Source organism: Tursiops truncatus, chromosome 13 (assembly GCF_011762595.2).
Source record: "Tursiops truncatus isolate mTurTru1 chromosome 13, mTurTru1.mat.Y, whole genome shotgun sequence".
Classification (NCBI taxonomy): domain Eukaryota; kingdom Metazoa; phylum Chordata; class Mammalia; order Artiodactyla; family Delphinidae; genus Tursiops; species Tursiops truncatus.
Window position 1 is genome coordinate 73,588,657 of NC_047046.1, and position 1,153,433 is coordinate 74,742,089.

The 1,153,433-nt window shown below is 38.2% G+C and overlaps 3 protein-coding genes, 4 long non-coding RNA genes and 1 pseudogene across 8 annotated transcripts; 5 read left to right on the forward strand and 3 right to left on the reverse strand.

Moving 5' to 3' along the window:
• Nucleotides 1–13,222: 13,222 nt before the first annotated feature.
• Nucleotides 13,223–39,494, reverse strand: LOC141276219 (uncharacterized). The gene is made up of 3 exons (XR_012325445.1): nt 38,925–39,494; nt 36,695–36,932; nt 13,223–15,051 (listed from the first exon to the last, which is right to left on the reverse strand). It is a non-coding gene; the product is annotated as an uncharacterized lncRNA (long non-coding RNA).
• A 61-nt stretch (nt 39,495–39,555) lies between these two features.
• Nucleotides 39,556–44,010, forward strand: PMAIP1 (phorbol-12-myristate-13-acetate-induced protein 1). 2 transcript variants are annotated; one of them, XM_019937161.3, is made up of 2 exons: nt 39,556–39,792; nt 42,335–44,010. In XM_019937161.3, exons 1-2 carry the CDS (start codon nt 39,735–39,737, stop codon nt 42,439–42,441), a joined length of 165 nt encoding a protein of 54 aa, XP_019792720.1. In that variant the 5' UTR covers nt 39,556–39,734; the 3' UTR covers nt 42,442–44,010. The 2 variants fall into 2 exon arrangements, 1 of the variants encoding a protein (XP_019792720.1); XR_012325444.1 differs by lacking the exon at nt 39,556–39,792 and adding an exon at nt 39,799–40,230 and having other exon boundaries at nt 42,335–42,472.
• Nucleotides 44,011–99,919: 55,909 nt separating this feature from the next.
• LOC141276220 (uncharacterized) lies at nt 99,920–103,817 on the forward strand. The gene is made up of 2 exons (XR_012325446.1): nt 99,920–101,251; nt 103,119–103,817. It is a non-coding gene; the product is annotated as an uncharacterized lncRNA (long non-coding RNA).
• Nucleotides 103,818–336,581: 232,764 nt separating this feature from the next.
• LOC101325420 (glutamate decarboxylase 1-like) lies at nt 336,582–480,207 on the forward strand. Its single transcript, XM_073790787.1, has 8 exons — nt 336,582–336,932; nt 362,442–362,534; nt 471,091–471,181; nt 473,999–474,111; nt 474,434–474,549; nt 476,159–476,238; nt 478,223–478,277; nt 480,131–480,207. The coding sequence occupies exons 2-8, from the start codon at nt 362,522–362,524 to the stop codon at nt 480,197–480,199; spliced, it is 537 nt and encodes a 178-aa protein (XP_073646888.1). The 5' UTR covers nt 336,582–336,932; nt 362,442–362,521; the 3' UTR covers nt 480,200–480,207.
• On the reverse strand, nt 408,720–409,718 carry MC4R (melanocortin 4 receptor). Its single transcript, XM_004314272.4, has one exon. It carries the CDS (start codon nt 409,716–409,718, stop codon nt 408,720–408,722), a length of 999 nt encoding a protein of 332 aa, XP_004314320.3.
• A 1,414-nt stretch (nt 480,208–481,621) lies between the features above and the next one.
• Nucleotides 481,622–490,777, forward strand: LOC141276221 (uncharacterized). Its single transcript, XR_012325447.1, has 4 exons — nt 481,622–482,005; nt 486,376–486,483; nt 486,578–488,310; nt 490,289–490,777. It is a non-coding gene; the product is annotated as an uncharacterized lncRNA (long non-coding RNA).
• LOC109550294 (uncharacterized) lies at nt 482,961–915,164 on the reverse strand. Its single transcript, XR_004521593.2, has 11 exons — nt 915,036–915,164; nt 914,380–914,464; nt 777,452–777,594; nt 719,885–719,951; nt 575,774–575,864; nt 564,365–564,397; nt 526,444–526,512; nt 490,772–490,899; nt 489,354–489,389; nt 485,968–486,078; nt 482,961–483,058 (listed from the first exon to the last, which is right to left on the reverse strand). It is a non-coding gene; the product is annotated as an uncharacterized lncRNA (long non-coding RNA).
• On the forward strand, nt 859,862–860,256 carry LOC101320025 (nuclear transport factor 2 pseudogene; annotated as a pseudogene).
• Nucleotides 915,165–1,153,433: the final 238,269 nt, after the last annotated feature.

The window sequence follows — 1,153,433 nt, forward strand, 5'->3', positions numbered from 1 at the left end:
AGAACATTCCTGTCACTCCAAAATTGTTTTCACAAGCCTCTTTGCAGTTAATCCCAGACCCTAGGCCCCAGGTGACCATTGATCTGTATACCATCAATATAAACTTGTTTCTTCTTTTATAATGTCACATAAATGGAAACACGTCTAGCTTGTTTCACACAGCAGGACATTTTTGAGACTCAAAGTATTGTTCCATGAATCAGCTGTTCGTTCCTTTTTATTGATGGGTAATATTTCAGCATGGCTTTTGTTTAAGAAAAAAAATTGTGCTTTTGTTTATTTATAGTTTAAGTAACCAATTTTATTTATTCTGCTTGATTTTAAATATAACATTATTGTTTTTTAATAAAAAGAATACTTGTTCATTTATTTATTCAAAAAATACAAAGAAAGGAGTTCCCTGATGCCTAGTGGTTAAGATTCTGGGCTTTCACTGCTGCGCCCCGGGTTCATTTCTGGTCGGGGAGCTGAGATCCCAAAGCTGCATGGCGCAAACAAAAATACAAGAAACAAGAAACAAAGAAGATGGTAAAAATTATCTGCAATTCAAACATCTAGAGACAGCCACTGTGAATACTCTAGTATTCTTTCTTGCAGACATCTTCCTGTGTGATACATATACAAACATACACAGACATGTTTTTTAATAAGTGGAGTTACAGTATTTATTTTTATTATCTATTTTCACTCAACAATTTATTGATGGTCAAATACACATCTACAATATTCCACTGTATGTACCAATCATATTTATTTAATCAGCTGTTTATCTTGAAACATTGGTCATTTTCAAATGTTCCTTTTAAACTATGAATATTCTCCTATATACATCTTTTGGCTTTTGTGTGAATAGATCCTTCATAAACTTCCAGTGATAGGTCAAACAATATTAACATGTCACATATTGAAACCTATTGCCAAAGTATAGTCTTGAAAGGTTATACCCACTTCTACTCCCAGAAATAGTGCTTGCCTTTTCATTTTTCATATGCCATTCCTGGGTTGGGCAATATTTTAAATTTTGCCAATAAGTAAAAATTGAAAAAACTCCAAACCCCCCGTTTTGTGTGAGGTTCCCATCTTGTTTTGTATCTTTTAATTGAATAAACTTCTAATTATTTCTACAAAATGATTAAGAGACCAGATATCTTTTTCTTTAATTTAATTTATTTATTTATTCATTTATGGCTGCGTTGGGTCTTCGCTGCCGTGTGTGGGCTTTCTCTAATTGTGGAGAGAGTGAGGGACTACTCTTCGTTGTCGTGCGCAGGCTTCTCATTGCGGTGGCTTCACTTGTTGCGTAGCACGGACTCTAGGCGTGCGGGCTTCAGTAGTTGCGGTGCAGGGGCTCAGTAGTTGTGGTTCACAGGCTCTAGAGCGCAGGCTCAGTAGTTGTGGTGCGCAGGCTTAGTTGCTCCGTGGCATGTGGGATATTCCCGGACCAGGGCTCAAACCCGTGTCCCCTGCATTGGCAGGCGGACTCTTAACCACTGCGCCACCAGGGAAGTCCTAGATATCTTTTTCGCAGCTCTAGTTTTACACCCTGAAATGGGTACAAATCTATTTCCAAGTGTGTTTCACAGAAGCCTACTTTTCTCCACTTTCCCCGTTGCCACTGTTTGGCCACTAGAGGGCACAGATGCTGCGGAAACGTAAACTGGGACCTTCCAAGAGTGACAGGAGGCACTGTTAATTAGGCTGGTCCGACAGGCCTAATGCAGGCTGGCCTTTAGCACCCACATACCGTAATTAGCACGTTAGTGTGGCTGTCTCGCTTTGAGATGTTTGGATCGCTAACCAGTGGTATCTGTGTCTAGATTTGTGATACTCTGATTATGCTTAGTTGTCCTAGTAACCTCAATTGCTCGAAACAGTATTTTAAAATTTCATTTCACTTGATGATTAAGCATATTGCATATAACATGTGGCCCTTACATCAAATCCAAGTTAACGTTTTCATTACCCCAGATTTGCAACCTAAGAGACAGAAATTCAGTATAAAAGAAAATCTGTTGTGGGAAGTCCCTGGCAGTCCAGTGGTTAGGACTCTGCACTCTCACTGCTGAGGGCCCAGGTTCAATCTCTGGTTGGGGGACTAAGGTCCCACAAGCCGTGTGGCACAGCCTAAGAAAAGAAAGGAAGGAAGGAAGAAAGGAAGAAAGGAAGAAAGAAAGAAAGAAAGAAAGAAAGAAAGAAAGAAAGAAAGAGAGAAAGAAAGAAAGGAAGGAAGGAAGAAAGAGAAAGAAAGAAAGAAAAGAGAGAGAAAGAAAGAAAGAAAGAAAGAAAGATCTGTTATGATAAGGAAATGTAGACTTGAGCCTTTTAAACCAGTTGCTGGGGCCTTATTTCCTATAGCACTCAGAAGATTGAAGCTATTGTATAGATATGATGAGCTCTGTCCACTGAAAGGGCTGAAAAGTAATAAAAACTCGGTAGCAATTTGCAAACTAGGCACCCTGATCTTGTTTTCTAAATACAGTAACTTCTCTATTAAAAGGCATTAAGGATCCTTGAAAATATGACTGATTTATGCCTGAGACAAAGCACAGGTGAGTCTAGAATATCTTCTTGCGCCGAAAGCAGTGAGATGCTCAAATACCGAAGGGGCTGTGTGTGAGGACACAGCTGAAAGGGATCCCACTGGCCGAATTTGGGACATTTAGAGCATCAAATAATGCCAGTAATGGATACTAACATTTAGTATATTTTTTTAAAAAGCCAATGAACAATTAAGTAGATGGCAGGTGGTGGGAGCCAGATTTCTCACTGTTGGAGGGGAGGTTATAGATAAGCAAGGGGAGGAGGCTAGAATGATCCATGTGATCATGGATTAGAGTTAGAGACATCAGTATTAACTCATGTTCAGCGTAATGTAGACACAGATGGTTACACATAGAAATATTTATATATGGGTGTATAGGGACAGGTTAGTATACACACACATATATCCTTGCTCTGTTGGCTGAGAGGGTCTAGAAGGAGCAATAGCCTGCTAGCAGTAATCATACTTGGCACCCAGATCTTGGTTTCTAATCTCATTCTCCAATTAAAGGAAGAAGGGCTTCTTGGAGAAATGGCTGACTCTAGGACTCAGGCAGAAAATATACCAGATGAGCCAAGAGTGTCTCATTGTGCCAGAAAGTAAGAAAGAGTTCAAAACAAAATTGTAAAAACCTAACTAAAAAACCCATAAGGATGGGAGTGTATCAAAAGTCACAGAAAGCAACTGAAAGAGCTCCCAGAAGCCAAAGCTGGTCCAATTTTAGCTACAAAGTAAACAAAGCAGTATTGGATCATAACCCAAAGTATAAAATGAATATCCATGAGTCCATATTGATATCATAAATGATTAAGAGCTGTTAAGTGATCACCTGAGGCATATTAAAAATTTTAGAGTTTATTGGAACTAAGATTGATTTGAAGGGGGCAGTACCAAACCAGAAGTGGTTAGGAGGACTTTTATAGAGAAAAGGTGGAAACAGAGTAAGGAAAATAATGATTGGCTACAGCTTAGAACCTAGTTGGCTGTTGGGGATTGGTTGTCCTTAGGTTTCGGTTTTGTAATTCTGAGGCATTGGCAGGCTTAGCTTTTGGTTTGCTGACTTAGGCTGCCATGGCACTGGGGCCACCTCAGTCTAATGGGCTCCTGCTGAAAGAATTTAGCAATCCACCAACGAAGAGCGGAGAAGAGAGAAATCTCCCGAACAGAAGAATTCCAGATAATTTCTGTAGATACTCCACCTTCAAGGGAGCATCACTCCCCATTTGTTGACAGTATGTAACTTTGCTGTGATGTGATACCATGTTGTCATAACAGCATTGTCATTATTAGGAAAACGTCCTTATTCTCAGAAGATACATACTGAAGTATTTAGGGGTGAAGCGCTATGATTTCTGCAACTGAATTTATGGTTTAGCAAGAAAAAGAATATTTGTGTATGTGTATACATATATATATGGAAATACGGACAGACATAAAATTGCCAAAAGGTTAGCAGTTGGTGAGTTTGGTGACGGATATAGTCATTGCATTATCTTTCTACTCTTCTGGAGAGTCACATTTCCAAAATAAAAAGTTTGGAAAAATAAATTTCAACAACATGAGGTATTTTCAACGTATATATTTAATAAGCGAATGCTTGTAAAACAAAAAATACAATATAATACGGTATAATTATGCTAAAATAGGATTTCAGAATCAAACAGGAATTACAGAATCCATAAAAATGATTGGTCCGTGGTACCCAGGTAGGCTGTGTGGTCTGATAACAGACCCAGGTTTGAAGCTGTATGAGGAATATCTTTTGTTACCATGAGACTATCTTAGGGCTGTTTCTTTGGAGAGAACATCAAGGATCCAAATCTGAGGCCTTTCAGGAGTATGAAGGCCAAGCCACTTTCCCTCTCCGTGTAGACCTAGATCCTGAGGCACTATTTACATACAAAGATCTCCCCCACCATGCCCCCTGCTCTGGAGCTATTCTCGTCTACCTGGGAAATTCACTCAATTAAAACCTTCCCTCTTGTGACCACCTAGAGGGGTGGGATAGGGAGGGTGGGAGGGAGACGCAAGAGGGAGGGGATATGGGGATATATGTATATGTATAGCTGATTCACTTTGTTGTACAGCAGAAACTAACACACCATTGTAAAGCAATTATACTCCAATAAAGAGGTTTAAAAAAAAAAAAAGTTCCAGTAAGGCAAGGAAGGCCAAGGTAATGACCTACCGTGCAAATGCATACACATCCCTTTTATGGAGTCTCCTAATCCTTTTCCTTCGCCACAGCTTGGTTTACAGAATTATCCGTTTGAAAGACACAGCAGGAAGGAGTCTGGGCTGGTCACATCCAGCGGAGCAGAACAAAGCCGGAGCCTTCTGGTTCCTGGAGAGGGACCCTCCTCTGGGCCGGCAAAGGTGGAGGGGTGGACAGCTCAGCCTCTCGGGTCCCCTGGGGGACTATCTGGGACCCAAGGTGGAGCGACGACACCTGAGTGAGAGGGCAAACCCAAGGCAAGGGAACCAGAAGGGAGAAGTGAGAAGGGGCTCCCAGACTTCACCTACCTGACTCTACTCCCAGCCCTTTGGAGAAGAAGTGAAACTCTGTGTGTTGAGGCTGGAGGAGGGAGCTCCAATTTAGCTCTTGGGAAGGCAGAAGTTTCTTCTTCCTTCTCCCCTCTGCTCTCTTACCTGATCAGCTCTGAGGCCGGCTACCTTACCTCCCGGTGCACTGGTCAGGTAACCGCTCTGTGCAAGACCGCAAGCCTCAGCCCACTCCCCACCCAGTCAGTTCACCAGGAGGCAGGGGAGTTAGGTGTCAGAAAAGGCCCGGGACACCTTGAGGTCCGTTCTACCGAGGCCCAAGCAAAGGGTCTTCAAATAGAAAGTACACCTCAAACGCTGCCCACCACGACCAGCAGAGTGGCTATGCCTGGGGAAGCAGACGAATGAGGCTGGGAAGGGGCCAAAGGAGGCTTCAATTCTAGCTTAAACAGTTTATAATTGTTAAGCTGGATGGTATGCTACAGATATCCATTGTGCCAATACCTTATATTTTTAGTTTGCCTAGAACACTTCATTAAAAACTGTTTTTTAATAAATTGGTACAGTCACTGTGGAAAACAGTACGGAGGTTTCTCAAAAAACTAAAAATAGAACTACCAGGAATTCCCTGGTGGTCCAGTGATTAGGACTCCATGCTTCCACTACAGGAGGTATGGGTTTGATACCTGGTCAGGGAACTAAGATCCTGCAAGCTGCGTGATGTGGCCAAAAAAATTTTTTAAAAAATTTAAATAAACAAATAAAAATATAACTACCATATGACCCAGCAATTCCACTCCTGAGTATCTATTTGAAAAAAAACAAACAAACACACCAATTCAAAAAGATACATGCACCCCAGTGTTTGTACAGCATTATTTACAATTGCAAAGATATGGAGGCAACCTAAGTGTCCATCAATAGATGAATGGAAAAAGAAGATGTGGTATATACAGACAATGGAATATTACTCAGTCGTGAAAAAGAATGAAATGTTGCCATTTGCAGCAACATGGATGGACTTGGAAAGCATTATGCTAAGTGAAATAAGTCAGACAGAGAAAGACAAATACTGTATGATATCACTTGGATGTGGAATCTAAAAAATACAACAAACTGGTGAATTTAGCAGAAAAGAAGCAGACTCACAGATACAGAGAACAAACTAGTGGTTACCAGTGGAGGGAGGTGGGAGGGGCCAAATAGGGGTGGGAAAGTGGGAGGTATAAACTACTGAGTGTAAGATAGGCTATTGGGGGCTTCCCTGGTGGTGCAGTGGTTGAGAGTCCGCCTGCCAATGCAGCGGACACGGGTTCATGCCGCGGAGCGGCTGGGCCCGTGAGCCATGGCCGCTGAGCCTGCGCGTCCGGAGCCTGTGCTCCGCAACGGGAGAAGCTACAACAGTGAGAGGCCCGCGTAACGCAAAAGAAAAAAATATATATATAGGCTATTGTAAGATATGATGTATTGTACAACATGGGAAACAGAGCCAGCATTTTATAGAAACTGTAAATGCAGTATAACCTTTAAAAATTGTATAAAAATAATATAAAAATGTTTTAAAATAAGTAACAGTTTTAAAAAATTGTGTTTTAAGTAGACCTCATACATGACTTCAGGGTAGACTTTGGAGTGCACAGTGCTGGGCTGATTTTAGTTCAGCCCTGAAAGAACCCTGGTGTAGGAATTAGTTAGACCTAGAGTCTGAAATCCTTATCAATTGCCAAGTAGCCCTGCAATTTTGTGCCAAGCACCCCACCCTCTGTGCTTCAATATTCCCGTCTTTAAAAGGGGCAGGCTACCTGCTCTGCCTGCCTCTCAGGGGGCTCATGCAAGAAAGTCCTGTAAAAAACATAAAGCAACATAGAAACACGAGCCGTTATATTCGGGGTTGGAACTACCCATGATGTTAAACTCATAATTACTGGACTTTTAGGGTTATTAGCACGAGTGCATGGCAAGTGTAAATGATGGAGAGGAAGGAGGGCATTGTTCCAGAAGCATAAACTGGGTTAGCAGGCTCCCTCATCACCACAAGTCCTGTGTTATTCTTATTTCTGTTCTCATCTCTCTGTGAGTCTCTGCAAAATAGCAATATTGGGGGCAATGAAATAATTCTCATCTCACTCTTTTGTGTGTGGTGAGTACGGCAGTCCAATGATTTCTCCCTAAGTATGTGGTTTAAAAGTCAAACATTTTAAAGTTCTCTTTATGTTTCCCTAAAGCATTTCACCTTCAGCATTGTGTATGTTTGAACCATGGCTATTCACGCTAATTTATTTTAAAAATGCATTGTGATTCCTAGCTAGATTAACGTCACTTTAAAACAGCCACTTTGGGAAGCTATACTTCCTGTCTATGATCTTTACTTTGCTTAAAACACATCAAAAACTCTTCTGGGGTTGCTTTGAGAATTGATTTACAAGCCGCACAAGAAAATCCATCCCATGAGTCTAAATGGGTTTTAGAGCTGTTGTTACCTAGGTGGACCACCTGCTTTACTCAAAGAATAAACTTTGAGTTGTTTCTGGAAAGCAAAGCTCCAAACAAGGAAAAAAGATTTGACACCCCAGAGGATAATTAAAGAATTGACCTTGGGTTCTGAAAAGTTTCCAGAACTTTCTCAGCAATGACACCATTGAGTGAACCATGAGGACAGCCCTGAAGCCAATTACTCTGAACTCGATGTAAAGGTTTTAGTCTAGCTTCTTATAAAATTGGGCTTTTAAACTTTATAATTGTTAAAAGACTTTTTTGAAGCACAGTCTCATGAGAGCCTCATAGATTGAACCAGTGACAAAATGATTCTGGAATTTGTTCGGGGGCAGATAAACTCTGAGATTAATCAAACTGAAAATGAAAACTTAGGTGTTTAGGCATAGATGGTACATTTTTAACCTAAGAAAGGAATTCTGGCTTGCATTTTTGTTGAGGGCACTGTGATGGTTTTCAGACCCCACTCTATCATTGAATGGTTCACAGAGTTGTTTTTCCTTTTTGTGAGAATCGGTTCTTGTCATTTTCTACCATCTGCTGTAGATTCCCGTGGACACTTTCGAGTAGTTGAAATACCACAAGTTAAAAATCGTTCTTTCATTAATCAAATTTTAGCTGGGGAAATGATTGTTACCCTGACACGAATAATCCGCAAGCATAGGTCTATTTACTCTTAGAAAGAGCATTAAGTATTTGTTTACAACCAAATTATTAATTATTTTGGGGGGCTTAGCAGTAGACATTCTAAACAATTATTTCCATTCACCTTTTAAGCAATTTGGATGTATTTAAATGGCATTTCTATGGAAAAACAAATAAATTGAAGAGAAATTGAATAGTAATAACTGGCATTTAAAAAAATGGTTTCAAAGAAATGAGAAAACGCTATTTCCAAATTACCTACCCTAAGGTGGAATTTTAAACTACAACAGTAAAGGGAATTCCCTGGCGGTCCAGTGGTTAGGAGGCGGCGCTTTCATTGCCGGGGCCTCGGTTCAATCCCTGGTCAGGGAACTAAGATCCTGCAAGCCGCGAGGAGTAGCCAAAAAACAAAACAAACAAAAAAGGACAACAGTTTAAAAAATAATAATAATAAAATAAGACTGAACAACCAGAAAATCTTTATAATCATACCACTTACAAAAAAGGCTAAGAGTGCATTAAGGCCAGGGTATTTCACTAGATTGAATGAGAAATCTATTTAGATGCGACTGTCTAGCCTCAGCCCAACAACTCCTGGCATCAAGGCAGGGTTAGGTGATCTAGTCTGACCTCCATTGCTGCAGGGGAAAGATTTCATACAGAACAAAGCCTGACTCTGAAGGTCGGCTTGTTAAAGTACATCATAAAATTTTACTGTCGCTTTTGGAGACCTGGCTAAGCCAACCAGATGATAAAAGACAGATTTATAAGCCTAGCGCCTGTTGGCACCTCAGTAATTTGGAGTGAAGTAGCTTGGATTGGCTCCCAGATGCTTTATTGGTCTGAGGTATTCTTAGTGGGCCAATCAGAACGAATGAAGGGGCAGGCAGGAAGGCTCTCGTCCCTTGCCCCTTGACCACCTGGGCTGTGTCAATTCTCGGCTTTGCCTACAGTGCTCACATGTCACCAGGTTGTATTCTGAAGTCACATTTGTTCCCTGGCCCCTCCACAAATTGTCTCTGCAGCTCCATAGAACTAGATTTATTTCTAGATTTAGTGAAAAAGCAATAGATGCAGAAATGGACACGGCAGGCTGCTTCCTTTCTGGTTAAAGCCAAACTGGAATATTTGGTTCAGTTCTTACCAAGTGGAGGGAATTCAGGATGCCATGCCCTTGAAAGATCCCTCCCTTCCTCCCTGTTCCCCTCCCTCCTTCTCCCCTCCCTCCCTCCCTCCCTTCCTTCCTTCCTTCCTTCCTTTCCTCCTTCCTCACTGGGGCACCAGGTTTGGCTCTGAAGACTCATTGTGCCCAGGTCCCAAGTTGAGTTTCTGTCTGATTCCTAAGATGTGGTCCCCTCTTTTTTCTTTAGTATTGGCAATTGAGTCTCCATCTTTCTCTCCGCCTTGGATGACTGATCCGTAATCAGCCTCTGAAATTGCTTTGCTTTGCTTGTGCCAGTCCCCATTCTGAGAGTGGAAGTCCTGCTTCTAACACCCTACCACCTGCCACGCACTCCGGATGTTGCCCACCTGCTCTTTTGGCCTCTTGAGTCCTGATTATTCCTCTTCGGCTGTTACTCAGCTCTGCCGAGCTCTGCAGATACCTCCGGGTTGGACCGGAGGCTGGCACCTGAGAAGTGGGCAGGGGGAAGACTGTGCTCTGTGGGATTGAAGGCACTAGGCACCTTTAACCAGGAGCATGAATGACCAAGTGGAGAGAAGATAACTATCTTCAAAAATCTGAACACAGTCCCTCATCAGTTGTGGCCTGTATAATAACAAGGAGATTTCTCACTGGTCCTCTCCTCTGGCCTGCCAGCCATCTTCCACAAAACTGCTCCCTGATGTATTGTCACCTCCTTTCTCCCAGATTTAAAGCTTTCATGCTTCCTGGGAGAATCAAGGCCCTTCAAGGTTTAGGTCTTGTTTTCTCTCCCTTTTCCCTTCTTTGCAATCTCCAGCCTAATGGAGCTATAAAACCAATGACTTGTAATTCCCCAGGTGTTCCCACCCGCTCTCTCTTGCCTCCCCTACTGGCTCACTCCTCCCCAGTCATGGTTTCATGGTTGGCTACCATTATGGGTTGAATTGTGTCCCCCCACCAAAAATATACGTTGGAGTCTTAACCCCTAGTATTTCAGAATGTGACCTTATTTGGAAATAGGGTCTTTACAGAGGTAATCAAGTTAAAATGAAATCATTAAGGTGGACGCTAATCCAATATGACCGTGTCCTTATAAAAAGGGGAAATTTGGACATAGAAACCCCCACACACAGGGAGAACACCATGTGAAGATGAAGGCCAGAGGTTGGGGTGATGCTTCTAGAAGCCAGGGAACACTAAATTTTGCCAGCAAACCACCAGAAGCTAGGGTAGAGGCATGGATTTTTCCCTCACTAGCCTTCCGAAGAAACCAACCCTGTGACAACTTGATCTTGGACTTCTAGCTTCCAGACTTGGGAGACAATAAAGTTCTGTTATTTCAAGCCACCCAGTTTCTAGCGCTTGGTCATGATGTGGTCCTAGCAAACTAATAGAGCTCAGCCCCAAGTGTGAGCTCATGCAAGATTCCCCTCCTTTATAAGATGTTACCGTCATTATCTATCCCATCTGCAGCCTGACATAGCTGTGAAAAATAAAAATAAATATTGATTAAGCACATGTCATTTGAGGCACTGGGATAATGAATATGAAAGCATTTGAATAAGTATAAAATTACAGAGCATGAACTATTTTGAGATCTTTTACCTCCACTGAGCCACAGCAAAGAAATGGATGGAAGACGTGGATGGGTTAAGAGTTAGGGGCAAGTTCCAGCATATTCTTTACACGACAAGAATTTTCACAGTACTCCCTGGAACAATAATACCCAGGAGCTACTGAGCACATCCTATGTACTAAATGCTTTATGTTTATGGCCTTAAATACACAGCTTCCCAATGAGTAGGGGCTACTATTATCCCAACTTTGGAGACAAATTGGCATTAAGTAACCATGCAAGTTTGCAGGGCTATGTCCTGGCTGAGCCACAACTTGAAGCCTTGCCTCTGAGGACACCCTCTTAACTGCTGAAGCACCCGCTTGACCACGAGGGGACTGAACTAGCTCCATCACCCATCTCTCCTTGTTCCTCAGTTGCTTTGTATCCAACAGTTTTGCTTCTCTAGCAGCTAAGCAGCTGTAGATGAGAGGAAACAGGCAACAGTAGCTACTAGATTAGAGAGGTTTTTTTTTTTTTTTTTTAACAGGTAAAGCAGATCACTTTTAACGAAATGGGTAAACTCCAAAATGGAAATTATAAGACTTCAAAAGATTATTTTTTTCCCACCCCGCAAGATTAGAGGATTTTTTTTTTTTTTTAATTTTCAAATTTTTTGGCCGTGCTGCACGGGTTGTGGGATCTTAGTTCCCAGACCAGGGATCGAACCGGGGGCCCCAGCAGTGAGAGTGCCGAGTCCTAACCACTGGACCACCAGTCCCTGTGACTGCACAGAGTAGGGGAGCAAACACTTCTTCCTAGAAAGAGAGGCTTTCCTTAGGTTAAATGCCTTAACATACGTACTCTGGTGCAGAAGTGATTCACGCCAGGATTGGAGATTTGAGGGTGAGGATAGGGGAGCCCTCGGGCATCGCTGGACTCCAGCAGAGACGGGCGGGAAGGAGAGAAAAAACATTCTAGGGGCCGAGCGAGGAGACCACTACCCCACCCACTGCTTCACCGAGGGAGGACCCCAGCCAGCCACGGGGGCTGACCCCAACCTCCTGATTGTCCTGGAGACCTCAGGGGGAAGTTGGGACTGAGGCAGAATTAGGGGAGCGAAATGAACGCCTCACACAATTTCTATATGTGTTTTTCCTGTCTCGGAAGGACTGACTTTGAATTTCAATGAGGACATGGCACGTTAGGTTTTCTTCCACTTAACATGGACACTTGATGGTTCTGACTCTTTCTAGAGCCCTTAGGCAAGAGGCCGGCAGCCCGTGTGTCACTTCCCCCTTCAACACGGTGCCAAGGCTCAGATGCAGTGCCATCGCAGCTGCCCACGTGCAGAGAGAAGAGAGCCAGCCAAAGCCTTTGTTCTCACCCCATAGGGCTGGGCAGCAATGTCAAGGACGAGGAGGTTCCCACTTTCCAGCCCTTTCCAGCCCCACCTGTTTCACTAGACCAGGCTTTGGCTTGAGTAGTCGTGACTCCAATCTCACTTTCTCCACGTCCAGCAACTTCAGGGAGGTGGCTTGTTGTAGTGATGTTCCCAAGGGCCCTGGAGACAAATGAACCTCCTGGCTCTGCCACTCACAGCTTTGTGGCTTTAGGCAAGTTGCCTAATTTCTCTGAGCAGCTGTCTTTTCCTGTGCGAAAAGAGGATTTTATGTCTATCTTGCAAGGTGCTTGCACTGGCTGGAGAGATCACGTCTCCACTGTGACACTCTGCTGGAGATCAATAGATGGTCACAATTATTATCCAATCATTCGATGTCAGCTCACTGCGATCACATTTCACTCTATCCATTCAAGAAATATTAATACCTTCTGTGTCCCAGGCACAGGGCTAAGCTCGGAGGCTCTAAAGACATGGACGTGGATTCCTCCCGCAGGAAGTTTAAGTCTCTAGCGGAGAATATGTTCCTTGTGTTTACTGGGCTTTAAATCAAGATAGAAAGAGATGGCTCACTGTCCTAAGTAGATAAAGTTGGTTGGTAAACAGCACTTCCAGGTCTGGCTCATGCAGAGACAACATCCGAAAAAGCCCGTAATTAGTGACACAGAGCTCGGGAACTGAGCTGGTTATCTCTGGGGTGCCGGCAGACATCTGGTCTAAGCAGTAAAGAAGACCCCAGAGTTCCTCTGGTCCCTGGGGGCACGCTGGGCCTGAGCTGGGCCCGTGTAATTAGCGCCGGGGCCACGCCTCTCTGGCTGTAACCACAGCAGTTACTAGAGATTCTGTTTATGTCTCCCCAGCTGGTGGACCATCACCCTGGCCCCCTCCAGAAATACTCATAAAATCCCCCTCCCCTCATTGCAGGAGGATGCACCACCCAGTTAAGCGTCCCCTTCCCAGTACCAAAAGGGAAGGAATCCACATTTGGCACTCCTTTTTAGAAAGTTGCAGACCCCCTCGAGGAGAGGAGGAAACATCTAAGATGGAGGTCTGGTTCTGTCCACAGTCGCTGAATAGATGCTCGTTGTGGAAAGTCCCAGCCAGCTGGAGGCGACTTACACAAAGCCTGGAGACTTTCTGCATATTCCAAAGGCTCCTGCACCTGCAGAGATCCTTAACGCAAGTCATCACCATGACAATGACCCACGGCTCTGGGACGTTTGGGCACTGTTGTCTCCTGTATTCGCCTTCAGTTGTATGGGAAGTGTTTTTTCATAGGGCTGACCCTCTGGTAAACAAAGTTTGCATCACAGATGGGATTACTCCCTCACTCCGTGCTTTTCTGAACCAGCCCCGGAAAGGTGTGTGTATACAGCCAGGGTTTATTGCCTTTATGACACATATCTGAACAAAGGCCAAGGCAAGAGTTAAAAATAAATATGTCAGTAAGTGGAAGAAATTCCAAACTGAAGTCTTGATTGCTAAGAAGTTGTAGGGAAAACACTCAATTTACAAACCATACAAGTGAGATAAGGCGGATTAAAAACCCTGGTCATGGGTTATTTATAAAGTGATTATGTGGCTACAGAGTTGCCCATGAATAAGAGGAACTTGAGAAACTATTAGTAAACACAGTTCTGATGACTTAATATTGTCGTTAGAAAAGGAAATGGGAGTTTGGAGTAGGTGTGCAGGCTAAAAAATAGAATTAAACATCATGGAGATTCTGAAATGATAGAAAATAGCCTCAAATGGTTAGATGACACAAACGTTCCCCAATTAAAAGTTATAAAGGGTGGATAGTGGGTTTTGATGTAAAGAGAAGCCTGCTTGGAGGGATTATCTAAGTTTAACACATATTAACTCTCCCTGGGTATACAGTGCCAGTCAAAAAGAGTTCTTTCGATTCTCAGCAATACAGATGTTCACAATGGCTCCCTCCCCTACTACTTCTGGAGTCCCAATTTCTTGCCCCAGTAGCCCCCAACCCAGCTGCCCAGCTTCTGAGTAGCTGAGTGTCAGGCAAGTGCCCTTAGGTGGGGCTAGTGTTCTCCCTACCTGCACAGACTTATCTCCCTCAGAGGTGATGACCTTCTTAGAGTGGCTCATAACAAACTATGCCATGATGTTGTTCCGTCACACCCATGGCGTAAAGACGATGCCTTTCACCTAAGCTGCTTTGGGTCGAACTAGAACTTTGCAGAATGTTTCTAGAAACTTACACCCTGTTGATGCCATGCAGCGTGTTGACATGCTTCCCTGCCAGACCACTTCTGCCTGTTTTTCCTCCCACTCCTCCGTGCTTATCTTTCTTCCCCTTGACTTAACCTCATCTTCAGATAAGACCGATCACAGTTCAGTGCCAAAGAAAAAAATGGTAGGTGAAATAGCAACAACAAAGGGGAGATGTGTATGTGCCCCCTTATAAGGGCAGACAGTTTTGACCGCATTTTCTAACGATACATGATTTGGATGAGGTCATGCTTCCCTTGCAAGGCAGTGATCACGAGCTTTCTCAGGACGGTGGCAGGCAGCAGAGTGCTGTGGTTACCTCATTCCGTTCAGTGTATATTATGTAGACGGTTAGTCCCAGGTTCAGGAATGAGGAAAAAGTCCTCACCTATGACCATTGCACTCCAGTTCATTCGCTGATACCGGTTGTAGAGGTGTTTGTCTTTGTTTGAAAGCAGAGATGGGCCGAAACGCAGCAACCTTGAAGGTGAATGCACACACTTTGACTGCCAGGCTGAAAATTTCCAATCATCCTCCTGGAATAATCAGGAAACACAAAAGGAAAGTGTTATTGGCAGGCTTGTGACATACAAAAGCGCAGCAAATAATGACAAAGGTCGAATAGGGAGACTTTAGCTGGTATTCATATCTTGAGACTCTGTACTTGCAGCAAGTGTAAAGAGGCGTTACTTCCTGGTATGGCTGCCGAACACCGAGATAATGTGCAGATATCCATGGAAACGTGTACAGCAAAATGGGAAGCATCATGCTCTTGGCACTTACGTGCCAAGATTTTAACGAAGCATAGAATTAGCGACGGTGATGTCAAACGTAGCTCGGCATGGCTGTGAGAAGGCCAGGATTTCAAATCCAGAGCTTTTTTTTTTTCTTTTTTCCCCCCCCACTGTAAAGTGCTTTATTTATTTCTTTCTTAAATTAATTTGTATTGGAGTATAATGGAGGTTGGGATTGACACATATGCACATATACAAATCCAGAGCTTTGAAACAGGGAGATGCAAAGTCATAAGCGTTGAGCATTATGGGCAAGGTATAAAAATCATTTGTTTTCTGTGTTGATAAGTGAAATGTACTGCTCTCTGATTGCTGGGGTAGCTGTTGCGGTGGGGGGGGGGGTTGGTAATTTGGAGCCCAAACACCTGTGACCCCAGAGCTCTGGATTAAGAGAGAAAAAGCACATTTCTCTTACGTCGCACAGTATTTTATGTACTGAATTCTCTGTCCTCACCTATGCATTACATGGGTAAACCAAAGCAGAGACAAAATACCTAATTTTGTCTATGACGATCTTCCCCAAGATCATCTTATGGAGTATTAAGAGGCTCGGTGAGCCCCTAAGGCCTTGGCATCCCCTCCCCTCCCTTTTGGCCGCTCTTCTCCTCCATCCATTTCCCTCACGGCCCTTTGTGGGTGAGCCCCAGACTCAGCTCCTGAGCCACCATCAATACACGACTGTTAGCATGAGAATGAGTCACACTTTGTGGGGCCTTGTTTTTGGGGAGAGAGGGCGTGTTTTGTCCTGACATTTACCATAAACTGTTTGGAAAGTTTTTTTTACCCCCTTCCCCAGCCCCTGCCCACACTATGGTATTTACCTCTGGTCAACAGCTCTGTTTGCACAATCTGAGGCTTCATCCCTATCACACACAGTTTAAAATACAATTCAAAACATTTGCAACATACATAATGAAAAAACAGGGTCGGAACTTTCACATTCCTTTTCTGATTGTGTTGTAAATGTATAAGAAAATATAAAGAACTCTTGCGAATCGATTTAAAAAAAAAAAAAGGGAAGCCCAGCAGAAAGATATAACAAAGGACATAACTTAAGTTTCAGGAGAAAAAACAAAAATTGTAAATGCATATATCTTAAAAGATGGTTTCATTAAAAATAAAGAAAATGTGAAGTAAAATAAGAGGGAAATATTTTTTTCTTTTCAAATTGACAAATATTAAAATGAAAGGCAATGTGCAATGTGGGCAAACGCTGTTAAAACATATTTTCATTCACTGCTGGTGGGAATGTGGGTGGGTGTGACCTTTCTGGAGGGTAGTTTGTGTCAAATAGTTTCCCTCTGGGGAGAAGAAGAAAGAAGTAACTATATGGATGACTTCAATGAGGTGAAAGAAAATACTGGTAGTACACAGTGGAAAATATTTTTATAATTGATGGGGTAGGGCCTGCTTAGAATAGACCCAATGCTAAAATCTGTAAAGGGAAAGATGGCCAAATCTAAGTACCTAAAAAGGTGAAAACTCTATATGCAAACATATATCACAAAGTTAAGCACAAACACCAAATTGGAGAAAATAATTTCTACAGCGTGTATGAGTGACAAATGCTTGGTGAGGCTGTAGGTCATGCGTTCTCAAAGGCCATTAGAGGGAATGTAACTATAAATGCCATTATATACTTCCGCAGAATAGTTTTCAAATATTAAAATATCCTTGATTCCGCAATTTCACTTAGAATTTGTCTATTCAGAGATATGTACAGAAGAATGCTAAGATACCAGTGTTCAAGGATGTTCCCCGTAGCATGTGTATAATAGCAAAATATTGAAAACCAACAAAATGTCCGTCACTAATAGATTGGTGATCGATCGATTGATTGATTGATTGATTTGCCGCACTGCGCAGCTTGCGGGATCTTAGTTCCCCAAACAAGGATTGAACCTAGGCCCTCGGTGGTGAAAGCACGGAGTCCTAACCACCAGACCGCCGGGGAATTTCCAGCACATTGGTTATTAATGATGGCATGGACTATTATTTATGCCATTTGCCTAATGAGAGAGATATATGGAAAAGATGTTAAGATATATCACTAAGTGTGAAAAGATTACAGAATGGGAAATGTGTTATGATTTGTTCGAAATATATATGTGCACATATGCTTGATGTATTCATATAAACAAATCTAGAAAGTTGTACACTAAAAATAATGAATTATCTCTGGTTGAATGAGATAACAGAGGATTTGCTTCTAAATTCTAATATTTCTAAGCTTTTGAAAATTTTAAAATAAACAGATTACTTATACAATGAGAAAAAATATATTTATATTTAATAGAAAAAAAAAGAAGATAGAGGGATTATGTCTTTCTCCCATTCTTTCTATTTTTTATTTTTAATGCACCCAACAACATGGCAACATTATGAACACAACAAATGGTTTTACCCAAATTTCATTTAAAAAAGAAAAATACTGTAATTGAAGATCACAAATGAGAGGAGAAAATTCATGCCACTGTCACCTGTTGGGATTGTATGCATGTGACAGTTTTTATTTCTATCTTATTCATCTTTTATTATATATTTTCATTTTCTTAAAGGCCAACATTGCTGTTGAAGACAGAACATGCACTTTCATGTAAAAGAGAGCATGTTGAAATAAAAAGGAATTTTACTACTACAGAAATAAGTTAAAAAATCCCTGTTTTACTGAGCTGCTTTGTGATGTGGGACTGGATGAGATAATGAATATGCAAACCAACAGAAGGACCCCAGGGCAAATTTCGATGAAGACTTTTGCTGCCTTGAAAATCGCCTTTGTTATAACCTGAAGACTGAGAGTTCCTTTTCAAAACATTTTTGAAGAGGCAGATGAGAAATCTGATACTTAATGAGAGTAAACAAGGGTCAGGTTCTAGTATTATTTCCCCTGAAATCCAGAAACAGGAGGTGACCTACCCAAGATCGCATAGAGTTAGAAACAGAGCCAGGCTTAGAACCCTGGACTCCCAATTCTAAACTTGTTTCCCTTCATTATTTTATGTAATGACTTTAATCCTGAATTCTATTCCTCTTTAAAATTTAGTGTTAAGTATTGCTGCTCACTCTTTTCTTGTTTCTTTTAAAAACCTAATGAGTCATATACATTTTAGCAACTATTTCTAAAGTTTGCAAAGAATATAAAGATTTATTTCTCTTGACGTGTTTTTGAGACCTTCTTTTGGACGTTACACCATTTTTTTTTTTTTTTTTTTTTTTTTTTTGCGGTGCGCGGGCCTCTCATTGTCGTGGCCTCTCCCGTTGCGGAGCACAGGCTCTGGACGCGCAGGCTCGGCGGCCATGGCTCACGGGCCCAGCCACTCCGCGGCGTGTGGGATCCTCCCGGACCGGGGCACGAACCCGTGTCCCCTGCATCGGCAGGCGGACTCTCAACCACTGCGCCACCAGGGAAGCCCTGGACGTTACACCATTTTAAAAAAACCTAGAATTATTCATAATTTGAACTTGAGTAATAATTATGCTGCTTCTTGCTATTATTTCTTTCAATGCTGCTGTGAGTATTAAAATATAGTTCAGGGGACTTCCCTGGGGACTTCCCTGGTGGTCCAGTGAGTGAGATTCCGCACTCCCAATGCCGGGGGCCCAGGTTCGATCCCTGGTCCCCTGGTCAGGGAACTAGGTCCCGCATGCATGCCACAACTAAGAAGCCCACATGCTGCAAGTAAAAAAGAAAAAAGATCCCGCAACGAAGATCCCACGTGCCGCAACTAAGACCTGGCACAGCCAAAATAAATAAATATTTAAAAAAAAAAAAGTTCAAGACACTTAAATAAGTCATGTCCAGCCGGGAGATCCTACTATTAAGCCTTATAACATTGGGCCTTCACAATAAAAACTTTGGCCTTCACCATTAATTCTTCTTTTTTTTCTTTTAAACATTAATTCTTTTTAAAAAATTAAAGAAAAAATTTAAATTGAAGTATAGTTGATTTGATTTGATTTATATATATATAAAATATATATATATATTCTTTTTCAGATTCTTTTCCATTATATATTCTATTATATATATTTCATTCCATTCCATTATATTATATATTGAATATTATATATATTATATGCTTTCCCATTATTACAAGATATTGACTATAGTTCCCTGTGCTATACAGTAAGTCCTTGTTGTTTATCTATTTTATATATAGTAGTGTGTATCTGTTAATCCCAAACTCCTAATTTATCCCCCTCCCTCTTCTCCGTTGGTAACCAGAAATTTGTTTTCTATGTCTGTGAGTCTATTTCTGTTTTGTAAATAAGTTCATTTATGTCATTTTTTTAGATTCCACATATAAGTGATGTATGATATTTGTCTTTCTCTGTCTGACTTACTTCACTTAGTATGATAGTCTCTAGGGCCATCCATGTTGCTGCAAATGGCATGATTTCACTCTTTTTTCGGGTTAAGTAGTATTCCATTGTGTGTGTGTGTATGTGTATGTGTATATATATATATATATATATATAAACCACATCTTCTTTATCCATTCAGCCGTTGATGGACACTTAAGTTGCCTCCATGTCTTGGCTATTGTAAATAGTGCTGCTATGAACACTGGAATTGAATGTATCTTTTTGAATTAGAGATGTCGTCTTTCCCAGATATATGCCCAGGAGTGGGATTGCTGGATCATATGGTAACTCTATTTTTAGTTTTTTAAGGAACCTCCATACTGTTCTCCATAGTTCATAATTTAAAAAAAAAAAAAAGGCACAAAATCTCAAGATTCTTCTAAGCATGTAGGTAGGGCAGGAAATGAATATATCTGATGCTGCTCTGAAAACAACCAGGCCCTATCCTTATATTTACACAAGCATGTAGAAGTGACTATTTCCAGGCATTATAGAATGTTCAGTCTGCCAGAATGAGAGTCCAGATTTTGCTCCAAGATTCTGTCCTCCACAAAGAATCCTGGAAAACAATGAGAAAAAGCCTGGAAAACTTCCAATCTAAAGAAAGCAGAGCAGGCCACAAGAAAGCTTCCTGTTCCAATAACTTCACGGGTCTCTGAGATAAATTCTTTTAGGACAAAATTCTAAGTGGATATGATTGCATTAAAAAGTATGACAGCCTATTTATTACAAAGCCTACCTGGAATGGCATTTTCCAGAACAGCTCCAACTGAAGACTGAATAAACAACAAGCAACTAGTAACCAAAATATAAGGACAATAAATCCTCTTATATAAATTTATTTTACGGTTTCAGAGTGACTATATGCATATTTGGTCATTGAAGCAATCAAAGCAGAAATGATGTCATGTCGATGGTGGTAATTTCAAATTACCTGGACTTAACCTTCCTCAGTGGAATTCATAAAATGCTGATGTGAGCCACCATTAAGGACCTTCACCTGGCCTGAATTTCAAAATTAAAAACTCATGTTTGAACCCCACCTCTGTCCCACTTTACTAGCTATGTAGCTAAGGTCAGTTTTCAAATCTTGTAAAACTGAAACATTTATTCCACATGGTGGCAATGGCAATTAAATAAGACACTATATGAGATTTATACCCATTTAATATTATCTAATCCATTTACCTTCTCCTAGTTATCTAGGAGCCTGTGGGTATAAAAAACAAAAACAGGAGACTTATTTGCTGAATAACATTATAGAACTGAAAACTTGTGAGTTAAAAACAAAAACAAACTCTCAGCTAAAAATAGCATCTCAGAAAGATTCCCCTCCTACTGGAAAGTGACATTAGAAACCACAGTCGCAAAGAATCTTCTCAAAATATGGGAACTAAAAAAATATATATATATATGGGAACTGATGGAGGGCTTGGGTGACTCTAGAAATCTCAAGGAGTGTCTTCTATGCAAGTCCTCACTTTTCAGTCCCAATTGGTCAGAATTTTGTGCTCCGGTCCCCAAAATTCTTTTCAGGAAGTAGAGTGTCCTTCAGTTCCATCAAAAATACTTAACATATTATATATACAGGTTATGACATTGTGGTAAAAAAAAAATGTCTATAAGTGGAGAAATCATAGAGACAGCATATTTAAGTTTCCTGATTTGTTCTAAAGTAAAATCACACTTTTTGCTGTGTGGGGGAAAGGGGGCTTTTTTCTCTTCCTCTTTTACATAGATGGATATCCAAGGAACTAAGAATAGATGACTTCCCCTTTTTACGTAGGAGATCTTACCCAAGTAAGAAACCATTCGATTACACAAACATTCCTAGTCCCTCCAGATGTCACTTCTCTCTTTATATTATTTTAAAATATATTGTTATATATTGTGTTTGGCTAGAAATATATTGATTTCTATAAAATTATTTCTAAGCTCTTGAGAAAGCATAGCAATTTGTATATTTCCTCTTCTCATGTATATTCCTTAATTCAGAAATTAGGAATCATTGCCTTTCATAGTTATTTCTATTTGCCCTGGCTGTTGTGCCTCTGTGTGTGTGTGTGTGTGTGTGTGTGTGTGTGTGTGTGTGGAGTGTGTCAGTAGAATGAACTTGAGCATTGTAACCAAACTGTCATGTAAAGCCATGGGCTCTGTCCAGAATCTAATTAGAGCACTTTTATCATTATGTTGTCCTTTCAGTTATAAAATGACTATGTTTAGGGGAATCTAATGTACAGATGGTGATTATGGTTAACAATACTGTATCATATACTTGAAAGTTGCTAAGAGAATAGATCTGGAAATGTGCTCACCACAAAAAAGAAAAGGTAATTATGTGAGGGGTTGGACCGTGTTAGCTAACACAATGGGGTAATAATCATTTTGATACATTGATATCAGATCAAAATGTATGTGTGCCTTAAATTTACACACTATTATATTTCAACTACAACCCAATAAAGCTGAGGAGAGGTGAGGGAAGAATTGTGTGCTCCTGAGATTGGAAGTTTATGAAAAGAATCCTGGTGAGATGGAAAACACATTTACTTATCTTAAGATCCAAAGAAATACAAAATCAATTAAGAGACCAACAGGATGGGCTACAGATGGGGCTGCAGAAGCCCATGGATGGAACAGGTTGAAATAAGCTCTGGGGCTGGTAGGTTCAAGTCCCTGTCTAGACTATAAATAAAGCTCAGGATGTTCCTTCAGGGTGTCTGCTGAGAATCCAATGCATATTCCAACCCCCCAAATTACATGGGAAGATAATCCCCAAATTTGGGTAGTTTGAAAAGATAGTTTCACTTTTAAGTATTATCCTTCAACCTGGAGAAGAATTTGAATTAGGTATAGAGATGTTTAAGACAGTCCAATCTCCAGGATTAACATTTGGGTAGCAGATTGTATATGTTTAATATTCTATATACTCTAGTGTTTAAGAAATTATGATGTGGAAAATTTAGGGGGCTACATGTTATTCTATGTAGTTAATATTTCAGAAAATTAGGCCTAGGTTTAAATGGGAGTTACTAGGCCAACCCCTCCCCACTGACTCCTGAGCAGCTGACTCTCCAAAGCTCCTTTTCCCTATCTTTTCCCTCCTCCTCAAGTACAAAAGTAATCTAAACGGGGCATCGTTAACTTGCTTAAGATCTAGTCAAAGGGGAGCCTCTCGAGTCCCCACTACAAGACAATACAATGGTGGTTATTTTAAAGGTGTGTACATTGATGCCCCAAAGTCTACAAAAGCCAGCTCAGAGCATCCCACGCCCCCTACCCAAATACCCAATTAATCAGCCCTGCTCCTTCCCAGAGATAACTAACATTAAACATCCCGTTTATTTACTTACTTATTTTACAAAAGCTCTTAAGGCATTTAAAATTTGTCCACCACGTGTGAATTTTGTTAGGATTGGGAGCAAATTATGCTTCCTCTGTCTTGCAAAAATAGGACAAACGTAAAACCCAAATCTTCCTTTTACCAATAAGTCCAAACACATCAAACAAGAAAAGGATGAGAAAATACAAGTTTTACACATTCCAACAGAGGTTTTGTTTTGTTTAAATTTTTTAAATTGCTAAGTGCATGGAAATCAATGCACTTTCTTGTTTCCAACCGTTCTGTAAATGCCTGACCTCGGCCTGTTATGGGCACAGAAATACCTCTAAATTCTCTCAGATCGCACCGTGCTAGTTTCAAAAAAAGTTAACAGTGAGTGAGGCTAGCAGTGCTTCTCAGACTTTAAGGTACATACGAATCCCCTGGAGATGTTGTTATAATGCAGATTCTGACTCAGTAGGTCTGGAACGGGGCCTGAGAGTCTGCATTTCTAGTTCCCAGGAGATGCAGGTGTTCTTGGTCCCCTGATCTCATATCGAGTAGCGGGGGTGGTGGCCATGACGTAGATTGATCTAGAACTAGAAAGTTTCGTTTTGCTCCGGAGGCAACAACGTAGAAGGCGAACTCTGCCAAGAAAGATAAGTTTGTTCTGTCCGTGTGTGGCGTTATCCTTTCTTAAAAAACATTGAGGGAGGGTGCACTTTTTCACAAGTCATACTGATACTGACAGGTCTCTCTTATATTTGAAACTCTGTCGCCTTTTCTTGGACCTTTGTCTTTCAGCGTATTAATGGTGATGGCCCTGGAAATCGCCCAGATCTCTTGGAATATGGGACCCACGAAAAAAAGAAAACGATTCTATGACTGAGGTGGGAGCTGGCACATTTTGGCTTAGGGGCTATTTATTTAAATAAACTCCTCTGGTAATAAACCTTTAGGGCAGGGAGGCTGAGTTTGGAGGCTGAGATGAAAGAAAACACTGGCTGAAGCAACAATGCCCGAAGTCATTCAATCAGTCATTCAATCGTCACTTCAATGCTGGTGATGGAGATGCAGGTGTCCAGTACGGCCTGACAGCAACATCCCTTGGGGTTAGTTATGACACAGGCATCAAAGAGGGCCACCTCGAAGCCCAGCTGCCAGGAGGAAAATGATAGCCAAAGGAAAAAACAAGGGTGGGGTCCCTGTGACTAGACGAAATGTACCCTCACTTTCATCAGGAGGGAGGGTCAGCTGGGCCGATCACAGAGCCCTTGGTTAGAGCTCTGGAGGACTCAGATTAGAGAGAGAGACAGTGTGTGTGTGTAAGGAGAGCGGTGGGAAGGGGAGCCCTCACCGCTACAGATTTTTATAACAACTGGATCAAAACAACTCAAGAGGAGACCGTGAACAAAGCCATCCTGGGCAAGTTCTACATTTTGCCACAGAAACCAATATTGTTATTACTACCGAATGCTTCCTCTCTTTGTTCTTCTGAGCCAACCTTTGTCCCTGTCGCTCAGACATTAATTTTCCTGGTTAGGACACTTTGAGCTCTGGAAGGGTAACCCGATGGCAAGAGATGATTCCCACCCCACATGCGAAACCACAGCGTCTGCCCACACCAGATAGAACCCCACGCTTGGAAAGTAGAAATCTGGGGTTTCTAGAGATCAGACCCCCGCTGGGACAGAAGGACTTCAGAGGGGCTGCTGTCGTCCTGGAAGGGGGGAAGGGCAGGAACGATTTTAAAAATCCTAGTCCTTTTGAAGTCTGAGTTGAAATCAGAAGGGAAGAAGCTGACGCTGAGAGAGCCGGGAACTCTGAGCGCAGCTGACTCATAGGCGCAGACTTTCAGGCTAGGCTGCCCTCGGACCAAAATTATCTCTCTCCAATCAGTTCCACTGTTTTCACTTATCATGCTGCTTGATAGCTTAAAAATAGAGATTAACACGGGGGCATTATCTATTTAAAATGCAGCCCTCTCTGAGAATGGCAATAAGCCCCCAGCCACTCACAGATTGTTGTGAATTAGTTTAATTTAGGGAGTGGGAATTAGAATGGAGAACTTTTAGAGAGCAGGTAATCGCTCCAAGCCTTTATTTTACACACGAGGAAACAGTGGTCCAGAGAGAGGAAGCTTCTCATTCAAGAACACAGAAGGTCAGTAGCAGACTGAGGTTACAGCTACTGCTCTTGGTCTGTGGGATCGGACACCTCATGTTCCCCCGGCACAAACTAAGGCTGATTTATTTAAAATAGTCATCTGTTGAGCCTCTTCTCCGTGCCAGGTGCAGGAAGAAAAGCGGGAGACACAGAGAACGTGGGCTTCTCCTCACTGAGCTTGTGGTCTAGTTTGGGAGACTGATAAATAAATACAAATACCGCCACCCAAGAAATTAAGCAACTACGGTTTCTGACCTGTTATAAAGAAAGCAAGCAAGGAATGGCTATCAAGAGGGAAAACTATTTCAGATTAGGTGGCAGAGAAGCTCTCAAGGGCATTTCAGGAAGGATCTGGAGGATAAGAGAGATCACCCTCCACAGAGTCTAGGGCAAGTACAAATAAGGGCTAAAGCTCTGAGCAAAGAAAGAGCTGCATGTGATCTGGAGACAGAGAGAGGGCCAGGATGCTTGGATGTTGGACTTCAAAGATCTAGGGTCAAACAACGACCCCACTGTCTACCAGCTTTGTGCCTATACCGTTTAGCCCCGGGATTGAGGTTGTAAGGTGCAGTGGTTAGACCTGTTGTCTTCATCTTGATGGCCACTGCCATGAGATGGCCAATCTCATATTTCACCTGACTTCTACTTCAGATACTTACTGCTGTTTCCTACACTATACGGTGACATTTTCCATTTCTGAGGAATATAAAGTTGTCTTTTACACTCACACTTCTAGGTTCTAATATTTGAATATTGCCACCTCTTCCTTTCAAGATCCTGACAGGTTTCCCAATCATACATCAGATCTTTATTTCACTGTTCTATTACATGGTTGGACTGAAAAAGATACCAGTTCACCTGGACTCGGATTTTAATATCCCATTTGGCTCTGTATATTCATGTCTGCTGCCGCTAACAAATGCCAGCCTCTGTGAATTTCTTAAGCCGCCAGTTAGAGATCAAAGGATACCACCTAGTGAATACTGAAAAAGCTTGAATCAGAATTTCTTTTATAGTTGTATCATTTCTCTGTGAGTCCCATTAGCATGGCTCCTACCCCCTCTTCAATATTTATTTATTTATACGTTGAATGCGTGTATAACACACAGACAGAAAAGAGTGTGATGCGTTTTAACAAACTGAGCACACCCACACAAACAGCACCCAGATCAAGAAATGGAAGATTATCAACAACTCAGAAACCCTTCCATGACTTTTTAGTCACTAACTCCTCCCAGTGTAATCACTGTCAGGACTTCTAATAGCACAGACTAGTTGTGCCGCCTTTAGAGCTTTTTATAGATGAGAGCACATACTCTGTATGCTTTCCTTTTCTGAATTTTTTTTTATATGGCAGGTTCTTATTAGTTACCTGTTTTTCTTGTTTGTTTGTTTTGGTTTTTTTTTGCGGTACGCGAGCCTCTCTGTGTTGTGGCCTCTCGCGTCACGGAGCACATGCTCCGGACACGCAGGCTCAGCGGCCATGGCTCACGGGCCAAGCTGCTCCGTGGCATGTGGGATCTTCCCGGACCGGGGCACAAACCCGTGTCCCCTGCATCGGCAGGCAGACTCTCAACCACTGCGCCACCAGGGAAGCCCTAGTTATCTGTTTTATACATATTAGTGTATACATGTCAATCCCAATCTCCCAGTTCATCCCACCCCAACCCTGCCCCCTCGCCCCCTGCTGCTTTCCCCCCGGGTGTCCATACGTTTGTTCTCTACATCTGACACACTCTGTGCTCTTGTATCTGACTTGCTTCACTCTATATTGTCATAGTGATCCATATCTCGTCGTCTGGATGGTTGTAGATCATTTATTCTGGGTACTGTATAGGATTCCATGGTGGGAATAGACAGCAACGTACTTATCCTTTTTACAGTTGTCTTCGCGTATTCTCTGAGCAATTAATATGAATACACGCCCCTCAAATCCCTTTCCACCAACCACTCATTCTCCTTCTAAGAAGCACACAGTTACTGATTTCTTAAAAAAAAAAAAAACCCTTTATTTTTAATTCTTGGAACTGCCACGTTTTATCAGTGTTACAATTACAACTTTATAAGCACATCCTAAATGATGAATGGCTGGCCTAACAATACCAATCATATATGTCCCTTACTCTACAGTTTATACCATATATATTTTTAAATATACTGTCTCACCTATTTAGTCTTCTCCCAAACTTATGAAGTAGGTACAGGGTTAGGACTAGCATTTAACAGATGGGCTACCCGGACCCCAGGGAAGTCCTTTGCGTAAGAATATACTAGGTTTTAAGTGGCAGAGCAGATTTCTGGCTCTCAAACTTGGAATCGTTCCTGCACTCAGGAATCGAAGTTAATATCTGACAGCAGCGATGTGAAAACTGACAAAATCTGTATCACGGCTTCCCTTCCTCCCCTTGGCCACAGCTCTCTAAAGGTCGGGGGCCTGAGCCCAGGCCTCCTCTGGCTCCACCTCCAAGAGTCCTTGGAGCCTGGAAAGGAGACGGCGAGACTCTTGGTTTCCGATCCCACGCTCCTTTCCCGCCAGAATTTTATTTAGTCACATACATTTTGATATTTGCTCTCGCATGTTTCCCAGGAGACAGATCAAAAAAAAAAAAAAAAAAAACAAAGTCACCTGACGATGAACCGACGACTCCCCTCGCCGTCACTCCCCAGCCTGCTCTGTGTTTGTTGAGGGCTAAGGCTCAGAAAGTGATTCATTTCCTCTTTTTCTTTTAGTTTCCTTTCTCTGCCTGTTACCTTTTTCCTTTCTCTGCAGAACTCAGCAAAGTGATCCTGTTTATAACCGACAAATGCCGGGTGGACTTTGGCCTGTCATCCTTAGGCTGGAGCAGCTATTTGAGTTTTCCTGGGCGGGGCTTCTGTGTCTGGGGTGAGGCACGTGGGCATCTTAAATGCGGACCTTCAGGGTGGAAAGGCTGGCACTCTCCTGCCCTGCCCTCCTCATTCTGGGAACGCTGGTGGGGGGAGGCAGGCGGGGAAGGACCCAATTGTCCTGAGTCTTCTGGATAGGACGCCCACTGAAGTAGCCCATTTGCCTGTGTTATTCGATTTCTTACTCCTTCCCGCTCCGCCCCCCCCCCCCAAAAAAAAACCCTGTAAGGGAGGTAGCAGTATTATTCTCCCTTCCCCAAATAGGAAACCTCGGCTCAGAGAAGTGAAGTAACTTGTTTAAATATACATATCAAGTAAATAGTGAAGCTGGCAGACAAATTAAAAAAAAAAAAAAAAAGGCATAGAGGGGCTTCCCTGGTGGCGCGGTGGTTGAGAGTCCGCCTGCCGATGCAGGGGACACGGGTTCGTGCCCCGGTCCGGGAAGATCCCACATGCCGCGGAGCGGCTGGGCCCGTGAGCCATGGCCGCTGAGCCTGCGCGTCCGGAGCCTGTGCTCCGCAACGGGAGAGGCCACAACAGCGAGAGGCCCGCGTACCGCAAAAAAAAAAAAAAAAAAAAAAGGCATAAGAGAACTTCGAACAAAATTTCCCCATTAACCTGACTTGTGTCTATGTAGTGTAATTCTATGAGACTTAGATCATTATGACCGGTCATTAACTATTGTCGAAGAAGATAAAACTGATTATTCTAGCATTTCAACCATCACCCCAAGTTTGACAGATTTTTAAAATACCCCTGGGGGATATTGTTTTGATGAAGGTGAGGGTTTTGATGAAGATGAGGGTTTTGATGAAGATGAGGATTTTGATGAAGATGAGGATGAAGATTGGCCCTGGGTAACAGAAGCAGCTAAGATAGTTTGGAGGAAAGGTAGCAATGAAGGAGAAGGGGGTAAGTCCTGGCTTTGGGACATGTGCAGCTCTATCTTAGGGGACCCATAAGACAATCAGTGACCCGTGGTACCAATGAGCCAGAGAAAGTGGGTACAGACCTGTTTGCATGGACAATGGAGAAATATCTACAAATTCTTCAGCAAAGGAATGACTGTCAAGGAATTGGTGTTTTATAAGCAGACTGAAGGGTGAGGGGGCCCCACTGGCAGCGAAGGACAGGCCTCCAGGTAGAAGACTTTTGCAATAAAATCAGACTGAAATCACACACTCTGTAGGCAGAGGAATTTGAGGAGGAAGGTTAAACCCAAAGGTCATTTTGAAGAAAGATGTACTAGGATTGATGACAGCTTGAATACAGGGGATAAAGAAGAGGTGAGAAGTCAACTGCTGATTGTGGTTTCCAGAGTTCTACTCTGGGAGGATGGAATAATTATGACCTGGGTTTCTGTAAAGGTGAGCTTGAAAGGACGGATACCTAACTTCCAGGGGTGCTGTGAAACTTTCTCTAAGTCTTTACTCCAGCCTTCTCTGGGCCTTGCATCGTACCTAGGAGATAGGGAGGGGGAGGCGGGGGGAGAGGCACGCTAGAATCAGATCAGTCCCTCCACACATTCAAAAAAGAGGGATCTGAGGAGGGGCCAGTGCCATGGTGCTTCTGTCGCCTCTGCTGCAGACCCTGGTCCAACCTCAGCCTTTGTTCTTCAGGAGTTCTGTTGTCTGCTGACTTTGTTCATAGTGTTATTTTACTGACCCAAAGTTTTACACTTCTAAGAAATCAAATGTGTCCTTGGGACTTGGTATTCACAGGTCAATCCAATTCTAAGATTATGGAAATAGTCACCCATGATTGCTTCAAGTACTTCTTAATGTGTCCAATATTTATATTTAAACCTGTGGGTTTGTTTTGATGCAGATAATGAGATAGGAATCAGACTTTTTTTTTTTCATGGATGTATAGTCAATCACCTTACAACTGTTTATGGAGTAATCTACCTTGTTTCCATTGAATTGAAATACCAGCTCCATCATATAACTTATTCTTACCTGTTTTGAGGCCTGTATCTTTAACTCTTTGCTCTGTTCACCTATGGGTCATCATACTTATGTCTTTACATCTGCTTTAGAATATTTTAATAAATGAAAGGGCTAGTTCTCAATTTGCTACATTCCCCAGGAAATCTCCCTGGGACTTTAACTGGCACTGTGTCACATTCACAGAGTCACTGGACAGAGTCCTCTCATCCAGGAGTAGCTCTTCCTTCAAGTCCTTCAGGACACAACCAGGATTCTCCATTCAGATTTTGCATATGCCTTGGGGAGTGCATTTATAATATATTTTTTTGTATTAGAAATGGGTGGTATTTTTAAAAACATAATACTTTCTATGTAGTTATTGTTGGACTCTCAGAAGGCTATTTTAGAATAGTGATGTGGTATCTAACCTGAAATCTCTTCCGATTTCTAATGGCTCTTCTCACTCTTTATCCTGCTAAGACCTCTCTATCTCATTTTCTCTCTCTCTCTCTCTCTCTCTCTCTCTCACACACACACACACACACACACACACACACACACACACACACACACATTCCCATCTGTCCTCTTCCTCCCCCCTCCCCTGTCCTATCTGGGAATAAGAACCAATGAACGAACAAACGCTCACTCCCTTTTTTCCCTTCGGCTCTGGCACGGTGTTTGTTTGTTTTTTTTAACATCTTTATTGGAGTATAATTGCTTTACAATGGTGTGTTAGTTTCTGCTGTATGACAAAGTGAGTCAGCTATATGTATACGTATATCCCCATATCTCCTCCCTCTTGTGTCTCCCTCCCACCCTCCCTATCCTACCCCTCTAGGTGGTCACAAAGCACAGAGCTGATCTCCCTGTGCTACGCGGCTGCTTCCCACTAGCTATCTGTTTTACATTTGGTAGTGTATATATGTCCATGCCACTCTCCCACTTTGTCCCAGCTTACCCTTCCCCCTCCCCGTGTCCTCAAGTCCATTCTCTATGTCTGCATCCCTATTCCTGTCCTGCCCCTAGGTTCTTCAGAACCTTTTTTTTTTTTTTTAGATTCCATATATATGTGTTAGCATACGGTATTTTTTCTTTTTTTAAAAATTAATTTTTTTTTTTAAAGAAGTTGTTGGGGGTAGGAGTTTATTAATTAATTTACTCATTTTTGCTGTGTTGGGTCTTCGTTTCTGTGCGAGGGCTTTCTCTAGTTGCGGCGAGCAGGGGCCACTTTTCATCGTGGTGCACAGGCCTCTCACTATCGCGGCCTCTCTTGTTGCGGAGCACAGGCTCCAGACGCGCAGGCTCAGTAGTTGTGGCTCACGAGCCTAGTTGCTCCGCGGCATGTGGGATCTTCCCAGACCAGGGCTCGAACCCGTGTCCCCTGCATTAGCAGGCAGATTCTCAACCACTGCGCCACCAGGGAAGCCCTGGTATTTTTTCTTTTTCTGACTTACTTCACTCTGTATGACAGACTCTAGGTCCATCCACATCACTACAAATAACTCAATTTCATTTCTTTTTATGGCTGAGTAATATTCCATTGTATATATATGCCACATCTTCTTTATCCATTCATCTGTTGATGGACACTTAGGGTGGCATGTGGTTTTCCATATTTGATTTGACCCTAGGGGCATCTGGAGACCCCCAAAAGACTAGAGCAGAGAAGGAATTCTATCTTTTAAAAATAAAAATCTGGGACTTCCCTGGTGGCGCAGTGGTTAAGAATCCGCCTGCCAATGAGGGGGACACGGGTTCGAGCCCTGGTCCGGGAGGATCCCACATGCCACGGAGCAACTAGGCCCGTGCGCCACAACTACTGAGCCTGTGTGCCAGAGCCCATGAGCCACAACTACTGAGCCCGTGTGCCACAACTACTGAAGCCCACACTCCTAGAGCCCATGCTCCATAACAAGAGAAGCCACTGCAATGAGAAGCCCGCGCACCGCAACGAAGAGTAGCCCCCACTCCCCGCAACTAGAGAAAGTCCGCGTGCAGCAACGAAGACCTGACGCAGCCAAAAATAAATCAATTTTTAAAAAGGATGATTCTTTTAAAAAAATAATATAAATAAATAAATAAAAATCAGACCACTCTGGAGGCCGTGTGGACAATGGATAGAAAGATTTAAAACAGAGACAAGGGAAAATTCTCATTAAAGAAAGTCAGGCTGGCTGAAGTGAGTATAGATGAAAGAGGGGCAAGTATGGAGGGGAAGGCCAGGGAGGAGCCCTGCTGTGGCTCAGGTGCAGGAGGGACTGGCCCAGAATGTGGAGAGCAAGGTAGAGCCTCCAGGGGCATTCAGGATGACTTCACATAGATTGGCCAGGAAAGTGTTATAGAGGGAGGGGCGGAGGGTGGGTCCCGGGTCTCCTGCTTGAACATCTGGAGGGGGTCTCGGGGATGCTGCTGTGCATGGAGACTTCAAATCTGGAGGTTGAGTGGATGCTCTATGAGTTCACTTTTTTTTTTTTTTTTTTTTTTTGCGGTACGCGGGCCTCTCACTGTTGTGGCCTCTCCCGTTGCGGAGCACAGGCTCCGGACGCTCAGGCTCAGCGGCCATGGCTCACAGGCCCAGCCACTCCACGGCATGTGGGATCTTCCCGGACCGGGGCACGAACCCATATCCCCTGCATCGGCAGGCGGACTCTCAACCACTGCGCCACCAGGGAAGCCCTATGAGTTCACTTTTGAACCATACAAATTTGAAGTTTCAGAACATGTAAGTGGATGCGGGGAATTCCACACTGAGGTTTGGAATGTGGGCGGTGCAGGGACGAAATCTCTGAGAATGGGCTGTGAGAATGCTGGAGAACTGTGTAGGGGGAGAGGCATGAGTCAGTGAGCTTGCAATGGCCTGCTCCAGGAGGGGAGCAGCAAACGGGACCCAGGAGGGCCAAGAGAAGCAAGAGGAACAGTAGAAAGCTTGGGACAGCGTTAATTCCTAAGGGTGCTCATTCTAGCCTCTCCCTCTGAGCTTCTAAGCTTTTAGATATGGAGGTTTATTGTTTTTTGTTTGTTTGTTTGTTTTTGGCCCCACTGCATGGCTTGCAGGATCTTAGTTCCCTGACCAGGGATCGAACCCAAGTCCCCTGAAGTGGAAGCGTGGAGTCCTAACCACTGGACAGCCAGGGAAGTCCCTGGAGGTTTACTGTTAAAGTGAAATACTTTAATAGAAAAACAAGAGGCAGAATTTAAATGCCCAGTGTTTGTGATCTCTTCTGATTATTGTCAAGCTTTCTTATCAACCAATGACTGTGATGAACTTGGTGTAGATTAAGAAGGTTTGGATTACAGTGGCGAGTAGTTTACTTATTAGCACTGTGAATTTAGACAAACAACTTAACCTCCTTCAGCTTTGGTGTTCTCATCAGCTCTGTGCCTAGCCCCATGGGTCCAGGCACTGGGGGATAGTAGAGAACAAGCCTATAAGATCTGAGCTCACATGGAGTTTGACTTCAAAAGGGGAAGTAGATGATAAACAAGTCAGTCAACTAAACACAGTCAATTTCATGGTAGATAGATAGTCCTTTGGAGGGTAGGGACGGGCAATTTGAGACAGGACAGTCAGGGGGTGCTTTCTGAGAATATAGCATTTGTTCTGAGACTTGAGTAGCCAGAAGGATCTAGACAAGGAAAGATCAGAAGAAAGCATTCTAGGCAGAGTCAAGGGCAAGGGCAGAGGCTCAAATGCAGGAAGCAAACTGTGAGTTTGAGGAAGACGGCCAGGGGAGTCCCAGTCAGAAGCATCGGAGTCCCACTAACGGGAATCCAAGGCTGACAGTTCTGTATCAGTGATACTCAGTCCACTTTGTGGGCGCAGTTAGATTAGATTAGGCACAAATGAGGGTAATTAAGAATTCAGCCTCCCTCATTTTCCAAGTCTACGCAGCATGAAATTGTATCCCCTTGCAGAGGAAGCAACTATTGATTATCCGCACAGCTGGATAACAATTCTGCTTGCATCAGTAACGCTCAAAGCTTCCGGACGCTCAAAACATCTTCTAATTCCTTGTTTCCCTCTTCTTACCAATTGTGTCTTTGTTTTACCTCTTCTGCCTCTTCTGGATCATGATTACCATGCCTTTCAGCTCTGCCTCTGACCCATTCACAGGGTATAAGCTCTGGGTCAGTTGTGTACATATTATTATTGTTTTTATCCTTTTTTCCTAAGCCTATTTCTCCTGAAGGTGCAGGTTTCTTTTGTCTCCTGATGATAATTAAGAGGTCTTTTTCTTCTTCTTCCCCTATCTAAATTGTTTAAATGGTGAACGACAACACTAAACCGGGAAAGTACACAAAGCACAAATTATGTTCACTTAGCTGTTTTGTAAAAATATTTTCATGTGTCACATAGTTGCACAATAAATTATAATCCATTTTCAATTATTTGCTACTAATTCATTTATATTTTATTTTTTTCACTAGAGTGTAAGCTACTTGAGGTCAAATATCACTTCTCAAGTGCCTTTTCATCCTCTCTGTTAGTGTACCAACATTATCATAGAAGTTTGTTAAAACGTGTATTTCCAGGCTAGGACCCCACAGATTGTGATTCACTAACCTGAGGTCAGGCAGGTCTGCTTTTAAATAAGCTCATCAATTGATTCTGAGGTTCTATTTGCACAGATTACACTTGGACAATCATCGCTTTCTAACTCTTACACAAGACTGAATTACCTTCCTAGTAGTTACTCATTGACAACCTAAAAATCATTTTGTTTATCATTATTCTGCGTTCTAATTAACATAGCATTTACTAATAGTTTCTTCAATGAAATGCTCGAAACTACTTGGATTTACTTACTTGTTGAAAATCAATAATTCAGATAACAAATGTATAGGTAGTCCTGACTTATTTCCATCATTCCGCTGATGCTTGTTGAACCGTTCCACTGCCTATTTCGTGCAGTTAAAAAAAGTACAAAAAAAAAAAAAAGTACAAACATGCTTGATGATCATTATCTGTGATAATCCAAAAAAAAAAAAAAAATCCAGAAAAGAATTAGTAAACAGAGGAGAATAAAATAAAGAACAGAAACCTTGGGAAATTAAAACAGGTTTTTCCTCTGTTTTCCATATTTTATAATGTGCTTATAAGTTGCACGAATAGAAATGATATTTACTTTCAAGGTCCATCAAAGCATTTCTTGAAATCTTGTTTGGCTTTGTGAGTGGGAAGCCTAGGGGTGGGGGGTGGATGGGGGGTGAGGAGTCACACCACAATCTTCAACTAAGAATGTGTGGTGGGGGCTTCCCTGGTGGCACAGTGGTTGAGAGTCCACCTGCCGATGCGGGGGACGCGGGTTCGTGCCCCGGTCTGGGAAGATCCCACATGCCGCGGAGCGTCTGGGCCCGTGAGTCATGGCCGCTGAGCCTGCGCGTCCGGAGCCTGTGCTCCGAAATGGGAGAGGCCACAGCAGTGAGAGGCCCACTTACCACAAAAAAAAAAAAAAAAAAAAAAGAATGTGTGGTGGGGTACGCACGCTTTCTGTGCCAGACAGATATTCTAAACCTGTTCCCTCAGACGTCATTTTGTTTCTTACCTTATCTATATTGCTTTTGACCTTTATTTCAGGCTGCTTCAAATCCATTGTCAAGTTTACTAAAGTCCTTTTGATTTGTAAATGTGCAAATTGCAAACAGGATGAAAAATATGTATATATAGAACTTTTTTTTAAGGCAGTTGATAAAGGGAGATGTCTGGGGTTGAAGGGTGTCTCTCTCAAAAAGATATGCTGAAGTCCTAATCCTCTATTTCCCCCTCGCCCTCCAACCTGTGAATGTGACTTCATTTGGAAATAGGGTCTTTGCAGATGTAAAATGAGGTCATACTAGATTGGGGTGAGCCCTAATCCAATGATTGATGTTTGTATAAGAAGAAGGAAATTTGGACACAGACACACAGGGGAGAAGGCCATAAAAAGACGGAGGCAGAGATAGGTGTGATGCGTCTAAAAGTCAAAGATTGCCAAGGATTGCTGGCAACCAGCAGTAGTTAGAAGAGGCTAGGATTTCTCCCCTATAGGCTTCAGAGACAGCACAGCTCTGCAGACACCAAATTTGATTTCAAACTTCTAGCCTCCAGAACTGTGTGGGAATACATTTCTATTGTTTTAAACCGCTCAATGTGTGGTACTTTGTTATGGCAGCCTTAGGAAACTAACATAGGTGAAAATGTCAATTACACTTTCGCTGACAAATATCAAGCCTTGCTCTGATAGAATTTGGTCCTGTCCTAGTCAGGAAGTATGGGAATTTTAATAAAGACAGGGTTGAAGCAGGGACTGTCTTTGCTGACACTACCATCTTGTATGAGAATTACCATAATGTTTATCTTGATCAGTCACACTGTCTCCGGTCTTAGCTTGGTTAATCTAGTCACGCTGCAGCCAGAGTTAACTTTCTAGAGTTTGATCATATCACCCACGTGCTTAAAACCTTCAGTGGTGCCCCCATTGTCCCCACAATAATGTGCAAACTCCTCAGGTGGCTTCTCTACCCCCCACCCCCCGCCCCCGACTGCTCTTCAGTCTCTGCATGGAACACACTTCTTCCCTTTGGCCTCACTGCTTGGCCAACTCCTATTTATACCTTGGGTCTCTATGGAGATGCCTTTCCTGCTTAATTGCCCTCCCAGGCGGTCCCACAGTCTGCCATAATTTCCCTGGCACAGCCCTGATGTACATCTTTTTGCACCTGCCTGTGTACTTACCTGTATCGTCCTCTAGACTTGCTCCTCAAAGGGGCATCTATAGACCAGAAGCATCAGGATCACCGAGTTTAAGATGCAGAATCTCAAGCCCAGCCAGATCTCCACAATCAGATGTGTATTTCAACAAGATACTCAAGTGATTCACAGGCACACTGAATTTGTGTGGTACTGGTCTCCTCAAGGTAGGTTCCATGGGGGTGGGAAGCATTGTCTCCCCAGAACCCAGCACAGTGTCTGTCTTAAAACAGAGATTGAAATGATCAATGCATGAGGCTGATTTCATGTTAACAAACATGCTATACAGGAAAAAAACAAGTCCCCTTTTATCAGAATAAACAGACTCAGGCCTACAGCCTATACATTTTGTCAAAGGCTTCCTTTAAATTCCCCCTCATTCATCTCTCATATCCTCATTTCCTACCAAATCTTATTTTCTGCATGAAAGAGATGAATGACTATTCTATTAGTAATCATGTCTACTATTTTGTTTTGTTTTGTTTTTAGTAATTTTTTTAACACTCTGACAACACAGACGTGGCCAGATTTGCACTGTCATTTTCGAACTTGTCCATGAAAACTAAAACCTGGTAACAGTTTTAAAAATTGTCTTCACCAGTCCTTTAAAAAAAAATGAAATAACAGGGGATTCTAATGCTTCATGATAAATCATTATTTTGTCATTCTCCGGGTCCAAATAGTTAAGAAAGGCTTTTCACACACAGCTTCTAATTCTCTTAATAGAATGTTAGATTTGAAAAAGAGTTTATGGACCATCTCAAATTCAAAATCTTAACAAGTCCTCCATAAATGGCTGATTTGACCTATCTCTGAAGCGCACCTTCTAATCTTCTCTCCTCCCTTTTCCTTCCAGGGAGTTAAATTTGCAATTCCCTAAAAGTCACAATTTGCCTAAGGTTTGCATCAAGTGTGGGTCATGTGGCTAATGACCTTTCATAATGATAATGTTCGAGGTCAAGATTGACACACCCTTTGTGGGTAAACATGATATGATTTGTTTTTCTTTCATTGAATGTATATATTGCATTTCAGGGTGCATGGTTTGATGAGAAGTTTACTAATTAATCCAGTCAGGAAGCTAATGGTGTTACTTAAGCATTGTCAGTCAAAATGAGCCTTGAGAATGGTTTTGGGACACTGGGTTCAAGACAACAGCTTTCTAGGCAGAATCTCTGCTGGGCTTCCTGTGACATGTGGTGGTAACTCCTGAATTTTGTCCACTCTTAACCCTATGTGTTTACCACACTCAAAACTAAGTTGTTTAAATTCAAGAGTAGTTTTGTTCCACGCTTACAGCATTGTCTGTATTTCTGCAGGACCAAGCCACAAATACCTGCAGGTTTGTGTTGATTGAGTGATTTAAGGTAAATAAACAAGTTCAAATGCCTACTGGGGCCAGATAATGTAAATGAGAAAAACAAACAGCAGGGAGTGTGGCCAACCAAAGAGCTCCACCCGACGTCTAAGGGCAGCTGCTGCACCCACACTTCTAGCCGGCTCCGCACTTTCGGAAAACGAATCTTGGGTTTTGAGCTAATGATCTCCCAAAGAACGCCAGAAATCCCAGCTTTCAATGCAGTCTCTCAATGTTTAAATGTTGGTAACCGATTCAGATTTTCACAAGACCAATACTGTGAACCAAACCCAAACCTTCCAGGAAGCCACGCAGTTCTCAGCAACCAATGTGCAACGTCTGCATTATATAGCTCAGATGAAAAAAGAACACTCATTTTCTAAGAAACTGTGATTCCTGGGAAGGCCACAGAGGGTAAGAGGTCTTGCTCAGTATGGGTCGGCCTGGGTTCAGATCCTGCCACTGCTCTCTGCCTATGTGAGCTTGCGCAGCTCCATCTCTATAAACCTCAGTTTTCACACCTGCAAAGTGACCACGATGGTAAGAATGTCCGCTTGGTAGGGTTGTTCTGAGGACAGAGTGAGAAAATGTCTGAGGAAGCCCTCAGCACGAAGCCCTCAGTATCTGTTGCCTAGCCCGAATGACCCCTTCTCCTTAGAATAATGGAATTATTCAAGGGCCAGCCAGACATCGGGCAAATAACTTCACATTCCCAAATACCTCGTTCCTCCCTCCACGAGGGCATCTGAAAGTTGTCTACATGATGACCTACTATTTTTTGTGTTCCTAAGCATCTGGAACGAGCAATGAGACCTACCCAAGGGGAATATGCTCTTCTTTCAAAATCACAGTCCTTACCCGGGCGGAGAACTGGCCACTTCTCCCATCCACTTTCCTTCTCTCTCCCCCCGCCCCGCTTCCCCAAGTCCAAACAGTGTTTGCTCCCAAGCTGCAGGGTTTCAATTTGCCGTTCACTTCCCGGCAGTTTCAGTTTCAATCTGGTACTTTTCTCCCTTGGCTTCTGGCACCATTTCTATTGTTATTAAGTGTTCTCTTCATTTCACTTCTCTGGAACTTTCCACACTCTCTGAGTCTGAAAACTGGCCTTTCCCGAACTCTTTCCGGGGTTTGTTTACGAAAGTCTCTAATTGCCCGTTTATGATAGGGACGAAGCTCCAGGCCTCTCCGTCCCCAACTTTCCCGCTAGGAGAACCTTTCCCCGCTCGCGACTCCTAGACCCCGCCGCGCCTGCAGCTGACGCGTTGGTCAAGAAAGTAGTGTAGGGGCCGGGCCGGGTCCCCACCCCGCCGATCGGCGCCGCCGCGGGTCGCCAGCGGGTCCCGGCAGGTCGCGCGGCGTGGCGCGGGGCTCCCCGCAGGCCTGGCCCGGACGCCAGTTCCCTCCAGGCGCGGCGGCCCGCGGGGGCGGGGACAGGGGCGGGCCCGGCGTCAAGTTTCGCTACGTCACCGGGAAGTCCCCTTCATATCGGAGCGCGGGCAGCGGCGGGCCCACACCTCAGTGTTTCCAGGAGGCTGACAGTGTGCAGTCTCCAGCTCCGTTACCCCTCTCCCCCCGCGCACAGTCCGAGTCCTGCAGACCCAAGGTGCCAGGGTTGGAGGACTGAGTTCCCGGATTCTGTAGCATAGTTCCCGGCGGCTGCTTACAGAGATGCCTGGAAGGAGGGCTCGTAAGAGCGCTCAGCAGAGCCCGACGCGGGCTCCGGCAGGTAGGGGCATCTGGGGCTCGCGGAGATACTGGCCGAGGCGGGGGCCGGGGTCGAGGTCTTGTTCGGGCCAGGGTCAATCCGTCTGCTCAGGGTCTCAGAGTCGGGCCGGGTCTGCTCCCTTGCACGTGCTTTAGGGACGCCTCCAGAAAGTTCTTCGGGGGTTTAACCCCGGACCGTGGAGAAGGCGGAGGAGGGAGCGGGCTCTGGGATCGGGATGTAGCTGCATTTGAGCGGATGCCAAAAGCCGCTTCTATTTCGCCTGCCTTCCATCCCCACGTGCCCTGTCCGGGGCCACGGGGAGAAAAAGTGCAGGTACGGGCTACAAACACGCGGAGAAAGTAATTGTCACGGCAGGTGGGGCCGGGGCCGAGAGAGAGAGCGCCACGGCCTCCCGGCGCTTCCTGAGACAGGCCCGCTTCCTCCGGAGTCCAGGCTCTGGTGGGTGCCCTGCTCTCTCTGTTTCACCAACAAAAGCGGTAATGACGCTTGGTACTATCACAGCTTTTCCACAAAGGACTGTTGGAGGGTTACGGAGGCCCCGCAAGGAACCCCGAGGTCAGAAGCCTAGACAGTCTTGCTTCTTTGTCAAAAGTATAACATTTTAACAATCCCTAATTAGTTACAGAAATGGGATAGGAGAAGAACAGGAGTTTGTCCGCAATGCTTTTTAATCCATCCCTTCCAACGCCCTTCCCCGTCACATGTAGCCCCATCGAATAACTTCAGGTCGGTAGCAAAGAAGGCAAGTAAGACTGTGGGCTGGAAATCTGTGTGGTTCATAGTGCTGTTACATCAGACGGTATTAGGCCCCTTTTAAACTTAGTGTAATGCTATAGAGCCCATGGGGCGTGCAAAGGAAGTGGTGCATTGCCAATGTGACCACGGTGAAATTGGCACCAGGCTGCTCTCTCTAGCTCTTGTTTGGGAGGGAAAAAGCTTTGTCTACCTTTCGTGATGTTCAAGAGTTCTGGCTGTGTTGTGAAAAACCGCATAACCTTCACGATCCAACTTAGTCCCCATTAATAAGCGACAGCAGAAATGTCCCTCTTAAACTTGATTAGATGGTAAGACATGTAAAAAAGTTGAGATATAAGTGACATATAACACTGTATTAGTTTTAGGTGTATGACGTAATGATTTGGTATATGTATACATTGTGACATGATTACCATAATAAGTTAACATCCATCACCACACATGGTTACATTTATAGATGTAACAAAAAGGATTAAGGAAACAACTAGGTGCTATTTTCTGCCTTTTTTTTTTTTTGATGAAAGGTATAATTTTTTCTCTTACAATTCAGGGCTTCTAAAATGGTAGCCTGAATGATAATTGTTTTTTAGGATTGTATGTTAATATATCCCACTCATTGAAAAGAACTTGATAGGGATTATGAATTTTTTTTTAGGAATTACAAAAATTTAACCCAGCTCTTGTAAAAAGAGAAATTGGTTAAAATGTAGATTTAAACATCCACTTTAGTATATATTTACAGTTTTCATTTATTTTGAGCCTGAATAGGGTATTTGCAGGGTCTGTTTACAAAATAAATCAGATTTTAATTTGTAATCATAATGATTTTTAGTGATCATAATCATGATATTGAAGTGTACCAAAAAGAAGTTGAATTGCTCTTTGAAATATACAAGGAAATTGTAATTACGGATCAGTATAGGTTTGGTGTTAACTTCATTTACTTTAAAAGTTTACTTAGAAATTAGATTATAAACATTACTTTTCCCTAATATTCAGTTTATTGCAATACCTTAATCATAAAAAATAGTAAACATGTGAATTAAACGTTAGTTTGTTTTGTGCTTCACTCATTTCCACAGAGGCAACGGATTGGTACAGATTGGGAAGAATTTGGTTTAGAGTAAGATGTAAATTTTAAGTTATTTTAAAAAATGTGGACTTAATTTTAGAATAAGATTTTATGAGTCTTTCATGAGAAAATTTCAGAGTTGTTTAAATGAGGATAAGAATACATTTAGATTTATTATGAGGGCATAATCAGAACTATTGCCCTTTACAAAATAAATTGTACTGGAAAATAACATAAAAGAGTTTAGAATTTGACTTTTATTTCCCTAACCAATCTTACATGGGAAAGAAAAGGATGACATCACCTGAGGCTGGCAGAGACTCACTTTCTCTTTGTGGTGTATGACATAAATGTCTGTATTTTGAAAGTAAGATAACATTTGCCTCATCCAGGATGCTTAAAAAAAAAAAAAGATTGCAAAGTAAATGTCTTTATTCTTGCCTTCACTTTTTTTTGTTGCTTAGAGTCACCAAATGTTCGTTTACATCGTGCGTGCCTGTGTGTGTGTGTGTGTGTGTGTGTGTGTGTGTGTGTGTGTGTGTGTGTGTGTGTGTAAGTAGCCTTTCTCACATTCAGAAAACAAGTATACATAACGTTAAGATAATGCTTCCTGGGATAAATACTCAACTCGTCCTGGGATGGGCATATTAATTCTTGCTGGTTGCAGTTTGCAGTGTTGTCAGTGCAACTTTGATGTTTCGCTTTCCTCTTCAGATCCTGAAGTTGAGTGTGCCATTCAGTTCAGGAGAATTGGAGACAAACTGAATTTCCGGCAGAAACTTCTGAATTTGATATCCAAACTCTTCTGCTCAGGAACCTGACTTTAGAAGCTTTCGAATGAAGAATGAGGAGACTCCTTTCAAACGGAAGATTCCCCAGTAAGTGCAAACTTCATCAGTTAGAGGAGAGACTGCCTTGTAATGGAGACAAACAACGTGAAGGAGCTCTCACTTGCTTTCAGATGCCCTTGGAAACGAAGATGAATACGTCAAAAATGAATTGTTGTTGGAGGTTTTCCAGAAGTCGTTTGGTATGTGAGAACATTAAAAAAAAACACTGTTTATTTTCAAACAAGAATGGAAGAACTTTGAAAATAGGAAATTAATTATTTATACATTTTGGTTTTGCTTAGAGACTTGTTCTAGTATTTTTGCTAAAGGCTGCTGCCCAGTGTATGAGGAGTTGATAAATGATTAGACTATGGGCAGGGGCCAAGAAACAGAACATGTTCAATGTTTGTTTCTACTTTTGGATGACAACTCCAGAACAATGTATAATCTTTGGTTTATATATATTATCTTGTTAAAAGTAAAATTTTTTTCTGAGAACACTGAATGTCATAGTGAATGTTGATTTCATAGGTCACTACAAAATATAAACTAATTTGATAGTTTCTTTTTACTCAAAATGTATGGTTTCTGTTCAGATGACCTTTTATTAAATGTGTTCCTATAGGCCTTAACTGCTTTGAAAAAATTTGAAGTGTTACTTGGTACCAGTGGAATTCTTGCAGGTTGAATATTAAAAGATAAAGAAGCATGGGGATTTTTGCATAACCGGGAATAATGAAAAATAAGTGACAGATTTTTTTTTTTTACTGCTGTAATTATAACTTAGTAAAACAAATATTCTAACGTAACTGTTGGTAAGAAAATAAATGTGTTTCTAAAGAAGTTTCTAAAATCTGTAAAATGTCCCTTCTCATACTGGTTCAGTGTGCATTGTATAACAGTGATCTTTTAAGAGAAATTAAGCATGTTTTCATATTTGGGATACATATATATTTTTTTAAAGGAACAGATTGCTCATCCAGAATGAAAATCCCATTTATATACATACACATATATTCATCTGAAGATATATATATATATATATATATATATATATATATATATGGCATTAGAGTAATATGTAGTTTTTGAGAAAGGTTTCATGAATTCTATTGTTTTTTTGGCCAGGCTATCAACAAAGTCCCCAGATATATAAAAAAAGAAATAATACTGTCATGATTGATTTTCAGCAAGAATAATCTTATTTATTTTACCTATTTATAATTAAAATATTTTTTGTTTAGTTTGAAACTATATATTAAAGTTGTATTTGGGGGTTTTGTGACAAGGGTTTCATAACTACTTGAACTCTTACAGTAAGAATGTTTTAATATAGGCTGTAGTCACTTTAGATGAAAAATTACCTCAGCATCTGTTTTTCTTCAGTATTACTTAAGCTGTTAGTTTATTTAGTTGCAAAGATTTTTTTTGGGGGGGGGTCTGCCTAGTGGCAGGTATTTTGCCATGGGGATATTTATGGTCTGTAACTGTATTTATACATATATATATATACATATAAAATTTGATACTGTAAACTATTAAAAATTACCACCATTCTTTTCTGTGTGTTTATTTTTTCATCACGTAAGCTACTGAGTGTTCATTATGAAACCAGAATATTTTAACTGACTTCCATCAGCAGTTACCTTCTGACCAAACCATCTCCTTCGTTCCAGTTGTGTGGTGAGAGTGGGGAATACAGGGCAATTTGACGTGATTTCTGCTGTCAGGGGACTTATACTTTAATTGGGAAAGGAAGTAGTGAAACATAGGAAATTAATGCCAGGCATAGGTCTTGAGAGCGGCTGCATACCTTAGGTTGATGCCCGGAGAGTGATTTATTTAAAGTAGCCTACAGAGAGTCCTGATCTAATTAGCGGTAGGGTGAGCCGCAAGTATTGCTTCATCTGAAGCTAGTCATGTGCAGAAGTAGGTGTGGTGCAATTGACCTTCCTGTTTGAGAACTCAAAAGATACCCCAAATTTGTAGCCTTGATCTAAGATCCACATCACCAACCCGCCCCTGCCCTGAGTCTGCTGAAGTCCTGGGATGTAAATTGCCTCCCTTAAATGGTGAGAGAGGGGAAGAGGGAGGAAGGTGAATGGGAGATGACAGCTACAGAACTGGAGCAGGAGGGGAGACTGGCTTCATCAAGGGTGGGGTCAATGTGTGATTTGATGTGAGGGTCACTGGCAGAGGAACTTTTGTCCGTGGCCGTGTCCCTAGGCCTCTTTGCATAACCAGAATTGAGCCACTGGTGTTAATTAGTTTTGCTAAAGTACCCTTGATGCTCTTTTATACTGTAGAAGGCATCACACAGGAAGGCTAAGGCACACTTCACAATCTTCAGGTATGAGAATTATTTTCTGAGAACTCTATTTTAATGTCAAAAAATTCGCATGATGTCCACATAATTGTATCTATTGACCGACAAATAGCTACTATGAATTAAAAATACTTTTTGATTTGTACTTATATTTAAAAGAAAATCTCAAAGTCTGTATATTTGAAAAGCATCTATATATCCATCATCTATCATGTATCTATGAATGAAGCAAGTTGTTCTCTAAAGACGCTGGGGCCTGTGATTTGGGGTTTTTAATCCCTTGCAATAACTCTGCCCACATACATACACAACACGGCAGGAACAGCATAAATGGTGACAATCCTGTCAAACGCCTCAAACCTTTGACAGAGAGAAAGATGCCCCAGGAGATAACTGACACCTTGAAAAGAGAATGGTAATGGGGAGTGATGAGATACAAAGGACACCCCACTTGGGAATGCTGGAGCCAGACTCTCAGGGCAAAACCATTACTGAGCTCTGTGACCCTGAGTGAGATAGCCTGTCTAAGCCAGAGTCATTCCTCTGAAATCAAGAGACCCAGATCTGCAGGGTTCCTCCTGGTGTGAAACAGATAATGGGGTGACAAAGGGCTCTGAAGAAGGTCTCCCATCACACTCCTAGCCCTACCCGCCCCCCTCATTTCAGACAGTATTAAGAGAGAACTGAAGGATTTGCTAAAAGAAGTGAAAAAGTGGATGTAAAAAGCCCAAACCCCAGAAAAACAAAAACAAAAAGCCAACTATCATCCAGATTCTTCTCCCCAACATTGATTCTAAGTCCCGCAGGAAGCTGTGCGGGAACTTCTCGGACTTGTATTTTCTGGGAAATGAGAATCCCCCATGCGCTCTGGCTGCCCTGATAGTGGTGTCACTCTGTCAGGGCTGCTTCTTATACGAGGCTGAACATAGTTGGGGGTCACCTGACAGAACACACCTGGCTGTGTAATCACCTGAGTATTCTTATGTAACAGGTCATGGTTCAAGAGCAAAACCTTTGTCAGTCAAACCAGGCACTAACTGGAGCTTCTCCTTTTAAGGGCTTTCAGAAATTGCTTCAACAAATTCAGAGTCAGATGGTCACACCCACTTACTGTCTTCTTCCAAATTGGCTACTTTTTTTTTTTTTTTTTTTTTGCGGTACGCGGGCCTCTCACTGCTGTGGCCTCTCCCGTTGCGGAGCACAGGCTCGGGACGCGCAGGCTCAACGGCCACGGCTCACGGGCCCAGCCGCTCCGTGGCATGTGGGATCTTCCCGGACCGGGGCACGAACCCGTGTCCCCTGCATTGGCAGGCGGACTCTCAGCCACTGCGCCACCAGGGAAGCCCCAATTGCCTACTTTTTAGAACACCAGAAAAGTCAGAAAGTTGATGAGAGTTATAGGTCGGGATTTGGGGTTCCTTTACTTAGAAGTCCGGGTCCCAGACTGCTTCCTGCAGTCCTCTCTGTGATTACAAACTGCGCAGTGCGTGGAGCCTGGGCTTGGGTTTGGGTTGAAAATAGAATAAACAAAATAACCCCTTGATATTTCTAGTGTTTTAGAAAAAGTCTTCTCTCCTTTTTGTCACGCTCTCTCACGAACGGTCTCTGACGGAGCTTCTGAGATGTGTTCATTTCCAGCTTCACATCTTCACCCAGCTATTGTCAAAACCACAAAGTTCCTCCGCCCACAATTGTCATTGGCTCCTGACTTTCAAATCCGTCAGTGATTTTACCATTTACTCTTGGGGGAACTCTGGGTAAATTACTTGATTTCTATTTTCTTATAAAATGGTGTAAAATGCACCTATTTCAAACCTTGAGAATCAAATGAGGTAAGAAAGTGCCTGACGTCTGGCTCAGTCACGCTCTGTGAATGTCCTTAACTTTAGCTTCAAAACGGAGGGTTAGATATTAGCTTCTTTACCGAGCTATGGAAGATCTTGCCCAATTAAGATTATCAGACTAAAATGAAACCTTTTGTAGGAAGGCGGTAGGGCAGTGGTGGAGCCGGAGAGGAAGTGGCAGCTTTTCCCTTGATGGGACCATCTGCTTTTAATTTGTAACCTCTCAGCGATGGCGGAACATTTATTGTCCCGTCGTACGTATTAGGTTTCACCAATACTATTGAATCTCCCGAAGCCCCTTCACGTATTCATATAAAAATTCCGGTCCTGATTTACACAATTTCACCTCAGGAGTTAGTTTGGACTAGATTTGGATAAGCCTCTTTTCAACTGTGGGGTTCTGAAGTGTGGGCTCTCCTCTAAGATGAAACTGAAAATTTGTTCATTTGGAGGACAGAGGTCAAGTCTGCCTATAGGGAACCTGAGTGGCGTCCACCCATAGGGTTTCCATAGGGCTACTCTGAGTCTGTCCTTCTGTGAACAAAACTTCCTCAAGATAAATACCATTTACTGATCACCCATGATGGGCCTGACATTTTAGAAACACTAGTCTTATTATTTCAGTTAGTGCTTGCAATCTTTCTATTGGAAAATACGATAATCTTTCCTGTTCTACAGTGAAGGGAACTGCCTCAGCGAATCAGCAATTTCACCAAAGTTAACTGGCAAATGAGCAGAAGACACAGGATTTGAACTTGTGCCTTTCTGACCTCAAAGCTCTCCTCTCTTGCCGGCAGGATGGGTTAGGGGAGGGTCCTCATTACAGAGCAAAGCTAGTTGTTTTCCAGCCCAGTGCCTGCAGCCAGGGTTTTCTACCCCTGAGTTTTTGGAGGGTTGAAGGTTGATTTTTAAACCAGCTGTTAAATGAAAAATACCGATAAGTGCCTCGCCAGTTGGAATGCCTTTAGCTCAGCACTGCTGCCGATTGCTCCCCAACCTCCAGCGATGCATATGCAACCTCAGGAAGCTGGCTCACATTATTCCAAGAAACCTGGGTGAGCCAGCAGGGAAGGTGATGCCGCATCGCATCCCGGGAAGGATTTTGTGTTGGACAAGTGTGGTATGAATTCTGAAAGATACACTCCCCACTGGCTCGCATTCTACCAGCTAACGCCCAAACAAGCACCTACTGAGGCAGACCTGCAGGAGCTATTTGTAATGGGAAAGAAAACGATTCAAAGAATCCAGTCAAAACAGCAATTTGTGTGTTTTGTCGGCTGCCTCCAGTATCTGCCCGATTTCAGCAAAGCTGAGCAGTAATGAGGAAGGAAGAAGAAATTGGTGGATTGGTGCCACCATTATTAAAAACGCAAACAATGGAGAACATCGAAATTAACCAGTCTGGGCTCTGCATGATCCGTTCCGACTAGTGGTGGAGAGGCAGGGAGCACTGGGTGGTTGTGTGGATTATGAAATCCTCTGGTTTTATGAAGGTTATGTTTTATTAAGAGATTCCCAGATCCTCTGTCTTCAGGCAGTGTACACATTAATCAGTTCATCCGAGAGAAGAGGAGGAAAAACATCACAACTTGAAAAAAAAGAGACGTGCAACACGATACAGCACCTGTAACTAAAGTGAGAAAAAGTCTCCTTTCCTCCTTTTGAAGTTTTTACTGGTGTCACATCAAAAAGGACAGATTTGTGAGAATTCGCAAATCAAGACTAAAACTTTTATTTAACTTTCAAAATGTGGTTATAGAAGAATATGAGGAAATCAGGCTAATACTTCACAGATGACTCCTTGGGGCCCTGGGAAAGTACCAGCCAGGATGATAAATCTGGGCTTTTCTTCCAGATTTTAATGAACATAAAGGAGGGAAAAGGGTGGTAATAGGCTCTAGGTGTGGCTTACTCATCAACTGCACTTTTCCAAGAATAAGCTGGTGAAATGAAAGAGTGTATATTTCTACCTGTTTGGAAACATACTCCACTATAATTTTCAACCCCAATCATATTACAGTTACATCGGAATTCTCTTCATAATAAATATTCCTGAAGGGACACAACTCCTGGCCCCTTTTATCATTGCAACATTTTATTGTTTCATCCCTGAAAATTATGGAAAGTTCTCTGGTTCTGGTGTGCCTGGTTTTAAAACTGCAAGTCTCATGTCCTGGAAATGGCCTCAGTTCTGGGCGAGCCCAGGACAGTTGGTCACCCTTGTGTGGTTGTAATGTGCTTACAAGTGTATCTTTAGTCGATTTAACTCTGAGGCTCTCCATCTAAGTAATCTATATCCCACTTCTTTTTCCCACTTTTGGCTCATTTGTAAGAAAGTGGTAGTCATAACTCCCAGCCCTGTGGAATCAAAAAGTTCATAAGGGGATTAAAAGAGATCCTGAATGCAAAGCTCTCAGCTCAGGGCCTAGCAGTTAGTAAGCTCCCAATAAATGGTTGCTGAAAAAAATACTCCGGGGATTACAAAGAGTTTACGAAAAGTGAATGTTATCATGGGTTTACTGGAATTATTAAGTACATACTGAGTGGAGATGAAGAAAGCAGCCTCCCTGACTTAGGGACTTTACAGTTTAGCTGAGGACACAGATGAGCAAAACCAGATGAAACATTTACAAATGGTCCAGAACTAACAGTTATAAGCTGTGAAGTTGTTCACTAGAGAAAAGGAAAATGTCGGGTAGGGTCAGTTTTGGTCTTTTTTTTCAGGTTCTATTCGAGTTCCAGTCGCCGCAGTAAAATTAGAAAAAATAAAAGAGTTATAAAGGAAGAAAATTGTCATGTATTTGCAGGTAACATGATTGTCACCATAGAAAATACAAGACAATCTAAATGTAACCTATTAAAATGAACGAGACTAAAGCAGTTGGCTGGATATAGCATTAAAGTGCATAAGTCTATTTTGTACACCAGAAATATACTTTTAACACAATTAAAAAATAGGGATAATTTATAAGGCAAAAAAAGAGTAAAGAAAAGAATCCAGAAAGAATGCAAGATTGTGATGGAGTTTAAAAACTTTTGAAAACAGTTCAAGAAAATCTAGTTAAATGATGAATTTAATTTTAATTCTTTTGCAGAGTTTTTATAGATCCACTGCAATTTTAATCATAATGTACATGGAAGAGCAAAGCCCCCAAAGTAGGCAAATTAATATCCCAATGAACTGCTGTTTGGAATAAAAAGTGAGTACTTGAACTACCAAAAAGCAAGACATTATAAATTGATAGTAATTATGTTGGCATATTACTGGTAGAGGTATAGACAAATTGATAGGGTCAGGTATTTTTTATTTCAAATAAAGATGTTGTTTGTTAGATGAGTTTTTTCATTATCAAAATCACCAGAGACTCAAAAATCTTAACAGGAGGTCTACCAAGTTATCACTGGGATGCTTCTCCGAAGGCTACTCTTCCTTGGTTGGTTTCCTCAAGCATACTCTATTTTTATCATTTTGTAATCTGTCTTCCATCTCCACTTTTTCATAGATACTGTTTTTTTAAAGGTCACTAGCAGCCCAGCTGCCACATCCCAAGGCCTCTTATTATGTTGCATCATGTCCAACCTCTGAGCCTCACCTCCTCCTTCAAACTTACGTAAAGTCCTCTGAACTTTTAGCAAGTTCCTCTTTCCTCTTGGTTTTTAAATGTCAGTTTCCCAAGGTTCTGCTTTCAACATGTTCTCTGAGAGTAATGACCTCAAGTGCCCCTTTAAGCTAATTGACTTCCAATTTTCATCTCCATCTGGCTTCTCCCCATGGGCACTAGCCTGACTCTGTCCTCCGGCTAGATTGATTTCTTGACTTTCTAGGATTTGTTTGTAGTTTTCATTAATTTTGGATTCCTTTCCTTCTCATCTTTGCTGCTCAAAGCTCTGTTATCCTTCAAGGCCAATGTCAAAAGTAATTTCCTCAAGAAGTATTTTCAGATTCCCCAATCAGAAAGGACAGCCTATCTTTTATGTTTCCAAAGCACATTTTTCTTATCATGACACAACACTGATTTCATTCACATTTATGGTAATTTTATGTCTGCTTCTCCAACTTGATTATAAGCTCCTACAGGTGGAACAGAGATGTAATTTATTTTTCAATCCCCTGCATCACTTAGCAAAATGGCATTCATTCACTCATTCATTCATTCATTTATTTATTCATCCATAAAATAATTTTGATCATATGTGCCAAGAACTACATTTGATACTACAGATATAAAGAACACATGTCTCTCTAGGGGGGAGACCAAGACAAAAACAGAAGATTACAATTAATATTTTAAGTATTGTGCTAAGGGGTGAACACAAAGTGCTGAGGGAGCTCTGAGACTCACAAAGAGTGTGTGTGTGAGTGTGTGTGTGTATGTGTGTGTGTGTGTGTGTGTGTTTGACAGGAGGTATTGAAGTCTTCGTGGAAGAGAGGTTGCCTGAGATGAGTGTATAAGTTATATATTTCTCTGTAACAAATTACCCCCAAATTTAGTAGCTTTAAACAATACACATTTATCATCGCAGAGTACCTGTGGTTAGGAGTCTAGGCACAGAGTAGCTGAATCTTCTGTTTCAGGGTCTCTCACAAGGTTTCAGTCAAGGTGTTGACTACAGCCATGGTCTCATCTGAAGGCTCAAGTGGGGAAGGATTTACTTCCAAGCTCTCTCATATGGTTGTTGGGCTGACGACATCACTTTCTAACTGGTGGTTGGCTAGAGGCCACCCTCAATGTCTTGCCACATGAGCCTCTCCAGCTTACTTTATCAGAGCAAGTACTGGAGAAGAATGAGAGAGACAGAGACAGAGAGAGAGAATAAGGTGGAAGTCACAGTCTTTATAACCTAATCATAGAAGAGACATCCCATCACTTTTGCGATATTAGAAACAAGTTCCTAGGTTCAACCCACATGCAAGGGGAAGGGATTACTAGGGCATAAATACCAGGAACTGGGTATTTTTGAGATCCATTTTTAAAGTCTGTCCACCACCACAATGAATCTTAAAGAACGAGAAGTTAACTAGCTTATTTCTCTCAGAGGAAACAACAAGAATAAATGCATGATGAACTAGAGTCTGTTGAGCCCCATGAGTATTATGATTTGAGACTCTTCTGGTGTATATTTCAAGAATTTCCTGTAAGCCTCTGGTGGATTCTGCCACTGCACAGGGTGTGAGGGGAGAGAGGGGGACTGGCTCCTGAGGCTTCTCTCCACCTCTCCCTATACCATTATGCACTCAGGAAGAATGAGCACAAAAGAGGAGGACACTGCATAGCTTCCAAGGGGCTGCAGTGAGAGAGGGGGAGTCCAAGTAACCATCCCCACAACTAGGAAGGTGTTGCGGATGGGGCATCGAACATACACCTGTTCAAAGACCTGTTGATCATATCCTGAAAACTGGCCACAGTTGTTGGGTGACTCAGCAGGGTAATTTCCAGGAAGTGTCTTTTTTATGTTTTTAAAAGAGCTAGTGAAAGGGAACAAACAAACAGGTAAGTTAACAGAATTGAAAAGAATTTCAGCTTCTTATGTCAGATATGGAAATCGCTTTCATTGTTTAATTAGCTACCCACACAAATAATCTAATGAGCGACACTTCTCTGCTCTTCTCTGCAGGCTGGTATTGTAGAAGCCAGGGTTCTCTCTGCCATCGATACGTAAATCAAAGCTGGATAGAGGCTCAGATAAGACCCTGTCCCCTAGTTGATTGTCCAGACACCCAGAAACACACACGGTTTTCCCCTTTGTCGTTTATCTCTCCGCAGGCAGGAAAGCTGGGTGTGGGGTGTTGTGGATCTCATCAGGCACAGGGCCCTGTGGGACTTAAAATTGCCCTGCCGGCAGCTGGGATGACTCAGACCGCGTTCTTCAGTCACACTGCGGGGCCTTCCAGGGTGGGGCTGAGTGTAGCTGAGCACAGAGACCTCCCCGGTTGCTTTATTTTAAGCGACAGGGTCTTACATCAGGTTTGATAGGAACTGTACTGTTGGCCGGGGAACGGGGAGGGATTAAGTACTGCCTCTAGGTCCCTGCTTTAATAACAGTTTACCCTTTCCCATTGCTTGATGTGTGCCAGCTCCTGCATTAAGCACCTGGTAAGTATAATTTCTCTAAAATGGAGATAACGGGGCTGTTGTGAATCTAGACAAGGGAAAGCTGAGGATGGTGTGTTGAAAAGTAACAGGTGCTCAGAAAAGTGCAGCTGCATTCACCTTTCACAAGATACCTGGGTTTTAGCTGGCTAGTTCTGAAGCAAAGTGCACGCAGGCCAAACTCAGGTGTCTTGACGCCTCCAGGGCACCTTCCTGTTCTGTTCCATCTCACGTTATGTCGCTCCATTGGCAATTCTGTCAGCTGTCCCTTCTGAGGATGACCCTTCTCTGTTCTCCTGCAGTCAGGGCCACTGTCATCCCTCATCTGGATCACTTTCAGGGTCCCCTAAATAGTCCTCCGCTTTGTCCCTCGCTTGTCCCTTTAGACCCAGCTTGAATATCATCTTATCAGAGAAGCCTTCTGTGAGTATCCTTTTAAAACCTGCGCCATCATTTGCCAGCCCCCAGCCCTGCTTTATCCTTCTTCACCACCTGATATAGATTTGTTGATTTTTTTAACACTCCCATACCCACTCTAGAATGGAGGGCCTCTGAGGGGAGAGGCCCTTCTGTGTCTGCAGTATCACCAGGACCTAGGACCTGACAGGCGACAGCCACTACCATACTTTACCCTTTTCAGTTAATTCTCAACATAGTCTGCTTTTTCCTTTTTTTTTTTTTTTTTTTTTTGCGGTACGCGGGCCTCTCGCTGTTGTGGCCTCTCCCGTTGCGGAGCACAGGCTCCGGACGCGCAGGCCCAGCGGCCATGGCTTACGGGCCCAGCCGCTCCGCGGCATGTGGGATCTTCCCGGACCGGGGCACAAACCCGTGTCCCCTGCATCGGCAGGCAGACTCTCAACCACTGCGCCACCAGGTAAGCCCTGTAGTTTATTTCATACATAGTAGTTTGTACCTCTTAATCTCTTACCCCTATCTTGCTCCTCCCCCTTCCCCTCCCCCCACTGGTAACCACTAGTTTGTTCTCTGTATCTGTGAGTCTGCTTCTTTCTTGTTATACTCACTGGTTTGTTATACCAGTCTGCTGTTCTTAAATTACATTTTTAATCTTAAAAAATTAAGAATACATACATACACACATTACTATATATAAAATAGATAACTAATAAGGCCCTACTGTATAACATAGGGAACTCTACTCAATACTCTGTAATGGCCTATATGGGAAAAGAATCTATAAAAGAGTGGATATATGTATATGTATAATTGATTCACTTTGCTGCACACCTGAAACTAACACAACATTGTAAATCAACTATACTCCAATAAAAATTTTAAAAAAATTCAGAATATGCAGAAAGGTATAAAAAAGGGGGAGAAATTTACCTATAATGGCAGTTGCAAAAATAAGCACTCCATATGTTGAAAACAATTTTGATTTTTTTTAAATTTTAATGTTTTAATATAATTTTAAGAGTATTTTACTGACAAAATCTTTTCATTACAGCCCTCATTTCATCCTGTATGTTCTGAATCTTGACGCTTTAAAAAAATTGAAGCATAGTTGATTTACAATATTGAATTTTGATGCTTGACTTCAAGTGTTTGAACACAAGAGTGAGCCGAATTGGGGGTCTATGTTTAGCATTCTTAATAAGTTTAGTGTTGTCAGCCAAGTATTTGAAGTATATGAGACCTAAGAAATACGTAATACATCCAGGGCTGCTCCTCGTGCGTCTAATGCCCTGACAACACACCATACCTTGTTCAAGTATTGATTTATTCATTGATAAACTACTTATTCAGCACCCACTATGTGCGGTGCATCAAGCTTCCTGTCTCAGAACTTCTCACGGTTGCGGTATTGTCCTTCACGTGAGTTTGCATTGTGCAGACTATATCGATAGCCGGGCCGTCATGCAGAAGGCATGCTTGTGGTGAAGGAAGATGTCTTGGCTCATGGCCAGTTGGTGACTTTTATGATAAAGCCCACGACCATCACAGAGGCGATGAGTTTGAAGTGGGGAGAACCTTAGGCTCAGAGATAGGAGAACCAGGTTCTTGTCCAAGTGTTGCAATGAACTTGCTGGGAGAACTTGCAAAGTCACTCATTCTCCAGATGCTAGTTCCCACATGGAGAAAATGTCAGGGTGGAGGGGGAGGGTTGGGGGATGAGTAATTCCTTAACTCCTATCAAAGATTCATGATCTTGGCTAACTGTCCTATGATTTGCCATCTATTCTATGCACTGTATGAAGCAATAAACCAGATCAAATGCCCTCCTACCCAACCAGCCAAACCACCAAAATCCATCTCAGCAACATTTACCATCTCCTGCTCAGATTCCCTGGACTAAGCCCAGTGTCAGAAAACAGCTCTTAGTGCTGTTTTGTGTATGTCTACGCTGATCCTTGGCTGTTTCTGAATCTGAGGAAGATCCTCTGGTCTTTTTCAGAGCCTTCCATCTTCAAAGAAAGGGTGAAAAAAATTGAGGATTCCACCCACCCTAAATAATACTCTCAGCTGCAGCCAAAATACTGATAGTCACCTGTCACTTCCTGATACTCTCAAATGCAAAATGTCTCACAATGATAAGAGCCTTGTCGAATGTTCTGGTCTTGAGGCCTGACCACTTGTATATCATTTCAACTTTTTAATGCTTTAAACATTCTATAAGGTTGACGTTTATCTTGTTCAACCTGCTGTGAAACAGAAGGGAAAAAGCCATCGCGGACTGGCAAATGTTTAATTCTATGTCAAATGTAGTATTTCTAAACCTTACTAAATATTGCCTTGTCATCTAAACAGGAAGCTTTTTCCACGCTTGTAGCTCAGACTTGAACACCCTAGATGACATGCACCTATGGAATGCCACCAAACAGGGCTACGCTTCTTTTGCAAGAGGACACCAGTGCCTGGTGACCTGTAAACTTCATGCTGTCTCTGAGGAGTGTTTCATTTTACCTGATGGCAGGCAGTTTTCTCTGTCAAGTCCAGTGTGACCCCATCCTCCTGTAGGATTTCTTGCTGAGAGTTCCCACAGGAGGACAGGTTGTCTTTGCCTGTAAATGTTTCCTTAGATAAGTTGCAGCTTTCTTTCACTGTTTTCTTCCCCAGCCGAATAGAAATGAGGGCGACATTTTTCCAGCTCTTTATTTTGATAACATGGCAGGGAGATGCTGTGATATATTGACTGGGTTTTGCGTGGGGTACTTCATGAGCTTCCTTCTGGCGGGCAGACAGAAACCAAGCTCTGTTGCGTCCAGGCAGAACTGTCTTAACAGAACCAGAGAAACAAGAAAACACTTGTGGTTTTGGTTTCAAAAGCCAACAACCAGGTGTAAGATAAAAAAGATTTGGAGGAAGAGATGGTTAAGCAGAGCCAGTTCTCCCACCAATGAAGATGAAATAAAGTTCCCCGAGACAGAGAAGACCTGAAGAGGGGAGAGATCAGTGAGGCCGGGTACCAGGGAGCAGATGTGGATAGTAGCAGGGTCAGCTGTAGTCCCACTGTCTGTCTCCAGCACCAGGGAGCTGTGAGGGAGCTTCTGTGGGACCTCCAGACTCCCAGCTTTCTTCATGAGCATCCTTCATCTCCTACATGCCTTAGGTGTCCTTTCGTTCAGGGAGACTGTCCATAAGCATCACTTGCCTGTATCCCAAATCAGTGCTCAGGATCTTCTTAGAGCTCACTGTGGGAAATCCTCCTGTCAGCAGCGGAGGACATTTAAGCTGTCAGGGAGGTGCCTTTCTAGTTCCTTTTGTTCTTCTCTTAAAATTCTAATTTACTGCCTCTGAACAGAAGAATATTGGGTGTTGGCAGGCCCTCTGTTTCCAATTGTCACTTCAACAGACCTAGGAGAGATCCTAAAGCCATCAGAATGTGAGGCTTGATCAATTTCCCAAACACCTGCAGATTAACTAATTCAGAAGTGTTAATTCTGTGATGCTTTCAGGCACACATAAAGACCAGAACTATTTGTTGCACTTAAAGAATATTTAGTATGAATTATTCATATGATTTAGCGTTAATTAATGTTTTAATTCATTATAGAACCTAATGTGCATGGTCAATTTCACCAAATCAATTTGGGAGGATACAACTTGAGAATCAGTTCTCTTTGTTTGCACTCTTTTGTCATCACCTGAAGCTAGTATATTAATACCAGATTTCATGAGATAAACTCAGTAGGGGATGGATGAGTTTTCTTTCACTTGAGTATTATTCAGTGTAAGCTCACTGTTATAAACAATCCCGAAGTCTGAGTTAGCAAAATGAAAATTTCATTTGTTGGTCACATAAAGTCTAATGCTGATGTTCCTGGTTGAAAGGTCCTCTAGTCTTCTCTCTTCCAAGGCGTGGTTCAGGGACCCAGGATCCTTCCATCTTGAGGCTCTGCTATCTTTTGGCTTCAAGGTCACTGTTATGAGCTGAATTGTCCCCCCTCCATTCATATGTTGAAACCTTAACCTCTAGTACCTCAAAATGTGACTGTATTGGAGCTAGGACCTTTAAAAAGGTGATTAAGTTGAAAGGAGGCTCTCAGGGTGACTCTTAGTCCAATCTGACTGGTGTCCATATAAGGACAGGGAATTTGGACACATAAAGAGACACTAGGGATGCACATGTACAGACAAAAGACCATGAGAGGACACAGCGAAAAGCCACACAAACCAAGGTGAGGGGCCTTGGGAGAAAGCAAACATGCTGACCCCTTGATCTAGGGCTTCTAGTTTCCAGAATTGTGAGAAAAAAAAAATTCTGCCATCCCGTCTGTGGTATTTGTTAAGCCAGCCTGAGCAAACTAATTCAGTCACTTTATCATATTCCTGAGAACAGATGAGGGGAGAGAGATTGGAGAATCTCCCCTGGGAGCTCTCTGTGGGCAGGTCTGTCTGTGGTGGAAGTGATGTGTACCTTTCCAGCTATATTCCCTGGCCCAGAATCTAGTCACGAGTTGTGGTTTCACAAGTGTTCACTTATAATTATTTTTTAAATTGTTTTAAACACTCTTAGATATATATGGTACATACCACAGTGAAAAACTTGAAAAGAAAAAAATCATATTCAAAATTAGTACCTATTTAATAGAAGGTTTAGCTATCTCCTTTTTCCTGGAAGTTAGGGACGCTAGATCAGAGAGTCAGGGAGGGAAAAACAATCTTCCTACCTTTTTTTTAGGTAAATGTCTCATGGTTTGAAATTTGTGTCGTTTTTTTTGGTTGTTGTTTTATGTTTGCATTTATAATTAAACAGAGATTCAGAGAACTGTCTTCATAAAAATAAATAATGCACAAATTATTATTTTCTGTTATGAAGGATATTAGATCTTTTATAGAGGAGACTTAGGTTGTTTTGAGTGTCTATAAACCAGTTCAGAAAATAGTCAACTGCATTTCTTAAACAGAATTCCATTTTTCCCAATAAGTTTTCAAAATCTGTGTGCACACTAATTTCCTCCATTTTTTTTTTCTCACAAATTTACTGCTGTGAAGATGTTCAGAAATGAGTAGTTGACCAAAAGCCTGTCTCACATTTTTTGTGTTTGTATTTGGGACCCGTCACAACCGTCAGAGAATGGGAGGCTCCTTTGGTCTGAATGATGGTTTCAGTTTCCACTGATGTTTGAGACTATTGCTTGTACTTCCACTGATGCCTGAGACTATTGAGCTCTGTTCAGAAATAAATCATCTGAGAAGCAGGAATTGTGTGGTAGCAAAGAGTATCAAGTCTGGTTTCGAACCCATCACTCATTAGCTGTGAGACACTGGGCAAGGTACTTAACCTCTCTGTGGTTCAGTTTTCCCATCTGTAAACAGGGGTAATAGCAGGACTGACCTTCTAGGGTTGCTGTGTGGATGAAATGAGTTAATACATGGGAAGAACTTAAAACAGTGTCTGGCATATAGTAGGTATTACATAAGTGTGTGCTATTATTGTTATCCATTCCTAGCAAGGTATTATTGCTGTCTGTGGACATAAAGCTGCCAATGTCTTTCTGCACTGGCATCACATTTTTCAGGAAGAGTGGAAACTATCATTGTGAAGAAAGCTAACATGTTAACTTAAAACATGAGGACAGTTGCACAAGAGGCCGAAACAAGAAAATGAGCGCCGGTCTTGGAGACTCGCAAGTCCAGGTACGCTTCCTAACAGGTGCCTCAGAATTCCCCTCCTTTAGGAAAGACCCACACTTCAAACCCATTGTCCCAATCACCGCCCTGGATATCTTGCCCAGTTCTCCAGACCTGCCCCACGGGCCACACAAAGCAGCGTGTGGCAATTTTATTCTGAGCTGCAGTGTTGTTGTTTTAACGAGGAAAGAACCGTGTGATCGGTGAGAAAGACCAAGCTTAATCTCCAAGCAGTTAGAGAAGGCCAGAGGTCTGAGCAGGCAGAACAGCTAGGCCAAGACTTGCAAAGTATGTGTGGGTGTGTCCGTGACTCAAATTCTGGGGCCGAGTCAGAATAAAACTTATTTCTGGAGGTAGGTGAGTAAGATTGGGGGAGGGGAGGACACAGCTGTTTACCATGGGACCTTCTCTTCTTTGACTTTTCACAAAGAGCTCTTGTCGGGTCTGTCAGGACACATCCAGAAGACTAAGCACGCCCTGTCCTTGCCAACCTTCTAGTTCTCCCTTCATGCTAAAGGGAAGGTTCCCTTTCTTCTCCCCTGCTCTAACAGCACTTGAGAACATCAGCCTTCCCAATGAAATTTTGAACCAGAGGAACTTTCCAAATGTGGGTGAATTTAGGGATAGGTAAGTGTGTGTGGAGAATAATTGAAGGCCTTATATGGAGCGGGGGTGATGGAGTAGTGGTCCCTGAAAGCAGAGATCCCTTCTTAAAGCAAACTGTCTTGAATTTAACTGAGCAGAGAGCACAACTTTTAGGCTCTGACACCACTTTGCTGTATGAACTTGGGAAAATTAGGTTTAAGTGTCAAAGTCTCAGTGCTCTCATTTGAAAAATAGGTGTTGTAAAATTGACCGAACGAACGAGTTGGATTCAAGGCAAAGTTTCTAGTTCCAGAGGTAGAAGAAATTCTTCTTCTTCCAAGTGAGTGGAAGCCAGTTGCCTGGGGTGTGAGGAAAACAAAAACCAAACGCTGCCTCCAGGCTTTCCTAATGGAGTAGGAAGAAAGACAAGGGAGAGGGCGGTTCACTTGCTTTCCCCACTTCAGCTGGTATTGCGTAAGCGCCCCGGGGGGAAGTGGAGGGGGCACTGTCTCCTCAGCTTACTGGCGTCTGAGATAACTGGCTTCTGAACCGCATTAACGCATGACACTTCTGACACCAAGTGTGTGGGCGCTGCTGCCGCCCACCGCCCCCCTGACCTGCCACTGAGCAATTTTCCAGTTCTCTGGATTCAGTTCAATTCTGACACTACCTACCTGGAGTTAGCACAGACCCCCAAGGCTGCCCTTACACCTGTACTGACTGGCTATAAATTGGGGGTTCCCTCAACCCCCTTCTCAGGTTTGATAATTGCTAGAATGGCTCACAGAACTCAGAAGAACACTTTACTTACACTTACCAAAGGATCCAACTCAGGGACAGTCAAATAAGCTATTCACAAATCAAATGTAGTATTGTATCAGAGAATAACATACCAAGGTTGAGCAGTCTTATCCTGGAATGCAAGAAGTGTTCAACATTGAAAAAGATCTATAAATAAAAATTCATTACAGTAACAAATGAAAAGAAAACCCCCACATATTAATAGGTATTCAAAAGGCATGAGATAATTCAGTATCCATTAAAAAATAAAAGCTACTTAAGTATGGTTTTACCAAAACACAAAAGCAAACATCATACCAAGAGTTACAGTGCAAAAGAAGTCATTTGAATTAAAATCAGAAATATGACAAGTATACCTACTATGTCAACGTACTTATTACTTCTACATTGCTTTGGAGGATCTAGCTAATGCCGTAAAAGATTAAATAATCTGTATAAATATTGGAAAAGAAAAAAATATTAGAATTAATAACCAAATTCAGTAAGCCATTTGGACTTTTTTGTTGTTTGCCCTTTACCTTTATTTATTTATTGAATAATGTTACAGTTTAATGTAGATATATTTCCTGTTTTTATGTCAACAGATTTAATACTCTTTTCCTTTAAATATGAGAATTTTATAACCCTACTTAGAAATGCTTTCCCCACTCAAGTCTATACAAAATAGTTTTACGCTGGGCTTCCCTGGTGGTACAGTGGTTAAGAATCTGCCTGCCAATGCAGGGGACACGGGTTCGAGCCCTGGTCCAGGAAGATTCCACATGCTGCGGAGCAACTAAGCCCATGCGCCACAACTACTGAAGCCCACACGCCTAGAGCCCGTGCTCCGGAACAAGAGTAGCCACCGCAGTGAGGAGCCTGCACACAGTAAGGACGAGTAGCCCCCTGCTCTCTGCAAGTAGAGAAAGCCTGTGTGGAGCAACGAAGACCCAATGCAGCCACAAATAAATAAATAAATTTATATTAAAAAAATAGTTTTCTGTTTTTTATGTTTAAACTTTTGGTTCATCTGGAATCTCTTTTGGCTTAAGGAGCAGTGTTGGGATCTGGATTTGTTTATCTTCAAAATCGTTGTCCCAACACCATTTATTAAATGATGCTCTTTCCTCCATGGATTTGCAGTGCCAACCTGACTGTAAAGTACATTGCGGAATGCACTTTGGTCTGTTTCTGGAATCTGTACTACTGTTTATTGCTTTTGCAGTTCCAAGGTATTTTAATCATTGTATCTGCACTTTATGTTTTAATACCTGGAAGAACCAGTTTCTAGAGAGAATATTCAGTATTTTCAAATGGGGAAGGGAAAGTGCGGACAGAGAGGTTACTGATACTACAGGAGAAGCGTGGGATTTAGATGGTGGATACCTGAAGAGGCAGGGAAATGGTTTCCTGAGCCCGTCTGAGGAGTTAATTTTGACCAGGAGGAAGGACACCCCTGATACTGTGAGGAGACGGAGGATGGAAGGGTGCCAGCGGGCTCCCAGCCCCTCGAGGGGAAATCACCTGTCACTGTGTTCCTGATGCCGTTGACAGTCGCAGGCGGCCACGTCTTGTGTTCATCCCAACCATTTCAAACTGAATCAGGAAGACTCCAGCAAGGCGTTATTTCAGAAGTTGACAGTCAGCCTGTGAAATGATGTGATGTGAAGAGCTTTGTTCAACCACAGACCACCTAACCCAGTCAGAATCTCTAGCGTGTTGATTTGCTTAACAGTCACTTTCTAGTTCCCAGTTTCTCTTTACATACAAAACAGTCACAGTATGAATAACAAAGCAAGTTTTAATGCTGCCTCTCTTCCTCCCTAGACCCAGAGGGAGTAAAGGAGAGTAATGTGCCTGTCCAAAAGTGAGTTAAGGATTGGAATTTCTTACCACCATGCTCAGGGGCCAGCGGTTACTCATTGCAGAGAAGGGGACTGGAGCCACTGTTTCCCCCGAGGTTCTTGTCCTAGAAAACACTGGGTCTTGCCTCATCTAATTAGAGAGAAGCAGCAAGTCCACCAGGCCAACTCAGCAGGGCCAAAAGCCTGCAGGGGTGAGTAGATGTCTTGTTATCCAAACTGCCCCAGGACAGGCAGCCACACAGTGCTACTTGTTACAGGGCTAGCCCCAAAGCTAGGCATGAGAACACACCTATTTTTAAAAAATAACCAGCCCATAGTCAGTCAAACATAATACTTGCACCTAAAATCCTAACTACTGCTTCTTACTCAAGTGGCATCGGCCTGGATTATACTCAGAGATTTAAATGACTTTAAGAGAACTGTCTCCGCTATGAAAGGAAGAGACTCTCTTTACAAAGTGGCGTTTGCCTTTTGGGGTGCAGACCCTAAAAGGGGTTCCTCTGGGGACCCTATCAATTCATTAGGTTAATGGCGTTCAATCTATGGTCTGCATATATTTGGACGGGATTCAAAGGCTTTCTAAGGGGCACCCAAACCCGGAGAGGTTTAAGGAATGAACTTCCTGGTACTCAGCTTCCATATGCGTTTCTTTGTAAAATTTAATCTGCCTGAGAGTTTGCCTTCAGGTCGCCTTTTACAACCACCTCTTACCCATTCATCATGAATCTAACTGAGGTTCTGCCCCGGGTGTGAATGCCCCTGATTATGAAAGGGAAGGACAGTTGGAAATGTGGGCGAGGTGTTGAGGAAGCCAGTGACTAGGGAGGAGCTGGTGGGTTCTTTGACAGATCAGGGAGTTTTCAATCAGAGGAGGACAGAGCTGGCTGTTAGCTTTTAGTCAGACACCTAATTCAGCGATTTGTTTTTAGTGATAGACAACTAACAATGTAACTTATTTTTAGTGGTATATCTTCAAAAGAATTTTATTTTATCAGTAAAACAGAGAAGTTGTTCAGACAATTGAGTACCATTTTATACCCACATACTTTCTATTTATGTGCAAAAAGTTTTCTCAATTGTTTCAAAAAAGTGAAAATAGGAATAAAATTGATGTTAAGCTAATTTCAGTCCATCATCCACAGATACATTTAATAATTGAAAAACCCCCAAACCATTAAACAAAATAGACCCGTTCCTCTCTTAAGAGCGTCATTCCTATATATATATATATATATTTTGTTGTTGTTGTTGTTTGTTTGTTTGTTTTTTGGGCTGCTTGGCCTGTGGGATCTTAGTTTCCTGACCAAGGATCAAACCCCGTGTCCCCTGAGGTGGAAGCGTGGAGCCCTAACCACGGGACCAGCAGGGAACTCCATATTTTGCTTTATACTTTTTAATCTAATGCTTTACTTTATATTTACTTATTATTTAATTACTTAAAATATATAATATTTAGGTACTTTGATCAACTGTTTACTGATAATAATCGTAAAGATACTTCAATCCAGAAAAAATAATTTTTTCAACACAGACCTTTGTGGTCAGAGGAAATAATTTTTCAGTTTCAATCTATAAACCTATTTTTGTTATAGAAACATAAGGAAGATCAATAAAAGACTTTCGGGTATAAAACTATTACAGTAGGTTAGAATTCTGACGGGAAAGGCAGAGCTCAGAGCCAGGGCCTGTGAAGGCCTCCTGGCCTCAGATCTCCCCTCCACTCTGAGTTTGAGAGGCTGGAGGCCTTATGAATTCTGTAAGATCATCGCCCCGAAGACAACAGGTAACATTAAAGCCTATTACTCGGGCTGCCTTTCGTTGGCCTCCATCACTTATTAGAGAACAAAATACGTTTTCATTTTTCTTCTTCAGGAGAACGGGAGGCAAGGCCCCGTGCTGTATGAGGGTGGGGTGGGGATTAGGTCAGCCCAGCAGCTGGACGTGATGTCCGCTCCAGGCCCCCCTCAGGTGTTTAGCCTAAGTTCATTAACCTAAGTTAATTTCTCATTCACGTGAAACTCACGTGACACAGTGGAGAGGGCAGGTAGGAGGGTGCGCGTGTGTGCGTGCGTGCGTGCGTGCGATGTGCTTCGCAAAATCATTCAGGGCCACTTTGGACAGAGGCTCTGATTCTTAGCGGGCTACATCCGAGTCTGCCCCAGGCCTTAGCATCTGCTCTGCAGAAGGGGGAAGAGACAGAGGAACATTTATGAGAGGTTTGGCTGGGCCAGGCCCGGGGGAGAAGAGCGTCACTCCGCTCGCCTCCCGGAACTACTCAGCAGCACGACCGCACCAGAGGCAAGGGGCTGTGGAGTGTAGTTTTCCTGGGTGTCCTGGAAGAAGAGGACATTGGTTGGCTGCCCAGCTGGCTGTATCTGCCATCCTGGGGTCGAAGGTTTGAAGAAAGCTGAGAAGGTTGAAAATAGCCCCTGGAGCATGAGGGGAACAGCTGAGCCGGAAAACATGCGCCTACAATTGGCAGCATCGATGTCAAGTTCCATCTGGGGGTGGAGAGATTTCCTCCAGCCGTTCACAACGGCAACGACAAGGTGGAGAGTTGGTTAGATCTAGGTTGGGGTTTTAGGGAATCAGCATGGCAGAAGGACAAGGGAACTAGGCAGTTGAAGAGCTTGGTAGGAAAGGAGGTGAGGAACCACCACATATTTTGCGGGTTAGAAAGGGAGTGGGCGTGGCTGAGCAACAGAAAAGGGCTCAGGTGCCTAGAGGTCCTGATGAAATTGAAAAGCGATGTAGTGGGTGGAAGGGAGTGAGGCTGAGAGGTAGAGATTGCCATCCACGAAGGGTGTGTGTTGTGGACTGAACGTTTGTGTCCCTCTCCCCCCGACCAAATTCATATTTTGAAACCCTACCCCACCAATGTAATGGTATCAGCAGGTGGGGTCTTGGGGAGGTGATTAGGTTATGAGTGTGGAGCCCTCGTGAATGGGATTAGCGCCCTTAGAAGAGTCCCCAGGAGCTTGCCTTTCCCTCTCCCTTTCTCTTCTTTCTCAGTTTCTCCCTCTCCCTCTCTCCCTCTTTTCCTCTCTCTCTCTCTCCCTCTCTCCCTCTAGGATACAACGAGAAAACGGCCATCTGAAACCCCCAAGAGGGTCCTCACCGGAACCCCACCATGCTGGCACCCTGATCTCTGACTTCCAGCCTCCAGAGCTGTGAGAAATAAATTTCTGTTGTTTATAAACCACCCAGCCTGCGATGTTCCATTACAGCAGCCAGAAAGAGCTAAGTCAGTGTGTTTCAATTTACAATTTTGGAGTTTGAATAACCCTGGGTAGAGTGAAGATGCCACGTGAAGCCAAGGGAGTGAGGGAGGTGAGGATGGGGGGCGGGTGCAGCCGAGGTGATCTTTTCTTTATTTCCCCAGATACCACCCATTTGGCTGCTGTTGTCTTGGCCATTAGAAAGTTAAATGATTTGAATCAGAAGCAGTTAAAAATCATTACCAAGTAGATTTTGTTTCTAAATTATTAAAACAATTCAGTGATGTGTATTTGTATAACAGAAAAAAAGATGTTAAAATACATAGCTTTTTTTATCAGGGGATTATGTTTCCAACTCTTTTCTGTGTATATGTGTTCTATATAAATAAAAAAGAAAAGGCCTCTATCACATGGGAGGTGTGATGTCAATTAAGCACAATGTAAATTAAACTGTGTCTTGGGGGTGGATGGAAAGGAAAGCTAGCCTGCTTCAACCTCGTGAAGTTACCTTGTACCTGATACAACCCATATCTAAATTGAACGATGGGCAAATGAAAACTAAGAACAGCAGTTTTAATGCATGATACCTTCTGTTATATTATTAGATAATATTATCAGTATCCTGACACAGAAATGAGGACTTTAGGGGACCTAATTAGAAATACTAGTAATGATTTAAACTCTAAAGATTAAGAAATACTTTTATATTTTAGCCCAAGCTAGTTAAATTTCCATTTTCCTATGAAGCCTTATCAGGTGTCAGCGAGGGACCCTGTCCAGGTAGGATCCTGTCTGGGTGGAAACAACTGATGTAATTATCTTGGCTTATGTAGTCAAGAAAGCTACCTATTAGGTAATGTCTGTATTGCTCAGGCATGAGTCTTGGGGAATTCCAGAAAGAGATTGCTCTAGAAGATTCTGTCTATACATACTTTGCTGTGCTCTTCTCACTATATTTAAGCACAGCTTTAAAATCAGATGCAAAAAATATTTCTGTGCTGATTTCAAATAACCTTTCATTGTCTCGGCCGCAAACAGAATACAAGAAGTTAACTACTGAATATTTAATGTGAACACCGTGGGGCGGATAGCTTTGCCTCCTTCTTCCTTCTCTCCATGTAATTGCTGGTCCTCAGCGAGAAGTTGGAGCTGATCTAATCAAGACCTACTACCCAGATCTGCAGTGCAGCTCACACCTTTTTTTTTTTTTTTTAACTTGTTGAGTTTAATAACCACATTCTTGGAAAGGGTATAGCAGAAAGAGAACTGAGTTATAAAAAGCAAGAGATGTTTGTATTACTTTCCTAGGGCTGCTAACTCGGTGACTTTACAACAAAAATTTATTCTCTCACAGTTCCAGAGGCCAGAGTCCAAAATGGAGGTGTCGGCAGGGCCATGCTCCGTCTGAAGGCTCCAAGAGATAACCTTTTCTTGTGTCTTCCAGCTTTTGGTGGCTCCTGGCATTCCGTGGCTTGTGGCAGCATCACCTCAATCTCTGCCTCTGTCTTGTGTCCTCTCCTCTTTTTATTTTTGTTATTTTGTGGGTGAATTATTTTCTTCCAGTTTTATTGAGATATAATGGACATATAGCACTGTGTAAGTTACAGCATCCTGATTTGACTTACATACATCGTGGAATGATGAGCACAATAAAGTTAGTGAACATCCATCATCTCATACAAAATTAAGAAAAAGAAAAAAACCTTTTTTCCTTGTGATAAGAACTCTTAGGATTTATTCTCTTAACTTTCACATATAACATATAGCAGTGTTAATTATATTTATCATGTTGTACATTACATCCTTAGTATTTATTTATCTTATAACTGGAAGTTCATACCTTCTGACTGCCTTCATCCAAGTCCCCCTCCCCCCACTCCCCACCTCTGGTAACCATACATTTGATCTCTTTTTCTATGACTTTTTTTTGAATTTTATTTTATTTATTTTTTTAGACAGCAGGTTCTTATTAGTTATCTATTTCATACATATTAGTGTATACATGTCAATCCCAATCTCCCAGTTCATCCCACCACCACCCCTCCCCCCACCGCTTTCCCCCCTTGGTGTCCATAGTTTGTTCTCTATATCTGTGTGTCTATTTCTGCCCTGCAAACCGGTTCATCTGTACCATTTTTCTAGGTTCCATATATATGCGTTAATATATGGTATTTGTTTTTCTCTTTCTGACTTACTTCACTATGTATGACAGTCTCTAGATCCATCCACGTCTCTACAAATGCCCAATTTCTTTCCTTTTTATGGCTGAGTAATATTCCATTGTGTATATGTACCACATCTTCTTTATCCATTCGTCTGTCGATGGGTGTTTAGGTTGCTTCCATGTCCTGGCTATTGTACATAGTGCTGCACTGAACATTGGGGTGCATGTGTCTTTTTGAATTATGGTTTTCTCAGGGTATATGCCCAGTAGTGGGATTGCTGGGTCGTATGGTAGTTCTATTTTTAGTTTTTTAAGGAACCTCCGTACGGTTCTCCATAGTGGCTATGTCAATTTACATTCCCACCAACAGTGCAAGAGGGTTCCCTTTTCTCCACACCCTCTCCAGCATTTGTTGCTTGTAGATTTTCTGATGATGCCCATTCTAACTGGTGTGAGGTGATACCTCATTGTAGTTTTGATTTGCATTTCTCTAATAATTAGTGATGTTGAACAGCTTTTCATGTGCTTCTTGGCCATCTGTATGTCTTCTTTGGAGAAGTATCTATTTAGGTCTTCTGCCCATTTTCTAAACCTGCATGAATCTGAGTGGGATGAGAATCAGAGGTTTGTGTGTGACTTAGACTATTCCCTCCTCTTTTAGGGACTAAAACATCTTTAAGGAACATATTTGAGCCCAAGAGCATGGAAGATTAAAGGGTCCATAAAATCAATGTTAAAAATTCAAAAATTCACAAAATTCCCATTTCTTGGGAAATAATTTTTTTTTTCCTTTAAGCCTTAGCCCCAAACTTAGGTTATTAAAAAAAAAAACAACTCTCAAATATACAATTGTTTCTTCTCCCTTTATAAGCACCACTGTAAATTCAATTTCTGGAATATAAAATGTCTGAGATGTTTCACTCTCCCTACAGGAAAACAGTAAGTCTAGACTTCAAATTTATATTTTAACCACATGGCTTTGCTCTTTAATCTTAATGATGACTGTCATTTGTTTCTCTAGCATTATTCATTTGTTTACTGAAGCCAAGAAACATTGTGAGTTTATCTAAGTCAGGATGATAGAGTACATGAGAAAAAATGAAATCCATTTTGTAACTACATAAAATGAGAATACGTTCCTGAAGAAAGTCCTGTTCCAAAAGGATAAACAGGTGATGGATTTCCCCAACAGCCTGAAGCTTTTTTTTTTAAACAAGGAACTCTCTTTGGTTTAAAAAAATGATTTTAGAAAGTAAAGTAAAGAATGGCAACAGTAGTCTGTATCACTGTCCGCAGAGCAGAAGTTGTTCAATGCTTAGATATAATTTCAGTCATTTGAGGATCAAGGAAAAAACCCTCTTTTTTTCTTTTTTAACTTTTTATTTTATATTGGAGTTTAGCCGATTAACAATGTTGTGATAGTTTCAGATGCACAGCAGAGGGACTCAGCCATACATGTACATGTATCCATTGTTTTTAAAAGGATAATTTGGAGTACTTATATTTGGCCTCCAAACACAGTGCACATGTTTAGAAATTGTGGACTCCTGGAAGATATTTGATGATTAAAAAATATTTTTATTATTGATTAGTGTACTGGGTTGGATAATGTCCCCTGCAAATTCATGTATACCTGGAACCTCAAAATGTGACCTCATTTGGAAACAGGGTTTTGCAGATGTAACTAGTTAGGTTACATTGGGATCACACTGGATCAGATTGGGCTCTAAATCCAGTGACTGGTGTCCTTATTAAAAGGCCAAATTGGGAATTCCCTGGTGGTCCAGTGGTTAGGACTTGGTGCTTTCACTGCTGTGGCCCGGGTTCAATCCCTGGTCAGGGAACTAAGATCCTCAAGCCGCATGGCCAAAAAAAAAAAAAAGGCCATAGCAAGACACAGAGACATACACAAAAAACTCCCCATGAAGACAGAGGCAGATACTGGAGTGATGAGTCTACAAGCCAAGAAATGATGGCCACTGCCAGAAGCTAGGAAGAGGCAAGGAAGGAGGCTTCCCTGGAGCCTTCAGAAAAAGTATGGCCCTGTTGACACTTTAATTTCAGACTGTGAGAGAATAAACCTCTGTTGTTTTAAGCCACCACGTTTGTGGTACTTTGTTATGGCCCTAGGAAACCATCATACTTAGGTTGGGTAAAACATGGAGATGACAATAACAGTTTTTCTAAGTGTTGTAATGACCAGCCTGTAATACAGCCTGAACAAACTCAAGATACTTCCTGCTGGAGGAGTGAAGTTCACAGGTTCTTTGGTTCAGAGTTTACTAAAATGTAGCTAATAGACTTCCCTTCAAGTAGAGAAATGATTTTCTATTTTAAATATAGTCAGATTTGCTATGCTTCATGGTATCTTTATCTTCAGTAAATTGAACTCTACCTAGAAACAACATGCATTGCAGTCCCTGGAGATATTACTTTTCATAATTTGATTTTGCATCTTCCTTCATCTCCAAGGTAAGCCTTATACAGATACATCTTATTTAATTTTACTTTCAGCTAACAGTTCCAAACGCTGTGTTTCTATGTCCTATGAATGCACTCCAAATCATTCCGTTGCTTATTTACCAAACTTTATGAGGCTATGAACCTTCATGGTGATTTGGTTTTTGAGGCTTAAGCAATATTTTTATATGCTGATTGCTAAAATCAAAGCATAGAGATTACTCACACTCACAAGGGATGATCCGTCACAATAGAAATGTAAACAGGAGTTTACTTCATCACTTTGCTAGTTCTTCTCTGGAACATTCATCAGACTCCATTTCCTCTTTTGCCCTAGTATACTTTATTGTCCTAGGAACTTTCTTCTGAGGGTTCATATGAGAAGGGAGTTATGGCCTCCTTTACACAGAGAGCTAATGGAATAAAGGACTTGCTCTAAATTATATTTTTCCTATCTGTGTGTAGGTCTTCTAGCTGGATTAGTGCCAGCTCTTCCTCCTATTCTCAGCCCAAATTCTTGTCCTTTGGCACTCTCACTTTCCTTTTCTATCAGGAATGAGCTCCATGTTCATAAGTATGTGCCCTGAAATGACCAACCAACATTCTCTTTGAAAATGGGTCCCCTTGATGTCAACATAGGAAAATAAGACAATAGCAGGGCAGGGTTCTCTATAGTGATTTACAGCCAAAATGGAAACTAAAGACCATTGGCTAAGTCTGGCCATTAACCTACATAATCATACAAGCATAGATATTTGTTTTTTGGTGACATTTACCACGAAGCACAGTGAAATTGAGTCTAAGACCTGTTTTAATGTTTTGATTTTTCTATCCTGTGCTCTAATCTTGTTGTAAGCATGGAGCTGTTACTTGTTTACCCAGATGATCACAAGGTTTGAGAAAGCATTTGAGAGGTGAGGGAATAGCATAATATGCAACAGGGTTAGATGATCTGAAACTCTGCCTATGAAGTGAATGCCTATGGTTGCCATGTTCTTGGAAATACAGACAGCTTTCATGGAGATAAATTAAGCATAACATTTTAAACCAGCCAGCTAATGCAGGAAATGTGTTAGATTTACGTAGTCAGGATTTTAGAATTTGAGAGATTTGGGGTCTCATGTATGTACTTTCTTTAATGGCAGTTCCAATCGGTAGCTGTTAAATATTGTCAATCCAGAGAACATGAGAAGAAAGAGAGCCGAGTTTTGGGAACTACTACAGTGGGATGGTATCTTTAAACATAGCAGAACTTACTAGTGATTGTCTTGAGAGGCAGATGGCCTCATGGGTCACTAATTCTGCGGACTCTATGGAAGAGAATAGAATTGAGTGATCAGAATAGAGGCATAAAGAAAAAGTAAAACAAATACCAGGGGTACAGACCTCTGGGTTGTAGAACACTACCCAACACTTCATTGGCCTGGCCATCATTTTTTTTATAAAGCAGTAAGTTCCATCTGTTGGGGGAATTTTCTTTCCTTAACTTCTATAGAGAACAAATTATTTTCTTAGAACTGGGGATGGTATTGTGTTTTGAAGATGGTTCTTAGACTTTTAGTCTCTCTTTATATCAAGTTAAACTTTAGTTTGCAATTGTGATTAAAAAAAAAAAGTCCTGCCAAACGTTATACGTTGAACCCAGCAATGCACATTTTACACCCCAGCCTGTCAACAAAGTGTGACGATGGGCACATGAAAGAAAGATCCCATTGCCTGCCACTGTCTAACTTCATTTTTGCCCAACTCACAACTCATCTGACTAAAAACAATACTTAACCTCAATGTTTTTCTGTCATTTCAGGATCTCACTGTACTGCAACATGTCACTGTGGTACAAAATTAAGAAAGGAATTGAAACAAGGGAAATTTTTACTGTTAAGAAATGTAAGAAATAGTGCTTGCTTCATGGTATGATTTCTACGCTTTCTAATTATACTAACTCTACACAGTTTGTGTAGCATGAATTTCATCTTTTCTTTCTTTGGCCCGGCGTCTTGGGCTTTCCCCACTGCAACTATCAATATTTTTATTAAAGAGACAGATGCCCAGATATTGGCTCCCGGTTCTCAAGGTGTCCACCGGTGACTGTGGAACTTCAGGAAAGTCATTCTTCACCATCGAGCGTGGCTTGTTTCTATTTTTATAGAGTTGAGCTATGTAGCTTTTTTTTTTTTTTTTTTTTTTTGCGGTACGCGGGCCTCTCACTGTTGTGGCCTCTCCCGTTGCGGAGCACAGGCTCCGGACGCGCAGGCTCAGCGGCCATGGCTCACGGGCCCAGCCTCTCCGCGGCATGTGGGATCTTCCCGGACCGTGGCATGAACCCGCGTCCCCTGCATTGGCAGGCGGACTCTCAACCACTGCGCCACCAGGGAAGCCCCTATGTAGCTTTTTGATATGTTGAATTTTGGTAGTTTGTTATTAAGTCTGTAATAAGTAACATCAAAATATAAACAATTGAAACTTAAGCATACAAAATTTGGTGAGTAAAATAGTGTCCCAGGGGAGAAGTAAAAATCCAGAGCTACTCATACAGGCAAGGTTTTCATATAGTTTGTGTTATGTAGCATTTGTGTGTGTGTATCTGTGTATCTTTTTTTGGTTTGTTTTATTTTATTTGTTTTTATATATACTCTTTAATTTAATTTGTATTTTATATTGGGGTATAGTTGATTTACAATGTTGTGTTAGTTTCAGGTGTACAGTGAAGTGGTTCAGTTATACATATATATGTATCCATTCTTTTTCAGATTCCTTTCCCATGTAGGTTATTACAGAACACTGAGTAGAGTTCCCTGTGCTATACAGTAGATCCTTGTTGATTATCTATTTTATATATAGTAGTGTATATATGTTAATCCCAAACTCCTAATTTATCCCTCTCCCAACCTTTCCCTTTTGGTAACCATGTTTGTTTTCGAAGTCTGTGAGTCTCTTTCTGTTTTGTAAATAAGTTCATTTGTATCATCTTTTTAGATTCCACGTATAAGTGATGTCATATGATATTTTTCTTTCTCTGTCTGACTTACTTCACTCAGTATGATAATCTCTAGGTCCATCCATGTGTATGTGTATCTTTGGGGGGTAGATTTGGGGAGTGTTTACTAGGACTGCGAAAACAAAGTGTCACAGACTAGGTGACTTAACAACGGAAATGGATTTTCTCACAGTTCTGGAGGCAGGAGTCTGAGATCAAGGTATTGGCAGGGTTGGTTTCCTCTGAGGCCTCTCTCCTTGGCTTGTAGATGGCCATCTTATCCCTGGGTCATCTCATGGTCTTTCTTCTGTGTGTGTCTGTGTCCAAATCTTCTCTTCTTAAAGGATATCGATCATGTTGGATTAAGGCCCACTTTAATGACCTCATTTTAACTTAATTACCTCTTTAAATGCGCTATCCAAATGCCATCAGATTCTGAAGTGCTGGAATTAGTACTTCAACATATGAATTTTGGGGGGACCCAATTCAGTGCATACCAGTGGGTATGTAGCTTTAACAGCTTTATTGGGGTATAATCTATGTGCTATAAATTTTACCCATTTTAAGTTTAATAAGTCTTAGTAAGTTTATATAGTCCCACGACCATCACCACAATCCTGTTTTAGAACCACATGGTCTTGTTCTAAGTCTCAAAGAGCACAGTGATGTAATGGGAATATTGAATAGCAGCCTAATTGTTACATTCCTAAATTACTTACTAAAATTTATGTTTTAATAAAGGGTTAAAACTATTGTCTTTATGCATGTGCAGAGTCAGGAAGTATATGGGAAATCTCTGCACCCTCCCTTCAATTTTGCCATTAATCTAAAACTGCTCTAAGAAAAAAAGAAGTCTTGATAAAAGCAAAACAAAACAAAAACATGGGCTTACCTGGTGGCGCAGTGGTTGAGAGTCCGCCTGCTGATGCAGGGAAAATTCTTAGGCCAAGAAGCAATTGTTTTTGTTTTCGTTTTTTTGCGTTACGCGGGCCTCTCCCTGTTGTGGCCTCTCCCGTTGCGGAGCACAGGCTCCAGACGCGCAGGCTCAGCGGCCATGGCTCACGGGCCCAGCCTCTCCGCGGCATATGGGATCTTCCCGGACCGGGGCACGAACCTGTGTCCCCTGCATCGGCGGGCGGACTCTCAACAACTGCACCATCAGGGACGCCCCACTCTGCTTATTTATTGCCTTTTTTTTTGGCTGCACCACGTGGCATGTGGGATCTTAGTTCCCCGACCAGGGATGATTGAACCTGCACCTCCTGCAGTGGAAGCATGGAGCCCTAACCACTGGACCGCCTGGGAAGTCCACCATGGTTTTTCATGTAAAGATGAAGGCACAGCCCCAAACAATGGAGGGTTTCATCTAACTGTTGAGAGTCAGTTTGATAGAACAGAAAGAGCACTGGACCAGGAGCTGGGAGACCGAGTTTGCTCTGGGTTCCATGCTTTCCTCCCTGAGCCCCAGTCCGCTCAATAAAAAAACTCTGCCCACCATGTGGAGTTGGTATAAACATCAAATGAGGTTACATAGGTCAAAAATCCTTACAAATTATAAATTGCAATGTAAACGTGAAATGGTATTGCTTTTTGAAGACAAATAAAATGGAGTTCCTGATTAGATAGAATGAAAATAGGCTCTTCTGAACTGTTAACAGCTTACCTACTTTGAAACGTAATTATCTTCCTAGAACCTCAAACTTTATTATTATTGTTTTTTAATTAATTTTATTGAACTATAGTTGATTTACAATGCTGTGTTAATTTCTGCTGTACAACAAAGTGATTCAGTTATACACACACACACACACACACACACACACACGTTCTTTTTCATATTCTTTTCCATTATGGTTTATCACAGGATACTGAATATAGTTCTCTGTGCTATACAACAAGTAGGACCTTGTTGCTTATCCATTCTATATAATCATTTGCATCTGCTAACCCCAAACTCCCACTCCATCCTTCCCTCTCTCCTCCCCTGTGGCGACCACAAATCTGTTCTCTGTGTCTGTGAGTCTGTTTCTGTTTTGTAGATAAGTCCATCTGAGTCATATTTTAGATTCCACATAGAAGTGATATATAATATTTGTCTTTCTGTCTGACTTACTTCATTTAGTCTGATAATCTCTAGGTCCATCCATGTTGCTGCAGATGGCATTATTTCGTTCTTTCTTATGGCTGAGTAATATCCCATTGTGTATATAAATATATCACATCTTTATCCATTCGATGGATAAAACATTTAGCATGTTTCCATGTCTTGCCTATTGTGAATAGTGCCGCTATGACCATAGGGGTGCATGTATCTTTTTGAATTATAGTTTTGTCCATATATATGCCTAGGAGTGGGATTGCTGGATCATATGCCAACTCTATTTTTAGTTTTTTGAGGAACCTCCATACTGTTTTCCGTAGTGGCTGTACCAACTTACATTCCCACCAACAATGTAGAGGTAGAACCTCAAACTTTAAATTGGTTTATGATCTAATTATTCATGTACCAAACCCCCTAAAAGAAATTGGCTCAAAATCACGAAGAGAGATTAGGGTGTATGTTGACTGTTACCAAATCAGGTTTTCAAGTTCATGAACAGAAGTCATACTTCATAACACTTTTAAGTATATCTCTTATACACTGGGAAAGCTGTTTGCAGTTTGAAGCTTCCTTTGCTTTTGCTCACAAGGTTCTCTCCTAAAAGAGATCTGTGTTGTTTGAAACTAGAGCATGGAAAAGGAGAAGTCTCTCCCACCATTCTACTCTACCGTCTATCTCAATTCGGAGTATCCTGATTTCAGCCAAAATACTTTTGGTGCTGAAGTCACTTTTGGGTCTTAATTGAAATATATGTAGTGAGGCAGGTTTATAACAAATTAATTTCTCATTAAATGGCTTCCTTAACACCCATCCTTTTAACAGAGATTTTTAGTACTTGGAGCAGTGCACCAGAGTAGAAGGTAGGGCCCTTCGCAAAATGGAAGAAGACATTGCGGCAGGGGATGTGAACATGGAAAATGTGTGGGAATATGCAGGATAGTTCTCAGGCAGATGTTTCAGGAAATGATGTTAATCCTACAAAATGGTCAGTGCTCACGTATCCCTCTAACTTTTGTAAAAGAGTTCACTGCTCAGTGTGTATACAAACCCACAACTGTGAACCAATGAAGTTTGCAACTTCAAGTGTAATAAAATACTGGTTAATTATGTTTAAAACTTATGACTGGCAATTCTTAGATTGAATTACTCAAATTCTAAAGAACTGGTGTATTCTTAAGAACACGAAATCTTACATACATTACAAAACATCTTTCTTTCTAAATGAATTTGCTTTTTCAAATGGAAGCCATTAGCGGTGCATTGAACCATATGTGGAAAGAATTCAGATAACAGAAAGTTCTGTTGGTTTCCCCAGGATGTTAATTTTAAGTTAATTTTTAAGTTAATTTTACTCTTTTTACAGAGACCTATCTTAATGAGCTTGCTTTTCCTTCGTTGAAACCGGAAGTCTAACCTGGCCATTGAGCTCAGTGTCTTAATGTACCTAATGCTTTCAGGAAAGCCATTGAAAACAGCTGGGGCTACGAGTCCCCAGATCCCAAGGCCATGGTTAAATTATAAAAGACAAGGGGAGGATCCAGTTGCAGGTTCTGCATGAGATGGGTATCTCAAGGGAAGAATAAAATGTCTTTTCTTCCGAATCCCATAGAGTATATTTTGCTTTACAGACAAAGGTTAGAGAGAGGGGACTCTGGAATTATTTGAGACGCCATCTTAAGAGGTATGTGAGATTATACTCATTAAAAACAAACTTAGGTGGAACCTCAGAAACAGAAGCGGTACCGAGGTAGGGTGTGCCTTTTGAGCATGTAAGGTAGCTACAAAATCTGCCTTTGGAACTCCTAGCAAGTTATGAGGTTGGTGAAATTGACCTAGGCTCAGCCTTATGTTTTTAATCAGAATAAAAACAGGAGTGAATAAAACCCTGACATTTTTCCAAGCCAAAGTTTCCCACATCATTGCTGCTTTGCATCAAAGGGTGTCTAGAATAGTCACCTCTAGATTATTCTCCGATTGGTGAGATGTGATAAATGGTGAAGCATCTACTTCTAAAGAGGCTGGAAAAGTGCTAAGCAATCAGCTTTAACCCCAATAATGCAACATGAGTGGCTGGGTTTGTTAATGATCACTCTGAACAGTGTTCCTTGTAAGCAATGGCCAGGAGCATCGTAAGTTACATTCATTTTCTCTGACTGCAGGGTTGCACCTTCCTGCACTATAAAAAGTTGTTCATGTTCCTCCAGGTTTCAGATGGTTTCCACGATTCCATCCTTGTTCTTAGGGCATCAGTCCTTCTCCTGGTGGATGGAAGATAGTTCCTGTTTAGCAGAAGACCGGGTCCATCTGTCCCTCAATCAGTGATCATCTTCGTGCAATTGCTGTAGAAGACTTTCAGGACATCTCTGTAGACAAGATAAGCCAATGTAGACAGAAGGGCAACTCCTTGGGGATGGTCCCTGAGGAAGACCCGAGGGGAAGGGGGAAAAGGTAAGAAAACCCAGATCCACTGATAACCTTCAGTAAAAGCAGTCAGATAAATTACAAATCAGTCTTAAAGGAAATACCGTAAGGGCCAAGTTTTCCAGATCAAATTGATGCTCAGTTGTGCATGTCGAAAACTAGTGTCCTAAAGAGGGAGACAGATTTCTAAATATGACTTGCTAATGTCAGTGTGTGCCTGCATTTTTACTCAGCAGATATTTATTATTGTCAAATATATCCCCAGGATCTTGTTAATTGTTAGAAGTGCAAAAATGAACAAGACATGATCTCTGTAAGATGGGACACTAATAAAGGTCTTAATCTCAAAAGAGTATTTGAGTGATTTTGAAACAGCATTCTTTTGGAAATGTCATTGTAAACACAAAGAATATACTTGAATTAATTCTAAGGTTTTTAGTGCCTTCATAATGAAACATTAAGGCAAGTCATATATCTATGATATATATATATCTCCAATATAACAGTTAATATTCATTTGCTAGTCTATAGAACACTGATATCAACTGTATATTAAAATAAGCTCATCTCTATCAGTGAAAACATGGTACTTTTTTTCCATTTTAATAGTACTTGACAAAAACAACTAATCTTTAAAAGGCTTATTAGGACCCCTTGATTTGAGTTGGGTTTATACAGATGACACTTGATTAAATTTTAAGGTAGTTTGAAAAGAAATTTGCTAAGAGACTTGACATCCTTTACCATAAATGGTTTTCACTCTGTATCTCGACTTTAGGCTGTAATGAATACCATACTTGGATCTCCTTTGTAAATATTTACTTGTTCTAATAAAAGAGAAATAGAAAAACATTACTTATTCTTGTGCTAAGAACAAGGAAGTTTATAAGCACAAATCATTTGGTAGCACCGACAATGACAGACTTCAACTTCTAAGCATGTCAATCCTGAATGTACATGTGGAGCTGAGTTGCCAAAGAGACTCCGGAGGGGAACTGAATCCCCGACCTAACAAACTCTGGGTGGCATTTTTGTCTCGCGAGGTTAGATGTAAACAGTGAGCCACAGAGAAGTGAAAGCCGTGGTTTAATGCTTTAGATTAAGGACAAGCCCAGAGAAATGATTAGAATTCTTGAGTCTTAATGAGCTGTTCTGATCCTCTGGTCTGGTTTTCCCCTAAATTAAGTCATGGAACATAGAAGAGAAATACTATTCTTTAACTTGAAAGCTTAACCCCCCCCTCCCAAAATGTACACAAGGCTGCTCCTACATCCCAGTACCACGTGCCAAAGGGAAAGCGTCTTAAAATCTTCCCCCCAATACTAACTGTATTGGATTTAAGATGCAATGGAAAAACTAGCTGTAGAGATAAAATATGCAGTATGTAAAGGTAAATTTAAATTTTCGTTAGCTTACGTGCAAGCGAAAAAGGCTCTTAATCTGTTTTTAATTGTAATTTAGAATAGATCATAAAAGCTGTCCCAAGCCTCCAACTTAAATCAGGTTACTTATTAGAGTGAAAAATTTTAAAACAGAAAAGTATCTATACAGTTCTGTTGAAAGAGACCTCCCTCAAGACACACACTTTTTCATCTTTTTTTTTTTTTTTTTTTTTTTGTCACTGTTAAGGCCAACATTGTCAAGTTTCCAGAACGTTTTACAACTGATCATTTCACAGTGTTCTCAAGTAGGTCAGAAGAAAACAATTCTTTAATGACGACCTTCATGCTCTGCTTTGATGGCAGGAAGTATAGAGACCAAGTAAAGAATAACCACTTCTGTACTCTTAAGCCCACACTTCATTTAGTGTTTTAAGAAACATAGCATATGTAATTCAGACTAAAGGTGTTTAGTATTATAATTAGTCACAGAGAACTTGCCTTGGCACTTAACAGCTGTCTAAAAAGTGCATTCAGCTCTTAACCCCTTCTATTCCAATGGCTCTGATTTTGTCTGTACTAAAGTGACTTTCACATTTCTTCAGTGTTTGTATGTGAGCTGCACAAATTCCTTGGTGTCCAAGGTCCAGAGACACTGTGCCACGGAAAGGGAGACTGCCCTATTTCTAAAACAATATTGGGTACATATGGATGACAAAGTATTTTGTGTGTGACTTCTGAGAGATGTGGCTTGGATGTTGAAATACTTGTACCTCTGGGACATTTCTTTTTCTTTAAAAAAATTATTTTTTAATTAAAAGAAAAAATTTTAAATTGAATGTGTTACTTTCAGGCATACAGCAAGGTGATTCAGTTATACATACATATATAATATATATATTATATATATATATCCTTTTTCAGGTTATTTTCCACTATAGGTTATTACAAGATATTGAATATAGTTCCCTGTGCTATACAGTAGGTCCTTGCTGTTTATATATTTTACATATAGTAGTGTGTATTTGTTAACCCCAAACTCCTAATTTATGTCTCCCTCAATCTTTCCCCTTTGGTAACCATGTTTGTTTTCAAAGTCTGTGAGTCGCTTTCTGTTTTGTAAATAAGTTCATTCGTATCCATTTTTAAAATTCCACATGTCAGTGATATCATATGATATTTGTCTTTCTCTGTCTGATTTACTTCTCTTAGTATGATAATCTCTACGTCCATCCATGTTGCTGCAAATGGCGTTATTTCATTCTTATTTTTACGACTGGGTAGTATTGCATTGTATGTGTGTGTGTGTGTGTGTATATATATATATATATTCCATTGTATATATATACCACATCTTCTTTATCCATTCATCTGTCGATGGACATTTAGGTTGTTTCCATGTCTTGGCTATTGTGAATAGTGCTACTATGAACATTGGGGTGCATGTATCTCTTCAAATTAGAGTTTTCGTTTTTCCAAATATACGCCCAGGCGTGGGATTGCTGGATCATATGGCAACTCTATTTTTAGTGTTTTAAGGAATCCTCTGGGACATTTAAATGGTTTATGGGAATAACAGGGGAGAATAATTTATTCCAAATATTTCATGCAATCAAGTTATGTTTATTTGTTCAAATATTTCATTTAAAAAGTATTGAAATAGTTCAAACATATAGAAAAAGAATATATTCATTCATTTAATAAATATCTTTTGCAGATCTACTACATGCCAGCAACTGATCTCCATGCTTAGGATACATCAGAGAACTCTATGGACAAGATCCCTACCTTCTTTTTTTTTTTTAATTTATTTATTTTATTTTAGTTTAGTTTTGGCTGCGTTGGGTCTTTGTTGCTGCACGTGGGCTTTCTCTAGTTGTGGCGAGCAGGGGCTACTCTTCGTTGCAGTGTGCAGGCTTCTCACTGCAGTGGCTTCTCTTTGTTTCAGAGCACAGGCTCTAGGCGCGGGGGCTTCAGTAGTTGTGGTGCGTGGGCTCAGTGGTTGTGGCTTACGGGCTCTAGAGCGTAGGCTCTGTAGTTGTGGCACACGGGTTTAGTTGCTCTGTGGGCATGTGGGATCTTCCCTGACCGGGGCACGAACCCGTGTCCCTTGCATTGGCAGGCGGACTCTTAACCACTGCGCCACCGGGGAAGCCCCAAGATCCCTACCTTTATGGAGAGTATGTTCTGGCAGAGGAGATAGGCAATAAAGAATTACTGCAGAGATGGCCTTGAATAGATGACAGGCAGTGGGACCCAGTGACCAAGAAGGAAGTGGATTTAGATAGTTTCTGTATGGTAATGGGCAGGAAAGCAAAATGTGTGGGTCTAGGTATTGGTGGGTGGGTGGATGGAGTTGGGGGGGAGGCCCAGGAAGTTCTCATTGTGTCCATGTTCTCTGGGAAGTAGGAAGCAAGGTCAGCAGAAAGTGAGGATGTGGGAGATTTGAGGATAGAAGCCGAAGTTGTGAGAAGTTTATTTATACAGAATACGATGTAACAGACACTTATAAACAACTGCAGATCAAACAGATAACATTTTGCCATACTTTGTTCAGATTTATTTTTTTTTAAATAAAGAGTTTCAGGGACTTCCCTGGTGGTCCAGTGGTTAAGACTCTGCTCTTCCATTGCAGGGGGCACGGGCTTGATCCCTGTTTGGGGAACTAGGATCCCACATGCTGCATGGCCCAGCCAAAAAAAAAAAAAAAAAACAACAAACAGTTACAGAGATAGTCAAAGTAACTCTCCACTGTTCATTTTATCCTTTCCATCCTTCCAAAGACAGCCACTCCCTTGAAGCTGGTGTGTGCGATAGTGAAGCAAGTTGTTCAAAGTATTAGTGCTTAATTTGGATCTGAAGCTGCTTGTTTCTCTGAGAAACTGAATTTAACAGGGTTTCCCCTCCCCCACTGCTTTGATTGCTTTGCTTCTTTCAATTGTGGTAAAAGATACAAAACATAGTATTTATCATTTTAGCCTACGTATGCGTATAATTCAGTGACATTATATTCACGCACAGTGTTGTGTAACCATCACCACTATCTTTTCTAAAACTTCATTGTCCTCCCCAACATAAACTCGGTACCCATTAAACAACAATTCCCCTTCCTCCCCTCCCCTCAACCCATGGTAACCCAATTCTACTTTCTGGCTCCATGAATTTGCCTCTTCTAGGGACCGTGTATAAATGGACTCATACAATATTTGTTCTTCTGTGTCTGGTTTATTTCACTTAGCATAATGGTTTCAAGGTCCATCCATGTTGTAGCATATATCTAAATTTCCTTTTTATCCTTTTTATGGCTGAAGATATTTTTGGCAGGCTTTTAGCATCATAAAACCTTACTGCAACAGTCATAGTGTAGTTACAGGGGCACAAGGAGTGAAAACCCTGGTGACATCTTCTGTCACCCTCTTTATAGTCCCATATCTATCTCCCGTAGTTCCCAGCGCAGATCGATCTTCATAAATACTTCTTGAGCTGCTTCAGTAGCATCACCTATAAGCCATAGTGAGTTGATATGGGAAGGCAGGATCTTGTTCCTAGCCATGTATCAAGACCCTGGAAGGCTGCCAGCCTCCTGGCTCTGAGGCCATGCTTGCTGCAAATTCTCTCTGCCCGGCCGAGTGGGCAGGTGCAGAAGATGGCAACTGGATATCAAAAACAGCTGCTGCTTGCTGACCGGAAACAGGGCCGTCGCAAGCAGGGGGTCAAGGAGAAACATTTTGCTAATGGTTTCCATAACTTTCCTCCTTGAAAAGAAATAATCTTTAAAATGGCAGAGCCCCCCAAAAGATAGAACATGAAATATAGTGGTTGTATGTAGGATTTTAGAACTGCGCATTCTGTGGCTTAATGGATGGATGACGTTTGAAGTTTCAGAGACTTGAATTCAGTAATAGTACAGTTTAAAATCACTGGGTCATTTTACCTCCAAAGTTGTTGTATTTTAGAAGAAATTCTGCCTCACTTTCTGGGTATCTTTCCTCAGAAGAACTAATGCTTAAAAAATATTTTCTAAACGTCTTAGAATGAGATATTACTTTTGAAATGAGAAAAAAGGTTAATGAAAAGATTCATTTTCATCCTTGTTGTTAAATGTAAAGTGACTTGTGCTTTCTGTATTAGAACCTGTCTATTTCCTCTAGGTGATTCCTTTTTTTTTTTTTTTTTACATTTTTGGCCAGACTGTGTGACATGTAGAACTTCCCCAACCAGGGATCGAACCCATGCCCCTTGCCTTGGAAGTGTGGAGTCTTAACCACTGGACCACCAGGGAAATCCTAGGTGGTTCCTAATACCAATAACAGTAAACAACTTTTTTTTTAAGGTTTCGTATATGCCAGTGCCTGGGTAGGCATTTTATATACATCCTTACTTAGTGTCCATAACTGTTCTATGAAGTAGGTGATATATTCATTATCATTATACTTGTATTATAGATGAGGAAACCGAGGCTTAGCATGGTTACAAAATAAATAGCAAAACCGTGATTCAAGGCAGGCATTATCCAATGCCAGTTACCTTATTCTTGGTCACTACACTGCATCAGGTTATCAGAGGAAGTTCAGGATGGAAGGGTGACTGGAACAGTCTGGTCGAACACCTCTTTTTACAAATCAGGACTCTGAGGCTCTGCCCTATGCCCAGTGGGCTGGTTAATTGCAGGGCCAGAGCTAGAACTGGAGTCTCCCAAGGCCAGAAGACCCTTGTGCCTTCCTACAAGATTGCTTGTGTTGTCTTAGAAACTGCTCTATATCCAATGGCTTAAAAACCAAAACTCTTGTAAATACTAAAACCTAAAACAGTAAGTTGAAAAAGGACAAGCTGGCAGATGAGGTATCATGACCTTTCTAGAAAGCGATAGATGACTTGATATTTCAAGGTGTTTGCCAATGTCGCCACCACATTGTTAGAAGAACTTCTTTTTAAAAGTTTTTTTAATTAATTTTTTTATTGAGGTATAGTTGATGTACAATATTATATGTTTCAGGTATACACCATAGTAATTCACAATTTTTAAGAGTTATATTCCAGTTATAGTTATTATAAAATATTGGCTGTATTCCCTGTGTTGTACGATATATCCCTGTAGCTTGTTTATTTTTAGAAGCACTTCTTTCTTCACTGCATCCTATTTGCCTTCTCTTCTCTCTTCCTCCCCCCCTCCTCTAGTTCCTCAGGCTGCCCTTTAACAGCAAAATACCCCATCCCAAAGGCAATGCCTTTGTTTAGATGATGCTGTCATCTGATTAAAAGTAGGTCCATCCCTTGGACTACTACAGAGAAATCAAAGCAGAATCTCAAAGCCCGGACCACCCCTCCACCGCAGTTGGTAATAATAATCCTTAGTTCTGTGCCGGCTGTGAGAAACTGAAGCAATTGTGTTTCAGCAGTAAGATGAGTCCCTAGGTAACCTTTGTTATTTTTTCCATATTTAGTGTTACTGTCCAATGTATTTTAAATTTGTTTTTAGTAGCTAATTGGATACTAAAGCAGTTTAGCTGCTGCTGTATTTTAGGGCACAGAGGGTGGGTGGGATGGGAAAGGATGAGACTTTAGGCATCTCCTTAGAACGGATGGAGTTTATGTTCAGACTCTGGTAGTCAAGGCACTTCTATTAATTCACTGACATATTCCAGAGGCCCAGTTTTTTTGGAGAAGACACACAGGAGCCCAAGGTCAAATGCTGGGGTGGCTAAATGCTGCTGCTGGAAAGGAACAGCAATTGGTCTCCCAAGCTTGACTCTTTCCTTCCGAGGAGGGTGTGCCTGGAACCAGATGAGATCTTGCAGCTCTGTGAGCCCAACAGCAGGGCTACCGCAGGCCTGGTGGGTGAGAGGCACAGCTCGCTACAAAACACACACACCTGGACGTGACAGCAGTGGCGGTTTCATCTGCAAAACAGGAAAGCCTTATATAGCAAAACCTCAATTAACAGGAAGCTGAGAATCCAAATCCCTCATTGACCAGTGACTCTTGTAACCAACTGATCAGGCTTCTCAAATAATTGTACTTCATGTTCCTGCTGTTAAAAAAAAAAAAACAAAAACCTCAGAGCTCAGTTTGCACCCACTTTCAGAAAGTACAAGAGGTCTTCTGAGTTGCATTGCTGTACAGTACTTATCCCCCAGCTTCCTCTGACCATTTTGATTATTAATGTCCCTTTGCTTCAATCACACTGTTTATCCTATAGCATTTGTATAGTATGCATTTTAATAAATGGCTTCACATTTCCTTTTGAAACAAAACAAAAAGTAGGTAATAATTAAAAACACATTTTTCTGCTAAATGTAGCCCCTTAAAAGGTCCACAAAAATTGGTTGGTTCTTTTCTGACTGCTAACGACCTCCATCTCTATAAACTGCAGTAACTTCATGTAACCTAGTGTAACACTGCCTTCCCTGCCACACCTGAAATGCAGCTCTGTATTTGCAAGAATATTTCCCCTTTGTCTGTTCTGTCTCTGCCCCATCCAGCCTTTGGTTGGAAGGCTGGTGGAAAACTCTTTTTTTTTTACTGCCATATTTTCTAAATGCATTTTCTTACAAATGCATCTCCTAAATATTTTGGAGCCCATCCTATTTCTTTATTTTCTCTGGTTCTAATTCTGTTCAGTTCTTTTTAAAAATTTTAATTTGTATAATTGTAAGTTGTCCAATTCAGTGGCTTTTCAGTATATTTAGAGCTGTACAGCATCACCACTATCTAATTCCAGAACGTTTTCATCGCCCCCCAAAAAATTTTGTACCTAGAAGCAGTCACTCCACATCCTTCTCTTCCCCTAGCCCCTGGCGACCAACAGTCTACTTTCTCTCTCTATAGATCCATGTATTCTGGACATCCCATATAAATGTAGTCATACCATATATGATCTTCCATGACTGGCTTCTTTCACTTAGCATGGTTTTCAAGGTCCATCCATATCCATACGTATACATCCATATGTATCAGTACTTTGTTCCTTTTTATGGCCGAATAATATTCCATTGTGTGGATGGACCACATTTGTTTAGCCATTCACCAGTGGCTGGACACTTGGGGAATAGTCTCTCTATTACTAAATTCCCTTGCCTCCTTGATTCTTGATTTCTTCACTTCATTGTATAAGCTATACCATGTCCAGGATTACTTTCTTTTTTCTTTTTTTTTTGGCCACCCTGAGCAGCTTGCGGGATCTTAGTTCCCCGACCAGGGATGGCACCTATGGCCCCTGCAATGGAAGTGTGGAGTCCCAACCGCTGGACCGCCAGGGAATTCCCCAGGATTACTTTCTTAAACAATTCTGATCACAGCACCTCGTAGTAAAAAAACCTGTGAAGGCTGGCCAGTGGTTCACCTACAGAAAGAAGTCCTCACCCCATCCTCCTGTTTTTGTCTCCTTGTCCCTTATTTCTTTCCACAGATGCCCTACCTGGACAGATTCTCATGCCACGCACCTTCCCCATTTTGGGTCTCTGCTCTGACCAGAATAACCTCCTCCCTGAACGAATGGTGAATTCCCTCTAGCCTTCCCTTTGAAGCCTTCCCCAAGGCCCTCTGGGAGAACAGATGATGCCTCAGCACTGTCTGCATTTTCCTTAATTAAAATGCCCACGATCCTGCATGGTAAGTATTTACCCCTCAATCCTCACTCCTGCATGTAGAGGAAAATGCATGTTTCTTATTCCACTTCTTGGTGTTTTCTTCTGTAACTCACTCAAAGATACATAATCAGTGATTATTTATTTCATGTGTGTACCTTTGTTTAACCTTTATTATGAAACTCTGATGGAGTAACTTAATGTGCCCAGCGCTCAGAGTTTCCACTGGGAAAATGAAGTCAGCTGCTTTGTAACTGGGTGTCACATCCCTCCAGGAAGAAGAGCAGAGGAGATTATTTCAGGCTGTGACTACTGCCCCCACCTTCCAGATGATAACATGTTTTTTTTTTTTTTTTTTTTTTTTTTGCTGTACGCGGGCCTCTCACTGTTGTGGCCTCTCCCGTTGTGCTCCGGACGCACAGGCTCATCGGCCATGGCTCACGGGCCCAGCCACTCCGCGGCATGTGGGATCTTCCCGGACCGGGGCACGAACCCGTGTTCCCTGCATCGGCAGGCGGACTCTCAACCACTGCGCCACCAGGGAAGCCCTGTTTTTTTTTTTTAACCATATCTTCTTTGGATCTCACGTGATCCGGGGATCTGCAACTATTGTTGTGCTCATTTGAAAACAACTGGAAAGGGAGACCAAGAGTGCTTGGCTGATTTGCCTGTCTGAGGTGGTACAGCTAGAAAGAAAGACTCTCCTACTGCCTTTTGCTGCCACCTCCTAAGGAAGTAAGACCTCGAAGGGAAGAAGAGAAACTCTGGACTTGATCATACAACTCCCAAGGGGAAATGGCCCCGAATAAAGCATAGTTTTGTGTAAGTTGTGTGTGCAAGAAGGAAAAACTCTTTATTCTTCTCTCTGTAAAGGCATATTTATAGATGCATTCCCTTTGGAAGTCTGAGGCAGGGAGAAGGGAGCAAAGCAAGCCTTTCAGCCCCTCCCCCTCCACTGCCGCGGTCTGTTGGGTGCTGTGGGCAAAGACAGCGCAAGGTGCCTGATAGCTTTCAATTGTTTCCTGTCCTCCAAAGCAATCCACCCCACACCTGTGAGCAGAGAGAGGTTGCTGCCACCAGCTGAGGGCCTCTGGGCTTAAGAGAACCAAGGAGAACAGAAGACGATCTTTAAGCCGGTCATTATCAACATCAGGGACGTCATTTGCAGGGCCCAGTGCAAAATGAAATGGGGACCCCTTGTTCAAAAGGTAAGAAGAATTTCAAGACAGGAGCATGAAACTCAGCATGGGGACCTTCTGAGATGGGCGTAGGGGCCCTGGGTGGGTGGCACGTCGGTGAAGCTGGTCCTGGGCAGGGTTACATAACACATTTATTCTTAGAATCACCTATCACAACAATAACAACATATATTCCAGTCAGGAATATGAACCAAAAAAAAAATGTTGCCTTAACTTTTTTTTTTTTGCTATAATGTGGCTTATATAACAGTTGTACCAGACACAGTTCTAAGTGCTTTGCAAATCCTCACTCGTGTTTTTCTTCTTGAAAACTCTGTGAGGTAGGTACTCTTAGTATAATGGTCATTTTATGGATAAGGAAATAGGGGCATAGGAATTCAAGTAAATGTCACCAGTCTTGCTGAGTCTGCTTCTAACCACTGTATATGCTTCCTCTCTGATCAAAACAGGACCTATGTAGTTTCTTACAAGACTCTGCATCAACATATTTTGGAAGATGAAAGTTTTGAAGGGTGTCTTTTTTTCTTGTTGTTGTCCCTAAAAGAGAGAGGGTTTAATTAATGGCAGGGATCTGTAGAGAACTCCATGGATCTTTTAGATTCCTGCCACCCAATCTGTCTATGTAGATTCCTGCCCTAAATGTACACTTTCTTTGGGCCTCTTATTAAGTCACAACTATTCAAAAACACATCTGAGGAACAAACAAATATATAAAAATGCATCCCTCAATGAACAACATATCAACAAGTATTACTACTCCCACCTCTGTTCAAATAATAAGATAGCCTTCAAGCAAAGCACATAAGATCCTTAGCAAACAAACCAAAAAATAAACAAACAAACAGCATTTAGTGTAGCTCGTGAGAATGCCTTTCTACTCATTGGTCAGGAAAACAACTAGCTTTTTTTTTTTAAATTTATTTTATATTGGAGTATAGTTGATTTACAATCTTGTGTTAGTTTCAGACGTACAGCAAAGTGATTCAGTTATGCATATATCTATTCTTTTTCAGATTCTTTTCCATATGGGTAATTAAATAGTATTGAGTAGAGTTCACTATGCCATATAGTAGGTCCTTGTTGATTATCTATTTTATGTATAGTAACAACTAGCATTTTTGAATGTGAAGAAAAGAAAAGGTTAAATTGGGTTTTGTACTATAAAAAAGAGTGAAGTATAAAATAAATTTTAGAAAGCATTTTATTCAAAGTGCTCAGATACGAAGTTATGGGGTGTATCTGTAATAGACTGGAATTCTGTGGCTGCTTCATCTATTTGTTTACCTTTCACAAGATGTTGGATCAATGCATTGTTTCTTTATTTTATTTACCTGTGTGTGTGCTTTAGTTTCCTGAAAGGGAATTAGGAATGTGGATTAGAGCCTCACTGATGATAAGACAGCATTTTTTCATTGAATCTGAACTGATCCAAACCAAATGATATAAATACATTGAAGGATATTAAAGAAAAAGAATCTCACTCTATAAAGATATATTCAAAATATGTTTTCCCTAAAAAGTAGCTACCTCAAAGCCATTAAAAATTACTTGAAAAACACTGAAAGCAGGGAAAGATGCCTAGAGTTTTTCGTACACTTTGCCCACCCATAACCTTGGGTTTTGGGCCTGCATTATGCTGCATTTGTGTAAAGCAAAACGGTCACCACAAGAAGAACATTTTAAACATGCCAGAGATTTCCCTGTGAGTCTGTCATCTTCAACCGTTTTGTGGTAAATGGTTTCCAATCGCACTGACTCATTTTCCAAGCCTCTCACCTCTTCCCCTTTTCATCCTTCCTCCATTTCTCTAGCATGTGAGGCCATTACCTATATAACGCTCTCATCAGAACTGCATTTTGCAAAACACTCTTTTCTAATAACAAGCTTAAAAAGAAAGAAACTCACCTATCCACTGACCCATTGAAACTTCTAATGCGGGGGGATGGGGGGTGGGATTTAGAGAAATAGGTGAGGGAGATTAAGAGGGACACACTTCCAGTTACAAAATAAATGAGTCATGGGTATGAAATAAACAGTATGGAGAATAGAGTTAATAATGATGTAATATCTTTGTGTGGTGATAGATGGTAGCTAGATTTGTCACGGTGATCGTTTTGTAATGTCTAGAAATATTGAATCATTATGCTGGGCACTAGGAACTAACACAGTCCTGCAGGACCAATTCTTCCATTAAACCTTCCCAAACTAAAAAAACAAAACAAAACAAACTCATAGAAAAAGAGATCAGATTTGTGGTAACCAGAGGCAGGGGTTGGGGGAGGGGAGAATTGGATGAAGACAGTCAAGAAATACACATTTCCAGTTATAAGAGAAATAAGTACTAGGGATGCAATGTACAACATGATGAATATAATGAATACTATTGAATGTTTTATATGAAACTTGTTCAGAGAGGAAATCCTAAGAGTTCTCATCACAAGGAAGAAATATTTTTCCTTTTTCTTTTATTTTGTATCTATGAGACAGATGTTCACTAAACTTGCTGTGATCATCATTTCACGATGTATGTAAGTCAAATCATTATGCTGTACACCTTAAACTTCTACAGTGCTGTATGTCAACTACATCTCAACAAAACTGGAAGAAAAAAATTAAATATCCAACAAAACAAAACAAAACAAAACAGTTTCCAATCGGAATAACCCATCCTGGGTTCTTATGTCTTCATGAAAGTTTCAGTCGAGGAGGCCAAGGCTGCTTCATCTTGAATAATATATTATTAATTTTTATTAAATAAAATTAATAATAGATTATATATAAATTTATATAAATATATAATTAATAATATATTATTAATTTTATTAAATTATTAAAAATTATTATATTATATATATATATTTTTGCTGCATTGGGTCTTTATTGCTGCACTGGCTTTCTCTAGTTGCGGCAAAGGGGGGCTACTCTTCGTCATGGTGTGCGGGCAGGGGCTCAGTAGTTCTGGTTTGTGGGCTTAGTTGCTCCGCGGCATGTGGGATCTTCCTGGACCAGGGCTCAAACCTGTGTCCCCTGCATTGGCAGGCGGATTCTGAACCACTGCACCACCAGGGAAGCCCCATGTTCTGTTCTTTCCTTGACTTGCCGGACTTGTTGCAGGAAAGTCAACTGACCCTTGGGGACAATATTTCTTTCTTTCTTCTTCTTTTAATTAGAAAAGTTAAAAAGAAAGACAATGGAACATAATATAACAAAAATTAGCACACACAAGAAAATATCAAACTTTTGTCGTTTCTTTTGTAAAATAAATAATGCTGATTAAGCTTCAGTCCCCTTGGCCTCCTCCCTGATCTAATTTCCCCCTGAAAGCCACCACCATGAGGATTTCGGCATGGTATCTGTCAGCCCATTATTTTACTTTAGGTATAAACTTATATTCTTTATAAATAACATATACTATTGCTTGTGTGATACAAACATAGTATCATATCTTGCCAAGATCAGATTGAACTACCTTAATCTCTGGGGATAAGAGGATGAAATTTCCTTAAATTATGACCTCTGTTTTAGAAACTGTTCCCTGGAATGTGTAAAATAGGTAAACAATAATACTGTATAGCACAGGGAACTATACTCAATATCTCAGTATCTTGTAATAACCTATAATGAAAAAGAATCTGAAAAAGAATATATATACATATATATATATATATAAAACTGAATCACTTTGCTGTACACTCGAAACTAATACAACATCGTAAATTAACTCTACTTCAATATAAAAAAAAATTTTTTTTAAATCTAGTACTAGGAGAAGTAAACCAAAAACAAACAAACAAAAAACCCAGCTGTTCCCTGGAGCAAATTTTAATCTCTGGAATAATCGGAGTAGTAAATCTCTTCTACAGACAAGGATTCTGGAGGTGAACTGTTTTGCCGTGGTGACTTTACAAGGTTCTGCTAGAAAATAAAATGGGGTTGGGATTATCTCTTACCCAAGATCTGTAAACTTGAGGAAATCTTGCTTTGGAACATTTTTGACATTCGATTTTTCTGGCAAGTTGATTTTTTTCTGCAGCTATCAAAATCTTTAGGTGGTCACACAGTGAATACATAAATACTTGCTATATTTTAAATCCCTGGATACAAGATGTTATAGTAGTCACAGTTTTATCTGTCCAACGGTAGACTTTTTCATGTTAGTGTGACACAAGTTTTAGAAATAAAATTAAAAATGCAAATTAGTCATAGTGTTTATAAACTCACCTTTTTTCCTTTTTTATTAGTTATCTATTTTATACGTATTAGTGTATCTATGTTAATACTAATCTCCCAATTCATCCCTCCCCCACCCCGCTGTCCCCCCTTGGTGTCCATACGTTTGTTCTCTACATCTGTGTCTCTATTTCTGCCTTGCAAACTGGTTCATCTTTTTTCTATACGGAAAAACTTAATGATTGTCAGAAATAAGCACTGGAATTAAAAGTTCCTCAAAAGTATATAGTTCTATACTTCAGTCTTAAAGAAACTCTAATAGTACTATGAAAAACAGCTGAATACCTTAATACTTTAGAATGTAATGTCACGTCACATCAAGTTGACTTAAATTTGGTGTGTTAATAAATCTAGTAGTCTAGTGCCACCCTGTGACTGAAATGCTCAACTACATCATGTTAGATTTCAGTAAGAACTTTATTTCTTTAAAATGTTCATTCAGTCGTTCAGTTCCTGGCGTTATGGGTAATTGGATTGACAGTGTCTACCAATAGGGTGATAAGCCATCCCTGCTTTCCCAAGACTGAGGGGCCTCCAGGGACACTAGACTCTTAAGGTTTAAAACTTAGGACAGTCCCAGATAAACCGGGACCAATTTGTCCCCTACCTACTAAGTATAAAGCACTGTCTGGGCACTCAGGATGTAGCAATGAATAAGACAGACCAAGTCACTATTTATGGAGTGTGTGTTATTGTTGGAAGGGTACACAGATGATGTATAGTCATGTAACATATCAGATATAAGTTACACAGGTGACCAATTAGGCTAATGTAATTGAAAGTCTCTTGGTGGCTCTTTAAGGTTGAGTGCCTGTGATGGAGGAGGTGACATTTGAACTGAGACCTCAATGACACAGAGGAGTTGGTCACATGAAGATAGAAGGAAAGAACATTCTGGGCAAAGAGAAAAGTTAGAACAAAGTTCCTAGGTCTGAGATAAGCTTGGTGTGGTTAAGAAACCCAAAGGAGCCAAGGTGACAAGTTTAGTGGATGTGTTAGTTTTCTAGGGCTTCCTGACAAATTACCACAAACTAAGTAGCTTAAAATAACAGGAATTTATTGCCTCATATTCTGGAGGCCAGAGGTCTAAAATCAAGCTGTCAGCAGGGCTATACTTCCTCTGAAGACCCCAGGGAAGGATACTTCCTTGCCTCTTTCTAGCTTCCGGTTCTTGCTGGAAATCCGTGGTGTTCCTTGGCTGGTAGACCCAGCACTCCAGTCTCTGCCTCTGTCTTCATGTGGTGGTGTCCCTGTGTCTCTGTCTTTACTTGGATTTTTCCTCTTCTTATAAGGTCATCAGTCATTGGAGAAGGGCATCCTGTGTTGATATCATCTAAATTGATTACAGCTGCAAAGATCCTATTTCCAAATAAGTTCACACTTACAGGTATGGGAGGGGTGGTGAGGAAATCAAGATATCTTTTCTGGGGACACAAGTGAACCCACTGCAGTGGACAAGGCTGGAAGTGGTACAAGAGGAAGCAGAGAGGTTGGCAGGACCCAGATCACACAGGGATTTGCAAGGTAAGGTAAGGAATGAGCCTCTTGGTGAGTTTTCAGAAGGAGAGAGATGTGATATCATGGTCTTTTAAAGGAAAGATGACTCCTATGGGGAGGTGGACCATAGGAGGGTTAGAGTGGAGGAAAAGAGGATAGGAGGGAGTTGGCAGGGCTGGGATTACAGTGGCGAAGGTGAAGGTGTAGGACAGAGTTGGGATGTGTTTTGGAGATAGAACTGATAGGTTTTCTGAGGGACTGAATGCTGGTATGATTAAAGAAGTTCATCAAAGAGAACGTTAGTGTTTTGAACAATCTGGTAGATATTTCTGTTATTTCCTGGGCTGAGGAAGCCTAGGGGAGAAACAGGTTTAGAGAAGAAAATTGAGAGTTTTATCTCTGCAATGGGAAGATAGAAGGACAACACCCTTATTTCCAGACCCCAGGTTAATGGGGTGGGGGAGGAAAGAGAGCCATCAGTCCAGAGGGCAGTAGGGAAAGAGGAAGAGACATTTTAACGGAACAACCACGTTTGAGACAGGGCATGGGAGAAGAGAAAGCTTAGAGAAGCCAGTGATGGGAAGGGAGTGTCTGATGATACACTGTGAGTTCCACAGAACACACTGGCGGATTTGTAAGTGTGGAGAGGAAGGGGAATTGGGTCACATTAGTGCAGATGCCTAGTTGTTTTGGTGATGATGGCTGACTTATGGGGCTTGGGCTTCTGCCGATGGCTGAGCTGAAGTGTTCATAAAGCCTAAGGGATTTGTGTGATCATCTGAGTGGAAGGTACCTGGTTTAATATATCTTCTATGGGAGCCGCTGGGCAATTGTTCTATCTTGCAGTCTCCACGGAGTGTGGTGGAGCAGAAGAGAGTCAAGGCCTCCTACCAGATGTCTTCTTTAGCAGGCAAGGGGCTCTGGACTTGTTGACAGCTGGCCAGGGGCTGGCTTTATCTGGAGCAGGAATCTAGGCCTCACATCTTGGTCACACCTTGAAGCATGAGGCTCCTGTTTACAAAACGCTCTTCTATTGCAGGCAGCCTTTTCTGCTCATGTGTCGGGTAGTAATGGCACTGGAATCATGAATTATTACGAATTATGCGTTATTACGAATTATTATATCTACAGCTTGGAATTCATATGCGAAATGTGAAACTTTCCATCTGCTGGCATGATAACTGAACCCTCTCAGTGTCTTTAAACTACACCAACTTAGAAAACTCATAAGTTGACTTTTACTTTTTTAAGCATTATTTCTTATCTGATGAAACACAGTGTAAGAAAAAGACATAAAATGAGAATTATATCACATTGAGAATGGAACTCTAAGCTCATGTGAATACACATGATTTATTTTTCTTTTCTAAGCAAATAAATGATCTTACGTTTAGACTTCCAGGTCAGGCTAAGATCCTAGAAACTCAATAATAAATAAGTTCTATGGTTAAAAGAAGGAGAAACAAGAGGAAGAGTGAATGCACATTTCTTTCTTTTTTGTTTTAGTTTTCAGTTTAGACAGTTTAGAGGCCGAGGGGCCAACCGGGCTTGTCCAGGCATCATAGAGCATATTCCCATCTGTCCTATGCCAGGAGGGGGAGTAGAAGCTCGTCTCTCTTCTCCAACACCCGCCCCCTGGAAAGACTTAAATGGACCTTTCTTAATACCTCCAGGATGTGTATAAACCACCAAAAGAGCATCAAAAAGGTTAAAGGCCTGGACTCTCATGAGTGTCTTTTTTCTCCTCTGGAATTGGTGTGTCGTGTAGTATAGACAAGAAGCTCTCTTTGGATAAAATTAGCATTGTTTTATTTTAAACTTAAAACGTCTTGACTAGTTGTTTATTTTACAATTTACAACAGTAAAAGTTCTTCTTTTTTGGTGTATAGATTTATGAATTTTGACACGTGTAGGGTCATGTAACTACTTCCACTGTCAAGATACAGAACAGGGCTTCCGTGGTGGCACAGTGGTTGAGAGTCCACCTGCCGATGCGGGTTCGTGCCCTGGTCCGGGAGGATCCCACATGCCGCGGAGCAGCTGGGCCCGTGAGCCATGGCCGCTGAGCCTGCGCGTCCAGAGCCTGTGCTCCGCAAAGGGAGAGGCCACAACAGTGAGAGGCCCGCGTACCACAAAAAAAAAAAAAAAAAAAAAGATACAGAACAATTCCATCACCTCCCCAAATTCTGTCATGCTACCCCTTTATACATTCAATCTTTTAAAGTAAATTATATTTTTATTTATTCTTAGGCACTTGGTCTGTATCACTAGGTGCACCTTAAAAATTTATTTTACATTCTAGAAAGATGAGCCAGTCACTCTCTGTAATACCAGTAGAAGAAATCCTTTCACTCTGGGCCCACCATGACAGAAACAGGCCCTGTAATGGGCCACAGATGTTTTCTGTCCAGCAGGATTAGTTTGCTCTTTGATTTCACTCATTGTTTATATCCATAGGAGCTCAGCTCTCTTTATGTTTCTTCCATTCCTGCTCATAAAATAGTTATTGGTCTCCTCACCATTTCTACTGTTCTTTAAATGTGTTCAAGCGACTCTTAAAACATGGTGTCCAGAATTAGATGCAATGGCCCAGATGTTGATATTATTATACACCATGGACCTGGCTGGGACATACTTTCTTCCTTTCAGATTCTGTCTGAAACTGCACTGGCGTTTTTGTTTTTTCAGCCGTAATTCACTGTTTACTGACAATGAGTATCTGGTCAACTATACAAATTAAAAAAGTTTAACACATGGCTGCTAGTTCTTTTAGTCCTTAGCCTGTATATGTGGCACTGGGATTCTTGCACCCAAGTAAAGTCTTTTATACTTGCCCTTCTTAATGTTTTCAGTGTAAAATTTGGCCAAAGTCCCAGCTTGTTAACATGGGTTTAGATCCTTTTTCCAGGACACTATGCATAGGCTTCTCTTACTCGGCTTTCCATAAAGGATGGAAGGTAGCCAAGAATCTCTCTCGCTGCCTGACATCTCCCTTTAATTGCAGTGCCCCTCTTTGCCCATTTTCTTATTTGGTCATATCTCTTCACAGGGGAAAGAAAGATATGATAGCTGAAGTCACCCAAAAATGATAACGAGAAAGGGGGCAAACCCTGTGCATATGATGTACCTGCAGCTACACTGACGATTCCTTGTTTAGGGGGTTCTCAGGACACTGATAACTGGGTCTTATCTAAAAAAGCAAATTGACAACCTAATCAAAAAACTGGCTCATAATTGGGATTATTACCTTATTATGATGTATTAGGCAAGACATAGAAGTAGCACGGTCTTGTCTAAAGGATAAAAGGAATTATCTGTCAGTAATGTTTCATCAGTACATAATTAATGAGCGCCATATAAAAATAAGGAGGAATAGATTGGATTAAGTTATATGAATTCTGCTTGTCACCTTTACATGTATGTTTTAGTAAGAATGCAGAGAACCAATTTTTCATTTTACAGGACGTATTTCTAGGGCATTCTGTAATTCTTTGCCACTATCCCTATCTATCTATCTATCATCTATTTTATTCAATTTTATTGTAAGAGCTTAATATGGGGTCTATTCCCTTGACAAATTAACAAATCCACAATACAGTATTGTTAATTACAGGCACAATGTTATAGAGCTTTCTTTCTTAATATCAGTTTTATTGAGATATAACTTACATATCACACAACTAACTCTTTAAAAAGCATACCCTTATAGTGGTTTTAGTTATTTTCACTTTTTAATAGTGTCTTTTTTCATACAGAGTTTTCAGGGATTGATGTAGTTCAACTCATTGATTTTTTTCCACCTTTATTGTTTATGCTTTTTGTATCCTAATACAAGATTTCCTTCCTGAACACAATTCAAAAAAGTTATTCTCCTACATTTTCTTCTGGAATTTAAAAAATCTTGTTTTTCATATTTAGGTTTTTAATTCCCCTACTACAGACTTTTATGTATGGTGTGAACTTAGGGATCTAAGTTACCTTTTTTAAAATGGATAACTGATTGACCCCAAAGCATTTATTGAATGGTTCATCCTTTCCCACTGATTTGCAATGTTAGTTCAGTGATATTTTGTGTTTCTATATATATTTACTTTATAAAATGTTTTAACTGCCTTTTGGTCTTTATTGTGTCAAAACCTCAAGGTCTTAATTATTAGACTTTATAATGATATTTCTTAGAGCAAAGATATCTCCTGTCTTTTTAATAAAAAATGTTTGATTTCTTTGCCCTTTGCTCTTCTAAATAAAATTTAACATTGGCTTATCAAGTTCCACACAAAACCTTAATAACATTTGAGATGAATTTTATTGAGTTCATAGATTCATCTGGAGAGAATTGACATTATTACAGTGGCTGTTCCCAACCATGAACATGGTCTATCTAACTGGCAGCTTCCTTAATTTCTGATCCCTGCTTCCAACTTGAGATGAACTTGCAAATAAGGCCATTTTTCTCTTCGTTCTTTCCCTTTTCCTTTCTGAATCATTCTTTCATTAAGTCAGAAATATTAATCGAAGGTCTCCTGCATGCCAGTCTCATTAGCCACTGTGTGAAAGTTCACGCAGACCTGCCCAGACATCCTGGTTGACCTTGTCTTCTCTTTTCAAACAAAGCTATGTTTAAGCTTAACTGGATATTCACCTAAAATGTGAGTGACTAGTAGGATTAACCCTCCTAATGTGTGTTTGCAATTATTAAATGGAACTGTCACCATAAATCAGTCTCTGATTGGTGACTTGCTCCTGGGAAATATTTTGAGCTGAGTTGATTTTTTGTTTGTTTGTTTGTTTGTGGTACGCGGGCCTGTCACGGTTGTGACCTCTCCCGTTGCGGAGCACAGGCTCCGGACGCACAGGCTCAGCGGCCATGGCTCACGGGCCCAGCTGCTTCGCAGCATGTGGGATCTTCCTGGACCAGGGCACGAACCCGTGTCCCCTGCATCGGCAGGCGGACTCTCAACCACTGTGCCACCAGGGAAGCCCGAGCTGAGTTGATTTTTTTTTTTTTTTTTTTAATATCCTTTACCTCTAGTGCATCTGCTGGAGTATAAACTCTGGAAGAAGGCATTCCAGATCCCTTTACTCATTTCCCGTCTATTCAGGATCTCCACACTGAATGGACCTCCATTCAGTTACAATGTGGGGAGAAAGCCTCTGTTGACACATCTCATAGTGAATTTCCCAAACAAGAAATGTGGGATTCAGAGGGCTTGTGAGGTGTGTGAAAGAGTAGAGGTGAGGCTCAGAAGGGGATTCTTAGATGAAGAGAAAACTAAAGGACAATGTTAAAGGTAGAAACTCAGAACACAACACTTGAAGAGAGAGGCCAAAGCATGATGTTAAAGTGCTGTGAGGGAAACTTAAAGTGTTCATTTTAGTTCATTGAGCTAGTGAAAGATGCCGAAAGCCTATACCCTTAAGACAATAGTTTTCTTTCTTTCCTTTTTTTTTTTTTTCTTTTTCGAGACTAACGGCATTTTTTATTTTTCCTAGAGAAAGAAGCAAGTTCTTATATTGGGCTTAGAACAATACCTCATTCATATGTTCAGCAAATGTTGATTTAATGAATTTATCAAAGTCCATAAAGATTCCCACCTCCGTTATATAACATGCAAGTTAAAACTGTCCCCGCACTCAGATTTTGCTTGCGTTTTGTTGTTCCTGAAAGAACAATAGACAACAAGGGGGTAACATTGTTCCTGTTTTAAATGCCACCTCGGTAAAGATGTCCTCCGACATTTTAATATCTTGAAAGCATTGTCTCTTTCTTCCCACTTTCATGGGCAAAAGGCATTTTGATTCTCTGCTGGTAAAAATAAAATTTATGAAAATGCTTTCTTATCTTTATGAGGACTAATTTCAACCTTCAAAATGGTTTTTTAACTTAAAAAGTCACAACTATTTGGATGCTCTTTCTTTTATTTTAACCAGTTGCGAGCACATTTACAGCTTCCTCACGACTACCAACACATCACATAAAGTTATTCCTAATCATACTTTTCAAGTACAATGTATCATTTTCTGCTGTAATGATTTTAAATGTTTTTTTTTAAAGGAGGGTGAAAAAGGCTCTTCTTTTTTTTTCCAGAATGAAATCACACTTGTACAGTTTGACATAGCAAATGGCTATGACACACTTGAAGATGATGAATACTTTGCAGAGAGACAGGACATTTACATTTTATAAAAACCATTTTCTTGGTTTCCGCTTTGCTTGTGTCAGGATGACTCATTTTGTCCTTTATTCTGGGGAAGTCTTAATGAATGTCTGAGTAAAGAAGAAGTGAAAGCTACATGCCCTTTAGGATCCAGAACAGAGAAAAAGCTTTTTATAGCAGATGTTCCTTGCATATTTATATGTGTGAAATCCAAATGCAGTAGCTTTTCTTTTTGTCGATGATAAAAGTTATTCTAACCACCCAAAGCAGGAAGAAAGTCAGTAATTTTCTGTGGGTGTTGATCTTTTGTTCTCTTCTCTTTTTCTCACTGTCAACCTCTTCCTCTCTCTTTTGGTGAAAGATTTTGGTGCAGTATAATAAAAAATAGAAAGATTAAAGAGGTAGCCATGACCTTAAGCTGAGGGTTGTCATGACATAATGCAAATAAGTGGGCTCTTGGTCAATGGTGAATTAGTATTAAAATATGTGGTCTTTCTACCATTATGAATGCCCTGCTGTGAGGATTAGTCTAAACCCCCTTTGTACATAATTATATTGTCACCCATAGTGCTGAATGATCACTCTTGTTCTTGGTACAGTTTTTACATTTTCTACGACTGTTTGATCTATTCAGTTTTCAGCAAACAATTCCTCAGTAGTCAGAATACATAATTCCTCAAATTTAGCCCAGAGAGAGATTAAGTGAAAAAAATCACACAGCTAATAAGAAGAACTGGACTCTCTCAAGGCCCATTTAAAAATAAATCAACTCCAGAGGGCAGACAGCAGAAGCAAGAAGAACTACAATCCTGCAGCCTGTGGAACAAAAACCACATTCACAGAAAGATCGACAAGATGAAAAGGCAGAGGGCTATGTACCAGATGAAGGAACAAGATAAAACCCCAGAAAAACAACTAAATGAAGTGGAGACAGGCAACCTTCCAGAAAAAGAATTCAGAATAATGATAGTGAAGATGATCCAGGACCTCAGAAAAAGAATGGAGGCAAAGGTCAAGAAGATGCAAGAAGTGTTTAACAAAGACCTAGAAGAATTAAAGAACAAACAAACAGAGATGAACAATACAATAACTGAAATGAAAACTACACTAGAAGGAATCAATAGCAGAATAACTGGGGCAGAAGAACGGATAAGCGACCTGGAAGACAGAATGGTGGAATTCACGGCTGTGGAACAGAATAAAGAAAAAAGAATGAAAAGAAATGAAGACAGCCTAAGAGACCTCTGGGACAACATTAAATGCAACAACATTCGCATTATAGGGGTCCCAGAAGGCGAAGAGAGAGAGAAAGGACCAGAGAAAATATTTGAAGAGATTATAGTGGAAAACTTCCCTAACATGGGAAAGGAAATAGCCACCCAAGTCCAGGAAGAGCAGAGAGTCCCAGGCAGGATAAACCTGTAGGGCGCGGTCAGCTAACTGCTACGCAGCAGGAAGCTGAAATAAGCTGAGTCATCCTTCCTGTGGCCACTGCGCTTGCGCTAAGTATACTAATGAGGTTTTAAAGTAGCGACCTATCCGATGCTGGCTCACAAATCGCACCATCGGCGAAAGCCAATCACAGAGCGACACATGTTCTTAATCCCTATATAAGCAGACTGCTCTAGGATTGCGGGGTCTTCCTTCCATCTTTCTTCAACCAAGCTGTGCTCCAATAAAGTGTGATACGAGAAGAATCTTGCGTGTGGCGGCTCGTTATTCTGCCGGTCAGAAACGGCTCGCCGCAAGTGGTGCCGAAACCCGGGAACTTCGCGCCCTGCATGGAGGACCGATTCAGAACTCGACACACGGAGTGGTAACCGTCGGTGAGTAGTCCAGTCAGGTATGTTTTTCGGGGGTTTGGAGCCTGAAGTTTTTACTTTCGCTTTTGTCCTTTTAGTGTTTCTCATGTTTTTCGTTTGTTTGTGGCTACGGTGCCACCAGCCCGATCGAGTGTGTCTTCCCTGGCCGATAGATAAGTCAAGCATTTTTGGGAATAGTTCGTCCACGGAGCCTACAACTGATTTTCATGAGCCTATTCAAGCCCTTTTAAGGGACCGAGGGCTAAAGCTCTCTCATAAAAACATAAGTAGGCTGCTACAAGATATCGAAAGTGCCGCGCCGTGGTTTGGGGTATCAGGCAGCTTGACTGTTCCGTCATGGGAAAAACTCGGAAAAGACCTAAAGGAGTGTAACACAAGGGGAGAACTTTCTCGAGGCGCTCTCCCCTTGTGGAGCATGATACTTTCTTGCCTAAAGGAAGGAAAATGTGAAGAAATTATTCAACGAGGACGCAAGGCTCTTAGCATGTGTCAAGATAGCGCATCAGAGAATGAACAAACAGGGACTACGGTAGACAGGCCTGAAAATATGAAAAAAAAAAAAAAAAAAAAACAAAAGGAAAAGCAAGAAACAGTGCCAGGATTATATCTAATCCTAGATGAGTTTAAGGAATTATATTTGTTTCAACCTGATATCTAATAGAGGGATAAGACGTAAGTTATAAGGCATGACCGCCCCTATAGGAGCCCGCGGAAATTTAAACCGCCGAGGCTTGGGTTTTTCTCAAGGGTCACTGAGTTTATGATTACATGGAGGACCACAACACCTGTGTGGGTACCTCAGTGGCCTTTGTCAAAGGAAAAACTGGAGGCGGCATCCAAACTAGTGGATGAGCAGTTACAATTAGGGCATTTAGAACCCTCCTAGTCACCCTGGAATAATTAAGAAAAAATTAGGGAAATGGCGTCTTTTCTATTCCTTTCAATAGTCGAGATAAAGCCTCTTGTATGGAGTTGCTTGAACAGGCCTTAGGCGTTTTGATTAAATATTTAGGGAATGGGGGATTGTTTCTTGCTCCCGAGGGAAATTTTTTAGGAGCCTGATCTTAATTCCCCACGCCAATTGACCCCAGAAGCCCATCAGGCACTTCAAAAGGTAGAACAAGCTATTACAAATGCACAATTAGAACGCTGTGGTGATTCTCAACCTGTTTGGATGTGTCCTTTTAATTTAATTTCCACACGCGCTCTAACAGCGCTAGACTCTACGACACAGGCTCAAGAGTTTCATAAGCTATATCATGTGTCATCTACAGTCTTAAGAAAAAAATTTAACATTACCAGAGCTTTGGCTAGGAATATTGTGAAGAGTTGTTACCCAAAAGACTGGGGTTAGCCCCAGAGGCATTCCAAAAGCTTTGCTCTTTTTAGTCAAAAAATGCAGGTGATTCATATTACAGGCTTGCCCTATAATCCACAAGGCCATGGCCGACGAAAAGCCCAAGGAAGGAGTCAAGACTGAGAACAACGATCATATTAATTTGAAGGTGGCGGGGCAGGATGGTTCTGTGGTGCAGTTTAAGATTAAGAGGCATACACCACTTAGTAAACTAATGAAAGCCTATTGTGAACGACAGGGTTTGTCAATGAGGCAGATCAGCTTAAAGAACTCTTAATAAAACAAAAAGGGGGAATCGCAGAGAACTGTACCCCTAGACAGAGACTTTCACTTGCCTTATTTACCATAAATTTTTTACATTTAAATGATAAAGAAACCTCTGCTGAACGCCATGTGGCAACAAACCATAAAAATTATGGCAAAGTGATGTGGAAAGATGTGTTGTCCAATCAATGGAAGGGCCCGGATCGTGTTATTACTCGATCCAGGGGATCTCTTTGTGTCTCCCCACAGGATCAAGATCCGATCTGGGTGCCATCAAGACTGACGAGAATTGTTGAAGAAAACTTCGGAGAAGATGCTGAGCTGGATGTTCCTGATGATTCTTAATCGAAGTCTTTGTATTAGTTGGAATTCCACAAAGGATTATTCAAATTGTGCAACTGAGTGCTGCCGGGCTGGAGCCCGTTGCCTTTGGAGATTTTGCCTCTTGGCTCTCTTCTGCCTTTTCTTTCTTTGGGGAGTGGGTGGGGGTAGGAATCTTTGGAGTCTGCTGTGTATTTGGGACTATGCTGTGTCTCTGGTTGGTCTGTCGTGTGCGCATCAGGGCACATCGAGATAGGGTCCTGCTCACTCAGGCACTTCTGGCTATTAATGAAGGAGATTCTCCCGCAGCCTGGCTCTCCGCCCTGAATAATTCGAAATGATTGCCCTTGCACAGAGAGGCCTTGTTGCCATTGCACCTCTATAGGGAGTCATTCATTCATTGTCCTGATTGCCCTTGCACAGAGAGGCCTTGTTGCCATTGCACCTCTATAGGGAGTCATCCATTGTCCTGATTGCCCTTGCACAGAGAGGCCTTGTTGCCATTGCACCTCTATAGGGAGTCATTCATTGTCCTGATTGCCCTTGCACAGAGAGGCCTTGTCGCCATCGCACCTCTATAGGGAATCAGCCATTATTCTGAGTCTCAAACATGCCAACAGAAAACTGCCCTCGAACAGTGAGCACATCATGAGGTGAACACTTGTACGGGCTACATTCTGTTTGGTGTTCTAATAAATAAAAAAGGGGGAGATGTAGGGCGCGGTCAGCTAACTGCTACGCAGCAGGAAGCTGAAATAAGCTGAGTCATCCTTCCTGTGGCCACTGCGCTTGCGCTAAGTATACTAATGAGGTTTTAAAGTAGCGACCTATCCGATGCTGGCTCACAAATCGCACCATCGGCGAAAGCCAATCACAGAGCGACACATGTTCTTAATCCCTATATAAGCAGACTGCTCTAGGATTGCGGGGTCTTCCTTCCATCTTTCTTCAACCAAGCTGTGCTCCAATAAAGTGTGATACGAGAAGAATCTTGCGTGTGGCGGCTCGTTATTCTGCCGGTCAGAAACGGCTCGCCGCATAAACCCAAGGAGAAACATGCCGAGACACATAGTAATCAAATTCACAAAAATTAAAGACAAAGAAAAATTATTGAAAGCAGCAAGGGAAAAATGACAAATAACATACAAGGGAACTCTCATAAGGTTAACAGCTGATTTCTCAGCAGAAACTCTACAAGCCAGAAGGGAGTGGCATGATATACTGAAAGTGATGAAAGGGAAGAACCTACAACCAAGATTACTCTACCTGGCAAGGATCTCATTCAGATTTGATGGAGAAATCAAAAGCTTGACAGACAAGCAAAAGCTAAGAGAATTCAGCACCACAAAACCAGCTCTACAACAAATGCTAAAGGAACTTCTCTTAGTGGGAAACACAAGAGAAGAAAAGGACCTACAAAAACAAACCCAAAACAATTAAGAAAATGGTCATAGGAACATACATATCGATAATTACCTTAAATGTTAATGTATTAAATGCTCCAACCAAAAGACAGAGGCTTGCTGAATGGATACAAAAGCAAGACCCATCTATAGGCTGTCTACAAGAGACCCACGTCAGACCTAGGGACACACACAGACTGAAAGTGAGGGGATGGAAAAAGGTATTCCATGCAAATGGAAATCAAAAGATTTCATTTTGATTTTCATTTTGATTACTCCAGCTGGAGTAGCAATACTCATATCAGATAAAACAGACTTTAAAATAAAGAATGTTACAAGAGACAAGGAAGGACACTATATAATGATCAAGGGATATAGAAGAAGAAGATATAACAATTATAAGCACCCCAATACATAAGGCAGCTGCTAACAGCTCTAAAAGAGGAAATCGACACAATAATAGTGGGGGACTTTAACACCTCAGTTACACCAATGGACAGATCATCCAAACAGAAAATTAATAAGGAAACACAAGCTTTAAATGACACAATAGACCAGATAGATTTAACTGATATTTATAGGACATTCCATCCAGAAACAGCAGATTATACTTTCTTCTCAACTGTACACAGAACATTCTCCAGGATAGGTCATATCTTGGTCACAAATCAAGCCTCAGTAAATTTAAGAGAATTGAAATCATATCAAGCATCTTTTCTGACCACAATGCTATGAGATTAGAAATGAATTACAGGGAAAAAAATGTAAAAAACATAAACACATGGAGATTAAACAATACGTTACTAAATAACCAAGAGATCACTGAAGAAATCAAAGAGGAAATCAAAAAATACCTAGAGACAAATGACAATGAAAACACGAGTATTTGATTAATTACTTAATTAAAACATTTATTGTGTGCCTACTGCATGAGTACTATATGTGTACCAATATATCAGACATTGTGCTGGGGACAGAGTGGGGAGCAGAATAGATAGTTTGATGTTGGTCTGCTTGCAGACACATGTGAGACCAATGAACAAACACAGGGATCTGTAATTACAGCTTCCATCAAATCTATGGAGGAAAACGTATGTACAAATATATCTAAAGTATGTCCTTGATGTTCAGTATACAACGTGTGGGAAAGGAGAAGTTATTTCTTGACCACCAAGGAAGTTACCTGCACATCGCATTTTTCAGTACCTAGCCTCCTACGAGGTTGTAGTTTACATTGCCCAGGCAAAGCCTTGGAAACTCACGCTCTCAACACAGTTGATCCTGGAACTTCTAGTCTAGCTAAACCATATATTTATTTTTCTTTGACAATTCAAAGAATGCCTTCAGAGTTTCCTCCCATTACCACCAGGGGGTAAATCTATTAGAATAAATTTCTCATAGTGCTGATTCATAGGAGGTCTTGATTTATGTTATGCTAGATAACCAGCCTTAATCGTAGACAGTAAGAGAAAAGGTAGGTCTTGAATTTTGACTGGTCAGATGACTTTTGGTCACCAGCACCAGATCCGTGACAATCTCCAATGCCTGCCTCCTTGTGGTAAGTGACCTTAAGAGTTTCATTCCCCATCCTGGCGCTATTCATTTTCTCATTTTGCCCATGTCTTTCAAGTTTCTGTATTTCTTGTGTCTTGTAAATACTTAAATCAACCTATTTTCTTAAAATATATATAAATATATATAAATATATATATATATAGCCATTCAAAGAGAACAAAGCTCCACTATAAACATAGGAATTATTTTTACATTTGCCAATTACTTTCCAGTCATTTTCACACGAGTACATATTTCTTATGTAAATGTGCTGAAACAGGTAGGGACAAGTTACTATGGCTGCTCAGTAGATGGCGCCAGATCCCAGGTTACCAATCAGCCCCTTTGAAAATTATATACATATTTATTTTTTTGGCTGCACCACGCAGCATGCGGCATCTTAGTTCCCCAGCTAGGGATCGAACCTGTGTCTCCTGCAGTGGAAGTGCGGAGTCTTAACCACTAGACCGCCAGGGAAGTTTCCCTTAAATTCTATTGTTTAAACTGGTGAATGGATTTCATAAGTTTGGTAGCATCTTACTTATTTCCGTGAGGAATAACAAATTGTCTTAGTTTTTTTCGCTCAACTTTCATATAGTCCAAAGCTTTACATTTTAGAATTCCACATGCTGAAAGATGATATTTATTTTTGAGGGCATGTTGAAGGTTCTTGATACTTGGGGGAAATCTATAAATAAAAGTACTCTTAGAGGTACTTACATGCTAAAAGAAAAGGTATGCATTTATAGTGTTTGAACTGCTTTTTGAATTATAGCAGTAAAAAACTGCCTGTGATATTTATGTGGATGAAGCTGATTTTTAGAATTTTAATTTTAATTTTTTTTATTGAGGTATATAGTTGATCTACAATGTTAGTTTCAGTTTGTTAGTTTCAATGTTGTTAGTGTTAGTTTCAGGTGTACAGCAAAATGATTCAGTTATACACACATAGCTATTTTTTTCAGATTCTTTTCCCTTATAGGTTATTACAAAATATTGAGTACAGTTTCCTGTGAGGCTGATTTTATTAGCTTTTAAAAAAGTTTTCATCTTTTAATACTGTTCCCGTGAACTCTGAATTCAGGGCTCACCATGGGCAAAGCTTCTGTGTCTTGTGCAGATGGAGTAACAAGACAGTAACTTGCTTCATAGGTGATTGTTTCCTTTTGTAGCAATAACTGAATGGAGAGTGCCTGAGTAAATGCCATGCTTTGGGGATGGAATAGAACCCATCTAGTAACTACTCCAAGTTAACAGTTCAGCATGTCAGTAAGTCAGTTTAACGTAAACATTAAAAAAATCTATATCACTTGAAAATTTCTTAGATATCTCCCTACTTTCAAAATATACTAAATATTTATAATGTCTTCCTTTGAAGAGATGTTCTACTTTATAGTGTTAGCCATCATTTTATTATTTGCTGCTTGTTTCTAAATATTCCTTTAGAATAGCTGTGATTTATGGCTTTGTGTGTTTTATCACTTAGGTAGTCTAAATACAAAAAAATATTTAATAACCAGTATAGCAAGGATGTAGATATCAGAAGGCGTGCTGGCTGAAAATACCTGCCTAACCATACCATGGTCTACAGGCTGAATATTAGCATCTCAATTTACTACGTGTAAATAATCTGACTCTTTACTCAACAAATGGCATTCTGATTACTAATGTGAGTCCCAGGTTGGAAGAACTTTGTTGGAAGAACTTGCTCTGGAGATAATATAAGTATTCTGGTTACCACTTAAAGGATGTATTCCCTCTTTACTGTAAGTGAATGAAATGGCTTTCAATCCAGTGGGGACACGAGAGTTTAGTAGCTGACCTGGAAGGCTGAGGGTCCGCTATCTTGCAGCAAACTCTCCAAGCTGTGAGGCCATTCCAGAGAAACCAGCTTACCGTGTCCTGTCCTGCCTCACCTCACACCTCTCTCTTTTGCTTTGTTACTATCATAGCAGAGAGTGAGAAAATCTAAAGGACGCTTCATTAGAAATTCTCAACATTGACCACAGAAAGAAGTCAGGTGGGTCCTTTTGGAAGAGACTCATTTAAAAATAAAGAGGTTTAATGCTTTAAACTCAGAATAGCATGGTTGCTGATACCATAAACTCTGCAATTAAACTTTGTGAATTTAAATTCTAGATCCTCCATTTACTAGACCTGTGAGCTTGTTGTCTCCCTGTAAAATGGGGTTTATAAAATTCCTAATGCATAGGGTTTTAGGGGGGATAAATGCACACAAAATTCTAAGCACAAGCTGTGTCAACCATTAATCATTTTTTAAAGTCCCCTTGATTTACAGCAAACATTTTGAGGAAACGATTTCATTTCTCTAGAATGTCTGCCTTCAGGGAGAGAATACACACGTCAAGGGGACTTGGAATGTGAGAGCCTCGAGGTTTAGAGCAGTGATCCTCAAACTGTAGCATTCAGTAGGAGGACCTAGTAAGTCATAGTTGATTGGGCCCTCCCCAGAGAATCTGATTCGGTAGGTTTGTGGTGCGGCCCCCGAATTTACATGTTTAACAAGTTCCCAGGTGATTCTGGTCTGGGGACCATGCTTTGAGAAACGATGGTTTCATTGAAAGGATGTAGAAGATCAACTTAAAGGTGCTAGGAGGCTGAGAAGGATAACACCTAGTATTTCACCTGTGAAGGAAAAGGCAGGTTATCAGGAAAAGGGGATGGAAGTGGAGAGAGGAAGCCATGAGGAGAGCATAAAAGGTGCAAAATGGGCACCCCAGGGAATGATGAGCACTCGCGCAAGGCTGACACCCTAACCAGAGTAATAATGGTCACAATTGTCATTAAGCAGTGACTCTGCTAGTGACTGTGCTAAGAATTTCAATGAAACCGTCGTTTCTCAAAGCATGGTCCCCAGACCAGAATCACCTGGGAACTTGTTAAACATGTAAATTCGGGGGCCGCACCACAAACCTACCGAATCAGATTCTCTGGGGAGGGCCCAATCAACTGTGATTTACTAGGTCCTCCTACTGAATGCTACAGTTTGAGGATCACTGCTCTAAACCTCGAGGCTCTCACATTCCAAGTCCCCTTGACGGGCGTATTCTCTCCCTGAAGGCAGACATTCTAGAGAAATGAAATCGTTTCCCCAGAATGTTTGCTGTAAATCAAGGGGACTTAAAAAAATGATTAATGGTTGACATAGCTTGCTTCATCTTTGCACAGCAGAAATAAAAGCCAGTGGAAATTGACTTCAGAATCCATTGGGAAGAATGTTCCCGGTGAGTACCTGTGGGCACGCTGTCCATATTTGCTTCTGTATGTTTTCTTTTATTAATGCTTCCGTGGCTTTTAAAAACTGATTTATAATTGACAAAAAATTGTAAGACATTTAAAGTGTGTAGTGTGATGATTTGATATACATTGTTTATGGACTCCAAAGGGTGAACATTTTTGACAGGGATCTTCAGAATGAAACAAAATGGAAAAAAGCAATCCTGGATGAAGGCCCACACATGTGCCAACTAGCCTGTGGCTACACTGTATTTATTTTACAGTGAGAATCCATTCTGAGTAAGCCTATTTCCATACCTTCAATATTCCTATATTTAATTGTGCTATTCCCTGAAGGTCTGCAGGAAAGTTTCTGCCTGTGACACATACTGGGGTTGGCTCTCTCTTCACTCAATCTGATCCACTTTCCCTTGCTTTGTTCTTATTATAGAGAATAGGAAGCTAAAATCCCACTTGACACTCTTGCAACTAGGGTGGCTGTGTGATAGAGCCTGGTCCTTGAGGGATAAGAAGTCTACTAGAAACCTCTGGGAAAGCCTCTGTTTTTGGATACAGATGACTCCTTTTTCTGATTTCGTTCGTCATCTTCCTCCTGGGGAAATGGTCTTGATTGGCAGAGCTTCCTAAGCAACTTGAAACCATTAGGAAGAGGCCACTATCTTTGAGCTGCTGAAAAAAAGCCAGCAACTGTCTACCTCATGACATCAGTATAAGAAAAAAAAATCATCACATGCTTAAACTATTACTAGTTGGGTTTTCTGTTACTTGCAGCCTAACACAACCCCTTCCTTATTCCTTTTTAAAAATTTTATTGATGTGTAGTTGATTTACAATGTGTTAATTTTGGTTGTACAGCCAAGTGACTCAGTTATACATATATATATATTCTTTTCCATATTCTTGTTCCATTAACAACCCCTTTTTTATAGTGTCTTAATAGAATTAGGCTAAAAGAAATTTTTCATCAATGATTTAGAGTGGAGGTAGCTATAAGACAAAGAGAAAGATGCAAGAAGAAAGGACAAATGACACTTCGAGACTGAGCTTAGGAAGTAGGGGAAGAAATTATCAACAGATTCCTATATGGGGTGAGGCCTCATCAACTTTTGTTTGCTAGTTGTATAGACAATAATTTTCGTACAAATGTGATTTCCTATAGAGGTTCAAAGAAGGCAACCCCAAGTGGGTGTTATACCTGTTCTGCTTGTATTGCTTCTCCATGGGGTTGCTCTTGACATATTAGACATGATATTTCTTCAGTTGGAGAAACTATCATGCACATTGTGGGATATTTATCATAACAAGCATCTGCTCATTAAATGCCAGTAGTGCCCATCTGTTATTTTGACAAAAAAAATGTATTCTCACATTTCAAATGCCACCTGGGAAGGTGGCCATGTGTCTGGTTGAGAAGTACCTTCTCACAGCATCTGAAACTGTGCCCCGTACATGCACAGTATTTGGTTAAATGGCTCATATTCAGAGGCACGCTGGTAAGCTAACTCTCAAAAAAAAAAAAAAAAAAAAGCCCTAAGTTGTATCCTTTGCCAATTTCTGTGCTGTAAATATTCCAAACCCAGCAATTTCATGTTATCTGTGGTTTAACCACTGGCTTGTAAAATTTCTAAATATTTAACAATTGGCTCTTGAGAGGTGGTAGGGCTAGCTCCAGCACAGCCCTGTACACATAGAAGTTCAGACTTGGAAGGAACTTAGGAACCCCTTGTTTTACAAAAGAAATAACACTGCAGAAGGTTTACAGTCAAATTTGTATATTTTGCTATGACCAGCCAGTCTTTGACTAAACAATGCCCCTATACATTTCTCAGGGAGCCTAAAGTGTTTAGTGCTTTGCCACTAAATAAGGATGGGTGATGGAAATGTCTTGGGTCACAGATTAGGTTACAAATTCATTTCTGGCACTTGGCCTTTGTGCTTGTGAAGGTACGTGTAATATGTGCACGTTATTTAGTTTAAACACAGAAACTTGCATTTATTTGATGCTTCCCATGATACCAAGGCTTAAAGGGGAGAGAAGAAATGTCCTCTCCAGAGGGCATGCTCTCCTGTATCTGCTGGTCTGCAGTAGGTAACCCAAGCCTCTGGCTGGAAAGGGAGGGAGAAGCTCCTCTTGGCAACCTGCATTCCCCTGAGATGCTGGGTCATCTTCTGTTGTTCAGGAGAGAGGCAGCACTTCATCTGCAGGGTCCAAATGGTTGCATCTGGGACAGCCTGTTGGCTTGCTGCTCCCACATGAAACTCTCCAGAGGAAGTGGAAGCCTTCCATTTTTATGAGACTAAATTTTTGCTGCTGTAATTGTCATTAGTTTCAGCTAGATGTACCCAGCTGTTTGACCTTTTCAGCTCTCCCCGCCTCTCACACTCATGAAATCAACACTTTCATGGTTATATCCAAAATTGTCAATTTTAGACCTCAGGTCATTCATTGATTTGTTTTATTTTTTAATAAATTTATTTATTTTTGGCTGTGTTAGGTCTTTGTTGCTGCACACGGGCTTTCTCTAGTTGTGGCGAGCAGGGGCTGCTCTTCATTTTGGTGCACGGGCTTCTCATTGCCGTGGCTTCTCTTGTTGCGGACCACGGGCTCTAGGCACGTGGGCTTCAGTAGTTGTGGCACGTGGGCTCAGTAGTTGTGGCTTGTGGGCTCTAGAGCGCAGGCTCAGTAGTTGTGGCACGTGGGCTTACTTGCTCCGTGGCACGTGGGATTTTCCTGGACCAGGGCTCAAACCCATGTCCGCTGCATTGGCAGGCAGATTCTTAAACACTGCGCCACCAGGGGAGTCCTATACATTGATTTAGACAGTAGCCTAGACACCATCTGTGTAGGAAGCTTCATTGCCTGGTACAGCCTGGCAGAAATTTCATGGGATTATATACAGCTATAGTGTCAGAGCCAGGACTAGAACTCAAGCTTCCCATTTTCCAGGTGTTAATTAACTAAACTAAGGTCATACAGCTAGTAAATAGGCAGAGCCTGGATTCAAACCTAGGTTGGATTACCCACTATATACACTTCCTTTTTTACAGAGAGGGAGGTAGTTCCTGCCAACTTGCTTTAATCTTTTAGGCATTTCCAGGAATCCCAAGAAAATAGGCTAGGCTTGATTTGGCCACTAGGTGGAACACTTAACCTAATGTTAATGTCTTTCCAAACCCTTTATGGATATAAATCTGAGGCACAAATGGAAAGAGCAGCAATTTCTCATGTATTTTAAGGTCACACCTAAGATTTAAACTGTTATCTAACATTGTATTGGAAGTCCTAGATGGAGCATTTAGGCAAGAAAAATAAATAAAAGGCATCCAAATTGGAAAGGAAGAAGTGAAACTGTAATATTTGCAGGTGACATAATACTATCTGTAGAAAACCCTAAAGACTCCATCAGAAAACCAATAGAACAAATTTAAAAATTCAATAAAGTTGCAGGATACAAAATCAATATACAAAAATCTGTTGCATTTCTATACACAAATAATAACTATCAGAAAGAGAAATTAAGAAAATTATCCCATTTACAATTGCATTGAAAAGAATAAAATACCTAGGAATAAATTTAACCAAGGAGGTGAAAGACCTGTATGTTGAAAACCACAAGACGTTAATGAGAAAAATAGTAGAGACAAATAAATGGAAAGATAATCCATGCTCATGGGAAAGGAAGAATTAACATTGTGAAAATTTCCATACTTCACAAAGCAATATATAGATTCAAAGCAATACCTATCAAAATTCCAATGATACTTTCACAGAAATAGAACAAAGAGTCCTAAAATTTGTATGGAACCATAAAAAACCCACAATAGTCAAAACAATCTTAAGAAAGAACAAAGCTGGAGGCATCATGCTCCCTGATTTCAAGCTATATTACAAAGTTATAGTAATTAAAACACTGTGATATTGGCATGAAAACGGACACACAGATAGATGAGTGGAACAGAGAACCCAGAAATAAACCCACGCATATATGACCAATTAATTTACAACAAAGTAGCCAAGGATATACAACAGGAAAAGGACAGTTTCTTCAATAAATTATGTTGGAAAAATTGAACAACCACATGCAAAAGAATGAAACTAGACCACTATCTTATACCATACACAAAATTATTAAAAATAAATTAAAATTAGATTTTAATTAGATTAAAATAAATTAAATACTTGAATGTAAGGTCTGAAACCATAAAATTCCTAGAAGAAAAGATAGATGGCATTCTCCTTGACATAGGTCTTGGTGATGATTTTTTGAATCTGACACCAAAATAAAAAGCAACAAAAGCAAAAATAAACATGTGGGACTACATCAAATTAAAAGACTTCTACACAGCAAAGTAAACCAATGTAATAAATATTAAAAGTGACATCAGGAAAACATAGGCAGAACACTCTATGATATAAATCACAGCAAGATCCTTTTTGACCCACCTCCTAGAGAAATGGAAATAAAAACAAAAATAAACAAATGGGACCTAATGAAACTTCAAAGCTTTTGCACAGCAAAGGAAACCATAAACAAGACCAAAAGACAACCCTCAGAATGGGAGAAAATATTTGCAAATGAAGCAACTGACAAAGGATTAATCTCCAAAATTTACAAGCAGCTCATGCAGCTCAATAACAAAAAAACAGACAACCCAAATCCAAAAATGGGCAGAAGACCTAAATAGACATTTCTCCAAAGAAGATATACAGACTGCCAGCAAACACATGAAAGAATGCTCAACATCATTAATCATTAGAGAAATGCAAATCAAAACTACAATGAGATATCATCTCACGGTCAGAATGGTCATCATGGTCAGAGTGGCCATATCATCATGGTCAGAATGGTCATCATGGTCAGAATGGCCATCATCAAAAAATCTACAAACAATAAATGCTGGAGAGGGTGTGGAGAAAAGGGAACACTCTTGCACTGCTGGTGGGAATGTGAATTGGTACAGCCACTATGGAGAACAGTATGGAGGTTCCTTAGAAAACTACAAATAGAACTACCATATGACCCAGCAATCCCACTAGTGGGCATATACCCTGAGAAAACCAAAATCCAGAAAGAGTCATGTACCAAAATGTTCATTGCAGCTCTATTTACAATAGCCTGGAGATAGAAACAACCTAAGTGCCCATCATCGGATGAATGGATAAAGAAGATGTGGCACATATATACAATGGAATATTACTCAGCCATAAAAAGAAACGAAATTGAGCTATTTGTAATGAGGTGGATAGACCTAGAGTCTGTCATACAGAGTGAAGTAAGTCAGAAAGAGAAAGACAAATACCGTATGCTAACACATATATATGGAATTTAAGAAAAAAAAATGTCATGAAGAACCTAGGGGTAAGACAGGAATAAAGACACAGACATACTGGAGAACGGACTTGAGGATATGGGGAGGGGGAAGGGTGAGCTGTGACAAAGCGAGAGAGAGGCATGGACATATATACACTACCAAACGTAAGGTAGATAGCTAGTGGGAAGCAGCCGCATAGCACAGGGGTATCAGCTCGGTGCTTTGTGACCACCTGGAGGGGTGGGATAGGGAGGGTGGGAGGGAGGGAGACGCAAGAGGGAAGAGATATGGGAACATATGTATATGTATAACTGATTCACTTTGTTATAAAGCAGAAACTAGCACACCATTGTAAAGCAATTATACCCCAATAAAGATGCTAAAAAAAAAAAAAGTGACATCAGGGCTTTCCCGGTGGCGCAGTGGTGGAGAGTCCGCCTGCTGATGCAGGGGACACGGGTTCGTGCCCCGGTCCGGGAAGATCCCACATGCCGCGGAGCGGCTGGGTCCGTGAGCCATGGCCACTGAGCCTGCGCGTCCAGAGCCTGTGCTCCGCAACGGGAGAGCCCACAGCAGTGAGAAGCCCGCGTACACCGCCCCCCCCACGCCAAAAAAAAAGTGACATCACTCATTGATATAATTGCTTAATAAACATACCTAAAGAAATGTTTCAGAAATCTTAGTACTTAGTATTATGCCTTGGGATAACACAGATACCCCAGAGAATGCTTCCAAGTTTTGGATGACCTAGAAAATTATACTATATAAGATTATATTATATAAGATTATATCAGCCATCATTTGAGGCAGCTATTCTACACCACTCTGAGGTGTTTCACGTACATTATATCATTTACCCACTTTAAAAAACCTAAAAAATACATTTAATTAAACATTGTATTAGTGAGAACACTAGGATTCAGGCTTTGGACTATCGGAGTGAAGGGAGTTTGAGTCCCATTTCATATATATAAATAAAGAATGCACTTGTGAAAAAAATTTATGTTGTCTATTCAATATATTTTGAACCTTCAGATCTTATTTAAGCTACCTCTTATTCAGGAAGCAAAGGCAGGCATGGAAAACTATTTTTCATACCGTCTTTGGTTGGTGATAGAGAAAGGAAAGACCTTGTGACCATCCTATAAGTCATATGGAAAAATGTGGGAAAATTTCAAAAATAGATGTTAGTTTAATAAAATGCAAACTAGCCAGTGATTTACAAAACACTTGAAACTATACACATCCTGATGATGAAGTGATATCTAAATTTTTTCCATCTTGCTGTTACGGAAGTATTGTTCTGTATTATAAAATGTCCATTTCCAGAATCCCAGCTTTGTAATTCAGTTTGGTCCATCTGTGATATCTGAGAGAATTTTTTATTTTTGAAAAGTTGTTTACGTAAAATATAAAAATGAAAGCAAAAGAAAAGGAAGGAAAAATCCATAGGAAGATATCGAAGAAAAGACAAGTAACAGGAAACTAAAAACCCAAGAGAAAGGGGTATAGTTCAAGACCTCAAAGAATATTTGAAGTATGTTACAAGTACATATGACTTGGGTTGGGTAAGGATGAAGGGGTTATTTTCTTCTTAGGGTGGGTAGTCTTACTTTGAGCAATTTTTTTCTAGGGTTCAGCATTTTTATTTTATTTTGTATGAGAACATGCTCAGAAAGTTTGTACACCAAACCCATAAAGTCAACACTTGCTCATATAGACTAACTACAAAGGTGCTTGATTTACTGTTTATTGAATGAGGGCAACGGCCTCAGAGACAAGTGGATCTCCTCCAAGGCCATAATTCTAAATCCTTAAGCTAACTTGTTGTAGAAGTGTCTTCTTTATTTAGCACATTGAGGAATACAAAAGGAGTATATATTGTATATATATAAGAGTATATATATATGTATATACTCTTATAAGTATATAAAGAGTTCCTGTCCTCAAGGAGCTTAGTTGTGCAATGAAGACATTCAAATATAAAACAATATAAAAGAGATAGTGAATTATAGCATGAAGAAGACAACCTTTGGATTCAGCATTTCTAGGTTTCCCAGCTTCTCCATTTAGTAACCACGATCTTGGGGAAGTAACCTCTGAACTTCAGTTTTCTCATTTATAAAATGGAGAAAACCATATATACCTCCATATGCCAAATGGAGGTAAAGGGGGTAAAGAGGTAACATGCAAATCATCTATTGAAATGAGAGCTAATATTATAATTAGTGGCCAGAATGTGGGATACAGACAAAGTTCTAGGATTGCACAGGGATGTTTACTTAGCCTGTAATGGTTTGAGGGTTTTCAATTTTTAGTAGGATTTTGAAAGGTGTGAGCTAAGGAAGGAGCTATTCTGATTATGGGGAACAGTGTGAGCAAAATATTGGAGCTTTATTTATCTAGTGACAGTAAAAAATGTAACCTTGACCAAAGTAGCTTAGGGAGTCCATAATTTGAGCCTGAACAATATGAAGAGACTTTGAATGCCTGGATGGCTGTGCGTTTAGGGAGAATGGCAGAATCAAGACCACCTCCTAGGCTGTGTTCTGCAGGAAGACTTAGGATTCACGCTCAGCCTCACAACACCCCTTTTCTGTCCTTATAGTTTTGTCTTTTCCAGAATGTTATGTAAGTGAAATCATACAGTATTAGGCTTTGGAATCAGGCTTCCTTCTCTCTTTTTTTTTGCCTTGTACAGTCATCTTGTTTCTTGGACTTTTATTGTTTTGTATTTTTTAACATCTTTATTGGAGTATAATTGCTTTGCAATGGTGTGTTAGTTTCTGCTGTATAACAAAGTGAATCAGCTATACATATACATACATCCCCATATCTCCTCCCTCTTGTGTCTCCCTCCCCCCCTCCCTATCCCACCCCTCTAGGTGGTCACAAAGGCTTCCTTCTCTTATAACACATTTGAGATTCATTCACAGTGCTGTGTGCATCGGTAGTTTATTCCTTTCTATTGCTGAGTAATAAATTTTGGTATGGATGTACCACAGAGTGTTTACCTATTTACCAGTTGAGGAACATTTGGATTATTTCCAGTTTTGGGCAATGATGAATAAACATTTCTGTAACGTTTTTCTGCATGAACTTGAAGTCTTTATTTACTCTTGGGTAAATACCTAAGAATGGGGTCGCTATGTCATACGGTATGTTTCATTTTATAAGAAATGGTCAAATTGTTTTTCAAAGTGGCTGTAATATTTTGCATTCCCACTAGCAATGTATGAGAATGCATCCATGTGCCCTTTTGTTTGCTTTTGAAAATAAACTTTATTTTTTAAGGACAATTTTAGATTTACAGAGTAACTGCAAAAACAGTGGAGTTCCCATATATCCCACACCTGGTTTCCCCTACTCTTAACATCTAACTTTAGTATGTTATAACTGTTACAGTTAATGAACCAGTGTTGATACATGATTACTAGCCGAAGTCCATTCTTTGTTGAGATTTCCTTAGTTTTCACCTCATGTTCCTTCATTGTTCCAGGGTACCATCCAGGATAGTACCTTACATTTAGTCATCATGTCTCCTTTGGTTGCTCTTGGCTGTGACACTTTCTTAGACTTCCCTTGTTTTTGATGACCTTTACCTTTCTGAAGAGTAATGGTCAGAGATCTCGTAGAGTATCCCACGATTGAGATTTGCCTCCTGTTTTATTTCATGATTAGACTGGGATTACATTTTGGGGGAGGAGGACCGTGGAAGTAAAGTAGTGCCATTTTTATCACATCGTATAAAGGGTGAATACTATCAACATGTTTACCATTGTTGATGTTGACCTTGATCATCTGACAGAGGTGGAATGTTCCAGGTTCCTCCATTCTAAAGTTAGTTTTTTCTCCCCTCTTTCATCTGTTATTTTCTCTATGTCCTGCATCATCAATTTCTCTCTCTACTTCATCTTGCCCTCAGCCTTAAAAATATGCTTCAGAACAATTATCAACCTTTTTGCTTTTGAAGCTTTAAAAACAACAGAATCTGGAAGGTTCTGATTTAGTTGATAGGTATGGCCGGCAGGCAACAGTATTTTTAAATTGCTTTCCCCAGGCCTCTGTCCCCTGGCCACCCTCCCCTGGTGAACTGCTGTTTATCCTTCAGGACTCACCTGTTGCTTCCTTAGGACACCTTCCTGAAGCCTTTCATCTAATCAGGTGCTCTCATGGATCCCTGTTCCTTCCCAGCATTTGTCGTATCTCTAAATCAGGTTTCTAACCCTCAGCACCATTGACACGTTGGGCTGGATATGTCTTTGTTATGGGCACTGTCCTGCACAGTGTAGGATGTTCTGCAGCATTCCTGGCCTCTGCCCACGAGATGCCAGAAGCACTTTTCTCCCAGGTATGACAACCAGAAATGTCTCTAGACATCGCGAATGTCCCCTGGAGGCAACCCCTATCCCCAGTCCCCACTGAGAACCACTGCTCTAACTCATTGGTTATTTTATATATAGTTTCTCTCTCTCACTGTACTGTAAATTCACGAAGAGCAGGAAAGCAGGTGCTTTTTCTCGCTTCTAGATTCCCAAGAACATACTACAGTGCCTAGTACCTCCCAGATGTTGGACAAATATTTGTTGACTAACTGAATAAATGACATGGCTAAGTAGGGGGTTCTGAGTTCTAATGACTAACTAACTAGCTAAGGTGCCCACAGGGGAGAAAGAAAGAAAGGAAGGAATATGTCTGAGCCACATTCATAGACTGAAAAGAGGGGGTTGAAATAATTAACCTTTATTGAATGCCTTCTAGGTGCTTTTGGTGCTTTTATATATTTTATATCACTTTACCTTCTTAACAACATGCAAGTATTTAATACTATCCTTATTTTATTAAAAAAATTTTTTTTGATGCGGACCATTTTTTTAAAGTCTTTATTGAATTTGTTACAATATTACTTCTGTTTTATGTTGTTTGGTTTTTTGGCTACAAGGCACGTGGGATCTTAGCTCCCCAACCAGGGACTGAACACGCAACCTCTGCACTAGAAGGTGAAGTCTTAACCACTGGACCTCCAGGGAAGTCCCTAATACTATCCTTATTTTAAAGTTGAGCAAATTGAGACCCAGAGAGACCCAGAGAGGTTCAATAATGTGCCTGCACGGGTAGAGCTGCCTCAAGTAGGCTTGTCTCCAACGCTGGAGGCCTTTCTGTTATAGACCATCTGTTAGGGGTACCATTTTCTAAACTCAGCCAAGAACAATCGATACCATCATAAACATTAATATTAGAGCAACATTAGAATATAAGGGGGACTTCCCTGGTGGTGCAATGGTTAAGAATCCGCCTGCCAATGCAGGGGACATGGGTTCGATCCCTGGTCCGGGAAGATCCCACATGCCGCAGAGCAACTAAGCCCGTGCGCCACAACTACTGAGCCTGCGCTCTAGAACCTGCAAGCGACAACTACTGAGCCCACGCACTGCAACTACCGAAGTCCACGCGTCCCGGGGTCTGCGTGCCACAACTGCTGAGCCCACATGCTGCAACTACTGAAGCCCACGCACCTAGAGCCCATGCTCTGCAACAAGAGAAGCCACTGCAATGAGAAGCCCGTGCACCGCAATGAAAAGTAGCCCTCGCTCGCTGCAACTAGAGAAAGCCCACACATAGCAACGAAGACCCAACACAGCAAAAAAAATAAATAAAATTAAAAAAAAAGAATATAAGGAATGGGGTGCTAGGAAATCTCTTCCCTCCCCCAGTGAGAAGCTCCCCAAGCTACTGGTTCCATGGAAGTGATATTCCCCAAGGTGAGATGGTGCTGGGAGAGAGGGTGCTGGTGGCAATGATTCTCAAACTTTAGCAGGACCACAGCTACTTGGGTGCTATTCAAACACGATTCTTGGGCTCTGCATGCAGGAATTCAGTTTCAGAAAGATGATGGAGGGACTGGGAGTCCATATGTTTAATAAGCAGTTCTGAGTGGTTCAGGTGCAAGTGGTCTGCACTCTACATTTAAAAAAAATCTGGGCTACAGAGGCAAGAATAACCAACATGAATGCAAAGGGAAGGTGAGAAATGAAGCTGAAGAACGAGAGGATTCAGAGTCAAGGGCTGAAAAGGCATGTTTTGCTTGGCTTTGTGTTCTGAATCTGACTGCTGCTACAGAGTGCTAGGGACAGGACAGGAAGGAAATATCTCTTTTGGAGCCCTTAGCGACCTGGTAGCTGAAAACCCAGACTGTCTTTAAACATAGCTTAGAGGAAAGGGAAGTAGGCCCAAATGTAAGTATTAATTTAGATCAGAGGTGGGCAAAGTAAGGCAATGGACCAAATCCAGCCCACCATTCATTTCTGTATAGTCTAGGGTGCTTTTGTGCTACAACAGATAGAGTTGAGTGGTTGCCACGGCAGACCACGTGGCTCACAATGCTTAAATATTTAGGATTTGACTCTTTACAAAAAAAGTGTGTCAATCTCTTCTTAAAAAACATTTAAAGTTGATTTACAATATTGTGTTAGTTTCAGGTGTACAGCTTCAGATTCTTCTCTGTTGTAGGTTATTACGAGATATTGAATATAGGTCCCTGTGCTATATAGTAGGACCCTGTTGTTTATCTATTTCATATATGGTAGTGTGTATCTGTTAATCCCAAACTCTCAATTTATCCTTCCCCCTCCTCTTTCCCCTTTGGTAACCATACGTTTGTATTCTATGTCTGTGAGTCTGCTTCTGTTTGTAAATGAGTTGATGTGTATTATTTTTTTAGATTCCATATATAAGCGATATCATATAATGTTCGTCTTTCTCTGCCCGACTTACTTCACTTAGTATGATAATCTCTAGGTGCATCCATGTTGCTGCAAATGTCATTATTTCATGCTTTTTATGACTGAGTAGTATTCCACTGTATATATGTACCACATTTTCTTTATCCATTCATCTGTTGATGGACACTTAGGTTGCTTCCATGTCTTGGCTATTGTAAATAGTGCTGCTATGAACATTGGGGTGCATGTATCTCTTTGAATTAGAGTTTTCATCCTTTCCGGTTATATGCCCAGGAGTGGGATTGCAGGGTCATATGGTAACTATATTTTTAGTTTTTTAAGGAATCTCCAGACTGTTTTCCATAGTGGCTGCACCAACTTATATTTGATGCTACTTATGAGTTTCAGATTTGAGGGTAAAGCTTTTTCTAATGAATGGAAGTTAGCACCATGGTGTCTAAATTTGTGTCATAAATACAAGCATAATTTAAGCTACAAAGCATATGTCACCAATGGGGTAGGAGGTCACTTCCCCCCTTTTTTTAGAGAATGTGTTTAGAATATAGGTCCTAAGTAAACTATTAAGAAAGTATCCTTAGGGCTTTGATTATTTGCCAAACCGTATTTGTATCTCACTGTTGCCCCCAGCACACGTGCCAGAGTAATTTATGTGGACAAAACCACATAACCACACATATTGCAGAGGAAGCTTCTCTGAAGAATACATTATCCTGTTATTGAAATGATTTTGAAGGGAGTTAAGTGCATCCCACTCTCCTTTCCCTAAAAGGTCAGACGTTTCTTTCAAAAAATTTCAACCTTCTGGTTTTCTAAAGATCAGCTAGTTACTTTGTTGAGAACAAGGGAAAATTGAGAAAATGCAGACAATCTCAGTCCTCTGCATGTCGATCCCATTTTTATAGCCTCTGTCTTGCTGAAAACCATGAATCTGTTCTTTTTTTGTGTGTGGCTGCTGACAGACTATACAAATCCTTGCCTAGAAATTGAGTCGCTTCCATAGTTCATTCACTGACTCATTCAAAATATTAAAGGATGCCTGCTCAACCCTGGACCTGTAGATGCAGAGATGCATAAAATGCATTCCCTGCTTGCAGGCTACCAGCAGCGAGAGACATGGAGGAATTACCTGGAAGACAGCCTCATATGTGTGAAAATAAAGCAACTATGGGAGCTCAGGGAAGGTCCAACCAAGGCTGCTTGATAGAACAGAAAGGAACATATGCTTTGTAGCTTAAATTGTGCTTGTATTTATGACACACAAATTTAGATACCAAGGTGCTAACTTCCATTCATTAGAAAAAGCTTTACCCTCAAATCTGAAACTCATAAGTAGCATCAAATATAAGAATCATGTTTAATTTCGTAATTTTCCACCAATCTTCGCCTAGTGGCTGCATCAGGTGATGTCGGTCAGGATTGAGCTCTGGGTACAATGTAGGACACCTGGGTGCTCAGGAGAAGCCTGGGATTCAGACGGCCTAGGGGAATCTTGGGTTCCTGGCATCTGTGTTTACATATGACCAAGGTCTCCCCAGGAAGGGTACCTGCAATCAGTTTCCTTAATAAGTGGGTTCAGCCCCCTGAGCTGGCACCTATTTCCAGACAGACTTATTTTCATGGGTGAGGAGTATAACAAGGTCTAAAGCAAGGGTTCTCCAATGTCACTGCACATTAGAATTACCTGTTGAGTTTTTAAGAGTCCTGGTGCCCAGGGTACTCCCTAGACCAATTCCATCATAATATCTGAGGGCAGGACCCTGACAGCTATAGTTTTAAACTCTTCAGAGGAGCCCAAAGTGCAGCTAAGTTTGAAAGGGCCGCTCTCAATCAGTGCTTCTCAATTACCCAGAGGGCTTGTTAAACTTAGTTTGCTGAGTTCCACCCCCAGGTTCTAATTCACTGGGTCTGGGGTAAGCTGGAGAGTTTGCATAACAAGTTCCCAGGTGATGCTGATGTGGGCTGGTCCGGGTCAGCGCTTTGAGAACTACTGCTTTAAATGAAAACAATGAAAAGGGGCGGTTGTTTGAGAGGAGAGGTTCACTCTGCCTCTTGAAGAGTGAGAAGCGGAGACCAGGCTGGAGATATCTCTGCAGTATCTGCTGTGTGCCTGTGAGACATACGTTCTTCGAATGGTATGTACACATCTTTAAAATGTCCTTGACTAGCTGGGAAAACACTGCTTTAGAGGGTCTCTTTCTTTCTTCCTCTTTCTCTCAATCTCTTTCTCTTTCAACCTTCTTTTCTTTCAATTTCTTTCTTTCTCTTTCTAGTTCTAGATAAGGATTTTGTTAAAGTACTAAAGAGCATTTAAAGGATTCTGGTGCAGTCAGAACACTTTTAATTTTACAGAAAACTTGAAATTTGAAAATAAGATGGTTTTTGCAAAAAGCAATCTTAAATGTTATAGATATTTCTGATGGAACTACCTTGTTGCTCTACAGGAAAAACTTGTAGCTAATAGCCCAAAGAACCATTCCACAAGAAATAATAGTGAGTTGAAAAGTAATACACACAGAACACGAATAATTAAATATATTTGACCCCTCTTTTTTTTTTTTTGCGGTACGCGGGCCTCTCACCGTTGTGGCCTCTCCCGTTGCGGAGCACGGGCTCCAGACGCGCAGGCTCAGCGGCCATGGCTCACGGGCACAGCCGCTCCGCGGCATGTGGGATCTTTCCCGACCGGGGCATGAACCCGCGTCCCCTGCATCGGCAGGCGGATTCTCAACCACTGCGCCACCAGGGAAGCCCGACCCCTCTTTTTTTTTTTTAAATTTCATTTATTTTTGGCTGTGTTCGGTCTTTTGTTGCTGTGCGCGGGCTCTCTCTAGCTGTGGCGAGCTTTGGCTTCTCTTGTTGCAGAGCACGGGCTCTAGGCGTGCGGGCTTCAGTAGGTGTGGCTCACGGGCTTAGTTGCTCCGCCGCATGTGGGATCTTCCCAGACCAGGAAACCCGTGTCCCCTGCACTGGCAGGTGGATTCTTAACCACTGCGCCACCAGGGAAGCCCGACCCCCCTATCTTGACGTCAGCAAAGAGGACTACACCAGTCACCTTCATCATTTATGAAGCAGTCTCTTACTGCCCCGAACTAATTTCTCCTTCAACCCACCTCCTATTTTAAAATGGGTGCTCAGACATTTATATTTTAAATTCCTTTTAGAAGCTATATTGTCAATTGAGTGAATAATCTCACTGTCCATGCCTCTTTAACATTGTTCTATTTATACACATCATTTAATGAGTGAAAGTTTCCCGATTGGCTTTTGAATCTCAGGCAGCAAGTCAGGACAGGAGGCACAGTCAGCAGCCAGGAGCTACAGTCCTTGTGGGAATCGGATACCAACTCAAGCAGGTATTTTAGGAAGGGAGTGAAGTCAGCTGGGCAGAGTCTGGAGAATTGAGATAGCGAGCTGGCCATATGCACCCTCACTTTGGATAAATGAATTTTGAATCCTCATCCTCTGAGAGACCAGTAGCTCTTGGATACACTGCTTTCTGCTTTATTTTAAAATTCTCTCAGAAAATTATTTCATCTTTCCACTGGACTTTGCCCACTTAGAGAACCCAAGAATACTTTAAAACTCCTTGCTGTAGAGGTTATGCTTTTATGACTAAAGGCTTTTACCAGAATTTGTAGAAGGCAACCTGTTTCAAGGAGGAAACACGATGGGGCAGAAGGAGTGCATGATCTGGAGCTGGTCATCTCTGTGGCTCTGGCCAGTTAACGAGCCGGTTTCCAAATGTGAGAGTCAACGTGTTTCCAATAAGCCTGCTGTGGCTGCAAAGTGGGACAATACAGAAGTGTCTGCTACAGGGTGCATTCTCAATCTGTAAATGCTGGTTCCTTCACTCCCCGTTCTTCGCAGAGTTTATTTCATTTAGCAAATGTTTACTTAGATCCTTCTCTGTGGTATGTTTTGGGAATATAGAGATGGGTAGGCATAGGCATACCTTCTTCAGGAGGACTTCATAGTCTAAGGAGAAAGAAATAAACAGACACTTAGAATACAACATGGCTAGTGCTACAGCAGAGGGTGCCTGTGGGGTAAGTGCTGTTTTAGGGGGAATTCCCTCCAGGCAGGCAGCCTGGGCAATGGGAGGGCCCACCTGGTGTGTTTCCCTTTTCTCAGGAATCACAGCTTGGTGCTGACTACTGTCTGATTCTGAAGATTGTTGCTTCTTACATTTTTGTCTAATTTTTCATTTGTTTGTAGTGTGGGGTGATTCTGGACTGTCTTCCTCATGGCCAAAGTGGATGTCCAGAGGAAGCATTTTAAAATAAATCCTGAAAATTCCTCAAACTATTAACATTTCTTCTCTGTAATATTCTCTGAAATATACAAATTTGGGGTATTTAAAAAAATAATTCCCAAGAGTATATAAGGCTTGTATAGATTACTGCATCTGCTCAAAGTAAGTGATTTACTTTCAGCCCGTGTTAGTTTCCTGGACTCATAATACAGCATTCATGGAGTCCTTCTTAGGGCCCAGGTGTTATAAATTTACTCCTAATAACATCTCTTTACAGAACATTACTCATGTAATTATTTAATTAAACATTCCCTTAATACTATTTTCCTAATAGATTTTAATCTTCATAAAGTCAAGCATCTACATCGTTTTAAATGGTGCCTGCCCCTCTTATTTTTATTCGTACAATATATGCTGAGAGAAGTTTAAAAATGCTTTTCTTAACTTTGAGAGACTATAGCCCTTTTATACTGATGGAAAAATTTATTGTGATATTAGTGAAGCCAGAGTGAGTAGGGGAAAAAATTCAAAAGATTCAACAACCAAAACAAAAATGGAAATAAAAATGAGAATAATAAGGAATAGCTAAAGCCCACAGTAGTTGGGGAGCGCATTTCTAATAGTTAAATAGTGACACAGGTGCACATGAAGTGAAAGATTTAGGATTGAGTGTCGTGCGTGAATTTTGGAGCAATAACCAGCTGCTCTAAGGGACTGGAAACACTCCACACACTGTTCCTGTGTGGAGCTGGGAAGTGGCTGCTTCTCCAGGTTTGGGGATGGGGGAAAAGCCAGCCACGAAAAATCTGATTCCCTCTCAGATGTAAACACAAAACTTTTCTTATAACTCAAGGTATAGGAGACTCTCATAAAATAATCTATCGCTGCTGAAGACAAACTCGAATGAAAACCGATAAATCAAGGGAGGAAAACAGTCAATGCCGTATACATGAGTGTTAACTCCCTAAGAATCGGAAATACTAGAACAATTTGAAATTGGCCAAAAATATACTTAAAATAATAAAGAGATCTCAAATGAAAAAAAAAGATGATGAAAAAATAACAGGAGAAATTAGAAAATAAAGTCCTAGAAATGAATACTTGAATCACTGAAATTAAACAAATACTTGATGAGCTAACAGCTGACTAGATACAGATAAAGACAGAGGTTTGTTTTGAGTCTATATTGGAAGAAACTACAGTATCTAACAACATCAGGGGAGAGAGTGATGGAATGTATGAGCAGATATGGGACGTAGAGGGTAGAATGTACATAGCCTGTGGGGATGGGCATCGCGGCTAGCCTGTCGGAGCATCAGTTGTCCCAGTTGACTGTTTCCTTTGGCTGTTATAACAAAATACCACTGTTTCCTATGTCTGTTTGTTCATCATTACATCAACATCACACTGTAACTTTGTAATAAATCTTATCAGGTAGTATAGAATCTCCAACTTTGTCCTTCAAATTTGCTTTTACCATTCCAGGTTCTTTCCCTCTCCACGTAAATTTAGAACCAGCTTACCGATGTTCACAAAATACCTGCTGGATAGCTGGAATTACATAGACTATATAAATAGATTTGGGAGAACTGACATCTTAACAATTTGAGTCTTCCAGTTCTTCTTTTATTTAGTCATTCTCCGATATCTTTCAGCAATGTTTTAAAGTTTTCTTCATCTCAGTTCAATAACTTATTCGTATGTATTTGATATTATTTGATGCTATTGTATATGGTATTGATTTTAATTTTATTCTCCAATAGTTTTTTTTATTGTTAATATGTGGAAATATACTATATCGAGCTTATAACCAGCAACTTTGCTAAATTCTCTTTTTAATTTTGATAGTTTGGGTTCTTTTAGCTTTTCTAGGTATGTAGCCATGCCATCTGAATGACAGGCTTCTTTCTCTTTCCATTATACCATTTATATATTTTTTGCCTTATTGCATTGGCTAGGATCTCCTCTATGATGTAATTAGAAGTGGTTGTGGTGAATATCCAGGTGTTGTTTCTGATCTCAGGAAGAAAATTTGCAATAATTTTCTACTACGTGTGATATTAGCCATAGTTTTTTATAAATAACTTTTTTCAGGATAGTTCCTTCTAGACTTTGTTTGCTGAGAATTATTTTTAATCATGAAATGTTATTGATAAAATGCATTTTCTGCATATAATTTCTCTTATTCTATCAATTTGGTAGAATTAAAGCTACAAAGGACAATATTGGGACAATTGAGGAAATTTGAATATGGACTGTGTATTAGAAAACATAAATCAATCAAATTTGTTCATTTTGGTAATAGAATTATGTTTATATATAATAATCTAGTTTTTAGGAGGTATATGCTAAAGTTTTTACATCTAAAACTTATTTTAAAAATTATTCTGTGAAAATAGTATCTATCTCTATATTAAGAACATAAAAACATACACAATTGTACCTATCTATATACAAATATGGTAAAACGCTAACAGTTGGTGAATTTAGGTGAAGAGTATATGGGGTATTCTTTTTATTTTACTATAGGTTTGGAATTTTTCAAATAAAATTTGAGGAAAAATAAGCACGATTCAGATATCATAATTGATTTAATATTGAACATTTTCCATGTCACTGTAACATTTACAAAATCATTCATACATTAAACCCAGAGGAAACTCAATAAATGTCAAAACTGAATTTAAACAGACATCATTCTCTTTCCATATGAAAGGAACTGTAAGTAAAAACAATCTCAAATGGTTAACTAAAATCTGATCATTTTTGGATTAAAGTTTAGGTGAAAACTTTATTCAGAAATTTAATTATCTGAAATTCATATTATATTTAGATATGAAAGACAGTCGTAAAATTATACCAATTCTGACAAGCCAGTATTAAGAAAAAAATTCTTAACATTTGAAATATTTTGTTTTATTAGATAAGAAAGAATAAATAACGAGCTAAGCAAAATGTTCTAGGAAAGTAACAACAAACAACCTTTTTGCTTTTGCTACTTTAAATGGCTGTTTTCCTAATTATTCTCATGCTGCATGATATTCTGTAGTAGATCCTCTAACAATGGACTTCCTGTGTTTCACATTTTTACTATTACAAACAACGCAGAGCAAGAATATTGGCTAAAAATTAATTAGAAATAAAAGGTCAAAGTATAGATAAAAATTTTGACACTGTATGTGAAATTTACTGTTGAAGGGTATATACATGTGGTAGCGCCATCCCTTTTGGCACACCCTAACTACCAATAATGGAAAAGAAAACAAACATGACAAAGATAATCATGTTAAGTCAAACGTTTACTAAAATGGTCCTATTGATTAGTTTTTGATCAGATTGTTTTCTGATAGGTTGAGGCAGGGGAGATAGTGTGCTACCAGGACAAAAGCAGATTACAAAAGAGTACATATGTCTTCATAGTTTATATCACATTTTAAGAGTGGCTGTAATTGTCATTTTTAAGAGTTTTAATGAAGTATCATTGACATACCATAAATTGCATATATTAAAGTGATACAATTTGGTAAGTTTTGACCTATTTATATACCCTTGAAACCATCACCACAATTTCTTTGTGCTCCTTTGTAATCTCTCTTTTCTGTCTTTCCCTGTCCTCCCCTCGTTCTCTAGGCAACCACTAGTCATCTGCTTTTTCTCTTTTTCTCTAGATTTTATACAAATGGAATCATACAGCATGTACTCTTTTCATTATCTGCCTTTTTTCACTCAGCACAACCATTTTGAGATTAAGCCATGTTGTTGCTTGCAACAATAGTTCATTTCTTTTTAGTGCTGAGTAGTGTTCCATTGTCTGGATGTTTACCTGTTCACCAGCTGATGGACATTTGGGTTGTTTCCAGTTTTAGCTTATGAATAATACTGCTATGAACACTGGGAATACGGTTTCTTCTTCTTCCACCCCCTCCTCCCCCTCCTGCTCCCCTCTCCTCCTTTGTAAATGCAGAGGCGTGGAATGGCTATGTCATAAGGTAGGTATATATTTAACTTTTAAAGAAACCATCAAACTGTATTCAAGTGCTTTACCGTGTTTGCATTCCACCATCAGAGTATAAGACGTCCAGTTGCTTCACGTCCTCACCATCACTTGGTAGGGTCAGTGTAGTCATTCTAATAGGTGTGTAATGATGTCTTACTATAGTTTTAACTTGTATTTGCCTACTGACTAATGATGTTGAATAGCTGGTCATATGCCTATATACCATCCTCCAACAACAGGAGAGGACAGAACCCCTGGGAGCTGTAGACACAGGAGAATTCATATCCCCTTGCAGGCCTTCCTAAGTGATCATGAGAAAGCCTGGGGCAGGGAGAGATCCTGGAAAAAGCCTCCATCATGGTGCTGGTCCATCTGTGGCTAGCAGGGTTTCCGTACACTCCTGCTATCCCACAGTGGGACTGTAGTAACTTGTTAAGAATTTCAGCTGAACACTTCTTACCAGCTTGGTTTCCAGTATACACCACACATACAAAAATGCTCATGTCCTGTCTTTTTTTTTTTTTTTTTTTTTTTGCGGTATGCGGGCCTCTCACTGTTGTGGCCTCTCCCGTTGCGGAGCACAGGCTCTGGACGTGCAGGCTCAGCGGCCATGGCTCACGGGCCCAGCCACTCCGCGGCATGTGGGATCTTGCCGGACCGGGGCACGAACCCGTGTCCCCTGCATCGGCAGGCGGACTCTCAACCACTGCGCCACCAGGGAAGCCCCTTATGTCCTGTCTTTTATTGGACATATCTGCCTTTCTTTGGATTTGGGTGAGTTAGTAGTCTGGTGATCAGCTTTTTGGTGGGGTTTTAATAGCTGTGATTTTGCAAATTATTTAGCTTTTCTTTTTTTAAAGAAGGAGCACAATCTTTCCATCTTTTTACATCCTAATCAGAAGGCAGAAGTCAATAAATATCATTTGGATGAACGTGTGTGTGAAATGAGGAGAGGATGAGAGATGTTTTAAAATTGTATTTCATTACCAATGTTACTCTCCAAAGTTACAAATATATTAGAAAAAAATCATTTAAGTGGGAGTCTAAATACTTCAAACACCCAAACATTGGAATTTTTATAAAAGACCACTTTATCAAACAATCATCACTGATTTTATAAAATTCTATGGCAATAATTGAGGTGGGATCTTTCACAGTGGCAGTATTTGGTGATGGAATAATCAACCCACATGAAAGTGACTTTTAGTGATGTTAAATTAATTCAATTAATTAGTCAATTAATTGACTAGTGATGTGGAGTTTTAAAATAATTGCATTGTAATTATGTGCACATGGTAATTCTCAATTCCTTATGCTCTTCTGTTTTTATTGAAGTATAGTTGATTTACAATGTACATTGTATAATTTACAATGTACATTGTAAATGTAATTCACAATGTGATTTCTGCTGTATAGCAAAGTGGCTCAGTTATATACATATATATATATATTCTTTTTCAGATTCTTTTCCATTATAGGTTATTATAAGATATTGAATATAGTTCCCTGTGCTATACAGTAAGTCCTTGTTTATTTTATATAGTGTGTATCTGTTAATCCCAAATTCCTAATTTATTCCTCCACCCCCCCACCCCTTTCCCCTTTGGTAACCATGGGTTTGTTTTTTATGCCTGTGACTCTATTTCTGTTTCATAAATAAGCTCATTTGTGTAAGTTTTTTTTAGATTTCTCATATAAGTGATGTCATATGATATTTGTCTTTCTCTGACTTACTTCAGTTGGTATGATAATTTCCAGGTCCATCCGTGTTGCTGCAAATGGCATTATTTCATTCTTTTTTAAGGTGTGTGTATATATATATATATATATATATATATCACCTCTCCTTTATCCATTCATCTGTTGATTAACACTTAGGTTGCTTCCATGTCTTGGGTGTTGTAAATAGTGCTGCTATGAGCGCTGGGGTGCATGTATCTTCTTGAATTAGAGTTTTTGTCTTCTCTGGATATATGCCCAGGAGCGGGATTGATGGAGCACATGGTAACTTTATTTTTAGTTTTTTAAGGAACCTCCATACTGTTCTCCATAGTGGCTGTACCAATTTACATTCCCACCAGCAGTGTAGGAGGGTTCCTTTTTCTCCACACCCTCTCCAGCGTTTGTTATTTGTAGACATTTTCATGATGACCATTTTGACCTGTGTGAGATGATATCTCATTGTAGTTTTGATTTGCATTTCTCTAATAATTAACAATGTTAAGCATCTTTTCATGTGCCTGTTGGCCATCTGTATGTCTTCTTCAGAGAAATGTCTATTTAGGTCTTCTGCCCGTTTTTTGATTGGGTTTTTTTTTTTTTTTTGATATTGAGCTGTATAAATTTGTATATTTTGGAAATTAATCCCTTGTCGCTCACATCATTTGCAAATATTTTCTCCCATTCCGTAGGTTGTCTTTTCGTTTTGTTTATGGTTTCCTTTGCTGTGCAAAAGTTTATAAGTTTGATTAGGTCCCATTTGTTTATTTTTGCTTTTGTTTCCACTACTCTAGGAGACAGATCCAAAAAAATATTGCTGTGATTTATGTCCAAGAGTGTTCTGCCTGTTTTCCCCTAGGAGTTTCATAGTATCTGGTCTTACATTTAGGTCTTTAATCCATTTTGAGTTTAGTTTTGTGTATGGTGTTAGATTATGTTCTGATTTCATTCTTTTACATGTAGCTGTCCAGTTTTCTCAGCACCATTTATTGAAGAGACTGTCTTTTCTTTATTGTATATTCTTGCCTCCTTTGTTGTAGATTAATTGACCATAAGTGTGTTGGTCTTCTGGTTTTAAGAGACAGACTTTAGGTACAGTTTAATCTAGAACAGTTCAGGTCTCATATTATGAGTAAGTAATATTGTGTGTTACAGGGCTCCCAAATATATAAATGAAAGTCCTACTTAAGCTTTAAAACTCTGTACAAATATAAGAGTTTAGCATAATGATGACTGCCTAAACATAGTGGCTTTTTAGTTAGAAAGTTAACCATTCCTTAGCAAAATAGTAGGAAAACTGAAATCTATGTCAGATTCCAAGTAAAACACCACCACAGGAGGATTTCTCAGGTGCTCCAATGACTGTTACATAACACACAGAGAAATTTTAGGAAGTGCATCTTCCTTCTGAGATTACTTTTCTTTGTTGAACTATGTATACCTCTCTGTTACGTGTTGGCACAGTTTCTTATCATAGGTAGGTTTGGAGCCCAGCATATAAACATTTTATTTTGGTGGAAGGAATTACAATTGGCAGAATATGGGTAGGGCTAACAAGATATGTCTTTTTAAAGAAATTAAAATGTCACCGCTGAAACTATAAATTGAATATAGTTTGCCAGTCATTGGAATGAATTCCTCTCTCTCATCTGAACTGGCATCTGCTATTAGGTGCACGGCATGAGAAGTGTTACACATTACAACTGACCTTAAGCTAATCCGCATTGACTGCTGTGCTAGGCTTAATAGAAAACTTAGCAGATCCATTAAATATTAAGTTTGGGACTAATCCTCAGTGTTTTAGGTGGCTAAAATCATTGAATTAGCCAAATGTGAATATAAACTTTGCAGTTATTAATAATTATGAGACAGCTTTTACACAGTAGCAGAGTTTTAGGGAAGGTCATTCATAGCCTTCCCCCCAAATAAGAAGGATGGATCCAGGACAAAGCATCCTGTTTGGCTTGCCCTCAACTGAACCCGGTCAAAATTGTCACTGAGTTCAGCACAGAAAGGGAAATAACAAAACATGAAGACTGAGAGAAACCTGGGTGACATTTGTCAGAGACAAACCTAATCTTTCCTTCAATATATATTCCTTGAGCATCTCCTTTGCAGAGGTAGTGAATCGTAGAATCCTTTCCTCCTTTACCTAGTAAGGTCACCCCACCCCTTTCTTCCGTTAAGCCCTCCTTGCCTCCTTGTTGCCACCCTAGGCTCGTGTATCATGGTGCTCTCTCCTCCCAACTTTGTTAACAGAGTTGGTTGTATGTAGCAGACTCTTCCTTAAGTTTACTCCAGCCCTCTAAATACAGATTTTGATTTAGAGGTAGAAAATGACCCTAAACTTGACCTATGAGAACTCTAAGATTTAAGGGACTTTCACTGGGAGACGATGGAGAGACTCTGAGCCTTGACAACATTATTTCTGACCCTGGGTTCACTCATCTCTGGAACCAGATGCATTTCATTTCTGGATTTCCCTGTTACTTAGGCCAAACTTTCCCCTTGATTCTAAATCTGGTTTCATTTGGGTTTCTGTCTCTTGCAACAAACAGACTGCTGATAAGTAAACTTATTATGAGTCAGGCACTGTTCTAGGTAGGTACTGGAGAAACAGTGGTGAACAGGACCCAGAGCTTGTATTGATGGAGCTTCCAGTCGTGTGGGGTGTGTGTGTGTGTGTGTGTGTGTGTGTGTGTGTGTGTGTGTGTGTGTGTGTGTGTGTGTGTGTGTGTGTGTGTGTGTGTAAGATGCTGCAGAGATTGCTAGAAAGAATGGCCAGAGATAACCTACTGATGGCACTTTTCATGGTTCTGACTCTTCCTCAATTTACTTGGGCTGCTGAATCTGTGAGGTATTTGCACTACATACATATGTTTCCAATGCTCGTTTGATTAAGGCAAGTTCTCACAGGTTTTTCGTAGGTGTGATCACGAGCCTCTGCTGGGGAATTCTTGTTCTCCTGCTGGAAGGATGAGTCCAACAGAGAAAAATATCTGCATCTATATAATAATATAAGACTGTGTGACCAAGAATCTGTGATCAGGAACTATGGTGGGATGATGGAAAATATAATCACCAAATGTAAAATCAGGATGGAGATGGTGAATGGCTATAAAGAAAAATCACCCCTTTTCCTGTTTTTCTGTAGTCTTACTACTCAGAGGATCCTCTGTACTCCAAATCAACGTGTGTGGACTTTCCTACATCAAGCAGTTCTGGGACACTAGCTGGGTACCCTGCAATTTAACTCAATTCTGACACTATCTACCTGGTGATAGCGTCAGATTCCAGAGGTTAAGGGCTCAGTTCCACAGTCTGCCCCTCCCTCCGACTCCTCCACTCCAGATGCCAATCTTAAGTGCAGGTTGTCATCTGTGCTTCTGAAAACCACTATAAACTGGAGATTCCCACGACCCCCTCCTCTGTTTTGTCTTTTTTTTTCAGGTTGGTGAATGATATTTTTTTTAATCTGTATTGGGGTATAATTGCTTTACCTCTCCCCTGGTTTGATTAATATGCTAGAGTGGCTCACAGAACTCAGGAAAACATTTTACTCCCTAGAGTACCAGGTTATTGTAAAAGAATGTAACTCAAAAACAGGCAGATGGAGGAGATGCATAAGGCAAGAGATGGGGAAATGGGCATGGAGGTTCCATGCCCTCTCCAGGTCACTGGTTTCTTCACATCTTCATCTGTTCAGCAAACTGGAAGCTCTCTGAACCCATACTTTTGAATTTTCATGGAAGCTTCATTAAACAGCCAGGGTTGATTAAGTCACGGGCCATCAGTGATTAATGAAACCTCCCCAGAGGTAGGATGTGTGTTAGGAGAGGGATGGAGTAGAGGTGGGGCTGAAATTTCCAAACCTCTAATCACAAGGTTGATTTCTTTGGCAAACAGCCTCCATCCTTAGGGGCTTTCCAAAAGTTACTGCATTAACATGAACTAAGGTGTGTTTGAAAGGGGTTTATTATGAATAATGAAAGACATCTTTCAGGAAATCTTGAGGGTTTTAAGAGCTCTGTGGCAGAAAGAAGGTTGAAGACCAAATGTATACATTTCTTATTATAAATAAAAATATCACAATGGTAAATTGGATTCTAATGGAAAACATTAATAGGATTTAGGAAAAAAGAATGGTAAAAGTTGAAAGAAAAGAGGACAGAGAAAACTCATATTTAGAGATTTCAATCTAAATTATAATCAGAGTCCCAGAAGGAAAAATAGAGCAGATGGAAAAATCAGTAGCAATAATCATAGAAATAAGAGAAATTGACCTGAAACACATACTAATCTACTAATGAAAAAATGGTCACCAAGTGTTCAACAAAATTAATACATATGAACCAACACCTAGAACTGTGTTTCTTCAAGTGTGTTCCACAGAACAATATTTTTATTTGATGCTTGTTGACCTGAAACAAACAGACAGATACTTCTCCAGCAAAGATGGGTTTATTCAGGGTTGGCAGAGAATTGGAATTCAGGGTCTCCAACCAAGGCGAGCCCCACACAGGAAGGGGAGAAGACCCGCCTTTATAGGGAGGAAAAGGAAGTTGGGAGGGCTATAATAAACAAAGAGTCCATGGCTTTTCACTGGCTGAGTCCTTGCCAGGAAAGAGGAGGAGTCTTTCTTGTTCCTGTTGGGCTTGGTCAATGTTGCAGTGTATGAGGCCTTCCCCTTCTGGTCTCCCAGCTCTATTTAACTGAGGTTTCTGTTTATTAGTTTTTTACATGCTCATTTGGAAAATGGTTTCATGGCCTGAAAAGTGTGAGAGATTTACATAATATAATGGCTTCTGAAATATTCACATTGTATATTTGCTAGTTAAATGAAGTAATCAGAAAAAACAAATTTAGAAAAATTCAGAAAAAGTCCAATTTATTTTAACCCAGTATGTCTCTAATTTATATGAACACTTTCAGGGGGTAATACTATCAACATGTATTGTAATAGTGTCGCATAGAACTTATTTTGATGAAACAGTGACATAGACATTTCCTGGCTACACTGTTAACTTTCCATATATCTATATATCTCTATCATCTTGATCTCTACCATCTCTATTTCTGTCTCCATCTATCTATACCTTCTACATAAGCATCCAGGAAGGGTTTTTTAAAAAATATAGATGAGTTCAAACATATTTATTGAAGCTGAATAAATGAAATGCCAGAAGACAGGGACATTTTATCTACAGTTTTTAAAGACAAAAAGTTGACTAAATTGAGTTATTCTTAAAGATGCAAAGGCTTAGCCTGTGTGCTATCCATATAGTCATTCTGAAAACGACTATGGCGTAAGAACTTAGACAACGTTAGAATTGGGTCTAAATTATTATTGCAATTATGGTTATAAAATAATGCAACAATTAAAACCTAACTCTTTTTAAAAAAAGTTTTATTGGGGTATAATTCCTTTACAATGGTGTGTTAGTTTCTGCTTTATAACAAAGTGAATCAGCTATACGTATACATATATCCCCATATCTCCTCCCTCTTGCGTCTCCCTCCCACCCTCCCTATCCCACCCCTCTAGGTGGTCACAAAGCACTGAGCTGATCTCCCTGTGTTATGTGGCTGCTTCCCACTAGCTATCTATTTTACATTTGGTAGTGTATATATGTCCATGCCACTCTCTCACTTCGTCCCAGCTTACCCTTCCCCCTCCCCGTGTCCTCAAGTCCATTCTCTATGTCTGTGTCTTTATTCCTGCCCTGCCCCTAGGTTCTTCAGAACCATTAAAAAGTAACTCTTAACTCTTAAATGATTAGAAATAATTTAAGAATCTCCAGATTATTTAAATGGAGAGTAGGAAGTTGTGGGAAGGGAAGTGCAAGGGATAAAAATGTGCTAACTTATAATTTTATAAGATGAAAGTCAGTAGATAATTTTTCTTGATATGATTTGGGAAAAACTAAAGTGTTTAGAATTTCAAAATATAAATATTCATAAAATAAGAAAATGGAATGACTATCTTCTAAACCTATGCATTTAAAAAAAGACAAAACAGGGGACTTCCCTGGCAGTCCAGTGGTTAAGACTCCACACTTCCAGTGCAGGGACCACGGGTTCGATCCCTGGCTGGGGAACTAAGAGAAACAGAGAAAAGAGTGAAATGGAGACATCAAGTGGTTATTTCTGAGATTATGAGTGATTTTTCCCCCTTTTCTGTCATTAAAACTTGTCGCATTTTCTTTATACTTGACACAAAATTTATATTACTTCAATAATTGCAAAAGAAATAGATAGGTGTTTGTATAATACAAAAATATGTTTGAGCATTAAAGTCAATGAATTTTGGCAATATATATCAAGTCTTAAGGTTTTTCATACCCTTTAAACCAGTAATTCCACTCTAAAAATCTCTTCTAATGATTACATCTGAAGCATGGACAAAGAATATAGAAGTCAGTTCATTTCATCTTTTTAAATGAAGATATAGGTTATACAAAATGTTTTAAAAATTGCCTATTTATATTTCACCATTTTATTGACTGAATTTGTGGTGGAATTTGGAAGAAAGTATTCTTGCAAATGAACTTTGTTTTTTTTTTAAATGTTTTTCCTCCCACTTTTATGACAATAATACATGTCCATTGAATAAAATTACAAAACATCATAAAAACAGAAAGATGTGTCAATGCTGTTATAGCAAAGGACACCACAGAGTGGTTAGGTACTATGCATATGGCAGGAAATGGTTTTCAAATGAGTGAGTCAGTGCATCAGAGAATAGGTTCTGGCTGACTCATAGGTTCAGTGAACTCCTCATGGCTTGGATTTATGATATTTCAATATCATAATGCTACATTACATAATGAACATGTAGCATTTATTATCAATAGTTATCCAATATTTCAATAGGTATCCTCTTACAAGCAGTTTCCATGCAAACATTGTGATATAAATAGGCCTCCCATAGAGCATATAAATAGCCTATGAATAAGGAAATGAATATTTTATAGCTCAGACATTTTTTTTGAAATTTTTTTAGTTTTTTGCGGTACGCGGGCCTCTCACTGTTGTGGCCTCTCCCGTTGCGGAGCACAGGCTCCAGACGCGCAGGCTCAGCGGCCATGGCTCACGGGCCCAGCCGCTCTGCGGCATGTGGGATCTTCCCGGACTGGGGCACGAACCTGCATCGCCTGCATCGGCAGGCGGACTCTCAACCACTGCGCCACCAGCGAAGCCCTTCAGAAAATTTTATGTACAGTAGTTTTATAATAGAGTGAAGTTAAAATGGATAATGGGGGGACTAGTACCGCTCTGTTTTGTTCCTACATTTTTAAGAACTGCTATACAGCTGCTGAAGGGCTCAAAGTGTCTCAAGACATTTGTCATTTAGTGTGCTGTGTAAACGAACCCTGGCACAAGCAGTAACCGGGCAACTTGAGAATGTCCCGCAGGAGGCAGGACAGGCTTCCTGGTACCAGATGGAAGCCCAGGAAACAGGGGAATAGCAGGAAGCGGCTAGAAACCTGGAACAATCAAAGACATTGGCAGGGGTTCCCAGGGAGTCTGTTGCTATTACTTAAGAAGGACAGAGTGGAGACAGGAGGGTGTCAGTCAAAGTAAATTCCTCTTAGGAATTCAGCCAGGAATTTAGATCGGGGAGAATAGGAACAAGAACAGTCAGCTGATGGAAGCTACTAGATGGAGTGTGTTAGTAATGAAACGAGAGGACGTAATACCTGAACTTTCCAGGTTTCCAGAGATATCGGTGGGGCCACTTTAATAAGAAGAGTCCTGGGGTTAAGGTCTCAATGCTAGGTGGTTACTTAAAGCAACATTGATGCTGAGACTTGCTAGGAGCCACAGGAAGAAGGAGTGGGGGTTTTGGTTGTGAGATCAGGCATGAAGCCTAGGCGTGAAAAAATTAGAGCAGTTTACTCCTTACTTCTAATACCACAACAAACATGGATGGCCTGGAAGGTTTGTTAAAACAGGTTGTTGGGCCTTACCCCGAGCTTCTGATTCTAGGGTGGAGTGGGGACCGAGAATTTGCATTTCTGACAAATTCTCAAGTGATATTGATGATGCCTGTCTGGGACCCACAACGTGAGACCAGCTGCATAGCAGATGCCATGTTATGCAGGAGACTGTGAGGAAAAAGCAAGGATATCAGTCATGAAGTAGATCGAAATGGAGTGAAATGCAAACACGTTGGAACCCCCCTGGAGGACACTGAATTCTTATTGGTATCTCTTGTAGAAAATGGTGCAGATTTCCAAAGAATTTATGTAGATACTGTACTTCAGGGAGATAGAGCATAACTCCTCCACTGCTTAAGTGTGGGATGTGCATAGCAACTTCCTTCCAAAAGGTGCAGAATGGAAAGAGGCTGTCTTAGGCCTTTGGGGCTGCTATAACAGAACACCATAGAGTGGGCGGTGTATAAACAACAGACATTTTTCTCACAGTCCTGGAAAATGGGAAATGCAAGATCAAGGGCCAGCAGGTTTGGTGTCTGGAGAGAGCTTCCTGGATGTCTTTTCCCTGTAATCTGTAAATAATAGTAATAATAATAATAAAAATAACGGAAACCTCAGTTAAATAGAGTTGGGAGGCCAGAAGGGGGAGCTCTCATACCCAATGAGGATAGCAGAACCAACAGGAAAAAAAGAGCTCTCTTCTTGCCTGGCAAGGACTCGGCCAGTGAAAAGCCATGGACTCTTTGTTCGCTATAGCCCTCCCAGCTTCCCTTTCCCCTCTGTAGAAGCGCTCTCCTTCCCTGTGTGGGCACACGTGCATACATGGGGTTTCAGACCCGGACTAACAATTTTCTACCGATCCTGAATAAACACGTCTTTGTTGGAAAAAATATCTGGCAGTCTATTTGTTTCAGGCCAAGAAGTCTTGCATGGTAGAAGGGGTGAGGGATCTCTCTGGGGTCTCTTTTATAAGGATACTAATCCCATTCATGAGGGTTCCACCCTCATGACCTAATCACTCCTAAAGGCTCCACTTCCTAATACCTTGGGGGTTGGATTTTTAACATATGAAGTTTTCTGAGGGGGGAACGTTAATATTCACTCTCTAGCAGAGGGGAAAAAGAGTTACTTTACTGTGGAGGAATTGGACAACTGTTTGGCCAGGTGATTGTCGTCAACGTCATCAGTGAGAAGTCATGTTGATAGGCACAGACCTTTATGTGGTAGGTTGACGTCCAAAATAGATGCCGAGCACATGAAAGATGAGGATGTGAGGAGAGCAGTGAAATTCCCTTTTAAATTTGTTCAATACCCTTAACATGTGATGACAGCATATTTATTTCTGTGGTCTTCTTTCCCCAAACACATAATTACAGTGTAGGCATGAGAAAAAAACATCACATTGTAAAGATCCCAGCTGAGGAACATTCTGCAAAATATCTGACACATACTCCTCAAAACTGTCAAAGTCATCAAAAATCAATAAAGTCTGAGAACTTGTCACAGCCAAGAGGAGTCTTAGGAGACATGATGACTAAAGGTAATGTGGTGTCCTGAATGGGAGCCTGGAAGAGAAAAAGGATGGGAGGTACAAACTGAGGAAATCTGAATAAAGCATGGACTTTAGTTAATAATAATGTATCAATATTGGTTCATTAACTGTAACAAATTTACCATGCTAATCTCAGATGATAATAATAGGGGTAACTGAGTATGAAGTACATTGAAACTTTCTGTACTAACTATGTAACTTTTTTTTTAAAACATCTTTATTGGAGTATAATTGCTTTACAATGTGTTAGTTTCTGCTGTATAACAAAGTGAGTCAGCTATATGTATACATATATCCCCATATCCCCTCCCCCTCGAGCCTCCCTCCCACCGCCCCTCTCCCACCCCTCTAGGTGGTCACAAAGCACCGAGCTGATCTCCCTGTGCTATGCGGCTGCTTCCCACTAGCTATCTCTTTTACATTTGGTAGTGTATGTATGTCAATGCTACTCTCTCACTTCGTCCCAGCTTACCCTTCCCCCTCCCCGTGTCCTCAAGTCCATTCTCTATGTCTGTGTCTTTATTCTTGTCCTGACCCTAGGTTTATTATGTAACTTTTTTGTTCTGAAAAATGTATGTTAAAAAAATATATATCCAAAACTTGGAAATGAGGCAATGAAAAGTGGTACACCATATTCCTCCTTGAAAGGGCACAGACCTTCACCTGGCAGGTTGATGTATAAAATAGACTCTGAGCTCATAAGAAGTGATAACGGGAGGAGGGCAGTGAAATTCCCTTTTAACTGTGTTCAGTACATTACATTTCATGATGTGCTACTTATTATCATCCTTGGAGAACTTTCTCTAATCATCTTATGAGGGATGGTTGTGTGTTTCCTGAGTCACTGATTTTTTTCAAGAAAGTCTATGGAAAGTCTGACTCATGCAACAGATGTGTGATCCACCCCAAGCAAATAAGCAGGGCATTATTATCAGCATGCACACTGTACTCCAACAATAATCCTTGTTTTAGCCTTTTTCTCACATTTTCTTTGAATTTATGGAAGCCGCATTTACTCTGTAAGTCAGTCAGTAAATAAATATTTGGTTTGCCTTTCTATTCTTTTGTTTTTCAAATTTTCCATTTAATAAATACAACTGATAAATATTTCTTTTTTGATCCATTTTGAGTTACATTCAAAGGAAACAACTTTTACAAGACCAATTTCTATTTTTTCTCTTCTAAAAGATAGTACTTCCCTCAACACTGCTAGTTCCTTAAATTACTATCTTATTTCTGCCTTTCTACCTCTCCAAAAATTCTCTAGAGGATTATTTTATGCAACACACAACTCGTGTGATCTTCTTTTCACTCATTAAAATACTTTTAATGAAATATTTCAACAACCAAAAACCCTCATTAAATGCCTTTGGAGGATGGTAGGAAACCAACTAATTCTTAAGTAAAGGGTAAGAATTAAGCATTTACTCTTCCTTCCTGTGAGAAATGTGCCTAAGGGTAACCAAATAGTTGATGAGGAGAAGTTTTTCTTTAAATAAGAGTTTCAGTTAATAAACGAAGAAGGAGTGATAGCATTATAGAATCACAATTTTATAACGTCTAATTAAAGGATTAGAAAACAATAATCAAGTACTGCTAACATCACAAAAATAGAGAAAAACAGAAATTATGTACTTCTTATGGAAACAAACAAAGCCACTGATGGAGTATTCTTGTCAAACATCAAACTGAATCTGATCAGTTCTCTAGATGTAATAACCAATTAGAGCAAATACAGGGGACAGAAGAACAAGTAAAATTGGGTGGGATCAGAAAAATTGACTGTGGAGAACCCTACAGGATAGATGATCACATTTCCTCAATATAGAACTTGCAAGGGAAAAATAAGTGGAGGGAAACCTATGGATTCAAAGAGATTTAAGATATTTTAGTCTTTCTGACTTACTTCATTCTGTAGGACAGACTCTAGGTCCATCCACTTCACTACAAATAACTCAGTTTCGTTCCTTTTTATGGCTGAGTAATATTCCATTGCATATATGTACCCATATGGTAGTTCTACTTTTAGTTTTTTAAGGAACCTCCATACTGTTCTCCATAGCGGCTTTATCAATTTACATTCCCACCAACAGTGCAAGAAAGTTCCCTTTTCTCCACACCCTCTCCAGCATTTATTGTTTCTAGATTTTTTGATGATGGCCGTTCTGACTGGTGTGAGGTGATACCTCATTGTAGTTTTGATTTGCATTTCTCTAATAATTAGTGATGTTGAGCATCCTTTCGTGTGTGTTTTCTTTCTGTTTCTTTCTGCCATTTTGGTTTGGTGGCTTTCTGATATTTTGTTTCCTCCTTTTTATGTTTTGTGTCTCTGCTCTAGATTTACATTTTGTGGTTACCATGAGGTTTGTACAAAACGTCTTGTAAACAGAATAGTCCTTTTTCTGCTTATCTTCATTTACCTATATGGGTTCCATTCTTTTCCTCTTCCCCTCTTGTTTCTTTGTTGTCTCAAATTATCCCTTTTTATGTTGTGAGTTTTTTTTTTTTTTTTGGCGGTACACGGGCCTCTCACTGTTGTGGCCTCTCCTGTTGCGGAGCACAGGCTCCGGACGCACAGGCTCAGCGGCCATGGCTCACGGGCCCAGCCGCTCTGCGGCATGTGGGATCTTCCCGGACCGGGGCACGAACCCACGTCCCCTGCATCGGCAGGCGGACTCTCAACCACTGCGCCACCAGGGAAGCCCTATGTTGTGAGTTTTTTTACTAAATGGAAGTAGCTCTTTTTCTGCTCCCTCCCTTTAACCTTTATGACATAAGAAAGTGTTGAAAAACCTATCCTGATAAAGAGTTTCAAATTTCTGATTCTGTCTGTCTGTTTATCACATTACTCACAGTTTCGTGTACTTTTGCCTTTTTGTTTCTGGTAGCAGAGCTCTTTTAAACATCTCTTGTAAGGCAGGTCTAGTGTTGATGAGCTCCCTCAGCTTTTGTTTGTCTGGGAAAATCTTTATTTCTCCTTCATACCTGGATGACAACTTTGCTGAATAGAGTATTCTTGGGTGACAGTTTTAATCTTTCAGTATTTTGAGAATGTCATTTCACTGCCTCATGGCCTATAGAGTTTCAGCTGAGAAATCTACTGATAGCCTAATGGGGGTTCTTTTGTAGGTCACCATTCTTTTTCCCCTGGTTGCCTTTGAAATTCTTTGTCATTGACTTCTGACATATTTAATACAATGTGTCTGGGAGAAGGTCTTTTTGCATTGAGGTATAGGTGTTCTCTTAGCTTTTAATTCCTTCCCTAAGTCTAGGAATTTCTCAGCTCTTCTTTCTTTTTTTAATTGAAGTATAGTTGATGTACAATGTTGTGTTAGTTTTTCCTTAAATAAACTCTGCTCCCTTCTCCCTCTCTTCTCCTGCTGGGATGTCCATTACCATAATGTTGCTCGAAATTCCTATAGGAGTTGGATAGATCTTGTTGGATTTACTCAATTTTTTGTGCCTTATGTCTCTTTCTTCTTCTACTTGTATCATTTCTAGTTTTCTATCTTCAATCTCACTAATTCTTTTATATGGCTTGCTCCATTTCCAGTGCTTTCTAATGCATTTTTTCCATCTGGTTTATTGAGTTTTTCAGCTCCAGAATTTCTGTTTGCTTCTTTTTGAGAGTTTCAATCTCTTTGGTAAAGTATTCTTTCTGTTCATTAATTTTATTCCTGAGCTCAGCTTTCTGAGTTTTCTTGTAGCTTGTTGAGTTTCTTCATGACAGCCCTTTTGAATTCTCTGTCAGTTAGATGACAGTGTTCTGTGACTTAAGTTTGGTTTCTGTAGGATTGTCGTTTTCTTTTCGTGGTAACTGTATTACTGTGGTTCTTCATGGTGCTTGATGGGTTCCTCTGCTGGTGCATTTAAAGTAGCCAACGCCTTTCTACTTGATTATAATGATTCAATAGGTAAGAAATGAAACACTTTTCTTTTGTTTCCTAGTAAGTGATGCTATAGCCCAGGCTTTTGGTTTCTCTTACCTCACTGCCTCTGGTTCTGTTTGAGAGTTAGCACTTTTCACCCTCCATTGCCTCTGTCAGAGGTGTCTCCTGATGCCCTTGTTATCCCTTATTGTGCTCCATGGGTGCCTTGTTACTGCCAGTGCTGTTGGTGTTGCCTCCTGGGGCACCAGGATGGTGGGCTCTTCTGTCATATCCAGGATCCCTTGAGTTGCAGGCTCTGCTTCTTGCAGGAGGTGGGCAGGTTCGCATGAGTGCTTCTGCTGTGTCCTTTGTTGTATGGTTCATGGGCTCTGCCACTGCAGGTGGTGGGGGGACAAGGGGCTGGAGTCATGGGCTCCTCAACAGCTGGAGGGTTGGAGTCCCAGGCCCCACTGCCACTGCTGCCCAGCTACCTGTGGCTATGGGTACCACTGTGGCCAGGAGGCCAGGGTCACGTGCACCACCTCCCCTGCTGCTACCACGTTCTCTGGGGCTGTGGGCTCAGCTGCCATGGCTGGAGGGCTGAAATTGCAGGCAGCTGTTCTGCGGATTCTGCCTCACTTAGGTGTTCCAATCCACCCAACTTTAGATGTTCGGGTGTGTGAATTTCTCCAGCATCTTGCTGTTTTGGGCAATAGCACCTTTGCTGAGTTGTGGATGTTCTACTAGTTGTAGGTTGAAGGGGACAAAGGGAACAGTTCTTTCCACCATGCTGCTGACGTCACTCCCAGAAGCTTTAATGTTAATTAAAATTTATCCTTTTTAAATGATTTGTTCTTTTATAGATTTAATGAATTTAAAGAAAATTCTAAAAGGGGATTGAGACAATTTATATTTGTCTTTCCAGACTAGAAAAATCCAAAATAAATTTTTTTGGTTTTGGTATTTTGCTGTTTTAATTTTGCACTTATAGTGCAAACACTTTTATTCTTCATGATGTGAGAGAATTAATAAAGTAAATTTTTGGATTTATTTTTGGCTATGAATTTCCATATTTATCAATAGCAAGTAGTATCAATATATCTAGTATTTGTTCAGCACCAATTATCTCAAAAGAGATAGACTAGAGATTTGTCTTCAATGGCTTTCCAATCCAATTGAAGGGGGAGGATAAGATTATTAACACAAAATAACCATGGAACAATGTAAGGATCAATCTGTGTGCTATGAGGAAAAAAGCTGATATGCTATGGATAAGAAAGGAGACATACATCGAACTGAAGCATTTATGGTATCCTTCATACTATGGGTGGGATTTGATCATATTGATGGATTTGCTAGGAATAAACAGAGGAAGGTGAACACACGGTGGGGTAAAAACCGGTGACAATAATGTACATGGTCTCTTGGTACATAAATTGGGACACCAAATACCACGAAGTAGAACATTTGAGACAGAAACCAAGTCTGGATTAATACCATAAACTCGCGCCTAGCACAGGGTACACACATAGTGACGAATAAATACGTACTGTATTAGTTGCATCATTAAAATAATCCATTATGGGGAGAAAGAGCCAACTTTGGATTTTGACTGCCAGGCCAAAAAAGTTAGATTTTGTGTTGTATGTGATGGGAAGACATTTTTTTTCTCCTACACTTACTAGTAGCTAACACGTTGGTCACATCCTAGGTTAGAAACATGGGAACAGTTGGATTTGCATCTTGATTTTTCATATGTAATCAACTTTTATCTTTTCCTACTTTGAAGCAACTTAAAAATTTTTCTTTCTTTTCTGTCTTCTCACTGCCAGTACTCCAAATAAGACCACTATCCAGTCACAGCTGTGGTACTGTTGAAGGTTCCTCGTGATCCTCCAGATCTGTCCTATATACACTTCCTAGGCTAAAATACTGTCGGCATAGCTTCACTATTGCTCGACAGTATACAAAAGCTCTATACTGCCTTTAAGGTACATTTCAATCTTCTCGCTTCTAAAGTCTATATTGTCTATTCCTTATTTCTATTAGTTTTCCACATCTCCCTGCAGAACCTCTCCTTTCAGTCATTATGTTTATTCTCAGTGTCCCCAGATCATAGGAAAGTTTATTCTAGACTAAGTTAATTTCGTCATCATAATATCCCAGTGGAGAATGCTGTTCTCCTTTTCTTCTATTTAGACTTATCTCATCATTTATTAGTTTTTTCAGCTGGTGCTGCTTCAGTCAAGAAAACAAAAATGATTTCAGAATGCTTTATCCCATTTCCCTAAACCTAAGTCGTAGGTTTGACATAATTATAGAGTGCTGTTCACAAGATAATTCTTTTTTCAGTTTCATTGTGGCACTTTATCTTCATCTTTTTTATTCCCTATTAAAAATAACATCAAAAAAAACCCATCTATTTTTTCCCCTACTGATTACATATGTTCATTGTATGAAATTTTGAAGTTACAGAAATGCATAATGAAGAAAATAATCACCTGTAATTCTGCAACACACTGACTTCCATGGAAATCACTTTTTTGTTTTTATGTATATTTTTCTATAAATTTATTTATTTATTTTTGGCTGCACTGGGTCTTCATCGTTGTGTGCAGGCTTTCTCTGGTTGCTGCGAGCGGGGGCTACTCTTCATTGCGGTGTGCGGGCTTCTCATTGTGGTGGCTCTCTTGTTGCGGAGTGAGGGCTCTAGGCGTATGGGCTTCATTAGTTGTGGCATGTGGGCTCAGTAGTTGTGGCTCACGGGCTCTAGAGCGCAGGCTCAGTAGTTGTGGCACACGGGCTTAGTTGCTCCGTGGCATGTGGGATCTTCCCGGACCAGGGCTCAAACCCGTGTCCACTGCATTGGCAGGCGGACTTTTAACCACTGTGCCACCAGGGAAGCCCTGTATATTTTAAGTATGTAAGTGTGCATCCCTAAATGTGAGTTTAGTTTTTACCCCTTTTGAACTGTATATAAATGGAAATTCACAATATATAGTCTTTTCTAACTTCTTTCCCTCAACATTGTGAAGTTCATCTATGTTGTTGTGTATAAGTGTAGTTCATTCTGTTTTCATTGCTGTTAAATATACCAGTGGATGAATATACCACAATTTTTGTTGATGGATATTTGGGTTGTTTCCAGTATTATTATGAATGTATGGAAATTGTGGCTAATATAGCTAATTATGAATAGTGTTTGTATGAAATTCTTATACATGTCCCTTGGATGTAAAGTCCTAGGAGTACAGTTGCTGAGTACCCTAATTCTTTTTTTTTTTTTTTTTTTTTTTTTTTTGCGGTACGCGGGCCTCTCACTGTTGTGGCCTCTCCCATTGCGGAGCACAGGCTCCGGACGCGCAAGGCTCAGCAGCCGTGGCTCACAGGCCCAGCCGCTCCGCGGCACATGGGATCTTCCCAGACCGGGGCACGAACCCGTGTCCCCTGCATCGGCAGGCGGACTCTCAACCACTGCGCCACCAGGGAAGCCCCCTAATTCTTAAGTTTAAGAGGAGGGGATGGGGCAATAAAGGAGAAAATGAGAAATAGATCAATTTTGAACTTCTGTTTATTGACAAAATAGATTAAGAGGAATAATAAAATTTTATTTCACACTTAAAAAAATTTTTTTGAATGCTTTATCCCATTTCCCTAACTTCCTGATCTAATTAATAAGCAGATTTAAGATATGTAAGGAATGAGGTTCTTTTCCATGTCTTTGTATCAATCATATACATAAAGAAATAAGTAGTGAGTGGGTGAACAGAGCTGGGTTCATCACAGGAGCTTAGTATGTTGATTTATGACTGAGCAGAGGGCAGAAAACAAGTCAGCCCCACAGAATTGAGGAAGAGGAGACTTGAACCCACTATTAGGCACTGCAGTTAAAATTCTATAAAAATGACTATTGCACTTTGCTGCATGAATAGAAAATTCCCATTTAAATATTTATTATATTCTGTAAGAGCAATACCATAATTGTCTTGAATCTTTCACTCCAGTAATTTTCCCCACTAAGTCTACCATCCCTTTCTCCTTCTTCCTCCTCCCTGATACCTGGAAGAGCTTATTGTCATTCTCATTTGACGTCACCTTTCCTTTATTCCTTTCATTGGTTTAAACTCCATAACTTTTTAAAAAAAATATTGCTTATATGCCTGAGTATAATGTGTTTATTATTATTTTTTTAACATCTTTATTGGGGTATAATTGCTTTACAATGGTGTGATAGTTTCTGCTTTATAACAAAGTGAATCAGTTATACATATACATATGTTCCCATATCTCTTCCCTCTTGCATCTCCCTCCCTCCCACCCTCCCTATCCCACCCCTCCAGGCGGTCACAAAGCTGATCTCCCTGTGCTATGCGGGCTGATCTCCCTGTGCTATGCGGGCTGATCTCCCTGTGCTATGCGGCTGATCACCCTGTGCTATGCGGCTGCTTCCCACTAGCTATCTACCTTATGTTTGGTAGTGTATATATGTCCATGCCTCTCTCTCGCTTTGTCACAGCTCACCCTTCCCCCTCCCCATATCCTCAAGTCCGTTCTCTAGTAGGTCTGTGGCTTTATTCCTGTCTTACCCCTAGGTTCTTCATGACTTTTTTTTTTCTTAACTTCCATATATATGTGTTAGCACACAGTATTTGTCTTTCTCTTTCTGACTTACTTCACTCTGTATGACAGACTCTAGGTCTATCCACCTCATTACAAATAGCTCAATTTCGTTTCTTTTTATGGCTGAGTAATATTCCATTGTATATATGTGCCACATCTTCTTTATCCATTCATCCGATGATGGGCAATTAGGTTGTTTCCATCTCTGGGCTATTGTAAATAGAGCTGCAATGAACATTTTGGTACATGACTCTTTTTGAATTATGGTTTTCTCAGGGTATATGCCCAGTAGTGGGATTGCTGGGTCATATGGTAGTTCTATTTGTAGTTTTCTAAGGAACCTCCATACTGTTCTCCATAGTGGCTGTACCAATTCACATTCCCACCAGCAGTGCAAGAGTGTTCCCTTTTCTCCACACTCTCTCCAGCATTTATTGTTTGTAGATTTTTTGATGATGGCCATTCTGACTGGTGTGAGATGATATCTCATTGTAGTTTTGATTTGCATTTCTCTAATGATGAATGATGTTGAGCATTCTGTCATGTGTTTATTGGCAGTCTGTATATCTTCTTTGGAGAAATGTCTATTTAGGTCTTCTGCCCATTTTTGGATTGGGTTTTTTTTTTTTTTTTTTTTTTTGAGCTGCATGAGCTGCTTGTAAATGTTGGAAATTAATCCTTTGTCAGTTGCTTCATTTGAAAATATTTTCTCCCATTCTGAGGGTTGTCTTTTGGTCTTGTTTATGGTTTCCTTTGCTGCGCAAAAGCTTTGAAGTTTCATTAGGTCCCATTTGTTTATTTTTGTTTTTATTTCCATTTCTCTAGGAGGTGGGTCAAAAAGGATCTTGCTGTGATTTATGTCATAGAGTGTTCTGCCTATGTTTTCCTCTAAGAGTTTGATAGTTTCTGGCCTTACATTTAGGTCTTTAATCCATTTTAGCTTATTTTTGTGTATGGTGTTAGGGAGTGATCTAATCTCATACTTTTACATGTATCTGTCCAGTTTTCCCAGCACCACTTATTGAAGAGGCTCTCTTTTCTCCACTGTACATTCCTGCCTCCTTTATCAAAGATAAGGTGACCATATGTGCGTGGGTTTATCTCTGGGCTTTCTATCCTGTTCCATTGATCTATCTTTCTGTTTTTGTGCCAGTACCATACTGTCTTGATTACTGTAGCTTTGTAGTATAGTCTGAAGTCAGGGAGCCTGATTCCTCCAGCTCCGTTTTTCGTTCTCAAGATTGCTTTGGTTATTCGGGGTCTTTTGTGTTTCCATACAAATTGTGAAATTTTTTGTTCTAGTTCTGTGAAAAATGCCAGAGGTAGTTTGATAGGGATTGCATTGAATCTGTAGATTGCTTTGAGTAGTAGAGTCATTTTCACAATGTTGATTCTTCCAATCCAAGAACATGGTATATCTCTCCATCTATTTGTATCATCTTTAATTTCTTTCATCAGTGTCTTATAATTTTCTGCATACAGGTCTTTTGTCTCCTTAGGTAGGTTTATTCCTAGATATATTCTTTTTGTTGCAATGGTAAATGGGAGTGTTTTCTTGATTTCACTTTCAGATTTTTCATCATTAGTGTATAGGAATGCAAGAGATTTCTGTGCATTAATTTGTATCCTGCAACTTTACCAAATTCATTGATTAGCTCTAGTAGTTTCCTGGTAGCATCTTTAGGATTCTCTATGTATAGTATCATGTCATCTGCAAACAGTGACAGCTTTACTTCTTCTTTTCTGATTTGGATTCCTTTTATTTCCTTTTCTTCTCTGATTGCTGTGGCTAAAACTTCCAAAACTATGTTGAATAAGAGCAGTGAGAGTGGACAACCTTGTCTTGTTCCTGATCTTAGTGGAAATGCTTTCAGTTTTTCACCATTGAGGATGATGTTGGCTGTGGGTTTGTCATATATGGCCTTTATTATGTTGAGGAAAGTTCCCTCTATGCCTACTTTCTGCAGTGTTTTTATCATAAATGGTGTTGAATTTTGTCAAAAGCTTTCTCTGCATCTATTGAGATGATCATATGGTTTTTATTCTTCAATTTGTTAATATGGTTTATCAGATTGATTGATTTGTATATATTGAAGAATCCTTGCATTCCTGGAATAAACCCCACTTGATCATGGTGTATGATCCTTTTAATATGCTATTGGATTCTGTTTGCTAGTATTTTGTTGAGGATTTTTGCATCTATGTTCATCAGTGATATTGGCCTGTAGTTTTCTTTCTTTGTGACATCCTTGTCTGGTTTTGGTATCAAGGTGATGGTGGCCTTGTAGAATGAATTTGGGAGTGTTCCTCCCTCTGCTATATTTTGGAAGAGTTTGAGAAGGATAGGTGTTAGCTCTTCTCTAAATGTTTGATAGAATTTGCCTGTGAAGCCATCTGATCCTGGGCTTTTGTTTGTTGGAAGATTTTTAATCACAGTTTCAATATCAGTGCTTGTGATTGGTCTGTTCATATTTTCTATTTCTTCCTGATTCAGTCTTGGCAGGTTTAAACTCCATAACTTTTATATTACCTATGATTATCTTCTATCTTTGTTTTTTCTTGATATTGAATATCAGTTTAGCCTGGGTGGTAAAATGTTTCCAAGGGATTAAAAAAAAAAAGTTTTGCAATTTTCTTCCTTCAAAGTTTTAACTCATTTTCCTTGTTTTGGGAAGGCAAACACTGTAATAACCCAAAGTGAAAAAAATGCCAGCCCGTAATTTACAGACTCTGACTGAGAGCGCTGATGAGTCATGCTGAATAAGGACAATGCTCCTGTCTCATCTCAGCGGATAGCATTTCCTGTCAGTCCTCACAACTCTCTCCATAAAGGTTTGCCTAACCCAGCATAATGTAAAATGTCATCCTAGGTGCAGCCTAATCGCACAATTTCCTTTCTGCCTAGGAAACAAATGGAGTTTCAACTTAAGCCCTCAGCTAATGTGCAGCTTCTTGATATCTAAATGTTCACTTATAAATTTGTTTTCAAAACTCCCCTGCTCACTCTTTTGGAGGTGTCTGACTCAGTAAAGCACGACTCAGTGAATATTTATAAACGTGCAGGAATGCTGCTCACCACTCACTTCTTGGCATCTCCCTGGAGACTAATAAAAATGGTCAGCTATTGAGACCATGCACAGTGCGATGGTAAATACCGTGTGTGGTTGTGAAGCTCTGACACTTGGCTACTAAGCTCTCTTATCCTTTTGCGGACATCTTTACTCAACAGGGCAACTCTGGAGCATCTAATATCTGAGGAAGAAACCAAGTATTTTAACATTGTTTTTCTAATTATTCAAAAACACATACATATTTTAGAAAAGAAATGATTAAGAAGATGTGCCCTGCTAGCTTCCAGGGCTTCTGTTCTTTGCTCTGTGGCTCAGTCTGACTTTTGGCAACTGAGTGCCTGGAAGGAGGCCCTGGATGCCAAGAGATGAGTGGGGAACCAAGGGTAAAATAGTCCTCATTTACTTACATAAAGAAGTGAGCATACTTACCTTGGTCTTTTTTTTTTTCTGATGTATAGGTTATCTTCTCCATCCTTTTAGGATTTTCCTGGTCAAACAAACAAATACGTACCCACCCTCCCCAAAGCAAACCAAATTTCAGTAATAATAGTTTTAGTAAAAAAGTGTGTAGCATATTCACATATCTATCTTCCTCGACTTAATGATGGGTTATAATAAACCCACAATAAGTTGAAAATGCCATTAAGTTAAAAATGTATTTAGGGACTTCTCTGGCATTCTAGGGGTTAGGACTCTGTGCTCTCACTGCCCAGGGCCTGGGTTCAATTCCTGGTCGGGGAACTAAGGTCCCACAAGCCGTTCAGGGTGGCCAAAAAAAATAAAAAATAAAATAATCCCCCTCAAAGCATTAAAGACCTTTGAATTAAAAAAAAAATGCACTTGATAAACCTAACCTACCAAACACCACAGTTTAGCTTTGCCCACTTTAAACGTGGTCAGAACACTTCCCTAAATCTGCAGTTGGACAAAATCATCTCGTGGAAAACCTATTTCATAATAAAGTGTTGAAGATCTCCTGTAATTTATTGAATACTGTACCGAAAGTGAAAAACAGAATGGTTTTATGGGTACAGAATGGTTGTATGTGTATCGGTTGTTCACACTTGTGATTTCATGGCTGGCTGGGAGCTGTGGCTGCCTGCCTGCCGGCCAGCATCACAAGAAAGCATTGGACAAGCCTATCACCAGGAAAATATCAGAATTCAAAATTCGAAGTATGATTTCTACTTAATGTGTATCGCTCTCACACCATTGCAAAGTCGAAAAATTGTTAAGTCAGGGAACACCTGTAATGAACTCTTGCAGCCATTAATAATCACATTTCCCAGGAATATTTAACGATGTTCAAAAATGTTTATCTTGAGTAAAAGAAGTATTATCTCAATTTTGTAAATATATATGTTAAATCCTACCTTTTGTTCATATGCATGCGTAGAAAAAACTTATGAAAGATATCCAATGTTGACAAGGGTTAATTCCATGTGGTGGGATTGATTATAGGGGATTTAAATTTTTTCTTCTCATGCATTTCTTTCTTTTCTAAAATAAGTATGTGTTTTTGAATAATTAGAAAAACAATGTGAAAATACTTGTTTTTCCTCAGATGTTAGAAGCTCCAGAGTTACCCCATTAAGTAAAGATATTCCCAAAGGAGTGGCTTATTGGCTAAATGGCAGAGCTTCACAGCCATGTGGGGCAGCTACCATCAAAAATGGAGCTCTTGTAAGTCCACATGTGAATCCTTGAATCAGTTTTGGGAACCACTGCATTACGTGTGTAATTTTATTAAACTTTTGAGAGGGCCAAGTCCCAAATTCGTGGAGATGTTCAAAGGGGGGTTTGGAGAAAAAAAGAAACCCTAATTGCTCCACAGCTTCATCCAGGGTTGCCTGGTTCGTTGAGAAATTGGTATAAAACAATGTAACTATCCAACTGGGGGCTACTCCGAGACTAGAAAACATTATCTTTCCATGAAAGCAATACACAGTTCTACACAATCTTGCTACACACACTTAGTACCTTAAAGATAGTGACAATTCATACGAGTCTGAAGCTGTATGAAGCTCAGAGCTTCACTGATTGCTCAGTCTCAGAAACTATCCTTAATGAAAATTTTTGGGTAACATTATCTTCACCTTTTCATCAGTGGCTTTTGTTTGTTTTTCTAAATTATTTTAATGCTACTCTTTTATAGTTGTCTTCTACTGTCAGCTTCTTCTAAATCTTTTTGGAAGTTAAGAGAGATACAAGCAACAAATATACAAGCATATGCTTTGTACTTGCTTTGTTTCTTGTATATAGGATGTATTTTTATATAATGATAGCTTATTCCATAAGAATGAAATAAGTATAAAATATTTTAATTTTTCCAATTTGGCTTTGGGTATTCAATTTTTGCATTAAAATGTTGTCACCATTTTAAGTTCTTTTGATCCTTTAATTCACTGCTGTTTTATAATAATTTAAGGCATACATAAATTAGTTTCTCTAGTTTGCCAAGAACATTTTGAGCATTAATTTGCATTTTTATTGGTTAAATAAAAGCAGAAATTAAATTACTGCAAAATTCTGCTAATGAGTTCTTGATTTATAGAAATGAGCTGTGCTATGAGAAACACAAATCATTAATTTAGAGTTTAAGGTAGAGAAGGTAAAAATTTAAAGAAAAATTTATAGCTTTTATATTATTGAAATATACATATTATTGTACGTTTTTATGCACTCTATTTCCTGAAATTTGTGACATCCTAAAGTATAATTAAAGAGTTGTTAATTTAGATATTTAGGTATGTCTTAGTCATCTCAGGCTACCATAACAAAATACCATAGACTGGGTGGTTTAAACCATAAACATTTATTTCTCACAGTTCTGGAGACTGGGAAGGTTACGATCAAGGTGCTGGCAGATTCAGTTCCTGGTAAAGGCACTCTTCTTGGCTTGCAGATGGCTGTGTTCTTGGTGTGTCCTAACATGGTGGGTGGAGGTGGGGAGTGAAAAGAGACAGAAAGACAACTTGGTCTCTTTACTTCTTCTTATAGGGACACTAATACCATCATGGGGGATCCATTCTCATGACCTCACCTAATTATCTCCTAAAGCCCCACCTGCTAGTACTATCACATTGAGCGGGTGGTTAGAGCTTCAACTGAAGAAGTCTGGGAGGACCCAAACATTCAGTCTGTAACAAGGTACTTATGCTCTAGCGTGGGGACTCTAGTCTTTTTGACAAGTGTGTCTACATAGCACATAGCTAAGTGAAAGAATCATTGTGTTTGTGGGAGTTAGAGTGACGAGAGTTGTTTTTTTGACATAGTGTGGACAAAACCCTTTTTCTTTCAGAAATACCCTTGAAGAGAGAAGGGTCAGTAGATTTTAAGGGGCAATTGACCATAATGAGCTTCAAGATTAAGGTGACAGATAGAAATCTCTTTGACACTATCACTGAGCAACTGAATTAGCCATTGAACAACTTAATGTTGCCCAATTGAAAGATTCTCTCCACGTGGATGAGATAAGAAATGGTCTTATCTAATCCTCTATGAATTTGTTATTCTGTTATTTATAGCCCAAAACATCTTAAATGTTGCACAAACACACAGTCTTTCTCTCTTTTAATAAATTAATTTTTTCTAAAAACAAAATCCTAACGAACATAGTATTTCAGGTTTTGTCAACCCAAAAGTGGATCATGGACAGATTTCTGCATGAATAAGTTTATTCTTACCCATTATTTAAATGGTTATATAATATTCGATCGACTTAATGTGTGTATAGTCAATCCCCTAACTTTGTGTATATAGGTCACATTACATTTTTCACTAATATAAACAGCATGTAAAACGTGATTCAGGTGGCTACCTGTTTGCATGAATACATGCTTATTTACTTTGCATCTATTTCAATAAGTAGAAATGCTAAGGCATATAATTGTGATGTTAAAGTAATGATTCTTGAAAGGATTATCTATATTCACTGTTTTCTCTTTAGAAAGAGAAAACATCCTTTTTGTTTCCTGTTCCACTGAATTTTGATTTCCATCTGAATTTTTTCCACTGAAGCTATTCTTTCTAAGGCTAACTTGATGACATCCCAGTTTTTATCTTACTGGAACTCATTGTGGCATTTGAAATTGTTGACTACTTCTTGAAGTTATTTCTTTTACTTTCTGTAAACCACTTTTCCTTGTTCACTTTCTGTTCTTTGGATTGTTCTTTCTAAGACTTCTTCCTTGGCTTTTATGCTACTCTCCATATTTTACAATGTAGAGAGCACCAAATTTTCATCTTTGGACTTCCATTCTTTTTACTCTTTTCATGCTGTACCTTAGGATGGACAGGTGTGGGGCTTAAGTGGCATGTCAGCCTTCAAATCTCCTTGCCTGGGGAAGTCCCCATTTGTATGAGCGATGAGGGATGATCTGGAGAAAGAGGATAATCCCTCTTGATAGACAGGACATGGATGAGTGACCTCGACTTAGCAAACTTGGTGTTTAATTCTGGGTCTTTGGGTAAGTGGTGTAAAGGTGGAGGAATGGTGATGATCTATCCACGATGCTAGAAGTGGTATTCAGGGGCAAGGGCGGTGTCTTGTTTTCACATTAGGGTCTGGCAGGATTAGAAGTGGTAAAAAATCATTGCTTCTGTTTCCTCTTTCTTGGGCCTCTGTAGTCCCCTTGGTTCCCCCCCATTTTTCGATTTTGGTTTTCCAAACTCCAGTGAAATTTGTGAGTCCTTGATACAGGTTCAGCAAGGTCCTTTTCATATTAAGTTAACTAGAAATTCTTTTGCTTACATTCAAGAACTCTTACTGGAGGAATTCCCTGGCAGTCCAGCGGTTAGGACTTGGCACTTGCACTGCTGGGGCCTGGGTTCGATCCCTGGTTGGGGAACTAGGATCCTGCAAGCTGTGTGGCGTGGCCGCACACAAAAAAGAACGCCTACTGGAATAACACAGACTTTTATTGGTGATCTTATCTATACCCATGGCTTAAACTACTACTTGTTGATGACTTCCAACTCATAACTCCATAAATCTCTACTGAGTTCCAGGTCACTGCATCCAAATGCATACTGTATATTTCTATCTAGATACCTGTGGACACCACAACTTGTTAAAAAATGAACTGTTTATTTCTCTTCCAAATCTTCTCTGCTCTTCTATTCTCAGTCTCAGAAAGACAAGGGAAAAGAAGTATAATACAGAAGAATAAATGAAATATTGTCATAAGATAAGGGCCATGAAAAATAAATCAGGGAAAGGGTAATTGAGAATTTGGGGGAAGGGGGGTAATTAACATTTAAAAAGAGTAGTGAACGTAGGTCTTACTGGGGAGTTAACACTTAGGTAAAGACCTGGAGGAGAGAAGGGAGTTAGTCAAGCAGACGTTTGAGGAAGGAACAGCCCAGGCAATGAGACCAGTCAGTGCCAAACCCCAAGGCAGCGTGTTAGGAATAGCAAGAAGGCCAGTGTGGCTGGTGCAGAGTGAGTGCAAGGGACAGTATTAGGAGATGGAGTCAGTACTTGAGGAACAATAGCAAAAGGTGCTGAACAGAGAAAGTGACAAGATCTGGCTTGAAGTTTAAATAGGTTCTCTTTGGCTGTCACCCAGGTGGAATTCTGGAAATTACTTTTGACTCTTCCTTTTCCCTTAACTCATGTTTCCAAACTACCACACTAGCCATTCCAGTTCTTTCTTCTTAACATCACTTGGTTTGGCCGTACTCTGCATCTCCACTCTCACTGCCTTATTCCCCTAGCCCCTCTTTCCTAGATCAGCGCAACTGACAGACAGTGTGATGTACTCTTGCTATTGCTGTAGTCAGGCCTTTTTTTTTTTTTTTTTTTTTTTTTTTTTTTTTTTGCGGTATGCGGGCCTCTCACCGTCGTGGCCTCTCCCCTTGCGGAGCACAGGCTCCAGACGCACAGGCTCAGCGGCCATGGCTCCTGGGCCCAGCCGCTCCATGGCATGTGGGGTCTTCCTGGACCGGGGCACGAACCCACATCCTCTGCATCGGCAGGCGGACTCTCAACCACTGTGCCACCAGGGAAGCCCTGTAGTCAGGCCTTTTGAGTGAATGAACGTATTTTATAATATGTTTCCGTTTCAATAGTACTTTTTAATGTATGCCATTGGAATTATCTTGTACTTTCCAAAACATGAAAAGAAAGGTTATTAACTGCCACACTTTGTGTGTCATCCTTGTCAGAGTGGTGAGGTGATCCACTAACACTTAGAACATACTGGGAAAGAAAATTCTCAGATCTCTGATCTTCTTGCCTATTAAAATAAACAAAGATGGTCTACTTTCCAGAGGAAAAATCGTCTCTGTGTGCCATGTGGTTTTCAAACTATATAGTCACTAACACTACAGAGTTCCGGTTTATCTCATAGCACTTCTAAGGGAGGTATTCTAATATAATATCTTAATTTATGGGGTTTGCAAAAGGAAACAGAGTGGCATAATCTCAGATTTAAAATTGTGGCATTGGTACTCATACCATATTGTAAGAATACATTATAAATGTCATTAATTTGCCTTCCTTATTTAATTAGAAGTCTTAGCCTGTATTTCTTCCCGATCTCCTCAGATTTATATTTTCTCTTTTTTGCAGCTGAACTAGTCTAGTTAAAAGTTTTGTGTTTTTAGCAAAATTGTTCAGTATTGTCTCAACAAACTTTAAGGACAACCTCTTGTGTTCGAATCTTCTAATCTTATATACAACATAATATTAACTGGAATAAGGACAGTCTGGGGTCGATAATCTATCAATCAAGAGCCATTCTTCCAGGGATTCCATGAGTTAGTGCTTTGAAAACATATATTCATGTTCTCTCCTTCTCTACCTCCCCCTGTGTTACTCCGTCTCTCAGTCTCTCTCTTTCTCAGTTTCTCTCTTTCTGTGTCTCTCTCTTCCCTCCCTCCCTTGAGTCCACTCCCTTTTGCATTCATCTTTCATCTTCCACGCAGCTCCAGGTGATCTTCCTTGTATGTGGCATTCTCTTTTCCCAGAATATCCTTGTTTTTCAAGACCAAACTATTTATCCTTTAAGAATACAGATCTTCCTCAATTTATGATGAGGTTACATCCCAGTAAACCCATCGTAAGCTCAAAAATATCATATGCTGAAAATGCATTGAATACAACTAACCTACTGCACATCGTAGCTTAGCCTTGCCTACCTTAAACATGCTCAGAACACTTCTGTTAGCCTACAGTAGGGAAAGAGCCTATTTTACAATAAAATATTGACTATCTCATGTAGCTTCTTAAATTTTGTACTGAAAGTAAAAACCGGAAGGGCTGTATGAGTATAGAATGGTTGTGAGTGTGTCAGTTGTGGACCCTCGTGATCGCGTGGCTGAGCAGGAGGGTCACGAGAGAGGGCAGGAAAAGATCAAAATTCAGAATTTGAAGTATGACTTCTACTGGGTGCACGTTGCTTTCGCACCATTGTAAAGTCGAAAACTCCTCAGCTGAAACATCATAAATCCCAGACCATCTGTAAGATCAGACTAAAACAATTATTCCTTTTCCATGAAGACTTCCCGGCCCTACCTGCCCGCTGCCGCTCTTTTGCCACATCTGGGGCATCTTCCTCTATAAATACTTGGTCATGCCAAATTCAGATCTGCTTCAGGAGAACCTGTCTTATTCATTTCTGAAACCTCACTCTGTATCGTGGCTCAGTGTATGTTGGTCGAATAAATGAAGTGTTAGTGAAGAAATTTCCTGAATGGTTGATTATCCAAATTTTAGTGTTGTCAACAACTATAGCAAATTTTGATTTCCAAAATGGCTTTTCTCTGCCATTTAACTTGATTTTAGATATCAATTTCTGCGGTGTCATGGAACACAGAGTAATTTTGAATATAGAACTTTAATATGCTTTAATAGAAGCATACTAAAGGTAAAATTAAAGGAAAAAACGATGTTCTTGCTTCTAAATTACTGACTCATCAGTCTTCTGCATATCCTCTCACATCTGTGGTCTGGCTTTATTCTCAGTAAACGGCAGGTCTGGGACTCCCAATCTAATACCCTAGATGAGGACCAAGCTGATTTTGGGCACAGATATTTTGCTATTATAGTTTTTAATTTCTCTCTTTCACTTAATTAAATCCGGTTTAAGATTAATTTTAGAATTTATTGATTGTTGACCCCTTAGAATTATTATTAAAATAAATTTAGAATTTATTATCTTTAATTCCTTGGAATTCGTTTTTTTATTGCTTAGATTAAAGCCTATGTGCCAATCTTGATGACACTGATTTATATTCTAGAGTGCATGTGCTCCAAAGAAACTTTTATTGTGATATTCCCACACAACCAAGGTGAAAGGAATAGGGCCTTGAAGATAAAATTCCAGAACCAAGTGTTATAAACAGGGCTGCATCTTAGATCTCCGTATTTAAAATTTTTGTTTTCAAAACTCAGGCCAGTTTTTAGAAGAATTGAATATATGTTCCTCGCCATATTACAGCAAATGTTTATTTCTTTAAAGTACATATTTTGAGTATTGGAAAAGATTCAAACCAGCATGTTACATGTTCTCCAGTGGTCCATCTTTTTTTAAAATAATATTTACTGGAATATAGTTGCTTTACAATGCTGTGTTAGTTTCTGCTGTACAGCAAAGTGAATCAGCTATATGTATACATATATCCCCTCTTTTTTTGGCTTTCCTTCCCATTTAGGTCACCACAGAGCATTGAGTAGAGTTCCCTGTGCCATACAGCTGGTTCTAATTCGTTATCTATTTTTTATATAGTAGTGTCTATATGTCAATCCCAATCTCCCAGTTCATCCCACACCCCCAATTCCCCCCTTGGTGTCCATATGTTTGTTCTCTATGTCTGTGTCTCTATTTCTCCAGCAGTCCATCTTAATTCACAGATGAAACGGCCTTTCATGTATGTAGGACAACAAATCAAATTATTTGGTTTTATAGCTACATATGAACTTTGCCAGTTAGATATCTGGTAGCTAACATAATGTATATGGATTTACTCCTAATCAGTAGCCCTGAAAGGTGAAAGACCAAACTTTAAACTTAGTTTCAGGTACCTTTTTTGCAAAGTAAACATATCTACTGGCTTAGCAGCTTAAAACAACCACCATTTAATAATTTCTCAAGACTCTGCATGTGGGCTGGGCTCCACCAGGTGGTGGTTCTTCTCTACATGATGCTGCCTGGCACTGGAGTCCTATCAGGCTCTCCTGGGCTGGAATCTCAAGGTGGATCACTAACATGACTGCTAGTTGGTCCTGGTTGTTTACTGGATCACCTTGCTTCTCCTCCCTGTGGCTTCTCTTTGTGGATTGGTTTTGTCAGAACATGGTAGCTACATTCCAAGAGGATGTAAGTGGGAAGGTGCCCATCTTCTTAAGGCCAGGACTAAGAAGATCTCTTCCATTGCATTCCATTGGTCACAGCACCCTGGTACAGGCGAGGCCTCTTTACAGGGGAGGTGAAATCAACTCTACCTCTCAGTGTGGAAGTTGATTTACAATGTTGTGTTAATTTCTGCTGTACAGCAAAGTCATTCACATATATATATGTGTGTGTATATATATATATATATATATAAATATATTCTTTTTCATATTCTTTTCCATTATGGTTTATCTCAGGATATTGAATATAGTTCCCTGTGCTATACAGTAGGACCTTGTTGTTTTTCCATTCTATATATAATAGTTTGCATCTGCTAATCCCAAACTTCCAGTCCGTCCCTCCTGCAACCCCTCCCCCTTGGCAACCACAAGTCTGTTCTCGATGTCTGAGTCTGTTTCTGTTTCCTAGATAAGTTCATTTGTGTCATATTTTAGATTCCACATACAAGTGATATCATATGGTCTTTGCCTTTCTCTTTCTGACTTATTTCACTTAGTATGATGATCTCTAGGTCCATCCATGTTGCTGCAAATGGCATTATTTCATTCTTTTTTATGGCTGAGTAGTATTCCATTGTACATATGTACCACATCTTCTTTTTCCATCTGTTGATTGGATATTTAGGTTGTTTCTGTGTGTTGTCTATTGTGACGAGTGCTGCTATGAACATAGAGGTGCATGTTTTTGAATTATAGTTTTGTCTGAATATATGCCCAGGGGTGAGACTGCTGGATCACATGGCATTGGTTGTGTTATTTTGGATGGATTATTTAACTTCACTAAGCCTCAGTTTCTTAAATTTATGAAATGAGCATAATAATATTTGTTTTTCATAGGGTGCTGCGAGGCTTAAACAAAATGATACATGTAAAGCTCTTAGCACAGGGCATGGTACAGAGTAAGGATCCAATAAATACTTAATTATCGTTATCAATATCATTCTAAGTAGGTCAGTGAGTACCAAAAGGAGTAAACCCATGACCCTGGATTCTCTGAGCTCAAACTCGCTATTAAATTAGATCACCAGAAATCTAGATTCTTGGATTAAATTACTGAAGTCTCTGATTTTGAAGTACTCAAACTATGATAGAATAGGATGCTTTCAGGTTGAAATCAGGTGTTTATATAAGAAATGGGCAGGAAGAAAGTTTCATATACATATGTTCCAACCTAACTTTTGGAAGCAGTGTTCACTGTGGGTCCAGGCTAAGGGGCAACATATGTTGGAGTTTTCTCTCTTGTCCGTTGGTTTCCCACTTGCCCATAAAAATTGCTTCCCTCCTGGATGGCCTTTTAGCTTGTCTTCCTGATCCTCTGTTCCTTGTTCTTTGTTGTCTCCTTGTTTCTCCATTCACTGGGTCTTTCTTCTCTGATTCTTACCTACTTGAATACTCAGGCCACGATATTGAAACTTACCTGGATGTGTGCTTTAGGACTGCTAACCCTGCCCAGGCCAGTGTATCTGTCAATTAGGGAAGCAGAACCACTATGAAGGTTATGGAATAAGGGACTTTTAGGAATAGGTTTACTGGAAAAAAGTGGGGAAATAAGTATCCAAAGGGTGAGTTAGAGGGTTAAAAAAAGGTTTCTAACCAGTTCTTCTGAAACATTGGGAGGACAAGTTGGAACTCACAAAGGACTCTGGGAAGCCAGGCAGGGCCAGCTGCTGGGATGGGTCCTTGTAGGGGGTCTGGTGCGGTCAATAGAAGGCTGTTACCTCTGTGTCTGGTGGTGGTTCTGGGGTGGATGTTGATAAGCAGGCTGGCATGTGGGAAGAAGAGATGAACTGGATTGGAAGAGAATGGGGGAGAAGCTGGAACCCACCAGCACCTCTGCTTTGTCTCTCTCCACATCTACCTACACTGACCTTTGGGGAGTCTGGGTGCTACTTCACTTCCAGCATCCAAATCTCAATTTTTCTTTTGACCAAATATAAGAAATCCTATAGGGAAGGGGTTCTGGACGATTTGGCTCCAGTTTAGCCAAGTGCTAAGTACCATCCTACTTAACTTTTATTTTTTCTCATCTGTATATTTTAATGTACTCAGAACCCATCCCCAGGCTTTGCCCTGTGGGGCCCATACTCTCCTAGTGAGGAAATTGGACAATATGCTTCTGGTTACAAATAATGCTAGTTATGTAGCTCATCTTGTTTTTCTTCATTCTTTGACTTCCAGGGAATTCAAGTAAAATTTTGTGCCAGGAAACAGTAACTTTTTTTTTTTTAAAGTACTTTCATCTCTATGATTTGTTCTCATAATATGGCTTTATGTTAAAATTTTTACTTTGTATATTTGTTATTATTACATATTTAAATATATAAAGATATTTATATTTTAAAATTCTTTACTTTTTTTTTTAATTTTTTTTTTTTTTTTTTAATTTACCAGGGGCTACTCTTTGTTGTGGTGCGCGGACTTCTCATTGTGGTGGCTTCTCTTGTTGCGGAGCACGGGCTCTAGGCGCGCGGGCCCAGCAGTTGCAGCATGTGGGCTCAGTAGTTATGGCTCCCGGGCTCTAGAGCGCAGGCTCAGTAGTTCTGGCGCACGGACTTAGTTGCTCCGCGGCATGTGGGATCTTCCCGGAGCGGGGCTCAAACCCATGTCCCCTGCATTGGCAGGTGGATTCTTAACCACTGCGCCACCAGGGAAGCCCTAAAATTCTTTACTTTTAAACATAGGTAACACAATCACATAATTCAAATATCCAAACTTATAAAATGAATATACAGTGAGAAGTCTCCCTGTCATCCTTGCCTCTATGTATTGAATTTCCATTCCCCCATTTCTTATTGTTCTTGCCAGAGTCTTTTTTTTTTTTTTAACATCTTTATTGGGGTATAATTGCTTTACAATGGTGTGTTAGTTTCTGCTTTATAACAAAGTGAATCAGTTATACGTATACATATATCCCCATATCTCTTCCCTCTTGCGTCTCCCTCCCTCCCACCCTCCCTATCCCACCCCTCCAGGTGGTCACAAAGCACCAAGCTGATATCCCTGTGCTATGCGGCTGCTTCCCACTAGCTATCTACCTTACATTTGGTAGTGTATATATGTCCATGCCTCTCTCTCGCTTTGTCACAGCTCGCCCTTCCCCCTCCCCATAACCTCAAGTCTGTTCTCCAGTAGGTCTGTGGCTTTATTCCTGTCTTACCCCTAGGTTCTTCATGACATTTTTTTCCCTTAAATTCCACATATATGTGTTAGCATACAGTATTTGTCTTTCTCTTTCTGACTTACTTCACTCTGTATGACAGACTCTAGGTCTATCCACCTCATTACAAATAGCTCAATTTCGTTTCTTTTTATGGCTGAGTAATATTCCATTGTATATATGTGCCACATCTTCTTTATCCATTCATCCGATGATGGGCAATTAGGTTGTTTCCATCTCCGGGCTATTGTAAATAGAGCTGCAATGAACATTTTGGTACATGACTCTTTTTGAATTATGGTTTTCTCAGGGTATATGCCCAGTAGTGGGATTGCTGGGTCATATGGTAGTTCTATTTGTAGCTTTTTAAGGAACCTCCATACTGTTCTCCATAGTGGCTCTACCAATTCACATTCCCACCAGCAGTGCAGGAGTGTTCCCTTTTCTCCACACCCTCTCCAGCATTTATTGTTTCTAGATTTTTTGATGATGGCCATTCTCACTGGTGTGAGATGATATCTCATTGTAGTTTTGATTTGCATTTCTCTAATGATTAATGATGTTGAGCATTCTTTCATGTGTTTGTTGGCAGTCTGTATATCTTCTTTGGAGAAATGTCTATTTAGGTCTTCTGCCCGTTTTTGGACTGGGTTGTTTGTTTTTTTGTTATTGAGCTGCATGAGCTGCTTGCAAATGTTGGAAATTAATCCTTTGTCAGTTGCTTCATTTGCAAATATTTTCTCCCATTCTGAGGGTTGTCTTTTGGTCTTGTTTATGGTTTCCTTTGCTGTGCAAAAGCTTTGAAGTTTCATTAGGTCCCATTTGTTTATTTTTGTTTTTATTTCCATTTCTCTAGGAGGTGGGTCAGAAAGGATCTTGCTGTGATTTATGTCATAGAGTGTTCTGCCTATGTTTTCCTCTAAGAGTTTGATAGTTTCTGGCCTTACATTTAGGTCTTTAATCCATTTTAGCTTATTTTTGTGTATGGTGTTAGGGAGTGATCTAATCTCATACTTTTACATGCACCTGTCCAGTTTTCCCAGCACCACTTATTGAAGAGGCTGTCCTTTCTCCACTGTACATTCCTGCCTCCTTTATCAAAGATAAGGTGACCATATGTGTGTGGGTTTATCTCTGGGCTTTCTATCCTGTTCCATTGATCTATCTTTCTGTTTTTGTGCCAGTACCATACTGTCTTGATTACTGTAGCTTTGTAGTATAGTCTGAAGTCAGGGAGCCTGATTCCTCCAGCTCCGTTTTTTGTTCTCAAGATTGCTTTGGCTATTTGGGTTTTGCTATTTGGGGTCTTTTGTGTTTCCATACAAATTGTGAAATTTTTTGTTCTAGTTCTGTGAAAAATGCCAGAGGTAGTTTGATAGGGATTGCATTGAATCCGTAGATTGCTTTGAGTAGTAGAGTCATTTTCACAATGTTGATTCTTCCAATCCAAGAACATGGTATATCTCTCCATCTATTTGTATCATCTTTTATTTCTTTCATCAGTGTCTTATAATTTTCTGCATACAGGTCTTTTGTCTCCTTAGGTAAGTTTATTCCTAGATATTGTATTCTTTTTGTTGCAGTGGTAAATGGGAGTGTTTTCTTGATTTCACTTTCAGATTTTTCATCGTTAGTGTATAGGAATGCAAGAGATTTCTGTGCATTAATTTTGTATCCTGCAACTTTACCAAATTCATTGATTAGCTCTAGTAGTTTCCTGGTAGCATCTTTAGGATTCTCTATGTATCGTATCATGTCATCTGCAAACAGTGACAGCTTTACTTCTTTTCTGATTTGGATTCCTTTTATTTCCTTTTCTTCTCTGATTGCTGTGGCTAAAACTTCCAAAACTATGTTGAATAAGAGTGGTGAGAGTGTTGCCAGAGTCTTTTAATGCCTATAGAAGAATACAGATTTATTTTAAATGTGTATATATTTTGTAAATACATACATACAAAATAAATACCTACAAATGTATTTTATTTCCACCTATTTTTTACTCACATGGTAGACTGTCAAGTATATATTTGGAGACCATGGGAGACCTTTCCATATATATATATACATATACATATACACACACACACACACACACACACACACACACACACATATACATAAGAGTTTTCTCTTCCTTTGGGAGTAGGCTGAATGTAAACCATAAATTGATACATGATGAGTCAACTATGAGACATATTCCAAAGTTCAATAAAATAATTTTTGTTTCATTTGTAGAGTTGAGTGGTATATACCATCATTTTCCTTTTCCTCATCGCAATGTAATTAGCCATATATTTTCCTCTGGAATCAATGGCCATTCATTTATTGCTTCTGGCTCACTCATTATCTCTCTGCCCCAGTTCTTAAGTCAATCATGAAATATGTAAGATCCATCTTCAAAAGTAAATGGTCTCCAATGATTAAATCTCCTATAGGCACAGTTGTCAGTGTGACTGGGGTAAATCCTCAGAACCAAGGAAGGCTAGCCTTTCTTTTTTTTCTTTTTTTAAAAATTGGAGTATCATTGCTACACAATATTATATAAATTACAGGTGTACAATAGAGTGATTCACCATTTTTAAAGGTTTTACTCCATTTACAGTTAGTATAAAATATTGGCTATATTCCCTGTGTTGTAATATATATATATATATATATATATATAATTTTAACATCTTTATTGGAGTATAATTGCTTTACGATGGTGTGTTAGTTTCTCCTTTATAAGAAAGTGAATCAGTTATACATATACATATGTCCCCATATCTCTTCCATCTTGTATAACTTACTTTGTACATAATAGTTTGTACCTCTCAATCCCTTCCTCATATCTTGCCCCCCTTCCCTCTCCCCACTGGTAACCACTAGTTTGTTCTCTGTATCTGTGAATCTTCTTCTATTTTTGCTATATTCACTAGTTTGCTGTATTTTTAGATTCCACATATAAGTGATATCATACAGTATTTGTCTTTGACCTGTTTCACTTAGCATAATGACTTCCAAGTCCATCCATGTTGCTGCAAATGGCATTATTTCATTCTTTTTTACGGCTGAGTAATATTCCATTATATCTGTCTATCTGTCTATCTATAAATGTCAATGGAAATTTAGGTTGCTCCCATGTCTTGGCTATTGTAAATAGTGCTGCTATGAATACTGGGGTGTGTGTACTTTTCCAGGAGTAAGATTGCTGGATCATATGGCAATTTTTTAGTTTTTTAAGGGACATCCGTGCTGTTCTCCATAATGGCTGTATCAATTTACATTCCCACCAACAGTGTAGGAGGGCTCCCTTTTCTCCACACCTTCTCCAGCATTTGTTATTTGTAGACTTTTTGGTGATGGCCATTCTGACTGGTAAAGGTGGTACCTCATTGTAGTTTTGATTCACATTTCTCTAATAATTAGCGATGTTGAGCATCTTTTCATGTGTCTTTTGCCCATCTGTATGCCTTCTTTGGAGAAGTGTCTATTTAGGTCTTCTGTCCATTGTTTGATTGTTTTTCTTTATTATCGAGTTGTATGAGCTGTTTGTGTATTTAGGAAATTAAGCCCTTGTTGATTGCATCATTTGCAATTATTTTCTCTCAGTCTGTAGCTTGTCTTTTCATTTTGTTTATGGTTTCCTTTGCTGTGCAAAAGCTTATGTGTGATTAGGTCCCATTTGTTTATTTTTGCTTTTATTTCTATCGCCTTGGGAGACTGACCTAAGAAAACATTAGTATGATTGATGTCAGAGAATGTTTTGCCTATGTTCTCCTCTAGGAGTTTTATGGTGTCATGTCTTATATTTAAGTCTTTAAGCCGTTTTGAGTTTATTTTTGTGTAAGGTATGAGGGTGTGTTCTAACTTCATTGACTTACATGCTGCTGTCCAGCTTTCCTAGGGGGCTTCTGTTCATTGTACAAAAACAACCCTAATTGGTAATACAGGTAGTATAGTCATAGATGATAATAAATGGAGATCTATTCCACATGTAATTTGAACAAACAGAACCTCAAATCAAGGACAGTATGAGCTCAGGATTTCAGTTGAACTAAAAACAGATGACTTCATGCTTATATCCCAAAATATTCTCTATTAATTGTGTATGTACATTTTATAGCCAAATTTGCCCTTTTTATGATTTCCCCTCAATGTTTACTTATTTATAAGCAATAGGTTTTTTTATATGCTACCTCTAGCAAACTGTTCCCTTTAATTATTCAAAATATTATTTCCCTCTTTATGTCCATTCAATAGAAAGATGAAAGTGATGTTTCTTTATAGAAGGCAAAGAATTTGTAAAGACATGTCTTTCTTAGTGCTCTGAAAGGAAGCAATTTTTTAATTCATGGCATAAAATTAGAATTCAATGAGGAAAGTCAGATACAGTGATTCCAAAGTAAAAGAAGTATTTTGATTTTCCAAATCCTCAGCTTTTTGTTAGCACTCATAATTGCTGTTAAAAAAAAAGGAATTTAGTTCTTACAAGTGCTGTGAGCTAATGCCCTTGTTAGCTGAAAGGCATGGGCCTGGAGTCAGAGAGTGACTGTAAATTAGTTTAGGCAGGTCTCCACTAGCAATCCAGGCTGTATTCAAGACTCAGTGCATCTCAGCTGGCCTATTCATTCACAGGGAAGTCTGGTTTCCAGGGTGGCCATGTGGGCAGGCTAGGAAGATATACCGGAAGTGCTCGGGGCTTTCCCTCCTGCATGCTAATTGAGTGCAAAATCACAGGCCCCAGATGCTGGTTCTCACAGCAACCCTTTGCATTTTCTGGGTCCAGCTTCCGTATAAAACCTCGAGGTGTGTGATTAAAATCCTCCTTGGGGAAAAGAAATGTCAGACAAAAGTTACATGCAGAGAGCAGATTTGAAGAGTAGCAGTGAGTCAAAGATGGATACCAGGGAGAGGCAACTTGGATTTCCTCCAAGTGCAGGGGTGAGGACTCTCTAGATCGGGCTCCAGGTCACCTGCTCTTCTCCTCATGCTGTGGCTGTGTCACCCTCTCTCCGGTCAAATCAAAAATTGCTTTCTTCAATAAGGATTTTATGTGCAACAGATTTTCCCTAAACACCCAGCACTGTGATGACTGCTGTCATGGGAGAGCAAAGAAATCTTAGGCGCAACGATTAATCTCAAGTACATTGCAGGCTTGTTGAAGAGATAAGACAACTAAAAAATCTGATGAGACAGGTGGTAATAAAATATTTAAATGATGTAGGCTGGATGGAATATATCACAGGAATTTAGACATACTGTTAGATGAGTTAAAAGTGATGCGGTTATAGACTAGACTTTATGGGATTTTTGTGTGGAGAGAGGATGAATAAACAGGGCAGTTGGGTCCCTGTCCCCACTTCCCTAACATCTAGCCCACTGATCTTGCCTCCTGTGAACGCAGCCCTGGCCCAGTTTCTGAGCCACCCTGAGAGGAGCATTTCTGAGGTTTTATCTGCTGCAAGGTTTTCAGATCTCCTTTGCTGCTGAACAGGTCCAGAATATGATGTCCTGGTGATAACTAGAACACTCCCTTATTTCAAGATTTGCATATTTTGTGTGTTAAATTGTGTCCCTTGTCCCCATCTGTCCAAATATGTTGAAGTCCCAACCCCTGGTACCTGTGAATGTTACCTTTTTGGAAATAGGGTCTTTGCTGATATAATCAAGTTACCATGCGATCATAATGGATTAGGCTAGACATTAAATCCAATGACTGCTTTCCTTATATGAAGGAAATTTGGACACCGAGACACATAGAAAAAAAAAATGCCATGTGAAGAGACAGAATGACACAGGGGAACACCTCGTGGAGACAGAGGCAGGGATTAGAGAGATGAAGCTGCAAACCGAGGATTGCTGGCCACTGCCAGAAGTGAGGAGAGAGGCAAGGATCCTTCCCTTGAGCCACTGGAGAGAGCACGGCCTTGCCAGTACCTTGGCCTCCGACGTCTAGTCTCCAGAACTGTGAGGGAATAAACTTCTGTGGTTTTAAGCCACGCAGTCTGTGGTTATTTGTTATGGCAGCCCTAGGAAAGTAATACATATGAATTTTGAGAACAGTCAAGAGTTTGCTGCAATTTTTTTCTAGCACCAACCTATTTTTATTACCAAGATTTCTTTTTGGTGGCTCTTTGCAACGATCACTTTATATACCATTGATGAGGTCAGGAACAATCAAAACAGTAGACTAGTTAAAGGAATGATAGTTTCTCTCTACAGTGTTTGCTATGTAATCATTAAAATTAGGTAGAGATATTTCAAGTTATGGAAATGATATATCTTTGAGTGGGAAAGGTAAGTTACTAAACAGTATGTATTATAATATTTCTTATTTTAAAATATACATGTATATAAAGATACTTTCATAAGTGTGGAAAGGAATATGTCAAAAGGCAAATAGTGGTTACCTCTGGGTCATAGGATTATAGGTAATTTCCATATTTACTAATATCAATTTTCTATTTTTCCCAAAGAACAGTTATTGTATGATCCAAAGTTATTTTAAACATTGTTTCATGGCAAATTAATGCAGTTTATACTCACCTGCATCTTTCATGTGCTAAGCTTTTCTCTTTGGCTTTGTTTTAAGCACAAAACTACGCCTTAAATTGGATTATCTTTTACTTCCTCCAGCCAAAAAAATCAGGATGTCTCCTCTACTTGTAAAACAAGATTGTTTCAGTGACCAAATGAGAAATATCTGATGGAAATATGAGCATGCATGTCATTTGCTGTTGCTATTTAAACTCGGAACATTTGAAACATTTAAACAAAATTATGCTTGGAGCCTTCCCTGTTAAATTGGATTATGTTGGCAATCATCTTCTCTCCTTTTCTTAGAAACCACTACACAATGAATTGTTCCTGGGCACAGATCTCATGGAATGAACTTCCACAAAAACTTAAGTATCATTTCCAACGTCCTTGATCTGGAATTTGGGTTTTGCTAAGACATGGGCTCAATCTACTTCCATTTATTTCTCTGCAGGAGGGAACCCCCTGACCCTGGCAGGACGTGGGCTCACTGTTCAGTAACCCACCTTTTGCTTTTGTTTCTTTATCTTGCCACAGCTAGAAGTCTCCCTTCCAAGCCTCCTTTCTCACCACAGTTATTTTTTTCCTCTTTTTTAAAATTGAAGTATAGTTCATTTACAAGTTTGTGTTAGTTTCAAGTGTACATCAAAGTGATTCTGTTATACATCTATCTACCTATTTTTTCAGATTCTTTTCCATTATAGGTTATTACAAGATATTGAGTATATCTCCCTGTGCTATATAGTAGGTCCTTGTTGTTTACTTATTTTATATATAGTAGTGTGTATAAGCTAATCCCAAACTCCTAATTTATCTCTCCCCTCCACATTTCCCCCTCATCTGCTATTCCCTTTCCACCACAGTGGTTCTTAACCTCTTCTGAGTCATGGACAGAGTTGAGAATCTGCTGAAGACCATGGGCTCTTTCCTAGAAAAATGTTCAGATGCATGAAATATTCACGTACAATTTCAGGGCCTTTCCATGCTCCTTGAAGTTTGCTTTGTTCCCATGGCTGCTGGGTTAAGACCGTCTAAAATTGACTCCCATCCATTGTAGCACTCAAGTCACATGTAAGTTCCCCTTCTGCCCTGAGATCTGTCTGTCTCGGTCAGTTCAGACCACATGAATCCTTTCTCCTCATACGTTTTCGCCACTTATGTTTGGTAGGACTTATTACTCATATCGCCTTATCCCATTTGTAATAAATCCTGTGTTTGCCTTGATTCTCTCCTTGAAGATGAGGACTCTCTATTATAATTCTTTATATTCCCTACAGTGTCTGGAGAAAATGTCCTTACCCGTGACAGCTTCTTTTCAAATATTTGCTAATGCAAAGTTCCCTTCATATCTAATTTTTCTACTCTTAAGTTTGTAATTTTATTTTTGAGGTTTTAGATATGATTTTAGGATGAAGCCCAAAGATTTGATAAATGTATAATTTAGATATTCATGTAGTAGGGTGATATAAACATCTAGTTTGGATGCAAATGGACCAGGGTTTAAATACTAGCCTTGCCACTTACTAGCTTTATGAGCTAAAAATCTTCTTAATTTCTCTTAATTTCCTTTCTATGTGTAGAGAGAGTAATACTCACACAGTTTACACGATGAAGATTAAATGACTATTTAAAGAAACTTGCACAGTACCTCATGTGAAGCTATAGCTATTATAGCTATAGAAGCTATAGCTATTATGATTCTTTTCAAAACACGCAGTTTCATTTTGCATTATGCAGTTACTCTTTCTGACCGGTAAGGGGGGAACGAAGCTCATTTTTTTTGTTGTATTCCCAAGATCACGTCCAAGGATAATGTTTATTTCCAAAAGCTAACTACATTTTCCTAGGCTGTCTCCAGTCATTTTAGTTATTAAAAAATCTTCAGACAATACCTGGGTATTCATATTTCTTCATTGAAAGGGAATTATTTTCTTCCCATCATCTGGCAAGAAGTGAAAGTCATATTCCCTTCTTTATTATTTTTGGCTATATTGGGTCTTCGTTGCTGCTCACGGGCTTTCTCTAGTTGCGGAGAGCAGGGGCTACTCTTCATTGCGCTGTGCCGGCTTCTCTTTGTGGTGGCTTCTCTTTGTTGCAGAGCAAGGGCTCTAGGTGCACGGGCTTCAGTAGTTGTGGCTCGCGGGCTCTAGGGAGCAGGCTCAGTAGTTGTGGCGCACGGCTTAGTTGTTCGGTGGCATGTGGGATCTTCCCGGACCAGGGCTCGAACCCATGTCCCCTGCATTGGCAGGCGGATTCTTAACCACTGCGCCACCAGGGAAGTCCCTTATATTCCCTTCTTTAATAAGAGAGACAGTACAACACAAGAAAATGAGATTAAAGCAAAAGCTGACAAAAACATACACTTTATTGGTTTATCACTAAATATTTCTGTAACATACTTTTTAGTTCCACAAGTCATTAAAAAAAAAAGAGAAGATTTACAATGAAGTGAATATGGTGCATGGAAGTTAAAATGCCAATAAAGCTCATGGGGCCTTGACTACTGTACTTTGTCATCGTTGTTTACATACCTGAATACATTTTATTTTTTGGTCACAGTTCGGTCCCATTACATAAACTAAACTTTGGAAAAACACACATAGAAATGAGTTTGTTTTGGGTTTTTTTTGGAATTGAGCCACAGATGCTGCTCAGCGTGCATGACTTTTGCTTTGCACATAGGGACGCCAGTGTAGGCTGGTGGACAGGACTTGATGTGAAGAACTCGCTTCTCTGGGCATGGAGTCAGTGCACCAGCCTAAGTCCAAGGACGTTCTGCGGTGCTGCCGTGGGATTCAAATAAGGAACAGTGAGTTCCCCCATCAGTCTACTGGTGTCCTTTGTTGTCACTACCAAATCTAACCTTTGAAACTCCCGTTGTTTTTTAGTGTTAAAATTAGGAAAGGAACTGTATGAAAATTGACGAGCTACAACTTCACTCGTGTTTGCTCTGTCTTTTATAAGAAGAAATATCAAGCATTCTGATAAAGCTAATAGGGCCCAATTTTGATTCTCCAGATAGGGCCTGTGGAGTCAAATCAGGGTCACTGTGTCAACTCCCCTTTAAGTCCCTGTGATTTTTTTTTGAAAATTACATCATTTTTATTTAAAAAAATTTTATTAGCATATAGTTGATTTACAATATTGCATTAGTTTCTGCTGTACAGCAAAGTGAATCAGTTATACATATACGTATATCCACTCTTGTTTAGATTCTTTTCCCATATAGGTCATTACAGAGTACTGAGAAGAATTCCCTGTGCTATACAGCAGGTTCTTATGAGTTACCTATTTTATATCTGGTAGTGTGTATATGTCAATCCCAGCCTCCCAATTTATCCCTCCCCCAGCCTCTGCTTTCCCCCCTGCTAACCATAAGTTTGTTTTCTACATCTGTGACTGTATTTCTGTTTTGTAAATAAGTTCATTTTGTACCATTTTTTTAGGTTCCACATATAAGTGATATCACATGATATTTGTCTTTCTCTGACTTACTTCACTCAGTATGACCATCTCTAGGTCCATCTATGTTGCTGCAAATGGCATTACTTCATTCATTTTTTGATGGCTGAGTAATATTCCGTTGTATATAGATACATATATATCTGTCAATGGACACTTAGGTTGCTTCCATGTCCTGGCTATTGTAAATAGTGCTGCAATGAACATTGAGGTGCATGTATCATTTTGAATTACGGTTTTCTCTGGATATATGCCCAGGAGTGGGATTTCAGGGTCATATAGTTGTTCTATGTTTATTTTTTTAAGTGGCTGTATCAACTTACATTCCCACCAACAGTGCAAGAGGGTTCCCTTTTCTCCACACTCTCCAGCATGTACTGTTTATAGACTTCTTCTAACCCGTGTGAGGTGATACCTCATTGTAGTTTTGATTTGCATTTCTCTAATAATTAGTGATGTCAAGTATATTTTCATATGCTTTTTGGCCATCTGTATGTCTTCTTTGGAGAAATGTCTATTTAGGTCTTCTGCCCATTTTTGGATTGGGTTGTTTTTTCATATTGAGCTGTATCAGCTGTTTGTATATTTTGGAGATTAATCCCTTGTCAGTTGCTTTGTTTGCAAATATTTTCTCCCATTCTGAGGGTTGTCTTTTAATTTTGTTTATGGTTTCCTTTGCTGTGCAAAAAGCTTTTAAGTTTCATTAGGTCCTATTTGTTTATTTTTGTTTTCATTACTCTATGAGGTGGATCACAAAACATCTTGCTACAATTCATGTCAGAGAGTGTTCTATGTTTTATAGTATCTGGCCTTACATTTAGGTCTTTAATCATTTGAGTTTATTTTTGTGTATGGTGTGAGGAAGTGTTCTAATTTCATTCTTTTACACGTAGCTGTCCAGTTTTCTCAGCATCACTTATTGAAGAGACTGTCTTTTCTCCATTGTATATTCTTGCCTCCTTTGTCATAGATTAGGTGACCATAGGTGCTCGGGTTTATCTCTGGGCTTTCTATCCTGTTCCATTGATCTATATTTCTGTTTGTGTGCCAGTATCATACTGTTTTGCTTACTGTAGCTTCGTAGTATAGACTGAAGTCAGTGAGTCTGATTCCTCCAGCTCTATTTATCTTAAGATTGCTTTGGCTATTCGGGATCTTTTGTGTTTCCATATAAATTGTAAAATTTTTTGTTCTAATTCTGCGAAAGATGCCATTGGTAATTTGATAGGGATTGCACTGAATCTGTAGATTGCTTTGGGTAGTATAGTCATTTTCACAATATTGATTCTTCCAATCCAAGAACATGGTATCCATCTGTTTTTGATTTCTTTCATCAGTGTCTTATACTTTTCTGAGTACAGGGCTTTTTCCTCCTTGGGTAGGTTTATTCCTAGGTATTTTATTCTTTTTGATGCAATGGTAAATAGGATTGTTTCCTCAATTTCTCTTTTTGATTTTTCATTGTTAGTATATAGGAATGCAAAAGATTTCTGTGTATTAATTTCGTATCCTGCAACTTTACCAAATTCATTGATGAGCTCTAGTAGTTTTCTGGTAGCATCTTTAGGATTTTCTATGTATATAGTTATCATGTCATCTGCAGATAGTGATGGTTTAACTTCTTTTCCAATTTGGATTCCTTTTATTTCTTTTTCTTTTCTGGTTGCTGGTGGCTAGGACTTCCAAAACTATGTTGAATAAGAGTGATGACAGTGGACATCATTGTCTTTTTCCTGATCATAGAGGAAATGCTTTCAGCTTTCACCATTGAAAATGATGTTTGCTGTGTGTTTTTCATATATGGCCTTTATTATATTGAGATAAATTTCCTGTATGCCCAGTTTCTGGAGAGTTTTTATCATAAATAGGTGTTGAATTTTGTCAAAAGATTTTCTGCATCTATTGAAATGTGATCATATGGTTTCTGTTCTTCAGTTTGTTAATGTGGTATATCACATTAATGATTGGCATATCTTGAAGAAATCTTGCATCCCTGGGATAAATCTGACTTGATCATGATGTAAAATCTGACTTGATCATGCTGTATGATCCTCTTAATGTGTTGGATTTGGTTTGTTAGTATTTTGTTGAGGATTTTTGTGTCTATGTTCGTAAGTGATATTGGCCTGTAATTTTTTTTTTGGTAATATTTTTGGTTTTTAGTATCAGGGTGATGGTGGCCTTGTGGAATGAGCTTGGGAGTGTTCTGTCTTCTGCAACTTTTTGGAAGAGTTGCAGCAGGATACTTGTTAACTTCGCCTGTGAAGCCATCTGGTCCTGGACTTTTGTTTGTTGGAAATTTTTAAATCACAGTTTCAATTTCAGTACTTGTGATTGATCTGTTCATATCTTCTGTTTCTTCCTGGTTCAGTCTTAGAAGATTGTACCTTTCTAAGAATTTGTTCATTTCTTCTCAGTTGTCCATTTTATTGGTGTATAGTTGCTTGTAGTAGTCTCATGATCCTTTGTATTTCTGTGGTGCCCGTTGTAACTTTTTTCATTTCTAATTGAGTCTTCTCCCTTGTGATTAATTTTAAAAATTTCATAATCATTTTTTATTGAAGTATAGTTGATTTACAATGTGTTAATTTCTGTTGCACAGCAAATCGATTCAGTTATACACATATGTACATTCCTTTTAATATTCTTTTCCATAATGGTTTATCACAGGATACTGAATATAGTTGCCTCTGCTATACAGTAGGACCTTGCTGTTTATCCATTCTGTATACAATAGTTTGCATATGCTAACCCCAAACTCCCACTTTCCTCCCTCTTGGCAACCACAAGTCTGTTCTCTCTGAGTCTGTTTGTTTCGTAGATAAGTTCATTTGTGTCATATTTTAGATTCCACATATAAATGATATCATATGGTATTTGTCTTTCTCTGTCTGACTTACTTCACTTAGTATGATAATCTCTAGGTCCATCCATGTTGCTGCAAATGGCATTTCATTCTTTTCATGGCTGAGTAGTAATCCATTGTATAGATATATCCCATCTTTTTTATCCATTCATCTGTTGATGGACATTTAGGTTGTTTCTGTGTCTTGACTATTGTGAATAGTGCTGCTATGAACATAGGGATGCATAGGGATGGTGGTTAATTTTCTGTGTCAGCTATGACTGCCTCGTGGGGTACCTAGACGTTTAATCAAATACTATCCTGGGTGTGTTTATGAGGGTGTTTCTGGATGAAATTAGCATTTGAAAAGGTAGATTGAATAATATTCAGGTTTCAGCTCTTCCATAAACAGGGAATATGTTCTATCACTGGTGAGAAGCCAGGAGGAGACTCATTTCCAAGCCTCCTTCCCATGGAGAGTTTCCGGCACCTGTTGACTAGATTTTTTGAAGAAGTTAATTATACATTATTGTAGACCACCCAGATTTCAAACTCAGTGTATCATTCTAAACTTGAGACCTCTTGGGAATTCCCTGGTGGTCCAGTGGTTAGGACTCCACCCTTTCACTGCTGAGGTCGGGGGTTCGATCCCTGGTTGGGGAACTAAGATCCTGAAAGCCATGTGGCGTGGCCAAACAAACAACTTGAGACCTCTTGATTCTTCTTTCCTTTTCTTTGGACTTGATGCTCCCTTGATCTATTTTACAGTGGCAACAAGAGACTTTTAGCCTTGCTTTTATGAGAGGCAGTATTGCATGGTGGTTATGAATGCAGACTTGGATTGCCTGTGTTCAAATTCCAGCTTTATCATTTACTAGGTGTGTGATTTGAGCCATTTACTTGACTCTTCACTGATTCCATTTCCTTATTATTACTTTCTATCAGTACAAATATACTTGTAAAGAACTTAAAACAATGTCTGGCACACTCCATAAAAATGAGCTAGTATCACTCTTCTGGAAAAGGTCTCCTATTTTCTAGACCCATAATATCTTTCAGACATCTCTTACCGAGCTGGAGTTTTGATACTTCCTCTCCACCCCTATCATCTCTGCCACTTTGCTGCTGCTGCCCTTGGGTGACATTTATTCTATTATGGCCTAATCTTGATGGGTCAATCAAAAAGGGAATATATTTACTATCACACTAAAATCTTGTTTAGAACATGGTCTTTCTGTTTTCCAGCAACGGGGAAAAAAAGGGTCAGGGATCAGTTTTACCACATGCCTTTAATCAAGAAAACAGTAGAATCCACATTTCACAATCCTCAGGCTGGCACTTTAAATTATTCTGCCTCTCAGAGTCTTTATTAGTATTTGTTCCTTATGGGCAGACGCTGTGTACTGCTTTTATATTTCCTGGTAGGGGTGAGAAACATAATGTCCCTGCATTGTTCTTACTGAGCATTTGTACAGATGAACAAAACAATTCTGATAAGAAATCAGAGAAGAGGGTAAAGCTAAACGAAAGAAAGAAACTAAATTATTTCTGAAGTAAATGTCAGTGGCTCTGATCTCATTTCAAACCTTCAGTTACTGTTCTGCTGTTTCATTTATGGGGAAATGTCTGAAAGAATTACCTGTGGATAATCCAATGGTAGGTTTTTCTATTTTGAGTGTGAACTCAGGCACACTCTTTTAACCATGGAATGTGTGCAGTTGACCTCCTCAGTAATTAATTGTATATGTTTTTCATTCTTCTGTGATAGTATTCCTCTTCAAATTTCCATGATTCCCAGAAATACTTCTCAACTACCTTGATCACTTACCCTTCCTAGATACTTGTTATGGGCTGAATTATCTCCCCCTCCCCCAAATTCATGTGTTGAAGTCCTAACCACCAGTACCACAGAATATGATTATATTTAGAGACAAGACCTTTAAAGAGGTGATTAAATTGAGATGAGGCCACTAGGGTGGGCCCAAATCCATTCTGACTGGTATCCTTGTAAGTAGAGGAAATTCAGACACACAGAGAGACACCAGGGGCTGGTGTGCATAGAAGGAAGACCATGTGAATAGGCAGCAAGAGGTTGACTCTCTGGGAGGCAAGGAGAGATACCTCAGAGGAAACCAACCCTGCCAATACCTTAATCTCTAACTTCTAATCTCCTTGATCACCTCCTTCTATTTGTGGTAAAATATATTTCTGTTGTTTTAGCCACCCAGGCTCTGGTATTTTGTTATGGCAGCCCTGAAAAACTAATACAGTACCCTATTCATGAATTGCTAACTCTTGCACCAGATCCAACTGGTCAGCCAAGCTCTGTCTCAGTTCATACTTGGCCTTGATGACTTACCTGGGCAGAGCTTCCAAGTCCAGATAATCCCACAGCAAGATACAAATGGCTACATTTTGCTAGATCACGTCAACTTTCTGGAGTCCACCTCCCACAGTCAACAAATCTTGAAGAACAGGCAAAGACCCTGATTTATTTAACTTTCTGATTTTGGGGGTAGCAGTCTAAAATGACCATATTAATTTAAGCAGATTTTGACTATGTTTCCCTTGATCTCAAACACCACCCTTCCCAATGCTATTTTTACCTAACTCTCAAATGTCTAGAGATATTTGCAGTGGATCAAAGAGCATTTAGTTCTGAATTGTTTGAAGAAGCCAATGGCATATGTAGTAGTGTTCTAGGGCTGCTGTAACAGAGTACCACAAACTGGGTGGCTTAAAACAACAGAAATCTGTTCTCTTACCTTGACTTCAGGCTTCCAGCCTTGTGAAGTGTATCAGCAGGGCTATGCTCTTTCTGAAAACTCTAGGGGAGAATCTGTCTATGCCTCTCTCCTAGCTTCCAGCACTGCTGGCAACCTTTGACGTTGTTCCTTCACTTGTAGACACATAACTCATCTCTGCCTCCATCACCATGTAGCTGGACGTCTCTCTCTCTGTGTCTCTTCTCTTCTTCCAAGGACACCAGTCACACTGGACTAAGGGTTCCCCCTGCTCGAGTATGAGCTTACCTAGTTATGTTTGCAACAGCCCTATTGCCAAATATTCTGAGACTCCAGTAAGAATGAGAAACCAGGACAGCATCTAAAAAGAGCAGATACCAATCCCAGATATTGACAGATGATTGACAAGATCTGAGATACTTTTTCTTTGCAGTATTTGAACAACTGTAAGTCTTGTTTCTCTAACTCTAGGTTCGGAAAGATCATAAAAAGCTAAACAACAAAGACTGGACAGAGAATGAGGCAGCATTTACAGTTAAGAAAACGGAAAAGAACTTGTTCAGGAAATAACTGTAGAAAGTTTTCTGCAATCTCCTTATTTAAAAAAATTCTTTACACAATGAATTATAAAAGTTAGCTCTCGCTTAATTGTTCAGGCTAATTATTAAGGTCAATTTGGTAGCATTTACCTGCTAAGTCTTATGTAAGTGGCAGTGCAAATCTCCACTGACCTGTGGGTAACTTTTTTTCCCCAGGGTCAGAGGCCTGGAGTAACTCATTGAAATTTTCTGAGCCCTAGGACTCTCCCTGAGCCCTGCTAACCCATCCTTCGCTGAGTTAAATTCAGCAGATGCTACTGGAAAGTTTTTTTTCTCTGAAAAATGTTAAACTAGTTCTAAATGGTACATCTTAATCCTTACCAAAATCATTCATCTTGGACAGTTATTATACTTGAATGTCTTCTAACTTAGAAACAGCCTTCCTCTGAGCCAACATCTACCTTAAGCAAACAGAGTTCAGGGATCATAGAAATACTTTAAGCATGCATACAGAAGTTTTTCAGTGGCCCCTTAAAATAACATGCATCTGCTAGCAAACTGTTCACTAGAACTTTCCTCAACACACATACAAATAACTGTCTCCAGTTTCTGTTACAGAAAAGCCTTCCCCAGTCCAACTCATGGAATGCTTCTTGTAGCAGGGAAGAACCAAATCTGACTACGTGTTGGACCTGTTTCTTTTACTTTAATCTTTGCTTCTCATTGCTTTTGTTCACTAAAAGGATACTGTCTATACATTAATGGCCTGCCTCGGGGAACCCTGCCCCTCTGCCTGAATGTTAAACCAAAGTGCCTTTGTTCAGGGAAACACCCGGACCCTGTCCAGCTGTGGCTGGCTGCAAGAAAGAAGAAATTAACACATCCCTTCCCCGAGGCTGGCCATTCCAGAGGATATTTGCAAAACTTATGGCCTTTTTACTGTACTTCCTCATCTCCTCTCCCTCTCTGTGCTATAAAAGAAACTGGCATCCAAACCCTGATAAGATGGTTACTTAGAGACATTGGTGTGCTGGCTTTCCGAATAAAGTCGTATTCCTTACCTCAACACCTTGTCTCCAATTTACTGGCCTGTCGTGCGTGCGGCAAGCAGAGAGCTTGGACTCGGTAACATTTTCATTGCTTGGTTTCCTACTTTTTTAGTATCCAGCCCCCTTCCATTCTGTTAATATTTTTCCAGTCATTCTCTAATCCATTCTTTTGGATAATGTCTATGCTTAGCAATTACTCTTTTTAATGGGTACTAACTCAGGCAGAACTGAACTTATGTACCAATATGCCTTCACCAGAGGGAACCTGGTACCACTATATTCCCTCTTGTATCACCATGTCACATAAACTGTCCTTATGATATCTACTTCCTCATTCCTCACTGAAATCCAACATCTCCAAGTGGGCAACTGAAACTACCCTCCCCCTGTGTCACTTAATGCTGTTGAAGGTTTGCTTCATTCACGTCTCCACACCATTTTCTTTTGGTTCTCCTGAGCTCCTTGGCTATCTACTCCCTATTTCTCATGCTCTTAAATAATGGCTCAAGGTATCCGTTAGTTCAACATGTATTTATTAAGCACCTACAATGTATCATGTATTTTCCCGGATACTGGCAACAAAGCAGAATAAGACATACACTGTCCCAATTCTTGGGGATATGAGAACTTCTAAGACTCGGCACACTTCCTAAGTGATTTCCCATAGCTTTAGTTACTTCCTATGAATTAATAATTCCTAGATTAACATATCAAGTCTTGCACAAACCACTATTGAGAGCTAGACCCATACTTTTACGTGCTTGGAAAATCCTCTAATTCACTTGTCTCAAAATTAACATATTTTTAGTATCTACCCTAATAACGCCTATAGTTAATGGCACTATTAACAAAGGAAGCAGTCCCCTAAATCCTACACTCACTCTCATCTGCATGTATCTGTGGCTGTCAATTCCACCTCCAAAATAGTACTCCAGCTTGCTTCCTCCCATTAAGAGATTAAACTCTACTGCAACTGTTTACTTTCAAGCCTTCATAATCTGTATTTTTGCAATTGCTTTTAAACTGGTCTCTCCTCTCTGGGTTCAATTTCTCCTGATGACTCCGTATCTAGAATCAGAATAAAGTCTAAGTTGTAAAAAGGACCTTGAAATATAAAACCAACCTACATCACCCATTACAAAGCCAAAACAGTCAAACAAACCAAAAAAATAAACAAAACATCACCATATAGAAGGTGAAACAAATGAACTATAACCTGTGAGAAAATTTTTGCGACACATAAAATGGGCAAAAGATTAGTATTCAGAAAACAAAGAACTGCATATCCACAGGAAAAAAGTAGCTTCATAGGAAACAGTAAAAAGAATTGGCCAGCAATTTCAGAGAGGACCACCAATGACCAATAATCATAGGAAAAGACATTCATTCTCATGGGTAGTCAGGGAGACAAACCACGGTGATTCCATTTCACATTTACCATATTAGCAAACAATTTAGGCTAATTAGTGCCAAGTACATTTGCATAAGAAACAACATATATCCTCACCTCCGCTGGTGGGAGTATAAATTGATTTAACCACTTAGAAAAAACAATTTCCTAGGAAAATTGACCGTGTGCATAACCTCCTTCCCTTCAGCCACTCACTCCACTGTATACTCTAAACTCTTGTACATACGTAAGAAGATCATGAATTGTTCATAGAAATTGAAATAACCCAAATGCACATCAACTGTAAAATTATGAAACTAATCAAACTATATCCTTACAAGAGAATTCTACTCTTTAGAGTATATCCTCACAAGGGAATTTCAAAAACATATTATTTATCAATTAAAGCAAGTCACAAAAGACTCCACATAACATAATTCCATTTATAGAACTTCAAAAGCAGGCAAAAGCAACACAGAAATTTAGGGCTATGCACTTGGGAGACGAACACCATATTTAGCATCTGGTTAACTCTGGGATAGAGGAAGGAAAATGCAGTCAGGGAGAGCAGATAGGGGATTTCTAGGGTGTGGTAGTGTCCATTCTGATTTAAACTCTATGCAGGTGATTCCATTTAATTTGCTATAATGCCAAATTTTTCAGTGGAAAAAACGTAGATCACCAGCTTCTGTTCTGTATTTCCTGTCACCCTAAGATCCACAGCCATGAGCTATATGCCAGTTCCACAACACACACGGACACACATGCGTGCACGCACGCACACACACACACACACCATGGTTTACTCCCTTTTATGACACAATTTTTCATTATCCAAAAAATTATTTACTTTCAGTCTGCTCTGATTTTGCACCTGCTACTCCTTTTTCTCAGAATGTCTCTTTCTCCCCATTGTCTCACTGTTGGGGAAGTTAGTTTAAATGGCACTGTCTCTGTGACGCTTTTCCCAATCCCAGCAGGCAGGGTGACACATTCCCTCTTTTGGCCTCCATTGCACTGTTCATTTTGCTTTTACTGCTTTCCCTAAATCATGTTAAAGTTATTCATGCGGCTTCTTCCTATCACGAGTACAGAGATATTGACTCTTGTTTCTCTCTTTATAAAATTCTCATTTCTACTCTGGCATCTGTGCGTGCATCAAATTATTTTATTTGAATGAAGAGAAATGAAAAGTATTGCAACATCTGAAACATGATATCATCAAGTTCTTTGCTGCATAGTGATACAAAATTCACTATTATTTACAAGGGAAACTTGTAAAATACACAAGCAGTGTATTTAGAATAACAGAAATAAGATTACAAAAACATAATGTCAGGGACCAGAGTGCTTGGCAAAAAAAGTTAGGAGATACATGATCACAATCTTAGAAGACAGAGGGCAACTTGAAAAGGTCAGAGATATGGTAACTTTCAAGTACACAATTACTGCTTTAAAATAATGGCTCAAGACATACTCAAAGATGACAAACTCTAGAACATTTTCCATAAAGACTGGGATTGAATTTTTGATTGCTTAAAAACTAAAACAAAAAGAAAAGAAAAAGGCATAAAAAAGGCAGTGAGTAGTGTTGAGATAGTATCGTGTTACAGGGGCTGTGAGTCCTCATCAGCAGTAGAAATTACATCAGCAGTAGAAATTACAATTTGCCCAAGACCAAGGGAGCAAGTGTTTCCAAATCTAATTCTAAAGGAATTCTAAAGGACATTCTACACACCTTCAGTGGAATGGCTGATGCTTCACTCATCACAAAAAATCAAAGCGTCAATTTTATCATGTAGAAAACTGAATAACTTTTACATAATGCAACACAAAAGTAGGACACTGGCTTAATGGTTGCCTTCCACCATACGACGGTATTCCATCTCCTAGAATTTACACTATTTGATTTTCCAATACTGTGTCTATTTTAATTCAAAAGACTTTGTTTCAGGTGACTTAGCAATCCACCTTCAAAACCTGAAGATTTGCTACAGAGGAGGATGTTTATTTTAATTTACATTTATTATAAAAGCAATTCGGAACCAGAAAGTTCCCAAGTATTTCTGTAATGGCAGCATTTTCAAGCACTCTCTTTTCATAGGAAACGATACTAATTTGATACATTCGTTTAAAAGCAGAGTTGCTGCTAAAAGAGTACATCTTAAAAGTTCTCATCACAAGAAAAAAAAATTGTAACTTATTGTGTGGTGATTGATGTAAGTGAAAATTATAGTAATCATTTTGCAATATATATTTATATCAAATCATTAAGTTGTACACCTAAAAGAAATACAATGTTATGTCAATTATATCTCAAATAAAAAATTAAAAAAGGAGACCAAAAAAAGCAATCTGTTTCACGAAATCATGTGATTTTTTTTAACATCTCTGTTGGAGTATAATTGCTTTACAATGGTATGTCAGTTTCTGCTGTATAACGAAGTGAATCAGCTGTACATATACATATATCCCCATATCTCCTCCCTCTTGCGTCTCCCTCCCTCCCACCCTCCCTACCCCACCCTCAAGGTGGCCACAAAGCATATGATTTTAAACAGAGGTAATTTACCAGTGATAAAATATGAGACCTATAAGTGTCTTTTAATTCATTCCCTTTACCAATCTACTCGTCCTCAACATGAATATGCTTCAGTATACTGAGTAGTAATGAAAAGAAAAACCATAAGTATGAGTATATTATTCTCAGCTGACTTCCTCAATGCATTTTCCAGTGGTATCTTGTTTTTGCTAGCATAGATTAGCAATGAATCCATACCAGGCAAAGGATCTTCTTATAACATAAAGTGTGCATTTGGTGTGGGGACACACAGCATCAGTGAAAGCCTAATAAAGGCTTGCTATTCTTCGGGATTTCAGTCAGTGCACATTAAAAAAGTATCTGTAGTTGCTAGCACTTTTATAGCCTCTCAGTGGAAGTTAACAGTGGCCAGAAGGGACTAACTTTATTTTGCTTTTAAAAGAAGGCATGAGGGCTTCCCTGGTGGCGCAGTGGTTGGGAGTCTGCCTGCCGATGCAGGGTATACGGGTTCGTGCCCTGGTCCGGGAGGATCCCACGTGCCGTGGAGCGGCTGGGCCCGTGGGCCATGGCCGCTGGGCCTGGGCGTCCGGAGCCTGCGCTCCGCAACGGGAGAGGCTGCAGCAGTGACCCGTGTACCGCAAAAAAAAACCCAAAACAACACGAAAACACGTCCACCAAAACTCATGGGCCACATCTATAGAGCTGATAAGGGACTAGTTTAAAAAAAAATTCAACACCTTGTTGACAAGGCTCTCAGGGAATTTAATCAGGAAGTTATTCTCTTTTTCTTTCTTAGTTGTTTTTCTTTTACATTCTGAGACTTATAATCAGCAATTCAGTTTGATCCACTGAATTTTAGCCACAGCATTAATTTCTAACATTCTCTCTGAAGTGCCCAAGAGACCTGGGGCTGAGAGCCATTTGGTACAACTACTCATATCATCAAAACCTCCCAAAGGCACACTTGCTTGACCGCTCAAGACCTGATATATAAAACAATCTGCCTTAGTTTCATACAGTGATGTTTTGACACTTCATCCACATGGGAGATTGGATCATACAGCGCTTTAACTCAAAATATTATTCCATAGCTACAGACAGCTTCCCAAACCCCTACATGCCACAGACACATTGAAAGGATGACCCAAAGGCTAAGGAGAATAGATATGACAAATGCTTACCTGGTATTGTACAACTTCCAATAGAGTTGTAGGTAATTTGTGATTGCTTGATAAATATTTAGTAACTAATGGTGCATATATTTGAACTTAAGATTTAAAGAGAATACTATTGATGTGAAATATGCAGAAAACTTGTCATGCCCTGTCTTCACTGTAGTTTATATGTTGTGTTGGGTTCGCTGATTCATTCTTATAGAAATTTTGTCTTAGTTTGTTCTCGGGCTACTGGTGGAAGAGCAAAAGAGTCCATCTGGTTAAAGAAATGTAGACACCTAAATTTAAGTTCACTGTTAATATAACTGAGTCAACCCACTGATATGTAGACTATCTCCAAGGTATACTTTATATCCAGCTGGGATATAAAACATTAAAAGTATTTTATAAGATGTGATGATAAAATAATAAAAATCATTCTTCTTAAGATAGTGTCAGCTTGCTACATGAGAAATTTGGAAGCTGTTTTCTTACCTCTCTCATATAATGGACAGGTTGGAAGAACAAGAGTTTTACTAAATTTATTTGAGCAATTTGGTCTAACTTTTCTGGAAGTGTGCACAACCTCAAAGATTCAGAAGTGTTTCACATCAGTTAGAATTCTGGGTTGCCTGACTTCTACTTTTAAAAGATGGAGTAGAAGTGCCTTTCCCTATTCCCACTAAGAACAACTAAAAACTCTGGACATCTTATATATATAACAAGAATAAGAAGACTTTGAGAGGTGGAGAGAAGTCAGACCAGCTAGTGATCTTGGGTCCCAAGAAATGACACAGTGGTGAGCTTCCTGGGATTTTGGTCTCACGTATCCTAGATTTGGAGCTGAAGAAGCAACTCAGAAACATGGATGAAATTAGACATTTAAAAAGCCCCAACAAGGGACTTCCCTGGTGGTCCAGTGGTTAAGACTCCACTGTAGGGGGCATGGGTTCGATCCCTGGTCGGGGAACTAAGATCCCGCATGCAGCACAGCTGGCCAAGAAAAAAAAAAGTTTCTCTCAAGCCAATGTACCAGGAAAGCGGCTGCCTAGCGAGAAGGAAAACTTCTAGACAATCACTCTTCCCACCTCCACAGCAGCAGCTATAATGAGTAATAAAGAACCCTCCTCCTCCCTGCTGCTGGATGTTGTCAAGAAAGCCTAATGGAGAGCCAAGACTTGCACCACCGTCCAACACTAACAAGGCCAGTCCCTCTCCAACCCCCTCCCCCTCCCCCCAGTAAAAAAAAAAAAAAGTACCCCTGCCCACTTCCAGCTGGGGTGGTATCAGCTGAGGCCTATTGAGGAGCCAGAATTCCCAGCCCTGTCCAGCAGTAATGAAGACATCATCTTCCCATCCCACTCCAAAGCCCTCATGCCATGGAGGCCAAGTGGAGAATCTGGACCTCTACCCTCACGGGCAGTAAGCCCTTGCCGCACGGCGCCCCCCCCCCCCCATTCCCTGCTGGAGGGCTGTCAAAGGAAGCCAGGTAAGACAGAAGATGTAAATAACATCCAGAGTTCCATGCCATAATACCCTTACAGAGAACCACGAAAATCACAACTTAAACCAGCAAGAGACAGTCAACAAATGCCAACACCAAGATGAGGGAGATACCAGAATTTCCTGACAAAAACTGCAAAGCAATTACTATATTGAATAAATGTGCTTCAAAAAGCAATTACCAACACACTTGAAACAAGGGAAAAAATAGTCTCAGCAAAGAAATAGGGAACATAAAGAACAACCAAATGGGACGTTTGAGAAGTGAAAAATATAACTGAGATTTTAAAAACACAGTGGATGGGCTCAAGAGTGGAATGGAGAGGACAAAAGAATTAGTGAACATGAAGGACAGAGGATATATCCAATCTGAACAACAGAGAGAAAACATACTAAGAAAAAATTAATGAACAGAGCTTCAGGGACTTGATGGACTCTAAGAAAACACTGAAAATTCATGTCATTGGAAATACAGAAAGTGGGGGAAAAAGAAGATTTGGCTGAAAGATATTCAAAGAAATAACATCTGAAAACTTCCTCAGTTTGGTTCTGTAAACACTTTTCTTTTCCCTTATATGACAAATAACTGATTTAACTAGATTATTCTAATTTCGTTTGTTTCTTTTGAAGTTAACCTCACCCTGTCTCAGACATAATATTTCCATGGTGTTCTTTCTCCTGCCTAAGCCTCATTGATTCAAGATGAGCTATGCTTATGGAATAGATGCAAATAAGAAAGTACTGCTTATGGAATACATGCAAGTAAGAAAGTAGAAGTCTACTGATAGACAATAATATATTATAGAAATTTAAATGGATTTGGAAGTACAAGAAAAAAACCTAAAGCAAACAGAAAAACCAAGGCAGAAGTAGAAATAGCATACCTATGGCTCGGAAAAACAAGTTGAAAATTTAGAATTGCAATAAAACAAATACGAGATGGTTATTTCTACAATATCAAATAAACGTCTTTACATATTTTTCACACTTTTGACCAGCTGATTGGATGTTATATATAGTAACTCCCTGAAAAAACTTGTTAAGGAGAAAATAACAAGCACAATCCAATAATAATAATAAGTATTTACTGAGCTTTTCCTATTACCAGGTACTCTTTTAAGTACTTTTATTTACCTAGTCCTTGCAACAACGCTATGACATACTAAATCCTATTTTATGGATGAATAAGATGAGGCAGAGAAAGCTTAGGCATCCCTGCCATGATTACAAAACTAGGAACTGCCAGAGCTGGTAGCCCAGGCAGTCTCACTCCAGAGACCGCAAATATAACAGTAAGATACAACACATCTTGAAAGAACCAAGGGATATGGAACACCAAAGAGCATTTTTAAGAACTCTTCTCACTAGTAAAGATACAAAAAAGTTTTTAAAAAATACATCTGCTTTAAATAACTAATAACTAAAATATTATCATGTGTTCATACCCAAGTAATTGAGAAACACATTACTGGATCTAGTAGCCTAGAAATATCAGCTATAAAACTGTAAAGTGTCAAAGAGGTAAACAATGCTTTCTTACTTTTGCCCCTCAAACTCTTACTTTTGAAAGCAGGTATATTGCTATTCATTTCTTCAGGTCAAACATGCCATGAGTATAGGTAACAAAGAGACTAATACCACGTGTAGCAGCTACTAGGATAATTGATGATCATTTCCAAGGTGACTAGGGAAATTGACAGAGGAACTCTTTTAATAAAAGGCATTATTATGAGGTTCATCTTATATGACAGTTGCAACATTCTGTTATATGAAGAAACATTATATACAAATTTACTCGAGACTTTTAGTATTCAGGGATGCTGCCTGTTGAAGAGATAGAGCACCATTATAATTTATTACCCTGTAGAGATGTTCTCAACATCATATGACAGAGTTTGTCTTCAAGAAAATGGTCTGTAATCAACCACAGAAGAATTTAGGATTTTTATGTGTTCAAAACCCTCCGTGAAACTTATTTTTTTCCTCTCTAGTTCATACTAAAGTGTGCATGACTAATAGAATTCAAATGTGTTACTTCTCTCAGCTATATCTTCTCTTTTGCTAGACCAATTTTGGAAAAAAAAAAAAACACCTCTAGTTAAAATAATGAATATACCAATGTGAAATGTAAGACACCAACCAGCAGATAAAAGAGAAATTGGGGGAATATCTCCAGGAGCCCTCAAATCACAATTTCAGAGCATTCATGATTTTCTGCGTAAGGTCGATATACATACCATACACTTGAGCTAGAGGAATATTTTCCAAGAAAGATGAGGCAAGAATAAGAGTAAATCCTCAGGAAAAAAAAAAAAGCTATATTAAAGTTTACTGAATTAGAAAAGAAGACACAGAATAATTTTTGAGTTCTTTGTTGTAATTTGGTTATTGACACATCTTGTGATTATGCAAATCATTGTTTTCTTCATGCGTTATCTGAGAAATAAAATAATGGTGGTAATGTCGATTTAGGAACAGTGGATAATACGGATAAGTCAGTCATCCACTTGTTCAGCAAAGACTTACTGGACACTTCCCTATGCTAAGAAGCTCATGAGCTGTATATATGTACGTATATACAACTGAATCACTTTGCTGTATACCTGAAACTAACACAACATTGTAAATAACTATACTCCAATAAAATTTTAAAAATCAAACAAATCAGCCTTAAAAAAATAAAAGGCAAATTTAAGATGAAACAAAGAGAAAACAAACAATCAAAAAGAAGCAGCTCATGACCAAGACGAGTAAAACTAAGTAATTTTTTAAAATAGAAACTTTAACAATGTAATAATCTCTATGGAGAAAAAGATGTGTATGAAGTGCAATGGGAATACAAATAAAAGAGAGATGAATTCTGCTGAGTTGAAGATTCAGAGAAAACAATAATGAAGATATGACATCTGATGTGTGTTCTACAATGTCTGCTGATTAGACAAATTATGGAGAAGAGTTTTACTGCCAGATAGAATAACGTGGGAAAGGGCATAAAAAGGCATTAAAATCCTTGAAGTATTTTTAGAATCATAAATCACAACGTAGTGTGACGGAAACACAGGGAGTATCCGAGTCAGGGCAAAAGGTTGGAGATGAGAATAGAAATATAGGTTGTAGGCACTTATTCAATGAAGAGACTAGTGTTCTCTGATGAGCAATTCGATCTTGATTCTGCAGTTGTTGGAAAGATCATTCATGACAGTACAAAACAGATAGAAAACCACAGTCTGCAGGTCCAGTCTGGCCCGCCACCTGTTTCTCTGCAACCTGTGAGCTAAGAATAGTTTATATGACTTTAAAGGGATTTTAAAAATGGAAAGAAGAACAATATTTTGTCCCATGAAATTTAACTTCAGTGCCTGTAATGAAAGGCTGAGTGGAACATAGCCATGCCCATTTGTTCACACTTTGTCTATTTCTGCTCTCATGGTACAATGGCAGGGTTGAGTAGTTATGACAGAGACTATAGGGCCACAAGGCCTAAGGTGTTTACCATCTGGCCCCATATAAAAGATGACGTGAAGCAGAGAAGAAACTGAAATCAGGAAAAACGTTGTAAGAAAGCTATTGCGATGTTTATGGGAATTGGAGCCTGTACCAGGGCAAGTGGCAGGGTGGGCTGGAGGAAGCACGCACCTGAGAAACTTCTAAGTACCACAGTCATCACGACTTCTTGGTGGATTGGTCAAAACATGAGGGAAAGAGCTGAATCAATGATGACAAAGGATGCCTAGACAGATATTGCATGGACCACAAATGTGTAGATAGCAATGACATATCCAAACAAACGACAGCAAGAAGAAGGGCTGATTAAGGAAAAGAAAAGGAAGAAAATGAATTTAATTCTGTATATGTTAAGTATGGAGTATTTATGGAGGCATCTTTCTTTACCTTTTATTCTTTGCATATCAGATGAATCAGGAATTGTTAACCAGATTTGTCTATTCTTGTTTGTCCCTCTCTCAGTTATAAAATCTTACCACCGGCAGGCTGGGCTCTGCCAGACCTATACAGTGTCTCAACCAAGATACCCAGGGCTTGTCCATTTATAAAGGGTTCTTTCCTACCTGGAGTCTGTCTACGCCCGAAACTGAGGTGGCCAGATGCACAGAAGGCCAGAGCTTCCATGCTGAGCTCTCTCCCCTGTAGGCTGGCTTCAAGTAATTGGTTTTCAGTCCCTGCTCCTTGCAGCTGAAGGGGGTCTGGCTATGAATGAACATCATGGGTGTGGATTCTGACCAAACCCGACTTTGCACCTTATTCGTATCAGGTGCTTCCTCTGGGTTGGGCCACACCTGGGGTTCTGCATTTCCCTGAAACCCCAATTTTTCTGCCAAATGACATAAAACACCAAGATTCTCTATGTAATTATTACCTCAATTGCCAACTTTAAATCTACATTGAAAGATGACTGTTTATTCAATTTCAGCATTATTTTCCTGTTTTGCTCAATTACTCATTATAGAATAAGTACTTTCCCACTGATTATTATAGGTAACTAACTACATTTCAGCTTTAATTTGACTATATAACTCAGGAATCCAAGAAAACTTTCTGACCCCAGCCTCGTGTCCCTGGGCTAGGTTAAAAGCCCCACCTCTGCGCTCTCGTAGTTCACCCTCTACACGAGCAGAAGGGTTCTTCACCCTTAATGTATTTCTCTATACCTGTCTGTCTCTCCCACTAGACTGTGCACAGCTGTAGGCCAAAGATGAACCCTTTTCTGTCCTCAACACCCAATAGGTCCTGACAAGTAGACACTTTCCTTTTTTTCCCCTTTAATTAATAACAACAGCCATCATAACTAACGTCCTCTTAGGGCTGACTATGGATCCAGCTCTGTGCTAAGCATTTTGTGTGCATCCACTCATTCAGTTCTGGACGAGAACCTTATGATATAGGTACATTCATTATTTTCATTTTATATGTGGGGCAACTGGTGTTCCAATGCTTGCACCCTGAAGCAACATGCCAGAATGCCCCTCTTGTTATTGCCGTTCTAATTAGGAAATGGATGGATGGACAGAAGGATGGACAAACAGGTCTACCTGGGAACATAATCACTGAAACATATATTATAGGATATATGGAAAGTTACAGAATATGGATGAAATCTACAGTAATGAAAGCATGTTTACTCTTTTCAATGCACTTAGAGTAGAGAACACGAAATGGACACAAATAATAATACAAGTTAGCAAGTGATAGAATAAATTAGAAAGTGATAAATATAAAATGTTAATGTTAGAGTGAAGCTACTTCCAACAAGGACAATTAGGAAACGCTTGATGAACACCACGTATTGCTGATTCACTCAATTATTCATCAACAAACAAAATGTACCCAGTGCATAGTATCAGCTGAGTATATGCTGGAGATAAAATCTAGCAAATTTTTCTGAACGCTTGATTATTAAAAAAACAAGACAAAATTACTTTTTCTAAATGGCTAAAAAGCAATTTATTTCTTGTGACTTCTCGGGTCAGAAAAGCCCATTTCCTCTTTGCTCTCAGGAACCACTCTAGAAAGCACTTGTAGTTTTGCAACCATGAGTCCCCTTTTTCTGCAGTTTTAAGGCAGCCCTAAACACTGGTAAAATAATCCAAAGCTTCAGAGAGATATGCTAACTATTCTGTAAAGTTTCTCTTCAGTGCGTCAATTAGTGGGGATACAGATGGCAGCAGATTTCTGAGAGATTATGTCAACTGGTTTTTTTCTTGTTGGTTTGTCTATCAGTGTGCCTGAAAAAGGATGCATGGGGATTGGGCTTGGGCTTCACGAACCAAGGGCAGGATTGATGGGGATTCCCAACAGGAAAAGAAAAGTGGGTCACAGAGACGCAAAAGCAATAGAAGATGGACGTGAAGAGGTTGCAGTGAACATCCTGTGACAGGCATAGCAAGTGGCCTCTAGGAACACATTATCTGACACCCAATTTAAATATTCCTTTTCTGCAGTGTTATGGTCACTGACATTTGCTCAGTCTCTATGGCCTCTTGTTGGGTAACTGGTGGTGCTGGGCCAGTGTTTAGGGGAAACTTACACAGCGACCTGGAGTGGCAGACCAGAGAACAAGCAGCGACCTGGACCAAAGGCGCTTCCCCGGGATGCTCTGAGTAACAGAGATGAGGCTGGACCTCACGGTCTTGCTGGGGTCGGGGGTAGGGGGGGAGTCTTGCTTTTATATTTGCACATTAAAGGAAAGGATGGCTCCAATGAACTGGAAAACTGGGGACACTTCAGTTCCCACAAATGAATATGGTATATTCTCTGCTCTCAAAGGACTCACAGTCTGGGGTTTTGATGAATGAGTAGAATTCAAACTTGTTCTAGGCAGGCAGGAAATTATGAGCAAAGGCAAGAAGGCGGAACATCCCCAAGCATGTAGTGCTTTTTCCTTTTAATTGGAAGAAGAAAAGCGTTTTCTCTGTTCCAAAAATCTTACTTAAAATGTACTTTTGGAACCTAATCTGTTTATAAGCTGGGGACTTCCTGAATAGGTTAGAAGAAAAAAGTGCTCTAAGTCTTCACAGATGCATGGCCAGAAAGAGGTATTTCTACTTGAGAAATGAAAGCATGAACAATTATTTTCAGTTCCTAATTTGCAACCAGTAATGAGCTAGCATATTTTAACTCCATAAAAATCCATCATTATCAAGCACCATTTATAGAATATTTAACTACAAATATCCTGTTTGACTCATTTGATTGCATCAAATCTTGTCTTTTTATTAATCTGCAAAATTTTAAAGACTCTTCTAAAGCTAACATTTGCCTAAAAGTAATGAAAACATAAGTATGATAACTTATATTTGCACAAATACTACTTTTAACAAATTTTCAAGCATTTGTATATATGGTTCTTATAATGTTCAAAGGTCTCCCTCGTTATATTCTCTCAAAATCTTTCCAAGATACCTTGGGCAAGAGACATCTCCATTTTTCAAAAGAGGAAACTGAGTAATAGAGATTAAAAGATTGGCTCAAGACTACAAAACCACTTATCGGTTTTTATCTCCCAACTCCTAATCCAGAGCTCTTGCTACTATCTCAAAATGCCTCTCTTGTGTCTATAATAATCCCCAGGTTTGCAGGGTCCCCTGCATAAAAGATCCCTAATAACTACTCAGATCACTCATATTATGAGTTGAATTAATTATACTTTTTAAGAAATCAAGCCTGTCTTTGATAGTGTTCACCTGTCACTTCAAGCAATGTAATAATTCTGGGAGATAAGCAGAGATTGGGGACAGACATACAATCTGGAAGAATTAATCTGTTGTTATCTAACAAATATTTTTTCATATTCCAAACTCAGTAGTGTTTGACATGCTTTATTAGTTACACATAGGAGAAACCACACGTTTAAAAACATTGCCTTTAGCCAAAGCAAGAATGTTAGCCACAGTTTTTTCAGTTATATTGTATCACAGGTGAAATCAATATCTCCAGAGGCTGATAATAAAGAAGGGAAAATGTAAACTGAAATTGATTTAACAAAGGAAATGAATGTAATTATGATGATATGATAAACCCCAAACTGGGAAGAAACTTGTCAGATAAATTTTCCCATCAGCACACCAGTTTCATGCTCTAAGCAACATGACCTACACCAACTGGGGCCACTGTTCCACAGCAAAGGAATACTGCTATATTTTTTAAAAAGAGGAAATTGTGTCGGATATAGGAAGTGGATATAAAAGAAAAAGTCGTAGTTGCAGAGGCCACATGTAAATACACAGAGGATATTGCATATTTAGAAATAGTCATTTTTTAACTGAGAATATTTTCTACTAGGAAGTGATGCTTTTGAGAAAGAGAATTAAGTTAACACATGCTTTTGCCAAATGCAAGAGTCTGTTTGACAGGCACACAAGAATACCAGTCTCCAACACAGAGGATGAGATAAGAAGTAAAATGCAGTAAACTTTCTCATTTCCAGAATTCTCACCCCTCACAGGCAGGCGCCGTGTCCCCCCAATTCTGTATCACAATGTCTTACCTAAGAGTATGTCACTTAGTAGACACCTGGTGAATAACTTTGAACGCATGCATAAAGTGTTCTGGTGGACTGAATTTCCCGACTCATTAAGATTTATATTACAAACCCTATGTGGATTGCCAGTTTTCAAGGAATTAGGCTCCGCTGAAATGGCATTTAGCCCCTAAGCGTTTCTTGACCATTTTCTTTTATCATTTGAAATACTCATAAAAATCTTCAGAATCACTCAGAATCACTCTGAATCACTTCAGAATCACTTCAGAATCACTCAGTGCCTCAGGGCTGCTGAGGGACAGCATGACTGTACAGTGCTGAAAATTTTGTTTTAATGTTTGGGCTATCTATGAGTTAATAAGTTCTTTGGCTAGATCATTAAGTTATCTACAAGTCATAGGTGCTCTATAAGCCAGCTTAGATTTGAATAAATCATTGGCTAAAGCATCATTTCTGAGTGAGGAGTGTTTATATTTGATATCTGAGTTTACTCACTTCCTTCTCAGTAACTTGACTCTCTTGATTTCATTTCCTCACATAAGAAGAAACTAGCAGGAGTGGTTTATTCACTTACTGGCTATATTCGTGCTGAGTCCACTTTATGTGCCAGAGGTACAGCAGTGGACAGAAATACCCCCTGACTTCACTGGGTTTACTTTCTACTTTAAAAAGATAAACAGTAAATAAGTAAATTGTTAAAATATGTAGTTTGCCAGAGAGTGACAGAGGCTATAAGGAAAGTAACGTGAAGGAGGAGGATAGGATGTGTATGATGGAAGGGGGTGCAATTTTAAATAAGACAGTTAGAGAAGGCTTCGCCGAGGCACTGTGTGATCTCAGACCCCAAGGAGGTGAGGCAGCTGACCGTGCAAACAGCTGAGAGGAAGAATGTTCCAGGAAGATGGATCAGAGAATGCAGAGGCTCTAAGTTACAAGCATGCCTGGTGTGTGTTCAAGAAACAGGAAGCAGGCAGCAAAGCTGGACAGAGAGGGTGAGAAGGAAAATGGTTGTGGAAATAGGCTTAGGAGATTAAGTCACAGAGGCAGTAGTTGTGCAGCCTGTGCAGTCCTGATAGGCTGTGCTATGGACTTTGGCTTTTACTCTATGCGAGGTCTGTAGCCACCCGAGTGTGGAGCAGGGTAGTGACTTGATCTGACTTCTTTTAGAAGCATTGCTCATGATGTTGTGTTGAGAACATGCATTGGAGCTAAGACGGGAAGCAGCAATAACCCAGACAAGAGATGATTAACCAGTTGGGATTAACCCAGGGAGTCAGGAATATGGAGGTCAAACCATCAGCATTGTTGTTGGTTAAAACTCAGCTGGAGACAGTGAGGACAACAGTGAGTTTCCTGGTACCAAATCCCATGTCTACCCGTCCAGTCACAGGGAACACTGGTCAACCACAGTGTTCTAAACTAAGCCTGCAGGGTAGGCAAGGGCAGACCAAAATACATGCTCTCCTCTAGCAGACAGATGGTAAGGGGAAGGCAGAAAAGGGCTAAGCCAGATTCCTTGTTCCAATGATATAACTCACTCCTTTTCCTCTGGAGAGGAGTACATGAGGAGTTGAGAAAAGCCAGAAAGCTGCTGTGGCAATGACCCCTCCACTTGGAATCAAGAGAAGGGAAGAATATATTCCTCCCCACCTCACCTGGCTTTTGGTTCACTTAATGCATTGAGTTTAACCATTAAACCTACAATTAAGCAACAATATGGGTCATCTTACTGGACGAGAAGGTCCGGAGCCTATCAGAGCAGTCCCGTTCCCACCTGCATGAGGCTACGCTCCCCAGACCAACCCCTGCTCCAATGCTCTGAAGGATCTATCAGTTAAATCAGTTCAGGTGGTTCCTTCCCAAGTCTGTTCTATTTATTATCCTAAATTATATTTATAGCCACACTGCCCAATACTCATTAGAATGACTGCAATGAGATAAAATGCTAATATAAAGATACCTCATATAATAAAAGATAGTAAACTCAAGATGTTCCAAATTTGGCTATGAAACCCATTCTATCAAATTTCCATGGAAAAAATAAGATCTGAAGATTAAATCTGTTTGCAAGTTAAAGTCCAAAGATATATAAATCCCCAAAATATAAAGCCTGAGCTTAAATGATCTTGCCTTTGTGAGTTAAAAATCTAAAGAAATGAGTATCTTCCTTAATTTCTTACCCTGTTCAATCTCAACAGAGGGGATTTTTGCAGCCCATATGTATGGGGAGGGGGGCGGTTCTATGAGCAGTTATGTCCTAAATTGTCCCTCCATGAAATGGGTTTCTTCAGGTCTTAGTGGTACTAGTTCAATATTAAGTCTCTCATAAATCTCACTTTTAAGGAGTTCAAAGTGTCAATAGTCCACTTAAGACTACCACAGCTTGATCCCACCCCCTTAAAATTCCAGGCAAATCCAGTTCCTGGAAGCCTGTACTTAATGTTGCCAAAGGCTACAACAAACATTCAGTGGTAGCAGAGGGAAGGTGAAGGGACAGAGTCAGTCTTCTTGGTTTCCAACTTTCCAGGATGCCAATCAGTTTATGTTAATTGTAAAGGGTCCACGACAGAAGTAAAAATACACAAATGGGACGACATCAAACTACAAAGCTCTGCACAGCAAAGGAAACAGTCAACAGAATGAAAAGGCAACGTACGGAATGAAACAAAATGTTTACGCACTATATATCTGATAAGAGATTATTACCCAAAATATATAAGGAACTCCTAAACTCAGTAGCCAAAAAAAATTCAAAATGGGCAAAGGACTTGAATAGACATTTCTCCAAAGAAGACATACAAATCGCCAACAGGTAAATGAAAAGATGCTCAACATCACTAATTATCAGGGAAACACAAAACTGCAATGAGATATTCTCTCACACTTGTTAGGATGGTCATTATCAAAAAAAACCCCAAAGATAATAAACGTTATCAGGATATGGAGAAACTGGAGAACTTTTACACTGTTAGTGAGAATGTAAAGTGTACATCTACTATGGAAACAGTACGGAGGTTCCTCAAAAAATTAAAAATAGAACTACCATATAATCCAGCAATCCCATTTCTGGGTATTTATTCATATGCATTACCCCATATCCATTTCTGGGCATTTATCCAAGGAATTGAAATCAGGATCTCAAAGAGATAATCTGTACATCCATGTTCACTGCAACATTATTCACAATAGCCAAGATATGGAAACAACCTACGTGTCCATTGATAGACGAATGGATAGAGAAAATGTGGTAAATATATACATGGAATATGATCCAGCTTTCAAAAAGAGGGGAATTCTGACATATGTAACACCATGGATGAACCTGGAGAGCATTATGCTAAGTGAAATAAGCCAGCCACAGAACAAATACTGCATGATTCCACTTATATGAAGTATCTAAAATAATCAAACTCATAGAAGCAAAGAATAGAATGGTAGTTGCCAGGGACTGGGGCGGGGGGAGGAAATGCAGAGTTGTTCAGTGGGTGTGCAGTTTCAGTTATGCAAGATGAATAATTTCTAGAGATCTGCTGTACAATACAGTACCTGTAGCCAACAATACTGCACTGTGCACTTAAAAATGGATTAGGAGGGTAGATGTCATGTTAAGTGTTATTACAGCACACACATACACACACAAAACATGGCACAAGGATACTTTTGGAGGTGATAGAAACGTTTATCACCTTGACTGTGGTGATCGTTTCTTGGGTGTATGCATATGCCCAGAGTCATCAAATTGTAGACATTTGAACATGAAGCTTTCTGTTCAAAATACGTGAAGCTTTCTGTATATAATTAAGCTGCTTAAAAATATTCAAGGGTATTATCTGCACAATTAAACTCACATAATGTAGTAGAAGGGAACGAGAGGGTGAATGCAGGTGTAAGTAGGTATGTATATTTGATATGGAGAATAAAGGGGTTTCTATTTGATGCCTTCTATTTTCTCTGAAACGTAGAGTTAGATGAGACTGCTAAGAATATGCAGTAGGATGGATTATGGAGTTTGGAATTTCAAGAGAGTAAAGAAAGTTTGAAATAGTCATCTTGGAAATTGGAGAATACATTAAATAGTAATTTAGTTGTATTGTCAAGAGAGTGAAAAGCCTATTAGAAATCACTGGAACCTGAATATATCGGAACTTTCTCCAGAAGCACTCAGAAAATGACAGCTGTGCTCAGGCACAGAAGTAAATGAAGAGCTAAGTTCATCCAGGATTGAGGGAGAAAAAAGACAGAAGGACCAGGCATTTAGGGTCTCTAATTAGATCAGGAGAGAAATGAAGAAAGTAGGTAGCAGAGGAATTGGGAGGAAATAGGTCAGTGGCCTGATGGCTCAAAGAGAGTAGAGGATTATTACAATGGGGTTGTTTGGGCAAGCAAGATGGAGAGAGAGAGAGAGAGGCTGTGGTCAAGAGACAAGCTGATTGAATTAGTGATTTTGAAAGTGGAGCAATTCCTCGTGATGACAGGATCCAAGGTATGACTATGGGAATGGAAGTTCAAGTGAAGGATAAGATGGCTGGAGAAAAGATGAGAGAACCAGGCAACAGAGGAAAAGTAAACTTTCTCCTATCCCCATGGTTTTACAACTAGGAGCATGGCAAGATTACATTTCAAAAGAATTGTTCCCAGGTCCTTGAGAAAAACATTCCCTGGCAAGAAATGTTTAAGATTTATTCATTTCAAATGGAGCAGAGAAAGAATTTATGACTACATCTTTCCTAAATAAATGCTCTAGGGAGTTCCCTGCTGGTCTAGTGGTTAGGATTCGGCACTTTCACTGCTGTGGCTGGGTTTAAACCCTGGTCAGGGAATTGAGATCCTGCAAGCTCGCAGTGCAGCCAAAACAAAAAATGCTCTAAGAAAAGAGAGGGCGGGTGCCTATAGTCAAGAAGAAACTTGTCTAAAATGTTGTCAAATGAAGGGAGCATTAAGGCCATCTTGATCAGCTGATAGCAAAGGACAATTTAAAAAATACATTTTAGTCAAGGTGTACATATTTATTTAAAAATAAAACTTTAGTGTTTGTTAAAATTTCCTCCATGAACCTTATTGAAAAAAAATCTAATTCTAAAATAATATTTACATAGATCACCTTTTAAAGAAATTTGATAATTAACTATAGGTCTTGTAAAGGAAGAAAATGTAAGAGCAACCAAGGAGAAGTAATATTTAGTTTTTGTTTCAGGTTTATAAGTGATGCCTAATATTATAAGTAAAAATGCCTCAGCCTAGAAATGTCCATCTACGTGTCCACATAAGTCAACAAAAAAAATTGTGGGTTTTGGAGAAAGCGGGGGCTTTTATCTGAAAGATACGAGATATACGTAGGCCACGAAATAGCTCTGTTTCAAGTGAGTTAAAACAATATGGCAGCCCTTAGTCTAACGCCTCACCTAGGTCTCTCCTCACTGCAGAAGCATGCGAACTTATGGTGCCTAGGCTTGGTTCAAGTACTTATCAATATTCCAAAGAGGGAAAGGGAGGATGGAGGGAGTAAGGAAAAGCGGAGGACTCACAGGGATCACAGATGACAAGTAAACACATCATCCTGCCCATGGACTAACATCTTTCCCTACACTCTCCAAAAAAGAAGCTACCTCCTGAATGATAGCCTAGTGGCTAGTGGCTATCATGCCATGTAAGGCATACTCTACTGATTCACAAAGAAAGCCCTGCTAATGAGGATTCAAATGAAAATCCACATAGCCAGAAATTATTTCTTGTTTACAAAGAGAAAGGACTTTGGTGACATGCTTGTTATTAACCATTCCTACTTGAAAATTTTCTAATTCAAGTCCATTTCAAGAAGATTTATTTAGGACTTCCCTGGTGGCGCAGTGGTTAAGAATCTGCCTGCCAATGCAGGGGACAAGGGTTTGAGCCCTGGTTGGGGAAGATCCCACATGCCGCGGAGCAATTAAGTCCGTGCGCCACAACTACTGAGCCTGCCCTCTAATGCCCACGAGCCACAACTACTGAGCCCGCATGCCACAACTACCGAAGCCCGCGCGCCTAGAGCCCATGCTCCGCAACAAGAGAAGCCACCGCAATGAGAAGCCCACGCACTGCAAAGAAGAGTAGCCCCTGCTCGCCGCAACTAGAGAAAGCCCGCACGCCAAAACGGAGACTCAACGCAGCCAAAACTAACTAAATAAAACCTGTGCATTAAAACCAAAAAGAAAAACAAACCCACAACTTTTAAAAAAAAAAAAAAAGAAGAGTTATTTAACAAAACATTTCCCCATTCATATCACCTTAAATAAATTTCCCTTAGGCACATTCGGCATACTTCTTCAGTTGGAAGAAACTGTTTCTGACTCACCAGTGAGCAATGGGCTTTTAGTGGAAAGATACGGATGGCATTCACAGAGTAGCTGAAAAATTAACCCAGGGCAAGGGCAGAAATCCGAGAGGCTCAGACCTCTCAGGAGAACAACATGATGGACTTTTTTGCTCAGCCTCCCTACCAAACAAATCACCTCCAATTGCTTGTTCTTTCAATGTAACTCTAAGAACATTTTCAAGTTCCTAGGAATGGGATCTGCTTGTTCCACCATGGGTTGTAACAAGTGTCTCTATCATTACATACACCATTCATGACTAGCTTAGTTTGCTGGGGCTGCCATAAGAAACTGCAACAGACTGGGAAGCTTAAACAGGAGAAATTTATTCCTCACAGTTCTGGAGTCTAGAAGTCCAAGATCAAGGTGTCAACAGGATTGGTTCCTTCTGAGGTCTCTCTCCTTGGCTTGCAGATATCTACCTTCTCACTGTTCTGGCACTGTCTTTCCTCTGTGGGTTTCCACCTCTGGTGTCCCTCTGTGTGTCCAAATTTTCTCTTCTTATAAGGATACCAATCAGCTGGATGAGGGCCTAATGGCCTAATTTTGGTCACCTCTTTAAAGACCCTATCTCCAAAGGCAGTCACGTTCTGAGGTGCTCAGGGAGACTTCAACATATGAAGAATTCAATTTATAACAATGGCCAGGGGACAAGACATGTAGCATGGATTCAGAGGCTAAGGGAATCCTTGTGATCTGGGCAGCCAACCCAGTTTTCGTCTAGCAGACAGTAATGTGATACCTTTAACACTGGCAACCTTCTAACAAACTCAGCCATCCAGGAAATTGTTCTAATACAATAAGTGAAAAGAAATATGGACATTTAAAAAAATAGCTATCATCACAAAAGTCACATTTTCCTCTAGGAAAATTTTAAGTCCAGCTTTAGACAGACCTAGATTTACATGCTGAATATTCCAATTGCTAGCTGTGTGATCTTGGCTAAATTACTTAATTTTTTTGAGTTTGTTTCAGCAGTAAAAATTCTTGATAAAAATATTTACTCCCAAGAGTCCTTTTTAAAAAAAAATTATTTATTTATTTATTTTTGGCTGCATTGGTCTTCGTTGCTGTGTGCAGGCTTTCTCTAGTTGCAGTGAGCGGGGGCTACTCTTCGTTGTGGTGCGCAGGCTTCCCATTGCAGTGGCTTCCCTTGTTGCGGAGCATGGGCTCTAGTCGTGTGGGCGTCAGTAGTTGTGGCACGTGAGCTCAGTAGTTGTGGCTCGTGGGCTCTAGAGCACCGGCTCAGTAGTTGTGGCACATGGGCTTAGCTGTTCTGCAGCATGTGGGGCCTTCCCAGGCCAGGGATCAAACCCGTGTCCGCTGCATTGTCCGGCAGATTCCTAACCACTGCGCCACCTGGGAAGTCCCCCAAGAGTCCTTTTAAAGTTGCACATATTTACTAAAATTACTTAAGTACTCACTACATTTTATCAAGCACATTTTCCTTTGCTTTCTTTTGAATTGTGTATAAAATTAAGACTAATGACATAAAACTTATTTTTAGCCCAGCTCCAAGGAATTTTGAAGAGAAGGAATAAAGTCAGAGGCTTGCTCCTACCATGAAAAAGAATATTATAAAGCTGATATAATGTTGTATTATACTTGAACAAATAGACCAATTGTACAGAAGAGAAAGCCTAGAAACATGCCCAGATCTCTATGAAGACTTGATGAAGATAGCAGCAAAGATTAGTGATAAAAAGGTGGATTATTCAATAAATGACACTAGGAGAGCTGGGTAACCATATGGGAAAAAAATTAAAGCTTGAGCTCTACCTCACACAATACACAAAAATCCATTCCCGTTGGATTAAGATCTAAATACAAGAAGCAATTTTTTATTCTTAGAAAAAACACAAGAAACAGAAGCAAAAATTAAAAAATGGGACCTAATTAAACTTAAAAGCTTTGCACAACGAAGGAAACCATAAACAAAACAAAAAGACTGGGAGAAAATATTTTTGTTTCATTTAGACCCGCGATATATTGGGTGATGCCCACTCACATTGGGGAGGGCCATCTGCTTTATTGAGTTCACCAGACCAAGTGCTAATCTCTTCCACAAACACACTCACAGGCACATCCAGAAATAATGTTTACCGATTATCTGGGCGTCCCTTAGCCTAGTCAAGTTGACATAAAATTAGCCCTCACAAAGAGTAATTTGGGAAAAAAAAAGCTGTTCACAGAAGAGAAACTGCAAATGACTGATAAATAAAAAGTAAAAATATTTTAAAGTCATTAGTAGTCTAAGAAATGCAAATGAAGCCACTAGATAATGCTACTACACACACACAAGTCATATAAAATCATGCATTGGAGAAGATGTGGAGTAAAGGGAATTCTTATACTTTGCTGGCCAGTGTAAACTGATATAATGATATTGGTGAGCAGTTTTGCAATGTCTCATGGAAGTTGAAGGTATGTATACTCCATGCTCCAGAAATTCCACTCGTATGTATATAGACAAACACAATTCATACCTGTGTGTTCAAGGCAGTAATTTCTGTGATTGAAGAAGTGAATCTGAAAAGAACCTAATTATCCATCAACTGAATAATGACAAACTTATAATGCCAGTGAAAATAAGTGAACCAGAGATACAAGTATCAGCATAGATGGATCTCACTAAACTAATATTGAGTGGGAAAAAAGTAGCATAAGAGGAAAAATATATCGTATTATTTATATAAAGTTTAAAAACATGCAAATCTAAGCTGGATGTATCACTTAGGAATGCAAACCTATATAGTAAAAATCTACTTAAGAAAGAACATATGGCGTGATAAACTACTGATTCTGGATTATGAAAAGGGACAGGAGCATGTTGGAGTAAGAGGATGAATGGAACTTCAAGTAATTAGTAATGTTTTGTTTCTTGAGCTGTAGAGTACAAAGAGATTCACTGCTTCCTATTTAAAACTTTTTCTGTACGTATTGAACTTGTCATAGTATTTTTAAAAGGATTCCTACCTGCACTCATAATTACAGAAATGCAAATATTACAGGAGGTTTAATTTCCTAGAAAATGTATTCATGTGGAAGCCCTTGTCCTTTGAGGCATTTCTTTTTCCAGCCCGAAGAAGTAAAGCAACACGTGCACTTCACAAAGCTTCTGACACACAGAATCTTAATTTGCAAAGATCCATCAGCATAAATGAAAATGGAACAATTAGTTCTGTTCACAAAGGTCATTATTCAAATACACTGGGCTTTCCTATCCTGTGATGAGCACACAGCATGGACCTGCATAATTTTTTCAGGAAACTGACAAATGTAAATTAATGTGATAATGATACATTTAATTGATTCACTAACACACAATTTAAAATATATACTATATAAAGTGTAGTAAAACTTTCACAGATCAATGTTTCATCACCTATATTGTATAGCCCAGGTGTCTGAGTTCAAAATAACCAGATAGCAGTGATCATATACTCTTTTTTTTTTTTTTTATGATACACAGGCCTCTCACTGTTGTGGCCTCTCCCGTTGTGGAGCACAGGCTCCGGATGCACAGGCTCAGCGGCCATGGCTCACGGGCCCAGCCGCTCCGCGGCACGTGGGATCTTCCCGGACCAGGGCACGAACCTGTGTCCCCTGCATCGGCAGGCAGACTCTCAACCACTGCGCCACCAGGGAAGCCCACATATACTCTTTTAAAGGATAATTCTAATGAGATATTAAAAAACAGGCTAAACAAAGAGAACAAAGTAGTTTTATTCATGAGTAAATCATCTAACATTTAAGGGATGGTAAAATGAAGGCAAACCAACACTGCTGGGTACAGAGTAGACATAAGAAATAGGTCTTATTTTTCCCACCTTACAAACAAACAAAAAAACCCTGAGAATTAGAGAGGTCAGATAATTTATGTAATGCCAAATAGCCAGAAAGGAGCCAAACTAGGGTATGAATTCCATTCTTCTTCATTCCAAATCCCATACCATCCTTCCTGGGAGACAGCTAGCTAATAAGCAGAAAAAAACGCCGATAAATAGTTTCTCTTACCCACATTCATGGCATTTTTCAGATGAAACATTAGAGACGACTGTGTGTGTGTATACTTACGACTATACAATTATAAAACTGATTTTTAAAAATAGAGGTGATAATATCCTTCTTAAAAGGGTTATTGGTGGAGCAGTAAACAAACTTAGAATTTAAGAAAATGGGCAACTGCAAGCACACGTTCGGAAGAGTATTGGCTTAGGTTGTAGAAGACACATTCATCCTGGACTCCGCCACCACATGGGAGGCTGAGATCGAGCCACGTAATCCTGTCTGAGGAGGACAACAGAAACCACTCAGAATATTTATGAAAACATGAAAAAATAGAAATAGAAAAAATATTCATTTATATTGAATTACTCTGTAGTAATCACTATCTAGAAATAAAATTATGATACTTTATATAGTATTTTAGAGTTTACCAAAAATTCTACTGTTGTCAAGGTAACAGACTACTTTCTTTTGAAACTAGGTATCAGATATTTGGGGGTTGCTTGTTTGTTTTAGGCCTACACGTAGATGCTGAAGCCAAAATGCTTATATTCAGAAGTAATTTATTATTTCTGAATTTCAGTTCCTCTTTGTCTTTGTTACTGCTATTCTTCCCCATTATTTTACAATGAGGCTGGAAATGAGGGCCGTATATAAGACGTATTAAAGGAGAGCCTTTAGGATCTTATGCACTGAACAGATGAAGGAAGCAGGAATGGAAAGGGTCACACCTAGCATGACTTCCGGGATTATTGCTTGGCTGACTGATTGAATGGTGCTGCCATTAACCACGGTAGAAAGTGGAGGGGTAGAATCAGATTTTATGAAGAGATGACAAGTTAAATTTTGGATATGTTGAATTGGAGGAGCCTATGGACAAACTAAGGTCCCTTGGATGTCCATTTCTCTGGACCTCAGTAGGAGGTTGCAGGCTGGGCACCAAAGAGCCTCCATTATTTGTGAACAAATATCTACTTTATCTGTCAGACACAGAGCTAGATTCTGGTGACTTCAAGTTGAATAAAACTGAGCCCCTACTATCATAGGCTAGTATACAAGAGATGTTGTAAAGACAAATAATAATATATACGTGCTGTGGTATGGGTACATTAAAGGCATGTGGATGCTAAAGAGAAGCCTGAATTTTCCTGGAGGCATCAGGGGTATTTCACAAAAATAATGGTTGATCTCTGTCTTGAAATGGGTGTTAAAGTTTCAAACCACAGATTTCAAAGTTTTCTTCTCGGACTTGTAATATTATTTAGAGGATTGTTGGGTTTAGTAAATAAAAACGTCGGACTCCCAGTTTGATTTTATATTCAGATAAACACTGAATAATTTTATACTATAAATATGATTATTTTTGTTAATCTGAAATTAAATTGAATGGACATCTGTATTTTTTCTAGCAACCCTAATTATTTATCAGTATCATTTAAAGAGTAGTGTGGAGAGAGACAAAATTAAATATCAAATGATATAGTTACCATTAGAAACTAGACAATTAAAAATTTCTTATAAGAATAGACCATGCATATCATAAACATTATCTTTTCCAAATGTTTCTTATGACAGAATATATGACAATTTATTGATGCTTTTTAAAAATATCTCTAGGGCTTCCCTGGTGGCGCAGTGGTTGAGAGTCTGCCTGCCGATGCACGGGACACGGGTTCGTGCCCCAAGATCCCACATGCCGCGGAGCGGCTGGGCCTGTGAGCCATGGCCGCTGAGCCTGTGCGTCCGGAGCCTGTGCTCCGCAATGGGAGAGGCCACAACAGTGAGAGGCCGGCGTACCGCAAAAAAAAAAAAAAAAAAAACTCTCTAAAATCGTTGGAGGAAAAATCACAAACATAAATTAGGCTTTTGACATTTGCATTACTGACACTAGTAAGGATAAGAATCTCCTTAATAACATTCCGAAGAATACTACTGTTCTACTCTCAAATAACTTCAGCAACTTATCAACTATGACATCTGGTTCTCCAACATCATGACAGCTGTGCTTCTTTGCTAGAAAATGTCACTGCCAATTTCATGTGAGTCATATTGGTGAATCTGCTTTTGAAACTATATACAGCCCAACAGTATTGGTAATAATGAGCAAAAGAGGCTACAGAAATCTTGACATCACCATGGTATTTTTAAAAGTTACATTTTAACCAGTAATTTTAACATCTCTCACCTTCAGACATTTCCAAGGTGGCAAACAAGAGAGTTAATCACCCTGGAATTTTATTACCCTAGCAATGAAATGTGGTGGTTGAAATAAATCATCACTAAATGCTGAAAATCTGTACTTCTACAAATCTGTTTTTAAAATGTAAGCTTGAAGTCATTTAGCAACAAAAATAAAGAACAGTACCCAAAAAAAGAAAGTAAAATTATTTCTATAAAATCTTCTTAGTACACTTAGTCATTTTTATTACTAAGAGACACATCAAACACACGACTAGAGGTCTAGTCAGTAGTTTGTTTTGATATTATTGCTATCATCTCATTATTGAAATATTATTAAAAATGCTTCCCAAATCTTGAAAGTTTGGGTCTAATTTAATCAATGTAATGTAGATTCCACAGAATTAAATAAAGCAAGTGTATCTGATTTTAACAAATACTCATATAGTAGTCAGTATGTACCAAGAACTATTCTTAACATTCTGTTCTTAACACTAACTCACACTTTATTTAAAATACTGATGTGAGAACAGTGGCCCAGAGAGATTCACCACAATAAAATAAGCTAGAGCAGCACGTTGGCTCCAGAAGAGGGCTCTTGACCATAACTGCAGGCTGGCTCTCCCATACCAAAATGTTGATCGTATTAATTTACAATTGTATTCAAATGAATCTAGGCAACTATTAAGTGCTGACCATGTACCAGACACTGTACCTAAATGATCTCAAATCTTTGGCACGCCACTGGGAAGGAGTTTTTTATCATCTTCAGGTCACTGGCAAAGCCCAGAGGTTGAGACTTGAAACCTGCTAGATTTGAGGTTTCCACAAAGGTCTCAATGGTTTTAAAGCCCAAGTACTTTCTGTTCTCCAAGACTGCTTCCTTATGGTGCCTTGAAGTTGTTACTGGGGGCTCTTAAATTCTCAGAAATCTTTTTCCCTAGGATATATTTGCATTGAAAAAAATGCTACAAGAATACTCACAACTAAATAAGACAGATCAGCTACAGTTTAATCTGTAGGATAGGTTCTTCAGCTACGAAAGAGTTCCTTGGGAGGAGGAACTACAGCTGATTTATCCTGTGTTCTCAGAGTTTGAGACAGTGTTTGGATAAAGTTGGTGCTCAGTAAAATTCTGGATGAAATAATGACTGAAGGCATATCCACACTCCTTTAATGTAGGAATTTTTATTTGAGCTAAATTTCAGGAAACACATGAGTGGAATTTACTACATAGCTGTTTCCAGGATGAGGGAACTATTGATAACTTGGTTACTAAATTAAGGTTCTAGTAAAAACTACAACTCCTACCGCCGCCACCTTCTCACAACCCCCAAATCAAAGCTATATCCCTTCAAACCTATCAGTTAATAAATCCAACTTTGAACAACAGCAAACTAAGTTATCATTAGGACAATCTTCTATCTACATTTCACTTATACTTACTCTGAGCTAAACATCCTCTTATCACTTTAGAAGTTTATTCCCTTCATGTTCCTTGTAAAAAATTAATAAACAGAAACCTCAATTAAATAGAGTCAGGAGACCAGAACCAGGAGCTCTCACATCCTGGGACTTAGGCAGAGCCCAACAGGAAGGAGAACCACACTTTTCTTTCCTGGCAAGGACTCAGCCAGTGAAAATCCATGGACTCTTTGTTTACTATAGCCCTCCCAACTTCCTTTTCCCCTCTATAAAAATATTCTCCCTTCTTTGCCATGCTGCAACTTGCATGGCATGTGGCTTGCCATGGTTACAGACCCCAAATTCCAATTCTCTGCTGATCCTGAATAAACATATCTTTGCTGAAGACACATCTGGCAGTCTGTTTATTTCAAGTCAACATATTGCAGATGAAAGAATAAATGTATTTCTTAAAGGAACTCAAGAAAATTAAGAATATGAGTGGTAAAGTAAAAAATCAAAATAACATTTTAATTCAAGTGGAACTAATTACAAAGCACCAACTAAGTGTCTTACTTCATATCTTTGCCAACATGAACCATATGCATATAGATATTTCAGAAATAATACATTTTTATTTATAAAAATCAAATACACACACACACTTGTATTTATACCAAATGCAGATTGACCATATTGTGTCATACCACGCGTGTGTGTGTGTACATGTGTGCACATAGCTAAGGAGGCCCTCAACTTAAAAATGGTCTGTTCTAGAAGTCTGTTTTTAGGCCAGCTTTTGGCGTTTAGATCATACATTTCTTTGAAATTAACTTGATAAACTGGTACTGTGGGAATGGAAATATATGAGGCACAGTTTCTGTACTACAGGGAGACAATGATATACTATCATACAGTAGAAAGGACAAATATACATAAATAGTATTAGGAGGAATACGGAATGGGAAAAGGAAGAAAGCTTCTTTATGTATACCGGGCATGAAACATACAGCACTCAACTTAAAATTGGTTACTGGCCTTATAGTTCAATGGATCAATTTAAAGCCTCATTGCAGCACTGTGATCAGTCACAGAGTCCTCTGAGAGACTGAAAAGAAGAGAGAAGGTCACACAGGGGGGTGTCCCAAACCCAGCTCAGGGGATGCATTAAGACAAGCTCATGAAGCATTGAATTTGCAATGAAGAGCATTGCAGAAAAATGCCCTAGTGCTTCATTCATGGAAAGGACTGTTATGACAGTTAAATCTTCAGTGGCTTCTCCCAGCATTTTAAATTTCACTATTTGAGATGTTCCCCTCCACCCTCAATAAAAACAAAAGCCAGAACTGAAATAAAGTAATCCGTAACCTTTACAAAAGTAAATAATGAAACACTTGAAATCACATCTTACTAAGCACAGCGCTGAGTATCAAAAGGAACAGAATAGAAAGTCCAGAAATAAACCCATGTACTTATGCCAATTAATCTGTGACAAAGGAGGAAAGAATATACAATGGATAAAAGACAGTCTCCTCAATAAGTGGTGCTAGGGAAACTGGACAGCCACATACCAAAAATGAAATTAGAACATTCTCTAACACCATATACAAAAATAAACTCAAAATGGATTAAAGACCTAAATGTAAGGCTGGATACTATAAAACTCCTAGAGGAAAACATCGGCAGAACACTCTTTGACATAAATTATAGCAATATGTTTTTGGATCGATCTCCTAAAACAAAGGAAATAAAAGCAAAAAATAAACAAATAGGACCTAGCTAAACTTAAAAGCTTTTGCACAGCAAAGGAAACCACTGAAAACATGAAAAGACCACCTACTGAATGGGAGAAAATATTTGTAAATGATGACTGATAAAGGGTTAATAGCCAACATATATAAACAGCTCATACAACTCAACATCAAAAAAACACCACGAAATCCAATTAAAAAATTGGCAGAGAAAATGAATAGACTTTTTTCCAAAGAGGAAATGCAGACAGCCAATAGGCACACGAAAACATGCTCAACATCACTGATCATCAGGGAAGTGCAAATCAGAACCACAATGAGGTATCTGTCAGAATGGCTATTGTCAAAAAGAACACAAATAACAAATGTTGGTGAGGGTGTGGAGAAAAAAGAATCCTTATACACTGTTGGTGGGAATGTAAATTGGTGCAGCCACTTTGGAAAACAGTGTGGAGGGTTCTCAAAAAACTAAAAATAGAATTACCATATGTCCCAGAAATTCCACTCCTGGGTGTATTTCCAAAAAAACCCTAATTTGAAAAGATACATACACCCCAATGTTCATAGCAGCATTATTTACAATAGCCAAGATATGGAAGTAACTTTAGTGTCCATCAACAGAAGAATGGATAGATAAGATGTGGTGCATATTTCTGTATCTATATCTGTTTATATCTATCTATCTATCTAATACTACATAGCCATAAAAAGAATGAAGTAATGCCATTTGCAGCGACATGGAAGGACCTAGAGATTATTATACTAAGTGAAGGTAAGTCAGAAAGACAAATACCATAAGATATCACTTATATGTGGAATTTAAAATATACAATAAACTAGTGAGTATAACAAGAAAGAAGCAGACCCTCAGATATAGAGAACAAACTAGTGGTTACCAGTGGGGAGAGGGAAGGTGGGAGGGGCAGTATAGAGGTAGGGGATTAAGACATACAAATTATTATGTATAAAATAAGCTACAAGGATATACTGTATAACGTGGAGAATATAGACAATATTTTAAAATAACTATAAGTGGAGTATAACCTTTAAAATTGTGAATCACTGTTTTGTACACCTGTAACATATAATATTATACATCAACTATACTTCAATAAAAAATGAAAAAAAAGAATGACTATAGAACTGAAGCATAATTATAAACACCGTCTATTTTCCTTTTAGCTATTCTGTTTATTTTTTAAAGGAAATAAATATTTAAGAAAATTCAAAATAAATAAAATAAACAAGGTAGATTTGTGACACATGGTTGAGTAGTTTTCAGTTCAAGCTGAGCTTCCCAAAAGCTGCATTGCACCACCAATTTGAAAGAAGCATGATGAAAAAATTTTTGTGTGTTTGTGTGAGTGGATGTATGTGTGAGTACAAAGCAAGAATGTGATCTTTAAGAAGAAGCAAAGCTGATTCAAAGCTCTATTTCATAGAGATGATTCATTTTCTGTACCTTTTCATCAAACTTGCCTACCAACAGTAACTGGCAGCAAGAAACCAATTCATGCTGCTTTTAAGTCAAGTTTTGAAGGATTTCCATTTGCATGAAGTATTTAATCTATGTTTCAGCAATCTATATTCAAAATCTCTTTTGTCCATTTGGATCTCTGCCATGATAATAGGTACTGCTGTTAATATTATGACAGCTGGTCATCAATATCATTAACAGAACCAAAGTGAGTTAAACTCTTTTCACACCTGTGGTATTCTTTTCAAGGCTGTGCAGAAGTGGAAAAATATTACTTCCGTAAGTAATCCAAAATAGGTAATATTGTAATTACAATGGCCTATGATGAATGAAAGTGATAGAATAGAAATTAATAAATTTATATTTTAATATCACCCCTGTAACTAAGTTGCTGTGAAACCATGGAAAATGATCCTTTTTCTCTGCCTCTGTTTTTCTGTTTGAGGAAGTTAAGACTGATCTGTGGGATCCCTATAATCTCTTCTATAGCTAACATTCTATGACTTTCAATAGACATCATATGTCATTACATGGGAAAAACCATCCACATACTTCTGTACCAAAAGCATTCATCATCTGGCTCAAGGAATCAGAGATCCTGCAGACACCAGTGCAAACGCTTAATGTAACTGACTGGCAGAGAGAGCCATTTTGAAAATCAGCATATCTAATCCATCATTCTTTTATGCACTTGGATTACAACTGTCAGCTGCAGAATGTGCAGCAAATTGCATCACTTCATAAAGAGACTTTTCACTGCCAAACTCTTAACACTCTAACCATCCTTTGAAAGGAGTTATTCAGCCTCAGATGACATCGTAATTCCCTTTATTATCTCCGTCTCCTGACCTACTTTCAGTGCCCCATGCTGTTCCCTGGGCCTTGAAAGTGCTTTACTTTTCCCTTTGTTTAGTTAATTCCTTCTCATCCTTCAGATCTCTGCTCCAGCATCACATTCTCAGGGAAACTTTGCTGGGACCATCTGTCTATGTCCAATACCCACAGCATAGGCACTAATATTGACACAAACCTCTTGGTTACAAGTGTCATAAGAACCACGTTAAACTTAAAGCTCCTTCTCTCACAAGGCCATCAACACTATGAAAGCAGAGATCAAGCCTGGTTTTGATTATCATCACCTAGTACAGTGGCTGTTAAAGAATGGACCCTGAGAGGTCCATAAGTATTTTTAAATGGAAGAATTATTGTCCTTAATAATACTATTATATAAACAAAATATAACTTTTATATTATAATCTTACTATCATTAATATTTTTTTATTTTTCCCACAAGCTCTTCCGAAAACTTAGTAATGAACTAAAACATAGCCTTAAAATTCTACTTTTAGAAATGGTATAAATCCATGAATCACTAAGGATACAATTTTTACAGATACACTCAATTTTCAATTATGTGACTTAACAATCATCATCTCTGGAGTCTTATTGCCCTTCATTCCTATAGTTAAGATGAAAGAAAAAATATCACTGAAACCTGCCAGTTTATACAGGTGATCAATTTAAAACTATTTAGCTTAAAGTTGAGTCAGTTTCAAAAATACTGTTGAAAAATAAAATGTCAGGTTAAAGCGAGAAATTTTTGTAGAGTGATTTTGACAGAGGTGATAAGAAGAAATACTTCCTTCTGACATAAAATTAAATACTTCTTATAGGTTACCGAATCCAATCTGTAGTTTTATTACCTATTTGTAATGTTTTATACCACTGCAGAGTAACCTTAAATTTCATCCAGGCCTCCTCCACCCCATTCAACACATACCCCAGTGATCTGGCTGAAGTGCATGCATGTTTTGGAATTTCAGCCAGCAATGCAGGGCAGAGGTGAATGTCATGTTAATGATAAAAATTTTCTATATTCCTGTTCTTTCTATTAGGAAGAATAGTTATGTTCTCCTTTGTATAAAGCTGATTTCTTTTCCCCTGAGGCCTCTTCCCTTGGCTTGCAGATGGCCACCGTCTAGCTGTGTCCTCACATGGTTTTTTCCTCAGTGCACCTGCACCCCTGATGTATCTTTGTGTGTCTTATTTTCTTCCTCTTATACGGACACCAGTAAGCTGGATTAGGGCCCACCCTAACGGCCTCTTTTAACTTAGTCACTTTTTTAAAGAGACTATCTTTAAATACAGTTGCATTCTGAAAACAGGGTTAGGGCTTCAACATTTGAATTCGAAGGGTAATTCAGCCTTTAAGAGCCCTCTTCAGTGGGGGACCCACCCAGGAGTCTCTCCTGCCCAGGTCTACAGGCAACACTCATTTCATTTTAAAAGCTTTTGATTATCCCCATTTTACAGATAACAGTATTGAGGCACAGAGTGGTTAAGTAACCTTGCCAAGATAACAGAGGTAGTAAGCAGGAAGTCCACCTCCAGAGCCTGTGCTTTTAGCCTCAACCCTCTAAGATACCTCTGTAAAGGAGGAACGCATGACCCCAGGCAAACCAATGAGACTTTCTTCCTAGGAGTCTTCGACTCTGAGCTGGGGAAAGACTGTCCTTTCCTCTCTGATCCCAGAGTTGAACGCTAATGAGCGTGCTCCTGGACATTTCCACTACCAGTTGGAAAACTTGCTTAAAAGAATCCTCATAGGAGGATGCACAGAAAGGAGACGTGGCAAATCATGATGGTGCTGCAGACACTGGTCCTGGTTGGCCTTTTGCCCCTTTTGACCCGGGACCAATTCTCCCTTTGAATATAGTGCTAACCAGCATCCTTCTGGGAAATTTTTTTGTTTATGCTTTTTTTAGCCAGAGTCAGTATTTGTTGCCTAGAACCAAAATAACCTTGACTAACACCCAGGCAATACAGGGAGCCATGATATCAAATTAAATTTGTTTTGGTGATGACCTCTCTTCATTCTTTAGATCTGATGGACATACTTAATAAATCAACCTAACAAGTTGCCTCATTTAAATTAGTCTTTTATTCTAAAAACCCTGTTTTTCTGATCTCTGTGTTAGGGAGTCAATTAAAGAACAGGAAGCCTCTTCCAATGACTAGTGTGGAACTGTTTTGGAAACCAGTTCTGTTCTCTCCAACCCTCAGATGTTCACTCTTACTATTATTCTCTTTTATCATTATAGTGTGGCACGCTGAGACGTTAAGAAGGAATCATTAAGCTGCAATAATATGTCATTTGGCAAGAAAGAGTGAAATTCGTCAGTACTGCAAATGACTTGTAAGACATAATGAGCAATGTAAAAACCAAACTGCAGGTAGTTGATTTTTAAAATCCCCATTATCTGTTGTGGAAAGAGATACGGTAGCAGCAAAAAGCGATAAGTAGTTGGTATATAAGTCCTGGTGAGACATCATTCAAATTCTAGAAAATAATTCTAAATTAAAATGCTACCCACTGTGGCTACACATTATTAACTAGGATCAGTCAATTTAGGCAAAAGTTATAGACCTGGCTGGAGTGAGAACACAGCTTAAATTAAAAGTGCTTCCATGTGGTTGAAAATTCACTTTCATAGTCATGCTGAATAAATGATAGGAAATTTTAGAAACTTAGATTTAAAAATTTAGATTTAGAAATTTTAGAAAACTGATGGATCAGTTTTAGAAAACTGATGGATCAGTTTATCTTTGCTCTTAGCTAGAATGAATATACTTATGAATGTTCTTTGTATCCTTAACACTGTGCTCTCCATTACCAGGGAATATAAATCACTAGAAGATACCATCTTGCAGTGAAAGAGGGAAAAAAACCATATGGTAAAAGACAGGTGGAGGACAATTTTTGCAGCATCAAGCAAAACAGGAAATCCTTTAGCCTCCTGAGCATTTAGCCTAACTAAAATACATATTAGGTTCTCAAAAAACAAATATTGATTGATAAATAGACATGTGTGAGAATATGTTATAAAGTTTACTAAAGTAATTTGACTGAGATACATGGTAAAAATTTCAATATGCTGATCCAAAAGGAGTTTATGAGAGTAGACAGGGGAAAAAGCTTAATTTAAAACAAGCAAATATTAATTCATAGGTCAACATACATAACACTGACAAGTATTATCAATATAGGAATATATCATCTCTAAGGTTATACAGTCAACACAGCCTCTGCATCGATTCTCAACGTCAAACCCAATATCTTTCATGTGTCCTCGACATGTTTATCTCCCAAACCATGTACTGAGACTTGGGACTGGGGGATGGGGAAGCCATGCCATTTCTTAAAGGCAGATGTATAATCATGGTGGCCCAACAGCAATCAAGACAAACTAATTTTTATTTATTTATTTACTTTCAACATTTTATTTTTACATCTTTATTGGAGTATAATTGCTTCACAATGTTGTGTTAGTTTCTGCTCTACAATAAAGTGAACCAGCTACATGTATACATACATCCCCATATCCCCTCCCTCTTGAGCCTCCCTCCCACCCTCCCTATCCCACCCCTGTAGGTCATCACAAAGCACCAAGCTGATCTCCCTGTGCTATGTGGCTGCTTCCCACTAGCTATCTATTTTACATTTGGTAGTGTATATATGTCCATGCCACTCTCTCACTTCGTCCCAGCTTACCCTTCCCCCTCCCCATGTCCTCAAGTCCATTCTCTATGTCTGCATCATTATTCCTGCCCTGCCACTAGGTTCATCAGTACCATTTTTTTAGATTCCATATATATGTGTTAGCATATGGTATTTGTTTTTCTCTTTCTAACTTACTTCAATCTGCATGACAGTCTCTAGGTCCATCTGCCTCACTACAAAGAACTCAATTTCGTTCCTTTATATGGTTGAGTAATATTCCATTGTATATATGTGCCACATCTTCTCTATCCATTCATCTGTCGATGGGCGTTTAGGTTGCTTCCATGTCCTGGCTATTGTAAATCATGCTGCAATAAACATTGTGGTGCATGACTCTTTTTGAATTATGGTTTTCTAGGGTATATGCCCAGTAGTGGGATTGCTGGGTTGTATGGTAGTTCTATTTTTGTTTTTTTTGGAACCTCCATAGTGTTCTCCATAGTGGCTGTATCAACTTACATTCCCACCAACAGTGCAAGAGGGTTCCCTTTTCTCCACACCCTCTCCAGCATTTATTGTTTGTAGATTTTTTGATGATGGCCATTCTGACTGGTGTGAGGTGATACCTCGTTGTAGTCTTGATTTGCATTTCTCTAATGATTAGTAATGTGGAGCATTCTTTCATGTGTTTGTTGGCAATCTGTATATCTTCTTTTGAGAAATGTCTATTTAGGTCTTCTGCCCATTTTTGGATTAGGTTGTTTGTTTTTTTGATATTGAGCTTCATGAGACAATTGTATATTTTGGAGATTAATCCTTTGTCAGTTGCTTCATTTGCAAATATTTTCTCCCATTCTGAGAGTTGTCTTTTTTAGTATATGTGCTGCCGAAGCGAGCACCTGAGGGTTGTCTTTTCATCTTGTTTATGGTTTCCTTTGCTGTGCAAAAGCTTTTAAGTTCCGTTAGGTCCCATTTGTTTATTTTTGTTTTTATTCCATTACTCTAGGAGGTGGGTCAAAAAGGATCTTGCTGTGATTTATGTCACAGAGTGTTCTGCCTATGTTTTCCTCTAAGAGTTTTATAGTGTCTGGCCTTACATTTAGGTCTTTAATCCATTTTGAGTTTATCTTTGTATATGGTGTTAGGAAGTGTTCTAATTTCATTCTTTTACATATAGCTGTGCAGTTTTCCCAGCACCACTTATTGGACAAACTAATTTTTAAAATATATTTTAGAAGAAAATATGTTTATAGTCACGATTTTTTCCCCAGCAACCCCCTTTAAACCACTTCTTAGAAACATAATGGCACACAGCACAGGCTCTCAAGAGATTCAGTCATTCCTGGCTCTGCCACATAATAGATCTATGAGCTTGGACAAGTGAGATAATATCACTAGACTGAAATAGCTTCACATAGTGAAAATAATGGTGATAATGATAATAATGACAATACTGGTTCCTATTTCATAGGGTTCTTTAAAGGGTTTAGATGAAATAATCTATATTATTAGTGTTAGAACAATGCTTGACATATGATAAGAGCTCAACAAATACTACACCTTTTGAGAATGGTGAAGTAGACAGTAAGGACGAAAATATAAGTCAAAGAGTGGAGTCATGATCATCAGATGGAATGAGAGCTTAAGCTAAGGCTTGAAGGAGGTGGATCAGTCCTACCATGTGACCTCAGCTTCTTTTTAACTATACCCAATGTGCCTGGCATACAGTAAACATTTAACAAATGTGGAATTAAGGAATAATGCTTATTGACTGAATCTGGGGTATTAAAATTGCTTCAACAGAAAATTGGCAAAATTTTGAGATTCCAGGCCAGGAGGCAGATTTCCTAGCAGCAGCTGACCAATGCTGTCTCTTAATATCTAGCAGTGACAAAAAGATGGAGTACCCAGAAAGTCCCGATTGCCCTCTGTTGTGAAGTGATAGACACGGGGTCCCCAACCCCTGGCCTGTTAGGAACCGCATAGCAGGAGGCGAGTGGCAGGCGAGCGAGCGAAGCTTCATCTGTATTTACAGCTGCTCCCCATCGCTTGCATTGGTGCCTGAGCTCCGCCTCCTGTGAGCATTCCCGTGACTTGTATAATTATTCCCTTATATATTACAATGTAATAATAATAGAAATAAAGTGCACAATAAATGTAATGCACTTGAATCATCCCCAAACCATCCCCCCACCAGCTCCCGGTCTGTGCAAAAATTGTCTTCCACGAAACTGGTCCCTGGTACCAAAACTGTTGGGGACCGCTGTGATGGACTGAATCCCTGATTTCTCCCTCTTTACATTATTTGCTTCTGATCTCTCCATAGCAAATCCAAAAGCAGCCTATTTGGCCCTCTACCTTCACAATTCCCTGCCACCCAGTGTGTCCTGGCAAGAAAGACAGGAAGATGCAAAGCTACATTCACCTTTCTGAAAGCCGTTCCTGTAAGCAGAGCAATGCTACTTTTTCTGTTATCTTATTTTTTAGTTTACTTGAAGCATTCGGGAAGGATTTCTGTCCTTATTTCTGATGAAGTTTGCCAATTTCTATTGTTCTAAAGCATCAAGCCTCCTTCTGAAACAGAGGCAGGAAGAAATCATCCAGGGTTCCTGACCAGTCTGCAATTTTCTAATAGGCAGGATAACCCAGGCAGAAAGGCTAATACCATGAGATTTGCTTTATAGAGGCCACAAGTTCCTATAACACATGCCTTCTTTATGCCACTCCAATGGAAAATTAGAGATTCATAGATTAAAACCTGCTTCAGAAAAGGATTGAATAACTTCATTCACTGTAAGATAGAAACGGCCACGAAAGCCCATTTTGTTATCAGGCCCATGGAGTGGCAAATGCCTGACAGATGTCAAGGAAGGCGGGTGTATGAGTTGTATGTATGTGCAGGGGCAGGACAGTGGGGGGATTGTCCTCATGGTAATTATAAACACGATAAGTGATACCTGCACAAATTAACCTTAGGGTAAGAGATGCTAATATTAATCCTAATATTCAAATAATCTCTAAGTCTAAGGATCATGTAGACAAGTCCTTCCCAGACCACGCCAGGTCATGAAATCTAGCTGCTTATGATTAGACTTTTCCCTACAGCCTGGTCTCTAATTCGTCACTTTCCTGTGCTGCCGCTATGAATTTCTTCCCATGTTCCCTGTCCTTCAACACCTCCTCCTTTTTTCATTAGTAATAAATACCCGGCCTGACCTCATTCCAAATTATAAAAGGATAGCCCTGCAACATAATTTTGTATTACTTTGGCAACCAAATCAAAACAAATTAAACATCTAATATTACAAAATGTACATCACAGACCTTGGCGAATAAAATGATGCATCATTTTAGGGTCTCTGCGAGAAAACTCGATTCAAATCAGGGGAGCAGGCTGTGGGGGAAAAGCAACAAATGCGATACAAAACTTAGAGCTAATTCTTCAGATAGCCAGAATGCCAAATCAAAACACATCGATAGAGTGATGGTTAGAAACACGAACGAACAGGCAAAAAGACTCTAGGATTCCGTTCTTTCTGAAAGTCAGAGCTCAAATAAATGAGGGATGGCTCTTCGCAGATATGCTTACAAACATTCTTAAAAACAGTAGGTATGCTTGGTGGACTCATGCATTATGAACAATCATCAAATTTTACCTCCTGCAAAAAGTGATGGTACTCCCGACTCTACGTTAATAGCAGTACAAGGGCCAAATCAAAGGACCTAACAGAATCCCTTTATGCTGAACCAAAACACTTGTGGTATTTTGGGTTGTTGTTTCATGGTTATTGCATATATATTTCCTATTTTAGAAAAAATTAGCAAAGTAAACCCTAGGATCCTAGAAGGAATTCAGCACTATGTTGAAAATTCTCTCTCATGTTTATTACAACTGAAGATCTGTGAAAGTTTGACCTTAAAAAGATTAGGAGCCATTATGGGAGCCATCGCACCTGACTCTGTTTGTCCTTGGAATATTAGAAGATGGACTTCTGGTTACATGTGTTTATAGGATATATTATTTCAATTATTGTAACTCAAATAATCTTCACAATATGGACACAAAGTTTAAAAATATGCCTATGAAGAAACCATAGGTGACCGATAAAGATTTATAATAAAAGTACATGAGAAGAACAAGAAAATGTCAGAACTGACCCTTTTCCTACTATTAAAACAAGCTCTTCTTCATCCATTTGAGGGTTAATATAATGTTAATCTAATGAGATCAGGCAAGAGCCCCAAACTGATATCAACAACAAGACTAATTTGAAGTATGAATTTGCATCCTGTATAATGATGTCTTACACTAAATACATAATCTGCCTTGAACTAATAGTCTATGGTAGCATGAGCTTGTCACAATGAGCGAGACATTTGAAAAGTAAACCTCTAGAACAGCATTAATAAGATTTTAGTGGGAGAAAATGATTCTATACCATAAATGAATAAAAAAGAAGTTAAATATTAGGTTTAAAAATTTTTCTCTTATACTTTTAAAATGTCAATATTTGCATATGTTTTAAAAAACTGTATTAGTATAAAACATGTATATAATTTGTAGATATACATATAATATATACAGGCATATTATATATAGATACTAAAGACAGATAATATATATAGTTATGTTGGGGTTCAGGACATCAGCTGATAAGGAATATATCACATAGATATATATAAAAATATATTTGTGGGTGCCTGTGTGTGTGTAATAACCATTTTATTTAGAAACTTGTGGTTTACCTATGAAATGTTCAGTCACTTCAGGACTCTGAAAGACTAGTTAGCCCCTGGGGCACTTAGACTTACTTTTCAAAGGATACCTTTTTGTACAATAGTTTATATTCACAGATATTTGACAAATAAACCAGATAATTTGTATTCTAAACTCTTAATGATTATGTTTCTATCAGTCAAGTCTCTCAAGTCTGAGACTTTAATTTTATGCTGATGCAGTTCCAATGGCTATTTTCACCAGAAGAATACCTCTGGGCCAAAGAAACAATCTCGTCTGTATTCATTATTGTCCTAAATTACAGATATTAAAGATACATAAACCATGAAGCCACGTGGTGACATTTCCATGTAATACTTCCCAACTGACTCAGATAGGTTGTGTTTATACATCTGATTAAAGAATTGAAAAAATAAACCAGCACCTGATACCAATAAAGAGATAACTACTGTATTTTTGCGTATCATGATTTATTCATACTTCATTTTGTGGTAGTTATAACTAGGTCAAGGTTGAAAATAGCAGTCCTCGGTGTCTTTGACAGTGGCAAAGTAATCAATGAAACCATTTTTACTTTTGTTAATTCCTGCACAGCTTAATTTAAAGCATTTTCAAAATAATTAGACAGCAAACTGAAGTCCTTCTACATTAGTTGGCTTTTATGTTTTTGTTTTGAGTATTGTATTTGATTGTTTTAGTATATCATTCTATACCTATACTAATTACTTTTTTTTTAAATAGTCTTCAGTTTTTAGAGCAGTTTTGGGTCCACAACAGAACTGAGCAAAAGGTACAGAGATTTCCCATGTACCCCTTACCTCCACAGATGCATAGTCTCCCCCATTATCAACATCCCTCACCAGAGTGGTACATTTATTACAACTGATGAAACTATGCTGACAAATTATAATCACCCAAAGTCCACAGTTTACATTATGGTTCACTCTTCGTGTTGTATATTTTACAGGTTTGGACAAATTTATAATGACACGTATCCAACACTATAGTATCATACAGAGTGTTTCACTGCCTAAATATGCTCTGCACTTTGCCTTTTCATCCCTCCCTTCCCCCTAACCACTGGCATCCACTGCCCTTCCTACTGTCTTCATAATTTTGCCTTTTCCAGAATATCATATAGTTGGAATCATATAGTATGTAGGCTCTCAGACTGGCTTCTTTCACTTAGTAATGTGCATTTAAGGTTCCGTCATCCTTTCATAGCTTGATAGCTCATTGAGTTTTGGCACTGAGTAATATCCCAATGTCTGGATGTACCACAGTTTATTTCTCCATTCACCTATTGAAGGACATCTTGGTTGCTTCCAAGTTTTATCAATTATGAATAAAGCTGCTGTAAACATTCATGTGCAGGTTTCTGTGTGGACATGCATTTTCAGCTCCTTTGGGTAAATATCAAGGAGCACAATTACTGGATCATGTGGTTAATGCTACATGTAGTTTTGCAAGAAACCGCCACACTGTCTTCCAAAGCGGTTGTACCCTTTTGCATTCCCAACAGCAATAAACGAGAGTTCCTGTTGCTCCATGTTCTCTCCAGCATTTGGTATTGTCAGTGTTCCAGATTTTGGCCATTCTAATAGGTGTGTCATGGTATCTCCTTGTTTTAATTTGCATGTCCTTGATGACATAAGATGTGGAGCATCTTATATGCTTATATGCCATCTGTATATCTTCTTTGGTGAGGTTGTATTTTTTAAAGAATACTCGAATAATTTTGGGTTAAAATTGTTAAAATGAAGTGATTGAGATCCACAGAGAAACAACAGAAGTATGCATCAGGGAGCTTTCTGCCCCTAAGCTGCACAGAAAATCCCATTGTAAAATTTGTTAGCAGGTTTTCTAATCAGCTTAGCCTTAATATTCAAACTTTAGTGAACACTCATCCAAATTCAGAAGCAGCCTCTCCCCTCATATCATTATCAGTTTGTTTTCCCATCTTTCCCTGCTTCTCCTTAAGTATACTTTCTTTTATCCTAATACTAATTACAATGGCTCAATAACAAATAGCTCGATATAAAGAGTACATAATCAGTTTAATTAAATTCTGATGATATTGAAGACGTGCCCTTGAAATGGTCTATCTAGTTTCCAGAAGAATCAAATTAATTAACACTTTTAAAATAAAGGCATAAATGCCCTTGTACAATCAGGTATTTAGTCTAAATTTAGGTACTCACTGAAGTGTTGCTCAGAGTAAAATATCAAGTACAAAGATATTTTGAAAATCCACACTTGAAAGAAAATACGTGCCCAATTTCTCACCCTAGTAACCAAATGAGCACTTATTTTTTTCAGAGAAAAAAAATCATGGATTTTAAAAAGGAGAGAGAAAGAGAAATCTGTTTATAGATTCTGACTTTCCCATTCACTAGCTGTAGATGTGGTGGGTTATCTAATCAAGGTCCCTTCATGCATAATTTGAGGTAACAGTACAGACTCATGCTGCTGAACATATAGTAGCAATCCTGATGAAGATGACTTCTGACATCTGAAAAAATTGTATAAATATAATTTTGTAATAAAAATATTTTTCTTCTCATCATTCCCTCTGGCCAATATGTAATGAACAAAACTGATTGTTTTTGCTCAACTCATTTTTAAAAGTATATTTGCTATGGCTCATTTTTCTCAGGGTGTTTTCTCCAGTTTCTGGTCACCACCAACCAGTCTTTTCCTTCTCAATAAATCTTCTCACACTAAGGCCTTTGAACTTTAGGAGCACTAACAGATTTCCTAAATATCTTAAAAGAAATACTTCAGGAAATAGAACACAAGACAACTCACTACCAATCAGCAGCCAGTAAAACATATTAAATATACCAAGCTAAGATGACAAGTGGTGGAATCAAACATCGCATACATCAACCAAACACATGCTCTTGGCAAGCTCATCTTCAGAATCCTTCTTGTCTTTCAGCTGCCTTATAAATATTTCAAATAAAGGAATGCCCACTGCTTCTAAGAAAGCCTAGTCTACTTCCCAATTGCTTTTTGTCCTTTCTTTAAAAGTACTGAGCCTAAATTCTCTCTCTGTAACTACTGGCTCCAACTCGGCTTTGTAAAGCAATTCATAAGAATTTGGTGCCCCCATTACATATGGCCTTTCAGAAACAATCTTGCTCCATAATAAAAGCTTGCTCCAGACTTTTCTCTTTTCAAGGTTGGTCATATTCAGGTACTTTCCATAAGACATACTTTTAAACCACCTTTCTCCTGAAAATACACAAATGGAATAACATGGCTACCCACATGAAACTAATTCTAAGAAAACTAATAAAATGTACTTAAAAAAGCCAAAACTGCAAATTACAAAGCTGTTAATAATAGACAGTGAGAATGATAAAAAAAAGGCTTTTATCATAGGACTAGATGGCTTTCTTAAAGCACATGAGACCATTTTTAGGAAGCTTTGTATCACAGTACAATTTCCAATAATAGTAAATATTGCAGCTTCCTCCTCTATCACTTAAAAATAAGCAACGTTAATTGGCCAGATAAGGGCTGTCCTACACATAGTTGGGTGGATAGTTGTTGATGTAGAGCCTTCCAACCAGCGTGGCTACCGGTGAGCTGAGATGTTAATCTTCTCCTTTGCCCACCATGCATCTGAGGCAAGTTACATGGCCAGAGCCCCAGGCTGGTTGCTTCTATCCATGGGCAGTTTTCATCTGATTATACCACTGTGATAGGCAAATAACATCCTTTCCTGTTGGTGCTGTGACATAAACATGTTTGGGGGAAAGTGGTTTATTTCATATAATGTTAAAATAATTAGAAGTTCACTTCCTATGAAAAGAACAAAAACTGCTACCCAACATCTACTCATCCCACTAGATATTCCCACCACTAGACACTCTCTTGGGTTAGGCACTGTAGGCTTTTTTGAAGTTACATGTTATATCTGTAAGAGCTTACACTTTGAGCAGTTCTAACAGTTTCTTGGGTATATCAAGCAAACTTCTATAAAGTTTTTGGGAAATTAGAAAATAAAACGGTGGCTAAAAGATAAGACCAGAAGTCCATGATGCTACTAATGACATAAAGTGAACAAGAAGGGTGATTTGGCAGGTCAAAGTGCAGCATGAGCAGAGCTTTTGGAATTTAGGAGGAAAAGGAAAGAATAGAACAGAGGCTGGGAAGAATACTCCCAAAAGGAAGAAAGAGAGCCACCAGGAGGTCATGATAGGTCTTCTACCCTGAGCGGAAGTGGTCTATGGGCTCTACTTCAAGCGCCCTACGAAAGGAGTGCTCTCAGTATAACACACCTGGTGAATAGCCTGCTACAACCTCTCCCAGCCACTTTTATGTAAGAAATAGATTTATAACACAAGTCACCTTGTGAAGCCCAATGCTCTGCCCCAAAATTGCCAGAGAAATCTCACGTACAAGATCAGGCTAGAATCTCCACGAAAATAATAACTTTTGAAAACAGCTGGGGTAGGTAAAGATAAAGGTGTAAGTTTCTTGGAAGTGTTGTCAGTTATTTTAGGGCATTAGTGGCAAGTAAGAGAAGAGCAGTAAGCATTTGATTTTCTAATAGCTCGAGTACCCGACCTCCAAGGAATTTTGAGGAGAGGTTGTCAATCCCTGTCCTCTGCCAGCGTATCATTGGCAAGAGGGGAAGAGGTGGGTTAGGATTAGAAATGTCAATCCATACCCCACAGGTCTGAGTGCTAGTGTAGGTCAGGTCCTGAGGTCACAGTGGAGAAGGGAGCCTTGTCCATCCCCCATGGCTCTCTGCTTGGGATTTGGTTCAGCCCATCATAGGTACTGAAGTTGAGTTCAGTGTCTACTGTCTGTCCAGCACCATGCTGAGAAGGACATAGTATCCACCTTCATAGACAAAGTCTGGTAAGGACGAACTTGTCAACAAATAAAACTGCACTGTGTCATGCACAAAAGAGCAAATTCTATCTAAGAACATAAGAGGTACCATGGAGTAAGCAATTAAGAGAGTTTGGAGGGCAGGGAGCCCTTCATGTAAAAGTTAATGCCTGCACAGGGTTTTAACGATCGGCAGGGATTTTCCAGGCAGATAGGAGGGAGACGTGCACTCTAGGAAGAGGGAAGAACATGTGCCTGGCGTGTGGTGAGAGTTAAAAAGAGTTTGCGAGGGATCAAACATCGGTATGAAAGAGAGAGAAGAGGCTCTAGGGGGGGCCCAGATTATGAAGAGCTTTGAATAGCACATAAAAGAGTTTTGGCTTCATCTTCCTGACACAAGGGAGCCATCGAAAGATTGTGAGCAGTGCACCATACACAAAAATAAACTCAAAATTGCTTAAAGACTTAAATAGAAGATACGACACCACAAAACTCCTAGAGGAGAACATAGGCAAAACGTTCTCTGACATAAATCGTACAAATGTCTTCTTAGGTCAGTCTCCCAAGGCAATAGAGTAAAAATCAAAAATAAACAAATGGGACCTAATCAAACTTACAAGCTTTTGCGCAGCAAAGGAAACCATAAAAAAAACAAAAAGCCTGGGAAAAAATATTTGCAAATGATGTGACCGACAAAGGACTAATTTCCGAAATATACAAACAGCTCATACAACTCAATAACAAAAAAAACAAACAACCCAATCAAAAAATGGGCAGAAGACCTAAACAGACATTTCTCCAAAGAAGACATACAGATGGCCCATAGGTATATGAAGAGATCCTGAATGTTGCTAATTATTAGAGAAATGCAAATCAACACTACAATGAGGTACTGCCTCACACCAGTCAGAATGGCCATCATTAAGAAGTTTACAAAAAGCAGATGCCAGAGAGGGTGTGGAGAAAAGGAACCCTCCTACACTGTTGGTGGGAATGTAAAGTAGTGCAGCCAATGTGGAAAACAGTATGGAGGTTCCTCAGAAAACTAGAGTTACCATATGATCCAGCAATCCCACTCCTGGGCATATATCCAGACAAAACTATAATTCAAAAGGATACATGCACTCCTATGTTCATAGCAGCACTACTCACAATAGCTAAGACATGGAAACCACCTAAATGTCCATCAACAGATGAATGGATAAAGAAGATGTGGTGTATATATATATATATATATATATATACACATACACACAATGGAATACTACTCAGTCATAAAAAAGAATGAAATAATGCCATTTGCAGCAACATGGATGGACCTAGAGATTATCACACTAAATGAAGTAAGTCAGGGAAAGAAAAATACCACATGATATCACTTATATGTGGAATCTAAAATATGACAAAAATGAACTTATTTACAAAACAGAAACAGACTCACACTGAAAACAAGCTTATAGCTACCAAAGGGGAAAGGAGGTGGGGGAGGGATGGACTGGGAGTTTGGGATTTGCAAATGCAAACCATTATATATATGTATAACTGAATCACTTTGTTGTACACCAGAAACTAACACAACACTGTAAATCAACTATACTTCCATAAGATAAATGAAAAAAGACCCATCTGAACTGAAAAAAAATATGGTGAGTGGGAGATTATGTTTTGAAATTTTAACTTTAGAGAAATTACTCGTCAGAATGTGAAACATAGTTTTGAAGGAATAAGACTTGATGTTATGAAATGAATGAGGTGGTTACTGAAATGAAAGGGAAGAAGAAAGCAAGGAAGCAGGGGTTAAGAACGAGAGACCCTAACCAGCAGAATGCAAAATTGGGAGGCAGAAGCAGATGGGCAATCGAGAGGTAAACCATGGCAGACCAAGAGGGTAACAGAGCATGTCGGTAAAACATTGATTTGAGGTTAACTTTATATGTAGTAAGGACCCCCTGTCGCTTCTCTGATGTATGATTCGGTGATTCTGTTTACTTTGGGGTCATTTCTTTTTTTTTTTGCGGTACGCGAGCCTCTCACTGTTGTGGCCTCTCCCGTTGCGGAGCAACAGGCTCCGGACGCGCAGGCTCAGCGGCCATGGCTCATGGGTGCAGCCGCTCCGCGGCATGTGGGATCTTCCCAGACCGGGGCACGAACTCGTGTCCCCTGCATCAGCAGGCGGACTCTTAACCACTGCGCCACCAGGGAAGCCCGGGGTCATTTCTTAAAGGATGACACTGCCCTGGGATCTAGTGACTGTGGCTCTGGCAGCCACCAGTCTCCACGGGAGGGTCCAGGGCAGCAGCAGGGACAATGGCAACACCATTCAGGAAGGTCAGGGATCAATGAAATAAAGAAACCCAAAGGAAAGTTAAACACCAAGCACTGTGTTTACCTAGAAATTCTCTTTCTCATACTAAATATCAGAGGCTATGGATCTCGTGATTTTCATACTCTAGTAAAAACTTAGCAGACTCAGTGTGTTAAAAGAGAAACTGTGAGGCTCCTTCCTAGCCCAGCACAGATGTAAAGAGACCAGTGGGGCATGACAGGGTCGGTGCTCAGGTAACAGGAAGTATACACGTGGCCCTTGCCTGGCACCACTCAGCTTGGCCCAATAGCACCTGCAAACTAGTCTGATCATGACAGTCATAAGAATCACCCGTAGGTTCTGATTCAGTAGGAATATTCCCCAAATATCTGTATTTTTAAGAAATGTCAATTGATATTGACAACCGGGTATGTACTGGAAATAGTGGTCTAGTTCTAGGGTTGTAGATCAATAAAGTTAAGTATGGAATATCTAAATAAAGTACATAACACACTCAAGATTAGAAATTTTTCACTTTACAAATGAGTCAGCAGGATTGAAGACCTGTAAAACTTCAAACCTATACAACAAAGTCAAAATGCTTTGATTTTGAACGTCACGGCAGAGTGGAGTACAAATCTGTACGAGCTTGACAAGCTATTAAACCTACCTTCGCTGTGGGTACCATTTTTGTAATGTGGGAATATTCACAGATGGTGGTTGTGAAGATGAAATAAAACAACTTATTTGAAGAGACTAGCAAACACCCAAGATAAAGCAAAACTCACTAAATGTTGATTCTCGCCTACCTCCCTTAAAAGCAAAATGTGAAATAAAATACACGGAGAGTGCTTCACATCATTGAAAAATACATAAAGATGTACTTAGTAACATATGTTACGAATTCATAAAAGGAATGGAAAAGAGTAGGTAAGAGACAAAAGCATGAATATTTCAAGCCATGGAACCAAATATTAACTACAGTCTGGAATCATGCACGTCCTCCGTACTTAGCCGTCACAGCTATTCCCCTGGCTCAGCATCTGGACCGTCATAACATTTTATCTTCTCTTCTCTCATGTCTATGGCTCAGGGATCTTATATTCCTTAATCAGGCAAGCCTTATATCAACAGTATCTATGTCATGATTATATGTATTTATTTGTGCTTGCTTTCCCTTCATTCTTAATTTGAATAGAATCTGTTTGATGTTCCTCTTGTTTTAGTATCAATTCAGTTTCATGAGGCTGGACATGTGAAGGAAGAACTGAAACCAGAAGAGGAACATTAAAAGTGTGGAAAAATCACAAATCTCGCTCTGCACTTTTTACGTATAGAGAAAAAAATCTTTTGGCAGGATAAGTTGTTGACTTATTGATCTGTTGAAGCATTAATACTAAAATGGTAATTCATTTAATGTCAATGAATTAATTATTTTTCCCTTGCATCCCCACCCATTTCAAGGTAGCTTGGCTTTTTAATTTCTTGTGTCCAGGCTTTTGGAATGCACAGATTTTTTTTTTTTTTTTAAAGCGTAAGTCCTTTGTAAAGTTCTTTTAAAAATCTCAGTCCTTTGGAGAGGAGTGGGCGGGCACCTCTGAAGCATTACGCGAAGTCAAGAGAGGCTCCAGGGGCTCCAAAGGAATCCAAATATGAGGCTCCAAAGGGAGTGGAAGTCTGTGAGTTTGGGGAGTAGTGTGAGCCTGTGCTGTCTCCCACTGCGCACCCCATGTGGTCAAACCTCAGTGCTGTGGCTTCGCGGGGCACCTATTTGAGAATCAGCATCGAGCACCTAGGTTCCTAGACATGCCAAAGATGACCACAAAACTCAAAGAGACCCAACAGGCAGGAGAAAGAGGTGTCTTATCAATGATCAGTAGGGTCCCAAGACCCCTCCTTGAAGGTGTGGCCCTTCCCAAGCCCCAGGATCTTAGGGTGGCCCTACCAATAGGAACATATGCCCATGGGGACCCAGAGTCAGAATGAGGACCATTTAAAGAACATTTTAACATGTGCTTTTACAACTGAGCTTGTGGATTGAGATTTGTACTCACTGCAACTCTATTATTATGGCTTCTGAATAGCTTTTCTGTAGTTTAATTTTTATAGTGATGAGTACATTTAAAAAAATAATACTCCCAGCTAAAAGAATTTAGATGCTGAAGCAGAACTTTAAGCTTAAAAATATAATAGTAATGATGTGTATATATAAACTTGCTAGGAGAGAGCCAGACTGCCTTTTACATATGATTTCTATCCCCTTTCTTTATTGACTCACTGATTTTTACGTTAATAACATTTAGCTTTGATGGATGGTTTAGTTATTTGAAATGAAGGGTTAAGAAATTTAAACCCTGTCGCTTGGTACAAGACATAAACTGTGAAATGTTCCATTTCAGTTTAGGTTGCCATGAACTAAAATAATAATAAACAATCTGTGGCTGCTATATACACAGTGCCTAGAAAAAGAATTTATTGCCCAGAATTATTTATTATTAAAAAATTATTGTAACTACTCAAAGAAGAAGTTAACGTTGGGTCATTCCCCACAATACAGAGATAATAAACGCTTGCTAATCATATAATATGAAAAGAGTATTACATCAATAAACATTAGATCTGTGCAATCCCTCACCAATATCCACAATTACACCATTCCTAGATGTCAGATTAATGGCGTTAACACCCTTTAGAAGAAAAACAAATGGACAAAAATCCCCCCAAAAACCCAGCACCTGCCATATGAGAATTTATTTTTAATGAACATTTTATCTTAAGACAGTCTATATTACCAAGGAGCTGGATATTAAAGGGAGGGCAAAAAATGTTACATTATTTGATCACAGTAGCAAAATTGTTTTAAAAGGAAAAGCAATGAACTGAAGGGCACCTTGCTGAGTCACGAGCTATTCTATCCTGATTGTTGTCTTGAAGATGCTTATGCATTTCATCTTTTCCTTTATTTGTCCTTTTATCATTTTATTTCTCCCCCAGTTTTTAAATTGGGGCGCCAGGCCCATTGTCTAATTGACATGTTGCTATGCAAAAGCACAGACGGTTTTGGCTTGGTTTTTCCTCCCGCCCTTAGCAATAGTTAAGTCAGTAAATTGCCTCTGCAGCTTGTAACAGCCCTGCTGTTCCTTGTTGTTCCCCTTGCAAATTAGCCCCTTAGGAAGACACTGATATTTGGACTTAGAAATGATAGTGGAAAACTACTCAGACTTTTAGACATAAATTGAGAAAGATTTCTAGATGAAGTATCATATTCATTCATTCATTTAAAAATTCTTTCACATGTAGGGGTATGGCTTTATGAACCACTGGTAGATCTTTGGGAGCTGAAAGAAAGCTAGGATAGCGACATTCAGTGAAAATTTATGTTTGCTATTAAATTAGTTCAAGCAAATTTACTTTTTATTTCAATAATACTCTTAAACATATGAACACAAACTGGATACAAATCCAGTATCAATAAAGGCTCTGAATATGAATATGTATTTAACCAGCTAAGTAAATGTGAGTATAGGTATACCTCTGTACATGCAAGTTTAGTCACTTGCCCAGACAAGTCTCTGTCAGGCTGAAACAGGAATGATGGTTCAGATCATTCGCGTACAAACTAATGCTGATCCTTGACAGCCTATTAAACTATGCAATCACCTCCCAAGATAATAAAAGGAAGAGAGCAAGGGAGAGGTAACATCAAATTGAATGGTTTTATTGCAATAATTCTAACATCGGGTACTGAGAACTTACACAAGGATGATGGCAGAGAGCCTCAGGGGACAGATGAGGTGTCATATTTATATGTGTATCCTCATACCTGGCTGGTTTATAGTGAGTAAATCCAGAAGCATGTGGGAAAAAACAAGAGCAAGAGAATTTAATGGATTATTTAACAAAGAATCTTAAATCAAGAATTTTCAAATTTTTGAAGTGTAAAAATTGGAAAGTTAAAGTTGGTTCCTGGGGATAATTTGTTAGTATCTGTAATGGGCAGTTTTATGTGTCAACTTGGCTGGTTTATAGTATGTATTGATTCAATCAGACCTTCATCTAGGTGTTGCTGTGAAGATATTCTGTAGATGTGGTTAACGTCTGTAATCAGTTGACTGGTAAAGTAGATCATTCTCAGTAATGTGCGTGGGCCTCATCTGCTCAGTCAGAAGGCCGTAAAAGCCAAGCTAAGGTTTCCCTGAGAAGAAAAACATTCTGCCTCAAGGATGTAGCCTCAACTCCTACCACAATTTCCAGCCTACCGTACAGATTTTGGATTTGTCAGCTCCCACAATCACATATCACATAAGTCAATTCCCTGAAATAAATAGGAGATATGAGTGTGTGTGTGTGTGTGTGTGTGTGTGTGTGTGTGTGTGTGGCGCTTAGGCATAAATAACCCCAATGTCCTTTAAAATGATAACATGGCTACTTTTAATTTTCAAACATAGCCTTGACACCTAGACTAAAAGGTGTCACCTTGACATGTAGACTAAAAGCACTACATTATAAACCAGTTGCAACAGTCAGCTTTATATTTAAGGCATTCAAACTTCCATGAATTTAGGAAAGAGTCCAAAGACCAAAGAGAGATCATCTCACCATAAAGTGGTATTTGCTTGACAATGTCAACTCCCAAAAGGACACTGTCACAGAAATTCTTACTAAGACACGATATCAGGGTTCCCCAGAGCATCCTTAATCCAGCTGGTTTTGGGCGTGCCAATTTTGGACATCATCTGTATGGAGATGGCTGTAGGCCGTGAAAGCTCCAGCACTAAGCTGAGAGTGACACATCAGGGCCGATATATGGCAATAGGTCTGGGAATTATTAACAGGGATGATGATATTTGAAGCAAAGAAGGAACCTCTCAAAGGACGCTAATATTTCAATCATGAGTGCTTCCTACATGTCAGGCCTTGTGCCCAGCATTCCTTATAAAGGATCTGATTTAAGCCTTACAACTACTTTCTACTGTAAATATTACTGTATCCTTTTCACAGATGAGAAAACTAAGACTGGAGAGGTCAACTAACTTGCCCAAGGTCAAAGATCCAGGATTCCAACACTGGTCATTCTGACACTGGATCTGGTGGTTTTCACCACAAAGCTACTGCATGACCTGCCGTATATTATAAACAAAGACATTGAATTCACAGCCCCAGTTAAGGGATGGGGAGAAAAAAAAGAATAAGAAAAGTTGCCAAAGAAAGAAGAACCCCAGAGTTAGGAAAAGATTTCGGATAATGTTTTAAGTTTCCAAAAGAAGTAGACAAAAAAATTAACCCTTAAAGAAGTAAGAAGGAAGTGAGAAATATTGTACATCAAATAAGTGTAAAGAACAAGGGAGACGGTCTTTTGTCTAAAGTCATTGAAGGCAGGAATGGCGAGAAAAATAAAGGCAGTGGTTAAGAAATTCAGAGATTTAAAAGATACAAAAAAATTTTAGCTAAAAGGCAAATAAAAGCTAAACAGTTGTTAAAAAAAAAAAAAAATAGGGCTTCCCTGGTGGCGCAGTGATTGAGAGTCCGCCTGCCGATGCAGAGGACACGGGTTCGTGCCCCGGTCTGGGAAGATCCCACATGCCGCGGAGCGGCTGCACCCATGGGTCATGGCCGCTGAGCCTGCGCGTCCGGAGCCTGTGCTCCGCAACGGGAGAGGCCACAACAGTGAGAGGCCCGTGTACCGCAAACAACAACAACAACAAAAATAAATAAACAAACAGAGACCTCAATTAAATAGAATCGGGAGACCAGCAGGGGAAGCTCTCTTGCCCTGCAAGGATAGCAGAGCCCAATGGAAGAAGACAAACTCTTCTTTCCTGGCAAGAACTCAGCCAATGAAAAGCCAAGGACTTTGTTTATGGTTACCCTCCCAGCTTCCTTTTTCCCTTCGCTAAAACGTTCTCCTTCCCTTGCCCTGCAGGGATTTGCACGTGTCTCATCATAATCGCAGACACCACATGGCAATTCTCTGCTGATCTCAAATAAACCCATCTTTGCTGGAGAAATATCTGGCAGTCTATTTGTTTCAGGTCAGCACAGTCTTTTGTCAGGTGGTTCAAAGAAGACACATGGAAACAATTTGCCTCAGGAAGTAGGGAAGAATACCTAGAAAGAGAGAGCTCCAGGATGATCGGTAATAGATGATGTTAGCTAGGTAGCAATATGAGGGGGAGGGGACGGGGTGGGGGAGAGAGAAGAAGGGAAAGAGAAAAACGAAAATTCTCATCCTTCAGATGTCAGTATTTAGTTGGCGTCTTAAGTTTTCCAGTAGGTCAGCTGTTAGGAACATGATTCACAATTTCCTACAGAAATGACAGTCTGTGTACTGGAGGTGGGTCTGTGACTATCTCACAAAGACCCATGTAACTCATAAAGAAAAAATAGCTGTGATCCTTGCCTACTGTGATACTTCTCAAATGAACACAAACATGACCTTTAAAAGAAACTGAGCAGGTTCTTGCTATAGTGCTATACCCAGTATAAACCTTAACAGAACCATGCAATTGAATGAGTTTCTTTTTAAATTTAAATGCTACGCAGTTTAGTTAGAGGAGACGCAGCTGATAGAGATTAAGGAAGCACTAAGTAGGTGCTTAATCTAGTCAGCTGGGGCACTCTTTTTTTTTTTTTTACGTATTTATTAGAGTATAATTGCTTTACAATGGTGTGTTAGTTTCTGCTCTATAACAAAGTGAATCAGTTATACATATACATATGTTCCCATATCTCTTCCCTTTTGCGTCTCCCTCCCTCCCACCCTCCCTATCCCACCCCTCCAGGGGGTCACAAAGCACAGAGCTGATCTCCCTGTGCTATGCGGCTGCTTCCCACTAGCTATAGATAGCTAAGCCACCGCCGCCGGCTTGGAGGAGGGGGAAGGGAGGAGGGAGAGAGAGATGCAGGAGTGATGGGTGAACCCCAGGGTCTACTTTTTAAATATTTTTTTTAACAACCTGCTCATTTCCAAAAAATCCATTTGAAGTAGTTCTCCCAATGACTGCTTCGTTGGCTAGCCTGCTTACCTTCTGAAAAAACTGGCTAGAAATAAAGGAGACAAGAGGAATGAAAGTGCCTCAGTGACAAATTAGTGATGACCCATTTATAATAACGAGGAAGACAAAGGGAGCGGACATTTATTAAACAAGATTCAATATTTACTGTGCATTAAAACTATATCTTCTGGGCTTCCCTGGTGGCGCAGTGGTTGAGAATCTGCCTGCTATTGCAGGGGACATGGGTTCGAGCCCTGGCCTGGGAGGATCCCACATGTCGTGGAGCAACTAGGCCCGGGAGCCACAACTACTGAGCCTGCGCTTCTGGAGCCTGTGCTCCACAACAAGAGAGGCCGCGACAGTGAGAGGCCCGCGCACCTCAATGAAGAGTGGCCCCCGCTTGCCGCAACTAGATAAAGCGCTCACACAGAAACGAAGACCCAACACAGCAAAAATAAATTAATTAATTAATAAACTCCTACCCCCAACATATTCTTAAAAAATAAAACAAACAAAAACTATATCTTCTAATTGCTATGCCACGGATTCTGTTTGTATATATATAAAAAAATTACTACGTACCACCTTTGTGGCCACTACTCAATGTTCAGACAGCATCTTGTCCTCTGTGCTCCATTCCATTCTCATTTCATTGTGTTTATTCTGCCTGTCAACCACTAACAAGATTGTATGAGTATAGGAGTGAGCATTTGCCTCTCCACAAGACTGTGAGAACCTTGAGGTTGGAAGGATGTCAAAAGTAACTTTTAAGATCTCCAGCACTGAGTAAAGGGTCCAGAATTTGGTGGACTGTTCAACATTAAGGTATTAAATTGCAGTATACTGAAATGTAACTCTTGGAGATTAACGATGCAGAAGAGCCAGAATGGAGAAATTTCAGGGAGTGTAGTGTGGTTGGAAGAGCATATCAAAATGTCAATGACTAGGGGGTTATCCATGTTCTTTTCCATAAATCCATAACCCTTAGAATATCCAACCAATTCTTCAAGTCTCCGAATAATATGTGAATACTAATACCTTAATGACTGGAAGCAAGAAGCTGGACCAGCTGACAACCTAAGATTCTATACAGCTCTAAGAGGCATGTTTCCATGAAAACAGTGTAGTCACATACAAGACACTGTGAAAAACAGACAAAGATATCAATGTATGGGTATTCATAGCCTTCCTTCCCCCCCCATCTTTAAAAAGGAAGGAGAATTTGTTGCTTTGGAGACTACTGGGCTTGGTATATTGGGTATATTTGTCTGGAAAACCAATAGCCAGGAGAACTGGAAAAAGTCCAGACAGGCTAGATTTACCTACATGAGTAAAGGGAGAAAAGCTCAGGAAAAGAAAATGGGATTCTGAAAGGGAAAGTGTGGAATGATCAAGCCAGCGGAGAATCAGTCTGGGGTGAGTTTGATGAGGCAGAGGCAGGGGACTTTCTGGAAGCTGCTGCCATGCTTTTTGAGCTACTAAGAGAGAAAGAGAGAGAATAAGAAAGAATTTTAAGTTTGTCTATAGTACTTTGAAAGGAATCTCCCATTCTTGTGTCACACAAAGGCTTCAATATTTTTTCAGTGTAAGACTAATAATTCTTTTCATTGCAATGCTCTGCTGAAATAGGTCATAGAATGAGCCAACTATGTTCAAGTAACATTATTTTCAAATTTTGGTTAGTTTCACGAGACATGTGATTTTCACAAAGCTACCTCAATCCCAGATGCTGAAATTCTACTCATCAATAAAGCTCTAACTGAAATGCCACCTCCTCCATGAAGTCCTCCCTATTCTATTAAGATATGATTCTCTTATTATTTTTAAAATTGTATTTATTTATTTTTTGCTGGGTTGGGTCTTCGTTGCTGCATGCGGGCTTTCTCTAGTTGCGGTGAGCAGGGACTACTCTTCATTGCAGTGTGCAGGCTTCTCATTGCGATGGCTTCTCTTGTTGTGGAGCACGGGCTCTAGGCACGTGGGCTTCAGTAGTTGTGGCGCACGGACTTAGTTGCTCCGCGGAATGTGGGATCTTCCCAGACCAGGGCTCGAACCCGTGTCCCCTGCATTGGCAGGCAGATTCTTAACCACTGCGCCACCAGGGAAGCCCCTCCTTTCTTTATTATAGTCATTAGAGATGTTCACAAACATTCTGGTTCTCCACCTTCCAGGCCCCTGGTATAATTGCACTTGCTCATCCCTTTGAAGTCAGGCTGGCCATGTAACTTGTTTGACCCAATGGAATGTGGGCAAAAGACTCTAAAAGCCAGTACATGATTTTCATGTTTTCCCGCCCTCACCATTTACCCTGGAAGACCAGTAACATTCCAGATGCTGGAACATCCCTCAGGCTGGGTCCAAGAGTGAGAAGACATGGAACAGAGCTTCCAGTAGGACCATGACGAGCACATAATGTGCATGAAAAGTAAACATTTGTCATTATAGGCCATTAAGATCTAGGGGCTGTTTGTTGTCTTAGCATAATCTAGCATTCTCTGACATAAGCATAATATCTGTGAAGCTCTATAACTCAATTTATCACTTTTTCATAATTAAACTTATTGGCAAGCATTTCTTATCTCATATTCAAGACTAAGCACTTCGAGGGCAGTAGTATTATCTTAAAAATGTCTTATTATTTCTCATTGTGGTGAGCACATCATATTGGTAAAAATTAGTGAGTGGGGCTTCCCTGGTGGTGCAGTGGTTGAGAGTCCGCCTGCCGATGCAGGGGACACGGGTTCGTGCCCCGGTCCGGGAAGATCCCACATGCCGCGGAGCGGCTGCGCCCGTGAGCCATGGCCGCTGAGCCTGCGCATCCGGAGCCTGTGCTCCGCAGCGGGAGGCGCCATAGCGGTGAGAGGCCCGCGTACCGCAAAACAAAAACAAAAAAAAAAAGAGTAGCCCCCACTCGCCACAACTAGAGAAAGTCCACACACAGCAACGAAGACCTAACACAGCCAAAAATAAATAAATTAATTAATTTAAAAAAAATTAGTGAGTGGATAAATATGTAGTAAAGATATTATTATAGCTATTACTTATAGCTATCTATGATTACTCTGACAACAAAATTATGGTAAATTAAAACTCTACATAAAGTATTTTCTTAATTTCTTGAGTCTTTCTAACTAATGCTCTATAAGTATGAACCACCATGATTTTCACTAAAAAATAGTTGCTGAAGTCACCCATTGAACTGATCCTTACTGAGACAACCTTGCAGAGATCATTATGTTACTGTCCTAGCATACGTAACAGCAATCAAGGAAAAGCCATTTTTAAATAACTCCTAATGAAGAGAAGAAATGCTCACTAAAGGAAAAATCTATAAGAGCCTCCAAAGTGTGCACCAAAAATAAGAGCTTTGAAAGAAAACACGAATGTAATAAAATTCATCAATGTTTTGGTGGTTTTTGAGAGTATGATTCAAACATCGGATTTACACATTAACACAGAGTTTTTGGTAAATAACATAAAATTGCTAAATTGAACCTAACTTGATTATTTTATTACAAAAATAAAATTTTAGTGATGAATGTCATGCATCAGCTAAATAAGTTTTTTCCTTTTCTTGCGGAATAACTCAATTAAAACCAAACCAGTAGAAAATCACAGAATAGCTTAAGGTCAGAAAGTAAAATTTTTCCTTTACTGAGTCTGTTTCATCAACAGCCCTCAAAAAAGACAAAAGTTCCTCATATTAAAGGTAAAACCTGGAGACTAGACAAAGACAATATGAGAAACAATCATTTATTATCTACAGTTTAATAATCCCACAGTCACTTTTTACTTTTCTGAAAGAGACATATTGGGTTGGCTAAAATGTCGTTCGGGTTTTTCCGTAAGGTCTTACACCAAAACACAAACGAACCTTTTGGCTGGTCCAAGAAATAGATTAATATTCTGATAATCATTACTTTGAATGGATTTTTTCTTAAATTATTAAAGTTTTTAGTTATTCTATAACTTGCAATAAATAGGAGAAAGTTTCAAGTGTTACTGAAATTAAAAAAAAAAAGATGACCAGACATCATCCTCCAAAAACATATATTATTATAAATGAGATTCCTCTCCTCAGGTTCCCATGAGTTAGTTGGTCATCCCAAAGAATTTGAAGTCAATTTGGGAGTATTAGATCTCACTTCATCTGGTAGCCAGTTTTTGTACCTGGCAGATGACATGGTAAAAAATGATCTCCATCTTCAACCAACTGTCTGGTGGCATCTATTCAGCCTCATCTGGAAGCTGCTGGAGTCAGGCCTCGCTGTCAAGACCCTAGCCGCCTCCACAAGCTGAGGATCTATACAGTGGAACCTCTCCAGAAGCAGGCTCTGCCTCTACTGCCAGTATAGTTTGTATTCAGCAGAAAAACAAAAACGCAAATTTGGAAGAAAAAGGAGTCAGGGAATGACACGGGCCTGGACTTTTTAGCCACACATGTCATCCAGGGTGTTCAGTAGAGCTGGCTCCGTTTAAGTAGTTGATGTTAGGTGCTCAATGATTGAATGCTTGATTACCCAAAACTGCATAGGACGAAAAAAATGAGATGTCCAGATACAGGAGGGGTTTGTAGACTCAAAACAAAAATAGATCTAGCTATAGAGTTTCAATATTTCCTAATTTCAAAAGGTTGCTCTTGACCAATTTTTAAGCCTTGAGTAATTCATCAAACTGGGGAAGAATCAGCAGTAGCTGCAAAATAAACAAATGGCAGGATTTCAACAGAAATGGGATTGTAACAATAAGATGCCAATTGTGCTAAGTTAAGATTTTAAAACATTAATTTTTTACAGTAATGTAAAAATATATATGTATGACTATTCCCTATCCACTGTAGTCCTACTAGTCTAAAATAACCCAGTGCTATTGAGAGTGATACCTATGGACCTTTCTTCCTGGCAAGTTCAAGGTTCAAGTACACAATACACACACATGTTTCTTTACCAAAGTGTGAGTGGGATTTTTATGCTGTTAGTTAGCTGACTATTTTAAGATAACATTAAATGGATATCATCTCAAGCCAAGGTAAAAAAAAAAAAAAGTCAAGATTTTAAAAGTATCTTTTTTTTAGTTTCTGTTTTTAGTTTTCTTATGAGTCATGGGCAACCTATTGCTTTGTGCCAGAACTTTTCCTGTATTTCTTCTATTACTTTTTATCAATTACAAATGGCCCCCTCAGAACAACAAATAAAATGCATTTAAAAAAATTCTTCCTTAAAGAGTCAAACAAAAGGTGTTTGAAGAAAAATTGTTATTCTTAGTAGAATGAATTGAGGTTCGTTAGGATCTTTTCTATGTGTTCATCTTTTCCTGTAACAGCCAAATCATGATTGCTATTGGTAGTCTCCTTACACCATAAATCAGAGAGTGGAAATTTACCTCTGAGTCTGCTGTGTCATTGCTATTCCTTCCTTGTCCAAGAAGGGCTCTGGTCATCAGTTTTTCTTATGTCCTATAATAAAGTTTAAAACATACGGCTTTTCTTTTTTTTTTGCGGTACGCGGGCCTCTCACTGTTGTGGCCTCTCCCGTTGCAGAGCACAGGCTTCGGATGCACAGGCTCAGCGGCCATGGCTCACGGGCCCAGGCGCTCCGCAGCATGTGAGATCTTCCCGGACTGGGGCACGAACCCGTGTCCCCTGCATTGGCAGGCAGACTCTCAACCACTGCGTCACCAGGGAAGCCCCGAACATATATGGCTATTTTGACTTCATAAGCAACAAACAAATCTCTAAAGACATCTACTTACTGGGAAGGAAAAACTAAAAAATATAAATTTGGTAGCACAAGTTTCTTTCTATTTCCTTAAAATCAAATTTCTAAATATTCTATAGATACTTTTCATCCTCAATACTTGCACTCTGAGAAATTTTTCTTTAAATCCCAAAGTCAAATGGCTGTTTGAAACAGAGAGGTTAAATCAAAACAATTTCTCATTTTTAATTGGAAATTTTTCATAAAAGAAATATTAGTAAAAAAGAATAAATATATTTTCCTAGATAAATATTGTTAAATGACCCCTTTTCTTTCTCCTGCAAAAAAAAAAAAAAAAAGATTTAAAACAAAAATCTAAGTGATAAATCTGGAACAGCTATGAATCTAAATTTTTTTTTAATACAGAAGACAGTTACTACCATCAAAATATATTTCAAAACAATTCATTCCATTTTTGAAATCAAATCTTAAACTATAGAAAACTCAAGTCTGTTGACTTGAAAGATATACTAGAAGATTTCACAAGATTCAGAAACTGCGTTTTGAAAAATATAAACAGTGGATATGTATATAATAAATGAGTACATACCATTTGAAAAGAAGGGAAAGCTGTTTCTAAATGTTTATTTCTGCATCATATTTATAATAAAAAATTAAGGTATTTTCATTATTAAACTATTTAAATGTTTAGATGAGACTTTCTTTTGTGTTCTCCATAACTAGGCCAGAATTTCTATAAAATTACCCTCTGAATAAAATTCATTCAGTGAATGAAAGAACAACCAAATAAACAAATGACCTTATAAATAAAAATCATGGTACTATGGTAACTAAGGCTAGCAAACCAAGCTCTCCAATCAATTTAGTGAAATGGGTTTTAAATGTGTTTAAATATGAGAATCCATTAAAAACAATTTAATTTGAATTAGAGAGTTTTGTTTACTTCATTAAAAAGTCTGACTTAGGGCTTCCCTGGTGGCACAGTGGTTGAGAGTCCGCCTGCCGATGCAGGGGACACAGGTTCGTGCCCCGGTCCAGGAGGATCCCGCATGCTGCGGAGTGGCTGGGCCCGTGAGCCATGGCCGCTGAGCCTGCGCGTCCGGAGCCTGTGCTCTGCAACGGGAGAGGCCACAACACTGAGAATCCCGCGTACCACAAAAAAAAAAAGTCTGACTTAAAAAAAAAAACTGAACCTGGTGCTTCTGGCCTTGAAAGAGTAACAACATATTTCCCATTCTAAACCACTAGAAAATTGGACAGAATATATGAAGCAACTGTTTTCTAAAATTAGACAACAGACAACATGGGGCAATTGTCCCTGGGATAATGTAAATAAATAAGATGAATCCTAAGATAGTCTTGGCTTTTTGCATTGAGATAACTTCTAGATCATGAAGGAGAAGCCCAAGCAGAGCTCATCAAGGTCTTGCTGAGTTGAACAGACAACTCAAAATAACCCAGACAACTCCAGAACAAGGAGTTCAGGGAAGCCTAGATAACCAGAATTTGTGGAATAGAGTTCTAGAGAGGAAACAATTATGACATGCAAGAGTCTCAAAAATCTATTCAGGAGTCCCCATGAGTCTTCGGCTAAATACCAATCTGAGTATGTGTAGAGTAAAACCTCAAAAGGCTGGGGAAGTGCAAATTCTAAGAAAAGAGCAATTACTGGAGAACTGTAGGCAGAAAACGGGCTGCAAATAGACTGAGTTTTCAAGCGCCAGAGTGGAGAGACCTCCTTGAATACACAACACGTTTAACAGAGAGTTTGAAAGGCTCATACCTCAGTAGCAGGGCTAAACTAGCCCTAAGGTATCCTTTATACCTGCCCTATAAGAAGCTTCAAGTCCTAATATAAGCACAAAAGAACCAACCCTACAAGTTAACTGCCTGCAAAACCAAAATCCAACATTCTTTAAAGGAATGCAACAAAACACAGAAATTAAAGCATCAATTCATATCTAGAATCCAATTAAAATTTATTACCTATGTAAAGCAGGACAATTATCAGAAAAAGAATCAATAAAACGCATCCAGAAATGACAGATAATTTGTAATTATCTTGCAAGCTTGTTCAAACAGCTGTTATAAATGTGTTCAACATGCATAAGGTTTTAATTATATGAAAAGAGAATTACAGATTTAAAAAATTCATGAAATGGAATCTCTAGAGATGGAAGAATGTAATTATCTGAATTCAAAACATCAGTTGATTAAGGGCAGATTAGATATGGCACAGGAAAAGATCAGTAAACTTGAAGACATAACAATATAAATGATCCAAAATGAAACTCAAAGAGAAAATTGACAGAAATAAATGAAGAGACTGTAAGTGATATTGACATCATGTAACTGGAGTCTCAGAAGGCAGGAAAAATATTTGCAGAAAAATGGCCCCTAAATTGATAAATCTGCTGAAAACTATAAATCCACAGATCTGAGAAACTCAATGAACCCCAAACAGAACGAACCTAATGAAAACCATGCCAAAGTAAATCAAATGGCTGAAAACTACTGACAAAGAGGAAGTCTTCTAAGATGGAGCCCGAGAAAAGAGATTACATTATCTAGAGGAACAAAGCTAAGAATTATTAGAAACATTTTCAGAAACTATTCAAGCTAGGAGACAATGGAACAACATCTGAAAGAAAAAGAATGTTAACAAGAATTCCATACTGAGAGAGAAAATAAATTTACAAATTAAAGGTAAAATAAAGCATTTTCAGACAAACAAGTTCTGAGAGCATTTGTTGCCAGTTGTCTCCACAAACAACAAATGTTAAAAGTTCTTGAGGTAGAAAGAGATCCAAATAAAGCCTGGAGTTCAGTTGACAGTAATGTGCCTATGTTGGTTTTCTAGTTTGACAAACGTATCATGATAATATAAGATGTTAACAGGAAGGGAAACTGGGTGAGGGGTATACAGGAACTCTCTGCATAAATCTTTGCAACTTTTCTGTAAATCTGAGCCTATTCTAAGATTTAAAATTTATTGGAAAAAAATGAAAACATCTGCCCTTTAAATGATACTATTAAGGGAATAAAAATACAAGTCACAGAATGGAATAAAATATTTGCAAAACATATATATAATAAAGGGCTTGTATCTAAAATTTAAAAAACTCGCAAGTCAATAATAGGAAAATTAACTCAGTAAAAATGGACAAGGGAATTTCCCAGCGGTCCAGTGGTTAGGACTCTGTGCTTTCACTGCTGAGGGCCCTGGTTCAATCCCTGGTCAGGGAACTAAGATTCCACAAGCTGCTCAGTGCAGCCAAAAAAAAAAAAAAAAAAAAAAAAGTACAAGATATTTTAACAAAGAAGAGACACAGATGACATAACACTAAAAACCAGTGCTCAGATCAGTAGTTATTGGGAAAATGCAAATTAAAACCACAATGAGATGGCACACACATCTAGTAGAATGGCTAAAATTTTGAAACCTGACAGGCAAAGATCTGGAACAACTGGAACTTTCACTTACCTTGACAGTGTAAGGTAAAAGCCATTGAAAGTGTATTACTTTGAAGGAAGTGGTTCAATTATCAAGAATTGTGCTAGGGTAAGAAGGTCTTTTAAAGTTTGAAGTGAAAGGCAAAAACAATATAAGTGAAAACTGAGAAATATGAATATCAGCATTTAAAACTGCCTGTCAAAATTATGAAAAATAAAATGAGAAGTTAAATGAGAAACTGAGAAAAATGTTAGCAAACTATGAAATTGATCAAGAGTTAACATATTAAGGACTTCCATAAAATTATAAAACAGAATAACCTAGTACAAATAGAAGCAAGGATTATGCACTGACAGCTCAGAAAAGAATAAATCTAATAAAAGGAATGAAAATTGTATCTATCAATTTGGCCACAATTTTTAAACAAAAATCATCCCAATGGTACAAGAACATAGAACTAAAACATTTTTGGTTGAAATGCAAATAAATGCAAATACTCTGGAAAACAATTTGGCAATATGTATCAAAATCTTTAAAATGTACATTTTGTTTAACAAAAAGACAATCTGTGGAATGGGAGAAAATTTTTGCAAATGATGCAACTGACAAGGGATGAATTTTCGAAATACCCAAATGGCTTATACAGCTCAATATCAAAAAAAACCACAGACAACCCAATCAAAAAATAGGCAGAAGACCTAAATAGACATATTTCCAAAGAAGACATAGAGATGGCTAACAGGCACATGAAAAGATGCTCAACATTGCTAATGATTAGAGAAATGCAAATCAAAACCACAATGAGGTATCACTTCACACCAGTCAGAATGGCCTTCATCAAAAAGTCTACAAGTAATAAATGCTGGAAAGGGTGTGGAGGAAAAGGAACCCTCCTACACTTTTAGTAGGAACGTAAACTGGTGCAGCCACTAAGGACAACAGTACAAAGGTTCCTTCAAAAACTAAAAATAAAGTTGCCAAATGATCCAGCAATCCCACTCCTGGGCATATATCCAGAAAAGATGAAAAATTCGAAAGATACATGCACCCCCACGTTCATCACAACACTATTTACAATAGCCAATTCATGGAAGCAACCTACATGTCCATTGACAGATGAATTGATAAAGAAGATGTGGTGTATATATATATATATATATATATATATATATATATATACACATACACAATGAAATATTACTCAGCCATAAAAAAGAATGAAATAATGCTATTTGCATCAACATGGATAGACTGAGAGACGATCATACTAAGGGAAGTAAGTCAGACAGAGAAAGACAAATACCATATGATATCACTTATATGTGGAATCTAAAAAAATGATACAAATGAATTTATTTACAAAACAGACTCACAGACATAGAAAACAAACTTACAGTTACCAAAGGGGAAAGGGGGGAGGGACAAATTAGTAATTTGAGATTAACAGATACACACTACTATATATAAGACACAAACAACAAAGACCTACTGTATTCCATAGGGAACTATATTCAATATCTTGTAATAACTTATAATGGAAAAGAATTTGTAAAAGAATATATATATATATATATGTTTAATTGAATCACTTTGCTGTATTCCTGAAACACTGTAGATCAAATATACTTCGATTTTTTAAAAAGTACATTTTGTTTGTCTCAGCAATAAGTACTGATATATGCAAATATTTAGCTACATGGATATTCATCTTGGTGATAATTCTGATAATTCTGAGTTGGAAATTACCAATGGCAATATTTAAAGAAATTAGGTCATACAATGAGGTAACTATGCAAATATTAAAATAATGCTGTATAAATATATATTATGAGATATTTAATAAGAAATGTGGAATATTACAGAGTAAAACAAAAAGATTTGATTTCATTCATTAATTTATTTAAAAATGAGGAGCTGAAAATATACAAGGTAAGATAATTCTGGAACATTTTATCATCAAGAAGCCAAGAAGCTATTAGAGACTACTAAGGTCTTTGTAAGACTTTGGCACAATATGGAAAGGACATTTCCACTGGCAAAATATGGAAAAATTTGAGCATGAATAAGTATAATATCTACAAAGGATTTAAAGATACCAAATATGTTTAAATCTATGAGTCTGCAATGATACTCCAAATAGAAAAAAGAAAATCTCATTGGATACCTTTACATGAGATTAGGAAACCAACTTATTATTTTCTGAGCTGGCAAATAAGGTAGAAAAATCAAGAATTTATTCTCTTTCCTATGTAGAATATAATTCAGTGTATCAAAAGGTTGCTATACAGAAATAGAGACACAGACATAGAGAACAAATGTATGGATACCAAGGCGGAAAGGGGTGGGGTGGGAGGAACTGGGAGACTGGGACTGACACATATACATTATTGATACTATGTATAAAATAGACAACTGATGGGAACATACTGTATAGCACAGGGAACTCTACCTAATGCACTGTGGTAACCTAAATGGGAGGGGAGTCCAAAAGGGAGGGGACTGATTCATTTTGTTGTGCAGTGGAGGCTAACACCACATTGTAAAGCAACCATACTCCAATAAAAATTAATTAAAAATATCTACGTAAAAGATTGCTATAAGCTACTTCTATACATATATGCACTTATAGTACTTATAGTATGTAAGTACTTATACATATAAGTACTTCTTTGTAGAAGTACTCCATCTAATAAATGAAGAAAGAATGATAGAATTAGAATATCATTATTTTGCAATATCTAATGATTCATTAATGGATCTAGGCAATGATCACCAATGACTGCTAACATCATTTATATGTGAAGTCTAAAAAACCCAACCAACTAGTGAATATAACAAGAAAGAAGCAGACTCACAGATACAGAGAACAAACTAGCGGTTACCAGTGGGGAGAGGGAAGGGGGAGGGGCAGAATAGGGGTGGGGGATTAAGAGGTACAAACTATGAGGTATAAAATAAGCTACAAGGATATACTGTACAACACACAGAATATAGCAAATATTATAACTTTTAAAAATTGTGAATCATCATATTGTACACCTATAACTTAGATAATATTATACATCAACTCTACATACACACACACACATATACACACACACACACATATATACACAATCAAATATCATGTGCTAATTTAAGAAAACACAAAGGAGAGAGAACTATGTTGAGTAACACTGTGGAGACACTATCAAAAAACCCAGAATATAAGAAATCTGCATCAATAACATTTTCAACAAAGAAATGGAGAGGAAAGAAAGGAAATGGAAGCAGATCTTATAGATTAAAAGACAATTAAGATATAGCCACCAAAGAGCAAACCTAATCTGGATTCTAATTTGAATAAGCAAGAAAAACAACAAAAAAGTAAAGGAAAAAAAAGTCATGAAGTTCAGTGATATTTGAACACTGACTAGATATTTGGTGCTATTAAAGTATTACCGTTAACTTTGGAATGTGACAATGGTATTATGATTATGGGTTTGTAATGTCCCTATCTTTTGGAAATACTTATATATTTATGAATGAAATTGTCTGATGCCTGGAATTTGCTCCAGAACAATTGGTGGGAGTAGGGATGGTAGTACTTGAGTGGGGATAAAGATAAACCCATGTCAGAATTAAGAATTATTGAAAATAGGTGATGGAGATGAAGGTTTATCATACCATTTTCTCCATTTTCCTGTGTAGTTGAAACTTTTACTATGTCTTGTTCTTTATTATAAATGACAGATTGTTTCAACTTCCTTCTATTCAATGTAAAAGTGCTTGACACACAAAAAAGTGTGTCAAGTTGTCTTGCCACACAGCCTATTTTTACCCATTTGTGGCAGAGACCACTGGTCATCCCTCAATTTTCATTTTCTCTTCTTTCTTAGTAATAAAACTTTCAGCTTAGAATTCTCCTAGCTTCCCTTGCAGCTGGCCACACGACAAGATTTTGTTAATAAAATGTAAGCAAAAGTGATCTGTGCAACTTCTGGGTTGCACCCAGCCCTTCTCATCCCCCTTCCTGAGGGATGGAATTCAGAAGTTGTGGTCAATCTATATGGACCACACAGACAAAGGCAATACCCCAGGAGAAGAATCTTTTCCTGCTGAAATCACTCTTCCTTACTAAGAGTATTTTCCTGGTGTTTGAAACAGCAACTTCTTCAGTTGCTTCCCCTCTGTACTTCTGACAGTTTTTAAGTTGAAATACACATCACTGAGGTCTCCTGTCTATATCGGGTATATGGGAGGCTTACCTCCTTGCATATGACTCAGTGGCTTTCTCCTTTTTGGAAGAATAATGTGAATTCTCCCTCACATATCATGGTAGAAGGAGCAGAAGAAGATGTATAGTATTTGCTCTTTGTTTCTTTTCTTCAGGGATAACACAAATATGATTGTGACCAGAATAATAGCTTCGTAAACTTGAATATATTTTATTACCTCGATTATAGATATTTTAGATAATTTAGTATATTGGGCATCTAAATAGGGCCACAAATTGTTACCCAGATCATAAGCAAGGTCAGGCCGCCATGAATTGTTGATAACATTGAGAGATGATGGTGGTTAGTAGTAAAGAGCAATCTCTGAAAGTCATTGAGGAAGAAAAGCCAGTACTCAAATGGAAAAATTGGCCTCTGATAGAACAAGCTCACACTTGAATACTGCCATAAAAATATAAAACATTAATAAAATATATCCTGAAGCACATTAAAGGAAAAGTCAACTAGAAAAAAAAATTCTGTAGACTCTGAAGCTCAACTCTCTGCATTTAAATCCCAGTTGTTACTTTCTCTCTGTGTAAGATTGGGCAAATAACTGAACCTCTCTCTGCCTCAGTTTTTTTACATAATTATTGGAAATAGCAATAGTACCTGCCTTGTAGGGTTGGGTTGGCTATTGTTATGAATTTTGTCCCCCCCAATTGATATGTTGAAGTCTTAACCCCTAGAACCTCAGAATGTACCTTATTTGTAAACAGGTTTGCTGCAGATGCAATTAATTCAGATGCCCTGCCCTATGCCAGTATGATTGGTGTTATTATAAAAGAAGAAATTTGAAGACAGATACAGAGAGAGAACATCATGTGAAGATGAAAGCAGAGATTAGGATGATGCTTCTACAAGCCAAGGAATGCCAAAGATTGCCAGCAAACCGCCAGAAGCTAGGGGAGAGGCATGCAACAAATTCTTCCTCAGATCCCTCAGAAGGAGCTCACCCTGCTGACACCTTCATTTGGACTTTCAGCCTCCAGAACTGAGACAATAAATTTCTGTTGTTTAAGCCACCCAGATTGTGATGCTTTGTTATAGGGTAGTCCTAGCAAAGTAATATTTACAAGTATTAAGAGTCATGACACGTAAAGCATTTAGAACAGTATCTTGCACATGCCAAGTGTTCAGTAAAAGTTAACTATTGTTATTTTAAATTATAAACTTTTCATATATGTTTTTATTTACATAAATCTGTACAGCACCAATAACTAAAATAAATGGGAAGAATTAAACTACAATTAGGAAGTTGGCACACTTTACAAAGACTAAATGATTTCTACATTTAAGGAACTGCCATGGAATTATGGCAATGGGTATAAAACATTAAATTACCATTTAGTTATAAATTATGCCATTTTCTTGCATACATTTTTAAATGAAAGCATGATAAACTAGGTTGCATTCAGTTACAAGATGATTAATATGAAAATCAACAGGGGCTTCTCTGGTGGCTCAGTGGGTAAGAATCTGCCTGCCAATGCAGGGGACACGGGTTCGATCCCTGGTCCGGGAAGATCCCACATGCCGCGGAGCAACGAAGCCTGTGTGCCACAACTACTGAGCCTGTGCTCTAGAGCCTGCGAGTCACAACTACTGAGCCCGCGTGCCACAACTACTGAAGCCTGTGTGCCTAGAGCCTGTGCTCCACAAGAGGAGCCACTGCAATGAGAAGCCCACACACCACAACGAAGAGTAGCCCCTGCTCACTGCAACTAGAGAAAGCCCACATGCAGCAATGAAGACCCAACGCAGCCAAAAATAAATTAAAAAGAAAAGAAAAGAAAATCAACAAAAGAGCCCCAAGATAACTCTTAAGATCTCATTTATGGTAGTCAATTTATGCCCTGAAGAACTGTAAATTCTTGTATACTAATTTACATCACTTTATTATATTTATCTCTGCCATTCTGTTATTTACTTTTTACAAATATAATTCTGATTTTTTTTTCTATACATGCAAATAAAGCCACAGAGTGTTAAGAGTTTTATGAGGAACTGAAGTTATCCTTGACTTTGAGCATTATTTCTTTAGAGAAAAATGGCTTAGGGCTTTTGTTTTTTTTTTTGTCACTTTTCCATTTCACAGGTTTTTGGCTATTAGCTAAAATTTTAAACATTAAAATTAAATACTTGGATCAAACTAAAAGTATTAGTATTCTAGGCAATCATGCCATTTATAATGAAACTTAACAAAAATTTTAAAAAATGAATATTTGTTTAGTACAGAATAATGTTTAACTTCAAGGGGGTGAAAGCTTTGGAAAATGTGTTTGAATCTGATGAATTCTGAAAAGGTTTCTAACATTGTTTTAAAAAGCTGGCTAGAAAAGTTAAAATTTCTTTTTGTTCTTTTCTTTCTCCTTTTTGTTGTTGCTGTTTTGTTTTTGTTATCTTGTTTCAGTTTCTCCAAATATGTAAGAGGACTAGGGCTACACAATGCCAAAACCCCATCATTTAAAATAAAAGTCAGTTGGGTAGTGAGTACCATTGAAACAAGAGAATTTGTAAACTGAGTGCTTATTTTGACTTCATATAGACAGAGCCTGAATCTCAAACCACAATCACATAATCATTACATAGAGAATATATCAATATGAGTTGGAAGAAACAGCTGTCATAATTTTACACTAAATTATTCAGAAACTCAAATGTTTAATCCGAGAACAAAAGGCACCCAAAATGTCGGATAACATTACAGGGATAGTGCAATGATATTCATCTTTGACAATTCAGAGGCAAAAGTTACATTTGAAATCAATTCAAATGAGTGGAGATTTAAACAAATATTTAGATACAGTGTTGCCCTTCCCTCTTTTTTTTTTTTTTTTAGTGAAGCAGACCAATAAAATCAGGTATGTAACAATCTGTAAAAATATGTATTAAATGTTTTTCAAGTGCAGAGAAGTGTTATATAATAGATACCATTAGTGTAAAAGACTCTTACTTGCTCAGATGTGCACTGAAATCTCTGGAGGGATTCCCAGGAATCTGAGGAAGAGAACTGAGTCACTGATAGCCAGTGCAAGAAGTAAGAACATCTTCTTGAACTTTTGTATTTTCAGTGTGCTCTGTTAACTAATCAAAGGTTAAATGAAGTAAGATAGTTTTGAAATTGTATTCAGGGATACAAGGTCATCTTGATAATTCAAACAACATGGGAAATAGCCTCATTCTCCCAGCCATTTATCTACAAATGATTTGGCAAATTTCCTTACACAGATCTAGGAAAACTCTTCTAAACAAACATAACCAATTTCCCTCCCACTACATAGCTTCTGAAATTCTTCTCATGAAATTCACAAGAAAATGCAGTGGATTACCAAAGGGGAGAGGGAATGGGGGAGAGGGAAGGAGGGAGAAACAAATGAAGGTTTGTATCTGTTAACAGGTACAAACAAAATAAATACAAACTACTGTATATAAAATAGATAAGCAACAAGGATATACTGTACGGCACAGGGAATTATACCCATTATCTTATAATAACCTAAATATAATGGAATGTAACCTGCAAAAATACTGAATCACTATGCTGTATACCTAAAACTAACATAATATTGTAAATCAACTACACTTCAATTAAAAAAAAGTAGCTGTAAAAATAAATGCAGTGGAGATCCTATTTATAATTCAGCAAGAGGGTATTTTTACAAAGTGGAACATCATATTTGAACCTCCTGGGTTCAATTACAAGAGGATTTAATTCCTTCTTCATATAAAGGTCAATGTATCCCTGATCCTTTTTTATTTGCTTAAAGTCTGAACTAACCAGAAAATCAAATAAGCAGAAATTGGCTGAAATTTATGTGCAAATATTGCACAAAATGAGATCAGAGATATTTTTAAAGAGGCAACTCAAATTTCAGACTTCTAACTGCCCTTTTTAATAGACTTTATTACTTAGAACAGTTCTTCCATTTCTTTTTTCATTTATTTATTTTGTTTATTTTTATTCACATAACATAAAATTCACCACTTTAACCATCTTAAAGTGCTAAATTGTGGGGCATTTAGTACATTTACAATTTTGTGCAACTATCACCACTCTCTAGTTCCAGAACATTTTTATCACCTCAAAAGGAAACTCATTAAGCAATCGCTCCCCATTCCCTCTTTCCCCAACCCCAGCCCCTGACAGCAAGAAACCTGTATTTTATCTCTATGTATCTGCGTATTTTGGATATTTCATATATCATTTTAAAGTACTGATATATAATTCAGTGGTTTTTAATACATTTCAAAATGTTATGCGCCATCACCACTACTTTCCAGAACATTTTCATCACCTCAAAAACAAATCTTATGCCCATTAGCAGTCACCAACAATACCCCCTCCTCCCAACCCTTGTTATCTACCAATATGCTCTATGTATCTATGGCTTTACCTTTCATGGATATTTCACAAAAACAGATTCATACAGTATGTGGTCTTTTGTGCCTGGCTTCTTTCACTTAGCATAATGTTTTTAAGGTTCATACATGTTGTAAAATGTACCACTATTTCATTCCTTTTATGGCTGAATAATATTCCACTGCTGCTATAAATATTAGTGTACAATTTTTTGTTTGAACACCTGTTTTCATTTCTTTTGGGTATACACCTAGTGGTGGAATTGTTTAGCTTTTTGAAGAACCACCAAACTGTTTTCCACAGTGGCTCCACCATTTTATATTCCCACCATTAATGCACAGAGATTTCAATTTCTCCACATCCTTGCCAACACTTATTTTTCCTCTTTTGGTTACAACCATCCTACTGGATATGAAGTGGTTGCTCACTGTGGTTTTAATTTGCCTAATGACTAATGATGTTGAGTATCTCTCCGTGTGCTTGTTGGCCATTTGAATACATTCTTTGGAGAAATGTCTATTCAAGGTCTTGGTCCATTTTTGAATTAGGTTGTCTTTTTGTTGTTGAGCTGAAGGGGTTCTTTACATCGTCTTGATACCAGACCTTCATCAGATATATGACTGGAAAATATTTCCTCCCATTCTGTAGATTATTTTCCCTTTCTTCATAGTGTCCTTTGACACACAAAAGTTTTAACTTTTGATGGAGTCTGTTTTTTGTTGCTGTTTCTTGTGCATCTGAACCATTACCAAATCCAAGGTTGTAAAGATTTACTCCTATATGTTTTCTTCTAAGAGTTTTTTATAGTTTTAGCTCTAATATTTAGGTCTTCAATCCATTTTGAATTAATTTTTATATATTGTATGAGGTAAGGGTGCAATTCATTATTTTGCACGTAGGTACCCAGCCACTTGAAATTTGAACTAATAAAGGTAAGAATAAACATTGTGAAAATGACTCTACTACCCAAAGCAATCTACAGATTCAATGCAATCCCTAACAAACTACCACTGACATTTTTCACAGAACTAGAACAAAAAATTTCACAATTTGTATGGAAACAAAAAAGACCCCAAATAGCCAAAGCAATCTGGGAACAAAAAATGGAGCTGGAGGAGTCAGGCTCCCTGACTTCAGACTATACTACAAAGCTACAGTAATCAAGACAGTATGGTACTGGCACAAAAACAGAAAGATAGATCAATGGAACAGGATAGAAAGCCCAGAGATAAACCCACACACATATGGTCACCTTATCTTTGACAAAGGAGGTAAGAATATACAGTGGAGAAAAGACAGCCTCTTCAATAAGTGGTGCTGGGAAAACTGGACAGGTACATTTAAAAGTATGAGATTAGATCACTCCCTAACACCATACACAAAAATAAACTCCAAATGGATTAAATACCTAAATGTAAGGCCAGACACTATCAAACTCTTAGAGGAAAACATAGGCAGAACACTCTATGACATAAATCACAGCAAGATCCTTTCTGACCCACCTCCTAGAGAAATGGAAATAAAAACAAAAGTAAACAAATGGGACCTAATGAAACTTCAAAGCTTTTGCACAGCAAAGGAAACCATAAACAAGACCAAAAGACAACCCTCAGAATGGGAGAAAATATTTTCAAATGAAGCAACTGACAAAGGATTAATTTCCAACATTTACAAGCAGCTCATGCAGCTCAATAACAAAAGAACAAACAACCCAATCCAAAAATGGGCAGAAGACCTAAATAGACATTTCTCCAAAGAAGATATACAGAGTGCCAAATAACACATGACAGAATGCTCAACATCATTAATCATTAGAGAAATGCAAATCAAAACTACAATGAGATATCATCTCACACCAGTCAGAATGGCCATCATCAAAAAATCTAGAAACAATAAATGCTGGAGAAGGTGTGGAGAAAAGGGAACCCTCTTGCACTGTTGGTGGGAATGTAAATTGATACAGCCACTATGGAGAACAGTATGGAGGTTCGTTAAAAAACTACAAATAGAACTACCATACCACCCAGCAATCCCACTACTGGGCATATACCCTGAGAAAACCATAATTCAAAAAGAGTCATGTACCAAAATGTTCATTGCAGCTCTATTTGCAATAGCCAGGACATGGAAACAACCTAGGTGTCCATCATTGGATGAATGGATAAAGAAGATGTGGCACATATATACAATGGAATATTACTCAGCCATAAAAAGAAACGAAATTGAGATATTTGTAGTGAGGTGGACAGACCTAGAGTCTGTCATACAGAGTGAAGTAAGTCAGAAAGAGAAAAACAAATACCGTATGCTAACACATATTATGGAATCTAAGAAAAAACAAAGGTCATGAAGAACCTAAGCGTAAGACGGGAATAAAGACACGGACCTACTAGAGAATGGACTTGAGGATGTGGGGAGGGGAAGGGTAAGCTGTGACAAAGTGAGAGAGTGGCATGGACATATATACACTACCAAATGTAAAATAGATAGCTAGTGGGAAGCAGCTGCATAGCACAGGGAGATCATCTCAGTGGTTTGTGACCACCTAGAGGAGTGGGATAGGGAGGGTGGGAGGGAGGGAGACGCAAGAGGGAAGAGATATGGGAACATATGTATATGTATAACTGATTCACTTTGTTATAAAGCAGAAACTAACACACCATTGTAAAGCAATTATACTCCAATAAAGATGTTTAAAAAAAGAAAGGTAGCACGTATCAACTTGTGCTATATTTTATGAGTACTATATTTGATGTTGTAAGGTATCTCTTAGTAGTTAATTTGGAGTATGAGACAAGTTGGAATAACCAGGGAATGAAATATATAAATTAATTCCACATTGACCCTTCATAATTTTCATAATATTAGTAAGTGCAAGGAAAATTTATAAGCAAATATATGATTATTACTTCCATTTGCCACATTGAAATTCACATAGGACAGTCACATTGAAATTGTACATAGTATGTAACTTAGAAGACAATTCATTGGTATTTTAGTTTATTGGAATAATACTAAATTTTAGCAGTGAAATGTTTCTGTGTAAAAGAAGTCACAGTGACCTTGTTTATCTGCTCTGTGAAATTTTTTTTTAACATAAACTAGATTTAAAAACTGGGGATAACAGATTTCTTTGGTGAAGATATTCATTTTATTTCTTTTTAAAGTTCACACCATACTGGTGATTCAGTCGTCTATCTCGAAGCTAACTGCCTGCTATACACCCTGTTGAACAAAAGCAATATGAGATATAGAATTTTAAGCAGATCATTCAGTATTATTTAAGACTTTATTTCTGGTTACCATGACAACGTGATCATAGAGCTAAATGGACTTGGAGATATTCTAAAAATCTTTCTAGCAGGAAAGATACTACTATCATTGTTTTCTAGTCACATATTTTACTAGTCAAATAACCAGCAAGTGATGGTGGAAACACTAGAACCAGATCACCAATCTGATATATTTTTCTTATCATTACATTTTAAATGACACTAGTACAGCTTTTTGTGGGCTACCTATCCTCACATTCGGAAGTTTTATGCCTACTTGGAGCCCTGATCAGAAGGTACATTGAAAGAGTTTTTCACTAAGTCTCCTCTCTGCCTTCCAGAGGTTTATTCAGGCACTACTAGCTCCATTCATTCGGAGCAAGTGACCGTCTTGACATCTAATCAGAAAAGGACAACGTGTGTACACTGGAGACAACTGAGGAGCTTTAAAACATATCGATGTCCCAGTCCCAGCTCAGAGATTCTTAGATCACTATTTTTATAGTGAGCACCACTGAACTTGGGTTGTTCCCTACTTTCCCTTGATTTCAGCTCAGCTGCCATGGAGGAGAGGAGCCCTGTAATACAGTAAAACTTAGTCCCCAAACCAGTAGCATGAGCATTACCTGGGAACTTGTTAGATGCTAATTCTCAGGCCTCACCTCAATACATCAGAAACATCGGGAGTAGGACCCAAAATATGCGTCTTAAAATGCCCTCCGTTTGCAATTAGCAGATACAAACTACTATATATAAAGTAGATAAACAGGTCCTACTGTATAGCACAGGGAACTATATTCAATATCTTGTAATGTACCATAATGGAAAATAATAAGAATACACACACACACGGATATATATCTGAATAACGTTGCTGTATACCAGAAACTACCACAACATTTAAATCAACTATGCTTCAATAAAAAAATAAATAAAATTTAAAAATGCCCCCCAGGTGATTCAGATGCATGCAGAGGTTTAAGATATCAAAGATACTAAGGATTTTTCAGACTTTTAAAGTCCCACAGCAGAGAGACACACAGAGCGTCAAAGCTATGCCACATCCTTTCTGGGACTGGAGCTTCAGGAAACAGGCCGATGCTGTTTCTTAGTTACCTGTTTTCTGTATTGTTGTCCGTAAAAACACCTATCTGAACCCCATATCTGCTCGATCCTTTATAGAAGTTTCTGGTGCCCTTGTGAGATTATTGTCCCCCATTTAGGTATTTTAACGGACAACATGGTAAGAAGTTAAGTAAAGGGGTTTCGATCCTCAAACTCTGGTACCTTCATTCTCCAGAATTGTTGAGGCGGATTCTTTATTTGAAATTAAACAAGTACAAATGGCTCAATGTGGAACAGTTCTTTCTCTGAAAGTCTGAAACTTAGGTTGGCAGCTCAGACATGACTTGGCAGTTGGAAACTAATAAAATAGCATTAGGGCAGGCTAACTGGGAATCAACCATTCCTGAGTTTAAAAAAAAAGAAGAAAAAGAAGCTGACAGAAAGCTTTCCTTTTAAATCCATGCTTGATCTCTTTCTTTATTTTTTTCTCATCCTTCTTTGGACTCCCTCCCTCAAGGGGATTACATAATGACAGAAAGGCCTTTTTAAAGGGTCAGTGGGAGAGATGGGTGGTTGATGGATGGTCTCAGTTTCTTTTAAGTGGCAATTACTCAGAAACAAATAGGTCTAAAAAATAACTTCTTGAAACATTTTGGAATTAAGAGGAAAAGTTAGTAGATGCTGTGGGCCGAGTTGTGTCTTCTCCCCCACATTCATATATTGAAGGCCTAACCCTCAAGGTGACTGTTTTTGGAGACTGAGTCTTTAGGAGGTAATTAAGGTTAAATGAGGTCATAAGGTGGGAGCTTAGTTCATAAGACTGTAGCCTTATCAGAAGAGGAAGACTCTCTCTCTCCCACTCTCTCTTCCTTATTCCCTTCTCTTTTTCCTTCCCTGCCTCCACCAGGTAAGGACACAGCAAAAAGGCAGATGTTTGCAAGCCAGGAAGAGAGCTTTCACCAGAAACTGACCCTGCTGGACATTAAGCAGGGACCTGCAGCCTGCAGAGCTGTGAGAAAATAAGTTTCTGTTATGTAAGCCACCCAGTCTGTGGTAGTTTGTTACGGCAGCGTGAGTTGGCTAATACATTAGAAAATTATAAAAGAATGACCACAATGCACATTTACATAGTAGTGGTCCTCATTTAACAACAACAAAAAAAAGGATTTGAAAGGTTCCAGTTTTATGGTTGCTTCTTTTACCCAATAATTTTATACTGAATGTACACGTTGCCTTCTTTAAAATAATCTCAACATACAAAATATCCTGGGCAAGCACGTGGGTAGTGAGAAAAGGCATAAAAAAGATTCAAAAGAGCAACAAAGAAAGGAGGACATTAGCAGCTGTTTATGTTAACAATTGAATTCAAAGTGATATTCTTAAAAGGAAGCCAGTAAAAATTCACTCCAAGTAAACCTTATTAACAGCTGCGTCTACATTCTGCATGTCAGCTGCTTTCTGATCTATTATCAATGGAGAATCTTCCTCTAATTCTAATTTGCATGATCAAAATTGGGAGCTGGTGGGTTGGCGAATATCTCATCCCTTCTGTGTGAAGCCACACATTATGGTCCACTCTCAGGTCATAAGGCCACATCAAGTCTGCTCAGTAAGCCATTCCTGGGCAAAGAACAGCCTGGGACTGCTTCTCTGAGCAAAGAATACTGCTGGGGAAATTTACACCAGGAAGAAAAGTGGGGAAGGCAGGTAAATTCATAGACAAGACCCACAGAATATCATTGCTGATCTCTGGAAGAGCCATATCTAGAACTCAGGCCATCTTAAACCAAGAAATTTTCCAAAATTACTTCCAAAACTGTAATTTTTATTCAACTATAAGATAAGCTAATATCTTAAAGAAAATAGCATAAACACAATGCCCGTTTCCTTATATTAGCATAATTCAAGGTGTGTTTCATGAAAAACATGTGTTGTATTAGCGGTTAACAGGAATTTCTTGAAAAAAATTAATGCTGAGTATTATTTATAAATATTATTTAAACACATATATTTTATATTTATAAGTACATGTGAATATATATGTAAAAATACTAAACATGTATGCATGTGTAGGGAAATTACTAAGCATGTGTATTCAATGGTTTTTTTTGGTTAAATGACAAGCTGCCTTCCGGAAATGGCATGGCATGTAACCAAATGCCTGAAAATTGCACAAGCTTAAGATGTTTGATCTGAATATTTATTCATAAAAAATACCAACCAAGAGTCCTTCGATTTGCAAGGCATCTATATGGTTACCTTTGGTAGATGTGCTTTTTTTTTTTTCCAAATTACAATATATAGTTGTAATATTATTTGATATTTCTTGGCCCTTAACCTCACTTCAAGTATGCATGGTAGCTTTGCAGCTACTATTGGTATCCTCTTGATTCATTATAACTTATAAAATGCTCCCTGGTCAAATATCTTGGGGAAATGTCCTCAGTGATTCTTCTAGCTTGGAGAAAGAAGAAGAAATGGAGATTGTTACAACCAGCACATAGAAGCACATTAAGTACTCTGATAAATAATGTAAAGAGAACAGTATCTCCACGACATTTGTGCATCTGCTTCATATCCAGGAAATAGGACTCAGCCATCCTCACGGCTTCACAGCCACTGCTGTTGTCACCGGGGTGATGGTTGGCCAACACTTAATTATCGTCTACCAAGAAGTATGCATGGCTACCTGCTTGCATCCTCCTTTTGCACCTCCTGTCACCACTCAGCTATCTCTAGCACCCCTCCTTCTCCCTCATTAAGAGTGAAGCAAGCCGGTGCTACCTGGGGTGCAATCACGGCAGAAGAGAGTAAGTCAGTATGAAAAAGCACTGCAGCTGCCATTCCCTTGAGCCACAAGTCGGCTCAGATGGAAAACAATGAAGTATCATGGTGCCTCACGGGAGGACAAAACTGATGAGAAGGGGGATGCAGCTTGAATACAAATGTAAGAAAGTTAAAAATTCAAATTCTTAAAAAGAAATGGAGCCTGCTGAGGAATTGCAAAAGCATATGATGTTGGTTAATAAGATGATATTAGAGAGCAAAACAAGTGCATGTCCTTATGGAACAGGGTACTTATGCAAGACCTCAGATCTAGAAGGGAAATTTGAAAAAATTCTACCTTGAAAGTGGAACATAGTTGTTTTCAGAGAAACAACTAAATTTACCTTTGAGATAGATGGTCCTTAATTTTGAGAATATAACCCAAGTAGACTCTTTAGGTGAACAAAGTAAGTATTCACCATTCTAGGGGGAAACTGTGAAGTCATCTTTAACCAAAAAGCAGATGATTTAGACTGAATGTGTATCATTTGACTTATTTAATTGCTCTTCCTCATTAGGCTGTAAGCCCCACATTGGTGAGAGCCAAAGTGTCTGTCTGGCTCACCATACTCCCTTCAGCTCATACAGCACAGGGACCAGCACACAGTAGGCCCTCACATATGGTGGATGGATAAATATATGAATAAAGCATAAACCACTGGTGCTATGATCATAACTTCTAAAGTGGGGGGGCAGAACTAACCCATCAACAGTGCTTGTTGTGGAGGTGTTAGTTCCGATTAGAGACATATTCACTATGAAGGATTTTCATATATGATAAAATATGAAACAGATGTTTAAAATATATCTAGTACCGCATTTATCTAAGAGATTAAACTTTAAGTTATCTTTGTTTCTCTCTTATATTAAGTTCAAGAATAATTGCTCATACTTCTACTGTACAGTAACATCTGTTAAATGCTACTGTATAATAGAATGATGTTGTACTTCAGTTGTTGCCTCACAATAAACCCTTTTATTCCCTTTTATTAGACTCAGAAAACTCTATGAGCTGGCTGCAAAGTGAAAGGGCACTTTGTAATTAAATTTGGACATATTACAAGGTTTAATTAATCAGGGCAGGCGACAACAGAATAAATATAAGTGAATACAAATAAATATTTTCTCTTACCATCTTTACCATGATTTCTAAGAATATCTTTCATCAGAAGTCATTTTTATGATCACCTGGATGATTTTATTTTTCAAAATAAAAATTTCAGAGGTAGAAATTGAGCTATTTTCTTATGCAAATTCCTCTGAGTTCTAGTGTACCAGGAGAGTGGCTCAGATTCCAGCTTGGCTATTTTCTAACCTGGGACATGTCATTTAACCACTAAGCCTCTGTTTTCTCATCTGTCAAATGCAGGCTGAAAAAAAAATCTACTTTTTAAAGAGGTATTTGGGGATTAAATGATATGATGCTTATAAAATAGGTACAGAGTGCTATAGCATCTTGAATGTGTTCAATGAGCATTAGGTGTTTCTGATAATGATGACCACCTTCCCACTCCTTAGATCCAGGCATTTACACAGTGTCAGGTATAGTTCTAAACAACTGACAAATTTGACTCATTGAATCCTCACGTCACTGCTTTCAAGTAAATACTAGTATTATCTCCCATCTACATAAGACGAAACGCGGGCACAGAGAGACTGAATAACTTACCCAGACTCACACAGCTAGTAAATTGCAGAATTGGAATTTGGATCCAGGTAGTCAAGCTCGAGATTGTATGCTCTTTATAAGTTCACACTAACCATTCATGTGGCATAGTTAAAACCAGATCATTCTTCCATATACAGAAGAAATATACCTGCTCTATTAGCTTAAATCAATATGTACGGTAAGATTCTAATGAAATTATAGCTGTTACCTATACAAGAGAGAGAAAAGAAATGGCTTGATTTTAGAAAAGGTCTCTGCGTCTGCCTTTTTGCTTGTGAATAGCCATCCATTTTTTATTCTGTCATATTCAATTCGCATATTTCCATGTAATTATTTGAATGCAGTGGACTTATAATCTTCTTTAGATCTATATCTGCCATTCGATTGTTTACGCAGGATGTTCTCTGAGTGTAATTCAGGTTGTTTTCATTTAAGCATCTAGCTCAGCTTGACAATGACTGTTACGGAAACTTGTTAGTGCAATTTTCCTGACAGCTTATGACTTAAACCATGGAGTTGCCTTCACAGGGTAAAATGTGTAATCAATGATTGCCCTGTCAAGAGAGGGACTACTGGAGACATGTTTATATGGAAAATGCTTAAATAGGAAAAAAAGAGGAAAAATATATAACCTACTGTGCTTCCATACTTCAATATCTTAAAGAAATAGAATTGAGATGGAGGTGGACTTACTCCCTTTTATGGAGCATTATCAAGAAAGAACTGAGGGACTCGCTGGTGGCGCAGTGGTTGAGAGTCCGCCTGCCGATGCAGGGGACACGGGTTCGTGCCCCGGTCCGGGAGGATCCCACATGCCGTGGAGCGGCTGTGCCCGTGAGCCAAGGCCGCTGAGTCTGCGCGTCCGGAGCCTGTGCTCCGCAACGGGAGAGGCCACAACAGTGAGAGGCCCGCGTACCGAAAAAAAAAAAAAAAAAAAGAAAGAAAGAACTGAAAGTATTAGTGATCCTCTTCTGGGTACTTACTGTGACAAAGTCTTGTAATTATTACTCAATTTTGGATAGGTTTGTAATGGAAATTCTGGGTACTGGAGTCTGGCTGCAATCCTGTCAGATGCTCATATACTTTAACTGAAGGGGAAATGAGATCACGAGAATCCTCATTGTATGGTGACAATGGAGTACCACTGAAATATAGATACAGACACGGTTTCTAAAGTAACCCATACATTAAGATCATATATTATATTGGCTCAAAACACAGACATTGGAAGAGGAAAGACATTATTAATTCAGCAAACACTTTTTGAACGACTATTATATATCAGACACATTATGTACTGCAGCTACAAAGGACTAGACGACATTTTCAAAGTTCTTACAGAAAAATATAAAGACAGGCCTGTGAACTGAAAATCAGCATGTAGTACTAGAAGTGCAAACCAGCAGAAAGTTTGCATGGCTCTCCTCCGAGACTTAAAGAAGTTCTGGAGCCAGAATAAGGTAAACCCATCGAAGGTCTCTTGGTAACATGCTAAGAGTTTGGATTTTTATGCTGAAGATTATGTGATGCCATGTAAGAATTTTAAAGATGGGAAACCTCTTAATCGGATATAAATTTCAATAAAAATTAGTTTGTCTTTGGGCTACAGCAGGGAAGAATGTGGGTTAGAAGGGAGGACGTTGGCAGTTTGAAGGGCTGTTAAGAGGGTCTGCAATTAATAATCAAGGCAAAACATCAGGAACATCTGAACTTGGGCAGTGTCAGAGAAATGGACAGAAGGAGGCTGATTACAGAAATATCTAGGAGGCACAATCAGGACTGGGGAATGGATTAGCTGCAAAAGATGAAAAAGAAGACTTACACAGCTGGGTAGATTTGAGGATATAGGAATAAAGGAAATGAAGCAAGCATGGGGTGGGTTAGTGCAAAGAGGAGAGAAGATTAATTTCCATTTGGAATATCTGCGTTCGAAGAATCCATGAGACAACCAATAAAAATGCTTAGCCAGTAATAACTGGATACATGGATCTGGAGCTCAATAGAGAAATGCAAACTAGAGAGCAAGATTTGGAAGCCATCGATTCATTTAGGCTATAATTGCAGACAAGAGAGCACACGAGATTGCATAGTGAGGGTGAGTAGCATGAGAGGAGAAGTATGTCAAGAACCCAATGAATCCCACAGGAGACTAATGTTGAAAGGACAGACAGGGAAGAACAGGCTGAGAAATTTTAATGAAGAAACAGCACAAGAAATCAGAAGGAAACCAATGCACACGTTGCCAAGAAGCTCTCCCCACTTGGCTTCATGAAAGAAAGGGGTAATTAATCAACACTGGCGAATCCTACAGCATGTTAAGAGATCCAAAGGATTAACTTTTCTTCTCTAAGATTTCTGAACACACAAAGAATAGGAGTCTTGTATGCATGGTCTTGCTTTTCCTATATAGGGTGACTCCAAAAATGTGCTCTTCTTTCCTCCAGATGATGGACACGGATTGTAGCCCAGATCTCACTGGGCAACATGACACAATGAGGAAGATCCTTGCACCAGCAAGAGATGCAACCTCGCCTGAGAGCCAGACAAGGTTGGCGTCCCCTCCTACAGCTGTCCTTGCCATCCTTCTTCCACATAGGAAGGGCCAGAATCCAGAGAAAGGTGAAAATACCTGTCCTCATTTCCCCAGCTTTTCCTCAGCTAGGGATGGAATATGATCCAATGATGGCCAATAAACATACAGGAAAGTGATGAGAGAGGCCTTTTACAAGAGATTTTCCCCTGTGAAGAGTAGAAGGCACACGTGTGAGCCTCTCCTTGATGCAACTTCCCACTCGGATCCTTTGAATCCTGTCCTTTTGCCTGACTTGGAAGACAATTTTATAAGGACGTGATGCTGGGAGCTGCCGCAGTCACCTCGTGTCCATCTATGCCGATATCACTGACATATTGAGGATGGCAGAGCTTACAGACTGAAGGAAACTGGGGCCTGGATAACATTATTGAATGCCTAAAACAGACTAAAAATCACTCACCTCTGGACTTCTTGTTATGTGAGAAAATAATCAACCCACGTAGTTTAAGTCAATTTAGTCAGATATTCTGTCACTTACAGCCAAGAGCATCCTAACTTATACCCTATATACTCAAGTGCCTAGATAATGTTATTTAGACATAAATGGACTAAATCTACTTTCTCTGAACAAGAATGATATAAGATTACTTCTGAAAAAAAAATTAGACTGCAAAAGTGTCTAAACAATATGATCACTTAATATATTTTCCTACTATAATGAAAATGCCTATTTAGACGAAGGTAGCTGAAGCGTACAACCTGAAGTACCCATCATCATAAGAAGCTTAAGATGAATGTTTCCGGGAAAATCTGGGAAAGAGTTGAGACGCAAGTCAAAAAATGAATCAGCTATGCACATATCTGAACAGAATGGTATGTCAGGAGGGCAGATTAGGATATGCAAACAAAATCCCCCCTGCCTCTTGTGCCTCAACTTGAGCTTTGAGACCAGGTTTTTTTTGTGTTTTTTTAAAATGTCCAGACACAGTGCCTTGCACTGATTAGCCGTATGCATTTCTATACTAATGCCCTTGTAGATCGCAGCAAATGAAACCATCAGGTCAGGATTAAAATGAATGTAGAAAGAACTCAAGCAGAGGCACATTATTAGAGCCAAAGCCTTTCTCTGGCAGGTATCCTCCAGGTAAACACTGCATGAAACAGGCAGGATCTCTTTCATCTTTGCCACATGGTTAGACTCTCTCAGAGCAGTGGGAGGAATCTGCAGTTGTCAACCGTGCCTAGGGACATTGCTTTTCATTCCTAAAAATTCCCTTTATTCCTCTGGGCTATAAGATTAACAAGGAGTGACCCGTGGGTGCAGAAAGAGTTGGCAAATATTACTGGTACTGACCTATTATCTCGGATTCAGCAAACAAGAAAGTTCTCATCAAAGAGGTTAACCCGAACTTTTTTCCATATCAAAGATACAGATTTAACCTGAATATATTCTTGTGATGACTGCTGTGAATTTTGAAAAGCAACTAGGATGGTCCCTTACAGATGTGGTGTAAAACAGAATCCCTTGAGTGTGTTCTAAATCACAGAAAGCCTTCCCTTGCTCTCCTTTGGCCCCAACATAATCCAGCTCTCAAAGCCACTAGGTAAACATTGTCTGCCTAAAATCTTCCCAGCGACTTTAGCCAAGTCATCAAGGCTCTTCCTGAATGTCTGAGGTAACATTTCGATTACACTGAAGTTTTCCTTTCGTTCAAGAATTATCTGTTTCCACTGGGTTCCTGAGGTTCACAAAATGAAACAATAACGGTAGGGCTTCTGGGACAACAACAGGGGTACACAGGAGACGGCAGTGTGCTTACGACCAGTGGGAACACAGCTACACACAAACAGACCTGCTGGATGCTAGCAAATAACAGCTGCCGTGTTCTTCTTCCAAATAAGATGCTCCTTGATGGCTTCGATTGTAAGAAATATGTGGTATGTGTCTCGAATCACCTGCTAGGCAAATTGCGAATTGAACAAAAAAGAAAGATTCCCCAATGGTGAATGTGTTTCTGGATTCTGAGGGAAAAGGGAGCCCTTTTGAAAAGTGCGGGGATTCAAAAATATAAGCTTAATATAATACTCTTCCAAAGGCAAAATGGTAATTCTGCATCAATCCACAGGCAGAGCTGAAAGCCAATAATTATTAATTTTTAACAAAGCCTAATCAGAGAATTAGCATTGTTTGGGCTCAGGGCAGGCTGCCCCCAAATATGCCAAAGTAGCATACTGCTTACTTTGAATTAAAGTTACTGAAGTAACAGTCAACGCAAGAAGGACATTCTGAGTGTCTTTTGCCTCCCTGGACGCAGGAAAACTCCTGTGCAAAACATACCCTCCCTGTACCAGGAGGGTAGAGGCATCCTTATCACTAGAGATACAGAACCTAGCGCCAAGAAGGCTGTATAAACAAATCTTGTTATTTCTTCACCAATTTACTACCCCAAGCCAAACTTCTTTGGTTGTCAGTTCTTCACAAATGTATTGGATTTTTTTTTTTTTTTTGTCTAAAAGGTATAAAAGCTGTCTGCTTTGGTCACGTCTCTGAGCCTTACGAACTTTGGGTTTCCCAAACACACAAAATTAAAATTTGATTTTCTCCTGTTAATCTGGCTCATGTCAATTTAATTACTAGACCAGCCAGACGAACCTAGAAGGACAGAGAATATTATTTCTTCCCAGCAGTGGGGTTAGCATTGTATCAAGGAAACCAGAACACTATCATTTCAAAGACAATCTCTACAAGTCAGTAGCTAGAAGAACAAAGGTTCAAATCATCCTTTGATGCTGGGCACCAGAAAATTCCCCAAGATCCTCCATTTTAATGAATACTTTAGTGAAAAACAATCCTTATTCTGATGGTAGCAACTTTTCAAGCTCCTTCATCCAGGTCACTGGGTCAAGAAAAGACTTCCCTCATGTGGCTTTGAAACTTTATATTTATGTTTAACCCTTTAATTCAACTATCTTGACAACATCTTTGACTGGTTACTTCTTGAGAGTACACTGGAATCACCAAGGTACTGTCCACTTTTCAGTAAGGTCTGATTGACTGGAGAGATTCTGTTTGTAATTTCTCTTTTTAACATGGGCATACTGACTTGCTGGAAGTCTACAGCTGTTGCTATTCCCAGGCAAAGCAATTACGTCTAACAAAATGACACAGATGGTGTGGTACTGAAAATCTTGAACTTACGTGTGGCTAGTTACCCCCAAAATGCACTAATCGTGGGGCCCTGATATGATAGGAATGATCCTTACGAGAAGAGGAAAAGATCACAGAGTTCTCTCTCTCTCTCTCTCCCCCTCCCCCTGGAAGGGGAGACGTGAGGAAAAGCCATGTGAGAACACGGGGAGGAGGTGGCCATCTGCAAGCCAGGAAGAGGTCTCACTAGAAACCAACCCTGTAGCACCTTGATCCTGGATTGGCAGTATCCAGACCTGCAAGAAAATCAATGTCTGCTGTATGAGCCACTCAGCCTGTGGTATCTTGTTATGGCAGCTCGAGAAGACTAATCCTATGGGAAATCCTGAGAACCCAGAAAACACAAGCATGTCCCAAGCTTCAGAGAAGAGGAAACGGAAAGACAGAGAAAGGCCAAGAAATGAGGTGAACAATCAAGAAAAAGGCAAAATTGCCCAATGGTATACCTTGGCTTTAGTGACAGATGAATCAGTAGTCCTACTCTTGGGTTGAAATATGCACTATAAATAAACCACAGATATTTAGAACATTCCAAATCTCAGATCAATATGCTATTTCAAAATGAGTTTAATAGTATCTCCATAATAAGAAAAAGTCCCAATGTTATCTTTAGTCCAAATATTTGGACAAAATTCAAAAGGTAAGGGCACCAAATCTTAGATAAAATTAATTACCAATGACACTTAAAACTAATTTCCCCTAACAGGGAGGATCCAAAAATTGTTTCTATTTTGTAGAGCCATGAATTCACAGCTTATTAGAGCTTGAGGCTAACTATGAGATTGGCTTAACCCTCTCATTTAATGTTTATACACTTGTTAGACTTTAACTTACTGAAAGTAATTCTTTAAGATCATTGTAAAGAGACAAGTTCAAGATGGTGGAGTAGAGGGACGTGAGCTCACTCCCTCTTGTGAGAGCACTGGAATTACAACTAACTGCTGAACAATCATCCACAAGAAGACAATGGAACTCACCAAAAAAGATACCCCACATCCGAAGACAAAGGAGAAGATGCAGTGAGACCGTAGGATGGCCACAATCAAAATAAAATCAAGTCCTATAACCACCGAGTCGGTGATTCACAAACTGGAGAACAATTATACCACAGAAATTCACTCACTGGAGTGAAGGTTCTGAGTCCCATGTCAGGCTTCCCAACCAGGGGGTCTGGCAACGAGAGGAGGAAATCCCAGAGAATGAGACTTTGAAGGCTAGTGGGATTTGATTGCAGGATTTGACAGGACTGGGGGAAAAAGAGACTACACTCTTGGAGGGCACACAAAAAGTAGTGTGCACATCAGGACCCAGGGGGAAGAAGCAGTGACCCCATAGGAGACTGAACCAGACCCATCTGCTAGTGTTGGAGGGTCTCCTGCAGAGGCAGGGGCAGCTGTGGCTCACCAAGGGGACAAGGACACTGGCAGCAGAAGTTGTGGGAAGTACTCCTTGGCGTGAGCCCTCCCAGAGTCCACCATTAGCCTCACCAAAGAGCCTGCAGGCACCAGTGCTGGGTTGCCTCAGGCCAAACAACCAATAGGGAGTGAACTCAGCCCCACCCATCAGCAGACAAGTGAATTAAACTTTTACTGAGCTCTGCCCACCAGAGCAACACCCAGATCTAACCCCCAGCAGTCCCTCCCACCAGGAAGCTTGCCCAAGCCTCTTAGATAGCCTTATCCACCAGAGGGCAGACAGCAGAAAAAACTACAATCCTGCAACCTGGGGAATGAAAACCACATTCACAGAAAGATAGACAAAATGAAAAGGCAGAGGACTATGTACCAGAGTAAGGAACAAGATAAGAACCCAGAAAAACAACTAAATGAAGCAGAGATGGGCAACCTTCCAGAAAAAAAATTCAGAATAATGATAGTGAAGATGATCCACGACCTCAGAAAAAGAATGGAGGCAAAGATCGAGAAGATGCAAGAAATGTTTAACAAAGACCTAGAAGAATTAAAGAACAAACACCTAGAAGAATTAAAGAACAACAAACAGACATGAACACTAAAATAACTCAAATTAAAAATTATCTAGAAGGAATCAAGAGCAGAATAACTGAGGCAGAAGAATGGATAAGTGACCTGAAAGACAGAATGGTGGAATTCACTGCCATGGAACAGAATAAGGAAAAAAGAATGAAAAGAAATGAAGACAGCCTAAGACACCTCTGGGACAACATTAAACACACCAACATTGGCATTATAGAGGTCACAGAAGGAGAAGAGAGAGAGAAAGGACACGAGAAAATACTTGAAGTGATTAGAGTTGAAAACTTCCTTAACACAGGAAAGGAAATAGCCACCCAAGTCCAGGAAGCACAGAGAGTCCCAGGCAGGATAAACCCAAGGAGAAACATGCTGAGACACATAGTAATCAAATTGACAAAAATTAAAGACAAACAAAAATTATTAAAAGCAACAAGGGAAAAATGACAAATAACATACAAGGGAACTCCCATAAGGTAAACAGCTGATTTCTCAGCAGATACTCTACAAGCCAGAAGGGAGTGGCATGATATATTTAAAGTAATGAAAGGGAAGAAACTACAACCAAGATTACTCAACCTGGCAAGGATCTCATTCAGATTTGACAGAGAAATCAGAAGCTTTACAGACAAGCAAAAGCTAAAAGAATTCAGCACCACCAAACCAGCTCTACAACAAATGCTAAATGAACTTTTCCAAGTGGAAAACACAGACAAGAAAAGGACCTACAAAAACAAACCCAAAACAATTAAGAAAATGGTAATAGGAACATACATATCGATAATTAACTTAAACGTGAATGGATTAAATGCTCCAACCAAAAGATACAGGTTCGCTGAATGGATACAAAAACAAGACCCATCTATATGCTGTCTGCAAGAGACCCACTTCAGACCTAGGGACACATACAGACTGAAAATGAGAGGATGAAAAAAGTTATTCCATGCAAATGGAAATCAAAAGGAAGCTGGAGTAGCAATACTCCTATCAGATTTTAAAATAAAGACTTTAAAATAAAGAATGTTACAAGAGACAAGAACACTACATAATGATTAAGGGATCAATCCAAGAAGAGATATAACAATTATAAATATATATGCACCCAACATAGGAGCACCTCAGTACTAAGGGAAATGCTAACAGCTATAAAAGAGGAAATCAACAGTAATACAATAATAGTGGGGGACTTTAACACCACACTTATACCAATGGACAGATAATCCAGACAGCAAATTAATAAGGAAACACAAGCTTTAAATGACACAATAGACCAGATAATTTAATTGATATCTATAGGACATTCCATCCGAAAACAGCAAATTACACTTTTCAAGTGCACACGGAACATTCTCCAGGATAGATCACATCTTGGGTCACAAATCAAGCCTCAGTAAATTTAAGAAAATTGAAATCATATCAAGCATCTTTTCTGACCACAACACTATGAGATTAGAAATACATTACAGTGAAAAAAACATAAAAAACATAAACACGTGGAGGCCAAACAATACATTCTAAATAACCAAGAGATCACTGAAGAAATCAAAGAGGATATCCAAAAATACCTGGAGACAAATGACAATGAAAACACAACGATCCAAAAGGTGTGAGATGCAGCAAAAGCAGTTCTAAGAGGGAAGTTTATAGCAATACAATCCTACCTCTGGTAACAAGAACAATCTCAAACAATCTAACCTTACACCTAAAGGAACTAGAGAAAGAAGAACAAACAAAACCCAAAGTTAGCAGAAGGAAAGAAATCATAAAGATCAGAGCAGAAATAAATGAAATAGAAACAAAGAAAACAATAGCAAAGATCAATAAAACTAAAAGCTGGTGCTTTGAGAAGATAAACAAAATTGATAAACCTTTAGCCAGACTCATCAAGAAAAAGAGGGAGAGGACGCAAATCAATAAAATTAGAAATGAAAAAGGAGAAGTTACAATGGACACCACAGAAATACAAAGCATCATAAGAGACTACTACAAGGAACTCTATGCCAGAAAAAGGACAACCTGGAAGAAATGGACAAATTCTTAGAAAGGTATAACATTCCTAGACTGAACCAGGAAGAAACAGAAAATATGAACAGACCAATCACAAGTAATAAAATTGAAACTGTGATTAAAAATCTTCCAACAAACAAAAGTCAAGGACCAGATGGCTTCACAGGTGAATTCTATAAACATTTAGAGAAGAGCTAACACCTGTCCTCCTTAAACTCTTCCAAAAAATTGCAGAGGAAGGAACATTCCCAAACTCATGCTATGAAGCCACCATCACCCTGATACCAAAAGCAGACAGAGATACTACAAAAAAAGAAAATTACAGACCAATATCACTGCTGAATATAGATGCAAAAAATCCTCAACAAAATACTAGCAAAAAGAATCCAACAACACATTAAAAGGATCATACACCATGATCAAGTGGGATTTATCCCAGGGATGCTAGGATTCTTCAATATACATAAATCAATCCATGTGAAACACCATACTAACAAACTGAAGAATAAAAACCATATGATCATCTCAATAGATGCAGAAAAAGCTTTTGACAAAATTCAACACAACTTTATGATAAAAACTCTTCAGGAAGTGGGCATAGAGGGAACCTACCTCAACATAATAAAGGCCATATATGACAAACCCACAGTCAACATCATTCTCAATGGTGAAAAACTGAAAGCATTTCCTCTTAGATTAGGAAAAAGATAAGGATGTCCACTCTTGCCACTATTATTCAACATAGTTTTGGAAGTCCTAGCCACAGCAATCAGAGAAGAAAAATAAAAGGAATCCAAATTGGAAAAGAAGAAGTAAAACTGTCACTGTTTGCAAATGACATGGTACTATACACATATAATCCTAAAGATGCCACCAGAAAACTACTAGAGCTAATCAATGAATTTGGTAAAGTTGCAGGATACAAAATTAATGCATGGAAATCTCTTGCATTCCTATACACTAACAACAAAAGATCAGAAAGAGAAATTTAGGAAACAAGCCCATTCACCACTGCAACAAAAAGAATAAAATACCTAGGAATAAACCTACTAAAGGGGTAAAAGACCTGTACTAAGAAAACTATGAGACACTGATGAATGAAATCAAAGATGACACAGATGGAGAGATACACCATGTTCTTACACTGGAAGAATCAATATTGTGAAAATGACTATACTACCGAAAGCAATCTACAGATTCAAAGCAATCCCTATAAAAATCCTAATGGGATTTTTTACAGAACTAGTACAAAAAGGCTTAAAATTTGTATGGAGACATAAAAGACCCTGAATAGCCAAAGCAATCTTGAGAAAGAAAAACGGAGCTGGAGGAATCAGGCTCCCTGACTTTAGACTATACTACAAAGCTACGGTAGTCAAGACAATGTGGTACTGGCACAAAAACAGAAATATAGATCAATGGAACAGGATAGAAAGCCCAGAGATAAACCCACGCACCTATGGTCAACTAATCTATGACAAAGGAGGCAAGGATATACAATAGAAAAAAGGCAGTCTCTTCAGTATGTGATGTTGGGAAAACTGGACAGCTACATGTAAAATAATGAAATTAGAACACTCTCTAACACCACACAGAAAAATAAACTCAAAATGGACTAAAGACCTAAATGTAAGACCAGACACTGTAAAACTCTTAGAGGAAAACACAGGAAGAACACTCTTTGACATAAATCACAGCAAGATCCTTTTTGACCCACCTCCTAGAGTAATGGAAATAAAACCAAAAATAAACAAATGGGACTTAATGAAACTTCAAAGCTTTTGCACAGCAAAGGAAACCATAAACAAGACGAAAAAACAACCCTCAGAATGGGAGAAAATATTTGCAAATGAATCACTGGAGAAAGGACTAATCTCTAAAATATATAAACAGCTCATGCAGCTCAATATTAAAAAAACAAACAACCCAATCCAAAAATGGGCAGTGATATTTATTTTAAATACTTCTTTCTCCAAAGAAGTCATACAGATGGCTAAGAGGCACATGAAAAGCTGCTCAACATCATTAATTATTAGAGAAATGCAAATCAAAACTATGAGGTATCACCTCATACCAGTTAGAATGGGCATCATCAGAAAATCTACAAACAAATGCTGGAGAAGGTGTGGAGAAATGGGAACCCTCCTGCACTGTTGGTGGGAATGTAAATTGTTAGAGCCACTATGAAGAACAGTATGGAGGTTCCTTAAAAAACTAAAAAACAGAATTACTATATGACCCAGCACTGCCACTACTGGTCATATACCCAGAGAAAACCATAATTCAAAAAGACACATGCACCCCAATGTTCATTGCAGCACTGTTTACAATAGCCAGGTCTTGGAAATAACTGAAATGCCCATCAACAGATGAATGGATAAAGAAGATGTGGCACATATATACAATGGAATATTACTCAGCCATAAAAAGAAACGAAATTGAGCTATTTGTAATGAGGTGGATAGACCTAGAGTCTGTCATACACAGTGAAGTAAGTCAGAAAGAAAAAGACAAATACCGTATGCTAACACATATATATGGAATTTAAGAAAAAAAAAATGTCATGAAGAACCTAGGGGTAAGGCAGGAATAAAGACGCAGACCTCCTAGAGAACGGACTTGAGGTTATGGGGAGGGGGAAGGGTGAGCTGTGACGGGGCGAGAGAGAGTCATGGACATATACACACTAACAAACGTAGTAAGGTAGATAGCTAGTGGGAAGCAGCCGCATGGCACAGGGATATCGGCTCGGTGCTTTGTGACAGCCTGGAGGGGTGGGATAGGGAGGGTGGGAGGGAGGGAGACGCAAGAGGGAAGAGATATGGGAACATATGTATATGTATAACTGATTCACTTTGTTATAAAGCAGAAACTAACACACCATTGTAAAGCAAATATACCCCAATAAAGATGTTAAAAAAAAAAAAAAGATGTGGTACATATATACAATGGAATATTACTCAGCCATAAAAAGGAACGAAATTGGGTCATTTGTAGAGACATGAATGGACCTAGAGACTGTCATCCAGAGTGAAGTAAGTCAGAAAGAGAAAAACAAATATTGTATATTAACGCATATATGTGGAATCTAGAAAAACATTACAGAAGAACAGTTTGCAAGGCAGAAATAGAGACACAGATGTAGAGAGGAAACGTATGGGTACCAAGTGGGGAAAGTGGGGGTGGGGGATGGTGGTGGGATGAATTGGAAGATTGGGATTGACATACATACACTAATATGTATACAATAGATAACTAATAAAAACCTGTTGTAAAAACAAATCATCGTAAGATAATTATTGTTTACTTAAGTATTAAGATAATATTATAAAACATATAGAAGGGTAAGGTTAAAATGATTGATTTCTTCTTGAAAAGATGAAAACTCTAATTCAAAAAGATACATGCACCCCTATGTTCATAGCAGCACTATTTACAATAGCCAAGACATGGAAGCAGCCTAAATGTCCATCAACAGAGGAAAGGATAAAGAGTGGTACATGTATACAATGGAATATTACTCAGCCATGAAAAAGGAACAAAATAATGCCATTTGCAGCAACAAGGTTGGACCCAGAGACTATCATACTAAGTGAAGTAAGTCAAAATGAGAAAGACAAATATCATACAATATCATTTACATGTGGAATCTAAGAAAATGATACAAATGAACTTATTTACAAAACAGAAATAGATGCACAGACATAGAAAACAAACTTATGGTTACCAAGGGGGAAGGGGGGAGGGATAAATTAGGAGTTTGGGATTAACAGATATACAGTACTATATATAAAATAGATAAACAACAAAAACCTACTGTATAGCACAGGGAACTATATTCAATACCTTGTAATAACCTATAATGGAAAAGAATCTGAAAAAGAAATATATATATATATTTATATATATAGATATATATGTGAACCACTTTGCTGAATGCCTGAAACAATTATAAATCAACTATACTTCAATTAAAAAATGTAAAAAATAAAATGATTGATTTCTAACCTATCAATTTCTCTTCACTCAGATCAAAATGATTCTTCAACTTCAAGGTAAATTTTTAAAAGATTAAAGCATCAGTCTAGTGAATAATATAAACAGACATAAACAGAGACAGATATAGATATTTCCAAGTAAAACATTCTGGAAGGTCCTTTTTGTAGATTTCAATGTCCAAACTACTGAGATTTTCTTAACTTCTTGAATGCCTCCTTGCACTATCCACTTCAGATGCTAAGAATGCCATGAGGGTTGATCTCCAACTTCAATTTGCTTTGCGACTAACCCAAAGTATGTACGCAGCAGTTAGACCACAGTTAAGTCTGTTTCTTCTTAAAGCGAATCTCTATGTAAAGAAATGTAATAACTCATTCCCAAGATTTTTCTTTTCTGGGGAAATAATGATAATTCTTGTCCCAAAATTGTTCTGTTTGGTTTTGGTGTTTTTTAATGATAAAGATTAGTGATATTTATTTTAAATACTGGTGAACTAACAGGTTTTCTGAGTCCAGTTATATATATAACTTATAAATATTATCAGGACTGACTAAAGTCATGATAGCCTGAAGTGTTTGTAAACGTGTGCTTTTGAATTGATTTGTTGTTACTCCCTCTCCTGTGCCAAGACATGTTAAGAAGCCTGCATGTGTTTAATCTATATTTGCAAATAGGTATGCATGCTACAGGAAAAATATTTTTGAAATATTATCACTGTTTCTTCCTCCCTAGCCAGCCAGGGTTACTCACAGCCTCGAGGAGACTTGGAATCTTTTGCACAAGTATGCACACAACACAAGTCAGTTACAGCTTTTGGTTTCCAACGTAGCATCCTGAGGCACAAAGTCATGCCCTGGTCTTGAAAAAACAGGCTTTATGGAAAGGAAAAGTGGGGTTTCTAAATAATGAAAACTTCCTTTGATGAATCAAGAATCGAGATTAATGAATGAGCCAGAAACTCCTGCTCCCATTGGATCTCCAGGTGAGACTCTCATGGGATGCCCCTTGCCAACCCAGGCAAGTCACTCATGGTAGGATGTGGAAATGATGGTGTGGCTTCTTCAGGCAGGGCGGGTGGGAACTGGAGAAAGCTCCTCATGGCCTGAGATGGTGTAGAAAGGGTAACCAACTTCCCTTGTGTCTCTTCCCATGTTAAACTCAGAAGAAAGTTGAAGGTCCTGGCTGTGTTTGCCAAGAGATCTCCTCCACAAGGGGTGTGCTAAGAACTGAGAAGGGTCTGAGATTTTACCTTACTTACAAGCCAGTAAGTTAGATGGTCACTGCTCTACAGATACCAGAAAAATTCACCAGACTCCTGGGGCAGAGCTGAAGGACAGTTTATGAGTCACAGTAACAGCAGTAACCCTTGTTTCAGTATTTCTCGTGCTGCTTCTCCAAGCCCCAGTCCCACAGGGCAACACAAACCTAATGACAACTGCACACAGCTTAAGGAAGCCAACTCTTGCATAATGGTGGTCAACCTGCCTGCTCTTTGCTCCGAGGGAGATAGCATCTCTACCTTCTGAGGCCATTCAGTACACAAATACTCTGGAAATGATAGTCTAGCACCAAGGGTTATCAGCGCCTTGCTCACAAGATGTGCAGAAATGCCAGAGGCCCATGGAGAATTATTTCCCAACAGGGTGAAGTGAGCCACTGCCTGGGTAATGCTCTGATGGTCAAACAAGCCAGGAATCACCTGGAAGTCACGGTCAGACCAAAGGGGTCTAGAGAGCTGCTAAGGGATGAGGTGATTCCTGGTTTAAATCCCCACAACAGTCACGACCCACTCAGCAGTGAGGTCAGAGGTCTGTGTACAGAGACAAGCAGGATAAGACAGCTCCCCTAGAGTAGAGCCCTCATTCCCACCAATGTCATGAGGACACCTAAACCTCCCTGAACCCGGACGCCACCCTGGGAAGGAGGGAAAAGAGAGGGAAGAAACTTACCTGGCAGAGAATTAAACTCTAAATGGCTTGTTGATTCAAGTAATACTGAATTAATCTGAAAGAGACCGTCTTCAGTGGAAGAACTGAGTTACCTTGAATTGGCATGTTTAATTCCACTGCTAGACACTGCCACTCCCACTTCAATATAAATGGTGACTCCTGAGCAGTATGAGATCAGTTATAGGTAGACAGTAACTATTTCTTGCCTGACTGTAGTGTGTAAATTTCAACCCAAAACGTATGTGTTAAGTTTGTACTTCATAATCTAGTGTGCCACAATGACAGGATGTTTTCATCCCATCGTGAAATCTTTAAAGAGTATTTTTGGGAGCTGTATTACAAGAAGTAATATTTTTATGTGTTTATGAAATCCAAAGATATTGCAGACAAAGAGCAGGTCCTTTGGAGAGTTTAGTTGAATTCATGGGTTATTCCACACATGGACGAAGGGAAGCTGGAATTTTTTTCAGGTACAAACATAACCTTTCGAAGTTAATGTCATGGTACACAAACATGTCCTTTCACAAAATGTGCCCTGGAGCCACTGTCAGAGGCATAATCGTAGCTTAGCCAATTACTAATCTGGTCACATCTTCTAGTCTCTACGGATTCCAGTATCCAGGGGGTTAACAGTTGTCTGGCTCTTGTCTGACCTTTCTGTAAAATTTCCCGTTTCCTTAGTTAAAGCCAATACCTCAGACTCTATAACGAGTCTACAATTTCCAATTATTACCTTGGGGTTTTGACACACAGCCTTATTAACGTATATCATTGTCAACTGGTGTATTGTAAAGTATCCAGGCATAGAAAGCCAAAGACCTGCGACCAAAGTCTGATTCTGCCACTTGCTGGCTTTGACAACTTCCATGTCCCTAAACTTCTTCATCTTTAAAACTGGGAAGATGTTATCACTAAAACTGACCTCATATTGGTCAGAATAATTGAAACTCAGATTGATTCATGTAAAATTAGTCATTCTGTATGAATACAAATGTCTAATCTAAATTTTCCATGGAAGAGAATTAAACGGTCACCCAGAGACAAAACTAACTATAGGAATTCTAAGTAAATGGCATTATTTATCTCTAAGATAAATGGCTCTTTATTTAAATGAAACCATGAATGGTTGTTTGGGGTTTGAAGAGAAAAGCTAAAAATGAGCAATCTAGAAGGCAAAGAAATAAAGAGAAGGAAAACGGATGTACTACAATGAGGAGGATCTGGAGCTCCTTCCAACAGCTTCAGAGAGAGACATGAGGGGATGGAGGGAAGCAGGGGGCACGGAAAGGAAAAACCCAGCAAGATGGCCAGACACTGGGCCTCTGCCTATCAAGATGTTCAGAGAAAATGGCCAAGTGACTTCATTAGGTGCACATCTATTATTCAACTGTAACTTATTTGTTGCATAATGCTCTGTGCCTACGTTACCCACCTTAGGCCTAAATTTTATTAAAAACCACTATAGAGTCTAGTGTGTGTGATCTTTTAGACGATGGAAGAATCTGGGTGATGGTCAATGCTGGCTGGTAATAAAGAGGAAACCTCTGCAATAGACAAAACCCCAGGCAAAGGGAAAGCATGGCCAAGGTAATGAAGAAGTAAAGTAGGGATAAATTAGGAACTTGGGTTTAACAGATACGCACTACTATATGTAAAATAGATAAACAGCAAGGTCCTACTATACAGCACAGGGAACTATATTCAATATCTTCTAATAATCTATAATAAAAAAGAATCTGAAAAAGAACACATCTGTATCTATCTAACTATACCTGAATCACTTTTTTGTACCAGAAACTAGTACAACATTGTAAATCAACTATACTTCAATTTAAAAAAAAGAAGAGAAAAAAAAGAGAAAAGGTAACATTTCTAAAACACCCAAGACTTTTGGAAGAGATCCTGGGTTTCTGCTTTTTGTAGAATGAGAGTTGAGTCATTTTATTTAAATCAAAAAGACAAAGTGACTTGGAACAGCCTGGCAGTTCACACCTGATTTTCCTCAATATTACCATAAAACAGCATGGAAATACCTAAGAAAAAGGTAGAAAAAATAATATACCAACAATCGTATACTTTGCCAGCATTTCTAATCTATAGCCCCCTCCCATGTTCAGATTTAAAATTTTTAATTTTTATAGATATCCAAGTTTACATAATTATTGTATATAAATAATTTCCCCAAATAGTTCATTTCACCAAAATTTGGAAGTTGTTGACTCCTAAGATATGGGAATACCATATCATAAATTTTAAAAAGCTTTTTCAGTGGAAAATGCTGACTCCAAGAAAAATAAGACATTGATTCATTTTCATTCTTTGTGTATTTTTCATTTTATTTTGCAGAATAATCACTTGCTGAGTGGCAGTAATGAAGCTGTGCTGCTGGGACATAAAGATTCCTTGAATGCCTTTGGGAGGATAGGCAGCTGAGAAAGAGTTCTGATGACCGTGCTTGGTGAGTCTGACTTATTTTTTCCTGATAGTTATTATAGTAACTAAAGAAGATAAAGTGAGTTATAAAATCTTAGATGCTTCTTTGCAAAGCATTTCTTAAACTTTCTACTTGTAATATGTTGTTCCAAATTTTACGTTAAGAAATCCCTTATTTTAGGCTTGAGATTTTTTTTGTTTTGTTTTGTTTTGTTTTTTGCTATACGCGGGCCTCTCACTGTTGTGGCCTCTCCCGTTGCGGAGCACAGGCTCCGGACGCGCAGGCTCAGCGGCCATGGCTCACGGGCCCAGCCGCTCCGCGGCATGTGGGATCTTCCCGGACCGGGGCACGAACCCGTGTCCCCTGCATCGGCAGGCGGACTCTCAACCACTGCGCCACCAGGGAAGCCCTAGGCTTGAGATTTTATGATTCCTGCTTCTTCACATTTCTATGAATATGTTATCTAAAGGAGGGAAAAGTGCTCACATGATCCTAAAACTCCCAAGAAAGGAAGAAGGAAGTCATTACCATATAGAGAAAGAAAAGGAAAAAGAAGAAAATGGAAAAAGTGGCACATTCCATGTGTGTAATTCCATTTAGAGCCCAATATAGGACAAACTCCCTATATTTTATAAAATCAAAGCATCAGTACTCCTCATCATTCTGAACTAAAAGATTAAATCAATTATAGACAGTAAAGATGCATAATTCCCCCACATTTCTAAGTGCTTTTATAGAGTTTTGACCATGCTGTGTCCACTGCAATCGCTATGCTAATTCATTGACCTCCAGAAATTTCACCTTAGTTTTTCCCTCACATCCCTGGATAATAATAATGACATTTAATACTTTAGTAGGACTCAACATGTGTCAATATTCATTCTAAGTGATTTACGTATATTAACTCATTTAGTTCTTGTAACACTCAGGAACGAATTCTAGAAGATGAAATACCTGCATAGAAGATGTAAATTAGATTTTTAACTCGAAGATAAATTTGAGGTGAGCGAGACCAACCTCCCAAGTAGTATCACACCATGTTTTACAGATGAGGGTACTAAGGCATTGAGGGGCTATGTGACTTGCCAAGTTGTTTTAATCAAGGTAACACTGGCCACTGCAAAAAACTAATTCCAAAAGGTATAAAGGCTCAAACAGTAGACGTTTATTTCTTGCTCACAGAACGTCCAAAGCAGGTTTTTGATTGGTTGGAGTTTTCTTCTAAGAGCTGATACAGGGACACAGACTCCTTCCATCTGGTGGCTCTGACACCAACACTGGCTTTCAAGGTTGCAGTGTGTGTTAATTTCCTACTGTTGCTGTGACAAATTGCCATGGACTCAGTGGCTTAAAACAACACGAATATATTATCTTATAAATCTGTAAATCAGGTATCGGACATGGGTCTCCCTGGGCTACCCTCCAGGTATTGCAGGTATGCATTCCACTCCGGAGCCCCCAGGTGAGAATTTGTTTCCTTGCCCTTTGCACTGTTTAGATACCACCTTCTTTCCGGGCTCATGGCCCCCTTACATATTCACAGCTAACGACATCAGGTTAAGACCTTCACACGCTGCCATCTCTCTGGTTCTCTCTCTTCTGCCTCTCCCTTCTGCTTTTAAGGACCCAGTGACTACACTGAGCCCACTCAGATAAGCCAGGATAATCCCCCTATTTTAAAGTCAGCTTATTAGCCACCTTAATTCCATCTGCAACCTTCTGCCATGTAACCTAACATACTCCCAGGTCCTGGGGATTAGGACACAGACTTCTCTGGCAGGACCATTATTCTGCCTACCATATCGTGCTTATCTTCATGCACTGGCATATGGGGAAAGAACATGGAGAGTCAGACATAGCAGTCCTTACAGGTCATTTCTGGAAGTGGGGTACATAACTTCTGTTCATATTCTATTGGCTAGAACTCAGTTATGTGGCCACCTTTATGTAGTCTGCCAGGGTGCCCCAGAATAAGAGGAAACAGGTTTGAGGGACAGATAGTCGTCAAAAGGTGGCAGAGCTAGGGTTTAATCCTGGGAGTTTAGCTCCAGAGTTCCAACTCTTGATCACAGTGCTATAGAAACTTCCACCTCTACTCCTTTTGCCCCTCTTCCAAACCTTAAATACACACAGTTTTCATTTAGTAAGCTTCAAGAAACTTACTCATATCTTCTCAACCTCAAACAAAGAACAATGGGTTATCTTGAGAATAGATATGGGTGTCTTGCCAAGAACTTCTGATTAATAAAACAGTGATTAAATTTAAGCTTTTGGGTTGTACTTGATAACATTTTATAAACTTTTTTTTTGTTTTTGCAGGAAAGCAGGAAATTAAATTGTTCATGGACTTGATTCACACAAATGCAGCATTTTTTGCTCTTGAATTAGGCTAAGAATTCAAGGGAAAACTTGAGAATTAGAAGAAGAGGCTCCATTATGGCATTACTTTATGATTTTTATGTTTTATTTTAAAAAGCTAGCTAGGAATCATCAGCTGAAGCTTCAGCTAATGTCTTGCCTTGTAAGAGTAAAACATAATTTTGAACCAAAAAAGAACAAATGGGACATTCTCAGCTTCAGTAAGTGAGAAGTGCAAATCCTGCATTGGTATAGCTGGTGGGTGGTGGACTGGGTTTATGAATACATTGCATTTTATGTATGCATACTTGATTAACAGAGTGCAGAAAGGGGATATTTTGGCCCTGAGATAGTACGAAGATTGGTTGAGGTTGAGTGCCCTACGTTGTAGCAGCTGTGTTTGTCTCTCAAGTGACACCCTTTAAATGGACAAACCATTATCAAAGGGACCATAGACTTGATCCCTGGGAAGCAGGCTGACTGACAGCATTCTTCCATCAAACCTTGGACAGATGACCACAGCTTGTTGGGTCTTGCCTTCTCTGGGACACCGTGTTGTAATATTACTTGGGAGATTGGTCTTGCTCCCCTCAAATTACCTTCAAGCTAAAAATCTAATTTCCAGCTTGATAACCTGGTATTTCATTTTCTAGAATTCGTTCCCGATTGTTACAAGGACTAAATGAGTTAATTTATGTAAATCACCTGGAAATGTTATTCTCTTATTGGCTCACCCAAAGTATCGCTATTATACTTTTGAGACTCAGATGGTAGATAAAACAGTTCTTATTAATTACCAGATTGCATTGCATTTAAACAGCATGGTTAAATCCTGACCAGAAGTCTGAGATTCAAGAATAACGTAATCCTGCAAAAGTATATCAAACACACAGCTCTCAAAGAAACCTATCACGAGAAGCCACAGCTATGATAATTGTCACTAGAGTGAGGCAAACACAAGAAAAGGAAGGGGGTTTGGGAACAACGGCTGATGATGGGGATGGAAGAACAGAGGCCCAGAGATAGACTTCTTCTAATGGCCCTGAGTACATGCTGAGCATTATATTGACCCTGAGTGTCCTGCAGGACATCAGGCAAGTTCACAGTCAAGTGCTCTTTTAGACATTTCTCATTCTCACTCTTCTGACTTTCAGAACCATACTCCCCATTATTCACCTGTAAACCACTCTCCCTAATTAAACAGGACAAAATGTTCCTTTTGTTGTTGTTGTTGTTCTAGACTCCTTATCAACCAGAAAGTTTTATTGTTCCATATGCAAGGAGCTCTTCTTTTATTCTCTCCACTTAAATCAGAAAGGAAAACTTACTGCTCTTTCTTTCAGACTCTGAATCACAAAGGAGGAGCTGTTCACTAGCCATTTCTACTTCAGCTGGGAAGGTGTTTGTACAATTCCTGCCAATGATTCTTTCGAACATTTATTTTTCTCTTTTATTTTCATTTGACCATATAATTAATACTTATGTAACTGGCTAATTATCACTTATTATATACAGACTATTCTGTATATAATTCTACAAGATATAACCATTCTACAAGATATAACCAATAAATATTTTGGTATATTTATTTTGTTCCTGACTTTTTCCTATGCAAATAGAAACATCTTTGAAAGGCATGTGTAGGCTGTTTTTTTTAAAAAAGCTGGAAATATAAAGCACATCTGTTAATATTTGTCAAGTTAATATATATTTATATATCTAACAAGTATTTATCAAGGACCTTCACTATCTAGACACTGAGGATAGCACACAAACAAGACAAATCTCTGACTTCATGGAGATTATGTTCTAACCAAGCCAGACTTATTCAAAAAAAAAAAAAGTAAACTAATGAGTGACAATAATTCAGAAACCAGTAGGTGCCACACGGTAATAAAACAGGTACAGCTCAGAAAATGACACAACAGATGGGAGTGTGGCCACTTTACACTGGTGGTCAGAGGTGTCCTGAGCAAGTGATATTTGAATTGAGATATGAACTGCAAGAAGGAGCCGGTCAGTGAAGATCTGAGGGAGAGCATTCCAGGTAAGAGGAACAGCAAGGATGAAAGGATGAAGTGAGTGTGCGCTGAGGGGAAAAAAACTGCTGATGCAGCTAAGCATGGTGGACTAGGTAATGCTAGATGTTGGAGTGGAGATGGAGCCCAGCAGTTGCTGAACCATGGTAGAGTGTGGATTCTTACCTAATTGCATGGAGAACTTCATCTCTTCAAGACTCTCAGACTCCTTTCTTCTCTGGTACCTCTGTCCTCCAGGCACAACTTTCCTTTTCTTCTATTCTATCCTACTTTTTCAGATTATATCCTGGGCTCTACTTTGCAAACTGAGTTTAATGACAACCCCCATACCCAGCATTTTAATTTGTAACATTCTCTAAATAAATAGACATCACTAATTCATTCACTCATTTTATCAACTGTGAGCTCAGATATAGAATATAGTCATATAGAACATAGTCATGGAGTCAATAAAATCTACATTTAAAAATTTTTGAATTTTGAATTTTTAGAACAGAAATTCATTTGGAAAGAACACTTTAAATGTCTTTTCTCTGGATTTGCAGTTATCGTGGTAAACTTGCTTCACTGCTTATTCAGATTACTGGGCCCTCAAGAACTTGGGAGAACATTAAAATGATACACAACCTGCATGGTTATACCTTTTTTTCTCCAATGTTCATGCTACAGTGTGCAAGAGACCAAGCTCACTTTCCTCAAGCAGTTAAACTCAGGGCTGAAAATCCATTCCAAATCACTGTGTCTGGGGATTACGTTATTCTTGAATCTCAGACTTCTGGTCAGGATTTAACCATGCTGTTTAAGTGCAATGCAATCTGGTAATTAATAAGAACTGTTTTATCTACTATCTGAGTCTCAAAAGTATGACAGCGATACTTTGGGTGAGACAATAAGAGAATAACATTTTAGTTATGCTTTTAAGCAATAATTTAAGACCCTGCACATCTGCCCATAGATGACTTTCTTAATTTGTTAGGTCGTGAAGCCTAACGTGCTCTTCTATTCCAATTTGACTCAGGCCATGTTCATCATGGTGTGATGAACAGCTTCCATGAAAATCAATGGTCTTCTAAAGATAGTTACACGTAGGTGAAGAAAAATATTATGGTAACCACAAACCAAAAACTGTAACAGATACACACACACGCACACACACACACAAGGAATTTAAACATAACACTAAAGATAGTTATCAAATCACAAGGGAGCAGAGCAAAAGAAGAAACAAATAAGAACTACAAAACAACCAGAAAACAATTAACAAAATGGCAACAAGTACATACATCAATAAATACGTTAACTGTAAATGGACTAAATGTGTCAATCAAAAGACACAGAGGCTGAATACACACACACACACACACACACACACACCTATATGTATGCTGCCTGCAGGAGACTCACTTCAGATCTAAAGACACGCACAGACTAAAAGTGAGAGGGTGAAAAAAGGTCTTCCATGCAAATGAAAACAAAAAGAAAGCAGGGGTAGCAATACTTATATCAGACAAAATAGACTTTAAAACAGACTGTAGGGGTTTCCTGGTGGCGCAGTGGTTGAGAGTCCACCCGCCGATGCAGGGGACATGGGTTCGTGCCCCGGTCCGGGAAGATCCCACATGCTGCAGAGCGGCTGGGCCCGTGAGCCATGGCCGCTGTGCCTGTGCGTCTGGAGCCTGTGCTCCGCAACGGAAGAGGCCACAACAGTGAGAGGCCCGCGTACCGCAAAAACAAAAAAAACAAAAAAAACCCCAAAACAGACTGCAACAAGAAACAAAGAAGGACATCACATAAAGATAAAGGAATGAATCCAACAAGAAGGTATAATAATTGTAAATATATATACTCCCAACATAGGAGCACTTAAATATATACAGCAAATATTAACAGATGTAAGAAAGAAACTGACAGTAACACAATAATAGTAGGGGACTTTAACATCCCTCTAACATCAGTGGATGATCATCCAGACAGAAAATTAATAAGGAAACACTGGCCTAAGTGACACATTAGATCAGACAGAATTAATCTATACCCAAATCAGAGAGAAACAGAAAATATGAACAGACCAATTACCACTAATGAAATTGAATCAGTAACTTAAGAACTCGCAAAGATAAAATTCCAGGACCAGATGGCTTCACAGGTGAATTCCACCAAACATTTAAAGAAGAGTTAACACCTATCCTTCACTGACTGAAGAAGAGATGAGTGTGTGTAAATATCTGAAGATATCTATAAGCATATCATATTTTAGAAAAGATGAAATGTTTTGTATAATTATCATATAGGGAATACACTGAACTGGTTTAGCAGGTGATAAAACTAGAGATATATTGGGGTAGTTTGGTAAAGAGTCTTACAAATCAGCCAGCCATAGTTACAGGCAATTGGAATCAACGTTTTCAAGTAGAGAAGACAAAATTAGATATGATCTCAGAAAAAATAATTCTGATTAGAGACATGAACTGGAAAGGAAAGAGAATGGAACAAAGATACAAATTAGAATTAGTCATATAAAGAACTACAGAAGAGACAAAGAAATTAAGTAAATGAAGTTCATACAACTCTGATCTCCATTTTATTAAAGATGAGGGAGTGAGAGAGACAAAAAGGAAATACAGATCTTCCTCAACTTACAGTGGGGTTACATCCTGATAAATCCATCATAAGTTGAAAATATAGTAAGTTGAAAATGCATTTAATAACACTTAACCTACTGAACACCATAGCTTGGCCTTACTTACCTTAAACAGGCTCAGAACATTTCCATTAGCTTACAGTTGGGCAAAATCATCTAACACAAAGCCTATTTTATAGTAAAGTGTTGCTTATTTTGTGTAATTTTTTTGAATACTGTACTGAGAGTGAAAACCAGAATGGTTGTAAGAGTATCGGTGGCTGATCCTCATGATCTCATACCTAACTGGGAACTGTGACTTGCTGCCCCTACCAGCATCATGAGAGAGCATTGTACGCATAGAATTCCACTAGTCTAGGAAAAGATCAAAACTCAAAATTTGAAGTACAGTTTCTACTGAATGTCTATTGCTTTTGCACCATTGTAAAGTTGAGAATTCATAAGTCAAACTGTCATACGTTGAGGACCATCTGTACTTAGAAAGTTCTCACATGAATGAATGCCTGAGTCTGAGACAAGAAAATCGAGAGGAGAAATAATGAACTAATTTTTAACATAAAGAATCATTAAAAAAAGAATTTAGGTTGTCCGTAGATCATCCATATAGAGAGATATATGAAGGAGTAGTTGATTCATTCATTTATTCAATAAATATTTATTGGGCATATACTATGTTACCCTCACAACACAGGTAACTGGGGACACAAGACAGAAAAGATAGAGGTTCTTGCTTCAATGAACTCATGCTCTGATGCGGAGACAAGTATGAAAATAAACAATGATAATATGTCACAAATAAGTTCAAGATACATGAGGGTAATTGGGCAGCAGAAGCAATGGGGCCTGGGACCTCAACCCTCCAGCTGTGGAGGCTCCCCACAACCCTGGCCCCCACATCCCCAACTCTCAGTGGCAGTCTGTGAACCTTACAATACCAGACACAGCAGAGGCACCCATGGGACCATGGATATCCCTCTCCTTTCCCTCCCCCGACAGCAGCAGAACTTGCAATGCCCAGACATGTGGGAAGAGCCCACCATCTTGGTAAGCCAGGTGGCAAGGGCAGCGGCAATGGCAGAAGCAAGGTAACAACAAAGCCAGAGGCACAGAAGCAATAAAGGAGGCATGAAGCCACACCTCTTACTGAGAAGGTGGACAGTGAAAAGTGCCCACTGCAAATATAACCAAAGGGAACTCAAGTGAAAAAAACCCCAAAACTTGTGCTGTAACACCACCTACTGGAAAACAAAAGAAAGGGCTCTGATTTCTAGCCTGTTGCTACTTCAACTGCACCCACAGATGAACAACTCAACAAGAACCATGAAGCACCATAGTAACACTACCACAAGAGAAAATAACAGTTCTACAGAAACAAAACTTAAAGTCATGGAGTATTGTGACCTAATTTATAGAGAATTCTAGAATAGCTATGGTGAAGAAACTCAGTGAGCTAAAAGAAAACTCAGAAAGGTGGTTTTATGAGCTCAGGAATAAAATTAATGAACAGAAGGAATACTTTACCAAAGAGATAGGAATTCTAAAAAAGAAGCAAATTCTAGAGCTGAGGAACTCAATAAATGAGATGAAAATGCATTAGAAAGCATGGGAAATGGAGTAGACCATAAGGAAGTTTGAATTAGTGAGCTCAAAGACAGACATCTAGAGATGATACAAGTAGAAGAGGAAAGCGAAATAAGGTATTTTTAAAATGAGGAACTTCCATAAGAGATAATTGACTCTTACAGGAAGGGAAAAATTAGGATCATGGGTATCCCAGAAGGAGAAGGGAGAGAGAAGGAAGCAGAGAATTTATTTAAAGAAACAATAGCTGAGAATTTCCCAAACCTGGAGGAGAAATTGAATACATAAGTCCACGAAGCTAAAAGAATACCTTATTACCTCAGTGCAAAAAGACCTTCTCCAACACACATCCTATTAAAATTGTCAAAAGTCAATGACAAAGAAATAATTTTAGAGGCATCCTGGGAAAAAAGGGAAGTAACCTACAAAGGAGCCCCCTTAGGCAGATTTCTCACCTGAAACTCCACAGGCCAGGAGGGAGTGAAATGACATTCTGAAAATACTGAAAGATAAAAACTGTCACCCAAGAATACCCTATCCATCAAAGTTATCATTCAGTTATGAAGGAGACATAAAGACTTTCCCAGACAAACAAAAGCTGAGGGAGCTCATCAACACTAGACCTGCCTTACAGGAAATACTGAAAAGGGCTCTTCTACTATAAACAAAAAGGCAAAAGTACACAAAACTTTGAGTGAGGTGATAAATAGAGTCAGAAAATTGTAACTCTTTATCAGGATAGGTTTTTAAACACTTTATTTGAACATAAAGGTTAAAGAAGGGGGAAGCAGAAAAAATAACTATAGCTACTTCAGTTTGGTAACAAACTCACAGCATAAAAAGGTACAATTTGAGACAAAAAACCACAAAAGGGGAAGAGGAACAGAACAAGCATAGGTAAATGAAGATAAGATGCTATCAGCAGAAAAAGGACTATTTTGAGACTTTTCATACAAACCTCAGAGCAACCATAAAACACAAATCTAAAGCAGAAACACAAAATTAAAAAACTGAGAAAAATATCACAGAAAACCAAAATGGCAGACAGAAACACGAAAAAGAAACAATGGAGATATATAATAACCAAAAAACAAGAGATAAAATGGCAGTACTAGGTCCTTATCTATCAATAACCAATCTAAATGGAAATGGACTGAAGTCATCAATCAAAAAAAAAAAAAAAGAGTGCTGGATGGATTAAAAGAGAAGACCCAACAATATGCTGCCTCCAAGAGACTCACCTCGGCTCTAAAGACAAACATGGGCTCAAAGTGAAGGGATGGAAGAGGATACACCAGGCAAATGGCAGCCAGAAAATTGGGTGTCACCATACTCATATCAGACAAAATAGACTTCAAGCCAAAAAAGGTAACAAGTGACAAAGATGGACAATATATAATGATAAAGGGGACAGTTTATCAAGAAGACATAACAGTAATCAAAATATATGGACCCAAGATAGGAGCACTAAAATATATAAAACAATTATTAACAGACCTAAAGGGAGAAATTGACAGCAACACAATAATAGTAAGGGACTTTAACACCCCACTTACACGAGTGGACAGATCATCCAGACAAAAAGTCAACAAGTACAGCGGCCTTAAATGAAACATCAGATCAAATGGATTTGATAGATCTGTACAGAGCATTCTGTCCAAGTGCAGCAGAATGGACATTCTTCTCAAGTGCGCATTGAAATTTCTCAAGGACAGATCATATGTTGGGACACAAAACAAGTCTCAATAAACTTAAGAAGGCTGAAATCATATTGAGCATCTTTTCTGATCAAAATGGTGTAAAACTAGAAATCAACTACAAGAAGAAAGCTGGAAAAATCGCAGATATGTGGAGACTGAACAAGGTACTACTGAACAACTACTGGGCCAATGAAGAAATCAAAGGAGAAATCAAAATTACTGGAAGACCAATGGAAATGAAAATATGACATATCAAAACCTATGGGATGCAGCAAAAGTGGTACTAAGAGGGAAGCTTATAGAAATATAGACCTACCTCAAGAAATAAGAAAAAGTCTCAAATTAACAATCTAACCTAAAGAAACTAGGGAAAGAGGAAATGAAGCCCAAAGTCAGTAAAAGAAAGGAATTAATAAAGATCAGAACAAATTAAAGAGAGTTTAAAAAGACAATAGAAAACATCAATGAAACTAAGAACTGGTTCTTTGAAAAGATAAACAAAATTGACAAACCTTTAGCTAGACTCACTAAGAAAAAAAGATAGAATGCTCTGATAAATAAAATATGAAATAAAAGGGGATAAATAACAGATACCGTGGAAATACAAAGGCTTATAATATTATCAACAGCTATACACCAACAAATTGGACACTAAAAAAACATGGACAAGTTCTTAGAGTCATACACTCTCCCAAGACCAAACCATGAAGAAATAGAAAATCTGAATGGAGTGATCACTAGTATAGAGATTGAAACAGTAATCAAAACCTCTCTCCAAAACAAAAGTCCAGGACCAGATGGCATCACAGGTGAATTCTACCAAACATTCAAAGAAAATTTAATACATGTCCTTCTCAAACCATACCCAATAAGTTGAAGAGGAAAGAATGCTTCCTAACTCTATTTTATAAGGCCACCATCACCCTGATACCAAAATGAGACAAAAACAACATACAAAAAAATAAAATTACAGGCCAACATTTCCGATGAACATATATTAAAAATCATCACCAAAATATTAGCAAATCAAATACAACGATACATTAAAAGGATCATAAACCATGATCAAGAGGGATTTATTCTAGGGATGCAAGGATGATTCAACATTCACAAATCAATCAACATGATACACCACATTAACAAAATGAAGAATAAAAACCATATGATCAACTCAACAGATGCAGAAAAAGCATCTGACAACATTCAACACCTGTTTATGATACAAACTGTTAATGAAGTGGATATAGAAGGGGCACACTTCAAGATAATAAAGGTGACATACAACAAGCCCATAGCTAACATCATACTCAGTGGTGAAAAATTGAAAGCTATCCCTCTAAGATCAGGAACAAGACAAGAATGGCCACTCTTGCCACTCTTTTTAACTTAGTATTAGAAGTCCTAGACAGAGCAATTAGGCTAAATAAATAAATAATCATACAAATTGAAAAGGAAATAAAACTGTCACTATTTATGGATGTCATAATTTTATATATAGCAAACCATAAAGACTCCATCAAAACACTCAGAAATAATAAACAAATACAGTAAAGTTGCAAATTACAAAATCAACATACAAAAATCTCTTGAATTTCTATGTGCTAACAATTAGTTAGCAGAAAGGGAAATTAAGAAAACAATCCCATTTACAATCACAACAGAAAGAATAAAATACCTAGAAATAAATTTAACTAAGGAGGTGAAAGACCTGTAACAATGAAAACTAAGACACTGTTGAAAGAAACTGAGAAGACACAAGTAAATGGAAAGATATTCCATGTTCACGAATTGAATGAATTAACATTGTTGGGACTTCCCTGGTGGCGCAGTAGTTAAGAATCCCCCTGCCAATGCAGGGGACATGGGTTCCCTGGTCCGGGAAGATCCTACATGCCGTGGAGCAACTAAGCCCGTGCACCAAAACTACTGAGCCCGTGCGCCACAACTACCGAAGACCGCATGCCCTAGAGCCCGCATGTTGCAACTACTGAGCCCATGCTCTGCAACTGTTGAAGCCAACGCACTCTAGGGCCCACATGCCACAACTCCTGAGCCCACGTGCTGCAACTACTGAAGCCTATGCACCTGGAGCCTGTGCTCTGCAACAAGAGAAGCCACCAAAATGAGAAGCCCATGCACCACAATGAAGAGTAGCCCCTGCTCGCCACAACTAGAGAAAGCCCGTGTGCAGCAACAAAGACCCAGAGCAGACAAAAAAAAAAAAAAAGGAATTAACCTTGTTAAAATGCCAATATTACCTAAAGCAAGCTACAGATTCAATGTAATCCCCTTCAAAATCTAAGGACATTTTTTTTTTTTTTTTACAGAAATAGGACAAAAAATTCTAAAATTTATATGGAAGCACAAAAAACCCTAATAGCCAAAGCAATACTGAAAACAAAGAACAAAGGTGGAGGATCACAGTCCCTGATTTCAAATTATATTACAAAGCCAGCCATAATAATCAAAACAATATGGTATTAGGAGAAACTTATATAGATCAACAGAACAGAATAGAGAGCCCAGAAATAAACTCTCGTATGTATGGACAATTAATTTATGACAAAGGAGCAAAGAACATACAATGAAGAAAGGACATCTCTTTAACACTGATGTTGGGGAAACTGGACAGCCACATGCAAAATAAATAAATTAGACCACTATCTTATACCATACACAAAAATTAACTCAAAATGGATTAAAGACTTGAGTGTTTAAGACCTGAAGCCGTAAAACTCCTAGAAGAAAACATAAGCAGTGTGCTCTATGGCATCAGTTTTAGCAGTATCTTTCTAGATATGTCTCCTCAGGCATACAACCATGGCGACAAAAGAAAAAATAAACAAATGAAAGTACATCAAACTAAAAACTTTTGCACATCAAAGGAATCCATAAACAAAATGAAAAGACAACCTACTGAATGGGAGGAGATATTTGCAAACAATATATCCCAAAATGGGTTAATATCCAAAATATAAAGAACTCATACAACTCAACAAAAGCAACAGAAAACAACAACCTAGTTTAAAAATGGGCAGAATAGATATTTTTCTAAAGAAGATGTATAGATGGCCAGCAGACACATGAAAAATGTTTGGCACCACTAATTATTAGGGAAATACAAATCAAAATCACAGTGAGCTATTACCTCACATCTAGTAGACTGGCTACTATCAAAAGGCAAGAAACAACAAGTGTTCATGAGGATGCGTGGGAAAGGGACCCTTCCTGCACTGTTGGTGGGGATGTAAATGGGCAGGACCACTATGAAAACAGTATGGAGGTTCCTCAAAATATTAAGAATAGAACTACCATATGATCCAGCTATTCCACTTCTGGGTATTTAACCAAAGAATATGAAAGCACTAATTTGAAAAGATATATGTATCCCTATGTTCATTGCAGCATTATTTACAATAGCCAAGATATAGAAACAATCTAAGTACCCATCAATAGATGAGTAGATAAAAAGATGTGGTGTGTGTGCGTGTGTATATACACACATACACACACACACACACCACACAATGGAATATTACTCAGCCATAAAAATGATTAAATCTTGCAATTTGCAACAGGGGTAGATCTTAAGGTTATTACACTAAGTAAAATAAGTCAGACAGAGATAGAAATATACCATACAATTTCACTCATATGTAGAATATAAGAAACAAATAAACCAAAATAAATTAACAAACCAAGCCAAACAAAAACACAGATACACAGAACAGAGTAGTGGTTACCAGAGGGGAAGGGGCAGTGTAGCAGGGAGAATGGGTAAAGGGATCAACTGTATGGTGATGGATGGAAACTGAATTTTTGGTAGTGAGCACACTTCTACACTACAGAAGCAGAAATACAATGTTGTATACATGAAATATATAATGGTATAAATCAATATTACCTCAATAAAAAATAAAGGAAAAAACCAAAATGTACTGTAAACATAGTATTCTCTCAAGACTTCTGAATCAAGTGTTCAAATCCATGACTGAGATGAGTGTCAAAAAGAACCATTTCATGATGAACCAGAATTTAAAATGTAATTTGAATAGTAAGATAAAGCAGTATTTTATACCTGACAAGTCTGTATTAGAACAACTGTCCTGAAAATAAAATGCCAACATTAAGATGCCACTTATAGACTTACCCCATATGTTTTCCTCCAGCTCTGTCTGCTAGCTTTTCTCCATAAAATTTCTTTCCCCATTAGCAGTTTTTTGTGAAATCTGCTCCTCTGACATGATGTCATGTATCAATTTGTCCCTATTTTAAAAATGATCTATATTCTTGGCAGAAGAGCTGTCTTGAATAGCTACACATACCAAAGATATTCAGGACAGCCAAGTTCTTTAGATTGGTGGGATGATGAAGGTTGGCAATGACATTCACAGTACATATAAAGCTTTAAGCATTGCTATTGGAGGAGAGAAGACAGTGTGCAGTAATTTCTCTTGAATTCAAATTGTACAGTTTTGATTTTTCAACAGTTCACAGAATGAAATGACTAGAAAATGGCAGATTTTAAAATGATGCTCATGACTGTTTCTAAATCATGTTTAATGAGACTCAGGATAATTTTCCACAGAATCTTTAATAGCTCTCAACCACATTTCACTCTTCTTTACATATTTTCCTTCTTTTCAATAACTAGTTACATAGAAAATACATATTGCATATAAGGAAAGAGGGAAGGAAGGAAGGGAGAAAGGGAGGAAGGAAAGAAGGAAGGAAGGGAAAATAACAGATTTGATTTCTATACTTTTCCATTGATTTCTTCATAAAAGAATAAAATATAAATAAGTGAAGTCTGTACTTTTTCTTAATTCTAAATCATAATCTCTGCAACACATGAGACTTTTAAAAGGATTTCCTGAATCCAAAACCAATTTTAAATGGCATTTATAAAAGGAATTTTAACCAATACTCTACTTTTCAATTTTGTAACTTTAAATTGGTACCTGGCCTCTATGGCTTCCTATCTACACTTATTCAACCACCCATCCATCCATCCATCCATCCATTCATTCATTCAACAGTAATCTTCAGGTACAGTCCAGTTCCAACTGTTATTTGTTTATAAGACTTTCTGGTAGGAAGAAGCACATTACCCCATTTCGTACAAAAACAATGGGCTTTGTAGTCAGAATACTTAGACTGGAATTCCACCTCAATTATATACTATCTTCAGGATCCTGAACTCTCACCTGGGGCCTGTATTCACCCCTGTAGGGAGCATTTGAAAAAAAACATATAGAAGTGGTTTTGATCAAACTTGGACATTTAGTTCCAAGGAACCAGAGCTTCTAACTGGCTGCAATATCCTCAAAATGAAGACCTGTTCTGCCTAAAATGTTGATCATTGCCCTCAAGGGAATAAGAAATATGCTATCTTAATCAGTAACATGATAATAAAAATAATACCTAATTTATTTTAGGGATTTTGGGGAGAAATAAAAGAGATAATATATGTGAATGAATTTGAAAATCATAAAAAATTAGAATATTTTAGGTAATGAATTTATTTAAATGATATAATTTATTATTATTCAATATTAAGCACACTTGATTACAAGAAAACAATACCCATTTGGCTAGCCCTGATAAGGGTGGGGTGGAGCAAGGTATGTGTATACGTGGTTGGGGAGGGAGACAAGGGGCATTATAAATATTTAATTATGTAATATATAATTATATAATATATATGCATTATGACAGTAAGGAGCCTGGGCCTTATAGTATCAAATAATAGGGCTTGTTTCATAGATAGTGGAACTGGATGACCATTTCGTTCCAGCCCACATAAATCTTCACTCTAGTGATGCACCATCAATATGATACTGTTTCTTTCTCTGTCCATGCTCTCTCTGTCCATCCTCCTCTTTCCTTCTTCCAGGCGACTTCATTATCTCTTTCATGTTTGCTTTCGTGTGTTTGGCAGAACCCTGGCTTAGAGAGCTATATCACCACACACACACACACACTCTCTCTCTCTCTCTCTCTCACACACACACACACACACATACAGACTAAACAAACCAAGGATGAAACTATTTTTGAACATATTGAAAGCTCCTAAGCAGAAAAAATATATCTATTTATCCCAGCATAATTCAAGCTGATTTAACCAGCAAACACTTTTTCTGAGCAAGACCTATTAACACCTCACAAAATGACTGTAAGAAATTAACTTTCGGCAATGTTCTCATCTTGTGGCTTCTCCTTACTAGGGCTTTATCTTATGTATCATTTGAAAGGAAGCACTCAAAAAACTTTGGTAAATATTGCACAGTAACACAGATATACAATTACTCCAAAGTTCACCTTCACCTGGATATTTTAAGTTTCTTTGTAATCACGTTTTATACAACATGCTATATAATTTACATATATGTCCGAGGTTCAGAAACTACACATTTCCCAGTATACTTCAAATAGGTCAGCCCTATTCAAGTCCAAAAGAATCTTTTAGGGTCATTCAAAATAAGAACAACATTAAGCACACTTCAAAAAAAGAATGGGTTGAAACTACAGCTGACTATGATTAAATTAATCCCAGGTAATGGAATAATTACTATATTAAAAGTAGGTGTGAGGCAATTAGTTTCAAAGAAGTTGTTTTGAAAGTCAAAGTACTTACTTGACTGAAAGTTTCTTGCCCATCTCCTTAATATAACCAATTTAAATTACAAGGCTGGATTCCAACCACTGAGGGAAGGGAAAAGGGAAGGATTGGGCTTCTACAGCCAGGTGAGTCCAAAGTCAGGCAGAGACAATGAGGAAGTAGCAAGTTTTGGCCTTGAACATTTGAACAGAAAAGTACTGGACAAGCCAGTAACCGGAAAACATTTCAAGTTCCAGCAAGAAATCATCAACCTGGCTCTGACTTCCCCTCCATCTCACGCTGTCCTGTGAAGTTTTTTTAAAATAAGTTTATTTATTTATTTTTGGCTGCACTGGGTCTTCGCCACTGCGCGTGCACAGGCTTTCTCTAGTTGCGGCGAGCAGGGGCTACTCTTTGTTGCGGTGCGTGGGCATCTCACTGTGGTGGCTTCTCTTGTTGCAGAGCACAGGCTCTAGGTGTGCAGGCTCAGTAGTTGTGCCACATGGGCTTAGTTACTCCACGGCACGTGGGACCTTCCTGGACCAGGACTCGAACCGGCGTCTCCTGCATTGGCAGGCGGATTCTTAACCACTGCGCCACCAGGGAAGTCCCTTGGCCCGTGGAGCTCTGTTCCCTACATCCTGAGTGTTCAATTCTGATAAAGTGATTTTAAATATCCTCCAAGTTACATCCAAGGACTCTCTTCATCTGAGTGGTCCCAAATATTTCTCTCCACTTGTACCAGGGTCACGTCTAGCTCCACCCGAGGCGGTCTCCCGTGTTGGCTGACAGCATGTTGATTTCTTTAATCTGACGGTAAACATCTCCAGATCCGGGACTAACTTAGCTGGTTCTCATTTTAAGTTTAAAATTTTATTCTCTACATCACTCCTAAATCATTTTTGAAAAGCTCACATAGCTTTCTCATTTCTCAGACTCCCCAGATCAAGAAGAGCGCTTACTGTGCCCAGTGGGTGCTGAGTAAACATTTGGTGAACGGATTCTTCTACTCCCAATACGACAGTGAGAGAAACCTACCGCTTCAGGCGCTATGCACAATACCTTCTGTAGCCAGAGGCACTTTATTAGAAAAGAGTCAATCGTAACTGCCTGTCCAGGGAAGGATGATTTAGCTGAGAAACTCAATGCAAATGAAAATGCTTTGTGGGAGAGGAAAAGACATAACTGATCGGGTGCACACTTGAAATCAATCATTTGCATAACATCCTATTCTGCTGCTGTACACTTTACTAGCCTCTAAAGTAAAGAAATGATTGTTTTCCAAACTCTATACTCTCAGACAGCAGAGCCTTTAGAGAAGGATGTCTTAAGGCCTCAGAAACCAGAATATGCCTTCCCTGAAGGAGAAAAGGAAAGTGGAAAACTAGTACTTTATGCCAAAGGTAAGACGATCCTCAAGAAGCTGAGACTGAAAACTTGAGGACTGAGAGCCTCACGACGAGAGCTAGGAGAATACATACTTCAAAAAGCAGAGGCAATGCCCTTCTGCACCGATACATTCTTAAGAGAGTTTACCTTTGATTTTAAATGGAGCAAAACCAGAAGGTACTGTTTTCCGTGGGACTGGGAACAGACAAAGTTACGGGTTTCAGCCTAAGCTTCAAACAATGATTTTTAGAGGAAGAACAGGCCCTGAAAACCAGCCCACAGGGGACAGAATCGATTACCCCCTGGAAGCACCCCAAATGCTGGCAGCACCATGGTGGGAGCTGTAAACTGATGGTGTAGGGCCAGAAGCTTGAAGAAGCTTGTCTCTTGGTGGGGGAAGTCCCTCCTTTCATGGTGTAAGTCACCAGAGGAGAGAGAAAGACAGAGAGAGACCTGGAGAAATTTGGAGGTTAAGCCTAGCCTCAGTGTCTCCAAAGGGCAGAAATCACATATCCAGACCACACGCACACACACAAACACACACACTTCATAAAACTGTTAGAGGGGAATGAGATGAAGTCCTTGGAGATCACCTGAGCAGTGGGCAATTCCAAGAAGCAAGTATGGCGCCTAGAGTGAGTGGGACGATTCTTTACCACCTGAAAAGCAGGGAAAAGAAGAAAACCAAGAAGAGGCAACATTAACTCCAAAAAATGTCTTGAAATAAAGATGTGAGACCAATTTCCTTTTACCATTCTGGCCAACAAGACTTAGCCTTTCTTTGCTCAGGCCAGTGGGGATTGGAGAATACTTACTAAAATCAGGAAAGACCAGCCAGTGGCAAGGAGAAAATGAATGAAGACACCGCGTGACGGGACCCAGCATCCTCAATATTTGCCCAGAACACCTTGCAGTCACCTCCTGCCTGGCCACCCCGTTCATCTCACTCCACCATTTTGCAAATTCTACCCTGTTTCAGTACAGGAGTTTTACCTTCCACCCAGAGTTTCTGCTTAAAGCCCAGAGTTTTAAGATACAGAAGCATGCACAAAAGACAGGGGTTTTCTTCCCCTTTCAAGATGAGGAAATAAAACAAATAGTATAAACAAAAGGAACCCAAAGGAATTTAGGAGTTTAAAAAGAAAATCACAAACATTTTTATTCATCTATTTCCTGCTCTAGAGTTTAATTTCTGGGCCCCATTCTTAGCACTGAGAGTACAAACTCTCCAAGCTTCTGTGTCTTCATCCATAAAAATTTGTATTCATAGGAAAATATTTTCTAAAAGTTTTTTAAACTGCAGAATTGCTAAGACAACTCAGTGAGATATGTAAAAGCAACTAGTTGACTTCGCATTAAACATTAGGGTTTTTTTTCTTTTCTTTATCCCCAGATAGGGTTGCCAGATAAAAACACAAGATGATCAGTTAAATTTGAATTTCAGGTAAACAACAAATAATTTCCTAGTATAAGTAAATCTCAAATGTTGCATGTTTTTTTATTGCTAAATCTGGCAACCTTACCCTTGAGAAAACAGAAACAAAGAACACGGCCAGCATGGGAGGATAGAAACGAAACCAGCTCAATACTTGAGGATTTCTAACCCCAGCTGCTCCACACACTGTGTATAGCTTGCAAAACGTTTTTAGCCTCAGTGTATCTTTGCAACCTGTGTGCCAAAATGACCGTCATTAAAAATCTCCTTCAGGGCTTCCCTGGTGGTGCAGCGGTTGAGAGTCCGCCCGCCGATGCCGGGGACACGGGTTCGTGCCCTGGTCCGGGAAGATCCCACATGCCGCGGAGCGGCTGGGCCCGTGAGCCATGGCCGCTGGGCCTGCGCATCCGGAGCCTGTGCTCCGCGATGGGAGAGGCCACAACAGTGAGAGGCCCGCGTGCTGGAAAAAAAAAAAAAAAAAAAACTCCTTCAAAACCAAAGTGACATATACCTATAACAACCATTGAATATTAATAAACCCTCTCGACTCCTAGAGTAATGAAAATAAATATCTGGATATGTAACATTAAAGCAAATCTCACAAAAACCTTTGTTGCAATAGGTTACCAATGCAATAGATCACCACACTGGGAGACTAAAATGTGAGTTAGGACACAGCCAAGCAAAGGCATGGAAGAAAAATAAGTAGAGCTTTGATGAATTTTTAGAATGAGAAAATTTTGGAGAAGTTTATTTAACTTTGACATATACATAAGTTTGTGTTTTACCATTTAGTAATTTTGGAGTTGACATAATGATAGAGGTACCACCATCTTTTCAGCCTCTGTAAAGGTTTTAATACAGTCCTGAATACTAAGGGGCTGGTTGAGGGCTGGGACATTTTAAAGGACCTGCCTGGGGGAGAAACAAGTGGTAATGAATGGGTCCAGGAGAGCATAAAAGAAGAGATGGTCTAGAGACCGGCCAGAAAAAGTCCTCATGGAACAGAGTTAGAAGAGGATTCACACCATGTCTTGAAATCATTGGTTGAGGAAAGCATCAGCTTCAAAGGAAAGTGTGTGACACATGTCCAAATATAAAGAATCAACCTGGTAATTAAAGGGGAGAAAGGAGCCTTTGCCTTGGTACCATATGGTTAAAATCATGGTAGAGCAAAAACTGTTCTTTGATAAGACAATAGCCCATGACCATCAGCTTATAGTGATTCTGAAGTGAAATGTAATTTCCACTAATAACATGTTTCCATCCATAAAAATTCAAGCAAACATCTACAAAGATGAATAAAGATCCGTCCTCAGTGGGCATTCTTCAGGTAGAAAAGAATAAACATGTGATGGCCTTAGAGTGAGATGAAGGGGACAAGAGCACCATGAATGAAGGATTTCCTGAGACGTGATAGAATAGCACAGAGAAGGACACGTGAGCAGAGACTTCACGGAAGGAAAGTGGGAGGCTCCCAGGCAGGCAGTAGCATTCTAGAAAAAGGGAGTGGAAAGCCAAAAGCATGAAAGCCTGAAATAGAAGGTGAGTTTCAGAAGTAGAGAAGCTCCAGATAAGGGGTAGAGGCAGAGAGGGAAGGGTAACTAAGACACAGTCATAAGGGGCTTTGTACAGATTTCATCCTGTTGGAAATAAGGAGCCATTAACAACATCAAGATTAAGAGTAACTGTTGAAAAACATGTAAATGGCTAATACAGTACTTAAGAAAAAGAAAATGTGTCAAACCAGATTCTGAGAATATTCTTGCCCTCTCTGTCAAAATAGAATGAAGAGATAAAATGGGAAGTGGATATGTCCCTACTCAGCAATAATCCTTTCCAAAGAAGAGCAGAAGTTCTTTGAGGGAAATAATGAGATTTTCTCTTTTCTATATAAAAGCAATACATGTTCATTGTGAAAAATCAAATTGCACAAATGTATATACCGGAAGTTAAAGTCCTGTTCACGTCTCCTAATGAATTTTACTTGAGTTTTTTGTTTGTTGATTACTTGGGTTTTGTTATTTATAAACACTATAAGAAGAAACAGTCTCATGTGCATGCATGCTCTTATAAGTATTACCTTCTTATGTATAAGAAGTTGAGTTGCTGGATCGAAGTGGATACGTGCTACAAACTTTGATGACTAATGCAAAATCGCTTTCCAAAAAGGATGCAGTAAGTTAGTTATCACCAACATCCTAGGAGAGTGTCTGGTCCTCCATGTCTTTTCCAACACTGAGTAGTATCAGCTTTTTTTAATTCACAAAGACAAGTTCTCATTCTCTCATAAATGAGGCTAATCACTCAGACCAGAACCTTACTCAATAAACATCTATTGAATGACTGATACTTTTAAGTACCAAGAATTTTCAGTGTATATAGAGATGAAAAATTTATCCTCTCACCCTGGAAAACTCCCAAACTAGAAAGAGCAAATGTGGACAAGCAAGTATCTTCAACGCATGGAGAAATATAGTAAGTAGCCTGATAACATAAATGAAATTCTTCTAGCCATGCTACTCAGGGAAGACTTCGTGGACAAAGCAGCCTTTAATCTTTTTCCTAAAAGCTGGCCAAGACTTTTTTTTTTAACAAAGTGAGTGCTCAGAATCTCCTAGGCATAGTGAAGAGCATAAACTGAAAGTGCGGGGCAGGCAAGCACAATGTATGTGTGCACAGCAGGAAGAAGTTTCCTGGGATTGGGATGTGTTAAAGACTGATCCTGGGCTTCCTGTTAACAAGAAAGCACTGGAAAAAGCAACCTGAGTGTCTGACTCCCCTTTGTGTGGCCCTTCACCACTCATATTACATCATTCATTTCTTTTGCTTCACTAAAACTCATAGATGCTTTAAAACTCCCACTGTTCTTATAAGGACCAATTTTCTTTTTGTGCAACCATGACATAATTTGTATCTACACAGAAATAGTGGAAAGAGTATCTTGTGCATTAGTTATGGGGAAATAAAGCCATATTTATGACTTTATTCTAAGCATATTCAACATATTATTCAACACATAGTCAGTATATTTTAAGTACTTAATGACCCAGTAGGAGAGTGCATTGATTTACTGAGTCACATATCAATCTTCATACCACATGCCAACTCTGTTAACTGAATTACCCAAGATCTTCTTTTTCCAGCTCTCACCTACTCTCCTTGCGTATTTATTGGGTTTAAAAGGAGAGTTCTTTTCCAAAAAGAGTAATGGTTTCTACTTGAAGTATAACCCAAGCCAAAGAATTCTTTTTCAAGAAAGTTTGGTGAAGCTGCTAAGTATTATTACATTGACCCACACTGTTATCATCATCGTATTGATCTATTCTGCAAAATCCACTTCTTCTAGTGAATTGCTTTGTCTTCTGACCCTTCCCCAGCTTAGTTCTTGATTTTGGGTTTGCCAAAGAAAACTTAATCTTGAACAAATTATTAATTCTGGAAGAAATTATGTCTCTTCTAATGTACTTGGGCAATTATTTCCCATTAGCTTAACAAATGATTGTCTCAGATAAGAAAATAGAGTAGCTTGAGAAATCACAGCCCAGAGCTATGCTGGCTTTATTTAATTTGCCGTGCAGAAGACTTAAACCACTGGCTTTAAATCAAACTTTCAAAAGAGAGTTAAGCTTCACAACCTACTTAACAATAGCTTCATAAGTTAACGTAAGTACTTTTAAGCAAAGCAGGTGAATATAGTTCCATCAGCTAGCTCCCCTAAATTATAGAGAGGTATGTTCACCTGGGTGTGGCTTTCACATCAATCCTCCAGCAAATAAACAAACAAGTGCCCAGTGATTTGACAAAAACTAGCATCCTTGTCCACTCCTATTCATCTCATCTCCCAACTTTGCAATCCCCATGTACTTGGGGCCAGGCTTGGTGTCACGAATGGGTGGCTCATTTGGGGATGATATTGTTGTCAATCTGGCTGTGGCATGACATGTGCTTTATTAATATTTAGTGTTTACTCTGTCGTTCCATTCCTTTCCTTCTGTACGTAGCACTCTCATTTGTTTCATCCTTCTTTGTGTTCTACCCACATGTGTTCCATTTATTTTATCCGGTTTAAACATGCCATATAGGTTGGTAGCTTCACTATTTGTACTTAACACAGCCTATGAGTTTCATCTATTCCCTGTTTTCCATATGAAAGAATGCAAAATTCTGAAATGTTACAGTAAACACAAAATGAATTGCATAAACTGCAATTATTCTTCCAAATTTACTAATCAAATCAATGATCCTGGAATGAGTAAAGAGAATCCAGGGGTTATATTAATTGAGTTCCTCTGACATAAAAAGAAACATTGAGATGTTAGGAGAAGTGTTTCCCTGTAAAGATGGAGTTGGACTAGATGATCTCTAGATTCTCTTCAACGATTATACTGTATGTTCATATCATCTAGTTTGTACAGTGGAATAAAAATATGTCTCATAAATCTATTTAAGTGAAGCATTAGGAAATTATATAACTGCTGTTTATTCAGCTTTGTTCAATTTTCAAAAGAAAAAAAGATTAAGCAAAGGAATTCTGGAAGCCATAGACGCCATTTCTATTTATCAACGTAAGGGGAAGGTGCCTTCTCCATAACGAAAACATTTCTGGAATCACATAATTATCTGTCAAATACCAGAAGGCACTCTAATGTCTCAGAAATACTTTAATTCTATAGTAAAAAAAAAATTAAATTGCCCTTTCAATGGTCCATGCACTAATTTTAAATAATTTCATTTGCTGGGGTTATGTTGTTGCCTTTTGTGATATTATTTTTAAAGTTTGATCAAATACTTCAATAAGCATGTAATCAGTAAACACCAAAGTATTTAATACTTTGTACTTTTTAAGTGTTTGTACTTCTAAGTCTTTATTATTTAATTATACATGGATATAATTAAACAACAATTATTTAAATAGCTACAACTACAACACCACCACCAAACATACTCCTTGAAATTGTTACATGAAGTCCTAGACTTTATCTACTGATATAAACTTCTTATTTCCTTCTCATCTTCCAAAAGATGGAAGAAAATGATACCTTTTGAGAAAGGCACAAATTGAACTAGAAATTCTGGGCAGAACCATGGAATTTTAGGTCTGTTTTTCTTATCAGATTTCAGATAATTTTGCTTAGCACTTTCTAACTGACATGTCAGCAAGATGCCCAAACTCCCCAAGGGACTCTGTAATGTCTCTTTCTTCCAACTTTTGCCTTCCTTTTTCTTCCTTCCCCAAATGTACTTGCCTCATGTCTCACTCTATATAAGTGACTGTATAATGAGATACACTAATTTGGTTCTGAGGTTGAATGTAATTCAAGCCAAAGTGCTGAAACTGATGACAATTTAATGTTTCTTATCTCTCATTCCTGAAATGTTATTTTGACATTACTCCTCAGGGAATGAGTGAAAGGAATGAATAATATCAAGAATAAAACATGCTAGAAAAGACAACACTGATTTTTTTTTTTTTTTTTTTTTTTTTGTAAAATGGCTTTTGACATTACTTAAGTCAGAAATTGGGAGTAGATCCCTTGCTCTGCCTCTGAATAAGGACATTGGCTCAAGAGCACAGACCTGCTCATCTGACAAGGGCTCTAACGTCCAATCAGCTGTGCGTTTGGTCTGCTTGCTAGAAGCCAATATTACTCAGGCTAAGTTTTGCGGCTTCTTAATGGAGTTTTGTTAATCTCACCCTCTTTATTTTCCTCAGGTGGCTTTCCCAACCTGGGTCAGTCAGAAAAAGCCAAGACCAGACAATGGAGCAGAGACCCATGAAAATACCTATAAAACAACCTAGAACAGTCTAGTCTCTGTTTAGATTTCTTTTTATAATGGGAATAATGATGCTTTCCATAGTTCAATGCTGTTGTTATAGGGAGAAAAATAACATAAAATTTTTTACTCCAAAATACCAAAGAACACATGCAAGAAATTATTCATTTTATTTTAAATTATACTTGCTATTAACACTGCTAACAAGCAAAATATAGGGATAAAACCCTGAGTTTAAACTAAGCTTTAAAAAAAATTAAATTACTCTCACTTTGAAGCCACCCTAGTGGAAAATAATTAGTCCCTTTTCTGGATTTATGCTGAGTTGAGATGGTGCAATTATTTTGGCTCTGTTTTTACACACTCAGGCACTTGACAAACTGAAAATCTGTTCGGTTTTTCCTTTAGGGAAGCTTTGTTTTAAAACCCAAAATCCCTGACTTTCTCATATGGCTACTCATTAGGTTTATTCCATTATATCTAACTTTCTGAAACCAAGTCTGTGTTTGTATATTCCATCCACGGTCCCAATAGCATGTACCTTTACACTTAGCATCATCCCCTAAACAGATGCCTAGGATTATAACCTGGATAGTTTCTGAGGATAACATCCAATCGCTGTTCACTACCACTATTCAAAAATCACCAGGATGTTATCCAATAGGAAAAATACAGGTCATATATGAAGATATCACTTTATTTATCCATGTATATACTTATTTTTAATGACATAAACACAGTAATCCTATTAGGGTAAATAGTGAATTTTTATCCTGGAATATCTGTCACTAAAATGTGGCTAAGATACCAGAAAAAAGCTTCTACTTAAGACTTTGTATTGCTACAATACACCATTTTACAACTTTAAGTAAGTACTTCACACGGCTGCCAGTACTGACTAGGGTAAAACAGAAAACCATTCCATTTTACTTCCAGCATAGAGAGAGAGGAACAAATATGCAATATTCCATATGCTAGAGAGAGACAATGGACAGAATATCAGAACAGAAATGTAACTTTCATTCTTATAAACCAGAAGTTCCAGAGCTAGTGTAAGTGCTAAAAACTCTGAGACAGGAAACTAATAAATTCTATATGATTAACAACTGTTATAAACTCTGTTTCTCAAAATAATTGCTTGCTTGTCTAATCGGCCATCTACCAACTGACAGCCTTCAAACTTTATCATGGCCTTGTGGCCTCATCTGTTCTCTCTCCTAACAAACTTCTCTTGGACTTTTCTTTCTACAAATTCTACTCAGACCATGTACCCTTATTCCGTAAGAGCTTCATTAGGTCAGACTTGCTACAGCACTTAATGTGAGATTGGTTTGGGGCGACTGCGATCCAGTGTTGCTGAAGAAAGTTGAAAACTCTTTGCTTAACAATTTCTCTGTCTTGTATGAGAACAGGGGTTCATTTTGAGGCAAGTTTGGCAAAATAAAGAACTACTGGACCTAGACAGGATGGCCAAGAAGGTCTCAGGAGCAGGCAAAATGAGGAAGTCCAACAGACAAGAAATCAACACCTGAGACAGTCAGTGCTAGGTGGCAAACGGAGTCTTGGAAAAATGCAGAAGGCAGCATGGAGAGACGGAGAGACAATGGCAGGAGGACACAGAGACCCATCCCCAGAACTTAAGGTCCAGCATCTCCTGAGCAGGGCTCAGATTCCAGTTCAAGAAGAAATGGGGGCTTCCCTGGTGGCGCAGCGGTTGAGAATCCGTCTGCCGATGCAGGGGACACGGGTTCGTGCCCCGTTCCGGGAAGATCCCACATGCCGTGGAGCGGCTGGACCTGTGAGCTGTGGCCGCTGAGCCTGCGCGTCTGGAGCCTGTGCTCCGCAACGAGAGAGGCCACAGCAGTGAGAGGCCCGTGCACCGCAAAAAAAAAAAAAAAAAAAAAAAAAGAAGAAATGGGGTACTGAGAATGAACTCAAGGAAAGGACCGTCCTGTGAGGGTTAAGACAGGACACTGTCAGTGGAAAAAGGTGGTTTTGTCACAAGATCAAGCTCTGTCACAGGATGTCACAGAAAACTGCATTTTCTGTTATCCAACCCAGAAAATGCAATTAGAAAAACACCATTAACAGAGCCTTCACGTTAACAATGTCTCTCAGAGTTCCTTGAGTACAAACGTTTATTAAACTGAATTTCCATGGCCAGGTTTTTTTCCAGAGGCCAGGGCAAGGAGCTATGACTCAAACCATGGATACAGAGAACTATATCCATTCTTACACTGGGGTGGCAAATGTATAGCACTGGGCTCTCTCTCAGCTCTCCCAGCTACGGCACATTGCTACACCATCACTTCACAGTGGTCTTACCCAAGGAGCTCGGGAGGAGTAACAGACATTTCACAAGACAGTACTCTAGGAATTCACCGCCAATAGGTTGGCGTTGGCTCCAGGTGAAACCTATATTCCCACACAGGACTCCTTACCTGCAAAGCGTTGCCAGAAAGTGCAGACCAGGACTCCAAGGTGCTTTCCTCAAAGACTTTATCATTCTTACCTCTTACCGATGAGTGAAGGCATATCAGCCTGGTTCTAAATATTAGTGTAACTTGCTTATTAATTTTTGTTGCCTGATTCTAGGCTCATACCTTTAAAAAAATCTCTTTAGCATCTTACCTTCTCTGTCAACCCTATGAGTCAAAGCTCACAGTCACTTCCTTTATTCAATTGGGTAGGCATTATAAGTTGAATGTGTCCCCCACCCCCAAAAAACTATGTTTAAGTCCTAACCCCCTGTACCTCAAAACGTGGCCATCTTTGGAAGTAAGGTTTTTACAGAGTCAATCAAATTAAAATGAAGTCACTAGGGTAACCCTTAATCCAATATGATCCGTGTCTTCATAAAAAGGGGAAATTTGGACATAGAGACATACACACACAAGGAAGCATGCCATGTGAAGATGCAGACAAAGATCAGGTGATACACCTACAAGCCTAGGAACGCGGAAAATGACCGGCAAACAACAAGAAGCCAGGAGAGGAACGCGGAACAGAGTTTTCCTCACAGCCCTGAGGAGGAACCAACCCTGCAAACACCTTGACCTTAAACTGCTAGCCTCCAGAATTGTGAGATAATAGATTTCTGTTATTTTAAGTCACCCAGTTTGTAGTACTTCATTATGACGGCTCTAGAAAACTAACACAGGAGAAGACCCAGGTTTGTGAGTACCCCAGGCAGGAACTAACATTGAATCTTATTTTCTCAAAGCACAAAAGGACATTTCCTTTCCAGCAATGTCACCAAACGATAAGGCATTCAGAGATGGTCACTTACCTGGCATGGTGACAAAGATAATTTCAAAATTCTTAACGTGTTTCTGTAGAACTGCTCTAGGAAACGTCCAAGTCCTGGTCGACGTTAAGCCCAAATGAGCTTACATAGATTCTCCTTAACTAGGCTCCGTGGCCTCACACTAAGCATCACAGGCATCACCTGGAGGGCTTGTTAAACTCTATCCCTGGGCCCCGCCCACAAGTTTCAAGTTTCAGTAGGTCTGGGACTGGAATGTCTTTTTATCACATAATGAAGGCAGAGGAGGAACTTTAGGGGGAGAAACTTTTAATTTCTGTTTCCACATAGGATAAATAGCCGTCCCTAATTCATTATTAAAAGAGAGAGACAAACCTTAGTGCCAATACAACTGAGCAGTCATCTGGGCTACCGCTGGCCTCTTTCACATCTTCGTGTGAACATAAGATAGGAACACCCTCTTTGGTGAGCAGTTTGGTCAAGGGCAGCCAGGACAGCCATTATCAGAGGGTATAAGTTTGTAGCATCCTGAGTGAGGTGGTGGGAAGACAAGGAGAGAATCCAGCATCCAGAACGAAGCCGATGAGCCAGGGTCAGTCTGCACGGACGGGTGGGGGTTAATAATCAGAGTCCTAGACCAAGCAGGCTCGCCAGCTGGAGGCAGTCACACCCTAGCCTGGCGGTTAAGGTTCTGAAATCAGACAAACCTGAACTTGAATCCAGTGCGTGACCTCGTTAACTAAGCTCTCAGGACTCAGTTTCCTCATCTTTAAAATGTAGACGATGTTATCTATATTAAAAGGATATTATGCAAATGGATAAAGAAGATGTGGCACACATATACAATGAAATATTACTCAGCCATAAAAAGGAATGAAACTGGGTCATTTGTAGAGACGTGGATGGACCTAGAGACTGTCCTACACAGTGAAGTAAGTCAGAAAGAGAAAAACAAATATCGCATATTAACGCATATATGTGGAACCTAGAAAAATGGTACAGACGAACCAGTTTGCAGGGCAGAATTAGACACACAGATGTAGAGAACAAACGTATGGACACCAAGGGGGGAAATTGGCGGGGGGTGGGTGGTGGGATGAATTGGGAGATTGGGATTGACATGTATACATTAATATGTATAAAATGGATGACTAATAAGAACTTGCTGTATAAAAAAAATTAAATTTAAAAAAGATATTATGAGTTAAATTCTATAATGTGTGTTATGGGTCAGACTTGTCCACATCCCCTCCCTGGCCTGGCTCCCGTCACCTCCTTCTCTCCTGCGCTACCGCACCCACTTCAGACACAGCCCAGAACCACAACTAGGATAACATCTAGCAGTATCAGAGAAGCCCAGCAGAAGGCGACACTTCTAAGAGGATATACTTTCCCACAAGAACGGTCCCGACCCTGTCCACCAGCTCAGTGGACACCATGGAGAGTTCACACCTTAGCCAAGACAGAAACTCATGCTGGCCTGTAGCTGTCGTTAGAATTTCAAACTATTAATTGCAGATGAGTAGGTAAACTCTAACACACCTGGGGTAAGGAAAAAGGAATAGCTAGCAAGATGAAACAATTGAAAACAAGTATTAAGGATAATTCAAAAGACCTGGGTTTTTTTCATATTCTTGCTTTTAAATAAGCATTTTCTCTTGCATCCTTTATCCCGACTTAAATTGGCAGCAGATAAGGTAGGTAGGGACTTAAAATCAGGCAGGTAGTGAGGAGTTAAGAGAACGAAAAGGCAGGTGATGCTTCCAATGATTGTTCTTAGCTCTTTCTCCAATTAACTTGAAAAGCACAGGATAACCCGTTTAGAGTAAATGAAGGTAATGGATAGGGGGGAAATAACTTCGCTAAAGATATAGATCAGAAGTGTGGGAACTAAAATATAAAGCAGGTCTGTGTGACTCCTGTGTGTGCTCCATTGCACCCATCCAAGAACACTGACTGGCTGAAGAGCCGGGACTCACCCAAGGGCCACCGAGAGCCATGACGATGCAAATCATGCAGAAGAGAAACTGAGAGATGGGCCAGAGGCGAGGACGAAGATCATCAGGCCTCCAGAGCAAAGTGACAACTCTAAGAGAACAAGACATTGACGAAAGTGTTATGATCCTAGAATGAAAGAGCACCACGTGATGCTGAGTATTTCACTATTCCCACAGGGCCTTATAATTTGAACACAAGCAACTTCACCCAGAGGGGATGTTTCCCAAGCATTCCTGAAAGCCCTCCATTCTCATTTCTCTAAGTGGTAAGTCTTTTGAAAACAGAGTTTCTGTCCCCCTTTGTGTACCTTGGCCACCTTGTGGACACACTGGCCCATTCTGTCCTCCTTTATGAGGACGTTATTCACTTGGCTGTAAATGACCCATGGGTGATATCCTGCTGTCCGCCTGGATGCACAGCTAAGCTGGTGTGGGTAACACACAGTGTGAAGGACATCAACACGGTTTTGCTATTAATGCATAAATTTGGTGATGGTAGTATTTTGAGAGGCAAGAAGGGTTTTAAGCATTGAATTTAAATCACATATACATAAAACATCCCAGTCTAATTCTGGAAATATTGCCAATCTAAAACAGGTCATTCTGGATAAAGGGTCTTTTATTATAGATTTTGAATAATCATTTCTTGAAATGATATCATTGATATTATTCTCTAGTGCCAGCATAGTACCCTATTACAGCCACTTTACACTGGGCTTGTGATGAGCATTTCTCTCTACTGGTTCCCTAACATGCATCACCCAACTTTTTTCTACTTTTCATTTTGGTATAATGAAAAGAATTCAACATTTGTACATAGGAGCGCAAGGTTTGATTTCTAGTTGTGTCATTTACTAACTCAGGCAAATTGCTTAACTTCTTTGCAAGACAGTATTAAAAATAACTATGACTATCTTTATTACTAAGCATTAGTGAGGATCTGAGATAATGTATATAAGATAGTAAAGCTCCACATTAATAACTTATGAGCTCTATTTCAATGTCTTTCTTAAGTACCAAAATCTCAGTAAAACATTACTGAACTACATCAGTCCATATTTATCTCACACACGTCTCGTCTTATGTGACAAAATCTATTAATCATACTGGTTATTTTCTGTTAAAGCCACCTACTTTCTCATTGCCCCTCTGATCCTTTCTTATAAGCATGTATATTAGAGGCTACCCGAGAAAAGGGTATCTAGACTCCCTTTATAACGACAGCAATTCTAGATAAAGAGTAGACATTCAAATACTCATGGAACAGCAACAAAATATGAAATTCTACATTTGAATTTAATGGTAATAAAACAGAGATGCAGTAAATTCAAATAGAAGAAAGTGAAATAGATAAAGGAACAAATATAAGCCCATTTTCATGGCTGGTTTTGATGTCCACCTGCTCTTGGTTGAGGTAACAAAGCAGTGCCGGAGAGACTGGAACAGACATGTACGAAACTGCTTTCTTTCATAATAACTTTGAAATCATTCAAACAGGAAACATAAATGTCATCAGTGGTGCAATGATATGATTTTTATCATAAGTATTGACCGGGAGAAAGTAAATGAAATATATTTTTAATTAAACAATTTTGCTATTTTAAAACGGGGGAATTTTACGGGAAGAGGATTTTTTTTGAAACTGTTCCAGGATCCTCTAAGAGCTTCATCTGGAATTGAACTGATTCTTTCTGGGGTTTTCAATAGCTATGACTGTAAAAAAGGATTTCTACCTGTAGCCCTGAACCTCAGTGCAGGTGAAATAATGGTTCCTGCGTTTAAGGGCTGCCTTGTTCCCTCTTAAAACCACTCATGCCATAGCTCAGGGAAAATGGGACTTCCTGGAGTGCCTGGTGTCAGGAGCATCTTCTCTCCTGGCTACACCCTCTCCTCAGACTCCTAGAAAATTAGCCATTACCTTCATTTGTTACTTTACAGTGATCAACCTTCTGAGGACAGCTTTAATGAGCTCCCAGCCTGAAATAGTCAACATGGTCACGCTCCACTAGCATTTATAACAGCCAGACTGCAAGAGGTACAGCACTGTTGGGAGAAATAATACAGCCCAAAGAGGAAAATTAATATTGTGTACTGAGAAAAATAAGTACTGTACCAAGAAAAATGAGTGAAACCATGGTAAAATAATGTTTCAATAAATTTGGCACTACATTTTCTATCCAGACAAAAAAAATGTTATGAGTTTAAAAAATCAATTAAAGAACTCTGAATAAAACTGAAGTACCATATCCAATCACTACTTAATTTTTCATTGGTTTCTTTTGCCTTATATTACTTTTAAAAATAATTAGTTTAGCCTATTGTGTGAGAATCCTAGATTTCAATGTTTAAGAAACGCATTGGTGGGCTTCCCTGGTGGTGCAGTGGTTAAGAATCCGCCTGCCAATGTAGGGGACACGGGTTTGAGCCCTGGTCCGGGAAGATCCCATATGCCACGGAGCACCTAAGCCCGTGTGCCACAACTACTGAGCCTGCGCTCTAGAGCCCGTGAGCTGCAACTACTGAGCCCGCGTGCCTAGGGCCCGTGCTCTGCAACAAGAGAAGGCATCACAATGGGAAGCTCACACACTGCAACAAAGAGTAGCCCCCACTCAATGCAGCTAGAGAAAGCCTGCGCGCAGCAACGAATACCCAATGCAGCCAAAAAAAAAAAAAAAAGGCATCGGCACCTCCTAGAGTAATGAAAATAAAAATAAACAAATTGGACCTAATTAAACTTAAAATCTTCTGCACAGCATAGGAAACCATCAACAAAACAAAAAGACAACCCACAGAACGGGAGAAAATATTTGCAAATGATGTGACCAACCGACAAGGGTTTAATCTCCAAAATATACAAACAGCTCATGTAGCTCTAGGTCAAAAAACAACAAACAACCCAATAAAAAAATGCAAATACACTGATGAGACTTGGCAGACTGTTAATCATACATATCCTAGTATGAATTGATTTAACCAAGATGTTTTCCTTCTAACACCAACCTATAAGTGGGTGTTGAAGGGGGTGGTGATGCCCAGGTGATAGACCAAAAAGAAATATTTGAGATCCTTTGGTACTTAGGTAACAAGCAGTTTGATGTGGAAAAATGAATCGTGAGGTTGGAAAGGCTAGAGGGCAGCATGAGGTCACTGCACTTCTGGAGGGTCAGGGCGGGCACAGAGATGGAAGAAACAAACATGGAGTCAAAATTCCATACCAAGAAGGAAATATGTATTCCAGAAACATCAAACATTAGTGTAGGTTCAGTAATTTTTACAAATATTTATTTCTTATATTTGTTAATAAATCCTTTGTTTTTTCATCGTATATGCCTCATTGGAAAGCTTTTAACAATGTTAGATTAGAAAGTCAGTATAAGCTAAAGCTTTGCAGAGGTGCAATAAAAGGAATCCAATTAGGGCTTCCCTGGTGGCTCAGTGGTTGAGAGTCTGCCTGCCGATGCAGGGGACGTGGGTTCGTGCCCCGGTCCGGGAGGATCCCACATGCCACGGAGCGGCTGGGCCCGTGAGCCATGGCCGCTGAGCCTGCGCGTCCGGAGCCTGTGCTCCGCAACGGGAGAGGCCATGACAGTGAGAGGCCTGTGTACAAAAAAAAAAAAAAAAAAAAAAGGAGCCTAATTAGAAAGCCAGAGTTGAAGGGGCCATATTTTCCAAATCAAAAGTAGACAGATAAAATCTGATAGCTTTGTAACTAAGAGAACAATCGAGGAACCCAGCTCCTGGCTAAAAACCTGTTTGATCTTTCAGGCCCGACCGCAGGCACTTAGCAAGGCTTTACTGGCAGATCTTTCCACTCCTCCCCTGTAACTAGGCTGATCCGCCTGACTCTCCACTGTACTTGGGGGAAATGGAACAGGGGAATTTCTCTGGTTTAGCTTCTTAGAGCTAATACTATTTGCAGTGAGTGATTAAAGCCTTGGCTGTTAATATCGCTTTGGCTTCTTTTCTTAATCGCTACTGCAGCACCGGGGAGCTCAGCTTTCTCCAGCTCAACTGAGCTCCTGACAGCAAGAGAGAAAATTTGAATTCATAACTGCCTGTGAAAATCCAATCCCTCTTATTGCCCTGCCTAAGCTTTACAACACATGACTGGCTCGAGAGTGCTAAAATTCCCCCAGTTACTCTTTTCTCAGTAAGTCAGATATTTCATGAGTATCAACCTACACTCACAATCAGAAGCACATTTCTACCCTTCTGTTATTAAACGGAACTTCTTTCATTGATTTTCTTCTCTGACCCAATGATAAATACCTTCTCATAGGCTTTAGCTGGGAGTATATTTCAGCCCTAAGTCAGGGCCTGTATGGAATGAAGGTTTTATATACTATGGGCCTGATACAAAGCTAAAAAGGGCTAAGACCCTTAGATTCATAGGATTTAACTTTGGCCTGGTTTGGCGATTAGGAGTGAGGTGATTAGGAATACAGCGGGGGCATGCTGTATTGTTGGTTTATTTTTTTAACTTCATGCAGTTCCCACTGAACTCTCTTCTACCACCACTCCAAGCCTGCCCCCCTCCTGTGCCCCCCACCCCCAAACTTGCCCAGTTGAGCTCTGGGAATTCTGACTCTGCCATCTTCCTTCTCCCCTGAATCTACTTCCTATACCAATATCATATTGATTGATGGAATATAGGGGGAGTAATGGTATGTGACTTTCAAGGTAAGGTCATGAATGACATTGCAGCTTCCACCTCATTCTCTTCTATCTGGGCCTTTAACTGCTATATCATGCGGATGCTCAAGCATCCCTGTGGAGGGTCCATGAGGCAGGGAACTGAGGCCTCCTACAACAAGCCAGAAAGCAACTGACGGCTCCTGTCCAGAGCCCTGGGGGTGACTTGTCTTGGCAATCTCCCAAGCCTAGCCAAAGCTTCAGATGACTGCCTGTTGCCTGAAACTTAGTGAAAATTTTCAAGACAGAACCACCCAGCTAAGCCACACCCAAACTCCTGAAGCCCATGAACTGTGTGAGATAATAAATATTTATTATTCTTTTAAGTTGCTAAATTTTGGGGAAAATCTGTTAAGCAGCAACATACTGCTATATACCCATGTATAAAATAATATGTTCCTCTTAGTCTGAATCCTAAACTCTGATGATTAATTAATATAATTCCTTTCAATAAACCATTTAACTCAGCCCCAGCAATATCTTTATGAGCCACTTTATTAGGGGGTATTCGCTTATTTCAGAAGCCTACTGTGATTTGAACAAAATCAGAGGTAATTTTATAATCCCACGTCTTTAGTTTTTCTAAAGTTTTGTTTTTACACCTGTTGTATTTCTATAGCTTCCCTGAAAAATTATAACTAACAATTTGCTACTTTCATGAGAAACGTTCATTCCATCTAGAATTTCACACCTTTAAATACTGACCTCTATTTGCATTTTTCATGATATAATTAGTGCATTGTCATTGCATCCTCGTAAATCTTTTATAAAGTTGACATTTTTCAAATAAGCAGCTATTAGCAAAATGAATGTTTTTCTCACATTGTTTTTAACAATTTATTCTTACTTTTGGGGAACAAAGAGGTAAACGAATTGACTTTTATGCTTTCAATAAATTCTTTGTGCCATAAGATCTTTTTGATATCTCTAATGTCAATTCTACCTTCCAGTAACACTGTGATTTTCTTTCAAATTCTAATATGTAACTCAAGCCTGCTTTTTGTCAAAAGCTAAAACCTGTCAACAGCAACAATAATAAAAACTGACATTTTCTGGGCCTGCCTAAGTGCCAGGCACTGCGCTATGTGCTTCTGATCTTTTATTTCATTTACTCTTCACAACAATCCTGTGAGATAGGTACTGTATTAGCATTTCCATTTAGAAGCACAAGAAAGAGTGTTTTAAGAAGGGAAGGGGGCTTCCCTGGTGGCGCGGTGATTGAGAGTCCGCCTGCCAATGCAGGGGACGCGGGTTTGTGCCCCGGTCCGGGAAGATCCCACATGCCGCGGAGTGGCTGGGCCTGTGAGCCATGGCTGCTGGGCCTGCGCATCCGGGGCCTGTGCTCCGCAACGGGAGAGGCCACAACAGTGAGAGGGCTGCGTACCGCAAAAAAAAAAAAAAGGGAAGGGTCAGGATCTCTCTCCCCCAGGGAATCAGGAATTAAACCCAGATGATCTCACCCCAGGGCACTGGCTCCTAAACACTCCAATTCCATGGCTGGTCTTGACTTCAGTGTGGGCGTCAGCGTGTTATGGACTGAACTGTCTCCCCCCTAAAATTTGTGTGTTGACGCACTAACCTGTCATGTTACTGTGTTTGGAGATAGCGTCTTTAGGGAGGTCATTAAGGTTAAAAAAGGTCATAAGGGTGGGGCCCTAATCCAATAGGACTGGTGTCCTTATAAGAAGAGGAGGACACTCCAGAGCTTTCTCCCACTCCGTATGCAGGGAGACGAGAGGCCATGCGAGGACCCCACAAGAAGGCAGCAGTCTACAAGCCAGGAATAAAGGCCTCACCAGCAACAACCTCCAGACCGTGAGAAACTAAATGTCTTGTTGTTTAAGCTACCCAACCTGTGGGATTTTGTTACCGGAGCCCAAGCAGACTAATACACAGGGTTTGCTCTCTCACCGCATCCTTCAGACACTCTTAGATGAACCTTGACTAGTAAACCACACTCTGTTAATGCTGTTACATATCTTACATAAAATTAATTATAATCAATTGCCTATGCAATGTTCTTTCAGACTTCCTTATTTTCCAGTGCATTAAAATTCACTACTCTCTTACACTAATATTAGGTTTAACAGTGTAATTACCTAGCACATATTAGTGCTATTAATCATGTCATCCATATCATTAAAACTAAAATGTCAAACACAGTCTTCCTTCTTAGCTATAGAAAATGAACAGTTAAATATGACATCAAGCTTCACAGCATGGGAATTTTAATGTCCCTAATGCTTATTTAATTTTGAAATTAATTGGTTATGCCTCAGAGAAAACATCCAAATATCCAGGTCACTGTTTTTTAGAGTTCTGCCTATTTGTGTGATTGGGACTTGCTTCTGCTGGACCTGGGCATTGCAGAGTTCTCATCACTTGTCTTCCTCACAAGGTCTTGGCCAGAATCCTGTATCCTAAACTGTTCAATATCCTTCTGGTCTCAAAATACCTATTCTGTCTTGCCTCTGTCAAGGTTTTTCTCATAGTCAGGATAGCACAATCAGTTAACAAATGGTAATGGTCCTGGGTTTTAGAGTCAGCCGACCTGAATTTTAGTGATTTCTCCAACATTTAGTAGAGCCAGTGAAGGTTGGTCAAGTTGCTTAAATTCAGGCACCTCAGTTCCTCATTTGTGTAATAACTCCTCAGTTTTTACAAGGAATAAATGAAATGAAGAGCACTTAGCTAGGTGCCTGAAACATAGTCAGTATTGAACCAACCACAGTTATTGTTATTAGTTGCTGATTAGTCTGTTTTATTCTTTGTGAATAGATGCTGCTGGATCTAACTTTATGATTGTAGGTCACATATTTCAAGAGAGAACCTCTGGCTGAAATGATGGAAACTAAAGAAATGATCGAGATTGAGAATTTTAGGAGCTGGATGAGCCTGAAAATAGGATAAATGTGTGGAAGCAGGTAGGCTTTTTTTTTTCCTGCTCAAATTACACTAGAAAACAAGAATTTAGTTCACTGAAACAGAACAGATGTATCTCTTCAAGATGGTAATTTCGTTTCCTTTGCATATATAACTAGAAGTGGGATTGCTGGATCATACAGTAGTTCTATTTCATAATCTCTTGAGGAATCTCCATGCTGTTTTACATAGTGGCTGCACCAATTTACCCTCCCACCAACAGTGCACAAGGGTTCCCTTTTCTCCACATCCTTGCCAGTATGTGCTACCTCTCATCTTTTTGATAATTCTATCAGGTGTGAGGTGATATCCCTGTGGTTTTGATTTACATTTCCCTGATGATTAGTGATGTTGAGCACCATTTTATGTGCCTGTTGGCCACTTGTATACCTTTATAAAAATGTCTATTCCTTTGCCCATTTTTAATTGGATTATTTGCTTTTGTTTCATTTTGCTTTTGCTATTTAGTTATATGCATTCATTATATATTTAGGTTATTAACCTTATACCAGATATATCATCTGTAAATATTTTCTCCTTGTCCTTAGGTTGCTTCTTCATTCTGTTGGTTATTTCTTTTGCTGTGCAGAAGACTTTTATTTTGATATAGTCCCACTTACTGATTTTTGATTTTGTTGCTTGTGATTTTGGTGTCATATCCAAAAAATCATTGCCAAGATCAATGTCAAAGAGCTTTTTCTGTTTTCTTTTAGGAGATTTATGGTTTCAGGTCTTACATTTAAGTCCTTAATCCATTGTGAGTTAATTTTTGTGACTGATGTCTTTAAATATTCTTCATTATTTTTACTGGTCTTACTATAGTAACCGCTGAAGAAAATGGAGATGTTTAGTTTGGAAAAGACTATGTATATAATTGGACCAAAATTGGACAAAATTAAATGTAAGGGAGAATTAGTCAGTAAAAATTATAGAAAAGCAGATTTAATTAAATATAAGAGACTTCAAGTAGAAGAAAATTGTATAAATAAACTCATTATCAAATAAAAACTACAAATTAGATAACTGCAATCTTTGAGAGGTCATCTAGTTACCAAGGTTTGAGGAATAGAGGGAAGCCCTTCTATGTAGCGGTGCATTATACCAAAAGATTTGAAAGTCTTTCAAGAGATGTTTAGGGGGGACTGCATGGGGGGTAGAACATCAGATATTCTCTTCCTGCTCTGATTCTCTAATTCTTAATCAAAAGCACACTGAAGGGCTTCCCTGGTGGCGCAGTTGTTGAGAGTCCGCCTGCCGATGCAGGGGACACGGGGTCGTGCCCCGGTCCGGGAAGATCCCACGTGCCTTGGAGCGGCTGGGCCCGTGAGCCATGGCCGCTGAGCCTGCGCGTCCAGAGCCTGTGCTCCGCAACGGGAGAGGCCACAACAGTGAGAGGCCCGTGTACCGCAAAAAAAAAAAAAAAAAAAAAAAGCACACTGAAGGGTGCAGTTACTGAATCCATAAAATACAGAAGGCATGATTGCTGCCCACAGAAGTCCAATGTAGGATAAACAGCAGACAAAGAAAACCATTTACTAACAGTACGACTAAGAAACCATAGAATCTAAAATACTACCTCTCAGAAACATTTCTCAAAATCTGTGATCTCCATGCAAAAAAATGTCTAAATAAAAGGACTTGGAATAATTTATGCTTGTAAACCTAGAAAATGTTATTTGTAAATTAGTGAATCCAGTTCAGACTCTGTAGTTCATCACAAAGAAAAATTATGTTTTAACCCAAGTAGATCCTGAGAATTTATTTGAAATTGTTTTTCTTTTATAAACAAGGCAAATTTTAAGTATGGTCTTGGAAATTGAAAATGCTAAAATTAATCAACAGTGGTTACAATTCCTATATTAACCACCTGTTAATAAGAGTTACAAATCATTGCATTTGTGTGCTAAGCTTGTGCCAAACATACATGATTTTTAATTCATTAAGAAACTTGTATAGTAATTATTAGTTTCCTATTTGTAGGTGAGGAACCAAAGGTTTAGGAAGACTATTTGACTTGCTAGTAGCCACAGAGATAATAACCAGCGCTAATTAATTGGTATTGTTATTTCCATAAAAATGTATACAGATGTATGTTAGTAACTGATATCAGTGTAATAAAGGCTTAAAATTTTAGTTTAATAAAAAATGATTAATGTGGTCATAGAAGCAAAAACAATAACCTGTTTCATCTGCTACTTTTCTTCTTGCAACATTAACTTGTACTCTGTTGAGTCAACATACATATGTTAAAGTCCACTTTTATGTTAGTTTCACCAGTAAGAGCAACTTTAAATCCTGCTGGAAACAATATCTGCACACTTGAATATACATGGCAATGTGGACGCACCACATATGGTAGAAAAGAAAGTTATTTCAAATGCGGTGTTATGTAAAGGAGATAGGGAAATTAAGATTGATTGGTTCTAAAATGAAATTTTATTGTTTTATTTACTCTGCAGGATGAAAATCAAGGTCTGTCAAGTGTATTTTAAGCTCTTATTTTAGGAAAATATGAAATTACATAAGTGAGATTTTACCAGCAAGATTTTTTGGCTTTGCTACTTCTAAAAATCTATTTTCCCCATGTTAGAGAAAATCTTTAAAACATGTCATGTCATGTCACTTCCCCCTCAGGATCAAATGCAAAACTCTGACAAATGGTCCCATATCGCCTCCCCACACTGTCCCCATGAATGCCACTCAGTCCATCCCCATTCACTCTCCTCTATACACACACTGGCCATCTTGCTGTTTCTCTAATACACCAGGCATGTGCACACTGGAGGACCTTTCCACCTGCAATTTCTTTTCCTTGGAAATCTCTCCCCCCAGATACCCACATGGCTTGCTCTCTCAATTCCCACAAGAATCTGTCACATTTAAGAGGAAGGCCTCCCTGGCCACCCTGTGTATAGCAGCGGCCTTCCCCCATGTTATTCTCTGCCCTACTTACCTGGATTTACTTACTGCCACCTAGCACATCACTGTACTGCTTTGTTTATTATCTGTCTCCTCAACTACAAAGTAAAATTATGGGAGCAGGGACTTTTTGCCATATCCCAAGTCCTCATTAAAAAAAGAGGAAATTTGGGCACAGACATTGCTATGGTCTGAAAGTTTGTGTCCCCCTAAAATTTGTGTTGAAATCTTAACCTCCAAGGTGATGGTATTAGCAGGTGGAGGTCACTGGGAGGTCATTGCCCTCATGATTGGGATTACTGCCTTTATAAGAGACCCCACAGAGCTACCTTGCCCCTCCCACCATGTGAGGACACAGTGAGAAGTCAGCAATCTGCAACCTAGGAGAGGTCTTCATCCAAACCCGACCAGGCTGACACCCTGACCTTGGACTTCCAGCCTACGGAACCGTGAGAAATAAATTTCTGTGTTCTACAGGCGGCACATAAACAACCTATAAACCTTAGAACAGTGGTTCCTAAACTTGTCTGTGCTTTGGAATCACCTGGAGGGTTTAAAAAACTACTGAGGCCAGTGCTCTGTCCCCAGGCGTTGTGATTTAGTTGGTCTAGGCTGTGGCCTGGACTTTGGGATCTTAAAAATATCCTCAGGTAATTCTAACGTGCAGACAAGTCGAGACCACTGACTTCGTGGCACTTTGTTACAGCAGTATAAACAGACTAAGGCAGACAAGCATACTGGGAGAATGCCACGTGGAGTTGAAGTCGGGTGATACTTCTACGTGCCGAACAATTCTAATATTGCCAGCAACCACCAGTCACTGGGGGGAGGCATGGAATAGATGCTTCCTCACAGCCCTCAGAAGGAACCAATCCTGCCAACACCTTGGTCTTAGATTTCTAGCCTTCAGAATTGTGAATCAATAAATTTCTATTGTTTCAGCCACTAAATTTGTGCTACTTTCTTACAACAATCCTAACAGACTAATACACACGGTGGGCTCAGTTCTCTAACTAGTCTAAGAAGAATTACTGATCTTCAAGTTTTCAGCTTTTCTTTGTCATAAGGATAAGAGTGACAACCCCCAAGCTCTTTACATGTCAGAGTGGAAACCAAGAGTCCCCAGTGCCTTGGATTTTTTAACCTTAAAATGATTTTTTTAAACACTTAAGGTTTATAAAAACCAATAATAAAAGAATGTTAAGTTCTATATCATCGAAAATTAAAGAGGAAAGTTTCACAAATGTGAGACCTGAAAAATAAAGGAGAGAATTGAGAAACAGAAGAACACAAAAAAGAACGGGAAAGATAAATACAGCAAAGACAAAAGACAAACCCAGATATGTAAAAAAGCCAGATGCACAAAATGGAAAAGGAAAATACACATCCCCACACCCCCCAAAACACACAGTCCTATTTAAAGACACAATAAAGACATATACCTACTAGGTATAAAATAAGTTACAAGGGTATAATGTATAGCACAGGGAATATAGTCAATATTCTATAATAACTTTGTATGGAGTATATTCTATAAAAATATCAAATTACTATATTGTACACCTGAACCTAATATAATGTTGTAAGTCAACCATACTTCAATTAAAAAAAAGACTTAAATATAAATCATATAGAGTAACAGAACTCCATTTTTGTCGCTATTACATTTTTTCATTGTTTGCAACATCATAAAAATTTTTATATTATAGTGCATTTTTGCAACTAAAATGAAAAATTGGGTCATTACTCCTAAGTCAGTGGTCTCAACTTGTCTGCACATTAAAATTACCTGAGGATATTTATAAAATTCCAAAGTCCAGGCCACAACCTAGACCAACTAAATCACAATGCCTGGGGACAGAGCACTGGCCTCAGTAGTTTTTTAAACCCTCCAGGTGATTCCAAAGCACAGACAGGTTTAGGAACCACTGTTCTAAGAAAATACTCCATTGCATTGGTGAAAACTTAATGGAGGACCAGATGTTCCTTGGCCAAAAGTTAAACTTCCTACTTCAGTAAATATAATCATCCTTCAGGTCCTACGTTTCAGAAAATGTCTCCATATGACTGAGTTTTAATTAGTTAATTAATGCAAGCCCAGACAGGGCAGGAGGCCTAAGAAGAAGCAGGGTCTGAAATTACTTTTTTTTTTACGAGACGTCAACGGTTTATTGGATAGGGGATCTTACAGGTCCGCAGCAAAACGTCCTGGAGCAACACCCCACCTTGTAGAGCTGATGGCAGGCAGGCAGGCAGGACAAAGCAGCAATCTTCACTCCTCACGGGAGAAGGAGGCTACCATTTACCGGGGAATTGACGTCAGGTTGGCTCATCAGTTACCAGGGAAAACAGGTGCTAAGAAATAGAGTTGGGAGGAGGTGTTATAGAGAAAGTTATTCCAGAAGCTGAAACAAGGTCTATGTCCACAAAGTAACTGGAGGAAAAAAACCAAAGTCTTAACACACTGGAAGGAGGCTCAGAAACAGAGGGACCATCTAAGGCAACGAATGGTTCCCAAGGCTTTGCTGGCCATTGGAATCACCTGACTGCTGTGCCCAACCATTCTGATCTCATTGGTATGCGGGGCTCCCAAGGGCATCGGGAGTTTTTAAGTACCTCCAGGTGATGCTAATGTGCAGTAAAATCAGAACCACAGCTCTAGTTTTTCAGGAATTCATTGTCCCCACAGGCTGTTCTATGCCCTCTGTGGTTGGGCCAAGTGGGATAGGTGTCCACCTGGATGGATGACCATCTTGGATGCCAAAGCTGTGCTGCAGAGCGAAACTTCTCCAGCTGTGCTTATAGGGAATCCCCTACATCAGCTCAATGGACGCATCCACACTCCTTTGCTTACAGTTTTGAACTCCATAAACAGCACTTGTGAATTTGCAACTCCAGGGTCCAACAGATTCATGAGAGCAAGAAATGTCTCATTACTTTAGTTTCTTTTAAAAAATTAAAATTCCTCCCACTGCTTCAACTCCCTTAGAGAGACACGCCATTTCAATCTTTTGAGGGATCATTTCCCTAGCCCCAGCATTATGCAAAGTTCCAAGGATTCCTTCAAAAAGCAAACTAGCCTGCGGCGATAGTTTTCCTCTTTTCATTGATGCCACCGTATAACCCCAAAATGTACATTATCCAAGCGTACACTTTTTTGAGAAGAAATGTGGAAATCATCTCATCAAAATAAAATTTTATAAATAGGTTATTATTAAGAAACAGATTTCTAATAAATCAATGAATTGATTATTTGTTAAATTCATTGGGAATCAGGTTTGCTTAATCCCCCAATTAGTCTTTGTGAACACTTATTACACGTAAGAAATTTTTATAAATATTTTACACTGCAAAAGGATGACAGACATTAATTCTATCTTCAGAAATGTATAATTATTCTAACAGGAAGGAATAAAGTTGCCATGAGAAAAGTAGGGATTAAAAAAAACTCACGGGTTTCCCTGGTGGCGCAGTGGTTGAGAGTCTGCCTGCTGAGGCAGGGGACACGGGTTCGTGCCCCGGTCCGGGAAGATCCCACATGCCGCGGAGCGGCTGGGCCCGTGAGCCATGGCCGAGGAGCCTGTGCGTCCGGAGCCTGTGCTCCGCAACGGCAGAGGCCACAACAGTGAGAGGCCCGCGTACCGCAAAAAAAAAAGTTGTACCCGGGTTTCCCTGGTGGCGCAGTGGTTGAGAGTCCGCCTGCCGATGCAGGGGACGCGGGTTCGTGCCCCGGTCCGGGAGGATCCCACGTGCCGCCGAGTGGCTGCGCCCGTGAGCCATGGCCGCTGAGCCTGCGCGTCCGGAGCCTGTGCTCCGCAACGGGAGAGGCCACAACAGTGAGAGGCCCGTGTACCGCAAAAAAAAAAAAAACCACAAAAAGACCTCAGTAATCAGAAAAGTGAGAGCATATGTGGGAGACAGGAAAAGGAAGCAAAGGGATCAGAGAAGGTTTTATCATGGAAAATAGCAGTTGAGCTGAACTTTTAAGGGTGCCTATGATTGGTTGATTCAATCTCACTCTCATCATTTCATTTAATTTCTGTGAAAACCCAGTGTGGTGTGTGGAGCAAGAATTATTGCAACAGCGTCAGTACCACCACACTTTTTCAAGTGAAGAAAATGAAGACCTGAGGTGATTAACTATATATATGTATAATTGAATCACTTCGCTGTACAGCAGAAATTAACACAACACTGTAAATCAACTATATTTCAATTTAAAAAACAAACAAAAAACTTACCCAATGCCACAAGGCTTATCAGTGATAGACTGAACTTGAAATTCCATCCATCCAAATACCATCCTCTCAGCCATTCCAAGGACAGGAGGGGGCGAGGTGCCTCCAGTGGCCAGAGTTCAGCTTGAGGGTCAGTCGGTGGTCACGTTCTCTTGACTAAGCAGATGGTGTCAATTCTAGTCTGAAAGACAACGAGTTCCAGACCCAAGAAGAGCTGATGTTTCAGTTTACATCCAAAGGCAGGAAAAGCTACTACCACAGGCTCAAGGCAATCAGGCGAGAGGAGCTCCCCCTTACTTGGCTCATTTGTTGTTGTTGTTCTATTCAGGTCTACAGTTGATTGGATTGGATTGTTTGGATGAGGCCCACCCATAATAGGGTGGTCAACCTGCTTTGATGACATATGGGGAAACCTGGATGGAGTTGGAGTGTGAGGGGATATGAGAAGGGAAGATTCAATTCCCTGGTGAGATATCCAGCTTTCAAGGTCTTTCAAGGCCTGGCCGTAGTCCTTGGGGCTGTCAGGGCTTCTGATGAACAAATAAGATGCCAAAGGTTAGAAGAATGCACCTGTCCCCTGTGGAGAATTACACCTTCTTGCCACACGTCCAAGCTCCCAGCTACAGTGTAGGACATGGCCACTGGGTCCTGACAGTCTAGCTTTGATTTAAAGCAGTTCACAGATTGCTTCATCAGTAGCTGACTTGAGGCTATCTAAACCATCCTAGATTATTAAATCCCAGATCCAGATTTTCTTGGCTGCTTTTTTCTCTAGCTTTAGCTGTGGCATATTCTGGTCAAACAACGCTTACCCACTCTCACCACTCCATTCATTGTCTGCATCTCAGCCCACACAGTTATGTTGTCAGCCTCCATTTGGGAAAAGACCATACCCCAATCACTTATGCAACTTACTATACAACTGGCTCTTCGACACACGGTGTGTGCCCTCAGCCCTGGCACAGAGCAATACACCCATGCCACGACAACGAAACAGTGAACCATTGCAGGAAGTTTGATCTTTAGAATAGCCCTTTAGGTAGTTTATAGTTAATTAGCTCAGTGTAACAGAATGTGCTCAGTACTGTGATAATAATACGAAAAATCACCTTGTGGGGCTTTAATTATGACCTATTATGTTATTACTTTTTAATTGGCAATTTATCAAGTTAAGTGATGAAGTGTAGAATTATAACTCCCAAACGATAAAGCATATTTAATTTTCAAAGGAAAATCTATTTAATTTTATTTGTTTAATCATGCAAAGTTGGATTCTAATTGCCACTGAAATATTTCTTATAGGAAATATTTTCTTCTTGAAGGTGGAGTTAAATTTTCCACAAGCTCATTTTGGATTTTGCAATTCTTTTTGCTGTTGAAAATCAAGTTCGATTTTTCTGTCTACCTGTCCAGAAACAAAACTCCTTTTGAAGGTTGTGCTTTACCCTGGTTAGCACGTGGTTCCTTGGAGTATAGGAGAAACATTCTGTGAATCTTTCTTTTGTTTTACTGTACCTTCTACATTGTAAAATCAATGAAGTGCTTCCTTGCTTTCAGTCTGAAATACATGATTTTGCCCTGACTGCTTAATAAAAATGCCTTATAAGTGCTCCTTAATCTTTTCCTACTAAAACTGGAGAAATTCAGCAAATATTCATGGAATGACAAATATGTGCAAGGGACTTCATGCACTTCAAGTCTTAAAGAAAGAGAGGGACATTTTTATGTCTTCCTACTTCTGTGCCTTAGAATACACCAAGTATAACATAAAACCTATTAGATGTACTATAAATGTTGGCTCATTAATATTTAATAGAAATATTTGACGAAGGAAAGTTTTTGGTTATTATCACTTAGAAAATCCAGGAAAGGACACTGATTTTCCACCTATTTTCAAAATGTTTTGCAATTGTATGTGTTGTGTTTTTTTCTACAATAAATATGAATTAGGTGGTGTTTATATCCCTACTTATAAACAAAGAAACATAGAAACATATGAACTGCTCAAGTGAATGGTCCAATCCCAGAGCAAGTGTAAAATAAACGTCCTGTTTTATGTTTTCTGGATGGTATAAGGATTCTTATCTGGTTGCTGCTGTGTTCTCAATAATGCCAGGTTGCTTGCACCTTATTCAGCTGAACCCCTTGGCATTTCACCTGCTCTGCTGCTATGTCGTCTCCTTGCCATCTATGAGCACTCCTCCCAATTGAAGGGACAGAGGGGCACCAAACACTGATTATATCACAGCCTCCTCATTGCTTTTCTGCTTGGCCTTCCCATTTCTCACCTACTTGGAATGCAATTCTTTTTGCTCAATATAACCATTCCAGCACCCTCCTTTCCTCCCCAAACTATTCTTTCTCCCTATATAAGTGGTCTCCAGAAATTTCCGATTGCATCTCATTAAACAATGTTTTCAAAGTGGAATCTGCCTATAACGTGAATAAGATGTTTTCTGTCACACTAACCAGACAGTAACCCTTGAGATTGCTTCTAGGTCTCCAGAAAATTTGAAAACTACTTAACACCACACGTTTACAATTACAAAATAAAATTAAGATAAGCTATGGCCAAGATCTGAGATGGAAGAGTTATTTGAAGTTACAATATCTAATTCTTCTCACCTTATTTTTGTGGTGGTTTAGACTGTAATTTTCATAAGCCAATATTTATGATATTTTTTTTTAAACTGTGTCATTTGGAACTAAATTATTTGTCTGCCACATCATCTCAATCAATGGAAGATACTGCACTGAAAAAAAAAATCAGGGCTTCCCTGGTGGTGCAGTGGTTGAGAGTCCGCCTGCCGATGCAGGGGGCACAGGTTCGTGCCCCGGTCCGGGAGGATCCCACATGCCGCGGAGTGGCTGGGCCCGTGAGCCATGGCCGCTGAGCCTGTGCGTCCGGAGCCTGTGCTCCGCAACGGGAGAGGCCACAGCAGTGAGAGGCCCGCGTACCGGAAAAAAAAAAAAAATTCAAATACCTCAATGGATTACTAAAGGAAACTATTTTAATCCATTTAAAATCATCTCCAATTAGTGAAGATTGACAGTTCACCATATTTAACTGTGAAAGGTATGCAGCACTTAATTTTTTTGGTTGACTGGGCATTTTAATTAAAAATGCCATTGATTCCACCAGTGGAATTTTACCCCAAATAGTAAGCTATATGTGGTTATTAGCATACAACATAAGGTAATAAGATAAAACCATACCGTTGGCATGTATGAATTTAATTTGTCTTTATCAACAATTAGACTAAATGGATAATAAAAATTTGATTAGTATATTTGCAATTTAAAAAATAGCAAGCCATTATCTCCTCTTCCTCTGGCACAGCCGTGACATCTAACCATAAATTAGCTTACATTAGCTATTACTCACTGTCATAAAGAACTTAACATATTTCACATTTTGCTTCAAACTGGAGCATATTCCAAATTATTTTTATAGTTTAAAGGCACTGTTGAAGACACTTCTAGAGACAAAGGTAAATTTTCAAAATACAAATATTTTCATCTGGAGTATTGAACACTTAATTCTTTTATTTTCTTAAACATCCTTATTGGAGTATAATGGCTTTACAATGTTGTTTTAGTTTCTGCCGTACAACAAAGTGAATCGGCTATACATATACATATATCCCCATATCCCCTCCCTCTTGCGTCTCCCTCCCACCCTCCCTATCCCACCCCTCTGGTGGTCACAAAGCACCGAGCTGATCTCCCTGTGCTATGCGGCTGCTTCCCACTAGCCATCTATTTTACATTTGGTAGTGCATATATGTCCATGCCACTCTCTCACTTCGTCCCAGCTTCCCCTTCCCCCTCTGTGACCACAAGTTTGTTCTCTACATCTGTGTCTTTCTTCCTGCCCTGCCACTAGGTTCATCAGTACCGTTTTTTTTAGAATCCATGTATGTGTATTAAAGCCATAATTCAAAAAGATACATTCACCACAATGTTCATTGCAGCTCTATTTACAATAGCCAGGACATGGAAGCAACCTAAGCGTCCATCAACAGATGAATGGATAAAGAAGATGTGGCACATATATACAGTGGAGTATTACTCAGCCATGAAAAGGAACAAAACTGAGTTATCTGTAGTGAGGTGGATGGACCTAGAGTCTGTCATAGAGAGTGAAGTAAGTCAGAGAGAGAAAAGCACCATGTTCCTTATCGGGACCTCCTGCTGTAGGACAACTCAGGCAAGCAGACCTGGCCAAGGCAGGTGGTTTTGGTCAACAGTTCCCTAACACCTATAAGGTGAAAACTTAGAACCCATCTTCAACCCAATATGATCTCCTGGGGAGGAAAAGGTCTCTTCATTAGAGCTAAATTATCAAAAGGCAAAGGAGAAGGTTGTAGTGGCAAGTTGATTTATTCTCTCCCTGTTGAAAAGGTGCCTTCCACTTTCTCAACATGTGATACAGTTACAGTACTGTAATGTCAGAGAAAATAATAATGGTGAGGATATTGTAAAATTCTATTTTTCTAGTCTATGTATGCCTTGAAAACTTATATTTTAGAGACAGACTTGACAGAGTATATCGCACAGTGATACAATTACTGAAAAAGAGCTCTGGGCTTTGGTCAAAGTCACATTACTGATTTTATTTTTTCTTTACTCCTAAGCAGTTGGAAGTGTTTTTCTTTACTCCTAAGCAGTTGGAAGCAGCTGGAAGCAGAGCATGTCTTCATTTATAATTTAGCACAGAACGCTGGTGGCCGTGTGGAAGAGGCTGTGTGGGTTGCAAGAGCTGATTCTAATAAATCATTAGGAGGCTGTTGCACTGACAGAGTCAAGATGTAATTTGCATCTAGACTTCAGCAGGAAATTCTAGAATGGAGAGAAGACATGGGGGGACATTTGGGAAATAGAATCTAGAAGCAAAAGAATGTATTTTAAAAATCTAGCATTAAACAATTCCTTTCTCTCTTAAATTAGTTCTACGGTAGGACGTTGGAGTCTGGATTACAGTGGTGGCCGTCTTATTCCAAATCTTCTCAAACATCACCTACTCCCCCGCCCCCAAATAAAAAAATCAACAAAGAGCACAAATATAACTACATCTGACAAACATCTTTAGCATTATTTGGAAGCAGAAAATACCACAAACTTCAGATTACTTATAAATCGAGAAATAAACATCAGCTTTGATCATAAGCAGGCATAAGAAAGAAAACTCTCAGAAGAAGCACAGATAAATTATACTCAAAAGGGAAAGTTTAAGAATAAATGCCCAAGTATTTAATGCAGTTCTAGATCTTTGTAGTTTAAATCACTGGCTACAGGGAAGGAGCTTGAAAATAAGTAGGCCTGGAAGTTGCAGCCTTGAAAAACATTGTTTTGCGGGGAGAATCATAAAAATAGAGAGGAGATATGACTGTGAAAGTAAAGAAGGAAATATGGGAATCATTAAGGATCTTGCAGAAATAAATGAGTAACATGACATGCCAACTCTTTCCCCTCCTATAACCACTGCCACTACCATCATTTATTCAAGAAACTGAATTTTATTTAACTGAGTGAAGAGAGTTCTCTTGAATGTGGGACTGTGTCCTACAAAGGCCTAGACATAGGGAAAATTAAATCAATTTGATTCAAAAGAAGAAGAAACCAAAAGTGTGAATCACAATATTTCAACTGATGAAAAATTTCCCCAAAAAGCAATCATGAAACAGAGGAAAAATATAATGCACCATTGAATTAAATATGCTCATATAGAAATCTGGGGATAGGAAAGATATCTTAAGTCACTAATTCAAAAACTAAAATCATAAAAAAACCAAGAACAGGGAGAAAGGCAATGAGAGTTGTTTGAACAAAGGAAAAACATTCTATCAGAAATAACGACTAAACACAAGGTAATTACAAAGTGCTCAGTGTAGAATCCATTCAAGTAACAATAAGGGACCCTGAAGAAAAGAAGGAAAATATGGAGAGAATTAACATAACACAAAGAACAGAGTGAAAAGTGTCAGAGAGGAAGTGGTTGAAATGGAAGAAGGCAATAAGATCCAATGATTCGTGTAAATAGAATTCCTGAATTAAAAATACAAAACAATGAAATAGAATTAATATTTAAAACTATTTGTTAATCCAGGAAAACTTTCTGGAGATAAAAGACCTGAATCTTTTTAGATTGGCCTCACCAGTTACCTGGAAAAATTGATTCAGAACAATCAACCAGAAGGTATACCCTAGTGATACCATTAGACTTTAAAAATAAAGAAAAATAATCCTTAGCGTTTTCGAACTAAAAGACCAATTAATTTAAAGGGCAGGAGAATTACCCTGACCTTATCTTCTCAAAACTAACATTCAAAGCAATGAAAGAATGGAGCAGAATTTTCAAGAAACTTAAGGAAAGAAAGTGCTAATTGAGGATTTTATATCAAATAAATTCTATGTCTTCTTTCCGAGAGGGAATTAAATTGTATTCTTTGTTCCTGAATCCTACCAAATTCTCAAAATGGTATTCAACATCTGTATGTTCTCTTTTGTTTCTATTTGTCCCAATCTACTTACGTCCACTGTGTGTGGTAGGCATATGTAGTGAAGAGTATCATGAAACAGAGAACAATACACTCCAGATTTATATGCTGTTACTCTGAGCACACAATTTAATCTACATATTGAATAATTTGATATTTTGATAAGGTTATATATCTGTTAACATTAGAACTACTCCTAAAATGTTTTCAATTTTGAAAGTTTTAACCCCTTGTAAATTGAAATACTACACTAACTCAAAGATAAAATATTCAAAGAGCTTTTGAAAAGACAGCCTTGATTCTTAGGTGAAAAGAGGTAATTAATGCAAATTTAAACATGAAGTCTTTATCTACAGAAAATGTCCATTCTTATTCCTTCAACAACAGACATAAATTTCATTCTTAGTAAGTTCTGAAGATCCCTTTAGTTACTATTCTGTTTACAAAGAGAAAGAGAACAAACCTCAGTTTATGATGCATCTTTGATACCTGCTTTCTAAGTTATGACAGTCAGAAGAATACTCATATAATGCAGTTTCTCATGGAGCCTATTTTTATATTCCGAGCATTCTTCCAATTATTATTTTAACCAAACTGTTTAACAGAGTTCATCAGACTGGTGTGATTGGGGTAACTCTTGAAGTATTGGTGATTTTTATCAGTCCCCAGTTTAGGGAGAAAATTTTCCTTAATAAACAGCTATATAAAATTTACATCTCTAAGTAACTTACAAATGTTAACTGATTCAAAGCTTACAAAGAATTCTATATTAGACACTATTGTTTTATCCCCATTTTACACATGAAGCACAAGGTAACACGGCTAGTACGTGGTGGAAATGGGATTTGAACACAGTCATTCTGGCTCTAGAATCTGTGCTTCTCAAATGAAATAAATCAAAAGGTTGACTCACAGTTTGTGTTTTCATGAATAATTCTTTAGAAGACTGCTGTAGACTGAATGTTTTTGTCTCCCCGAAATTCAAATGTTGAAATCTAATTCCCAGTGTGATGGAAGTCGGAAATGGGTCCTTTGGGAGGTGATTAGGTCATAAATGGGATGAAGTAAAAGCGATCCCAGAGAGCTCCCTTGCTCCTTCTGCCACGTGAGGATACAGCAAAGGCTGTACCGGGAAACAGGTTCTTGCCAGACACTGAATCTACTGGCACCTTGATCTTGGACTTCCCAGCCTCCAGAACTGTGAGAAATGAATTTCTGTTGTAAACTACTTAGTCTATGGTATTTTGTGATGGTAGCCCAAATGGATTAAGACAAATGCCTTATAAAAGTCCCATAGTTTTTTCCTTATACATAATGCATAATAGACAAGATAAGTAAAATATAAAATTCCAATACTCAGATGACTTGAAAATTCACAGGTGACAAAACACAAATCACTGGTCGTTCTGTGATGTATAAAATTAGCAACAGGAGGCAGGTAGAAGTGACCGCCTGGAGTCATATTTGAAATTTTAAGCAAGAATGAATACCAGAGGTAGGAGATAGGAATTAGAGTTCCGTTAAAGAGTAGTCTCTGTTAATATTGAGACAAGTGATGTTAAAATAATAAAAGTTATCAAGACTAACACTAAGACAAACCAGATGAAGAGGAATTCTGGATCTGTTAAAGATTTCTCACCTCTCCCTCTGTGCATCCATTCTCCTCCTGCGTTCTTTGATCATCTTTCCCATCATTACTTTCTCAGGTGGATTGCCTATCTCCACTTAGTTCTTTTGGGGCTTTACCTTGTTCCTTTGTCTGAAACATATTCTTGCGCCGCCTCATTTTGTCTAAGTTGCGATTTGTATTTTTATGTCTGTGGTAGGTTAGTTACATTTCTGGAACTTGGAAAAGTGGCACTCCTTATGCGGCTCCTACGCGTCCCAGCAGCGCACTCCCCTCTCGTCACCCAAGCTCTATGCTCTAGGGGTTCCCCCTGAGAGGGCTGCATGGCTCCTTCTGTCGCGGTGGGCTGGGCTGACTATGTGGGCGGTCTGGTAGGCTTGGTTGGCCCCTAGTCTGCTGGGTTGCCAGGCCCTGCCTTGTGCGATGCTGCTGGCTGATGTTTAGCGGGACTTGGTCATGAGGTGGCTGGTTGCAGAATCCCCGGGGCCCAGGGGCTGGAGCTTACTCACTGGTGGGCGGAGTCAGTGTCCTGAAGACTGTGTTGCCCACCCACTGGCAGGAGAAGCCAGATCCTGGGATGAGTGTTGGACTACAGGCAGGCGGGACGGGGTCCTGGAGTCTGTTCGGGGCCCAGGGATCCCGGAGTTTGTTTCAGATCGGTGGGTTGATTCTTTATACCTTTGGGTATAAGGTCCGGCGTGTCCTGACAGTGGCATTGGCCTGCTAGTGGGCAGGGCCCGGGCCCAGCTAGTCCCAGCTAGGCTCTGGCGTCTGCCCCCTGGTATGTGAGGCTCCTCTGCAGGCTTGCGCAGTCTTCCTGGCGGGAGGGGCCGGTGCCCTTCCTCTGGTGGGTGGAGCTGGGTCTTGGCTGTCTGGTGGGCTGGGCCATGTCTAGGGGCGTGTCCGAGGTGACTGCCGGGCTCTCTAGGCTATAGACAGCCTGTCGGCTGATGGGAGGGGCTATGTCCCGTCCAGTTAGCTGTTTGGCCTGAGGCGCCGCAGCGTTGGAGCCTATAGGCTGTTGGGCGGGACCAGGTCTTGACGCTCAGGAGGCAATAGGTCAGCGGCCAGGACAGTTCACGGGGCTATTCCCCAATACGTCAGCCACCAGTATATAAGTTCCTCACCAGCTGCAGCTGCTACCTGCGCCCCACCGCCCGCCTTTCCCGTCGCCTTCATGCGTCCCCAGGAGACTCTGTGAAACCAGCAGGTAGGTCTGGCCCAGGCTCCTACCAAATCACTGCTTTTGCCTTTGGCCTGGCGCGCGTGAGATTCTGTGTGCAACTTTAAGAGTAAAGCCTCGGGGCTTCCCTGGTGGCGCAGTGGTTGAGGGTCCGCCTGCCGATGCAGGGGACACGGGTTCGTGCCCCGGTCCGGGAGGATCCCACAGGCCGCGGAGCGGCTGGGCCCGTGAGTCATGGCCGCTGAGTCTGCGCGTCCGGAGCACAGAGTAAAGCCTCTATTTCCCCCAGTCCTGTGGGGCTCCTGCAATTAAGCCCCGTTGGCCTTCAAAGCTAAATGCTCTTGAGATGTGTCTTCCAGGTGCTGGAACCCCAGGCTGGGGAGCCTAATGTGGGGCTTGGAACTCTCACTCCTGTGGGAGAACCTCTGCAATATAATTATTCTCCAGTTTGTGGGTCGCCTACCGCAGGTGTATGGGATTTAATTTTATGGCGAGTGCGCCCCGCCCACCCGTCTCGTGGTCCTTTCTTTGTCTTTAGTTGTAGAGGATCTTTTCTGGTAGGTTCTGGGTTTTTTTCTTTTTTTCCTTCAACGGTTGTTCTGCAGATAGTTGTGGTTTTGGTGTGCTCATGAGAGGAGGTGAGCTCAGGTCCTTGTACTCTGCCATCTTGGCCGCTTTCCTACTAATTCAAGGAATTCTGGGTCTGGATGAAGTGCTCAGAGTTAGTCTGAGATGGATTCCACTGGAGCATGAATCCAGGTGGAGTTTATACTATTATATTCTTTCTCTTTGAAGCTACACCAGATTTCTAACGCCAGGTGTTGCATCTTTTCAGTAGGAATTACAGAATTTGACAGCTTCGGACTGATTATCATTTGCTTTATATCTCTAACTGCAAGTTTATAGAATGAAAGTTGTTACTTTCCTTTTGCGTTGAACTCTGACTCTTTCACCTCAGACAACATAGTGTGCGTTTCTATCATAAAACCTCACTTAACTCAAAGGAACTGTTTATTTACAAGGATTGGCAAGCAGTAAATCAAATACTGTGAAAAGAATAAATGTTGAATGTTATTATTTTTTTTGCCTCGGTAGACATTTATCTTTTCCAATAAATTGATAGGATCTGCAACTGTTTGGAGAAAATTTAGTCTCTTAAACCTGTAAAGCTGAAATAAAGTGTGTATAAAATCTTCATAAGGAAACGTCTATACTCTACATTTTTTCTGAAGCACTTAAAATACTTTATAAATGTTTCCATGTGCATTCTCATGGAAATTAGTTTCCCATTAAATAAAAGGGAGTCAGGTTGATTGTCATGAGCAATGAATGTGGAGTCAGAAGGATTGGTTTTATGTCTCAGTTTCACAACCTAATTATTCTGAGACTTTAGGAAATTAACAGAAACGCTTAGTTTCATTATCTGTAAAATAAAAGTAATAATAGTATCCTGCCTACTTTACCACAGTATTTAATGGATCAAATTAAATAGCTCGTATGAATGTGTGTCAGTTGTACACCTGCAATCAATTATATACTATTGAAACTTACAAGAAAAAAAAAACTTTGCTTCTGAATCCTTTAATTGCTTATGGTGTGCTTATTGAAAAGAAGATATAATATTCACTATTGTGATATTGTCATTTACAATAAGAAATATGTATTTGGTCTTTGCCCCCATTTCTGGCACAGAGCTACTCAAACCCTTAAAATTTCCTAAGTGAAGAGAGCAACATAGTTTGTTATGTTAATGAGGTCACTTTTGGACCCTACCTAAGGATGGGGCTGGTTGCCATGAGAACCAACCTCATAATTAGAGGAGTGGAACTTTCAGTCCCACCCCACAACTTCCCAGAAGGGGAGAGGCTAAGGTTGCAGCCAGTGTCCAGTGATTTAATCAATTCTGCCTCCATAAAAACCCCAGAAGATTGGGGGGTGTGGTGGGCTGGGAGTTTGGTTAGCTTCTGGGCTGGTGATCACACAGAGGTCCTGGGAAAGTGGTGCACCTGAACAGGGCATAGAAGCTCCATGCCCCATTCAGCATAATTTGCTCTATGCATCTTTTCCATCTGGCTGTTCTTGAGTTATACCCCATTATAATAAACCAGTAATGTAGTAAGCAAATTTAGTAGGTTTCTCTGAGTTCTGTGAGCTGCTCTAGGAAATTAGTCAAACCTAAGGAGAGTTCATGGGAACCCCTGGTTTATATCCAGTCGGTCAGAAGTACGAGTAACCTGGACTTGGCAACTGGTGTCTGAAGAACAAGGAGAATGTAGTGGGAACCTCCAATCTGTAGCCAGTCAGAAGCACAGGCAATAATCTGGGCTTGCAATTGGCATCTGAGTGGGACATGCAATCTTATAGGATTGAACCCTTAAATTGTGAGATCTGACATTATCTCTGGGAAGATAGTGTCAGAATTGGGTTGAATTGAGTTGAATTGTAGGACACCTAGTTGGAGGATACCTAGAGAGCATTGCTTGCTGGTGCTGGTGGAAACCCTCCCCCCACCCACACACAATTTGAATCCAGGAACCCAAAATAACTCTATTTTAAACAAATAATAAAAATCAAAAATATTAAGTATTAATATTATTATTAAAAAACTTTTAAAAAGGCTATGTCTTTGATTTCAATAGTGGCTAATGCCTTTCCTTTTTCTAAAAAATTTTATTGGAGTATAGTTGATTTACAATTTTGTGTTAGTTCCAGGTGTACAGCAAATTGAATCAGTTCTACATATACGTACATCCACTCTTTTTAAAGGTTCTTTTCCCATATAGGCCATTACAGAGCGTTGAGTGCAGTTCCCTGTGCTATACAGCAGGTTCTTATTAGTTATCTATTTTATAGATAGTAGTGTGTATATGTAAAGCCCTTACTTTTTGAACTGGTAGAAAGAACAGGAAGAAAAGCCCACTGCTATCCATTAGCAGTAAATACCTCTTTGTTCCTCCGTTTCCTCATCTGTAAAAAGAGGGATATATTACATAATGATATATTATAAGATCTGATAAATCATTAAGGAGCAATTCACTTCTCAATAATCACAAACAAATACAGTTATAGCCCCCCTTTTTCGTACTCTGCAAATCCCTTTCTGCAGAGTACTTTCTTTCTACTCATAAAATAAAGATTCAGTTACCTGCAGACTCAATTCCACGAAGGGGCAAACAATGGAAAGAACTAATGGGGATGGGAATAAAAGCAAATGTGTCCTAAGTAGGATTCATAAAACTTTCTAACACTCTTCACTTCTACAGCAATGTCTTGCAATGTGCTTCCATGATATTGTGTCACATTTGGAAGATTCTCAGTTACAGAGTTGGATTAAAATAGGACTTTCTGAGTTACTACTAAGTTATTTGGAAAATGTAGTCAATAAGAATGTCTTATCTCTCAAACATTTAGGGTAATTTCTCTTTTACTAAGTTACTGAAGTTAAATTCTAAGTGTCTATGCTATTGGGTTGGGAAGAGAGAGCTATTTTGCAGGATGAGCTCATTGGGTTGGGGTAACTGCAAAGAATTTGACCTCTGTTAGTATGTTTGAGTGGTGTGCATGCCAGGGAGAAGGGTAGGAAATGAACCATCAATAATTGTGTACATGTTTGCATTTTTACTGGCTGATTGCATACTGGCTGTGGGAAAAAAGATTTTTCTAAGAGCTCTAGAATAAAGTAAAATTTTACTGCTTTAAAATTTACCGTTAAAAAAAAATTTACCGTTAAGCATATTTTATAAAAACCCAATCACAATACTTTATTCAGACTCCATCCTCCAAGGTATTTCATGAGACAAGATGACGCAGAGCTGTAATAACTTTCTAGAGCAGCAGATAGGTTCCCATCAGCAATTTCTATTGATTTAAAATTCTGATTTATAATCCTTAAAACTCCTTGGTGCTGCTGCTTTATTTTAGTTTTAATCTAAGACCTCTCAAATACTTTATAAAGTTTTAGCTACATTTCAAATTCTCCATAAGACACAACTTGCAAGATAAAGAGATTTTCTAGTATTTCCCTCTTTCCTTCCTTCCTCCCTTCCTTACAATCCATCAAGTGTTTAGTTAAATTCTGAGTTATAAAGAGTAAGCCAAATTGATGTCCATTCCTTCCTTCTTGGGGGGTCATTACCTTCCTCTCTCCCTTCCTCCTTCCTGTCCTCTCTACCTTCTTTCTTTCTTTCCTTCCTTCTTTTCTACTTTCCTCTCCTAAAATTCTCCCTCTACCTTCTCCATTTAACTCCCTCCTACTTTCTCCCTCTTTTCATTCTTCATTCTTTCGATTCTTTCCTGAGTACTTTTAGCATTAGTGGGGGAGGAGTAGTGATTGGCATAAAAAGATTAAATGTGCTGATGAAATTGGAAAAGCTCTGCTGTCTATGAGACAACTCTAGAATTATTTGTGATTTATTTTTCTCTTTGTGAATTTCTAGGTTAATATTTTTATTTTAATAACAGTTATTGAGATATTCTCTAAATTAAGAAATTGATGAGTGAATTTTCCCACAGACAGAAGGTATGATGGGAGTCTTTAGGTCATATCTGGTCTGGCTTTCCTTGTACTCTGTGACATGAAGATTATCACATGGAGGTTATTTCCTGGGATTATCACATTTCCCTCCCTCTCTCCCTCTGCCCTTCCTCCCCCCCTCCCTTCCTTCTTTCCCCTTTTTTTTGATAGACTGTAGTCTAATGGATCCTCCCTCAAAGGTAACATGTAAATGAGAAACCCCACGTTTTAAAAAATTTTTGTTCTAGTGTTTTGGTCACTCAAGTTCACTTTTAAAATGCTATGGTAAATATTCTTACTAAAAAGGTAACAGAAAAATGATACAAAGCAGATTTTTACAAAAACAAGCAACAGTATTTCTTGCAACATATTTTGATAGTTTAAAGAAAGATCACATTTGACTGATTAATAGAGTAAATATCCTGCTATAGGTGTAAAACTTGCCATTTTCAAGGACAACTTGATTAATGGTTTTATTTGCAGATGCAGCTTTCCAGAGCCTGAAATGCATTACATCACCTAAGATTTTTCACCTTAAAATTTCCATGAATAAATGAATCTACCTACCTACATTAATAAAGCTTCATAAATTTGTGATTATTAGCAAAAATAAAGTTGTCATTTTGAATTTAGACATCATCATAAAAGTTGGGGGCACAATAAATATCATTCTTTTTTATAATGCTATTCAGCTTTATAAGTAAACTTAGTCAAAAGTTTCTATAGCTGTTAACTCTAAAGTTATTATCATTTTGATTTCTATGTGGTATGACTGATTAGTTTTTTAAAAAGACATTTCTTTAGAGCAGTTTTAGGTTCACAGAATATTGAGAGGAAGGCACAGAGAGACCTTCAAGATGGCAGAGGAGTAAGACGTGGAGATCACCTTCCTCCCCACAAATACATCAAAAATACATGTACATGTGGAACAACTCCTACAGAACACCTGCTGAACACTGGCAGAAGACCTCAGACTCCCCAAAAGGCAAGAAAATCCCCATGTACTTGGGTAGGGCAAAAAAGAAAAGACTAAACAGAGACAAAAGAATAGGGACGGGACCTGCACCTCTGAAGGAGGAAAGGTTTCCACACCCTAGGAAGCCCCTTTGCGGGTGAAGACTGTGGGTGGTGGAGGGGGAAGCTTCGGAGCCACGGAGGAGAACGCAGCAACAGGGGTGCGGAGGGCAAATTGGAGAGATTCCCGCACAGAGGATCATGCTGACCAGCACTCACCAGCCCGAGAGGCTTGTCTGCTCACCTGCCGGGACCGGTGAGGCTAGGAGCTGAGGTTCCGGCTTTGGAGGTCGGATCCCAGGGAGAGGACTGGGGTTGGCTGCGTGATCACAGCCTGAAGGGGCTAGTGTGCCACAGCTAGCTGGGAGGGAGTCTGGGAAAAAGTCTGGAGCTGCCGAAGAGGCAAGATACCTTTGTTTCAGGGTGCACAAGGAGAGGGGATTCCTTCCCAGTGTGCCCACAGAAGGAAGAGCACTGCCTAAGCAAGCTCCAGAGATGGGCACGAGCCACGGCTATCAGCTTGGACACCAGAGATGGGCATTAAACGCTAAGGCTCCTGCCACTGCCACTAAGAATCCTGTGTTCAAGCGTAGGTCACCATCCACACCCCCCTGGGAGCCTGTGCAGCACGCCACTGCCAGGGTCCCAAGATCCAGGGACAACTTCCCTGGGAGAACACACGGTGTGCCTCAGGCTGTTGCAATGTCACGCTGGCCTCTGCAGCCACAGGCTCACCCCACATTCCAATTATGATTACTGTACCCCTACGCCCTGGCCTGACTGAGCAAGAGAGCCCTAATCAGTTGCTGCTTTAAACCTCTCCTGTCTGGGCGGGGAACAGATGCCCTCAGGCGACCTACACGCAAAGGTGGACCAAAACCAAAGCTGAGCCCTGGGAGCTCTGTGAACAAAGAAGAGAAAGGGAAATCTCTCCCAGCAGCCTCAGGAGCAGCAGATTAAATCCCCACAATCAACTTAATAAATGATGCATCTAAAGAATACCTGAATAGACAATGAATGCTCCCAAAATTGAGGCAGTGGACTTTGGGAGCAACTGTAGACTTGGGGTTTGCTTTCTGCGACTAATTTGTTTATGGTTTTATGTTTATCGTAGTATAGTATTTAGTGCTTATTATCATCAGTGGATTTGTTTATTGGTTTGGTTGCTCTCTTTTGTATATATATATTTTTTTTTCCCCTTTTTCTATTTTGTGAGTGTGTATGTGTATGCTTCCTTGTGTGATTTTGGCTGTATAGGTTTGCTTTTATCATTTGTCCTAGGGTCCTAAGTAGGGTCCTAAACCCTATTTATCATAGGGTTCTGTTTGTTCCTTTTTTTCTCTCTCTTCCTTTTCTTCTGAGACATGTGGCTGGCAGGGTCTTGGTGCTTCGGCTGGGTGTCGGACCTGAGCCTCCGAGGTGGGAGGGCTGAGTCCAGGATATTGGACTACCAGAAACCTCCTGGGTCCAGGTAATATCATCAGCGAGAGCCCTCCCAGAGATCTTTGTCTCAGCACTAAGACCCAGCTCCACCCAACGGGCAGCAAGCTCCGTGCCGGACACCCCAGGCCAAACAACTAGCAAGACAGGAACACACGTGCTGGACGCCCCATGCCAAAGAACTAGCAAGACAGGAACACAACACACCCATTAGCAGAGAGGCTGCCTAAAGTCATATTAAGTTCACAGACACCCCAAACACACCACAGGACATGGCCCTGCCCAGCAGGAGGACAAGGTACAGCCCCACCCACCAGAACACAGGCACCAGTCCTCTCCACCAGGAAGCCTACACAAGCCACTGAACCAACCTCACCCACTGGGGGGAAGACACCAAAATCAATGGGAACTACGAACCTGCAGCCTGCGAAAATGAGACCCCAAACACAGTATGTTAAACAAGATGAGAAAACAGAAAAATATGCAGCAGATGAAGGAGAAAGGTAAAAACCCACCAGACCAAACAAATGAAGAGGAAATAGGCAGTGTACCTGAAAAGGAATTCAGAGTAACGATAATAAAGGTGATCCAAAGTCTCAGAAATAGAATGGAGAAAATACAAGAAACATTTAACAAGGACCTAGAAGAACTAAAGAGCAAACAAACAATGATGAACCACACAACAAATGAAATTAAAAATACTCTAGAAGGAATCAGAAGCAGAATAACTGAGGCAGAAGAACAGATAAGTGACCTGGAAGACAAAATAGTGGAAATAACTGCTGCAGAGCAGAATAAAGAAAAAAGAATGAAAAAAATTGAGGGCAGTCTCAGAGACCTCTGGGACAACATTAAACGCACCAACCTTCAAATTATAGGGGTCCCAGAAGAAGAAGAGAAAAAGAAAGGGTATGAAAAATATTTGAAGAGATTATAGTTGAAAACTTCCCTAACATAGAAAATAGTCAGTCAAGTATAGGAAATACAGAGAGTACCATATGGGATAAATCCAAGGAGAAACACGCCCAGACACATATTAATCAGACTGTCAAAAAATAAATTCAAAGAAAAAATATTAAAAGCAGCAAGGGAAAAGCAAAAATAACACACAAGGGAATCCCCATAAGGTTAACAACTGATCTTTCACCAGAAACTCTGTAAGCCAGAAGGGAGTTGCAGGACATATTTAAAGTGATGAAAGGGGAAAACCTACAACCAATATTACTCTACCCAGCAGTGATTTCATTCAGATTCGATGGAGAAATCAAAACCTTTACAGACAAGCAAAAGCTAAGAGAATTCAGCACCACAAAACCAGATTTGCAACAAAGGCTAAAGTAACTTCTCTAGGCAGGAAACACAAGAGAAGGGAAAGACCTGCAATAACAAACCCAAAACAATTAAGAAAATGGTAATAGGAACATACATATCGATAATTTCCTTAAATGTAAATGGAGTAAATGCTCCAACCAAAATACATAGACTGGCTGAATGGATACAAAAACGAGACCCATATATATGCTGTCTACAAGAGACCCACTTCAGACCTAGGGACACATACAGACTGAAAGTGAGGGGATGGAAAAAAATATTCCATGCAAATGGAAATCAAAAGAAAGCTGGAGTAGCAATTCTCATATCACACAAAATGGATTTTAAAATAAAGACTATTACAAGAGACATGATGATGAAGGGATCAATCCAAGAAGAAGATATAACAATTGTAAATATTTATGCACCCAACATAGGAGCACCTCAATACATAAGGCAAATGCTAACAGCCATAAAAGGGGAAATCTACAGTAACACAATCATAGTAGGGGACCTTAACACCCCACTTTCACCAATGGGCAGATCATCCAAAATAAAAATAAATAAGGAAAAACAAGCTTTATATGATTAAACAAGAGGGACTTAATTGATATTTATAGGACATTCCATCCCAAAACAACAGAATACACTTTCTTCTCAAGTGCTCGTGGAACATTCTCTAGGATAGATCATATCTTGGGTCACAAATCAAGCCTTGGTGAATTTAAGAAAATTGAAATCGTATCAAGTAACTTTTCTGACCACAACGCTATGAGACTTGATATCAATTACAGGAAAAAATCTGTAAGAAACACAAACACATGGAGGCTAGTCAATACACTACTAAATAACCAAGAGATCACTGAAGAAATAAAAAAATACCTAGAAAGAAATGACAATGAAAACACAACAACCCAAAACCTATGGGATGCAGCAAAAGCAGTTCTAAGAAGTTTATAGCAATACAATCCTACCTCAAGAAACAAGAAACATCTCAAATAAAGAACCTAACCTTACACCTAAAGCAATTAGAGAAAGAAGAACTAAAAAACCCCAAAGTTAGCAGAAGGAAAGAAATCATAAAGATCAGATCAGAAATAAATGAAAAAGAAATGAAGGAAACAGTAACAAAGATCAATAAAAGTAAAATCTGGTTCTTTGAGAAGATAAACAAAATTGATAAACCATTAGCCAGACTCATCAAGAAAAAAAGGGAGAAGACTGAAATCAACAGAATTAGACATGAAAAAGGAGAAGTAACAACTGACACTGCAGAAATACAAAGGATCATGAGAAATTACTACAAGAAACTGTATGCCAATAAAATGGACAATGTGGAAGAAATGAACAAATTCTTAGAAAAGCAGAACCTTCCAAGACTGAACCCAGAAGAAATAGAAAATATGAAGAGACCAATCAGAAGCACTGAAATTGAAACTGTGATTAAAGTCTTCCAACAAAAAAAAGCTCAGGACCAGATGGCTTCACAGGTGAATTCTATAAAATATTTAGAGAAGAGCTAACACCTATCCTTCTCAAATTTTTCCAAAATATAGCAGAGGGAGGAAAATTCCCAAACTCATTCTACAAGACCACCATCACCCTGATACCAAAACCAGACAAAGATGTCGCAAAGAAAGAAAACTAGAGGCCAATATCTGTGATGAACATAGATGCAAAAATCCTCAACATACTACTAGCAAACAGAATCCAACAGCACATTAAAAGGATCATACACCATGATCAAGTGTGGTTTATCCCAGGAATGCAAGCAATCTCCAATAAACGCAAATCAATCAATGTGATACACCATATTAGCAAGTTGAAGGAGAAAAACCATATGATCATCTTCCATAGATGCCGAAAAATCTTTCAACAAAATTCAGCACCCATTTATGATAATAACTCTCCAGAAAGTAGGCACAGAGGGAACCTATCTCAACATAATAAGGACCATATATGACGAAACCACAGCCAACATCATTTTCAATGGTGAAAAACTGAAACCATTCCCTCTAAGATCAGGAACAAGACATGGTTGCCCACTCTCACAGCTGTTACTCAACATAGTTTTGGAAGTTTTAGGCCCAGCAATCAGAGAAGAAAAAGAAATAAAAGGAATCCAAATGGGAAAAGAAGAAGTAACACTGGCATTGTTTGCAGATGATATACTACACATAGAGGATCCTAATGATGGTACTAGAAAACTAGTAGAGCTAATCAATGAGTTTGGTAAAGTTGCTGGATACAAAATTAATGCACAGAAATCTCTTGCATTCCTATACATTAATGAAGAAAAGTCCAAAAGAGAAATTAAGGAAACACTCCCATTTACCACTGTAACAAAAAGAATAAAATACCTAGGAATAAACCTACCTAATGAGACAAAACATCTGTATGCAGAAAACTATAAGACACTGATGAAAGAAATTAGAGACGATACAAACAGATGGAGAGATGTACCATGTTCTTGGATTGGAAGAGTCAACATTGTGAAAATGACTATACTACCCAAAGCAATCTACAGATTCAATGCAATCCCTATCAAGTTACCAATTGCATTTTTCCCAGAACTAGAACAAAAAGTTTCACAATTTGTACGGAAACACAAAAGACCCCGAATAACCAATGCAATCTTGAGAAAGAAAAACAGAGCTGGAAGAATCAGGCTCCCTGACTTCAGACTATACTACAAACCTACAGTAATCAAGACAGTATAGTACTGGCATAAAAACAGAAATATAGATCAATGGAACAGGATAGAAAGCCCAGAGATAAACCCACACGCATATGGTCACCTCATCTTTGATAAAGGAGGCAAGAATATACAATGGAGAAAAGACAGCCTCTTCAATCAGTGGTGCTGGGAAAACTGAACAGCTACATGTAAAAGAATGAAATTAGAACACTTCCTAACACCATACACAAAAATGAACTCAAAATGGATTAAAGACCTAAATTTAAGGCCAGACATTATAAAACTCTTAGAGGAAAACTTAGGCAGAACAGTCTACGACATAAATCACAGCAAGATCCTTTTTGATCCACCTCCTAGAGAAATGGAAATAAAATCAAAAACACACAAATGGGACCTAATGAAAATTAAAAGCTTTTGCACAGGAAAGGGACCCATAAACAAGACGAAAAGACAACCCTCAGAATGGGAGAAAATACTCACAAACGAAGCAACTGCAAAGGATTAACCTCTGAAACATACAAGCAGCTCATTCAGTTCAATATCAAAAAAACACAAACAACCCAATCCAAAAAGGGGCAGAAGACCTAAAATAGACATTTCTCCAGAGAAGATATACAGATTGCCAGCAAACACATGAAAGGATGCTCAACATCACTAATCATGAGAGAAATGAAAACCAAAACTACAATGAGGTATCACCTCACACAGGTCAGAGTGGCCATCATCAAAAAATCTACAAACAATAAATGCTGGAGAGGATGTGGAGAAAAGGGAACCCTCTTGCCCTGTTGGTGGGAATGTACATTGATACAGCCACTATGGAGAGCAGTATGGACGTTCCTTAAAAAACTAAAAGTAAAGCTACCGTATGACCCAGTAATCCCACTAGTGAGCATATACCCTGAGAAAACCATAATTCAAAAAGAGTCATGTACCACAATGTTCATTGCATCACTCTTTACAATAGCCAGGACATGGAAGATTGGCGGATTGTATGTTGAGTATGTTCAGATTTATAGAAAACAACTAAACTGTTTTCCAAAGTAGCTGTACCATTTTGTATTCCCACCAGCAATGCATGAGAGTTCCTATTGTTCCACAACCTTTTCACCATTTGGTGTTGACAGTGTTCTAGATTTTGGTCATTCTCAGAGGTACACAATGATATTGTTTTAATTTTCAGTTCCCTGATGACATACGATATGGAGCATTTTTTCATATGCTTATTTGCCATCTGCCGTCAATGTATCTTCTTTGGTGAGGTGTCTTGTTAAGGGTTTTGACTCACTTTTTCATGAGGTTGTTTGATTTCTTATTTTTGAGTTTTAAGAATTTGACTAATTAGTTTTATCACCATTGTCAGAATGTATTTATAATTCATGCCAAAGACCAAACTCCAGCTACATTTACACAGTATGATGAATGTCAACATTATTATTAATGATAATATTCTTGTTACTCAGAAGCTGGAATAAATAGATGGAGAATTCCATGTGTTTCTTAGCATAAGTAAGCTTCTATCAGAATATGACTTTAAAAACTAGAAGCTAGTAAGAGAGTTCCAGTTCTTGAAGTCAACTTAAAGAGCACAAGACCAAGTTCTGACGTCTTCATTCTCCTGGGGATTCACAGGAAGAGTAACTATTTCTTATAAAGTAAATGTGACAAGTCAGTTTTGCAGGAAAAAAGCTCATTGTCAGTACATTTTATTCTGCCCCTTTAATTTAGATCATTAGTCATAGACAATTCAATATCATGTTTTCTGAAGACTATAAATGAAAAGAAACCTGAGATAATGTCATGCTTCTGGGGACTTCCCTGGTGGCACAGTGGTTAAGAATCCGCCTGCCAAGGCAGGGGACACCAGTTCCATCCCAGGTCCGGGAAGATCTCACATGCTGCGGAGCTGCTAAGCCCATGCGCCACAACTACTTAGCCCACGCGCCTAGAGCCCGTGCTCTACAACAAGAGAAGCCACCACAATGAGATGCCCCCGAACCGCAATGAAGAGTAACCCCTGCTCGCTGCAACTAGAGAAAGCCCAAGCGCAGCAGCAAAGACCCAATGCAGCCAAAAATAAATAAATAAAATAAATAAATGTATTTAAAAAATCATGCTTCTGATGATTCTACTACATTAGGAAAGTAGATGTGCTTAAATAAAGTGAAGATTTTTCAACGCCACCATGTAGAAAATCCAAAAAGTATTTTCCTCCATTTATAAATTTTACCTATACAGGTAGAGTGTTAACATGGTTGATGAAAGAGGCAAAATTCATCAGTCAGAAATGTGCATTTTCCTGCAACAGAGGAACTGGATATAAACGAACTATAGCAAAGCAGGAAGGGGGGGAAAGCCCTAAAATAGTGCCATGTTAGACTGCTTTAAACACTAACAAAGACTGAAGTGGACTTGCTTCGTTTCACAGCCATATATGCAAGTAAGAACTTCTTGCTTTTTTCCTTCTCTTGCCTCCTCTCATCCTGCAGGTAGTAGAAAATGCAACAGCAAATGGAGAAGAAGAGAGTAAAAATTGATTGTAAAAATGCCAGGTGAAAGAAAAAGGATAACCCGACCACATCCTCCTTATTTACATTTACTGCTACAGCAGACCTAAATCAGAGGAGAGACAGACACCGTCACTTAAATGAATTTTGAATATTTTGATTATTGCACTATACTGAACATAAAAATTACTGAACTCTTTTGTGTGTAGAAGCAAATATATCACTTTTCTTATTTAAAAGTAATGAATTCATGGACCTTGCCCTGAATTTCGTGTAGATAGCAGGAAAAATCTACCTTCATGAAATTAATTTTAAGAGACAATGAGAGATGAAAACAAAGTTGCATTATCATTTATTCCATGATCATGCTTGTTCAATCAAATTATTGCATGTATCATAGTTATCCATTACAGAATATGAATATACCCTCCTTTGGTGTCAACTAAAAATATCTGAGTTTACATGAAATGGAAAATAATTATAAATCCTTACATGTTTCAGGCAACAAATAGATTTTACTTACTGATTTTTTTCAAGAAAAATTACAAGGTAAAAAGCCCACTGGTTTCTTTTAAAATGGCACAAAGTTTCATTAATATTAATATATTGCCCTTTTATTTACTGATAATTCTATTTTGTTCTACAGATAGGTTGCAAAATCATTTATCAAGAGTTTTCAGGACAGCATCTTCTTTTTTTTTTTAACATCTTTATTGGAGTATAATTGCTTTACAATGGTGTGTTAGTTTCTGCTTTATAGCAAAGTGAATCAGCTATACATATACATATATCCCCATATCCCCTCCCTCTTGCATCTCCCTCCCACCCTCCCTATCCCACCCCTCTAGGTGGTCACAAAGCACCAAGCTGATCTCCCTGTGCTATGTGGCTGCTTCCCACTGGCTATCTATTTTACATTTGGTAGTGTATATATGTCCATGCCATTCTCTCACTTCATCCTAGCTTACCTTTCCCCCTCCCTGTGTCCTCAAGTCCATTCTCTTTAGGACAACAGCTTGAGAAAATGAAGCAGATGTAGATATAATCGCTCATTTGTAAAGATCCGTCACTGATACGTACTTGTTTGTGATGACTTTTTCTTTCAGTTTCCTTTTCTGACTGTACATCTGAAATATGTTCTACTTGGAAGTGATGTTTGTAGCACGGACTTTATGAGACTTAAAATTTTAAATGTGGCTGAAAGACCCATCTATTATTTTCAACCCTGAATAGCTCATGAATCAGGCTGCTATTGACATTAGCAGCTAGTTATATGCAACTTGTCAGATCACATCATCCTCATGTATCACACCTGAGAGCAAAGCATTCTTTAATAAGAAATAATGGCATAATTAAAAAATGAAGAATCACTTAAAAATCCTTTTTTTAATTTTTAGTTTTTATTGAAGTATAGTTGATTTACAATGTTGTGTTAATTTATGTTGTACAACAAAGTGATTCATTTATACATATATATACATTCCTTTTAATATTCTTTTCCATTGTGGTTTATCCACAGGATATTGAATATAGTTCCCTGTGCTACACAGTAGGACCTTGTTGTTTATCCATTCTATATATAGTAGTTTGCATCTGCCAGTCTCAAACTTCCACTCCATCCCTCTCCCAGCACCCTCCCCCTTGGCAACCACAAGTCTGTTCTCTACGTCTGTGAGTCTGTTTCTGTTTCGTAGATAAGTTCACTTGTGTCATATTTTAGATTCTACATATAAGTGATATCATATGGTATTTGTCTTTCTCTTTCTGACTTACTTGACTTAATATGATAATCTCTAGGTCCATCCATGTTGCTGCAAATGCCATTATTTCATTCTTTTTTATGGCTGAGTAGTACTCCATTGTATATATGTACCACATCTTCTTTATCCATTCATCTCTTGATGGACATTTAAGTTGTTTCCTTGTCTTGGCTGTTGTGAATAATGCTGCTATGAGCATAGCAGTACACGTATCTTTTTGAATTATAGTTTTGTTTGGATATATGCCCAAGAGTGGGATTACTGGATCGTATGGCAACTCTATTTTTAGTTAGAAAAAAAACCTTTTAGTATAATTCTATTGCTTGGATAATTCTGGATTGACTCCCAATTTACACTTACATGCCAGTTTAAATTGTTAGTGATAAATCAGAAAATTTCAAACTTTATTTTGTCTTATTTTCTCTAATTGTAAAATCAAGATGCATTATTGAGCCATTTTCTGTATATTCATAGCTATACTTACCTGGTTAAGATGAAGTGTGTTCTATACATTTTCACTTCTACTTTCTCCCATCTCTGTACCACCAAATTCTTGACCTTCATGAATACAATGCATGGTTATAGATTCGTTTATTTTACATTCTGTAAAAAGTTAATACAAATGTTTTCTCCTTTCAGTTTTTTTTGAGCTTTTGACCTTCCCATTTAGTTTTGTGAGCCATTTTGCAGCAATTACTTAGAGCCTCTCCTCCCCCATTTGTTTGCTTCACTCTTAGTCACTTAGTAAAACTCCCCCAACAATTATTTCATGAGGATGCATGGACTAAACATCATTTAAATCCTTGCATTTTAGAACTTTTTACGTGGGCTTCATATGTTGCAGAATACTTGGCTGTGTGTGTGTGTGCAGGAAAGCACAGAGGTAAAAACTTACAAAGTACTCCCTCAAATTTCACCACCCAGGTAGAAACGTTGTTCATGTTTTATCACTTGTATATCAACATAGATATCTTTCTCTGGAGATTTATGCAGAGAAGTGGTCACAGGGATAGATGAGTGGATAGAAATGCTTTCATAAATAATGGTATTATGTTAAAGACACTATTCTTAAATAAAATGTTCCATTTATTTTTACCCGAATTTAACACAATGAAAAAGGCCTATGTAAAGCTAAAGAAATGATTAAATTTAATAAGTATTTCTTAATCATTATTTCTTAAAAGATTATTATTTCTTAATTTTATTATTTCTTGAAAGATCCTTTTAAGGTTAAGAAAAAATGTATGAGGAACTTGAGAGGTAGTGACAATATTTTTCACATATATTTCAGTTTTAGAGAGTTTTAACTTTTTCCTGCTCTGATAAACAGGTCATTAACATTTACGTACTTTCCCATTTCCTCTTCCCTCACCTCTCTTTTTAGTAGTTCTATCAGTATTTTACATTGTACAGATATATGAGCTTTACTGCTCCTGAACCATAATTCCTAGAGTTTTTTAGCGTATACTATTTAAATGGACTCATTACTGACTATCAGTACTTTTGCCACAGCTGCTCCCACACTGAATTCTTTACTGATTTGACCCAGTAGTTGTCACACCCTCACCTCCCTTCCTCAAGGAGGATATATGGATAGTATTTATTCTTAGTTTTTTGTTCATGCTGTTAAATTTCTTAAATCATGTCTTGCCTGGATATGACACTGGATCACTATTTCTTCCTTTCCTCTCCCCCTCCACCTCTAACTTTGTGGAGATTTTTCCATTGTCTTCAACAGTTAGTGTTTAGAAAAGTGGTCTCCCCAAGAAGGGAGAAGATTTTTTTCCTCTTACAGGTTTGATATTTTTGCCTAAAAGAGTAAGGCATGTTTTGTTCCTCTTTAAAGTTTGGCAGTGCAAGTAGGACACATGTTAGCATCGAACATTTTGTACTAAATTTTATAGGTCACAATGTCCTCTTTTAATCTGCGAAGATTAGGAGAAGGAAAAAAATCTCTTTTATTTCAGATAAATTTTCTTGTATCATGTCCTCAAATATATACACATTCTTTTCCATTTGTTGAATGGTCTATCTTAAGGAAACCAAGTTTCCAAATGTTTTTTCATTCCTTTCTTTTTTTGGGGGTCAGTCTTGCATATCTTTCAGTTTTCTACTAGTTGTTTGGTTTTTAAAATCTTGGTTTTTTCTTATTGTTTTGGTGTGTTTTCATAATTGCTGTGCCACTTGTTTTCATTTTTTTTTGTGTTTTAGGAGCTCTAGTGATACTCTTTTCTGGTATTTTAAAAAATTTTGGGTACAAGAATTCACACTTCCTAGTATGGAGTATGTGCCTTTCCATGATAGGTGTGCTCCTTATACAGCATATATTACCGAAGCTGTTGTTTCCTTCAGAGAAAGTCACCCCATTGTTTACTTTCTGACATTCTCACTTTCCTCCCTCATCACCATTTACACTTTTCCCCAGGCTGAAGGAAAAAAAAAGATATAGAAAGTGTACAGTTTTCTTTTCTCCAGATTTGGGGATAGGATTGGGTATTTTCAGGATTGCCATCACTTCAGAATACCTTATGGAGTCTGGAGCAGGAGTAAGTAGCGGAAAGTTCCTGTACGTGCCTGTTAAATTGTTCAATAAATAGTAACTCTACGATAGTGACTCTACAAGTTCATTGACGAAACACAAATATGCAAAGAACGATAATTAGGTCTTAAAATTTACCTATTGCATGAAAAATTGTAAGCCAACTGTTACACATATTTTATGTCATTTTTTGGTTGTTCTTCAATCTAATCAACACCTATCTGTAAGTTGAATTTGAACTAATTCTCTAAGAGCTCAACTTAATATGTCTTAAATAGACTTAAAATATTGATTAATAACTCAAGACCCAACTCCCTGTATTGAAGAAGAAAATGCAAACTCAAAAATAGTACAAATCATGTTGGAAGTAAAGAGCAAAGAAAGAAATCAGTGTTGATTAATGATCATTTTTGTTATACAACATATACTAAAACACAGGATAATTCAGGGCAATTTCCCTTGAAGGTCTGCAAGCAGAAAAATCAATTTTCTTAGATCTGTAAAAAAAAATGAGCTTTCAAATCTAAATTGAAGTAGATAAGATTTTTTTTAACTTGCAAATTGCTGTAGATTTTTTAGAGTGGTAGGAAAATATACATTAGTTTCACCAGCTTTTTATTTATTTATTTATTATTTAAAAAATTTTTTGGCTGCATTAGGTCTTCGTTGCTGCGCGTGGGCTTTCTCTAGTTGTGGCGAGTGGGGGCTACTCTTTGTTGCGGTGTGCGCGCTTCTCACTGCGGTGGCTTCTCTTGTTGTGGAGCATGGGCTCTAAGCACGCGGGCTTCACTAGTTGTGGCTCGTGGGCTATAGAGCGCAGGCTCAGTAGTTGTGGCGCATGGGCTTAGTTGCTCCGTGGCATGTGGGACCTTCCCGGACTAGGGATCGAACCTGTGTCCCCTGCATTGGCAGGCGGATTCTTAACCACTGTGCCACCAGGGAAGTCCCTCACCTGCTTTTGAAATGAAGAGTGAAACCTATTAAATGAATGCAACTTTGGTTATTTACAGATCTCCATTTTATTACAAATCTATTTTATTTACACTTATGTATAATTTATTTCATTGTCAATTTATTTTTTTAAAAAATCTTTAAAGTTGTGCCTTGTGACAATTCAAATAAGAGGATGCAGATTGGAAAAAGGATGGTGAATTGAAAAGAAGGGAGAGAGAGAAGGCAAAATGGGACAGAGGCAGAGAAAAATAAAGAACTGGAGAAAAAGAGCAGAGACAAGAAGGAAAGGAAAGGACTTTTCCCTGTAAGGAAAGATTAAAGGAAAAAAGCCATCAAATGTCAGTCAAGCCTCCTTTCCTCAATTTAGGTTGTTTCAACTGGCTGATAGGTACTTCTTAGGACCAATTTGCAGACCTTTGAGGTTACAGCCATTTTTCTCTGCTGAACTCCCTTTGAATTTGCTCCTCTGTAATCTTGCACCTTCAAGGTGATAATACACCAGGCCTCCTCAGTGTCAAACTTCCAACCTTTCTAAATGCTGGACTTCAGGTCTAATCACATCTATCGGATGGTTTCACCAGCATTATTCTGGAAACAAAGTCCTTCTCTGTATTTGTTACTCTTTTGGTCTCCTTTGGAATAAAGTAAAAAAAATTCTGTTAACTGTAAATCAATGACCAGGGCCTCTTTTCTCAGAAAGTGCGTTTGTTTTTTTATTTCTTCAAGGGCTGTTAGTTCTGCCTTCCAACTCTGCCACCCTCGGGATTCTTAAAAGTTGCTTAGTACACAATACCCAGATCCCAGTGAACGTCTGTTGTTTCTGAGATGCTCAGAATGTCTCTAACTTGGATGCCTTTTAGAGATTCTGCTTGAAGAGACAATCCCATTTTCCAGTATACATTTGTAATATCTCAGAAATACTCTAACAATTCTACAGCATTCATGTGTGTGCACAGTTCATAATGAGGTGTACTCTCCGTCAAAGTGCTCATAACCTTTTTGGCAAAGTATGATATAAATTCACAGATCAGCATCCTGATAGCATGCCAGTATAAGAAATAAAGATAAATAAATGCTACAAAAATAACATTATGGGAAATATTTTTTTTGATATTTTTTGAAGTGGAACTCTTATCTTGCTTTTTCCAAACTGGGGCAAAGGTGCTAATATTGTCACTTTATTTGCCTTGGGATAATTGAGTGGTGCTTAGATCATATCCCTGTTCAGTTCGCCTATATGGCCTCTGAAAAACCAGATGAACTGGGGTGGATGGTGATGAACTACAATAAACTTAGCTAAGTAGTAATTCCAGTTTCTGCTGTGCTGCATGTTGTACTGCAGATTCAATGAAGATTTCTTACTGTCTTGAGCATTTAGTGGCATAATAAAATGGAGAGAGAAAGTCAACATTGATTTCTGATGATTCACTTAACTTTTGAGTTTGTTCGTTGAGTACCTTTGGTAGACACTTGAAATCCAGGGTGAATATGGCATGGTTCGTGGCACTAATAAGCTCACAGGAAAGTGGGGTGCGGGGATGGCGGAGACAGAAATGGATATGTCATTGTATCAAATTTTCATGCTCTGTGTTTTCCAGAACAGAACATAAAATGTCAGAAGCATATTATATTCGTATACATCTGTGCTGTCACAGATCTCTTAATAAATGGTCCATTCAGTTATCAAATGTTCAGGAAACAAGCTTGTTTTTGCCCAGGTCCTGGGTATTCAAAATCATATAAGGCATGGTTCCCACACTCACAGCATTCTAAAGGAAAAAAGAAAGTAGAACTTTATCTTAGTCTGTTTGGGCTGCTATAAAAACATATCATAGACTGGGTAACTTATAAATAACAAATTTATTTCTCGTAGTTCTTGAGGCTAGAAGTCCAAGGTAAAGACACTGACAGATTCGGTGTCTGGAGGAAGCCTGCTTCCTAGTTCATGGACAGATGTCTCTTCTTTGTGTCCTCACGTGGCAGAAGCGGGAAGGGAGCTCTCTTGGGCCTCTTTTACAAAGGCACTCATCCCAGGTATGAGGACTGTGCCTTCATGACCTAGTCACCTCCCAGAGACATCTCCTCCAAATACCATCACACTGGGCTTTCAACATATGAACTCTGGGGAGACCCAAACATTCAGTCCATAGCAAACACAGGCTACAGAACAAATTGTCCAAAACATTATATAACCTCAGGCATTTTTTTCCCATCTGTAAGCTGAAATATCGTAATAGCTTTCTATGGGAATTAAGTTTACGAATCTAAAGCACTTTGCTATATTTGTCACATAGCGAAGAAGGTAAGAAATGTTAGCTGTTATTACTTTAAGCAGTATGTACAGAATGCCAGGGGACCACTGAAGAGGGAAACTTGTAAATTAGTTAGAGGGAGACTGCAGAAACCTGCAAGGAAGAGGAAATACTTGAGTGTAGAAGGTTGAGGTACCAATTAGGAAAATGAAGAAAAATAAAAATTAAAAGGGAAGGACATTCTTGATAGGCAGAAGCAGCATGTAAGCATGGGTTTTGGAGTTAGAATGACTAGGATGAAACCCAGCTCTCACACTTCCGAGCTGTGTGACCTTTGAGAGTCATTAGCGCTCTCTAAATTGCAGTTTTTTATCTGTTAAATAAGGATAGTAATACTACTTAATTCACAGGATGGTTGGAAAAGTAAATGAGATAAGGTAATATGATGAATCTACATTACACGACTGTTGCTTTCATTTGTTGATGTTTATTCTTAGCCTAAAAGTTGCAGGACTCCATGGAAGGATTTTAAGCAAGGAAGGATGTGACTTTATCTCAACTGCAGAAGGGTCACTGGATGAGCAATAGAGACACTGGGCTGTGGTGGAGGGATTGCGGAGTTTGATTACGGGGAGAGCCGATGAGATGACTTTTGTAGGGTGAGAGATGTGGGACCAAACTCTTGACTCTAGGTATGAAGAGGGGGGAAGATGAAGGCATTTTAAGGAGGTTGAGGGCACAGATTTAGTAATTAATTTAATATGGAGAATGTCTGGGTGAGAAGCAGGGGTGGAAACTGTGGAAACTGAATTAAGTTTTGAAATCATTCATTGGTGTGGGGGGATACATCAGAAAATTCAGGGAGGAGCGAAAGGCAGAGTCACGTTTTGAGCTGCAGAGGGGAGGCCATGAGACATCCAAGCAGACATGTGCAGCAGATAGGTGGGAGCACAGCTCCGGAGTCAGCAGAATTTTCTAGAATAGAGGTGGAAAATATGAATATGGGTGGAAAGGATAGTTAAAGTCTTGGAAGAGAATGAGTTCACTTAGGGAGAATAGAGATGAGAAGAGCTGAAATGGAGCCACGTGTGAAACCAACACTCAAAAGTGTAAGCAGAGCAGATCCTTTTTTTTTTTTTAACGTCTTTACTGGAGTATAATTGCTTTACAATGTTGTGTTAGTTTCTGCTGTACAACAAAGTGAATCAGCCATATGTATACATAGATCCCCAAATCCCCTCCCCCTTGAGCCTCCCTCCCACCCTCCCTATCCCACCCCTCTAGGTGGTCACAAAGCATGGAGCTGATCTCCCTGTGCTATGCGGCTGCTTCCCACTAGCTATCTGTTTTACATTTGGTAGTGTATATATGTCAATGCTGCTCTCTCACTTCGTCCCAGCTTCCCCTTCCCCCGCTGTGTCCTCAAGTCCATTCTCTACATCTGTGTCTTTGTTCCTGCCCTACCCCTAGGTTCTTCAGTACCATTTTTTTTAGATTCCATATATATGCATTAGCATACGGTATGTGTTTTTCTCTTTCTGACTTACTAGGGAAGATCCTTTGAATGAAACAGATGAAATGGCTTCAGGAGTAGGAGGAAATCAGAAGTCAGTAATCCCACAGAAGCTTGGTGACCATTTCAAAATGCAAAAAGGAAATCTGTCAAACACTCAGGAAAGTATAGTAAGGTTAAGTCTCAGTTAGGATGTTTGGGCTGCAAGAAGCAGAAAACACAAGTCAAAACGAATATACAAAATCAAATTTTATCTTATCTAACAAGAAATAGAGTTAGAATTGCCCTTGGGTTGGTTTTCTCAGTGGTTCATCAGTATCATGAATATATATATATATATATATATATATATATATATATATATATATATATATAAATTCATGATATGCTATTCTCATGGTGAAGGTTTACCAACCTAGATCAGCTCATCTTATGATCTTAAACGAAGACCACAGTTCTAGACAGCACATGCCAACATCCACTTCCAGAGGTGGAAAGAGGAGTGTTTCTTCCCCCATGTCTCTTACATCAGCAAAAGAAGCCTTTCTAGAAAGTGCCCAACAGACTTTCACATTTTGTTGTAGGAAGAATACAACAAAGAAGTACATGTCTTAATCCCTGGACCCTGTGAATAGGTTGGGTTTTTTGCAAAGGGGAACTAAAGTTGCAGATAGAATTAAGGTTGCTAATCAGCTGATCTTGAGGTGGAGATATTATCCTGCATTATCTGGGTGGACCCAGTTTAATCACAAGGGATCTGATTAGTGGAAGAGGGAGAAAGAATAGGGAGAAGCAGAGGGATGGCAGTGTGAGAGACTTGGTCCAATGCTGCAGGCTTGGAAGGTAGAGGAATGGGGCATGAGCCAGGGAATGCAGGCAGCCTCTTGATGCTGGAAAAGGCGAGGAAGTGGATTCTTCCCTGGAGTCTCTGGAAAGAGTAGAGCCCCGCTAACATCTTGATTTTAGCTCAGTGAGACCCATTTTGGACTTCTGACCTCCCAAACTGTAAGATACTGTTATGCTGTCTTAAGCCACTGAGTTTGTGATAATGTGTTAAAGTAACTATAGAAAATTAATACCCATCTCATTGGCCAGAACTGCATGATATACCCATGCCTAAAGTACTCACCGTCAAGGGGGATTGGATTTCCTAAAGAGGATGAGGCAGTTAGGAAGCATATGGTCTCCTGATTCTTAAAAAAACATCTTGGAAGTGGGAAGAAACGCTGTTGAAATGGTAATAAACTTTGTCAGATTCAGATAAAGATGGAAAAGTAGCTATTAGATTTGACAATCTGGAGGCCAATAACAATCTAGAGAGAGGAAATTCAGTGGGCAGTAAGAAATTGGTGGCGGGAAAAAATATTTTTAAGTAACTTATGAGGAAATGAAAGACAATATGAGAATCTATCTATCTGCCTATCTACCTATCATCTATCTATCCCCCCTTCTATTTATCCATTCATCTCTCTACGTAACTACTTACCTCTCTGTCTCTGTCTTTCTACATAGAAGTCAAACTTTTTTGTTTGTTGGTTTTATTTTAATATGGGTCATAATTGAACTGTTTTTTTGTTTTGTTTTGTTTTTTGTAGAAAGGGATGGAGCCAGATGGGAACAAGAGCAAGGGAGGTGGAAGATGAAAGAGAGGGGATGATTGAGGATAAAATTCCCTTAAGAGATTCCATTAGATCCAATATGTTCACATTTTTACTAAAAGAATCTGCTCCTGTAGGAGATTTGTAAAAAGGCAAGCTTTCATTTCAGAGAATAAATAACCATCTTCTAACTCATTTATTTTATAAATTCAGATTTTCTCTAGTAGTTTTTCATGAGACATAGATATTTATATTCCATGATGTATTTATGTATAATTCCATTTGGACATAGCATCATTTCAGTGAAAGCTATAGTTGAGAAGTTTTAAATTATAGTGTCTGCTAGAATTTGTGTTGATTTACTAAATACGACTCATGACTTCATGAAGAAACTCTCCTGAGATTTTTTGCCAGGGGACTTCTTATATTGAAATCTCCTTTGATAAGCTATTCTGGTACTTCAGAAATTCAACCTCTTGGATGCACTTTACGAGACACCTTATATTGATGACCATCCCTCTGAGGTGGCGATAGGAGGACAATTGGACTGGGCAACGCTTGCGGCACCTGCGAGTCTATGAACTCTATTCTTTAGCAACATTATGAACCAGTTTCTTGGACTTAACTTCCCTTTCAGATTTCGTGAGGCAGATTTGCCCTGGAGTGTTGTTTTGTGTTCATTTATTAATGAACGAAGGATGGGAAACAGATGCCCACATGAATAAGCTGAAAATACTTGCTGTGACTGACAAAAACCACCTGCTATTTAAGAGATTAGGAGAAAGCAAATAATCAGTGGAAGCAGAAAGTTTGTTATTGATTGCACAGCAATCCTACTGCATTTCTCTTACCAGCAGTTCTTTTTCCTAATCTCCAAAGCCCCTTTTCCAAACAATCTTCTCTACTGTCAAATCTCCTTGCCTAGTAGTCAGGCTCTCTCAGCAGCTGACTTGCTTTCCTACTTTACAGAGATTATAGAGTCCAAAAAAGTGAGCCACTCAAATTTCCTTCTAGATGTTAGAACTTGACTCTCCCCACTTATTCTTTTCCTCCTCCTCTGTCTCACATTACAATTCAAGAGTGTAGTAATCATATTTAAAATTTTCTGTGTATTATGATGTTTTAACATCCTCAGAAAGCTTTTCTGGATGGGAGAGACTGCCCATCCTGGAGCTAGCCAATTCTTAGACTTGGCAAAGGACTCAGCTGGGAACATGCTTTTGACTTAGAAGCTAACCAGTGCAGGGCCGTATCTCCTCTACCTGGCTGGTACATCCCAGAGACAGATACCTCTGCCTTAATCATCCCAGGGCCGGGTACAAAGCAACTGACACCACCCCTATAGCCCGAAGCCTGCCAAAATTATTCCATCCAGCCAATCCTAAACCATTTACTCTGCCTTACCTTGCCTTTTTTTTTTTTTTTTTTTTTTTGCAGAAACCCCAATAAAGGTCTTGGCCAAAGTGCTACCCATGCTCCTGTCTTCTGCCTCCTGACCAAAATCTGATGTTCTTCCCATGGCGCTGCGTGGTGAGTTGTGCCTCTGTTCCTAGGGGAATTGTAACATTAATTTTTCGTTTCAATAGCATTGACCTCTCAGTGTCGTCCCTAGGTCACCTTTATTAGTTAAGACCCGAGTGCAAAACGGTCATCTTTTCTCTACTCCAAGAGTAAATCCCTCTACCTGTTTTCTGGATCCCATACTCCCGTGCCTACTCAGGATATTTTGATTTGCTCTCTCTCCTGTGTTTTCAATCTTGTCTCCTCTATTACTGGTCCCTTCCTATAACCACTTAAACTGATGTTTCCCATTAAAACAGAATCAGCTACTGCAGCAAACCCAGCTGCTACAAAGCATCATGATGATCGACAACGTCAGTAACTCTCTCTGGTTCCTTTTCCTTGCCCAGTGTCTTTCCTGAGAAGTTTCTACCGCAGGTCCCTCCATAAGCTTCACGAGCAAACACAAAATTTTTGTCTTGCTCATCATCGTATCCTCCGTGTAGAGCATAGGTTTGAAACACAGTAGCCCTCAGTAAGTATTTATTGAATAAATGGATTTGGGGATCTATTTTCTTAATATTTTTCCTTCTGGTGATTGCTGAGAACTTCCTTACATTTCAGCTCAGTTATTTGTCTTGGTTTGGAGTCATCCAGATATTCCAATGGTAGCTCAGTAAAAAATGGCAAATTTAGGGCAATATTCCCATTCATTCTTGAAGAAGTGTTCAGATGTCTAGAAATAGAAAATTTCTACAAAAATGAACCGTGTTGATAGTAATAAGGATCTACAGGCAAGGAGAATTTATTCAAGAGATAAAATACTGCTGGCAGCTTCCCTTCTGAAGATCTATGTGTTATTCTCAGTTACTACAATTTCATCACATAGGAAAATTTTGGGGTGCCAGTACCACCTTGAAACCCTTATTTTTTTATTATCACTCATTATCCTGACTGATGAAATTGTAGTAACATATGAAAAGAAGAGGAAACAGCACGAAACAGGTTGCAAAGTGGCAGTCTAAGGGCATGTGCAGAAGTGTTTTGTCTTGCACAGGTTTAAAAAAGTTGTTGCCAACATTTGAAAATTGGACATTTTCACAGATTTCAGATTTCTGGCTTCCTTTGAAAAAAAAAAAGATAAGATCTGGCAATCTTGGGTATACATTTCCACTTGCCAAAAATTGGTTGGGGTTGAGGTTACACATCCATGGCCTCTTTAAATAGTGCTGAAGTTCACCATTTTGCCACAGTTCCCACCATTCTGTATTGTTTACCGATCTAACTAACTTTCCTCACTTGAGTTATTTGCAGGGCCCTGTAGGTACTTAACTTTGGACGACTGCTGATGATGGTAGTTCTTAGCGAGGAGTGACTTGGGGATGGGCTTCAACCAAGGCAACACCAGGGAGTAGGAGTAAATGACAGCTCTATTGAGTTGTCTCTTCAACCCTGTTGACTTGTCTAAGGAACTGGAAATTACTAGGAAAGGGAGGTTTACTTTTTAAACAGCAGTTGGTTTCACTGGAGCCAATTTCATTTCAAAAAATTACTCCACTGACATTTACTAATCACTGGACAGAGTGTTGGTTTTCTCAAGAGAGACTCTGTATTCATTTTACTTGCAGATGACTACCGTGATTAAGGAGCCTCGTAGAAAGTTGTTAGGTACTATTTGAGAACCCTGCAGTATTCTTGTTCCTGCCTAGTTAGGTACTGAAGCATAAAACTGTATAGAGAGTTTCACTTCAGTTTAAGAACTTTTTTGTCCACTTGACGCCAAAGCCTCGGGTGATTCAGTACCTTCTGATGACGAAGTGTGATTGATAGCTCTTCCATGCGCCGTCACTTCAGGGTTTCTTTTAATCCGTTTCTTTGAAAACTGTACAGATAGCACTGCCTAGTACTCAGAACTGAAACACACATTCCTAGTTAGACTTTATTGGTTATCAGTCACACCTCTTACCTTTCCTACTGCAGCGAAATAAATTTCATTATGCCTAGGGAATCCACTTTGTTTAGAGGCAAACGTAACCAGTGTTGAATTCAGGATGAAAAGAAATATTCTGGTAATTTTTCAGGGCAATTATTCTAAGTCTGTACTGGTATGTACTTTGCCTATGAACAAAAAGACCATTTAAAAAGCTGATATTTTGAAATTGAACAAACTTTTTTCTGTCATTAACAGATAAAAATATTAATAATAGAGAGTGATTTATATAGTACCTCAGTTATTCACGTATGGAATATCTATGACAAACGTCAAATCAGCAATTTACACCTTTTCCCAAGAGTGGTGCTTTTTAATGCTTTTCTTTATCAAATTGTGTGTATTGGGGTATGCAAACCAAACCAGATTAAAACCCAAGATCACAGTTGGCAAGGTAAGTCTTCTGTAAATATGGTCTCTCTATGTCAAAATGAAGTAGAAACCCATTTCTGTTTTGAAAATCTTCTGTTCTCAGTTGTTTATATGTGTTCGCCTTCATTAGGACGTGACTTCAATATTAGCAATGGAAATTGATTATAAGTTATACTATGATTATTTAAGTCAGAATAAAACACGATGAACTGAAGTTGGCTAAGATACAGATAATTGCTGAGCTAACAGTAGCACATAATGAACAGCAATATTTTTATTAAAAGAGGAAAAGGAAGAATTATTTAGAATTTAGACATAAAACTCTAAAGAAGTAGCCCACAGTGGTTACAGAAGCTGGGAGACCTCTGGAAAGCCCTTTTGGTTTCTTAGATTTTCTTTGAAGTTGATTCTCTTCAGTTCTTCAACTGATCATAATAGACCAAGCTTCTGATTTATACCGGGTAAACCAATCATTTCTACTTTCATTCCTTACATATTTTTGGCCACCTACTAGGTTCTGAAAAATTTAGAAGGCCCAACTCTGGGCCATGATACTGCCAAATCTTGGTTCTGAGTGCTTCATGAGTGGTCAGTTCAGACAGCCTTTCATGGAAGCTCTTTCTTGTAACAGCTTGCATAGTTAATACTAGATGGGAAAGCTAACTTCTCCACATAACACAGTGAGGAGAAATTCTTAAATAACTATGAATTCAAATAAAAATGTAAGGCCATGGGGCAGAAGAAGAAAACTGTAGCAATGTCTACATCAAATGATTTTATCCACTCTAGAATGTCTTTTAGATCGTTCCTATAAAAATTTTAAGATGCTCTTGGAAGAATTAAGTTATCTAATTCCTCTTTGGCAAGTGGCAGGATGAAATAATTGATATTTTCTAGTGTAATTTACTCCTACTTTTCATATGTTGCATACACACTGTCACCCTCAAAGATTTCATAATCTAATGGCCCTTTAGAAAACTACAAAGCCTTATGATGTTTAAAAATATGTCCATAAAGGGACTGATACTCCTCACACAGGAAGTAGAGCCTAATTCCTCTTAAGTGTCACTTGAATTAGTCACTTGCTTCTAATAATTAAATAAAGCAGAAGTGATAGTGTGTGACTTCTGAGACTAGGTCATCAAAGGCATTGGGGCTTTCTTCTGACTTTCTCTCACAACACTTGCTTTGGGAGAAATCAGCTGCCACGTCTTGGGTAGCCTTTGAAGCCTCTAGCCAACATCCAGAAAGAAACTAAGGCCTCCTGCCAATAGCCATGTGATTGAGTCATAGCAAGTGGACCCTTCAGCTCTAATCCAGCCTCCAGATGACTACTACTTTGGTTTACATCTTGACCGTGACCTCAGGAGATCCTGAGCTAGAACCACCCAACTTCACTGCTCCCAGATTCCTGATCAACCAACTCTTTGAGGTGATAAATGATTGTTGTTTTAAGCTGTTACACCTTGGGTGATGTTTTACACAGCAATAGGCAGCTAATACAAATACATAGACTACTCTGTAATGGTAAAAATGTGTCTTTTCCAACCAGAGTTTCAACTGAAAGAAAAATTTGGTACTCCAATAGATGGTAATTTAACAGATTCAAAACACACTTGGTTTTTGTACTTTATAAAGGAAAAGGCTCCCCAGTCTCATGACTCTTTTCCTCTTACGCTGGCGTGGATCGCTGTTTTACTTCTTCTCCTCAGTCCTTAAATAGCTTGCATATTGCTAAGAACGGTGCACTTTATCAGAAACAGGATTTGAGTTGCCCATATTTGAGAAGAAATGAGAGCAAAATATGAAACTTTATTTTTGTGGTACAAATGTTTTAGCTTTCCAAGAAAAAAAATAATTAAGTTTCTGCCAGAGTGGTCCCCTTTTTTGGTATTTTTTAAAGAGAAAAATAGAGCTTACTGAGAACCATTTTCAGGTGGGTTTTTTTTAATGATTTGGCTGAATGGCACATGTTCATAGAAAAAAAAAAGATCTTCCTGCTTAAGGTCCTGCATTATCCACTATAAGTTCTGTTCAGAAACTGTCAGTTATTTTAGCTAAGGTGCCATTGTGCATGAGGAGATTGGCAAACAAATATGTATAAAAGCTTTTCAACACAGTGTTGTTTGGAGTATTAACCTTAGTTTCACTGCAGGTGTAAATCTGAAAATATTTAAAACCTTTATTTGAAGGCCACTATTGTTGAATTAAATTGTATCCCTCCCTTCCTTCCTTCCTTCCTTCCTTCCTTTCCTTCTTTCTTTCTTTCTTCCTTTCCTTCTTTCTTTCTTTCTTTCTTTTTCTTTCTTTCTTTCCTTCTTTCCTTCCTTCCTTCCTTCCTTCCTTCCTTCCTTCCTTCTTTCACATTAATGATGAAGATCTACTCAAAGATGATTTCATTGCCATGAGAACAGGAATTGATGTGACATATTTTCAACTTGAAATATTCTAAATCATATTGGGTTTCCTATGTGCCATGTTAAAAAAAAAGTTGGAATCAATTATTTGTTTTTTTAAAAAAAGTTGTCATATATGTGGCCATGTCACAGTTACCTTTACAAGTTTGAGTTTTTACTCAAGCCAAAAGCATAGCAACATTCATTTAGAACTTGACCTTTTAAGAAGAATTATATAAGAAGAATTATAATTAAATATTATATTTGGATTTAATTCTTTCCTTTTGGTTACAAGGGAAATAGCTTGTTTTATCTTGAAAATGAAAATTGAGAGAAGCATTAATTTGGCAAATACTGTTTTTCTTTCCTCTGTGAAATACATGCCCAAGAGAAATAATTATGTGTATTTTTTGTGTGTGAGTTTTGGGATGAACAACTCCATTGCTTTCATCAGACCCTCAAAGCGGTCTTTACTAATGCTCTTGATACATTTTGTTTCTTTCCTTTTCCTTTTTTGGGGATGACTTTCAGAAGTCATTGAAATTTTTTTAAAAATTTACTTATTTATTTTTGGCTATGTTGGATCTTTGTTGCTGTGCGCGGGCTTCCTCTAGCTGTGGCGAGCGGCGGCTACTCTTTGTTGCGGTGCGCGGGCTTCTCATTGCAGTGGCTTCTCTTGTTGCAGAGCACGGGCTCTAGGCACACGGGCTTCAGTAGTTATGGCACGTGGCCTCAGTAGTTGTGGAGCACGGGCTTAGTTGCTCCACGCCATGTGGGATTTTTCTGGACCAGGGCTCGAACCCATGTCTCCTGCATTGGCAGTCGGATTCTTAACCACTGCACCACTAGGGAAGTCCCAGAAGTCATTGAAATTTGACTCAGTCAGTTCAGCTCTATTTTACTTGATTCACTGATTACCTCAAACTAGTAAATTGGAAAGTTTTGCCAAGAGCTATTTGTTTTTTCTGCTAGAAACATTTGTAATGCAGATATGTCAGATCTAAAACTTTCAAAACTATCAACTGAGGACTTTGAAACTATGCCATTAAATATATTAATTTTTGAAAAACAAATGTAACATGGTCCTTAGAAAAATATTAATTATGTCTCTATTTTTGAGATTAAGGATGAACCCCTCTACCTCTGTTAGAGATGCCATCATAATGTACCACATCTGCCCTTAGATGATTGAACAGTGTATTCCACAGCTCATTATCTTTCCTTCTACAAGTAATCCTCAGAAATGTCACATAGTAAAATATTGGGAGGAATATATTTTAAAAGGGGAATAAATTAAAACACTTCATATTTAATGCATAAAATTAATACAATAAAAATACAAGGTCTAGAATAAGTAATTGGCAGAAATATTTTAATGATGTATTTATTAAGTAAATATCCATCATGATAGTTGATATTAACAGTATCGTTTATGTTAAATTAGAATGACATGAAACACATTTGCTTATTTTCTTTATTTACGGAAAGTAGTTGGAGAAGATGCCCTCAGAGTCTTTTTGTTGAGAACTCTTGGCAACTTAACAGTGAACAGTGTTATTTTTCCTTAGAAAACAGCTCTCTTGTAAATTGAATGCTATCAAACAGCTCGTTAGTGGGCTATCTGGCATATGGAATGCATTTTCTTAAAAAAAAAAAAAGTCTAGGTTGCTAGGCAACAGTTTATTTTAAACCAAAATTTAGATGAAATATTCTACTCTAACAATTAAATAATGGAAATATTTACATATGGAAGTTGACATGCATATTGGCATTCATAGATCACTTTTTATTTTTATTGAAAGGAATACTATAAATAATATTTCACATAATGTTTTCATCCCATATGTTCCTTTGCCCTCAAAAGTTCCTGGAAATCACTCTTCAGCTCTCCTAGCCAATTCTGCCCTACCTTTGGTCTGCTATCCTTCTATAGTCTTTCTCTATGTCTCCTATTTCAAACCTTTATCAAAATCTATGTCAAAACAGGTCTTCCTATTTTGACAATAGATTGCAGAGTACTTCACTAATTCTTTTACACCCTGGGGAGTAACTTGTTCATAAAAACTTGAACTAATTTCAGGTATCTAGTTTCTACCTTATCCAAGTACATTATTTTTGTTTGAATATGAAAGTATACATCTTTATAAAAGCACATCAGGAAATTAAAAATCGCCAATGGTCACACAATCCAGAGATGGTCATTTCTTACCTTGTTTTGCCCTTTTATTTGTAATCCTTTTTAAAAGGTACCTATATAATTTATTTTTAGAGAAAAAAATGAGATTCTGTTATACCATTGAATCCAAGACACCATCAAATATTAGACACACAATTTTTCATGTACTGCTAAGAAAGAAAAGCACTACCATTAAACTATTTGACAACGCTTTTAAAATTATAGATGTTTTATTTTATACCTTTATTGAGAGAGCTTATTAGACATAACTAGTAGATATAGTTTTATGATGTAGCATTTTTGTGCTTTTACGATAGGGAAAATATAAAAGAAATAAATTTGGTAAAATATTTAAAAACTTCTTAAAATGCCTAGTCCCACATTTAAAATAGCTTTCTGATTTTTTTCATGCAATGGATTCGCTGTGCAATTGAAGACGTTGGTGATGAAACAAGTCTCTAAGGCTCTGACTTTTGATGAGCATGCACAAGCAGTAACAGCTATGTCATTATATTACATGTGAACATATATACACACAGGGCAGTGGCTGGTGGTGGTTCTAAACTGTTTCTGGATTTCAGTTATATTAAATTATGAAACGATGGGTATCTGAGAGTTGAGTAAAGATGGTAACATACTGTAAATATTTTATGAAATATACATCGTCAAAATATTGGCAAAATTAGATAATTATGAATATTCCTTGGTGTGTATGTATATTTATGTAGCCCATACTCTATTGTTAAACATTTGGGCTCTTTTCAATCTTCCTGTCTAGAAATGATGCAGCAATGAGAATGCTTCTATGTGCATGTCTTCAAATTGCTTCTAGAAAAGTTGTTCCAATTTACTTTTCTATTAGGAACAATATTCATCCTCTATCAGTGACAATAAATGTCCTCTAATCTGTGTCTTACCACTTTATATTTCTTTTAGAGTATCTCTAAAAGATACCAGGCTTTCTAGTTTGAAAAATTGATATCCTTATGGAAAATACAAAGGCTAACCAATTAGGTTATAACAATAGAACTGTTCAGTTGTTCCTCTTCACACTCATGGATATGAACCTTTCCTTCCTTCCTTTTTTTAATTTTTCTTTTCTGTTCTTTTCATTATTTTTTACTTCTAGCTTTCCTGTACATCCTTTTCATCCCATGGAATCAGACATTTACATATTTCTAAGAATCAGGCATTATTACAAGATTTTTTTCCGATAAATATTTGAGAAAAGTGGTGAAAATTTTTTAAGCAGAGTTAATTTTTATTAACACTATTTTGCTTAAGACAAGGCAAATAATTTATTGAATGGTCCTAAAGTAAGTAAGAAGGTAGATGTTGTCTAAGGCTATTCAGTTACTAGTGGAGTTTTTCAGTTTTAGATACTTAAAGGGAAATTCAATCAAGTCAATATGAAATTAAAGTGAATAATGAAATCATGCTAACGGTCTACGATTTTTAAAAAAGATTTACCAAAAATTAAAAACAGCTGTAAAATAAGGTAAGTTTACCTCTACAAGTTGTGTCTCTATATTAATTGAAAATGACAGAAAAAAGATATATTTTGCTGTACTACACACACACACAGACACACACAGACACACACACACAGACACACAGACACACAGACACACACACACACACACACACACACACACACACACACCCCACCACACACAATACTTGGCTATGTTCTCAGAATTAGGGAAGGTGATAACACGACAAGCTGGGAGTATCAGAGACATTTAAAGTGGTAAAATGAATCCATAATGGCATGTATATGTGGAGTACAATATATTATAATCTGAAATAAATTAATGTGTAAACTTGTTTTCTCTATTTCTAGTAAAGAATCTGCTAGGACATGAGGCATTATAACCACATTACTAAGAGTGAGAGATCTGGAGATGGGTCTGGATTCAGATACAGTATCAACCCTCAGTGACCTTGGACATGGCATTTGATCTGTTGAAGCCTCATATTTTTCACGTATGCAAAGGATACTGCCAGTATCCCACAGGGTAACTGGAAGGGTTGATTCTGATTCATACACAGCACTTATTTCAGTGGCGGATACATAAGAAGTGTTCAACCATTATTTCTTATTAGAATCATGGTTATATCATGTTAATAAGGGAGGAAGTGAGATGGTGGAATGGGTGTCCCTTCTTGTTTTCTGAGGAAGGAAGCTTGTGTTACATGTGGTCCTGATACATTCACAGGAACTTTGTAAACCGTGGATGGTCCTACAAATGTGTAATTTGGAAATTCACAGAATTCTCTTTCTGCTTTAGCTTGGTTTAACGTTCATTCTGTCACTATTCCAGGCTCATTTACTTGGGGAAATACTCATCTGTTAACAAATGTAGTTGTTCTAATAGCCTATTCCCTATTGTAAAAGATATGCACAGGAGAACATGGCTAGAAAATATAACCTTAAATCTCTTGCTGCAAAACTATCATAAAAATAGTTGAAAGGAACGAACTTACAGTTACTGGGGAGGGGGGGAATGATGCGGGGGAGGAGTAGATTGGGAGTTCATGATTGACAGGTACACGCTGCTATGTTTAAAACAGATAACCAACAAGGACCTACTGTATAGCACAGGGAACTCTGCTCAATGTTCTGTAATAACCTAAATGGGAAAAGAACTTGAAAAAGAATAATAAAAATAAAAAGACTGTGCTCTCATTAGGAGACCCTAGGCTAACTCAGATTTACCAGTCAGCCATGATTTTACCTTCTTCTGACCAATTTCAACCACTTCTATCAGAAGTAGAAACTGTATCCACAAATGAGGTGAATAATTGAAATTATATTCTAAAAAATAGTTGAAAGGAGTTATATGTAAGGAGGTTTGGATGAAGGAAATGTAGTTCATTTATTCTTGTAGATTTAGTAAGTAGACTTACTAGGTCTGTAGTTGTCACCAAATTGTCCTGATAGACCATGAAGACCTCCGTGGGCAGAGGATTTTTTTTTTATCACTTGCAGTTCTTTCGCCATTAAGTCCAAATGTATTGCCTCAGGAAAGGAACAGCATAAATGGTCTAGAACATGGAAATAATTGCTCAGTGTTGAGTTTAAAAGCAGTTTTCTAAAAGTCTACAGTGGGACAATGACCTTGGCAGCCTGGATTTCAAGAGGGAAAAAAAACTTTCTCTCAGTTGGTTTTCATATATCAACTCAAAGCATAAATGATTAAGCATAGAGAAAACTATTGAGAAGATGAAATGAGGTTATGACACGAGAGAAGTCTTTGCTACACTGGAAAAGAAAGCTTTTCCTGTCCTGGAAGGAATAGCCTGAAAGATAAATTGAATAAACAAGGGGTAGTAAGTCACCTAAGGGTATCCTAACTCCGACCCAAGAATCAAAATTTCTAGGCGAGAAGGGAAAAAGAAATATCCAGATAGGCTAGGAGAAGTATACGGTATTGCTGTTGGTGAACCATTTCTCTGGGTATAGCTTCCTAGAGAAGTCCCATGTTTTATATGGCTCCATGCTCGATATGGTATCCAGTGTGGCCTGGAAATGGAAGAATAGCTGGGGCAGGACCTGGAATGGTGGACATGAGCACCACATAGGCTCCCACTCACTCAGCCTGGTTCAGAGAATGAATCTAAGAGTCTCTGGGCTCCAGTGAGAGTGTAAATTCTGGTAGAACCAGGGATGGAAGTCCTGGGGCCTAGGAAGAGGGAGATGCAGGACACAGGTGTCTTTCAATCAGATGCAGCATCATTGCTGGACCATATGATAAACTTATGTTTAGCTTTATAAGAGACTCAAAAACTGTCTTCCAAAGTGCATTTCCACCAGCAATGAATGAAAGTTACTGTTGCTTTGTATTATGACCAACAATTGGTATTGTCAGGTGTTTGGATTTTAGCTATTCTAATAGGTGTGTAGTAGTATCTCATTGTTTTAATTTGTAATTCCCTAATGCCAGTTGATATTGACCATCTTTTCCTATGCTTATTTGCCATCTGTATATCTTCTTTGATGAGATGTCTGGTTGGCTGTTTTTATTGTTGAGTGTGAAGAGTTCTTTGTATATTTTGGATACAAATCCTTTTTCAGATATGTGTTTTGCAGATATTTCCTCCTTTTGGTGGTCTGTGGGTGGTCTTTTCATTCTCTTAACGGTGTCTTGCAGAACAGAAGTTTTAAATTTTAATAAAGTTCAACTTATCAATCTTTTCTTTCATAGATCGTGATTTTGATGTTTTTAAAAGTGAATCACAAACCCAAAGTCACATAGATTTTCTCCATGTTTTCCTCAAAGTTAAATAGTTTTGCATGTCACATTTAGGTTTATGATCCATTTTAAGTTAGTTTTTGTGTAATGTGTAAGTTCTGTATCCAGGGTCATGTTTTACATACGAATGTCTTACACCATTTATTGAAAGAATATTTTTTTCTCCACTAAATTGCCTTTGCTCCTTAGTCAAAGATCAGTTGATAATATTTTGTGGGTCTATTTCTGGGCTCTCTGTTCTGCTCCATTGATCTATTCTTTCATCAGTACCACAGTTTCTTGATTAATGTAGCTTTATTGTAAGTCTTGAAATTAGATAGTGTGTCTTGCAACATTTTTTTCTTCTTTAGTATTGTTTTGGCTATTCTAGAGCTTTTGCCATTCTATATAAACTTCATAATTACTTTATTGATAGGTGCAAAATCACAAACTGGAATTTTGATTGGGATTACATTGAATCTATAGACTAAATTGGGAAGAATTGACATTTGAACAATGTTGAGTCTTCCAATCCATGAACTCAGAATACCTCTTCATTTATTTAGATCATCTTTGATTTTTTAAATCACGGTTTTGTAGTTTATTGCATAAAGGTCCTGTACATATTTTGTTAGATTTATATCCAAGAATTTCATTTTCTGGGTGGTATTATAAATGATATTTGTTTTCAAACTTAAAATTCAGTTGTCCATTTCTAGTATACAGTAAAGCAGTTGCCTTTTTAATATTAACTTTATATCCTGTGCCCTTGCTATACTCATTCATTGGTTGTTGTTAATTCTTTGATATTTTATACACAGATAATCAGGTCATCTGTGAACAAGAAAAGTTTTGTGTCCTCTGTCTCAGTTTGTATTCCTTTTCTTTCTTTTTCTTGTCTTTTGCACTCTCTAGGACTTCCAGTACATTGTTGAATAAGAGTGATGAGAGAAGACATTCTTGTTTTGTTTTTGATCGTAGGATGAATATGTCCAGCTCTTACCACTAGGTATGATGGTGGCAGTAGGTTTTTTTGTAGATTTCTTTATCAGATTGAGGAAATCTCCCTATATTCTCAGTTTGTTGAAAACTTTTATTGTGACCAAGTATTGGATTTTGTCAAATGCTTTTTCTGCCAACTGATATAATCATATGGCTTTTCTTCTTTTGCCTGTTAATGTAGTGGATTAATTTTCAAATGTTGACCAGGCTTTTACACCTGGATTAAATTTCAATTGGCCGTGATGTATAATTCTTTTCATACATTGTTTAGTTTGATTTTCTAATATTTTGTTGAAGATTTTTATGTTAATGTTCATGAGAGATATTGTTTTTGGCATTAGTAATGCTGGACTCAGAATGAATTAGGAAGTGTTCTCTCTGCTTCTATTTTCTGGAAGAATTGTGGAGATGTGATTTTATTTTTTCCCTTAAATATTTGATAGAATTCACCAGTAAAACTATCTCTGCCTTTTGAGAAGGTAATACATCATTGATTAAAGAAAATTAATAATTATAGGCTTGTTAAGATTATCTCTTTCTCCTTGTGTGAGTTTTGGTGGTTTGTGTCATTCAGGACATTGGTCCATTTCACCAGAGTTATCCAATTTGTGGGCATGGAGTTGTTTGTGTATTTGTTTAGTATTCTTCTGATGGTCATGATGTCAGTAATGATAATTTCTTTCATTTCCGATATTGGTAAGTTGTGTCTTCTCTATTTTTCTTGGTTAGCTGGCTGGAGGTTTATCTGTTTTATTTTCTTTTCAAAGAACCAGTTTTGGTTTTGTTTATTTTCTCTATTGTTTTCCTGTTTTAAGTTTCAACTCAAATTGTTGTTTCTTTACTTCTGCTTGCCTTTGATTTAAATTGTCCTTTGTCAAATGTTCCTATAAAAGGGCTTCATCTTCAAGGAATTCATGGAAAAGACTCTGATGAGTACAGGTTTCTGGTAACTGACTATACTGCTGAACTGAATGAATAAGCATTTTCAGAACTCTAATGGAAAACTGATGAACTCATAAAACTGCTAACAAAAGATCAAGATGAAAAAAAAGTTAATTACATGGGACTGAGTGAACTGATGAGGATGATTGTAATTTTTGTGACTTTCTGTTTGAAACATTGTTGGTTCTTCTGTGCTTTGTTTTTCCACATTTAAGAAAACCTTTTCTCTTTTCTCTTAAGCTATCAGTAATTTGCTAACATACACCTTTGTGAACAAAGATGAAACATTTACCTTTTTCTCCCTATCTGATCCCTTCAGAATTTGGAAACTCTTAGTGACCATTCTGATTTTTGCGGCAATGTATTTACTTGCATAAATTCAAAAAAAATATTGTCCTTTGTCTAGTTTCCTAAGATAGAAGCTTACATGATGGATTTTGATCATTTTTTCTTTCCAATAAATGTACTTAATGCTATAAATTTCTTGATATGCACTGCTTTTGCTGCATCTCACAATTTTTTTTAACAAATTGTATTTTCCTTTTCATTTCCTTCAAAAATTTTTCTAATTTCTCAAGACCTCTTCCTTGACCCATGTGTTATTGAGAAGTATATTGTTTAATCTCCAAATGTGTGGGGTATTTTAGCTATATTTCTGTTACTGATTTCTGGTTTAAGTCCATTGTGATCTGAGAATATTCTTTGGATGTTTTTTATTCTTTTACATTTCTTAATATGTGTTTTACGCCCAAGAAAGTGGTCTATCTTGGTGAATGTTCCATATGAGCTTGGGAAGAGTGCGTGTTCTGTAGCTGGTGGATGGAGTATTCTATAAATGTCAATTACGTCAAGTTGATGGATGGTACTATTCAGGTCAAAAACCCCCTTACTGATTTTCTGCATGTCTGATCAGTCAGTTACTAACAGGGCAGTGTTGACATCTCCAACTATAATAGTGGATTTCTCTGTTTTTCCTTTTAGTCCTCACATATTTTGGCACTCTGTTGTTTGGTGTATATGTATTTAAGATTGTTATGTCTTCTTGGAGAATTGGCCCCCTTTATCATTAGGTAGTTCCCTCACTTTATTCTTGATAATTTTCCTTGTTCTGTGGTCCATCTTGTCTGAAATTAATAAAGCTACTCTAGCTTTCTTTTGATTAGTATTAGCATGATACATCTTTCTCCATTCCTTTACTTTCAATCTTTATATTTAAAGACCCATATATTTGGATATTATTTTTTATCCTGACAATCTTTGTCTTTTAATCCAAATATTTAGATCATTCCACTTAAAATGACTATTGATATATTTGGATTAATAACAACCACGTTTGTAACGTTTTTTATTCAGAGACTTCTTCTGCCTTTCTCTGCCTTTAGTTGAACTTTTTTTTTAAGATTTTATTTATTTATTTATCTATCTACCTATTTATTTATTTATGGCTGCGTTGGGTCTTCGCTGCTGTGCGTGGGCTTCTGATTGCGTTGGCTTTTCTTGTTGCAGAGCGCGGGCTCTAGGCATGTGGAGTTCAGTAGTTGTGGCACGCAGACTCAGTAGTTGTGGCACACGGGCTTAGTTGCTCCACGGCATGTGGGATCTTCCCAGACCAGGGCTGGAATGTGTGTCCCCTGCTTTGGCAGATGGATTCTTAACCACTGCGCCACCAGGGAAGTCCAGTTGAACATTTTTTAATGATTCCATTTTATATCCTTTTTTGGGGTGTATCAATTATACTTCTTTTAAATTTTGTTAGTAGTTTCCCTAGAATAACAATATACATTTTTAATTACTCTATGTCTACCTTCAAAAAACACTAATTCACTTCATGTGTAGTGTGGGTACCTTATAAACAGAGACTTCCCACTTCTTACCTCCCATTCTTTGTGACATTACTGTAATTCATTTCACTTATCAATATACTATAATCACCCAATATATTACTATTATTACTATAAACAAATATTTACATTTTAGGTCAATTACAAATAAGAAAAATAAAAGATTTTACTTTATCTTATTTATTTCTTCTCTGATGCTTTTCCTTCCTTCAGCAGATACATGTTCTGACCTCTATCATTTTCCTTTTGCCTGAAGAAAATCTCCAAACATTTCTTGCCATGGAGATCTGCTGGTGCTGAATTACCTCAGTTTTTGTTTGTCTGTAAGGGCCTTGCTCCTCTGTTTCTTTGCTGTATCCCCAGTGGCTAGAAAAATAACTGGTATACCACTAGTACTGAGCAAATATTTATTGAAAGAAAGAAAAAAGGCAGAAAGGGAAACTTAGATACATAGGTAATATATATGATATATGTGAATGTATGGGGGGGGTGTGTGTGTGTGTGTGTGTGTGTGTGTGTGTGTGTGTGAGAGAGAGAGAGAGAGAGAGAGAGAGAGAGAATGTGCAGCTGGTGGTGTCGGGTGTAGAATTAAATATTATGAGCCTGTGGTTGGCAGTGAACAAGGTAGCCTAGGCAGAGACACTCAAAGAGAGTGTGTAGAGGGAGAAGAGAAAAGGGACGAATCCAGGACCCTGGAGAACATTAACGTTTAAGGGGCTATGAAGCCAGGGCTTCTGTGGTGGCGCAGTGGTTAAGAATCTGCCTGCCAATGCAAGGGACACGGATTCGAGCCCTGGTCCGGAAGAATCCCACATGGCGCAAACCTAAGCTCGTGTGCTACAACTACTGAGCCTGTGCTCTAGAGCCCGCGGACCACAACTACTGAGCCCACATGCTGAGACTACTGAAGTCTGCAGCGCCTAGAGCCCATGCTCTGCAACAAGAGAAGTGCGCAATGAGAAGCCCACACACCGCAATGAAGACTCGACACAGCCAAAAATAAAATAAATAAATTTTTAAAAAGGGGGGGGCTATGAAGCCAAACACAGATGCTAAAGCTGTAGAGGATTTAAGGTTTAAGAGAAAAGGAGTAGTAAAGAGTGACACGTGTTACAGAGGGCCCAATGAGCTGAGGCTGGAAACAGGGTCATTGGATTCACCAACTTGAGGCGTAAATTTCCCCAGATGGCTTCAATTCAGGGGAGTTTCTTCATCTCACAAAAGTTGGACCTTTGTATTTCACTCCTAAACATGTATGAAAGAATCCTACAGGAAACAGCTTCACAAAATCTGCTGAAGAATTTCCTCTGGGGGTATTGCTGAAGTTATTGACCGTTCTCTTTGTGAAAGGCAACCTGAGAAAGCATTTTAGAGTAAGTACACTAAAATATTAGCTCACCACCAGGAACTGACATGTCTTCTCCTGACTCAAGGAGGCATACTTGAGAGATTTTATTTTTCACATTCCTCTAATCTGATTGTATTCATTTGTCTGTTTTCCGTAATGGTAACATAAGGATCCTAGAAAGCTCGTCCATGCTAATATTATTGGAAACATAACATGAGACAATTTATGCAAAGCTCTTAGCACAGTGCTTGGCACATGGTTAAGTATTCAATTCATATTAATTATCATATATTTATATACAAAGTTATTTTATTCTGGTATAGGTTCAGAAATCCTCTGTAGAGCAAGGTAGGGAGTGAAGAAAATAGTTGTTACTGACAGAGGAGTTTTTTATTATTATTTTATTTTTTTATTTTATTTTTTTGCGGTACGCGGGCCTCTCACTGTTGTGGCCCCTCCCGCCGCGGAGCACAGGCTCCGGACGCGCAGGCTCGGCGGCCATGGCTCACGGGCCCAGCCGCTCCACGGCATGTGGGATCCTCCCGGACCGGGGCACGAACCCGTGTCCCCTGCATCGGCAGGCGGACTCTCAACCACTGCGCCACCAGGGAAGCCCGACAGAGGAGTTTTGATGGCTATAGATAAGACATGGAGGGATCAACCTACATATTATCCCATTCTTTGTTATTATCATCTCTAAACTCTGCCGCAGTAAATGCAGGATGAAGCTGTGTTGCTTCCATGATAAATGCTAGGTTCAAATTTATAGTAAAGCCTTGGCTGTGAGCTTTGCTGGGGATCTGGAAAGGTTGCCAAAGATTTCTTATTATGTCATGAGTTCTAAAATAGTTTTTCCATCATAGATGACACAGTTTGCCTTGATCCATCTCTCCTCTCACCCCGCCTACCTTGTGAGCAATGATGTGAGATTACACAGTAGTGAGGTATGTAATTTGTGGTTGTTTTTCTCCGTGAAATGTTAACAGGGCCATTAAATGATAGTGGCTTCATTTAATTCACAGACAAGAAGAATACATTTCTCACACAGATTTTCTCCTGGATTAGACTTTCACACAAGTGATTCACCTTAAGCGACAATATAGCTGACAAAGAATTACTAGTTTCCACGATACCAGAGTCATGAATCCCTTAGTTGGCTAAAGTAAACTTTCTCCCTTGGCTCTTGTTTTTATAAACTAGCTTTCTTTGCATTTTACTTTGGTTGTTCTATCTTCAAATGTACTTTTCTGCTGTAAATAGATATTGAGGGAAAAACAAATAGAACCAGTCGTTGTAGCAAGAGGAACAAAAGGATTAAAGTCTTAACTAATCAGATTTACTTTTAAGAAGTATCATCTTGTCAGAAACACAACTATGGGTTTTTTGGGGGGTTGTTTATTTTAATGACATAAGTCATTTCCGTCCATTAGTGAATTTTCCCCATGGGTAATCTGTGTCCTTTGATAATTGATTGTTTTATTCAATAAATACAGTGCATTACCTACAGATACTTATTATTGGTGTTCATCACACTTATAGTGACATCCTTTCCCCTCACTTGGCGACACTGTAGTATCATATTTCTATGCAAAAAATCAATTACTGTGTAAGATCAATGAAGACAGGGACTCAGAAATTAGGATAATACTTGCCATATAATATTCATTCAATGACTATTTGTTGACTGATTGAATGAATCTGTGGATTTGAACAGTGGCTATATTGCTAACTAGGGATAATAGTATCCTTCTTGTCAGAATGTTTTAAGAAGATCTTGATTAACAAATGTGGGTTTAAAGGAATGAGTTTGAGGCTGGTGGCAGAAATATAAGTTAACAAGCTGTGGCTAGAAAACATGGGAGAAATACAGAGTGCAGTGTGGATGAAAGGGAGGGGATAACTTCCAGAGAAATATGAGAATTGGTGCTCAATCAGATTGGGCTGATAAGACAGAGGGAGAATGTTAGGATGAACTGCAGGTTTAGGGTTTGAAGTAGAAGACCCCCTAGTCAACCATTAATGCCTGAAGTCTCATCCACATGTATACATTTCTCAGTGAAACTCATTCTCCAGTCCTTGTCGTCTTTTCAAATCCTCGTGCAGTGGCTCTGAAACTCCTGGTATGTGAGCAACTAATTTTCTTGTATCTTAAATCTTTTAACCTCTTCACCTTAATTAATTTGGATCGCTCTCTAAAGTCACTGCTTCCTTTTCAGACAAATCAAGTAGATGAACTTCTTTTTCTTACACTTTATGTTGTTTGGGACCAGAGACTGGATGACGATCCTTCTCGCTTCATCTCCCACCATCATCGATCATCACCTGCAGGTCACTGCTATTTAAACCTATTTCAGAGGCCCTTGCTCACACATTCAGAGGTCATGCCATCCGGACATATCCCCAAGCCCACCTTCTCACTTTTGTCTTCCTATGACTCTTTGGACATTTATTCATTCATAGGAGACTTTGGCTGTTGGTTCTCTGTCTCCTCCTCCAACCCATTTCCCGTCAACATTCATGACGATGCCAGTCTTACATTTTGTCCTTCCAGTTTCTTGACCTCAATTCCAGTGTTTTTCCTTCCATGGTCATGCACTTGGCTTTTTTTTTTTTCAATAAAAAATTTCCACCTCCCAAATCTCGAATGCAAACTTTCTTTTTCTCTTCAACCCCAAACTCTCACCCTTCCAACTCACTTGTGCAATCAGGTACTCAAACTACAACAGTTCGTCAACTCCATCATGACCTACAATCCTTTGATTCCAGACAGTTTTTTCACTGTAGATTTTTATAGCCGTTTACTTTTTTAGTTTTTTTTGTTTATTTTGGGTACTGCTCAGTATGTTGATCCATCGCTATAATCCTTCCCTTGAAAAAACTGTCAATTCACTTGTCCCACATTCTGATGGTCATAATTGCCTTGCAACACCCAACCCTAGATGAACTCAGCCCCATGGCCTCTATGCCCACGCTCAGGTAGGTGGACACAGTGAGAAAAAACCCAAACAATGGTACTCGCTGGTTTAATTTCAAGTGTCTGATCTGAAGCATGAGTTGGGCTCTCAGCACTGCCAGATAATTCAGTATTGCATCTCTTATAAGCTAAGTTTTCTCTTTCCAAGCCAAGTGTTGCATTCTCCTCTCTCCTTAACCTCCCATGCCATCTTTTTATTGGGATACTGTCATACTCAAAACTTACAGTTTACTCATACGTTAATGAAAAAGTAATAAACCATTACATAAAATCTCCCGTTTTCCTATTCATCTTCACAACTGCTCATATTTACAACTAATCTTTCTTCTTTATCTCCTGATACAACTGAGGAATTGGCCCTCTTGCTTTCAAAGGCCAGTCTTTAAATGTATGTCCTGGAACCACCTGCCGTCATCTCCTCAAGGTCTTTTGCTCCCGTACTCGCCTGTTTTTCTTCTGCATGATCAACTTTACCTGCTGGGCCCAGTTACTCTCACCAGCATGCAAACACTCTCTAAAATCTCTCCTGCTCAAACAAAAGAAATATCTATAAACACACTCGTCTTGACCTCACCTCTGCTTGCAATGCGTGGCTGCTTTTTTCTGCCATTTATTACAGCATAATCTCTCAACAGAGTTATTTGCATGTGTGAACTTCACTTCCCCACCCATGATAGTTTCAGCCCTGCTCCGTGACGCCACGATTTCATAGATGCCCTTTATCCAATTGAGGAACTTCTCTTCTATTACCAGTTTGTTGAGTGATTTTATCACGAGGGTTGTTGGATTTTGTGAAATGCTTTTCCTGCGTCAGTTGGGAGGATCACGTGTTTTTTCCCGTAATTCTGGTAATATACTGTATGATTTTGACTCCTATTTCCTCCTGGAGGTCTTCTGTTTCACTGATGATCCAGATCACCTCACATCATAGGCTTGTGGGCAGGAGTGGGCGAGAAGGCTCGATCATGGCTTGGGGATGGTTGCTCACTCCAGGTGAGCTCAGATGCTTAGCTGCCTGGGGCCAGTGGCTTCAGACCCCAGTCTCCTGACCACCTGTCTTGCAGTTTGAGATATGCTTGTTCCCCACAAATCAGTGCTGACTGGGGGGACCCTCTTCCCAGTTCCACTCTTAAGCTTGCTCCCTCTTATTTTAGAACTCTGATCTTTTTTAGTATACAGTCTCTGTGAGGACATGACATTTGAGTTGAGAGCTGAACGATGAGAAACGGCCGTCAGTGGGAAGCTGAGAGAAAAGATTCCCGGCAGCAGCCACGTGGCTGAGAGCTTTGTTCTAAGCTGAGCTTGAAGAGGAGGTTTCCTCTTGGGGACCCCCTCATACTCTCTGTGTCCTTCAAACTAGGTTTGAGGAACTTCTTTGAGTCAATCCATTCAGAGAATGAAAATCGTTTTGGTCACCAGTGAAACAATGCTGCTGGTAGTTCTTAGGTTTAAACATAGAAAAAGGAACATAGGGCAAAAAGAGTACGGGAACAATGTTAATTAAAGAAGAAATTGGGAGAAGAATAAAGGGTGGAGAAGGGAGAGCGAGAGAGACTTGCACGGCAGAGAAATTACCATTGGGCTGAGATGAGCTCATATTATAGGTGGTGGTAGATTCAGGCTGGAAATTCCTTTTCTTCCTAAATGAATATGAGAATTAAAAAAAAATTTCTTTTGACAGTTGAGTCTTCTACAGATATGGAAAGAAATAGGTTCATTTACAATTTCTAAGCCAATGTTGTGTCATTCTTTCCAATTGAAAAATGCAGTAAAAGAAGTAATTGTTGTTGCTGTGTGATTGTAAAATTTTCCAGCTTGTTGAGATTCTCATTTCATTCTTCCCTTCCAGATGAAAGCAGTATCTTGAATCTAAGTTGTTCTTACTCTGCTCAGCAATTGATAAACAAAGAATAAAAAGGAAACAATTGAAAGACTACATAATCAGAGATAAATGACTAAAATTTGAACAAAACTCATCAAAACCTCTGCCTGTATAAAGAGAGAACTGAGCAAGAAACTTAACTGTAACTTGTGACTTTTCAACCATTAATTTGCATTATCGTGTACTGCCCTTTACTTTTGAAAATCTAAAATTTCTTATATTCAAAGTCAGTGAAATAATTCAGGTAAACTCAGAACTATAGATTGAGCAAAAAAAAAAACCCCTCTAATTACTTTTTGATTATTCACAGAATCTTAGGATTCTAAGGTTAGAAGCACTTTGAGAGTTTACTAATTTTTCCTTCAGGAAGTTTATGCTGTTTCTGAGATTGAAGCAATTATCCTCACTCACTGTAACAAAATGACTTTTCTGGTCAACCTGCTGTCTTCTTAACTCTCTATGCCATTTTGACCATGAATTCCATCGACCTAGAGAACATTCCCAGTACTCACTTCACATACTGAATCCACATGAGTTCTCTAATTGCTATATCTACCTCGTTCTGAGTATGAATGATACTAATGACAATGAGGATGGCAAATCATGATAGGTTATATTCCAAATAAAGTATTAATCAGTCTTTGTAAGTCATTAATTAGGAACAGGACATGATTAACCACAATTCCAGATTTTTCAGAATGGACAAATTGTGGAATCATAAACAAGAACACTAAACTGTTCTGATTTGGGGGAACTAGTTTCTCGGAATTGATGTCACTGCTAAATAGCTGGAAGTTAGCATCTAGGGACATATTTTAAAATTCACAAAAACTCCACACGCACAAACATTAAATATCAATATATAAGTATATGAGAACCGATAGCTTCTTTCATATAAAAAGGGACAAGACATTTGCTGAAGGCATGAATGAATCTGTGGTAAATGTTGCAAATTTTCCCTATTTTCTAAAGATATTCTGTTGGAAAAATAAATGCAGTCAGTAACACATTTCCTAAAAGAGATTTTCCGTTCAAATCAATATTATCTCTCTTTAGGAGGATTTTATTTTTATCACTGTATGTCCTTTTTTAGGACACATAATTGAAATGATACTATCAGTCGATGACAATGTATGCTCTTACTTTACATATACAATTTATAAAAGAAGACCAACCTTTTCTTTAGTTAGGGATCACTCTTCATGTCTGGTATCTATATCTCTATCTCTATATATCTCCTAATGTCAAGCCTGTTTTAAAAGTATAGCATTCCATTATTTCCATTATTCCATTATTTCATCACCTATTTCATTTTTCTCTATCCTTTCTCTAACTCGATTCATAAATTTTGGTATGACTTTAATTATATAGCTTTCACATTCCCTACATAAAAGGAAAAATGTCCTCCCATTGTGTTTCACTTGCAGGAGGTTTAAAGGGCCCAACTCTGATTTTCAGATGAGATCCTTTGGCTACTATGTTTATTTTTTCTCATAGGATTTTGTTGTCGCACATCTCCCTTTTAAATGTGAATTTTATCACGTTTAAGCATTTAATCTCAGGATTGCCTTATGTAAACTCATCCAATAGGAAATGTACACAATGATATTTTTTATCAAAGCAAGTATGCTAAAACTTCATATATTCAAAATATCTGCTTAGACCATTTGTCCATGGTAGCTAGCAGAATTCCCTGTTTCATCTGCAGAACATTTACTACTTTTACTTCATGATAAATAAGAACATGTGGGACTGTCTCATTTCTAGTTAGAAACCTAGAAAATGTCTTCCTTATTCATCTGGTAATATGAATATTATCACTTCTTTTAAGCATCTGAGGAAACAAGAAAAAAAAGAAATGACTTCAAACAGTCAAGATGATTTAGAAGCTAAAAAACTAAGAATATAAAATGGAGGGAAACTTGCCAAGGATGAGAAGGAGGGGGTTAGGTAAACTAAGTGGAATGCAGATTTATCAGTTATACATCCTAGAATCAAGGTATAATATTCACATGGTGTGGCTTCAACATTTTCCAGATACAGATTCTATTGACTTGAAAATTAGGGACTGAAATAGTGTGTGCAGGTGGGCAGGAGTATCTGCTTGGCATTTAATATTTTTGTTGGCTTGTTTTAAACTGATATTTGAGTGGTTGTTAATTATTTATGCCCGTAGAGGGAAGCAGTGATGTAGGTGATCCAAAATATAATTTATTTTTGGCTTTTAATGGGCATTTTTGTTTATAGTAATATGGAAAGTCAGCCTTTTCTGGAATCTGTGACCGTTCAAGCAAAATATTCTATTGACCTCTATTGACCAAAAACATTTTTGAAAAAAAGGTTTATCCTCTCAACCTTAATCCTGTTTTCCACCTCAGACATTGGAAATGCAAGGTTTGGAGAGTATCACATTTCACTCACTCTGATTCCAAGCCATGGAGGATATGAGAACTTAAAAATGGTATGCTTCAGATGAGATCCCAAGAGTTTAGAAGAAAGTTTCTCATTCAGAAACTACAGTGTGTGACTCCCCCTCACCCTCTCCGCTGTGGCAAAGTATCCACTTCCTTAAATCTCTATAAGGAGAAATTGTTACTCATCCCACACTCTCTACCTCCTTCATCTTGGAAAATCCTTATGGCTTATAAGCTTGGCCTTGCCCTGGGATGACTTATCCTCTACAGTACGTTTCACAAAGACTGAGTGTTTCAATCTTGACTGAAGCAGGAGTGGGCAAACTACCAAGTCCAACCCCTTTTGAGATCTCAGCCTTGTTAGTTGCAGATAATAATTTTATCTGGTCATCTAGAAAGTAAAATTTTAGCCAGACCCCTCCCAGCAATAGAGCCAGGAGTGTTTAAATCCATATAAAAGAAAAAAAATCCCTAAAACTACATAGACTTCTGTATAAATTAAACTACCATATTGTGATTTGGAACAGTATCAACAATTATAATTTGTTTGTTGTAACCCAAACTACTAAGTATTTTTTGTTTGTTTGTTTTGTAATATGGATAAACCACAGTTCTACTCATTGCTGCTGAGATTTTGGGGCTCCCTTCTTTGGTTTTGTTTTGCATTTAGTGGGATTTAAGATGACTATCTGAAGTGAAAAGAAAAAAATGGTTTGAGTAGAATTTTACTTTCCTTTTTTTTGGTTCCAATTTAGCTTCCATTACATTTCATGTCATACCTAAGATGAATGGAAAAGTAATTAATATTTGAGGGTATATAATATTTGCCAAAAACTTTACTACATTTTTATATGAATCGTATCATTTAATAATCATGTAAACCAGTGACTAAAGTTTATTATTTCCACTTTATAGATAAGGAAACTCAGGCTTTGAGAGATAAAGTAAGTAACTTACTTAGGGCCACATACCATGTGAGCAAAAGGAGTGAGAATTTTGCCCAGGAGAAACTGTGTCTGTTAGATATGATTTGATAACTGCTCTGAGACGGTAAAAATGATAGAACCAGCACCCAGAATTCTGTCATCACAAGGCTGGGGCTGCTGCTTGGGTCCACACACAGAGGGGTGGAACCAGGAAGGGCTGTGTTTCAGCAGGCAAAAGAGCATCTAAATGCGAGGGCAGGGCTTCCTTGGTGGCGCAGTGGTTGAGAGTCCGCCTGCCGATGCAGGGGACACGGGTTCGTGCCCCGGTCCGGGAGGATCCCACGTGCCGCGGAGCGGCTGGGCCCGTGAGCCATGGCCGCTGAGCCTGTGCGTCCGGAGCCTGTGCTCCGCAAAGGGAGAGGCCACAACAGTGAGAGGCCCGCGTACCGCAAAAAAAAAAAAAAAAAAAAAGGGAGGGCAAAAAAATAACCCATTGAGACCCCAGGGTGTGGACAGTGGTGCACAGCAGGTGAGCAGTAGAGAGTGCCCAGTGTAAGGGCGTAAGGACCTTCCCTTCATCCATGGCAAGCATGTGGACAGGGATGCTCACATTGTCACGTAGTTCCTCAGAGACAGGCAGGAATGTCAGGATGGTCTGTTAGCAGGCGGCATGCAGTAACATCAGATGACAGATAGTTGGACTGTAGTCACCCTAAACCCTAGAGGCTGGGGCACATGGCAGATAAAAAAGGGAAGGAAGCAAGCCAGAAACCTAGTTACCAATGCTTAGAACTGGGATGCCAAGGAAAAGTCGATCGATCACCAGCAAGGGTGATTTCATGGAGGGTTTCAGAATGGCTTTCCGAAGCCCTTTTGCCTGAGCTTAGGCTTGTCCTCAAACCCGGGATTCAGCTGATCCTAAACGTGGGCTGTAAAAGTGTATGAAGGAGACTGCAGAAGTAGGGAGCTAGATGAAACAGGACGCTAGACCCTAAAACATGTGTAAAGAGAAATTCAAAGCTAAATAAAAATAGCTTTTAAATATTACCTTGTGATTCAGTTAGTTATCTGTTCAGAAGATGTGGACAGGCCAACATTGAAACAAATTAAGGCTGCATTGTTTCCAAGGAAAATTTAGCATCTACTCAGGCACCTGGGTATGAGTTTTTGGAGCTCAAGGAAAGGATCAGAAGATTCTTGACCCCCTTTTCCAAGGGAATTGTGACAATGCATCTAACTTGCTTTGTGAATATATTTGGAACCTAACCTAATCACGTACATGCTTGATGGTGGATTTCTTAAGTATTACAGAAGAGGTAGATAAAAAAAAATTGGTGGTTAAATTTGTATGAAAAGAACAAAAACAAGAGCATTGCAGCTGTAGCTCTCTGCACCTGTTTGCAATTCAGAACGAGCACTGCGCAGGCAGAGGGAAATTTCACACTGAAATCACAGCTCGGTAAAAGTTAGACAGCCTGAACACTGTAAAAATAATTAAAACCCACATGCCGTGGATGTTTAAAAGCCTATCCAGTAAGTGCCAAAACATTGTTACATCACCCACTTACACCAAACTGAATCATCACTTCCTTTTTTTCCTGCTGACAATATGTTCTGTGCTTAATGAGTCATGCCTGGCATTGCTTTGTTCAGCTGAACTGAATAAATGCATTATAAAATTTTAAGATTTCCATATTATTTATCTTCTAAACTGTATACCTGAATATATTTGTGAAGAATTTTACCTTAACACCCCAAATGGCCTCTGAATGTTCCTTATTTAATTATAATTTAAACATCACACAGGATAGTGGGTTGCTTATGATGAATGTTTCACTGCAAACCAGGTGGAAGGATTAATGACTATATTTATGATGCCTAAAGAAGTATTCCCTGGAACTCTAGGAAGAGTAACAAATCTCTACCTCAACTAAGGCACATTTCCTGGAAGGCAGAAGTGTCGGGGTGAGTTACTCCATTTTGCTTTGGAAAGAAAGAAATCACCAACTCTGTCTCCAGTGATTTCTTTGTGTTCTAGAGGACACAATGCAAACTCAGAAACTTATAAATTTGATAATGGAAATAATTTGGGTTTCTAAAATAACGTTTGTTGAGGCAAGATATTTTAGAGGTGTTCCGTACTGCTGGGCTCTATCTATATTTTCCCAGCTATGTACACTGGGCTACCCATCCTCCTTCTTCCCAACATTCATCCTCTGGAAAATTTTTGGAGAAAATATTTACCTCAAGGATGTTATGAGATTATATTAGCTAAATCATTGAGTACCTAACGCTGTTTTGAAGTCACAGGAAGTGCTCAGTAGATTTTTGGCATTTTCAAAATTATTAATATAATTGTCATTACAGTTATGCATACAATCAGGCCTCCATATCCCCGGGTTCCTCATCCACGTATTCAACCAACTGCAAATGGACTGTACTCCTCCATTTTATATAAAGTACTTGAGCATCAGGGGATTTTGGTATCTGCCAGGGTCCTAGAACCAATTCCTCGTGGAAACCGAGGGATGATGTGTTTTAAGACATCATTCAAGCACCTCTTCCATTCTTGGCTCTCATTTTCTGGGATGTAAAATTTCCGACTTTGTGATTTCTTTGGAACTTTTAGCTATCCAAAGGAAAGCAAAGCAATTAAAATTTTAAAAGGGTTTGAGCTGTGTACAGAAGTAGACCATAAGCTTCATGAAGGCATATTCTTTGTATCTCTTGACATTAAACACTATTAAACCACACTCTCAGTGGACGCTACTGATGACGACCATGCTATTGCTCCTCTGGGTCCTACCCTGTAATGACTTTGATTACTTCACTCCTCTCCCTTTTATTTGTTTTCCTTGGCTTGGAAGAACCAACATAAAGTTCCATTACTGAATAGCAGTGGAATCAATTATCACATAAATTCAATGTCTGAGTCTTACAATCATAGTTACCATTTAAACATTGAAAACAAATATTCGTGCTGTCCTTTTTTCTAAGAGACCTTTTTTACTGGCTAAGTAGCAACTGTTAAATTTCAGCAAGTTAACTCAAGGAACTCTGCTGAATATTATGTAACAACCTAAATGAGAAAAGAATTTGGAAAAGAATAGATACGTGTATATGTATAACTGAATCACTGTGCTGTACACCTGAAACTAGCACAACATTGTTAATCAACTATACTCCAATTTAAAATAAAAAGTTAAAAAATTTCAGTAAGTTAACTCAAAATGTAAAATACTGCTAAGAAGGTATTTTGAGCTTAAAATATGTATTCAAGCTAACATGGCTTAATTTTTTCTCCAACAGAGGGAATATAACACAATGTCTGTATGGAAAAATTTTCCTGGTAGTACCGTAACAAAATTTTTCGAAGGGCACGCACATGTGAACCACCATTTCTATCAAATGAATGTATAATCAATAACCAGTATGCTTACATAAATAGAGGGGCACAAAATAGCCTTAAAGCAGTAGCCAAGAGCCTTGAATTCTAGGTGCTCTTAGGGAGGGTCAAAGTAACAGATTCAGTATACTGACTTACCATAAACTGACTTTGTTGTGGACTGAATGTTTGTGAGGAATAAATTGATGTTGTTCATAAGCCACATAGTTTTTGGTATTTTGTTATAGCAGCCTGAGCTAACTAAGACAGACTTCATAAATCTGGTAGCCACTGGCAATGGAGGAACCAATTTTCAAAAGTGTCCAGAAGTTTTTATTGGTAGGATCAGCTCTCCAATATATAGAATATAATAGTATCTTTGTGCATCTTTGTAGCGCCAGGTAAGTTCAAATCTGTACCACCAAGGCTGATCCCATATCTGATAGAAGGATTCTGGATCTCTTGGTAGAGGATTATCTTTGAGTGGTTCACTATAACCAAAGGTAGAGTAAACAAACACTGACTTTTATTTAACTGGGGTCTCAGAGCATTTGTATTACTATACGTTAATGAATGAAGCTACAGACATAATATTCTTTTCTAAAAGAACACACTGAGGAGACCCTCAGTACTTACATATGCAAATTAAGGGATATTCAACAAGCAATATGAAAATCAAGAAAAGTCAAAATTAAATAATAGGATCTGGGCATTTCAAGGACTTTTGCAGAGAGATTTAGTTCATTGATTTTCATTCTCCCTGGAAACCACCTTTTAGCTGATATATCAACTTCAGAACTTTCTGAGTATGAAATTTCTTTCTCTTCACTTTCATCTCATTACTGCTTTTTTCAAGTTCATCTTAAGCCAAAGATTCTTGTTTGGCATGTGTCTGGCTCTTGGGGGAGCTACCAGGAAAGAGCAATTTTGAGAGTTTAAGGAGCTTAAAACCTAGTACTCAGAATTTTCATAGAAAAAGATAGTCATTGCTACAGACCCTGTTTGTTTGGCTACAACACATGATGGATTTTCCGGGACAGTTTCCAATTTTGAGACCATATTTTGTATCTTAAAACTTCCTTCTTCCATTTACCCCTTCCCTTTTTTCGTGCTATGCTGTTAAAGCCTGATAAAGGCATTATTAAAACAATTTTAGTGGTTCACCCTGATAACATTTTTCCTTATGGCAAGATTTTTGCTAGAACCCAAAGCATAATAACTTTTCAGAAATCTATTTTCATTCAGATGCCAGAGCATTCCGGCATTTAGGCTTGAATGAAAGTTAAATTTGTTACAGTTATAGAATTCACTTTCTCTTTGACTTCCTAAAGCTTAGATTTCTAAATCTGCCCCTAATCTCTTTGAGGAAAAAAACTAAGAAGTGTAACATTATAGACTTGATAAAAAGAGAGTAGATAAATGATCTGTCAGAGTACTTAAAGCTGGAAAAGACCTTAGGAATTCCAGTTCAAAAAGAAGTTCATGAAGTGAATTTGTTTTCTCTTTTATATATGGTTTATCAGGAAGTAAAATATAATTGAAAATGAGTGAAGTAATTACTTATTAGGGTTAAGTAGTGCTCTGTCCTTCAAAGTTTATTTTAATAATCAAAATGGAAGGCATACTTTTAAAACATGACCTCAAATGTGTTGAGGCAAAATGTGGAGTGAAAAGCGAACATCATATTTTAAGGTATTGCATTATTTGTGAAAGCTACATCAGAAAAAAGGGTATACAAAAAGTCGGATATGGCTTCCACTGGAGTACATGCTTTTGAGTGGTTTTTATTACTATGAAACAGATTTTTAAGGCATCTGTCATCTGTGCATTTTTAAAGCATCTGTGCTTAAAATATTAAAAGAATTGTAAAATAAGTATAAAATATAAACTCTGTTCTCATTCTATGTAGGATATCATAGCATGAGAGGAGACCTACCCAGTACCACTGAGTCAGAACATAGTTCCAACATATCTGCCGCTATAATGTTAGTATCAATTTTTATGCACTGATTCTTCTCTCCTATTTATCACTTTCCAACATCCATTTATATCACCTCCATATTGCTTATACTGCTAACATAATTTTTGCTCCTTCATTCTACTTTATCCCAGGAATCCATCATCCTTAACCTGAATTGCCTTTGGTTGGGTAGGTCATCTCTTAACATGTTCTTATTCAAAACTGCATCTCACTTTCCGTTCAAAGCAGTGCTTCTTTCCTCCCTCCCTCCCTCCCTTCCTTGCTTCCTTCCTTCCTCCTCTCTTCTCCCTTTCTCTCTTTTTCTCTTTTTCTCTTTCTTGACTGTGAGTAAGCTAGATGTTAGAAAACCATTCTTATTAAATTAATTTTTAAATGAGATGTGAATGACAGATAATTTACTTAGCTGCTCTCCCCTCAAAAATTTTTTCTCCAATAAAATATAATTATATTTTATTTATTTTTGGCTGCGTTGGGTCTTCGTTGCTGTGCATGGGCTTTCTCTAGTTGCGGTGAGGGGGGCTGCTCTTCGTTGCGGTGCGCGGGCTTCTCATTGCAGTGGCTTCTCTTGTTGTGGAGCACGGGCTCTAGGCGCGCGGGCTTCAGTAGTTGTAGCACAAGGGCTCAGTAGCTGTGGCTCGCAGGCCCTGGAGCACAGGCTCAGTCGTTGCGGTGCACGGGCTTAGTTGCTCTGCGGCATGTGGGATCTTTCCAGACCAGGGCTCGAACCGGTGTCCCCTGCATTGGCAGACAGATTCTTAACCAATGCACTATGAGGGAAGTCCCAAAATATAATTATAAATAGTAGAATTTTAGGTAGAGAGAAATCTTGGGATGGAGGCTGTTAAATCACATCACATAGTTTTCAGCATTTCACACTGATCCTGAGAGGACCAACTCATGTTGGCAGTCTTCAGAAAGCGCCGTCCTCATCACCTCCTTCTCATCACTGCTTGTGTGAGTCTTTCTCAGATCCTAAATAAAGCAGGAGAGCTTACATAAGAGTTGTCCAGAGGAAAATAGCATGACTTGGAACTTTAGTCTCTATCTTTTCAGCTTTGTATACTTGGGGATAGATACACCGTATCAGTTAAAACACTTCCTGCTGTAACCAAACAGAAGATCCTGACTAAAAGAGCGTAATAATGAACATATTATTTCACACAATTCCTCGTATGGAATTAGGGTGATAATAACAAATATTCTTTATTGAGTTCATATTATATGTCAGGTATTATTCTAAATACTTTACATATACTGACTCGTTCTGATGAGATTAAGGTAAGCATAATAATTTTCTCCATTTTACAAGTAATGCACTGGGTTGTTCAGGCTCCAGGCTGGTTAGTTCTATGGTCCAGTGATGTCATCAAGGACCAGCTCCTTTTTATCTCTAGGATCTGCCATCTTTAAGGTATCAGTAGTTTCTCTCACATTGACTAACCTAGTTATTGCAAAGTGACTCTAGCTGTTCAAGGCATTATGTTCAGACAAAACAGTATCAACAGTAAAATGAAGGAACCTCACTACCTTGTACCTCTCGTTTTAATGATGAGGAGATTCCTATTGGCCAGGATTGAATCACTTGTCTATATTGATCTGTGGTGAGGGGATACGATTTCCATAACTTGCCTAGACCAATTATTTGTAATGGAATGGATGCTGGGGAATCAGTTACCATGATAACCACACGATCTTCCATTGTAAGCTCTCTGGATAACCCCCAAATAGTGGGAAATCACTATGGGAAAGGCAGAAATCTAGAACATTTGGGGTATAAGTTCAGAATATTTAGAGAACTTCAAGGCGACTTTCAGCAAATTTTGATTTGGTTTTACCTTGGGGCTCTTAATAAACTTAGTTTTGTTTGGTAAAACTTGCTACATATAGGCATTTATTCAAACTGCATATCACTGATTGTGTAATCCCATAAACATAAATACTGTGCAATTTATAAAACTTATGTCACATTGTGTTGAGATCAAATATATCTTGCAGTACAGTAAACCCGGCTAATTTAGGTTGAGTCTTCATAGTCTGCTGCTTCCATAGCTGCTTCCATTATCTTCTTGTAACAAACTAATTTAGAAGTGTTGTAATGAGGAACCTTCATTTTGGTTTACGACATTTAGTGGATCTTATGAAATTTTAGAGTGTGTGATTTGTAAAGATGGATAAAGATGCAAGTTGCACCAAATTGAACATGAAGAAATTTTTACAACACAATTCAAACTCAGAAAATCTGAATTCTGTAATATTAGCTTTTTCCTTGAATGTGGATTAGAATATTCTAATCCACATGTGGTAGAAAAGAAAAGTAGGCTGACTGCAGTTGGATTTCAACTGTCTTTAAGTTAAACCATTCACTACATTTGAAACTTCATGGGAAAAATTATAGAACTTTTTTGGGAAGTTCTACAATGACAAGTCCTACAAAGAGAAGTCTAGGAAGGTATTGTGCCTGTGAAAGATTGAAGCACACAACTTGTTCTCTACCAGAATAGCAGCTCGATGGGACTATCATGCTTTAATTTTCTCAAGATGCTGACAATATTTTATTATTATCTTCAAGTTTTTCCTTTCTCATAGTTTCTATCCCTCCAGGCAAATACCTTTTCTAAGTAGGTTCCCGCTGTCCTCTCTTCAGTTCCTAAAAGTTCCTGCATTTTAAAATTTTTTGGAGAGTTGTAATCAATAGGGAAACAATTTGGCCAATTGAATAAAAATTTGGATTTATTAAGATAATTGGCCACAAGTTCAAAGGAAGAGCTAAATAATTCAGCTTCAAGGAGACAGAAAAGCACAGATGTCTGCCCTGAGGGCTGCTGTTAAGGTAATTCTGTTCCAATGACTTCTGGTCCTATATGGCAGTATTCAATTCCACTCCCCTGGAGAGAAAATCTAATATGTCTGAGTTATAGCAGGTGTTTCTACAGCACCATCATGACCCCTTGGCAGAATTGTGAGTGGGGCACCCATCTCAGTTTGTGTCCATTGTACTTGTTTTTGTTTCCTCTGCTTATGTATCCCATAATTTGCTTGAGTTATCTGACTACCCAGAAACTATGCAGTATATATTGTCTGAGGACTTATTTTGGGGACCAAATTAAAAAACTCATATTTTTCAAAGGGAAATGCTGAAGTTCATTAATGTAGAAGTTTTGTAGTCTGAACTTTTGAGAAGAGAGTAGAAGTAGATCATTAATTATGTGACTGCAAGTGAGGTCAATGAGATAAACTTATTGAGTGTAAATAACCTAATCTTCTGCAAAAGTCGGTAAGTAAGCTCTCAGTTGACTCTGTCTTTTCTTTTTACACACATATATATATGTGTAAAGCCTTACTAGAAAACATATATATATATGTGTGTATATATATGTGTATATGTTTTCCAGTAAGCCTTTTATATCATAATCCTTGAGGGAAATATCCCATAATCTTTTAGCATCTATTTGGGTCAGTTTGTGATTTATAATTGCTAGGAATACTGCTTGAAAGGATACAATTTGTTCCCATAGAAGAGTAACAGTGATGAACACTAAAGATGCTAAGGTTTATAAAATGAAATATAATAGATGATTTTATAACCAAACTTTTTTTAACCTTCTTTCCACAAAACTAAACTTTGTGTAGTTTATAACAGATTTTTAGAACTTTTTGGAATCATATCATTTTGGTATTCAATCATTTTCAATATTTCTTATATTCCTTTTAATTATTAGTAGTACGACTATAAATTCTTATTTAAACACACACAGTTGAATGAGCATCACTTGCAAGGTTTAGTTTCATCATGTTTTGAACTTCTGATTCCATAGCCTCTCTGATTTCATCTACGCTCTCTATTGTTCTGTCCAAGAGTCTGGAAACTGCTGGAGAAAATTGCTTGGTCATATTTTTTGATGTCATTACATATCCTGGTTTTCAACTCAAAAGGGCAGTCCAGAGCATGTGGCCATTTCTTGACTTGTCTTTGGTCACACTTCTTTTCTTTTTTCTACAAGCTTCTCCCCAAACTTAACACTGCCCTGCTTCCCTCTGCTCCACCATCTTATTCATCTGGTCCTCCCACTTCATAGAGAAAAGAGAAGCCAAGGTATTTGATGTTTTCCATCATATTTTTACCTTAAGGATATTAAATTTGTATGGGTTGATTCTATAAAGGAGATAGAGCTAGACAAACTTATTTGAGTTGAACCATCTCTTTTACAGGATATTCAAAGGCATATGTTATGTGTGCCAGGTCACAGTGCTGAATATGAGATGAGTAGCCAGTAACATTACTAAATGGTCTTTAAGGAAATATAGTGCGTGGTATTTTATCATTGTCTACCTGTGACAATTCATTTTTTTGGTTATATTGCCTTTCTTTCTAATGCTCTCTCCTTTTCCCCTTTGCTTTTCTTCTTCCTTCTCTCACTTTTCCTAATTCCTCAGTCCCTTCTTTCTTATGTTGACTTTTATCCTGATATCCCTTTCTACGTTTTCAAACTCTAACTCGGAGCATGTGGTAGCATACATTTTTAATTAGCTTGAAAATACCTTCAAAAATCCCAGATAAGAATTATGGTCTTGACTGATTTTAGCTCAGTGAGACCCTGAGCAGAAAATTCAGCCACACTGTGCCCAGGATTCCGACCTCCAGAATGCTATGTTAATAAATGGGTGTTGGTTTAAATCACTAAAATTGTGGTAATGTATTCTGCAGCAATAAAAAACAAACACAGGCCCTTGAACACTCTGGTTGGTTTTTCCTACAAATGAGGATTTGCTGATTTTCTCAGTTGTGCCTTATGTTTCCTGTTTCATTGGTTACTACTCTTATTTTTAATGTACCCTTCTCTTTACTTACTTTGGGCTGGACTTACTTTTCTTTTCCTAACTTCTCAAGATGGAGAATTAGATTAAGGCTTTTCTTCTCATCTATTTATCAAGACACTTTTATTTGGTTTTCAATTACTTGGAACTAAAGTCATCCTAACTGATAGACTCCAGCTGTACAGCACAGAGCTTCCCAATTTCCAGTGCATGTGCAATTCATGTGGGAATCTTGTTAAAATGCATATTCCCACTTAGTTGGTTGGATATGGGGCCTGAGATTCTGCATTTCTAGCAAGTTCTCAGGTGATTCCAGTGATGCTGATTTGAGGACTACACTTTGTAAGTCAAGGGTCTCCCTGCAGAAAAATCTACCAACAGCAAAAGGCAGAACTGTTTGTATCAGAAGATAAGTAACTGTACATTCTATGAGTCATATTTTGATTTGTATTTTTCATGACGTAATTATTTTCTAGAATTGAAAGCTATTTGGTTTTTTAAACTAGAATTTTAATGTATTAACTTTGACATTTAAAATATATTCTAAAAATTTATTGGATCTGACTTTTATACCTATGTTCTGGTTGGCCAGGACCCCTGGAGCTCAATTTCTTTCTCTCTTATCAAGTTCAGTTCAGAAGACTATAAAAGAAACCCCAGGGCCCATGTAGAGTATCAACTGCTAAGAATAAAATGTTATGTGTGGTAGAAATTAGTAGTAGCTGTTTTTTTTCTTCTCTTTTGTTTTTCTTTTCTTTTCTTTCATGATAAGAACACTTAACATGAGATTTACCCTCCTAACAAATTTTTAAGTGCACAGTACATTATTGTTAACTAGAGACGCAATAGGGTACAGCTATTTTAAATGAGTATCATAAGTTATAATCCTTATTTAAGAATGAAAAAATGACTAATGAGAGTGAATTAGGGCTTGGACAGGCGGAGAAGGACCTCAGAGAAATATTCTTAAATCTATCAATGGTTAGTTAAAAGCATGACAGCTAGTGTTCGTTGCAATGCTTTACCCATAGGGGAAAACTGAAATCTAAAGGAATTGAGCAAAGGAGGTTGGCCTGTGTAAAAACTCCTTGGATTCACTCTTGAGAGGATCTGTGTATGCAGGAGATGTTATAGCAAATATACAAACATTCCTTAGGTGTCACCCAAGCTGTCACTGCCTCATTCTCACTAACAGTACCCTAATATCTTTTGGGGAATTTCCCCATACTTCATGGATTGGTGCTGTTTGGTGGAAGCCAATTGACACGTCCCATGAGCCAGGCTGCAGTGAGTCATTCAGAGACGATACAGGAGGGTGAATCCCATTACTTGGGCAGAAGACACATTTTCTTTCTCCCACTATGTGGTGTGAGAATAAAGGCTCTGAAACAGTGGCAGCCCAGTTTTGTTGCTATGAATGGAGACCTTGGAGCCACCTAGAGGCCACAGTGCAGAGACTGTGGATGGAGCTCATTCTGTAGGAAGCTGACAAGAGAAACAGAAGTTGAATCCTGAATATATTGCTTGAGCCTCCAGAAAAATTCTCACCAGAAGCCATCCTTGTTTGTAAAATTTTAATATATGTGAGCAATAGATTGTCTTCATTTTTAAAAACAGTTTAAGATTGTAAAGCCCATTTTATTATACTCATAAATGATAAGAATTGTTACAGTAGATAAACTACGAGAGAAGGGAATGCATTGACCTCTGTACTGCCAAATTTGTGCATTTTATCATTGAATAAATTAGATGAGAAATCGCAAGAGCTGTCTAATAACAGCAAAATTTCCCAGGGAATATTGCAGGTGCCCTGGACTGACAGGAAGGAGATCAGCTAGAAAAGACCCAAATTTTATAACAGAAGAATGACGTGGGAAAGAAAGAATTGAAGAGATGCAGACGTCCAAGGGAGTTACATCTGTGACAAGAGTAGCAGAAGGCACCTCCTGGCAGGAATTACATCAGCCAGCCTTTTCATCCAGAAGGAGTTGGTACCAATTTATTGTGTTGTCCTGGATGAAGATTTTCTCTGGATGTTGGATGAAGGCGAGATCCTACAGAATTACAACAGACTATAAAATAATCCGGGTCCTTTATGGCAAAGACCTTTCTAATATTGTTTCACAACATGATGTAACTTACTTTCAGAGAGAGCTACAAACATTTGGCCTCCTAGGGAAGGACTGGGATACTGAGAGACCCAGCTCATGGGACAGAGAATTCTCTGCTGCTGCATAAAAATATTTTGTCCCTTTTCATCATATACTAGGAACTGTGAGTACAGAACACTTTTAAAAAAGTAAGCTTCACAGGCACCTAGCTATTCCTTCCCAGATGATAAATATTTTATCTGAAGCAATGGGAAAGGAATATTGTTGGCAAATACCCGGTGTTTCTAAATAAATAGCCCTTATTTAGAAAGGACCATTTTTGTCCCTTATGTTTCTGTGAAAACAAAGAAACAAACAAAAAAATAAATGAAGGGAGAAACATGTCCCAGTGAGTTTATAGTATCTGCCTGAAGAAGAGGAAAAAAGGAATGAAAAGCCGGTACAGTGGTGGCCAGGGATAGCCTGCAGAGACCCTTCTGTAGGTGAAGGGAATCTCCCACTGATCTGGTCTCTGAAGGACCAGTGCCAACTCTGAAGCCCAGAACGACTGGGTAATTGAAGGGTGTGACCGTTAGGTCAAGGACAGTACTGGTCATTGGCGCCACACCTGAAACACATGATAAGCAATTCTCTTGGGCCACATTCTATCTTTTGCTGCTCTAGAGTTTCCATCCCCTTGTGATTACAGTAATCAAATTAAGATCTGTCATCCCCCATTTCCTCCATCCTTAGGTTAAATTAATCCAGATAGCCTTGATTCATAAAGTTCCCTGAAATTTTCAACCAACTTCCACACTATGGTGCTTCCTGCCAAGTGATGTGTGCCCTGCTATTCATTTTCTGACCACTCGTTGATATTTGTGACTTGTTTTAAAAAATGATAGACCACTGTGAAGGGTCTATATTGAAGTCTTTCCAGTGAATTGATCATTCTTCCTCTTAATGAGTAACTTTTTCTAAAATCAAAGCTGCCTGGTTTATAAATCCCCAGTTGGCAGTGTTTTCCAGACCAGCGGTACCGATGGACAACCTCTGCCAACTGGGCTTCTTAGGAACTTCCTCCTGGCAACCTGTTTACTCTTATTTTGAAGGTAATGATAAAGCATTTCGGTGTATCCACAAATAGCAGGATAAGTGTAATGGTTAACAAACCCATTTCAGGAAATTACTGACTTAAATGAAATAAACTCATGTCAACTGGATCATTTTCCACACCTCTGGACTCCAATTCGTGAATGTGTATTCAGTAGTGTCCTTTAGAACTTTCTGTACATATTCTTCCATATTTTGTTTTAAAAGTGAAGGCCTCCTTAATATTCAGTATTTAACTTTATTTCAGTCTCTCTGAATTCAATCACCTTCCTTTTATTTAAAATAATTACATAAAGGCGAGACCCTGTTTTCAAATGTTTACAATAAAACGCATTACGTAGCAGAACATCTAAATACAAAATATAGCAATATAATGCAGGACCAATTACCAGAGTGTCAAAATGAATACATCAAGCAAAAATGGGCATCCCTATGACGTCAGTTGACGTGGCCTCTGTGCTAACAGAGGAGGAGATGGGAAGGTGATCAGTGCTTCTTGAGTATGGTTATGGGTTGTTGACCCTTCTGCTTTTATTTTAGGGAAGCGTTTTAATAAAAGGGCAGTTAAGCCAGGATCTTATCTAAGTGCAGCCCTCTATCGCACTTGGCCCCGTGTGTGTGTGTGTGTGTGTGTGTGTGTGTGTGTGTGTGTGTGTGCGCGCTGACATACCTCTTGCTTTGTCTCATGCATTTCCTGCAATCGCGTTGGCTCTCACCGATGCCTGAGAGGGTTGACCCTACCCTTTCTGCTGCCGAAAGTACACAGCAGTAGGCGGTTTCAGCATGCTTCTGCCAGGTGCTAAAGTTTACTTTCCTTGGCAGCTGGGGCTCCAGCTCTCTAGTTTGATATGTAGGCAGGTCATCCTGAGTCAGAGAAACCTTCGCTCCAACCAGGAATGATAGAAAGACTATTCTGAGGGGACGTTAGCTCTGGACAGAAAAGGGTGAGTACGCTTAGACCTTACTAAAGTCACTGACCTGAGGCGGGTGCTGGGCTGGTCACTTTCCTTCTGGGGTAAGGGAGGTGTTTGCATTTCAAATTCATCTCCTGATGATTGGGAAGGTACAGTTTAGAAGCAGAGCCCTTCACAGAGCTACTTCTTGGTGTAACTAGGAAAAAAATAACTCAAAAGAGAAGTCAACCATTTATGGAAAATTATAGGGAAATGATTTAGCTGTACTACTGAGAGTTTTCAGTAAATATTCAGCCTCTTAGTCGGTATTGGTTCTTTGCCTCTGCAGAGGATCTTCCTTGAAGTGAATACATTTTGAGAAAATTATCCCTTGATATCATGTGCCCCATTCTATTCCATACAGCTCGTTAACAGAAGAGTCTGTACTCTATTTCTACACCCCTTCTTCTCCCATTCTACTTCTGTGTTTCCACAGGAGATCCAAAACATCTGGTATCTGCTTCAATATTTTACTGCAAATTGGCTCTTCCTCTCATGTTTTCTATTTTTTTCATCATTTCATCGAAACTTTAGTCATCTTTGCAGTTCTATTCTCAAATGAAATACACTAGATTTCTAGTTGGAAAATTTTCTGAACATCGCTTCAGTTCTTCCTTTACTGAAATGATTGACAACTTGTTCCTTAAAACTCAGCCCTCCCTCAGCTTCAGTCATATCATTCTAGTTTTTCTTTTACCCCTGTGATAATGACTTCATGGCCTATTCTTTGTACACTACCCCCTTAAATACCGCTATTAACAGGGCATCCAGTCTTAGCTGTTTTTTCCTTCTAATTTTGCATATTCCTTCATTTTTTTCATCGAATATCTATTGAGCGCTTCTTATAGACATGCTCCCTTCTAGGTGCTAGAGGGAAGGCACTGGATATATTTTAATGATATGACCAATTATATATCCTGATGGATCCAAAAAGGGGTGTAAGACAAGAGAACTTAGTGGTGACTCTAGAGATTTTTCTCTGATCAAGTGGAAGGATCGAGTTGCCATTGTCTGATGTGGGCAAAGCAGTGAAAGGAGAGGTTTTGGGTGGAAAAACCAGGGGTTCGAAATAGACTCGTAAGTATAGGATCTGCTATGGTTTGTGTCCCCCTGAAATTCATACGGTGGAGTCCTAATGTGGAGGTATTTGGAAATGGGGGTCTTTGGGGGGTAAATGGGTCATGAGGGTGGAGCTCTCATGATGGGATTTTTGTCCTTATAAAGAGAGGAAGAGGGCTAGTTCTTTCTCTCCCTTCACGTGATGATGATACAGCTAGAAAGAAGCCATTTGCAACCAGAAGAATGTTCTCAGCAGGAACTGAACTGGCTGGCTCCTTTATCTTGGACTTCCCAGCCTCCAGAACTTTGAGAAGTAAATGTTGTTTAAGCCACACAGTCTCTGGTAATTTATTATAGCAGCCTGAACTAAGAATTTGTTTTAGAAATCCAAGTATAGACATTCAGAAGTGATAGCTGAAGTGATCTAAATTGAAGATATACATTTGGGAGTCTTCAGAATAGTGATAGTATTCAGTGCTTTGATACTGGTTGAAAGGACCAAAGAGAAGAGAACAGTACAAAGCAGCAAGCTATGGAGGACTCTGCTCCATAGGTGTTTTTGGGGAAAAAGGAGGAATCTGCAAAGGAGACTGAGAAGGTACTTTTGAGGTAGGAGGAAAACCAAGGATTTTGTTGTCCTATGAACCAAATACAGTGAGGAAGAGGAAGTGACTTACAAGTTAAAGTTCTGTTTGTCTAAATAAAATAAGAATAAAACTGATCATTGGATTTAGTCATTGGAAGCATCTTCATCATGTTAGCAAGAGCAGTTTTAGTGCAAGTGTTGAGGAGGAAGGCTCCACCTGAATGAGGTTAGGAGACAATGGGAGGAAGGAATTGCAGGCTGCAAGACATACTGAGGGATCACTCATGTTCTTATCTTCCACTATCTCTCTGTACGTGCTCACAGCTATCACATGTATATGTATTTCCTTCGATGGAGTACTACTCAGCCATAAAAAAGAATGAGGTAATGCCATTTGCAGCAACATGGATGGACCTAGAGATGATCATACTAAGAGAAGTAAGTCAGACAAAGACAAATATCATATGATATCACTTACATGTGGAATCTTAAAAAAATGATACAAAGGAACTTACGTATAAAACAGAAATAGACTCAAAGACATAGAAAATAGATTTATGGTTACCAAAGTGGAAAGAGTGGGGGGAGAGAGGGATAAATTAGGAGTTTGGGATTAAAAGGTACACACTACTATGTATAAAATAGATAAACAACAAGGACCTACTGTATGGCACATGGAACTATATTCAATATCTTGTAATAACCTATAACGGAAAAGAATCTGAACTAAATCACTTTGCTGTACACCTGAAACTAACACAACGTTGTAAATCAACTATACTTCAATTATTGATAAAAAAATTTATATGTATATCCCAGGCTTCTCTGAGCCTGGTTTTTATGCAGATTTCTCAGAAAAAGCCCACCAAACCCAGATAAATCAATCATGTCCTTGTCTTCCTATTTTGCCCAACAAGAATGATAAGTCCGCAGAAGTCAGTTTTCTTCCCATCCTGCTCCACTGTACACACAGAAAGGCCCAACCATTTGTGTCAGGCCTCACACCCTGATCTTTTTTCAAAATCTCACTTATTTCATTTCATTTTGGAGTGAAAGCACAATGTGACTGAACTTTTGAGTTTCTGTTCCCAGGAGAACGATGAAATGATGAAAACAGAGAGTAACAAGAAGTCAGATTTGTGTCAATGAACCCTTTTGTTTCAGCCACATTGAGTTTTAGGTGAAAACAAGACATTGATGTAGAAAATGGAGATGTGATGGCTTAGAGAGGAAGATTAGAGGTAGGGCAGAGTTGAAAGTGTATAGATTTTCTTTTTGATATTGACAGGAAGTAGCTAACAGCTATAGCTACTAGGTACAAATTATAACTAGAGCACAATTTTCAACATTACATAAATCATCCTGTGTAAGCAAAATCACAAAAGGAATTACTCTCAAACCTTCTTGCTTTCTTCCTGAATGAAAGAACTCAGTAAAAATATGAATATAGCATGTTCTCAAATGAAATCTCCAGGATATTGTGAGATTTATAGAAAACCCACATGCATTGTTTTTTAATGGGGCCATTTTGAAACTTCAGCATTACAAATAAAATACATTTTAAATTAAGGAGTTAAACTTTTCACAGGTAAAATTTTAGCATAAGTGCTTTTTTCCCTGAAGTGAAATTATGACCAAATGTATTGTTATATTTTCACTTTTAAATTTTATTCAATGATGGTTTGAATTTAAAAGTGAAATTTCTCACACTGTTTAGAACTTTAGGTTTAGAAATCAAACCATAATAGTGTCATTTGCAGCTGAGCCCCATACAAAACTTCATTGAATTGTTCACTGATTAAGTTGCTGAAATTTTCCAGTTGGCTCTATTTGAAGGGCTTCCAGGGTCTCTCGGCAGTGAAAACACAGTTAATAATTGTAAACTCTGATTACTAATTTCATTAACCCAGGACCCAATTCAACCATGACTATCATAGATCAAAGCTCTTGTTTTTTTCCCCCTGAAGTGGCAGCATTAAATTGTGCTAGAACTCCTTTATTTGTTTTATGCAAATATAGTTTTGCACGTTCCCTCTCAGTAAGCACATTACAAAATAAATGCATTATATTCATTTAATGTTCATGTAATATTGAATACATACGAAAGATTATATGTCATATATTTCGAAGCTTGAAGCATGAAGTATACATTAAACCCATTATTCAACACAGGAATTACATTACTGAAGCCATCGAAACAATGTGTGTCTTCCTGCCCAGTTCCACCCACAAACTGCCTTGAATTATTTTGGAGTGTTCAAACTTTCTTTATACTTAAAATAATAAACATAGGGGGGCTTCCCTGGTGGTGCAGTGGTTGAGAGTCTGCCTGCTAATGCAGGGGACACGGGTTCGTGACCCGGTCCGGGAGGATCCCACATGCCGCGGAGCGGCTGGGCCCGTGAGCCATGGCCGCTGAGCCTGCGCGTCCGGAAGCCTGTGCTCCGCAGTGGGAGAGGCCACAGCGGTGAGAGGCCTGCGTACCGCAAAAAACAACAACAACAAAAAAAAAAACATTATAATATGTTCATTGTAGCAAATTTACATAATAGAAACACACTCAATGGAGAAAGTAAACATGCTCGTTACTACTGTCACCCAAGAATAATGACTGTGTTCATGAGTTATTGAAAGTAATATGTAGGAGGTACATAAGTAGATTGGGGGTACTTTCTTTAGATAGTTGGTATCATACTAAATATTCTGTTTTGTGTATTCCTTGTAACATAAAACAGAAGTCGCTATTTATGTACATGTTATTAAATAATTCTTTAAAAATGTTTTAGTAATTCCAAGATATGTAGTCTGGGCAACAAAGGCTTTTTTCTGAAGCAGGTGGGGGCTATTTGCAGATTTGCTCTTAGAGTCTAAGTGTTGGGCCAGATGCCAAGTGGACAGAAATGCAAGATGCAAACCTTGTTCATGCAAGTTACGGCGTTTGTTACACAACTTTCCAAGTCAACAACAGGTCTTGAAAATCACTCATTTCACCAGTGAAAAATCATTTCAAATATATTTTTTATTTCATTGAACTTTCTGGTGAAAATTTCAATAAAGGTATCTGATGCTGCTTATCAGGTACATTTGGACTGTGTACTCCTGACCAGCACGCTGTAAATGCTAACTAACCACCCTTAACAAGATATTAAAGGATAAACACACACATCACAGTATTTACACTAAAGTGTTTAGAGGTTAATTCCTGCTCCTTGGTATAAATTGAAAACTTATGCCCACACACAAATGTTGATAGCAGCTTTATTTACAATTGCCAAAATTTGGAAGCAACCAAGATGTTCTTCAGTAGGCAAATGGATAAATAAACTGTGTTACATCCATACAGTGAAATATTACTCAGTACTATAAAGAGATGAGCTACCAAGCCATAAAAATACATGAAGGAATCTTACATGCATATTACCAAGTGAAAGAAGCCAATCTGAGAAGGTTACATACTGTATGATTCCAACTATAGGACATTCTGGAAAAGGCAAAACTGCGGAGACAGTAAAAGAGTTAGTGGTGGCCAGGGGTTAAGGAAAGAGGGACAAAGAGGTGGAGCACAGAGGATTTTTCAGGCAGTGAAACTGTTCTGTGTGATACTATAATACCTATCATCATTATACATTCTCCAAAACACACAGAAGGTACAACACCTAGGAATGAGCTCTAATGTAAACTACGGACTTCGAGTGATAATGATGTATCCCTCTGGGAGGATATTGGTTTTACTGGAGAAATAGGAAGTAACGTAATAGAGGACTATTTGGGGAACAGGAAAAACTGAGTAAGACACAGCCTTAGCACTTAAAGAAACGGAAGCATAATATTGTTCCCTGGGCACATAGGGGAGGGTGGCAGGGCACACAGGTTCATGACTAACACTCACCCCATCCCTGTAAACTGCTCCGGGAGGAGGTGTGAAAGTCAGGATGAAGGAGGCTGATTTCCTTTCAGTGGGAGAAGTGGGCTGGTTCTAAATGGACCAAGCAGCATCTGAAGTGACACTGGACAGAGAAATAGAATGGACTGGAAGGACAGCCACCACAGAAGATGGGGCATGCTCCTAGGTCTCTTCTGTGTCTCCAGTCTCTGGGATTCCTCACAATCACTCTGTGAAGGAACGAGCAGGAATAATAGCAAGGACAAAAACACCGTCTGTGTCCTGCTACAACTTTGGTTCCATTATTTTAGTCTGTGTTTAAATCCTCATGCTTATTTTTACTTCAGAATAGAGGCATTGCAGTGAATCAGGCTTCACTATCACCTTTCACGTGTAAGCTTTAATTTTACTGATTACGTACTTTAAAGTAATGTTTCCACATAAATGTTGAAAGTGTTTCTCAGGACTTGCTGTAAAACACTTATATTTGAATTAGGCAGTACCTTTGCGTGTTATCCCTGCCCATGAGCATTTGAGGAGACTATAAATTAAATCAAAGGATAGTTTACGGTAATCGTCAGCCTAATATATTTTCTCTCTTAAAGTACACACAGATTGGAAAGTACAGATTTTATTCTTCAGCAGCCAAATCCATGGGATTATTTTGGAGCAAAGCAAGTATTTACTCTCTAAAATATAGTTGTGGAAGGCTAATTTATGTTATGATGTCTTCCGGGGTTCAGGTAGTACCTTTTTCCCTATTCATAATGTTCCAGCACAGGAGGTTGCCTTATTTTAGATTTTTACAAATATTACCTGAAAAAACTTATGCTATAGATTTAGTTTTCAAAGCTAAAATCTTTGAGTGTGAGCATTTCAACTCCAGTTCAAAAAATAAGCAATAAGTGAACAAGTCACCTCCATGTGTAAAGTGAAAGAACTCAATCTGAATTGTGTAGTTTTTTAGGGAGTAGAAGCCAGATCTCAGTGGAGCATCACCTTTTCTGGACATTTCAGCAGATGCTGGGTCCCTGGTTACAGGGGCAGAAAGACCTTATACTCTGTTTTTATTAGTGGTGGTTGCAAATAGTTTGGTATCAGGAAGTTTAGCTTGCCATGTTAACTTAATTTTCCCAGGCCACTCTGATCCCCATAGCTGCAGTTTTTCTCTCCCAAACTGAATTGCCTGTGTGGAATAGCAGACTCTTTTCTTGGGCAAATTAATCTCCCTGTCTTTGAGAAACACTCATGGTTTTCTGAGTCAAAAATATCCCTTTTTAAAAAGTAACTGTTTTTCTCCCAATAGAAGCTTCATTTCTACTTCTGTACAAGCGTAATGAGCAAGTTTTATTATATTACTTGAAATTTCAGCTTTTTTTTTTAATGATTAAGCATCTGTTCTTCAATATTTCTCCCCTAAATGCTAGAATCAGATCTCTACACTTCAATGTTGTGTAGTGTAATATAAGAAACCATTTATTAGAATATATTTAACGAAGCTGTGATTTCCATGTTACTAAAACAAGCACAGTGTCAGATCCTTGTGAATAACAAGAAAGAAACACTGTTAAACTCTTCATAAGGACTTTTTTTCTTTTTTATAAATCCACAGTGCCTACAACCGGTAATATGGATTACCATTTTACAGCCAAAAAGTAGCATGACATTAACAATACACAGATACTGGGCACTTCTTCACATCAAAAATCATAAACTTAAATTATACAATAGAATTTCTCAACCCATGCCTTACACAGAAGAAGAAACTGTTGCAGAAACACACTGTTCAAGTTGTATGTATGAGAAGGAGAAAGTCTCTTATGTTTGTGTTTAGCATCTCATCTGGCCCCACTTAGTATCTGCTAGACAAATCACAGAGGCCACCTAGAGGATAGCAACAGATGATCTCTTTGAAGGTTTTTCTCAGTTCTTGGCTCCGGAGTGCGTATATGAGAGGATCAATGATGGAATTACACATGATTAGGATGAGATACAAGTTAAAGTGAGACATGAAGCACACACAGTATGGATTCTGGGGACAAGAGATGTAGAATATTAAGTGGAGGAAGAAGGGGGCCCAGCAGACAACAAAGACCCCAATCAATATGGTCAAGGTAATCGCCCCCTTCATGTTGGCACCTTGGCGGACGGCGCCAGTGCCTGGGAGGACGGCGATCCTCTTAATGTGAAGCCTGGCCATGAGGAACATGTGGACATAGAGAGAAGCCATGAGAGCCAGCATGGTAAAGAACACGGTGATGAGGCAGATGATCACAGCGCTGCTATCTGAGTAAATGATGAACAAAATGCCCGACACTGTGCAAGCTGCCCAGATACAACTTATGATGATCGCGACCCGCTTAACCGTCATGATGTTATGGTACCGGAGGGCATAAAAGATAGTAAAATACCTGTCCACAGCAATCGAAAGCAGGCTGCAAATTGATGCAAGCAAGGAGCTACAGATCACCGAGTCAATGACATTGTCAATATTCACGGTGAAACCTTGTGCGTCCGTGTCCGTGCTGTTTAATAGGGTGATGACAATGGTTTCTGACCCGTTGGAAACGCTCACCAACATATCAGCCACAGCCAGGCTGCAGATGAAGAAGTACATGGGTGAGTGCAGATTCTTGTTCTTGGCTATTGCCACAATCACCAGAATATTCTCCAACAAGCTTATGACACCCAGAGTCACAAACACCTCAGGAGAGACAAAAAGTTGCTCGTAGCACCCTCCGTCTGAGTAGCCTTTTGCAAGGGACTCACTGGCATTGCTGTGCAGTCCGTAGGTGCTGTGGTTCCAGAAGTGGAGAGAAGTGTGCATTGCATGGTGATGGGTAGAGTTCATCCTGCACCAGGGGGATTCCGATCCCCTCTGGATTGACTTAACCTCCTGGATCAGGTAGCGTCAGCGATTTTCTCCACGTCTTTACGTGTCTGAAAGTTAGAAGGCTGAAACTGGCATGCCTGTTGTGAATAAATGTCACATGCTCCGAAGCTTGAAATGGAGTTTTTAGTCTCTTTCAGGTACGCCTCGGATCAGCATCATTTTGAAATCTGAGGCTTCAGGATGCTCATTCAGTCGAGTCTGCTGTTTGCTTTTTTGTTCTCACTTCCACTTTAACTTGAGTCGCATGCATTCAGGTCTTTTCAAAATAATTTGCCTAGTAGCTGCTGTGCTATTGGGAGACAGATCTGTGTGCACATGCTCACATCAGCTGCCTCTCGGACGTATCGGTTCCCAACCTGAAGCTTTGCTTTGACTGTTAGTAGCTGCTGCTGATTTTTATGGTGTGTGAAGGGGAAAAAAATGTTCAGAGTGGCTCCTTCTCTGCTTCCTCTGGACCAATCCAAGTCCAGCGGAGTCTGTGAGACACCGATGATGTTCCAGAGATGCAAACTGCAGGCAACACTGATTCAGATGCAGAAGCCTGTGGAATCGGGAAGCGAGCAGGATGTGAAAGACTGAATTTCCCTTTTCAAGTTTTTAAGGAAAACAGCTTGGTTCCCAGAGGACATTCTTTGATATCACAACAAGTAATCTTGAGGCACCCAGGTTTATTCCTATTTAAAGGAGGAGTGTGTGTGTGTGTGTGTGTGTGTGTTCCTGAAATAGATACACTGCCTTTTTGACCAGGACATTGAATTTACTTACCCTTTCAATTTCTTTGAATTAAGAACAAAGGCAGTAGTGCTTCAATTTAAAATAGTTGAAACACAGGGAGAAGATGTAATAATACGGGAGACGATGCTGTGTATGGAAGGAATAGGTAGGTAGTTACAATTTATCACAAGCCTCAAGAAGGCGTTCATTTCTTAGGCACTAATATCGGATATTTCTCCATAGCAGAATTTCTTTTATCATAGCTAGAAAAGTTTTATTTTCATTCACGATATTTAAAAACAATATAGTATTAATGTAAACTGTGTTTACTCTGAACTCAGAAAGAAAAAGATCAATAACTAGGCAATACTCAGGTTTTTTAAAAGAATTATTAAGGTATAATTGATATACAAAAGTTGCACATATTTAAGATATACATTGTAATGAGTTTGGACATTTGCATATATCCATGATACCATCACCACAATCAAGGTACTAAGCATATTCATTACCTCCAAAAATTTCCTTGTATTCTTTTGTGTTTCCCTTTTTTGTGTGGTACTACACTTAAGGTGAGATCTACCCTCGTAATGTATTTTAAAGTGCACTGTACTGTATTACGAACTGCAGGCATCGTGCGGTGCAGCAGACCTCTAGAACTTGTTCATCTTGCGTAACTTAAAGTGCACTGTACTGTATTACGAACTGCGGGCATTGTGCGGTGCAGCAGATCTCTAGAACTTGTTCATCTTGCGTAACTGAAACTTTATAGCCATTGGGCAACAATTCCTTAACAGTGGTCTTGGCAGTGATTTCTTGGAATTGACACCAGAATTACAGGCAACAAAACCCAAAATAGACAAGTGGGATTACAACAAACTAAAAAACTTCTGAACAGCAGGGAAGCAATCAACAGAGTGAAAAGGCAATCTAGGCAAAATGGGAGAAAATATTTGCAAACCGTCTATCTGATAAGGGGTTGATATACAAAATACGTAACGGAATAACAAAAAACTGAATAGCAAAAAACCTAAATAACCCGATTTAAAAATAGGCAAAGGGCTTGAACAGACATTTCTGCAAAGAAGACATAGGAATGGCCACACACAAAGGTGCTCAACCACACTCATCATCAGGGAAATGCAGATCAAAACCACAGTGAAGGATCACCTCACACCTGTTAGGATGGCTGTTATCTACAAAAGAAAAGATAACAAGCATTGGCTCAGATGTGGAGAATTCTGAACTCAGTTTTTTGGTTTTTGTTTTTTTAAGGCAGCTTATCTACTTCATTAATCCAAGGCTTTCTAAATTAAACCCACACATACCTTGGTAACTTTACTTATGCAAGCCAAGATGAGTGGATGCTAGTTATATATCAAAGTTTCTGAATGTTTTGCTTAAGCTAAGTTTGAAAGATTGTGAGAAAGTTACTTTTCAGATTTAAACTCCAGGTTATGACATTTTCTATAGTGTTTTTCCTTGCTATGACTATTTTTGGTTTTAGCTCTATATAATTTGTGGCTACTGACAGTAGGGACAATAAAAAATAATTATTTCAAAGTTAATTTTAAGTCTTCAGTTATTTAGGTAAGGGCTTTATCTTCTTCCCTTTTGTGACAGAGGCAATGTTAAAGTATTATTCCTGAGCATTGAGTTAAATTAACATCTTCCATCCATCCCTGAAATTGGGTGGGACTAAACTCTAACTAATGGAATGCCAGTACAGGTGAGAGCACTGTTATCTCCTTTGTGAGATTCTACACATTTCCCCTCTGGTCTCCTCGTGGATGACTGCAGAATGTCTTTGAAGCCTCATGTTATAGATGTCAGAACCATATCATGAAGGAGCCTGGGTCTCTGAATAACTGCACAGAACACAACTCACATCTCCAACTCCCTCCACACCCTGGCCCACCAACTACATTGAACTGTGATACAAGCAAGTGATAAATATTGCTGTGTTAAGCTGCTGAAATATTGATGTTTACCTGTCACAGCAGCTAGCATAAGTTACCTTGACTTTGAAACTTTTTAATGGAGCTGTTTACAAGCAGCAAACCCAAATTACATGAAAATCCTTTCTCCCATTTTGGATTTGCATGAGTAGCGAATTACCTAATAAGCAAGCAATAGGGAAGAAATCTGTTGAAATGTTTAAGCATCAGATAGTCAACTCTGTATAACCTTCTTCCTGAGTCAACCTTGACTTTGTGCTGTCTACTCTTGGTGGCGTAATTGTTCCATTTTCTTAGGCTTAAAATTCAGAATATCTTTGACTTGTTCATCTTTCTCAAAAATCCCTACATGAAATCACTTGTAAAATACCTTCTACCAGTGTGTCTGACTCCTCTTTCTCTCCTGACCAAACTCACTTCCCACTATTCTCCTTCATGGAAACTTTATTGCAATCAAAATTCCACGCAAGATTGCATGCACACTAGAGAATTTCTCATGAGTTTACTCTATTCCCTCTGCTTGGAATGCTCTCTCCCTATATTTGTGAATGCGTAATCATCATTATGTTGTAAAAATTATTTTTTTTTTTAACATCTTTATTGGAGTATAATTGCTTTACAATGGTATGTTAGTTTCAGCTTCACAACAAAATGAATCAGTTATATATATACATATATTCCCATATCTCTTCCCGCTTGCGTCTCCCTCCCTCCCACCCTCCCTATCCCACCCCTCCAGGCGGTCACAAAGCACCGAGCTGATCTCCCTGTGCTATGCGGCTGCTTCCCACTAGCTATCTACCTTACGTTTGGTAGTGTATATATGTCCATGCCTCTTTATCGCTTTGTCACCGTTTACACTTCCCCCTCCCCATAGCCTCAAGTCCATTCTCTAGTAAGTCTGAGTCTTTATTCCTGTTTCACCCCTAGGTTTTTCATGACATTTTTTTTTTTTTTAAATTCCATATATATGTGTTAGCATACGGTATTTGTCTCTCTCTTTCTGACTTACTTCACTCTGTATGACAGACTCTAGGTCTATCCACCTCATTACAAATAGCTCAATTTCGTCTCTTTTTATGGCTGAGTAATATTCCATTGTGTATATGTGCCACATCTTCTTTATCCATTCATCCGATGATGGACACTTAGGTTGTTTCCATCTCTGGGCTATTGTAAATAGAGCTGCAATGAACATTTTGGTACATGACTCTTTTTGAATTATGGTTTTCTCAGGGTATATGCCCAGTAGTGGGATTGCTGGGTCATATGGTAGTTCTATTTGTAGCTTTTTAAGGAACCTCCATACTGTTCTCCACAGTGGCTGTATCAATTTACATTCCCACCAACAGTGTAAGAGGGTTCCCTTTTCTCCACACCCTCTCCAGCATTTATTGTTTCTAGATTTTTTGATGATGGCCATTCTGACTGGTGTGAGATGATATCTCATTGTAGTTTTGATTTGCATTTCTCTCATGATTAGTGATGTTGAGCATTCTTTCATGTGTTTGTTGGCACTCTGTATATCTTCTTTGGAGAAATGTCTATTTAGGTCTTCTGCCCATTTTTGGATTGGGTTGTTTGTTTTTTTGTTATTAAGCTGCATGAGCTGCTTATAAATTTTGGAGATCAATCCTTTGTCAGTTGCTTCATTTGCAAATATTTTCTCCCATTCTGAGGGTTGTCTTTTGGTCTTCTTTATGGTTTCCTTTGCTGCGCAAAAGCTTTTAAGTTTCATTAGGTCCCATTTGTTTACTCTTGTTTTTATTTCCATTACTCTAGGAGGTGGGTCAGAAAGAATCTTGCTGTGATTTATGTCATAGAGTGTTCTGCCTATGTTTTCCTCTAAGAGTTTGATAGTTTCTGGCCTTACATTTAGGTCTTTAATCCATTTTGAGCTTATTTTTGTGTATGGTGTTAGGGAGTGATCTAACTTCATACTTTTACATGTAGCTGTCCAGTTTTCCCAGCACCACTTATTGAATAGGCTGTCCTTTCTCCACGGTACATTTCTGCCTCCTTTGTCAAAGATAAGGTGACCATATGTGCGTGGGTTTATCTCTGGGCTTTCTATCCTGTTCCATTGATCTATCTTTCTGTTTTTGTGCCAGTACCATACCGTTTTGATAACTGTAGCTTTGTAGTATAGTCTGAAGTCTGGGAGCCTGATTCCTCCAGTTCCTTCTTTCGTTCTCAAGATTGCTTTGGCTATTCGGGGTCTTTTGTGTTTCCATACAAATTGCAAAATTTTTTGTTCTAGTTCTGTGAAAAATGCCAGTGGTAGTTTGATAGGGATTGCATTGAATCTATAGATTGCTTTCGGTAGTAGAGTCATTTTCACAATGTTGATTCTTCCAATCCAAGAACATGGTATATCTCTCCATCTATTTGTATCATCTTTAATTTCTTTCATCAGTGTCTTATAATTTTCTGCATACAGATCTTTTGTCTCCTTAGGTAGGTTTATTCCTAGATATTTTATTCTTTTTGTTGCAATGGTAAATGGGAGTGTTTTCTTGATTTCACTTTCAGATTTTTCATCATTAGTATATAGGAATGCCAGAGATTTCTGTGCATTAATTTTGTATCCTGCCACTTTACCAAATTCATTGATTAGCTCTAGTAGTTTTCTGGTAGCATCTTTAGGGTTCTCTATGTATAGGATCATGTCATCTGCAAACAGTGACAGCTTTACTTCTTCTTTTCCGATTTGGATTCCTTTTATTTCCTTTTCTTCTCTGATTGCTGTGGCTAAAACTTCCAAAACTATGTTGAATAAGAGTGGTGAGAGTGGGCAACCTTGTCTTGTTCCTGATCTTAGTGGAAATGCTTTCAGTTTTTCACCATTGAGGATGATGTTTGCTGTGGGCTTGTCATATATGGCCTTTATTATGTTGAGGAAAGTTCCCTCTATGCCTACTTTCTGCAGGGTTTTTATCATAAATGGGTGTTGAATTTTGTCAAAAGCTTTCTCTGCATCTATTGAGATGATCATATGGTTTTTCTCCTTCAATTTGTTAATATGGTGTATCACGTTGATAGATTTGCGTATATTGAAGAATCCTTGCATTCCTGGAATAAACCCCACTTGATCATGGTGTATGATCCTTTTAATGTGCTGTTGGATTCTATTTGCTAGTATTTTGTTGAGGATTTTTGCATCTATGTTCATCAGTGATATTGGCCTGTAGTTTTCTTTCTTTGTGACATCCTTGTCTGGTTTTGGTATCAAGGTGATGGTGGCCTCGTAGAAGGAGTTTGGGAGTGTTCCTCCCTCTGCTATATTTTGGAAGAGTTTGAGAAGGATAGGTGTTAGCTCTTCTCTAAATGTTTGATAGAATTCGCCTGTGAAGCCATCTGGTCCTGGGCTTTTCTTTGTTGGAAGATTTTTAATCACAGTTTCAATTTCAGTGCTTGTGACTGGTCTGTTCATATTTTCTATTTCTTCCTGATTCAGTCTTGGCAGGTTGTGCATTTCTAAGAATTTGTCCATTTCTTCCAGATTGTCCATTTTATTGGCATAGAGTTGCTTGTAGTAATCTCTCATGATCTCTTTTATTTCTGCAGTGTCAGTTGTTACCTCTCCTTTTTCATTTCTAATTCTATTGATTTGAGTCTTCTCCCTTTTTTTCTTAATGAGTCTGGCTAGTGGTTTATCTATTTTGTTTATCTTCTCAAAGAACCAGCTTTTAGTTTTATTGATCTTTGCTATTGTTTCCTTCATTTCTTTTTCATTTATTTCTGATCTGATTTTTATGATTTCTTTCCTTCTGCTAGCTTTGGGGTTTTTTTGTTCTTCTTTCTCTAATTGCTTGAGGTGCAAGGTTAGGTTGTTTATTCGAGATGTTTCCTGCTTCTTAAGGTGGGCTTGTATTGCTATAAACTTCCCCCTTAGAACTGCTTTTGCTGCATCCCACAGGTTTTGGGTCATTGTGTCTCCATTGTCATTTGTTTCTAGGTATTTTTTGATTTCCTCTTTGATTTCTTCAGTGATCACTTCATTATTAAGTAGTGTATTGTTTAGCCTCCATGTGTTTGTATTTTTTACAGATCTTTTCCTGTAATTGATATCTAGTCTCATGGCGTTGTGGTCTGAAAAGATACTTGATACAATTTCAATTTTCTTAAATTTACCAAGGCTTGATTTGTGACCCAAGATATGATCTATCCTGGAGAATGTTCCATGAGCACTTGAGAAAAATGTGTATTCTGTTGTTTTTGGATGGAATGTCCTATAAATATCAATTAACTCCATCTCGTTTAATGTATCATTTAAAGCTTGTGTTTCCTTATTTATTTTCATTTTGGATGATCTGTCCATTGGTGAAAGTGGGGTGTTAAAGTCCCCTACTATGAATGTGTTACTGTCGATTTCCCTTTTTATGGTTGTCAGTATTTGCCTTATGTATTGAGGTGCACCTATGTTGGGTGCATAAATATTTACAATTGTTATATCTTCCTCTTGGATCGATCCCTTGATCATTATGTAGTGTCCTTCTTTGTCTCTTCTAATAGTTTTTGTTTTAAAGTCTATTTTGTCTGATATGAGAATTGCTACTCCAGCTTTCTTTTGGTTTCCATTTGCATGAAATACCTTTTTCCATCCCCTTACTTTCAGTCTGTATGTGTCTCTAGGTCTGAAGTGGGTCTCTTGTAGACAGCAAATATATGGGTCTTGTTTTTGTATCCATTCAGCCAATCTGTGTCTTTTGGTGGGAGCATTTAGTCCATTTACATTTAAGGTAATTATCGATATGTATGTTCCTATTCCCATTTTCTTAATTGTTTTGGGTTCGTTATTGTAGGTCCTTTCCTTCTTTTGTGTTTCTTGCCTAGAGAAGTTCCTTTAGCAGTTGTTGTAGAGCTGGTTTGGTGGTGCTGAACTCTCTCAGCTTTTGCTTGTCTGTAAAGGTTTTAATTTCTCCATCAAATCTGAATGAGATCCTTGCTGGGTAGAGTAATCTTGGTTGCAGGTTTTTCTCCTTCAACACTTTCAATATGTCCTGCCACTCCCTTCTGGCTTGCAGAGTTTCTGCTGAAAGATCAGCTGTTAACCTTATGGGGATTCCCTTGTGTGTTATTTGTTGTTTTTCCCTTGCTGCTTTTAATATGTTTTCTTTGTATTTAATTTTTGACAGTTTGATTAACATGTGTCTTGGCGTATTTCTCCTTGGATTTATCCTGTATGGGACTCTCTGTGCTTCCTGGACTTGATTAACGATTTCTTTTCCCATATTAGGGAAGTTTTCAACTATAATCTCTTCAAATATTTTCTCAGTCCCTTTCTTTTTCTCTTCTTCTTCTGGAACCCCTATAATTCGAATGTTGGTGCGTTTAATGTTGTCCCAGAGGTCTCTGAGACTGTCCTCAGTTCTTTTCATTCTTTTTTCTTTATTCTGCTCTGCAGTAGTTATTTCCACTATTTTATCTTCCAGGTCACTTATCCGTTCTTCTGCCTCAGTTATTCTGCTATTGATCCCATCTAGAGTACTTTTAATTTCATTTATTGTGTTGTTCATCGTTGCTTGCTTCATCTTTAGTTCTTCTAGGTCCTTGTTAACTGATTCTTGCAATTTGTCCATTCTATTGTCCATTCTATCTCCAAGATTTCGGGTCAACCTTACTATCATTATTCTGAATTCTTTTTCAGGTAGACTGCCTATTTCCTCTTCATTTGTTAGGTCTGGTGGGTTTTTATCTTGCTCCTTCATCTGCTGTGTGTTTTTCTGTCTTTTCATTTTGCTTATCTTACTGTGTTTGGGGTCTCCTTTTTTGCAGGCTGAAGGTTCGTGGTTCCTGTTGTTTTTTGTGTCTGTCCCCAGTGGCTAAGGTTGGTTCAGTGGGTTGTGTAGGCTTCCTGGTGGAGGGTACTAGTGCCTGTGTTCTGGTGTATGAGGCTGGATCTTGTCTTTCTGGTGGGCAGGTCCACGTCTGGTGGTGTGTTTTGGGGTGTCTGTAGACTTACTGTGATTTTGGGCAGCCTCTCTGCTAATGGGTGGGGTTGTGTTCCTGTCTTGCTAGTTGTTTGGCATAGGATGTCCAGCACTGTAGCTTGCTGGTCGTTGAGTGAAGCTGGGTGCTGGCGTTGAGATGGAGATCTCTCGGAGATTTTTGCTGTTTGATATTATGTGCAGCTGGGAGGCCTCTTGTGGACCAGTGTCCTGAAGTTGGCTCTCCCACCTCAGAGGCACAGCACTGAGTCCTGGCTGCAGCACCAAGAGCCTTTCATCCACAGGGCTCCTTAATTTGGGATGATTCGTTGTCTATTCAGGTATTCCACAGATGCAGGGTATATCAAGTTGATTGTGGAGCTTTAATCCGCTGCTTCTGAGGCTGCTGGGAGAGATTTCCCTTTCTCTTCTTTGTTCTGACAGTTCCCAGGGGCTCAGCTTTGGATTTGGCCCCGCCTGTGCGTGTAGGTCGCCGGAGGGCGTCTGTTATTTGCTCAGACAGGACGAGGTTAAAGGAGCCGCTGATTCGGAGGCTCTGGCTCACCCAGGCCGGGGGGGTAGGGAGGGTCACGGAGTGCGGGGCGGGGCCTGCAGCGACAGAGGCCGGCGTGACGCTGCAGCCTGAGGCGCGCCGTGCACTCTCCCGGGGAGCCGTCCCTGGATCCCGGGACCCTGGCAGTGGCGGGCTGCACAGGCTCCCCGGAAGGGCGTGTGGCTAGTGACCTGTGTTCGCACACAGGCCTCCTGGCGGCGGCAACAGCGGCCTTAGCGTCCCATGTCCGTCTCTGGGCTCCGCACTCTTAGCCGCGGCTCGCGCCCGTCCCTGGAGCTCTCTCAAGCAGCGTTCTTAATCCCCTCTCCTCGTGCACCAGGAAACAAAGAGGGACGTAAAAGTCTCTTGCCTCTTCGGCAGGTCCAGACCCCTCCCCGGACTCTCTCCCGGCCAGCCTCGGCGCACCAACGCCCTGCAGGCTGTGTTCACGCCGCCAACCTCAGTCCTCTCCCGGCACTCCGACAAAAGCCGGAGCCTCAGCTCCCAGTCCCGCCCGCCCCGGCGGGCGAGCAGACAAGCCTCTCGGCTGGTGAGTGCCGGTCGGCCCGATCCTCTGCGCTGGAATCTGTCCGCTTTGCCCTCCGCACCCCTGTTGCTGTGCTCTCCTCCGCGGCTCCCAAGCTCCCCCACTCCGCCTCCCGAAGTCTCCACCCGCGAAGGGGCTTCCTAGTGTGTGGACACTTTTCCTCCTTCACAGCTCTCTCCCGCTGGTGCAGGACCCGTCCCTATCCTTTTGTCTCTGTTTAGTTTTTTCTTTTGCCCTAACCAGGTACGTGGGGGGTTCCTTGCCTTTTGGGAGGTCTGAGGTCTTCTGCCAGCGTTCAGTAGGTGTTTTGTAGGAGTTGTTCCACGCGTAGATGTATTTCTGGTGTATCTGTGGAGAGGAAGGTGATCTCCGCGTCTTACTCTTCTGCCATCTTCCCGGAAGTCCTGGATATCACTCTAGGCCTGGCATCCCAAAGATCCTGAAGAGTCTAATGTGTTTCTTCGGCTCTTCAGTCACCCTGATGGAGGGTATCCTCCAGGATATGCCGTGGAGCCCCTGCCAGGACGGGTGGGGGCTGGCTGTAAAAATTATTAATAGGCATATTATATATAATTACATAACAGGTAAAATTAGTACTTGAAAACAAAACTCTCTTTCCTTTGGGTTTTCACCAAAAATAGGATTTAATTTACAGGCATTATGATCACACTGAAATCCCAGAAAACCATATAAATTTAAAATCTCAAATTTAATTATTTGGTGTAGATTTTCTCAAACCTTGATTATATGGTTAATCATGCTGAAAAGATACCATTTTGTCATCTCCAAGGAGGAATTTTAATTGTCTGGTATAGTTTAGTTCTGTAGAAGCCAGAAGAAATACAACCAGCAATGCTAGACACATTAATGGGATTTTAAAAAATTTTATTTCAGATTTCTTTTTCCTGAGTATACAAAAAATTGAGTTAGATCATAATATATTTCTCTTCTGAGCATAATCCTTGTTTTACATTTTATAATAATAAATATGAAACATTACTAAAGAGAAGTATTTATCAAACTGTGCTACACAGAATACTACTTTAGATGTTAATGTTATTCCCACCACAGATAAAAGGTCAAAGAATTTTGGAAAACATTGCAAACTCATTGCCTTCTTGAAGTTGCAGAGTTTACATTAGCAGGTAAACTTTCTGAAATTTCTTACTAGAAAAAAATTCAATATTGCTTAATCTACTTATTTCCTGAACACAGACCCTATCTTCCCCCACTTTTAGCTTTCAAGTACCTGTTACACTCAGTTCTATAACAATCGTTTTGAAAATGCGAATTTGTTCCAGAGTTGATTGATATATTAGAGGATATTTTGAGCATAATGCAAATATTGTGTTTGCTTTTATGTAGTTTCATGTAGGTGAATGTGGAAAACCGCACCCAGCTGATCCAAGACACAAGAGACAAAACACACACACACATCAAACATTTACCAGCCACCTCAGCCCACAACATGTGTCACGACACACAACAATTTGGTGTTTCAACTTCTTGTGCGATTTCAGATCCTTCTTCCTCTATCACTTCATCTTACCTCACAAGCTGTAACCCTCCTGAAACTCACTTCCTCAAGCAAACTGCATCTTTTTCTAGGTAAAATTCCGTATTTGCTGTACTGTTGAGGGTTGGGTTTTTTTGTTTGTTTGTTTTTGGTTTGTGTAGTTTTAACTATTAAGCATGTGTAATTCTGTTCTATTGTTTTTGTTAGGTTCCTGTCCTTTTTTTAAATGTGTCACTGATGAAGTTTCTGAGCGTTGTGTGTCTAACCCCATTTTTCCCCATAAGCCCTAGTTGTCATCGTGGTTGCATGATTTTGTGTAGCACATTGATTTTTAGACTACATATGTCACGTTACAGCAGAACTAAAGGTAACATGATTTGGAACATACAGTTTGGGAAATATTCACGTAGAACAAATTATTCTGACTACGCAACTCTTACTTATTTTAAAGTGTTTAATGATTACCATATGCACCATGAAATAGAATCCTTATTTATAAAAATACATCTCTTATGTCTATAGGCTGATGTTCATGTCTTCCAGATTAGATAATTGCTGTCTCTATATAGAATATCCCAGTAACATGCATACACAATTCATATGCAATATTGATATATATATGTTATTATTTTAGGGAATAGAAGATAGAGACATTAATCAAAGCTGTTTTAGTTACTTCAAAGCCACATATGTTAAACTGTCTACGACCAGCACCAATGTGTTGGTGATAATGACAATTATATATGCAAGCTGTAAACATTTTTGGGATATGGATAAAAATGATAACGGATAAAAATTTGCCAATAATTCTTGTAGATTATTAATAATTAGGTAATGATGTACTTAATGTGAACATTTTATTACCTATAACAAAATAAAAATAATTTTTCTCTTTAGATTATATTTATCAGATATTTAAACATTCTCTAAATAATATATGGACTACAAGCAATTTTTGGTTGAAATCTGTGTTTATAATTATTTTTAATAGAAAACGAGTGTTGTTCTCTATTGTGTTAATTTAAATATATCACTTGTTTGTTTTCAAATCTTTCAGAATTAGACAACACTAAGATAGTATAATAACTTTCCCTAAAACACCTTCACTTCTAATAAAATATTATTAAAATGTTATTCTTCATAAAGTTGATACTATGAAACATGAATTTGTTTCAAAATATTAGAAAATTTTTCTGTAAAAATTTCATTTTAATTTGGCTTATAGTAATAGCCTCTGTATGATTTTGCTGTCTTTATCTTAAATCCCTTCCCAGTCTACTTAATTTGCCTTTCTTCTTTCAATTCTTCTATCAACCAATATTTTTACTGAGCACCTACTATATTCCAGGTATGGAGGCAAATAAGTCATGTGCTCTGCCACTGAGGAAATTTAGTGTAGATATAATCTAAATGGGAGACTTAATTGAAAGCTAGTAATTCCTACATATTGTGACTAGTGATTAATAATTAGTAATTAATAGAAATAATCTCTGCTTGGGCTGGTCTTAATTTGTTTATTGAAAGTGTTTTATTAAAATGCGAATTGGAGGAAGATAGGACATAGCTGGGTGGAAGAGGTGAGAGGGCTAGAATTCAAGGCAGTTCTGCAAAATCAGATTGTGTGAAATAATATTATTAATTTGGGGAATAGAGAATACTTTGGCATGGCTGCAACACACAAAGGAGATGTATAGAAAAGTCTGGAGATGTTAGCGAGGTACAGGTCACCTAGGACTTTGCGTGTCATGCCAGGGGGCTAGGACTTTACATCCTTGGCCTCTATAACAACATGTAAAAACCTTGAACGAAGGCCACATTAAATTACCTTCAAGATAAAGAGCTTCAGTACAGAAGCAGTAACGTGATAAGATTTAGGAAAAGCACAGTGTGGAATTATGGAGGGTAAAGGGTCAGGAGTAATTACTAAGATACTATTACAGTAGCCCAAATAAGAGTCTGTGAAGACCTGAGTTTAGCCAGTGGTTGTTTTGCTGCAGATGGGACTACTAGTCAGTCATGAATGGAATGAGGAAGAGAAAGGAATGCCCTCCATTTTTTGGCTCCAGTGAATTGGCGGCTGTTGGTGCCACTTACCTGGTAGACACATGGATTGGTTCTCTCAGTCTCCATTTGAATCTCCTCCAGTTTGGAGTTCAGAAAGCTAAAATTTACATTGCCCAGTTTTCCTTGCAGCCTGCATTCTGTATGGGAATTAGTTTTTCCCAATGAGATATTTTCTCAAGAGATTTGGAAAGCCTAAGTGAGGCCGAAGTCACCTTCCTGTAGCCCTAGCAGCTGGCTGAGGATCTGCCAGATCCTTTGGCACCAGGTGACTCCACCTTCAGGTGTCAGGTCACCCCCTCTGTGAATCAGGGATAGCAGGACCAGCGGCATGTCCTGATCTGTGGACTGCACTCAAGTGGTGTAAAACTGGAATAAATAAAATAGTTGAAGGTCCACAGCACCTATTCCAAAATTTTTGTAAGCACCTATTTCCTGTATGAAGTCCCTTTCTACTTGATATACTGAATGTCTGTTTTCCATACTGAACTATAATCGTTATACCTGATTAAGGAATCCTTTTAAGAGACAAGATGCATTTAGTTTTTAAAATTTTGAAATTGAAGTGCTTTTGAGACATCTAAATGACATATCTATTTAGCAAAGATGAGTATAGAATACAGAGGAACAATCTGGTATAAAGACATATATTTTGGTTGTAGTAGATGTGGGCTGTACTGAAAGCTCTAGGCTTCTACTCGGATGGAAGAAAAAAGGGAATTATGAACAGAAGCAGGAGGAACACATGTATTTGGGAGGCACATGTAAGAAAAGGAATAGGCAAAGGAGACTGTGTTCGTTTAAGTCTTCTGGAAAGAAGATACCAAGCTAGGATGAAGCGCATATGATTTCACTGATGAAAAGACTGTGAGAAAGAAAAAAAATGGGGAGTGAGCCAGGAGAAACTGAAAAAACTGTCAAATCACAATTCGAGCCTGACCTTGAGTGAGGAGAGAGGGAAGTAGGCGGAATGGAAGTGTCCTAGACCTGCAGTGAAGTTAGCCCCGCTGCGCACGGTGATTGGCTGGGGGCACCTGTGGGAAGTGTGATGGTGGAGCAAGTGTGACAGTGAATTTCAGAGAGCAATCGCAGGGGCTTATGGCCAGTTAAGCTCCCTGTAGTTGGAGGCCTACTGGCATATTTTCACAGCTGCCGCGGAGTCTGAGAAGTGGTCAAAAGTGGTAGGAGAGAAGCAGGAGAGAGTCATTGGACTATCAAAGAATAAAGAGTATAAAGGAGATCAAAGGGCAGCAGGCACAAGTCAGGCAGAGATGTCAAGTGAAATCAGAATTGGTTTTTTTATACTGAAGTCAGTGTCACCCTTTTCGGAATATATTTTGTTCACAGTATCTTTACTGATCAAAATATGACACAAAAATATAAACAGTTCCTATCAGATCAGTAAATTCTCAGTAATCCCAATAACACTTAAAAATAAAATAACATGCTGCTAATTAGGTCTGTTACAATAACTTTGTATTTGAGTGTATGGGTAAACATTTTTAAGTGGATGTGTCAGTCTCCCCTGAAGTTACAGTAATAGTAATAATAGTAATAACTTCAAAGCTTACCATAAGAATTAAATGAATTAATATATATATATAAAGCATTTTGACTAGTGCCTTGCACAGAGTAAATGCTATATAAGCATTAGGTATATTTATTTTATATATTTTTTAACCTAAGATTTTTATGGCTCTGTAGTCTTTCTGGGAATTGCATACTAGTCAGAATCCACTTTTTTTTTCACACTGTATTCAATGGGAGCAGTTTTTAAAGACACTTGGATTATGAAATTTGCTTTCTTATTTGTGTAGGCACTGAAAACAATTTCCCTTTGTTTGCAAACACTCAGTGATACCTCATGTATCATTGAACTCCTATTTTCAGCACAGCAGTGGTTCAGAGTGACACGTCTGTGCTATTTCCATAATCAGGATCTCAGCTTTTCCAATGACTTGCAAAAGAAGACTTTGCAAAATAACTAAGTTCGGTTTACCTTAGTTTATCTAATATTATTAAAGAAGAGAAGCAGAAATATCTCACTGTGATGTTATAAGAAAATGTCTATAAATGCCCATGGAATGTTTTATAAAGTCAAAGCCTGTAAATGCTGAGTTTTGTCATTTCATGTATGTGAGAGATTTTAGACTCCCTAAAACGTCCTGCAACACCTAACAAACACATCTTGAAAATCCTTTCATGAATAATTTTTATTCAAGTTGCTTTTGCTTGTGGCCAGAAGTCTTCATTAAAATTTCAGAAGTACCTTTAAGGTTATATGAAGTACCTTCTCCCATTTAAGCTCAGTATATGTCTGACTGTGCACCTCTTACTAGACTCAGGAGGTAGTATTGCTCCTACACCCCTTCAACTAGAGTTTTGCTTGGATGAAAGGGGAAAAAATAGTGACAGAATTTCGTTTTGTAGCAAGGTGTGGTGTGTCAGAAATGACCATTCCTGTGGTCCTGTGTGTGAGGTAACCAAAGACCGAGTGTTGGCTGGTTACTGCCACCCACATTGTTTTTCAGGCAGGCTGTTTGGTAGCAAGGAGGAAAAAATTTTACCCAAGTTACCTCAAGTAAGGGGCTTTAATTGTGAGGCTGTATCATGAATTGAACTGCTGTTTTAGAGACCAACTGTTACCTCTTCAGTCTGTTCCAAACCCTGCATAGTTTCTATCTCTATGTTTCCCTTTTTCAACTATTTTTTTTTCTATCCAGACTTCTAATCCTGCACCTCTACCTTCTGTATAACCTCACTTCAGACTGCCTTGGACCCCACAGGAACCTAACACTACCTGGTGGAAGCTTTGCATGTTCAGTACCCACTGGTAACTGTCAAGGTCTCTCCATGCTTCAGGTCAGATCCCTGAGAGGGTTTGGATGCCACAGCATGTCATAGGCCACAAACCAGCACAGGTCCAGTTAGCTGTGATGGGCAGAGGGCCAAAGTGATACAAGGTAGGTTTCCAGGCACATAAATATGGTGGCCTGGATAACCTCATGGAAAAGGATGGTTGTAGGTGATGTGTCATGGATGGTGCCTGGTATAAGTGAAAAAGAACAACAAATTGTTGCAACTTATATTGGAGACGTTAGGACAACGAAGAAGTTTCCCAGGTCAGTGTACAGCAGGCCAATATCATGGTGATTTATGCTCTAAATTTCCTGAGATGCAAAACACAACAATATGCCTAGAGTATGTTGCATCATCTATATTATTTGAATTAGACTTTAAAATTGCACCCCAGATTGAAAACTCAACAATGATCTCAAATGATTGTTTTTCTTTTTTTTTTTTTTTTTTGGCGGTACGTGGGCCTCTCACTGTTGTGGCCTCTCCCGTTGCGGAGCACAGGCTCCAGATGCACAGGCCCAGCGGCCATGGCTCATGGGCCCAGCCGCTTTGTGGCATATGGAATCTTCCTGTACCGGGGCATGAACCCGTGTCCCCTGCACTGGCAGGCGGACTCTCAACCACTGCGCCACCAGGGAAGCCCCCTGTTTTTCTTTTTCTACCAGTGTTTTCATTCTTAGATGCCTATTAGTCCACCATATCGATTTAGTATTACGTATGTATTGTATTCACCATCTTGATGGCTTGAGTTTTTCATTATATGCACCATCATTTTGCATGTTGATATGATTATTAGCTAATGAATTGAGAAAAAACTAAGCAGTTATTTCTGAACAAATCAATGATAGTCAACTGTGTATGGAGTTCTTATACAAAAGAATTTCAATGAGTTTTTTTAGATTTTAACATTATGTAGATATTGTAATAAGTGTTGGGCATTTGGTCTCTTCAGTCAATAGAAAACTTTTCATTTTCTAAACTCTTATAGGAGGGAAAAATACACTGTTTTTTTTCATTGTTTGCCTTACTCTCCTTTGGTTTCCTAACAGCCCCTCTGGTATTGTACAAAAGACACCTTAACTTTTTTTTTTTTTTTTAGAACAGCTATTCTATCAGTAGAAACATAATATTCTCTTTTATTTTTATTTTTAATGGATTTATTTATTTAATTTTGGCTGTGTTGGGTCTTCGTTTCCGTGCGAGGGCTTTCTGTAGTTGCGGTGAGCGGGGGCCACTCTTCATTGCGGTGCGCGGGCCTCTCGCTGTCGCGGCCTCTCTTGTTGCGGAGCATAGGCTCCAGACGCGCAGGCTCAGTAGCTGTGGTGCGCGGGCTTAGTTGCTCCGCTGCATGTGGGACTTTCCCAGACCAGGGCTCGAACCCGTGTCCCCTGCATTGGCAGGCAGATTCTCAACCACTGCACCACCAGGGAAGCCCCATAATATTCTTTTGATCAGAGTAAGAGGTTTAAGTAGTTTGAGGTTTAAATTCTTGATCATGTTCCAGATATGCAATATGATTTAAATAAGTAAGTCAATCTACTGATCCATGATCTTGTAATTCTTCAGGTATTTATTGACAGAGGATGAATTGGAATGAAGATTAGAAATGAGGGATTGTGAAATCATTGAAAAAGGAGCAGATATCTCCATTATATTTGAAAGATGTGGTTTTTAATTACCAAGAAGATTTTAAGGAAAAGTTTCTCTAACTGATCAGAGTATGCTTTTATCTTATTTTGGTCAGCATACCAGGCTGTCCTTTGGTTGGAAAAATGAAATAGAGGACGTTTTCTGGGGATTGTTTTCCAGATACTAGTTATAAGTCAATAAAATTATAGCCGAATAACATTTATCCTAAGAAACTCATAGATCTTCATTGCACACAGGAATTCATATTCCCACTGTGTTATGAGGAGAGCAAACATAATTTATTTGGGAAAGCACAGTCTAAGAATTTATTGCAAATTGAAAGTAAATCTATTTTATAACCACCACAGAGACAATTAGGAATTTTACTTGCTTAAGTATCTGATGAAAAGCACCGGTTTACAAGAGATATGAAAATACGTAGCTGAAAAAACTCAACCATTCTTTTTCTGCCTTTTGATTTATTTTGTGGAGAGGGACCTTTCTGGTGAGCAGGACTACGTCTGGTGTTGTGTTTTGGGGTGTCTGTGACCTTAATATGATTTTAGGCAGCCTCTCTCCTCATGGGTGGGGTTGTGTTCCTATCTTGCTTGTTGTTTGGCATAGGGTGTCCTGCACTGTAGCTTGGTGGTCGTTGAGTGGAGCTGGGTCGTAGTGTTGAGATGGAGATCTCTGGGAGAGCTTTCACCATTTGATATTACATGGAGCAAGGAGGTCTCTGGTGGACTAATGTCCTGAACTCAGCGCTCCCACCTCAGAGGCACAGGACTGACACCCAGCCCGAGCACCAAGACCCTGTCAGCCACACGGCTCAGAAGAAACAGGAGAAAAAAAAGTAAGAAAGAAAAAAATAAAGTTATTAAAATAAATTATTAAAAATAAAAAAGTAATTTAAAAAGAAAGAAAGAAAGAACAACCAAACTAAAAAACAAAACCACCAATGATAACAAGCACTAAAAACTATACTAAAGGAAAAAAAAAGCAGACAGAACCCTAGGACAAATGGTAAAAGCAAAACTACCCACACAAAATCACACAAAGAAGCATACACATACACAATCACAAAAAGAGAAAAAGGGGAAAAAAAAAGTATATATATATATATATCTTTTGGGAAGTCTGAGGTCTTCTGCCAGCATTCAGTAGGTGTTCTGTAGGAGTTGTTCCACATGTAGATGGTAGTTTTGATGTATTTGTGTGGAGGAAGTTGATCTCCATGTCTTACTCCTCTGCCATCTTGAAGGTCTCTCTCCAATAATTTAATTTTAAGAAATAGTGCTTTTTGCTAAACACTTTGTCCTCTGTCTTGATCAAGTCTTGCTATCTTGCTGAAGCCATAAATCATACATCATGTATAAATAAAGCAAGTAATAGAAGATCTTTTGGTTACCTAAAATATTTATGCTCACTGAACAGCTAATGAAAGAAGGAATGTAACTGTACAACTACAAAATCTGCTGTGAGAACTGAACATATACATAGGAGTTAACATAATTTTCACTTACCTAGTACAAGCATCTGATGTGCATGTCACAAGTTATTTTGCAGGATCCTAGTGCTTCATCTGTTACTGAGCAGGACGTAATTTATATGTAGAGCAGGGAGGCTGTTTTCCAACTAATTATTTTTTTCTCTTTTTATGTGAATTGCTATGAAAAATTATTTTAACGGTATCATAAAATTTCACAGAGACATATGTTTACATAAACACACAGTTGTAATTGTAATACACAGTATTTTTGATGTTTGACTTCTGAAAACTTTCAATCACCCCTCCCCCTTTTCCTCTGCCAGATATCTGTGCAATCTGATAAAAAAGCCCAGTGCCTTCCTTCCATTGGCGCTGGTGGAAAATTCAAACCAGGCTAGTTCCTGGTGGGTAGCCCATCCTAGCTCCACCCAATAACCACCGCAAAAACACAAACCACCATCTTCCTTTGCTCTTGTTTCCCTCCTGTTGAAACCTGAGCCCTCCCTGGGGAATCATTTTGTTGATTGTTACATGAATAATAAACTATATCGTATGCATGGCTGCCTATGTTTCACTTGTCCAGACATCTGTAACTTTCTGCAGAGGGTGGGGTGGGGAAGAAGTGCTGCTCAGCCTCCAGCAGGGGATGCTAGGTGCCAGACTGAAGTCGTGATCATATAGATCTCTTTTCTTAGTACATTTATTTTGTGTGGTTTTGCACCTCTCTCCCACTCTCCCCGTTCCCATATCAGCAGCCCCCTCATAAGGTACTCCCCATCTTCACTTCAAACACCATGGATTAGTTTTGGTAATTTAAAAATTATATATACATAGAATAATACAGTATGTGTTCTTGCTGGTGTTATTCAACATTTTGTTTGTGCGCTTTATTAAGAGTAATGTTTTTAGAATAGTTAGTTGACTATTCTAAAATGACTATCCCACAGTTTATCCAGTGTTTGTCTGTTATGAATAATGCTTCTATCAACATTCTTGTCCACACATCTTTTGGTGCACATTTCTGTAGGATATTTACCTAGGAGTGGAATCACTGAATCATTGGATATGTCTATGGGTTGTAATAGATATGGACAAATAGTTCTTCAAAAATGTTATACCAATTTATAGCTACTGTGAGGTGTTTCTTTTATTTATTATTTATACTTGTAGCCAGAATCAACCTTTCTCATACATTTAAGGCCACGAATGAATATTTTATATAATTCCAGTATCTTGAATTATTTTAGTGTTAAGATTCAAAGTTTATATTTCCTTGTTATACAGATAAAAGATATTAACTGATGGAAAGGTCTTTGAGGCGCTGTGACAGTTTCTCAGATGCACTGTAATTATTTCTGTGTAGCATAGTTTTTATAGAAGAGTTTTGATCTTGCCTTTAGTCTACAAATTGGAGTAGTTCCCAGTGAAAGGTTGAGAAGTGACTGATGGTTCAACTAATCCTCATATCTCTCAGAAAATGAATTTTGTGTGTTATGTTGACCCTTTAGCCAGACTTCTTTGTTCACATGTATTGAAATGCATTTATATTAGAAAAGGTTGTTTTAGAAAAAAGGTAGGGACATTTTCTTTTTCTTCTGCTGTAATGAGTATCCAATTTAGTCCAGGCACATTATTTTCACCTCCTATTTGGGAACTTAATTAGTTATGATGATCACTTATATATAAAGTTTTGAGACAAAATGTACCACTCTTCAAATTAAATGCCAATTGCTATATTATGCTGTTTATTCTTCTTGTGAAGCATTATATGCTGACCATAAAGTGATGATGTTGGTAGTAAGCACAACCTCAATTATCACTTGAATGCATCAGTTTAATCTAATCTATTACAAACTAAGCAAAATGATGATTTAATGATGACTCAATGATTCCATAGATGATTCAATGATCATTCAATTAAATGTGTTGAGAAAATTGGCAAGGCAGCTGTAAGGGAAGTATTTAATTTTTTTTCTTTGCTCACACCCTATTTCAAAATCAATTCGAGATGGATTAAGTAGTCAAATGTTTTAAAAAAAAAAAGGAAGAAGAAAGAAAAAGCGAAAATACTCTGAAAAATGAAATTTTACCTTATTTTGAGGTAGGATGCTATTGTCTAGATCATTTTCTTTATGATTTCTTCCACTGCACACATGTATTTATGTTTATATGTGTGACTGTTCACTGTATTAGTCAGGGATCTCCAGATAAACAAAAGCAATAGGGTGTGTGTGTTATTTTTACATACATGTATATATATAATATACTGAATATATAATATATATAAAACGATGAGTAGACACATAAGATGATATGGAAGCTGTGAAATTCCATGATCTGCCGTCTGTAATCTGAAGACCCAGAAAAGCCAGTGGTGTAATTCAGCTCAAGTCCAAAGTCCTGAGAACCAAGGGAGCCTATAGCATAAAGCCCAGACCAAGGGCAAGAAGAGAAGAGATATGTTCTCGCTCATGCACTGAGGCATGAAAAAAGGCCAAATTCCTCCTTCCTCTGTCTTTTTTCCAGGCCTTCAACAGATTAGATGATACCCACCCACACAGGGCAGGGCAATCTACTTTACTGAGTGCACCAATTCAAATGCTGCTCTCATGCATAAACACCCTCACAGACGCCTAGAAATAATGTTTAATCTGGGCACCACTTGCCCAGTCAAGTTAACTCATAAAATTAATAATCACATTTACCCAATGGAAAATTCATGACATTGAAAAGTCAAAAATATATGATTGAAATTTTGATACAAATATGGCATAAAATTAAGGAGGTTTACAGCCTGCCTTAATATATAGATGATACATATAAAATTTTCTTATTCAAAATATCTTAAAGCTAATATGTAGAACTTAAGAAAAAAGCACAAAAGAGAAAACACAAATGCAAAGAAATTTATGAAAACATATTTAACTGATCTCGGATGGCCTTGGCCTGCAGTGGCTTGAAGTAGGAATTCAGTTCCTGGCCAGAGATTGAGGTCAGCCCACGGCAGTGAGAGCGCTGAATCCTAGCCACTAGACCAGTGGCCAGTGACAAGGCCCTGGCCCATCAGCTGGGTAGAAATGAATTTCCACAGAGAGTCGGAAAGCAGTGAAACAATTACAGTGTTTATCAGGAGGGAAGAGAGTACGTGTGGATAGACATATGGGTGGGCTCAGAGGGAGAGTCGCGCCCCCATTGTAGTTTGAATCACTTTAATGGGGCATTTCTTCTGGGTTTCCTTTGGCCGTTATCTACCTTTACCTGGTTCTGAGTTCGTATCTGGTGTATCTCAGGGTCCTCCAGTGTGTGCGCGCATCTCTCAGCCAAGCTGGATTCTAGCAAAGAGGCCTATGGGTAGGTTGACTTCACCTACTGTGTGGTGGCGTCCCATCCCTTTTTGACATTCAAGGAGCCTTTCTGCACATGTGTAGTCAGGAAGGTCTCCTTGACGTCGAGAATGAGAAATGTGTGGTCTATTATTTGGGCAGGGCTCAGCTTCTCTTCCCTCCTGCTATTTTGGAGTATCTGTCCACAGGGGACGAACTCCAGCTGCTCGGCCTGGGGCCCATCTATCTCCTGCCTCATAACCACTCTAAAAATCAATGAAATGTACTTTCAACCAGTGTTTTGCTGACTGTTTTGTTTATCAAAATGGCAAATATGAATGATATGGTTTCAATCAATACCATCAAGGGTATTGATTAAAACCATCAGGCCCCTCATGTTCCTCCCATGGAAATGTAAATTGCTCCAATCTTTCTGGAAAGCAATTTGCAAGATTACCAAGACACTTTAAAGTGTCTTTAGACTTTGTTTTCCTCTTTTGTACATTTTGTCTGAGGAAATGAGTTTATGATAAATCATAATTTATGTGTAAAAATGTTCATAGCAGTGTGATTTGTAACACCCCTAAACTTGATAAACTGCTAATTGAGAAAATAGCTTAGTACATTACTGTATGTTCACATGATAGGATATTGTGAAGCTACTGAATCTGATTTACTCAAATAAAATTTGCACAAGAGGGTAATGAATTAAGTGAGGAAAAAACAGGATAAATTTATGACAGCATCTGCTAAGTGTTAACCAAAACCCACTCTATCCTCTTTTCTGGTAACACAGCTAGAATATATTTGTAGTTAGGTAGGTTCAGGTAACTAAGCTCTAATGGAATATTTGTAAAAATTATTTTCTTATCCCAAAAGACCCCCCAAGAAAGATGATCTGTGCTTTTTCCCCTTCCACTGAGTAGACAGAGGTGACCATGGTGACTTTAGAATGGACTAGCTGATGATGGAGAAATTTGCCCCTGAATGACCACTCTTCCTACACCCCAAACACACACATGCAGTCACTCAGGACTCTGAGCAAAAAAATATATTTTACAGCTGTTGTTACAGACTTACGTTTTGCTTTTTTAGGTAGCACGGGTTTTTCTAAAACTTACCAAGGGTACAGATGGGGAGATAACTTTAAGAGCAATAACACAATTCTCCTGTATTCTTTCCATATTTGCTTATGGAAAGGAGAATGCTGCTCATGTATTTTTTGAAGTCCCCTGGAGTTGTCTTCACCAGTGTCCTGTACGTAAGCTGTTGCTTCAGCTATAGTGGCATCATCCGTTTAGGCCCTTTTTGGAGCTCTGGGCATCTTCAAAGTGCATTGCCATGGCTACCAGGTACCCTCATCTCTCTTAGAGCATCTTTGAGGTTCAAGAGAGTGAGGAAAACTGAAATGATATTCAGGTACAATCTTTTTATTTTATTCTTTCAGCCTCAGCACTGCAAATAAACCAAAACATTGTTTACTGTTTCAAAGATGGTATCTTTGGTACACTGAGATGTTTCTTTATTAAGGATTTAATTTTGCCAGACAATTATTTTAATCAAATTAGCTGCTCAGTTAATATAGTGTGGTGATTTTATTGAAACATATCCAAGACTTCATTATTTCTACTTGGAATTAAAATGATTATTTAAAAAAATAGCAGTACTAAAAGTCTTTTTAATGAAGTAGAGTGAGAAAATTTCATTGTGCCCATTTTATTCTTCACATAATTAACATCTATGTTTTATCACATTTGATCTTTATAATCAAATTTGGCTATATTGCAATATGAATTGCATACTATTCCTAATGATAATCTAATACTTTTTAGAATTTATCATTTTTATTATAACCTGACTAATCATATTCTTAAGCAGCACAATTATTCTTAGGGTACACATTTTATAGAGAACTGAGGTCAAATAATTTTTTCTCAACCAAGCCTATGTAATTTTGGTAAAGTCAAGCTATGATCTGTATTAAGCTGGCTCCCAAGGGGAAGCAGTTAGCATACTTGGAATAGGGTGATTCACAGAGAGGTTAATTATTAAAGGGGCTTTTTACAAAGACATGGGCATAGATAGTGCAGGAACTGGAACTGTTACTTCCTCTAGACCTGGAGGGGTAAGAAGAGGGTTCCAGTTACTGGAGCCTGGAAGGAGAGATTCCTGAGGAGTGAGCTGCCTTGAGAGAATCAGTAACCTTCAGAGAAGGGAACCTGTCTGCTCTCAGAGGGAAGGTGATGGGAAATAAATACACGAACCTCATCTTCTCCCTCCATCTGATCTCCTGCCAAGTTCGTCTTTGACCAAACCCAACCAAAAGCCAGGGGAAACTTTCATATGGTTCATATAATTCAGCCCACTGAGGTGGGAGGAGCAGGGAATCTGCTACCAGACCCCAGGCTCCATCTGACCAGAAGCTGGTCCTTCTCCCTTCACAGCAGAGAAGATCTTGTCCTGTTGGCTATCAAGGCTTAAGTGATGATTCAGAAAGTCTCTGTTTCGGTCCTTCCCCCCTCAGGTCTTACTGCACAGCCATTGGTAGAAGAGGAGATGAAGCCTAAACTGCTGGCCCCTGAGGGTTCTGCTGAATCCAGTGTTATAAGTAATACTAAGTAACCAGAGATTGAAAAGAACTTTGTACTGTGTATTTGTTATTTTTTGGCAGCTCAGCTTCTAAATATCCTTGCTATACACAAGGTCTAAGTCAAATATATGCTTCCACCAGACTTCACATCTGGAGAAGGATACACACACACACACACACACACACACACACACACAGAGTCATAGGAGAAATTACTTGAAGCCACAGCAGTGGAGTCAAGAGTCCTACCGCAGTTGCCGTGGCTATGAAATGATGTTCACTGCCGGTGGATGACAAGTGGGGACAGCACAGCAGCTGTACCTTAACCAGACAGTTGCAATGGCATGACCTTGACTTTCCTCTCTGCTACCCAGAAGACTCCCTTAATTTCTGTTACTTCTTTGCTGATTCCGTGTGATATCTGGTATCCTGTTCATAAATTCATTTTCTACTTAAATTAGCAAAATTATCTTTCTGTTATTTTCAACAAAAACTCCAGTGGGAAAAAATCCTCTCAATGCAAGCATTAGTCTTCAAACTGCAGGTCGAAACCAGTCGTGAAATAATAGGTAGCCAGCAACAGTTAAAAAAAGAATTAGAATGTAATAGATGAGAAAATATAATGCATCACTTCTATTAAATTTAAGTATTTTTTCATTAGAACTTTGGGGGTTTTGTATGTGTTTGTTACTGTCTGTATATATGTGCTGAACTAAATGTAAAATCAATTTTTTAACATGGGAAATGGTCAAAGAAGTTTGAAAATCATTATTCTAGAGTATATTACAAGATTCTGATTGTCCTTTTTTTTTCAGCCATGATAGGTGAAGGAATTCATGGCCTCACTACAATGTAAACAGAACATCAATCATTTTTGAATTAGTGTTCACCACGAGCCAAATTGAAGTCTTAGATTGTGTGCTTTAAAAAAAAGTTGTATCCTATGCTTTTATGTGGCATGGTAAATCTGTCTCCAGCATCAAAAGCTTTGAAAGTAGGGCTTACCTGGTAGCGCAGTGGTTGAGAGTCCGCCTGCCGATGCAGGGGACGCGGCTTCGTGCCCCGGTCCGGGAGGATCCCACGTGCCGCGGAGCGGCTGGGCCCGTGAGCCATGGCCGCTGAGCCTGCGCGTCCAGAGCCTGTGCTCCGCAACAGGAGAGGCCACAGCAGTGAGAGGCCCGTGTACCGCAAAAACAAACAAACAAACAAAAAAACCAAAAAAAGAGTGGATGGTGGTAAAGAGCAGGAGTTTTTCTTTTTTTTGTAAAAAGATCATAGAGAATTATCTGCTTTGTAAGAGACTTGTAGTGATTTATCTTGCAATTCAAAGAAAAGAAAAAACGTAGATCCTGTCTTCTGATCTTGAGACCCAAGTGTATGACTTCACCAAATTTCAGGGGATACTGTGTTCTCAGGTTCAGTTAAGACAAACCAGTACAGTAAGTACTCTCTGAAAGATGAAGATGTTTGTGGAGTTTGCTGATAATGGATCTATATTGGCCAAGGCACAGTAAAAAACTTTCCGAAGGGGTGGTTGAGTCAGAAGCAAGAATATACAGAACTTAATTGGGAACAGAGGTGTGGATAAGATCTAATGACCAGGGATTATGATGTAGGTGTTAATGGATAAAATTAGTGAGGCTGCTGTGGAGTCGTTTCAACGGCTCACTTGAAAGAGAGTGAGCCCCAGCCCTTGACCAGGGTTAAGTAAAAATAGGTATAAAATTTAAGGAGTATCTTTCTGTCAGGTTCATGCACATACGGAGCTGGCACTTGCACTGCCCTGAGAGTGAGTGCTTCCTTAAATTTTATGCTCTAGATTCCAACTCTTTCTTCACCCTAGTCTTTGTCAACGTGACTTCAGAAGAATTATCGCACTTGACCTGCAACTGGGGTACTATTTGTCACAGTGGTTACAGTCTCTGCACACAAATGTTAGCTACATTATGAACAAGTACAACAATCTGTGTATTTATTGTCTGTTTCGTGCCACTGATCTTTTTGTGTGTGCTAGTATTCCACTCTTTTGGCTTCTATAGATCCATGGGGCGGTGCAAGTCATTTCCTGTCATTATTCTTCAAAACTGTTTGTGGCGAGGCTGATTCTTCTCAATCCCAATTATCTTTCAGATGGTTTTGCCGAGTCCTAAGTGCGATACCACTGAGGGTATTGGCTGGGATCACAATGAATTTGTAAACAATTTCATAGAGAATGTTTACCTTGCCAAGCCTGCCCATCAAACATGACTTCCCCAAAACATGGAAAATGGTTTTCCATTATTTAGGTGGGTGTTTTCTGCCTTTAGTAAAGTTTGGTAATACGCTTCATATGGGTCCTGAACATTTCTAGTTGAATTGATCTCTAGACATTTTATGTATTTTATTGCTCCTATGATGGAATAATTTTTCTATCATATTTTGAACATTTTTGGCTTCTATATAATGATAAGCATTATTGCTGCTTAATTGTACCACTTCTCCTTACTGAACCATGTTATCCATATTAATAATGTGTCAATAGATTTTCTTGTAATTTCTCAACAGATAATAACTTATATATATATATATATAAAGGATAATAATTATTGTCTCTTTCCAATATTTGTACCAATGATTCAATTTCATTTTCTTTGTGCCCTGGACAGAATATCTAGTAAGATGCTCAACAGTAATGGCAATAGAATGCATTCTGCCTTTCTCTTGATTTTATGTGAATACTTCTGTTTATCTAAGTTATGTATCTCTGTGTCTTAATTTCCTCATCTGTAAAATGAAGGTAATAGTACCTAATACACAAAGTTAAAGGAAGATTAAGTGAGATAATTATAAATTATTATTATTTACACATAAATTGCTAAAAGTGTGTCTTGGCCTCTTCGGAATTCACATAGTAGAGATATCTAAAAGTGCAGAACAAAGCTTCAAAGAAATGGAAACTATGTTGGAACAGATCATAGCTTTGGAGAATAGATTTAGGAGACCTGGAGGAAAATCCAAGGCAGATATGGGGGAGTTCTTCTTCCTTTTTCTTTGAAACTTTACATGTTTCATTAAAAAAAGTTTTAATATGAAACATTTAAAATACATAGAGAAGTAGAGAGAATAGCAATGAACTTCTATGTTCCTATATCACCCAATGCCTACTGTTATTAACATCTTTCCATTCTTAGCACAGTATTGTAAATCAATTGTACTTCAATTTTAACAAATACATAAAACTGAAAAGCAGAAAAAAAAAACAGCTTTCCATTCTTGAGAAACAGTCTTATCTTTATCTTCAGAGATATAGAGAATTTGTCATGAAGCAAAAGCTGATTTTTTTTTTCCACCTCGTGAAATTTTAGTTAAATTTGGCTTCTGTGTCTAGGCTCAGAAATCAATTGAGCTGGTTTTCAAGGAGGTTAATTTTAGACAAGTCTAGTGTTTCATCTTCCAGTCACTAACTCACTGACTCAAGCTGAGTTTTCTGCTTTTCCTCCTTGTCTGCACAGGGGCCCGGTGCAGATGTAGCAACTTTTTCCCTCAGTGTCCTTCTCTATGAAATGGTTGTAGTAGAACTTGGCTCTAAGGCCAGCTAGGTAACATTCTCCTGCCTCAGGACTCCTCAGAGACCGTTATATATAATCACCAAGTGTCACAGGCATGACATGAATGATTATGCAAAACTCTATGCCCAATTTCCAAGTGGCTCCATGATTTGATAAAATGATGTGGCCATTTGTGAAATGCAAGCAAATGAGAGGAAATGGAGGGTATAGGATTTCAGAAGTGACAGAGTTGTTCTTTACGGAGTATCTAGTGTGTGTTAGATAGTGTGTCTGAACAACAAGACCATATCCCTGTCCTCCTGCAGCTGACAGTCAAACTGGTAAGTAACACTCAAAAACTTTCTGTTCTCTATTTCTATGCTTAACTGTAATACACTACAAACAGGAATTAATTTCATCACTGGACATATTTGGGCACAGTAAAAATGAATTCTCAAGACTTATAAGCTATATTAAATAGAGACATAAATACAAAAGTATTTCATTCATAGAAAGATATAATTCTTGTCTCTGTGTAACACTTTCCTTTTTAATAGTCAAATTCAGGGCAAATGAAAGGAAGTATAACTTTGTATAGCTAGGAGAAATTTGAATACCAAACCTATTAAAAACTGAAAATAATAATAATATGTCTAAAAAGATTTTAATAAATTCACTGATATTTGTTCCTAATAACTTCAGGAAAATATTTTAGTATACTTTTTTTTACTTTAACTTTAGAAAAGCAATTTTTGTTGGACTTTAAATGCCTTTAGGTGATTCTAAATCTAAGATGAAAAATGATGATGAAAGATAAAGGAACTACCAGCCATGTTTACATTCTTAGAATGGTTTTCTTGTACACAGATGTTTTTAATTTCTGAGAATAATTCCCTTGAAATCATGTAGAAAAGATACATTTAACACTTTTTATTTCATATAGGTCATTATGCAAAAATCTATTTATCAGAGAGGCCAGTTTTAGTGAGTCAAGAACATGTGAAGATATAACCAGCTATTGAAACTTTTAAATTGATGTTTAAATTACTAAAGTATTCTAAATAGTATTTTAAAATAAAAAGTATATTATAATATGCAGACATAACTCTTAAAGCTAAAGCTACTCTTTTTTCCCTAGAGATAACTTCTATTTTAAGTATGGCATTCCAGAATTTTTTCCATGCATTTATACTACATGAATTTACACATAGAAATATTTTGTGTATATATGTTGCATATGCTTTACATAAATGATGTCATATTTTAGATGTTATTCAGCAACTTCCTTTTGCTTTTTACTGAAATATATCCTAGTGCTCTTTCCAAGTCGGTATCTAGAGAATCAACTCATTTTTAAAATTACAGCATCGTACTCTATGATATGGAAATGCTAAGTCTAGAATCTTTGTTCTTTCTAGATCCTTTAAAGCTTCTGTAGCTACTGATGATAATTTAGGGTAGAGCCATCTTAAAAAAGAAAAAAACTTCACTTAGCACTGAATATTGATTTTTCTCTTCCATGGTTGTATTTGACAAGCTTGTTAGCCATTCTTCATCTTTTAAAGGCATTACTTTATTTCTGGTGAAACAAAATCAAAATGTTCCCAATAATTAATCATCTAAGGTAGGAGTAACTTTTCTCTGTAGTAAAAGCAGCAGAGCTTTTAGGATCTTAAGACTATGCTGTTGCCAGTTAAGTAAATGCAGAAATAGTTTTTATATGACCACAGAACTTTTCTCTCTGTCTGTCAAAGTCCAATCTTTCTAGAGTAGAAACAAAGCAGTTCTTTGCAAGGAGGCCAACTAAAATTACACACAAATGCAGAATGATTGGGTTGCCTGGTATTTTCTGTAATTTAATCTGAGCATCAGATCAGGGTGGCCTCCAAAGCTGTCCCAGTGCTGGTCATCTGTGAAGGGTGATGTCAGAAGTGTCGTTTTTCTTATCTCTTTCTCTCACGTGCTATGCATTCTTAGGCTTTTTCTCGTTCTCTTTCCCTCTCCCTTCTGTTACTGACGGAATACATACTTTAAAGAAAAAGATTGCTGTACATTTCCTAGTTTACAACCTACCTTCTGCACTTAACCATCAGATCATATGTTTACTCAGAAATGTGATGGAGATTCCTTAGAAAACCATTTATCCATTTATTTTATCAGCTCAGTTCTCTTCGCTTTGGAACTTTTGGGAGTCATAGTTGCTAACATCAGTTTAGCGTTCTCTATGTGCCAAGTGGTGTCACTGTGACCCCACGAACAGATTGTGACATTATCCATAAATTGTAGATTAAACAAATGAAGCACAGATTGGTTAAATAGCTTGTTTAAGGCCACACAGCTAATAAGTGGTAAAGATAGTATTTAAATTCATATTTTGTTTTTCTCGGAGACCACATATGCAAACTTTGCATTTTATGACTCTACATGGGATAAAACTAATGGATGGAGTTACAGTTTCATAGAGACATTCCTTGGAAACATAGATGCATAAATCTGTATTTTTTTTTCCTACATGGAAGGGCAATATAATACACATACAAATTTTTATGAAAATATTCTCCTAGACTCTTGCCAGTTTAACAAGCCAGGAATGCCTTTCTCAAAGACGTGGGAGCCTTCTCTAGAACGTGTAATCACCAGGAAAGGTAGAGTCCCCATCTCCCAGTCCCTACAGGGGAGTAGGGGCCGAAGTTCGATATTTGCAAACACACATGGCCTCCACACTGAATTATGTCCTTCAGTACTTTCCCATTAGCTCACCTCAGCATTTAAAGTTCCTCCTGCCTTTTGTTTCAGCAGAGTTAAGTTCAACCTCTCTCCCCTGTTGCAGTCATCTTGACTCGTTGCAATCTCAACTGTCTTGAATAAAGTCTTCTTGTCTGTTTAATTCGATCTGGTACAATTTTCCTTGACACCTGAAGAAACTTCTTTTTGAGAGGAGATGGAACAAAATGTGGATTAAAGTCTTCTGCTCTCTTCTGTCATCCACTGAGTAATCTATGAAACATCAGCAAATCCACTGGCCCATGCACAGTGCCTCTTGGCCTATACCTCTATTACTCATTTTTCCACCCAAATCTTAAATTTGAGGCTGGCGGATGTTCCAAACAAGTGCCTATAAAAGGTAGTCTGGTGTGATTAGCAGTAGAATCAGAGGTTTCAGGTCCATCAAATATTCTAGTCTCTGGATTTCCCTTTTCTCTGCAGTTGGCTAGAGTAAAAAAAAAGTAGTCAACTGTCTTCTGTGTAATATTCATTGCTGTTCATGCTGCCTGTCTTACCATAGGCTTTTTACATCCTTCACTTTCTAAATCCATATAGTTTCCCTGACAGTTGGAGAGAGTATGATAAAATGATCCTGTGGTTACTGCTGTAGATTACAGAGGCTGGTCATAAGAGCTATCATATAATAAAAACTAATTCTGTGCCAGCCAAGTGCTAACCACTTTACACAAATTAACATATTTAATCCTTACAAAACCATGTGAAGTAAATACTATCACTTCCCTCATGTAACAGATGATGAAATGGAGGTAGTAGAAGGTAAATAACTTGCTTGGAATTATAGAGTTAGAAAATGGTCCTTTTGTGTCCACCAAGATCTTTCTTTATCCAGCGTTCTTACAAAGAACCACTGCATTTCAAATCCTGGCTTGTCAGTTATGAAAGTTTTGGGGGAGGTATTTATCCCTCTTAGTCTCAGTTTCTTCATCTTTAAATGTACATAAGAAATGCCATTAGCATTTTGTTAGCTTTAAAGGAGTCATACATATTAAGTTTCTAGTACAGTAATCAACCAAAATAAACATTAATGGTAGCATTTAACTTTTCAGTATTTTGGTTTATTTAACACATTTATTCCAAAATACTACAATATTTTCCCTATAAGATATTAGAGGTCCAAAAACTGTACACTCATATTATTATTCACCCGACTCTTATTAACCAGAATGGGCTTTACCATGCCAAATCTATAAAAAACTGTCTTAATATTTGAGTTAACAAGCCATGTAGAAAACTGGAACTAAGAATTTTTTAAAATAAACTACTTTTTTTGAGAAGGCAGTCAGGTGAAGCCTGGGATGCTTCAGAGGGGAGATTGGGACAGAAAGTCAGATACAATCCACCAGGCAACAAAATTCAGTGGACCTGATTCCAGTGTTTGTGATTCCTGTCTTCCTGAATGCAAATGGGAAACTTCCCACATTAATTGATGAAGGGATTCCTTCTGGTATGGCTGAATTCCCCATTATTGGGCTTGACGTTAACTCAAACTGGAAGCTTCAGATATTTTAAGAACTAGGGAAATGTTTGTTCTCTTACCAAATGTCAAGCCTCTTGCTGATATGTGAATTCCAGTTTTTCAAAGCATACTTTTCCTCCTCCTTTCTCAATGTAGTCATTCCAAAGAATGTACTTTTGGTTTTCAGTGCTGCTAAAATGCCATCCTGAAGGAAATGGAGACGTTATTTCAAATAGCATGAATATTACATCAGAACAACATTGCACAAAATGGGCTTTTCTCGAAGCTTTCTTTTCATTTGCTTAGGAGCTGAATATATGCTTGATTTTTTTTTTTTTTTACATCTGCAAGTGACTTCAATAATTAAATGTCTTTTCTTTGAACCTGTGATGCGGGATGTAGTTGAAACTCTGCTGCTGTTAAGTAGCACTCTATTTGCCTGTATCTGATCATTGAAAGAAGGAGGTTCACTGATCCGATGCCATCTGTTTCCTTGTCTGTTATTCAAAAATATTGTACATAGATGGGTTTGCAAATGTCTTTAAGTGCCTTCAAAACACACATACAGCTGTTTAAAATAACCTGCAACACACACACACGCACGCACGTGCGCGCGCACGCACACACGCACGCACACACACGCACGCACACACACACGCACGCACGCGCGCACACACACACACGCGCGCGCGCACACACACACACGCACGCACACACACACACGCACGCACACACATACAGTAAGGAGAAGTGAGGACAGAATCTATTTTACTATCTTTATATCACATTCTATTGCCCGCATCTACTCTACAAGACCTTTGCTTTCTGAGAACTTTGGTCTCAAGACATTAACTTAATGTTTGTGTACACACATATTCATAATTATGCACATTTGCATACATATATGTAGACATACATTTGTGTACGTATAATGTGTTTATATATGATTTATATATTCATACATGTTTGTACATAGACCTAATTTTTCAAATGTGTGAATTAAAGTGTTTCCTTTTATTCATAAAAGTAACACATGTTCGAATGTACAATTAGGAAAACTATGTTATTTGTTAGTTAACAACATACTCTGGAATCTGGTTGACTACATCTAGAGTGACCTTCACTAGCTGTGTGACTTTGAGAAAGTCACTTCACCTCGCTCAGCCTTAATTTCCTCATTAAAATGCAAATAATAACAGGACCTATCAAATATGGTTGTTGGGAAGAGACATTGTAAGTAGATTACCAATAAAAGCATAATATTCAATGAATGTTAGCTGTTTAAAAAAATTACCCTTAATCCCACATTCATAGACAGCTACTGTTAATATCTGGGTAGAGATATAGTTATAGCTGTCAATACAAACATAGATATATAGTGATAGATTATTTCAACTGTATGTCCTTAAATTTTGCATTTGTTTGTTTGGCATCCATTCATCACAGGCTCAATTATATTAATTATATTTTCTTATTTTCTGTATTCTTGAGATTCTGGCATTTGTGGTCTCCCTGACTGGGGAGAGTCTGCCCCTCCCGGTGCTAGCCAATTCTTAGAGATAGCAAAGGGCTAAACCCAGAGCATGCCTTTCATATGCAAACTAACCAATAATTTGATGCTAAGCTCCACTTTTATAATAATTTCTATACCTCTGTTAGTGCAAGTTCAAGCTGAGTGACCTGGAAATTGTTTCAGAGGTTGAGCATCAGAGGACTTTTTCCATCAGGTGTGTGTGTGCATGAGTGTGCACTTTTTAATAAAACTCCCTTAATAACTTAGGCTGCTTCAGAACTATTGCCATCTAGATACTTTTAAGAGGGTAACAAAACCAGGGTTGTTGTATGTATAGGCTTGGAAGATAGTAACAGGCCTTAGAAGTATAAAATTCCACTTTTAATACAAATTTATTATTATTATTTTGGATAGGTTATAGCAGGAGACATTTAACCTAGTGCTATTGCAGAAAGGAGGCCATAAAGCATCATTTTACTTTGGAGAAGGTCTCCCATAACATACTGTATGTATGCTGATCTGGGTAGGAAATTTTGACACTTGTCACCCCAGTGACTGTAGTCAGCCTGAGCCTGCAGGGGCCATCTTGTCTGGGTACTGCACTGGGGACCCATCATTGGTGCCTGGAAGCTGATGAAGGGATCATTCCCCAAAGAACCGTGAGATCATGTCTTTTTTGCAGGCATGATTATCTGGAAATGGTGAAGCGGGAAGTACACACAGAGTTTTATTTTGCCACTAGAATTTAAATATGCTAAATGTTTGTGTGTTTTTTTAAATCATAAAAGAAAGTCTATTTTTTTCTAAGTTTGGAATTCCTTTGCTTACTTTATACTTTGTTTCAAGATGAGTAACACATCAACTCATACAGTTAGGAAGTAATTTTGCAGCATTTTAATGATTCATACTTTTGTTTCTCTTATCTCTGTTTTTATCATCTACTTCTCCTCCATTCATTGAACCTTTGGTTAAAGCATAGATCACAGGTTCTACCAAGACTGGGAAAAAGGTGTAATTCAAAACACCTTGCAGAGAGATTTGCAACAATGATCACCCATAGATTCAGTTTATTCCCATAGGTAACAAGAGGTGCTTTAGCAAAGTAGAAAAAGAAATGTATTTCATATTACTTATTAATAACTTCCTTCTTCCACAAAGTATTTAAGGGAGCATATACATGAACACATATACTAAAACATAGCTAAGAATACAGAATCAGACTGAGAGTAGAAATAAAGATCTGGGAAAGAAGCACATACCTGGCAGCCTTAAATTTCACATGACTGCTGCAGGCAACTTCAGATTTATTTTTGAAGAAATGGAAACACTACTGTCTAAGTCCCATTAACACAGAAGAAGGAACATACCAGTTCATCAGATGCTGTAAATTTTAAAATCAGTCTGACTCACTGAAGAAAAAATTCCTCAAAACAATTAGCCTTCTGGCTGAAGCTGGATTGACAAGATAGCATGCACGGTGCAGGGACGTTTTGGAATTAGCAACTTGGAGTTTTGTCATTAGGCTGGCAAATTTTTCACACACATCACTGATGCATTTTGGTATTGTTCTTAAAGAACGTAATAATAGCATAACAACACCATCACCACTAACAGTAGCCCTTTCATAACAATTACTGTACCAATACATTATTCTAAGCACTTTACATTTTTTAAATTTGTCAAACTCTGTCACTGACCCTATGATATAAGTATGATTTAGAATCCCTGTTTTATGGATAAGAAAACTGAGACACAGAAAGGTCAAGTATGTTGCAGGAGCAATCACTCAGTGAGTGACAGACCTGAGATCTCAGTTATTATTTATCATGTCCATAATTTACAGAACCACTCTCTGGAACATGCTTGACTTTTACAGAATGGAGATGAAAGAGAAGATGAAAATGTACGTTATTGTTTACATTATTGTAGTCACTACCTTGTAGAAAACAAATTGAGGGAAGAAAAGTGAAGGTAAAGCCATTGTCACTCAGCTTGGGCACCACAGAGCACAGGTTGTAGGGTCTATAATTGTTGGGACCAGTTAGCATTGTTTTATTTTCTAAACTGCCTGGAAGGGGATTGTATCGAGTGAAGAAACCAGTGTGTATAGAGCATCCCCAGGGAAGGAAAAATTCAAATTGCATTCCTGGCTGTGAGTAAGCAGCATCTTCCTCATGGATACAGTAACATGTACCATCTATGACTTTGTGTCCTAAGTGTAGTGTGGCCCAATCTTTTGTCCACAGGTGAGCATTAGATCTGTTACAGCAGTGGTGAGACAGTGGGAAATTATAATATGGGACAAGAAAATGTGTTTGTAACAGAATACTGAGGATTATTTTATTAACTAGCTTGCAGGTAGCTCTTTAAAATGAAACTAGGTCCATAATAAAGAGCATTGGGCTTTCTGCTTAATTAAGGCAATAGATTTGCCCCTCTTAGAGAAATGAGGTTGTGGGTTACTGCCCGTATTACTCTGCCACTGAACAGATTATATAAATTATACATAATGCCTCACATTTAGTTTTCAGCTTTCATTTTTTTCCTATCTTTTAATACTCTCCTATTTAGAATATACATGAGTTTCTGGAATGTAATATCACCACTAAATACTCATGATTTTGTCTTTTTATCCTGTAATTGTAAGAGAAGTTTAAAAAGGCAGGAAATATCTGGTAAGAAATTTTGTAAGTTGTATATTTTTAATGCAATGCTTTAATTTTGATTTTACAGAAAAAAGGTATATGACAGTATGAATTAAAAAGTATAAAACAGGTAGAGTAAGACTGGGGGGAAAAGAACAAGCAAGTATGCCTCTGGTAAATGTTAATGTTGCTATAATTGAGCACAATTAGCTCTTACCTCCTGTAGCTAAGGCAAAAATGGAAACGTAATTACTTATAGAACTTATGTTCTTGTTTCCATAGCAACTTATGTATATCTCTTGCATTTAATTTATTGCATTGCTTTAGAATTAGCTTTCTGAGACTCTGGTTCCCACTAGACAGAGTTCCTTGAGGTCAGACACTCTGCTTACCCAAAATAGTGGCGCCAAAAAAAATCCCTACGTTTTTACCCTCACAAACTGAAACTCATTGTCCGGAAAGACAGAAATAATCCAAGTTTTCACAGCAATACAGATTTTTCATATACTAAATCTGAAGGGGAATTTCTCGCTTGGGATATCACGAGAGGTCCATTGGGTAGTACATCAGAGAGTGTCCTCAACAAGTTTTATAGCAAATAAGGAAGTGAAATCCAAATATCTATTTCCTGTGGTGAAGTCTGATTAATTTGAGAGCCTAATATTGAAGCACCCATCAGTGTAGTGACCTTACCAGGAGCACGCTTAGGAGTTGCACACACGTAGACTTCCGGCAGTTTTAGTTAATTCAAAGGTGAAACTGTGTATCTAGAGAATTGTGGGTTTTGTATTTACACATGTGTTCCATGGACCCTGAGGGACTGCAGGACTTCAGAATTCACTAAGGAGTAAGGAAGAGATGGAAGCTTTTGATGTTCTAGATCACAAATTATTTTTTAACCAGAAGGCGTCCTCTTCAATCTGACTAGCATATTGTTTCTGTATAAACATAACTACACAAAAGTGCATTGCTAAACAAACATACAAACAAATAAGTTTTGAAGATAATGGGCCTAGATAACTAGATGAATGCTGTGCACCTTGCATGAGTCTCAAACCTGTCTGGTCAATCTGTTCACCTGGGGTTCTTTCCATAACCACAAGTATGAAGGTCCTGACCTTTAGAAATTCTGATCTATTAAGTACAGGGTAGAGCACAGAAATCTGTCCTAAAAAAAAAAAAAAAAAAGATTCTGTGATCACTCAGCTTAGAACCCACTGCTTCTACCGTTTCCTAATACATAGTCTTTCTGTAAAACTATGGAAATAGTTGTAAATACAATGTCAAAACTATGGAAATAGTTGCTGGTACACAGCAAATTTAAATTTTGCTTTTTAGAATTTTATGGAATGTTTTTTAGAATATTTTTGATTTATGGTTGGTTGAATCCAAGGATGCAGAACCCTGGTGATAGAGGGCTGACTGCATATTCTATCTTTAATACCCGATGACATAGATATATTATAATTCCAGTAACTTAATGATAAGGAAGTTGACCTTTATAGAAGCTAACAAATAAATAGCAGGCTGGGACTTGAACCCTTGCAGTGACTTAAAAACTCTTTGATCAACTCATAGGGCAAAAATAAACACCTGAATTGAACCCTTTCATTACTGCTGTCTTTGGAAAATGTAAATGAAAATGCCTAAGCTGTTGTAGATGCCCCTAGAGTAATGCTCTGAACAATAGCAGTAATGGGTTGAGAAGGATCTGCTGTGTTTTTTAAAACGGTAATTCTGCAATGTCTATGTAATACTGAGCAGTCCAGTCCTTCACTGAATGATGTTTATTGTTTGACTTTTTGTTTTTTTAGCACTTTGGAGAAATAGAATTTCTATTCCTGAAAACCATCTGATGTCAAGTTTCTTTAAAATAAACTTAAAATTAATCTTCTTTTGGCTTTTGATCTTAAGTTTTAAAATGCCCTTGGAATGAAAATAGGACAACTTTGAGTACATGAGACGCATAATCAATTGAATCTAACCTGGTTTTTTAATTGTCCTTCTCAAAAGGGAGAACCAATTTAATCATTCAAAGTGGGCCAATTTTGTGTTGAGACGACCTTTAATCTTTAAAGAATTGAAAATAGGGCACTGATGAACAAACACAGTGTATTAGTATAAGACCAGTTATAAAGTAGGTGCATGTGCAGAGGATCTCTCTGATCAAGTGAATCAACGGGGAAACATAAATAAACATAAATGTCTGTAGAAGACATTTAATAGATATTTGTTGGATGATGAATTATTTATCTTATAAGCATGACTCAGCTATGTGGTTTCAAAATTTTCTGTACAAAGTCATACTATTAACATAGTACTGTTACTCACTTGGCCCTTCATGATATAACGGAGATGGGAAAAATTGGACATAGTTAGGGTAAAACAATTGAAAAAAAATAAAGGAATACAAACAGAGATTTTAAAGGAAGCAGATATGTTTGGTAAGTTAAGTCAAACATCATATTCGCTAAATATGAAAAGCTGTTACCTGTCTGGGTGGTGGTCGGTTTCCCCAAAGTGTGCAGTACAGGGGTGAGTTAGTAGCATAGGAAGGATTGAGTAGTGGAAGCATCCTCTTCATCAGTGCTCATGAGAGCCTTGCAAGTGATGAACTTATTGGGTTTTCTGACTAGAAGGAGATCTACCAAAGTGATTTGGGATGTTTGGAGAGTTGGTAAGCATATGATGTTTTAATCACCGCCTATTTATCCCATCAGTGAGGGAGGGATTCCTCCACTAGAGTTATGGGGATGGCTGAACACATGACACCAGACACTGGATGGATGAGATCACAGCAGGTTATTAATCACAAACACTCACAGCCTGGGGGAGGAGGACACCCCAGCCGGGCAGGACCACATTGGGCTGCACTTGGGAATAGAGCAATCAACAAGGGGCTGGAGGAGATGGGCTCTGGACCATCAAAAAGGTGAGGTGACCCCTGGTTCCCACTCGAGGATGTGATTGGCTTGTTTGAATAATTCCCAGCTAGCAGCAAACTGAAACCCACTACAGTACTCTTGGATTAAGCAGGAACTGCTCTAGGTCCCTCTGATAAGGAGGGTTGTTTAGCTAGGAGACCTTATCCTCAGGAGCAAGTAAGGAGCAGTTGGGCCATTCAGTGCCCTCTCAATTTCACCAGATATCAAGGTAGCACTCGACATTGAGCCTTAATTTTAGGCCTTATGCCACGTGATGATGCAAGACATTATCAAGGAATGAACATTTTATTCCACAGTTTTACTAATACAGGTGAATTGCAAAGTGGCCTCAGTTGGATAGGAAACATTCCTTTTTCCCTTTGAACAGAGGTGAGGTGAAGGGAAATAAAAATAGTTTTTGGCATCCTGCACCCAAAAGACACAACTGACAAACATGGGCCTGGACAAAACAGGCAACATGTTTCTTCTGATATCTTCCTTGTCTGCTGTGTCATTCCTTTATTCTCATAGACAAGTGATCCTAACTACAAGAGTGACAAGAACTCAGAATTATTTTTGCTGTGGAGTTTAGACGATAGCTAAACTATTGGAGATAGGTCCAATCTCAACAAAGCAGAGGAAGAAGTGACCTTTAGCTTTCCTCTGTGTCCCATCGCTGGGCCCCTTTGACCCGTTCATCTTCTTCAACTGTTTCCCCTGTGTTTTCACGCTATTTCTCTGGTTTACTTTGGCCCCCTAGAAGGGCTAGCTTTAATCAGATGTTTGTCTTTCATCCAAATGTCATTCCATTCTTTATGCTCATCAGAACTTGGATTTTCTTGGGTCAGCATCTTCCATTTATGTGCTGTGGTGTACGGAGAGTGAGATTTTGAACATCTACATCTGGACTTGCGTACTAAGTCTGCTATTCACTGTGTCAACTTAAGCGACTTCATTCGTTTCTCTGGCCATGCGTGCTTTCATTTGTCAAACTCATTAGTTAAACTGTGATCTCTAAGGTACCTTGTAGTTTTTTCATCTCAGGCTTCTGAATCTATGTGTCAGAAGTCTGGCTCTCAGGCGTGGTTTAAAATAAACGAAAAGCCTGGTTCCTGTGGTTCCTGTTCTGTAAGAGTGAATATAAGAGGTTTCCTTCCTGAGCTGAGGCTTACTCCAGTTTTGAAGTCTATGTGCTGGAGGTGTATATCTGCTTCTGCTGACTACCTGGCCCTCATCTTCGAATTCATTCCTTGGATCTTCCACTCTGCCTTTAATGAACACCTGGCTTTGGTTTTTCTTCTGGAATTCTTCTTCCCCCTGCCCCCAATGCCCACTCATTTAAAAAAAAAATTATCTTTCCTCCTGGCTCAGGTGTCTCATTCAGGAACTTAATTGGAGCCCATGTTAGGAAGGGCAACTGTATTAACTGGTTGCTTGGAGGAAAGGCTCTAATTAAACCTTGTAGGCATGAATAGATCTTGAATGGGATGTCATTTGAAGTAACGTCACATAGGTGATTGCCTGCTTTGCTTCCTAATAAATTCATTGGTACTGGCAGTCATTGTGGGGAACCAATTTTCTTTCTTTTTCTGCATAATTACCATTACTGAGAGATTTCACTAAATGGTCCTGGTTGGATGTAGTAATAACCTTCGTATCTTCTATCCCTGGTGGCTGAATTCTACTCAGCCTTGACTTCAGAGTAGATGGTTTTAAAGGGGCTTGTATGAGGAACTAGTCTTGTTTAATATTCTTTTTATCTTTTATTGATCTAGAGAGGAAGCCCAACAAGGGAAAAAACTAGATGTGATTAAATAAATTCTCATAAGAAGCCGTTTTAAAAACTGGCCATTCTTGATAAAATGTTGAGATTTAATTGTATGTGTTTCCTTAATATTAGCTCATTATGATTGGTGCATTGGGATTCTTAACTGGATGTAATTGATTTAAGATTTATCACCATGATTTCTTATCATTATTGAATAATTTAATAATGTTTTAATGCTATTAATGCAATAATATAATGAGTCAATAATAATTTTCCTCATTATTTAAGCTCTAGAAAAATTAATCCTCGACCTCAAGTGTTTTACAGAATTCTTTCTATAAAATTTAAAGCTAAGGAAAAGAGCTAAGTTTTTTTTTTTTTTTTTTTTTTTTTAAAGAGCTAAGTTTTAATTTTCAGGGGCAATGAAAAGTTTTGTAAATACAGACCATTATTCTGATCAATACGACTCGCAACTTCCTGCTCTGAGAGGAAGGCGGAAGCAGCGTTCAGTGAGCAGTTTGAGTATTTATTAAGACTTTCCAGGTGAACAACAGTCAGGTGGTATTATAAGTATTAAGGTCATTCAGAGTGTTTCACATTAGATTCTAATCGGCCTATCTGACTTCGGACTGACTAGTGAAAAATGTACACATATTTTGCTTTCAGAACAATTCAAAAGAACAAAACTCGTGCTTTTCAAGGGAAGGACTTGACTCTCTCCGAGGCACGTTAGAGTTCCATTGCTGCTCTGTATTCCTGCTGAGCTTGCCTCAGGAAGTCAAGGCAGGACTACGAACAGACACCTTTGTTCCAAGGCACCAGCACAGGAACAGAGTATGCGCTTTGCAGTTGAACGGACACATGTGAACTCCGCCTTCTCTATTTACTCTGTGCCTTTAAAAGTTCTACTTGATCTCTCTGAGTTCTAGGTATCTCATGATACATATCTCAGTATATCATAAAGTTACCCTGTGAGATAAATAAGATAAAATGCAGGCTTTTTTAAGGCTTTTACAAATGGTACTTAATATTATTTTATTCATAGAAATTTTAACTATGATACTCCTCTCCATGAAAAGCTTAGTCTGATTATCTTGTATTATGAGGATGATCTTAGCCTGCTGTGAAGCAGTAACCCAGCAGGGCTGATCATCATTGCTAGATGGTTTTCTCCCTCATTAGAAATTCAATCCCCAAGATCACCTGGGAGGCATCTGAAACAAAATCTGAGGTTAGAGACTCTTAAGTTAGTTTGATTTTGAAAATGGTCAAGTTACAAGTTATAACTTTATAAAGACCAAGACAATAAACATTTTTCTAATACAACTATTGTTTACTTCCTTGGTCTTTTAACATTTTTTTATGATAATTCAACAGATTTTACTGTCACAATGAAACAAACTATGCTTTGCATATAGGGCGCTTGCTAAGTTACTATTTTTTTTCAAACAGATTAATGCAGTATTAGGAGGTAAAGAAAGTCATAAACATTCATATCCGTTCAAGCACACCATAATAAAAGCCATCATCACCTTTTAAATTACTATTTTATAGAATAAATTCATTTCTGAAAAGTTGACTGTTAATTAATGCTTAAATAATATAAAATAGAATAATTCAAGGAAATATTGGGCATTTAAAGTATGACATAAATGTATATTGTTGACATAAAAATGCTCACTGTATATTTTTAAGTTAAAAAAATCAAGTTTCAAGACAGTTTGCATATAATTCCATTTAGAAATTCTTATCATAAAATTATTGTAATACATGGAGTGATAATTTATCTCTTTGTGGTGGAGTTGGCTATACAGGGCGGTAAAAGTTAAGTATAATGAGAAACACTCTAATTCCTGTATTGGACAAAATACATCTCTATTAATTATGATTGTTCTCACTTTAAATTTAGAATCTCTCCCTCAAATAAGTCCTGCAATCCTACTTGAGTTTCCCAGTCAATTCACTCTCCGACTTTCCTATAAACTATTCATACCCTCTCTGTCTCTCATCAAACTTTCAATAGCTCCTCTTTCCTTTCCCCTCATTCTTTGCTGATAACCTTCTTTGTTCCCTAGAAATTGAAAGCATTTGGAAAATAACTTCTACCTGCTCCCTCCTCCAAATCTGCCCTCCTTACAAGCATCTGTATCTATACACTCCACCTTGCCTCATGTTTCAAGGGATAAACCATGTGTGCTGTTGTCCAAGGCCAACTCCTCTCGAATCTATTTTGTAGCTGTTTTTTTTTTCTATCAGGATTTCAAAATGCCGTAATCGCTTATTGATTGTAAATCACTTTAAAGCTACCATTCCACTTCTCTGCCACTCTTTATAGCAAAACTTTTTCAAATTGTCACCGCATTATTGCCTCTTCTCTATTCTCTGGGACCCTCTTTAATCAGGCTTTTGTCGCCATAGCCGTTCTGGCCAAGGTCACCATTGATCGCCCCCTACCCCATGGTCAGTTCTCAGTCCTCACCGTATTTTCTCAGCAGTATTTGATACCTGAATCATTCCCTTTTATTTGAAACACTTTCTTCATTTGACCTACTGTACACCGCTCTTTTGGGGGGTTTCCTACTGTTGCACTGACTGCGTGCCCCTCTCAGTCGCTATTACTGGATTCTCCTCATCTTCCTGTGTTTTTTTTTTTTTTTTTTTCGGTACACGGGCCTCTCACCGTTGTGGCCTCTCCCGTTGCGGAGCACAGGCTCCGCACGCACAGGCTCAGCGGCCATGGCTCACGGGCCCAGCCGCTCCACGGCATGTGGGATCCTCCTGGACCGGGGCACGAACTCGTGTCCCCTGCATCGGCAGGAGGACTCTCAACCACTGTGCCACCAGGGAAGCCCTTCCTGTGTTTTAAACTGTGTAATTCTACAAGGATTAGTACACATTTCTCTTCTCTGACCACAATTACTCTTAGGTGATCTCACTCATATATTTAATTATGATATATATGACACATGTATACATAAAATATCATGAGACTATATATATTTCATTTTGTATGAATATACATATATATATTCAAAGTAGACCCTTTCTCAACTTCTCACTTAACTCCAGACTAATATGTCTCCCTTCCTATTTGGGTATCTATAGATAAGTCAAATTCAACATTTCTAAAACTGAACCCTTGATTTGAATTTTCATCATCCCACTCACCCCCATGTGCACATATCCCACACCTTGTTCTCATGCAATCTTTCCCACCTCAATTAGTGGAAACTCCAATTCATCTGTAGTTCCAGCTTTAAAAAAAAAAAAGGATTCTGACTCCCCACTTTCTCTTACATCTTGTATTGAATCCAGGAGGAACTCCTATTGGTTCTCCCTTGAAAATGTTTCCCTAATCTGACACCTTCTCATACCATCCTCTCTGACCATTTGAGTCTGAGCACATCATCTCTCTTGGATTACTGCAACAGAATCCCAACTCCTGTTTTTTCTTCTGCCCTTGCCATCTTATGCTCTTTTCTTAACACAGCAATCGGTATGATCCTTTTAAAACCTAAGTCAGTTCACCTAACTTCTCCACTCTGATGCCTCCCCCATGACTCCATCTATCTTAATGAAGGTAGAGGACAAATCCTTACAATGGCCTGTAAGCTTCTATGCAATCTAGCCTCCTGTTGACCTCATCTCCTACTCTCCCCGTGGCTCCACCCTCCCCACTCACCCTGGTCTCCTTTGAGGATCCTTGAACACCTTAAGGAAGCCCGGACATCAGGACTTTTGCTATTTGCTCTCCTAGGATTCCTTCACTCCACCCCTTCCAAGTAGTCATATCACTTACTTTCTCACTTCATTCTGCTGTACCGTCATCTCATTAGAAAAGACTGTCTTGATCACCCTGTGTAAAAGAGCACCACCCTCCCTCCACCACAATCCTCCTTATCTCACCAAAACTTTATGACTTGCCATCACCTGACATAGTTTGTTATTTATTTATTGTCTGTGTTCCTCAGCTAGAATAAAAGCTACGTGACAGCAGGAACTTGGCATATTTCGGTCATTGCTGTATGCCCCATTTTGAAGTTGTAATCTACTCTTCATTCCAGGGCCAGACCACCTGCAGTTTGGCCCGTGCCCCAAACCAACAACTCCATGCAGATAGGCTCTGCCCAAGCCCAGCAGCAGGATCTGTGAGTCAAAGGTGACCCTGAGACCTGTCCCTGGAAGGCTGGGCCACCAGCTTCCCTTCTCTGACTCTCAGGGGTCCACTCCAGGGGGATATCCGCTCGTTTAGGCGGTGCTCTGAATCCCCTCTCCTCGCGCACCCTGATACAGTGGTCTCTTGCCAGACTTTTTCCCGGACTCCCTCCCGGCCAGCTGTGGTGCACTAACCCCTTCAGGCTGTGTTCACGCCGACAACCCCAGTCCTCTCCCTGCGATCCGACCGAAGCCCGAGCCTCAGCTCCCAGCCCCGCCCGCCCCGGCGGGTGAGCAGACAAGCCTCTCGCGCTGGTGAGTGCCGGTAGGCACCGATCCTCTGTGCAGGAATCCCTTCGCTTTGCCCCCCGCACCCCTGTTGCTGTGCTCTCCTACGCAGCTCCGAAGCTTTCGCCCTCCGCCACCCGCAGTCTCCGCCTGCGAAGGGGCTTCTACTGTGTGGAAACCTTTCCTCCTTCACAGTTCCCTCCCACTGGTGCATGTCCGGTCCCTATTCTTTTGTCTCTGTTCTTTCTTTTTTCGTTTGCCCTACCCAGGTACGTGGGGAGTTTCTTGCTTTTCGGGAGGTCTGAGGTCTTCTGCCAGCGTTCAGTAGGTGTTCTATAGGAGAAGTTCCACATGTAGATGTAGTTCTGATGTATTTGTGGGGAGGAAGGTGATCTCCGCGTTCTACTCCACCATCTTTAAGGTTCCTCCACCATGTCCTTTTTGTGTGTGATTCAAGACTTAATTTAATAGTTACCCTCTTAGCAAATTTCAACTATGCAATATTGTATCATTAACGATAGTCACCAGGCTGTACACTAGATCGCAAGAACTTATCTTCCATAACTGAAACTTTGTGCCCTTTGACCAGCGTCACCCTATTTCCCCTTCCTCCAAGTCCCTTGCAACCACTATTCTAGTCTCTGTTTGTATGAGTTTGACTATACCAGTCCCCACTTATCTGAGGTCTCTCTATCTGCAGTTTCAATTACTCTCAATGAACTGTGATCTGAAAATATTAAATGGAAGATTCCAGGAATAAAGTTTTATAATGCATGCCATTCTGAGTAGTGTGATGAAATCTCGCACCAACCTGCTTTGTCCTGTGCTGTGAATCTCCCCTTTGTCCAGTGTCTCCAGGCTGTGCATGCCACCACCCGATAGTCACTTGGTAGCCGTCTCGTTATCAGATTGACTGTTGCAGTATCACAGTTCTTTTGTTTAAGTAAACCTTATTTTACTTAGTATTGGCCCCCAAAGGCAAGAGTAGTGATGCTGGCAATATGGATATTCTCTTATTGTGCCTAATTTGTAAATTAAATTTTATCATAGGTATGTGTGTATAGGGAAAAACATAATATATATAGGGTTCGGTACTATTCATGGTTTCAGGCATCCACTGGGGGTCTTGGAAAGTATCCTCTGTGGGTAAGGGAGACTACTGTATTTTAGATTCCATATCTAAAGTGAGACCATGCAGTATTTGTCTTTTTAAAGTTAGATACAAAAATAGAACATAAATTATCACGAAATATATTTTGAACTAATTAACTCTTGAAGTTTACTCTCTACTACCCTTCAAATTTCAATCAGCTTCCATTTCATATTATTTCAGTTGGCATAATATTTCATATTCTTTCAATTTTAACCTCCCAATATTTCCAACCCCAAATATATTCAAGGTCCCTGGCAGAAAGGTGGGGCTGTATAGTGGACGATCTTATAGGGGTTGGGCTTCTACTATTATTTCAGTATTTTAATAACCCGTATGATATTTCAGAAGCGGTTGAATATGAGCCCTGATTATCACCAATATTTCATAGAGAAATGTATGAATTTGAAACAAGCAGCAGGAAAGACACTGAAGTTTAAATTTGTTCAAATAAACCTCAAATGTATACAAGAAATCCTAATGAGCAGTAAATGGAGGAAAATAAAATATCTGTGCAGATGAACAAAATCTTTTCTCATTCCTATTTTGAAATTATCAGCCGTATTTATATTTTGTAAACTTTAGTCTATAAATTTTCTGAGAAGCCAACACATTTTCAGTCACAAGATATTTAGTTCTCTCACAAGAACGGAGAAAATCTTGACTTATACAAACATGCTTTTTTATTTATCCTTCTGGAATCCAAAGCCATCAAGTGTTAGTGTGTAGAATTCAGGTAACCAAAACAAGGAAAACCTGTAGTAGGAAAAAATTAGTGCTTATAAGAGAAAAGTGGCTGGTGATTTGCCATCATGAATTCAGAAGTTTCTTTGTCCAAAGTCAGAAAGTAGAAAATAATTACATCATCAAGAATAAGATTCACAATTGCCCATTTTTATATTTTTAGATCAGATTACTGCGAGTAGAAAGCTGATTCCTAGGATGAAACGTATAAATGACACAAATGTCTCTAACAAAGGAAAACGTCAATTTCCCTTTTTTCAATATTTAGATATTGCCCTGTGATGGAACTGAAGATTCTTCTAAGTTAATAGAAGATAAGCAAACTGATTCTATTCATGAGGTTTCCACTATGTCCTTCAACTGAAACAAACTAAAGGCCAGTCTGTCACTGACATAAAGCAACTCATAAACCCTGTTTCCTGGAATCGTGTAAATGCTGTATATTTATTGCCTTTGAATTTGTTTTTGTGAGCTGTCATCACTTGTGTTCCCTGAAATTCAATCTTAGTACCATCAGTTTCACCACATTAGGGTGATGAAATGGTTTCTGCTACTTCTCATCCTACTGCTTTACCCAAGTGCATTACCGAAGGGTGATATGCCCCATTTATGAATATATATACTCATATAAGCCATTAGCCATAGAGATAAAATGATTAGAATCTTAGCATAGTCCCATTCACTCACTTCATGGGTTTTTAGGTCCTGTAAATATCAAACTGTTTTCCTTGTAAAAATAATTGTAAAGTTTAGAGAGGCAAAGCATTTTTGTTATCAATGACACTCCCACAGAGTTGTCAGTTTCTTTAAACTTGAGCAGGGTGCATCTCCCTTAAAGGTAAACAGTCCAGGCATTCACAGTGGCTTAAAAGAATGAATGGGTCATACATGTCAGAACCCTGGCCACTCATCTTTATGCATACAACCATTTCTTTCCCGTGACATCACTGCTGGACAAGGACATTAGAAATATGTTCCCCTTTAATGATATGTTCCCCTTTAATATAGTGCTTTGGATTTAAGCAAACTAGGATTTTAATCCAAGCTCCACCCCTTACTTACGAGAATATCCCCATCTTCTTTGAGCCTCATCTTTAAAGAGGAGGAAAACTGGCACCACTCTTACAAGATTGTTTTGAAGGCTAATTGAAAGCCTAGGGCATGTGAAAGATATGCTCCTCCAAGTAGTGATGGGAAATGAGACACAGTGCATGTGCATCCGTAATATCACGAAAAAAACGTATCCACATTATCCCTGTGGCAATGAACCTTAGCCAGTCGCCACAGGGCATGTCTCCTTTCTACACTGATTGATGCACAAGTTCTTAGCATATTATGATAATTACTACAATATAACTAGGAAGAATAAAGATAGGAAATTGAGTTCTACTGTGTGCCAGGCATTGTTCAACGCTTCTTCTATTAAAAGTGCACTTAATATGAACTTCCATGACTTTACTGTAGAAAGAGCAGTGTCAACAGTTAATGTAATTTACTGTCAAGGGAACTCCAACTATTCATGAGAAGAGCTACCTTTTATTTCTCTGTGGTCTTTAGCTGGCCTACACCTGGTAAATGCCCAGGGAAGATCCTGAAAGAGTCCCAGGAGGTGGCAAGATTTCATGCTTTGCTTTCCTTTCCTCTAGAGAACCTTACAAACAGAGAAGGCCAAGATGTGATGTAAACAAGCATGACAATGTCTGGGGTGTGTGTAACTACCAGGTAAACTTTGGTAGCGCTCCGGTGACATTTCTATCAATATTCGGGGAATCTTTTCATTGTTCCTCTACCTTCTTGCCCTTGAATATCATACTTATATCACAGGCATATATTCAAATATAATGATTATTTTGTATCAATTTAGTGGAATAGTTTATTTTTGGATGAAAAAGTAAATCCTCACACATTGTCCATTTTAGTCATAGAAAAGTATTCAAATTTGCATTTTTCTCTACTGAATTGTGTTTCTTGGCTTCTAATAAAAAAAGAGAGAATTCTAAAATATAAGGTGGAGATCATATATATTACATTGTATGATTTTTACTATTAACTAATAGTTATTTGCTAATAACTAATAGTTATTTATTAATAATACTGTTATTTAAAGAATCAATGATTTAGTTTTTATTACTGTTGCATATATTCACTAGAATGTGAAAGAATAAATATCAATGTCTCCAGCAAAACATAGGACAGAACCAAAATGGATCCTGTCCATTACAAATAATAAAATGATGAATAAAATATAAAAACACTTAAAATATATAGCTGAGTTATAAAGAAAAAACATTTTTGAGTGCTGGAAATAGATAAGACCCTCAATGCCAGGTCAAGAGATTAGAGCTGATGATTTTACAAACCCTGAAAGTGGGAAGAAGAGGCAACAGGACGAGATGTAAAGCCTAGAAAATTTGGAGCAGAGGTTCTGACTCCACATGGGGCTTTGGACTTACTAAGTCTTAGGTCCGAAAATCCTAAATAAAACCATAAGGCCAGGACTTTGTGGTGCTTCCTCTTCTGTGAAAATGAAACTGGAAAAAAATCTTCTCACCAGCCTAGGAAAGTTGAAAGAAGCTTGTAATTTGCCCCAGGTACAGGCTGACACTGGGGAGGGGAATGGCTTTTAAAATTGAAAACTCAAAAAAATGTGACTCATGAGTCACGAATTCACACCATCAATCAATGTCATATATTTTGTTAACAGAATAAAAGGGAAAAAAATACATGATTATCTCAAAAGCTACAGAAAATCATCTGACAAAAATCCAACACCTTTCATAATAAAAACACCCAGCAAACTAGGCATAGAAGAGACCTTTCTCAAACTGATGAATGTCATAGATGAAAAAACAAACCAACCAACCCACAAAAACCACAGCTAATATCATACTTAACGGTGAAAGACTGGATGTTTTCCCACCTATATCAGGAAAAAGACGAGGAGTTTCACTGTCCTACTTCTGCTCAATAATATACTGGAAGGGTCTAGTCAGGGCAAGAAAAAAACAAACAAAAGGCGTACAGATTGGAAAGAAGAAAGACTGTCTCTACCTGTAGATGACGTGACATGATCTTGTGTATAGAAAATACCAATGAATCTACCCTCAAAAGTCTGTTAGAACTAATAAAAGAGTTCAACAAAGAAGCATGATACAAGATCAATATTAAAAAATCAACTGTATTTCTATAAAACAGCAATGAACAATCCAAAAATAAAGTTGAGAAAATGATTAAATTTACAATGGTATCAAAAGGAATAAAATACCTGGAAATAAATTTAACAGTAAGTGCAAAATTTCGCATTGAAAACTACAAAACCCTGTTGAAAGAAATTGAAATAGACCTAAATAAATGAAAAGTTATTGCATGTTCATAGATTGGAAGACCTAATATTGTTAATAAAGCAGTACTCCCAAATTTACCAACCCATTTAATGAAATCCCTATAAAAATGCCAGTTGGAGTTTTTTGTTGCTGTGGAAATTAATATTCAGATCCTAAAATTCACATGAAAAGACAGGCAACCTAAAAGAGCCAAAACAATCTTGACAAAGAACAAGGAGTAAACTTCACATTAACAAGAATAAAGGCTAAAAACTACCTATGAATATATAAAGGAAGTTTTAGTATAATAGAGATAGCACTACAAAAAATAATGGACTAGTAAAAGGATGAATGTTTTTAAAAAGTGGTGTTCACTACTCAGCTATATATATGATTAAAAACTTAAATCAGATCCCTGCTCACAGCATGGAGAACACTTGAAGTCTGAAATGTAAAAAGCAAAAGTTTAAAACTCAGAGATAAACTAACAAGAGAAAGGCAAGTCAATTATGAAATGGATAAAAGACAGGCAGTTCACTGCAAGGGAACCCCAAGAGCCAATAGACATACGAAAAGTCTCATTATTTATCAGGAGAATGTAAATTATAACAACAGTGAAATACCGTTTTACATGATTGGCAGAACTTAAAACCCTGATAATACCAAGTCTTAGCTAGAATATGGGGAAACAAATTCTCTCATGCAAGGCTTGTAGGAATCTAAGTGTTTGCACTGTTTGCGGGGAGCAACAGGCAATTTCTAATAAAGCTGAGCTGTGCCTGTGTTTTGATCCTGCCATTCTACTTACAGAATTAAAACCTATTTAAAAGACCTGAACGTATGTGCAGGTGAGCATCCTAGTATAGTCATTATAGCCTTGTTTGAAAAGCAAAAACAAATGAACAAACTAACAAATAAATGTATATCAATAGGTACAAGGAACACCTTACTATGGTGCACTTATACAATAGAAATGAATTTAATTTGTTTCAATCAGAATTGCTAAATCTTAAAACCTAGTGTTGAGTTTACAAAGAAGGTAAATAATAATTATATTATGGTGTGAATTTTACAAATACGTTGAGGAATTGTATTTGTTGTTTACAGGTAGGGAAATATGTTATAAATTTATAAATTATAGAAAGAAGGATGTACATGGCTTCCTCATGAGGAGAAGGGTGTGGGGAGATGGAGGAGAGACTTTTAATCTTTTTTGTAACACTTTATATAAACTTTATTTTTATACATTAAAAAATCTGCATATAATAAAATACATTATTATTTATGTATATACATTTTATAGCAAATGTATATATATAAAATCCTGAGGTAAACATGGCAAAACAATTTTAAAATCTGGGTAGTGAGTACATTGTTTTATTGTTCTCTGTACTTTGACTGTCTTTGAAATCTTTCATAATTAAAAATAAATATATGAAAGCCTTCTTTTTTTTTTTTTTTTTTTTTTTTTCGGTACGTGGGCCTCTCACTGTTGTGGCTTCTCCCGTTGCGGAGCACAGGCTCCGGACGCGCAGGCTCAGCAGCCATGGCTCACGGGCGCAGCCGCTCCACAGCATGTGGGATCTTCCCGGACCGGGGCATGAACCCGTGTCCCCTGCATCGGCAGGCGGACTCTCAACCACTGCGCCACCAGGGAAGCCCCGAAAGCCTTCTTTTGAAAGTAAAAAATATCACATGGTTTTGGAACTATCAAGAAGTGTGTAAGCATAGGGCATATTTTGGTTAGTTTAGCATATATACGTAATTCAAGGAAGGGCTTTTTTTTTTTTAGCTCTGAGGAAGCAGTTGAAAACTAAATGAATTGATTAATAATATGTTCTTATCATCTTAAGATGCTCCTAAAATACTGGAAAACCAAGTATCTTTAAAATGGCCATATCCAGAATAATATTTATCTTCTCTTTCATATATATAAGATTTAATTTCAAATTTACCCCTTTACTAAATCTCTAGCCCTGAGTTTATGAAATCAAGATTATCAGTTTATACTTTGTACATCCTAGAAAAAGTGTTTGTCTTTAGGATGCACATGTAAGCACTATAGGGAAATAAATTTGCAGTTATAAATAGTTATCACTGCTATTTACAGAATGAATACTCTTCATTAGTAACTCAACAGCTGATACACTAATACCAAGGGATTTAAAAAAAACAAAACGACAATATCCCTAGCACTTAGAATGGTGAATAGCACTTAGTAATTAATTACTCATTAGTTTTTTATTGAATGAATGGGACAATGAGTGTGGAAATATTATTTCATTTGATCTTCAGAATGATCTTTAAAGAAGGTATTAATCTCTACGAGGTTAACAAGGTTTTCTAACTTACCCAAATTCACACCATAAACCAGTTTTTTTTTTTTTAAAGGAATTTTGCCTTTTTTAAAAAAATTTTTATTTATTTATTTATTTTTGCTGTGTTGGGTCTTCGTCTCCATGCGAGGGCTTTCTCTAGTTGCGGCAAGTGGGGGCCACTCTTCATCGCGGTGCGCGGGCCTCTCACTGTTGCGGCCTCTGTTGCGGAGCACAGGCTCCAGACGCGCAGGCTCAGTAGTTGTGGCTCACGGACCTAGTTGTTCCGCGGCATGTGGGATCTTCCCAGACCAGGGCTCGAACCCGTGTCCCCTGCATCAGCAGGCAGATTCTCAACCACTGCGCCACCAGGGAAGCCCAAACCACTGTTTCTTGAACCATCCTCCAAGTCGGGAACAAGAGTTCCTGTCGTCACAGAACAGGGTTGCTGTGGATGTGTCGGCAGTAACATCTCTGATTGCGCTGTTTTTCTAGCAGGTAGAGACACTGTACCTCCAAGGTTACAGGAAGTGGGTTCTCCTACCTCCTTCCTATGAATTAGTGGTGAGAGGATTTGAAGATTTCTTCTTTGGAGAGAGAGTCTGCACTCATTTCTGTATTGTTTTTCTTCTCGGTTAACAGAAAACTAAACACAAAGTTCATTTGCTTCTATCTGCTATCATATCATGGAAATATATCTCCCTCAGGAAGTCAGTATGTATGCGCATGGGGCGTAATTGAGGCCCTGTGATATGGGCCAATAACTTCTCTTTAGCTCATGTGTGAATCTCAGGTTAAGTGTTACTCTGTTAAATGACATTTAAATTATTAATGTAACTTTCAGACATTTGTATTTTAGTAGTGCCCTCTCTATTCTCAAAGGCTTTAGGTAGAAAATCATATATTTACCTTACCTAGTGAGGACCAGCCCAGGTGAAATACCAGAGTGAGATGGAGGCCTCTCGCCTGGTGGGAGAGGCATGAGGACGTGATCACAGGTGGAGGGTAAAGGATGCTGAAAATGGAAGTTGTACAAAGTCTGTTCCATTTCCCCAAGTAGGGCCTTGCCTGGGCCTTTTGTTGGGAGGCCTCTCACCTAAGTCTGCGAAGCACAGCATGCTGACCTTGGTTCTGGGTTCTCTAGACTGCAGCTTCATGACTGTGGCTCTCAGGAGTCTAGTAAGAGGGTGACACATGCTCACAAATAAACTGTGATAGGTGATAGAATGTCCCTGTGAGAGAAATAAAGAAAATGAGTAGATTTCCTTTCAGGAGAGAATTTGTAGGTCATAGGTACCAAAAGACTTGGGGATTAGGGTGGAATTTTTCATGACTGTTAATGACTTGGCAGCATTTTTGATGTAAGGAGAAGAAATGGGATAAAAAATACACTCATCTCAATCAAAGGAGGCAATTAGATTTCTAACACCTGCATCAAAAAATGAGTGTTAAAAACAAACTGAGGATTACTGAGTGTGGATAAAGAAATAATTTCTCTTATTGTGGGAGTCCTGGATTAATCACATCTAAAGCATATTGCTTTTCCTTAAATTTGACCTCTCCAAGCTAATACATATCTTCCCCAGAGCTGAAAAATATGTACCACCTGACATTATAAAGCTCTCTACCTGATTTTTAAAATAATTTTATTAATGATTTTGTTGTATTGTAAGGAAATTCCTGTATGAACAATACAACAATCTGATTTTCTTAATACACTGTAAGAGGAAAAAGTAGCATTTTGGACTATCAAATATTTAAAAAAATACTTTTGTTTTCTAGTCTGGTAAACAAGGTGAGAGAAACGGATCCTGCTGAGTTAATTCCTTGAATTTCATCCTGCACAGGCTACCTCTGTTTTTAAGTCCAACAGTGCCCTCTACATCCCATTCTCTGTACAGAATTCCAGCGTTTGAAAAACACAGAATGATCAAGATGACAAAACTGCCCTCAAATTTATGAGTGTATCCTCAAAATAAGTATAACAAGAAAAGTTTACTCATATACTCTTTAATGTAAAGTACATAATTCTCAATATTTTCTACTTCTAAATCAGCAATATCTTCTGATCTTCTAAGAAGACAGATGTCAGGCATAGGTTGCTGGAAAAATATTAAATCTTATATATTATATTCACATATTATTTATGATATTTTCAAAGCCATATTTGAATTATCAGTAATTTTAGAATTTCTTTTTTAAAAAATGTGATCTCTAAGGGTTGTCACTGCTTGAAACTAGATTTCCAGAAAACTGGCTCCTATTCTGTTTGTCTTTGAGATCAAACAACTCTCAAGTTGCCAGCTATTAAACTGTCATTAGTAATCTTGACTTAATAACTTGATATATTTAGAAATAGCATGCTTTTCTAACTGATTTCTCCTAATAAAAGTAACAGCAATTTCATTTGATGGACTCCATTTTTATTAACAAATGTTCTTATTCAATTTGATTTTTAAGGATTTCGATGTGTGATGAAGAGGTTTGTTAAGCAGGACCAATTCAGTTACTTCTGAACTTGGCGCACTGTCACTGTGGCCTAATTTATATGTATCAACAGAGTTTCCATTAGATGTAGAATTTTACTTTGTGATTAAAGGTGCTATTTCATCATAGGTAAACATTTTGAGTCCTGAAGAAGAATTTCAGGAATGTAAATGTTTTTAAGAAAAAACAAATAATTGATTTATTCCAGATCATTATTAGCTACTTAATATATACCACTACATCTTGGGAACCAGAGATAAAGGTGAATAAATTGAGCACATCACTCTCATGGGGAAATTAGAGGAGGGTGTCCAGACAATAACACTGTCAAGAATCAAATTAATTTTATACTTGCAGATAGTTTTTTTTTTGTTTTTTTTTTTGCGGTACACGGGCCTTTCACCGCTGCGGCCCCTCCCGCTGCGGAGCACAGGCTCCGGACGCGCAGGCTCAGCGGCCATGGCTCATGGGCCCAGCCGCTCCACGCAAGGCATGTGGGATCTTCCCGGACCGGGGCACTAACCCGTGTCCCCTGTATTGGCAGGCGGACTCTCAACCACTGCGCCACCAGGGAAGCCCTATTAACATATTTTGACAGAAGCATATTAGCAATCATTAACTTACTTATGCATTTAAAACAAGCATTTTGTTATTAAAGATTAATTTAATTTAGTTTTAGGTTGCAGATCCAATGTGTAGTTGAGCTATTAGTGGAATATAATTCTTATGCCAATAATATCAAATTTTTTGGTTTCTACATAATTTCCTTATAAACGTTCTGTAATACTGTTTCATGTACAGAAGCTTTTTACTTTCCCTTTTCCTTGTGCTTTTTGTTTCCACTAATTATTTTTAAAAAGTAATGCTTTTAAAGCTTTAGAACTTTAAAATTTGCTTATTATCAATTATTTCTCACTGTCTATAGCAGTGAAACTCGAAGAAAGCAATTTTCCTGTAGAAAAAAAATTGTACAAAGTATTAACCTAATATATGTCTACTGGGTCAACATGTAATATGGAAATTTGTTTTTAAGTACACTGCATTCTTTGCAGATCATCTCACATTTCTGTAATTTCTGCTCTCTTTTCTTATGCACAGTTTTTTTCATGTATCAGGTTTTTATTTATGGAAAAAGCTATTATAGAACACTTCTATCTGTCATACATAGACATTTAAAATGCTTACGTTTTATCAATTGATAATTGTAGCAATGCTTAAAAATTAAACCAAATTAATCTTGCTACAGTTTTAACAAATGTAGTCTGGATTATATAGGGAAATAGCTTACTTTACTTTAAGAAAGATCCATTAGAACTGGAAACAATACTACTAAGCTTATAAAATCCAAACTACAAAATTTAGCCATACATCATTTTCTGATTACTTTGTGTTTTTTCTATATAGCTATAGGTAAACAAGTTGATTTTATACATTATAGTTTGTACTTTCTTTTTTCCCATACATTGCCCAGAACATAAAATGATGCTTAACAACGAATTACTTGCTTGATTGGATATCTGGTTAAATACTTTTATTGAAGAAGACCTCAAGACTTACTATTTTCAAATATTAATTTTTAAAGAGGATAGATAACTTAATGGCGTTTCGATTCAAATACCTGTCTATAAATTCTAGTTCCACCGTATATAAAGCTATCTTTGTTAATAATAATAGTTATCTACATCATAAGCCTATGCTATAAGGATTGAATAGAATAATACATGTGAGATACTTAGAACAGTTCCTGGGCCATAGTATGTGCTCAACAAGTGTTAATTATTATTATTTCTTAACTTCTTTAAATCTGTTTATGTGCATACTGGGAAAAATCTCTTTATAAGGATTAAAATGTGTGTACAGCACTTAGGACTCTTAGTATGTAGTAGAATTTATAGTTAAATGCTAATATGTATGCAAGGCACTTCAGGATCTTATATAGTAGGCATTGTTATTTATAGTTAACATGATAGGTCTTAATTACTAAATTACTAATCCTCTACACTAAACTGATAGGAAACTAAAGAGCCTTACGTAACTTCAGTAGAGCTAATGCTTCTCTCCAGTTTACACCTCTCCACCAGAGATCATGTGTAAATAAAATTTCTAATGTTATGAATTTTTTGGAGGCATACATTTGATTACAGATAAAAGCAGTAAATACATATTATCAGCATGTTTTAATAATCACAAATAACTTTCTTTCTCAACTTAGATAGGAAACAGATGAGAAAAAAATCTGTCTATCCATTTCAATCAGCTGACAAAGATGCAAAAAAAGAAGCTCACACTGAGAATTGAATGACTAATTTATCAAATGCTTATGCTTCAGGTATGGATGCCATTAACAAATGTTATTTGTTTTCTTTTTACAAAATTCTATGTCATCTATATATTTATTGAAGCAATTATGATTTCCTTAAGATCTGATTCTTCAACTTACTTTTAAAAGCACACTTACCAGGTCAGTTTTTGACAAGACAAATAAGGTCCATCTAGGAGAACTTGAAGGGACAATTCTTCTGTCCAATGATGTTAATCTAAAATGGTCTATTTTTTGGTGAAAACTGTTATCCAGTGGGACTTTGAATGAAGATTACTTGTTGGATTTGGACAAATGCTGCTTCATTTGCTATTTGACATGGCCTTTTAATATCTTTAATATTTAATGATCAAAACTCAGTCTCATGGTGATTTTCTTTGGCTCTTTAGTTACTGACCCTGCTGTTTATCTCTCTTTTTTTTTCTCTAGATTTGTTGCCATCCAAGGATGGCAAAGATTTAACAAAATGTTTTCTGCTACAGGTGGTAAATATTCTTCTGCACTGTATCGAGAAAACTTTTGACGTTAAGAGTAAAATATTGGACTTTTCATCATCCTCATCAACTTCTTGAAGGTTTGGATGGGTTTGACTTAATAGCCATCTGACCATCCTGAGTCTCTGGAGCAGTTGCTTGGTTACTGCACAGATACCTTAAAATATGGTGTTAAAACAGGTGATTTTCAAATTTGTGTGTCTGAACTGAACTGGATGAATAGCTTTGAGTTTACATTTGTGTTGAAAAATACTCCAATTTTATTCATTTTTATTTAAAACATTTGGTTTATTTTAAATTGGTATTGTCATATATGAATTGCTTATTAATTAGAGAAAAGTAAAAAAATGATTTTGATTTGGAGAGTTATATCTCAATGGCAAATAACATAAAATTTTTATTTACCTTTTTCATTTTTTTGTTTTATTTGATAATATTCATTATTGATGCTTAATTTATTGTCTCTATACATCAATAAAACATAGAGTGCTAAAATTAGATATATGTATAATTTATATATACAGCCTACATTTTAGAAAGTGTTTTCTGAATAAATTAATATCGTTGTAACTTGATTCTTAATCTCTTAAAGCAATGATACTTCCAGGAGCAAACGATATTTGAACAGGCTCTAGAGGCAAAAAAGAGATTCAAAAAGAGCTATCATGCACATCATCTTTAAGATATAGTGTAAAACCAGTGCAAAGAACAATCCGTTTTGGAGCTAAGGAGGGGAAGATTAATTTAAACTGAGCTGAATATAGATTGTTCAGTTTGACAAGTAATGTTTGGTGATCCTTTCTTAATATAAAATTTCAAAACATCATTTTAAGAGGGACCTGGTTTTTTTCATAGTTGAAATTATCTATTTTTGGTGTTTTTTTATTTTTATTTTTTCACATCTTTATTGGAGTATAATTGCTTTACAATGGCGTGTTAGTTTCTGCTTTATAACAAAGTGAATCAGTTATACATATACATATATTCCCATATCTCCTCCCTCTTGCGTCTCTCTCCCACCCTCCCTATCCCACCCCTCTAGGTGGTCACAAAGCACCGAGCTGATCTCCCTGTGCTATGTGGCTGCTTCCCACTAGCTATCTATTTTACATTTGGTAGTGTATATATGTCCATGCCACTCTCTCAACTTCGTCCCAGCTTACCCTTCCCCCTCCCCGTGTCCTCAAGTCCATTCTCTACATCTGCGTCTTTATTCCTGTCCTGCCCCTAGGTTCTTCAGAACCTAGTTGAAATTATTTATCTTCTTTGGGTGCTTTTTAAAAATTATTTTCCATTATGGTTTATTACAGGATATTGGATATTGTTTTCGGTGCTATACAATAGGTCTTGTTGTTTATCCATTCTATATATAATAGTTTGCACCTGCTAAGCCCAAACTCCCACTCCATCCCTCCCCCCACCCCCTTCCCCCTTGGCAACCACAAGTCTGTTCTCCGTGTCTGTGAGCCTGTTTCTGTTTCATAGATAAGTTCATTTGTGTCATATTTTAGATTCCACATATAGGTGATAGCATATGGTACTTGCCTTTCTTTGAGTTACTTTGCTTAGTATGATAATCTCTAGGGACTTGATGTTTTAATCAAAAAATGGATAAGGAACTTCGGAGGGAAAATTGTTTTACCTTTTAGGTGGTTGATCCCCCATTCACTGAGGTAGCTTTACACCCCGCATCCTTGGTCTGCTTTAGGTGGGCTCCTCACTCTGGCATTGGCATTCAAGCCCCTTCTCAATTCAGTGCCTTCTCATAGCTGTTCCTTGTGCTCAAAATAATCCTCCTCCACTGTTTGGAAACCAACCAAATTGTCCCTGAAAGATCACCTCCTCCAAGAAGCCTTCTCTGGAGATTGCCTCTTCTGCTCCCCTGACTGCTGTGGATGCCCTAGGAATGGTCTTATAACATCCTGATCCTTTCCTTTGTAGTGATTTTTACTGTAATTAAACACATTTGTGTCATTACTTGATTATTGTCTTTTTCTTCCACCAGTCAGTGAGATCCCCATGGTAGCAGCTATGTCCACCTTGTATGCCCACTGGATCCCAATACCCAGCATTGTCCCTGCATATGATAATTGCTCAGGAATATTTACTGAATGAAATAAGTAAAGTGTGCTTGATCCATAATACCTGTTCACTGAGAAACTGCTATAAAATTTAACTACTTTTTAGCCTTGTGTTTTTACTTTGACCCATTTGCAATTTTGTGTTTTTACTTTGACCCATTTGCAATTTTGTCTTTTTTTCTAGGACATCCATGCTATTTTAACCAGCTCTCCAGTGGGCTAGATGTGATTGGACTTGCAGGGGAATGGTTGACAGCCACTGCAAATACCAACATGTCAGTATCCTTCTGGGTCTAAGGAATGTGAGACTATTAGACACACAAGCAAGAGTGAAGATGTCAGTTGCGGAAGTTACATTTTGCTGGATAGGATGTTTGCTATATCAGAAACAAATAGTTGATACCCCGAGAGAAATGCAAAGAAGATGGTTCCTGTTCCCTGAGTGACATTTTGACTGGTCCTGTGGACAGTCTCTCTCTAGAAAATCTCAGGATATGAATTTCCTGGTAAGTAGTAAAGTTCAGTTTTTTAGTCTGAGTTATTAGTGTGCAGATTGGGAGCCCAGCTCCAGGATTGGAATCATTTCAACACTACCCAAAACAGCCCAGAGCACGTAGTAGAAAAAAGACACAGACAAGTATGTGAAAAGTTTCCTGAATATAAATTAGAACTTCAATCTGCTTGAAGGTGAAGAAAGTAAACTATTAAAGGAAAGTTAAATTGAACTCCAATGTGATTCCTTACAAATTTTGAACTTTGCCACAGCAAAACTTACAGTTATAAGAAAATTAGATACACTGCTGCAACGTTTTGAAGTAAAATTAATTTTAGGGCAATATATTTCAAGGTTAAAGGGATAGGGAAATGATTAGATATGAAATTGAAAGGATCAGTCTGTGTCAGATGTTAATATAATTTAACTAGCTATCAAAAGAGAAAGGTGGTAGAAATTTAAACTTTAAAACCAAGAACTAAACATTTATGAGAAGTGACTGCTTTGCTATGTGGGAAAACTGTGGTTTATTTTAACTGTTTAGTTGTCATTGGGATTTTAATGATGCACAGGGATTTATAGATGTGAAATGCATGTAAAAATAACCTGCACAGTTTACTGCTAGTTTTAATTTTTATTGCTTGATTATGGCCCTTTATTTAAACATGCATACAGTAATACTTTAAAAAACATATCTTTTGAGACTATATGATGCACTTTATATGTTACATAAATTATCACACAAAAATCATTTTATAAATCTTGCTTCATTATTTGGAATCCCATTATTATGAAACTTAATCATTTTTTGTGTGAAGAAAATATAGATTCTTGGTTTAAACAGAGAAATAGTGGAAAGAATACATGGAAGATGCAAAGACAAAGGATTTAAGAGAGGGTTCTTTACCTTTGAATTTTTCTCATTTCAATGAATGGATATCTCCATTGGATAGCTCCATGGGTATCTCCTACCATAATCTGAGATAATGGAAAAGCATGCGAGATGGAATTAACGAGAACCAAATTTAAGTCCTAATTCTACCATTTAATGGGTCTCCGTTGTCTGAAAATAATAATGTCTACTCCATGGAATTGAAATAGGATCAAAAATGTAATGTGTGTAGAAGCTGAAATTGACAGAACACTGGCAGAAATGAGCCTCATTGAAATGGACATCCGTAGGCTTGCTATGTAAACTTTGTTCTTCTTGGAACGAGAAGCCTAATTCTAATAGGTAATGGATTTTCTTAATCTGTGTTTTTGTGCAGAGCCTGGGGCCAGAGTTTATAGATTAACACTTTATTAGGGCATGCCCTGCAGAGGAGCAGGATTGGGGGAAATGAAGGGAGTCAGGACAGGGCAGAGGGTAACATGAAGGGCATTTTAGACCTGGCTACCACTTAGTATAAACAGAGGTGAGTGCATGATCTCCTGGGATATATGGCCCCCTGTAAGTGACTGCTTCTAAGATCAGTCCCTCTGGAGGGAGCAAGGGGAACAAATTTATTCTCAACCAGGTCTCTTACAGCCGAAGGACTGCACGATGGGATGTTAAGTTCCCCACACATAATAACTGGGCATTCTTGGCATTACCAGCTGATTCCATGACTTGTGATACTAAGGGCAAAAGGAAGACCCTGGGGCTGAAGGTCAGAGACTGCAAGTGTGGGTGGGAGGCGACTCTCCATTGGGTTGTGGGTGAGTCTGAGTTAAAGTGGTCACAGTGGTGGCTGGGCCTGAATAACATCCAAAGGCCTTAGAGACAGAGAAAGCTGAGGACATCTGAAGTGGCACATACGTGGTCCCTGATACCGGCATCATATATAATTACACTTAGAGAGATCTTTACAATTTTTTTAAGAACAAATAAAAGGATTTCTTGAGAACAACTGAACCCATTTTTTGATTTCAGAGCTCACTGCACATGCATCACTGTTTATTGCATAGGATACATATAGAGAAAAGCTTAGAGCCTTCTTTTAAATCCCAGCTTCTTTCTCTGGAGCTAATTTCACAGGGAGACTCAGAGGAGACTCCCCGTAACAGTGCTCTCTGAATTCTTTTCCATGGGGCCCATGTGGTTCCTGTAACGTCTGCTTGCTTCAAGCTGTTATTGAAAACATAACCGTATTTAGCCTTTTTTTGGGGTGTGTTTGCTCACAGTACAGTCTTTAGGTGAAAAACATTTATCAGTTTTTAGAAAAGGCTCTTTCAGGTTCTGCAAGATATTGTCTGTAGCTCTAGATATCTGTCTTTCTAACTTGTCCCCTAGGAAATGTGTAAATATTTTCTTGATAACTGGACATTTTCTGTCCCAAACACTGTTGTGTGTGTGCTGAGGGGATGGAGCTACTTTCAAATTCCTTTTGGTGCAAAATGAAATTCCCAGCTACCTCACAAAACCATGGAAACCTTGATACTTCCTTTGTAGAACTAACGCACTCTAGATCTGGAAGGGACCAGTCAGAACATATAAAACTTAACCATTTCTTGCACAGTCTATTATAGCATACAGAAATGTGTAGAATCTTATCTAGCACATGATTTTATTTATCCTCTTCCATGTAATATAATTCACAGTAGAATTTCTATATTATAGGTTTACCTATGAAATAGCTCCAGTATTTACTGTCATGGAAACAAGTCTTCTTAAGAAAATGTGTGAAATTATTGGCTGGAGAGAAACAGAAGCAGATGGAATATTTTCACCTGGTAAGAAAAATGTTTGTTTATGAGCGAAAAGAAATATCAGGAGACACTCAAAATGTATTTCAACTAATATGACTGTTTTCCAGAGATAAATGTTCATAAGCCGTTGTGTTGGTTATAATTATAAAGAAAGTTTTTAGAAATCTTAAAGTTGTGAATTGTGTTGTTTGAGCTTTCTCTTAACACTTTCAAGGAAGGCTATTTTAAAAATGACATCAGTGATTTGGCACAATTTTAGTTTCAGAAAACTCTCAAATTGTCATGATTTCAATCCACATTTCTGATTTTGGAAACTAGATTAACAGTCATGATTTCTCTTCCATAGGTGGCAGTATATCAAACCTCTATGGTGTATTAGTACCTCGTTATAGGCAATATCCAGAGATAAAAACAAAAGGCATGACAGCACTTCCATGCCTTGTATTGTTTGTTTCTGAACAAGTAAGTATAAAGTTTAGATTTTTCCAACTTTTAAGAGTCTTCTAAGATACACTGATCAAGTAATTGAAAGACTGAGAATATTAGCTTCATTTTTCCATTAAATATATTCAGTAATCTGTCTGGATCTATGGATTAATATTGGAAAGGGGAAAAACAACTTTCCAGTTGGTATAGACTCTATAGATTAGCCATACAGATAAGTCAGTATTAAAATTTTATTTCAACATAGGAGAAACTAACAGAAAAAATGTGATTATAAATATAAAACATTTTGCTACCTATACCATAAAAAAAGCAAGACAAAAAATTCAAATATACAGTGGTTCACTTTAAAGTTGAATTAAAAGAATGAGAATGTGTTTAATGTTTTCTTTTTCCAGTTAGGACTGTAAGAGTCGGTTGACAGGAAAGCTTTATTTCTATAGGTCCTCAGCCAGATGTTTCTGATACTGACGATATATCCATTGAGGTCTCCTTTAATTTTAATGTTCCAACCCTGTGTCTAGTAACAATACGTATTTTTAAAAAATCAATTCATCCTCTAATAAATTCGATGACTTTTTTCTTTTCTACCATGGTAACATTTATAATCTTAAAGTGTAATTGTAGTCCCAGCTTGAGAATTCTATCTAAAAGTACTTGGAAACACAGGGTTTTCTTTAAAATGTCCCCATGTTTGCAATGTCTTTCCTTTGCCAAACTCAAATTGGCATTATATAAATGTATATTATCAAATTAGAGACCACTGCTGCATATTTGATGTAATTTACTATAAAACTTAATACAATTGAAGATGCTTGTTTACAAATGTCATTTTCATCATTTCACATATACTTTTTAAATATAATGAGCAAATAAGCTGAAATTCCACAATACAGATTAAAAAAGAACATTTCCTATTTCATCTATGCATTCTCCATTGAAATGAAAATATATGGTTGGGATTTTAAATTTCTCTACTTGTTTCTCTCATATATCTGGTCTTTTCCAGGCAGCTAAAAATAACCCAGGCCAAGTTTATCTTTGAGCTGCCACCTCCATCTTACTGATACTGTTTACATTATGCAAATGATACAAGGAGATAGTAGTCACCTAGAAGGCAAGAAATCAAAGTTGATGTCAAAGTCAAAATTAAAAACTGCAAGCAGAATAAGAATTGATTCATTTCTTCAGGCCTCACTCTTTAAAAAAGATTGTAAATTCAAGACTTAAACCTGTCCATAACATGTAAGGATTTACCTGGAGGATATTGTAACTAAATTTATAAATGACACGATTCATGTGTATACAGAGAACGAGAATATTCAAACTCCTGCATTTAAAGAGTCGTGTTCTGTGACAGTGCCTCCTAGAAAGAGGTACTACAACCTTCTTCATCTCAACAAATGTAATGATAAGGGTCTGGAACTATGCCTTAAGAACTCTACTTGCATGTGTGTGTGTGTGTGTATATATATATATATATATATATATATATATATATATATATATCCATGCACAAACCCATGCAAAGCCATGCGTATAAGCCCTAGTGTGAGTGATGCACTAGTGTAAGTGATGATTTAAGGCGGGAGAATTAATACCTTTCTTGTTTTCATTTTTGCCCAAGGGTCAATATTCAGTAAAAAAAGCTGCAGCAATCCTTGGTATGGGAACTGATAATGTAATTGAAGCAAAATGTGATGAAAGGTACGTCCTTAATACATTCTCAAAATTTTTTATTATCATGCTTGGTATGAAGATTAAAATCCCATTTTTCTATTATCCCAATTTTTAGCAAGAATGCTCTCCCATATTAGTTTCAATAATTTTAACTAGAAGTAATTATGAAACAAGCACCAAGGTATCCTATCCTACTGTTAAGACTTCTTTACTAAGTATAGTCCTAAATCAGTGAGACTGTCACATATCCGTTCCTTGTTTTAAGTAGATCCAGTTAGCAATATAATGATGTTTAGAGATGAAAAATTCAACTGCATTAGAAATCTACAGAGTGAAAATATATTTCCATTTGTCTTGAATCCTACTTTTCATAAACTACATTACAAATACATATATTCTGGGAGATCATTTTGATGCATATCAAATGTATTTATACATTTATGCATATCAAATTCTGTGTTATAATCTGCAACTTATTCTTTTATTTTTTTTGGCTTTAGAATATATCTTAGGAATCTTAGCCCATGAATTTATACAGACCTTCCTTATTCTTTTTTAATTACTTCGGAGTTTTCCATTTTATAACTGTAACATAATTTCACATATCTTATTTAAAAGGGTTTTCACCTAGATTTTAGTATTTAAGAACAATGCTTAAATGAATATAATTATATAAATATATTTGAGTGTCTGTGTTTTAATATTTCTCATGTGAATCTCTAGAAGTTGAATTATTGGTTCAAAGAATGTCTGCACTTACAATTTCATAAAGATTTTTATTTGCCCTTCAAACATTTTTCAGTTAATTGATACTCTTGTCTACCTTGTGAAGCCTGAATATTATCAATACTTCTATACTTGAAAATTCTGATAGACAAAGATGACGTTTAGTTATTTGGGACAATGTATAGCCAATATATGGACCAGCCAATTGTGTATTACCATGATCTGTCCATGTTTTTTGCCCATATTTTATTGGTGGTTTATTATTTATTGGCTTGTAAAAAAATATTTATATATTGAAAAGTTTTGAAATATAAAATATATGAATATAAAATATTTTGCAAATATGTTTTATGTTTATAATTCAATACTTATCTCAAGTCATTTGGTTTTCTTTATATAAATCCTGAACATTTCCTGAGAATCCCTCCCCCAGATACTTTATATCTTTTTTACTGCTATGAATAGGATATGTTCTATGTTTATTCAGAACAATTAGTTTTAAAAAATAGGAACCTAATTTTTGTAACCACCCATTTGCTCAACATTCTTATCATTTTCAAGAGTTTTTCAATAAACAATGTTAGGACTTCCAGGTATACAACCATATGTACTCAAATTAGGGTTTTTTTCTCCTCTTCTTTTTATCTATCATCATCATTATAATCATCTAGCTAGCTAATAGGTATTTCTTCAGAAAAAAATACTATAATATTGATGGTAGTGAGCATCCTTATCTTGTTCCTGACTTTAAGAGAAATGTTTCTTCTGAATTATCAATAGACAGGATTTTAGTCTGAAAACTGGATGGAGTAGGAGAATATTGGCTTTTGGGTTTTTTTCCCAGAAATTCTCTGTGAAGAAATGTGAGGCCACCTGAATTTGTGTCATGTTCTTCCCCCACTCCCCCAATTTGGATACTTGATTTTTCTACCTTGATACTAAGAAGTCTTTATAATTAAAGGTTAATAATTAGATAGATGAAAGAAAGAAAGAAAGAATCATCTGTATCTTTCTTAGAAAAATCAGAATCTTCTGATTTGTAAGTAATGCTGATTTTAAGATGATTGAATAGTAAATTAAGCATTCTTTAACTCAAATAACACGATATTTAACATTGGTTTTAGACAATTACACATTTACTTAATAGTTGTTTTTACACCTATAAATACCTTTGGGAGACAATAAAAACTAATTTTTTAATCTTGAATATCATGTATTCTTCTAATTGGTAGAATTGGTTTGTTTATTCACTGATAAGAAATCAATGTGTATTTGCATTTTTAAGCGGAAAGATGATTCCAGCTGAGTTGGAGAAAAATATATTACAAGCTAAAAGGAAGGTATGTTCTGAAGTTCCATATTTAACACACAAATGCATCTTAATTTTCTTCACCTTTTTTTTTTTTTTTTTGCGGTTTGCGGGCCTCTCACTGTTGTGGCCTCTCCCGTTGCGGAGCACAGGCTCTGGACGCGCAGGCTCAGCGGCCATGGCTCACGGGCCCAGCCGCTCCGCGGCACGTGGGATCTTCCCAGACCGGGGCACGAACCGTGTCCCCTGCATCGGCAGGCGGACTCCCAACCACTGCGCCACCAGGGAAGCCCTCTTCACCTATTTTTGTTAGTGGAAAACAATTGATAATTGCTAAAGGAAATAAAATAATCCCTAAATGTAGGAAATTTCTTCTAAAACTGAAGTGAAATAATTAACATTGTAGTATTTCCTGATAATTTTGTTTCTGTTAACTATCAAAAGAAAAGTTATCAGGATATTTACTAATAAAGGGGTTTGGTCAGCTCTATTGTTGTGGTATGATTTTCTGAAAATAAATTCAGAGAGAAATAACAATAAATGAGACTCAGAGGTAGTGGTATTAGTTCATCTTATGGTTAAGCTACTTTTTCCATTACTGTAGGTACCTTTGAGTATTTGAAATTTTTAAGTACTTAATGCCCTTAGTCAAAGTTATCCAGCTTCCTGATGTCCAGAAGTGTAACGGTTAAGTAACAATATTAGCTAGGAGTGGACTTCATGGGATTGTAAGAATGATGCAGCTTTTGTCATCACCAGGGCCAAACTCCTTTTTGTGTCACTGCCACAGCTGGCAGCACAGTGTTCGGGGCCTGCGACCCACTCCACGACATCGCAGATATTTGTGAGATGCACAAACTCTGGATGCATGTGGATGTAAGTCACGTCCTTGAGTCTGGATCATGATTCACCTTTTTAAAAAGATGTATCCTATGAATAGTCCTTATAATTTTTTAATTGACATTGCAGGCAAGACAAAAATTTCTGTAACCCTAATTTTTATAAAGAATAAATATCAAGAAAGAATAGTCTTATTTGCATAAATTATCTTAAATTAGACTTAATACACTATCATGGAATGAGCTACAAATGTATCTAGTGTTTAAAAAAAGTCTAAACCTCTATTAATATTCAACCAACAATTTAGAAAATCAGTTTAAAGAAATAGTTAAAACAATTTTAAATCAAAAGGACTTAGCCCATTACTCTAATATACGTTTCTTAATTAATAGCTATTATGGAAATCAAAAGTTTTGATGCTATTAGTTTGGTACAGTGACTTTGGGCAAAAATGTCTTTGGCTTTGACTAGAGTTGGACAAATTTAAAGTTATATAATATGGTAGATATTTTAATTTTTCTGTAGTATTGCCAAATCTGATTCCAACTTTTAAAAATTTCTGTCTCTGGAAATTACACAGAAGGTATCTCTTTGAATTAATTAGAAAAAAAAACTTTACTATGTCATGAATAGACAATGAAAACTAATAGGAGGAAATTTTTAAATGCATTGTTCTTCTAAGTAGGATAATTATAGCCAAGTTTATAATTATCTTGAATAACAATTAAATCTTCATCAACTTTTGAAATAAAATTAACATAGGAAAAAGCATTCAGTGCTATGTAAAAAGAAATAGAGGGCTTCCCTTGTGGCGCAGTGGTTGAGAGTCCGCCTGCCGATGCAGCAGACACGGGTTCGTGCCCCGGTCCGGGAGGATCACACATGCCGCGGAGCGGCTGGGCCCGTGGGCCATGTCCACTGAGCCTGCGCGTCCGGAGCCTGTGCTCCACAACGGGAGAGGCCACAACAGTGAGAGGCCCGCGTACTGCAAAAAAAAAAAAAAAAAAAAGAAATAGGAACACAAATCCTTTGTATCTGTTACAGGCAGCTTGGGGAGGTGGATTGTTGCTGTCCAGAAACCACTCCTATAAACTCAGTGGCATTGAAAGGTGAGACCCGGGCCATTGCTTGTGCAAGCGAAAGAACCTATTTACGCTTCTATTTTCTTTCATTAGACGGTGAGCACTCACTGGGGCTGTTTTGTCACCTAGGGCCAACTCTGTGACCTGGTATCCACATAAACTCATGGGTATCCCCCTTCAGTGCTCTGCTATCCTGACTGGGGAAAAAGTAAATAATTTCTATTTTCAAGTAGGGACATAATGGACGTCTTGGTAATGATTAGCTTCATTGTGAATGTTCAAAACGAAAATAATTGTGGCCTCATTGAATTAACGTAGTGCGGCACCATTTGCCCTGTTGAAGAAAACTGATCCTTCCCTTTTGATCTTTTTATTTTTTATTTTATGATATAGTCCTTTTATTTAAGTTAAAATATTGCAATTATTTTTTCCCATTCAAATACTAACTGCTTTCTTAGGGCAAGTTTGAATTGCTCTTTAAAAAATCTAATTAAGATATTCAACTCTTCTTATTTCTTTGAACCTGCCTTCTCTGTCATAGTGCAAGTTTTCATCATCTCTGATTGGAATTGTTTCCCCTCAATATCTTTCAGCTTTTAGGTAGTCCTTCATATATGACCAGTGTCATTTAGCAGGGAAGATGGACCCGAGTGTTAATCTCATTCATTTTCAAATCTTTGCTCTAACATGTATGAGCTTTGTGATCTCTAACCTCTGCTATACTCTCCAACTTATCTATTACAATTCCCTCTTTATTCCCTTATAAATTATCACCAATTAAGCAAGAATTGAAGAATTATAGGTTTACAGTCCCTTATTTACAATTTTAAAATTTAAAGACATTCTGAACAATTAATTTTTTTGTAGTTCATCAGGTGACAAAACCAATCCTGACCTGTTGTGAGGCTCATATTGACTCTATGTACCCACTTAATGTAGATATTCATACTTCACTATAGAAATGTTAATGTATTTGATAATGACATACAGCCCCAGACCCCAATGAAATGCTGCATTATCTTCTATATACGGACTAAACTACTTATTATAAAAAAATCTGTATTTTGACACCCACCTGTTGGCAAGGTTTTCAGAGAAAGGATGTGAATTTATTTATTTATTTATTTATTTATTTAACATCTTCATTGGACTATAATTGCTTTACAATGGTGTGTTAGTTTCTGCTTTATAACAAAGTGAATCAACTATACATATACATATGTTCCTATATCTCTTCCCTCTTGCATCTCCCTCCCTCCCACCCTCCCTATCCCACCCCCCCATCCCACCCCTCTAGGTGGTCACAAACCACCTAGCTGATCTCCCTGTGCTATGCGGCTGCTTCCCACTAGCTATCTATTTTACGTTTGGTAGTGTATATATGTCCATGCCACTCTCTCACTTTGTCACCACTTACCCTTCTCCCTCCCCACATCCTCAAGTCCATGCTCTAGTCTAGTAGGTCTGTGTCTTTATTCCTGTCTTACCCCTAGATACTTCATGACCTTTTTTTTTTTTTTCTTAGATTCCATATAGATGTGTTAGCATACGGTATTTGTTTTTCTCTTTCTGACTTACTTCACTCTGTATGATAGACTCTAGGTCCGTCCACCTCACTACAAATAACTCAATTTCGTTTCTTTTTTTTTTTTTGCGGTATGCGGGCCTCTCACTGTCGTGGCTTCTCCCATTGCAGAGCACAGGCTCCGGACGCACAGGCTCAGCGGCCATGGCTCACGGGCCCAGCCGCTCTGTGGAATGTGGGATCCTCCCGGACCGGGGCACGACCCCGTGTCCCCTGCATCGGCAGGCGGACTCTCAACCACTGCGCCACCAGGTAAGCCCAAGAGCAGCATATATTGTCTCTCCAAACACTATGACAACAGCAGGACATGTCTACACCCTCATTCTGCCCCTTATTTATAATTTTTAAACTACCCCTTATTTAAAATTTAATTTAAGTAATTGACATGCTTTTAGGAAGCTATTCCTATCACCTTCTTCCCAGTACTCTATAGGAAGATGGGCATTAGGTTCTGTTCAGATGAAAGCTTTGCCATGAACTAACAACATCTTTAATATATTAGGGACCTGGTCCTCTACATTACATTACCCACCCTGTGGACCCTAAGGGACTCTCTCAGATGTCAGTATCAGAGGCAGTTAGAGCTGGTTAGATTTTTATTTGGTAGATATGGAATTCCTAGTACAAAACACTAATAGAAAAATACGTTCTGTAACATGAATCACAGAGGCAAATTCATGATCCTACTTTGGTTAGTCTATAATATATTGGCAATAATATATTGGTTAGTCTATAATATATTGGCATTAATATATTGGTTAGTCTATAATATATTGGCAGCATTTTCTCTTCTAAATTTATCTCTTTCATCAACTGCTTTTTCCTAATCTTATAATCACCTAGTTCAAAACAAGCATTAAAAAAACCACTTTGAATAGTGTATTGACATTGGTAACTCACCTTAAATTCTTTTGATAATGAGGCATTGAAATAATGAATACATTCATTCAATAGTAATGGATCTACCATTCATTGAACATGTATTAGGCTAGAAAGCTTTACGTATGTTATTTAGTTTATGTTTCCCAACAGTTGTGCTGGTTATATCTGTTAAATAGGTAAAGAAATTAACTTGCTAGTGGATGAAGAGAACTACATCTAAGGAGCAAAGGTGACAACTCACCTAAATCCAAAATATATTTTTTTCCACAAATTCATATTGTCTTTCTTAATACAATTCATAGCACCATGGGAATGCCAAAACTCACCTGGGTAGTGATGAAAAGCAGGCCCATCATCTTTTGCATATGGAGACTACTTCATAAAAATGGTGTATAAACAGATGTTATATAAGTACGGCCATTCCTGGGAATAGGAAAAAAAATTCAGCGTACCGTGAAATGGGAATTCTTTTATATTATAGAACATTTTTATATACAAGAAATCAGGTTCAGGTAAATACCCATGATGGGCTTGAATGGGAGGAGTCGACTTGCAAGTTTGTAGCATGAGTTATAACTAGTAAATATTTAAACATCTGCTATGTGAGTCTCCATCAGTACTCTTCACAAAATAATGGGCATTAAGAATGAAGTCCAGAGATATAAATGAAAGATTTCATAGTTTTTCTCATTTGCTATAATTACAGAATGAATACTTCATTGATAGTAGGAAGAGGAGCCACCTTTAATAATTCATATTTCTTAAAAATAAAATTAGTTACATAAAATACTGTGATAGGTTACAAAAGTAAGTAAGAAGAAAATCATATAGTAATGTAAGATTCTACAAACATCGATTATTATGCAGAAGCAAATCGAATGCAAAAGCTTCTGTTTGGTTGGATTTTCTACATGGGTTGGACTGGTTTTATATTCATAAAATGACTGTGTTTGGCCAGGAGAGTGCTATAGGGAGCTTAATTGTCTAAGAGCCCATCTGCTTCTCTTAAATTCATAACTGCATTTGCCCTGAGGCTGTGCTTTCCAGAGTTTTCTCTCAGTCAATCACTGATTGAGCACGGCAGGGATTTTAAGGCATTCCCATTCCTGAGAGACACGAGACTCTCTTGATAGCTGAGTTGGTGTGAAGAGTTCCCAAGGGCCTTTCTGAATTTTACTTAGATTTCATCATACTCCAGGACGCTTCTTCCTCACTTTTCCCCACCTGTTTCCTTCACTTAGGGTCAGACTTATGCACAGTCTGAAAGCTCTCCCAGTCTGACTGGCTCCTTCCCACTGTCTTTCACACAGGTACTTCACTAATGAAGTCCTTGCACCTTTAATCTCATCTTGGTGTCTGCCGTTTGGAGGACCTGGGCTAACAGAGTCCAATTAAGATCAGAATAGAAGTGCCATTGTCTTTACTATTCAATCTTTGTAGATTTTTTTCAAGAAACTTAAAGATACATTCACAAGGAAGATGCATATCCTGATACTTTTCATTGCCAATTTAGTATGCATTGAATGCCACCAAAAGCTCTATGTGGAAAATTGCTGAAGAGTAATAAACTCTATGCCAAGTATTTCAATGATATTTAGCCCCATTTCTTCAGAATTCAGAGTAGGAATATTCTTCATCAATAATTTCTATTAACTTTTCTGCAATTTTTTCTTCCTCTAATTACTTACAGCTTCTCCCTGAACCAGACTGCCCTCAAAGAAAAATATCAAATGATAAAGTGGTTAGCTCAAAATATTAGTCCACTGCTATTTAATCATGTCTATTCTTAAGCATTTCAAAGACTACTCATGCCTTCTCCAAACCAATATTTGTTCAAAATTGTGAAAGTTGGGAGCATCTGACCAAATGTTCATACAATCAAAGCTTTTTACACATTTTGATTCATATATATTTCTTGTGGAGAAAAATAAGGCTTTGAAAAAGGATAAAAAGTTGCGTGCTAGGGTTAAGTATTTATAATTTTAAATACTGGTAATTGTCGATAAGAAGGTTACATTTGTGCAAAAATCTGAAGAAAGTGAAGAGGAGATCATGCTAATATTTAGCTGTGTAGCAAGAGGGAATCTCAATTTAAAATCTTTGAGACTGAAGCACACCTGTTGCATCTAAGACACAACAAGGAGATCAATGTGGCTAACATGGAATGAGCTGTTCATAGGAGGAAATAACGTAAGAAAGAAAATGAAAGGGTTCCTCCGTCATTACTCTTTCTTAGAACTCCATTGCCTTCGATCTCTGTTGAAAACAAGTTCTGATTTAAACAGAAAGTGTAGCCTCTTGGGGGCTCCGAGCATCCCCGCTTACTTAGTTGTAGGTGTAGCATCCTCACCTCGTGCTATTTGCATTGTCACTGAGTTGCCACATATGGTAGGACCAGTGGAAGTCCATGCTCATTGTGCAATGCAAAGGCTATGTGTGCCTGGGGAGGCAAGGAGTGGCAGACATACATGTTGCCTGTATCTCCTTAGCTCATAGGCATAATCCATTGTCCCACTGGACTTCACTTTCAAAACACAAGTCCAAAGAATTTCAGGACAGCGACAGCAGAGCATTACGTTAAGCCTGAAGCCCTTCTGAATATGGGCCCTGTGTGACTGCACAGGTTGTGTGCTCATGAAGCCAGCTCTGATCACAAAGGCTTAAGTGTTGAGAAGACACTGAAGTACCACCTCATATGGTTGTCAAGGCTCTACACTACACAAGCCTAGAGTAACTATGAACACATACCCTCAGCATGGACATACATGGAACGTATGGACAGAAGCGAAGAGACCAGTTAGGAAGCAATTTCAGTAATGCAGTGGACAGTGATTGGGCCAGCATAGTGGCAGTGAATAGGTTAAGATATATTAGATTCTAATTACGTTTTAAAGAAAAATCCTGTGGAATTTTCCAAAATATTAGATGTGGGGAGTGAGAAAAAGAAGAGGGTCAAGGATAAGAAAACTTTGATGTTTTGGGCCTTAGCAACTAAAGGATAAAATTGATGTATTACTGAGATTGGGAAGACTGGGACAAACAAGTTGGTGCAGACAGGTCAGGAGTTCACTTTTGGACATTGATTTTGAGATGTTTATTAGTTATGTGAAGCAGGAGACTGAGGTTCAGAGATGAGGTATCAGATGGAAATGAAAGTGGGAGAGTCATCAACCTGTATATACTGCTTAGAGCCATGAGACAAGTGGAAATCACCAAGGGAAAGACGGTGAGTGGAGACAGATTGGTCGATTTTTCTGTGCCTCCATTATCCACTTTATAGGATTCTTCTAAGAGTAAATTAAACTAAGAGTACAAAGCACTAAACTACATACCTGATATACTGCTGAAGCTCAACAATTGTCAGTTTTAAGATGCACTATGCCAGCCAGTATGCCAAGGGCTTTATTTGTCATATTTCTTATTTTAAAAATTTGCTCTGCATACTAGACAGATAAAAAATTCATGTCAAAATATTTATCAAACATTTGTAGATCTAGGCAACCAAACTTAGAAAGGCTGAGTAACTTGCCTCAAGTTCCACAGACAGTAGGGAGTAAAAGCAGGTTGAGGGGATAGAAATAAGAATGCAGTGAGAATATATAATACCTACTGTTAGTAAGATAATAATCAAATTTATTTAAATAAGTACATTTAAATAAATTTAATACATTTCAGGAACTTCTTCAGTGTAATTTAAAGGTACTTACTTGAATGAAGCTTTTGATTTTTTTTAACTACAGGGAACCTATGGCTTTGAGGCACAGATCAACAGCTATATGGAACTTGCAAAATACTTTTATAAAGTTTTAAAGAGAAAAGATAACTTTAAGCTAGTATTTGATGCAAAGGTAAGGACTCTGTTAGTGGGCTTTTTTTGTGAGAGTGAGTTTAAAGTATCTATACTTTCTTTGCTGAGTTTGTTTTTTTTTTTGCGGGACACAGGCCTCTCACTGCTGTGGCTTCTCCCGTTGCAGAGCACAGGCTCCGGACGCGCAGGCTCAGCGGCCATGGCTCACGGGCCTAGCCGCTCCGCGGCATGGGATCCTCCCGGACCGGGGCACAAACCCGTGTCCCCTGCATCGGCAGGCGGACTCTCAACCACTGCGCCACCAGGGAAGCCCTTTGCTGAGTATTTTTTTTACTTGAATATGTTACCTATCCAATACTTTGAGATAATTTAAAAGTTGTATGTAAAAATTATTTTAAATATTTTATCTAAATGCAAAACATTTTGGTTTTAAAAACTTTTCCATTTGAGTTCTCTTTCTTACAGGCCGAGGGTCCAAAAGATTAATTTGATGATTATACTCAATTTTTAAATTTTTGAAATGAAACTCTGGTTATAATTGCTTTTCTGATTTTGATGGCACTGAATTAAGAGTAATTTAATTGTTCCTAGGTTTTTTCTTGTATGTTAGAGAATGCAGTTGGGTTTCTGGATAGTAGATGACATAAGAAAAAGTGGGCTTTAAATTATATGATAATCCTTGGTTAATCATTATTAAAGTACTAAGTAGATATTAATGAAAAATGGAGAGTTCTGCTAGTATTCTATCCATCTTCCTCTGCAAGGCCCAGTCAGCCAACCCAATGGCATGCTTTAAGTCATGCTAGTAAGAGTAACTATTAGGAAACAAAGGTGCTTGGTCTTTTTTCTACATTGTCTCCCTCTGATTGTATTATTTCTATTTTTGGTTAGTCTTGCTCAGGCTTAAGTGGAAACTAGAAGTAAAGAAATCTGTTTGTTTTTAATACTATACATTCTCTGATCATTTATCTGCCTCTCTGAAATGAGCTTTCATAAATTGATTTAAGTAAAGTTCTCTTATACCCCTTTATCTATATAAAAGACATCTAGTCACTGAAGCCAGAACCTTGAATTCATCTTGAAGACCTAGCAAAGATCAATTCTATCTTTTGAAGATTTGGGAAATTTAAACTCTTCTATCTGTACCCGTGGCCACTGCTTCAGTGAAGTCCTCTCCATTCTCTCCTGAATTACTATAACATTCTATTAACTAATATTCTCCTCCCCTCAATTGTTCTCTCCCCTAATTGATTGTCCTGAATGAGCTTACTCAAATATAAAATTGGCACTGCCATTAAAATATTTAATATATTTTGAGGAATGGGCATGGGATGGATGGCTGAAGACTGGGCACTCTGTGAGGACACCATTTCCTTTATCTCTGTATTTGGTGCCTGATACATGTATTAGATCCTCAAAAACTATTTTAAAATATATTAAAAGTTAAATTAAATTAAATACTTCTGGGATAATTAAGGAATTAGGTAGGGCTTTAAGGATACTTATAAAATTACTAAAGAATTAGGTAAAACTTTAAGAATACTTGTAAAATTTTAATTTTTTTTTTTTTTGCGGTATGCGGGCCTCTCACTGTTGTGGCCTCTCCTGTTGCAGATGTAGAGCACAGGCTCTGGACGCTCAGGCTCAGCGGCCATGGCTTACGGGCCTAGCCGCTCCGCGGCATGTGGGATCTTCCCGGACTGGGGCACGAACCCGTGTCCCCTGCATCGGCAGGCGGACTCTCAACCACTGCGCCACCAGGGAAGCCCTAAACTTTTAATATTTGATTTAGCCTGAGTTCACCAATGTCTGCTTCTGGACTTAAACATATCCCAAAAAGTTTGGAAGAGATCAAGAACTGCAAAAGGTAAGTTTGTGTGTATGGTGTGGTATTTATCATTTTAATATTGACTTTTAAATAATGTGTCTGGGCTAGTTTGATTGGTTAGTGGAAGGCGGTAATGTGGTCTTAAGCCATTTTTTAAAAATATTTGTATGGAACCAAGTGAAATCTCAACCCACCAGTCATTTTGCAAATTAATCTAGTCATCCTTTATATAATTGAAAAATATTTTTTGAATGCTAATATTCAATCTACTGAGTTTTTTACCCTTTGGTTAATTCATTCATCAGTTAATGCTTGCCATATGTTCCAGAGGATTTAGAGGTATAAAATGAATAAGACAGAATCTGAGTTCTAAGCTAGAAGGCTTAGTGGGGAGAAGATAAGAATAGAAATAATTACAATTTTTATGAGCAATAGAAGATGTACTTGGAGAAGAATTATCACATTTGAAATATTTATCATAAGGTCATCTGAGCAAGAATCTAGGAGAGATTTTATTACAGATCAGTGATCAATACTGAAAAAAATCCAAATAAATGTCATAGCAATGAGAAGATTTAATCTTTACCCTAAGAATGTATATTAAAATAAAGAGAATTGCCACTATTACATGTTATTTAGCTATACATTTACTGTAAGTTTTTAACCTATCTTAAGCATGCATTATATACATACATTTTATAATAGTCTCACCACCACTTTTGAGTTGACCAGCATCACAACTACTTATCTTAGGCAACGTGATCCGCCCTAGGAGAAGTTGAACATAAACTATCTGATATCAGTGTTTAAGGGCATCAACGTTTTATGTCATCAGAAAATTTCACTGGGCTTATAAGTCTTAAGAGAAAATAGAGAATTTTTTTGGTTTCGTTTTGCTTTTTGATAATACCCCTTGTTTAAATATTTTGTGGTTTGAGGCAAGTATTGAGTGAAGCTCTTAATTTTTTTTCTTAACATGTAAGTGTTACCTTTTACTAGGGTAATTACTACCAGCTGAGAGTTAGCGGAGTACACGTTTACAGAGAGCGAGCTATTTCCTGGAGATACACACACTTACTCACCAGAGAGCCGTCCCTCTCAGAGATCTGCGCATGCTCCTGGATGGAGGGCAAAGGGGAAATGTAAAGCAGTTTTTAATAATATTGCAGGCAATAACTAATACCTTTTATTTTATGGTCATGTTGGTTAATTAAAATATTAAAGAAGGACATTAAATGAAATGACCATATAATGACTATATAAGCAAATATATATATATATATATATATATGTATGTATGTATATGCCCTGCCCTATATAAAAACTTATGGGAAAGTTAAGTAATGGAGAGCATCTGTAGCATTTTAAAGGTAAACTGTGCAGGAGTAGAAGTTTCAAGAAGAGGAACACATTCAATAGTTATAGAATGCCCTCCTCTTCCTTTCCCGAGTCTCAGTACCACTTTGTCTTATAATAATAACCCAAGGGCGTAATGTGATCTAATGTCACGTGCATGGTATTGTTTTAGGAGCTGTGCAAGACAATTAAACAGATAGAATTTGGCTCTGTAAAATTTACAAAGAAACTATGTTTTGCTGCAAAACAGTGACCTTGTAGAAAAATTCAAGATGTATTGTAATGATTCAAAGAGCGGAAGTTAGAATACCAAAAGATACTACTGCTCTTCCATTTTCTATTGCATTTTACCTCTCCCAGATACTTCTACTTGAATTGCCATATAAATAAAATGTCACACAACCTTCTTTAATGTATTCTAGCACACCTGCATTATTTTGTGAGTTTGGTAATCGTGAATCATGGAGTAACAAGAGCTACAGCATGAATATAGAACGTGCTGCCTTTTCTCTGTACTAAGCTGCTTCTTAAAAATTATCCCTGACAGTTTTAAACTGCCTGCAATTTACTTCAAGCTAATGATAGTTATGTAGCCATCTAGGATGTGGAACAGTATTTACTTGTAAAATTTCCTTTTAATGAAATTTGCATTTATACACAGATTGCTCCAAAGATTAAAGCACAAATGATAGAGGAAGGCACAGCCATGCTAAACTACCAGCCTTATGGGGACAAAGTAAATTTTTTTCGAATGGTCTTTTCTAATCCTGCCACAAGATAAACTGATGTTGACTATGTTATTGATGAAATTGAAAGACTTGGGAAAGATTTATGATACTGCAATATGATTTTGAATACCAAAACTAAACACCAACTTTAAAGATTTACTGCTGAAGATAATAAGAAAGGAATATTATAAATGATATTCTTTCTTCAGAACGTTTGATTCTCTTTTATCCTATGTTATACAAGATGAATAAAGAACAGTGGGTCATTGAAGACTGATAGATAATAGATTCAATTTTGTTTATGTATTTGTTGTTTTCATTAATTCAATGAAAGATTATTGAAAATCCATTAACTGTCAGGGACTTTTCTTGGTGTGTTAGAATACGTCAGTAAATAAGAAAGACAAAAATCCTACCTCTTGTAAAGAAAGAAGTTCCATTGTGAACATTTGGTAAGTTAACATATATTTACATGCTTGAGTTAGTTGCATAAAGCCTTCCCGAGGTGAAATCATTTTCAGTAACATATGGTAGTGTTCTGTTTCTGTAAAAAATAAAATAATACTTATGATGTTTCTCTATTTCAATAAATCAGATGAACAAAACGTTCTGTATTTTGGAGCAGAGAGTCAGGGAAGAGAATGACAAGGGCTGACATATTTAGAAGGAACTGTGGCTTCTACCAAGTTTCTATGCAATGATTTAATTCATTTTTTTCTGCAGTGCCATTTTTAATGTCTCTAAAGGTCAACAACAGTGGCATCGTTTTATAATTCTCCAAAAGTATATTGGCCATAGTTCACAAAATGGAATCAGGTAGCTCCACAGTGATGATAAAATTAGTATTTTTCAGCTCCTTTTTTGAGATAATAGAGTTAACATTGAGCACTTACGGTATGCTAAGAATCTTAACTTGCATGGTTTCCTTTATTTCTCTCAATATTACGATTTAAAGTGATTTATTATCCCCATTTCATGAATGAGAAGATGAAGATTTAAAGAATTTAAATAATGTGTCTAACAGCATGCTGCTGCTAAGTAATAAAACCCAAATTTGACGCTAGCCAGGTTTTCTCTCAAGTGTGTATGACAAAGAACCTGCTAAATGCCTTGATGCAATTCACATACACTACTACCAGTCGAGCCATTTGTCAAATCACTTGAGCTATGCCGATCTCTTTCCTCTTCTCTGAAATAGGAATAATAATTGTGCCTATACTGCAGGGATGTTGTTAGAATAAAATAAAGTAATTGTGTTACATATTTTTTAAAACTTTGAATCACTCTGTGTGTGTTAGTTTTATTCTTTCACAACGTGTACATATATCAAACCATCATTATGCACGCTTTAAATGCCACAATTTTAACTGTCAATTACAATACAATAAAGCTGAAAAAAATTATTTTCTCAATATAGGAAAAAATCAAATAATTTTGTAACTTCAAAGAGAGCTGAGACCTTAAAAATTATTACATCATGAGAAAAATAAATGGAAATATAGAATTGAATTTAGAGAAAAATACAGAGAGGAAAAGGATTTAATATAGTATATATATAACTCCTTCTTTGTAGCCCATTAACAATTATTTCCCACCAATAGACAAACAGAAAGGCAGACCCAATAAGAGCTCTGTAGTCTTGGCTGTGTATAGGCTCAGTGCATAATCGTTAGTTTTGCATAATTAATTTTTTATTATGTCAAATAAAGCCAGAGATTTAAAATATTAAAATCTCCAGCACGAAAATTCACAAACCACTTTTGACACATTCGATCCATCACAGCACCTTCTCCATACACTAAACAAATCTTTTGTGTTTCGGTTGTGTTTTTACCTTTCTTGAAATAATAAAGCATAATATGCTGAAAATGTTGCTTTTTCTCTTCTATATTCAATATTAAAATGGCTACACAAAAATTCACCAATTTTGATGTTTTTTTAAAAATGCACACTGATACGACACCTGTCACAATACAATCTAACAAAATTGTTTTGAATGAAGTTAAAGACAACTAAGCACTACTAGAGCCATTTTATGGAAAAAAAACTCAACGAACTTCTCGGCCAACCCAGTAGCTAGACTAGGTAAAAATGAAGTTCCATAACATTGGTTTTATCTTATTAATCATTCAGGGTGCAAATATTGTCATGGTTCTTCATTACAGAGGAGATTGCACCCTTCTGTTTTTCAAGCTCTGTTGCATCCATTCAAGTTAAATGTCTGAAAACTTTTATATTTTAGAAATAAAGACACATGAATTGGGATAGAGATTCTTTTCAATTGTTCTTCTACCATATAAACAAGACATTTCATGTCCAAAGTTTTTCTCAGAGGAAACATAAAATTGATTATGCTACAGACTTTGATAGTTTGTGTCTTTGTGAAATACAGGGAAGAGCAGTTTAATTATCTTAGTGCAACGTATCCTTTAATAAGAATTACTGCTCTATACGGGAGGGTTTGTTCCAAATGCGATCTGGTTTGTCAGACTTAGAAACATAAATCTGTTTCTTCCCTATGCATTATTCATAACTGCTTATCATTACATAAAGTTTATCACGCACAGATTAAACATTTCCTTTTCAAAAAATATGCCTCAAGTTTCTTTGTCCCTATAGCCACAATTTTAGGTATTGGTTTTATTTCTTAATCAACACTTTGAAATAAGAATATACTAAATCATAAGAATAATATATATTGCACAGGTTATATAAATTAGTTAAAACAGTGCTTTCTTCCAATATCAGTTCTGTGAATTAAGCAAGTATATGTTGTAGAGTTTTGAGAAATCTACAGTCTGCTTTATTCAGCAGTGTCTTGTTAATAACAAGGAACCTAATAAGAATTGTTCTATTTTGAGGTATACAGCATTTTCAATTATTTGGATACCTGTTTTACACATTGTTGAAAAACTGTAACATTTAAGTTAAAGAAAGGATAATACTCATTAACCTGTGTCATCCCCCCACCCTTGAACTTGGATTATTTTTTATTTCATGGCCAGTCAAAATTATTTTAGCCACAGAACACTGTTCCCTTTGCTGTGTTCTCTCAACCAAGGTTCTGACACAAACCTTGTATTACATGAAATAATGTGTGAGTTTTCTTTCCATAACTTACAGGAATTCTATAAAATGGGCTCCTTTCTTGCTGTTAAGAGACTTAGTTTAACATAAAATTCTTAAAGGGATATTACTAACTTTATCTTTTTCTTTTGAACTTTTCCCAAATATATGACATATAATAAATAGCACTGGTTTAACCAACAGAGATGACTTCCAGAGAGACTGTGTCTCCTGAACTTAGGGTAGACCAAAAAGTGAAAATAATGTGTTTTTAAATTTTATTTTCAATTCAAAGTGCTAGTATAGAATTGTGCATAACATATAGAGGACACTTGAAACATATAACAACATCCAAAAGGGGTTCTGAAATATTTACATTCTTACCAGGCAGATAACGTGGAGCAATGGTAATCAGAGTTACGTGGAGCATCAAAAATACTTTAAACAAACAGTTGGATATTGCTGGAGTAGAGTATAAAATTACAGAGTCTGCTTCAAGTAGCTGGAGAATTATAGGTCCTTAAATTTAGCATTTTGCCATTGTGAAAACAACTAAAGTGAATGCAATGGGGGTAATAAAATAAAACTTGTATTGATGAGGGGGGAAAAGACATTGATTCTGATGGCAGTTTCAAGGACTGATTGGAGGAAGAGCAGGCCTTAGAGGCCACTGCAATAATCCAAGAAGAGATAAGAATTTAGCAGTGCAAGGTAATAGGGAATTAAGTTTCGGCAGTAAATTTGCCAACGTGCATTGAGAAGATAAAAGTCCACAGAGCCTGAAGTTTCTAGCTTGAGAGACAGCTTAGATCTCAGTAGCTCAAGAATCCAAAAGGGAGACCCATATTAGCACAATGTCATTGTCTTATTTAAGACATACTGTCTTATTTGCATATAGAAAACAAGATGAAATGTATGGATTTACAGGGCTTAGCTCTCTGGAAGATATCACACGAGTTATATAGCTACCTGAATATAAAGTAGAGATGTTTCATGACTGAAAAAGCTCCCTTCCATGTAATTAATGTAGCATCGTACATTACCTAGAGACTTCATATGTTAATGTAGTCTGAACCAGCAAGAAAGGACCTGGGCAACTCTTTGACAATCCCATGCCTCTCTCTACTTTGTGCTTCGCAATTACGTGTATCCTAGAAATTCTTAGTAAATCTTCATACTGAACAAGATCTCTGAGTCTGATTTGACAATTCAGATCCTTTGTATTAGCTCAATGATTATCTGACCCAGGAGACTGAGAAGAAATGCTTGAAGACCCTGGTCTAAGTTAATTCCTTCACTGTTTCCAGTGCAGCCCTATAGAAGTGGGTCTGGAATGGAGAAAAGTCACAGTGGCACAGGATTGACTTTAAACAATCTCTCTTTTGCTGAATCATAATTGCTTTATATTCTTGGGGGTCTTCAGTTTTTTGTTTGGCATTTGAGCTCAGTTGGTCCCGTAATTACTTTTGAATGAAGGGTCAGGCTTTTTTCTGCTTGTTTGTTTTGTTTTGTTTTCCCTCTAATGTCTGGCTTTCACATTAGTCCTCCATCTAGGACACAACTTTTAATGTTTATTCTGCCCAATCAGCCCCTTGCTCTTCCCCTGGGCTGCTTGCCCAGCCTTCACCAAGAGATGAGGAATACTGGCTCCACCCAGAGGCTATGCCCCACTGTCACCTTTGTTTGCTATATTTCGAACGGTATCCAACCCTTTCCATCTAAATTGTCCATCTAAATATACCTGTTTTTTTCCTAATCTAACCCCCCCATGGAATGTGGGTAAAAATTCAATAAATATTTTTACAAGAATATTGGAATTTTTCCCATCTCTTGTGAGATTTCTTATGTCTAGGTCCCCATTATAGTTTTCCTTTCACAAATATAAGAATGAATGGGCATTAAATCTTTCTGATCTTCACTCCTACACAGAATGTCTTTTCACATAGAAAAAATAAAAAAAACAACTTTGCAAGACACTTTCTTGATAAAGTGATGATAGTGGCTATGCTGATACGTTATTTAAGCTATCTATAGGAATAATAGATATCCCACTAAACCATACCAGCATCCTCTCAAACTAATGAGCCATTTATAAAGAACACTGTCGTGGGACTTCCCTGGTGGCGCAGTGGTTAAGAATCTACCTGCCAATGCAGGGGACGTGGGTTTGAGCCCTGGTCCGGGAAAATCCCACATGCCACAGAGCCCCTAAGCCCGTGCACCACAACTACTGAGCCTGCGCTCTAGAGCCCGTAAGCCACAACTACTGAGCCCACGTGCCACAACTACTGAAGCCCGCACACCTAGAGCCTGTGCTCCGCAACAAGAGAAGCCACCGCAATGAGAAGCCCGCGCACCACAACGAAGGGTAGCCCCCGCTCGCCGCAACTAGAGAAAGCCCGTGTGCAACAATGAAGACCCAACACAGCCATAAATAAAAATGAAAAACAAAAAACAAAACAAAACAAACACTGTTGTGCCTTCAATTCTACAGTTCGTTGGATATTCAAACAGTCTTACCATCTCCAAGATTCCTCTCAATACTCTGAAATATCCTGTTAAGAATAACTTTAAAATTTCTTAAAGAAGCATCTTTGGTACATCTAGTTGCAAACCTTACCATGTTTTAAATTATAAAATAATTAAAATAGCTTTGGTTAATAAATTCTAGCAGTACTTTATGAGCCTATGGTCCTTGAAAGGCTATGAATATTTTTGCTACTTTTACTTTGATTACAAATAGTCTAATTGGGTTCTATAACCTCCTAAGTTTAAATCACTGGTAAACTGCACTATGAAAATCCTATGAAAGCATTTGTTGAAAATGAGATACTAGCTAGTAATAATCTAATTTTTGATAACCATTTTCTAGCTTAAAATCACTTTGGCGTATTTTATTTTAGCTGATTCTGTTTTCTAAAGAAGGCATAGTCACAAACTTTGTGAAAATAAAAAGCATGACAAACAGCTTAAAGAGCATAGATGCTGGAACCAGGCAAACTGCCCCTTACTAGCAAGTTCCCTGGTCTTCCTGTAGTCACTTTCCCCATCTCTATAATAAATAATAAGAATTCCTCACAGGTAAATGAATTAGTTTGTTTATATTAAGTTCTTTAAACAGTGCCTGAAGTCTTAAATATAGATCCTAGATACATGTTAATATTATTAATACTACAAACACAAGTTTTAAAATTGTTGTTTTGAGATAAGTTTCTGAACTCAGCGTTCAAAACGCATTTTCTTTCTAGTTTGTCCTTCTGCCTTTCCATGTGCAAAGGCTTGTGTCAGAGGCACAACACAGAACAAATAGACAATAGTTGCGCCTAAAGTGTGTGTAGATGTTTATGGGGGCAGTAACAAGAAAGGTATGATCTGAAACTATTTAAAGAAGAATGATATAAAGATTATGAATCTATTACTTAAGTAAAAAGTATTTCAAATAATTTGAAATGAAAAATTTCATTTTTCATAAAATGAAAAAAATTGAAACATTTTTCAATTATACCCTGGTTTCATAATTTTATTTCCTAAGTGCAAAGAACACCACCTTTCTGATAAAATGACCAGACTTCATCAGAAAATGTAACATTAATCTAGAAGGAAGAGTCATACCTTTATCAGGAAAAGAAGTTTTATATAAATTTTATCCGTGAATTATCCCTGATCCACGGTCGGTCAGTTTTCCTGTCTGTGTCCTATATATAGCATGCGCCTGGAGCTCAGTGTCTACCAGGCTGAAATACAGCAAGGATAAAGGTTATTTCTGTGGCTCCTACTCTCCATGTTTACCAATATAAAGAGATACAGAGAGAAATTTATGAGAGTCGGAAATTTTTGAGACAGCAAGCAACACATTTGGATCAAAACGATAAATGTTATGTTTGCTGAGGTTTCCCAGGCAGACCAAATAATCTTGGCTACAGAGACCTCGCATACATTTGGAACTAGTACTTGGAGCTGACCCATGATTTCAGATTTTCTCTCGGCAACTCTGCAGCCCCGTCTGAGAGGATCTGATCACTGTGGTCCCTTGGGAATATTTTATGGCATTTAATTTTCCACAGGTAGTAAACACAGTATTTCTAAGTATCAGCTCCCCGTTTCCACTTGTCAAATCATTTCAACGTAAATAGAAATAGAAGTGAAGCCATACATATGCCAATTATCTCTGATTTAGCCAAGAGCTAGAGGTATGACATAATTCATAGTTTCAGTTAATTCCCTTTGCCCAGATCACACAGCTCAGGGAATAATCGGCATAATTAAAAGTACAACTTCGTTCAACAATTTAACTTTAGTGTATGCACTTCATTTCAGTGATTTATGGATAACTCTGAAGATGAACGTTACTCAGCCCCTCTCAAATGCTATGGATCGATCCATGTATAATTACAGCAAATGCATTCGTTAACGGTGTTATAAATTAAAATTTTTCCTTTGAACAGATGATTTATTATGATCATTCAACAGTGCTGCATTTTTGTTACAATGACTGTATTGAAAAGTTAAATGCCTCCAGGAAGTAAGATGACAAAAATATGAAAATGCCAACTATATAGAGTGGTTTTACAGCTTTATTAAATTTGGTTTCTACTTTTACCTTGACTTTTAAAGCAAAGAACATTTCTGTGGGTTTTTTCCCCTTAAGTTAGAAGAGCAATTTTGCATCATGTTGCTCTAAATTTTATGCTTACCTTTCACCCCCTAACTCCAAGGCCATTAAAGGTAGAGACTTTCTTAATTGAACATTGTGAGGCAGGGGTCAGTCTAGGACCTGGTATATGTTAGGGACCAAAAGGAGCTGGATTATTTGGTGATTGATTTATACATTCACAAGTCCTCACAATAATGCACATACCAAATGAGATCACATGCAAGTAAAGATAGTTTTGTGAGACATGGCCAAGTGTTACTACTTATTTGTGACATTTAGAACTTGTTATGAAAATCAGAGAAATTTAAGTTGTTTCTGTTTCCTAAGAACAGAAACACACTTTATTGCAGACTTTTGGGTCAGTACTGTAAATTCTGTACCCTGAGTCTCCCAGGCTTCTCTGAAGTGCATAATTATTGCCAATCAAAAGTATCTTGACTGATCTCATGCAACCCAATTACAAGACCTAGTATAAAACTACAGTAATCAAGACAGTGTGGTATTGGTGAAAGGATATACATAGATTATTGGAACAGAATAGACAATACAGAAATAAACCCACATAAATATGGGAAATCGATTTTTGACAAAGATCCAAAGATAAACTGATTGAGAAATGATATCTTTTAAGTAAGTGGTGTCACACACACACACAAATCTTGACCCATAGCTCACAGCTCACCCATAGAAAATATAGAAGAAAAAACTTGTTGGGTCAGTTAAAAAGTTTTTAGCAAAATTCATAAAAGAAAAATTGGAGCTTTATCAAAACTAAAAACTTTAGGTCCATGAAAACAGTTAAAAGAAAGAGAAGACAAGCTATAAACTGGGAGAAAATCATGTTTCTGACAAAAGGCTTGTTTGCAGATTATATAAGAACTCTCAAAACTCAGCCATAAGAAAAGAAACAACCTGATAATAAAGAATAAGCAAAAGAACTGAACAGGCACTTCATCAAAGAAGATATGTGGATGGCAAATAAGTGCATGAAAATATGCTCAACGTAATTATTCATTAGTAAAATGCCCGTTAAAACCACAATGAGATATCACTGCATACTTATTAGAATGAAGAAAAACAATTCGGCAATACCAATTGCTGGCAAGTATGTAGACCAGCTCTAACTCTCCTACCTTGGTGGTGGGAATGCAAAACAGTACAGCCATAGCAGAAAACAATTTGACCTTTTCTTATAAAGTTAGAGATAGACTTCCTATAAATCCCAGCAAATTCCACTTCTAGTTATTTGTCTAAGAGGAATAGAAACTCATGTTTGTATAAGTCCTGCATGCAAATGTTTGTTTATAGTAGCTTTATTTCTTATCACCGAAAGCAAGATACAACCTAAATGTCCTTCAGCCAGTAAATGGATAAACCAACTGTGGCATATATTCCACTGTATACTCTCAGTAAGAAGGATAAAATTTTGACTCCTGTAACAACATAGATGACTCTCAAATGCATTCTGATAAGTGAAAGAAATTATGCACGGATTGTAGGAAAAGGCAAAATTACTGGAGACAGATCAGATGAGTGATTCCCAGGGGCTGCAATTCAGGGGGAGGGATTGTCTATAAAAGGGTAAGGGATTTGGGAGGTGATGAAACTATTTTGTGTCATGACTGTAGTGGTGGATATGTTACTCTATGCCTTTGTGAAAACCCACAGAACTGTACACCACAAAAAGTAAGTTTTACTGTTTGTAATTTCTAAAATAAAAAACAACAATTTGGAAAATTAAAGCAAAGTAATGATTACTTTGTTCTCAGTTGCACTTCCTCTGAAGTAATACAATGATTTGATTCAATGGTTAGAGAGCTGATTTGAGACAAGTAGGAGTTACAAAATACCATGCACCAGTAAATATTTCGAAATATTTTCAAAATATTTCAAAATATTATCCTGTTACTATACTACTAAAATTTGGGGATTCACCATGTTTGTTATAATCGTTTTACCAGATGGATTAATTGTTGTAGCTTATAACGTGGGTGGACTTTATTTTTACTTCGTTCCATTGGCAGAAATTTCATACTGCAAAAAAAGGTTAGAATCCAAAAGTTCATGATGGATTCATCCAGGAAGTAATATCGATTTTAGGTGCCGTTTCCATTGTGTTTGGGGCAAAGATGTCTATAATTGCGTCTACTGCTAAAAAATGAAATTTGCAATGATCTATTGATAGGTATTCCTTCATAGTAGAATCACTAATGATAAGATATATGGAGACAAATAATTGACTTGAATACGTTCATGAGACATAAATCAAGGAGAGAAAGATTTTACAAATATAATTAAAAGAGCCTATATTTTACAACTAGAGCCACATGAAAAAATTCTACCTTGGCAGAAAATCTGAACATCTACTTTGACAGATGATCTGAAGTCTGAAAATAAGAGTGAGTCACAGAAATTTGGGAGAAGTCAGTATTTAATAGGATCCCATTTAATGGGCTTCTGTCTGGTTCTTCTCAAGCAAAGGAAAATAGAGAAGTTCATATCAGACTTTCCTTCATTTCAGGGGACTGATCACTCAGTGGGTCTTCCACATTTGTTGCCATGACAACAGAGATGTGGAGATAGAGAAACTATTAACTATGGCTCTTTAGAAACTCAATTATATGTTTGATAGGATGATGTGGCTGATAAAAGATGACAGTGCAGCACATTGCTCCATAGATTCAATCTGAGTTTTCTTTTTGTACAAGCTGTCTTCTGAACCATCCCATCAATTTTTATATCAAACCCTGGTAAACTGTTTTCTCTTGATCCAGTGGTCCTCATAGGCTATTGCTTCTCCCACCTACATATATTTCCACAACATTGTCCACTGACAACTCTACTGTTGTGCCCAATATACACTTATTACCAGTTTGCTGGTTTTCCTGTTGCTTGTTCATCTACAGAAGAGAAAGTTCTTGCCCAACTGGCCTGTGGACACAATCAACTGAGTTATAAATCTTAACTCTGTCTTTACATATATATCCCCACTCATAAGAAATTTTTTCTGAACTAATAATGCCTCCTTCAATAATAGATACTTATATTCAGTTAGACAATTATCTCTACAAGGATAGGGACTACTTATGGGACTACCATTTTGTAACCAGGGCCAGTGACATGAGTGTCAACAATACAATTAACGTGTGTTTACTGACCTGGATAGTACATTAGTTGCAATGACATGCTTGGCAAACTGGCTCTCTTGCTGGACAGTAACCTCTTCTGGGCCAGGGATGATTCTATTCCTGGCAAATAATGGGTGTGCAGTGATGCCTAGTATATCAATGAGTGTCATGCACTTAGCTCTACAAATGTAATGCTTCAAGGTTTTGATAGCTATAGGATGAGGGAATTTAGAACTGTTGTAATCTATGTTATAATAGGTGTCATTTCTCATTCCCTGTTTACAGTAGAGAAATGGTACTGAGAGGGAAATGGTACTGAATAATTTAATACAAAGAGCATATACCACATAAACCACACACACATAAAAATGACATAAAATCAGGAGCAATTACATAAAACAAAAGTTAATTGTTTCGTTATTATATATGGCCCTAAGCAGGTCATTAGTATCCTGAATCCCAAGGTTTTAGGTGGGCGTATCATGAGGAAGCAAAAGCAGATTTTAAAAACACAGTGACATTATTCAATTACTATTCACACATTATCTTGCCAAGGTCTTAATGGCATTCTTCTCAGTCATTAAGCAGTCTTCTACAGTGTTCTACTAGAGAAAGATCACTTGGCTGGAACTCAGTGCTTTGGGTGTTTGAAGCTTGTTTTGTCTAGTAGTTCTTAAACTCTGGGTCATGACCCCATATGTTGGCCCATTTCTGTGGGTCTCCAAGGGATCTTTTGAAAAAAATACAAATGCATGGACCTGCCCAGACAAATTAAATCAGAATTTCTGAGATTGTGATCAGAATATTTTTTTAAAGTATCCCCAGTGATTCTGAAAAAAAGTTACAGTTGAATCACTGGCTTATCAGCCAGTAAAGTTAAAATAGAAAAGTCTGACCTCACTGAGTTCTATCCCCTGAACAGCCATCAATAAATTGGCTAGTTTTTTGAAAGAATGAATGTTCACATTTATTGTACACAATGTTTTGCTCTACCACAACATTTGATGAAAGATCATATATTTACTTTGAGCCGAAATAAAATATACAATTGACCCAAAGAGCTCATTATCTGAGCATTTAATATATTAATAGTATGATATATGTTATTTGGATAGATATTCTAAGTAGAAAAACATGAGATTGTTGAACAAGGCCTTTTGATATGGAGAGAAGCAATTATTCATTCTGGAATGGAAGTAGCTGAATTTATTTTAATCACATCTCTCCCCAAATAAAAAAGAATCATGCAATTTGTAAAACTACAGAATATAAGTAAAAAAAATTATTTTAAGGATACTTAAAGGTCTGATGTAAATGACTTCTAGTTCAGTTACAGGGATTATAGATGACCTATTTTATTTCTGTATAATCTAATGTGTATCAATTAAACTGAGACAACTTAAAACCAACTACTTAAAATAAAAGAGATTGATGTTCTTAAGGGCAGGGAAAGAATAAGAAAGTGGCAACAACTCTTCCTCTTCTCTATAACTTATTCACCAGGTAAGGATGTCTCAGGATTGGTTTTTCTCTCCTTCTGGGTAGATAAGGCATGCAACAAAAGAAGAGTTAATCCGGTCTCTGATTTCAACTAAATACAGTTAGAGGAGCTTGTTGGAAAACATCCTTCTATTTTCAAGGTATAAAGAATAAATCTAAATTGGAGAAGTCTGGAAGGTATGTCATCTGTCTGTATCTAAAGGTCAAACCTCTAATAATATGTCAGGCTTTGATAAAAGAAATGTTTATATAAAAATTTTGACCTCCAAAAATTCTTGACTTCTATGTTGCTGATATAAGCATAATATTAAAAAAAAAGAAATTCTCTTGTCAAACGATGTATCCTCAAGATATTCTAAATAAGTAAAACAAACCTTTGGCAAAATGATCAATAAAAAGATAGAAGTACAAGTTAACACTTAAGAGGAAACAGGGCTTTTAATACAGATTCTATAGAGATTTTTAAAATCATAATACAATTCAAAGCAAAAACTAATGCTAGTAATTTTGAAGGACATACTACCATAATTTTCTTAAGAAGAAGTAGAACAATAGAAGAAAATGAAAACATTAAATGAACTGACTCAGTAACTTTGCTGTCCTATAATAGAGACATACAACAGGTCTTGGTAATTTTATAGATGGGTTTTATACACCCTCAAGGAACAGATAATACCAACTTTATCACAGACTAAGAAAAGAGAGAGACCCCTCAATCCATTTTATATATGTATTCTAACTTTTAATAAGACCAAAACAGAATAGTATAATAAAATTACATTTTATACCAAAACGCTTGTGAACACTGAGGTGTATATTCTAAATAAAACACCATCAAATCATAGTAGGGACTTCCCTGGTGGCACAGTGGTTAAGAATCCTCCTGCCAAGGCAGGGGACACGGGTTCGATCCCTGGTCCAGGAAGAGGCCACATGCCACGGAGCAACTAAGCCTGTGTGCCACAACTACTGAGCCTGCGCTCTAGAGCCCAAGAGCCACAACTACTGAGCCCGTGTGCCACAACTACTGAAGCCCACACGCCTAGAGACTGTGCTCCACAACAAGAGAAGCCACCGCAATGAGAAGCCCGTGCACCGCAACGAAGAGTAGCCCCCGGTCACCGCAACTAGAGAAAGCCCGCGCGCAGCAATGAAGACCCAACACAGCCAAAACTAAATAAATAAATATAACTTTAAAAAAGAAATCATATTTAGCAGTGTATGCCCATCTAAAAGAAGACTCAATATCTTAAAATAGAATACTCTTTTAATTAATCTTTACATTCAAAGCAATTTCGATCAAATCTCAGCAGGTGTTTTGTGTTTATTTCAAAAATTCACAACCTGATCTCAAACTTCTTATAACAGAATAAAGAACCACAAATACCCAAGTCATTGTGAAGCATAAGTACTGGGAAGGAGAACTTGCCTTACAGAATATCAAAGCTTCCTGCAAAACTCAAGTAATTCAGACACGGGTACTGGCAGAGGAGTAGATCAATAACGTACTGTACGACTGGAACTGAAAGTGAGAATTCATATACATGTGACAGAAAAGTAACAATGTGGGTGAGCAAGATACACACCAATTTCAGGAAGCATAACTTCCTTCTTGAGACAGGAAATAGAATAGCATTTCAACAAAACATGGAAATTTACATTTCTTTTTTTCCCAGTTATATTGAGAAATAATTGGCATACATCCCTCTTTAAGGTGTACAGCATGATGGTTTGATTTACATACACTGTGAAATGATTACCACAGAAGGTTCAGCTAACATCCATCATCTCATATAGATACAATAAAAAGAAAACGAAGAAAAGGAAGAAAAATTTTCTCCTTTGATGAGAACTCAGGATTTACGCTCTTAATAACTTTCCTATATATCATGCAGCAGTGTTAACTATCGGAGGAAGGTGGTACAATGTACAAACTTCCAGTTATAAGCACTAGGGGTGTAATGTATGGCAGGATGACTGTAATTAACACTGCTGCACAGTACATAGAAAAGATGGCAAGTCACATTTCTTTCATCTTAAGCAAATACAAAAAACAATATTAAGGTTTGTTTATGTGAATGATGGGTGAATGGATATTCGTTAAATAATCTTCTATACGATTGAAATATTTCATATTTAAACAAATGAAAAAATCATTTTTCGTGTAGTTGAGAAACGTAAACTGAAAGTCAGAAAACTGCAATTTTAGTCCCTTTTAGCCTTTAATCATCTCTATAACTTAACTTTCTAAGGATCAGTGTTCTTGTTTATAAAATAAAGCCACTAGAATAGATGTGTGCCTTTAACCACCAGATGGTAATGTCCCTGGCTGCTCTAACCCATGTAATTCCCAGGAATTTCAATGTGTTTTGAATTTCAGCTGCATTTATCAGCCAGCCTGTATTTGTCAAGTAGGTGATACAGTTCCTAACCCCTCCTGCTTAATCCTCCGAGGAGGCAATTATGATAATATCATCAATGAATGCATTAACTGGCTCTTAATGTTTATCATTTCCAAGTCCTTCCTCATCTAATTATGACAAATGCCCACGATCAAATATCCCAGTGGGAAAACAGTAAATGTATACTGGGTTCCATCCAAAAGAATGCAAAGTGAGACTGGCTGGGCTCCAATTTTCCTTTGAAAAGAAGGCCTTAGCCATGTCTGTGAAGGCATACGGTCCCTGCTGGTCTGTCTCTCCTGTTCAGTCTTTCCACATTCCATACAGCAGGAGCAATCAAAGACATCACCTTACAAAATTCTCTATACTCTTAACCTTAGAGTGTCTGCTTTACATGCTGATCAGACAGGCCTGTTAGGAGGGGATTTAGTAGAAAACAATACTCCTGCTTCAATCATTTTCTTAACAAGAGTAGTGATCTCTTGCTGCCCTCCAGGCAATTCTCAAGGTTGTCCTTTAGCCTGGTCAGTTACAACTGGGCACCGGGCAGAACTAGACAATAGTAAAAAGGGTGAGGACGACACCACCATTCACTCATTATACCCACACCATTCATGTATTTGGAAAAAGGCAATGAGAATTCAGAATAATCTTTCCAGTTACATTTTCCACTTTGTAACCCAACTCACACCTTTGTGTCCTCTCCAACACAGAATCTCCACACTCTCCCTCCCCGTTTCATTACTGAGCCTCTCAGAACATCATCGCTGTCTCTCATGCCCAGCAAAGCCAAAGCATTTTGCATGTACCACTCCCTGGCTGCTTCCCTCGGATGGTTACCTAAGACCTGAGATCCCACACCAGGGGTAGGATGATTGGGTGAGCAGATCATGGGCTCTTAGTGTTTTTCAGATTCTATCACTTTAACTGAGACAGTGAACTCAGCTCTGGTTCAAATATTTTTCATTCCAAACCAAAATCCTCATAGGTGAATTTGGATTCCTCAAGTCCTTGGAGGCATAAGAAGACTAGATACTGTCGTCTTCACTGAAAGAGTGCCGAGTTTTGTTTGGACAGGCACTTAGGTTACTGGTGTTATACTTGATCTTGTCAGGCTTGTTTTATTCTTTATCATGGCAAATCTATTTCAGTTTTTAGCTTAGTCCTAGGGCACTGGTTCTTTATTTTGGAGCTTTGTCCTTAGTCTGAAGGCTTGGTCTTTCTAGGGTCTCCACTGAATGCCCGGGGCACTCAGCAAGGCCTCTTCACTCTGCCTGGACTAGAGCTCTCCTCACCAGTTAGCCCCAGGGCAGTTGCCCTCTGCTAAGCTTCACGGAATCTCCAGCTATTCACTCATCACCCAGCCCAGGAGACCCACGGTGAACCCACGCTCAGGCTTCCTGAACCTCCTTCTGAACAGCAGCCTCTTCTCTGGCATTGCCCTACGAATGAGTCCCACTGCTTCAGCACTCGAGAACTTCGGCTGTGCCTTCTCAGCCCAACAAGACCCGTCCACTGGGGCGCCTCATCCTGGCACAGCAGCAGGCAAGTACTCCAGGGAGAAGGGGTGAGAGGTGATCCACGTCGTTCCTGGTTCTCTTCTTTCAAGGATCCTGGCCTTGCACTGCCTTTGTTTGATGCCCGGGAACTGTTGCTTCAGATGTTGTTGTCCAGTTGTATAGTTACCACTGGCTGGAGGGCAAGCACAGTACCAGTTACACTGTCAGGCCTGAGAGTGGACACCTGTCTTTTTTCCAGGGCGTTTTTAACAAAATAGCCAAATAAGTATGCAAGTGTCAGCAGATGTCAGTAAAAGGCAAGGCAATCATATACGAATTTTGTATTAGGATGTCAAAGATTAAATTATCAAAGTCAGAGCTTAGCAAACATATCATTTTTATTATTTATTTATTAAAAAAAATTTTTAATGGAATCTTTTAATTTAATTTTTTTTTTTAGTTCATGTAAATTTAATTATCGAAAAAGCTGATCACATAGCAGCAAAGAGATGTATTTTCCTTTTTTTTTTTTTTTTTTTTTTGGTGGTACGCAGGCCTCTCACTGTTGTGGCCTCTCCCGTTGCGGGGCCCAGTGGCCACGGCTCACGGGCCCAGCCGCTCCACGGCATGTGGGATCCTTCCGGACCAGGGCACGAACCCGCATCTCCTGCATCGGCAGGTGGACTCCCAACCACTGCGCCACCAGGGAAGCCCAAGATGTATTTTCCATTTGACTTGAAGTTGCTTCACCACTTGCAGCTCATCTCCAAAGCTTCATTATATTTTTGCTTAGTTGGGAAACAACTTTCTCGTTGGGAAGGACACCCCAGGTCAACTAGGAAGCTATGCGTTTAGGGCAGCAACGTGCTGAGGGGTCCTTCAGAGCAGTTCTTCAGAGAGCACGTCTTGTAAGGCTCTAAGAGCTGGCAGAGGTGATCTTCAGCAGCACAGTCTCCAAGCGGGGCTCTGAACCTGAACCCACAGGCCCCGCTCCCTTAAGCTCATCAGTGTTTGTTTTTGTGAGTTATTTGGTAGAGCACAATTTGCTTTGGGTGTTGTTGCACCCAATTTATTTCTTGAATATATTTAACCTACAAGTACACCAGAGGGAAACGTAAATTAAAAGCTAACCAATTTCAACCATTAACTTACATGGATGGTGAAAGAGAACTTCTTCCTTGCTTCTGTAGACAACTTAGCTGTTTGACTATTGAAGGTGGAGCCCCATTATGTTTAACTTAGATAAGCTAGGTATAGATAGACAAAGGGTAAATATTCCTCTGAAATAAAGCAAAAGGAGATTTGGGAGTTGTGTTCTATTCATGCCTCTAGAAGGTGAGAAAGGAGGAGAGGGAGAGAAGAGAAAAATAAAGAGAGAGAAGGAAGGGTCTAAAGGGTTAGGGTAACCAGAACTTAAACAGAAAGCTAGAACCTAATGAAGAATATATCCACTGAGAATCCTTACAGTGGAGACTGGCCAATGAATTTATAGGAATAGCGATATATGACATACAATTTAAAATTGTTCTAATCTGCGATGTAATTATTCACTCTGACCCAAAATATTTTCTGTAGAAATCTGATACATACAAAAGATTCGGCTCGTGGAGTTTGGGACATGAAGAGAAAATAATCACAGTATTCTATAAGACAGCAGCAGCACAGCAATCGACATTTAGGAACCAGTGTTTAACTCTGGTGTGCATTCTCTCAGGAGGGGATAGGAGACTAATCAACTTCCTCCCAATAAGAAATTCTGCTGAAGGAACATCCCACTTTGGGAAGGTTTTGCAGACTCCTAAGAAAATACTACTTAATAACAGAATGTTGAGTATTCTGTAAAACAGCCTAGACTCTTTAAAAAAAAAGTAAAAACTGTTAACGTAAAGAAGGAGATCAGAAGGAAAGAAAGACTTCTCTTGATTACTGCTGCATGGCAAGGAAACAGCCTTGAAAAATGTTGCTTTGAGTCATTTAAGCAGGCAAAGGATTTTGTAAGGTTTGGGGGAATGGAGCTACTGTGATAGCAAGTGGCTGAGATGTTGAGATGTAAGACCCAGAGCAGACTTCCAAGCTCTCTGGCTTATTTTCAAAACAAGATATGTGGTTAACATGAGCAATAAAAAAAGATCCAAGTCGTTTCCCTGAGAAAGATACCAGTGGTTATTTCTTAGCAACTCAGCATTAATTTAGGACCAAAAAGAATTCCCCAAAGTATCTAGGTAAAATTCTGTTTGATCAGAGGGATTCAAGATAATTCAGGAACATCCAGTCTTTCAATGGCATGAAAAACTAAATAAATCAGTAACTGTGTGTAAACTCTCCAACCTAGATTTAGAAACATAATAACGAATGCAATGTGCAAATCTTAATTGGATCCTTAAAGAAATAAAGGAAACCAACTAAAATAGGCATTTTGAGGACAAGTAGGGCAATCTAAATATGACCTCTATATTACATGATATCATTGAACTAACATCAGTTTTCTTAGGTGTGATAACAGTATTATAGTATGCAAGAAAATGTTTTATTTTTAAGAGGTTGTATGGGGGGGGCAGTAGCTGATGTATTATACTAAGAATATTCAGATTATGATTTGCTGAATGTGAAAGCACAAGCAGGGAGCCCCCTCAGAATCTGAGCTCCCACTTTGGAGAAGTCAAGCTGAAAACCTTGGGGTCATTTTGAACGAAGGTGCAGAGGAAGAAAAGCCAGAAGATTCCCTAGTTACAGGTCCTAGAAATGGTTTTGGGGTGGGGAGTGGTGTGCGACGAGCCAGTGAAAGGACAATGCTCTGACCGAGGTCATGAGTGAGCAGGAAATAGAGGCCAGGGTAGCAAGTACCTATCACTTTTAAGGTGGTTGGGGGAGAGGTCATTAACTCTAAGTGGTTATTTTAAAAGGTGCCTCTGGGGCTTCCCTGGTGGCGCAGTGGTTGGGAGTCCGCCTGCCGATACAGGGGACACGGGTTCGTGCGCCGGTCCGGGAAGATCCCACATGCCGCGGAGCGGCTGGGCCCGTGAGCCATGGCCGCTGAGCCTGCGCATCCGGAGCCTGTGCTCCGCAACGGGAGAGGCCACAACAGCGAGAGGCCCGCGTACTGCTAAATAAATAAATAAATAAAAAATAAAAGGTGCCTCTGGAGGAGCAAAGTGGGAACTTGGGGCAGGTGTCCTAAACTCAGGTCCTTATTTAAATGTATAGCTTTTGGGTGTGAGCAGAATTGTCGGCAGGTAAAACGCCTAAGCAGCAACTCCAGAGAGTTGTTTTCTCACCACTGAGATGTGCATACAGAAATATTTAAAAGTAAATGTCATAATGGCTTTAATTTATTTTCAAAAATTTTACCGGAAAATATATACCTGTATAAACATAGAAAGGTCAAGGAAATACGGCAAAATTATAACAATTGGTCATTCTAGGTAAGGGTATCATGTGTTCAGAGTACTGTACTTTTTTCTTTACTGTAGGTTTGAAAATTTTCAAAATAAAAATGAGCAGGGAAAAAAATGAGCTTTGAACTGAATTCTTGATGACCTCCAACGTGAAAGATCAGATAAAGTCTGATCCAGCAGAGGATGAGAAATAGCTAGAGAGGTATAGCGGAAAGCAGAAGAGTGTTGTGTCATTGAAGCTAAGAGAGAAAAGTGTATCTAGAACAAGGGAGCAGTAAAAGTGTTCAAAGCTCCTAAGAGATCACATAAGATGTAGGAATAGTAACTGGATTAAGTAACACAGTTGTCACTGCTCATAACATACAGCTCAAAATTGAATTTATAGTTTAAAAGAAAGGAGTGAGGTATTCACCATGAATTAATTTAAAAAATGGAAATAATACCATGATGGAATATGGAAAAGAGATAAAGATGACTCAGGATCAGGAAATCTGGTGTCTCTACAGAGGAGCACAGAATTGAAAATGCCCAAATAGGAAGAACTAAAAAATTTTGCTGAAATGCAGACTACTAGTTACATTCAAAGAAAAAATGGATAGTTGTTCTCATCCATGGTTAAAGTTGTGCTATGAATACAAAAGAAAGACAAAAGGGCAAAGAGGGCTATTGTCAAGATTTTTTTAAAGCAGGGATATTGGATCTCAGCTGAATAGACGGTGCTGTGTGCAAAGCAGGCATCTAAAGGATACAGGATGAAGTAGAGGTATCTATGGACTGGATGAATAGAAAGAATTAGTGATTCTCAGTTTCTTGAATTAGTGATTTTGGAGGTGGAACAGTTTTCAATGATGACAAAAAGGAAGAAGGGCAGAGTAGATATGAAACTGTATGAATGAAGTAATTTCAGAATTACGGTGTTTCTGTCACTGTGGCTAACGCAGTCACTCCCAAGGGACCTGAGGAAGGAGTCTACTTGGGAATGAATTATGTGAGCCATTGTATTTTGTAGAAATTCAGGAAAAATTCTTGAACAAATACAATTGGAAATTTGGGGAAAAAAAGATATGGAAAAATATGAAATACAAAGGATACTCTTGGATTGGTTAAAAGTATCATTTATCTCATCCTTGTCTATCTAAGTTTTGAAACAAATTATTGTAATTCAAATCAAAGTTTTCCTTAGGTTGATTCCTAAATATGAATAAAATGTTTTGTTTCAAGGAAAGAGATAATTTATATAAATTTCTTATCTATGAAGAGCAGGTTGGGAAAAGGCATGTATTTTCATGTTGGAAATACAGAGTATATTTCTGCATGTAAAAAATACAAAAAAAAAGCACTTTAAACATAAAAGGAAATGTATGAATTAAATCGATCTTTGGTTTTTTAGAAATGCAATTTATGTTAATTAAATCATTTATATTTTAACTTTCAAGTATAAATAGCAAAATGGGAATGCCAAGTCAACGTAAAATTCAGCAATATTTAAATTTATGTATTTATGGTATTTCATCTTAAATTCTTTTAACCTTGGATTTAATTACACTCTGACTACATACAATCTAACTAGCAATATCCACAATATTCTTAAATTTAATCTTTCCATCTTACTGATTAAATCTGCTCTTTCATCTACAGAAGCACAAAATAGATTTATTTTTGAAGCTCTAGAGCATTTGGTTGATTTAACATTGGGAAACCAATTAATGTAATCCATCATATCATCAGGCTAAAGAAGAAAAATCATATGACCATATCAATAGATGCAGAAAAGGCATTTGACAAAAATCAACATTTACTCATGAAAGAAACACTTGGCAAACTACGAATAGAGGGGAACTTCCTCAACTTGATAAAGAACTTTTACAAAAACTCTGCAGCTCAAAAGAATGAGACGACAAGCCACAGACTGTGAAAAATATATTTGGAAAAGACATATCTGATAGAAGACTGTTAGCCAAAATATACCAAGATCCACACCCTGAGGGATAGAGAGGAAAGAGTCCACAATACAGGTTCCTCCTACTCCAGTGGTCTCAAAAGCCCTGCTCAGGCCAAAGCAAATAGCAGCTCCCCATTCTTCCTTTTTCACAAGATGTCATCTTTCCCTAGAGACCTTCACTGGCTTCTTATTGTAGTTTATGTCCAAATGGAGGTCATATCACATTGGGTGATGTCTCTGTTTATAGAAGTTCTGTGTATTTAAAATAGAATGAAATAGAGACCGTTTTCTATTTATAAGAATTTCAAAGAAAACCGAAGACCATGGGTTTTTGTGTGCCATTTAACCAAAATTCTAATAAATGAAATAATATTCAAAGGTTTAATAAGCTGGAAGAATTAACTGCTATACTAGTCTAATTTTTTCAAGCCATAGAATTTGATTTCTCTTTTTAAAAATATAAGAATACTAATATACTCCTTGTAATGTTATCTTGTGAGAATTAACTGATATTATGAATGTAAATTAACTGAGACTCAGAGAAATTAGGCAACTTGCTTACATTTACCGTGTATAAAATGACAGGTGAGGGGTCTGGTACTAATTAGTAGAACTTATTAGATATATTTGGGATGAGTTTGGATGCCATGACTCTTAGAAACTGATCTTTTTATAGGTTCAACTGAATATGTCACTTTATTGTACTAGAATTTACTACAATTCCTTTACTACTTTCCTAATAGAACACACATACGCACACGTACCAAGAAACCTTCCTTGCATTTATTTAATTTGTCCACCAGATGGCATGATTAGCCCACAGGTTGTCAAATAGTCTAGAAAAAGTTCTTGTAAAACTTTGACAGCCTTTGTACAGAGTTAAATAAACATATGTTTGGCCGCATTTGTTCCCATTTATATTCATATTCCTTTTTACCATTCTCAAATGAAGCAGTACTGAAAAACCAACATGTACGTTGTTTGACCACATTACCATGGGTGAGCCCAGGGCCACTCAGGGAAACAGTGGGATGGACTGCCAGGCAGAGGGAGGGAAGTGAGCTCTGGATAGGCACTTATACTGTAGATTCTGTGGGGAAAAAAAAGGGGCAGGAAAGCAGGGCAGGAAAGCAGGATGGGCTAATTTGAATAATTTCAGCAGGCTCTGGGGGGCAGGGGCTCTCCCTGGTTTTCTGGTACCCAGCCCTGGGGCAATGAGGGAAGTCCTTTGGGATGTGGACTTAATCTACTGCTCAGGAAGGAGAACTGATCTCAAAACTGGGTCAAGAAGACACACACACACACACACACACACACACACACACACACACACACAACTACAGTATATACGTATCCTTTAAATTTTGTGGCAAGTCTCTTTATATTTCACACAGGTGAAAGTCCTCTCTATCCTGTTGATAATTGAAGCTCTTTTCATTCACCCCTAAAATAACGTTCATGAAGGAATTCTGGCAGCCACTGCGTAGGCTCCTCTGCCTAGCAGTACAGTGGGGACGGGAGGAATAAGCCTGGGAGTTTCCCTTCCTTGGGGTGGCCTTTGTTCCCATTTTGTGCAGGTATTTACCTCTGTGTCTTTTTTTCTTTGTGTATAAAATTAAAAGGTTGAACTAGGTAACAAAGATTTCTTCTTTCTCTAAGTCAGGATATTTGATGCACAGAGCTTTAAAGAAGAGTCAGAAAGAATGGTGGGGAAATTATACAAGTCCTGGTTATTGAAAATCAATTAAATGATCATGTATTATATAACAGAAAACAAGAGTTGTGGATCCAGATAATAAAATTATTTGCAAAAGGTGAGGGGGGTAAAATTCAAATGGAAAGGATACATTCAGGCAAAAGGTGGTACATATATTAAAAATTGAAAGCCCAGAAGCAGTAGCCCAAGTCTGTCTCAATACCCCCCAACCCTTCTTCATCACTCCCCAGATCAGAAAAGCCCCCTATCTCCAAGCAAAAGTAAATAATCACCTGGCAAGAGGACCCCTTCGGAAGGCTCTCCACTCTAGCCACCACTGTCATGGTAAAGAAGTGATGAGAGGGAGCATTCCAGTTTACACCCACCTGTGACTCAGGCCACACAGGATCTCTCAGTGATTATGACCAAAGAAGCCCTTTCTTCCACAGCTCTCAGGAATACCGTTCATGGATTTGCCCTGAGGCATAGCAATCAGGCAGACTGATTGGCCAATTCAATATGAGTTGTAAAGAAGGGATAGACACAATATTTTAGAGATAGTATTGCAGTGGGAGATATACAATTAATCTGAAGTGTAGATTTCTACCTTACTTCTAGGATTTTCACACATTCACTTTTCAATTATGTCCCACAATTTGCAGTTAAATATAGAAATTTTAAAGTCATTTTAAACAGTTCACTGTGATTGCAGATTTTGGTTCTGGTTAGGATTTTTATTTTGCCTTTTCTATTTTGCTGTCTTGTGATTTGAAATCACATAGAATGTATTTTCCAGGCATGGTCAAGTCTACATTGACAATGCTTTCTTAATGAGTAGGGTAGATTTTCTAGACACAGACACACCATCCTACTCCAGCTATAGTCACTCAAACGGCAATTGAAATTGTATATATATATATGTATGTATATATAACTATATCTAACGTTTTTGAAGGCAAGGATGTTTGTCTATTTTGTTCATTTCTTATGTTTGCTGCTGAGAATTGAGCATGGTACTATTAGATCTTCAATACATTTACTTTGTCGAATGCATTAGAAACAATTTCATTTGTCTAAAATTTGCTGTTTTGAAGGAAGGAAAAAAAAATCAAGGTTGAGTCACAGGAAATTCTCAAGAGGAAAATGTATGCATGCAGCTTCCAATTATATACAAAAATAGTGTTCAGAGGGTGAAAGCTATAGTCTTTGGAAGCTGCAGTGTAAAAGAAGAATGATTCTCAGTCAACTCTAATAAACAACAAAGATAACTGTGGGAATTCCGTGGCGTCCAGTGTTTAGGACTTGACATTTTCACGGCGGGGGCCTGGGTTCAATCCCAGGTCAGGGAACTAAAATCCCGCAAGCCGCGCAGCGCGGCCACAAAAAAACAAACAAACCCAAACAAAACAAAAAAACACCCTGGTTTTGTTTTAAAAAGAAATAAAGGTAACTGAACTGGTATAGAATTTGGTAAGGCTAGTTTTACTAAAAGAATTGAACATAAGTTCCTTTAGAAAAGGCACTTGACCCTTTGGTTCCTTTTTGTTTCCCCAGTGCCTGGACCAGTGCAGAGCATGTGGTACATGTATAGTAACAGATAAGTGACTCCAAGGAGATTAAGGATGGATGTTTGAGAGGCAAATAGATGGCCTTTCCTTTCTAAAGCTTATACTAAGGAGAGACAGAAAACACTATTCTAAAAACAAATAATTGGGTTCATAGTTTGGAACTCTCTTGGCAAAGTAGCGAGGGAATGAGGCCAGTGATGAAAGTGAGTTAAAGGTTGATTAATGAACATATTTTTAAAATAATAAAAAGTCCATCAAGGGTATTGATCAATTGGGGATACCTAAGAAAGACTAGGATGGATTGATTGGATTTCTAATTTATGTCATAAATTCCTTGGGTTTTAAAAATCCCCTATGACAATATTTTATACTTCATTAAGTTTACATCTTCAGTGTTTGTTTTTCCCATTTCTTCTAAATTTGGGCATTTATGTGCTAGTGGATCTTCCCCCAACATTGTGACAGCTTTTCTCTGAGGCCAAGGCCAAATTATACATGCATCTTTAAAAAGACAATCATTCTGTAGTTGCAGAGTAATTACTTTTCTAACTTCCATAGTAAATTTTCTCTTAAAATACTATCTACAGTGTGAAATTGAGTAGACATCTGACGGAGCTCAACCCATTTATTTCTCCCCTCAAAAATCGTTAAGTTTGAGTCACATTGAAAGCTGTACTGACATTAAAGAATGCATTCTATTGCTTTAAATTGCTTTTCTACCTACACATTATCCAAGGACAAAAAGCACCGAACAATCTTTCACATTTTGAGCTGTGTGTTTTAAATACACACACACACATACCATTTATAATTAACAGGTAATAGTAACACAAAGAAGAGAACAACCTAACTTACAGTTTTGGCTTCCTGGGTTACAATAAATAATTCTTGTGATCAGGGATGTAATTTGGTACTCTTTTCCACCAAAGGGGCTTGTTATGTTATAATTTATTTTGCGTTTTATAAAATTTTCTTAATTATGCAGAAAATGTTAGCACTCCGGTTAACTTTTTTTTATTTAATTTAATTTACTTTTTAATACAGCAGGTTCTTTTTTTTTAACATCTTTACTGGAGTATAATTGCTTTACAACAATGTGTTAGTTTCTGCTTTATAACAAAGTGAATCAGTTATACATATACATATGTTCCCATATCTCTTCCCTCCCTCCCACCCTCCCTATCCCACCCCTCTAGGTGGTCACAAAGCACCCAGCTGATCTCCCTGTGCTATGTGGCTGCTTCCCACTAGCTATCTATTTTACGTTTGGTAGTGTATATATGTCCATGCCACTCTCTCACTTTGTCCCAGCTTACCCTTCCCCCTCCCCGTATCCTCAAGTCCATTCTCCAGTAGGTCTGCATCTTTATTCCTGTCTTGCCCCTAGGTTCTTCTGACAATTTTCTTTTTTCTTTTTTTTTAAGATTCCATATATATGTGTTAGCATACAGTCTCTTTCTGACTTACTTCACTCTGTATGACACTCTCTAGGTCCATCAACCTCACTACAAATAACTCAGTTTCATTCCTTTATATGGCTGAGTAATATTCCATTGTATACATGTGCCACATCTTCTTTATCCATTCATCTGTTGATGGACACTTAGGTTGCTTCCATGTCCTGGCTATTGTAAATAGAGCTGCAATGAACAATTTGGTACATGACTCTTTTTGAATTATGGTTTTCTCGGGGTAAATGCCCAGTAGTGGGATTGCTGGGTCGTATGGTAGTTCTATTTTTAGTTTTTTAACAACCATACTCTTCTCCATAGTGGCTGTATCAATTTACATTCCCACCAACAGTACAAGAGGGTTCCCTTTTCTCCACACCCTCTCCAGCATTTATTGTTTGTAGATTTTTTGATGATGGCCATTCTGACCAGTGTGCGATGATATCTCATTGTAGTCTTGATCTGCATTTCTCTAATGATTAATGAAGTTGAGCATTCTTTCATGTGTTTGTTGGCAATCTGTATGTCTTCTTTGGACAAAAGTCTATTTAGGTTTTCTGCCCATTTTTGGATTGGGTTATTTGTTATCTTAATGTTGAGCAGCATGAGCTGCTTATAAATTTTGGAGATTAATCCTTTGTCAGTTGCTTCATTTGCAAATATTTTCTCCCATTCTGAGGGTTGTTTTTTCATCTTGTTTATAGTTTCCTTTGCTGTGCAAAAGTTTTTAAGTTTCATTAGGTCCCATTTGTTTATTTTTGTTTTTATTTCCATTTCTCTAGGAGGTGGGTCAAAAGGATCTTGCTGTGATTTATGTCATAGAGTGTTCTGCCTATATTTTCCTCTAAGAGATTGATGGTGTCTGGCCTTACATTTAGGTCTTTAATCCATTTTGAGTTTATTTTTGTGTATGGTGTTAGGGAGTGTTCTAATTTCATTCTTTTACACGTAGCTGTCCAGTTTTCCCAGCACCACTTATTGAAGAGGCTGTCTTTTATCCACTGTATTTTCTTGCCTCCTTTATCAAAGATAAGGTGACCATATGTGCGTGGGTTTATCTCTGGCCTTTCTATCCTGTTCCATGATCTATATTTCTGTTTCTGTGCCAGTACTATACTGTCTTGATTACTGTAGCTTTGTAGTATAGTCTGAAGTCAGGGAGCCTGATTCCTCCAGCTCCATTTTTCGTTCACAAGATGGCTTTGGCTATTCGGGGTCTTTTGTGTTTCCATACAAATTGTGAAATTTTTTGTTCTAGTTCTGTGAAAACTGCCCGTGGTAGTCTGATAGGGATTGTATTGAATCTGTAGATTGCTTTGGGTAGTAGAGTCATTTTCACAATGTTGATTCTTCCAATCCAAGAACATGGTATATCTCTCCATCTATTTGTATCATCTTTAATTTCTTTCATCAGTGCCTTATAATTTTCTGCATACAGGTCTTTTGTCTCCTTAGGTAGGTTTATTCCTAGATATTTTATTCTTTCTGTTGCAGTGGTAAATGGGAGTGTTTTATTAATTTCACTTTCAGATTTTTCATCCTTAGTGTATAGGAATGCAAGAGATTTCTGTGCATTAATTTTGTATCCTGCTACTTTACCAAATTCATTGATTAGCTCTAGCAGTTTTCTGGTAGATTCTCTATGTATAGTATCATGTCATCTGCAAACAGTGGCAGCTTTACTTCCTCTTTTCCAATTTGGATTTCTTTTGTTTCTTTTTCTTCTCTGATTGCTCTGGCTAAAACTTCCAAAACTATGTTGAATAAGAGTGGTGAGAGTGGGCAACCTTGTCTTGTTCCTGATCTTAGTGGAAATGGTTTCAGTTTTTCACCATTGAGGACGATGTTGGCTATGGGTTTGTCATATATGGCCTTTATTATGTTGAGCAAAGTTCTCTCTATGCCTACTTTCTACAGGGTTTTTATCATAAATGGGTGTTGAATTTTGTCAAAAGCTTTCTCTGCATCTACAGAGATGATCATATGGTTTTTCTCCTTCACTTTGTTAATATGGTGTATCATGTTGATTGATTTGATATACTGAAGAATCATTGCATTCCTGGGATAAACCGTACTTGATCATAGTGTATGATCCTCTTAATGTGCTGTTGGATTCTGTTTGCTAGTATTTTGTTGAGGATTTTTGCACCTATGCTCACCAGTGATATTGGCCTGTAGTTTTCTTTCTTTGTGACATCTTTGGGTTGGTATCAGAGTGATGGTGGCCTCGTATAATCAGTTTGGGAGTTTTCCTCTTTCTGCTATATTTTGGAAGAATTTGAGAAGGATAGGTGTTAGCTCTTCTCTAAATGTTTGATAGAAGTCGCCTGTGAAGCCATCTGGTCCTGAGCTTTTGTTTGTTGGAAGATTTTTTTTTTTTTTTTTTTTTGTGGTACGCGGGCCTCTCACTGTTGTGGCCTCTCCCATTGCGGAGCACAGGCTCCGGACGTGCAGGCCCAGCGGCCATGGCTCACAGGCCCAGCCACTCTGCGGCATGTGGGATCTTCCCGGACCGGGGCACGAACCCGTGTCCCCTGCATCGGCAGGTGGACTCTCAACCACTGCACCACCAGGGAAGCCCTGTTGGAAGATTTTTAATCAGAGTCTCAATTTCAGTGCTTGTGATTGGTCTGTTCATAGTTTCTATTTCTACCTGGTTCAGTCTCAGAAGGTTGTGCATTTCTAAGAATTTGTCCATTTTTTCCAGGTTGTCTATTTTATCGGCATACAGTTGCTTGTAGTAATCTCTCATGATCCTTTGTATTTCTGCAGTGTCAGTTGTTACTTCTCCTTTTTCGTTTGTAATTCTATTGGGTCTTTTCCCTTTTTTCTTGATAAGTCTGGCTAATGGTTTATCAATTTTGTTTATCTTTTCAAAGAAGCAGATTTTAGTTTTATTGATCTTTGCTATCGTTTCCTTTATTTCTTTTTCATTTATTTCTGATCTGATCTTTATGATTTCTTTCCTTCTGCTAACTTTGGGGTTTTTTGTTCTTCTTTCTCTAATTGCTTTAGGTATAAGGTTAGGTTGTTTATTTGAGATGTTTCTTGTTTCTTAAGGTAGGTTTGTATAGCTATAAACTTCCCTCTTATAACTGCTTTTGCTACATCCCATAGGTTTTGGGTTGTTGTGTTTTCATTGTCATTTGTTTCTAGGTATTTTTTGATTTCCTCTTTGATTTCTTCAGTGATCTCTTGGGTATTAAGCAGTGTATTGTTTAGCCTCCATGTGTTTGTATTTCTTACAGATTTTTTCCTGTAATTGATATCTGGTCTCATAGCGTTGTGGTCGGAAAAGATACTTGATACGATTTCAATTTTTAAAAATTTACCAAGGCTTGATTTGTGACCCAAGATACGATCTATCCTGGAGAATATTCCATGAGCACTTGAGAAGAATGTGTATACTGTTGTTTTTGGATGGAATGTCCTATAAATATCAATTAAGTCCATCTTGTTTAATGTATCATTTAAAGCTTGTGTTTCCTTATTTATTTTCATTTTGGATGGTCTGTCCACTGGTGACAGTGGGGTGTTAAAGTCCCCTACTATTATTGTGTTACTGTCGATTTCTCCTTTTATGGCTGTTAGTATTTGCCTTATGTATTGAGGTGCTCCTATGTTGGGTGCATAAACATTTACAATTGTTATATCTTCTTCTTGGATTGATCCCTTGATCATTATGTAGTGTCCTTCTTTGTCTCTTGTAATAGTCTTTGGTTTTTTTTTTTTTTTTTTTTTGCGGTATGCGGGCCTCTCACTGTTGTGGCCTCTGCTGTTGCGGAGCACAGGCTCCGGACACGCAGGCTAAGCGGCCATGGCTCATGGGCCCAGCTGCTCCGCGGCATGTGGGATCTTCCCAGACTGGGGCACGAACCCGTGTCCCCTGCATCGGCAGGCGGACTCTCAACCACTGTGCCACCAGGGAAGCCCTAGTCTTTGTTTTAAAGTCTATTTTGTCTTATATGGGAACTGCTACTCCAGCTTTCTTTTGATTTCCATTTACATGGAATATCTTTTTCCATCCCCTCACTTTCAGTCTGTATGTGTCCCTAACTCTGAAGTGGTTCTCTTGTAGACAGCATATATACGGGTCTTGTTTTTGTATCCATATAGCCAGTCTATGTCTTTTCATTGGAGCATTTAATCCATTTACATTTAAGGTAATTATTGATATGTATGTTCCTATTACCATTTTCTTAATTGTTTTGGGTTTATTATTGTAGGTCTTTTCCTTCTCTTGTGTTTCCTGCCTAGATAAGTTCCTTTTGCATTTGTTGTAAAGCTGGTTTTGTGGTGATAAATTCTCTTAGCTTTTGCTTGTCTGTAAAGGTTTTAATTTCTCCATCAAATCTGAATGAGATCCTTGCTGGGTAGAGTAATCTTGGTTGTAGGTTTTTCTCCTTCATCACTTTAAGTATGTCCTGCCACTCCCTTCTGGCATGCAGAGTTTCTGCTGAAAGATCAGCTGTTAACCTTACGGGGATTCCCTTATGTGTTATTCATTGTTTTTCCCTTGCTGCTTTTAATATTTGTTCTTTGTATTTAATTTTTGATAGTTTGATTAATATGTGTCTTGGCGTGTCTCTCCTTGGATTTATCCTGTATGGGACTCTCTGTGCTTCCTGGTCTTGAATAACTATTTCCTTTCCCATATTAGGGAAGTTTTCAACTATAATCTCTTCAAATATTTTCTCATTCCCTTTCTTTTTCTCTTCTTCTTCTGGAACCCCTATAATTCGAATGTTGGTGTGTTTAATGTTGTCCCAGAGGTCTCTGAGACTGGCCTCAATTCTTTTCATTCCTTTTTCTTTATTCTGCTCTGCAGTAGTTATTTCCACTATTTTATCTTCCAGGTCACTTATCCGTTCTTCTGCCTCAGTTATTCTGCTATTGATTCCTTCTAGAGAGTTTTTAATTTCATTTATTGTGTTGTTCATCACTGTTTGTTTGCTCTTTAGTTCTTCTAGGTCCTTGTTAAACATTTCTTCTATTTTCTCCATTCTATTTCCAAGATTTTGGGTCATCTTTACTATCATTATTCTGAATTCTTTTTCAGGTAGACTGCCTATTTCCTCTTCATTTGTTAGGTCTGATGGTTTTTTGCTTGCTCCTTCATCTGCTGTGTGTTTCTCTGTCTTCTTATTTTGCTTAACTTACTGTGTTTGGGGTCTCCTTTTCGCAGGCTGCAGGTTCGTAGTTCTTGTTGTTTTTGGTGTCTGTCCCCAGTGGCTAAGGTTGGTTCAATGGGTTCTGTAGACTTCCTGGTGGAGGGGACTAGTGCCTGTGTTCTGGTGGATGAGGCTGGATCTTGTCTTTCTAGTGGGCAGTTCCATATCTGGTGGTGTGTTCTGAGGTGTCTGTGGCCTTATTATGATTTTAGGCAGCCTCTGTGCTAATGGATGGGGTTTTGTTCCTGTCTTGCCTGTTGTTTGGCATAGAGTGTCCAGCACTGTAGCTTGCTGGTCCTTGAGTGGAGCTTATTCTTGGCGTTGAGATGGAGATCTCTGGGAGATTTTTGCCATTTGATATTACGTGGAGCTGGGAGGTCTCTTGTGGACCAGTGTCCTGAACTTGCCTCTCCCACCTGAGTGGCACAACCCTGACGCCTGGCTGGAGCACCAAGAGCCTGTCCTCCACATGACTCAGAATAAAAGGGAGGAAAAAAAGAAAGAAGAAGATAAAATAAAGTAAAATAAAATAAACTAAAGTTATTAAAATAAGAAATAAAAAATAATTATTAAGAAAAAAAATTTTAAGTAAAAAAAAAAAAGGACAGATAGAACCCTAGGACAAATGGTAAAAGCAAAGCTATACAGACAAAATCACACACAGAAGCGTACACACTCACAAAAAGATAAAAAGGGAAAGAACTATATATATCGTTGCTCCTCAGTTTGGGATGATTCGTTGTCTATTCAGGTATTCCACAGATGCAGGTACATCAAGTTGATTGTGGAGCTTTAATCCGTTGCTCCTGAGGCTGCTGGGAGAGATTTCCCTTTCTCTTCTTTGTTCGCACAGCTCCCAGGGTTCAGGTTTGGATTTGGTCCCGCCTCTGCGTGTAGGTCACCTGAGGGCATCTGTTCTTCGCTCAGACAGGACAGGGTTAGAGGAGCAGCTGTTTCGGGGGCCCTGGCTCACTCAGGCCAGGGGGACGGAGGGGTACGGATGCGGGGCTGCAAAGGCCAGCGTGATGTTGCATCAGCCTGAGGTGTGCCGTGCATTCTCCCGGGGAAGTTGTCCCTGGGTCCCGGGACCCTGGCAGTGGCGGGCTGCACAGGCTCCCCGGAAGGGGGGTGTGGATAGTGACCTGTGCTCGCACACAGGCTTCTTGGTGGCGGCAGCAGCGGCCTTAGCATCTCATGTCTGTCTCTGGGGTCCGTGCTGTTAGCCGCGGCTCGCGCCCGTCTCTGGAACTCCTTTAAGCAGCGCTCTTAATCCCCTCTCCTCGCGCACCAGGAAACAAAAAGGGAAGAAAAAGTCTCTTGCCTCTTCGGCAGGTCCAGGCTTTTTCCCGGACTCCCTTCCGGCTAGCCGTGGCGCACTAACCCCCTGCAGGCTGTGTTCATGCCACCAACCCCAGTCCTCTCCCTGCGCTCTACCGAAGCCCGAGCTTCAGCTCCCAGCCCCGCCTGCCCCGGCGGGTGAGCAGACAAGCCTCTCGGGCTGGTGAGTACTGGTCAGCACTGATCCTCTGTGCGGGAATCTCCCCGCTTTGCCCTCCACACCCCTGTGGCTGCGCTCTCCTCTGTGGCTCCAAAGCTTTCCCCCTCCACCACCTGCAGTCTCTGCCCGCAAAGGGGCTTCCTAGTGTGTGGAAACCTTTCCTCCTTCACAGCTCCCTCCCACTGGTGCGGGTACCGTACCTATGCTTTGTCTCTGTTTTTTCTTTTTTCCTACCGAGGTACGTGGGGAGTTTCTTGCCTTTTGGGAGGTCTGAGGTCTTCTGCAAGCGTTCAGTAGGTGTTCTGTAGGAGCTGTTCTACATGTAGATGTATTTCTGGTGTATCTGTGGGGAGGAAGGTGATCTCCGCGTCTTACTCTTCCGCCATCTTGAAGCTCTCCCTCTATACAGCAGGTTCTTACTAGTTATCCATTTTATACATATTAGTGTATATATGTCAATCTCTGGTTGACTTTTAATTAGCATATTCCAAGAAGGGAATATAATCCAACTAGGGATATAAGCATATTTATTTTCTGCTCTCTATGCCACAGCATCAAGTATAACATGGATGCTGTTTGTATTAATATATATTCCTAGCAATAGCTTTGAGATCTGTCACTCTTAATGATTCCTGTTTTAAAATAACCAATGCCCATTGATTTAGGCAGAAAAATTATTGGGATGGATTTAGCACTTGCTTGCTATGAGTTATAGTCAATACCTGACCTATTGAACAGACATTCATACTATTGCACTTTAGGCATACCCACCGAAGTACAAAGTATGCAGAAAGATACAGTGGATGCATATATCAGAAGTGGCTTGCAGACCACCTGTCCTTGTGGGTTATTTTCTGGTGGATTTCCAGAGGGGGTTGGAGGGAAATTGCACACAGTGGTGTGGGTGTCTTGTAAACTATGTGTAGCAGAAGCTGTGGTATCTGAAATATTATCATGGAAATGTCTGGAATTTATAAGAAAATTCCCAAGATACTAAAAGCACTGGATATAAAGGAATTTCTGGATTCCCATGAACAACCAGAGAGCTAATGACAATAAAGGTAGGATATGGCTATATTTGAAAATTCAGCAGACATGAATCTTAAATCTTAAAAACTTATGGTGTGATATAATCTATTTCCTATTTCTCAACAAATATTAGATTTTATAAATTATTCTGAAATTACCCCATGTTCAGATGAATTCAGATCCAGAAAGCAGAGATACCATACCTTAAGAACTTTCAGAAACTACTCACGTAGAGTTATCCCTGTTCTAGGATATATTTATTTAATACTGACCTAACTTCAGACTTTTAGATTTAGCCTTTTGTCTTGTATCTCACTATTGCAATGTATTCTATGGCCTTGTAACTAACTAATATTCTTGGCTTGTCCCTATTTTCTGTTGTGAACCCTGCCTATTTTACACAGCTTCTCCTTGTTACGGCCTGTCTGATGCCCACATGAACCTGATTTTAACTTCCCATGATTTTGTACAGGGAAGAGGAGAAAACATACTTTCCTTCTTCAAGTAAAGCACCTAAAGGTGATTCCAGAGCAATGAGCAAATTTCAAAGACCATACCTTCATTTCCAGAGCTCCTATGATTTTTCTTTTTTCTTGAGAGAAGTGTAATTGGGGAGAAAAATTAATCTTTAGCATGTCACCTTGTCTCCTAAGGTTCATGTCACTCATCTGTATAAAGGTGATCTTAATTTAAATTCTCTAAGTTATACAAATCTATAAAATCTCTAACTATATTAGTAGTTCAATCAAATTTCATTGTGAAGTGGTTCTTCAGGCATATGGTTGTAGGTGGTTTGGTATCTGTGAAGCACTTAGGTAACTGGTTGATAAATATTTGAGTCTGACTTGAATATTAATGCATCATATTCTCAAATATTTAAGAATATTGAATTTGGTTATTTTTGGATGAATTTCACTCTGTACATCCCAAAAGTAATCTATCCCTGGTTTTACCCTTTTAAAAATGATTCTTTCTTTTAAAAAAGATCACAAAAATATGGGGGGATTAATCAAACACCAGTCTTTGGAGTTAGGCAACCTTGCTTTAATACCTGATTACACCACTTAGTGACTCTGAACTTCGGCAAGTCGCTCAATTTTTCTAAGGATACTTCCCCAGTATCATCAGGGGGTGCACATTAAAACCACAATGAGATACCACCTCACATCTGTTAGGATAGCTAATATTTAATAAACAAAATAATGACATGTTAGAGAGGATGTAGAGAGAAGGGAATCCTGGTACACTAATGATGGAAATGTCAATTGGTACATCCATTATTAAAAACAGTGTGAAGTTTCCTCAGAAAGTTAAAAGTCTAACTACCAAATGATCCAGCAATCCCACTTCTGGGTATTTATGCAAAGGACTGAAATCAGCACCTCCAGGAGACACCTGCACTCCCATGTTCATTGCATCATTATTCACAATAGCCAAGATAGAAATACAACCTAAATATACATCGGCAGACTAATGAATAAAGAAAATGTGGTATACACATTCAACAGAATATTATTCAGTCTTAAAAAAAGAAAATTCTTCCATTTGCTATACATGGATGAAACTGGAGGATATTATGCTAAATAAAATAAGCCAGACATAGAAAGACAAATACCTTATTATCTCAAACTCATAGAAACAGGGAATAGAATGGTGATTTCCAGGGGCTGGGGGTAGGGGGCAGTATGAAGATGATGGTCAAGGGCACAAAGTTTCAGTTATGTAAGATACATTCTGACATTGACTATACAGCTTAGTGTCGATATTGTCCTTAAAATTTGTTAAGAGGGTAGATTTTATGTTGAGTATTCTTACCACAAAAATAATTAAAAAATTATAAATCAAGCTTACAAACCCTTAAGTAAAATATATTTGTTGATTGAATATTTATTGATTCAAGTCATTTCTTGCAGTCTGCATGACTTTTCAAATATTTTGTTAATAAAAACAAAAAATAACTGGATGCTAGAAAAGGGAAATTTCCACTGTGCATAGTAGCTTTTTTTGACAATTTCATGTACCCAGATGTCACTGAAGACCAACAGCTATTATAAGACATTGTGAAATATTAGACAAAAACATTGCCCACCTTTTGGCTGGCATCTATGTCCCTTGGAGCTCTTTGGTTGTGAGTTCTGAAGTCCTTATTAACATTTCCCTGTAAGTAAGAGATTAAGAGTAAGAGATTAAGTAAGATGTATAGAAGAGCAAAATGGTTTTTAATCCAACAATTGGCCCCAAGAGATTGTATTTAAACCTACTTAGAAACAATGAATTTTTTAGCCTCTTTAGAAAAAATACTCCATGGTTTGCTTAGTCATTGATTAAGGCAATCTTGTTTGTGATATATAGCAGACTTTAGGTTGCATAAACACACACTTATACACATATGTATACATGCACACACATATTTCTACTGTATTATCAGATTATGTAAGTTATTAATTAGATGGATAGAGAAAATATCCAAGTCCCAGGTTTTATCCAAGAATAGATGTATCGGTATTATTGGGCTGCTGACTTCTGCACTCTCTCAGTTGCCCATCTCTCTAGACACAGAGAGTCCCCAATTCCATCATGCTAGTTCTCTGCTGAACTCAATATGTGATAATCATCCTGTGTAGACTCATCTTCTCCCATCTGGGTCTCAATGAAATTTGATAATTGTGTTACTGTTTTGGGGGAGAGAAAGCCATTTCACAGCACCGTGTGAAAGGGAGCAGTGCATTAACACTTTTGGAGGCTTATGTGTTTGTGGATGAGTTCACTTAAAGAATACAGGGAGAATATATATGTCTGTATGTACGTGTGTGTCTACATATGCTGTCCAGTACGGTAGCCGTCAGCCACATGAGGTTACTGAGCTCTTGAAATGTGGAGAGACTGAAGAACTGAATTTTTTTGTTTTACTTAATTTTAATTTGAACAGCCACCTATGGCTAGTTTCTAAGATGTCAGACAGGACAACTATAGAATTTTTTGAGCTAAATAAACTGTTCTCAGTTTCTTATTATTAGCAATCCTTTTTCTTTTAAGTTTTAGGCCCCAATTTACTACGCATTTATGCTTATATTATTTATTTATTAAGATATAATTGACATATAAAGTAGTTTCTGGTGTACAACATAATGATGAGATATTTGTATATATTTCAAAATGATCAGCACAATATAAAATACTAAATAAGTCCTGGGGATGTAATGCACAGCACGATGACTATGATTAATAATACTTTATTGCACATTTGAAAGTTGCTAAGAGAGTAGATCTTAAAAGCTTTCATCAATATTAGCAATCTTTAAACCTCAGCTGATGACTAATTAAGAGTTATTTTAGATGCAATTCAAACATCAAATGAATAATTGTACTGGGTGACTGAATTCTGCTTCATAGTTAAAATCCTGAAATTCTTTTGCTCAGATTATGAAATGGGCACAGAATTTAAATCAGACAAATCTGGTTTGAATTCCAGCTTTCTAGCTTAGTAGCTGAGTGTCATATCTACAGGTGGGTCACTAACGTCTGTAACCCTCAGCTTCTTTGGTCAAACAAGGCCAGTAATTCCAATCTCATAGGACTGCTGTGAGGATTAAAGAAAATAATATGTATGAAGTCCCTAATGCAGTGCCTGGCTCATGAAATTGATTTTCTACAAATGTTATGTCACCTCTCTATGTAGTTATACAACATGCAACTGAGTCATGTTTAATTCACCTTTTCACCTCTTTAGTATTGAGGATGGGAAAATAAAAAAAATATAAAAACCTGTTAAATTAGTTTTACTTCTCCAACTGTGACTTTTAATTTGATCATGAACTATCCAGGTATATCCTAAGATTGGGGAAACCAGGAGATAGAGAATAAGGATTTACAGTTACAGAGTACAGATTTGAATCTTGCAAATACATCCACTGCCACTAGCAATAATGCTACTGTCAACCCCAGAATGTGCTTGTCATTGAGTCTTTGAAGACTTGTGCCTGTGCTGATGTGGATACAGAAGTCCTTCCTCCATTTGGGTTCCTCTCCAGCAGGAATATATCAGGTTTAGTGGAGGCAAATTGATTTTCAGGAAGAGTTCAGGTAAACAGCATTGTGGTAGCCGCTGCCCAGAATCAACCGTAGGAGGATAGTCTTTTTAAATCAGAAAGATATTTCTTGAGCAAAATTCTGAGTAAGGAACACTGAAAGGAGACTCTGTTTTCTGTTACCTAATAAATTTAGTGCTCTAAGTATGCTGATACCCAACATGAGACTTGAACACAAATTTCCGGCTTATGTATATTTTCCACTTATTCTTGTTTTTTTTTTTTTTTTTTTGCAGTACGCGGGCCTCCCACTGTTGTGGCCTCGTTGCGGAGCACAGGCTCCGTACGCGCAGTCAGCGACCATGGCTCACAGGACCAGCCGCTCCGCGGCATGTGGGATCTTCCTGGACCAGGGCACGAACCCGTGTCCCCTGCATCGGCAGGCGGACTCTCAACCACTGTGCCACCAGGGAAGCCCCTCCACTTACTCTTGACACTAAGTTCTAGTCCACAGATCTACACCCTAAATGTGCTTAAAAGAAAACAGTTCAGAAATTTTAGTCTAAGTGATATATTCCTGTGTTCCCTGAACAACCTGAATTTCCTTGTAGTTGAAAATCAGAAGTATAAAATATAATCTTGTTTTATAGTATCTAGTTATATGCTGCTTTCCTTGGAAAGGACTGTTAGTTCTATATTTCTTTGGATAACTCCAAAACCTAAGTGCTAACTCCTCGCACGGGACTCTCTTTGAAACCATTTGGCATAAAACAGATTTGTTCAATGAATCTCATAGACTCACAAGACATTTGACTAGGTCAACAAAAACATAATATTTTTATGCTGGAGGAACGGTGCTTTTCATCACTGGGTCTAGACTTATTTTACCAGTAAAGATGTATTAGTAGTTAGTGGCTATTTACAGAAGCAGACCTTCATTGACATTTGCAAAGGTGTGTCTAAGCAGACAGTTCCAGTTGACTTCAAAATGCAATGTGGCCCCATGGTGAATTGCTGAATGATCAACCTCACCTCCTCCACCAAGGTGACTTTTATGTAAACATCCTGGACTTCTTCTGAGGAGGCCTGACCTGCAGGGAACCTGCCTGTCTAATTCCGACGCTTTGCAAAATTACATAATGCAAAGCCCCTTGCTTATTTTAAAAACAGTGAGTATAATTAGTCTTGAAAATCAATGTTTCCACTCATCAGGATGACAAAATAACTTGTTAAGAAGCGTGCTTAATTTACATATCCAAGAGTCCACAAAAGCTTTAGCTACCATTTGTTTGATTATATCCTTTTAGGAGAAAAAAAAATACAGTTCATTGGCCGGCTGCCACTCTCTAAAATATAAGAGGTAATTAGAACCATACTGTTGTCATGTTTTCATAGCAAAATACAATCTGCTTTCAGAGAGAATATGCCATTATCTTATCTGTAGCTCCTTTACTCATAATTATTAAGATATTTATGCTTATGGATGAAATTAATAAAATATGAATTGAAAATGGACTTCATATATAATATCTTGTGAATAACAACAAAAATTTTGGAAATTAAAAATATTATGTATACATATGTATATATGTAAAAATACTTTTTTGTGTAATAAAGGACAAAAATAATGTGCAATAATAAAATGGTTTTTTTTAACATAATGCCAGTGACAAATCCTTAACTATTTTTTTAAGTGATATGAAACAACAGTAATTTAAAGAATTTTACTTATATTGGAATTGTACCATTATTACAATTTTTTTTTTTTTTTTTTTTTTTTTTGCGGTACGCGGGCCTCTCACTGCTGCGGCCTCTCCCGCTGCGGAGCACAGGCTCCGCACGTGCAGGCTCAGCGGCCATGGCTCACGGGCCCAGCCGCTCCGCGGCACGCGGGATCCTCCTGGACCGGGGCATGAACCCGTGTCCCCTGCATTGGCAGGCAGACTCCCAACCACTGCGCCACCAGGGAAGCCCCCACTATTACAATAATTTGATGGCCAAGAGCAAAAACCTACGAAACTTATGAGAAAGTATGAAAAATCTAAAGGAAGGAATAAACTTTTGTGTCTATTACTTCTGTATTTCTACATTTATCTTTGGATGTGGGTTACTATTTTTTTTTTTCATTTTAAAACAAAGCTCCTATGACATTTGTTTATACCCCTAAGAAACAAAGTAATATTATTCCCCTAAGAAACAAATTAATATTAATCTGTTTAGTTTTCAATCATCATGTTCAGTTCACTCAAATCTTTTGTGGATAGTAATTCTTCTTCAATCATCTAATTCCCCAAACCAAAAATGTTGCATGCCTTTAAAATTTTCCCAGTAATAAATATATTTGTCAAGAAACTGGAATATTTGAAATTATTGACACCAGTGCATTCTTTCCCAGTTGATAGATCTACCTGGGAAGAAGTTCATTACAAGAAATTAGTTTTAGTTGCATGATCTTGGAATCAAGGATGATAATTTTTTGGCATCTGGATAAAATAGCATCATAATATGGTGCTATTTATAATGGAAACTATGAATTTAATTACATTTAAGATCAATAAATACTTGTTGAATAGATGCTGTGAGCTGGCCTCCTGTGTTCCAGACACTATTCTAAGGGCTGAAAAAACCAGTGATGAATAAGACCTAAATGGTCACTTCCCTTACAAAGCCTACATTTTAACAAGGAAAAGAGAAGACCAAAAATTTATAAATAATTTACTGTAGGGGGAGTACAGTACTTGAAAATATCTAGTAGAAGGAGCTGGGCTTTTCCAGAGGCCCTTTAAATTTTCCCTGAGGATATTAAATGTAAGCCAAAGACTGAAGGATTGTAGGAGTTTAAGAAAGATACTTATTTTACCTTTGCTTTTTCTTGGTTTAGTTGGTTTTTTTTAATGTTTTATAGCAAATGTTGCATTATTTTATGTTTAAATTACTATTTAGCCTACTCAATAATACTAGTAGCTTAATAATACTTTTGGATTATTTGAATTCACTAATTAAACATGATAAAAATGAATTTAGTATCTGAAGTTTGGAGAATGCATAAATCTTTCTAAATAGAATGTGTATAGCACAATGTTCTCACATCTTACAAGTACCTGAGGAAAAAGGAAAGGGAACCAAATGATTTAAGAAGTAATTATTCTACAGTAAGCCTTTCCTAGGAATTATAGCATCAGGATAAAATAGCAAAATGACAAATGTTATTATTTTTATAAATGTACATATCATACATTTATATATAAATTATGTGGATTATAATTTATATATTATAAATGTATAATATAATAAGCACAAATATTACTTCTATTTTACAGAAACTTTCCATAGATCATATAGATGGGAATTGGAATAAACAAGCTCAGGGAAATGAGGACCAATTTTCCATTTCCAATTAATAAGTCAATGATATCATATATGTGGAATTTTCACTACATGCATGGTTCTATATTGTTTTATAAGAAATTAAAAATAAGTTACAAATCCATTTTTCTATATATTCTACTTATGATTACCCTTATATTACAATTAGGTTAATTCATTTTATCAACCATTAGATTGTGCCTATTTTGTGGTAGGCCTTGATACACCAAGAATCTAAACCCTAATACAGTCCACAGAGACCTAAAAAGAGTCAGACACATACTGATTATACACATAGTTCAGGAATGAGCAAAAACGCTGGCTTTTGTAATCTCATTTGATCCTGAAAGAAAACAAGGTAAACAAGAGAGATATTTTTAATCACATTCATTTTTAAAGGGAAGCTGAAATGACTTCCCTATTACCGTGCATTTTGTAAATTATAGATGTGGCTTATTGCAGCCACAGATTAGAGGGACTCACAAAGCTGAATAAAAATCACTTGAATTAGGTCCAAAAATCAAAATAAAATCTAGAATTTGTAGTTGAAGTTTTTATCTAGATAACGGCCCCTCATGTAGCTTCTCCCAATTCCCCACTATAAAAACAATTAAAAAAAGAAAAAGAAATGGGAAAGAGATGAACATTAAGTGGCAATTAGCTACTGCCAACATCTGGGGCTGGAGGAGAAATTCATTGATTATAAGATGTATGGATTTCAATTAACAATGATAATCAGAAGTTATCATTCGTTCATTATTAAATGTTTATTGTAAGCCATTTTGTTCTCTCTTGAAAGAGACGTAGTGATATGACTTAGTTTTTTTCCCTCTACTGTTCTGGATCTGGTTTTAAAAAAAAATACCAACATCTATGCTGAGCAGAAAAATGGGCCTCTAGTCTTTCTTTCTGAAAAGGTCAATATGAATAGTCATTTTCAACTTTGCAGAGATTGCCACAGAAGGGCAAAGAGTATGAATGAGTGTTGATTGCATTGTAGGGGGAGTGGGCACTAATCCCGACATGGAGGTTGTAACACCAGGGATAAAGTGAGTGGAAGCAGAAAAAATAATGGGTTTGTTTGGTTTGTTTTTGTTCTCTACTATTTCACATCACCTTAAAGACAAGCACTAATACAAGCACTTAATAATAATATGAGATAATATTTCTGTCCAGCAATGTTTAACATGTTATATGCTCACTCATCTCATTCAGGTCACATATGTGGGTATGCCCTATAGTCCAGCCCTGTCATTACAAATAAAAATTAGATCAGGTTCAGAAACATCTCTCTTTCTGTTATAAAACGCTTGCATAATTCTAGTAAAACGCAAGTGGGTATAAGCAGGGACAAGGGGAATTTATATACTCTGAATGTATCACATCTTAACAGATTGCTTCTTACTCTAGAGGTAAGTAAACATATAAAAACACCCTTGAATTCTGCTTCTGCTTAAGATGCAGAAAGCTTCAAGAGAGTATCATTTTCAAACTAACAATGAAAGAAAAAAGCCAGGTAATCTACAAAATCATTACTTTTTTATTGAGCTCACCAGAGAGTTAAAGTCAAGTCAAGTAAACTACATCCCCATGAGAGACAATACTTTTCAGTGAGAACTGGGGCACAGGAACTCTTATCTTAGAGAATAGAAGATGTGAATGCCATACAAACAAGTAAGAAAAAAGTTGGCTAGAACTGTAACACATTATGAAAGAAGAAACGTGGGCTAGCATCAGATTAGAATAGCTAAAACCCCCTGACCCAAGGGGAGTTTATGCTCGCTTACCATCTTTTTTGAGTAGCTCTCCAACAGGTGCTCACGAGAAAGGCTAGGGGTATGGTGGGAGACAAGAGGGGCCCCATTTGGTGGTACAGGTATGGGAGGTGACTGAGTACTGCTGGGGCACAGATGCAAAATCCTGCCAGATTTCCTTGATCATTCACTGCTATGAAGCATAAACTTTAAAACCCTAGGATATCAGTAGCAATCACTCAACTCCAAGGGCTGATTAAAAATTCATTAACTCTGAGAAAGAAACAGAAGCAAAAACCCCTCTGTCTTTGGATGAGGATAGAAAGACCTCTCGCTCAGGATACTGGCAAAGATCAATTGCTTTGAGAAAAACTTTCTGCATCTGGGAGGGGGGCAGGACACCATGGCGGGTTCAGGATTCCGCATCCATTTCAAGCAAAAATTTATAAATAATTTACTATGGGGGAGTACAGTACTTGAAAATACCCAGTAGCAGGAGCTGGGCTTTTCCTGCTAACCCTGGAGGAGGCTCAGGGGCCTAAGACAAATCACAGATACACGTCTGAGCGCGCTGACAAAGCTTCATCCCCAAGGGTCAGATAAACAGAGGCTGCCTAAGGTAGAGGCTGAGCAGGCAACAAAAATAGATCTGAGTGAAAGCGCTCCCACTGGGAAAGGAGCAGAGCAAGCAGAGAGAACCTCTCTGCAGCAGGCGCTCAGGGACTACTGAAAGCTGAGGGTGGAGCCAGAAAAATGAGAACCCACCCACCCACCCCTACACCAAGCCCTGCTCTAAGTACAGGAAGAGCAGAATTGGAAGAACAACAGAACTGAACAGAACAATATCAACAGTGAAACCCAAACCCACATCAACTCCAGATGTTTTTGGAATTGGATCTCTGTATATAATACATTTCTGGCTGCTTTTAATATGTTATTTGCTTTTGGTTTTCAAGAGTTTGACTATACAGTTGTCTCTGGGTATCTGCGGGGGGATTAGTTCCAGGACCCCTGGTGGATACGAAAATCCGTAGATGCTCAAGTGCCTAATCTCAAACTGTGTAGCAGAGACAGCTCTCTGTATCGTGGATTCCAAACCCATGGATTCAACCAACCGCAGATTGAATCCCGACAGCTGACTATGTCCAGGTTTTTGTTTTTTCTTTGTTTTTGTTTTATTTTGAATTCTGATTAAAATTTGCTGAGAGTTTTGCATCTGTGGATCAATGTTTTCTCTATTTCAGAAAGTCCTCAACCATTTTCTTTTTCAAACATATATTGTTTTCTGTGCACCTTATTTTCTCCCTTTATCTTCTGGGAATCCAGCGATAAGAATGTTAGACTGAAAGTACTGACAACAGATATCAGATGCTTTTTTCTGTGTTTTTAAACACTTTGTATCACTTTGCCTTTTAGTTTGGACTGGCCCATCTTCAAGTACACTGATTCTAAACAGTCTTCTATTTAATCTACCAGATAAATTCTCATATGTGATATTATTTTTTAAATTTTTAGCAATTCTACATGGTTCTTTTCTAGAGTTGTCACACTTCTGGAATTACCATCTCTTCATGAATGTTATCTACTTCTTCCAATAGATCCTTCAGCATTTTTTTTTCATAGTTGTTTAAAATCACTGTCATAGGGCTTCCCTGGTGGCGCCGTGGTTGAGAGTCTGCCTGCCGATGCAGGAGACTCGGGTTCGTGCCCGGTCCGGGAAGATCCCACGTGCCGCGGAGCAGCTGGGCCCATGAGCCATGGCCGCTGAGCCTGCGTGTCCGGAGCCTGTGCTCCGCAACGGGAGAGGCCACAACAGGAGAGGCCCGAGTACCACAAAAAAAAAAAAATCACTGTCATAATTTCAACAACGGAGCCATCTCCAGGTGTGTTTCTACAGAGTATTCCTTATCTTGTCTATATGTCATATTTTCTATTTTCGTTCATGTATATTTTGTAATTTGTGATTACATGCTAGCATTTTCATATAAAAATGTAGACAATAAATCAAATGATACTTATCTTCTGCACATCCATCTGATCTATAGTTTACCTGGGTCTGGGCTTTGTTGCTTATTTAATCTGAGTCAGTTCACCACTGATTTCAAATATTTTGAGAGCTGGATGGAGACGTTCCTATCTGCAGGGCATGAGGCTAAGAACTGGCGGCACAGCAATCTGGCCTATGCTTCACAGCTGAGCCACCTGAGAGATCTCTTCCTACTTCACAGCCTGGCTGCTAGGTTTCTGGGTCACTGGAGTGTCCCCTTTGCTCCCCACCCTGCTCCTTGACTTCTGTGCCTACAAGAGATCTCCGCAGTCCTGCTGTCTCTTCCTTCAGAAGGCAGCCTCCCTGCGCTCTGTGGTGGCTCCGAATGTCTCCTCATTTCTCTCAGTTCTACTTCTGTGCCTCCAGCCTTTGGTTTCTGAAATGCTGGGCGGTATCTGGGATTTCTCACAGTTCTCTCACCCTGCCTCCAGCCTTTGGTGATTAAAAACCTGATTCCTTTAGGTGACCCCCTTGCTCTAAATGTTCAAGTCTCAGCTTTTGGCAGTTGATGGGGGGCTTGGGTGGATGTTTTCTAAACATCCCTTCCTCACTCTTTTCATAGCAAAAACCCCAGAGCATCTTTGACAGATGTCTACCCGATCGCCTGCCCTCCCACCACTTCTTATAGGTGATTGCTCTGCAATGGGGAGGGGGACACAGGTGCCCTAGGGAGACTCTTTCTGAGCTCTCCTTCTGTGTCCCAGCTGCTGACACACTACTCCCAAGTGGTTGGTGAAGCTGTGTGGGAAAACGGTGTTTGAGTGCAGACGTGCTCTGTGGTGGGCATCCTTGCCATTCCAAAATGACTTAGCCCACATGTTAATGTTAAAAGTTCATCCGTTTTTACCTTATCGTAATCTGTGATGGACTCCTCTTCTGTCTGCTCTTTTGCCAGCGATAAGCTCAGCTGTGGGTTTTATATCTCCTGTAAAGGATTTGCCACTTTTTGGAATTAGGTCCTTTAGGATTCTTTGAGACCTCAGCAAACTATTGCTTCTGTCTCTTGTGCTTGCTTGTTTTACTTTGAATAGCTTCTTTTCACTAGATCTTTTTCATCTCTAAGGATTTACTAGAAAGTACCATCCTTCACTACCACATGCAATTACTACTCTCTACATGCCATATTCCATTACCTTACTTAAAAGTTGTTTTTCTTCATAGTCTTTTCACTCTGTGAAGTCATGTTATTTATATATTTGCCTACTGGTTCATTATCTAAGTTTCTCCCCCAGAATATAATCTATGTGAGGGAAGGCACTTAAGACTATTATAGTTTCAACATACAAATTTTGGGAGGGACACATTTTACTCCATAACAAGTACCTTTTATTTCACTGGCCATTAGGGTCTTTCTTTAGAAGTGCTGCTTCAAGTGTTTTGCCATTTTCTTATTGGATTTTCTGCTTTTCTTTTATTGATAGCTCTTTATAAATTCTGCATATCTGTGCTTTGTTAAATATATGTATTACCGATATCTCTGTCTTATCTGCGGCTTGCCTTTCACTCCTAAATGCTGTCTTTTGATAAATGGATGCTTTATTTTTAAGTAGTCAAATTTATTAATGTTTCTCTTTGTGTTTGTTTTCTATTTAAGAAATATTTTCCAGGCTTCCCTGGTGGTGAAGTGGTTAAGAATCCGCCTGCCAATGTAGGGGACACGGGTTTGAGCCCTGGTCTGGGAAGATCCCACCTGCTGTGGAGCAACTAAGCCCGTGCGCCACAACTACTGAGCCTGTGCTCTAGAACCTGTGCTCTAGAGCCTGTGAGCCACAACTACTGAGCCTGTACGCCACAACTACTGAAGCCTGCATGCCTAGAGCCTGTGCTCTGCAACAAGAGAAGCCACTGCAATGAGAAGCCCGCGCACTACAATGAAGAGCAGCGTCCGCTCGCCGTAACTAGAGAAAGCCTGTGTGCAGCAACAAAGACCCAACGCAGCCAAAAATGAATAAATAAGATAAATACATTTATTAAAAAAAGGAAATATTTGGCTATCAAGTGAATGACAATTTTTTCCTGTTTATTCTAAAGGCTTTATTGCTTTATCTTTCTCATTTAATCTGCAACCCACTTAAAATTGATTTATATATACAATGTGAGGGAGATGTCAAGAATCCTACAACATATACTGAAAATAGTAGCATTTCCTTATTTCTCTGCAATGTCATATTTGTCAAAGATCAGATGACCATATATGTTGGCGTCTGCTAACCAGGGAAGCTTAGCTGATTTTTATTTTCCAGAGATTTTTCTGGAGGTTGGTCACATAGATACGGCTGACTGCCCATGGGATTGACCTTAGTTCCAGCCCCTACAGAAGTTCAGGTGAAACCATGGGGCCCAAAGTTCCTGCCATAAATCACACTGTTAGCATAGACAATCTGGTGTGGCCTACAGTCCCCAGGTAAAAACAAAAACACTTCTCTCACTTAGGACATCCCAAGAATTTACAGGTTACCTCCCAGGAGCTTGGGGCAAAGGGCCAAACTTTGCTTTGGGCAAGGTTAATCCTTTAATGCACAGTTCCGTATAGGCTTTCATTCAATTGGGTAATACCAATTGTGCAGCACATAGACATACGTGCTTATTTCTCCATTTTTTTTTGCATGCTGATTTTTTTTTGCATGCTGATCTATAATAAACAATAATACAGAAATATGGCAAGTTGACACAATAGCTTCCTGATTTTTGGAACAATTTACCATTTCATTCCCTCATTCTTTTTATTTTTCTTCAATGGTTTCAAGCTTTCAACTAATCAAATGCAATTTTAATAGAATGTAATTTTAATAAAATTTTAATTTTAATAAAATCTAATTTTATTAGTTGAAAGATTGAAATCACTTCAGAAAAATATGTTAGTAATCAACATTTAAGGGAAATTTGCAGAAAAATATTAACAAATGATACTTAGAATTCATTTGGACACAGGTTTTTATTTGAAGAGTCAAGCAAAGAAATCTATTATTTTTACCACTTTTCCAATTTGCATTAGAACTATTATTTATGGCAATTAGAAGATAATGCATTTTAAATATATACAAATCATAGAAAAGATAATAAAATCTTTTATATTGGTGTCATTATCACTTATATCCCCTAATTTAGTCATAGCCAATGATATTAGTAGTTATTTTGGAACTAGGTATCTAATTTATTAGTCATGAAGCACATTTTCTCAACTGTGAGTATTTTCGTGTTATTTGCATTGTATTTTGTACACTTTACTCTGTGAAAAGAAATTTGAAATGAGAACTAACCAGATAATCAGATAAAAGTCTGTATCAAAGATAAGGAGATATTGTTAGGATATCTGACAAAACATTTCCAGTTTGGTTTTCTTCCAAATTTACTAACGTACTCTATGAGAGTAAATGTATAATGTCTCATTTGGATATACTATCACACAATTCATGAATGATTTTCAGCATATAGTTTCACTACATAAGAACTGTCAAGTTATTCTTTGCCTTCTAAGAGCAAGAGTTTCTTCAATTAATGAAATGCTTAATAGATACTGCTTCCTACCCTGGATGAAAAACCTAATCTAAAATACAACCGTTATAAACAGCTGAAAAGGTTAGGGAACCAGGAGGAAAGTCAATAAAGGACAAGAATACATTTAGACAGATCTTGATTTTGGAAGGGAAAATTGTCCTAATGGATCCAGAACTGGAAATAGAGAGGGAGGATTATCCTTAGAATGATTTTCTGGACTAGAGGCTGAAGCCAGTTTGCAAGTTAATTTGATCTGCGTTCTGAGCTGATGCAACCTACTTTTATGATTTAATTTGTAAATACTCTACACTGAGTACATTCTCATAAAAACAGCCTTCACCCTCTCAAATGGCATCAGTATAAACTCAGAACTAGCAGGTATTTAAAAGTATTAGCAATGAAGCACAAATTCCCTTTGGATGAATAATCTGATGAACTGGTATTTTGGAAAATAAATTCTATCATCTAAATACTACAAAATTTAAAAATTCTCTTATTTTTAAACAACTAAAATGGACATATCATCAGTGCAAGATTGGTTGGTTAAAAGTCTTATATATTGGGTTTAGGGGACTGTCTCTATGGCACAAAGTCCGTGGTACAAAATCTGGTACTCATGGTTATCACACAGATTCCAGTTCTGTTTAAAAGAAGTACCAAGACATTTTCCTTACCAAAATATGGATATCCTAACTACTCCTTGAATAAAAGAAACCATAATCTAGCATTTGTAAGAGTTTTTGCTATTTCACAATTCTCATTTAAATGATACTTATTGTTATTGATTTTGATTTGCATTAGTTATGTTCCTGTATGCAGAGGGTGATGTTTTTGGTGACATAAAAAGGAATCAAATAGGTCTGAGTCTTCTGGTAGGTAGCAGTCTGAGATCAGTAATTCTAATATTAACAGATGTGGAAAAGATTACTTGAACATGAGTAAACATAAAATACCACTAAAACCTCATTAATTTGGTCATAACCTTCAGAATTTATCAATATTTGAACAGAATGCATTAATGTTTACTTTTGATAAATACATTTTTTTCTTCACACAACTAAGGATTAAAAACTAAATTCTGATGGAAATGCAACATAATATTTTAGACACATTAATTTACATAAGTGATACACTTAGGAATAGTTAATCCACAAGATTTTTTAAATAAGAAATTGTAAATCTTTTTTTTTTTTGATCTGAAAATGCTCAGATTGTTCAACATTAAGATAACTACCCCCAATCTTATGATATCTTCTTTTTTTCTATTTATTTATTTATTTATACAGCAGATTCTTATTAGTTATCTATTTTATACATATTAGTGTATATATGTCAATCCCAATCTCCCAAGATATCCTCTGGAATGTATCTTATTTCAATCTTTTTTTTTTTATAACGTGGGAAAACTTCTGAAATTTGTAGTTCTGCTATTTGTTCTCCTATTGGAGAACCAATACAACCCTGTACAAGGACTTATGTACAGGATTTTATCTGGTGATTTATCTAAAGGAGAAGAATTGAAGGAGTCAGGAGAGTGAGATTATCAGAATTATCAGATTATGTGATTTTAAAATGTATGTTCAAATTCAGACTAATTTCAGACAAGTTAGAAAAAGGAATTCATTTGTTTAATTTGTAGTACTTTTTTTTCCAAATCTTTTTTTTTATACTATCAGATATTGGAACATAAACTAACTGCTAATAAATATTCTCTAAAGTAACAGACTAAGCACAACCTTACTTGCAAAGGCCATACAATTAAGGTACTCATTTTCATCCCAACATTGTAGGAATGTACATAAAATAATTTATGTATTATTTGGGTAAAATATTTTCCAAACCTGCATTTATTTAGGAAATTCTACTTTTTCGAATAACCTTGTCAAATGACCTGAACATCTGAGAGGAGTCTAATTTTACGTATATTTAACCTGTAGTTTAGCAACCAACATTTACATTAAAATGTTATTTCAAAAAGAATCCATTATTTAAGTTCATGTATTTGTGTATTTCATGGGAGGATTAGATAAAAAAAAATCTCTATGGCAATACCTACTTCAGAGAGCATGACATATTTAGATCTGGGGAATGAGCTTCCAAATGTAGTACAAACATCTATGAATTTTTCTCAAAAAACTTATTGAAAATATTCACCTTTCTTGTAGAATCAAACAAGATCTAAGAAAAATCAGAACCCTAAATATACAGAGGAAGTTGCAGTTGTATCTAGGAGAAATTATTAATCACCCTTAGACAGTTTTTGACAAACACACAAAGTAGAATTTTAAAAATTTTCATTGGACTCTTGTCCAATGAAAATTGGACAACTTATATGATCAACTTATATTCAAAACATAATTCTAAAGTCATCCCATAGAGTTGTCAGGATAATGTGTGTATATTTTGAAATTACAGAATGTAGGTTATAAAATGAATGTATATGCATGTCCCTTAGGATGCAATCAAAGGCCAATTTTCCTACAAATTTTTTGTGATTTTAGGAAGCAGTGAAAATTTGATATTCTAAAACAGCTCCTACAGATACACTGAAATAGATCACTGTAGCCAAAAAGAGAGTTTGAAAGAGGTATTTTTACTTACAGGCTACAAACATGTAAAGTTTCTTAATTCTCATGGAAGTCTACTTTGTTGTTTCATACAGAAGGGATACTACTTTCACTGGCAAAATCAGCAACAAAAGGTGTTAGAAGACACGGCTCCCGACTTTAAAGAGTTTTTCTGTTACAATATATGTACCTTCCAATGTGCCTCATCCATTATAGATCAAATTCCTCATCAGTAAACAGTATCTAAATCAAAAACTTGTCAAGATTAAATTAGAACATGTTTGTAAGACATCGTTTTACTTGTCAATAAAATGAGGCTGCTATGATTTGCAATGATTTTAAAAATCTCTACAAAAGAAACACTGACAGGTACTGTCCGATAGCATATAATGTCAGCCAAATATTTAATTTAGGGGCTTCCCTGGTGGCGCAGTGGTTGAGGGTCCGCCTGCCGATGCAGGGGACGCGGGTTCGTGCCCCGGTCCAGGAGGATCCCGCATGCCGCGGAGCGGCTGGGCCTGTGTGCCGTGGCCGCTGAGCCTGGGCGTCCGGAGCCTGTGCTACACGGCGGGAGGGGCCACAGTGACAGGCCCGCGTACCACAGGAAAAAAAAAAATGTAATTTAAATTTTCTAGTAGCCACATAAAAAAGTAAAAAAGAACATGGAGAAATTAATTTTATGTATATATAATTTTTTTTTTTTTGCGTTACGTGTACCTCTCACTGTTGTGGCCTCTCCCGCTGCGGCGCACAGGCTGCGGACGCGCAGGCTCAGCGGCCATGGCTCACGGGCCCAGCCGCTCCACGGCATGTGGGATCTTCCCGGACCAGGGCACGAACCCGTGTCCCCTGCATCGGCAGGCAGACTCTCAACCACTGCGCCACCAGGGAAGCCCAGCAATATATTTTATTTAACTCAAAATATCCAAAGTATTATCATTTCAACTTGGACTCAACATTTAAATTATTAATTTGATATTTACATCCTAGTGTTTGTTTAAACTAAGTTTTGAAATCTCGTGTGTATTTTATGCTTACTTAACATTCTAATTCACATTGTGAATTGAATGTAAGCTCATGTTCTCGATAGCCATATATGACTAGTAGCTAATAATGGATAGTGCAAACTTAGACACTGAGAGCATTAGTATTACTTTGTCCTATAGCAAGAGCAACGTACCAATTCGGTCCTTAACACATCCACTTCTGTCCTTCCTCGTATTCCCATATTTCTTCTCTTTTCTTTTCCCAGTCCTAGCCACTGAGTTCATCAGTCACTCCACAATATTTATTGAGCATCTACTATATGCCAGACAGTGTTCTAGTTACTGAGGAGACAAACAGAAATACTACTAACAAGTTCTCTACCACCATCATGCTTATATTCTGCTGGTACATCTCTAGTTCTGTATCAGTGTTGGTCAGAGAAGCACAGTCCCTATTAATTTATAGAGTAAGCCATTCATTATAAAGATGAGACTTTACATGATGGTGGGAACTAGTTGTTTCTGTATCTAGTGTTTGTCCTGAAGTCAGCAGAGCTGGCAGCCAGGAAGGAAAGATGGTTACAAACTGGGGTAACACAGGGAAAAACTGAAATCCACAGAGAAAGACTGGAATCATGAAGTCTACTAGGAACCTACATCTATCTCTTGCTGCTTTCAATCCTGATATCGTGGGTGATGGATAAACTAGCACCATGCAACACAGAGAAGCACATGCCCCTGACCCAGGACTCCTTGAATCTAACAGGAGAAATCAGGTGGCAGCTGGAAGAACTTGGGGTCCAGCTGTTGCCCCACACCCACGAGCTGAACCATCGCATCAGCAATGATATGAAGAACAGCAGAAGCACCTGCCCCACGCCAGCCTTTGGAGTATATACACATCAGAGCTCTCTTTCTTCTGCCTTCCAGCTATTGCACAAATTCCCCTTGTGGCCGACCTGAACCCAGAGTCATAAAAGAAAGGGAGGGCTTCCCTGGTGGCGCAGTGGTTGAGAATCTGCGTGCTAATGCAGGGGACACGGGTTCGAGCCCTGGTCTGGGAAAATCCCACATGCCACGGAGCAACTAGGTCCGTGAGCCACAACTACTGAGCCTGCGCGTCTGGAGCCTGTGCTCCGCAACAAGAGAGGCCGCGATAGCGAGAGGCCCGCGCATCGCGATGAAGAGTGGCCCCCGCTTGCCACTAGAGAAAGCCTTCGCACAGAAACTAAGATCCAACACAGCCAAAATAAATAAATAAATTAATTAAGGAGCCAGATTAAAAAAAAAAAAGGGAATACTATGAAAAAGAGTTTTAATGTAACTAATGTGACACAGTACAAATCCACCATAATGTCTACTTCAGGGGAATTCCTAACATCTTCCTTATAAACATTTACATTTGATTTTTCTCTGTTTCATCCTATAGTTTTAAAAAACTTTCAAATTTTAAATGTTGAAGAAAATGTCAGAAAACTAAGCACTTTGAGAAAACAAGGTTTATGTGTACTAACCTGCCTATTTTCTGTAATAATACGCCCAAGAGTTCTGCAAATAGTAAGAGGACTTCATTTAACCTGAGCCATAGAAAAGGAGGTGTTCCACATAAGAAACCAATCCAGATATATCGAGGTTACCCCATTAAACTCATAAAAACTAATCTTTGTTTAATGAGAGTGTCATTATTTTAGTGGTCAGTTCTGTGCTATAGTCACTGATGCCCCAAGAGATCATATAGTCATTTTCCCCTACCGATCAATAATGACAAAGTATTTCTGAAGCAAAGTCCAAGTGGGTGAAATCACTCAATTAAAAATTATTTCTATACAGCTACTTAGAAATTCACTGGAAAGAATAACAGCAAATAAGTAATACCTAAGCTGGCCAAGAAGTAGTTTTGATGTATTAGGAAATGGCACGTTTGCTCATCTCTGCTTTTCCGCATTACATGAACAAATAAAACAAGAATGAACATCTGAAAACAAGAACTGTGTTCATCTTATTAAATTTATAAAATTATCATACATCACAGATTTCTTTCTTAATATGCATTTTAACGATCTCAATTCTACTTTTGTTACTTTCTTTTCATTCCATCAGTGGTGAACAGTCATCTACTATATGTGCTGCAGTTGATACGTCTGCTTCTATGAATTCTCCCTTAGTTACCTTTGGTTTAAATCTCCCATAGGCAGGAAAACTTAATTACTATGATTTGGAGGAAAATTCTAGGCTTATTAATATACCCCTGATGACAATGCAAAGGACTTTTTTTTTTGACGGACTTTGTTACATCTATCTCTGTTGTTCAGATATGTATTTTACTTAATTTGTTTTCTCTTTTTGTGTTCTGCAGATTTTACCCTACCAGATAAATTACCTCTGGAATAATAATAAGTTAGGAATTAGTTTATTTATATATGTGGAATTTATGTGTCATTACATAACATGTAACTAGTAATTTTACTGTCTTGGTTTCTGTCATTATCTATAACAACTCCAAAATCTGTTTATCACTAATCATTAAAAGAAGCTACTTGGAGCAAATTTCAATGACAGCATTGATAAGACACTACGAGAAATAACTTCCAATTCAGTGTTTGATTTCTTACATCTTCTTATTTCATTCTTCCTGAAGTGAATAACATTTTTCCCCATTCACAATCTAATACATGATGGAATGTTAATAAGAGTTATTTCCTAAGATTACAACAAATTTTTTAATTTAAATCATCCATTTGAAGGTGATAAACAAATATTTTTGCTATTTCTAACTACTGATGATGCTGTTCTACGGAATTAATTCAGTGTCAATAATATCTTCTGAATCCTGATAAAGTGGGCACTAATTTCACCTTCTCAATTCCACTTGTTTAATCATTTTCACCTTTTATTTACCTAAAATCATGTTTTTATAACCCTGATTACAACTAGTTATAAGATGTTTTAATTATAAGAGAAGTAGCTATTGAGCATTTATGTTATTTTGTCACTACACATAAAATATCTTAAGTCCTCATAACAATTAAGCAAATTGTGTTATTATCCCCTTTTTATCTAAAAACTTTAAATAACTTTCTATAGATCATACAGCTATATGAGTCAGAGCTAGAAATTGAATCTAGTTCAATCTGAATCTATGCCCTGTGCTCTTTCCTTTATGGCATACTGCCTTTCTTTTATTGGTGAAAAAAAGAAGCTTGTCTAAGAGAACATAATCTATATATTTTTATACAGATGCATACATGTACCAAATAACATGGAAATGGAAATGCTTATTATGCAAAAGGGACAGAATAATTGTTTGACCTATATTACAAGGGCTTTGTGAAGTTAGCATATGTAATCTGTTTTGTATTTTGTAAATAATTATATACACAGGACTTAAAAACAATTTAAATGTCTTTAAATAAATGCAAGTCTCAAAGTTATTTAGCAGTAAAAGGCAGAATAAACCGGTGGAAAAGAACACAGACTCATTATATTTGTGATTATATTTCCTAGTTAAAATAAAGGGGAAAATCAGAGACTTACAAACTTTATGACACATAGACCATTGGAATAAGATATAGTTTTATAACAAAGATAGTTTACTAGATATCAAATAACAATTCCAAAGTGTCAAAAAGTTTCATTTTAATCTATGGGACACACTTATAAGATGAATTACATACATGTAGTATCTTTTCATAGCAGAGGTATATTATGCAAATTTGGGTATATACGATTTCTTCCCAGTTCTCCAATATTTTACCATTTAATTGATGATACCACTTACAATTGAGAGTCATATATTTTGGTCATATCTCCAAACAAATTCACAAGTATAGGGTCATTCGATCTTCAAAATAATAAGATCACAGAGACCCAGACATGACTGAGGGACTGTTCCAGAGGTGAGTAAATAAGTAAATATATTGAGGATAGTGAGAGCCAAATTCTCAAGTAGAGAAGGTATTTATCAACATGAAAATGAGAAAAGCTAGAATGAACCTTGAGTTTTTTATTGGAATTGGTGGTGTCAGTGTGAAGTCATGTTTTTGAATAGAAGGTTAAATGGATAAATAGTAAAGCAGAAAGATGACAGATAACCAGACACATACATACATACACACACACACATATTGAAAGAGTCAAAAGAGACATGACAGCTAAGTGCAATGCGTGATCCTGGATTGGAGCATTCTGCAAAAATAGACATAATTGGACAATTGGCAAAGTTTGAATGGGGTATATAGATGAAGGGAATTTGGATTTTCTGAAAACTTATGGTTCTTTCAAAATAAAATTTTTTTTAAATTTTGAGAAATTTTGTACAGGATAAAACAACCAATACGTTGAACACTAATTTGACATAGGCCAATATATCCAAATTAGTGTGTTTTAAAATACAGTTTTCCATTTTACTGTGTAATTACATGTTCTAATTATACAACTAATTCCTGTAAGCATACTTATATAATTAAATGATGTAATTACAGAGAGTAATTGCATAATTATAGTAACTACTAATTACAAAACATTCAATGCACAAGTAAAACAACCAAATTAATCTCTTTAATAAAATATCTCCATAAAAGCCATTTTGGATTTTAAATAAAAATTTCATTTACAGCATATTTTAAAACTGCTATAAATTTAAAACATATTCATTTTTATCTTTATTCAACATTTAAAAAGTACAGATCTATTCAAGAAAAATATTGTACATTTATTTAATGTTTAAAATGATTTGATTTCCTAAAATTTACTGAACTGTCCAGTCCATTATTTTCTAACACTTATTTCTAAATATTTGAGTGGAAACATGGAAAATGTTTTTTGAGAGTAAACAATTTTGTTGCTTTTTTTTCTTGTTGGTTCTTAACAAAGAATTCTTCATGTAATCAGAGATTCATAAATATTTTTTACTAACATCAGGGCAAATAGGAAATCCATACTACGTATGCACAAGTGGATCCAATCTCACATTACATAATTAATTATATAAATCACCCACAGGAATGTTCTAGAAGACTCCTGGACATGCCTTCCTTTACTAAGTTTTCATTTGGATGAACATCTGAATGCACGTGTGAGCACCCAGGAATGTGGCTCTTATTTTACTCCTGCTAACACGTTACCTTGTTTAGTTTGTCAATGCCTCCCTTTGCATAGCCCTTCCTTACAAGTGTTTTGCAGAGTTAACTTCAGGCCATCAAGTACTAAGTATATCCACAAAAATCCCGACTTCCTTTTGATTATTTTGTTATGCAAGTTTGTGCCTTTCTCCCAACATGATTACAGACATGATTTTTTTCCCTCTAGTATTTGTTTGTCTTATTTTTAGGAAAATAAGTATTTGTGTCTGATATTTCACTTTGATGTGAATGTACGACATTTGGTCGTGGATATCTGCATTATACATTCTTTTATTTTTTTATTTTTATTTATTTATTTATTTTGCGGTACACGGGCCTCCCAATGCCATGGCCTCTCCCGTTGCGGAGCATAGGCTCCGGACGCGCAGGTTCAGCGGCCATGGCTCACGGGCCCAGCCGCTCCGCGGCATGTGGGATCTTCCCGGACCAGGGCACGAACCCGTGTCCCCTGCATCGGCAGGCGGACTCTCAACCACTGCGCCACCAGGGAAGGCCCATTCTTTTCCTTTGATTCCTGAAAGCTTTTGATGGGTGGGGCAACCAGCAACTTTTATATGTGAGAGAAATGGTTTGATAAAAAAAAACAGAAAAACTGGTATTTCTGACGTCAGAGTACATAGGTAATTGCCCTTTTTCAATATTTGCATTTTGATGCTAAAAAAATCCTGGCACCTACATGTCTCTACGGTACTGAGAGAGGTTTAGCCCCATGAATGAGAGAATAGTAGATCTAGTTTCAGTTTCTGAAAGAATATTTTTTCCACATAACTCTGTAATATTGGGGTTATTTAAATTTTCTCCTAAATGCCATAATTAAAATTATAATTCGAGTTATATTATTTGTCTGAGAAGTTGAATTTTTTAGATGAAATTTACATAACATAAAGTTAACCATTTTAAAGTGAACAATTTAGTGGCATCTCTATTTCCAAAACATTTTCATCACCCCAAAAGAAAACCCAGTACCCACCATGGCTGCTGAGAAATATTTCCAGTCCACTTAGTTTCTACTGTCCTACTGGCATTTATTCCTCAGGTTGGAATAACTTGGGATCAGTTTCCTTGGGATTTAAGAAGTGTGTCTTTGCCTTCTATTACTAAACTTTACCACAGGCTGTAGACTGCTGAACCCTACCTTATCTTGACTGGCCTAGAGTTACATCCTCAACCTTAGCCCTCAGGGTTACAATTCCCTGCCCCATGTTTGTCCTGCTGACTAAATTCACTCTCCACACAAATAAGGACCTCTACTGGGTTTCCAGAATTATAAACATATTATTGTTAGGAGAGATCATAGAGAAGCCTGCTAGTTGACCTGTGGGCAGGATCCTGGCAATCAGAGGTGCCTCACCCCCTTCTATGTGCTTGGAATATGCACCCCCTTGCTTTCTCCACGCTAGAAGCTGCCCAAGGACACATCCTTGAGATACTAACATGTTGAGACCATCTGGACGATTTATGTGACTGAGCCCAATTAAGGATTATATAAACTTTTAAGATTCTAGCAGATGGGTGTGGAGATCTACTCATCTTGTGGCCACCCAAGACAAACCCTATATGTAAGTTCCTGCGCTCATTAAACCTGCTGCCTACCAGTCTGGAGTGGTCTGCCTCTTTCTTCAGTCTCTCCCTGCCCTCCAAGTAGGTTGGGGGCGGGCATATTGGCTGGCTTCAGATTACAAACAGGAACCCCCTAAGGAGGTTGCAAGCCAACAATTATATGATCTTCAGCCATTCCACTGGCTAGTATACACAGAGCAATGTTAAAACAAACAAACAAAACAAAACAAAACAGAACAGTGGTGTTAGGGTGAGAATGAAGCCCTTGTCTTCTTCCTGATTTTAATGGGAGTATATCTAGCCTTCTTATTAAGCATGATGTGGGCTTTTGGTTTATATTGTTTGTCATGGTAAGAAACCACCCACTTATTTCTAACATGCTTAAAAGAGAGTAAAAAGCTAGGAAACAGAAAGGTTAGAAATGGGAGATGACCCAGACTTTAAGAGGTCAACATGGATGAACTACACTTAGAGCCTCCCAATATATCTTCTGTGCTGTAAACCATAGAAATTCCTCCAAGGCTCTGGGAAACTATTGTATGATGTTGTTATATCTCACTTCTGTTGTGTTTTACATCATGTGTAAAGCCAGTTATCTGAAAACTAATCTAAGAAGTTAGATGATTTTTCCTAAATTGTGATCTTCAAGTAACTTGTTTGAATTCAAAATGCAGACTTGGATCATTGCAGATCCCTGGCCTCACCTCAAACCTACTAAATCACAATATCCATGCATGGCCACAAGGAATCCTCCTCTAAAAATAAAAATAAATCCCACATTACTCTTAAGTACAAGACAGGTTGAAAGCATGTATTTAGATGCAGTGATTTTATAATAGAAATCGTGTCTAATAAAGCCCATCTATGTGTGTTTGCCAAAATTATTCAATGAAAAAGACTGAAGATTCCAGAATCCTCTTGCCCATACAAAGACCATCACTTTTTCCATCATGAGCTTTAGACAAAAAAAAAAAAAAAAAAATACCATGCAAGGTAAAAATGATATAATAGAAATATTAAGAGTGTACCCTTAACCCTACTAACCTACTGAAAATATTAAGTAACCAGAGGGGTGGGATCATGTAGCAGTTGTCTGGGTTTCTAGTATATCACATGCACTTGACCCTTGAACAGCATAGGGGTTACGGCTGCCGACCCTCCTTGCAGTAGAAAATCTGCTTGTAAATAATAATTGGTCCTCCTTGTAATCCATTCCTCTGTATCTGCAGTTTCTCGTTACCCTTGGATTCAACCAACCTCGGATTGTGTAGTTCCATAGTACTTACTATTGAAAAAAATCTGTATATAAGTGGGCCCATGAAGTTCAAACCCTCTTGTTCAAGAATCAACTATATATTGTTGAATAGATACATAATCTATTATATTAATACTACTGTACTCATTTTTATAAGCTCCAAAGAAAATATTCTAGTTGACATTTTTATTCCATGCCATAGAACTGTTTGGTATTTAGAAATGATAAAACCTGCCAAACTGCATCTTGACAATAAATTTTAGAACAAAATAAGCAATCATGTCAATGAGGCTTTTAATAACTGCTCATGATACAACAAAGCATTTTAAATTATCATGAAGTAAGCACTTCGTTTACATTTAACTAACTAGGCATGGACTGTATACTAATTAAACCATCACAGTGAGGGATACATCATCATGTGTTGAAAATACACAGATAGTTCTTAATTGGAATTCTTATACAGGCTTTAAAAAGGGGAATGAAGATTGCATGTTAATTTTAAATTGTTTTGTCAAGATGTCTGTTCTAATAGTTTTAAGAGACAACACTTTCAATCAGGGTTGGACAAACCACCACCACATCCAGTCTACAAGCTGTTTTTGTAAATAAAGTTTTATTGGAACACATCCACACCCATCTCTTTACTCATTGTCTGTTGCTGCTTTTACACTCTGAGGCTAGAGTTGCGTAGCTGCAACAGAGACTGTACGAACTGGAAAGACTAAAGTAATTACAGCCTGGACATTTGTAGAAAAAGTTTGCTGACTCCTCCTTTAGATGAATTCAAACTCAATTCTGTGATATACTGTATGTTCTTGAATAATTTATTAAGCTTCTATTGGTCTCATTTTTCTAATGAACAAAATGGGAATTAAATGACCTAACGTTTATAAATTTCCTCGTGCATATAAGGTATTCAAATTATTCTTAAGGGAGTATTTGCTTATATCAATACATTCTCTACAGCTTTTTATTTCCTGATTATTTGGCACTATTCAGATTTGCCTTGTAGATTACTAAATATTATGTAACTATGCCACTTATTCCATGAGTACACTAAAAAAAAAACTATTTATAACAGGTGCTGAGTTAGAGCCTGAGGATACAACTATGAACAAAAAAAAATGTGTTCCCTGTCTTAATGGGACTTATAGCCTAACAGAAGATAAGGACAATTTGCATAAGTAATTATGTGACAGCCTGTTAACTGCATGATTGAGAACAGACAGACACAGTAGGAGCACCTAATAGTTTTGGCACAGTATAAGTATTCTAGGGCTTCTATAACAAAGTACCGCGGACTGGATGGCTTAAACAATAAAAAATTAGGGGATGGGGCTTCCCTGGCGGTGCAATGGTTGAGAGTCTGCCTGCCGATGCAGGGTACACGGGTTCATGCCCCGGTCTGGGAAGATCCCACATGCCGCGGAGCGGCTGGGCCCGTGAGCCATGGTTGCTGAGCCTGCACGTCCGGAGCCTGTGCTCCACAACGGGAGAGGCCACAACAGTGAGAGGCCCGCGTACTGCAAAAAAAAAAAATTTAGGGGATTCCCTGGTGGGCCAGTGGTTAGGACTCAGTGCTTTCATTGCCATGGTCCAGGTTCAATCCCTGGTTGGGGAACTAAGATCCCACAAGCCATGCAGTGCAGCCAAAAAAAAAATAATAAAACAATAAAAATTTATTTTCTCACAGTTCTGGAGGCTAGAAGTTCGAGATCAAGGTGTCAGCAGGGTTGGTTCCTTCTGAGGGCTCCGAAGGAAGGATCTGGTCCAAGCCTCTCTTCCTGGCTTAAAGATGGCCATCTCCTCTCTGTGTCTTCCAATCGTCTTTCCTCTGTACATGTCTATATCCAAATCTCCTCTCCTTATAAGGACAACAGTCAAATTGGACTAGGTCCTACCCTGATTACTTCATTTGAACTTAAGAAAGACCCTGAATGCAGAGCTCTAAAGACCCTATCTTCAAATTTGGTAATATTCTGAGGTACAAGGGGTTAGAACTTCAACATACGAATTTTTGATGGATCATGTTTTTAGGTTTTCTATATTCTTAACTGATTTGATGGCTATTTATTCTGTCAATTGCTGAGAGATGGGTGTTGAAATCTTCAATTATTATTGTATATTAATCTATTTCTCTTTTGAGTTCAAACTCTTTTGAGTTTTTGCTTCACAGTCATTTGCAAATAGGACTGAAAGCCAAGTATCACTATTCCAGAGTTCTTTAGTGAATGTAGCCTACCTACATTTATGAAGTATTCTCAAACACAATATCAATAAAAGCCACTATTCAGATATCATGCATTTCCTTGATAGGTACTGACAGATTCCTAAGATGCTAGGTGAAACTCCAAATTCTGTTTTCCAATTGGCATATGGTATAAAATTTTTTAAAATGAGTCTTCAATTAATATGGACATATATTTGGCTGTGAACCTAATACATTCAGTCTTTGTGTTGTCCATTTGCATTCCTGAACTGCGTATCAAGAGAACGATATTTTAAAGTATTTTTTTCTGTTTTCTTTCTTTTATGGTTAATTCAGTTACCCTATTTTTAAAAGGGAATAATTACATCATTTGTCCCTTAAAGATCCCAGCTAAGTTTAATATCCTGCCATTTGACTAGAAAGATACAGGTCCCAGTATCACATGAAGAACATGTGAAATGACATGTGAATGATGTGAAAGACGCTCTCTTATGCTTCAAAAGCCTCTGTTGTTACGTAATGACCTTTATAAAAATAGGATATATATTGAAAAATATCAAATTACCCAATTTCTTTGGACTATGTTTACTTTCCTAAGGTCATTTAGTCACTTAAATAGTTATTGCCACTTCTTTTCCCCTAAAATGAGTCTTTATCAATTTTCTTTTTTTTTTTTGCAGTATGCGGGCCTCTCACTGTTGTGGCCTCTCCCGTTGTGGAGCACAGGCTCCGGACGCACAGGCTCAGTGGCCATGGCTCACGGGCCCAGCCGCTCCGCGGCATGTGGGATCTTCCCGGACCAGGGCACGAACTCGTGTCCCCTGCATTGGCAGGCGGACTCTCAACCACTGCGCCACCAGGGAAGCCCATCAATTTTTATAATATTAAAAGAAATTAAGCATTGGGGAATATTTTACAGTGTTAGACAGTGAAAGAGTCAATATATTTGTACCTTTGTTTAGGGACATGACAATACAGTGTCACTCATGTTAATTTAAACATTCTAAGTGCACATAAACATTAACACCCATGGCATCTTAAAATATTTTGGCTTTATCATGTCACAGATTATTTTATTTAATCTCAGATCATAAAATATATGAAAATTATAGCTTCTAAATTTAAGTTAATTTGACACAAAAATGATTTTATAAATGTTTTGTGAATTTCCTTATTCCTTTACACATTTATAGAGTATAATTGAATAGAATAGCAGATGGCGAAAAAACATTATGTAGCTATCATGTTGCATAATTCTATTGAATTTAAATTCATTAAAACACATGCCATTTTAAGAGTAGTGTCAGTATACTGAATTCTACACATCTAAATTATGCTGTTTTATAGAAACAACATATCATTTCAATTAGAATGTCAAAGATTGCAATCTATAAATGTAAACAGTTTGCCCCACTCTGTTGCAAAGCAGAAACATGACAAATGGAAATATGTATCATAATACATTGAAAACACTGATATTCTCCATATTTAAATCCAGTGGAGCTAGTGATTTATAACAGTGACTAGAGATGGGTGAAAGTATACATATGAGAGAAAATATTCATGTGAAACTGGGAATTCCTTTTCCCATGAAATCGAATGGCAAATTTTTTTTGTTTTTTAAGATTTTGTGTTTTTAGGGCTTCCCTGGTGGCACAGTGGTTGAGAGTCCGCCTGCCAATGCAGGGGACGTGGGTTCGTGCCCCGGTCCGGGAGGATCCCACATGCTGCGGAGCGGCTGGGCCCGTGAGCCATGGCCGCTGAGCCTGCGCATCCGGAGCCTGTGCTCCGCAACGGGAGAGGCCACAATAGTGAGAGGCCCGCGTACCGCAAAAAAAAAAAAAAAAAAAAAAAGATTTTGTGTTTTTAAACTTATTTGGCTTTTTAAAAGATAGATGGTATAATCATTTGCTATTAACATGTCATATAATTCAGTCTTTAATAAAAGAAACCAATTTAACAATAGCCATAGCTTTTTAGTTACTTTTGAAAAATCGGATATACAGTACTTTGTTATGCCTTCTAGTGGTATTCACTTAATATCTTCATGTCACATTTCAAAAAAATGCATAAATTGAAAACGAACTTACTAAGCTGGTAACCATATCTTTAAACTGATGGCCATGCCTGTTGGGATATCTCCTTTTGACCAATCTTCCTGACATCAAGAAGCTCTCAGGGCTAGATAGTGAGTTTTGCCCATGACTAACTTATGCTTGGGTGCATTTTCTTTACAGTCAGCCAACAAGGATAGGGTCAATCATCAAGCTTAACTTCCATTTTAAGCAAAAATATCCAAGATTATTCTAGAAATATTTGTGTTTCCTGACTCTTAGTATACACAGAAAACAAAAATAATTAATCTGGCTTGTTTGAAATTCTTAGCGGTATTTGCTAGAAGCCAGAAAGTGGAAATCAGCGGGATTCTGGGCAGCATATAAGAATAGCAGGAACGGACTAATGTTGAGCAGGTACTGTGGTCAGAAACACGTATAATTTACATGCTATTATAACACCCTTGTGCAGCACTATCATTCTTTTTTTTCTTTCCCTAGGTAGAGGAGGAAACCAAAGTTTGAGGAAGTGAAATATGTAATCTGATATCTCACAGAAACTTACAAAACTAGGACTTGAATATCATTCTAATCACATCGTCTCATTGAAGCAAAACAATGTGGAATCATTTCTTCTGACCTCCCTGCTTCCTTGAGGACAAAATATTTGTGTCTCTTAAAATAGCCATGTCTCCAATTACACATCAACAGGAAACTATGAATTTTCACATCCCAAAATACCGCAACTCAATCAATAACCCTTCGGCTCTAAAGTTCAGAGCATCTGTATGGCATCCCCTAAAGTATCAAGCAATTATACCTCCTCTCTTTAAAAACTTCCCTAGTTCATTTATTCATGTGGCTTCTTCCTCAACAGACAGTAAAAGTCATGAGCACCCAAACAGGAAAAGGTTGCAGAAAGCTCCAAAATTAGTGTCAGTTTCCACTTCTTATAATCAATTCAAGACCCCTAGTCGGTCTAAATAGCTTAGATTAAATTGTTAGCATTTCTCCATTATACAGATTTAAAAACAGCAACAACAATAACTTGATGTCCAGCTAACTAAGCTATTGGACCAATTTCACACAACACCAGTCAGTACTGAGCCATAATTCCTAATTCCCAGTGCAGTGTTCTTTCCATTCCTTTTACACAGAAGAAATTGAGTTTTATTCTAATTTTAATTAAAGTCTAATCTAATTGTAACTAAAATATAGGTCGCAATTATAACGTAAGATAGAAAACAAACATCTACTTGATGGTCTAGTGACTGAGGCTGGGATTTCTCATCCTGAATATCTGATAGGAGAACTTAAGCACTTATTGTAAAGAATCTCGTAAAATTCTGCAAAAATGTCAAATCTCAAAGAAAAAATAAAGCTATAAAAGTGTGTCCTTATACATGCAAATGTACACATGGATGAAGGAATATTGCAATGGGATATAGATGTGTATTATAACCTAGTAAATGGAAACTTTTCAAGACTAGACCCTAAATTTAGAGTCATAATTAGTCTCTAACAGGCCTCAGTAGGAATTAGAAATACATCTCTCCTTCAGGTAAACTCAATCCAACAAGTCTTCCAATTTAGGGTACAAAGCATGGCTAGAATTTAGCACCATGTGACTCTTTGACCAGGCACTCTTACATAGGACACTGTCTGCATGATACATGTGTCCTATATAGGTCTACCTAAGTGAATGACTCCCAACCCTCCAAAATTCACTTGCTACAAATTATATCTACCAGAGAAAAACATATAGATGGAATTAGAACATGCTGTTCAGATTTCTTATGCTATTTTTAGGATTTGAATATGTTTTTTATTTCTCTATTCATGTGTGTATTATAAAGCTTTTGTAAGAGGTTTGAATCACCTCTTATTTTATGTATTTAAATAGGCTTGCTGGTATATCATAAAACATACCATCTTGAATTCTAGAGACTATAAACCACAACCATTTTAACACGCTTTCCAGCTCCTGGACCCATTCAAGCTTTAGTATAAAGCCATGTGAAAGTGACATTCAGAAGCAAAACTATGAGCAGAAAACAAGTTAATACACATTTGTTGGGTTGGTTGGAATGTAAAATCATAGTAAAATTCTGATACACCTGAAGTCAGTCATTTGCCTTTTTCGAGGCAATCAAAATTCAAGATATCATTTGGATCTCCTTAATTTTTCTTTATTACAACTGGAAATGAATTGTAAGTGAATTCATCTTTAATGCTCCAGTATTGCTTAGTATTATTTTGTAGATAATCTCCCAAGATGTTATCATCATCCATCCATTTGGTATCAAAAATATTTAAATGACATTCAGTCCAGCAACTAAAATGAAACTTATCACACACTTAAAACTATAATCTCCTGGAAAGCAAAGAATTTATGGCTCTTGCCTTCCAGAAAAGTGAAATAGCAGCTTTATGTAGAGTTGATTCTACGGCTACAGAGACTGCAGGCATGATTTGAGGGAGAAGTGTTTAATATTCTACAACAAAATGTTCAGACATACCATTTGTTCACTTGCCTCTTTTACTTACAACAAGGGGATTGTCCATCAACCAGTGACAAAACGTTATCACTACCTTTCAATTTACCTGTAAAGTGAATCACAGCTGAGAGTGTGAGTATGACCTAAATAAATTGATACTTGGCTCTTGGGGATGACATGCTAAATAATAATATTCCAGCAGGCAGTCCTTTGCCACAAGTATGCACTTTGTCATTTCAATGGTTATTTGATTTGAGAGAATAGAATCAATAAATCTCTGGGGCTTCCCTGGTGGCACAGTGGCTGGGAGTCCACCTGCCGATGCGGGGGACGCGGGTTCGTGCCCTGGTCCGGGAGGATCCCGCGTGTCGCGGGGCGGCTGGGCCCGTGAGCCGTGGCCAATGGGCCTGCGCGCCCGGAGCCTGTGCTCCGCAGTGGGAGAGGCCGCGGCAGTGAGAGGCCCGCGTACCGCAAAAATAAATAAATAAATCTCTGGATTCTAATTTTAAGACATTCAACAGAAAAGTTCAGAATGATGGTTAAAGCAACAGAGCTTCCCAAAGCCTTCTGATTTAGAACTGCTAACAAATCTTTATTTGAATTGGAAAATTGTCTTCTTCTTAACTGGTGAAAGAAATTGGGGAAGATTAATAAAAGGGATTCTAGGTAGAATAAGGTGTGCTTTCATTCCAGAAAAAAGACTAATAAGTTTATATGTTGAAATAGCACATGAAAAGTAAATTATGAGCAAGACAAGATGGTAGGAATACATTTCATTTTATCTCTCCTGCCAATCACAACAAAAAGCCCTAGACAAAAATATACAAATGACCTGTGAGCAGAACTCTGACAACCTCAATCCCCAGTCAGTGCTAAGAAGACTGTGGTAGAGTCCTGTCTTCTGAGTAACACATAAGTGAAGCACAGGCTCTATAAACTAAATTGACATTTGAACCACAGCCCACACAAATGAACCAGGACTTCCGAACATAACAGGTTGACTACCTGCTTAAATAGAAGACTTAAATAGGAATCAGAGTCATGTAACATAATAGGCAAAATGTCAGGATACAATCCAAAAGTACTTGTCACTTGGAAAGTCAGGAAAATCTCAAGTCAACTGAGAAACTACAATCAGCAGATGCCAACACTGAGATCACATGGGTGTTGAAATTGTCAAGTAAGTATTTTAAAGCAGCTATCCTGGGCTTCCCTGGTGGTGCAGTGGTTAACAATCCACCTGCCAATGCAGGGGACGCGGGTTTGAGCCCTGGTCCGGGAAGATCCCACATGCCGTGGAGCAACAAACCCCGTACGCCACAACTACTGAGCCTGCGTTCCAGAGCCCACGAGCCACAACTAGTGAGCCCACGTGCCTCGAGCCCGTGCTCTGCAACAAGAGAAGCCACCGCAATGAGAGGCCCGCACACCGCAACGAAGAGTAGTCCCCGCTCACTGCAACTAGAGAAAGCCCGCGCATGGCAACAAATACCCAACGCAGCCAAAAATAAATAAATTAAAAATAAATAAATAAAGCAGCTAACCTAAAATTGGTCCAGTCAGCAACTACGAACATTCTTAAAACACAAATGAAAAAATTAGAAAAACACAGCAAAGAGATGGAAGATGTAAAGAAACAAATTCTAGAAGTTTAGAACTGAACATACAATAACTAAGAACAAAGAAACTTAGTAGCAGAACGATTGTGAGAGGAATAAAAGAGTGAACTTGAAGATAGAAAAATAGAAATGATCCAATCTGAACAACAGAGAGAGAACAGAATTATAAAAAGTGTAACTAATAAAATGTAAAATAAATCACAATATCCTATCACATATGCATTAGATTGGCAAAGTATAAGAAGCATCATTGTGTTGGTATATAGAGCAATAAGGTCTCTAATAAACATTGTGTTGGTGTACAGAGTAATAAGGCACTTTGGAAAGCACTTTGGCAATACATATCTGGTAGGTGATGACATGTATAGCATCTAGCATTTCTAAGATTCATATTCTACAGAAATTCTACCACATGTGCCCAGAGAAGTATATTAAGTTGCTAATTGGAGGATTATTTGTAAAAATGAAAAAAAGCCCTGTTTATTAATTGAAAAGATATATTTTAGACCATTCAAACATTTCTTCAATACAGAGTAACTAAAATGAATTAGTTACATTTCCATATGCCAACATTTAATTTAAAGTTGAGAGAAAAAATGAAAATTAAGTAACATTTCAGAGTATGAAATGTTTGTTGCTATTTACTATTAATGTAAACAAAATTTTAAATGATACCACATATTTATTATGAATATATAAAGATGCAGTAAAGTATAAAAATTATATACTGATTAGTGGTTATGTTCTGATTAGTGAGAACTTCTTGGCTGTAGTGAAGCTGACTGTGTTTGAAAAGGGCTTTAAAATACACTTCAAGAACTATGACTTATATCTTATATTTTTATTTTGAAAATAATTGAAGCCTAGCATAATATTAATAGTCTGTTAAATCTGATAGTCCAGGAATGTTTGTCATATTTCTCCTGTACTTTCTGTACACTTTTTATAATAGAGAGTTTAATACAGTACACAGTGTTTCAAATAGTTTATTTTTCTAAAAAGTATAGCTCTCTTGCAGGCCTCCTGGAGCACCAGGAATGAGATCTATGCCCTGCAGAGTTCAGATTTTCTGTGTTCCTTAGTCTCATTCTAATTTTCTCCTAACATGTACTTCTTGTTCATTTACCATCAAGATATCCTGAGTCTCATTAGAAATAGCTTAACTTAATTTAGCTCCTTCATTTCCAAGTAACAGACATCATATGTAATTTTCCAGGAAGATGGAAACCCCAGCCAACAAGAAACTGATGTCTAAAAAGAGGGTAGCTTCACTTACTTTCTCTTTCTACTTAGAATATTTATTTTAATTTATAATAAAATATTTAGTTCAGACACTATAATGTAGAAATGTAGCTATTGTTGGGAGAAGCTAAAGGTCCGTTCAAATCAAAAGGAGTACCTAATAGCCGAATAACTTTTAACAATTATTTTAGGACTAATGATATCCATCATAATAACAAAAATAATAAGTATTATTTATTGATTTTATTATAGCTAGATATGGTGCAAAATAAGTTACAATGCATATCTCACGTGTGAGAGACTTACAAACGAACCAGATCTTACATAAGAATAGAACACTGACCCACGATTTGTAGCGATGAGTCCAGGAAGCCAAATCATAATCTCCGTAGCAATTAATCCCAAGAATCAGGACTTAAAAACTGCCAGCTTCCCTAATTTTTACCTTTGATTCCAATTTTAGAGACAACTGGAGAAACCCAAACATGCTCTCCTCATTACAAGGATGCCCCACTTCTCATTAGTCTGCCTCTGGGTTTCCTGGCCAACCACACCCAACCAGGGCATACTTAAAATCTTCCGATTTTTCACTAAAAAGCTTTTATACACTTCTGCCTGCCTCTGAATCTCTGACAAATCCAGATGATGGCGCCTGACTCCCTTCCTATCCTATGTATACATAATCTTCACTTGTTCTTGTTGGATGGTCTTCATTTATTTCCATATGTGTGTCATGAAATTTACTCCTCCTGAGACCCTTATAAAGAAAGGCATTATTGTTCCCATTTGAGGAAAACGAGGCAAAGGAAAACGTATGTAACGTGCCAAAGTACCACACAAAGAAATTAACGAGAGAGCTGTGGTATGAACCTATAAAGTATGATTGCAGAGCCTCTACTCTTAGTACTATGAAAACTGTATTAAGCTATCTTCAATAAAATTACTAGTGTCAGTCAAAGGGAGAAAGCTGTGTTACAGTGATGCACATCCTCTAAAATCTCAGTAGTTATAATATCTCAAAAGATTAGCCTTCCCTTGTTCTCCATAAACATTGCCTATTGCTTGAAAGCTCTGCTCTGCATCTTTTCACCTGGAACCAGGCTTCTCACACAGCCATCATTGATGGCCAAGGGAAAGAGAGAGCAAGGCCATCGCACTCTGGCTCGTAAAGCTTCCACCTGGAAGTGACACCCATCACTTCCGCTCACGTTGTTATTGGCCAAAGCAGGCCACATAGTCACCTAATTTTGAGATGCAGGAGGTACTATCTTTCCACGTACGTGGAAGAGGAATGATTAATTCAGCTACTGAGCAAAATAATATAAACCATCTTTGTTGTTTAAATCCCTTAATCATATTATAAATGAAAAGGTCTCTGACTCTTCTTCAAAGTAAAGACAACTTCAATGGTAAAAATACAAATACTCTTTCTTTAATTCTCAGTGTACTTAAGCCTCAGTAATATGAGGGATTTTCAGTAAAGTAGATTCAAGTGCTTTAAAGAGACAGTTGTGTCTTTGAATGCAAATAGACCTATAAATATATATATCAACAACGTAGAAATTCTCATGCTGGTTATAAACCTCATAACAAGTGGTGTCTGTATACTTCCAAACTCAGCTGGTCCCTGACTTAGTGGCCTCCGATATATCAACATCATAACTAGTGATGGAAATAGAATTCCTTCTGGAGCTTCTTTTTGTCTTGGGTGACTTAGTTCAGAAAATCGTTTTATTATTTTGTCAAATAAATAGTATAGTTCACTGAAGAAGAAAAGCCAAAAATTGATAAGCCAAAAATTAAGCAAAAAAAAAAAAGTTATGCATGATTATTCTACCCAGCAGTGATAGCTATTAATATCGTGGCGTTCTGTAAACTTTTACTTCCCTGCATCAGCACAATGCTTGCCATGTAGTAGGCCTTGAATGGATTTTGAACGAACAAGTGAATATGCATATTCACATTTAAATATATGCATTTCAATAAAAATGGTACAATATTCTTTTAAACAGTATTCCCTTCCAAAATGGATCTATAAATTTTGAAATGTGTTCGAAAACTATACAAAGAATTGCTCTTAAAAGCAAACAAAAGATAGGTCTTTAGACAATTTAATTTGGGGTATGAAATTACCAATCTGAATATTTACATATATCAAAGATTCTCAGTAGTACTATATTAAAGAAAACTGCTTAATCTTGATGAATTCAGGATTTCCCAACCTTACTAAACAGATTTTTTTTCTTCATATCAGCTGATTCTAGAAATATAATCTTCTCTCTTACATCCTCATCACAGAAATCTCATCTTATCCATGACTGTAAAATAGGCCACTTTATGCCCTCTTTGACCTCTTGTACCCTGCAGCTACTGCTCATTGGATCAACTATGAACTTCTGATCCAAGGTAGACAAATGAGAGATGGTTCAAAAATATAAGAATTAGGGCACAGGTACTCATTTGGAAAACAAACGGAAAATCTTGGGGGTTGAGGCCATTGTTTAAGGACAATATGTAAGTAGATCAATGAACTCAAAATCAGATTAGAGAGAAAGTGAAAACTGAAGCAGATACACAATGAGAAGCAAAGTCAAAGAGACAATTAACTATTTAGAAAGAGAGAGAGAGAAAGAGAAGTTACCTGACAACAACGCAATTCCTCCGAGCCTAGCATACATTCACAATTGAATTCCAAAGATTCCCTTACTTCTTTATGTTAAACATCATTTTAATCAAACTTATTTTTACCAGTAGTTAAACAAAACTACTGCCATTTTTTCTTAATGAGTATATAATATTACACTGAGAAGTTCCATAATTCATTTAAACCATCTCATATGTTTGAACATTCAGGTGGTTTCTGACATACCTCCTCATTCTGGACAAGTTCAGTTAAAAAAGAACTAAACCTTCAGGCCACTTGTCGCTCACACCTGTGCACCTGTGTGTCTCTCCCTTTTATTTTTTCTCTACTCCAATCAAGATGAAACAGGTTTGAACTCTGCTGCCTTTTGTCCCTCCTACCCTATGTAGCAACTCTCAAGCACTAGTTGTCATGGGAAAATAGAGTCTTATGGATGTACCTGTGTTATCTAAGACTGCCAGGCTGCATTCTGATATGCTAAAGAAAATCCCCCTTCTCTTGATAAAGCCGGGTTTTCAAGCTTATTGTCCTATTGCCAATTTAAACAAACAAACGAAAAAAATCTCGTTTGACTGTCAAAGCTGAAAAATGACTTCCTTGTTTCCAAGAGTACTTATTGAAACCCAGAAAGTCACTTCTTCAAGGGGATCGAGGATGGGGAGAGGAAAGCCTCTAGAACAACAATATTTACATGATATGGAAATATATCTGAAAATGTTTTTAAGCACTTTCTCTATTATATATAATTTATTATAGGTTTAAAGCAATATAGGCAAAAACACAAAACAAGTATGAAAAACAGAAGAATAGGAAAACATATAGGAGGATGTCCTAAAGTAAAAATAAAATAAAATAAAATAAAACTTTATAGGGGAAATACTGTACAGAGGGATAGCTTCTTAGCAAGGATATGAATATTTAATATACACTGACATACAGCTTTACTGCTGATATTCAAGTTTTTTTAAATGCAGAAAGAATAACTTAACGCACTTGATTATTTTTATTTTTTTACAACAGAATAGAGATACGAGTCCCTATCCTTTGTCAGCTTGAAAATCTTCACAGTTAGAAGCCAACAAAGGTTTTTAAATCAAGGCACATAACCACAGGTTACAGTTACATTGTCTTCCAGTAAGACATATGTGCATGCTTTGGAAAGCAACAATTTATCTTCTACCATCATGAAAGTGTTAAGAGAGCTTTCCTAAAAAGATGCTGAACCTTTGGCAGGCACAAGAATGAGATACTTAAAGGCCCATGCTACTACTGTATTTTGCTTCTTTCAATCTTTTGTGTGAAGATCCCAGAGTGTATTTTTTATTATCTTGTGACCTGTTTCTGTATCAACGTGAACTAGTAACTCCTCTGGATGATGTCAGGCTCAAAATAAATTTAACCTCATGCATCCCATTGATGATATAGTTTGTTTGTAACCTGGCCAGTCCTCTTTTCTGCTATTTAGCTCTTTACAAACACAGGGACAGGTGAAAACCTAAAAAGGGGAGGGTGTGCAAGAATAAATTATCTTATACTCACCTAATTCCACAGAAAGCGCGGCACTGAAGTACCCTGTGAGATAAAGAAGAACCACTAGACTGGTGCTTAACTTTATTACTGGTGTACCAGGCAGCTTTAGCCACTTTATTACTTTTGCTAATTAATTAATTTGTTTACTTTATTTATTTTCTGAGTAGAGTTGAAAAATATTACCATCTTCTTCTCAGCCAAACTTCTAAGGCATGAAAGTCTCCAATATCACAGATAATCAGAGATGGTAGGCTCCAGATTCCGAAATCTGGAGTTGAAAATGTATTTTCTATTAAGTTCCTTACATATTTACTTAATCGACCAAGAGCTTATCTCCCTTCCTGAAACCTTATAATTTCTTTACACCTGAAACGTCCTTAACACTTTAACGTAAGGCTTGCTGACTCATATCGGTTTCAATCCCAGGAGGACATTTTATAGGATGCTATATAAATATTAACTCTTTCTGCTTTAAAATAACTGGCACAGTGTCTACCTCATATACTATAGTTAAGTCTTTTTTTTTTTTTTTTTTGTGGTACGCGGGCCTCTCACTGCTGTGGCCCCTCCCGCTGTGGAGCACAGGCTCCGGATGCGAAGGCTCAGTGGCCATGGATCACGGGCCCAGCTGCTCCGCAGCATGTGGGATCTTCCCGGACCGGGGCACGAACCCACGTCCCCTGCATCGGCAGACAGACTCTCAACCACTGCGCCACCAGGGAAGCCCTATAGTTAAGTCTTGAAGAAAGAAAGAATGTCCTTGCTGGATGAGAATTTAAGTACAATTTGAAACCTGAGTCTGACACTTCAAGGGATGTCCATATTCTAAAGCATCTGAAACTACAAATCCAAAATAATTAAACAATTCTCAGTTCAAATAAACTGTCAAAGGACACATGCTGAACATTAGCCAATTTCTAAACTTCCTAATTTGACTTCTCAAGAGAAAGAAGCTGAAGGAGACAAAGGTTCATGACTTTTTGGTATATATGACCTGGGGTATTTCCCCCAAATCTAAAATGCTGTAAGAATGATAGAATGGGATTGGTAATTCTAATTTTCCCAGTAACTCTTAAGCAATTATGTCTTACTGAACTACCTAAGTACCTATATAATCTTATTTCCTGCTACTGCTCTTCACGTGCCTTAAACCCAACTGAACTTTTACTGTTATTACACTCTTACCACAATTTCTCTTTTGTCTGTGCCATTTCCTCCTCTCTGAAATGTCTACTCTATTCACTGCATGTCTGTATTTTATCTGTTAGTTAAGGTCCAGCTCCTCCAGGAAGCCTGCCCTAGCTGGGAGTATAAATGCCTTTGAAATCTGTAGCGATTAGCTGTCCATTTCCTGGCACAGTGCTCGATCCCAGGCTGAATCTCTGAACAACACGAGCAAGTCTCCACTGCAGGGGAGCAAAATTTGCCACCTCGAAGTGTGTCTCTTTGGCATGAGGATTGTCTGGAGCTGGTTCTTGAGAAATAAAAGACTCAGGAAGTTTTTCGTTTTATCTCCTCCTTAACTACCTTAAAGACTTTAGATGGGGAGCCTGCACCATGAAGACAGCTACTACTGAAGATAAATTCTTTTTATGTCGGAAAGACTTGCATGGCCTGGCAAATGTATGTTTACCAAACCTTTGCTCTTTTCATCTGCCTATGAACTGTCTTCCTCCACTTTGAAGCCCCAGACCCCTTCCCCCTCGACTGTCTAACTGTCTGTGGGTCTCATATTCTTATGGAGCCCCTCTATTGTATGTATGTAATTAAACTTTTTTTCTCCTGTTAATCTGTCACATGTCGATTTAATTCTTAGACCATCCCAAAAAGCCTAAAAGGGTAGAGGAAAAGCTTTTCCTCCCCAGCTCCATCTTCCATAGAGTTTGTTATAGAACAAACATTAAACAAATTGTTGTATCATTAATTACGTAAGGTACATTAGACATAAATATCTCTGATATTTGTTTTGTTATTTTTAAATGTGGTGATTTCGACTGTTTTCATTTTGTGATTATCCTAAAGTTTTAGCTTCTATTAAAAATGTAATTTTTTTCTGAGGATGCTTTGGTCTTATTTATATGTTTTATCATTTCATTTAAAACAAAATCTGTGTGCCTTTTGTACCACTCTATTTCTGCTTTATTTTCTTCTAAACTATACTTTTCATGTTTGTGTGAATGTATTGGGAATGGCATTCTTCAAAAATGATTTCTTGGGCTTCCCTGGTGGTGCAGTGGCAGAGAGTTCACCTGCCGATGCAGGGGACACGGGTTCGTGCCCCGGTCCGGGAGGATCCCACGTGCCGCGGAGCGGCGGGGCCCGTGAGCCATGGCTGCTGAGCCTGCACGTCCAGAGCCTGTGCTCCGCAACGGGAGAGGCCACAACAGTGAGAGGCCCGCATACCGCAAAAAAAAAAAAAAGATTTCTCCATAATCATTGTATAGTCCTAAGTTACTCCTGCAGTTCTTTGAATTCTTTTTTCCCCATAAGAGCTTCATATATCTCATCAATAGCTATGTTTCTAGTGATTGCTAAATTTTACAATCATTTTTATTTAAAATCTAGAGTTTGTATATTTACATACTAGTTCTAAGGTGACTTCAAAATAAATACAGTGCTATACTACCACCTAAAGTTATAGAATATTTGTTCCACTTTTTTTTGGTTGAGAAATTGTATCTGCTCCGAATCCAGGTTTTGTGTTATTTCTATTATAAATTCTTCTCTTAGGATCAGCTTATTATCCTGTTAAATTGTTTCTTTCTATAGCTAGAGTAGCCTTTATTTGTCAATATGGTCTCTTCTCAAGTCAGAATTTCCACATTGCAGATGAATTTTTGAACAATGCAAGTAACATTTTCTTTTGCCATAGTTACCCAGCTTTTTAGCAAATTGTAAATATGAGTTAGAGAATGGGTTCCGGCGTGGAAAGCTTACTATTAGGCGCAGTGAAGAAAAGCAAGGTATGTCATTGAAGTAACTGGGGCCTCACAAAAGTATGTGGATGGGGATTTAATGCTATGAGGAAAAGTTTCAAAACTAATCAAGATAAAGCATTGCCACTTTTCAGCAGAGAAAGAAACTGTATGAGAAAAAAATGAAGTGAAAGGACTAAATAGCTCAGTCACTTGCTTGGAAATTTATTTATTCATGTGGATAATGGTAATTTTTAACTGAGAACATGTATCACAAAGCACTTCCTCTTAAATGGATCCCACAGTGTTTAATATTTACTCATATTAATAACAAAGTACGTTGAAAAGAAATGTAGCAGCAATTGTCCAGCTGCTATAGTTATACTTGATAAAGAAAAGAGGAGAAATTATTTAACTAGAACAAATATAATAACAATAAAATGGTCATAAAATTAGGATTAAAAATGTCTTGGGACTTCCAGGAAGACGGTGGAAGAGTAAGATGCGGAGATCACCTTCCTCCCCACAGATACACCAGGAATACATCTACACGTGGAACAACTCCTACAGAGCATCTACCGAACGCAGGCAGAAGACCTCAGACCTCCCAAAAGGCAAGAAACCCCCCACGTACCTGGTTAGGGCAAAAGAAATAAATAAACAGAGACAAAAGGATAGGGACGGGTCCTGCACCAGCGCGAGGGAGCTGTGAAGGAGGAAAAGTGTCCACACACTAGGAAGCCCCTTCACGGGCGGAGACTGCCGGTGGCGGAGTGGGGGAGCTTCGGTGTCGCGGAGGAGAGCACAGCAACAGGGGTGCGGAGGGCAAAGCGGAGAGATTCCAGCGCAGAGGATCAGGGCCGACCGGCACTCACCAGCCGAGAGGCTTGTCTGCTCGCCCGCCGGGGCGGGCGGGGCTGGGAGCTGAGGCTCCAGCTTCAGTCAGAGCGCAGGGAGAGGACTGGGGTTGGCAGCGTGAACACAGCCTGCAGGGCGTTGGTGCGCCGCGGCTAGCCGGGAGGGAGTCCAGGGGAAAAGTCTGGACCTGCCGAAGAGGCATGAGACTTTTTCTTCCCTCTTTGTTTCCTGGTGCGCGAGGAAAGGGGATTAAGAACGCTGCTTAAACGAGCTCCAGAGACGGGCGCAAGCCGCGGCTAAAGGTGCGGACCCCAGAGACAGACATGAGACGCTAAGGCCGCTGCTGCCGCCACCAAGAAGCCTGTGTGCGAACACAGGTCACTATCCACACCCCCCTTCCGGGGAGCCTGTGCGCCCGCCACTGCCAGGGTCCCGGGATCCAGGGACAACTCCCCCGGGAGAACGCACAGCGCGCCTCAGGCTAGCAACGTCCTGCAGGCCTCTGCCGCCACAGGCCCGCCCCGCACTCCGTGCCCCTCCCTACCCCCTGGCCTGAGTGAGCCAGAGCCTCCGAATCAGCGGCTCCTTTAACCCCGTCCTGTCTGAGCAAAGAACAGACGTCCTTCAGCGACCTACACGCACAGGCGGGGCCAAATCCAAAGCTGAGCCCCTGGGAGCTGTGAGAACAAAGAAGAGAAAGGGAAATCTCTCCCAACAGCCTCAGAAGCAGTGGATTAAAGCTCCACAATCAACTCGATGTACCCTGCATCTGTGGAATACATGAATAGACAACGAATCATCCCAAATTAAGGAGCCGTGTGGATGAAAGGCTCTTGGTGCTGCAGCCAGGAGTTAGTGCTGTGCCTCTGAGGTGGGAGAGCCAACTTCAGGACACTGGTCCAAAAGAGACCTCCCAGCTGCACATAATATCAAACGGCGAAAATCTCCCAGAGATCTCCATCTCAACGCCAGCACCCAGCTTCACTCAACGACCAGCAAGCTACAGTGCTGGACATCCTATGCCAAACAACTAGCAAGACAGGAACACAACCCAACCCATTAGCAGAGAGGCTGCCCAAAATCATAATAAGTCTACAGACACGCCAAAACACACCACCAGATGTGGACCTGCCCACCAGAAAGACAAGATCCAGCCTCATCCACCAGAACACAGGCACTAGTCCCCTCCACCAGGAAGCCTACACAACCCACTGAACCAACCTTAGCCACTGGGGACAGACACTAAAAACAACAGGAACTATGAACCTTCAGCCTGCAAAAAGGAGACCCCAAACACAGTAAGTTAAGCAAAATGAAAAGACAGAAAAACACACAGCAGATGAAGGAGCAAGATAAAAACCCACCAGACCTAACAAATGAATAGGAAATAGGCAGTCTACCTGAAAAAGAATTCAGAATAATGATAGTAAAGATGATCCAAAATCTTGGAAATAGAATAGAAAAAATGCAAGAAACAGTTAACAAGGACCGAGAAGAACTAAAGATGAAACAAACAATGATGAACAACACAATAAATGAAATGAAAAATACTCTAGATGGGATCAATAGCAGAATAACTGAAGCAGAAGAACGGATAAGTGACCTGGAAGATAAAATAGTGGAAATAACTACTGCAGAGCAGAATAAAGAGAAAAGAATGAAAAGAACTGAGGACAGTCTCAGAGACCTCTGGGACAACATTAAACGCACCAACATTCGAATTATAGGGGTTCCAGAAGAAGAAGAGAAAAAGAAAGGGACTGAGAAAATATTTGAAGAGATTATAGTTGAAAACTTCCCTAATATGGGAAAGGAAATAGTTATTCAAGACCAGGAAGCACAGAGAGTCCCATACAGGATAAATCCAAGGAGAAATACGCCAAGACACATATTAATCAAACTGTCAAAAATTAAATACAAAGAAAGCATATTAAAAGTAGCAAGGGAAAAACAACAAATAACACGCAAAGGAATCCCCGTAAGGTTAACAGCTGATCTTTCAGCAGAAACTCTGCAAGCCAGAAGGGAGTGGCAGGACATATTGAAAGTGTTGAAGGAGAAAAACCTGCAACCAAGATTACGCTACCCAGCAAGGATCTCATTCAGATTTGATGGAGAAATTAAAACCTTTACAGACAAGCAAAAGCTGAGAGAGTTCAGCACCACCAAACCAGCTCTACAACAACTGCTAAAGGAACTTCTCTAGGCAAGAAACACAAAAGAAGGAAAAGACCTACAATAACGAACCCAAAACAATTAAGAAAATGGGAATGGGAACATACATATCGATAATTACCTTAAATGTGAATGGATTAAATGCTCCCACCAAAAGACACAGATTGGCTGAATGGATACAAAAACAAGACGCATATATTTGCTGTCTACAAGAGACCCACTTCAGACCTAGGGAAACATACAGACTGAAAGTAAGGGGATGGAAAAAGGTATTTCATGCAAATGGAAACCAAAAGAAAGCTGGAGTAGCAATTCTCATATCAGACAAAATAGACTTTAAAATAAAGACTATTAGAAGAGACAAAGAAGGTCACTACATAATGATCAAGGGATCGATCCAAGAAAAAGATATAACAATTGTAAATATTTATGCACCCAACATAGGAGCACCTCAATACATAAGGCAAATACTAACAGCCATAAAAGGGGAAATCGACAGTAACACATTCATAGTAGGGGACTTTAACACCCCACTTTCACCAATGGACAGATCATCCAAAATGAAAATAAATAAGGAAACACAAGCTTTAAATGATACATTAAACAAGATGGACTTAATTGATATTTATAGGACATTCCATCCAAAAACAACAGAATACACATTTTTCTCAAGTGCTCATGGAACATTCTCCAGGAGAGATCATATCTTGGGTCACAAATCAAGCCTTGGTAAATTTAAGAAAATTGAAATTGTATCAAGTATCTTTTCTGACCACAAGGCTATGAGACTAGATATCAATTACAGAAAAAGATCTGTAAAAAATACAAACACATGGAGGCTAAACAATACACTACTTAATACCCAAGAGATCACTGAAGAAATCAAAGAGGAAATCAAAAAATACCTAGAAACAAATGACAATGGAGAGACGACGACTCAAAATCTATGGGATGCAGCAAAAGCAGTTCTAACAGGGAAGTTTAGAGGTATACAGGCCTTCCTCAAGAAACAAGAAAAAGCTCAAATAAACAATCTAACCTTACACCTAAAGGAACTAAAAAAAGAAGAACAAACAAACCCAAAGTTAGCAGAAGGAAAGAAATCATAAAGATCAGAGCAGAAATAAATGAAATAGAAACAAAGAAAACAATAGCAAAAATCAATAGAACTAAAAGCTGGTTCTTTGAGAAGATAAACAAAATTGAAAAACCATTAACCAGACTCATCAAGAAAAAGAGGGAGAGGACTCAAATCAATAAAATTAGAAATGAAAGAGGAGAAGTTACAACAGACACCACAGAAATACAAAGCGTCCTAAGAGACTACTACATACAACACTATACCAATAAAATGGACAACCTGGAAGAAATGGACAAATTCTTAGAAAGGTATAAACTTACAAGACTGAACCAGGAAGAAATAGAAAATATGAACAGACCAATCACAAGTCATGAAATTGAAACTGTGATTAAAAGTCTTCCAACAAACAAAAGTCCAGGACCAGATGGCTTCAAGGTGAATTCTATCAAACATTTAGAGAAGAGCTAACACCTATCCTTCTCAAACTCTTCCAAAATATAGCAGAGGGAGCAACACTCCCCAACTCATTCTACGAGGCCACCATCACCCTGATACCAAAACCAGACAAAGATGTCACAAAGAAAGAAAACTACAGGCCAATATCATTGATGAACATAGATGCAAAAATCCTCAACAAAATACTAGCAAACAGAATCCAACAGCACATTAAACGGATAATACACCATGATCAAGTGGGGTTTATTCCAGGAATGCAAGGATTCTTCAATATACGCAAATCAATCAACGTGATACACCCTATTAACAAACTGAAGGAAAAAAACCATATGATCATCTCAATAGATGCAGAGAAAGCTTTTGACAAAATTCAACACCCATTTATGATAAAAACCCTGCAGAAAGTAGGCATAGAGGGAACTTTCCTCAACATAATAAAGGCCATATATGACAAACCCACAGCCAACATCGTCCTCAATGGTGAAAAACTGAAACCATTTCCACTAAGATCAGGAATAAGACAAGGTTGCCCACTCTCACCACTCTTACTCAACATAGTTTTGGAAGTTTTAGCCACAGCAATCAGAGAAGAAAAGGAAATAAAAGGAATCCAAATCGGAAAAGAAGAAATAAAGCTGTCACTGTTTGCAGATGACATGATACTATACATAGAGAATCCTAAAGATGCTACCAGAAAACTACTAGAGCTAATCAATGAATTTGGTAAAGTAGCAGGATACAAAATTAATGCACAGAAATCTCTGGCATTCCTATACACTAAGGATGAAAAATCTGAAAGTGAAATCAAGAAAACACTCCCATTTACCACTGCAACAAAAAGAATAAAATATCTAGGAATAAACCTACCTAAGGAGACAAAAGACCTGTATGCAGAAAATTATAAGACACTGATGAAAGAAATTAAAGATGATACAAATAGATGGAGAGATATACCATGTTCTTGGATTGGAAGAATCAACATTGTGAAAATGACTCTACTACCCAAAGCAATCTACAGATTCAATGCAATCTCTATCAAACTACCACTGGCATTTTTCACAGAACTAGAACAAAAAATTTCACAATTTGTATGGAAACAAAAAAGACCCCGAATAGCCAAAGCAATCTTGAGAACGAAAAACGGAGCTGGAGGAATCAGGCTTCCTGACTTCGGACTATACTACAAAGCTACAGTAATCAAGACAGTATGGTACTGACACAAAAACAGAAATATAGATCAATGGAACAGGATAGAAAGCCCAGAGATAAACCCATGCATATACGGTCACCTTATCTTTGATAAAGGAGGCAGGAATGTACAGTGGAGAAAGGACAGCATCTTCAATAAGTGGTGCTGGGAAAACTGGACAGGTACATGTAAAAGTATGAGATTAGATCACTCCCTAACACCATACACAAAAATAAGCTCAAAATGGATTAAAGACCTAAATGTAAGGCCAGAAACTATCAAACTCTTAGAGGAAAACATAGGCAGGACAGTCTATGACATAAATCACAGCAAGATCCTTTTTGACCCACCTCCTAGAGAAATGGAAATAAAAACAAAAATAAACAAATGGGACCTAATGAAACTTCAAAGCTTTTGCACAGCAAAGGAAACCATAAACAAGATGAAAAGACAACCCTCAGAATGGGAGAAAATATTTGCAAATGAAGCAACTGACAAAGGATTAATCTCCAAAATTTATAAGCAGCTCATGCAGCTTAATAACAAAAAAACAAACAACCCAATCCAAAAATGGGCAGAAGACCTACACAGACATTTCTCCAAAGAAGATATACAGACTGCCAACAAACACACGAAAGAATGCTCAATGTCATCAATGATTAGAGAAATGCAAATCAAAACTTGAATGAGACACCATCTCACACCAGTCAGAATGGCCATCATCAAAAAATCTAGAAACAATAAATGCTGGAGAGGATGTGGAGAGAAGGGAACACTCTTGCACTGCTGGTGGGATGGGAATTGGTACAGCCACTATGGAGAACAGTATGGAGGTTCCTTAAAAAACTACAAATAGAACTACCATATGACCCAGCAATCCCACTACTGGGCATATATCCTGAGAAAACCATAATTCAAAAAGAGTCATGTACCAAAATGTTTATTGCAGCTCTACTTACAATAGCCAGGAGATGGAAACAACCTAAGTGTCCATTATCGGATGTATGCATAAAGATGACGTGGCACATGTATACAATGGAATATTACTCAGCCATAAAAAGAAATGGAATTGAGGGATTGGTAATGAGGTGGATGGACCTAGAGTCTGTCATACAGAGTGAAGTAAGTCAGAAGGAGAAAGACAGATACCGTATGTTGACATATATATATGGAACTTAAGAAAAAGAAAATGTCATGAAGAACCTAGGGGTAAGAGAGGAATACAGACACAGACCTACTAGAGAATGGACTTGAGGATATGGGGAGGGGGAAGGGTAAGCTGTGACAAAGTGAGAGAGTGGCATGGACATATATACAGTACCAAACGTAAGGTAGATAGCTAGTGGGAAGCAGCCGCATAGCACAGGGAGATCAGCTCGATGCTTTGTGACCGTCTGGAGGGGTGGGATAGGGAGGGTGGGAGGGAGGAAGACGCAAGCGGGAAGAGATATTGGAACATATGTATATATATAACTGATTCATTTTGTTGTGAAGCTGAAACTAACATACCATTGTAAAGCAATTATACTCCAATAAAGATGTTAAAATGAAAAAAAAAAATGTCTTGGGGGCTTCCGTGGTGGCGCAGTGGTTGAGAGTCTGCCTGCTAATGCAGGGGACATGGGTTCGAGCCCTGGTCCGGGAAGATCCCATATGTCGCGGAGCAACTGGGCCCGTGAGCCACAGCTACTGAGCCTGCACGTCTGGAGCCTGTGCTCCGCAACAAGAGAGGCCGCGATAGTGAGAGGCCCGCGCACCGCGATGAAGAGTGGACCCCGCTTGCCACAACTAGAGAAAGCCCTCGCACAGAAACGAAGGCCCAACACAGCAAAAATAAATAAATTAATTAATAAACTCCTACCCCCAACATCTTAAAAAATAAAATGTCTTGGTACACAAGGTGTTCATATGAACAGAGATATTATAGAAGAGAGAGAAAATGTAAAGGTAATCTAAAAAAGTAATTGGAAAAGGCTATTTTTAAAATATTTTTTCTGAACTCAAGAAATACGTATGGATAAACAGGATGATCCTTTTAGCGCAAGGTTCTCAGTACAGCACTATTGACATTTTGGGCCAGTTAATTCTTTGTTGTGGGGTACTGTCCCATGTATTGTAAAATGTTTAGCAGCATCCCTAGTCTCTACCCATCAAATGCTAGTAGCATCCCCAGCCCTCAAGTTGTGATGACCAAATGTTTCCAGACATTGCCACGTGTCCCCGTGGATGGGGTTAGGGGGAGGTAAAATTGCTCATGGTTGAGAACTATTGCTTTAATGCAATAGTCACATAAAAAAAATCAAAACAAACCAGCTTCCTTAGTCACAGTATGGATTTTACGTAAAACAAACAAACAAAAACCAGATACTGTCTATAGTTTTAAAGCCTATTGGGGAGACATTAACCTTTACCTGTGGCACATGTATTGCATGCTAGAGTTAAAGTACTACACATTCAATGCATATTTTACAAATGAAAGAGTTTGTAGTTGTGCCAGCAAATCCTATGCTGTTTGCCTTTAGCAGCTGTAGCAAAGATAAATGTCTCAGCAGTCCAGTTTTAAGGAAATCTCTCTACTTAGAATCATTCCTATTATACTGTTTTAAAAACCCCTATTGAAAACAACAGCCCAAAACATAAAAATAAAAAGTAAAACAGAAACAAAGAAGTGTATTGTTAAAGGCTCCTGGAACTTCTCAGCACTAATGGCTACAGATTTTGTTGTTCTGATCTTGGCTGCCTACCTCTTACATCAGCTCCTTGCATTTCAGTGAGGTGGAATCTTCCAAATATTCTGGCTTCAATCTTTGTCCTAAAACCGGCTGGGCCACAGACCTGTTAAGAATCAATTCAGATGTTTCAATAAAACAGTTTTTGTCCTGTTCTGTCAGGCCATTCTTCTAAGTGGCCTGAACTGAATGTGCAGGGCAGCTATTTCTCTAGACTTTTCTAATCAATCATAAAATTGAAATAAAAACTATAAAGTTTTAAGATTTTTAAAATTTACCACAGTATATAGTTACTTATAAATTATACACCAATACAGTTTTACTAATATAATATGTATGTCATTACACACACAGAGATAGATATTAAAAAGGGATAGAATGAATATAGTATAAGATAGATTTTATATTTTAATGATACAAATTTTTTTGATCTCACTAAAAATGTTATTCATCCTAATTTTTAGTGAAAGCAATGTGATTCAATATTTACCTTTGGAAAACCTTGTTTAAAAACATTGAGATACAGCAACTCAAAAATCTAGCTTCAAGTTCAGTATTTTTTGATATATGACTCATAATGACCATCACCGAAAAAGCTATGTTACAGTAACACAATTTATAAAGAAGAAAATATATACTTGGGACAAGTTTGCAATTATCAACAGTAAATATAAATCTACACTGGGGGCACTTCCCTGGTGGTCCAGTGGTTAAGCTCCATGCTCCCAATGCAGGGGCCCCGGGTTTGAACCCTGGTCCGGGAACTAGATCCCACATGCATATTACAATTAAGAAGCCTGCATGCCACAACTAAAAGATCCCACATGCCGCAACTAAGACCTGGTGCAGCCTAAATAAATAAATATTTAAAAAATAAATCTATACTGGAAATAACATTTACAATATTTTGAATTTTTGGTTAGCTTTGTCACATCTGACTAGTTTTCCATTATCCTTACCGAGTAACCTGGCTTAGGAAGAGCTTATACGAGAAGTAATAATGGCACCTCTGAGGAATCAAATTATCAGTATTATTTAAAATTTTTCTTTTCAAGAATTTATTTAAGCCACTTCTTCATTTTCTGAGATCAGTTTTAATTAAAACTAGAAAATATCATCCATAAATCCACTTAACTGGCAACCAATACATTTTAATGCTTTGCAAAATATGGAAAACAGATGAGGGCATTGTTGATTGTATCTCTGAATTGTGGAACTTGTAATTTTCCTTGAAGATACCATTCTTACTCCAGTTGATGTTGGAGGGCACGAAAATCAATCTGTATATTAAATATTAGTAAAACCTAATTGCCATATGTTAGACTAAAATGAATGGAAATGGAAATGAACCATATTCTTCCTGCATACCTTTGAGCAGTCTTGCCCTTTCATTAGGGTTGTGCATCTTCCTTAAGCCTACTGATTTGTGGGTTTTTCCTCTTCCTAAACCTTCCAGTTTTAACTTAACCCCTTTAATGAAATACAACTATTTTCTAGATTCTGTAATTAGTGCAATTATTATTTTTTGTTACTCAACAAGTTTTTTGTGTCTCACATTCCAAACAGAAAATATACAAAGGTAAAACAAGACCCCATAATGACATAACATTTTGGCTGTTAACTGGACACTAGAAAGTCAAGATTGGAAAATGTTCTCTTTTTTTTTTGTGGTACGCGGGCCTCTCACTGTTGTGGCCTCTCCTGTTGCGGAGCACAGGCTCCGGACGTGCAGGCTCAGCGGCCATGGCTCACGGGCCCAGCCGCTCCGCGGCATGTGGGATCTTCCCGGACCGGGGCACGAACCCCTATCCCCTGCATCGGCAGGCGGACTCCCAGCCACTGTGCCACCAGGGAAGCCCTGGAAAATGTTCTCTTGCTGTGGATGAATTCAGCAGTTTGTTTATCAAGATTCTTAGGGCCTAAAATTATAAAATTATTGTACTGATAAACAATATAAGTATTTTAAAAGCTCAATTAACAGTAATTACATACCAGACTAGTTCAGAAAGAATGTACTATAAATTACACTATGTCCTCAAGAAAATAGCAAAATCTATACGGTCTGCTAAATCTTTCATTCCTTTTTTCCAACATCACAGTCAATGGCTATCAGGTCACATCAGTCTGAAGACAATTAATTGATTCTACACGTACAAGTCTAAAAATTGCCTAGGTATTTAACCATAGACCCAGCTAAACTCAATCCATATGTTTGTACACTAGCAGAGATACAGAAATCAAAAGTTCGGGGTATGTTGAGCAAAGAGGTTATAAGTGGAAGAAAACACAATTATCCAAGTTAAAAATGGACAGACGTATATGGAAACAAGTCAAACAGGAAATAAGATTCATGACTTTGTCACAGACCTATGTTGCTAAGGCCATCTGGTTATTCCATTGTAGAGAAGTAGCACTGTATACGATTTTTATTCTTATAATTAATGTGAGCTTGAACTGGAAAGCTAGAAATTCTCGATGACAATTCGTAAGTGCTCTTTTGAATTAATATTTTATATTTTTGCATAGGCATCTTTGCTCAGAAATCTTGGTATGTTATAGAAATTGCCTTTTTTTCTATTTAAAGAATTTATTTATGGAGAAACCATATTAAAAACAAAAATCATTGTGTTTTTATGGACATCTATATTGAATGCTTCTCTAGTTTATAATGCCTGCCCACTTCCCATCTTTATCAAGCTAATTTAGACTTATCATTAAGATGGCTCTTATATTTCTCTAGGAACAATTTCATGGATCACATCTTGCTCTCACTATTAACAGTTTTAGGTGTTCCTTCTTTAGAACCCCTTCAGCCCTGTGCCTATCCCAGCACTGTACTACTGACCAGTGCCATGCAGAGCTATATTGGAGCTTGAAGCAAAAGGAAAAATCAGTAACAGTGATCTTGCTTTATTTAAAATGTTGGTATTTTCTTCATGATGAAATTTTTGCATCAGTTTTGATGCTTAAAAATACTGCATCGAAGTACGATTTATTTTGGTTACTGATTTTTTCTTGGCACTCCCTTCAATTTTACGCCTGAGGTGAGTGCTTCACTGGCCTCTCCGGTCCCTGCCCTGCTCTTATCTCCCTATATTCCTGTTCCCTTGTATAGACTGTGGACTTTCTGAAAACAATGGTGAAGCCTTTCCATCTTTGAAGCACCTGGCACAGCCCTAGCATTTTGTAAGTGTGCAATAAACACTTACTGAAAACAGATTACATACATATGCATGTTTTTAAACCCTATGTGCTCTTTAAAATATTATTGTTCATGAGTCTACTTGGTTCCAAATCTAATTTTTAAAACCAGGAAAGACAGTCACCCTGTATTTTTGACGTTCAGCGACAGCACTAATTCCAACATTTCTTTTGAAAATTCCGTTTGTTATGGCACCACACTCAACCCTCATCGATTTCTCTTGTTAGAGAAAATTGTGAACTTTTCACTAATCGCTCTCCCATTTTTTTTTCAGTATTTTGCTAGCTTTTTGTCTGATTTAATTGAGTTTTAAATGAACTCCTGCCGAATGTTATTAGAGCCTGATGTATATCTCAAGAAAGTGTGCACTCTCAAATTTGTTCGTACCTCAGAGCTTCAAATATTATAAGTAAGCTATTATTAACTGTTCCTTTCCATCTTCCATTTTTAAACATTTCTAGATTCTTCATCCCTTCTTCAAATAACACACATTCCTTATCCATTGTTAGTTTTTTCTGGATATTATCTTATTTTTCAATATTCTTCATTTTTGCTCAAAGATGAACACTGTACTATATTTGTAATCTGACTGCAGGAAGCTGTACTGGTTGGTTGAATCTACAGATGCCGAACCTACAGATACGGAGCGCCAACAGGGCTATGCCATTTTACATGAGGGACTTGAGCACCCGCGGATGCTGGTATTCATCGCGGCTCCTGGAACCAATACCCCGCAGATGGTGAGGGACACAAAGTATTTGAGAGGGTGAAAGAATAAAAATGGAAAGTGAGCTGGTTGAGTACTTATTGAAGACAGCGCCTGGAGTACCAAAGGAGGGATATTCTGAGCAAATCAGGCCATTTTACTTAATTACCAATTCACTCATATATAATTTAACAACAGGCCAATTTCCCAAGTGAAAATCTTCTCAAATTTACTTGTTTCTTATAACTATTTAGTTTAACTTGACCAGTTTCCCCTTTTTTTATGGCTACATTTTTTGGAATATTTTCATCAACCTTAGTGCCAGCTCTCTCTTGTTGTGGCTGGAGATTTAGAAGCAGAGAGTGAATGAGACTGAATGCCTTAAAAATATATTCCTAGAACATATGATCTTGAATATTAATTGTCCTCGTTAATACAGTCCCTATTTATATTATCATAAAATATTATAATTTAAAAAATTAGTTATATTTATTTATATGTCATAACTATATATTATTTATACATATGATATTTATATATAGTTAATAAGGTGCTTCTATAGTTTTTGTGAATATATTTTTGAACTGTATTCTACTTGAATATATTTAGTAAATACATTTTTCATAGAAGTAAATCCTTCTTATAAACCTCCTCAAGGATAATATATTCATGAAAAATATATAAAGGCACTGCCCCTGAAAGTTAATTCTGGTGATGTTTGATGAGGGATCACCTTTAGTAATATTGAATGGTGACAATACTGGAATAGAATTCACAGTCATAATTTATAGTGATCACTGAGTCTCTGTGAGGCCAGATGGTGCTTTTTGACTGCCAGTATTAATATATTTTCAAAGAACTCTTGTTTTTGAGTTGGGAAGACACCTGATCCTGCCCACATTGGTAGAGAAGCTTTGAAGCACATGATTATGATCATCTCCCTATGGCTGTTATTCAACCAGAACCTTAGCTTAAGAGTCATAGGATAGAGATAGACAAGGTAATCACTGAGGGACATAGGCAGATATACTAGCAGAACACTTTATGACTAGATGAAGAATTATAGAACAGCTGTGATTCTGGCAGGGACTGACATTCAGCATCACTGAGTCATTCCTAGGGTAAAGGCAGTAGATCATGGTTGCTTCATCCCTGAAACTACAGAACTGTACTGCTCAGCAGGTGACAAACCCCAGCCAGGTTCAGAAGCTGCAATGATCCTGGCAATCATTCATTTAGAAAAGACAATAAAGTTTCAATATCATTGAGGGATTTTTCTAAGAGTTTCAGCCACAGCAGAGTTGGTGAAATAGATTTTTTTTTAAACATCTTTATTGGAGTATAATTGCTTTCCAATGGTGTGTTAGTTTCTGCTTTATAACAAAGTGAATCAGCTATACATATACATATATCCCCATATCTCTTCCCTCTTGTGTTTCCCTCCCACCCTCCCTATCACACCCCTCTAGGTGGTCACAAAGCACCGAGCTGATCTCCCTGTGATATGCGGCTGCTTCCCACTAGCTATTTTACAGCTGGTAGTGTATACATGTCCATGCCACTCTCTCACTTTGTCCCAGCTTACCCTTCCCCCTCCTCGTGCCCTAAAGTCCATTCTCTACGTCTGTGTCTTTATTCTTGTCCTGCGCCTAGGTTCTTCAGAACCATTTTTTTTTTAGATTCCATATATATGTGTTAGCATACAGTATTTGTTTTTCTCTTTCTGACTTACTTCAATCTCTATTACAGACTCTAGGTCCATCCACCTCACTACAAATAACTCAATTTCGATTTTTTTATGGCTGAGTAATATTCCACTGTATATATGTGCCACATCTTCTTTATCCATTCATCTGTCGATGGACACTTAGTTTGCTTCCATGTCCTGGCTATTGTAAACAGAGCTGCAATGAACATTGTCGTACATGACTCTTTTTGAATTATGGTTTCTCTCAGGCTATATGTGCAGTAGTGGGATTACTGGGTTGTATGGTAGTTCTATTTGTAGTTTTTTAAGGAACCTTCATACTGTTCTCCATAGTGGCTGTATCAATTTACATTCCCACCAACAGTGCAAGAGGGTTCCTTTTTCTCCACACCCTCTCCAGCATTTATTGTTTCTAGATTTTTTGATGATGGCCATTCTGACTGCTGTGAGGTAATATCTCATGGTAGTTTTGATTTGAATTTCTCTAGTGATTAATGATGTTGAGCATCCTTTCATGTGTTTGTTGGCAATCTGTATATCTTCTCTGGAGAAATGTCTATTTAGGTCTTCTGCCCATTTTTGGATTGGGTTGTTTCTTTTTTTGATATTAAGCTGCATGAGCTGCTTGTAAATTTTGGAGATTAATCCTTTGTCAGTTGCTTCATTTGCAAATATTTTCTCCCATTCTGAGGGTTGTCTATTTTTCTTGTTAATGGTCTCCCTTGCTGTGCAAAAGCTTTTAAGTTTCATTAGGTCCCATTTGTTTATGTTTTAAATTTCCATTTCTCTAGGAGGTGGGTCAAAAAGGATCTTGCTGTGATTTATGTCATAGAGTGTTCTGCCTATGTTTTCCTCTGAGAGTTTTACAGTGTCTGTCCTTACATTTAGGTCTTTAATCCATTTGGAGTTCATTTTTGTGTATGGTGTTAGGGAGTGTTCTAATTTCATTCTTTTACATGTAGCTGTCCAGTTTTCCCAGCACCACTTATTGAAGAGGCTGTCTTTTCTCCATTATATATTCTTGCCTCCTTCATCAAAAGTAAGGTGACCATATGTGCGTGGGTTTATCTCTGGGCTTTCTATCCTGTTCCATTGATCTACATTTCTGGTTTTGTGCCAGTACCATACTGTCTTGATTACTGTAGTATAGTCTGAAGTCCAGGAGCCTGATTGCTCCAGCTCCATTTTTCTTTCTCAAGATTGCTTTGGCTATTCGGGGTCTTTTGTGTTTCCACACAAATTGTGAAATTTTTTGTTCTAGTTCTGTGAAAAATGCCAGTGGTAGTCGGATAGGGATTGCACTGAATCTGTAGATTGCTTTGGGTAGTAGAGTCATTTTCCCAATGTTGATTCTTCCAATCCAAGAACATGGTATATTTCTCCATCTGTTTGTATCGTCTTTAATTTCTTTCACCAGTGTCTTATAGTTTTCTGCATACAGGTCTTTTGTCTCCTTAGGTAGATTTATTCCTAGGTATGTCATTCTTTTTGTTGCAATGGTAAATGGGAGTGTTTCCTTATTTTCTCTTTCAGAGTTTTCATCATTAGTGTATAGGAAGGCAAGAGATTTCTGTGCATTAATTTTGTATCCTGCTACTTTACCAAATTCATTGATTAGCTCTAGTAGTTTTCTGGTAGCATCTTTAGGATTCTCTATGTATAGTATCATGTCATCTGCAAACAGTGACAGCTTTACCTCTTCTTTTCTGATTTGGATTCTTATTTCTTTTTCTTCTCTGATTGCTGTGGCTAAAACTTCCAAAACTATGCTGAATAATAGTGGTGAGAGTGGGCAACCTTGTCTTGTTCCTGATCTTAGAGGAAATGGTTTCAGTTTTTTCATCGTTCCATTGAGAACGATGTTGGCTGTGGGTTTGTCATATATGGCCTTTATCATGTTGAAGTAAGTTCCCTGTATGCCTACTTTCTGGAGGTTTTTTTTTTTTTATCATAAATGGGTGTTGAATTTTGTCGAAAGCTTTTTCTGCATCTATTGAGATGATCATATGGTTGTTCTTCAATTTGTTAATATGGTTTATCACATTGATTGATTTGCACATATTGAAGAATCCTTGCATTCCTGGGATAAACCCCACTTGATCATGGTGTATGATCCTTTTAATGTGCTGTTGGATTCTGTTTGCTAGTATTTTGTTGAGGATTTTTGCATTGATGTTCATCAGTGATATTGGCCTGTAGTTTTCTTTCTTTGTGACATCTTTGTCTGGTTTTGGTATCAGGGTGATGGTGGCCTCGTAGAATGAGTTTGGGAGTGTTCCTCCCTCTGCTATATTTTGCAAGAATTTGAGAAGGATAGGTGATAGCTCTTCTCTAAATGTTTGATAGAATTCGCCTGTGAAGCCATCTGGTCCTGGGCTTTTGTTTGTTGGAAGATTTTTAATCACTGTTTCAATTTCAGTGCTTGTGACACGTCTGTTCATATTTTCTATTTCTTTTTTCTGATTCAGTCTTGGCAGGTTGTGTATTTCTAAGAATTTATCCATTTTTTCCTGGTTGTGCATTTTATTGGCATACAGTTGTGTGTAGTGATCTCTCATGATCCTTTGTATTTCTTCAGTGTCAGTTGTTACTTCTCCTTTTTCATTTCTAATTCTATTGATTTGAGTCTTCTCTCTTTTTTCTTAATGAGTCTGGCTAATTGTTTATCAATTTTGTTTATCTTCTCAAGGAACCAGCTTTTAGTTTTACTGATCTTTGCTACTGTCTCCTTCATTTCTTTTTCATTTATTTCTGATCTGATCTTTATGATTTCTTTCCTTCTGCTAACTTTGGAGGTTTTTTTGTTCTTCTTTCTCTAATTTCTTTAGGTTTGAGGTTAGATTGTTTATTTGAGATGTTTCTTGTTCCTTGTGGTAGGATTGTATTGCTATAAACTTTCCTCTTAGAAGTGCTTTTGCTGAATCCCATAGTTTTTGGGTCATCATTTTTTCATGGTCATTTGTTTCTAGGTATTTTTTGATTTCTTCTTTGATTTCTTCAGTGATCTCTTGGTTATTTGCTAGTGTATTGTTTAGCCTCCATGTGTTTGTATTTTTTACAGATTTTTTTTCCTGTAATTGATATCTAGTCTCAAAACATTGTGGTCAGAAAAGATACTTGATACAATTTAAATTTTCTTAAATTTACCAAGGCTTGATTTGTGACCCAAGATATGATCTCTCCTGGAGAATGTTCCATGAGCACTTGAGAAGAAAGTAGGGGAGGGAGGTGTGGATAGTGACCTGTGCTTGCTCACAGGCTTCTTGGTGGCGGCAGCAGCAGCCTTAGCATCCCATGCCCGTCTCTGGTGTCCGCGCTGATAGCCGCGGCTTGTGCCCAACTCTGGAGCTCGTTTAGGCGGTGCTCTGAATCCCTTCTCCTCACACACCCCAAAACAATGGTCTCTTGCCTCTTAGGCAGGTCCAGACTTTTTCCCAGACTCCCTCCCGGCTAGCTGTGGCACACTAGCCTCTTCAGGCTGTGTTCACGCAGCCAACCCCAGTCCTCTCCCTGGGATCTGACCGAAGCCCGAGCTTCAGCTCCAGCCCCCGCCCGCCCCGGCGTGTGAGCAGACAAGCCTCTCAGGCTGGTGAGTGCTGGTCGGCACTGATCCTCTGTGCGGGAATCGCTCTGCTTTGCCCTCTGCACCCCTGTGGCTGCGCTCTCCTCTGTGGCTCCGAAGCATCGCCCCTCCACCACCGCCGTCTCCACTCGGGAAGGGGCTTCCTAGTGTGTAGAAACCTTTCCTCCTTCACAGCTCCCTCCCACTGGTGCAGGTCCTGTCCCTATTCTTTTGTCTCTGTTTTCCCTTTTTTCTTTTGCCCTATCCAGGTACATGGGGGAATTTCTTGCCTTTTGGGAGGTCTGAGGTCTTCTAGCAGCGTACAGTAGGTGTTCTGTAGTTGTTGTTCCACATGTAGATGTATTTCTGATGTATTTGTGGGGAGCAAGGTGATCTCTGCGTCTTACTCCTCTGCCATCTTGAAGGTCTCCCGGTGAAATAGATTTTTAAAAACTCTAATCATAGTAACATAAATTATGGTTACATCATCTTTCTCTAGGGGTCAAGCATGTGTCACAGGGAGCAGAATGGGTTAAGTACCTGGATCTCATAAGTAACTACTGTATCTACATGACAACTGGGATACATTGAAGTACAAAGAAGGAGAAGGTTTTGTACAAAACTTTAAGTGTTTCCTTTGTCATCTGGATGATAATGATTGCATCGTGATGACAGCATGAGCAATTCGATTCCCTGTTGCTGAGTTGGGAGATACGTATCATGCAAAGCAGGAACCTCCTCAAATATGAAACCACAGATCATGACCTCCCGACTTCCTCTTCAAAACAAGAAAAGTTTGGTGCCTAATGTTGGCTGTTCTGGGGACTCTGAGGTTTAGAATAAAAAGATACTAAGTCCTGAATGTGAGTGGATTCTATCAATTAGTAAAAATAGAGAATGAACAAAGAAGTATATACATATGTACATACATACATACATACAGTAAGCCATGGTTCAATCCCAAAGAATCGTAGAAATCAACTAATTCAATTCCCCTATTTGTCAGTAATATTTATTTTATCTACTAAATATTATATTATTTATGCACTCTACTAGATATCATATGAGTAATAGCAGTGATGCTTTGAGAATAATAACGGGTGCATCGTGGTGTTTCTTAAAATGACGGAATGAATAAATGAAAAATTGGGCATTAGAGGTTGTACTACCTCCCAAATCACATGGCCTCCATTCAGGCCTGCCGCTTCCTTAATCTTCCATCTTGTATTTACCCACAAGAACGAATTTCAAACACTAAAGTTAGATGGCTTATAATTGATCCTTGACAGATTCAGAAGATGGTAAAGAATCTGTCAGCACTTCAAGACTTTAATAAGAATCTTTATATGTCAATTTAAAAGTAAATGAAATGCTAAATAATAGATATTTCTGGTTAACCAAATGATAAATACAATAAATTAGAAGCACATTGTTTAGCCCACTTTTTTAAGATCCTCATTATTATCTAGGGAAGAACGGAGAAACCTAGAAAACAGACGAAATGCACCAAAGGATCCTTCTAAACTCTATTCCCCAACAACTCTTTGAATCTTACTCTAAAGTAATGCAGGTCAGTACATTCCTGAAAGTTCAGAATTATTTTCCCTGTGCTTCTTTGAGCTTCCGTTATTGAAGATGCTAGTTGAGAATTACAAAGAAAATAAATCATGATTAGTTATTTAAACATAAAAAAGTTACTTGTGGCTTAGAGGCTTAGAGGTAAATGACACTCCTATGCTGAATAACTTAGATGTTCAAAATAATAAAAAGCAAAAGGTCACTTATCTCCACTGCTGGCACTAAGGTGTCATTAATATTGAAAAGCCCAATATCAATAATAGAAATGATTTTAGCACTGAGACCTGGATTGTGTGGAAGCATTGGATTTCTGCAATTAAAATATCATGTGAGGGAAAAAAACAAAGCAGGACTCTGCAACGTCACTGGAAGAGTACACAGGATAAATGTGAGGAAACAGAAGACCATAAGCACAAGATGATGTGATTTACAGTCCTGATGATAACAAGAGCATACTTCTGACCTCAGTCTGTCACTATGGTTTTCAATCTTGGCAAATTCACTTGTTTCATCAGTTAAATGGGTGCCAAAAGAAACTTATTCCTTCTTATCTTGCATGTACAGTATATATCAAATGCAACTTATTCAGCACCTCGGGTACACAGCAGAAAAGATTTACACTGACTCTAGATTTATAGGGACTCTTAAGTCAACCAAGTAATGGTAGTCATCACCATGGGGCTGTTAAATCATGTTGCCCATGGATAGTGTTGAGAGATACCAAAGAGTTGTGGGTTTTAAGTCTTCATGAACAGCAATGATACTCTGGAAAATTAATACCAGCCACTCTAGGGCTCATTCTAATTTGTTCCATAATTCTACGTACAGTAAATTTGGATCTTTCTAAAGCCATCTTAAAGTTTTTCATATTTTAAGAAGATAGAGCAAAAACATTCTTGAATACATATTTTGTAACAGTTAAAAAGTTATTACGTCCTCTGTTTTTAAAAATGTTTGAAAGCTATGACTAAGGTCTAATATACAATATGCTTTTCTATTTATATGGAGAAGAAACTAGTGCATTTAAGTCAAATAAATAAAGATGAGAGAAAACTTTCAAATGGCAGGTTCTACTTTAATTCATCAGAGTTATTATTTCTTATGTTAGTTTCTAAATTCTCCTCTGGTTGGCTCTCTAACTTACCTATTGATTACAGTAGGTCTCTTAAAACTGTGATCATAAGGTCAAACCAATACTAAAATATTAACAAATAGCACAGTCAAAAAAAAAAAAAAAAAACCCGAAAGGGAATCGAATATGAGTGCTGAACTTAGAAAATAAATGGAAAAGTGTTACATCATTACTAAAATTAATGCTACCTTAGAAGCAACAAAAAGTACAGTTGATAACAGTAATAGATGATGCAAGAAGGCTAGACTTGAAAACAATCACAAAAAATTAAGTGGAAATTAACAAAAAGATAACAGTGAAATGATGAATAGGAAAAATGAAATATATGAAAGATGGATGAAGAAACAGGACATACTGCATGCATAATTTATACTGCTAAAGAAGAGACTATAAATATTAAATTTAAATATATATATACTTCTCCAAGTATAGAAAAACCAGAATTTTCAGTAAAAAGCATAGTGAGTTTGAGGGAGAAAACGATATGGAATAATTATTACCGATATATATTGTAGTAAAATTTTAAAAAATCTTTGAAGATAAAAGAAGAATCCAAGAAACACCCAAAAAGAAAACTCATGTCACTTATCGAAGGGGAAATGTAAGGGTGATACGAACATTCCAAATGGCATATTTTGATACTGAATCACATTTCCAAAGAAACAAAAGTTTAACTTAAAAGATTCATACTCAGCTGCATGTCATTCAAATATTCTGACATATACAATACTTTGAAAGATAAAACAACCATAAAATTTTTAGAAAACAAGAAACACCTTACCTAAATAAAAGTGATCAACAATAAATGGATTCAAATGAAACAGGGCTGAGGGAACAGAAACTTTGGCTTAGGATGTAGAAATCTGTGAAATGATTGTTTCTACCTTAACAGCAAGTGAAAGCCAGACATTCCATAAAATCAAACTTCTCTTGAAACCCTTGAAAGGTGGAGGTCTTACGGTAACAACTAGCCTTAAATTTAAAGAAAGGCAAGGACCTCGAAGGAGAGATGGAAGGGAGCTCTGGATTATCTAGAGCGGAGCACAGGACTGCCATACAAAATGGTAAGAAGAATTCAGTCAAAAATTTTAATAAGCTGCTAGTGGCCAAGTGTGGGCTAAGATGAGAATATAGAAGCCCTGGGAGCCACAGACCCAGGGGAGTCTGCACCCACTAGCAAATCCTTCTGCATGGACTGCACCAGGTGCTCAAGAGAAAGATGGCGAAATGAGGAGGCTGGAGAATGCCTTCTACAGGTGCAGGATCTGGGGAGGAGGTCAGATACTGCGACTGGAAAGCCCGCATCCTTCTTCCCAGTGGAACAGAAGACTTATGCCACTGGGGAAGGAGGGCAAACTCTGTGGTCCTCAAGGTTCACCTGAAGACCCATGGCAGCTGTGAGAATGAAAGGGAAAGAACGCTCTATCCTAGGGAGGAGCAGAAAAATGTCCTGGATTCAAAATTTAGAGAATCCTTCACACTGTGAGAGGGTGGGGGGACTTCTACCAGATGAAACTAGCCCTTTATTGTTTCAACCTCCATCATCCACAGGACTCTAATAATCAGACTCTAACAAATAAATCTTTAATTCAAAATACAGCAGATTCTGTGAAATTTTTTAAGAGAGGTCTTAAAGTAAGCATTCACATTTCTCATTAGAAAAGGAAGGTACCAGAGAGAAATAGAATGGTACAATTTCATATATTCATTTCTGCTACTTTACAGAATCAGAATTCTCAGTGAATATTACAAAGGGAGGTCAGATAGTTTAGCTTTGATACAAGAAACCATTTTAAAATTCTAATTAGATGACAAAGGAATATGATTTTTTAAATTAAATTCTGCAATCACTTCAGTTTAAAATTTCCCTTCTGTTAAATAATAATAATTAAAAAAACCCTTATGGAGTGTGCTAATACTGATACTTTTTTATCTACTAGGTGCCAAACAACCCCTTTTTAAAAGAATGAAATTCCATCATAATAGGGAAATTTAATGAGTTCTCATGAACAATTAAAAAGATTATTTGCATATTTTTAGCCTATTGGAGGAAAAAAATAGCAAGCAGTAAAGGTTTAGCAATAATCACATGCTGAGAAGGAGTGAAAAGGGAAACATTAAATGCTTTTCTTTCTTCCTGAAGCCACAGATAACATTTCAGGAGGCTTATTAGCATTCACGTTGGAGTGACCTGGTTACCAGTCCTCTGTACTTAGGCAGGTGTTTATTATAGGTGCTTCATCTTTGGTATTTTTATCCCTCTAAGAAAAATTAGGAATACAGAGAGTACCCACGTCTGACTATGTTCACAGTAGTGTCTATTACAGCAGTGGGAAAAGGTAAATTACACCCAAAGCAAATCTTGAGAAACATGTGACAAGCCCTCTTCGAAGAGTCTATTTTGTTCCTTGTCACCCGGTCTCTGGTACACAGAGCCATCAAAAACATCTGGCCCCCAAGTCAAAGCAGCAGAGGTAAGGAGCTGGAAAGAACATGAGCTTTCGGAGTCAGAAACGATTAGCCATTTACTACCAAGTGACCTCTAACGAGAAGTTTTTTCCTCTAAAAATGTGTAGGTTGCACATATGTAAAGTTTGTAATAACATCTATCTTTTAGGGCTGTTGTGATCAGGGAAAAATGTGTTTTTCCCAGTACAGTTTCCTATATATAGAAGGCACTCACTGCTTGGCAGCTAGGGCAAAACATTTGAATAATAATAAACACCCATTAGCAGACAAGCAGCACATCATTAATGGAGAGAATACTCAAGCTAGTATCTAACATGTGGAAAACAATACAGTCAATAGAGTCATCTTTGATTCTGAAGACCAGCGATGATTTCTGTTACCCTGTATCTTTTCCATCTGCACCTTCAATTAACCCTGACACTGGAATATACTTCTTTCAAAATGGAACAAACTGAAAACATTGGCATACTCCCACATTTCATTCCATCCACTCATTTTTATTTCAGCCACAGCTCTGGTGGGCTGTGCTGACTCATGCTCACGTTGTCCCACTCCAAAGGCACTTTGTACATCTCTGTTTTTTCACCTCAGAGCTTTCTCAGGAGCCACCCAGCTCTCTCAGACTATAAAAGCACAGCCTATAAGTGCAAGAGGAGAGGGATGGGGAGGGTGCCATCAATCTCTCAGGCAACTTTCAACCAATGGGAATAGGAGCCAGTGGATAAATCCCCCAGACTCCTGTCCTTTGGAAGGAAAATTCTAGAAGGCATTCCTTATGCTTTGTGTAGGTCTCTTCTGCATTGAGCCCCTGTTGCCTGCAGCAGGGATCTCTATAATCAGTGATTGGCTTTCATTCTTTTCTCTTCTCTCCCCACTCCCCTTTTTGAACTCCCTGGCATATGTCTACCAAAGAAACTTCCTGTTTCAGGCTCTGTTTTCAGGGGTGTCCAAACTAAGCCACTTTTCAAAAATGGGATGAATATCAGTTGTAATTTAGACCTGGACACATTCAAAAGGCACACAACTCTAACTTTGATATTATAATTTGAATAAAACAGCAGGTATCACTTTTCACAAGATCTTTCATACAGATGGAAGATAGATATACAGTAAGAAGAGGTGACAGATGGTCAGGAAGAAAAGATTTTGAAAGAAAAAATATGTAACTCAGTTATTTAGTATCTCACATTCATTTTGCTTGGTCTTATGTACATAAAGGTAATGAACTCTTAAGAAATATAACAGATTACAATGAAGAAGAGAATCTTAGTTGAAGATGCTCTTTACAGTTTTATTAATATATGGATTCAAGGATGAATTTTATATTTCACGATGGAAAAAAATGTAATTTGCTGACACCTACACCATTAGTACCAGAGTTTTTAAACCTTAATTACAAAAAATTTCCCCAATACATAAAATATACAGAATAATATAATGAAATTCCCATGTAACCATAGCCCAGCTTCAACAATTGTCAAAATTTTGCTTCTCTTATTTTATCTGTCTCCTTAATTTTTTCTTGAGTATTTTAAAGCACCCCTAAGATATCATATCATTTAACCCATAAATAGTTCAGTACGAATCTCTGCAAATAACCACAAGGTATTATCATGCCTAACAAAATTTAATATTAATATCTTAACATAATCTAGTGTCCAGTCCTTATTAAATTCTCCACTTGTCTCAAAAAAGTCTTTTTATAGTTAATTCATTTGAATAAAGATCCAAAAATGGCTCTAACTTATATCTGGTTGTTAAGCCTCCTAAATATCTCATGATTTATTGTAGTTCCTCTTCCACATTAAAAAAAAACTTTAGTGAGATATAATTAAAGTATAGTAAAAGGCACAGATTTTACTATGAGTTCTGATAAATGTAAACAGTACATTAATATAACCACTCCAATCAATATGTGGAATATTTTCATCATGCCAGAAGCTTGCCTACTATTCCTTTGCAGCCAATCAACCTTCCACCCCACCACAATGGAGACAACCATTGACAAGATTTCTAACAATTTAGCTTAGTTTGACTGTTTTAGAGATTCATACAAATAGGATCACAAGATGGGTACTCTTTTGTGACTGGCTTTTTTCTCTCAACATAGTGTACTGAGATTTATCCATGTTGCTGCTTTTATCAGTATTACTATCGAGGAACAATATTCCATTGAATAAACATGCCATTTATTGTTTATCTATTCACTTCTTGAGTGGTTTCCACTTTTTGTGATAAAGCTGCCCTGAATATTCTTGTACAGGCATTTTTGTGGACTTGTGATCATATTTTTAAAAAAATTTCTCTTGGGTAAGATCCAGGAGAGGCATTTCTTGATCATACAGTAAGTGTATGTTGTAACTTTATTTAAAAAATCATAAAACTGTTTTATGAAGTGCATGTAGTCTTTTAAACTTCCATCAGCAATGTATGAGAGTTCTTGCTGCTTCACACTCTCACTAAATTTGATGTTTCAGTCTTTTAAAAATTTTGGCCATTCTAATGGGAGTCTAATGGTATCATACTCTGTTTTAAATTTTTACTTCTACAGTGACTAATGATGTTAAGTGCTTTTGTATGTGCTTATTGATCATTCTTGTTTTCTAAACTGTCTGATTCTTTCATCTGTTTGTATTATTTTTGTCTTCTGATTACTATGTTGCAGAAGTTGTTCATGCATACTTGATACAAGTCCTTTGCAAGATATCTGTATTACAAAAATCGTCACCCAGTATGTGGCTTGCTGATTCATTTTCTTAAATTTTTTTTAAGAGTAAATGTACTAAACTTTGATAAGTCCAATTTATCATTTTATTAGTGCTATTATTCATGTTTTTAAAAAGTATTGCCTACTCTCTATTACAAAAATATTCTCACATTTTCATAATTTCAGCTTTTACATTTAGATCTGTGATCTATCTCAAATTATGGTGTGAGATTGGAGTCAAAGGTCTCTTCCTTTTTCAAATGGATATCCAGCTTCCCCAGAAGCACTGGTTGAAAAACTATCCTTTCTCCCACTGAATTAACTTGTCATTGTGAAAATCAATTGACTGTATACATGTGGATCTATTTCTGAACCCTCAATTCTGTTGCATTTGATCTATCTGTCCCCACATACACTGTCTTGGTTGCTATTATTTTATATTGATCCTTGAAATCAGGTTGATCAATTTCTCAAATTTTTACCTTCTTTATCAATAATTTTTGGCTGTCTTAGGTCCTTTGCATGTCCACATAAATTATAGAATCAGCTTATTAATTTCTATAGCCTATGAGAATTATTAATTTATATTACTTATTAATTTACTTATTAATTTCTATAGCCTATGAGAATTTTGGGGGGGTTGTAGTGAATACATACAGACAAATTTAGGTAGAATTGATGTCTGACTACAAACATTGAATCTTTCAATCCATGAGCATGGTATATCAATTTACTTAGGTCTTCTTTTATTTATTTCAGCAATGTTTTTTAAGTTTCAGCATATGGGTCTTACATATACTTCATTAACTTCATTCTTAAATAGTTAATGGTTTTTGTTACTATTTATAAATAATCATTTTTATTGTATTTTTATATTAATTGTTCCTTATGTTTAGAACTATAATTAATTTTTGTATATTGGGCTAGTGTACTATAATCTTACTAAATTCACTTATTAGTTCTAGTGGAGTATTGTTTTGTTTTTGTACATTGCTTAGAATTTTCCAAAATAAGCAATCATGCCATACTCATTTTCCATTGTCCTCAGATGTTATTAATGTAAGTGAGCAAAGAATGGAAGAATCACATTATTGATTAATGATTATGAAGAAACTAAGGAATGTGGAACATAATACTTTTCCAGATGTGTTTCTCCTTCACAGCACTACACAGAGACTGTCAGATTTTAAATACAGAATAAAATAAGATTTCATTGGCTTAGTGCTCTTTAAATGTAGGTCAACTCTCACCCCATTGCTTTGATGGTATTTTAATCTTTTGTATTTTTTATTTTATGCCCAAAGAAATACATAAAAATATTATTTCATTACCAGCCAAGAAAAACGTGATAAGGACTTGCCAAGCACCGGTATAACAAGCAAAAGAACTACCCAAAAATATACCTGCAGATGTTGACAGAATGTTGTGGCATACACTATGTGTGATTTTGGTTGTTAGTAATTTCAACAGAGCTTTTTGCAGTGACAGGAGCAGAGCATCTGATTGGAAATTGTCAAGAGCTACTAGAGGAATTACTTGCCAATTCAGATAAATATTTGGAAACAGAAAATTGGTCCTGTGAGGACTATAAAATTTCCTTCTTGCAAGCCATTGAATGATGTTGATGAGAACTGCTTTCAGCTTGTCATAAATTCCAGTTGTCAAATCTCCAAGTCAAAGAAATGCACAGTCCCTGTGATCACTCAGGTCAAGATGTTCCTCTTATGAAGCACATCTCCAGATAAATCTTGCTGGTGTTAAGTTCTGTCTTGATTACCAAGGAAGCCTAGTCGCAATGTGTCCTCTGTGACCAATGGCCTAGCAAAAAGTGTATGTGATGTTCACTATTAATCTTACTGTCATTTGAAAAGATTACATTGATGTAGCTTTGGGGATTTAGGCTCCAGAAAAGAAAACAAAGACGACATTTCAAACATTTCAGAATGCTCTGAATTTTACTTGTTTCTTGGTGATATTACTTTCATCTATTCTTAATTTGCAGCACAAGGGAGAAATACATCCAAAGATGCAAATTTTCCTATGTTAAATTATGAATGACGTGCACAATACCTGCTGTCCACCTGATGTAGAGAGATATGTTAGCAATTAATTTCTAGAAATAAGAAAAAAAATTATTCCAGTTCTAGAGGAAGTAAAATAAGACAGGAATTCTGCACATTATTTTTAATATAATTAGCATCACCAATAATGGTAAAGCAAACAAAGAGATAGTAAATTGTTTTCGAATTTTCCTTAGGAGAAACACTTTTTGTAGTACCTGGTATATGAAATAAACAGCAGATGTATGATAAATGGAAAAATGATTAATAGCTGGGCTGATGAACAAGAGACATGGAGTCTGCCCCTAACATTTTTTTCTTATATTTGAGAGATGAGGTTTATCTAAGTTATGAAGACTAATAAACAGAATGAACACTCATCTACACACTGCCCATCTTAAGCAACAGACTATTACTAATAATTTATGAGATTCCTCTGAGCTCTTTGTGATTCCATTACTTGCCTCTTCCCCTGAATTTCAGGATCATCCTTCTCTTGCTATAACTTATTTATCTATTCCATAAAAATGCATTGTTCAATTCTGAAGTGTTTTTGAACTTTATGTAAATATTAGTCTTCCTGTGAATAGTTCTTCTGCACATTTTTTAAAAGGTTTTCTGAGATTTACTTTTGAACCTGTGGCTATATTTGATTTGTTGTTACTGTTGCATACTATACCATCACATGGAACTATGATAATTTATTTATCCCTCCTTCTTCGGTGGACATTTGAGTTGTTTCTAGTTTTCTTTTTTTTTTCTTTTTTTTTTTTTTGCAGTACGCGGGCCTCTCACTGTTGTGGCCTCTCCTGTTGCGGAGTACAGGCTCCGGACGCGCAGGCTCAGCGGTCATGGCTCATGGGCCCAGCTGCTCCGCTGCATGTGGGATCTTCCCGGATGGGGGCACAAACCCACGTCCCCTGGATCGGCAGGCGGACTCTCAACCACTGCGCCACCAGGGAAGCCCTCTAGTTTTCTTACTACTACAAAAGATGCTATACATATTCTGATATATTTCTCCTGTAGAACACATGTAACAGTTTCACTAATGTATGTACTTAGCGTAAAATTTTTTAATCATTTTTAACTTTCTTGGAACACATCAAGTGTCTAAAATGTTTGTTCCAGTTTACAGTCCCACCAGAAGTGAACAATAATCTCTTGGCTTCACATACTTAAGTAATGTCACACTTTTAAAATCTTGCCTACCTTAAATGTATGAAATGGTGCATTGTTTTTCAATTTGCATTTTGCTGATTGTCTTTTGAACACTGCAAATAACGCTACTACGAATACTGGTGTACCTCTGAGTGAATTTTAAATGTAAATTACCTGGAATAAATTAGATTTGGTCATAATGTAGTATACTTCTAAAATATGTTAGTTATAGTTTACTAATGTTGTGTTAAGGTATTTTGTATCTATATTTATGAGGATATTGGTTGGTAATTTTTTCTTTTGTCATATAATTTTTTATTAGCTTTTGGTATTAGAGATTGGTTGGCCTCATAAAACAAGTTAGTCTTAGCCATTAATCCCTATTCTATTCTCTGAAAAGGTTTATGCTATTTCTTCCTTGACTGTTTGATAGATCTTACCATACGATTCTTGAGTTTTCTTATTGGAAAGATTTTTTATAAGCAATTCAATTTCTTTAATATACAGTGGGCTTGTAGATTCTTTGTTTCTTCTTATGTCAATTTTGAAAGGTTGGATTTTTCAAGAAAATTTGTCTATTTCATAAAATTAAAAAAATTTTGTCATAAAGTTTTTTATACTGTTATCTCATTATCTTATCATATAGTATATAATATATATATAAAACATCCTATCTGTATAATCTATGGTGATAACTCCTTTTTCACTGCTGATTTGGTGATTTGTACTCTCTCTTTTTCTTGATCAGTACAGTTACAGGGTTTGTTAATTTTATTTATATTTTCAAAGAACTAGCTTTGGGTTTGATTGCCATTCTCTACTGTCCATCCCTGTTCTATTTATTAATTTATTCTTGTTACTATTTTCTTATTTCTATATACTTTCAGTTTACTTTGCTTATCTTTTAAAGATTCCTAAGGTGGAACTTGAAGGCATTGGTGTTAAATCTTTTATCTTTTCTAACGTAAGAAATTTCGAAAATAATTTTCCATTTAAGCAATGCTTTAGCTGTATCTCACCAATTTTGATATGTTATATTTTTTGTTATTTATCTTAATGTCCCTTAAGATTTTGTCTTTTTCTCGTTTAATTTTAAAATATGCTGTTTTATTTTCCAGTACTCTGGGGTTTCCTGGATATTTTACTATTATTAAAAACATAATTTGTATGATTTTAACTATTTTAAATCTATTGAGACTTATTTCTATTACCCAGCACATATTTCTTTTTAATTGATGTATTTTGTGTGCTTAGAAAGTGTTTATTCTGAAATTGTTGGATGTAATATTCTATAAATTCTTATTAGATCAAGATATTTAGAGTTATGTTTTTACTAATTTTCTTTTCATTGTTTTATCATTTGCTGTGAGAACAGTGATAAAATCTACTACCATTGTGGGATTTTCTATTTCTCCTTTTAGTTCTATTTCTTTTTTTTTTTAACATCTTTATTGGAGTATAATTGCTTTACAATGGTGTGTTAGTTTCTGCTGTATAACAACGTGAATCAGCTATACATATACATATATCCCCATATCTCCTCCCTCTTGCATCTTCCTCCCACCCTCCCTAGCCCACCTAAAACTCTATGTCTTTATTAGTCTTTTGTGGAAAGTATATTGAAAGGCTTGCTTTTTAATTCACTCAATCTTTGTCTTTTAACTGGAGTGTTTAGACTATTAATATTTTATGTGATTATTGCTATGGATGGATTTAGGTCCATCATTTTATTTTCTGTTTTCTGTTTGTATCCTGTTTTTCTGTTCCTCTGCTTCTGATTACCTAGCTACTTGGATTCTTTTCATTTGTTTATTTTCCCTTTTAATTTATCTATTGCCTTTAAGCTATATCAATTTGTATTGTTTTTTAGTAGTTGCTCTAGGGATTAAGATAGGCAAACATTCCACATCTACTTAAAGTTAATATTGTTCTACTTCACATAAAATATAAAAATCTTGGAACCATACAGATCACTTTTAAAACCCTCCAGTGAACTCTATGTAATAGCTGTGATATGTATTGATATTATGTCTACAGACGCTGAAAACCCCATACATTTATATTCCATCATACATACTTTAAAAGCAGTCATACATATTTTAAGAACTTTTCAAGAAAATTATCCAGATATTTGCCATTTCTATTGCTCCTCCCTCATTCCTGTTGATGCATCGTTTCCTCTGGTATTATTTCCCTTTAGCCTAAACAACTTTACTTAGCATTTCTTGTAGATCAGATTTGCTGGCAAAAATCTCCCATAATTTTCCTTCATCTGAAACTGTATATATTTTAGTTGCATTCCTGAATGATATTTTTACTGGGTTAGGCTTTAGGTTGGAAGTCTTGTCTTTCTGCACTTGAAGAATGTCATTTCAATTTCTGGCTTCCATGGTTTTTGGTGAGAATTACAATGATACAAATCATTTTTCTCTGTGTCTAATGTGTTATTTTTCCAGGTAGTCTCAATGCTTTTGTTGTTATTATTTGTTTGTTTTGCTGTTTTATTGACATGGATCTCAGCATGATTTTCTTCGAGTTGACTGTGTTTTAGTTTTGCTGAGCGTCTTCAATTTGTAAATGTAAGTCTGTCACAATGCTTTATTTACATTTACATATCTATACCTATTTCTGTATAAATATTTATCTATTTGTATCTGTCTATCTATCTAATCTTTATATTTTTTCCCACATTTCTTTTCTAGAGCTCTAATTATACACAGATGAAATGTTTGATGTTGCTCCACAGATCTTGAACTCTTTTTTCCATGACTCTAATTTTTAAACGTCTCTTTCTCTCTTTACTTCAGATTGGATAAATTTTAAGACTATCTTCAGATTTACTCAGTGTTTCCTCTGTCATGCTCATTCTGCTCATGAGTCCATTTGCTGAATATTTTAACTCAGATATTGTACATTTAAGTTCTAACTTCCACTTCACTATTTTTATAGTTTTTCTTTTTTATATATAATTTTTTTCTGTCATGATCGCCTGTGTTTCCCTTTATATCATGGAGCATTGTAATAATTGCTGTTTTAAAGCCTTGTCTGGTAATTAAAACATATGGGTCATTTCAATGTCGGCATTTGTTCATTGATTGTTTTTTACCTTGAGAATTACTAGCAATTTCCTGGTTCTTTGTATGTCTACCATGTAAACTATGTTGTGTAGATTCCGAGTCCTGTTATATTCTTCTGGAGAATGTTGAGGTTTCTGCTTTACCAGGCAATCAACTCAGGTAGGTTCATACTACAAGTTTTTTTTTTTTTTCCTTTTGTGCAGTGGTTTAAAGCCAATTTCATTTTACCAAACCTTTTTTCTACCAGTTTAGAACTGTCGCATTCATGAGTAGATCTTGTGTGAGCCTGAGCCTTTGGTAGATTCATATACAAAATACAGGTTCCCTCTCCCTGGCTCCTTCTGCTCTGGCATTGTCACACATTCTGTGGCCCAAAGGGGTTCCTTTTCCTGGTTCCTATGTCCAGAATGATTTTTTTTCTCAGATTTTTGGCCACACATTTCATCACCACTGCCAGGCTTCTCCATTATTGGAGCTCACGATAGAGCACAATAAATATCACATATATAAATAATATATAAATAATTATAAATAGTAAACAAAGAACTCATATCCAGAATAAACAAATAACTCTTACAACTCAATATTAAGAAGGCGAACCACAATAGATAATAGGGAAAATATTCAAACAAATGTTTCACAAGGTATAAAAATAGCCAATAAGCACATGACAAAATGCTCAAGATTATTAGTTAACAGGAAAAGGCAAATAAAAAACCATAATGAAATAGCACTACCTACTCCCTAGAATGGCCTTTTTTTTTTTTGAAACATTGAGATGGTCAATTGCTGGCAAGCGTGTAGAGAAACTGAAACTCTCCTACACTGCATGTAGAAATGTAAAACGGTCCTACCACTTTGTAAAATCATTGGGTAGATTCTTAAAAAGTTAAACTTATACTTACCATATGCCATTCCCCGATTCATTATGCAGAATGAAAAAAGTGAGACACATGAAAAGCACATGCTTTACAATCCTACTTACACAAAATTCTAGAAAAAAAAAACACTAATGTATAATGACAAAATGTGAATCAATTGTTGTGTGAGACTAGGAGCAAAGAATGGGGTGTACTTCTGAAAATGATGGATATATTCACTATCTTGATTGGGACAGTGATCTCATGCTGTGCTCATTTGTCAGAGCTTACCAAATTGCTTGTTTTTAATGGATGTGGTTTATTTTACATAAATTACCCCTCAAAAAAGTTACTAAAGATATAGTATACATGTAAACCTAAAACAACTTCATAAGTTAATGAATAAAAGTGCAAATCTCACATTTCAGTAACTATTGGTAGAGTTAATTCGTAAAAAGAGGACTAATTAGGCAGGATTTGCCTTTATCTACTTTGCCGTCTTAATTTGTTTTCAGCGCCACAGAACATGATATAAGCATGCGTGCTTCTTTAACCTTTTATCAAGCTATTGCCTTCACCTGGAATCATCTTCCTTCCTCTGTGCACCCTTTAGGATTCCCACTCATTGTTTAAAACCTGGCTATCAAGCATTCTCCTTTTAAGTTTTTCCTTTGTACTTCTTGGATGTTAACAGCTCCTGCCTGTAAATCTCTTAGTTTTTTGCATGTCCTCTCATAGAATTTACATTTTTCTTTGCGTTATGCAGAGGTAGTTGTGTGAATGTCAACCTTCTTCACTAGACTCGAAGTTTATCAGCACCTGACTAAGTGCGCTGGGTTCTGAAACAGGCCTAAGACCTAAGGGACAGCTATTAAATGTACATTAAATTGTAGTTAAACTTAGGTTCAAATTTAATTTTAAAATGGAGTATACTTTCCTATTATAAGCCTTGTAGAAAAAAAAAAAAGGACAGCAGTGTATGCTGTTAAGGTTAAAGAAAAACATTCATAAAGAAGGAGTCTCCAGAAAGAAATTTCAAGTTCAAGTTAACTGTGAAAAACATAGGATGTTTTTTCCTCCCTCAATTAAGTTTATTAGCTTTGGCCTAACAATGTTAATCATTTCTGAATAAATGGGGCTTTCCAAAAGATGAACTATTTGCTTTTTAAATACTACACAGAGACATTCAGGCTTCTTAGAATTTCTGTGAAGAATTTTTGAAATTTCAGAAGTACCTTTCAAACATTTTTTGCAGATGTGTAGATGTCACTTTCAAAACCAAACTGCATGAAAGTTAAACATGGAAGGAAGACTTTATTCCAGTCTATTACAATAGGGGAGAAAGATCAGAACTTATTCTGAGATCTGGGCTGTGGGGATCATAGGCCATCTGTGTTTGCTAATTGGTCTTACCCAAGGGAAAAGTAAACTTTCATGTGCCTTCATGATGAAAGGAAGTATTACACTTGGAGCAAGGTGCTCCAGAAGGGAAGTTAGGCTCCTATCCTCCCACAGAGACTGGAAGGTAGGAACACTATCTTCTTCCATAATGTCATTTCAAAGAGATGGCCCCAGGTCCTTGAGAAAGACAGTCCTGGGTTGTAGAACTGGAAGAGGCTTTTTAAAATATTTGCATTTCAAAGGGGCAAAGAAAGATTTTACAATTACATTATTTTCTAAAGTAAATGCTCTAAGAAAAGGGAGCAGAGGGACCCCTCTGTGGTTAGGCCATCTGGATTCTATAAGGGCCTGGGTGAAAGGGCAGTCAGGGGCTTAGAGGCAGGAGGAAGCCTGTCTAAAGTGTAGTTAAGTAGAAGGAACTGTTAAGGCCATCCTGACCATCAATTCTTTAGCTACTGATTTCATGTTTCTGACATTCAGCCTTAGCTTTGCCATAACACCATGGCAAGTGTCCTTAAGCAGAGAACTGGTTCTTTAATCCAGGAAACTGAGGCTCCAAGGATATGTCATTTTGCTCTCTGCCGAGCTGAACGTGGAGCATAATAGTTTTCTTCCAATACTTCAAGGCCAGAGCAAGGACAAGACAGATTCAAGTGGCCTATACAGTTGTACACATTGTACTTTAACAGGGAAAAGTTTTCTTAATTGATCAAGAAAATTCAACTCTCCTTCAATAGTAATGAAAATAGAATTGATAATGCTTGCTGTGCTCTAACTTAGATCTTTACCATACTGTTTGTCGAAGATATTGCAGCATACGTATTATTTGGGGAGCAGAGAGGTTGAATTTAATCAGTGCCTTTTGTTTTCTTGCTATTTGCTTTGATTGCTGCAGTTTAGCTGTTCGGCTCTGTTGAGTCATTATCTCTTCCTCCCCCTTTTTCCTTACTTCTCTTTGTTTCACTAGCATCTTTATTTTATAATTTCTTTAGTGTTGGAGCTGTGGTGCTCAGTGTTTAAATGACTGTTTTGTTTCCAAATTCCTTTTTGCATCAGAAACTTTTATTTCAAACTAAAGCAGTTTGAACAAATCTGATGTCTACTTTGGAATTATATTTCTTCATACATTTGTGAGAGAGTTGGTAGCATTCTATTGAATGATGTGGATAATTATGTAAATTAGCATAATACCCTGTAGGTAGGGTAAGCTAAATTGATTGCCTTGATAGCCCCAGTTAATGGCCTCACTCTATCCATGCTCTTTGTAGTGTGATTTTGCTGCTCTCCTCATCAAGAGGTAGAGTGTATTTCTCCACACCTTGACTCTGTGCTGGTCTTGGGACTTACTTTGACCGATAGAATGCAGCAGAAGAGCTATTTGCCAGTTCTAAGCCTAGGAACTTTAGTGGATGCCTGCATCTCCCAGGAGTATTAAACCTGGACTAGCCAATGTCAGGATTAGAGATCACATTGAAGAGAGATGAGTATTCTCAGCCAGCACCTGGCCAACCCACAAACTAGCAAGTACCTGAACAAGACGACTCAAGATCAGCCACAGCTGTCCATATCAGGCAAACCACAGATTGATACATAGACTGAGAACAAAAATAAATGTAAATGTTTCCCACCACTAGGATTTTGTGGTTGCTTGTTACACAGCATTGTTAGAGTATTAAGTAACTGATGCATCAACTTTCTTTTTCCCATCAACTTTCTTTTTCCCAGATGGCATACACTCTCTCCCACTTAATTGTTTCAAACATCTGTTGACTGCCATACTATATACCAAGGTACAGCGGCCAGTACTAAAGTCAAGAAACAAATATCAAGAACCCTCCTCTCAGTTGACATGCTCATGTGAGAGACAGAAGGAAAAAAACAGTCAACACTTTATAATAGTGTGTGATGTGTTATATCCGATGAGCACAGGGTTCATGGAGCCCCCATAATGGTATTTAACTCAAACATGCATCAGATGGTCTTCCTGGCAGTGACTGACATGTGTGGAATCTTGAATTAGGGTGAATAGGAGCTAGGTTGGTTAAAAAGATGTGATAGAAAAACATTCTAGGAAGCAGCAAATTATTTTCTAAATCATTAGAGAGCAAAGGGTACTGCAAAGATGTTAATTACTTAAAAATAATGACATATGTGGGTTTAGCAGAGATGATTTAGGGAATTTAAGTAAAGAACAGATTGGAGCATAAATATTCTTGTGTTCCAAAAGTTTGATGGCTATCTTGAAAATTATAGAAAAAAATGAAGATTATTAAAAATTACAGTTGATGTGGTTATTCCAAGCATTTCAAAAGCTCTTTGTGGCCGTCAGGGAGACAAATAAGGGAGGGTCAAAGATTATAGCCTGCAGTAAAAGGCTACTTGCAGTAATTCAAGCAACAAGTGAGGAGGATGTGGTGTACCTGAAGCCGCGGAGCAAATGCAAAGAAAGAAAAGAGTAAAAAGAATAGAGATTGGTTGTTCTAATAGTCAAGGAATGGATAGAGACACAATGAGAAATGAAAGAAAAGAAGAACCAGCACATATGTAGAAGGAAATTAAGCTAGCAAATAGCATCAATTACATGGCTTGGTATCCCATGGGAACTTCCAAAAGTTTCTGAGGGAATCTCTCACTAAGTGACTGACAACTGAAAGACAGAAAGAGTAGCATGGGAGAAACCTTGAACTCAGAAGTGTTTGGGGACTAAATTTATGTCCTAAATTATGAATAACCTTTAATCTCATGGTTGTATCTTCATGAATGAGAGTTCCTCAAAGGAGGTAGAGAAGATGGCAAAAATGGCCACATAACCTTTCCTTCCTTGATGAGGTAAAAATCTCTTTCTATACACCCCTTCAATCTGGGCAGCCCATGCAACTTGATTTGACTTAAAAAAGCAATGGAAAGGAAACTGCAAATTCTGAGCCTGACCTCAAGAAGCTTTTATATGCGTCTCACTCTTGGGGCCCTGAGACCATCATGTGTACAAACCTGGGCTAACCTGTTGGAGGCTAAAAGAGCAAATGGAATAAAGTCAAGTCATTCTAGTTAACATCCCCTTTGACCAACTAGCCTCCGTCAACCAGGGAGCTTGCCATAGGTGAATGAGAGAGTCCAGCTGAGATCCGTTGAAGGACTTTCCTAGCTGACTCGGAACAAAGTGCATATCCAATGACAAACGTACGGCTATTATTTTAAGTCACAGTGCTTATGATGATTTTTTAAAGCTATAAAAGCCAACTGATAAAGAAGTTTTCCTAGAAAGATGGTTCCAGAATATCGTGGCTTCCAGTTGGAAACAAGGTATTTCTATTGTTCATGCTCTACCTTCTGCAATAGTATCTGCATACTGAATTTGTGACATATGAATATAAAAGCCAAGAAAATGAAGCAGGGTGGAAAGAAAACAATGACTCAACTAAACTAGGCAGGGATAAAACTGATAACCTTTACGGTTTGAATTCATAAGCCCATTTTACCCTCAATTTAGCTTTATGTCTTCAAAAGCTTCTGTCCAATTTTACAGATTTCATAAAAGAAATAATTTTCTTTTGAAATTTCAGAATTGCTTTTTGGTGCAATTAAACCTTGATGCCAGGGCAACTGAAGCTGTAACCAGTTGACTGTCCTCCATAACTTGGCCAAGTGAACACATTCTGCATTTTTCCTTTATCTGCCTTGGATGAATTATTCATTGATTGAACTCACATTTCCAGGAATGTAGATGGAAAATGGTTTTTAAAATGTGCCCTTTAATAGAGTGTTCTATTTTTTTTCTCATTAAATGTCTTTGTATAGTCAACTATTGCTTCTAACCAACCACAGCTATGCCCTGGTGGCTCATTATCACCTTGGGTTCTTTTGCTCTCCCATAATATTCTTTTTCTATACCTGAGTTTGCTATTCCAGAAATACCTGTGCAATCCTCATATTTGAAATCCTACATTTATGCTATTTTTTCTGACAAATGAAAAGTATAAGTTGCAATACATGGGACTGAGCAAAATGCTCAGTTTTTTCTTTTTTCCTACTACCTTTCCTCTTTTCCTCCATTATTCCCCCCATCCTTCATCTTTCATTTATCAGAATACTAAATTACTTGATATACTGTTTACCAGTATAGCTTTATATCCAATTTATTCTTGAACTCCCAACTCTTTTAAATGTTTCATGTTTTGAATCCATAAAAATATTTTTTTTCTTAAATGTTGTATAGTAGAAAGAGAAGCAATTTTGAAGTCATCCATTTTGTATTTAATCCAGACTGCACCATGTTCTCACAAAGAAATGTGTCAAGTAACCTAGATGATTCTCGCTACCATACCTACAAAATGAGGTGAAAAACCCTATTTTAGAAGAGTGGTATGAGAATAACATTAATTGTGTACATTAAAAAAAAAAAAAACCCTTTGTAACATGGGTGGTGCTTTATACACTGTAGAATTGTGTGAGCATGTCTAGGGAGTAAAACGAATAGTAAGTTCCCAAAATGAACTGAAGTAGAGAAAGGCTTTTCTAGGACTTGAAATTTTAAATGACCCTTGAAGGGTTATAAAAATTGATAGTTTTAAGAAAGGAGAGCTCTTCTAGGAAGAGACTTTCCAATCTGGGTTCCTAATGGTTATTTCTGTAGTCTTCTGCATATTTAAAATGGAAACTTTTGCATTTTTGTGATTACTCTACGTCTCATATTCCAAGACTGATATCATATGTATACATACTCTTAAGTAAGTAGCAGCAACGGTTACTCTATTTTCATTACGGCATTTTAACGTTCATAGAAGAAGAGTTGGCTTTATATAGAAAGAATATATTTCTAATTTTATATTCACAGCTTTTCTTCCATTTTCATCTTTTTTTTTTTTTTTTTTAAATTTATGGCTATGTTGGGTCTTTGTTGCTGCCTGCGGGCTTTCTCTAGTTGCGGAGAGCGGGGGCTACTCTTCATGGCAGTGCACAGGCTTCTCATTGCGGTGGCTTCTCTTGTTGTGGAGCACCGGGCTCTAGAGTGCAGGCTCAGTAGTTGTGGCACACGGGCTTAGTTGCTCCGCGGCACGTGGGATCTCCCCGGACCAGGGCTTGAACCTGTGTCCCCTGCACTGGCATGCGGATTCTTAACCACTGCGCCACCAGGGAAGTCCATTTTCATCTATTTTTAACCACATTTTTCACTTCACAAACTTCACACATATCTTACGCAAGAAAACAAAGTATTATTTGACGTACAAAGTCATATATATTTCAAATAGAGGGTGAGTAGACAAGAAGATTAGTTTGCTTTTTGTCAACCCCATCCTCCCCATTTCCTTTGTCACTTATTCCTTTCTGTATCCTTGGTAACTGGGAAAGGCATAGTGAATAAATGATAAGGAAAGAATTCATCACCTCACAAAAATCTGTGTAATGGGGTGAAATTCAGATTCAACCTAACCCTGCTGTATTGGTTGTACTACCTTGGTATTCTTGACTGTAAAGGTAAGAGATGACAGTTTATTTTCAAACTTGTAGCATTAAATACGCAGTTAGATGGGAGAATCACTTGGTTTGCGGTTTCTATTTGTGGCCTCCAGAGGGTAGTATTCATTCTTTCAGTACTATAGAACATTAATAGCTGTCTGTCTATCTATCTATCTATCTCCCTTTGAATTTATGTTGGTGTTTCTGCCTAGGGGCAAGGAATCCTCCACTAACAATGAAGACCTATGAGAAAGATAGAAATACACTATATACATAGACTATCGTTTAAAAAAGTTAATTAGGTGCTTTCTTTGCATTTCTGAAAGAACAAATGCAATGTGGCCAACAAAGCAGAATCCTTCTCTATGAATTCTTCAGTAACACTAAATACCAACTACTTTCATAAGAACAAAATCCTATTTGATTTTATAAATAATTAAGCTTTTAAATAAATGCCAAGAATAACCCCAGTCCCTTCAAAAACCAGAAAACTAGCATAGAAAGAAAATCTGAGTTTTGCCAGGACAAACAATGAGTCTTTCCAAGAATAAGGAGTGACATGGTGGCATATGCTCGACAACACTCAGATCTCCTGATACACTGCAAGAAAAACGGAGATGCTCTCTCTGTAAAAGGCTTTCTTATACAGGTACTCGTTTAGATTTTTAACAAGTCAAGACCAGTAAGTAACCATTTATAAACTACTGGTATTATTCTAACTATAGACGGAGTATGTGATATAGAATTATTTGGGAATGCAGGGAGATAAATGTGTGTTGCCCAACTAATGAGACTTTTAATGACCTCGCCTCCGATGAGCTATTCAAGGAACAATTCAGAGAAAAGGTGAAAAGAGCTTTATTCTAATTTATATTTTCTTAATTCCCTATTTTAGTTTGTCTTTAATTTAAAAAAAAAAAGAGAGCACAAAATGATCATTTTCACAGAGACATTTCAGTTAGTGGTAGAGGAAAGAACACCAAACTTGGATTTAGTACTGAAAGTCTGAATCAACTAGGGGAGATTCTAGTTACAGAGAAAACAGAGATCATGAATGAGGACCATGGAGAATGTAAAAGTACAAGCCAAGTTATTAATAATTATACATAAATCACAGCAACTAAATTTATCCACCCCTCCAAATTAAAGAAAAATAAAGTTGCTACTAAGGTTTAAAAATGTAAGAAATGGAAATGTATCATTTTGATGTGCTATGCTTGCCCACTCACATTTGTCTCTGGTTATTCGCACGACCTGGTCACATAAACTTTCACAACGATACCCATTTTTTTATGGAAGGGGAGCCCAGGATCCTAAAATCCACTTGCAAGAAAATTAATACTTGGGGGAAAGTGCAGAATAATTGGAAGATGTTCTTAACAAATCATGACATTTTTTTCTTTCTACCCTTAATAAGTAGGAATGAAGCAACATCATCTACGGGATTCTTCTTTAACAGGAGCACTGTAATTTACACGCAAAATAAATTCAGGTGGAGCTTTTTGGGGAGTCTAGGCATAACAGAAGAGGCATAAATTTGCCCTGAAATAATACATCACATCATAACAGCAAGGAGCTTGTCTCTGCTCTCCTCACAAGCTGTACGCCGCTCAGAGAGACCTTCCTACTGAGCCTACAAGCCAACCTGCTCATTCACGTGACAATCTCAGCCCTTAGGAACTACTGGAGCAAAACCAGACCACCAAATCACCCGCTAACACGTTGTCTTTGAAGCACAGAGAGGATAGATCTGTTTTGTTTGGAAACCTAAATATTTTAAGAAGGACAGAATGGTTAAGTGGGAAGACAGGGGACACTGCAGGCAAATAATCCCAATTTAAAATCCCAATAGTTTGGTCGATTTAGCTGTGAAGATCAGGGTCCTCATGTCTAAACTGGGAATAATAAAGCTCTCCTCATAGGGTTAGTACAAAGATTATAATTGCGTTAGGCCTGGACATATTGCATAGGGCTGGACATATTGAACATTTCTTTCTGTGTTGGAATCACGGGACCTTTTATGCACAACCACAGGTGTTGTCCTTCATGTAGGATGACAGGGAACCCCACGAGCAGTGTAACCCCACGCTCTGAGCAGTAGCTCTACTGCAGTAGCAGTAGCACTTCTGTTAGATGTCTCCGCCCACATTTAATTTATGGATTGTGATTATTAAAGGCTGGGTGCAATATAGGATGATTCTGGCCATGGGACTGCAGAGAGCAAAGCGGGTTTTACTGGAGTCATACTTTGTGCTAGTTCAGTATCAAGTTGCAAATAACACCTTTATATCGAACTAGTACTTGAGCCACTTGTAAGGACGTTTTAAGGCAAAGATATCTCTTTGAAGATGGGAGCGCACCTCCTTACTACTGAGTACTGTTTTAGTTAATTGCATTATTAAGCCTTGTCACCTTTACCCATTTATAGCTCCACTGTCATTCTGTCATTTTGGAAGAGTGATCTGAGGGAGAGTACTCATTTACCAAGCCTGTCCCAAGAGTTGGTAAATGTGGTTTTGCTAAAACTTAAATGAAAAGCTAAATTCAGCAATTTAATCCAAATAATGAGCTACCAATTATTTTCAGAATCTTAGAGCCCCTTCTGGTTATAAACTGCTGTTTGCAGATAGCAACTAATCAATCATTTTCACCACAAAGCCTCTTATTATGTAAAATGGTTTTAATCATTACAAGTGTTTGGAGTTTCAGAAAGTCAGACAGCACTAAAATACCTAATAACACGCTCCAAGCCATCTACAGTGACTTTCAACTTCATCTGGTCACAAAGAGAAAATTGACTAAAATATTTTTGGTTGATGAGTATCGGTGGCTTTCCACTGCATATATTATTTCCAGCAGGGATAAGCACATGGTTAAACAGAAAAAGAACTGACTGATTTGATTAAAAGTTTTTTTCCTTAGAAAACCATAAATAGAGATCACATAAAGAAACACGGCAAGACTTTTCAGGGCACTATAATTTTAGACATATATGATTATATATATAGTTGTATATACCTAGCTATAATATGAATGGAGCCCATATAAAGAACCTCTCATAAAGAAATAACTAATATTTATTAGTTATTTCTAATCAAAATAGTATTTTGACCCCATATTAAAGCACCTTCCTTAAATAATCATTGTTTTCTTTAAAAAACATCTTTCTTTTGCATTACTCTCCTAAAAAAGCCCACAAATCAGCAGTGAATAGGATCATAATAAACACAATTTTAAAACAGGAAAACATGAACTACTTAGAGAAGATGCCCTCATCCTAGAAAAAAAATAGAGGTATTTTCTAGAATTAGTTTTAGCTTGTACAAAAATTCACTAGTTCAAAAGAGAGAAGGTCCCAAGGCTATTCCAAGGCTATTTGGTGTATCTCTATATTCTACACATTCAGCAATACTTGGGTCAAGATTGTCAATGTACATAGGAACCGACTGTCATGGTTTATGCTATATAATTACAACCTTATAAAGACATGCTTTGCTAATAAAACAGGCTAAAGAATAGTCCATTATGGGACAACAAAGATCCGTCTTCAGAAAAGAAAGGAGTTCATATATGAAGCATAAAAATGTCAGGAGAATGTCAGGATACACCTTTGTAATTAATTTCTCTTCCAGGCTAAATTCTAGACTCCCAAACTGAAACTCTGTACCCATTAAACTATAACCCATCATTTCCCCCTCCCTCCAGATCCCGGTAATCACCTTTCTAGTTTCTGTCTGTATCAATTTGATTACTCTAAAAGTTTTTGATTACTCATAAAAGCAAAATTATACAAAATATTTTTCCTTCTGTGTCTGGCTTAGTTCACTTAGCATAATGTCTTCAAGGTTCATCTATGTTGTGGCATGTGTCAGAATTTCATTCCTTTTTAGGGGTGAGTAATATTCTACTGTATGTATACACTACACTTTGTTTATCCACTCACCCCTTGATGGACATTTGGCTTGTTTTTACCTTTTGGCTATTTTGAGTAGTGCTGTTATTAACATGGATGTACAAATATCTGTTTTGAGTCTCTGCTTTCACTTTTTTGGGTGTATAGTCAGAAGTGAAATTGCTAGATCATATGGTAATTCTAAGTTTAATTTTTGAGCCATCATAGTGTTTTTCACAAAGGCTGTGCCATTTTACGTTCCCATCACCAGGGCACAAGAGTTCCAATTTCTCCACATTTTCACTAACATTTCTCAATTCCAGCTTGCTTTTTAATAATAGCCATTCTAATAGGTGTGAAGTAGTATCTCATTTTGATTTTGATTTGCATGTCCAATTTTTTTAATCAGGCTTTTTAAATTGTTGAGCTGTAGGAGTTCTTTATATATACTCTTGATATTATGCCTTAAAAGTTATACGATTTGCAAGTATTTTTTCCATTCCATGGATCGCTTTTTCATTCAGTTAATCATATGCTTTGATGTATGAAGTTTTTAATTTTGATGAGGTTCAATTTATCTTTCTTCTTTTGTTGCCTATGCTTTCGGTGTCACATCCAAGAAATTGCTGCCAAATTCAATGCCATAAAGCTTTTCTCCTATGTTTCCTTCTTAGAGTCTTATAGTTTTTTCTATCATGTTTGGATCTTTAGATACACTTTGAGTTAAGTTTTGTATATGGTGTAAAAACAGATTCTTTTGCATGTGGATATGTTTTCCCAACACAATTGTTGAACATACTGCCATTTACTCATTGGATGATCTTGGTACTCTTGTTGAAAATTATTTCATCGTATATTCAAGGGTATTTCTGGGTTCTTTATTCTATTCTATTTGTCTATTGGTCTGTCTTTATGTGAATACTATACTGCTTTTATTACTGTAGATTTGTAGTAGGTTTGAAATCAGGAAATGTGAGACCTCCAAATTCATTTATCTTTTTTTTTTTTTAGGAAACTTTTGGCTACCTCGGGTTCTTTAATATTCCATGTGAATTTTAGGATAAATTTTTCTATGTGTGCAAGAAATGTTGGGATATTGATAGGGACTGTATTGAATTTGTAAATCTTTTGGGGTAGTATTGGCATCTTAACAATATTAAGTCTTCCAATCTATGAACATGGGATGTGTTTCCATTTATTTGTGTCATCTTAATTTCCCTTAGGAACATTTTATAGTTTTCAGAGTACAAGTCTTCCGCTTCCTTAGTTAAGTTTATTCTTATGTATTTTATTCTTTCTGATGCTATTGTAAATGGAATTATTTTTCTTAATTTCCTTTTCACATTGTTCATTGTATAAAAAAACAGATTTTGTGCATTGATTTCTTTTTTATCCTACAATTTTGTGGAATTAGTTTATTAGTTTTCAAAGTTTTTAACTTATGTAATCTTTATGGTTTTCTATGGGTCATGTCATCTGCAAACAAAGATAATCTAACTTATTCTTTTCTGATGTAAATGTCTTTTATTTCTTTTTCTTACCTAATTGCTGTGGCTAGAAATTTTATGTTGAATCAAAGCTGCAAAGGAGGATTTTTTGATCTTATTACTAATCTCAGAGGAAAAGCTTTCAGTCTTTTACCATTGAGTATAACGTTAGCTGTTGGTTTTCATATATAGCCTTTATTATGTTGAGGTAGTTTCCTTCTATTCCTAGTTTATGATTTTTTTTTATCATGAAAAGGTGTTAAATTTTGTCAAATGCTTTTTATGCATCCATTGAGATGATCATGTGGGTTTTGTTCTTCATTCTGTTAATATTGTGTATTACATTGATTAATTTTTGTATATTGAACCATCCTTGGATTCCAAGAATAAATCTCATTTGGTCAGAGTGTATGATCCTTTAATGTGCTATTGAATTTGGTTTAGTAGTATTTTGTTGAGGGTTTTTGCACCAATATACATAAGGGATATTGGTCTGTAGTTTCCTTTTCTTGCAGTGTCTTCGCCCAGCTTTAGTATCAGGGTAATGTTGAATTTGTAGGATAAGGTTTAGAATACCTTGTTGGAAGAGTTTGAGAAAGCTTGTTAAATGATTGTTATAATTCACAAGTGAAGCCACTGGAGCTAAATGACTGCTGAGTTATTTAGAATGAGGACTAGAAAAATGGTGAGAAGAAAAGCAATGAACCAGTGCTAATATCTTTAAGGGAAGAAGGAGACTAGCTTGGAAAAAAATTAATCATTGAATCAAGATTGAGGAGTAGGTGGAGAAATCTGATTCCATTGGCTTCAGGGGAATTTGTTGTTTATAGAATGATCTAGAAATGACAATGAGATGCCCCCATCCAGGATGCATGGTATAAGATGTGTTTGAGAGAAAAGTGTTATTCTTTGAGAAGACTGCAGGACTAACTACATTTCTAGGAAAGAAACAGATTTCAATTATAGCAAGAACTTTCAGTAGAATGATTGAGGAAATAGATGTTGCTGATGACTTGACTATGAGTTGCTGAGTATACAGTGGAAAGGTTTGTGTGAATAAGAGAGAGGATGAAATATGAATAGATGAAGGGATGTACAGGACCGCATGGGGGTTAGAATAGGAATGAGGAGGAATATCTAGAAAGCATGTACTTCTTATTGAGCAGATGCAAACAGAAAGGTAGGACATGGTGTGAACATTCTACTAGTAAATGCACATAATTATTTCTCACATAGTCCCCCTTTCTTAGGAATGATGGTCTGTACTTTTCTTTTCCTGTAATGTGTTTTGTTTCATATTAGGATAGCACAGGACTATAGGGGTGATGGTGGAACAGGCAGGGTGGCCTCACCAGAAACAAGTAAACATTTTGGGATTCTTTTTAAAATTGTGTTCAGTGAAAAAACCTGTAAGATAGATTCCTAAAAGAATTATTTGGTCAAAATGTATGCTCCTTTTAAAGTGTGACTATTGCTTATGTAAAGATGATATCCACTTTAAAAAATATTACTTAATAGAGCTAGGGTAAAAACAGAGAAAGAAAAACTCACAAATCCCACCATTCAGAAAGAAGTACCTTAAATAATATATACTTTTAAAAATTAGGTCTATGTATATGCAGATAGAACAAGAATTAGGAAATATTTTGTAAAAAACATTGTAATGATACTTTCCAGATATCTTAGTTTATAAAACCTGAACTTTATTTCATCAAATTTAAAATAATAAAAGAATTATGAAATAAAACAGAAGAAACTAGAACTTTTGACAAATGTTTTACACAGAAAATAAATTATTTCCTAAAAGATTCCACTAAGGTAATGAAAAATGATTATGACAAACACTGCAAAGTTGGAATTACCATTTTTAAATACATGTTTGAATCTTAGACACTATTTATTCCTCCCTAAAAATGATGAGAAATTTTACTTTTTCACTTTTACTCTCAATTTCCCCAAATCTCTTAACTTTATCAAATTATTTTTTAAATTAAGGTTTCTCAAATTTATATCGTAACACATTTCACAGACATTTCCTCTTATGTTCATATTTAAATGGATTTAGTACTAAATACTTGTCTTTTTTTTTTTTTTTTTGGCCAAAGCTCGTCAGTTATTGCAGTGTTTTGATTCACATCATGGATGGCTGGGTGTCGTCATCAAGTGATATTTTTAAGCAATATTCATAATAATTAGATTCTACAGGTTCTTTTATACTTCAAAATATATGCATTTTTTTCTTTATATTGTATTAAGCCTTGTTTCTATTTAATACTCTTGAAGTATATTACCTTTTACTCAGTATTTTGTACATATTACTCTAAAGTATTCCAACACTGGATATTCCTATGGAAAAAGATGATGTCAATTGGAATTTTGCCCTTGGAGCTGACTAGCACTTTCTGCATAAAATACTATTTTTCTTTTTCCATCATTTAAGTAATTTATCTAGGATATAACTTAGTGTCAACTGCTACATGACTTTTTTTTCCCCCTTGGGATAAAAACTCTTTCAAACTGAGATTTACAACTTTCTTAAATAAATTTTCTACTAATATATCTTTAAAAGCATTTTATTAGATGTTGAGTAGTAAAATATGATATTTATAAAATATGTGCCTAATTTTCATGTACCTTTGACCCAGTTTAAGAATGAAAATGCTTCCATTAATTAGATACCATCCGAGTACCCCAGAATCCATCTCCTCCTTTCCTCTCAGAGGTAACCACCAACATGAATTTTGTGTTAGTTATTTCTGTGATTTTAAAAACTGTTTAACATCATGTTTTCTCCCCCTGGACAAAATGTTGTTTAGTTTTGTATGGTTTTGAAATTTATATAAATGGAGTAATGTCATAGGTATCCTTCAACTTGTATTTTTATTCAGTATTATTTTCCAGAGAGCCAGCCGTGGTATTCAATGTGGCTGCATTTAATTTCACTATTCTACATTATGATATTATATATGTTGTCCATAATGTATTCATTCTACAATTAATAATATTTCAGTTATTTCCAGTTAGGAACTATTAGGAACAACACTGCTATGAACTATCTTGTCCACAGCTTTGGAAACACATATATAAGAATTTCTCTAAACCCAGGAGTAGAATTGCTGAGCCATGGATTTGAGACACCTTCAACTTTGCTAGATAATGCCAAATGTAAAAATTTATCATCCCAAAAGTTTGTATGAAAGTTCAGGTTGCTACCCATCATCACTTACACTTTGTCAAATTTTACCTGTTATTATTTTGTTAGGTGTAAAACAATATCTGGTAGTTCTTGCAATTGGCAATTTCATGAGCTTACAGTTGACGTTTGCCCTTTTCTGTGTTCTTTTCTGTGAAGTGCTTGTTCATAACTTTGCAATACTTATTTATTTTTATTTTTATAAATTTATTTACTTATTTTTATTTTTGGCTGCGTTGGGTCTTCATTGCTGTGCACAGGCTTTCTCTAGTTGCAGCGAGTGGGGGCTACTTTTCATTGTGGTGCGTGGGCTTCTCATTGTGGTGGCTTCTCTTGTTGTGGAGCACGGGCTCTAGGCACATGGGCTTCAGTAGTTGTGGCAAGTGGGCTCAGTAGTTGTGGCTTGCGGGCTCTAGAGTCCAGGCTCAGTAGTTGTGGTGCACGGGCTTAGTTGCTCCGCGACATGTGGGATCTTCCCGGACCAGGGCTCAAACCTGTGTCCCCTGCACTGGCAGGCAGATTCTTAACCACTGCACCACCAGAGAAGCCCGACTTTGCATAATTTAAATCAAGTTATTTGTCTTTGTATTGTTGACTTGAAAAAGTTCTTTGTATATTTCAGGTCAAATTCTTAATCAGTTGTACTTTTGCATGTACTATCTCCTAGCTTACGGATTATCTATCATGTCTGCACACTTTCTCTGTGGGATCTTTTGATGCATAGATACTCCTCATTTAATAAGGGAAAATTTACCAATTTTTCCTTTATGCTTTGTGAGTTTGTATATTTTTAAATTATAAATTACTTATACTATAAATTATAAAATTTTTATAGGTTTGTTTCTCACACTTATTCTATCTGGAATGATAGTTTTTGTCCTTCTATGTAAGTTAAGTCTATCATATAAAGTTACAGTCTGTATTATCATATTTTTATGCAAGTTGGGGCTCTCATTTTTCCCTTCTGCATGTGGGTCTTCTTTACCTCTCATATCAGTATACTAAGCAGCTCTACCTTGAAATATATTTCTTTTGTTATCAAGAATATTTTCAAGATGAATAATATGGCTTCACTGTTAAATCCTACCAAACATTTAAAGAAGAATTAATACCAATCCTTCTCAAACTCTTCCAAAAACTGAAGTAGAGATAACACTGCTAAACCCATTTTACGAGGTCAGCATTACTGTGATTCCAAAGCCAGACATGGACTCTACAATAAAAATATTGCAGGCCACTATCCCTGGTGAACACAGATGCAAAATTCCCAACAAAATACTAGAAAACCAAATTCAACAGCACATTAAAAGGATCATATATCATGATCAAGTAGGACTTACTCCTGAAATGCAAGAGGGATTCAACATATGCAAATCAATAAATGTGATTCACCACATTAATAGAATGAAGGATAAAAATCATATGATCCTCTCAATAAATTCAACAAAAGCATCTGAAAAAAATCAACATCCTTTCCTGATAAAAACTCTCAACAAATTAGGTATAGAAGAAGTGTTCCTCAATATAATAAAGGTCATATATGATAAGCTCAGAGCTAACATCATACTCAATGAGGAAGAGTTGAACAAGACAAGGAGGCCCACTCTCACCATTTCTTTTCAATATAGTACTGGAAGTCCTCATTAGAACAACTATACAAGAAAAGGAACTAAAAGATATCCAAATTGGAAAGGAGAAAGTAAAACTGTGTCTGTTTGCAGATGATATGATCTTATACATAGAAAACCCTAAGGAGTCCACCAAAAAACTGTCAGAATTAATAAATGAATTCAGTAAAGTTGCAGGATACAAAATCAATAAAAAATCAGTTGTTTCTATACACTAAAAATGACCTATCTAAAAGAGAAATAAAGAAAACAATCTCATTCACAATAGCATCAAAAACAGTAAAATACTTAGAAATAAATTTAACCAATGTGGTGAAAAATCTCAATACCAAAAACTGTAAAACACTGTTGAAAGAACTTAAGGAGACACAAATAAGTGGAAAGATAATTCATGTTCATGGACCACAGAATTAATATTCTTAAAATATCCATACTACTGAAAGTGATCTACAGATCCGATGCTTGCTTATCAAATTCCAATAGCATTTTTCACAAAAACAGAAAAAAAAATCCTAATATTCATATGGACCACAAAAGGCCACGAATAGCCAAAGCAATCTCTTTTTTTTTTGGCGGTACGCGGGCCTCTCACTGTTGTGGCCTCTCCCGTTGCAGAGCACAGGCTCCGGACGCACAGGCTCAGCGGCCATGGCTCACGGGCCCAGCCGCTCCGCGGCATGTGGGATCTTCCCGGACCGGGGCAAGAACCCATGTCCTCTGCATCGGCAGGCGGACTCTCAACCACTGCGCCACCAGGGAAGCCCAGCCAAAGCAATCTTGAGCAAAAAAGAATAAAGTTGGAGGCTTCACACTACCTTGTTATAGGATATACTATAAAGCAGGATGGGACTGGCATAAAAATAGACATATAGACCAATGAAATATAATAGAGAGCCCAGAAAGGAATCCATACATTTATGATTAATTGATCTTCAACAGAGTTGCCAAGAACACACAATGGGTAAATATCAGTCCCTTTAATAAATGGGAAAACTGGTTTATCACATGCAGAAGAATGTTATTGGTTCCTTGTCTCACTCCATATACAAAAATCAACTCAAAATGGATTAAAGCTTTAAGTGTAAGACCTGAAACTATAAAACTAATAGGAAAAAAAAAAAAAAAACTAAGGGAAAAAGCTTCTTGACATTGGTCTGGGCAATAATTTTTTGGGTACAACCTGAAAAGCACAGGTAAAAAAACGCAGAAACAGACAAACTGACTTGCATCAAACTAAAAAGTTTTCCACAACAAAGAAAAAATAGAGTGAAAATACAACCCATGAAATGGGAGACAATATCTGCAAACCGTCATCTGATAAGGAATTAAGATCCAAAGTACAGAAGGAACTCAAACAACTCAACAGCAAGAAAACAAATAAACTGATTTAAAATGGGCAAAACACTTAAATAGACATTTTTTTCTAAAGATGGCATACAAATGGCTATCAGATACATTACAAAGTACTCAATATCACTAATCATCAGGGAAATGCAAATCAAAACCACTTCGTAAAAGTCTGCTCATTAATTCCAAAAGAGGAATAAAAATGAATAGATAAAGCATTCAAATCCTCTCTTTAAGCACACTATGTAGAGCATCTAACTTCAAATTAGATGATGTTTTCTAATTCCTACAATGGTGTCTGAGGCTGCAGATGAGAAACTGACAACAGATTCTTTATGTTAACTCTAGGACATTTTAGTATCAAAACAGTCAGCATAGGGCTTCCCTGGTGGCGCAGTGGTTGAGAGTCCGCCTGCCGATGCAAGGGACACGGGTTCATGTCCCGGTCCGGGAAGATACCACATGCTGCGGAGCAGCTGGGCCCGTGAAGCCATGGCCGCTGAGCCTGCGCGTCCGGAGCCTGTGCTCCGCAACGGGAGAGGCCACGACAGTGAGAGGCCCGCGTACCGCAAAAAAAAAAAAAAAATAGCATACAACAACCTGGACCAACACTAAAATAGGTCTCCTCTTTCATTTTGGATGAAATTTACTTATACATTCCACTGGTAACTTGAGTGTATTTCTTTTCTTTTTACTTTTATTATTTTTAATTTTTAGGGCTACTATTTAAATGAAAGAGACCAATAAGTGATGCAATTTTGAATAATTTAACAGCAATGATAGAGAATCTACTTCCACCCCGAATCCCTGCGATCACTCTAAACACTGACTTATGATGTATTCTGTATATACTATCTGCCATGACTGACCTGGGTTGGCCTATCTGTAAGATTCTCAGTGATTTACTACTTGTACTGCTGATATGAAAAAATGACCTGGAAAATCGGAAAGTCAGTCTCTTCCTTGTTCTCAATCTTTCTCATAGCATTGTTTAAGAACATGAATTCTGGAATGTGATAAATCTAGGTTCAAATGCCAGTTCTCCTCTGAGTTACTTAATCTTTTAGAATTTCATCAGTAAAAACAATGATAATAATAGCTAGTTCGTGAGCTTTTTTTGTGAGAATTAAGTGGGATAATGTATGCAAAACAGCCCAATACCTCACAATTAGTATTAACTGTTATTATGTTACCTTATGAGTTGAAAGCAGTGAAAGACACGGATGATAATGTGTGTTTATCTTTGGGAACCAAGGCAAAAGGTCACGAAGACTTGGTCAACAGATCAAGAGATGAGTAAGAAGAGGAAACCAGTAAAGACAGGACAAGGTAATAGATGCTGTGCAGGAAAGTGGAAAAATAATTTTTAAAATGTGGACAAGCAATTTAAAAAAGCAAGAGACTTCCTAAAATCTGGTTATTTCCCTGACTTTGAAGAATAATTTGCTTACAATAAAGTGCATAAACCCTAAATATTGAGCTCAATGAATTTATATACCTCTATAACTACCATACAAATCAACATTTACAGAACCCCCCGAAGGCTCTGTCATGGTTCATACAAATCAACAACCACCCTTTAAAGATAATTACTACTTTAACCCCTAGCTTGGACGTCATACAAATGAAATGATACCACATTCACTCTTTTGTGTCTAGCTTCTTTCAGTCAACATAGTGTCTATGAGAATTATCCGTGTTGTTGTCTTTTTCCATAACTGTCAAGTATTCTAGTATATGAATATCCTACAAATTTATTTATCCTTCTATTGATGGACTTTTAGATTGTTTCCATTTGGGGACTATTATGAATAAAGCACCTGTAAGTCATTATAAACATTTGCATACGTGTCTTTTAATAGACATAAATACTCGCTGTTTGGTATATACCCAGGAGTGGAATTACTGAATTAAAGAGCAAATGTATGTTTAGCTTTTGTTAGATACTGCCAAACAGTTTCATAAGCGGTTGAAACAATTTACACTCCTACCTAGCAATATCAAAGCCCCAATTATGCCATACCCTTGCCAACACTTGATATTGGCCATTGTGTGAGTTTTAACTAATCTGATACGTGATTATTATTTTAATTTGCATTTCCATGATGGCTCATGAAATTGAACATCACTTTATAGTCATCTTGGCCATTTGGATATTCTTTCTGAAGTGACTGTTGAAGCACTACACCCATGTTTTAAAAATTTCATTGCTTATTTATTTACTTACTCATTTATTTGCTTACTTAAAAACTTATTACCTTTCACATTAACCATCTATCATTCATCTCAAATCTTGTGTGTGATATGAAGTCAGAATCAAGGTTCATATTTTTAAAAATTTCTATACAGATATCCTTTTGCTATCACTGCGTTGGTACTTTTGCTGTATATCAGGTGTGTCAGTCTGTTTCCAGGGTCTTTGCTGATCCATTTGACTATCTGTCTATTCTTGTGCCAATACAACACTTCATTTCTATATCTTTATAGTAACTCTTGATACTTGGTGGTGTAAATTCTCCAACTTTGTTTTTCTTCTTCCAGATTACGTTGGCTTTACTAGGTCTCTTAGATTTTGATATAGATTTTAGAATCAGCTAGATACATTCCCCAAATCCTTCTGTTCCTCTGTATCTTTGAGAAGCAGGCAGTCATTGAGAGATGTAAGCTTCCTAAGTTATTATTTAAATTCCTAAACTATGCTTCAGACATATTTTTCCAGCCTTATTTTCCAAGTACTCCTCTTCATTAACCTCTCACTGTCCCCCACATGTAAATCCCCTGCCTCTGTCATCTGACAGCTGTTTGCCCAGCTGGAGTGCCCTCTCAAGTCCTTTCTACCCACCTAAGTCTTACTTCCGTTTCTGCAGTTTCTGTTCCCAGAATCAAATGCCACTTCCCCAGAGCAGCTTTCTCCTCTCCCTCCAGCCCACACTGGACTCTGCATTGTCTAACCTCCCACTGTAGTTGTTTCCTGAACCAAATATATTTTGGACTAATCACATATAGCGTTATAATTTTAGTTCCTATTTTATGGAATGCCTTTTGGCCGGAATCTTACTTTCAAATTTCGTGTATGATATAAATTCATTAGACATTGTGATAGACACTATGGATACAAAAGCCCACAGAAAAGGTCCATGCCATCACGTGGTTAACGTGGCTGTGATTTTGTTTCAAACAATCCTCTAGACTTTTCTATACAGCCATAATAACTAGAAGGAAAATATACTCTATATTCTTCATGAATCCAGAATCATGAAACAAATATTCTCCTATATTCTTCATGAATCCAGACTCATGAAACAAAAAAATTAACTACAGATGTTAATTGAATTATGGATCAAACACTGTGGTAGAAAATAAGATGGATTCCCTCCCTTCAGGGAGTTTACTACCTACTGTCTTGCTGTGACTAAATCAGGACCCACAGCACTTCATGATATGGTGTGAATGGTGCCCTTTAAGTGTTGGGCAGTACTTACTGACTAAACACGTGAGTTAGTACAAACAAAAGTAAATAAGTTCAGGTATTATTTGGGGTCGCCACTTTGGTACACAGGAAAAGTTCCATTTTGAAGAGTAGATATAAATGAACAGTTGCTCATGTAATTGTAGGTTGTGGGGGACTATATTTGATATACAGAAATAAAATCCTAACAGGCTTGCCTCTGGTCAGGGAAATAGAATCACAAGCAATGATGCCAGGTAAAGGTTTTGACAGTGAGAACCCACAGTCAATCAGTGATCCATCTCCTCAGAAACAGGACACGATAGAAACTGAAACAGATATATTTTCAACACAATTTTTTCTTTGCTGTTATTATAGTCCTCAAGAGAAAAATGACAGTCTACCATTTAGAAACATTTCTCTTAATGATTGCTTATTTGCATGAAATCTTAACATACTACATTCTATAACTGGGCAACTTCCTCACTAAAATTACCTAACTTTATTTTTGCACAAATATAATATGTCTATCATTTTGAAAAAACGTATCCCACTAATATCACTAATTACAGACTTATTACAATCTTGGCTGCCAAGATAATGAAGGAAATAGTACACAAACCACTCTTAAATAACATATTGGTGAACAATAAATTTTCTATCAATCATGATTTTTCCCTAATGCACTATGCAATTTGTGGATCCATTCATTCCTCTGAGATGCTTTGCTATCACTAGTATATTCAAATTTGCCAGAAAGAATTGTATAGACTTTGGTGAGGGAGAAAGGACAGTGCTTCACATAATGATGTGTACTAATGAAAATGCATTGAAAAAGTCATTATTAATTAACTTATTGAGGTTTTCAAGGGCAGAGAGAAGCAACACAGGGCTAATAATCATGGCATAATAATAAAATATAATGAATAATTCCTATTGTGTGGCAATTTTATGGAACCCTTTTTGCCCAGGCACCCAAGTGCAAAGTCATCTTCTAGGGCCATCTTTTGGAGGATTGCCATAACTGCCCGGCTTATACTTCACACTCCCCTCAAAATAAAATCAGGGGATTCATCTTTCTGGACAATACAATTCGGTTGCAAATTGACCACTTTGAATTAGTAAGAGATTTATAAAGAAAGGGAAAAAATAATAGGCTCCCAACATTCTGTGACATGCATAAAACGATAGGTGGCACACCACAATGTCCTCCTCTCTCTGTGTTCTCACAGTCTTATTCTCTTCATGTCCTGCCATCTTTTCCTTGTTTTCCTCTGTTTTCTACAAGATCCTGTGCACTTCTTGAAAGCAAGATGTGCTTTAGTCATCCTTGTCGTTGCTCTAGTGCCCCTGTTTAGTGCCCTGAGAGTAGGTACTGAAGAAATACTGGTTACTCTGATCACAGGGATTCCTGTGTTCTCTGTTAACGGGGGTTTTACAATGAGCCTACCTTTCACACCAGTATGTCTCTTTCGTTCTTAAAGTATTTCACATACTAAAGGACTTAAGCCTGCAAGCTAGCATCCTCTCTCCAGGATCTGTGGCGGTCACGAACCTGAAGTCGTTTCCTGCTGAGCCTCCCATGCGGGGTGTCTTTGCTTATCTTTGCTCTGAGGCCTGTGATTTTGCTGTTGGGTAGGATTATTGTGACTTTGGGGCTTTTTTTTTTTTTTTTTTTTACATCTTTATTGGAGTATAATTGCCTTACAATGGTGTGTTAGTTTCTGCTTTATAACAAAGTGAATCAGTTATACATATACATATGTTCCCATATCTCTTCCCTCTTGCATCTAGGGGTAAGACAGGAATAAAGACACAAACCTACTAGAGAATGGACTTGAGGATATGGGGAGGGGGAAGGGTAAGCTGTGACTCTGGGGCTTTTCGTTGGATTTGTAACACCTTTCACTACTGTTGGAGTTACCTATTTGAAAGGGTTTCTATTGGAAAGTGTTCCATGGGAAAAAGCAAATCCCATTGATATTTCAGAACTTTCCTGTTCCTGCCTCAACTAACTCAAAACTGTGGGGCTACATGAAATTGTAATCAAAATTAAATTCTCTCCAATAATTCACATGGTTTAACATAAAATCATACCCTAGAAATCCATAAGCACCCAAATAACATACTTCTCCAGATCTTTCCAGGTCTCACCTATTTCAGGAGTTCAGAGTATTTTAAATAGGATGAGAGAGTTGCCTACACAGGACAGGCACAAAGGAAAAATGCTACCTCATGTGTCCAAGCAGAGGCGAGATATTGGTTCCTTATTGGACCATGATTTGGTCTGGTCCTCTGGCCATGTGGTCATCGTAGTGGACAGTAGTCATTGTTTTTAACTGACCAGAATATGAAAGTCTTTTCTACATTTGGAAAAACCACCCTATGCATCTTGTGAGGAAGAAACCACCTCCAACTATAAAATGCTGGTTGCTTGCCCTCGCTGCCCTTGCAGCTGGAATACAAGTGTATGATCTTGGTCCAACCAGCTGGATGCTTTCTTACCAGATTTCAAGCCTGCAGCTGACAATGTAAATAACTATGGGTGATATCTTAGCTATTTACTGCTGCATCATAAATTTTACCATAATTTAGTGGCTTAAAACATATGTTATCTGAGTTTCTGTGGGTCCAGAATCCAGGCACAGTTTAGCTGGGCCTTCTGCTTTAGGATCTCCCTCGAGGTTAAAATCAGGGCATCAATGGGACCACAGCCATCTCAAAGCTCAAATGGGGAGGTTCTCTCCTAAGCTACCTCATATAGTTATTGGCAGGATTCAGTTCTTCATGGGCTGTTAGGCTGTGGGCCTCTGTTCCTCATTGCCTGTTTGCTGGAGGCTGCTCTCATTTCCTTGCCACATGGGCCTCATATGGGGCAGCTCACAACATGGTGACTTGCTTCATCAGAGCAAGCAAACAAGAACCAGAGGAAGAAAGAGAATGAAAACAAGACAGAAGTCACAACTTCAATGACTTTATGACAGAAGTTACATCCCATCATCCCACCACTTTGGCCATATTCTATTCATTAGAAGCAAGTCACTCATTTCTGCTCACACTAAGGGGAAGGTATTATATAAGGATGTGAATACCAGGAGGCGGGGATCATTGGCAATCTTTCAGAAACTGCCTACCACAGAAAGTATGGGATCCGTTCTAGTGAGGGTGCCAGCAAAGGCAGCAGCTACCCCAGCTTTAAAAGTCAGAAAGTACAGAAACTCCAGAAGCAATGATAATGGCAATGTTGTTCAAAGAAACTATGTCCTGGTGTGTGATTCTGGGTATCATTTGTGGCTGAGCAGTTTTCAAGCCTGATTCTTTGGCCTTCTCAAAAATTCTGTTAGATGCTACAGGTCCCTGAATAATTTTTTTTCATCTACTTAAAGTAGTCTCTTTGTTTCTGCTGCTTGTAAATAAGAAACTTCCCTTAGGTAGTGAAGCAAGGAAACCCCAGAGTAAGGACAGAGACCTCACCTGGTTCACCTCCATATACTGGGTACATGCCTGACAAATAGTAGGCACTCTATACATATTTATTGAATTATTGAAAAAGTAAAAGGAAGTCAAGTCCAGAGGGCAAGCTGAGTCTGAAAATAAGATCAGAAGTACAAGTGAAGGACGGAACATGGTTTAGGAATTGGTCAGGGAAAGTAGTTCAGAGTGAACACCATGAAAAGCAGACAGAGGTTCCTTTAAGTAATACATGATGCTTGGCTGGCCTGCTTTAAGCTCTTGAGTCAGGCTGGGCAGTTTCCCTCAAAATTGCATAATACTAGGAGAGGCTAAATTCTATGGAATGAAAAACACTTGGGCAGGCCATCAAAAGAGTATGAAATGAAATGAATGAAAACTGAAATGGCAGGCAGATTATAGCAGAAGGTACCCACTGAGAAGTAGTCACAGAGATGACAGGAGCTTCCTCTAAAGTCTGGAGACAATATCTTTGAGGATTTTAAAAGCTTCACATTTCACTTTTTTTTTTTTAAAGTATAGTTGATTTATAATATTAGTTTCAGATGTGCAACACAGTGATTCAATATTTGTATAGTTAAAGTTATTATAAAATTTTGGCTATATTGCCTGTATCATGCAGTACAAACTTGTATCTTATTTACTTTGTCCATAGTAGTTTGTACCTCTTAATCTATTGCTCCTATCTTGTCCCTCCCCTCTCCATCTCCCCACTGGTAACCACTAGTTTGTTCTCTATATCTGTGAGTCTGTTTCTGTTTTGTTATATTCATGTGTTTGTTTTATTTTTTCATATTCCACATATAAGTGATAACACACAGTATTTGTCTTTCTTTGTCTGACTTACTATGCTTATTATTAAGCATAATACCCTCCTGGTACATCCATGTTGTTGCAAATGGCAAAATTTCATTCTCTTTTTATGGGTGAGTAATATTCCATTATATAAATATATATATATATACACACACACACACACACACACACACACATATATATATATATATATATATATATATATATATATGCACCCCCCCCACACACATCTTCTTTATTCATTCATCTGTTAATGGACACTAAGGGTGCTTAGTGGCTTTGGCTAAGTGGTCTTGGCTATTGTAAATCATGCTGCTATGAACATTGGGATGCATATATCTTTTCAAATTAGTGTTTTTGTTTTTAAAGAGTATATACCCGGTTAGTAGAATTGCTGGTTCATACAGTAGTTCTCTTTTTAGCTTTTTGAAGAATTTCCATACTGTTTCCATAGTGGCTGCACCAATTTACATTCCCACCAATGATGTACTAGGGTTCCTTTTTCTCCACATCCTCACCAACATTTGTTATTTGTGTTCTTTTTGACGATAGCCATTCTGACAGGTGTGAAGTGATCTCATTGTGGTTCTGATTTGCATTTCCCTGACAATTAGTGATGCTGAGCATCTTTTCATGTGCCTGTTGGCCGTCTGTATGTCTTCTTTGGAAAAATGTCTATTCATATCTTCTGCCCATTTTTTAATCTATTTTTTTATTGAGTTGCATGATCTGTTTATATATTTTGGATATTAACCCTTTATCAGACATATTATTTGCAAATATTTTCTCCCATTCAGTAGGTTGTATTTTTATTTTATTGATGGTTTCCTTTGCTTTGCAAAGCTTTTATGTTTAAGTAGGTTCCATTTGTTTACTTTTGCCTTTGTTTCCATTGCTTGAGGAAACATCTAAAAAAATATTGCTACTGACTCATGTCAAAGAGTGTTCTGCCTATGTTTTCTTCTAGGAGATTTACGGTTTCTGGACTTACATTTAGGTCTTTAATCCATTTTCAGTATACTTTTGTACAGAGTGTGAGAAAATGTTCTAATTTCATTCTTTTACATGTAGCTATCCAGTCTTCCCAGCATCACTTATTGAAGAGACTGCCTTTTCCCCATATAAGTGTGGGTTTATTTCTGGGCCCTCTATTCTGTTCCACTATTCTATGTGTCTGTTTTAGTGCCAGTACCATACTGTTTTGATTGCTGTAGTTTTGTAGTATAGTCAGGGGAAAAGTTCCACATGATCCAGATTCTTAGTTTGGGTTTGGGTTCTACCAAGCAGATCCAGAGAAAAGAATTCAAGTGAGAGTAGCTTATTTAGAAACACCACAAGAGGAATGGGAATATGAGACACGGAAAGGAAGCAAGCTGATAAAGAATGCCATATCAAGTTAGTTATTATGTGGGGAACTGAAGTTTAATCCCACAAGGGAACTCTAGGGGCCTGTGAGAACACACGTCAGAGTTATTCCACTCGAGGGGTGACGGAGCTGGGATATTTATATACTAACCCCTGTTGGTCATTGTTTGAAGTTGTCCCTGAGGACACAAAGCAGGTTCAGGTGGCCAGAGAGAGCTACAGGCAATGAAATGCAATGCCTTTTATATGACTAAAGTGTGTACAGCATGCCAAGCTATTATTATCTTACAGCGACCTTGAGAATTAAATAAAGTTATATTAATTTGGAGGTGAGGGAAACTGTGGCTCAAAAAATGGTCTATTGGAGCTCAATTTTCTGTAATTCTAAAGCCTTTATGGAAATAAAGTGGTACATCTTGACATAACTCAGACAGAAACAGAGAAAGGGAAGAAACTGCCATCAGCATATCATAAATGCAGAACAATGCCATAGATGCAGGAAGAACAGAAAAAAGCACTTAAAGCACTTTAGTATACCAAGTATGTATTTTGTCTCTTTCTAAGAATGTTTGAGGCTTCCCTGGTGATGCAGTGGTTAAGAATCTGCCTGCCAATGCAGGGGACACAGATTTGAGCCCTGGTCTGGGAAGATTCCACATGCTGCGGAGCAACTAAGCCTGTGCGTGACAACTACTGAGCCTGAGCTCTACAGCCTGTGAGCCACAATTACTAAGTCTGCATGCCACAACTACCGAAGCTCACATGCCTAGAGCCTGTGCTCCACCACAAGAGAAGCCACCGCAATGAGAAGCCCGCGCACCATGAGGAAGAGTAGCCCCGCTCGCTGCAACTGAGGAAAGCCCGTGTGCAGCAATGAAGACCCAATGCAGCCAAAAATAAATAATTAAAAAAAAAAAAAAAAGAATGTTTGACAGAGCCAAGGACTGAGTATGGGAAACCTCACCCCTGGATTTCTGTGATCTGGGTCATTCACATTTCTTCTCTTCACATGCAATCTTTCTATTTTCAGAATCAGGAAACAAAAATACAAGCTTACTTGTGAGAGAGTACAACTAAAATGAAGATGAAAGTTGAACTTATATTAAGAGGTTCATGGGGTTGAAGAGCATCCCTCCAAAACCCATGTTTACTCAGAACCTCAGAATGTGACCTTATTTAAAAATAGGATTTTTGCAGATGTAACTAGTTAGGATAAAGTCATCCTGGATTAAGTCATTGGATTAAATCCAATGACTGGTATCATTGTACAAAGTCCTTGTGAAGACACACCAGGAAGAAGACCAGGTGAACATAGAGCAGGGAGTGGAATGATGCAGCTACAAACCAAGGGCACCACGTATTTCCAGGAACCACCAGAAGCGCGAAGGAAGCACAGAAAGAGTCTCCACAAGAGCCTTCAGAGCAAACATGGGCCTGCTGGTACCTTACTTTCAGACTTGTAGCCTCCAGAATCTTCTGTGAGAGAATAAATTTCGGTCGTTGTAAGCCACCTAGCTTGTAGTAATTCATTATAACAGCCCTCAGAAACCAATACAGGGTGTTATGGGATTAACTGTGTTCCCTCAGAATTCATATGTTAAAGTTCCAACCTTCAGTACCTCAAACTGTAACTATATTTAGAGACAGGGCTTTTAAAGAGGTTATTAAGGTAAAGCAAAGTTATGTGGATGGGCCCTAATCCAGTATGACTGGCGTCAGAAGAAGAGGTTTGCACACAGGCACCACATACATGGAGGGACAACCACGTGAAGACACAGGGAGAAGGTGGCCTCAGAAGGAGAGAGGTCTCAGAAGAAATCAAGCCTATAGACACCTTGATCTTGAACTACAAGCCTCCAGAACAGTGAGAAAATAAATTTCTGTTGTTCAAGACACTCAGTCTGTGGTACTTTGCCATAGCAGCCACAGCAAATTAGTACAAGGGGTGTGGGGTAGGAGGAAAGATGAAAAACAAACTTTTACTTTTATCCTTACTTTTATCCTTATCTTTACTTTTATCCTTACTATATCCTTACTTATATCCTTACTATATCCTTACTATACTATACTATACCTGTACTCATCCACTTTAGGGGCAGAAGATAGTTGCACGTGTGGCTGAGGGATTCTCTGAAGGAAGAAGGAAGAGACTGAAACATGAACAGGTATTGATTGTGCATTGGCAGCTCTGTGCCACGTTGGCCAGAGATGGGGCAACCTTGAATGTGAAGGGTCTTTTGTATTCCCTTAGAGTGTTTACGTAGCCATCCCTGGCCACTGCTTTCTTTTATCCTTTGCCTGGGAGGGCTATTCACCTAGGGCACAGCATTGAGTTTAAAGAAAAAGAGGAACAGGGATGTAATCAGTGGGTAGAAGTAAGGAACTAGTGGTTTCTGGCAGACGTAGACTTGGGAATCTATGTGTTTAAGATTCCTTCTAGTTCTTCTAATACAGAGCACTAGAATTTGATGGAAAACAGACATTCAAGAAAAACAGTCTTGGAATAAACAGTACCCATTTGGTTGATACTTCCCTTGCAATGTAAGTTTCATGTGCTTGAGACTTTCAGTGCCAGATTTAAGAATGAGTAAATCCCCTGGAATTTCTATGAGGTTATTTACAAATCAGACAGTCAGTCGCTGAAGCATAGAGATTTGGGAACAGAAATTATTGTACAGAAGAGAAATACTAGAATGTTGGGTGGTTTTCTGGTAGGAAAATCCAGTCCATAGTGGGAAGATACTACTACTAAAGAATAGTCAAATTCTCTATATACCATATACTTTTTAAAGTAAATGGGTCAGCAAGGCAATAGAAATAAAAACAAAAATAAACAAATGGGACCTAATCAAACTTACAAGCTTTTGCATAGCAAAGGAAACCATTAAAAAAAAGAAAGAAAGAAAGAAAAGATAACCTACGGAATGGGAGAAAATATTTGCAAACGATGTGATCGACCAGGGCTTAATTTCCAAAATATGCAAACAGCTCATACAACTCAACAACAAAAAAACAAACAACCCAATCAACAAATGGGCAGAAGACCTAAATAGACATTTCTCTAAAGAGACATACAGATGGCCAAATAGGCACATGAAAAGATGCTCAACATCACTAATTATTAGAGAAATGCAAATCAAAATTACACTGAGGTACCTCCTCATACCGGTCAGAATGGCCATCATTAAAAAGTCTACAAATAACAAATGCTGGGGAGGCTGTGCAGAAAAGGGAACCCTCTTGTACCATTGGTGGGAATGTAAATTGGTGCAGCTACTATGGAAAACATTATGGAGATTCCTCAGAAAACTAAAAATGGAATTACCATATGATCCAGCAATCCCACTCTTGGGCATATATCCAGACAAAACTATAATTCAAAAAGATACATGCACCCCTATGTTCAGAGCAGCACTCTTTTTTTTTTTTTTTTTTGGGCAGTACGTGGGCCTCTCACTGTTGTGGCCTCTCCCATTGCGGAGCACAGGCTCCGGACGCGCAGGCTCAGCAGCCATGGTTCACAGGCCCAGCCGCTCCGCAGCACGTGGGATCCTCCCGGACCGGGGCACGAACCCACGTCCCCTGCATCGGCAGGCGGACTCTCAACCACTGCGCCACCAAGGAAGCCCTGAGAGCAGCACTCTTTACAATGGCCAAGACACGGAAACAACATAAATGTCCATTGACAGATGAATGGATAAAACAACATAAATGTCCATTGACAGATGAATGGATAAAGAAGATGTGTTACATATATACAGTGGACTATTACTCAGCCATAAAAGAGTGAAATAATGCCATTTGCAGCAACATGGATGCAACTAGAGATTATCATACTAACTGAAGTCAGAAAGAGAAAGACGAATAGCACGTGATACCACTTGTATGTGGAATCTAAAATATGGCACAAATGAACCTTTCTATGAAACAGAAACAGACTCACAGACATAGAGAACAGACTTGTGGTTACCAGTGGGGAGGGGGCATGGGGAAGGGATAGACTGGGAGTTTGGGCTTAGTACATGGAGACTATTACAAATAGAAATGGATAAACAACAAGCTCCTACTGTATACAATACCCTGGGATAAGCCATAATGGAAAAGAATATAAAAAAAGAATGCATATATGTGTATAATGGTGTCATTTTGCTGTACAGCAGAAATTAACATAACATTGTAAATCAACTATACTTCAATAAAAAATAAAGAAATAAAGAACATGGGGAGCAGAGGCTGACCAGTGGAAATGCCTATAAGCTAAATTTATACATAGTGTTCCAGGATAAAAAAAAAAAAACTGTTCCTAAGAGTGAAATGTGTGTAGGAACATTTGACAAATGTAAAAGTTAAAGTGATTATCAGTCCCATTGTCAATTCCAGTTATCATTCTTAAGACTGGCATTAAAAGCCATCAAAGAAATAAAGTAAATGGGTCAGAATGTTTGTGTTGAATGAAGTAAGGTTACTGTATGATATTTTTAGTTTGGATCAAAATGCATCCCTATTTCAGGTACTGCATAACATCTTCATACTTTATATACTTTAATATATAATTGAGTTTTATTTGTTACAAAAGAAGACACAAACTGTAGCTGAAAATGACATTTCTCAAATTTTTCTGGATGAGAGACTTATGTTACAGTGCCTTCTGGCAGCACTGAGTGTATTAAGGACAAGAAAATTTCTTTTTTTTAAATTTTATTTATTTTTGGCTATGTTGGGTCTTCGTTGCTGCGTGCGGGCTTTCTCTAGTTGTGGCAAGCGGGGGCTACTCTTCGTTGCGGTGTGCAGGCTTCTCATTGCGGTGGCTTCTCTTATTGCGGAGCATGGGCTCTAGGCTTGGGGGCTTCAGTAGTTGTGGCACGTGGGCTCAGTAGTTGTGGCACACGGGCCTAGTTGCTCCGTGGCATGTGGGATCTTCCTGGATCAGGGCTCAAACCCGTGTCCCCTGCATTGGCAGGTGGATTCTTAAACACTGCGCCATCAGGGAAGGCCCAAGAAAATTTCAATTAAGGAAGAAGCACCCAAACATTTTTGATTCTTTAAAAAGAAAAGTATTTCTAAAGAGAAAAGAGTTAAATATCTTTTTTCAGTTTAGGTAAACAGTTTACCTCTAATTATTTGGGCTTTAAAATTTCTTTGGCAGAGCAACACTTCCAATATTACATTTCTCCCAGGTAATGGCCACCTTATATAAGGATAAAGTCAAAGTAAAGGTAGTTTACTGTCCACTAAAATTTTCATCTTCTGTCAGCATCCAGAATATGAGGTCATGTATAAGAGCCCAAATACAAATGATAGAGATTAATTTCATTAAAATGCAGCAACAAGCAGAATTTCTCCCCAGTACAATAAATCTTTCAGACAGATTAGAGACCTTGAATTTAAACCTGTGATGTTATCTTACCCTCTTAAAAATGGTTATAAAAGCTATAGTTAATAGAGTTGTTCAGAGACATTCCCATAGCCTGATACATTTCTCTTTAGGCCTCGGGAGTACGAAATAAAAAAAACTAAAAGAAACCCATGATTAAAGATTATTTATGTTACAATTATGCATATGCTTGTGTAAGTATGTTAACAAAATTATATATAAGAAAGGCTTCTAAGTAAAGTCTTATAAGGCAGAACTTCAATTTTAAGCAATTAAGATGGTGATAAAAATCATGGCTTGCTGGGATTTCACCATCACCAGAATCACAGGCATCCTTCAGAGAGCTCACACCAGAAATTCTGTCACCTCAGGAGCTAGCCAGTCCAGCTGCCTCCTATCTATATGGACCTTTGTTCTTCTTCTGAGATGTGATCCTGGCAAATGTCTTTTCACTTCATTATACCCAGAAAGTTGAAGTCATCGGGAGATGCTCAGGGGCGCTCTGTGCTAAGGTCTGGACCTGTTGGGATGTTGGCAGCACGCTTATTGTAGTGACTTGAGTTTGTTTTTTAATCTTAGTTAATGTTCAGAATAAATCCTCCAGGACTATAGAGTGTGACCTCTTTTGGCTTTCTTTCCTCTGCTTTAACTCAGTGTTTCTGGATATTTAAATTTTCGCATATATGCTTTCTAGAGCTCCACTTTTCTTCTTCACTGATTGATGACCTTAATCCAACGTCTTTCTCAAGACATTTTGAGGGAACTTCAGAATCACCAAACCTATGCCTTTATGTTACCTATTTGAAAACAAGTTGTCTACGTTTATTGTGGATTCTTCCATTAATGGTCAACATAGGGAAGGCGTTTCTTAACCTTTCTAATAATCAAACCTGTACATTTTGGCCACATTACCTGGTAAGCTACCTCCAATTGTTTCAAACTTCTAAAATCATCATATAATAATTAAAATAATAATAACCAAGATGTGTTCTAATTAGGAGAGATGAAGCTATATAGTGTTTTGAGTATGGCCAACGAGTGAGATTTTCAACTCTTTAGGCATATTGTTTTTAATCTTTAAAATGGCAATAAAAATAGTAACGTCTTTCATAAACTGGGACAAAGGTCTTTGGAATCTGACAACAGCCAGCATAGGGGTGTAGTCCTTCCATTAAAGGCCCACAGCCCTCTCTGTGCTGGCAGTCCCTCCAACAGGGGTCACAGGACACAGGGTAACAGCCAACATTTCAATCACTGCAGCCTCCTGGTTCCCATAGCAACTGCTTAGGCTCCCCTCCACCTGTCCTTTCTCCTATTGCCTCCTTGAGGACTCTTTCCTCAAACATCAATTAAGTAGTTGCTATTTCTTTAATCATTCACTCCTTCCTTTACTTCTTACTAAAGAGATCCTAAGCACCAAATACAGTTGACCCTTGAACAACATGGGTTTGAACCGCGTGGGTCCACTTACATGCATATTTTTTCCAATAATAAATATTACAGCACTGCACCATCTGCAGGACTGGTTGAAATCCACGGATGCGGAACCAGGGATATGGAAGAACAATGAATATGGGGGGCCAACTATAAATTATATGCGAATTTGGGGCTGTGAGGAGCGTTGGCGCCCCTAACGTTGTTCAAGGGTCAACTGCACAGTACAATAAAAGCACTAATATAAAAACTTAAAATAACTTATTTTTAAGAAGTTCCCTGACCCCAAATATGAACTAAATGGTCAAGCTGGTATGGATTGTTGACTGAAATAAAATTATAGATCCATCATATTGGACTGGAAGTCCAAAGTAGAACACACCATTTCTGAGTTAGGCACATTCTCATCCACTGAAAGGCTTAGAGCCATACCATATTTTCATTAGGGTCAAGATATAATTTCTCCTTTATTTTTGCAAAACTTATTCAGTATAAGTAACTGCCTCTCTATTAACATAATAAAATTTAAATATTGTATTAGGCTCAAAGGGTAAATGTCAAAAGAAAAAAATGTGGGATACAAACATTATGGAAAATAGTATGAAGGTTCCTTAAAAAATTAAAACTAGAACTACTAGATAATCCGGCAATCTCACTTCTGGGCGTATATGTAAAGGAAATGAAGTCAGTATCTCAAAGAGGTATGTGCACTCCCATGTTCATTACAGCATTATTAACAACAGCTAAAATATGTAAACAACCTAAGCATGCGTCAACAGATGAACGGATGAAGAAAATGTGATACACACACACACAGGAATATTAGTCAGTCATAAAAAGAAGGAAATTCTGCCATTTGCGACAACACAGATAAACCTAGAGGACATTATGCTAAGTGAAATAAGCCAGACACAGAAAAATAAATACTATATGATCTCACTTATATTAGAATCTAAAAAATTCGAACTCACAGAAGCAGAGTGAATCGGTGGTTGCCAGGGAGGGGCTCGGGTGGGTGGGGCGGGGGGCACTGGGAAACAATGGTCAAAGGGTACAAACTTTTAGTTATAAGATGAATAAATTCTGAGGCGCTTATGTACAACATGGTGACTATAGTTAATAACACTGCATCGTGCACTTGCAGTTTACTAAGAGACTAGATCTTAACTTTTCTCACCACAGAAAAAGGCTAACTATGTGAGGTGATGGATTTGTTCATTAACTTGATTGTGGTAATCCTTTCACAAAGTACATGTATATAAAATCATTATGTACACCTTACATATAAACAATTTTAATTTGTCAATTATACCTCAATAAAGTTGGAGAAAAAAGAAAATAATGTCAGAAACGATAGAAAAAACCATGCCTTCATTTCCTTTACTGTAAGTACATCGATAAGCATCCTTGTCGGTGAAACAGCAAGAAAGATAGAGATGGGGATGACTGGCTTTGCACAGATTCGGATACAAGGATAAGTAAGGCAGAAGGTCACCTGCAGAGCAAATGGGGCTTGCGTGGCTTGACGAGCTTTTCTACTGGGTTAAATGTGGGAGCAGCCAGAAGTTCTCATACTCATACAGTTACTCGGCAATAAGGTACCATGGGAAAGAAAACTCAGCATTGATGTGATGGGTCGTTGGCTCTGGTCTTCTGTCCAATCTCTTCAAGCAGGAGAGTGCTCAAGATTTTATATTTGTTGCTGAGAAGGAGGTTTAGAGAAAGACTGTTCTGTGCTCATACATAATTTTGTTAATTTTGTGTATGGTCAGTACCGTCAATTTTCACTATCTTTATTTATGTGCTTTTGTTTCAGTACAGACTGACTGAAAAATACTATAATTTCACAATAACCTGTCCACGAATCTTATATGACCATGTTATTTTGAACTTCACTTATCAAATTATGGTGAGTTCTTTCTGCATTCTTATGGAAATTCTGTACGGTTGCCAGAATATTTTTATGTGAGACCCTTCTGACAACCAGACATATTCGTCTAAACCAATGAGTCGTGGTAGTACATGGAACTTTTGTACATATAGGGCAGAATTACTTTGAAGTTTTCAGAAGCCACTTCCAGAGAAAAGACCCCAAAGCCTATCTGCACAAGACTGTCTATCGAGGCGTACTGCCTTCCTCCACTCAGAAACATCCAGGCTGTAGAGACACCAGGAGAGGTAACAAACACAAGCTCTTTCCCCTCCCAAAATAATAAAAGTGAAACTCTTAAAAGGTGGGATTTATGCCAAATGGTAGCTGATATTATCGATGATTTCATTAGTGTGAGCTCCTGATTTCATGTAAGAGTACTTTAAAGACGTTTCTCTTCGGAAACTTGATCACTCTTATCGTTTTTCTTAAAATATGCACAGGTAATGGGAGACCATGCATGGAGTTTATGAGGCCTAGCTAATTTTCTATCAATTCTAGGAATCCAAGATTAGCCATGTGCAGTTCATAGCTGGCATTGGCAAAAGACAAAATGTCACACAGAAAAAGCAAGAAGCACTTTGTTCCTTAAAAATTAAAGTAACATGAGATGTAAAATATCATAGTAATGCTGAGAAAAAACTAGCAACATTCTCAGAAGCAATCAGCCAAAGATAATTGTGTTATTAAGAAACTATGTGACTGCGTATAGATGAAAAGCCGTATTTTATTCAATCTGAAAAAGTTTTACAGTATATCTGAAACATCTAAATTACTTTTATTACTATATATAAAATGTATAATTTCAAGTAGCATGCTCTATTAATTGCCTAACAAAGTAAGTGAGTCCCATGAGCATGCTATGCAAATCATTTTGTAAAAGGTCATTTTTTTTTTAGTAACAGTGGTCAGATCAAATATGCAATTTCTGGAATAATGTGGCACATAATGTGCTATTACATTCAAATCATATGGCTATTAAACCCAACAAAGCCTTATTTTCAGGGACTAAGTATAAATTAAATGAATCTGAGCTATTTGTGATTTACTCAGCATTCACTTACTTCACAAATGTTCACTGATGATTTACTAAGTGCTCAGCACTGGAAAGGATACAGTCACCTCTCTTGCTCATTCTGGTCTTTGCAGCCATAGAGCATTTTACCTCCAGATGTCTAGCACAGGGACACAGAGGAGGTACTCAATAAATAACGGCTACTCTCCCTGATGAAACACTGTGGAACATGTACCAGGTACAAGATACTGCTGTAGGTCTTGGTGAACAAAATGGACAAGTTTCCTACTCTCATGGAAATCCTCCAGTAGGAAAGAGACCATAAATAAGAAACAAATAGGACCCCTTCAGACAGCTGCAATTGCCTGAAGAAAGGTAGTGGGATAGAACTAACAAGTGTGGGCAACATGTGATAGAAGAATCAAGGAAGACCACTTGGAGCTGAAAAGTGGCCAGCCAGAAGAGTTAGCCAAACAGAAATTGAGAGGAAGGGTATTTTAAGCAAAAGTTGCTGATGCAGAAGTCCCATGCTCCCAGGCCATTTTTAATATTAATATTTTCCCTAAGTATGGATTCTTATAACCTCAGGTGTTTCTTATTGTTCATCAAGAAAAGAGGTTCCGGGCTTCCCTGGTGGCGCAATGGTTGAGAGTCCGCCTGCCGATGCAGGGGACGCGGGTCCGTGCCCCGGTCCGGGAAGATCCCACATGCCGCGGAGCGGCTGGGCCCGTGAGCCATGGCCGCTGAGCCTGCACGTCCGGAGCCTGTGCTCCGCAGCGGGGGCGGCCACAACAGTGAGAGGCCGCGTACCGCAAAAAAAAAAAGAAGAGGTTCCAAACTGGTGGCCAGTAGGCTAGACGTGCGCTGCAAAGCTGTTTTGTTTGGCCAACATAATGTTCAGTTGGTGCTTTATTTGTTTTATTGTTTTAGGCCAGCAGCCAAAAGTTGAGAAGTTTCAAATTAAAATCCAGATTTCTGACTTTTCATTAGAAACCAGAAGGTCTGGAGTTTTGGGACCTGAATTGCAGCACAACAGTCATCAGCTGTAGTGGTGGCAGCTTTACTCTTTAGATGAGGTGTGAGGTTTTGCATCACATTTGCTCATCTCTTGTCACTGTTCTTTTGCCCCAGTGCTGAAGCCAAAGTTCAGCTGCCATGTCCCATCATGCCCCTGCCATTGGTTTTCTCCATAACTATGTTTCCATCAAACGTTGGAAAAGAAAAGCTAGGTTTTGAGGGTTATATGTTTCAAGAAAAATGGTAGAAAAATACGTAAACCAGTCTTTATGTCAGTTGAATACAATCCAGTTTTTCCTCTCATTTATATTTTCTTGCTGGTCCTATTAGGCATATGAGTTTGCGACACTTGAACTAGGGTTTTAAAAAGTCAACAGCATGGTCCATAATTGTTTTTTGGAAAAATAAAATTAGAATCATTGCACTTTTAGGCTGCTTCTGTGGGACAAGTTTCGGTATCTGGACCAATTGAATTAGAATTTTATTTTCAACACTAAAATTATAATGGACCAGATAATATGCCTTTCATCCTCAGTGTTCTCATCTGTAAATCTATCGACTTGGATATATAATAACTAACTTTGTCACATTATTCTAAGAATTAAAAGAATCAATCTATATAATCACAGACACTCAATAAAAGTAAAATTCTCGTTGTTACATGGACAATTTGTGGTTTGGCACTGAAGCGCTCAGAATGATTTACTTCACCTTAGCTATATTGTGAAGTAGTCATAAGGTGGTTAGAAAGGGAAGAGACTGGGGAAGTAGAAGAAAGGGAGGGGAAAACAGTAAAATTATTCAGCGTACAGTGAGTGCCAGCTACGTACCAGGTTCTTGAGTCATACTGCTGTTACAACAACCTTAGTATTGTAGGCTACCTCCATTTTACAGATAAGGAAGAGAAGGTGCCAAGAAGTTCTGTACCTTGTTAAGGTCACACAGGAGTAAGAGTGAGAGTAAGAGAGATGCTTATATGCAAACTTTTCACAACCCCTTCTCGTGTTTAACCCTCTACCCCACAGCCACTCTCACCCAGCTAGAATAGGTGTAGAGCTACTATATAACTTCCTTGAGCCACTGAAATGAAACAATCCATACCAGTGGTTTTAGCAGACTTGGATGCATAGGAATCACAAGACTTGATAGAGCGGGAAGTAACTAAAATAATTAAATTATAAGAAGAAGATCTGGATCATGTTTTGTTCTTTCTATGCATTGTCAGAAATATTTTAGATAGTTTCCTTACTCAAGTATAGAATATAATAAGTCTGTTTAACTGAATATTAAAATATTAATATTTAGAACCCTTCTTAATTACACCTTACACACAAGCCATTCACATTTAAACATTCCTAATTTCCACTGTATTTCTATCTGAAATGGGAGTCTCTCCTGCACCCACTACCGGTTTCATTGTATCTTTCCTGGTGAAAAATCTGAGAGGATTCATCACAGCAAACAGCAGACACAATTGGAAATTACTGTCACCAGGATGCAGGGTGGAAACTATTGATACAAAGAGAAGTACGATTAGGTCACTATCTTCTTCCTTAATTTTCAGGTGGAATGAATTGTAAGGCTTAAATTTTCAAGTGCCGCCTTAACATCTTTGAACCTCACAAGGCCCCAAAGGCCTAACCACGAAATCACTGTTCTTGCCAGAAATGCCCCCAAATTCAGCAGGAAAGACTCCCCGACAGCTATTTCCCATATCAGCTCGACCAGCTACACTGCCCTCTTCTCAGTTTAAGGGCTTTCCCTTCCTTGCCAGCTCACAAAATTATTCAAACAAGCCTGTCACATTCTCCTGTGGGAACCCTACCTCTGGTTACTATAAAACCTGCCTCTCACAGCCCCTGTTGGTTCCCTCTGCTCCGGAGTGCAAACCTCCACGTGGCCCCACGTGGTGTTCGATGTCTGTGAGTATACGTGATGAATAACTGGCTGCCAATCTCATGTGTGCAGTGCTGTGTGTTGTGTGTTCCACCATCTGTACTATTTTAGGGTAGGGAATTCCTCTTCCACCAACAGGGTGAACAAGAGGCAAACAAGACAAAGAATATCTATAAACCTTAAAGTTTTCAAAAATTCACTTACTGTTTAAAAATGTCTTTTCTCTCTGCAATTACCCTAATGTGAAACCCTCTTTTTACCTAGAGTAGAACTTAGGAAATAAAGACTCCTCTTTGAAGTCAATACAGACCTGGGTTTGAATTCCACCTTTGTACCTTCCTCAAAGTGCTTTAGGAAAGTTACTTAAACTTTCTAATCTATAAATTGGGGAAAATACTATTTCTGTCATAGTGCTATGGAGAAGATTATGTTGACACTATACATTAAATATTTAGCACAGGCCCTGGGTTGAAAAGATTAGGTAGGGATAATATACATCAAGCACTTGACATAGTTCCTAGAACTCCATAAAGGTAGACCAAAAAATTATCTTTTTAAGACCAACTGGCAAGTGTAACAAGATAAAGATGAAGGCCAGCCATTCTGTGTCTCTGTCATAACTCAAGAAGGTATGAGCATTAGGCATCTAGATTTTCTTTTTCTTTTTCTTTTTTTTTTTTTGGTGGTACGCAGGCTTCTCACTGTTGTGGCCTCTCCCGTTACAGAGCACAGGCTCCGGACGCGCAGGCCCAATGGCCATGGCTCACGGGCAAGGCTGCTCCGCGGCATGTGGGATCTTCCCGGACCGGGGCACGAACCCGTGTCCCCTGCATCAGCAGGTGGACTGTCAACCACGGCGCCACCAGGGAAGCCCAGGCATCTAGACTTTCTAAAGGTCAAGGCCTATGGAAACTGGAGGAGGAAGTTACCACAAAGCAGAGTTTCAATCACCTAGGAAGACAAGACGTTGCCCCTAAAAGAGTAGATGGGTAGTCCTGGCTGGAAAACAAGGGTCCTGGGCCAACTCCAGAAGGGTTTGGTACTGAGATGTCCAACTAGGCCAGAATCCACAGCAGCACAGCACATGGAAAGCACGGTGGTTATGAGCACAGCTACAAGATCAACCACAGCCAAACGATCCAAATGCCATTGACCCAAGATTCTGTTTACCTAACAATAAACTGACCCATATGTGCATGACTGCATTTCATATTTGTCATGTTAATATTTTTAAGTATTCTTGCTTCATTTTTACTCTATTTTTGGCTTTGTACAGGTAACAAATGAATATGTTTTAAATAATCTAAAACCCAGGAGACTATTTTCAATTTTTTCATGTCTTAAATAATATTCCAGTGCCTAACTTTGCATATAAAGGTACTTTTTTCTTCTGTATTTAGAATAATTAATAAGACTTTGAAAATTTAAAATCAGGATTGTTTACCAAAATAGTTGTACAATTTACATTCCCATTAGTAGCATAAAATATTGCCCCTTTAACTAAATTTGGGTTAGATTGCTTAATATTACTTCAAACAGTTATTGTTAATTTGATTTCCTTCATTATCATTAAATGGATGAATAGTTTTATTTACTTTGGTACTAAATGTAGTTTCTCACTTATGAATGGACTGTCCATTCAACCCTTTTTCAGATTATAAGGTCTCAGTGTTTTAGTTCCACTTTGAATGGGTTCTTTTAATAGTGAAAAATACTATATTTGTTGCAATCAGTTTCTCTAATCTATCTTTCATCTTTTGTTTGTAATTATGTATTTTTGCCTTTTGAAGTAAAAATCACACCTAGAATTTAAATGTTTATAGGGTCAATTGTCCACTTTTGTTTCGTATGCTTATGCTTTCTTTTAAACGAAGGAAGCCTTCCCTCCGGTGATTTGACAAATAGTTAATGATGCATTATTTAATTTTCCTATGGTTTGATTTTTTTTAACTCAATGCATCAGAAACCTATTTCTTAGTGTGGTGTGAGGTGAGGTTTCTAATTTCCGGCTTGGCATTTATCAGATAAAGGATCTTCATTTACAATTCCGAATTATTTTCTTTTCATCCTTAGAGTCTTCACTTCCCCCATGGCCAAGAAGAGAGATAAAAGATTGCAAGAAAGTGTGAAATACTGTATTGTTGTTTCCCTAATTAACATGGAGTGAGTATCTATGCCAGGGAATGACTTTTCTGAATATCTTCACATTCTGGTTAATAACTTGACTTTTTCTTGTTTGTAGAAAAGACTTAGATAGATTGACTAAAACATACATAAAATACTAATAATTAAGAGAAATAGAAAAAAAATAAAGGAACAGGGAAACTCTCAACTTTTACTAGAGTCTTTCATCTATGGAAGGTAAATATGAATTTATGACTTCTAGATTATTAGACAAACTGCGAGCAAAAATGTTTTTCAGGAAAATTATGTATGGAATAATAGGAGAGAGCTGTGAGATGGAGCAGGAAATGATGTTAGCAAAGGATATCAATGTGAGTTAAACAGAGCTGGGAAAAACAGTTTGGTTGCTACGTTTTGGAGGGTCAATCTGGTTGCTTTAGGCAGAATAATCCATCAGAACCAATGAGGGAGAACATGTAAAAGTGCAAATACAAACAGGGGTCCCAAATGGCTAAAGAGCTTATGGAGAAAATGCAGAAGACCAGTGTCTTAACTGTGAGCCCTGTTAGTCCCCCAAGACTTTCTCTAGTTGCACTTACTTTTTTTTTTTTTTTTTTGCGGTACGCGGGCCTCTCACTGTCGTGGCCTCTCCCATTGCGGAGCACAGGCTCCGGATGCGCAGGCCCAGCAGCCATGGCTCACGGGCCCAGCCGCTCCGCGGCATGTGGGATCTTCCCGGACCGGGGCACGAACCCGTGTCCCCGGCATCGGCAGGCGGACTCCCAACCACTGCGCCACCAGGGAAGCCCAGTTGCACTTACTTTTATCTTTAGGTAGAAAATTAAATTATGAGTAAGAGCAGAGAAGGACTTGGTAGAGCTAGGCAGCCAAGGCAGGTATACCCTTCCCAAGTTACTGACCAGAAGGAGTCGAAAGAGGGAAGGACAAGATTAGTATGGTTAGGGAGCTCTGTCTAGCTTTCAAAAAATGTTTTTGTTTGTTTCTTTGCTTACTTGCTTGTGTATTTGTTGTCTGGGTCAATGTACCAAGTGCTATGGTCAGAATCAAAGACAAGTAAGTCCAAATGGTCTGAAACTATATCTATCCACCAAATATTCACTGAGGTAGGCCATTGCCCATTTTAGGAGTTTGAAATACATGCAGGAACAATCCAGATATGGTCCCTGCCCTTACAGAAACTCTTTTTATCTCTTTCTCTTGAAATATTTGAAACAAAACACAGAGAAAAACATAACACATATTCCTGTATCCTCTTGAGATTTAACAGATGTTAACATTTTGCATATTTGTTTCAAAACTTTAAAGAAATAAAATCATATAGCTACAGTGAGAGCTGCTTTGACATCTCTCTAATTTCCCTTTTTCTCTTCAGGGAAGTTATTAATTGTCTTAAAGTTGGCAATCTTCCAATTTTTTAAAAAAATATATTACCACATACATACCTGTTCATGAAAACTATGTAGTGTAATTTTGTATTTTGCTAATTTTGAAATGATGTTTTTAGTATAAAATGATACCCTGCTTTTCATACTTCATATCAGATTTTTGAGATAATTCACTTAATATTTATTAAATACATACTATGTCTCAGGCATTGTTCTAAGTGTTAGAATAAAGCAGTGAAAAAAAAAAAACCCTTAAAATCCATGACCTTACGTAGCTTATATTCTAGTAGGGTGAACAGACAATACACAATAAAATATGAAATATTCTATGTAGGCTGCTGTTATGGACTGAATTGTATCCACCCCCTCAAAAAGCAAAATCCTATGTTGGAGCCCAAACCTACGATGTGACTCAATTTGGAGATAGGGCGTATACAGAGGAAATAAATGTTAAGAGAGGTCAGAAAGGAGGGGTCTTTGTATGCTAACACATATATATGGAATCTAAAAAAAAAAAATGGTTCTGAAGAACCTAGGGGCAGGACAGGAATAAAGATGCAGACATAGAGAATGGACTTGAGGACACAGGGAGGGGGAAGGGTAAGCTGGGATGAACTGAGAGAGTGGCATGGACATATGTACACTACCAAATGTAAAATAGATAGCTAGTGGGAAGCAGCCGCAAAGCACAGGGAGATCAGCTCAGCTAGGTGCTTTGTGACCACCTAGAGGGGTGAGATCGGGAGGGTGGGAGGGAGACGCAAGAGGGAGTGGATACGGGGATATATGTATATGTATAGCTGATTTACTTTGTTATACAGCAGAAACTAACATAACATTGTAAAACAATTATACTCCAATAACGACATTTAAAAAAAAAGAGACAGGGCTTCCCTGGTGACGCAGTGGTTGAGAGTCCGCCTGCCGATGCAGGGGACGCGGGTTTGTGCCCCGATCCGGGAAGATCCCACATGCCGCGGAGCGGCTGGGCCCGTGAGCCATGGCCGCTGAGCCTGCGCGTCTGGAGCCTATGCTCCGCAACGGGAGAGGCCACAACAGTGAGAGGCCCGTGTACCCCAAAAAAAAAAAAAAAAAAAAAAAAAAAGAGACAGGCATTACAAAAACCTAAAATAATAAAATAAAATAAAGGAGGGATCTTAATCTGATAGGACCGGTGTTCTCGTAAACAGAAAGTTGTCTTTCTCTCAGTGCCTGCACAGATGAAAGGCAATGTGAGGACTCAGTGAGAAGGTACCATCTACAAGCCGTGAAGACAGCCCACACCAGATACCAAATCTACTGGCAAAACCAACTGACATCTAATGACATCTCAATCAGAAACTTGCAGCCTCCAGAACTGTGAGAAAATAAGCGTTTGTTGTTTAAGTCACCCACTGTACGACATTTTGTTATAGTAGCCCAAGCAGACTAATACAGTCACTAGGAATTAAGTGCTAACAAGAGAAATAAAGTAGGAAAACGGGAGATGAAGTGATGGGGGTCAGATTGGAATTTGAAGTAGTGTGTCCTGAAAGGTCTTAACTGAGAAGTTACTCTTGAGAAAAGACCTAAAGAAAGTGAAGGAGCTGATCATTTAACTGTCTGAGGAATCAGGAATTACAAGTATAGACTCTGAACAGAAGAGTGCCTGGCATGTTCCGGGAGGAGTAGGAGGTCTGGATAGCCAGAATGGAGGGAAAGAGTGGAAGGGCGAGAGGAGATGAGGTCAGAGGGTAACAGAGGCCAGATCACATAGACACCCTGGGAGAGTGTCTAAGCAGAGGAATGACGGGATCTGACACTCATTTTAACAAATTGCTCTGAACAGTCCTGTGGAAAAAAGACGAAAAGAGGCCAGGGGAAGAAGCAGGGAAACCTCTTGTAAAAGTTATTTCAGTAGCAAAAGCAAAAGATGATGGTTATTTCATCCAGGTATGTGGCAGCGTGGGTGATGAGAAGCAATCAGATTGGAGATACATTCTGAAGGCTCTGGACAATTGTAATAATTGTCTTGCCAGTAACAGAGTTAAGGAAGGCTGCATCAGGGGCAGCTTTGAGGTCATAGGATTCTGAGTCCAAGATGTTAAGATGGGATGTTGAATAAATGGGCTGTGAGATATGAGGGTCTGAAGTTCAGGGGAGAGATCTAGGCTGGAGATAACAATTTTAAAGTCATTGGCATCACTTAAAGAATAAATGTTGATAGAAAAGAGAAATCCAAGGAGAGGTTATGAAGATACTAGCCACAAGCAAAGGAGACAAAGAGATTGGCCAAAAATTTAGGGGGGAAACCAGATGTTACAGCCTGGATGTTAAATGAAGAAAATGCTTCAAAGGGGTCATCAAATGGATCAAATACATCAATATTATTATCCGCAGAATAAGGTCATTCATTTACTTCCTGTATAGTTTTCTATGATAGGAATGTAACCATTTTTATTTATGCATTTCTGTTATGATAGATATTTTGGTTATTTATGACATTTCACTTTTATCAGTACTATAGCAATGACCATCTCTGTTCATGAATGCTAACTGCTTTAGGATATTCCTATATAAAGAAATGTTGGGTGGTAGAACATGCAACCTCAGCTTTTCTAGATATTGCCAAATTGCTTTTGAAAGTGATTGTGCCAATGAATATCTCATCGGTAGTAGCTGAGAGCTTACATTCTTGCTCACACATGGTGCTGTTCAATTTATTTTTGATGGATGGATGTGAATTGGTAACGTGTCGTTTTAACTGGCATTTGCCTGACAGTTGTAATAAAAAGCATCTTATGTGAAATACCTATTCATAACCTTTGCCTATTTTCAACTGGGTTGTTTTTCATCCTTATTAATTTTCAGGCACTCCTTATATAAACTGGATACTAACCCTTCACTGGTTAAACACATTGCAAATCAATGCTTCTTCCAGTATATGACTTATCTTTTACTTTGTTCATATATCTTTAGTTGTACATTAAAAAGCAAAACAAAACAAAACCTTTAATGTATGTATATGCATAGGTGGGAGGAATTAGTTTTAGAAAGAGAAGATGGAAGACTAACAGATAAAGTTTTAAGTTTGATGACAAAGAGTAGAGTGAGTTGTCCACCTGATAAACTATTATTTCAAATAATGAATCAATTAATCAACACAAATGACCAATTAATTAATCCACCCAAAAGTAAGCCAACCAGCCATATTTTGAAAGTAGAAGGCTAGTTGGTAGGGTTCTCTTGTAGAGAGAGGAAAGCAACTGTTGATACATAGGGAACTAAGAAAATTCTGGACAACGTTGAGAATGCAGCTGAGGTGATAGAATATGACTTTACAGTAGCTCTTGTCTATGCATCTGTTTGATTTTCTTGAGCTAGATTCAGCTTCCCAAGTGAAGGCAGAGGGAGAGCACACGCTGCAATCCTCCTAGCATTGCAGTTTTCTAGGAATATCTGAATAACAGAGGCTCCCAAAGAACAAGGAGGTTTATATGAAGGTGGAGATGAGATGGTTTGGAAGTTGTATGAGGAACTGAGGATACTGTGGCCCTATCTACCTATTCTGAGGTACATGGGGTGCTGTGGACTGAATCACGTCCCCCAAAACTCATATGTTGAAGTCCTAACACCCTATGTGACTATATTTGGAGACAGGACCTCCAAGGAGGTAATTAAGGCTAAATGATGTCATAAGGGTGGGGTCTTGAAACAATAGGATTAGTGTGCTTATAAGAAGAGACACCAGAGAGCCCTCTCTCCACCATATGAGGACACAGTGAGAACGTGACCATTTGCAATCCAAAGAGAGAACCCTCTCTAGACACTGATCCTACTGGGACCTTGGTCTTGGACTTCAGTATCCATAACTGTGAGAAAATAAGTTTCTGTTGTTTAAGCTACATAGTCTATGGTATTTTGTTACGGCAGCCTGAGCTAAGACATGGGGTAAGGGAGAATGAGCAGCCTCCATTTGAGAGGTCTCAGCAAGAATTGCATATCAAAGAAGAGTAAGATTTCAGTCAAGGTAAAGGGAGAGAAGTTTTCTGTAAGCAGCTGAAGACATAGATCAGTTTGTTTCCCAGGAAACTGAATCTCAAATGGGCATAATTTTCTTTATTCCACAAAGATGCCCCACGACTATTGCTGGTATTTTTATTTTGAATTTTGGAGCTCCTTATTATTAAAATAGAAATTTTAATATTTATGATAGAAATACTTTTTAAATTTCAAGTTTGGAATTTTTGTATTTAAAAATTCATTAGTTTATTTTTTCCACAGGTTTATTTTCATGATTTTCATATTATTTATCTAAATGACAACAAGATATGAGAGAGAGCTTCTGGCTGCTATTTTTTTTTTTTAGTTCCAATAAATGAAAAACCTAATTCAATGAACATTTTACCATATTTTGTTTTATGTTACTAGTTTTTGACATATAAGAGTGCTCTTGTGCTACAGAGTAATTTTTTTTTTTGCGGTACGCGGGCCTCTCACTGCTGTGGCCTCTCCCATTGCAGAGCACAGGCTCTGGACGCGCAGGCTCAGCGGCCACGGCTCGCGGGCCCAGCCACTCCGCAGCATGTGGGATCTTCCCAGACTGGGGCACGAACCCATGTCCCCTGCATCGGCAGGCAGACTCTTAACCACTGTGCCACCAGGGAAGCTCTAGAGTAATTTTTATATGATGGACGTTACTTATGAATCTGTTGATGATCATATCTTAAGGAAATTTTGCAGACTTTTTATTTCAGGCACTTTAATTGGTATTTCAATATAGGTATTCCTTTGATTTTGGTTTTTATGTTATATGCGTTAAAATATATATCAAATAATAAAATTATTATAAAATTTAAAACCATCACAACTGGGCTTCCCTAGTGGCACAGTGGTTGAGAGTCCACCTGCCGATGCAGGGGACATGGGTTCGTGCCCTGGTCCGGGAGGATCCCACATGCCACGGAGCAGCTAGGCCCGTGAGCCATGGCCACTGAGCCTATGCGTCCGGAGCCTGTGCTCCACAACGGGAGAGGCCACAGCAGTGAGAGGCCCGCGTAATGCAAATAAAAAAAACCCATCACAACTATTATATTAGCTATCAGTGTTTCAGTAAGGGTTAAGCAAACAGTCATGAATATGCTGCTCCGATGTATACTAACTTCCAAGAATGCTAACTCATTACACACTCAATGATTCTATAGTTGTGCTTAAAAGAGAAAGTAATTGTGTGGATTAGTTTTTATCAAAACAGATATTCAAACAGATGACACTAGTACCTTAATGTAAAACCAACCTCAAGAACTTTTCAATTTGCTGAGGTCACAAACCAGCCTTGTTCAAACAATCATATATTTAACTTTTCATCAGCATTCTCATTATTCCTGACTTAGACACTTGTATCCCAGTATATTTTTAGGTCTTAGCTTTATCACGTTTATCTCTTCATAAATAAAATAGCTTCTATTGTTTCAAACCATTGTTATAAGCCACAGTTCAGAGAGGGCATTTAAGATCTACTACAGCAGGAAGGTGTATACAACCTCTGAGTGTATATCAGGAATATTTCACTTTGCTAGTGGCTTTAGAACAAGAAATTCTCAGTGTTACATCATCCTGCAATGCCCACTGATGAGCTCCAAGGCTATAAAAGTATAAGTTCTAACAATTTTATGTAGAGATGTTTTTCTCACTTAGAAGTTTGACTTTTACTATCACAATGTAAACACATCCTCTATGATAAATCTAGTTGCCCTTGAAGAGATTTATTATTTATCTGCAGGCCTTGCAAATACCTTATCAAAATCAGGTGTAGGATAATGATCTTGGCAATAAATCTATTCTAATGTGCCATTTTTTCATATTATATAAAACTTTGAGAACTTTAAAGACTAAATAAAGATTCAAGAAAAAACTGTTTAGGACAGAATGAGAAAAAATAGCAAATAGGTTAAACAAATCCTATGTACAATTCTGAATTTAAAAATTTTTCAAAGGTTTGAATTTATTTTTGTTTATCTAGAGTTAAGAAGACAGGTAAAATACTGAGTTGTGTATACGCAAGGACATCAAATGAGTAGATGACAATTCAAAGGTTCATTTTCAATATTTTTTTTCTCGTATCCTTATCAGAGCCTTTTCCTTGTTCTCTTTCAATAGAATATTAGGGATGTAATTAGTGCTAATGGCTCTTTATCAGCAACACAAATTCATTTTTATTCCTTTTTGTTCGTGTTGCATTTTACTGGTTCCAGGAAGGTCCTTTGGCTCTTACAAAAGACCTGTCAAAGCCAAGGGGACAAAAGAAAATGTGGAGATTACGGGCAGGAGACCAGGGTCTAGTTTGTTAATAGAACATTTGTATCTGGCTGAGCTGGCTGTCTTTGGAGTGGATGTAGCTGAGAACCTTGGGTCTACTGGACAGATGTTCCCTCTCCAGAGTTAAAAGACCACATACCTCCTATTGCTCTGAAAATGAAGATGGAAGACATAAGAAGACAGAACAAAGAGGTTTTCATAATTCTTCCACTGCCTTTAATCACACTTTAAGTATGCTAGATGGCCCAATGTATATGCTGCTTTATTTCACCACCCCACACAGAACTGAAATAAATATGCATGCATAGAACTAACTTTACTGTTAGAATTTGTTTAGTCACTTCACTCAGTAATTATAATCTGAAGGGTATTCCTTTCAGTTAGCAAAAGCAAATACTAAATTTTAAAATTGATAATGATCTTCCAGTTAATATAATTATCACTGCAGGAAAGTAAAAGGATATATCCTAGCAGTGCCCAATTAGAGATAATGTGCTTAATTAATAAAGATACTTAAATGATTGTGTTTTTAATACACATTAAAGGTAGTGTCCCATTGTCAGTCTTTAATTCCTAATTGTTTTGGCATCATCAGCAGTACATTTCCAGAACATTCCATCCCAAGTTAAAATGATCTATTTTTTTTTTATAAAATTGGGGAGAATTTGACATTAATGTTTCCCATAAATGTTTTGTGAATTTTCTTATTTGGGAATGAAAGTCCACCATTTCTAATTATTCCAAGGATAATTCAAAACATATTTAAAACAATGTTCTCTCTAAATTTATAGCCATCTCACTTTCACTGGAAAGTGACATTTTATTATTCTAAGAAAAACTGGAGGCATTTGCTTCTACATATTTCAAGGCCAGGGAAGAAAGGACAGACATGTCCTTACAAACTATAGAACATAGGGAAACACAACTATCTACAACCGTATTTCTAAGATATCAGTTGATTCATAAAAATAATCCAGCTTGTGAACAAAAATGTTGACTGACTCTCTGACAGATAAAGCTGTCAAGTGAGAAAAATCATTGGGAGGATGCCTGGATACGTTGTGAGCTTTCTCCTAGGATTTTAGAGAGGACCTTCTTCAAGTACTGGGAGAAATAAACCATTTTTGGTATGGCAAAGTTTTTACATTAAAAGATAATGAAAATACCCAAAGAACACCCAGAGAAACTATCTGTGTTTTCCTCATGATTTTTTCTCTTCTAATTGTGTTCTTAAATACATCATTTGCTGAGAGTATAAAGAAACAGTCGGGTTTATCATGGAAAGACTTTAATTTAGAGCACCATAGGGTTATGTGTGTTTTATATTAACTAGAAATGTCATTTCCAAAACATATTATTTGATAATCATTTAGTAGCTCCAAGTTGAAATTGCATCTAATGTTCCCAGCTCAGCATTTTGCAATTGACTGCTAAGATAAGAGAACTGGAAAAGCATGGAAGGCAATTACTAACATTTCCACTGTTGCCAGGACCTTGGAGCTTTGTCCCATTTTCTCCTGGTGGTTGGCCTTCAGTTAAACCAAATTAAAGGAACATCTGTGCTCTACTGTCACATCATCGTCACCAGACTTACCTCCCTTCAGAAACATACGTTCTCTGGAGAGCAGAAAACCAAGAATCTGTCTTTATTCTATGTGGGTACAGCTATTGCTCCCCACCCAACAGCACTTTTCTTCTCACTCTCAGTTGAAGAGTATAACTTCCACAGAATAAATTTTTATGAAGCAGGCATAGGAAGTAATGCGGTACATTATTGCATCCCAAGAATCTGGTGGTGATGGGAATTGGAAAATCCCTGAGGAGACGGTCTCCTGGGGTTTAATTTTTTTTTTCTTTGCCTATTCAGAATGAAAGAGGTTTACAAAGTGGGAACTGACAATCTCATCACAGTCCAGTAGAGTTATACTTGATAAAATAGACATTAAAAGTTAGTCTAGGAGCTGTGCATATTAACTGGATGTCTGGCCAAAACTCTGCAAGGGGATTTTCATCCAACACTGAAAGTCTAGAGAATGGTACCAAAGACAAACACATCCTTTGTCCACTGGCAAATGGTGAGGCTTGACAAAAGGCATCCATCTGAGCATGACAAAGCAAAACAATAACAACAACAAAATAATGATAAACGGACCAATGTAAAGACACAGCAGAAAACAAAAAAAAAGGAAATCATCATTCTAAAAGCTGAGAAAATGACACGAAGAACCAGAAATAATAATAATAAAAGGAAACTGCAATAACATTTTAGACTCATTATAGGACACAAAACAATACATAAAGTCTATGATGTGGATGTAAAAGATACACATAAAGAACAGGCTAAATAGATATAAAACAGGATAAAATGAAATGGGAGGTGGCTGAGAAAAGGAAGCATAGTGGAAAAACTCAAATGCAATGAAATAATTAAAATCACATTAGACATTAAAATTGATTAAAAAATAAAATCAGTGATAAAATGAAAATCTCAATTATTTTTCCACAATGCAAGAAAAATGACCAAGAGAGGACAAACAGCAGAAGCAAGAAGAACTACAATCCTGCAGCCTGTGGAACAAAAACCACGTTCACAGAAAGACAAGATGAAAAGGCAGAGCACTATGTACCAGATGAAGGAACAAGATAAAACCCCAGAAAAACAACTAAATGAAGTGGAGATAGGCAACCTTCCAGAAAAAGAATTCAGAATAATGATAGTGAAGATGATCCAGGACCTTGGAAGAAGAATGGAGGCAAAGATCGAGAAGATGCAAGAAATGTTTAACAGAGACCTAGAAGAATTAAAGAACAAAGAAACAGAAACGAGCAATACAATAACTGAAATGAAAACTACACTAGAAGGAATCAATAGCAGAATAACTGACGCAGAAGAATGGATAAGTGACCTGGAAGACAGAATGGTGGAATTCACGGCTGTGGAACAGAATAAGGAAAAAAGAATGAAAAGAAATTAAGACAGCCTAAGAGACATCTGGGACAACATTAAATGCAACAACATTCGCATTACTGGGGTCCCAGAAGGAGAAGAGAGAGAAAGAGGACCTGAGAAAATATTTGAAGAGATTATAGTCTAAAACTTCCCTAACATGGGAAAGGAAATAGCCACCCAAGTCCAGGAAGCGTAGCGAGTCCCATACAGGATAAACCCAAGGAGAAACATGCCGAGACACATAGTAATCAAATTGGCAAAAATTAAAGACAAAGAAAAATTATTGGAAGCAGCAAGGGAAAAACGACAAATAACATACAAGGGAACTCCCATAAGATTAACAGCTGATTTCTCAGCAGAAACTCTACAAGCCCGAAGGGAGTGGCATGATATACTTAAAGTGATGAAAGGGAAAAACCTACAACCAAGATTACTCTACCAGGCAAGGATCTCATTCAGATTTGATGGAGAAATCAAAAGCTTTACAGACAAGCAAAAGCTAAGAGAATTCAGCACCACCAAACCAGCTCTACAACAAATGTTAAAGGAACTTCTCCAAGTGGGAAACACAAGAGAAGAAAAGTACCTACAAAAAAAACCCAAAACAATTAAGAAAATGGTCATAGGAACATACATATCGATAATTACCTTAAATGTGAATGGATTAAATGCTCCAACCAAAAGACACAGGCTTGCTACATGTATACAAAAACAAGACCCATCTATAAGCTGTCTACAAGAGACCCACGTCAGACCTAGGGACACATACAGACTGAAAGTGAGGCGATGGAAAAAGATATTCCATGCAAATGGAAATCATAAGTAAGCTGGAGTAGCAATACTCATATCAGATAAAATAGACTTTAAAGAATGTTACAAGAGACAAGGAAGGACACTACATAATGATCAAGGGATCAATCCAAGAAGAAGATATAACAATTATAAATATATATGAACCCAACATAGGAGCACCTCAATACATAAGGCAAATGTTAACAGCTATAAAAGAGGAAATTGACAGTAACACAATAATAGTGGGGGACTTTAACACCTCACTTACACCAATGGACAGATCATCCAAAATGAAAATAAATAAGGAAACAGAAACTTTAAATGACACAATAGACCAGACAGATTTAATTGATATTTATAGGACATTCTATCCGGAAACAACAGTTTACACTTTCTTTGCAAGTGCACACGGAACACTCTCCGGGATAGATCACATCTTGGGTCACAAATCAAGCTTCAGTAAATTTAAGAAAATTGAAATCATATCAAGCATCTTTTCTGACCACAACGCTAATGAGATTAAAAATGAATTACAGGGAAAAAAACGTAAAAAACACAAACACATGGAGGCTAAACAATACATTACTAAATAACCAAGAAATCACTGAAGAAATCAAAATAGAAATCAAAAAATACCTAGAGACAAATGACAATGAAAACACGATGATTCAAAACCTATGGGATGCAGCAAATGCAGTTCTAAGAGGGAAGTTTATAGCTATACAAGCCTACCTCAAGAAACAAGAAAAATCTCAAATAAACAATCTAACCTTACACCTAAAGGAACTAGAGAAAGAAGAACAATCAAAACCCAAAGTGAGTAGAAGGAAAGAAATCATGAAGATCAGAGCAGAAATAAATGAAAAAGAAACAAAGAAAACAATAGCAAAGATCAATAAAACTAAAATCTGGTGCTTTGAGAAGATAAACAAAATTGGTAAACCATTAGCCAGACTCATCAAGAAAAAGAAGGAGAGGACTCAAATAAAATTAGAAATGAAAAAGGAGAAGTTACAACAGACACCGCAGAAATACAAAGCATCCTAAGAGACTACTATAAGCAACTATGCCAATGAAATGAACAACCTGGAAAAAATGGACAAATTCTTAGAAAGGTATAAACTTCTAAGACTGAACCAGGAAGAAACAGAAAATATGAACAGACCAATCACAAGTAATGAAATTGAAACTGTGAATAAAAATCTTCCAACAAACGAAAGTCCAGGACCAGATGGCTTCACAGGTGAATTCTATCAAACATTTAGAGAAGAGCTAACACCCATGCTTCTCAAACTCTTCCAAAAAATTGCAGAGGGAGGAACACTCCCAAACTCATTCTATGAGGCCCCCATCACCCTGATACCAAAACCAGACAAAGATACTAGAGAAAAAGAAAATTACAGACCAATATCATTGATGAATATAGATGCAAAAATCCTCAACAAAATATTAGGGAACAGAATCCAATAACATATTAAAAGGATCATACACTATGATCAAGTGGGATTTATCCCAGGGATGCAAGGATTCTTCAATACACACAAATCAATCAATGTGATATACCATATTAACAAACTGAAGAATAAAAACCATATGATCATCTCAATAGATGCAGAAATAGCGTCTGACAAAATTCAACACCGAATTATGATAAAAACTCTCCAGAAAGTGGGCATAGAGGGAACCTACCTCAACATAATAAAGGGCATATATGAGAAACCCACAGCAAACATCATTCTCAATGGTGAAAAACTGAAAGCATTTCCTCTAAGATCAGGAAAAAGCCAAGGATGTCCACTCTCACCACTATTATTCAACATAGTTTTGGAAGTCCTAGCCATGGCAATCAGAGAAGAAAAAGAAATAAAAGGAATACACATTGGAAAAGAAGAAGTAAAACTGTCACTGTTTGCAGATGACATGATACTATACATAGAGAATCCTAAAAATGCCACCAGAAAACTACTAGAGCTAATCAATGAATTTGGTAAAGTAGCAGGATACAAAATTAATGCACAGAAATCTCTTGCATTCCTATATATTAATGATGAAAAATCTGAAAGAGAAATTAAGGAAACACTCCCATTTACCATTGCAACAAAAAGAATAAAATACCTAGGAATAGAAAAAGAAAAAAAAGAAAAATGACCAAGAGATTTAAAAGAAGGGGGCAGAGGAAAAAAAGATGATAGACAAATTCAAGGACAAATTATGGACGAATAATAATTTTAGATATTTTAAGGAAAAAAACCAATCATACATCAGTAAAATCTAAAAGAAACAAGCAAACAAGGGTCTGAGTAAGTGAACTGAATCATCCCACTCTATCCATAGAATGACTGAAGAGTCCTATCCCAAGATACCATTGGCAAAAATTTTGAATTAAATGGTTAAAGAAAATACTGAAAGAGCACCCAGAAAAACTGGCTTGCCTTTATATTTTTCCTCTGCATTTACTAAGTGCCTGAAAAATCTGGCATAACATCTATAATGTTTTTAAAGTTAAAGATTGTAACTAAAGTATTTTTAAGAAATTGTCTTTCATTTGTGAGGCCAACAAAAATATTCCCCTATAAGCAAAATTTTCAAAGTATGCTAATCACTTACCTATCTTGAAAACAAAAGACATAAGACTATATTTCAGGTGAGATAGAATTAAGAATCTGAAAAAGCAGAAGTAGTGATAGACACGGTAGAGACAAATTTGCATTTATTTTCCCCTTCTAGGAAATATGCCAAGAAGAACTTACCTGAAATACAGAAAAGATTTAAGCATAAAGAAACACATTATAGTACAATTATAGCATAACTGTGAAAAATTCCTAAATATTCAACAATAGAACACCATGCAACAAGTTAAGTTTGTGATGAATTTTAATGATATGGGTTCATTTTATGATGAAATTTTTAGTAAAGAGCAGAGTATGAAATGATAAATCCATGAATTAACAATGTAATGAAAAATGCACATGTAACTTTTATCTGTAACATTTTTATACCTTTAAAAAGAGATCTGAAGTAAATATTAGATATTAACTTTTTGAAAATATTGAGTAGTGGGTAAATAACTGTTTTTGTTTTTCTTTTACGTCACTATATGTAGTTTTTCAGAACTAATTAAAAAAAAAAGTGGTCATAGGGAACAGACTGTAAGAAAACTACTAAATCTATCACTTTTAGGTGCTGATAACATGGTTCTTCCCCAACCCACCCCATTTTATATTTTCCATTAATTTTTCCACATTTCCTAGAGAAAAAAGACATTGTCCCAAATTAAAGAAGATCACCTACCATGTTTCAGAAATAAGAGTTTTTCAAACAGTCTAACACCAACCCACTGTTAGTTAAATGAAATTTAACCTCTCTATCAATTCCCTCATCCATAAAATAAAAGGGTTAACATTTCTGCTTCCTAGAATTATTATGAATATTACTTAATAAAATGCTCTGAAGCAATGCATCTCTATAAGAAGGATATTTTTTGTATGAGTGGGGAGGGAGCTGACTTTTACTGGGATTAGATTGGCTTGGTTTGTGGCTGAGGCACAGCAATTGTTCTTGTAGCTATAATTGGAGTTAAACTGCTAAATGAGGCTCTCTTTAATAGGGAGTGTTGCCCATTTCCCTTGGAAGACAGCATAAAACAACAATGTCAATCTGTGATTTTGGCAACATTAAAGAGAACAACAGAGGCAGAACTTTTGCCCTAGAGGAGGAATTCCGCATCTATTCAGTAAGGCATTAGTACAGGTTAAGTACAGAAAAATCAATAAGTGGAGTGGGTGGCAATGTGTTCTAATTCATCCAAGGAGCCAGTGGTCAGATGGACCCTTGCTGCAACAAGGGTCAGTCTGTCTATTCACCTGACGCTGTTCCTCTTCTTCCTCGATACACAGCTAGGACATGTTTCCTAGGCTTCCTTGCAGTTAGTTTTGCTCTTGGGACTGAGGGCTAGTCTGTGACATATAAAGAGAAGGGATCTACATTCCAAAGTGATGTACTGGCATGTGAAACCCTCCCATGAGTGATCCTTCACTCTCCCTTTCACTGGCTTGGTTACAGACTTCCATGGTGATTAGCTCGGGCTCTGATCATTGCAGAGACAAGAGATTTCTACCAGTTTCTCCTAAGTACAAACTTCGGGTTTTTCATGAAAACAAAATAAACTTTTAGTGTGTCCATCCACTAAAATTTTTAGTTTGTATGTTATAGTGGTTAGCACTGTCCTAATTAATAGAAGTTTTCTCATACTAGGAAGCAGCAAGTTGAAGATATAAACACTGAAGGGCCCCTATCTGAGTAGAAGGGGAGAGGTCGAAAATAATGGGAACCCACATAAAAGCCTTCAGATTTTGAATCAGGGTAGCAGGGTGTAAGTGAGGTGCGGAGCAGGCATGAAGCAAACATTTGTTGATTTTAATTGCCTTGTATTGATCTTAATATCATACAACATTAGCAGCCAGGACAGAATCAAGCTTAACTAGAAATCAAAGGGAGTGTTATGTAATAGCTTATTCCTATTAGCATACAAATATGGCCTCCATCATTTGAAAAACAAAACAAACTACAAAACACTTCCTTTGATTCCATATCTTCACAGTAGCTGCCACTCAATATCTCTGCTCTTCTCTGAGCCAAACCTCAGCAAAGAGAGAAATTGTCTATGTATGCTATTTCCCATCATGTTTCAAGGAGTCCTCTCTGCCTCAGTTTCCTTTATTTGTAAAATAGAGAGCATCAAAATACCCGTATTATAGATCTGTTGTGAAGATCAAATAAGATAATGCATAAGAAGAGGTTAGAGCCATGCCTTTATTATTGCATTTTCATGCTTTCATACTTTTAAAGTATCTTCCCACCACACTGGATTTCTCTCTGCTCCTTGAGTCAAGTTGATTTATTTCCGCTGTCCCCACCTTGATACTTTCCATATGCTTTCTCCCACCTGCAATGTTTATTCCACCAATCTCCGTGACTGGTTTCTTTTCATTCTTCCCTTTGGAGTGGCTTTTCTACTACCTTATCTAAAATGTCATCTTTAATTTTTAATGATGCCCTATTCTTTTCCTTCATGGCACGTACAACAATTTGGAATTGTTCTGAAACACATACGCACACCCATTCATTTAGTGCTTTTCTGTCTTACTGAACTATATAGACTTCAGTGTTTGTTACCATGCAGGCTTTGTTCACCTAGGACCCTCCTCAGTCCTGGCACATATTAGGTTGTCAATAAATATGTATTGAGTGAACAGATAAATTAATGAATGTAAGTACTTCTTGTACTGGGTTCCAACTTTTCCAGTTGGGGAGAAGGCCTGTATAAAAGAAGATGAGGAACAGCAGGTGGAAAGTGGTGTAGATAAGAGCAGATAGACAAGGCAGTGCTTCCTGTGAAGGCATTACAGGATGTGAAACATTCTATATGTAGACATGATTATTTTTGTAGTAATCAAGGGATAATTCAAGTTCACATAATACTTATTACATTTTTATGTAGCATGAAGTCCATGTGTGTAAGATTAAATTCATCTTTGTTAGATCTAGAAATGCTTTCTGTTTCAAGTGATAAGCTCATGGAAGCAAATCTTAAATGGTGTCTAAGATGAGGCATTGAACAAAGCAGATGCTTGATAAATACTGATTAATTAATAAATTAGTTAACAGTTCTCTTGAAGTGGCTGGGTAGCTGTAATTGCCTATTCAGTTCTAAGTAACTTATATCTAATTCCACATTTTGATGGAAGCAATCCTGCCTAGTGAAATTGGCTGCAATCTCTGGCTAAGCTCAGCTTGTTTTAATATTTCTGGCTTTTCCCCAAAATATTTAGTTTTCTTTTCACCTTCAGTGATTTACTGTTCAACCATGGTTCACAGAGGCTAAAAGTATCAACCTTAATACCTATACAGTGTTGCTGTCCATGTCTTGAACACAATTTTCTCATTCCAAGGGTATGGCAGAGAATTTCCAAGCATAAGTTATATATTCTCTCCTACTTTCATTTAAACTTTTTTTTTAACTGAGAGCATATTATATACCAGACATTACCTTCAGAGGTGACTTTAGTGGGGTCATGGTGAAAGAAGGATAAGAAATGTACCTCTGTATGATACAAGGACCTTGTTCTCTTTGTTAGTGATTTGCATGATACAGATGCCTCCAGACTTTCTCTGTGAATTTTTGAGTCTATGACACTAAGAAAAAGTCTAGAATGTTTCTGGCATATACAATAAAAAATTAAGCAGTAGTATTATTACCACCATTGATTAAAATGGTGCTAGGAAATCCTCTCCCAAAGGGTATGCATCCCTGTTAAAGAGTTAGAATGGGAGTTGTATGAAGACTCTCACTTTCCTAAGACAGGTTCCTTGAAGTGAAGGATAACATTTCAACTGTGTAAAATGCCAACAGAACACTTGGTTCTCTTCATGCCAAGCACATTTAGTACCTCAAGCAGGGAGTTGTGAGAATGATGAAGATTTTCTTTTTATGCACATCCTTCTCTATGTCTCCTTTTGCAATCTTCCCTCTACCATTGCCTCACTCAGGTTCCCAGGGCCCTGATACTGTTGTTTATCAAAAACCTAATTATTGTACCTTGCACACCCTAAAGATACATCCTCCCTCTTTTCTCCACCATCTTTTATCTCAGGATTCTCCATTCTGTTAAAGGACAATAGGTGACAAATCAGTCAACCAGTGCTCTCTGTTAAGAGCCCCTATCCTAAGGGAGGAGGGGGAGAAACAGAGATTCTTAATGACAAATCTTTCTTTTGCTCACCTATTCCATAGTTTCTTTTATTTACTACTAATATTAATAACTTTATTTTCCTTCCCCCATTTGTTTCATGTGCACCACAGTAGCAGTGTAACATTTTTCCCCTAAAATAAGTTAGAAAACTGTAATTTTTTATTAAATTTTTTAATCTGATAATTATTTTCTTGTTTTGATCTATTCAATGCTTATCTCTCTCATTTCCATTTACATTCCAGTTAACCTTATCAAATCTCGTCTTATTCAATTGCTGACCCCACCTAGACTTTCCAGTTTGAACTTTGTTAATATGGTGAAACATCTCCATTCATTCACTTATTTATTCAATAAACATTTATTGGATATCAGTGTGCCAGAAACTAGAGTTGGTCCTAGGGATGTCAAAATCCTCACCCCTCACTCTTGTAAGTGAAGGCGAACCCAAAAAACACTGTATAAAAAGAAGAGAAAGCAAACATTAACCTGGTGTGTGATTTGTTTAAATCCAACCATGAAGTCAGAATATGTATTAAAACTTAAAAGAGGTATCATAGACATTTGAGCATTTGGAAAGTCGAGTTGAGTCATACCAGTGAATTGCTGCCTGATCCTGTTTGTATTACAAAGAGAAGTGTTTTCTTGTGGTTTATTTGGTATTTTTTTTTTTCTCAGTACTAATATATACAGAAGAGGAAGAAAAGGCAACCACTCTGAATTTTCTGTCTCATAAAGAAAAGATCCAGTATCTTTTCACTAACGTACTATTTACAGTTAGGTTAGTGTATTTAAGTTTAGAATTCCAAACAAAAGTCTCTACCATTGATATTTTTATGACTCAGATTGAACCCTGGATGAAAAAGAATTCCTAAGGCCCAAGGCAGCATGGGAAACCTCTCCCTAGAGCCCTAGAGTACAACACAGGACACTGATCTAAAGTCTGGGTACATCCTATGCCTGGTCTCCTGCTGACAGTAACAGAATGCCTTCTGGGAGGTGCAGAGTTACCTGTGATAGAAGGAACCAGGGATTCATTCTGAGGGTCAAGGCCAGCAAGTTTATAGGAGCTATTGTGGTGCACACTAGGAAATGATTGCAAGTTGATGGTGAGTGTGCTTTTCCAGGCATGTAGAGGGTTTTAGTACTGCAGGTGCAATTACCACTTAGGAAAGAATCAGCACCCTCTTACCGAAATTAGAACATATAAAATGACTCAGGCTGGTGGACAAATTGCAGTGCATGGCCCTGCTGTGTTAGTGACCTATATTCACTTTCAAACTTAGTATGAAGCTCTGTATCTGGAGCTAGCAACTTAGTGGAGGGTGGCAAGGAAGGTAATGTATTCAAGGGAGAAACAGGGAGAATTCAGATCTCTTTAGATCAAAAAGTCAGCTTAGGATAGGGCAACCCAAGCTCCATCTTCTAACTTTATGAACAATAACTCTGGGAGGAGTCAAGAGTACAAGGATGTGGATAAGGAATTGGAACTCCTGGCAAGATGACAGGAAGGGCAGGGCACAACATATTTAGGAGCTTGAATGTCATTAAAAATGGGTAAGTAGAGTCTAAATGTTTAACACAGGAACTGAAAATGCCAGGCCTCAAAAACACTTTCCATGGATGATATGATTTTCAATTTTTTTTAAAAAAAATTATTTAATTATTTATTTATGGCTGTGTTGGGTCTTCATTTCTGTGCGAGGGCTTTCTCCAGTTGTGGCAAGCGGGGGCCACTCTTCATCACAGTGCACAGGCCTCTCACTATTGTGGCCTCTCTTGTTGTGGAGCATAGGCTCCAGACGCGCAGACTCAGTAGTTGTGGCTCATGGGCCTAGCTGCTCCGCGGCATGTGGGATCTTCCCAGACCGGGGCTCGAACCCGTGTCCCCTGCATTGGCAGGCAGATTCTCAATCACTGCGCCACCAGGGAAGCCCTGATTTTCAATTTTTAATGGTGAGCTTTAGAATAAGGTTATGAGTTCAAGGAATTTCTACTTAGAGTGGTCTTCATCTGAACCACCCTGTAAATGAAAATAAGTAGAGAAATTGACTTCAAAAGAGTTATAGAATGACCTTTGGCTGAGAGAGAGAGTGATATGGTAAGTCTTGTGTAGACCTTACATTTGTGTTTCTTCTATATGATGTAATCTTTTGTTTTATTAGTTTTTATGTTTTAAAGGGTGTAGGAGTCTTGTAACTAATATGAACATGGGCACAAAAAAATGTAAAGGAAATAGGAAAATACTGAGATATAAAGGTACTCAAGCTCACATACAGGTAGAAGTATTTTAAAAAATACCTCTATAGAAAAAAAATTTTAGAATATATATTTTGCCTAATTAAAAATAATTGATATTAGGCTTCTCTGGTGGTGCAGTGGTTAAGAATCTGCCTGCCAGTGCAGGGGACATGCGTTTGAGCCCTGGTCCAGGATGATCCCACATGCTGCAGAGCAACTAAGCCCACGAGCCACAACTACTGAGCCTGCGCTCTAGAGCCTGCGAGCCACAACTACTGAGCCCACATGCCACAACTCCTGAAGCCCGCGTGCCTAGAGTCAGTGCTCCACAACAAGAGAAGCCACTACAGTGAGAAGCCCGCACACCGCAAAGAAGAGTGGCCCCCGCTCGCCACAACTAGAGAAAGCCCATGCGCAGCAACAAAGACCCAACACAGCCAAAAATAAAATAAATACATTAAAAAACAAAAACTGATTTTCTAACTTTATAAAAAAAATAACTGATGTTGATAGACTGATACTGATATAATAAGAGTCTAGTTTTCAGAGTTTGGAATCAGATTAAATTTTACATATTACACTCATTCTATTTAGCTGAATTCAATAAATATTTACTAAACACCGCTGTAGACACCAGAGATGGATAGATAGCATTTTAAAGAACTTTTCTTAATGTCAGTCTTTTCTAGTCCTAACAAATTAAAAAACTCTTTGAGAGCAAGGGCATCGTTAGAGATGTGAGTAAAAGAGTTGTATTCAAGGGATTATGACAGCTATTGGAAGAGTTCATTTTTAGAATATATTTTCAGTGACCAAGTGCTCAGTTTTGACTGAAGAAATCTAGGCCTAAGGAAGTCCACATACACCAAGAAGGTAAAGTTTCAAGAAATAAAACATGGTAAACACTGTAAAATGCTCCAGACTCCAGGAGCAGGAGAACTGAGAAAACACATGTAAGATTTGACTATTAACAGATGACATAAAATTGTAGAATTGGAAGCTAAATTTAAGGATTTTAAAGAAGGCAAAGTCTGTGAAAAAGCTGAAGCAATACCTAGTTAGCTCTTTCAGGACACAAAGTTGTGAGAGCTGGAAGACGTGTGTGTGTGTGTGTGTGTGTGTGTGTGTGTGTGTGTGTGTGTGTGTGTGTGTGTGTGTGTGTGTGTGTGTGTGTGTGTGTGTTGATGTTCTAATACCTAGTTAGCTCTTTCAGGACACAAAGTTGTGAGAGCTGGAAGACGTGTGTGTGTGTGTGTGTGTGTGTGTGTGTGTGTGTGTGTGTGTGTGTGTGTGTGTGTGTTGATGTTCTTTTTATTGTTTCCTTACATTTAAGGTTAGAATTTGGGTAGAGAGATGACAGACCCCACAGAGGAGGAGATACTAGAAATGAAAATAAAAATGCAAATAATTAAAGCTATAAAATCCTGGAGGGACAAAAGTGCAATGATATCAAGAGCAGGGGTTGAAACATCCATGTTGTCTAGGAGATGAAAGAGTCCTGCGTCAGTCTGTAGGGAGAGGGTGATCTTTCTTCAGACTGGGGGGAATAATCCTTTCTCCCCTGCTGGGAAGGGGTTGGGGTGGATTGGGTCATGTACAGAATACAGAGGAGTCTTAAAGGAAATAGAGATGGGAAGTATAAGGGAATGTCTGGACTAGAGACAAGTGAGTTGACAAGGTGTGTGTGATAATGTGTGTGATAATCTGCATTCTCTTGATAAAGTAGGAGGCAGGGATAATGAAACTGAATTTGTAATTCTGGACTAGAATAAAGGATTAATTCTGGTCTAACTAACCCAGTAGCAATCTGAGAGACTTTAGAGAGGGAAGCTATTTAGATTAACACTAGATCTGTTTTCACTATTATTTATAACAGCGGTCCTCAACCTTTTTGGCACCAGGGACTGGTTTCCTGGAAGACAATTCTTCCATGGACTGGGATTGGGGGGATGGTTCAGGTGGTAATGCAAGCGGTGGGGAGCGATGGGGAGCGGTGGGGAGTGATGGGGAGGATGGGGAGCGGTGGGAGCGATTCGGAGCGATGGGGAGCGGTAGGGAGCGACGGGGAGTGACGGGGAGCGGTGGGGAGCAATGGGGAGCAATGGGGAGTGGTGGGGAGCGATGGGGAGCGGTGGGGAGTGATGGAGAGCGGTGGGGAGCGGTGGGGAGCGGTGGGGAGCGATGGGGAGAGGTGGGGAGCCGCGGATGATGCTTCACTTGCTCGCCTGCCTCTCACCTCCTGCTGTGCGGCCCAGTTCCTACCAAGGCGCGGACCAATATTGGTCCGTGGCCCGGGGTTTGGGGACCCCTGATTTATAACACTGCTTTCTTCTTTGGTACATTTCATAAACTACATTAGATCTTAAAGTCTCCCTTAACCCTTCACGTTTCCATGATTTTTTCAGAGAGTGAGTCAGTACTTTAAGTGCAAAAAACTTTATTTGGGTTAATTTTTCAATAAAAAGGACAAGGAAGGTAGAGAGTAAAGGGAAGAAGCTAACGTTTATTGTCTAATTTCAGTAGGAGAGATGAGACTCTGGACTAAATCAAAATAACAAAATACAATGAGAAACACATTAACTTATTGTTGGAGAACACATTTTTTAAGAATAGGATCTTTCAATAAATATCATACTGTTCAACTAACCTAAAAGTCAAATGGAAACATTCTACTCTTGTAGAAACTTGCCTGTCAACAAGTTGAACTTGCCAAGTAATAGTTCTTAAAGTTTCTATAGCTTACATGCAAGTGGCAGTTTGACAGAATAACCTTGTTTTTATGTTTAAGGTAAAATTATACTTCTGCTTAAAATAATTTCAATTTGTGGCATTTCTTCCAAAACTTTCATGAACAAATAAAACTTCTAATTTTTCAAAATAGTAAACATCTCTGAAGTGCTTCAAACAATTTATAGTTGATTTAAACAATTCAAATATTAGAAATTTTAGAGAAAGAAAATTCTGTTATCCTTCTGTAATATTTAACCGAAGATATTCTTATATAGGCTAAATAGTTTTATCAAGGTCACATAGTTACTTAAGAACAGACAAAAACCTATGACCTTCAGTCACTCTTCATTTAGTCCCTTATCCATCCACCCATATCATGCTTCTTGCTCCCATAAGTACTTTGAATCCTAAGCGACTCTCTCTTCCTCAAGGAAATGTCTCTGGGAGGGTTTGGTAATGATGTTATTCACTTCATTGGCTTATTGGCTAACGGAGATAGATCATCTCCCATATTATTCTATGATTGTGACTCGAAGGGAAGAAGGGGACACGTGTGGGGAGAGAAAGGATGCTGGAAAATCATGACAGCATACGCTCTTGAAATTAATGAGCATCTATGATTTTTTTCAGTCTTAGATTTGTGCTGAACTTCTGAAAGAGTTTTAAATAAAATTTGCTGCTTTAAAGAGTTTTTATAGACTCAAAAAAAAGCAATAAAAGCAATGCTTCACCTCAGAGAAGCAGCAGCAGTTGCTTTCAGAGGCTAGGAGCTCTCAGACTTAAGGCCATGGGACCTATGCCCCCTTTCGTCCTGTACTGGGAATATCAGCATTTAGCTGAGAGGTGTGTGTAGCGGTGTGTGGTCAAGAGACACTGGATTATACACTTGTGTGCTAGTTTCCTAGGGCTGCTGTAACAAAGTACCACACACTGGATGACAACAACAGACATGTATTGCCTCACAGTTCTGAAATCTAGAAGTCTGAGATCGAGGTGTTAGCCGAGTTGGTTTCTTCTGAGGGCTGTGAGGGAAGGATCTGTTCTAGGTCTCTCTCCTTGGCTTAAGAGTGGCCATCTTCTTTGTGTCTCTTCACATTGTCTTCCCTCTATGCCTGTCTCTGTGTCCAAATTTCCCCCTTTTAAAGGAACACCAGCCATTTGGAATTAGGACTCACTCTAATGACCTCACTTTAACTTGATTATCTCCGAAAAGACCCTATCTCCAATAAGATTGCCTTATGAGATTAGGACTTCAGCATATGCACTTGGAGGGTGGGGGACACAATTCAAGCCAGAATAACTTGATAATACTAGATGCACTGCCTTAAACCTATTATCTAAAGTTATCAAAAAGAAGAACCAGAAATACTGACATTGTGTATGTGTGTGTGTGTGTGTGTGTGTGTGTGTGTGTGTGTGTGTGTGTGTGTGTAGGAAGTGATGATAAGTCTGTATCTGTTACTCTATTATATGGCATTTGTAAAAGAAGATAAATAAAGAAATGACAACATAAGCACCTTATTTGGAAATATAAAGGTAGTCAAAAGAAGAACTAAATCTGGAGATCATTAAGAGTAGTTTTCTCCGAGTTTTGAGATAGGGGCAGGCACCAACTATTTTCATTAGAGATCCTGTTGAATTATCTCACTTTTTAACACTGTACGGATTTTGAAAATTTTTAATTAAAATATAAAAGCTTAAATTTCTAAACTAAAGGTTTAAATTTCTGATAATTATGAAATCAACTGGCAATTGTAAGAAAATAAGAATAATCTTGGAAGATCAAGTAAGATGACTTCACCTGATAAAAACTTGTATGATGTCCCTATGCGGGTAGTTGGCAACTGATAGGGAAAGATGGGACTTCACAGGACTAGGGAATACAGCTGCCTTTTTTTCACTGACAAAGGTAGTGTCTAGTAGGAAAACACTGTGAGAGAGGGTGTAAAACTGGAAATACGGTTTCAGGATTAGGGGATAGAGAATGAGGCTGAGAGTAGCCTAGATTTTTTCTCAGATACATCACTCACTTGTTTTATGGTTTTGAACAAGACACTTAACCTTTCTATCTCACTTCTTTTTATTGTCTGTAAAATGAGAAAAATACTCCTATTTCCTTTGATTTATAATGTTTTTCCTCGACCACTTTTAAACAGTCTTCTTCTTATTCAGTTGTATGTGTATATATATAGAACATATATTATATTCAATATATGTTCTATATATATACTTGTGTGTCTATATATGTAGATACACTTATCTTACTGTCAGATGTAGTAAAATGTTATTACCAAACTGTAATAAATTCTCCTTCAAAGGACTTCTAAAGATCAGAAAAACTCACCCTATTTCTGATTCTACACAGCAAAGCTCCCATCATCCAAGTTATGAATAAGAAGTGAAAACCCAGACTTCCCTGGTAGCACAGTGATTAAGAATCTGCCTGCCAATGCAGGGGACACCGGTTCGATCCCTGGTCTGGGAAGATCCCACATGCCGCGGAGCAACTGAGCCTATGCACCACAACTACTGAGCCTGCGCTCTAGAGCCCAGGAACCACCACTACTGATCTCACGTGCCACAACTACTGAAGCCCACATGCCCTAGAGCCCATGCGCCGCAACTACTGAGCCCACGTGCCACAACTACTGAGCCCGCGTGCTGCAACTACTGAAGCCCGTGCACCTAGAGCCCGTGCTCCACAACAAGAGAAGCCACAGCAATGAGAAGTCCGCACACCACAACAAAGAGTAGCCCACACTCGCCACAACTAGAGAAAGCCCATGCACAGCAACAAAGACTCAATGCAGCCAATAATAAATAAAATTTTTAAAAAAAAGAAAAAAGAAGTGAAAACCCACTAGCAGCAATTAAACAGCAACCTATTGGTTCTGGATATGGAAGTGTGTTTACAGAACAATTTGCAATGGCCCTAACTCTAACTGCTAATCAATTTAAGTGAGTTCCATATTGACTATAGAGAAAAACAAACAAACCAACATATCTAGGTTCAATGAGATTCTGCAAAGCCTACTCCTGCACAGAACCCAGAAATTGAATTTGGGGAAGCTCTTTTCAAGTCGTAATGAGCCACCTGCCTCCAGCTATAAAACCCAAAGAGGAAAGAGAGGGGACATGCTGAACAAGAGGCGATTTCCAGCATTGTGCAGCAGGGTTTCTGTAGAGAAGTAATTTTTTGTATAATGTCACCAGCCGCCAGCCTTTCAGGGAATGTGGGACTATGTCTTGGGTTAGTTTATATCTGATCATTGTTTTAAGTGTTATCATTGACTTTTTTATTCATCATCAACTTAAACAGATGAAGAATGAAGGTGCAAATTTTATTTTTGTGAAACAGTCACTAAATGTTTACTGAATGTTAGTTACCACAGTAGGTGCTACAGACCAAAGGAAAAAAACAGTGGGAGTGGGGCAGCCGTTAGATACGGAAGCTCTCAAAGTGAAAGGACTCTTCAGGCAGAGGGAACCATCATTATGGATCACTGAAGAGAGAGAGGAAAAAAAAACCAGGGCTCAAGTACACTGTCTATTTTACGGACGTATGTACTGCAAATTTTGTTTTGTTTTGCTATACCTAGGAGCAGTCTTTTGACCAAACTGCCATTGCACTCTGGAAAGAGGAAGACAGAAAACAGAATGTCTCCTCCGTTCAAGAATGAGCTCATCTTGTTTCCCAGGATGGAGCTGCACTAGCCTTTGCTATCACAATGCCCTCTTTGTGTTTTTTAACTTTCTTCATTCTCCCCATTCTCAGCATGATAGTAAACCAACATGGTTTACTCATTAATACAGGGAGACACATTTCAAGATTCAAAAATGTACATGAACCTCATTAATTTGGAGAAAAATACGAAAAGAAAGCTAAAATGACTGTTAAAAACTCAATTTTTATGGAGTTTGATGACTTTAAGTATCTCATGGTAAAGGCAGTTTATGGATTGATTCCTTTGGCCTGGAGCTACTAACACCACTGAAAAACCTTACTCACCAATTTAGGTAGCAATATTTACCTAAGAGATTTTTATTGTTTTTGTTTTTACTGTCATTTGTTTGTTTTTATCAGAGGAGGGACATAATCTGGGTTATTCTTTGGGAAGATAACTATGATGATGTGGAGAAACTGAAGGCAGTAAAACTCTTAGGTAATTAGATATCTAGGTATTGTATTTAAGCCAAGTAAGTGATGATAAGCCTGATAAGATAGGAGCAAATACAATACACATTACAGAGGGAAAATCAACAGAACTATGTTTTATTTATACTGTTTCACTTTCTAAAGGAACAAGGAAAGCCATGTCCTATATATTGAAGTTTCATTAATATAGGCTGGTTGAATAAAAGAACACACACCCATGAAACGGAAAATTCTTTCATACATGAATGAATGAGTTAAAGTTTACAGGATTTGGGGAGTGGGCAGCAATGCAGCAATGATAAAATTATAGCTTTAAGCCTTAGTGGCTGTTGGTATTGGGGTGATCTTAGGTCAGAATTGGCACATTTATTATTGAGACCTGTTCTCATCAATTTTACAATTGTTGTTCATCCAGAGTGAGATATCCAATTCTGGGAGCACAGGACAGTAGTACATAAAGAGCAGACTGCATAGATGTGATGCCTGAGGATGTATATAGTTAAAACTGGTAACATACAGACCCAATTGTAAGATTTTCTGGGAAAGGTGTAGAGAGAAAAGGGGAGTGAAAGAGAGTGAAAGGAAGAGAGGGAAGGGGAGAGGAGCGGAAGAGATGGGAGGGGCAGAGGCTTGAAGAACAGTGTTTATAGTGGATGAGGGTTACGTGACTATGCGGTGACAAAGAGAGAGGCATTGTCAGAAAAGTCCTTTCTATCATATTAATTACATTTTTAAAAGTTCCACTAATATGAAACTACTAAATTGGTATTATTTGTCTTCTGGTTTGAATAAATAAAACAAATGTTTGAACTAATCAGAAGACTGCATTTTAAAGGCAAATATGAGGGAAAACATTAATGAAATCCCAATTATAGCACCGAATGATTTTTTTTTAAAGTAACGTTTACCAAAAATGCCCTTTTTGTTATTGAACCGTATTGGTATATTTACTCATTTTATGAAGCATAACTTACTTACTTTCTTATAAATTATGTCGAAATTTGCATCCTAAGCTATTAGTGGCCACAAAAATCTTAGATGTCTCTAAAAGTCCAAGCCACTTTTTTTGTAACAGAAAGCTAAAATTATATATATATATATTTTAATAATAAATAATACATATATTTATTTATATATATAAATATTTTAGTTTAGGAAATTATTGCAATTAAAACATTCAAATGGTTTTATGAATTAAATGGACATATAATGAAGAAAAAAAATGATGAGCTCGATTAAAATACAGAATTTTCATTTTATTTTTATACATATAAAAAGGTCATTTAAAATATAAATAAATAGAATGAGGAGGAAATCTTTAAGGAACTTATGTAGTGAAAGGTAAAATCAAACATGCGTAATATATGCAAAATAAATTTTAAAAAAGGAGAACTGGTGGGGGAGATGTATCTCATTCTTTGCTCAAACCAAAGTTAAGTAAGAATCTTAGGACATTAAAGCAAACAATTTGAGAGACTGTGTAAGAACACTTTCCTCTCCACCTCTACCAACATATTTTTGTAGCTGAAGTCTCAGAACGGTAAAGAGCCTTGTTAAAGTCACCAATCTAGCTCATGGCAAAAGCAACTTGACATGCTTCCTTTGTGTGTGTGTGTCTGTGTGTGTGTGTGTGTGTGTTGAGTGGGGGATGGTATTTTCAGGTTGGTGAATAAACAAAGGAGAGGCTGGAGGAATGGAGGAGGTACAAGCTATGCAGCACAACTTTCAAATTAAAAAAACCCAAATATTCAATTTTCTCAATGCTTCAAGTCTTTTGACTTTAAGCTCACTACTATTTCAACTGAATTTCACCCCTGAGCAAGTAACAGAGTAATCAAAGCAGTATTCAGTTCTGCGAGATTATAGTCCTGTTCTGCTTTTAGAATTCTAAACTGTGTAGAAAAAGAATAATGGGATATCCCAAATTTTCTTGAAACAAGAAAAGGCTAAAGGCCACACTTTCTTCATTTGCTCCTCACTGCACGTGCTTCTTTCTGCCTCCTTTCAGTAGAACAGTCCTTTGAGACAGCGTCAACCTCTCTATGACACATTATGAATTTGAACCCGGAAGGAGGAGACTTGGAGCAGGAGACAAGCAACAGGGACAAACAAACCACGAAGGTGCAGGACCCCATTTTCAGGTAAAGGACCTTGCTAATGAAGAGAATGCTGAATGCCAGCAATGACTTAAACAGGACCCTCCAAAAATCCACTCCAAATTTAACTTTCTGTATAAAGCCTTCTTCAATATTCTCTATAACCTATTAAAACATTTTAATGAATATCATATTGAGATGGAAGGAGGCCATTACAGTGAACATCCATTGTGTGGGGAATTTGCATTAACACCTAAAAAGGTTTTGGTCTCTTTCTCCTTAGCAACTGCAAGTGATACCTTGTAAATTTATTTTTCCTGCTTTAAGATGACATTGTCCTTTTCCTTCCTAATTTAGAGTCCCAAGCGGAGGATGGTCTGAGAAAATGATTATTAAAAAAAATGCCAGTTTAAAAAAAAATGCCAGTTTTATCAATGACCTTATTGTCAAACTAATATTCAGAAAGCGACAATTAAACTGTTTCCTTTCACTCTCCAGGCTGTTCTGAATGTGGTATTGAGTCTCGGGGATTACCTTGTTCTAACAAAAATTAGACAGCAATAATAATGTCTAATATTTGTGGAGTGCCTACAACGTGCCAGGCACTGTTCCAAATGTCATACACGTATTAACTCATTTATACCTTATTACAACCCTATGAGGTCATCGCTAATATTATCCCCATTCTACACATGAGGAAACTGGGGCAGAGACAGGTTAAATAACTTGCCAAAGGTCACACTACTACTAAATTGTAGAAACAAATAAAAAATGAGGCAACTTGACTGTTCTTAACCTGTAAGCTAGAAGTTTCTCCTACTGCACCAAATTTATGTTCCTTAGTCCAACTTGGCATTCCTTTCCAGGTAACTACTAAATAGAGATCAGCCCAGAATTTAATAACTCAATGGCGTTTGTGAATTCTCAAGTCTGGAATATAAGAATTTAAATGTACTCCAAGAATCATGTATTCCAAGGCCCCATTTTACAGCTGAAGATCATAAGAACAGTTATGAAACTGACACATGAAAGAAGTAATAGTACATGGAACTAGAAGTTGCTCCCCAGTCTCCTAAATGCTTTCAGTCTTCTTCCTTTGATCCTGCATTGAATCTCAGAGTACTTAAAGAGACAGTTCCCTTGTCATATGATTGGAAAACTTTTTTGCACTGATACAAGTAATTTCAATAAATGTTAGCTATTACATACCAGGCAATATGGTGTGTGTTGTTTTTTTTTTGCGGTACACGGGCCTCTCATTTTGTGGCCTCTCCCATTGCGGAGCACAGGCTCCGGACGCGCAGGCTCAGCGGCCATGGGTCATGGGCCCAGCTGCTCCGCGGCATGTGGGATCTTCCCGGACTGGGGCACGAACCCGCATCCCCTGCATCGGCAGGCGGACTCTCAACCACTGCGCCACCAGGGAAGCCCTATTATCCCTTTTATAGGTGAGAAATCTATAATGATTTCGGTTAAATGTTACGGAAAGGTTTTCCATCTAGTTTAATTCAGAGACTGGCTTTTCCATTCCTCAACAATGTGCTGTAATGAATGTCACACAGCCCACTGAGATCCCACTTGAAGACTGAAGGTCTTACTCTCTTAGCTGTTGCCCTCTGAGAATTGTTGAAACTGAACAGAGCTTCCAAGGTCATGCTCCCTTCCCAGGGCCAGCCCATATCCAAAGAATGTACAGGCCAATTTTCAAGGCCCATGTCAGCCTCCGAGCTCTGTGTGGGATCGTAGGGTTGGCTGAGGTCATAATGTGAAGTCCAACTTCTCTGTCTGCCAATCCTGCTTCCTTTACTTTCCTCCCCCACAGGTGTGAATCCCAAAAGCCCTTCCTAGCAAACTTCCTGCAGGCTAATCTTCATCTCAGAGTCTGCTTTTAGGAGGACTGGACACGACATTTAGTTACTATGCATTTCATTGGAATTAAGCAATACTTATCAAGGGACAAGAACAGGTCTATTTACAGGTGTGATAAACAAAGTATAAATTTATATACATATGTATTAATATATATTTATATTTTTGTTTATATTTTGTCTCAGATATTAACAGAGAGAGAGAGAGAAACCATTAATTATTTCTCTGTCTCTCTCTGCTGACCCATCCCTGGTCCCAAGGTAGCAGAGGCTCACGATCAGAGCATTCCTTCGAATGGATGTGCTTGGCAACGGTGATTCATACTCATTGTTCTTAGATTTAGAATTTGACATTGCTGGTCTTCCATGTTTTATTACTTCAACTATCCTCTGAATGGGAAATTGGGAGGGACCTAGTTCCGTATGAAAACATCACATGAACTGTATTACTTTCCTAGGGCTGCTGTAACAATTTACCAGAAACTGGGCAGCTTAAAACAACAGAAATTTATTCTCTCACAATTCTGGAGGCTACAAGTCTGAAATCAAGGTGTCATCAGGGCAGCCTCCCTCTGAAGGTTCTAGAGAAGATTTCTTCCTTGTCTCTTCTGGATTCTGGTGGCTCCAGCAATTCCTTGGCTTGTGGCAACATCACTCCCATGTCTGCCTCTGTCTTCACATGGCCTTCTTCCCCAGGGACCCGTATCTCCGTGTCCTTCCTCTTATAAGGACCACTGATTTAGGGCCCAGTCTAAATCCAGGATGATTTCATCTCAAGATTCTTCATTAATTACACCTATAAATACCCTATTTCCAAATAGAGTCACATGCTGGGTAGACATGAATTTGGGGAGACACCATTTAATGTACCCCAGGAACAAGGAAGTTATTCTCCACAGCAGTCCCTCTTACTGGCACTCAGCTCTTTTTCAATAATCTCAGCCTCCCACCCCTCCCCATCTATTCCTGTTGAGAGCATGCACAGCTTCTCACAAGATCCTCTCCTCCAATGTTGTTACAACAGAATTTGGGATTTACTTCTCATTAATTTATTATACATACTCCTAAGACCCAGTTCCTGGAGAGGTATCAGTCAGTTTCTACCAGAGGAACAGAACCAGTAGGCTAATAAAGTAGGATACAAAGAAATTTATTTCAAGGATTGGCTTATACAAGTATGGGGGCCAGAGAGTCGGAAAATTTGCAGGGCAGAGGCCATAAGGCTGGAAGCCCCAGGCAGGAGCTGGTACTGCATCAGACAGGCAGGATGTCTTCCTCAGGGAAACCTCAATTTTGCTCTTAAGGCCTTCAACTGATCAGATAAAGCCCACCGAGATTATCAAGTATTATCATATTATCTCCTTTCCTTAAAGTCAACTGACTGTAGACTCTGACCACATGTAAAAAATGCCTTCACAATAACATTCAGATTAGTATTTAATTAAATAAGCGGGTCTTATAGCCTAGTCAAATTGACTGATAAAACTACCTACCACAGAAGGGTGGTCTATTATTGTCCAAACTACTTTATCTGATTTCAGAAGGCCCTATTTGGAAATATTAGAAATCAGTAGGTCTGTCTACTAGGTTATAATAGACCCAGTGGAAAATTGTTACCACTGTGAATTTTTGAAAATATAAATATTTACCATTTAAACTCTAAATTGTGTTCTTTTACAGAGCATTAAACCTGAGAATACTCTAGGGCTTCCCTGGTGGCGCAGTGGTTGAGAGTCCGCTTGCCGATGCAGGGGACACGGGTTCGTGCCCTGGTCCGGGAGGATCCCACATGCCGTGGAGCGGCTGGGCCCGTGAGCCATGGCCGCTGAGCCTGCACGTCCGGAGCCTGTGCTCCACAACGGGAGAGGCCACAACAGTGAGAGGCCCGCGTACCGCAAAAAAAAAGAAAACAAAAACAAAACAAAGAAAAAGAATACTCTATAGTCGACAATCCACAAAATATAAGCTGAGACCTACTCCATCTTTCTTTATCCTAAGGAAGGTTAGCTATATACAAAGAATAAGATCATTCATTTGATAACCTCCCAAGGCCCCAAAATGATGAATAAGAGATCTTGGATCGCCTGCCTGATGGCAGAGCTGACTCTTAATTTCACTAAGCCGATAAGTAGAAAGGCCGGGGTGCGAGCCCTGAGCTCCTGATTGTCCAGTGTTAGTTCTTTCTTACCACATTCATGGTGTCCCGTAATCATGAAGTGGAGGTAAAATGGCAGAATGCCTTATAAAAGGAGGATAGACAACATAACCTCAAAGTTATTTTTAACTGCAAAATGTTATATTTTATTCTAAGCCTTACATTCTTCAAATCTAGGCTGAAGCAAATCTATTTAGGTTTACATAGGCTATTGTCTTATGCTACCTGATAACAGCAGGAAAGAAGAATTATGTTCTATACGAAAATCCATTCACATATCCAGTTTACATGATCTAAACATCAGCCTTATCATGAACGGTAAATATTTAGAAGCATAACTCAATAATAGGCTCAATCTTCTTTTATAAGAAAGCTCCTTTCTAAGTTAATTTTCTTGGCGGTGGAGTAAAACTATATCTTAGAAACAAAAACACCAGACCATCGTGACTCAGGTCCTTAATATTTTTAGATGTGAGTGCTTTTTTATTTCACATAATAATAACCAAAAAACCTTGAGCTACTTCAACACGCTTGCACAAGAAAACCTTATTAACAAATTTCAGCCTACTGTAATGTATCTTTCACGCAGCTTTGTGAAGCAAACTGAAGTCGACTCCTGTCAGTTTGGACGTATTTTCATAATTCTTATTTTGTGCCCAGAGTTCCTTGTTAATCTCCGTAGTTCTAAACTTTGACAGCAGTTACCCGAATAATCATATTAATTATTATCACAAGGAATATTGCTTACTGTTTAGTGTAATTGCTTAGCTGTATCATTTTCCATGAAACCAGGGGGATTTTAAATGATCAGCAAGAATGGGTGATAGAATTTAGGAGGTCTCCCAAATTTCCTTCTGTTCTTCTCTAGTCTGCAAGAACTTAACTAATTTTCATATTTGAAATCGGTCTCCATTGGTAAACAGTCATGTATATCTAAGAATATTTGATAGCATTCGTCTTCCTGACATACTTCAGCATTTCACTCAATTCTATTTTTTCCTAGGGGCTCAAATTCCTACCTTCAAAAGTACTGATTTCAGCTATGCCACCACAACAGGATAACAATGAAAAGAAATGTATATGCACAGTGTAACTGGGTGTAACAAACTCAGAGGGGAAGCTTAAAGCTTAACTGAGGGAAGCGTATCAGTAAGGATAATACATATTTTTACATAAGTTCATTTGAATAATAAAAGATTCAGTGCAGTTGTTATAGAATGATCTGCCATTCTCCCCAAATTCATAGATTAAAGCCTTAATCCCCAATGTGACTGCATTTGGAAGATAGGGCCTTTAAAGAGGCAGTAAAGGTTAGAGGTGGTCATATAGCTGGACCCTAATCTAATCTGAATGGGGTCCTTATAAGAAGAGGAAGAGATGCCAGGGATGTGTGGACTCAGGTGGGAAGGTGGCCATCCACAAGCCAATGAGAGACACCTCAGGAGAAACTAGCTATACCTACACCTTGATCTTGAACTTCCAGCCTCCAGAACTGTGAGAAAATATAAGGGTTTTCTCTGGCCACCAAAGCCACCCTGGCCATGTGTATAGCAGGCCCGCAGTGTCAGAGATTAAGCTCCAGTGACCACAGTTATGATTTGCTGTGTCAGGTACCTTTTGTTGGCTTCTTTCCATTTTTCCTCACTTCCCTACTCCTCTGCTGGTGTTCCCTGGGACCACCTCCCAAATAAACTGCTTGTGCTGAACATTTGTCTCAGTGTCATCTTCTAGGGAAACCCAAACTAAGAGGGCCCCTTAGGGTTGCTGCGATAATTAAATGAAGTTCTAGATGAAAACTATCTATAGTATTACTTGATGCTTAATGACAGCAGCTCAATAAATGTTGATGATTATAATGACATGGACTTCCAACCCTACTGAGCTAACTTGCACTCTTTTTGCTCCAGTAGCCTGAATTCTATACTAAATTCACAACTTTCTCAGTATCTCTCTTTCCGCTGCTCACATCTTAATAATAACCCTTAAGGGTTTACCACTAAAGCTGGGAGAAGAGCACATCAAGGTGACCAAGGAGCAGACATTTATCAAAGGACTCAACGTGTTTCCAGCACAGTGGCTGGAACTAAATGTGCTGAGACCTTCCCACAGCCTGTGAAGTGGCTCCAGTTCATAAGCTTGACAGGTTCCTTCTTCAGTGACTCGGGTTGTTTACTTTTCTGTGGAGTCAGAAATGCAGTGTGGTTGGGCTGGGGTTTCTGGGAGCAGAATCACTCTGCATCAGAAACCCCTAAAATATAAAAAAGGAAATTTAGATTATCCATAACAATTCATCTACTTGATTGACATTATACAAAGAACATAGAGCTAAGAGTCCAGAGCCCTGTCTTTTAGCCCTGGATCCTGTTACTAATTGTGTGTACCTTGGGTAAGTCATTGAATTTCTTCTGCATTTCAGATCAGATTACTCATGTGAACATCCATGGGTACGTTTAGGTTGTTTCAAAGTTTTCTCAAAGCCCTAAAAGCTTATGATGCTTTTTAAGTCAATGAATGAATTTTCATGATACATTTACTTCATCTGCAAGTAAAAAGAGCTGGCCCAGAGCTGGAGTGTGAGACAACTATGAAAAAACTGAAGTGCTAACTTGAAAATTTAGTTTCGTTTTTAAAGAACTCACACAACCAGGAAGTGCATAGGATTTGACATAAGCAAAATATTCTAAATTATGGTACATATCATTTGAAATGGTGATTTTTACCAGTCTGGTAGTGCATTTAGGGGTGTAGCCTGAGTCATGTGCTTGAGCAGAGAGTCACTCACGAGGACCCCTGAAAGCTGTAGACAAGAGGTGCTATGTGCAGTGGTACAAAATATGATATGTTGTATGGATTATTTGACCCAAAATCAATAAGCTGCTATTTTTTGAGCTTGTACATTGAAATACAAAAGTGAAACTGACTTGAAATCAAAATGAAACAGACTCACCTATTTCTGTTGACCTAGATAATTAAAGAATGGGACTGACCCAAGAGCATATGTGATGAGAAGTAAAGGGGTTTTTAAAGATTTTTCTTCAGCATTTGAAAACACAACATGAGTCTTTCTTATGCCCTCCCTTCAGCTGGTTCAAAATTACTAGGTGCTTCTTCTAATCACCCAACCTTGAAAACTCAGAGCTGGCTATGCCAACTCCAGGGCCTTCAGGGAATACATGCACACAAGACAAGGGAAGAAAGGGGCATCTCATGAAAGGGAGAGCACACACACCCTCCCCCAACAAAACAGTCACAAAACCTGGCACATTCTGTGCCCACACCTGGTGTTTTATTGTCTTCTGCTTTAGCTTGTTCTACTTTTCTTTTCAACCTTCCCATCCAGATCTATTCAGTCACCAAAGCTTGTTGGTTCTCATTTCTTATGTCTCTCTCTTGAATCCTTTCTATTTTACAGCAGTCACCTTAATTAAGCCTGTATCCCTCAGACTGCCACGACATTCTCGTAAGTGGAAGTTTGCCTTTACAAACTTTTTTCTTTTGATGAAAAGAAAATCCAAGAATGTGTCAATCCAAGATCAATCCAAGAATGTGTCATCAAATTAATGTTTAAATCACCCTTAACTCATAGGCTTCTGCTCAAAACTGTGCTTCCCATCCCCAATAGGCTAAAGTCCAAACTTGTTACCGGAGTCTTAAGGTCCATTGCTGCCCAGAAGTAAACTACCTTTCCAGCTTTATGTCTCACCACTCCTTTTACACTCTACCTCCCAACCAATTAAACTAGTCTTTCTTCTGGGAATACCGAGCTTCCTGTTGTTATGGTTTGACTTATATTATTGAATTCTGCTTATCATGCTCTTTTAGTCTCCCTACTTCATTTATTTAGCTCTTCCCAGCCTCTAAATGCCCAACTCATAACAAAGTATCTTCTTCCAGTAAGTTTTCCCTTTCTCACATGGTTTGAAGTGAGTGGTCCCTTATGTGCAATGCTGTGTCATGCATTACCCTTAACTAATCAATAATTATTGATAATATTAACTATATGCCACATGTATATGCCACATGTATTAATTGTTGTTGTGAATTATCTTTATGTATATGTCTTATATCTTTGCTTCTATATTACATTATGATCTCTGAGACTAGTCTAGTATATTTCCAGGTTAGAGAAAAATTTAACTCTCAACTTCTACAAATCTAGTTAAAAGTTTTCCTAAATTTAATTTATTAGCACTGTTATTAGTTGCTAACAGGCACAGATCCTTGGAAGTTGTGTGATAACAAACTGGTCACCTCATAGATCTAGGTTAACCAGATACATTATATTTATTAGAAATTTAAAGTAGGATATTTTGTAAATTGCTTATTTAACATATATTTATAGATCAATATATTCTACTTTTAAAATAAATACATATAAAATGCATAGTCAATCAGTTTTTATTATAATAAATAAACCTATTATATTATTTTGGATGATGAAAATGATCTAGCTAAAATTTATTGTGCTCATTGCACAACTCTAAATTTAGTGAAAACATGCATTAAACACAGGTGAATTTTATGGTATCTAAAATACACCTCAATAAAGGTGTTAAAATTGTACTACCATGCCTAAATATGATAGTTTCCTAAATATATGTGCTTAAACTATAAAAAGAAATCTGTTAGCCAACACTGACCATTCATTTGACTTTCAGCATATCACCCTCTTGGAATGTTTGTCTGAATTAGAGTGACTATTATACACATTGGCATTATTTTCTTTTCCTTCACACTTGATCAGGCTTCTAAAAATATGATAAAATTTATGTAGACTCCTCAAATATCCACCTATCGTATTTTCTGCCATGGCCATACTGAAAGGAACTGTGAGGAAAATTAGACCAAACACATTTACATGTGTAATCTAAGCTGAAGACCTCCTTGGACAAACAGCTCTATTACAGAGTCAGCTCATTCAGAACGCCACCCAATTAATGCAAATATTTCCCTCAGTCAACACATCGTTAACTTAATTCCTTTCTAACTGAACTTCCTCTGTTTCAATATCAACACATTAAGAGTTATTATCACTCTGCCTCTGCCGGATGCCTCTGGTACAAGCTGTTCAGAACCCTCCCATCCTTCCTACTCCCAAAGTGTAGTGTCACTAATAGGGTCTCCTGCAGTTTAGACCATATCAGTGTATTCTAAGATATCACATCACATGTCTATATGGTCAATATGGTAATTTACTGAAAGTACACCTTTTCATTTAACTAAATAAAGCAATACACCAGCACACACAAAGTCAGTTTTGGTCAATACTCTGAAAGACTAGAACCCGACTCTTCTAGTATACTAGTCTCCCTGGTCTCAGCTTCTTTTTACCTTTCAGTGCTTTAACAACTTGCAATTTTTTATATATCTCTTCCTTAATTTAACTCCTCCCTCTCATAACATTTTAAGTTTCAGTGCTTGAATGATGGTGGTGCAATGAAAAATGCTAACGATGAGTTCAAAAGTTGAGTTTTCTTTTCTAATAATCCAGATTTGAAACCTCACACTCATGTTTTTTTACTTTGTTCTCATTGGCTATACAATCTGATCAGCTACCCTTGCCTGTATATCTTCTTCCACAGAGAATTTGGCAGTGGCATAAGAGTGGGGTTGGGTGGGGCGGAGTGGTAGAAGGGATAAGCAAAGGAGAAGGAAGTCGTAAAAGAAATGAGGACCTTCTATTCCCCTTCATTTTCACTTGATGAGAGGTTTTCCTCTCAGCATCTGGCATTTGGATTAGGTCTTCACACCTGGAAGTAGCAGGAAAATAATTATTCTAGTTGAACGGTGGTGTGAAGATCTAATCAAAGGTGGATCTGTTGTGGCTTACTGTCAGTGTTCCTAAAATTGTAACAGCAGACCAGGGGCTGAGTTCTGCCCCAAAGAACTTGATTACAGATGTTTGCTCATACTTCAGATAGGGAAAGGTATTTAATGTGTTAAATTCATAAGCATTGCTGATGAAGTGCCGCAGAAATTTCTATAGAATAATGTTTATAGAAAATAATAACAATATATGTAACTTAATAATAACACCCATAACCTAAGAACAGCATTATGTCATCTGTGTATAGGGGACTTTGGATATATACATAGCATTTTCCAAATTACAAGATGTACTGATGAAGCACAGCTAAGTGGCCTTTTCAAATTGTTAAGATATATTGAAGATTTTCTTCCAAATTATAAAACACATAATGAAAATCAGATGGTTCCATTCCTACGATGAGGAACAAATATTTTGTACTGCTGTATTATTTTAAAATGTGACATTGTTTTAAAAGAAAAATACATTCTACAAATTACAATGGCATTCATTATCTAAAATCACTGAAAATTCATTATCTAAAGAAATCAAGTACAAATGATAAAATGAATATACTTGTATTTAATTGGAATATTGTGAAGGTTAATGAAATCAAACAACCTTGAAGGGATGTAGGTGATGGTTAATATACCACACTGAATTTTTGGATTAATATTAAAAGAAAATGACCTGATTCATTTCTGTTTATTCCAATATTCAAACTAAGTGGAACTTCTGGGAATTATTAGAGAGACAAATTACAACAACAGATGGACTTGCAGTTGTCTGCATAAGAATGTCTTTTCACAAAGCCTCCTGACAATTTCAGAGATTCTAAGGTGCTCTATTTAGTTTCAAATAAAGAATGCTACATTTTTTCCTCTTACCAGGCTGTCAATCTCTCTGAAGGCCCCAAAGAAAATGATTTGAAAACATCATGAAAGTATTTTCTTGGGCCTTTTATAAGACACATCTTGTAAGATAGGTATAAGATGCACTATTTTTTAATGATAGAAAGAAGTATAAGCAATTTCTATCTCCCAAAGTATGAATCTCCATCTTGGGTATTAAATGGGAGCAATTACTTTTATGGAATACAATTTTGACATGGATTTTAAAGAGAAAATACCCAATTTCCTGCTATATATTTATTGCATGTAATTAAAAGATTTTATTCTTATTTTATGGGTCACTGAGTTAAATCAGCCAAAGAGTGGCTGTGGAAGGACATGACTCTACAGATGTTTTGCCATTAGAGACTCAGTTCTATAGATAGGTCATTTAGTTCTTCATTGTTATCAAAGATGTTTTAGATAAATAAATATTTAGGTCACTCACTAACCTAACTTTTATAAGGACATTTTTTTCACTTTTTAATAGATGCAGACATCCAAAATATATAATGGGGGCTTCTAGTGGGGGAAAAATGTCTAATTTCAAAGGGTTTAACTGTACTGATTGTGCTAAAAGTCCATGTAAAGAAGACTACAGGCTTATAAAATAAATTCTCAAAATGGGTCCTTGGGATTTCTGCTTCCTGTAATTGCAGAGTGGCTTTTTGACGACTGACTCTCCTTCTGAGAACAACTAGAAAGGCTGGATTTTTTTTTGTAATCCATCTGAAAGCATCAGCGAGCTAAAAAGGGGCTTAAGGGATCACAATGCCAGAAGGAAAGAAAGTACCCAAAGAGATGAGCCCAACATTCATCGCCACTTTTCTTTTTGAGGAATTTGTTGATTTTTCAAGAGGTACTAGAGGTTGAGAAGCTGAGCAGAGCTTCAGGCAACACTAGTGACTGGGAACAAGCAAAAGTTTGAGTATATGGCCCACAAAGAAGGGACTCTGGTAAACACCGCAGACCCTCAATCGGAACTGATGGAAGACTATATCCTAGAGTACATGTAAACCAATGAATCAGCTCTCAGAGACTGAAATCCACCTCGAACTCAGATCAATTCTTGATGGGACTAAGGGAATCTGTCCTTAGCTTAAATGCTTACCAAAAGCAAAACTAAGTGCCTTCTAGACAAATACAACATTATTATCTCTAAATGTTTTCTTAAGTTGTATGGAACACTCAGTAAAAATCTCCATTGCATTCCATGAGACAAAACAACACACTGAACACAAAAAAAAGAGAAGGAAAAAAAGCCCAAATAGTAGAAACAAACGCACAAAAGATAGTCAAGTTATCCAACATAAAATTTTAAGTAACTATTATTAATATGCTAAAACACAGCAGTCCCCCCCTTAACCAAGGTTCCAATTTTCAGTTTCAGTTACCCGTGGTCAACCCTGGTCTGAAAATATGAAATGAAAAATTACAGAAATAAACAGTTCGTTAAGTGTTCAATTTCAACCCATTCTGAGTAGCATGATGAAATCTCAAGCTGTCCAGCTCTGTCCTGCCCAGCACTTGCATCATCCCTTTGTCCAGTCACCCGTTAGTGACCTGGTAGCCATCTTAGTTATCAGATTGTCTTGGTACTGTGATCAAGTAAACCTTATTTTACTTAGTAATGGCTCCAAAGTGCCAGAGGAGTGGTGCTGGCTATCTGGATATGCCAAAGAGAAGCTGTAAAGTGCTTCCTTTAAGTGAAAAGGTGAGAGTTCTCAACTTAATAAGGAAAGAGAAAAAAATCATATGCTGAGGTTGCTAAGACCAGCGGTAAAACTGAATCTTCTACCTGTGAAATTGTGAAGGAGGAAAAAGAAATGTGTGGTAGTTTTGTTCTGGCACTTCAAATTGCAAAAGTTATGGCCACAGTATGTGATAAGTGCTTAGTTAAGATGGAAAAGGCAATAAATACATACAATAAGACATTCTGAGAGAGAGACAGAGGGACCACATTCAGATAACTTTTACTGCAGTATATTCTTATAACTGTTTCATTTTACTATTATTGTTGTTAATCTCTTACTGTGCCTAATTTATAAATTAAACTTTATCATAGGTATATATGTACAGGAAAAAAATAGTATATATAGGGTTAAGCACTATCCATGGTTTCAGGCATACACTAGGGGTCTTGGAACGTATCTCCTCCCCACCCACCCTGGATAAGGGGAACTCCTGTACAGATAATATGATGAAAAATTTTATCAGAGAACCGGAAACAATAAAAAAGAAATGAAATTCTACAACTAAAAATTACAATAACCTAAAGGAAGAATTAATAGATGGGTTTGACAGATTAGACAAACCAGAAGAGAGAATTAATGAACTGAAAGATGACTCAATAGAAGGCATGAATGAAACACACAGAGAAAAAAATGATGAGATATAAAGAACACAGTAAAGGGACTTCCCTGGTGGCCCAGTGGTTAAGAATCCACCTGCCAATGCAGGGGATATGAGCTCGAGCCCTGGTCTGGGAATATCTCACATGCCACAGAGCAACTAAGCCCATGTGCCACAACTACTGAGCCTGCACTCTAGAGCCCGTGAGCCACAACTACTAAGCCCGCATGCCACAACTACTGAAGCCCTCACACCTAGGGCCCATGCTCCACAACAAGAGAAGCCACCGCAATGAGAAGCCCGCATACCACAACGAAGAGTAGCCCACACTCGCCACAACTAGAGATAGCCCATGTGCAGCAATGAAGACCCAACGCAGCCAAAAATAAATACATAAATAAATTTACATATATAAAAAAGAACACAGTAAAAAGGTAAAAAAATGTGTTGTAATTAGAGTCAGGGAGAAAGAAGAAACGAGAATGGAGCAAAGGCCATATTAGAAGAGATAATGATTGGGAAATTTTTGACACCAATAAAAGTAAGAAATCACAGAGCTAAGCAGCTCTATATATGGAATCACATAAAATACCAGAAATAATATATTCTATTAGAAATGAAGATGATGATTACTTTGGGAGAATAGAAACTGGAGGAGAGCATGAGGGAGTCTTGTGGTTTGGGCAATAATCTTTTTCTTGATCAGGGTACTTGATCTAGGTACGAAGATGTATTCAGTTTGTGAAAATTCACTGTGTTGCACATTGACAATATGTGCATTTTCCTCTATGTATTTTACACCTCAAATTGTAGTTTTTAAATGTATATTAATAATGTTACTAACAATAATAATAAAGCTCTACGAATTCCCAAGCCGGATTAATACAATGAAAGCCACCCCTAGGCACAGCACAGTAAAAATTCTGAAAACAAAACCCAACCATATTGTTTACAAGATATACGTCTTTAATAAGAGAACAAAGAAAAGTTGATTGCAGAAGGATTAAAAAAGACCATTCAGGCCAACCTTCCTCAAAAGAAAGCTTATATAACTATACAATATCATACAAGATAGATGTCAAGGCATAAAGCATTACTGGAGAGAGACATACAAAGAGACATACAAAGAGAGACATTTCATGATGATATGTCAACCCACTAATACGTTTTAACAATTCTAAATTTGTACGCAATCCAAAAGGTAGCTTCCACTTATGGAAAGAGATATTTTAACAATCTCTTTTTTATATCTGATAAAATAAGCAGACCAAAAAATAAGTTAGACTACAGAAGATCTGCATAACACAATTATAAATTCAATCTAAATGTCAATTTTGACATATGTAAAATATGATAGAAAGCACATATTATTTTCAAGTACTCATTGAATAGTTAACAAAATTGACCTGGTCAAATTTTACCTGGTCAAATTTTACCTGGTCATTTTACAAATGAAGAAGTTGAACTAATTATCTCTGAGAGCAAGAGAAATGGAACCATGGGATCAAGATTATAATGATAGTGATAGAGCTTTCATCAAAGTATACATCTGGAATCTGTCCTCAGAACTGCAGTCTGCTCAACTTAAATGATCAAGACCTTAAGTATATTCTAATAAATGCTTTGCAGTTGATCTTCTGGTTGCGTAGGCAAGAAGCAGCTGCTATGAAGATTTTGCTATAGGCATAAAGAAAAAGCTCTACTGAGTGTCACTTTCTATTCTAACTAGTGGTAGAATGGTGTCAGATTGGGCAAATTTAGCCTCATAAATACATTGAGAGTGGCATTCAATTTATATTTGACAACATGATTAAGATGTAATGACTCCAAAATAGCTTATAAGTGATTGTAATTTGTTCCTGCTTGACTGTACATGGTGAATATGAATCTCCTAAACCTTAAACCTCAAGCTACTACAATCAGGTAGAATTTGATAGTAACTAGGAGGTCTATAGACAGTTCTGCTGAGTATTTATTGGACAAGAGTACCACGCCACCCTGAATTTCTGTGCAAATAGAAACAGACATAGAACAAACCCTAGGCATTTTTGGTAGATGCTCTATATACAAAATATTAACATGAGCCACAGCTGAGACTAATCTTGAAACTTCTATGCAATTAGAATAGTAGCTAATATTTATTTGACAATATGTGCCAGGCACTGCGCTAGATAATTTACATACATTACATTTAATCTTCACAAGAAAATTTCAAGGTGGGTATTATTCTCCCTTTTTAACTGATGGAGAACCTAAAATTCTGAGGGTTTTAAGTAATTTGCCCAATATCAACATATCATGTCTATCTATCTTCAATGTTTACCCTCGGTCTCTTTCTACAATGTAATCTGATACAGAAAAGTAGTTATTCCAGGGGACATTACTGTCAAAGTAGAGAAGAGTGTGGCATACAGAACAGCAACAGCAGAAAATACAGAAGCAGGGTATTGATAAAAGAAAAGTCAAACAAAACCAAAGCAAACATGGGTCTGAGACGAATCAAATACTAGTTAGAGAAACACGACCTGCATTATTTATAGTGTGGACTGAATGTGTGTGTGATGGGGGAGCAGGGGCGATGTCTGTCTGTCTGTCTGTGAGGAAGACTGTGCGTTTAAAAAAATCAACCGCTTAATAAACTGTATTTTGTTCATTTCATAGTACAGTTTCAGTCATTTTCAGTTAATCCTTTTATTAATCAATCCCCCTCAGCAGGTGACTGTCAAGTGTTAGCATGCATCCAAGTCACTGGGGGGCTTGTTGAGCACGAATTCCTGGGTTTCACCCCCAGAGTTTCTAATCTAGTATGTCTGGGTGATATTCAAATTTTTTATTTACAACAAGTTCTCAGGTGATGTCGATGTTGCTAGTCCAGGGACCATATTTTGAAAACCAGTGCTTGAGATATTGCTATGGGATATGTTGCAATTTTCAAGTAGGGATAAACCAGTAAGGCAAGTGGTTAATAAAAATAAGATTTAATATTCACTGAGCAATTTTTCTTTTTCGGCACTATGCTGAATATTTCACATTGATGACCTCATTTAATCTCCCTAACAATTCTTTAAGGTTGATACTATTGGTCTTCGGTTTTATAGACGAGGAAATGGAGGTTGAAAAAAGTTAGGAAACTTGCCCCAAATCACACTGCTAGACCCATGTTAACCCAATTAGTCAAACTCCAAAAGAAGTCCCCATCTATGCTTGCCTGGTTCTCAAATTTAAGTGTGCAAAAGAGATCATTTTTAAAATGTTATAAAAATTCAGGTTCTTGGGGTCCCTATTCAGACATGCTGACTCAACATCATTATAATGAAGCTCAGAAATCTGCATTTCTAACTAGCAACACATTTTTAGACATTGAATTAAACAGTAAAATAAGCTGGTCTCAGAGCAGGCAGGCCAGGTAAGTAGAATAGAATCCATTTTACGATGTTGTAGAATAAGGGCTTATTCTTGTCTGTGGGTATTGTACAGACTCCAGAGACCTTTTTTAGCAATGCAGAGTATTAAACAAAGTTAGATGTTTAGCTTATTGTTTAACCATCAATTTAACAACTCCATAAAAATTTAAAATATACCAGGCATTATCCATGGTAACTGCATCAGTTCACACTGATCACACACAGCTTCTGCTTTGGTCAATTGCCCGTTCCAGCTCAGCTGTGGTTCCCCAACGTGGAATCTTATGATTCCCACAAGAGTTATGCTGGTGGATGCTGGCTGCTTGTTTTAATGAGCTTTGGAGGTTCTAAATCAGTCGGGCTGGGGTGAGGTTCAAATGGCTATATTTGTAAAAAACTTTGTAGGTGACTCATTATCATCAGCCAGGAATGCAAATCACCGTTCCAGATCATTTTCTGATTAGAGTTACTTCTAACTGTAAAGAGCTGGATTACAGATAGCAAATTATGCCTTCTGTTCAGCTGTTTCTGAGTATATACTCTGTTTCAGTCTTTTCACTTTGTTGCCTCAAGGAGTCACAGACGGTGGTCCTGTCAGTCATATTAGCACAGCCAAAAACGAGATTGAGAGAGAGAAGAGAGGAAGCTGAGAAGCAGAGGGGATCTCACTCTACTGACCGCTGATTTTGGTGCTCAGTTGGAAAAGTCACAAGTTATTACTTCACTGATTTTCTCAGGCAGTCAAATAATTTCAAGTAGAAAATCCCCCCAACTGGTTTGTAGCAGTAGTAAGAGTGTAAAGACAGTTGTTCGAGCTGAAAAAAGGCCATCCATTCATTCATCTAATATGTGTTGCTGCAGGAAACCAGAAGACCACACTCCTACCCTCATAGTGGCTTAAACTGATTAGAGGAATTCGAAATTAAAGAGGTAAAAAAGTGAATAACCATGATTCCAACAGTGATAACCATTATACAGAAAATAAAACAGAATTATCTGAAAGTGAGTGACTGGAGATGAGACGGTGCTACTTAAATAAGATGGTGATGGAAAAATACTGTGGTGAGATGTCATTTGAGCAAATTATTAAATGATGAAAAGTAACTGGAACAGCCTGGAGCATCCCAGAAACAGAAGGGTGAATAAGTCAAAAAGTAAGGAAGAGCCAGATCAGGGAAGGTTCTGGCCATTAATATCGGTCACACACATATATGAAGAGTTGAAGAAATATAAAGGAAGATACTATTCCTAGATAGAAAGAGTAAAAAACACACAGATGAAAACTTCCCTCAAGAAACAAAAAAAAAAGTCTACCTTGATACAGTGGTTCTAAAATTGATATAGAAAAGTAAATAAGCAAAAAAATTAAGGAAGCTCAATAATAGAGAACTAGCCCTTCTTTGTTTTAAAATATAAAGTCTCAATAATTTGAAAAGTGTGCTACTGGAACATGAATCATTTTTCATCCATCATATTGAGATATTAGTGGAGTAGAATAAGAAGTCAAAAAATAGATGCAAATATATATACGACTTTAGAATATGATAAAGATGGCATTTCAAATTGGTAGAGAACAGATGTATATCAATAAAAAGTGATGGGACAACTGGACAACCATCTGGAAAATGAAGTAAAGTTAGATCCATACCTCATCCACAGTTTAGATAAATTGATTTCAAATTTCAAAAATGTATATGTTAATATGGCAATGCAAAATGGTACAGCGACTTTAGAAAACATTTTGGCAGTCTCTTATAGAAATAAGCATACACTTACCATATGACCCAGTTATTCTATTCCTATTCTCAAGAGAAATGAAAACATATGTTCACACAAAAAAATATGGATTTTATATTGGCTTTCCTTAATTCACCAAAAACTGGAAACAACCAAAATATCCTTCAACTGGTGAATGGATAAGCAAACTGTAGTGTGGTCATACTATGGAACACTACTCAATAATTGCGGTTTATACATCCAATAGAATACTATACAACTGTTAAAAGTGAATGATAGTTACAAGCATCAAAGTGCATAAATATCACATATATGTGATAAATATAAATAGCACATACAAAATATTGAGCAAAAAGTTAATTGCAGTAGAATACATAAAGTATATAATGTCCATAATATTAAATTGTGAATACCAACCACACATATCCTTAAGGATATATACATATGTGTAGAGATCTAAAGAGATGCATCGGCTTCATAAACGTCAAGTTCAGATGTGAAAGAAATGAATAGAGTTAGAGCAGCATTCTTAAGGGAGCTGTGACTCTATTGGGAATACTGTTTCAGTTGGGTGGTGGGCACATGAATGTTTTTTAAATTATCCTGTATATCTTTTTGAATGTCCGAAATAATGTAAAAATAAGATTAAAAATAAAAAATAATGTTTGAGGTTTTGCTTCAGAGGAATAGTTGCTCATGGTTATATGGTGGGGATTAAATTCATTAATAAATAAACGGTTCTTAGACTGGAATCCAGTACATTCTAAGTATGCTAATATATTAACACTGTAAGTGCTCAATAATCTTGCCATCATTATTATTATTATTTTCATAATTACTACTAAAGTGGGGTTCATATGAACCAAAAGCCTGATCTTAGCAAAAAGCAGATCACATGCATATTAAGAAACTCTGGTCCTTGAACGGTTTATAGAGAAACATGATTAAGAAAACAACGGTAATATACTACAGTAACATAGTAATTTGGCTGGCTGGCAACCCAAACACCTTCCTCTGTGCAAGAAATCCTCTATGATGTGAATCTTTGCTGAGTGTGTCTCCTTTAAAGTCAAAAGTAACCAGAAAGTTTCTCTCCCTGCACTTCGGCACCTATACTAGGCACGTGACCCAAGTTCTGCCAATTGGAAACTTCTATTTAGAACTTTGAATGGATATAAGAATATGTCAGGAAGTAGCAACCCAGCAAGACCAGGGATTGACACCCAAAACTAAGTAATAAAATTCACTAAAAAGGTGACATATTTTACACCAATTTCAAAACGAAGTCCTAAAACTACTATTATTTATTGACGGATTCATCAGTATTCAAAAATCATCATTTACTTTGTAAATTCAAGGAGGCTGAAGATTAATTAGATGGACATCCTACCATAAAAAAATTCAAAGTTTAGTTGGGAATCAAGTCATATAAATACAAGAACAACCACCCCATTATAGCACAACATAAGAAGAGCTGTCACAGAGGCATATAACAGATTTGCACAGAAGCATAAAGGAAAAATTGAGTCCATCTGCCTGTAAGGAATTGTGGAGAAGCTGGGACTACTTCAAGAGAGTACTGAAAATGGGGCAGGAAGTCACAGGATTAAATCTCCACAATCAACTTGATGTACGCTGTATCTGTGGAATAACTGAATAGACAACGATTCATCCCAAATTAAGGAGGTGGACTTTGGGAGCAACGATATATATAGTTTTTTCCCTTTTTCTCTTTTTGTGAGTGTGTATGTGTATGCTTCTGTATGTGATTTTGTCTGTATAGCTTTGCTTTTACCATTTGTCCTAGGGTTCTGTCTGTCCCTGTTTTTTATTACTTAAAATTTTTTTTCTTAATAATTATTTCTTATTTTAATAACTTTATCTTATTTCACTTTATTTTACCTTCTTCTTTCTTTCATTATTTTTTTCCTCCCTTTTATTCTGAGCCATGTGGAGGACAGGCTCTTGGTGCTCCACCCAGGCGTCAGGGCTGTGCCACTCAGGTGGGAGAGCCAACTTCAGGACACTGGTCCACAAGACACCTCCCAGCTCCATGTAATATCAAATGGTGAAAATCTCCCAGAGATCTCCATCTCAATGCCAAGAACCAGCTCTACTCAAGGACCAGCAAGCTACAGTGCTGGACACCCTATGCCAAACAACTAGTAAGACAGGAACAAAACCCCATCCATTAGCAGAGAGGCTGCCTAAAAGCATAATAAGGCCACAGACACCCCAAAACACACGACCAGACGTGGACCTGCCCACCAGAAAGACAAGATCCAGCCTCCTCCACCAGAACACAAGCACTAGTACCCTCCACCAGGAAGCCTACACAACCCACTGAACCAACCTTAGCCACTGGGGACAGACACTAAAAAACAATGGGAACTATGAACTTGCAGCCTGCGAAAGGAGACCCCAAACACAGTAAGTTAAGCAAAATGAGAAGACAGAGAAACACACAGCAGATGAACGAGCAAGGCAAACACCCACCATACCTAACAAATGAAGAGGAAATAGGCAGTCTACCTGAAAAAGAATTCAGAATGATAGTAAAGATGATCCAAAATCTTGGAAACAGAATGGAGAAAATACAAGAAACGCTTAACAAGGACCTAGAAGAACTAAAGAGCAAACAAACAGTGGTGAACAACACAATAAATGAAATTAAAAATCCTCTAGAAGGAATCACTAGCAGAATAACTGAGGCAGAAGAACGGACAAATGACCTGGAAGATAAAATAGTGGAAATAACTACTGCAGAGCAGAATAAAGAAAAAAGAATGAAAAGAATTGAGGCCAGTCTCAGAGACCTCTGGGACAACATTAAACTCACCAACATTCGAATTATAGGGGTCCCAGAAGAAGAAGAGAAAAAGAAAGGGACTGAGAAAATATTTGAAGGATTATAGTTGAAAACTTCCCTAATATGGGAAAGGAAATAGTTATTCAAGTCCAAAAAGCACAGAGTCCCATACAGGATAAATACAAGGAGAAACACACCAAGACACATATTAATCAAACTATCAAAAATTAAATACAAAGAACAAATATTAAAAGCAGCAAGGGAAAAACAATAACACATAAGGGAATCCCCATAAGGTTAACAGCTGATCTTTCTGCAGAAACACTGCATGCCAGAAGGGAGTGGCAGGACATATTTAAAGTGACGAAGGAGAAAAAACTACAACCAAGATTACTCTACCCAGAAAGGATCTCATTCAGATTTAATGGAGAAATTAAAAACTTAACAGACAAGCAAAAGCTAAGAGAATTTATCACCACAAAACCAGCTATACAACAAATGCAAAAGGAACTTATTTGGGCAAGAAACACAAGAGAAGGAAAAGACCTACAATAATAAACCCAAAACAATTAAGAAAATGGTAATAGGAACATACATATCAATAATTACCTTAAATATAAATGGATTAAATGCCCCAACCAAAAGACATAGATTGGCTGAATGGATACAAAAACAAGACCCATATATATGCTGTCTACAAGAGACCCACTTCAGACCTAGGGACACATACAAACTGAAAGTAAGGGGTGGAAAAAGATATTCCATGCAAATGGAAATCAGAAGAAAGCTGGAGTAGCAATCTCATATCAGAAAAAATAGACTTTAAAACAAAGACTATTACAAGAGACAAAGAAGGACACTACATAATGATCAAGGGATTGATCCAAGAAGATACAACAATTATAAATATTTATGCACCCAACATAGGAGCTCCTCAATACATAAGGCAAATACTAACAGCCATAAAAGGGGAAATCGACAGTAACACAATAATAGTAGGGGACTTTAACACCTCACTTTCACCAAAGAACAGATCATCCAAAATAAAAATAAATAAGGAAACACAAATTTTAAATGATACATTAAACAAGATGGACTTAACTGATATTTATAGGACATTCCATCCAAAAACAAAAGAATACACATTCTTCTCAAGTGCTCATGGAACATTCTACAGGATACATCATATCTTGGGTCACAAATCAAGCCTTGGTAAATTTAAGAAAACTGAAATCGTATCAAGTATCTTTTCTGACCACAACACTATGAGAGTAGATATCAATTACAGGAAAAAATCTGTAAAAAATACAAACACATGGAGGCTAAACAATACACTACTTAATAACCAAGAGATCACTTGAAAATTAAAGAGGAAGTCAAAAAATACCTAGAAACAAATGACAATGAAAACACGATGACCCAAAACCTATGGAATGCAGCAAAAGCAGTTCTAAAAGGGAAGTTTACAGCAATACAATCCTACCTCAAGAAACAAGAAACATCTCAAATAAACAACCTAACCTTACACCAAAAGCAATTAGAGAAAGAAGAACAAAAAAACCCCAAAGTTACCAGAAGGAAAGAAATCATAAAGATCAGATCAGAAATAAACAAAAAAGAAATGAAGGAAACAATAGCAGAGATTAAAAAAACTAAAAGCTGGTTCTTTGAGAAATAAAGAAAATTGATAAACCATTAGCCAGACACATCAAGAAAAGAATGGAGAAGACTCAAATCAATAGAATTAGAAATGAAAAAGGAGAAGTAACAACTGGCACTGCAGAAATACAAAGGATCATGAGAGATCACTACATGCAACTGTATGCCAATAAAATGGACAACCTGGAAGAAATGGACAAATTCTTAGAAATGCACCACCTTCTGAGACTGAACCAGGAAGAAATGGAAAATATGAACAGACAAATCACAAGCACTGAAGTTGAAACTGTGATTAAAAACCTTCCAACAAACAAAAGCCCAGAACCAGATGGCTGCACAGGCGAATTCTGTCAAATATTTAGAGAAGAGCTAACACCTATCCTTCTCAAACTCTCCTAAAATATAGTAAAGGGAGGAACACTCCCAAATTCATTCTATGAGGCCATCATCACCCTGATACCAAAACCAGACAGGGATGTCACAAAGAAAGAAAACTACAGGCCAATATCTCCGATGAACATAGATGCAAAAATCCTCAACAAAATACTAGCAAACAGAATCCAACAGCACATTAAACAGATCATACACCATGATCACGTGGAATTTATCCCAGGAATGCAAGGATTCTTCAATATATGTAAATCAATTAATGTGATACACCATATTAACAAATTGAAGAAGAAAAACCATATGATCATCTCAATAGATGCACAGAAAGCTTTCAACAAAATTTAACACCCATTTATAATGAAAACCCTCCAGAAAGTAGGCACAGAGGGAACTTTCCTCAACATAATAAAGGTCATATATGACAAACCCACAGCCAACATAGTCCTCAGTGGTGAAAAACTGAAAGCATTTCCACAAAGATCAGGAATAAGACAAGGTTGCCCACTCTCACCACTCTTATTCAACATAGTTTTGGAAGTTTTAGCCAAAGCAATCAGAGAAGAAAAGGAAATAAAAGGAATCCAAATCGGAAAAGAAGAAGTAAAGCTGTCGCTGTTTGCAGATGACATGACACTATACATAGAGAATCCTCAGGATGGTACCAGAAAACTACTAGAGCTAATCAATGAATTTGGTAAAGTAGCAGGATACAAAATTAATGCACAGAAGTCTCTAGCACTCCTACACACTAATGATGAAAAAACTGAAAGTGAAATTAAGAAAACACTCCATTTTACCATTGAAACAAAAAGAATAAAATATCTAGGAATAAACCTACCTAAGGAGACAAAACCCTGTATGCAGAAAATTATAAGACACTTATGAAAGAAATTAAAGATGATACAAATAGATGGAGAGATATACCATGTTCTTGGATTGGAAGAATCAACATTGTGAAAATTACTGTACTACCGAAAGCAATCTACAGATTCAATGCAATCCCTATCAAACTACCACTGGCATTTTTTCACAGAACTAGAACAAAAAATTTCACAATTTGTGTGGAAACACAAAAGACCCCGAATAGCCAAAGCAATCTTGAGAAAGAAAAATGGAGCTGGAGGAATCAGGCTCCCTGACTTCAGACTATACTACAAAGCTACTGTAATCAAGACAGTATGGTACTGGCACAAAACCAGCAATACAGCTCAATGGAACAGGATAGAAAGGCCAGAGATAGACCCACGCACATATGGTCCCTTATCTTTGATAAAGGAGGCAAGAATATACAGTGGAGAAAAGACAGCCTCTTCAATAAGTGGTGCTGGGAAAATTGGACAGCTACATGTAAAAATATGAAATTAGAACACTCCCTAACACCATACACAAAAATAAATTCAAAATGGATTACAGACCTAAACGTAAGGCCAGACACTATCAAACTCTTAGAGGAAAACATAGGCAGAACACTCTATGACATAAATCACAGCAAGATCCTTTTTGACCCTCCTCCTAGAGAAATGGAAATAAAAAGAAAAATAAACAAATGGGACCTAATGAAACTTAAAAGCTTTTCCACAGCAAAGGAAACCATAAACAAGATGAAAAGACAACCCTCAGAATGGGAGAAAATATTTGCAAATGAAGCAACTGCCAAAGGATTAATCTCCAAAATTTACAAGCAGCTCATGCAGCTCAATATCAAAAAAACAAACAACCCAATCCAAAAATGGGCAGAAGACCTAAACAGACATTTCTCCAAAGAAGATATACAGATTGCCAGCAAACACATGAAAGAATGCTCAACATCATTAATCATTAGAGAAATGCAAATCTAAACTACAATGAGATATCATCTCACACCCATCAGAATGGCCATCATCAAAAAATCTACAAACAGGGCTTCCCTGGTGGCGCAGTGGTTGAGAGTCCACCTGCTGATGCAGGATACACGGGTTTGTGCCCTGGTCCGGGAAGATCCCACATGCCGTGAAGCGGCTAGGCCTGTGAGCCATGGCCGCTGAGCCTGTGCGTCCGGAGCCTGTGTACCGCAACGGGAGAAGCCACAATAGTGAGAGGCCAGCGTACAGCAAAAAAAAAAAAAAAAAATCTACAAACAATAAATGTTGGAGAGGGTGTGGAGAAAAGGGAACCATCTTGCACTGTTGGTGGGAATGTAAATTGATACAGCCACTATGGAGAACAGTATGGAGGTTCCTTAAAAAGCTAAAAATAGAACTACCATACAACCCAGAAATCCCACTACTGGGCATATACCCTGAGAAAAACATAATTCAAAAAGAGACATGTACCAAAATGTTCGTTGCAGCTCTATTTACAACAGCCAGCATTTGGAAGCGACCTAAGTGTCCACCAACAGATGAATGGATAAAGAAGATGTGGCACATATATACAATGGAATATTACTCAGCCATAAAAAGAAACGAAATTGAGTTATTTGTAGTGAGGTGGATGGTCCTAGAGTCTGTCATACAGAGTGAAATAAGTCCGAAAGAGAAAAACAAATACTGTATGCTAACACATATATATGGAATCTAAGAGAAAAAAAAATGGTCATGAAGAACCTAGGGGCAAGACGGGAATAAAGACACAGACCTAGTACAGAATGGACTTGAGGATATGGGGAGGGGGAAAGGTAAGCTGTGACAAAGTGAGAGAGTGGCATGGACATATATACACTACCAAAAGTAATATAGATAGCTAGTGGGAAGCAGCTGCATAGCATGGGGAGATCAGCTCGGTGCTTTGTGACCACCTAGAGGGGTGGGATAGGGAGGGTGGGAGGCAGGGAGACACAAGGGGGAAGAGATATGGGAACATATGTATATGTATAACTGATTCACTTTGTTATAAATCAGAAACTAACACACCATTGTAAAGCAATTATACTCCAATAAAGGTGTTTAAAAAAAAGTAAATGCATCTGAAGAAAACATAAATGCCTCCATTTTTTGTAGGAATAATAAAATTAAAATATTTATTTTTAAAGTCTCTTAAATGGGCTCACTGAAGATGGATTAAAAGAGTTTTGATCAACTGCCTCAGTGAATATTTTCATAGAGCGAGTCTTTGTAGCACCTCAACTCTGTTGGAACTGCTAGTATGAACCTTTATTAGATTGATTCTCAAACTTAAACCCAATTACTAAAACTTTTATAGTTTCTTGTTTTTCTATTATTAGGTTATTGTTAAACTTTAGTGAGTGTTTGTTATTTAACATTAATCTCCTACTTTCAGAAGAAAGAAGAACATATGATGCCTTATGACTAAACACAGCATAATAGTTTTAAAACATATTCACAGGTATTTATATTGTCTTCGTAATGCAATGAAATAAAGATTGTCTAATTTCACCTACTAGCCTCATATCTGAATTCCTAGTATTTCCCTTGCATTTGGAGCGTAAAGCATACTCTGCCTTTCTCACCACTTCACCTTTTCCATTTCTTAATGTTTCTAAATTAAACATGGGATCACCATGTCATATTTTGCACATATGCAACTTCAGACATCGACTGGATTTCAACAGTGGCCTGCTCTAATGAGCCTCACTTTTCCACGGGGTAGCAGGTGGACTTGGAGGTTGCCCTGGTCTAAAGTATTGAAGAATTGATCATTGAGTTCTTTTTCTCTCTCTCTCTTTCTCTTCCTTTCTCTCTCTCTCTCTCTCTCTCTGTCTCTTTTTTTTTTCCTGTCTCTCCCAGTGGTGGCTATGTTTATGGGTTTTTAAGCTTCCTTTTGCACTTAAATCACATATGAGCAAACATACTTCCCTCCTGAGATAATTAATTTTTCTCTGCTACCATGACTTTATACCCTCCTTATTCTCCTCGCATTTTACAATACATCTGCCCTTGTTACGCTAAGGGTGCTTCTTTCACGCAGTACTTTCAACAAACTAATTGCAAATGCTCTTGCTTAAGTCACCGGACATGAAAGATAATATCATCAAACAGTGTCATCTCTCCCTTGGGTAGGCACATTTTTCATGGACCCATCCTGATTTTATGTCTGAGAGTATCAAGTACAACGAACCACCTTGCATGGAACAGAGACCTTATTTTTGCATGGGCATTAAGCCTACCTTCCTCAGTTTTCTAAAATGGCAATACCTATCTGCTCTCTAGGGCAACCACAGTAAACTCGTGCTTATAACCCTGAGTTTCAGATGCCCTTTATGTTTTTGACTCTCAGGTATTGGCCTTATATTGTTTTGAACTCAGCAATGGTATTAAGAAAGAAGATTGTGATATCTTATCTACCATTTTAAGTCTTATTTTATTTTTCTTCAAAAGAAGTGTCAGGTTATCTAGTCTGACATATTGCCCTGTTCTCTACATTCTGGAACAAATGGTCTTCTGTTCTTGTGTTAGAGCAAAACACACAGACACACACAAAAGGGCAGGGCAGAAGTTGAGACACAGATGTAGAGAACAAATGTATGGATACCAAGGGGGGAAAACCACGGTGGGGTGGGGATGGTGGTTTGCTGAACTGGGCGATTGGGATTGACATGTATACACTGATGTGTATAAAACTGATGACTAATAAGAACCTGCAGTATAAAAAAACAAACAAACAAACAAAAAAACAACTAATACTACATTTTCTTTGGGTTATTTGTATGGAAATATGTTAATATAAATGTTTCAGATATTAAAAAAATAAGAAATGTAACTTGTGATCGATATATATTTATGTCTATATGTTTATATATACATGGATCCATTTCCCTCTCCCTGTTTAAAAAAAAAAAGAATAAATGTTCAATATGGTACAATAGTTATGGTATTTTTCTGGCCATTTCAATGTTAAATATTTAAATTTAAGTGAAGCTTTGAAGTTCAAATGATATATCCTGAAGTTGGCTTCATTTACAACACTTAGTATTTATGGCCATTTTTAATCTAATGGTTTAAGCTGTGTTACAGTAGATTTCTCAGGGCTTGATGGTACTGTAGCTAATTGAAGTTACAGAGCTAATGCACTGCCCCATTCACAGGATGATTATCCAAGATTTATGGCTGTCACAGAGCAGCGAAAACATGTTGATTTACTTAAGAAATTTGTAACACATGGAAATGTGAAGTGGTTCAATAGGAGACCATTACTGCTATCTTAATTCCTTGCTTCTTTGCATGGCAGTACACAAACCGATCAATGCACATTTTCTCATTTACTTTTTAAAAATAACAGCTTTTCAAATTCTAGTTAACAATGTGCTCTCCATTTCCCTTTCAATTCCTAAATATGTCATAGAAGTATAGAATTTCAAAGGCAGTCATTTATTTTTCATATTTGATTCCTCCAATTATTCTTAGAACAGTCATATCCAAGATAGACGGAAATAAGAAACTGCTGTTTAATTGATAGACTATAACATGGAATAAGTGTTATAGGAGAGAGCTTCAACCTGTAAATTACCAGATTGTACTGGAATGTAAATCCATTAGTTTTTCATAACTAAGTTCCACTTTCTCATAAAGCTCTGGTAAATGTAAGTGCAGAAGCGTATGTGAAATCATTTTGATCGCTAGAGAAAAAAAATGACTACATGAATTGCATTCTTAGTTTTTGATGACTGTGAAACGTATTAGTAAAGTATGTCATTTGCATAAATATATTATATTGCAGTAAATGAAATATATATGATCACCTTACAGTCCTACCATCTGATAACATGGTTATTATGTGGCAAAGCCTATTTTCAGAAGAAGTAATGGAGTTGATGAGGCTAATGAAGTGAGGGGAGATGGGACTCCTACACTGGCCCAGTAGCCAAAAGGACAAGCAACATGGAAGTTTCACTGCAGCTGAGGATATGGTAATATCTCCTCTTCTGGCATGCATAATGAGTTCTGTGACCTCCTGAGTACAAGGGTAGCCCCGAGGGAACCAAATGAACTCTCTGAGTGTATAGTCAGAGTTGGTGGTAAGGCCAAGAGCTGGCAAAGGAAATGGAGTTCTTTCATCTCTCTAATGTAATGACAGAAACTGCATTGCTAAATAAAGCCAAGACTGTATACTTTAAGAGTTCTCTGGTTGCTGCCTTTGTGATGAACTTGGCTTTCATATCAATTACCAATGCTTGGGCTACCAGACACAAATGTAATTAAACTTAAAATCAAACTTTGATCCTTCAGCATTGAATGTTGTTTCCATGACCTGAATTTCAGGCGTCGTTAGTGTTAAACTGAAGTGTAGTGTTAATTACTTATATATTACATGGGTAAAAAGGATCACTACTGATCTCTATTTTAATCACTGAGGGCCTATTTGACCTTCAGATGAAAGGGGTAACTATTCCCCAGGGTGAATTTAAAACCGATTTTATAACCCTGCCTGTTTGAACACAGACCACAGTACTTTCTGCTTGGTCACATTTTTTGGTCTCCTCTTAATGTTAATTTTCATACCGAATCACATGTTGTAATGTTCTGGATGTTTTGGTTTTTACTGACATCAGCTGAAGTAAAAATGATGCTTTTGTCACAGTATCACAAAACTCAAGAATTGTAGTTTGTTGTGTAAAATTAGTGTTTTGAATGAGAGTGAGTTCTATATAGGAGAATTACATAAAACATACTCACCTGACTCTGTAAGGAAGTTCTCAGGGTGGAATTTCAGATTTCTATGATTAGAAGGTGGAGAGAAATGGAGTCACAGGCAAAGGTCATAGCAGGTGTATGTGTGCACATGCGCATGTGTCATTGTATGCACGTGTGATGTTTATTTGGGAAATAATAATCCAAGGCAATGGGGGCCATTTCAATTAGGTACAATTATAGATATAATCAGGTCAGCTAAGGGGCATTACAGGAAAGGAAAAATACTTCTGCATCTATGAATATATCTAACCAACGAACTGTCCATCGGAGAAAGTAGTGGCCATCTAAAATACAGAGTTAACTCAGAAAGCTGCCGTTTAAGAAGAAAGTAGTAATTCCATATTCTTCATGTTAAAACTATACTTTAAAAACTGTGTGAGCCTTCATGTTCCCCTTATTTGTATCTATTTGGTAAAAAAAATAAGTCAACTTGTTATTGATTAAAATATAAAGCTCCAGAATCCTTTGCAATTATTAATTAATCCAGTTTGCCAGGCAGCCTAGTCTTTGCTGCCTAGTCACAGGGATATCAGAAAAGCCACAAAATCTGGGTGCTGAGCTGAATTTATTAAACTGCAATTTTTAAGATTGCTTCATGATCTTAAAGTGACATCTGGGTATTACTCTTATACATCCTTGATTTCTCATGTTTAGAATTACCATTAGACATTCCCATGTTATTTAGACTTTAACCATCCTGAAAAAATGAGAGAAAAACTCCAAAAATATATTCTCTCCCCCATATATAAGAGATTGACAACATTTGAATCAAAATCTTAACATGACTTATAATTTACTGCGCCCTCCACATCCAGTCCCACATAGCAACACTCTTCTTGGCACATAGTAAATGTTCAGCAAATATTATTGAATGATTAACTGCAAGATATACTGAAAAGAGCATAATGTCAAACAGAACTTGCTTCACATATTTTAGCTATATGACTTTAGGCGAATTATTTAACCTCTCTGGGCTTGAAATTCATCCTCTATTAATAATACCTGCCTGACAGGACTGCCGTGAAAATGAAATAAGACAACATAAATAAAGCACATAGGATATTGCCCCCAACATAGTAAGGGTTCAATAAATATTAATTTCTTTCATCAGATGGCTTTTCAATGCTGCACATACTGGTAAGTGAGCAGCTGCATCTCAGTATGATATTTCTGGGATGATTTAATCTAAGTTTTTAATTAAAGGTAAATATGTGTGTTATAAAAATAACCATTGCAAAACATCACCGTAAGAATGGTATTTGGTATGTATGAAAAAAAATTCACCGAACCATCACTCATATATGAACTTGCTTGATCCAAAACTGAAGTAACAAATGAGGAGTGTCTAAGACTAGGGTTGTTATTCATTTGGGGATAAATATTTTGTCTAGAGAGGTGTCACAGGAAGCAATTGGTCAAAAGGAAGAGAAATGATTCCAGCTGACTGAAGTGAGGGACAATTATAAGACCATAGCATTATCTCTGGGAACACGGGAGGGAATTCAGGTGAACCATCAGAGGCCTGTGCCTATTATGAAATGGGCCATTCAGATCCTCGTCTCCCTCAGTCTCCTCTCATTCTATAGTCACCTCACACTTTGCAACCCAGCTTTTCCTCCCCTGCCTTACTCATTCCTCAAACAGGGCTGCTCCAACACCTACTTCCCATGGCTTCCTTTCCTCAAGTATCCAACAGTAACCGACTAAAGTGGCTGGGTATCCATTCCAGACTTGGGGAGGAGCACCTAGACTGGCTCAGCACAACCTAATACAGGCTCTCTCTGGCCAGTTCATCATCTGAGACCACATAAGCGTCTTTATGTGAAGCATATAGTTTGATTACCTCCTTTCTGCCAAAATTTATTTATCACTGAATGCTACCTAAAATAGTACTTTTAAAGAAGAAAATGTCTCCAGGATTTAGCAAAACACCAAACCAACTTTATTATACATTTAAAATACAATTTTTAGTGTCTCAGGTAATTAACTGGATAGAATATTATTAGAATATGTCCACTGTGTAAAACAAAGGGGATGCTTATACTTGCTAATGATTTCTCCATAAGCCATGTGTGACAAAATATTTTTAAAAGACACAGTTAAAATTGAATCTTAGCAATCTCTGAGAAGAGACATGTTACAAAACTCCCGTCTAACAGATGTGTCTGCGACAGTAAAGAAAAATAAACTTCTAAATATTCATGAGTGTGTCTGCCCACCTTTCAAACCCAGTGTGCAATTGCTGTCTGCTGGAAAATCAAGCACCTGCAAAGCAGAATAATTGATTGACTGTGACTAAGGGCTGTGGCAAAGTTTCTGAAGGCTTCTTGAGGCTCCGTAACAAAACACATATAACAATGGTTGGTCACAAAGCTGACGCTGACAATTAAGTTTCATGAACTAACTGAGATCTGCAACCTTCTGGTTTCAATTTTACAGTTCAGTTCTGCCAGATGGAGTAGGGAGAAAATAACATACATAATTAAAATCAATGAAGTTATATCAATCCCAAACACCAAAAAAAACAAAAAAAGAAACAAAAAAAAAGAAAAAGAAAAAGAAAAAAGAAAAAAGCAAGCAAGAAAAAGAAATCCCAGTCACGTTTTCCCACATCTGTAGCCAAAGATAAAAATCTACAAGTCAGAACTTAGAAGCCTTAAAGACTAAATCTTAGCTATGATGCAAAAAGCTTCAAATAAATCACTTAGATTAGGCTAATATATAAGAATAAAATATAAGAATTTAAATGATTATTTATTAAGGAAAGAGTCACATATTATCTGAATTTAAAAAAAAAGGGAAGTAGTCATGTGGCTGTTTGAAACATTAATAAAAGGAACTTGCAATGATAAAATTGAAATGAGGAAGTGTGCTCCCAGGGCAAGAACAGACATGCCAGTCAGTAGAAAGAGGAGAGGGTAGCACAGTGGCTGGCACATAGTAGGCCCTCAATTATATTTAGTCAATTAGTGGATTATTGACCACATAAAAGACCCTGCTTTGCATCAGCATTTAATCTCTTGATAAAGTGTCACAAACCAATGGGTAACAGACAACTAGAGAGCTACTGGGGAGGAATCAAGTTATCACATTACTTCCTGAAATATGTCAGATAATTAAAGTTTGAGATGAGGGAAATAAATTTATATGAAAAAATTCTATCTTTGGATGGAATAGGACTTATTTTTTAAGTTAGAAAGGGAACATATATCTAATTCAATCTACTGATTATATATACAGTTTTTTATGTCCTCCCCTGAGAGTCCATTGAAATTAGAAAATAAATACTAAAAAGAACTCTAAACAATCAGGCAAGTGTCAGAGGCTGATAAAATAGTGAGAAATTTATAGGAAATATGGAACTAATGGGAAAAGGTGAAGTGTTGACAACAACTGAGGAAATCTCAAACTGATAGCCAAATGAGTCTGAAAGTAAAGACCCAGGAATAATCCCAAGAAAAGAGAAATATGCTGTATTTACTTGTAAACATTAAAGAAATAATGTAAATACTGAGGAAAAGATGTTACTAGGAAAGAGGAAAAAAGCTAAGGAAATAGAAATAAGATATGAAATGGATGAAAATATTTACTTTAATTAATAACTTCAGTGAGAGTCAAGAAACTACACACAGACTTATGTATGTTTGTACATAAACACACACATGCACACACACACATATATATATATATATATATATATATATATGTACACACATCGATACATATTTATAAAATGAAACAATTAGCTTTTGGGAAAATTGAAAACGTTTAATGAAATCATTGAAAAGTCTCAATTCCTAGTTAGAAAAACCAAAACATAAAAGTTTGATGACATAAAATATCCTGTCAAGGTATCTTTCCAAAACATATCCCCCAAAATATAGACATAGAGGTTATCTATAAGACTTTCAGAAGGAAAGAACAGTGAGGGATATAACATTCAATGAAATAATAGCAACATATATTCCTGGGCTGAAGAAAAGCATGTCTTCAGATATGCAGAACTGACTCATCAAACAAGATAAATTTAAAAAAATAAAATAAAATCCAGACCTAGACACAACCACACTCTCTCTCTCACACACGTGAAATTTCAGAACTTAAAAGAAGAGAAAAATCTTTCAAACCGAGATGGTGAGAAGAAAAGATGACTTACAAAGCAGTAGGAATCAAATTGGCCTGATACTGCAGCAATTTGAAAGCTAAAATTCAGCAGACATATCAGAAAGAGTAGGCCAGGTCATTCTGACATTAACTACAACAAAAAATTAGTGACTTAACATACAATGGTTTAATTTTTGCTTACAGTGCATGTCCCAAGCAGGTTGGTACTGTGGCCAGGGTGTCCTGCCTGCATTGAACTCAGTGGCCCAGGCTAACAGATGCTTCACCTCAGTATCGATATCAGACATTGGTAAGTAGCACTGGCTCTTTAAGCTGTCACCTAAAAGTGGTGTACATCACATTTGCTCACATTTCACGGGCCAAAGACACTTCCCTGTCTAAACTTCAAAACGGGTGGGAAGTGCATTCATATACTCCATATGATGTTACAGAAAAACCTGAACGAACTTTTCTGCCAACCCAATATGTGCCTAGAAGGCAGAAAGCTGAATATATCTGGTTAACAGAACGTCTTGTAAACAAATACTTCTGTAACGCTCCCTCCAGCACCTTCTCGAAGACAACCTAAAAGTCCCCATCCCATCAAGGCATCAAGTTCAATAGCCTAGCATCCTTAGGTGATGTGTACTAGATTCTTCATGGAGGCCAATGCTCAAAAATATCAATATCTAGTGGCTTGTCTAGAGTATTTGACACAAATAGATTTGTAAACACCCTCTGTTCTATATGACAAAATTATTTTCAATAGTCATCAAGAAGTAATTAGAAATCATCTTCATTTTCTTTATTCATTCTCTAGTTTTAATGCAATGAACAATCCAATAGAATACATTTCAATTTTAAAGACATTATTCAAATCCAGTACTATTTTCATGTACAATGTGTACCTACAAAATAAGATATTACACCTCACATTTTGCACTCTGTCTCACTACATTAACTTTTGTTTTTTAACATCTTTATTGGAGTATAATTGCTTTACAATGTTGTGTTAGTTTCTGCTGTATAACAAAGTGAATCAGCTATATGCATACATATATCCCCATATCCCCTCCCTCTTGCGTCTCCCTCCCGCCCTCCCTATCCCACCCCTCTAGGTGGTCACAAAGCACCGAGCTGATCTCCCTGTGCTATGCGGTTGCTTCCCACTAGCTATCTATTTTACAGCTGGTAGTGTATACATGTCCATGCCACTCTCTCACTTTGTCCCAGCTTACCCTTCCCCCTCCCCATGTCCTCAAGTCCATTCTCTACATCTGCATCTCTATTCCTGTCCTGCCCCTAGGTTCCTCAGAACCATGTTGTTTTTAGATTCCATATATATGTGTTAGCATACGGTATTTGTTTTTCTCTTTCTGACTTACTTCGCTCTGTATGACAGACTCTAGGTCCATCCACATCACTACAAATAACTCAATTTCGTTTCTTTTATGGCTAAGTAATATTCCATTGTATATATGTGCCACATCTTCTTTATCCATTCATCTGTCGATGGACACTTAGGTTGCTTCCATGTCCTGGCTATTGTAAATAGAGCTGCAATGAACATGGTGGTACATGACTCTTTTTGAATTATGGTTTCTCTCAGGGTATATGCCCAGTAGTGGGACTGCTGGGTCATATGGTATTTCTATTTTTAGTTTTTTAAGGAACTTCCATAGTGTTCTCCATAGTGGCTGTATCAATTTACATTCCCACCAACAGTGCAAGAGGGTTCCCTTTTCTCCACACCCTCTCCAGCATTTATTGTTTCTAGATTTTTTGATGATGGCCATTCTGACTGCTGGGAGATGATATCTCATGGTAGTTTTGATTTGAATTTCTCTAATGATTAATGATGTCAAGCATTCTTTCATGTGTTTGTTGGCAGTCTGTATGTCTTCTTTGGAGAAATGTCTATTTAGGTCTTCTGCCCATTTTTGGATTGGGTTGTTTGTTTTTTTGATATTGAGCTGCATGAGCTGCTTGTAAATTTTGGAGATTAATCCTTTGTCAGTTGCTTCATTTGAAAATATTTTCTCCCATTCTGAGAGTTGTCTTTTCATCTTGTTTATGGTTTCCATTGTTGTACAAAAGCTTTTAAGTTTCATTAGGTCTCATTTGTTTATTTTTGTTTTTATTTCCATTTCTCTAGGAGGTGGGTCGAAAAGGATCTTGCTGTGATTTATGTCATAGAGTGTTCTGCCTATGTTCTCCTCTAAGAGTTTTATAGTGTCTGGACATACATTTAGGCCTTTAATCCATTTTGAATTTATTTTTTTGTATGGTGTTAGGGAGTGTTGTAATTTCATTGTTTTACATGTAGCTGTCCAGTTTTCCCAGCACCACTTACTGAAGAGGCTGTCTTTAACTTTTAAACACAAATAAAACTCCAAGTGGTCACATCAAAGTTGTGACCAAAGTTGTGACCGAGTTGAAGTAACACACATCGTTTCTTCATCTTTACAATCATTGTATGGTTACTATCTATTTTGCATCTACTGTTTAAATGTAAGAAAATGTAGTACCACAGGAGTTGGAGACGGAAACTTCATCCAAAGAAAGTATAAAGAATTTTAAACTGTTAGAAACTTAACCCTTGAACGAAATGCAAGCAGCTGAGTCCAAATATATAGGTGGGAACTAGGATAAACTGGGTATTCTCCCACTTGGTTTACGTATAGAATACAATGCTAATAAAGAATAAGTAACAAAAATGTGCTAACTTGAAGTTTAAAAATATAATATTAAAACACGGGCTTCCCTGGTGGCGCAGTGGTTGAGAGTCCGCCTGCCGATGCAGGGGACACGGGTTCGTGCCCCGGTCCGGGAAGATCCCACATGCTGCGGAGTGGCTGGGCCCATGAGCCATGGCCGCTGAGCCTGCACGTCCGGAGCCTGTGCTCCGCAACGGGAGAGGCCACAACAGTGAGAGGCCCGCGTACCGCAAAAAAAAAAAAAAATATGTATATATATAATATTAAAACTCAATAGTAATTGTAGCAATTACTTTAAAATTAGATCAACAAAATGCTTTGGGGGGAAGTGTCACTGACATTGTCATCAGTTCATGGTGATAATGAAAAAAAAAAGACTAACTTTTTGAGTGTGGAAGGGGTGGTATCACAAAATTAGAGTTTTGTAACGACCCCTTACACATTGGGTAGAGCAGGAGGCCATGCTGGGGAGAAGGTAAATGTTGGCACAACTAGATCGGGTACAGACTTATGAATATTAGATGAATCTCAATTAAATGTAAAAAATCTTCAAATTGAACAAAGAGGGATTTTTCACTATGAAAAAAGGAACACACCACAAAGAAGACATAACATGCAGGTATATTTAAGCAGCTCACTGTATATCTTCAGAAAATATAATGCCAATGGGAAAAATGGAAGAACAGACAACTATCTCAGAAATCAACAGATTAAACAGGTGGAAGATAAGGATTTCTCTTAAACTTCTTCATTGTTGTTAACACTATAACCAGGTCCTCTGAAAGCATTCTTACTTTTTGACAACAGAATGTCAGGCTTATCTGAATTCTGCGCTACAACATGTTATGCCACTTTCCAAGGAGCTCTGGTCCCTAGTGGTGGAAAATAGTACAACAGACCAAAAATGCAGGCACTAACGGCAAACATACAGCTGTTCCACAACCTAACTCACTTAGATCGCCATAGAAAAATAACAGTTATCTCCGTTTCCCTGCAAACATCATGGGTTCATGCTTATATTTCCAATTTAATTAAGCATCTTTTAACTTCTCCTTAATAAAAGATTTTATTAATACTGTTTTCTTCTCTTTCAACTAGCTGTATTGTCCTACAATATGTGTCCAAATTACAATATTGTCTTCCAATTTAGAAGGTTCTATTTGTTTTATTTTAGACTTTTTAGCTCAAACACCCTGAAATTGTCTTCAAAGTATGCATGCCCCAATGTTCCTGAGCCACCCCACCTCAACTGTGAGTACTGCTGGGTGTCAAATAATAAGACGAGAGGAGAGGGGAGGAGAGAAGCAGGAATCCCACCTTCCTCTAAGGGGGTGCCAATTCAAGGGCATGATATAGAATTCCATATAAGTGACCATTAACAATAAAAGGAAAAATGCAGACAAATGCAAACGTTTGACATTTTGGTGAAAACTCTTCTTGAATGCTTAATTTTCATGATAGTATCATTATTCTTCTATATCAGAAGTAGCTTTAGGGTTAAATCATGTTTTAAGGGCTTTGGGATAAATACAAGACTTATTAAGTTATTTTTCACCAAAAGAGTTTTCAGAAACAAAGATTTCAGTAAGTATGGTCAAGTAAAAAAAAATCATCAAAATCCTTTTAATTCTAGCAAAAATTCAATTAAAATGATCTCTGGATGTCTACATTTTACAATATTGTCTGCTGTCCATAAGAACCAACTCAAAAAAGGATTCAAATGCATTTGAATTAAAACGTATTTGAATTATAATACATCCATCTGTAATTTTAGACTAACATTACCTTTAAATATTTTCCAAAATCTTTGTAAGAAAACCCCAGGGATTTTTTACTCGCCTACAGAGTAAATTTTAATTTTTACAAAAACTCACAAACAGAAGCTTCAGCAAAGTATAGCTATGGAACGTTTCAATAAAAGTGTACAAATGTTTACATGGATTAGAAGATCCTCATACATAAAGCTTTTTCAGATACATATATGATTTTGAAAACGAATGTAATGCCATTTTTTTCCTGAATACTTTGGTCCATAGTATCCTCAAATTCAAGCTATAATTTAATCTAAATATACATATTTTGACCAGTCATTGGGTTTCCTGTTTGGACCTGGGTGACCTAGGGGCAATGATATATTTCAAGTTACCTGTGGTATGTCACAGAGGATCCTATACTAAGTGATTAAGTACCATTTTGGGGACTGAAAACAACTGTTCTCATTTTGCATGTGCAATAACTTCTGTATTCATGGGAAAGGGATACTACCTGAAGGTACCATGAAGCTCTATTCAAAATCTCCCTTTAAAATAATTTATTGTGAAAAATTAAAGTTATCCCCTAATGTTTAAAAAGAATTACAACAAGCATCATTGTTGCAACCCCCAGGTTAAGAAACAAAACAAGACCAAAAGAGTCCTTTGTATACAACTTCCTCCTGCTAATGTCCACACTCTTGTTGTCTGTGAAAACCACTATTTTGAAATTGTATTTACCACTGCCATGCATATTTTCTAATTTATGCTATATTTATGTCTCCTTAATGTATGAGATTATTTTGCATATTAAAAAACATATAAAAGGTATCATACTGTATACAGTATATTATTCTTTTTTTTCCTTCAATTAAAAAAAACATATTTGTAAGATTTGGTTGTGTTAATGTGAAATTTAGTTTATTCACTCTCACTGTGGTATAGTATTATATGAATATGCTACGTTTTTCATGCAATCCCCAATTGGTAGACATAGGTGTACTTTTCTATTATAAAAAATGTTTCTGTAAACATTCCTGTTTGTTGTTCCTACTGAGAGCTTCCTTTGGGTATATAAGTGGAACTAAAGTTATGGTAGCTTCAATGTACTAAATATTTATTACTAAATGTTTTCCAAATTGATTTATACTCACATTGGCAGTATATTAAAGCTTCTGATGCTCATATTCTTGCTAATAACTCTTGGTACTGTCTTTTTTTTTTTTAATTTTGGAGGTTGATTGATATTTTTATGCTATTAAGACTCCATATCTGGAACTGAGCATATTTCTCCTTTTGTCTGGTTCCTTTTTAATGTCTTTCAACTCAGTTTTGTTATTTTTCACTAGATTTATTCCCAGGTAAACTATATTCAAGACAGCCTTTAAAACTGTTTTGAATCTACAAAAAAGTTGTGAAAGTGGTACATTGAACACTATAGATATCTTTCATATAAATTGACATATTGCTTTAAAATATTTTTTCACATTTTCTCTATCTATCCATCTAACTACTGATTTATTTAGACTTTTGGTGAACCATTGGAAAGTAAGGCTTAGACATTGTGAAAATTTACTTTGAAATACTTCAGTGTGCACTTCCTAAAAAAAATGGGACTTTCTCTTACATAACTACAATATCAACATCAATAATATACCACTTAATTATATTTTCTAACATAAAGTCCTCATTCCATTTTACCCCATTATTCCAATGATATTATTGCTCTTTTAAAAATCCAGATCCATGAGAGATCATATATTCACCATCTGGTACTTTTAACCACATTTAATCTAGAGCAGTCTCCCACCATTTATGTCTGTCTGAAACACTGACATTTTTGAAGAGTGAAAGTCAGCAGTCTTGAAGAATATTCCACACTTTGAATTTGTCTGATTATTTCCTTATGATCAGGTTCAGGTTGTATGTTTTTGACAAAGATTTTACATAGGTTATGTACTTCCAATTATACCAAATATAAAAAGTATTTTGTCCCATTATTGGTAACAATATTTGATCATTTGCTTAGGGTGGTGTCCAAGATATTTCTCCATTGCACAAGGAACCTTTGTCTTTGCAATTAATAAGTTTTCCATGCAGTGAAACTATAAGACCAGATGAAAATCCTATTCCCCAGTAACATTTTTGCCAATGGCTTTATAATTGTTGAAAATCCTTGATGAATCAATTATTATGCTGGATGTTTGCAAAATCATGATTTTAAAAGTTCTATTCATTCTACATTTACTATCTGGAATATTTCTGTAAAGAGATTTCCTTTCCCCTTCTTTTTTTTTATTATAACAATGGACTACTGAGTTTTAAAAAATTCATTGTGATGAATTCATTACAGTCATCATTACTTTGATGTTCAAACTGTTCAAAATTTGACTGTTGGGAGTCCTTGAAGCTGGATTCTAGGTTCTATTCTTTTGGCATGTACTCACCACTTTCTTCCATTATGATGCAACAAGCTAGTTCATACTCACCTTATACTTTCTGTGTCTAGACATGGAAACAAATATTTTTTAAGAAGTTCCAAATTCATTTAGTTAGATGTGATATTTAGAAATCCCATTCTGGGAGCAAGGTGGGTCCACTGTTATACGGATGTTACATGAATGCTCTGTGTCCTTTGAGTAGTCATATCTAAAAATATTTATTTAAACACCTTCAATTCGAATCCAACACCATAGGGTTCTCACCTTCCCCCATTCCATAATTTTCTTTCTTTCCTAAAAACTTATTTACTCATTTGCTTTTTCCTACAATACCCACAAAACAATTTGAGATTTACTACATTAATACCGATAACAACAATAAACAAACTTGGGTAAGTTAAAGATTTCTCTGTAGGTTTTGCTCTTGTTAATTATTATTGTTCTTAGAATATTCTCATTAAGGTATTCAGTCAGAGTTCTGTATTCAAAAGCCACTTGAAATAATCATTTTGTTTCTGTGGGATAATGTGAACTGTTTATGTCTCCTGCCCATTTTTAATTGAGTTTTAATCTTGTCATCTTTTTTTACTCATTGTAAGAAATTAGCCCTGTATCTGTGATATGTGTTACAATGAAAACTCCAAGATAATTTATTGCAAGACTCTGTAACCTTCTGAAATCTATCTTACTTACGTCTCTCTCTCTCTCTCTCCCTCTCTCTCTGTCTCTGTCTCTCTCTCCGTTACTTACGTCTCTCTCTCTCTCTCTCTCTCTCTCTCTCTCTGTCTCTGTCTCTGTCTCTCTCTCTCTCTCCAGCTTTACATGATCTCCTAAGTGAGCTTCTCCCTTTTCAGGGTTTTCTCACAATCACATTTTCAAGGAAGAAAATAGATCTAAAATAGTTAAATTAAAACCCTGGGAAAGAGCCAAGTAAAGACTACAGATTATGAATGTTTCTAAACCTCAGGAAGACAGGCAAAAATTTGTGGCAGAATTCAGAATTTCATTAGATTGTTATAGTCCCAGACTACAGTTGTGTACCTAAACCAGTTAACTCTTTTTCACTCAGATGAGAAAAATCATTTAACATTATTAGCAAGGTAAGAAAGAGAAGATTTAAGTGACCCAGGTGTGTGAAAACAAGCGCTCTGAGAGTGCAAGATAAATAAATTTACCACGTAAAAAAATTCCAGAAGTCTCCTCCTTAAAGGAAATCGGACAAAGACTCAAAATTATAAACCAAATAAAGATAAAAATAGAGTTTAGGAAACTCAAACTGTATTCTGGAATAGACTTAAGAACTTAAGTAAAGGGAGACCTATCCTCTCTTGTTATAAATACACTCAAAACTGAATCAGGAAATAAGTTAACAAATTGAAATAAAAAATCACCAATTAGAAAATATCCAGTTTGTGGGTGGATGTTCCCAGAGAGTCTTAAAAAGTTTAAAAATATAAATCAATACAAATTAAGGCTCTTTAGATCAAATAACTAAAAGACTCTCTCTGTAAAGATACCTGTAAATACTGTAAACAGAAGAGCTACTGCAAGAGCCGAAGTCCCACACTGGGTGAGGAGCATAAGAACAACTTCAGCAAACCTGCCAGTGACTCCGCTGTAGGGTAGCTAAGAGCATTTCAATATGTCCTGTCCTTCCTTTACTCTTGATTATAAAAGTAACGATAAACAACATTACAGCTTTATTCATTATTTGGTTGTCACGATATCTACCATTAACCCACTATTACTACAGAACATTGGATCCATCAGAGAAAAATTTTGAAGATACTTGAAAAACAAGAAAGAAGGCAAACTGACTTGTAATTAAAACACAAAAAGAGAGAAAGGGTACGAATGAAGGAGAGACACTGTGGCCTAAAGTGCAAGTGACTGGTTACGCCAGATTGTGAAAAAGACTTAAAAAACATGAGCTTGACGGTGTACCGTCAGTTTTAAAGAGACTGAAGATGAATGGACTTTATATGCTTTGCTTACTAGAGCCACTCAAGTACAGAAATTTCTAACAATCCCCAAATGCTTTCCCAAATCCCAATCTTTAACATTTATTTTAGGATCCTTATTAGAAGAAGATTCCTTTTCCCACTGTGACGTAATTCCTACAGATTTACTAGACAGGAACTACCTTACACATGGAATTTCCAGATAAAACATATTTCAGAGAGATTACTTTAGAAGTCTTTATAAATTTTCCTATACACAGTCATAGAATAACTGATTTAGAATTCAGAATGCCTGTACTATTTATGAATCAAGAAAGTACCAAAGAATTAGCTATGGTCACAGTATCTCTATGGGCAAAAGCGTCTATAAACATAGGCAGTCTCACTGTGGCAGTTATTGATGATTCCTAGGTGATGGCTGCAGTGGGTTTGATACTGTCTCCCCCTCTCCCCATTTCATGCGCATCTGAAACTTCAGGATGTGACCTTACTTGGAAATAGGGTCTTTACAGATGTAATGTTTTAAGATGAGGTCATACTGGATTAGGGTGAGTCCTGAATCCAATGACTGACTCCTTATAAGAAAGGGAGAGGACGGACAGAGACACAGAGAGGGCAACATCATGTGAAGACAGAGGTGGAGACTGGAATGATGAGTCTACAAGCCAAAGCATGGCAAGGATTGCTGGCCACCACCGCACACTAGGTGAAAGGCATGGATCCAGTTCTCCCTCAGAGCCTCTAGAAGGAATCTACCCTGATGACACCTTGATTTTGGACTTCTAGCCTCCAAAACTGTGACAAAATTAATTTATTTGTCTTAAGCCACTACTCTGGTGGTAATTTGTTACAACAGCCCTAAGAAACTAGTAACAATCATAAATCTTTCCTTTCGTGTGTGTATAAAAACTTAGACTTTGCTCAATAACAGGCCAAGGCTGAGACTTCTTGGCTCAGAGCAATTATAGGCTTCAAATAAATTAGCCAAAACATCTTCAGATCTTGTACAAGGATCATTAAATCGCATGTTATTACATAGAGTGAATACTTATTGCTAAAAAATCCCAACATTTTTCTACTAGCTGATTACTGATTATGAATTATTGCTATATTATCCTTCTTATAACAATACCCACTTGCATAACACTCTTAAAGCAGCAACTCTGTAACACACAATAGAGCAGAATTGTGTGTTTTTTACTTCTTGCCTATTCTAGGCATGGTCATGAACAGTTATTTTGGAAGCTCTTATACCAAATTCTGATTTAATTTTTTTGTGGGTCATATCTTAAAAAAGGATACCAGGCTGGTAAGGAATATCTAGTCTAGTCCCTGAAGTCTCTGGTAGATTCCTTTTTTTTTTCACTGGAAGCCAAATAAATTCAAATGGCAAACCTGTGGTCCTTTCTACTGCACGTCAAATTACTAAAATAAAAGAGTAAATATATGTACTGGTATGTTTTTAGAATAACACGCTTCTTTGAGATGTTAGAGAAACAAAGAAGTCTCTTAATCTCCTCAGGTACTCTACAAAATGAACAACAGACGTGAAGTATGTGATATTCTGACAAAACCTAAAATAATCACTGTCATTAAGTAAAGGCTCACTATGGATAACATGAAAGTATTTTTAAATACAATGGAAACACTTTAGAAAGATTATAGAAAGATTTTAGAATATCACCACGCTAAATAGGCTGTTTTGGTTTCTTCTAGAATGCAATAATCAAAAAAACAAAAAAGTTCAATGGAGAAACTAAAGTTTTCTATTAAGGGTGTAAAAAGTGCGGTTCCTCAAATTCTGCGAAGAATCACTGGAGTTATTGAACTGTAGGATCCTTGAAGGTAAGATCTGGCAAGAACCAGAATGGTTACTAGCTAGCACCAGAAAACAAACTGACAAACTCTAAAATGAATACTTGCCAAATCCTCCTGAAGCAAGCCATCACAATACAGACAAATTGGCCGTGACATTAAATAAACACCAGTGGGAAAACTTTTCTAGAATAGCAGAGGATGGGCAATTCACGCCTCATATGTAACTAATATACTTATGGGAAAACAATCATCACCAAACAAATTTTGTAACACTGGTTCTTTCTATGGAACATAAACATGACCTACTAATAATATGTGTACTATTGCATATCGTTTTGAAGCATTTTCTTATCAAAAACGTCACAGCATTCACAAGACTAAAAAAAAATTAGAGTTTGTGTTTCCTACCTGGGATACTGCAACTTTTCTATCCAGTGATACAGGAACACATTTAACTGGAACAGTTATTCTAGAATTACACAAGGCTTTACCATTATACAAAACCTCACTCACCTAATTACTCCCAAACTTCTGGACAAAAGGATGAAATCTTAGCAAAACTGGGAAGTTACATTTTAGGAAAGATACTAAACTGAGGTTATTCAGATAATGTTAAGAAGCAAGAAGGCCCACTAAAGCTGCCAGGAGTGCAAGGTCCTGAGAGCAAGGTAATGGCAGCATGAAGGAGAGAGCACCTCCCCCAAACCACTGGAATAAAAGTATCCTGTGGGTCACACTCTGCACTGAACGCTATTGTTTATTTTCCTTTTTACCACACTTTTCTTCTTTACAGATTCAAGCGTTGACGTTTCTGATTTAGCCTATTATACTCTGTTTATTGATAAAATGACTTGTCTAAGCTTTACTAGAGGCAATCATCACCCTAAATCTATATTCAGTTCTCTCAGCCACTTTAGTACTATTAAAACAGTGATGTAAAGATATGTACAATAACCTTACCAACAGTGATACATATTTAGACAATATGTGTAACTGAAGGAAAGAGTCCTTACACTAGAAAAAGTGCAACATGCAAAAATGACTATTTATCTAAACAATACATGGAGACAATATACTGGAAGTTCCCGAGGTTTTTCTTTTTTACCCTCTGTGTGGGACCATGCTCTTCAATGGCAAGCCAGAATGAAGGCTAATTATTCTGTGAGACAACTAATTACATTTTCTCACAATTTAAGACTCACCAATACCTTTAGTAAACAACATCTCCTTACAAAGAGTCTAAAGGAATAAAACATTTGCTGAGGTTACAAATAATAACTGATGAAACAAACTCCTAAAAATATCAATCCCAGTAATGGACTTGAGGAATTCAAGATGGTCTTCAAAAAATCTGACCCTCCATTTGGCTGGTAGAGTAAATCATACAGCCCAAGCCCTTTGGGCACAACAAACTGGTTAAATATTCTTATTTATGGATAATACAATATCTAAATTGTAATAGATAATATATTAGTATTGCATTTTCATTTGATCAATGAGTAGGCAGCACCATTTCTAATACTTTGTGTTGAACTGAATTAACATCAAAAGGAGGATAGAGTGTGTGTGTGTGTGTGTGTGTGTGTGTGTGTGTGTTTGGGAGAAGGGGGATTACTCAGTGGAAACTCTAATGCCGTAAAGGCATTTGGAAATTAACGAAGGTAAAAAAAGAACAGATGAAGAAATCAAGAAGTCAGAAGAACAATAAAATACATTAAGGAAAAGGAAAAACTGTGAAGATAAAAGCAAAAATCAATAAAATTTTTAATCTATTTTTGCTGTATACTCTATAAAGATATGAGTGATAGGTTCAAGTATCATATTAAAATCAGTCTTGTTTTTATTAACTTTTTTTTGTCTTCTAATAGTTCTGCTTCCTGCATGGGTTCTTCTGCATGACTAAGAGAACAAACTTCATTAGATCTTGAACAAGAGTTAAAGGGAATAAGTGAAATGAAGATTAAGGAGAGAAATGGGATAAAACTCTAAAAATAAGAATCACACACATGTTTTTTGATACCTTGTTGATTGTCAATTTGTATAGTCTTGGAGGTAAACTTTGCTCTGTTTCAGGGTATTAATCCAAAAGTTGGTACAAATAGAAAACATAAATGTGTTTGTGATAATGAGAGAAGCTGATGAGTAGGCTTAGAGCTACAGGGGAGAACAACAATGTCCTGTGATAGCATGTGATTCAGGATCACAGTTGCTCTTGGGTGTTTAGACTACTAAGTCCCAAGAACAGATTTTCACCAAGATGAGATGACTTTGCATTAAATGTCATTTTAAATGACATCAAGATTTCTACCTGATTTTAAATAGGTGAGATAAGTTTTGACAAAGTGAAGAACCTCTTCAGGAAATATAAGCTTTGTTATTCAACTCTCCTCCTAATTATCCGTAGGCTGCTTGCATCATCATTTGAGGCCAGATACTTGGGGTTCTATCAGCTTTCTCAGAACTCGTACCCTAAAATCTAGTGTACGGTCACAGAAGGGACTGACTCCTGATTCAAGGAAAAGAAGTTAAGAATATGCATAAAAACTAATTCCACAGTGTGTTCTCTCTCTCTCTCCCCCAGCTCCCCCTTATAGTTACAGAAGAAAACTGGAGAGCTTCTGATAAAACTTGACCTTTAGCAGCTCCACATTAGGCAAGCTCAGTTGCAGTCGCTCCAATTCATGGTACGAGTAGGCCAGTAAGGGAACGTGATTGGCTTTGGAGTATTTGAAAATTTCTCTGCCACCCAGGGTGTTTAGAAGGAAATATCTGATGCTGGTCAAAGTTAATCAATGGTCAAAGAAATCAATCAATTTCCTCTACTCTCAGAAAAACTCTACAGGGGAAATAAGTTCCCTTCAAAGTCTAATGCTTACTTTTAGGGTTTAGTACCGACAAAGCAGCCTACAGCTAAAGAAGCAACTTGCTAATCAGAAGATAAATTATTAGCTTAAGAGAAACTGAAGTGCAGAACTGAACAGGGAAATATCACAATCTAAGTAAAAACCCACTGGAAGGGATCCAAATCTAGTAAAGAGAAATATATTAGGAACATGAAGAAACCCTAGACAACTCATTTTTGAAAATGTTTGGTGAGTCTCATTAGAAAACATTTTCAACAAACTAAGCTTAAAAAAGGATAGCAGAGAGTCATTACTTGAACTCACTTGGCAAACTAAAGAACTCTGGAAAACATAGTTCTTTAATTCTGAAACAACTGTAAATACAGAACTCGATCCAAATAGACATATTGATCAATCTATTCCAGAACTGATGTTTCAGGAAGGTGTGCTGAATATCACTGGTGTGAATCACAATGAGATACTTAAAACACAGCAGTTCATTGGGATTTGTTTTATACAAATAACACTGAAGATGAGTAAGACTTACTGTTTCAATCTGAAAAAATAAACCCTTGTCAGACAAAGCATGGCAACAGTATGTTTTTTAAAAATCCATCTTGAGTATGTAATTTTCCACCCAAAAAATATATGACAGATGGCTTTCCTCAAATAACTGCAGTACGTAAGATAATAGTTGGAATGTGATTTCTCCTGGTGCAATACCACATATCAAAGGATTTCACCTTCGAAGGACATGAGGATGAATTGACTAACAGGCATTATGCTTCCAAGATATACAACACTGCTGAAGGCATTATATGGATGCATAAAACCATTAAGATGAAGGTTTATGTTACTCACAGTTGGAGACGTTTCTAGGTCACGCCCAAATTTCCATTGTCACGTCTTAACCATGTTCTAGATGAAGCTGTAAGAAATAATATACACATTGAGAAAAAGGGAAATTCAGAGTTTTTAGTCAATTCCTTCCCTCCCCCCCCTTTAATTTGGTTCCTTATCAGCTTGTGAAAAGCTGCTGGAAAGTAACAGAGATTTTGCTGCCAGGTCTGAACTGCAGGGGTGGAATTGGCAGTAGTAAAACCAAAAAGATTGAGAAAATAAAAGATAATATAGATTGTCTCCTGTTGTGTCTGTTTTCAAATTACTATGTTTAAATGAACTTCTTTTTTAGCAAACTGTCTTTAGTCTCTTTCTTCATGGCCTCCAGTGACCTTTAACTGATTCTTTATCTCCTTTGTGCCTCAAAGCATCTGAAACTTTGATATTTCTCTCAAAAGTTTCATGTGAATAAATATAACATAGACTTTTTGGATAAGCAGTTTGATCAGGATTTAGGGACTATATGGGCAACAAAATGTAATTCTAAATAATGCCATTATTTGAGGCGTTTATTTAAATAAAAATAAAATTTTAAAAGATTATTAAAAGGCAAACAGTAAATGTAGTGCAGTTCATCTCTAGAAGAGGGATGATGATGCTGGAATAAGACTGGTTTTTCACGTGGTCTGTAATATAAATTTCAGCTTGTTAGAGTCACTTTTGAGAGAGTAACAGGATTCCTCTGAATATCTGTTTGATAAGGAGGAATGTGCCTTCAAAGGGAAAACGAGCACTTTCTAGGAAAGAGAAAATGCTCAATAGTAATACTTCTTCTAAGTCATATAACGTGGAAACGCAAATATTGGACCATTTTTGAACAATAAAAGATGGTAATGGTATGTCATAGTATTTGGAAGGGCAAGTGCCCCTGCTTGCACAGCCCTAATTCTTTTTCAGAACTATCTTTTGGTATTTTTATTTCCTTACTTAGAATTTTTATTACAGCTGCATTACACTGATGGAATCATTTTGGAAAAATTGACATAACAAAGGTATTGAGCAGTTGCATTAATAAATAGATATATCTCTATATCCATTTAGGTCATTTATGTCCTTTAAGAACTTTTAAATGTTCTTCATACAGACTGTATTAGTTTCCTGTGGCTGCCATAAAAAAAATTACCACAAACTCTCTTGCCTCAAACAACAGATATTTATTCTCTCACAGCTCTGGGGTTCAGAAGTCCAAAATCAAAATGTCTGCAGGGCTGTGCTAACGTTCGAGGCTCTAGGGGAGACTCTATTGAGTTGTTTCACTCTTTAGCTTCAGGAGGCTGTAGGAATTCCTTGATTTGTTGCCTGGTGGCCACATCACTCCAATCCTTGCCTCCATGGTCACATGGCTCCTCCTCTTTGTGTCTGTTCTCCTCTGCATGTCTCTTACAAGGACACTGTCATTGGATTTAGGGTCCACTGGTTAATTCAGGATCATAGCCTCATCTCAAGATCCTTAACAATTACATCTCAAAGACCCTTTATCCAAATAAGGTAACACTCATGTGTTCTAGATATTTGACATGAATGTCTTTTGATAGAGGGGTGGGGGAGGGGTGGGGGAGGATGGGGAACATGTTGGAGTCTATTATAGAGGCCTTGCACATTTTATTAGATTTTATTCCTAGTCACACTATATTTTTTCCTAAATGGTAACTGCTGGTGTAGAGGAATGGTATTAGTTATTCATCCAGCAATTTGCTAACCTTTCATAGTAGCCTTTCTCAGATTTTTTGTAGTGAATCATATTATATCAAGAAAAGAATATGTATTCTTCTTTTCTGTATTTATACTGCTTAATTATATTTATCTTGTTGAATTAAATAAGACTTCTAATATATGAAACAGAAACAGTAATAGTAGCTATCCTTGTTTTTTTCTTGATGTAATTATCAAGCCAATAATAAAAGTTAACATATAGTATTTATTACGTGTCCAAAATTGTTCTGAGAATGTAAGTTCTAAATATATATACACATATACACGTATGCATAATATACCTAATATATCTGTATCTATATATACAGATATACTCATTGAGGCCTCACAATAATCTGAGGTACCATTATGATATATATTTTATAAATAAGAAAACTGAGACTTATCACAATCTATTTTAGGTTAATCCTGACTTAATTTTCACTTATAGAGCAAATTTGCTCCAATATGGTTTCTTCCCCCCCTTCTTTTTCTGATATTGTAATATTTATCATACATACATAAGGTCTAAATTCAACAATACAGTGTAACAACTATTGTTTTCAACAACCTTGTGGTTTTTAAAGAAATGAAGAAAAAAATATATAGATGTACACAGTCTTTTGTATTTGCCCACATATTTACTATTACTATTCCTGATGCTCTTCATTTCTTTCTGTAGATTCACCTTACTGTCAGGTGTCATTTCCTTTCATCCCAAGGACTTCCTTCAGTGATTCTTATACGGCAGATCTGCTATCAATGAATATGAATTCTCTCAGTTTTTGATTGGGAAGGTCTTTACTTTCAAAGGATAGTTTTGCTGGATTTAAAATTCGGGTTAACTCTTTTTGCTTTTAGCACTTTAAAAATGTCATCCCACTGCCTCCTGTTACCCAGTTTTTCAGAAGAGAAGTCAGTGAATCTTCTTATTTTTGTTTCCTGCATGTGATGAATCAGATTTCTTTGTTGCTTTCAAGCTCTGTTTGTCTTTGTCTTTCAGGGCTTTAATTATGATGTATCTAGGTGTGGATCTCTTTGTGTTTATCGTACTTAAGGCGTGTTGAGCTCCCGAGATCTGCAGGCTAATATTTTTCATCAATTTTAGGCCTTATTTCTTTAATTTTTCCACTGTTTGTCTCCTCCCTCCTGTTTTGAGACTACCATTGCACATCAATTAATATGCTTGGCATTTTCCACAGGTCTCCGGATTCCAATATATTTTTTAGAGTTTTTGTAAACTTTGGAACCTGCTTCCCCTGTAGTGTTTTTCTCCTGATGTCTCTACTCAATTGCTTTATTCTTATTTTCAATTTTAGACTGCCTTCCTAGTGGTTTGTCCTGTGTCTGCATAGCTTAGTGGTCAACCAGTGAGTTGGGCAAAAGTTGTACTCAAACATCTTGAGTTAGTAAGGTTTCCCACTGCTGTTCTGAGTCAGGGATGGGAAGTGTGTTCAAAATTGAGCTATTTCTCAGTCTTTTTTGGCTATTATTTTCTGCCAGGTTCTCTTGGGTCTCTTTGGTCATGTAGTTTCCTAGACAGGCAGGGATATGTGGAGAGTTCATTTAGCTCATCTATGGCTCTCTCATCTCCAAGATACCTCTGTTAAATTCCTGGTTGTATTGCTACTCATCCTAAATGAGACACAACCTCAGACAAACAAGTTGTAGGTTCCCTCCATTCATTTCCTGGTTGTCACATTTAGCTGACAATGATACCAGTTTTTCCCTTCTAACCCAAATTAAATCCACCCTTTTTAGAAGCAAAGCTGCTGGATTTTACATCCAGAAACAGGCTGGTAAAATCATGGTTCTCACCAGCTGAGCTATGGGTTGGGGGAAGGATGGGACAGCTCTATACAAGAAAACCACAGACTCCCACAGACTTGCGTATTCTTACTCAAAGATCTAGTTGTTTTAAAAAAAATAAACATTTAATTTTTTTTGTCCACTTTTGGTCAATCTCCAGAGCTCTGAAATGGTTGTTTTAACAACTTTATCAATTTTATACTTATTTTTAGGGAAACACTTTCTTAACTTTTTCACACATCAGAGCTGGTAATCACAGTCAACAGTGTAATTTTAAATTACTTCTGACGCTCAGTTCTACAAATTAACATATATATATATAGGGAGAGAAATATAGATGTATAATATATCTATCTATATATATTATAGATAGATCTACATATGTGATTTTGTATCACTGTTTATTACAGACAAAAACAGAGCTCAAATGTAGGCTGCACATTATATCTAAATTGAGTAACTGGTGGAGCCAAATATAAAGTAAGGTTTTCTGAATCCAAATGCTATGCTTTTTACATAATATCATGATACCTTTAAATCAGAATCCCAATTAAAGACACACTCGAAACCAAGGAATTAGTGTGATTCAATTGAGTAGATGGAGATACCCAACCAGTAGAAAAAAAAATCTTACCTTTTTTATTGTCAACCTATTGCTATGACCCAAGGTCAAATGTATAGCCCTGTGTAGGAAAAGGTTAGTAATCTCTCCTTTTCATTGTCTTTTACTTACATGTCCATAACCAATTCACTTCATCTGTCTTTTCTCTCTACTTCCCTTATACCTCCAAAAAGTTAAAGCCATGAGTAAATTCAAAACTAGGTCTTCATAGTGTATAGCATACCCAAAACTAATATAATATTGTAAATCAACTATACTTCAATAAAAATAGACTAATAAAAAGATATTTGATTATCTAAAAACAAACAAACAAAACTCACTAGGTCTTCCTGAGTAAAAGTTCAGTACTAGTTCAGGGGAAAGGAATAATAGAATTTAAAGTCACTTGCATCAGTGGCTTCACTGGTAATTACTAAACGTGAATATAAACTTGTCAATACAGTTCAGAGTTCAACAAAAATTTTGGACATATGGATGGATGGAAGGATGGTCGGATAAATGAACAGATAAATGATAGATACATGGATGGATAGATAAGAGAGAGAGAGAGAGAGAGAGAGAGAGAGAGATAGAAAGAGCCATACTATGGGTCAGCCACTGGGCTACATATGATCAGAACTTTTGGCGGGGGGGGGGGGTGGTACACGGGCCTCTCACTGCTGTGGCCTCTCCCGTTGAGGAGCACAGGCTCTGGACGCGCAGGCTCAGCAGCCATGGCTCACGGGCCCAGCCGCTCCGCGGCACGTGGGATCCTCCTGGACCGGAGCACGAGCCCGTGCCCCCTGCATCGGCAGGCGGACTCTCAACCACTGCGCCACCAGGGAAGCCTCTGATCAGAACTTTTGAAAGTAAAACTGAGTCTCTACTTTGATGAAATTTATCTCCTGGAAGTACTGGAAACATGGGACAGTTGACTGGTCAATTTTCTTATATTATCTAACATCATTTTGTGTTGTAAATATAGTCTTTTGGCTAATCTTTCAGCCATCTTCATTTTTAGAGAGACATAAAAAAAAATAATGTTTAGAAATCATCCCAACTTCTGTAAAGGACTGAAAAACCAGAGACCACAGAATTTAGTCTTGCTATTCTGTGTCCTTCTTCTTTATTTAATAAAAGAGCTTGATATCTCAAGGTTGTAAATAAATATCAAATAATTACATAAAATTTTATTCTCAATACTATACCTGACATCTGCACAATTATGTTACTTGAACATATAATCATTCAACAGGAAGGAGAGGTGGAAAATTTAAATAAATATGAACATCTTAATTCAGGGTATGAATACAGGCAATAAAATGCTGAACTAAATGTTTAGTTTTGTACTCTTTGCAAAGCACTCCCTTATTATAGTGAGTTGTCACTCTTTCAGAATTTTTCTCAAGTCCCTATTGCCCTAACAATTACGAAATTGGGAAATAATGTGCCTTTAGACTTGCCAGTAATGTTGCATAGGGAATGCATTATTCACCATTGTGTACAGGATGAAAAGCATCAAGAACAAGGGTGTCCGATAGGCTTAAGGATTAAGAGAGAAAAAAGAGATGATTTGGCCAAAGTTCAGCCCCTGAGCTCAGCCTTGGGTTTGAAGCACCACAGAGCAGCCCACTCCCCTGACATCTTGCTTCTACACATCCAGCATTGCACTGATTTACATTGACTCTGAACACCTGTTCCTGATGATTAAAAGTGGATTGTAGCTTTCCAGACATCTTCTGTCTAACTCGGCATCAGATATGCAAGCTACATTGTCAGTTCTGATGTCAGTTTAGTGGCGGGCTGAGTCACTGATTAATATGCTTGCCCCAAAGTTCACATCTTTTAGTGTTATTTTTATGTCTCATTCGACAACAAGAGGTATTTTCAATTGCTATCGTTGTAAATTGTGACCAAGGTGCAAATGATGATACCTTGTGGGATTCCAAAGTGTGTGAGGCCCTTATAACATACTGTGCTGATATAGAGCATGGTTCACCCTGGATAACACACGCGGCACTACATAGTTGTTAGCTGCTTTTCTTACCACCAATAAACCATTTTTAGGCTTTAAATTTTCTTCAGGTACTGCCCACAGTAAATCTTGTACTTCTAAAAAAAAGTATGATTCTGCTCAGCCTACTCCACGTCGTTGATGTCTAACAATCTATGCAGGCCAACACTGTGTGTTGCCGCACGTGTAGTGCAGAGTAAAGAAACCTATGTCCCTTTATTAACTTCCATGCACGTTACTATGAGTTTGAAATTTCCATCAATTTTCAGATTGTTTAAAATATAGGACAGTTGACATAAAATTTTCTTAAATATTGAAATCGTTTGGTCTGGGAATTCTTTGCAGCTAGTCTTTTTTTTTTTTTAATTCTTATTTATTTATTTATTTTTGGCTGTGTTTGGTGTTTGTTGCTGTGCGCGGGCTTTCTCTAGTTGCGGCGAGCGGGGGCTACTCTTCATTGCGGTGCGCGGGGTTCTCATTGCAGTGGCTTCTCTTGTTGCGGAGCACGGGCTCTAGGCACGCAGGCTTCAGTAGTTGTGGCTCGCGGGCTCTAGAGCGCAGGCTCAGTAGTTGTGGCACACGGGTTTAGTTGCTCTGCGGCATGTGCGATCTTCCCGGACCAGGGCTTGAACCCGTGTCCCCTGCATTGGCAGGCGGACTCTCAACCACTGCGCCACCAGGGAAGCCCTGCACCTAATCTTTTAGTTGGTAAATATAATTTTTAGCATGAGTTGTGCCTCTCATTTGCATTAGAAATATTAAAATTTTAAAAAATTTATCAATGAAAATTTCATAATTATCAGAATGATATCAAAATTACTTGGGTATATTTACACAAGTGTGTGTTTATATGTATGATCATAATATAATGTAATGCATAGATAATTTATTAGATAATATATATTTGGTAGATATAGGAATTTGGGCTTTTCCATCTTGACCAAATAAAAACAGTAAATTATATGCACTATGAGAACAGGATTAGATTTTTATTATTTTTTTTTTTACCTTGCTAATACCTAGCACAGTTCCTGCACAAAAGCAGACTCCCACAAAATACTGGTGTAAATAATAATAAACACATGTGTATATACTTATTCACTATTGATAAAAATGTAAAATATATTTTACCATTAGTTTAGACATTTGAAGACACGTATTTTGTCATTTTAATTTAGAAAATAACATTCTAATGCTAACAAAACATGGTTTTAAAATTATCTTAGGTCACGGCATCAAAAAATGCACTTGATGAAGTTACTGAAGTTACTCATAAGTTACTATCACGTACTTAGTCCTACTTTGAAGTCATCTTTCAGTACGTACCACATTATTTCATCTTTATTCATGGATGGGTGAAAATGTGATAGAATCAGTGAGCTAGAAACAGAAATAAATTCTTCTTGATATATATCCTGATATAAAGGATTTTCGACCAGATTTTTAAAAAACAAGCTTGCAGATATCTTTCAGCTACAGACAGGGTTGCAAAAGCTCCCAGGAACATGAAGTTAATTCCTATGATGCCAATCCTCAATAAGAGGGCACAGTATGAGACGTTATTGCTCTTTTCTCATTCATTCATTCATCCATTGAATCCATTTATTCATTCGTTCTCTAGACATTAGTTGTTTAATAATTAATTTATTTAACAAATATTTATTGGGCACCTACTATCATAGGCACTAAAGATTCAAAAGTGAATCAGATAGAGTCTTTGCCCTCAAGGAGTTTATAGTTAGGAGAAATGTATTTACAAACATGCAATTATAATGCAAATGCAACAATAGTATTATGCAACAATGTATTTGCAAACCCAATAAGGAAATCAAACCAGCTCCGGGGTAAAGCGTAAGAAATTAGAGGAGGTGGTAGGGTAGCCTTCCTTGGGATTACTCAACTCTATTTAAGGGCACATACCCTTTCAAAGAGGTGGCTTCAACAGAGGATAAAACAACCCTGTGAACTCGAAGAGATCACTTATCTTTTCCAAACTCCAGTTCCCACATCAGTCAGCTGCCAAAGTCGAATATGATTCTGAATTTGCTTCTATTACAACATCCTACCACTCTAGAACAGCAGGCAAGCAGGGAAAACCCATCACCAACCCACGCCGGACAGCCTTCCAGTTCTCACTTACAGTTTTACAGCCACAGGTGGTTGGAGTAGTTGCCTCCCAAGGCTGGAGTACCCAAGGTATTTAGGAAATTTTGAAGAGGTAGTACACTGTTTGTATACACACTTGTGAAATAATTATAACAAAAAGCGCAGCCAAATTCAAATAAAGGAGGCAGGAAATAATCAAAATGTGCACAGAGGGAAACCTTACACAGAGGGAAAAGGTTAGCCTGACAGCAAGGGCGCCTCTCACGGTGCAGTGAAAAGAGCTGTGGCAACCATCTACAGGTGTGCTCCGTGGGAGCCGCTGGAGGAAGCCAGAAGGGGGTGTGATGAGGGTTATGAATCAATGCGAAACTCATCCTAGAGCGCACTTATCCATCTGTTAGGCTGTGGCATGTCCTTTTCATTAGCGCTTTCTCGGAACACAAGCTTTTTTGCTCTCTCCAAGAGCCACTGTAGGAGAACCAGCAATGAAAAGAAAATTAAGAGATGGGGAAGTTAACAAGCGGTATGTTGTTTGAATTGGAATCTCAGTACTTCTCTCTTCTTCACAACATTAATTCAATATTTGTGTAAGATATTAAATGTATGTGTGTGTATTAGCTGTCTATCATCTATCTATCTATCTACCTATCTATCTAAAACATTATAGAAAATCAGAAAACTCAAGATCAGGTTAGTATTTTTTTAAGTTCCTTTTTACCAATGGTGCTTTTTAAGAGGTTCATTCTGTACTTTACTGAAATAATTTTATTTGGCTCCAAATCAAGTTGCAAAATAACCACATTTAATAACTTTAAAAATAAGCTAATTTTGAGTGCTCAGTGAATCAGGGTGATAGCTCATTTCAATAAAGCAACAGAGAGTGAACTAAGGTGCAGCAAGTCACAGAACTATGTGTTTTAGTTCATCAATGCCTGCACTTTCTGGAATGCTAAGGACAGCTACCAGAAACACTTTTTCATTTTGCAAATTAGAATGGACATCTTTTAAGTAGGGTTGGAGAGAGAGCAGAGTGCAGCTGGCTGAGCTGTCATGGCAGCAGTTCTTATCTATTATCCATAAGCACCGTGTAGGTGATGGTGACTGCAACCTACTTTTAAAAAAGTAACGGGAAGACACATTAAAAGAACAAATTTAGGGCTTCCCTGGTGGCGCAGTGGTTGAAAGTCCGCCTGCCGATGCAGGGGACACGGGTTCGTGCCCTGGTCCGGGAAGAGCCCACATGCCGCGGAGAGGCTAGGCCCGTGAGCCATGGCCGCTGAGCCTGCACATCCGGAGCCTGTGCTCCGCAACAGGAGAGGCCACGACAGTGAGAGGCCCGCGTACCGCAAAAAAAAAAAAAAAGAGAACAAATTTAATGTTATTTCTTCTCAAACAATGAAGTGCATAAAGTCATCTGGAAATTTTGTTAAAATGAAAATTTTTGTCCCATCTCCAAATATTCTAAATGATTTATTCTAGAGTGGCAATCATGAAATGGCTTAATAATCAAAATGAATCAAAGTTCCTAGTCACACTTGAAGAATCAGCCCACACCCTTCCAGCATTAGAACATGGCTCTCTCATTTTCCAGCAGGACACTGAGTAATGTCATCCATTACCAGGAATTCATTCAGTATCAGTTTAGTGATACCATTCAGTTCTACCAAGCACTTATCCTCTGCTCTCTATATTGACACTTCCTCTTCTCGATGACGTGAAATAGGTGTGCTTTGTCTCGTGCACACCCTTCAGGAGTAGAGCTGTCCATCACTGTGCTGTGTGTGCCTATGTCTAGCTTCTATGCCAAGATACTCAAATCTTTCTCTTTCTTTCATGTAAATTATATCTATTAACATGCTAAACATTTAAGATGATTTACTTGTAAAAGTTAGTTGTCATTTCTAAGTACAACAGGGTAAAGAATAAGATCTTGTAGAATTAGAAAATAAATTGGTAATAGGTACAGATTTATGAGCCCAGATGTGTATCAAGTGTTTCCCCAATCAAGGGCAAGCTATCATTTCACCAATCAGTGTCCTAAATATACATATACCATATAGCTTTAGTCAAAGAAAGGGCTACAAAGGACGTGAAAAATTACCCTACTTTACAGTCGTTTGTAATTTTGTTAGGGAAAGTTTTTAAAAAACTTTTAATGTGATGAATTCTAGTCTTTCTTATGGCATGCAAGCAATAACGAAGTAGGAATTCAGAAAGACTATTCACTTTATCATATCGTTTCTCAGTTTTATAAACTTGCTACATTCTTTTCTGTTTAACAAATATTTATTGACTATTTTACACAATCAAGAAACCAAGAGTAGTTTGAGTCTCAAAATATTCAGTATACTTGGTATATTTTACAGCTTCTAAGTTTGACTATTCATTACTTACTCACCGATTTGGCAAATCTTTTTCAGGGTTCACTATCTACCACTTCTTTTCATTGCCACCATAATGTAACGGGAGATCTAAATACAGTTATTTATTTATATTCATATATACCTGCAACCATAGTGCATTAGCCTGCCATTTCTGCAATAATGCTGAGGAAACAAAATTCCCAGAAACAAATCTTTTTCTCTTTTTTCTCATGTGTCTGCAGTTGAGCTAGGAGAGTTCTACTTTGGGCTATGTTGAGGTTCAAATGTGCTCTAGTATCTCATCCTTCAACCAATGGCTTCTCAGAACGTACTTTTCTCTTAGCAGAGAAGCAGCACAGGAAGCCCAACTAAAACACGGAAGCACATGTAAAACCTCTGTGTTATGCCCTCTCTCATTCCACTGGAAAAGATAAGTCACATGGTTAAGCCCCACACCAGTGGTGTAGGAAAGGGTACTCGGCTCATTCTATGGGGTGGCACATTATTGCAGCGGAGTGCGAGTTGGAAATAATCCACAATCTATTTTTGCAGACAGCTGCCTGCAAGCCAGGAAGAGAGTCCTCACCAGAAATCAAATAAGTCAGCACCTTGATTTGAACTTTCTCTCCTCCAGAACTGTGAGAAAATAAATGTTTGCTGTTTACACCACCCAATCTGTGGTATTTTGTATGGCTGCCCAATGTGACTAATGCAAGATCTGATTTTCATTACCCTTATCGCATCCTTTGCAAGCTTCCCCAGAATGACCACGTGGCTAGACCTTTTGTGTAACTCACTTATATCTAAAATTTTAGTGTCATTGATAAGCTTTGCTCACCACTTTTAGAAAAGACCACATTTTTCATGTATATAAGATGCTTATATGTCTATAAGTTAAACATGGGTATGAGTATGAGAATCGTATACTATCATTGTATTCTTCTATATGGTCACATGAACCCATTGTCTAGATTTGACAAACTTCTAAAGCTTAGCAGTAAAAGGAACTATTGCTCCTATTAGATTCTAGACAACTTGGATGATTATCTCTTTTTATCTTCACAACAAACTTGCAGGTAGGTTGTATTATATTATAGCCTTGAGACGTGAGGATCATACCTTCGCCAGATTGTACCTCCTCCTGGAGCCAGGGTCTCAATGCAGACTTTCAGGGCCTTTTTTAAGCCCCTAGATTATTCAGCCTTCCAAAGTTAAGGGTTATGATTATCTAGGTCCCAGTGCTCATTTTCTAGCATGTGGGCTGTACAAACACATGTTCTTATTTGTTTTGGGATAATAGAGATTATGACTGACAAAGTGTTGATTGGCCAGCAATTGTTTGTGAAGATCTAATTGCAGATCCAAAACAGTGGAATTTTTGTATCTCAGTTGTATTTTTGCAAGTTCCCAATTTTCCTATAGGTGTACTAATATAGATTTATAATTATTTAATTGCTAAAAATAAAAATATCAATGGATTTCATGTTTTGTAAGAATATATTTTAGAATATCTGAATATTGAATTCCTTTTTGCTGTTTGACAATGACCTTAAACTTGACTGATATCTGGCTTCGAGCATTATATGGGTCTGTTAAAACTGACATTTAAAGAACAGATTTATTGTTTGCTGATGAGATATTTCCTTTTATGTGAGTGCAGTACCTAGTTGTTCATTTTTGACTTTTTGTCTAAGGTCAAATGTAGGATCAATTTAAAATTTTATAAGTCCCTGTCTAAAACCCTGTCCTACCATAACCATAATGATCTACAAGGCTGCTTCCATCTCTCATTTCAATATGTGAAAGTTCCATTAGAATTTTAGGTGACAAATTGCTTGCAGCATGAAGCCGCAAAAAAAAAAATTAGAGAACTCCATAGCAGTGCTGTTAGGGCATTCTCACCACCTATCAAATGGCAGAGTCTGAATCAACTGGATTATATAAAATGCATTTTTCACCTCCAGCTCATGTTTCTCCTTTCCATAAAAAATAAGGAAATTGAATGCAATGTAGATATGAAACAGGCTAGAAATTTTAAAAAGTACTGAAGAATTGAAGACCTTGTCTTAAGATCTAACATGTTAGAAATTTCTTTGTGCCATAGGTTCTGCTACTGTTAAAAACATGAGAAATGCCTCCCTTTTAGAAATGGGATGAAAGTTTAGGGGAAAAAAATGTGAGACATATTTCCCCAGTACACAAACTAGGTTCTTTTAAAAGTAATACACTTTTCACAGCAACATTAACTATTTGTAAGTGAAAGATTTTCCCTTTTTCTATTTCTTTTAATGACTTATTTCCTAAAGATTAAATACCTGGCTTTTCACTATTTTTGTTCTTCCTACACACCCACCCCAGCCCATTGTTGCTTTTATGCACTTCAAGACTTCGGCTCTAACATACTCATGGATTATCCTTACAACTCCAGCTGTAACTTCCCTCTCTATTATTAGTCTCATGTCTCTAATTATCTGCTGTTCCCGGTATCTTGGATTCCCTATGTTACCTTAAATTCAACATGTCTAACAACAATATCATTACATTGTATAAGATTAGTACTTCCTCTAAGAGACCCAATGCTGGTCTGTTGTACTAGTATGCTTCCAGTCTCTCAGTAATAGCTGGGAGTCATGTTTGACTCTTACATTTTATTCGTTCCCTACTTTAATTACTTGCTTTATTGATTTTTTTTTTTCGTTTAAAGATCCTCTCTCTCTCTCTCTCTTTCATTTCCAATACTACTCTCTTTTAATAGACTTTCAACATCTCTTATACATTTTTTATAATTTTTCCTTTATACCTCAGTATTACCCACTCCAACCCATCCCACATACATATCTTGTATTTCTCTTGCTGCAAAATATATTGTTCCCCTTGCTCTCTTTAATCCAAAATAATTAATGTTTCTCCACTTCCTAGATAATAAAGCTTACATTAATTACCTGGCCTACAAGTCTCCTAAAAAACACATTTCCTAGTTTTCTTTCCAACCTTGTCTCTCACTACTTCCTTACACAATCCTTTCAGTTGATTCATTATTTCCTGCACATGCCATATAGCAATAATCTCAATAGTGTGATTTCTACTTCTCTAAATTATTTTTCCTTATTTTTTGTAAGGCCCCAGCACCTGCAACCCTCTATAATGACCTCTCTCAAACCCCACTGTGATTCCTTATTTTCAACTTCTAAACCACTTAACATCTGTCACAGGACTTCAGCACATAGAAAATCAATACACCTGATTTTCTGTCTCTCCATGTGTATTGTAATATTCTGGAAGAAAAGCCTCATTTTTTTTCCCTATTACCTAACATGATATACTGTGTTCTAAATATATTAGTTTAATAAATGTTTCCTTGGTTTTGTTGAAATGATTATAAGAATGACATTTACTATATAAATACATGTCTGTCACTAGAAACACTTTCCTGGTAGAGTCTTGAGTCCCTCCCATGTTCAGGTCCATCACTCTCTCATATTTGACCTGAACCTCAGTTGAACTTTGCATAATTTAAGATTTGGATAATCACAGGAAAGAACGAAGACTATTCTTAAGAAATAAACCAGCATATACAAAGGTATGGGGGAATGGACACTGGTTGGTGAGTGGAAAATGAGCATGCTGTGAGTGGAGAATATTGTTCATGGAGGAGTATGGCCCACTGAAGGAAATTTTAAAAGGCAAACTTTAGAAGGAAAAAAGCAGCTCCCAACAGGAAAGTCTGAGAGGCAAGGGGGGAAAAGATGAGCAAAGAAATTGTTAAAAATGTGCATCAATATTTAAAAAATGTTTATCAGAGAAAATAATGAAAATTATCTTGAAATGAGGGTGAAAATAAAAGATTAAATAAAGATTCTGGACAACAATCATATATGAGACAGGAGTAACCAGATTTAAAGCATTCTATAGTCATAATATCATTTGAAGGGGAAGAGTACAATATTGAATATCACTAGCTATATAATGATTATGATTTAAGAGGATAAACTAAAAGAGCAGAGTCAGAGTACATAACTTCCAAAATGCAGGGAGAAAATAAAACATAAGAGGAAAAGAAGGGACAAAATGTTTGGAAGACACCAGAGACCTTCAAGATGGTGGAGGAGTAAGCCGTGGAGATCACCTTCCTCCCCACAAAAGCATCAAAAATACATCTACATGTGGAACAACTCCTACAGAACACCTACTGAACGCTGGCAGAAGACCTCAGACCTCCCAAAAGGCAAGAAACTCCCCACGTACCTGGGTAGGGCAAAAGAAAAAAGAATAAACAGAGACAAAAGGATAGGGACAGGACCTGCACCAGTGGGAGGGAGCTGTGAAGGAGGAAAAACTTCCACACACTAGGAAGCCCCTTGGTGGGCGGAGATGGTGGGAGGTGGGGGGAAGCTTCGGAGCCACAGAGGAGAGCGCAGCCACAGGGAGGGGAGGGCAAAGTGGAGAGATTCCTGCAGAGAGGATCGGTGCGGACCAGCACTCACCAGCCTGAGAGGCTTGACCGATCACCTGCCGGGGCGGGCAGGGGTGAGAGCTGAGGCTCGGGCTTCAGAGGTCAGATCCCAGGGACAGGACTGGGGTTGGCTGTGTGAACACAGCCTGAAGGGGGCTAGTGCACCAGTTAGCCGGGAGGGAGTCCAGGAAAATGTCTGGACCTACTGGAGAAGCAAGAGACCATTGTTTCATGGTGCACAAGGAGAGGGGCTTCCTGTTCCATGTGCCCACAGACTGCAGAGTACAGCCTAAGTGAGCTCCACAGATGAGCTGAAGGTGAGAGCTGTGGATATCAGCTCGGACCCCAGAGGCAGGCATGAACCGCTAACACTGCCACTGTTGCCACCAAGAATTCTGTGTGCAAGTGCAGGTAACTACCCACACCACCCTGGGAGCCTGTGCAGCATGCCACTGCCAAGGTCCTGTGATTCAGGGACAACGTCCCTGGGAGAACACATGGCGCACCACAGGTTTTTGCAATGTCACGCTTGCCTCTGCTGCTGCAGGCATGCCCCACATTACAATTATGACTACCATACCCCTTCCTCTCCCCGGCCTGAGTGAGCAAGAGAGTTCTAATTAGCCACTGCTTTAACCCACACCTGTCTGGGCTGAGAAGAGAGGCCTGAGAGTGGCCTACATGCACAGGCGGAGCCAAAACAAAAGGTGAACCCCAGGAGCTTGTGAACAAAGAAGAGAAAGGGAAATTTCTCCATGCAGCCTCAGGAGCTGCGGATTAAATCCCCACAATCGACTTGATAAATGCTGCATCTGTGGAATACCTGAATAGACAACGGATGTTCCCAAACATGAGGCAGTGGACTTTAGGAGCAACTGTAGACTTGGGGTTTGATTTCAGTGTCTGATTTGTTTTTGATTTTATGTTTATCTTACTTTAGTTTTTAGTGCTTGTTATCATTGGTGGATTTGCTTATTGGTTAGGTTGCTCTCTTCCTTTTTCTTCTTTCTTTTTGTGAGTGTGTGTGTGTGTGTATGTTTCTTTGTGTGATTTTGTCTGTTTAGTTTTGCTTTTACCATTTGTTTTGGGGTGCTATCTTTTCATTTTTCAAAATTTCTTCTTCCTTTTCTTCTGAGCCATCTTGGTGCTCTGGCTGGGTGTCAGGCCTGAGCCTCTGAGGTGGGAGAGCCGAGTCCAGGACATTGGACCACCAGAGACCTCCCAGCACCACATAATATTAATTGGTATGAGCACTCCCAAAGATCTCCAACTCAACACAAAGATCCAGTTCCACTCAACAGTCAGCAAGCTCCAGTGCTGGACGTCCCATTCCAAACAACTAGCAAGACAGGAACACAACACCACCCATTAGCAGAGAGGCTGCCTAAAGTCATACTAAGTTCACAGACGCCCCAAAAGACACCACCGGACACAGCCCTGCCCTCCCAGAAGGATGAGATCCAGGCTCAGCCAACAGAACACAGGCACCAGTCCCCCCGACCAGGAAGCCTACACAGCCACTGAACCAAACTCACCCACTGGGGGCAGACACCAGAAATGAGAGAAACTGCGAACCTACAGCCTGCAAAAAGGAGACTCCAAACACAGTAAGTTAAACAAAATGGTAAAACAGAGAAGTATGCAGCAGATGAAGGAGCAAGGTAAAAACCAACCAAACCAAACAAATGAAGAGGAAATAGGCAGTCTACCTGAAAAAGAATTCAGAGTAATTATAGTAAAGATGATCCAAAAATCTGGGAAACAGAATGGAGAAAATTAAAAAAAAACGTTTAACAAGGACCTAAAAGAATTAAACAGCAAACAAACAATGATGAACAACTCAATAAATGAAATTAAAAATTCTCTACAAGGAATCAATAACAGAGTAACTGAGGCAGAAGAACAGGTAAGTCACCTGGAAGATAGAATAGTGGAAACTATCGTAGAGCAGAATAAAGAAAAAAAAAGAAAAGAATTGACAGTCTCAGACACCTCTGGGACATAAACACACCAACATTAGAATTATAGGGGTCTCAGAAGAAGAAGACAAAAAAAGAAAAAAGAGACTGAGAAAATATTTGAAGAGATTAAAGTCGAAAACTCCCCTAATATGGGAAAGGAAATAGTCAATAAAGACCAGGAAGCACAGAGAGTCCCATACAGGATACATCCAAGGAGAAACATGCCAAAACACATATTATTCAAACTATCAAAAATTAAACACAAAGAAAATATATTAAAAGCAGCAAGGGAAAAGCAACAAATAACATACAAGGGAATCCCCATAAGGTTAACAGCTGATCTGTCAGCAGAAACTCTGCAAGCCAAAAGGGAGTAGCAGGACATATTTAAAGCGATGAAACAGGAAAACCTACAACCAAGAGTGCTCTAGCCAGCAAGGAACTCATTCAGATTCAACAGAGAAATTAAAAGCTTTACAGACAAGAAAAACTTAAGAGAATTCAGCACTGCCAGACCGGCTTTACAACAAATGCTAAAGGGACTTCTCTAGGCGGGAAAAACAAGAGAAGGAAAAGACCTCCAAAAACAAACCCAAAGTAATTAAGAAAATGGTAATAGGAACATATATATTGATAACTACCTTAAATGTAAATGGATTAAATGCTCCAACCAAAAGACACAGGCTGCCTGAATAGATACAAAAACAAGACCCATATATATGCTGTCTACAAGAGACCCACTTCAGACCTAGGGACACATACAGACTGAAAGTGAGGGGATGGAAAAAGATATTCCATGCAAATGGAAATCAAAAGAAAGCTAGAGTAGCAATTCTCATATCAGACAAAATAGACTTTAAAATAAAGACTTTGTTACAAGAGTCAAAGAAGAACACTACATAACGATCAAGGGATCAAACCAAGAAGGTATAACCATTGTAAATATTTATGCATTGAACATAGGACCACCTCAACACATCAGGCAAATGCTAACAGCCATAAAAGAGGAAATCAACAGTAACACAATCATAGTAGGGGACCTTAACACCCCACTTTCACCAGTGGACAGATCATCCAAAATGAAAATAAATAAGGAAACACAAGTGTTAAATGACACATTAAACCTGATGGACTTAAGTGATATTTATAGGACATTCCATCCAAAAACAGCAGAATAAACTTTCTTCTCAAGTGCACCTGGAACATTCTCCAGGATACATTGTATCTTGGGTCACAAATTTAAGAAAATTTAAGAAAATTGAAATCATATCAAGCATCTTTTCTGGCCACAATGTTATGAGACTAGATATCAATTACAGGAAAAAAAAATCTGTAAAATATACAAACACAGGGAGGCTGAACAATATGCTACTAAATAACCAAGAGATCACTGAAGAAATCAAAGAGGAAATCAAAAAATACCTAGAAACAAATGACAATGGAAACACGACAACCCAAAACCTATGGGATTCAGCAAAAGCAGTTCTAAGAGGGAAGTTTATAGGAATACAATCCTACCTCAAGAAACAAGAAAAATCTCAAAGAAACAACCTAACCTTACACCTAAAGCAATTAGAGAAAGAAGAACAAAAAACCCCCAAAGTTAGCAGGAAAGAAATCATAAAGATCAGATAAGAAATAAATGAAAAAGAAATGAAGGAAACAATAGCAAAGATCAATAAAACTAAAAGACGGTTTTCTGAGAAGATAAACAAAACTGATAAACCATTACCCAGACACATCAAGAAAACAAGGGAGAAGACTCAAATCACAGAATTAGTCATGAAAAAGGAGAAGTAATAACTGACACTGCAGAAATACGAAGGATCATGAGAGGCTACTACAAGCAACTATATGCCAATAAAATGGACAACCTGGAAGAAACGGACAAATTCTTCGGAAAAGAAGTACAACTGTCCAAATCTGAAACAGGAAGAAATAGAAAATATGAACAGACCAATCACATGCACTGAAATTGAAACTGGGATTAAAAATCTTCCAACAAAAAATCTTCCAACAAACAAGGAGCAGATGGCTTCAGGGTGAATTCTATCAAACATTTAGAGAAGAGCTAACAGCTATCCTTCTCAAACTCTTCCAAAAAACTGCAGAGGAAGGAACACTACCAAACTCATTCTATGAGGCCACCATCACGCTGATACCAAAACCAGACAAATATACTACAAAAAAGAAAATTATAGACCAATATCACTCATGAAAATAGATGCAAAAACCCTCAGCAAAATACTAGCAAACAGAATCCAATAACATATTAAAAGGATCATACACCATGATCAAGTGTGGTTTATCCCAGGAATGCAAGGATTCTTCAATATAGGCAAATCAATCAATGTGATATACCATATTAAAAAACTGAAGGATAAAAACTATATGAGAATCTCAATAGATTCAGGAAAATCTTTTGACAAAATTCAACACCAATTTATGATAAAAACTCTCCAGAAAGTGCACATAGAGGGAACCTACCTCAACATAATAAAGGCCATATATGACAAGCCCACAGCCAACATCATTCTCAATGGTGAAAAACTGAAACCATTTCATCTAAGATCTAAGATCTTGTGCCTGCTCAGATCTTCTACTGAAATCTCTTAGTAAGATTTTCAGTTATTATATTTTTCAGCTCCAGATTTATGTGTAGTTCCTTTTATAATTTCTACCTCTTTATCAATATTCTCTATTTGTTGAAATATAATTCTCCTAGTTTCCTTTATTTCTTTGTCCATGGTTTACTTTAGCCCTATGAACATATGTAATACAGCTGACTTAAAGTATTTGTCTAGTAAGTCTGATATATGAGTTTCCTCAGGGACAGTTTTTATTAATATCTCCTGTGGGGCCATACTCTTTTGTTTCTTTGCATGTTTCATATTTTTTGTTGAAAACTGGAAATTTTGAATATTATAATATGGTAACTTTTGAAATCAGATTCTGCCCTCAAGTTGTTTGTTTGCTTAGTGGCTTTTCTAAATTGTTCTTACAAACTCTGTATTCTTAATTGTGTGTTATCTCTAAAAAGTTTATTCCTTCCTTGTGGTTAACTAGTGTTTTGACAGAGATTTCCTGGAGGAAGGGAGGGAGGGAGGGAGGAAGAGAGAGATCTGTCCCAGTCTTTGTAGATTGGCTCTATGTTGGGGACACTCTTTCAAAGCTTAGCCAGGTCATTTAACTCTGCCTTAACCTTCACTTTCAGCTTGTGCTGAGCCTAGAACTCAATCAGAGAAAGCTTAAGGTCTTCTTACTCTTTTCTGTGTGCTCTTTCTGCCCTGGGCTTACATGTGCCTTTCTAAATTTTTGGTATATGAAAGTACATTTCAAGGCCCTAATTTCCCTTAGAAACTCTCTTTCCAGCTTTTCTTCCAGCCTTTTGGCATGTCTATTGTTTGCTACCAACTGTAATCTATTTTCTCAGGCAATACCATTCACGTTACAAAGAATACCCTCTGCATGACACCTTTTCTGCCCTGAGAGCATTCCATGTTAAATAAAACAAAAGCAAGCGCCTGTCTCAGTTCTTTAGATAGCCCCCAAACAAGTCAAAACAGACAAACACAATTCTTTGAGAATAATGTCTGTCACATGATCACAACATTCTACACTTACAAGTATTTCTATATTAAAACATTTATTATGTGTCTATCATTATAGAAATATTTGCCATATTATTCAAATAGAAGGGTGGAATAAGAATGTAAGGAGCTGTTTTGCTACCAAAAGTGAGGCAGTCTAATATACTGGACATAACACAGAAAAACCAAAAACTCTGGGTTCTGGTTGTAGCTTATGGCTTAATTAGCTGTTTGACTCTAACTTAGCCCTCTCTTTCTCAGCTTCTTTACCTGTAAAATAAAATTATTGGATTTGCTGATCTGAGAAGTCCTTCTCAGTTCTAAATTTCCACTCAGTGTTAGAAGAGAAGAAGTAAATTCATAGTTTTAAGCTAAATATGCTTCACAACATATTATTTCTCTAAGTGAAGATTGAGCAAATTTACCTATAGATACAAAAGTAACAGTTTGAGGAGAGAGGTTCATGGCACATCTTCCTAAGCCTGTTCCAAAAACTGGGGTAGAATACTTAATGTTGTCTTGAGTCCATTCAACAAATTATCTAATAGTTTGCAATGCATATTTTATTTGCACTGTCAATATTAATTAAAAACAGGCCAAATTTGCATTTACAAACATAGAAAAATATATAAATAGCAAATTTTGAAAGATTTAAAGAAGTCAGTGGTTTTTTTCATAGAGAGATCACTGAAACGTGTAAAGTGGCCTAATTAAAACTTATTGATATACAATTAAAAAGTAAGTGAATGTCTAATCACTTTCCATTTTTTTTCTTACTTGAAATTGAACATTTTATTCAGTTTCCTGAAGCCCAAAACGATGCTTCTCAGATTTCTACAGATCTGTAAAACTCCATGTATTTTCTTTGATGCTTATAATTTATCAGATAAAGGTGTGTTGACTTAGAAACTGAGCTCTGACTCCACAATGTTCTACAAAAACGAGAGTCTCAAGCTTAATGGCAATCTGCCAAGTAAAGTAATATTTAAGTTATAGAATTTAGTGAGGAAAATGTTTATTTTCAGACATTTTCTGAAAATATGTGGCTCTTATATAGGTAAGAATACACCTAAGGAGACTTTCTTAAGGGAAATAAAAAATTAAAAGCTTGCATTCCACATCAGTTTTGCTCACAACTGATGTTAAACATAAAAATAGCATCGAAAAGTTCTTTTATCACTCCAACATAAAATGAGTACCTGATTGGTTGTTGCAAAATTTAGTCAAATGTGAGGCTTCTTTAAAGCACAAAATCATATATAGTTTATTTAAATAATAAGACTATGCACAAAAAGGCAATGATAGAGCTGGCTAAAATAAGAGCAACCCATTTTTTAGAATTCCTCCTATTAACAGGCTTAGCTATATTTTTATTTAAACCTCACAAAAATCATGCAAAGTGGTAGTATCATCACCATTTTACAAATGAAGAAACTAAGGTTCAATGAGGCAAAGTGCATTGTATGAGCATTACCACACAGTTTGATAGAAATCAGAACGATAAAATGCAGAGGACCAGCTTGTACTCCAGACCACACTGGCTGCTTGCCTTTTACAAAGTGACCTCTTTTGAGCCTCAGTTCTGTACCTCCATCTATAAAATGAGAGCAGTGGCACCAACTTTGCAGAACTGTTCCAAAAGTTAACTAAATTTCCATGAATTGCTTGATATATGAGAGGTACTTAGTAAATGAAAATAATTATTACCAAAGCAGCAGAGACAGCATTCAACCCCCAGGTCTATTTTCCCCAAAGCTTTTTTCAGTATACCATTTTTCTTTTTCACTTATAAAGAAAACAAAATAAATAAACAGAACCCCCGGTTTTGCTGCACCACTACAAGGTCACACAGGTGGTGGAGAGATCACTAGGCTTGCCATTGGCAAAAGTGTACTCTTTTCTTAGCTGGTTCCTGTAGGATTAAAATAACTGTGTATGCTTGGAAACGTAACTTCTCCAAGACGCTAGTCCTTGTTCTGTAATAAGAGGCTGTAATAGGATTTTCCTTGGCCACCTAACAAGGTTCTTGTAGGTGTGAAATAAGTGTAAGAAATATGAAAATATAAGGTACATAAAATTACAGTACATAAAATAAGGAATTATTAGAGTTATATTATAAAATTATTATAATTACATAATTGTTTTCAATTTATGAAAATTATACATTTTCACTTAAATTTGAGACTAAATATGAACTAACCAAATAAGAGAACCAAAACAGAAAGTGTTTATTCCCCTTAAGTGACCTTTTTTAAGTGTATTTAGCTAATGGTAACAGTCACACTTATTGAGTACTTAAATGTGCAAGCACTGTTTTAAATGTTATTGTAAACGTTTTACATGTATGTGTTTATTTAATTCTATGCACCTGTCCTTCTAAAAACCTGAGTATTTAGTTTTCTCGTATAAAATATTAATGAAACTTGGTAAGAGCTGTATATGGTAGCATGCAATGGCTTGTTGCATCTGGGTAGGTAATTTTAGGGACCACAGTAGAGCCTGATTTATTAGTCATATTGAGGCTACTTTATAAATTGACATCAAAGGGGCACCTTTCCTTACATGAGCCAAGATCCTTTTCACTCTCATTCTAGAGTCTGTCAAGATAGATGCTGATAGGTCACAGAGAGATTTTCCAAACAGATGAAGCAACCATTTGAGAGCTCAGCCAATGCTCCCATTGTCAATTTGTTTTAATGACAACCTCCTGGCTGAGCGACAATGAATCCCAATTACAACTAAATTTATCTTCAGGATAGCAACCACAGGCTTAAAATTTTGAGTCACTTTAAAAATATTAGGTTCTGCAATTTGAAAACATATTATCAGAGTTAAGGTATTAACATTGGCTATCAAACATGATTTTTATAAGTTATAAGGCAGTTTGAAAAAAAAATTCTAAATGTAATTTCACTGTAATAGAGGCTGGACATACCTATTTACACTTATACAAGTTCCTGAAGGTCATATGAATTATTTTTCCAATAATATGTGAGAATATGGTCTCTTTTAACTCAGCAGCCTGGAAAAATCAAGGCCAGGATTTAATCTACTATAGCCCGAGTACAAGACATGACTTAGTAAATTTTAATGGGGTAAAAACATGGGAAATCTTTTCTCATTACACCAACTGAGGCTATACTATCTACAGTCTTGCCTTAGTAATTTCCTCTATGCCCATTTGTTCCTTCATTCACGTTTTGGATTTCTATCATGTATAAGATACATACAAAGGTCTAAATGCTGAGAGGTTCAAACAAGAAACTCAGCGACCTGCTTTTTAGAGACCTGGTGAGGCATGGAAACATTGGCTATAATATCACTGTACTCTCTTTATGATATGATTTTACAGTTCTTCAATATGAGTTCAATGTTCAGAATTCTAATTACCTAGGAATCATGGTATATCAATATTAAATGTCTAATTAATACAATACTTCACTATGTCCGTTACGGCTCTTAACATCTTCTCATATCTTTTTTGAGGAGCACAGACTCCGGAAGCGCAGGCTCAGCGGCCATGGCTCACGGACCCAGCCGCTCCGCGGCATGTGGGATCTTCCCGGACCGGGGCACGAACCCGTGTCGCCTGCATCGGCAGGTGGACTCTCAACCACTGCGCCACCAGGGAAGCCCCTCGTATCTTTAATACTTACTTATTTACATATGTTAGTCCATCTATTAGCTTGTAAGCTCAAGCTGATTCATTTTTGTAGCTCCTAAAACAATTATCCCAATGTGCACTGGAGACAATAAAAAACGATTTACTCAATGAAAGAATGAAAACAGAAAATGACTGAATTTCTGGTTAAATTTGTAGCTAGTAATATAATATTTATTATTGCTGCTATTTACTTCTTCAAAGATCATTTTTTGCTCCCGCTTTATATGTTAGTGCTATGCCTTTCTATTATACATATATTCTAGGCACAGATTACATTATTATTGTTGTTTTATACAGTTACTTTTTTGTTTCTTTCTGGGATCATTTTCCTTATGAAGAAATTCTTTAATATTCCTTTTATTGGTGATAAAGAATTCTCTAATTTTTGGTATATGAGAAATATGCTTACTTTGACAGCACTTTTGAAAAGTAGTTTTGCTGAGTATCAAGTTCTGGGTTGTGAATTATTTTTTCCCCAGTACTTTTAAGATGACATTCCTAGTCTTTTGAGAAGATCGCTGTCAAGTTCAAAGATCATTTTTAAGTATATAAATTAAAATTTTAACTGATCACATTTTACTAACATCAGGCTCTAAATATGAAATATTTTTCCAGCTTAAATTTACAATAAAATTGTTATTAATAAATAATTGATCAAAACACATAATGGCAAATTTGGAAAAAAATAATTATACTCGAGTAAAAATTTATTGACAACGCATCTACTTATGAGATGTATGGAAGGTTATAATACCTAAATAAAAGGAGACTTCCTTTAATATTTTTAGTTGCTCTTTTGTTTGGTTATTTTCACACCACTAGGCATCATGCAATACTATGCAGAATGAATAACAGGTATGTCTTTCTTTTGTTTTGTTTTTATTTTTTTATCCAAAGTCTACTCATTTTATTCAAGGCTGATGAGTTTTTAAAAATAATTTCATGGGAATTCCCTGGCAGTCCAGTGGTTTAGGACTCTGCACTGCTGAGGGCCCGGGTTCAGCCCCTAGTTGGGAAACTAAGATCCCGCAAGCAGTGGTGCGCAGCCAAAAAAAAAAAAAGAAAAAATCTCCAAAAAAACAAAAACAAAAACTTCATGGCAAAAAAAGCTAATAAAAGTTTTGTGAGAATAATTTTTTAGATTGGACAAACATGGTGAACAATATATATATATATACGGTTGACTATGCGGGTAAAATTTATAGATCTAATCATGTAAATTAAAAAGTAGATTTTTCCCCCAAAGGCAATTCATTTATTTTCTCATCCTTTCATAAAATTATAATTATTTTTTCATTCAATTAACAGGCAAAATATTACCATGAAAGTAACAATCCTCTAAAACATTCATAGACCTACCTACTTTCTATTTCCTTCTGATTAAAGAAAACCTGGAATGATTTCATAGCACATTTATTATTTGCCAATTTTCATATAATAGAATGCTGTAAATGTTCTTACAAAAATAGACAGTAGCAATCTCTTGGGGGAGGTACCCTATTTTAGTAATTACTGCATTTGTTTAAGAAAGTCACGGAGAAGCAAGCCTAGTGTCCATACTGGCTCTATTCTCTAAACTTTATTTTCTGATCTTAGAAGCTGAGTTGACTTAATAATTATTTGAGGTAAAAATCACTGCGCCTCAAACTGTTTTTTATTTATGTGTAGTAGAGCATTTATTTTTTTCCAGTTATATTGAGATATAATTGACATACAGGTATCCCTGGCTTTGTGAAAGGCTGTTTTCTGCCATGTTGCTTTTATAAAAGCCCTACATTAGTACCTGTTTTCACTAACTGAAAGAAATTCAGAGAGGATTTTCACTTTTATGAAAAAAAGAGCATTTGTTTTGCAAAGAGACATTATATAGGCAGCATGCTCCATGAGCAGCAAGAGAGCACAGCCAAGCTCCTTCCCCTGCAACTACACGCAACATCTCGGCATCTCAGCATCAAGCAGCCATAGCTTTGAACTGTCTGTGAGCACCTGTGATTTATCTCGACTTATTTTGTGCATCTGTTAGCAAAACTGTGTGCTAAGGTAACTGATTGCTTCTTTGCTTTATGCCATTCTGGCTCATGAAAGGTTTCACAGGAATGCTGTACTTTTGGATAGTGGGGAAAACCTGTATAACATTGTGTAAGTTTAAGTTGTAAAACATGATATTTGATATACTTATATATTGTAAAATGATTACCACAATAGGATTGGTTAATATGTCAATCCCCTCACATAATTTCCATTTCTTTTTCTGTGGTGATAACATTTAGGATCTACTCTCTCAGCCACTTTCAAGTATATAATACAGTACTATTAACTATAGTCATTATGCTGTACATTAGATCACCAGAACTTATTCATCTTTTTTTTTTCTTTTTTATTGGAGTATAAGTGCTTCACAACGTCGTGTTAGTTTCTGCTGTACAACAAAGTAAGTCAGTTATATGTATACATATATCCCCTCCCTCTTGAGCCTCCCCCCCCATCCTACCCCTCTAGGTCATCACGGAGCACCGAGATGAGCTCCCTGTGCTACACAGCAGCTTCCCACTAGCTGTCTATTTTACTACAAGTTTGTGCCCTTTGACCAACATCTCCCAATTTCTGATACCTTCTAGCCCCTGGCAACTGCCACTCAACTCTCTGTTTCTATGAATTCGGTTTTTTAAGAAGCCACATATAAGTGATATCATTCAGTATTTATTTTTCCTTTATTTCACTTAACATAATGCCCTCAAAGCCCATCCATGATGACACAAATGGCAGGGTTTGCGTCTTTCTCATAGCTGATATACATATATATGTGTATATATATAATATATATTATGTATATCACATCTTCTTTATTCATTCACTTGAAGGAGATACTTGGGTTATTTCCACATCTTGGCTATTAGGAATAATGCTTCGATGAGCATGGGATGCAGATCCTGATCTCATTTCCTTTGGATATATACTCAGAAGTAATACGGAATCATATGGTAGCTCTATTTTAATTTTTCAAGGAACCTCAATACTGTTTTCCACAGTGGCTGTACCAATCTACGTTCCCACCAACTGTGTGCAAGGGTTCCTTTTTCTCTATGTCTGAGCCAGCATTTATTATATCTTGTTTTTATGAAAACATATATCTTGTTTTCACATTATAACAGATGTGAAACCATATTTCATTGCGGTTTTAACTTGCATTTTCCTGATTAGTGATGTTGAGCATCTTTTCATGTACCTGTTGGCCATCTGTATGTATTCTTCGGAAATATGTCTGTTCAGTTCCTCTGCCCATTTTTAATCAGATTGTTTGGTTTTTTGTTATTTAGCTATATGAGTTCCTTATACATATATTGAATACTAACCCCTTATCTGATATGTGATTCACAAATATTGTCTCCCATTCTTTAACTTGCCATTTCATTTTGTTGATTGTTTCTCTTGCTGTGCAGAAGCTTCTTCTTTTCAAGTACTGAAGTCTAGTGTAGCTGTCTTCAAATGTGAAGTAGTAGTCACCTCCTCCAATTGCTGCTGACTTAACTTCTGGAGAGAAATACCTTCCTTCAGCTCTGCTAGAGATTCTGAGGCTTTCTCAGACCTTCTATGAATAAGCCTGCTCCTCACTTCTTGCTTCCTCTTGTGGCAGTATTTTGAGATGGGTGCCTTCTCTCCATCCTACAACACCCCAGGCTATGAGTCCACAACCTCCCCTTTGCTTTTCCAAGGTCAGAGCTAAAGCTGAAGTTTGTGGTCTCTCTCTGGTCCACAGATTCAGCCAGCTTTTTGAGCGTGTTTACTAGTCCCCTGCCAAAGTTCGCTCTCCCTGCCATTGAGAGTGTGAACAGGGAGCCAGCCATAGAGTGGGGACAGTGTGGGTATGGGGGAGGTGCACAGAGATCTGGGATGTCTGTGTGCCATTTGCAGGGGGGATCCACAGGTGAGGCATCCCCAGGGCTCATAGGTGAGCTTCTTGATGGAATCCTTGAGATACTTAGTAGGATCTGCATCCCTTTAAATGCCTTCTGAGAGTCCTATCTAAAGTTCTCCAGCCTCTTCCTGACCCCCGTCATGCAGCTCATGACTCAGTACTCTGGTTGGGGTTGGGTGAGAGAGAGACGGGCCTCTCGGCAGCTTCCTGCACGGCTGGGGTAGCTGGTGCTCACTCTCATGCTCTCACTTTCCCTGCCAGGAAAATCACAGGGCCAGATGGTCTCTCTTGGTGCTGAGGTGTGCTGCCTTGAGGGAGGGGCAATGTGGGTAAAGTAGATCTGTTCCTCTACCCTCTCAAATGTGTCCAAACTCATAATTGTTTTTGCTCCAGTGGTGTGCTAAAACTTCTCAGCTGGAAATCTGGACTTCCACAAAGACTCTCTCATCCATGGGTGACTGTCCTGAGGCAGTGTTCTCCAGAGGCTCTCAGACTGTAGCCAAGAGGGGCTAGAGCTGGTCTGAAGCTACTTCAGGGTCCACAGCTGTGCCCAAGGTGTGTATGCCTATTACCCAACACATGTGTGGACAAGATTCCTCCCGGGTCCCTTGGTGTATAGTGCTGAATCCCGCAGCTCCCAGAAAGTCACTTTTGTCCACGGGTAGATGCCAAATTGCTGCTGAGGGGGTGAGTGAGGGACATCTTATTTGGCCATGTTGCTGATGTCACTGTATGAAAGCTCATTCATTTTTCAAAAGACACCGTTAGCTCATACAAATATCGACAAAAGCATGATTCGTATGCAAGTGGAGGTGAATGTCATGGAGGGTGCAGTGGGTGCTCAGGAGGGCCTCACAAAGGGGTGACCCCCATGATCTTAGGCCTTCAGCTTTACAAGTTCAGGAACAAAAACAACCAATGAATGAGGCAATCTGCTGGGTGACTGGGTAATTTATTTCATTTAATTCCACCCAGCAAATCTGTAAGGGAGGTGTTACTCAGTTTGCACAGATTAAGAATCTGAGATTCCTACAGCTTGCCCACTGCTCAAGGTTATGCAGTTAAAGAAGTGGAAGATTTGGGATACAAACTTGGGCTCATCTGACTCTAAAGCCACTTTTTGTTTCTTGAAAAGCTGTAGGTATGTGACTTGTCTGGGATAGAATGAGCTCCAGGGGACTGATGTCTTTTTGCTATCAAGAGGGAAAATAAAAGAAAAAAAGGAGGAAAGTCCAGCAAGTAAGCACCGTGCTGAGGAGCTGTGGCTTCCTCTTCAACTTGAGTTCTGCACCCAGTAGTCACTTCGTTTATCTGTAAAGCGCAGTTTCTTCTACGGTGTCCTGCCTAGGGAACTAACATTGGGACTTCGTATCAGACTCTTCAAGCTCTTAATGGCTGGCCTGTACCTGGGGTTTCTAATTTCCATGCACATCCATCAGCCATTTATTCTGACTAGAGTTTTAAACCACATCAAAACAAGGTTCACTTTTTTACTTATTAATTTTTAAAATCTGAGGGAGCTTACTTAAACTTTGTCTCTACTTTCTCTTGTAGAACTTCACAAATGCCATCAGAGAAGCTTCCATGGAGCCAACCAAGATCAGAAGTACTTCTACAAAATGGACAAAAACTTAATTTGCTGGAATTTCTTCGCACATTCAAGGATATTTTCTAATTTAAATGGTAAGAATAATTGGGTTGCAGAGATGCAGAGAATTACAGTCTACAACATCCTGGCAACTTATTTATTATTATTTTGTTTTGTGGTACGCGGGCCTCTCACTGCTGTGGCCTCTCCCGTTGTGGAGCACAGGCTCTGGACGTGCAGGCTCAGCAGCCGTGGTTCACGGGCCCAGCCGCTCCGCGGAATGTGGGATCTTCCCGGACCGGGGCACGAACCCATGTCCCCTGCATCGGCAGGCAGACTCTCAACCACTGCGCCACCAGGGAAGCCCTGACAAGCATTTTTTCCCTTCTAGGACAGGACCTCAGCTTCTAAAGTGCAGAAATAGAGTTTTTGAAAAGCACTGTGATGTCCAGCATAGATAGAACACTTAGTTGAAAGATTTTGTGCCATTTCATAGTGCATCTGAATCCCCAAAGCGTCAAAAAGGATGTGGCTATCAAAATTATGAACACAGGCACACTCTGAACCCAGCAGTGGGAACAGAAAGGAAGACTAACAGTTGAAGCAGGCTGAAGAAATGACAAAGATGCATCTTAAAATTAATGGTCACCTACTCTTATTCTGCCTTTTTTTTTTTAACTAAGCCAAACCTCTAGTGCATAAAGCCATGTGTGTTGCTGGTTCCTCACTTCTTTAAATAGCACTTGCAGTGAGTGATAATATAACATCACAGGGCACAGTGTGAACAGCCAACAGGAGAATCATTTAAAACAAATGGATTTGTAAAACATGATTGTTTAAAGTCTGTCCATGTCAGGACTGCAATTTGAATTAAACATAAGGTGACTTCTTGCACTGAATCAATAAGTGCAAATAACATTGCTTGCAACCATGTTTTATTTCACAGACAAAAGTGGTTCTTAACAGCTTTCTGAAGGCTATGCTTCAGCTACCTGCTGATTAAATTGTTTTTTCTTGTAAAATTTGTACTTTTGCAACATTAAAACAGGCAGACTTGCACTCAACTCACTTGGGGCTAGAGTTCAGGGATGTTTGAAAGGCAAGTTTCTTAATGAACACCATAACTTCCTACACCCATCCTACTGGCAAATCAGAACACTAGGAAGAACAGAGGTGTTTGCCTGAATAGTTTGTCTAAAATTCTTACTAGTATCAGCTGACGTGCAATCAGAGGCAATTTCTACCACTTTCACAAAGAGAGTTGTCTAGTGACCCACATGAGTTCAGGACTTCTAAAAAATTGGTTTTACTGATGACTCATAGATTCCACAGTAATCCAGGTTAGTGAGAAATTCAGGAAATAGATGACATCTACTCTGTTCTTGTCTATTGCTTCCATTTTGTGAAATAAAATAGTGATCGTTATAACATTTTTTATTCATATAGTTATTGGGTGTCTTGAAAAGAGAAGTAGTGGCATTGGGTGCAAAAATGCCCACAGCTGCCTTCAGCTTGTAATTTTGAATAATTCTTGAAGCATAATCTGGAGAAGGGAAGATGAACTAATTTAAAAGGTACCATCTTTCTTTGGGTTGATCAAATTCATAGAAATAAGTATTACTGATTTTCTTATCTTATTGTAATCTTCTATTCTTCTTAAAATTCCAAAATGAATATCTGAAAAAATGAAGTCTGCACTTTTATAAAGGTACGTTAACTATCCTTATATCGTCTCCAAAACATCTCCCTTCCCCCACCCACCCACCTTTACACAATAGAACTCAATTTAAATGCCTACATGATTTTTTTAAAAGGAGTTACTTTAGTTAGTGATGGAAACTTTGGAAGGTACCTGCCACAAGATGTGAAATTTAAGATCCCCCACCCACCCACATTTACACAATAGAACTCAATTTAAATGCCTACATGATTTTTTTAAAAGGAGTTACTTTAGTTAGTGATGGAAACTTTGGAAGGTACCTGCCACAAGATGTAAGAATAAACACTACATGAGCTTTAAGAAGTGCTCCATGTGCAAAGAAAATAGCAAAAGGCCATTTTTAGCTCTTCTAAAAATAGAAGGGCACTGACACTGGAAATAAGAACAGAAGACTTAAACATAGCTCTTAATTTGAATGACCAAGTGCTGACGTGAAGAAAGAATGTGGGGGCAGGATGGGAAATTATTTTGTCACAACAGCAGTCAGTAGCCACACCAAACTTGGGAATAATAAGGGTGCCATGTGACACAGCTTATCCCTCATGCTACAGAGATATCTCCTAACATGCAAGACAAGACCTGGAAGACTCACCATGTAAATTAATTTCAAGCTGGACCAAAATCGAGACTTGACCCTGTATACAACCTTCGCAAAAACAGTAAAGAAACAACCACGCAGAGGTGAACTTCCCTACTTGGGATGATCCATGATCCCAGATCCTCCCAAATTCTAAGTCTGATGATTTACTCATGCTCCAGTTTAAAACTGGAAAGAAAATTAGAGTAGCATCTGGATGATTTTTCAAGGGACCCAAGGAGAATAATAATAATTCATTTGACTTTATTCATTACTTTGCTTATTATCAAATATTTTCTTATTTATTATCTATTTCACTTAAAACATCAACTTCAAGAGGGAAGCTTATTAATGTCCTGTTTAACACTGAACATACTTAGCACATAAATGAGGCTCAATTATTATTTATTCTACAAATAAATTTCAGCTATAGTATGGAAATAATATTTACTTATGTATAATATACCACAGGTGGATCAGAACATTGAAAACTGAACCATTACGATACAGGTTACAGATTGAAATTTAATAGCTAGCTAGGCTGAATGCAGTTCAGATTGCTGGCTATAACTTTTCTCACTAACTTTCCATTTAATTTGAAAGGAGATAGTTTAGCTATCTATGGGTATACTTGATATGGTAATGGCCATGTTGTCAGAACATCAGATCCAAACCTATCTATCAACAAAAAGATACCGTCTTTGGAAACAAATCTTTACTTCCTGCAATTTCTATCAACAAAAGGGGACTGTCTTTGGAAACAAATCTTTACTTCCTACAGTTTCTGTTTCATTGTCAAAATATTCCAGTGAAATATAATCATCTTACTTTACTTGCGATGCACCATTAAACAACTTTCCATGACAGAATAACTTTGGGAAACCCATAAAACCCAGCTTCGTATTAGAGATACTCGATTTATATTTAACATATTAAAGGTCTTGAGAAACCGAGGATAAGGTAATCTTAAATTTTTGTTAACATCAATTATTCAAAATTATTTTAATATTAAACCTTTTATTTTTCTTTATAAAACCTCCAGGGCATTGGACAATACTTTTTGGTAATCTGGACTAGGTAGTCTTTTGATTCATTCAAAGAATTTTCACATACGGTATGATAAAAATATACTACAGGTAGCTGAGAAGCATTTGAAAATTTTGACAAAATCAAGTGGTTGTATTTATATTAATAAAAATGTATAGAATTAAATAGTATACTCAATAATGAAGATATCTGCCTTTGTATGAATGTCATGGAAACAGTTTCTAAATATGAAAATATATTAGCCCACAAGGAAAACTTTCAATAAATTCCATAAAGGGAAGTAAAATAGCCCCAAATTTATGATTCAAAAGAAACAAGCCTATAAATTAGTGACAAAAATTTGAAGATGAAAATTCTTTGACCTGAAATTTGGGGAAATAATTTCTTTTTATTTTTTTAATTTTTAAACTTTTTATTTTTTTTTTTGCGGTACACGGACCTCTCACTGTTGTGTCCTCTCTCGTTGTGGAGCACACGCTCCGAACACACAAGCTCAGCAGCCATGGTTCACGGGCCTAGCCATTCCACAGCATGTGGGATCTTCCCGGACCGGGGTACGAACCCGTGTCCCCTGCATCGACAGGCGGACTCTCAAACACTGCGCCACCAGGGAAGCCCAAGAATTTCTTTTTAAAAACTCTTGAATCAAAAAAGAAACCAAAACACTCCCAAACTCAATCTAAGAGGCCACCATCACCTTGATACCAAAACCAGCCAAGGATGTCACAAAGAAAGAGAACTACAGGCCAGTATCACTGATGAACACAGATGCAAAAATCCTCAACAAAACACTAGCAAACAGAATCCAACAGCACACTAAAAGGACCATACACCACGATCAAGTGGGGTTTATTCCAGGAATGCAAGGATTCTTCAATATACGCAAATCAATCAATGTGATACACCATATTAACAAATTGAAGGAGAAAAACCATATGATCATCTCAATAGATGCACAGAAAGCTTTTGACAAAATTCAACACCCATTTATGATAAAAACCCTCCAGAAAGTAGGCATAGAGGGAACTTTCCTCAACATAATAAAGGCCATATATGACAAACTCACAGCCAACATCACCCTCAATGGTGAAAAACTGAAAGCATTACCACTAAGATCAGGAATAAGACAAGGTTGCCCACTCTCACCACTCTTATTCAACATAGTTTTGGAAGTTTTAGCCACAGCAATCAGAGAAGAAAAGGAAATAAAAGGAATCCAAATGGGAAAAGAAGAAGTAAAGCTGTCACTCTTTGCAGATGACATGATACTATACATAGAGAATCCTAAAGATGCTACCAGAAAACTACTAGAGCTAATCAATGAACTTGGTAAAGTAGCAGGATACAAAATTAATGCACAGAAATTGGCATTCCTATACAGCAATGATGAAAAATCTGAAAGTGAAATCAAGAAAACACTCCATTTTACCATTGCAACATAAAGAATAAATATCTAGGAATAAACCTACCTAAGGAGACAAAAGACCTGTATGCAGAAAATTATAAGACACTGATGAAAGAAATTAAAGATGATACAAATAGATAGAGAGATATACCATGTTCTTGGATTGGAAGAACCAACATTGTGAAAATGACTCTACTACCCAAAGCAATCTACACATTCAATGCAATCCCTATCAAACTACCACTGGCATTTTCCACAGAACTAGAACAAAAAATTTCACAATTTGTATGGAAACACAAAAGACCCCAAATAGCCAAAGCAATCTTGAGAACGAAAAACGGAGCTGGAGGAATCAGGCTCCCTGACTTCAGACTATACTTCAAAGCTACAGTAATCAAGACAGTATGGTACTGGCACAAAAACAGAAAGATAGATCAATGGAACAGGATAGAAAGCCCAGAGATAAACCCACGCACATATGGTCACCTTATCTTTGATAAAGGAGGCAGGAATATACAGTGGAGAATGGACAGCCTCTTCAATAAGTGGTGCTGGGAAAACTGGACAGGTGCATGTAAAAGTATGAGATTAGATCACTCCCTAACACCATACACAAAAATAAGCTCAACATGGATTAAAGACCTAAATGTAAGGCCAGAAACTATCAAACTCTTAGAGGAAAACATAGGCAGAACACTCTATGACATAAATCACAGCAAGATCCTTTTGACCACCTCCTAGAGAAAGGAAATAAAAATAAACAAACGGGACCTAATGAAACTTCAAAGCTTTTGCACAGCAAAGGAAACCATAAACAAGACCAAAAGACAACCCTCAGAATGGGAGAAAATATTTGCAAATGAAGCAACTGACAAAGGATTAATCTCCAAAATTTATAAGCAGCTCAATAACAAAAAAACAAACAACCCAATCCAAAAACGGGAAGAAGACCTAAATAGACATTTCTCCAAAGAAGATATACAGATTGCCAACAAACACATGAAAGAATGCTCAACATCATTAATCATTAGAGAAATGCAAATCAAAACTACAGTGAGATATCATCTCACACCAGTCAGAATGGCCATCATCAAAAAATCTAGAAACAATAAATGCTGGAGAGGGTGTGGAGAAAAGGGAACACTCTTGCACTGCTGGTGGGAATGTGAATTGGTACAGCCACTATGGAGAACAGTAAGGAGGTTCCGTGAAAAACTACAAATAGAACTACCATATGACCCACCAATCCCATTACATAACTGGGCATATACCCTGAGAAAACCATAATTCAAAAAGAATCATGTACCAAAATGTTCACTGCAGCTCTCATTGCAGCATTGTGGAATTTGCTGCTGTGGAAAAGAATAAAGAAAAAACAATGAAAAGAAATGAAGACAGCCTAAGAGACCTCTGGGACAACATTAAACACAATAACATTTGCATTATAGATGTGCCAGAAGGAGAAGAGAGAGAGAAAGGACCTGAAAAAATATTTGAAGAGATTATAGTTGAAAACTTCCCTGACATGGGAAAGGAAGTAGCCTCCCCAGTCAAGGAAGCACAGAGAGTCCCATACAGGATAAACCCAAGGAGAAACATGCTGAGACACATAGTAATCAAACTGGCAAAAATTAAAGACAAAGAAAAATTATTGAAAGCAGCAAGGGAAAAACAACAAATAACATACAAGGGAACTCCCATAAGGTTAAGAGCTGATTTCTCAGCAGAAACTCTACAAGCCAGAAGGGAGTGACATGACGTATTTAAAGTGATGAAAGGGAAGAACATACAACTAAGATTACTCTACCCAGCAAGGATCTCATTCAGATTCGATGGAGAAATCAAAAGCTTTACAGACAAGCAAAAGCTAAGAGAATTGAGCACCACCAAACCAGCTCTACAACAAATGCTAAAGGAACTTCTCTAGGTGGGAAACACAAGAGAAGAAAAAGACCTACAAAAACAAACCCAAAACAATTAAGAAAATGGTAACAGGAACATACATATTGATAATTACCTTAAACATGAATGGATTAAATGCTCCAACCAAAAGACACAGGCTCACTGAATGTATACAAAAACAAGACCCATCTATATGCTGTCTACAAGAGACCCACTTCAGACCTAGGGACACACAGAGACTGAAAGTGACGGGATGGAAAAAGATATTCCATGCAAATGGAAATCATAAGAAAGCTGGAGTAGCAATACTCAGATAAAATAGACTTTAAAATAAAGAATGTTACAAGAGACAAAGAAGGACACTACATAATGATCAAGGGATCAATCCAAGAAGAAGATATAACAATTATAAATATATATGCACCCAACATAGGAGCACCTCAATACATAAGGCAACTGGTAGCAGCTATGAAAGTGGAAATTGACAGTAACACAATAAGAGTGGGGGACTTTAACACCTCACTTACAACAATGGACAGATCATTCAAATGATACTTAATAAGGAAACACAAGGTTTAAATGACACAATACACCAGGTAGATTTAATTGGTATTTATAGGACATTCTATCCAAAAACAGCAGATTACACCATCTTCTCAAGTGCACCTGGAACATTCTCCAGGACTTATCACACCTTGGGGTCACAAGTCAAGCCTCAGTAAATGTAAGAAAACTGAAATTATATCAACCATCTTTTCTGACCACAACGTTATGAGATTAGAAATCAATTACAGGGAAAAAAACATAAAAAACACAAACACATGGAGGCTAAACACTACATTACTAGATAACCAAGAGATCACTGAAGAAATCAAAAGAGGAAATCAAAAAATACCTACAAATGACAATGAAAACACGACAACCCAAAACATATGGGATGCAGCAAAGGCAGTTCTAAGATGGAAATTTATAGCAATAAAAGCCTACCTCAAGAAACAAGGAAAATCTCAAATAAACAATCTGACCTTACACCTAAAGGAACTAGAGAAAGAAGAACAAACAAAACCCAAAGTGAGCAGAAGGAAAGAAATCATAAAGATCAGAGCAAAGTAATTGAAATAGAAACAAGAAAACAAAGCAAAGATCAATAAAACTAAAAGCTGGTTCTTTGAGAAGATAAACAAAATTGATAACCCATTAGCCAGACTCATCAAAAAAAAGGGGGAGAGGACTTAAATCAATAAAATTAGAAATGAAAAAGGAGAAGTTACAACAGACACCACAGAAATACAAAGCATCCTAAGAGACTACTACAAGCAACTCTATGCCAATAAAATGGACAGCCTGGAAGAAATGGACAAATTCTTAGACAGGTATAACCTTCCAAGACTGAACCAGGAAGAAATACAAAATTAGAACAGACCAATCACAAGCAATGAAATTGAAAGTGTGATTAAAAATCTTCCAACAAACAAAAGTCCAGGATCAGATGGCTTCACAGGTGAATTCTATCAAACATTTAGAGAAGAGCTAATACCCATTCTTCTCAAATTCTTCCAAAAAATTTCAGAGGAAGGAACACTCCCAAACTCATTCTATGAGGCCACCATGACACTGATACCAAAACCAGACAAAGATACTACAGAAAAAGAAAATTACAGACCAGTATCATTCATGAATATAGATGCAAAAATCCTTAACAAAATACTAGCGAACAGAATCCAACAACACATTAAAAGGATCATACACTAATGTCAAGTGGGATTTATCCCAGGGATGCAAGGATTCTTCAATATATGCAAATCAATCAATATGATACACCATATTAACAAACTGAAGAATAAAAAACATATGATCATCTCAATAGATGCAGAAAAAGCTCTTGACAACATTCAACACCCATTTATGATAAAAACTCTCCAGAAAGTAGGCATAGAAGGAAACTATCTCAACATAATATAGGCCGTATATGACAAACGCACAACAAACATCATTCTCAATGGTGAAAAACTGAAAGCATTTCCTGTAAGATCAGGAACAAGACAAGGATATCCACTCTCATCACTATTATTCAACATAGTTTTGGAAGTCTTAGCCACGGCAGTCAGAGAAGAAAAAGAAATGAAAGGAATACAAATTGGAAAAGAAAAAGTAAAACTGTCACTGTTTGCAGATGACATGATACTATACATAGAGAATCCTAAAGATGCCACTAGAAAATTACTAAAGATAATCAGTGAATTTGGTAAAGTTGCAGGATACAAAATTAATGCACAGAAATCTCTTGCATTCCTATACACTAATGATGAATAATCCGAAAGAGAAATTAAGGAAACACTCCCATTTACCATTGCAACAAAAAGAGCAAAATACCTAGGAATAAACCTACCTAAGGAGACAAAAGACCTGGATGCAGAAAACTATGACACTGATGAAAGAAATGAAAGATGATACAAACAGATGGAGAGATATATCATGTTATTGTATTGGAAGAATCAATATTGTGAAAATGACTATATTACCCAAAGCAATCTCCAGGTTCAATGCAATCCCTATCAAATTACCAATGGCATTTTTTTACAGAACTAGGACAAAAAATCTTAAAATTTGTATGGAGACACAAAAGACGCCGAATAGCCAAAGCAGTCTTGAGCTGGAGCAATCAGACTCCCTGATGTCAGACTATACTGCAAAGCTACAGTAATCAAGACAATATGGTACTGGCAGAAAAACAGAAATATAGATTAATGGAACAGGATAGAAAGCCCGGAGATAAACCCACGCCCCTATGGTCACCTAATCTATGACAAAGGAGGCAAGGATATATAATGGAGAAGAGACAATCTCTTCAATAAGTGGTGCTGGGAAAATGGGGCAGCTACATGCAAAAGAATGAAATTGGAACACTTCCTACCACCATACACAAAAATAAACTCAAAATGGATTAGAGATCTAAATGTAAGACCAACACTACAAAGCTCTTAGAGGAAAACATAGGGAGAACACTCTTTGACATAAATCACAGCAAGACCTTTTTTGATCCACCCCCTAGAGTAACGGAAATAAAAACAAAAATAAAAAAATGGGACCTAATGAAACTTAAAAGCTTCTACAAAGCAAAGGAAACTACAAAGAAGATGAAAAGACAATCCTCAGAATGGGAGAAAATATTTGCAAACGAATCAATGGACAAAGGATTAATCTCCAAAATATATAAACAGTTCATGTAGCTCAATATTAAAAAAACAAACAACCCAATCCAAAAATGGGCAGAAGACCTAAATAGACATTTCTCCAAAGAAGACATACAGATGGCCAAGAAGCAAATGAAAAGCTGCTCAACATCACTAATTATTAGAGAAATGCAAATCAAAACTACAATGAGGTATCACCTCACACCAGGTAGAATTGGCGTCATCAGAAAATCTACAAACAAGAAATGCTGGAGACGGTGTGGAGAAAAGGGAACCCTCTTGCACTGTTGGTGGGAATGTAAATTGATACAGCCACTATGGAGAACAGTACAGAGGCTCCTTAAAAAACTAAAAATAGAATTACCATATGACCCAGCAATCCCACTACTGGGCATATACCCAGAGAAAACAATAATTCAAAAAGACACATGCACTCCAATACTCCTTGCAGCACTATTTACAATAGCCAGGTCATGGAAGCAACCTAAATACCCATCAACAGACAAATGGATAAAGATGTGGCACATATATCTACAACGGAATATTACTCAGCCATAAAAAGGAACAAAATTGGGTCAGTTGTAGAGACGTGGATGAATCTAGAGACTGTTATACAGAGTGAAGTAAGTCAGAAAGAGAAAAACAAATATCATATATTAACACATATATGTGGAACCTAGAAAAATGGTATAGATGAACCGGTTTTCAGGGCAGAAATTGAGACAAAGATGTAGAGAACAATTGTATGGACACCAAGGGGAGGAAGCGGTGCGGGGGGGGGGTTTGATGAATTGGGAGATTGGGATTGACATATATACACTAATATGTATAAAATGGATAACTAATAAGAACCTGCTGCATAAAAAAATAAAATATTCAATAATTCCAAATAAGATAAAATAAAATAAAATCCAGAAAAAAAGCACAAAATTACAAAATTAGGATTGGTGATGAGAATGAACCATAGATAAAGAAGAGATTAAGATGATCATTGGAGACTGTCTCAACTCTATGGAAATATATTTATTTTAAAGCCTGAGTTAAGTGCATGATTTTCTAGGAAAATATAAGATATTAGAAAAAGGGTAAGAATGATCATATTAAAATAATGAATGTCTTTTATTAAACATTCTAAGTTTATAGGTATATTTTAGATTTCTCTATATAATTCGGGTGATTTTCAAAGTTTTAGAAATTTAGAAAGTAACTAAGAAAATAAACTACAAACTCAGTAATGCTTGTTCAGTTTGTTAACTAGTACAGAACACAGCGACATCAAAATGCATTTTCAAGCCATGATTTAACTACTCTTGGCCAATTGTGTTCAGGCTACAGAAGCAATCAAGTTGACAAAGATTACCACTCACTGAAGGTTCAGATGACAGTTTTGCATTTTTTAGCAGTAAAGTATTTTATAATTAAGATTTGTACGATTTTAGATATAATGCTATTGCACATTTACTAGACTACAGAATAGTGTAAACGTAACTTTCATATGCACCGGGAAACCAGTGCGTGACTTTATTGTGGTGGTCTGAAACTGAACCTACAATATCTCCAAGGTATGCCTGTATGTGTTTATACGTGTCTTAGTCATTGTCCCTTGAAGTCACTGACTGTCTTATTTTATTCTGTTTTCTAGTGGCCTGCCACAAAGTTTGGCTCATTGTAAGGATTCAATTCATTCATTCATTCAACAAACACACTTTGAGTTTTGACCTTGGTTAATAAAAGAACTGTTAGAGTGATCCTCAAGCCATATAGTTCTGTGCAGCTGTCCAGCATCCAAAGCTTTGTGAACCGTCAGTTCTCTGCTGCAGTTCTTCCTACTCCAAAGTGAGGAGAGCTCAGAGCCATTTGGGGAAGGATGTCCATCAGAATTCCAAGAAATTAGGAGAATATCACATCTAGAGTGAAGTGTTTGCCACGTTAAAGAAAGGGGTTAGTGACAGAGTTGAACACAAGACTAGGGAGAGGAGCCAGTTCTAGCGCATTGACAAAATCTCCTCCAAGAAATGGCCAATACGTCTGGAGGTAACGGGATGGCTTCAGAAGGAATCTCCTGAAGACTGGAGATACTTGTTTGTTTAGCATAAGGTTTACCTTTTTGCATAATAACTAGTATCTCTTTTAAAAATAAACTCCCTTACCAATATGGCTCACGCAGTCCATTTGGATGAGGGATGTTCCTAAGAGTCTAATTGGCTTTCTCAGGAGTGGAGTCACCAAGGAAGTGACCAGCACAATGGCAATGTAATTCTCTCAGCCCTTTAGACACCATTTTCTGCAACACAAAGCTTGAGAACCATTTGAGGAAATGTATTACCTAGATTGTGTACAGATTGAATAAGTTTCTCCAACTTTGCAGCCTAGATTATGAAGAATATCACTGATGCTTCAAACTCCCTTATCCAGTTGGTCCAATGTGCTTCTCAGTTGGGGACCCTTTAAAAGTAAGAGTTCTATGTGATTCGTTAGGAAAAGACAAAAAGCTACAAAAAATGTTCTTTCCAAAGTTCCACTTTAAGCTGGAGCTGTGCCCAGTGACTCACTATTATTCTAAGTGAAGGGAGCACAGGGAAGCCATCAGTCTTCAGAGTGCAAAGCTACACAGGAGGCTGATTCCTACTTCTGAACACAGTGGCATTTCCAGTAAGATCTAGTCAAAGCTCCCGTACTGTTCCTTTCATCATCGTCTTATTCTTCAATTCCTGCCATCTTTGACTCATCAGAAAGTCCCTCATGCAAAAACAATTCTTTGAACATATAGTACTTTTATTATTTTATTCAACTCACCCTAAAATAGTTCCTGAGATATGAAATTCATTTTTAAAAGAAGTAAAAAATAATGCAAATATAGAAATACATTATATCTGAAACAGTGACAGTTCTGGCATGAAAAAAGATCTCACTAAATATTTATTGAATGAATATTAATTTGTTGTGAAATTAGCTAAGCCCTTCATACAGCCTTTAAAAAGTAAACAAAAATAAATTTCCCTAAATCTGCCTGATATTTAAATGTTATACCTGTTTGTTTACATGAGAAAAAAGAAGATAATGAGTGTGACATTTATTATCTCCAAATAAGCTGGATTTGTAGGGCACGTTGCCGACAGACCATTTTATTTCCTTTTGAAAATTAACTCCAAGGTAGCGGCCACCAGGAGGCACAATTGAGGGTAGCATCAAAACCTAACTTTCTGAGCCCTTCTCCATATAAGTTTAACAGAGAGAGACATGAAAATGTACTATCCATTTGTAGGGTTTGACTTTTCTTCCCTAGAAAATAAACATCTCTGATTACCAAAATGTCAAAATAAATGTATCCAAAACTTCGATATCTACCTTTACATCTTACATTAAGAAAATACCATTTGAAGCAAAATGATGAGAAAAACTAATATCAAAGTCGAAAGAGCTGTCATGTTAAATTTGTGTTAGAGCTGTCGAGGGCCCATTATAAACCAAGATTGTGCCGGCTCCCAGGAGGACCTTCGTTCCTCTTGTCTTAATTCTCCTTTCTACCTAGCCCTGCCCAAACCTACACTGCACACTGGTTCCTGGCTCTATTTTTAGGACTGTTCCCAAGGTATGTGATGTGTGTAGAGTTTTATCAGTTCAGCCTGCTCCAAATTTCTATAAACCCAGGTCTCTGTACACCCAGCCTGGCACCACTGAGACCCCTGCCTGGCAGCTCAGCTCATTATGATGCAGGCTTCATCTACTGCAGGGCTCCAATTAGTCCCAGTACTGGTGAAGATGCTGGGGAGTCACCTTGACACCTCGAGAATCAAATCTCCTCTCTATGTTGAGTTTCACCTGGCAAAACTAAGCAAGGGATCTGTAAAGACCACACCACCAAATGTCTTTCCTTTTCCTGGAGCTTCCTCTTCCGTAGGGCTTCTTAGACTGGATAGGGCTGGCATTCCTCTCATTTGCAATTAATTATTAACCTGTCTCCTCTTTATTAACCTCGCCTGCCTGCCTGATTAGTGCTATAACTTGGTTATTCACCATCCAGGAAACATCAAAGGGTTGTTGCTTTTTACTCTAGAACTTTGAGACATTTGAACATTCGTACATTTTAAACATAAAAACATAATTTTACACAATGGTTTTCTCACTGTGGGAGAGAGCTTCATCTGACAGACAAGCAAAAGAGCTCACATCCAAAGAACACGCATCCACAACAGAAAGCACTTGAAGCTTAGCGCACTCATTTATTTGCCTTGCAGCTCAAATCTAAATGTTTTACCCCAAATCATGCAGCAGGTTGAGTCTGGTCTCCTATGATTCTATTTCTGTGTCTTTTCTATTACCCAAGTTTAACCTCTCCACAGTTTCTTAGTTTTTTCTTGAAGAAAACTAAGTGCTTAAGCTACCTAGTACAAAATGAACCTGTCTCACAACTGCCTCCATCTTCCAGGCTAGCAAAGTATATAAGCAAGTGCAAGAGGGAAGAACATTTGCTGGCTAAGTTCTGAGAGATGGGGGGTTCTAGTCCTGATTTCATGTGCTCTCACATTTGGTGTTTGACCATTTATTTGATAATCTTGGCCTCATTTTCCTGATGGAGTGTTAGACTAGGTATGTCTACGGAGAATCTCAATTATAACATCCTGTGATACATGGCATCTATTATGAAAGTAACTGTTTGTTAAGCTATGTTAACTTTTTTCCCACCACTATTTAGTGTGAGTAGAGACCTTATTCTGTGCCTTTACACCAAAGAATTTGACTTTTCCATGGCCCACAAAGGAAATGTAATAAGTAATATGCATTCGATAAATATATGTTGATAAAAGGGAGGAAGCAGTAATGAAGAGAGAGGAATGGAAAAAAGTAAGCAAACAAGCAGTTTTTCTCTCCAAAACTGAGAACATCTCTTATTCACCTAAATTGTAAGGGGCAGACTAAATTATGACGTGTCCCTGGAAGCTACCAACCTTTAAAATTTGTTTTCATCGGCACAGAAAAGCCCCCACCCCTCATCCTAGTATTTCTTTTCTCTTTTTAAATTATGGGAGTAATGTTTTCTTTCCAATACTGGTTCTCCTCTGTGCTCTTAAGCCCTGCAGTTATTCAGTATAATTGACCGTGTGACAAGTTGAGATAGAAGTAATGTTGGGTCAGCAATCTAAGTCACATATCAAACTAAGAAGGTATTATGGGGCAAATCACATTTTCATCAGTCGGAGCTTACATAAATGCAGCAATATTGATAGCATTTATGGTTTGTATAACAGCCTGTGGTGTGACAGAGCAACAGCACTTTGAAATATAGTCAGTGGATGTTAATGAATGGTAAATCATAATGGAACTCCTGTGGTATTACATGATGTCCATGTGAATTCTCTAATAATTTATAATGCTTGATGTGATTCCACAGCATGTGACAAGAAGTGTGATTATCTGTAGCTCCGCTTGACCTGCAGCATAAAATTTACTTTGGAGGCAATGGGATGCGTTACTAATGTACAGGAGTATTCCTTCTGGAGAGGCACTTCAACCCTTCCAGAATCAAGATGTGGCATCAATTGCTCAACTGGAACATAACTGTACAGTGACTGAACATTATCTTGCAGGAAATACACAAATACAGTTTTTCCAGGAAATAAGTGGAAAGTAGTTTCTTAATTACTAGTTCATAGCTGCCTGGTCTCAGATGCCATGAGTTTGAGTCCCTGATCCTCTAATCTTAGACTAATTGCATCCTTGACATCTAATTGTTCTGTTCTAGCCCTGACAGCCACACTGTTCTTTCAAGTGCTTCCTGGGGAGGTGTGAGAGGGAAGGGGGAAAGAAGAGGCTTATAATAGCAGACTAAAAAATTAAGGATACTTAGCCTCATTCCCCAAATTTCTCAAAGCCTTTAAATTTCAAGAGTAGAAGAAGCATGCTAGACTTTAATGATACTTTTCCTCCACATTATTAAAGCGCTCCCACCAGTGTTATGTTGGGTGACTGACAAATGAGTCAAAAAATGCTAGAAAATACTAATTGGATTCAACTGGCCTTTATTTTTTTCCCTAATTTGTACCCAGAAATCATCTCTTGTTAATCTACTTGTAAATATCAGTTGCAAAAATATGAGAAGCAAATGAACAGTCTTCAAGTAAATGATGCATACTTCTTCCAGAACCATCGTCCATTTCCCTGCCCATTATTCATACATTGATACTGGAGCTGAAGAGTGAGGGGCAGAGAATTCCTGGTGGAGTGGAGGACTTCATTTGCCTCTTTCTATGCAAAACCAACAGACCCTTAGCCCCTGGGGGGAAAAAAATACAAATTTCTTCCTTTTGAAAATACCACAGAAGCAGCTGCTCCTCAGCTATTTTGAGTGGCTTTTCTGAGAACAGCTTGTAGCTGCAATATTGTATATGGTGGATGGTTGGCAAGGGCCTGGTTGTGGGAGGGGAAGAAGGAAGACTGAAAGCCAGTGCAAGCTCTGGTGACTGACACATGGGGGTCGAGGATGTAGAAAAAGGCCACGCCCCAATAATGGAAAGAAATGGATGGGAAGGCAAAATTACCCCGTGGCAGAAGTGTTAGCCTTTTTAATTTATCTAAATCAAGCTTAACACTTCCAATCTGTTAACACAATTTTAAGTGAGAAAAGACAGAGATTAGTGTTAAAGACAACAGAAAGAATCAAAAAGAATAAAGGAAGAGAAATAAATTGAAATGCAAATGAAATTCCAGGCTGCCAAAAGGCAACAGGTAACAGCCAGCTCATACTTAGCACAGGAGGAGTGTGCGTGTTTGTCCTACACTGTCTTGCACATTATATCTCTGGCTGGAGGCTAAAGAGTTTTTAGGTCCCTGCTCTGAGTCATAGTTACTAACCCCTGTGTACGAAAAGGAAACGTGATTAACCTGTGGATGCTGAGATAGTAGTCAGTGTCATGAGAAGAGCACAGGTATCTGAAATCAAGCTGAAAAAAACAGAGGACCCGTGTTCTTAGTAATCAGAGAGGTTCAAAGCGCAGTTACTTTTCGACCTCGAGTTGCTAGAAAACATGTCCATGACAACCTTAAGTGTTATTCCCCAAATCCTCTGTGTTTTTATTCAAACACCTACTCTCCAGATTGTAGGTACTTAACATCTCAAAGCCCAGGTCCGACCTGGATCCTAGTATAACGAGGTCTTTGTGTTTATGATAGGTTCACCTTTTGTTTCAAAAATCGAAAAATAAACAATTGTTCTGACTGAGTCACACAGAGTCTCTGTTTTTGATGTTTGTTTCTGATTAACTCCTCATCTCTATCCTTAACTGTAGCTTTGACCACATGTAGATATTTAATTTAAAAAAAAATCACAGATTGATGAGTCATACAAGGCAAATAGAAAAGTCCAGGTTTTTGAACATTTTGAAAGAGCTCCATACAATACGGCCCCGAATAATGCATTTACTAACACGAGAGAAACTGTTCTCAGTGACTCTGCTGTCACTTCTAGTGCTCTGGCAATCTGAAAGGGTGTTTTGGTTATCAAGATGATCAGAGTCACTCCTGGACTTAAATGTACAAGGGTCAGGGATACTAGATGTCCTGAAGTGCACTTATGGTCCTGCACAGTTGAAGATGGCCCTGCATTCTACAAGACTTTAGATATCATACAGTACACTCTTAAGATGAAATACTATTTATAAATTCTTAAATCTATAGCATAACTCTTTTAAGTATAAACGTAAGATACTTTTTGCATGGGTTTAATATACAGTGACTATTCTAAGAATGCAACTATGGGTAAATAGAGAAAAGATTGTAGTTTCTTTGGATCTTTACTGGGAGTTGATTACCATTTTGTAAAACCACAACCTCCATGGAAGCGCCTTTTATGAACTCTGAGTGGCAACACAGTTCACCCACAGCAGACTGCACATCTGCAGCAGTCACATTCATGGTGACTCTACGAGTAGGTCCGAACACCTGACCACGTCATTAGCTCTCCCAGTGTAGTCATGTCCGAGCATTTGCACCTTGGAAATACATACTTCCTTTTCCTAAATGGAATCTGACAAGACCAATTATAGATGTATCCCTTATTGAGCAAGGTTTTTCTTAGTATCGGGTAATTACCATAAGACAGAGGGCCTATTTCTTGGACTTCCATGAGTGGAACATTCTCGTGCAACTTTGATCAGAACCCTTAACTTGATCCGATGTCTTACTGTGTTCTTTGCCACTCTGACTCTTGTAACCAGGTTCTGTCACTTTTCTCCTGTGTCTTACTTCTACCTCCTCAAGGTCTGACTGATAATTTTTCTGGATGTTAATTATTTAAATCTTTTAATGTCTGCTAGTTAAACTTGATACTTTCTTCCTCCTCCTCCTAAAGAGTCCCCTTCCCAGTCAGTATATAATTCTTGCTCTTAGAGGATAATATTATCCAAATCAAAATAAAATGTTCTCTTTTTTCTTCAGTAGGGTAGATATATTGACACAAAGACTCCAAGATCTAGTCCTTATAGCAAATAGGTTCTTATAGCAGAAATGCATGGATTAGACGTCATTGCCATTAAAACCAGCCAATTACCTTCCCTTTCTCTGACTGAATTGGTTCTAAGTGACTTGTTATATTTGGGTTTCCATATAGAATTTCCGACAGAGGTGAAACTGAATTGATGAACTGGCACAAGTTTCTTGTACTCTTTGCACTTATATTAATCATTACAAATCAGTAAGTTGACGTTATTTCTATGCAAATATTTTATGAGTTTAGTTGCCCTATTCCATTCCCTGGGTCCAATTAATTCTGGGTATACTAGCAAAATAAAATTCATGGATAAGCAAAATCAAGAAGCAGATCATAGATCAGGTATTCACCTTCAACACTATGGAAACAACTTACAAAGGAAGAACATCAAACTACATAAAGACGACATGCTGTACTGGAGGGCACTTGAAACATAAACTTTAGAGTAAGAAATATATGAAATTTAACCCATGCTTAGACATTTATTACTGTCTGAAGAAATGTTGAGATAGTTCCTAAAACTTATTCTAAATGCTTGACACACCTGAACACGCCCACACTCACAATAACTTGGTATTTGCTATTTTAAAGGTTTAGATGGCACACGCATCCTGCTGTTTGCACTAATAGGAATGGGCTTTATTATAAAGGAAATAACCCTGGTTCTTAGAACTAAGGAATGTTTAAGTAAAGGATATATAACTAGGGCTTATTCTTTGGATATTATTCCGCCAGCTCCCATGCGGTCCTCTGACGTCAGCCACTATTATGATGGAGAAAACCAATCCTAGACTGGTCTCCTTATGCTTTAAGAACAGTCAGTAGCTGATTTCATTGCCACTCCCTTCTTCTTGCTTTCTAGCAATTAGAATAGTAGTTGTATGACATGCTAGGACTTACCCATGAATATGGTGCCCACAGAACATTTTTGAGTAGCAGCCACTGTACTCCCCCAGTTTAGCACAAGCTGTAAAAGTGACCCGTGTGGAAACATCCACCATTACTATGGGGAAGAGTGGTTTCTATTTTAGCTGACTGCCAGCACACCAGATTCTTTTTATTCTTTTACAGTGGGCACTACAGAGGCCCAATGCTAGACCATGGATGGGCATGACAAGAAGAGAATGCCAGATGAGACTCAGAACCTATCAAGTCCCCACAGCCGGGATAAATCTCTGCTTGAAACATATGCCATAGTTTTGGGTAAAAATAATGAAGCTTTCTTCTTGTTTAAGCAACAGAGGATTGGAATTGTTGCTTTTACGTTTGGCACATTCATAGACGGAGGGAATCCATCAAACACTGTCAACACTTGGGGGCTACAATTCTTACAAGAATTCCTCTAAGACCCATCAGTTAAAACAGGTATAATATTATCTACCTAATTGAATAGTCAGACATAAAATATATAAAGGAATTTGTATATAATAGGAATTTAAGACATGCTAGCTTTTAAACTCATTATTATAAATTGGAGCTGGCTAGGGCCTTTCATCATTGTAGGGGGAAAAACTATGACTCATCCCAATAGCCACATGCTCATGAATAACATTTCTTGTCACATTTTCATGGTAGGAACTTTTTAAAGGCGATGCACAGAAGATGAATGTTTCTAATAAATTGTAATAATTTGCTACTTTAAGAAATGTAAGTATCCAGCCTAATCTGCCAGATTTTAAGAAAACTTACAAAGAATTAATAATAAACGAGTTCCTATATTTAAACTGGGTTAGAATAAATGGAACGCATGATATTCTGTGGTAGCACTATTGGTATGCTATTGAATTAGTGCACATATTGATATGTGGGCCGCAATTTCAAAGGCTGGAGACACTGTGAGGATATGGGGGGGGGGGATTACGACTCTGAAATATGTGGTGTTAACAACTGTGCGCAATAGGAGGCATTCACAAAAGAACTGCATGATTTTCAGCCTGTGAAGGGAAACAACAAAAACAGAAACAAAAACAAAACTCCAGTGAGCAAATCCTGAGCATACGTATACTGAATCCATGCAAAGAAATAGACGTTGGTTGCTTTACTGCAATTATTTTAGGATATGCCGTTATTAGAAATATGAGGAGAGGGGAATTCTATAGTGGATAATCCCTGAGGAAACAGCTCTACACTCTACCTCAAACTGTAATATGATTCCCATCAATCTGTGAAAGCTTTATGTTGTGCTATATTTAAAGGTGAAGAACCTTAAAAGAAAAATATAATGCCCTTGAAGGAAGGATTTTATGATAAGACATTGTCTTTTGGTGAGAAACAAAATACAGGAGAACTCGTCTCACAGTATACACACTGGTTATTTAAAAAAAAAAAAGGAAAAAAAATTGACTCTTTACCCTCCATATCGACTCATAAAGGGAATTTTTATTTTCAGCAAGGTTGAAAATCTGACAGCCTGACATGCATAATGAAGGACAGCCCCAAATTTGAAGGGATACAATAGATTAATGCTGAGAGAATGGGAAGGAAATCACATATTTTGTTATTCAGAAGAAAGTACAATGTCAGAATAAAAGTACAATGTCATTTCAATGTCAAAGTACAATGTCAGAATAACAGCCATCCAAATGGACAAATATGAGAAAAAATCTGAGACACAAAGATAAGGAATCAAGTAAGGAAATACATTTGGAAATGCATAGTTATTTGGAATTATAATGTTTCAAATAATTATGAGAAGTCTAAAAAGTGAAAATTATTTGAACTGTGCCTTCAGAAATATCACATGAAATAATTGTTATATGCTAGTGCCATGAAGTGAGCTAATCACTTGTTTCAATTTTTGTTTTAATAGACATTAGTTTTTAGAGCGGCTTTAGGTTCACAGCAAAGCTGAGTAGAAGGTACAGAGATCTCCCATATGCCCCCATGCATGCACGGCCTCCTCCACTGTCAACAATTATTTAAATGTGTTCATGAGGGAGGTGTAACAATCACTATTGAGAGGAAAATCATGAATGTTCAAGAAACTTAGAAATAAGTGAAACCCACGAATAGATGGGATTAGTCATCTGTACGAAATAACACAAGAGATTTTCTGAAGACGTGTCATAGAGAAGTCTATAAAAATACAAAATCAAACAGGAAAATAACCGAAACATAATGGGATCACAACCAGGAAACCTAGAAAATTTTCCCTTCACTTTTTTTTTTTTTTACACAGTCTTTCCTCACACAAAGTATAGGATAGGCACCTCAGGTAATCTAGAAAAAGAGGGTGTCACATAACAGGGATTGATCAATCTGCTCTGATACAAATGGGGAGAGAAGGCCGAGACTGGGGGACTCAAGCATTTGGTGAGTGAACACAGCTAACAAAACCATTATGTCTCCCAAGCAACTTCTCCCTTTGGCTCCAGGTTTGGCATATACAATTCTGGCTATAACTGACTTCTGATATAGACTGGGAGAGACTAAACTGACCATTCTACACAAATTTGCAGCCTACTTGCATTTATTTATTTTTTATTATATGTTCATTATTTGCATTCTGGTTAAAAAGAAAATCTTTTTCACTCACATTCTAATCAACACCGTCTGTCGTCATAATAACATCAGATTTTATGTATGCATCTAAAACTTTTTTTAAAATTAAAAGATAAGTTCTCTTTTCATATCTGTCATTGACAAAGTACTGTTAGCCTTGCTAGTCTCTGCAAATTTTTCTTTTTTTTTAGCCAAATAACTAAAGGTGGCCTAAAATAAAGCAAGTCCTTAAACTGTACTCTACCATTACAAAGCAATCGCTGTAAAGAATATGAAGATGAATGTGACATTTTTTTACATTCATAGGACTAAGTGAAAAACTTAAAAACAATGTTTATTGTATAAGAATTTAAAGTAGCAACAAAAATACTGCAGGATGTGAATGATTAAATGACAAAATAACCATATAAGTGGTATAAAACAGAAAGTAAGATTTAAGTCTTTAGATTGAACTTGGAGTGGTCAAGAGGAGAGAAAATTATTTTAAAAATATACATAGGATTATAGTTTCTACTTCCATTGTAGAGAGCTGGAAAGAGCATCATTCCCCTTTTTCACAACAAAAAGTGACAAACTCCAAGTTGCCAACTTTTCTCGAACCCATCAGAAAGCTGAGGTTGCAAGGTAATAAACTAGCTCAAAATCTAGGGAAAGACAAGTGTGTATGGGGAGAGACAGATTAGAAGCATCTGTTTATTTGGAACAAATGCAGCCATTGTTTGAAGAATTCAGCTAGAGTTGTTCACAGATTGGCGGATGCTGAGTATGAGCTTATGAGGAGCCCCAGAGGAATGCAGATGTAGGCAAAGGCTGCGCCCACTGAAAGGCTCTTCTCCTTGGACCTCACTGAATGAGTTCTGAGGAACAGTCCCTCGTGGCACAGGCATGGGGCAGGAGAACAGCAGCAGCTGCTGAGAGGCACAAAGTCCCACTCAAATCCTTCTCTCCTGTTTCCCCTACAGACCAAAGCATTAAACTTCAGGAGAAAGAGCAATAAAAATTGTCATCCTCGGGACACCACTGAAAACCCATTGGTATGAGGAGGGAAGAGAAAAACACAATCTCTCTGGCTGAGGGACAGGAACAGGAGCTAAGCCCAGAGTTGGTGGAGAACTAAGTACTAAGTACTAAGTAGTACTAAGAAGCCACACTCCCAAGCCAGAGGCGCATTGCCTTACTTAGGACTGAGGCCTAACAGAGAAGGACCCTTTCCCTTGCCCCCAACCAACCTTATAAGCACCAAGCAACAAATAACAAGTAACAGTGAAACACTGTGGAAAAGAATTGCAAAAGCATAGAGACATTCTTGGCACAGCATTAAGAGGAGACCTAAAGCTGAGAATGAAAGAGATATTGAGAAAAATTCTCTGACAGTCCATGACAAGCCATACTGGAGCCCAAGGCAAAAGGAAAAATGAGTGTCCCTATACACACTCATCAAAATATCCTCTCATACTTTGAACCAAGTGACAAAAGTGGATAAAAGTTCTACAATAAGTACACATGATTATTTCACAACAGAAAAGCATATTCAAAGAGCTGAAAAGGAAAAAAACAAAAATAAGACTTTCCCGCCATAATTCTATGTTCACCAAATATATATGTTATAATGGAAAGAGGAAGACCTTCTGAGACAAACAAATCTCTAGGAATTTTATTGCCAGCAAATCTGCACTGTAAGAAATGTTAAGAAAAGTTATTCTGTAAGAAGAAATAAATCAGAAAAATAGGATCTACAAAAAGAAGAGTAATGCAAAGAAAATGGAATAAAAGTATAAAATATTTGCTCTTAATATTTAATTGCTCTGAAATATAAATGATTGTCTTAAGCAAAAATACTAGCTATTTATTGTGTATTTATAGCATATGTAAAATGCTCAACAATAAAAACACAAAGGATGTATTTGTATGCTTGGTTTGATCTGTTCACTTATATTCATATATTATACATAAATCAGTATAATATTATTGGAAAATACACTCTGCTTAATTAACGATGTATATTACAACCCAAAGGACAACTAAAAATTTTAGAAGAGGTATAAATAATAACTCAACAGTGCAGATAAAAGAGAATTAAAAAATGCATACTCCATTATCCTTTAAGAAGTTACAAAAAAGAGGGAAAAACAATAACAAAAAAGAGAAGGAACAATTAGGAAAACAACTACAAGATGGTAGATTTTAACCCAACCACATCAATAAGCAAATTAAATATAAACAGTCTAAACACACCAATTAAAAGACACAGAATGTCAGATTGGGTAAAAAGACTAAAGTATAGGATATGCTATCTACAATAAACTTACTTTACACATAAAGACATAGATAGGTCAACAGTAAAAATCATTCAAAACATTCACTAAGATAGACCATGTTCTGTCCTTTAATACAAATTTCACCACATTTAAAAGAGTATAAATCGGATAAAGTATCCTCTCAGACCATAACTGAAACAGATGAGAAATAATATCTAGAAAGCCCCCAAATATCTGGAAATTAAACAACACACTTCTAAATAACCTATGGTTCAAAAGGGAAGTATTAAAGGGAAATTTTAAAATATTTTGAACTAAGTGAAAATAAAAATACAACATGTTAATGTTTGTGGGATACAGCTAACAAAGTGCTTAGAAGGAAACTTATAGCAATAAATATATAATTTAGAAAAGAAAGTAGTTCTCAAATCAGTAATTTAAGACATTTTAGAAACAACAAAAAGAATAAATTAAACCCAAAACAAGAAGGAAAGAAGTCGTAAACAAAAATCAATGCAATTGAAAGAATAAAGACAATAGAAAAAATAATAAAAGCAGAAGCTATTTCTTTGAAAATACCTATCAAATTGATAAACTTCTAGCCAGACTCACCATGATAAAAAAAAAAGAAGCAAATTACCTATATCAGGCATAAAAAAAGATACCACTATAGACCCTTTGGAGAAAGTATTTGCAGATTACATATCTTACAAAGGACTTGTACTCAGATTACACAAAGACTTTCAAAACTCAACACTAAGAAAACAAATCTATTAAAAAGTGCACAAAAGATTTAAACAGTCACTTTGCCAAAAAAGATAAATAAATGGAAGCTAAACATATGAAGATATGCTCAACATCATTAGTCAATAGGAAAATATAAACTCAAAAGAAATGCCATTTTATACCTATTATAAAAGCAAAAAAATTATAAAAACAAAAAAATAAACAACATCAACTACTAAGGAAGGTGTGGAGTAACTGGAACTCTCACACTTTGCTGGAGAGAATGCCAAGGGGAACAAGCACTTTGGAGAAACACCTTGGCATTTTCTGGTAAACTAAGTATGTACTCACCCATGTGACCCATCAATCACACTCCAGGGTATTTATACATGAGAAATGAAAACTTACATTAACCCAAAACCCCTCCATTAGAATGTTTATGGAGGCTGTATTCATAATTACCAAAAGGTAGAAACAGTCAAAATTTTCTTAAACTTGTGAATGGGAAAACTGTGGTACACCCACAATAGTATATCATCCAGCAGCAAAAGGGAACAAACTTATTATACTTGTAACAACATAGAGGGCTCTCATATGCATTGTGCTGAATGAATGAATCTACACCCCAAAAGCTACATACTGTATCATTCCATTTATACCACATTATGGAGACAAATCTATAGTTACAGAGAATAGATCAGTAGTTTCCAGAAGTGGGGTTTGGAGGAAGGATTAACTACAAAGCAACAGTAGAAAGCAAATTTGGGGGGGAATGGAAATTTTCTGTATTGTGTATGGGGTGCATATATGACTTAAGCACTTGACAAAACCTGTAGACTGTACACTACGAAGGGATACTCTCACTGTATGTAAATTGAAAAATAAATTTTAAAAGAACTAAAATTATGTTTATATTAAAAAAATCTATGATCAGCTGGAGGTTTATACAAGAGCTCAAAGACATAAGCCATGTCCAAAAAAATTCATGGAGGAGAATGAATACAAGTTTAACGTGTGTGTAGTTTATCCCATAAACAATGAACAAGAGGGAGCACATTTATCCCTTGAGTCATAGTCTCATTCTCTAGGTATTTATAAAATATTTCTGGAAAGAAGAATGAGATCAGTGGAGACAAGATTCCACAGAATGTGTGTGATATTGACCAAAAAAATAAAGAACACATGATATTGAATAGTAGTTTTTAGTATTTCTAGCAAATTTTGGAAGAAATAAAACCATTAACTATCTAAAGGGCAAATAAGTCAGGGAAATAGCCTGTTCTTATAAAAAAAAATTCATGATTAATAATCTTGAAAATTCTCTAAGGGAGTTATGTGTTTATGAAACTTTTTTTAAAAAGTAGTTATGTGGCATATTTGTGGCTTGTTAAAATATTTCACAGAGACCCTCAGAAAATTTACCTCTAAACTGCATTCATGATAGTTTAAACACAAACACTTGTAGTCACTATTACAATGTGGGTACTTTTCAAAAAAATTACCCACATTTTATAACTTTACACATTTTATTTCATAAAAAGATAGTAAAATATCATAGAAAGGTGTGGTGAGAGTGTATGTTTCTCATGTCCAAAAGAGGTAATGGGAAGATATTTCAGGTCACAAAATGGTAAAAGGCAATACTGATAATGAAAATACTTAAGAAACATATATAAGATCAGTACACTTTAACAGTTCCCTGATTAGAAGTATGGATGAAATAGCAATCCCTATTAAAGCAAAAATTTATACATATGTACATATCTCTGTGTGTCTGTGTATATACGCATATGTGTACATATATATAAAAACTATGTGTGTGTATATATATTTAAACTGTGTGTATATATATGTATATATACACATATATATCTGTATTGCAACATAAACATCAAGAGAATTTCTTACTAGCTAATAGGTAATTTTGTTTAAAAATTTCCATTCTATATTTTTAACATTTTTTCTAAAATTAATCTAATATTTATATGTTACTTAAACCAAAACAACAAAAATTAAATTCCAGGAACGCTGTTTTTTCTTAAGGGTGGCTCCTATGTAGTTTGAAAATTTTTATTTAACAATATTCTAATTGTATTTTTTAAAGGTTACATTTTTCTTCTTGCTGAGCTTTACAAAAAAAAAAAAAAACCTGAAATATTGCTGAGTATTTATATTAGTTTTATGGCTTATGTATATTTTCTCATTCAATTCTCACAACTGTTCTATGGATTAATTATTAGTTTCCTCATTTATAAATTGGAATAATGAGTCCCAGAGCAGTTAAATTCCTTTTGCTTTTTCACATATTTATTATACTACGGTAAAATCAGATTAAAATAAGGGTTCTATTATCTAGTGTTCAATATAGTTTTATTTCTGTTTCTCCTACTCTGTTGCATATTTAAAAGAAAAAATAACACTCATTGACAAGTTCTATGGAAGTTGCTCTTCGGATAGACTAAGGTATAGTCTTTCTATTAAGGCTAAGGGTTTAGAGATTTGAAAAGGTGCTTATTTGCATATAAAAGCATTGTCTATATAGAAAAATCACAGTAATTCCACAAAAATACTTCTAGAACTAAAAAATGAGTTTACCTAGATCACTGTATACAAGGTCAAAATGCCTTATCAGAATGCGATCATCTCCCAGGTTTTGGAATCTCTCAGAATTGTTCAATTTAGGGATTCCAGTCGTTCCCCCAGCCTTCTAAATGTGCTGCTTGGTATTCAGTTAATAAAGTCAAGGAAACTCACAAAATTTCCTGGAGCACTTCTCTGAGTAGCTTCCTCCTCTCTGATATACAGCCTGTTTTCCGGGCCATTTCAGCTACCCCAAACTTCTATCTCAGTCTTCACAACTCATCAAGACCCCTAGGCTCTGTTTAAGATCTCCCCACTTGAAATGTGATTCAGTAAATGCTTCAAGATAGAAAGCTGGGATGATTGTATGACTCACCTCACTTTTTCCCCTCCTGCTAGGAACTGTGATTATTCACTTCTTGCAGTTCAATATTTGAATGCAGTTCTTTCTTATTTCATTCAGTTTTCTAGTTGATTTATGAAAGAGAGGAAAATTCAATCCTGATTTCTTCATCATGGCTAGAAACAAAAGTATAAACTTTAATCATCATATTAAAGTAAACTGATCCATTATACTCTAGTGCAATATTTACATTAATAGTAAAGCACAATATAAGATTTCAAAGACATTTAAAGGCCATGGTTATTATTGTCTTATTTGAGCTACTGGAATGGAAGGGTTGAGATACTGATTTTGCTGATTAGCTTAGCCTATAGCCTTCTAAGCAGGGAAAGAAAGAAGTGGTACACAGACGGACAAGGTGTTCTTAAAATTTTTTTATACTGATGTAGTTTCAAATGTGCAAAAATGATACAAGGAGAATACAAAGAATATCTGTTGACCTGTATTAGTTATCTATGCTGGGTAACCAACCAGTACAAACTTAGCAGCTTAAAGCAACATATATGTATCACCTCAATATTTATATATGTCAGGAGTCCAGGCACAGATTAGTTGGCTCTTGTGCTCAGAGTCCCTCAATCAAGGTGCCAGTCTGGTAATGTTCCCTTCTGGAGTTTAGGATCATCTTCTACAATCACATGATTGTTGGCAGAATTCAGTTTATTTTAGCTAAAGGACTGAGCTCTCATTTTCTTGATGGCTGTCAGCTGAAGGCCGCTCTCAGCTCCAAGAGGTCACTCTCCATTCTTTGTCAAGTGCTTCCTCAGACCCTCTCATAACACAGCAGCTTACTTCCTCAAAGCCAGCAGAAGGATGTCTCAGACATTTACACCCTCTTTTAAAGGGCTTACCTGTTTAGATCAGACCCACCCAGGATAATCCCCCTTTTGATTAATTTAAAGGTAACTGATTTGGGATCCTAATTGCGTATGCAAAATCTCTTCACCTTGGCCAGAGAGAGTAATCTAATCATGGAGTGACATCCTCATTGTCACAGGGCGCACTCACATTCAAGGACAGGGAATTATTCAGGACATGTACGATAGGGGATGGGAATCTTGGGAGCTGTTTTAGAATATACCTCTCACAGTACCCTTTACACAGTTTGCCCACTGTAACATTTTGCCACATTCACATTTGCTTTCATTCTGTTGTGTGTGTGTATGTTTCTATATATAGGCATACCTCATTTTATTGTTTTTCACTGTATTGTGTTTTGAAGATACTGCATTTTTTTTACAATTCAGGTTTGTGGAAACCCTTCATTAAGCAAGTCTATCTGTGCCATTTTTCAAAAGCATTTGCTCACTTCATGTCTCTGTGTCATATTCTGGTAATTCTCGAAATATTTCAAACTTTTTCGTTATTATTATATTTGCTATGGTGATCTGTAGTCAGCTATTTTTGACTTACTATTGTAAAAAATTACCACTCACTCAAGGGTCAGATAATGATGGTTAGCATTTTTTAGCAATAAAGTCTTTTTAAAATTAAGGTATGTACATTTTTTAGACATAATGCTACGTACATTTAACAGACTCCAACATAGTATAAAAATAACATTTATATGCACTAGAAAACTGACTCACTTTATTGTCACATTTGCTTTATTGAGGTAGTCTGGAACCTAACCAGCAATACCCCCCAAGGTCTGTTTTCACTAACTGAAAGAAATCCAAAACGAATTTTTGCTTTAGGACAAAACACAGAAAACAGAAAGAGCATTCAGCATTTGGTCTGCAGTGAGCCATTACAGAGGCAGCACACTCCCTGAGCAGTAAGAGTGGCACCAACAAGCTCCTTCCCTGGGAACTACACTCAGCCTCTCAGCATCGAGATGCCATAGCTCTGAACTGTGTCTGTGAGCATCTGTGCTTTATCTTGATTTACTTTGTGCATTTGTTAGTACAATGTATCCTAAGGTTCTTCACTTTATGCCATTTCAGCTTATGAAAGGTTTCATGGAACACTCTACTTTGTTATACTCCCTCATTCTCTTTTGATCGCTAAACATCCAGAATATGATGTTGCCTAGATTCTGAGAATCTCTGTCATATTCTGGGAATTTTGTAGTGCTTTTGTCAAGTGCTTTCTTTTTTTGTTCACATTTTCATGTGAACAAAATAATTAAATCCTTCATGTGAATCAAACATATTTTACATTTGGGATAATTTTTTGTTCCTGATAACCAATATGTTAAGAAATCGCATATGTCATTAAAAGAAGACATAAAATCTCTAAGATAAGAGGGGGCAAGACTACAGAAAATTGGAAAAATAAAATCTGGAACGTACACAAAGAGTCAAATAAGTTAATGTATCAAAACTTCTCTCACTGTTACCCTGAAGTTAACGCAACTAACCAATGTCAGCTCCAAGCGGCAACAGGGAATTTCAGAATGTAAATGAAGGAATGGCAGCAATGCAAAGATGGCGGTGTTGGGACTCGGTCATGATTTTGAAACTGCTGTGCCACTTACACTTGTTTGTGCCTTTTGCAAAGTTACTTAACCTCTTTGAGTCTCAAGTTCATCGTGTTTAACATATACTTTCAGTAGGATTAAATGAGATTATGCATTTTAAGGGCCTGTACACTGAAGACAGTAAATTAAGCTACATAGCTACAATTTTAAAAATAATAGCAGGATAAGTAATAAACAGAATTTGATGCTTAAATAAGAAATCTTTAAGTATGATATTGATATAGCCAGTTTATGTATGACCAAATCTGCAAGTGAGCAGCTGATGCAAGGGCAAGCTCTAGTGTGTTAAATACTGGAAAAAATGTTTCCGATTGCTGTGGGTGTTCTCAGATCAAATACTGTTTCTATGAAAAATTGTGTGAAATAGTAAAAATGAGGCATAAATGAGAAGCTAATGAATTTGCATCATTGTTTACGAAAGAATCAAGAAATGATGTGATGTGTCAAGTATCAGAAAAAAGCCTGCCTAACTATTTGGACTTAACAAATATTGGTATAAAAAAATACAGGAATTACTAAAAGAAAGAATATTTGTGACATTAGAATGATTGTCACACCATCTCTCACACTGAAGCAATCTCACTTAGCTACAAAGACGCAATTTTGTGAAAAAAATAAAGATAATTAAAACTTGACTGTTGCAATGCTAATTAAAATATAGTGTTAAGGAAATGACTTATTTTGATTGAAATCTTGCTGCTACTTCATTTCGTTTTCATGAATATAAAAATATAATCCCAGTTTTGTAGCAAGATAATTAAAGCATTTAATTTTCAGTCAAAATTTGCTTAAACCTGATGCCTCAAAAGCTGAGTAATACTTGTCTTACTAAAACACAGATGTTCCAAAAAAATCTTGCCAACTGGATATCAGTTGTACTGATGTAACAAACAAGCACATTATTTGGTGATGGCAGACGGGAAAACTGTATGAATCACGGCGAAAGTAAAAAAGAAAAAAAAACAACAAAAAACAGTATTTTCAAAAGATTTAATAAATAGCTCTGAGCCTTGCCAGAATAGCGGATTGAAGTAGGACATTTACCCAGGGAAAAGTGGCTCAGGAGGGCAGCTCAGGCACATTTAAAGCTGCAGTGACTTACTACAAGTATTCACAGACCTTTAAAGATGTTGAAGCTCTGGTAAAAAAAAAAAAAATTCATTAGGCACATTTAGAGGATGAATTAAGGTATTTTTCAAAGAGTTTATGATGCAATGGAGGAGAGAGAAACTTTTTATCTAAATGAATATTCATTACTGTAAGATTTTTAAAGCTCTTGACTAAAATCTAGCCAGTTTCTCCAAAATTTAGATTTGGTTTGAAGTAATGACAAATGAAATCAGGCTGACTCATCTTTCATAATGCTCGTCCATCTGTCCTTTTTCTTTGGACCTGACTGTCTATACCTGGATGCCTGCAATCCTCGAAGATAAACTTGGCAGTCATTAGCACATGGTTTTTGAAGACAAAGACACAGATGAGTCATTTAAGGTGGAAATATAATGTGAGGAGAGAAGCTGACCCCAAAAGGAACTCCAAAGACTGCCAACCTTTCTGCTAGAGAACATGATGTTGGCAAAGAATCTGGGTAGGAGTAGCCAAAAGGTCGGTAGAAAGTCAGGAGATATGTGGACAATGGACTGAAATACAAAAACATTTTTTGAAAAATATCCATAGGATTTGGTTATATTTGCAAGAACAGTTTTGGGTAAAGTGTTGCACGCAGAAACCAGATTAAAGTGTTGAAAGGTGAAATACTCGCAAGAAAATTAAGAATGTTTACGCGCACAACTCTCTTCAGAGGCTGTAATGGAAGGCGAGGTTCAAGGAAGTAGAAGTAGGATGACAGGGACAGAGTTTTGCAGAGAACATATTGATCAACACTGTCAATTATTACACAAATAAGGACTAAACATAGTTTCTAGCTGACTGCCTTGACAAGGGTCATTTCAGTGGAGAGTTGAATGCAGATATCAAGTTGCCAGGGTCTATAATAAAAGGATAACCATGATTTGGAGATATAATATATGTCAGTTATCCATTTATTGCCTCTCAGCTTCACTCCTTTCAATATATGTTTTGAAATAAACAACAGCATTTATTAATTATATCTCCTTTACAGTGAGAATGATGCTAAATTTTCTCAGTAGAAGACACTGGAGGGACATTGAAAAAGGAAGGAGCTCTCCTACAATTTTTTTCAGGATCCACAAGTGGGCTATGTGGGTATGAGGACAGCCTGTGAAGCCGGCTCCCTCCATGGGCCCAGAACGTGGTCCCTCTGAGACCCTGTAGCCCACTCTCCTCAGAAACCAGGGTCCTATGAGCTCTGAGGGCCTCTTACCGTCACCAGCTCTAGAACCCCCACTGGTCATTGCTCATCATCTATGCCACCAATTGCTGATGACCTGCTCCCCTCCTGCACTCTGTAGAGTGAGCGTATTAGTTTTCTACTCCAGTTGTAATACATAACCACAAACTGAGTGGCTTAAAACACAAATTTATTACGTTGAAGTTCTGCAGATTATCCAGGTGTCAACAAGGTTGATTCCTTCTGGAGGCTCTAGGTGAGAATCTGTTTCTTTGGGGGTTTTTTGTTTGTCTGTTTTTTCAGCTTCTAGAAGCTGTCCACATTCATTGGCTCATGGTCCCTTCCTCCATGTTCAAAGTTAGCAATACTGCACGTCTCTGACAGTTCTTCTGTAGCCACGTCTCTCTCTGGCTACAGGTGGGAAAGATGCTCCACTCCTAAGGACCCACATGACTACATTGGGCCCACCCAGATAATTCAGGATAATTTCTCCATCTTAAGGTCCTTAATTCAATCACATCTTTAAAGATCCTTTTACCATGTATGGTAACATATTCACAGGTTCAGAATTAGGATGTGGACATTTTAAAGGGGTCATTATCCTGCCCAACACGGTGGCTTACTGCTATCCTAGAAACTCCAGACCAACTCTGGCCTGGCTAAATAAGCAGACTTCTCTGCTATCGGATGGGCTAAATCACACCTCCTCCAATTAGGTCTGAACCCCTTCCAAATTGTCCTTTCTTGGGTACTCTCCCTTAGCCCTAGCAAACCATATGGAGTTTTCTTTCATTCTACACCATACTCTTATCATAGCCAGTACTTCTTTATATTAAACTTCCCTTGTTTAGCCTGCTGTGTGGTTTCTATCTCCTGAGTTGACCTGGACTACTATAGCTTATCTGAATATATTTTCCAAAAGTAATTTAACTAAGAAAGTACTAAAACTAAAATAGGACAGATGGAAGAAGAATCAAGGGTATTAGTTTTAGTTTGGTTTGCTTTCGCTTGAGGAAAAAATTTTAGCCTTCTAGTACGCTGAAGAAGATAATCAATACAGAAATAGGATTAAGGTACTAGAAAGAGAAATTCTTGAAGGTGGGAGAAGCTAGAATCTATTCTAGAAGTTGAAAACACAGATTACCTACCATAGGAAGCCTTTGTAAAACTTCAATTTCTAGGCCCTCTCCTTATTCTGATTTAATTGGTTTTGATTTAATTAGAGACTTCTAATTTAATTGGTCTTGGGTAAAGCTTGTATCAGTTTCTTTGATGGCTAGCAGTAGGGAGGCAAGAACGTGGTAGCTATAGGTGAATGTGTAGAGAACTAACATAGAGAACTAACATGTTAGTGAGGTCCCCTATGATTACCTCAACTGTCTCTGAGAAATTGAAGGCAATGTTGTATGTTGATAGTGAGGCAAGAATTGTGAAAGGGGATTTGGACATTTTCTGACAAACACTTAGACACCTACTTTGTACACAACTCAGTGTTTAATAATATGGATTCAAAGAAGCACGAGACAGGGCTCCTGGCCTCTTAAGCAACTTGCTCTTTAGTTGCGAGGCTGGACAAAATAATAAGTACATGAATAATAATTCCAAGTAGAATGTGTTCAGTTTAAAAGAAATCTTATAGGCAATGAAAACAATTGGAGTATAGAAGGAATAAAGAATTTTGGTTGTGTAATAGGCAAAGATTTCAAGATGTGGAACTTAAGACGTGAGCCTTGAAAGAAACACAGAAAGGATGGAAGCAAACGTTCTTGATCCTGAGATGGATGTGCACCCCATTTCAGAGTTTATGAGATTAGCTTAGCTGGGTTGCCCAAAGAATCAATGCTGAAATAGGACGGGGAAAGCAGGATGCTTTTTATGTTATTTAAGAGAAAGCTCAAACCCACAGAAAAAAGGAAATTCCTCTGGAACTGTGAGTGGGGGCTAGTCGAAATGGAGTGACAAGACAGACAGATTTGAGATGGAAGAGTCACGATCACCACTAAGGAGTAAAAGTCCATCCAGATAAGTTTGGGTGAATCTGAGGACATCAGACCGGTGTACCTGCTCTCCAGGCCTAGGCTAGAATAGCTAAAAGCCTTTCAGAGGAATTCTAAATTTGAGGCTTTACATACAACATGCTATGAAAATGAAAGGAGAAATGACTGATTAAGATTCGGGGTAGGGGGTTTCCCTGGTGGCGCAGTGATTAAGAATCTGCCTGCCAATTCAGGGGACATGGGTTCGAGCCCTGGTCCAGGAAGATCCGACATGCCACAGAGCAACTGAGCCCATGCGCCACAACTACTGAGCCCACGTACCACAACTACTGAAGGCCACACGCCTAGAGCCCGTGCTCCTCAATAAGGGAAGCCACCACAATGAGAAGCCCGCGCACCACAATGAAGAGTAGCCCCCGCTTGCCACACTAGAGAAAGCCCGCGCGCAGCAACAAAAACCCAACACAGCCAAAACTAAATTTTAAAAAAATAAATAAATTTATAAAAAAAGAAAAAAAAAGATTTGGGGTAGGTGAGCCTGGAAACAGCGTTCCCCCTCTGGTTTTGTTTACACAAAAACAGTAATCTAAACACCCAGGTATGCTTGCTTCTGAGAGCACACATACATTTTCCAAGGGAAATTGTTTTTGAAGGTTTACTTTAAGTAAAATTAATTTTCAGATGCTTTACTTCCAAAGGTATTCCTTCCAAAATTGTGCTTCTGTGAGAACTCATTTAAGGACTCACTCCTTATCTTTTTTACAATAATCCTTCCACTTTACAAAACAAGAACATATTCTTTGGTACATTGTCCCATTTGTAAAAACTCATGGGACACAAAACAAAGACAATTTGAATGACTAGCAATTCCTGTTGAGAAACTAAATGCCTCTAATAATTGGGTTAAAAAGATTATTTTGTAAATCAGATGGTTGTCCAGTTTTTATGTTCAAAAATTCAGGTAGAATCTATAGAGTTTTGTCAACTATTAGGTTATTAAAAATACTCTTGATTAAAGATCACTTTGTGAAATCTGACATATAACCAGAGCAGACATAAAACAACTGAATGGCATTACTACAATAAAACCACTGTCATTTCCATAAAATGTGAAATCTTGTGTGTGGACAAGATTTCTGAACACTTACATTTGCAAACACTTTTTTTAATGAATAGAAAATTGATTATTAGTCTTGTTTCATCCAATAATATGTAATATTCACCCACAAATTCTTGAAATAATTGGATAAACATGCCTTCCTTATTATGAAATGGATTTTAAACAAAATTTTACCTAAATTTTGTAATATATTTGGGTTCTTTAACTAGGTACTACTAATAATGGAACTTATAAACATAAAGGAACACGTTTTTTATCATTTGGAGCTTATGGTCACAGAAAGCAAAAAAAAAATTAATTTCATTTTATAGAAAAAATATGGTAGAGTGAATCAGTTAGATTTTATGACACTAATGCTGCATATAAAGCAACACAAAACCTCAGTACCATACAGAAATAAGCACATGTTTGTTCTTTCATCTGGAGCAGCTGGAGGTTACATGGCAAGGGATGGGTGAAGCATTAGTACCATTTTTGCACTACTACGGGGTGATAATTGAAAACATTAAAATATATAGAACAAATTCTAAAGGGAAAGTCAAATACAAATATAAACTGCAGAGGTAAAGGACCAAGACAGAATTTGTGATTTTTAAGTAAGAGTTTTTTCAATGTTTTTAATATGGAGATGATGGTGAATATCAAATCATTATGAATTTGATTACACTGGATACATTTTTAAAAGTAATGCAGCAGTTCTATTTTTAAATGTCAATATTTACAACTAAACTTATATCCTTTGCAACTATTTGAATTTATGATGAAATGAAACTAAAAATGGGTGAGTAGTAAATAGATTTTCAAAATTATTTTAGGGGGTATGCAAGCAAAATAAATTGAGTTCCACTGATTATGAATTTCCAGAACCAAGGAGAGTGTGGAACTTCTGAAAGACTAGCGAACAGCAAGAAGCCTGAGTCTGATCAAAGCTCATCATGTTTGGGAACCTCACAATAAGAGGCAATGATACTAGCAAGGCCCATAGGACACCTGTAGTAGGGTGTAGCCCAACCTTTTTTTGGTAAAGACTTGCATACAGGACTTCTGCATCCTATGGAGAGTCCCTATTCTAAATCAAAAAACTCTAGGCCTTATGGCGTAGCGAGAAATCCAGTACCAGAAATTCCTGAATTAGACCTTAGGTCTGGGTATACAACTTGCAGGCTAATTACAGGATTAAGGATTGAGATGGGAAGCAGATAACATGGTCTTATAGACTGGTAACAGAGAAAAGATAAACAGAAGGTAGTCTCATCACAGAACCATATTCTCTTCAAGGTTAAAAACTATAACTTGTACCATTTGCCAAATCATATACCAAAGTTCAGGCCAGTTCAAGTCAGCCAAGACAAGGCAGGAAAGGCATGAACAAACAAACCGGGTCACATAAATTGATACACTGAGGTTGAAAGCCAATGGCTAGAAACCAGGAGGAAGAGCATCTGGACCAGAGGATAGCGTAAAGACCAGATACACAGCCACCCCTCCCCGTGCCCGGAGGTTTTAGTAGATTCTCCCTGCACCCAGGAAGTGTGTTGGGAAGGAGGAAGGGCAAGGGAGACACCTTGAGAAGTGGGTTACCTTCTGAGTTATGACCCACACAAGGCTATTAAAGCAGAAGAGACTAAGACGTTTTAATTAAAAAGATTAAGTGGTTTCTGACAATCACATGAATGTGTGCTTAAGAGCAAGATGTAATCCATTATAGGAAAATTCATGTTCTGTACTTTGTACATCTAAGTTGTGGTGTCCTTACACTGACTTGTCTACAAATAACAATAAAATTTATGAATACAGATACCTATGTACATTATAAAATGCCAAGCAAAATGTAAATAGTCTATTTCACATAATAATTTAGAGATTTTAAGATTAATTTCACAGTACTTTCATATCTTTTAAAATATTCGAGTATTTGATACAAACAAAAGACTATGTGTGTTGACTCAAGGAAATGGTATCAATGTAAGGTAATTTAGAAAGAAATTTGGGGGAGTAAAAATCATCCACCCAGATAAGAAATTTCTTATCAAGTCATTCTAATCGATAATGCCTAGACTGTGAAATTCTTCCACCTACTCGTTTTATGAATGTCTAGTGTCTAGCTCTGATGGAAAAACTAAATTACGCAAGTATCAAGATTTGTTCTTGCCTGAAGCAAGCAAATTAACTAAATGATTTCTCAATTTTCCTTCCAAGTCCTATGATTTAATGAGGTTGTGCAAAAGATGACTAAACACAAAATGTGAGGAAATGCTGTCAACGATGAGTGTTTTTCTTTAGAGATGTGAGTGGCTTCAGAGCCTTGATAGTAAGGGAAATGTGACCTTTTATTGAAGGACTGAGACTCATTACATGTATTCATGAGGTATTTACCAAAACCCATTAAAGCAATTGCTTAGGCCTCCCTCTTGTAAGGTCAGAAAAACAGGACGGAGTATTTTCCAGGACTGGCTTCAAGAAGGGACTCAGGAATGGATATGCCAGGATAAATGACTAAAGGGTCTGTGTCAGTCACAATGCAATCAAGAGACAGAAATCATAATAGCTCTTTAAACAGAGAAGACTTAATATCCAGAACTAAGTCAGTATAAAGAATTATTACCTATATAAACTAGAAATGCAAAACAAAAACACTGAGAAAGGATGGAAGTAGTGCCTGCAGGAAACAGATACACGCTGAGAAGGTACCTGGAGAGGGGCTCCAAGGAGCTAAAAACTAGACCTTTCAGGAGGGGACACTGGCTGGCTGGTGGCTGTGTCTCTGAGGCTGGTTTTGCAAGTGTTACATAAATTCCAAAATGGAGTTAATTGCTGCTTCTCCAAAGAAATGCTGCTGTTGGGGTGAAGAAGGAAGACTGAGGGAATTGGGGAGCTGTTGTTTAATTAAGGATACAAATTTGCAGCTAGTAGATAAATAAGGCCTGGGGTTCTAATGCACAGCATAGTGATTATAGACAACAATACTGTAACATAAACTTCAAAATTGCTAAGAGACTAGATCTTAATTGTTCTCACCCCAAAAAAAGAAATGATAATTATGTGATGTGATAGGGTGTTAGCTAACCCTAAAGAGGTAATCATATTGCAATATATACATGTGTCAAATCAATTCATTTTGTACCTTAAGCTTACACAATGTTTTATGTCAATTATATCTCAATTGAAAAAATAACTTTTTAAAGCAGGAGACAAAAAGGAACAAGTCCCTTCTTCCTCTTCCAGCTTTGCAGTCTCCCTCTAGTGCCCTGATTGGCAGAGTCTTACAAGAAGATAATTGCAAAGCAGAAATGCAGTTTGCAAAGTACCAGCTCCAGCAAGACGAAGCAGAGCACAGAAGGGTGAGTTTGAGGCAAAAAACCGATAGCTTAATAATTGGGATGGGTTAAAAAATTTAAGGACAGCAGTTTGTCAAATTTATAGAAAATAAATCTATGGAAATGTACATCCAAAAGACAAATACAAAAATATCAGCTAATGATTGAAATGGTAAATCTCTAACATTTATATGAAATCACCCTTTAAAGAATACAGGCATACCTCGTTTTATTGTGCTTTCTTTCATTATGCTTCACAGATACTGTGCTTTTTACAAACCAAAGGTTGGTGGCAACCCTGAACTGAGCCAGTCTATCAGCCCCATTTTTCCAACGGCATTTGCTCACTTCGTTTCTCTGTGTCACATTTTGGTATTTTCGCATTATTTCAAACTTTTTCATTATTGTTATATTTCTTATGGCGATCTGTGATCAGTAATCTTTGATGTGGAAAAAAGATTACTATTGAAAAAAGATTACAACTTGCTGAAGGCTCAGATGATGTTTAGCATTTTTTAGCAATAGAAGTATTTTTTAATTAAGGTATGTATGTTTTTTAGGCATAATGCTATTTCACACTTAATAGACTACAGTATAATGTAAATATAACTTTTAAATGCACTGGGAAACCAAACAAAATTGTGTGGCTCATTTTATTGGGATATTTGCCTTTTTTTCAGTAGTCTGGAACTGAAGCTGAAATATCTCCAAGGTATGCCTGTACATAATTCTGGTTTATAAAAAGATACAAGCTGCTGGTGATCAAACATTGTTTCCTTATATTCAATCAGAAAAAGATGCTGACATTGAGAGTGAAAATCTAGATGGTTTGGGTTCAAAATATACTTGGGGCTCAGATTAGGTCTTTTGGAGGGAAGTAAGAGTGATGCTGATACCACTTCAGCCTTGGTTCTCTGAGACTGTCTAGCTCAGGAGACTTTTTTTTTTTTTTTTTTTTTGGCACTAAATGCAGTACAGACAGAGGTGGGATGTAATGAGCAAACAACCACCATTAAACCTTTTAGAAGTTGACAATACAGCCTAAAACTTAATCCAAGTGTTACCTATGACTCCTGCAGAGCTCTGCTGTGAACACATCTGTGATTATTTTCTTTAGAAATAACCTGATACCCATGTGGAAAACACGAGAGGCCATATACACTGGATTTTGTGCTGATAATCTCCTTCACTTTTCTCTATTGTTCACACCACAAATCACATGCCAAATAAGGTTATAATCAAAATGAAGATCCAAACAATGAATAAGAAGGTATGCTTTAAGAAGATACAAAGACATTCTTTTCAGGCTTATGAAGACATTGAAAGTTAAAGAGTTAAGAATCTTTCTTGAAATCATGAAACTAAAGTATGACAGAATCACAGGGCTCTAATCCACTTACCCTTAAACCAGAGTAATTTTCACTATACAATGTCACCTCCCTAATATCATTATAAACAATTTTAGTGGTACCATGAGGCATGCTGGAAACAAATTAGAATTATTCCTTAAAATAAGGCACAAGTGGGAATTCCCTGGTGGTCCAGTGGTTAGGACTCTGCGCTGTCACTCCCGAGGGCAGGGTTTCCATCCCTGGTCAGGGAACTGAGATCCAGCAAGTGGCAAGGTGCGGCCAAAATTGGGTGTTGCTATGACATGGGCCATTTCCATTTGGCCCCATACCCATGGCCAAAGAAGCCCTGTTTAGTAGACCACATCTGCTGCCATACCCAGAAACACATGCTTCACTCTGATTCAATTAATAAAAATTGACTTAAAGAAGGTATATTATCAAATGCCATTTTCAGGATACACAGGGAGTAGGAGAAATTTTAATTTATTTAGCAAAACTATCACCAGGTTCTAGAGTGCCAGGTACCCAGGAAATACTGAATTAATACGATGTAAAGGACATGGTCCCTATTACCAAAGAAGTCACGTTCTAGCTGAGTTGTTACATGAGATGAAGATGCCCTGAAAAGTAGCAATGGTTATATCAAGATGGACGCAAAACGCCATGAAACAGGAAATGGAGGACACAGGAGATCTGTGTTCTCCTCACACAGGAACCATCTCACCTCATTTTTTCAGGTTGTAATACATACCAAAATCAGCATGTTTACGCCATAAGTAAGCATCATAAAACGACTCCCCGAATTATTAGGAACATTTTTCTTAAGTTTGGTAAAAGCGAATGTAACTTCCAAGACAAGCAGAAGGCTTTTATAGACAGAGGAATGTTCTCACACTAGTCTTGGAATCAGGTTGGGTGAGCCACTTAAAAGAGCATTCTCCTGCATTTACAAAGCCATCTCCAAAGTGTTTACTGGTACAACATATACTGTAGCCCAGTCAGCCTTTGTGTGTGTGTGAGAAAAGAATCGATGTGGGCTTCTAAGGCCCTGGCAAAATGCAGTGACATGATGGTTATAAGAGAAAGGAGGCTTGGTCAAAGAAAATAAGAGAGAAGATGGGAACAAGTGATCTGTCAGGAAAACTCATTTAATCTTATGTACTATTGTTTTTCTTCTATATACCAGAGTCCTTGGAGGCATGGCTAAAAGGAAATGGATGATGGGGAAATTTTTAAATCCATATATATATATATATATATATATATGTATATAAAAGTGTATATATATATGAAATAGTCATAGAAATTAATCACATTAGGTAAATCTCTAAAAATCCCATCAACTAGATATTCTCAGTATATAATCAATTACAGTGGTCTTCACTGCTCCAAGGTCTCTCTCCTCTCTATCTCTGTCTCATAGTTCCTTCAAAGTGAACTATTTTCACTCAAAGTATACAGCAGCCTGCAGGCAGAAAATCTTGCATTTTGAGATGCTAAAGTAACATCAGGAATAAGCCTATGCCCATTTTCACCAGCATATCAAAACTGAGCCTCTGTTTTTAAAGAATCAGAAACAGGAGGACTATTTCCACCAGGTTACATCTGAGCTAGAGGGGCATCAAAAGAGAGATAACCATAAAATTTAAGATCTATTGGTGAGTCAACCTACACAGACCTTCTATCACATAAAATGTCCATGTTCATGTCCAGCAAGAAGCCTTGTTGCTAACCTGGGGCTATTCATAAACACACCAGGTTGAATCCTTGGCCTTCTTGGTTCCTGCTTTCAATAAGCTCTGAAATAATTTATCACTTGGGCCATTTGTTAATAAATGGAGTTCATTGAGTGGGTCCTCTAATTAATTAGTCTGCCTTCTGTGCTATTAATGGAAGGAAGCACACATATACCCATTAGCCCTTTGGGAGTTCTCTTGCATGCAGCCTTTGAAAAAGGCATGTTTCAAGATGGTACCATTGGGGGAAGCTGGGCAATAAGTACATGGGATCTTTTCATGGTATTTTTGCAACTTCTTATGAGTCTGTAATTATTTCAAAACAAAAAGTTTGTTTAAAAAACAACAAAATTCAGAACCTACCTCAAAAATGAAATCAAAACTGATATTAATCTCTTCTTCCCTTCCCTCTATTGTAACATTCTGCCTGTGTTACAATTAGTTACAAATCCACCTGCCTCTTAAGCTCTGAGAGCTAGAACTGCATCATATTTATCTTTGTATCCTCCGCAGACCTTAGAATATTTGCTTTTCTAACCCAGGTTCATTCAATTAAATTTAACAAACTGAGTTCAAGACACTGGTTAAAACATTTCCTCACATCTCTTATCTAATTCGGGAAGCTCTGCCTTACATCCTGCTTCCCTTTTCATGGCATTCAACGGAATCTGTATGCAGAATGTGTGCAGGCATATGGTTCACATACTGATTTGCTCAAGGTGCCTACCAGTAAAATGTGATTGGTAGTAACACTCACCTGGATACCAAGGAAAAAGAGAGTTAATTAACCAGTGATGGCAGAATACAGTACATAAATAATGGAGCATGAGAGAAATAGGGATTGTGTCATGTAAACATTCAGGTCCTGATATTCTGTTCTGGATTTGGTTTTCAAATGGAAGACAATTAATTAAAATAAAATACACTCCTATTTGGTTCTGAAGATGATTTCTCTAAAGCTTTTTGAGATCTTGCAGCTCCAACATAAAAACATACATATATAATGTGGATTCCTGGAGATTAACACAAGAAGGGGCTCCAAAAGGTCATTGCTACCTTCCTATGACTTGTATCTGTAACAGTTGGTGGCAGTTGGGATCAGTCATCTGGTAGCTGCTAAGACAAAAATTGCTATGCCTATATATTTTGTTACTTGTTAAACATAGGTCATTGCAAATTATAAAATGTATTGATAATTTCAGTAAAATTAAATTAAAAAATTAAGCCAGTGGCAACCACTATTTGAGAACATAGGTAAGCTATGAAAGAAAACAAAATAATGTCCAGGATAGAAAATTGCAAAAGCTAATAATTTTTAAGTGTTTAAACTGTATAATTTAAAATGGTATTTGTACTTGATTTTGCCTCTAGAAATAACTGGTGAATGTTCAGAAATATCTCAATCATGTATAAATAGAATGTAACTTCTAACAGTTATTTTCCCCAAAATGTTGTTGAGTATAAATATAATCAAATTTAATCAAACAATAAAAATTTAAATAAAAACTACAAAAAATATTTTGCTATTTACTTACTTTACTTGAATGCCGGTTAAATTTTATACTGGTTTTGTATTAGCAAAAAATATTTTGCTATTTACTTACTTTACTTGAATGCCAGTTAAATTTTATACTGGTTTTGTATTAGCAATCTTTTCTCTATTTGCTTTTGATCTGAACATATAGCAGTGAAACTTCCACATACAGAAGTTGCTCATCTGACAAACTGGACCAATGTGACGGATGTGACCAAGGGAGTGAATATAATTAAAACCACCAATGTATTTACTATTTTGACTCATGTTGGAGACCTTAATAAAATTAAGAAGCTACCATACTGGATGAATTAAAACACAAATATGGATTCAGTTTTGTAAATTAAGATTCATATGACTCATAGCAGAAAGCTAAACAATTAGAATATCTTTATGTTGATATTAATAGACAACAGAAGACATAGTATGATCTCTACCATTGTAAGTAGCTAATTATATAAGCATCACTGGTCTGAAAAGCTGTCTTCAAAGTCACAAGTTATGTGATTGCTGTGGTAGGCAGGATATAGCCTTCCAAAGATGCCCATTCCCTAATTCCCAGAACCTGTGAATGTATTCTGTTATATGGCAAGGGCGAATTAATATGACAGACAGAATTGAGATTGCTAGTGAGCTGACTGAAAAATAGGGAGATTATCCAGGATTATCTGGGCAGGCTCAATGAAATCACAGGGTCCTTAAAAGTAGCAGAGGTGGATGGAAGACTTAATGTAGTGATGTGATGTGAGAAAGACTTAATCAGCCATTGCTGGCTTTGAAGATGGAGAAAAGGGCTGTAAGACAAGGAATGCAGGTGGCCTCTAGAAGCTGGAAAAGAGAAGAAAATGGATTGTCCCTAGAACCTCCAGAAGGAACACAGCTCTGCTGACACCTTGATTTTTGCCCAGTGAGCCACCGTTCAGACTTCTGACATCCAGAACCATAAAATAATAAACCTGTGTTGCTTTAGATCATTAGGTTTTTCTGTAATTTGTTACAGCAGCAATGAAAAAGTAATACAACAATACTTCCAGTTTCTGGTTCTGCATGTAAGGAGCTGGGAAGCTGCCACAACATCCTATCAACAAGTAAAAAGCTGGACAAACTGAAATGTCAACAACACTTCTGCAATACATAAAAGAAGAGAGGACACAGAGCAAACTACTACCCCCAAGACAGGTAAATATAGGGAATAACAATCTACCAGAACAGAGACTGACAACTGTTAACTGTCTGCTGCAGAAACCAGTGCCAGGGTAGGAAAATCTGAACTATAATTGACACATACTGGATGCTCAGTGCAGACAACTCTGAGAGTCAACAACCAGAGGGAGACCCAGTCATAGGGAGGGTCCCACGATTTTGTGAAATTTACCTCCAGGATTTTGGCCAGTTTCTTACAGTAAATATCCGAGGAAAAATGCCCTAGTGCTTCCAGCAGAGGTGGAGGGGAGTAGGGGGAGTGGGGAGGAATCATTTTGAAATACATCAGAGCACTCTGTTCTTCTAAACAAGGCCTGCCCTCAGAGGAAACTAGTTAAGCAGAGCCTAACCTGCTGGGATATTTTCAGAGCATACCAAAAGGCAGAAATCACAATTTGAAAAGACAGAGCAAGCATCAAAACCAGACATGGCAGGGATGTTGGAATTATCAGACCAGTAATTTAAAACGGTATGATTAATATGCTAAGGGCTACTAATGGATAAAGTAGGCAGCATGCAAGAACAGATGGGCAGGATAAGAAGAAAGAAGGAAATCGTAAGAAGAAACTAAAAAGAAATGCTAGAGATCAAAAACACCTCAGCATAAATAAAAAATGCTTTTGATAGGATTACTAGTAGACTGGACACAGCTAAGGAAAGAATCTCTGAGCTTAAGGATATCTCAAGAGAAACCGAAAAGCAAAAAGAACAAAGACTAAAAAAAAAATTAAAAACCAAAAGAACAGAATATCCAAATACTGTGGGATAGCTCAAAAGGTGTGACACAGGCATAATGGGAATATTGGAAAAAGAAGAAATAGAGAACAGAAGAAATATTCAAAACAATAATGACTGAGAATTCCCTCCAACTTAATGTCAGACACCAAGATCCAGGAATCTCAGAGAACATCAAGTAGGATAATTGCCAGAAAAACTATACCCAGGTATATCATTTTCAAATTACAGAAAAATAAAGATGAAGAAAGAATCCTGAAAGAAGTTGGGACAAAAAATCCTTACCCACAGAGGAACAAAGGTAAAAATTCATCAACTTCTCCTCAGAAACCATGCAAGCAAGAAGAGAGTAGAGTAAAATATATAAAGTACTGAGAGAAAAATCCCACCAACCTAGAATTCTGTACCCCATGAAATTATCCTTCAACAGTGAAGGAGAAATAAACATTATCTCAAACAAAGATTGAGGGAACTTGATGCCAGTCCACCTGTCTTGAAAGAAATCTTAGAGTTCTTTAGAGGGAAGGAAAATAGCATACGCAAGAAATTCAGATCTATTACATAAAGAAAAGAAGAACATCAAAGAAGGATTAAGTGAAGGTAAAATAAAAACTTTTAGTTTTTCTTAATTACAAATAACAGTTTGTTCAAAATAATAATACCAGCGGTGTATCTGATTGTGTATGCTTATTATATATCTTATTTATTTATGTATTTATTTATTTATGCTTATATATAAGTGAAATGGATGACAGCAATGATACAAAGAATGAGAGGGAAGATTTAGGATTATTTTATTATTATAAGGTATTCACACTGCCTGTGGAGTGATGAGATTAACCAACACACACGTCAAAGAACAAATCTCTAGAGAAATTTTAAAATATTTTGAACTAAAAGGAAAATTAAAACAACTTATCAAAATTTGTGTATGCAGCAAAGTGCTAGAGGGAAATTTATAGAATTAAGTGCATATATTAGAAAAGAAGAAAGATCACACACACACACACACACACACACACAAAACAACTAAGTTTCACATTAGGAAACTAAAGAAAGAAAATCAAATTAAATCCAAAGTAAGCAGAAGAACAGAAATCATAAGAATTAGAGCAGGAATCAATTAAATTGAAAACAAGTAATTGGTAGAGAAAATCAGTTAAACTAAAAGCTGTTTCTTGGAAAAGGCCAATAAAATGGATAAGCTTCTTGCTAGGCTAAGAAAAAAAGGGAGAAGATACAAATTACTAACATCAGATATGAAATAAGGGACATCACTAAAGATCCTATGGACAATAAAAACATAATGAAGGAATACTGTGAACAACTCTATGTTCACAAATTTGATAACATAGATGTAATTGACCAAGTCCTGGAAAAACACAATTTGCCAAAACGCACATGAAAAAAAATAGACTATCTGAATAGGCATATGTCTATTAAATAAATTAAATCAATAATGAATAATATTCCAAAAAAGAAAGCACCAAGCTTAGATGGTAAAGTCTACCAAACATTTAAGGAAGAAATTATCCCAATTCTCTACAATCTTTCAGAGACGGAATACTTCCTAGCTTATTCTATGAGGGCAGCATTATCCTAATATCAAAACCAGACAAAGACATGACAAGAAAATATTACAGAGCAATATCTCTCATGAAAACAGAGGCAAAAATCCTCAACAAAATATTAGCGAGTCAGACCCAACAATACAGAAAAAGAATTACATACTATGACTAAGTGGGACTTACCCTAGGTATGAAACATTTGAAAATCAGTTAATGCAATCCAACACATCAATAGGCTAAAAAAGAAGAATCACATAACCATATCAATAGATGCAGAAAAAACATTTGACAAAATCCAACACCAATTCATGGTAAAAACTCTCAGTAAACTAGAAATAGAGGGGAACTTCCTCAATTTGATTAAGTATAACCACAAAAATCCTACAGCTAATGTCATACTTAATAGTGAGAAACTCGAAGTTCTCCCACTAAGTTCAGATACAAGGCAAAAATGTCCCCTCTTACCACTTTTTTTCAACATCATACTGGAAGTTCTAGCTAATGCAATAAGACAATAAAAGGAAATTAAAAGGTATACAAATTGGGAAGGAAGAAACAAAACCATCTTTGTTCATAGATAACATGATTGTCTATATAGAAAATCTGAAAGAGTTGACAAAAATACTCCTGGAGCTAATAAGGATTATAGCAAGGTTTCAAGACACAAGTTTAATATACAAAAGTCAGTTGCTTTCTAGATAGAGCAATGAACAATTGGGATTTGAAATTAAAAACACAGTACCATTTAAATTAGTATTATCACTAATGTAAATCTAACAAAAATGCACAAGATCTGTATGAGGAAAACTACTAAACTCTTATAAACAAAATCAAAAAAGAACTAGATAAATGAAGAGATAGTCCATGTTCATGGATAGGAAGATTCAGTATTATCAAGAGGAGAGTTCTTCCAAACTTAATCTACACATTCAATGCAATCTCAATCAAAATTCCAGCCAGTATTGAGAAACTGATTCTGAAGTTTATATGGAGAGCAAAGGACCCAGAGTAGTCACCACAATATTGGAGAAGTACAACAAAGCTGGAGGACTGACACTACTTGACCTTAAGACTTACTATAAAGTTACAGTAATCAAGACGGTGTGGTATTGGTGAAAGAATAGACAAATAGATCAACTGAATAGAACAGAGAGCCCAGAAATAGGCCCACCTAAATATAGTCAATGATTCTTGACAAAGGTGCAAAGGCAGTATGATTGAGCAAAGACATTCTCTTCAACTAATGGTGCTGGAACAGTTGAACTTTCACATGCAAATAAATCAACGTAGACACAGAGCTTACATTTTTTACTAAAACTCAAATGAAGCACAACCAAATGTAAAACGCAAAACTAAAAAATTTTCCTGAAAATATTCTATATACGTATTTATTAGTTTTTTATCTTTAGAAAAAGGACATCATGCTGTCGATATCTTTTAGGACCCATTGACCTCTTTATAACAACATTAGAGGTAGCCTCCAGTGTCCACACAAAAATCCCAAGTTAAATGCCTGCTACTGACTTTTCAGTTCAGATTTTTACTCTTTCTTTCTTGTGACTTACTCCCTATAGAGGGATGTTTGATATTTTGCTACCCAGTATTCAGTGTTCACCATCCTAGTAAATAAACCTAGTTTCCATCTAAGGGAACTCCTCCACTGTCAGTGCTCATGGCCAAGTAGTACAGTCTCACTCCAGCCTTGGGAATAGTTCACATTGCCCATTCCCAAGCCAACCAGCAGACCACATTTGACTCTCTGATAACTTTTGCCTCTCCAATCACAGTGAGTCTCATACCTTGTTGGGGATGAAGGGTCAAAAAAACTCTAACGTCTTCTGGGTATAAAGAATCTAAGGCCTGGAACTACTCCATCTATTTTGCTACCGTAAGAGTAGGACACTCTCAGGTGCACAAAGGAAGAGAGCTAGGAGATGTGCAGAAAGGAAGAGCCGGGGGTCAGGTGACATGACTGAAGTCTCTGAATCAATCCATTGCTGAAGCTCCAGACCTACCCAGTGACTGACTATTCCATTACCTGAACAAACAAGTCTCTTTTGTGTTTGTCAGTGTATATTTGGTCTTATTTCACTTGATATACAAAATTCCTTAACTGTCAGCACCCTCCTATGCAGTAAAAGGAATTTGCTAAGCAATTTCCAGCCCCGAGGGGGAAAAGAGATACAAGCAAAGAAGTGCTTACACAATTAGTAAAAAAAATATTTAAAACAAGTATGAAAAATTAACAGTCCGTATTCCAGAAAATGATACCTTTTCAAATTGGTTGTATTGCTTTAATGACTGCACCTAGATTTTAAGCTCCTAAGACATGTAGTCTCCTAAGTGGCAAAGATAGTAGAGCCAGGTGGAAAACTCATGAGGCCTGATGGAATCTTGATGCTTCCAGTGGGTGACCTTGGGGGATTAATATAACACTTTTGAAACTCAGTTTCCTTAACTCTACCATGAGACTAACAACGTCTCCTAGCAGGGTCTTTGTAAGAGTTATATGAGATTAGAAGTGCTTGACATAGAATAGGTATTCAGTATGTTGCAAAACACAGTGGTATTCTTTTTATTAACAGAAGCAGTGTGTGTTTTACCTCAAAAAATCATTATGTGAGCTGAAATGGTCCACGGCTTTACTAGCCTGAGATATCTTATGTTACAAGTGGGACCTGACTTTTCTTTCTGCTTGATGTTTTCCCTTTCAGTATTTCCTTCCTCATCCAGAATAGCGAGAGACCCAAAGAGTATGTCTCAAATGCATCTACCCACCCTTGAGGCCGTTGGCTGGGCTCTCTAACTCCCACTGTTGGGACCCCAGCTTCAGCACAAGTGCTCCCTTACTCTGGTCCCTGCTTGCACAACTGCCACCTGACAACTCTGAGCTGCCTTTTGTGGACCTCTCAGGAGTGATGCTGACAACCAGGTGGTTCTCTTCCTCCCGGTCAGCAGTGTCACACCCACACCGCTATTTGCTTTGTTCATCCATTGGACCTCACTGCTGTCTGTTATGTTTGAATCATTGTCCTTCCCACTGTATCACCTTTGCCACTTCTCACATCTGTTTCCAGCTACCCTGCATTGATTCCATAGCCAGGTGCTCTGGTCTGCTCCTTTTCCCCACCCCCAGGCTGATTAATTCTATTCCACAGCACTGGATAAAACCCACAGAGCCATTTTCTTCTCTAAGCCTCTACTCCAGGTTTCCGTTCATGAAATACCAACATGCAATTTTAACAAAAGAAGCTCACCGTGGTCTCAGTCACTAAAACAGCTCTAGGAAATATTTCCCTATTCGTGTATTTCCATTCTGTATTACAGCCTTCTCCTCTAGTATAGTATGTGGCTATAAAGTAGTGGGTAGAAATGGGATCCAATTTACTTTTTCACACAATAAATATAAATTTAATGTTTTATTATAAATTGCTGCTAGTGTAAAAATTTACCCCTTATGATAGCATACTTTATTATTTTTGAAGTTGCCAAGGTGATCTTTTTTTATTTTATATAGTTGATAACTTTATTTTGCAATTGACAGAAATAATTTCAAACTAGGATATACTTTCTCTACAAAGCGAATAACTAGTATTTTCATGTGAGTACAGAGAAAGAATAGACTTCTGATATAAGTGGAATAATAGAAAGGATCGTGTTTCAATTTTATAGCCTTTCTGTCCATGATACAACATTTGACTTATAACCTTCCTTTTATGTTCACCATCTGCATACTGCTACGACACAGGAAATGTGAGATGAGTCCAGGTCGTTTGGATGTATAATATTAAGTATGAACATAACATCTAAATAGAATGAGCCTTGTCTGGGGCAGTGGACTAGAAGTCATATAATTTCTATCTCTCAGTCACCATTCATTTGTTATGTCCTTGAGCAAATCATTTAACCTTTCTATTCCTCAGACTTTTCTATGAAATAGGATAATACCTATTCCCATCACAGGCGCTTGTAGAAAAAAATCAAAATTAAAACTGTCTGGCATTTTACATAAAAGGGCTTTAGAAAAAAATAATTCCTGGGTAGTAATTTGCAAACAAAACCTATCTACCTTGGCCACCACCTTTATATATGCAGATTCCTTGTTAACCTCAAGAGAGGGAAAGAGATACATAACTCTACCTAAGAGCTCAGACTAATATAATAATAACATCTATCAAGCACTTACTGTGTGTCAGGCACTGCTCTACATATATTACCTCTATTAATCCTCACACTAACTACATGAGACAGGCACTCTTGTTAGTTCACTTGAGTAAAGTTAGTTAGGCAGTTGAGAAAAACCAGGCAGCAGGAGGTTAACTAAACTGCCCAAGGTTATTCAGCCGGCATGCAGTGGAGCTACATTTAACTCCGGGGTTGATCCAGAGCCTGAAAGCCCCAGCTCACCCACTGGGGGCACAGCCATCCCCACTCTGCTTTAACATCTCCCAGGACCACAGCAGACCTGGGTCTGCTACCTGGATGGGTTCTGTTTGCCTAAAAAACTAAGAAGCATCCAAGGGAAAACTCATCCCGAAGAAAGTGATGATCAAGGAGCACAGATTTGGATAAACTCTCAATATTGGGAGAGATAGATGATTTTTTTCACCATCATGATGCCTGTAACTTGGAATGTTCTTTAGACAGGCCAGCTACTCAGTTACTCAATGGATAATTATCAAGCACCTACTATGTTCCAGGTACTGTTATTTTTGCCAACGAAGACATCAATGAACAAGAAATATAGAGTCCCTGTCTTCAAAACAATTCCTTCTTATTGCGGTTGGCGAGGAGAGAATAACAAATAATACACAAGCAAATAAATAAATAACTAGCATCATTTCAGATATTAAAAATTGTTATGACAAAGACATGGAAAGGGCTTGTTTCTGAGTTCTATGAAGACAAGAGAGTAAAATGTAAAAAACTTGTTTTTGGAAAGCCATTCAAACACTTTTAGAAGCAGAGTTTGTAATTTCTATAATAGCGGTAGGAATGGGAGGGTATTTTTCTTCCCTGAGTTGCTGTGGGAGTAGGGCAGCAGAAACACTGTAGCTTAAGCTACAGGCTAGAACAGCCTTCACATTTTCATCTATGCTGGAGAATAGACATTGTTCTTTATCCTAACAGAAAGATGGGTCAACAACAAGAATAAGGAATTCACCAAAGAAAATAAATGTAATTATAGACGTGAAACAACAAACAGGAAAACAGAGCTCACTATTATTAAAGTAGTGAAAGTAGTGAAAATCAAATTGTGATGTTTTACCTTTAATTAGGTTGGTATGAATTTTTAAAATATACAGTATTGAGAAGAGATATGAAAAAGCATAAATAATTCTACTCAGTAATGATTTAATGAGTGTTTACTATGTTCCAGGTGTCTTGCTAGATACCAAGGGTACATTCAGTTCTTCAACAAACATTTATGGAGCATCTACTATGTTTGAGGTGGTTTGCTGAAGACTGGTGGTCCCTGGTGTATAGGACAGGAGTGGTTCCCACCATTATGGGGCTTACATTCTAGCAGAGAAGACAAACATTTTAGAGCACACACAACAAAATATATATTTAAATAGTGAAAATGCCTATAAAGGAGATATTGTGGTTTCTATGGGAGTTAATAATTTTAGAACTAACCTCATTAGGGCAGGAGAATTTTCTTTTGAAAAATTAACATTTGATCTGAACTTTAAAGAATGAGGAGAAAACAGCAGGGCAAAGAAAAGAGGAAAGTAATTTCTAGCAAATTCCACAGTATGAACAAAAGCATGAGGTAAGGGGGAGCAAGTGTGTTTGAGAAACTAAAAGAAAAATCAGTGTGGCTGGAGTAAGAGAGGGCAAGAAGGGAACCGCGGGGATGAGGTGGAGAGATGAACCGGAAGCAGACTGTGTAAGACAATGAGAAGCTGCTGTGGGGATTTAAGTGGACAAAGTAATATGACCAGAAATAGTGGTGAAGATGCAACTAAGGCTCTGCCCTCAAAAAGCCGACATTCTACTAGGGGAAACAGGTATTTTCAAATGTAATTGGGAGAAGTATAAATTGGCATAAAATTTTTGTTGGGCTGTTGGGTGATATCTCTAAATCTAAAATATATTTGCATCCAGCAGCCCTTCATATTTCATAGAAATTCTTGCACATGTATAATGATGTTAATGTTATTGAAAATGAGAATAAGTCTAAATGTCTATCAAAAGGATATCAAATTATACAACATAATATAACCATAAAATGAAAGACGGTGCAGCTATTATAAAAGAATAAGCTGAATCTGTAATATATTACCCTATAAAGATGTTTTTAAAATGGCAAAGTTTGGGGTTATAGTTATGTCTCAATTTTTTTAAACATACAAATAAACAGTCGACCCTTGAACAACACGGGTTTGAACTGTGCAGGTCCACTTATATATGGATTTTTTTTTCAATAGTGTACACTACAGTACTACACAATCTATGGTTGGTTAAATCTATGGATGCAGAACTGGGAAAACTGAAGAACCCAGTTACTTATGGAGGAACTGCAGGTACGGAGGGCTATGTAAGTTACATGCAGATTTTCAACTGCGTGGAGCATCTGCACCCCTAACCAACTCCCACCTGCTGCCGCCATTGAACAGTGGTCCAATGCATATATATCTGGGGGAGTTTGTACTTTCCTATTTTTGCTAGATTTCATTATAATTACTATTCACTAAAATGTAATATTTATCAGTAAAGATACTCAAATACATAATAGATACATAAGAGGTATCTTTAAGGGAGTATGCATTTTTATAATAAAATGAGAAAGATCATTTTCAAAGCGTAGGCAATGAGACAAATGGACAGACAAAAAGTTACATGCTTGCTATTCTTGGTCAGCACATTTCTCCTCCATTAAAAATGAATGCCAGCCACTGGACAATGGGTAACCAACTCAAGTTTACACAGGTAAGGAACAAATTCCAACTTTTTACATAATTTGTTATTATTTAATTAGTGTTTGTTTATTACCAATATAGTATGAAATATTTGCAGGTGATGTTTCTGTTTGTTTTAGACCCTCTAAGCCTTAGGACAATGATTGGTTCTTTGCAATCATTGGTTGATTGCATTGCATCATGGTTCTTTGCAATCCCCCGAGTTTAAAGGATCAGAGTCTCATAAAAGCTGACTTCTGATCCTTTAAACTCGGGAAATCAGCCTAGAAAAGTGAAAAATGCCAGAGGCCGTATGAGAAAAAGGCAATCCCATGTCCAAGAATCCCAATTTGCCATCTAAAGAGGCAAACTGACTGCTAACAAAAATGATCATAGTTGCAACTCAATCTGATCTCTGCAACTGTATTTCTCCAGACATCACAGAAGACTTCCTTTAGGATAATATCACAGCCGACTAAGATCTCATCAAGGACCTCTACTGCCCATTAGAATCATTTAAAATGCTCTCAGCTGAAGCCAGCAAAACATCATTTAATTATGCAGGATTTCTGATTGCTTATCATCAACCCTGTCCTCGTTCAACTCTTCACCCCTTGTGTGTCTCCTCGATGGAGAGTCCCCATCAATCTGAACAGCAGCTTTTGTAAAGGAAGATGTGAGCAGGCAAAAGAGGGGAAAAGATCAGTTAGACTCTGAAAAGAAGAATTAGACAGAGAGCGGGTCTTTTCTCCGAAATTTCTATAACATTGCCTTATTCACCAACTTTATCTAACAAGTCAACCATTTTACAAATTTTAAATCTCACTTCTTTTCTTAACTGATAAGAAACGTTAATAGATTTCACGTGAATGATACATAAAATAGTTCTATGTTTTGGGATCAAAAGGTAACGTACCATAAATTATCGATTAAACAGGATTTAGAGACACGTTGAAAAACAATTTCATGGTCTCGTTTGCATAGACTAGAATGAGAAGTTATTTTGCCCAGTTTTCCTAGAAATATGTCTTATGTTTTGACATTTAAAGACAGTAACTTCATTGTAGAACAAAAACGTAACATTCTTTGGTGATAACCTTGAATTATGAGACTTAAGAGTTCTCTAATAATGCCAAAGAAAAGCTATTAAGTCAATACATATCCACTCTGGTTTTAGTATTTCAGGTTCTATGAGGATTCCAAATTTCAACAGCCTCAGCATATTGAGATTAAATAACTCAGAAAGACAAAAATATTGATATATATATTCAAGTTATTCCTTTAAACAGCCAGCCACCAAAAGAAAATTGTTCTTTAGACTGAAAGAGGAGCAAAAGATGCATATAAATCCTCATTTTCATTTTTCTATTTCTGTGATATGCTATACATTTCTTCCCTATAAAACAACTGAGGATAACTATGGACAAGCCAATTCAGATAACTTTTTAAGGAAACACACTAACTCTGTTTTTACTACAGTTCCACTGGAAGTCACTGACAATTGATATTTGACAACCTGAAAGCATTTCCTGATTTGGAGCAGGTGTGGGTTTCAACAGGCATGCTCCACAGATGAAACAACAAAGCCCTCCTTGATGTGATTACACTTCTTATTCTGTGATTGCTACTTCCTGATCAGGGATACATTCAGTCATAAAAAAGTACAGTAGAATTACCCATGGATTATGTATGAAATTGTTGGGGCAAGGGGAAGAGCACAAGAGAAGGCTCTCAAATATTTTCAGTTGATTGGGGTGAATGACAGCTCCAGGTGGAATTTTGTACAGCAGAGGATCATGATTAATACATTGTGTTTATTTAAAAGAAAATGGGGACATGGAGTATAGCAGAGTATTTCTGAAGATATTGTTTGAGGGAAGGATAAACTGGTATAAAATATGAGGCCCTCATTATTTGAATATGCATCATTTAAAGGATGAGAGGCTGAGAGAAAAGACTGCAGTAAGGGTGGTACTCAATTTTGCTGTGAACTTAAAATTGCTCTAAAAACTAAAGTCTATTTTTGAAAAGTATTAAGGTGATATAAAAAAGTCTAATTATAAAACAAGATGTACCAACTGACCCCACTGTAAATACACACACATACACACATGATAAAGAAAATGGAATTATAGACTTCAAAATATAGAGGTGATAGGATTAGGAATAAATATTATTTTCTTCTTTTTCTATTTTCCTAGAACACTTTCATTAATTTTTTAATAATTTTTTAATTAATTTTTTAATTTTAATTTTTTAATTGCGTATGCTATTTTCCTTCCCTCTAAAGAACTCTAAGATTTCTTTCAAGACAGGTGGACTGGCATCAAGTTCCCTCAATCTTTGTTTGAGATAATGTTTATTTCTCCTTCACTGTTGAATGCACCTTTACTGACTCCTTAGAGCTGTGAAATGTGGACTATATGGGCTTTCTTTCCCTCTTTTCCCTGATTCTTTCTCCCCACTGCTCCTTTAGCATTATGAACAACGAATATCGTAAGCATTTAAACGTTTATAGAGCCACCTAATATTTTCTTCTTTCCAGAACCCAAAAGAAATAGAGAAATTTCTAGAATTATGGGGAGGGGGTAAGAAGTAGCAAGTCACTAAGTAAGGGGCAGTTTAGTTCATTCTTTTTCATTTTAGTCATGTAGCATTACCTGAAACAGCCATTTACTTTTGCTTGAGGCCATTAGATGAATGTCCTCAATTTACAGGTGATGTCACAAGTGACTTGGAGAACTATGTTGTGAGCCACAGGCCTGTAACGAACAGTGGGTCTGCATTATTCCCCTCCACTTCAACCAGTGGCATATGTATAACATCTTGTTTTTGCAAATGGCTGCTCTCTTTCTCATTTACGAGCATAACACAAGCCAATATATATTATCGTCCTTTGAGGACAACACACTAGGTATTTGTCCTTGATGTTCCTCTATCTCTTTGGCAAATACAGAGAGATTTGACACAACTACTGTAGTCTGTTACCTAGAGCATTGAGGATTTTTATTTTTGTTTCATTTTTATTTCATTTTTGATTTTGTACTAAACAGTGTCGAATTATCTGAATCTACAGCTGCATTTTTTCATATAGATTTCCTTCTCCTCATATTCAGAGATTCTCAGTTGCCCACCACAGGAATGGCCAACCAGTAAATCTAGATCAAACTACTAATTCCTTCCTCAAAGTCTTGAGATTTCTGCCATAGTCTCTATCCCACTACCACCGATGGAAGTCCACATTCACCTTCTTGGTATTTAAATGTTTTCTCCCTCCACAGTTCTTTTCCACCCAAATATCCCACTGCTCCACAATTAATTTCTGCTTTTGAACAGCCAGACTATATACTATGTCTTCAGTATGACATCCATATTCCACCCTATGCCTTTACTCATGGACAGGTCTCCTCCTGAAAGTCCCTTGGCCATCTTTGCAGAATGTTGAGTATGGCACTCCTATGGACATGGCAGGAAGCTGAGCCTTAATCCAGACTCTCCATTAATATGTCTCACTTTCTTTCCCAAAATACGACACATTGCTGAGGTCAAAGACAACGATTAGGCTAGAGGCATTCTGGTAATTGAATTTTCACACTTTGAGAAATGCATGAAAATGAGCAACACTAACACAAGATCTTTGGGGGAAAAAGAAAACAGGGAATTCTAGATCAAAAACCACTCTTCTTACCCTGACATGTGTAACTCTGCATATTTAAACCCCCTAAATTGGCCTTACAGACTAAACGCATGCCACATTTTTCTTTTCAGTAAAAAATTGTAGACCAAGAGACATTTTGTGGTATAGTTCAAGAGATATTTAATAGGAATATACAATGATCTATTAGGAATAATTGATTCATAGGCAGGGGACAATATTCAGACCTCTACTTTAAAGAAGGAATCCACTAAATAAGGACAGTGAATGTGCATTATTCGCCATCAACAGAAAGAGCAATTAAATAATGTCCAATTAAGTATTTTGGGAGCTTTCTGCTGGGATATCAGTTGAATAAGACTTTGCAATGGAGTCTACCCAACTGGGGAACCTACAAGAAGTTAGTGGCTGCAGTATCAGAGGAGTAGAGCTATTTCAGGTATTTATATTTAAATATGACTAAATGGATTATATAACTAAGAGTTTCTCTAAAAAGTACTGGCAAAGAGCTACCTTTGACCTTTGAAATGAACTGTAGGTATACATGCACATACACATACACCACAAAAATATACAGAGGTACTTATAATTAAGATGCAGGTTTAGTGTTAGCCGATAATCTTTCCTAACTTGGTATTTGCAATGCTCATAGTAAGGTGGAGCTAGGGTAAATTTTAGTCCATTTTTCTCCCTATTCTATACTATGACTTCACACATACATACATACATACTGATCATTTACTATATGCCAGGCACTATTCTAAGCTTGGAATATTCTACATCTTTCTACTCATTTAATTCTCACATCAATTCTCCATTTTATAATAAGGAAACTGAGACATTTACTCTACATCATTCTCAGTAACCCAGAAGATCTTAGATGTTCTTTGGTGCCCACAGAAAGTTCATGGGGTCTCTCTCAGGCCTACTAGACAAGACACCATGCCTGTGGGCAAAAATTCTGACCAGGATTTACTGCAACCTCTGGCTTCATCTGGGAAAAGTCCATACCAATCTATCTAGTCCACCCCACTCACCCTCCATCAACATGACATATATTAATTACTCAATAAATGTGCGCCGAACAAAGAAATCAGCCAAATATATGTTAATACAGGGCAGAATTAAAATTTCTGAATGCAAATTCAGTTTTCTGTGGTTTCCAGACCACAGAAAACTGAAAAGGGTAATACTAAGGTAAGGTAATGACTAAGGTCATCACTGAGAAAGCAAGTGCTTTAGAAGCACACCCATCCCTCATTTTTTCCCAGCATCATCTCGCTGTTCTTTCCAGGGGCAGACCTATGTAGAAACACTGGGAGGGGGTTCGCAGGAAGGAGTGGTTGTCAAGCAATTTCCTCCGTGGACAGTTCAATCTCAAATGATTTATGACGTTTTAGTTGTTTATTGTACACAATTGCTTTATTTGAAGGAAGTTGCAGTCCAGGTGGATTTATTAGAGCCCTCGGTAGATTAGTTTGCTGGCAAGAAGTGGCTTAATTTCACGGAGAAATGCCTTTGATTGTACCCCACCCCAGAAGTCCTATCCAGTACATAAAAGTTGAGGGGCAAGCCACTTAGGACTTACATATGAATGCTGATCTTTCCTGTTGTTAACAAATAAGCAAAATGAAGGCAATTCGTGACTACGTAGGTAATTATGCAATGTATTTTAAGATTAGAGAGTAATCCTCTGAGAACACAGGGAGTGGTCAAATTACACCTGAACATACCCTCTAAATCACTCCACAAAGAAAGCTGTTTTGTACTAACTTTTTTGTGTCCCTCAAGAAAATGGAGAGCCTTCACCCATTTCCAATTTTTCCATGATCATAGCTTCATACTAATACTTACTCCTCACCATATGAATATAGAATTTTAGAACTGGCAAATTTATACACAAAGAAATGGTTTGATGACATCCTCTACAATGCCCAGCTCAGTAACAGCCGAGTGAGAGCAGAAAGCCACCCTCTCCTCGCATATTATTTTCTCTATGAATAAGGTCATCCCAATTAATATAGCAATGCTGAGATAGAAGAAGGTCATTTAAATGAAAGCAAATACACCTTGAGGGTGTATCAATGATCATATTATTCTAATTAAAATAGAGCCTTTTGTTTATCTGGTCTTGTCATACATTTTTTCTAAATCATTGCATTGTTCACAGCTCATTAATCAGTATCAATGTATTATTATCTAATAATAATGGAAGCAAATCTAACCGTTTTAATTTTCAAGGATCAGACTAATCCAACACTCACAGTTTCTGTAATTGCTTCACTGATACTAAGAAGAGTAGTCGCAAATGTTTTATGATTATAATCCCGTTTAATTGAATTGATTCCTTCAACTAATTATGTGACAATGTTTATTGTTATTCAGTATGTCACTACACAGCTTTGCATAAGCAAATAAAAACTATAATGTTGGCAGAAAATCCTTCAGATGTCACTTTTTTAATAGAATAAAAGGTATGAATAAGCTGATAACTTAAGAGTACTGCAAACATTGGAACTAGACTTTATTTCCTCTAGGGAAAAAAAAGAGAAGTTATATATGTCAGTATACAGTTAAGTAGCAAAATTTACTATTATCAAATACTAATACTAAATGTTCAACCTGGTAACAGTACAATTCTTAAAATCTGGAAAGGCAAAAGGAAAAGGTTGCTCATATCCTAGGCAGATATGTCCTATCTTTCAAAAAAAATAAAATAAGCACACACTTTCTATAACAAACATATAAGTAAACATACCCATATTCTCTGTCCAAATGGTATTCTGGGGGACTAGAATGAAAACATGAGTAGTGCCAACATATATGGAATGTTTCACTGAATGTCTGTGCATCCAAGTGGCATAGCAAAATGATAAAACACGTTAGAAGACAACAGGGAAATGTAGCTCAAGAACTATAACATAGTTGCTCTTTTAAGACAATGATCTCACTTCTGGGAAATTTATATTAAGGTAATTATACAAAGAAAGCTACATAAAGATGCCAATTGCAATGCTAATCTACAATCATGAAAGAAATCGAAATGTTCTACAGTAGATAAACAGTTCAATCAATTCTGGTATAGCAGCTCACTTGATGTAATATTATTTATATATTATAATTATAAAATCTCTGTGAAAACAGAAAACTTTAATAATCAATATTAATTGAAAAATGCAAAATACATAATAGGATTATAATGATGTTAATTTTTTTTTAATCTGGAAAAATTGTGAGAAGGATTCTACATAAACAGTATATTTGATTATGGCAGTAAGAGTAATGAGGACTTCACTTATTCACAAAACAATCCTATAATTCAGTAATTTTCTATATTATCAAAAAGCAAAGAGAAATAGTTGGAGTATAAATTCCAAAGTAAGGATAAATTAATTCAAAACAAGAATTTCCTAATTTAGATAAGCAAAAGGTATAGCAAATACTAATGATTTGCTTTTAGGCTCAGTTGAATCAGATAACCTGGTAGTGTCTTGGGAGCTATTTGTATAAATAGAAAAATGGGAAGATAGCCTTCTGCATATGCTCACCTGTTAAAAAGACTGCTCAGGGCATCACTATGCACTTTGAAAATAATGGGTAGTACTACTGAACCTGGAACAGCATCTTTCACTATGAAACATGTTAAATTGCCAACACTTTCTTGAAGTGTGGCACTGGATATCTGATGTATCATTATCCTTTACACAATCTACCCTAAACTCATCTCTTAATCTCCTTATACTTGCTTTATCAAATGTGACTGTAAGACATCCTTCCATTTCTTGGCAAATGCCAAGTATGAATGGTTACTAATACTGTAGCAAAAAAACTGAAGACCACTGTGAACTTACAGTTACAAAAAAATGATGTATCTAATGTAAAATGTTCGCACGTTGTGGTTGTCCCTCTAATACTGAAGTGATAATTACACCACTGGGCAGTTTTATGAGGCATCTGTTCACCTCAAGAGTAGGTAAACTGGAAGACTGAAGGTTAGAAATTTCATCTTGTTGGTAGAATTGGATTATGACTTAGGAAAAGTGCCAGAGTACATGACAGAATGCTTTGCATAGATACTCTTCTCTGCATGATTGGCCACTAAATTAAAACTTACTGAAAAATTAATATTGCTTAAAAACACACATAAAAAATAATACAAGAAGAAAGTTCCAGTTGAAAAATGAAACCCGCATAAACTGTAAACAGCAAATATATAGCTCATTTGTAATTGACAGTGTGTGTCAAATTTCACAATGTTAACTGATGGATTTCCTTTCCTCTGTAGGTTTAATCGTGCCCCTTTGTAGTCCCTACGTAATCAATTATAGGAAATATTAAATCTTCCCGAGTTTTGCTTAGCATAGGCAGCAACAAGATTGAACACTAGTATAAACCATGTGCCAACATTCTGAGTCTGCAGTGTGGTTAAGATTTCACATCAATGAAATCTTTTTGTCTCTTCACTAAAACTTTCACAATTCTCATCTGGAAATTTTAGAAAGGAACAGCATGGTGAAGATAACACGAGTCATAATTACCTTTTGAAGTAACTTTGTATTTTGGAATTATTTTAAATTTACAGAAAAGTCGCAAAGATAGTACAGAGGGCTCCCATACACCCTTGACCCAATTTCTTCTATTGTTAACATCTTACGGTAATACATTTATCAAAACTGAGAAACTAACATCAGTACATCCCTATTAACTAAACTCCAGGCTTTGTTTGGATTTCACCAGTTCTTCCAATAATGCAGTTCTGTTCCAGGAACTGATGCAGCATACCACATTGCATTTAGTATAATTACTTTTGGTAAGAAAAAAGGTGCATATAAATTATTTAATTTTAAAGTAACATTCTCACATCACCAATTTTCCTGCTTCATTTTGCCTCCTTCCAACTGAACTTGTAGTAAACCCACGCTATAAAATTTCAATGGCAAAATTAAAAATATAACATTCAATTACGCATGGATCTTGTGTGTGTAGCCCATGTGCACTGCCTAGAACACCAGGGACAATTTTATTACTGTTTTTTTTTATTTCTCTGAATCAAAACTGCTAAGTTCCTGCCTGCAGGACTAGCTGGCTTGGCCTGTTATCTCCTTAATGAGCAACTCCACCCCCTGCATTTTCCCCCAAAACACACTCCCAGCTTAGACCTAGTCCAATGCAGAAAAGAACTGGTTGGATTTTCATAGTCTAGAGACAGAGCAGTGATGTCTAATCAACCTTCTTTTGCCGTAGTTCACACTGCCTTCCACATTGCTGATAAATGTGGGCTGCCTGAGGCTGATAGCTGCTACAAGGCCATACTGTGAGGTGACTTACTGCCCAGCCAGGCCTTGATTACCTTTAACAGAAAACAATAGCTCAGCCACGGAGCTCCAAATGTTCAAGCATGCTTCTTCCTGATTCCCAGGTCACCATTCCCTTATTCTTAGATCTTTCAATTTAAACATCACATGGCCATTTTCTCAAGGCAGCAGACACTGAAAAGGCGCTGTCCTAGGATGATTCTGAATTCAGACTCCTAGGACCTAGAGTTTCTGTCTCTTTCTGCCACTGATTCATCTTTCCCTACCCCAGGAGTAGGACTTGGTGGGGGGGTTTCTTTCTTTATCAACACTGGAAACAGAAAAGTACTGACCCCATCTACTCTGCTCTCTCAGTTGGAGCTTAATGCTTTCTATGAGCCCCGTATACTCAAAACACAAAATCTTGTTTGAGGTTTTCCTGATGGAGGGGGCTTGAATGCTGCTTCATTTGGGGCCCATAACAACCTGATTACCTGGTCCTTTACCTAAGCCTGGACATGGGGAACAGAGACCAAGGAATGACTGCCTAATCTCACTGCTTCACCACTATCTCTATCCCTAAAGCAGAAATAAAAAGGAATTTTTTCAACACAACAAAATCATACATTTATTACAATTTAAAGGGAAACCACAAGATTTAACAAGGTCTATGTTCTCAAAGAAAACTGAAAATGTAAGCATTTTGTTATTTTCTTAAGTTTTTAAAAAGTTACTTTAACGTAATTTCTATCCATTGTGAAAATGTTGGAAAACATAGAAAAATGCAAAAAAAAAGGAAATCACTCTATGTCAGGAACATCCAATGATAACTATTATTATATATGATTAGATAGGTTTCTAATTAATATATTCAATGACAAAATAAGAATCATGATGTATTTACTACTTTTGTAGTTGGCATTTTAATAGCTTTATTAAAATATAATTTACATACCATATAATTCACCCATTTAAAGTGTACAATTCAGTAGTTTTTAGTATATTTACTGAGTTTTGTAACTCTTCCCATAATCAAATATTAGAACATTTTCATCATCTCAGAAGAAGCCCTAAACAAATGAACCGTTGTTCCTCTCTTCCCCTGCCACATGCTATCCCCTAACGAGCTTCCTCCTTAGCACTGAGGGCTGGCTGTGGGGCAGAAGGAAGCCCAGTCCTCTTGGCCATGACCGATTGGAATAGATTTCCACAACACAGAGGTGAGGCAGTGGTGGGGGGAATGAGTGATATCAGTGGTCTACCCCTCCTGGGATTAAACGTGGACCTGGATGGGAGTTGTAGGGAGAGAGAGTCTCCATCTTCTTGGCCACACGTTCCAGAGCAGAGCTGCCGTAACATGGAGTGGAGGGAAGCGGAGGAAGAATAAGAGCAGGGCCTTGCGCAAATGCAATGGACTCTTACTGTTCTTACAGAGATTTAGTTCGTTTTCTTGAATAAATCTGCCTCCATTTGCTGCATGTCCTTATGACATTTTCCAGAGACTTTAAATTGTTTTTGTTCTTGTTGCTTTTGTTGTTGTTGTTTAACTATTTTCATGTTAATTGTGTCCACTGAGATCCTTACACAGTCATTCTGGCAGTCCGCGAATACACTGAGTTTATAGTCCATAATTGCAATTTGTTTTTCCTCTGACAAAACAGTTATATGAGAAAGAACTGTATGTTTTGTTTTGTTTTTTAACTTCCAAATGATTGGAGTTTTATTGTTTTATCTTTTAATTTCTCATATTTCAATTAATACTCAGTTTTATTTTATTGTGATTTAAAATAATGTGGCTTTTAAAAAATTAATTTTAGGTCTTTTTTGCCATCTAGTAAATGATTATATTTGCTCTTTTTTGGAGAGGGTCAGGGGGGAGTGAGAATAATGACATGAGAAACAAGTTGTCCAAGAAAGAAGAAAAAAATATCCAAATTGGAAGATACTCACTGAAAAATTGGTCCATGCTGAGAGCAAGTTGCATCACAAACTAAATTTAAGGAAATTTCAACAAACGCTTGCTTTGCTAACAAATTCTAACCAAGAAGCAGGCCATCTATGAATGACACAGCATCAATTTTGTAGCAAATTTATGATGTATTAAATAGTGAAAGATGATTTTCTTTCTAGCCTTCATTATTATAACACAGAAGCAGAAAACCATGCAAGAGGATGAGAAGGGAAAAGCCATGCACTGACACGTAGCTTTTTGTATCAGCTGAATTATTACAGTCGTTGATATAAATGTGTTTAAGCAATCATATACTATTATTGTTTTGTACTCTACCAAAGGATATTACTGTGCAATATGAACTGGTATTAAACTATCCATTATAACAAGGAAGGCATTTATATACTATACTATGAAATGATAAAGAGATAGAGCAAGGTAATTACAGTGGTGTTAATAAGCATATTATTATGTAAACACAGCTTCAAAGAAGACAAAAGGAAAGAAGGAATCATCTCACAAAGCACTCAAAAATTATTTATCCGTTTTTAATTTTATGGGTTATGCAACTATATGACCTTTCTTGGGTTTAGAATTATTGTGCCCTTCAGAAGAGCATGGTAGTAGAGACTGGCAGTATTTACCTCTGTGTATCCAAAGACCAGTGTCCCATGTTACTGTTAAAGATGAAAAAACATTTGAAGCAGAAGCTTCATTGGCCAAATTGCCAAGAGAATAATTTCTTTTGAGAGCAGGGAGGAGGGTAACCTGTTAATTGACAGAGTACTCCTGGGTGTGAAAGGGGGAGGCTCAAGATGATCTTCTGTTGCTCATCAGAGATGCAGCTGAAGAAAAACGAATGTCATTTCTGTTTCATAGATCTCAAATGAGAACAATGTAAGTTGAAGGAATTTCTAAATCCATATAGTGAATATTTCAAAATAAAAATTGTAAATAGAATTGGTATTGTCAAAACCAGGCAGAATAACATAGAAGTTAAGAGCCTAGGCTCAGGGAATCCAACTATCTGAGTTAGTATCCTGCCTTTATGCCATCACAGCGTGGTAAGGACAAACAATTCACCCTTCTATACTTTAGTTTTGTCACCTGTAAAATGGGGATATTAATAGGTTTGTTCTACGGGTTAAATAAACCCATTTATGTAAATTTATTTGAACAATTCTAGCAATACTTAAGTACTCAATGAATCATAGTTGTCAATATCATCATCATCATCACTACAATACTTCATCAACTGATTGCTCCTTAATTAATCTAATTTTTAAAACAAAAAGTTTAAAACATGAAGCAAATATCCCCTAATAGAGCTACACCTAGGGAAAGAGTTTCAAGACTAAGAGCAGAACAAATATTATATCTGTCCATGATTCCCTCAGAGTAATCACCTTGGAATCCATAATTCAATCTAAACTTAAATACCTTGGCTTACAAAATGCCAATAATAAATGAAAATTAAATGTCTCTTAAAATTAAACAGTCTGTGGTCTATTTGACTCCCTCAGAGGGCATCAATAGCAAAGGAGGAAATAGAGCCCTCATTTCTTCGTTGAGGTTTTAGTCCTTGCAAATGAAAAACAACAATAACTAAGGCCTTAAAATATATTTTAAAATATTATCATGCAATATTCTAGATCCGCCTGCAGCAATATAAACAAACAAACAAGTATATAAAAGTCATGTAGGAATAAGTTTACCTTTCCTTAAAAGGAAGGAGTATTAAAAAAAAAAAAAGGAAGGAGTATACATTCCACATGATTTTCTACTTTTTCCACCAATGCTCGTTCTGTCAAGTGTCGCACACCATCCTTCATCACCTTCCAATCCACTTAGAGAAAACATGGTGATATGTTGAAAGTAAGTCACAAGTCATATGAGTATTACATGTTCCAGGATTCCTACAGAACTCTGTGACTTGGTCTTTCTGTCCTGGCATTATCAGTCTTGCTTCTGAGGGCTCAATGTGAAGACCAATTGGATCTTTGTTAAATCCCTCTCAAGAACTTCAGAGTCCAAAGAGGCTGGATGGGAATCCAGGTTTAGGGTATTCCCTCAGCTAGGGTCACCTGAGCTAAGCTGATTCTGCCATATCTTTTAGGTTCTGGAGCTGCACAAGTCTGAAGAATCTTATCTTCCCTTCATCTTATTATTAGCACTCCCTAGATTAAACCTTCGTAACTGGATATAAAAATTGAAGCTACACCTGAGCCACCAACATGCAATAGATATGGACGTTCAAGGCCATATCACCAAAAACAGAAGTTAAGGAAATTTTTGCAAGCCTTTTTTTTTTACTTTTTTATTTGGGGGAGATAGCTGTTGCTTGATTTTTGAGGTCCTATCAAAAACCCCTTTGGGGAAAGCTTTGACAGGGTTCTACATCCTCATCTGAGACCTACAGTTGGGAACCTTCAAAGAAACAACTTGGAGAGTTGTCCATTTGTCCCCTGCAGTTACGGGGATAGAGGAGTGGCGCCAAGTTGCAGCGAGGAATCTAGCATAAGGTCGAGATGTGGAGCTAGAGCGTTTGGCTGCAATTGCAGAAGTTGCAAGCAAGGGGTGAGTATGTGTTTTCCATTGCCCACATGCGGGACACATAGGAGAGGAAGAGTGAGCATCCTGGTCACCAAAGAACCCTAGAAACAAGAAGCTGGAGATGGGCTAAGGAGGTGCAAATGAACCACCTGAAATGAAGCTGCATCAATGGAGGTTGAGAACAATGCGGTTGGAGGGTCCCAGGAGGGAACTGCTGAAGAAAGTTCCCCACCAGAGGAAGAGGCCAGTCTTAATGTCTTAGGACCAAAGAGTGAGAAGCCAGATTGCCAAGGAATTGCTTCACCAAAGACTTTCTCACTTTTTTCCCATCCTTCCCTTCCCATTTCCCAGTCCCAGAGGGAATGGAACCTCAAGAAGCCAGCTTGGGGAGGCAATGATGAGAAATACAGAAGCCAATAACAGTCACCTTTCCCACGACAAGCTTCCAACCTGAAACAGACCCCAGCTGAGAGAAGATTTTGATGCTATATCAACTTTGGAATTTTGAAAGAGATTAGGAATTCACATTCTAATTACATAATTGAGATTATGTTTATGACTTAATACTGACCAATATCTCTCTGTTATCTGTAACTAACAAGAAAATTCAACAGTCTGTAGGAGCTTTCAATAAGGGACCAGAGAAGAGGACCCCCATTTAATACCTATTAAAGAGGTAATTAGAGACAAAAATAAAGTTGCATTTTGATTAAGTCATATTTGTCCAACAACTTGTTCTACCAAGGTCAACGTGCTACTTTTTGCAGATAGTGGAGTTACGGGCAGGGCTGAAGCCTCCACTCCCTCACTCCCATTTCTCTTTGGCTCTTGAGTTGTACCCACTAACTCCATCTTGATTTTCAGAGCACAGTTTGAATGTTAGTCTTCTGGATAGCTCCACCGATCCTCTCTTTTTCACCTTATACATATGCCTTCTAGGCATATGTCAAGTCAACTGACATTAATAGGTCTGTAAGTTCCAAATATCTCTGCCTTTCTCCTAAGTGTAGAAATCTATCCAACTGCATATTGCTAATCTTCACATGGATAAACCATCGGCATCTGAGACTCATTATCTCCTCTTGAATTCCCTATTATAATTTGTGTCACATAGGTTCCTGTGAGTCATCCTAGAATGTAGAATATACCTTTTCCCTGAACTCTTCCTACCCAATCCAATCTAGCAGTAACTCTTATACATTTTTCTTTTCTAGATGTTTATGAAATCTACTATTTCTTTTCCAGGTCCATATCCACAGTTTATATTAGGTAATAACCATTCTTTCACAAACTTAAAATACCTCCAATATACCTTCTGCCTGGCTGCCAGGATGATATGTCTAAGATAATCTCTTATTTATTATGAAATAAGAGTGTGAAATTCCCTACAAGCTCCAGTTATAAAGAACTGTTTTAAGTTCTTGTAACAGTATTTCTCCATTTTTAATGTGTGCATTGGAATTACCTAGCATCTGGTTACAATGGCAGATTTCCAAGTTGGCTCCTAGTAATTTAGTTCTCAGAAGTCTGACGTGATGTCTGAAACTCTGCATGTTTAACATGTCACAGGTGACTCTGATACAAATGGTCTGTGAACCAACTATCCAAAACAATGTTTTAGATGCATATGAGTGTGTGTGTGTGTGTGTGTGTGTGTGTAACATATCCATACTCTTTATTACGTTGCTCTCCTGCATTCCTAAATGCCTTTCCTGTGTCTAACCTTAAGACTCAAAGGTCATTTGCTTCCCAAAGATGATACTAATTCCTTCTCAATCTGCCCTAGATGAATCTACCATCAGAATATGTTGTACACGTTTTCATTATGGCATTTATCCCTTGTATTATATTATTTACTTACATACTACTTCCAGCTAGACTCTGAACCTTTTGGAGACAGTAACTCTACTTTATTCATCTAAATGTCTCTAGGACCAAGCACAGTATAAATGGTATATGAGACACTAAAAACTGTTTATTCAGTGAACAAATTAGCAAATGACCTTTTCCTTCTTAAGGTCTTTGAGAGGTTCAGGACAAGGAAATTTACCTTCAATACTGTTTCTTCTAACTGAATATTCTCTTTTAGCATTTTCCCATTCTCTAATTCTCTTGGTCATCATGTTAGAATAAAGTATGAAGGTGAGAACATTGCCTGTGTGTCAGGAGACCATGGCAAACTCTTGAGATATGAGGAGGCCCTAATAAAATCAATCACACAGGAAAGAAAGAGAATATTAAATTGAGGATGCATCTGTAACATCTAGCTCACTCACACAGAAATAAACTCTAATAAGGTAACAGGCATGAAGCATGCTTTATTTCTTTGTCCATTCTGTGTACACCTGGAGCACAATATCTATTTTTAACCATATTTGTATTCATCCTCAGAATTTTATATGAATAAGAGAATGAGTTGAGAATGCCTGAAATAAGAATCACGGAGTAAACCTAAGCATCAATTATATAGAAGAATGACTACAGTATATAGTTCCAACATCTATCTACAATTCTTACTGAAGAGCAGGTTAATGACAGGAAGTAGGCATGCTCAAGAAATTATCATTTCTGTTTACTGTGTTCTGAATTGCTCTTATTTTAGTCTTACTGATTCTTCTCTGGTCCTTCACATACTTTCTTATTTCACATGGTTTTGTGCAGGGATAATTGCTTCCTTACGTCAAGCTCTTTATTACAGAAAATCCTTATTCTCTTTGCAATTGCCTGAAGTTAAGATTTTTGGTGCATGATTTTCATTAACTGTATTTTAAAGAGTTCCTCTACTATGCTGGCTGAGTACCTGCCACCATGTACTTTTAGCTCAGTCAGGATGTCTTTTTCCATTTGCTCTGTCCTGGAACTCAACTTCTTATCTATGTGCTTCTTGTCATAAACTTTTTCATTCTTACCCACGCAATAGAGACAAGAAGTCACTTTCTTTTGTCAGGAAACTTAAATTCCAGATTTATCAGAAATATGGACACCACGATGGTTCTTGTAAAAGTCTATTAAATGAGAATGTCATGCCCATTAGATATGCAAACTACATCAGACCAAGCAGATCTACTAATGTGATGTTTGCCTTTTGAGATTAACTGGTTGACTTAATTGGTCTGACACCATAATTTGAAAGCTGTTAACCAGTAAAAGGAATGTATATATAATTCACTATAAAACAGGGCACCAGCAACAGAATTTTGGGGACACTACATGACCAGAGCTACCCCTCTTAGAAATCATATCTGGCAGGGATGTATAGGCAAATTGAAAAATGAGAACACCCTAGAGGTCAGAAGACCAGTTTTAAAGGTCTGTAGCCAGAAAGGGTGGTGATGCTATGGTATCTGGGGAGGTGGAATTTGCCAGGCCTGTGAACCTCTGCCTTCTAACACTCCTTGGATAGAACAATTTACCATGGCGTGTTGAGTTCTCATAGTAGTCATAATGGTTATGACTTACAGAATTCAGAAAGCCTAACCAAGCACAGGCTTCATTTTCTTTCTTGCCATGCTTCCATGATCTCATTTGAGGCTTTTCTTTAGAAGACCACATTTACAATAATTCCAACTCGGCAGGAAATCCACATGTAAAATAAAACTTCTAAATCTGAGATCTGAGATGATTTCTTTTCTAAAAGGGCAAAAAGGAAAACTCCACAGTCCTGTCAGTCCTCTGTTAATGAGCACTGAATTCACAGCTCCAGGTTCTGTAAACCTCATTTAGATGTGTCAGCGAGAGCCAGAGCTATAGTAAAGGTCTGAACAGGAACAATAATTATGAAGGCTCAATGCCAATTCCTTTTCATCTTTTAACTGCTGCTTACAGTTAGTACACAACAAATACTAAAAGGTCATCAGAACTCACTTTATAATGAGTGCATATTTATATTTCCAAACTTTTTCCTTTGTAACAAAGGTAGTGACAATGGGCTGAAAAGAACTGGATTTGGCCATGGGGAACAGAACTATCCCTGGATAGAAAGAAAGTGAAAGCCCCAATGCAGGCCATACAGTACAGCCTACTGTCTGAAAATCCCTTTAGATCCCTACAAGAGGCAGTTTACACAACATTTAGAGAAAATGCTCTTAGTATCAGGAATCAGGAGATAACGTTTATATCTAACTTCAGCGATGTGTTTCTAGCTACAGAAACTTGAAAAAGGACTTATCCTCTCAGAGCCTTGGTTTTCTCATCTATAAAGTGGGAAAACAATACCTAGTAATCTTTGCCATAGGATTTACCTCCTAGGGTTATTATGTTGATTATACGAATTAACTCATTAAAGTGTTTTAAAGAGTTAGGCACTGCACTAAAGGATAACGTGTTATTCTTATTATTTAACCCTTCTCATTTTCACTGTCTTTCTCATAAAAAAAGATTTTTATCTTATCATTCCTTCTTTGGTAGAGAAGAGGACTTAGGCTGATTCATCCATGCCCCTCTTGTGATGAAAGAAAAATAGCTGTGAAATCATTAACGTGGACAGAGTTACTAGTAACTAGTCACAAATACTGAGTTATTAGTACAGTTACTAACCACAAAAACAGGAAAGTTGCATTGCTATAACCACATCACCGAAATTAATGAACAGATGTACAGGTTTTGGCTATTCTGCAATCAGAATAGTCTTCTCTGAACTGAGTCCATCCTCTTCCAACCATCTACCATTTCTCATCTGGGCTACAGCTTCATCCTTGTGCTTGACATGGCATTCCCCAGCCAGCATCCAGAGGGGTGTTTTCAAAACCGACATAGCTGTGCCTCGCTCCACTCACCATCCTCCAGTAAAGCTCTTAGAAGCCCCAGATCATCATCCCTTGTCTCACCTCATTTCCTTCAGTGCTCCTCCTTTTTCACTTGGCATCGTGCCCAGTGACCCTGCTTTTCTTCGATGTGCTAAGCAAGCCTCAACATAAGGGCCTTTTCTCTTACTGTTCCTTCTTCCTGAAATCCTCTTTCCTGATCTCAATGCAAGAGTCAGCCCCTCAGAGATGATGGTTATAATTGTGTCTCAAGCAGTGCTTGCCGCCTGCTGCTCCCCATCAATTCCCCGTGTATTCCCGTCACAGAAACTATCAAAATCAGCAAGTGTTGTATATATTTATGTATTTTCTTTCTCTCACACTGGAAAGTAAGTCTCCTAAGGGCAGGCACCTTGCCCATATTATTCACTACGGTCTAGGATTATGACCCAGACATGTTGTAACTATTTGTTGAAAGAGTTCTAAAATGAGAAGTGGGAAATTTTTTTTAACACGTATATCGGTGTTAATGGGAAAATACTTACTCCCTGTAAAAGGAAGATCTGAGGAAAGATTAAGAGGGCTAAGTATTATGAAGTTATATTTCTGTGTTTTATATATAGATGTCTATATAAAATAAATATAACTGATTGAAATTAAAACATTGTTAAGTTAAATGATTCCTAATTTGAATTTGGAATAAGATTCTAAATCATACAACTACAGCCACCAGTACTGTTACAACTATGTAGAAAGAGCACTAATAACAGTTCTGGCATGTATAAATGTTAGCTATTACTACATCATCACCACCATCAGTAGTATTTCTACTCCTACAAGTAAATATTTACCAAATACTTAATATGTAGAAGGCATTCATTGCAAGTTTTACAGAAAAATCCTAGGAGGTAGGTGTTTTATGGAAAGAATGCAGGTGACTTTCTTTGGTCAGTAAGTGACAGCACCTGGACTCAGGTCGGGTTGCTATTAAAGACAGTCCTCTTAACCATGCTGAGAAATTCTCTGTGTGTAGAAAAGCACCAGTGTTATGCTGTAAAACTGTCTTTGATCCTCTCCTAACATAAAATGGAGACCGGGTTTTGACTCTCTGCACATGTATACAACGTAGTGAATTATACATATAAGTTCTCTCAGCATCTGTGAATAATGATGCCTGGAAGTGGTCCCTTTAGGTAAAGAAATGGGCAGACCACAAATAAAATCATGCTCCATGCTTCCAAAGGACAGTTTCAGTTCCCCAAATATAATGTTTCTAGGTTAAAAGTAAGTTTTCATTTCACCTTGACAACAAAAATAGTATTGAATGAAAAATGCCTCCCAACAATGTTCTTACTATAATTACTTTATTTTAGGAAGGAATTGTATGTTTCCCCTGATATAGATGTGTATTTACCTACTTTGTAGTGTAAATCTTAAGAAAACATAAAATTCTGGCTTCAAAGAAAGGTGGTAAGATTTCCCAAATGGCCCCTAAACTTCCCTTGTGGCTGTTTTACTTGGTCCTGGATACTTTTGGATTTTCTACTTCTCCTTTCTCTATTAACATGCACATTTGGCTTCCTCCTAATATAAAAAGATCCTAAACCTTTGGAAGGCAAGTATCTTTGGCATAATAAGGACTTGCGGTACATTTCAGTTACAGAGCTGTGTCACCACTGATACATTCTCACAGCCACTGGATTCACCATTGAAGTAGATCCTGATGCAATTACAATATTACATAAGAGTTTTACAGAACCTAGATTTTTAAAAACTGTTTCACTGCAGTATAACAAACACATGGAGATGCACACATCACAAATGTACTGCTTAATGGATATTTCATAAGGTGAACATACCTCTGTAAAATCAGCATCCAGATCTAGAAACAGAACTTTATCTGCACCCCCAGATGCTGTCCTTCTGCACCCCTACAGAATTCTCTAACCCTTAAGAGTAACCACTTTTCTAACTTCTAACATCTTGGATTAGTTTCCCCCTGCTTTTGAACTTCATGTGTAATACATATTCTTTTGTGTTGAGCTCTCACTATTGTGTGTGTGTGAGATTAATCCACATATTGTTGCATACAGCTGGCGTTCAGAATCATAGATTCTTAAAAGCTTAAACTCTAACAATGAAAAATGAGGATTCTACAGATGACTCACTTCATTGTCATAAACTCAGTTGGTTATTTTTAGTCAAGAAAAATCTATACCATTTTCCCCTTCCATTATAGATTAGTAACTTCTCCTTGCTGATCTAAAACCTGAGTATTTTTTTCAATGTATGCTAGTATTTTTGACATTGTGTCCCTTCAAAATTCATATTTTGAAATCCTAACCCCCAATTTGTTGGTATTAGGAGGTGGCCTTTTGGAGGTGATTAGATCATGTGGGTGGAGCTCTCATGAATGAGATTAGTACCCTCATAAAAGAAATTCTAGAGCCCCTTGCCCCTTCCACCATGTGAGAATGCATCATGTACGTGGACCTCTGTAAACCAGGAAGTGAGCCCTCATCAGAACCTGACCATGCTGGAACCCTCATCTCAAACTTCCAGCCTCTAGAACTGTGAAAAATAAATTTCTGTTGTTTATTAGCCACCCAGTCTCTAGCATTCTGTTAGAGCTGCCCAAACTGGCTAAGACAATGGTAAAATATGTATTGGGGTCTATATCCTTATCTTTTGCTCTTCTAGCAAACAGGTGACAAGAAAAATCATAGACCAAATCATGGCATTTACTAGAGATGTCATTTATGTTTCTCTATATTCAAGGGTTGCTAAAAATGGAAATGTGTGCAATTTTCCCTTAAATGTCAAAAATCTTCATGCCACAGATGGAAATATTGTATTTTCTCTGTGCCTTATTGTAAATCATTTGCTGATGTGTAAATCGAAAGTCCTCTGAGGGTATCAGAAATGTACATGATGCCCCTGAGTGACCCATTTCTACATATGGATCTCTGAGCTGAAATGTCCCAGGGATCAGGGCAAGAGAAACACACTCAACCAGAGAATGTTGTAGTGATTTCACAGCTGCAGATGCTCAAGAGCACAAATTATTCCAGTTAAGGCTGGCATTAACCTAATCTCAAAATCCTTGCTTTGGTTCAGCTTATTTACAAAAGCATCACAATTCCAAGATCTGCTTTTAGCCAATTTGCCCCACTTAGTGAAAAACCAAGTCCCCTTTTGGGGGATCTGTTCCACCTAAAATTCAGAATTCATGCTTGTCTAAAGACCATCATTTTGGAATGTTCTAAGCTTATCTGCAGCTTTGCAAATATATGCAGAGGATTTGGGCAACTCTTTCACCTAGGTATAAGAGGTATTTTGGAAATAAATATAGAAGCCTTCACAAATGATCACTGTCCCTTGATACAAACAAGTGAAAAATGATTGTTCTTTGAAGTCAAGTGATATTTTGATGTAGATTTTCACTCTGACTTGTAAGAAACAGACCTTGCAATACAAAAGAGGTTGCATTTATATACTGCTTCCAGAAAATTCTTGAGAATGAAAAATCACAAGAATACAAAACATGCAGACCATAGACTTATCATATGCAATCAAACTGACTGTTCAGCAATCCATACAGAAGTAATATATGCATAATGCGTCTCAGAGAAAGATCTTTGGTCATGCTTCCAAACGGGCAAATGAACCAAACTGCTTGACATTTTCCATACACATTCACTTCAATGTCTTTTCCAAAGCTTCTTTCTCTGGCTAGATTTTTTTATATCCCCTTCTGTAGGAGTCCATATCCTACTCATAATTTAAGGATGACCTCATAGTCCACACATTCCCTCTGAGTCTTACCAAATGATCACATTATTTAACAAGCTCTTCAACAATTATAACAATAACGGCTATGGTCTGAATGTTTTTGATCCCTTAAAATTAATACATTGAAATCCTAATGCCCAATGTATTAAGAGGTGGGGGCCTTTGGGAAGTGCTTAGGTCCTGAGGGTAGAACCTTCATGAATGGGATTAGTGGTCTTATTAAAAAGACCTCACAGAGTACCCTCATACCTTCTGCCAGGTGAGGATACAAGTAGTCTGAAACCCAGAAGGGAGTCCTCACCCGACCATGCTGACATTCTGATCTCAGACTCCCAGCCTCTAGAACTATGAGAAATAGATTTCTGTTGTTTATAAGTTACCCAGTCTGTAGAATTTTGTTATAGCAGCCCAAACAGACTAGGACAATAACTAAAACAACAGCACTAACAATAGAGCTTCCTTTTTTTTTTTTTTAATGTCTCAGAATTTTACATTTTGCCTACAGCAATCCTCATAATCCCCTAAAACAAGAGTTTAGAATCCTCATGTTATGGGAAAGGAGAATGAAGCCATAAAAGATTAAATAACTTGACTTAGGCTACACAGCTAATGTACAGTAGAATATAGGTCTGTCTGACTCCAAAACCCATGTTCCCTTTAGGGTGCTGCATTGACTTTACTTAGCTAATTTCTGAATAAAGATGCAAAGTCCCAAGCTGTACCTGGGTACGACCCTTCTTAACTTAGAAACACTGAGTAGATTTGCTCCTTTAATCTTATTAAACCTGTTTCTTCTTTTAAAAATGAAATATTGCAAACTGTACACACTATTACTGCATTAACAAATAGTTTAACATTATAATATAATAATATAAGCAGATGTTTCATGTTGCCCATCAATTCTTAATCTTGCAGGATATTATTTGATCAGTGTCTCAGTACTTCTATATTTGTCTTCTTCAGTTCCTCTCCTGTCCCTTCGTGTCACATGCTTATATGTGTGAATGTATTTATGTGATCCTTTTTTTCAATGGCTTAACATCCAATAATTTTAATTTTTATCTGAGCTTTGATTTCATTGTGAAATACCTTACAGAGTTCTGTTATTCCTTCCATCAGTCTCTTTTTACTGTGCTTTAATTTTTTCTCCCACATATTTTCCTCTATTCTAATGCACATTTTCTCATTCTTTTTTCTCTAGGAGAATGAAAGAGGCACTTCTGCTGCTGCTTCCACTGCTCTTGATGCCTCCAATGTAGCTTCACATATTCCTCTCCATCTTAAATTATTTGAGTTTGGCACTGGTTCAGCTGCAGCTGCCGATCATCACGTTTCCTCTGGTGACCTCTTTTCCCAGTCCTTTTTCAATCCATTAGTTGACTTGAAGGAGCAACGCTAAAACATTCCCTTGGAGTGTGCAGTGGTTCTGAGTTCACCTTTTAACCAACTCTCAAAACAATACAATTTTCCCTCCAGAAATCAAGTTATTTTAGAGAGAAAAAACCAGCTTTCTGGCAGATGACTTCTTTGACCATTCTTTCCAAAAATGAAAAAAACCCAGATTCCAATTTGTGTCCTAATTTCCTTACCCTAAGGATTATTATCTCCCGGCAATGGTTCCCACACTGTCCTTGAAATGTGTTGGTGAGTCATTTCTGAGGATGTAGCATTTGGTCTTTAACTCTTTGCTACTGAATCGTGTATTATGGAAAGTTATAGCAAATGACTGAATTGGTCAAGTTAGCCAAACTTTAGGTCGGCCAAAGGCAAATTTTTCTTTTCTGAATTGTTAGGAAATTACAAAGATGCTGACCTAAGTACAATGGATTGAATATGTCCATTTGAAATGCATTAAACATTAACCATCAATAAGCATAACCTAATTTATTATGATGTAAATAGTATTTTGAATGAAAAATTCCCTTATATCTTCAGGGACTTGAAAAATTGTGACATGATAATAGAGTTAAAGAGCAAACTCAATGAAATGAAAGAATAAGTTAGATTGCTAATTCAGTCAGTAGATTTTTCAAGTACGTGCTGTTAGAATAAGCCACACACAACAAGGTTAGAGGAGATAATAGTAGATCTTATCATCTAGATCTTGGTTAAGTGCAGAGTTTCAATTATTACGGACAGATAGGCCTTCCATGTTTCAGATGATGAAAAACAATTCTGAGGCTCAATGAACAATGTAATTCCACAAAAGGGAATATTATTTTGAATACAATAAAGGATTCAATGAATTGTTCAATGATTTTTGACAAAACATCATTTTTGATGATTAGTGGAGCATGAACTATGCATGAAAGAGAAAAAAGTTTACCTAATTCATCTAAAATATCATGTTTCTTAGACATTTATTGCTTTTTATCACTTTAAAGCAAAGACACTATTATTTGGAGAATACTTGTGGTTGAAAATTGCCATTCAACTTGTTAAAATGACCATTGTTATTACTGAGAAAACAACTTTCCTGAAAACAGATTCACACTGACAAGAAAACGATGCAGAATTTTGAAACCAGTTGTTCCACCCCAGATATGTTAGTTGAGAAACAGTCCACAGTAAAAGGAAATTTGTTTTCTCTATTTGAAAATTGTTAATTTTCTTAACAATGCTATAAGATCAACACTTTATTCTGTGCATAGCAACTTTTTAACGCAGGGCTTTGTATGGCTTGGCTTTTCTCACCTGCACTGTTTTACACCTCAATCAACTGAATTGTGCCTGGGACAGAAGAAATCAGTTGGTTTCCTCAATTAATTTCACATGTGCATGGCTTCCCAAGGAAAACTAATGCTTTTCCAGCTTATCTAAATAAAGGCCAGTCAGTATTGTATACTGTGCTCAACACTGCATGCTGAGAAAAATAGAATTTGTGAGTCTTAACAAATAAGAAAACCCTATCAAACAGTTGTCTGATAGTTTCAAAGGAGTGTTTTTAAGATATTCACAAGCTCTATGACATATTCTAAGAAATCTGATGGACCCATTCACTGTGTCAACTGAACTGTGGATCCCACCTCTGCTGCTGCAATTATATGATCTATAAATTCTTCATTTAAAACTATGCTTCAGGGGGGCTTCCGGGAAGATGGCGGAAGAGTAAGACGCAGAGATCACCTTCCTTCCCACAGATACACCAGAAATACATCTACACGTGGAACAACTCCTACAGAACACCTACTGAGCGCTGGCAGAAGACCTCAGACCTCCCAAAAGGCAAGAAACCCCAACACGTACCTGGTGCGCGAGGAGAGGGGATTAAGAACGCTGCTTAAAGGAGCTCCTGAGACGGGCACGAGCCGCGGCTAAAAGCGCGCACCCCAGAGACGGGCATGAGACGCTAAGGCTGCTGCTGCCGCCACCAAGAAGCCTGTGTGCGAGCACAGGTCACTATCCACACCCCGCGTCCGTGGAGCCTGTGCAGCCCGCCACCGCCAGCGTCCCCGGGACGACTCCCCCGGAAGAACGCACGGCCCGCCTCACGCCGGTGCAACGTCACTCCGGCCTCTGCCGCCGCAGGCCCGCCCCGCACTCCGTGCCCCGCCCTCCCCCCCGGGCCTGAGTGAGCCAGAGCTCCCGAATCAGCGGCTCCTTTAACCCCGTCCTGCCTGAGCGGAAAAACAGACGCCCTCCGGCGACCTACACGCAGAGGCGGGGCCAAATCCAAAGCTGAGCCCCGGGAGCTGTGCGAACAACGAAGAGAAAGGGAAATCTCTCCCAGCAGCCTCAGGAGCAGCGGATTAAAGCTCCACAATCAACTTGATATGCCCTGCATCTGTGGAATACCTGAATCGACAACGAATCATCCCAAATTAAGGAGGTGGGCTTTGAGAGCAAGATTTATGATTTTTTCCCCTTTTCCTCTTTTTGTGAGTGTGTATGTGTATGCTTCTGTGTGAGATTTTGGCTGTATAGCTTTGCTTCCACCATTTATCCTAGGGCTCTATCCATCCGTTTTTTGTTTGTTTTTTCTCTTAATAATTGTTTTATTTTAATAAATTTATTATATTTTATCTTACTTTATTTTTTTAATTATTTATTTTATTTAATTATTTTTGGCTGTGTTGGGTCTTCGTAGCTGTGCGCAGGCTTTCTCTAGTTGTAGTAAGCAAGGGCTACTCTTTGTTGCGGTGCGCGGGCTTCTCACTGCGGTGGCTTCTCCTGTTGCAGATCACAGGCTCTAGGCGTGTGAGCTCAGTAGTTGTGGCTCACGGACTCTAGAGCGCAGGCTCAGTAGTTGTGGCGCACGGGCTTAGTTGCTCCGCGGCACGTGGGATTTTCCCGGACCAGGGCTCGAACCCGTGTCCCCTGCATTGGCAAGCGGACTCCCAACCACTGCTCCACGAGGGAAGCCCTATTTTACTTTATTTTACTTTATCTTCTTTCTTTTTTTCCTTCCTTCCTTCCTCCCTCCCTCCCTCCTTTCTTTCTTTCTTTTTCTTTATTTCTTCTTCTACTAATTCTTTCTTTCTACTTTTTCTCCCTTTTATTCTGAGCCGAGTGGATGAAAGGCTCTTGGTGCTCCTGCCAGGAGTCAGTGCTGTGCCTCTGAGGTGGGAGAGCCAACTTCAGGACACTGGTCCACAAGAGACCTCCCAGCTCCACATAATATCAACCGGCAAAAATCTCCCAGAGATCTCCATCTCAACACCAGCATCCAGCTTCACTCAACGACCAGCAAGCTACAGTGCTGAATATCCTATGCCAAACAAGTAGCAAGACAGGAACACAACCCCATCCATTAGCAGAGAGGCTGTCTAAAATCATAATAAGTCCACAGACACCCCAAAACACACCACCAAACGTGGACCTGCCCCAGAACACAGGCACTAGTCCCCTCCATCAGGAAGCCTACACAACCCACTGAACCAACCTTAGCCACTGGGGACAGACACCAAAAACAACGGGAACTACGAACCTGCAGCCTGCAAAAAGGAGACCCCAAACACAGTAAGATAAGCAAAATGAGAAGACAGAAAAACACACAGCAGATTAAGGAGCAAGATAAAAACCCACCAGACCTAACAAATGAAGAGGAAATAGGCAGTCTACCTGAAAAATAATTCAGAATAATGATGGTAAAGATGATCCAAAATCTTGGATATAGAATAGACAAAATGCAAGAAACATTTAACAAGGACCTAGAAGAACTAAAGATGAAACAAACAATGATGAACAACACAATAAATGAAGTTAAAAATACTCCAGATGGGATCAATAGCAGAATAACTGAGGCAGAAGAACGGATAAGTGACCTGGAAGATAAAATAGTGGAAATAACTACTGCAGAGCAGAATAAAAAAAAAATAATGAAAAGAACTGAGGACAGTGTCAGAGACCTCTGGGACAACATTAAACGCACCAACATTCGAATTACAGGGGTTCCAGAAGAAGAAGAGAAAAAGAAAGGGACTGAGAAAATATTTGAAGAGATTATAGTTGAAAACTTCCCTAAGATGGGAAAGGAAATACTTAATCAAGTCCAGGAAGCACAGAGAGTCCCATACAGGATAAATCCAAGGAGAAATACGCCAAGACACATATTAATCAAACTGTCAAAAATTAAATACAAAGAAAACATATTAAAAGCAGCAAGGGAAAAACAACAAATAACACACAAGGGAATCCCCATAAGGTTAACAGCTGATCTTTCAGCAGAAACTCTGCAAGCCAGAAGGGACTGGCAGGACATATTTAAAGTGATGAAGGAGAAAAACCTGCAACCAAGATTACTCTACCCAGCTAGGATCTCATTAAGATTTGATGGAGAAATTAAAACCTTTACAGACAAGCAAAAGCTGAGAGAGTTCAGCACCACCAAACCAGCTCTACAACAACTGCTAAATGAACTTCTCTAGGCAAGAAACACAAGAGAAGGAAAAGACCTACAATAACGACCCAAAACAATTAAGAATATGGGAATAGGAACATACATATTGATAATTACCTTACATGTAAATGCACTAAATGCTCCCACCAAAAGACACAGATTGGCTGAATGGATACAAAAACAAGACCCATATATTTGCTGTCTACAAGAGACCCACTTCAGACCTAGAGACACATACAGACTGAAAGTAAGGGGATGGAAAAAGATATTTCATGCAAATGGAAACCAAAAGAAAGCTGGAGTAGCAATTCTCATATCAGACAAAACAGACTTTAAAATAAAGACTATTAGAAGAGACAAAGAAGGACACTACATAATGATCAAGGGACCGATCCAAGAAGAAGACATAACAATTGTAAATATTTATGCACCCAACATAGGAGCACCTCAATACATAAGGCAAATACTAACAGCCATAAAAGGGGAAATCGACAGTAACACATTCATAGTAGGGGACTTTAACACCTCACTTTCACCAATGGACAGATCATCCAAAATAAAAATAAATAAGGAAACACAAGCTTTAAATGATACATTAAACAAGATGGACTTAATTGATATTTATAGGACATTCCATCCAAAAACAACAGAATACACATTTTTCTCTAGTGCTCATGGAACATTCTCCAAGATAGATCATATCTTGGGTCACAAATCAAGCCTTGGTAAATTTAAGAAAATTGAAATTGTATCAAGTATCTTTTCCAACCACAATGCTATAAGACTAGATATCAATTACAGGAAAAGATCTGTAAAAAATACAAACACATGGAGGCTAAACAATACACTACTTAATAACAAAGTGATCACTGAATAAATCAAAGAGGAAATCAAAAAATACCTAGAAACAAATGACAATGGAGACACGATGACCCAAAATCTATGGGATGCAGCAAAAGCAGTTCTAAAAGGGAAGTTTATAGCAATACAATCCTACCTTAAGAAACAGGAAACATCTCGAATAAACAACCTAACCTGGCACCTAAAGCAATTAGAGAAAGAAGAACAAAAAAAACCCAAAGTTAGCAGAAGGAAAGAAATCAGAAAAGTCAGATCAGAAATAAATGAAAAAGAAATGAAGGACATGATAGCAAAGGTCAATAAAACTAAAAGCTGGTTCTTTGAGAAGATAAACAAAATTAATAAACCATTAGCCAGACTCATCTAGAAAAAAAGGGAAAAGACTCAAATCAATAGAATTAGACATGAAAAAGGAGAAGTAACAACTGACACTGCAGAAATACAAAAGATCATGAGAGATTACTACAAGCAACTCTATGCCAATAAAATGGACAACCTGGAAGAAATGGACAAATTCTTAGAAAAGCACAACCTGCCAAGACTGAATCAGGAAAAAATAGAAAATCTGAACAGACCAATCACAAGCACTGAAATTGAAACTGTGATTAAAAATCTTCCAAAAAACAAAAGCCCAGGACCAGATGGCTTCACAGGTGAATTCTATCAAACATTTAGAGTAGAGCTAACACCTATCCTCAAACTCTTCCAAAATATAGCAGAGGGAGGAACACTCTCAAACTCATTCTACGAGGCCCCCATTACCCTGATACCAAAATCAGACAAGGATGTCACAAAGAAAGAAAACTACAGGCCAATATCTCTGATGAACATAGATGCAAAAATCCTCAACAAAATACTAGTGAACAGAATCCAACAGCACATTAAACAGATCATACACCATGATCAAGTGGGGTTTATTCCAGGAATGCAAGGATTCTTCAATATATGCAAATCAATCAACGTGATACACCATATTAACAAGTTGAAAGAGAAAAACCATATGATCATTTCAATAGATGCAGAGAAAGCTTTCGACAAAATTCAACACCCATTTATGATAAAAACTCTTCAGAAAGTAGGCATAGAGAGAACTTTCCTCAACATAATAAAGGCCATATATGACAAACCCACAGTCAACATCGTCCTCAATGGTGAAAAACTGAAAGCATTTCCACTAAGATCAGAAACAAGACAAGGTTCCCACTCTCACCACTCTTATTCAACATAATTTTGGAAGTTTTAGCCACAGCAATCAGAGAAGAAAAGGAAATAAAAGGAATCCAAATCGGAAAAGAAGAAATAAAGCTGTCACTGTTTGCAGATGACATGATACTATACATAGAGAATCCTAAAGATGCTACCAGAAAACTACTAGAGCTAATCAATGAATTTGGTAAAGTAGCAGGAAACAAAATTAATGCACAGAAATCTCTTGCATTCCTATACACTAATGATGAAAAATCTGAAAGTGAAATCAAGAAAACACTCCCATTTACCATTGCAACAAAAAGAATAAAATATCTAGGAATAAACCTACCTAAGGAGACAAAAGACCTGTATGCAGAAAATTATAAGACACTGATGAAAGAAATTAAAGATGATACAAATAGATGGAGAGATATACCATGTTCTTGGATTGGAAGAATCAACATTGTGATAATGACTCTACTACACAAAGCAATCTACAGATTCAATGCAATCCCTATCAAACTACCACTGGTATTTTTCACAGAACTAGAACAAAAAAATTCACAATTTGTATGGAAACACAAAAGACCCCGAATAGCCAAAGCCATCTTGAGAACGAAAAACGGAGCTGGAGGAATCAGGCTCCCTGACTTCAGACTATACTACAAAGCTACAGTAATCAAGAAAGTATGGTACTGGCACAAAAGCAGAAAGATAGATCAATGGAACAGTATAGAAAGCCCAGAGTTAAACCCACGCACATATGGTCACCTTATCTTTGATAAAGGAGGCAGGAATGTACAGTGGAGAAAGGACAGCCTCTTTAATAAGTGGTGCTGGGAAAACTGGACAGGTGCATGTAAAAGTATGAGATTAGATCACTCCCTAACACCATACACAAAAATAAGCTCAAAATGGATTAAAGACCTAAATGTAAGGCCAGAAACTATCAAACTCTTAGTGGAAAACAGGCAGGACACTCTATGACATAAATCACAGCCATCTCCTTTTTAACCCACCTCCTAGAGAAATGGAAATAAAAACAAAAATAAACAAATGGGACCTAATGAAACTTCAAAGCTTTTGCACAGCAAAGGAAACCATGAACAAGACCAAAAGACAACCCTCAGAATGGGAGAAAATATTTGCAAATGAAGCAGCTAACAAAGGATTAATCTCCAAAATTTACAAGCAGCTCATGCAGCTCAATAGCAAAAAAACAAACAACCCAATCCAAAAATGGGCAGAAGACCTAAACAGACATTTCTCCAAAGAAGATATACAGACTGCCAACAAACACATGAAAGAATGCTCAACATGACTAATCATTAGAGAAATGCAAATCAAAACTACAGTGAGATATCATCTCATACCAGTCAGAATGGCCATCATCAAAAAATCTAGAAACAATAAATGCTGGAGAGGGTGTGGAGAAAACGGAACCCTCTTGCACTGTTGGTGGGAATGTAAATTGATACAGCCACTGTGGAGAACAGTATGGAGGTTCCTTAAAAAACTACAAATAGAACAACCATATGACCCAGCAATCCCACTACTGGGCATATACCCTGAGAAAACCATAATTCAAAAAGAGTCATGTACCACAATGTTCACTGCAGCTCTATTTACAATAGCCCGGAGATGTAAACAACCTAAATGTCCATCACCAGATGAATGGATAAAGAAGATGTGGCACATATATACAATGGAATATTACTCAGCCATAAAAAGAAACGGAATTCAGCTATTTGTAGAGGTGGATGGACCTAGAGTCTGTCATACAGAGTGAAGTAAGTCAGAAAGAGAGAGACAAATACCGTATGCTAACACATATATATGGAATTTAAGAAAAAAAATTGTCCTGAAGAACCTAGGGGTAAGACGGGAATAAAGACACAGACCTACTAGAGAATGGACTTGAGGATATCGGGAGGGGGAAGTGTAAGCTGGGAGAAAGTGAGAGAGTGGCATGGACATATATACACTACCAAACGTAAAATCGGTAGCTAGTGGGAAGCAGCCGCATAGCACAGGGAGATCAGCTGGGTGCTTTGTGACCACCTAGAGGGGTGGGAGGGAGGGAATGCAAGAGGGAAGAGATATGGGAACATATGTATATATATATAACTGATTCATTTTGTTGTAAAGCAGAAACTAACATACCATTGTAAAGCAATTATACTCCAATAAAGATGTTAAAAATAAATAAATAAATAAAACTATGCTTCATATTTTAAAAACCCAAAGGTATAGGATAAATTTAAAATTAAAAAGCTATATATTCACAGAAATGAGAACGTTTCCAGTTTTTAAACAAACAGGAGGATTTGCTGAAATAAGGCAACATTTTAAATACCTGGGAGGATGTAATTAATAACTTTAAATGTGATTAACCAAAATCTCCCGCATTTATAAACATCAGATGCTACTGTGGAAGTTAGCTACTCTCTAACAGGAAAACTACTGTTATATTTATATCAAAGAGATAAGCTTTAAATAAATTTTCTCAGTGAAATTACTTGAATTTCAACTTCATTGTCATTTTCTCTGTACATTAAAAAACAAAACTAACACGTTGCCAATGCTTAGATTCCCTTTACCAAAGGTATTTTGCAATAAAAGAAAAGTATTTTACAGTAACATTATTTACTGAGATAAATTATTCTCTTCCTTTAAAAATAACTATTCTGTGCAATCCACATATCTCAGTAGTTTTACAAGGTAAACAAGTAAGCCGAGAACTGTTTGGAGAAAAAAAAAAAGAGAAAGTTTAAGCTTATCTAAAATATATTTTTCCATGAACAGATACCATTTTTTGTTTTTTTTTTAGAAAATTTGTCAGAAGTTAACATATTCTCTTTGTAACACATTATGTATGTAACACCCTGTTCAGTTGGTAGTTATTTCAGTGCCCTTATCTTTATAATAACATAGTATCATTGAATGATACTAGTGGTCTTTTCTAATATTCTCTTATCTTTGTAAAACTCTAAAAGATTTTCAAATACAGTAACCATATCTTGTTGAAAATATAGCAGTAATATGTAGTTTGGTATAAATAAACATAGATTTTATCATCTTCCCTTTTGAAATCACAAATAAGAGAAATAGAAAACAACTATGCATTTTCAGTGTCAAAGTTCATAAAATTGTTGTCTGAATTAAATGAAATGTTTTAAAGCACTTAGCATAGCCCTAGAAATACAATGAATATTCCAGATACTACAGTTTCCCTCATTCTTCTTCTCTATATGGGCAGAAATCATGTCCCTTTGTATGACCCTACATTCTAGTACTTCATACAGTTCATAACGCATAAAATGTACTGAACAAATATCTGTTCAGTCATCACCAAGTATCAAGCACTATCTAAAGTTCTAGGGATAGAGACAGGAAAGAAAAATGGTGTCTGCTTTTAATAAACCTTGCTTCTTGCCTTAATTTGGGTGTGGATACCATTCAATGATGCCATAAATCTAAGAGGCAAAGTATTAACAGATCACATTAGAGTTAGAATCCAACCTCCATCAGTATTCAGATTTTTAAAAAATGGACTAAAATAATACACATATAGGTTAATCTCAGTCTGACTAATCAATAAGAGTGATTAGGAAGAAAATGGGGAAAATACAGCTACCTAAGGAAATAGTACAATAGCAGGTGGCCCTGACAAAATGCTTGTAACTTATTACAATTATTTAAAGTTATTGGTCAATATTGCATTGAAAATTATCCTTAGTTCTTTAGGATTCTTCATACAACTCTCAAAAGACTTTATTCAATTTAGAAATGCATCTTTAAGGTGTTCACTCCTTGAATTCATCAAATCTTAAAGTTCCAGCAGTGTATTAGAGTTCTACAGAGAAAAAGAACCAACAGGATGTGTGTGTGTGTGTGTGTGTGTGTGTGTGTGTGTGTGTGTGTGTGTTTGGAGACAGACAGACAGAGAGAGAGGAAGAGAGAGAGAGAAAGAGAGAGAGAGATTTATTATAAGGAATTGGCTCACATGATTACAGAAGCTAAGATGTTCCAAGATGTATAGTCAGCAAGCTGGATACCCAGGAGAGCCAATGATGTCAAGAACCAAGAAGAGCTGATGTTTCAGTTCCAAGTCTGAAGGCAGTGAGGCAGAAGGAGTTCCCTGTTACTCATGGGAGGAGGGTCAGCCTTTTTGTTCTATTTAGGCCTTCAGTTGATTGGATGAGGCCACCCATGTTAAGGAGGTTAATTTGCTTTACTCAGTTTACTAATCCAAAGGTTAATCTCATCCAGAAACACCCACCAGATACACTCAGAGTAATCTATGACCAAATGTCTGGGCATTCCTTGGCCTAGTCAAGTTGATACATAAAATTAACCATTACAAGCAATCTCTTAATTCTATTTCTCTAGTCCCATTCTTTAGCTTCCCCCTACACTCTCACTCCTAATAATAAATCAGCTCATTGAACTTCAAGGATGGAGTCTCCAGAATTCCTATTTGTCTCTATTTGGGGTCTGAAGCTAGTAGAGTTTTCACTGTGTCTAGCTGAATGACTGGAGATATTTGGGATGGGTCTTTAAATGTCATTTTTAGTCTTTGAAATAATTTCATATGAAATGTATTAAAATAATTGCCCTCAGATACCAAACACTGGACTAAAATATGTTGATAATATATTTACAAAGGCCTCCAAGTTTCAACACAAGAGTTTCATCAATGGATGAGGAAAAGGTTGAGCAAGTTCTCAAGGAAGTTCTGGTAGTTGTGCCCACCCAGCCCTAATTCATTCTCTTGGATCTGGCCTTCACACACACCACCACTGAAGAGGTAAATTTCATAGCTGTTTATATTCCACATGAATATTTGTAATTCATCCTTTCCCCTGTACTTATACAGTCACATCTGATTGAATCAATGAGATTTAATCCATTGACTTGTCAGTAGCCAATCATATTCTTTCTTGAGAATTTTAACTAAGAGTAGAAAGCTGTGGTTTTTGAAAGGAAAGATCTTGAAGAATAGAAACGAAGTGGTTTTTCATGATCAATAGCAAAGAAATGGCAATTTGCCCCCAGGAAGAAGCTAAACTTCTTGGCTTGCAGGGCTCTCTAAGGTCTGGTCTCTGTCAGACTAGTCCTGGTAATCCCAGACTAGTATTAGTACCCTTGCTATGGGCTTATCTAGCGTATGCCACCTATAAACATGTATAACCTCTTTAGTGAATTATTTAATGTTTTTATTCTTTCTTGTTCATGACTTAATTTCCATCTAGCACTAAACTGAAAGCAATAGTGATGGTCTACAAATATTTGATAAATGGATGAGTAAGTGAATAAATAACAAACAAATAATAGGTTGATTGACAAACATGAAAAAAATCAGAAACGAGATACAACCTGGACCCTTAAGTATCAGCCTTGATCCTTGAGTTTACTGGTTCCCTGGGCACCAGTTTCTAATAAGCCTAGTGCATTTCATCTGATTGAGGTATTGTTCTATATTCATTAAATTAAAAATAAGACTTCTCCACTAGTTTGTGTTTCTTTCTGTGCCTTAAGCCAATATTCCATGGCCAAGATGGAAGGTTATCAGGAGGCAGGATGGCCAATTATTATAGATCTCTCATTTTTCCTCTACAAGAAAAAAATAAGCAGTTGGAAAGGACCAAATTTCAGCCTTTCCTCTAGGAAAATCGGAGATGTGTCAAAGATAACTGAATTTTTTTCACTCTCAAAGAAGAATACTATCTGGATTCTTTATACAAATAAAAAAAGAAATGAATCTCTGAACATTTATTATCATCTAGTTACATGGTTGCAGGCAGCCATAACACTCTTTCTCAATGAGAAGTCACTAGAATCAAGACACAGTGAAGAATTATTTTAGAAAAATTTATGCCAGAAATATTCTTTCTTAGATGTAGATTTACCAAAAGTGGTCATTTATACAAGTAAACTTTTCCTCTTTTATTATGCAGTACATGTTTGGGGAGTCAGAGCTCACAAATATGAAAGCAAGCACATTGGCATTGGACTGGGACAACTGTAAATCTTCACAAATGTAGGAAAATGGGGTTAATTTCAGAATAGTTGGAAGAGGCAGCAAGGAAAAAGAAACCCCTCTGTATTCTGCTTCTATATATAGACCTTTAAAATGTGATTAACAAGAGTGGAAATATTTGACAATATATCTTCCTGGAGGTGAATTAAAAATTCTCCAAGACTACTCAAATTCAACAGAACCTAAGAAAATCAGTATTCCATTGAGAAAATCAGTTTTAATCCAGTTTTCAAGTAATTTTACTTAGTAGGATTTTCTTTATTTTTTACTTTCAAAGAAGGACAAATATATTTTCTGTTACATATGAATACCCTTTTTAAGCAATAAATTAATTTATTCTTAGAGATGTCTAGAAGGAACAAACTATAAAAAGCCTATACAAAGTATATCTACTCTCATATTGAAGCAAAGATAACAATATTTTCAAAGATAGACTATATTTTTCCAGAGTATAATCCTAAAAATGTTACACAAATGTATCACTTATGCATGTTTTTGTGCCCTATTAGTCTGCATTATGTTGCCTTATACCTAAGCATCTTAAAAGCCCATTATAGAAGGGCCTTAATGAAATATCTAAATGCATCAAGCCCATTATAATTATTTTCAAACTTAAATTACAACAAATAAGCATATATGTTTTGTAGATTATTTAGGTTAGCCTTCACATAGTTCCATTAAAATCAGTTCCCCAAAAAACATAGTAAATTGAATTTCGAAGGCTGTTAGGAAAATATTCATAGATAATAGAGATTATTTAGTAATTATTATTAGTAGATTATTTTTTTCCTTTAGCATTATCCTATGCACAGTTAAGATGAAGAGATATTAGAATTGCTACTACATCATAGTATATTAGGTTTAAGTATTACAATGAAAGATCTGAGGTCTAACATACTCTGGGAAATCCATAAATCCTGCCCTAAAAGTAAGCTGATACATTAGGGAACTATAAATGCATGATATGTGGAATATTCAAATGAGAAATATATCAAGCTTATATAGGTCCATCCTTAAGAGAAGCTCAGCACTCATAAAAAATATTTGGAGGCATATTCTCCCAGCATGTAAGATATCCACTAATGACCATTAAGACTTTATAAACTGCCTTATCTGTGTGGTAACATGAGGATGGCACTCAGTACCCCACAGCCATAATATTCCAAGGGGGTACTCTAGTGTACTGAAACAATTAATGTACCTTCCAAATGTGTTTTTATTTTGTTTTAGTTTGTTTTGTTTTAAACAAAAAGATACTTTATAAAGCAGCAGAATCTGATCAACTCCTTATCTAAATAACTTTTATATTATCCAAAGCCTCTTCTAGAGTGGTATTAATAACTAAAACAATTTTCTTGTCTCATGTTCTCTATTTAATTTAAATTCATTAACTTTTTTTTCAATTTTACTTTAATTTTATAATAATTTTCAGACTATCATGGTGGATTTTCAACTATTTAAATACAGAGTCTCTATTTTTCTTTGTCTCTAAAGTTGATGCCAAGACTGAGGCTACATTTTCAAAGCTGTATCATTAACTATTATGTTCCTAGTGCACAAACCTATAAGTTTCTTATTGCAAAAATCATACTTAACAGAGTCAGTTCTGCAGAATGAGCATTTTCTTTAACATATATATAGTTTATTTGCCTACAATGATATAGGCTAAAGTAAAGTAAAAAAGCTAGGCCTAACCCACAATATGACTGAAGGTGAACCAGACAAGGTTGAAAACTAATTAAACTAATCAAAATTCTTAAGCTACATAAAGAATAAGCCTTAGAGGTCAGCTGAGGGCTGGGGAGGAGGTGCACCAGCCCGGAGTGACAGGCAGAGCCCCGACGACATTGGAACAGCCCTGGGGCTGAGTGGAGGTGAGAAACAGCAACAGGGAGACTTGGGCTATGCCAGGGTTCCACAACCAGCAAGTGACTGAGGCATCACTTCAACCAGTTCTTCTGAATTTAAATGTTTCTGCTCTCTCAAGGGTCGGGTGCCTGCCACAGCCGTGTGGCTGACAGGGTATTGGTGCTCCAGCTGGGTGTCAGACCTGAGCCTCTGAGGAGGGACAGCCGAGTTCAGGACACTGGTCCTCCCATCGCCTCTTAATATCAATCAATGAGAGCTCTCCCAGAGATCTCCACCTCAACGCTAAGACACAGCTCAACTCAACGATCACCAGGCTCCAGTGCTGCATATCCCATGCCAAACAACTAGCAAGACAGGAACACAGCCCCACCCATTAGCAGAGAGGCTGCCTAAGAACATAAGAAGTTCACAGACACCCCAAAACACACCACCAGATGCAGTCCTGCCCACCAGAAAGACAAGATCCAGCCTCATTCACCAGAACACAGGCACCAGGCCCCTCCACTAGGAAGCCTACACAAAACACTGAACCAACCATAGCCACTGGGGGCAGACACCAAAAACAACGGGAACTACGAACGTGCAGCCAGTGAAAAGAAGACCCCAAGCACATTAAGTTAAGCAAAATGAGAAGACAGAGAAATCCACTGCAGATGAAGGAGCAAGGTAAAAAACCCACCAGACCAAACAAATGAAGAGGAAATAGGCAGTCTACCACAAAAAGAATTCAGAGTAATGATAGTAAAGATGATCCAAAATCATGGAAATAGAATGGAGAAAATGCAAGAAATATTTAACAAGGACCTAGAAGAACTAAAGAGCAAACAAACAGTGATGAACAACACAAGAAATGAAATTAAAAATTCTCTAGACGGAATCAGTAGCAGAATAACTGAGGCAGAAGAACGGATATGCATGGAAGATAAAATAGTGGAAATAAGTACCACAGAGCAGAATAAAGAAAAAGGAATGAAAAGAATTGAAGACAGTCTCAGAGACCTCTGGCAAAACATTAAACGCACCAACATTCAAATTATAGGGGTCCCAGAAGAAGAAGAGAAAAAGAAAGGGACTGAGAAAACATCTGAAGAGATTATAGTTGAAAACTTCCCTAATATGGGAAAGGAAATAGTTAGTCAAGTCCACAATGCACAGAGAGTCCTCCCATACAGGATAAATCCAAGGAGAAACATGTCAAGACACATATTAATCAAACGATCAAAAATTAAATACAAAGAAAAATTATTAAAAGCATCAAGGGAAAAACAACAAATAACATGCAAGTGAATCCCCATAAGGTTAAGAGCTAATCTTTCAGCAGAAACTCTGCAAACCAGAAGGGAGTGGCAGGACATATTTAAAGTGATGAAAGGGAAAAACATACAGCCAAGATTACCCTACCCAGCAAGGATCTCAATCAGATTCGATGGGGAAATTAAAACTGTTACACACAAGCAAAAGCTAAGAGAATTCAGCACCACCAAACCAGCTTTACAACAAATGCTAAAGAAACTTCTCTAGGCACAAAACACAAGAGAAGGAAAAGATTTACAAAAACAAACCCCAAACAATTAAGAAAATGGTAATAGGAACATATATATCGACAATTACCTTAAATGTAAATGGATTAAATGCTCCAACCAAAAGACATAGCCTGGCTGAATGGATACAAAAACAAGACCCACATATATGCTGTCTACAAGAGACCCACTTCAGACCTAGGGAAACATACAGACTGAAAGTGAGGGGATGGAAAAAGATATTCCATGCAATTGGAAATCAAAAGAAAGCTAGAGTTGTAATTCTCATATCAGACAAAATAGACGTTAAAATAAAGACTGTTTGTTACAAGAGACAAAGAAGGACACCACATAATGATCAAGGGATCGATCCCAGAAGAAAATATAACAATTGTAAATATTTATTAGGAGCACCTCAATATATAAGGCAAATGCTAACAGCCATAACAGGGGAAATTGACAATAACACAATAATAGTAGGGAACTTTAAAACCCCACTTACACCAATGGACACATCATCCAAAATAAAAATAAATAAGGAAACACAAGCTTTAAATGACACATTATACAAGATGGACCTAATTGATATTTATAGGACATTCCATCCAAAAACAACAAAATACACATTCTTCTCAAGTGCTCATGGAACATTCTCCAGGTTACATCATATCTCAGGTCACAAATCAAGCCTTGGTAAATTTAAGAAAATTGAAATCACATCAAGTATCTTTTCCGACCACAACACTATAATATTAGATATCAATTACAGGAAAAAAACTGTAAAAAATACAAACACGTGGAGGCTAAACAGTACACTACTAAATAACCAAGAGATCACTGAAGAAATCAAAGAGGAAGTCAGAAAATACCTAGAAACAAATGATAGTGAAAACATGATGACCAAAAGCCTATGGGATGCAGCAAAAGCAGTTCTAAGAGGAAGTGTATAGCAATACAATCTTACCTCAAGAAATAAGAAACATCTCAAATAAACAACCTAATCTTACACCTAAAGCAATTAGAGAATAACAAATTTCCCAAAAGTTAGCAGGAGGAAAGAAATCATAAAGATCGGATCAGAAATAAATGAAAAATAAATGAAGGAAACAATAGCAAATATCAATAAAACTAAAAGCTGGTTCTGTGAGAAGGTAAACAAAACTGATAAACCATTAGCCAGACTCATCAAGAAAAAAAGGGAGAAGACTCAAATCAACATAATTAGATATGAAAAAAGAGAAGTAACAACTGACACTGCAGAATTACAAAGGATCATGAGAGATTACTACAAGTAACTCTATGCCAATAAAATGGACAAAATGGAAGAAATCGACTAATTCTTAGAAAAGCACAACCTTCCAAAACTGAACCAGGAAGAAATAGAAAATATAAACAGACCAATCACAAGCACTGAAATTGAAAACTGTGATTAAAAATCTCCCAACAAACAGAAGCCCAGGACCAGATGGCTTCACAGGTGAATTCTATCAAACATTTAGAGAAGAGCTAACACAGATCCTTCTAAACTCTTACAAAATATAGCAGAGGGAGGAACACTCCCAAAACTCATTCTACAAGGCCAGCATTACCCTGATACCAAAACCAGACAAAGATGTCACAAAAAAAGAAAACTGCAGGCCAATATCACTGATGAACATAGATGCAAAAATCCTCAACAAAATACTAGCAAACAGAATCCAACAGCACATTAAAAGGATCATACACCGTGATCAAGTGGGGTTTATCCCAGGAATGCAAGTATCTTCAATATATGCAAATCAATGTGATACACCATATTAATAAATTGAAGGATAAAAACCATATGATAATCTGAAAAGATTCAGAAAAAGCTTTCAACAAAATTCAACACCCAATTATGATAACAACTCTCCAGGAAGTAGGCATAGAGGGAAGTTAACTCAACATAATAAAGGCCATATATGACAAAACCACAGCCAACATTGTTCTCAAAGGTGAAAAACTGAAACCATTTCCACTAAGATCAAGAACAAGACAAGGTTGCCCAATCTCACCACTATTATTCAACACAGTTTTGGAAGTTTTAGCCACAGCAATCAGAGAAGAAAAAGAAATAAAAGGAATCCAAATTGAAAATAAGTAAAACTGTCACTGTTTGCAGATGACATGATACTACACATAGAAAGTTCTAAAGATGCTACCAGAAAACTGCTGGAGCTAATCAATGAATCTGGTAAAGTAGCAAGATACAAAGTTAATGCACAGAAATCTCTTCCATTCCCACACACTAATGAAGAAAAATCTGAAAGAGAAATTAAGGAAACCCTCCCATTTACCACTGCAACAAAAAGAATAAAATACCTAGGAATAAACCTACCTAAGAAGACAAAAGACCTAAATGCAGAAAACTATAAGACACTGATGAAAGAAATTAAAGATGATACAAACAGATGGAGAGATATATCATGTTCTTGGATTGGAAGAATCAACATTGTGAAAATGACTATACTACCCAAAGCAATCTACAGATTCAATGAAACCCCTATCAAACTACCAATGACATTTTTCACATAACTAGAACAAAACATTTCACAATTTGTATGGAAACACAAAAGACCCCGAATAGCCAAAGCAATCTTGAGAAAGGAAAACGGAGCTGGAGGAATCAGGCCCCCTCACTTCAGACTGTACTACAAAGACACAGTAATCAAGACAGTATGGTACTAGCACAAAAACAGTAATGCAGATCAATGGAACAGGATAGAAATCTCAGAGATAAAGCCACGCAAATATGGTCACCTTACCTCTGATAAAGGGGGCAAGAATATACAATGGAGAAAAGACAATCTCTTCAATAAGTGGTGCTGGGAAAACAGGACAGCTATATGTAAAAGAATGAAGTTAGAACACTTCCTAACACCATACACAGAAATAAACTTAAAATGGATTAAAGATCTAAATGTAAGGCCAGACACCATCAAACTCTTAGAGGAAAACATAGGCAGAACACTCCATGACATAAATCACAGCCATCTCCTTTTTGACCCACCTCCTAGAGAAATGGAAATAAAAACAAAAATAAACAAATGGAACTTAATGAAACTTAAAAGCTTTTGCACAGAAAAGGAAACCATAAACAAGATGAAAAGACAACCCTCATAGTGGGAGTAAATATTTGCAAGCGAAGCAAATGACAAAGGATTAATCTCCAAACTATTCAAGCAGGTCATGGAGCTCAATAGCAAAAAAACAAACAACCCAATCCAAAAATGGGCAGACGACCTGAATAGACATCTCTCCAAAGAAGATATACAGATTGCCAACAAACACATGAAAGGATGCTCAACATCACTAATCATTAGAGAAATGTAAATCAAAACTACAATGAGGTATCACCTTACACTGGTCAGAATGGCCATCAAAAAATCTACAAACAATAACTGCTGGAGAGGATGTGGAGAAAAGGAAACCCTCTTGCACTGTTGGTGGGAATATAAATTGATACAGCCACTATGGAGAACAGTATGGAGGTTCCTTAATAAACTAAAAATAGAACTACCATATGACTCAGCAATCTCACTACTGGGCATATACCCTGAGAAAACCATAATTCAAAAAGATTAATGTACCACATTGTTCACTGCAGCACTATTTACAATAGCTAGGACACAGAAGCAACATAAGTGTCCATCAACAGATAAAGAAGATGTGGCATATATATACAATGAAATATTACTCCGTTATAAAAAGAAACGAAATTGAGTTATTTGTAGTGAGGTGGATGGACCTAGAGCCTGTCATACAGAGCAAAATAAGTCAGAAAGAGAAAAACAAATACCGTATGCTAACACATGTATATGGAATCTTAAAAAAAAAATGGTTCTCATAAACGTAGGGGCAGGACAGGAATAAAGACACAGACATATAGAATGGACTTAAGGACACAGGAGGGGAAAGGGAAGCTGGGACGAAGCGAGAGAGTAGCATTGACATATATACACTACCAAATGTAAAATAGACAGGTAGTGGGAAGCAGCTACCTCGCATGGGGAGATCAGCTCGGTGCTTTGTGACCACCTAGAGGGGTGGGAGGGAGACGCAAGAGGGAGGGGAATATAGGGATATATGTATACATATAGCTGATTCACATTGTTATACAGCAGAAACTAACATTACATTGTAACATTACATTGTAAGGCAGAGCAAGTGTCCAGTATGAGTCTGTGATAGAAAAAAAGAAAAACTCAACCTACTCTGGTAAAAAACAGAAAGAAAATATAGGCTTATATATTTAGGAAACAAAATGAGTACAGGACCCAATAAATCAAATCATGTCATTCATTTCTTGGCATTTCTTTCCTCTATGGGGACTTCATTCTTAAAAGAACCACCTCTACGTTGTAGCAGAGATGCCTACATGGCTACCGGCAATTCCAAATATATATCCTGTTCTCTACAAACTGCAATTGCAGTTCACTCCCTATTCTGGCCTTGGGAAGTCCTACCCTGGTATAGCCTTTGGGCCAGAGACCACACCCCCACACCTGGCTGGGCCACTGGGACAAGGTACTACCACATTCTGACTCTGAGTTGAGAGGGTGGGGCAAGGTGCCCACAAGGACTGGGGTTTGCTTGATAGGTGACATGAGTAAGACTCCTTACTGACAAGTCTGGGATGAGGGGGTCTCTGGCACCTGAGGATCCCAGGTGTTTCTCATCCCATGCCTCCTCTGCCAGGCCTCACAGAATTCCTGAGATCCCACAAGATTGGTCGCAGCAACAGAGCTTTGAGCCTGATTCTGCCAATTCTCTGAGCCATCTCTAAACCTAATGCTCAGCAAATCCCAGCCCATCCTTTCCCTGCCCCTCCATCAGGACCAACACTTACTCCCCGCCACATACCCACACAGCCCACCCTGCAGGCTCCAACTGCACCCTGACTGCCTTGCTGCGAGACCCCACACTGCATCCACCAGGCCCAGGCCCCACTGGTGTCCCCCATGGTGTCCAAGACGGGAGAACATTTCCTGATGGAGGGGCGTGGGTGAAGGAGTCAGCTATCCCATCACAGGGCTGTGGCAGGGCCAGCAAGAGGGAGGAGAAACGAACAGCCAAATGAACTCTAGATAAAAAGAGATTTGTTTCTGTAATACCTCCTGCAGACAAATCTCAGGGAAGAATTTGATTGGTCTAGTTTGCAAAACAATAATTGTATTATGGGAGAGAGGACCCCAAGGAAGATTTAGATTAACCAAGACTGGGTCATGTGTCTACTCTGAGGTGGGAGATGGGTGGGGACAGAATGGATAACCATTAGGGAAAGGAATTTTTTATCAGAAAAATGGGAAAATGATTTGGGGCAAGCAAAGACTGGCATGTGTACAAAATATCTACATGTTAACATGCACATACACATCAGTACACACATTTTATTATTTTTATCTTGTGTGTGTATGCACATACGAGAGAGTGTTATGTATTTGATTTTATCTTGTTTTTCTAGTTGTTTCAGTGTTATATATTTGATTTTAGGCAGTTACCCAGAGTTAGCCAAACTGCAAGGTCAAAGGAAATACTCCCCACAAGACTGCCTTCACTCTGACACTAATTCCAAGTTTGGAGATTGCTAAAAACCATCTTCAAGTTTAGTAATTCACTGGAATAACTCACAAAAGTCACTGAAATCTGTAATACTCTTAGTTACAGTTTATTACAGGGAAAAGATACTAGTTAAAATCAGCCAAGGCAGAGTCCTGGAGGGGTACACATACAGAACTTCCGGTTGTCCTCTTCCTGTGGGGTGATGGACAACATTACTTCCTCCCGGCTATGATGTGTGACAACACACTTGGATACTGCCAACCAAGGAAGCACACCCCAGCCTTCGGTATCCAGAGGGTCTTGATCACATACTGCCTGAGTGGATGACCACTGGTCTCCAGCCTTCCCAGAGTTCAGGCTAATACCTTTAGGCTCCTGACTAAATACCTGAACTCCAAAGGAACTGATATGGTGTGGCCCAAAGCCCCCATCATAAATCATTGTTTGTCCAGTGACCAAAGCCTCCAGGCAAACAAAGATACTCCTACCATGCAGGACATTCCAGGAACCTAGAGGTCACCTCTCAGCAGCCAGAACTCTCTCTGGGTAAGGTGAACTGTTCACAGCACGACAGTATTTTAAGTGCCAAGTCCAGGCAATGCCAATTCACTTTACTGAAATAGCAATTTCATTTATTCTCCTAAATTATTAATGAAAAATAGTATTTTACCCACTTCTGTACCCACAACCCTGGTTACTATACAATGACTATTTTTTGCTTTACTTCAGTTTTACTGGTGTGTAAAGAATTAATGAGGCACAGCTCACAGATTGATGTTCCTATTTATTAGTTTTTGTTCTTTTGCTAAACATGCCCCGTGTAATCTTTGATAATCGCTCAAGTTATTGAAAAAGAGTTTGCACAGCCTTAATATTATTTGCTTATTAATCTGTGACAAACCATAAAACTTGATGTTTTCACCATGACTACCTCATGAAATTGGCTCACTTTTTCTCTGATTAAAGTAGCAGCACACTGACAATGCCAACAACTTTTAGAAGTGTTTTTGGGAGAGCTATGTGAATATCACCTTTGTTTTCATTTGAAATATCCAAAAGAAACTGAAAATGTTCTTCCACAACATAATCACATACCTGTCTGTACTCTGGCTACTCTGAATTTGGCCAAATGAGGGTCAGGACTGCAACACACCCTTGATCCACAGAATGAATCATTCAAATATCAATCAAATTCTCTTCTCTGATCTACCCTGAATGCTTATCTTCAATTTCCACAGTGCTTTCCTAGAAAACAACACAAACCTCCTGTCCTAGAGTTGTTCTGGTTCTTAACCACTTTGGGGTCACAGACTCTTTACGACAAACCCACAGAACAAATTCTAGAATAATGAGTAAACAGCAACACGATAGAAAAAACAACAAAATTTAATATAGTTTCAGGGGGATTCATGGGTCATGGTTTAAACATCCTGCTCTAGAATTTTTTGGCCATTGAACATTGCTATATTAGTCTCAGATGACATACTTGTGCCTAAGTACATTAGGGAGAAAAATATGGACTTTCTAGGTATTTAGAGACCTTCTCCCCCCCTTACACTGTAGTTATTACATTGCTCTCCCCTTCTTCCCAGGTCTTCTATACATCCTTTTAAGTTGAATCTAGTAACATCTATTTCCCTCAACAAAAATCCAAGGCCAGATCTGCTAAGGTTACTGTCATCTGTACAAATATCACATTGCTCAGGAAGTAGAACCCAAAGGGAAAAGAGGAGAAAGGAAGGGGTGCTATCTGAAGAAATCTACTCCAACGCCAGAACATTCAAGAACTGATAAGAATTAAGAACCACTATCATCCAAGCCTCCCTTATTCTGACCCACCTTATTTTTGGCTTGTAATAGTAGCAGGTCTGTTTATTTGAAATAACAAGAATCAAATAGATTCATACTGTTCATATGAATAACACACTGCATTGAAAGGCAAATGCCCACAGGATCTCTGTGTTTCATTTTTGTTTTTAAAATCTTAGGCTGCAACAAGTCCATATTGAGAAAAATATACTGGAACTCTGTGATTTTTCTTTTATAAGTGGAAAGTAACTGAAGTCTGGTTATAGTTATCAACCAGATAACTATTTAAAGCCCTAATGCTGAAGTTTGGTTTCCTTTAATCAGGCATTGAATGTAATGTACAGTCGGGTCTTAAAACTTCACTTTAAGAGGAACGTTTGCAATTTTGAAAGGAGCTTCTAAAGGGAAAGATATATCTATGTAAAAACTCCCAGTCCAGTTGCCCCACATACTTTAAAAATGAGAGATTAAATTACTAGATCTTTATTGAATAGGAAAATGCATTTTTCCTTCTTTGTCTTCTCTTACTAAAAACAGGATTTCCCTAAGCAATGGTTATCATAATATGGGTGAACGCATCTGTGCTTCACAGCTTATGACACCCCAGGGTATGTTTATCTCCACTCTGCTTTTATGGCTCACAGCACTCCAGGGTGCAACAAGCTCCTAATGGCTCTAGAAAACGTCGCCAGTAATTTTTTTTACCACTTAAGACAGTACTATCCCAGACGATGATTACAAGTTGGATGGTATTCAGTTCTTCCTCTACATGGCTTACCCCAGCTTGTTTAATAATTGTATGTAGTATCACAGTCCTGAGAGATGTACTTTCTGACCAGAAAGATGACAATTTTCATATAAGTGTATATACCTAAATGTTCATATTCAAATTTCATAATTCACTCAAGGTAGGTCAAGTGCCAAGATCTAAAGGTAATGAAAAGCAATACTTCTCTCAAGATCTCAGTGGAAATAACAATAAAGCTTAAAGTGTAACAATTAAAAAAAATAGCCTTCTTAGGATAGAAAGGAAGCATCTGCTCAAATTAGTGTTTGAGATTGACAGTATGACAAACTATTTATTTTGTGCTTTAATTTTATTGTATAATTCTATGGGACAACTTCTATGGATGACCCCATGAGATCTGTCATATAAAATTATATTTTATATATGTATGTATATATGTTATATATATATGTATGTATAGATATATGTATATATATATATGTTATACATGTAAGCAGGTATAATTATTGTTTTCTACATGGTAGTTCTAACGTAACAATAATAGAGGAGTAATAAATTATAAGGAATCTTATACAATTGAAAGAATTATTTAGCACACTGAATTAGGTTGTTTCACCAAATTCATTTCAGTCAAAATGGTGCATCCAATGCCCTGGAGATAACTAACGTTAAACCTTAAACCTCAGTGATTCGGGCTTTAAGGTATTAAAAACATTTTTTTTTTTTTAATTTATAACAACAAAAAAAGATGTCCAACTTTTCCAAAATCTCTATCTTCTCTTCTGGGGTAACTGAATTAACACTTTCTTAAACTTCACATTATTTAAGCTAAAACAATTATCCATTTTAACAAATGCCCCATCTGCATCTTTACTGTCATTTATAAGTACACATTGACGACCAGTAAATGTAAATTATATGCTAATGGGCATATTTCTTAATCCTCATAGTGCACACTTTAGGAATGTGAATAGGTCTTATGGTTGTGAATTTCCAGTTTAACACTCAGGATTTGCAGAGAATCAACTCTGTGGCCAGATTAGAGTCAAATATGGTAATGTGCCCATTAAAAACCAGAACAATGTTAGACTTTTCTGAAATTCATTACATCACCTAGTATTGGACATGTATTAATAGTAAACATATAATTTTTTATCTGATTGGTTGAGGGATTAGTTGAATAATGGAAATCGACTGTGGTTGAGAAAGGTTAGCAAATAAATGAAAACCAACAAACGAAGAGTGAATTTGACTGTTTCAAACCATTACATTAGGATGGCTGAAAAGAAAAGTGTCCTTGGAATCTATAATATCTCTAGTGGCTTGTAGGCCAAAGAAGCAAAAGTAGCTAAAAAAGAGAATAGTACATGGCTAAAGAGTGACCAAAGGACATTATTAACTCATGTTTTGAAACAATTTCGTGTTGGGATTCCAGAATAATAATATCCAATATCTTGCTCATCAAAGTATAATACATTCTTTATCTAATACAGGGATTAAATAAGAATTAAGAAACTGGACATGTTTCCAAAAAGAAAAAATAAAATAAAAAAGTGTACCTGCCTATCTCATCATTGGCAGCCAACTACAGGAGAAAAGTTTTGGCAGCTTTCAGATACTTTAGAATTTGAAGCAATGTTGAGATGATCTATTTAAATCCAGTATATAGGTGATCATTTCTCAGATTTAATTTATATATCGTTCTTGTTATCTATTTCCACGAGCTTTGACTCTCTTTCTCTCTCTTCTATCCTTTTTATTCTTCTTTCCTGAACATAAATCTTGATGCTCCCCTATTTGACATATACCAAATTTCCAAAAAAAAAAAAAAGGAAAAAGGAAATCAGCAGGAAAGGAAGAAACAAGTGAACCCGACAACTGTACAATGCTTGAACGCAGACTATTCCTATACGGAAAAAGTGAATAGTTGGTGGTAGAAAGAAAAAGTTGAAAATTGGGTCAGACAATTGATAGGACTGATATGTTTTCCACTTTGCTGACATATAATCGTACTGGTGGTCACACTGACCTGCTGCTGGGACCCGGTGGGGTCTGAGCCCAAGCATGAGCGGGGTCGTGCTGCCGGGGCTTCACGTAGGGCTCCATGTGCTACAATAGCACGGGCAGACTGAGACCCAAGCAAAGCTTTATCCTTTCCCAGGGGTTTAATATCCCTGGGCAAACAGCCAAGTGGCTCTCTGAAAGTGACGTAAGAATGGGTAAAGTTCTCATTAAGGATTTGTCTGAACTGGTTTTTCCCAAAAGGGTGCACAAGAGAGTTTCTCAATAGTACCAAGCCCTATACGTGTTACGTATCAATCCAACCCAAGTCGCTTAGTGGCTCTTTTGCTAGAGCACTTCTCCTTTATGATCAATAATCTCAAAGAACTGGGTATTTTTACTTAGGGGACTTTTCCCAGTGAGAGAAATTCTATTCTTACCACTTCCTTTTATGTATGTACATAAAGAGGATGTTTGTGAGTCTGTAAAAAGTACCCTTGATCTTATTTGATAGACTGTGTCCTCCTCAGAGTGAATAGGCTGTCAAGTGGTGACTCTGCATTTGCAAATGAATGACAATATGTGTGCCAAATTCCCTCCCCAGCCACAAAAGTAACAGGATGAGAATTTTATTTCTGGAAGAGGATTTCAAAACAGGTCAGCTCTCATTTACTCCTCAGCGGGTGCTGCTAAAAACTAGAAAAAGTAAGATGTGGCCATTAAACACAGCAGACAAAACAATGCGTACATCAATCAGTGCCTAGAAACAGACTTTGAAATGCTATTTATTACCTGTTTTCATCAAATATGCATTACTCTAACGATCGGCATATTATGAAGACAGGCATTTTAGAGACAAATTATAAGATGGGCTAAAAAAGGTGGCTATCATTTGGCAAAGAAAGGCAGTTTAATTTTAAAAAATCATATAATTGTTATGGAAAGTATCTGTATAAATCAAACATTTCAGAGAGACAAGATATTGATCAGTCATGGCAATCCTCTCCAACTTTCCATACAAAACTATATAAAGGTACATAATAAAGTTAAATTTTAGACTGTTACAGTCAAAAGCATGCTTTGTTACTGAAGTTTTGCTCTATTTATTTGGATGATATTGGTATGAATAGATTAAAAGAACAAATATGAAAGAGACTCTCAATCCTGTTTTCAAAAGTATTTATAGGTTGGCACCTGGAGGGTTGCAGTAGTTCGTGAAAAGTCAATACAGAAATCTAGAGCGTGTTCTTCTTCTCTTCCTTCATTAGAGAAATTGACAGCTGAGAGGAGCCCTTTGGTTGTCCGACACCAGTACAAGCCATGTTAACAAATAGTTCTTGGCGAGGCAGCCACAGACAGCGTAGCCTGAAATTCTCATCGCCACATATAAGTGATGCTGTACTGCTGCCACTCCTCTGTCTATTTATATTGCTAATTAAATCGCACAACTTGTTCAGTGTCTTCTGTTCTACATCCACTTTTGTGCTCGACATTTTGTACACCAAATTACATCCTTTTGCATGGGCCAAGTACATGATCCTATTCAGAGTCCTAATGCTGTTGTTCATTTTGTTCCATCAGCTAATGCTTAGAACTAATTGTTGAGAATTAACAGATATTGTGCCTTGAATCTGGATCTTTACACTCTTGCTCAGTCATGGAGTTTCTGACCTCTGAGTGAGCAGACAGTACCCAGATGAAGGAGAGGAAGATTCTTAAGACAGGAATACGATGGAACAGCCATCAAGAGTTCCAATGGGGCACTTTTACTGGAGGAGGGAAGCAGATGCTGAGAGAAATTTCAGAATTGGACTAAAATAAAGAAAGGTAGTAAAGAGAATTAGCACTGGAACATCCAGGGACCAAAGGACATGTGACAAAGGAACCAGAAAAGGAGAGTACGAGAAAAATAACTAAGGGGCTCAGTCAGAAGGTGTTAGGCTTCAAAAAATGTCACATTGTGCGTATGTGAAATAAAGAAGAGCAGGACTTTTAGCAAAAATAGAGTCAGCAGTTTTCCTTTCTTGCTATTATTATTTAGTAGACATGCTTTATTTTGTAATTCAAGGTATTTTGAGTCTCTGTATCTTGAGGATCCTAGTAAGGATCACTTGTTGATGAATGATCTGTAGATGAGTCTAAAACCCATTTCCTCACTTCTTCTGGTGTCCTCTGGGTTATATTTTCATCGTAATTTTCTTTTACTTAATTAAGCCTTCCATGAAGCCCAAAGTATTTAAACTGTAAGGACTGCTGAAATTGGGTCATTAAGGTAACTTCTAAGTAGAGGCAGTCTGCCAGAATTGTTTAAAAAAAAATCTAAGATAAAAATAAAAAGGAGGGAATTGATGCTAGGTTTTTTGGGAAAAAAGAGAGTACACTTCCCCTAAGAGGAAAAAGAGATAACTAACAGAGGTAAAGTAAAAGATATCTAACTACTTAGAAGGCTGAGGGAGGATTAATATAAAATGAACCAAAATAAATAAGTAAATAAACAAGTACATAAATAATAAAGTGAACAGAACCTAGTCATAAATAAGCCATGGAGCTCAGAGGGTTCAAGGCAATTATATTAAAATACATAGCCAGATTACAAGCACCCCTATGACACAGGATAATTGAGCATGAACATAGTTATATTTACAGTAAAGTAACTAATGAATGACATACACAGCAATTAGAGTAGTCAGGACTCTTATCTTACTCCCCATCCCATAACGTCAAATGCAAAGGACAAACAGCCAGGATTATTCCCCCAGTAAAATGCTCAAAGGCTATTCTCTAAAGGAAGTAAAATCAGTGTTGGGCAAAAGTCAGATTCTTATGGCAAGCATCCTTTCCCCCTTCCCTCTCCCACTGAATAAAATGCTATTGATGTTGACCTTGGCTTGGGGAATGCCGTCTATGGCCTGTCCCCTGGATCATGTAGCTCTACCTACAAAAGCAGCCCTACACAGAGCTCCTTAGAGAAAATATCTAGAAAAGCATCTTACCTTCCTGGCAGCATATGGAACCTACAGCCTTCTTAAATGTGAATGGAGAAACAGGGAATGCCAGGTATGTGAAGAAAACAAGCAGGTTATAAGAGAAAGAAAAAAAAATTTTTTAATGGTTTTATGGGAGGTTGAGGAAATAGAAAAGGACTTTGAGAACGCTGAATGTGTTCAGAGTGATCAGAGAAAGTACTGTATTTATAAAACAAAACTATAAAGCTCTGAACAAAGAACAATCAGAGAAGATAAAAAAAGTTCTCAGAGATTAGACATACTATGGTAAAATTGAAGACTGACTGGAAAATAAGGTTGAGGATACCTCCTGGAATACAGAGCACAAAAGGATAAAGAGTCAGAAAATATGAGAGAGTAAATGAGGAAAAGAAGGCCCATCAGGGCTGTACATTGTCCTGACAGAAGGAACTCTGGAAAGAGAGGGCAAGAAAATGGAAAGGGGTGGGCTTCCCTGGTGGCGCAGTGGTTGGGGGGGGTCTGCCTGCCAATGCAGGGGACACGGGTTCGTGCCCCGGTCCGGGAAGATCCCACATGCCGCAGAGCAGCTGGGCCCGTGAGCCATGGCCACTGAGCCTGCGCGTCCGGTGCCTGTGCTCCACAGTGGGAGAGGCTGCAGCAGTGAGAGGCCCGCATACGGCAAAAAAAAAAAAAGAAAAAGAAAAAGAAAAAAAAGAAAATGGAAAGGGGTGAACGTCAAAATTATAGTAGAAAAGAAATTCCCAGAGCTGGAGGAGGATACATCTTCAGAGTGAAGACACACAGAAACAAGAGTCATCAAACAAACACAAAAAACCCTGGCCTAGTACATGAAATTGCAAAATGGTACAAATAAAAAGAAGGTCCCCAAAGCTTCTTTCTAGAATAAACTAATTGCCTTCAAAGGAAAATGAGGCAATCTGGCATCAAATGTCTCACCAGCTGACTGGATACAAGATAACATTGGAGCAGCAATGCCCGGAAAACAGTATGCAGATTCCTCAAAAAATCAAAAACAGATTTGTCATATAATTTAGCAATCTGGGTATAGAGACATATGCACTCCCATGTTTATTGCAGCATTATTGACAATAGCGAAGATATGAAAACAATCTAAGTGTCCATCAACAGATGAATGAATAGATATATATGGTGTACATATACAATTGAATATTATTCAGCCATGAGAAAGAAGGAAATCTTTCAATTTATGACAACATGATGGACCTTTAGGACATTATGCTAAGTGACATAAGCCAGACAGAGAAACATAAATACTGTATACTATCACTTATATGTGGAATCTGAAAAGCCAAACTTGCAGAAACAGTAAAATGGTGATTATCAGGGGGTGTGGAGGTACGGGAACAAGAGAGATGTTGTTTAAGGGTACAAACTTACCACTAGTAGTAATTAAGTCCTAGAGATCTAATGCAAAGTATAGTGAATATAGATAGCAATATCGTATCATAATATTCAAACTTGCTAAGAGACTAGGTCTTACTTATTCCAACTACAAAAAATAATTACATGATGTGATAGAAGTGCTAACTATCTCTACAATGGCAACCTTATCACAATATATAAATGTATAGACCAACAGGTCATACACCTTAAATTAACACAATGTTATATGTCAAATATATTTCAAAACAAAGAAAGAAAAAGAGTTCAAAAGATGTGAATATGGTTCAGCAAACAAAAATATAAAAGGGCCCTTAAAATATGAAAGGATGCTCAACTTCATTCATATATATAGTAACAGAAATGCAAATTATAACTAAAATTGGATGCCATTTTTCACCTTTTAATTTGGCAAAATTCTAAAATTAGAGCAAAAAGTGTTATCAAAGCTGGGAGAAATAGAAACCTTCATACAAAATGGTACAAGCCTTAAAAGAAAAATTGGCAATGTTATCAAAATTACATTTCTGGAAATATATTCTAAAGACAGCACTTCTTGTATTGGATTTATATTTGTGAAAATGCCAATATTCCATTATTTTTATCCAAAACTAATAATTTCATATATTATAACCTTACAATAGCAAAAGATTGGAAGTAATGTAAATGTTTATATATAGGGCACTTATTATAAAATAACTGTTCGAAAGAATACTATGCAGTTGTAATTAAGAATCAGGATGCTCACAAAGATATGAGTGAAAAAATTAAAAAATAATACAAAATAGGACGCAAATTAAATGTGGTAAAATTTTAAACATTTGAGTGTAGAAAAAATAGAATTAATTTCATGTTGAGATGTAACATGAATGGGGAAGAAAGGGAGAAAAGGTAATATTTTCATATTGCATAAGATGATACTTCTAAAACTTGATACAACAAAAAATACAGATTTAAGTTCTTATTTTAAGTCACAAAAATAATAGAAAACTAAAAATGGTATAAATCTGAAACTCTAAGAAAAGGGAAAAAAGACAAAGGTACAAATGATTTACATCTTCACCTGTCATATTAGAGGTTATTAGATATTGTCTAGTATTTCTAAATGAAGGAAAGAGAAAACCAAGCATGTTTTCTTGAACCACAGCATCAAGCACCACAAGAGGCTGCTTCTGAAGAATGGGTCTGGGAATGAGAAGGGAAGTAGAACTAGTATTTCTATATTGCTTGATTTGTTACCAAATTCAAGAATTGCTCTGATAAAAAATATTTTTGACCAAAGTTAATGGATATAGGCAAAAATTCATATAACACTTGGTGTAAAAGATTCAAGAGGCAGAAACTATATATGATTTGTTCACCACAAAATTTCAATCACCCAGTGGCTGACATGTAGTAGATCTTAGTAAATAAGACATAAAGAGCTCTTCCAAATCAATAAGATAAGAACATCATCCAAATAGAAAAATTGGTAAAATACATAAATATATAGTTCAGAAAATAATTACACATGGCCAATAAACATACTTAATGTTCAATCTCAGTAGTAACGCAAGTTAAACCTACAGTGAGTTATCACTTTTCCCTTGTCAAATTGGAAATATTTTATAATAATGCCTGCATGTATAGAAGTTGTGAATCAAAATTCTCATGTGCAACCAATTTAGGTATAAATTGATTTTTTTTAAAAATCAAGGAAGAGAAAGAATTCTTAAATATTTATACTTTGACGTAGCACCCTTATTTCTGGAAATCAATCCTAATGAAATAACATAACATGCTATAAAAGATTAATGTATAAGGTATGTTTCCCAGTCCTATTTAAGAGAGTGAAAATTAGCATCAATCCAAGTAGTCAACAATAATGGTTAAATAAATGTACATCCACATGAGGGCATATTATTTAATAATTAAAATGTCATTACAAAATATATGTAATCAAATGGAAATATTCGTGATATGATAAATGAAGAAATCAGCATACAAAGTAGCATATATACACCAATTTTGTGTGTGTGAGTGCATGGGTGTGAAAAAATTGCAGAGGGAAAACTTCAGTATTTCAAAATGTTAATAATGGTTATTTCTGGATAATAGTGATACAATTTATTATTCTTTTTTTTTGTATTTTCCACATTTTCTACAAGAAAGACTTATTTTTAGAAATGAAAACAAGAGAGTGCAGTGGAGTGGCAAGGGAAGGTGGGAGAAGACCACACTGGGTTGCCGCCACTGCTGCCACCATTGTGCCAGCTCTTCGGGTCTCAACGAGGCGGAGTGGCGCCCCAGAATGGGAGACAAGCCAGTTTGGGAGCAGACTGGATCCAGCTTCATTCAACATTACTACTAGCTATTTGATAACGACAGAACCCAACCACACATATTGAGGCGACAAGTTATATTGAAGCGACATGTCTTACTTGGGAAGGACAGCAATTCCAGGAGAAACCTGCCACCGTGGAGAAATTGTCTAGCCTTCCGTTCCAGAAAATCCAGGACAGTATCACAGCACAGGACCATCAGCCCAGGCCATATAGCTGCATCATCAGCATGGTTGTGGACCAGCTCAAGGCCGATGAAGACCCTGTCATGGGGTTCCACCAGATGTTCCCATTAAAGAACATCAATGATGCTTCGGTTTGCACCAATGACATGTTCAGGCTTGCCCTGCACAACTTCGGCTGACCTCCTCCCTCCTCTTCCTGATACTATTCACACTCCTCCAGATGCTCCAAATATCATACACAAATGAGCAGGGCCACGGTGGGAGTGGGCAGGTGCGCTGCTGCTACTGAGGCATTGCACATGATGTTTGAACGCTTAGACTGGTTGCATCTGACAGGAGAAGTTTGTGTTGTACCAGCCCACGCCTTGGAAAGACTTAAGTAATGCAAAAGGTTGTCTTTTTTTTTTTAATCTACTGACAAGTTGCTCTAGTAACCCAAAGAAGTGAAGGAGAAAGCAGCTGCCTCACGGCCCAGATATTGATTTGTTCAGGTGTTTCATTGCCTCATGATACAATAAAACCATGAAAATTTTCTTAACAACAAAGAAATAAAAATAACAACAAATGGTACATCATTAAAAGTTAATGGAGGGCTTCCCTGGTGGCGCAGTGGTTGAGAGTCCGCCTGCTGATGCAGGGCACACGGGTTCGTGCCCCGGTCCGGGAAGATCCCACATGCCGTGGAGTGGCTGGGCCCGCGAGCCATGGCCACTGAGGCTGCGCGTCCGGAGCCTGTGCTCCGCAACGGGAGAGGCCATGACAGTGAGAGGCCCCCCCCAAAAAAAAGAAAAAGAAAAAGTTAATGGAATTTTACTTCTGGTGATGGCAGAGTAGCTGGTATTGGATGAAAACTCCTGCAGATAAAATCATAAACACTGGAAAAAATGAGAGAAAACAAGTCCAGAAACAGCAAGAAACTGGAAGAGAGTTACCTTTAAAACAGAAAAATTAACTTGGTAACTTTGCATTTATTCAACTTTTCATGTGAGGGAAGTCCTCATTCTGCACAGTGTGGGATGTCTGGACCTTAGGCAGAAAGCATGGGTCTTACTGGCCTGGTTTTAGGACTGTCATAGTACCTAGAATCTATTAAAGGATACCCTGGAAAAGAGAGAGCCACAGTATGAGGAAGTCCAAAGTTCTGCATTTAAAATCTGCCCAAAGCCTTGGTTGACCCCTGATCTATGAAGAGCTGAGACCCCTTAGTGTCTTACAGAAAGTGACAGATTGTTACAGCTTTTAGCTGCCGCCATCTGTAAGGAGCTAGCTTTTAGAGTTTGAGTCCAAGCAGATTAATTCCTGATAAAACAATTACAAACATTCTCCAGGGGAAGATAACAATTTAGTCTCTAGAATGTTTCATACACAATTTTCTGTTTAAAAACAAAAGTTCCTAGATAAAACAAAACATAGAAAATTATGATTCATGCTGAAATGAGGTATCAGCCATCAGGAACCAAATGAAATATACAGGGAGGTCAGAATATAAAGGAGCTATTTTGTTATAAATATGTTCAAGGACTCAGAGGAAAATACAGAGCAAAAAAATAGAGAATTTCATCAGAGAAATAAAACCCACAAAAAATGGAGACCCAGTAGTACAATATGTGAAATTTTAAAAATTAGTGGATGAGGCCAGCCACATGCAAAAGAAATGAAACTAGACCACTATCTTACACCATACATAAAAATTAACTCAAAATGGATTAAATACATGAATATAAGACCTGAAACCATAACACTCCTGGAAGAAAACATAGGCAGTTAGCTCCTTGACATAGGTCTTGGCAATGATTTTTTGAATTTGATACCAAAAGCAAAGGCAACAAAAACAAAAATAAACATATGGGACTACCACAAACTAGAAGTTTCTGCATAGCAAAAGAAACCATCAACAAAATGTAAAGGCAACTTACTGAATGGGAGAAAATATTTCCAAATCATATTTATGATAAGGGATTAATGTCCAAAATACACAAAGAATTCATACAACTCAATAGCAAAAACAAACAATCCAATTAAAAAATGGACAGAGCATCTGAATAGACATTTTTCCGAAGAAAACATACAGATGGCCAACAGGCACATGAAAAGATGCTCAACATCACTAATTATCAGGGAAATGCAAATCAAAATCACAATGAGATATCACCTCACACTTGTTAGAATGGCTATTCTCAAAAAAGACAAGAAATAACAAGTGTTGGCAAGAAATAACAGGTGTTGGCAAGAACACTTGTGCACTGTTGGTGGGAATGTAAATTGGTGTAGGCACTACGAAAAACAGTATGGAGTTTCCTCAAAAAATTAAAAAATAGAACTACCATATGGTCTAGCAATTCCACATCTGGGTATTTATCTGAAAAAAACACAAACATTAATTTAAAAAGATATATGCACACCTGTGTTCATCACAGCATTATTTACAATAGCCAACATATGGAAGCAACCCAAGCACCTCTCAGTAGATGAACAGATAATGAAGATGCGGCATATATAAAAAATAGAATATTAGCCATTAAAAAGGAAATCTTGCCATCTGTGAAAATATGGATAGACCTTGAGGGTATTACACTAAGTGAAATAAATCAAACAGAGGAAGACAAATACCATGTGATTTCACTTATACATACAATCTAAAAAAAAAAAAATGAACAAACAAAACAAAACTCATAGATACAGAGAACAGATTGGTGGTTGCCAGAAGGGAAGGGGATAGGGGGTAGGAGAAATACATAGGTCAAGAGGTACAACCTTCTAGTTATAAAATAAATAAGTCATGGGGATGTATGTAAGCATGGAAATTATAGTCAATACTATTGTATTGCTTATTTAAAAGTTGCCAAGAGAGTAAACCCTGAAAGTTCTCCTCACAAGCAAAAAAAAATAAAATAAAATTGTATCTTTGTATGTTGACTGATGGTAACTAGACAGACTTATTGTGGGGATCCCTTCACAGTGTATACAAATACTGAATGATCATGTTGTACACCTGAAACTAATATTATGTTATATGTCAATTTTACCTCAGTAATAATAAATAAAATCAGTAGATGAGATTAGCAGAATATTGGATCTGGAAGACACAGGATCAGTGAACCTGAAGACAGATCAGTAGAAACCATCTAATCTGAAAAGGAGAGAAAAAGGATAGATCCTCAATGACATGAGGAACAATACCAAGCAGTCTAACATATGAGTAATTAGTCACAGAAAAAAAGAAAAGAGAGAATGGGACAGAAAAATATTTGAGGAAATAGTGGCAGAAAAGTTCTCAAATTTGCTGAAACATAAACTTACAGTTTGAAGAAGATCAGCAAAGCACAAGCATTATGAATACAAAGAAAACCACACCCAAACTTATCATAGTCAAACTGGAAGCAGCCAGGAAAAAAAAGGATGCACTACACACAGGGGAACAATGATATGAATGACAGATTTACTTCAGAAAGAACAAGAGGTATTGGTACATTCATCAAAACTTATTGAATTGTACATTTGAGAGGTGTGCATTTCATTCTATGTACATTTAACCTAAAACATTGTAAATAGCTATTGAATTCCAGTTTGTAGGTTTGCTTTTTTTTTTCACAGTGGTATGAGCTAGGAATTTAAAAACTGTATTCCATATACTCTAGTTTGAACAAAAGTGTAACTGTATTGAGGATAATGAAAGCTAGGTTTCTCATTGTTGGAGAAGGAGTTACAAATATGGAAAAAGGGATGACTAGAATGCACTCTGCAGTGCTGGACTGGAACTAGAGATATTAGTATAAAACTATAAACATATACACACACAAAGAGAGAAATAAATACAAATCTATAATATGTATTATGTGTGCACACATGTACATGTGTGTTTATATAGATACGGATGTCTATGTATCTGATATGTCTATATATGTGTGAGTGTGTGTGCACGTGTACCCCTACACACATATATTTCCTAGCTCTCTGATGAAGGGATTTAGAAGCAGTGATCCATCAGTAGCACTGAACATACCTAGCACCCAAATCTTGGTTTCTCAGGACCATTCTCCACTAAAAGAAAGTAGGGATATTTTTAAGAAAAGCCTAAACATCTTGCTGCACCATAAAGTAGGGAAGCGCTGAAGGAATGCTGGAGGTATATTGAAAGAATACAGGCCAGTTTGAAAGGGATCCCACTGGACAAATTTTGGACAACTTGAATGTTAAAATAAATATTGATTGAAATGGCTTACATCCCTTTGAATAAAATAAAAATTCATACCTTCATTTAGATATAAATAAATTAGAGTACATAAATAGATGGGGAAGTTCTTCCTTAGTGTAGAACCAATAAATATACAAGGATGCTTAAACTAGTGGGTAAAAGTTTGAGAAACAGGATATTTGTATAGTCTCCGAGTAACTTCCTCTCCATTAATTGCTTATTAATTTAAAAGGGAAAATAGTAGAAAAACTTGGCAGACACCACCTTACCCTAGGGACAAACCACGATAGCACGTACCTCTGATATGATGCATTGAGATGATTACAGCGCACTTCTGTGACAGTTCTACTAAAATGTATTACACCAATCTCATTATGAAGAAACACTAGAGAAGCCCAAATAGAGGAACATTCTACAAAATAACTGTTTAAAATATCAACGCCAAATAAAAAGAAACTGTTCTAAACTAAAGGAGATGAGAGACGTGAAAATTAAAGGAAATGCATAATCCTGCATTGAATTCTAGACCTGGGGGGAACAGAAAATATCTATAAAGGACATTACTGGGGCAGTTGATAAAATATGAATATGGAATATAGATTGTATTTTATCACTATTAAATTTTCTGACTTTGATCACTGTACTGGTTTTGTAAGAGAATGTCTTTGCTCCTAGGAAAAAACACATTTATGGGTAAATAGATACATCTCCAATTTACTCTCATATGGTTCAGAAAAAGATATGAACACATAAATATATGGGTCAAATATATATGCGGGTAATCCTCATTATTCACAGAATCCGATTTTGTGAATCTGCCTACTCTTTATATTTATTTGTAACCCAAAAATCAATACGCACAGTACGTTACCAATCATTCATAGGCACGGGCAGAACAGCAAAAAACTTGAGTAGCCTGACTTGCATGTTCCCGGTTGAGGCAGAACAAGGACACACTTGGCCTTCTTGTTTCAGCCCTCAAGTTGTAAATACACGTCCTTTTCGAGGTCTATTTAGTGCCACTTTTTCTGCATTTTTCTGCTTTTTGGTGGTGATTTTGATGTTTAAAATGACCCCCAATTGCAGTGCAGAAGTGGTGGTCTAGTGATCCTAAGTTCAAGAAGGCGATAATGTGCCTCACAGAGAAAATATGTGCATTAAGTAATCTTCTCTCAGACATGAGTTATAGTGCTCTTGATCAAACGTTCAATGTTAATGAATCGACATTATTGATTATATTGATTAGACTGTTAATAAATCAATAAATATTTTAAGTAATAATATTTATTATAGTTATATATTAAATAAGGTGTCTTTAAACAGAAACACACAAAACAAAGTTATGTATTGATCACTTGATTAAAACTGGTTGTGACCAGAGATTCAGAGGAGTATAATCCTGTATTTCTTCTAAGAGCAAAGATTCAGTATTCACTAATTCAGTGTTCAAGGAAGATTTATAGAACATAACTACTACAAACAACAAGACTCCACTATAGGTCGATAAATGATAGATACATATGTGCATACACACATACATATAGATATAGATGCCTAATCGACTATATAGATATGTAAATACACACACAGCAAACAGAACAAAAAGTAAACAACTGCTGCTGAATCTGGGGAAAAGGTATATAGGAATTCCTCTTACTATTCTTGCAACTTCTGTGCAAGTGAAAAATGGTATCAAAATAAAAAGTTGCCAAAATACATAATGAATAACAAATTATCACAAGATGCTCTTGCTTACAAGAGACACAAATTGGTATCTTTCCCCTAGAAATCTGAAATCCTATAGGGATGCAGCCATCTGTGTAGTATTCTACGGACAACTAGAGGGAGAGAGAGATGCTGGTTTAATGAAGTCCAGGCACTGGGAGAAAGAGGCCCATTCATGCAGTAAAGATGAAGTAACCAAAAGACACAAAAGAGAAACAATATTTTTAGGTAGCTATTGGAGGTTAGGAAATACACAGCCTGACCAAGACACAGTAAGCAACAGGGTAGAATATGACACTGGCCCTCAAGAAGCTATATTTTTGTTGGGGACCTACTAGAGAAAGGGAGACGCGGTCACAGGAAAAAGGTCCGCATTCTCAGAAATGGGATTCTCTTTACAGTACACGTAAAGTTAGCTTTGCCCTATTGAAGTCAACTGGCTTAGACTGGAGAAGTTCTATTGTGCAGAAAGGGCTCTCTTCACTTGTTCCTCCTCCCATTCCTGGGTGGCAACCATTAAAGCACTGATCGCAAATAGGCTATGGATTTTACTTTCAATTAAAATATGTTCCTTATATTATGGAGCCATTAGTTCCTGACATGAGATTCTACCACTTGTTTCTAATATTAATGGATCTGGGCTCTTAGCGCTTTTAGCTATAATTTTAACATTAAGGCCCATATTTTTAAATATGGAATACCTACCCTTATAAAAACTTACTTTTATAGTTACACTCACATATATATAGTTCCTATGATGTCAAACATCTGACTTAAAAAAAGAAACCTATTACTGCTATTGTTTTCAATGTTTTTATTCATTGTTTTCATTTTTATTATTTTAATTGATATAGCTCAGATAATCACATATTGATTTTCCCATCAAATTCTTGGAGAAAAAAATAAGAAAGTAAAATAATAAAAATTAATAAAGTAAGTCATTCAACTTATCTATTTAAATAAAAAAATAATTTTATTGAGACTACAGTGTTAATATAACTGAAGGAAAGACATAGACTTAGGACTTAATTCAACAAACGTTTATTGACACTTACTGTGTACTGGAAGGTTCCTGTCTTCAAGGAGCTCACACAAGATACACACTTATACACACAATCACACATAGGTGACAGAGGTTGTAGTGAATATTGGGAAGAAAACTAATATTTATTGATCACTGAAAATATGCTTACCACTATGCTAGCTCATTCCATCTTTACAAAAACCTCCTGGTTCCATATTTTACAGATATACTTTGAGGCTCAGAGAAGCTAAATCATCTGCTTATGGTAAGTGGCAGAGCTAAGATTCAAACTCCTATCTATTTCCAATGACTGTTTATAGCTTTGTTTTAATTTCTTTTTAATATGCTATAAAAATACAGATGATGGAGTAACTAATTCTACTCAGGGCTTAAAGAAGGTTTTTGAAAAGAAGTGGCATGGAGGCTGTCTTTAAAAATTACTGTAATGGGGCTTCCCTGGTGGCACAGTGGTTGAGAATCTGCCTGCCAATGCAGGGGACACGGGTTCAAGCCCTGGTCTGGGAAGATCCCACATGCCACGGAGCAACTAGGCCCATGAGCCACAACTACTGAGCCTGCGCGTCTGGAGCCTGTGCTCCACAACAAGAGAGGCCGCGACAGTGAGAGGCCCGCACACTGCGATGAAGAGTGGCCCCCGCTTGCCGCAACTAGAGAAAGCCCTCGCACAGAAACGAAGACCCAACACAGCCAAAAATAAATAAATAAATTTAAAAAGAATAATGTTCTCTATGAGAAAAAAGTACTTTAAAAAAAATTACTGTAATGATCAAGATCTTGGTAAGTTCAGCGGCTATGGTGATATCAGATATGTATTCCCAAGGTAGGATCAACTTGCCAGTGTGGATCTGGTAGACTATGGGTAATTCTGAATTGATTCTGAGGTTTCTAGCTCCAGTGATATCATTTATTAAAGTAGGAACCAAAAAATGAAAGCAGGTTTGTGGAGCTAGATAACTCACTGAAATGACTGATTCACAACCAATTATTATATAAAGACATTATTTTTACGCGACTTTAATGGTAAAGGAGAAGATAACTAGGCACAAGAGGAAAAGAAGGAAATTATGCTTTTGTAGGCTGAAATATGTGTAAACCCTTGGGAATATTTGAAAACTCTATAATGAAATGCTTTATACCTAAAGGTAAAAAAGTATTTTTCAACAACACAATTGTTTAGCCAAAATTGTTTTGGTTTTTGTTTGTTCATTTCTTCCCACTGCATGCTGGTAAAACTGTCAGCTATTAATTAATATGTTTTGAAGTTTCAGTCTTTACAAACTGCAAGAAAACATAGTAGGAAACATTTTGAACCAAATAACATATTAATGTGCCCCTAGATTTCAAACTCATGATTGTCTAAAATGCCTGTAGTTGTCCCACTGGGGTGTTTAAATTTTTGTAGATGCTCTCAAAACAATCCCTTCTGACCCTGAGTTAACTGTCAATCTTCCGAGGCTGGCTCTTGACAAGGATGGGAAAAGAGGCTTCCATCTGGGGTTATACACCAGAGTCTGTTACGCTGGGATCCAATGTGTTTAGAGGTGTCCTCCCACCTCCTGCTGTTCTGAGAGCCACCATTTGATTAGAGTGTAAGCAAGGGAGAGAAACTTTTTTAAAAATGGAAAATAAAACTTACTAAGGCAAAAATAATATAAAATTACTATTCTAAACCAGTCTAATATTTTATTCAAACTGTCATTCTTTAACCTAACAAGTAGTATGTAGGACAGGGGAAATACACTGATTTCCTCCTCCCCCCCAAAATAATCTTACATGGTTAGGTTGGGCTTCTAGAAGCCTCTACAGCTTCTTGAGGCAATAAATTCCGTGGGTTTCCTGCCCACTATGTAAAGCAGTACTTTCTTGTCTTTCTTTAAAATTCACTCTTCTAGGTTTCAAGAGATGCCTCTTAGATTAATATTCCAGGAACTATCAAAACCTGAATTCACCTGACACTTGGACTTCAGTTATAGGACCATATGAACTTTTCAACCTACATCTGTTCAGGATTCACTCTTAATTATTTTGCTTTCAGGAATGACTCGACCATTTACCAGGTATGTGACCTTAGGCTAGCTGCAATAATTTCTCTTTATCTCAGTTCCTTCATCTTTAAATACATTTCAATAGTATCTATCTCAGAAGATTATTTTAAAAATTAAAGCATTCAATGTGTAGAAAGACTTTAGAGTACTGCCTGATTTCTATGGTAAGCATTCAATAATTCTTAAATATTATTTTCATCATATACACAGACAATGTCTAGATTTTAACACACTGAACAATGCTATATTTATAGCACATACCATTTACCACTCACTGATTAAAGAATTTTACATATATTAAATCATTTGGTTCTGAAACTCTATAAGGAATATACTGCTATTGTCATCACCATTTTATATATGAAGAAACTGAAGTTGAGGCAACTTAAATAAATTGCCCAACATCACACAGATAGAAGTGGCAGAGCTGGGATTATCCTAGAAGGTCTGCAGATAGATTATACACCCTTAACTATTATGTTACATTGTATCTCATAATGGTTGCTGGAAGATGTTAGTTATTATTTAATTAGTCTTATTATAAATGTTGCTGCTTCTGTTGTTATTGACCCTCATCCTTTTAGAAAAATCCAGCTGAGGAGAACAACAGCTGAGAAAATGAAGTAGAGTGTATCTTTCAACAACATCATAAGAATTGAGAAGGCAGGAAACCAGGTCTTCTCACTCAATAACATCACTGAAAATTGGAGGGATTGGATATGGACAGGAAGTCGAACTAAGTTTGGCTCTGATTTTTATTGAATGTATATTCACATGCTCAGTGGCAAAATAGTCATGAGAATCCAAACTTTTCAATAAACTGCTCTGAACCCTCAGGTAAAACTATGGAGAAATAAGATGTGGGTGGAGGAGAAAATACAAAGGATAAGCAGACCAGGGCAGCAGAGTGGTTGAATGGGAAACATCAATGGGGAAAAAAATGGCACTTTCATGGACCCCTCTCCCCAAAATCTACACTATTTTAAGGTAGTGTATGAAAAGTACCACTTAAGTTGGATAAAGAGGTGGTATAGTACAGGGGTTGACAAACTATGGTCCGTAAGCCAAATATAGTATGACACCTATTTTTGTATAGTCCCAGGAGCCAAGAATGATCTTTACTTTTTTGAATTTTTTTAAAAAGACTGTAAGATTATATTTTGGAACACATGAAAAATATATAAAATGCAAATTTCAGTTTCCATAAATAATATTGTATTAGAGCACAACCAACCCATTTGGTGATGTGTTGTCATGTCTGTTTTCTCACTACAACAGCAGAGTCGAAGAATCCCCACAGACCAGATGGCCCCCAAAATCTAAATGTTTCCTATCTGGCCCTTTACAGAAAAAGTTTGTCAACCTCTGGCATAGTGCAATGGAAATAACTTAGTTTCTGCCAAAAAATATTAATTAGTGTCACATGGATAAAAATTGCTGCATTTCTGTTGCCTTAGGTTTCCTCACCTGTAAAATGAGAGAGTTGGCATCCGTCACAGTGGTTGTCAGACTAACCCTTAGGAATGCTGGGGTTGGCTAGGAGGGGTCACTGAAGGGCAAATGAAAGAAGCCAACAGGGAAGACCTTTGTCCTTCCTGCAATCCCCCTTCTACAACCAGAACCATGACTCTTGCATATGATTTGTCTAAAGAACATTTCTGAAGAATGGACTGCAGTTTCCAAAATAAAAACCATATCTGACCACCACTGAAAGGGCCTCTATGACTGTGAGTAGGCCTCGTTCTGCCTTCCCGCTTTCCTATCTTGCCCCCATTCCCATGGTAGATGCACTCTCTGGATTTTTATTTGTCAAGGCCTGTCCTAGATCAGAGTAGGCAGGTTCACTTTCTCCACTGTAAAATCTACATGTTCATCAGCGAAAAATTTTACGCCCTATCATTCAAAGCTCTGGGTCTATACACTAATGATAGAAGCCTGTTCCTTGAAAATACTGAAAATAAGCCCTTGTCCAGGTTACCCTTGGCTTTAAAATATCTAAATGCATCAGTAAGAAACAGTGGCTAGTTTCTTGGATAAAAGGAAAGAAAAGAAGAGAGGACTAAAAAACTGAATTAGCTGCTGAATTTCAATCCTTTTATGTAAAATATATATGCCACCTCAAAACTGAAAGATTTCATCAACAAAATTAGATGGGGAAGAGAAATGTATGCATGATACTGAATAGCAATTTCACCCTCCCCCCTTTTTTGTAACTTTATATTGATCTTCTGACAGGAACATCAGGTGACTGGTTGTTTGCTTCAATGCTATGATGATAGCCTTCCACAAATTCCATCTGTCTCCGGAGATTATTAAAGAATGGAGCGCCCTTTGGTTCTTTGTAGATGGGTATCATCTTCTTGGATGACAAAAAATTTTGCAATACATTTTTTTTCCCTCTTAGTGATTTTGTATTTGGGAACTCTATGTTATTTTTACAGACTGATTTCCACTTAGAGATGGCAAAAATACAACTTTATGGTTCAAAGAGAAACGCTTAACATGGCTTATAAAAAATGTATAGAACTTCTCCAACATGAAATAACTCTTGGAATACTACAGTCTGGTAGGCTAAGTGTAAATGAAATGAAAACACACTCAAAACATACTTGAATTTAAAAATTAAAAGAGAAAAATACTCCAGGCAAAATGTATCATGATCTTGATAAGCCCAACTTATTTAAAAAGTTATTAGAAATATTTCGCTAAACACACCATAACTAGGATTTCTTTAGAATTATCCCTTTGGAATTGTTCAGTGGGGGAAAAAAGGTGTGAATGTGGAGATAACACACAATATTCTTGATGCCATGGTTTCAAATTGAAATAGTCTACTATGCTTCCTTTCTGATGCTCCCATGTGCTCTTGCTCTGAGCTGTTAAACACTGGCCATGACAGAAGCAGCTGCCTTGCACTGGGGTGTGAAATTATCCTTAAGCATATTTGGTGGAGGAGCTAAGTTTATTCATTGTCATCACAAAAGTAATTGCAAGGACAGTGTAGCAACTGAACAGACCTGGTGTCATTTGGACAAAATAAGAATTCTTGGTTTCACTCTTTGTAAATATATATTCTGCAGTAGTATTTAAAATAAAGCTTTTTTATTAAAAAGTTTTATCAGAGATATAGAGTATTAAAAGAATTTAGAATATACATTCAATTTCACCTCCTCTCTTACCCCATTTCCCATCTCTTACCTCTGAAAATTGACTATGATGCTCCCACCTCACAGGGCTATCTGGAGATGTCTCTTTTAAGCATTCTTAGGAGAATGACATTACAATCATTAGGACTGTGGCATAATTTAAAAGCAATGGAAGTCAGCAGCACAGATATTAACAAATGCTTATGAAACTACTACCATCATAATTCCACCAAGTGGAAGAGTTCAGTGGTCCACTGATGACGCAACTGTGGGGTTGACCTGGAGTTCAATATGGAAATCAGAACAATGGATTAGCCCCTTGAATGAAAATTATCCTTACCTACAAAGCAAAATAGCTACAGAGAAATAAACTGATTCTTTTCAGAGTTGGAAAGCCTTTTTTTGCCCCTTACTGAGAGTTTCTTCCCAATAGCATGCTTGAAAAGCGTAAGTAGGAGGAAGCCAAGACTGACAAAAGACACCTTCATCCTGACCCAGTCTTAATTTCCTGGTTTTCTTTTCTTACCTTCTTACCTACGATAATTATAACTGCCCTGGTCCTCTTGATTCTGAAGTGTTTAACCTGCTCTTATTTTGTGTTACATTTTTCTCTTGACTCCTTTATTTAAATGTATGTAAATATATGCAAAGTGACTATCCCAAGGCTCAGTGCAGTAACTTGATGCTCCTGACACCCCTATGTACACAGCACAACAGTTCCGAGTTAGAAACATTATTAGTCCCATTTTGGAGGAAAGAGGCCCTGCAAGGTTAAACAACTTCTTAAGTGGCCTGACCGGTGTCGAAACCAGGTCTGACTTCAAAGCCTGTACTACAGGTTCTCCTAAAACAGAATGTTACGCAAACCCTGAGCCTATACTGAGAGACTTCCAAGTTCTCCATGATATTTTAAAATGTTTTATAATACATATGTGGTAGAAAACTTGTATTCTCCCTACACACCTGATAAATGTATGTATGTCTGAATTTTGATGATTATCTTAAAAGTTAATATGAGCACATTGGTATGTTGTGCATCACTTGGACGAAAAAGCTAAAATGAAGTGTTGTCACGGTTTTAAGGTCCATGTCTACATTCCAATCTTCCCCCTTTACAGCTCATTCTCCATGGAGTAGACAGATTCTTTGTCAAATAATGTTAAGTCCCCTAAACAAAATCTTCCAATGATTTTTTTCAAAGAAAATCTACACTCTTTACTCACTTTATGAGAACACATGGTCTACTTCTCCAGTCTGGTCTTTTACTTCTTCCACCCCCCACTGGGCCCCCACTCCCGGAGGGCAGGTTCCTCACAGGGATTTTTTTCTCCCATATTTATAACAGTGCCTCAAAGAAGAAAAAGAAAGAGGAGTCACTCACAAAACAAATACAAATACTTTTGTATAAATGGATGCTTACTTTGGCACTAGATAATACTATTCTAATTGTTGAGAGATTAGGGAAAGAAAAAAAAAACAGGCAGACCTAATAAGTAAACGATGTAATAAATGAAGGGAAGGCCAAATCATGGCATGTTACACTGGCTGAATGAGTATTTCTCAGAAGTTAAAATTAAAAAGGTGGAAAATGTGGGTCTCCCCACACACTCACAGTGGTATGAGATATGCTGAAGAAAGATCCTGCCATAGTTACAATGCAAATATTGCTTTAATTTCCTCAAAATAGCATCACTAGGCGCGTTAGGGTTGCTAATTTGAACTTTTTTTTTTTTTTTTTTTTTTTGCGGTACACGGGCCTCTCACTGTTGTGGCCTCTCCCATTGTGGAGCATCCGGACGCGCAGGCTCAGCGGCCATGGCTCACGGGCCCAGCCGCTCAGCGGCATGTGGGCTCTTCCCGGACCGGGGCACGAACCCGTGTCCCCTGCATCGGCAGGCGGACTCTCAACCACTGCGCCACCAGGAAAGCCCTGAACTTTTTTATACTTTTGTTTGAATTCAACTCAATTCAAATTATATTAAAATATAATTTTATATTATTATGTACATTTATGCTTATTTATAGAATTATTCAATTGTATATATATTTATATTTTTAATATTATATATAAATATAAATTATAGATTTATAGCATAATGAGCTTCCACTCAGTTTCTTTCAATACAAACTAGCATTATTATACGAATAACTTAAATGGATTCATACATTTCTTAAGTCTGGGAAACACTACTTTATTCTATGCTGTCTCCTACTTCACACCTCTAAAATATCCTTTGAAGTCGATCAGATTTTAGTGAAATATCAAATATGAATTGTGATTAAAATACATCCTATAAATTATTGAGGACTATTGTGTCTCTCAAAGACTTAAGCATATCAGCCTACAAGTAATTTGTAATAAACACCCCAGGAAGCAGAAAGTTTGCACAATGGATTAAATCAGTGGTTCTCAAAGGGTGGTCACAAGACTAGCATCAGCAACTCCCCGGAACTTACCAGAAATGCACATTCTTCGGCTCCATCCCAGCCCCACCACACCCCGAAATCTAAGAGTGAGAACCAGCTAGCTGTGTCCTAACAACCCTCTCCCAACCCCAGTTGATACTATGACCCCTAACTTTGAAGTCACTGGAGGGGACAATGACTCAGAGAATACTAAGAATTTAGCCAAATAATACAGAAATAGTTGCCTTTACAGTGGGTTTTTTACTTTAATTAAAAAAAAAATGTGTTTCCCTTTGATGTGCATCATGTCTTTCTAGCTGTCTTTCTTTCTTTCGTTTTTTTTCTTCTTCTTTTCTTTACGCTACAAATGTCAATGCCAGTCAAGCAGTTAAAATACCTTTTGGATAAACAGGCTGTGTTTACAAGATCCCAAATCAAGCAATTAACTTGATCATCTAATTCAATTAAACATGAAAGTGAAAAGTGAAGCCATTCATTACCCCTGTTTGCCTCTGCCTGCGGCGTGAGGCGAGGGTAAGCCTGACACATAATTCCATATCAGGTAGTTCCAATCTGCAAAGCCATCTCTAAAATGAGGTCTAAGAGTCCTAGAAGCCACTGTGTGGCTTTGGAATCTGCATTTGAGTCTCATACTCTAGCCACCACACTGCCATCATTGTTACTGCTCATGCCCTCTAGAGCCCCGAAGTCTGTAGTTCTTGTAGAACAGGCAGCATTGAAGCCAGGAAGCTTCCAAAGGGCATGAGTTGCGTTCAAGTTGCAAATTCATTTATCTTGAATTAGTCTGTGGGAGAAATGGAAATGCAGTTTCCTCAAGAAAGATCAGAAAAAGACCAGTTATCCCTCTTAAAAACACAGCTAGGACTCCGAATCAGCCTCTCCAAGGAAGCTGCTTTTCTTGGGAAGTCACTGCAGAAGAGGGAGGAAATTGAAGAGAAGAAAAGAAAATTAGATCCGAAGGAAAATGCACCCTGTCTTTGAGAGACATGCTCATCTTGTGTGATATGTGTCCCTTTGCTTGGATGTAATCTGTTTAACTATAAAAAGCCCCATGTCCTCTAATTCCAAGGAGAATTTATGAATATGAATACTGAAAAGCAGCCCTCTGACTAATCTTTTCTGAGATGGCAGCAGTTGGAAGACTCAGTGCTTATTTGTTGAAACGGTGGTTAATGTGCTTATCTGTGCTCGGATCACTCTCTCCTTTTTCCAGCTCTAGGACAGGTTATTCAAGAACCATAAATTCATTTCAGGATTCATGAATTCAAAACCTATTATAAGTTCAAAAGGTTTTCTTTGAACCAAAATCTATAACAGGTTCAATAATGGTAGGAAACCTATATTCTTTTCTAAGGAAAAAGTTGTAATACACAAGATAATTGCTGGCTGTGTTTGTAGGGGGTAAGATACAGTTCAAGTCTGCCATACGAGAAACAAAAACAAAAAAGCCAACCATGGCCTTGCCTTATGCGGATGCTTTGACTCTTAAAGAGTCAAAATATTTAACACAAACTTTCAAAAATAATCTGATAACTCTGCCTTTTTATGGTTTAAATGTAAAGTCAGGAAAGAATGTTTTCTAAGAACCCTAAAAGCTGAAAATCTGTTTTTGGTAATTGTTTTAAGGTGATCAACTCAGAGCCCTCCTCCAAAAGTAAGAGCAGCATCATTCACGCATGACTCACAGGAAAAAGCATAGGTTTGGGGCACAGGTAGTTCAGAATTGAAATCCAAACTCATAACCGCTTTGTTGTCCGTGTTTGGGTAAGCAACAATATATTTCAAGCTCTATCTGACTGATTCAACTGACATTTATTTATTTGGTGCTTACTATGTGCCATTTCTAGGTTTCTTAGCCAACAGAAAAAAGCAGCAAGGAGGCCAGTATATCGGATGTGAATGAGTGAGGGGAGGAACGATCAGAGAGCTAAGGCAGGGCCAGGCCATGTAGTAGCCTGAAGCCATCACAGTCTTCAGCTTTTATCCTTCCTAAGAGAAGAGCCCTTGGAGAGATTCCATCAAAGGAGAGAGATGATGCTCTGCTATATGTTTCTCCAGGACTGCTCTGCAGAGGGTCAGGAAAACCAGTTAGGAGGCTGTTGCCATCACCTGGTGAGTGATAATGTTGTCATGAACAAGGGCAAGGGGTCACTGGATATACTTTGAAGATAGAGCCAGTATAATTTGCTGATGGATTCAATAATGAGTATGAGAGAAAAAGAGAAGGCAAAGATAACTCCAAGATTTTTGGCCTGAGTAAGTAGAAAAATAAGGTAGTCATTAACAGATACTGTGGAAGGAACAGGTTAGGGTCAGAAAAAAAAGGTGAAATAGCAAAAGTCCAGCTTTGACAGATTAAATTTAAAATGTCTGTTAGATGTCCAAGTGGATATGGTACCTAAAGACACAGGAAAGAGATGCCTAAGGACTAAGTCTAGAGCAATTCCATCATTAGAGAGCAGGATAAGGAGAAAATAGAAAAAAAAAAAAAAAGACAGGGAAGGAACAACTGAAGGATATGAGAAAAATTAGGAGAGTGTAATTTTGGGGAAATCAAGTGAAAAAAAAGTTTCAAGAAGAGAGTAATGCACTGCGCTAAATGCTTCTGAGATCAAGTCAGATAGAGACTGAGATTCCATCGCTGGATTTAGCAATGTGAAGACCATCCAACAGTGATCTTCAAGGATCAACTTTTGATAAGAGTGATTTCAATGAGGTGGTAGAAGGATGGCCTGATTGGAATGGTTTCAAGAAAGAAGGAAAAGAGAGACACTGGAGTCAGCAAGTGTAGAAATCCCACTCAAGGAGTTCTTCCATGAAAGAAAAGAATGAAATGGGGTAAGGAGCAAAAGACGAAAGTGGAGTTGAGGGAAGATTTAAAATTTTTTTAAGATTGGAGAGATAATTGTATGTTACAGGCTGGTGGAAGTTATTCAACAGAGAGGGGAAGAATTACTGCTGCAGGAGAAAGAAATGAGAATTGCTGGAGGGATATCTTTGAGTAGATAAGGGAGGATGATACTTAGTACACAAGAAGAAGGGCAAGGCTTAGCTGGGACCACGATCAGTTATCTCATAGCACTGGCAAAAAAAGTAGAGTGTATATACATTGTTACAGAGTGAAAATGAGAGGAAACAGGACAAGATATGAATATAGTCATCCAGCAGAGTTAAGAATGAATGAAGTAGGGAAATACAGCATAATACTGCCAGATAGCATTCAGGGCCCACCAAGGTAGCTGGTTATGAACATGGTGTGTGATTTTCTCCAGCAATGCTTGACTCCTTGTGTGCTAGAACATAACAGGGGAAGAGTTAGGGTTAGCCAAGGGAGTTGACCAAACAGGTGCAACAAGGTGAGCGTAGGGCAAGGGAGATAAGAGTGTATGCAAGAGAGTGATTACAGTGATTGAGGATAGGATTTAAGCTAGGTAAAGAAGGACAGGAAGACATGAGGTAGGTGAAGGATTGTGAAAAAGGGGGCAGGATCGATGGATTGAAGACAGGAGTAGATGCATTAAGGAGGGATAATGTATAGATAAGAAATTCAATTCTGCATGTTTTTAGGGAGGACAAACACGTGGTCTGGGAATGTCAATGGGAATCAAGGACAACACCTACCTCACCTTCATATCTACTGGGGTGTAGTATTTGGGAAAGAAAACAGCTACCCCTTGAGAGGACTTCATGGTAAAGCACAGGGAAGAGCCAAGTTTCCATTAAAACAGGAAGGTGAAGGAAAGAATCAGAGCAGACGCTGAGATACTGGAGATTTTCAGAAAGCAATTATGAAAGGGCTTCAGAAGGTAAAGATAGATGGGACACAGGGTCTAGGAAGTTGGTGCTCAGAGTCATGTGGATATTAGATAATGGGATGAGAAATGACCTCAGGTGCCTGGGCTTCAGTGAATGTGAACGAGCCATAATGAGATCTGTCCACCTGGCCCCCAGCCCTTCCCTCTGCCTGCGGAGGATGTAAGTCTCGGGAAACATGGGAGGGAGAGGAATATTGCCAAGAGCAGAACAAGTTATGGGGCCTGCCTGATTCTAGAGAGGTGAGTTTACCCCTAATGGGGATTTGACATGCTAATTACAAACTTAGTTCTTAGTTACTGTCTGCACTTGCATGTAATAAAACACCATGTATTAAAACTATCCTAAAAATCAAATTTGCCTGTACTATGTGAACTATCATTAGTTTAAACTACTTTTGGCTCCAATTAGTTTAGATATACCTCTTTCACAAAAAGAATATTCCATTTATTACATAATCCTTTACCCCTATATCTTGCATTTTATGAATTTATTCTTTTCATAGCATGGTCAAAATTATCTGCTTGATTGACTATTAGCAGTTTATTAAAGGGAGACGTAAGTGTATTCAGGAAGAGGTTTGTGCCACGTTGGCCAAAAGGATGAAGTTTCCTTTGGTTTCCTCACATCTCATTTTTGATGCTCTTTCTCACTCACTTCCTGGCCCCCTGGTGTCCCATGCTTCCCCTTTGCTGTCTATTCCTGCAGTTCCCTCCCTTCTGTCTGTTCAGTCCCCCAAACTCTCTTGCTCCTCAATAGAATAATCTCAGTTAGGTGTCAGGAGGAATTATTCACATTAGAGTAATGTGACTACATCAGCAATGACCGATTTGAAGGTAAAAATGGGTACTTTTACAAAAAGAGAGAAGGATAGCTTGTTAACTCAAATACACTTTTACTAGATAAAAATATGCGCCTTTAATGAGGAGGCTGCGAGGAAGGGCTGTTGACTAGTGGCCTTCATCTGCTCTTAACTAGAACCGTTTCTGTTTGCATAACCCACCGTCACGTGTCCATCACAGCACACACACATACCACACAGACAGGAGTCATGACACGCCAACAAACACCCCAGATCAGGAATTATGATAGGCCATTCCACTTCTAAAATACTGTTTCCTGTACTAAAACAACCATCCACTGTTCGTTTTTCTTTTTCACAGCTGCTTTTTATTAGTGGGAAGAACACTTTTTCTTTTTTTAAGAAAGTGCTGTCAAACATTTGGCCATATTAATCTCCCATCTGTAAAACACACTTTACTTGGATTCTCAGCAGGGTATGTGTCCTCTCTGAATTTGTTTTCTGGGGAATAGGAATTTATTCAAGTAAATTAATTTGCAAACAGACACAGCTATTGCTGGATGAATGGGTTTTCTCTTGGCACTTTGAGGTGTAGCTCTGCGGGTATCTGGGCTATTGGCACTGGTTGAAGTCTGTGGCTTGTCTGCCAGACCCATTCCTATAATGCTGTGAGAAAAATATACGTGACAGTTCTGCAGCTCAGAACACAGCTTGGCCATCTAGCTTTCAGCTCTACTATAGAGTATTTAAGTGGATTCTAGTAAACTCGTAGATGAGACCACACAGCTGCTTTTCTTTTTTTTTTTTTGCTTGTGAATATAACATTTTCACTATTTCCATTCTTTGCTTTAAATTTCCTGAGGGTTCTATCACATGAAAATAAAACCCCTAGAAGTTCAGCAATACACAACGACCCACTTAGAGCTGGCTAATTCTGGAAATTCTTCAAACTAGAGAGATTCAGAAAATACTTCACTCTCATATCCTATTGTTCTGGATACAATAGAACAGTGTCAGCAGATAGGCTTCTCCCAGGCAAGCAAATGGCTAGGTAGGACCTTGATCTATCAGTTTAAAAAAATGAATATAAGGCTTAATGGCAGTAATTTGCCTTGTTTTGTTTGTTTTTAATTGTATCCTTAGTGCTTAATGTAGAAACAAAATTCAACCAAAGGGAACCGTGGTGATATTAACAAATGCATATTCATCAATCTGGATAGAGAAATCTGGTAGAAAATGAGATGTCCCAGAAAGTCTCCCACTATGAAGGTGTAAAATTCTCTTCTGCAAAATTTTCCATGCAATCCACAATATTATGATTCCTTGAGCATCGACTATCCCAGAAGACTCAGATAGGGCATAGCATCAATCATGGTGAGTCTACGTAGAGATGTGATGATAAAGACCCAGTAAGAACAGTCCTCAATTTACACAATAAAGACTGAAAATAAGGAATTATGGTGCCTATTTTCTGAAACTGATTTCACAAGCATTCCTTTTTTGTATTTGGCCTTAGGTCCTTAACTGCTCTGGGTCTCAGTTTCACCATCTGTAGGAAAAGGTTAGAAACAAATGAACTTGATGTTCTAATTTTATGTTCAGAGCTTGTCTCTAATATTTAATTTTTATTTTAACCCCTTGTGAGGTGTTCTCTTAAAAACCCTAAATTAAAATGTAAACATGAGAGCCGATCCACCAACTGTTTTATTTTCCCAAAGTAAATGTACATGTGTCTCAATCGAATATCAAAGGCCTACGAAAAGTATATTTTACCAAAAGAATGCTATTTCAGTGGGTCTTTCATAGTTCAGGAAGAGGTCATCTTTATGCAAAGAGTTCCGGTGGGGAAGAAAAGAGACAGACACACCTGAGTAATCAGAAGAAGCGGAAAGAACTTGACAGCCAAGTTGAATACAGAAAGGCCCACTCACAGCAGAAGGCAAATTTGCTTTCTCCATTAGCTGAAAAACCTGTTAGAGATTTTTCAGGCAGGAGGGAAAAGAGTCGGAAGGAAAGGAAATTGTTTTTCCTGGTTTTCCATTTGCCGGACTCCTGTTCACAGGGAAGAAAAATCATTATTGGGAGGAGAATGCTAGGCTCTAAATAGAAGTAGCATTGACTCTGCTCTTGCCCTTTCCCTATGTGTAATTTTCCTGTACTGTTTAAGAATATGTGTATTCTTGCCTCCTTTTATAGCTTATAAAAAAAAAACAAAACTCCAGGGAACTTAGAATTAGAACTGGGCTGCTAGTTTGCCTCTCACGAGGCCAAGTCTCAGGTGCCTATAAAATAGCTGAGTGGCAGGGATGACCATTCACTATTCCCTTCTTACTAGTTGGTGCTAACATAATATATTTCAAATGGCCCCTCGTGGGGGAAAAGAAGCTGAAGGAGGGTGTAAATCAATACGACCAGCAACTCTTTAATAGTCAGAGCTTCTGCAACACTTAATGTTCCCATCCTCATGGGAGAGCAGCTATTCAGACTCTTGTTAAAAGGAAAAGCTACAATACTCTCCAGTCAATAATCAGATGATTTGTCTGTGTTTACCTTGGCCATGTTATATTTCTTCCCCAATTACGAGTTATTCTTAGGATTCTAAATGATTATTCTTTAATTATTAATTTTTTTTAAATGGTAATTTTTTTGTTAGCCTATAAACTATGTGTGGGGTGTGTGCATAAGTTAATCTACCAACTTTTATTTTATTAAAAAAAAAACACTTCATTTGTGTTTTCTTGCCTTAAGTCTTAACACACTTTGTAAAATGGCTGTTCAAGTTGACCTTGTATAATGTGTACATACCCGGAAATAAATAAGCCTCGATAAGATGTTGTATATGTACGTTACCTGTTTTTTCCCCATTTTGAGCAGCAGACTGTTGACTCTAAGGGGCAGGTAAACTCTATACCTATGCTGTCCAATTCAGTAGCCATTAGCCAAATGAGACTATTTTGATTTAAATTAATAAAAATCAAGTCAAATAAAAAATTTAGTTCTACAGTTGCTCTAGTTACATTTTAATTATTCAGGAGCCACATGTGGTTACTGGCTACCATACTGCACAGCACAGATATAGAAAGTTTCCATCACTGTAGAAAGTTCTATTGAACAGTGCTGGTCTGCACAATTTCAGTTCCTATGTATAGAAATGCCTAGAGAGATTTTTTTTAATTAATTAATTAATTTGTTTGTTTGTTTATCTATTTATTTATTTTTGGTTGCCTTAGGTCTTTGTTGTTGCGCGGGCTTCCTCTAGTTGCAGTGAGCAGGGGCTACTCTTCATTGCGGTGCACGGGGCTTCTCATCGCGGTGGCTTCTCTTGTTGCAGAGCACAGGCTCTAGGCTCAGGGGCTTCAGTAGTTGTGGTACGTGGGCTCAGTAGTTGTGGCTCGCGGGCTCTAGAGCACAGGCTCAGTAGTTGTGGCACACAGGCTTAGCTGCTCCGCGGTACGTGGGATCTTCCCGGACCAGGGCTCGAACCCCTGTCCCCTGCATTGGCAGTTGGATTCTTTACCACTGCGCCACCAGGGAAGTCCCCTAGAGAGGTTTTTAACCAAGACTTCCAGAAAGTTATAAAATATTTTGAAGAAAATTACCGATTCTACTCTCTGCAATACGATTAATATATGATTTATTTTAGAGGTAGTTCTTGTTTTTTGAGAAAAACCACAGTTGATACCTTATACAATGATACCCTTTAATTGCCTTTCATGGGTTGAATTTTTATATGTCTGCTGTCTAGTGAGTATTCACTTAGCCTTCCTACCAGTCAACAATTTAGGTTACCCTCTGTCTCGACAGTGGTTTGAACAATAATTTTAAAATTCTACCAGTTTTTACTCCAATATTTTATTTAAAATAATGGGAAAATGAAAGTGGTGATAGTCATCTATAGATGTGCATGTTTCATAGTTGTAATACAAGCAGGACAACAAGGAAGTTAGATGTACCTAAAGTGATAAACCCTTAGATTAAATTGTATATTTTATTCAGGATAGAATGATGTAATTACGTATGCTCAAAGTAGCGACTATTTAGCTTCAGTTGGATGGTATATGAGCCCAGATAGGACAAGCTCAGTGGCATAACGCAGTAAAGGCTAACCTGGTGTCCTGGCTGTGACTGCCTGACTCAGCTCCTTCCATCTCGCAACACCACTAAGCACTGTGGCCGCACAAGAAAAGCTAGAGGGTGTCTTGGCTCACATCCCTTTGAAGCACATTCCATTATCCAGAACTCAGTCCCATGGTCCCAAACTATGTGCAAGGACACTTGGGAATCTAGTTTTTCTCCTTGCCTATGAAGAAGAAATGTGTGTGACGACATTTCACATTGTTTCGGACACAGTCTGCCCATAGGTAAAACCCCCAGACATTTTCATTTGATTTCTTACTTACAGAACTCACCCCTTCCCCAAGGGAGGAAACCCATCTAGTCACTTAGGATCCAGGATCTCAGAACAATGTGTATTAGCCTCCATAAGGTCTAGATGTGGCTCTGATGGACCTGGTAATCTTCCGGTTAGAAATGGAAGGTTTAAGCTCCCTACATATTCTATGTATAAAATCTTGAGACAAGGGCAAAATTCATCCAAAGGAGAAGAATGAGGAGACAAGCAGTCATTGCTTCACAGCAGTTTTTAGATCACTCCGGCAGAAGCTGTGAAATCTCTGCTCCCCAACCAGGGAACAGGAGAGCTTTCTAATACAGGCCCTGTTTCTGCTTTCTAGGAGGAACATCCTGGGCCATTGTTCTTAGTGGTTTCTGGCTCATGTTCCGGGAGGCTCCTCCTTATTCATTATCCTCCTTGGCAGCATCTGAAGAAGGGGAGATGAGGGGAGGAAACACGCTCTACTTGAGAGCTATTCACAGTCTTTGAAGTCTGTCTCCTGGTCATGGAAGGCTGGAGGCCCAACTTGTTTTACATGTTGAACAAAGGTCTTATCAGTAAAGGCTCATGGATTCTCTGTCAACATAATTCTCTCAATAACTTAGTAGGTTTCTAACCATTTTGCCTTCAGCTAATTCTATGTGCTAGCAACTACAACCAAAATTCTTTCTAAACACAGTTCTTAATGGAATGGTGACTACCCTAAGGTTGTAGGAAACATGAGAGAAAGAGCCACATTTTTACTTTGACCTTCTCCCTGAGTCACTTGATTCAGGTGAGAAGTTTTGCTAGACATTTGTCACCCAAAGCCTTTTAAAAAATCTCTAGAAGCAGTAAGTTTTTCCAAAATTCAAGGCCCTGAATCTCTGGATGTTTTCTATCTTTTTGTGTCAGCTTGCAGACAGTATAATTATTTCCTGACTACACTCCCAGTTCAGCTAACACACAACTGTACAATCTGTACACTGTTGCAAGTACACACTTACTACAGTTCTGTTTTGCAGACTTTTCCCCTAGAGCTATAAGCCAAGAAGGTACAAAGTCTACCTTTTGATATATAGTAGATGATAAAGTATTATTCAAATATTTTGCACAACAGGTGCCACTATCTTTTCAGCCTTCCATATCAGTTCTTTTACTGCTCGTTGCCCAACTGCTAAGCAATTGCTAAATATTTCAGGTCATCATTACAACAGCACCTCACCTGCAGCATCAAATACTTTATCAGTCAGGATTTGATCAACTTCACAGAAACCACTGTAGTAATTTCAGGTGGGAAGAGTTTTATTAAAGCACTGGAAAGCTGGGGAAATGAAGGTCAGGAGCCCACCTCTAGCAAATCCTTAAGACACCTGGGAAGGGGCTGCCACCTGTGAATACTGTCTTGCCAGGCCTCCGCTAGAACCTAATCCCAGGATCCACTTTGCCCTTATCCCATGCAATCTGCTCTATGACAGGACATCCATCTCTTGCTTTGATGCCCATATTGTATTGATGATTACAGACGAATTTTAGTCATTTCTCATTAGTTTGGGACAGGACTGCTTAATGCTGCAGCTCTGTCTCTTTAACCAGATTTCCCAGCTACATTTACTCCACATTCAGCGTTCCTCTGAACTGGTGGTTTCCCCTGCTCCTGAGAAGTGACACCCATTTGAGCAATGGAATGCCTTTTAGGCTATAGTAATAGGGCACATGACTAATGGTCAATATTCTATGGGTTATAATTTCAGAAATGGGTAGAGGAGAAAAGTCCCTTTGTTGATGATACTTAAATAAAAAATTGTGAATTCAGCAAACTGAACTATTTTCTTCAAATTCAAAATGACTTCTGCAGCAGCAATACAATCTCTGGAAAGTCTAGCACTTTCTAGGGATGAGGGACTTATTAATAGAATATATGGAGAGCTGGTGATCCAGTCTTTCTTCTACTCAGTCCCCTTCTGCGTTTTACAGAGAACTGAGCAAGAGTAAAATATAATAAGGGTCTTCTTAGAGAAATTATTTTTTAAGGCTACAATAGTGTGCCACCAAGGGACCTCGTACAGTTTCCTTCCCCTTATCCTGGGAAAGTAACAAAACACCCAGTCCTTTGTTCTACCGTAATGGAGGCTTTAGATGCTGTGGTTGAAATTCAAGTGTGTTTCAGTGACAAGTCTTTGTTGGCCACCTTTCTCTGTACAGAGCAATAGACCTTTCTACTTGTTTGCAAACAAACAAAAAACGGAGCATCATATTCATTTCACAAGCAGCCAGAATTTTACTAGGGAAATAAAAGACATGGAATGAACAGTGAAACATGACCGAAGACCCCTAATGGTATTTGACACCCTGCCAGAAGACAGAAGAGACATCGTCGGAGACAGAATTAAAAACCAGCAAACAGGCATGCTGATCCACCACAATAATTATTGAAGCCTCCCAGAAATAAACCTGAATTAATACACAATTGTTGGGTCTGGAGTTAGTTTTTTCCAACAGTAAATATGGAAAAGGCTGTTGTTACGATATTTCTACTTTTAAAAAGCACACTAATAATTAGCCCCCCTCAAAATGCAAACCAACACATTTTTAAGCATGAAAATAAAAAAAGGAAGGAAACTATATAAGGGATTCCAATGAAGGGCACAGTGAAAAAGAATGAGTTTTCCAGGACTTCCCTGGTAGCACAGTGGTTAAGAATCTGCCCGCCAATGCAGGGGACACGGGTTCGAGCCCTGGTCCAGGAAGATCCCACATGTCGCAGAGCAACTGGGCCCGTGTGCCCCAACTACTGAGCCTGCACTCTAGTGTCCATGTGCCACAACTACTGAAGCCCGTGTGCCTAGAGCCCGTGCTCTGCAATGAGAAGCCACCACAATGAGAAACCCACGCATTGCAACGCAGAGCAGCCCCCGCTCGTCGCAACTAGAGAAAGCCCGCACGCAGCAACGAAGACCCAACGCAGCCCCCCCCAAAATAAAGACAGAATGAGTTTTCCCCTTTTACTCTCTTCTCTGATACAAGAGCAGAGAGCCACCCAATAAAGTTAGCAGGCAGTAAATTTAGATCTAATAACAACTTCATTAGTCGGGTATATGGAATTCTCTGCAGCAAGAAGAGGTCAGGAGATGAGTACAGTGGCTGGATTTTTAAAAGGACTGGATCATTTTATGTTCATTAATAACTTCCTGAGTTTGGCAAGCAAAGGTAATGAGAAAGGTAATCTGGTCACTTGTAACAGGGTACAAACCAGTCGCTTCAGTAGGCTTTAGAAGGAACTGCTTCCCTCTTTTATAAGACACCATACAATTAAATGAGTGTGTCATGTTTCTATATATCTTCCTCTGAACCACAGGATTTTAAGTCATTCCTGGAGAGAAGATTTTAGGCCCACTGAATTCATGTTCAAATGCTTAGAGCATATTATAGTAGCCCACAAACTTAGGACTAATTCTGAAATGATGTAAAATATGCATTTATTAAACTGGCTACTGTCAATGAGAGTCTTCTTTTCATTCATCATCTGCCTGCCACAGTTGTGAACACAGCAACGGAGTCATAGCTGGAAATTCTGCACAAGGCACTCAGGTAAAATCTCAAAGATAAATCTCCTTTATGTGCATCAGCATTACTATGAAGAAACAGGAGACAACCGTTGCTTCTTCTGAAAATTGTATATAAATGCAAATCAGACCGGCAGTGCCTATGTGCTGGGCACAGTTTATGGATGGAAGAGTTACAGTGCGAAAGAGGCAGAACAAGCCGTCTTCAGGGAGCATACAGCACAAGGCAGAAGGCAGATACTGACTTTTCAGATGCCCCAAATGCAGTGTTTCCTTTATTCTAGTCTTAGAGAAGGGAATGACTAATTCAGATATTGCCAGCTCAGTCCTCTCCGTAACAACTGGGAGGGATCATTGTTCTTATCACCCTGTCTCTTTTGGAACCTGAGTTCATCACATTAAACATCAATGAATTATAACACTGAGAACAGCATTATTTTATGGCTATACAGGAAATCCTTTCACCTAGCAAGCCAGGTACTTCAAAATGCTTCCAAAAGTAGCAAACTTTACATGTATTGACAATTATATACTATCTTGTCACACCACATATGCAGGAAACAGTAGAATAATTTATGGGGCTAGATCCTAAGTCCATTCTTTTGTTTACTCATTAAATAAACAAACACTTATAATGAAGTAGAGTAAGGACCAGGGCAGGAGATAAAGCGAGAAATGGAGCCAAGTTGCAAAACAGTAACAGGAATCAATACGTTGTTTTTTTAAAAATATATATTTATTAATTTATTTATCTGGCTGAACTGCCTGGTCTTTGTTGCAGCATGCGGGATCTTTTTTAGTTGCGGCACGTGGGATCTTTGGTTGCAGCATGCGAACTCTTAGTTGAGGCATGTGGGACCTAGTTCCCTGACCAGGATCGAACCTGGGCCCCCTGCATTGGGAGCACAGAGTCCCAGCCACTGGACCACCAGGGAAGTCCTAATTACATTGTTAAAGGCTTTATATGCCCAGCCACAGAGTTTGGAATTTATCCTACAGGTAACAGGTACCATTGAAGATTTTGAGCTGGGTAACGCCATCATTACATTTGAGTTCTCAAAATATCACTCTGGTGGGAGTATAGCTCTATTCAAGAAGGGAGGCAGAAAGTTTTCTTACAAAGCTCTTTCAGTATCTAGGGAAAACAAGGATCTGAAATAGAATACTGTCAAAGAAAGAACAAACAGAAGATGATGTCTTCAAGTCACTTAAGAAATGGCATCTTCAGAATATTGGGACTAATTGAGTACGGGGAGAAGGTTAAAAAGAAATTATTACAGTAATTCCAAAGGATACGATAATGTCATGATTTGAGCCATGAATTCTAACCTATCTATATGTCGAAATCACCTGTGGACTTTTATAAAAATACAGATGCCCCATATTACGAAAGAGTAGGACTGGAATAAAGCCAGGCACTTGCATTTTTCACAGCTCTCACAGGTGAGGTTGATGTGCAGCCAGGACTGAGAAACACTAGGACAGGGCATACAGGAAACCTGCAGACTGGGCGTGAAGGGGAAAGATAACTTTCCTTTTGAACAGAATGTAATGTAGGTACTTTCGGAAATGAAAGACCCTAAGGGGAGCTGGATCTCCTCTATGTTATGTGCCTAGCCCCGTGCCTGCTACACAGGGGCATTTCATAAGTGTTTATTTAATTGAAGGAAAATATCAGTGGGTAATCAAAAACATGGGAGTAGAATTTTAAGTAGAGGATACACTGAGACACACCATGTCACAATGGAAAGAAAACAGGCTTTGCAAACAGAAGGAGATGGTCCCAAATTCCAGCTCTGCCACTCACTGGCTGTGTGGCTTTGAACAAGTTACTCAGCCTCTCTGAGATTCAGTTTCCTCAACTATGAAGTGGAGAGAATAATGTTGCATTTTCAGTAATTTTGAAAGAAGTAACTTTATATACATGAATATATGTATTACTACATATTGTAATTAACATTTAAATCACCTAGGATTGAGTCTCAACTCAATAAATGGTAATTATTGATATAGTCACTAACCATTTTCTTTACATGGACTCTGAAGTGAGTAAGATCTTCTAGGAAAGATTCATTAGTCAAAGAAGAAGGACAGTAACATAACCCTGAAGTACGTGAACAATAAAAGGGCAAATAAGAAAACAAATAAAAATAATAAGAAGTGGTGATAGGAGAGAAGAACCCAGACAAGCACTTTAAGGATGGAAAGAGTAACCAACAGTGCCAAGTTCAGTGGAGAAGCGAAGTGGGCATCAGTTGAAAAATGACCATTGGATTTGGCATCTAGTTTGTCATTGGTGACTTTAGTAACTACAGTCACACTGGAATTAATAAACTGGATTGAGAAATACATACTATGGAAGAAGTACAGATACTGCATGTGCCCCTCTCTTTCAACAAATTTAATGTTCAAGAAAAATATTGAGAGTAATAGTTAAGGGGGGATCAGAGCTGAGGACACACTGCTCGGTCTTGGGGACAAAAAGTATTGTTGGGCATTTTTAAGGCTAGTTATCTATTCCCTCCCCAATACTAAGAACACTACCTGCCACGTTAGTTCTGGTAACTACAGTTCTTGTACAGGTGAATGAGTAAGATATTTGGGTGAGAGGCAGAATGACAGAAATGAATTAGGGTTAAGAAGAAGCTTAGCGGCAGAGGATAGCCCAAGAGCCTTGGAGGAAAGAGGAGGGCTGGAAGTAGTTCTAGTTTCATCTCTTATGACTATACTGGGTTCATTTTGGCTTCTGGCGAGTTTACACGGGACTTTGGCCACAGAGTAAAGCCACAATCCCATGACACGGGTCCCTCTTTATGGACCAAGGTAAAAAATAAAAACCTTTATATTGCCTCGTTTCAGGACCTGTTTGTTGATCTTCACACCCTCTTCCTCTTGTTACCTCCTGCACGTTCCTTGATGGATTAATTCCCAGATTTGGACCTACAGCCCCAGAGGGAAGGTTGTAAGCCTGCAGCCTTCCTTGTATTCACAGTTCTTAACACAGAAGTTAACAAGTAATCAAGACCAAAAGGAGAAATGCCATATTCCCAGTGCTGTCACCTCAGAAATAAAGCCATCAAGACTGTGGATGATGCCAGCAAAGGGAGAGAGTCTAGCTAGTCTCCTGTAGCAATTCCTAACCTGAAGACTTAACCATTCCCCAGGTGACACACAAAGCCTTTAAACCTATATACAGATGGATAAGAGATGCCTCCTAAGCCACCCTTATAAGGTAAACAAAATATACAGAAATTAGAATTCACACACACACTCACAGGCACACACGCAAACGCCCCACACTCTTCAAACCATCAATTTCTTTGCTGCAACTGAAGGCTCCTCCCACTGAGCTTCACCTGCACCTGCCCTATCAGATGCTCACCTTGTCTGGAAACATCTGCTCCACTATGATTTGCCTTTTCTATTTCCCATTGGTTTGGGGTCTCAATATACCTAATACATTTGATAAATGAATCAATTTAGATGTGATAATGATTGCTATCAAGTGAAGTAATTGGTTCTTCCAGAGAACACATTTAATGTAAATGTGGTTACTGGTCACAGAGAGACTTGGGAGAATCCTATCATAGGAATTGCAGTCACTGTTAGAGGTAAGAAGATGCTTATAGCAGGAAGACTTGGCACATGACAAAGGCATAGGCTGATGGAATCTGTTACTCTTTAGAGACGAGTAGGTAAATATGAAGAACACTTTGTTAGACCATTAGATGCATTTTGCCATGAATTTAAGAAATATAAGATAAAACAAAATGATCCATTCTTAGTAATCTGCAAATCTTTTTCCTGAGAGAAAATAAAGGATTACTGTAATGGGGTTTTATCAACTCCCTCATGTTTCCTATTTGTTTGTATCAATCTCTGGTGAGAGAGAAAAGAAGAGGCACAGATTTGAAACCAGAGAATGCTGAATATAAATTTGCAAAATATTGAGACATTTCTTCGGCATCTTTAATTTTCTCAGGCTTCTTTGGAAACTTTTTTGCCATTTGTTGAAATATGCTTAAGGGAAAATGTATGCAGAATTAGGTAGGCACCAGCGATGAAAAGGTATCATCAAAACAAAGTGTTTAAATAAAAAGGAAAAATGAAAGATTGAAATGTTCACACAAGCTGGATCAAACACATCCACAAAATATCCTAGCCATTGCTAAACTGATTATGAAATGGTGTTTTGCATTGTGTTTAATGAAGTAGCCCTATAATGTTAAAACATAAAAATGAACATTTTAAGATATTCAGTTCCATACAATCAATGGTCCATTTGTGTAGGGCCTTCCCCGTCGCTGGGGAGCTTTAAGAGTTTAGATGGCACTCCACGGAGCCAATTAGATAGAAAGGTCACCCTCCTGCCTTCTCCAGCTCTCTTTAGTATTCATGGCTCTGGCTTTCATTTTATTTAGAAACTTGTATTTGGCCAAAGTTTTTATTCTTCAGAAATTTTACCCCAATAACTCTCACAAATTCATTTTCCTGAACCTTCGTCCTTCTGCAAATAGACATATAGAACTTTACTACCATGGCAATCTTAATACTATGGCAATCTGTTAAAAAGTGAAAACTTTTCTTCCTTTTTCTAAATGACACAAAACAAACAGTTTTACTCTAAGAAAACTAGGAGCAATGCCTGCATTCAGGTATATGCCCCAAGGTTTGGGGTGCACACACCTTGCTCCCTGCTGTATTCCTCAGGCTAGGCACAGACAGAGCAAAGTTGGTCAGTGTGGTCGTTTTATTTCAATTGAAACTTAAATTTATCTTTATCTATTATCCTACTAATTAATAGTTCACTAAACTAAAAACGAGTTTGGAGGTAAAAATATCTAATATTTTGAAAAGTGAAAGGCTAGTAATAACTAATTTAAAAAGGGCAGGTCTAGGGCTTCCCTGGTGGCGCAGTGGTTGAGAGTCCACCTGCCAGTACAGGGGACACGGGTTCGTGCCCTGGTCCGGGAAGATCCCACGTGCCGCGGAGAGGCTGGGCCCGTGAGCCATAGCCGCTGAGCCTGCGCGTCGGGAGCCTGTGCTCGGCAACGGGAGAGGCCACAGCAGTGAAAGGCCGGCGTACCGCAAAAAAAAAAAAAAAAAAGGGCAGGTCTAAATATTCAAGAAAAGCAGAATATTTACCAAAAAGCAGGTGACTGCACTCATACACGCACATACACACACACGTGTGTGTGTGTATATATATGCGTGCGTGTGTGTATGTGTGTTGCTTTTCCAAATACAGAGAACAAATACATATCCTTTAGTTTTCCTGAGTTCTCTCCACTCCAATAATGCTTAAGGGTGTCAGTGCAGACCTAAGCCCAAGAAGTGTATTCAGGTCATTCTCCACCAAAAGAGTTAACGTAATCAGAAAAGGGAGGAAGGAGTCACCTCAGGGAATGCTACAGTAAGCTGTCAGGGTCACTCACCTTCATAGTTAAGTATGAAATGAAATACGAACTTCCACAGGAAAAAGACGTCTGAGCCCCAATTTGAGCTCCCTAAGCCACATAATACTAAAACCCATCCTAGGTCAACCTTCAATGCAAGGTCATCAAAATAATTGCCCTCTGACGGAAAATCCCATTTCTGGGTGGTTTTTCAGTATTCAAGACCATGACTTCCTTGTTTTCTTCTTCTAGGTTAGTCCAAAACTGACTCTAATTAAGCCACCCTGTGTGCTTGTTCCAGCAGGAACTCCAGTGGCGAGGCTCAGGCACTCATACATCAGTTCTCCCAACACTGACTCTGCGGTCTTAGACAAGTAGCTTGACTTCTGACTTAGCTTTAAAATGGGAATAATAACAACTGCATAGTTGTTTTAAGGATTAATCTGTACAATCTACACATATGGTCTTGCCCGGGTAACACTCAGTAAATGGTAGCTATTATTATAAAAATAGGTCACCCATTTATTACCTGATGAGTGTTTACGCATCACAAATAGATTAATTTTAAAAACCAGGCTAAGTCAATGGTCCCACAGTAAAAAATATCTTAACGTAAAAAGATCTCTAGAAGCAATTATCCTAAACATTCTTATTCCTTTTTAAATCACCACTAAGGGAAAAAAAAGCAGTGGGGTGACTAAGCATCACAGCTTAGAAGAGGGTTTTGCAAACTATGACCTATGGGCCAAGTCTTCCCTGCACTGGTTTTTCTAAATAATGGTTTACTGGAAAGGTCACACCAGGTCATTCATGTACTGTCTGTGTCTGCTTTGGCACTACGATGGCAGAGCTGAGTAGTTGCAACAGAAACACATGGTCTGCAAAGCCTAAAATATTTCCTCTCTGGCCCTTTAACAGAAAAGGTTTGCCAACCCCTGGTTTAGAACATTAGATTAAAACATTTCTATTATTAGAGATGAAACTTCTATTACTTTTGGCCACATTTATAAGTGCAACATTACACCAAGCAGCAGCACTGAAGTCACTTACTGGGGTTGATGCCCCGAGAAGACATCTCTGGATGGATTGGAAAGTGAAGGTCTCCAGAGGAGACTGGGAAAGACAAAATATCTGGCAGCAAAATGATGACATGGGAGGAAGGGAGAGAAAGGATGGTCATCACAAATGACAGAAACCAAGTTTTCTTCCTTTGGAAAAATTCACTGCTCCAAACAGGGCCAGGATAAGGCTGAGAGTAGGATACTCAGGCTCAAAATGTAAGGGGAGACCAAAATCCTGAGCCGAGGTCAATGATATTTTCTATATTTTTAACAATCAAAATTAATGCAAATAAATCCATGATGAACAATGTAACAGAATTTTAACAAAAACGGTGTCAGTATTACTGATATTTTTCTTTTGCCTCAGCCTCTAACATGGTGCCACGTGGCACTGGCCCAGCTTGGTCCACGTGTAACCAAGCCGCTCAATGTCTCCTGAAGCAGGGCTCCCAGAGGAGGAGCAGTAAGACAACAAGAGCAATTTCGACACAGGTCTTTAGATATTGGAGGAAACACAACTCCTGACACAGTCAAAACGCAAATTTATGTTTGTCTCCCACCATCCTTACAAACTTTTATCCAATGTGGGTAGTAGTCAGCCGCCCGAGGATGTAAATCCCAGCAGGCTTTGACCTTCTTCTCAGTCTGCCTTAGACAACCCTAAGATCCATTGCAAACACAATCTCATTCAGAAATTAGAATGACTAGTGTCATCAAAACAAACTAATTTCTAAAAAAATAAACCAATAAATAAATAAATAATTTGAGGACGACAACCTTCCCTGGCAATTTAGCCCTGCCTCAGGTTAAAAGCCTGAGCTATAAAGGGGTTCCCTTTTTCTTAATTCCTCTGCCTTGTGATTCTGTAATCACCCCCTCCCCTCAACCCTTCCCAGTTTGCTAGTTGTTTCTTATAACTAAGCGCAGGTGGAAGAAGGCATAAGAAGAGCTGGAAAGACCTTATTTATACCATGGAACACAGGCTCTGTGCAACACTGGCCCTGCCGGTTGCAGGGCGATGCTGCAGCCCCAGTGCAGGCTCTTCGGATACCCCATGCTCGGCCTCTCCAACTTCAGCTCACTTCACCCAGGCCGAAGCTGAGAGCCGAGATGTGACTCCTTCTTCAGCTCCCAAGGGTCCAGCATTTATTTCCATATTCTTGTTGGGGGTCCTCTGTCCCTCCAGCTGGTCCTATTTTACTGGACCCAAGGCAAATCCACCCATCTTTCTTTTCTCTTCACCCACATCTGGTCCACGACAAACACCTCCTCACCTCTTGCCTTGACAGACACGAGGAGAGCAGAGGAACCCAGGCCACCCCTTTCCTGCAGGCATAGACTGACAATCCAACCCTGCATGCCAGCAAACCACAGGGAGCCCAGAGGTCCCCCAGCAGCCCCTCCTTAGACGAGGAGTGAGCCTCACATCAGAGCACTGACTCTGTACAAAGAAATCTCTTTGCAAATCCTTCCTTCTTTCCACTCTGGCCAATTTTTATATCCTGAATCTGGTTGAGGAATCTAAGAATCATGGAACAAGTTCTCTATAATTTCATTTGCAAATTCTCCATCTGGAAGGTGTGTCTGACGCACACTTCAGTATTGTATTGGCACCACAGTAAAAAACGAAGGCAGAAATAGTTCCACTTTAACATCTTATTATACCATGTCACAAGAAACGCCAATCAATTCAGCTCATCACCTAGGTTTGATAACATCAAGATCAAAAGTTTGAATGCACAAAGGAAGGTGATGATGTTTTCCTAAAACCCCAATAAATTCATTTGTCCATTAATCACACTTATTAATGTGAGTCTGTAAAAGGGAAATGTGTCCTGAAGCATTGAAGATATTCCTAGAGGTGCAGGGAGAGGAAAACATGCCAGTTTGGTGATGGTCCATGAGACTAATTGCCTGGAGAACTGATGTAATAAATGACAGCAGGCCGTGCTCAATATACTGCACGTTTCATGCTGTTGGGGAAACTGGAGAAGCAGCTTGCGCTCCTCTTTCAGTTTAAGGAATTAAATTTTTCCTCCGCTGATAACATTAACAATCAGAGTATTCTGTTGCAAAACTCTGGAATTTAATCTAGCCATATGGATCTGCTGGAGGTGCTTTTTTTTGAGTGCTTTAAATCTTATTCCTAAATGCATCTTCAAATAACAGATGCTAAAATATGTACAGTACAAATAGAAGTTTTCACCTCCCTGCCCATTTCTAACAGTCCTACTTACGTATTTATTAATGCCACTTCCGTGTCTTCTAGACCTACATTCTCCTTATACTTGCGTCCCACGTCATTAGGCCTGCAGTCAAGCCTGTTAAGAAATGGCCCTGAAACTATAGGAAGGAATACAGGGAACTCTCACATTTTCGTCTAACGTGTTTTCCTAATGAAGTGCTTTGGTGTGATATGAATCCCTTTCTTGGTCACAGGGGAGCTTTTGAGAAGTTTCTTATGTGAAGTTTTCAGGGTCCGTATCATTCACTGCTGATCTTTTATTATAATCATTATTAAAGAGAAAATATTCAGTCTTGTGGGACAACGGAATACTCGAGGAGAAAAAGTGATAGAGGTAAGAGTAAGAAACGCAGCCTGAGTTTTACGTGAGTTGCTTCGACTCGATCCCTTCACTCTGCCTTATCCCCCAAACTAATCTTCTCCACCACTCTTCTCATTAGAAGAAGTGGTGGCAGAACACTCAGTGCCCTATGCCATGGTCTCAGGGATTCCTCCTGATATCAAGTCCACACTGCAGGCTTTTCTAGGCAACTCTTGTGTCTATCAGTCTGCCTGGAGCTGTGGAGAATTCCAGGTGGAATCTGCATGGCCTAGCATGGAGCCTGGCACAAAGTGCTTAACAAGTAATCCAGGAACAATCTGGGCATCCTACTTATTTTGCAAAGATCCTCAAATTTAAAAGCTTTGCTGCTGTTACATCTTGATCTTCATTTCCTTAGACATGTCTCTGATGGTCATTTTGTCACTTCTCGCATCTTTGTATTTCTATCATAAAGGAAAACAAGATGGAAGGCAAGGACAGTAAAAGTTTTGATCAAGAAAAATATTCCGTTTTCAAAGCCTATGTGGCTTTGTTAAATTAGAAGCCCTTTTAGAACAGCTGTGTGGCTATTTTCAGTCCTTCCATTTCTAATTTGTCCACTCAACAAATATTACCTCTCATGTAGTAAGAGAGCTCTGTGAGCTCATAAGGATCCCAAAAGTGACTACGGAAAAAAAGGTATGAGATGCCTTCATCGTCTTTCTACCCCAGAGCCTAAATTTAGTATCATTAATCTCTTCCCCTTAAGTTAAACAGTCCTGGAGGCATTATCAATATTTATCTATGTCATCCTATACTTTCTATTAATTTGACTCCATGACTGTATTCAGACACCATAAAATATCTGGAAAAAAAAAAAAGAACCAGAACAATAACCAGCACTTCCAAATATCCGGATGTTTGATGCCATGCAGACAGAGCAGCCAGGATAGTGCTGAGTTCCTCCCAGGTGCTTTCAAACTATGCATGCTCACCCAAAACCCTTGTCTGCAGGTGCTCAGGAAACATAATTCTTTGAGATAAAGAAATTCAGTGTTGTAGTTCTGACATACTTTCTTCCCTTTAGTCATTATTTCTTGGTTGACTAAAACACACGTACAACGTTCTGAAAGTAATTTCTCCCCGAATTATTATATCATTTCCAAAATATTCACAGTATAAAAATGGTATTTTGACTGAAGAGCTATAAAAGAGGATTAAATAAACCGTTATTCTTTGGAATTTCCCCCTCAATATTTCCAGTTCTACTTTCTTGTGTTTGTCCTCATGTTTACCCCAAACAAAGCAGATCTGTGAAGGTAAAGATGCCTGAGAGGATCTGGCTGTGCACTGCAGATACCTTGGGCTTACCTGGCAGCTATGTAGTTTGGGATGGACTATGTGATATAGGTGGAAAATTGCTGCATTATACCAAGCAGTTAACTCTGAGGCTTAGTGTTAATCTAGGACTCACTGAAATTTTTCATATCACCTCTAGGCGCTAATCTTCTTGATATGGGATTGCTCCCCGCCAACGTTCAGGACCTGGATGTATGCACAGAACAAGTTTCATCCACAACTCATGGATGATTACTTTTGTGTGTTAATCCTGCTAAATTCTAATGCTATAATTCCATAGCTGTGTCCCCCAAACTATTAGGTAATCAAGCCAAATGCCAGCTGCCCAGGATTTACCAAAGCAGTCGTCTGAAATGATGCTTTGAGCAAAAAATGGTAGACAGCATTGATCTCTCAAATGATTAAAACTAGCTTCCTCGTGTTATTTTGTATTAGTCTTGTCTTCATTATTTTTGTCATGTTTTCACTGAAGATGAGAGGCATGAAAAGCAGGATATTCTTCATTCCATGCCTTATGGTTCCACACAAATAAGTTTTTCAGTTGAAGGAATGTAATCACAATGATAAAGGCAACAGTACGAATAGAGGGACTTGGTTCTCAGTAAGGAAAAAAAAAAGAAAAAGAAAAACTCATTTGATGATGTCGACCTAAGATTTTTGAGAAGTAACGGATCTTCATGGATCAGTTGGTGGCAGGGGAGTGAAAACATTCTTGTGTGTTGGTTCTTATTTTTTGTTTGTTTGTTTTTAATGCAACAGAAATGCTCTATTTACCTTCTTCCTTTTATGAATTCATGTCAATGACCTTTGGGTAGAAATATCGGAATTCATTGCTGGAGGACTGCTTGAGATACAGCATGATTGATGAGCACTCCTTCAACCCACAATCTCTTTTCAGATCACATCTAACAGTGAGCTTCTTCCCTTTCTCATGACTTTTAATTTTGCTCAGTTTCATTACTGGTCTTATGGTTGAATGCATTCACTTATTCACTAGACAATTTCTTCTTTTTTTCTAACAACATTTCAAACAGAGAAGCTTGGGGGTGTAACATGCCTAGAACACTCAGTGGTAAATAATGTCCTGATTAACTGATTATATCACTGCTAAACAGTGACATTTGCTCAGCCACAGCGTGCCTTCCCACAGATACGTGCATAGATAGTGCCTGACTGTAAGCTTGGTGAAAGCCTTTGCACATTACACTGTTTCCAGGAATCCACTGTGAATATTACCTTTTATGAATGTTTTGCCAATGAGAGATACAGAGTCAATTCTAGGGCCTGAGAACCCACTGATAGAAGCAGTGATCCTTTGGTCATCAGGAGACCAAACAGGAGAGTGTTTATCTTCTCTAGACCAGCTATAGAGAATTGAGTAAAACTGCCCAGGAATATCTACCGATCTCTTTTTTGAGAGAGAGAATAATCCTCATTCTCACTCCCCCTACTCACCACTGGCTGTACACTTTCAACATTATTAATGGAGAGTCATTGCCAAGGCTGGGGGTAGTAAAGAAGGAAAGCAGAAGGCAATTCTCACTTTGGGGCCCAACAGCACACATCTCTGTCACACCAATTGTAACTCGGATTTCATTTCCCCTTGGAAGCAATATTAGGACTGATAGGTACATATAGTTGAGATATTAACCCTAGTATGATAGCTCCAGTAAGTTGCAAGTGACACATTTATTGGCTGATCTGCAATTTTAACATCCAAGAATCTTATTGTTTTAAATAGGAAACTAGGTTGCTGGTTCTGAAAACTACCAAAATAAAGCTTTTGTTGGGGAAAGGAAAGATCACTTGTTGAGTGACTACCTTTCAGGCACTGTACTTTGAAAAGGTCTTCAATACAGGTATGATTACCCTCATTTCACAAATATGAAAATCGAAACTCAGAGAGGTTAAGTAAATTGCTCAATTTACCATCTCTAATAAGGCCTGGATTAGAGATTCTAATACAGCAGTGTCTGTCTACAAACCACATGCTTTTCAAACTCCCCTGGCTGGTAATCTCAGGATACAATTTGTTCACAGATTGGAAATTGTCAATATTAAAAAAAAAGTGTTATCGTGGCTTTATTTTGACACCAACAAAGACTAAAACAAAAAGAACACACTCACAATCCTGCCAACAAAATTAATCAAACTGTTTTCATTTTTCTGTATTTCCTTTCAGGCTTGTTTGTGTTCAGATTTTGACCCAGCAGCTTGAAAACCACAAGACCTTGGGCAAATTATTTAATTCCTTGATACCCGAGTTTCCACATCTGTGAAAATGAAAGTAATAAAAGTACCTTCCTCTTAGTCTCCGTTGTGAGCACTCAATTAGATAATGCATGTAAAGTGCTTGGGATGGTCTCTAGCATGTCATGTAAATTCAGTCAGTGTCATGTTATTATCACTTGTGATCATGGCAGAGATTCACAGCAGTGTAGCCACCTACTCTTACTCAGTTTAATCCTATGACTAATCTATTTTCCTGTGAGCCTACTCTGAATAAGTAGCAGGAAGAAAAATATAAACTCCAAAATTATGAGAAGTTTATACCTAGTGAGTCAGCATCTTTCAGGCAAATACTCTGACTTTTAGATTCCTCTCACGCACACCTCCTCCACCACCCCTGCTCCCCAATATGGCAATTGGGGTGCGGGGGCACCAATGAGCTCACGAGTCCATGGGGGACTCTGGACTTGACATCCACATGGATCACTGTTAGTCTCTGCTGAAGGAAACCTGGCCTGGTTTATTCCTTGGGACCTGTATTAGTTTCCTATTGCTACTGTGACAAATTACCACAAACTTAGGGGCTTAAAACCATGTAAATACATTACTTTACACTTCTGGAGGTAAGAAGTCTTAAAACCAAGGTTTAGGCAAGGCTATATTCCTTCTGGAAGAAAAGGCTCTGTTCCCTTGCCTTTTCCAGCTTCCAGAAGCTACCCACACTCCACGGCTCCCGGCGACATCACTCTGACCTCTGCTTCCAGAGTCACACCTCCTTCTCTGACTTACCTCCCTTTTTTGCCTTTGTAAGGGTCCTTTTGATTCCACTGGACTCATCAGGATAACTTCCACAAGACACTTAACTTAGTCACAGCTACAAAGTCCTTTCATGCCATCTAAGTAGGTTCCAGGGATTGAGACATGGACATCTTTGGGAGGTCAATTTTTCTGCCAGATGTCCTTCACATTTGTTCAGTAAGCAAGTAGTGGTACACTTGTGGTTTGTTCTTTTGCCTCAGAATGAAGAGCAGCAACCTTCCCCTATTTCTGATACCACCTTAGCTTTCACCCTTCTGGAGCTTAATCACAGCTTTTAGGTAGCTCCTGTTGAACTGAACCCCCATGGATTATGTGTCAAGATCATCTCCACCTCAAGGCAAACCTCTCACAAAAGCCTCTTGTCTCAGCTACTTTCTTATTTTCTCACAGGGCATACTGCACATTCTCCCACTTTTGGACCCATTCCACGCCAGTGGAAGCCAACGGTGGCTTAGTAGCTCTCACTCACAACTATGCTTCTCCGCCACCACTTTCATCCTGCTGGGTCTGCACTATGTTGCCACAAGGTTACTAGGCATGGTAGACTTCCTCTTTTTCCACTACCCCAACTTCCACATGGAAAGCAGGACACAAAGGCTCTTTGCTTTTCGCTTCCCCATCACTGAATCTAATCAACACCCACTCCTTCCAAGATTTCAACTTGAGCAAGAGGTGGGGAGGCACGGACAGGATGGTCTCGTTACTTTACTTCCCTTAACTCCCTCTCTGCCTCCGACTTACCACACTCCCAAGACTGGAAGGGGCAGGGGACTGGTCTCCTTCTCCTGTCCCCTGCGTTACTTCCTTTTCCTTACTGAGAAGGCATTTGTCCTGCCCTGCGTCCTAGAGTAAAAATGGTGCAAAGAAAAAACTACTGATAATGAAAAACATCATAAAACGTGTTTGTTACAGGGATCATTCTATATTCTATTTGCAATATTTGCTTTATCATACTAATGGTTTTTGGTTGACTAAATAATATTTGTAATTATTATTTGTAATGACTACATAATATTCCTCCTCACAAAGAGACATTTTTAAGTACCGTAGTAGTGTGAGGGCTATGTAAATTGTGCATAGTTACCATTTTCTCTTTGAATTTTTTTCCTTCGGATAAATAACTTCAACTGGAATTACTGAATCAAGAGTATACAAGTTTACAATTCTTGAATCCTACTGCCATCCTGATTTCCAGAAAAGGTTATTCCCATTTACACCGATAGCTGATATGGGCATATGCGCACTTCACATCACATTTTCAGCATACATTATTATCATTTTTAAATGTTGGGACAATAATAATAAGTAAGCATATTGAGTCTTATTCTGAGCCAGATGGTGTTTCAGCAGTTTACATGTCTAGCAAATACGTGCCTACAGTATCCCTGTGACATATTTTTATCTTATTTAACAGGAGAAAAACCTGAAGCAGGGAGATTAAGTCATTTTTCCAGGTTCACACAGCTAGAATATTAGGTAATTTCATAGATAGTTTAAATTTAATTTCTTTGTAGCTTAGTTGGATATTTTTCTACGTGCATGCTAACCCTTAAGCCAGTCTTGAGGTGGGGGGGAGTTCACTGTTTGTTTTTTTTAAACCAAAAAAACTGAGCTTTTAATATAACATATGCTAACCTTTTGGCTGTTATTTCTGTGATAGATATTTTCACAGTCTATTAGTAACTTTTTATACGTTTAGTCTACCTGCTATGCTAAAAATATGATGATTCATATAACCTTTTCCTGGCGCTTTGTTTAAAAGAAGAAATGTAAGGGGAAATCTTGTAGACTGGTTTCTAAAAAAAAAAGAGCCTACTGGGACTTCCTAATACTCAAATTTACACATAAGATCTAAAAGGACATTTCATCACATATAACATTAATTTATATCACCTAGCATGCAATGAGCCATATTTCTTTCAGTGGCTAAGCTGTTGCCAGGTTCTAAATTAGTCCCCCTATGGGAGCTGCATTAACTCCTTCAGGATACCACTGCAGCAGTGAGGACAGATACTGCCTTAGGAATGGCAGGGAGGTTGTATTTGCCGGAGAGAGTGGAGAGAGTAAGACCTCAGTGCATGGTCACTGGATACCTGCCATCCCGACAGGTTGCCTGCCTCCTGGGCTAAACACAGGGGCTGCTCTCAGTTCCGCTGTGACTGGCAGTGTAGCCAGCTAGCCAGGTGATTCATCAGCACAATACATGTCTAAGAGCTAAATGGATGTAGGAAGCTTGACAAGGTCTTGATCTGCTCTTGGCAGAATGATAAAGTGTGTAAAGTTTGCTTATTCTACTACAAAGCTTCTCTCACTGTTTTCTTTGCCCCCTCCTACGCCATCAATTTCCCCACCTCTGCTGTCAAACTTCTGTTACATCCTCACTCCTACCTTACTCATCAAATTCTGACTCCAGAATGGATTCTAGCATCATTTATCCAATCAAAATATTTATTTTGCTCCTATTATGTGCTAGCAGTTGAAACTACAAAAGTGGTCAAGGCACAGCCCCTGCCCTGAAGGGGCTTACACTTGACATCTTAGTGTGAATTTGGTCTATGAGTGTTCTCAAGAGTATTTGAACTTAAGCCTTATTTCTTATAAATTTAACTTCCTGTATCAGTAATTAGATGTTGGAAATAGTTTAAGTGATAAAAGAGCCTTCCTGTTGCCCTCTCAAATCCCTCTCTCCCTCCCTCCTTCTCTCTCTCTCGCTGTCTCCCATCGTATTCCCCTAGACACATTCTCAGTGTCTATACTGAGACTTTACGATTCCAATGTTTTCTAATTTGCTATGGAGGAAGACTGAACTGAGTGTCAAATTCACCATACTACTTATCTGATGAATAAAGCAATAATAAAATGTTTTCCCAATGTAAAATTTGTGTTGCATAAAAATGAGGAATACCTAAATGAAAACAGAGACAGAACAATATCGTAGGAAATATATTTTGAAACTACACACACAGTGAATAAATTATGATGGCTACAGACCATTCTAACCTTTATCTTCAGAAGGGAGCGATTACTCACAGCCACGTGGTGAAGATGAATTATCATTACTCACTAGTGAAAGGGAACATGTAAATGTCACTGCAGGCACTAATAGTCATGTAATATCACCCTACTTTTAATAGAATATTTGTGCTGATACAGTTGGTAAATTTAAAAAGATGTTATTTCCATGCATTAAAGGACCTGTTTTATTACAAGGGAAAAGAAAAAGAAGGGAGAAATAAAAATATGAAAAACATGAAAGAGGACAGTAGGGAAACAGACAAAAAGTAGGAGAGAAACAGATCATAAAACTCTACTGAATGGTGGGTAATGCTAGGTGTTTTTACGTGAATTGCCTCACTTAATATTTATTTTTATACCCTTGAAATAAGTATTTTTATTCTCTGTGTTAGTCAGTCTTCTCCAGAGAAACCAAAAGAGAACCAAAATAATATATGTATGTATGTATGTACGTGTGTGTGTGTATGTTTGTATAGAGAGAGAGAAAGAGGCAGAGAGAGAGGGAGACAGAGACAGAGATATACAGACACAGAACAAGAGAGATTTATTTTAAGGAACTGGCTCATGTGGGGATTGTCAAGTCTGAAATCTGAAGGGTAGGCCAGCAAGCTGGAAAGTCCAGCAAGCTGATATTGTCTGCAGTCTTGAGTCTGAAGGCGGGAAACTCAGGTAAAATTTCTATGCTGCAGTCAGGAGAGAAAAACTGTTCTTCTGAGGACGTCAGCCTTCTCTCTTAAGGTCTTCAACAGATTGGATAAGGCCCACCCACATTATGGAGGGTGATCTACTTTACTTAGAGTATACTGATTGACATGATAATCACATTTTTAAAATACCTTCACAGCAGCATCTAAACTGTGATTTGACCAAACCGCTGGGCACCACAGGCTAGACAAATTTACACGTAAAATTAACCATCACACTCTCATTTTTAGAAATGGGAAAATAAAATCAGAGATGTTAATAACTCATCCAGGGGCACACAGAAATTGCAGCTTACTGGAAAGGAGCACAGCACAAGCTCTGGAAAAATGTCTACACGTGCATCCCAACTGCTGTGGGAACGTGGGGAATTTACACTTCCGTGCTTTAGTTCTTCCACCTGTAAAGGGGATTATTTGGCATACTTCTTGTGGTTGTTTTAAGGGCTCAATGAGATAACGTGTTTGGATAATACGCAAGGAATGTAAACATGCCCTCAATAAACATGTGCTTCTACTTTACCATCCCTCACAGGTTAGAACCAGATTCAAATTCAAGGTTGGCTAGCTTCAAGCTAATCTACTAATTAATAAAACTCACATCCCGATGTTAAGAATGCAAAACACTGATTTGTTTCACATAGGTGTATATCACATGTTGTATATTTATGCTACTGCTTTAGCGAACATTGGATTACATCATCTATGGGTACCTGAAGTCTTCCATCAGGTTCTGAGAAGAGAAGGAGGGCAAAGGGCACAATACATGATAAAAAAAAAATTCATAACATCAAGGTCATTACCCTCAGAGGAGCTTACAGCCTAGTCGGGAAGACAGATGCGTTTGCATCACATGAAGGAGCTCAAGGGGCACATGGGAGCCCTGCTATTAGGGCACAGGCCACATTCAAGTATCCCCTCATCAGAACGATTGACACCCATAAAAAGAATAATGGGTCCATTATCATTTCTAACGTTTTTGTGGAAGCACAGTCTCTGCAGGGACATAAGAACTCTCAGTAAGGTAAGGTAAACACATTGTATAAGGCATATAAAACTGTTAGGCCATTGTATATGTTCATGATACAACACGAGTAACTCGAAGAAATTACAGTGGTTAATGACCAGCTTGCTGTAGTACTGGTGTCCACTTTTTACTTTGGGCTCTTAAATCACAAACATTAACCTGATAGTCATAATCTGTTCTGTTGGGATTATTATTTGGTAAAGCATACTTTTTGCGGTATATATAGTTAGGTACAAAGGTACAGTTCTGCAATAAGCAATCTACTTTCTTCATTCTTTAGTTTAAAATAATGAAGGAATTTAAACTAAATTCCTAAACAGGAATGCCTGTTTATGTTTTGTTCCATTGCATGCACAAGGGAAGAGGAAAAAAATAAAAGCAACTAACTTCAAATTTACAAAGCTCCCTTTTAAAAATTCCCTCAAAAAGACCAACAAACTGCTCTCTTCTCCATTGTGAACAACTTCCTACATCTCAGAGGTGATCAGCACATTAATTAATAATCATAATTCCCTGGTGTTGATATACAAAGTGGAATTTAATTCATCAAATGCTTACAGTCCCTCTGAGTTTAAAACTGTAATTAATTGTAAGTAACGGTCTCAGTGCAGTCTTCGGCTCCCCACTCTTGCCCACTTCATACCATCCACCATTCCTCTAGTGAACTCGTATTTTAAGAGATCATTCAATTATTTCCTCCTCTACAAAGTCTCTTCTGTCAGCTCCCCCTGTATCCAACGAAACAGTAGCATCAACTTCTCCCTCACGTGTGCCCCTTGCGTGTACAGTTTTAACAGAGGCTCACTGCTAGTAGACCTCATGTTTCTTGGGGTCAGAGGCTGTATTTTATTCATCTTCTATTGCTTAGAGTATACCTGGAATGCACTAAATAATAATATTTGATGAATAAATGAATGAGAGGGAATATCATAGTTCTTCCCAAAAGTCCTTTGACTGCTTCCAGCTAGTGTTTTGCCTGGAGAATTCGTCGTGATGAATGTGAGTCTTGGAATTGGAACAGTAGAGACAGAAGAGACTTCAAGAACCATCCAATGACTCATTTTGCGAATAAGAAAGCCTTGGCCCACAAAGATTACTTTTGTAAGGTGATACAGATTGTACGTGCCAGTGCCGGGACCAGATTGTTACATCTCCCAACAATCTCTCAGGTATTCCTGACTCTCTATTAGGCTGTCTCTCTTGAAAACAAAGTAAAGTATATTTCCTTTCAGAGATCTTATACGTGGATTTTATATCTATGAATTCACAATGGCCTCCTCTCACTCACTCATAATCAGTGAGCTTGTTATTACAGCATTAATTCTGCTTTTCTCTAAGGCTGTTACTTTCTTAAAAAGACTCCTGTAACATAACTTATTAAAGAGATATAATCAGATTTTAGGGTTCCTGTTATTATATACACACATTGAGTAGATACATGAAATGGCATTTTTCTGAGTAATATGTAAAATATGTGTAAAATATATATGTTTTGCCAATATAGGGCTTTTTAAAAACAATAGCATCTAGCCTGCTGGGCTCACATTATACTGGACACTTAGGGGCACTCTTTGTTAACTCTCTGTAGGATTAGCCTCAGTCATAACAATTTCAAAGAAGTAAACTTATATGCACAAGTAGAGATTTTTCCAAGTCTTGAAAATTGAGTCTTTTATGATTTAATGGCTAAGATAATCATCTATAGATTTGGTAATTCCACTCAGGGCTTTGATTTCTATGTGCGCTAGTGAGACGTGAAAGTAGCAGCAAGAATAGTTAGAGATCTCAAGATTATAAATAATGGAATGCCAATGGGATGACTCTTTCTTCTAAAGTATTTAAGATGCATTTTAAAACCTGAATTACCAATATCAAAGACAACACTTTAATGTTTTCTTCATATTTACATTTTTACACTTGTTGAGGTTTAAAAGTTTATATCATGTCAGCTTTAAAATGACAAGGAATGGTTGGACTACAAGTGACAAATGAAGATGTGGGTTTGGAGCTGTCAGAATGTCAGTCATTTTGACTGACAAATTTCACTGCTGAAATAAGCTTTAAATTTCCTATGAATTTGACTGCCTGTTGAAGTATTTTATGCAGCTTCCAATTCTCTGTAAAAATACTGTTTTCAACAAAGCGTCAAAAAATATTGCGTGGTTGGTAATGGTGGTGCTTGCATACCTCAAATTTCCCTCTGGACCACTGTCCATATGTCTTTTCATGGGGATGATTGGGCATCCTTTCACTGACCTCAACAGAGTATTTTTTCTTAATTTTTTTATTTTATTTTATTTCAATTTATTTTTTACATCTTTATTGGAGTATAATTGCTTTACAATGGTGTGTTAGTTTCTGCTTTATAACAAAGTGAATTAGTTATACATATACATATGTTCCCATATCTCTTCCCTCTTGCGTCTCCCTCCCTCCCACCCTCCCTATCCCACCCCTCCAGGCAGTCACAAAGCACTAGCTGCTTCCCACTAGCTATCTACCTTACATTTGGTAGTGTATACATGTCCATGCCTCTCTCTCGCTTTGTTACAGCTTACCCTTCCCCCTCCCCATATCCTCAAGTCCACTCTCTAGTAGGTCTGTGTCTTTTTTCCTGTCTTACCCCTAGGTCCTTCATGACACTTTTTTTTTTTTCTTAAATTCCATATATATGTGTTAGCATACGGATCACTCCCTAACACCATATACAAAAATAAGCTCAAAATGGATTAAAGACCTAAATGTAAGGCCAGAAACTATCAAACTCTTAGAGGAAAACACAGGCAGAACACTCTATGACATAAATCACAGCAAGATCCTTTTTGACCCACCTCCTAGAGAAATGGAAATAAAAACAAAAATAAACAAATGGGACCTAATGAAACTTCAAAGCTTTTGCACAGCAAAAGAAACCATAAACAAGACCAAAAGACAACCCTCAGAATGGGAGAAAATATTTGCAAATGAAGTAACTGACAAAGGATTAATCTCCAAAATTTATAAGCAGCTCATGCAGCTCAATATTAAAAAAAACAAACCCAATCCAAAAATGGCCAGAAGACCTAAATAGACATTTCTTCAAAGAAGACATACAGACTGCCAAAAACACATGAAAGGATGCTCAACATCATTAATCATTAGAGAAATGCAAATCAAAACTACAATGAGGTATCACCTCACACCAGTTAGAATGGGCATCATCAGAAAATCTACAAACAACAAATGCTGGAGAGGGTGTGGAAAAAAGGGAACCCTCCTGCACTGTTGGTGGAATGTAAATTGATACAGCCACTGTGCAGAGCAGTATGGAAGTTCCTTAAAAAACTAAATATCAAAAAAAATAAAAACTAAAAATCAATTACTGTATGATCCAGCAACCCTACAACTGGGCACATACCCAGAGAAAACCATAATTCAAAAAGACACATGCACCTCAATGTTCACTGCAGCACCATTTACAATAGCCAGGTCATGGAAGCAACCTAAATGCCCATTGACAGATGAATGGATAAAGAAGATGTGGTGCATATATACAATGGAATATTACTCAGCCATAAAACGGAACGAAATTGGGTCATTTGTAGAGAGGTGGATGGATCTAGAGACTATCATACAGAATGAAGTAAGTCAGAAAGGGAAAAACAAATATTGTATATTAACGCATATATGTGCAACCTAGAAAAATGATACAGATGAATGAGTTTGCAGGGCAAAAATAGACACACAGATGTAGAGAACAAACATATGGACACCAAGCGGGGAAAGCCGTGGGGAGGTGGGGATGGCGGTATGATGAACTGGGCAATTGGGATTGACATGTATACACTGATGTGTATAAAACTGATGACTAATAAGGACCTGCTGTATAAAAAAATAAATAAAATAAAATTTAAAAATTAAAAAAAAGACATGTTAAACAAAAACAGAAAATTACATAATATAATCCTATTCTCATAGTTTTGAAAAGTGCACCTAAGTTATAGACATGGCCATGTCTACAATTTAAAAAGTAGTATGTCTATGAGTATAAGTGTATAGAAAAGGTCCTAGAAGTAGACACAATGAAGTATTAGCAGAAATTGCTTTCTGAGGAAGAAAACAGGAACTGAATAAAGAAAAGAAACATTCATTTTACTACCATCTAAAAATAAATTGCTCTATTATTTTACAGCATTCATTTATTACTCTCGTAAATATGTATATATGTACACACACACACATTTAAATTACATCAACCGAGTGCTAACTGATTTTGCCAATTCATACGTTATCAGTAATTAGCACATAAATTATTCATGTGTAACAAGGAGTGTCAAATTGTCACAGGGTGCTTAAAACAAGTTTTCTAACAAGATTTTTAAATGTATATACTCTCTATCAACTTGTTTATATAATTTAGACTCAGCTTGTAAAGGATTTGTGAAGTACAGCTAAGTTTCTATTCAAATCCTATCATCATAAGTAAAAGTTTCAAATTACTAGAGCCAAGATTAATGGAAATGTACTAAAATGATATCACTTGTATTTGTGGATACTGGTGAAAGATAAGACTTCATCCTAGCCTGTTTAAAATATTTAAGGCTGTGAAGTTTCCTCTAATATGGCTTTAGCCACATTCTACATTTTTAATTATTTGATTCTATTTTTAATTTTTTTTTAATGTCCTAGGTGAAGAAGTGGTCAAACTCTTGATAGCTGACCTTTAATTATTAACCAAAAAGACTAAAAACATTTAACCTAATAGGATATAAAAAGAACAACAACATAAAGCAACTGAAATTGGAGAAAAGACTTATAATTCTGAAACCAAAATCAGGGGTAAGGTATTAAGAGGTACAAACTATTATGTAGAAAATAAATAAGCTACAAGTATATATCATACAGCTCAGGGAAGATAGTCAATATGTTTTAATAACTATAAATGGAATATAATCCCCAAAACATGAGTCACTATATTGTACACCTGAAACTTACATAATGTTGTAAATCAACTATACCTCAACTAAAAAAAAAAAAGCAAAAAAAAGAAGAATTAATGCTCTAGTCTGGAATGCACACCTTATGTTTCTATTCTGCAAGAGAAAAAGTTTAAATCTGTTTTATTCATAATATAACAAAACTGACTCTTTTGAAAGAGTAAAAACATAGACAAATAGTGGAAGAAGTGATAAAGTAACAGATAAAATGAAAATATTTGCAATGGATAAGACAAAAGATAAATAGCAATCTTGTGTGAAAATGAGTACAACATTGGGAAAAAACAGATAACCTAATTGCTTTTAACTGGGATTTTGACGTGAGTGTTTGCAGACCTGGTGTGCCATCTTCAGTTCACCACAATTATCCCTTCACTCTCTATTGTTTTACACCTGCCCAGTTATTTTATTTACTTCATCATCTTGGCCCCTGAAACAAGTGGAATATGCAACCCCAGTCAAAGAATATGAACAGGCAATTTATAGAAGAAAACATGAAAGACATAAATTCAAGAGAACATATATTATTTCTCACTCAGCAATTTGACATCAACCAATATTGGCTTGGTTATGAGGAAAAGAGAATTCTTTACTTTGTTATGTTTGTGTCATAACTTTAATGTCCATCAAGAAGGGACAGGTTGTATAAGTTCTATGAAATAACATACTGAATACAACTCAATCATTAAATAGAATTAAACAGATCTGTACTATTGTATGAAAAAATGTAGTGTAAAATATACATAGTACAATCTTAAAGAAACAAAACTAGACAACTCTATTACAAATACCATGTAAATGGAATACTGCAGAGCGGTTAGCTGGCCAATCACAGGACCTAATCCTGCCAGCCAAGTTAACTTGCCAAATATAAACAACCGTCTAGACTAGATTAAGAAAAGACAGTCTCTGGGTTTTTTTTCTGCCTGGTCTATCAGGAAAAACTACCACTCTTCCAAGTATCTTCCCTTTATGCAAATAAAACTGCTCTTTAAAAACTCCAACCCAGGGTTTCCCTGGTGGCGCAGTGGTTGAGAGCCCGCCTGACGATGCAGGGGACACGGGTTCGTGCCCCGGTCCGGGAAGATCCCACATGCCGCGGAGCGGCTGGGCCCGTGAGCCATGGCCACTGAGCCTGCGCGTCCGGAGCCTGTGCTCCACAACGGGAGAGGCCACAACAGTGAGAGGCTCGCATACCGCAAAAAAAAAAAAACAAAAAGCAAAGATTTGTAAATGTTGGTGAGGATGTTAAGTAACCAGAACTCTCATAAACAATGGTAGAAAGAAAGTTGATTCAACCACTTCGGAAAACTGTTTGACTGTGTCTACCAAAGCTGATCATTTCCATATCCTCTAATCCAGCAAATACCCAATCAAAATGTGTACTCTTCCAAAAGCATACTCTAGAATATTCCTAGTAGCACTATCACAATAGCCCCAAATTGGAAACTATCCAAATGTCCATTTGCCAAGGGTGTAACTAATAGTGTTCAAAAGGAAATCTGTTGCCAAACTGTAGATTTTACATGTAAGTAATACTGATGATGACCGTAAAGAAGCAAAACTAAAAGGTTAAGGGTTTATTTCACCTATGGTCTGTTTATGGAAAGATCGTCATGTAGCAGATAGATACACTTTAAGGAAATCCAGAAACATATTAATAAATGATTAATAATGGAGGACTTCAGGGGGAATGCGATATAAAAATCATTTCCTTCACCCTTTCATTTCCATTTCTCTTCATCTTTTTGCTATCTGTTCTGCATACAAGATAGCAGAGAAATTCTAAGAACGTTTTTGTCACTTAGTCAACGATATCATGCATTAGTTGTCACACACAGAGTTTTCCAATGTCTAAAGGAAATACTATGTGTGAAGTAATCAGAGCAGTGCCTGACACACAGCAAACATGCTAAACATTAGTTGTTCTTCTCTTTCCTATGCTAAAATATGGTTGACATAATGATTCTTGCATGGTTAGATTAGATTAGATATTGTTATCTTGTCATCTAACCTAGTTTCATCAGTCACTGAAAAGATGCCCTCAAGCAAGCTGCTTGCTTTTCGCCTCTGGAGGTTTTGTCTCACTTTGTTTTTTCACAAAACTAGTCTCCTCCATAGACTTCCAGTAACATACAGGAAATACCTGGGGTCTGTGTCCTGTTTGCACTACTAGAGAACACTGGAACACTGAGGGTGAGCAGGAAATAGGTTACGGAAGCAACTTTGTACAATCTATGTGTTCTCCTTTGTGACTTGATTCTGAATAAAGCAACCCTTTTTTTTTTTTTAAGGATTAGCAATCTTTAATTTATTTAGAAAGTAATGTATCCAACAAATTATTTCTGTAAAATGTTCTCAAGCTGGTCCACCCAGGATGTTCCCTAAAACATACCTCATTGCCCCCCCCCCCCCAACTATGGGCCTCCTCCTGGGCCAGGGTCTCCCTAGTGGCCTCCCTGCCCCCTGCTTTTCTGCCACCGCCTGGCCTTGAGCCTGACCCCCAGACCATTCTTCCTACAACGTGGATCACAGCGCCTTGTGCTCAAGGATCACTAACGGCTGTCCCGGCAGCCAGGTGTGGATGAGCTCTGCGTCCCTGCACTGACACTCTCGACCCCTCACACACCAGCCTCAGTCAGAGCCAGGGGATGGATGTTCTGACCCGTCTCAACCACCGACCAGCTGTGGGCTCGTCCATCACTTCACTGACCCTCCCCGCGCGTCAGCTTCCCATCTACAGAAGGAGGGATCTTGACTGCGTAACCTACGCAGTTCTTCTCCCTCGTGAGACCCTCAGCCCATCTCAGTATTGATCAAAGAGCAAGGGAACTCCGTTTGCGGTGCCAGCTCTCAGGTCAGCAGTGTATTTCATCCTCACTTCAACACAGTTCAAGATCTTTTGAAGGATTTTGCTTCCGTTTTAAACATGGATGTTTATGGAAATCCGAAAGCTGCTGGGACCTGGCTAGCTCACACCCTGGCACCACTTGCCATGACTCACAGGAGGGGCTTTGGTCAACAAGGCCTGTTTTAATCAAATGTAAAGCAACCCATTTTATCTTACACTGCATAATGATAATAACCATTTTTATTTTGTACTAAGAAATGATATTGCATTAATTATTGTTACTTAATCATTTTAGAATACTATAAATGTTTCAATAAAAATTGCTAGGCTAATCAAAATATTTCCTGTTTCATTAAAACTGAACTCTCCCTCATGACTGCAAAATGAGCAATAAAGTTTGATAGCACTGTACAGTCAAGATTGCCTATTGCAAAAGGGTGATTTTTCTCAAAATGTGTTATATGAATACATTAAATATTTGATGCTTAATAAAAGCACAATAACATCCCTTTCCACTAAGCTGCCTCAAATACCAATTACATAAGAAAGATTTGCTAAGCTAATAATTTTCTAAGTAACCCCAAATGCTTCTTTAATTCTTGATGTGTTCTTCTTTGTTTCTCAGAATGAATGTGAGATGTTGTTTCCAATATTTGGTGGCATCACTTTTTCACAGCAAGGATTTACTTAACAAGCCTTTTTACTCTGCCTTGGATTTCATAGTGATGGTTCTAACAATGACTTATCAGGGTACGCTGCCTGAGACATGAAAGCATGGACACAAAACCAGGACTTCTTTTGTCTCTCCTTCTAATTATGTGATCTCTGGGCTGGTAATCATATCCAAAGACATAACAGTGTTTAGAAAAGATGCAGCTCCTAGTCTTTTGCTGACTGCAAATATCATCTAGCTTGTTCCCTTAATGACTCACTTCTCCTTGTGTAATCCCCTCCCTCAATGATTCTAGAATTGGCTATGTGACTTTTTTGGCCAACAGTACATTAGCAAATGCAATGTAAACAGAAGCTGGATAAGTGCTTGTGCATTAGGTCTTACTTTTGGGGGGGATTCAGCTGCCATGTGGAGAGAACATATGGAGGAGGATTAAGGTACCTTGGCTGACAGCCCCAAGCAACTGTCAGACACATGTCTCAAGCCATTAAGAACAAGCCAGCCCCAGCCTACCTGTGGAATGCATACAGGAGTTCAGCCAAAACAATGTGGAGCAGAAGTAAAACCATCCCAGCTGAGCCCTGCCCAAATTGCTGACCTGCAGAATTGGGAGCAAATAAATGATTATTGTTTCAAACCATTAAAAATTACTTGACTCCCACTATGTCTTTCCATATTCCTGTGAGCCAGAATAGGGATATGGGGCTGATGAGCAAGGCTCAAGTGTGTGGACGAAGACAAGGCTTGGGGGAAACTTTCAGGACAGAAAGAAGGAGGATTTTATCTGACCAGGACAGATCAAATAGTGGGTGACAGGCATCTCACTTGTGGTCACTGTGGCTCAGTAATGACCAGTAGACTAATGTAACCACTGAACACTTTGGCAATATGTCAACTACCTGAAATTAAATCTAACTCAGTGGGGGTGATGCCACATTACTTTAATTATTTCTACCAGCTGAATCAGTTCTCAAAATAGAAATCAGGCATGGAATGATAAAGTTATTTTTCTTGCATCCTTAGTTTATAGGATGACACCTGTACAGCTACATATGCTTATAAATGCCTGATTTCTATACCTAAAAAAAGTAATTGGAGGACATATAATTCTTTGTATTCCCCCATCACACCAGCATATAGTTGATCAATTATTGACATTATTGACTGACCTTGACAGAGCTCTATATTCTTTCTTCATTAATCCATATATTTAGCAAGTATTTACTGAGGGTCTTTGACGTGCCCAGCACTGAGCTAGGTATTGATAGAGAAGATAAGCAAGGTCCTCATGCAGCTTCCATTCTGGAGGAGAGAAAAAGACAATTACCCCAAAGAACATTTTAAAAAATGAGATAATTAAAAATTGTGATAATTGTTCTGAAGGAACGAAAGTGATTTTAAGAGAGAAAGTGCTTAGACAGAGAGAGGGTCTCTTCAGATAGAGTAGTATCAACAAAGAATTATCTGAGGACAGAATATTTAAGACCTAAAGAATGAGAAGGAGTCATGCAGTTATCACAGTACCCTGTAGGTCTAAAAGTTTCTGCAATAATGACTACATCAATTGTGGCCTCACTTTTACACACTGTCAGCCAACAGTGAACATGGCAGGGGACACAATACTCTAGTGCTATAATCAATCAACTGGGCATTTACTGGAAAATATTTGGTATACGTAGATCTCACTGGTTGGGTTCCTTTTCTTTCATTTTTCAGCTAGTTGTAATGACGTTTTATGAAAATGCAATCTATCTTTATGTTGCTATTCACTTCTACTCAGCTGTCCATTTTAAAATATTGCTTATGATAAAACCACTCAATCTCTCAACCAACTTGCCTGCAGGGATCCTTTTAATGAGTTTGAGTTGATAATATATATAGATGTCTATTATACTGTACAAAAATGAAGTAAATTACGAGATGCCTATTCCAGAATGAGAATTGACATGGGTTTGTTTTGAAGATAAAAAGAAGAGTCTATAGCTCTTGACTTCTAACATTCAGCTCCTTAACCTGAACCTTTTCCTCATGTTCTTCTTAAAAGTGTTCGTTTCACCCTAGAAAAAACGTTATATTTGTATTTTGGACATGAGAGAATTCTTATATAAATTTTTGGCTGAATTAGGTCCATAGAAAAGAAATATCCCAAGTGTAAAAATAGAAGGTGGTAGAAGCAAGCCGTGTATAGTAATAGCTATTTCACACTTTCAGAAAGTTGATTCCAGCGTGGTTTGCAATTATAGGAACAGAAAGACACAAGCTAATTAGTTATTGAGTCCTGATGTTCTTCTTTAAGGAAAGCCATCGATCTTTGCCCTCAGAAAGTTATTTTTATACAGTCACATGTGCAATCTAGTGGGTGACAGACCACCCGTGGGATCCTCTTCCAGTTTTGTTCTTTGAAATGAAAATAATCCTACTTTTATTTACAGGGAGTTTTGAGTCTTTCAAAGAGTCTGAAATATGGCTATAGTCACCAAGTGAACTATAATTAATTGCCTATGGCTAATTACTTGTGTAGCACTCAAATGTATTTAATACTACCGTTTAAAGCCATGTGGGAGTCTTTTAACTGTGCCCCTTTAAATCTTTATAGCAATAGTCATGTGGCTAGAGTTATGTGTATTAATGCCTTTAAAATGCTGAAGAGAGAGAAAAATCAGATAAGAAGGTTTAAGAAGAAACCTCATATTTGGCCACTGTGTGTTTAATAAGAGATTACATTTGTTTTAAAATTGAAGATAGTTTTGTTCTAATATAGTTAATTGAGGACCTTGGGTGTTTCTAGTCCAAGGGTACATTCATTATCTTAAAAATATGATAGTTAATGTATTTATGCATTCTGCAATCTGCAATTAAACAAAATTAAATTTTCTTATACAGAAGATGTTCATGCATTAGATTTTTAATCCTTCATTCTATTACAGTACTAGAACTTCTGACTAATATTAGAGGTGTAATAATTGTTCATTAGGGTGTCCTTGGGAGTAGAGTTAGGGTTGGGATCTAACTGCCACACCTAGTGATCAACACAGGATTGTATATGGGTCTGGTTCCTTACCCTGGTATCTAGCAGTAAGAGAAGCATAGAGAGAAATTACCCCTAAACCACAAGGAGCCAAACCCCACTTTCCCTGGTGTCTTACCTTTGCTGTGAGTATAATTCTATCATCTTAAAGTCTAGATTAAGAAATCTCACATTTATGTTTGGTGACAATGTCCATGAGAGAGGATGATCATACACATACAGAACATTTCCATTTGTGTGCATGGGATTATGCACAATTCCTTGCCTAATGGTGCTACTCCAGTAAGGCTTTCCTGGAATCCAACATGGAATTGACAGGAGTCTCTGTTTTGGACTCTTCTCTCTCCTATGAACAGGGTAACACACTTTATAATATGTAATCCCTCTAATTTCCAACCTTTGGCTCTTCTTTCAATATGTCTCCACCAGAATACAAAATCAGACCGATTTTGCCATTCTCATAACCGTAACTCTTGTTCAGAAATGTTTTCAACTTGCAATTTCCAGTTACCAACGGAAAGTCTCCCCTTTATGTCCACATTTGAGTGGAATCCTTCTCCACACGTTTCACAACTTAACATTCCCCTCTTGTTTCTAAGTCTGGCCCCAAAGGAACCATAAGAAATTGTGTTATAATCCAACTGCTTTTCTCCCAAACTCTGCTTTCCTCAGCTTCAAAATTCACTAGGATGTGAGCAACTTCTCCTGTTTTGATGGTAACATAAACATTTCTAGTTTCTCTTTTCCAGATACATCAGATCTGACCCTACTTCCTCTGGGGTCCTAGGTCACTCAGATATTACTCTACCCCTTCAGCTGGGCTTTGTAAACTTTAAACCATTCAAGTTAGAGTAGGATGGGCCCCACTTTCCCAATCTTGAACGTCTCCTGATGCTGCTTTCACTTTCCCACAGTTTATGTGTTGATTTCAATAATCACTTTCTTCATTGACCTTGTTTATCCCTGAATTCCCAGAGATCTCATCTCAAAATCCAAGCAACAATCTTCTGTTCACATGCAAATAACCACACTCATTGGTCAAGAAAGCTTTCACAGGGGGCTTCCGTGGTGGCGCAGTGGTTAAGAATCTGCCTGCCAATGCAGGGGGCACGGGTTCGAGCCCTGGTCTGGGAAGATCCCACATACCGTGGAGCAACTAAGCCCATGAGCCACAACTACTGAGCCTGCACATCTGGAGCCTGTGCTCCGCAACGGGAGAGGCCGCGACAGTGAGAGGCCCGCGCACCGCGATGAAGAGTGGCCCCCGCTCACCGCAACTGGAGAAAGCCCTCGCACAGAAACGAAGACCCAACACAGCCAAAAATTAATTAATTAATTCATTCATTCATTTGAAAAAAGAAAACTTTCACAGTTTCGTCTGGTTCTAGGAACTAGGTTTGCTCAGCAGCAAGGAGTCACAAACTTTGGTTCTGTTAAAGTCTACATTGGACCGTGCATTTAAATAAATAATTTGGTGATACGTAAGTCAAGAAAATCCCCTTTATAACAAAAGTCCCCTGTGGTTGACATTCTGGATTCCCAAATTTGGATTCCCATAATAAAAGCTGAAAAACACGCCCACCTCTTATCTCTGGCTGAAAGTCAGGAAAACAGAAAAGATAATCCAGGGTACTGAGGTCACACCAGTCAGCAAGTCCAAATACACGCACCATGGAAGTTTGAGGGTTTTGGTGTGAACTCTCTCTGGCCTTTAAAACAAATTTTCATCCCTTCCAAAATTAGATTCTCCCTCGCTCCATGTGAGATGTTACCCAGCAGACATGCAGCTACTCATGCAGAGTCTATCCTGGCACAGAAAATGAATTCCCATCCTGCCAACATGTTTTTGCCTATCCTTTTTCCAGCACAGGAGCCATGTCCCCTCCATGTGGAACACTGTCTATGAAATTTACAGCTGTTCCCACAGTTTGAGGTTCCCAAGAGACTCTGTTTCCCAAATGCCAGTCTTCTGTGCATGTGTTTGCCTTACGCTGCCAAATTATGGCGGTCATGAGAATTCCGGACTCTCCTGTCAATTACCCCTGCTACAAATTCTTATGGGGGCTGTGCAGAGGGCACACAGGCATATTGACTTGTTTATTGCCACTCATGTTTTTGACAACTAGAAACAATATGTTTAGCAAGTTGAATTAGACAGTGAGTGAACCACAAGAACTTCTTGAGCCATCTAGTTTAAAGCCTAGATAAGAAACAAGCCTGGTAGTCACTTTGATCCCTCCCACCAAGATCTCGGTAGGTGTTCCTAGCCTTCTGGATCACATTATTCTGGTAATGAGAAAGAGACATGAATATATTACCGTAAACATAGTATTTTTGTGACTTCCTCAAGCATCATGTATATGCCCTTCAGCTACCAACCTGGAATGTCTTCCCATTCCCTACATGGGTCTTGGCCACTCAAACCCCTAACTTGTTTGTTTAGTCATATTTATCAGTGCTCTCCCTACTCCCAAAACCTTGTGTATTTATTAACACGCTTAATGGCATCTCTGTGTATATATTCCATTGCCCACACTAGAGACACCAAAATCTCAATTTCTCTCACTCAACGGCCTGTGCATTGATCAGTTACTTTCTGAGTGCTACGTCAGATGCGGAGATATACAGATGAAAAAGAACCAACTATCTGCCTTCCAGAGCTACAGTCAATTATTACAACAAGCTGACACAAGGTACTATGGAAGCACAAAGGGAAAATTGCTTAATTCTGCCAAGAAGGACAAGAGAGACTTCCCAAGAGAGACAACACTTGAGGTGAATCCTGAATGAGGATTTCAACCCGCAGATAAAGGGATACCCGCCATTATTGACAGAGGCAAGCATATGGCAAGTGCATAGAAGCATAAAACAGCATGAGATGTTGGGGGAACTGTAAGTACATCAGCTTGATTTTCCAATAAGTCATAGTGGTGAAAACGTGGTAGATGAGGTGGAAAAGGTAGGTGTCAAAGATCAGCCTTGGGGGCTTCCCTGGTGGCGCAGTGGTTGAGAGTCCACTACCGATGCAGGGGACACGGGTTCGTGCCCCGGTCCGGGAAGATCCCACATGCTGTGGAGCGGCTGGGCCCGTAAGCCATGGCCACTAAGCCTGGATGTCCGGAGCCTGTGCTCCGCAACGGGAGAGGCCACAATAGTGAGAGGCCCGCGTACCGCAAAAAAAAAAAAAAAAAAAAAAAAAGCTCAGCCTTGGGTACCACGGTAGGGAATTTGAATTTGATCTTATAGTGATTTAATACATTAAATGAAATATTTTAACAGCAAAACGATTGAAAAGGTGTGCTTTATAAAAATCATTCTGGTGATTTTAGTATGGAAGGTAGAAGTAAGGTAGTAGAGACTGGAGGCAGGGCCTGAATTACGGCAGTGGGAATGGGAAGCCATTCTGAATTGCAGGAAGGACATTATTAGGAGGATTGTCAGAGTTCATGTGTGATTAATTCTCCCCCTAGATTCTTCACTACAAGAAAGAACAGTCACGCTACCATTGAGCAAAGACTCCAAATACGAATTGATCTGATGACCCATACTGCTCTAAAACTCCACCCCAGGCCTTCCCACCACAAGTCTACCAACCTTCCTTACTCTGCGACTTCAACTGTGATTTCTTTCCCATATTAATGAAAGAACTGCCCCCAACTCCTCAAAAGAGAAAAATCCTACAACCTGTACTCTAGGTACTACCATCTCTCACCAATCCATGAACTCCTCTTCTATGGGTACGTCTTTCGCATGTGCATCCTCAGTCTTCTCCCATCTACTGGATCGTTGTTTTCAGCCTACAAACATGCTGTAAAATTTCCTTTCTTTAAAAAAATTTTATAATTTTTCCTAAATTCTCCTCCGGGTATGTCAATGCTCTACTTTTCTTCCCCCAAAGCCTTCTTTGTTGTTGCTAATTCATCTCACGTGTACTTCATAAAATTATGAAATCAGTCAATATATAAGAAAAGATCTTTTACCATCACCCCTCAGCTCTTCAACCCTTGGATCTCACCCCTCCTACTTGCTTAGGTGCATCATACACTCTAAAGCCTCCATGTTTCTGTTTGTGTTGTTATGCCAGCATAGAACATCTTTTCCAACTTTCTCTTCCTAAGAAAATGTCATTAATCACTCAAAGTGTACTTTAGAAACCAATAAAGTCTTGGTTTCCATAAAGTCTTTCTCAGTCTCTTCAGTCAGAGTAATAATTTTTCTTTTCACTTCCTGCCTTTACTTCTGTTATTATGCCCTTACCTATTCTGCCTGAAATTAGAGTTTACAATTCAAGGTTCAAGGTCATATTTCATAATTTATAATTCAAGGTCATATGTCTGACACCCAAAGTAAATTATAAGCTTTGCAAAAGGAAGACACTTCATTTTCCCCACAGTAGAATCTAGCATTATGCTCAGCTTATAACAAACGCCTGTTTACTTAAGAGGTTGGTTAATTAATTAAGAGTGAATCAACAGAAGGATAAAAATAAATAAATTACATAAAAAATTGTTTTTGCTCAGACGCTTGGATTTAATAACATTAGATTTTCTATATTAAAATTGTTTTCTTCAAAATGACCCTAGAGGGCTTCCCTGGTGGCGCAGTGGTTGAGAGTCCGCCTGCCAATGCAGGGGATACGGGTTCGTGCCCCGGTCCGGGAAGATTCCACATGCCGCGGAGCGGCTAGGCCCGTGAGCCATGGCCACTGAGCCTGCGCGTCCGGAGCCTGTGCTCCGCAACGGGAGAGGCCACAACAGTGAAAGGCCCGCCTACCGCAAAAAAAAAAAAAAAAAAAATCAAACAAAATGACCCTAGATATTCAATACTGTCAAAACACTTAATCAAAATTTATCAGGCCCTTATTATCCTAGGTACTGTTGGCTAATCCTGCTATGAAATTTTCTTCTATAGGGAAAAAGAGAGAGAAAGACAGATTGACTTCCAAATAATCAACAAATTTCCCATCTCCAAGTCGTATGTTTGCAGTTTTAAACCCAGCAAGACACTAATGTAATAATTAATTTAGTCAATTCAGGACTGGTACATTTAAACATAATAGTTATTTATCAAGATTGATTTTGCTTTATAAGTTTAAAAGGTGCATAACTTAGTTTTGAATGCCTAACAACCCACCCCAAGGCCTACTGGCTTTGAAAAGTCAATAATTTATTTAGCTTATAATTCTGTGGGTTGGCAATTTGAGCTGGGCTCAGCCGGGTGGCTCTGGTTTAGCCTGGGCTTACTTACATGCCTACAGCTAGCAACCGGCTCAACTGAAGGCTGATTGGTCTAGGATCACCTCAACTGGGAAGACTCCTTTTTGATCCTGTAAAGACACCAGCAAGCTAGCCTAGGTTTATTCACAGGGAACTGGGTAAGGACTGAAGAGTGAAAGTGAATTTTGCAATGTCTCCTGAGGCCTAGGGGCAGAGCTGACACATCACCTCTGCTACATTCTATTGATCAAAGTCACAGAACCAGCTCAGGGTCAAGCAGAGTAGGAGCAGACTCTACCTCTAATAGGAGGTACTGCAAATGTGTGAATAGAGGGAAGGGTAAAGGCTTATGGTCATTTTTATTCAATCTACCACAGATAGTCAAAACTCCATGAATATATATTGAACATTTAATATGAGATTGTCCCTAACATAAAGAAACTATAGCCTAGTGTGAGAGATAAACAATTACCAGGTAATAATGAGATAAGTGGTATATGCTATTTCTCTGCTTAGAACACTCCTTTTCCTTCTATTCTCCTAAGACTCCTTTAAGTTCTCAAATAAACATCACTTCCTCTGAAGATCTATGACAGGGAACAATCTTGTCCTAGCAGTCCAAGTTGGCTATGTGACTATTTCCCACGTGACAAACATTTTTCATCAGTGTCCATATTGAATTGTCACTTAGAGGGCATGGTATATTGAAAGATAGGTCATTCTATTGTCAGGAATTAATTTTTTTTAAGTGACAGAAAGAAAATGAAAGCATAAATTTCTTCTTCATTTTTTACATCATACATTACATCATGAGAATCTTTGCATTTGTGCCATTTGTTAATATGTCTGTTAGGGAACAGATGGAAGGCATAGAGGTTTTAAACAGCAGGGGTTGTTATTTAATCAGATTTGTACATTAGAAAAATCACTTGTCCTGGATTGTATGCAGAGATCCATTTACTAGCAAAAAATATAATCTCAGTGAAAAAGTATGGGCGTTTGAAGACAGAAAGAAACTGCAAATTTTGAGAGCTGTGTATGATGCTAAATCCACACAATGTGATTGGTTGACTAGAGGTTGCGACTAAGTAAAAACCAGCAATGATGACTTCCTGGTTTCTAGCTCAGGACACTGGGACCAGCTGGGCCCCTCAATGAGTGGGAATTTAAAAAGATGTGTAACGTGAGAGAACATAATGAAACCTTTCAGGAAAGGTTAACTTTCAGATTTGGGCACTGGAAATGAGCTAATGAATTTATGGACATAGGTGGCGTATCATTGTCATACCACAGTCCTTTACCGGTGATGAACAGAGGTCCTAAACCATCTTTAGAGAACTTGATGAAAACTATGGACTTTGTCACCAAAAATAAGGATCATGAAGCACATAACTTAATCGGTTCACCAGCCCCCTATACCCTGGTGAATTTTGAATCCTATGTCAAAGTTCCCTGTTCAGGAAATAGACGTGTTAATATTAATCCAAGCTGGATCCCCTCCCAAGAAGAGGACACAAGTGACTGAGGTGTGAGTAAATTAATCTATTCAGCTTAGTAGTTTTATCATCTAATAATATAATTTTTAAACATTAAAATTATCTGATCCTATGCTTAATTTTTTTCATTTACTTCATTTTTGTTAACACCTTATTTTATAATGAGATTTTGACTCAGAGATTTTTGCTTAAATGAGATTTGCCCAGATATATCTGGAAGTGTTCATCTGATTTCGTTTTCATGCTTAATTACCACTAGGCTCCCTTCCTCCCTAAAGAAAGCATTTTTGGAAGTCTCTGGATTGTCCATGCATTGAACGGTGACACAGGAGAGAAGAAGGTGCTAGCAAACAGGCCAATTAATTCTCTTAACTTGAATAAGAATGCTAAGGTTAAAGTCACTAGGATTTAACTACAAAAATTCAACACCTTAGTTAACATATTAAATCCCTTCAATTAATTATTGTATAAATAAAATAATTACTTTCCACATTCATGATTTTGATTCCAACCAAAGCACAGCATTTTAATAATTTTAAGTTTGTATATCAAGACCAAAACAGCCCTGGGAGAATAATAAAATTAATGAAATGTAGACAAACTCTATAGCAAATAATTCTGTTTTCCATGCAAAGTCAGCAAATACCTGAGTATGTTCAAGCAGAATTCACATGAAGCAGATATTGATAATCAGGTCATTAAACAGGTAACCTGGACAGTAAGAATGCAGTTTCTATAGTGCCAAAGACATTGGGGGGCAGTTCACTTCAGTATCTTCTAAGTCAGCTCACAGATGAGAGCTTTAATGGTTGAATCAATGTGTTGGAAGCAGAGCATCCAGCTTTTAAATTATTGCTTTATTCAACTTTTTTACAATGCTTTTCCTTTTCTGTATATAAACTACCATGATGACATATCGCAATGATTTAGTCAGGAACAAAGAATGTTCAAATCCTTCACTTGTGAATTTCTACCTAAGAAATAATGAAAATATAGTCATTTTTGTTTGCATAGCAATTTCATGTTTTCTGTTGAATGATCTATAAGGCAGTTACCATATTTATGCATTTTTTCCCTTTTACAAAAGAAATCTCTCATCTATAGTTACATAGTAAAGGATTTTCTTATCTAATTTTCTTTTTTAACAGAATTGATTTCTTTATCGACTCTAGAAGTGAAAACTAGTAAGTAGAATCTGGCATAAAAGGAATAGTCGGCCATATGCTTATATCATTTGCGATAATCTGAACTCAACTGGAATACTAATTGCTTTTGGCTCCTCATGCAGATGTAAGGGCACATCTACCAATGGAAAAGTCAGTGACTATTCCAAACAGGTATATAAACCCACTGCAAGAGTCACTTGAATCTTTAACTGAAGAAATTATGCAAAGGAAAACCAAACTAGAGATATGTGCTTGGCACAGTCAGCAACACTCTGGCTTGAAGAGAATTGGCATATAGTACAGGGAAATAGATACAGCACCATTCCCGTCTGCTTTTGTCATATGGCTTAGGAACGAAGGCAATGAATGACTATGGCTGGGACACTGGTTGGCTAGAAAACAACCCAGGGGTTCCAAATAACTCTGTTCATTTCTGGACACAGAGGGACTGCCAAGACTTCTAACAAACATGCATACTTGGGCATAAGAAAAGCTGGTTTGGAAACTGTAGATGTCTCGTTTATCTCCATGATCACTATGAAAAATAAAGGGCATTACCTGCGCAATATGGAATTTGGAGGGTTACTGTCATGTCCAAAGAACATATTCAACCTGCTGAAAGCTGATTCCTCTCCTAGTTTGAAATGAGTTTGGGATGCCTGTCTATTTGGCACTATCCACTATTTCCTGAGATTGGTGATGATAAGCCTATTTGTAATCATGTGAATTTTTTCCTGCATTTTGACAGGCAAGCTTTGAGTTATTTGAGGTGATGAGGGTAATGATTTACCAGTGACATTTTACTGTCTGTTAAAGAAAAAAAAGGCACCATTCTTACGTGATGCAGACATGAAAAAGGTGCAGCCTGTTGAAGGCTGTGACAGAAGAGGTCTCATAATAAATTAAAAAGTAGACCATGATACATTGTATTTTGACTGAATATTACAAGTATTAGTATTGTAATAATATATGATGTGATATATGATAATATAGGATAATAATTATGATAATAAATACCATAATATACTATGATATTTCTTTGTCTTTGAACTGTAATAGGCTCTTGTGTAATTCTGAGACACTTCAACCTGCAACATCATATGTTTTTCTCATAATGACAGTTATTAGCAAATATTTAAAGGTTCATTTGGTGTTTTAACATGAAATTATAACACATGGATTTTGGTTCATAAACCTTTTCTCCCAGAAAAATTAAAGCCATTTTGCAGCACATATGCCTCTGCTACAACACAAAAAGATTTTTCTTTAAAAAAATTTTTTTAAAACTGTAGTAAAATTTCAGGGGAATGGCAAGTTAGGTGAGAGAAGAACGGGAGGAAATATGTTTTACAGGACCAAATAACAAAACGTGTTTTGTATTTGTTGGGTTATATTGAGGGATGTTCTATATCCACTAATAACTGTTCTTGTTGATTTAAATGGTGACTCTGAAAATGGGCAAGAACATAACTTTGATTCTTATTCAACTGAAAGCGTGAATAAATATCAATAAACAGCAATCTCAGGTAGAATCAGTACTCAGAGAATTCACTCACTCTAAAGGGAGGCTCCTTGTCTAGGTTAATTCTGTGGCCAAAAGAGCATTTGAAAAGCAGTGCAAACCCATACCCCTCTCAGAAGCGCACTCTACTTGGAAGGTACTAGTGTACTACAACCAGTCATCTCCAGTAGCCATGGTCCCTCACGGTACCAGATAACATAAAACTCATACAGTAGTACTTGCCTCTCGGGAGCTTAGAAACCACTGCATCTATACCACTCCACTATACCACTGAAGCAAGGTCTGGGTACAACCCAGAGCAAGAAAATTAAACCTTCATTAAAAATTCAGGAACTAGATTTTTACCTTTATTCTCTTTTTCAATTAGTTCCTTCCATGTTCTAGAATCTCAGAATACAAAAGGATCACAGAATGAAGTTTCTCATGTCTCCATGTCCATGTATGCTTTGAAAGTTCAAGTCTTCCAATATTGTCAAAATATTAATATTATGCTTTAAAGGGCCCATATTTTCTAAGCTTATATATTAGTGAAGCTACATTCACATGGAAAAGAGGTAGAAAAAATAGAAGTTACTTTTAAAAAATAAATTGTTGAGGCCATAAATGAAAAAACCAGCTAGAAGAATATTCTGCAGTAGCATAGGCACTCTAGGCTATTTTACCTTAAACAGAAAATATCAAATGATTAGCAAAGTGAGTACAGATGCTAAGGGTTCATATGTTTTTGCCCTTTCTGTGTTCGGACCAATTCATTTTAAATAGTAAATCTCCTTTTGGCCTCTTGTATTATTAGGGCTATACCACTTTATTAATCTTCCTTCATATTTGGTGTGAATCTAGGCCATGCAAGGAGGGAAAAGGAGGAGATGAAGAGGGAGAAAAATGGGGAGTGTTGTATCAATGGCATATCTCCACAGTACTAAATGCTATCACTTCTTTCAAAGGGCTTTAGACCAAACAAAGGAGATTATAAGAGACAATTGGTATACCCAGATGCCCAGCTATTCCACTGATAACCTCAAAACTGGCTATACACTCTGAAGAAATGGTTAAAAAAAAAGCCTAGCATGTATCCCACTGTATTCCAGTCATGACTCTCATTTAATGATTTCCTAAGATGAATAAAGCATAGATTTGGAGTCATGCAACTCTGTCCTAGAGATTGTCCAAATGTTTTAGAACAGGAAAATCACCACATTTGAAAAGTAACTACATTATCATAACTTAAAATAATTTGGAAAACAGTTACTGTACAAAATCACTTAGGTCCCAATATTTTAGTAGAACTATCTCCATTCACGAACCAAATCTGGCAAACAGTATTATAATTTTATTTGAATGTTGAGCTTGCCTATTAAAAACTGTCCATTTATATCCCCAGATGTTGCATTTCTCAACTAACAGTAAGCCCACATTCTGCTTTTGCTTTGAGGTTTGCCAGTATGAACCTATAAGGGTTCTTTTGGGAATCCTGCTGGCTCCATATGCCCTGAAGCTTAAGCAAGCCACCTCTTAAGCTCAGTACATGAGCAGACAGTAACGTTTCATTGGTAGAAAAAAACAGTCAGGTTTCAGATACAGGGAAATGGTCCTGAAACTTCCCTTCACCTGGGAAAAAAAATCTGCATGCAGGAAAGCATCCACAGAGAGTATTCCATGGCTCAACATGAACATCTTTAAATTACAACAATCTAGATCCTCTATCTTTCCCCTCTATTGAATCACTCTGATTTGTACCACCATCCATCAAATTAGAGGCGTAATATAGTATACAATACTGTATGTACTGAGGACACGGAGAAATAAAGATCAGAAGCCACAGTCCCATCAAACTTTTTAGTCAACTTTTAATTTAGTCCTTTGAACCGCAGAGCACTTTTCATCATTTTGGGATTTTCAGCATTGCCCTCAACCTCCTTTCAGAGTACCTCTAGAGCTTTCTTGACTGCTTCTTCTTTTTTTTTTTTTTAACTCCAACAATGTATTTTCTTTCCCTCTCAAGCAATAAAGCCATTTTTCCTTTTCCATTGAAAAGCTTTTTCTCAGTCTTTATAATCACAATGAGAACACGTCCTCCAGCGCTTACTTTAATTCTATTGCTCCATCTTCTTATCATGATACAATAGCTGCACTATCCTTTAGAATAAAAACAGTTCGGAACAGGCCCATCTCTTTTGATATGAAACTTTCTTTCAGGTCAATATGATCTAGAGACCTTGAAATAAGAAATAAGCAGCATGAAAATCAGGACTTTGATTTGATCAGATGCAAAGCTCCCTACCCATTTAAGTTTTCCAATAATTGGCTTCAAATACCAACTCTCACAAATTATATAAGCATCCACTTCTGCAGATTCCCAGAGTTGTTACATTCTCTCATGGTTGAGCACCTAATTTAGGAATTTTATCCAACCACACCAGGCAAAGTGGATAAAACACTCCCATCAAATAGAAAGAACATTTTAAAGCCACTTTTCACCAGTAAGGTTAAGACAACTACTGTTTTAATTTTCAAAAGGAATCTTACTTCTCTTTCTTACCACGCAAATATATATATACATATATATCATTTTAGACAGTTCTTCAATAGAACAGTAAGGATTTGATGCCTTTTTCCAGTTGATGGCTTCATAGATTAACTGCCTATCCCAAATGTCTTGTTGAAAAGGTTAATATAACCTGCTCGTCATGTCCACACATGGGGTTTTTATACCTGTTTCACTCCATATCTAAGAAAGGAATCACACTATTTATTTCTGTAATTCAATAACTTCAAATACATAGGCTACTCTTTCTTCCTGCCAAGAGACAATTTCGGGCAATTGCTAAGATTTAGTCATATACACTACATGAAACTAAATGTTACTGTATATCACAGTCAAGGGACAGTAAGAATCTAAAAGTCTATACCATGAGACATTACAGAAATAGAGTCTAAAACTACTAACTCAAATGACTTGAATAAATCTTGTGTTAGGATTTGTGATTTACTGACTGAAAATCATAAAAATGATATTGTAAATCAGGAATATATTCAAAGAATTTTACTGTTGTAGTATAAGCAGTGTTTACTTAAGTAAACACATTTAAGATTCATCAAAAGATTTTCATTTTATTTCATTGATTGCCCTGGGTGAGGCAGAAATTAATGGTAATAAAAGGAGATATATATGCTATATATTTTTAAAATTTTTAAATAAAAATGGCATATATTTAAGGTATACAATATAACTTGAAAAATAAATTTTTCAAAATAATCCATGTATTTAATTTATGCTGTAGTAAAAGCTTTGTAATGAAAAGTAGCAAACCCCATCCCATCCTGCCCCACTACCAATTCCCATGCCCCAGGCCAATGACTTTTAACGCTTAGCTGTTTCTTCCATTATTTACCTCCATATTTTTTTAAATGTGCAAATATTGAAATTTTTTAACTTCTTAATTTCAGGTATTCTCTGTCAGCTTCCTCTTGTCTCTCATACGCTACCATCATCCCACATCCCACACACCCACCTACCCCTACACTCTCAATTAATACGTATGTGTGTTAATATAGTAAATAAAGTCACATGATATATTAACATTTAACATATGATTTAATATTTTGACACATATAGGTAACATATATTAAATAAAGGTTTACATGATCATGTCTGGATAACTACTATACAAAGCCATGAGTGATATCTGTATCTATCTCTCTCTCTATATGTATTGATATATAGAATCTCATGCATCAGTTTGCTTTTTATTCTGCTGTAGTTTTCCTTCCAGAGCCCCTCAAATGCCTGCTTCAATTTGCATTGCTTGCTCTTTGGCCCTGCTACACAGTAGTTTTCCTAAGATTTCCCTTTACTGATATCCTTGGATGTCCCCTCCATGGCTCTCCTCTGTTGGGTACCCTTTTCATTAATCCTGTGTCTTTCACTTTCTTAGGTTATTCCTTATTCTGCTTAAGAGTAATCCTGAGGAACTTTTTAAGAAAATAAGTGCTAAAGTTATGGGTTTTGAGTTTTTTCATGCTTGAAAATATCCTTCATTTATCCTTGATGTATAATTGAAAATCATTTTCACTATGAATACTGCAACAATGCTTCCATTGTTTCTTGCTTCCAATTTCAGTGTTAAGAGATCTTGTTTCATTCTGATCGTTTGCATGTGGACTATCTTTCCCTGTTCTAGAAGCTTAAAGATCTTCTCTTTATCTCTAAGGTACTAAAACTTCATGATAATGTTGACTTTTTTCTTTCATTGTGCCAGACTTGTCTTTTGGAGACTTATTTCCTTCAGTTTGGAAAATTTTTCTTGTATTACTTCAATCATAACTTCCTTCACTTTGCTTTTATTGTTCTTTGTTTCTATAATCCAATTAGCAAGACTCTGAACATACTAAAATTCTATTCTGGTTTCAGTCCCTTTTGTCTTTTCAGATTACTCTTTGAAATAATTCTTTGAATTTATCATCCAACTGTTCAATTAATTTTTAATATTAACTGTTCTAATTTTTTAATTTCAAGGGCTCTTTTGTCATGTAAATGTATCTATTTTATACCATCTTCATTTTATTAGCTATATTAGTATGTTTCATTTATCCAACTTAGAATATTCCTTAAAGACCTTTTTAGATGTTTTTCTCACTCCGTGCATTCTCTGCTTCTTACAGATTTAAGATTTTTCTTTTTTAGGTAAAAACCTTTCCTCAAAAGTCTTATGATCATTTGTCATTCATTAATTTTTAACCTGGAGCACTAATAAGTTAAGTAGACATTAAAGGAGTTGAAGGGAAGGACTTCACTGCAGTGATTGTAAAGCTGTTTTTTCCTCTAACAGGACATCCAAAGTACAGTATCTGGGGGTTTATCCCCAGGGGTCCATCAATTCTCCGAGAATAAAATCTCCATTTTTCTGCCTGATGAGGATATATGTTTAGCTGTAAGAACCTTGTGAGCAAGCATACACCATTTGCTAATTCTTAGGTTCCAAGTTATTTCTGCAAAGGAAATCAGCTGGCTTCTCATTAGTATCTCCCTCTAAAATCCATAGGATTGCTTCCACCACTCTATTAATCAGCTACTACTATTTCCATGTTTAAAAAAATAAAAAGAAAAGATTGAGATCCCTTGTCTGCTGTTAACCTCCCTCTCATTCTATTGATCCTATTGCACTTGTAACTTTTTATCTCTTTACTGTTAATTAAATAAATGTGTATGATCAATTGACCAGAAACACTTATCCAGAAGCATTAGTATGATTTTAATATGTTAAAAACATTTTTAAGGTATTCACAGTATTTTAACTTTAACAGAAATCCCAAGATCTCCAGTTAAAAGGGAGAGAGGAGAAAGAGAATGCATTTTACCTTAGAAAAAAATTTAACTAGTGTGATTTAGGGACTGTTTTTTCTTCTGTGCTCCCAGTGAAAAATTAAAATATAAAGAAAATCCACTGAGTCCAAAATATCTAATCCTGTATCAGATAAAAGTACAACAATCCTGAATCATTATAGCATTTTCCCAAGTAAGATGACATAATTAATTCACACAAGATACAAATACAAGGATGATCAAAACAGTGTAGTTATAGCAGTAAAGTTGTGGAAACAAAAAGCCTGATAACGCATTATGATGTGTTCATAAAATACAGTATCATATAGCCATTAAAATATGATTGAGTCAAATTTTTTAAATGTTGCTCTTCAGTGACAATGTTAAGAAAATAAAAATGGGAGCTACAGAGTGAGAGAAAATATTTGCAAAAGGTACATATGATAAAAGGCTTGTACACAAAATATAACAGTAGCTATTACAATTCAATCAGAAAATAAGCAGCTATATTAAAGGTGAGCAAAATATTTTGAGATACTTCCCCAAAGAAGATATAGGAATGACAAATAAGCACAAGTAGAGATATCCAACATCAGTAATTACTAGAGAAATGCAAATTAAATCCTTAAAAATATACCACTACATACCTATTAAAATGGACAAATTACAAAGGCTGACACCAGTGACAAGGAATGTGAAGCAACTAGAACTCTTATAAACTGCTTGTGGGAATGCGAAATGGTATAGACAATTTGGACAATAGTTTGGCAGCTTCTTATAATGTTAAACATATAATTATTATAAGACAATGATCCTGCTATTTACCCAAAATAAATGAAAATACACGTCTACAAAAGGACTTGTACTCCAGTGTTCGTAGAAGCTGCATTCATAATAGAAAAAAACTGGAAACAACCCAAATGTCTTACAACTGGTGAATGAAAAGCAAACTGTAATCTATTTATATACTGGAATACTACTCATCAATTAAAAAGAATACTACTGATACATGCAACACCAAGGATTAATCTGAAAATCATTATGCAAAATAAAAGGAGTCAGACACAAAAGATAATATCTTGTATGATTTCCTTAACACAATATCTTTTTTAAAACGCAAAGCTATAATGACAGAAAGTAGATCAGTGGTTGCAAGAGGCTAGGGTAGGGAGAAAGAGTGGATTGCATAAGAACACAAGAGAATTTAGAGGAGTAATGGAAATGCTTTATACCATGAGGGCAGGGGTGGTTACACGTCTGTTATCTATTGGTCAAAACTCATCGAAGTGTGCACTTAAAATTGGTGAACGTTATTTTGTGTACATTATTCCTCAATAAAGATGATAAAAAGTGCTATGTAGGTCTTACAATTATGGCCATGGAAAAGCATTCACAATATAGTAGTAAAGTCAGTAGATTTATCGATGGACCATTAAGAAATGGATGTCTTTGTCAGGCTGTTTAATAGAAGAATTTCACTTGTGGGAACTAACTTATTGAGGTATTGGAAGTACTGAAAGGACAACTAGGAAAAGATAAAACCAGATAATGGCAACATTTGGAAGTCACTGCCACACCTAAGGCTGGGAGAGATTTAAAAAGAAAAAAAAAAGATGGTGTTATCAGATCTGCAGGGCCATCCAGGAGAAGCTAGAATAAAAGCAGGGTTTGCCCTGTGAGAACAGCAGAGAGAATGGGTCTCTCTATAGGGACCTAAGACTACTGCCAGGGACTCTGACCCCTTGACAGGGAAGAATGGCAAGAAATAGCCTAAGTCCCTTCTTCGTCCCACCTGCGCACCAGACGCCATTCAGCAAAGGAATCGAAGAGTCTTCAGGGGTAAGCCACCTGTGATACACAGCAGACAGGGAAAGGATGGTTTAGACACGCACAGAAAAGATTCTGCAAAAACAGTCACAACCACAGTTACCTCTGGTAGAATTAAAGGCAGTTCTTAATTCCTCTCTTTCACTTTATCTTTTTTTTAAAATACACGCTTCTTTCACAATGAATAAAGTTACAAAAATTAAATCAAGTAAGTTTGAAGAATTCTCTATATTTTGTTGGAATCAAAAGGATTGAAATAAAGAGTCCAAAGTTTGCCATAAATTTTATTTTCTCCTCTTTAAAAATACAAAGAAGAAGAAGCTTCTGGGTTCAACTTAGACTTGACTCTAGCCAGTGAACGCATTAAGTCTTCAGTCATCCCTACTTAATTACATTATATGCAATGTTGTTTTAAAATGTTCTAGCAGAGCTTGGCATGGTGCTGCTTCCCCGAACAGCCAGCTGGAAAGACCACCATTCCAGAACAGAGCCAGAAAAAGCTGCAAGCGTGAGTAATGGAATCAATCACATGGGCAATTCACCCTACGGCCAGACACCTTCCACATTTTAAACAAAGATGCTAGGCAGACAATGAACTGGGAGCCAATCAGACCTCTTAAAATATATTTGGGTGATTTTTGCATAGATATAGGAATAATATCTTCCCAATTTCACAAGCAATGATAATTGTTCTGAACATAATACATATCAAATGAGGTAACAGCATTATTTTAAAATCTTAGTGAAGTTCAACCACAAAAATAGAATCAATAGAAGATACCCACACACACACACACAAATATGTATATATGGGGGTGGGAGGGAGGGAGAGAGAAAAAGAGAGAGATTTATTATAAGGAATTGGTCTGTGCAACTGTAGAGGCTGACCTGGAGGCAGGCAGTCAGGAAGGGAAGAGCACAAGCTGGAACCCCACAGGCACAGGCCCGAGCCGCTGTCACACGCAGGCAGGAAGGGCAGATCCAGCAAAGGGAGAGCAAGCGTAGACCCAGTCCCTTTTAAGGGCTCATCTGATTAGGTCTGGCCTACCAAGGATAATCTCTATAATTTAAGGCCAACTCATTAGGGACTTTCATTACATCTGCAATATCCCTTCACAGAAGCAGCTAGATTAGTGTCTGACTGAACAACTGGAAGGTGTGTATATGCCACACAGTGGCTGCTGCCCCCTCTTTGGTGCCCACAGTGTAGCCTGGCTAAGATGACATGTCAAAAAACTATCACACTCAGAACCATATATTTAGGAATACATATAAACATACATATTATCATTTATCATTGCTTTAAGACTCAAAATATCTCCTTACTACCAGACAGTTTCTGTCTTCCTCCTCATTGTTAAGTCCCAGCGGTGCATGGTAGATGCCCAATAAATACTGAATGAATGAATGAATGAATTTTTCTACAAGTGCTGCAACATCAAAATGCATGTTATGCCCATTAGTTTAAAATTTATTTTATTTTGAAAACAAAGTAAAAATTAAACAATGAAGACATGAAAAGAAATAGTGGCATAAATAATAACATTCTGACAACCAAGAAGATTGCTTCGGGCTTTTCTTCCTCACCCCATTCACTTCTGTTTACCCCCTCAGCCTACATGCACTTCCTCCGGCAGAGCCGATACAGGCTGTGTACTCTGTGTGGGCTATAGAGTGCTAGTTCAAGTTTCGCAGTTAGATGAATCATTAGTTGGCTTCCTTGGCTTTGTCTTCATTCCTTTTCATAACGGGAAGTCTTTCCTTACACACACAGATACCACTAGACTCATCCTTACTGTAACTTCGATCAAGCTCCATTGTAATCGTCTATTTACTTGTGTATCTCATCCTCCACTATTGTTAACTCCTTGTCAACAGGGGCAATTGTGTTCACATGATAGCCCAAGAGCCAAGTTCCTGGAACACACTAGGAGCTCAATGAATGAGTGATACAATGAATAAAGAATGAATTGTGACCTTGCCTTAAGCTCCTAAAGAACCTTGGTTTAATAAGTTTCTGAGTAAACCCTTTCCTTCTCACCTCAGTCCCATCAGTAATCCTAAAATAGGGGACAAAAATAAAACTCAATTGTCTGTGGATATGTTGCTGACCAGTAATAGATCTGCTATTTCTCCAAGGATTAGGTATATACCTGGGATTTTTTTTAATTTTTAAATTAAAAAGTTCTCATCTTGCTGCACTCTGCGGACTCGGTGTGGAAAAGCTCAGTATTGATTAGTGGAGGCATTTAAGTCTGGGGGACGTGGTCAAATAAATAAACTCCAGGGAAGATTCTAGGAGTAGCCTCGTATACCAAGGGCAATCTTTTGAGAACACAAGCCTGGATTATGAGAGGTTTCATACTTGTCTTCCCTGTCATACACTCAATTTTCTCTCAGGAGAGCAGCTGGAAAAAAATGAAAAAACCTTCAGGGATAGAAAAAACAACCTATAATCTATTTCAGGCTTCTTAGTGAAAAGCACTAGCTAGCAAGCTTCATTCTTCTAACAAACTAATGCCAATATAAAGCCAGGAAGCTGACCTGAATGATTCTACTGTCCTGTACACTATAAATTTCCATGCTAAGGATTCCTAACCTCACTCACAGCTTGGGAACTTATACATTCTGGCACTTGAATGGTAACTAAGGTGTTTTATGGGACACAGAACTCAGACCTTTGGCCAGAATTCTTCCCTATACTTCCTGTTTTGCTGGGCATTGTCATTCAACTGACTGCCCACAGAGGCAATGAGATGCTCTTAATTAGCTTCCTGTGCACCCTAAGAACTACACTGAAACTATGAAGGCTTTCCGTCTTTCTCAGTGGCCTGATTTGTCTTCCTCCTGTCCTAACTAGGTCTGCATAGGAGACATTTTTAATATTTAAATTGTGTGCCTTCCAGATAAAGCGTAAACATACCTTTCTCTTAACTTAGAAATGCAAACAAATAATGAGAAAATGCCAGGAAATAGTGAGGTTTTTAAAAGGAACGACAAACGATACAACATAGAGTCATTATTTACTAGCCCAAATAGATCTATAACTCCCTGCTTCAAAAAATAGTCCAGAGAGATCCTTATACCCTTCTTCTTTGCCTTTTTTCCAATCTTGGGTAAGTCCATCTGACATTAGGTGGTGTTACAAGGTGCCACAATTTGACGGATAAATGCCTGTGTCAAACAGAAGGCTCTTCGACCATCACTTGGAATTGAGGACTTCGGCGGAAAGTCTTTACTTAGAGATAACCAAGTAAGTCTAGAGAAGGCATGCCGCGCAGTCAATCCTTAAATTTGAAGTGAAACAGCAAGAAGCATTTCATTATGCCTGTTCACTTTTAAATCCCTGAAGGGAGATTAGCAAAAAAGTAAATACACATTAGAAAACCTTTACTATCCAGAATGCAGTTGTTATAGGTGACAAGTTCTTAAAGTTTCGTTAAGACATAAAGTAGCTTTGAAGCTGCCTCTGGTTGGCATCAGGTAGCTTTTGGCATAAAAACCCAAGCAGGACTTACAGGGCAGTCCGCGACCGGCCTAAAAGAAAGGAGCATCTTCTGCTGGGAAAACAAATGTTTGATAAGTAGAATTCTGACTTCGTACTGTTGACAGCCTCAAGCTTCATCTATTTATAAAAGAGAGGCTATTTTAGAGCAAGTCATACATGAGCTAGTTGCAGGGAAGCAGGGTAGAGTTGGAAAAGGATGATCTCCCTGAACATCTGTCACGATTACACATAAAACCTTACTACAAAGTCAAATGTGATCTGTTTGGCACTTTGGACTGTTCAGCCTCAGCTATGTGAATGAGTGTCTGCAGTCACGGCTATGTATTTTATCTGTTTTTACGATGCCTATCACTATAGACCCAGACAATCAAGGGAGGCATAACCAACACAATCAACAGGTCAATCAAGAAGATGCATTTGACCATTTAACTCAGAGAATGAGGCATGCATTGTCATATGCTCTCTTGTTCTATTCCAAAAGGAGTCAGGCAGGGAAGGAAACCTGCTCACCATTATAATGACTGCCAATTTACCATGCCTTTCTCAATTGATGAAGCCCCAGGCCAGCGTCACTCTGAATCTTGTAAGCAAAGATGGCAGGGGAAGCACAGCAGCGGCAGCCTTCCCTTTCCCACCCCAGCAAAGGAGGGAAGGCGATCCTCCCACAGAGCCGGCACATTTGGTGCTAACTAAGACCCCAGCATGGCCCTTCCAGGCTTGGCTGCCTACTGTACAGCAAGGGCCTTTTGTAATTTATTTAGATGAGTATTGACCTTCTTTTCTTGGCACTGACATGTGAGAGTATGTTCTTTTGGAGGATTTGGGGAGTGGGGCGGGGGGGACCAGCATACTGTCTAGCTTCACTGAATGCACCGGTGCAGAGCAGCTGGCCATCTCACTTCTCTCCATCAGAGCATCCCCACCTATGCTGGAGATGGTGTTTTCAAGCCTTCAATTTATATCAGAACTTTCAAACATGAGGTGATACAAAACAGAATATTTCAGTGTCATTTATCACCCTTTAGACATAAAAACCAAGTAATGATTTTATCTTTCTGAAAGCGTTTGCTAGTCAGGTTTTTCAAAACAACAAATGTCCCTGATTCCAAAATAATTCTCCAGAATCAGAAATCCACAGACATTTGCAATGAAACAACACTGCAATTCTTTTCTTAGACAAAGACACCCTTTATAAGGATGAGTTTTGAATGGGCATCACCTCCACGCTTGTGAACAGTCCTCCTTTTAAGGATCATGACAGAGCCTGCCATTGTTTTAGAGTCAGTGTATCACCCTTTCTTAATCCATTGAAAAACACTAAACAAAATATCTTTTAAAAGGAGTTACTTCCCTTATGATTTTTCATTCTTTCATTACATCATGCCACAGCTTATTACTGATAGGTAGCATTGAAATTCAACTCTCCTTCTCACCCTGTACTCTTATACATTCAAAATGATAATCATTTATATTTTTTAATGGCAATCATTTTAGTACAGAGACAGCAAACTGTCAGTGTCTCTATTTTCATAAACACTTTTGGACTAGGACGTGAAAGAAAGACACACGTATCAAATTTGTAGTTAACACCAAGATAGGATGAATAGTTGCAATACTATTGGCATGGTTTTTAGTGAAAATAAAGTTGGAAGGGACTGCTGAGTTCAGTTTCTACTCAATTCCTTCATTTCCCCCATGAGAAACAGAAAAAAATTTTTAAATAAACTGGCCAAAATCACACAATTAGTCTTCTGAACTTGACCAGTATTTTCCATAATGCCAGGAAGTGTGGCAAAGCCAGAACTCAATGTACATGTTGCATTAATTCCTAATTGGAAAATTTTAATCTTAGTTCATTACCTCCCCCTTATCTCCTTTGTTGCTCTCAAATTTCGCTCTGTTCTATTTTTCTTCATTGGTCTCATCAGGATGGAAAATGACATTATATACAGGTTCAGTTTCTCACTCATTATCCATCTCCCCCACTGGAATAGAAGCACTACAGAGCCATAAATCATGCCTTCCTTATTCTCTGCTACAGCACCACCAATGAGAAGAATGCCTGGCACATAGTAGGCACTTGAAAAACACTTGAAAAAACTGATTAATCAATCACACTTGAGATTTTAGAAGGCCCACCTGCACTTCACTGACACCAGAAATCACAGAGCTGCCCTGTATGAGGAAGTCCAGCCTCCATTAACACCATTGCCCAGTGGTCTTCAAAGTCTAGCCTTTTGCCCACATCGACCTAATCTCAAAGTACAACCACATTTCTGCCCCTGCCACTCCACTGAAACTGTATACTCACAGGTTCCCAAAACATTCTAATTCTAACATTCAGTGGCTTTTTCTCCTCCTTGTTCTCTTTTGCTCTCTCTCATGGAATTTGTCATGTCAGGACTTTTCTGTACCTTGGCACTCTCCTTTCTGCTTTGATTTCTTGATACAAGGCCAGTTCTCTTCTCCCTTTGACTTTCACCATCAGTTACCACCAATTCTCACTGCTTCACTCTCCCCTCTGTGTATATAACCCCTGAACTCAGTTTCCAGACTTGTCTTCTGTAAGATGTAGAGCCTTTTCTCTGAACTTCTGAAGGATATTTCTTCTCACATAAACTACTGTCACCTCAATCTCACCGTGTCTAAAACTACTTATCATTGACATTTATTTTTTGGAAATACATCTTTTCCTCCCAACCATATTAAAGGAAGAGTGCATTATACCTTTTAGGATCCCTACATCAACAAGCAAGCCCAGTGCCTGGGCTTTCTAAGTGATTAATAAATATCTGTGTTGACAAATATCAAGTATGGTGATTGTCATGGTAGAACTGTGTCCCCTAAAAAAGAGACTCTGAAGTCCTAAACTCCAGGACCTCAGAATGTGACCTTACTGGGAGACAGAGTTGTAAATGTAATTAGTTAAGATGAGGTCATACAGAAGTAGGGTGGACCCTTAATCCAATATGACTGGTGCCTTTATAAGAAGAGAAGAAAGACACACAGGGTGAAGAACACCAGTGACAGTCAAGGCAGAGATGGAGTGAAACGTCTACAAGCCAAGGAATGCCAAGGACTGGCAGAAAATACCAGAAGCTAGATGAGACAAGGAGGAATCCTCCTCTTTATGTTTCAGAGGTAGCATGGCCCTTGATTTTGGATTTCTAGCCCTCATATATATCAGATAATAAAATTCTGTTGCTTTAAGCCACCTAGTTTGTGGTATTATGTACGACAGCCCTAGGAAACTAATGTATGGTTAAAAGGAGAACTTTGGGATGAAACAACTCTGAAGACAATATCAACTCTACCATTTAATTATGTGAGATTGGGAAACTTACTAACCTCTCTTGTGTCTCAGTTTTCTTATCCTTAAAATGAGGATAATACCTGTTTCACAGGATTTTTGTAAGATTTACATTTGCAGTGTATATTACAGATTTTACAGAAAGCCTAGCACACAGTGTATGCTCAAATTAATATCCTATTTGCCCTTTGCATTATTAAATGGGCCTTTTATTTATAGTAACTAGTGTATTCATTCAACAAATATTTATTGAATATCTTCTTGGGTTAGGCACTACTCCAAGCATTTGGGATACAGCAGTAAACAAAATAGAAAGACACTTCCTCATGGAACTTATCTATAGAAAATAAGCCTACTTTTTTCTCTTAAGCTGTCACTGTAAATTGTCCTAAACTCTGCTTCAAGGGATTATTATGATAAGAAAGAAATGAGTAGATTTGCTTATTATATCACAGTAGATTCTTTTCAAGATATCAAAGTAGTAAGAGCCATCATTACATAATAGTTTGCCATGGTATAAAGCCAAACAAACTAATATTATCTTTCCATTCAAAATGCAAAGGGAAGAAAAACAATTTTTATTCATTTTCTTAACTACAAGTCCACATTTTAATAAGATGCTACAAGAAACCAATTAAATTTAGCATATACAAAAAATATTAAAAGGCTAAACTGTCATATGTAAAAATACCTTCAGGTAAATCTTCACCATTGAAAAGGAAGAAATATTACCCTCAATGAATTTTTCAACTGTAAAAAGAAAATCTCTCATGTGACTTATGATCATTTTTATCATTTTCTGAAATTTACTTAATGGCATTAGGGTAATGGAGAAAATTTTAAGTATGTGCTGTTGAAAAGTAAAGAACTGTAAGTAACAAAACAACAACAAAAGAAGTTCTTAAGCGCTAGAATATTAATGAAGAATGGAGACATCAACATTTTTTTATCTCAGAGACAAGGAATTACTTTATAGATATCTGATATGACATCTTTTTTAAAAATTATTTTTATTGGAGTATAATTGCTTTATAATGTTGTGTTAGTTTCTGCTGCACAGTGAAGTGAGTCAGCTATATGCATACACATAACCCCTCCCTCTTGGACCTCCCTCCCGCCCCCCTCCCCTACCCCACCCATCTAGGTCATCACAGAGCACCGAGCTGAGCTTCCTGTGCTTTATAGCGTCTTTATCAACAGGGAGGATGACAGAGAATGTAAACATTTGGTTTGCGTGTCTTAGGACGCATCCCTGGGTAGATTCCCTCCCTCGTCCCACATCTCTCCAGTTCCATGTCTCTAGGGTTTCCCTGCCCCGACCCTGTGCCCCACACGTGTCTACTGAGCACTTGAAATTTGACTCATCCAGACTGAGATGTGCTGCAAGGGTAAAATATACACCAAATTTTGAAGACCTGGTATGAAAAAGGAATGTACAATATATCAATTATATTTCATATTGATTACAGTTTGAAATGATAATATTTTGATTATATTGAGTTAAATCAAATATTTTGTAAAAATTAAATTCACCTGTGTCTTTTTACCTTCTTAATGTGTTCTACTAGGAAATTTGAACCTCAGTATGTGGTTTGTATCTGTAGCTCATGGTATATTTCTATTGGACCGTAGTGCTCATGTTACGAAGTCATAGTTGTCGGGAGTAGCAAGGACTTGCAGTGAAGTCCAGAAATCAAGTGGTTACTTAATCTCTACCACTAACTGACTGATCTGTTCTTTCCTGTGTATCAGCTTTATTCAAACTATAAACCAACTATGGACCAAGTTCCTCCACACAGCAGGAAACATGGGAACACATTTCCATTTTGACATTTTGTTAAACCTGCCATCACTGAGTCGCTAACATGCCCTCACTAGCCCCATGTTCAGAAACCCAGGAAAGATCTCTGATTGGCCTGGATTAAGTCAGGTGCCAACGTAAGACTGATCAACTGCAGCCAAGTGGGTGGAATCTGCAGGAAAGTGCAGCTCTCTCACTAATTACAGGTTTGGAGTGAGGGAGAAGTTCCCGTTAGAGGGATGATGATGCTCCTAGAAGAAGTAAAGGTAAAGGGCAAGAAATTTAACAGAGAGCCGTTGTAGTACAAATGTGTTGATAATATTGCAGAGAAATCCTCTCATTGTGTTTTTATTTGTGAAAGGGACATATTGCTGCTTTGACCCAACATCCCTTCTTTTGCAGAACAAAGCTGTCTATTTGGAATATTATCCTATTCCAAGCTGTTCTAGTGAGGATATCAGTCACAACTGACACCTCCATCCCCGCCCACTGGACAATGGGAAAGTGCATTTGACTCAAACCTAGTCAAGCAGAGTGCCACATTCCCCTGGGAACAACTATTGTTCCAAAAGTGAACACAGGACTAAAGGAAGACCAATCACACGTCTTCTAGAATTTAAATACAAAACTGGAAGGTAAAAGTTGTCTGTTTTCCATTGTGATTGATAAAGGATGTGAATCTGACACTATTAAGAGATAGCTTCACTGGGTACACAAAGGAGGACCATCTTCAATCGGGCAGAACAGAGACAACACGGGGAAGAAGGTGAAGCTGACAGGGAGAGAACAAGAAAGAAAAAGAAGGAAGAAGAGAAGAAACTGTGTAAGCACCAGGAGCTAGCCATGCCTGAAATCTAAGCAATCCTGGACTTCCCAGTTCTGTGAACCAGTACGTTCCCTACTGTGTTTGAGCTTATTTTGAGTCTAGCTTAGATCTTTTGCACCAAAAAGAGTCTAATCTAATTATCTTAAGGGTCAGACCAATTCAACCTTTGACTCTCAATCTCAGTGTCAGTGCTAAGCTATTTTGAAAATGACAGAAAGCTTAAAATAAACCAGGAGTCATGGAATATAGACAAATTCTATATACAGAAAGCAAACTTAAGTGTATTCCTTTCCTTGAGGTAAGCAAGTTGCATGTAATCCAATGTGCCTCATTTGTGGCAGGCTCACACGTCTGTTACAGCACTCTAAAACCCGATGGCGTTTATTTATTTACTTGTCTCTCTCCACAACTGGATTTTCAGCCTCTTCAGGGCAGACATACTTTATTTATCTTTATATGATGACAGCCCAGCACAGTGCTGGGCAATGAATGCTTGTAAGAGAGTGGAAAGGAATTAAAATAGGGAGAGAAAAAATATTGCACACAGCTTATGCAGACACTTATTTGAAATATGCTTTCACAGATATAAGACAAATATTTGTTGTCTTTTTGTTTAACTACTGGTTTGTACCATAATATGCCAATGGAGGGACGGTCAGCTCCTAATGAAAGAATAACGTAATCATCATCATCATATCACCTAACGTTTTCGTGTGTTTTCTGTATCCCAAGCCCTCTGTTAATTGTTTATATCTTTTCCACTTAGAATACGAGTTTAGCACTAAGAAGATGAAAATACTTCAGGATACTTTATGTTATTGCAATTTATGTAGCACTTTATAGTTTGCAAAATTCTTCCCCATATATATCTTCTTGTTTGCAATTCTTTGCAATTCAGTGAGGTAGATGGGAAAATATTAAAATCTCATAACTCATATGAATAAAAGGTCTCAAGAAGCTAAAACACTTTTCTTAAGTAACAATATTAGTAATTTAGAATAAGAATTCAGGTCTCATGACTCCACACCAGTACTTGCCCCGCTATAGAAAGAGCAAGCGATGTAAATATCATTACAAATTAACCTAAAACAGACACCTGGAGAATCTGTGGATCATACAGGTAATGATTTCATTGGTGTCCCTTACTTCCCATTTCCTAGGCATTTTCGAGCTTAATTTCTGCATAAAAATTCTCCTCCTCCAACTCCCTCTCATTACTCTTTTCTCTTAATAAATCCATTTACCGGAATGAAACCAAGTATCATAATTGTAAATACTGGAAGGTTTTGCTTGCAAATAGGAAGCTACAGACCTTTCCGTAAAAGCAATGCCTACTTCTTCTAAATAAAAGACAATGAACCATGACAGAGAAAACTCCCTTCCCCATAATTTGAAGAAAAATCTTCCCTTGATATTCCTGCTAGGGCAGCTGGTTCTGATCGCAACAAACAATGCTCAGGCTCGTTCTGGCCTCAATACACTGGGTGGGAGAAGCTGCAGTACAAAAGGGACAGATTTCGTCTTCTCATTACTGCCCTCATTACTACCCAATTCCTTAGATTGGGTACATTTTTAGCTACCTGGTGGGTGCACCATAAAATCTCATATTTTATATATACATCATACACACACACACATAGAATAGAATATGTAATTTGCACAGTTAATTTTATGTTGAAACTGGAATTCTGTAAAACAGTGGGTGAAGAGATCTCATTTGTATGATTTTTTTTCCTTTTTTAATGATAATTTTTAGAGTCTTTATATAGCTGCGATGGCTTACCAGTCTAAATATTTCGTTCAGGGAAAAAAAAGAAAAAAGAGGTGGCATTTGAAAAGCACTACAATAATTTCATAAGAGCTATATTCATTTTTTTCCAAAAGAGTGGGAATCCCATTTTAGCCTGCCAGGAAAAGAAAGCGTAAGAGTAAATTCTGGGAGCAACAAATTTTTTTATCCTTCTATAGAAAACATTCAGGCTGTTACTGCCTTCAGTCAAGAAATATTGATTGAGTACTACTATGTGTCAGGCCCTGTGTCTGGGGTGAGAATTGTCCTGGTGAATAAACACATCTCCCTGCCTCCTGGTATATCATTTAGCTATTAATTCAACAAACATCATTGAGCATCTTGTATGTTCCAGGTACAACATGCCAAAAAAACTGCTAAAATCCAAGCTTTCATGGAACTGAGATCCCAGTGGGAAAAAGAGATAATAAACGAACAAGTTTAAAAACAGACTATTTACACTCAGAAAGTGATAGAGGTTTTGAAGGAAATAAGAACTCCCAAGTGCTGTTGGAAGGGAATTCTATTTTAGATAAAGTGATCATCAAAAATCCCCTAATGGGCAATACTTGAGTGGAGCCCTGAAAATGTGAAGGATCAAGCTCTGTGCAGACCTGGAAGAAGAGAGCTGGAGGCAGAGGCCACCAGGTAGAGGAATGTTTAGCAGAAGTGTACTGAGCAAGGGGAAGAGCAGGGAAGGATAGTATTAGAGAAGTGGGCAGGTCTGAGGAGGTAGTGCCACTAACAAGAACTTTGGACCTTATTCTAAGTATGAAACAAGACCATTTGGGCATCATAAGAAAAATGATGTGATTGAAAAAGCTAGTTCTTGATATCGTTTAATGAATAATCTGTAGGTTTGGGAAGTGGAAGCAGAAGGAGAGATTTGAGGCTCTGCAGTAATCTGAGAGAGATGACAGTAGCTTTGATTAGAGTGATGGAGATAGTGAGCATAATACTAATACAAATACATAGTAGAGTCATGCACTATCCTACTAAATTTACATTTATTCATTTGTTTGGACTTGTATACAATTTTGAATAATTCGGTAATAACCCTATGATATAGGTGCTATAAATGTACCCACTTTACAGCTATGGAGAAGAAAGCAGAGTGGATTTTAGTAGCTTCCTCAAGACTACACAGATAATAACTGATTAGGGGATGTGAAAGTTTAGCCAACTAAACAGTTAGAGGGAATAGCCCACACATAAGACCATTTTCACTTCTGATACCAGCTGCAAGTTCAGGGGTCTCAAGACCACCTACAGTTCCATAATTCACTAGAAGGACTCACAGAATGCACTGAAGACTGTTATCCTCATGGTTATGGTTTATTGGAGGGAAGGGATGCAGATTGAAATTAGTCAGAGGAAACACACATAAAGTGAAGTCCAAGAAAGTACCAAACATGGAGCTACTAACTGTCATCTCCTGTGGAGTCAAGACAGAATTAATTTGACAGCATCCACGTGTGAAAGTACGCACAGTACTGCCTAGCCAAGAAGCTCACTCGCGCCTCAATGTTCAGGGTTTTAATTGGAGTGCCATGATGAAGACGTGACTGATTGCTCAAGGGGTTGATCTCAGTCCCTTGTCTCTCCAGAGGGCTACTGATACTGCATGGCCCAGTCTCCCCACCCACCCCTCCGCACACACAGAATCATATTGTCGGCCCTCGTGGTGGGGCCAGCCCCAACCCTAAATCATACCGTTAAGCTACCCTGATCCAAGGTCCACAGGCAAACAAAGACACTCCTATCAGGCATGACAGACCAAGGGCTTAGACACTGCCTCCCAAAAATTAAGGGCAAGGCCAAACCTCTCTTTGGGCAAGGTTAGATTCTTTACTGCACAGGGGAAGACATGAAAAAGAGGGAAACAAAGACGTTGTTTTCAGCCATGTAAAATTTGAGATGCTCTTTTTATATAAAAATAAGATATTAAGTAACAGTTATATATACATATCTAGGGTCCAAGCATGAGAAGACTGGACTGAAAATTCTGAAGCCTACAAACTGTAGATGGAATTTAAATGACATGGGATGGAATAAGATGAATCAAAAAGTAATTTTAGGGAAATGAAGAGAAACAAGGACTAAGCCGTGGAGCATAGCCACGGCTACGGTTTCCCCATAGGTTGGGGAAAGGAAGAAGATCTAGCAAAGGAAATTGAGAAGGAATGGCCATTGACATAGGAGAAAAATGAGGAAAATAAGAGAAAGTGTATCCAAAAAGTGACAGTTTTGTAGAAACATGACCTCATATTTGGAAATGCATACTAAGGAATTTATAGATAAAGTAACACAATATCTGCAATTTTCAAATGGTTCAGTAAAAAGAAAAACATAAAAATATGTTTATAGGGATTTCCCTGGTGGTCCAGTGGTTAGGACTCCACGCTTCCACTGCAGGGGGCATGGGTTCGATCCCTGGTAGGGGAACTAAGATCCCGCATGCTCCGTGGTATGGCAAAAAAAAGGAAAAGAAAAAATATGTTTATAAACATAAAAGAAATACAGAAAAATGTGTTAAAATTATTGAATCTAGGTACAAAGTATACGGGGGGATTCACTGTATTACTCCTTCAAGTTTTTGTATTTTTGACATTTTTCACAATAAACTGTCAGGTATGAGAAGAGAGGGTACTAATGACCAGTGCCAAAATGTTCCTGAGAAATTCAGAAGGTGGCGGCAGATAACAGACTCAGAATTTGGAGTTTGGACTTGGAATTTGGTAAAGGTAGGAGGAAAGAGAATGGGAGATGAGGAACATTCAACGAGATTTTCCCTATAAGAGAGCTAAGAAGTTGGGCAAGGGCTAAAATAATGTAGCAGGGATCCTAACTGAGTGGAGGAAATCAGATGGGGACAAGAGGATTCAAGGCTTCAAAAGAAGCTGATGCTTGAGCTAAGCTTGCAAGAACTAGGAAGCTTTAACCAGAGTGAGAAAATGGGAGAGGAATTCCAGGCAAGGAGAGCAACACATGCAAAAGCATGAAGGTGCCAGAAAGGTGTGTTACCACATTTAGTTTGAATTTGTATAGTTTGGCTAGGACTGAAGCTGGAAAGATGGATAAAGGTTACCTTACAAAACAGCCAGAGTTCCTCCAAGAAGGGTCTAAAGTTCCCTAAATTGAGAATATCCTGGGGCACTGGCTAAGACATAGATTGTTTACAGACTCCACCAAAGACCTGTTGACTCAGAATCCCTGTGGGTGGGACTCTCTGGAAAATGAGAGAGAGAGAGAGAGAGAGAGAGAGAGAGAGAGAGAGAGAGAGAGAGAGAGAGAGTGTGTGTGTGTGTGTGTGTGTGTGTCTTCTCCCAGCATCACATGGCCTTTCATCTCTGCCATTTCTATAGATAGTTTTATTTCTGTATTTCTTTCAGAAATTTTCACATTCCCCCTCCCCCTGACCCACTTTCTCATAGCTTCTAATGCCCAGAACTTTGCTTTGCTTGTGGCTCCATCTTATATGGTATGGGCTCCAACTAAGACCTTTCAGCACAAATGTCCACCACAAACTGACATCTACATCTAGATACCTCTACACCTTTGAGTTCCTATTACAGAGTGAGAAACAGATGAGAAAAGAAGGAGAAACGGGGGAGGAAGAGAGAGTGATTGTTGGTTAGTACAAGCCACGAGTCCACTCTAGCTTCAATCAGCAGTGACTAGGGGCACTTCACATGTGCATAGGCCAGGCTCTCTACAGCACTGCTACTCAGAATGTCAGTCCACAGTGAGAAAGGAGCGTGTGTCAGAATGTAAGTCAGTGCACTGCTTCCTTCATCAATAAAGTCTTGCTATGAAAAAAAAGTCAGCTGAACTAAACAGAGTGCTTCATGGCACAGTTAATTTACATTCTGGCACAAGTACCTTATCTTATTGAGGACAGGTAACAAACAGCTCCAAGACTGGTAGCCAATCCACGGCCACGCTCTGAAAAGCACTGCTCCAAAAAGAGTTATGGATAAAACAGGCATTTTAAATAATACAAGATACAATATATGTTGATGTCAGTGATCAAATATTAGCAAACAATGTCCTTCTAGCAAACCCATGAGAAAAGCGTTCCGATGAAAATACAAAAGACAGACTTCATCCCCAAGCATCAGACCATATTTCTGAAGATAACGAGAAATTAACTTAAAGTTTAACTCACCACTGTAAATAATTCCGACTACTAGCAAGTAAGGTATATTTTTATAAAGAAGGGAGAACGAGGGCTTCCCTGGTGTCGCAGTGGTTGAGAGTCCGCCTGCCGATGCAGGGAACGCGGGTTTGTGCCCCGGTCCGGGAAGATCCCACCTGCCGCGGAGCGGCTGGGCCCGTGAGCCATGGCTGCTGAGCCTGCGCGTCCGGAGCCTGTGCTCCGCAACGGGAGAGGCCACAACAGTGAGAGGCTCGCGTACCGCAAAAAAAACAAAGAAGGGAGAGCGAACCCCAAGAGCACTAGAGGTGTGCCTTTAGAGCTTACTTTTATTCCTCTCCACCAGGTGACCTGGGAAGCATAAAAGTCAGAGAAATTTTTTTAAAACTCTCTTCAAGGCTGTTAGGAGGTATAAAATACACACCTTGAGCAAAATAAATGTATGTACTTCAAGAAGGTAATAAATCACTTGTAGCTTTATTGCTGTCAGTCACTGGTTCTTGAAGGGCAAACTGTACTTGATTCTTGTTCTTTGCTTACTGATCAGCAACTTTTCTTAGAAGTTACGAAGTTCTCACTGTTGACAACTCTGGGAATTTTTAAACTCATCTTATGTTTTGTAAATATTATTTTATGGCCATATTGGTGTGTAATTTAATTCTACAAACTTCAATTGAATGCTTACTATGTGCTGGGAACTGCTTCCTCTCTGCTCTGGAGGGAATGCAGAAAGGACTAAAATGTCATCAGGGAGCTCACATGGCCCCTGGGAGGGACCGATGTGTGCACATAACCAGGAATTAAGGTAGGTGGCAATTAGTGCTGCAATTGGACAAGAAGAGGGAATCATTAATTCTGACTATAAGAATACAAGAAGACTTCACAGAAGAATTGGTCCTTGAAGGAAAAGTAGAATTTCAAGAGGCCAGGGAAGAGAGAAGTAAGGAACATCCCAGGCAGAGGAAATAATTGAACTCCGTCTTGAAAGAGTGTGGCTCATTCAGGAAACATCAAGTAATCTTCCAACACTAGTCCATAAGATGTGTTGGGGGAAGGGTGCACAAAGTGAATAAGAGCACGCAGGCTTACAATCGCAAGTCATGTTCATAGAATTGTGAGCAGTCCAAGGTTACAAGATCACAAAGTGTAAAGAAGAGTAGTGGGCTCTGAGGTCGGGCTAACGATTGGGGCCACGTTATAAAAGGCTTTGAATGTCATGCTGAGGAATTTAGAGCAAGGAAGAAATCGTACAAGATATGTAGCACTGTAAAACAGCCTTGTGGTGGATTATAATATTTGAAAATTTTCATTCCCTCCTTCTCTTATAGCAATTTTCTCTGCACCCTTGCCTTTGGCCTCAGTCATGTGATTTGCTTTGGTTAATGGACTAGAATGTGAGCAGACATGCCCTATATTACCCTCAAGTAGAAAGAAGCTTTTGGAAGCATTGAAGGTTTCTGCCAGACTATTTGTTCCTGTACCTCTACCATGGAGAGAGTCTGCCTCTTTAGCCTGAGTCTTAGAATGGAAAAAATCATGGAACAGAATTCAACTTCTATAACCATAGGCTGGATAAGACCCATACTTGCAGACTGGCGGTCCCTGACATAGGGACACAGGTAAGCAAAAAACCAAATACCCGCTGTTTAAATCCACTGAGATTTCAAGATTTTGTGTTACACAGTATAATGTAGTGAATGGTGAGTAATTCACATTTTAAAAATTATAATGCCAAGAAATTTTTATTGGAAAAATATTGAGACTTTTAAAGAAAAATAAAATTACCTATAATTACAATCCCCAGAGATAATCACAGATTTCACTTGACCATACTTTGCACTAAATATCAGTCCAGATGAGTCATAGGTCTACAGAGGAAAAGTAAAGCAGTGAAGTTTTTAGAAGCAAATATAGGAAAATATCTTCATGACCTCGGGGTAGGCAAAGGTTTCTTAAGCAGGACACAGAAAGTGCTAAAGTAAAAGACTGTGAAATTGGGCTACACTAAAATAAAAGATGCCTATTAACAAAAGACACCATCAAAAGCCTGAAAGAGCAAGCCACACAATGGAACCAGCATGCGCAATCTCTGTATCCTATCACGGGTTCATACTCAGGATATGTAAAGAAGGCTAACACGGCAATGGAAAAATGGTCAAAACACCTGAACTGGCCCTTCAACTAATAATCCTTTATTTCCTGTTCTGGTGCTGGTTACACTGGTGTGTTTACTTCGTGAAAATTAATGGAACTTTTTGTTTACTATGATATGTGTGTTATACCACAATACAAATATACATTAAAAGTGAGAGTCTCTAAATTCTTATGTTTAGATTTAATTTAAAGTCTTAACAAAGCAACTTAATTAAAAGCGGCAGGATCCTTTGAAAGTATCAATGGAAGTTTCTTCAAGAAGTTTTTTTTTTAGCGCACAGCACAATCAGCTACAAACTATTATAGATTTCTGCAAAACTTCATAACTGGCAACACAACATTGGTTGTCAGGAATCTTGATATCTTACCCAGATGATTTTAATGAATATAATTTTTAGATACATATCAGACTTAAAAATCCTATTATACTATGACTAAGACTAACCCTGCACAGTTCTCCAGTCAGATGTTAACAAATATGAAAGATAAATTTCCTTTTCATTTGCTTCATTCTTCCATTAAGTACCACAGAATTCATATTTCAGTCAATACATATGATCTTTTCAAATTAAATTATCACCTTTTAGTGAGCCAAATAAAAGACGTTTTGAATAGATGGAGCAATTTGGTTTATTTTACATTTTTGTAATAAATTCTATTTAAACGCAATTCCTTTACCAATTCAATTATGTTACTAGTTGTTGCTAGTTGTTATTCTCTTTTTTTGAATCAAAACTAAACTTCAAAGAGGTGTTCTAAGATTTTATGAGTTAATAGTTCAAAAATAAAAACTTTTTCATAAAATAAAAAGTCTTTTTGATATATTCAGGCTGTTACAAATTAATTCTTATGATATTTCACTCATTTGAGACTGTCTTCTTTTACATCACTGGAGATACAATGTAGGTAGTAATCGTAGAATGATTTACTGTTCAAACAACATTTATTCAGTGCCCACTCTGGGCCAGCCTGGTTCTCAGAGCTGTAAGCCTAGAGGTAAACAGAAAGACAGGTCCCTTGTCAAAGAGTTTACCTTTTACACAGAGAAATAACTGGGAGACATGGAAAGAAAAAAAAAGTGTCTGTGTGAGAGAGGGCCTGAGAAGGGCTGACTTGGATGGCGTGGACAGAGGAGGTCTACTGAGGAGCTAGAACATGAATCATAGAAGAATACGTTAGTGAAATCATTAGATTTCACATATTTGCCAAGAGCAATTTGATTATTGAATAAAGTTGTTACCCTTTATCTAAGGCTTTTTATACTGAATTGACATATCCTGTTGACCACGTAAAAGCCATGGACCATTTTTTATCCCTTGTTGCCAAAATAGTAGTAAAAAAGCCACAACTAATCATTAGTCAATGAAAAAGCCAAACTTTCTTTCTTATCTCTGAAACCAAACTCTACATATCTCTCCAGAAAGTTTATGAATATGGCTGAATTAAGAGTTTATTGCCTGCTGTTTTCCTTGGAGATGACCAGGGCCAGAACACAAGGTAGAATTGTGATGACCCGGTAGCCTGTAACCAGGAGATCTGATCCCATTGATAACACAGTGATTGTCCTTTCTGGCAAAGCTACATGATGCTCGGAGTCAGCCACGGTGGAGATTTCCCTCAGAGATTGCCCCTTGGGCACTCCAAAGCCAGATGAAAAACTGACAACAGCAAAGAAAGCTCCAGAGCGTTTCCGTTTAAAAGTGCTGGACCAATATGTCTGTCATCTGACTTACTCTAAAAGATGAAAGCTCATGAATCTTAGGTAGCACAATTACACTTACACCATTCCACTGCCCTAAAATGGCCACTGCTTAATTGCCTTCACGTTGGAATATCAGCATCTGCGAATGAAAGGAGTTGATCTCTCTCTTAATTTCTGACGAAAATTCTTTTGTCTTTTCCTGCTCTCTGTGACAAAGGCTGCAGAGTTCTGAGATGAATAGCAGAAGACAGTGCAACAAATTAATACAAATGAAGCCATTCCTGAGTGACTCCATCTGCTGTAGAAATAAGGCCTGGACGATAATGTGGCCAAGATCCAGATAATTAGGCCTGACTCCAAATGAATGCACACAGGTAACTTACAGCTTCAGTAACTCTCCTCAAGAAGGCAGACATCCAAAACTAACCTTAATAGAGGCAGCATATGATCCATTGACAATCTGTTTGATATTAAAAAATGAACTTTGTTTTTGCAACGCTGCATGAAGAGTAGGCAAATAACATATGCAACTCAAAATACCACAGACCAAGACATGGTCTAGCATCTGAGATGCCAGTCTTGAAATTTAGAAAACAAAGACCTTAATTTTTGTTTACAGAATTTAATCAAAAGGCATTAATAAGCTAGCAACTAAGAAAGGCACATAAGGTGTCTGCAAGTGTCTTTTCTCTGTAATCAACAGGAAGATTATTAACTAATAACAAATGTTATTCATCTTCATAATGGCTAAATGACAGCCTGTTTAAAAATAACAAATGACTACTCTCATTGACTATTACAGGGTGAGCATGACCTTCACGTATTTTAAGCAAACAAGTCCTCTTTTCAAAGATTTCAGGAGTCCTTTAACTGATAATGATGAGATATTTTATCTTTACCAAGGGACGCTAAACCTTTTAAGATGCTATTTAAATTGAGATAATTTTATATAGCCCTGAGTTAGAAGGAACCCTGAAGGTCTGGCACTGATTTTTTTTCATAAACAAGATATTAATGAACCACAAATGTAATCAGTTACCTGTATATAGAAACTCTATATAGGAATGTTTCTTCTTTGTCCTCCCTGATTTTTCTATTGTGAAACAGTTGAATTTCAATTCATAGGCCCCCCAAAAAAGTAGAAGATTTTTAAACTAGCCTTTTAAAAATTATCTTTATTTCCTTTGAAGTACAAGCATTATACATCTCTAGTTACTGGAGATATCAGGGATTCACTTGAAAGCTCTCTATGGCTTCTAAATAGTTTTGCCAATTACACCAAGCATAACCTACAAATGCCTCTTTTACAGTACTTTAGTTTTCAGCTTTCCAGGACTCCCAACCTTTACTTTCAGTGACATTACATGATCAGTTGCTCCAATGTGACATAGCAGCTGTGACATGCAGAGACCAGTTAGGGAAACCCTTCAGGACAATCTGCTAGCCTTCCTGATACATAACCAGGTAAACAGAGCAGCTACTGCAACTGGGACCATTGTTTCAACATCATAGGCCAAACATGACTGTAAAGTGCCCACTCTATTTGGGGGCCTATTCATTTTCCCAGAGCCCTACTGTGCAATCAGAATAATGGTCTCCCAAGGACGTCCGTGTCCTAATCCCCAAAACCTGTGAATATGTTACCATCACAGGAAAAGACACTTTGCAGATGTGATTAAATTAAGGATCCTGTGGTGGGAGAACATGAGACTGAAGTATGTTGAAGATGGAGGAAGGGGCCACAAGCCAGAGAATTCAGGCAGCCTCTAGAAAAGGTGAGGAAACAGACTCTCCCTGAAGCCTACAGAAGGATGGCAGCCCTGCTGACACCTTAATTTTAAGGCCATTGAGACTGATTTCAGACTTTTGACCTCCAGAAATATAAGATATTTGTGTTGTTTCAAGCCAATAAGTTTGTGGTAATTTGCTGCAGCAGCCATAAGAAGCCAATACACCTACACGTGCCTTTGAGCTCAGAACCTAAACAACTAGCCAGTGGCTGATGTTTCTGATAATAAGGCATCCCTCCTTCTTGGTAATAAAAGCACCACCATATATAAAAGTAGAGCAAAGGCAGAATTCCATAGAGGAATATTTTTTAGGCCAAAAATTAAACTAGTTGTTTCTTTTCTATCTCAGATGCGTATTTTAAAGTGTCACCAAATTTTCCTTTGGACGCTGGAGCCACTTAAACATGTATTATTAAAAAAAGAAAAGTAAGTATTTTCTCCAACCATAGGCAAGATACTTTACATTTTAAGCCTGAATTTCCTCTTCTGTAAACTGACAACATTCAACCAAATATTCTCCAAGTTTACTCCTAGCTCTGAGATCCCAAGTTTCTAGCTTACACGAGTCTTCTGTTAAATTTTATATTGTGCAGATATATTTTACTTTGAGGTAAGTTTTCCTTTGTGGTTTATTTGATGATAATCCTGATTATTTCACCTCAGGTCCCATTTCCTCCAAAGGGAAATTTTTGCTGCATATCAGCAAAGGTTATTTATCATCAACCCATCTTTTCTCAGGGACTGAGTATACACATTGATTTTGTAACATGGTTTTCAAATTATCTTCATAAATCAGCTAACAGCCAAACAAAAAATGTCACAAACAAAAGTAAGAACTATCAAAGGAAGTGGTGTGCCTTTATTTCCAAAAAGCTATGTGATGTATACCAACCACTATAACTAAAAGCATCTTTTCTGGTCCTTGTCCTGTACTCCGAGCACAAATTGGGAGACTGTTGTCCTCAAGTCTATGACTTTTCTAAATGACACTACCTAATGTAGCATGCCAGGAGGGAGACGGAGAAGGAGTTGTTTTCTGATAAAGCTTCAGGCACATAGTTTAAGTTAACGAGACATGGCAAGAGCAGGTGGGTGATCTGATGTTCACACACTGTAATGGGCCAAAGGCTAATTACTATTCACTGTACAATGAACACAGAAGTAGCAATTATGCTTTCATCCTAGTGGATGTGATGTATTAAAAGCTATCAGCTTCACCTTCTGTAATAACAGCTTTTGTCTGTCCGTACCAGAAAGCACAAAAATAAGACGGATATGGAAAGGGGGCTATGCGACTTTATTATTATACAAGAACAAACATTGGAGTCTCACTGTCCCTCCTTCTGTGCTCAAGACACAAATGTCAGGTGAAGCCTGGTAGCTTAGAAACATCATTTGTCAATATGATGCTTTTCTTCTTTGGCTGTGAAATGCTCTTCAACTCACCTGTGAACCACAGATAAATACTGAGTTCACAAAGGGAAAGTCTCAACCATCAAGTTCAAATTGTCAGAGTTAGGAACACATTTGAGAAGTGCTGGCAGGCTGAGCTGAGTGTCCATCTTTGCCAAAAGCCTCAACAAACAGGGTTAATTGATCTTCTCATTATGTAAGGAAGGACAGCCATGAAAATACTTGTAGAATATACAGAAAAAAAGAGTAAGGTTCAGAGATGGCAATATTGTAGAATAATTCATACTTGATATTTGAATGAAAATCATAAGCATTCTGACAGAAAGAAAATCTCTCTCCCAAACAGAGGGGAAAGGATGATGAATATCTGAACATGAATTGCAGAGGCAACTCTTAGTTCCAGCTCAGGGCAATGAAAACCAACCTTGACCTTTACCACAAGAGCCTACCACTTGAAGACTTCACCTATTTAGTGAATTTCTAACCAGACATGAAAGGAGTATTCTATGCAACCTGGACACTGCTCCCATGATGCACTCTGTCTCAGCCTGTTCTGAAATTAACCCTCTACTTTTCACCCAGAGCCTGTCACCGGTTTACAGAGAATCTCCTCTTTGATATACCAGCACTACTGAGACAGACCCGCCAGCTCTTTGTCTTCTCCAGCTTGACCTCAGACTTGAGAGCTGTCCCTTGTGAAGCCCTGGCAAGTATAGCCCAGTAGGTCCAGGACCTCCCCATGTGCCAGACGGCTAGGTACCCAGCAGATAGTAGAGAGTTGCACATGAAATCCAATTCATTCATGATATGGAAATACAACGTATTATGGTGATATAATATTTCACCAATGAACACAGTGAAGTGCTTTTCACTTAGCCCAAGATGGAATTCCCCAAATATTAGGAAGATAATTTAACAGAAAAGGAGTCTTATATTTGGTATTAAAAGATGTCAGCCTAGATCAAGGACTTTACCCAGATTATTTCTGTCTTTCCTTAAGTCCAATAGCAGTTTACTGAGGGAGATGCAGTTTAACATTTCTTACTCTCAAAAGCTTCCAGGATTTCAGAATAGTTCCTTAGAAACTCGGTCTTGGCTTAAGAGGTCAGCTCCCATAGATAATAGCGGCAGAGCACTAGGGAAGTTTTGATCTGTGCCAGGAAAACATCAGTGCCAATGATATCTGACCCTCGTGGAACTTGTTTGGGTTCTGCCCAGCAGCCTTCATTGCTAAGATGTGTCCCAAACCATTATGCAGCTGCCAACGTGCCCAAGCCCCAAGTCTATCCTCAGAATGAATAAATCTGGGAAATAAGAAGACACTAGAAGCTTCCAGAGATATTCCTAAACCCCACTGTTTTCATTTTGTCACATGCAAGACAAGTGGAGAGGGTTGTGAATACATCTATAGTGCAAATTACATCCCAATGTTCTAATGCATTCTACTCTGTGGGTGTTTCAAACCAATACTGATTTTATTTAGAGCAAAAAGAATTATTTGATGACAAAATTTAAATTTATACTACATAAAAATTCATTTCTTTAGCAAAGCTTTACTTCCAGATATATTACAACTTCTCTGCAGCTACAGACTTCCTTAACTCCTTAATGGCAAAGATCAAAATCTCAAATGTAGTTAATGACTTCTTTACATTCTTCAAACAATGACTTGCCTCACCAAGATAAAGCTGAAGACCACCCAATGTCTCCTGACCTCCTTGGTCTAATTACTTGCATGGTTTTTCTTTAATGTAACTGCTTTAAAATTTGTCTGAAGCAGGCTGTACTACATTTGCGTTCCCATCACTCTTAGCTTGCATCCTGATTTTATGTACCCTTGTCTGCTCAAGGAGATTACTAAGATTACTGATGTGTTTTTAATGTAAATATTCTCCCTTTGTCGAGAAAAGGGAAAATTACAAAGATGTCAAGTAATATTGATTGTAAATAAGCCTTTCTCACCTCAGCTAATGCTGAATTTCTGTCACTTAGTAAATAAACCGGTATCAGAGTAGGATTAATGTCAATGATCCACTGAAGGTTGCTAGTTTGAGGCAAAACAATAAAGCAAACACTACAAAATACCAATGACTCTTCTGGGTGTTGGTTTTTCTTACTTTCCATGGGATTCATAGATCTAAATTCTGTCTTTCTGGTATTAACATGGCTATAGATCATTAAGGTACAAACACTGGTAACTTAAAAAAAAAAAAAACAATTATCTGAAAATTGGGCCTGACCCAGGCCATAATGCTGAGCCTCATAATTTCAGTTTCTCCCCAGAAACTTAAAGGCATTGAAGGACACACCATTCATTCTGGGCCAGCCATCATTAGCAAAAAAAGCTAGTGAGGGCAGGGCAGGAATAAAGATGTAGACATAGAGAATGGACTTGAGGATACGGGGTGGGAGGGGGAAGTTGGAACGAAGTGAGAGAGTGGCATGGACATACATACACTACCGAATGTAAAATAGCTAGTGGGAAGCAGCCGCATAGCACAGGGAGATCAGCTCGGTGCTTTGTGACCACCTAGAGGGGTGGGATAGGGAGGGTGGGAGGGAGGCTCAAGAGGGAGGGATATGGGGATATATGTATGCACATGGCTGATTTCACTTTGTTGTACAACACAAACTAACACAGTATTGTGAAGCAATTATACTCCAATAAAGATCTATTTAAAAAAAAAAAAGCTAGTGAGGGGCAGGCAGACATTAGTGTGAAAATATACAGTGAGTCAGAAGGAAAGGCAAGGGGAAATACATCCCAAACCAGGGGTCAGCAAAGTGTCAGAGACCATTATATGTGGCCTGCAAAGCCCCAAATATTTACTATCTGGCCCCTGCCTACCCCGTTCTAAACTCTCAAACCCAAACATGGAAACCAGCTTACGTACTTGAAAGGACTGCAGAGAACTGGGGACATTCTGCAGAGCCAAGCCTGCTTGCCTGGGTGTGTGCATGTGCCTTAGTTAGGAAGGCCTTTCAAAAGCAGACATTGAGATGAGAGTTTGTGTGTAAGTGACCTTATAAGGAATGCTCCCAGAAAAAGCCAGTAAGAGAGGTGGAAGCAGGAAAGGGAAGGGAAAGAAGCAAAGCAAATGTGAGATTTCAGGCCAAGCCCCTGTCTTAGCCTGATTCTGCAGGGAGCTCAGGAGTATAGATTATACCTTACGGTCGGTCTCACCTCCAGGCAAAGGAGGTGGGCTTCCATACGCACGCACCAATCCTTGGTGGGGAGGGGGTGGAGACACCAACTTCCAGGTACTCTCTGCTCTCTGAGTATGCAGGCAAAGCAACCTTGTTACACCAAGGGCAGGACTCTGAAGACAGTCACAGGTATGAGTCACTTGAAAGAAAGCACACAGAAGTTGAACAATGGGCACAGAAGTCCACAGAATATTAAAAGGGACTGAAGAGAAGTGGGTGGGGCACAGCCTGTCCAATGCCAGGTGTGCACGCACTAGCACCTGCTAGGGACATGGCACATAGGATTCAGTGTTGAGCGGCAAATGACCATCTCAATGAATATCCTTATCAAACTCATCTAGGGGGCTCTGCTCCACCTTGTCTTAAGCATGAAGCAAAATGACAAAAATAATAATAATAATAATATTTAATGAGCACTGTCAAAATATTCTGAACTCTTTGGATATATCCTTTTATCTGATCCTCATAAAAACCCTGCAAAGCTGGTGTCATGTCCCTTTTAGGGATGAGGAACATAGGGCTCAAAAGGGTTAGCTAAATGACCCAAAGATACTCAGAAGAGAAGCAGCAGAGATGAAATTTGGACCGAAGTCTGTCTTACTCTAAAGCCCTTAGGCTTCCCACTCTCCTACCTCTTGAGCTGCTAAAAAATGGAGAATATGCCATTCCCTAGTACAGCCAAAAACAAATCTCAACAAATAAGGACCTTTGCGACACAGTACTTGTGAAAATCTCAGAGAATGAAAGCATAGAGAGGGGGCAAGGAAAAGAGAGAGAGAATGAGAGAGAGCTGGTTTAAGCATCTCATTGAAGAGGGTGCCTGGGCTTAAAGGGCAACTAGAATGGGATGACTCCACTCTGATTCAGGTTTTACAAACTATTTTTAACAAACAAACTTATTTCTTAAATAATTCAGTTTGTAGATTTGTACCAGATCCTAAGGGAAAAGGCCTGTGTGTATTTTAAAGCTGTGGTTCTCCAACATTAATGTACTCCCGAATTACGTCAGAAGCAGGTTGAAATGCATGCTCTCAGACCCAGGTCTCTGAGATTCTGCTTCAGTATGTCCAGGTAAGGCCCAGGAACCTGAATTTCTTACAGGAAATTTGAAGCAGATGGTCCATAGATTGCATTTTGAGAAACACTGTTTCAGAATAATGGGCAAAATAACAAAAAGAACCCACTCTACCCAGGATTCTCTGCCTGACCTGATATTATGATAATTTCATAGATAAAGAGAAAGATGATAGATAGATAGATAGATAGATAGATAGATAGACAGACAGATAGAGAATCCATCCAAGCTGACCAGCTAGGTATGGTAAGAGTTTTCACTTACAGATAAGTTAGCCATACGTGACATTTCTGAATGAAATCTAATTATGATCTATAGCTGAAAATTAAAGTTGTTAATTTCTGATATCAAGTGCAATGGACTAAATCCAGATATATTTTTGAATATAAATATGTGCACCAATTCAGTGTAATTTTTTTCAGAAATTCCAAAGTGAGTAGGAGGAAGAACAATTTGGTGTGCTGGCCAAGTTCTACTCTGGGGTAATTAAAATCTGCCTACTTAAAATTCTTTTTGTAAATTTCAGTAGCTATATGCTTCTTCCTCACTTCCTGTTCTCAAGGGCAGTAGAGTGGTGCCCTTGTTAGCTGACTACCCCAGGTGACACTCTCTGCCGCAAATGCTGGGGTGACCGTGTGTGAATCCAAATGTGACTTAGATAAGCCATTGATATCAATGTAAAATATAGAAATATATTCAGTTAACATGTCCATGTTTGGCTTTGATTCCAGAGCCTTTGAAAAATATATTTCTAACGTTATTATATTTGGATCTTGTAAGGCTAGCTTGATATAGCCAAGTAAACTCATTCTAAATTAATATACATGATTTATTGAGAGTGCATCTCATTAACTAGATAAATAGCAACTTGTCATAGAAAAGGCAATCTTGTGCTGTTACTTTTTTTCTTCCCAGATGATTCCAGTGTGGCCTTAGAGTGTTTATTCAGAAAAAGAGGCTTATGTCCCTTCTCCTTCTAAGGACTTTCAAATAATTTGCACACAATAATGACTGACTCTGGCAATGCTCTTAATAAAACTTAAGTGGATGAGAACAGTGGGCAAAACGAATGGAGAGGGAGGGAGAGAGAGAGAGAGAGAAACTACCACATGGTCCATAAATGAAGAGGAAAGCAAAGCATGCCACCAGATGACAAGTGGGGTAACAGTCACTGCAGCCATTAGAAGCAAAAGCATTCACTATATTCTGATACTCTATTTCCGTCTAAATATGGTGATACAGCCTCTTTTGACTGGCTTTAGTTTTTGTGGTGCAGTAAGGAAACCTGTTTGGCAGAAGGTGACCCTATAGACGAAACAGAAGGCAAGATACCTCGGGGACTAAATGGGTCTGGAGAAACACAGGAATCAAACAAAGGCAATATATTTAGACTGCTGATTTTGAAATGCTACAGAAGACTATCTTGCCTTCTAGAATGGAAATTCACAAAAGATAGAAGCAGACTTTGCTTTCAGTAGTTCAACTTACTCCACCTTTTAGCAACAGGCTTATTGCAACCAACTGTAAGAAAGCAGCCTATCGCTCCTCTGAGCTCTCAAGTAAACTTAAGCTTTTCAGATATCTGACCAAGGGTATTTTTTAAGCAGCTTTGACGTTTAAAAATATAAGCACACTTAATATCAAAACAGAGTTCTCTTATCTAGATGTAGATAAACATAAGACCAAAAGGGAAGTAAGTTTAGAACCCAAAGGACACAAAACAAAAATAACATTAAAATATGAAAGACTAGAAAACATCTTTAAATATCTCACTTTATTCATATTTGCAGAGTTTTGCAGTTTAGAGAAATTACTATTTTTATAAGAAGGAATACCAGCGAATTCTAGCAAATCAAAAGTGTTGAGAAAATAGAAAGGTTGAATAGAGGACTTCAGGCCGAGAAATACGCAGCTTTTTACTTGAGAATGCTCATAATGTCTTGGTTGACTGAAATTGCTAATCAAGGCGAAAGATGTATAATTCAAGCAAGTACAGAGCAAATGTAGTTTCTTATTTTCAAGACACACAGTGTATGCCTAAACAGGATTTTAATAAATGTTTTTAAATACTTCACACCTTAGATGTTTTCAATTATTTACTCTTTCCTCTTCCTTCCTTTCTTTTTTCCCTTTATCTCTATTACATGACTAGTGTCCCAAATTTTCTATTATTCCTGGCACATATTAGGTAACCAAGAAGTCTTTGTTGTGTGAATAAATGAATGGTGAATGAAGGGATGGTGGATGATAGGATAAGTAACTAAACACATGAGCAAACAAATAGCAAAGAAATGAGTGATATCTTGGGCGAGGTCACCTGAGAGCCAATGAATATAAAACAAACTCTCCACTTGACTTTGATAGAAGTTTTGCTATTGAAGGTTATATCTTTGCCAAAGTTGGCAAACTGGATGAGGCAGTTCTGTGCTGGTGACTGAGGTCAGAGCCACACACCACAGACAGACTCTGAAAGAGTAAGATAGAAGTTCATGAATGGACACTGAGGAATCTCACCAAGCCTCTCAGCTGCATGGATGGACGAGGAAGTACCTCCAGGCAAACCGGGATTTTCCTTAAGAAACAGTTCTAGGTCCACTCTGCTTCCTGAATGAATAATCAATAAGCCTTCAAAATTTGGAACACGCGGGCTTCCCTGGAGGCGCAGTGGTTGAGAGTCCGCCTGCCGATGCAGGGGACACGGGTTCGTGGCCCGGTCCGGGAAGATCCCACGTGCCGCGGAGCAGCTGGGCCCGTGAGCCATGGCCGCTGAGCCTGCGCGTCCGGAGCCTGTGCTCCGCAGCAGGAGAGGCCACAATAGTGAGAGGCCCGTGTACCGCAAAAAAAAAAACAAAAAAAATTTGGAACACGCTCAGATAATTTTAGTCTGAAAAGTGTACCACATCTCATAACCCCACATAATTGTGGAAGCAACAGTGAAAGAACAAATCAGAGTCCGATTATTAGCTTCCTTCCCCACATCATGGGTTGCCATTAAGATTTGAAGACATGGTTTTCAAGTGTTCCCAGACTCTAATGATTATGCAACCACCACAAAGCAAGCACCCTTACAGCAAATTTCTTTCTCTCTCTCTCTCTCCATATATATATAATGTTTTTAGTAATCAATCAAAAGATGTGTCACTGCAATTTTTAAACTGTGCTGTGTAAATCATTAAAGTGTTCAGTAAACAAACAGTAGTAAAAATCCACCAATGGCCTTGAGTCTTGTCCTGTCTCTCTGTAACCCCTAGGTTCAAACGGACACTCAGAAGCTACTGAAGGTTAACAGTAAGAGACTGCATCTTCAGCTGCCAGAGGCCCCTCTTATCTGAACCCTAGGTTTAGTTCACATCTTACATATTATGCTATATGGTTGCCTTTGGGTTTCTGCAGCATGAGGCTGTGCCTCTCTGAAAGAGGAAACAGATATTTTACGACGTGTTGCTGAAGAAAGTCAAACCCAGTTGTACCTCCCAAGGTAATCAACACAGTTAAAGAGAGAATGGAGTGGAGGGAGTGAGGGAAGAAAGTTAAATTCCACAAATCCATGTATAGGTTAGACTTTGCACCAATCACTTTATTATAACTCTCCTGCTCCTAGAGACACCCCTATTGTTGGGAGTTTGTCCCAATACAAACGCCTTCTCAACACCTGAAAAAAAAATCCACCATTCACTATCTGTGAGCAGATTAATTCAGCCCAGATATGAGCCTTCATGAAGTATACCTAAGTTCTCATTAGGAATCTTTTTCAGAGGGAAATAACATCTCATCATATATAACTTTGTGGAAATGAGAGTACATGGAGTTACTTGGTATGCAAAGGTGACACTAACCTAGTGTCATGAAGGGGTGATTTGTGGGAGACACTTCTCCTTGCACTTCAATTCTCCTAATTACTACAAATTCTACAGCAGCCTAAAATGACTCGTCTAGATTTTCAGTCCAATGCTATTATGGTCTATTCATCAACCTGTTACTGCAATTGTTATATGTGGGAGAATATTATCCCTGTATGGGTTCCATGTTCCTGTGTTAACTAAGTAACAAATCCAATGGATAACTTCTTTCCTTTTCAAGTGACATTTGCTTTACATAATATTCAAATGTAAAAGTGATGCCACTGCAGAAATAAGTAATTTCATAATTAGGGCATGTTTTCATTTTCACTAAAACAAATTTCAATCCTGGAATTTTATGTAAAGGTTCTTAAAATATTATGAAAGAGTTACTTTTAAAGTTACTAAAAAGAATGAAAATTAATAAAATAAATTTAACAAATGCCAACAATTTTGCTTAAACTTTTAGGCTATCAGAAATGCCTTTTGCTTCTGTAAAACTGGCTATGTTATAACATTTAACATTCAAATAAAGATATATAATTCTCATTGGACTACAGTAAAATTTTTCTGAAAATACTTTTGGAATCCAATATCACCTCAAATAAGTTACTGAAGATTAATGTTACCACTGAGAATTCTAAAATAAATTACCACAAAAAATCATATTAGTGTAAATGTCTTTTATCCTTGAGATAGTCTAGCTAGCCACATAATTTTTTCCTGCTTTAAAATGCAGTAATAATTAAAGCTCAGTAGAGTTCCCTAGTTTCCAAAATTGATTCTTCAAAGAATGCTGTAAAGGTTTAATATTACTGGCAATAGAGAGAGCAACTGATGGTATTATTTTTATTAGTTCCTTTATAAAATAAGTGTTACAGTTTTACAATTCAATATATACATGGACCTGTTGACTTCAGAATGTCTTTTCCGATAGAAGGTGATCACTTATTACTTGTATCTAACGGCCAAACAAAGTAAACAGTTGTCCAATTATTTGCTTAATTTAGAAGGACCCAACTCAAAAATAGTGGAACTGTATTGCAAAAGAATAATTGTTAAACTCTTAACTTCAAGGATGATGGTGTAATATTTCTCTACAGAAAGTGCAGCATAGAACAGTGGTCATGAGTGGATCAAGAAACCAGACTTGAATTGGAATCTCATCATGACCGCTGATAAGACGTTACCTTTAAAAAGTTGACCCTTTAAAAAGTTATTTAACCTCTCTTGGCCTTAGTTTCATTATTGTAACATGGGATAACAGAATCTGCGCCATAGAGTTGCAAGGATTAAATCAATTAACACATGTTATGCTCTTAGAACAGCATCTTGTGATCAACAAATGTCAGCAAATGTCCACACTCTTAAATACAAGAAAAAAAAAAAGTCCTTTCTACTTTAATGCATCTGACTCAAAAACTTAGAATAGAAACTACTTCACATATAAAATCTGACTTTATTTTAAGTGTATGCAACACTCTTGCCCAATATTCAGTAGGAATCAAGCAAAAATGACTCAATTTGAAATATACTCCAAGTCTGTTCCCAGGTCCCAGTTACCAGGATCATGCCAAATACATTATGTGTAAGATTCAGTCTTGTACCCCATTGTAGTAACTGAGCTCCTGTCTTATTCCTCCAAGTCTGAGTTCTTGCCTTCATTTAGGTCCGGAACCCTCTATCCTCTCAGGCCTCCCACAAGGAGAGCCTACCACTGATTAGTCCTAGCTCACTTTCAATTCTTTTCTGATACTCTCTGCTTATTTCTCCTGGCATGAATTCATGGCTTCAAGCATCAGATATTTATTTGGCACTTATGATATTAAAGGTACTGATTTAGACTCAGTGATATGGAAAGGAAGAGGCTGACACATAGTCAGTCTCTTCCTGTGGGGCTTTGCCCTCTTAATTAGATACCTACTGTGCTCTACCACCAGGTCTTCCTACTCTAACTGGCTGCCTGGACCCCTTCTTTGCTTGCTTCTGTGATCTGTCTTAATCAATCTGTCATGCTGATCTTCTGCAATTCCTCCAAGAAGCCAAAGCCCCCTCTGATGCCCGAGAAGACCAGCAACAGACTCCGTGGGAAGTCAGTGTACATGAGAGGACAAATATGGCCTTCTACTCTACATCTAGGCTATTCAGACTTCCTGGAGTTAAGGACCAGGGCATTGCCTGCTTAAACATGAATGGAACCACCCACTGGCCTGCTGGCACCCAACTGCTTTAAGTGGATCCATTGTTTCCCCTCCACTATGCAGAACTGGATACTGCTCACGATGGCACCTTCACCCATCTGCCTTCCCTGAATCCAAGCCCAATGAGGCCACCTGGATTCAAAGGTCATCACTATAATTCAGGATCTTGTGTACCCACAAAGATGTGTCTGATGAAGTTGGTGACCTCTGCCCTGAGCCCAACTCTGCAGAAACACAGGGATTCAGAGGAAGGGTCCCAGATAAAAAGAAACCCATCCATCTTTGCAGTCAAGCAGTGATCTTTTCCTTTAGGAAGTCCCTGTCTTCCAAGGCACATACAATTCAGCAGAGGAATGCTGTGCATCCCACAGAGAGTGAGCATGGGGGAGGAGGTGCACCCTGAGGGAAACCAGCTTTCATTGGAGGCACAGCAATGTGCAGGGCAATGTAATTGATGTGATTCATATTTAACCTCGTTTAATCCTTGCAACACTTTGAATTACATAGGTTAAGCCACACGTTATTGATGAAATAGACACAGAGAAGTATGCAGTTTGGTCAAGGCCGCACAGATCCTGAGGAGCACAGCTGGGACTCTCTTTGCACAATATAAGACCACCTCCTAGGAAGAGCACACCCACAGAGCCTCTGTGGGGTCACTTTTTGTTACAAGGATGAGCCAGGTGCTGAATGAAGCCAGAGGTAGCTTTGAGAATTGCATTAAAAAAAACAACTAGGAGCTTCTGGGCAACAGAGACATTCCAGAGTCAGTATCAGCTTCCACCTGAGCCTGCCAGTAATCATGACCCAAACTGGTCCTATCTGACCAGAAGGAACAAAAATAATAGGAGCTGAGTAACTCCCAGGTACCCCTCTGCTCCTCAGTGAATGCACACAAGTCTTAGAACTTTTTCCTCTCCATCTCATGAGCAACACTGGCCTCTGATTCATGTTCCAAACTAGTACCTCTTCAACTTGATGTGTGCACTTATCAGTTTAACCATCAGCAAATGTTTTAAGCTATGAGAGAGGTTCTTGGGCTCTAGAGATGAGATGAACAAGACTAGGTTCCTATCCCCCAAATGTTGATGTTCCAGAGATGGAAACAAGAAGTTGAACAGCTGGGCTTCCCTGGTGGCGCAGTGGTTGAGAGTACGCCTGCCGATGCGGGGGACACGGGTTTGTACCCCGGTCCGGGAGGATCCCACATGCCGCGGAGCGGCTGGGCCCGTGAGCCATGGCCGCTGAGCTTGCGCGTCCGGAGCCTGTGCTCCGCAACGGGAGTGGCCACAACAGTGAGAGGCCCGCGTACAGAGGTGTGGGAAGAGGGTTTTGGTGAGATTCCAGAAGGAGGAAGAGGGTTGAGTTTAGGAAGGTTTCACTGAGCACGTAACATTCAAGCTCTCTGTGAAGGATGAGTGACGCACAGGATCATTCATTGGGGTCTTTTGATGGAGTTTACAATCCTGGTGATGTGAGATAAATCCCAAGCAAAGCAGCAAAGTTTTCTTTATGAATGTTTATAATATACATTTTATCTTGAGCTGAATGGAGTAGCTAGTGTTTTTCTTCTGGCATTTTTCATGAGCATTCAATCCATTTTTATCCCAAACTCTGCAATATACTCACCAAACCCTATAACTCCAGCTAAAGTATCATTTTGAATATCGGCCTCAACAACCCACACAAATCTAATCTAGGCTCCAGCTTGGCACACTCCTTCTTCACTCCAGAGCATATTTATTCCCACAGAGTTTCCAACTTTAAAAACAAAAACAACAAAACCTAGTTAGGACATTTTTATGTAGCAAACTCAAATGAAAAGTGTCTTTCATCTTGTTTGAAACTTAAAAACAGACGAGCAAATATTTCCTGGCTAAAGGATAAATATTCCAAGTGTCAGGACAACAAATGCAAAAGCTTTGATACTAAAACCTATCTGATTAATGCTAAGAGTCCTTAAGAGGCTCTTGGTATAGTATCTGTGGGGTATGTACTATCTGTAGGTCCTGGAGGTAGAAGCCAGACTTCAGAGTTCTAAAGACTGAATGATAACATTTTCAAATCACCATGGAGCTTTCCTGGAAGGCAAGGTAAATTCTTCCTTGAAGAGAATATATGCAAATATAGCTAGCTTCCAAATAGAAAGATGAGCTGCAGAGTTTTATACCATTTGGAGGTTATATTTGCCCAGTGGGAAGACCAGTTAAAGGAGAATTACAGTAGTTTAGGCTTGAAAAGAAACTTAAAAAAGGAAAGCAATGAATCAATGCTCTTAGATTTTGAGCAGCGCTTTTAGGCTTAATGTTACAGTACATTATTTTTCCCCCGGAAGAAAAGAAATATTTTAAATTATATTATTATTGTGATTCATAAATAAGAATATGACACTGAGTTATTTTCATCTGACACTGATGCTACCAGCAATTATAGCTTTTCATTGCAGCAGAAGTGTGCTACTATAAGAGGTAAGAAAAAGCAGGCATGAATAATATCAATTTATTTGTGTTTTGATTATTAAGTCTATTTTAAAGTGAATAAATAAGAAAAATAATCTAGTCAATAATGATCCTGAAGTTCTGCCTAATGTTCTGTCTAATTAAAGACAACAATATTTATGCTATTTGATGTATTAACATATGTCATGTGGTAGGTGATATTCCCATTACCAGATTAAAAGTACTCTAGAACTGGCATGGTCTTGATGTTTTTGTTGTTGTTGGGTTTGTTTGTCTGTTGTTTTTATTTTTACTTGGTAGCATCTGATTGGAAAGGAACAAATGAAAAAAGGAAAAAAACTTGATGGATGAACAAAATTCAAAGTTAGTACCTATGGGGTCTGACTTGACATTGGGGGCAAAGGCTCTGATCAAGCCAGAGATTTTCAAGTAAAGCCAAATTCAGTTTAGTTTTTCAGATTTTAAGGATTGTTCTTGTTCCTTTGCTTAGCATCCTGGTTGCCTGATTGTAAAGTAAGGAACCAATTTTTACAGACATTGAAGAGGCTGACGTAAAACCAAACCGAACTCTTATCTGGAAATCAATTCCACATGGATCAGGTAGTTTGGCTTTCAGGGTTTGTGCCAAGTTAATCTCAGTAGCATTAAGTATGCTCTGTAACTAGCCTGTTCGAGATCCAGAAACTTCCATATCTAGATCACTCAATATGCCTCTGCAGATCATTTTTATCAATTCTCCAAAGAAATAAATGCTACTAGTTATCAGAAGGGTGATTCACCCTCCATAAGGTAAATCTGATCAGTCTTTGAATCTATTTCAATAATTGGCAGATATTATTTCAAGAAAGAGAGATACTAATGGAGGCACGTGCACATGCACTCCTCTAAAAGTACAGAAAGAAGAGAGGAGGGTAGGCAAAGCCAGATTAGAAGAGTTTATTCTCATGGTAACCATCACTGATGTCAGCTACAAAAGTGTAGGGTCATCCAGAAGTGAAAGCAACGCTAAAAAGCATTACCCTTGCCAGAGCAGCCCCCTGGTTTACTGCACGCACTGTGGATGAAATAAACCTCTCTAGACCAAGAAGAATGTAAGAATTCCATTCTAAAAACATGGTTTGAAATTAAAATATCTATCCCTGGTCTCAAATGTACTATGTCCCTGCTCTATTCAGCTATGAATCCCCAGTGTCTAGCTTATGCTAGTAGACAAAAGATAAATGTTTATGAATAGATGAGTGTACTGAAATAGTCCAAATGTGTCTAATTATCTGAAAGCAAACAAGAGTTATACAATTAGCAAACAACTTACATGGGGGGCAGGGGATGAATTGGGAGATTGGGATTGACATGTATACACTAATATGTATAAAATAGATAACGAATATGAACCTGCTGTATAAAAAATGAATAAATAAAATAAAACTTTTTAAAAAACATTTAAAAAAAAAAACAAAAGAAAACGACTTAGAAAAACCCTAGGATGTTTTTATTCCCAGTTGTCTTTACTTTATCCTGTGGCCCTTCTTTTATGTTTGAACTGCTCTAGTCTGTAATCCCCCCTTCTGAAAAATAGGGCGAGTCCACTGTATCAGGGATACCCGTGACAACAGTAGTAACAACAACAGCCCACACAGGTTTTGTTACTTACTAACCTGACCCAGAACCCTGAGACAGGCATTCCAGTAGACAGACAGCACAACTGCAAATATGGCTGGATACTAAGATATTAAAGCCCTAAAAGAACTTTATTTTTTAAAAAAAAGGCTTTTAACTATTTTAACAATATATTTAATGTATTTATGTTGTTTATCTGACTTGACTTCCTTGCACAACCGCTAAGAATGAGGTCTCCCAAAGAACATATCCAATGACTCTGGACGTGCTAGCATCCCCACAGGCTCACTTCCTACACACACTATATACGTCTTTTCCCTTGAGGTCTTGATATTTTCTCGTGACTCTATCACAAAGTAAATTCTGCTCTTAGGACTCAGAGATACTTCCCACTTACACACTCTAGAAGACTCTCTCCCTTCCTCTCTCACCCCCTCCAAAGAATGTCCCTCCTTATGTTCTCTCTCTAAGTTGTACAGCATCACTTCTTCAAAGAGATTTGGCTTCTAAAAAAATAAATGTACTCTCTTTGTTTCAGTCAGTTCCTTCTTTCTTTAAACTTCTACTGACTAACACCCACTTTAAGCTTCCCCTGAGTGAAGGAATTACAAGGTCTGGATACCTGCTTGTAAAAATAGGAAGGAGAAATGTGATGAGAAAATAATAAATAAATAAATATCTTAGTAACCGTCATAGCTTGTCTACTTGTATTACCTCTAAAACAACACCCTAGCCCCTGTTCACCAAAATCTTCCTTCCACTCATTCATTAATAAGAATTTATTAAGTACTTCCTATGTACTCAGCACTGGGAAGTATTCCGTATGTGCATAAGGCCAACTTGGTACCTGCTATATAGACTTTCCTATCTAGTGAGAGACAGAGACACGTGAACTGGCAAAGGGAAGACAGTATAAAAGTGCTGTGATTGAAAATATACAGGGAATTCTCAGAGCCACAGAGGAGACAGTGACACCCAGGCATGGCAACTGGAGCCAAAGAAAGCTTCCCAAAGGAAGTGACATCTAAGAGAACCCTGAAGGAAGAACGAGGGTCAGCCATGGAAAGAAAGGAGAAAAGAGAGAGCAAAGGAGGAAGAGGAAATGAAGAAAGGAGGATTTCAGGCTTTAAAAATAGCCTGTGCACAAGTTCAGAAGTAAAGAAATAGGAGCCGAAGATTTAGAAACCAGTTCAATATGTCTGGAGAAGATAAACTAGGAGATACGGCTAGAGAGGAAGCAGCTGTCAAATCAAGAAGGGCCTTCAGCCAAGTTAAAAGGCTTGGGCATCCTACTGAGGGCATCCTACTAGCTATGATGTGAAAGATGTCTTGGCAGAGGCAAAAGTAGAATCAGGGAGTCGAGCATGGAGGCAGTTACAGTTGTCCAGGTGAGAGAGGGTGGAGTATAACCTACAGTAGTGACATTACAGGTGGCAGGAAGGAACAGAAAGGAGAGGAATTTGAGAGATACAGAAGAGATAAGTGACATAACTGGGAGCCTGGAAGTTTGGGTAAAAGGGAGAGAAGTTAGGATTAATCCATCAAATTAATAAATATTTACTTAGCGCCTACTATATGCCAGACACTGTTCTATGTGCCAAGAATACAAGGGTAACCAGAAGAGTCATATTTCTTCACTAAGGTAAAAGTATTGAGAGATTCACATACTAAACCAGTAACCACAAATAAATTTATAATTAAAACTCATGTCAAGAGCTCTGAAGGAAAATTAAAGAATATAATAACAGATCATAATGGGGGACGGATTTAAACTAGAAGATTTAGAGACGACTTCTCTGAAGGGTAACCTTTTAACTGATGCTGAAAAATTAAGCACAGTGACAAAAGAGAAGAAGAAGAACCAAGGCAGAAGAAATAACATGGAGAGAAGCAACAGTATTGAGAGATATTCAAAAGGAGAATCAATAAACCTTATGATGGATTGGATGTGGGACTGAGGGAGGACGCCCAGGGGATGATTTCCAGCTTTCAGGCATGAATAATGACTAGATAATGATGAGCTCCAACCAATCTCTTTCTTCATAACAAACTTCCTAAGTGCTAGTCATCAGGCACTGCTTCTGCTTGAGACCATTTCTGCCCTGTGGTGCAGCCCCTTGTCTTCAACAGGCTGGCCATTCTAAGAGTCAGGAAAAAATGGGTACAGGACCTTTTTGTCCTCACATGGGGAACTCATGCTTTGTCTTTTCAGTTTTCCTCCTGAGTTTGACCACATCACCTTCCTTGAGTCCCTACAAACACGAAGATTGACGAATTCAACCCAGATCTACACACTCCTAAGCCCTACTTAGGAATGATTCTGACTAATTGGTAATGGCCAATAAGGTATTAGCCCTTTCAGGTCAACGATTTACACTTCACAGGGAATATTCCATGCCTTAACCTACTGATTTTCGCACATTTTAAACAGTGGAATTCTTTTATCAAACTTACAAACTTATTCTTACAAAGAAGCTCAACCTAGAGAACAGATGAAAAGGAAGCTATTCTGGCGGAAGCTTCGAAGAAGGGTCCTGGGCCTTGTCCACTCTGCTCTTATCCACCCCCCTCTCCAAAGTTATCCCTGGAACTTTGAGGTTTTGCCTCAATTCAAAGTTAAGTTGGGAAAACAGCAGGAAAGTCTGAGATCAAGTAAGAAACAGACATTCTCAAATCCTAACATGAAAGTTAGAAAGGAATAAAAGATAAGTAAACCCTATGATTCCTATGACCCTTTTCTCTTTATGAAAATAATGTCTTAAATATACATTATGCTTTTATATGCTAAATGACAAACAAAATAGGATATAAACCAGGGTCTTGGCCAGATGCAGAGGGCACTCAGATTAGGTAATCTAAGGAAAGTTTAATAAATGTATACAAAGGTGTGAGGGGCCACAAGGGATACCAGGGAATCCCATTAGGAACAGATCTAAGTTACCATCCCCAGGCTGTGAGGAGAGACCCCTGACAGGAACAGGGTCCTTGGTCAGCATGGGGAGCCCCTCAGGGTGAGAGCTGAGTTAAAATGCCCCAATCTCACTCAGATTTCCCTCCGTCCTGCTGTAACCAGAGGCCAGAAGACAAGGAAGCCTGAGGCAGACCCTCAGAGCTGGTGAGAAAAGGGAGAAAGCAGATATGAAACCACAAACAGGAAATGCACGGTACAGGCAGTTGGCTTGATTTGCAGGTAAGGGAATATTTTAATGTGACTTTCAAACTTGGAATACAGGAAAATACAAGATCACTTAGCAGGTGACGTAAGATGGCAATTTATATGGTGCTAAGTTCAGAAGAATGATGTAAGCTCAAAATAATACCTTTGACATTGCAGACAATGATTTGAGTTTTTAAATATTTCTCTCCACGGTGTCTAGGAAAAATTTGTCTGACCTTTAGTTAAAGACTGTCTCAGGCAGATGATTGATTGTACCTGCCCTGAAAAGTGATCATCCTAAAGATGGTTTCATGGCACAACTGCTACAGAGAAGCTTTTTTGTCAGGTTTTTCTTCAAGTGAGTTGGTAAAAATACTCAGGTGACAGCAACATGGCTAAATGCCTCCAAAATCCCCCCCTCCAAATGTTGAGAGCCTTAGGCTGCTCTGTGAATGTCTTTATACAGCCATTATCTTCGGGGACCAGCATGTATATACATGCTGTACATATGTATATACATATGTACAGTTGACCCTTGAACGATGCAGATGTTAGGGTCACCCACCTTCCACGCAGTCGAAAATGTGCCTGCAACTTAGAGTTGGCCTTCCCCGTACTCAGTTCCTCCATATCTGAGGATTCAACCAACCTCGGATTGAGTAGTACTGTAGTATTTACGACTGAAAAAAAAATCCGGGTATATGTGGACCCTTGCAGTTCAAAATTGTTTTGTTCCAGAGTGTCACGAGTAATTGGCATGCTGACCAGGCACATGGTGGATGCAATTAAAATACAGCTTATTTTTTTCTTTCCCAAACTTCCTTTGGATTTGCTCAGTGGGATGATCCTCCCCAGTCCTGGATGAAAACTCCAGGGTCCAGGGTTCTTGACTCATCCTTAGGTTGGAGGCAGGCTTACCACCCCTTTTAAGGAGAGAGCTGTTGTCAGAGTCTGCATTCTTTCTCTACTCATTTGCCCCCTACTCACCAGTGTTGAGATTGGGAGAGGGGGAAACAAGGAAGAAATGGAACAGGAGACCCTTACTGGTTGAGAATGGCTTCTGCAGTAAAGGGATTTTGAGCTCTCCTGCTGCAACAGCCATTTGAGGCTCACTCTCCCTCCCGTGGAAGCTTTCAAGGGATTCTTGACAGGGTCCCAGCTAGGACCCTCTGACCAAGGCTCTTCTGTCCTGCCGTCGGGTCTGCTGTGCTAACACGCTCTCACTGCTGGTGTCCCCGCACGTCCTAGTGTTCCTGGTGAGGGCCCACGGAGGCTGCAGCAGCCTAGCTCTCCTCCCACACACCCACGGGGCGCCTTCAGGAAACACTTCCCTGGTGGGAGGTAGTTAATCCCCAGTCAGCCCTCTTCCCCCTCCCTCTCTCCCTCTCCCTCTCCCCTTCCCCTGCTTCCTCCCCTTATTTTCTCCCCGCTAATGCACCACGTTCCATGTTGCTCTTACTTTCTCAAACATGAGTCAAGCACCAGACCTCAAACTCCATGAAACTGGGCTTTGCAAGGGGTCCCTCCCTGCTCCCCACTCGAAATAGGAGGCAGCACTGTTCCAAGATAGTAATAATTCCCCAAGAAGAGCCAGTCAAGGAACCCTCTTCTGTACTCTCTCCACCCGGAAGTGTCTCCTCGTGGATTTAGAGCCATCTCAGCAGTTCTCAGTCCTGGAGTTGCCACTCCACTTTCACATTGAACATCTATTCTGTGTAGGTGCCTTGGACAAGATGTAAAGATTAACATCCTGTTATGCATTCATATGGACATTCATGCTCACATCTATATTCTATTTTACACTTTATACCTTTATAGCTTTAGGGTTTAGGTAGTTCAATTCTGGGGCTCCTCAAACTACTAAAACTCACTGTCTGATGCAGGCTTTTGCAGAGTAAATGGGAGCAAGACTAACACCTGTCTACCTATTTATCCATCATTTGCTACCAAAGGAATTTAAAGAGGGCTACAAATAACACAATAACAACTTTTTAATGGGTGAAATTAGGAGAAGATAAGCATTAGCTGTTTTCATATAGTCCTTCTGAGTTTGGATTGCATTATATTTCATGACTTGAACGTAAATAATTAAATAAGTGATTATTCTGTACCGTTGGTTCTTCAGCATGTTTAAGAATCATACGGAGGCTTTTAAACGTAAGATTCCCAGGGATCTTTCCAAACATCTATATTTTAATAAGGTGATTCTACTGCATAAGCTCAAAGAACACATTTGAGAAACTCTTCTGTGTACCCTGGTGAAGGACAGAAACAGAGCTGTAGGTGCCTGTGGGCATGATATGCGGACATTGTGCTTCTAATACACCCACAAGAAGCCCTCTTCCATGCCTCTGTCAGTATCCTGACTACTCAATCAAGAAGGTTATTTAATGCTTAAATCATAAAAATCTATACTTTTCATTAATTTGAAATATGATATGTATTCATTCACCAATCTTTTTATAGGATTAAGCCATTTTTTGCGTATGATTCTTCTGATAGATATTCTAAAAGACCATTCTTTCCTAAACCACACCCCTAGTGCATTTCCTCAGTTCCCAGCTCCGGTTCCTTTAAAGTGGAGTCAGAATCTAAACACAAAATGAATGCAAAATCCTTCTGGATTTTTATTATCTCCTTCTGGTAAATATGGTTATATTGGACACACCTAGTTTTACAGTAATATATTTTAGCTACTAACCCCATGCCTCTACAAAACATTTGACTTAGTTTTCATGAAGGCAAAACCCCAAATCCCTACTTCTTTTTTGAATTCATATGACATGGGTTGATATAAATGCAATTAACTTAAGGGGCTGCAATAACAAGAACACTGGCACAAACAAGTTTGGGAAAGAAAACCACTGACTCTTGAAAAGAGTCAGCTCCCGAGGGAAACAGAAGTTCAGGGTTGGACTACAGCAGGGCTGGCAAACCATTTCCTAAAGGGCTACATAGTAAATATTTGTCTCAGCTACTCAACTCTGCCTTGTAGCACAAAAGCAGCTGTAGGCTATAAGTAAACAAGTGAGTGTGGCTGTATTTCAATAAAACTTTATTCACAAAAACAAACAGCTGGCTCACAGACAAAAGTTTGCCCACCCCTGGACTATAGCAGTGGTTTTCAAATATTAGCAGGCATTAAAATCAATTGGAATTTTTGATTCAGTAGGTACAGCAAGACTTTTGCAAAGCCTAAGAATTTGTATTTCTAACAAATCCCTAGATGATGCTGATACTGCTGGTCGAAGGACCACACCTTGGGAAACACGAGACTAGAGTTTAACTTATTACCTCTGGGTGTCCCGTATGCTGTGAGCAATGGTCGATATATTTAATGAAGGTGTTTTATCCCAGGTTCCCTTGAAAATTGAGCCTGAGGAAAAACATATCAGCTAATGCTTTGGGGAATGAAGAGGGAAAACCCAAAAATAAGGGGAAAAAGCAGTAATAGAGGAAATGAGAAAGCAAAAACACGGGGATGTGTTACTGTGCTGGCCACAGTCTCAGGACAAACACAGCTGGTTGCTCAATCACGCCAGTTGTCTCCACAAAGCCTATATAACTACTATTTCTTGAAACAGTCCTTGATGAGGACGAAGGGCAAGAAATAGATCTGCTGGCTTCTTTCCTTCTTCCATATCTTATTGGTCAACAGCAGGTCCAGCTTGTGTTCCTTGCTCCTCCGTGCAGCTGCAGACGTAACTGGAGTGGCCCGGTGTCCTCTCCCACCACTGATCAGGGACAGGGGATGCCTTCTTATACCATCTCAGCCTGTACCTTAAAACCTCTGCCTCTTCTCACCCATTAAATGTAGCTATTCCCAAAATGTTACCTATACTTTGTAAAGGTATTTTTTCAGTGATGCCATCCATTCTCATGACTGCAGCATTGCTCTGTGAATTATTCAAATGACTATCTGTAGTCCTGATAACTTTCCCGAGTATATTAGCCAGAGCAAACCTCAGCATTTTGTCAGGCCCACATCAGTTCTAAGGGAAACTGCCCTTGATGTTTAGGAGGTTATATTTTATGTCACATGAGTTTGCCACCTCTAGTCACAGCTGATGGAACAAAGGGCAGCACCTGACCCAAAGCAATCAATCCTTGGGCTGGCGGTGGCCTATGCCTTGTCCTGATAAGAAAAGATGGTGTAATCAAGCAGATTCCTCCAAGGAATGTGAATATTAGATGCCCTGAAGCTGAGCAGTTGGCATCAGCTGTTGAAACTGAAAGGATCCAAAGAGATAAAGTCAAGATTACATCAACCCGAAAAGCAAGCTGAAGTGATGAAGGGAAAAGAAATGATGAGCAAGAAAGAAAAAAACCTGGCAATGCAGAAAGGAGAGGAGAGCAGAAGTGCAGAGATGGGGAGGACAGTCTGGAGCACTTGGCCCTGTTCCCATGAGGGCCAGTCATACCCCGTACACCACATGTGACTATTATCTTTGCTTCCCTACGGTCACAGTCTCTATACTTATCCAAATGGCTTTCACTACTCTCCAGCAGGACACCTATCAGAACGCATCATTCCCTAAATATAAATTGCCTCATGCTTTTGCTTATACGGTTTCCTCTGCCAGTGGTATCTTCCACCAAAACCCAAATACCATCAATTGAAATTCTCCCCATCCTGATTAATGATGCTCCCCTCACTGTAAGAACAGGAAATAACTCCTCTCTGCCTCCCCTATGTTTTCATAAAATGATTCTTATCAGGCACGTAAATCTCAAATATATTTATAACATATTTCTTAAAAATTGTAACATCCTTCAGGGCACAGACAAAATATAAACATTTTTGACCAGCATGATGTCTCACACAATAGATTTTCAATTAACATTTGCTAAATATTTTATTAAGTAATTATATTAAGTAATTATTCTAATTCTTTTATATATTAATTCTATTCCTCCATACATCCCTAATACTATCCCATTTGATCATAATACTTACAAGGTAACATGACTTGTCAGCACTGCTCTTTAGCACTTTAAATGTATTATCTTATTTAGACCTTGTGATATAAGTACTATTACTGTACCATCCTTATTTTTTTGGCAAGGAAACTGAAGCACTAAGAGTTTAAATAACCTGGACAAGGTATCACAGGATCCCTGAGATTTGAGCCCAAGAAGCCAAGCACCAGCGTCTATACCTGTAGACACTATGCCATCATGCCAGGTAGTAATCTAGGCTGCAATGAACAAAATATGGTCTTAAGTTCACTTGAGAATTGGGTCTGGTGTGAAACAGAGTACATTACTAACAGAGAGAAGACCCACAAGCCTAAATCAGATGAAATCTTTCAAATTTCGGCCTAAGTGCCAATAACCTGGTGATACATGCATGATACAGAAAGCAAAGACACAGATTAGAAGAGGCCCTGAGTCATAATCCTCCAGTTCCATACACAGAGGCGACGGGAGCCCCACTGACCAGCTGCCCCCTAAAACCCAGTTCTGGGGCTAGAGCAGTAGGAAACAATGTCTGAGTGGAGTAGATAACTGCAAAGTGTTTACTTTTTTTTCTTGTCAATAAGGATCAGAATATGATATCCAAATTTCCAACACCTTTTCATGTTTCCTTGGAAACAGTCCAGCCTAGGGAGGACTCAGGAGCAGCTGCGGACAGCAAATCACCTGGCACAGAGCTGTGTGCATAATCTCTCCCCCCACCCACCCACCACACCTACTCCATCTTGGAGGCAGGATGGATACCCACACAGGTACGACCATGAGCTCATCCTTCATTTTCTCCAAGCACCTTGTGGACAATGCTGGAAACACCATCCAGCTGGTCGGCATGGTGTCAGAGTTCAGGCTCTGGAGTTGCCTTTCTTGGGGTCAATCGTAACTCTGCGCTTTACCACCTCTTTAATCTTAAGTACACCATTTCATCCTTTCTGGCACTCAGTTTACATACCTATAAAATGCGGATAATAATAATACCTTTTTCAGTTGTGGGGACTGGACTTATACTAGTTAAATAATTCATTTTGTAGAGCTCTTTTTTGTGACAGAAGAGGCTAATACGTGACAGCTATTTATTAAGTATCTAAAATGTCCAAGCTAGCTCTGGTTGCATAAATTTGAACTTGTTCAACTCCTCAATCTTAGATTATTTATGTGTAAAATAGAGATGACACCCACTGCTTATGGTGTAGGGAAACATTAAATGAAATCACATAAGTAAAACTATATTACTTGTTGTTTGATAGGCACTAAATTAATGTTAACTGACCCTAAATTCTTCTACACATTTGCTCACAGACAAGGCCTCCATGAAATAGTCTACTGCTGCCAATCTTTGTATCAAGTCTCCAGTTTTGTACAGAAAATAAAAGTGTTTTGAATGAGTTTTCCTGTTCTTGAGAAGCCTGCCAAAACAATTACTGCAATCTATGCAACAGGCTAGTGGGAAAAACTACTGATCACTAATTTTTTACAAATATTTTGAGTCATTTGAGTCATAACTCAGTGCTACCAAAACTTTTTAAAATATCTGGTTAGATATTTCGTCTTATGTGTAGATCTCAAACAAAGAATTTAGAACAAAAACTTTGAAGCAAAAGAAACTGAACAGTTAACAACTGGAGACTTGAAGATGGAGGAAAACAATCAGTGTTTGCTAACCAAGCGATACATCATTCTGCACAAAACTTCAGTTTGTCCTCAGGATATAAGGAAAAAAATTATCATCATATTAGATTTTTGGACTTTGTTCATATTTAAACAAGTCCCACAATGTCCACTGATCTGCATTTAGACAAGGGCCAGCATCTGGGTGGAAATGAAGAGTCACGGAAGAGTAAATTGTATTTCCAAATTGCAAAACCTTTGTTCTTTGGGGCTCCAAACAAATACAATGAGCAATTACATGCCCATCAGATGCTAAGATAATGGTAGATTACCAGAAATCATGGAGATTAACTATTTTGTTGAATAAGATCAGACTCAGAAATTTATAAATGAAGAAGGATAGAGATCAAGTCTTTGGAAAAATAAAAGAATACCATAAAAATCCTAAACCATTTAAAATATTTACGAATTTTTAGCTCTCTCTACAGGTACTTCAAGGTCATTTGAACAAAAACTAAAATAATGAAACTACAGCCTCAATGTAAGAGCTTTATAGTATAAAACAGGATTTAAACATGGGAACAACGATACCAAGACAGGAAGGTCATATTAAAACCCTACATAAAGGACAGCAGGGAAGTTGTGAGAGGAGAAGGAGGTGTGAAGTGTGGGAATTAATAACTATGCTTTTTCTCAGCCTCAAAGGCTCTGGCCTCAAAGTTAATTAGAAGATATAAAAATATAAAAATTCTTTGTGTATGGAACACACAGAGGCAAGATCAAAGCCTCCCGTGGGTCAGAAACAAAATCATTACAAACTGAATTTCTGGGCCATGGTGCCTCCTGTCTTCCCAGCACAGAACCTCCTGTCCCTGTCCACACCTTTGGACTCTTCCTTTAATATTCTCTTCAGGTGGAGAGCTCCCTTTTTCACCTTGGCCTCTGCATATGAGCAAGAACTTGTTTCAAAACTCAGAGTCAATGGTGATTCTTGCATTGGCGGATATGCTAGAAGCCCTAACTCTGCACTGATCAAAATGCCTTGATGCTCCCCTCAGCTTGACTAAACCTCAGACAGGTTTCTTCCTGAATACAGGCCCCTGACCTCCCTTTTCTTACACCACTTACTTTTTAAAAAACCTGTAAACGCAAATTCTTTCTCTGCTCCTTTGAAATGTAGATAAATCTTCTTCCAGCCTCCTGCCAGTTTTTTGTTTTTTGTTTTGTTTCGTTGCGGCACGCGGGCGTCCCACCGCTGTGGCCTCTCCCATCGCGGAGCACAGGCCCCGGACGCGCAGGCTCAGTGGCCACGGCCCACGGGCCCAGCCGCTCCGCGGCACGCGGGATCCTCCCGGACTGGGGCACGAATTCGCGCCCCCCGCATCGGCAGGCGGACCCCCAACCACTGTGCCACCAGGAAAGCCATACTGCCAGTTTTATAACCCAGGAGTTTCTGTTTCAAGGACCTGGAAGAGCATCTCTTTGAAACGTCATCATTAAGAAAAGACAGCACCCCTGTCTCCCAGTCTCTGTGGGAGGGGAGAAGTGCCAATAACCCGGTGATACCTGATAATTTGAACAAGAGACAATTAGCCAACACAGATGGACTAATCCCACTGACCAAACTTCCTTCTAATGCCCTCCAGTACTTTTCCAGTAGCTCACCTCAGAGCTTAAAAACCCTCTCACTTTTTGTTTCAGCAGAGTTGAGTTCACTCTCTCTCCCCTATTGCAATAGTCTAGATAGAATAAAGTCTTCCTTGCCTGTTTAACTCTGGTGCAATTTTTCTTTGACATCGTACAGGATTTCTAATGAATCATTTTGAGGGCTTCTGTCCTATTAAAAGATTCCACAATTAAGTAAAACAAAAATTATTTAAAATATATATGCAATAATATATTTCATGCCAAAATTTTAAGAGACAATTACTTTAATAAATGTTTGAGAAAACTTACGATCATAGTGTAGCAGAGATGGTCAGTTGTCTATCAGAGAATAAAACAGTGTCCTGTCTGGAAAGCCAGAGGGTACAGAAATTTTAGAAAGATAGAGTGGTCAACAGGGTCACATGTACAGAACTGCCCAGTAAGATAAGGCAGAAAATAACTGCTGGGTGATCTTTGCAAAAGCAATTCCAGTTAAATGGTGCCATTGAATATAACGCAGAAGAAAAAGAAAGGAAAAAGAGGAATAAGCCTACATCCCAGGAAAACTAATGAGTTAATGATAAATCTAGTGTTTTTGTCCTCGGTTCCAATCATCTGAAGGATAGTGCCCAGAATATGACCCTCTCGTGGGTAAGCATAGCACACATTTCCAAATGTAGCACCTAATAATCAAAGTGCAATACTCTGTACTTTGTACTCTGCCTGCCAAGAATGTGTGCAAAGGACAGAGGTAACAAAACAATTGGTAAAATAGCTGGATGGGATGGAACTGGACATATCAAGAAAGCAACAGTGGCTTGGGTTATAGTGAAATTTCAACATATAACAGAGGAAAAAGGAGACTACTCAACTTTGTTGCTTACAAAGAGATTGATCTTCAGCGTGATACCATGGAACAGACATTGGCAAGAGAGAAATAAAGCTCATATTAGGTGAAGAGCTTGTTAGAGAATAGCTGAGAGTCAAATTCCTCTCACCATGGAGCGACCCAGCAGGAACCCACTGACTCTCTTATGGAGAGTACAAACGAACATTCTTGAAAAGTCACTAAAAGGAAAAGTTGTGGAGAACACAAAGGTCTAATTTCAGAAAATGAGCAGACTTCAAAATATCACTCCACAAAGTAGTTTTTAAATACAAATAAATAAAGTTACCTTTACAGTGGAGAAACTTGGTGGACACCATCTTAACCAGAAGATCAAATTAAAATCACCAACAATGAGATAAATGATCATCACACGTCCCCTGATGTAATGCACTGAGCAGAACACATCCCCTACGTGGTATTTCTGCCAAAAATGGTTAACCAGAATCTGATCATGAGGAAATGATCAGATGAACCCAAATTGAGAAACAGTCTAAAAAATAACTAGACTGAATTCTTCAAAAATTTTCAATGTTGCAAAAGGTGCAAAAGGCAGGGAAACTTCCAGATTAGAGGAGACTAAAGAGGCATGAGAACTAAATGCAACATATCAGCCTTACTTGGATCTTTCTCTGAAGAACATCACTGTGATGATGGGGGAGATTTGAATATGAATCGTGTATTAGATAGTATGTTGATGACAAATTTCCTGAGAGTGATAAACATAATTACAAAAAAGGTGCTTTGTGACTCTTGCTCATTCTCAGTTCTGCAAAAATTATACATATGTATATTATAGAGCATAATCTTAAGCAAGATTCTGTTTAAAAATTAGTTAGTAAGAGCTTAGAAAAAGAAAGCGTGTTTACTACAAGCCAGCTGCATGTTTACTAAATTAAGTTAGACTAATTTTTGAGAGCTTAGAAGACAAGATATTTCAGGGAAATGTAATAGGATTTATTTTTTTCTTTTCAAAATTCAAAAAAGGCAATTAATGTCTATCTCAATATCATGTAGACAAACTAAGAAATGTGAATTGAATGGTCATATGGCAAAGTGAATTCAATCTTATCTAAATGGGCATAATTCAGAGGGTTGACATCAGCCTGGAGGGAGCTTTCCAGTATTAAGATAAAGGATGCTAGCCATCAACTGGATAAGAACATGAATGGCATGTGAATGAAATTTGTTAGTGACATTGGCAAATATTCTCAGTGACACAGACATGAATCCCAAATATCTTGATGGACTAAATGGGTCAAAACCAACAACATGATAGTTAATGAAAATTATTTGAAGTCCCATTATTATCAGTTAGTCATTATATGCATTTTGAACCTCTCCCAGGAACTGGGAATAGACAGGTAAACAAAAAGGTCATAAACTCTTAATCTTGCATGAAAATTATACATTTAAAATAATTTTGAGTGAGCTAAGTCCATGAAGGTGGAAGCACAGAGCCTTGGAAGTATGGATTAGGGAGACCTAACATAGACAGAATATCAGGAAAGGCTCCCACTTGACAACATATACATGGAAAACATTAGGGTGTGCTGCAAATAACCAGTCAAATGGGAAGGCATCATGACAGAGGGGTGAGGGGAATTGGAGCAGGAAAAAGAAGACTACACCAGCCTGGCAGAGGGAACAATTGTGTAAAAGCCCTACGCAGATGTGGCCATGGCACAGTAACCAGCTGAGAGAAATCCAGTGTGGCTAGAGCACAGACAGCAAGGGAACAGCCCCAAAGAAATGGAAGAAACAATCCTAACAGATGCATGAGTCGAAAAGGGTTACAGATTTAACTGACTCTTATTTCATTATGATTCAATAATGCAATGTAGTTCTTCAAAGGATACAATATCCAAGACAAGGGTGGTGAGGTCCTAGACTGTTCATTGCCAATCACACCCAACTTTAAATCTGTGCTTCGTTCAAATAAATTCAGAGCAATCTGTATGTTGGAGCCAATGGAAATCCCGACAAAGTGTTGAAGGAATTGGAAATAGGTCACCTAAAGAGAAGAAAAGGAAAGGTTCCAGGAGGCATGATAACTATCTTCAAATAATCAAAGAGCCATCATATGAAACAGAAATAATAGCTGGTATGTATTTACCAAGAGTTAATGAATGGGCGTCAGAACAATGCATATTTAATTCAATCTTAGTTAGACTTTACTAATAGATCCTGGCTGGAGATGGAATGGCTGTCTGGAGAAAATGCTGAACCTCCCAGGCAAACTGATAAATAGGCAAAAAATTTATAGAGAGAATCCAAATCCTTGAACTAAATAATTAATAGGTCTTCTTCTAATCCTAATATTCCATAATTCTATGACAGTGCCATTTCCATTATATGGGCAACATATTAAAGAGCTATTCAGAATATTCTAGTAGGAAGAATTTGAATAGGACCAAGCTGATGAATTTATAAAAATAAAACCTATATCCAACAACTGTTCACAAAATTAAGACTGGATCTTAAAAAAAGAAAACCTCGGGCTTCCCTCGTGGCGCAGTGGTTAAGAATCCACCTGCCAATGCAGGGGACACGGGTTCGAGCCCTGGTCCGGGAAGATCCCACATGCCGCAGAGTAACTAAGCCCGTGCACCACAACTACTGAGCCTGAGCTCTAGAATGTGCGAGCCACAACTACTGAAGCCCGCATGCCACAACTACTGAAGCCTGCTTGCCTAGAGCCCGTGCTCCACAACAAGAGAAGCCACCTCAATGAGAAGCCCACACACTGCAAAGAGTAGCCCCGGCTCGCCGCAACCAGAGAAAAGCCCACAAGGAGCAACGAAGACCCAATGCAGCCAGAAACAATAAATAAATAAAATAAAATAATAATAAATAAAATCTCAAAATGTAAAATAAAGGCAAATCTCATTTTTGAGATGAAGGCAGCTGAGTCATTAAGAACTTGGACTTTGGAGTAGACCTGTGTGGCCCCCGGAAAATTCTTCAGCCTTTCTGTTTCTTAATTCCTTATATACATAATAAAGATAATTAAAAAAAAATACCTGGCTTATAGGATTATTGTGAGAGTTAGTTAGTCAATAAATTTAAAGTGCTCAAAACAGTGTCTGACACACAGTTAACCCTATAGAAATGTTTGATATCTGTGATCAATCTTAGTAGTTAGATGAGAGATTCTGGAGTCAGACAAGAGTTTACAAAAGTTTGTGAGGAAGGGCTGGAGGAGCATGTTCTGGACTGAGTTTCAGAAGAGACACCAGTAGGACAATACCACACCACTGGTCCTCCATGGGAGCTGCTGTCTCGGCCACAATTTGGAATCAAGTGAATCAGGAAGCCACTGTCCCAACTACTAATCCCATGCCATTTCTGCTAGGATCTAGAAATCCAAAGCCGCTACAACTGTAGGCTTTCAGAACACATCACCAGACAATGGATGCTACACTCTCCCTCTCTACAACCACCCTGTTATCACTGTTACACAACAACAAATGCCTCCACCGCAGACCCTGCAGAAGCAAAAGCATGTGGACTTCACCTCATGTCTGGATTCCAAATAGTATGGAGGCGCATCAGTTCACACACAAACCTGAGTTGTAAGGAAGTCTGAGAAATGTAGAATAAACTTTTCAGCTATAGCAGCAATTTAACATTTCTAAAAGGGAGAGAGAATGGAAATAAAAGTGCTAATCTATAATATCTATCATCCTATTTCTTATCACTAGGATAAGAATTAAATAGGATATAATCCATATGCAGTTCTTAGCCCTGAGTTTGGCAGACAGTAATCACTCAATAAATTACTAGTTGACTTCCATCATAAACATGGCTGAATAAGAATTAGCTTTCCACATCTTATCCTAAAAATCAAGAAAAAAAAACAACTTAAAACTCTACTTTCAGTAAAACTAAAAGAAATTCATAATCTACTGACTCATAAACATACATAAAGCCTTCCAAAATTAGCAGAAATAAAACAAAAGCCACACAGGATGTCAGGCAGAAAGGAAATGCTAAGAGTGCTGAGAGGGCCCAATGATACAAATCCTATAAAGTATTGGGGGAAAAAAAAAAAAAAACTTCCTTAAAGTGAAACCACTGAAGCACAAAGGCTATATACCTGGTTTTTTAAAATGGGTGCGGAAGTAGAGGTGAGAAAGCTGACAAAATGAAGTCTCCTGGATGGGTTTTATTTCACTTTGAGAAACAGGGAAGAAGGCACCCCCAGTGATTCACTTTCAGGAGCCACAGCTGTAGAAAGCAGTCCCTCTCTGTGAGCAGGGCAGAAGGGAGCCTTTGGAAGGCTACCATGCACACATACCCACTCCCACCCACCTCACCCCACATACACAGGCAGAAGTCCTAAACAGAAAAACAGTTCAGGAAAATTCAACTCATTCAATGAGTAATATAGTAAATCAACATGAAAATACTATAAGTAAAAAACATGAAGGAAAAAAAGTAAATTTTACCATTAGATAAAGAATATTTAACCAGAAGATGTAGTCAAAAGGGCAGATTAAAATGAAAACTAAATAATTTAACAAGAATTCAAAAAAATAACAAGGCATTCACCTGCTATGGGCTGAACTGCATCCCTCTTAGCCCCCGCCAAATTCATACACAGAAGACCTAATCCCCAGTACCTCAGAATGTTACTGTATCTGGAGATAAGATCTTTAAAGTGGTAAAGCTAAATGAGGTCACTGGAGTGGGCCCTAATCCAATATGATGTCCTTATAAAAAGAAGATATAAAGACACTGACAACACAGAGGAAAGACTAGTGAGGACAGAGGGGGTAGATAGCCATCTATAAGCTAAGGAAAGAGGCCTCAGAAGGAATCAACACCTTGATCTCAGATTTCTAGCCTGCAGAAATGTGAGGAAATAAATTTCAATTGTTTAAACCACTCCGTCTGCGGCACTTTGTTATGACAGCCCTAGCAAACTAACACATCACCTCTATGAAGAAAGATCACAAAGCAGAAATGCAAAACTCAGGTAAAAGAGTTACCTTTTAGGCAACAGAAGAAATTAAAATGTGAGCTGATAGAACTCAGGAAATAAGTAAAAGGGAAGGGAAAAGCCATCAGTGGAATAACCAAAAATCACTGAAGAAATAAACGCTGTGGAAAACACTGTTAGGGACTTAAAGGACAGAAATAATAGAGTGAAAAAATGCACAGGAAATAAAGAAAACGTTTCAAAGGCCTAGAGGAAAAACGATTATGGAAAGTAATTAAAGCAAATGCAAAATATGCATAATTGGAGATGCTAAAGAATAATACTGAAACAATTCAAAAGAATAAATATTTAAGCACACAATTCAAGAAGAGTTCCCTGAATCTGCATACCAAAGGGTCCATCATGTGCCTGTCAGTGTGGTTAACAACAAGACACATCCTGGTAAAGTTATTGTAGTATAAAGATAAAGACAGAATCTCAGAACAGCCAGGCATAAAGATTAAGTTGTTTACAAAGGGAAAAGTCACAAAGTGATCTCAAATGTCTCTACAGAAATATACAGTCCCAGAAGCGGGGCAATATGAAAATATAGTCAAGAAAAGAAAGTGTAAGTCAAGGATGAAGTATGCAACCACTCATGGTAGCTTCAGATGCAAAGCTACAAACATTTGAACATGCAAGTATGCAAGGAGTACGCTACTCATAGGTTCTTCTCCAGTACGCTGCTGGAAAACCAACTTTAGCGCCAATGAAGAAATACCTTGGGGAAGAAAAGGTAAAAGGACTGGCAATGAGAATTGAACATAATTAATTATAAAACTAAGAACAGAACAAATGTGAAGATCAAGGTAATAAAAGAAATTGAAAATATTATATATCCCCACAGTGTAGGAATCACACAACTATTTGGAGAAGAAAGAGGTTAAAAGGTAGGATGTACAGGAAGATTATTATTTCACCTGTAGAGTTAACAGTCAAAGGATTTCAATAATATCATTAAAGTGATAAAATATAAGCATAGGTTAGCAATACAAATGTAAACACTAAGAAAATACTAATAATTAAAATTGAGTTGTAAAAAAGAGAGAAAATGGTAAGGGAAACATGGTTACATGCTGTAGAAATCAATAGATATTGACTAAAGAAATATAAGACTAAGGCTATTATTATATAATAATTTAATTATAAAGGTAACCACTAGGACAAAAATATAACCTTCTCTAAATTCCATTAAAAAAAACACACACACACACAAACTAATAGACCAACAGGAAACACAGTTAAGACTTTAAAAACATTACAAAAACAGAAGATATTACATAAAATAATACAACAATACTAAGATCAAATACAACTTATGTGTCAAATCAGTAAATGTAAACAAGTTTAATTCTCTTAATAAAAAGGAAAAAAACCTTTTAACACTAGATCACAAAGGAACACCCAACTCTTGATTTTTATAAAAGATACATTAAAACAAAGTGAGACAGAAAGATTGAAAGAAAAACAGCAGGCATAAGTATACTGGGAGATGAACTTCCAGTTGTGTCAGAGTGAAGAGGTCAGCAAATCATCACACACACACACACACACACACACACACACACAAAGTGCAAAGCTGGTCAAAATTGTTCAAAGCAACTATTATGGGGCTCTGGAAACAGACCTAAAGCAGACAGCACATTATAAAGTACTTAATCTTGAAGAACCACTAGAGCTTCCGTTAAGAACAGAAAGAGGTCTATGGCCTTGTTGCCTGGGGTTAGTCACGTACCCAACCCCCAACTCAGTAGACAGGAGTGGTAGTCTTACCAGAGTACGGATCACTGGAAAACCAGCCACCCGAAAGGGAGCAATCTTTATTTGGATTACGGATGGGGGAAAGGGGTGACACATGGCTTTCTCACTAAAAATGATGGCCTCAGTAGGAAGCAATCAGGAAAAAGCTACTTCTTTTCTAGCCTGAGATTGTGGTTATGGATGGGGTTAAGTGCTAAAAATGAGGGAGCTTCTAAAGGGCTTTGAAAGCTCTCCATACATCTTTGGATTGCAAGACACATGCATGTGGTGGGGAATCCCAAGAAAGCCCAGTGGAAAAGAAAAAACCGAGACTTAAAACTGGCTGAACTTTGCACTTCCAACCTCAGCGGAGGGTTGAAGCCTTACAGGCTCAAAGAGTTTGAGCCCAACCTCTGCCCAAGTCATTCACTGACCACTAAGCTATGAAGACATAGGAACAACCCTCATGAAGTTTAGCTAAAAAATACAAACAAAAATAGATAAACTGACCAGAGACTTTAGTGGCTACATACAATGGGGAAAACAAGATTCCACAGATTATGTACAAGTAATTTACCAAAAACATTATTTAAAAAAAACCAGACTCTAGAGTTGTTACAGAACATTAATTAAAATGTCCAGGATTCATTCAACCAAAAATTACAAGGCATGCAAAGAAACAAGAAAATGTGACCCCATCCTCAGGGGAAAAAAATCATTTAATAAAAACTGACTCCAAGTGGACTGAGAGGTTGGATGCACCAGACAAAAGATTTCAAAGTATCTATTATAAATATGTTTGAAGATTTAAAATATGATTCCACAAAGAAGGAATCTCAATAGAGAAATAGAACCCATATTTTAAAAATGGAAATTTCAGGGTTGAAAAGTAGAATAACCCAAATGAAAAATTCACTATATGGGATCAATAGCAGATTGGAGATCAGAGAATAAAGCATGAGTGAACAACAGAATAATAAAAATTTCCCAGTCCAAAGAACAGAAAGGAAAAACACTGAAGGAAAATGAACAAAGCCTCAGAGAACTGAAGATCAAGATTAAGCATCCCAACATATATGCAATGGGAAACCTAGAAAAAGAAAACAGATTAAAGGAACAGAAAAAATACTTGAAAAGACAATGGCCTTAAACTTCTCAAATTTGATAGAAAACATTAATCTACACATCCAAGAAGGTCAACAAAATCCATGTAAGATAAACACAAACACAGCCACACCTAGACACATCATAATCAAACTGATGTGAGCCAAAGACAAAAAAAAATCTTGAAAGGAGGAAGAGAAAATCAACTTGTCATGTAAAGGGAAGAACAACATGAATAATGGCTGACTTCCATCAGACAGTATGGGACCAGGAGGCAGAGGGACCACATAATCAAAGTGCTAAAGGAGGAAAATCTATCAGCCAAGAATTCTATCTCCAGCAAAACGAACCTTGAAAAATCAATGTGAAATAATGACATTCCCAGAACAAAATAAAAATAATGTGAGATTTGTTGCAAGCAGAACTGCCCTACAAGATATACTAAAGGAAATACACCAGGCTTAAAGGAAATAATACCAGATAGTAACTCCTGTCCACAGGAAGCAATGAAGAGCACTGGAAATGGCATATATGTGAGCAAATACAAAAGAACAACCAGCCAGGAGAAACCTCAGCACCTGAATATTTGACGAGATTGAAACTGCAAGCTTCCCCAAGAGCTACATGAAGAGGCCAGTAATTCAACCCAGAAATGTAAGGGAGTTAATGTCCATTAGAGCACATCCCAACCAATGGGAAATGTGAGACAGAAGGAAGCAGGAAATAAATAGCTCACCTGTCTGCCCCCCTCACAAGGACTGTTCTGAGATCTATAGCTGTAAATGCTGCCTCTATTACCAGCCCTGAAGAGCCAGTTGTGTTTTGGGGAAGCTTGTCTTACTTAGTAACACACCTCCTTGTATTTCTGCTGCTTCCTTCCCCACTTCACTTCCCTCTTTCCCTCATTTTTGCTTCTCTAGAATGACAACCCCCTCCCAATAAAGTCTCTTTTTTACCTAAATCTAAGAGAGCTGGCCCTAGAAAGAGTGGCCCTAAAAAATCCAACACTCAGGATGGGATTTGGAGGGCTGAATTTGCAAGCTGTCTGGAAATAATAAGGCGCCATCTCTGGAAGTTAATGTGGTAATAATAATTATTATCACTATTAGTTGTTATTATTCCATATCATGCTTTCTCACTTAACAATGTCTTTTAAATATCTTCAATATTAATATATAGGGAACTTTCTCACTCTAGTTTTTTGTTTCATTTTATTAACAGGAGTTAATTTCAAAATAACCAGAATTTTTATTTGTTTATCTATTTATTTATTCATCCATCTAACAAATATTTACTGATTTCCCCCAATGTGTGCCAGGCACTGTGTTTAATATGAGAACTACCCAAATGGGAAAAAAACACAACTGCCTCCTGAAAAAAAATGTCCTTATCTTCACGGACCTAACAGCAGAGTAAGGTCCTAACTAGGACACTCCAATGGGATGACTGAAGCAATGATAATTCCTGGCATTCAATGGCACCACAATCTCTAAAGTTTTACCTGTGGTTAATTGGGATGAGGTACAGGTGGAAAGTGAGGCACTGGGCTACTAAGGGGTTGCTACTCTTAATGGGTTGTCATGATAATGACAAGGATTGTGGAGAGTGCTGTCTGCTTTTAAAGGAACTGGAATCTTTGACAAAAAAAAAAAAAAAGAACCACAATAGGTCCAGCAGTGCAAATAGTACAGACAATAAAAATGGAAAATAATAATAAAATCAGGAAAAAAAAGGCTCTTCCAACACACATACACACACATGTGTGCACGTATAGCAGGGGTTAGCTGATTCTAACACCAGGCAGTACCTTTGCCCATCCATTTCAAGCCTCAAATGGATCACAGCCTTCACTTCAGATTTCCATAACCTGCCACAAAGGAAAGAGAAGATTCCTTAGAGTGCTCAGCACCACTACACGTTGTCCTGGCCTTCCAGAACCATGGAGAACAGATAAATTATTTAACTGGGTGGGTGTCTGGACCTACATACACACACGCACACACACACATAAACACATGTACACAATGGAAGTTCACCTGGGATTACAAGGGTGATAGTCAATATGTAACAACTCATAGCAATCAAAACTCTCACCACCGGGGTTTCCCTGGTGGCGCAGTGGTTGGGAGTCCGCCTGCCGATGCAGGGGACGCGGGTTCGTGCCCCAGTCCGGGAGGATCCCACGTGCCGTGGAGCGGCTGGGCCCGTGAGCCGTGGTCGCTGAGCCTGCGCGTCCGGAGCCTGTGCTCCGCAACGGGAGAGGCCACAACAGTGAGAGGCCCGCGTACCGCAAAAAAAAACAACCTCTCACGACCTAGAAAGTGCTTCCCAGATGAAAAACTTCACTGTTAATGTACTTCCTGCCTCAAGTTAACCTCTAAAAATCCCCAGTAGTCAGAGTTACAGAAACTCTGTCCAACCGGAAGGAGTGGGCTGAGAGTCAGGGTCAGGATCGGAGCAGGGGGAAGAAAGGGAAGTCCAAGCTGATATCTCCCTGCTCCTCTTTCCTCCTTGAGCACGGCCTCTTCTGTAATTATGTTCCTCCTCTTTCCTTCAGCTCTAGGCCTCATCCATTTCCCTAAGTGATGCCTTCAGTTCTCATTTTACTTTTGCTTCCCTTATCTTCTTCATTTCAAAGCTCTCACAGTCGGCTAAACAGAATTGTCCATCGAAAAGTTCCCTACCCAGACTGTCCTAGATTTAATGACGGAATCCAAGTATAACTATGCCAATTAAATCAGGAGCAGAGAAGTGAAAGAGAAAATGGCTTTGGCCTAGAGGAGCAGAAAACAGATCCAGAAATTTTGCAAGAATGGTCTTTGTAGATTTAAGAGCTATATTTATTTATTTATTTTGTTTTTTATTTTTTTATTTTTAATTAATTTTTATTGGAGTATAGTCACTTTACAATGTTGTATTAGTTTCTACTGCACAGCAAAATGAATCAGCCATAAAAAGCTATATTTATATGAACCTCAAAGTTATTTCCTAAATAGTTCTACAAATCATAACAAGCGCTCTAAAAAATGAAGTAGCTGTTTTCTCATAGAAGAGCTATAACTTCCCAATATGGCTCTGGCTTCAGTTATTTATGTATTTAACCTGGGCTCTCTATAAATATTTGCTGAATGGTAAATGAGTGGGTGAATGCTTGCAGTTTTGATTAAACAGATTATAGTAGTTGGTTCTTTCATGGCAGTTGAAAGAGATAACAATGTCGTTTTGATTTTTTTTTTTTTTTTTTTTTCCGGTACGCGGGCCTCTCACTGTTGTGGCCTCTCCCGTTGCGGAGCACAGGCTCCGGACGCGCAGGCTCAGCGGCCATGGCTCACGGGCCCAACAGCTCCGCGGCATGTGGGATCTTCCCGGACTGGGGCACGAACCCGTGTCCCCTGCATCGGCAAGCGCATTCTCAACCACTGCGCCACCAGGGAAGCCCCGTTTTGAATTATTTTAAGACTACATCACTGAAATTACTAATAGAGGAGTCTTCAAATATGATGTGTCAAAAGATTCCATGGAAGCATTGCGATTAACTACTTTACTGAGGGCTTCCGCATCAGCTTTGGGTATGGCTGATGCTTAAAAAACAGAAAAGCAAAGGTGTGGACGGTTCTAGCCCTACTGTAGCCTCCCATGACAATTCATACATACAACTTCCTCCTGGCTCCCCAAATAAACATACCTTATTCCTGAGCCTACTGGGTTGGCCATTTTCTCCTTTTTTCACTTTTCTCTCCTCAAATGCATAGTTTACTTATTTCATTATGAAAATCTGAATCTTCTCTACCTTCTATCTCCTTAGGATCTTTGCTCTGCTCTAAGTCAGTCAAACATCTGTCCATCCTAATGGAGTTTTCTTTTTATTATGCATTAATTGCATTAATGGCTCAAAGTTATGGGGTTTTGCTTAGGCCTCTGGCAGCTAGTCTTTCCCAAGTAAGCTCTGGTGTGACTCCACGGTCAACAGGACTATTGGAAGCAAGACGTCCCTCTAACATAGTAAGAGGGCAATAACTGCATAGCACATGGATCCAAATGTCACACCATTCTACATGTGAAAATTCTGAGGAAAACACATACATCTAAACAAAAATTAAGAATGGATGGGACCTCCCTGCTGGTGCAGTGGTTAAGAATCTGCCTGCTAATGCAGAGGACATGGGTTCGAGCCCTGGTCTAGGAAGATCCCACGTGCCACGGAGCAACCAAGCCCATGCACTGCAACTACTGAGCCTGCGCTCTGGAGCCCATAAGCCACAACTGCTGAAGCCCACACGCCTAGAGCCCATGCTCTGCAATAAGAGAAGCCACCGCAATGAGAAGCCTGTGCACCGCAACGAAGAGTAGCCCCCGCTCGCCGCAACTAGAGAAAGCCCGTGCATAGCGACAAAGACCCAATGCAGCCAAAAATAAATTTTAAAAATTTTAAAAATTAAATAAAACTATTTAAAAAAAAGAATGGATTATAAAGCCTCATGCTAACAGTATAAAGTTTTACTTTTTGGGAAAATATCTGTAGATAAAATGTCTGTTGACAATAGACCCTGCCTTAGAAAACTTCAGTCTGCCAATGATCTACCAAAGATCTCTAACTTTTTTTTCTATTTGACATCCATCACCACTCATAGTTACAAAAAAAAATTTTCATTATAATAAGGATTTTTAAGATCTACTATCTTAGCAACTTTCAAATATGCAATACAGTATTATTAACTATAGTCATCATGCTGTACATTACATCCCCAATGACTTATAACTGGAACTTTGTACCTTTTGACCCCCTTCACCAATGCACACCAGGAAGACACAGATATGTAGTTCTCCAATGTTAACAAGACACCTGATATTTAGACTGAGAAAGAGTAGTAGCTTGTGTAATAGGTAAGCATGCAAGCCTAGACCCAGAACCTGGGTTTGAATCCTAGCTCTGCCACTTGCTTGGTGAAGTTGCTTAATTCTCTATGCCTCAGCTTCTCCAGCCATAAAATGGAGATAATAATAGCACCTACTTAAAAGTGTTTTTGTGCCATGTAAATGAATTAATACATGTACAGCACCTAGAACAGAGCATGGCCCTCAATAATTACGGGAATCTGATTCCATTTAGCAAACACTTATTAAGCATGTACTACAGAGCAGGCTCTGTGTGTTAGGAAATGGAAATATAATAATAAACAAGACACAATGTCTGTTCTCCAAAAGCTTGTAGTCTAATGGCTCCACAGGAGACCATTCTCATTAAAATATCTAAGCACCTGGCAATATGTCACAAACTCTATGACTATTCTCTAGGATAATCTGACCATGAAAAAAGATGAGCTGAGATACTTTTCACAGAAAATCTTGAAAGCAAATGGGAAAATTGCAGTTATTATTTGGGGCCATCAATGAACTATATAATATTTCATTTAGACCAAAATGGTTTTCACCTGAGTCACTTGGAGAATTTTTCTAAGTCCCTGCTTCCTGAGGCATGTATGAACCAAGCTCAGGGATTTAAACGCTACTTCTTTCCACTGAAGCTCTCATTGCACCTAAACGTGTAAAAGAACAGAATGTGATTGATATGTCAACCCCAAATTTGTGCAGGTATTGAAAAAAAAGGGATAAAATTTCATATAATCTAGCCTCAATGGGAAAAATCCCTAGATTCAGACACAGATCTCTGTCTCACATAGTTATAGAAATAAAATTGCTAAGTTAAATTAGAGAGGATGACATGATTGAAACCTCTGAATCCAGCACTTCCCTCCTTGAAATTATAAAACTGTAATTATAAAAATGAAACTGACTCAAATCCATTTATCTTCAGGGATTGGTTTACACATCACTTCATAACAGGCATACCAAATGATTACAGCAACTGAAGCTGAGACAAGGTAATATTAAATAGTCCTCCCACCTGAAATCTCCAGAAGAGCTGAAAGAAATCTTGACCCTTTTCCATTTCTTTCAAATGTAATAATATCCAAACTTGCTAAATTAGCCATAAACATTAGTATCTGAGAACCAGGTTAAAGAGAACACAAAATTTTAAAGAGAATAAATAAATCTGATATGACATGTTAGAAAGTCTCTTTCGTGGGAACTGTCCTGTAAAAGCACAACCTCCTGCAGGACCAAGTCAGTGAGATATTGTAACTGTGATGCTGCCACCAGTTCCAACCTGCTCGAACATTTCCTACGGGAATCCAGTCAGCAGGAGAGTAGAGTCTGTAGCATAAAGGGAGAGTGCGGTGGCCTTGGGAGCAGAGAGGAAGGGGCACCTACCTCTCCCACATAAAGGGGTGGGAATCAAGAGAAACGCTCAAGGGGACTGGGGGTGAAGGGAGGAAACCTGTTACTCCCAGGCTGAACACTCGTAGCACTGCCGAAGCCGGCTAGCCCTCCCAGCTCTCTCATCACAGCAGAATGTAGCATCTGGGTTCTTGAACAAACTTGCATGGACCCTCTGGAGTCTGGGCATGTTTGAACATAGAGACACATGGATCCCCCTGTCTGGGAAATTTTGAAGTGAGGCAACAACCCATAACAACAAAACAGAAGCAGCATGCCTGACATACCACAGTGTGCTGTGTACAAGTACATATTATTATCATTTTTGTAGGTGCAAAGTTATTCAACAGAATAGAAAAAAAAAATGGGTTTCTCACAAGAATAAAGCAGTAGGCTTCACAAAGTGGGTGCAAATTCTCCTGGGGGGTAGCTCAACCCTGAAGTGGGGAAGGCTAGGGGAGGCCTCACGGCATACTTACACTGCATCACATCTAGGTGTGGCCACCACTCATCTAACCCTAGCATGAGAGACCCAACATTTTTGGATACAAAACACTAACAGTACTCGGGCCATTAGTACACAATGGCAGCAACATACATTTTGGGTTAAACAAAACTAATCCACAAGACAGAAAGTGTTTTAAGGGAGACAGATGCCAGCCTAGACATCATAGGATAGCTGAGTTCACTTTTAATGAGGAGCAGTATTCAGAGGAAAAATATGGATGCATTCTCTCCCATGAGGAAGGCAAGGGATGGGAATCCGCCTGAAGATGACAAGGCTTTAGTGAAGGGGGCCAGGCTAACACAACAAATAATGCTGGATAACGCTAGGACCCAGCATTGAGAAAGGGCTTGCATCCTGACCCACTAGAACCTCTTAGCTGTTTCAATACAGATTGAGGCTGAAGTAGCCATGAGGCGATGGCCCTCCATTCAGCTGCTGAGACTTAACGGGTACACTTAAAGGATCTTATGCATCTCCAAACCTAGGGAAGTTCTCTGGGGCAATTGTAATTTACATGGATGCACGCTCACTGCTCTTACCCCAAGAATAGATCAGAATGAGATATATCCCACGGTACATTTAGCAGGGACAGGAAATATTCTGAGTAACACTCACGTCCTCTCCACAGGAGGGAGTTGAGTTCAGCTATACAAGAGCACAAAATGGAAACGTGTCTCAGTACAGGACTTTGAACAGAGGTGAGGTAACTGGCTTTGTCCCCAGCTGACTTGGAACCCGGAAGTAACCAAACCATGGCCAGTTTTAATGATTCCTGCCCATGATAACATCTGGTATATGGGCAAGGGCCAATCTGTTGGGAAGACATCGAAAATATCTCTGTAGTTCTTACTGACTTATTCTGTAATAAAACTAAAGTGTACCATGACTATATTGCATTATGGTATAATACTGGCATTAACAGTAAGATTCAACTGCCTTATGTAAATAAGTTATATAATAATTCTCATATTGATGATCAAATATACGGGAAGATGGAGTTAAAGCCTCTTCAGAATGTAATACTGATGGAAAATGACTGAGGAAGAACTGGAAGCTAAGCCTCTGCTGATTTCTTTGCTAACTAGTTCTGCACAAGTTTATTACAAGGTACAAGTAACCAAATTAGTACAAATATATGAAAATGTATGTCATGCCTACACAGGATGAATTGGCTGCTTCTTTAAGTTTATCCCTACCCACACTGGATCCTCCAAATGTTAGGTATATTTATGCTAACAACTATTGCTATATCGTTACATAAATGCTATCTAAATGTAGGTGCTCAGAGAAATATGAATACTTTAAGAACAGATCCTAGGTCAAGGGCTACGGGTCTGGAATTTGTGGGAAAGAGATAAGTCAGCAGAGCTGGGTTACTCAAACCCTGCACATTCCCAAGAAATGCCTACTTCAGGATTGGCCCTTGGCCAGCTCCTGGGAATTAAGCTCTGAGCCTCCGGAATATTCCGCCTGATAAGAGTGCTTTGGTATGTCTGAAGCCTTGGGCCACCCAGTACCCATTTGATCAGATAGTTTATGCTAACAGTGTGCTTTATGGTGAATGCCTGTTTTTGCTCTGGGAGGCTGGAGTCCAAGTAGTTGAGGTCAGTCATGCCTATGTACTAAACCCCGAAAAAAACTCTGGACACCAAGGTGCAGGTGCACTTCCCCTGTGGGTACACTTTTCCTGTGCTATCACACATCATTGCTGGGAGAATTAAGCACATCCATGTGATTTCCCTGGGAGAGGATACCCGGAAGCTTGCACCTGGTTTCTTCTGTATTTTGCCACATGTGCTTTGCTGCCTTTGCTTGTTTTAATCTGCATCCTTTCACTGTAATAAACTACAACCATGAGTATAATCACTTATTCTGATCCCTGTAAGTTCTTCTAGTGAAGCATGAAGCTTGAGAGTGGTCTTGGGGTCTCCCAACGTAAGGAGTAAGTAGGGAATAAAGGCTACGCAGGGGAGATAGAATGTGAGCCGATACGTGAAAGATGGGTAGATAGCCTAAGGAAGAACAGGTAATTCAAAACAAGAGGCAAGTTGGACATGTAGAAAGTCCTCTACTGCAATTATGAATCTTGGAAGAAAATAAAGAATTTCAATTTACCTAGAAGTCTGTCTTATGGCTTCCTGGGAATCTCTTTATGACTACTTTCTAACCCTGGCAACAAATAATACAAAACTACATTTTTTATTTTCTAAATTATGTTCCCTAAGTTTGGAAGCTCACGATGAACAACGCTCCAGTTCATTCATCCTCCCTAAAACAGCACTGAAACTTATTTCTATTTTGAATGTTGATAAGTTGTGAATTTTGTCTTTCATGGAATCTTGTCCTTTTATTTTTACAGATTAAACCCATAAACACGGGCCTCTGTTGACTGTCACTTTTTTTGAGAAAATTCACAAACTGTGCCACATGATAGAACATGTACTATAAAAAGTTACTCCACATTAGCTGTCACCAAAAGCATCTGAATTCCTTTTGTGTGGCCAAGGCTTTTTGCCAAGCAGCTAAAAATGTTCTATCATGGACACTTGATTTCCTAATAAAGCTTCTAGTTCATATCTATGAAAATGCTGTGTAAATTATTTCCATTATCTGATCCAAATTTTCCTGATGCTCTAATCATACCAAGTTCTACACCACAGAAAAACCCTCCTTTGAGTGTTTCTCATCACCTCTGCCATTAGTCTTTTCTCTGACTGCCTCCTAGTTTGAAGAAATTCTTTCTTGGCTCTCTAGCTCCCCAATCTAACACTTTGAGCTGTCAAAATGAAGACCTTCCAGAGATATTTCAGAAGTTTGTTTTTTTTTTATTCTCTGAAACATCTGGCTAACTTCCCATAGATGTTTTTCTTCTGCATTATATATGGAAAAATATAAAATAGGACTGAAGGGGGAAAGTAACTCTATAGTAGGTAATCAGTAGAAGAGTACTTCTCTTGAGAGAGTGCTGAGCTCAACCGATTCTGATTTGCTTTCTATTTAAAATGTACCTCTCAAGGACCTAACAGTTCTCTTGAGTTCACAAAAGTAACAAGACTTGGAGGACCATAAGCCAGCTGGCTAAACAACAGACTGGAAACTCCAGAGCTATTAGTTCTCTTTCTTGTATTAAAATGTTATAATCTGGCTCAAGTCCAACAACCTCCTTCTGCTTTTGTGTCCCTAGGTGTGAGATGGTGCCAGGACTACTAACCTATCTCACTGGGTTGCTTGAAAGATTATTAATAAGGGAAATTTTAAAGTGTTCTCCCAGCATAAAGCATTATACAAATGCTAAGTAAAAACACATGAATGATTTTAAAATACCATGGTGAAAGTGTGCTGTAGTAGAGACTCTCACATTTTGTGTTTACACTAGCAAGAATGATAATGTTGGCATATAGTCTTTGTGAAAGTAACAACAGTCAGCCAAGGGCTTGTCTTGAATCTTCAAGCGAAGCAGTATGCCGTGGGTACGCTCAACTACAATCCGTCTCTCAGCCCAGCAGATACATTAAATTTATGTACAGATTAGTTGAAATGGAGTTAATTTTACCTGAGATTTTGCCTAATTGTGTGATTTGCTCTGTTCTTTAGGCACCTGGCACCTGACAGATTCTAATTTTAATATTCTAAAATCATTAGTAAGATTGTGCTACACTTCAATTCCAAATGCCTTTAATCACTCGGTATCATCTGTCTCAACAATTTATTTTCTATTTTTAATAATTTTTGACTCTAAGGAATGAGTGAGAAGTAGCTTCTTTGCCCAACATTTATCCAGAGCTTCTTTCATGAGAAAGATATGAAACTTGAAATGAAGCAAGCATAAGCCACTATAGAAAACAAGAATCTGCCTCCAAAAATAAATAAATAAAACCTAGTGAAAATATAGGATCAGATAACCTCTGTACAAGTCAAATTCTCCTTTAATGCCTCCTTCATAGTTTCTGAAACTTAACAAGTTCAGAAGGAATTTGGTTCTGATCCATATCTTTACAGAGCATTGGGAATGATGCTCTCTTCAATCACATGAGAGTCCCCATTCCATTCAGTGCTCAGTCTCCAAACTGCACCACTGAGGACCTCAGCTGGGGTAGATAATCATGCTAACAATGTAGATGTAAAATTAAAAAGTAGCAAAGTGTCTGCACTCTTCCTGCTCTCTCTGCAGTCCCACTTCCTCCAAAAGAGGACATGTTCTGTTCATTCATCATTTACAACTCGCTGCCGTGATTCCAGAAAGTCAATACATGCTCCCAACCCAAAGGTGAAAAAAGGGAAACTGAGTTCCCTCTAGTCCGTACACGCGCACCGGCGTGCACATACATACAGTACAAACGTATTTGTTTAAACATGAATATCTATAAACAAAAATTGAAATTTAGTAAGAGAAGCAAAAATCTGAGCCAAAAGTGTAAGATTAACTGTTACATTTCTGTTGAGGTTGGGGTGCAGGAAGGATCCCATGGGGAAGAGGAGACGGGTAGTAAGAAGAAAAAGGAGACAATTAGTGGGAGGTCTGTGAGCTCTTCATCCTGGATATAGTGCATCTGCCCAGAAAAGTTTGATTACACCTAAAAGCACAACTTAGCACTAATATAGAGTTCGATCCATTTTTGATATTTGGCTGCAGACAGCTTTCAAGCTCCACCAGTCCCTCTTCCACTTCTGCTCTCCATCTAGGTAAGCTGGTAGGAAAGCCCAGGTGCTCCTTCTTTTGTGCCAGCAAAAAGTTCAAACAGGCAAGCCCTGGCCCATGTGAGGGAACCCTCACCTCAATCCCTGCCCCAACCACAATTAAAGCCAAGCCAGTCTCCTTTCCCTACTCTCTCACCCCATTTTCAGACCTGTTTGCAACCTCCCCTGTTCTCCCCAGAAAGCCTCAGCATGTGAGTCATAGACCATTTCATACCCCCTTGGTGCACGTGTGGCATCATCAGTTACAACACCCAAACCAAATTTGGGGTGAATGGAAGAGTACACCCCATCTCTGTGGGGGATCAGAACAAGCACCATCTAAGCTAAGCATGGTCTTTATTAGTTGGGTGAACTATTAGTAGTGTGAACTGAGGTTCGAGTCGTTTCTACTTCCACTATTCAGTCTGGCATTTTATGTGTCAAGGAAAAACTCATAACTAATGTTCCACAGCATCGTCCATGTAAAAGTGGTTGTAACCCTTTCTATCAGAAGTGACTATGGGAATAAGGACCCTAATTTGTCTATGGGGATAGCACAAGTCCTTCAGTTCAAGCCTCCACTCAGATATCTAAAGCCTACTGGGCAGCCCAGCATTTTGGTACCAACTCCCCACACTGTAAAAACACAGGGAATAATGCATACAATAAAAGATTTGGTTAAATAAAATTTAAAACTAAGAAGTATTTTATCATATCATTCCACATCACAACCTACCATATAATATTTTCTGTACCAATTATTAAATTATTTTTAAAGAATGGATGGACCTTGAGTAAACACAGAGATTATTTAGAGCTATTGAAAATCAAGGAAAATGGGCTTTTATGAAAATCTCAATCTGTATAAAATCTAATAAAAGCAGAAAAAACTGAAAAAGACCCAAGAGGAGATACTTATGAGACACACAGTAGCGCCTCCTGGACCTCCAGCTAAGAGTGTGTACAAAGAGGGGAGAATAAAAAGGCAGAGAGAAATTGGAAGGGCTGACCCCAGTGCTGTCTGTCCCCTCCTCGTGGAGGGTAAAGTTGCAGAAGTTACTGCCTTTTTTGAAAACCCGAGGTAATGGTGGTATTGAGTACATAAATCAGGACAGTAACACAGCTCACAGAGTTATAAGCATCATACAACTTTATGTACTGAAAGTGCTTCCTAAACCTGAGCACTGCATAATTAAGAGTTCGTTGTGACTGTGTCCATCTTTCCTACATCCTACACGAATCTCTTCAGAAGTCATGATAACTCAAGTCATAAGGGAAGTTTGGCTTGGTACAACTTCTTCCTACTACCTTTTCATTTGTCTTCTTGAATCCCTGTGCATGTTTGCAACAGCAGATAAATGGAGCTAAAAACAATAAGTACAAAGTTTAAGGCCATCGATTTTAGCTAGCCATCAGAAAAGACTTTCTAATTAGAGATGCTCTACAAGGAAATGGGCTTTCTCAGCAAAGGATTGAGCTTCCAGTCCCTGGAAATGCTCAAGTAGAAGCCATCTGCCGTGGGGCTGTAAACAGCATTTCTGCCCCGGGAGAAGGATTGGAATACTTGATTTGTGAGGTCCCCTTCCACTTCCATAATGTGATGATTGATTGATCATGCGGAGAGAAAAACATGCTGTGAACTTGAAAATTATTTTGTCCTCTTAAAAAATTTTCTGCAAAGCAAAAACTAACACGCTATTGTAAAGCAATTATACTCCAATAAAGATGTTTAAAAAAAATTTTTTTTTGCATCTCTTTTCCAAAATGACATTTCTAAGGAATGTGACGCTGATGGTCCCCTAGAGGAACATAAAGACAACTACCCAACCTTGATTTCTCCTCTCTAAAACATAATTTCTGATTAAGAGCTGGGGGTGGAGGGATGGTGGGGAAAACAAGGTAGTTAATAAACCTTACAGCACAGCCAGCATCATCAATCCACCAACAGCTACATACTGAGTAGCTGTTATGTTGCAGGCATGGCAGGAGATAAAAGATGTATCAAAGGTCCCTGGCTTCAATGTCCTAAAAATGTGTGGACAAATAAGACATTAAAAAGCAAATGACTGGGCTTCCCTGGTGGCGCAGTGGTTGAGAGTCCGCCTGCCGATACAGAGGACACGGGTTCGTGCCCCGGTCCAGGAGTATCCCACGTGCCGCGGAGCGGCTGGGCCCGTGAGCCATGGCCGCTGAGCCTGCGCGTCCAGAGCCTGTGCTCCGCAGCGGGAGAGGACACAGCAGTGAGAGGCCCACGTACCGCAAAAAAAAAAAAAAAAAAAAAAAGCACATGATTATGAATAAATTAAAAGGTTGCAAACTAACTGCCAGGGACTAGGTCCAACTTGCATGCCTCATTTGGTCAACATACTGTTTTTAAAATTTTTAAATTAGAATGATCCAGGAAGATCCCACATGTCGCAGAGCAACTAAGCCCATGCGCCACAACTACCGAGCCTGCACTCTAGAACCCGTGAGCCACAACTACTGAGCCCACACGCCACAATTACTGAAGCCTGTGTGCCTAGAGCCCATGCTCTGCAACAAGAGAAGCCACCACAATGAGAAGCCCACGCATCACAACGAAGAGTAGCCCCCGCTCACCGCAACTAGAGAAAGCCCACACGCAGCGAGGAACACCCAACGCAGCCAAAAACAACTAAATAAATAAAATAAACTTCTATTAAAAAATATTTTTAAAAATTAATAGAATAAGGAAAATGATTGGATATGGGAGAGAGGTTTCAATTACAATTAATTTAATAAATATTCATAAGTGTCAGTTCTGTTTTAGATACTGGTTATACAGCAGACAAGACGTCTGCATCATACAGCTTACACTTCTCTGAGGAATATGGAGGTGGAACATATAAACTGAGTAATAAGTAATATAATTTCCGTTCCTAATAAATGCTCTGAAGAAAAACAAAAATGTGTAGATGGCATAAAGAGTGGTGAGTGGAAGGTGTTATTTTAGATAAGGTAGTCTGAGAAGGTCTTTAAAGGAGGTGACACTTATGCAGAGAGCTGAACTGTGAGAAGGAAGCAGCCACATAAGGAACTGGAAGAGAAGTGTTCAGGGAGAGGGACCAGCAAGTGAAAAGACTCCAAGACAGGAATCAGCTTGACTGAGGAGAGAGCCAGAAAGACGAGTGGACAAGGGGAAAATGAGAGGAGAGGTGATCAGCATCGGACAAGGGCCAGATTTGGTAGGGTCTCCTAAGCCATGGAAAGGAGGTAGGATTTTATTCTAATTGCTATGGGATTTAGAGCAAGAGACATGATTTCATTTGGGCTTTACACAGACCACCCAGGCTGGGCCATAGGCAAGAGTGAAGCAAGTTATCATTGGTGGCCCAGATAAGGACATGGTGGCTTAGGCTGGGATGCTGGCAACGGAGATGGTGTTAGACAGTCAAAGAGATTCAACATGTTGTGCCTGAGTGAAATATAGCATTATCATGAAAAGAAAACTAGAAATGGTTGAAGAAATTTTTCATACTTAAACCTGAATACATCTAGTACTCAGGCTATGTCTAAGCCATTGGGTGATACTCCCTGTTCAAGAGCAAAGGCCCACGAGTGCTTCCTTCCAACTACATAGAGGGGGGAAACATGTGCCTAAGAACTGCTTTTGACTAAAAGTTTTAACCAACAGTGGAAGACTATTGACAATAGCAATTTCTGATATGGAAAAAGCCCTAAAGGACGCCCCAAAGAAAAAGAAAGGATGAGAAAGGAATATAAAAAATAAATCAAAATGAAACTTTTAAAAGAATATTATTTCACAGAGGAATTCTTGAAAACTTCACAGAAAAAAAATGAGCTCCTTTGGCCTCTGGCTTTCACGAATTTTGTACAACAAAAAAGGCATGATTCCCTATCTCTTCTTCACTTTCTTCTTTCTATTAAATTTTTGGTGGTTTTTCAGAACAAAAAATTATTACAGAGACATTTCTGTATATAAAGAGTAAATGTCTACAGATTTTCTGGAGGGGATTTTTGGCAGAATCTATAAAATAAAACATACTTATATGCTTTATTCATTCTACTAGTTAATTATAGAAATTTGTCCTATATAAACATAAATATGTAAAAATATTTATGTAAAAAGGTATTAATTACATATATATTTTATCTGAGATATATATATATTTAGTTAAGAATCTGAAATAATCTAAATAAATAATGCCAGGGGATTGATATCAACACCATAGGTAAGTTTTCTGTATCCTTGTTGTGTTGGATTATAAACACATATGGGCAGGAGAGAAATCTAGAGAAATCTAACAGAAAGGCCCTTCCGGAGTTTCACTGGGTTAGGAGTCTCATGGAAAAGGAAAATTTTTCATCTGGTACCTAGTTTATGACCTACAGTGGGGTCACTGAATTGTGAAATTCTGGCTTTGTCAAAAGAAATCCCTGGATCATTTGTTACTTCAGACCTCAAATTCCAGTACTGAAAGGCAAATAGCCAATAAAAAAAGAAAGGAGCAGAAAATAAATTTTAAAATCCTGTGGAGCAATAGGTTCATCATTTTGGATTGAAGCCAGCACATTAGCACCTTGAGAATGAAGACGTAGCAGTTCTGTCACCATATCTGTTTACATTTTGATCTTGGAATCATCTGTATTTTGCAATGCTGCTTTTCTCAGGCATTCTTTGGCCCTACCAGATATCTATTGCTATTTTGGTCCTTGACATGTCTAAAAGTTTTTAATCTCAGTCTTTATTAGATTTAAAGAAGGGACCCCAGGGGCCACAACAAAGAGGATGCAAAGAACTAGTTGTCCCTGACTGCCTCAGTTTTATATTGAAAGAGAGAGAGAGACAGAGATAGAGAGAGAAACAAAGGCATGTAAAAATGAACAAGAACATTTTACAGTTACATCAGTGGTTGTCTGTGACACCAGCATCCTGTCTCCTTTGGGCCACCTCTGAATTATTTTTCACAATTAATGGGAGAACTGAAGAAACAAACGGCAGAAAATTTAATTGCAGGTGCTAACCCTGAATACAATGCTTAAGGCAGAGAATTTAATCTGATGGCTTCATGTACTGAACCAAAATAGAAAGAAAACACCATGTGTTTATATTTTAATGATTTTCATTTTTAATTAGTGACTTCAAAGATTTTTAACAAACCTGAGTTTGGCCCCTCAAATACCATATAACGTTAATTAGAGTCCAAATTTCTCCAGTATTGTAAAGAATGCATTCAGGGCTTATTTCCCTTTGATTGACAAACATCTTAGTACCCTGTGACAAAAGCCACTTTAGAACTTTTAAAAACACAAATGTGTTATAAATAAGATTTACATTTTGGTGACTCTGGTTTAAGATTTATTTAAAAGGTAACCATGTCCTCTTGGTTATGATGACATTTGTACCACACTCATTTGGCAAAATGCTCCAGAGAGATCATTTATGTTTAACAAAACACAGTTGGTGCAATCAAAGCTGTATTTTAATGCCCTCATTTGCAGTATTTTCTCATGACATTGGCCTCTGCTTTGGACACTGAGAAAAAAGAAACAAACACTCCACATCCTATTTTTTTTTTCTGTTTCTTCTGACATTTAGTAGTGTGCCATGATTTCAAAATATGACTTTTCATTTCTTTATACATGATGGTGTAGGCTCTTGCCTGGAGACTTTTTACATCAGTGAGTTTCCCAGTCAAGAAAGAGTAAGAGGAAACTAACACTGCCATGGGAGTAGACTCTGGGTCTGTCTAGGTGTTTGAAGGGAAATTTCCATCTTAATGACAGAAATGTATCCAATTCTTACATTAAAAGGAAGACTGGTGTAAAAGATCCAAGTTCAGTGGGAACACAATCATCATTTAAGCTATGTGAACAACTGTCACCAATATGATTGGTACACCAATGACCTCGTTGGCTGAATAAACAATTACCCAAAGGTCATGTTGCTCCCACAGAATCATGTTGGTCAAAACAATGAAAGTAATAGCCCAATGTGATAACAGTTTGACACTGAAACTCCCACAGCATGGCTTGAGAGAATTGAGTTTGAGAAATACAGTGATGACTGACTGTGGCCATCAGCTTTTTCCTGTTGTATGAGATTAATTTGTGACTGAGATTTATTAGCCTAAAGGAGGCTGGGGTTGATGAGATTTTGCTGATATACTGCATAGAACACACATCAACTCAAAGAGAAAAGATGAAAAATTAAAATGATAAAGTTGCATTGCTAGCTTGTTGCTGAAGTAATTGAAGTGGCTTGTGTTGTGCTGTGCTGTGATGGGTAGAAATAAAATATGTACAAATTTATCTAGATCATCCTTCTGAAAAAAGGAACTACAAAATATTTTCCCTCTCTATTAATGTGTTGAGGAAATCTCCCAATTCTTTTTTGACAGTGATATTGAAGCAAAACGAAAATGAAACCCATTCAGAATAAGCTCCAGAAGTGAAGCCAGCTATTATGCATGGAAATAGGCATAAGGGTTAGCGTAGATAATTGAAATACGAGCATAATGTAAAAACAGCGTTTTGTCTGTTAGGTGAAACCACAACTCCATATAATTTCTTTTTAACAGAACTGAAATAGAAAAATGATTTCAATTTTTTTAACCCAACCAACTTCCCCTCTGATGGAGATTCTAATTATCAGTGAAATGCCTAAAAAATACATACAGACCAGAATATAAAAAAAGGAATAAAAAAGCAAGGGCCATGACATTCATAAAGCACTAGAATATCAGCTCCACAAAAACAGGGATCTTTAGCTCACAGACATGTTCCACGTGCCTGGGGTTGTGCTGGCATATGAAAGGTGCCCAGTGGGTCTTTGCTGAATTAACAAAGTGCACAATCTTCTACTGCTGAGAACTGACCAGTTAGTGTGGATAAGACCACAAAAATTTCTTCACTTTTGAGAATCATCTGGCCAATAAATGTGTCACATGGAAATCTGGTGCTCTATGGAGTGTCCACCAGAACAGGACCCTGGATGGTGGACCACAACCCAAGTCTAGTGGGCATGGATTTTCCCTGAAGGCAGTGTGACTGGAGAAGTGACAATTCCCCACACCCACCACCTCCAGAGTTGCAGGGCTTTCAGAGTTGGGAGACCTTCTCCCTCTGAAGCCCATGATGATATTCCAGGACTGTTCTACACCACCTCGATTCTTTAGTTCTTCAGTTACTCGAAGATGTAACATTGACCAGGTATTACAGGTCCTTCACAGAACTGAGCAAATGAGAGTCTAGACATCACTGTCTTCCCCACCCTTTTTTTAACCTAGTATTCTCATGCAAGTGAAACAAGGTTCAAATCAGCAAGAGGCCATAAGCGGGAAAAAAAAAAGCACAAAATAAATTTTCAGGGAGATTTATAAAAGCTAACATGATTCACTTTAGTGAGTGAAGGCAGGAGCTGAGTGCATGTATGAGAATCCAGCTTTTGGAGGAAGCATGGGAAAGGTCTTTCTTGTACCAATGGGAATCATTTCCTCCCACTTCAGACTGCCCTCCACATGACCTTGACGGCAAACCAGCAGTCTCTATCCCCACAGTGCGTTTACCTTCAACACCCCAGGGAAAATTGCGACCTTAATCCTGAGAAGACTCTATCACCGTTTTAGTATCTATTTATTTCAGTTCTCCTCACAGGAGCCTGTGTTCCAAAGTGCACCCAGAACATTCTTCCCATTTCCTGAATGAAGATTCAGCTGGCATTATGGCCCTGCTCTCTCCCAAGACAGCCCCGATGACAACAGGGAATACCTAAGACCCTTCTCTGCATCAGTATCTAGAAGGGCATCAAAGTCTCAAACTGCCCAGGACTAAAGAAGCTTCTCACCAACAGAGGAATGGCTAAGAGTGCCAGTTCTGGAAAATTATTAGCTGCGTGTCCTTGGGCAAGTCACCTAATTATCGTGAGGCTTATTCCGTTCAGTGTTAAGTGGAAATACAACAGGAACCCTTCTGAAGGTTTTTATGGTGGTTAATTGTAAGATACTTGGCACAAATAAAGTACTGATACATGCTACAACTTGGATGAGCCTTGAAAACATTATGCTAAGTGAAAGACACCAGTCATAAAGACCACACACTCTGATTCCATTCATATGAAGGTGCATCATAGAGAAATCTGTACAGACAGAAAGTAGATTAGTGGTTGCTCAGGGCTGGTGGTTGAGATGGAGGGAAAGGATGGGATAGCTAAAGGCACAGGATTTCTTTTGAGGTGATAAAAATGTTCTAAAATTGACTGTGGTGATGGTCGCACATATCCATGAAGAAACTAAAAACTGTTGAATTCTACACTTTTAAATGGGAGAACTGTAAGTAAATGAGTTATATTTCAATAAAGCTGTTTCTAAAAAGATACTTAGCACAGTGCCAGCCACATATCTAATATTTGAAAAATGTCAGTCATTATCATTTATTAATTCACTCAACAGATATTTATTAAGTTTCTAACATAACTCTGGCACTTCTAATATAACTCTGTTCTTCTTGTTCTTCTCATCATTCGTATACCATTTTTACATTTGAAACTTTGCATGTGTGTGAAACAGTTAAATGCAGTTAAAGTCCATAATTAACATAACAGTTAATGCAGTTAAAGTCCATAATGTTATTTTGACTAAACTGCTTCCTTGAAAAGGTAAAATTAACTTAGATGAATAAAATGTTTTAGATGTAAAGTTTTTACCTGAGAAGTAGTCACTGAAACCCTGGAACCTTATAGGCACCTTGAGAATACCAACAAAAAATGTCTTAATCTATTCAAAACTAGAGTTAATTTATTTATAGTCAACTTAGAAAGTTTTCTAAATGAGAAACACATAATTTAGTGACAGCAGAGCAGTTCTGTTAATGTAGATTTTAGCATTTCATATTTAAAAACACAGAAATAAAATTCTGCATTGAATGGTTTAAGCCCAATAACAAAATCTAAAAGCCATATTTGAATCTCAGAAGACATGAGACAATTATTCTAAGTAGCTCTACCAATGCCATCATCCTACTATATTTCCCATGACTTTCACAAAATAATAAAATTCTGCTCCTCTTGCCCTTCTCTCCACCAGCAATCGCTCTCACGTCCATCTTCCACCAAAGACTGCAGGTAATGGGTAAAATTTGTAACCAAAAAAATTAAAGAAAAGAGAAGGGGAAAAAGGGCTTTAAAAATCTATGTCCAAATGGGAAATTCTTTTACGAAAAACATTTGGATGTGCTTCGGCAAGTGCAGAGATTTAAATGGTGTTGGGTTATTGCCAAGGTGGCACGCACTGGGGCCCTGAGCACGAAAGAGAACAAAGAAGCAAACTAAAAAGTCAAAGCAGCCAGCCGCCAGATCGCCCCCTGTGAATCCTAACTCTATTTTTTATTTCAGATCAGATAGGCTGCTCACCAGAGCGCTCCCTCAACTTTCTAGTAAATTCTCAGAAGCCAGGGCCAAATGGAAAGCATTGAAGGCACCTGTAAAACCCAATTTCTCCCAGAGATTCCCTGACACCTTGGCAGCTGTGGCCGGAACCCAGACGAAAAAGTAAGTCTGTGCTGGTGAAAGATTTTTATGTTAAAATACTGCTCTCCGGGTGTCCTCGCTTTTTCCATAAACACTCCATGGGTTTGTCCCTTCACACTGTTTTCAAACCACCAAGAGCCACTGAAATAAGGAGGAAAATTGCCCTAAAAATATAGTATTCCAGGCAGTATTTTTTCCTTATGGACATATTCAGGATTCCTTCCCAAGCAGATTCTGAAGCAAAACAAAGTAAAGAAATTGAAAAGACTAAAAGAGTAGGAATTAACTCAAGGTCTATGGACAAACGTCCATGGGGATCACACTCATTTCTTTTCTCCTTGAACACATGGCTAACTTACTTTGCCTGCTATATTAATAACACAGTAAATTTAAATCATTAAAAAATTTTAAATTCTTTATAGAAGAAAACCGATGGTTTCATTTTCATAGATACACCAGTCTATATAAAGCAAAATAATAATATAATAACAATAATAATAATCAGAGTGAGTTTTTCCTTCTATTAAGACAAAATTTTTTGATAAATTTCCTGTGTTACTGATGTAACTATGTCCTTGTAAACAGAACTACATTTATCTTAATACACTTATTTGTCAGGAATTCTTTTTTTAATTGAAGTATAGTTGATGTATAATATTATATAAATTACAGGTGTACAATATAGTGATTCACAATTTTTAAAGATAATACTCCATTGATAGTTATTATTAAACATTTGCTATATTCCCCGTGTTGTACAATATTCTTGACAAATGCCTTCTTCCTATGGTTCTAGCCTTATGATAGCTTGCTAGCTCAACCCTAAGTTTCTTGAGGAAAGTGACTGCTTTTTATTACTATTTATTTTTATTCCTCTTCCCTCACACAGTATCTGGCACATAGTATGCTTCAGAAATTGCTTCTGAAATAGTGAATTATCATCTGAGTTACTGATGTATACCTGGCATCATTTTAGAGATCTATGATCAGTTAAAGCAACTTCTCTCATAAAACGTCAGCTCAAACCATTACAAACTTTCATAGATTGATGCCCAAATTATGATTGAGAAGGAATTTACTATGCTTCCCCTTTCACTAGGTTTTGACAGTTGCTGGGAAAGAAGAAAGTCATTCATGGTCATTTTATTCCATTTCAGCAAAATATTTCCTGTTACTTTGGGGGATTATAATGCGATGAGACTATCCTAGCTGGTCTATTAACTTCCCTCAAAATTGTACTTGCCCACTATTTCCCATTGTACTCCCAGATCCAGAACCCCACTGTCAAATGAACCCAGAACAGGGTAGATAGATATGCAAATACAGGCCCTTCCTCTTTGCTTGCAATCGAAGTGCTGGCAGTGAGCCTGGAATGAGTGAAATGCGTGCCCAGGGCTCCTGACAATTGCCCACATTCTGTCTCTCTTTCTCTTTCACATGCTTCATTCTTTGCTTTCTGTTAAGGATATGTATTGACTTCGTGGAACCACTGCAGTGAGCTGTAAATGATGCATTTAATGAAAAATCCTTGCCTAGCACTCTGAAAGAGAACACAACAACGTAGGGCAATCATTGCTGGGCAGTGCTGGGTGTTGGAATATCACATTCATCAGTTTCACCGGCAAGACAGATGTACTGACTGGCAATATTTCAAGGGTGTGTAGTAAAAATATTAACTAATATGTTAATCATCTTCATTATTTGCTGTTTCTCCTGTCCCTATCATGGTAATCCTTTATTCTTTAAAGATTGGTGACTCTTTTGTCTGAATGCCCCAAATCCCATATCCTGAAAAGATGCACGAAAGGGTTTTGAGTGACTACTCTTTTGGAGGAATTATATTAAAATTTTGATTTCCACGGAGCTCTGTAGTTATTGCTACCATCCTTGTATTTCAACACTGAACTTCAGGTTATTGAAAAAATAATTTTTCTTCCAGTTTCTCTTTCTTTCTATTTCTCTCTTAAAAACAAACAAAATAAACAGGACTTGGCCTTTTCTGACAATGCCGGGAAGTACAATCTGAGTGACAAAGTGCAATTGAAATAGGCGCCTGATGGTGACAGAGAATCTGCATAGCAAAGCCTGGTTTGAATGAGACTGGAGGTGCTCCCCAGGGCCCCGAGGCTCCTGCCCCATCCTTCACACCAACGGTGGAGGAACGTGCTGTCGCTGGATTTCATTTTCTCCGGGATGACGACACATAGTGCCCTGGCACGCTGAGAGTGCACTTCCTGTGGGAGCCTGACTCACATCCACCAGCTGGTGTGTTAAGAGACGAACCCCGTTACTGAACAGCCCTGAGACAAGAGCGACAGGTGCAGCCAACAACCGCCACAGGGTAACAGCCCAGGACTCTTGCAGCTAGCTCTTCGTCCTGCAATCTGGTGAGCTGGAGCTCTGCAGGCTTGGGGAGAAGAGCTGGTTTTGTGATAACAGCCTGCAGGTGCACATGCCAGCTCACTTCTGATGGAACAGGCTATCTAGTTGTCCCCCACGCTAGATAGAACTCACAAACGTACCAGTCACCTTGTGTTCGTATTACCTGAGACTTGTCTCCCTGGAGACAGTATCTTCCTGTGATGCTCCAGTTTTCAATTACTTACTCATCTCATGAACAGTCTGTCCAAACTGCAGCCCATTATTTGTTCTTAATTGACATTACTATTCACTATATTAAGAAACAAACTTTCTAGAGGGCTTTTTTTTTGGCATAATCCAACCACTAGAGCACATTTCCAAGTGAAGACAAAAATATTCTCTATATGATACCTAAAGATTTGGCCAGTTCCGATGGGGAAAAAAATTAGTCAACTATGGTCTGGGGGTCGTCGAAATGAAATAACTGGTTGACAGGATTTTGTTGTTGTTTGTTACTTTGGCTTGACATAGAGTATGAGTTATAGAAATGGTCACTCATTTTTTTCTATTTATGTCTAACTTTGACAGGTTTCCTGGAGTCTCCTGAGTGGCATGCGGTATCTCCAGCCACCCTAGAGCATGCCTGAGTCTTCAGAGAAACCTAATTAAAACTGTGGTTAGAAAAATCTTACTTTTAACATATCTATAGAAACGTTATCATGTGGAGATCCATACAGGATGACTAGGATCCTTTTACATCCAAATATCAGAGGATTCCTTGTGTTTATAATTTTTTAAATTTAAATAACTCCCTCCATTTCCTATCACTGGATAAATTATAAAAAATAATTTATATATAATTTACAGATTTATATTTTTTCCAAAACTGTATTTCTAGAAATATGCTGCATCAATTTCTTACAAACTCAGTATGCTCACATTCTATTTTATTTAAGTCATCACTTGTTTTATCTGTTCTTTTCTATTTGTTTTACCCATCTTACTAGTACTTCTGGAGTCTATTAAATCACTCATGGTCTTCCACATTTAAGCTATACCAAGCTAAAGGGATGTCACCACCTCAAATGTTGTTTTCACGTATTGTACTTTCTCTTGAAGAAGAACCTTCTTTTGGTCACTCTACATGCCTCTTCTTTCCCTGATAATCTTGCCTGCTTGACTTGAAAATATTTTACTGTGTGATACGTGGGGAGATGGGGTGTTGTTGTCGCTTCCTCCTGACACTTTTCCTAGGTGAACGGAATCTCCTCAGGAGCATTACGTTGGCTTCCTGCAGAAACCTGCTGTATAAAACACCTTCTATGACATCAATACTCTGTCCTAGTTTTTCTATTTCCTGAAGCTTTTTAAGGATGATTTGAATGTTCTCACTCTAAATCCCTCAATTTCTGTCTTATAAGTACTAACCTTCTTTGACACTTCCTTGTGAAACTTTGCTGGTTTTCCCTGTAAGAAATTCAGCCTTTATCTCCCCGTTGCATCGTCTCCCTCGCCACATCCCTCTAGCTGCCTGTCTCTTCCTGCTTTCCAAAACATTTGTTCTCCTGCAGACCTTCCTTTATGTAGGCAGGTAAAACAAGAAGCCGGCCCCCCAGTCATCACATTTCACTCCCTTAACAGAGAATCGCACAAAATCCAGTAGCAACTCATCACTACTTGTAGCCTGTAGCAAAATGTGTCATTAAATTTGCCCAGATTTCCCATAGGGCTCAACATAAAATTTTCAACAAACAAAATTAAAATTGTGTTCTCTAATAATTGCTTGTGAATGTCCAATATTTTTTTCTACATCTTTATTTCAATTTCTATCTAATTTTACCTCTTATATCACTCTAAACTGCATGCCCAAACTCCTATTATCCTTGCCCTGGTTGAAAGAATTTTCAATACTTTCCATTTTCTTACATTTTTAGGATTTATCTCTTTGTCTGAGGATCACACAGTCAGTTTTCCTGGCATAATTCTTACATTTCATATACTGACTCTTATTCTTTCCTATTACTTATGGGACATATGTTAATATGGGATTTAGGCTACCCAATACTTCTTTTCCACCTTTACAATCCATCAACCTTAAATGAGATAACTGGTTATCTCCCTGGCTTTTGCCTCTGAAAAACATCCAAACTCCACAATATGACAGGGGCTATAACACACCTCTCATTCTTGTAATTTTTTTCCTCTCCACCATTGAGAGTAAAGGTGGATGCCTTTCACTTCTGTGTAGACTCTTCATACATTACAGTAACTTGGCTTTGAATGATCTTAAAGAAAAACTGTGTTTGCCGGATCCAAAAGTTGTTCTCAGTCTAAACCCAACAGAATTCCTTCCTTTGGCACCTTCCCTTGTTTTTTTCCCTAAGACCAACATCAGTCATCTGTCTGCCGCCACTTAAACAAGATCTGGAGAAGTGCTTAGAAACTTGTTTAACACTCTTTGGTATTGCCAAGCTTTACAGGAGACAGAATTCTCCCACAAATTCTGGGTAATCAGCATTGGAAATATCCATGAAATCACATTTTACTACCTGCCTTATCCTCCTTCTCTCTACAGATCATCTCACTTCCCTCCCATGTGCCATGAAGAACTCTGAATGTTTGTTCTTCCCAGCTTCAAAAATGCAGAAAAAAACCATCTAAGTTAGAATTGTTTGCCATCCCTAAGAACTTGATCACATTGCTAACTTGGAGCTGAGAGTACATGATATTTCAAAAGACACTGTCAATAATGTTCTTTGCAGAACTGTTTCAATGGCAGGAAACTAACTGGCTTCCCTTAAAACATTCATACACACACACACACACACACACACACACACACACACACACACCTCCGTACACTCAGACCCTCTTAGAACATTCTCTCTTGGTAATTATGCCTGTCCTCTAAGCCTAGGGTATCTGGGCTTGACTTTATAAAGTAAGCTGGGTTTACCCAGTGAAAACAGTGGGATGATGAGGAAAATCCCCAAAAGCAGGTGCCTCTCAAGGAAACGGAGTCAGGACAACAAGGTCCAGCTGACCCTCCTGTTATGGAGACGCTACCTCTTCCCCACTCTCAGAGCTTGAAGGTTTCTTTGCCATGAACGGCTTTACTTCTTTGGTCTTTCTTCCATCATTTCTCCACCACCTTTAATCTCAGAGTGTAGCTCTTCCTGCTCTGGAAACGGTTCTTAAAAGTACTTCACTATTCACGTTACTAACTCTTTCAGCACCATTTAATCTATTTGTTTTCCTCTCCAGTCAAGCACCCCCTTCTCTGCTTGCAAATCAGATGGATTTGCCATTGCTCGACTTCTTTTCTTTCTCCATCAACTTCATCCTATATATAAATCTTCCTTTATTGCTCTTTGATTCCTGTTATTCATTCATGATCAATTTCTTCATTGCTTTCCTATACAAATAAATTTCTTCTTTGAAAGCCTTTAGTCTCATCCCGTCTTGTAAACATTCTGTCTCTCTTGCTGAATTAAGACATGTTCCACCCTTCTATGACTTTTTAAATAGAATTTCGGCTTGTATTTTTTAATTTTAACATATTCTAAAGTGAACTTATTCTTCCACCACAGATAGTAACTAAATTTTCCAGATTCTTCAAATTAATTTGACTTTTATCTTTAAAATTTAAGGAAAAATGCAGTATTCATTCAGAGGTTAGGAAATGTTTTTCAAAAACCCTTTATTTACTACCTATATCTAGTAGATACTGTACTAGATACTTGAGATATTCAGATGATGGAAAGACCTACTGTCCACACCCTACTGTGAAGCTAGATGTACAGAGAAACAACTGCATCCAGTGAAACACGATGGACCAGAGAGGTGGACCCAAGAGGTCTCCTTTAGTAGGAAGTGATCAAAGAGGTCTCAAAAGAAGAGGAAGTGAAGTGCTGAAGATGGAGCTGAAGTTTGCCAATCAGCTAGCCACAGAGAGAGTGGGAAAGTGGACAAGAAAGGGCCATCGGTGACTTAACTCTGACCCCAACCCTAACCAGCCCATTCCTAGCCATAAACTTAATGCTACTGGCAAGCGTCATCAAACCACACGCCTAATTTCCTAGTGCGCAGGAACGCGCAGGCTGAGCGCCCCTTACCCCACACCTGGCTAGCTCAGCCTCCAGTAGCTTCCCACCTTCCTGAATCACCTGCCTTACAGTTTCTGTACAGGCATGCATGACTTAGGTTCCCAAGGCTTCCCCCCTCTTCTTCTGTTTCTCCTCTCCTTTATTCTAATCTCGGGGATTAGGGTCCCATGTCCTACAGATTAATCACTTTCATTGTCTTGGGTCTCCCACTCCCAGCTCATGACTGCCAAAGGTCTCTCCTTTCCTTTCTCCCATTGCGGACCTGTCCTTTCTGGAGCAGTGGATTCTCAGCTCCTTTGTTCAGCAGGAACTCTCTTACTGGCACTATCCTTGACAGCTCTTCTGGCTCATCTTTATGGTATTCACTGCCCTTCCATGACTCTCTTCCCTCCCCATCAACCCTGTATTTTTTTCCCCGTATTTTCTGTGGCCCCTAGTACTATCTCGCCTTCTACCTCTAGGTGGCGCTGTTGCATCGGTAAGGGTAGGTGGCACGAGCTCTGTCCTTTACAGTTTCATTCCGGACTGCCCTCAGCTGCAGATTACACGCTTCTTCCTCACAAAGACTCTACACCATCTATATAAAGAGATCATTGCTGTGCCCTTGTTCGCCACACCTGAAAGACTTCTGCTAACAGTCTATTTACTGGAATCATTTCTTAAACTGCACCCATAATCCATTTGTCTTTGGACTCTGGTAAAATTAGTCAACCTCGCTAAGCCTCACTTTCCTCATCTATGGGGATAATAGTAGTAGACACCTTAAACTGTGATGATACAATTTAAATGATATAATGTATACAAATGTTAGGCACCATCTCTGTGCCATAGTAAACAAGCAATAAATGCTAGATATTATTATCATTGGTGTCATCGTCAACATCATCAGCTCTGTCATATACAAACTGTAGTCCTTCTTTGTTCTTTAAGTGACAAATTCCTGGAATGTCATTCTAATTCCCTCTTCCCTGGGGTTTGATTCTCTATCCCTAAATACTCTTTTTCTTTTCCAAAAATATCACCATCCCAAAAGAAGCCTCAATTGCTTCAATCCCACTGTTTTATTTCTGGAAAGAATGGTGAGAATTTTTAGTCCTAAACATGCTAAGTAAAATCACAACAAATTTCTCCTGAGTCCTGTCCCTTTTTCTCCTATAAGATCTCCAGAATAAATCCATATTCTCTATTGATCTAAAGCTCACATCAAACTTCTTATTGGGAAAAATTTGGTTTATTGAAAAATACTTCCCTTGGGTTCATCCTAATTGAGCTGATAGTCAGGGTGCACAGCCATATAACCTCTTGTTGGACGGCTGTTCCCCCCCCCCTTGTTAAAAGAGTCCTTGCAACAAATGTACCTCTGATGCCATGTTTATGGTGCTCTCTTCCTCTTTCACAAACTTCCCAGATTTTCTTTACTTCTCTATTTATTCTATTCCTTTCTACCTATAATACATGAGAGGCAAAACAGACAAAGCATCCATTAGGAGTGAAATCATTCCCTTCCTTTCCCTCCTCATTCTCTTATTCCTCACCCTTCCTCACCTTCACCCAGCTCTTCCACATTCTGCTGTCTCCTCCTCTTCAAGTTCCCACTGTAATGGACTCTAACCTAGCTAAAAAGTCAGATCCAAATGCGTCTGTTCCCAAACAGGACACTCATGCAGATAACTGACCCCAAGAAGTTGTAAGAACAGGACCCACCGCAAGCTCTAACTGCCTTCATCTACTCCTTAGGCCACTTTTGCAATTTTAGTAATATCTACAACCTCTTTCTGGTACATCTCTCACAGCTGAAACTGTTTTGAGATCCTGACCACACTGGGAGGTAGTTTTATCAGATGTTAGATTTATAGATGAGAAAATGCAATCAAAAGAAAAGAAGAACTTTGCCTAAGTTCCATCTGATAATAGAAACAGCAATAAATTCATGATCTCACCACTTTTCCAATAAGAAAAAAGGGGTCCTTTTCAAATATTCTCAGTGGGATGGCTCAGTGCACGCTGCCCTCCTGTGAAAAACATTCAATTTCCATTCTTTTGTCTCTCCCCTCTATGTATCCCACACTGACAAAGCTTGCTCCTCCTTGCAAGAGCAAGAATCAGACTGATTGGTTCTATAAAGTTGATTTGGTTCACGAATCCACATGAAAGGGAGAAATACCCTATATTCACATGGAGAGGAAAAATGGTGTGACTTTGGGCAAGTTCTTTCAACCATCTTTACCTCAGTTTTCTCAATAATAAAATAAGAGGGCTGAGTTTGACTGTCTCCAAGACCCCTTGTATTGGAACATTCTGCGATATTATTATTTTAACAATGATACAAATGATACTCAAGACAATATTTCAATCTCCTTTCTTGACAAACATGATATTAAGTGGGATTTATCCCAGGGATGCAAGGATTCTTCAATATATGCAAATCAATCAATGTGATACACCACATTAACAAATCAAGGCATAAAAACCATATGATCATCTCAATAGATGCAGAAAAAGCTTTTGACAAAATTCAACACCCATTTATGATAAAAACTCTCCAGAAGATGGGCATAGAGGGAACCTACCTCAACATAATAAAGGCCATATATGACAAACCCACAGCAAGCATCATTCTCAATGGTGAAAAACTGAAACCACTTCCACTAAGATCAGGAAGAAGACAAGGATGTCCACTCTCACCACTATTATTCAACATAGTTTTGGAAGTCTTAGCCACAGCAATCAGAGAAGAAAAAGAAATAAAAGGAATCCAAATTGGAAAAGAAGAAGTAAAACTGTCACTGTTTACAGATGACATGATACTATACATAGAAAATCCTCAAGATGCCTCCAGAAAGCTACTAGAACTAACCAATGAATTTGGTAAAGCTGCAGGATACAAAATTAATGCACAGAAATCTCTAGCATTCCCATAAACCAACAATAAAAAATCAGAAGGAGAAATTAAGGAAACGCTCCCATTTACCACTGCAACAAAAAGAATAAAATACCTAGGAATAAACCTGCCAAAGGAGGTGAAAGACTTGTACTCAGAAAACTATAAAAGACTGATGAAAGAAATCAAAGATGACATAAACCGATGGAGAAATATAACATGTTCTCTAATTCTTCACAGAATTAGAACAAAAAATTTTACAATTCGTATGGAAACACAAAAGACCCTGAATAGCCAAAACAATCTTAAGAAACAAAAAAAGGAGCTGGAGGAATCAGGCTCCATGACTTCAGACTATACAAGGCTACAGTCATCAAAACAGTATGGTACTGGCACAGAAACAGAAATATACACCAGTGGTACAGGATAGAAGGCCCAGAGATAAACCCACGCACATATGGGCACCTAATTTACGACAAAGGAGGCAAGAACATATAATGGAGAAAAGATAGCCTCTTCAATAAGTGGTGCTCGGAAAACTGGACAGTTACAGGTAAAAGAATGAAATTAGAACACTACCTAACACCATATACAAAAATAAACTCCAGGGCTTCCCTGGTGGCACAGTGGTTGAGAATCTGCCTGCTAATGCAGGGGACACGGGTTCGAGCCCTGGTCTGGGAGGATCCCACATGCCGCGGAGCAGCTAGGCCCGTGAGCCAGAACTACTGAGCCTGCGCATCTGGAGCCTGTGCTCCACAACAAGAGAGACTGCTATAGTAAGAGGCCCGTGCATCGCGATGAAGAGTGGCCCCCGCTTGCCACAAAGAAAGCCCTCACACAGAAACGAAGACGCAACACAGCAAAAATAAATTAATTAATTAATAAACTCCTACCCCCAACATCTTCTTTTAAAAATAAATAAATAAATAAACTCCAAATGGATTAAAGACTTAAATGTAAGACCAGACACTATAAAACTCTTAGAGGAAAACATAGGAAAAACTCTCTTTGACATAAACCACAGCAAGATCTTTTTTGACCCACCTCCTAGAGTAATGGAAATAAAAATAAACAAATGGGACTTAATTAAACATAAAAGCTTTTGCACAGCAAAGGAAACCATAAACAAGACAAAAAGATAACCCTCAGAAAGGGAGAAAATATTTGCAAATGAAACAACAGACAAAGGATTAAGCTCCAAAATATACAAACAGCTCATGGAGCTCAATAATCAAAAAAACAAACAATCCAGTTAAAAAATGGGTGGAAGACCTAAATAGACTTTTCACCAAGGAAGACATACAGATGGTCAAGAGGCACATGAAAAGATGCTCAACATCACTAATTATTAGAGAAATGCAAATCAAAACTACAATGAGGTATCACCTCACACCAGTTAGAATGGGCATCATCAGAAAATCTACAAACAATAAATGCTGGAAAGGGTGTGGTGAAAAGGGAACCCTCCTGCACTGTTGGTGGGAGTGTAAATTGATACAACTATGGAGAACAGTATGGAGGTTCCTTAAAAAACTAAAAAAGAAATACCATATGACCCAGCAATCCCACTACCGGGCATATACCCTGAGAAAACCATAATTCAAAAAGAGACATGTACCACAATGTTCACTGCAGCACTATTTACAATAGCCAGAACATGGAACCAACCTAAATGTCCATCGACAGATGAATAGATAAAGATAAATATTTTTCATAAATAGGTAAATATTACTCAGCCATAAAAAGAAAAGAAATTGAGTTATTTGTAGTGAGGTGGATGGACCTATAGTGAAGTCATACAGAGTGAAGTAAGTCAGAAAGAGAAAAACAAATACTGTACGCTAATGCATATATATGGAATGTAAAAAAAAAAAAAAAAAAGGTTCTGATGAACCTACTTGCAGGGCAGGAATAAAGAGGTAGACATTGAAAATGGACTTGAGGACATGGGGTGGGAGGGCAAAGCTGGGGCGAAGTGAGAGTAACATCGACATATATACATTACCAAATGTGAAATAGTTGGCTGGTGGGAAGCAGCAGCGTAGCACGGGGAGATTGGCTTGGTGCTTTGCAGTGACCTAGAGGGGTACGATAGGGAGGATGGGTGGGAGGCTCAAGAGGGAGGGGATAGGGAGACATGTGTGTGCATATGGCTGATTCTCTTTTTTGTGCAACAGAAGCTAACACAGTATTGTGAAGCAATTATACTCCAATAAAGATCTATTAAAAAAAAAAAAAAAAGAATGACACAGCCCGAAGACATGATATAAACTGATTAGAACCAAATGGGTCCAAGATGGCAGACAAGTCGACTTCCACTAGACCTTGAGCCTCAGTAGACACTCACTGTAACACATCAGCAAGCTAAATAACACGCCCACAGGCACCAGGACAGTTCCAAGACTGACCATAAGGATTAAAACGTGGGTGGTGGCCCAATTCTGGAAAATCCCCGCCCCTTCCTGAAATACTCCTCCCACTCATTAGCCTATGAAATTACCCACCCCTATAAAAACTGACAACCCCATACCCTGGTGCCTTTTCTCCCCTTCTGAGGTGGCCCACACTCTGTCTGTGGAGTGTGTTTCTCTCTAAATAAATCCATTTCTTACCTATCAAAAAAAAATTACAGAAACACATGTATAACTCTCTTATTAATAATAGTGGGTCATCTTTAATGTATGCTTACTATGTGCCAGATGGTGTTAAACAATTTTTGTGGGTTATCTAATTTAATCCTCATAAGAACCCTATGTAGTTCTATTTATGCCCACTTTACAGATGAGGAAATGTAGGCACAAAATTAAATAACTTGCTCAAGGTCACGGGCAAGTAGCCAAGCCAAGGTTCAAATTCAAACAGTGAGACTTCAGGAGCAGCCACCACGTTCCACTGCTTTCACTTTCTTAATGCTCTTCAATGAAAGAAAAATATGTAATTAGTGGCTATTAATTTTTTCAGATACAGCACTAATCCTCTCATTTAAATCATGTACAACTTTGCCTTTAGTAGGTTATCAATAAGCACTTTTAGACCTGTTTCTTGCAATTATTTGTTGCATAAGGACTTCAGAATAATGTCAAGAATAACAAATAGTTTTTACTTACAAAGGGGCTGGCAAGTTGAGTTTCCTTCATCTGTAAAACCTCTCCACATAAAATTAGTCATCCTATTTTATACCTTATTTTTAGGCTGCTTTATGTTCTCTTAACATTTGGTGCAGCTGAATATCAAAAATCACAGCAATTCTATGTCTGGGGAGTTACTTACCAGAGGCTCATATTCAAATATTAATTTATAGTCCATGCTAATTTTAGGAATTGGTGCTTTTTTAAATAACATACACCTTGCCCAGCTTTTAAAGGATTTGTTATGAATCAGGAGTGATCATTATGCATATGTGTCATGCTGAGTGTCCATGTGAGTTGAACAGTGAATATATTTTAAACATTTTTTTCTGCCATTTACTCTCTTCTTCGAAAAAGCATCAAAACTAAATGATAGGCCAAACCCATATGTTGCTAAAACACAGAAATCCCCACTCAGTTACTGAAAATTTACATTTTTTTATATGAAGATACAATGTTTAATATTATTACTACTATCATTTTTGAATTATTAACTCATCTCACATGACACTTGCAATACAAATAACAATAACGAAAGTAAAAAAGAAATCAAACACGTTCTTCCAAAAGACATGCCACTTGAAAGTGAACTATAAAAATGAAAAATTTTAAATGATTGTTTTGTTTCAGCAAGGCACAATTTGGGTGTCTCGGACAGGGTTATAAACACACACTATGATTTTTGTGCATTCATGCAGTGTTTCACAATGGGAGATGTTAGCGGCCCTTCTAGGAGTACTATCTGAGGGACTGCACAGAAAGCTTAATTTAAAACCATCAGCCTCTTCACTGTACCCGGAATGACATAATCAAAGGACATACACTCTGCCTTCACACCACTAAAGCTGTCACGAATATTATATTCAGGCCAAGATTTGGTATTTTATAACAAAACACATTTCTGTAGTTGAATCTAGGACATGACACAAACCATAACTCATGTAGTCTGGGGCATCATGTACCCTAATATTTAATAATAAATCCAAAATAGTAAGCATGCTGGTTATCCTTCTGTATTAGTTTTCTATTAATGCTATGACAAATTACCACAAGTTTAGGGACTTAAAACAGCACCAATTTATTATCTTACGGTTCTGGAGGTCAGAAGTCTCGTGTGTCACTGGGATAAAAACCAAGGTGTCAGCAGAGCTGTGTTCTCTGCAGGATCTCAGGGAAAATGTTTCCTTGCCTTTCTCAGCTTCTGGAGTCTACTCCCACTCCTTTGCTCTTGGCCCCTTCCACCATCTTCAAAGCCAGCAATGGCCAGTAGAGTCTCTCATATCACATTACTCTGCCTCTGCCTCTTCCGTCTCCCTTTTCTACTTTTAAGGTCACTTGTGATTACATTGAGCCCATTTGGATAACCCAGGATAATCCCCCTGTTAGAATGTCAGCTGTTTAGCACACTGAATTTCCCTTGCCATGTAACCTAACATAGTCACAGGTTCTGGGGATGAGCGCTTGGACATCTTTGAGAGACCATTATTCTGTCCATCACACCTTCTAAAGAATTAAAAGGAAACCTTGATAAAATGTCCTGAAGTTCACATCAGAAGTTTTTTCAGACCTCAGAGAGGAGACATATTCTAGGCATGAGGCTTTCCAGCTGTGCCAACCATCAGGTCCACCACATTTTTGCATCTTCTCAGACATTTCTATAATCAGAAGTCATCTTCAACCCCAGACATGCTCTTTTTTCCAATGCCAATTAATAAGGGACACAGGAGAATTTTTGTAGTTTGCCTACCAAAATCCAGCACTAGCCAGGATCAATATTTTGCAATTCCTCATTTTCTCTGATGCCCCACATCAACTGTTTTTTATTCCATTCAGCAAACGATTATCTAATGCCAACAAAATGCCTGGCACTGTGCTAGGTGCTGAAATATAAATACAAAGAGAAAAAACGCAAACCATACTCTTGAGGAGCTCACTGTGTGTATATTGCATATGCATATATGCATGCATGTGTGTACGTGTATATGCAAGTGTGCCTATTTGCGTGCATGTGTATATGTGGTGTGTGCTTACGTGTGCATGTGCGTGTGTGAGAGAGAGAGAGAGTATTGTTGAGTGAGACTGGAGCATCCAGGACAGGCAGAAAAAAACATTATTTCAATGTACTGTTGACACACACACTATGATTCTTTTCTATCTCTACTTCCCTTTTCCGGTCCTGCTGCCACATGCCTGGTCCAGGCCATTATCACATTTTGCTTCAGCTACTGTGAGTCTCCCGGCTGGTCCCCATCCTCCCACCTCCAAAACATTCCACACTCAAATATAAACACAGCTGTAGCTGCGTCACTCCCTGGCTCAAAAGTGATACCTTCTTCATTGTCTATGGAAAAAGATACACATTTCTCCACATGCTATCCAAGGCCCTCCGGGCTCCACCTGCCTTTCTCATTTTATGTCCTTTTAATGTCATGCGTACTTGGGCTGATTGCAATCACAGCAGTCCCTCAAAATCGTCCTGTGCTTTCCCAGGCCTCTCTCTACCTCTGACCATTGAAGGCCCCTCTACCCTTTCCCCATATCCAAATAATATCCATTCTTCAGAACCTAGACCAACCATCACTCCTTCCATGGAACATTCTTCTGTCCCTTCTCCACTGAAAATAATCTCTCTACCTGGGGCTCCAACAGCATTTCATTTTTTATTCTTTAATAAAAACTATTCATTTCTGCCTTAGATCTTTCACTTTGCTAAATATCAAGGCCCCTCTCCCAGATTATAACTTCCTTGAGAGCAGCCACTGGTTTTATGTCTCTTTGAAACATCTACAATAACTGGTGCAGCACCTTGTCCATAGCAAGGACACTGTACGCAAGTTTGTCAGATTCCACGGAATGGATCAGCAGCGTGATCTTCCAGAATGCTGTCACAAGCACTGCATGTTTTATGGCTAGTTCTCCTTGGAGGTGATGGTCGGTGGGTGCATTTTTCTCTATTATATTCACAAACACGGTGAGACAGACAGGAACTGACAGACATCCACAATGAGGGAACCAATTTCTTCTGAGAATGACTAAAAGTCACTGATTAACCCACAAGTTCGAAGGCCAGAATGAATGTGTATGTTACACAGAAACAAAAGTAAGGTTACACGGAACCTCAAATGGCCTTGTAAGTCGATCTAGAAACATCACCTGATTTTTACATCAATGTTACAGAAAATAAAGAACGTACAGAACATATAGAATTAACAGGAATTCCTGATTTTGTGAATGTGCATGTGTGTCCAAAACAACTGTTTCATAATAAATATTTATGGTAAGACAGGCTATGAAGCCACGCAAGTGTTTTTAGTTGCCATTGTCATCAGTTCTACTACATAATTATCATCTCAAATCCAAAAATATCTTGAATGGATAATACTGAATAATCTAGATCATGAAATTCCATTAGAAGGGTATTAGCTGACTCAAGAGACTAATTATAACGAGGTATTGAGCTGCTTATCCACTCATCTCAATTGTAAAACCATAAACCACGCCGTATGGGCAGTGGCTGCCAATCAGGGACATGTGGAATAGTGAAAATAGCATCGAACAAGGATCAGGCGCCCCAGCTCTGTCATTAACTCTGTGACCTTGGGAGCCCTTAATAGAGATCATCCCATAGGAGAAAAGCAGATCCCTTCCTTAGAAAAATACAGCTACACTAGCGGCTGATGCTGCCCATTCATAGAAAACACTCTTAAAACTGCAGAAAGACTGCACACACACACACATTCACTCACCTTTCCCAGACTAATACCTTCCTGCTTAATGGGCCAGTTTAGTACTACCATTAACCAGATGATTATAATCTGAGCAAGTGTTATCCATCCATGTCCTAAATAACAGTAGCTGACAAAATTATCAAACTGCTTTCTCACCCATGGAGTTTATCAGACAGAGGTCAAGGCTAAAATTACTGTATTTATTTCTGAGTCTACCTTTTAATAATAATAATAAAATCATTACATGTTGTTTTTAAATTTCCAAATCACCTGCCAATTATTTCATTTAATCCTAATAGCCCAGCAAAGTCAATGGGACACATTTCTGAAAGCAAGCAGAACTGCTGTTCATGGGCTTTCTGAGCACCTCCAACTAAGCTAAATTTGGGGATACAAAAATGATGAAGACAAGGTTCCTGACTTCAGGGTGCTTTTGGTTAGTGGTAGAGACAAGACATTGTGTTCTAATTATTTCCTTATGCATCTTAGAAGTCCTAAGGGAGCACAAAGGAGGGGATTGTATTTCTACTGGAAAAAAGTGTGTGTGTGTATGTGTGTGCGCACAGCGGCAGAGGAGGGAGGGAGTTGGACAGAGAGAGATGTCAAAGACGGCTTCACTGAGAAGGTGACTTTGTCACTGGATTAACGTCCCTGTTCTATCTGTTCCTAGGAGAAGCTCTAAGTGTTACTGAATCTCTGTGTGCTTGAGATTCCTTCATCGATTAAATATAGATAACAGTGCTGAATTCATAGGGTTACCAGGAGGATGGACTGATATAGTATACGGGAGAGCAATGTGTAAATATCAAAGCACCCAATATATACGGTATTATTATTTCCACCTGGCGGAGGCACCAACTAGGTCCACTCCAAAGTGAATGGCTGGTCCAAGGTTGCTCCACCCCCTCTACCCAGTGCCAGTGTCCCACTTCGGACTTTGGAGGTCCTTCCCTGACACTGCCTGCTGCAACTCTGGAGCACATATAGAAAGCACTCATCCTGATGGCCCTAAAATCATATTAACATATTCATATAAGTAAACATTCCAACAGCTGAAGACTCTTCTGTGAATTTTTGCCTCTAAATCCTAAGGGGATACTCTCCATAAAAGAAGGATCCAACAGAGCCTTATAAGGGAGGAATCGTGATAAGGAAAATCTTAAATATTTAATACAGGGAAAAAACAGTATATACTTTTTTTAACAAAGGGTTTTAAACTACCCAAAGTTTCAGAGAATAAAATACAGCAGATCCTCAACTGTTTTAAGTGATTTAGCTGTGAACTTCAATAGAAAATATTTGAATAGAAATGTGCCTTGCATTTAACAGATACTCAACAACTGTTGACTTCAGAGATTTAACCTGATCATTCTTACCCCTAAATTTGTAATAATAAAAAATTTCCCCTCATATAACATCTATAAATCTTGTTTTAAGCCAATCTATTATAGTCCAACTTTCAGTTCTTCAAAGGTAAAATTTTATTTAAATCTAATAAAGTCTCATCCATATATATAATTATTCCTCTCTTATTAATAATGTCTGGAAAATCTTAAGTAAAAAAATGTATATTTATTGTACACTATGTACCAGACAATGTGTTGAGAGATGGAAACAGACATTCATGGGAATTTCACAAATAACAGCATTTACTGAATGTATCCATCTGTATTAGTCAGGGATCCCCAGAGAAACAGAACCAGCAGGAGACAGATAATAAGGAATGGACTCATGCAGTTATGGAGGCTGGCAAGTCCAAAATCTGCAGAGCTGATGTCCCAGCTCTAAGCCCGTCAGGCAGGAGAATTCTCCTACTCAGGGGAGGGTCAACCATTTTGTTCTATTCAGGCCTTCAATTGATTGGATGAGGCCCACCCACACTGGGGAGGGCAGTCTGCTTTACTTAGTCAACCAATTTAAATTTAATCTCATCCAAAAACATCCTCACAGAAACACCCAGTATAATGTTTGACCAGATATTCTAGCACCTTGTGGCCCAATCAAGTTGGCATGTAAAAATAACCATACCATCCAAAAAAACCCTCTTTTTTCCCCTCTAAATTTGGTAAGAAATTAATCACCAAGGACAAGTCACTTCAACAAAACATCAATTGACTGGTTCTCTTTTTAGGTAAGGAGGCAGTAGAGGCTTCTGGTGACTTGAGGGCTCAAGCATATTAATTAGGCTGCTTTGGGTCAGAATTTGTCTCCACCACTTATGACCTATGTGACTTGGACACACGATTTACCTTTCTGAGCCTCACCTTCCTCATCTATTAAAATGATGGCTTCCCTGGTGGCACAGTGGTTAAGAATCCGCCTGCCAATGCAGGGGACACAGGTTCAAGCCCTGGTGTGGGAAGATCCCACATGCCGGGGTGCAACTAAGCCCGTGCGCCACAACTACTGAGCCCGTGTGCCTAGAGCTGGTGCTTCACAACAAGAGAAGCCACCGCAATGAGAAGCCCGCGCACCGCAACGAAGAGTAGCCCTGCTCGCCACAACTAGAGAAAGTCCGCGCGCAGCAACAAAGACCCAACGCTGCCAAAATAGACAGATAAGTAAATTTATAAAAAAAAATTTATAAAGTTTTTTTTTTTTTTTTTCTGCAGGCACCGCCAGCGCTAGTTCTCTCCCGGACAGAAGGACAGACAGACAATGCGGCCCGCACCGTCGGCCCGCATCATTAGCACCTGGGACACGGCACCAGGCCCAACCCAGTCCCTGGTACCCTCCCGGGAGAATTCTGGTCCGGCCTCAGATCAGCACCTCAGACAGCTCCCGCCCAACCCGCCCCTCCCCCCTCCCTCCGGAACAACCAAATAAATTAAAAGGAGTGGGGGTGGAGGGGGAAACAAAAACACCTAGGGATAAGGAAGAGGGGTGCCCCTCCCTCAGAGTAAGAAGAGTTTTCTGTCTCCTCCCACAAAATGGGGAAATAGTAGTGTATATTGAATAGAGTAGTTGGAAAGATTAAATGAGGTGACTTGTCGAATGCATGTCACACACTAAGTAACTGGAAAACATTAGCTGCTCTAACATTAATAATTACTGTTATTACTGAGAGCTCCAATTCTAGGCCTTACTATTAAAATATGGCACAATTGCCTTAGCCAGGATATTTCTTTCTATTGGCATATGTGGGAATTCTATCAGTTACTCATACACACAGTTTTATCCATTGTTTATATACATAGATCATTTACTAACAATCAACTCAATCAAAATAACTTTCTGTATTTAGAAAATCGGTGATGGGCGGGGGGAGGAAATATTAAAACACCCGAAGATTATAGAGAGATTCGGATGCAGAACTGGGCAAAGATTCCCCCTCTCCCACTGGCTAAACCCAAGCTGTAATCAATAACTGTGAAGGCCCTGGCATTCCAGGGTAGGAGGCAGGACAAGAGAGAGCGTGTTCCTCCTGTCCACCTTGTCTGCTTGACCCCAGACAGAGAAGCTTGGACTGTAGTTGGGAACTGCCTTCTAGAACGGCCCTGCCATGGTTACTGTGTGATTTGAGAGGCTCTCTTCATCCAAGTGTGGTCTCAGCTTCCTCCTCTGAAACTTCTGACCTTTAGGTACTTCTGCCCCATTCCTACTTCACCCAAAGGCTTAAAACTATAGTTTTGCTATGAGGACAAAGGAGGGCAATCTGAACATTTGGAGAAAGTCCTAAAAGTAGATAATTGAGGTTTTCCTCTCCCTCTGCCAGCTCTCCCCACTCCTACTGAACAGTATTAGAGTACTCAGCATCCTCAAGGTCAAAGTTAAACCCAGGTTGATATTCATCTCCTTTCCAACCCGGCTTGCCCATCTTTTACTGTTCACATCAACTGCCTCTTCCAGAATTCATAATCTATGCAGAATAAGTCATTTCAAGTTCAGGGGGAGTTTGGGGGGTAGAAGCGCCCCGTACACCTGCTTACCCATTTCCTTTCCCCTCTCTCTCTCTTAACATTTCCTTACTCTCTCAGCCAATAGAGGAGTTTAAACATGTAAATGCGGTTCTAAACTGCGTTTAAAGAATTAACCCATTTTGCCCCTCACTGGTCTAAACCACAGGGTGCCAAGCAGACGCTAATTGCTTTCTTCTGGTGGGGTTCCAGACAGCTCCTAGGAAGGAAGGAGCACACATTCCTGGCACCAATTGGCCAATTCAATTTACTTCAACGGCATTAGCCTCTGTCAGAATATTCATGAGCAGGGGAATGAGGACCCGCGGCACAGGCAGGCGGCAGCCACTCGGGCTAAGGAAGGCGCGAGGGAGGGGAAGCGGACCGCGCGCCGTGCTCTGGGGACGGTGACCGCGACGAGCGGCTCTTCTCCTCGGCCGGGCGGAGCGCAGGGGACCGCGGAAGGGCGGGGCAGTGCATCGGCGGGGTTGGCGCGCCTGGCATCGCAGCTCAACTCCTGGCGACCGCGCGGAGACTTTGAGAAAGATCCGAAGGCAGAAAAGCTGTGACACTTTTGACGGAGGGGGTAGGGGGGTGGGGGGGCGGGGGCAGCGCCGAGAGCGGGGACGAAGGGACCCAGCGGGACACGGCTGCCTGCTGGGGGAGGCAGCGATGTGAGCCGGACGTCTGCCCCGGAGGAGTCTGGACCGAACGTCCCCGGAGAGTCGCGGGCCTGCCAGGTAAAGGGGAGAGCTCGGGTGGGGCCCCGTGCGTTTGTCCCTGGGCTCCGAGCGCAGGGCTGTGCAAGGCGCCGGAGCCCGTTCCCCCGGGGAGCCACCCCGGGCGCCGCGCGCGGTCCGGCTCCGCGCCGCTCTCTGCCCGCAACTACCCGCCGCCGCGGCCACCTTGCGAGCGGGTCTGAGTTGGACTTGCTCGTACTCTGGGGGGAAGGGGATGTGAAGGAGCTTCCTGGGCTGGGGAGCCGTTCTCTGAAAGCTAGAGCGCAGTGGAGCAGCCTGAGGGCGCGGCGCGCGAGCAGCCGCAGCTGAGCGCCCGGGTGACGGGGACCGGAGACCCAGGAGCGCGGCTCTCTAGGGCTCTTGACCCAGCCTTCGCCCTCGCTTGCCCCGGGGCGGCTGCGCCTCTCTCCAGCAGCGGGTGGGAGAGGGCTGGCCGCGTCCCCGGCTCCAGGATGCGCGCCGGGGACGGGGACCAGAGACCTAGGCTCCAGGGAGGATCGGGCGCCCGCGGGTCTGGTCCCAGTCCGCACCCACGCCCGAGTTCGTCCGTGGGAGGAGAACGTGGTGGTGACTCCTCGCGTCCCCGCCACCTGCCGGACATCGCCAACTCCTCGGATTTCCTGTCTCCGGGCCCTGACACTCCCAGGGAAAGCTCTGAATTGCGCGCGAGTTGTTTGGGCTTTGCTCCTTGTAGTTGCTGTGGAGGAGAGCCGGGGGGTGAGGGGGCGGCGAGGGGTCAGATGGGGTGAAAGTTGCAGATTTGTAGAGGAAACGCTCTCGCGGAGCTGCAACGTGCCCTTAGCAACAGGGAGAGACTGTGGGCTGGACTTACGCCGAAGCAAAAGCCTCTGCCTGGCTATCCACCTCGCGGCGGGGGGTGGGGGGGTGGGGGGTGGAAGCTGGAACCTGGAGGGCAGCCCGGAGGCAGCGCCAGAGCTGTTTTTTTTCCTGCTAAGACCAGGCAGAGAGTCAAAGGGCTAGCAGCAGAGCGTTGGGGGGTTGGTCGCCTAGTAGATTCGGAGTGTGCCGCGCCATTATTATTGCCCTTATTATTACTATCATTAATGCTGTTGTTACTGGCACGAATACCAGGAAGGATTTTTTTCTTCTGATTGTTATAGGTCGCCTGGAAACTAAGTCTGCCCCTCCCCCCCCAAAATGTCCCTTGACCCCACTCTAATCTCTGATGCTCCTCTCCACCAAGGAAAATTACTCCTCAGAGCTGTGGCGGAGCCAGGGACCCAGCTAAGGAATTGGATCTACCTGAGAACAACAGAAACAAAAAGTCGCAACTTCACAATGTGCTTGCACCAACGCTAAAGATGAATGTTATATTTCTATGGGCTCACCTTCCTCAGCCTCATCTGGCTCCGGAACGGTGGAGGTATTGCCAGTCTCGAACCTATACTTGACCCAGCTTTTTCTTTTCATGTATTTATACAATCTGGAAATTCATTTTTCTCTTGTCGTGACCCTCGCAATCCCACTGGGCATGTTACCTGGCAGGGGCAGACTCCAGTTCCCAACACCCGAGGCAGCCACAAGGGCACCTGCGGTCACCTCCTCTTGGCTTGGCCCTGGTCAGAGCTGCTCCAGGGTGCAGGCTTGGCCAGCTGATGACGCAGAAAACAGGGCAAGAGTGTGGGAGAACAGTGTGTCAGAGTTAAGCCAAGTACAGGAGATGAGGTCAAGCCTCCTTGCTGGCCACATCCCTTCCTGCCAGAGAAAAGAGAGAGACAAATGAAGAGCAAATGGGAAGTAGTTTAAATTGGAACCAAGCTCTCAGAGTCTACTTTCGGCTGTTGCCATTGACTTTGGTATGACCTTTTCTTGCCAGTGCTTCTGATTTTCCCTATTTGCCAATGCACGAGCAGCCGTGCCTTTCTAATAGGACAGTTGTGGGGGTGAGATGATTTAATTGTGTATCCCAAAAATGCTTTGAGCATCCTGGGAAAGGACAGTCTATAAAATATTCAATTTTAATGTTTTGTGGAAAGTTTGCTAAACTGCAGGTTACGGAGATACATTTTTAGCATGTGTGCCATGTGGCAGTGTAAAATTAAAATAGAAAAGGAAAGTACAAACATAAAAATGACAGCATTCTTGACTTTCTTGTGCATACTTGTAGAAAAATTATCTTTCATTTGCGGAAAGTTGCCCGGGAATTTAATCAGTGTTTATACTACTGAAACGCCCCCTTCTACCTTTCTCCCCAGTAAAATTTTATGACCCAGTTCTCACAGGAAAGGCAATGGGAATGTAGTAAGTGCTGGGGGCTGAGAGGCAGGATGGAAGGGTTGTTAGGGGAACCATCACATAGGATTTGGAGACTGGAATGGGAAGAAAGATGCTATCATCCTTGCAGAGCAGGGAAATGTTCTGGAAAAAAACAGTTGAGCAGTATAGGGCAATAGACCCAGCACCGGCTGTTGTCTGCCCTCTATTTCAGGACTAGAACTTGATCAGATGTTCCAAAGAGGGCTAACCAAGGTGTTTTGCCCTCCTCCCTTTGGTAAAGGTATTGCCTTGCTCTTATCTTTTGATGGCTGTTAACTTCTCTCTCCCTGCCTGTACAGTGCAATAGTTTCCCTTGCCTTTTCAAAAAGATTCAGATGTACTCTCTTAGTCCCTTATATATTTGTAAATATTCCCCAAGGTCTGAAGCTTCTCAGAGACGTGCAGCTGTTAGCAAATTTAAGTACATAGCTGGAAGTAATCAAGAGAGCCACTGAAAAGTGGGTATGTTTTCCCCTGGTGGAGAAGTTATTGAATGCCTTTTGAGCTAGAAAATTAGCAGTTTAGAAAAGCAGGAGGGATTTCCTTGACTTCCCTCTACTCATAAACCAGCAGTTGTATTTTTCTTTCCCTCATAGTAGTGAGCACTGTTTGGTTAAGCATTTTCTACAGTTTGGGACTTAAAATGGGGTTCTGCCTGATGGTGTTCTATGGAGAGAGGAAAAATGTAAAGAGATACGGAAGGAAGAGCTGCAGTAGCTAGAACATAAATCAGCCAGAATATATGGGGGGATGATGAGAATAGGTCTTTTCAACCTTAAAAAAATGTCCACTTTGGAAGAAAAAGAAGTCTGATTATTGGCAACCAAGGCTGAAACCAAGGCAGCTGATGCCGAGAGGAGCCAAAGGGCAGTTCTTCTTAGTTTAGAAACAGCAAGACAGCCTCTGCCAAAGATTGCTGTAAACACAGAATAAAGATTTCATTGTGGGCTGGTGTGACCAGAATAATTAGACAGTTAATTGTTCATTCTGATCTGGTTGTGTTGTAATCAGTAGGACAGAGCAGCGAAAATAAGAGCAAGGGAGAAATGGAAAAGTAACACATCACTTTTATCTTCACTTGTTTTACTCTGATGGTATTTAGGAAAATCCTGATTCGTTTTATTATTTTTTTTAAGTATATTCATATCCACAGAACACTGAGAACACTGGCGATCTAAGATCCCTTGCTGCCATTTTTCCCACTCCAGGTTCTACTCTGGTTATGGACAAAATTTCTCATCTTCTAAAATCAGCATGGGAAACTACAGTGGGAATGAGTGCATTAGGTAACTCCAGTGTTAATTAATAGATTTATTACGTGCAAACCTTAGTGTCAGCTCAATCAAAATATATGCAAATAGCACTAGATTTTTGTGCTTCTCCAACACTTTTTTCATAGACATATAAAGTTTAAGAAGTAAATATTCCATTTTTGATGTTTAATTATATTCTATTGTGAAATAAATTGCGTAGTGATTAATCTTTCACATTTAATTGAAGAAACAGCCTCCTCTGTATTTTCATACTAATTTAGAGACAAAAGAAAATGTATTTTAAGTGATAAAGGCTGAGCATCTACAGTTATTACAGGCAGTAGACTGTGACTTACTGTTATTTACTAAAAGATGGCACTGTCATAAATCCCTTCTGAAATGACTTCTACAATGAAGAAATGAGCAAGGGAACAGAGAGCATTAAGTACCTGGTGTCTGGGGTGGAGGAAAGGAAGAACCATGTATTCATTAAGTTCAAACCCTCCCTGAATCCCAATATTGACATAGAATATGGAGCAAATTCTCTTTATTTGAATTTTAAAAAGGAACATTTTTAAGTGTCGACATTAAGTATAATTGTTCTGGGAATAAACGCACTATGTTACAAAGAAAGCATAATAAATTACATAAGGTCATAAAGTCTCAATAGAGAGAAATACTTAGTTTCTCCAAGATATATTCATTTTGTCTCAGTTTAAGAGGTACAAAACTGTCCTTACTAACCTTTAGTTTCTTTTATCCATCATGAATCAAAACGGATTGCAAAGGAAGAAAACTTACTGAAATGTTAAAAAAGCATAAGTGGTACAAAATTACGGAACTATCGAGTTTTCCGAAGACAAAATTCTACTTTACAAAATGCACTGTCTACAGCAATTAAAAATAGAAAATCATATTGCCACATTAAATTATGGAAACAATCCATTTTAAAGAGAAATTTAGCCTTTTCTCATTTAATTGCTATTCATGGTTTGCTAAATAGATTTTCAGAATAAACTGCCAATCTCCTGCTAACCAGGACTGTCTAGTTAAGAATATTCCTAATTACATATGGATTAACTTAATTTTAGAACCCTAAGAATATTCAAATCAAAGCATCACTCAAGTGCAGTGCAAAACAGTTATGGTCCAATTTGCCTCAAGGTATATATAATTTTTTTTTTAAGTTTAAGGAATCATAAAAGAACAAACATTTGGTGTGGGAGTACATCAATGAATAACTACAATAAAAGAGTAAGGGAAGCTATAAACTGTTAGATCTTTTAAATATATGCAAAGTAAAGTTATAGCAATACAGCTTATTTCTTCTTCCAAAGCAGTAAGGGCTGGTCATGCAAATACCATGCAAAGTTCAAATGTCAAAGACACGCACAGCATTGCCTGAAATGGGAGTATTTTTGCTATTTATAAGAATGTTTGACAATCTGATCAAAAGTTTAAAATTTATTCCAACAAATGCCATGACCACGTTAAGAGTAAAGAGGTATCTTATATGGAAGAGATATTTCTTTATAGTTCCATAGTTCCTAGCTGGAATCTTACACATAGTAGATTCTCAATAAATATCTATTATTTCATTTTTTATAAGGAAAATGAAATTGAATTAATGGAATTTCCAAGATAGATGAATTTATAATATGTCAAATAGTTGAATGATCTTTGTTGCTTCAAATTCTTTCTCTAAACTGGCAAGATATGCCTGTGACCAGTAGTCATAATTACTGGCAATATTCTGGTCTGGGTATGAGGGAGGTAAAAAAAGAGGAAAAACTTAAAGGCTTTCCTCTTCTCTAGTTTCACCTAACCACTGAGTATGTTTATGTATATACCTAAGTTGATAAAAATGCACAGTTATCTCTTCATAGCAAAGATGGCACTCCACCAAATGGTTATTATTTTCAAGAAGCCGTCACACAGATTCCACCTTTGAAGTACTATTAGACCTATTATGACTAAAAGGCTGCTATGGCAACTAATTAAAGGGTAATTAATAAAATAATAATTTCATTCCAAGGCAATGGCTACCTCTGGTTGTCATAGACCTTTGTTTGACATACGGCCAAATGGTCAAGCCCAACCGTGCAACTGCAGCAGTGTTCAACCTCCCGCAGGAGGACAGAAACCTACAATGAAATTACTTCTGCCCAATATACTTACATTTATCTGCCCCTGCACCTGATTTGTAACTAAAACAAGCTATGTTGACCTTCCACCAAAATGAAAAACAGGTGCCCATAAGGAACTGAAATGTCTATAGGTAAATCATCAGACTGTTTTCTTTTTCTTTTAGGTCTGACCTTAGTTGAAAGAACAAGATGGTCTTAGTGTTTTCCTAGACAACAGAACATAGTGTAGTATGTTGGCATAATTGGGAGCTAACAGTCAAGAGAAAACCAGGCTAGAATTAGCATGAAGATTCAATTACCCCTTGTTCCCAGAGGCAGTTGTTTACCAGGATTGGTGCTAAGGTTGTGGTCAAAATAGGATGGGAAGATGTGCAGTGCAGCTTGTTTGTTACCTAGCTGATATCCTTGGATGGAACCAAACTTTGGTTTCCACTTTCCACCAGTAAATTGAAACAGAGTTTATTAGATAGTAGCTGATGTAAATTGCTGGATACACATTTTAAGAGTACAGTTGAGCATAAGTATTTTAGATGTATTTATAAAAATTTGTGGTTAAAGATATCGTACACATAATATTTTTTCTGAAGGAATAACGTACATTTTAGATCATATTCATTATTACTTTCTTTCATTTTATAAAGCTAATGACTTTGAATCCCTTATCAATTCCTAATATGGGGTTAATTTTCAAATATTATAAATAATCAATGAACTTACTATAATTTGTTTTCAAAAACCAACAGAAGTAATTTCATTTAGCAATTTAATTAGAAATTGGCTAAAGGAATTTCATTTAGATGTAATTTCTAAAGGCAACCAAATAGGTGTTTTTTAATTTGAAAAATTATTAGCACTCTGATAAGAGTATCAAACAGATGGAAGTGAACACTCAATCTTCACATCTACTATCTTTTTCTATGCAAATGTTTTGAGTAGACATGTAGAATGGGCAGTATCACCTACTTCCCACTTTTTAAGTTTGGGGGAAAACCAACTGAACATTACACTCATCTCTGTGCCCACCCTTACACAGACCCAAAGGTTCCCTTATCTTCATTTTATTTGTATTTGTATGGACATATATACACTACCGAATGTAAAATAGATAGCTAGTGGGAAGCAGCCTCATAGCACAGGGAGATCAGCTAGGTGGTTTGTGACCACCTAGAGGGGTGGGATAGGGAGGATGGGAGGGAGGGAGACGCAAGAGGGAAGAGATATGGGAACATATGTATATGTGTAACTGATTCACTTTGTTATAAAGCAGAAACTAACACACCATTGTAAAGCAATTATACTCCAATAAACATGTTAAAAAAAAAAAAACAAGACAAGTTCCAGTATCTCTCTTTTTCAAATTACTTGATCCCCTGCATCAAAGGCCTCATCTGAAGTATGCATTTGCAAAGGCATCATCATCACATCATTGAAAGAAGAAGCCACACTTGAGAGCATGTGTCTTGTAACCTTTTTTTGGATATTAAATAAGACTCTAAATCTGTGCCATACTTTTTGCACAAACTGGCAAGAACTCCCAAGGATGCTCATATTATAAATAAATATTAAATAAGATTTTTGTTATTATTTGCTATCGTTAATCTCACTACAAATTGTATTTAAAGCAAATAGAATATAGCAGTCAAAGCACATCTTCATTAAAGTTATAGTTTTGAAGTGTTACAGTTGTATCTACCTTTATCCTTACGCTATGCATTCATCTCAATAATATTGGGAACATTTATTCAGTCTAAATATATGAGGCATACTCACATTTGGAAATAAAATCCTTGAGTAGTCATTAAAAAATTAATCCATTTAGCAGTTCAACACCTCAGTGTAATACTTCAGGCAGCTAAGCACAGAGGCTATCATCTGATTCATGGGGCTGGCAAACATTTGGAGATCAAATTGCCAGTAGCATCCTCTCAGTCGCGAAACCAAAAATGTCTCCAGGCATTGTCACGTGTCCCCTGGGGAGCAGAATTACCCCGATCAGGAACCACTGCCACAGAGCAAAGTTCAACCTCCATGTATTGCTTATTTTGCACACATTTTCAACTTAAGGTTAGGTCATTCATTTTCTAAATAATAATATAGGTACGTCTCATAGTTATGTTAGCCACGTTATAGATGATTTGTTTTAAAAAAAAAATGAGACAAAACTTTGGGAGAAAAATTAAGTCAACATGCATTTATTAGTATCAGTTCTGTTCCTACTAAACTTGTTTCATTTGGAGCCCAAAGAGAGCCTTTGGATCAAAAGAGTGCTGTGATTATATTTTTGTACCAACGAAGGTCAGTATAATGGTTGAAAAAGCTTTAAGCCATAGTACCCAGAAATGCCAATTAACAGATTGTCCAGTAGACTCCAGGTTCCCAGAGAACAGGGATGGGAACCCTCTTGTTCATCTTAATATCCCCTGAACCCAACATTATACCTTGTACATAGTCAGTGCTCAATAAATACTTCTTTAATAAATGACTGAAATTATGGTTAACCTAGTATAGGTTTTGGACGCTCTATCGCAGGCCTCTGTTTAGACTTGACAGGTATTACATTTTCCTTTAATTAGAGGCATTGATGTGCACCTGACAGTATGCTGACCATATTTATAACTTTAGTGAAACCAGAGGAATAGATAATACGTTACATGAAGAAATATGATCAAAAAGGCTGATTGGATGGGCTGTATCTAATAAGATGAACGGTGAACAATGCCGATGAGGAAAACAAACCATGTAGAGATCGAGTGGCCTGCCCAAGGCCTATCTCAGCTAAGGAAAAGCAGAGCTGGAACTCAAACTCAGGCCTCTTGATACCCACATTTTCCAGGGATGAGTCGATCCTGTCTTTGCTTTGTCTTGGTCAGGGGCACCTGCAATGTCCTATTCTGTTCCATGCATCACGCTCTACCTGCGTCATATCTATCGAAAATAGCCACTGGCCTCTGAGGGGCTCAAAAACATGCCTTTCAGATGAATATAACTACTGTAGCACACCACCTCATCCTTTCAGGAGGAGTACACTATTTTGTTTGAAACGTTGGCAATTTCTAGAGTTGAGACATGTGGCTAATTTAAACGCAAATACCTAAAACACCTTTCAAAGACTAAAATACGTCATTTAAAAAAATTATATGCTTTTTCTATTATCCATGATGTTGCTCCCTTCAAATAGTGCAATGCTATGAGTCAACTTTAAGTAAATAAGCAAAATAGGGTTTTAGGGTTTGGTTTTTTTTTTTTAGATGTCTTTAGACGAAAGCTTGGTATTGGAATTTCAGACACTGTTCTGTAAATTAGAGAATTAGAACTCAGGTCTCCAGGCTGAAAGTACTAGTGTGAAAACGGGACCGTGAATTTCCATAAATTTGGAAATTCTAATGGTCAAGTTATTTGACCCAATTATATCATTAAAGATCAGGCTCTCTTCTGATCACGATTATCCTGTTGGATGATCTTCTGTCTTACAATTATCTTATTGGATATTTCACAAAACCAAACTGATTTTAAAACTACTTCCTCTGCCTTTATTATTTCAGTGCCAAAATGATGCTGAAAAGCTCTAAAGCATTCTGCCAGAGAGCAATGGATTCAGCCCATTTGTAACTCAGATTTACCTGAAGATAACTTCAACTTTGCAAATTAAATCTGGTGACTTCCTGTTCTTAGGAAGTACTGCTTCATGCCCACCATTCCAGACAACAATTGGCTAAAGACTTAAAACACTCTTCTGCATTTGCTTTCTAAACTTATTGCTACCCTAGTGCTTACATGACTTCAGCACTTATTGAAGTCCATAATTCTATATTTATCTTTCTTGCAAAACATCAAGGCCATTGTAGGCGGGGGTCCAAGCACTTATAGAACTTCAAGTGGCATTTTATGCAGCTCTCTTCAGGGCAGCTGTTTTGCCAAAAGGAAGGAGGCTTCACTGAGCCCTGTGGCTTGCAGTGCCAAGAAGAGGATGATCAAAGTCATCTGCTGATAATGAAATAGTCTTGTGCTGTATGTTCACAGCCCAGCAAGGCTCATGCCTAAAATAATTGCCTCTTACCATAACATATTCTCATCAGGGTGTCATTCTACCATGTCAAATTGTGGCTTGAAAAACATTTATATGACTTTGTGAAGTGGAACAGAGATTAGTGCACTGTTTTATTCACAAATTTCCCTGCAGGTTTTTACATTATTCCATAAAGGGAAACTCTTATAAAAAGAGTGTTCTCAATATACTTCATGGTGGGAAATATTCTAAATCAAGAACCAAGACGTCTCCTAAATGAACATGAGTCATGGGAAACATCTCTACAACTCGAAGAATTATGGAACATAGAGAGTGAAACCATGAAACCATGTCTTCAATCATATGTGAGCTACCCAGAATGTAGGATCTGATAGGTTATTCAGGGGATTTGGACAGAAAAAATTAGGAACTGACCTGGGAAGGAGACATCGACAAGCACTGAAGAATGTACCAGGCAAATGCTGCTGCCAGTACCTGACCCTGGACTTCAAGCTCCTTGAGTCAATGTGTGTCAAAAGCCAAGTGGCATCAATCTGTACCCTCATTTACAGTTCTGAGAAGCATAGACGGCCTTAAGTCATGGCACCTTTAGAAGTCACTGGCTAAGGGATCTGAATAAGTGGGCCAGGAGTAAAGGAAGTACAGAGGAGAAAAAGAGTGACTACAAAGGCATGGCCTTATAATATCATAGGGTAGAGAGGAAATGTGTCATTTTAGGAGTTTGTTTCATTATAATATGCAGCCTTCAAGTTAAAAGAGATGTTACCTTCCCTTTCCTATCCCAACCCTACTATTATTCACGTCCTACAGAAGATACCAAAGATAACTCTTGCACCTTTAAGATAAAAGGAAAACTTTCATACATTTGGTGCTGGGTAAAAGAAATATTTAAGCCAAATTAAAGACATCAAAAATAAGTAAGTGCATCAAAAAGTCACAGCCATATTGAACAATAAACAATTTATGGAAGGAGCCCAGAAAAATTGTTTTTTAAAATATTGAAAAGCATAGCTTCTGACAAGTATTCTTTATTTACGAGTGTAAGTAGAATTTTTCAAGGAACACAAAAATGCTAAAATAAAATGCAAGTTTGACACATACATTTCTCTTTGAGGCTTGGCATAAAAGGGAAATCTAGGTAGATATGAGGTTAACTGCATAGTTTAATTCAATGACCATTAGCTACCCTAATTGAGAGAACAGGATGTCAGGATTACGCGAAATTGTAAATGATTCCAAATCATTTATAGTTGACTAAAGAAGAGTTTTTGGCCTTTGACTTGAATACAGGTAAGCCTGGGGATCTAGCAATTCAGTTTTTAAAAAGATAAGGAAATCTCAATAGGAACATTGAAGATGATTTTTTAATGCATTCTTGAAGGAATAAATAAACTCATTTTACTTAAAAAAAAACAAATAAATAAGCCTATATGGAAAAAAAAAAAGATAAGGAAATCTCATAAGTGAAGTCTAGATGCCCAAGCTTAGAAACTTCTCTTTTTCCCCCTCCTTTCTTAGCTCAGCTCCTCCCTACTTGTCCTGGGGTGCTTGTGGGCCATACTCACCAGAGCAGAGCTGAGTTTACTTTCTGCTGAGGACGCCAGGTAACTGGATGGTTCGTTGGTTGTATTCTTGCTCTTGCTTCCTATCCCCTTAGAGCTCCCGTGATTTTATAAATGTGTGGGTTGGAGGGCAAGAAATAAGAGGAGGTGCTGAGAGGGTTAACCCAGGAAGTTGCCCCAGTGACACAACCCCAGGTCTGACAGACCCCAGACTCTTTACCGCTATCAAAAACACAAAAACAAAAAACACCATCTCTCTTAAATATTTCTCTGGTTCCAAGGCAAGTTGGAATACAAATTGTTTCAAAAGGATCCCGTGCATGCAAAGTGAATAGCTGTCAACAAAGCTATAATTAAGGAGATGAGATGCTGTCAATAAACTTGAAATAATGATCTTCCTCGGAGCAGCCACAGTATGTCTTATCTCTTCTCTACCCTCTCCTCACATGGCCTCCCTCCAGGATAATCTATTGAGAGTTTTCTCAATAACATTAAGAAGGGGAAACATAGCTTTTTAGAGACTTTGAGAAATTCCATAGACCATGTTTCTCTTCCTTTTCAGATGGACATGTTGCTAACGTTTCCTTAAAATTCACGGTGTATTTTTTAGCCAATTATTATTATTTGTCCTCCCTCCAGTGTTCTATGCATTTAAAGAACCCAATATAGTTTCATTAGCTGATGACTATAGCAATTAAGATACCTCCTGGGTGAAGAGAGTTTTGCCTTTGCAAATTAATTCCACATGTGCTAGTTCATGTTTTCAGCAGCATCTGCCAACAACCCTTCTCTTGGCTACAATTGATTTCATATTATTTATTTCGTCCACTGGAACATTTTAGGTTTCAACAAAAGTTTTTAAATGAAAATACAGAGCTTCCAAGACAAAGAAGTCACTTTCCTTAATCTTCCTTCGGTCCCCTGTTTCTGCCACAGCCTTGCTCGTCACCCCCTCTTCTTGAAGAAACCACATTTTTTGGGACCTATGTCTGATCCTTTTTCCCAAAAGATGACTCAAAACTTATCTTCCTGAAGGAGACCACCATTAGCTATAGATTTTTCTGCCCCACCCCCAAGACTCTGTTGTTCTCCCCTACACCAAATTACATTTCTGCACCACGTGAGATGCTGTTTTTACCAGTGATGGTTCTTGTCTCAGGTGTATATTTTCTCTCCCCCATAAGAGTCATAACCTCTTCAAAGGAGAGATGCGGTATTTTCCTTTTCTACAGCACAGAGCTCCCTGCTCTGAACGGTGAGGGCTCATCAACATCAATGGCCTGGTGCTTTATGATATCCCTGCAACATTTTTTCTTTTCCATCTTGAAACATTCTGCTGTGCCAGCTCGATGCTGGGAATGTTCTAAGTCCACACTCCCCTCAGCTCATTGATCGACACAGCCACAGAAAGATGAGAACTCCAGAGGGTCATTGCCATTTCAGGAAAGGAGGAGCCACAAAGGTAGAAGGTGAGGGGCACAAGAGTACAACTAGCACTAGGAGAGAAAAAGGAAAGTTAGGAAGGGCCTTGAGAAGGAGCAGTAAAGTAGAATTGTGTGGAAAAGGGAAAGTTTTCAACTCTTAAAAAATGCATGTGAATAATTACACTTATGTTTACTCCTTGGAATATAGGTATAGCTTTGTGACATGCTGGTGAAAGAAAACTTATTTTTAAACTGCATGTGGGCTGTGCTTTAAAGGTTGAAGACTGCAAAAGTTGAAACATGTGCTCTTTAGGCTTGGCTGTAAGAAACATCGGAATTACCAGAACAACTAGCCATGGTGTCCATCTCCGAATTCCATGCACCAGGTGGCATTCTGGCAAATATGTTCTCTGTATCCTACCAGGTAAAAAATCTTCTGTTTGACCTTCACCATCTGCCTCCTACGAGCAAATCCAACCCAAATCCAAAATGAGCAGGTGGATTTAGGTCCTGGAGATTGGCACTTCCCAGGGAAAACTAGAGAAATTTATTAACCATTAGCAGTTTGAAATACTCATTTACAAGTACTTCTCTAAATACGTCTTCCCAGGATGAGATATCTGAATATGAGACATCCAGGAAATAGGCTAATTTAGAAGGAATTTGAGTTCATAATGAGTGTTTCCTACAGCTTCTGTAATGACTCCATTCTGTTTTTGACCATGTAAAGAAGTATACCCTTTTCAATGTTGTTAGCATGAACTTTTTAGAGATTCTCTCCTACACAGTACAGTAACAATAATTTTTCCGTGGATATCTACAGATTCAGCACCTACAGGTTCTGCACCGAGAATCAGAACGTGTTCATTCCAGCCGTACCTCTCCAAACCAAGACTAAAAACCAAATGCAGCAACATCCCAAATAAGACCAAAGTGCTATATAAACTCCTAAATAGCCACATGCATGTGATAAAAGAAAATATCAAAATTGGATGTTTTGATCAATCTCACACTGTAGCTTGCCACAATGTAATCTGGTTTATATCTTCACAAATGAACATGAGCTGATGATTTAAATGGATGACTAGAGAATCAGGGCAAAGGTCACATATCAGACTGCTCAGGCTGCCATAACAAAATAGCATAGGCTGGGGGGTGAAAATGGAAGTCCAAGATCAGGGTGCCAGCAGAGTTGGTGTCTAGTGAGGGCTCTCCCTTGGAGACCTCTTCTTTGTGTGTGCACGCGTGCGCATGCACATGTGTATGTGTCTAGAGACAGAAGTAGAGATAGAGAGAGAGAAGGAGAGAGGAGGGGAGAGGAGAAGAGGGGAGAGGAGGGGAGAGTTCTAGTGTCTCTTCTTATAAGGACACTAATCCTATGGGATTAGGGCTCCACCCTTATGACCTCATTTAACCTAATTACTTCCTTATTCCAAATATAGCCACACTGGGTAGTTAGGGTTTCAACATATGAATCTGAGGCGGACATATACATTCAGTCCTTAAAAGTGACATTTTAACCAATAAAGCTTATTATTGTTTTGTCACATTTAGAGTGACTCAAGCATTAAGGAATCCCTGAACGATATTTGAACCCACTGAGTTTAAATGACTTCCCCAGTGGTCACACAGTAGTTGACTAACCTGAGACTGGATTCCAGGACCACATGCCATTGTTCTTGCCAATACCATTCAGTGCCCCCTCTCCCTTCCCTGCCAAAGTGCCTCTGTACTGCTTAGGTGGCCGCTAAATTTCATGTTGTTTATCAATGTCTATTGCTGTTAAGTCTTACAAAATATCTGAAGAATCTAGGTTTTTCTCTCCATTCTACTGCTTTATGTTCTATCCCTTGTCATTTTTGTTTAAATTTCTAGCTTAAAATTATTAGTGGTCTCCATGCCTCTATTCTCATCTTCTAGCAGGCCATTTAACTTTCTAACAAGACTGTACTCCCTTCAATAATCCCCTTGGTTCTAGAGCTGGACTCCCAGGCGTCTCAAGCTGATATGTCAAGGTAGCTATGGAGTGGACAACTGAAGCTTGTTGTGCATTGGAAAGAGAAAGGGTGCAGTGTGAAGGCCCAAGGCCATTGCTGTAAATAGTATTTAGGGTAATATCTGCTAGGTGCTATAACAAAAACACCAAATGTTAGTGATTTAACACAGTAATAGTCTATTTCTTACTCACATCACAGTTCAATTTCATGTCAGGTGGACCTTCTGAACTTTCTCTCCAAGCAGTGACTCAGAAACTCAGGCTGATTCCACCTTGTAGCTCTGCCTCACCTAGGGGGCAGAGAATTTTGCCCAAAGTTAGCAGAGAGGCAAAGACAAAGTGTGAAGGATGTTTCAGAATGTTTTCTAGTTAGTAACGAAAATGGTAATGCCACTTCCAGCTGCCTTTCTTTGGCCAGAACCCTGCCACATGACCCAAAGATAACAGGGAGACTGGGAAATGTACTCTTTCTGTGTGCCCAGGAAGAGGAAATGGGACTCATTAGCACCTGGTCAGTCTCTGATGTAGCTCACAACCCTTTCTTTACTACTAAGAAGGATTTTGGTGTTTGGGTGAACTCCCTGATTTGGTGGCATAGCAGAGGGGTAGTAATTGTCAGTAATTCCATGTTACCTATACCATGAAATGCAAATTCCTTGATGACTCTCAGAAGACACAACATAGCAATGCTGTGTAATATTAAGTGCATTGTCTCAGGAATCAGACAATCTGGGTACAGCTGATGATCCTGGTTCCAGGATCATACATCGAGAACCACTGACCACAACCCATCCCACATTCTGTGAACGGGGGTGTCCATCTCTCCATCTGATGATAAGCTCCTGCAGCATTGGTTGGAGGATTAGTCAATAGCGTTGGAGTCTGGTTGCTTTAAATCACTGTTCCTGACTCTCCCTGAACAAGTTACTTAAATTCCTGGACAAGTTAACTTCATCTTTCTAAGCAAGCTCACTCATTTGAAAACTGGGAGTAATAATGCCAATCTCAAAGGAATAATATTGAATTATCTATATAAAGTATTTGCACCTTCACTAAAACACAGGAAACACAATAAATGCTAACTGCAAATATTATCAGAAGAACATAGGGACTATGTGTAGTTTGCCTCTATACAATATCTAGCCAACAAAAATAGTATATCTTTCCATTTGTTTGTGTCATCTTTGATTTCTTTCATCAGCATCTTATAATTTTCATCTTTTGTTTCCTTAGGTAGGTTTATTCCTAGGTATTTTATTCTTTTTGATGTGATGGTAAATGGGATTGTTTCTTTACTTTCTCTTTCTGATCTTTCATTGTTAGTGTATAGAAATACAACAGATTTCTGTGTATTAATTTTGTACCCTGCACTTTTACCAAATTCATGGATGAGGTCTAGTAGTTTTCTGGTAGCATCTTTAGGATTTTCTATGTCTGGTATCATGTTATCTGCAAACAGTGACAGTTTTACTTCTTTTCCAATTTAGATTCCTTTTATTTCTTTTTCTTCTCTGATTGCCATGGTTAGGACTTCCAAAATTATGTTGAATAAGAGTGGCAAGAGTGGACATCCTTGTCCTGTTCCCAATCTTAGAGGAAATTCTTTCAGTTTTTCACCATTGGGTATGATGTTACCTATACATTTGTCATATATGGCCTTTATTATGTTGAGGTATGTTCCCTCTATTCCCACTTTCTGGAGAGTTTTTATGATAAATGGGTGTTGAATTTTGTCAAAAGCTTTTTCTGCAACTATTGAGGTGATCATATGGTTTTTATTCTTCAATTTGTTGATGTGGTGTATCACACTGATTGATTTGCAGATATTGAAAACTCCTTGGATTTTTATTATCCTTGGATAATCCCATTTGATCATGGTGTATGATCCTTTTAGTGTATTGTTGGATTCAGATTGCTAGTATTTTGTTGAGGATTTTTGCATCTATGTTCAGCAGTGATATGGGTCTGTAATTTTCTTTTATTGTGGTGTCTTTGTCTGTTTTTGAAGAATCAATATTGTCAGAATGACTATACTGCCCAAGGCAATCTACAGACTCAGTGCAATCCCTATCAAACTACCAATGGCATTTTTCACAGAACTAGAAGAAAAAAATCTTAAAATTTGTATGGAGACACAAAAGACCCTGAATAGCCAAAGCAATCTTGAGAAAGAAAAATGGAACTGGAGGAATCAGGCTGTCTGACTTCAGACTATACTACAAGGCTACAGTCATCAAGACAGTATGGTACTGACACAAAAACAGAAATATAGATCAATGGAACAGGATAGAAAGCCCAGAAATAAACCCATGAACCTGTGGTCAATTAATCTGTGACAAAGGAGGCAAGACTACAATGGAGGAAAGACAGTCTTTTCAATAAATGGTGCTGGGAAAACTGGACAGTTACATGTAAAAAAAAAATGAGATTAGAACATTCTTTAACACCATACACAAAAATAAACTCAAAATGGACTAAAGACCTAAATGTAAGACCAGATATTGTAAAACTCTTGGAGGAAAACATAGGCAGGACACTCTTTGACATAAATCGCAGCAATATCTTTTCCAAGCTGTCTCCTAGAGTAATGGAAATAAAAACAAAAATAAATGAATGGGACCTAATTAAACCCAAAATCTTTTTCACAGAAAAGGAAACCACAAGCAAAACAAACAGACAACCCACAGAATGGGAGAAAATATTTGCAAACAATGCAACCGACAAGGGATTAGTCTCCAAAATTTACGAACAGCTCATGTGACTCAACATCAAAAAAACAAACAAACAATGCAATCAAAAAATGGGCAGAAGACCTAAACAGACATTTCTCCAAAGAAGACATACAGATGGCCAAGAGGCACATGAAAAGATGCTCAACATCTCTAAGTATTAGAGAAATGCAAATCAAAACTGCAATGAGATATCACCTCACACCATTCAGAATGGCCATCATCAAAAAATCTACAAATGCTGGAGAGGGTGTGGAGAGAAGGGAACCCTTCTACTCTGTTGGTGGGAATGTAAATTGGTACAGCCACTATGGAGAACAGTATGGAAGTTCCTTAAGCAACTAAAAATAGAGCTACCATATGATCTGGCAATCCCACTCCTAGGCATATATCTGGAGAAAAACATGGTTCAAAAAGATACATGCACCCCAGTCTTCATTGCAGCACTATTTACAATAGCCAAGACATGGAAGTAACCTAAATGTCCATCAACAGATGAATGGATAAAAAAGATGTGGTACATATACACAATGGAATATTACTCAGCCATTAAAAAGAATGAAATAACGCCGTTTGCAGCAACGTGGATGGACATGGAGATTATCATAGTAAATGAAATAAGCCAGATAGAAAGACAGATATCATATGATACCGCTTATATGAGGAATCTTTAAAAAAGATACAAATGAACTTATTTACAAAACAGAAACAGACTCACAGACTTAGAGAAGGAACTTATGGTTACTAGGGGGAAGGGTGCGGGGGAGGGATAGATTGGGATTTTGGGATTGACATGTACACGCTGCTATATTTAAAACAGATTACCCATAGCACAGGGAGCTCTGCTCAATTTTCTGTAATAACCTAAATGGGAAAAGAATTTGAAAAAGAATAGATACATGTATATGTATAACTGAATCACTTTGCTGTACACCTGAAACTAACACAATGTTGTTAATCAACTATGCTCCAATATAATATAAAAATTGCTTTAGAAAACTGCAAAATTAAATTTTTAAAAAATGATTTTTTAGGTTGTATGGGGTAGTTTAAAAAGCAGCAGTTTTGGAATGCCTAAATCTACGTACAAGCTGTGGACTTTGGCCAAGTAACTTGACATATCTTTCTTTAAAATATATTCCTATTATCTATGTCACAAGATTGAGGTCATGACTACCTACGTCATGAGATAACACATAGAAGCTTCTTAGCATAGTTCCTGTAACGCAGTTGGTGCTCAATGCAGTTACCAAGTTCCGCTCAAAATGATTCTACAATGGAAAGTAATGTTTCAAACTATGTGAGTGAGAAAAAGCAATCTTAGAAAGACATATTTTGGGAGAATTAAATGATTATCATTTCAATCAGATGCTTATACGGGTGATTTTTTTATCTTTGACCTTCAATCCCATCTGAGAACAGCTTCTCAATACTTTTATTCCAATGATAATCACTGTGTAAAAACTCAACATCTCTTCATTCGGGAACTTACAGTACCCATCTTAATAAACCACAATGAACTGAAGACCTGAAGAATAACTGGATAAACAGGCCTCTCTCTCCAGCTGTCAACTCTGTTTGTGATAGCAACTGGTATTTCATTGTAAAAGATGCTAATTTCAATTTGAGCTGTGGCAGTGTTGAGAGAAGCATAAAAGGAATTCTTGATTATCTATATCAGTAACTGTGGTCCCTGGGGATACACCTGGAAACTTCAGATCACATATGGCGAGAGTGCTGTGATAAAATATGCATCAGTGGAGCTTCACGATTTATGATAATAAAGAAATGGATAGTTTTGTCCTCTGTGATAACCATTTGTGTCTGGTATTTCTCTCTTTTTACTATTTCTGGAGGCTTTATAAATGACACTTGTTGTACTAATTATTACATCATTCCGTACCTGGACCACCATTTCATTTCTGTAACTGCCCTGTCAAATTCCTGGGGGCTTATCGTAATACTGTTTCAATAATAATGATTTTCCCAATCTAAATTTAAGAAATAGTAATTACCTTAGCTGCTGGACTGCATTAGCTGCCTCTCAGTTAAACAAACACTAATTATTATTTCAACTTAAATATCACTGTTTATTAGCATTAGCCAGACTACAGAGGAGAAGAGGGAGGTAGAAGTTCTCAGAGATGCATAGCATCATGGGGGAAAATGGGTGTAGGGGTGAAATCAGGGTAACCACTATCTTTTCTTGGGAATAAAGAATAAAAATGCTTTATTTTAAAATTATGTTCTTCCTATTTTGGGGGCCAGGGGGTGTTGCAATGTCCTTTCCTATCTTAAATAGTGATAATACCACATGCTTAGGTTGGGAAGAGTGTTTAATATCCTTACTTGGCAAAATTAAAACTTTGCAACTCTAACTCCTCCCTTTATTGGTTTTGACCAGCCCTTGAAATCTCAAAATCTGGAAGCCAAATGGACTCTTCCCTATAACATCCCAGCACAGAGTCTTCGGTGGCCAAGGGCTTACTCACCATTTTACAAGTTATCTGTTCCATTCATAGAAGTGCTCATTATTTACTCATTTTATTGATCCAAAATCTACCTTCATATTCCACAACCCTATCTCAGTCCTCCCATGCTACACAGAATAATTCTCATCCCTTTTGCTATAACAGCTCTTCAAATACATAAAGAGAGCAGCATGGTCTCCCAGTTGGCCTCCACTGAAGTAACCCTCATCTGCTGCCCATGGTTTTTACTCCATGGCTTTCTCACTTCCAGTCACCTCCACGATGTGTGCCTCTACAAAAGAAGGGTCTGATACATCAATTTAGAAACTTAGAAACATTCAATTGTCTAGAGAACAAAGCCCAACGTGTTTAGAGCAGCATTAGCATCTCCACCATCTGCTTCCAAACAAGCTTTCTCTCCCACAGTGTTCTCTATTGTACAACACACACCAGTACAAATCCTCTCTCCATTCCCATACTCTTTCTGACCCTGGGCCTTTTCTCATCGAAATGCTCATCTCTGTCTCTTTGACTACTTTTCAAAGCTCACCTCTTCCACAAAACCTTTTCAAATCCATAGGTTGGTATTCACTTCTCCATCCCCTGGGTTCCCTTAAAATGGACATTGTATTGCAATACCATCACTAATGATTTTTTTACTTGTGTTCCTATTGGTTTCAGTAGGACATTACAAGATTTATAATTGTACAGACAACCTTACTTGCTTTTGAATACCCTATAGTGTCTACCACAGTGCTTTGCACATGGTTTAATGTTCATTAAAACTGTGTTCAGTTGAATTAAATGGTCCCTCAAACGCACATAAACTATCAAAAACCCTTTAGCCACTAGTCTCCAGTTTTCCAACCACAACCCCCATTAGATCTCTCTTGATCCTGACCTATTCTGTCCAATACAGGAGCCACCAGACATGTGGCTATTCAATTTTAAACTCGCATCAATGAAAGTTAAATGAAATTAAACTTCAATTCCTCAGTCTTACTAGGCACATTCCAGAGCTCAGTAGCCACATGTGCCTCATAACTACCATACTGGACAGCACAGATTTGGAACATTTCCATCACTGCAGACAGTTCTGTTGGAGAGTGCAGGTCTAGACACCATTCCTTGCTGTGTGATTAGCCACATCACACTGTTGGCAAACAGCATGCGAGCCTCTGGCTAATTAGAATCCCCAGATCTTTTTTTAATGAACAGCTTTTAAGTTAAGGTCCCTTCATATTGTACTTAGATGATTACTTTTAGGGATCTAAAGGCAACCCCCTTCCCCTCATTAAACTCTAATACATTTTATATCTTCTGTTTTATCCCATCCATCTAGCTTATCGAGATATTCAGTTTTTAACTCTGGCATGTTTTGAGATATCCTATCCTAGGTTTGAGTCACCTGCACATCTTTAAGTACTCCTGATTTAAGTGTTGTCTATAAATTGAGTGACTATATAATTTGTCAACCAAACCAGGACACTTTTCAGAGTGAAATGGAATGCTATAAAAATTATGCTGAGGCACAAGTATTAACTGGGACTATCCAAGGCTCCCCAGGATGGATAGAAGTTTGTCCATAAAAGATCATATCCAGAACTATTGCCCCATCACTAGAGAACGTCCCCCAGATTGACTGAGCTATTTTCAAAAATCCGGTAATATGCTGACTAAATTTTATATAATTTCAGACCATATTACTCCATTTAATTCACGAGGCTATCATGAGAAGCAACAAATATCTTACTTAAGTTCAAAGCATCTTACTGTTTTCAGCACTCAATAAATAGACCAATACAGCAGTTTTTTATTTCAGAAAAAGAAAACACAATACAAATGGAAATAAAATTTATGTATACATTATATAAATATGAGCAGAATAAATGAGTTTACAAAATTTGGATATAGTATCTTTCTTATTGTTATATAAGGACTCCTTATTGTTATATATGGACTTTCTTATTGTTATATAAGGATGTTCACAAAAGTCTTCCTTGTACATGAAAAGCTCACAATGACTTGAATCTCCATTTTAAGATTCCAACAAAGGAAAGAATACATGTAGCAATTTTACTTGGGAAAGTTATCCAACATATATCACTTTATTTGTGAAAGTGTCAATTTGTAGGAAACCTACAGCTCCTAGTGGTCTTGAATTATCACTTGCCATTCATCTATGGCAACTGGACCAACAAAATCCCTGTAAAACTCTAAAACACAGAACATGAGCCCTTACTTTTTAAAAAAGGAAAGACAAAATCAAGTGCAGATGCTTAAAAAATGAAGATGATGTTGTAGCACTGCCAAGCCCACATAAAAATAAAATAAAACAAAGATTTATGTGGAAGTCTGTTTTCATGGATTTTCATCTTCAGAAATATGAATAAATTTGGGCAAAAATCCTATAAATTAATGTAGCTAAAAATTAGATAAAGATCATAGCATAAGACTGAAAGAAAGAGATGAAAGAATAATGTTAGACTGAAACCAGGAGAGAGGGACCAAGTCTTGGCTCCACCTCTACCTAGCCCTGGAACCTTGGTCAAGTCCTTCCTGATCTCTGCACTTGTTTCTTCATTCATCCAGGGAGCAATCTTTGTCCCCAGGGATGACTTGGGTGGGAGTAAGGAGTGACATGACCCCTCAAAGACTACACAGACAGACTGGAACCCAAGAGTTCTCCAGCTTTAAAATTCTGTAATCCTAGATATAAGTTTAGAAGGAAATACTTAAGCTTCTTCTATTCATTGAAAATATAATTATCAATTATGATTGAAATAAACTTTTTGGAATTGTCATTTATTTCTTGAATCTCTACAATATGTAGCAAGCGTATACCATCCACCTTCTACTTTTAAGACATTTTAAAGACACTCTACAGTATTATCCTACTCATGTCCTCTGCTTATTTTTTCATGTTTTTCTCATGTAGATTATTTTTTCCTTAATCTTGAAATCAGATATTTGTAATTAGGTATTTATAAGTTAAATATTATTTCAATAAAATCTTTCTTCTATTGACCTATCATAACAATACTAAGACGAGGCATATATTATCTCTTAAGAAAATACTTATTTTCCTCTGCAGCCTAGATATACATGAAAAAAACAACTTTCTAATCCATAATTTGTGGGATTAATATATGTTATCATTTTATTTGGGGCCTTAATTCCCAAGCTCATAGCAATTCACAGGCAGTTAAGAAACCCAATTCGATCAATTTTCAAAGTTCCTTATTTTTCATTAGGATGATCCTTAAGGCAGGTGGCCTTCAATTAGTTTGGCTGAAAGCTCTGGCTAATGTTTTAATGATCCCTAACAAGGGAAACAAAAAAAGAGAAAAAAAATAAGGAGATTTACAATGGTGAGGATAAGCTAGATCAGGCAGGGAGACAGAGTACATAACCACTAATTAACTCTCGTCATTTAAACGTCTGCAAGCCAAAAGGAGATATCCAAGTATCCCTGAACTGCTCACAAGTCCTTGAAGCATATGCTACAAAGAGTAGCCTCTAATCCTATATTCCCAGACACGTAGGAACCTGTCAAACAGCCTAGCTAATAATACTATTACAACATCTAATTTTTGAAGGTGTAACTATACCAAAATACTTATCGTAAAACAAATGGAAGGGACAACATCATCTCTTACTACAGCCTTCTAATTGTTCCCTCTGTTTCCATCTTGCCTCACTGCTGTCTAATTTATACACAGCAGATAGAATACTGTCCAAGAATAAACTAGATTATATCACTTTTTTGCTTAAAACCGTCTAAAGGCTTCCTGTTGCAATGAGAATAAAATGCAAAAGTATCTTCTGTGGCAAATAAACCCTACATGATCTGGCCCTGACCACTTACACTTTTAGCTACATGAATTAAAAACCCAACTATAATGGCCTAAACACTGTAACACTTTGACAAGCAAGTGATGTAAGCACTTTACCCTTAACCAAGTAAGAGGTTTTTGGGGTTTTTTTTCTCACATAACAAAAAGTCTAGAGGTTGGCAGTGCAGGCCTGGTACAGCTGCTCAACAAAGTCATTAAGGAACCAAATTCTGACTTCCTGCTCTGCCATCCTTTGCATGTGGGCTTTTGTCCTCATAGTTACAAAATGGCTGCTCTATCTCCAGGCACTGCGTCTATATGCCAGGCAAGAAGGAAGAGAAACCTCAAAGAATGAAAGTACTGCATGCCAGCTGAGTCTGTCACTTTTAATGAGGAAAACAATCATATTCCCAGAATACCCACCCAGTAATCATCATCTTGTTTAGGACAATTTCACAAGGCTACTGCAATACAAGAAAATCAAGTGTTGTGGGATTTTTGTTACTTCATTTCCTAATCCCTTCACTCCATTCTCCATGCTCCAGCCATCCTAGCCTCTCTGTCTCTAAAATACCTCTTCCTCATTCCTATCTCTTGATTTTAACACTTGTGGTTCCCTTTGCCTGACTGTTCTCCAAATGACTGCACGGGTCATACCTTCACATCATTCAGACCTCTACACTGAAGTCAACTCCTTCAGGAAGCTTTATCTGATCCCTCTAGCAAACATAGCTTTAACCCCATCTCCGGTTGCTCTCTTTCTCTTTATTTTCTTTTGTTTTTGTTGTTGGTATTACTTTATTTTCTTCATAGTATTTTTGTTATTTGAAATATTTTATTGTTTTTGTTTTTGTGCTTATTATCTACCCACACTAGAACATAATCTCATAATTGTGAGGTTTTCCGTCTTTTGCCTGCTACATCCAGTGCCTTGGACGTTGCCTAGCACAGGGGAGATGCTGAGTTAATATAGTTTGATTCTGGCTTAACAAATGGATCAGTGGTTTTCCTGACCTATCCTGAATTTTCAACCCTTCTCTTCACTGCATTCTTAGATACTCATCTTTGACTCTAAAATGAGTCACAGCATAATGCTGCTTGATTCTATCTGAATTTTTAAATTACATTTCATGTTTTCTTAAATTACTATATTGTTTAGTTGGCTTTTGTAAGCATGATTTTCTTGGTCATAAAATGTATTTGAAAAAATTCTTTCCGATTGTTTTGTATACGCAATGGAACTTTGATTCTCCCATCATTTATAAGCCTTCATTTACAAGCCTCTACTTTTAATTATTCTAAATATTTGTGCCATGAACAATTCTTTCACATTTTCTGAGTGACTCTGTATTCTAGGGACTATTGGTCCTGCACCCTCTTCTGTCTTAAAGTCCAAGAGAATACACTACATAATTCTTCACAAACATCTCTAGATCCCTTATGAAGTAAACAGTTAAAACATTAAATTTCCACATCCTGCTGTCAAACAAATCTCTAAACCCTGGAATACAAATATTTTTGACTGTCTGATTTTTGTCCCTGACTCAAACTTGGTAGATATAATAAATGACTTTAATGTGAATTTTCTATTCTATCTCTTTTTTGCATCCCCCCATAATGCATTTTGCAGAGCATTACAGAAGGACTCAATTTTCCTTATCCCAAAGATTTAACACTTATTATGCGCAAAGCTTCTAAAGATTTTTTTTGGTGTAGATTTTTCCTTTATATTCACTTGTCCCACTGCAGGGACAAAAAGCTAGGAGAGCAGGGAAAAAAAAAGAAGAAGAAAAAATTGCACCAAGCTTAGAAATCTTTTTCCCTTTTCCTCATAGGCATAAATGAGAACCTTTCATAACCAATCTTCTAAGAACTCATGTTTCTTTTCACTCTAACTTCACTGAATAAGGGTGGGGAGCATGGATTATCTGGGTAAAGTAGAAATAAAAATAGTGCTAAACTGAGATAGGTCCTTCTTGAGAAACCTGAGACGTACATTTGTTTTTTTTTAATCGTCCAGTTGTCCTAACCCTGGGGTTTCTTTCTAAAGAGACAAGAACATTTGGATATACTGAGAAGAATTAAACACGTGTGAAGACAAAGGCTGTTCCTTACAGGTGAACCAAAATTGATCTTTCTGGCCATGGGTTCTAGTCACTGGTAATCAGGCATCATCCGTCATTCCAGCTATTTCTCTGGCAGCGCCAACTCCATGGTTAAGCGCTGGGCTGCCCTGCTGATGCCCTGAATTTAGCATCGGGCCCTGGCTCCATCGCTATGCACAGAGTGACAACAGACACAGGCAGCTGTCCCTTGAGCAAGGTAAACTCTGCCAGAGATAATAGAATAATGGTTAACAACATCCCAAAGAAAGGAGTGCCTGTCAAATTTTAGAGGGTGCAAGAATCACTAAAGAGTTTGTTGAAAATGCAATCATTTTTTTCTTTTCGCTCTACTCTCACTGAATAAGGGTGGTAGCATGGAAGTAGAAGTGAAAATGGCGCTAAACTAAGATTGGATATTCAGTAGGTGGGATGTGGAACCTGGGCATGCACATTTAACAAGCACCCCAGGTAGTTTCGATGTAGATGATCTGTAACCAACACTTTGAGAAAAGGTGCCCCAAACTATTTAAATGGGGAAAAGGGAGGGACATGGCTCATGCACTGAAAATTAAGCCTGTTCTCCAAATCTGATGATAATAGATGGGCGTATGAATAAATGAATGAATGAAATGTTTTATTCACTAACATTTATGAAGAGAATACAAAATGAAAGAAACAATGCTTGCCGTAGAAGTTCTCAGTCTCTTGAACGATGCACAAGCAGCCTCCACCCCCAGTGGCAAGCATGTAATAGAGGAATGCAGAGCAGGGGCCATGGAGAGTAGGGCTGAGATTTACGGAGCAGCTAGCCTGTGCCAAGCATTTTGGAGACAGGTGTCCTACAAGGTCTGCTTGGTGGCACTGAGTCAGGCCTCACAAGAGAGAGAACATCTGAAGAATGAGTAAGAATTTATCTGGTGAGTAAGGTGGGAACATTCCAGGGAGAAGGAGCAAAGAGTACCAATGCGCAGCCAGGCCGAAAAATCCAACACGCTTCCAACTCTGCCTGCCCCAGGGCTGGGTGCAGGCAGAGAAATGGTGGGAGACCATTTCCTTAAGCTGTCATCAAAACCATGAATGTTTTTCTACATCCAAAACTCTCCCTTGCCATGTCAGTTTCAACTTGCAGAAATCACACCATATTTGCCACACTCATGTTAGCAATGGAGAAGCTACCACGATTTGTGTCTCAGAATTTTCAAGCAAGTGTGCATGATAAATCTCAGTCTGGGTCCGTGGCACTAGATCATTAAGGTCTAAGGACAATTCATATGATTGTCGTTCAGACTATTTCTCAGAATGTCTCTAACAAGCCCTGTATAGTGACTACAAGTGTTTCCGTTAGTTTGCGAAAGCAAATTCCACTCATTTTTTCCCACTGCTTTGTGGTTATTACCCTTCTCCTTGGCTGGAAGCACGGTGGTAACAGAAGCCTATAGAAGAAGCTAAGGAGAAGGGGGTAAATACCTGTGCTTAAGGACATCCCCCAACCATATTTAACAGATTCCAGCGTTGTCAGTGCTGTACACTTGGGATTTTAAAACTAAGGGGCAAATTGTCCTTCGAGAAGATTTTACAGGGTTTTTTTTCTATTAGTACTTTTGTTTCTTTTATCTATTTTTCAATTTACTTGAATTTTGTTTATGAATTTTATCATCTAAGTCAATTAGCCTCTTGAAATATCTGCATAAAGGAAAATCTAACAACCACTGAGCTAAGAACAGAAAATAATATTAAATAAAATGCACCTCTCTGATCATTCATTGGTCACAGTAATAAAACCAGAAGACTCATTAAAGGCCGCCTAAATGGCAGCCAGCAATGGTTCATGACCACCTAAGTACAGAAATCAGGAGTCTTTAAAAACATTTATAGCAATTTGACAGAGAAATATTTTGTGTATTAGCTCTAAAAATAAATTTTAAATTGGGGCTTGTATTTTCAATTTTTTTCCATTTCATTTTTCTATCGTCTCTTTCATTGTATTATATAAAAGCATCAGAACACAATAGATTAGAAAATAAAAGCAACTGATCTATCAGCACAGATAGTTCAAGATGCCCTAAGATAATCCTCAGACCTATAATAATAGTAATTACAATATTAATTTACAGTTGCACAGAGCTCTATGTTTTTCAGACATTCCCTTGGTCTTGAGTGCAACCTTTCTAATTGTTAATCTCCATTTTACAGAAGAAGAAATCCATCTCCAGAGGTTAAGTGAATCATTCAAAGGTCAGACAGCCAATCTGAGGTAGACCTAGTACAAGGACCTGTGGCCCCTTACTCTAAGAAAGCTTTTTCTCTCTTTCCATAACTCAAAACCATCACTTAAAAAAAAAACGACATTTCAGAAAACTTAAGAAAATCTACCAACATGAGGAAGGAATATTTTTCTTTAATTTTAGGGCATGGTTCAATTGTAGGGTTTAAAAATACTCTTCTGTTTATGCATGACTTTCACGCCAGCAGGGGTATTAAGTATCCATAACGTACATACCTCTCTTCCCATTACATAGATGGGAAAAACAGAGACCTAAAAATACAGGTATCCCTGGCTTTTCAAAAGTTCTCTTTAAGCCATTTCACTTTGATGAAAGACCTACATTAGCATCTGTTGTCACTAACCTAAAAAAATCCAAAGAGGATTTTCGCTTTTACAAAAAAAAGGTGAAAATCAAATTAGCATTCAGCATTTGTTTTGCAGCCAGCAGTTACAAAGGCATCGTGCGCCCTCAGCAGTAAGAATGGCACCACCAAGCTCCCTCCCCAGGAACTACACTCAGCATCTCAGCATCAAGCCGCAGTAGCTTTCAACTGTGTGAGCATCTGTGCTTTATCTCGATTTATTTTGCACATCTGCTGGCAAGATAAGTCTTAAGGTAATTGCTCCTCCGCTTTATGCCATTTCAGCTTACTAAAGGTTTCACAGAAACACTCTACTCTGGTATAGCAGGAGGCGGTGGGGTGGGGGGAGAACCTCTATAAGTGCTATTTATCGACAGAGCCAAGGTTAGACGGATGCTGTATGTCTCCTGACCTTGTGTCCTTTCCACTTGTAAACACCGCCTCTTTCATTATTTACAGCACATATTTATTGAGCACCTACTGTGCACCAAGGGCTATCCTAGGTGTTAAGGATACAAACAAAAATTCCAGCCCTCTAATAGCTTACATTCTCATGGGGATGGACAAATGATAAATACAAAATAAGTCAACTAAATATGTCAGACAGTAATAAGCACTATGCAGATTAAAAGAGGAGGAAGGGGAGTGTGAGAGAGAGGAAAACAGCAATTTTAAGTAGAGTAATCATGGAAGACATCACAGAGTAATCTTTGCTCAAACAGACATATTAATATAATATGTACATGCATATATAATTTACTTATTCAGAGTTTCTCAAAATGTCATCAATTTTGACCAATGATGGAAGTGCATTAGGAGCAAAATCATAGTTTACCAGCCTTCGCAGAAGGTAAAACCTTTGAGACAAGAGACTTTGAAGGTGTGAATGCCCTGGAAAAGTTCTATGTCTGTTCTTGCCTCGTCATGATCCAAGGGGCAGAAATGAAAGAAAGCAGATGCACCTTTTATGATTAATTAACGAGTGTTTATCCTGCTCCCCTAACATGCCCAGATCTGTGCTTGAATTGGGGAGAAAACAAAGATATGTGGCCTCCTCCCTCTTTGGGGAGTTTACAGTCCAGCTTGGGTAATAAGAAAGAACATATTTAAACCATTCCAAGAGTCATCTGGGATGAAGGTAAGCAGTACTGGCTGTAAGACAGAGCAAGGCTGCCAGGCACGTCCGGGAAGGTTTTTACCAAAGCCCTGGGTTGGAATCTCTTTATTAAGTGGTGTACTTTCTATGGGACCCCCAAATTCTCGAACTAGGGAATTCTACTCTCCATCAAATAACAACATAACAAGCAGGCTGTAATATCCTTTCCATTGTAGCTAATTTATAGGGGGCAGAACAAAAGAGTATTTCTCAAAGTTAAGAATTAAGATTAGGAAAACGTAAGAGACATCAGTAAAATAAAAACATGCAGCCCTTAATGCATTATTTTAATTAACAAATGAAAAGGCATGCTTCAGTACATTTCAACTACTTTTGTTCTTTTAGCTGAAAGACTGTAAATCTTGAATATTCACGTGGCTTAAAGTGATGCTTACTTTTCTGGGCTTGTGCTACATGTCACAGAGAGAATACGACTTATTGTGGATTTATGAAGAAGGTCTATAAAATTTTATTTTATCTTACTTAAATCAAGAGTCAGGGAATTTGTCCCACTGGATGGTAGTAACAGACTTTTATTACATCAAAGGTGGTGGTAGCTTACAGAGGAAAAATTGGTCTTCGATGGTGTATAACTTCATCATCTAAATGAAATGAGATGGATAGTCCTCCTCTGGGTGATTCTTTATGTTGTTGTTTAAAAAGAAAATATAGACAGAAAGAAAGAAAGAAGGAAAAGAAAGTACTAGTAAAGCTCATCTTCATACAAGGCAGTGTTAGTGACATTATACAGTGCAGTGCCGAAGTGTGATTGTGTCCGAACGGCTTAGAACTGCACCTTTAGTCCAACTCACAATGGTCATCTCTATAATTACTTTAAATTAATTAAAACGTCTTAAATTATATTTGTAACTTAACTATTAGGGGAAAAAACAAACCAACGAAAAAACATGATAAAGCTATGACTACAGGAATGTCTGGGGAATGAGTCATTCCGAATAGCTAAGCAAGAGTTGAGGTTTTACATCCATCTTTAATCTTTAAGCATCTAAACTATCTTTATTATTTTAATTTGGATAGAAATCCCATTTCTTACTAGGGAAAGCCTGTGCTTCCATAGTATTTTGTCTCCACTTTCAGGGTACATAACCTTCTATCTAGAAATTACTTGTTTTCACATCTGCCTGCCACCCCAGTACATTGTACATAAGCTCCTCAGGAGCAGAAGGTATGTTTCATTCACCTTTGTTTCGCACAGAGGAGGTGATCAATAACCTTGTGGAGTGAATCAGCAGTGCCCTTACCATGACGACTGCAGTGCCTTCACAAAGATTCTCTCAGTGAAGAGTCAGACGCCATTTTGAACATCCATTATTGAGCTGGACTACAAGACAGAGATTCCCTCGGGTTCTACTCGGGATTGCAGGACTGTTTGCCTCTAATAGCTGGTCCCAGCCGCTGTGGGTTTTTTAATTCCTATATCAAGGTTTGGAGTTTTAGCTATTTTTAATCTGAAGGGAAACCAGACCACCACACTTTTTTCAGATGCTTTGGCATAGTGATGGATTTCCAGTGATAGTCCCATGAGTAAAAAGGGTCCAGTGAGTAAAAATATGAGCTTTAATGAAAGAATTTTTTAAACTCTCTCCTGGCAACTCAGAATCACACCCCCCACCTCTTTTTTAAACTTATTTTTTGGTTCTCAAACATATATCAGAGAAAGGAGGCTGTTGATTACATAGTTGAGATGTTACATTTTCCAAACCTAGAAACTCTTGTAGTTATAGTCAGTTTACAGATTCCTGGAAATGGAGTCTCTTAGCAAGTAAATGTTTTCTTGGAACTCACGGATTCTACAAACCTCTAAGCTACTTAAGTAGTAAAAGTCACACTTCAATGTGATACAATGTTTGACCACACACTAGATATCACAAATCTTCAACTCCTTACAAAATGGAATTGACCTTGGAGGATTTATGTGTTTAATATTTATAAAGTATTTAAAACTCCTTAAGTAAAAACTTTCTGGTAGAAATATTGTTTTATTGTTACATTTACAACTTAAAAAACAAAACAACACTACTTGAAACAATGCACATTTTAAACCTCTTACAGTTTTCATATACATGATCTAATTTGATCCTCATGATGATCATTCAAAAATATAAATGATTGTGAGATCTGTATCAATGAATCTGTAATACTAAATTCTCAAATTTCACTTGGTTCTAAAACTAGCCTCCTGAATTCTCTTATCCTAGATATTATTCATTTCTTGTGTAAATGTCAGAGGCCAGAGAAAAATAAACCATTCTGCCATTTGGTATGAAGCAAGGAATCTAAACCAACATCATTAGTGTACTTAGCATTTATGGTAAGCACTTCAAATACTGAGGATGTTTTTTAAAGTTAGAAGGAAAGGGCTTCTGCTTCCCTTATGGCCTTCTTTTGACCATTTTGAGTTTCCTTAGACTTTATTAAAGTACATGAGTTATGTCATTAAGAAATTTTAAATTAATGTTTTAAATATGAATGTGGCATACATAATTTCTCCAAGATATGCATCAAAGAACTGGACATGCCCATAGATTCTTGTGTTTTTTAATAACAGATATTTGATATTTTTTAAAGAATGGCAACTGTCACTGCTGAGGGCCTGGGTTCGACCACTGGTCGGGGAACTAAGATCCTGCAAGCCATGCGGCACGGCCAAAAAAAAAAAAAAAAGAATAGCAACTGGTATAGGTTACAACAATAATGGGAGTTGTATTTCTTAATTTTTAATGAAATTAGTCTGTAATGAGTAGACAGCATCTCTGATTCAGGCATGCCTTAATTATAATTTTAAAGCTTTTGTTATACAGCTATGTCTAGAAAAATGTGAATGCTATTTGGAAATTTATAACGTTGCTGGACACACACACACAACTTTTCATAATTCCTTTTTCTAATTTCATTTCCAATAGTGAAACAAAGCAGAACGAGTGAAAAAAATCTCTTCTGGCATGCTTGTATTTTACCTGAAGATTATCTATTAACTTTTGCTTTACACAACGCTAAATTACTGTGAAAAACTGTGGAATTACTGAGGAGGCTTGTGAGAATACAGGATGAATATATTAGGACTCAAACAGGTAAAGTCAATTCCTAATTCTTAGTATACTAATGGCCATCTGTGGTGTGACTTAACAGGTACATCAAGGATTGTAAAGTAATTTCAGAGAAGAAGAGAGGAATAAGAAAATGGGTCTATTGTGTGTCTTAGTATAAAGGTTTTCTCTAGCCTTTTTAGAAAAGGTGCACATTTTTAAAACATTTCCTGTTATGTACAGCAAGTGAACATCCTAAAGGAGTTTGCAATTCTTAAGAAAGTGAGAAGAGAAGAGGCACGATGAGTTCCTTTAAAAATGTTTTACATGTTCTCCAAAATAGCAGACGGAAGAATGAGCAAGAGCCCAAAAGCTCTGAATCCACAAGAGACAAAACCAGAACAAAAGGAGGCCAAGCAGGATCCTAAGGAAATCAAATTTCACACTTATGAGAAATTAAACTTATTCTCCGTATAAGGTTTCTATGGCTGCTGTAACAAATTACTACTTAGTAGTAATTAAAACAGTGCACATTTACTATCTCACAGGTCTGTAGTTCAGAAGTCTAAATGGGTCTTGCTCGCCCAAAATAAAGGTGTCAGCAGAGCTGCCTTCATTCCTTTCTGGAGGCTCTATGATAGAATCTGTTTCCTGTCTTTTCCAGCTTCTAAAGGCTGCCTGCATTCTTGGCTCATGGACCATTCTATCTTCAAAGTCAGCAGTGGCTGGTCAAGTCTTTCTCACCTTGAATCACTCTATGACTCTCCTGCCTCTCTCTTCCGCATTTGAAGGACCTGAATTCGTCAGGCTGGTAGCTCAAACAACAGAAATTTATTGTCTCACAGTTCTGGAGGCCAGATGGCCAGGATCAAGGAGTTGGCAAAGTTTGTTCCTTTTGAGGGCTGTGAGGGGATGATGTGAAGACACAGGGAGAGGACTGTCATCTCCCTGTGTCTTCACATCATCTTCCCTCTGTACCTGTGTCCAAATTTCCACTTTTTATAAGGACACCAGTCATATTCAATTAGAGCCCACTTCAATAAGTTTATTTTAACTTGATTACCTCTGCAAAGGCCCTATTTCCAAAAAAGGTCATATTTTGAGGTAATGGGGGTTAGGACTTCAGCATATGAATTGGGGGGGGGGGCAGGGAGGATACAATTCAACCCGTAACAGGACCCTTGTGTTTACTATGGGCCTACGTGGGTATCCAGGATAATCATTTTATTTTAAGGCCAGCTGATTAACCACCTCAACTGCATCTGCTTCCTTAATTCCCCCTTTGCTATATAATGTAATGTATTCAAATTCTGGGGTAAGAATGTGGACATCTTTGGCCAGGGAGTTGTGGTGGGGGGAGTTATTCTACTGATCATACTCACTTTCTCTTTTTTATTTAATGTCAAGTGTTTGTTAGGAAATCTGATATATTTGCTCTATGCTGATGCCTCAGATATTTTAGATAATTGATAGTAGAAAGAACTGCTGTTTCAGTGAGGAGTGAAGCAACTAGTAAACATAATTAGAGCCAACATATATTTTTAGGGTTAAATAAGTAATTCTAGAAATTATAAAGATAGATGTAATATATATAATATTTTTCAAACAGTTAAAATTTTAAATATGTGTGGATATAGCAAAAAGTCCTAGAAGACTACTTTATGCTTTAGGTTAATACTATTACATCTAAAAACCAGATAATGTTAAAAAAAATGTATTGTGCTAATATTACATATCATATCTCTTAATAACAAATTAGTAACCAATTGCATTTAAAGTATAAGTACACTATTTAATAAACTTTACTTCCCGAACGTTCTTGTGGGGAAGAAGGCAAACCTTTTTTCAAATGTCAACAAGGAGAAAAAACTGATAACAAAGATGTGGAGTTCACACAAAGCCATCCTGGAAAAAAAAATAAAATAGGGACTAATTCTTTTCCAGGAAACAAATAAGTTCCAAATTAGTTGGGAATTCTGTAAATTATGTTTTCCCATTCTATTAGCCCCACAGAAAAGCTGTGCCACACATTTAATAATTTATAAGCCTAATTTATAATAATTTTACTGAAAATAAGTCATAAAATACAGGTAGTTCTTAGGACTTGAAAATGTTCTATAGAAACTATAATTTGTGGGTTGAATCCAAACAAAAAAGCAAGAGAAAAAAGTGAAGCAGCATCGCTTATTATGAAGGCCTACCAAGCATGAGATGGTACATATATTTCAAATAACAATGCTATAAGGGTAGGTAGAATTTTTAAATGTGGAAACAGGCTCAGAGAAGTTGTATGATTTATCCAAGCTCAAATAACTTGTAGGGGCAGAACTAGACTTTGAACTCAGGTTTGTTGACTGCAAAGCTCATGCTCAACTCCATGCTGCTTCCCTGAATCAGAAGAAAAGATATTCTATGGATTTCTAATCTCTTTAGTTACAGGATAGACTTCTAATGTGAGTATATAACTCTTCACATAATATATATTCAAATTAAGTATTCTCTTTAAAAATATCCAGCTTATATGTTAGTGGTTATATGCTAAGTTTAGTAGTTTCAGGTAGTATAGTTTAAAAGGGATATATGTCCTATGGTTTAAATTTACATCTCCAAGAGATGTCTCTTAATTGTGAATTTGTGTAACTAAGGGTTTCACTCTTAACAGGACAGTTAAAACTTTACAGAGTGCTTGTTCTGTTGTTTTGTTCTTTTGATTTTCTCAGTAAGTTCTTTGTGCTAAGGAAATAAAACGCAAAGTCTCTCACCTTAAGTGTAGTGTATCTTATCTAAGGATGTCCTGAGATTGATAGGATGCTTGCTTCCTGGCATGTACTTCTCCACAAGGCATTTGGAGTATTATTGATTTAGTAATTTAGATTATTTTAAAGTGGGTACATCTATGCTTCGGGTCCAGTTAAGTCTAATACCTCTAAATGTAGGACAGTTTTCATAACTGATGTTATATGATCACCATATTACTTTTTTCTTCGCAATATTAGCTGCTCCAATAGTGCATCACCATCGAAAGTATCTTCTTTAAAATGTATAACTATTCAATGACAGATCAATTTTCAACTTGAAAACCATCATCAGGACATTCTTTTAAAATAACAGAGGAATCTTCTCCAATTAGAAAAATATTAGACAAGACAGGTAGCTCCAGCAGTAATTACTGATGGGTAATAAAATCTACTGAACAACAAAAGCACCCTTTTAAATTCAACTCTTTATTTATAGGGCTACAATCTCATATCAGATCTTCTGGATTAAGAATGAATTTTAAGAACAAGAAATATTCATCAAAAAGAGACATCTTCCCTTGAATTAGTGTTTTCTAGGTTTGGGGGGAAAAAATGGGAATTAGTAACCTGCAATTAACTTGCTGTATTTGTGCTCTTCTCATCAGTCAAAGTGCCTTCCATTGTAACTGATGAGACAGAGCAGAGGGCCAGTATTTCTTCATTAGTGCTGGTTGGCTTGTTTTGGGTTTTTGTTTCCTACTGAAAAAAAATTAACTGGTGATAATGAAATGGTTTCTGTCTTATTATAGGTGTTGTATAGTGAATCACTACAACCTTCGTCGGGATTGCCATCCATATTATTGGAGCATGGCATTTACTGAATTGAGGAGGCTAGACTCAAGGAAATGAGGCCACACAGGTTTTGCAATCCTTTTATGCACATGGATATAAAATATACATTTCCTTGCATATAAGGAGAAAAAAAACTTCTTTTTCTCTTTTTTAAAGAGAAAAATGAGGTATTTTCTTTCTTACCCATACCCTATGTGTCATTACACAATAATGACTGACAGCTGCCCAGAGGGCTTAGGTTCAGGAAAGGCTAATAAATGGCCAAATGAAAATAGCTCATTAGGAGCTAGAAAGCAATGACTTTTTATATCCTACAGCTAAATTTGTGACAAGTAAGATTATTGGCCTTACATTTTCCAAATGGTCTCCCTTCTTTCATTACGGGATAGGAGTACACACTGCTGCAAGTCAACATGTCTAATAGACGATTCCAGTCGAGGATGCCGCCTGTAAACAGCATGGCTATTCAGAAATGTACTGACTACAAGAACAATATTTCAATTGTAGTCATTCCCTCCTCACACTTGAAGGTCATGTACTTAAAGATCCCTGTGGGAATAAAATTGCAAGTTGAGAAACTATCACTGTAGATAAAAATGAGGCTGGAGGTCAGAGTCAGGAAAAAAGTCTATAAGAGTCCTTACACTTTTCACTCACTAGATATTTGTGCATGTATAAATATGTGTGTATATAAATAGTGCACACTAGATATAGTTAACAAAGATGTTTCACTTGTTTTAAAATTTGAAATAATGAGTATTATACTATTAATTTTCATTTGTCTTTCCTAGCTCTCCAGAATTTCTCAGAATCTCTTTTCCCCATAATTTCAAAGTCCTAGATTTTGTTTTACTTTGTTGCACATACCCATGCTAAAACGTTTTCTATGTCTGTTGATCCATTAAAATGCTCAACTCATTTCGAATTTGATAATCCCTTATTAGTAAAAGGAAAATATTTTATAATAAAGTAGCATGTATTTCAATATATAAATGTTCAGGAAAGACTTCACTAGAAGACCAAAAATGTCTCCTAAAATTTCCCAAGTGCTCCCAAAGGGATAATTACTCCCCAACAGGACCCTCTAATTTAGAGCAGAGGCCCACTGCTTGTTTTCATACACCCCACAAGCTTAAAATTGATTTTTCCATTTTTAAATGGTTGCGGTGGAAAAAAAAGAACAATATTCTCTGACATTAAAAAATTATATGAAATCCAAATTTCAGTGTCCATAAATAAAGTTTTATTGGAACACAGCTACACTCACTCATTTATGGCTTGTGTATGGCTGCCTTTGTGCTACAAGTGCAGAGTTGAGTAGTTGTGATAGACTGACTGGCCTGCAAAGCCTAATGTACTTACTAACTGACCCTTTACAGGAAAGTCTGAGGTCCCCTGATTTAGACAGCAGCATCTTCCAATACATCAAGTCATATATTCTCAGCTCTGTCCATCATAAACGCATGGCCAAATCAATCCCTCTTCATTCTAAGGCAGGACTTTACTTTGTCTTCTCTTCTTTTATCTTACCCCAACTCAACTCTGCTTTGGAGTTTGGGGGTTTTCTTTCTTTTTCTTTTGTTGTTTTGTGTGTTGTTTTAATTCTCTCCAGTAGGAATAACTTTTATTGTGCATACACAACCTATATATTCCTGACCCCAGCAGATTATACTTATTTTGTATCTAATTACTATTGCATGAGACTCCTTCACCTAACTGCCAGAAATTAGCCCCCATCAGGTTCACCCATCATTTCTCAGGCTGCTGTCCTCAAGAGCTCCCTAATGAACTTCTGTTCCACCACAGGAGTGTCACTCTGCTGCCCACGTTCCTTCCACAGTAACTGCTCTTCGAATTGTTGACTACTCTTCTCCTGGCTGCTCTTTCCAAAGCGTGGGACAGACTCTGATTCCCCACTGCACAAATGAGATCAAGCCTTTAATAAAGGCTTAGGGGTAACAGAAGAAAGTGTAACACAAAACATAACCGACAGCTGCTATTAGAATGACTATTTTAAAGCCTACCACCCTAAATCTGCTGGGACCAGAATCACCCATTTCCAGCAAATCACCACCCATCTCCTTGCCTTGGTATCTGGGACCAAGTGAGCCCACGTCGGATGTGGAGGAAACTGTCTTCCCCAGTCCAAAGCCCACACATGTCTTAATCCATGTCTGGAGAGATGTCCTTACAATTTCAGATTTACGTCACTAGGTACCTATCTACACAAAGCAAGCACAGCTGAAAGGGTGCTATTTCCCTGGTCTATCCACTCTGGATATAACATCTTATTTTATTCTTTATCAGTTTTGCCCACCCAATTTAGGTGATTTTAGCAATACTGAAAGAGGTTCTTTTAACGTGGACCCTTTATAAAGACAGCAAAAACATTAGGTTAGTTGGGAATGACTGAACCCCAAATGTGGGATAAATACTGTATAATTTAGTAACAAATATTTATAAATATATATAAATCAAGTCATATATAAATTGGTCATAAACCAATAAATACTTTCTCTAACTCTGTAGCCTCTTTTTTCAACAGAGAAGCAGTCTGACCTCAAATCAGACCCAGAGAAAATAAAGAGTTACCTACTGACTTAAGAAAAGTATCTGCTGAAAATATGAGTCATTTGATCATATTAAAGACCAATAAAATGCATATAAACATATTTTATTTTTTGACTTGAATTATGTCATTCATTGATTGAATATCTTTTAATATAAGTTCTGGAATGCAGTTCTAGCTTGCAAATATTTTTAAAAGAAGCTTCATAATAGCACACTGGCATGTGCCCTCTGTCCCTAAAATAGAGTAGGGCCACCAATATTCTCTGTAGGCCAATCATGAGGTGTGAAATCAACTCACCTCCAAGTCTATTCCAGCAGATCCTGTTCACACATCAAATGAATGCACAGATCTATACACAGCAGTTTGTTCCTTATCCTGATTTTACTATCAAATGTATAAAAGATATAAGGCAGCACTACTCAACTCTGTAAAAGCAGCATTTTTACAAACCAACCAGTTCCTTTCTAAAGAAAAAGAATTGGGGTTATATAGCCATGATGAATTTTTACATGTACATTTTTATGAGACTTAGTTTACATTTGGATATAAAATATCATCATCTATTATTTTTCCATCAGAAAGTCCCTTTCCTCAAACTACCAGTAGTATTTTGGGTATTACCTAAGAGATAGATTTCTAGTATTAAATATGAAACACAATGGACAGCTTCTTAGGTGTTGAAGCTTAAAAACTTCAAATTCTCTTAAAAACTGAAGTTTCCTAACCTGATCTTTTCTTTAAAAAGAATTGCCTCTTATTGGTTTTGTTATTAGCTGTTCTAATTCATTATTATTAAAATACCTACTGTGTGTGTGTGTGTGTGTGTGAGAGAGAGAGACAGAAAGGCAGAGACAGAGACGAAGAGGGAGACAAAGAGAGACAAAGAAAGAGAGAATGAGAATACGAAGAGAAAATAAACATGCTAAAAACCTTGAGCCTTGAACTTTGTAAGAAAGGTTATTCTGCAGATGGTTTCTCCATGGGTAAAATACAGGTCTCAAATATCTCTTTGGAAGTTTAACTTTAACTTATTCACACATTTCTTTATATTACAAACGAGCTATTTCAGGGTGTAACAGCACCCAAAAAGATCAGCAGAGAGATGATGGTTAGGAATAGGTGTGTGCAAGCATGGAACTGGTTATTTACGGAGGGGAGGTATCAGAGGGGACAATGGCATAAACTAGGGATTCTGCTAGCGTACCATTAACAAGGATTGTTAGCTGCTCTGGATAAAGACTAAGCTGATATAACAACAATAAAAATACAGAATAGAAGTTTACTTCTCTTTTATAACAATTAGAAAGTAAGGCAGGACTGCTCCATGAGGTCATTCAGAGACATGTGTTCCTTCCAACTTGGAACCCTTAGAATACACATAGTCAAAGTTGAGTTCACCCCACATCCCTTTTCCAGTCTACGGTTCTCATAGGGAAAGTGGGAAAAGGAAATCTGCAACCAGTAATTTCGTTCTAGGGAATTACTTGTACAAGTCACACTTGGTACATCGATTTACATATCACTGCAGAGAACTGAGTCTCGGGGCCACATCTAGCTGCAAAGGAGTCTGGGGAATGTGATATCTAGCAGGGCAATCATGTACCCATATAAACTCTATTACAAAGCAACAAGGGGAGAACAGCACTGGGAGAGAACCAGGTGCCTATTTGAGCACTTTATTATGGGTTCCCCAGTTATTGTCAGTCACCTGTTTTTTTTTAACTGAAGTATAGTTGACTTACATTATTATATTAGTTTCACATGTACAACACAGTGATTTGATCTTTTATAGATTATACTCCACTTAAAGTTATTATAAAACATTAGCTATATTCCCTGTGCTGTACATTACATCCTTGTATCTTATTTATTTTATACCTAGTAGTTTCTACCTCTTAATTCCCTCCCCTGTCTTGCCCTTCCCCCTACCCCTCTTTACCTGTTTTTACACTGTGGGGCAAAATTCCTTCTTTGAGGGAAAAAAATTGTGTACTGGATCTCTGTTACTCTTCACCCCAGAGACCTGCACATATTAGACCACTTACTATCTTTTGGATTAGACTGAGTCCCAGTCCCAACAAATAATGGGTTATTTAGTTCACATTTTTTTTTTTTTTCTGCAGTACGCGGGCCTCTCACTGTTGTGGCCTCTCCCGTTGCGGAGCACAGGCTCCAGACGCGCAGGCTCAGCGGCCATGGCTCACAGGCCCAGCCACTCTGCGGCATGTGGGATCTTCCCGGACCGGGGCATGAACCCGTGTCCCCTGCATCGGCAGGCGGACTCTCAACCACTGCGCCACCAGGGAAGCCCTAGTTCACATTTTTGAAATGTGAGGTCTCCCTTTAAGTAAAGGTCTGCCCAAGAAGGAGAAATGTGTACCTTTTGCCAAACTGAATATGTCTATGGGGAATCTAGTCTACTCCTTTGATGCTCCTGCCTTTCTTGCAGATTCTCAAGGGCCAGTAGAGCTCTCTTCACTTCAGAAAAGACTAAAATGCTAAATGGCAGATTGCTCACTACAGGTTCAATCTACCAGGGTCAGATTAAATACTTTTGTGAGTATTCAAAATTAAAACTTAACACAATAGAACTATGACATAGCTTCATTGTCAGAATTATGTTGACTTTAGTTAGCTGACGTATTAGTCAGGGTTCTCCAGAGAAACAGAACCAATACGATACATATATACATATATAGGCAGGTGAAGACCAATGTCAAAGCTCAAAGGCAGGGAGAATGAATCCCTCCTTACTCAGCCTTTTTGTTCTATTCAGGTCCTCAATAGAGTGGATGACAGTCCACATTGGGAAGGGCAATCTACTTTACCCAGTCCACCGATTCAAATGTTAGCTCATCCAGAAACACCCTCATAGACACACCCAGAATAATGTCTGACCAAATATCTGGGTACCCTGTAGCCCAGTCAAGTTAGCACATAAAATTAACCATCACTGATGATGACTATCTTTATTCTCTTTAGTAAAAGCTCTGAATTAGATCAAGTATGACAAAAATATCAGGTAGATAATGAGGAAAACAGTTTTGCTTTTTTTTTTTTAATTTCTAAAGGACTGGCATTTGACACATCAGCTTAGGTGTGACTTGGGATATATTTTAAGGAAACAACCATACTCCAGGCACAATTAATATGAGACACTCAGGCCACTTCCCAGGAATAGAAATATATACTGCAAATAGTCAGTCTGAGAGAGAACATGTAGCAATTAAAGAAGATCTTGCGATAAATTTGGATAGTGGCCTTTTTCTCTCCCTCTCAGTAGTTTTCGCATAGTATTAAAGACTTTCTGAGATACCTAGATAAATATGATATAAAATAAAAATTCAAGAATAACATCCACAGTTAGGTTTTTTCCCTTTTAAAAACCTAATTTGCAAGCTTTTAGGCTGTCTGTATCTCTTGAAATGATGTATAAAAATGATAATGACACAGACCGTAACACAATCAGATAATTCAGATAATTACAGCACAAGAGTGGATTTCTTTTATTTCAATGGGCTATTTTAATTGATCAGATAAGCCTAATAATCAAGCAATTTCTACTTAATTTGTGCTAGGCACATATAATTTCAGCAGTCTCGAAGCATCATTATGCTCCCTTAAAAAATTTGTTAAGGCTCTTTGGGAAAATGTAATGTCGAAATTTTAATGGCTTTATTGAGGGCACCAAATCTTAAAGGCATTAATAGAAAAATCCCCTCATAGTACTGCATTGGTTTCCTTGGTCTTAAGATATAGACAGAATACACAAACTTAGCAACCTTTCTCTTTCTATTCTTCAGGCTCACAGTATAGTTTAATAAGAGTAAGGAAAAACTTACAAAATATTCTTCAGGACCAAAGAGACAGAATGTCTATTATTAACTAATAGTTTTTGGTACTGGAAGATAGTTCCCAGTATGAATCCCAAAGATATCAAAGTTTTTAGTGTTCATTAAGTAGCTAAGAAAACATCAGAGGGGAAACCTAGTCTGCAAAACTGTGGCCTTGAGATTTATAATCATCTCCCCCATCTAGTCTTTGTATATAAAGTGCTTATTGTTAGGGATGTTCTAATGTGAGTGACCAAGGGTTTTGCTTAAATGAGATAACTGCTACTTAAGAAGGCTGCCAAGATGGAGAAAGCAAGTAGGTTTGCTTTTGCTGATTGCATTTGAATTTCATTTTCATTTTAATGTCATGAACCAGTTGCAATCAGACTCCCGGCCTTGTATCTGCTCTCCATCTGCTGCTGGACCAAGGCAATGAGCAAAGTACTTCTAAGGACTATGGGCTCACAGTTGATACAAGCAAAGTATCCTTGTCAGGATTAATAATGCAGGCAGACAAGTGGATGTTTATTTTAGATCATTCATTCTGACAAGACTGTCGATTTTGAGTTGCTGCAACTGTGGGTAAGGGAAGTACTGAAAGTGGCTGCAGGCAGAGAACACCCCTTAAGGGGGATTCTGGGGAGGAGGGTCAATATCCTGATGAAAAGTCTTCTTGGATTTATCTACAGTTAGCTTTGAGCTTGTAAAATCTAAAGTGAAATCAAAGTGTATTTCCAGGACTTGATGCAATAAAGAAGTAACCATGGCAATTGCCTGCACTGCATGGAGACTGAGGGAGGAAGTACAGTCTCAAACTTCACGTACATTAGAAATACCACAGAAAATTAAGTAGGAAAAGCCTTGGAAAAAGCGAAGTGTGTGAAGAGGAGATGACAAGATATTATTGGTTGCTTTGTTTGGTTCACACAAGTAGAAGCTACAGTTAATTCATTTTTCCCTGTTTGAATTTCTGCAATTTTTGTGGTAAGAATTAACAAGACTCGGGCTCGGGAAAAATCAGCACAGAAATACTTGGTCAGTTAGCGGCACGTATTGCTGAAGTAAGATAAATGGGTTCTGATTTTGAAAAGCAATTATTCTGCAGAAAGAATATAGCTGTCCCTCCCCTTACTGTGATGAACAATGTGTTTACTATAAAATGCTAATTAGCCCTTAAAGTTATTAATGTAATTATTGTTCATCTAAGGACATAAATCTGACAGCCCCTGAGGACAAGGGCATTGCTCACTTAGAATAAGCAGGCTTAAAGCAGTTTTTGCTTCCCTGTTTGCTTATTTTAAACTAAATCACTCTTCAAAGAAAGATGAAAATAAAATATCATCAAGTTGCCAGTCATTCAAAGAGGACAAAGATGCTTGGAGCTGAAATTAGAGGTTATAAGACACACTGACATTTGTGTTTACAAGTAAGGCATTATTTTTTAGGCCTAATAATTAGAGCAGATCATGGATTTAAAAGTATGTGCTATGCATGCCTCATTTAATCTCTGATAGGGCATCTTACTTTGAGTACGGTGTGGAAGAATCATTTGGGCAGGGAAGAAAATGAAAAATGGTATTGCTCTATTAAATAAATATAGAAGATTTTGAAAAGAGTCTGTTTATTTACATTTCTACAGAACTTCAAAGTTATGTGTCTCTAGGGCAATATTGCCAGCTTGTCCTCATTGCCTTCTTCAAATACAGAGGTATCACTCTAGTTGTCTGGAGTAAATAAAATTTCCTTGCCACAAAGAGAGAAAGCGTATTAGAAATTCGCCAGTCATGTTCAACACTATTTAACTGAAAATGAGGTTTGTACTCCTCATTAGGATGGAAAGGAGTGGGCAGCCTCATTGCCCAAATTCCCAGCCCTTTTATTGTAAAAATTCTTCATATTGCATGTAACAGAAAATCCACGGCTTAAGCAAAAATAGAGAATGACTTTTCTTTTATAACTGGACACTCTGAAATGTAACTAGCTTCAAGTATAGTTTGATCCAGAAGTTAACTGTGCATCAAGGCTCCTGCTGTTTTTCACTGTGGTTCTCACAACTATGCCCTGCTCTGTGTGTTGTCTTTGTCCTCAGATGCACTCCCCTCAGCAGCAATACTGGCTGCAGCAGTTTTAGAAATCAGAGCCATATGTTACGTGGTCCAAAGAAAAAGAATGCTTTTAAGTCTCTTGGAAGAGCAAGGAAGTGGTTGTAAGGAGGATGCCCCTGCAAAGGTCTACTTATGGCTTACTGAGCCACACACCAAGTGCAACAGACTCTATATGTGGCCTATCCAATAGTTATTACCACCTTCCTCCTTGGTAATAGAACCTCGATTTTGTTTAAGAATGGAGCAGCAATGTTCTCAGGGAAGTGGGCCACTTCTTCAGTCTTCAGGGATGAACCAACCATAACTGGACTAAGTCAATCATGGTAATACTACTACTTTTTCCAGTGACTAGTTTAGGGCATGAGTGATTCCGGTCAACAGAACCTTTAGAGAAGTCTACTGGAAGCCTCTGGAAAAGATTTTCCTCTCTTATAATAGAGAGACATTTAGGTAGACATCTCTAATCTCTCTACCCTTCTTTGGATGTTATTATATAAGGAAGTAATAGTTGGAGCTGTGGCAGCCGTCTTGTGATTATGAGAATCTTAGAGAGGCTGATGCAGAAACTAACTTTGTTGAGTCATGGAAAAAACCATGGAGCCACCTTATTCTAGAAATCTTTTTGTGGAGAGGGAAAATAACCTTCTGTTTCTTGTGACACTTTTAGTCAAATATTCTGTTACTTGCTACCCAAAGCTTCCTAACAAAATCAATCCTGAGAAGTCAGGAGATGGATGTGGTGATGAGCTTAAGTCCTCCAGGCTTACCTACTGAGTGGTGGGTGGATTAGTCCTATTCAAAGAGCTCAGCTGAGAATGGAAAAGAGTTCTCTAGAGGAAAATCTGAGTAATTTCAAGAAAGGCAAAGGGGAGAGAGGATGCAATCCACCTTCATCAAAAATACCATTCAAGTTGCTAATTGAATGGTTAACTGTTAACTGTAAAGGTAATGAGATGATAGATTCTCATTTTCAGATGTCTGCCAAGCATTTCTTCCTAGATGTCCCACAAGTTCATTACACTCAAAATGTTTAAAATAAAACACATCTTTCCCCTCAAAGCTGTTCCATCTTTTATATTCCACATCTCAGGGTATAAAAATCTTTCACTAATTCAAATAAACTGGAAACTTCAAAGACATTCTTTTTTTTGTTTGTTTTGTTTTGTTTTTTGGCTGCGCCGTGTGGCATGTGGGATCTTAGTTCCCCGACCAGGGATCAAACCTGCGTCCCCTGCAGTGGAAGCGCAGAGTCCTAACCATTGGGCCGCCAGGGAAGTCCAAAAGATATTCTTGACTCTTCCTTCATCACCACCTCCTACTATGGTCATAACTTCTGTTCCTTCCATATCCAAAATGTCTCTTGGCTTGGTCTCTTCCTCATTATTCCCATTTCCTTGCCCTAATCGATGTTTTATGCCCCATCACAATGGCTAGCTGGACTTCTAGGCTTTAGATACATCTAACTCCAATTCACCATCTCATTGCTATTAGAATTAAAAATACCATTGAATAATTTTTAAAACAACCTTTCAAAAATTTCTTCTACTGTTCCTAATATAAAGCCTCTGACTACTTTGTTCCCTAAGTTCACACTTCCAAACATACTTCTAAATACACATAGTGATTAAGCTAACAATAAGCAAATTTACTTTAATAGAAATAATATTTGCTAAAGAAAATAGAGTAATACCTAGGGCAAAAGAATAGAATGAGAAAAGCAAGGGCTTTGGAGTCAGGAAGTCCTGGACCTGAATCTTAGCTTACTAGCTGAGTGCATTTGGTCAAGTCTCAACCTCTCAGAGTTCTACTTCCTGACTCTCTGAGTATGGGGAATATAGTCCCCACTTTAAGAGCTGGCAGGGGACTGAAATGAGGTAACAGAGGTTAAGGATTTAATGCAGAATGACAGTAGACACTCAACAAATAACTATTATTGTTGTTCTTATTACTGGGCACTTACAAAACACTGGATTTTCTTCCTTATCTAGATGAAGGCTATTGCAGAGATTTTTTTTTTTAATCCACAGATTCATGTACTAACACTCACACACTTTTCACATAAAAGAGCATACCAGGTTCTTACTCAGTGACAATGAGCAATTTTAATAATCTTTTTTATTCTGATTTCCCAAGCCCAAATCTGATGAACAGTAGCAAATTGAAAGGCAGGAGAGTAAAAATGGAAAGAAATAGTAGATGACAGCAAGGAAGCTTAAAGATATACCTTAACATACAGGTTTAAGAACTCAAAATGCGCAACAGCGGGGCAAATGTACTTCGCAACCACCATGAGAGGTATAGAGAAAGAGGTATAGAGGTAAACCACCATGAGAGGTATAGAGAAAGAGCATTATGTGGTGGTTAAGAGCACAGATTCTGGACTCTGCTGCTTCGGTTTGAAGCCCAGCTCTACTGCGAGCTAGCTTATGGGCTCATCAATTTTCTCAACCTCTCTGTGAAATGGAGACAATCATCATACCTATGCCATAGAGTTGTATGTAAGTAAATGCAGAAGTAAATAACTTAATGCTCTAGGGCACTTAGAACAGTTCCAGATCCATAGCAAGTGACCACAGAAGCACTAGCTTTTATTATTACAACACAGTACCATCAACAGTGCTTATTTGAAAGACTGAATCATCAAATATTATCCCTGTATCCTCTGTTTTTTCTTTTTTTGGGGGGGGGTGGGGGTACGCGGGCCTCTCACTGTTGTGGCCTCTCCCGTTGCGGAGCACAGGCTCTGGACGCGCAGGCTCAGCGGCCATGGCTCACGGGCCCAGCCGCTCCGCGGCATGTGGGATCTTCCCAGACTGGGGCACGAACCCGTGTTCCCTGCATCCGCAGGCAGACTCTCAACCACTGCGCCACCAGGGAAGCCCTATCCCCTGTTTTTAAAGAGAAGTGGCAATCACTTGAAAGGCAGGAGAGTGAAAATGGAGAGAAATAGTTGATGACAGCAAGGAAGCTTAAGCTTAATCACTTTCTCTTTGAGAATTGATGCAATCAAAAATGTTACATTCTTAAACATATGGTGAAAAAATTTAGGTATCTGAAATATTTATGTTATCTGCAATTCCACTGAGAGTAACAGAAAAATGAGATACTACATTTAGATTCAGAATTTTTAAGTGAATGTTATTCTCAGTATATTAAAAGAAATCTTTTCTTCCACCATGTCTTAGGAATTGAAAAAAGAGACAGGGAGAAAGACAGGTTCTTTTGAAAGGAGTTCCTGCGCATAGCCGTGGGACAGCTCAGCCTAAGTGGAAGTTCCTGGGGTGAGGAAAACTTGGACACGATTCAGCTGTTTCTAAGTGATATAAAGACCCAGCCTTGCAGTTTGTGAGACTGCCAGATCTCTCTTGGAATAAGGCTTCCCTACCTTGCACACAAATGTGTCACAGATGTGTTTCTTCTCTTTTCTGAAAAGAGACCACAAAACAAATCTACTCATTCCTATTCCCTTAATCAAAAGAAGCAGGAGACAGTGGTTCTTGCATTTTTCTAAAGAATGAGTAAAAGCTGCTTACTAAATTTTTGTCAGTATATTGTCTCAAGCTAGTAAGTATCTCTGCTTTAGAGATTTTTTAAAAATAGTAAATCACTCAGAAAATGTTGTGCTCAATTTTCAGTCTAAAAGCAGATTAAAATCATGTATCATCATCACTCACAACTTTTTCATTGTACCTCATCAGGAGAAAGAAAATAAGAGTTGTATTGATTAATGGTCCTAATTCAGTCTAATTTTGACAATAAGTTAATACAGTCTTCAATATTTCAATCTTTGTAATAAATCTTCTGAAGGTGGAAAGAAATGCCAGCCAATGCCAAGAAAACGTAGGGTTAGTGTGCCCTCTCACAGTGTAGCACCTTTTCTCATTTAATCCCTCCCAATAACCCTTAGAGAGTCTAAACAGAAGCGTTGCTAGGACTTTACGGTGAAGAAGACTGCCTGACATTATCCTTCAACTGCAGTTGTGAGCAATAAAAAAATAGCTGACAGATAAGTCAATGAGATAATAATTTTATTTTCTTATGGAATCTTTTGGATTCTCTCAGCATTTAGGGCTTTACTCCAAATAATAACCAATTGTTTAAGTAGGTAACTTCCAGCGGAAGGATTATTAAAAGCTCCCCCATCAATATTTACTCTTGAAAAAACAACAAGAAGCAAATCAAATTTTGGAACATATAAAAATAACATTCTACTGCAATCAAGTACTTTATCCCATCCATATAAGACTCTATTAGTAGACAAGAGATAAATCCAATATGATTTGTTCAGTAAAAGAACAAAAGAAGTTTCCTAAAATTCCCACCTTTTCCTAAGAACGGTGAAAATAATAGCTAATATTGACTGAATGCCTCCTATGCTCCAGGCTCTCTGCTATGGTTGAGAATCATCATCTCTTTTAACCATCTCATCAACCCCATCCAGAAGATGGCATCACAGAACTCAATTTAAAACTCAAGGCTTGTGCTTCCCTGGTGGCGCAGTGGTTGAGAGTCCGCCTGCCGATGCAGGGGACACGGGTTCGTGCCCCGGTCCGGGAAGATCCCACGTGCCGCAGAGCGGCTGGGCCCGTGAGCCATGGCCGCTGAGCCTGCGCGTCCGGAGCCTGTGCTCCGCAACGGGAGAGGCCACAACAGTGAGAGGCCCGCGTACCGCAAAAAAAAAAAAAAAAAAAAAAAAAAACCTTCTATGGTTAAGGAAAAAAAAAAATGCAATGATTTAAGGAAAAAAAAAAACCCTCAAGGCTTAGAGACACTAAAGAATTTGTCTAACACCTTATTTCCAAACCTGGGCTTTAATTCATCATAATATACTACTTATACTCTTAGTTAAAAAAGATTATAAGGCAACAGTCTTAATCTGATAAACTATATTTATACTAAACCAACAGCCAATATCATACGAATGGCAAACAACAAATCAATGCTTAAGAACCTTAAGACCACACATGAAAGACATTAACACTTTATACAAAAACCCCAAGTAGATACATATGTGGAAAAAATTATCAGCTTTACTAGTATGTGAAAGTGTAATTTTTGAAAGTGAGACACCCTTTATATTCACATTTATTTATTTTATTGGTCAAAATAGCAAACATTTCAAATATAATTCTTTTTTTTTTTTTTTTTGCGGTACGCGGGCCTCTCACTGTTGTGGCCTCTCCCGTTGCGGGGCACAGGCTCCGGACGCGCAGGCTCAGCGGCCATGGCTCATGGGCCCAGCCGCTCCGCGGCATGTGGGACCTTCCCGGACCGGGGCACGAGCCCGCGTCCCCTGCATCATCAGGCGGACTCTCAACCACTGCGCCACCAGGGAAGCCCTCAAATATAATTCTTTAAGGATACACTGGAATAATTACTTGTAGAAGGGCAAATGTCTCAGCTTCTCTGGACAGAAATTTATCAGTAAATATAGACTCAGACATTTCATACCCTTTGTTCAAATAATTCAAAACATTGTTCAAAACATTACACATTTACCCTAAGGAAATAATTAGAAATTTGAACAATTTATATGCAAAGCTATCCTTTGAAATGTTATATCTAACTTTGAAAAAATTGGAACCAGCCTAACTATTGAACAATAGAGGGATGGTTATATTAATTTTAGTTCATTCTTATTACAGAATATTAAGCTAACTCCTAAAATCCTGTTTGAATATTCACACAACTTAAAAATGATTTATATCAAAATATAAATAGCTAAAGCTAAATGAAAAAAGGGTAGCGTAGTTAAATATAATACAATCCTAATCACCTATTTATACATTAATGGAAAATGACTGAAAGTAAATACATCAAAATGTTGACAATAGTTATCAACATAACTATTAGGTTATGATAGGTATATGATTGATTTTGATCTACATCTTCACATGTTTCTGCATTTTCCAAAGTCCCTACAGGAAACCTGCATAAGTGTTATACTCTTTAAAAATGTTATAAAAAAAACAAGATAGTCTCATATAATGGTATTCTATAGGTAAAAATTTCAAGACTATCTCAATTTTTATCCACAAGGGGCTCCTGTATTAGTGACCTATCTTCATCCATACTTCTATTCAACTTTCACAAATGAAACAGCTCCTATCACATTGTTGATGTTCATTAGAGTAAACGAACGCATGACCATCACTGTGGTCTCCTCAGCAAGCACACCTCTCCTGCTGTTCTGGAATCTGGCTTTCATTTTTTTTTTTTTTTTGAACATCTTTATTGGAGTATAATTGCTTTACAATGGTGTGTTAGTTTCTGTTTTATAACAAAGTGAATCAGTTATACATATACATATATTCCCATATCTCCTCCCTCTTGCATCTCCCTCCCACCCTCCCTATCCCACCCCTCTAGGTGGTCACAAAGCACCGAGCTAATCTCCCTGTGCTATGTGGCTGCTTCCCACTAGCTATCTACCTTACGTTTGGTAGTGTATATATGTCCATGCTACTCTCTCACTTTGTCACAGCTTACCCTTCCCCCTCCCTATATCCTCAAGTCCATGCTCTAGTAGGTCTGTGTCTTTATTCCCATCTTACCCCTAGGTTCTTCATGACCTTTTTTTTTTTTCTTAGATTCCATATATATGTGTTAGCATACGGTATTTGTTTTTCTCTTCCTGACTTACTTCACTCTGTATGACAGACTCTAGGTCCATCCACCTCACTACAAATAACGCAATTTCGTTTCTTTTTATGGCTGAGTAATATTCCATTGTACATATGTGCCACATCTTCTTTATCCATTCATCTGTTGATGGACACTTAGGTTGCTTCCATGTCCTCGCTATTGTAAACAGAGCTGCAATGAACATTTTGGTACATGACTCTTTTTGAATTATGGTTTTCTCAGGGTATATACCCAGTAGTGGGATTGCTGGGTCGTATGGTAGTTCTATTTGTAGTTTTTTAAAGAAACTCCATACTGTTCTCCATAGCGGCTGTATCAATTTACATTCCCACCAACAGTGCAAGAGTGTTCCCTTTTCTCCACACCCTCTCCAGCATTTATTGTTTCTAGATTTTTTGATGATAGCCATTCTGACCGGTGTGAGATGATATCTCATTGTAGTTTTGATTTGCATTTCTCTAATGATTAATGATGTTGAGCATTCTTTCAATCACTAATATTTGTTGGCAATCTGTATATCTTTTTTGGAGAAATGTCTATTTAGGTCTTCTGCCCATTTTTGGATTGGGTTGTTTGTTTTTTTGTTATTGAGCTGCATGAGCTGCTTGTAAATTTTGGAGATTAATCCTTTGTCAGTTGCTCCATTTGCAAATATTTTCTCCCATTCTAAGGGTTGTCTTGGTCTTGTTTATGGTTTCCTTTGCTGTGCAAAAGCTTTGAAGTTTCATTAGGTCCCATTTGTTTATTTTGTTTTTATTTCCATTTCCCTAGGAGGTGGGTCAAAAAGGATCTTTCTGTGATTTATGTCATAGAGTGTTCTGCCTATGTTTTTCTCTAAGAGTTTGATAGTGTCTGGCCTTACATTTAGGTCTTTAATCCATTTTGAGTTTATTTTTGTATATGGTGTTAGGGAGTGATCTAATTTCATACTTTTACATGTACTTAATCGTAGTACAAACTGTCAGTCCTGCCAAAAGAAGTAGGGAACAAGGAGTGGCAAGCCTGACGTAAACAACTGCCAGGGTCTACGCTTTAAGTGTAAGCAACCCCTTCTTAAGTGAAACGATAAAACTGTCACTGAGTCCTGGTTCTTGTCCCCAATCACCCTCAGACCACTAACTGTGAGAATCTATGGGGCAGGCTCCCCCTCTTTGGGATACCTGTCCATTTGTTCAGTTCAAAGAAGAAGCAATTCTCACTTGACAAAAAGGTTGGAATTCTGTAAACTGCTACATTTCTTGATGAGATTTCCAGAGTCAAGTGACTTCACACAATAACTTCTAGGCAATCTTGTCCATACTTTGAACAAATCCCCTCTTTATTCTAAATATCCATAGAATAATGTATATATACATAGACATCAACATAAATATGTCTTCCAGGTGCTGTACTGGAAATTGACAGTCAGACAAGACAGAAAGGGATTTACAGTCTTCTAGCACCTTCCAGCATCAACAATGCCTACCCAACTAAACTCAACATTTATTTGTCCATGGTGGGGGAAACATTAGAATGAATTATTTCAGATTCTAAACATTGATTGTATTAGGGCAATGGATCAATGAAATGATTCTTTTTCATTTTAACTTTTCATAATTTTTCCAAATTTTCTTTCATCGAGTATATATTACTTTTATAATGGAGAAAAAAACATTAAAATGCTTAATATTCTCTGCCCTTGCAGAAATTAACACCTGGCAAGGAGAGAGTTTTCAGACTAGGTATATGACAGTATAAAGAGTACTACCCTCACAATACAAAGTTTTGGGGAGCCCCAATGAGAGAAAAGATGAATTCTGTCGAAGAAGGAAGAGGAACCACAACGTTAGCTTCTGAAGCAGGCCTTGAAGAATGAGTAATATTTGTATCTGATGAGGAAGAACATTCCAAGGAAGAAGGCAGCATGGAAAGACTCAGACATGAAAGCCCAGAACATGCTAAGGAAAGGGCAGTTAATCTGGGGTCATAGCCCTTATCTGATGTGGCCATCCCAACTGTCACCCTATCCCAACCCAATGTTCAATCTTGATTAACTTTTAATTCTTCAATACGCATTTGGATTGTTTCTTATTTTAATATGTTTCACATTAAATGTGTCTATGTGTGTCATCTGTACCAATGTTAATATTATTTCAAAAATGAAACTGATTTGAAACTTAAACAGATTTAAGTGTTCAGTCAATTCATTCGATTTGCATTTTAGATACTTCTCTTGAGAAATTATAATGGTTCCCCACAGCTCATTATTTCTTATCAATTTGATTAAAGGTTCTGTAACTTACCTAACTCAGGTATAGAACAACATTTAGAAAAACATATTTAACTGGTTTTATGACATATGTGAGGATATGAACTGTAATATAAGTATGCAGAATAGTTTCTGTCAGAAATCTTTTCAGACACTTCAACCAGAGACTCCATTGAATCAACATAAAGCCAGTTAGAGGAAATCATTTCACAGTGACAAAAGGACTGTCCAAACAAGAAACAGAAGACTGGGGCTCTAATCCTAGTTCCTCTATTTACTAGACATGAGATTACAGCAAGTGATAAAATCTGAACCTCAGTTTTCCCATTTGTGAAAGACATAATAATAAATACTATGTATTCCTTACTTCACAAGATTATTAAAATCACATCAGAATGTACATGTCAAAATAGATAACCAACAAGGACCTACTGTATAGCACAGAGAACTCTGCTCAATATTCTGTAATAACGAAATGGGAAAAGAATTTGAAAAAGAATAGATACATGTATATGTACAAAAAATAAATATTATGTTTTAAAAATGTACATGTCCGGCTTCCCTGGTGGCGCAGTGGTTGAGAGTCCGCCTGCCGATGCAGGGGATACAGGTTTGTGCCCCAGTCTGGGAGGATCCCACATGTCGCGGAGCAGCTAGGCCCATGAGCCATGGCCGTTGAGCCTGTGCGTCTGGAGCCTGTGCTCTGCAACGGGAGAGGCCACAACAGTGAGAGGCCCGCACACGGCAAAAAAAAAAAAAAAAAGTACATGTCATCAGTTATGCAATTGTTAAAGACCTTAAAGATAATCTTATTAGGTTTCTAGATTTTGCTCCAAGAGCCCCATTCAGGGGCCCCTAACAAGATGTAGGAAGGGTGGAAACAGGATGAGGGGTATTGCTGCTGAATGGACAGTTTCCTCTCTCACACCGCATTTTCAGCTGAGGAGTCCTAGATTACCTGCTTTACATACTGAGCTCCACAAAAGCTTCCATTTGAAGAAAATGCCCAATAGTTTCAAAGGATTGAAAACCACCGATTTATCCAACTGTCTCATATAACAATGAAAAAGTAAAACAGAGAGAAGCTAAATAACCACCCTGCCCCAGCTTTAAGTAACTATTATAAACGGGCTGGGCAAATAATAAAATCCAAGCCTTCTGTTTCCAAGCCCAGAGCCTTTTATGACATACCACATGGAAGTGTTAAATAAATATGTGTACTGACACCAAAGTACTAAGAATCGGTACAAGTGTATACAGGAGATATGACATCACCTGTACAGTATGAAAATTCTGTTCAGCAATATAGAACTATAGTTCATTCATTAACTTGCATATTTATTCAATAAATATTAAGTGTCAGATACGTGCCATTGTTCTAAGTACTGATTTCAACACTGTATACAATTCAATTTCAAAGAAGTTATGACATCCAAGCTTAACACTGAAATACAACATTCTACTTTTTTATGGAATTGAATAATAGGTGGAGTATTATAAATTTAATTATTGCCCATACAAAAATACTTCTTTAATTTCAATAGTGAAATAAACACTAAATTACTTGTATCTGGGCACACCTCACTGAATTTCCCCTTATTAATTTGCTCCTTCTATCAAAAGCTAACACTCCACTTGTGAAATACCTTCCACCTACTCTCACCTTCAAGGAATTGGAACCTTCAGGCACCTCCTTTCTCTTCTTTATATTTATTTTTCTCCCTTTCTGGTGATCATTCTGAAGGGCGTAAACATGCTCTAATATCTCCCATATTGAAAACAAAACAAAACCCTTCTTTGCCCCCATAACCAACTGCCACCCAATTTCCTTTCTTTGTTTCAAAGCAAATATTTTTGGAAAGAGCTGTCTAAAGCCACTGTGTTTTTCCCATTCTTACCCCCACCAGTATCTATAGTAGAAGGCAAGTTCCGTTGTCTCTTCCCTCTAGTATGTGAGAATAGGGATCCTGTTTGTTCACCAGCCCCAGCACTTGGAACACCACCTACCACATGCCTAACTCAGTAAATATTTGTAAAAATAAATCATCTAGAACCATACAGTGATTTAGTGAATTATGTATTACATAGCTTGCCAATTTCTCATATATTTCTGAAGGCTGGATCACAATATATGCTAAATCTTAACTGATCCCAAATTATATAAATTCCTTCAACCACTATTTGAAAAAATGTATAATGACCCATAATGCTAAAGTTAATCTATAAATGAAATTTAATCCCTACCAAAATTGCAACAAGGATAGTTTTTGTATAACTTGGCAAGATAAATCTAAAATCCATTTTAAAGAACAAATATTTTTAAATAACTAGGAAGATCTGACGCAGAAGAATAATGTAGGTAAAAATTGCACTACAAGATATAAAAACTGTTACAAAATAACAGTAATTAAAACAGCGTGAATCTGGCACAGGATGAGAGCTCAGAAACAGATTATAGAGTTCAGAATTGAGCTCAAATATATTTAAGAATTTTGTAAATAAAAAAGATTGCACTTCAAATCAGGGAGGGACATAGTGGTTACTCAATAAAAGGTCTTGGGACAACTGCCTACATACTTGCAAAATAAGTAAGTAACCCTTCCTTATTCTTCACACTGAATTCCAAACAAATTCACAGTACAAAATAAAGTACTGGAAAATAATTTTACAGCCTTGGAGTGAGGAAGGCCTTTTGAGTATATCAACAAAACTAAAACCATAAAGAAAAACACTGACTGGAGACAAACTCAACGACAAACTTAAAAGTGAAAGAATGTATATGGTAAAAACAACAACAACAAAAAACTAGAAAACCCTGTCAATAAGATTAAAAGGCAAACAAAAAGCTAGCAAACATTTTTGCATCATATATATGATAAAGGATTACAAAATCCTTGTCATTGTTAAATCAACTGGGAAAAGAACATTCCAATAGATAAATGGGCAAAGGAAATAGAAAATTCACCAAAGACTAAATATAAATGGTCAGTAAACATGTAAAAAGATAGCCAGTCTCATTAGTAATCAAAAGAAGGTAAGTTAAAATATTAATTTCCTTTGCCTATTATCTTAGCCAGCTAAACTTAGAGTATTGGAAATACACTGCATTGGCAAGGGGATGGAAAACAGAATTCTTATGCACCTATGACACAGTAAACCGACACAAAGTTCGTGGGAGTTAGTCTGGTATCAAATGTAAAACATACAATAAGGGAATAACCAGACAATTAATATATAAAGGGTATTCTTTGCATAGTCATTTATAATTGAATAAAAGTCCATCAACAGATTATTGAAAATATCATTATCGATCCATACAAAGAACTACTATGGAGACCTACATAAATATAGAAAGATATCCATAATATGTCAAGCGGAAAAAAAAAGATTACAGAGCTATTCTACCTCCTAAATATTTCTGAATCAGTCCCCTTCTTTCATCTCCATCATTACTCTGGTGCAAGCGAACATCTTCTCTTTTCTGCACCCCCAGCTTCCTCTTGGGCCTTCCGCGGGTGGAATTTCCATGTGCAGCCATGGGGGTAGTTTTACAATGCTAGTATCTGATTATCTTACTCCTCGCTGAAAAAGTTCACTACCCTTTGCCCAATCTGGCCCTCCTTATTCCTCTAGCTCTCTCTCTTGACTCTCTCCCCCTTGCTCTAGGTACCCCAACCCCCAGTGGCCTTCTTTCAGTTCTTCTGCTCCCCTAGACCCACTCTAACCTCAGTCCCTTGCACTTGCTCTCTGTCTGGAACCTTCTTGCCCACCCTGCACCACCCATCACCACATTATGTCTGTTGACACCTCTGCATCTTCCAACGCTCAGCACAGATGCCATTTCCTCAGGAAAGTCTTCCCAACCACAAAGCATAGATTCGCGCCCCCTTTATGTACCCTCATAACTCTCTTCCTTTTTTCTTGATCACCTTATCATAGTTTGCAATTATATATTTGTGGATTATATCATAATGATCTATCTCCCTCCTCAGGCTGAGGACAAACAAGGACCATTTCCATTTTCTTCACTATTATGTATCACTGATACATATTAAACACAATTTAGAGACTGACATGTATCAGGCACTGAAATATAAATGAAGGAAGGAAGGGAGGGCAAAAGGAAAGGAAAGAATAAGGATTTGGTACTCTGTTACTTGAAAATCAATAAGAACATCAAGACCCAAAATAACTTCTTGATTATTATTTTAAAAAATGAGTACATCCATCACAGATTTTTAACCATAAAAGCAATAAACAGTCACATCACCAAGAAGATATACAGATGACAAACAAGCATATGAAAACATGTTCCATATCATGTGTTATCAGGGAAATACAAATTAAAGCAACGAGATACCACTACACACCTATTAGAATGACTGAAATCCAGAACACTGACAACACCAAATGCTGGCGAGGATGTAAAGCAACAGGAACCCTCTTTCCTGGTAAGAAAGCAAAATGTACAGCCATTTTGGAGGAAAGTTTGGTGATTTCTTACAAAACTAAATATACTCCTATCATACGATCTAGCAGTTGCCTTCCTTGGTATTTTTCCCCAGAAGATGAAAACTTAGGTCCACACAAAAACCGGCACACAGATGTTTATAATAGCTCTATTCGTAATTGACAAAGCTTGGAAACAACCATGATGTCCTTTAGTAACTGAATGGATAAACAAACTGTGTTACATCCAGACAATGGAATATTATCCAGTGCTAAAAAGAAATTAGCTAGAAAACCATGAAAAGACATGAAGGAAACTTAAATGCATATTACTAAGTGAAAAAAGCCAATCTAAAAAGACTACATACTGTATGATCCCAACTATATGAATTCTGGAAAAGGCAAAACTATGGAGACAGTAAAAACATCAGTTGTTGTCAAGAGTTGGGGGGAGGGCTTCCCTGGTGGCGCAGTGGTTGGGAGTCCGCCTGCCGATGCAGGGGACACGGGTTCGTGCCCTGGTCCGGAAAGATCCCACATGCCGCGGAGTGGCTGGGCCCGTGAGCCACGGCCGCTGAGCCTGCGCGTCTGGAGCCTGTGCTCCACAACGGGAGAGGCCACAGCAGTGAGAGGCCCGCATATCGCAAAAAAAAAAAAAAAAAAAGAGTTGAGGGGAGAGGGCTTCCCTGGTAACGCAGTGGTTAAGAATCCACCTGCCAATGCAGGGGACATGGGTTCGAGCCCTGGTCCAGGAAGATCCCACATGCCACGGAGCAACTAAGCCTATGTGCCACAACTACTGAGCCTGCGCTCTAGAGCCCGCGAGCCACAACTACTGAGCCTATGTGCCACAACTACTGAAGCCCATGCGCCTAGAGCCCATGCTCCACAAAAAGAGAAGCCACCACAATGAGAAGCCCGCGCACTGCAACGAAGAGTAGCCCCCGCTCACCACAACTAGGGAAAGCCCGCGCACAGCAACGAAGACCCAACGCAGCCAAAAATAAATAAATTGAATTTTAAAAAAAGTGTTGGGGGGAGAGAGGGATGAATAGGCAGAGCACAAAGGATTTTAGAGCAGTAAAACTACTCTGTATGATACTATAATTGTGGATATATGCCATTATTTATTTGTCCATACAATGCAAAGAGTGAACCATAACATAAACCAACATGGACTTTGGATGATAAAGATGCGTCACTGTAGATTCATCAATTATAACAAATACATCACTCTAGTGGGGAATGCTGATAAGAGGGGAGGCTGTGCAGTGTGGGGATGGGGGTATATGGGAAATCTCTGGACTTTCTGCTTAATTTTGCTATGAACTTAAAAATGCTCTAAAAAATAGTTCCTTAAAAAAAAGTAGTGAAGTATTTTTTTTTACTATTTATTCTTCTCAAATCAGAGGATCAATAATGCATTCTCTGGTTATTGTTCCTCACTGCCATAAACAAGATGGACGATTCATCTCCTGTGGCAGGATCACTGTTTGCATCAAGTTTACAGGACCTCATGAATTCTGATGCCAAGAACCAGACCCATCTCTAACCCAGAGCCCTGATTTCCTAAGCGTTGTCAATAACAAAGCCAGTTCTATTTTCCATTTGCATACAGTAAATCAAAATTTCTATGTTGAATTGATGATTCCAGATTTCTACTTCTCAATCTGTCTTGCCATGGCCCTAAAATAATTCCACTTTCTTGGGGAAATTTCATTGTAAACCCAAAAGGGAAAGAACGATTTCCTCTCCATCCTCTCTTTTCCTAGGCTTTCCACACGACACACCACAAAGCCCATCAAATCCACCCCTAACCACCTATGAAACTCAGGGCAGACATTTTGCTCCCCATGATTATCAAGTTTCATTCCATGGATCCCAGTTCAACATTATATTTGTTAAATTTGAAATTGCAATAACCAATGTTTATCTGTCAACACAGTGAAGAATTCAGGCCTATTTGTAGAGCCCAGCCCACTTCTCCAAATTAGGTTTTTCTGATCTCACTTAGGAAAGTGAACGACATTAAGGGAGAAGACTATAGTGGTTCAAAGTGGCTTATGATTTTCTTTTTAAAGAATTCAAGAAATTCACTGTGTATTTTGGCATCAAATACATATTATATAAATTGTGTGTAACTATAGGCAGATTGGCACCTGTGGATAGTGGGTGGTTGAAGATTTACAGTCAATATTTAGTCAACAGCTCAGTCATTCTGTACTGGATATAAATGTCTGTGACTTCTTTTATACATTATTTTCCACTGTGCTCACAAGCTCATGTAATCTTTTTCTTGACCAGTTATATGAAATAATTTTTAAAATAATACATTTCAAAGACATTTGACGTAACAAAAAATAGGTCTGCAAGTGTGTTTATATACATAGTGTAATTGAAAGAGCAGATTTACAGCTGGTAGACCTTCATCAGGTCATTCAACATTTCTGGAAGTGAGATTCCCTTACCTATATAATAAAAAATAAGCCAAATGAGCTCCAAGACCTCATTTGCCTTCTCAAATAACCCTTTTAATTTATGTAAGAGTCTGCTTGTATCTCACTTATAACATTCATCAGATCCTACTTATGTTTCAGTTATCTGAGTTTTTCATACTCTATCCATTCCCCTTTACCTCCTTCAATTCCAGGTTCTTGAAGCCAGGGACTCTGTTTCATTCATCTGTATATTCCCTCCTCCAACTTGATAAATTAAAAAAAAAAAAAATTTCCCTGATCACAGCCTCCAACCCGTTCTGCTTACTTGTGCAAATGCTCTCGTAAAAATTCTACCACCTCCCATTACTTCCAATCCATAGATGCCACTCTCAGTACTCATCAATCTTCCCTTGTCTTCATTTGCCTCTAGCATTCTTCCTCTCCATGCCAGTACTCAACCAGGTTAACAATGCTAAATAAGTTTATAAAGTCATATAAACTGGAACAGTGGGTTCAACATTTTAAAATATTTCCCTCCCTTCCACTAGTTATCCATATAACAGTAAGGTTGTTCCTCTTAAATGTGTTAATAGGCAGGACTCTGTTCACTGTCACATAACTGGGTGTGTAAGTCATTGTCTCTGGCTTCTGGTTCCCAGTCTAAGCCCTAGTCATAGTCATTAATCCCAATGATAGATGTCTGTTTCAAGAGGCAAATGGGTACCCTCCAAGGCTTAGGTTCTTTCCTGAAACCCTGCTCCCCCTTACCAAACACCATTTTTGTCTTCATTGCCAGGTATGGAACCTATTTATGGGGATATTCTATGACAAAATGTTCACTTATTTTTACAAAAGCAACTCAAAAAAATATTTAAAGGAGAATACGTATTTTCCCAATAATCTTAGAAACCAGGCCCCTCTGAGTCCATGCACTAGCTTTGCAGTGAAGTCTGGTTCCCCACTCTCTCCACATACATAGTATCTTTACCCCTCTGTGTGTGTTTATGTGTGTATGTGGAAGGATACATCATTGGAAAATTAGGAGCAAGCACCATTGAAGGGATACTCAATTTATTTTTACCTTGATAGCCATATCTCAGAGAGACTAAAGAAGAGTATGCTCACTATAGCTGGTACTGCTAAAAATGCCCTTTCTTTTCCTGAAATAGTAACTATTAGTTTATTTAGAAAAATCACAGTCCAAATTAGAAGCTACAAAGATCATATTCAGAAACACACATATGGACCAATGGAACAGAATAGAGAGCCCAGAAATAAACCCACACACCTACGGTCAATTAATCTTCGACAAAGTAGGCAGGAATAAACAATGCGGAAAAGAGTCTTCAGCAAGTGGTGTTGGGAAAGTTGGACAGCCGCGTATAAATCAATGAAGTTAGAACACATCCTCACACCATACACAAAAATAAACTCAAATTGGCTTAAAGACTTAAATACAAGACATGACACCATAAAATTCCTAGGAGAGAACATAGGCAAAACATTCTCTGACATAAATTGTACCAATATTTTCTTAGGTCAGTCTTCCAAGGCAAGAGAAATAAAAGCAAAAATAAACAAATGGGACCTAATCAAACTTTTAAGCTTTTGCACAGCAAAGGAAACCATAAGCAAAACGAGAAAAGACAACCTATAGACTGGAAGAAAATATTTGCGAATATTGCAAATGACAAGGGCTTAATTTCCAAAATACACAAACAGCTCATACAACTACAACAAAAAACACAAACAACCCAATCAAAGAATGGGTAGAAGACCTAAATAGACATTTCTCCAAAGAAGACATACAGATGGCCAATAGGCACATGAAAAGATGCTAGTCATCACGAATTATTAGAGAAATGCAAATCAAAACTACAATGAGGTACCACCTGACACCATTCAGAATGGCCATCATTTAAAAAGTCTACAAAGAGCAAATGCTGGAGAGGGTGTGGAGAAAAGGGAACCCTCCCACACTGTTGATGGGAAAGTAAATTGGTGCAGCCACTATGGAAAATAATATGGAGGTTCCTCAAAAAAACTAGAAATAGAATTGCCATATGATCCAGCAATCCCACCCCGGGCACAAAATCCAGAAAAAAACTAGAATTAGAAAAGATAACGTGCACCCCAATGCTCATAGCAGCACTATTTATAACAGCCAAGACATGGAAACAACCTAAATGTCCATTGACGGATGAATGGATAAAAAAGATTTGATATATATACACACACATAAAAAAGAATGAAATAATGCCATTTGCAGCAACATGGATGGACCTAGAGATTATCATGCTAAATGAAGTAAGTCAGAAAGAGAAAGACAAATACCATATGATATCACTTGTATGTGGAATCTAAAATATGACACAAAAGAACTTATCTACGAAATAGAAACAGACTCACAGACATAGAGAACAGACTTGTGGTTGCCAAGGGGGTTGGGGGGCAGGTGGGGATAGATTGAGAGATTGGGATTAGCAGATGCCAACTATTATATATAGAATGGATAAACAACAAGGCCCTACTGTATAGCACAGGATATATTCTATATCCTGTAATAAATGATAATGGAAAAGAATATATATGTATAACTGAATCACTTTGCTGTACAGCAGAAATTAACACATTGTAAATCAACTATATTTCAATAAAATAAATTTAAAAACTCATATTCAGAACTCACCCTTTCTAGGTATTCTTCTAAAAATCAATAATTTAATTTACTAAAAATTTAAAACAAGTTTTTTAAGACCTCTAAGGGTACATTCACCTACTCTCTCGTTCTCCTGAAGACCACCTTGTTTTCTTCCCTGAAGGTTTAAAACATTCTCTTATACATTTTCAAACTCAGCCTCATCACAGTCCACTGATATTTTCAAAATCAACAGTGACTTCCGAGAGTCAACCTCATTTCTGTTTGACAGTCCTCCCACAGTTTACACATGTTACCTTCAAATGCCTTGGCTTTAATTCTAGGGTTTGTACAAAACTAGGGTTTGTAATTAACCCATGGTGTGACTATTTGATGCAGGTGAATTTTTACCAAACCTGCAAGGGGCCTCCACAAGAAGCAAGCAGGAGCCTCACTCCACAAACCCAGATGGGCAAGAGACCAGCTTTATTTTCCCATTATTCCACTTCCTTTCTGAGTCTCCATTCTGTGGGGTTAGTGGGCAGTTAATTCCCAGCAATCAGCAAGTCCACTTTTCCTGGGGTTGGCCTAACTTTCTGAGGACAGGGGAGAGCTTTCATAGTAGCAAGACACTGATAAAGGGCATCTGCCATTCATCTACACGAAGTCTCCCCAAGATGTTCCCTTATGGCTGTCTGCATGATCCCATCAAACCTGGCTGTTCTCTCCCCTATTTACATTCCTGGGGCCCCAGGAAATGTTTGAGCTTTGGTACCACGCTGGGGCACCGGAATCTCTGTGAAGCGATCTGTGACCCCATTTACCTAGCTCTAACTTACTGCCAGTTGTTGTTGCTTCTACGGGCATCTACCCAGGATGTAGGAAACAGATCGCCCCTGATCTCAGCATCTTTGAGTTTCTTGATGGTTGGCTGTGCCCCTAAGACTTTCTCTGGGACCCACCTACATCTCTGCCCTCCTTACTTCCCCTCCATATACTTTCCCATCCCCATCCAAACTCCCCATATTCAAAGAAATATTTTTCTCATCTATAGAAAGCCCAGAGATAAACCCACACACCTATGGTCAACTAATCTATGACAAAGGAGGCAAGGATATACAATGGAGAAAAGACAGTCTCTTCAATAAGTGGTGCTGGGAAAACTGGACAGCTACATGTAAAACAATGAAATTAGAACACTCCCTAACACCATACACAAAAATAAACTCAAAATGGATTAGAGACCTAAATGTAAGACTGGACACTATAAAACTCTTAGAGGAAAACATAGGAAGAACACTCTTTGACATAAATCACAGCAAGATTTTTTTTGATCCACCTCCTAGAGTAATGGAACTAAAAACAAAAATAAACAAATGGGACCTAATGAAACTTCAAAGCTTTTGCACAGCAAAGGAAATCATAAATAAGACGAAAAGACAACCTTCAGAATGGGAGAAAATATTCGCAAACGAATCAACGGACAAAGAATTAATCTCCAAAATATATAAACAGCTCATGCAGCTCAATATTAAAGAAACAAACAACCCAATCCAGAAATAGGCAGAAGACCTAAATAGACATTTCTCCAAAGAAGACATACAGATGGCCAAGGGGCACATGAAAAGCTGCTCAACATCACTAATTATTAGAGAAATGCAAATCAAAACTACAATGAGGTATCACCTCACACCAGTCAGAATGGGCATCATCAGAAAATCTACAAACAACAAATGCTGGAGAGGGTGTGCAGAAAAGGGAACCCTCTTGCACTGTTGGTGGGAATGTAAATTGATACAGCCACTAGGGAGAACAGTATGGAGGTTCCTTAAAAAACTAAAAATAGAATTACCATATGACCCAGCAATCCCACTACTGGGCATATACCCAGAGAAAACCATAATTCAAAAAGACACATGCACCCCAATGTTCACTGCAGCACTATTTACAATAGCCAGGTCATGGAAGCAACCTAAATGCCCATCGACAGACAAATGGATAAAGAAGTTGTGGTATACATATACGATGGAATATTACTCAGATATAAAAAGGAAAGAAACTGAGTCATTTGTTGAGACGTGGATGGATCTAGAGACTGTCATACAGAGTGAAGTAAGTCAGAAAGAGAAAAACAAATATCGTATATTAACGCATGTATGTGGAACCTAGAAAAATGGTACAGATGAACTGGTTTGCAGGGCAGAAGTTGAGACACAGATGTAGAGAACAAACGTATGGACACCAAGGGGGGAAAACCACGGTGGGGTGGGGATGGTGGTGTGCTGAATTGGACGATTGGGATTCACATGTATACACTGATGTGTATAAAACTGATGACTAATAAGAACCTGCAGTATAAAAAAACAAACAAACAAAAAAAAACAACTAATACTAAACTTTCTTTGGGTTATTTGTATGGAAATATGTTAATATAAATGTTTCAGACATGAAATTTCTAAAAATCTTATATGTTCTGGTATAATAAGTCATAATTCTAGTTATTACTTTAAAATGTATATCTCAGAAATAACTAAAAATATATATATATATTTTTTTTTCTCATCTAGAGGAATTGTTTCCTCTATCTCACGAAGTTTCTTCCAGGCATTTTGTCTGAAATCCTGTTCTGGCTCTCACTCCCCTCCTGAAGTGACAAGCACCCACCTGCCTGCTCTAGCCTCCCTGGCCCCTGTTGAGTTTCTTAAGCACCCAACCTTCCCTTGGCCTGGATACTCTCTCAGTCCTGCATTTGGCTGCCTCCTCCCCACCCTTCCTGCCTCAGTTTAAATGTCACCTCTTCAGTGAACTTTCCCTGACCACCCTATGGAGTCAGCCATTATCCTTTGTTACTGTTTGTTGCCTTCATAGCCCTATCACAGCCCATTATTTTTTTGTTTCTCTTTTGTTTACCTGTTTGTTGTCTGTATCCCCTCTGGACTGTAAGTTCTAGGACAGCAGAGACTATATCTGTCTTAAGGTTAAGAGCATGAACTTTGGAGTCAATGTGCCTGGGTTCTAACTTCAGCTCTATACTTACTAGCTGTGTGACCTTGGGCAAGTTACTCAACTTCTTCGTGACTCAGTTTCCTCATCTGTAAAATGTGGGAAACATAACTCATAGAGTTGTTATGACAATTAAATGAGTCAATACCTGGCACACAGTAAGTGCTATCAAGTGTTTATTAGACAAAGTACTGTACCTAATAATTGGTATAATGCCTAAATCATATTTGTTGAATATAGAAATTAATAAAAGAATCAGTGAATGAATGAATTAATAAATACATACTACAAGTCCAAACACATATAGTCTTACATCTGTGACTCACTTGCTCTATTAGCTGAACCATAGTGCAACAAGATCAAGGTCATTTGCTTGAATCTTAAAAAGGGAAGCATAATTTATTGTTTCACAGCAACTAGCTACATCTCTCAGCCTGTGTAGCTGCCTAGCAATTGAATAGTGCTGTTTTCGTCTGGAATGCATAAATTCTGAATGAGTCAATGTTTGTTTGTCACAGTTAATATATAAATCATATACAGGACATGTTTTATTTACTGTAGTTTCATAGTTTCACCTGCTTTATAAATGATAGCTCTCGTTTTTAGTCATCTTATGAAAACTGTGTAATTTTACCAACAATAATCCTAGAATCTGAGAAGAAAAATATAATAGCAACTTAATTCTGGTCTCCTTAAAATTATTTACATATGTATAAAATTAATAATTTTATTTAGAATTATTATATAATTTTATAATTTTAATAAAAATTATTTAAAGTTTATAAAAATAATTTATAGGTACATATTTACCTATATATCTGGTTATGTCCATCAAAATTTGAGTCAAGTATCTGACTCAAGGAATAGTCCATGGAAGTGTCTGAAAGCCTTTGTGGTGATCCACATGTTGACATTTTTTTAATGTCCAAAAAAAATGTAAAGGAAAAGCAAAAATATGTAAGAAGATACAAAGTGATAAAATGATCTTTAAAGATGAGTCATTACTATGAATTTAAGATAATCTCCACATCTAAAAGCACAAGCATTATTATTTTGTTTGCTTTGTGGGCTTCAAGGCTTCTGCTTATGTGCTTTTCTCTTTACTTTGCTTTTCCTCTGTCCATTCCAAGCCACTATAAAGGAGTCATTGACATAGGGAATTGGTCTATCACTGCCCAGTCAGAAAGAAGATTATTCTGATATTAGAAAACAGAAATGAGTTTGAAGACTGTGCTTACTATGGGAAAATCCAGTCTACATAAGAATATCCTAAGTGGCCAGCGCTCATCCAAGGAGGACAGGATGGTCCCCTGACTCCCTGATGAGGGGGAAAATTACTATTTTCCCAGACGCAATCCATTATCAGCGCTTGAGGAGAGCAGAGCTATTATAGGTAAATAAAAGTCCCTTAATCTGTTTGTTTATATGCTACGACTGAAATTTAGTCAAGCATGGGGAATATAAAACTTTTATCACAACTAATGGAATAAAGACATAGGTGGATGCATTTTGTAAGTACCAACCTATCGGTTCCTGACTCTGCAATCATTCAGTATTCACTGCTAATTCACGTTAGGTCCTCAGCTCCATTCCCAGAGCTCTGGCAATGTATCCACCCTACTGCGTAGAACATCTGAGAAATTTCCTCTGATTAATGTGCCTAACAGCAAAATGTTCTATATCCCACCACTAATACATGACGTACTCAAGTAGCCTAATTTCTAACACTTACCTCTCTTCTGCTTTCCTTGAGTGTCATGTCCCGATTTTAATATCTCTATGGATATAAGGCCATATATAGAAATGCTATCTCCGTGTTACACTCGATTTTGTGCCAATACCATGATTCATTTTATATAGGCAGCTCAATCTAGCATCTCCTCTTCAGCCTAAAATCTCATCGTGTTTTGTTCAGCTCACTGGATCAAAAATATATTGCCATATCATTTTCTCCACTGGAAAACATACTTACTATCATTATTTTTTCTTCATGGAAATCACGCTTTATCCTTTGCACACTGCTCCTCATCTCTCCCACCAATGCCTCTCTCCAGGCTACCCCTGCCTAAAATTTTTTATCATTCCAATAAACTGATATATTGGAATGGAAAAAATGTAGCTTCAGTCTCAGGGGTCAATTTATGATCACCTTAAATAAGCCTCTTTTTTCTTATTCTTTTTTATTTTTTTAATTTTTGGCTGCGTTGGGTCCTCATTGCTGCGTGTGGACTTTCTCTAGTTGTGGCGAGCGGGGGCTACTCTTCGTTGCGGTGCGCGGGCTTCTCATTGCGGTGGCTTCTCTTGTTGCAGAGCACAGGCTCTAAGCGCACGGGCTTCAGTAGTTGTGGCACGTGGGCTCAGTAGTTGTGGCTCGCGGGCTCTAGAGCGCAGGCTCAGTAGTTATGGCTCACAGGCTTAGTTGCCCCGCGGCATGTGGGATCTTTCCAGACCAGGGATCGAACCCATGTCCCCTGCATTGGCAGGCGGATTCTTACCCATTGCACCACCAGGGAAGCCCAAGCCTCTTTTTAATTGATGAGTCTACTGCAAATTGCATACTTCAGTTTACTCTATAAGGAATACAGTTAAACTAAGGCAAAGCTGGTTATGACCCATGTATAATAAAATGAAAACAGTATCATCATTAAACACCAAATAAAGCCATTGATTCCGTGTATTATTCTGCCAGTTTTAATTGAATTGCATTTTCCCCCTTTCAGTTCTTAATTATGCAGTTCATGCTGAATCTTTATTTTTGTGCACAGAATGGGATAATGTTCTCTTCCTCCTTACCTTAGTGTCTAAAAATATAAGCCTATTGAGAACAGAAAAGTCTTTGTTGGTCTTATTTAAAGCAAAACACCTGCTTTTATCCTGGGAGCTGAATGTGTTGCTGTATGGAGGCTGTTACCAAGTGAGGGGACAATAGTGCTGCTTCCTGTTGCATGTCCTTCTCCCTGACCTGTGGTCTCAGCTCTTTCCAAATTCAATCAGAAGAAGAAAACCGTGACATCACATTACCCAGCCAAGAAGATCCAGGGGACTTCTCCAGCCTGCTAGTGAGCATTAACTCTATCTAGACTGTCAAGTCTAGACAGTACAAAGTGAAGTAGATACTATTTAACATGGGGGTAGATATGATTAGTGAGATAATGTCTAAAAATTCATTCTTTTCTTTGGTTAACTTGTGGAAGATTTAAAGGCAAATGCCAGACTCTCTTCTCTGATATGTGCCATACAACTGAGATTATGTGCAAATAAAAATGAACAAAGGGAGATGGAGTAAGTGTAGAAACCTAGATTTGAAGGAAAGTCTGTGATTACAATGAAATTCCTTTAATTCAAAAGTGGCAAAGGGAACACAACCTCTACTCTTCTCTCTTCCCATAAGGGTGCTGTCTATTTCGGAAGTGCTTCTGCCAGAGTCAAGTACATGCATCACTCTCATACCAACACAGTTTTTATTTCTAAGACTCAATTCACAGGGGCCAGATGTTCTTCTCTAGAGGTATCAATGATAGCAAGTAATGGGCAAGTTATTTACCTTAGAGCATAGAATAAAGGCAAAATTGTATATTTTCTGGTAGGACACTGTCCCAACAGAAACCTAGCTTGGTGAATATATCTCAGAATTGAGAATCAAGGGATGAACTGGGGTCAGTCTTTGATGTCCCAATGACATTCAATAGGAACTAAGTAAATAAAGACTGAAGACATCACCTCACACCGGTCAGAATGGCCATCATCACAAAATCAACAAACAATAAATGCTGGAGAGGGTGTGGAGCAAAGGGAACCCTCTTGCACTGCTGGTGGGAATGTAAATTGATACAGCCACTATGGAGAACCATATGGAGGTTTCTTAAAAAACTAAAAATAGAACTACCATGTAACCCAGCAATCCCACTACTGGGCATATACCCAGAGAAAAACATAATTCAAAAAGACACATTCAGGGACTTCCCTGGTGGCGCAGTGGTTAAGACTCCGTGCTCCCAATGCAGGGAGCCCGGGTTCAATACCTTGTCAGAGAATTAGATCCCACAGGCATGCCACAACTAAAAGTTTGCATGCCACAACTAAGGAGCCCATGTGCCACAACTAAGGAGCCCATGAGTTGCAACTAAGAAGCCTGCCTGCCAAAACTAAGACCTGGCACGACCAAATAAATAAATATTTTTTTAAAAAGACACATGCACCTCAATGTTCACTGCAGCACTATTTACAATAGCTAGGACATGGAAACAAACTAAATGTCCATCAACAGATGAATGGATAAAGAAGATGTGGTACATACATATATACAATGGAATATTACTCAGCCATAAAAAGGAATGAAATTGCATCTTCTGTAGAGACATGGATGGACCTAGGGACTGTCATACAGAGTGAAGTAAGTCAGAAAGAGAAAAACAAATATCGTATATTAACACATACATGTGGAATCTGAAAAAATTGGTATAGACAATCTTATTTACAAAGCAGAAATAGAGACACAGATGTAGAGAACAAACGTATGGATACCAAGGGGGAAAGGGAGGGTGGGATGAATTGGGAGATTGGAATTGACATATATACACTGTTGATAATATGTATAAAATGGATAACTAATGAGAACCTACTGTATAGCTCAAGGAACTCTACTCAATGCTCTATGGTGACCTAAATGGGAAGGAAATCCAAAAACGAGGGGATATATGTATATGTATAGCTGATTCACTTTGTTGTACAGTAGAAACTAACACAACATTGTAAAGCAACTATACTCCAATAAAAATGTTTTTAAAAATGAAGACTGGAGGAATATTATCACAGTCTAGAAGCTCAGACGACCAGGGCCTGAGTCAAGGGAAGAGGAAGTGGCTACCACTTGGACATATCCTGAGAGTTGAGGAATTGGCTTTCCGGGACTGAGAATATCTGATCATTGTTGAGGAACTGGGTCTCCCTGGAATTTCTCCTAGCTCTGGCATATCAGACACTGCCAATCATGCAGCTGTATCACCAGTAGCCATGCTAATGGAGAAAGCTGTCTTGGAATGAGAAAAGGCACTAATTATTCTCATACTCATTTTACCCATGCTGAAACTCATCTGCCAATAGTTCCTTGTATCATGTACTGCAAATCACTCTAATGAGCTTATTCCAATTCTATCTTTTTTATTCCCAACCTACCCTTTTGATGGAAGAGAGGAGAGAAAGAAAAATGCCCAATAAATGAAAAGGGGGCTGTAGGATATAGAACCCACATGCACTGAGTTCTTTCTATGTTACAGGTACTGTTTGATTTTTTTACATCAGCGACCAGTTTTGTTCGTTTTGGTTTTTTTTTAATATCAGTGATCAGTTTTTTTTAAATATCAATTAGGATTAAAAGATTAAAAATGTCACTTAGATACTAGACAAGTAAGGGTTAAATGTAAATTCAGAGCCATGGGTCTACATAGTTTATAACATTCCTGACTCTGATTCTATAGTAATAGGTAGCTGGCAAGTCTATAAGTAATGTTGTTGTTTTTTAACATCTTTATTGGAGTATAATTGCTTTGCAATGGTGTGTTAGTTTCTGCTTTATAACAAAGTGAATCAGCTATATACATATACCTATATCCTCATATCTCCTCCCTCTTGCGTCTCCCTCACACCCTCCCTAACCCACCCCTCTAGGTGGTCACAAAGCACCCAGCTGATCTCCCTGTGCTATGCGGCTGCTTCCCACTAGCTATCTATTTTACGTTTGGTAGTGTATATATGTCCATGCCACTCTCTCACTTCGTCCCAGCTTACCCTTCCCCCTCCCCGTGTCCTCAAGTCCATTCTCTACGTCTGCGTCTTTATTCCTGTCCGGCTCCTAGGTTCTTTTAGATTCCATATATATGTGTTAGCATACGGTATTTGTTTTTCTCTCTCTGACTTACTTCACTCTGTATGACAGACTCTAGGTCCATCCATGTCACTACAAATAACTCAATTTCGTTGCTTTTTATGGCTGAGTAATATTCCACTGTATATATGTGTCACATCTTCTTTATCCATTCATCTGTAATAATGTTGATTTTTTATGTTCATTGTTCCTAAGGTTGCAAACTAATGCTCACACCACAGTAACACCTATTTTGAATCAATTTCCTGCAAATGCCTTTCACAACTATATTGTTTTTATTAAGAAATTAAAACACAGCATATTTGGGCAGTGTATTTTTTTTTGTTCCACACAAATTCACAGGGATCCAAAAAGATTATAAAGGAGATAAAATTGTCATTTACAGAGACTCTCCTTCAGAAGGGTTTATGAAATTATTCTTTCACTATTCAAAATGGGAAATCATAAAACAAGGAGCCTATAACAAATCCTTGGCACAAATTCATATGAAGACTGCCTGCCAATATTTTAATTAAGGACAATAGGTTGGCTTATCAGATATAATTGAGAGAATATCGACCAAAGGTTGGTTTCTCTAAGGGGCAGTCGATGGAACATGAGATTCTAGGCACAGACTCTCTCACATTTCCCCTTGACATCCTTTGGAAAGGAACATTCTCCTTCACCTGCCTTCCAAGAACTGAAACGGTTAAATCAAAACACTCAGTTGGATCTGACAGCCAGGTTCTATGGAAATATAAAACTTGGTACTGAAGAAACTTTATGAAGGTAGTAATTATATGCCTTTGGGGATCAAGTAGGATTCCCATGATGGAGAAGGGTTGATGCCTCTCCCTGGCTGTAACTTGGCCCTCGACAAGTGTTCTGATAAGAGTTGCTGAACTACTTCTGAATGCAGAACAACATAGATTTACCCTGCCAGCAAACAGGAATAACGTTCTGAGATTAAAAAAAACAACATATTTTCAAGAAAAATGGAAATCAGCTGACAAAAACACCCCATGAAATACACCCCTTGATTCCTTAATGGCATCCTCTTTATAAGCCAGATTTTCTTATGACCTAAACTGCTCCCTGATTGTAAATTAAGCACTGTATGAATAACTTGCCTGACAGTATTCTAGTGATCTAAGGTTCATGTTTAACTATTAACAGGAAATAAGATTCCAGGTGCTATGACCTGAGAAGAGTACCATTGGGGTACCATGTAGCAAATTCTGTTTAAGTCTTATAATAAAGAAGTAACATTTAAGTGCTGGAAGAATGCAAGCCAATGAAGAAATTGATGTGAAAAGAATCTATCCCCTGGGCTGGGGTATTTTATGTCTCAATATTGAAACTTGAACATTTTTTGCATCAGAAAAGTTATTCTTAGTTGTTGGCAGAGTAAATCCATGTTATCCTGCATTCTGAAGCAGTTCAGCTGAATCTAATTAGAACATCTGCAGATTTATGCAGCTTTCTGGATATTAAAAGTCCCTACCCTTGTGAAATAAATATTTCTCCTCAATCCTTTATTTTTACCCATCTCAGTGTTAATCAGACTAATATGGTATAAATTTTAACAGCCACTTTTACGATTCTAGGATGAATGGTACAATACAAGTCTAAAATATCAAGACCTTATAAATAGTGTCAGTGTGTACTGGATTTCAGCGCCTTCCAACTCGCCATCAATTTTGGCTTAGAGAAAGGGAAACAATCATGAACTCAGTCATTTGTTTCTTGTTACTAGTTTTTCAGAGATTTTCGAGATGATCCATGCGTTCTTGGGATATTAAGGAGAACCTCTTTGGTCTTGGTTTCTCTTGATAGAGAATTCACTGACTCATGTAGGTAATTACACCAGAAAAGAAAAGGTCAATTTGTTTTTGCCACTTAAATAAATTACTCAGACTCATATAGAAAATGAGGTTTTTCTGGAGTTAACTTTAAAATAATCCAACCCTCTTGGGAAGCAAGTCCACTGCCTTTCTTGGGGAGCAAGGCACCTAGATGCTATACTTCACATTAGGACTTTGTAAAAATCTCAACCAGCCTCTCTGTCAGATCAGGCTATCTCAAGGTCATGAGTAATTTCTACCTTAGTGTTATAACACCTCAAGGTGTTTCCCATTAGTCTTAAGATAAAAATCAATTTGAATTTTCTCAGGCTGAGAAGCAGTGTAGTGAAAAGAAGCCTAACCTGGAGTCAGATGGCCCTATTGCAACTCCAGCTTTGTCACTGACCAGGTGTGAACCACTGGGCAGTAATCAAACTACCATGAAGCTCAAATTTTTCTTCGGTAAAATGGAGATAACATTTACCTTTGTATATGATTATAAGGATTAAATGAAATAATATGTGGAACCAGTACATGCTCAATAAATAAGAGCGGAAATATAGAGATGGGGACCTGAAAAGGGGACCGTGCAAAAAAAGAGACAATTTTTTAAAAATTGTAACATTTGTTTAATTTTAAATAGAAGGCACTGTCGGGCTTCCCTGGTGGTGCAGTGGTTGAGAGTCTGCCTGCCGATGCAGGAGACGCGGGTTCGTGCCCCTGTCTGGGAGGATCCAACATGCCGCAGAGCGGCTGGGCCCGTGGGCCGTGGCCGCTGAGCCTGTGCTGCGCAACGGGAGAGGCCACAGCAGTGAGGCCCGCGTACCGCAAAAAAAAAAAAAAAAAAAAAAGAAGGCACTGTCAACTCCTAACAGATTGTTTTAAACAAATTCCATCAGCATCTTCAAGTCATGCTACAATTTAAAGCAATGATTCTCAAAGTGCTGCCGAGGCCAGCAATAGCAGCAACGCTTGGAAAAGTCTTAGAAATGCAGATTCTTGGGTCCCACCCTGACCTACCAACTCAGAAACTTTGAGAATGGGGCCTAGCAACCTGTGTTAAGCCCTCCAGTGCATGCTCAAGTTTGAGAAACACTATTTTCAGCCTTCCTTCAAATGTCAGCATAACCCCTAAAGCTTCCTCTATGAGGATGTGAAGATTCCCAGCAGATTTGCTAAATGATCTGAATCCTCACTTCCTCCCTCTTGGCATTCCTCTCCTGCTCTTTATTCAGGACTAATGGATGTTCACACTGGCCAATTAGTCAGTGCTACAATTCAAATGGCCCCAGCTGTATCCAGAATTAACATGAAAGATTTCCTAAAATATTTGAGTGGGTTTTTTAAAAAACATTGCAGATCTTCCTGTTTGAAAAACAAGCATTTGGACCTATTTTTATTCAAGTATGAGGTATATTCATGCATTGCATTCATGTGTTGCTTCCTCTGTATAATTATTTTACATGTTCATCCAATACAAACACTGCTAAAAACTAGTTTGTTAAGACTTCTACAAGTTGAGATTATATCTGAGCTCAGTCCTAAAGAACGGAAGGAATCGCTTAGACAAAGAGGTGGAGGAAGGTGGAGAATTTCAGGTGGAGGTTAGTTACAGCAAGCAACAGCTTGGTGTTTTTCAAAATGTGAAAGTAAGTCAATGGAGAAGTATTGGGAAAATATAATTAAAAACATATTTTTCTCCCAATCCAGGAAACCTCTCCACAAACATAGAAGAGAAAGAAAACAACTTTATTATTGAATCAGTGTTAAGCCAGAATGTGATACTCATCACAGCAATCCACTAAGAGAGTATAAAGACTGCAAGATATCTCACCCTTTCATAGAGCCAAGCAGATCAACCCTTTACAAACATGTTCTCAAGATAAACAATAACTAGTCAAGTAAGAGGACTTGACAGTACCACTTGTCACACACAGTTCTTCCTAAATTTACTTAGTAGTTGGGGTGACCATCTGTGTTAGCTAATTGGCTTTATCCAAAGGAAAAATTAACTTCTCTTTATGACAAGAGGTAGCTTTGTAACTTGGAGCGAGGCACCACCAAAGTTAGGCTCCTCCCCTCCCACAGAAACTGGGCCATGGAGGCTCCATCTTCCTGGATGATGGCATTTCAAAGAGACAGCAGAAAGAATTTAACAATTACAAGTTCTCTAAAGTAAGTACTCTAAGAATAGAGAGTAGGAGGAAGTCTCTTCCCTTATTTTCAACAGGGAGAATTAAGCCTATTATTTTTCATTTGTATTCACCCTTGCAAGAGGCATGAATTAAAGTCCATAGAAGGGGCTTCCCTGGTGGTGTGGTGGTTAAGAATCCGCCTGCCAATGTAGGGGACATGGGTTCGAGCCCTGGTCTGGGAAGATCCCACATGCCACGGAGCAACTAAGCCCGTGCACCACAACTACTGAGCCTGCGCTCTAGAGCCTGCGAGCCACAACTACTGAGGCCACATGCCACAACTACTGTAGCCCGCACACATAGAGCATGTGCTCCGCCGTAAGAGAAGCCACTGCAATGAGAAGCCCGCACACCGCAACAAAGAGTAGCCCCTGCTCACCACAACTAGAGAAAGCCTGCGCGCAGCAACGAAGACCCAATGCAGCCAAAAACTACATTAAATAAATAAATTATAAATAAATAAAATAAAGTCCACAGGAGACTAGATTTTTGCAGGGTCTTAGACTCTCAGAGAAACAGAACCCCACTGAAGGTCTGTGACATGATTTAATTTATTTCTTTAACAAGACATTTAGCCCCCTTGATATGATATACTGAAAAGGGCAGGACATCACTTTTGTGATAATTCTTGCCAAAAATGCACAGCCTAAATCTAGCTGTAGAAGACAACAGACAAACCTAAAGTGAGGGACATTCTACAAAAGAACTGACCAGTACTTTTCAAAAAGTCAAGGTCATAAAAGACAAAGAAAGATGGAGGACAAAGGAGACTTGACTACTAACCATAATGTGGGATCCTGGATTGGATCCTAGACCAGAAACATTAGTGGGAAAACTGCTAAAAATTGAATAACGTCTGTTACCTTAGTTAATAATATTGTATCAATGTTAATTTCCTTGTTTCCATAATTGGTTATGTAAGACATTAATGTTAGGGGAAGCTGGGTGAAGGATATACGAGAACTCTCTGCACTATTTTTTGGAACTTTTTTATAAAATTATTTCCAAATTAAAATTTTTTTATTTTAAAATATCATTTAAGCTACTGATATTTTGATTAGGGGAGTGAGGAAATGGTGGCAGCAAAGATGGAGAAAATTAGTCATCAAGGTGCATTTTTCAGACAGAATTGACAGTATTTGGAGGCCTACTGAATGTGAGAAGTGAAGGTCAGGGATCATTTCTAGGAGTTTAGTGTAAGTAACTGTTGGGGTATGCCATTTCTTCAGATAGAGAGAACTAAGGGAGACAGAGGGTTATGGGCAAAATGATCTATAATTCCAACCTCTCCTCTAAAATGTCATCTTATAATTCCAACTCCCAGTGAATGAGCAGAGGGCCTTGATCAATGTTATAATGATCAATCAATGATTCTAATATTATTCCTCATAGAATTGGCTACAGACACTTCAAACCCCAGTTTAGACCTGTGTATGAAGTACAACCTGCATGCGTAAGACTTGTTTCGTACCTGTATTTAGCTTTGGATTCATTTTCTTCCTCTCTACTCCACCCAAATTACCCCTAAACCTTAGACAGCAAACTAGCAAGAAATAAAGAGATAACTAGAACCTTAGCTGAACCTTTTGGTCCTTTTATTTATCCAATTGTGGAAGCCAAAAGAAAATCACCACCTGTCTAATTTTTATTTAAAGAGTCCTATTGCAGCACATGGACTGAGATAGTTTTAACTAAACTTCACAAAATTGACAAGTGCAGATAAAAGAAAATAGTAGTAAGAAAAATGACATGCTCTGTGGTGACCTAAATGGGAAGGAAATCTAAAAAAGAGTGGATATATGTATATGTATAACTGATTCACTTTGCTGTACAGCAGAAACTAACACAACGTTGTAAAGCAACTATTCTCCAATTTAAAAAAAAAGTTAATAAAATAAAATTTTTTTTAAAAAAGAAAAATGACAGAACTGACATTTCTAACTCTAGTATAGCTCTTCATCCACCACGTTAAAACTTAAAAGTAAGCACAATTATATCGGATAAAGCAGTAACTTACTGCTCTGCATTTTTTAAAAATAATTACAACCTACCCCTTCCCAGGTAAGGGTGCCTTTTTATGGAGACTATTACTACTTTTTACAAGAAACTTATGCTATGCCTCCATAGCATTTTTTGCTCAGAAACATTTGAAATGATTGCTTAGGAATATTTTTAATGATACATGATTTTGTCACCAAAAACAATGTAAGTCTTCCTCACAGTTCTCAGCGTGGAGAAGTGACGTCCAAAGCATTCTCACCTCCACTTTTACAAAGACTAAGACCCTGACTTTTAAAGAAACGGGCAACTGTTTCTGTCTTTGCTGGCCTGACCCTGGGGCAGACTCCTTCAGCATGTGTTCATGGCTGTCCTGGGGAAAGGACGGTGGCCTCAGGAGACGCTTTGAGGAAGCCTTTGGACTCCAAAGCCTCACTGCCTGGATTCACACTCTGGCTGGGCCACTTGCTAGCTATGTGGCCTTGGGCAAGTTTTCTATCTCCCTGAGCCCCAGTTTTTCATCAGAAAGCAAGGGTTAACATAATGCCTGCCTCATAGTGTTGCTGACAGGATTTAGTAAGTCAAGGAATAGGAAGCTTTTAGAACAGAGCAGAAAAAAGTTGGCTACTATTACCCTGTATACCTAGAGGTAGGAAGTTCCTTAGTTCTTGGTTTCAGAATTGTCCTGCTCCTGGATAAAACCATTATGTTCTCCTTAGTTAAGGCATGAGCTGTTACTAAAACATACAGATCCCCTAATATGAGCACATTAAACTGAACTGAAAATATTTTAAAAGAATTACAAAACTGAATAACTGTATGAGAAGATTTCAGCCTTATTAGTAATCGAAGATATGTGCAACCGTTTATTAGATACTGTTTGGCTATCAAGTTGGCAATTTAAAATATATATATATGATATATGAAACACATATGTGGAAATATTAGTAAGGTGAAATGAAATAAGTGTTTGCATTTACTGCTAGTAGTGAGTGTAAACTGGTATGGCCTTCCTGGAGCCTTGAAACCATGCATAAAATCCGACCCAATAATTTTACTTGAGGAAGTAGGTAATGTCTTTTTCTTTCTTCCAAATGCAAAATACATTAAAGGGCTATAAAAATTAAAGCAGTATATTATTTGAATAAGAAACAGAATAGAGAAAAAACTGAAATAGATATGACTATTTAGTATCTTAAGTTGGTATTTGAAAGGAGTGGCAAAAGATGGTATGGAATAGAAATGATTTGGCGACAACTGGATATTCTTTGAGAAAGAAAGAAAGTTAGACCCTCCTCCTCATACCATTAAGCAAAAACTAATTTCAAATGGATTAAATATCTAAGCAGAATAGTCCTAGAAGAAAACACAGAAAACTATCTCATAAACTTTTTTAAATTTTTTTTCTATTTCTTTATTTTATTTATTTATTTTTTTGGCTGTGTTGGGTCTTCATTGCTGCAAGTGGGTTTTCTCTATTTAAATATTTTAAATATTATTACTCAGATATTTCTCTTCCAGGAAGATATATTATGTAAATACTCAACATGTACACAAAGATATATGTCCAAGGGTGATTATGGCAGTTTTGTTTATAATAGGGAAACAAACAAACAGGAATAGTTCAACAGTAAATCAACTGGGGAATATGGCATTCAGCTGAAAGGGGGTGTACAGTCCAAAAAAAAATTTAATAGCAATAAACGAATAAAAATTAAAAATAACGTGTCATAACCAAGCTATTGCTTTAAAACTTACCATTCATCTACAATGAAATACTTTACTTTCATTAAAAATGACACTTTAGGGACCTTCCTGGTGGTGCAGTGGTTAAGATTCTGCCTGCCAATGCAGGGGACACAAGTTCGAGCCCTGGTCTAGGAAGATCCCCCATGCCATGGAGCAACTAAGCCCGTGCGCCACAACTACTGAGCCTGCGCTCTAGAGCCTGCGAGCCACAACTACTGAGCCCACGTGCCACAACTACTGAAGCCCATGCACCTAGAGCCTGTGCTCTGCAACAAGAGAAGCCACTGCAATGAGAAGTCTGCACACCGCAACGAAGAGTAGCCCCCGCTTGTCGCAACTAGACAAAGCCCATGCGCAGCAACAAAGACCCAATGCAGCCAAAAATAAAAAATAATTAATTAATTTTTTTAAATGACACTTTAGAATATTTACTTAAATTGGAAAAAGTCCATGGCTTAGAATGAGGTTACTATATCACATGTTTAGTATGACCTATTTTTGTAACACATATACTCCAAAGGAAGGAAAACATTAACACACGAACACATTAACAATGACATCTCTGGGTGGAGTAGGAAAGGGTGTTCCAAGGTAGTTTAATTTTTTCCCTTTATTTGTATTTTCCAATTTCTTCAATAATCACAACTGTCTTTTATAATTAGGGAAATAAAAGTTTAAAAGGAACAAGATGAAGAATTGGGACAAGGAGAAGAATTCTTGGAACTAAGGCAGAGTGCTTTATTTTCTCTTTCTCCCCAAACCTCAACCACCTAAAATGAAATGCTTTATGCTTATTTTGTACATCTAAATGCAAAATGTTTTAATTTCATCTCCAAAGCGTCATTAATACCGTCCACACTCACATCTGTTAATCTGTTATGTTGGGGGTTTTAGAATCTGTATGGTGGGATCTATGAAGTCCACATTCTGCTGTCAATCTTAACACCAGGGGTTTTAGAAAGTAGCATGAATGAAATGTGCTAACCCTAGCCTTGGGATACAATAATTTTACAAAACGTGTTTATTTTTTTAACCAAAGAATTAATACACATTTCAGCTGCTATACATAAAAATATTCACTTTTCAACTTGAAAGCTCAGCTGCAATGGGAAGAGAATATAATGCCTTGTAAGAAAAATTTAAAGTTGTAAACTTGTGTGGCCATGCATAAAAACTCTGAAAAACTGTGACCATCCAAGGACTGCTCTCTGAATGGGTCTTTTATTCCAGTGAGTTGGCACAGTGAAAGATGCCCTGCATTGTTCTGACATCACACCAGGATGAAAACACACATTTCTGTTGACATCGATACAATGCACTACAATATATTTTTTATATCCTCTGTAGGTGTTCTGAAAGGACCCCATTGGTGGAAATGTTTTTTAAAAAAAATTGCAGGAAAATCCCTGCAATGAATAGAGCACAAAAGCATTTCAATTTCCTAGGAAAAACTGGAGTCTACTTAGAAATGTAACAGTAACATTAAGCATACAAATAGAAAGAAATTTCAAAGGGAATATATAAAACACTTTTCCTGTGTCACAGTTCATTATGCAAACGCTACACATCTTAGTATAATGTGGTATACTTCAGAAAATTAGTTTATCAGGAAACTTGTGCATAATAAAACTAAGTGGATCAAGAGAAACTTAATTTTGATGTAGACATGGCTTTACCTCTCCCTCAGCTCTTTTGCTCCCATGCTTCCTGATCTTAATCAAAATTATCTTTATTTGAATTCTTATAAATGAGTTTTCTTGTGGACTTTATAGCCCCTCTATCAAATTCCAGAAATCAAACTCTAAAGTATTATCAGATGAAGGTGTGAATGGCAATATGGATAATATGGGATGAAATTAAACCAGTGGGAAACCAGACAAGTAAGGAACAGATGCAAAGTTTGGACTCCAGTGGGTCTTGGATATGGAATACTCAAGTGTAAGAAGAGCTCAGAATCTTGTTACATGCAGCTTGACTCAGAAACTGGAGAAGGACAAAAGAAGCTACTCACCAAAATCAATTCATCTCTGTCATATATATATATATGTATCCGTCTCCTATGACTCTCACATTGTGCAAAACAATAGCCCCAAAAGAATCATAGCAATTAGGGTACTTAAACATTTGCTAGCTTAATTTGATGTTAATTATAGAAAGATATAGATAAATATTAAGTGAAAATAGTATAATACTGTGTGCTTAAATTGATATGGGCTCCATTGTATAAAAGTGTCAAAATGAAGTGATTTAGGATTCTATATGCTGTATCTGCTCTCTTATATGCATATTCATATAGTACAATATCCATATAATAGTAATTCTGTCCTAAAACATGTAGAACACCCCACCCAAAATAAAGGCACGAGTAAGAATGAAACCAGTCACTAATTAAAGCATTCTATTGAAAACAATTTGAGTTTTAATTTGCCAGAGAAGAGGTAAGAAATTTTTTTAATTTTTAACTTGTGGTAAAATATAAATAAATAAAAAATTAACCATTTGTAAATGTACAGTTCGGCAACATTAAGTACATTCACGTGGTTGGGCTAACCTCACCACCCTTCATGTCCAGAATTTTTTCATCTTCCCAAACTGAAATTCCACACTCATTAAACAATAACTATTCATAATAAAAAATTTTAAATATAGGAAAAATATCAACAAATGTACAAATACATCATTTAGTAAGTCAAACTTAGATTAAAGAAAATAGATTTCAATGTGATGTTTCCCAAATGTAAAAACTCTTTGGTGATTTTTTTGCTATATTCTAGCACATGTATTAACTAGTATTTTTATTAACTTCATATTTATTATCTGATTAGCTAGCTATTTCTGCTTAACCCCCAGTACACTGGAAAAAACACTCATCACTGTTTATCATCTAAGTCCAATGGACCCTTTTTATTTTTTTATGTGTTAAAGTCATTTTACAAATAAATTACAGAAGAATAAAGAGAAAATTTTAAAACTAAAATTTCACAAGAATTTAAACATAAAAAACCTCGTTTGATCACGTAAATTTTGATGCACAAACAGCATAAAAAATGAAATAGTACTGTCATACATACTTTTTGTGAGTCTTGTCACAAAATATAGGTATATTGAAGTCCTTCCTAGTTGAACAACAAACTAGATGAGAATGACCTATTTTGTGTCCTTAGAAATAAATTGTTCACTCAATGGTTTTTAAATTTGGGAAAATACAAGCTAGACAGCTCCATCTGAAAACTAATAATCTCAAATTTTGTTTGTATGATCAATTTATGATCTGCCTCTTTGCATTTATCATTTGATTCATCCTACAATTTTGAACCAGTTTCCGCTATTTCTTCCCTTTGCCATTTTGAGCAGCAATGTAAAATTCTGAATTCTCAACCTTTTCAATGAAAACTAAAAGCAGACCACAAAGATGATGTCTTCAGTCTTATACCATTTTTGAAATATGATACAATACTTTGGGCAACATAATAAGAAGGCTGAAGAATGATTTATTTTACTATTATATCATTTTTGGAGGACTTCAAATTTAGGGGATTCTATCATTCTTATTGATGAGTAATGATGAGATAATTCCTAAGATGATAAACTAGCACAATGTTCCAAGATATGAAAAGTAATGATAATAATAAGATCACTAAGATCTCATATCTTAGATTTACAGAATTGTTTAATGGACTCATACAGAAATTGCAAGATTGAATGAGGTTTTTTCCTATTTAGAAGATATGGCAAATTTTCTCTTTGCTCTTTAGAAGGCTTTGAAGAAAGAATAAAAGTCATGAAGTACCAATCCTTACAAATAGCTAAACCTGTTCAAAAAATACACTCCAAAACTAAAATTGGATCCAATGGATCCCAATGAAATAGATTACTGTAGAAGTAAACTGTGTATCACTAACATAATTAGAAAACCAATAATATTGATACCTGCTGTATCTGTTAGTACTGTGTTCCTTTATATACCCACTTAAACTAACAAATAAATCTCTCATGAAAAAGCAGTCAAGAGGTAGCTATGGTAGTGCCTTGGTTATCAGAGATCAGTATCCTTCTTATTCTTCTGCTTTGTCTTTCTTAGCATGAGTCCTTTGTTCTCAAGAATGTTTCATGATCTAATTCAACTGCTGTTGCTCCAGCCATCTCATCTATATGAGAAGCAGAAAAGAAGAATGGGGCTGGGGTAGAAAGTGTGCATCTCTCAGATGAATCAGCTCTCCTTAAGCATCCTTCCTGGATGTCACACATGGCATTTCTGCTCATCTCACTAGCCAGAACTAAGACACATGACCACACCTAGCTGCAAGGAAGGCTAGGATTATAGTCTTTCAGCTGGATATATTGCCACTACCAATAACAAAGAGCCTCTTTTAATAAAGAAGAAGGTAGTAATGAAAATAGGGTAGGTAACCAATATTTTGTGCCACAACTACCAAAACCCAGAAGGTAATCACAACCCACACAAGAAAAAATAATATTATAGATAGATATATATTATTGATAGCTGGAGTCCAAAGCCCAAAAGCTTCTCTCACTTGGTTAAAAAGGGAAAATATCAAGTACTAGAAAAATGTTAGCGATTTTCTCCTTGACTTCAATCAATACTGAAAAGGGCAATAACAATTTCCCACCAATGATCTGATTTAGTGATTCAGTTTGATTAATGACACATTTATGTAACACTTAAAATCACCTCCTGAATGACCAGTAGTGTGCCTCCCACACTTTGGAAAAGTAAAAAACTGGTTGCTAGGTCAAGGAATTCTAAATTAAAATTTTGGAATTTATACCTCAACAGGTACTTAGACATTATGTACCCACAGAATCATAAACTCACAAAATTTAAAATTATTTTAGAAGTAATCTTTTCCCATTGAATAGGATGATTATTTTAAAAACATCTTTGGAGGCTAGTTATCTAAAACGCTGTTTCAACTCTTGGAAGGGCTGAACCATTGGAATGAAGATAGAGCCATTAATTGGCAACCAATTCCATTTTAAAATCTTTCTAATCCTAAAAAATGCTTCCTTATACAAAATTAAAATGAGCCTTCTAATACAACTTACCCTGTTTCTTCTCTGGAACTATATAGAAAAAGGAATTTAACCACTTTTCCATGTATAAATCCTCTAAAATTTTATTTATCTACTTTTATTCATTTATAACTTCCACTTATTCTTATTTAAAAGACCACTTGAATACATTTTTATGTAAAATTTAGAATTTATACAAATAAAGAGCCCCTTGACCCTCCCTGAATCCCACAGAGGGAATCAATATTATCAGCTTGTTATGAATTATTACAGATCTTTATCTCTTTATGCACATAGGGAAATGTATTGTTTTGTGGGGTTTTCCCATAAACTATAATACACACATATTATATACAACATTTTTTTCACTTAATAAACCTTCATGATATTTTGCATGTCAGAATTTATGGATCTGCCTCCTTAATTTTAACCACTGCATGGTATTCCATTGTTGTGTCAAGGGTATAGCCTATGATAAATCCTTAGGATATTTCCAATTTGAGGCAATTAACAAAACTGTTAAAGAGCCTTGTAAATTTATTTGTATATGTACTTTTGTGCATATGTACTTGTGTACAAAATTTCTCTGAATCACCTACAAATGTGCATTTTTAAAAACTATACATTTTAAAATGCGCATTTTTCGAAAATTGAGCATGCCAAGTTGGCATGCAACATAACTATACCATCTCAGACCCTAACAGGTTATGAGAGTCTCCATTTCCTCACATTCTCACCAACACTGGATACGATCAGTATCTGTGCCTTTTCCTGATCCGAAACAACCACTTTTTTTAAAGTCATTTGCAATATTTCTAAAATCTTTTCTTTCCAAGCCTAGCCCTCCAGTTCCTTCAATCCTACCTTTATAGGTTGTGGTTTTTACACCCTTCACTATCCTAGCTTGCCCCCTGGAGATGCTTCAGTTTATCACATCACTGTAGCTCTTCAAATGTATTTCCAAGAACTGATTATAATGGTATACAACTGTACTTTGACCTGACCTGTATACAAAATAGGACTGTTACCTATCTTCTTTCGGTAGATCTTAATATTTTGTGAGTCACTGTTCTCATTAAGAATCCAATAAAAGGTATGAACCTTTTCTCCTAAAAAAAAAAAAAGGTACACATACATGCAATACGCATACAATGTCAGAGGTTTCATGAAGTAAAGATCCAAAGTTAATCATTTATTAATGCAACTCCAAATCACATTTATATTTTAGTAGCCATATCACATTATTGTTGATTCACATTGAGTTTGCAGTCAACTAAATCTCAAGTCTAGTTTACATTATATATTTAACTACTGGAAAATTACATCTTTGTCAGCCTATATTTTTTATACTTTTTGAATTTAAGTGCTGAGCATTTGCATTATTCTTTTAATGTTTCATCTTTTCACTTTCTAGCTATTCTATCAGCCCATTGAGCTCTTTGTGAACTGTTTTAAGTCTGCTAATTTATGAATGTCTTCATTCATCTCAATGAAAAAGATTTAAGTAGGAGCACAACATGCCATACAGCTTCTCTCCAGAAGCTTTCAGTTTTTTTCAACAAATATTTTTTGAGTGACCACTGTGGTCCAGCTTCTGACATAACTAAGCTGTGACCTAACACCTACCTGTCTCCCCCGTGAAAGATCCTAGTACAAATTCATCAATGTCTTGCTGAAATCCAGGTATAGTTTATGCATAGTATCACGCAGTCTACCAAATGAGTAACTTTAGGAACTGATATTAGCTAGCATTGCCCTGATTTGTTCGTATATTCTTTCAAAAGATTTTTTGACCATATTCTAGGTGAGAGGTGCTGCCCCTGAGCTGGAATTACAACGGTGCACATGACAAAATGATGCCTCTCTTGCAGAGCTTATAGTCTAGTGAGGGATCACTGTGCTCATACTGGCTCCAAGTCCGCCACACCTCTTGCTGAGTGTTCCAAAGCTTCTATGGAATAATCCATTCTAAAAGTATGCCCACTATGAAAACAATGGGTCAGGGACTTACTTAATCTTTCCAAAAGTAAATAGCTAACTCATGATTAAGTCTGGCGTTATTTGATCAACAGTAAGAGTGGTGAGTTACGAAAATGGTGTCTAAAAAAAAATTCAAGAATTTTTTTGTAAGTAAATGAAGCGGAAAAGCACAACAGAGGACAGCAAGAAGATTACAACAAACTCAGAACACTGAACAGTAGTGTAATATAATCTATTGAACTTGAAGATAAATTTCATTTAATGAAATTCATTGTATTCTCTCTTATTATCTTTGCAAATTCACTATCACCAGAGGCACATCCCCTACTTGCATATTCCAAAAAGGAAGTCCAGGATCTAAGTCTCTGAGTCTCTGGCAACCAAGCTTAAAGATTTCACTGTTTAATCATGTAGTCCATATCTATGAAAATGCCCAGCTCTATTCCTAGATTTGTGGGTCTCAAATGTCTCAAAATGTAACTATCATAAGTATTCCTTCTTCAGGAGGGCACATGGTAACACAGAATTAACAATTCCACTGGAAAAGTTGAATTTGGTTTGTTTAGTGTCAATGAGCTTTTTTTAAGCAGTTTTCATCTGAATAGTCACAAATTCCATTTTCAGTAAGTCCATATCATAAAACGAGCTCCTTTTCTAAGCTGCTTTTTAAAAATCTATATAATACCACACTTACTGTGCTTAATATCTAAAATAACAAAAGAAGCATATTGATTTGGGATTAATATGGTTTTAAGACCATGTATTCATGACCTGAATCTGGACGTAAAAAAAAAAAAAAAAAAAAATTCATGAAGTGCATTGTTAAATTAACATCAGTAGTTCTTGAGGTCCACGGGACGGAAAAGTGATTCCCTACATAAGCTTAAAGCCATAATTAAACATATATTTCATTTCTCTTTCAAGAGTATTCTTTTGAGCACATCTGATAACAGCTGCAGGGAAAGCAATTGGCAGTTTCCAGTCAAAAGGAAAACTACTGGTTCTTTATAAGCTACTTTATGGCTTTTCAAATTCTCTTTTTGTCTCTCCACCTCATGTTCCACTGCTTGATGTTATTTGTTGAATCAGAAATCAGTGTTTTACTGGAAAAAATGATGTTGCTACAAGTGAATAAAAATTAAACAGCCAAATTAATGAGAATTTCTCTAATTGCTTTCTAGTTAACCAGGCATTTCTGTTGACCCTTGCTCTGTGTCTTTGAGAAAAGCTGTTATTAGAAGAAAACTACATAGTAATAACTGCAAATTACATTTTCTTAAAAACCCAAACTATTTCTGTATCTCAGAGAAATATTGCTACTCAGCATGGGAGCCAGGATTCTGAAAAAGATCATCACACTGTGAGCTTTTGATTACATGAGCTTTAATAGAAATTATTCATAGACTACACTATAAATAAGAATGAAAATATATATTTGTTAAATGTTATATTTCTATGAATATGTAGTAAATATATAAATACATACATATTTATAAACATATGTCAAATATATGAATGTATTTCTAAATATATATATTTTTATAAATAGCCATATTTCATAGGTATAACTAGTAAGTGTAAAAGGGCCTATAATTTATAAATAAAACTGCCCATGACTCATCTATTTAACATAAACTTACTCTATGAAACACTAGGGAAATATGTTCCAATGACTATATTTTGCTCTTGACTGTTCTTCTGCACAGACAGCAATGTGTTTTTCTATTATTCTTGCTTACTTAGTGTCCTGAGTCTATAAACATTAACAATTAGCAAAGGAGGAAATATTTTCTGTGAATTTAAAACATTTGCAACTCTTCTTCCCCTTCTAGGCAAGTTAACCTTCTCTGAAGCAGCAGGAGAGAAGAGAGGAAAAAATTAAATTGTTAATTTTGTAACTTAGGGTAAGGCTTGTGAATAAGCAACCAGCTTACCCACTAACTAAAAACACAACTTTATAATTATCACCTGGTTTTATTGCTTCCTGTTCTTTCCCTTTAACCAACATCACAATAAGCATTAGCTACTACACATAATGGTTACCCACAGCATCCATCCTAAGCAAAATTATGAAACTGACAATCATGTTTTTACTTTAGAAAACATGTGAGTGAGCCAAAGCTTAGTAAGCTAGTCAGCTGTTAAAACTAAATCATCAAGCATGGAGGAAACGCAATGGCTTTGTCCAATGGGAGAAGTAGGAACTAGGGCAAATCCTGAGCAGGTCAAGAATCACATGAAGAGTGGGCCACGAAAGATGCAGTCAACAGACTCAGGCCAGCACCAAAGAAGTAGAGAATGAGTATTTAGAGCACAGGGAGAATAATTTTTGGAGGGGGCTATATCCCCTTAGTGGCCCCCTTGTCAGCCCTGCCAGGGCAGAATCAATGACAGTGTTAATCATTAGATTCCAGAGCTTCTAACATATCTCCCATTACTCAACAGTCCCTTTCCCTTTCTCTCTCTCCCCCTCCCCCTCTCTCCTTCCCTCCTGAAAACATCTTCCTGAAAATGCAAGAGAAAACCGAGGATTATGTTTCTGAGAGGAAAGCCAAAATCCTCGAGATGCTCATGTCAGACTGCAGGGTCTGTATTTACAATTTCCTCACCTTTTTTATTCAGATTTGTTCTCAGGCAGAGAAAGATGAACAGAAAGTGGTGGGAAGGTCCAGGAAAGATGCTGTCATTGCCCCATAGAGTAGAAAGTGTACGCCTCTACTCTCAGATAAGAGGAAGCTCGAAGGAAGGAGACAGAGAACGAGGAAGAAGGGGGTGCGGGACAGCTGAGGGGCAGCGGAATGAGGGGCACCCCGTGCCTCCCTCACTGCCCCTCAGGCGGTGCTGAGCAGGTGACCCCAGCAAGGCCTGCCCTGCCCGGAGCATGTTCACCCTGCCACTCACTGCACCGTTCTGTGCCCCAACTTAAAATGGGAATAAAGAGAAACTACTTCCCAGGGTGGCTGTCAGGATCAAATGAGTTAACATACAGAAAGCTCTTAGAAAAGGGCCTGGCACACAGTAAGTCCTCACTAATTCATTCTGTAAGAAATACAGCATGGCATACAAGAGGTCTAAAGACATAAAATTTCGAAAGGGTTTGCAGATGGTTTTTCAAAGCCTGGGCAAAGGAGAGGAATTATATGAGGAAAATGGCATTCTTTATCTTCTCGAAATACAGTATTTTTAATAGACCTAGAAAATGGGCAAGGGAGCAGTTTTTGTTTGTTTGTTTGCTTGTTTTGTTTTTTTGACCAAACATAAGTAAGACTCTCTAACTCCAGTCTCATAAGTAAATCAGTTCGTTTGTATGGGCAGAGTGTGAGGAGAATTAAAACATCTTGCCCACTGCCTCCCACTGTTCTTTCCATGACAGGTCAATATCGCTTGTCCCACAAGGACTGGCTTAATGGCCTGCATCAGCAGCATATTGTGAGATTCATTTTCTTTGCAGGAAAGTCAGTCATCATTTTCATAAACATCTGCAGTCATTGCTCATCTTTGCTGCGGTGTTCCTGTGACACATCCTCGCTGTTTAGTTAAGCAGCAGTCTTAACGAAAGACTGTCAGGACGTCAACTAGCCCTGCTGACCTCTGGGATGACTCAAGCAGGGAAAAAGCCCCAAACACAGGAGAGCAATGATTTGGTCTGTGGTCAGTTAGGCAGGGACCTGACGGAACCACAATGATGAAACATGTTTTAAGAATAAACAGTGTGAAAGGGGCACAGAGCAAATTGGGGGTCAGAGCAGAGTGAGAGGAGAGCATCAAGAATTAGGAGAACAGGGCTTCCCTGGTGGCGCAGTGGTTGAGAGTCCACCTGCCGATGCAGGGGACACGGGTTCGTGCCCCGCTCCGGGAAGGTCCCACATGCCGCGGAGCGGCTGGGCCCGTGAGCCATGGCCGCTGAGCCTGCGCGTCCGGAGCCTGTGCTCTGCAACGGGAGAGGCCACAACAGTGAGAGGCCCGCGTAGCACGAAAAAAAAAAAAAAAAAAAAAAAAGCAAAAAGAAGAGATGTTCTTTCCTCTCTCTTACTTCAGCCCCTTTCGAGAAATAAACGGAATGAAAACTGTGAGTCCCAAGCCATCCATTCTACCAGCTGAGTATAGGGTGGGGAGGTGTCAGGGTGGCATAAAAATGGAATCTCCAGTCAAGTCACAGCATCAATTGGGCTTTGCCCTTACCCATGCTACAGCAACCCTGGTCCTCTTCCTCCTTTATATTTCTACCAACGAGGTCTGGGTGCCCGCAAGATGTCTCATGTATACTCCACAACTACTCCCCTTGAGGCCCATGGGACATCATGGCTGTTTTCCTCCTACTTTGAGCTGGTTCACTGTGGTGATGTCTTCTCTTATGTATGTAGGTAAGTGATAGCTCAGCCACTGATGGCCACTAGAGTCTCCTGTGCTCAATAAGGAAGGTCCCGCTATCTGGTCAAGTTTTCCATTTCCTATCACCATTGAAGAACTCCATCAATGTCTCCATATCACAACTCTCCTAGAGTTTGTTTGTTGTTCCACTGTGCTTGCCTCATTTCTCTTGTACGGAACTGAAGTCTCGGTTCAGTTCACAGGGTCGGGGTTGAAAGGACACCGACGGACTCTAGGTAGAATCACGCCTCTCAGACACTAGTGCAAGGCTCTCTGAGATGTGCACTTCACCTCTCCCTCTGAGATGAAATCATCCCAGTCCCCTTAGTTCTTTCAAGTAAAATGGACCCACCAGTCCTCAGACAGGCCTGATACAGGCTTAAGCTAGAACACCTGTTCAAGATTATGCCTGCAGCTCGACAATACGTCCCCTCTCCTTTCATTTTTAATGATCACCATTTGTCTATATGCCACGGTGATTCCAGGCTTCAGTAAGCCTCCACAACACTACACCCAGTAACCTATTTAGTGCAGGCAGCAGTGGATCATGTTATACGGGAATCTGGGGGGTGATGGGGCTTTTATCTGAATCTCTGGGCAATGTGGAGGTGTGCAGAGAATCACAAGCCTGTGACTTCTTTGCTATACACAGCAAACAAGGGAACTTTTTGGACCATCATAATGTGCTAGATTTTTAAATGCTAATTCACATATCTTTTGACATTTGTTTCTCCATTATTCTCCTTCCAAACACATACCATTGCACTGGGTGTTGATTCTGGAAGTTTTACAGAATACCTCCTACATCTTAGAGTCATATTTCCTCTCTCAGCTGTTCTAACTTACATAAAACTTGACTTTCAGATAAGATATGTTTTTTGTCTTGCCCTTTCAATTGTATATAACCTCCAAATAATCACCATTATTATGTTTGTTGTTCGAATAAATAGTAAGCCAATTCTATACATCCGGTGACTTCTGCTCTAAAGGGAAATCCCGGTTTTCAAATGCAGCCACACCTTAATTTTTTTTTTACCTTTTTTTCCGAATTTGACTTATCTTCTCCAAACCACCTGAAAGAAGCACAGAGCACTCTTCCCTCCTCTTCTCTCCAGCACACATGTGCGGCCTGTCCTCCCCTGATTCTCTCTTGCACAAAAGAGTTAAACCACCACGGCTATTCTTTCAAAGTCAGCAACGTGCCTATCACATCAAGAGCAGACAGAAGCTCTGGGGAGTTCATTATGAGAAGTAATTCTTCACTAAGCCCTTCTCAAATACACAGTGATGATTTACAATTGTTATTTCTTGTTTCAAATTATAGCTACGCTTCTCTCCCTTACTTCAGACTTATGTTCCTTTGTAGTTGATACTTTGAAAAAAAAGACTCTAGAATCATTACACTTCAGCCCCCAAGTTTGTGTCACATATCATATGTGTAACTGTGAGGATGCTGTAACTTCATAGGTGACCCACACTGGTGTGACAGCACAGGGCACCTGGAAGGATTCAATAATGACAGCAGAATTTTTGGCTCCCAATTTTGCCCCCTTATCCTAGGTATCTTTTTTTTTTTTGCTTGCTCGTTTTTTAGGAAAATGCCTGAGTTGTTTTTACAGGTTAGTCATACTTACAAGCATAAATTTCACAGTACCTAGATTGTAAACTCTCTGGGAATAGCAGTATTCTTTTTTTTTTTCTTTCTTTCAAACAGTGATGGGTATAAAATGAGTTCTCAACAACTACCAGTCAGTTGTTTTCAAGATAAACCATGAACAATTCTCTTGGAAAATGTCAGGAAAACAGGTCTGATAAAGAACTGAATTTGTTGCATTCACCCATTAAATGTTTTGTATCGCCTTTACCATCAGCTACAGGTCCCCAGGCAAGCTTTGATCAGAAGTGTTGCCTCTCACGTGAGTATGGGGTGAAATGAAGGTGACTGAGTCTGAATCTATGAGCTGCCTCCCAGTTCTACTGCTCTCCTCCCCACTAGGGAATCTGCTTCTGCTTTTCTTGCCTTTGTCCCTTTTGATTGGAGACTGGACTATTTGACCCTTTGACCAGTTGATACTTTTAAGGCTTCCGACACATTTTACTTAACTGCCTTCCACAAAGGAAGTGTACCAACACTCCCACCAACAGTGCAAGAGTGCCAATCTTCCAGCATTCTCACCAAAACTGAGCATAAGGCAATGAACGGCAGGTGGTAGAAATTTCTCACTGTTGGAATGAGAGGTTACAGAAAAGCAAAGTGAGAAGTTAGACTGAACCATGCAATAACTGGATGAGAATCAGAGACATAAGAATAGCTCATATTTAGCTTAATACAGACACAGATGGATACAGAGAAATAATTATAGATATATTCATATACACTAATTAACATATACATATATTTTTCCTGGCTCTGTCCCCTGGGAGGGCCAGAAGTAACACCCCAGTAGCATCGAGCACACCTAGGGCCCATATCTTGGTTTCTAATACCATTCTCCAATAAAGTGAACCAGGGATCCTTGAAGAAATGGCTGATTAAGGGGCTGGGGCAGAAAACACACAAGATGAGCCTGCAGCATCTTCTGGTGCCAGCAAGTAAGAAAGTGCTCAGAAAACAAATGATGGGGACATGTCAGAGACTCACAGGAGCCCGTGTGAAAGAGCTCCCAGTGGCCAACACTGGGACAATTTGAGCAATAAAATAAAGAGCATAGTATTGAATTATAACCTACAGTATGAGATAAATATCCATGAGTCCATACTAATAAAAATTAATGATTAAATAAATAATTTAAAAGGGAGAAGAGACAAATCTCCATGCAGAAGAAGTCCAAATAATTTATGTAAGTACTCCACCCTCAGCGTGGTGGAGCGTAACTTCCCATCCCTTAATTGTGGGTTGCATACTAAGTTCCTTTCAAAGAGTACAGTATGGAAAGGGGACAAAGAGTCACTTATAGTGGGGAAGCCTGAAATACTACCTCAGCCAGGTGACCAAGGCTAACATCAACAGTGATAAGCTATGTTGATAGTATGTATCCTGAATATGATGTGAGGAGAATGACACTTTACCTATGTGATATTCTTCCCCCAAAACACATAATCCCTGTCTAACTATGAGGAAAACATTAGACAAATTGACGGATATCCTACAAAATACCTGACCAGTACTTCTCGAAACCCAAGGTCATCAGAAACAATGAAGTCTGAGAAACTAAGGGTACACGACGATTAAATATAATGTGATAGCCTGGATGGAATACAAGGACAGAAAGAGGACATTAGGTAAAAATTAAGAAAAGCCAAATAAAACCTGAACTTTAGTTGATAATAATGTATCAATACTGATTCATTAGTTGTGACAAATGTACCATAGTAATATAACAGGAAACTGAGTACAGGTGAGACCACGCACCTCAGATTGGGACTCAAACCCATGTGGCCGGGACTCGAACCCAGCCAAAACCCACAGTCTTCCAACTGGGATCACACACCTGGTTTCAGGACTTAATGAAGCTCAGGTTCTTGATGTCTCATCGCAGAAAGAATTCAGTGAGAGACAAAGTGATAGGTAAGAAGTGGATTTATTTAGAGAGAAACACACTCCACAGACAGAGTGTGGGCCATCTCAGAAGGCTGTCAGTTTTTATAGGAGTGGGTAATTTCATAGGCTAATTCCAGCTATTTCAGGAAGGGGCAGGGATTTCCAGGAATTGGGCCACCTCCCACTTTTTGATCATTATGGTCAGTCTTGGAACTGTTGTGGTGCCTGTGGGTGTGTCATTTAGCTTGCTGATGTGTTACAGTGAGTGTCTTGAGGCTCAAGGTCTAGTGGAAGTCAATTTGTCCACCATCTTGGACCCATTTGGTTCTAATCCATTTATGTCATGTCCCCGGGCTATGTCATCCTTTCAAAGGCTGTGCCCTGCCTCCTTCCACGTGTTTCACAGGGTATATGGTAACTCTCTGTAATATTCTTGCAATTTTTCTGTTAACCTAAAACTATTCTAAAATTAAAAGTTTATTACATGTTCTTTTTTAAAAGGCCTAGAAATTGCCTGGCATATATAAGCATTCAACATATGGTAGCTTCATTATTTTTTAAATGATTTTTGCCATTTTGAAAAGTAAAAGGAAACATTTTGTTGTTTTAATTTCTTTGATTACTAATGAGGCTGGACTGTTTTTTAAGTTTTTCTTTTCTTTTTATATCCATGTCCTTTATCTGGTTCTGTAGGTTCTTGATTCTGCTGTTTATCTGGATTCTCTAGGGTGATCAAACTTCCCAGTTTATCAGGGACAGTCTTAATATATGTCTGCTGTCCCAGTTAATGATTAACATGATCCCCCTTCATTTAGAAAGATAAATTATATGGTCACCAACTATGTCCTGCTGCTGCCCTCATGTACTTTGTGTGTTCTCCCACATAACTGTACTACCATTCCAGATGCTAATCCTTACTCTGTCCCTTTCCACTGCCAGTGCCCAAAACATACCTTGACAATTAAACAGGGTAAAATTGTTTGTAGCTAATAGTCTTCTGCCAAAATAACTCAAAATATTTTGCTAAATGACTACGCTTTGTAGAAGATATGGTCTTCAATACAAATTACAACTCAGTTCAGTACTACAACACTCAATTTTCCACAGCTGGAAAGAACACAGTGTTCTAAACGTGTAGGAGTCCCTTCCCTAAACCCTTGTGTTCTGAAGGACATTTTCCTCTGCTCCCGTCCTCTGTGCTGGACTGCATTCAGTGCCATCCCCAAGAGGAGGCATGATGGTACAGAGCTGTATACACACACCACCTTACAGCCAACTTAGGAAGACAGCCTTCTTTCTCTCCCTTCCTTCCTTCCTCTCTTCCTCCACCCCCTTCCCTCCCCTTTTTCTTCCTTTCTTTTCTTATCTTACTTTCCCTTCATCTTTCCTTTCTCCCTTCACCTCCTGCTTTAATATGGAGGTTGTTTATGGTTCAATTTACTTCCCTCCTTTATTTATTATGCAAATAAACTCACTGCAGAAAATTAGAAAATACAGATAAGCCAAAAGAAAAAAAAATTCCACACCCACAGATAACAATTATTGACATTTTCATGTATCTTTCCCTATATCTGTTAGGGGCAGTGTACCAATGTACAGAGCACTGTTGGAGTCAAGAGTTTCGTGGCTCTCACACATACTGGCTGTGTGACTGTGAACAAGTTGCTTAACCTTTCTAAGTCTCAGTTTTCACATGTGTAAAATGGGGATAAATGATATATATTGTTAAAATATACTATATCATTATTTACATTAGGATTAAACAAGATAATATATGTAAATCACTAGGACAGTGTCAAGAACAGAATAGATGCTCAGTGAATGGTAGGTGTTGCTAATAACACCAATTTTTCCAACATGAGTTCATACCCACATTCTAAATCTGGTACCTGGTGTTTTGTTCAACAAAATACAAAACTCTTTATGATTAAATATAGATCTGCATGGTTATTTTTGATATTTCTTTGTGTTGCATTTTTATTTTGAAATATAATGATGGAAAGTATATGTTAAAAATAATTAATGAACATCATATATTACCACTACTTTAGAAACTCCCTGAGGATTATAATTTCCTTCTGAATTATCACCATTCTCACACACAAAAACAGGGCCACTGAAAGTAAAACGTCTGGGCCAATGATGTCTTTGGTAGCCCCTTGCTCTTATGAGCCCCAGATCCTCAAACCCAGACGCACCATCAGGGCCTGGGACTAAGCAAGAGGTTTAATGAGCTCCAAGGAACAACCCAAGCTAAATATAGTATGGCTCAACAAAGTATGAATTTTGGCTAGTGTTTTTGTAATTGTATTTGAGTAACTGCCTCTTTGGGGGGTTTATTATTCTATTTGGGGGACTGTTGTTTGTTTGTCATTGTTGTTTGTGTTGTTCAAGAGCAAGGATTCAGCTTGTATTGGCTTTCATAGTTGAGAAATAAGAAATCAGAAAGCATAATTTCTGTTTACTCTTAGAAAACAGAACCTTAGAAACTACTTCAGGGGTAGAATCAATACAACACAAAGAACAAGTATTGAGTTCTCGAGTATTTGACTAGGTTTTCCCTGGAGAAAAGTCTGGGAGGGCTACATTTGGGGGGACACACATAGGCATATGTACTCTTTTAGAGCTCCAATATAATAGCAGTAAGAGCCCTTTGCACTATGACATATGATATATTTCATAAGCAGTCCATATGTTTCTGAATACATTTTCATATAGCATTCTGTAAAAAACAAATAAACATAATGTATATGAATCAATTTAAGGAGGCTTGATGATATATAAATCTTCCTGTCAGTTAACTGGTCCATTTCATCTATTAGAAGTCCCTGACAAGGACAGGTAGTACAGTCCCTGGCATTTCAGGTAATGATAAATACCTGTTGAACTGATTTTGAGGTAAATAGCTATAAAATATGGTATGGAACTCTGAGTTTGGTTTATTGGTTACATGGACAGTGTCTTCAAAGTATCCTTCAGCTTAAAGCACATTTATTAAGGGCTTACTAAGCATGAGACATTGTAATAAGTGTTTCACATGCTGACCTCACTTCTCTGACAGACAGGAAAACTGAGGCCTTTAGAGGTCAATCACCTACCGAGGGACCACACAGCTAATAGGAGGCAGAGTGAGATTGACACACGAGCCCCACTTCTCTCCTTGTCCTGGAGCCATCTATGGGCAGTGACACCAGGACCAAGTCCAGGCACCAGAATCAAACCCTCCTGAAGCTCATCAATTATTAAGCTAAGACTGATGAAAAGAATTAATATAACACAAATCAAAGTCATAATGTATGTGGGCATTTTGATCCATAAAGTGAATAGTAATTGAACTTATTCCAATTTTTGTACAATTTCACGGTTCTTCCATAATACTTTCTCTCAGGTGTCCGAGATAAGGACTGAGAGAGAAAACACAGTACAGTTCCTATGTTTAGCCTTTTACTGTGATAGTGTCTGAGGACAGGACTCAAAGTCAAAATAATAATATAAAAACAAAGCATTTTCACCATATTCCAGACAACTTTATATGCATTCTCATTATATCTTCACAATTCTTAGAAGTAAGTATTTCTATCCTTTTTCTACAGATCAGAAAATTAAGAAGCTTGCAGGAGAAAGATAGTTATGCAGGCCACCAAGTTGGGTTCACAACCTGGCACCATCACTTCCTCTCTCTGTGACCTTGAGCAAAGCTGACATTCTGCCCATTATAGTATACTGCCTCCTGTGGTGCCACTATATACTACAAACAGGCCAACCTCAGACAAAACTGTGTAGGCAGGACGCCCTCAGTACCTCCCGTTATCCCATACCCTGCTCTTTTCCCTCCTTTCAATGCACCCATTTCTCCCAGGTTCCCAAGAGTCTCATCCTGTCCAGATTCTCCTTGGCAAAGAACACACAGTTCAGCCAGGGAAAGCAGGAGGGATGCCATTACCCGAGAACAAGAAAAATAGGTAAAAATATGTTTTTTTAAATATATGTAATAGCTTTATAGAGATATAATTTGCATGTCATATAATTCACCCGTTTAAAGTGGGTAGTCCAATGGTTTTTAACATATTCACAGAGTAGTGCAACCATCGACACAATCAGTTTTAGAACATTTTAAACACTCCCAAAAGAAATCCTGCACACGTTAGCCTCTCCATTTCCACATACCTCCTACACCAGCCCTAAGCATTTAATCTGCCTTCTGTACTTATAGATTTGCCTATTCTGGAGAGTTTAAATAAATGGAATAATATAACATGTGGTGTTTTGTAGCACAGTGTTTTCAAGATTCATCCATGTTGTAGCACGTATCAGTACTTCATTCCTTCTTACTACTGAATAACATTCCATTGTATGGATATGCCACACTTTGTTCTTCCAGTCATCAGTTGACCAACATTTGGGTTGTTTCCACCTTTTGACTATTATGAATAACACTGTTATGAACATTCATGTAAAAGTTTTTGTGAGGAAATATGTTTTAAATTCTACTGAGAATATGCCTAGTAGTGGAACTGTTGAGTTAAATCTTTTGAGGAAATGACATGCTCTTTCTAAAGAAGCTGTACTATTTTCCATTCCCACCGGCAATGTACGAGGGCTCCAATTTCTCCATATTCTCATCAACACTTGTTACTGTCTGTCTTTTTTTCTAGCCATCCTAGGGAGTGTGAAGTGCAACCTATCTCATTGTGATTTTGATTTGCATTTCCCAATGACTAATGAAGTTCAGTTTTAGACACTTTGAATTTGAGATGCCTGTGAAACATCTAGAAAGCTTCTAAAAATGCAGCTTTAAGTTTAGCAGAAATTCTGAACTGGGGGTAGCTGCTGTATTTACACTTGGAAGTCATCAGTGTAATGAACTAAAAGAAAGCACTTCTACTTGTGGGATTTAGGCACTACAGCATTAAGTGGAAATTATTTGGAACATGGGATTCTCCCAGGGATTACAAATTGCATCACATGAGTAACTACTAACTCTATTCACACCCAAGACTAGCCTTCGCTAAGGAAATTATAATCAGGCTCTTCCTGTTTTGTGTTATGTCTAGGGACTTTCTGATGGTGCGGAGGCTGTACAGCTAGGAATTAAACACCCTGCCTGTGGGTTTAAATCCTGACTTACACACTACATGCTGCTTGACTTGGGGACATTTTACTTACTCTGTTTCCTTTGCTGTAAATGAAGAGTAAACATGTATATCCACATCCTAAGGTTATTGTGAGGAATATAAAAGAAATAGAATGGGGCCTGGCACATAGTAGGCACTCAATAAATGAAGGCTGAATGAATTTCTATTAATGAATGAATGAATTCATTCATTAATAGAAATCAATGAATGAACACGTGACTAAAAAGTACCTAGCACAGTGTCCTGCACTCAGTAAGTGTTCAACAGTTACTATTCACACTCAATACATGCAAGCAGTAAAAATTAATGTGCAGCAAGGGCAAACATTCCATTGCTACCAACATCCTTTGAGCAGAACAAAATGTAAATGGTAGATGTCTTCATATGTTCTGCCCCATTGGCAGGTGGCTCCCTGTGGGCCTGTCAGACAGGAAGAATTCATGTCCGCAGTCACTCAGCTCTTTCAGCTGAGGAAACATGATTTGTGAGCCGCCGTGCTCATCATCCTCTTCCATCAGGCCATTTATGGCCCTTACAATTCCACTCTTGATGAGAATGCATAAAATATTATTGGCCCTGTGTGCTTACTGTATAATATACGGAACTTACAACAGACATTCTTAAATATTGTTAAATAAAGGGCTGAAGAGGCGCACTAAAATGACTGCATGTTGAAAGGATTCGTTAACCCCACTGATGCCATAGCAGGTAACTGTCACATTTCCCTGATTTCTCCTTGCACAAAAATCATTGTTAAGTGGTCCAAAGGGGCCATGCAGAAAGGAAGTTCTAGGTTAAGAGCATTGACCTTGGGGTCAGAAGCCTGGGTTCAGATATTGGCTCTGGCATTCACATTACCTGGAGCAAGTCACTGTACTTCTCTGGACATCAGTTTCAACTATAAAATGAGAGCTTGGACAATATAATGTCCAGGTTCCTTCCCAGCTTTGGCATTCTCTGAATCCATAAAAATATTCAGTGTAGAATTTACTTCTACTACTCTTTTTTTCCCGTCAGTGAATTCTCTATTCATTTTATCTGCACGGTGTTTCCAGGTTGGGCTGGATGAAACATCAAACACAAAGAATCTCAAGGCAGAATTGCCTAAATTGATTTTATTTGGCTCAGATACCCCAACCAAGTGTAGAAGACTTGGGCAGTAGAGTGAAGTGCTGTGGATGACCACGAATAAATATTCTGAAGCTAGAAAGTGGGATCAATGGTATCTCCACAGGTGTACTTCAGCTCAGAAGACGGGTCACTACTGTTTCTACATTCAAACCCACTTATGTCTCTATTTCCACCCACTCCTTGTGCACTGTTCTCCCGCACTAGCTCTCTACCCTTTATTGCACTTCTGCCTGTTTCTCTTGCTTTCTTTCCCCTCAACTCCTCTGACATTGATTGGTCCCAAGGGACAGAACAGATTTCTTCCCTGGCATCATATGTGATGAAGTGTGTGGATAGGGACAGGAAAAAGAGAGGGATTGATTCAGAGACGACAGGGGAGGTGGAGAATGGTTCTGGAGACGGCCCTGACTCTCTCCCAAGCATATGTGCTCCTGCCACAGGTACCCCAACATATTTGACACAGGAAGACAGACAGAGGTCTCTCTTTTGGGCAAACCAGCCAAAAACACATAGAGTACTTCAATTTTTTTCAATATGTTATTTCAAATCAATTTTTTCTGATAAATGGTTATAGACACTGCATACTGGTATATATTCATTTTTAACAAAGAAAAATGATTTTTGACTGTCACACTTCCTAAATAATAAAGTGGCAGCATGCAAGGTAAGACCTATCAATGAAAGAAGCAATGTTAACAGTCAACCACAAAAAGCAAAGTCTAGATTCTGAAACTCTCATAGAAGAGTGCAACATGCCATATATAATAGGATATTTAGAGCATTTTCCTGTGTAGTCTGTTATATACAAGATAGAATCCTGCATTTCTATAGTAGCATTAATTTATTCTTGTTTCATTGTTTCAATTCATTTTACAGTTCAATCTAAAAGGCATTTGAATAATTATAGTGCATATTAGCCTACACCCATATATATGACTTTTTGCTGGCTTCACAATTTCTTAGAGCAGAAGAAAGATATTTTCCTATTTTTAAACACTGTAAACCCAAGGAAACTTAAAAGTGGAGTAGATAACATTATAAAACCAAGAGAAGGAGAAACATCACATAACCCCCAACTGTATTGAACATAAAGAGAAACTAATAGGTGAGTTTACCAAGAAAAATGAAAATATTTTTCACATATTCCTATTCCAGATAATTTGTTTCCAAAAAAAACAATTCTACAGTCACACTAGTATATTAACTGTCACCTGTCTTTAACAGGTTATTTTAGCTTTTACTGGGGCAAACTCTTTATTGCATTGATAAGTTTCATCAAGTATTTCAGAAAACAGTTTCCCCATTTTGCCTTCTGAATAATTCTCCCTGTGGTCAATTATTTTTCGTAATTCTTCATTTCTTTCCTATAATAAGATCACACATCATTTCCTTTGCCATGTGACTTCACAGAGCCCAGCAGTATCAGTAAACTAAACTGCCACTCTGACTTCTGGCTTAGCTATGTGACTTCCTCTACCCAACAGAATGTTAGTGGGCATGATACAAACAAAGACTTTAAATTTGCTTGCATAAGTTGGCTTGACTCTTGTGTTTCTGCCATCTGTCATGAGGAAATCATGTCCTGGATAGCCCCTGATCACAGAATGATAGATACATCAAAGAGTCCTAAACCCTACCATCAGCCTGAAACAGATATGAGGGAAATAAAAAAGAAAAATAAGTATTGTAAACCACTAAGATTTGGGAGTTGTTCATTATATGGCTTTACTGCAGCCAAAGCTGATTGATACACTCCCTCTGTATCAGTTACCTATTGCCACAGTCATGCTGTGTAACAAAGCAACAAAAAAATATATGACTTATAATAACAACCACTCGTTGTTACCAGTAACACTAAAATCATCTGGACAGTTCTGGTCTCAGCTGAGCTTCATGCCTCTCTGGTCAGCTTCAAGCCAGCTAGGAACATTTTCTGATCTTGGCTAGACTCTTCAACATATCTGAGAGCTTGGCTGAGACAGACGGGCTTATTCAGCTCTGCCTCACAAGGTCTCTCATCCTCTAGCAGACTAGGCTTGTTCTGAGCACACAAGGTATCCTGAGGCCTAGACTTTGAACTTCTGCTTGAGGCCACTGTCACTTCTGCTGCATTCTACTGACCAAAGCAGGTCACAAGGCAACCCAGATTCAAAGTAGAGGAAGCCGACTCCACCTCTTAAGGAAAGAGCTACAGTCACATTGCAGACAGTATAGATACAGGGAAGGTAGAACTTAAGAAAGAACCAAATTAAAGGCTGGAGCTCATCCAGGAACTGTCTTTTCTTTTTATTAGGTGAACCAAATAAGCAATAAATATAAACTTTGCACACAGAGGTATTCCATATATTGCACTGAAGATGGTGAAACAAAGAAACACTGAACGATTTTTGTGCCCATAAAATACAGTCATGCTGATAGCAATGGGAGCTAGTACCTTTGGCAAAGCCACCTTCCTTTAAGCATTTAATAGTACCCAACTTTGATTCCTCATTTATTGTGTGTCCCTTCAACATTCCCATATTCTGTTTATTCTGTAGAATATTTTACATTTTAATGGGAATGCTTTATTGTTCATTTATACACTTATATTCCCAAAGGTATATGATCTAGATTGATTATAATGTGATTTTTGAAGTCTTTTATGTACACAACTCCACATTCTCTATTAAGCCATCTCCAATGAGGGTTCCTGTTTGTGTGGAGTTTACAAACTGTACTGTTTTTGTGTTCTCCCATCCACCATGCCTTGCTTAAAATTCTAAACTCAGCTGGCTTTAGATTGAGGAAGAGGTGACTCTCCACCCATTTTTCCTCCCATTCCTCTCATTTCAGGAGCCATAAAATCTTATAATATTTTGTATCAAGTAAACAAATAAAAACAAAGAAAATGCAAACAAAACTCAGGAAGCACCAAGCAAAGTGCTCATGGGGATTTGCCAGGTAGAGCATCTATCTTAGGACATCACAGTAGTTTTCCAGAACTTTACCCATGTCTGGCTAAATGAGGGCTACCCAAAATCAAGTGGTATGCAACACAAATACTCACTGATAATCTTTAATTTTAATTAATATATTTCATAAGGCACAAGAAAATATATTCAAGGCTTTAAACTGATGAAAAAATAGCATCAAGAAATCTGACTGAAACTAGAGACTATTGTGTGCTTTCAGAGACGTTAGATCAAACACCATTTTGTAAAATTTGTAAGGATTAGAGGAAGCAGTGAAACGAGAATCTTTGTAATAAGAAGATCGCTGAACCATTAGAAAACCAAAAGGCACTTTCTAAAGCAGCACTTTGATATAACCTCCTCTCTTGAGAAGGTTAGTAGTAATTCATCTCTGAGCAGTTAGCAATGGTACACAGGGCTGGCCTCTGAGACACCCTCTTACCCCTTGCCGATTTGCCCTCAGGTCTATGTATCTAATGGCTCCCCAGGTTCCAAGAAAAACAGTGCTTAACAGATTGGAACTGTGACTTTGCTGTGCATGAAAGAACATATGCATATCACCTTTTCTCTCCCAATCTCAACACTGAGCAGGCTCAGTGCAATAAATTCTGAGTAATTTTATGCTGGCGAGGGTACAAGAGAAGATGAATGGATGGAAGAATAAAGAAAGGAAGAGGAGGGGCATTCTTAATCACACTCCAACCTAGTTCTTCTCCCTGCCAGGACTGAGCTATAATCATGACTGTTTCAGTGACCCCACCCCATGATTCTTAGGGGTTATGAAATCAAATGCCTCTAGGGAGTGGTAGACAACATAAATACACGAAGTGGGTTAAACGGGCCCACTGGGCTCCTTGAAGGTCCATGCCCTATCTAAAAGAGACAGTCACTTCTCAGTTCCATCTGACTGTCGCCATGTAAGAACGTGGAACCCCGCAAGACATCTGACGATGAAGGGACACAAAATAAAGGCGTGATTAAGAGGTTTTAGAAATAGGAAATTTTATGTGAAATCTTTCATTTTAAAATGTTGAAAACAGTGGCAGGCCAAAGGAAAAAAAATTATATATATATATATATATATATATATATATATATATATATATCTGCAGGACAGATGTAGCCACTTGGACCCCCAATTTGCAATATTCACTTTAGAACTGTGCTTCTCAAAGTGTGGCTCACAGATTGGCACCTGTTCACAAATTATTTGTTCCAATCTCCAGCAAGATAGGAAGCCAACACTAAACACTGTTTAGTTCAGCTGACATCTTTTCCATAGTGAGATTTTCCTTACAAAAGACACAGGCACCGATTTATATTCTGGCACAAGTTCCTTATCTCATTGTAGATGAAATTTTGAGGAGCACTACTCTAGAAAGGAACTTTCAGGGGCCCTTCTCATGATGCTATCTCAGAATTGAGAACCAGTACCTTGGCTCCTTGAAGCCCAGTACTCTGTGAGGGATGGGAAGGGGAAAGGAGGTAGAACTCCAGTAGGGTCTGGAAAATTGCTTGCGGAAGGCCCCAGACTAAGCCAGGGCATTAGGACCTGCCTGTACTCCAGTGGATCCGAGTATACAATATGGGCAAGCAGCCCGTCAGCCATCCAGAACCATTACTCTTTTCCTTCTCCCAGCATGCCCAAAACCTGTGCTCTCTCAGGCACCTAAGGGTTTGGGGCTCATAGTTGGGTGAGATATATTGCATGTTATGGATGTTCTTTCTAGTAGAACTTGTTCACTTGTTTATTGTCTATCTCCTCATTACTGCCACCCCCGCCCCAGCCTCACCGTAGATTACAAGCTCCAGAAGGATAGGGTGTCTAGACCAGTGCCTAGTGCATAGCTGATTAACCTGCCTGAGGAAGTTCAGGAGAGATTCAGCCCAAAGGTAGAGGACTAGTGAATGACCTCAAGTCCTGTGCAAGCCTACGTGTGTGGCTGATGTCAGAGCAGAGAACAGAGCTATGACCATGAGTTTGTTGAATGATTGAGATTTAAATCTCCCTCTTCTTTACTAAAATTCCTAAAACTAAGCCTGCTTATCAATCATACTACTTTTCTTTCAGCCTCTTGATCTCCCTTGTTCTCTCATAATTTCAGATCCATTATGTTGGAGTTTTGTGGCCTTTTCTAATATTTAGAAACATTATTTTTCCAACCTCCTTAGCCTATTTCCTCCTATTCTCAGTACTAGTAGAAGAAAGGGGTCACTCTAAATGCTTTTTGTAAGTCTTTATTCTACTCTCATCATTCAAAAGTTCCTTCTTTTGAAACATATCAATTATTAATATCATCCTTCCCAAAACTTCATCACCATCTTCTACTAGAACCTTCTTCCAACTGCCTCAAAGGCTTTGATGCTTGGCTCAGAATTTTCTAGTCTGCCCAACTCCTGCAAGTAGCCAAAAAAATTTCGGAGCTATAATAGTCATTATTATATTTATAATTATGATGTCTTCTATTTATTGAGTGCCTACCATGTGCTAGTCACTATGTTGTTTCTAATCTGTCTTATAGACACTGGTTCCAATCTATAACAACCCTACAAGGTAGGTTTCATCCTCCATTTACACAAGAAGGATGCATGATTCAGAGAAGTTATATTACTTGCCCAAAATCATACAGTTAGCAACAGAACCAGAAGGTAAACACAAATATAACTGACATCAAAGCCCAAGCTCCTTCCAAGCTTCCCTAACAATAACAAGGATGGCTACCATTTTCTGAATGACTATTACATAACAGCCATTGGCTTTATACCAATTATTTCTAAATCACAAAACAACCCTCGAGGTCTAAATCGTTCTCACTTTAAAGATAGGAAAAGTGAGCCTCAGAAACGTTAAGTAACCTAGTCCAAGTCACATTGGTGGTCAAAAATTTGAATTCAGATCACTCAAAGTGAAACATCTCTGTTGACTGCCTTGCTAAAACTCTATTCCAGTTTTCTGCACTGCATATAAACCACCCAGATTTAATGGCATAAAACAATATTCATCATGTATTTCCTTTCAAATCTGCAAGTTAGGCAGGGCTCAGCAGGGAAGGCTCCTCTCTGCTACATGTGACATCAGCTGGGGTAGTTCAACCAAAGGTTTGAGGATCTGCTTCCCAATGGTTCACTTCCAGGACTGCCAAGTAGGTGCTGGATTTTGACTGGGAGCTCAGCCTGGGCTGAGGGTCATAGGCCTAGTTGCCTCTCCATGTGGATCTCTCCACATGGCCTGTGCTTCCTCAAAACATAGTAGCTGGGTTCCAAAGACAGGCGTCCCACAAGAGAGCAGGACAGAAGTTGTACCACCTTTGATGACCTAGTCCCAGAAGCCACATAGCATCATTTCACTGCATTTTGTTTGTTAGAAGTCACAAAGCATGGCTCATATTTAAGAGGAAGGGTATTAGACCACATCTCAAGGGAAGAATATCAAATAATCTGCAAAAATGTTAAAAACTACCACACACACTTCTCCCACAATTTCTCATCAATTTCACCTCCATTCTGCTAACCTACCCATGAAAATAAAAACACGTCAACTTACTCAGTATCACCGAAGAAAATATCAAACGCAAGATTTTGCCTCTGGTGCTCACCTTCTTTAACACTGTCCTGCTCTCACCTCTCTCACTACCTTGCTCCTGAACTTGACCTTCTCCATCAAAAACTCTAATCTGGGACTTCCCTGGTGGAACAGTGGTTAAGAATCCGCCTGCCAATGCAGGGGACATGGGTTCGAGCCCTGGTCCAGGAAGATCCCACATGCTGTGGAGCAACTAAGCCCGTGTGCCACAACTCCTGAAGCCTGCACTCTAGAGCCCGTGCGCCACAACTACTGAAGCCTGCACGCCTGGAGCCCATGCTCCACAACAAGAGAAGCCACCGCAATGAGAAGCATGCGCACCGCAATGAAGAGTAGCCCCCGCTCGCCACAACTAGAGAAAGCCTGCACGCAGCAACGAAGACCCAACACAGCCATAAATAAATAAATAAATAAGTTAAAGGAAAAAAAAACTCTAATCCCTTTCTCCATACTCTTCAAGTCCTTCATCTCTCAGTTTGGGTTCCATGGTCATGAATTTCACTGCTGCCTTTTCTAGCGCCTTCACACTCTCTTCATTATCTATTCCCTTTTTATCACCTTGTAGCCTGTCTTTCCCACAATTCCTCTCAAATTATTTACTCAGAAATTACCAAGTACCTCCTAATCATTACCTATTCTCATTTCTCACTCTCATTTCTGCATGATTATATATGGTTGCCTATTCTGACTTTCTTTAAATTTCTCCCATTTTTATATCCTGGGATATATTTGTTCTTGCCTCAATTCACTTCACCTTAACACAGTAGCCTGAAACAAACTGACAGGAAGCCCAGTCCTAAAAGCAGATCAGAGTGTAAGCTATATGATGAATGATAGCACAGCAAAGTAAGTTGCCAAATATGTAGACCAAATAATCATGTTATCCCCACAAGGAGCAAGAGATTGAGATAAGAAGTCTTGCAATGGCCAACATTTCTGTCTGCACACCAGTATCTGCCCCAACCACTGGGATCATGATTCACAGGAAAGCATTTTATCTTAGGAAGAATGTGCAGTAGTTCTAAACTTTTCTTGGGCCATGGGAATTTTGAAGTATCTAATGAAAGCTCTAGACCCTCCCTTTGGAATAAAAATGGTTACAGAGAGACACAAATGTTTGAATACGGGGGCTAAGTTGCGGCATATTAGACTTATTGAATTTGAGGTGCCTCAGGGACTCCAAAGTAGAGTTTGCTAGAAGATAGTTGAACATAAAGTTATTATGCTCAGAAGAGAAATTTAAAATGAACTAGAGATTGTGGAGGCAATACATATAGGTTAGCGAACACCATCGGATGGAGTTTATAGCCCCTAAGATATAAGTATGGTAGACTGCCATGTATGTTAAGGGTAGATTCTTGACAAACCCTGGGAAGTCAAAGAGAAAGTAAAGTACATAAAGAGATTAATGAGGAGCAGCCAGTGAGTCAGAAGGAAAACCTGGATGGTGTGGTTGCATAGATGTCAGAGAATTTCAAGAGGAAAGAAAGGGGTTTGTAACATTTAATAAATTCATTAATTGTTTTTGTATTATGGATTGAGAATACAGCAATGAAAGAAGTGAGCAAAATCCATGGAGTGAAGAGACAATTAGTCATTATGAGTGTGATGAGTTAAACCAACAATTCTCTTTGGAAAGAGAAGTTTAAATCTAAGTTCACGTCGTGACTTCAGTTTACTGTTCTCTGCTTTCCTACAAAGCCAGTCTGAAGCCATTTTACTGACGCTCTCACATACATGAGTCTACTCTTTGAGTCCCAATGTGTTCATCCCAGTAACATTCTACCACCTGCACTTATACTTCACTCCTGTCACTGCAACAGATGCCCTGAGCCGCCAATTTCTGACCCTGGAAGTGCTCCTCTCAGCTGTCCTCTGTTATGCTATACTGGACAAGGGCTCAAGGCTGGTTTAAATCCAAGCTCCACCATTTACGAGCAACATAACCAAGGACAAGTACTTCACCACTATGAATTTCAATTTTCTCATCTACAAAATGAAGGTGATGCTACCTCCCTTCTATTGATATTGTGGGGCATTAAATCAGATAACAGTTAAAGCACAGAACACAATGCTTGACCTAATGCTCATTAAATATCAAAAGGAAAAGGAAAAGGAAACTAGATATGTGTTTAGGACAATTCAACCTCCCTTGATTTAGAAGGGAGGTATAGAAAGCCCAGCCCTCACCCTATGACACCAGTTAAGGGAACAATGGGGAACTGTGTATTTCAGAATAATTGTAAGAACCTCCTGCTCTCTCATATACAGCAGAGAGGTCAAATAACAGAAGCCTGAAAAGTGTCCGTGGACTGGGCAAGAACACCTTGGGTGAGTTTCAAAAGCCGTTCCAATCGATCAGAGAAGCAAAACCCAGCTATCACTAGGTTGCAGTGAACGGGAAGTGAGAATGTGAAAAGGACATAAAGTTCCCTTTCGGGAAGTGTGCCTCTGGCAGGAAGTAGAACAAGGCACTATTTAATTATAATTAGCTTGTGCTCCTCTACAATCACCTGAACTTTCCCTGAGTAGAGCTGAATTAGTCTTCTTGGCCTTATTTGAACAAAACCTCATTTATTTTCTCTCAGATATAGAATGTGTTAAGGTTGTTTTAAATATTCATCCTGGGGACTTCCCTGGTGGCGCAGTGGTTGGGAGTCCACCTGCCAATGCAGGGGACACGGGTTCGAGCCCTGGTCCGGGGGGATCCCACATGCCGCGGAGCAACTGAGCCTGTGCGCCACAACTACTGAGCCTGCGCTCTGGAGCCCGTGAGCCACAGCTACTGAGCCCACATGCCAAACTACTGAAGCCCATGCACCTAGAACCTGTGCTCCACAGCGGGAGAGGCCACGGCAATGAGAAGTCTGTGCACCACAGCAAAGAGTGGCCCCTGCTCGCCGCAACCAGAGAAAGCCTGCCCACAGCAACAAAGACCCAATGCAGCCATAAATAAATAAATTTATTTAAAATAATAACAGTAAATAAATAAATAAATATTCATCCTGTTCTAATCACCAGCTTTCTCTCTGTCCTGCCAATTTGATGACATTTATGTATCGGGAGGAGTGGCTAAATCTCTTTCTGGGGGTGTTTAAGAAGTGGACAGGGTTTCCCTGGTGGCGCAGTGGTTGAGAGTCTGCCTGCTGATGCTGGGGACACGGGTTCTTGCCCCGGTCCAGGAAGATCCCACATGCCGCGGAGCGGCTGGGCCCGTTAGCCATGGCCACTGAGCCTGCGCGTCCGGAGCCTGTGCTCCACAACGGGAAAGGCCACAGCAGTGGGAGGCCCGCGTACCACAAAAAAAAAAAAAAAGAAGAAGTGGACAGACATTATTCTTGAAAGGATTAAACTTTGGTTTAAACTATATGACTGAAGTCCCTTTCTCAATAACAGAAGTTAATGCGCTTTGAGTTCCTCTATCTAAAATCAATTCTAAGTGCTCATACCAATCTCTCGACTGAGAAAGGACCCATATGTTCTTGCATACATTCCCTATCTGATATCAGATGTACACTCTGACTCCAGATACTTAGGGAGGCTACTGATGGCTTTCAACTTCATTGCCCCATTTATACTTTGCTTTCGGTGCCAAAGAAGTCAAGAGAACCATATTCACACAGCACTTTTCTCATCAAAGCCAAACATGAGCCTGAACCCCCCTCACACATCTTTAGCACTCAAACCAATAACGATCTCATTTAATTCCAGCACAGAACAATGTCTTTCACTTAAAACTAATGTCTTGTCCACATAAAATTGAAATACAGAATGCAGCCTTCCTGATGATAAGTAGAAAGTATAAAGGTGACTTTTAAGGAGATAAATTTATTCTGTCAGGGAAGGAATAAAAACCTTTTGCTATTCACCTATGACTTGAACACTCCTAAGCAATGAGTTCTTCCCTTATTTGTAACTAAATATGAGGTGTCACTCAGCCTTCCTTTGCTGTCATGTGTTAAATTAAAATATATCATTAACACATACATCATTTCTGACCCTCACATGGTTAATGGCTCTGTACTAAAAGACCAGGCAGTGTGTTGACATCCGATAGGCATGCACACAGAATAATATACTATACAAATGGATAGGTGGTAGGAACATGGCACTTTAAATTATTTAAAATAGCATAATTGTATCGCCTCCATTTACAGAGAATATCAAGTGAGGCAGTACAAATTATTTTGAGTTAATGGAATAATAAAGAATTACAATGATCCAGTAGAGATTTCTGGAAATAAAATTATATACAAATATTTGTGTTGTTTAATATGACAGTCCAGATTTTGAAATAGGAACATATATTGGATAATTGAACAGAGAAAGGGTATTTTCTTCAATGAATCAAAATCAAGAATCTTGCATTCAATCTTCTATTATCTAGTTACCAGATATGACATGAGATAAATAAATTACATTGGCTATTCTCTCGAAGAAAAAGTATTCAGGCTGTGTTTTTGTTACATTACTTCCAATGTAGATGCAACTAGCATTTGGTGAATACTTACTAGGTGTGAGTATTTCATTTAAGTATTTAATTTAATCCCCACAACAAACCTTCCAGGTGTATTTTAGCATCATTGTCATCATCATCATCCCATTCTGCAGATAATGAGAATAATCAAAACTTGTTAAATACCAGGCACACATTTTAATTCATTTAATACAATGACTCTATGAGGTAGGTACCACTATTACCATCATCTCCATTATTACCATCATTCCCCCAGACAGAGAAACTAAACAACAGAACATTTAAGGAATTGGCTCAAAGTCACCAGTGAGTGAAGAATACAGTCTATCCTGCCTCTGAGAAAGGACAATGAGGCTCAGAGCGGAAAGTTATCTCAATCAAGGTCACACAGCTAAAGAGAAATGAAACCGAAATTCAAACCTCTCTTTTTTTAACTTTACTTTTAATTATGGGATTTTTCAAATAGATACCCAACTATAAAGAATGGTACTATGTACTCCAAACAAGACTTTTAGTCCAAAGTCTAAAGTCTTTTTTCTAGAACATTTCATTTATGAGATGAATGTATGTATCTGGATGTATTTATCACAACACTTTTTAAAGGAAAGGGTTTCAGTGTTAATTTTTTTTTTTTGCGGTACGCGGGCCTCTCACTGTTGTGGCCTCTCCCGTTGCGGAACACAGGCTCCAGATGCGCAGGCCCAGCGGCCATGGCCCACGGGCCCAGCCGCTCCGCGGCACGTGGGATCCTCCCGGAGCAGGGCACGAACCCGTGTCCCCTGCATCGGCAGGTGAACTCTCAACCACTGCGCCACCAGGGAAGCGCTATACATTTTTAAAACCTGATGATTTTTGCTCTTAAAATGTACCATGAACATATTTCCAATACAATGAACACTGATCTATAGCGTCATTCTTTTTTTTTTTCTTTTAGATTGCTTTTTCCTTTTGTTTATTTAGATTAGTCTATTTCTCTCTATATTTACCTCATGGACTTTTGTCATTATAGCTTCATTCTTTATGTTTATGTTCACTCCATTATATCAATGAACCATCATTTACTTAACCAATCCCTTGTTGATGAACATTTATGTTTTTTCAATGCTTTGTTACCATAAACACATTGTGGCAAATCTCCTATCTTACAGATCTTTATATGCTTGTAAAATTAATTCTTAGAAGTTCCTGTAACATAATAGGTACTCAATAAATGTGTTGAATTAATGGATGAATGAAAAGTGAAATGGCTTGATCAAAGAATTGGTAAATCTTATATTTTGTAATGTATTGCTAAATTACCCTCCAGAAAGGTAATTAATCCACTTTCTGTTTCTGCATCTTATTTTTAAACTTTGTTTACAGTCTAAATATTTTAGTTTCAAATATTTTACTTTGTGGTCCTGTCTTAGAGACAGTAATGTGTAGGATTAAGAGCCCAACGACGTCTGAAAGTCAACTGCCAAATTTTTAGGAATTTTGAGAATCAGTTGTAAAATGTAGCCATTATTTAAAAATTACATAAACTTACAATAAATTATATTTAAAACAAAAGCAATAAATACTCAAAGCACACTAATTCCTAGTTACTTTACTAAATGTTACTATTATCTATGCTTTTGAAGTCAGTTATGACTATCATATGCAGATAGTGGAAATACCATATAGTGGTGTGCTACCCCACATCTCTTCCCAACTCCACATTTAGTGACATTGGTAGCTTAAAATTGGTCATGATAGGAGTATTTACACCATGGAAATCAGCAAGTGCTAGAAATCAGGGCTTGATTTAATGTTGAAACCGAGTTTTTAGTTTAATAATTTATATGGGGGTGAGAAGAAGTTTAATAAGCCACATATCAGATTTAATGACAATGCATTTATTGAGAAAACAGCTGACTGAGATGCAACTCCATTTGTCAAATCATGGCTGAATACTGACTACAAATTCAAAATCAGACAAAAAATCAAAAAAAGCATTCTGAAAAAAAAAATCAATTGACTATACAGAATAACATTTATTTACAATAAAGAGTATCATGGATTTTTAGTTTTTAATTGTATGCTATGCATCCTCTAGATTAGTAAAATATATAATATTTATCTACATATATGTATATATATTTGCATACATTTTTTTCAGAGAGCTGATTGTTAAACATTTAATGGTACACTACTGTTTAGGGTTTGTATTTTGAGAAACATTCTCTTTATAAAAGCTGAAATACCACATGTATTGTATTCTAAGTTCCTGTGTGTAGTCAGCTATTTCTGAAATTTGTGTTCTGTTTCATTGATCTTTCTGTGTTATGGCCTTAGTACCGTAAAGATTGAATTATTATAGTTTTAAAATGCATTTAGTATCTAAAAGGGCAAATACCACCCACCTCTTCTCTCACGCCACCCAGCTACACCAGATGAACTTAAAAAAATCTCTTTCAACCTCCCTTTCAACCACATGGTATTCCAGTAACATCTCCTCCTTTCATTCAGCTCTTATTTTATATTCATTGTTAGAATCTTATCATTGTCTTCATATTTACACTACACATTTTTAGTCTTCAAAACTCTACATACTTTATATTTTTGTTTTTATGTACCTTCTCTATGGGATTTTTTATATTTTCTTTTTTTAAAATTATTATTTATCACAGATATTTTACCACTACTTAGAACTACAGCAAAACTCTTCCACCAAAAACCAAGTTAAAAAGAATAGTTGCAAACCATTTTCAACAAGAATGATGGCTAGATCATTGTTCAATATCACAAAAGACAAAGAAGACCCAGGAAACTGTCACAGATTGAAGGAGATTAAAGAGACATGACAATTAAATGCAGTGTGGGATACTGGATTGAATCCTGGAATAGAAGATGGACATTAATGGAAAAATTGGGAAAATCTAAATAAAGTCTGTAGTTTAGTTAATTGAAAAGTATGATTGATGGGTAAAAGTTTTAACGGGACAGTTGGTAAGATAAAGGTTCTGGAGCCATTAATGAAATTATTTTTTGGAAAAGAGGTCAACTCTTCTTTTCAAATGTGAATATGCATAGTTAAATCGTCTTGTGATGACATGGTTTTTGAGTAATTTATTCCATGTTTTGAGTGTCTTCAATATGGCTAATTATAAAACCACTGGAAGTTCATATTGTTCTCTTAATAATGTTTTCTGACCACACTGTCATCTTCTAAGAGATTCCACAAGCATACAATTATTTGCCAAATGTGGGAATGTGAAGATATTATGAGAACGTGAGTTAGACAAGCAAACAAAAAAACATAATTTACCATAAAGAACAACCACCTACAATTCTGTGCTAAATCGCATTGAAAAAATGACTCTTTAATTTTACTTCAAATTAATATTTGTTATATAAATTGAACAGTTAACATTATCTCCATGATGAGCACCCCTTTTAGAAAGAATTTTTAATAAGTTACTGAAAATGTTTTAACAAAGGCATAGAAGTTTAAATTCTGCACCCAGCTTCACTATAGAATTTCTCCTACAGAGTTCTAAAAAATGAACTCCCATGACTCTATCACTTAATAAGCTCACAGACTGGCAACTTACCATTCCACAGTAAGTTGCTAACCTCAATCCTCTAACCTATAGTTTGGGTAGCCCCATTCCTCTTATTTGCTCCTAGGTAGGTATGAGATCCAAGGGGTTGCTAAATAATAAATTTTAGCACAGTTGATGGTAACAGGCTCAAATTTTTTCCTTCCTTCTTTCAGGTCATCAAATACAAAACATGACCCCACCTAGGTATTCTATGTTCTCCACATGGTTTGGTAGACACACGACAAGATCTAGCTATTTGGGTAGGAATTGAGTGCCTTCTAGAGTCAAACCAAACCAACACTGAAAACAGAGGAAGCTGAGGATTCTCCAGCCTCCTTGCCCCTCCCCCTTTTCTGTCCAGTCAGGCCTGGAGACTCCACTGCCATGGCCATCCACTGCCATTTCCTGATCAGCGTCACAACGCTGCTGCACCTCTTCTGTATGATATATCTAATTTTAAAATGCAGATTCTCCAGTGAACAATCTGGGTCCTCAACTGACTCCTTTTACGAGCAAAGGAACTAGACTTCCTTCAAACACTTAAAACACACAGAGCATATCCCAAGTGTTTAAACACAAGTGTCTTTCTGCTCTGCTATTTCCTCTGCCTCTGCATCTACTCTCCATGACTACTTCTCCTTCCTTCTGTCTGCCTTGTTGTTGGTATGAGACCCCCTCCGTCTGGTGCCTTCTCTCTTCTACAACCTCCTTTGCTCCTCCATCCTCTTTTAGTTTACCCTAAGTGGTTACTATATTGAACCAATATTTACTCTATCTCAGAAGAGGGTTTTCCTTGGTTAAGGAGAATAGTGGAATATTTTAAATACCCATTTCCAAAAAGAAAGCCAAAATACCTTAAATTTTTCATGATTTATTTAGCCCTTAATCACATATTATTAGGCCCATTCCTGCACTAGTTGGGGAAGGAGGGTCAGGAAGATAGCCTGTCAAAGAGACATCTTGGAAAGTATCTCTTCTCCCATGAGGCCCATCACATCCCCCTCCCTTTCAGAGCCAGGCAGCTGGGTCTGAGCTCTGCCAGACGATAGGCAAGAAATTGTTCCCCTCAAACCTCTTTGATTCTGCATACATCAATATAGCCTCCCTCAGGGTTAGGGAATCAGGCTGAAAGGCTCATAATGTGTCTATCCTGTGATTCCTTTAGGATCTGAACAGAAGCTAAAGGGCCCGTATGCAGTAACTTAACTTGAAGGTAGACTGTGCTTAAGCATCTGAGAGCAGAAGTCAGCCCTGCAATTGTATGTGAATTAATGAATGCAAATTAGCCCAGGATTTGTGTTTGTTGTGTGGGAAGGTGATGACAGAGTAAATCTTCTCAATTTAAGTATATTTTATGGTAATTGCATAAAGTAGCATAGATTTGTTGCTTTAAATCTCATCCGTGGGAAGCTAGAATTGGGCTTGTTGATTTCTTGTATTATCCACTAAAAAGACTGCAGTCCTTGTTTGTATTTACTTGAGAAGCACAGCTCTATTTCTGAATAGCTTTACAACTTTAAGTGTTTTAAGAAACTTCTTTTTAATACCATCTAGTTAATTGTACCATGATAGCTCCTAAGTGTAACATTATATCTATCAGTCTTAAGTGCCACTGGGGATATAACAGCTTGGGTCATATTATTATAATCTCTTTAATTTAGAGCACTTGGAAACCTGAAAATTAAATATGCCTCAATCTGTTATCATTCTATTACTTACCTTAATGCTAAGTAAATACTAAAGAAACTATCACCTCTGGTAAAATTAAATTCTGAATTCTTTGATGGTAGAATATAGGTTCAATGTAGATACAAATCTTTCCTTGTTTGCCCTCTCTCTACTCCGTTAAAAATGGCTTCTCTGTAATAGCAAGCTTCTGTGTGCACTGATTTTTGAACTCTCAATTAGTGCACTTAGTGGGGAAAGAAATGGAATCAAGGGAAAGGTAAATGGTGAGATTACCTCCATGTGTGGGAGACATGACTCAATGCTAAATCCTATATGCACTCAACATATATCAAGCCCAGAAATGGTTACAGGGGAGAGACTGAGCCAAGAAAGTGAGTCTGAAGCTAGATACTTCCAAAGTGGGCCACCCCTTGCCCCTCTAGATGTGGTTTACCAACTAGCAGCTCTTTACACCAACTAGGAGCTTTTTAGAAATGCAAAAGCTCAGACCCCACCCCAGGCTGACCTAATAAAATCTGCACAGTAACAAGACCCTCAGAGGATTCCTATGCACTTTCAAGTCAGAGAAGCCCTGTCTATACCTCTCCCAGAGCCTCCACTGGGAAGATGGGAAAGTCCACCTTGATTAACCTCAGGAATTAAGTAGGAATACTCTAGTCACTCCCCTTAGCAGAGAATGGTGCTATAGAGATAATGGAAAGTAAAAGGTTGTAAGTTTTTAAAAATTCAAATCGACCATCGAGATCTGGTTGTAGGAGAGGCAGAGATAGGGAAGACAGAAAGTGTCACACCCTTAATTCCAACCAACGGTTGAAACAAAAAGCTCTTCTTGGAAATATTTTACCCTCTTCTCTGTGTGATGTTATTGGATTTGATTTCCTTTCTTCTAAAGAAGGACACATTGGGGGAAAAATGACCTAAATTCAGTATTCCATCCAGATGCTTTCAATTTGGCAGGCGGGAAGCAAGTTTTACATAGAGACTGAGCTCACTGAAAGGAATTAAGAATTTTGAGCTGGAAATTCCAAAGGCATTTAAAAGTCAAGAAACTGTTCAGGAAAAAATAAATAGAAGTGACCTTGATGTAATTCTGCAATAATATTCACATCTCAGAGCCATTTCTGAGGCTCCTCCGGATACATATGTAACCAGTCTTCCTGGCATTGAGTTCAAAACAACAGACTTTAGGCAAATGACAAGAAGTGGGAGGTGTAGTAGGATCCAAACCACATCCAATTTAAGTGGAGGAGCTAATCACAGAAACCTCATGCAGGACAAGGGAGTCCTAACATAAACGGGCAACTACCACCGCAAAGGCCGCGTATACACAGCTAACGGCGTCTCAGAATCGGCTGCTCTCTTTGCACTTTAACAGTCCTGGACCTCCCGCTCAGGAAAGACATCCATGGGAGTGAATGGCAGGTCCCCCATCCTTTCCCGAAGGTACTTCTCAGGATCAGGCTGACTCTGGTCTCAAAATAAATCTGAGATTTCTGACATCCCTTGACCATATGTTGTATTTATTACATAAGCTGTTTTGCAGTTTCCTTTTTCCTTAGCCAGTTGTGTTTTCCTTATGTTTTTGCCATTTTGTTTTCAATAAGTAGAAATCCTAGACATCAGTAGCTACTAATGTCAAACACTAATTCAATACTTTTTTCATTTATTTTTAAATAATTTACTGATTTAGGATTAAATATATCTTTCAGTATTTTTGAATCAGAATCTTATTTAGACTATCTCAGGTAGTAAGTGCTAATGAATTATATCGCATTGTTATTTATATCTTTTTATAAGATAATATAAAAGCAATTTTGGCATTTTGTGAAAAGGTAAATTTGAACCATAGTATATACAGATAACATAAAAATTATACAAGCGGCCTATACAGGTAGGGGATGTGAATTTAGTATTAATTCAGAAAATGTTTTAGTTTCTTTATAATGACCATTCCATCTCAAACAGGAGTATACAAAACTAGTGAATTCAAAATTGGATCAAAATGATAACTAACCATAGAAAAATAGCTAAGCATGGTATATTAGTTTCCTAGGCTGCCATAACAAAGTACCGTAAACTAGATGGCTTAGAACAACAAAAATTTATTGTCTTACAGTTCTGGAAACTATAGTCCAGAGTCAGGGTTTCGGCAGGGCCATGCTCCCTCCAAGCCATCAGGGGAGGGTCCTTCCTTGCCTTCCAGCTTCTGGCAGCCCCAGGAGCTCCTTGGCTTTGGGGCAGGATCACTCCAACGTCCATCGTCTCATGACCACCCTCCTACTGCGACTCTGTCTTCCCCTCTTCTTATTAGGATATCAGTCATACTGGATTAGGACTCACCCTAATGGCCTGATCTTAACTTGATTATATCTGCAAAGACCCTATTTCCAAATAAGGCCACTTTCATAGGTACCAGGGGCTAGGTTTTCAACATATCTTTTTTGGAGGGCACACAATTCAACCTATAACACGTGTCTAGCATTTTCTCAGTGATGGAATATAACCTGTAACATTACCAAAATGATAGTATTATTCTCTCTCTGATACAGAAATTATCATTTCTTTTTACCTGCCTTCTTCACAAAACAAAGGAACAGTTAGAAACCAAGCAACAGTTATTAATGTAAGGTGCCCAACAAGTATTTGATAGAGGTTCTCTTAGAAAAGAGGAAAGGGCATCTAGGGCATGTCAATGATAGCTGCTAATAATAGGACCTAATAACTCAAGATCCTTGAGATTTTCAAGTAAACCATCTACTTGGGTGGCTTATGGTTCAAGAAAACAAAGTAATAAGTTCAAAAGATTCATCCAAGGGAAGAGATAGAAGCCTACCTAAAATAATTTACTCCATAAATATCATAAGTAACTTAGCATGACAATTCTTTGATACCAGCTGAATGTTTAGAAAACATAATTCACACTAAGTTATGTACCATTCATGATTTAACATATTGTAGTAAACAACTCTTTTTTTTGTTACAATTCTGTGCCTGTATTTAAATACATCATTTTCTTTCCAGACTTACAACTTTCCCACCTTCTCCTTGGAGTACCACTTTCCATTGTCTCTTTCCTGTCCTCCTGTCTGGGCTCCTTTTCTCTTCCTCTCAGGCACCCATAGGCACCTTCACGGGCATCCTCAGCACCACTCTCCTGGTTCTTGGCTTCCTCTAACCTCAACCCCGGCTCCCCACTCCTATCCTAGTATCCTCAGTATACACCCATGCTCCTCAAACTTCAATGTGGGAGCTTGCAAAAATGCAGATTCAATTTAGTACATCTGGGGTGGGGTCTGCAATCCTGCATTTCTAACAAGCCCCTGGGTGATGCCCATGTGCTGTCCATGGACCACACTGCAAGTCTGTACACCCTGACTGACTGTCCTCCAAGGCCTTCACTGCAAATAATCCCCACCACCTTCCCCCGTTGGGCCTCCCAAGGTCCCTTACTTCAAAATGATCTCTTACACTACCACCCATCCATCTTCTCTCATCAGCTCCTGCTTCCTTAGGCATATCTCAGGTAAGCAAATGAATAAAATAACCCTACTAAAGAATAAATGGCTGATACACTCTCCTAACCCACCCTCCCCATCCTCCCAGAGGTTTTCTTTAGTGGTTTGTGTGAATCTCTAAATCAAGCAGTCTTCACTTGAAGTGTAAATATTGGTACATTTTTCTGAGGAGTGGAGTCAAGATTGTTAACAGACTTTCAAAGAATTTCCTAATCCCAAAAGATAAAAAGCCATAGTCTAAATAGTAAAAAGGTCAGGCACTATCAATAAACATGTTTTGAAGGGCATGAGAGGGGTAAAGGCGGAGAGGTCTCCTCTCAAAGCACAAGGCTTGCCTATCTTCCTCTCCCTTTGTGTGGCAGTTCATGAGGGAGGGGGAGGGAGCAGAGCTGGGGCTACAGCAGGGTTCCTACTCACATTCCCTCA

What these genes read in the sequence shown, in the direction of transcription:
- LOC101325420 (XM_073790787.1), top strand. An exon ending in GCCACTGCAAATACCAACAT is followed by an intron (nt 471,182 to 473,998) that starts GTCAGTATCCTT and finishes TCTATATTATAG; the next exon opens with GTTTACCTATGAAATAGCTC. An exon ending in AGATGGAATATTTTCACCTG is followed by an intron (nt 474,112 to 474,433) that starts GTAAGAAAAATG and finishes TCTCTTCCATAG; the next exon opens with GTGGCAGTATATCAAACCTC.
- MC4R (XM_004314272.4), bottom strand. Translation starts at nt 409,718, where the DNA reads ATGAACTCTACCCATCACCATGCAATGCACACTTCTCTCCACTTCTGG.
- PMAIP1 (XM_019937161.3), top strand. Translation starts at nt 39,735, where the DNA reads ATGCCTGGAAGGAGGGCTCGTAAGAGCGCTCAGCAGAGCCCGACGCGG. An exon ending in CCCGACGCGGGCTCCGGCAG is followed by an intron (nt 39,793 to 42,334) that starts GTAGGGGCATCT and finishes TTTCCTCTTCAG; the next exon opens with ATCCTGAAGTTGAGTGTGCC.